The sequence below is a fragment of the Heteronotia binoei genome, chromosome 1 (genome assembly GCF_032191835.1).
Source record: "Heteronotia binoei isolate CCM8104 ecotype False Entrance Well chromosome 1, APGP_CSIRO_Hbin_v1, whole genome shotgun sequence".
Taxonomy (NCBI): domain Eukaryota; kingdom Metazoa; phylum Chordata; class Lepidosauria; order Squamata; family Gekkonidae; genus Heteronotia; species Heteronotia binoei.
Genome location: NC_083223.1, coordinates 111,027,168 through 112,128,362, shown reverse-complemented (window position 1 = coordinate 112,128,362; position 1,101,195 = coordinate 111,027,168). Strand labels below are relative to the sequence as shown.

Below are 1,101,195 nucleotides of genomic sequence, written 5' to 3'. Positions count from 1 at the left end.
ATTATGCTCTTTGTGCAGGCCATCTTCAAACAAAAGGCACTCACAAAAATGGATGTTACAAAATACTTAGATGCACTTTAAAGCCATCACTTAGGAGAGAACAAGATTAATAGTCACCTAGAGAGCCATTTGGATTTTTATAAGGTATTGGGAAAATACTTCTTCAAGTATGTGACTGGCAAATAACCAAGCCCCTCTATAGATAAAAATTATAGAGAAATATTGCTGCATAAGTACACGGTTTCTTGTGTGTGTTAAACACTGTAGATAAAATATAATTGCCTAGGTTGAAAAACCACTGTGGAATTAACCTCTGGATAAATCACATTCATATTAAGTTTCCAAAGGGAAACTATGAATGTTGCTAGAAGAATGCTGATCTTGATGGGCATTCAGCCTGATACTGAAAGGCAGCTCTTCTTAATGGTAAAAGAACATTATTCTGTAAACTGAAAAGTCTTTTCCTAGTCACTGGGCTATGAAATACAAACTATGAATAGTGGAGTGTGAATGATTACTACCTGACAGTAGTTGAAGTGCTTCCATTGTCTCCTCTATTACACAAGAGGTTGGAAGAAGAAATCCCCGTTTGCAATACTGCCATCAGCAGGAGAGGCCTCAGGACTCTCTGCTCTAATGACCCACTGCATCAATGAAGCAACTCAAAGGACCAAGAACAAATTTTAGGTTTAAGTCATTTAACAATATAATTCTATGCAGAGTTACTCCAAGCTTAATCCACTGATACACGGGGTTTAGATTGGAGTAAATATGTATTAGATTAATTACACCATAAACTTTGTAGCAGAAAAATAGCATTTTACTATCCAAAGGGTCCTGTATTTTACAAGAAATGGTGATAAAATATTTCACAGCATTTTGAACTAAACTTAGTTGTTATGAAAGACTTTACATAACACAGCCCTGGAATAATTCATTAGATTTGTTTTTGAAAAGCTATATCAAAACACATTGGCTTTGTCTACTGACAACTGCAGTTTCATTTTTTTCTGAGAAGAGTTATAGGCAGGGCTTTTTTTTAACAGGAATGCACAGGAATGCAGTTCCAGCTGGCTTGGTGCCAGGAGGTGTGGCCTAGTATGCAAATAAGTTGCTGATTTTCTTCAACAAAAGGCCCTGGTTATAGGACTACTACAAATCAAATTATGTTGGCATATTTGGCAAGTTTTCAGAATGAAACTGGGTTGTGTTTTACCCAAGAAGGTTCCATCCAGCACGCAAAATCCTAAAGTGAAACAAATATTTCCTGAACAATTTGACATGAATTAGGTCTACTCCATTGCTTAGCTCTATTCCTCAGCATAGATTCAAACATTTTACCTGATAAAGCAAGTTGTTCCACTAATTAAGAGGATGGTAATTAGCAATTTCCAGCTACAACTATATATTTTCCCCCACTGATAATCAAACAGCACTATCCATTAAAATAATGTTTCCCATTTCAAATACCAAAATTGTGACCTTCAAATTATTTACTCTAGAACAGTCATAGACTATTACATCATTCCAGATACTTACAAGGATCACTGTTTTTACTCACTTACATTTAGCTTTGGTCTTTTAAAGAATGGGCTCCCACATAATTCCATTTGCCAAAACTATTTAGAACTGGTTTAGTCTTCAAGGCACAAACACAACAGGGGCAGGAGCGGAATGAAGGAATTCTGCTTCAAACACTTTGTTGAAAGAGAAAGCAAACACTGAACAAAAGGTATACCTGTTTCTCTCAATTCTGATAGGATTTTTTGTCAAAATTAATAGCTACTGATGAAATAAGTTTCTTGATGTTTATAAGGAAGCAGTTTGCTTTATTACAAGATACGTTTACATAGTACTTTTCTTCTATGTGCAAGCAATCCTTGCTGAATCATTTTTGGAAACACATACATCCATGCTTATGCTTCTACATTAATGCACAAATCTGCAACTGCAGATAAAATCGCGGAAGTTGGTTATGTTGGCTGAAAAAAGTGATCAGACATTACATTTTGCTATGGTAGGCATAGGTTTTCAAATGTCCATGGAAAGTCAGAAATGGTCATATACACAAGAAAAACTTTAAGGTGAACAACCCTATTGACTAGCATGATTTTTTTTATTCAGGCATTATATCTACTACAGCAAACCTCAGAACAAATGGCTGCAATTTAGCCAAATCTAAATTATCTAAGGAACAGGGTATCTTCACACCCTATATATGAAGATAACAGTTTGTATCCAAAGACCCCAGTGTGCTCCCAAGACTTTCCTGTCCACTGCAATCCTTCATCATCCCATAAAGCCACTCTTGAGGATCAGGAAACTCTTCAAAAAGCAATTCAGGGATGCAGCAAGGTGTGTTTACATCAGTAAGCGGTAACTGGCAACCCGCTCCTCTCCAAAGCATGGAGCACATTGGATTCAAACCACCTGAATCAAATCTGTAATGCAAGTTGTATCACAGATTGAAGCAGAAGACTGATAAAAGACATTGGTTCTGAAACAACCACAAGGTACAGATATATTTTTATTTCGACTTTTACCACAGGGAAGTATACTATCTTGATCTTCATTTTGCATATATCTACAAAAACCATTTCTATTGTCTTCATTAGGTTTTGTAATCAGATACATCCTGCTTACAGCTTTAAAGTATAACACCTCAAAATTCAATTTTAATATGTCTAAATGTTTTAAATTTAAAACAAGAACTAGAACAGCAAAAGCTCGCCTTCTTTTACAATAAGGACTTCAAGTACAATTATTTTAGATACTTCATAGAAACTGAAAGTTGAAATTACAAGGACATCACATAAAATTGGCAATATATTAAATCATTTTATTAAGGATGGCACACAGAGCAAAACACAAATTCACCTTTTGCCTTTGAATATTCTGTATCTTATTCAACATCAATATTTTCAGTAAATATTAAGAATTCTATATGTTTTGAAACTCTGAAGCACAGACTCACCCAGCATTCCCAACTCTTTCAGCATAATGATATAAACAAATAGTTGTTAATGGCAGCTTCGGTAGAGATGATCACCTATCTCTGTAAAGGAGTGTTTGGAATTCAGTGCCCCTTCCACAACAACTCTGAATGATCACTTACAAGGCTATGCTGATGCAGTGCTGGATATGGGGACTCCGTCCTGTAAACAGCTAAGGTTGTCAGCCCCTCTCAGTGGAGGGCAGTAGTCCTCCTGCTTCTGGGCCCTGCCTCCGATCAGCTGGCTGGTGGGGGAACTTACCAGAAGAAAGAAAATAGCTCGGGCTACATCACTGGCATAGCACAGGTAGTTATGTTATCTGACCAGCAACGCTGGGGTGGTGCTCTGATATTTGGGCAAAAAATCAGAGGTAGAAGCCATTTTTACCATAGAGTTTTTGCCAAATACCAGTGACATTTCAGCATAATAATTTTGCTTCATGTTTGATGCCAATAATGTAGCCTGGGCCATTCTCTTTCTCCTGGTAAGTTCCCCCCCCCCATCCCCTGCCAGTTGTCAGGAGGGACACAGCAACTCTATAAATAGCACACTTTTGACCACACGTGGCCACATCCAGAAGGCATTTCATACTTGGAAGCCTGCTTTCAGGCATGAATTGCCCTTGCAAGAACTGGGTGACTGGCTGTAAGGAAAAAGGGGCTGGCATACCAGCATATTTTCAACAGTGTCAGTGAAAGTTTACTCAGTAATCCATCTAACTTTCACCTATGGCACAAATCCAAAGAGCTTTTGAGCAACTTTCCTTATTTTTACAGCAACTTATTTTTTGAGCGACTTTCCTTATATGATTTGTAGAAGAAAAAGGGGTAGAAACTGTTCAGCAATAACTGATTTTGATTTTGCCCCAGGAGATATAAATTTGATGTATATTACTTTTAATTCACAGCATACCTTGGCATGTATTGTACCACATTATGAAGCAGAGCGGTTACAGTAATTACAATGTTTACAAGCTGCCAATTTTTTGTTTTATTTTTTAAAATACTTTAAATACCTTTGAGGAAATGCTGAGTTTTTAAAATGCTCCTTTAGATTAGTTAGGGCTTTTAAACATATTACAGTAGTTGCTCAACATCACTAAATGCTTCCTATTTACTGAAGTCAAATCCTGGCTGAATGTGAGTGTTTTACATGAAGACCAACACAATAACATTAGTATTGAGATCTAATCATGTACTTGCAATACAAATACAATTATCTTGGCATTGTTATAATACCTTGAAAAAATAACGTACTATCCAACAGTCCTGGGGCTGACACATGCAGATAAATAGCAATCAATATACCATATAAATTGCTCACTTGTGACCAAATTGTTCAGTCTGCTTTATTTAGCACTGTTAAGTAGACAGAATTGTCTTAAATTGAAAAGTTGAAACTATTTTGTTTATTTTAATTCTTGTTTAGTATGTTAGATATACACTATATAAATAAACAAATATAGTGGTGGTAATATTCCCTTAATCTGAGTGAGGTATGATCAGAGGCAGAAACACATTTTGCATTGCAACTGGGACAAAGTAAACTCTTTAAAGTAATACATAAACAATACAGAATCTTATAGAGTTATATAAGGCAAATTAGGTCATGGCTTATCACATGCTAGAGCTTCGTCAGAATAACATAATTTTACACAAGTTTTAGGACACCATTCATGGCTCCTCAATTAGCATTTTCACTGATGTACTGTTAAAGCTAATCTAAGAACAATATTATAGAAGAGTTATTTTAAAAGTAAGGCTAATAAAAGGAGTCAACAAAATCAAGATTCTAATTAATCTCTTGGTTTTTTGTTTTTTACAATAATGACCATTGATACTCCATTTTTAGAAAAGACCAGTTAATATAAAAGGGAATATAAAATGTACTACTTAAGGTCGTAAAATCAATGAACTAAAGCAGAGATAGCAACAGTAGTTGACTGATATGTATTTAATAAGAATATTTAAATGGCACATTTTGTACTTATAAGACATTTCCAAATTTTAGTGAAAAACATTTTCAGCTAATAACGTTGCATTCTCCTTATGTATAAGTACACCTAAGTTTATTCTATCTGATCATGCCCTTCACTCATCCTAAAAAAACTTTTTTGTACCTGAGATAACAGTCCCAGTTATAGCAAATGTCCATAAATTTTAAAAGTGGAGCATGTTTATTTAGCAAGAATCATTCACTGGGAGAAACAGGCTTTCATGTGCTGGCTGCCCTTCTGGATGTGGTTTCCATGCACAAAAACGAGCACTGTGTGGAGAAGAAACCTGTACCTACCACTCATATAATGTGGCATCCCTTAACTTTCCATCTGTATCTGTGAAGGTACTTTGTCAGCAAGATGTGTGTATTTCCTGTTGGAGGAAAACAATGTCACACCTGTGACAGCCAAGACACTTCTGATGCCCTGGCAACCTATTAGAATACAGAAATATCTCTGCATGCAACATGCTGCTGCAGATGAACATTTCTGGATAAATTGTAAGGATTACATACTACTGGCATATCTCAGCTGTTTACAGAGAGACAACAACAACAACAAAAGAAAAGTATAAGCAAGCCACAAGTACATCAGTTATTCTAAATCAAACGGATGCCCTGATACTGCTTTAATACAATCTGCACACCACACACCAAATTTCAGGATGTAACTCTGATGCATGGATGTCCTAAATATTAGAAATTTTTCCTCACAAAAGTATTTGACATTTTAATGAAGGACTAAAATCCCTGAGTAAACCAAAGACAACAAATAAGTTTGGCCTGAGAAACAGAGTTATCTGGGGCTAGGCAAAAGTATACAATCTTTCAAAAGATTATTTAAGGCAGTAGTCCAACTTGGAGAGATAATACAATGGGGAAATACATTAAATGTAAACTAAAACATGTGTAACGGCACAGTAGGTAGGAATTGTAACAGAAAAAAATCAATCCAGAAATCTTATTAGTTCTAACTAGCTGCTAGATTTCTGGAATTCACTGAGAACAATTTAATTTTACTAGATGAAATAATGGCAACTTTAGTTGTTATTAGGTGTAAACAGCACACTGACTGATACTAATATATTAAATCCAAATCTAAGACTGACATTGCCAGACAAAAAAAAATGTTCTGCTGATAGTAGGCTTTGAGGTCCCAAAGATCAAACCATAAAATGCACTATAAATTGTTTTATATGATTAACATATTGCTTCAGTAATGATGTCCTGAAACATTTGAAGTACAATATATGCCAAACAGCAGAATATTGCATTTTAATTTGCAAATCACAGGACTGACTAGATTTACAACCAACTGAAGAATACAGTAGACAGAGTTCTGAAATCCTTTGTAACAATATACACCGCGTTCTTTTAAAATTGTTTGCATATGATTTGATTTTATTCTGCTAGTTGTTTTGACAATTTCTTAGTGATTCCTCCTTCCCAGTTTGTATTCTATATTAATATTAATACAGAAAGATGACGTGTTAAAAGTCAAGGCGGATTCTCTTTTTCTTAACTTGAAATCAGACTGTTGTACCTGTCTCATATTCCAGCAAAAGATAACAATAATAAACACATCATAATTTATTTTTTTTTAAATCAAGAACAAAGATCTCTAGATTTTTTTCTCCATTCCAAATGTATCACTGAGTTTTATCAGACTGACAGTCCTTTTAAGAGAATAAAATTTCACAAATGACATTTTAATGCAACTGCTAATATGCAATGTATGTGGGCCAATTTAGATACTGAGCCCAGCAGCGGTATCTATGACATAGCAGAAAGCAGCGTGGTACAGACACCCTCCCCCCTCCAAACGCTGACTCACTGAGCAGGAAGAGAGAGCAAGCACAAGCACAGCATGCTGCTCCCATCTTTGTATGACTGCCTGCAGAGTATGACTGTGCAGAGGAAGTAGCCACATGTACACCCCTTCATATGACCAGAGATGCTGCTTTCAGAATGTTGCTGATCACAGGGAGAGATGTGTGCATGGACAGTTCTTCTGCTCAGTCACACTCTGCAGATGACCAGGTAATCACACAAAGGTAGGAGGTAGGGCCAGCATGCTTGTGCTCCCTCGTTTTCCTTGTGGGGTGAGTCAACAAATGGGGTAGGAATGAGGTTGCATGTACCAAGCTACCTGGCTTAGGAACTGGAAGTTCACATATTCAGCAGTACATGAATGGTTTCATACACAAGCTGATGCAGGTATGCCATTCTCACGGGCTGCTATGAAAACCTTTGAAGAACATTACCAACTGGTCTTGTGTTTCAAATGACATCATGTTGCAGCCAATACTGAAATATGGATACACCTGAATCTTTATAGGAAAATATGTAGAAAAGTCTACTTGGCATATATTGATATTGTTTACAGTAAATTTTGGGATTCTCTCAGGGCAAATTGCTATTCTGCCAAACAGCACCTAACAAAACAGTCCAACTTTGCGGATTTGCACTTAATCGTGGCACTTATTTTGGCCACAATCTTGTGTGCTATGCATATGATAGTACAAGTGGACTGCAGCATACAGACATATGCCACAATATCACCACATTTGTATATGAGATCATAAAAGGCCAGCTTTTACCTCTTTCCCTAACTCATTTCATTGTGTTTGAAGGTTAAAAAGACTGAACATTATTGGTCTCGCTAAACCAGTGGTACTCACTATATGGCTCATGAGGAGCCACATTCGCAATTACCTTCAAGCAACAGAGTCATATGACTACTGAATGTGGGCTCTGTAAGGGAAGGACAGGAAACATGCCTGTCTTTCCTGTGCAGAACCTGCTCTGTCATGTGCTAGGGAGACAAAGGGCGTTCATGTTTCCCATTACAGGAACCTACTGGGGCAGGGCATGAGCACTTCAAAAGCAAGTGCCAAGCCAGCACTACAAGCTGGAGCAGATTTCTGTAATGTGAAGCCTGTGTGCCCTTGACTTTCCTAACTTATTGCTCTCTCCCTACCTTGAGGCTCAAAGCTTAAGTGAAAGAAAGATTGCCAAGGCTATTTTGCCCCATGCCAGGGAGAGAGCAGAAAGACAAGGCAAGTCAAGGGGCACAAAGGTTTCCAACTGCAGAAGCCAACTCTAAGCCAGTCTGCAGCATTGTAAAGCCTCATCTTGCAAGCAACCAGTACAACCTTTACTTTCCTCTCAGCTTTCTCATGCCCTCTTCTTTCTCCATGGCCAGCTTGCTCTTCTCTGAGCTCCTTGGCAATCTCATTTGCTCACATGATCCACTATGTCTCGTGCTGAAGGGTACAACCACCACCGTCCAACTGTGGCCGCCTTGCTTTCCTCCTGACAGCTCAACAGTTGTGCTGAGATGACAGACCAGACAGATGAGTGGTTGTTGGAATGGATAAGCCCCTTGCTTCAACTCCTGGAGCACAGAGATGCAGCTCATAGCTTACCTATCCTCCCATCCTCCAGCACAGACTGTTTCCAGGTGGTAACCAATTGTAAACTACAAGCCCCAAAGGGCAATGGTCATGCCCCCTGAATTTTGAGTCTAGTACCTAGCAACATGTGACCCATGTTACACATAAGGCTGAGAAAGATATCAATAATTTAAACTATGTGCGGACAAATTAAATGCTCCTTTCATGGATCCATCACCAGATGAGCAGCTACCCTGCAAACACAGGCTGGCCAAGAAAGAGAAGCTGTTCTGAACACTTAAAAAATAAAATGGGAGCTGGTGTAGTATAATGACTACGAGTATGAGCTATAATCTAGAAGGTCCCCATTTCAATTTTCACCTCCACCATGAACTCACAAGTGACTTGAAGCAAACCTTTCCTCTTAGCCTCAACTGCCAATCTGCAAAAGGAGAAGCATACTGGCCTACATTACAAGATTGTTGTAAGGATTATGAGATTGTGTGTGTGAAGTGCTTTAAGCACAGACAGCGCAATATAAATCTAATTTTAAAAAAATCAAAAAGTTGAGGAGCCTTCATTTCTTCTGAGGCACAAGAGCGGGGAAGCATTCCAACCTGTCTTCAGTAGTGTATTGTATACAGAGAATACAGCAGTTGTCCCTTAAGTTTCTGCCAGGGCAATAGCTTCAAGACAGTTAACCAGCAGAATATTGCTGTGTTGCACACGTTTTGCATAAGCCTTGTAGGATCAGCTCCATTCAGTGTATGCTCACTCATTCCAGGGCATTTCTGTTTGTAGCCTTTTCCTCTTCTTTTTACAAAGGCAATAGATAGGAAACACAAATAAACCTGTTGAAAACAGAAAATACAGCAAGCTGAATTACAGATACTGTGCAAAGTTCTTTTGTAAGTACCAACACAAACACTTCTATGATGTTTCTGAGGGTACTGTAAGTCAACTAGAGAATGTTTAATTTCCATTAGATGCTAAAAGTTAGGTTCAAAAAGCTCACAATTAGATATTAGACATCAAACCTTGTATTAAAGGTAGACTCACATTGTGAAGTAGTTTTCTGTTTATTCAGGAAGTTATTTACATATTTTATATTTTTAAAAAACCTTCAAGAAAATGTAACATTCAGAAAAAGATGTTAAAACAGATTCTAAAATAATGGTTTTTAAAATATCTTTAGATACAATGTATGTTAAGAGTCTTGGACTGTATTTAAAACACACCCACCCACAATTAAGGCCCTGCTACTTTCCCTAACACAGTCAAGGTACTTATAAACCAAAACAGAATGTTATTAGTCACTGTGCCCAGCATATTACACTCATGTATACAACAGCCCTCCTGATATGATGTAGGAGACCTTAGGGGAACAGCAGCATACAAGGATTCAAAGCAAACTGGTGTGCTTTTAATCTCATTCTCAGTGCATTCCAAGACTCACTTCAAGACTAACTACAAAGAGAAGTAATATACAATGGCATCCATTTCTGATTCCCCACAGACTAGCACCGCATATGAGGCTACCTGAGAAGATTTAGAGCCCAAAGACCTGAAAGCTAGAGCTGATTGTTCTATGACGCATATTAGTCAGGGAAACCAAATAAAACAAAATAAAGAAAGTCAGATAACAATAAGCCCAGAAGTAAGGCTATAGTTTGGTAGCTTACCCTGGAAAAAGGAAAGACTAGACAAATGGCTGAGAGACTCTCCTCTCCTTAGGGCTCTTTTTGTAGCAGGAACGCCACTGCATATAGGTTACATCCCACTGATGTATGTAGCCAATACTCCAAGAGCTTACAGGGCTCTTCTTACAGGGTCTACTGTATGCTCTTGGAGGCCTGGCTACATCAGGGGGGTGTAGCCTAATGCAGTACCATCAGCTACTGTCTAGCTGCCTCACCGACGTGGGGATTCGTGGGTCCGCTTTGCAACGGCTGGCCTCTTTCCTCTGAGGTCAGGGACAAAGGGTGGTGATAGGGGAGGAATTGTCCCAGAGGCATCAACTCACATGTGGTGTGGCGCAAGGGGTGGTTCTATCTCCGATGTTATTTAACATCTACATGCTCCCCCTTGCCCAGATTGTCAGGAGGTATGGGTTAGGGTGCCATCAATATGTGGATGTGACACCCAGCTCTATTGATGGGTGGCCGATCCAACTGCACTTCAGACAACTTGGACCTGGCACTACAAGCTGTGACATCCTGGCTCAGACTGAGTCAACTGAAGTTAAATCCGACAAAGACGGAGGTTCTCTATCTGAGTTGCAGTGGCCCAGGAAATGAGATTCCCTTGCCTGCTTTTGTCAGGGTGCCACTAATACCAGTCTCAAAGGTCAGGAGCCTGGGAATGCTCTTGGAGTCCTCTCTGACTATGCAGGCCCAGGTAGCAGTCACTGCCAAGTTTGCCTTTTTTCATCTGCAGCAGGTACAGCAATTGGCTCCTTTTTTTAGAGCACTGCGACCGCAATGGTGATCCATGCTACGGTCACCTTGAGAATAGACTACTGTAATGCCCTCTACATGGGGCTACCTTTGACTCGGACTTGGAAAGTGCAGCTAGTGCAGAATACTGAGGCATGGTTGCTAATGAGACTCCCTCAATGGGAGCACATTCAGTCAGTGCTAAAAGAGCTGCTCTGGCTGCCTATTTTGTACTGAATCCATTTTAAAGTGTTGGTACTGACCTTTAAAGCCCTATATGGCCGAGGACCTGTCTATCTAAGGGACTGCCTTTCCCCATATACACCGCAGAAAGCACTGTGTTCAGGAGTCCAAAATTTGCTATCCAGCCCTGGACCAAGGTAGGCCAGACTAAGCTCTATGTGGACCAGGGCCTTCTCAGTGGCAGCACCGATGCTATGGAATGCTCTCCCAGAGGCCACAAGTGCTCTGTGGGACCTCTCCCAATTCCACAGGGCCTACAACAACTAATGTGGGATGAGGCTGCCACTACTATGCCGCTGAGCAATACTGTCTATAGGACCACTAACAGATTAACAGAAAAACTGAGATATCAATATAATCTGATCCGCCTGTGTTAAAAATCTTTTCCATAGCATCAAATGTTTAGTTTTAAATTGTTTATACAATGTTTTTTATTGTTTTAAAACTGTAATTCAAATTGTTTTCACTATGACTGTTAGCCACCCAGAGTCCGCTTGTGGAGTGGGCGACATATAAATCCAAAGTAAATAAAAAAAAAGCCCTGCCTCTCCTTATTCTGAGACCCTGGCTAGTGGTCTAGAACAGAAGTCCCCAACCTTTTTCGCCCAAGAGACCAGCCCCAGGGCCGGCCTGCCAACCACGGCCCCAGGGCTGGCAGGGTGGGGGCACCCAATTTGGCCTTCCTCTGCCTCCCGTGGCACCTCTTCCTCCCCCCATTTCCTTCTCCCTCCTTTGCCCCTCTGCACAGCCTTGCCGCCCGCCCTGTGCAGCCTCCTCCCCCCGTTTTCCTCCTCCCTCCTCTGCCGCCCCCTCGCACAGCCTCGCTGCCGCCCTGCACAGCCTCACAGCCTCCTCCCCCCCATTAAAATAAATTTCCCTCCTTCACTGCCCCCCCGCACAGCCTCACAGCCTCCTCCTCCCCCCTGTTTTCCTCCTCCCTCCTTCGTCAGCCCCCTGCGCAGCCTTGCCACCGCCTCGCCGCCTCCTTCTCCCATTTCCCTCCCCCATTTCCTCCTCCCTCCTTCACTGCCCCACCCCCACGCAGCCTCCTTCTCCTCCTGTTTTCACAATTTTAAGGCCAGGGAAGGGGCCATGAAGCGCTGATCGGCAGGAAAGCAAGCCAGTGACGCTGCCCTTATCTTCTTCCCTTCCCGGTCCTTAAAATGGTAAAAATGGGAGAAGGAGGAGGCACTGTGGGGGGCGGCGAGGCTGCGTGGCCCATTCCAAACAGGCCACAGCCTGGTACCGGTCCCCGGCCCAGGGGTTGGGGACCCCTGGTCTAGAAGGCTACAAGTGCCAGCATAGGTAGAGGCAAGGAAGCCGAACATGCTGCCAGACAAACAAAGGTTCAAACTCCTTGCTAGGCTTCCTAATAAAGGGACAGGCCTCACTTGCCAGACTGGATCAGGCCACCCAAGGAAAAGATGATCAGAGGAATCCAATGAAAATATAATTGTGAGAAAAAGAACATTCGTGTAAAATATTCAATATGCTCAGCCCTTAGATTTTATTGCAACTTACACAGTTTTCTTACACCCTTTTCTCTAAGTCCCAATGTTAAATGCACAGAAATGGTCACTGATATTTTATCTGCTATGGATTTCTCTTACATATGTAAATATTAGAAAATGAATCAACAAGAATATTGACTGACACTGGCAATATATGAATATCAACTCTGAACTGGTCAGTTTGTTACTCACTGAAAAATCTTGTTCCCTTTTCTACTTTATGGTTAATTTTGAGCATTCACCTTATGAAACATTGAGGGCTCAGTACAAAAGACTTGAGAAATCTGCAGTAAAATTCTATTATGGATCTCCTGACATTTTTAATTTTCTTTGAAAGAAACCATTGGGAAGGATGGGTGGAATGGGTTAATTCTCTTTCCTCCTTTTCTGGCACCCTGTCTCAGAAAAAAATATCTACTTTCCCTACCAGGGCTAACAGTTACTGAGGGTGGGAGAGGTTCTATCTGGGAAACTGCACAGGAGGTAAGTATTAGCCTCCTCCCTTCTCCCTGCCTCAGCTTGGAGTCAAATAAGCCCCCCCAGCTGCTTTTAAAAGACTCATCAGTGTCCTGTGCAGACCAGCCATATTATTACATATTTATGAATTATTGCACTTCTATACAGAGTTAACTTCCAAGATCTTAACAGCATAACCAAACAGGAATCACAAGAATCCCTCCCCACACTTCCTCTCACTATGCTATTCTTGTCCACCTTCCCTGATTTGAGTACTAAACAGACCATGCCATCCAGTTGGGTTACCCTGGGAACTCAAAATGGTGCCTTCCAGAAAGCTTTTGATAAAGTTCCTCATCAAAGTCTCCTTAGAAAGCTCGAGAGTCATGGAGTAAAAGGACAGGTCCTCTTGTGAATCAAAAACTGGCTAATTAATAGGAAGCAGAGAGTGAGTATAAATGGGCAGTTTTTGCAGTGGAGAACGGTAAGCAGTGGGTGCCGCAAGGCTCTGTACTGGGTCCCATGCTCTTTAACTTGTTCATAAATGATTTGGAGTTGGGAGTAAGCAGTGAAGTGACCAAGTTTGCAGATGACACTAAATTGTTCAGGGTGGTGAGAACCAGAGAGGATTGTGAGGCACTCCAAAGGGATCTGTTGAGGCTGGGTGAGTGGGCGTCAACGTGGCAGTTCAATGTGGCCAAGTGCAAAGTAATGCACATTGGGGCCAAGAATCCAAGCTACAAATACAAGTTGATGGGGTGTGAACTGGCAGAGACTGATCAAGAGAGAGATCTTGGGGTCGTGGTAGATAACTCACAAAAATGTCAAGACAGTGTGCGATTGCAATAAAAAAGGCCAATGCCATGCTGGGAATTATTAGGAAGGGAACTGAAAACAAATCATCCAGTATCATAATGCCCCTGTATAAATTGATGGCGCGGTCTCATTTGGAATACTGTGTGCAATTCTCGTCACTGCACCTTAAAAAGGATATTATAGCATTGGAAAAAGTCCAGAAAAGGGCAACTAGAATGATTAAACGGTTAGAACACTTTCCCTATGAAGAAAGGTTAAAACACTTGGGGATCTTTAGCTTGGAGAAACGTCGACTGCGGGGGCAACATGATAGAGGTTTACAAGATAATTAATGGGATGGAGAAAGTAGAGAAAGAAGTCCTTTTCTCCCTTTCTCACAATACAAGAACTCGTGGGCATTCGATGAAATTGCTGAGCAGTCAGGTTAAAACGGATAAAAGGAAGTACTTCTTCACCCAAAGGGTGATTAACATGTGGAACTCACTGTCACAGGAGGTGGTGGCGGCTACAAGCACAGACAGCTTCAAGAGGGGGTTAGATAAAAATATGGAGCAGAGGTCCATCAGTGGCTATTAGCACAGTGTGTGTGTATATATGTGTGTGTGTGGACTGGATGTTGGACTGGATGGGCCATTGGCCTGATCCAACATGGCTTCTCTTATGTTCTTATGCCTGAAGTCACAAGGCTTCAAAAGTCATTTTAGGTTGTCACATCAATCCAAGAGATGCTGAGGTATGCTTCTCCCACTCTAAGCCTTTTAACAACCGCAGCTAAGAATCAGGCATAATATCTGACAGCTGATTCTAGGCAGAGGTCTCATAAGAGTTCAGCTGCTATTCTGGTTATCTTTGCAATCTTATTAGTCTGTAATACATCCCAAATGCTCACAGACTGTAAAGGCCCCTTCTGAAGAACTTCCCCCCTCTCATTTGGGAGATAAGGGAGAGCTGATCTATTTTTTCTTATTAGAAGATTCTTCCAAATATGCCTGGGCCTATTGTGTTAATTTCACTGTCTGCACAGGGCCAGGTCTTTGAAACCGGATTAGTATTGGTGAAGTCACACATATCCAGTTTGTTACATGTTTCTGCAATTCATGAGACAAATTTATAGGAAACCCCTCCCCAATAATAGCTTTCTTTGACTTAGAAATACGTCATACTTCAAAATGCTGCAGTATACAATTGAAAACACATTGCGGTCTTACCTATTATGACAGCAATGGCTCCCATTACCAGCCCCAAAACCAGTATCAGTGGTGTAATAAGTAATTTTCCACCTAAGAAAGAAAGGGGAGAAAAGAAACAAGTTTTCAAAGAAAATTATTGTACTCACTCCATGTAAAGTTGTAAATTAATTTAAACAACACACTACCCACTTCTGTGGAGAATTATTAAACTTTTGGTTGCAGCATGAATTCAGATGTTTCCACTGCTAAGTGATATAAAACTGGACCTAAAGAGCTACTCAATCAACCAGCCTTCACTTGAAGCCAAACGGCAAGTGTCAAGCTTAGACATGGTGGCCCTCACACTTCTAAGCAGATTATCTACTCCATCAGGATGCCCCAGTCGAAAGTCATCCATGCTGCTAGTACAAGACTGCACTCTGCAAGCATCCTGAGACTGAACTGTGTCAATCTCAGTTACAAGCAATTTTATCTACAAAATGCACTACAAAACTATCAGAGCCTGAATGTTTTCTGGATCTACAATCTCAGGAATATGAGATATGAGACCCCCTCACAACCCAAAAAAGCTCAGCTAGACACCACTGCATAGATGAGCATAAGCTTGTGTCATGATCCTGGTTTTTTTACCTGGCTTGGTTGTGTATGGTATACCATAGATTATGTGCCTCAAGGTGGCCATTTTCTATAGGGGAACTGATCTGACTTCAGCTTTCCATCTCCTCCCCCCTCCCTATAGCCTCTAACTAGGAAAAGTACAGTCTTTCTTCACAGTGCGGACCAAAGCAGGAGGGAAGTGACCTCAGCAGGGTATAGTGACACAGAGTCCACCCAGCAAAGCAGCCATTTTTTGTATGGGAAGTGATCTCTGCCATCTGGAGAGCACTTGTAATTCTGAGTTGATCTTTAGCCCTCACCTGGAAATTGGCAACAATGGTTCTCCTGGGGGAAGTGGCTGGTTTGGAGGGTGGAGTCTATGGCATTGTACCTGACTGAGGTCCCGCCCCTCCTCAAATCCCACCCCTCCAGGCTCCACCCCTCAAATCTCCAGGAATTTTCCAACTTGGAGTTGGCAACCCTACCTCCTTCTCAGCAGCAGTAGCAAGCAGCCAGGTGGAGGACAGCCATCCTCCAGGCAGAACCTGAAGATCTCCTGGTATCGCAGCTGAACACCAGACAGCAGATCTCTCTCCCCCTGGAGAAAATAACTGTTTTGGAGGTTGGACTCTATGGCATTCTATTCAGCTGAGGCTTCTCTCTTTACTGACAGAAGCAGCAACCTTGGTTGTCTAGCAACAGCCTTTGGCTAGCAGTTTCCCCAGTGGGCCAATCCTAGTCTGTCCTGGGGCGAGGCTGAGGGTAGGAGGAAGGGAGGTTGTGACAGGAAAGTGACAGTCATCATGACCTCTGAGGAAATGCTACTGGCAGGGCTAGGCCTTGCCACCTAGTCGCATTACCACCTTCACTCCCAGTCTCTTAACCATTTCCCTGCCACTGCTGCCTACTTTCTCTTCTGAATGCCGCAGAGAGTGGGTAGGCAACAGTGGGCAGGAGAGGGGAGTGGATCCAGCCAATAGCATGCAAGTTCTCTTGAGTGGCAGTTGATGGGCCAATTACTGATGAAGTGCACACCACAGCCAATGGAAACGCCGGATTTGGCCAATTCCATTAGGGAATTATTATCTATGCTGGTGCAGAACCGTCAACACCAGGTGAGTGAATGATGATGGCTACCAAATAGTATGAAGAATATGAACATATGGATGGTGTCCTTGAACCAACAGAGGTCACTGACCTTGTGGGAGCTTAAGTTAGAAAGGCCACAAGCATGTTCAAATAAAATCCTTAAGGGTTAACACACGGCTAGGCCATGGCACAGAGTGGTAAGCAGTAGTATTGCAGTCCGAGCTATGTTCACGACATGAGTTCGATTCCAGAAGAAGCTGGGTTCAGGTAGCTGGCTCAAGGTTGACTCAGCCTTCCATCCTTCCGAGGTTGGTAAAATGAGTACCCAGCTTGCTGGGGGTAAAGTGTAGATGACTGGGGAAGGCAATGGCAAACCACCCCATAAAAAAGTCTGTCATGAAAACGCTGTGATGCAACATCACCCCAGAGTCAGAAATGACTGGTGCTTGCACAGGGGACTACCTTTACCTTTTAAGCCTGACTGAAAAGAAGAAAAAAGACAGAAGACTACCAACATTCTCGTCTTATCTTATCTAACTTGCTCTATGCCTTACTGTATCTTTGCTGTGTTTTTAAGCAACATTAGAAGTAGAGTCCAAACTGGTTTTATCTGGTCATTGAGCATGCAAAGTAGAATTTCTTGTTGCAACATAGATCCTGCCCAATGAGCTTACGCCACTGTGGCAAAGTGTATCAGTAGTGTGTAGCTGGTTCTCGTAATGAAATTATGCTGTATATTGCAACCAATTAATTTGCGTATATGCTAACATGTGCTAATGTATCATCAAGGGTATATAAGATTGTGACCATTCTGAAAGAAGGCAGAGCAACTTGGTATTGCAGGCTTCAGCCTAGCTCTGTTCTCAGTTCATTGCAATAAACGTTTCCCCCTTCCTCCTCCCCTGGACTGTATTACCGTTTTCGCACACAGCATACCTCGCAGTCACAGTCCTGTGTTCCCTCCGCAGCATCTGGTCGGATTTCCCACCATCTGCGCCGAAGTTACAGGAAGTGCCGCGGCTTTTGCATAGCAAACGTAAACTGGGTTTTAGCGGTTTACGTTTGCTACGCAAAAGCTGCAGCACTTCCTGTAACTTCAGCGCAGATGGTGGGAAATCAGACCAGACGCTGCGGAGGGAACAGGACTGTGACTGCGAGGTAAGCTGTGTGCGAAAACGGTTTATGTCTTTTACTGGCCAAGGAAATTCAGATGTGCAGATTTGTACAACACTTTTAAACAGATTATCTTCTCCATCAGGACTCCCCAGCTGAAAGTTATCCATGCAGCTAGTACAAGACTGCACTCCACAAACAACATGAGACTGAACTATGTCAATTTCAGTTACAAGCAATTTTATCTACAAAATGCATCACAAAGCTATTACAGCAGGCCTGAATGTTTTCTGAGTCTGCAATCTCAGGAATCTGGGATAAGAGATCCCTCACAACCCCAAAAAGCTGCATAGATGCAATGGTTGTGGATAAGTGGACCAAAGCAGCTTATTTTTATTTATTTATTATTTATTTTTCACATTTATATCCTGCCCTCCCCGCTGAAGCAGGCTCAGGGCGGCTAACAACATCATAATGTCAACAGTAAAACAATAAAGCAATCACAATCACAAGTTAAAAGTTAAAACTGGTTACAATTTAAAATTATTAGTACAGTTTTAAAACAACAGTTTGGTGCTAACATCATGCCATTCTTCAGTGGTGTTGGGTATCTACACACTTTGGTTGAAGGCCATTTGAAATAATGTTGTTTTGCAGGCCTTGCGGAACTGGACAAGGTCCTGCAAGGCTCTTACGTCGTCTGGGAGTTGGTTCCACCAGTGGGGGCCCCAATAGAGAAGGCTTACATCATTCTCCTCTCCCCTTTTGATCCGAACAACCCTGTGAGACAGGATAGGTTAAAAGTCTGTGACCAATGTTCCCTCTAAGCTGTGAACTCTTGTGAGCAAAAATTCTACTTTAAAAGAATTGTGAGCTAGCTCACACTAATTCAGTTTAGAGGGAACATTGTGACTGGTCTGAAATCACCCAGTCAGCTTCCACAGAATGAAGTTAAGTCTGGCAGACCCTGCTCTGAAGTGTCAACTGCTACATTACACTGGCTGTCATGGGGGTGGGTGACCTCAGCAGGGTATGATGACCATTTTCTCCAAGGGAACTGATATCTGCCCATCTGGAGAGCAGTTGTAATTCTGAGTGATCTCCTCACATGAAGATGGGCAACAGTAGCTCCCCAGAAGGAAATGTCTGGTTTGGAGGGTGGAGTCTATGGGAAGAGAGATCACCACCATCAAAAGACTGTACTTTTCCTAGGTAAAGGCTGCAGAAAGGGGGGAGGAGTTGGAAAGCTACTATAGAAACAGTGAAAGAAACAGTTCTCCCTAAGAGGCGGAGGACATCTTGGGTGTTTCCCACCGTCCAATCAGGGAGGCAGGAATCTAAAATCTTTCTCTTCCTGTGGCTGTGGGAACCACCCTCTTGCTCAGTTCATTTCCTGCCTCGACAGGGAGAGCAAGTTTCAGGATAGGCTCCTATCCCTTTTTTCCTTACTTCTACTCTTACCTTACAAAAAAAAAAAAAAGATCCTTACCTTCCTCTTCTTCTTATAATTAACTCCCCTTTTTTCCTTCTTGCCTTTTCCTGCCTTCCTTCCTCCTTTTAGGAGGGAAGGGAGCGCTGAAAAGGCTTAGGCCCTTTTAAGGGACAGCTGTGGCGCGAAGAAAAGGCGGGATGCAGCAGCGTCCCAGGGACGAATTTATGGACGACCCCGCGTTAGATGCCTGGCGCGGGGCTGAAGAGCGGGGATCCCCCGGAGCCGGCATGACCCTAGGGCTTGCGGCAGCTACCAGCAACGTGCCCTGTAGGGGCGGGCTGCTGGCGAGCGGCAGAAAGCGGCGCTGGTCGTCTTCGGCCACAGAAGAAGCACGCGCTACGCTCTCTTCCCCCGGCGGCCATTTTGAGGCGCAAAAAATGGCGCGAAGCGGGCCCGGGCAGCGGCAATCCTTCGCTGAGCAGCAAGGACTCCCAGAGGCCAACCTTCAGCCAGGAGACTTCGACCACGGCCTCCAAGAGAATGCGCAGATATCTCAGCCCCTGGGGGGCAGGGTAACGTACCCACAATGGGAACCTCCTCTTCTTTTGCCTTTGATTTTTTAGAATGCATTAAACAGACTGTAGACAGTGCAGTCAGAGCTGCAACTCATAAAAGATCTTATGCTGCAAGCTCTCCCTCATCTTCCAGGTCCCCCTCTCCAAAGAGATCCAAGAGTCGTACCTGGCTCACCAAGGCACAGAAAAAGACCCTAGCAACTGAATGTGCAGGGAGAGTGGAATCACCCGAAGTGGATCAGTCAGAGGACTCTGAGAGGGAGGGATCGGGAGGAGGGCGAGTTTATTTCAGATGAAGAGATAGAATGCAGTTCAGAACCAGAGCCTTCCTTAAGATTCTTTAAAGCAGAGGAGTACCAACCACTCCTAGCTAAAGTACTGGCAGCTTTAGACCTCTACGAATCACCTGAAGAACAGGAGGCTAGTTGGCCCCTAGCTAATCCTAAGAACAAGCCTAAGGGGAACACGGAGTTCTTCCCTCGGTACCGATCCACGGACAAGGTTTTTCCTTTCCCTGAGTTTTTCGAACGCCAGTTGAAGGCGGAGTGGGCAAAGCCCAGATCTAATCGCCAAGTGCCAGGCTTCATTAAGAAATTGTATGCATTGCCTTCTTTTGCCAATGACATACTGCAGGTGCCTTTGGTTGATGCGCCAGTGTCGGCCCTACAGTCATACGGGCTCCTGTCTGAGGACGGGCACGGATCGGTTCGAGACAGCTGGGACAGAAAGATCAACCTAGCTCTGAAAGGAACCACGAGGCCACGGCCTTAGCAATTAAGGCAGCGGCTACAAACTCTATCGTGTCTCATGCAGCAATCGTGTGGGTTCGACGTCTAACCCATCTACTTCCCTACGCAGACAGGAGAATTCTCGAGGGTACCAACAGGCTTCTGAGAGTGGCCGAGTTTTCTGTGGATGCTTCTTTGGATACACTTACCTTCGCCGCCAGAGCAATGGCGTCATCGGCAGTAGCGAGAAGGGGGCTGTGGCTTCAGGCCTGGCCGGCGGACATTCATTCTAAGTCAATAGTGTCTTCCTATCCCTTCCAGGGTGAGAAGCTGTTTGGAGACGCTCTAGACAAGATCCTCGTAGAGACACGTGACAAAAAGAAGGCTATGCCTAAGTATCTCAGACGTCCGGATAGAAAGGGCTTCGGATCCAGCTCCTTTCGAGCTTCAACCAACAACAACAACTCCAAGCCGAAACAGGACTTTCAGAAATCACCCTGGGGGCAGCCCAGACAGGGTTTTCGCAAGAACTTCGGTAACCAGAGATTCCAGAGGCACCAGTCCGACAGATCGGATAAGCCAGACAGGGACCCTAAGTCCAATAAAGCCTGACTGGACTTCCATTCCCGTTGGGGGTCGCCTTCTTCATTTCCATCAGGCTTGGGCGACCTCACAAGCCAACTCTTGGACTTTAGAAATTGTCTCCCAGGGATATGCCATAGAGTTCCGGAGAACTCCCCCAAATCGCTTCCTTGTATCCCCTCTTCGTTCAGACCCAGCCAGGAGAGACATCACTTTCAAGGCAATCCGTCACCTGCTGGAGTGTGCGGCAATAGAGCCGGTACCACAGAATCAGAGATGTCAAGGTGTCGATTCGATTTTTTTTACGGTTCCCAAGAAAAACGGGGACTGGAGAGCAATCCTGGATTTGAAATTTCTGAACAGGGCCATCAAACTCCGTCACTTTCGTATGGAGTCCATCAAATCCATAACGGAAGCTCTTCATCATCAGGACTACATGACATCCTTAGACTTGACAGAAGCATACCTACACATACCGATTCTGCTGGCACATCGCAAGTTTCTTCGCTGCTGCGTGAATGGGTCGCACTTCCAATTCAGGGCTCTACCCTTCGGCCTGGCAACAACACCCAGGGTGTTCACCAAAGTACTGGTGAACATAATAGCTCTTCTCAGACAACAGGGGATACATGTACACCCATATCTCGACGACCTGTTGATAAGGTCATCATCTAAGAGGAGCGCTCTACAAGATGTCCAACACACCATCAATTGTCTGCAACAGCACGGTTTTATAGTCAACCTCTCCAAAAGCCACCTGCGCCCGACTCAGAGGTTGGAACACCTGGGCATGGCCATCGACACGAACCGGAACGCCCTCTTCCTTCCAGAGGACAAGGTGCTGAGAACCAAGACAATGGTACATCAGGTGATCAAGGAAAGATCGTCGTCCCTTCAGTCCTTGGCAAGACTCATGGGTCTGTTGGTCTCGAATCTCGAGGCGGTCCAGTGGGGGCGGTTTCACACCAGGCCATTACAGATGTTTTTACGCCCTTACCAGCTTCAGATTATGGAGAAGCGTGCCTTGTCTCTGACAGTACCTCTGGAGGTGAAGGAGAGCCTACGCTGGTGGACAATAGATGCCAACCTACGCCAGGGGAAGATCTTCTGCGTGGAGAAGGAGACGCAGATCTTCTCAGATGCCAGCCTTTCAGGTTGGGGGGCGACCCTCGACGAGAAGCCCACGCAGGGCCAGTGGTCCTCCAGGGAAACAAACCTCCCGATCAACCTATTGGAGCTCCGAGCCATCCGATTAGCGCTACTTCACTTCCAGGACCACATCATCGGTCAACATGTCTTAGTCCGGACGGACAACATAGCGGCCAAAGCCTATTTGAACAATCAAGGGGGATCCAGGTCCTCAGCTCTTTACAAGGAGGCCGTGAAGTTGTTCAGCTGGGCGGAGGAGCATGTGAAGTCAGTCAGGGCAGAACACATTCAGGGAATCTGCAACATCAAGGCAGACTGGCTCAGAAGAGACAGCATTCAATCCGGGGAGTGGTCGCTCAACAAATTGTTGTTTCAAAGAATAGTGGATCATTTCGGTCTACCGATCCTGGACCTATTTGCATCAGGTCAAAATCACCAACTTCCAAGGTTCTTCACGAGATTCTTCCACAGCCAGGCAGAGTCCACAGAAGCTCTAACATCCCCGTGGCCTCAAGGTCTTCTTTATGCCTTTCCTCCGATACCCGTCATTCCAAAACTGCTCAGAAGAGTCAAGCTACTGAGAGCCGAGATTTTGCTGGTTGCTCCCTGGTGGCTGCGACGTCCGTGGTTCTCCTCAATCCACCAGATGTCAACAACGGAACCACTCCACCTGTCAATGTGGCCAGACGCGCTATTACAGGGACCAGTGTGGCACCCACATCCCGACTGGCTGCGATTGACCGCGTGGAGGTTGAGAGGAAATCGTTGCTAGATCTGGGCTATTCAACGGAGGTAGCAAGCACTATTTTAGCATCCAGGAAAGACTCCACCACACGGATATATAACGCCTCATGGAAAGCCTTCCACAGATGGTGTCGGAGAAAGGGGGTGGGCCCTTTACAACCTACTATTCCGAAGATCCTTCATTTTCTCCAGGATGGTCTACGCTCAGGTCTTAAACCGGCCACACTTCATCGTCAGTTGGCAGCCCTTTCATCAGTGCTTCAGCAGGTGGAGGGGTTCAAGTTGTCATCTCACCCTCACATTCGTCATTTCTGAGAGGAGCCTCGCTAACCTCTCCTCCTCAAACTCATCATTTTCCTACATGGCGACTAAATCCAGTGCTGTCAGCCTTGACCAACCCCCCATTCGAGCCTCTAATGTCGGTTCCTTTGAAGATGCGGCATATGAGGGTTATCTTTCTGGTGGCAATAACATCGGCCAGAAGGGTTTCCGAGCTCGGGGCTCTATCTGTCAAGCGGGAGTTACGTGTATTTCACAAAGATAAGGTGGTTCTCTACACAGACCCTACTTTCCAGCCGAAGGTTTCCTCTAAATTCCATAAAAACCAGGAAATCAACTTACCTTCCTTTTGCCCAAATCCCAAGCATCACAAGGAGAAAGTATGGCATACTCTTGATGTACGTAGAGCAATGAAGATTTATCTGGTCAGAACTGAGCAGATTCGTCAGTCAGAGTCTATGTTCATCAATATAACATCGCCCAGACTGAACCAGAAAATGTCCAAGGCGGCAATAAGTTATGCCATTAAACAGTGCATAGCAGAGGCTTACAAAGCGATGCATCTCAAGGTGCCCACTGGGATTACTGCTCATTCGACAAGAAACGCAGCAACCAATGCGGCCTTTGAGAAGAACGCCTCGGTTGAAGAAGTTTGTAAAGCAGCCACGTGGTCATCTGTCTCCACGTTCGTTAGACACTACAAGCTCAACGCTTATGCCTCTGCGGACGCAGCCTTTGGCAGACGGATATTGCAGCACGTGCTGCCCGATTAGGGCGATCCCTCCCTGACTAACACACTGCTCTGGGAGCACCCAAGATGTCCTCCGCCTTTTAGGGAGAACGACCCTTGGCACTTATTGTGAGGGGTCCTTCTCCTAAGAGGATAGGAGGACATCTTGCCCTCCCGTCTATCGCCCTATCTGTGGAATATTATCTTTCCTTCTCTTTTTTCTATAGCTGCAAGTTTTCCAAGGTTTTTAGGTCAAGTACTATGACCTGCCTGTTTTCTCGTTATACCAATTGTTCTTGCACAGCAATATTTTTTGTCTTAAAAGTTGCAGTTTTTTGCTGTTTATATAGAGGTTAAGTTATTCGTACTGCTGCTCGGAGTCACCCGAACTGAGCAAGAGGGTGGTTCCCACAGCCACAGGAAGAGGAAGATTTTAGATTCCTGCCTCCCTGATTGGACGGTGGGAAACACCCAAGATGTCCTCCTATCCTCTTAGGAGAAGGACCCCTCACGGTAAGTGCCAAGGGTCGTTACCAAGAAGTATGTTTCATAAACTTGTTGGCCTCCGTATACACTAAACAATTCATAATGCAACATGAGCTTTATTATTTAATCCACTCAATTTAAATCAGATGCTACTTAATACATTTTAAAGTGTTCTATGGTAAGTAGGATCTGCAATCCCTGCCAGAACATACCCAAGTTTGGAAAAATCCAGGGTCTCTCAAATTCAGGCAGGTAAAAGCTGGCCAAATTGCCTTCTATCATTGTCTTCTGCCAGCAGGTGAAGACGTTTTGGTTTTATTTCATATTTCCTCACTAACTCTTATTAGCTTCAATCCTCCAAGAGCTTACAGTAGGCCCAGTAAGAAGAACCTGTAAGCTCTTGGAGGATTGGCTACATAAGAGGGGTATAGCCTAATATGCAAAGGAGTTCCTGCTACAAAAAAGCCCTGCCTACAGATGTTATGTTTTTGTTAACACTATAGCAATGGAAGGACCAGCACAGTTATGATAGCAGCTATTAGTGTTCTTTGCTAAATAAACTAATATCCTGTAGGTAATGCCCTAATAATCACAATGAATATTTAAAAAAATGCTTGCCACTATGTTTTCAGCAGAATGAATGTGTGTTTAAAATTCTCCTTTCTTCCCTATTTCCATAATTTATTAGAACCCATGGGGAAAATTAAGCACAATTCAAATTAATAATCACACAGCTAAAGAGGAACAACCACTACCTAAAGTGATCTAGTCATTGCTATTATTTTGTTTAACCCAAATTCCATAAAAAACATTTATCAGTCATCCACTCACCACAGACAGAGCCTCGCACTAATCTCCTTAAATGTGGTCTCTCAGGGAGGTAGCGGTATTTGCATCCAAATATACTGAGGTTTGATGTGTGATCTCCAAAGAAACGGAGCTGGCGATATCTCTCCCCGCAGCGGTAACAGAAATTAGTGTTACACTGTGAACAAGTCATGTGGTCACATCCTTCTGTTCTCTGGATGTGGATCTTTATAAGCAAAATTAGGAAGGGAATAAAAAGAGAAGAGGTTAGTTCTACACAGGGGTTGTTTTGTAGAAAAATAGGTGGTGGAGCTCATCCAGGGATTGTTATGCAGCTGCAATACTATTCAATGGACAAGGAGGTGGAACTCTCAGGAAGAGGAGGTGGAACTCTCAAAAAGGTTCAGGAGTTGTGCTCCTGTGAGCTCCCACTGAATCTGAGGCCTGGTCCTACATTACATTTAGTTAATTCAGTTTTCCTATAAAGAAGTAACTAGTACAGTTCCAAGAAAGAAGTTACCATTAATGGCTTGAATCCTACATGCTGAAAGAAAAAGATGCTTGTTTATTTTTTCCTCCACCAACAGAGAGGAGGAATTGGGTGAGACTGCCCCCTTTCCTCTTTCTCTGGAAGAGGAAGCTCAGCAGAGCAATCAGTTGCATCCATAAAAGAGGGAAGGGGGGCAGTTTTATCTAATTTGCCTTCCCGCTACAGCCCCTGCCTTGCCCTGCTGGCTCTCCAAAGTTCCCAGCATCAACTTTTATTTGGGCAATTTGAAAATTGGGGAGGGGGGATACTTACATAAAACTCCAACAGAAAAAAAGGAGACCGCTAATATGCTGCAGAGCAATACTGTTATAACAACTGATTGCCACTACTTATTACTTCTGAAATTCCAGCTTTAATTAAAAAAAGTGTCTTCAGCCCTTTTTGTGGTGGAAATATAACAGGATACAGACAGTTTTTTACCAGATTGCCTGCCTGGGAAGGCAGGAATTTACTACTAAACCAATTCTGTGGATGCTCCATATCTACTGCAAATACTTCCATATTCTCACAGCAATGAAAGCAACACAGAGGCTGATAACAAGTGAGTGGTTTAAGCCGCCACAGGGACGGCAGGCAGGCGGATCTAAAAAGCGTGTCTACACGCGCACATCTGCCTGCCATCTCTATCCCGCACGCAGCCCGTCCTGGACCAGATTGAAGCAGCCTCAGAAAGGTACTACTGTAAAAGTGGTACCTAAATTCTGAGGCGGCTCTGAGGCGCTTCCCCAGCCGTCTTGTTGTCGCCATATAGATGCAGCTTAAGAAGACAAGTCATCACAGACTTTTTGAACTGTATAATTGAAACCAGAGAAAGTAAAAAAAACCCCAATCTTGCATTTCTGCTCAAAAAAGATTTCTCTCAGGATTAGACCTATATCTTCTAAATCCACAAATTTCCAAGTGGCTCTGTCATTAAAAACCAACCTTGCATTTCTGCTCAAAAACGGTTTTTCTCAGGATTAAACCTATATCTTCTAAATCCACAAATTTCCGAGTGGCTTTGTCATTAAAAACTAAAGTGGAACTGAGAAATGTGGGCAAGCTCTTCCTACTAAATACCAGGGTATAATACCACAAATAAAAGATAAAAGAGGTGATGGACACACTGTTGGGTGAAAATGGAGAAACACTGACAGGACAGAGAGAAAGCAAAAAGGTTTATTGCCTATTTTGCCTCAGTTTCTTCCTGATGAAGAGTTCAAGCTCATCTAGAGATGGCAGTAGGCAAGTTACAGCTTCTGAGCTGCTGGTAGTCATGGACAAAGTGGTAGTTGAGAAGCACCTGGCTGCACTGAATGAGTACAAATCCCCTGGGCTGGATGGTATGCACCCAAGAGTGCTCAAAGAACTAAAAAACTGGACAAATGGGGGGGGAGGAGGGAATCATTTTTTTCTTAAAAAAAAAAAACAAACCTCAACATGTATAGCATGAGAAAGTCTGAAGATTTCTTTCAATTTTTCTGATGAAAAAATGGGAAAACTTTGAAGGAAAAAAAACAATATAAACAAAAAATCTATTAAACGTTTTCCCCCTCAAGATGGGTCAACTTGCAATTTTTCTTACAGAAAGACATATACTTTTAAATATGCCATATAATACAATTATACATGCTAGCTGAGTTATAAATGATACATTTTATGTTGTTACATCAGCAAAAGGTTTGATAGGAAGGTAAATATATGTATTTCAATTTTCTCAAAAACTTTTAATTTTTTTGAGAAAAAAGGGAAAGATTTCCCCTCCCCCGGGTGGTTTCTAAATGTCTGAATTTTTACATTTCTAATGCTGCTTCATAGCATATGCTGACATAGGCATCAGCTTCTGGCAATGCAAGGTTTCTTTTAGGCTTCATAGCTGCAAAGATCAATTAAATGGAGACTGACCTTGGTGTTTCACAATGCAAAACACAGCAATCCAATTATTCTGTTATTCTCCCCCCTGCAGCGCAAATTTATTAAATGACTGATATGCTAAAGCTAGCAAAAAAAACCCCCACAGGTGGACGCCTGAGGAAAAGAATTCAGAAGCTCTAAACTGAAGTAGCTGCTGCCTCCTCACTTAAGGCTGTTCTCAAAAAATACAGTATTCCTTCTTCAGCTGTCATAGGCACTGGTACCACTGCTAAGCTATACAACCTCTCTAGAAGGAATTACACAGTACAAAAGAACAGTTAATACTGTGGCATTAGCATAAAACAAAGATCAGGCATTTGTCAATATCAGTCACTTCTACATTGTCTTTCTATGCGTGCTCTATATTGTTCATACAACTTCAACTACATAAAAATACAACTGGAATGAGAAAAAATATACGTCTCTTTGCTATATGCACAGACCTCAAGTGACCATTGGTGTAATATCCATTCATCTCACAGCAAAACTTCCTGGCAGAAGGGCTCTGTATCTTTAAGTAGTAATCTAGTTTGGTTCTCTTTTATGTGTGTGGATATCACATGTTCCCATGACCTCAGACTGGGTCCCCAGCTCCTCCTGTTTCAGGTGGGTTGCCACTGGTGCCTTCTTGGTCCAAGGAGGGGTTCCAGTTGCACTAGTACTTGTTTTGGTTTACACCCCTGACATTCAAAGTTTGTGGGACTGCCCTGCCAGCCACAGTGTGTTTTCTCCTTTCTACAGACAAACACAGCCAATGAAGAATAGTAAAAATTAAGCTGCTGAAGAACACATACATATGATGTGTTGCTTTTGAAGAAAAAAGGATCAAGTTACATTCCAAACATTTATCTGTCAAATAGGCATTTCAAATATATTTGTTTTGCTAGCAAGATACATGAGCTGTGAGCCAGGAAGTCCAAAGTTCAAATCTCAACATGAGTTAGAGGCATGTTAATCTTCAAATCTAATATACACTGAATGCAAAATATGATGGTAAACCAAAGTGTTTTCAATAATAAATTAACCTTCCAGCTAAAACCATGATGAATCAGCATTTTTCTTTCTTTTTTTCAAATATAAAATACTTCTTCATACTTTTATTGCTGGTTAAGAAAGTCTCTCTTGTTCCCTTTCAACAAATGTTAATTGCCTGAATCAATATAATGCACACTGAATGTCCCAATATTACCTGGAATTTTGCTTCCTTCACACTGACATTCCACTAACACCACAATTGTCCTGCCAGAACGGCATGTTTTCTCTTTTGCAAATGTATTTATGCTGGAAAGTAGTAACATCCACAGCTTCAAAACCCATCAAGTTCAGCTTCCACAACCAGAAGCATGGCAGCAGCATCAGTGGATGACAGGGATTAAATTCTTCTGAATTTAACTGGAATAGTAGTACTGCTGTGTCTTGCATTTCGGTCCCTGAATTTCCAACACAGCACGACTACATGCGCTGAGCTGACCAGCAGGAAACTGCGGGTCACCTGATGTAAGGGACAAATGCAATCTGCCTATGAAGATCTGTGGTGGGGAGTTTAACTGGTCAGGATTGGACCTGACCAGCAAGGGGGTTGTTCCGGGTAATGTATATAATCGGGAACCCGCCATGTTGTTTTTGTGATGTACTAGCTAATAAAGGACGTTGACCGTTACTCATGTCTGAACCCAGTACATTACAAGTACTTTCTTAATAAGCATGAATTCCACTGAACAACAGTGGCACAAGATTCTGCACTGGAAGAACTCCACAGAATATTCAAACAAAGAACAGAAACATATTTTAGCATGTGCTAAGTGCTCACCTTGCACTTTGGGCACTTCTGAGCATTTCTCTGTCCGTGTTCAATTTCATTGGCCCAGTGACGCAACAGTTTGTCTCCCTTTTTGTACTCTTTGCAGTTGACACCTTCGTGCCAGGGAGAGTGGCACTTAAAACACCACACAAATTGGCAAGTTGGGCACTGAATCTGCGTAAACAAAAACACAAAAAATCATTGGGATAATTAACCACTAAGTGTGTTTAGGAAACCATAATGAACAGCCTTTTTGCACCTTTTCACATTAAAATGGATTCCCCCCGTAAGCTTTATTAAAAGTTTTCTAAATAATTCAAAATTAAACTAGTCAATCAAGGCAACTGACAATTGGTAAACCAGATAAACCAAACCAGAGTTTCAGAGCACTGTGTGGAAGACCATGACAAAGGAAGTCACATTAACTCTTTTGACAGTTTCTCAGCTTTTTAGCTGGACCATAATGAACGTGGTGAGAAATGTAGCCTGAGGTGCTCTCAGTGAGAGCCAGTTTGGTGGTTAAGTGTGCAGACTCTAGTTTGGGATAACTGGGTTTGATTCCCCACTCCTTCACATGTACCTGCTGAGTGACCTTGAGTCAATCACAGTTCTTGAAAGGGCTGCTTTTTCAAAAGCAGTTCTCAAAAGAGCTCTCTCAGCCCCACCTACCTCACAGGTGCCTGTTGTGGGGAGGGGAAGGGAAAGGAGATTGTAAACTGCTTTGAGACATCGAGTGAAGGGCAGGATATAAATCCAATCTCCTCCTCCTCCTCCTCCTCCTCCTCCTCCTCCTCCTTCTTCTTCTTCTTCTTCTTCTTCTTCTTCTTCTTCTTCTTCTTCTTCTTCTTCTTCTTCTTCTTCAATTCTTAGTAATCAAGATACAAACCAGCATATGGGCACTGAGTAGTTGAATATTAGCTCACAGCTAGGCCTTAGCAAGAGGTTTGGAAAACAGTGTGGCCACTGCATTCTAATTTTCACAGTTGGGTAATTTATACTCTAATGAAAGGTCCTTTTCAACCACTACCTTGGAAAGCTATATTCTGATGCCATAAGCTAACCTCTATATGTTTCTCACAGGCATGAACCTGATTAATGATCATGCACACATACTCCCTTCCACTCCTCCATTTCACAGGGAACTCTACTAAATACTTCCTGGCTTTGGAATACAAATAATAAGTCTGTTCAATTTTCATTAAAACAACTAGTTTAAATATATGCAACATGGCATTGGAATTCAGTCTTGCCTAATTAACATGGAGATACTCATACTAATATCTTGGATGGTATTTTGATATTTGATTTAATTCATTTTTTGTTTTGTTTTTGAACAGGTGCTGGTGCTCATGGTTGCAATGATTTTCACCAGGACGTGGGAGAATGCCCACAAAAGATGCCAGTACTCAGTAATGGTGAGTACTAACAGTTTGCTTTTTAGTATAAAGGGATCAAATAAATGTTGCACATGTTGTGCCTCAGAGAAGGGAGGTCTCAGTGAAATTGCATCAATAATACTTCACTACTACAGTGAGCCTTATCCAATCCACGCAAGTTGACACTTTTTCTAGGCAGAGAACTAATAATAAACACTTTCTCTACTCTGAGAACTAATAATCCCAGGATCAAAGTAACCAGGATAAGAAACAAGTGAGTAATGCAAAAGCTAATACATTTTCTAGCTTGAGACAGCAAATTTCTAATGGCTGACACCATTCAATTCTGCGAACAGATGTTAAAATATGAAAATATTGTAGAACATCTAACCATTGTACCTTAGTGCCTGTCATAATAATAAGTAACATATGAACAATAAAAATCACAGCGAGAACATGCAGATTAGCTAAAGTTCTCTAATTTGAGGAATTCCCTTTACAGAAATCAGAATACGGTGCTCACCATTAGGAGTTGAAGTGTCCAATAATAAAGCATCTTCCCTATCCAGATTGCTTTTCTATAACTCTTGTTAAAGTAAATGAGTACAGTACAGAAAAATTAGTTATTTGTGTCTGGATAAACCAAGCAAGCACAGATGTTGCATGCTTTCTGTGGACTATGGACCTTGCAGGGTGTGAGGGTTAGGCTAAGTGGCCTCTGTCCAGCCAAAATAAGAAAATGTAAGATCACTTGTGTTTTCTTAGGAGGGAGTATTAATTTCTTCTGCTTTCATTGCTACCCCAAGAAGACATTCCCAGAAACAAAATTTCATCAAGCATGGCGCTTGGTGGAAGAGGGGAATCAGCAAAAAAGAAAAGAAATGTAAAGGCATGTTTATGTTTTCTAAACAGCATAGTTGCATACAAGCCACTGGTCCCAGGACACAAGATTCAGGGAGAGGGGAATTCAACATATCACTGAAAGGTCCTGGAAAATTCAATAGTGTTCTACCTCTTCCTATAAATGAACAGCAAAGGAGCCCTCCTTATAAACACCATGCCTATCTTGTTTGGATCAAGATTTAACATGTTCTGTCTTAGCCACACACCCACTGCCTCACTGATTCAGAAGAAGGTTGACACCAAAATATTCTAACTCTTTAGATCAGGGGTCCCCAACCACCAGTCCATGGACCAGTACCAGTCCACGGCCTCCGAGCAAGGCAAAGCAGCACCACCATCCCTTCTGCCTATCTGGGACCCGATCAGCTGACTGGCGGGTGTCTTTAAATGGGGGGGAGGCAGATTGGCCTTCTGCCTCCTGGCCACCTAGTGGGGAGGCAGCAGAAACAGCCCCAGTCTTCCCATTTAAAGACCCCTATGGGAGGCAGGGATGGGGCACAGGCAGGGGGGCAGCCTGAGGTGGCAGAAAACCCAGCGCCCCCCTCCTCAATAAGTGGGAAGATTGTCTTCCATGAAACCAGTCCCTGGTGCCAAAAAGTTGGGAGCCACTGCTCTAGATAATCTGATTCAGCAACTTGGCATAAATATTAAAGAGTTTTCGTATGTACACCACCTAGACTATAGTGATAGAAGAAAGGTGAGATATAAATATTAATTAAATAGTATGAAGAACAGAACCGATTTCTTCACTCGGAAGGGGAAGGAATGCTATATGTCAATTTCAGTAAGCTAGGACATATTTTGTTCTAGTGTCAAGGATAATACCCTGAGTGAAAACAGACTGGACTGCATGAGGAATTCTCTGATCCAGAGTTCTTTTTTAGGCGCTTGTTTTCATTCAAACCAACTCCCAATTCTAACAACTAAGGGCTTATGCTTGAAAGTAGTACACAGGTTTCTATCTACAGCTGCTCTGGTATGTTTCCTCTTTTTTTACAGGAGACCCATGATCATTACACTCATAGATACCATGTTTTCTTCCATATATCATGAATCCTCACCCCCAGTTTGCAGGAACCCATTGCAAGCTCTTCTTATCCTACTGTGCTGCCCATTTGACAACAGAAGCATAAAATCAGAGTTGGACAGGGCCACCAGGGTCACTTAGTCCAACCTCCTGCACAATGCAGGAAATTCACAAATACTCCCCCGTGCCCCCAGTGACAACTGCTCCATGCCCAGGAGATGGCAGAAAATCTCCAGGATCCCTGGATGAACTGGCTTAGAGAAAGAAAAGAAAACTGCCTCCAGATCCCAAAGTGGCAACCAGCATTTCCCTGGACATATAAGAAAGGGCCATGAGAATGAAGCACTGATGCAACCCTCCCTGCTTTCCTTTTCATGATCTGCCTAAGTTCACAGAACTAGCATTGCTGTCAGATGGCCATCTAGCCTCTGTTTAAAAACCTCCAAAAAAAGGAGAGTCCACTACCTCCTGAGGAAGCCTGTTCCACTGAGGAACCACTCTAAGGCTGGGTCTAGAATAATAGCTTAGGGTGCACCTGAAGCATCCCAAATCGGGCTGGTTCAACATGGAGCAGATAATTACAGGTCAGACACTCCCATATGAGTCTTCTGTATCCCATACGGGGGGTGCTTTGGAACGGTCAGACTGCTATAGTGCGCCATCCCCTTAGCACAGTTTGGGTTTCTTTTTTCCCATATATTTTAGTGGTTGTGAGGGGCTCATGCACTCAGTGGCTTTTTTTAAAAAGCCAAAAGTAGCATGGAGCGGCCTGGTGGGTTCACACCGCCATTCCACCTCGCTTGCATGCTCCCAGAAAGCTGGATGGTGTGGCAAAAGGATTTGCTACCACTTTCAAAGTGGTAGCTTTTTGCACCACCTCAGAGATGCCAGAGGACGGGGTGAGGATGGGAGCAAGACAGGAGGGAGATGTGTGCATTTGAACTTGATTTTTTAATCTGTCTGTGAGCCATCCCTGTGTTGGCTTGAACGGCCTATCTGGACCCAGCTTAACTGTCAGGAAGTTCTCCCTAATGTTTAGTTGGAAACTCTTTTGATTTAATTTCAACCAGCTGGTTCTGGTCCAACCTTCTGGGGCAACAGAAAACAATTCTCACCATCCTCTACACATGACAGTCCTTCTATTACTTGAAGATGGTGATCATATCACCTCTCAGTCATCTCGTCTCCAGGCTAAACATACCCAGCACCCTCAATCTTTCCTCATAGGACTTGGTCTCCAGTCCCCTCACCATCTTTGTTGCCCTCCTCTGGACATGTTCCAGCTTGTCTAGATCCTCCTTAAATTTTGGTGCTCAAAACTGAACAGGTGAAGTCTAACTAGAGCAGAGTAAAGTGATACTATCACTTCGCGTGATCTGGACACTATACTTCTTTGATACAGCCCAAAATTGCATTTGCCTTTTTAGCTACTGCATCACACTGCCTACTCATGTTCAGTGTATGGTCCACTAAGACCCCTAGATCCTTTCTGCACATACTACTGCCAAAACAAGTTTCCCTCATTCTATAATTATAGGATTATAGAATTCCTCTATAACAGCAGGAGAAGAGGTACTCAATAAAACACTTCAGAAGATAAATAAACTTTTAAAAATAATTCAGAAGAACTGCATGCTCACAAAAGGAAGCAGAAGTTTTTAAGAGTTTCTGGAAATATATCACCAAAGCAAGTACTGTCTAAATGTGTAGTCTAATGTGTACTGTCTAAATGCGTAGTCAGAAGAGTATTCTTTCATACAATTAAAATGCTCTTGTACATATGCGTCGAGCTAAAAGCATTCATCTTTAAACAAAACATGGATTCACCACCCTTACCTTATACTACACAGAACCACTAAAGTTATTGTGTTTTGCAATGATAAAGACTACTAAATGATTTTCTAATTAACCTGTTAAGTTGCTGCTTTTCTAATCATTGTGGTTACAAGGCTGAACTTTCTTTTAAACTATTGCTTCTGCCTGTCATGAAAAAATGGCTTGAAAAGATGTCGACCTTTGAAGTATCTGTACCTCTTTAGTTTAGCCTTGAGTTTGGCAATGCCTACTGGGTAAGATTGTGTAGTTTCACAATCAAGATGTCTTACTACTGGAAAAATACAGGAATGAAGATACACTGTCAAGACCTGTTACAGTCATAGACAGGCCTTTTCTGTAGAAAAAGCCCAGCAGGAACTAATTTGCATATTAGGCTGCACTTTGATGCCAGAACTGCATTCCTGCTCAAAAAAAAGCCCTGGTCATAGATATAAAACAAACTGGCCCCTTCTCATGTGCTATGCGGAAGTCAATACCATGGCACGGAAACTAACAGCTTTTCTACTCATACAAGCGGAAGGAGGAGCCACTTTTCACCTTTTCCCCAGGATTGTGGGAAAAGTCATGTGAGACAGGGCTGCAGGGAGAAAGAGGAACAGGCAACGTTGGTCCTCTTCCGTTTTACACAAGCAGAAAAACTAGTAAGATCCAACTGTATACCTTGTCATTTTGTAGCATCACAAATCCGCCTAGAAGTCTGAAGAACACGCACCAGCAATACTGAAGAAAAAACAGAAACTAATTGCAAATTCAAGGATATTCATTCCACTTTCCCTTATAGTGGAAACCAGGACACAAAAACAAATTCAGGAAAGGAATATCAACTACTAGGATTTTACAAGTTCATCCATTGAAGTTAAATATACAAGCAAGCAATAACAAAATGAAAATTTTTTGCATATTTAAGAGTTCAGAAAATATCGCTTCAACATCTTGTACAGACAAACCTAATTTTTTAATATACATTTGTCTGTACAAGATACATACTACACAAGGCAAGAACCTGTGGCAGCTATCTTATTTTCCTCCTGTATGTCCATCCCCACACTATTCCTTATTTCCTTTTCTCTGGCAGTCCCCATAGCTTCCCCCCTTTCCATGCTTCTTTCTCTCCCACCTACCCACCAACCTACCTAACCTGCCCCCCTTCAGCTTTCCCTTCTTCCCTTTTCCTAGCAACCTCTCTCCTTTTCTTTTCTCTTATTCACCTAACTACCATTTCTGCTATGTTCAGGATGGATTTCCTTATTCTCTCCCCTTTCTAGCTGCTTCCCTCTCTTCTTTTACCTTTCTCTGTCTCCCTTTCACACATGGCTTTGACCAACAAAAATCAAGGCTTGGAAGACTTAAGAAATATTGTTGTGATTGCCTAGCATCTTCCCTAAAGGCTGCCAAGATCTCAGAACATAACCTTGCAGCCTCAGGGACCATTTCCCCCTTAAAGCTACATATGCTTTTATTAATTTGGAGGGTATAAAAAACCCCAAACATTTCATATTCTTCTGCAAACCAAGGACTGCTCTCAGGTTTGTATAAAAATCTCCCTGTATGTCCCTGGCTCCACCATGTGGATTTTAAGAGCTACACTCTAAAGCTTGATTCAGGTATGTTCCCTCAAAAATAACATTGATACTAGAATTTAACAGACTCCTACTACTGTTGTTCTGTCTACTGCTGTGTATGAGAACTTAGTAGGCAATTGCACTAACACTGGAAGACCAACACAGCTTTTCTACAAACTATGAAACAAAGAGTTGTATTTATATACAGCATGTCTTTCATAGATAGCTGGCAAGAGAACTGGATTTTGTTCATTTACATAACTGTATTTCTGCCCATTTTAACACAGAAACCCAACTGTTAACTGAGCAATTTGAGATTAACACTGCTTTACAGCTGCTGTAAAGGATGCTAGATAATTTTAAAGCATTAATTGCCTTATTAAAGTAAGTATAGGGATTAAATAGGAAGGCTGATATTTTAGAAAGATTAGATCCACTTACAGTAGATGGAGTGAAGTTGGCATCTGCAGAGAAGGTTAAGAGCTTGGTGGTGCTCATGGACCCAGTTTGCTGTTTCAAAAACAGGTTGATGCAGTAACCAACAGTGTCTTCTATCAGCTGTATCTGATAGATATTTTTTCCCAGACTCAGCCTATCTGGCTATGCTGATCCATGCTTGTGTAACCTCACTGTCAGACTAACACAATGTAGGACTGGCCTTAAAGAGAACCTGAAATGGCTCAGAATGGGTAGCCCAATTTTGGTCAGAGGCTAGCTAACAGGAACATATCTTGCTTATCTTAAAATAGCTACACTGGTCCTAGGCCTACTGCTGGAAACAGGTGGTAGCTATGGCCAGGAATGCCTTTCACCAGCTTTAACTGGTTAGTCAGTTGTAACCTTTCCTAAGTAGAAAATTAGATTATTGTAATGTACTCTATGTGGGCCTGCCCCTGAAAAATGTTCTGAAACTTCAATTGGTACAAACTGGAATGGGTCATAGGGACCATACCACTCCTGGGCACCATGGAACCCATACTGAAACCCATATTGGGGATAACTGCACTAGGTGATGTCAGAACACAGTCAATACTTTGGTTCCCATCCCCCCACCCACTTTTCTTTATTGCATCTCAGGGACTTTTGTTTCATTTTCAAGCATCTAGTGTGCAATGGAGAAATTTCCCATGGGGAAGCAAAAATCAAAGTTATTCTTGTTATATCATCAATCTCTGCTAATGTAAAGCTCTGGGTGATGTACAAGTCCATAAGGAATATACAAATAAAACAATCAATACTTTAAAACATTTTAAAATCAGATGGTGACAAATTAATATCAGTTCAGACTGCCAGCTACTTTGAAGGCAGCAGGAGGAAGCAAAACGCATCTAGAGAGTGGGGAAGGGTGCCAGCAAAGATGGTAACTGTCACTGTCCTCATCCAAAAGCCTGTCCTCCAAGTAGATTAGCTCACTGACTTCGAAGGCGTGAGAATTCCAAGGATTCGGTGTTCAGGATGTTTTCTGGTAGGGATTCATGAACCGAAGGAGATCTGGATCGGATGTGGATGACCTCGTCATGTATGACTTCAATGGCAGTCGAGGGCTCCGCCGGAGCAGTCGGTTTCTTCGACATCGAAGTCGAGGTGGATGCCGGATGCGAGGTTGAAGTGGTATGATCAGACGGCCTGGAGTCCTGGGATTGATAATCTGGTTTCCATGTCGAAGATGTTGAATCCGAGGTCTTTTTGGAGGACGATTCAAGTTGATGTTTCTTCTTGGAATCGTCAGATTTCTTAGAGTGTTTTCCGGACTTATGCTTACTGGGAGCCGATGCCACGGAAGCTGCCGGTCGAGCCACGTCCCTTTGCAGAGTTAGGGAAGGTGGCAAAGTCTGGGATCCAGATGCATGGGACATTACAGGTCGCAGCGAAGACTCTAATAGGTGGCTTTTCAGTCTGGCCGCACTATTTTTTCTGGCCTGTTTCCCAAACTGGCTGCAATGGACACAGGTATCAATTCTGTGGGCCTCCCCCAAACAAAATAGACACAAAGAATGCCCGTCGGTCGAGGGAATTTTGTTCCCACAACGTTGTTTTGGAGTCTTTCCCTTCCACACGCCCGCGGAGGAGGGAAATAGCAAAGAAAATAAAGTCTCTTTTTTTTTGTTTGTTTGTAATGATACCAGTCGGTGAGAAAAAGACAAAAAGTCGAGGAAAAGTTGAAAAACGGCAACGATTGCAATGAAGTTGAGGAGACGCAACGAGGTAGGTATATCCCGAACGGCGGTTAAGAAGAAACTGGGTGGGTGGAGCGCTTTCCCCCTCGCTCTAGGCATGCGCAGTGGATGCTTGCTCCCCAGACTGAGTAGGAATGCGCGCCAAAATAAATGCCTAGGCTAGCTTTGAATTCTCCGAGGTTGGGTTCATTCCAGGCAGAAAACCCATGTGTGGGACTGCACAGAGACCACGCTGAAGATCAAGGAAGTTTGGCCTGAGCACAGCAACCGTTAATAAGTAGAAACAATCCACCAGGACAAAGTCTGGGGTGAAGCCCTCTTTCATGTATTGGGACCCGCGTGTCATCCCTGTCCTTGCAAAAACCCAAGGTTTACTTAAGGTAAAATAATAAAGCTCTTCCAACATCTGAGAGTGTAAAGTCCTCTCATTTTCTGAACTTAGTGAAGGGAAAGGACTGGCAAAATGATGTCTTGGAATAGGTGGAATTTGAAAAAACTCTTGGGAGAAAATAAAGGCTGGGCCTTAGATAAAAATAAATGCTGGCCTACCTTCTCAGGGAAAACTTTCAAAAACAAAAGGTCTACCCTTAAGACCACTAGTTCACTAACTTTCCTAGAAGTTAGGGCCACTGAAAACAGTCCTTCATGGATAATTAAGCCAAAGAACACATGGCCAAGGAATCAAATGGTCTCACCATCAAGTGTGCCAACACAACTGATAGAGACCATTGTGGAACCAGTGGTTCCCATGGAGGACAGATCGAATAGGCCTTTTAGAAATCTCTTGCATAAGGGGTGAGAGAAAACAGAAGGATTCCCCTTCAATCTCAGAGTGGTAGCAAGAAATAGCTTCAAGGTGGACATTAAGGGACAAAAAATCTAGCCCCTTTGCTTTAAGTGCAAGTAAATATTCAAATATAGGATGCACTAGCAGGGGAAGTGTTCCTGCTGTAAGTAGAAAAATGTTTCCATTTACAAAGACAAGATTTCCTAGTAGAAGGTTATGTAAGGGAGGGAGGGTATTAACTTTGTGTGAAAAATTTAGATTTTCATTTGGAGCCTCCACGAAACCAAGCTAAGGCAGCAGACACCGTGATGCAATACCAGATGCTGATCAAATCTGCATCACCTGGGAACAGGAGATACCAGCCTTGGGCCATGTCCATCAGGGCAGGGAACGAAATCTGGCAAGGCCAAAAAAGGACCACCAGAATCAGATCCATACCTTCCCTTTTGACTCTTTCTATGACTCTAATAAAGAGAGAAAATGGGGGGGGGGGCACATAAAACAGAGCCACTTGCCATGATATCTGAATAGCGTCCCCGAGAAAGCGTAGCCACTTCTCAGCTGAGAGCAGAACTTGAAAGCCTTGGCATTCTCCTTTGTGATAAACAAGTCCACAACCAGCATAAAGTGAAGATTGGTTCCAGGAAGTCATCCCTGACAGACCACTCATGTGTGGGTGCCTCTATCCTGTTTTCATTACCTGATATCCTGTTTCACCTGTCTGCTTCCCTGTTCAGGATCCCAGATATGTGGATCTCTTGGATGGAAGCACTGAGCCTCAACATTGTTGACCACATCCTTAAAGCCTCCCAACATAGCATCCTGGAACCCATCCTGCCCTGTTTGTTCAGGTAGAACATAGCAACCATGTTGTCCATTTGAACCAGGATAAAGTGGTTCCATAGGATAGCTGTAAAATAGCTAAGGGCACAATTAACCACACACAACTCTAGATTGTTAATATGCAGCCATTTTTCCAGTCAATTCCATGTCCCTTGGGTGGACAGACCACCACAGTGAGCACCCCAGCCTATTAATGAAGCATCTGTGGTCAAAGTAACTTCATATTTAGGAATGCCAAAAGGTTATGCCCTGTGTGAGACTGTGAAAAGAAGCCCACCATTATAAGGAACGAATTACCAACCTAAGAATAGAAAGTCTATGCCAAGGGGTATGAGTCTGTATCTGGAAGTGAAACATGAACCAAACCTATAAGGGTCTCATAGCTAACCTAGCTAAGGGTAACACTGCTGTTGTAAAAGCCATTAGCCCCAACAAGCAAAGTATTCTACCCATTACCTGATAACAGTTACCCACAAACTCTTTAACTAAGGTGGAGATAGCATGAAACCGGTCCAGTGGCAAGAAGCCCCTAGTAGCTTCAATAAATTATTCTGAGATGGGATCATATGGGACTTTTCTCTAGAAGTCCCAGTCATTGACAGGTCTCCAAAACTATAGAACAATGGTCATTAATTTTTCAGTCACCTTAGTATAGAAATATATGGCACCACTGAAGGTAAAGGTAAGTGGCCCCAGGGGCCAGGCATTTTGTGAAAACCCTTGGGGTAGTGGCCAGTCCAAAAGGTAGGATGGTATACTGGAAAATCTGTATCCACACAGAAATTGAAAGTATTTATAATGTTATACATGAACTGAAATGTGAAAATAACCAACTTTCAGATCAATAACAATAAACCCAGAATTCAACTTTAATAAATGCATAACTGAAGGTAAGAAACCATGCAGAAATGGGAAACAGACAGGAACATATTCAGATCCCTAAGATCTAAAATGGGTCTGAGCTCCCCCCATCCTTGCCTACCAAAAACAGGCCTAAAAAGAAATCAGATGCCTGTATGTTCAGGATCTCCTCAATTACCCCTTTCTCCTGAAGGGCAAGCAATGCATCCCTGAGGCCCAGCAACTCATTAACTGCTCTCAGTGGTGATGAACATGGGGGGAGTTACCTGAATGCTAACCTATAACCAAATCTGACAATGGAAAGCACCCATTTGTCAGAATTGCTTCCCATGCAGAATAAAACTGAGCCAACGTGTCCCCAAGTCTGACAGATGAGGAACTTCTCCTAGTCAGAAAGTTGTTTTCTGTGACCGAGCTGCCTCCCAGGATGGAAAGAATTGGTGACATGCCTAAGCCTATTGCTGTCCTCCCATTTGGTGTAGCTTTGCTGTGAAGCAAAGGGTTTGAGGGCAGGATACTGGGCTCTTCACAGGCTAGAATAATGATAGTCCTTCAGGTAAGACTGCCGAGGTTGATTAAAGAAAGGCTTCTGCTTGAACTGTGCCAGACCAGCATGTAACACCCCCAGGGATTTGGCTGTTTGCTTATTCTTCTTTATTAAGGAAAGTCTTATCCATTCTTTCCAAGAAGAGAGTTTATCCCTCAAAAATAAGGTCCTCAACCTTGTGCTTAGTTTCTGCTGGTAAGGCAGTAGACTTCAACCAGGCATGCCTTCTCAGGACAACAGAACTGGCCATAGCCCTGGCTGCAGAGTCTGCTGCCTGGCAACCTGCATTAATTTGCTGTTTAGATAGTTTAACAGCTTCAGTCAGGAACAGTGTTTGTCCTCAGGCAGTAGTTTCAGAAAAGGGAGCATTCTCTCCCAGAGAAAAAACTGATACCCAGCCATAATAGTGTGACAGAAATCTTGAAGCTCAACACAGAGGAGAAGTATAACTTATGATGTCCAAAAACATCTAACTTTCTGCCCTCTCTATCTGTAGGTGAAGAATGATAAGATTTATACCTCTTGGGCTGCATCTCTCCCATCACTAGTTAAGACAGTGGAGGGTATGTGGTCAAAAATAATTGAAAGGCTCCTTCCTGATCCTATAAAAACGCTCCACACTTCTAGAAGTGGGCTGGAGAGTGGCAGTTTCTGCCACAACTCATGAGTTGGGTCTTTCAAACCTTCTAAAATGGGAAAAGGCAATGACACCTGGTGATTCAGAGTAAAGGTGACTCAAAATCTTATATTTCGGTTTATGATTTGAAGTAACAACTTAAACCTTGAAAGACTGAGCCATGTGGAGCACCTGCTCCCTGAACATACTGAGAGCGTCAGCAAGAGAAGCATGAGAGGGATCCCCCATTCTTTTGTCTGGGCTCAGATCAGAGTAGTATCTGAGCTATCAGAATCCACAGCCTTGTCATCACCTTGATTTAGATTAGATCTGCTAAAATTCAGACCTAGGCAACAGCAGAGCTAAGACAAATCAGAGAAAACTGGCTTTAAGGACTTCTCTGCAACCGAAGATGACAAAACAGCGAATCTGTTGATTTAAGGAATTGTTCCTAGAGCACTGCTTTGAGTTTCAAAGCCTGATCTCCCCTAGCTTTAGGAGTGAAGTACTGACATGCTTTACAAGTAGAGACATTGTGTTCCTCTCCCAAGCAAAACAGACAAAGATCATGTTCATCTGATTGAGTCATTTTGGTACTGCACCTGGTGCACTTTTTAAAGACCTTTCTGCTACCAGTAAAAGGGGCAGGGGAGAAAACAAGCTGCCTGCCACACAAATGGAGAGGGGGGGGAGGCCAAATCAATCCAGGAAACACTCGTAAGAACAAACCAACTGGAGATAGACAGGTTGCTTACCTGTAACTGTAGATCTTCACGTGGTCATCTGTGCATTCACACTCATGGGATAGAGTGCCTGCGCTGATCCCTGAATCGGTACCTAAAAAGCCCGGGATTTTTTCGCGCTCGGCACCAACGGGCATGCGCAGGCGTTCCAGTGCACATGCTTGCCGGCCCCAGCGCGAGGATCCCGCCAGTTCCTTCCTGACCACTGGAAGCCCCTACTGGAGGGAGACAGACAGCAGTGGGGAAGGAGGGCGGGTAGTGTGAATGCACAGATGACGACTCGAAGATCTACAGTTACAGGTAAGCAACCTGTCTATCTTCTTCGTGGTCTCTGTGCTTCACACTCATGGGAGATTAGCAAGCAAGACATACCTGGAGGCGGGAAGATGGTCAACCAGAAGAAACAGCTTGCAGCACCGCAGCTCCCAGACGAGTCCTCTGTTGAGCATGCACGTCTAGCGCGTAGTGCTTCATAAAGGCATGCGGAGAGGACCAGGTGGCAGCCTTGCTAACGTCCGTCAGGGAAACGCCTTTCAGGAATGCCACCGACGTCGCCATCGCTCTTGTAGAGTGTCCGCGAATAGGCCCAGGTAACGGCTTCTTAGCCAACAAATAACACAGTTTAATAGTCTCAGTGAGCCATTTTGAAAGCCGCTGAGACGAGATTCTGGAACCTAACTTAAAAGCAGCATAAGAAACAAAAAGATGCTGGTCCTTACGAAAACTCTTGGAGCGACTCAAATAAAACAATAAGGCACGCTTAACATCTAAAGCATGCAACCTACGTTCCTCATCCGAGGAAGGTGTAGGATAAAACGTGGGCAACCAAACTTCTAAGTTAAGGTGGAACTCACCTTGGGGAGAAAGGAAATATCAGGAGCTAAGGACACTCCAGACTCCTGAAAAGCTAAATATGGGTAGTCACAACGCATAGCTGTGAGCTCCCCTGCACGGTGTGCTGATGTGATGGCTACCAAAAAAGCAATCTTCCAAGATAGGAGCTGTAACGAGCATGTGGCCATCGGCTCAAAAGGACGCCGAGTCAGCCTGTCCAACACTAGAGTCAAATCCCACAACTGTGGGGGTGATCTCGAAGGAGGATGAAGCCTAAGCAAACCCTTCAGAAATCTCTTAGAATGAGGGCATGCAAAAACTGAATGCCCCTCCACTGGTTCATGGAATGCAGATATTGCTGCCAGATAAACTTTAGTGGAGGAAAAAACAAGGCCAGCATCCACCAGAGATAACAAAAACTCAAAAATAACCGGCAGTCCCACCCTCTGGGGCAAAACTGTAGGATCAACTAAAAACTGAAGAAACTTCCGCCACTTCCTATCATAAGAAGCACGGGTAGACAGCTTCCTGCTATTCAGGAAAATGTGTTGGACTCTGCTGGAGAACTCACAGGGTTGATGAACCACGCTGTCAGCTTCAGGTGGGGCACATTGTGATGGAATACATGACCGTCCTGAGCTGACAGAAGATACGGTTCCACCGGAAACTGGTAGAAGACCCCCCCTCGCCAGTTGGAGCAAGATTGGGAACCAGTTCTGCCGAGGCCACCACGGAGTCACCGGGATGCAGCATGGTCTCTCTGTTGCAATCTCGTTGACCACCCTTGTCAATAGTGGCAGAGGTGGGAACAGATATAGGAACCGACCTTCCCACGGGAACAGCAGACCGTCTCCCAACAACTCTGGATCCAAGCCCCCTCTGGAGCAGAACAGAGGACACTTCCGGTTCTCGGCTGTGGCAAAGACGTCCACCTGAGGATACCCCCAGAGCTGAAACACGGGTTGAAGGAAGCGCCACTGTATCTCCCACTCGTGCGGGGAAGCCGCACCCCTGCTGAGGGAGTCTGCTTGCAGGTTGAGAACCCCTGGGAGATGTGCAGCCTTCACAAATATGTCGTGGTCCAGGGACTCCGACCACAGTTACAATGCCAGCGCACAGAGCTGTCGAGAAACTGTCCCTCCCTGTCTGTTGATGTAACACAGGGCAGTGGTATTGTCCGTAAGCAGAGCAACAACCTTCCCCGCCACCATGGGGCAGAAGGATCGAAGAGCAAAATGAACTGCCAGCAGTTCCAGGTAATTTATATGGCAATAAGTCAATTTCAAAGGCCAAGGGCCCCCCACACACAGAGCATCCATGTGGGCCCCCCAACCCCATAAAGATACATCTGTTGTGATCGTCACTGTTGGTACAAGCAGGTGGAAGGGAGCTCCCTGACAAATGTTGTCCTTTGATTTCCACCACTGCAGTGTTTGAAGTGTCACAGGTGGAATTACAAACCCCTTTCGAGGTGAGTACCTTAACGGTTGAAACTGATGAAGAAACCAAAGTTGTAGGCCTCTCATCCTCAGCTTCGCAAAGATCAGCATGCTTGTAGTCGCCGCCATCAGCCCCAACATCCACTGCAGCTGCTGCGCCGTGCCCCACTTTCGACTCTGCAGAAGTTCGACAAGGTTGATAATGTCCATCGCTTTCTGCTGAGGCAGGAAAGCATGATGAGGGTTTGTATCCAGCAACGCCTCTATGAACTGAACTGTCCGCGATGGAGTAAGGTGTGATTTCTCCAAATTGACCTGCAGACCCAAGGTGTGAAGAAGACGAAGAGTGGTGGCAATATGGTTTGACAAACTTTCCTTCAACTCCGCCACAAGAAGCAAATCGTCGATGTATGGAAAGACGACTATCCCTTGAAGCCAGAGGTGGGCAGCCACAACGCTCATCATCTTCGTGAACACCCGAGGTGCAGTGGACAGGCCGACCGGAAGGGCCTTGAACTGGAAGTGTTGAGAACCTACTGCAAACCGAAGGAAACATCTGAACACAGGATGGATGCTGACGTGGAAGTAGGCATCCTTGAGATCCAGCGTTGCCATCCAGTCCCCTTGGTTGATGAGGGGCAGAATTGTTTGCAGAGTGGACATTCTGAACTTCTGGTACAGAACAAACTTGTTCAGATTCCGAAGGTCCATGATTGGTCTCAAATCCCCATCCCGCTTGGGAACCAGGAAGTAACGAGAGTAGAAGACTCCTGTCCTGGCCTCCACCAGAACCCGTTCTATGGCATGTTTCTGTAGGAGGTTGCTCACCTCCACCAGCAGAGGTGGGGAAGGGGGTGTGTTGATTACCACGGATTGGTTCAGAATCTGAGCAAAATCTATTTTGTAGCCTTCCGCAACGATGGAAAGCGCCCACCTGTCTGAAGAGATGGACTCCCAGGCCGACAGAAATGGGTGGAGGCAGATAGAAGAAGTGGGGACGGTGACGCGTGCTACCAGAAAGTCAAAGGCCCTGCTTTTGAGGGCAAGCGCCCTTGGACTTGCTGGTGGTCTGTGCAGAAGTGTAGCGGTTTCTATTGTTCCCCCTGTATGGGGACCTACTCTCAGGTTGGGCAGAGCGAGGTCTCCACTGCTGTTCCGGGGAGAACTTTTGATATGGCTTCTTTGACCAAGGTTTGTTCCACTGTTTTGGTTTCGTAGCTCTGGAAGACGCCAGGACACCCAGGTTCCTGGAAGTTTATATGCTTTTATCCATTTCCTGGAGTGCATTGTCAGTGGTCGAGCTGAAGAGGCCTTTGCCTTCGAAGGGCAGATCTTCAACGAAGGCCCTGATGTCTTGCTGGAGGGCTGTTGACCTGAGCCAGGAGTGGTGGTGGAGGCAGACAGCAGAAGTGATGGTTCTTGCTGAGACGTCCACCATATGCTTTGCTGCAGCCAGCTGTTGTTTGGCTACAGCAAAGCCTTCCTTCTGCAACTTCTTTGCAGCACTCAGGGAAAACAAGAGGGAGGTAAGTTGTTCCCACACCAAGTATTGGTATCTAGCCATGTATGCAGCATAGTTAGATACCTTTACTCCCAGCGCCCCAGAAGAGTAAAACTTCCTCCCGACGTTGTCCAGCTTCTTTCCCTCCTTGTCTGGTGGAGAGGAGTCCATCTTGCGGGCCTTTGATGAGGAGGATATGACCACTGAATTGGGCTTTGGATGCGTGAAGAGAAATTCAGCAAAGGTCTCTTGGACGCGGTACATGTGGTCCAACCTTCTTGATGACACAGGTGTAGAAGCAGGCTTCGCCCAGGGCTCCTTCACCGCCTGTAAGATGACCTTCGTAACAGGCAGGGCAACCGCTGTATACGTATCCTGCTGAATGATGTCGAATACAGTGTCATCTACAACGGTTGCGGTTGTGTCACCGGGAGAGAGAGGGAGAGTGCCATCCTCTTCACCAGGTCCCCATACAACTTGTAGCTCCTCCGATGGTGAAATGGGAAGATCCTCAGCTGTATGAGACACTGGCGAAGGTTCCAAAGCCCTGTCCGGATCGTTGGTACCAACCTCGGAGTCCGACGATGAAGACTCTCTCCTCAAAGAATGTTCCGAGAGCACCGGAGTTGACTCTCTGACGGGTGACCGGATCGACACCGATGACCTAGGCTGGACTTCCTCCACCACCACGCCGCATCTTTCGGGTGGGATGGACATCGATGCCGAGGGATGCCGCCTAGAATGCTGGGAAAGCCTCGACATATGGGATGCCTCGGTTTGCTGGTCCCAGTCTGCAAACTCCCAAGGGGGGTACCACTGGTACGGTGGGTATGGATAGGTGTAGGGAAGCCACTGGCGCTGCTCCCATGGTGGAAGCGATGGGAAATGGCGAGCTACGGTGGTCAGTTCCAGCTCTCACCAACCTCTTGCCTGATCCAGCGGTGCCAACACCTCCACCTCCAAGACAGAGTCGCTCTCACTGCGACACCTCGACCCTGAAGAATGGGAGCACTGAGTGAGGTCAATCTCTTGCTCCGATGCCGATAGACGCAACTGCTACGAAGCACTGCCTCTTGACACCGAAGGGCTATGATATGGGGACACCAAGATCTTCCTCGGTGGAGCAGTCAACATCGATGTTGAAGCGTCATGAGAAGGGGAAGGAGTGCAGGATGATCTCTTCTTCCGCTTCTCCTTAGATTTCACCTTCTTTGGTGCGGATGATCGGGTCCTCGAGTCATCCCGACGCTTCTTAGCTGGGGTGTCCACTGACCCTTCAGAAGGTCGCTTTGTGGAACGCCTGCACTCGACCGGCATCTCGGTCCTGATCGGCGATGTATTAGCCGATGTGACGGTCGGGGCCACGGCCTCTCCCATCGGTACCGACGGGCCCGATGCCATCTTTTGAGGACGAAGTGCCGACTCAACCAATGCAGCCGAAAGCCTTGCCACTCGATTCTTGCGAGTTTGTTTGGAAAAACTCAGGCAGTGTGAGCAAGAATCCACATGATGACCCTTGCCCAAACAAAGGAAACAGAGGGAATGGCCGTCAGGGGGGGCAATCTTCTTCCCACAGGAGCGACACCTCTTAAAAATAACCCAATGTCTTTCCATAGACGCCAAGGAAAAAACCCACCCAGGAAAGTCTCTAAGGGGAAAAACGGGGGAAAACTGGGCCCCAAAGGGCAAGTCCAACAATTTTTTTTTTACAACACTAACTATCTAACAACTAACTAACTAACTACACTAAGAAAATAACAAATGGGCTATATACAACAAGAAAAGCAATCCTAAGATTACTTTACCGACCGGGGACACAAAAGGAGATCCTCTCAGCACAGTGGTCAGAAAGGAACTGGCGGGATCCTTGCGCTGGCGCCGGCGAGCATGTGCACTGGGATGCCTGCGCATGCCCGTTGGTGCCGAGCGCAAAAAATCCCAGGCTTTTTAGGTACCGATTCGGGGATCGGCGCAGGTGCTCTATCCCATGAGTGTGAAACACAGAGACCACGAAGAAGATCTAGAAGCTTTAGGTGGCAAAAGAGGAACTGTGGGTGGGGTGCTGGGGCTCCAGAGCGTGTGACCACTTGGGCAGGAAAAACAGCTTTTGGCTCCAGCACACAGCACCCCCTGGAGGCTTTCAGCTATTAAAACTTCTCCGTAGTAGGCCTGCTCATGCACAGTCCCCATGTGGGACTGCACAAAATATCAATGATGAATCAACCTTCCCACATCACTGGCAGATCTTGAATGCTGACCATTTACATTTTTCTCTTAGCTTTATGGCACACAAGCTGCAAACACCTTTTCTCACCAGCCTTCAAAGCCAAGCTTTCATTTTAGCACACTTTCTGCAAGATTTAGTCAATAATGATTATGTACAATTCACCCATGATCTGTTATTTCAACAGCAAACCCCTGCATGGAAATAAGATAGCAGCAAGAACGGAAGATTTGTATCACTTACCGTGAAGCTTCCTTCTCGGTGGACTGGCAGTGGGTCGGTCCGACTACTGGGTATAGGCTCCTCCTCCTCATCACAGGGTCGGGTCTTCCAATTGATCCGGAGGGGGGGAGTGGCCTATACCTCCCAGAACTCTCCAGTTGTATTCAAGCCGCATCCCCCTAGGAAAAATAACTTCCCAAACCTCCCCATTAAACATACTCTAAAAACGAGTAAACGAGGAGAACAATTTTATTATGCTTCAATGCACCATACAGAATGGATGATTGAACCAGAGTATTGCAAAACACAGTATCGCAACTTATCCTAAGAGAAGGAACCAGCTCCAGAATCCATCTCCAAAACCCAGGAAGCCGATCAACCTCCAAAGGGCGGGCCAGACCGACCCACTGCCAGTCCACCGAAAAGGAAGCTTCACGGTAAGTGATACAAATCTTCTGTTCTCCGGTGGTCTGGTCAGTGGGTCGGTCCGACTACTGGGACGTAACAAAGCTGTACATCCCTGGGCGGGACCGGCTTCCCTGTTTAGAGTGCATGCTGCAGCACATGCCTCCCAAAGGCTGCCTCCGCCGACGCCCACTTATCTACCCTATAGTGCTTGGTGAAGGTGTGGACCGAACTCCAAGTTGCTGCCTTACACACAGCTTCCAAAGACGGGAATGACCTATACACAGCTGATGTCGCAGCACCCCTCAAAGAGTGAGCCATGGTCCCATCTGGAGGGGTTTGACCTTGGGCCTTGTAAGCCAGAACAATACAGTCCCGCAACCATCTGCTAAGAGAGGAAGTGGAAACCTGAAGTCCCTGTGACGTTTTACAGAAAGAAACAAACAAGGAGTCAGACTTTCTCCAGTCTTTTGTGCGCTCAATATAAAAACTAAGCGCCCTCTTAACGTCTAGGCAGTGCAACTCCCTTTCCTTGGGAGACTTGGATTGGGACAAAAATTCGGAAGTACCAACTCCTGAGACCTATGAAAAACAGAATTAACTTTAGGGATGAAAGATGGGTCTGGCCTCAGCACAACCTTATCATTATGAAAGACACATAGTTCCTTGTCAACTGAAAGGGCTCTCAATTCGGATACCCTATGGGCCGTGGTGATACCCACTAGAAAAAGCACTTTTAAAGTCAGCTCTTTAATTCCACATGATGCCATAGGCTCGAAGGGGCGTCTACACAAGGCATTCAGGACTACATTTAGCTTCCATGAAGGGAACCTGTGCACCTGTGGTGGTTTGAGAAGGGCAGTACCCCTCAGAAAGCGTCTAATATGCGGATGCATGGATAAGGCCTTACGCCCCCGCACCCCCTGGATAGCAGAGATGGCCGCCACCTGCCTCCGTAGTGTACTGGTGGAAAGCCCTTTGTCCGCCCCCTCCTGTAGGAAACAAAGGACCCCTTGAACGTTCACCTTCATCGGGTCCCACCCCTGTTGGGCCGCCCACGAAGAGAAAACCTTCCAAGTGGTGTCATACACTCCGTTAGTAGAGGATCTACGTGATGCCAACATAGTATCCACCACCCTCCTGGCATAACCCAGCCCCTCAAGCTGCAGCTGCCCAACCTCCATACTGTCAATTGCAACAGGTCCGGCTGAGGATGTGACATGTTGCCCTGAATCAGAAGGTCGTCCCTCCTCGGTAGCGACCAAGGTGGCTGAACCGACAACCTCAGAAGTTCCTGGAACCACGCCCGTCTCGGCCAGAAAGGAGCCACCAGCACCAACTCTGCCCCTAACTCCACCACCCTCTGAATCACCCTGGGCAATAGAGGAATGGGTGGGAAAGCATACAGTAGCCCCGTCGGCCACTCGGCACTGAGCGCATCGGTCCCTTCTGCTCTTACGTTTCTGTTTTTTGCGAAGAACCTGTCCACTTGACGATTCTCTGCTGTGGCAAACAAGTCCACTGATACTGGACCGTATCTGTCCACGATCAGACTGAATGTATCCCTGTGCAGCATCCACTCCGTCTGGTCCAGAAAACGCCTGCTGAGCCAATCCGCCACCAGGTTGTCCTTTCCCGGCACATGAACCGCCTTGATCGACAGGAGGTTGGTTTCCGCCAACTCGAAAAGAACCTTCACCTCGGCATGAAGAGATTTCACCCGGGTTCCTCCCTGGCGATTCACGTATGCTTTGGCTGTTGAATTGTCCGTTTTTACTAAAACATGGCGACCTATTAGGACTGCCTGCAACCCTCGTAGTCCTAGCCAAATCGCTCTGAGCTCCAAGAAGTTGATACTGCGCTTCATCTCGTGGGGCTCCCATTGTCCCTGAATCATCTGATCCTGCGAGTGAGCCCCCCAGCCCCATAGACTGGCGTCTATGGTCATACATACTCTCTGGGGTTCACGGAGTGGATGACCCGGAAGGAAGCGAACCGGATCCAGCCACCACTGTAATTGGGTCGTCACTTCTGACGGCAATGTCACCAGTTTGGGAATTTTGTTCCCTATAAAGTCTTGGAAAGGACGAAGGAACAACTGCAGGGGTCGAGTGTGGAACCTGGCCCAAAATAGCAGGTCCTGACAGGAGACCATCATTCCTAACAACTGCGCTAGAGTCATGACCGACACCCTGCGTTGTTGCAGAACCCCTTGTAACAGAAGACAGAACTTCTCCCGTCTCTCTATCGTCAAGAAGACTCTGTCCATGGATGTATCTATCTCCACCCCCAAGTGCACTAGCCTCTGTGAGGAAAGAAGATTGCTCTTTTCCAGGTTCACTACAAAGCCGTGACAACGTAACATGGTCACCGTCTGTTGAATGCCCTGCAGGCATTGCTGGTATGACCCCGCCTTCACCAGAATGTCGTCCAGGTAAGGAATGTCGTCCAGGCCACGCCCTGCAGCCTCAGCTCCGCCACCAGCGTCACCAAAATCTTTGTAAATACCCGGGGCGAGGACTTCAGACCGAATGGTAGGGCCCGGTACTGAAAATGTTTCCCCCCGTACGAGAAACGCAGAAATTTTCTGTGTGATTCCCGGATGGGAACATGTACATAAGCCTCGGATAGATCCAAGGAGGCCAGGAAATCCTGTGGCTGAATGGCTAGTAACACCGACCGTAAGATCTCCATCTTGAAATGCTTCGTTTGAACGAACTTGTTGAGCCATTTCAGATCCAGGATGGTTCTGAACTCCCCGTTCTTCTTTGGCACTAAAAAAATTATTGAATAAACTCCCAACCCCTGTTGGGGTATTGGGACTAGCTCCACTGCCCCTATATCCACCAAATGTTGAATGGCTGACAACATTGCTCTGTGAGCGACCAAATCCCGCTTCCGCGGGACCCAACAAAAACGGTTGGGAGGGGGGGAGCGAAACTCTAAGACGTAGCCCTGTGCCGCCACCTCCAGAACCCACCTGTCTTGAAAAGAATGGTTCCAGGTGTCTGCGAACAGAGAGAGACGACCCCCTATTTTCCCTGTCGCCTGATGGGGAACATAGTTATTGGGATCCCCCTTTCTTTGAAGGGGTTTTAGAATTCTGGTCTGACTTTCCAGAATAGTAGGGTTTGGAATCACGTCCCTTCTGTTGCCACTTTCCTCTAAAGAGACGAAAGGAACCTGGCCTAGAAGGCTTTTTGGAGTTTCGAAAGGAAGGAAAGGATTTCCTCTGTTTAGCTTCTTTACTCTTAGAGGGTAGGACCTTCTTTTTATCCCTGTTCTCAATGAGATCTAGGCCCTCTCCAAACAACAAGGCTCCTTTAAAAGGTACTGCTGCCACCCTGGCCTGGGCTGCAGTATCTACCTCCCAATTTCGAAGCCAAATGTTGCGTCTGGCCGCCATGCCACATGCCATGGCTCTAGCCGCTAGCTGCATGGTATCCAATGAACCATCTGCCACGAATGCAGCAGATAAGGCAATCTTTTTTAGTTCGTCCTTGAACTCCTTAGGAGCTCCACTATCTGCTGCTGCTAAATTATTAGCCCACGTACACATTGCTCTGGCAAACAATGAGGATGTTGTGGCTCCTTTAATGGCCCAGGCTGTCGCCTCAAATTCCTTGCGCAAGGCCTGCTCTATTCTCCTATCACATGGGTCCTTGGGTAAACCATCTGCGTCTATGGACAGGACCGAATTGGAGATCAGACTAGTTACAGGGTCATCTACCGTTGGTAACTTCAGTCTCTTAGTGGCCTGCGGAATTAGGGAATAGAGCTTAGATAGAATTTGCTGGGTGGCCTTGGGTTTAGCCGGCCATTCCCACTCTGCCTTAACCATGGCAAAAAAGGCAGCTGGCAAGGGAACCCCTGTTTGCGCGCTACTCAGTTTTGGCATCATTTCCCCTGAGCCTGTGGGAAGGTCAGAATCCAGTTCCTCCTTTTCTTTAGGAGTTGGTACAAAATTAAGGGTCCTTAAGACCTTAGGAAGCAGCTTTGAGTAATATTCTGGGGGGAAAAGCCTAGATTGTACTGTAGTAGGCTGTTCCTCCTCTTCTGAGAGCTCACCTTCCTCCCTGTCTGACTGTTGATCAGAGCACTCCGACTCCTCAGCCGAACTAAGGAGAGGTGAATCTAAGCCTAAATGAGACCTGCCCTTAGGTCGCCCTTCCATAGAGTCACTAGGGCTGGCATCTCTGGCTCTTTTCCTTCCCTCTTGTTTGTTTTGCTTCGTCGAGGAAGCAGGGGAATCCAGGTGTTGACGGAGGTCCTGCCCCAGTTCTTTTAACATTTCTCACTTAAGCCATTGCAGCAAATTTGCCTTGGCATCCTCCCCTGAAAGATCGGGGTTCTGAGCCTCCTGCTGAGGGGTCAGAGTTCCAGATAGGAGAGGCAGGTCAAACTCACTGGGGGAATTGCTCTTAGAGCTAGCCGCCATTTCGCTGCTTTCCCACGTCACTGGAAACAAAAGTGAAAGTAGAGGCAATAAGAAAGTAAAAAAGGCACGAAGAGCCTAAAATGGAGGGCAGCATGCTTCACTGCGCCCCCTGTTGGGTCTTAAGGCGTCTTCCGCTCTTCCCTCAGACCCTTAAACTGCCCCCGTGAAGGATTTCTCCCCGCTGCCATGCATTTACTGCAGCGCAGTTTGGGCTCCAGGTAGTTCCGTTTGCACCATGCCTCTTCCCGGGGATTTCGCTGGTCTTCTCGACCATGTCAGGCCCTTTCCCGCTGCGGGGCGACTTACCGCGCTGCAGCTTTCGGGCTCACGTGGCTCTGTGCCGCTTTCCTCCTGCTCTGTTTCTGTCGCGTCAGCGAGGAAACGGAGCTCTAGAAGGCTCTGCCGTCTCAACGATCGGGCCTACTCGCGAGTAGCCCTCTGGCAGCTTGCCCCTCTGCCAGTTTTGTTGGGGACCAACCCCTACGCTCCCGGCTTTCGCTCTTCCTGCTCGTCCGGATCTTCTGCGCTTTCCCAAAAAGCGCTCGGAAGAAAACCGTCCTGCTTCATGCAGGGCCGGGAGAAAACTGGAGAGTTCTGGGAGGTATAGGCCACTCCCCCCCTCCGGATCAATTGGATGACCCGACCCTGTGATGAGGAGGAGGAGCCTATACCCAGTAGTCGGACCGACCCATTGACCAGACCACCGGAGAAGAATGTCTACTTCACAAAAAATAGACAGGAATTTGGGGTCAACAAATTATTGTTGTAATAGAACAGTATACATCTTGATCTGTATATTTTCTAATGCAGACCACTCTTCTGTGAAGCCATAAATCATGAACTATGCTAGCAAAAAAATGAAGCCCCCACAACACTCAGCAGTTTAATAAACTTTTAAAAGTCTGTTAGCAGACACTGCATTGTGTAAGCAATCAGGCACTTACTGCAGCAAATTCTAAAATCAATAGTTATACAGGTCCAAGTATGGTCAAAAGTATATTTAGGACACAAAGTACTGCAGGATGAAAAGATATCATTCATTTCTAGCCACTTCAAAGATCATTCCAAATAATATTTTTCCAATTTCAATCTTCCCAATTCTGTTCATTAAAGCATGGTTAAAGAAGCTCTTTTATAGTGAATCAGGTTAGCATTCTAACTGGCTGAAGCTTTCCAGCATCCTGACAGAAATCTTGCAAAGTTGTGCTCAGATTCTGTTAAACTGGATGTACCAGTGTCCTTCATGTATGCAATAGCTAATCATAGCATAACTTTGACTTCTCTAAAACACAGACAAGAACGTTACGCAGAAACTAAGCTATGTCCCAGTTTACTAAAGGAATAACAGCATGTGGTAAGAATGTAAAGGGCAGCCCATAATCTATGAATGAACTGACAAAAGCCTGTTAGCAAAAACCTTTCAGAACTTTGAAAAGCTCACTTACAAACATATACACTGTAACACTCAAATGAAATTATGATAATGTTCTCCTACTGGAAAGTATAAACTGTCAGATTTGGGGTACACTTCAGACTAAATATTTGTTCAACACAGGCAACAAGGAGATACAACAAACCAAGAAACTAATGTCAACTGGCTAGTCATTATGATTTCAAGAGAAATATTAGGTGACTAAAAAGTATTATGACACTATAGATTTTGTATTCTAAAAGCACAGCTTACATTAAATTCCAGTAAGAGAAGAAAGCCCATTTAATGCCCACCATATCCTGGCCTACTTTTGCTGCTCACAGCTGTGCCATCTAATCCATATCTCTGGTGAGCATGCTCACTTTGTACTTGTTCTCCATTTTGGTAGGGGTTGGAATGTGGCCTCTCTTCCTGAAGGTTGTAAAGTGCTTGCATTGAGGGCATGGCTTGGTGCTTGAACTAATACGGCCAAGTTCCAAGAAGTACTTATACTTGATGATGTCATCATGTGGCAAGTGGTACAGAACAGTTGTTTCATCCAAACGTTCATTGCATTCTGTTATTGGACACTGGATGTCTGCGAGGCCCACCTGCACCTGCACAGAAACACAGAAGTGATGATCAAAAGTGTGTTGCCAAGAACACTGGTTACCTTCTCTATATAAAAGAATATTTACCTTGTGTACATGACCAAATTCATATTACTTTATACTGCAATATCATAAAATACTTCATTTATGAAAATGGATTTCATCAAATGTTCATTGAATGTTTACATGGCACAGAATTCAAAATATATCACTAAACTCCTTTCAGAATCAGAAATCAGCCATGAAATAAGACTATTGATATTATGTTTATCATGGACTCAAAGCAAAGAAAGAGTATATATGAGGAATGCAATGGTTTTCCCATAGAGGCCCACATCTTCTTCACTTCACAATGCTAAGGCAGCAAGTATTCCTGGATCATTCTGTTATGAAGCTAAAAGATGAGGAAATGCAAGAATCTACATTTCCTTTCTGAAGTTACTGATTTTCTACACAGTGAACTAAAAAGCGAGAGCCACATTTCAGTACTGAGCATGGAGATGTTAATACTAAAAATACATCCAAGATCAGCACAGAACAAGAAGGAAATGGGTCATATTGAGTAATCTTCTGAAATACATATTACACATTTTGTGGTGAACCAAGTGTGTCAACTTGTCTAGAGTGGAAAAAAACCTTTTAGGCTCCCTTCATACACAAAAATAGACAGCAGTAAAGATATAAAATTAACAGCTATGCAGTAGGGAATGCAGAAGGGAATCCCCTGGTCTGGAGGCCCTCCCCCCACTTCGGGGCTATCAGAAAGCCAGGGGGTGAGTTGAATATCCACTGAGCATTCCATTATATCATATGAAGACTGGCCCCCCTAGGATATAATGGAGAATCGATCCATGGGTATCTGGGGCTCTGGGGGAGCTGTTCTTTGAAGTAGAGGCACCAGGTTTTCAACAAAGCAGCAGGTGCTTCTTCTAAGAAAACAAACAAACCAAGTTTCAAAAAGATTGGACCAGGGGGTCCAACTCCATGAGCCCCAAAAGGTGCCTTCATCCTCCATTATTTCCAATGAAAGGAAGGCATTTAAAAAGAGTGTAGTCCCTGATGGCCAAAACTCCCTTTGGAATTCAATTGTGCTTGTCACAACCTTGCTCCTGGCTCCACCCCCAAAGCCCCCGGATGTTTCCTGAATCGGACCTGGCCACCCTACTATGAAGCCACAGGGGGAAAGGTTTTTTACCTGTTTTTTTTTTTTTTCAAAACAAATACACACCCTCAAATTCTGGGAAGAACTGCAATACATGTAATACTTTCCTATCAAAGCTAAATTTTTACTTGTTGAACAACATAAACTGCATTCTTTATAGCTTAGTAACACATAAAATAGTATTATTTGGCATATTTATGGAATTCAAAAGTATGTCTTTATATTCTGTAATAAAAATGGCTAGTATACTCAATATTTAAGAAAGAGTTGCTGTACCCAATGCTACCTTAGCTCATGTATTTAATTTCAGCTATGTGTGAGGCAGAAAAATTAAAGCTGAAGATAGAAAATAAATTCTGTAGTTAAATAAAAAGACTGATACCATGTTTTTATATTAAAACACTGAAAGATTTAACAATGTATTATAAAACAAATTACAGTATATTGTTACCAAAATTATTACATTTAAACAAAAAAAAGTCTTGACTATTTGTGGGGCCAGGCCATGTGTGTCATAAAATGTAATGTGAGGTTGCAAGAGATATTAACTTTATAAAGAATACCAACAAACACAATTAAAGATATTATTTTTTAAACTTAAAATACAAACCTGCTTAAAACTCTTGCAATATTTTGTTTAAAATGGAAAAGTGGGAAAATAGTGGGATTTGGTAATGCAATTTTTAAAACAAAACATCAAGAAAAAGGATCACACCAGAAACTAAAAATATAAAACGCTTTGAGCCTTGGCAAATGCTGAACGTGAAACTGATCTCCGCTCCATTGAAACACATTGCAGCACAGACAAAGTTCTAAGGAAAACGTAGAACGGATTTTTCATTAAGGTCTCTGGGCCCTATCTATGTGGGCACAGAGACCTTAATGGAAAATACATTCTGCGTTTTCCTTGCAGCTTTGCTTCCCTGCTGTAGCCAGCAAAGACAAGGCAAAAAGAGCAAGGAACTGAAAGAGCAGGGAACTGTCAGCCTCAGAGCTTCAAAGGAAGAGGACAGAAGGGGGAAGAGGGGGGAGAAAAGAGCCCTGTGAACCTGATTAAAGCCCTAGGCAGGCCAGACATTTCACACCCGATTTACTGTATTCTATGCATCATCCTTTTTGCTGAATGGTTAGAAGAATAAAGAGGGTTTTCTTGGAAAACCGCACTGTCGCAACCCCCCTCCTCATGATTTACTATTTTCCAATGCAAGGTTCATATGGACCTGGTGCACAATTCAAGCCTCAAAAGGCATAAGGGGGGTGGGGAAAGCCAAGGGAATGCTAAACTGCCAACTTCACAACCGAATGAATGCAATTTGAATGTTCAAGGCACCAGAACAAAATACGGTGTTTTTCATTTTAAGGTATCCAATTGGATAATGCTGGCTTATAAAGCAACCACTCCTCTGACCATCTCTGATGAACAAGAACTGGTCAATGACAACAGTTTTCCCTTTTGGTAATTAAGAACTACATTATTATCTCTATAAGAAGCTGAATGACAGGGTCTGTCTCTTTCCACCATACGCATCCAAGAAAAGTAAAATAGTCATATGCCTCACCTCTAGAACAAAATTAAGTTCTGGAGGCTTTATTACTGCTTTTAGTTGTTTCCACTGGATATTTTGCTCTGATACTGGATTTTAGTATATTGTAGTTTTATTTCCCATATTCTATGCTGCCTGGAATATAGTGATATACAGTGTGGGTAAAAATATATTGAATAAATGAACAGTCTACAGATGATTGTGGTGGTGGTTTTTTACAGCTTTAGATCTATATGCTTCCAGTCTTTAATTACAGAAACACACACACACAGAGGCACAAACTGCTAACTCGCTAAACGTTTACCTGTATGTCACAGCATACCTTGAGTCTTGGGTCTGGTAATCTAATTGCCTGAACTTTATTGTTACTCTGCCCAAGAAAATGACCAGCTCAAAGGTTGAAATAGCCTGTTTCCATTATTCTCGTACATCTGAAGCCAGCAACTGAGAACATGGAGTGCTTGAAAATGACGCTCACAATGTCATTTATCCCAATGGGAATGAACAAGACCACCATGAAAAGCACAAAATGCCTTTGACCTTAAGAAACAACAGCATCATGCTTCAGAAGCGCTTCTAAATTTAGCAGCTGACCCATTAATTGTACCTCCGGATGTGGGCATTCTGCCAACACAATTTCAAAACTGTATAGCTGATTTTCTATGACATCACTGCCTGAACTTTGAACTAGACAACACTCTCTTTCAGCTAGAATGTCATCATACGTGGACAGATGTCTAGTTTAGAAATAAATGAATTATAAATGACAATATTCCCGAAGTGAGAAAGAAGAAATCAGCCTCACATATTAACTTTCTAGTCTTAATGGGGGATGACAGAATGGGGAGGGGAGTGAGTACTGGCAGGAAGAGAGGAGGTCACAAGAATGGCTATAAACTACCTGCAAATACTACTGTCACAAACACAAAACAGAATTTAAAAGAATTCAAAATGTCTCAGCCTAGTGGAACAAGCTCCTGTTTGAGATCAGGACCGTGCAAGAGCTATTACCATTCCAGAGGGCCTGTAAGACAGAGCTGTTCCACCAGGCCTTTGATCAGGACTGGGGGCATCCTGACCAATGAAGCCAGTCTCCCTTGCTGAAGTTTTCCCATCATTATTCAACTCAAATTAAGATATCTGGATCCAGTCACTCCAGCTGAAATCATGACTGTGATTATTATATTGCTTGCTGTTTTATACAGTATTGTATCACAGAATCATAGAGTTGGAAAGGCCCTCCAGGGTCATCTAGTCCACCCCCTGCAGAATGCAGGAAATTCACAAGAATCTCCCCCCACACTCCCAGTGACCCCTGCTCCAAGTTCAGTTTTAAAGTTGTTTTAAATCTTGTTATATATATATGTATTAATGTACACATTTTATCCATCTTCTTGTGATCTACTCTGAGCCCATCTATGGGGACAGCGGAATACAAATCGAAATAAATAAATTGTATGGCAGACATTACAAGCAATGACTGAAGAAAAGATTGGATTTATATCCTACCCTTCACTCAAAGTCTCAGAGCAGCTTACAATCTGCTTTCCTTTCCTCTTCCTGCAAGAGACACCCTGTGAGGTAGGTGGAGCTGAGAGCTCTTTTGAGAACTGCTCTTCAGAAAGTGGATCTTTCAAGAACTATGACTGACCCAAGGTCATTCAGCAGGTGGATGTCGAGGAGTGGGGAATCAAACATGGTTCTCCCAGACTAGAGTCCACACATTTAACCACTACACCAAACTGACTGGATTGGTATGCCAGCTGACTATCACAGTCAAATATCCAACAAAGCAAAAAATGTCACTGTGCAAGTAGTTGTTCCCCTTCTGTTCTTGAATAGAGTGCAATGAAGAAATCCTGGTTAGAAAACAACTCCAGATACTTGTAACAGACTAATGCCCAAATTAATCCAGAGTTTGCCCCCTCAAACATGATTCTAATCTTGAATTAACTCTGATGTAGAATTTGTTTTTTTGAGAGGAGAGGAACTAACTCTAAGCAATCCATGTGCCTCTCTTCATATGCTACAGGTAGCTAGAGTTCATTTCCAGGCAAGATTACATCACAGCATTCCTAATAAATTGGAAGGAACAGAGCAGCTACTTGCTCAGTAAGAAGTCTGTCGGATAAAGTAATCATTCTTTCAAGTAGAGTCATTTCAGAGATAGAATGCCAAGCATTAAATAAAGACCTCTCCCTTGTACCAACTCCAATCTATTGTCCATTTCAAACTTGTGTTGATATCTGTAAAAAGTTTTTTGGTTCTGTTACTATTGAAAAATCTGATACTAGATGGCGTTGCCTCCAGTTCTGTCTGATGCATTACAAAGTCTTAAGTTTGGCTAAATAATTTTTATAAAAATGGTTGTTGGTTGTAAAAATGGTTGTAAAAAAGTTCTAAGTTAATTCAGGATCCTTAAAGGTTTGCTATGCTACAAGCTGTAAATTAACTCAGGATCTTTGTAAAACAATAGTTTCATTCCAGTGTACTCCCAAATTTATTGAACATACCTGTTAGGTTTCATAAACTGGGCTCCCTTGGATTCTTTGTCTGGCCCTTTCAAGAGAAGCTCAGGGCAAATAGAAGTGTTGAGCCAGATCCATTGGAGACAAGAGCACAGCCAATTGAAATAATTTAGTGAGTATACACAGGAGTATCTTGAATTAGACTCAAGAAAATATGTATTTAAAATATTGTTTGAAATACTGTTTAATTATTTTTTTAATGGCATGCCAGCCCCTTTGGTGAGCTGCCTGAAGAAGGAAACTCCAAAAAGAGGACAGAAGCACAGTCCGTTTGCAGCCACACCTGTTTTGGGAAGCAGTCATATCCATTTTGGAATTTCTTGGATTTTGTGTAGCTCTGCAAACAAAGAGAGAACATTGTACAATTTTCTGTAGAAGCAAATTTTTGGAATACCACTGAATATTGTTTAGTATAAAAATTGTTTTGGTACTATATGCATTAGTAAAAACCCTCACGGAGTGTTCTATATTTATTTGCCTATTTATACCCATGAACTCTCTATCTTGACAGTAACTAGACCAAGCTGATAAAAATTTCAGCTTAACCATAGTTAAGTTTGCTATCTGATGTAGCCAAATAAGTAGCATTCAGAGCAACATTTAAAATACAAAACTTTTAAAATAGTTGATGTTCCTCTGCTTTTTTTTTCTGTTTCAATGCCTTGTTGTTGTTGTTGTTTGGAAGCTGTATATGGATCCTAGAATTCCATGATAAAAGGCGAGAACAATTTCGTGAGTTATTTTCATTTTATAGAAGCCTCACCTAACACTGATAAATGCATTCTATTTTTCAAGGTCTTTCCTGGAAACAAATATGATTGTTACAAAAGCAAATTAGTTAAGTAGCAATCCTGTTGATTAAAATATTTATTTGTTAATCTAACATAACACTGTATGAATACTTGATTTGTCAACTGGCCAACATGAAGCAGTGCCTGGAAAGGCTGGCATAAGATCCTGAAAACACAGCACTTTGCACAGGATTATTACAAGCACTGGAGAGTGGCAGAGAAGCGTTGATCAGGAGTGACATACAAAGGTATTAAATAAACTGCACAGAGCGCAGCACTATGATAACAAGGAAGTCCACCACCCCACATGTAAACTCTCATCCATACCACTCCTCACTACCCCAAAATCCCCAGAAAGGAATACAGTGGTAGCAAGTGCCTTCAAGTCACAGCTAATTTACGACAATTCCATAGGTTTTTTAAGGCAAGACAAACTGTCACGACTCAGGGGTGTCTTATCAATTGCTGCCACCACTCTGGGTCAAAGATCTCCCTTGAGAAGGCCCAGAATACCCTCCCAAGTCCTTCCAGGTCTCCCTTAGCTTAGGTCAAATAATAGGTATGAAGACCGGGCAGAGTGAACAACAACAAAAAGGTTTATTAAAAGGTCAATGCAAGTAACAAAGCAAGGTGCATAAAACAGTAAAAGGGTGAAGGAAAGATAAATGCCCTAACACATCTGAGCTTACTGTCCCTACTGTCTTAGTCAGACCTAGCCTACTCACCCTTCCTCACAGAGGGTCTCTTCCTGGCAGAAGCTCCTCCTCAGCTCTGCCTCCTAAGGAAAGAACACACACTTCCTGGGCTTGGCCTTTATATATTCTCTTCCTAGGCCCCACCCCTCTCTGGGCCTGTTTCCCTCCAAACCCCTCACTACCCAATCAGAGGGGATCCTGGGAGATGTAGGCTTTTCCCAGTAACTCCTAAGCAGGCTTCCCTGGGGCCTGCAGGCCTCGCTAGGCCCAGGATCATGACACAAAGATGGTTTGCCATTACCTGCACTTCCTGATGGTCTCCCATGTCCCATCCAATTACTAATTAGGGCTGATGCTGCTTAGCATCAGAGATGTGATGTGATTGGGCTAGTCTGGGACATCCAGGTCAGAGCAGGAAAGAGTATTCTGAACATTTATGTTCAAAAATAGCATCAACAAGTCATATAAACCCAGATTCTGGGAACTGTGCCCTGCAAAGTGATATATACTGATGTCCAAAGTTTGATTTTAGTACTAAGTAGTGCCTCAAGAGAAATTAAAACTGCGAGCACTGCACCTGATAATAAGCTTTTATGGCATACTTGGTCTGGTCCGACAAAGTGACGTTTATGTCAGATCCAACCCTCATCAACACCTCTAGTTTTAAATCTTTTCCGCTCCAACCCAATCCATCTTGAGAAGCATCCTATTTCTTCTACATCTTAATACTTGCTGGGAATTAAGATAGCCCCAGGAACCTGGTACTGTGTGAGACTGTGGGATGCCAATTATGTGTGAAGCTGCATTTCCCCTAAGTCGCAGTGCAGGAGCCTTGAAGGCCATCATCTGGTTCCATTTCACTCCCTTCAGCACAGATTTTTTCTTATTCTCAACAAACCCTCCTGGACTTCATTCATTTGGACTCAGTTCCTTCTTCTCTTCCTTCCTTTCTGTTTAGAATAGTAACTTTTGCTTAGGTTAGAGTTCAGTAGAAGTTAGGAGTTACAGCACTCTGTTACTGTGTTGTGCGTGCGCTCATCTCAATTTTAGGCTGTACACTTATCCCCTATGCTATCAGTTTTCTCAATAAACATTCAACTTTAAAACTTTGCCTGTTTATTTCCAAGAATCTCCACATTTATATGAAACATTGCCCAACTCTAGGACACTAGTATACATCCAATAGAAGGTCCCAATAATACTTACTCAAGAACCATGTGTGAGAGTGTGCTTGACACTTAAGGGGATGCTTGTATAGTCAAGAAGCATTCACATGTAGGCCATTTAGGTAACAGTCCAGAAACCATGCTTTGGACCAGGGTACATTCTATCCCGTCTTCAGAGTCTGGGGGGTATGTTATTCAGAGTGGTCTAAAACTTATTTAGGGGACACAAAAGGGATGTGGCTACTCCAGTTATCACGTAAGGAAACCTTAGCAATTTTTTTAAAGGAACATTGCTGGATCACCTGAGTGTAAAGCCCTTGACTAAGACACATTCTGAGCATTTTATAGGGCACACTCCCAAGACTCTGATTCTGGGTGCCAAAAGCTTATTTTTGAAAGAGTCTGCCTCCAATAGTTTAATATTCATTTCTCCTGGGGTTACCCCATTTTGAAGTAGTTATCACAATAATCAGTCTTTGGACCACGCAACAGTATACGTCAAGTTGCAGGGGGGTAAATCCCTGAAGTTGAAGGATGTAGGAATTGTGATGGTGCAAAGTTTGGACAGGGGGAGCTTTTTAAAAATAACAATCAATATTGGTTAGATTTACAAATGAGCAACTAGAAACTGCAGATAAGGAACTGAGAACCAGCATCAGCTTAGTCCATAAAGATTTATACGAAGTTCCCAAAGGGAAGAATCTGCTACTGCAGAAATGATTTTGCACGCTTCATTAGAAAACTATCATATCAAGAAAAATATGGTGCCCTCTAAATTCAAATTAGGCCTAAATCATCTTTATAGCAAGCTGTGCTTACTAGAAAGCCAAAAACAAATACAAAAATATCCACTGTGTATATGTGTCTGCTGCAATAGGTATTGAGCATGCCCAGAGATGGCTCAAAAAAAATGGAAAAAGTAAGGACAAACTATTTTAAATATCAGGAACAATTTTTGCCAACATCTAGATGATGGTAAACATTTGAATCATTCCTTAATGGCTACAAAGGTAGTGTGTATGTGAGTGCCATACATTTAATTTCTCACTAAATAGTCTTCAAAATGGTGCTTACAAATTGAACCTATGAACTAGATTAATGAACATATACCTAGACCTAGAGTTTATGCATCTATCCTGGTTTGTCAGAAATGAAGCATAAACCCAAAAGCTGCTTAAATTTTTTCATGGACAGCAAGGAGGTCTATGCTGTTTTCCAAATGTAAAGATGTCTAAGCATTGCAGAGGACACTTACTGTCTAACTTTTGATATGAAACATCAAACTTTGCAAAGAAGTAGCTGCAAAGAGAAACAACAGAACAAAGGGCCGTGTCTTGGTTCAGCATTAAATGTATGAAGCACTTAATGCAGACAAACCAGAATTCTTTAGTATTGTCCGGGGGAGCTATCCCTTCTTTCAATAGAGGAACTGGTACTGGTAAGAGACATGGAGGTAAGGTCAGTAAATGACATATTAACAAAGTCTCTTGCCTACAGCTGAAAACTGTAAACACCTCAACTAATTAGCTGATGGAGATCCTCTCTGCCAAGTCCAACACACAAAAGTTAGAGAAAAAACAAAATGTCTGGATGAAAAGCTGTGATGAAGCAGTGACTCAACTTATTTTCTCAGAATAATGCTTGCTTATGGATCCAACCCTCCAACCTCAGATTATGACACTATTTCTTTCTCTTTGCTTTTTTTTGTCAGTATTGATCCACACCTCAGTAAGAAAACAACATCCCTGGTTAGCCAAACAAACAAGAAAAAGGCAGTTTATTCTAAGAAAACACATCAAGTCAGCAACATTAATTTTTCACATGTAACTCTAATCTTAAAAAGTAAAATTTAATTTTTTATCTATATTCTGTACAATGCAATATACAGATTATACATTTTTCAGTGTAAATGCTGCACCTAACGTTATAAAACAATATACTAAAATCTGAAAACAGGAAGGTAGGTGTGAGTGGGGAGAGATCTTTTAACCTGGTTTCTCTTTGCAATGAAATCAATCAAAACAGTACACAATGCCCTCCCAATGAGTGAGGATCTCTCCCAACTGTTACTAGATAGGCAAAGAAAGAAGAAGAAGATGACATTGGATTTATATTCCGCCCTCCACTCAAGAGTCTCAGAGCGGCTCACAATCTCCTTTATCTCCCTCCCCCACAACAGACACCTTGTGAGGTGAGTGGGGCTGAGAGGACTCTCACAGCAGCTGCCCTTTCAAGGACAACCTCTGCCAGAGCTATGGCTGACCCAAGGCCATGCCAGCAGGTGCAAGTGGAGGAGTGGGGAATCAAACCTGGTTCTCCCAGATAAGAGTCTGCACACTTAACCACTACACCAAACTGGCTCTCTGCCAGACTAACAAAATCAGATATGATCTAAGGTGAAGAGTGAAACACAATAAGCAGATTCAATAAGAAAGTTGTTGGAGTAATTGGCTTTGGTAATTTAATCAAGAAGCTCAATACTAATTCAGCAATTTCATGTTTAACTAATTTTATTTATAGTCCGCCTTTCTTACAGAGACTCAATGAGGACTACATATCGTTGGATTACCCTCTGAAGTACTTTGGAAGAATATTGATGGGGGGAAATTTTATGCTGATAAAACACATTAAAGATTATGCTGATAAAACACATTAAAGACTATGTGAACATGTCAGAAAATTAAGAGTTTCTTATTCAGGATTCAAAACTTATTCTGGGAAGACTCAGAATAAGTGGGTTTTAGACCAAGTCAAGTCTGAAATCTTCCTAGAAGCTAAAATGACTAAACGGATGCTATTGTACTTAGGTCACATTATGAGAAGACAAGAGTCACTCAAAAAGACATTAATGCTAGAAAAATTGAAGGCAGTAGGAAAAGAAGAAAGCAAGATGGCCCTCAGTGTGCAAGATCTAAGCAAGGCTGTTCATGATAAGATACTTTGGAGGTCATTAATTCACAGGGTCTTATGAGTCAGAAGTGATTTGACAGAACTTAACACACACACATTCTAAATTCACTGTATATTAAAAAATTCCAGCCTTTGATGCATTCACAGCTTTGTTGCATTAAACAAAGGAGAGATGTCTTTTTGATACTTTCTTCAGCATTCTTGGTCACATCTGTTCATTGGTGTTACAGCTTTTCTTTTACCAGTACTGGTAATTAACATTTTATTGAAGTTTTCCAATACAAAAAACAAACAAGATTGCAAAGGAACAAGGATGTAAATAACATTGCAGTGCAGTAAATAATACTGACCATAGCTTAGTAAGAAGTATATATAAACAAGCTGTAAACCGTATTGGACAAGAACATAACAGCCACATTATGTATAAAAAAGAAATTAAAAGATAGGAAACCTAGCAAGCAGTTTAACATCAAGTTATGTAAGATGCCATAATCAATCAATTATGGAATTTAAAACCTAAACCTAATTTAAAGAATATCAGTGCAAAGAGTAAAGTATGCTATTACTATACTATAAACTATTACTATTACTATAAAGTGTACCTTCTGCAACAGTAGTATGCATGATCTGTATGGGTACCGTAAACCTGCTGAAGATTTCACAGTTAAAATTATTTGAAGTTTGCACCTACGAAGTATAAAGCTTTGAACATTAGACTTAGCTGTTTTAAGACAGACCACTGGTCCATCAAGTGCAGTTTAATTTACTTTGAATTACTAATTCTCAAAGCAATTCTTCTTAACACCTAAATCCTTTAACTAGAGATGCCAGGTTTGAACCTGGAATCTTCTTCATGCAAAGCTTTTTCTCTATCGCTGAACTTCTGACCATTCCTTAAAATACAACTAAAGCCAAGTATATAAAATAAAGCACTGAGCCAAAAGAATATTTGTGGTTATTTTATTTTAAAAATTTGCAATAATAGGTAAAAATAGAAAACCTAGCCCCCCAGGCTTAAAAATTGTTCCTACTTTCAAGTTCCCGTAAAACATTTGCATTTTAAAATCCTAAATTAACTTCATACAAACTCTGGAAAGAAAAAAAAAAGCTTTACAGAATGAATTAACAGAGAATCACTAAAGAAAGAACGAAATGTCTTCCAGACAGTCATGGGACACTCATTCAAGCTCAAATAATCATTTCATATCCAGATGGGGAGGAGACAAGAGTGAAAGAAATGAGGGTGCGGTTTCCAAGTTTTATGCCCCAGAAATCTCTCAGTTCTTTTCAGAGAGGGTAAAAGGTTTGTCTTTCCTACTGCCAGTCTGCAAGGCCACAGACATTTACTACCACCTGCTTCAATCCAGCATGTGACTAACACATACTTTCAAGTATGATCCTTGCAGGGTGATGTCATGCAAAACATTTTCCCTGCTCCCTGGCCAAGTGCTTCCCTTTACTGAGCACATGGCCGAAGTGTGAAGGGACTGCTACAACTGTGTGTCAGAACAGACTAAAGAGTCAACTGTTTCCTTCCCACCCATTAGACTCACCTGGCATAATCTTTCCACTTTTCATCTACAATATTATGTACTTCATTCTATGTAAGATCAAAGTAGACACTACTTATGAAAAGTTAAGGAATCAGCTAACAAATGCTTATACAGACAGTGACCTTTCTTTTTACAAATAAATCCATACAGTTGTTCACACCCAGTAAAATAAATATTTGTTCCGGTCTTTGCATGGCTGGGATCTGTGAACTCAACTATGCAAAAGATTATGTGGGTCACTTTGCTCTGTAAACACCATATTATAGAGCTGCTGACACTACACAGTGTCAGCAGCTCTATAATATAAATTCTCCAGTAGCTGAACCTATACAAGAATCTCTATAACCTCCATCCAATCCAACTCAATTTTTAAGACGAGGACTTCAATTGTTAACTATCATATTGATCCCACTTCAATGGAACTATTGAACATTCTGAAGGAAAATGTTTGAGGGGTACTTAGCTGTGATCAATATCTTTGCCCATGCTATGCAGAATTCTGCTATGACATTTAGCATGAAAAAGCCTCCAAAGTACCTATCTGAAATCTAAAAGGAAGTTCCCAATTGAGTTGCTGAAAACACTACCATCTATGGTCTCCCACATAATGCAAAGACTTTTTACTTATTCTCTCTCCATACCTCTCTCATGAACAGCACCAGGTGCACCTCCACGCTTGTCCTTGATCAAAAGACATTCACAAAGGTACAAACCACCTTCAGCAGACAACAATGGAAAGCAACAGTTCCTGCTTCTCTTCCCTCCACATACACACTGAACCATCTTGTAAAGAGAATATTTTTATTCCATTTCCTGTATCTTCCTTAAAACAGGTTGTTTGCAAAAGCCCTCAACTTAAAAACCAGGCCTGGCCTTTATTAGACAGAAGGTGCTTCCTAGCTGTATAGGCAAATCTCTTCATCGCTACTTAATTTATACCTCACCTTAATCTTCAGTGGGGATGCAAAGCAGCTTACTTAGTTTTCCTCTCCATTTTAATTTTATAACAACCCTGTGAGGTAGTTTAGGCTGAGAATGTGTGACTGGCTCAAGGTCACCCAGTGAGCTTTCATGGCAGAGTAGGGATTTGAAACTGGGTCTCCCTAGTTCAATACTCCAAGTAGACTGGCTCTCCATATTAGTCTTAGTAGTTCATACTCCTCAGTTATTTCTCCTCAGCATCAAGATGTACAGCAATGCATGTGAAACACTATGAATATTACAGTATGCTATTCAAATGTTCAGCACTATATATGATAAGCAACAGAATGAACATGAATGAAATAACAAGGCCATAATATAACTCAAAGTTTTGTAGTTACTTTGGCCTCTATGGCATTTGGATAGACAGAAGTGGGAAACTGTATTCAAGAAAAGAAGGAAGTGTATCATGATTAGATACTATCAGTTAGTTCACATTCCAGCAGACTTGAAAGACCTGAATTTGCTCTCAAACTTTAAAATGCAAAACTTGAAGAGAAAAAAAAAGCATCTACAGTTGAAACAGAAATATTTAGCCTGAGAACTGATCACAGAACAAGGTGGCAGATGAAAAGACCTGGGAGAAACAAGTCTGAATCCACAGTCTGCCATGGAAGCTTACTGGGTGACCTTGGCCAGCCATACAAATACGCAGTCTCCCTCCTTCACATGGTGGTGGTGGTTGTGATGAAAAAAATGGAGAGGAGAGCCATGCTGTAAGCCACTTTAGGTTCCCACTGGAGAGATAAACAGGGTATAAATATCTAAAACAAGTGAGCTGCAAATATGTAAGACCAAAGCTCCTTGGCCATAACACAATCAAGCAGTCCTACAAGCCACAGATCCCCTAAGTACTACATGGACCACAAGTATACATACATATCTTAGCTCCAAAGTGGTGAAAATGAGGGGCCAATGTGTCCTTTGAACAAAATACCTGACTTCAACATCAAGGTCTGGATCAAGACTCATTTTAGATTCAACTAGACATGACAGCATCTCTGTGTTGGATATGACCATTTTATGCCCGGAATTTTAAAAAGCGCCATGAATCTTGCAAGCTTACTTGACAGCACCCCAGCTGGCAGAGACCCAAGCAATCTCCCCCAGTTGAGGAGACTAGGAAACAGTGCAGGGTGAGGGATACAGGTGCCCTGGTAGCACCAGAACTGAGGGGCAGGGGCCCATCATGTCCAGTTGAACCCTTATCAAGGGCTTCCCATGTGTTCTTGGGCAGGACACTCTTTTTCAGCCTTTTCCACTACAATGGTAAACAGTGAGCTACCTCACAGGGTTACTGTGCACATAACCAGGATCGCAAGTCACTTTATCCATTAGACGTTCCATATAAATTACAAATAATAATCAGAAGAATGCTATAGTAGCTATTTACCTTGGGATGTGTAGCAGACCTTACCGGAAGCAGATAGCACTATTTACGGACGGTAGGCTGTATTCCTAAGTAGGGCTCAGATTTTATATTTATACTGGGAAAATGAATACTTTATATAAGATATACTTACTTTACCAACTATGATCCTCCAGCTGTCTAATAGGCATTTCAGAGAATAATGCTCCCTTTCAAGCTTCTCAAATAAACAGAAGTATCTGCCTACTTGTGACTCAGCCTACTTGTGAGCAGATGCCGAGTTTGCCTTTTGAAGCAGTTTATGGGAGCATCCGTGGTCAAGAAATCTAATATATTATCTCTGTACTGATTTCTGCCCTCCCCAACAGTACAAAGGGCTCTGATGTGGACACACAATGTACCTTGCAAACAAAAAGGGAAACAACAGCAGGTGAACTCTTTATGCAGGCATATATTGAGAAATGTTTTTTAAGCCAAGAATTGCAGCCAGCCATATGTTGTTCACCAGAATGTGCACATTGGGTTAGCAATGGTTTTGATAATTTGATAAGAAAAAAATGAAAAGCCTGCCTATACACACACAATTAGTTACTATTTGCTATTTCCTACAATACAGTAGTAGTAGACAGAAGGCAATTTCTTTCTGAATAGATGTGTCATCAGCTCACTGTATGCCTCAATTCAGATATATCAGTTGATATTAGATCAATACAAGTACCTAAAAGCACTTCTGCAGGGGGCCACTTCCCTTTCACCTCCGTGTCCCTCCCACACTCTTTCCACATTTCTTCCTCTTGGCAGCCCTCACAGCCTCTCCTTATTCCCTGTCTCCTTCTCATTCATCTACCTTTTATCTGCCCCACAACCTTTAGCTATACTTTTCTCCCCAACAGGGATCCTATGTTGCTTACAACATTATCTCCTTCTCCAATGTATACTCAGAATAACTAGAGATAGATCAAGATGGGTAGTCTGTGAGATAGGTTAGGGATGAGACTGGCTCACTGGGTCATGCAGCAAGCTTCCATGACAGATTCGGGATGCAACCTGGGTTTCCCATACCCTAGTTTGACATTCTAGCTACTGTAAAACACTGGTGTTCATGAAGTGGCTGCTAATGAATAGCAGTGACCCTTTGGTCCTGGGTTAATCATGTAAGTCACAGACTACTGAGTTGCCAGGTGGCTGCTGCCACACCTGGCTCCAATGAATCCTCCTTCAAAGGCCAAAACAGCCATGGAAAAGCCTTTGTAAATCTACCCTCTCATCCTTTCTTTTAAAGACAAAAATCAAGGCTTGAAAGATAGCAATACTGTTGTGGTTACACAGTGCCACTGAGATTCTTAAAGCTACAGGTGCTGCTTCTATTATTTGGGGAGTTTTAATGCACAAATGCATTTTCCCCCTTTTCTGCAAACCTGGGGCTTTGCTCAGGTTTTCAGAAAGATCTAGCCTGTCTGTCCATTGTTTCAATCTCTGGATTTATGTATCCATACATGGGGCCATGTTAAGAATTAGATATACTAACATTCCCTCACTGAACAGACATTTGGGTTGGAGGCAGCAATTGTGCTTTTTTTTTTTTTTATCTTGGGAGGTGGGGAGATACACAATAGGTACCTTTCCCCTGCCCCAAGCCTTGAGGAATGTAGATTAAATATTTACCTTGAAGTAAGCTTCAAGTGGGGACTGGCAAACACACAAGGAACAGAACTGAGATAGAAAGACTACAAAATGGAACAAAATAGAACAAGGTTGGTGCATTTTAGTTGACACATTAAAAAAGAGGACATTTTAACTTGGGAAGCAGAACAGGAAGAGACTTAAGGAGAATATACTTATGCACAGGCCTCGGATTCAGAGGGAGCTCACAGGAGCACAGCTCCTGAACCTTTCTGAGAGTTCCTCCTCCTTCTGAGAGTTCCACCTCTTTGTCCGTTGAACAGTAGGTGCAGCTGCATAACAATCCCTGGATATGCTCCACCACCTATTTTTCTATAAAACGACCCCTGCTTATACACATTTAAAATGCTCAACACCTACCTACAAGAAAGAAAAGGGAGAGATAGGGAGTAGGAAACTTAGTGGTCTCTTAGTGAGATGTCACAGCTCAGACCTGGAAGCCACGTCCTCTACCCTGTCTCTCAGGTAGGTAAAAAGTAAGCAAAGGCCTCGTGCACGTGTTCAGAATCCTAACACTGAAAACAGGTTTCTGAGTTCGTTTTTCCTGAGCTAAATGGAGACCCGCGGAAGAGAAAATTTTTAAAGAGACACTAAAATTTGCCTGAGAACCACTCGAGGAGGACGAGCAAGCTTCAACGGAGGGGGGGGAGAGAACGAAAGGGCACAGAGCTTGAGAAAGAGGGCGCGTCTTTCCTCTCCAAGCTCTGGGAAGCCACAACAAGCAAAGGGTGGAGAATGAGGAGAATTGTATTTACTTGGGAGCTGAGGTAGCGCTTCAGGCAGTCCTCGCAGACAGGCTTCTTGCAGCAAGGCAGGGGTTTGAGGGGTTTCTCCTCCAAACACACGCGGCAGGTCAGCACCAGCAAGGACCCAAAATCCCCCGAGATCAGCCCGGAAAAGGGCTCGGGCAGAAGGTACAAGTCTACCTCGATGCTGCCGCCTCCCCCTTTCCCACCTCCACGCAGAGAGGGCTGCGGAATGGCTGTGGAGCGGGGCTTTCCTCCTTCCCCGTCTGGCGGCAGAGGAGACTCAGGCGGCGGCTCGGGCCTCCAGTCGCTCTCCACGCAGTAGACGGTACAACAGACGGGCCTCAAGGAGAGCCGGCGGCTATTGCTGCTCTGGTCTTCCGAGCCAGGACCTTCCTCCAAGGGAGCCCCGACACCGTCCTCCGTCTCCCGGCCTTGCGCTTCAGCAGGCGGCGGGGGAGGCGCTCCGGCGTCCTCCTCTGGCTGTGGCCTGGATGCCCTTCCGCTTTGCACTGGCGGCTGTTGCGGAGCTCCCGTGGTCGGCAAAGAAGGCTCAGTGGCGGCGATGTCTGGCTCCGGCGGGGCGGTCTCCCTGCTGAGCTGCTCCCCCATGCCCGCCGCCACTGCAGCCACCCTCGCCGCGACTGCTTCCCATCCAGCCGCGCGACGCAGCCGCCGCCGCGACTCCCCCACCACCGAGTAGCCTTCCAGGAGCCGCAGGGGCTACTGAGGATCAAGCGACTAGCGTCCGCTCGCCGTTTCGCCAGCCCTTTGCTCGGAGTGCCCCGCCTCCCTCCGGACCGACTAGTCGAGTTCCAAGAGGACTGGCCCCTCCCCACGCCGCTCAGCACTACCTGCCCCCTCACGCGCCTGACTGACGGCCGTCTTCCTCCCAAGCTGAGAAAGACCCTCCCTCCCTTTTCCGGGCCTCCCCTTGTCTTCTTCGTTTCTTTTGCCTTAGAATTGGTTGTTTTTATGATACTTTATAAAAGTTCATACAATATGCTCCTTTTAAAAAAAATAAATAAAATAAAATTAGTAATTTTTTTTTTTGCCTCTGCATTCACAGGTCTAAGCATTTTTACTGGCATCAGACAGTTAGCGATTACTTGCAACTGGACTACTACCTTCATTGTCTCCTTTCTTCGGCTTCTCATGTTTCTTTCTCGAACGTCCATTCAGTCTTATGCATGGATAGGGAATAACTGGTCGTTTGTATATTTTTTATACCTTGCTTTTGAACCCAGAGGTTTTATCGATCAGAATTCTCATGAAGTCTCTGTGCTCAGAGAGGTGAATTGCGGCTGGTGTGGCAAGCTGTTTAGAAAGCTCGTCTTGAAGACAGCAAGCAGTTCAGGGATGCAGACTGGTAAAATATGTATTTGGTATTAATGAAATAGTAAGGGTCAAGGGATATATTGATTTCTGCCAATAAAGCAAAAAAGCAAGTGCTTTTGGTTACCAGTCATCTTTGCATGGCCCTGATCCGGATAGCCCAGGCTAGCCTGAGATCATCAGATCTTGGAAGCTAAGCAATGTCAGCCCTGACTAGTATTTGGATGGGAGACCACCACAAAATACCAGGGTCATGATGGCAAAGGCAAACTACCTCTGAATGTCTCTTGCCTTGGAAACCCATTTGTTGTGAGAGCCGGATCTGACATAAATGAGACCTTGTTGGGCCAGGCCATGTCAAACCAGGCCTTGTGTATTATTAACATTATCATCATCTGTTTATTTATATTCCGCCCGTTCCCCATAGGGGCTCAGAGTGAAGCACAACATGAATAATAAAATCACAATAAAATCTCTCGGCTTGGCTTCGCGAACGAAGATTTAAGAAGGGTGCAATAGTCCACGTCTGCTGCAGGCTCGCTGGTGGCTGACAAGACCAATGCGGGACAGGCAGGTCCGGCCACAGTGGCTGCAGGGAAAAGTCTGATTCAGGGTTGGTGCTGTAGCAGTGCGATTCTTCCTCAATCTCCTTGTGTCCTCAAGACCAGCTATGCGTGCGTTCTCAAAAGAAGAGAGCCTGGTGGATGGTGTGCCTCCATGCTTTGCGATCTGAGGCTAGGTCAGACCACTGGTGATGGTTGATGCGACAGGTGCCAAGGGATTTCTTCAAGGAGTCCTTGTACCTCTTCTTTGGTGCCCCTCTATTTCGATGGCCGGTGGAGAGTTCGCCATACAGGGCAATCTTGGGAAGGCGGTGGTTTTCCATCCTAGAAATATGCCCTGCCCAGCGCAGCTGCGTCTTCAACAGCAGTGCCTCGATGCTGGTAACCTCCGCCCACTTGAGAACTTCAGTGTTGGTCACAAAGTCACTCCAGTGGATGTTGAGGATGGTGCGAAGGCAGCGCTGATGAAAGCGCTCAAGGAGTCGCAGGTGATGACGGTATAAAACCCACGATTCGGAGCCGTAGATGAGGGTTGTCATCACAACTGCTTTGTAAACATTGATCTTTGTGTCTTTTTTCAGATGCTTGTTGCTCCACACTCTTTTGTGCAGTCGGCCAAAGGCACGGTTTGCCTTTGCCAGCCTGTTGTCAATCTCCTTGTCGATCTTAGCATCTGAGGAGATGATGCACCCCAGGTAGCTGAACTGCTGGACTGTCTTCAGAGCTGATTCACCCACAGTGATGCAGGGAGGGTGATAATCTTCCTGGGGTGCAGGCTGGTGGAGAACTTCTGTCTTCTTCAGACTAACTTCTAGGCCGAATAGCTTGGCAGCCTCTGCAAAGCAGGACGTCATATGCTGCAGAGCTGATACCGAGTGGGAGACGAGTGCAGAGTCATCAGCAAACAGTAGCTCTCGGATGAGTTTTTCCATTGTCTTGGAGTGGGCCTTTAGTCGCCTCAGGTTGAACAGGCTGCCATCAGTGCGATAGCGGATGTAGACACCATCGTCATCATCTAGATCTACTGCGGCTCTTTGAAGCATCATGCTAAAGAAGATCGTAAAGAGAGTTGGCGCGAGAACGCAGCCTTGCTTTACACCTGTGCCTATTGGGAAGGTCTCCGAGAGGTCGTTGCAGTGTCTGACTTGGCCTCGCTGGTCTTCGTGTAGCTGGATGATCATGCTGAGGAACCTTGGGGGACATCCTAAACGTTCCAAGATTTGCCACAGGCCTTTCCTGCTAACGGTATCGAAAGCTTTGGTATGGTCGACAAAAGTCACATACAGAGCCTTGTTCTGTTCCCTGCATTTCTCTTGGAGCTGCCTGAGAACAAATACCATGTCGGTGGTGCTCCTGTTAGCTCTGAAGCCGCACTGGCTCTCTGGGAGGAGTTCTTCTGCGGCGGGCACCAGTCTGTTCAGGAGTATTCTGGCAAGGATTTTGCCTGCGATGGAGAGCAGGGTTATCCCCCGGTAGTTGGAGCAGTCTGACTTTTCCCCTTTGTTCTTGTATAGGGTGATGATGATTGCATCGCGAAAGTCCTGTGGTGATTTGCCTTGTTCCCAGCAGGTGACAAGTACTTTGTGAAGTGAGCTATGTAGTACTGTGCCCCCATGCTTCCAGATCTCTGGTGGAATTCCATCAACTCCTGCTGCCTTGCCAATTTTCAGTTGCTTGATGGCTTTAACAGTCTCTTCTAGAGTGGGGATCTCATCCAACTCTGTTTTCACTGGTTGAAGTGGGGTGAGGTGAATTGCTGAATCTTGAACTACGCGGTTGGCACTGAAGAGAACCTGAAAATACTCCGACCACCGGTTCAATATGGATGCCTTGACTGTGAGGAGCACTTGGCCGTCTGCACTACGCAAGGGACTCTGAGTCTGATATGATGGACCATATACTGCCTTCAGGGCTTCATAGAACCCTCTTAAATCACCAGTGTCTGCAACAAAAATAAAATCAACATAACAATAAAACAGCATAACAGTAAAACCTATTTAAGATTAGGTAGCAGACTTTATAAAGGACACAGACAAACACAAATACTTGGGTTTTTTTTTTTAAAAGACCCCTTAAAACATGCTTAAAATGATAGCACTTGTTGGTATTAAAGGTGCTTTCTTTGTATCTCTCCCATGGGATCCAGGGAACTTCCTCCCCAAGCGAGGAGCCTCAGCCAATGGAGAAAATAGAGGTTTTGCTCCATAGCTCCTGTGCAATTGAGCAAGCCTTGCAAAGCCAACTGTTATGCAGAAGGAAGAAGACAACAGCCAGTTGCTTGGGGCCTGATAGGAGCCCTCTGGGGGCCTGATTCGGCCCCCGGGCCACATGTTTGACACCCGTGCCCTATGGAATTGCCATAAATCAGTTTCTACTAATCAGCACACTGCGGTTTCCAGTTTACCTAATTCCCAGGTGGGGGCAGGCAATCCCCCGGTTTGGAGGCCCTCCCCCCTCTCCAGGGTCATCAGAAAGTGGGTGGGGGGAATGTCTGCTGGACACTCCATTATTCCCTATGGAGACCAATTTCTACAAAACTATACGAAACCTTCCTGCTCTTTCCTGTTACATAGGACTCTTTCAAACGGTCTTTATAAACTCTTTTAGCAGCTGATTGTTAATGGAATTTTTGTGTCAATTTGTGCTCTGTTTTCAAAGTGGTTGGTTGTGGGTTTTTTTTTTTTTTTGACAAATCTTCTGTTTTCAAGTCTTCTTCATACTTTGAATCTCTGGTGTTTGAAATGTCTATGGCACTTTTCAAAGTGCCACTTTCCCCACTTTGCCTTTTTAACTATGCATTCTTTTCCATATTTTTTAGCGTTCTAACTTTTGCCCTATAACACTAGACCAATATAGCAATTCTCTGCTATATTGCCAACATTCAGATTTGTAATAGCCAGAGCGCTTCAGATATGGCTCATTAACAGATTTAAATACACTGTATGAAACCTTCCTCCCTGTGTTGCTTACTTGGAATCAAGCCAATAATGAATAACAACCAATATAAATGACAATGTGAGTCTGCTGGTTACTTTTAACAGTTATGGCACATAAGGTTGCCAGCTCTGGGTTGGAAAATACCTGGAGATTTTGCGTCTTGAACCTGGGCATGGAGGGCTTTTGGGAGGGGCAGGACCTTATAGTGGTATAATGCCATCAATTCCACCCTTCCAAACAGCTGCTTTCTCCAGGAGAACTGAACTCTTGCCTAGTGATCAGTTCTAATTCTGAGGGCTCTCCAGGCCTCACCTGCAGGTTGTCAGCCCTATATGACAGTCAGGCACTGATTGATTAGAACTAAAAAAAAAAAAATCAGCCCCAAAGATTCCATCATAAAAGATGATAAAACTGCTCCTGCTGGCAGCAGAGGCCTCAATAATGGGTCAGCTTCAGATTCCCAGTAATAGACATTATTGACCCATTTAAAGACACAGGTCTCTGGTTGTGCTGTTGGCTGATAGTTGAGATGGACAGTTTCAGCTCCTTATTCTGCAGAGGAAAGTGGTTTACTTCAATCATTTTGCAGAAGAACTTCCTTCTATATGTATACTACCCTCTGAGTTTACAAAAAACAGTCAGCTGTTACAACAAGGGAGAAGAAATCCTTAGATTTGCAAGAATGTTTAAAGACATGTCTTTCTGGTGGTGCTAGGATATCCCCCCTCCCAAGCACACCACCCATTACCCAAACAGGAAGCTTCATAGTCAAATGAGCATTTGAACATTCTTTAGAATTGGTCATTTAAGATAGAAGTCACTTGTGAGGGAGAGTACATTCTTAAATGTAGTTAGATACAAATAAAGGGTTTTTTTAAATAATTATTAAGAAATTATATTTGTGTAATAGTAAAAGAAGATGGTTCTGTGTGCACAGGAGTATTAACTGAATTCCCCAGGAGAGGCAGGCACTGGACAGCCTCTGAACAGGAAGAAACAGGGAAGGGTCTAGATCTGCAGGGGGAAATTGCCATATGCCTGTCTTTATTACATTTCAGGATTTATTTATCCAGTATCATTGTTGTGCAACTGGAAGAGCCACGAGAAGAGCAGGCAGTTATAATAAGAACTGTTGTGCAATAAATGCTTTTCTTTGTAAAAGATGCATGTTGGATATCTTAGACTGGCAATATTTTGGCTTAATTTGTTTGTATTTTATCATTTTTAATTTAATTGTCGTCTGCCTTTCTCATTGAGACTCAAGGTGGATTAAACAATGTGAGTCAATGCAATCAATAGGATGGAAAATCCAATAAGCAGTGTAATAGGATTTGGACTGCAGAAATCTAAAGCCACGCAAAAATGTAAAACAAAGCTGAAACAAACAGAAGTATTTTCATGACATATTAAACAATGCATAAATTACATAGTAGAATACATCCACCAACATACACTACTTACTATAATTGTAGTTCATAGTCTATTTCCCCTTATTAAATTATCTTCTTGAACCATTTGTTTATAATATAGCCCTATTAGCTTTGTAAAAATGCTGTACTGAATAATTTAGTTTTACATAATTTGAAGAATGCCAGAGTAGTGGGAGCCTTCCTAACCTGATCAGGCAGACCATTCCATGTGGTGGGGCTGCAACGGAGAATACATCTTTGATCTTGCCCATTCGTGGGATGGCACCTGCAGAAGGCCCTGTTCAGATGATGAGGCTGTTGTGGTGGAGTTTAAGAGAATAGTCCTGCAGATAAGGTCCAAGGACATGAAGTTTTGTATGTGATAGTCAGCACCTTCAATTGAACCCAGTAACTGATGGACAGCCAATGGAGTGGTTGCAGAATGGAAGTAATATGCATGATCTGGTTAGCTCCTGATAATAACCAAGCTGTAGCATTCTGCACCAGCTAGAGTTTCAGAGTTGACAAGTTGACAGAGTTGGAAGAGGCATATTTACAGCTGCATTAGCTTGCAGCTTATTAGGAATCCACTGATTCCCTTTGGTCCACATGCAAAGTTTTCATGTGAAATCAAATAAAATTAATTGTGTGCCTTGTTGCGAACATGAAGCAATTCAAGGTGAACATTTTTTAAATCACCAAGTAAAATTCTTTAGCTTTAATCACCTTTAGATGATATTCATGAACCTGTTTGCTGTTCTTAACAGAAAAAGGAAACAAGCAATAAATATTTATATGGTTCATGTTCAGTGCATTGTTTTGTAAATTTTTGAGAAATTAATAATTAAATAAATCGAAGAGTTTTGAAACAGAGCTGAAAAAAATATCAGGAGATGCATTGGTACTGTTTCTCCAAACTGCAAGTAGGGCCAGTGTAATGTACTGGGATCGGCACAGTAAGAGACCAGAGTCGGAGAGTGATTTCAGCAAGCTTTACTTCAGGAACACACACACACAGACTGAGCTCTGTTCAAACTTCTCACTCCTTTATACAATTCTTCCCCCCTTCTGATTGGTCCTTAACTATCTACATGGATTGGCTATTTACAGGGCCCTAAGGGCCTATCAGGGTACAGTATGAGCCTGGATGTTGATTGGCTACTTATGTTTCAATCCTTCCCCTGATTGGGCATGCTTAGGCCTTCTCTGGAACCCTGGTGTGGAGTTCAAGCTCTGGCTTGTTCGGCTTCCCTCCAAAAGTAACAGTTCCCGCCAAAAGTAACAGTTCTCCCATTTGAGCCTAGGACACAACAGCCAGATTAACAAATAGGCTGAGTAGGCACTGGCCTATGGGCCCCCACACCTTTAGGGACCCCAGGCTGTTTTGCCTCTCTCTGCCTCTCCCCCAGACCTTTGTCAAAGGGGCTTTTGAGAAGGTGTCTGCAGGAGATATTAGGAGATAATGTGAGGGCCCCCCTGAGATTTTAACTAGCCTCCATGGGGTTTAATCTGGCACTGATTCTCTCTTTGTGTCACTGGTATATTTTTAGTTCGCATATTGGGCTTCTTAACGCACTCAAAAAGGAGAAATCTCATATCCTCTTGCTGCTTGATGAGCTTGCTGTGTACATATCTAACTTGCCGGTAGTGACACCTTGCAAATTTACCAAGTTGATTAAGTTGTTTGCAGATTAAAATTTCATTATCAGTTTATCATTATCAGTTTATTCTTTCTCTAAATATTATGTTAGAGTTTTTTACTTAAGCATTTTCCAGAGTTTTATGGAATTAAAAATGTTAGTAATTTTGTCTTCCTGGGGCTGAGAGATCTTTCTGGGATTGCAATTGAGTTTAATAAGCTCTAAAAATTATAGAATCATGAAAGATAATAATTCTGCCTTGGTTACAATGGCTCTATCCACTGCCTGCCTTCACTACTCCCAAAATCCAACATCTGCTACTAACAAAACTAAATGTATTTATATTGAGTAGCATAGTATTGTTAAAAGTCTGTGGTGGCATCACATTACATGGAGAGATGATAGAACCCAAATTCCTGCAGGCTGCAGTCCTAAGAACACATTCCTGGGAGTGAGACCCTATTAAATAAAATAGGACTTATTTCTGCATAGATCTGTTTAAGATTGTATCCATAGCCAACAGCTAGACCGTTTCAAACTCATGGTTAGGGTTGCCAAGTCCAATTCAAGAAAAATCTGGGGACTTTGGGGGCGGAGCCAGGAGACTTTGGGAGTGGAGCCAGGAACAAGGGTGTGACAAGCATAATGGTACTCCAAGGGAGTTCTGGTCATCACAATTAAAGGGACAGCACACCTTTTAAAATGCCTTTCTTCCATAGGAAATAATTAAGGATAGGGGCACCATCTTTTGGGGCTCATAGAATTGGACCCTCTGGTCCAATCGTTTTGAAACTTGGGGGGTATTTTGGGGAGAGGCACTAGATGCTATACTAAAAATTTGGTGCCTCTACCTCAAAAAATAGCCCCCCCCCAGAGCCCCAATACCCACGGATCAATTCCCTATTATTCCCTCTGGGAATCGTTCTCCATAGGGAATAATAGAGTGCCCAGTAGACATTTCCCTCCCCCCACGCTTTCTAAAGGGGGGGGAGGGCCTCCAAACCAGGGAATCCCCTGCCCCCTCCCTCTCTCTCACACACAAATACTTACTAGATCTTCTTCCTGCAGAACTCTACTTGCTGTGAAAACGAAAGCAAAAGAAAGGGAGGGGCCGTTTTCCATGGAAACTATTACTGACCTTTTCCAATGAAGCCCTTCCTGTTTCCTGCGCAGCCTTAAAGGCACACATTTTACAAACGGATCAGGAGCTCTACAACTACATGATACCTACACGCATGTCCCCCCCTCGCTTCCGGATTTTTGGAGAGCGGGGGATGAGGCTGCAAATTTGGGGGTCCCCCGCCAGGGTGGGGGGGGCGTTGGGAAGCCTACTCAAGGTGGAGCAAACAATGCAAAAGGTCAGTTTGTTCTATCATTCTGAAATCTGGTACAGAAAATCTCATCTGTTCAGACAGCTGAAAGATCAGTTGTAAAAAGGCTGAGTCACACCAGTTTAAGATATTATGTTCATATTTACAAACTAGTTTTATGCAGGAAAATAATATCTTCAACAATTTCTTTTTATGATTTAAATTTTGGCTTTTCTGTAACATGATGGCCTTCTTGGCTTGGCAAAACCCAACTGGATATTAATGGGTTTACATGGGCTACTTCCACATGGAAACAATTCTCTGTATAGCTCTCATTTTTGCTGTGATTGCAGGGACATTCACAATTGCAATGAAGCATCTACACAGAAGTTTCCCCCATGTTACCCTTGCCTCAGCCCTCCATTGCTGCCATTTCCTTGAACCATCAGAAGTCTTATCTGTTATATTTAGTTAAGAGTATGTGACAGGCCTAAAGTCACTGAGTGAGCTTACATGGTAAAGTGGAGATTTGAACATAAGTCTATCAGATCCTGCTCTGAAACGGCTGTATCACACTGGCTATCATGAGGTGTGTTCAGACGTACCATTAGTGGCGACACAGCTCCATCACACTGACGGATTAAATATGTTCGTCCAGACATCCACATCTGACAATCGAGCATCATCTGGGGTCATCCCGGCTTGCTGCGGATCAATGCCGCATTAATTTAATAGCGCAGAAAGTCTGGCCCTTTTTCACAGAAGCAGCACACGATCGTTTTTTCCCTGTTTAGACAGCTCACACGTGATACTGCCCCTTGGAATGTTTACCGCCCCTCCAACCTTTTTTTTTTTAAAAAAGTCCCAGCAGACATGTGCATTGCCTTGGAATGTTTACCGCCCCTCTCACTTTTTTTTTTTTTTTAAAGTTCCAGCAGACATGTGCATTGCCAGATCATCTGGGAATCTGAGGTGACGCTTCTGCTTCTCCGATCAACACAGGGTTTGGGGGGACGGGGGACATTATCCCACTATTCAGAACAGGAAAAATATCTTTTTTTTTCTATGTGGAGGATTTCCAGATATCATTGTCACTGCCAATTTCCAGGAAAGTACTTCCTGGAAGTTGAATCGGCAATGTTAATTCCGGAAACTTTCTCCCCTCTCCCTCCCCCCCCACTGCCTCTGAAGCAACGTTTGATTTCCCACCTCCAAACAGTTGGGCGCATGTTCAATAGACCCCCCTCCCCTCAGGAATCACCATCTGATCACGCATGCGCCAAGAAAAGAGCATGATAGTATTGGATAAAGAAAATGCAAGAGAATGCAATTGGAGAAAATGCAATCTGTATTTACATTTAGTATCTACTGTATGCTGCCAGATATATGTACAATGTATGTACACTAAATATATATATTTATTTTGCAAAAGTTTTAATTGTAACTTTTCCCCACTTATTTTTTGAATTTTTTATTTATTTCTCACAAAAATTAAATTATAGCCTTATAGTTGTGGGTGGGCCTCCTATGTCTCCTGGCAACAAATATTTTTAGACCCAGTCTGCCACTGATGGCCTAGTTAGGCCTTTAATCTGATCAATAATTCTAAAGGATATTTCTTAAATTCTAAAGGATATTTATCCCTTTATCTCCTGGCCTCAAGGCTAAGTAACGAAAGTATTAATTCACATATTTATTAAATAAATATCAGCAAGTTAAACTTTGTCAAAGCACCATGCAGGGAGGCATATTTATTACTATTGATGTGTCTGCTCACTACACTTCTCAACTTTATAACTTGCTGTGCTTAGGATAGTTAGCAGTAGTTTGAATACTGAATAAGTAGCTCTTAGTAGTAATGAATGAGTTGGTCTACTGAATGAGTAGCTCTTCCTCCTGCAAAAGACTTGCAGCAATAATGAAGTAACACCAGGAGCAATCATCCCGTAACCAAAATTAATTTATTTTTTCCCAATTTCACAAGCTTTATTACAATCCATGATGATACAGATCATATATATTGAGAAATAAACAAGCAATATCCAATAAAAACTACAATGCATGCATATACAATATATCCTATACTTTATATCTTATGCAAATTCAATAAGAATATGTCTTCAATAGAAAAAAAAAACCAAGTTCAAGTAATCTAGATTAGCAACTAAAGCATAACGTTCAAACCACTGTTCAATAATGTCTTGAAAGCTCTGACTCAGTGAAAGTCCAGTGGAAAATAAGTAGGAGGCAAGAAGAGCTGCAAGAAAATATAGGTTAAAGTCTTATAGTGAAAGAATTTGTCAATGAGATAAATTGCTTAATAGAATGTTATGAGCTGAGATGTATCCTAGAAATGGGAATAATTTTTCCTCAAAAGTAGTAGTTCTGGGATAGATATCAGATGGGACAATTTGATCTGTGATTTTCTCCATAATCAGTTGATCCCAGATTATCATGAACCATAAGGAAGTTGAGGGCATAGTATTGGATTTCCAGAGTGAAGCCATGGAAGTCTTTGCTGCAGTTAGTAGACTATAAATTAAACTGCACTGGATTGTAAAAAAATTATTTTTGGATCTAGTGGAACCTTAAAACCAATCATAAGTGAAATCTGTTCAAGAACTGATTTCCAGAAAGTTTAAATAGATGGACACTGCCATGAACAATGCGCAAAAGTAACACCACACAATTTCCAACAATCAGAGGGGTTAGAAGGTGAAATTATAGCCAACCGTTTAGGACTGAGGTACCATCAGGTTAATAATTTGAAATTTTGAAGTTTCATACACCGTGAGGTAGGACTGGCAAGCATAGACTTGCAGATTACAGGCCATTGTTCTTCAGCAGTCTCTTTATTACAATAATAATTCCAAGATGATTGGTAAGACAAAGGTTTATTTTTAGTGTTGTTTAAGGGTATCTCGTAAATTTGTGATGTGAGTCCTCAATAATTCATTTCCTTACTATCAATTAGCCTTTCAAAATCAGTTTGTGGTGATTTTAATATTGAAGTCAGGTTAAGTTGAGTAGTCATATGTCAAAATTGAAAATAGGAAACCCAGGGAATTTCTGCCTGCAGTTTCCATTCAAGAAACAGCTTAGGTAGTAGTCCTTGTTTTGAAGACATATCTATCAAACAAGTGAGTTTAGCTTTTCTCCAGACAGAAGTGATATTTGGGTCTAAGCCCAGCAGGAACCAATCTTGTTGCACAAAGGAAGTAGATCTGGACACATGTAGTAATAGTTTGCATTTGAGTAAGTCCCAAGTTCTGAATAAGGTCCATAGAATTGGATTGCTATGAATTGAGTGTGGACGAGATGAAGATTTCTTCCCAAATGCCTCCCAAATGAATGATCATGGTATCAAAATTAGATTTATCATAAATGTCATATCCCACCTTTCTTCCCCAATGGGAACACAAAACATCTTATATTGTTCTCAATTTTATCCCCACAACAACCCTCTAAGGTAGGTTATGTTGAAAATGAGAGACGGTCCCAAGATCACTCAGCAAACATCAACAGTTGATTGTTGAACTACTGGACCAGTCGTTGAAAAATCAGGTCCTTGTTTGGTGAGCTGATGAGCAGGATACAAGTAAAACTGGCAGGTGTTTGAGCATCCCTATGCTTGACTAGTCATATGACCTTCTAGCCATGCCTGCTTTGGCCTCTCTTTATGCATGACCATGCATCTTGTGTCCATATATTATCTTTTTATCTCACCCTTTCTTAGAGAAGCTTTCTGGTTCTCCTTTCCCTATTATATCCTCACAACAACTCATTGAGATATGTTAGTTTATGGCCCAAAATCACCCTGAGAGCTGCTTGGTAAAGTGAAGATATCTCCCACATCAGTCTCTGTTACTCTAAGCACTCTGGCTTCCAAATAACAAGAAACTTCATTCTCTGCCCTCTATCTTTCATTGCCTCTGTATGAGAACAGCACAGAGAGTGTATGAAGGGAGGAGGGTGTGTGCTATCAGCTTGTTTTATTGGCTTCATTTCTGTGCATCTGATATGAAGCAATTAAACAGGTGAAGTACTTCATGGCACTGAGATGAAATGAGGATAAAAGCTTTACCAATTTCATTTCTTCACATTAGGCCTCTGTTAAGTCAGTAAGAAAAACACTGACAATCTCATGTTGCTTTCAAGGAATATCCATTATGGATATCATTATTAACCCACTCTCCATGTATTTTGTACATGTAGTCCTACTAATAGAAGATTCATCCTCCCTGAACAGGTGGGTAGAGTCAACACAGAACACTAGTAAATACTTAGAATGTGATCACAGTTTGGTCTGAGCAGTTTGGTCTGATATAGCCATACCTCCCCTCCTGATCAAATGGGTGTGCTCAAATATACACATCTGGCTCTCATGCCCCACTTGCCCTTACCTCATACTAAAACAACTCCCGCATGCAGGACCAGTGCGTGGGAGTTGACCAACTAGGTGATTGCCTAGGGTGCCAGCTCCCAGCAGGGGCGGGTGGCGGGTGCCCCCTCTCCGCTTGCACCATCCCTGAGGCTTCAACTGAGCTCTGAGGAGTTGGAGGAACTCCCCCGGCCCCAGAGCTCAGAAAGAATGGCACTTCCCAGCGCCCCCAAATTCGGAGAGTGCCATGGAAGGGAAGTGCCGCGTGTCTGGGCACTGAGGGGTTGGAGGAGCTCCCCCAGCCCCTCAGAGTGGCAGCTGGGCTCGAAGTTGGGGCACCTGAGCAAGCAGACTGGGCAGCTGCCTGCTCTGTTCCTCCCCTTTGTCGCTGGGCCTGCATCTGCCCTGCCCAAATTCGTACTTCTCCAGCTTGGCGTAGAGGCCGTGGGCTCATAGGCGCTGCAGGACCTGGCGAACGTGCTTGGCGTGCTGGGCAGGATTGCAGGAGTAAATCAGGATGTCATCTAGGTATATGATCGTGAAGTGGTTGAGCAGGTCCTGGAATACATCATTCATGAACCTCTGGAAGACAGCGGGGGCGTTGGTCAGTCCGAAGGGCATCACCAGGTGCTCGTACTGCCCGTATCGGGTCCCAAACGTGGTCTTCCACTCATCTCCGGACCGTATGCGCACCACATTGTATGCTCCACAGAGGTCCAGCTTGGTGTAGATTTGGGCCCCCTTCAAGCGATTCAAGAGTTCAGGGATCAGTGGTAGAGGGTACCGGTTGCGGATGGTGATCTTGTTCAGGGCCCGGTAGTCATTGCATAGCCGGAGCTCCCCACTTTTCTTCTTCACGAAGAGGACTGGGGCAGACAGGGGAGAGGTTGAGGGTCGGATGAATCCGCGCTTCAGGGTCTTGTCCAGGAGGTCTCGCAGAGCTGCCAGCTCAGGCTCTGACATTGGGTACAGACGTCCCACCGGGAGTGGTGCCCCAGGTACCAAATCAATGGCACAGTCATAGGGCCGGTGAGGGGGAAGCTGATCAGCTCCTGTCTCTTCAAAGACATCGGCGAAATCCACATACTTCTGAGGGAGCTGAGGACCACCACTCGGGATGCCGGCTGCTAGAGTGGTGGGAGGAGTCAGATGGGGGCATGGGTCTTGGAAGCGTAGCTCCTGCTGGGCCCAGTCCACAATGGGGTTGTGCAGCTTCAGCCAGGAAAGGCCTAGAATCAGCGGGAAGCGAGGCATGCGGGCGACATCAAACTGCAGCTGTTCTTGGTGCTGCTGGACGTGGAAGGTGATGGGACAGGTCTCCTGGGTGACGGGGCCAGAACGGAGGAGGCGCCCGTCAATAGCCTCCACCAGCGTCGGAATCTCCTTTGTCTGCACTGGGATCTGGTGCTGCTTTACAAAGGCGGCATCTACAAAACAGTGGGCCGCTCCCGAGTCCAGCATGGCATACACGAACAGCCAGCGTCCATCGGGCAGACGGAGTTTGACTGGTAGCAGGAACGGGCCCGGGGTATCAGCCTGCTGTTCGGAGGACCCAGCTAGTCGCCCCAGGCTGGAGAGTCCACTTACGCCTGAGGCTGTCCTTTTGGCGGCGGTGGCAACGAAGGTCCGGGTATCCGACGCTTAGCAGGGCAGCCAGAGGCATAGTGGCCTGCCGTGCCGCAGTAGAGGCACAGATTCTGCGTGCGGCGTCTGGCCTTTTCTTCTGGAGTCAGGCGGGGTCAAGCAGCTCCAAGCTGCATAGGCTCACCCTCGTCTCTGGTACTAGCTGGGGATGGAAGAGGAGCCGAGTGGCATGGCGCAGGGAGCTGGCGCCCTCTGGTCTTGGCTTGGCGGCGACTTTCCAGGCGGCCATCGATGCGGAGGCAGAGGGTGATAAGTCCTTGGAGCGTGAGTGGCTTCTCCACCCTGGCCAGTTCGTCCAGGACTTCCTCCGCCAACCCTTCGGTAAACTGGTCTATCTGGACAGCCTCATTCCACGCCAAGTCTTGGGCCAGGAGCTTGAATTCGGTGGCGTACTGAGCCACTGAGGATTTGCCTTGTTTCAGGGCCCTGATTTTCCGGTTGGCTGTAGCTGCTTGGACTGGGTTTGAGAAGGCAGCAGACAGGTGGGCCTTAAACCCCTGGTAATCAGTCAGCAGGGGAGAGGACTCAACCAGTAGGGGTGTGGCCCACTTGGCCGCCTGCCCCTTTAACAGACTAATGATGAAACACACCTTTGTTTTGTCTTAGCTCGAAGTACAGCCGACACTGCGCCAGGAAAGCAGGAAATTCTTCCACAGCACCCCCAAATCTGTCAGGTGGGGGAACTGGGCACTTGGCTGGAACACTGGCCGCAGGTTGTTGCTGCAAGTGCACTACCGCCTGTGTCAGCTGCTGTACCTGTGCTTGGAGAGCAGCCAGTAGTCCTGCGGTTCCACTTGCTTCAGCATCCATCCTGTGGAATGGGTGTTTGTGGTGGTGGAAGCAATCTGTCACGGGCTGGGGCCAGGCCAGGCGAAGTCCAGGGGCAGTCCAAGGTCTGTAGCTGGGTAGCAAGGAGGGTCCAAAGCACCAAAACCGAATCACAGTTCAGGTATCGTAGGTCAGAGGTTCAGAAGCCGAATTCAGGGGGTCCAGAAGTCAATGCCAGAGTCAGGGGTCCAGAAGCCGAAGTGGATGCTAGAACGTCAGGTTAGTGGCTTCCACAAAGCCTTCTCTCAAAGCCCACAGCTATATAGCCCTCTGCTGTCTGTTGCCCATTTGGGCTAATTGCTGACTCAGAGGGCAGCCAGGATCCTGCTGAGACTCAAGCACCCTCACTCCTAGAAGGGCCAGAATCCTTTCAAAACTCAGGGCTCAGGGAGCGTCTTGCTTGTGAGCGTGCCGCCCTCCTCCGATGCCTGAGGTCCTGACGAAGGCGGTCACGCACATGAGCCACCCGAGAGGGCGAGGCAGGGGGGCTTGGATCTTCTCCAGCAGGAGGCAGGGGCACTGGTGCAGGTGGCAGGGGCACAGTTTCTTCTTCAGGCTCGGCTTCTTCTGCAGGGCCCCCAGCACCCATGACACCCTGCTGCTGCCAGCCTCTCTGATGCTAGCCAAAGGCTTCACGGCACCGCTTCTCCTCCTCCGTGCTGTCCCAGCATTGGAGATGCATTTCTCCTTCAGCGAAGAGAACACTAAGGTGCTCAGGTCGGTGGTGGCTCAGCTGGGAGGGCTGGGGGGGAAATAGAGCAGCCTGGTGCCTGCTGGAGACCCCCAACAGCCTGGTGTGATGACATCACTGGCGCACATGTGATAACTTTTTCTGGGGAGGGGGCACACATTGGGGTTCTGTCTCCGGTGGCAGGACCCCACGCACCGGGCCTGCCCTTGTGGATTAAATAGCCACTGGAAAATTCGGGTGGCTACCTCAGCGAAGTGCTTCCATGTGGTTTTCTGAGCATTTGATTGATCAGGTGCACCATGGAAATGCATGAGCAGTGTGATTGTTCCACTCCATTTCCAGCATGTCCTTCCCCCCCACACCTCACTCTGACGTGCACTTCAGCACCCCCAAAGAAAGCAGCTAGGAGCAGCATGTCTGCTTCTGTGCATGCACAGCTGGACTTAGAAAAAACGTAACCCAGCCATGGGTTCATGGTTGCGGCATGTTAGTGATGTGGATGACCAACCACAGGCCACAGCACCATGACCACAGGCCACAGTTTAGAGGGTGCTGGGTGATTGACAAAATCTGCCCAAACTCAAACAGCTTATTTAAAGCCAAGATACTGCTGCAGCAACCTGGCCATCTGACTATAGAATCATCTAGATAGATTGGATTTAAATTAAATTCATGTGAACTTCACCTCAACATTATGTTAGGGCGGCAGGGTTGGGTGGTGCTGGGTACTGCTTTGATGTCTGACATGATGTCATTCCTTGTCGATAACATGCATCCGAACAAGTTGCCTCAGAAGTTAAGTTGAAAAAGAGCCAGTTTTGTCTCCAGATTTACTTGTCCTTGAATTTTTTAAAATCTTTAGTGGTATCATAATTTTTTGGCTGGCCTAGATCTTCCAGATATAGAAAATCAGCCTGATTGCTGGACTAGGAAACCCCACTGTTTATCAAACACACAGTTAGGCTACTGCAAGCGCATGGGACCTCCTTGAGAGATATAGAGTCTAACTACACTAAGGATCCCAGTCTTGGTACAAAAAGCTACAGGTATTTGATAAGAGGTGCAGCTTTATCACATATGCAATCAGGCCCCCAAAACAAGCAACATAAATAATTAAAATCAGACAGCTTAATCAATAAGGTCAGCATTTGCCTGGTTGTTTAGGCCACTTGCAAATAAGCGGATTAATAGAAGAACATTTTTTCTCCACACTGGATTTAAGCTCCTTAGCCTTTCACAGTCTGCCAAAAGAACCAGATACTGTTTCGGGGGAGGGGGGGATATTTCAGAGTGTTTCAATTCATATTTGCCAGAAAACTGAGATGTTAGTTCTAAATAAGCCAGTAGACAGTAAAAATATCTCAGTCCCTCTGTTTCTCTATATATTTTGAAATCATTACCATGTATTAAATTAATTGATTTCTGGTCAACCAGCATAGTAAAACCTAAGTTATCCAAATATCTCTTTTGATCAGTAGTTCTTGCTATGGACACTTTTCGCATCTTCAGTACTCTTAAAATGTTGATATGCTTTTTTCATCCTGCTCAAACTCTAGCAGATAAATTTCATGTTCTACAGAGGATCTGCCTGTTCAGCTTTTTTATAACTTTCAGAAACATTAACATCAGGTCTCGGATTCAGTGGGAGCTCACAGGAGCATAGCTCCTGAACCTTTATGACAGTTCCACCTTCTCCTTCCCACCTTGTCCATTGAATAGTAGTTGCAGCTGCATAACAATCCCTGGATGAGCTCCACCACCTTTCCCTCTACAAAACGACCCCTGATTAACATTATTTAAATCTCCTGAGGTTGGGGGGAAAAATCATTTGGCTCCTTCAGACTGCTCTTTGCATTTCTACTCTCTGATCCACAGATCTCTCAACTGAGCAACAATAACAACAAAAACACCTTGCTAACTATAATATAGTGGGTTCAATGCAATGAAGAGGCAAGGTGGTAGTGATCATAGCTCTTTATTGGGTACAGCATAGTACAGGGCTGCATTCTAAGACTGGAGAACTGGGCCAAGGGGGTCAACTATATACAATTCAGGGTTCCCGTGCAAGCATGTTATTGGGCCATTCAAACTATCAGGGCACCCATGATTGGTGCAGGGCAGCAGGGATTTGGATCCTGCTGCCAATGAGTCCCCAATCTCAGTCCAATGAGTCAGGCAGGAACACCCATAGTAGTCTTCACTTTGGTCCTCATACACAACATCCCTTCCCCCCCCCCCCCCCCCCCCAGTTCGCAAGCCTCAGCAGACATAGTCTCTCAGGCAAGCAGGCTTGCAGTGTTCCCACGTAGACCGTCTGAGTGCCAGAGGGGGTGGAGGAGCGGTTGCTGCTTCTGGCGCAGCAAGCTTGAGGAGCCAGTGATGCTGGAGTTTTGGCTGGTGGTTCAGAGTCACCAGAGGCCTCTGGCTTGGTTGGAAGGGCTGGTGCCGGGGCCTCTGCTTTGGCTAGTTCTGTCGATGGGGAGGTCAGAATGGCTGGCAGGTCACTGGGGCTGTAGTCCTCAATCTTGTCCCCGAGAGCTTCACGTGACCGTAACTAGTTGATGTGTTGCCTAATGGTGGACCTACCTTCTGTGGTGACCTCATACATAACCCACCCTAACACCCAGGCAACCCGGGCTGGGATCCAAGTTGGGCCACCCCCAAAGTTCTTAACAAAACTCAAGTCCCCTGTATAAAAACCAAGGGGTGCCCGGATCGCCCCAGGCATCTCCTGCAAGTCCAAAGCCCGGTCCGGGTGCAATTGGTCCAGGAGAGTGGACAGCTGCTGGTCCATTAGGAACTTAGGCGGGCTGCGGCCGGTGGCTGTGCAGGGGATAGTGTACTGGGTCAGAAGGCATTCAGCAAGGCGGGCCTCCCAATCCCCTTGGATGATGCGATGGAGCAATTCCTTAGTTGACCACACCATCCTTTTGACTTGGCTGTTAGTGGCCATGTGAAAGGGGGCTGACCTAATGTGCCTAATCAAGTTTTGGGCGCAAAAGTCTTGAAACTCACCCAATGTGAATGCCGTCTTGTTGTCGGAGATGAGAATGTCTGGCAGGCTGTGTGTTGCAAAGACCCTGTGGAGAGCACCTAGGGCAGCCCAGGAGGAGGTAGATGCTACATGGATTACCTCGAGCCATTTCGAGTAGGAGTCCACGATGAGGAAGAAAGTTTGCCCCTGGAAGGGCCCCGCAAAGTCCAGATGCAGGCAGGACCAGGGGTTATGTGTGGACTCCCACTGTTGAATGGGTGCACGGGGTGGTGCTGGTTGGGTTTCCTGGCATGGTTGGCATCAGGCAACCCAAGATTTGATCGTGTCATCGATCCGAAGCCACCAAGCTGAACTGCAGGCGAGGGCCTTCATGTGCATGATTACCGGGTGGGTTTCATGCAGCGCTGTGAGGACTCACTGCCACAGGGCCAAAGGTACCACCACACTACTCCCCCGTAACAAACACCAGTTGTGCACTGAGAGTTCATCCCGGTGGGACGCATATGCTGTAAAATCTGGGCCCACCCAGTTGGTAGGCCACCCCCTCCACACCCAGTCCAAAACTCGGGAGAGGGTCCTGTCTTTAGCAGAGAACCAGGCAATGTCCTTAGCATGAATGGGGCGGTCTGGGAGGGACTCGATGAGCAAAATTTGGTACGCTGGGGCAGGCTCTGGATCCTTTGAGGGCAGTCACCGTGGTAGGCAGCTCAAGGTGTCTTCGTGTCCCATTGCCTCCCCAGGGTGGTACTGGAGGGCATATTGGTACCCCGCAAGGAAGATGGACCACTGCAAGACCCGTGGCAACAGCACTTGGGAAGTTTGGCAGTAGGGGGCAAAGAGGCCCAGCAGGGGTTTATGGTCTGTGAGGATGGTGAAGGGCTGGCCATAAAGGTAGTCATGAAACTTCTTAACCCCTGCCACTATGGCCAGACCCTCCTTATGTATCTGCACATAGTTGTGCTCCAGTTTTTGTAGGTTCCTTGAATAGTAAGCCACTGGAACCTCGTGGCCATGCAGCAGTATGTGTGCTAGGACCACCCCCACCCCTTAAGGAGAGGCATCGCAGGCCAAAACAACAGGCAGCCGCTCGTCGAAATGGGCCAGCAAGCTGTTGGAGGTTAGGAGGTCCTTTACTGCCTGAAAACCAGCAGCTTGCTGGCGGTCCCAAACTCATGGAGCTCTCTTGTCCGGTAGCCTATGGAGAGGCTTGACTACGGCTGCCTTGTGGGGAAGGAAGGCATTGTAAATGTTCAAAAGGCCGAGGAAGGCTTGTAGCTCTGCCTTGTTGGTGGGGGCTGGTGCCTCACAGATGGCCCTGACCTTCTCCTGCGATGGGTGGATCCCACTAGTGTCCACAGAGTAGCCCAGAAAGCCAATTTGTGGGACCCCCAGGAGGCACTTTTCCCTTTTGATCTTCAGGCTTGCTGAGTCAAAACACTGTAGCACAGCATGGAGGTGGCGATCAGCACATCGTCGAAAAATGGCTGGACCCTGGGGATACCTTTTAAAAGAGAGTCCATTAAGTTCTGGAAAATCCCCAGGGCAACGTTGACCACAAATTGGAGATGCTTGACTCTGAAAGCGCCCCTATGTGTCACAATCGTTCGTGCCTCGGCTGTGGTGGTGTCTTCTGGGAGCTGCTGGTATGCCTGGGCGAGGTCCAATTTGCTAAAAATTTTAGCTCCCGCTAGTGAGGCTAGCACATGGCTGACCACCAGGATCGGGTATGTGTGGTTCTGTAGCACCTTGTTAATGGTGCATTTGTAGTCCTTTACTGCCTGACTACATTGGTAACCGGTTCTAAGACCCCTTGTGCCATGAGGTGGTCTAACTCTTCTTCTATCTTGGGTTTAAGGGCAAAGGGTACGCTCCGGGCCTTCAGCTGTGTGGGCTGCACATTGGGGCTAAGCTGCAATGCTACTGGGGGGCCTGCATAGGTCCCTAGGGTCCTGTCAAATATGGCTGGGAACTCCCTGCAAATTTGCTGAAAGTCCATGCTTGTTGGGGTCTGGTGATTCCCAAGTGATCAAACCAAACCTGGCCTAATAAGCTACAGAGCTCCCCATCCACCACTAGCAAGGGTAGAGTTCTGGAGTACTGTCCATATTTCACCCAGAAAAACCTGACCTCTAGTACTGCAACCTCCCGCTTCTGGAACTCCCAATCGATGACTGGAGATGGGTGCAGCCGGGGTCCTCCCCCAGGCACAGTTGTTTGAGGGTCTGGGCTGAGATGACTGTATAAGTGGCCCCTGAATCAATCTCCATTTTGCATGGAGCACCCTCTATAAGAACTGTGGTTTTAAGGTTTTCTGGGGAGGGCATGGAAAGCTGGCATACCTGGCCAGCTGATGCCATGAGGGAGTGCAGTTCCTCAACAATGGCGACCTCGTGGCGCCGGCCATTTTGTCGCTTCATTGCTCCCCCCGATGTCTGGCGGGTTGACTTGGAATGGCAAATCCATGCCAGGTGGCCCGTCTTCCCACACTGGTGGCAGACGGTGCCCCAGAATTTGCAGGAGCAGCACTCATGGGGCTCCCCACAGCTGGCACGCTCTTGGGCCAGCGCTGTTTCGGTAGCACGTGGAAGCAGGTGCTTAAGGGCCGCATGGTAAAGCTTGAGGGCATCATTGCCATCGGAGTCCTCGGAGTCAGATGCGGTGGTGGATTGATGTACCCCAGTCACAGGTCTCTCCTTATGGGATTTCTCATAAGCAGCAGCTTCACTGAGCACCTTCGTTAGTGTGAGGCCCTCGTGGATTGCCAGGTTCTGCTGCATCTTTTCATCCCAGAGGCTGGTCACGAAGTGGTCAAGTAGGGCTTCCTTGAAGTTAAAAAATGGGCAATTGAGGGCCAGGCGGCAGAGCTCTGCAAAGAAGATGGCGGTGGTCTCCCTGGACTTCTGGTTCCTCTTGTGGAATCTGATGCATCAGGTTGTGCGTGTTGGCTGGGCTGAGAAGTGGTTGGCTAGCTTCTCCATTATTGCTTTCTAAGTGGCCTCCTCGAGTGTGGCGGGCAAGATGAGGCCCTCGGCCAACTGCAAGGTTGCCATGCCGCAGATATTGAGCAGGAGTGACTTCTACTGGTCTTCATCAGTGATCTTGTAGTACCGGATGAAGTAGTTCAGCCATTTCTCCCAGGTGTCCCAGTTCTCAGGGTGATCTGGGTTGAATTCTGGGATGTATCTGTGTGGTCTGGGAGGGGCAGCCTTGGTAGGGCCAGGTGGCAGTGTCGGTTGTGCAGCAGCACTGGAGCTCAATAAGCTGGACGAGGCCGGTTGGTCCTGGGCTTCACTCTTCCGAATCCCACCTTCGTCGCCACTATAATATAGTGGATTCAATGCAATGAAGAGGCAAGGTGGTCGTGATCAATGTTCCCTCTAAGCTGCAGAGTCTTGTGAGCAAAAATTCTACTTTGTGAGCTACTGGTATCAAAGTTGTGAGCTACTGCATAAATTATTGTACTCTGGAGTCAATTTTCCTGAACTAAGACAAAAATGTGTGAGATGGAGGCTAAAAATCTGTGAGCTAGCTCACACTAACTCACCTTAGAGGGAACATTGGTCGTGATCACAGCTCTTTATTAGGTACAGCATAGTATATGGCAGCACTCTAAGACTGGAGAATTGGGCCAACTATATACAACTCAGGGTTCCCGCACAAGCACGTTATTGGATCATTCAAACCAGCAGGGGGCCCGTGACTGGCGCAGGGCAGCAGTCCCCAAGCTCAGTCCTTATGGCTCCAATGAACCAGGCAGGAACACCCACAGCAGTCTTCACTTTGGTCCTCATACACAACATTAACTATTTTGGGGTCCAATAGATACCACAGAAATAAAAACCCTGAGAATTCTGTAAAACATAACACCACATGTAAAAACAAATAAAAAATCTCTTCATTTTGTTAAGTATTTCCTGCAGGTACTACAAGGGCAGAATAGTAGCAAAGACATACCAGAGGAAAAAATGTGCATTTTTTCAAAATACAGTTTTATTAGTCTCATATATATCTTCACTTAACTTTTTCATTGAGGAGGTAAAATGACCCCAACACTGTCAGACTGTACTTCCAAAAAGGAAGTGTGATGAAATACAAGGGATGAAACACCACAGGGCAACTGAATTCATTAAGGTTGTTATATATCTGACAAAGTGAGTTATGTTAGTCGTTAAGGTACTGCTGGACTCAATTTTTGTCATACTACTACATGTTAACATGGCTATCCTCCTGAAACTATCATTAAAGTTGAAGAATCCATGGACTTGTAGAAAATTAAATAAAATTGAGTCTTTTTCTTCCACTCAACTTGACCCCACTGTCCTGCTTTTCTCTTCAGTCAGTAAGATAAAAAGTGTATTTTCAATCATGTTAATATTTTATTCAGGCAGCTGACAGAGTGAGATTTCAGACCCAGGTTTCCGAAGAGCTAGTCCAACACCACTACAATGCACTGTGTCCTGAACGTACATTGCACCTTTGAAAAGCTGAGGTTCTCAGCTGATAGTCAAATATCAAAAACATTGCTAATCATGTCTAGTTACAAAAGTCTGCCCTCTGGCATACAGTAAGCCAAGGCACAGATGCTGAGATCTGTGAGTTTTGCTTCCTATACTTAAAGCAATCTTATACTTAAAGCAGTCTTTGCTTCCTATACTTAAAGTTTCTAGAAACCATGTATGAAAAACTGCTTGCATTGGAACAAAGGAAATTTTAAATGGTAGGTGGAATGTTACAATGTTCTACATTGGGGAGGTGTCTATATAAGTTCTTCTGGCAGAGTTGACAGTGCAAATCCTACATTTAGATCTTGACTGATTCCCCACTAGGCTTATTCTGCCGTTTGAGCTCTTTCCCCCTCACGCTTCCATCTGAATTTGTACAAGCTGCTGCGGGGCTGTAACTTGCTCCACCTCTTTCCCGCAGCAAGCAAGATCCTCTGAAAATCGGTTTCTGCTTGCTGTGGGAAAGAGGTGGAGTGAGTCACAGCCCTGCAGCAGCTTGTGCAAAATCGGGGGAGGGGGAAAGAGCTCCGATGCTGGAACAAGCTAGTGGGGAATCGGTCCTTGTCATTTCTTGGGAAAGTAACAGGATTTTAGGAATGATATAACAACAAGTCGTTATATGTGTACAGGCAATGTTCTGTGTACTGAGAAGGAAGTGCAAAGAGAGGTACAGAGCAATAGCAGCAGCATTTATTTGTCTTAGTAACACAAAGGCCAAGATCCTCGTCTCTGTTTTGCCTTTTCTTTCCTGCAGGAATGAAGGAGGAAATTATTCCTAGGCTATCACTGAGCCAAAGGGGGCATATTTACAGAACTTGGTGTCATGGGATGAGGAAATCCCTCTGAGCAGCATGCAAAAGGAAAACAAGAATGCATCTATTCACTGGTTTCCCTCATTGCCCACCCCTGACACTCCAAAGGCCCATTTCCTGAGTCACTGTATCTGCTGAGGTAAGTGTCAATACAGATGTCTTTGACTGTGGGATTTTCTCCTTCTTACTTGAAGCCAGAGTGTCTGTCTATATTTTTCTCATTCCTGAATTGTGCGGCTCTTGTTGACGCAGTAAACTGTGGTCTGCTGCACATTCCTCCTGTGCTGACTTTATTTGTGGTAGCCTTCACATTCAGCTACCCTGCTGCTGATCTTATTTAATCTCTACATCAACATAAAGAATTGACATATACTCTTTGATCCCTGTTCAGAAAAGAAAGCTTTACTGCAGACAGGAGGTCACTGTTGTTATAGAGTCTAGAGAAATCTGAGCAGTTTCAGCTGCTGCCTTGGGGAAACCAAATCTATGAGCATTTAGGGCTTACTTGCTTGGAATGCAGAGCACTGTTGATAGGAATTAGATTTTGTTGTTACATTATCCAAAAAGTCAGTTTGGAAGGAAACAAGGTTCTATTTAGTTAGGAAAAGTAAGAACAGCATGAAGGCCACACAGTTTTTTCAGTTTTAACAAGTTTTTCAGCTTTAACAAGTTTAACCAAAGGGTGATTAACATGTGGAATTCACTGCCACAGGAGGTGGCGGTGGCCACAAGCATAGCCACCTTCAAGAGGGGTTTAGATAAAAATATGGAGCAGAGGTCCATCAGTGGCTATTAGCCACAGTGTGTGTGTGTGTGTGTATATATATATATATATATATATATATATATATATATATATATATATATATATATATATATATATATATATATATATATATATATATATATATAAATTTTTGCCACTGTGTGACACAGTGTTGGACTGGACGGGCCATTGGCCTGATCTAACATGGCTTCTCTTATGTTCTTAAGTTTGGGTTCATGCTTGTGATTCAGGTCTATTTCAGTTTTCAAAGCCTTGAAGCAGTGGTTTTTCAAACTGTTCTGGAGAACCAAGAGCTCCACAGAAGACTATCAAGGGGCTCCTTAGTGAGAAGTTCAGGAATGGGAAGGGATGTATGTTGTTTCAAAGGTGAAAGAAAAAATTTACTAGAAAAAATCCCCGATTTTTATGTTTGTAGTGTAACAGAAATGAGGGCCTCGACAAATAAATGCCATTCATTTAATTCTTTTCCTTGCTTGATGGCCGTTTGATTTTTAGAATTTCACCAACATCTTCCAAAGTCTAGCACATCTTGTGAATTGTGCTGAAAGATCTTTCCACTGTGTTTCCAGTAATTATAGCTGGCCAACTTGTAATAATAATAATAATAAAATTTTATTTATATCTCGCCCTCCCCGCCGAGGCCGGCTCACTTGGGAACACTTTATTAATTTCATTTTTAGTATATTTCTAGTATATTATAACATAGTAAAGCATAGGCAAATTTTAGTTTATACATTTGGACTGTGTCCATACTAGCATGCCCTCCATTTAAAATCTGAGTCTTTTTCCTTGATCTACTAAATCTGGGGTGTCACACAAGCTCAGGTCTCAAATCCAGCCCCCCAAGCAACTTCCTTCTCCTGCTTCCATTTCCAGGGCTGCTCCTGCAGCCATACCATTGCTTGCTTTTCCCCAGCTCCTTCAGTGGCTCTTCACTTCCTGTTTCCTGCCTCCCTCCCCACCCCCCTCTCTCTCACACACAGAGCTTCTGCTTCCTTTGGTAGGGTTGCTCCACCTCTTTTGGGGAAGAAAGAGAGAAAGAAAACAAATTTGAAGTCTCATCATATCTGCTTAAGACCAACAACATCTTCCTCCAGATATAAGCTTTGGTGTGCAAGCACACTTCTTTTTCTTGGATGAGTGAGTGAGTGAGTAGGTAGGTGGGAGGGTGGGTGGATGGATGGATTCTTCTGACAAGCATAATGTACACTGAGGAAATTATTTTGGCTTATTCTGAAAAGTTGGGTTTTTGTTTTTTTAAAATATTGGTTTTCTCTGTTCCTATCTGGATCTATTGTCTTTCAAAAAGACCCTGATTAGGAATTAGAACACTTGGATTGGTCCATATATCTTGGGAGCGTGGAGTGATTTCAGATGCCAATTGATAATAGCACACATTGGTAACTAGACAGGAAAATTAGCTCTTAATTCAGTCCAAGATGCAGCATTGTCTTGAGCTTCATTATCAATTGCAATTCGGCAGTCTCTATTTCTAACCTCCCTTTGAAATTCCTTTGTAACAGCACTTCTATTCTTAGGTCAGCAACTGAATGTTTTGGTTTCTAATGTCAGACTTGCATCCATTTATTCTTTGCATCCTACTGGACTAACTCCTCCTGTATGGAATTGAGATCTAAGTTTCCTGTCGCATTATCAACACTGGTATCTCCATGCCTACTAACCCTCTGCATATTACTCCTAATCCAATCAAGCCTGCTTTTGTCATTCACCTACTATTGCCATTCAACATCTGAAATCACCTTTATAAAGTTTATATCTCAGGTACCTCACATTGCATTTTGACGCCTCTGCATTAAATTTTCTTGTCTGAGGGTTGTCAACTCAAGATTGTAGCTAGGGACTCCTGCTATTACAACTGATCTCCAGGTGACAGAACACCTGAAGAAAATGGCTGCTTTGGAAAGTAGGCTGTAGAATTAAAGTCCTCCCCTCCCCAAACCCTGCAATTAGAATGTACCTGCAAACCCTGTGCAATTAGAATATACCGACTATACAGATAATATTCCTCCTATCACACTTGCCAGGCTGTTCTAGGACGAATATATGAACAATCCCACCAAATCTGTACACAACCAAGGGTAACTCTTTTGTCTTAGACAATCAAGGGTAATTCCTTTGTCTTAGACATTGCCAACTTTCTTGAGATTTATGTAGTTAATTTTTAAAAAGTTGATAAACACTTAAGCTGCTTTAAGTCTTTGGAAATGCAGCATGCGTTTTCTTCAAAATGGATGAATATATAAATAAGACAAAACCAGTCAGATCATTGTAGATTGTGAAATAAGGATATGAAAATTTGAAACATGGAATCTGTTGGTGAAGACTGGTAGATAGGATTATATGTACAAATGCATACACTCAAAATACCATCTGCCACACAATAAATAAACGGTCCAATTAGATGTAGTTAGTGCTGTTGCTAGTGTTAAGTGGTCTGCCATGACGTTAGTAATTATTTTATGAGATGTATTTTAGTGTTGAAGTCCTTAGAGCACAAATTGAGGCATATTATAGCATTAGGTATAAACTGCAGGAGCTGTTTGTAATATGTATTGTTGCAAGGCTGAGATGGACAAATGTTTTTTGCATTGTGTGTATTTTGGTGTATTTGGGAGAGATGCTAGAAATTCAGGCCTATCATAAGTGGTGAATACTATTATGCCCTGGATGGGATGATGTGGGGTTGAAAGTGCAAGGTGTGTTGTTTGTCCACAAGGACCTGTGCTGCCACTTGCGGCTTCTTCTGTCAATTTTAGTTTGCTGGCCCCAGGCCAGCAAGACTAGGCTCACTTAGCTTCTGTGGCACTTGGGCATTGAACTGGAAACTTAATGGGGTGGGGATATCCCAAAATGATCCCTGAAAGGAGGGTTCCAGGGAGAAATAGGTTTGCCAACTCCCAGGCAGAATCTAGGGATCTCCCAGAATTACAGCATCTCCATACCAGAGTGATCTATTCCCCCTATAGAAAATGACTGCGTTAGAAGGTGGACTGTGTGGCATTATGCCCCCACTGAAATCGTTATCCTCCTCAAATCCTGCCTTTTGCAGGCTCCACCTCTAGGAATTTCAGAGCTTGGCATGGACAACTCTAGCAACAAGCACCTCCATGGCTGGTGTGTTGACCAAGAGCATGGTAGCAGGCAGGAAAAGCAGCTGCAACACTTTTTGCCTTTTCTCAGGTGGGGGATGAGTTGCTATATTTGGTTCTCTAACTGGCTTGTCTTGGGGAGGCAGTGCATGCAGAAGTTATTTGAATTTTGCATATGAGCTTACACATACAAGCAACCCTTTTTCTTCCTCTGGGAGAAACAGCAATAACTTTTAGAGTTTAATTTATTAGCAAAAAAAAACCTCATCAAAATGGCAGCTGCTTCTGTGGCTTTTGGCATATACAGCAGCTACTGGGTAAAATGAGAAAATACAAACTCTGACCCTTTCAGATTCTGCAAGGATAGAGTATAGCAATTTGCCTTGGAAAAGCCCCATGTGTTAAAGCAGAGCTGGTAAGAATTTCATTTCAGCTAAACCATATGCTGTTGTAAAACTAAAATTTGGTTGGTGGTTTTTAGTCCTTTTCAAAATTTTGCCCTTTTTGCTCACCAAAATTATGTCAGGCTGCCTGTATAGAAATGTGTACATCCAGTCCAGGAAAGTTGCCTGGCTTTGTGCACCTACTCTCTAACTGTGCACCAAAACAGTTGTCAAATTACTAGACTTAGCACATGGCTTTCTACCTCTCCTTCTAAAGTTTCTATACACCGAGAAGTTACATGAACTGACCTTTCAAATTTAACTAAAAGCTGCACAGCTATGCCATCTGTTTAAAATGAAATTACACAAACTATAAACCTTTCAGGAAATTGCAGTATATGTTGCTCAGACCAAACTTGATGTACTATAAGAACATAAGAAGAGCCCTGCTGGATCAGGCCAAATGGCCAGTGGTCCACCTGGTCCAACACCCTGTCTCACACAGTGGCCAACCAGTTCCTCTGGATAGCCAACAACAGGGCATAGAGGACAAGGTCTTCCCCTAATGTTGCCTCCTGGCTCTGGGATTCAGAGAATTAGTACCTCTGAATGTGGAGCTATCCCTCAGGCATCATGGCTAGTAGCCATTGATAGACTTATCCTTCATGAATCTGTCTAATCCCCTTTTAAAGCTGCCTATTCCTGTTTCCATCACTACATCCTCTAGCAGCAAATTCCACATTTTAATCACTCTCTAGGAAAGTGCTGTGTCATTCAGCATGCTTCAGCAGGTCAGATTCTCCTTGTAATTAATGGAAGCAATTTAAATTAATTTCTTTGTCCCTTAAGGCAGAGGAATGATTACACTTGTCCTGGGTGTATTGGGATATACTGGGTTTTTCAGAACCAGAAACAGACACAGCAAGCACAGGTCATGAGAAAAATTTGTTTGACCACATTTCTTTATTTTAGTTCTTTATTTCTTTCTTTATTATTTATGTCCCCCAGACACCTCTTTCCACTTTTAAAAAACCCCTCCCTTTTCTAACGATTGTTTACCAACGGATAAAATCCCCCACAAACTAGGTATAACAATATAAGATAAATAATAATAATAATAATAACAACAACAACAACTTTATTTTTGTATCCCGCCCTCCCCCGCCAAAGGCGGGCTCAGGGCGGCTCACAGACATTTGAGGCACTAATACAGCAGAATAATTTATTTGGAACCTGTCCCAGTCTTCCGTGGTGGGGTTGAAGGCATCAAACGATCCTGGAGTGTCAGCCATGTTGGTCAGGCCTGGAGCAGTGCAGGAATGTGGCTAGCGATGCGGTGGGGTGGACCAGGCCACTCTCAACAGGATCCCATCCTCATTGCCACTGTTAGATAGTGGGATTGATACATGAGGAGAAAGGGTGCTTTTTTGGAGGAGCAGAAAGGGTACCCCACAGATTTGCGAACTGGTCCGTGAACTGGTCCAGTTCTGTTCGTGAACCGAACCAGCATTTTCTGGTCTGTGCCCATTCCTAATGAGGAGGCTCTTGTGCAGTGATTAAAGCTCTTTATTAGTGCTTCAGCATCTCTACTAAGTAGCTACATTCTAATGCTGAGTACCAGAACAGGTGGTAATATATACAGTCGGGGCAGGAGAAACCTAGCCCCCTATCATGAGAACGTGACAGAAGAAGCCGAAGCTTATCTGTGATTGTGCCCTTTTTGTATCCTTCATTAGAATATGCATTCTCATTGGCAGATCCTAGGATCTTCTCAGTCTATTGTGATGTTCCTCAAGCTCAGTCCTATAGCTCCAATGAGCCAGGAAGGAGTTTACACCCAACATGTCCAGGCATGCCTTCACATACATAACTATTTGTTTGTTGGGTTGTCTCTTTAACAAACATATGTTCTGAGATGCATTCAAAGAATGCTAATGCCCTTTGGAGAAACTGGCTAACTGCACTTATACAGCTGTGAGCATTGGTTCCAGATAATATGAAGTGAATGATCAGATGAAGGCTGACACAGAAACACGGCTTTGTAAACCTAGGGAATGTGTTATCGGCTGTACTTCATATCAGCTACACATATAAAGACATTGCCTTAATTTTCTGCAAAGTAACCTTGACTTGGCAACATCAAAGTAAAGTTACTTCACATAACTAATTTATTCTGTAGTAGAACACGGTTCTCTCCTGTTCCTAAGCTCACTGGGTTCATCCTCTTGGTTTGCAAATCCCCAGGTGGGGGCAGAGGATCCCCTGGTTTGGATTAAAAAGGATTGGACCGGGGGTCCAATGCTATGAGCCCCAAAAGAAGGTGCACTTATCCTTCATTATTCCAAATGGAGGGAAGGCATTTAAAAGTTGTTCAGTCCCTTTAAATGTGATGGCCAGAGCTTTCTTTGGAGTTCAATTATGCTTGTCACAATCTTTCTCCAGGTTCCAACCCCAAAGTCTCCTGGCTCCACCCCCAAAGTCCACCCCAGATATTTCTTGCATTGGGCTTGGCAACCCTAAATCTGAGCCGAGAGTCAAACAGACTCCTACAGCTCCTTTTTATCCAATAAGAATTCAGAAATCTAGAAAATGTTATTTATGGAATGTAAAGAAGCTTGTGCTTTAAGCTATGTGAGTGAAATTTTATAAAGAACATTCCATGGTTTGAAAGCTTGGAGAGCATATTACAGATTTTGTCCTGTATACTTAACATATAAATCTGAGAAAGGGCTTAAATATATTTTTATGCAACAATGTAATGCTAGGTTAAAATATGTGCTCTCACTGTCCTGAGATACGGTTTTTTTTACTGCATCTAAAAGAAGCATCTCAAATTTCTTTTATTTTCTAACAGAAACTAATCTACTCATAAGGTGGGGCTGCCAGGTCTCCCCCTATGGCAGGAGAACTGATCCACTGGCAGCCTGCATTTTCCGCTGTCACTCAGACCAGCGGTGGGAACGGGAAAGTGACTTAACTGACTTTGCTATGTCACTTTCAGGGGTAACCTGGAAGTGATGTATGGCAGTTCTAGGAATTCCTAGGGTAGGATTGCCAACTCCAAGGTGGGAAATTCCTGGAGATTTGGGTGTGTGTGTGGAGCCTGGGGAAGGCAGGTTTGGGGAGGCAAGAGTTTACCTTTCAAAGGAGTATTTTTCTCCAGGGGACCTGATATATGAAGTTTGGAGAACTGTTGTAATACTGGGAGATCTCCAGGCCTCGCCTGAAGGTTGGCAACTCTATAAATGAAGTTATGTTTATATTGTGTTCATTCCAGCTGGGCTGCCATTCAGAGGTAGTCAGTAAACCTTGCCTGTAGCATTGCATCGGGTGCCCCAATCCAGTTATAGGGATCAGTGTGCAGAAACAGGGTTCCCACACCTATTGCTAAATGCATCGCAAACTCTGGTTTAAGCTGCATAAAAATGAGCATTTTTAGCATCTTAAATAGGCAGGTTGTCTATCAACTTGGTGCAAATCCTTATGTTTTCCCCAGAAGCTGATGTGGATAGAGTTAGACATCTAAATGAAAATATTTCAGTGTGGACAGACTGCATTAGGAACAATTTATTTCCTTTAAGCTGCTATTCCAAATTTAGTGATAAATGTCCAGCAGCCCCTTTTATTTCCTTTCAGCAGGTTTTTTTCGGGGCCATCAAGTCTCAGCTGACACATGGTGGTGACCCTGTAGGGTTTTCAAGGCAAGAGATGTTCAGAAGTGGTTTGACATTGTGTGCCTTTGCAGAGCAACCCTGGACTTCCTTGGTGGTCTCCCATGCAAATGCTAACTAGGGCTGAACTTGCTTTGCTTCTGAGATCTTATGAGATTAGGCTATCTTGGGCTTTTCAGGTCATGGCCTTTTCAGGGACACGCATCTAATATTAACTGGGATCACATAACTGGATTTTTTTAAAAAAAAAAGGTAATTGTGACATGATAGCAGCTGAGAGGGGCAACAAATTATTAATAAAAGGTCCTTTCTTCATATTTTTCAGTGTTTGCTCAAAGAAATTTAGAGCATCCTTTTGTTTTATAGTAGCAGTATATGTGTGTGAGATACAATCTGAGATATAAAAAGGAGATGGTAGAAAAAGAATCCTGCAGGAATTTAGGTACTGTTAATTATAAATGCAATGTTGCCAGAATTAATAGTTTACTATCCATATGGTACTGTAGGCATTTTTAGGCATGTATTGATTAGAGAAGGAAAGATATGCAAATAGTCTTTCAAAATGCATTAAGATCTTAATTACAGTACTTACCAGGAAATCTATCAACATTTTGGAATGGTGCAAATCTGCAAGCTGTGGTATCAGAATATTTTTGCCTGCACATCCACTGATCTGTTGATCACGCAAGTGTAGCAAAGGTCAGTAATTTGTTCTTATTCTACAGCCTGGTTCAGTTTCATGAAAATCATGCTGATCCTAGAGCTCCCTCTAGTGTATACATTGTGAGTCAGAGAAAGCTGACGTTAAACCAGCCACTTGCCTTCCTGTTAGCTCAGTTCATAGATTCAAGTGTTCAGTACTTGAAATAATTGAAAATATGCACACAGGGAGAACTAAGTACAGTGCCCTGGGGTCCCTGGACGGAGGGAAGGATAAAAATGTACATTTGTAAATATATGACACGTATTCGTTCACAGTCATAATATTTTCAAGTGGGTAGTTGTGTTAGTCTGAAACAGCAGAACAAAGTTTGAGTCCAGTGGCACCTGTCAGACCAACAAAGTTTTATTCATAATATTTACCATGGATAAAAGCAAATAGATTATCAGAGGCTTGTTCAAAACATTCTATATTAATAGGGTTGCCAACTCAAGTTGGGAAATTCCTGGTGATTTTGGGGTGAGGCCTGGGTAGGAGGGAGTTGGAGGGAGTTCTGCAGAGATGCCACAATGTATTTTTTTTTAAATGAAGAAAACCTGTTAGATCCGTGGGAAAGCTAATTTAGAGTGTTCCAGTGGTTCATGCTGTTAACTTTCTAAACACAGTTTTAAAAGGCTGGAAGGACACACAGAAAAAGCCCAAAAATGAAAGTTATATGTTTTTATTAGGATAGGCTAAAATATCACAAAACAGTGTGGAAGTTTTCAAGTCCCTAGACTTCTTCCTTGGACTGGATGTTGTGCACAAAATCAACAATAGAGCAGAAGGGAGGGAATTAAAACAATGTTTCAGCCCATGATAGAGAGGCCCTTAGGTCTGCAGTTGGAAAGGAACACAGAATGTGTTGCAGACTTAATTAAGTGGTGCTGGGTGTAAACCAGAGATCTGGAAGCATGGGGGCATAGTACTACATAGTACACTTCACAAAGTACTTGTCACCTGCTGGGAACAAGGCAAACTACCACAGGACTTTCGCGATGCAATCATCATTACTTTACACAAGAACAAAGGGGAAAAGTCAGACTGCTCCAACTACCGGGGGATAACCCTGTTCTCCGTCGCAGGCAAAATCCTTGCTAGAATACTCCTGAACAGACTGGTGCCCACTATTGCAGAAGAACTCCTCCCAGAGAGCCACTGTGGCTTCAGAGCTGACAGGAGCACCACCGACATGGTATTTGTTCTCAGGCAGCTCCAAGAGAAATGCAGGGAACAGAACAAGGGTCTATATGTGACTTTTGTCGACCTTACCAAAGCTTTTGATACCGTTAGCAGGAAAGGCCTGTGGCAAATCTTGGAACATTTAGGATGTCCCCCAAGGTTCCTCAGCATGATCATCCAGCTACATGAAGACCAGCGAGGCCAAGTCAGACACTGCAACGATCTCTCAGAGCCCTTCCCAATAGGCACAGGTGTAAAGCAAGGCTGTGTTCTCGCGCCAACTCTCTTTACGATCTTCTTTAGCATGATGCTTCAAAGCGCCGCAGTAGATTTAGATGATGACGATGGTGTCTACATCCGCTATCGCACCGATGGCAGCCTGTTCAACCTGAGGCGACTAAAGGCCCACTCCAAGACAATGGAAAAACGTATCCGAGAGCTACTGTTTGCTGATGATGCTGCACTCGTCTCCCACTCGGTATCAGCTCTGCAGCATATGACGTCCTGCTTTGCAGAGGCCGCCAAGCTATTCGGCCTAGAAGTTAGTCTGAAGAAGACAGAAGTTCTCCACCAGCCTGCACCCCAGGAAGATTATCACCCTCCTTGCATCACTGTGGGTGAATCAGTTTTGAAGACAGTCCAGCAGTTCAGCTACCTGGGGTGCATCATCTCCTCAGACGCCAAGATCGACAACGATATTGACAATAGGCTGGCAAAGGCAAACCGTGCATTTGGAGACTGCACAAAAGAGTGTGGAGCAATAAGCATCTGAAAAAAGGCACAAAGATAAATGTTTATAAAGCGGTTGTGATGACAACCCTCATCTACGGCTCTGAATCGTGGGTTTTATACCGTCATCACCTGCGACTCCTTGAGTGCTTTCATCAGCGCTGCCTTCGCACCATCCTCAACATCCACTGGAGTGACTTTGTGACCAACACTGAAGTCCTCAAGCGGGCGGAGGTTACAAGCATCGAGGCACTGCTGTTGAAGACACAGCTGCGCTGGGCAGGGCATATTTCCAGGATGGAAAACCACCGCCTTCCCAAGATTGCCCTGTATGGTGAACTTTCCACCGGCCATCGAAATAGAGGGGCACCAAAGAAGAGGTACAAGGACTCCTTGAAGAAATCCCTTGGTACCTGTCGCATCAACCATCACCAGTGGTCTGACCTAGCCTCAGATCGCAAAGCATGGAGGCACACCATCCACCAGGCTGTCTCTTCCTTTGAGAACGCGCGCATAGCTGGTCTTGAGGACAAAAGGAGATTGAGGAAGAATCGCACTGCTACAGCACCAACCCCAAATCAGACTTTTCCCTGCAGCCACTGTGGCCGGACCTGCCTGTCCCGCATTGGTCTTGTCAGCCACCAGCGAGCCTGCAGCAGACGTGGACTACTGCACCTTTCTTAAATCTTTGTTCGCGAAGTCAAGCCAAGAAGGGTGTAAAACAGGTTTTAAGTTGCACCAAAGGTTGTGGGAACAAAGAAGGAGGAAATGGCAATCTTCCTTTAATACTATAGTGAATCAAGTATCTTTGCAGCTACTGGATCAGCTGGAGAAAGGTTAATGGCAACAGCATGTGGAGTCATTTCTGACTGTAGCTGCTGCACACTTCCATCATGACCAAAGAGACAGCAGGTGGCTCACTGTGTGAACTGCCCAGTTCATGCTGAGTTTCCTACATGAAAATGTTGGAAAGTTTTGCAGGGCAGACTGGCCCTAAAACATGTAATTTAAATTATACTGTGGTTGTAAACAATTATCTTTCCCCAGAAGACCTTGGAAATTGTAAGTGAGATGAAGCCTGGGGATCTTTATGTTGTTGAAGGCTTTCACAGCCAGAGTCCATTGGTTGTTGTAGATTTTCTGGGCCAAGACCACGGCCACACAGCCTGGAAAATCTACAACAACCAATTGGGGATCATTCATAGATAATTCTCAGTACCCTATCATGCTTCAGTTTTCTGGAGTCTTTAGAGGGATCCATGGATAAAGTTTGTATCGCAGCCATGCCTTATGATCCACTTTTTATGTGTTGTGAAGAAACAGTGAAAGAGAAGGCCACAGATCACTTACACTTCACTCTCTTCCTGTTTGTTTGTTTTTTTAAATATGGGCAGAATCCATCTGCAATGTCTATTTTTCACGATGGGGAAGATCCTTGAGCCACGTTCTATTGGATAAAAAGAAAAGGAGCTGTTCCTTGTTCCTCTTGTCATTTAAATCCTAAGGAACAGTCTTCTCTGTTCAGCAGCTGTCCTTGGCTGGGGTGTGGGCTGCAGCAGATTCTTGACACTGTGGCTCTTCTTCTCTGTGCTGCCGGCTGCTTTCACCCAATAGGTAGATCAGGCAATCTGCAGGTTAAGAGCAAGAGGGTTCACCCAGGATACAAGAGCCTAATGGGATGCTGTGCTGCAGTAACTCCATGATGTATATAAAGCCCTTAGATGCAGGGTTTCTTTTCTGTTCCGTAGGCAGAATTGGATCTGAGCTGAAATCCTCTGCCAATAGACATTAAATGGTTTAGATAAGATATAGCACTAACAAGATTGGTTTCATGAACATCCTCTATCTGAATCTATGCAACATGAACTTCACCATGATGGGTAAATTTTGTTAATTGAACTACACACTATTGTTATAGGGAAGTATGAAATATTTTGAATTACACCCAGGGGTCCCAAATCTCTGGGAACAACACTCTTTCGCAGGGAAGTGAGTATCATCATCATCAGCAGCAGCAGCCATTATTGGCATAAAAGAGATGTTATGCAGAGTAAGAGTTATACAGAATAAAAGTTATACAGAATAAAAATTTATTCTGTATAACCAAGTTATACAGAATAAAAATTACCCATAAAATACAAAAGATACAGTTACCAATCAAAACTATGGTTACAAAATCCTTTGACGTATCATGGTGGCCAGAAAAATGAACTTGGCTACTATTTCAGTGACTTTCGGGGAGAAACTGCTCAGAAGCCTACAGACTTCCAAGGCATCCAAGCAGTCGCCTGATTTTTCTAAAATGGGACGCAGAAGTGAGTTACAAAGCTGTGAATATAGCAAACAGTGGAGCAAGACATGAGGGACTGTTTCAACAGATGTGTGGTCACAAGGACAGTATCTAAGAGAGTAGGCCGTCTTGTTAAATCTGCCAAGAAGTATGGCAGAGCATTACATCTAGCAAGAGAGAAAGCTCTTCGGTGCTGGGGTGTCAATAAAAGAGAAAAGTATGAAGCCATTTTCCCCATGGTGAGAGGAATCTCAAAACACAGTGGAGAACAGGTTTTATTGGCCAGACTATATAATTCCTGGCGTTTGATGTCCAAAAGTCTACTTTTAATTTGGTAAAATGCTGCCGGAAATGACAGTATGGACAATGATTCCAGGGATAGGCCCAAAGACTTGATTTTCCCTGCAATATACTCTGACCAGGTGGAAAATTTATATTCAGAGAGCATATGTTGGGAAAAGCTCTCAGGTTCAGAGATATAGTGTAGAAGGAGCCAGAAGTAGCAAGCCAAGTTCTGGTCGCCAATAGAGACATGCCAATTTCCAAGCATATTACTGCGTATGAAACGCAGTTTGGCCAGTCTAAGAATTTCCGCAGGAATTTTGATTGGATCTGTTTGATGGATTGGTCAAAAGCATGGATCCAGATTGGGATACCATAAAGTTATTGTAGAATCACTTTGGTCTTAAAGATCTTTATGGCCGCTGGCACAAATTGATTTCCTCTGCCATAGAAAAACCATGCTATGGCCGACACACTAACATTAGCAATTTTCATAGCATAGTTACAATGTGCAGACCAAGACGCATTATTCTGGAAGTGAGTAATAAACTGCTTAAATTGCAAGCTGAGTAGAGCTGAGTTTTCTGCAAGTGGGGAATATCCATTTGCCCAGCTGCCAGGAAGGAGCAAGATGGATGGCTATTAGGAGGGAGAGGTGTACCCACAAGGGACATCACTTCCCAAATTCAGGATTGGGTGAAGGAGAACCCACCCAACTTGACAGGAAGGGTAAAAGATCCAGAAACCCCGTTAGAGGTGTTCAAGTTGGACCAAGAACCTGGGAGGGAATAGATGGGTCTGCCTCTATTTACTAAATTCCTTCGTGCTTGTATCCATCCCCAGGAGGGAATGCCAAGGTGACATCTGTGTCTCCAAAGTTTAGACTGGCCTCTAGTGTTTTATTTTCTTTCTGAGTTATGTGATGGCCCATTAGTGCTGTTAAACACCTTTGACTTATGTACGTGTGCTGTAGACTGTAAAGCTGTGTTGTAGTGCATTAAGTTCTTTCTCTTATAAGAATTCATACTGTGCTCAAAGAGCCTATCCTGCACATCTGACCATTTCTTCCACACATATGCTATGACCTCTTGGCTAGGCTGGGTCTGATAGCAAACAGGAGAAATGGGGGCAGGAGCTAGGAGCATCTACTCTCCTGTCACACACAGAGAGCTCAACCAGTGTCCCAAACCATTGGTGAATGACAAAAGGGCAGATTAGTTTGGGTGGTGGCAGGAAAAGAGGAGGTAGAAGAAGTAGGGAGTGCTTTCACATACCCATGCAGGCTCCTCTGCCTGCTATGGCACAGACTATTATTGTTTAGCAGGAGATATGACTGAAAATAAGTTAAAGTCTGTAATGACTTGGCTGCAGCCATGTACTGGAGTTCCACTTTTATGGTTAATTTCCTCCTAACTAGATTATTTTATGTGTTTGGTATAAGAAATACACTGGCTATGCTTTGAAATAATCCTATTTTGTCCCTCTGATTCCTCCAGCTCGACACATTAAACTAGAGGAGTGATATTCTCAGTTTAATCAGAGCCTGGGTTTAATCAGTTTATGATTGTATTTTGATCCTGCCTTTTCTCCAAGGGTAGCATACAGTGGTTATAGTCAGATGTTATGAATAAATCTGTCTATTCATGGTAGACAATAACAGGTTAATGATGAGTCTCCTGAGCTTGTTTCTTGTTTATTTATTTTATATACTTCATTTACACTCTGTCTTTCTCACTGAGCCTTAAATTGGATTGCAAAATATAAATATTCAGTTCAAACAAATAGCAAAGTTCTTTATCATTCATTCATTCATTCATTCATTCATTCAGTCACTCACTCACTCACTCACTCACTCACTCAATACCTTTATTGGCATACATCTTTATTGGGATAAACAATGTGATAGGTCTGTGATTACAGACTTGGAAATCAATGCAAACAAAAACTAAGGCATGCTCATGTGCGCAACACAACTGGACTTGTTGGTTTTGGAATTCCAATTGTTGTGACATATAAATGCTAAAGTCTGTTCAGATTTAATAGTTTTTAAAAATGCAAATTAAAATTTTAAACCATTTTGGGATTTTAATCAGGAAGACATCCTTAATACATATTCAAATTTATTCAACAGAAGTCTTTTACCCTTGATGCAAGTCAACAATTCCTTGATAATTGGACATCTTCTGTTCCAAGTAGTATGATGTACTCCAGATTAAAAATAGTCCAAAAGACTTGATTCTAGTCAAACTTGAATCCAGCTGTGCAGTTGTAAGGCTAATAGGCAAACTGGTATTCCAAACCTTATTTTGCCAAAGCTTTATCCAAGCTATGTTCAAGATGAGAACAAAACATTATATAACACATGAAATTAACACATTCCTCAACTCCCCACACCCATAAGTAACTGAAGTTCACATACCTTTACAGTGATCAGTAATTAATTTGCAAAATGGAACGCTCTAGATAAGTTAGTTCCAATTAAAAAAAAAATGAGTAGATGGGATGCAGCTTCCCTGAAACCCTGGCATCCTCATGGGAGATATCGATGTAAAGTGAATTTACATCCATTGAAATCAAGACAGCTTCAAGAGAAATCTGAAACCCCTGTATCTTAGTAATAAAATCAAAATTGTCTTTTAGAAAACTGCGTATGGGGTAACAAAAAGCTTTAAAAATAATCCAAATACTGGGACAGAGGTTCCAAGAGAGAGCCATTGGCAAACTTAGGGGGGGGGGGAGTAAAAAACAAACCAACAAACCTAGAGGGGAGTCTTGAGGGCAGGGATGAAGTATGTTGGATGCATTATTTCTTGCCTCATTGAATAGGGATTGCAGGAAGCAGCCCTCAGTTGACCAATATTGGCTGTGAGTTCACCTTTGTTCCTGCATGTGCAGTGCTCAAGTTGGATCTGGACCATAGTCTTTTCCCTGAACTGCTTCTCAGCCTGAAATGGCTCCAGGTGGCATACTTAACTTTTTACAGAAACCCGCTTGTATTCCTTCATTCATATCTGGTCTCCAGTGGCCTGCTCCTTTATGAATCTACCCAACCACTAAAGTTATCTTTGGAGGCCCTTCTTTGAGTGCCCCCTTCTAAGATTAGATGGGTGGCAACCTGAGAGAAGGCCTTCTTGGTTGCAGCACCAAAACTCTAAAACTCTCTCCCCAAGAAGATACACTTGTCCTTTTCTATTGCCATCTTCTGGCAGCGGGTGAAGACTTTTTGGTTTCATTTGGCACTCCCTCAATGATCCCTCCTTCCTAATATTTTAATTGTCATTTTATATCATTGTATATGTTTTAGATCTGTTCTTAATTGTCTTAATGATGTTTGTGTATGTGTGGGTGTGTTTTGGGGGGGGAGTGATAGGTTTTAAAATGTGATTTTATTATGTATTCTTTAATTTGTTAGCCTTTGTGAGGGCTGAAAGGCAGAATATAAATTTTGCACAATAAATTAAAAAATAGCACTCCTTGGGCTGTTTCCAATTGGAAAAACAGTGCAGGGGAAAACTAAAGTCCTTTCTTCCAGCATGCTATGGTCCTGATCCCAATCAGGCAATGAAGGATGTTGAAATCCTCTACATGCTTCAGCGGACATGTTGAAAATAGGTATATAGGCTAAATCTGCCCAGGCCAGCCCAATCTTGTCGGATTTTGGAAGCTAAGCAGGGTTGGCCCTGGTTTCATACTTGGATGGGAGACCACTACAAGGTTTCATACTTGGATGGGAGACCACTACCAAGGTCACTACACAGAGGCAAGCAATGGCAAACCACCTCTGAACATCTTTTGCCTTAAAAATTATATGGGGTCACCATAAGTTGCCTGCATTGTGATGGTACTTTCCATGACACAGTGAAGGGGCATGAATGTACTGGCTTTCCCTATACCTACATACAATTTTTTTTTTTAATGAGCATGGAATCTACATACACTGTGATCAGGAATGGTTGCTTTTCTTACATCTGTTCTACACGCAGTTTGAACACACAGTGGGCATGTACAAGAGTATATTATTAGATGGTGTCTGTACGCCTTCTTCTGCAGGGCAAAGACCAGCTGTGGGGAGACCCAGAGGCAAGTTTCATCAGGAAAGCCACCAAAAACAAAAACAAACAAACCCAAAAACAAAAAATCCCCCACCTCCTCCACTGCCATGGTCCCTATTAAAATTGGGTGTACTCTGCAGCTGCTTTTAGCATTTCAAAAACTCTGGGGGCTTAACCCTGGATCTCAAAGTCACAAAACCTCTCCTAGGATATGTCTAGTTTGACTATTAGTAGATATGGAAGGAAGATACAAGAGGTCATGACAGGTTTTATCCAGTACAGGTAGATCATTTTTTTGGGGGGGGGAAGCTCTTCAAGAGTCACTTTAAATATACACTTTTTTTAAAACATAGGATTTTTATTGTATTTCTTTTCAGATAACTACAGAGTCACTTTAATTTTACACTTTACCAATAGGTGGTGCTGGCAAATCAGAAAGAATTATGTGTCCCATTTTGCTTTATTTTACAATGAACAGATATACCAAATTCTTTGCCCACAGCCAGTGCTTCTGAGATAACAGTTCAATGAATTCTAGCATGTTTCTTGTACATTCCTGATTTGTAGATATATTTTCTAGCAAAGAAAAATGTCTGTTGGTTAATAAAGATTCCTCCTGGATGCAGTGGCAAAATTATTGGTCTAAATGTACAGAGTTGATGATGGATAAAACACCTGCTGCTGTTCATACTGAGACTCCTTTAGTTGGTTAAAGCTGATTAACTTTTGCTCAAAGACAAATCTTTGACAAAAGTTTATTTTCCAACATATCAAGAATCTTTGCCAACAATTGTTTTCTGGAAGTGGTGTTTTCTTTTTAGAGAAAAAGTGACCCAAGTGTTTTTTCCTATAATTACCTATATGTAGATGCTGTTTTCCTTACTTTTTGGTTGTTGTTTGCTTCTTGTGGCAGCTGGGAAGCCAAGTGGCTCTTCTGAAGGGATCAGATTTTGGGGGCCTCCAGCTGCTAGCCCTTAGTGTAGCCCCCCGTTGAGTTACAGGTGCTGTGAATGAATCCTGCAGAGGTTAGGGTTGCCAAGTCCAATTCAAGAAATATCTGGGGACTTTGGGGGTGGAGCCAGGAGACTTTGGGGGTGGAGCCAGAAGACATCGAGGCGGAGCCAGGAACAAGGGTGTGACAAGCATAATTGAACTCCAAGGGAGTTCTGGCCATCACATTTAAAAGAACCGCACACCTTTTTAAATGTCTTCCTTCCATAGGAAATAATGAAGGATAGGAGCACCTTCTTTTGGGGCTCATAGAATGGGACCCCCTGGTCCAATCGTTTTGAAACTTGGGAGATACTTTGGGGAGAGTCACTAGATACTATACTGAAAATTTGGTGCCTCTACCTCAAAAAACAGCTCCCCCAGAGCCCCCGAAACCTCCAGATCAATTCCCCATTATACCCTATGAGAATCAATCTCCACATAGACAATAATGCTCAGCAGACATGAGAGGATGCAAGGATTACAAATCCCAGCATGCACCTCGCGAAGGGAGGCCGGACTGGAGCGAATAGCAGGCCGGCGGTGGGTGGTTCTTTGTGAGCCGGAGGAAGGGAAAGAGGCCAGGAGGGAAAGAGACACGACACCGTTCCACCCCCCACCCCCGCTATCAGATTTTTAGATAGCGGGGGATTAGGCTGCTAATCCAGGGGTCCCCCGGCAGGGCGGGGGGGGGGGTTGGGAAGCCTAGCAGAGGTAGCCATGTTAGTCTGTTGCAGTGACAATTAAAAGGAGACTTGCAGTGCCTTAAAAGGTAGATTTATTGTAGTAGATTTATTGTAGAATAAGTTTGCATGGACTAGAGCCTTGTTTAGTAGATACGTTGAAGGAGGGGAAATAAAATTGTGAATAGGAGAGTTTAAGGGCCCGAAATATAGGAGGTACAGTCTATTTTTATATTTGATATTTATTTATTTATCTGCTGCTTATTTCTCCAAAGTGGCTTAACAATAGCATTTTCCTCTCCTTCATTTTATCCTCACAAATGGAACCCTGTGAGGTAGATTACACTGAGGAAAAGTGAGGTCACCCACTGAGCTTCCACTGAACTTGAGGATTCAGATCTAAGGGTGTCTTCACACCCACCCACTAAATAATGCACTTTCAGTCCACTTTCAATACACTTTGCAATTGGATTTTACTATGTGAACTGGCAAACGGTCACTAAAGTTAACTGAAACTGCATTGTTTAGCATGTGTGTTTCACCCCAAGTCTCTCAGATCCCAGTCCAACACTGTAAATGTGATTTCTATTCAAAACACAAAAAATGTACAAAGTAGGAAAGCTCTGCTTAGCCAGTGGCAGTATTTTACACATGCCTTGAGTTGCTTGAGTCTGTGTCACATACCCAGAAAAATCTGGAGATTCTTTAGCTTTTGGTTTCTGAGTTCTTAAAAATGTTAAACTTGTACTACACAGACATTTGCACTGTGTCAAGGCCATCACTCCTTCTCTCCAGCATGGTTCATGCCCCCTCCCCCGCCCTTAACTGTCTATGTGCATTGAAGCAATGCAGGAGAGCAGATAAGATACTTTAGCACTTATACAAACCTGCTACAGACCAGGATTAAGGGGTTTTGTTGCTGCTGTTGTTGTTGATGATGATGGGGTCAAGATTACAATTTTTCAAAAGGTCTAGACAGCATATACCAGTAACTGAAAGAAACACATTTTTTAGATTTTTATGAGATATGCAGAAGTACATCTCTAAATGTAAACATAATTGTTAACACAATATGTTGGTTTTTCAGTAACCAAAATGGCCCAGTAGAAACCAGACAGTTTGTTAGTTAAGGGAAAGGCAACTATTACACAGCTCATATTCTGGCATTTTAAAACCTTGTTATGATAAGCCTCCCAAAATACAGGGATAAAGTCTTCTAGTGAGAATAAAGCTGAACTTCCTCATTGCCTACCTCATGTGCTATTTGTGATGTCCAGATTGTCCAAGGATCCTGGAGGATTTATGCCTTCCTCTGGACATGGAGGAGGGGTTACTGGGGGAGTGGTTTTTTTGTTTGTAAATGTCCTGTGTTGTGCAGGGGGTTGAACTAGATAACACTTGAGGTCCCTTCCAGTTCTTTATTTCCCATGTAGTTGCACTCTGAATCTCACATTTTTTGACCAGAAATTCAGATGGATAGTCATGTTGGTTTAAATCAGCAGAACAAAGTCCAGTGGTACATTTAAGACCAACAGTTTCATTCTGGGTATAAGCATTTGTGTGGACTCACACTTCTTCAGATACCAAGTGAAGAGTGTGTGTTGAATGGATATATGCAGAAAGCATAGACTTCCCATGTCCAAGTCAGCCTGGCATAGTACCAGTCAAAGGATGAGGGCGAAACAAGTATCTTTAAGGTGCGGAAGCTGTTCTCTCTCAGGGGGGAAAATCATACCCTAATGTGTGTGTGTGTGCGTGCGCACATAAATAAAATATTCTGACTAGCTTTCCTTTTACAGATAGATCCTTAGAAACAGCCAATCAAAAATACATGGGTTTGGGTGAACATTTGGCTTAATTGCACATTAAACTGCTTTTGCTTCTACTGAGGACAGTTTCGGGGGGGGGGGGGTGTTTACTTGAGAAGCAAGCTGTGCACGACTGAATAATAAGGATACAATAAAAACTGAAATAATGTAATTATATTGTGTCTCTGAGGAATTAATAGCATTTACCTGTGATGCAGGTCTTAAAGTGCTTGTTTACAGGGCTTTAGGTAGGATAGTAAAATCTGTGTTAAGATTTATGTTGTAAATAGCAGTGTAACAGGACTTTCACACTCGCTGAATTCTAATTCTCCCATTAGATTGCATCAGCTGAGGGAAAACATTTGACTATGTTGTAAATACATCCCAAATTATCAGTTTGAAAATTGAGCATTTCAAATACAGCAAAGTGATTTTTATTGCCTTCTAGAAAAAAGAGAGCCAGTTTGGTGTAGTGGTTAAGTGTGCGGACTCTTATCTGGGAGAACCGGGTTTGATTCCCCACTCCTCCACTTTCACCTGCTAGCATGGCCTTGGGTCAGCCAAGCTCTGACAGAGGTTGTTCTTGAAAGGGCAGCTGCTGTGGGAGCCCTCTCCAGCCCCACCCACTTCACAGGGTGTCTGTTGTGGGGGAGGAAGGTAAAGGAGATTGTGAGCCGCTCTGAGACTCTTCGGAGTGGAGGGCGGGATATAAATCCAATATCTTCTTCTTCTTCTTCTTCTTTCATCCTGCCATATGGTTCTACAAGAATTTACCCACTGAACTCGTATAGAAATTTCAGTGTAGAATCTGACCTCTCAGTTATGGAAGGGAAACATTGGTCAATGTGCAAATCATTTCTAGACCACCCTGAGAATGTTCAGCTGATGGTTGCCATCTGGCTTGGAGAAGAATGCCCTGTTCCTTTATTATTTATTTATTCTTTAGACTTCTAGGACACCTTCCCTGTACACAAGGCTCAGGGCAGCTGAAGAAGAAGAGATTGGATTTATACCCCGCTCTTCACTTGAAGTCTCATAGAGGCTTACAATCTTATTTCCCTTCCTCTCCCCACATCAGACACCCTGAGAGCTAGGTGGGGCGGAGAGAGCTCTGACAGAAACTGCTCTTGAGAGAACAGCTTTGAGAGAGTTATGTCTGATCCAAGGTCATACCAGCAGCTGCATGTGGAGGAGTGGGAATAAAACCCAGTTCTCCCACTACACCAAACTGGAGGCTTTATGTGTGAAAATGGGCAGCTGAAGCTTTCCACAGCATGGAGATAAATAACATCATCTAGTAAATAACACCTAGTAAATAAAATGCCATCTTCTGGACATGGAGCAGGGGTCACTGAGGATCTATGTGTATGGGGAAGATACTTGTGAAGTTCCTGCATTGTGCAAGGGGTCGGACTAGATGACCCTGGACATAATAATAATAATAATAATAATAATAATAATAATAATAATAATAATAATAATAATAATAATAATAATAATAATAATAAAAATTTCTTTATACCCCGCCGAGGCAGGCTCAGGGCGGTTTACAGAGTGTGGCAAAAGCCATGTTAAACAATAAAACAATTATACATTTCTGTACCATTTAAAATTTACCATTAAATTTACATAATATAAAAGTCTAAAATCAATCTAAAATAATCTCATCTTATTGCTATCTCGATTGTTGATGTTAGTGATGGCATGGTGTTCATTTCAGGTTCCATCTTGGAAGGCTAGCCAGAAGAGGGCGGTTTTGCACGCCCTACGGAATTGGCTAATGTCCCGTAGGGCCCGCACCTCTTCCGGCAGCTGGTTCCACCATTGGGGTGCTTTTATAGAGAAGGCCTGTTCTCTGGTTATTTTTAGTTTGGCCTCCTTTGGCCCAGGTATTTCCAGAAGGTTTTGTGAGCTGGATCGCAGTGCTCTCTGGGGAACATATGGAGAGAGGCGGTCCCTAAGGTAAACAGGTCCTTGGCCATATAGGGCTTTAAAGGTAATAACCAGCACCTTGTAACGAACTCGGTAAATAACTGGCAGCCAATGCAGCTCCCGCAGCCCAGCCTGCACATGTTCCCATTGAGGTAGGCCCAATAGCAGTCTGGCTGCTGCATTCTGCACTAGCTGCAGTTTCCGGGTTCAGCACAGGGGCAGCCCCATGTAGAGGGCATTACAGTAGTCTAGCCTCGAGGTGACCGTTGCATGGATCACTGTTGCCAGGTCATTGCGCTCCAGGAAGGGAGCCAACTGCCTCGCCCGCCTAAGGTGGAAAAAGGCGGATTTGGCAGTGGCTGCTATCTGGGCCTCTATTGTCAAGGAAGACTCCAGTAGCACTCCCAAGCTCCTGACCCTGCGCACTGGTATCAGTGACGCACCATCAAAAGCTGGAAAGGAGATCCCTCCCTCCGGACCACCATGCCCTAGACAAAGGACCTCTGTCTTCGCTGGATTCAGTTTCAGCCCACTTGACCTGATCCAGTCTGCACGGCTTGCAGCGCCCGGTCCAGATTTATAGGAACATCGGCAGCCCGGCCGTCCATCAATAGATAGAGCTGGGTGTCATCCGCGTACTGGTGACAACCCAGCCCATATCTCCGGACAATTTGGGCAAGGGGGCGCATGTAGATGTTAAATAACATCGGGGAGAGAACTGCTCCCTGAGGCACCCCACAGTTGAGTGAGTGTCTCTGGGACAGCTCCTCCCCAATTGCCACCCTTTGTCCCTGACCCTCCAGGAAAGAGGAAAGCCATTGCAAGGCTAGCCCCTGAATCCCTGCGTCGGCGAGGCGGCGGGCCAGCAGCCGGTGGTCGACCATATCGAACACGGCCAAAGGTCTAACAACAGCAATACTGCCACATCGCCTCAGTCCAGGTGTCGCCAGAGATCATCCATGAGGGCGACCAGAACCGTCTCTGTCCCATGGCCCGGGCGGAAGCCGGACTGGAATGGATCCAAAGTGGAAGCGTCATCCAGGAAGCTCTGTTACTGCAACGCCACAGCCCTCTCTATAACCTTGCCCAAAAAGGGCAAGTTTGAGACTGGCCGGTAGTGAGCCAATTCGGCTGGGTCTGATGTAGCTTTTTTCAGGAGGGGGCGGACCACTGCCTCTTTCAGAGGGGTTGGAAAAGAACCCTCCGAAAGAGATCTATTTATGATGTCCCGTATAGGACATCTCAGCTCCTCCTGGCAAGCTTTAATAAGCCAGGAGGAGCACGGGTCCAGATCGCAAGTTGTTGGGCGTGCAGTAGAGAGGATCCTGTCAACTGTATGATTCTATCCCATTAAGCCTCTATTAAAAGAATGGGACATTTTTCTCCAAGCCAGTGGGTAAGGCTGTGCTGGTGTTCATGGTACAGCGTCAATATTAGGTTGCAGGGTTCCCTCCCCCCTTATTTCCTTTTTAAACTTATATTTTCCACAGGTTCTATACAGCACTATCAATCCACTGCTGCATTTGGATAGAAAGTTGATGGTTTTCTTTTCCCCCCACTATTTATCAACTACTACTGTTGTTTGATACGGGTTGCTTATCACAGCTGGAAGTGTAACATTGTACAAGCTCTTTATCTTGAGGGCTGAATCCCGCTTATAGGGAACCAGTTGGCCATTTCTATCATAGTGTTTTTCAAAGCCACTTAGCTTCAGAACATTACACTAGCTGCTTATTAATTTCCAAGTTCAGTTCTAGGTTTGGGTCTTTAAAGCCCTTCTGCACTAGGTATCTACATATCTGAAGATTTTTGCTAACCCTGTGCAGTAACTTCAGTCTTCATATTGGTCCTTTTAATTTTGTCCATTCTGAAGGCTAGTTAAAATCTCCACTGCTGGGTTTCAAGCTCTTCTAGCAGTTTCCCATAATGGTGAATGGCCTTTCTGAATTTGTAAGGAAGGCACCCACCTTTCTAATTTGTAGAAAACTGTAATAAAGCAGAATCTAAAACCAAAAGCCATCGAATGCCTTTTATAAGACTAACAAAAAATAACACGACCTGTTGCGCAATCTGTTCAGTTCACCAGAACTCTTCAACATGCTGGATGTTAAAAAGCAAGAGGGAATGGATGACTGTTTAGGCTATAGCTGTGAGGCTTCTCTGGAAAACTACAAAATGTAAGTGTTCTGTTGTTTTTGTTTGGTGATAAGACAAGGTGTTCAGTGGCTTTAAAATTTTTGCTATGGATCAGTGCAACTACCTATTTATGTCTACCTTAGGAATACCTGAATGTAGCCAATGAAGAAAGGGCACACTTAAGACTGGGGCCAGCCCTTGGACTAGGCAAACCAGGTGGCTGCCTGGGGTGCGGCGAAGGCACGTGGCTGCTCCCCGTTGCTTTCAGAGGGGGTGGGGTGCCCTGCCTAAGGTGCTGTTCCACCTCGAGCTGCTGCTGCTTAAGACTACAACAATTCAGCTTATATCAACCCTTTACTTTCTGTACCAATTAATTCTAATCTCCAGAATTGTTAATATATGGACTGTTATTTTTTTCCCCAGGCTGTCAGACTTCTAAGGGACCTGTGAGATCTTCTTCGTGCTCTCTGTGCAGTCCCACACATGGGTTTTCCCGCTGGGACGAACCCATCCCAGCGGGAAACCCCATGTGTGTGACTGCACAGATGACCATGAAGAAGATCATTGGTTACAGGTAAGAAACCTGTTTTTCCATTTGGTGAGGTTACAACTGTAGACTTGTACTAACCACAATTCACGCTCAGTGAAATCAATAAAGCCAGGACCCAGATTTACCACAGGTCCTGTTTGCAGTCCCGTGGGGAGGGTAGGAGGGAGGCAATGGCACTGGCTGTGGCCAGACCTATCCCAGGAGCTGGAAAGGGCATAGGTGTGGGGTGGCCAAAAGGGCATTTAAGGTCCAGAGAGACCTGACAACTACGTTTTCTGTTTTTGGACTTTGGTATGGAATAATATGTCTACCTACTTTTTGTGTAAAGCAGAACTGTTTGCAGTTGTTTATAGGTTAGATATTGATGGTTGATTTTGAAATACCATAGAAAAGGATGGCCATATTTTTACTTAGACGTGTACATACAGTTTGAGCATGAACTGAGCATATGGAAAGTGCTCTAAGGAAAGGCTAGTCCCAGGAAGCAGCACCCCACTGGAGAAAGCTGGTGTAGTGTTGAGATTATTTACTTATTATTATTAATAAGAATTCACTTATACCCCATTTTTCTCCTTAATGGGGACCCAAAGTGACTTGCAACATTTCCTTCACTTCCATTTTTTCCCTCACAACAACCCTGTGAGGTAGGTTAGGTCAGCAGTATGTGCCTGGCCCACAAATCACCCAACAAGCTTCCATGAAAGAGTGGGGATTAGAACCTGTGTCTCCCAGATCCTAGCCTGATACTCTAACACCTATATCATACTAGTGTTTCTGACTGTGGTTGAGGAACCCAGGGTTCAAAACTACACTCTGCCACAAAGCTTACTGAATAGTTTAGTCTGCTTCTAGCTTACATCCCAAGATAGTCATAGGATAAAATAAAGGTACCATGCACTGAGCACTGTCAAGGATGGAAGATGTACGTAAATTTAATAAAGAAATAATGCTTGCCAGCAGAGAAGCAGGAGACCATCAACACTAAAAGCTACGTGGCTACTGTGAGAACCTGAGGCACTGAACTTGCACCCAAGAGCCAAAATTACACTGATCTGAACAATCATTAATTGCCGTTAAGGAAGTCCAAACAAGGTTGTTATTATTTTTTAAAGTGAGGGTTGTGTGCCACAATTCTGGCACAGGTTGTTCATACAAAAGCTCTGCAATTTCCCTTTTAAAAACATGACATGCAATTACTCCAGTTAATTGGCATTCCTGCACTTAACTTCTCTAATCAGCCATTTATGCTGAAAAAGCCTTAATGATATTCCAGATGGGTTGGATTTTGATTTTAATTTTTTTCATGGACACGCTTTCTCATGCCTAGTTCTATTTCTTAGTATATTCATTTATTCCTTCACCTAATACAGTTCTTGCTTTTGTAATACTTAAAACAGGCTTTATATATGTATACTATATGCTTTTATAATATATAAAACCTATAATATATAAAAGTGAAAACTGCATTAGGTGAAGGAAAAAACTGATATGCAATACGAATTCATTTGGAATGTTTGCGGGCACAGATCACTCGTGTAGCCCCTTTTCACCATTTCTTCTGTTGTGCAATGCCAGGGGAAAAAATAAATTGTCTACGAATGCAGAAGATGAGAAAATGCACATATCCTGAAATGGGTGACATGTTGCTCTGTTAGTTTTGTTTGTGTTTTAAAAAATATTATTCGATATTAACAGCAAATGTTGCTCTGTTCGATGTTGTAATGGCTTGGGATAGTTAGTTCATCTATTCCCCCCCCCCCCAGGGGAGGGGGGGAGACAGAGAGTAATGGAAGCAAGGAGACAATTTACAAATTGGGCCATGAAACCCTAAAGAGAATACATTATGGAACTGCTTTTTCTGCCATTGTAGTTCTAAATTATGGCATAATGCACATTGCTTAAATGGCTTCTTTTTCCTCCTTCCTTTTCATTAATTTAATTTATTTTTGTGTTTCTCCCCCCCTCTTTCCCCACTTCCTCTATCCTCATTAGTCTTTTGCATTTTGTAATGCTCTTGTTAAGTACTTACAATCCAGTTGTAATCAGTTGCTGCAGCATTTGTAGAGCTGAAAGGAAAACATTGCTGAGTTGTCAGCATGTTTTCAACTTCATTTAAAATGACAATGTGGTAATCAGCCATACATGCTAGGGCTGCAAGAGAAGAAGAGGGATCAGTACTAGTTCATTGCCATTCAGTCTAACAGCAAGTTACAGATGTGGGTTTTATAAGCAATCTGAGCACTTTGATCAGTATCTGATGGTTCCCTCTGTGCTCGCAAATGATACCAGCACCGACTGTCCACAGAGGATGGTCAGGTTGGAAGCAATCCAGAAACAGTAATTAAAAAAAAAGACAATTGTCAGTCTGTTTTAGTGTGCTATTATTAGCATGGTATGTTAGCAGCATTTCCCTCAGTGTATCTGTGGTCAAAGTGGTTGAGTGTAGGTTAGTCATGAAGATCTGATAGAAATATAGTCCCAATAGAAGATAATAAACAAATGTAATGGCAACATTTGGATTACAAACAGGTCTAGCATGCTGATACTTTTGGTATATCACCATGGTCCACAGGTGTAAATTTATAAACTTCTGTGCATGTATGTATTGCTGCAAGCACAGTCTAGTTGGGGGTACAAACTGGCTAATGATTGTGTACTATACTGATAGTTATTTACAATAATGCCAGAGTCTGAGCTGTTATGAAACAGTAAGCATCTTTCAGGATGGCAGATGAACACCAACTTGTTCAGAAGTTCGAGGAGAACAGCAGGACAAGTAAGGTATCACATCTGCAGTTGCTCATACCTGCAAGCTTAAGTATGACTTTGGACAGTGACAACCAGCAGGTCCCCCCAACCCCCAATCATTACTGAGTGGGAGCAGTCTGAGAAGTGAGGAATGTGAGATTTTGACAGTAGTATAACAAAATGTTATTATTAACTTGCCCAGGTGCTAGTTTTCTGGGATTGGTGATGGTGTAACATTGGGATCTTGACTCAGATTGCCTTGAAATATATAGATAGTGTACTGGCTGAAAGCAAAAGTAAGTATTTAGTTTCATCTCATTCACCCGCTGTCATATGTGGTGCATGCTTGTTTCTTTGACTTCTCTTTCCATTAATCTTAGTTACCCTTGCTTCAGCTTTAAGGTTGCCTCTTTCCCAAATGTGAGGAGATTTAGGAGCCTTCTGAGAAGTCATTTCTCTTTTGTGGGACAAAAATAGGACTCTTGTGCTCTCCCATAAAGTTGTTTATGCATCAATTTACAAGTTAAATAGAAGAACCTGCCAACCAGGACAGGTTGCAGTTCTTCTGATATATAGCCATCACAGTTACGGCACCATGAATGTCTGTAAAGGCAGCATTTTAGCTGAAGCTGATTAACATTTTGCAGCTTGGTAATTTAATTATGCTTATACTAGTTAAGCTGTAGGAGGGAGGAAGTTGTTTTCACCTTTCTTTAACCTTTTCAACCTTGCTAAGCCCTATTTGGTAATTGAGGGGGGGGGGGAACCGTGAAAACAGCTCTGGGTGACAGGATTCTTTTTTTTTTAAAACGTTTGGGATGAATTAACAAACAGTATTGTATTATGTGCCACCAAATTGCTTCTGATTTATGGCAGTTCTATGGATTAATGACCTCCTAAACGTCTTATTATTAACAGCCTTGTTCAGGTCCTATAAACTGAGGGCTGTGGCTTCCTTGATTGTGGCAACCCATCTCCTGCTGGGTCTTCCTCTTTTCCTTCGGCCTTCAACTTTTCTGAGCGTTCTTGTCCTGTCTTTTTATGTCATGACCAAAGTATGATAGCCTCAGTTTAGTTGTTTTAGCACCTAGGGAGAATTCAGGCTTGATTTGATCTGGAATCCACATTTAATCAGTAGTTGTAAAGAAGTTAGCATCACAGGTCAGTAGGTTTGTGTTCATCGTTCCTGTTCCTCACTTCTCTTTAATTTTTAAATTTTTAATTTTCAGTCTTCAAGAAAGAAAATGGTGGTAAAAAACGAAGGATGAGACAGGAGACTTTGGAAGCTTACAGGCTGTACAAAGCAGATCTCGAGTCATGTGAAGGATAGGATGTACATGGAAAACAAGAAAATCTTTGGGAGTAGCAATGATCAGGGGTTATCTCCTCTAGCATCTGAAGTTGTGAAAGCAGAAAATTATTTTAAGGAATTCTTATCCTAAAGGAGAAAACATGAATTAATGGTTATGATTATCTGGCCAGAAATGTCTCCTCACATATATTTGTAACATTTCACTGCTGCAATTACTTTTCTTTTCTTAAGGTCATCCTGTGCAAGTTTAGAGCAGAGCTAAATCTGATTGTCACCAAAAACACTGCAAGGACTAGAGTGTATTATATAACTCAAAGGTCAAAACAGCATTATGTAACATCACAGTACCTCAGTGAAACACACAGATACTGGTTCCAGAGTCATGACACTGAATATAGTGGTACAACTAGGGACCAGCAAGGACTTGCAGGTGGGCATTCATTTCATCTCCCCCACAATATCCTCTTTCTCTTCTCTTCCATCTCTCCCCTTGTCCTGCTTCTTCTCTCCTTCCCACCCACTAGCCAACCTATCATTATCTGTACCCCCCTTCAGCTTTCCCTCCTTCACTCCCCTGGAAGTCTCTGTGTGGGAAAACTATGGCTGAATTGCACACTGCTGGCCACTGATCTCACTTGTATAGCAGGGAACAGCAAAGACTTGAAAGAGCACCTCACTTTCTCATTATCACCCTCTCTACACTATTTCCACTTTCCCTTCTCCTGGCAACCTCCATGTCCTTATCTTTCCCTTCTGCCTTCTTTCCTTTTCACATACCAGCCAAACTTATCTTTATGTGCTCTCCATGACTTTTTTTTGTAGCAGGAACTCCTTTGCATATTAAGCCACACATCCCTGATGTAGCCAATCTCCTAAGAGCTTACAAGGCTCTTAGTACAGGGCCTACTGTAAGCTCCAGGAGGATTGGCTACATCAGGGGTGTGTGGCCTAATATGCAAAGGAGTTCCTGCTGCAAAAAAGCCTGGTAGATATAGTTTTATTTACTTCATTTATACCCCTAATTTGTCCCCAGAGGCTCCCCAAACAGTCTATATCATTCTCCTCAGCAATATTTTTTATTTCATCTATACCCTGCCCTTTTCCATAATGGGGACTTGGCAAGTAATTGGGGGGTTGCTGTCAAGCCTGGCCACAATTCCTTTCCCTGGGCAGATTGGCCATTATGGGTACCAGGAAAGCTTTCTAATGGGCTGATGGCCTCCTCCACCACCTAGGCTAGGCCAGCCCTGTGGCAGAAGGCCTGCATCCAGTGCTCCTGAGCTCTGCATGGTGTGGGGCAGGTGGAGCCCAAGCCCCACATGAGGTAAGGGGGCTTGCAGCTTGAGTAAGCCATGCTTGAGGTAAGGCAAGGCAGGGGAGCTGGTGCTTGGTCTGTTCAAACTCTGCATGAGGCATGAGGTGAGCTGAGGGAGCTATCATCCTGCCTATCCAAACCCCACACAAAGCAGCACGAAACTAATGGGGGGGGGGAGGGACCTGGCCTTTCAAGGGGTGGGGACTGTTCCTTTCTCTCCCCTTTCTTGCTTTGGGGGGGAGTGTCACTGCAGGACAGTGGTGGGCCCTTTTCCAGGGCTGCTTTTGTTGGCAGAGTAGTTAACACAGAAACAATGCACAACCTGATTAAAGAGTAGACAAAGGTTTATTTAGGAACTAATATACTTGATAGAAAAGAGGAGACAGATAGGATCCTTACTACATCAATGGCTGAGAGAGGGACAGTGGCTCAGTGGTAGAGCATCTGCTTGGAAAGCAGAAGGTCCCATGTTCAATCCCTGGCATCTCCAAAAAAGGGTCCAGGCAAATAGGTGTGAAAAACCTCAGCCTGAGACCCTGGAGAGCCGCTGCCAGTCTGAGAAGACAATACTGACTTTGATGGACCAAGGGTCTGATTCAGTATAAGGCCGCTTCATATGTTCATATATGAGAGAGTGTAAGACTGAGTGTGGCATTTCTGAGAAGAAATGGGAAATTGCCTTAAGAGTAGCTATCTGGAGACAGACAAGGAATGACACTTAACAGAAGAGAAGGTGCTGAACTCACTATTCTATCTAATTATCTTCCTGCTGCCCCCTTTAGGGTCTTATTCCCTTCTTCTTTGTACACCAGACTTTCCCAACATTTTTGCATTCCCCCGGATCCCTCGGTTTTGCAGGCTCCTACCTGCCGCCAGCCAGCTGGCCAGCATGGGGAAATCCCACCCCAACAGCCACCATATGTCTTTAATTTGTGCAGGCTTAAAAGAAGTCTGCAAACTGCCTGTGTTTTGGACCTTGTGTGTGCCTTTAAATCTGAACAAGAGAAAAGCTGAAAGGGCAGGTAAGTAGACAGAGCCATGTAGGTCTTCCAGATGAGTGTGTGAAGTGTGTGAGAAAGGAAGAGAAGCAAGCAGAGCTCCTCTGTTTGGATGAAAACGCCACCCCCTAGGCTGCTCTGCTTTCATTTTCCTGTTAGTCTGAAGAAGTTGGTTGAAATACAGCAGATGGTTACATTCAGCAATTTCCATGAGAAAATTGCCCCCATGAGGTCACTAAAATGTGTGCGTGCTACCTGTCTTTATTTTGGCTGCTTTATGAGAGTGTGTGTGCATGTTCACTTTCATTTAGTGGAAGTGCAACTGTTGAGGTATGAGGAAATACTGTATTCAGGAGAACTGCACTGCTGTATTTTTATTTATTTTAACAAATGGGAAGGTCTCCAGGCTCCCCCTGAAAGTCCCCAGATATTTTCTGAGTTGGACCTGGCAAACCTACCCAGCCACTAAATCAGACTTGATGAAAATATTATGGGTTCTTACTGCTTCTTTGACTCCTGTGGGTAGTCTAAGAGGATACAGTGAAGACTGTATTATTTCTCATTCACTTAAAGCAGAAAGAAATTAGAACAATTCTAACTTTCCCTGGAATTTATTTGTAATTTGTATAAAACATTCCATATTATATATGTTCAGTCCCCAAATGAAAGAGCTTGTGAGAACTGAAGCATAGTTTCTTCTCCCATTGTCAAAATGTTTATGTGCTCCAAATATGTCAAAAAACCTGTCAGCAATTGCATTATCCTGATGTGAACATCCCTCTGACTAGACAGCTGCTGGTCCATGTCTTGTTTCCCATGTAGGCCAGATATTTCAGAAATGTATTTCTGTGTCATGATACAAAGCTACAGATCTTGTAGCTGATAGTGGCATGCAAGAAAGGGAATTTTTAATTTCTTGATTGTGGAGGCTCTCTGTTTATGCACTTACCCTGCATAAAAGAGCCATACAAAGAAAAAAAATTAATAGTTGCTTCAAGTATTACGACTCCCACTGGGAGGAAAATGCATCCCCCTGCTGTATAAGGTCTGCCATCACGTTCCGTTAGTCTCTTTGTATCCATCCAATATAAAAGAGTTGAGACCATAGCACTTTTGTGCGGGAGAGAATGTCATTTAAGCAATTTACTCCCTTTCACTAATGTTTGATTAGATTCCATTGTGGGGGGTGGGGGAGTGGGTCACTTGATTAATGTCTTCCAAAAGAACAGCATCAAATGGATTCTTCATCATCGAGCTCATACTTTCAGATAAATTAATCTTGTACTTTAAAAAACAAAAATATATGAATTGTATTAACAGATACATTTTGTAATGACCAGGAACTATTCAGTTGCTCCTCCTTTGTATTAGACTGCATTTTTGTAATTACCACACACCACCACTCAAATGGGGAATAAGAAAAATGCTAAATAATTTGTGTTGGGGGGCAAGATAACATGCTCAGATATGTTAAGATGTATAATAAGTGAAGTAAATGAATATAGGGGAGGTTTAACTATGATCATGAGTGCTGGTAGTAATTACTTTACGCCTACATATAAAATGTCCTCAAGGATGCATCTTTAAACAGCTTTATGTCTGCTATTTGAAACTTACTGGGTTTAGTAGGACATTATAGATAATAATTCCCCTATGGTAGTGGCCAAATGGAGTGCTCCCACTAGCTGATGGGTGCACTCAACCAAACCATTGGTCCATCATGTGTTAGTCATCACTTCTGGGTTCTCCTTGGCTGATTCCCCTGTCCCCAATCTACTGCAGGCCTGGGAACACGGAACAAACTGCTAAAACAGTCTTACCTCAGAGACAGACACATCTTCAGTGCTTCTCTGTGTCCTCTCCATCAACTGGCCTCAGAAAAGACTGCTGCACTACTGTGGCCTCACGAAGTGTTTCCTCAGAGGCCATGGTAGCTGCCTCTTTCCTTCACTCCCTCCCTCCCTCTTCCTCTCAGCCTTGCCCCAGGGACCACTAGGCAATAAAAGATGCTTCTGTTAGTAAAGGGAGAGCCCTCAATTGAATATAATGGCATAGAGTCCACCCTCCAAAGCAGTTATTTTCTCCAGGAGGAGAGGGATCTGTTGTCTGGAGTTCAGGTGTGATCCCAGGAGGTCTTCAGGCTCCACTTGGAGACTGGCTACCCTAGGCCTGGTAGCACCCTCTGGATGACTTGATGCCACCTGAGTGGCATGACTTAACTAGGTCTGGCTGCTTGTTCCTGTTCAGTAGCACCCCCCCCCTCCCATGACAGCCAGTGTGACTTAGCAGCTGCCAACTGCAGGCTGGCAAATTCCTGGAGATTTGAGGGGTGGAGCTTAGAGAGAGTGGGTTTGAGTACCTCAGACAGGTACAATGCCATAGACTCCACCCTCCAAACCACCCATTTCCTCCTGAGAAACTATTGTTGCCAATCTCCAGGTTAGGCCTGGATATCACTCAGAATCACAACTGCTCTCCAGATGACAGACATCAGCTCCCCTGGAGGTGGGGAGGAGTGAATGCTGAAGGTGGGAATGCTGAAGGTGGAAAGACAGCAAGGATGGGGGGGCACTCACCCAGAGCCTTTTTCTAAAGCCCATTATATTTTTCTTCACAGTGGGCCTTATTCCTAGTATACTATGTTTTGCTACAATGGGACTGGCAGAACAGGCAGTATTGCAGGTATGAAATCAGGAGACACTGCTGTTTATCACAACTTATGAAAACTTTTCTAATTGCACTATAGCTAGCTTTGTGGTCCTAATGAAGATCTTTGTAAGAACGTAGAATATACTAACTTTTGGACAGTGGAGGTGAGAACATTTAGAGAAGGCTAGAGAACCAGGAATGTGTGTCCCTAGTGAACAGAAGTGTCAAAAATTTGGTCACTAATAATGGTCAGCAATGGCAGGGTAAAACCCAAATAGGAATTTAAAGTGACTGTTCTGTAACCATATATTAAATCCATTATCAGTTATTCTTCTGATAAGCTAGCATGTAAAAACTAGGGCGGGGTGGCCAAACTTGTTTAACATAAGAGCCACATAGAATAAATGTCAGATATGTGTGTGTGTGGGTGGGTGGGTGGAGACAATGTTATTTATTTATATATTTGTCCTCCACTTTTCTCCACAATGGGGACCAAAAGCAACTTACAGACACTATTTTTCTCCCCCTCTTTATCCTCACAGTAACAACACAGTAATGTGAATATATGTCAGATCTGGTCCAAATCCTGCTCAAAAACCACTGCCTTATAGCAGATACATGTATAATCAACTATTGGGGTTTTTCATGTGTAAACTAGATATTGGGTGAAGAGGAGAGAGTGAGTACAACAGGAAAACTTAAACTGGCAGGATAGCCATTGTGTCATATGTTTTATTTTACAATGTACATTTATCATTTGTTGCAACAGAGAAGCCTCAAAAGCACTGTAAGAAACTGAACTGGTTTATTGATGGTGTATATAGCTTATAAATGTTTTCCCTATAAAATGCATGTTTGTGGCAACCTTGACAGAATTACACCTCCACTTCTTTGTATTTTGCCAGAAAACACTCTAAGGCAGCAGTCATACACACTAAATAATGAATTTTCAATCCACTTTTAATGTAAACTGGATTTTACTGTTTGAATTGGCAAAATCCAGTTGGAAAGTGCATTGAAAGTGCTTTTTTTAGGGTGTGAGATCACAGTCTAATTCATAAACAGTGTTCTAGCTTCTCTCCTCCGAACTAATAGAAAATTTAGCAAGTAGACTAGACTAGCATTTCCACCAATTTCACCAAAAGGAAAATGTAGTGGTGCTCTGGATATTAATTTTCAGATACAATACTGGAACACAATGTTTGGAGAGAAGGAAACAGAGTTTTGATATGGCTAACAAAAATATCTTTCATGGATGTATGTGTATTGGGCCAGATTTAAAGGTAGAATTTTGAAGATTCCTGGTTGGGCAAAATACTTCAGGAATTTTGAGAAAAGTAAACGTATGTCTGCTTAATAAAATCAGCTAAATTCCTGCTGCATAACTTTTAACATGAACCTGAATACTATGGCTTGGATCTTGCCAGAAATCTCTGCCAATGGACAGATTTTCATCAGCAGTGTGTGCTTTCGCTACCTTCCCTCTTGTGCTCCTGGGGAACGAGGGACTCCTGGGGAATGAGGGATCCCCATAACAACATGAAGTGGGAATCATAGGCCGGGGGTAGGGGTGGGTGAAGCAGCAAAAAATGTTCTCCCTTGCACATGTGGAATGATCAGTGGGATCCCACCCAGTTATTGGAGAACTGGAAATCAGATAGCTGTGGCCTATTACCAATACTATTGGTGTCTCAGAAGCAAATGTAAAACGGGGGGGGGGGGGAGCCTCTGCCTTCTTTGTAACAGGACATTTTAAATTAGTCAGTGTGATCTGATTTACATATACCTATCTACTGGGAGGAGAATCTTTGCCAAATGGTTATGAATGAAACAATAAGAATAATGAAGAAAAATGACAGAATGCAAACCTTTGAAGAGAGAATAAGCAGTAGATGGCTTGGGCAAGTAGCTCCCTGCAGCACTCTTAAAATGACTTATTGGTTAATTGAATCAGTCCATCATCCTTTGGTGACAGCATCAATTTGCAGACTTTTTGGTCTATGGGCTCTTTCAGAGTTGCTGCTATAAAAGCACATCAGTGTAAATGAAGTATGGAGTGTATTTATCTAAGAACACACGTGTGTACAATTCTTTTTATAATGACTAGTATGAGATTAACTTATTTTACTGATACAGCACAGTTGGCTCTAACTCCTCCCCCAGTCCCATACTTACAGTCTAGCAGGCTGTTGTAAACTGACAGTAGGAAATGCTCCTCTGAGTAAAGGTGTGAAATAGAGCTGACATCTTCCCTCCCGGCGCCTTTTATTCAGTAGTCAAAGCTTTTCCTGGTTCATTCAGCAATGCTAGGGATTCATTCCTTGGTGATATGAGAAGCTTGATTTATTAAACTTCTGTCCCAAAGAAGATTGCCTGGCAACCATGTCTGATCTAAGATTTGTTTTGCTTCCTACATAACAGATTTTGTTTCATTTTTTTCAAATTAGTTTATGAATAGATCCAAGTGGGCAGCCATGTTGAAGCAGTTGAACAAAGTAGGAGTCAAGTGCACCTTTAAGACCAGCCAGTTTTTATTTAGAACGTAAGCTTTCATGTGCTCTTAAGCACACTTCATCAGACGAGGAATCCAGCACAATGAGCAAAGCCATACATAGCTGAGCAGAGCCATACATAGCTGGTAGGCAGTGGCCCAGAATGCGACATGGTACAGATTTAAGAACCAATGACAGTGAAGTAAAATTATCTGGTAGGCAGTGGTTTAGAATGTAAAATGGTACAATGACAGAATAGTAAAATTAACAAATTGATCTGAGTATCATGAGTATGAGAAAGCAACAAAACAGTAGTATGTCAAAATGTGATTGCACCTTTAAGACCAACCAATTTTTCTTTATTCACATTTCGACATACTATTGTTTTGTTGCTTTCTCATGTTCATGCTACTCAGATCAAAGGTATGCTCAATTTGTTAATTTTACTATTCTGTCATTGTACCATTTTACATTCTAAACCACTGCCTACCAGATAATTTTACTTCACTGTCATTGGTTCTTAAATCTGTACCATTTTGCATTCTGGGCCACTGCCTACCAACTATGTATGGCTCTGCTCAGCTATGTATGGCTTTGCTCACTGTGCTGGATTCCTCGTCTGATGAAGTGTGCTTAAGAGCACATGAAAGCTTACGTTCTAAATAAAAATTGGTTGGTCTTAAAGGTGCGACTTGACTCCTAGTTTATGAATAGTCATCTCCCCTTTTCATCACTTCTTTAATACCATTCAGGACTTGTGGTTTCCAAACTGAGACCTCCTAAGCCTAATTATTTATTTATTTATTATTTATTTATTACTTTACATTTATATCCCGCCCTCTCCGCAGCGGACTCAGGGCGGCTTACAGTATCATAAAAACAATCAATTCCATAAAACATATAAAACCATAAAACATTTATCAAGTTAAAAACTAGTACTAGTAGCAGCCCAGTTTGTCTGTGTCTGAGGCTCACAGTATTGAATGCTGCACTCTCCCCAACAAAGAATTCCCTGCATCTAGAAAACTGGATTATCAGGGAAAGAACAACCCTAGAATCTTTCTTCTTAGCATTTATGCTTCAGTCTGGAGATGTTTTATAAGGGTGGAACTATGCAATCATGTGAGATACCATCTGCAATCGAAATATAAGACTGAGGTATTCTTGGTTGAGGCTGATGCTGACTTTGGAAGCATAGGATGGCTTCCTCTAAGTTGAGTTGTACTCCCCATAAAGAAATAGACTTTCAGCTTGGAGTACTATTTGATGTAGATGGATGCCAGCTGTGACCTTTAGATGGATGCCAGTTGTGACCTTTCTTTGAGAATTGTGATCTGACCAAGGTCAACTACATTCTGAGCATATTCAGGTTAGATTAACATAATTCTTTCTTTGTGGGACTGTGCTTGAAGGTAGATCAGAATCTTAAGAACATAAGAGAACATAAGAGAAGCCATGTTGGAGCAGGCCAATGGCCCAACCAGTCAGGGCCAGCCCACCCACTAGGCAAACTAGGCATTTGCCTAGGGGGGGCCGAATTTGACCCTTGCCCCCTAGGTAAATCCCTATTTGCCTCCTCCCTCCCTTCCTCACAATTTTAATGCCCGGGAACAGGTGGTAAAGCGCTGCACTCCCCGGGCTTTTTAAAGGCTGCCTCCCTCTGATCAGCAGATTGGCAGGTAAAACTGTGCCAAAAGCTGGTGGCTCCTTTGCCAACCCTCAGGTGTGCTCATAATCAGCGCAGGGGCAGCAGTGATGGGAAGGACGAGCGAACTGGTGAAAGAATGGCCACTGCTGCCTCCCCCCACTTCCTTTCCACGTGGTCCAGGAAGGAAGTGGGGAAAAGGCAATGGTGGCAGCTTGCTCATCCTTCCCGCTGCTGCCCCGCTTCCTGCACTGATCATGAGCATGCCTGAGGACCAGCATAGGAGCCACTGGCCTCTGCTGCAGTTTTACCCACTGATCAGCTGATCACCGGGGGGCCTTTAAAGAGCCCAGGGAGTGTGGCGCTTCACCGCCTGTTCCCAGGCATTAAAATTGTGAGGAAGAGAGGGAGGAGGAGGAGGGGGCGGGGCAATGGAGGCGGGCGGGAGGGGGGCGGCAGGCACCAAGGCTGCCTGGGGCCCTGCATCCAGTCCAATACTCTATCACACAGGGCAAAAAAAAAAAAAGTGTCATCAGGACACTTGTTTCCCTCCAAGCACCAAGAACACAGAGCATCACTGCCCCAGACAGAGTTCCATCAATACGCTGTGGCTAATAGCCATTGATATACCTCTGCTTTGAATGTTTATCCAATCCTCTCTTGAAGTTGTCTATGCTTGTAGCCGCCACCACCTCCTGTGGCAGTGAATTCCATGTGTTAATCACCCTTTGGGTAAAGAAGTACTTCCTTTTATGCGTTCTAACATGACTGCTCAGCATGACTGCTCATTGAGTGCCCACAAGTTCTTGTATTGTAAGAAAGGGAGAAAAGTACTTCTTTCTTTGCCTTCTCTATCCCATTCATAATTTTGTAAACATCTATCATGTCACCCCCCTCAGTTGACGTTTCTCTAAGCTAAAGAGCCCAAGTTTTTTTAACCTTTCTTCATAGGGAAAGTGTTCCCTTCCTAATAATTCCCAGCATAGTGTTGGCCTTTTTTATTGCAGTTTCACACTGTCACAACATGTACAGTGAGTTATCTACTATGGCCCCAAGATCTCTCTCTTGGTCAATCTCCACCAGTTCACACCCCATCAGCTTGTATTTATAGTTAGGATTTTTGGCCCCAATTGCATTACTTTGCACTTGGCCACGTTGAAGCCCACTCATCCAGATCTCTTTGAAGTGCCTCACAATCCTCTCTGGTTCTCAGCACCCTGAACAATTTAGTGTCATCTGCAAACTTAGCCACTTCACTGCTTACTCCCAACTCCAAATCATTAATGAACAAGTTAAAAAGCATCAGACCCAGGGCTGAGCCTTTGGTACCCCACTGTTTACCACCTTCCACTGCGAAAATTGCTCATTTATGCTCACTCTTTGTTTGTCTATTAATTAGCCAGTTTTTGATCCACAAGAGGACATGTCCTTTTACCCCATGACTCTTGAGCTTATTTAGGAGCCTTTGATGAGGAACTTTATCAAAAGCTTTCTGGAAGTCAAGGTAAACAACATCTATTGGTCCCCTTTATCCACATGTTTGTTCACCCCTTCAAAGAACTCTAACAGATTTGTGAGAAGACGACGACATTGGATTTATATCCCACCCTCCACTCCAAATTTCAGAGTCTCAGAGCGACTCACAATCTCCTTTATCTTCCTCCTCCACAACAGACACCCTGTGAGGTGGGTGGGACTGAGAGGACTCTCACAGCAGCTGCCCTTTCAAGGACAACCTCTGCCAGAGCTATGGCTAACCCAAGGCCATTCCAGCAGGTGTAGGAGAGCCAGTTTGGTGTAGTGGTTAAGTGTGCGGACTCTTATCTGGGAGAACCGGGTTTGATTCCCCACTCCTCCACTTGCACCTGCTAGCATGGCCTTGGGTCAGCCATAGCTCTGGCAGAGGTTGTCCTTGAAAGGGCAGCTGCTGTGAGAGCCCTCTCCAGCCCCACCCACCTCACAGGGTGTCTGTTGTGGGGGAGGAAGGTAAAGGAGATTGTGAGCCGCTCTGAGACTCTTCGGAGTGGAGGGCGGGATATAAATCCAATATCATCATCATCATCATCATCATCATCATCATCATCATCATCATCATCATCATCATCATCATCATCATCATCATCATCTTCTTCTTCTTCTTCTTCTTCTTCTTCTTCTTCTTCTTCTTCTTCTTCTTCTTCTTCTTCTTCTTCTTCTTCTTCTTCTTCTTCTTCTTCTTCTTCTTCTTCTTCTTCTTCTTCTTCTTCTTCTTCTTCTTCTTCTTCTTCTTCTTCTAGTGGAGACGTGGGGAATCAAACCTGGTTCTCCCAAATAAGAGTCCTCACACTTAACCACTACACCAAACTGGAGACAAAATCTTGTCTTACAGAACCCAATGCTGAGTCTTCCTCAATAACTTTTGTTCATCACTGTGCCTAGTAATTCTCTCTTTAATAACAGTTTCCACCAACTTTCCCAGTATTGAAGTCAGACTGACTGGTCTGTAATTTCCCAGATCGCCTCTGGAATCTTTTTAAAGATGTGGGTGACATTAGCTACTTCCAGTCCTCAGGAACAGAGGCAGATTTCAATGCAAGATTACATATTTTTGTCAGGAGATCCACAAGTTTACCTTTGAGTTATTTCAGAACTCTTGGATGTATGCCATCTTGGTCTGGTGACTTATCAGTTTTAAAATTGTCTATCAGTTGTAGGCTCTCTCGTCACCTCAATGTGTTATTTAAACTTTCCAATACTTAAACTTCCAGTTAGTTCACCGTGCAGCAGCAAGACTGAAATGGACTGCATCTTCAAAGGCAATACATATTCTGTGGTTCCAGGTAGATTAGCAGAAGATCAACATAGGCTTTGACTGAGTTGTGTGGAACACATGAGCACCTCTAAGACATGGTGGAAACTACTCTTGTTGACATATACTCTGTGCACCATATGACTGACTTCATTTTCAGTTTCCTTTTTCATCCTCCACTCAGTGAATATGAAGAATTGGGCCCATGAGAACTTATGCTGGAATAATTTTTTTGTAGTCTTTAAGATGCCACAATACTTCTGCATTCCTCAGCTATTCAAATGTGATCAAATAGGTTTAAATTATATCTGCTGCATAACTGTCACCTTTTACTGTTCACATGGTTTTTAGCAGTGGGCTTAGAAATGTGGAATTCTGTCCATAAATCATGAACTGTACTTCTATGTAGTTGCATATTATGTTTGGAATATGGAGTGTGTGAAAGCTAACTCATTTTTCAGGACTGCTGGCTTGCTAAGAAACTGAGGATGTCATGTGCAGTACTTTCTTCTGGAACACAGACCTTCCTGTAGAATTTGGGATTATTTAGACAGCTGATATTTTCGCACAATAGTTGCTTACGACTACTTCTACCAACTTACTACTCACAGCAACATAAGTTTGAAAATAGATCTCACATTTGTAGGGTTGCAACCCCCCAGGCAATATAACAATACCAAAGGATCATGGTATAAGTGAATCAAAAACAGCTACAGTGCTGTGTATAAATACATTCAATGTTGATATAAAGAATACTTAAACTTCCAAGAAATTGAATGGTGTGTTATTTAAACAAATTCATACAACAAGAACTCTGTATATGTTCTGTGAACTCAATACTGTAACATAAATTCACAACTCAAGTATAAATGAGAAAGAAAATATACAAAGGACAAATAAACTATAGAGCCGCGTTGCACTGAGTGATAAAGCTGCAGTACTGCAGTCTAAGCTTTCTGCTCATGACCTGAGTTCAATCCTGGCAGAAGCTGGGTTCAGGTAGCCGGCCCAAGGTTGACTCAGCCTTCCATCCTTCTGAGGTCGGTAAAATGAGTAACGAGATGCAAAAGCAGTAAAAAGATCTCCCCCAAGACTTCTCGGAGTCTCCAAGAGGCATGGGCTGGCAGGGCAACCCCTTCTCTAGGGTTGGGCTGCAGTAGTGGTCTGATCTCTCCATTCTATCCTATGGGCTTGTGTGTGTTTGTGTTTGTGTGTCAGTGCAGGGGGTTACAAGTAGTTAGCCTTGCCTAGGGTGCCATACAATCTAGGTCCAGCCCTGTGTGTCCAATAGATGATTTTCTTAAAACTTTTGAATTACATTACTATACTAATTTCTTAACAATGATTTGTTACTGCATTGTTGGTTATTGTAAATGTATCAAAACTGAAATCCCATAATGAGAAGAGCAAATAAAAAAGACATATTGTAAATGGTTAAGACTGTATTACAGTCAGCCTGGTAAAAGAAGCCTCTTAGTATCACAGTAGATAATGAAAGTACGAGTTACCTATGAGTGAGTTAAAATGATGTCATGACCTGGCAATTTCTATTAAGTGCTGACACATCCATGTCAAGCACAGCTCAGAATTGCCTGCATGTAAATATAATAGGATTCTTTCTTCTGTTTATTTGATCTTCTGAGAACTGTCATTCAGGAAACTTGAGAGAACCAAGGTGGTGGGGAAGATCCATAAATAGCTTGGAATGATATATTTTGAAATTTATTTTTTAATGCAAATTACACTAGTTAGTCCAAAAAAAAATCACTTTTGTTAAAAATACATTCAGAATAAACAAATGACTATAAGAAAAGAAAAGACACCTGGATTGTTAACAGTTGCTTTCTGAATACTTGGATTTATAACAACAAAACAAAATAAAACAAAATCCCAGTCTAGAAAAATAACATTCTTCACTAGATTTTGAGGACACAGCTGTACAATTCAACAGTATTTCAGATATTCTCACACTACTGTGCTCTAAACTCTTTCCATAGCAGATGTACCCACTAATTTATACACTATAGTAGTCAACAGTCCTGAAATTTTTGGGGGGGTGGTTGTGATTTTAGGTGCAGTGTAATCGAGTTTGAAGGCCTGATACTGACATAGTGAATGTATGCATTTAAATGTTGCCCGTTCATCTTTTTTTTGAATACTCATCTTAGAAACTCAACATTTGCTCAAAAGTCTCAGGATGATTGCTGTAGATTCCAGCCTTCTCCTCCTCTATGTCATCCTTTTTTTTCTCTCACAACAGAACCAGAAATTCATGAATGTGCCCAGGAAGAAAATGATTGCTGCATTCTTCAGCGATCTCTCCTCCTTAACTCAGGCACCACTGGCCCAAGACATATCTGCTATTTGGATTTGCAACTTATCCAGTAGTGATGGAGGACCTCCCAGTGATGCTCTCTGTTCCCCACTCTTCCTCAGTGGAGGGTGGTGAAGATAATGAAGGCGGAAAACAGCACATGCAGATCTTTTCCTGTTTCAGAACAGGAAGTGATGTCATGAACAAAAAGAACTCTTGCATTACACAACAGACATAAGCTATTCCCCATCCTTACCAGCTACTCTTCAACTCATGATTTTGCTTGGTTACTTAGTGGTTACACTAAAAAAACTGCTACCAAGGTAGTACAGCCATGAGCAAACTTGCACTCTTATATAGTTGCATGACAGTACAAAAGTTATTATACCTCTTATGGGCATCCTTGATTCTTGTGGATATCCATGGGAACTCTTCAACATACTTTTATAACATACCAGATGTAACTGTTTTTCTAATGCGCAGGCATATCAGTGCTCTGACAGATTCCAAGTACAGCCCACTATGTAGATTTTACAACTTCTTGCAGCAGCTGAACAGCTGCCTGCAAGAGAGGTTATGTTGCAGGGTATAGAACATGATATGAACTGATGACGTGTTGCTGGCTAGTCATATTAATTCATTCAGCATTGACTCCTAAGTCTCATAATAATTTGGTGATATGAGTGAAGCCAGATACTGAAACTCCCCTGCATGAAGGATTATATGAACAACAGAATGCACACACAAATTGTTATTTAACATAATTAGGCTTGTTAAATGTTTGATAAGAGTGAACCACTACAAAGTCAGAGTAATGGATCATCCACAAAACTGTATAGTTAATCCTCCTCCTCGATGAGTAGAGGAGATATGTAAAGGCTCACATTTGAAGGCATCAAAACCCTAAACTCTGTAAGCATTTACTGACATGTTTTTCTAACATGCTTTGCCTCTTCCCCTCTTCCCCTAAATGGGGATGGAATATCAGTGAGGGATCAATGAGCAAATCCAGCACCTTCACAATTTAAATGAAGACCAAAATATGGGGGCCACATCTCAAAACCTACTTAGTGAAGAATTACTCCTACTTAAGAGTTTCCCTAATTAAATAATGATGGATAAAAAGCCCCAAAGAAATGGTGTTAAGTACTAGGGAAGTAAAAATAAGGTTAAGGATCCGATCTTCATGCATCATAATCCAGGTTGTCCACTAACAGTAAGTGAATTTCAAGTTTATAAGAAGTTACTTCAGGCCTAAAATAATGGACCACCAAGTATGGAGTATCTTTAGGGGCTAAACCAGTGTGACATCATTGATCAGGATGTCATTCTAATACTGCAACAGATACAATGATGCAAATACTGAAGATCAGGACAGTTAATCTTGCAGATCTGACCGTTTTTGATTTCATATGTGCTGTCTGCAAACCAGTATACCATGCTCTTATACCCATGTTATTTTGTATTTTATAGTTAATTACACTCACTTCCACTTATTTTGTATCAATATTATTTTTGTTGCTGGAACCTGACAAATGTGTTTATTTCTATAGTGATTGTTCTATTGTCATCAAGATTTATTTCTGTGATATATTATATCCATGCAGAGACACCAAAATTGGGGAGGGGGACCAAATGAATGGATATAGTTATCATGATGCATTTTATAGGCCACACAGAACACACACACTTGGCAAGCACAGAAAACAGTTGCTTGACAAAGATTTGGCGGGCACTTTGCCCCTGCCAAGAAGAAATTATGCCTTTCAGCTGTTTCTGGCTGATGCATCTGTGTCAGTTTTCAGTAAAGAAAATGATGATTATTCATGTCCCCCCCCCCACCCAAAGCCTGAGCAAATAGTCCCCCCACTCAATGAAAAGCCACTGAAGTGGTTGAATTTACTACTCAAATGCAGAACAAAATAGATGTTCCTAGGAATTGAGATTATTTCATAAACACATTGACCTACTAGTAAAGTTCCCAAAGGCATCTTGTTGCCGACTACATAATAGCACAGGTTAGGGGGGTTTTTTAGCCACAATAATACAGGAAGTTAAGATACACATTCTAACACGCAATAGATCCCCCAAATACCACAAAAAGTCTTCAAAAATATCACCAATGCAACTACTCCCACCCCAACTTTTTTTTAAAAAAACCCAAAACCAAGGAAGGTCTTATATTATCCAGAGGTTTTTTTTCCTTAAAAAAAGCTCACTTGTGTAGGATTTTTAACTGGAATTTGTTATAAAAGAGTAAACATAGTTAATACATTTTTAGTTGGCCTCTGTTGATAGAAATATGCAGATATCTCTGTCATTAGTAAAAGACATAGAGTCACTTATAAAAGCACTTAGAGTGCAGTAAATAAAAACAGTGGGGTTAAGGAGCACTGTTTTTGTTGTTTATTTCCAGAAATTGGTAAAAGTTCCTTTTTCTGCATTTTACAACTCTCCCAAGAGCCCAGTGTTGACATTCCGGCCACTCTGGCAGCTTCATAGTAAAGCACTTACTCTCTGATGATTTTCTTACACAGCCGACTCTGGCAGAAGCAGAGTCGGTTACCTGACACAGCCTTAGATATCTTTTAGAATTAATGAACAGCATGTTGAGCCTAAAGGAAGTTGCTTCAGAAAGCCCACACTGAATTTCTCTGATGTGCAACTTAGGTTGGGTTAAGGCAAGTATATACTATTCCAGCCTTTAGGGCAATCAACTTGCTGCCTATTGACTTCTTGTTTCAAGGTCATCGCAGTATCTTTAGTGTTTTATTAAGAAGATGCGGCTCCAGACAGAGTACAAAAGAACCTCAGAAAGAACCAAATGGAGGAGACAGAAGGAAAAGGGGGGAAAGTAGATTGCAGCCAGAAGATGGCATCACTGCTTCTCTGTTTGAACCTTCTGTATGAGAATTTGAGATTCCAGAATGAGAAAGGAAGAATCTTGTGCACTCTTCTCTGGGCTTGTTAGAAAGAGATGTCTCCGTCTCCAAGTATGCCTGGTCCTGTATATACTGAAACAGAAAAAATTGGGAACCCATAGGAGGCCAGACTGGAATAAGTCCCTGGACAGGTCCTTCCACTCAACCACATGCTTTACTTGTGTCACTTTGACCTGAAAAAGAGAAGTTAAAAAGGCAATAATGCTTTGTCAGAAAAGAAACTGAATTGCACTTATTCACTTAAAATTTCTCCCCCACACAACATGCTTAAGGGGGCATGTGTTCAGATGAATTTTTGTGCATGTTCATCTTCAGAGTGCAGTCCTTCAACTGCTCCTGAAATGACACCAATTTTGCCAATGACAGGTTAAGCAGACCGTGAGGAGTAGGGGGAAAAGTGCCAGTCCTAATCTGGATCCTTCTTTCTCCCATTTATGCTTCTGCCTAACACATGTTTAGCACTGTTAGGGACTGACCACCCTCAGCATTGATACATGGGAAGGAAAAGAAGAAAGCGAGTGTCCTTTTTCACTCCTAAAATTGCCTGCTCATCAGTGGAAGCTCTTGGGTTCTAGCTCATCTTCTAGGCTCTAGAGTTGCTTCTGCTCTTGTGGCTCATGGGGCTGAGTCTTAATGAAACAGCATTCACTCTACTGTTGCCATTCTGAGCTCATGCAAACATAATAAATAAGGCAGCAAGTTGCTTGGATATCATGACTGCTAGAGAGCACTGTTATAACCAGGGCTTTTTTGGTAGAAAAAGCCCAACAGGAACTTATTTGCACATTGGGCCACACCCCAACACCTAGCTAGCTGGAACTGCATTCCTGCTAAAAAAAAAAAAAAGCCCTGGAGATAACAGTAGATCATATGTAAAATATAAAAATCAAGACAAACAATAGATGGCCAAATACTTGACAAGAAATATGGGGGGCTTACCCTAACAAGTAAATACTAATGACTTCTAATCGGGTCAGAGGATAATAACTTCCATAAGGCAAATTTTATCAGCTCCCTGGCACTAGAGATGGCAGGGCATCCAAGAATTATATAATCCTTCTTTAATGGTGAGCTCTTCTGGAGCAGTTCTTCTAATGCATTAGGCATCAGATATTATCAGTTTTGTCTCTTATTTTTTCAACAACGATGTTTATTGTGAAGAATATAAGAGACTGGCATTGTCTTTACTTCCTTATTTCAATGTCCCTATCCTTCATAAGTTTCCCTATGGCAGAAAAACACACAGTACAGAGGCTTACTCTTCAATTCTAATATTGTTATTGATATTCACTTTTAATAATTCAATGTCATGAGATTATTGCTAGGGTTCACAGTTACTGTTTCTACTAGCAACTCCATTAAAAAAAACATAGCCAAGTACATCAGGTGCAACAGGATGAAAGTGGGCAACAATATTACTACTCATCAAACCACTTCTTATGCAGAAGTAAATAGTTTATCATGCATTGGCACGTAACAGTTTTGTTTGAAGTTGGGAAGTAAATTCCCCCCCAATTTCCCTTTTTATTTGAAGGGAGGAATAAAGCCCCCAGTTCTTAAGCTTTAGAATTCCATAAATCTCAGTTAAAACATGAATATTAGCTCAGGCAACAGCCATTGGTTTTCCCATGTCAATGTTCAGAGCTCCAAGAGTGGGGAGACACTGAGATCTTACTCTTCCTCCATATGTAACTGTCACACTCTAGTGGAGGAAAAGGGAACAGATTGGGAAGGGCAGATTTTTTCTCTCTTGGCATTATGTCTGTCTGACCATCATCAGTGGTAGCCACAGCAACTACAGCCTCCATCAGAAAGGTTTGGACGGTGACAGAGAAGTGACTGGGGAGAGGCTTATGCCAGAAGTGACTGGGGAGAGGCTTATGCATTTTAAAAGTGGTATTGGAGATCTCTTTGCAATGTAAATTTGTCAGGCTGTTTTTTAATTCAGCGTCAGGAAATCTGTATTTGGCTATAATTGAAATAGTCATATAATTGAAATGGGATGGTGAACTGAATTCTTTCTCTGAGGAGAGAAGTGGTGATACAAAAAAAAAAAAAAAAAAAGAACAGCCAGTTGGTGCTATGTATGTAGGTCTCTTGCCTGTGCTGATCCTCAGTGGTTCTTCCAGCAGGTTAAGAGAATTTGTGTGGTCTTCATCAGGAGGAGTAGGGAATCAAACTCAGTTGTCTCAGATAAGAGTCCACAAACTTAACCACTACACCAAACTGGCTTTCAAAAAGGAAAGCACAATACCTTTGGCAACATGGTACCCTTTCTGGCATTTCCAGTTTTGCACTAAAATGCCAATTTCTTCTGTAAACATCCCTCCCTATAATACTACTGTGGAATGAAGACACATTACAAACTGGCATGTTAAAAAGAAATTCACACCCTAAATAACACTTTAAAGTAATCTGAAGTTTTGGTATTAATTTTTTATCTCTCTTTTAAATAACTTCATAGGACAGTTATGGAGAAATTACAAATGAGTGCAAGAAAAAAGACTAGGTGGTGCCTTCCTGGACCTGTACTACTTCAGATAACAGGTGGGAGGATTATCTAAATAAAAAAAAAGAGTTGTAGCCCTCTCTGACAGGATAGTTTTCAGACATACAATCTTCCTCTTTTGTCCTCTCCCCCTCCCCCCAATTCTTAATATGCTCCTAGGGTAAAGTCCCAGGAGGGTTATGCTGTTTGCTTCTTCCCAGTTCTAGTACCAAAGAATTTTGATATGGCAATGGCCCTTTTGGTGCATATTAGTTTCACTTTTGCATGTGCTGAAATCTAACGGCGAGAAAGAGACCAGGAACCAACAAGAAGGAAAGTAACCCAGCATCCTTAATGTTTCTCCTGTGTTTTCTTGTGTTAAGCTACAATTTTCAAAATTTATACTGACTCCTTTTGCCCTAAAGCTTCAACTTTCTTCCCAGCCGGTTTTAGTAAGCTCTGTAAATGCAATCAGCCATTCTTGAAGCAGAGGACATAAAGAGAATGGGATATCTCAGCTAGAAGGTTCCATATGTTGATGGCAAGGTATAGTTTATGAAGGAAGAAATGGGATTAGAATTGCTCTAAGTACCTAGGAGCTATAAACAGTGACTGGAAGAAATAACATTTTGCAAGTGTACAACACTTTGACAAAAGTGAGAAGAAAGCTTTGGGCAAATACAGGTGAGAAAATGTTTTGGAGCATGTTTCACAACTCTGATACTTGAGCATCAACACAAGATCTGTATTTTATACACTATTCTAATTTGTGGAAGTACATTAGGGACAGTTCAAACAATATGGCCCTCAGATGGAAGCTCCTGGGGGTGGGGGGAAAGCATCTTGCATACAAAGCTATGGCTCAGTGATAGAGCACTTGGTTGCATGCCAAAAAGTCTCACATTCATCTCCTGTCAGGAGATGTTAAGAATGATGTTTCTTCTTCCAAAACTCTTTAGAGCTGCTGCTAGTCAGAACAGACAATACTGAACAATGGGCTGACTTAGTAGGAGGCATGGGAATGTTTGTTTAGTTGTGTCAGGAAATTGAGGTCCCAAGACGTAAGTCTTGGCAGGATGCGCATTGTACTGTTTTAACCCTGGTCTGTAAGTCTTTTGTTGGGTTAGTCTTTACCTCTGTGTTAGTGAAATCATTGTGTGAAGTGTAACCACCTGGTGAAGTGGCAACACCCGGTGCTGTCAAACCCCACTGACAGTACTTCATCTAGCCAGCCAGAATGACAGCTCAGATCGGAATGATCTAGATCTTAGGGGCTAAATTGCATGCCAACTGCTATTGGCTAGTGCCTAATTGCTTGACAGCTAGCCAAAGATAAATAACCTAGGAGTGAGCATAGTAAAGATAGCAATAAGAACATCAGAAGAAGAAGGATATGTTAGACTCTTCAGGGAGGAGATGACTTCTTATGCAATAAGTACTTCCAGGAGAACGTTGGAGAGAGGCAGTTGTTTCAGTTTTACTCCAAGGACAAGGAGCCAAGTTTCTTCTTTTGAAGGTCTGTACAGTTTGCCTCAGGAGCTCTCCTTTCTCCGCCACCAAGCTGTGCAGCTGTAAGAATACTCCTCACGGGAGCAGTCCTTTGAGCAAACAGGTATTGTATCTATAGCCAAGACTAACTTAGACAGGGTTATTGTTTTGTGTGTTATCTGTATTTTGTTTGTACATCCATTCTTGTTCTTTTAACCCTAAATTGCTTTTGTAAATAAATTCTGTTTTTTTATACTTTAATTGGAATCTCTCTATGTTGGTCCAAAAACACTTGCAGGAATTTTAGCTACCAGATATAAACAGTATCACCAAACAAAATAATCTAGTTATTCATTTTGATTAGTGCAGCCTGGTTTTCTTATCTTTTGTGCGTTAGACAGAGGGTAAAATAGGCAACCCTACAGGACTGGAAAGGTCCTATGTCTTAATATCAGTAGCTGCTTGGGCTTGGACATGCCAGTAACTACCATAATATTTTCATATATTGCCAACAGCTGCTTGATATTTTCACAGGATGGCCAGTTGCGTGGAATTTCATGCTAAAAAGAGTGGTCAAATATGGTGGTTAGAGCACCAAACTAGAATCTGGGAGATCTACATCCCCACAATGACATGGAACTTAACGGGCTAGTCAGTCTCCCTCAGCCTAACCTATTTCCCTGTGAGGATAAAACAGGGAAAGGAAGATGAATGGATGTCACCCTGGATTCCTTGAAGGAGAGGTGGTATAAAAATATACATGCTAGCTACATAGGTAACAGTGCATATTTCTGACAGCCACTGGACACAGCATGCGTTTGAGCCAACTGCCTGGTAAAATGCTTGGCATGTATTATGTAAATGACACAGTCATTTAAATCATTTTGTTCAGTATTCTAAATAAAATATCAATGTTTCCTCATTTCTTACTAAACAACTTTTAAAACGCATACTTCTTTCTAAATTTTCCTTCACTAAAAAGGCTGTTGTGATAAAGGAAGCTCCCATACATTCCTGCCAGAATGTCCCAGTCATCTCAGGCCTTGCTTCATGCAGTCAGTGCCCACTGAAGACACAGCTGGCTCCCCAGTTATAGAATCCCTGTCCACTCTGTTTGGGGCTGTTGTTGAAGATTTTCCAGTGACAAAGACTTTAAAAAAATATATCTGAGCAAGCTTTTAATTGATTGTCTTTCTTCTGTTGGTGTTTTTGTGTTGTTATAGTTAATTCTGTTTTACATTGGAGGCTTTTATGATTATTATAAATTTAGGCAAGTTTATGATTAGTTTTATCCAAATAGTTTTGTTTAAATAGTTTGTCTTTCAATATGATGTAAACTGTCTCAGGTATATTTTGTGTAGAAACAGAATGCATTTAAATGGATGATTTAAAAAAACAGACAGCAAAGTTCAGATTCCTGCCGTCTTTGATAAAGATCATATTTTGCTTGGTGCTGGGATACTCATCACTGATGAAGCTTTCATATTACATTTTTCTATTAATTTTTTTGTGTTTGTAGGAAATGATAGTGTTATGTCAACAGTTTTTTTCCCAAGATAGCCCCCTTCCCACCCCATTAAAACAAGTAATTATGCCAATTCTATCAAATATAAAATCCATTTACAGTATGTATGCCCAAGTTATTCATCTTGTAATGACTTAATAGACATCTTTGATGCTTATTTTAAAAGAAGAGGGGGAAAAAGGGCAGAGTCTTGGCATCTGAACAGATGAGTCTTCACATAATTGTGTTTAGTCAAAGTACTGTCTTCTTTTAATACACAATCCACTCATTAGAAGCCAAACTGAGCGCTTCTGCCAATCATGTACAGATTTTACAGAGTCCTTAATTTTTTCCCCAAACTCATTCTACTAGATGTCTTTTGGCTTGTGAATTCCAAGGAACAAGAATACTACATGGTAAAATCAATTTGTCTAGCCCTTTCTAACCAATTTTCTTTCAGAATTTCATCATGAATGAGTGGAATGAACTCTCACTTTCAGACTATTCCCCTCCATCCAAAATTCTAGACCCCAGCAGGTACTATTGTACACTGAAGCTTCACCGTGCAATTCAGTAGAAGCAGCAGTGGAAGCATACTGATCATCTGCTGCAACCACCAAACTCTAGAGCCCTGGTGTGCAGCGAGGCAGAGCTCCATCAGAGCCTGCACAACCAAAGATCCAAAAATCTCCAAAGAACTTTCAACATTAGCGAACGTAAGATCACAACTGTTATATTTTTTAAAAAACCTGGGTCATAATAATGGAAGCTGATTTTATCATAAATTCAAGTTTTGACTAGTCTGATAAATCTGTGATGATACTACATATCAGGGCCATTAAGTCAAACATCATAGATGACAGCTTTTTTCTTCTTTTTTTTAAGGAAAATTAGCAAATTAATGTGCCTTGAATTTAAAATATCCATAAACCCTATTTCTTACCATATTTCCTCTTAACAGCTGGCATAGCACAAAATATCTTGAGAATTAAGTACTCACATGTACATGGGCTGTAGTTGTAAATGAGATGTCTTCTGAGGGCCTTGATAGCCGTAAGAGTCAAATCCTCCTATGAAATCAACTGAAAGAGGAAAAAATTGCTTTCATAGCTGAAGTCATTCCCAGAAGAGACAAGCTTTACCATTAGAAACAAAACCAAAAGCTTCTACAGATGCTACACTGAGTAGACATACTGAATAGTGTATTAAAATGTATGCAACTGACAGTGCAGTCCTATGGAGGGTCACACCTTTCTAAGAATACTGAAGTCAAAATTTAAACTCAGTGTAGCCCTTATCTTTTAGATGCTGCACTTGGGTTGCATTCCCTGTTTCCATAAGCTATGTTCACAAATTACCATGAATCCATGTACTATTTGCATACTGTGTATACTTGATTATTCTTTATATGTGTTCTGCGTAATTCTCATGTTACATTAAATGCAGGTACAGTTCAACATGTGATTTAAACCCCACATTTATTCTGGTACTGGTCTCCAATTTCATTTGTAAGGTGAGCACATATTGACTTTCTTATAAGCAGATGTAAACATGTACATGCAAGAATATATGTGTGTTAACTGTAACGTATGAACAGGGCTAATCCTAAACAGAATTGTACCTTTCTAAATCTATTTAAGTCAATTAGCTTAGAGGAGTGAAACTCTGTTTAGATTACGTTATGACAGCAGGGAATGCAAACCAAGTGCAGCATTTCAAGATGAGGCACAGGCTGGGTTTCATCTTCATAGAGATAACCATTTACTGTACCTACAACCAGAAAGGAGAATTACACACTGCTCTTGTTAATGGGTATAAACAATACATTTGATGTAGGTTTACCATACTGCAAAGCTATTCCTTTGCAACCTGCATATTACAACTGGTTACAGATTATTTTGTCATGTTTGCAGTCAGACTATGGTTCTGACCAAAGGACATCTGAAAGACTGACACAAGCATTGCAAGGAACCTAAAAGTTCAAATCAGTATTAGAGAAGACATGGCTCGTTGTATTTTATAAAGAATGCATTGTTCCTTGGTCATGTGCATCTTTGGGGAATGCGAACTAAGCTCCTTTCAAGACTATTTACATTAGTGGTCACTTTAACATTCTGTGGCAATGAACGGCTCTTCTGGATCACACCAGTGGTCCATCTAATCCAGCATCCTGTTTCACACAGTGGCTAACCAGATGCCCTGGAGGGCCAACAAATTGGGCACACAGGCAAATGCCTACCTATGATGCTGCCTTCTAGCATTGGTATCCAGTGGTTTCCTACGTCTGCATATGGAAGTTCCCTTGAGTCACTATGGCTAGTAACATTCAATAAACCTGTTCTGCATTAGTCATTTTGGGTAGCCAGGCCCAGCCCAGCCTAGCAACCTGAAGGAAACTGTTGTGACGTCATGATGTCATTTCCAAGAAAAGCTTGGAAGTTACATTGTGCCTCTCTAAGCATCACCGGAAATGTTATAACATTACAGATTTTTTGGCAATTCCTAGAGAGGACTGATGTTACTTCTAGTGAAAACCTGGAAGTGGCATCAGCTTTCTCTGGGCACTTTGAAAAACTCTGAGAGCCAGTTTGGTGAAGAGGTTAAGTGTGTGGACTCTAATATCGGAGAACTGGGTTTGAATCTCCATTCTTCCACATGCAGATGCTGGGTGAACTTGGGTCAGCCATAGTTCTCCGATGGTTCCAGGAGTGGGAGGGTTCATCACTATAGGGATTAGGCTCCTTCTCCTCCTCTGGAACAGAGTCAGTTCTTCAGATGATCCACTGGGGGGGGGGAGTGGCCTATCCCCTGGGACCTTCCCCCAGTCTTACTGGCCTTGTTGCTGGAATAGAACATGTTCAGCAGCGACGGGATGCAATGATCCACAAAGAAAAAAAAAGTGCAACCGAGTTCCCTTACTGGGCTGTGGGGAAGTGGCCAGCGGAACGAAGAGAGCCTCCCGCTGGCGTCGGGGACGGCCCTGACAAGGGCGTGGTGAGGAGGTCTCTGTGGAGTGTCCTTTAACAGCAGGGCCTCCTCCTTCCCCTTTGCTCTGTCGCACCTTGGCAAGAGTGGGAAGTGGTGGAGACCTTGAGTGGTCCCACACAGCGCTGCGGGAGCGACGTCTGCAGACCGGGGCCCTGAGTGTTGGCTCGAGGAGACCGGGTAAGCCCGAGGGCAGTGGGTGCATGCTCTAGGGGACCCCCCTTTTTGCCAGATACAGACCAGCCCCCCCTTCCCTCCTTTTCCCCTTAGCTGGGGAGTCAGGGCTAGAGCCAGAAGGGTCCTTCTTTCCTGGGATGGGCTGAAGTGACCAAGAGGTCTGGCTGGCATGGCAGCCACCAGAGTAGGCTGCAGCCTCCCTCACACGGGGTTCCTTTCTCTTGGAAATTCCTGAAAGGATGGGCAGAGGAGATGGAAAGAGGCGCAGATAGATAGGCAGCCATTTTGTGCCTGCAGTTCCTACAACTAGCTCCCTCTCTTTCACTTTCACTTCCTCAGCCTCCCAGCATCGAGATGGCTGAAGGGCATGGGTGTTCTTTGACGGCAAGGGGTTCCCCTAGTGACTTTGAATTGGCTAACTACTCAGGGACCTCAACAACGCAAGTCTCCTCTGAGGATAATGAGCCTGACCTGTCTGGAGAGGATGCCAAAAGCAAATTGCTGCAATGGCTTAGAAGGGAATTATTAAAGGACAGGAGTTTTCCCCAAGATCTTTCTTCTGCTGTCTCAGGGTGCAAGAAGAGAAAGAGAGAAAGTGCCCCCTCTCACCCAAAGCTGAGCAAGTTGGATTTAGGGGTGGATTCACCTGCAGCTAGTTCATTAGAGGACGATATTTCCTGTTCCTTCAGTCAATCATCCGATAAGAAGGGAGGAGAGCTATCTGAGGAAGAAGCACCCACTGTTCGCTCCAAAGCTTTTACCCAAGGTACTTAGAGAACTGGATTTCGAGGCAACCACTAAAGAAAAGGAGGAGTTGGATCCAGACCTTGCATCAGGCTCTGGGAAAATGATGCCCAAGCTAGGGGTCTCCCAAACAGAGGTGCCGCTCCCTTCTCCTTTTTTCAGTATCATTAAGGCAGAGTGGGAGAACCCTGCCAAACCAAAGATAAACCCACAAATATTCTCTAAACTGTATGGGTTGATCCCGGAGGCAACTAAGCGCCTGAAGCTACCTACGGTGGATGATCCAGTGAACAGCTTGCTCTCCAGTTTGGTACTACCAATGGACGCCGATGACCTCCCCAAGGATGAATGTGACAGACGGATGGAACAAGCCCTCCGTAAGGATTTTGAAGCCTCAGCCTGGTCAGTTCAGGCCTCTACATCTGCATCCCTATTTGCAAGGGCAATGCACCTCTGGGCTTCCAAATTAGCTGCAGCTGACAGAGATGAACTTAAGAAAATATCTCTGGCCTCAGCATTCATCGCAGATGCGATCCTAGATGCTGTCCAACTCTCAGTTAGAGCAAGGGCATGTAGAGTGGCAACCAGGCGGAACCTGTGGCTACGTACTTGGGAGGCAGATTTAGCAGCACAAGCCAAAGTGGTGGTGGTTCCCTTTAAAGGAGCAAAGCTGTTTGGCGATGAACTAGAACGTTTCCTCATAGAGGACAAGAACAAAAAGAAGGTGTTGCCATTCAAGAGAAAGGATAACAAACAAAAGAGACGCTTCCAATCCTTTCGAGATTCAAAGAAGTCCAATCGTTCGTCTAATTTCAAATCCTTCAAAGGTAAATGGCAGCCCAGAGGCAGAGACTTTAAATCCTTCTCCAGCAGGTCAGATTCTGGTTCCAAAGGGAACCCCCCCCCAAAAAGGGGGATCCCAATGACTACACCAAGAACCCAGAAGCGAGAGGGATCGGGGGACAGTTACAGCACTTTGGAAACATTTGGAAACACTCAGTGCAAGATCTATGGGTGTTAGAAATGGTGGCAAAAGGCTATGCCATAGAGCTGGACAGGTTTCTGCCTCACAGGTTCTGCGACGTCCCAAAGAAACCAGATCCTCTCGCCCACCAACAAATGCTTGTAGCAATAAAACACCTCTTGGATATAGGGGCTATAGAGAAGGTACCTCCACCCCAACGGGGTACGGGGGTATATTCCATTCTGTTTCTGGTCCCAAAGAAGAATGGAGATGTTTGGGTCATCCTGGACCTCAAATGACTGAACAAGTTTGTCTGGTAAAAGAAGTTCCAGATGGAAACCTTACGGTCTATTCTTCCAACTATCCAAGCCTGGAAATTTCTCACTTCTATAGATTTCTCCGAAGCTTATTTGCATATTCCAATCAGAGAGTCACAGGAGGATCCTGAGGTTCACGTACAACACGAGACATTACCAGTACAAAGCCCTCCCTTTTGGGTTGAAGTCCTCCCCTCGGGTGTTCATGAAGATCCTGGTAGCCTTAGTGGCTCACCTGCGGCTACAGGGGGTCCTGCTGTATCCATATTTGGACAACGTTATAATGAGAGCCCAATCATATCAACAGTCCATCAACATGACAAAATTGACTGTGACGACCTTGCAGAAGCACGGGTTCGTAGTGAACCTGGGAAAGAGCAATCTGATCCCTTGCAACGGATTGTGCATCTGGGAATGCAAATAGACACCCTTCGGGACAAAGTTTTCCTCTCAGAGGACAGGCAGAAAAAATTGCAACGCTCGTTACATGAGGTGGTCTCGACATAGGAGGTGCAATTGATGCAGCTAGCACAGTTGTTGGGCATTCTGGTGTCCTGTCAGGATGTTCTGCACTGAGCCAGGTTCCATGCACATCCGTTGCAACTCATACCTCAGAAAGTCCAGATACAGGAGGAGTTACCAATCCTTCTCAGGGAACAGTTGCAGTGGTGGCAAAACCCGACGTGGTTTCAGAGTGGGGGAGACATCTGGGAGCCGCAGAGGGTCATCATGACAACGGATGCTAGCCTCTTTGACTGGGGGGGCTCACTCGAGGGGTAAGATGACACAAGGATCTGGTTGACCAAGGAAGCACTACAGAACATCAATTTCCTAGAGCTCCGGGCGATTCGTTTAGGTCTGACCCACCTCGAAAAAGTGCTCAAAGGCTGCCACGTGTTGGTCAAGATGGACAATGTGACAGCAAAATCTTATGTGAATTGACAGGATGGCACCAGGGTGGAATCCCTCTGCAAGGAGGCGGTGTCTCTATTGATGTGGGCGGAGTCACATTTGAGGTCCATTAAAGCTGTGCATGTGGCAGCCAAAGACAATGTCCTAGCAGACTGGCTGAGCAGACAGCAGTGGACCAAGCGGAGTGGATGCTGGACAAGTCAGTGTTCCAGCAACTTTGCATCAGATACGGCAAGATAGAGATGGATTTGTTTGTGAAAGCACAGAACTGCCAGGTGCCGAGGTTTCTGGCAAAAAGCAGAGAGGCCAATGCAGAAGGGACTGATGCTCTAAGCTGCAATTGGCCTCCAGGACTACTATACGCTTTCCCACCGATTCAGTTGATATTCAGAGTTATTCAAAAAGTGTTGGACCAGAGGGTAGAGTTGGTGCTGTTAGCCCCCTTTTGGCCATGGAGGGGATGGTTTCAAGATCTATTGAGACTCAAAGGAGACACTGTGGCGCCTGCTGGTGAACAGAACTCTCCGATGGCAGGGGACAATGTTCCATCCCCAGCCAGGGCTGTTGCAGTTGACTGCTTGGAGATTGAGCGGGCACAATTAGCATCTCAGGGGTTTTCTCAGCAGGTTATTGACACCATGTTAACTTGTAGAAAGGGCTCAACCTACAGAGTGTATAACAACACCTGGAAGGTTTTTTTCTAAGTGGTGTACGGGGAAAGGTTGGGAACCTTTGAAGTTGCCTGTGCTTTCTACAGGAGGGGCTGGACAAAGGTCTGTCTACTAACACCTTACGGAGACACGTGGCTGCAATTTCTGCAGTCTGAGGAGCTAGTAAAGGGGGTTCACTAACAGCTCATCCCCATGTTAAGCGTTTTTTAAGGGGAACAGCTCTAATCAATCTACTGGCAGTACACAGGAAATTGAATACAGTGTTAAAAGCTTTGAGTAAACTGCCGTTTGAGCCTATGGCTACGTGTAGTCTAAAGGACCTGACCCTTAAAACATTGTTTTTAGTGGGGATCACCTCGGCACGTGGAGTGTCAGAATTAAAGGCGTTATTGGTGGATAAGGAGCTGTGCATATTCCATGTGGATAGGATGGTCTTGCGACCTGATCCAACTTTTGTGCCAAAAGTCAATTCAGTTTTTCATAGGACCCAGGAGATTGTTCTGCCCTCCTTTTGTCCCAATACCCAAAAGGAAAAGGAGAAAGAGTGGCATCGTTTGGATGTTAAATGGGCTCTGAGTTTTTACGTGGAAAGGACCAAAGGGTTCAGAAAATCAGATTCCCTTTTTGTTTCCTTTAATTTGGCGTCTTTGGGAAAACCAGTTTCACCTTCCACTATTAGCAGGTGGTTACGGGACTGTATTGCAGGAGCATGCAGAGTGCGGGGGCTTGTGCCTCCGGGGGGGGGGGGGGGGTTATGGCCCATTCTTTGAGCCATACGTTCGTATAGTGATGGGCCCTCCCACTCCTGGAATCACCGGAGAATGGAAGATTGGAAGCACTTACTGTGAAGCTTTCTTCCGGTGATTCCGGAGTGGGACGGTCCAACTCACCCAGAGGTGAGAGTGGCTTCCTTGTTGTAGGTGTGTTTGGGGCTGTGTCATCACTGTCATTCTGAATATAAACTGTACAGTGTGACTTGTTTATTGTTCTTACAAGTTGGTTATTGTTTTTCAATAAACTTTGAGCATGTTGCAGTGTTTTCAATGTTATTGGTGTCCATTATGTAAGATGTTTTTTACAGGATGAACAGGTTGGGGGAGTCATGGCTTGGTGATGACTGGGGGAAGGTCCCGGGGAAGGTCCCAGGGAATAGGCCACTCCCCCCTGGTGGATCATCTGAAGAACCAACCCTGTTCCAGAGGAGCCTAATCCCTATAGTGATGGACCGACCCACTTCGGAACCACCGAGAAGAAAGCTTCACGGTAAGTGCTTCCAATCTTCCATTCTCACAGAGCTGATCTCTCAAAGAGCAGTTTTCTGAGAGCTTCCTCAGCCCCACCTGCCTCATAGGGTGTTTGTTGTGGGGAGAGGAAAGGTAGGTGCTCTAAGACTCCGAGTGAAGGGCAGGGTATAAATCCAATCTTCTCCTCCTGTTTTATCATAGAGTTTCTTGTGATTCCTAGAGAGGTACAAAGTAATTTCCAAGTTTTCCCCAGAAATGACATTGCACCATTAGCCTGACAGTCATTTTGTAAAAAATTTAATTGCTCCTGCTCAGAACAGTGGCAGGAAATGATAGACATATGTGGGGAATCCCCTGCATTCACTGGAGGACTGGCAATCCTACCGTCACTATGTCCATAGGCAGTGAATTCCATGATTTAAAGACTCAGTGAGTGAAGATATATTTAATCAGTCCTGAACTTATTGCCTGTCAACTTCATTGGGTATCCCAATTTCAGATATTTTGGGAGAGGGAGAAAAACCCTCTCTATTCACTTTCTCAACACACAATACATATTGTTATAGACTTTTATCATGTCCCTCCTTAATTGGTGGTTTTTCTAAACTGAAAAACCAGATGTTTAGCTTTTCCTTATAGGCCAGGTGATCCAACCCTTTAAATCATTTTGGTTGTCCAGTCAGGCCTGTAACTAACCAGGGGTCCATGGGGTCTGTCCCCCTGACAGTTTTTTGGGGGGAGTCACTCCCAGACTGCCCCTTTCCCTCCTGCACATTTTAAATCATATGGGAGGGGCACCCAGGAGCAGCCGTTGCCCCTCCCATGCCATTTAAAGGGTCCACAAATCAGCTGATTGGTGGGGTTCAAATCATGAAGAAGGGGTGGCAGGAGCAGTCACCAGCCTCCTGCATGATTTAAAGGGTCCCCTCCCCCAAATCCCCCATGGCCCCTAGCTACAGGGCTCCACTGCTCTTCTGTCTTATATGTTTTTCCCAAATTGGCTTGTAGTCAATTTCTTCAGATTTTTCAGGCCTGTGATACTCTGAATGGACAATGTATATAGCAAAGAGATCCCAGTATAATGGCTCACAATATATTTAAACAGTACTGCACAATACATTTTCCTCCTCTCTTGCATTTTAAAAACCTAACTGGCTTTTTGGAATCTATGTGATGTCCAGATTGAGCTAAAAGTAATAAATCCCACTTCCCTACCGCTCTCTACAAAAAAACAATCCAATTGCTGCCCTTTTAGCTGGGCTTTTTATCCTGGCTGTGCCTAAAAGGTCAGTAAAAGTGTCACACTGCTTCTAAGTCCTGACAGCATTAGCAATGAATGAATAAATAAAGTTTATTGACTGGATGACCACAGAAACTGTACATCCCAGAGTGATTTATCAAACACACTTTAGTACATTTTCTTTTAATCTTGAACATAAACAGCAGCAGCATCACTGCTGTAGGTCCCTTAATTGTGTTTCCCCAAATGTACAGAGCCAAATGTACAGAGCCATAATCCCACTGATGTGATACATAAAAGCTTTGATGCATTTCATTCAAGGACGTATAATCTTAAATCTCACACAGCCTGATCTTGTGCATGATTACCCAGATACAAGTGCCACTGGTGTCAGTGAGACTTATTCCTCTGTGCACAGAATGGCACTTCTTGCTCTACTGTAGTGTCTTTTTCAAACACATCAAACAGAAGGGTCTTTCTAAGCTTCTAACAGAGGATGAAACAGCTAATCTGTTTCTTCCAACTAGAAATTGTAGAGGGAAAGAAGAATGTTATATGATAGCAAATATTGTTTAGTGACATCTTTTTAAAAAATAAATATATCTTTAATGTACTTGTAATAGCTTTACTTTTTAATAATTTGTATTGAGAAAGTTGTTTTCAGAAGGACAATAATAAAAAACCAAATACTATTGTGCCCTCCCCAAAATCATAAAGCTGGGCTAGTATCAGATCTGTAGATCAAAATCCTGTAATGGAAGCTTTGACAGTGTCCACACAGCAGCAATTGTTATGAAGTCACCCAGTGCAGCTGCCAATGGCCATGTGGAAAAGGAGCAGGCCAATGCTCCCTATGCATCCTATGATTTTCTTACAATGATGCACATCATAGATTGCTAGTAGTTTTTTTCCTTGCTTTAATCTCCTTCCAGAGAATCATAAGATTCTGCTTAAACTTTGAGGTGTATAAGAAATAAGGTTTAACAGCAGCTGCTGAAACACATACCAGTCAAGATGCAAATTCATCTGATCTGCACAAAATTGGGATTTGCTATTCAATTTAGTTCCTAGAAATATTTGCTCTGATATTTTTCTCCACAAGAAATGGCAACTACCCTGAACAGAAGGGTCTCTGCTGGCACAAACATAGCTCTGGGACTCGGGAGCCTTCACAAAGGGCAGCAGAGAAAGAATAAGCTGAAAAAGCAGATGGACAAATAGGAAAGAAAGAATATGGCACAAAATAGCAAAATCATTCATCTCCTCATCATCCAGGCAACAAAAGGTAGCAGAAATTAAAGAAGCAGTGAAGTAGACCAACCTATGGAGTGGGGCACTATACAAGGTTTTGGATCCCACCCATAGGGTCACACATCTTTTAAAAAACTGCCATTTTTTTGTTTTTTTGGAAATATTTGCTGCATGTGCCATACCTCTTGCTTTGCTTTCCTACAATCTGAAAGGAGCAACAATATGGTGAAGTTCCTCACTATAGTACACCTCCTAGTGTTTCCTGTCTCTTGCTGTCTTGGCCTACTGCCCACTGGCCTGAACTTGCGGTCATAAGTGTTCATGTCACATGATTGTCCCCTCTTCATGTCACATGATTTGTCATATGCTTGCAGCTTTGTGGGTCATTATCACTGCCTGGAGTTAAAGGTTGTTAAGGTGGGTTGACTGAAACATTGAAGACCGCCAAACTAAATACTGACATTACCCAACCAGTGTGGAGACTGCCAGTTACTACTGCCACATGGCAGCTGCATTTTATGGTATTTTATAGAATGATTAAAATACACTATAAAGGTATAAAAAAAGATACACAATAAATTACTTTTACAGGAATATTCATACAACGATTTTTCAGTAAAATCTGGATATGTCGAAATGACTCTGAATGAGGGCAATTTCGTTTAGTTTGTCTCCAGGATGTCTGAATCAATAAAATGTAAATAAGTAACAGTTGTACCAAACAAAGCCTTTAAAAACAAACAACAAAGTCTCCTGAGTTTTGGTCTTCTTTTAAGCTGTTAGTCAACACTCCCTGCCACATCAGTGATAATTAGAGTCCTACAGAACAGAGTCTAAGATTTACTATACTAATTTATCTCCAGATATTTGAAAGTAAGCATGTGCATGTGTGTGCACACACACAAAGAGCTTGTGAAAAGTTCATGGAGGAAGAGGAACAGGAGGCAACCAAGGTCAGCTCATTTCTAGACATTTCTTTCCCTTACTGTGACCCCCCTCCCAAAAAAACAGATCCCTTTTCATTGCTGCACTCTGCGACTACTAAGTAGATTGCTGACCCTCATCATGTAGATTGGTGACTCCGACAACAGATTGCAAAGTTCTCCAAGAGAAGGGATACAGTGATCATGGGAGATTTCAGTTACCCAGACATCTGTTGGAAGTCCAACTCTGCTATAAATGAAAAGTCAAATAGATTCCTGACTTGTCTTGCTGACAATTTCCTTTTCCAGAAAGTGAAGAAGGAAACAAGGGGATCTGCTATCTTGGATTTGATTCTTACCAACAAGGAAGAATTGATTGAAGAAGTGGAAATAGTGGGCACCCTGGGCAGTAGTGACCATGTGATTTTGGAATTTACAGTCTAAGGGAAGGAAAAAGCTATATGTGGTCAGACTTATAGGTTGGACTTCAGAAAGGCAAACTTTGATAAACTTAGAGCTATGCTGGGTAAAATCTCATGGTCAGAAATACTTAGGAAGAAAGGGCGTTCAGGAGGGTTGGAAGTTTCTTAAAAGCGAAATACTGAAAGCGCAATCACAGACGATTTCTATGAGAAGAAAAAATGAAAAAAGCCTAAAGAAGCCAAGTTGGCTCCATAAACAGTTCTCTAAAGACTTGAGAAATAAAAAAGACTCCTTTAGGAATTGGAAGGAGGGCCTTATAACCAAGGATGAATATAAACAAATCACCAGTGCTTGTAGAGAAAAAGTTAGGAAAGCTAAAGCTCAGTATGAGCTTAGGCTGGCCAAAGATGCTAAAAACAACAAAAAAGGGTTCTTATGGTCAGAGTAAGAAAAAGAGCAAAGACATGGTAGGCCCATTGTGAAGGCAGGAAAGTGAAATTGTAACGGGTAATGAAGAGAGGGTGGAACTGCTCAATTCCTACTTTTCCTCAGTCTTCTCTTCTGAGGGAAACAGTGCTCAACATGGCAAAAAGAGAACATATAAGGAGGGTATGAAGTTCCACCTAGGATCAGCATGGGGTAGTACATAAACACCTAGTTTCCTTTAATGAAACTAAGTACTCAGGGCCAGATGAACTGCATCCAAGGGTTCTAAAAGAGCTTGCAGATGTAATTTCTGAGCCTCTGGCTTTTATTTTTGAGGATTCTTGGAAAACAGGAGAGGTGCCGGAAGTTTGGAGGCGGGCGAATGTTGTCCCCATCTTCAAGAAGGGAAAAAAAGAGGATCCGGGTAACTATCGACCCGTCAGCTTGACGTCTATACCTGGAAAAGTTTTAGAACAAATCATCAGTCAGTCCTGGAACATTTAAAAAGAATGGATGTGTTTACTAAGAGCCAGCATGGGTTTCTCAAGAACAAGTCATGTCCAACTAACCTGATCTCTTCTTTTGAGAAAGTGACTACCTTGCTGGATCAGGGGAATGCTGTGGACGTTGTTCATCTTGATTTCAGTAAGGCTTTTGATAAAGTTCCACATACTATCCTTGTTGACAAGTTGGTAAAAAGTGGTTTGGATCCTGTTACTGTTAGGTGGATCTGTAACTGGTTGACAGATCGCACCCAAAGAGTGCTTGTGAATGGTTCCTCATCTTGGAGAGGAGTGACAAGTGGAATGCCTCAAGGATCTGTCCTGGGACCTGTTTTGCTCAACATCTTTATAAATGATTTGGATGAAGAAATAGAGGGAATGCTTATTAAATTTGCTGATTATACTAAATTGGGAGGTGTTGCAAATGCAATAGAAGACAGAAACAGGATACAGGATGACCTTGACAGGCTGGAAAACTGGACTAAAACCAATAAAATGAATATTAACAGGGATAAAGGTAAAGTTCTGCAATTCGGTAGGAAAAATCCCATGCATAGTTATAGGATGGGAGAGACTTGTCTTAGCAGTAGCATGTGCGAAAAGGATCTAGGGGTCTTAGTGGATCATATGCTGAACATGAGTCAACAGTGTGACTAAAAAGTGTGGCTAAAAAGGCAAATGCAATTTTGGGCTGTATCAACAGAAGTATAGTGTCCAGATCATGTGATGTGATGGTATCACTTTACTCTGCTCTGATAAGACCTCAGCTGGAGTATTGTGTTCAGTTTTGGGCACCTCATTTTAAGAAGAATATTGACAAGGTGGAATGGGTCCAGATGACAGCGATGAAGATGGTGAGAGGTCTGGAGACCAAGTCCTATGAGGAAAGGCTGAAAGAGCTGGGAATGTTTAGCCTGGAGAGGAGGCAGCTGAGAGGTGATATGATCACCATCTTCAAGTACTTGAAGGGCTGTCATATAGAGGATGGTGTTGAAGTGTTTTCTGTGGCCCGGAAGGTAGGACCAATGGGTTGAATTTAAATCAAAAGAGTTTCCAGTTCAACATTAGGAAGAACTTTCTGTCCGTTAGAGCGATTCTTCAGTGGAACAGGTTTCTTCAGGAGGTGGTGGGCTCTCCTTCCTTGGAGGTTTTTAAACAGAAGCTAGATGGCCATCTGACAGTGATGAAGATCCTGTGAATTTGGGATAGGTATTTGTGGGTTTCCTGCATTGTGCAGGGGATTGGACTAGATGACCCTGGAGGTCCCTTCCAACTCTATGATTCTGTTTTCCTAGTCCATCATTATGATGTCCCTGGAAGGGACTGTGGACTTTTTCAAAGCCATTGTATCAAACCAATCCTTGTGTCCTTTCCAAGTCTCACCCTCCTCCTTGACAGAAGAGGGAAGAGGTCCCCCTCCCCCCAACACCACAATTTGGATGATGCTTGGGTAGGTTTGACATGCAGGGTGTGCATGCAGTCTCCTGAATGCTGGGCAATAATGTTCTTGTCCCTCAGAAGCTAAATTTTCTAGGTCACCCTAGGACTTCAGGTATTAAACCAGTGCTTGATGCCCTATGGTGAGGAAGAGGGAGAGAAGAGAGGCAGGAAGCAAGTGAGCTACAAACTCTTTCATCCTCTTTTCAACCATACTGGCAAAGCAAGTAGGGGTGCAGGGAGAAGAACAAAGCACAAAATTGGGGAGGGAAGGAAAGAGAAATTCTTTTCTGACTCAGATATGTAACCTGAGCCAGAAGTATAATGCTTACGTTTATTAATATCATCATTAGTATCATTAATATTATTTGTGCATTATTTTCAAAAGAAAATGGTTGTACGTGGCTAACATACGTATGTGTTCAATATATGCATGTTGTAAGTGTCCAATACATGCATGTGTTCACACAGCCACACATATGCACGAGTGTTCAGTTGACAATCCATCTGTAAAAAGTAACAGGTACTGCCACATCATTCCCTTGTGAAATGTAGCATCATGCTCTCACCCACCCAATGAAAAAACAAGTGAAGTATATGTGCTTACATTGGCAGCACATATACTAAAACTGAAGTACATGAAAACAAGAATCCACCAAAGATAGTCTTATTTTGTTTAAGACTATCTTAAGCCTTCTTATAGACACCCACCCACCAGATATGGGTTCTGAAGTGGAATATGAAGGAATGAAGAAGAAGCTATCTGAAACATATAGGGGAAAGGAACAAGAATTAGCATGACACAAAACATGAACATGCAAGGAAGCAAGGCATCCAAAGGTGATTGAGCTGCTGGGTGTAAAATACAATGCATAGCTATAAGGTGTGCATAGGCATGAGATGCACAAAGTGGAAAACAGGGAAGGAAGCAATGGGCTGTCCCTCCTGTACTCTTCTCAGCCATCTGCCCAGAGACTGGCCAACTTTCTTTAAAAAAAAAGTTCCCAAAGCAGCATGTACTTCAGGAAAGGGAATCTGTATTGATCATTACCAGTGATGGTGTGCAGTCATAGCACACACCATGCAGCAATCAGGACACTCATAGCTGATCTAGCTGTAGGCGGGGGCAGGGGGGATCTCATTTCCCTATCAATGTAATATCTGGTATGCTAGATTCTAATTTTAAGCAGTTACACCTTTCTAAATCTATCAAAGGCTTTGAAGGGTATAACTGTTTGGAATGGTCCTGGCAATTTTCTAGCTGGAGAAGCGCTACTTAGAGTAACATGTTTGTAATAACTAATAAGCAACTGCATGTTTACTGGACTATTAAATCAGTGAGTAGAAAGATCATTAATTGCCTTTTGTCTAAAGCACATCTGCATAGCACTTATTTTGGGGATCAGATTTGCAGTTGATCTGTGCTGGGACTGCTCTGGTTCTCATCCATCTACAAACATTGTCTGTTAAGTCTTTAGTATTCCAGTTTTGCAGGTGTTTTCAGTGTTGTCCAATTCTTCAGAAATCTTTCCCATGAAAGGAATGTTGAGTCTACCAACCTGTAAACATGGAACATTCTAGAAGTACAAAGTACTACTAATAGTTTATAATATATATATAAAGACCTTAGAGAGGACACAAGAAATGCTTAAAAATATAATTCCTTCTCTCTTTCTGAGTTATAGTTCAGTTGGATCAGGATATTTCTAGGATCATTTCCATCTTAATGTGCCATTTTGCATGTGGGGACATTCTAAAATGGTTCCTAAAGCATTTTCAAATTGACAAAATGATTCAAATAGACTGGAAAATTCTGCAGGTTATACGCAATCATCACCGTCTAGAGAAAAATGCAAGTAAGGTAGGATCATTGTGTCTCTAATGAAATAAGCTGTTAGCAATAAATTGCTGTAGGCAGCTTATTACCAGGGCAGTGTGGGGATAAGGAAAGGGGGGGGGGGAAACCAAAGAAAAAGCCTGATACAAAGGAAGGAAAACCCCACCACAACAAAGAGAATTCTGAAGACCTAAAGAATGAAAAAGAGTCTACAGCATTGGTCGTCACACCTGCAGCATTTCAGGAACTCTTTCCCTATTGTCTGTTAAGAAGCTTCTGGGCATCCAGTCTGGAAACCCACCATTGTGTAGAACTTTTAAGAGGGACAAGCTTGCTGGATATCTCCATTACCACAGGGGTGACTGGGCAAGTTCTCCATTTGAGTCAACCTGATTACACTTCCATGGAATACCAAATCATGGAAATTTAAAATAAGAGGCTTCTATTCATTGAGGAAATCAAATGACAAACACTGATTGGAAAGGTGGGAGTCAAAAAGGTAATTATATTTGGTGAGCCTGTAAAAATTAAGCAGTCAACCACAGACAACTGAGGATCCCTTGACTGTTTTTGCTGAGTTGAGTATTTGGAAGATCCTTGTTCAAATCCCCAGTCAGCTACAAAGTTCAATGGGTGATCCTGGGCCATTCACACTTAGCCTAAATTTGTCTCATTGAGATAATGAAAGAATAAAACAGATAAAATGTGACAAAGATCAAATTCTTTCATTCTGTTTAATAATAATCCAGGATGTTCTGATATTTTTATAAAAGCTTTTAATAGCTGATAACAGATGGGTGGTTTAAGCAGCCCCAGGGACGGCAGACAGGCGGATCAAAAAAGTGCATATACACACACATACATCTGCCTGCCATCCCCGTCCCACACACAGCCTGTCCTGGGCCAGATTGAAGCCACCTCAGAAGGGTACCACTTTCAAAGTGGTACCTAAATTCTGAGGCAGCTTTAAGGTGCTTCTCCAGCTGTCTGGATGGCCGGGAAGCACCCAGGGAGCAGCCGACAGGTGCACAAGTGCTCTGGAAGCTCCTCCAGGGTGCACACAGGCTGTCCCTGTTCTGGGGGCAGGCCACGGGCCATCTGGAAACTCCCAGCCAGTCCTTTTCTGGCTGGCTGACTTCCAGGGCAGCATGATGCTGCCCTGAGCCAGCTGTCTGTTCTCAGCCAGGCTAACCAACAGGATATCATCTTCTGCGCTAAATCTTTTTCAGCAGCTTGCAGAATTTTTTGTGAAATTTTATGTATGGATTTTAAATTTTAGAGATTTCTACTGTTGGCAACAGGACAGACCCATTTAATTTTTGTAATGTCTTTTTTCTGTACAGCCTTTGCTTTTGACTTGTACTGGCCATTGACCAAATAAATATATTGATTAAATAGAATATGGTTCTAAAAAAATCATGCTTAGAGCAGCAGTTGGAGAAAAATTTAAAAAAATACTGTCAGTCTGGTGGTGTGACATCACTTCTGGGGGAAACCTGCAAATGATACCACATTTTTAGGAACTGTTGAAAGCTTTATAACAAAACCATAGAGGCTTTGACAATTTCTTGAGAGGATTGATGTCATTTCTGGGAAAAACATGCAAGTGACATCAGTTCTCTTTAGAAATTGGTTTTACCTTCTGGGTTTTTCATGCCATCACTGACAGCCCCCGCCTCTGAAGTTACCCTCCCTCTGATTTCCCACTGGTTACCAGCTGGCCTGGCAACCCTGCTGATGGCTGAATCTCTGGTAATATTTGTACAGAGGAACCATATGATTAGTCTGTTTCCTGGTCACAGAGCCCTGAAGAAGCATCTCCCAAACCTATACAATAGGCCAGGGGTGGCCAACGGTAGCTCTCCAGATGTTTTGCCTACAACTCCCATCAGCCCCAGCCATTGGCCATGCTGGCTGGGGATGATGGGAGTTGTAGGCAAAAAACATCTGGAGAGCTACCATTGGCCACCCCTGTAATAGACAATGTATTTTCTAAGAATCTAGGTGTGTGTGGGTAAAACTTTTATTACTTAGTATGGAATGAAAGGTTCCAGGTTGAGGTAGGTACTCAATACTTCTGTGTAAAAAAACTTTAAAGTAACCTATAGAAGACAGATAGATAATGGCTTTTATTTATGTACAATTTTTATTCTACTCTATCTACTAAGGTTCTCAGCATCTTTTCAACATAATTTAGAACATAACCATACACCAAACATTAAGAATCAGAAAATAATCTAAAACATAAAACATCAAATAATTTCAAAAACAAATCTGAATAAGAAAGTCATACAGTTCCTCTAAAAGTGAATCTCAAAGATTCTATATGTCAGGGGTCCCCAAAAGTGGTATCTGTGGGTGCCATAGCACCTGTCAACACCTTTGTTTTTGCCCACCAAGTGTTTTTCAAAAGTGGGCACGGCCCAGTGGGGCTTTTGTTCAGAGGGCTTCTGGTTGGCCATGGGAAAACTGATTGGTTGAGCATATATTTAAATTGCTTTTGGCAGCAGCTGCCACCACAGCAAAAGGATCCTCATTGTGTGGCTGAAGATAAGCTGTGTGTATGTAAGAAAATGTTTTTCAACAATATGTTGGCATCCTGTTAAACAGAGCTTCTGCCTGAAGTGCTGAAGTGTTACTATTAGGATTATGCATAACGTTGTTCCTGACATTTTGTGCTTAGCTCCACCTCCTGTGACAGCCATTTGTGTTTGGCTCTGCATTCCATGGCAACCATGTTGTGCCTTGCTTCTTCTTCTGCAGTATCCATTTTGTGGTTCTGTCCACTACACTGTGTCAGAATTCCAAAGATTGGGGACCCCTGCTGTAGGTCACTATGGAAAAGGCCCAGCAAGGGATTCCTGTCATCCATCCTAACCTTCTTAACAAAGGGGATTCTAGGCAAGACATTCAAATTTTTAAAGGAATACATACTTTGGTTTGCTCCAGGGAGCCAGTAGACCAATCTTCCTCCCATCATCGGGTATTCAGCTGTAAATTTTAGCAGGCCAAAACTCAGATAAGAGTTTGAGAAAATATAGATGTGATTTTTCTGTGTTAGGTAGTGCTTTTTAAAGAAATAATTAAAAGACAAAGGGCTGCTGCTTCAACTATTACAAAACAGTATCATCCTGCTAAGCTGTAAAAGCTATTTTTGGGGAGTGGGTGGGGTGGATGAAGAGAATGTGAAATAAGGCAGCATGCAGTGGGAAGATGCATAACAGTGGCCAATGGGATGTGGGCTTATGTCCCACACTGTATTTGGACTCGTATTATGCCACTTAGACCTGGTATAGATGTATCACCAACTAAACGCTAGCAATTAGAAGTGGATCATGGACGACGTGTTCTTTTTACTCTTCTCCCTCTCTTGTACACAAATTCTCCCTTCCTCCATCAACCCCCAGTTCATCCAAGTTTTGCCAACCCTAGCTAAGGGGGATGCTTAAATCCCCATTCAAAACCCACAACTCTATCTCATTAAGCCATGGATAACTTTGGTTAACTGGTTATCCATGGTTAACTGCTTATCCCCAAACAACGACAATATCAGAAATAAATTAGACCAATCTGCTTGATAAATAAAGTCTCCCACTTAAGCTAATTACTTTCCTAATACCAGTATTTGAGTGATTAAAAAAATACAGAGTTTGGATGTGGAATTAATTTTGTTCTTAAAGGAGAATTATTATTTTTTATTTTTTTAATTTTTGCAAATTTATAGTCCGCCCTTTTCCAGGATGGGCTCAGTGCGGATTACAACACAATAAACAGTTAAATTCCAACAATAAAAGTTAAAATTAAACAGTTAAAACCATTAAATAAAAATGAAATAAGGTGGCATCAATGGTATAAACATCATTCACAGATTGAGAGACAGGAATCACAGGTTTCTTGGATGTCAATTATCAACAGTGCCAGCCCAGTCCCTGGTTATCAGGATGGTAGTCAGTGCAGGGAGGCCAGTTAGATGGTATGAAGACGCCTGCCTGCCTCAGCCAAAGGCCTGGCGGAATAGCTCCATTTTGCAGGCCCTCCGGAATGGCAGTAGATCCGGTTGGGCCCGAATCTCCTTGGGGAGCTGATTCCACCAGGTTGGGGCCAGGGCCAAAAAGGCCCTGGCCCTGGTCAAGGCAAGCTGGATGTCCTTTGGGCCAGGGATAGTCAGAAGATGTTGGTTGACGGATCGTAGTGGCCTCTGGGGGTCGTATGGGGAGAGATGGTCCCACAGGTATGTCGGTCTTTTGTCTTTATAGCCTTTTATCAGATTTGCAGCTATTTAATGAACCAGTTTATTTCTACTGCAGGTTCCCCTACTATCAGAAGCACTGTGGTTTAAAACAGATCCTCATTTTAAAAACATGTCAATGTAATTTGATAAGGAAAAAATAAATAAAAGAACAACATTCTTTGTGGGAACTATCCCCTTTGCTTACCAAGATGAATCACTAATTTTATTAAACTGTATGCCATCATGATGATGAGTCACCCAAATGGTGACATTATTTCCATCAAAATACTCCTATTATATAAACGTATTTGAAACTCAAGCTTGACAGTTCCCTAAGGAGATAGTGATGGATGTTTGGGGACAAATGGGCCAGGTAGAGTGGGAGATGGTAAACTGACATAGAACACTAGTGACAGCATCATTTTCAGTGTATGAGTCTATGTATTAATATTTTTCATAGCACAACTGTGTCTCTTAGAGATTTCCTTAACATCAACTTCATTAGTGAGGAAGGCAGCAATCCATAACCAATTTTCTTTTCATGTTGCACTTGTTTGCATAGAAACCCAGCCCTTTTGTTGAAAACATTTGCAATTAATCCCTCAAACAAAAGGAAATGCAAATCTTACAGTCTCCCCTAACCAAAGTCCTCCAACTCAGGGCTCTGATCACCATCTATTATACACTAAAATGAACTGAAATTCCCTCTTTGAGCCTAACCTAATTTTCTACTGATAATAGGCATGGATTCCCAGAAGCACTTAATGCAGCTTGATAGTAACATCCTAATTTCCTTTTCTGGTAAATGTTTTAAATAAGATTTTAGCACCAAAGGAAATTAACCTTTAAATTAATTGTAATTATAAAATGCCACTGCTGATTTTGTCTTCAGCCTAATTGCTTGCTATCATTTAAACCAGCTGTACCTCAACTGAGCTTTAAGTTGAGGTTTCTCATAGCTACATAGTACCAATTGATCAAGGTGTCTGTTTCTGTCTGTGTGCAGGGCGGTCTCTTAGAGGTGCTGTAAAGATTAGGACAATATTGTGAAATTTACATGCCCAGCAACTTCAGAATTAGGGTTATGGGAAACCTGTCAGTTTGTTTTCACAGATATGTCTACTTTCTCACTGCATGCTTGAGATGCTCTGTAGTTGCAGACATACAGATTCACAACACCGTTTCTGAATCACTGTTGCAGACTGCAGGCACATTATTTTCAACAACTGGCTTAACTGTGCATCATGATTCATGAGCATAGACCTCTCTCTGAGAAGACTAATGTCCCACTGAACCATTCTGGTGCATTACATCATTCCCATAGCTTCCTTCCACAAGTAGAAGAACATCTTGTGGAGTAGCTAATTTTAAGCAGAAAAAGGCACAAGGAGAAGGGAATTAAGCATCTTGTCCCTCTACCATTCTTTCACTCATATCCAGCAACCTTACATAACAGTTTTTCATTTTAAAAATGCCATTGAGGATTGTTACACCATGTCTACTACATAATTGTTCAGTCTGGCTCAAATTATACAGCTGTAGAAGACAAAACAGAAAAAGGTTTCTAAATAAGCAGTAGGGAATGGTCTTCTTTGCTAAGCAGAGCTGTGGAGAGGAGGAGGTCTAGCGATATAAAATCATCTGGTTACACTGGAAGCCCATGAAGCCAAGCAGCAGATCATGTGATTTGCCTTGAAATGATGCCTGGCTGGGTCTAGATAAGGACACAGAGGAAATCTCAGTGTGGGAACCTGTGATGTCTCTCAGTGGGTGTGATCAGATGGGCAGGTTGCAGCAGCAGTATCTCAAAACGCCATTTCAGTTTGCACTGGCCTGCTGCAATCAGACAGCAGGCACTCAGTTGGCAGAACAGACCTGAGGCTGGCCAATCACATTGCTAATGCACTGTAATCATGGACCCATGGGAAATGGGTTTGGTTTTTTAAAAGTCCCACTGTGCATATGCACAGGTGGATGAGTGCCCCTTGGAGTGAGGTTGGAGAAAAAAGAAGGGATGCACTGGAAATGGAGTGCAGCAATCACACCACTCATGCATTTCCATGATGTGCTGGGGTGATCAGATGGATAGAAACTGACCATGGAAGTGCTTCCCTGGGAAGCCACCTGAATTTCTGCAGCGGCTATTTAATCTTTCTGGGAGTCATTGTAGCACAAGGTAAGGATGAGTGGGATATGGAGGGCCAGATGTGCATGTGTGATCATGCCTGTTTAATCTGGAGGGGAGGGTGGCGCTGTTGGGCCAAATTGCTCATCTGATCACATCCAGTGGTCTGGTTGCTAAGTGTGTGAAATATAGGAGAGAAGGAAATACTCCTCTAATTCTTCAGTTAGTGGAAAAACTTGGATCCAGTCCCATTGTTCATATCATGACTGGGATCTAGAAAACTATTGATACGCCCAAAAGCTTATTTATGCCCCAAAGGAATTTCTCTCTTTTTTAAAAAAAATTTACTGCTCCCCCATCCACTATACTTCTTAAAATGTTGTTATGAGATATGCTGAGCTTGTTTTGCAATGTATTAGTTCAAAGTTCCTAGTAGATTTACTAGATTTGCTATTCTTTGAATCATAGCCTACATATAAATGGTTGCTTTTCATTATATATCGGGGATATACATTAGATAAAACTAATTTCTAACCTTACAAAATAAGATTAAAAGGTATAGATTAGCAGAAAAAATACAAGTGCTATTGAACATTGCCCAATAATTGGGAAAGTCTCAAAATATACTGCATGCCTCTCACTCAAAATAAGGAACATTCCACATACTAAGGCACTATTCTAAGGCCACTCTGGAAGCTGTGTAGGAAGGCAATTAAGCTCCTACACAACATAATTGGAGACATGAGTGTTATGCCACACCATCAATAAGCCAATGTAAACAACATGGTGTGGATGTAGCTGTGCTAAAATTGAGGCAAGAATGGACAACACTAGGGTGTGCCTAATGCAGAGCTAGACTCCTCTTCCTATGCTCTGCCATTTCCATTCCTACCCCAGCATCATAACATTGCACTGCTGAAAGAGGTGGCAACATATATAAACACTATGAACACTTTCCTTGACTTTTGCAGGTAAACACAGCTCACTGTGCAAACTTCAGCCAGGACACCCATATCTCAAAGAATAGTGTGTGTAGAATGGGGATATACCTCTCTGGCCTGATGTCCACACTTGACACCCATGGGGGAACACAGGCAGTGGCCACCCCTCCCTAGGCCACTGGGCTTTTTGGATTTTAAAAAATGGCACTGGAATATCATTACATTGAAATAACAATGGGTGTGAACAGGGCTTTTTTTGAATGCACAGGAATGCAGTTCTGACTGGCATGGTGTCAGGGTGTGTGGCCTGATATGCAAATGATTTCCTGATTGATTTTTCTACCAAAAAACCCTGTGCGAAACAGTAGTAATGCCAACGGTTGCGGCCTAATATGCAAATGAGTTCTTGCTGGGCTTTTTCTACAAAAAAAAAAGCCCTGGGTGTAAAAGATTTTCTAAATTCCCAGCTTCCATTTGCAAAACAAAAGTCTGTAGCTTCTTCTATTGTGGAAATATGATTTCCCCCTTAAATCTTCACAAGGAAAAAGGTTAGAGACTTAATTTTTTAAATCTGTGAATTCAGAGAATGTATTACATGTGCTGTTACACTGGTATATTGATATTATTATATTCTAGAGCCGTTTAAAAAAATAATCAAAACCCTGGTAGGGGGAGAATTTCTTGTAAGTAGTGAAGACTTAATTTTTCTTTTTGCACAGGGGGCTTTTTTTGTAGAAAAAGCCCAGCAGAAACTCATTTGCATATTAAGCCACACCCCCTGACATCAAGCCAGCCAGAACTGCGTTCCTGTGCATTCCTGCTCAAAAAAAGTCCCGGCTCTACATCTGTGAAACAGGGTTTAGACTTGAGCTCAGTCATACTTGGGCAACAGACAAAAAACTGAAATTTGTATGCATATAATCCCAAGTATCTGGATGATTAGGAGAAAAAATCCTGGATAATTTTACCTCTCCCATTCAAAAGTTGAGTCAAACTTCACCTTGTAACAGAGGCCAGCTCTCTGGCATGCAGCTGCAGCAGTATACACTGGGAGTGTCTGAACTGAGGCAGCATGGAAAATTACAATCTTGTTTCAGCCGCTTAACCTTAGTTTACCTACATCAAATTATCAAAGGCTTGTTGAACTGCTGGGAAAATATTATCATATGTGAGGTGTTCTGAATTTGTATTAAAGGAATACATGCATATGTTTGGTTTTTGTATGCTTTTTTCCCTGCCCCCAGGACCCATTTAGAGGACCAAAATAATGTAAGCGATAGTCATCTCATGGCATTCCAGTTGTTAGGCTGCAAATTTTGCATGATCTTGAATTATTCTAGCTACATAAAAAGGATCCCTGAGGGGAAAACTGCATACAAAACAGAAACACAGATCCAAATATCAAACTGCTCTCTGACAATGTAATGGTTGCTCTTTATTTCTGTATCCTTAAAGCTTTTTAAATAAAAGGTTCTGTTTCCATTTGTTCAATACTATGTTTCTACGTAGTATTGAAACTGTTTAAAATTCTGTAAAACTATATAGGAAATAGATCAGAGCTTCAAAGAGTACTGCATTAAGTATGTGGTGAACTCCTGGCTTAGGGATACCAGTCCCCAGATGGGGACAGGGAATCCCCCAATTTCATGGACGCCTGCCCGCAAGTCCCACCCCAACAGCAGACACCCAGGGACATCCCTCTCCCACCTGCAGGTTTTAAAGGGCTCTCCAGCTGATTTGTGGGAACAAGTGGCCTGTCGATCAGCTGGAGGGCTTTTTAAATCTTGTAGGAGGCCCCTGACCTGGATAGCATAGGCAAGCCCAATCTCGTCAGATTTCAGAAGCTAAGCAGGGTTGACTCTAGCAAGTACTTGGATGGGAGATGTCCTTGAAATACAAGTAGTAGGGAGGTGGGAGCAGGCTTGATTCAGCCACCTCTGAGTATCCTTCAGGCCCCCAGTTTGGATCAGTCACCAGAAGTCGCCATGACTTCCAGGTACAGACACACAAAAAATGCAACAATACTAAAAAAAAATTGTGAGATGGAGGGGGTGGCGGCTGCCAGCATGCCTGAACTCCAGGTGGTGATGTGCTGCTTGGAGTTCAGGCATGCATTGCCCCCACTCGCAAAAAGCACTTAAAGGGACCCTTTAAATGGTTTTAGTGAGCGGGGGCACCGGCACTGTGTGCCTCTGAATTCAGGTGTGTGGTGCGCCAGTGCCCTCACTTGCAAAAACAATTTAAGGAAGGCCCCCTTTAAATGGTTCTTGCACACTGGTGCTGAGGGTGCCTTCCAAGATGATAATGTCACTTCTGCAAGGTGTCATCTTGTTGGGGACATCCCTACCTCTTCCAGGAATGCCCCCCCCCAAGTCCTCCACCGGGGGCAAGGCAGGACCTGACAATCCTAACTGGTTATATGTACACACTTTTACGTAAGCACTCTATGGTATTCATAGATCAATTTTTGGAATATAACTCTAGAGAAAGTAAATTTCTTCATTCTCTGAAAACATATTGGCATTGTTTTTGAGTGCAAAAATGGCACCAGTTTACGGCTGCCAACTCGCACTTCGGCAATTCCTGGAGATTTGGGGGCAGAGCCTGAGAGTCTGAGGAGAAGGATCGGGGATGTGGTGCTATAGAGCTGACCCTTCAATACTGCCATTCCCTCCTGGAGAACTGATCTACGTAGTCTAGAGGTCCAGGCCCCACCTGGAGGATGGCAGATCTACACCAACTAAAACGGAAGGAGATTAATATTCAGGTGTTTCTTAGGGATGCCAGCCTACAGATGGGACTAGGGTTATCGGGTCCTACTTGGCTCTGAGTGGGCGTACAAAGCATGTGTGGTACAATGTGTGCACAATGTGTGAACACATCATGCAGGGGGTACCATAGCAATTTGGCACCATAGAGTTTTTACTCAAATTACAAAGCATCCCCGCATATGCCCCACATTGCATTGGCCATGTCACATGCGATGGAGGTCTTTGGGGATGGGGATCCCTCCAGGGTCCAGCTCTCTGTCAGTGGGCTGGGGGCCCCCAAACCATGGAAACCCCACCCCAAATGGAAGGCTGGGAACCCTAGATGGGATGTGAGAATCCCATGGAATTGCAACTCCTCTCCCAACTACAGAGATCAGTTTCCCTGGAGAAAATGGATGCTTGGGAGGGTGGACTCACTGTCCTCCTCAGGCTCCACCCCAAATCTACGAGAGTTTTCCAGCCTCAGTCTGGCAACCCTATGTCTTATGCATAAGTCACAACTGTTTATTCATAAATTAACTTGGAATAACTGTGATGGCTCGATCTGCTGTTACAATCACTAATGCAAATTAAAATACATATTTCAAAAGCATAGACTGAAAGGTGGAGGAAACCCAGAATCAAGCCATGTCATTCTGAGGCCAGATTTAAACTGAATGATAGCAAGCAAGAAGAAGTTAACTGTGTGATCTTACACATGCACAGCATCTTGTTTTAACTGTGCTGTTATTTGTATAGTGCAGCTGCCAGATTAGCACATCAAAAGCCTACCACCCATTATAAATCCCTGGCTAGCTAAAGTTGCACATGAAACAGCAAAAGTCCAGTGTAAATAAAATGCTGGACCCATGAAAGATTGCACTAAGATCTGCTTACTTGCTGTAACATGTTTAATCAGGGCTAACTGTGAGTGGAATAAAGTGAATGAGAAAAATATGGAACTCTGTAAAGTAAATTAAGCAGGTATGTTAGAATCATAGAATCATAGAGTTGGAAGGGACCTCCAAGGTCATCTAGTCCAACCCCCAGCACAATACAGAAAACTCACAAATACTTCCTTCTAAATTCACAGGATCTTCATTGCTGTCAGATGGCCATCTAGCCTCTGTTTAAAAACCTCCAAGAAAGGAGAGCCCACCACCTCCTGAGGAAGCCTATTCCACTAAGGAATAGCTCTAATGGTCAGGAAGTTCTTCCTAATGTTGAGCCAGAAACTCTGTTGATTCAATTTCAACCCATTGGTTCTGGGAATATCTCCATTATAATGAATGGAGATAAAATGAAAATTTTTTCAGCAACCTTCTAAAACCATTGAAGTAAAAGGGCTTACAAGTAGGGTTGCCAGGTTGGAGTCAGAAAATATCTGGGGGACTTTGAGGATTGAGCCAGGAGACTTTGGGGTGGAGCCAGGAGCAAGGTTGTGACAAGCACAATTGAACTCCAAAGGGAGTTCTAGCCATTATATTTAAGGGGACCACACTCCTTTTCAATCCCTTCTTTTCACTGGAAATAATGGAAGATGGGGGCATCTTCTTTTTGGGCTCATAGAATTGGAGCCCCCTGGTCCAATCTTTTTGAAACTTTTTATTTGGGGGGCAGGGTTTGTGGAGGCTGAAAATCTGGTACCTCTAGGTAAAAAAGAAAAAAACTCCCCAAGAGCCCCAGATACCCACGGATTGATTCTTCATTATACCCTATGGGAATCGGTCTCCATAGGGTATAATAGAGTGCCCAGTGGACATTTTCTTCCTTCCCCTGCTTTCTGATAACCCTGAAGCTGGGAGAGGTCCCCTGCCTCCAACTGGGGATTGACAACCCTATTGAACATATGAAGCTGCCTTCTACTGAATCAGACCCTTGGTCCATCAAAGTCAGTATTGTCTACTCAGACTGGCAGCGGCTCTCCAGGGTCTCAAGCTGAGGTTTTTCACCCTATTTGCCTGGATCCTTTTTAGTTGGAGATGCCGGGGATTGAACCTGGGACCTTCTGCTTACCAAGAAGATGCTCTACCACTGAGCCACCGTTCCTCTCCAATAGAAGGGTACAGCCTTGCATAGGACTGCACTATTAGTGAAATATTCTTCCCAATATGATTTTGGGTTAGGGTAGGCTTGTCAGTCCCCAGGTTCCAGTGGGGAATCCGCCAGTTTTGCAGGCTCCTCCCCACTACCAGCCAGCTGACTGGTGAGGGAAAGCCCTGCCCCAACAGCCAACATGTGCCTTTAAACCTTGGCAGGCTTACAAGATGGTTGCAACTGTTTGTGTTTTGGAATGTGTGTGTGCCTTTAAATCTCAGTACCAGGAAAGCAGGGGGCAGGGTGAGCAGGCAGAGCCATGAGTGTGTAAAGCTGTGAGAAAGGCAGAGACCAAAGTCCCTCTGTTTTGCATTCACTTCAGAAGTTGTTTCTATAATAAAATGAACAGGAAAGAGCTAGAACCTGATTATGGGATGGAAGAAAACTCCACCCCCTAGGCTACTCTCCTTTCCTTTTCCTATCTGAAGAAGCTAGTTGAATTACAGCAGATTGTTACATTCAGCAGCTTTTGTGAATAAATAGCGCCAGTGAGATCACAAAAGTGTGGGCTTGCGAACTATTTATTTTGGCTGCTTTGTGAGTGTGTGTGCATGTGCCTTTAAAAAGCCATGCTTGAAAATGCTTCCAAAGCCTGACAAAGGGACTTGGGGTATGACAAATTTCACTTTCATTTAGTGGAAGTGCAGCTGCCAAGGTAGGCAAAAAAAGAGAATGAGAAAATGAAGATTGTATTCAGAGGAACTGCACTGCTGTATTTTATTTATTTATTTAGGGAATGGGAAAGTTTCTTGGCTCTACCCCCAAAGTCCCCAGATATTTCCTGAGTCAGACCTGGCAACCTTAGGTTAGGGAAAGGGACAATGATTGCTAGCATTGTGGCACTGATTAACTGCTACTTCTTTGAGTAAGACAAAAGCAAGAAAGAAAAAGAATCTTCTATCTTGCATGGTGCATGGGGTTCTACTTGATGGTCTTTTAATTCTATTATTCTATATCGATGATGAGAATGATATAATACACTGAAATACAATTTAAAAACCACATGCTTTTTTTTTTTTTTTTTAAAAACAACCTTCTACCTAAATAACATTGCCTGGGTGAAATGAAAATATTCACCCAAAGATGCAATCAAGAATACTAAAACAGACTATGGCCGTGTAAACCAACATGGAGTTACCTTGGCCCACTGCACTGCATCTTTTATACAGCCATGGTTGTGATATTTGGAGCATGCCAGTTTCTTACAAACTCTGCTTCCCTGAGCAGAGAACAGCCTGGTGAGGCACAATTCAGTGATGTAGTAGGACTTGTCTTTTAATTTCATGTAACCTACAAATCCCACAAGTTTGCTGTTTTATTGATGATCCTCTAGAGCTTTTTACTAAACAACTAAATATTTAATGATTAAAAAAAAAAAACCCACACACAAACACCATATTGAATTGTTGGATTTTCCTGATATAAAGCTTGTATGAGAGGAATCAAATTGCAAAGAGTTTAAACTGATTAAATGAATATTTCAAAGTAATAGAATTACTGTGCAATTTTAAGAAAATGTAGCTCTAATAAGATTTCTGAAAAACAAGCTCCTTGGATAAGATTATATCCCATTGAGAAAAAATAGGTGTTGACATTTTAGTGGTTTTAAATTGTTACAGCTAATAATACCAATGACATTAGAATGACAACTTTATGATATTAAAACCAGAGACAGCAATGCAAAGAGGGAGGGGATGTGATAGCACTTGTGTTTCCTTTCCATTTGTAGGTCTCTTTCCCTAACTGATATCCCAATATAGTTCTATAACATTTCTCTTTGAGGTTTACATCACATTTTGCCAGCACAACTGTCTTTTACATGGAGCCTATCTTCACACTACCAGTGAACAAAGACTCTTGTTATAATGAGGAACACAATTCTGATTTTATGGTGGTTAAGTTTTTTGATGATTACAATATTCTACTATTTATAACAGGGTCAATGGTCCCCCTCTGCTACATGAGGAATCATCTTTGGAGAAAGATTGCTCACTTACTGAAAGAGAAACACTGGATCCAATCCAGTATCTGTATAGGCTTTTAATGGTCTTCTAATTTTTCCAATATGGGAGAATGGTAAAAATGTAAATAAAGATTGCTTGACTGGTATTAATGACAAGCTGAACAATATAAGTAGCTATTCAAATAGCAAGATCAAAATTAATGGGCGTTTTCGCACTCACCTTCAGCCGGCGCGACCCCCCTCTTCACCGCGCAGGATCTGCGCGGATTTCGCACGTAAAGCCGTGGAGCAGCCGGAAGAGCCGGAAACTCCCGGCGCTTTTGCGGCGCAAGCGTAAACCGCCAAAAAGCAGTTTCCGTTTGCGCGGCTTTTGCGCCGGGAGTTTCCGGCTCTTTCGGCTGCTCCACGGCTTTACGTGCGAAATCCGCGCAGATCCTGCGCGGTGAAGAGGGGGGTCGCGTCGGCTGAAGGTGAGTGCGAAAACGCCCAAAGTAATTTAACTTTGTTTGCTCGACAGGGTTTAACTTAACTGGGAGAAACCCAATGACATTAATCCTCATCCTTGGCAATTTTGAACTGTATAGGGGAAGCAGCATGAATTTACAGGTCTCCCTGACTTCTCCGTTATGATGTAAAATTCTTACAATGAACTGATGTGCCATTCCTTGTCACCAATCAATTTACAGGAGCTGAACATTCAGCATAAGCCCATAGTATAACAACCAGAGCTGGACCTAGACTGTTTGGCACCCTAGGCAAGGCTAGTTGACCTAACTCCGGTGTTCTCAGAAGTCAGCCTGGCTGCTGTGGCTCTGGTGCAGCTGACACCCAAGCCTGCACCCCATTTTGAAGGATTTGCAGGGGGGGGGGAGGCAAGCACTCTGGGCTGGGAGTCCAGCTCAGGTTTGGCAGATGTTGCCTGGGAAGGCAGTGCTCCACTGGCCAGAGTATGGTGTCTTAACCGGGGCTTCACCAGCATAGGGTGATAGTTTGGTGAGGGGGGAAGGAGAGGCAGAGGGGCAAGGCACATGGAGGGAAGCTCTCTCTCTCTCTCTCTGACTTCCAGGCAGGCAGTGCACGCACAGTGGCATGCGCCTCAGGAAGTGAGTGAGTGAGGATGCTGCTGAGATGGTGGCACCTGCAGCTGCTTCTTCCACACCTGCCCTCCTCTGCCCCTGCCATCTTTGGCTCCCTCAGACTTCTTGGGCAGACTATGAAATGACAAGTCCTCTCTGCCTGGCAGCCGCTGCCTTAACCTCATTCATCCTGTGCACAATTTGGGCTCTGAGTATTGTCCTGCCTGAGGAGAAGGAGCCCACATTGGATCTCCCTGCCAAGGGCAGCTGAGGAGGCAGCCAGCCAGCCCATCTCTGCCTTCATTCCTGCCCTCCCTTCCCCTCCTGGGTGCGGGTCTGCAGCTCTTATTAGGCCTCTTTCCCGTGCAAAAGTACTGCTCCTCTGGCTGCTTGAAAGTCAAGACTTGTGGGACTTGGGCAGCAGCGGTGATGGGGGCAGGAGGGATAGGGAAAGTCTGCAGCTGATGTTTGACCCGCTGGCTACCCAAGGGAAATTTCCTGCAGCTCCCCTCAGCTGCCTCCCTGACAGTGCTGGCAGCAGCAGGCCCCTGAAGGATGCTGGGCTATGCTGCCAAGGAGGGAGGACGGCACAGTGCACTCAGGGGAGGAGAGGGGGCAATTCCATGCCCCTGGACCATAGGCAATGGCCTAATTTGTCTAGCAGGCAGTCCTGCCCTGATAACAACAGATTGTGCTTGTGAAGAATATTTGGAGGTGAAGGGATTGTTTTGTAGTGGTTCATTTCAGGAAAAGTAATTGTCTTCTAACACTGCATTTCCCCACTCTCTCCATTTGCTTCAAGCAGTTGCAGATTGGTTTAGACATAAAACCCCAGTCTTGGTTTTACAGTATTTCAAATTATTCAGAATGATATCGGAGTGGGATGGATGAGCGAGATGGATGATGTAAGAAATGGCTTCAATCGTCATGTAATAAACCTTTACTACTTACAGCTGTCCTCTTCTTCGGTGATACATTTCACAACATAACAGGCGTAGATGAATCCTGCCAGCTTAAACAAAATGGAAAAGTATTAGATATAGAGGGAAAGTGATGTGTTATAAGAACTAATAATCTCTCCTATATTTTGTTTTCTATGGAAATTGTAAATCTTTAGCATAATTATATATTTGCAGAATGATGAATGTCCATAATGGCACTGGGCCTACTGTAGTGCTATTCTAAAATTCATCTGTTTCACTCAAAAATGAGGACCAGGAATAAAATCAGTGTATCAATAATTTCAACATGGGCCTTTCTGTGCAATGCCAGCGCAGTCCAATCAAATAGTATGCATTGTACAATATTCCTAATATTCCACATGCTGTCCACTTGCACATAATGGATAGACAAATATTATAGCAGTGGTAAAACAGTTGTGAACGATGCCTACCACTTTATAAAGACAGTCATTTTAGCATAAGAGAGAAGAAGAAAAACCAGTTTCCAAACTATCTTATACACAATGAAAGATTTAAAAAATGGCAAGCTAGTAGGGAAGGCATTTGTAAGACAGTCTTGTTGCTGTTTTAAAATATAATGCTGGTTGGATAAACCACATAGCTTAGATAAACCACTATCTCTCAGCTGAGATCATATATGTGGGGTCCTTTTATCACTTAAATGGTGCATATAAATGCTACAGTAGTAGTAGTAATAGAACGGGACTGGAATTCTATAGTAGACAGTAGAACTAAACAAAAACAAAATACAGAAGTCTTGAACAAGATCACAAGATTGTGATTTAAGCACTATCATTCTTGACTGTATCACAAAAGATTTCTAATAGCAGTGAATGACACTTCCCCATAGCAAATCAATCAGAACATGAATACACTCTTATGTGAGAAGAACTGTATTTTTCAAGATGCAAATATCCATGTGGTGGATACACCAGATTATATAAATAGCAGGGAGAATGACACAGCCCACATTTATTCCTGTACACTCTTTGTGGGTGATTTACATGCCCAGGCTGTGTGTGAACCAAGCTCAAATTCTAGGAAAATGCTGTATCTCTGCAATAAAAATGGACCCTCAAAGAAAGATTTCACCTAAAACTAAAACACAATTTAGAGCAGTTCTGTGATTGCACAGGATTTTAATCTAACATATAAATCAAGTAAATGAATAATAAATATTGTTGACGATGGGGGCAGATGGAAGGTAGGTTTGTTGGTGACTGTGAAGAAGAGGAGGCAGGGAAAGGTGAGGGTATGGGGGCTGCAAGGATGAAGGAAAGAGAGAATAATGTGGGGAAGGAAAAGTTAAGTCCTTGCAGATTTGACCGCACACAGTTTTTCTAGGGAGAAGCTGCCAGGGGGAGGGAGGGAAAGCTGAAGAAATGAGGGCAGATATAGGTAGACTGGCTGATGGGTGGGAAGGAGGGAATGAAGCAGGGAAAGGGGAGAGACTGTGCAGGCTTTTAGGGAAGGAAAAGAGGAAACAGTGGGGGAGGGGAAATGAGATGCTCTCTACAAGTCCTTGAGCATTGCCAGCTTGCTAATGAGCAAATGGCATTCTACACAAATGGGGCTTGTCTTAGTTTCTTTATTTTCAGATAATGAGGAAGATGTGTATGCTGTATTTTATACCAGAATGGATCATGCTCTTTCACAAGTGGGTAACATTTTTTCTATCAGGCTAAAATTTTAATGGAGTTCAACAGGACAGCTAGATTTCCTCCATAGGTTACTGGCTGAGTTCTGTAGAACACCAGTTCCTGCCCAGCATACAGAAACTCATTGCTGCGCTTTAGCACAGCTTGTCAAGCATTGCTCAAAATGGAGCCAATTATAATTGCTCACTGAAGCATCCCCTTCATTGCTGTTTCTCAGCTGGAGATCAGTCCTAGATGGGTATATGGAGGCTGGTTGGCTGAGCAATAGCACTTTCTGACCTTATGGCCATTGTGGAGACAATATTATCATCTTTCTACCATAATACAGCCATTGGCAAGAGAGGTGGATTAACAGAGACATGTGACAAAATGTGGAATGTAACTAGATGGAGACATTTGAAACACTCCCTTATAAGGTCCTAGAAATTACCTTGCGCCAGTAGCTGTTAAGGCAAAACTGTATGCAGACTTATTAGACATGAAATTTGCTGCATCCTTAGCGAAACATATAAATAAAGGGATCCCAGAAGAGTAGGAATGACACCTGACTACTGAAATAAAACAGCAGGAGGAAGAAGGATTAGTACTGTGATATTGTGGCCCATATTGGCTGGTTAGACAAATCAGTTTTACTGAATACTGAGTGTTTCAACAATGCTTTATAATCTTAGTTTATTAATATGCAGGGAATCTACCATGTTAATGTAATGTGAATGTAAATATGGACAGGGAATACACAAGGCATCCACCTGCCTCCAATGTTAATATCCAAAAGGCCCGTATGAATAATTTACTCCAGCACTTGAATGATGTAATTGTTAATTCAATCTCTAGTGAGGCATGAAATGCAATGACATTTGTGTTACAGTAGTCCCTCTTGGTGAGATATAACCTCTAGTCAGAGGTATTTTTGGGTCAACCTGGTAACATTACCATTATGCAATTACTGATATTACTAAGATGCCCACCAAATGCTGGTAGTATATATAAAAATGTGGTATTAAAGATGGGCATTCAGTGAGATTCAAAGTAGACATTGTCTGTTTAAACTCAGGTCTGCAACAATCATGGATAAACTAATCTATTCTATACTTTTTAAATAATATGTGCAGTGATTTCATGAGTAAAAATATATATTTAGTATTAACAAGGTTTGACAAATACATAAATATATAATTAGAAGTAACACTATGAAATCTGTCTTTCATATGACATTTATATAACCTCATATGTGTATTCTCCCTCTTTTGAAACACAAAGTGTCCTGCATTGTTTGTTGAGGTGGTATTCTATAATACAGACACATTGATAAACATGAAATAACTCCAGCCTCCTAATCACTGACAGGGCGCAACTTCTGATTTAAACAAAGTTAAAATCTTTAACATCTTAACAAAGTTAAAACATTAAAAACCTTTGATGCCTCTTTGGAAATAAAGCATAGCCAACATGAAAAGCAGTAGCAAATAAATTGAAGGAAAATTGTTGATTTAAAAAAACAAAAAACAGAAGATTGGCATGGAAATGTTTGTTCCAGTTTGGGGGGTGGGGGTGGTGGTGGGACCCAGGCTGTATGAAGCAATATCAACTGGTACCAAGAGAGAAGAAAAGTTTTTGGTTTTTTTTAAAAACCATATTGATTTACCAAGGAGAGATATTCCTTCTGGCTTGGGACTGACGCCAAAACAATGAAGGATAACGTCAAGTCATTCACATGTCTGGTAGGCAGAAAGGATTTAAAAAAAATGCACTTCAGATAAAGAAACATATTTTTATCTATTTTAAACTACAGTACTGTGGTCTGAACTCTCTGCTCACGACCTGAGTTCGATTCCGGCGGAAGCTGGATTCAGGTAGCTGGCCCAAAGCTGACTTCAGCCTTCCATCCTTCTGCAGTCGGTAAAATGAGTACCCAGCTTGCTGGGGGGAAAGTGTAAAAGACTGGGGAAGGCAATGGCAAACCACCCCGTAAAAAGTCTGCCGTGAAAACTTTGCGAAGGCAACATCACCCCAGAGTCAGAAACGACTGGTGCTTGCACAGGAGACCTTTCCTTTCCTTAAGATGTCTGTCTTTTTTAACCAGATGTCTAAAAATGAAGTCATTATAAACCAGGGGAGGGGGAAATCCATTATACTAGCATGGAAGAATCATATAAATTAGGATTTGAACACATGAAACTGCTTTATGCTGAATCAGACCACTAGCCCATCAAAGTCAGTATTGTCTGGTCAAGCTGGCAGCAGCTCTCTAGGGTCTCATGCAGAGGTCTTTTACATCACTTACTACTTGTTTCTGTTAACTGGAAATACCAAGAGTTGAACTTGGGACTTTCTCCATAACAAGCAAATAATCTATCGCTGAGCCATAGCCCCTCCCACCAGGGCCGGATCTACATATTTTTTGAGGGGAGGGGCAGAAGTAAAAAATGGCACTCCTTATATTTTTTATTTATATAAGGCAGTTTCATGTCTGTGTTCATGTGAAATTGGCTGACAGGTGGGGACAACTTTGATGGAGTCTATATTGCTTCTGCTGAACAGTCTGGAATGGCTAAAGCAGTACAGGGATGTAAAGCAGACCCTCACACAGGGAATAGCAGAAAAATAAAGTCAGGATTACCAGAGAGACCAGTGAGATAGCCCCGTGCAGCACAATGAATAAGGCTGGGAGAAAAGGGGAAAGGGAAGGAATTAGGGACATGGGTAACGAAAGTTAAAGGAGACAAAGAGATTGTAATGAGCAGGGGAAACATTTGGGCAGAGTTAGAAGTAATTGAAGTGGATTTTAGTTTCTATAAAAGATTCTACAGTCCAGTTCAAACACACACCATGAATCCCAGCTTTATTCTCTCTGAATATGTTCCAATGCCTCCATGGCCCATGGCACCTGAAACCATCATCTCCCCATCTCTAGCCCAGAATGTGGCCACTCCTGAATCCGTTCTGAAAAGTATCCATGTCAAAAGATAGATTTCTAGTTTGAGTTTCAGTTGGATCAGAATCCTCATACATCTCTAAATAAGGGATCAACTGGAAATATGAAAGGCTTGAGGAAGTCCAGAAAGGCTCTACTGGAGGCTGAAGAAGAGTATGAAAAATCCAGAACTGTTGGTATAGCTGTCTTAACCAGAATTCAGAGACAAAGGTGTACAGATTGTAAATTGGTTTAAAGAGTCTGGCTTCCCTACCCCTAAGAAAAGTTTCCCACCACTCAGTAAGAAAACAAGCCTTGTCATCTCCTTGCATAAGCTTCATTATGTACTGTTCAACAGCTTTCAAAAATGCTATCCTGGTTCTTCCAGTATAGTCACATTCCTTAATAGGCCACCAACCACTTCTGCTTCCAATTAACTGTTTTACCAACTTTTACCTCTCTGTCCAGCAAACAAGTCTTACTCACAGAAACAAACAGGACTCTTTCTGGCTGAATTGACTGACCAAACAGAACCACCACTTTGTTAACTACAAGGACAACTACAGCTGAGCAGAATGGACTTCTGCTGAAAGCACTCTCTTTAGGAAAAGGCTGGCATAGTATAAACACATGGCAATATTTTATGGACTTTTTCTAGAGTGATAGGATTTTTTTTAAAAAAAAGATTTTTGTTATTTTACAACTTATGGTGATGCTGTAGGGTTTTCAAGGCAAGAGACATTCAGAGGTGGTTTGCTACTGCCTGCCTCTGCACAGCAACTGTGGATTTCCTTGGTGGTCTCCCATCCATGTACTATATCCAGGTCCTAATCTGCTTAGCTCCTGAGATCTGATGAGAACGGACTAGCCAGATCAGGGGAAGGGAGCGAGAAATACAAGAGTTCAGATCAACAAAGACTACAGGAAAATGCTGGGCTATAATCTGTGTTTCATCAATGAGATGCCAAACAGAACAGCCCAAAGCTGAGAAATCCCTTCCCATAGCAACCAGCCCAGAAACCTTAATTCTGCACTGTAATGTCAGGGAAAAGCAGCCACAAACAGCAGCTCAAAGCCAACTGATATTATTACAAAGGAGTTTTCAGCTGCCTGAAATTAAACTCTGTTGGTCTTAACAGAACTCGGGGGGGGGGGGGGGGGCGGACAGCCGATCATGGAGCAAAGGGAACTTTTTGAAAAATCCTCTGCTACTGAGAGAGACAGAGAGAGAGAGCCTGCAAACCAGTCTTACTCACAGAAACAAAGAAGACTCTTTCTTGCTGAACTGACTGGAGGCTCTGGAGCAGCCATCCCAGAGAAGCACTGCACACAAAACTTGGAGGGAAGCTTTGCTGGGCTTCTAAAGGCACTCCCAGACAACTTGGTCTTTCCGCTGTCTCTTTCCCTTCCCCCTTCCCTAAAGAAGGGGGGAAGAGACAGCCCAGGGATCAAAGGGAAGTTGGGGTTCCCCCCCCTCCCTCATTTGCAATTGATAGAGGCAACCTAACGAGCAAAGGGAACTTTTAAAAAAAATCTATCCTCTGCTACTGATATAGGCAGCCTGCAAGTTACTGGGGGGTGGCGGGGAGCAAGCTCCCAGCCCAGGAAGCTTTGCAGTGATTTTGCGGGCCCAATGCAGTATGCCTTGGCCATGCCCCAGCATAGCTCCACAGCTTCTGTGAGGCAGGCTTCCATTCCTCCGCAGCAAGGAGAAAGCAGCAGCAAGCCAGCCAAAGGAGAAGGGAACCGGGCATGGAGGAGAGGAGCGGGAAGAGGAGGGCAGCGGCAGCCGGCGGAGAGCGGCAAGGAGGACAACCAAAGTGGAAGAGACATAGAGGAGAGGGGCAGGAAGAGAGAGGAGGAGAAGGCATCTGCAGGGAGGGGTGGAGGAGGAGAGGCAGCAGTAGCACTGAAGCGAAGGCAGATCACAGGCACAGGACTGCTTTTCACTGCCTCTCTGCTTTGCAGAGAAGCTGTGAAAAGACCCAATCTCCCTCCCAACCCATTTAAAGACCCCTGATGGCCAGCAGGTCTTTAAATGGGGAGGGAGGCAGATTGAGGGGCTAAAGCAGCCCGTCTATGGGGCTGCTGGCTTGCTCCCCCCACCACCACCCAATTAGGTGCCCCCTCCCAAGTGGCACCACGGGCAAGCCACCCCCTCTGCCCCCTAGATCTGGCCATGCCTCCCACTTCAGGAAAAAACAATTTAGTGCAGGGTAATACAAAGTTCCCCAAACATTAAAGAACCCCCAAAGACTAGACAGATCTAAACATGATTGGTTTAACACAAGCCAGACAAATGTTTTCACTCATTCTTTTAGACCACTGGCCTATATCTTCTGCCTTAACTGCATTCTTATATCAGCTGCCTCCTAAATTTCTTCTCTTAAATTATATACAACTGTAATCCATCTCTATGACTACATTGGTGAGACTCTCACAGAATTCTCCACATTTTTTAAAATGTGTCTCTTCTTCACCAGGTTCAGAACGCTATTCAGATATGCTTTATACAGGCATCAGGATTATACAGGTCTCGTAAACCTATCCAATCATTTTGACAAATAACCCAAGCCCAAATATATATTATCACAAATGTTTTAATTCCCCTTAAACCAGAAGTAAGGCTACTAAATCGATTTCAAAACACAAGTATTTCCCTAATAAGACAAGACTTAATAGCATTATTATGGGCTGCAGCCTGCTTAGTCATTGCAGCAGCTTCGAAAAGCTGTAAACTCCCTTTGTTAACAGGTGAATAGCCATTAAATAGGTAGCTGGATAAACTAATCTATTCTATACTGTTTTATAATATGCACAATGGTTTCAAGAGTAAATAATTTTATGTTTAGTATTAACAAGGTTTATACATTTGCACCTTTAAGACCAGAAAGTTTTATTCAGGGTGTGAGCTTTTGTGTGCATGCACAGTTCCTCAGACAGAATGACCAACAAACATGCCTCCAGCTACCAACCTAAACATACCAAATGATCCACTGTATAAAAACCAGGCTCTACGCTACAGCCACATTTGTTCCAATCCTACAGGCAGAGATTTTCACCTGGGGGACGTACAAAATTTCTTTTGGGTTAAAGTATCTACCTGATGAAGTCAGGAAACAGATCGACAAAGCCAGAATGGTACTCAGAGGAATCCTGTTTTAAAAAAGGCCCCCAGAAGACAATAATAGAACACCACTAGTGGTCACATACAACTTACAACTCAAGTTCAATGCATCATCAATGACTTATGACCTCTATTGGACAATGACAGCTCTCTTTCACAAGTACTGGGGGGCAAACCATTTCTCACAGACAGACAACACCCCCAGTCTCAAACAGCTCCTCACCCACAATAATGCAATGTCTATTTTGAACACAGACATTGGTACTAGAGCTTGCAATAATCCCAAATGTCAATTTTGCTATCGCATACACACAGACAGCACAATCACTGGACCTAACAGCATTAACTACATCATCTCAGACTCATTCACTTGATCATCTTCTAACATTGTATGATATTAAGTGCCAACAATGCCCTTTGATTCTCTAGGACAGTGGCCCCCAACCTTTTTGGCCCCAGGGACCAGCCCCAGAATCAGCAGGGTGGGGGCACCCAATTAGGGCTCCCCCACCCTCCTCCCCTTGTTTTCTCCTCCCTCCTCCACACCCCACCCGCACAGCTTCGCCGCCCCCCATGCAGCCTTGCCACCTCCTGTTTTCACCATTTAAAGGCCGTAGAAGGGGCCCTGAAGTGCTTCCCAGGCCGACCTCCCCTGCCAATCACCTGATTGGCGGGGAAAACTGTGGCAGCAGTGGCTGAAAGAGCGGCACTGCCCTTGCTGTTACTGCAGCGGTTTTCCCCACCAATCATGCGATCGGCCGGGGGGGGGGGGGTTGGCCTGGGAAGTGTTTCAGCACCTCTTCCCCAGCCTTTAAATGGTTAAAATGGAGGGGGTGTGGCGAGGCTGCATGGGAGGGGGAAGAGGAAGGAAGAGGAAAACAGAGGTGGAGGCACTGTGGGGGGGGGGGGTGGCGAGGCTGTGCAGGGGGCGGGGCAGGCAGCTAGGCATGGCCCGGTTGGAAACAGGCTGCACACCACGGCCCCAGGGTTGGGGACTTCTGCTCTAGGTCAAACAGATAAAACAAATCTGACATTAGGAATTACAAAATTGAGAAACCTGCAGGAGAACACTTCAGTCTTCCAGGACATTCCATGGGTGACTTCAGAGTAGCTGTTTTATTGAAAAGGAACTTCAAGAACAGAATGGAAAGGGAAATTGATGAATTACATATTATTAAACTTGGAACAAACACCTCCCCAGGACTCAACAGAGATGTCTCATTACATATGCTAAACCTATTCTCACCAAAAATAGCTATACATCCACTCTATTTTAATGTATTTCTTTTTGGCATTACTTTGAATATAAGAACATAAGAGAAGCCATGTTGGATCAGGAAAATGGCCCATCCAGTCCAACACTCTGTGTCACATAGTGGCCCAAAAATTATATACACACACACACATATAAACACACTGTGGCTAATAGCCACTGATGGACCTCTGCTCCATATTTTTATCTAACCCCCTCTTGAAGCTGTCTATGCTTGTAGCTGCCACCATCTCCTGTGACAGTGAATTCCACATGTTAGTCACCCTTTGGGTGAAGAAGTACTTCCTTTTATCCGTTTTAACCTGTCTGCTCAGCAATTTCATCGAATGCCCACGAGTTCTTGTATTGTGAGAAAGGGAGAAAAGTACTTCTTTCTCTACTTTCTCCATCCCATGCAACTGTGTTGGAATAATGTTTGTAATACTATACAACATATTAGAGAGGGGGAGAAGCAGAAGCAGAAGAAGCAGCAGAAGAAGAAATGATTAACAATATAAGGAAACCACCGGAAACAATGTAATCTCCACGTAAACCGTGTGTAAATATATTTAGTGCAAAATTGAAAAGAACAAAAAATACAGAACACTGAGTGGGTGAAAGCTTTACAACTCAGCGTTCAACTCCAAATGGTACGGAGAAAGTAAGGAATCGCTTATTGCAAGACTCCTCACGATTTCGATAGTAAACACTTCATCAACCTCCTTCTCCCGACTCTGTACAGAGCCTTAGCTAGATTTTTTTAAACATGGATTAATGCATGCTCTCTCCAGCTGCTGCCAGCTCTCCAATAGAGGCCATGGAGGCAAGACTGGTAAAAGTAATAAAGGATTCAATATCAGAGAGTAAGAAAGAATTTTAAAAAGACATTGAAGATCTCAGAAAAGACTCCCAAGCAGCGTTAAAGAAAGTGCAGGAGGTTGAAGAGAAGGTGAAAGACCAAGACTTAAGAATGGACACAGTGGATTCCACTATAAAAAAAATGCAGGAGAAAACAGTGCTACAAGACTGTAAACTAATGGAAAACCAGATTCGTCTGAGAGGGGTGTCTGAATCTATTGAGATTGATTTAAGGACATACATAATAAAAATAATTGAGTTCTTAGGGGATGACCCTGATGAAACTAGTTATTGTTACGATTATATTTACAGGGTTAATTCAGAGTATGCCAGAAAAAACAAACTACCAAGAGATGTGGTTGTAAGATTTGTGACAAGAGACATGGTGGGAAAGATTCTAAGCAAACAATTTGAAAATACATTGGAGGTGGATGGTAGTAGTGTAAGAATCATGAAAGAACTGCCAAGGAAAGTTATAAATGACAGGAGATTATACAAAAAATTGACTGAAAAGCTGAGAGAAAATGAAATGAGATACAGATGGATACTTCCAGAGGGTTTAAGTTTTGAATATAAAGTGAAGAGACTTACAATTACAAGCACCCACGAAATGATGAAGTTCTTGAATGAACATAAGGAGTTTGGGGGTACAGACTAAAACCAGAAAATCATGATGGATTACAAATTAATATTTTGGAATGTAAATGGACTTAATTCACCACAAAAAAGAAAGGCAACGTTTCATTGGATTGGGAAACAAAAATGTAATATAATTTGCCTACAAAAAGTACACATTAAAAATGGATTATAAATTTTTATGGAATAAACAAATGGGTGTGGAATTCTGTTCATTGGCTAATGAGAAAAAAGGGGAGTTTTTTATGTTAAACAAGAATTGGACTCAAAATTAATTTTCAAGGATGATGATGGCAGATATATTGCGGTGGAAGTGGCGTTGAATTACAAAAAAACGTTGTTATTGGGATTGTATGCCCCAAATGGAGCAAAAGACTCTTTTTTTAAGGACATTATGCAACAATTAGACCAAGTGATGTATGAGCAAATAATGCTAATGAGGGATTTTAATGGAACAGTCAAAAATATTCTGGACAGATCTGGGGAAAAAATAATGAAGGAAAACTACCAAAGTCATTTTTTGAGTTAGTAAAACAAGAAAGTCTGGAAGATATATGGAGGGAATTTAACCCTAAAGAACATGATAAGATTTTCTTTTCAGCAAGGCATAATTCTTTCTCAAGAATTGATATGCTCTGGAGTACAAAAAATCTTGGACTTATAATGAAAAAAACAGAGATTCTTCCTAAAGTAGGGGCAGATCACAATCCATTAATGTGGTCTACAAAGCCCACGAAAAAGACTCTAAGATGGCAGATAAATGAAGATTTGCTACAGAAAAAGGAAGTAGTGGTGTCTCTGGAAAAGGAGACCAAGTCTTTCTTTCAAATAAATGAAAAAGAGGATATTCAATTTCAAACTGTGTGGGACGCATATAAAGCGGTAATGAGAGGTATTTTAATTATACTAAACAATAACGACAAAAGAGCCAAAGACAAGCTAATGTTGGATATTCAGAAAGAGATTGGAAAAAAGGAGAAGAAGCTTAAAAAGAGACCTGGGAAAAAGAAAATTATAAGGGAGATTACTATACTACAAAGTCAATTGAGACATTTGTTAAAGAAGTGGAATGGAATTTAAAAAGACTTCAACAGAAATCTTTTGAAGGAGCGAGTAAACCTGGAAAATATTTGGCTTGGCAAATGAAAAAAAAAGGGAGAATAAAATAAAATTATTAACAACATTGTATTGGGAGGTAAGGACATTGTTGACCAGGAAGGAATCAAAAGGGAATTTTATAAATACTACGCTAAGTTGTTTAAAGGTCAAAAACTGGACAAGGGAAAAATTGACATATATCTACAGAAAATTAAAGTAAACCTCCTAACAGAAAATATGGTGAAGGTACTAAATGAACCAATTGAAAGAGGAGAAGCAGAGGTGGCAATTAATTCAGTGAAATTAGGGAAAGCACCTGGTCCAGATGGTTTTACAGCAACATTTTATAAAGTACTTGTGGAAGTGCTATCACCAAAACTTCAGAAATTGATGAATATTATAAGAACAGATGGGAAAATACCTAATACATGGAAAGAAGCAGTTATCTCGTTGATATCGAAAGAAGACAGAGATGCCACGAACATAATAAACTATAGACCAATTTCACTATTTAACAATGACTATAAAATATATGCTAGGATCTTAGCAGAATGCCTTAAACAGCATTTGAACAATGTCAATAAAGAAGAGCAAGCAGGATTTCTTCCCAAGAGGCAAATTAGAGATAATATTAGAACAGTTGTAGATATTATCAAATATTACGAGAAACATCTGGAAAAAGAAGTAGCATTATTTTTTGCTGATGCAGAGAAAACATTTGACAATGTGCAATGGGATTTTATGTTTGCAGTGATGGAGAAACTGAGATTGGGAGAAGATTTTATAAGAATGGTGAAGGCAATATATACTGAACAACAAGCAAGACTCTGTATAAATGCAGATTTGATGGAAAAGATGACAATTAGTAAAGGAACAAGACAAGGTTGCCCTCTATCTCCATTGATATTTATAATGACTTTAGAGGTTTTGCTTATGCAAATTCAAGAAGATAAGGAGACAGAGGGTTTGAAACGGAGAGATTTTTCTTACAAATACAGAGCGTTTGCAGATGATGTAATGTTTATAAATGAAAATCCCACTCATGTAACACCATTGTTACTTCATAAGATACAAGAGTATGGAGAACTGGCAGGTTTTTACATAAACAAAGAAAAATCAAAAATATTGTGTAAAATATGTCAAAGAGCAAACAGAAAGAACTACAAAATTTAACAGAATGTGAAGTTACTTCTAAAGTAAAATATTTAGGTGTGGAAATCACAACAAAAAGTATTGATTTGTACAAAAATAATTATGAGAAGCTTTGGCGTAAGATTGATGGAGATTTGATAAAATGGAACAAGTTGAATTTGTCTTTACTGGCAGAATTTCTGCAATTAAAATGAATGTCTTACCAAGAATAATGTTCCTGTTTCAAACAATTCCTATAGTGAAAGATAATAAACAATTTAGTAAATGGCAAAGAAAAATTTCAGAATTTGTATCGGCCCGGAAAAAACCAAGAATTAAAATGAAAATTTTGATTGATGCAAAAGAAAGGGGAGGTTTCCAGATGCCTGATTTGAAGTTGTACCATGATGCAGTATGCCTGGTGTAGATTAAGGAATGGATGATGTTATTAAATAGAAAACTACTAGTACTAGAAGGTCATGGAAATCTTTTTGGTTGGCATGCATATATGTGTTATGCAAAAAGTAAGATGGATGGTTTTTTCACACATCACTATATAAGAAGCAATTTGTTAAATACATGGTTAAAATATAAAAGATATGGAGATGAAAGGAAATCGCTTTGGATTATGCCAACAGAAGTAATAAAATTATATTTGGATATCAATGAAGAGAAATGGCTATCATACAAACAATTGTTAAAAATACATGGAGGGAAGGTAGAATTAAAATTGGCTGAAGAATTACAATATAAGTATAACTGGTTTCAATTGCAACAGATTAAAAGTTTGCTTGAACAGGACCTCAAAAATGATGGAATAAGACAGGAACAGACAGAACTGGAGAGAATGCTGTTTGGTGACAACGAAAATTGATTTCAAGAATTTATAAACTATTGTTGAATTGGTCTACAGAAGATGAAGTAGTCAAATCTCAAATGATAAAATGGGCGATAAATATAAATAAGGAAATACAGATGGAGTCATGGGAGTACTTATGGAAGAACTCTATGAAGATATTGACATGTTATAACATTAAAGAAAACTGTTTTAAAATGTTATATAGGTGGTATATGACACATAAGAAATTGGCAAAAATGAATAATCAGGTGTTGGACAGATGTTGGAAATGTAAAAAACATGAAGGATCTTTCTATCATATGTGGTGGACTTGTGAAAAGGCAAAACAATTTTGGCAAATAATTCAGCAAGAGATCTCAAAAATTTTGAGTTATAATATTAAAAAGGCACCAGACACCTTTTTGTTGGGATTACAAATGGAAAAATTTCTGAAACAAGATAGAACGATAATTTGGTACATGCTTTCAGTTGCAAGGACATTATATGCGCAGATGTGGAAGCAGGATAAACTACCAGAAAAGTGGGACTGAACTTTAAAAGTTATGCATTGGAGTGAAATGGACAAGCTTACAAGAATCTTAAAAGAAAATGATCTAGAGAAATTTAAAAATGAATGGGGAAAATTTCAAATATATGTTGAAAAACAATGGAAGGTTAAAGGATACTTGGTGATTTTTGACAACAGTTGAACTTTGGAGGAAGTATACATGGATTAAAGTCAAGAAGTGGGAATATACTTTCCTTTTAACTTTCTTTTGATAAGGACTGAAGGATTATAATGAAGATGAATTATAATTATTATATATGGTTTTTTCTTTCCTTTTTATCTTCTTGCTGTAAGTTTTTTTTATGAAGATTCTCTATTTGAAAAAAAATCACCTTTTAGTTTTAGCAATTTACTTAAAATACACCATTGGAGGTCAAGAAAAGGGGGGGAGGGAGGAGAAAAATGTAATGTTTTTGTATGAACTTTTAATAATAGATGATGAGTATTATTGCAAAATATTACAGGATAATAAAAATTGTTATACACATAAGACTGCAGAGGCTTTTAAAGATAAAGTATAACATTATCTGCATAAAGCGCAATTTGGTGGATTCTATTGACAATATTGATTCCATGTATGCTTTCATTTGCTCTACTCATCGTTGCCAGTGGTTCTAAGGCCATAATAAATAAAAGCTCCAGGGTTTGTACAGAAGGTCATATTGATACTTAGTTTTTAAGGGACACCCCTGTCTGGTGCCTCTTTGTAGAGGGATTGAGTCTGAGGTAGAATTGTTCTATTAATTTTGCTGATGGGTTTGTGTATAATGCATTAACTGAATTTTGAAAGTTGGATCCAAAGCACATTTTTTTTAACCAGCAATTTTAAATAGGTGATGTTGATGCTATCAAAGGCTTTGCTTGCGTCTAGTGCTATTATTAAAGCTTGTGTTTTTATTTGTTGAATGCGTGACATTAAGCTAAGAGTTCTTCTAATGTTGTGTGCAATATTGCGGTTAAGCAAAAAACCTGCCTGATCCTTGTGTATGTATTGAGGTAAAAAATTTTTTCAATCAGTTGTCCATAATTCTAGTAAATATTTTTTTATCAATGTTTAAAAGGTCTATAGGTCTGTAAGAGGAAGGTTGTTGTAAATCTTTGTCTGGTTTGGGTATCAAAACAATTTCTGATTGTGACCATGAAATAGGTGTTTGACCTAATGTGAATATTTCTTTGCATAAGGCTTCAAAGGGTTCTATTACTTCTGTTTTAAAGGCCTTAAAAATTCTGAAGGGAAACTATCTGGCCCTGGGGTAGAGATATTCTTTAATTGTGTTATAGCTTCCTCTATTTCGTGTTTAGATATATGTTTGTCCAAGTCTTCTGTGTGTGTCTTTGTTAGTGTAGGTATAACATTTTTGCTCTCAAGATATTCTGAGATATTTTCATGTGGAATATCTTGTAGTTTGTATAAATTAGTGTAATATTCTTTTAGCTCTTGTTTGATTAATTTTGAGCTTGTCAAAATTCTGCCTTTTTCGTTCTTTAATGAATAAATCATTCTGGCAGAATTTTTTCCCCATAATTTTCCAAGCCAATAATTTAATTGTCCTTGGGGTTTTTATCCAATATGTTTGTTCAGTGTAAAGAAGGCCTTTTCACATTTTTTTGTGTGATAAGTAACTTCAATAGGGCTCGTTGGGCTGGCAGTTTAGAATAGGCTTTTTTTGCTGCCTGTTTTTTTGTATGCTATTTCAAGTTTGTTGATTTCATTGTACAGTGAATTGATTTGAAAAATCTCTTTCTTTTTTCAGAGCAGAGGCAATCAAAATCAATTGTCTTCTCAGCACCGCCTTCATGGCATCCCATGTGATGGCAGCTGTGGTGTCCTCAATTTTGTTTTCTTTAAAAGAAAGATTTATATTTTATGCTATTTGCTGTTTCAATAAAACAGCAATATCTAAAGTCCATTTGGTGTCTTTTGTAGTGAGTTCAAAGTCCTGCAATTTACATGAAATAGGTGAATGATTTGACCAAATTTTAAATTTTATGTCGGCTGAAAGTATTAAATTGGGAAGAATAATATGTATAATCCCATTCTCTCTGGTGTTTAAGTTTTCAATTGTTATGTAGGCCAATTTTTTTAATTATATAGTATAGGTTTGTCATCGTATTAGGATATGCATTATGTTTTGTGAATTTTGATTTGTCCCAGTATTTGTCTAGAATGAAATCGAAGTCTCCCCCTATCAACATTTCCCCTTCTTGAAAATCTTTCAGTTGTTGTAACATGTCATTAGTGAATTTGAGTTGATTATTGTTAGGAGCATAAATAGAGCCTATGGTTAGTAATTTCCCATCAAGCTTTCCCTTAATGAAGTTAAATCTGCCTTGTGTGTCTTTCAGTTCATCCAGAAACTATAACTTCAATGTTTTAGCAATTAATATTGCTGTCCCTATAGATTTTGATGACCCTGGAGATGAATATTGATTTGAATACCAAGTGGTAGATAATAATGGTATAGATTCCTTTTTGTGGTGTGTTTCCTGGAGATTAAGAATTTGGGGTTTAGCTTTAAGGATGTGATGTGTTACCCTTTTTTTCTTTATGTGGTTGTTAAGGCCTCGGACATTCCAAGACCAAATTGTATATGGCATGCTGGCTGTGTTTTAAATTTTGTTTGTTGTATATGTCTGGATCTATAAAGTAAATTTACACTATTTTACTATGGCCTATCAAAATGAACTAATCTAAACAAAACTTCTATACACTTCTACAACTAGTGAATCGGAACAATATTTTGCCCTCTATATTGTTATTTACCCAAAGTGCAGTTTTAAAGAGCTTAAATAGAGTCTGTTAACAATTATTTATAGAACCACAACTATAAATTAACAATTTGTTTCTAAATTCTCAATAATGCCCAGATTAACTAACTGATCTTTTCTATGACCAATCCAACATCTTAGTTTGTATTTGCCCAAGTCAAACAAGGAGCACAGTCTTTCTAATGTGCCCCAAACTCTACCCTCCCTTGTTGGCTTAAATAATGTTTACTATTAACTCTCCATACTACTATCCATTTGATATAAGTTAAAGCATTATTTATATATTTGTTACCCAAGTTCTTCTTATGCCTTTCCCCCCTCTTAACTGTTGTTCATTAAGGATGTCCATGAAAAAAAAGTAGTTATTTTGACTGATTTCTTTGATGGATCATCAGTTTTCCCAGACCCAAAGTTTGTGATAAATCCAAATCACAGTCTATTGCTCAGGTTTAGACCCTTAGTTCCTTGTTTTCCATCCTTCAGTCATCTTTAATCTTCTCTTTCTTGTTGTTTGTCAGGTGTGTCCAATAGCGATAGTTTTCTTTTGGCTGATTTCCATGTTGAATCACCTGTTAAGTCCAGTCCCAGAGCCTGTAGTAATTGCAATCCACTGTCTTCGTCTGTTGCATAATGAGTCAGTCCATTTTGTTAACCATTATTTTTCCAGATGTAACCCACTTATAAAGTATTTTTTCTCCTCTAAGTTTTGTAATTATTTTTAGCTTTTGTCTTACTGTGAGGGCCTCTGGTAGTAGATCAGGGAACACTGAAATTCTTTGATCTTGATGCATAAGATATCCAAGTTCCTTTGCTCTATTTATTATCATTTTGGTTTGTCTGATGTCCACAAAAGAAACTAGAATGTCTCTTGGTTGCTTCCTGTTGGATTTTTTGGGGTTCCCAATCTGAAGAGCTTTTAACAAGACTGGGTAGAGACCTTCTTTAAATTGAAGAATTGTTGCTAGCCAGGTGCTCATGTCTTGTATTAAGGTAGGGCTTTCCGTGGGGTCCTCATTAAATCCACGAAATTTAAGATTTTGATTTCTGATCTGTGTTTCTAAGAGTAATACCCTGTCTTCAGGGCTTGGGACTCAGTTTGCAATTTAATTTGCTCTGCCTGTAGGGTATTGCCCATTCAGAGCTGATTCTGCTGTAAGTTCCATTTTTTTAAGAGCTGAGGAGAGCTCTGTGATCTGTTCTGATTAGGGCTGTATGACTTCCTTGATTTTAAATTCGAGTTTGTTTAATAGCATATGCTCTCTGTCTTGGAGCGCAGTTTTGAGCATATTTTGGAAGGTAGAGGCCATAATGGGCACGGGGTTGCTGTCTTTTCGCTTCGATGCAGTTTCAGTTGCCATTTTTTTGTCATTTGCCATTGTGAGCATTTCGCCGGCTGCCTGATTTTCTGCCCCTAAATAGACTTTAACCAAAGCCTGCACCCTCAATTTTTGCGGGGAGTGCTTCCTCGTCAGTTTTTTCATTTGTCTAACATACCTTTTGTTTTGGAGAGCTGCATTGTTTGGAGGTTTGGGTTTTTGTGGTTGGAGCTGTGGGATCAGGCGTCCGCCATTATCAGCTCCAATGTCCTGTCCCCCCGACTTACTTAAGTTAATAAGTGAATCTTTAGCAGAAATGTTGCAAATTGAGCCTTTAAAGGTGGAATGGAAAATAGATTTAGTATATCTTGTTTCTTCTGCCTTTGCACATAAAAACCTGTTATCAAGGGAAGTACATGTCAAATTTATGAGAAGAACAGTGAGAGATCCAGTTCTTAAACATACTATGGATCAGCCTATAACAATAGGAGGAGAAACTGTGAGAATTCTTAAGCAAGTTCCATGGCAGATGAGACAGAGAAGAAAAGATTATTACACACTGTGTAGTGCCAGGGTCTATGTTTTATTGTGCCTATGTTTTGCAGAATCTTCTATCTTCTGATTACAGCTCTGGGATAGAATAGCCAACTGCAAGACATCAGATCTTGGCTGCTAATTAGAGGTCCTTGGGGTGGTAAAAGAAGGAGATTTCTTCTCCTTTTTGGTTTAAGAACATAAGAACATAAGAGAAGCCATGTTAGATCAGGCCAATGGCCCATCCAGTCCAACACTCTGTGTCACACAGCGGCCAAATACACACACACACACACACAGACACACACACTGTGGCTAATAGCCACTGATGGACCTCTGCTCCATATTTTTATCTAACCCCCTCTTGAAGGCGGCCATGCTTGTGGTTTGGCTTAGTTTAGCTTGCTTGCTGAGACAAGGGGCTGTTGTGACCTTAGAGTTAGTAAGTAAGCAATTGTGAATCCAGGAAGATTTGGCCAGACAGTCCCTGAGGGAAGCTGTCCATGAAACTCTGGACTTTTATTTACCTACACTTGGCCTGGGGCCAAGGTAATTAGTAAGCTTTAAAATGTTTTTTATTTTCTTTGCACTGTGTCTTGGGAAGATACCTGTGTACCCAAAATAAATCTAATTTTAACTCTTGTTTTGGAGTATATGTCTGTGGCTTGCAGAAGTGACCAGTGCCTTTCGACCTTACTAAGGAGTGTGTGTATGCCTTAATTATCTTTTGTCTATTTGGGGATATTTGACCCTTTAGAGGGAACAGGGTGGATTGGGCCCTGAAAGAATACCCAGTCTGGCGGCAGCAACTTTGGGGGAAGGTAGCGGAGCTCTACCTCCCTCTTATTCTCTTGGAATAAGTTTTAAAGAGTCCTGTCAGTAGGTTCTCAAGACTGGTCTCCTCGCAGGGAGCTGGGAGGTGGCTAGAGGGACTACTGGGCTGCATGCACTGACATCTATTGAGAGAAAATGCTATTGCTTATAGTTGGCTGACTCCTGAAGGGCTTATCTTTACCCATGAGGGTAAAAGATTCAGGATTAACACAATACGCAAAGCTGAACATTTTGTAGAAAAATATGATGAAAAACTGAAGAAAGACAAAGATGACAAGGAAGAGGCCCAAGGAGAATCCTCAGAAGAGGAACAAACTCAAGAAGTGAAATTATATAAAAACAGATTCCAAGCAAAGAAAAATAAAGATAATAATAAAGAGACCTCATAATGGCTAAGGAACAGATTAAAATCCTCTCACTTAATGACTTAATTCTCCTATATATATATATATAAAAAACCTTTGCACAATTGTCTAAGTTTAAAGTGGATGTAATTTGTTTACAAGAATACCAAAATTTATTTACATAATACCAAAAGATCAACAACTTCTTCAAAATAAAAAAATTGGGAGAAAAGAGATCTGGCTGTATATATTAAAGATAAATTGGATCCCCAAATACTCTTTTCTTCAGAAGATGGAAGAATGCTGTTTGTAGAAATTACTGTGGATGTGGAAAAAATCCTTCTAGCAGATATTTACATGCCTAATGAACATCAAGATAATTTTTTTTTAGGAAATTGCATCAGAACTTGGTAAATTTCGACTATTCAGAACATTGTATGATTTGTAACTTCAATGCAGTTTTGAATGATATTGACAGAAAAATATCAAAACAAACCAAGTCTAAAGACTGACAATTATGACAAACTGCTTAAGGAAATCAAAAGAGATCTTGAAGCCTGGAAAGATTTAAATGCAACTTTAATGGGAAGAATTGCAGCGATTAAAATGAACATCCTACCAAGACTACTCTTTCTATTTCAAACCATTCCAATCTTGTTATCAAAACCCTTTTTTCAAGAAGTAAACAAACTAACTACAGCAGTCATTTGGCAAAACAAAAAAAACAAGAATAAAACTGAAAGCTTTGCAAGACTCTTAAAGAGAGAGCAGGTTTTGCTTTAACTGACTGGCAAATATATTGTAAAGCTTGTGTACTGACTTGCGTAAGGGAATGGGTTCTATTTAAAGACAAGAGACTTTTATTATTAGAAGGTCATGATCTCACCTTGGGGTGACATGCATATCTTTGGTATAAAAAAATAGAAGGTCATAACTATTTTAAAAACCATTTACTGAGAAAATCTCTACACAACATGGTCATGGCTGAAACCACAAATATATCAAAAGATTCCAAGATGGGTTTCACCAGTGAAAGCTTTTGTTCAACCAACCTTACTATCTCAAGATATGATTTTAAGAAATGAAGAACTTTTGAATAACAATGGCACTTTAAAATCTAATGAAGAGCTCAAATCTCAGAGTGTGATTTTGGATTGGTGGTTGAAACTACAAATTAATTCTAGATATGCCAAAGATAAATTTGTGGGTTTTTCTAGCAAACAGACGGGGTTTGATATGCCAAAGATAAATTTGTGGGTTTTTCTAGCAAACAGACTGGGTTTGATAAAATAATACATGGTCCAAGTGAGAAATTGATTAAGAAAATATACTCTTTATTGCTGCAAATGAAGATGCAAGACAAAATTGCAAAAGATTGTATGATTAAAAGGACTTAAAATATAGCTCATAACTATTAACATGGATGTTTGGGAAGCATTATGGAAGTTTATTATAAAAATGACTAGATCTGTTAATTTTAAACAAAACTTGTATAAAATGTTCTATAGATGGTATATTACACCTAAAAAACTGTCTTAAGATTTATGCTAATGTATCTAAAAAGTAATCAAAAGAGCCCCAAGGCACGGAGTGGTAAAGCTGCTGTACTGCAGTCTGAGCTATCTGCTCATGACCTGAGTTCGATCCCAGTGGAAGCTGGGTTCAGGTAGCCAGCTCAAGGTTGACTGAGTCTTCTATCCTTCCGAGGTCAGTAAAATGAGTACCCAGCTTGCTGAGGGGAAAGTGTAGATGACTGGGTAAGGCAATGGCAAACCACTCTGTAAAAAAGTCTGCCATGAAAACGTTGTGATGTGACATCACCCCAGAGTTGGAAATGACTGGTGCTTGTACAGGGGACTACCATTACCTTTATTTAATGTGTTGGAAATATAATTGTCAAATAGGAACATTTTATCACGTATGGTGGTTCTGTGATGTTGTGAAAAAATATTGGGAAATGGTTCATGAAATATTGCAAAAGATATTGAAAACACAATTTCAATTCAAACTGGAATTATTTTTATTGACCATTTTCCCAAAAGACTATTCAAAGGAAATAAGACATTTGATGGCACATATCACTGCAGCTATAATTTTAATTGCAAAGAACTGGAAGCACCCAGAAATGCAAAATAACAAAACAAAAAACAGACCCAAGAACTGATTGAAAAAAGTATTAGAAACAGCTGAACTAGATGCACTTTCATCTTTGTTGAGATACAGTAGTATACAAGAGACAAAAAATCTTTGGAATCCTTTTTATATATCTGTAAGCCAAAATGCCCTCAAAACAAGGATGGGGAATTGTCAGGTGGGTACCTGGCTTAATCAGGATCTTTTACCTGTGTATATAGGATTCCACGTCCAGAAATTAATGCTTAAAAATATTAGGGACTCTAATTAAGTAAAACAATTAAAATTTATTCCAGAAAAATATAGGCTTACATACAAGATAAAATACTTGTTAGCATCAGGCACTTTAAGATGAAAAACTGCTGATGCAACAGTATGTAACTCCAACTATACTAGCTAATGAGAGGCATGTGAAGCTAGTTAAGTGGAGTGTAACATGATTGGCCAGCTGCACCATAAGAACAAGGAACCTAACTCTTAGTCTTTGTTGGGTTGATGAGGAGGAAGGACGTGTTGGAGAAGTGGAGAGCTATTGTTATCAGAGACTGTTACTCTGTCCGTTTGACTGATGATGGTAATGACCCTGGTATGTGTAGACTATTCTCTGGATTTGTGACTGTGTACTTCTGACCTGGATGAACTGAACTAACTGTGCTTTGACTATCTTGGACTGCCTTTAACTACTCTTTTGCTGTAACCCCAATACAACTGTTTCAACCGGCTTACTGAAGTTGTGTCTTTGTAGACTTTTTACTAGAGGCTGCACTTATCAGCATACTCATACCGCAGAACTCCCACGCACTACTGACATCGGTTATGGGCCCAGCGTGGTCTGCGGGAGAGTGAGCTCGTCTGTTGCAGCACTCGCCGGAAGTTCTACTCATGAGTAAGGGAGCAGTTTGGGGCGTGGCACTTTGTTTGTGTTATAGGCAACAATGGAGTCCAGTGTTCATATCTCTGGCTTCTTGATAAAGAGGCTTAATGGAGAGAATTTTGGGACATGGTCAGAGAAGGTCACCCTATTGTTGAAGTTCCAGGGGCTGTGGGAATACGTGGCAACCCCGCCAGACATAACCACACTACATGCAGAGGATGATGCTGAGGTGATAGCAAAGCATAAGAGTAATGACGAGAAGGCGTTCGCATTACTTGGCTTGACCTTGGAAGATTCACAACTCATCCATATTAAAGGGGCCGACACAGCCAAGTCGTGCTGGGATGCACTAAAGGCAATATATGAGAGAGAAAGTGTTGGGTCACACATATTCTTAATGAAAAAGCTCTTATCCACACGTCTGGAGGCAGGTGGTGATATGATGACTCATCTTGAGCACATGACTCGTATGTTACACCAGCTGCAGGACAAAAAGGTAATTTTTACTCCCCTGCAGCAAGCCTACATAATCCTATGTTCCCTGGACAGTGCGTATGACCAATTTGTGGCCAACCTTGATATTGTTCCACAAGCTGAAATCACCGTGTCCAGCGTTCCCCAACGCCTGTTGAATGAGGCTATGAGAAGGAAGGATGCAGCTCAATTCCATGAGGCTCCAGCCCATTCAACAATGAATGTTCCTGCCCGGGAGGTCTTTAAAGGGGCAGAGTGCAAGGCAGTAGTAGCAAAAACAAGTGCTGTGCGCAAGTGCTACTTGTGTGGAAGTCACAAGCACCTACAGCGTCAGTGTTGTTTGTACAAGAAGAAACATTCTCCAGCTGTTACCAAAGGAGGTGGGTGCAATGTAATCATTAATGATTCCTCCTGCAGTAGCCAGCAATTTATGATTGACAGTGGTGCTACGGAGCACATTGCCAAGGACAGGAGGCTCTTTGAGACTTTTACTCCTACGCAAGGTCAGAGCGTGAAGCTCGCAAACGGGCTGTCTGCCAATGTAGCTGGGAATGGTCTTATCAACATCCCGAGCCTGGGGAGAAAGTTCCTTATGCTCAATGTTCCAAGTCTGAATTATAATTTGTTATCAGTTTCGGCTTTGACTGAACAAAATTATAAAGTTTGTTTTACAGCTACTGACTGCAATATATGTACAGAAGGAATTACTGCTAAAGCTAAAAGGAAAGGCGACCTCTATTTCCTGGAGAAGGAGCGAACGGTACAGCATGTGAGTACTAATGAACCACTGCATGATAATTGCATACATCTCTGGCACCGCAGGCTGGGGCACCTTAATTTCCAGGCAGTGAAGAAGACGCTTCAAGCGGCCGGAATTACTCCCAAGCCATGTGGGTGTTACATTGACTGTGAGGTATGCAAGGCTGTTAAGTCCAAAGCAACAGCCACGATATCTCCAAGCAAGTTTCAGACCGATGACATACTTGATTTAGTGTTCCTCGACCTGATAGGCCCGTTCCCAACGAGGAGTCTGGGCGGGGCAAAATATGCATTTTGTATCGAAGACCATTTTTCCAGGTATGGTTTCTGCTTCCTTCTTAGGTCTAAGTCAGAAACATTCCAGGCATTTCATAATTGGCTTCGCTTTGTGCACCGCAAGAGAGGGAAATACCCTAAAACCATTCTGAGTGACAACGGTACTGAATTCTGCAACGAGAGAATGATTGCTTTGTGCAGGAGGCACGGCATTGAAAGAAAATGTACAGCTCCTTACCGCCCCCAGCATAACGCTTTTTGCGAACGCAGAAATCAAACGCTAACCAATATGTGTATGAGCATGCTACAAGACAGTAATTTACCTATGTGTTACTGGGGGGAGAGCATAATGTGTGCTTCTCATGTATTAAATTTGTCTTGGTCGTCAGCTACAGGTATGATTCCTGCAGAGGCATGGTACGGCAAGAAACCTTCCTTAGAGCATGTCAGGATATTTGGGATTCCAGCGTACGTCCACATCCCAAAGGAGCTCAGGAGGAAAGGGAAAAACAAGGCTATAAAATTGTTGTTTGTTGGCTATTCTAACAATCATCGAGCTTTCAGGTTTTGCCATGCTGGAGAGAAAAAGATAACGACTAGCGCATCGGCTAGCTTTCTTGAAAAATCTGTTGGCTGGCAACAAACGTCCTCAACTCTGATCATTCCGACAGGAGTGAAACAAGAGCCGCTACCCGTTCCTCGGAGGGGGAGGAGGAGCCCGTCGCTCAGCAACGGAGGCATCAAGGAAGAACCGTTAACTCCTACATCCCCAGGAGCTGGTGTTTCTCTGCAGCCTGAGATGGCAACACAACAGACAGTGTCTGATGAAGCTGTAGAACCAATTCTTCGGAGGTCCACTCGAGAAACGAGGCCACCAGATCGCTACAGCCCAGGACAGACATGCGCTGTGATTGCTGAACCCTCGAGTTATGAGAGTATACAGCATCTATCAACAGATGAGCAGGCTGGATGGCGCGCTGCAATGAAGTCTGAGCTAGAGTCCCTGCAAAGCCAGCATGTCTATGAAGAAACGACTCTACCTATCGGTCAGAGACTCATTGGGTGCAAATGGGTGTTTAAGCTGAAGGCTGGCATAGATGGTACTACTCAGTACAAGGCCAGACTTGTAGCCCAAGGTTTTTTACAGGGGGGGCAAGACTATGACGAAACCTTTGCTCCTACTCTAAAGGCTACATCACTGTATTGCGCTCTTACTATTGCAGCCAAACAGAAATGTTTAGTCAGGCATCTTGATGTGAAAACAGCCTACTTGCATGCACCACTGAGGCACTGTATATATATGCAAAAACCACCAGGTGTCTCAGATGATGATGATAATGCTAATACTTGTTGGTTGCTTAAGAAATCCTTGTATGGATTAAAGCAGTCTGGATTTGAATGGAACCAGCATTTGGTAGATAACCTTAAAATGTTGGGTTATAAGCAAGGCGTTGCAGATCCCTGTGTGTTCACGAAGGGAACAGGGGAGCAACGTTCTATCATATTAGTGTTTGTTGATGATCTGGCACTAATATGTAAATCTGCCAAAGTAATGAGTGATACTATTGATGCTCTAAAATCTAAATTTACTGTAAGAGATCTAGGAGAGATCAAGCAATATGTTGGATTGGAAATTGCAAAGGTAAATGATGGATACAGAGTATCCCAGAGGGCAAAAATATCCCATTTGCTAAAACAGTTCAAGATGGAACAATGCAAAGGGGTACAAAATCCTATGTTATCATGTAATGAATCTGACTGTGAACAGAGTCCACTGTTCGATCAAGGAATATACCAATCCCTGATTGGAAGTCTGTCATATCTCGCAAATTGGTCCAGGCCGGACATAGCCATGGCCACTAATGTTTTGGCTAGAGCTGTTAAAGATCCTAGGCAAAAGCACTGGCTAGCAGCCAAGCATATATTAAGAAACCTAAAGCAAACCATAGACTTAAGTTTATTCATAACACCTACTGGTGAACTTACTATGTACGCCTATGCAGATGCTAGTTTTGCAAATGATCCTAAAACTAGGCAATCTACAACAGGAATGGCTATCTTTCTGGGTGGCACCCTAATTGGGTGGAGATCACTAAAGCAGAAACACGTGTCTCTGTCCACCTGCGAGGCAGAATACACAGCATTAAGCGCAGTGTGTACTGAAATCATATGGTTCAAGCAACTGTTGTTAGATTTTGGTATATGTCATATGAACCCCATCATTGTGAGGGAAGACAATCAGGCAGCTATCCAGTTAGCAACCTCTCATGGAGTCAAGAGTAGATCTAAACATACAGATGTACGCTTTCATAATGTTAAGCAATGTTTAGAGGACAAACTGATAGTGCTGGAGTACTGTGAAACTAATGCTAATATCGCAGACTTGTTTACCAAGATTCAAACCCATGTAAAGCACAAGGAAAGTTGTATATCTTTGGGTCTTAGAAAATGAAACAGTAAAGTCATGCTATATGAATGTTAAAATGAAATGTTTTATGGTGACAAAATGTATAGTCCATGTCGTTACACAAGGGGAGGATGTTAGCATCAGGCACTTTAAGATGAAAAACTGCTGATGCAACAGTATGTAACTCCAACTATACTAGCTAATGAGAGGCATGTGAAGCTAGTTAAGTGGGGTGTAACATGATTGGCCAGCTGCACCATAAGAACAAGGAACCTAACTCTTAGTCTTTGTTGGGTTGATGAGGAGGAAGGACGTGTTGGAGAAGTGGAGAGCTATTGTTATCAGAGACTGTTACTCTGTCCGTTTGACTGATGATGGTAATGACCCTGGTATGTGTAGACTATTCTCTGGATTTGTGACTGTGTACTTCTGACCTGGATGAACTGAACTAACTGTGCTTTGACTATCTTGGACTGCCTTTAACTACTCTTTTGCTGTAACCCCAATACAACTGTTTCAACCGGCTTACTGAAGTTGTGTCTTTGTAGACTTTTTACTAGAGGCTGCACTTATCAGCATACTCATACTGCAGAACTCCCACGCACTACTGACAATACTCATGAAATCACACATACAGTCCTAAGAAAAATAGAGAGAGATATAGAGATAACACATGGGTAGACAAAGGGTGATAATTACCGATTGTAGTCTTCAAGGAAGGCTCCAATGGCGATGAAAGAGGACGGGGGAAATGGGGCTCTCGACTGGCCAAGAATCGGGGATGGATCTAGACAGCGGAGATAGGGTACTGCTAGATTCACACATGTGGGGAGCTGTATTACAGGTTATATAGACTACATTGAGCCCTTAGGGGATGGGAGGTACAGGGGTGGATGACAGGTGGTCAGCTGGTACATGACCTCAGAAAAGGGGAGGCTCTGCAGTGACCATAAGGGCTGGACTGGTGCAGTAGCCAATAGCCGGTTAGTTGGCAACCCCTGAATGGATTCTCATAGCTAGCCAATGAGTGGACTTGGCCTTAGTTACCTGATTGGCTGTCCAGGTAGCAATGGGCCAAGGGGGAGGCCCCAGGATGACTGTTGGGGAAAAGAATGGGGGAAATTACTTGGTGGAGGTGTGCTTAAGACTATTAAACTTATCTAAAAAGGTGACAATAGATGGCCAAATTGCCACCTAAGGTAACACCCGGTTTACACAAAGGTATATGAGCAATGCAGAAATGTAATAGTGAACTTTTTTTCTTTCCTTTCCCCTTTCCCTTCTCTACCTCTGTTTAAAACTGAATAAAATATTTAAAAGGAAAAGAGGGGGGCACCTCCAGCAGCACTAGGAGACTTTTAAACACCTCCCCCAATTTTGCAATTGGAAAGGGAAAATGAGAGGCTGAACTTTGAACTCCTCCTCACCCCAAGTTCGGAACAGGATTTTTTTTTTTGCTCTCTGGTGGAGTTTTGCATTGGTCCAGATCAATGTTCCCTCTAGGGCCCCTGCTTGCCTGAGTGGCTTCTGGGCTGGGGCACACTCTCCAATGGGATAGCTCTAGCCACCTCACCAGGCTGGCCGCTTGCCTCCCTTCCACTGCACTGCCAGTGGAATCCACGACTGGAAGCCCAAACTTCCCAGTGTGGCTCCTTTAAATGTGGCTGCAGAGGAGATAGCACCCAGGGTGGAGATGGCTGTTCCCCTCCATCATGAATGCAACCCTTCTCCCCCTTCCGCCACCCAAGGAAGGTTCTCACAGCATCCCTCAAGCATCCAACAATCTTCACAGCTCCACCTTTTCTCTGTCTGTCCCGTTTTTGGGCCATGGGAGGCTGAAGTAAACTGGCACTCACTCGAAAGCCCCTACAGATGCTTCCCCACCTCCACCCTGAGCGCATTTTGCTGCAATGAAAATGCCCCAGGAACCAAGGCTGACTGAGCCAGTGTGACCGTGACCAGCAGGCAGGCAGGTTGGCTCACCTTGGATCTGTCCCCATTGCAAGCAACCATCGGGCAAGGTTGTGGTGCCGCTGGAGATGCAATCAACATGACTGTGTGTCAATTGCCTGGTGAGGCTTCCTGGCTGGCCATGTCCAATCACCTAGCAAGGGTCCCCTTTCTCAGCCATTGCAAAGCACTGGTTTCTCTCTCTCTCACACACACACACGGGCCCTGGCTGCCCTCCGCTTGGCTGCTGCACCCACCACTGCCATGGTTCTCCTTCCAGGAGCCCTGCTGGAGTGGCTGGCCTTGCCCTCCTCCCAGCACCCTCCCCTGGCCTTAACCGAGTGCCTTGGCCCAGCCTGAGCAGAGAGGCGGCCTTTCAGACCCAGGTTAGAGGGCCCAAGGGTGGAGGGGGGCAAGCAGCAGAGCAGCTCCTGGCTCTGGGATGCCTCAACAAGGGTACCAGAAAGCCTGGCACCAGCCCTACATGTCACTCATGTATAAGAAAGGAGAGGCTATGGAATATGTCCATTAACTCAGTGGTATAATGGCCTTCAATAGTGCAGTTTCACACGGTTCCCAGGGAGCATATCCATAGAGTTATACTACTGTATTACTGCATACATGTGGGATGTGATTTCCCCATGAATAGTGATGAATGCCCAACTCCAGCATTTCTTTCATTCCAAATTTGGATCAAGCTTTGATTAAGCTGTTGTTTACAACTGTGGTTTCTTACATAATTTGCTATTTGTTCTCAGATACATTGATGAGTACTCAGCTGCTTTCCCCAAACAAGCTTCCACATGAAAAGCAGAGGCTGTGACGGGGCAACACAACTTCTATATCTGAAATGTCTGCAATGTTTCCACAGAGAAAATGCATTTTAGCCTCCATCCATGTGTGCGTGTGCACGTATTGTGTCATAAGTCTTGAGCCACCTCTCAGATTCTAAGTTTGATGGGAAAAAATGGCACTATTAGAAAAAAGATAATGAGTCTTTGGGGGATGGTGGAGAGAAGGACCCTCTCTTCCTGCCTTAGAGAATTACCCTAAAGGTAGAAATGCTGCCATGGAAACACTTCTTATTTCGAGAACTTTCCTGAAACCTCTGCTCCTCTTGTGTAGAATGTAATGATTAGAAGAGATGGAGAAAAGAATACTGCTTAGATTCACTCCGCAGCTCTCCAACTCTGAGGCTATCCAGTCTTTACCTCAACAAAGTAAAATAAAGGCTTGGTTGGTTATCTTTAACCCAGAGGAGAAGTAACTGGTAATTCCAGTCAAATACCTAAAACAGTGTCTCTCACTGCTGCCCACCTCCCTCATACCCACTTTCATGATGATGATGTGCATTTTGCAGGAGAAAACTGATTGTGCCAATATGTGCAAATTCAAGAGGGAGATGCAGTGGTTAAGATACCTCTATGGCCTATGTCATTGTGTATACTTTTTGTCACAGTCATATTTTACATTTTAATTATATAATTAAAATGCCTATATCCACATATCCAACCAGGGTGGGCAGGGATGATGGGGGCACAGAAAAACTGGCTCTGACTTTGATTGTTCCCCAAGTAGAATGGCAGCCCATCCTACTTTACAGAGAATACAAAGAAAGCTTTTTTCTCTTTCCTTCAAAGTGGCAGTCATTTGGTGAGATTTTAGGGGAACAAAATTACCAATGGGCTTATTAGCTTCTCTAGATCATAAAGAAAGTAGCAAAAAGTAAACCTCCAAATGCAACAAGATTTTGCTATGAATAGGTCTGTGAATAGGTCTGATCCATATAAACTTTATAGGAAATACCTTTCCCCCATCCCCCAAGTGACATTATGACTATCTTGAATGACTATTTTGTACTTTCTGAAGCAGCCACCACTATTGATAGAATCTTACAGTGTTTGGGAAGTGAAAAGTTTTCTTGAGTCTGGTCTGAGTACACTTTTGGAGTTACCAAGGTCATCAAGTGCTATGATCATACTAAAATAAAATCAATATTTATCAAAATACTGTCTAGCTACTTCTCTTGACCCCCTTTATGGAGACAAATTGTTTTCATACACTGAAAACACATCAGATTTAGGGAGAGGCTGTATATGAAAGCCCATAATTCTTATATATGCTCTTATTTCCTTTTAATAGTCCAACACTAGATTGATCTTCACAAGGAAGTAACTTTATTAACCTAGACAGTCAAACTAAGGTATTGAGACAAAGAAGAAAAATGAAGCAGAACAGAGTGAGGAGGTTAGATGAAGGAGGCGAGGAAGAGGAAGCTGTGAAAATGAAGATGAATGACTTAGAAGACCTGGAAACAGAAGCAAGCCTTGCTTTCTGTGAAGATGAATGTTTATCTTCTTTAATAGCTATTCTTATATGTTTTTTCACAAAAAAAGGCTAAATCAACCCTTCCACGGCTAGTCAATGTTTTTGTATTGAAATATGTAGCAAGACTGGTCGTGATGCTAGTTCTATTTCTGTACCTTGTCAAGTACCCTTGAAAAAAGTGTAGCATATTGGATTATTACAGTTGTGGTAAAATAAGATATATTTAGGGAAACCATTTTTAAAAAGCATCTTTGAGAGTGGCAATATATAAATAAGTGGGCCTTTTCACAGCCACTTTCCAAGAGGACTGTAACCACAGTAGCAAGATAAACACAACATGTTATTACATGGAAATGATTTTTGCCAGCCATTGCAAGAAGGTTACCCCTGTTGGGTTTCTTTCACAAGCAGTTTGGCAGGGAAGATAGGAAGAGGAGATAGGATGCAAATGTTTATGCTGATTAGATTGAACACTTACAGCTCCCTACTGCAGACTTCACAGATTGAAGGAAGGGTAGTTGTGAAATCCCACAGTGGGGATATATGGATAGTAAAGGGAACAGAGCCCCAAGAGTACCAGATCCTCCCCCTCCCCGGATTCTATACATGTTTTTATTTTTGAAAGTTGTCAGTGGCTATACTCCATGGATATAATGCATACAATCATCATAGACTACAAAGGATCCAAAATGTCATCAAATAAAATTCCAGACTACAAGGAAAGGTTACCCACACATTCTTCCACACTCAAAATTAATGCTCCCTCTAAGCTGTGGAATCTTGTGAGCAAAAATTCTCCTTACTGGCATTAACGTTGTGAGCTACTGCATAAATTAGTTAGCTGGGGCCATTTTACCTGAGCTAAGACTAAAATTTGTGAGCTGGAGGCTAAAAAACTGAGCTAGCTCACACTGTCTCAGCTTAGAGGAACACTGCTCAAAACCAGTTTTGTAGGTTGGGACATGTGGAATTCCACAAGCTTGGTCTTATCCGCATGATATTCAATCTCAATGTAAACCCTTTAGGAGAAATCATTTGTGGTTTTGGAGTGGGCTGTCATCAATGTGCTGAGAACACCTACCTCTCTGCTTCTTTATCAAAATCACCTGGTGATGCTGCACTGGTCCTGAGCCTAGCGCCTTATTGCTTTGGTTGAAATGATTAGGGTGAACAAGTTGAAACTGAATCCTGACAATTAGAGAGGTAACGTTGATTGGGAAGGCTGCTTGAAGAACATTGTGCTTCCACTTTTAATGTGCTCCTGATGACACTAAGCTGACTAATTTAAGAGCCTAGTTACATTGGATCCCGCATTACTGCTGGAGAAGCAAGTTAAAAGAAATGCAAACAATGGCCTTTGACCTGCAGGGCCATGTCTCTGGCTATGCTCTGCTGCCACAGCTTCCTCAAAGTGCCACCCTGAAAATGTGTAACATTGAATGTACAAAATAAAATGTTCAAGTGAGCATTTTTATGAAGGGATTAGAACTGTAGGGCACCTTTTAATGTAATAGGAATGTAATATATTGCTGTTATTATTTTAGATAGTATCTTGCTTTTTACCTCATTTCCTGCCTTTGTAATTCTATTCATTATATTGTCTGTACCTGTATACATTGCCTTACAGTTAGTTGTTTAGACTGTCTTTTAATTCTATATACTATTGCATTGTTCATTGGATGCCTTATGCTGTATAAATTGGGTTTTTTTATTCTGTAACCTGCCTTTTTCAGAAGAAAAGCACATTATAAATAAAGTAAGTAAACAAACAAGCAAATAAACACAACACCCCCCCCTCAAAAAAAAACCAAACCCCTCAAGGATAAAAATTTAGACCTGAACAGATAATGGGAAACGTTATGCCATTTTCATTTAAAACAGAGCTGTTGAACTAATTTGTTATCAGGGAAGGATCTGACATAAATGTCACTTCATTGGGCCAGGCAATGCATAAATGTAACACGAGGTACCAGAGATATAAACTTTATAAAGGTGATTTCAGATGTCAGATGGCAATAGCAGGTGAATGACAACAGCAGCCTTGATTGGATTAGTTGTGATATGCAGAGGGGTAGTCAGTGTGGAGATTGATAATGAGAGAGGAAACCTAGATCTCAATTCCAGGAGGATGCAAAGTAAAAATGGACGTCTTGTAAGTCTGACACTGGAAACCACAACATTCACTTGCTAACCTAAATATAGTAGCATTCTTACAAAGGAATTTCAAAGGGAGGTTAGAAAGAGAGACTGCTGAACTGCAATGGATAATGAAGCTCAAGACAATGCATCCTCCAGGACTGAACTGAGAGCTAGTTTTCCTGTCTCATTACCAACGCCTGGTATTGTCATTGGGCATCTGAAATCAGTCCACTCTCCAAGATATAATGGCCAATGGACTCACATTTTAGCTGTATCTGAAGAAGTGAGCAGTGATTCATGAAAGCTCATTCTCTGCCACAAATTTTGTTAGGTGCTACTGGACTCTTGCTCCTTTCCTCTAATAAAGATTGCAAGCTGTACTGTTAGATTTCTTTTCTCTCCTTTTTTTTCTGGAAGGGTGTGTGTGTTTGAGTCCCCAAGTGAAATAATGTGTTGATTTCAGACTGGGCAAAATCAGTGCTAGTGCTTCAAAAGCAAACAGGGAGTGAAGAAAGGCAGCCAGAGAGGGAGACTGGAACTTATAGAACCATAAATGTATTTTTAAATAGTCATCTACTTCTAGTCATTAAACAATGGAATCCAATTCAAATGTTCTAATTCCTAATCAGGGACTTTTTGAAAGAAAATAAAATCTCAGAGAGGCATTTTATTTTAATAAAATCACAGATGAGCATTTTAAGAACCCTCCCTCTGAAGAGGAAGTATGAAAGCTTATACCTGAAACAAAACTTTGCTGGTCTTAAAGGACCCCTGGAAATCAGGCTTTGCTCTTTCTCCTGCACAAGTCCTCACTTTTGTTTCCCCCCTCCCTTCCAAAGGAGTAGAGCTCAGCCAGTAGAGGGAAGGGGAGGCTTGGCTTGGTCCTCTCCTGCAGGAAGCAGGAAGAGAGCACTGGGCAAAAGCAAGCTGCAATGTGGCGGCAGCCCCAGAGAAGGAAGCAACAGAGAGTCAGTTGCTAATGGGATGGATCTGAGTCCTGCAGGGGCCAGATCTGTTCCACGGGCCATATGTTTAACACCCCTGCTTTAAAAAGTTATATTGCTTGTGTACATTCCTCTTTCCTCCTCTTTTGGTCTCACTGCTCAGTTTCACAGGGTACAGCTCTGATCCAGCACTTGATCCCACACATCCCAGTACTCACCTAGCTGAAGAGAATTTTCTGTATAAGAAAAACTGAAATCCACCTTATTCTCTGTTCAAACTTGTGTCACACCTTTCTTCATTCAGGCCATGGAGTATGGAATAGAAGTACTTGAGCTCCTTCCTGAATCCCAGCTGTGTCCATTGAGCTCACTGGTGGAACTCCTGATGACACTAGGATTTTGGCCACTGTGTGGATTTTGGCCATCCAGTCCAGAGTGCTGGACTGGATGGGTCATTGGCCTGATCCAGCATAGCTTCTGTTATGTTCTTATGAGATCCAAGCAAAACTATGGAGAACCTTGAGGACCTTGCCTCCTCTGAGATCTCTGGCAAAACTAAAGCCAGCACAGTCACCTCCGCTACATTCTCTCTCCACCTCTCTAGCCAAGGCGGGTGGTGTTACTGCCATTTGTTGTTACCGCCATTTCTTCCCTCCTCTTCACCAAACTTTTGGTTCCCCCCCCCCCCTTTAGGACCTGGGCTGAGCATGGGAGCCATTGATGCCTGCTTCTGGTATATCCACAGCCTGGCCAGCATCCACTTTCAGTCATGCCAATCACAGTGAGATGTGCGATGCAGCCCTATGACATGCCACACTGCACTGAACATAAAACCACTGCAAAAGAGAACTTTAACATATGGTTTGTGCTTTGCCTTCTTTTTACACAGGGAAGAATATAAGGCAAGGAGGGCAGTGTCTGTCTCTGTCAGTTCTTCTCTGTTGGTTTTATAAAAGTAACAATTCCCCCTCCCTGGGTCTCTGGGAATGTTACAGAATGGTTTAATCATCCTGCTTTGGTATCTGACTGCCTTGGGCAGCCTGAGCTTTTCTTATCGTTATGTCTCACTGTGTGTCACCTTTTCCAGACAGCCATAGGATTAGGATAAGAAAAATTGGTTCTTTATGCTGCTGCAGATCTGACAAAACCACCTACTGCTCACAGCCCTCAAAATAAATGCTTTGTATTTTTAAAAATAATTTTATTTTTTTAAAAAAAACTGGATTAGATGAAACCAATGATTATAAATGCCAGGCATTTATTTGAGGTCCTGTGGATATGAAACATCTGCATATATTGAGGACGGGGAAATTGTTTGCCAGGATATATATTTTGATAGTGGCAAAGAAAACCCAAAACTTTCTGATAAATAAAGACAAGGTATGACAAGCTACTCTTTGCTGAAGGAGAGCTCCATCACATGCAGAGAAGCACCTATGGTGAAAGATTAGCATATCAATGATGGGCACTCAGATAGGAGTATTTTTTCCTAAACATCTTTAAACTGCTTCAACAGGATGGCATTGTGACCAAAGGGGAAGTAAGTGTGTGCTGTTTGTACACATTGTTATCTGTTCTAATTCAAACTTCAATGATGTTTTTTAAAAAGATCTTTAAACAAATGTATGCAAATATAAAACAATAACGAGCAAAACTTCTTAATCAATGGAAAATGCAAGGAAAGCACACACACCAAAAAAAGAAGAAAGAAATTTTTTAAATAGGCGAAGAGAAATAGGGTGGGATCACACTGGGAATTTGGCATGGCAGTATCCGGACTGCGAAAAAGTCAATTCCCTTGGATGTATGCTGTGGCAATCACACAGCCTCCACTCTGCTGCTAGGAGAGACATGGGCTGCAAAAATGCAAGAGGAGCATTCAGGCTGCTTCTGTGCATGTAGGGCAGGTGCATCATGAACCCTGGCCTTTTGGAAAGATGGGAAACACGCCCTGCATGTGTTTTAGAGATTTGCTACTGGGAAGTTCCTGGTAGCTGTTTAATCTGGTCCCAACCCATCTTAAAATGAGGTAAGTACAAGCAGGACTCAGGGAGCAGATGTCCATGTGTGATCATGCACATTAAATCTGGAGGGGAGGCATGGCTCGGTCAGGCTGAATCTCTTATGTGATCGCACCCATACTGTTCCCTCAGCGCAATACTTGAAATCATTCTGTGAGATTACTATTTTAAAAAGCAGCACTGCTCAAATATTCAAAACCTCCATGCCTATCCATTCCATTCATTCATTTTTTACATTGATTTTAAAAAAAGATTTGCATTTTTAAAGGATTTTCATGGTCTTGTGAATGGTCCAGCAGTATTCATATTGCATTCTGAAACATTTTAAGGGAAATGCTTTGAATGATGTGTATGTGTTAAGTGCCATCAAGTCCTTTCCAATTTATGGCAACTCTATAAATTAATGTCCTCCAAAATGTCCTATCAGTAATAGCCATTCTCAGGTCTTGTGAACCAAGGCTTCCTTGATAGAATCAATCCATCCCATGTAGGATTTTCCTCTTTTCCTGCTGCCTTCAGCATTTTTTAACATCATTTTTTCCAGTGGCCCTTGCCTTCTCATAATGTGACCAAAGCATGATGATAATGATGACTAAAAGCTTCCACAACAGAACACAGACTGTTTGCCCTAATACACACATTACATGAGAACAACTCTGTCAGAGGGATGCAACCCACAAGATAATCTGTACTACATGGTTCTGGTCAGGAGAGGTGTGACACAAGGTTTCATTCTTGCTCCGTTATTATTTAACTTCTTTATAAAGCTCATGGTGCAGACCTTATCCAGTCCCAACTTCCAATCTGTCTGTCTGTCTGTCTGTCTGTCTCTATCTATCTATCTATCTATCTATCTATCTATCTATCTATCTATCTATCTATCTATCTATCTATCTATCTATCTATCTATGTAATCTATCTAATCTATCCATCCATCTATCCATCCATCATCCATCCATCCATCCATTATTGATTTATAACCTGCCCTTCTCTCAACGAGCTCAGGACAGGGAACAACAATTAATAAATACACAGAGTTAAAAATAATTTAAACAATATGACAACCTTAAAAACAAGTCAAATTCAGCAGATGGTGATATCAAATTGCAGTCACGTCTCCCTTACATCCCCCAGCTGGCATAAGACAGATGACATAGCTTTAATGTAGTGCGTCAATTCAACAGAATGATTTCAGCAGGGCTTTTACATCAGGGAGGCCCCAGATTGACAATTGTCCACCGACTTAGTTAAAAGCCTGGTGGAACAGCTCTGTCTTACAGGCCCTGTGGAACTGCAATAGTCCCCACAGGGCCCTAATCTCTAGGACAATTAATGACCTGGCCTGGGTTGAGGCTAAGTGGATTTTTTGGGGGGCCAGGAATCATCAGCAAATGTTGATCCATGGAGTGTAAAACTCTCCAGCGGGAGGGGTATCTGGGAAGAGGTGGTCCCATAGATATGCGAGTCCCAGGCTATTCAAGGCTTTAAAGGTCAAAATCAAAACCTTGGTACTCAACTGGTAGCCAGTGCAGCTCACAGAGCACTGTCTGCTTACGTGCCCACAGAGGCATTGCAGTGAGCAGGCATGCTGCTGCATTCTGTATCAGCTTGAGTTTCTAGATCAGATTCAAGGGCAAGCCTGCATAAAGCAAATTGCAGTAATCCAGTCTGGAAGTGATGGTTGCATGGATCACTGTGGCCAGATCCTGGGCAGAGAGGTAGGGAGCCAACTGTCTCGCCTGCCATAAATGATAAAAAAGCAGACCTGGACACTGTGGTGACCTGGGCCTCCATAGAGTGTGAGGCATCCAGGATCACCTCAAGGCTCCAGACCTTCATTGCTAGCAACAGTGGTGCCCTGTCAATGGTCAGAAGCCTCATTCCCGTACCTATCCCATCTCAGGCCAGACACAGGACCTCCATCTTTGCTGGATTTAGTTTCAGCTGGCTTTGTTGCAGCCACCCCACAAAGCCTCCAATGCACAGCCCAGATTTTCTGGGGCAGAGTCTGTGCAGCCGTCCATCAACAGATAAGAGCTGGGTGTCATCAGCATTTTGACAGCAACCCAACTCATACTTCTGTACTAACTGGGCAAGGGGGTGCTTATAGATGTTAAACAAATTGGTGACAATATCGCTCCCTGCAGCACTCCACATTCTAATGCATACCTCTGGGAGACAGTGTCACCAGTTGCCACCCTCTGTCCCCAACCCTGGAGGAAGGAAGAAAACCATTGCAAAGCAGCCCTCCTTCGCTCCTGTGTCGGTGAGGTGGGAGGTCAAAAGATCATAATCAACCATATTAAATGCTGCTGTCAGATCTAACAATAACAGCAATGCTGACACATCTTGATCCATATATCTCCAGAGGTCATCGGTGAGGGTGACCAATGCCTTCTCCACACCATAGCTGGGTCCGAAACCAGACTGGAATGGGTCCAGGACAGATGCTTCATACAGGAAAACCTGGAGTTGTTCAGTAACCACTCTCTCAACCATCTTACCCATGAATGGTGAAGTTTGATACTGGGCAGTAGTTGGATATTGTTGTTGTTGTTATTTTAACCAGGGCTTTTTTTGGCAGAAAAAGCCCAGCAGGAACTCATTTGCATATTAGGCCACACCCATTCATTATGCCCCAGACGTGACATCACTTGGAAGTGACACCACAGGAAATTACATAATTCCTGTCTTCTGGCTCCACCCCCAACATCTCCTGGCTCCACCCCCAAATTTTAGTGGGCCATGAAGGAGAAGTGTTAAAATAACAGCCACGGGAAAGAAAAGTTTGGGAAACCCTTGTTTAATGTTTTAATGATCTTACTATTACTATTAATTGTATATATTTCTGTACCGAATACTTTATGCATCCAATGTGCATTAGGTATGGTTGGCATTCTTAACTGCCGATCTGGGATTGTAATAATAACGATAAACTAAACCAAACCCAGATAATGAATGTGAGCTGAGTGGTACCAGTACTGTCCCCAAAATCCAGGAGCATTCAGACTTATGTAAATCATAAAAGCCCTTCACACATAATCCCTTCATGTGTTGATTGAAAGACTGGGAGTGGAAAGTGCAAGAGTGGAAATGAGTGTGTTGCCCCCAACCCACCTTCACGTGATCAGTGGCTCATGAACACAGAGAGCCCCTATGCATAGAGGAAATGTCCACACATATGCTCTCTTCCCCACTATTGGGGATACTACTTTATTAATTTCCTTGTCCTGGTGGGAATGCATGCAGGGAAACTTCCTTTGCATGTAGGTGCCATGCTCACGAGCCCACAATTGTGTGGAGATAGGGCCATGCTTGTTCCTGCTTCCTACTTATTCAGTCAAAGTGTTGAAGGCTCATCATGAGTAGAGGACTCTGATGACTTCTCTGAGGGATGAGCCACTGCCAGCCTGTAAGCCTAAACAAAGCTAAATGGATTGTCCATGCTCTGTATGCATAGAGGGAAGGGAGGGAGTGCCTGTGGTTGAAGCAACCAAGCCAATGGTTGCTCAGCTGCCTTGTATTCATTGTCACAGTACCACATACTGGGGTTTGTCTAACCCAGGGGTGTCAAACATGTGGCCCAGAGGGCTTCTATCAGACGCCTCTATCAGAGGCTAATCAGGCCCCCGGAGGGCTTCTATCAGACCCCCAAGCAACTGACTCTTGTCTGCTTCCTTCTCCCTCTCTCTTGCTTCCTTCTGCATCTCAGCTTGCTTTACAAGGCTTGCTCAATCACACAGGAGCTACAGAGCAAAACCTTGATTTTCTCCACTGGTTGAGGCTCCTCCCCCTCCTGGTCCCCTGGGGAGAGAGGGAAAGAGCCAGAGCTTTCTTTGCCGGGTTCCCTGGATCCCATGGGAGAAATACAAAGAAAGCACCTTTACAACCAACAAGTGCTAATGTTTTAAGCATATTTTACTTAAAAAAAAAAATCTTTAGTCGTGTTTGTCTGTATCCTTTAAAAAGTTTATATCTCTGCTACCTAATCTTAAATAGGTACACATATGGCCCGGCCCGACATAGCCTGGCCCAGCCCAACAAGGTCTCATTTATGTCAGATCCATCCCTCATAACAAATGAGTTCAACACCCCTGGTCTAACCAGTTACCTAGAACAGGATGTATTCCCTCTCTGAGTCTATGCTCCCATAAACTGATTGACAATTTTGTTCCCTTTTACAAGACCCCTCAAAAGATTGCTGAAAAGAGGGCACTTGCAGAAGTTTCAGGGAAAAAGCACTCCTTTTATGGGTCAGTTTTACTCACCAATCACCTGAAAGTAGTTTGTTATAGAGTTCTTATTTTGAGGAATCAACAGTACATAATAGAATCATACAGGGCTGCCACATTATAAACAAAAAAACCTTTACATTCTTCACAGTTTTAATTTGTGGTGTGTGTGTGTCTGGCTCTGGTAGTCATCAGGCTTGCTCTTGGAACTGAATAAACTATTTGAGACCTAGGATTTGTTGAAGCAATGTTAGTACTTAGATCCTGCAGCCTTGCCATTAATTATGCTATCTGCCACTGTATATACATATTACCTTGTTACCTGTTTTCTCACTAGCCCCAATCAGCACCCTACCTGTCACCTGTCATCTCTACTATCATAATTGACCACTCCAAGGGCTACCACTCCATGTAGTACTCACAGACTTCTGCCCAGCTAGAACATAACAGAAGCACTGCTTGTTTGACCTGGGGAAGGAGAGACGGCAGTGGATACCCTCCCTTCCTTTTATTCTAAGACATGAGCGTGAGGCATGTGCTCACAATCATTTAGGCTTTGATTGGACAAGGAGGGAATGAGAGGCCCAGCCTCATAAAGCCAAGTTTTCTTTGGCCATTGGCAACTAGGCACTTTCTATCACCATCAGGTAGAATATACACATTTGCTTGGTTTCTTTACTATTTGTTTTTGCATGGTCAGTGAGGCTCTATCAGTTGTACAGTCCTCTAGCTTGCCCTGCTGGCCATATCAAAGGCTTTCTTGACAGTCCACATAGTTGACCAAGGCTGGTCTCTAAACGTGACCAAACAAGTCGTATGAATCCAGCAATATGAGATGAGGGGAGAATGGTTTTCTTTTAGCAATGGGATCCCTTTACTGTTGCCTTTGATGAATAGCAATGGGCTTCAAGGCTCTGATGACAGTTAATGGCATTCAGAAGCTTGGAGGTGCATGACAGCTTTACCATTATACTAGCTTCATGGTGGGTGGGCATGGCATAAGAATCTAATGTGATTCTAATAAGACTGATGCTGAGATTGGCTTCTGATGGCTGTTATGACAAGGCCAATTGATATACTGTATATGAAAGGCTCAGCTGCGCTCAAGCTACTCACACTTTTGTTATATTTTCTTTCATTTACAAATGTGCAACAAATCCCCTCAGAGTCACCAAAACAAAACTTCCATTCAGATCAAACAATACTGAGCTTACACTAATGCATCAAAAGAAGGTTGAATTTAAGCATCCATCAATCAGTAAAATGTCAATTATTTGCTATCAAGTAAAGGAGTAATATTGAGACATTTCCTTGCTAGGTTGGTTCTGCATTTGTGTATTTTAGACTAAGTTTCCCAGGTACAGTCTACTTTTTGCCCATGAAACTCTGTAATGTGCCAGGGGAACTGATGGTGCTGTATTCGAAAACAAAGAAAAAGGTCCTTATATGTCATAATAGGCTCCCATCAACACATACTAAACATATATGATAATATGCAGATCTGTAATAGCTATTATAGTATATTAAAAAGGAATAGAAATTCCCAATATTCATGCATATTACATTTATCTGTTACACAGGTCATATGGAACAATGGCCATTAAATACATATTGATCATGGGCACCATTTGCTAAATGATGGAAAGTGCACAGGATTAGAAGTAATAGACACTAAAGATAGGGGAGGGACAATGGCTCAGTGGTAGAGCATCTGCTTGGTAAGCAGAAGGTCCCAGATTCAATTCCTGGCATCTCCAACTAAAAAGGGTCCAGGCAAATAGGCGTGAAAAACCTCAGCTTGAGACCCTGGAGAGCCGCTGCTGGTCTGAGTAGACAATACTGACTTTGATGGACCAAGGGTCTGATTCAGTATAAGGCAGCTTCATATGTTCATATATTCATAAGATTGTTGGTATGAAACTTTAAGGTAAAGAAAAAAATAGTATTTTTCTATACTTGCTTAATTGGCAGTTGCAATTTCGATTGCAAGTTCAATAGTGTTCTATTTAACATTCTTGTTCTATGAAAAGGATCTACTCATTTCCAGCTGTTTCCAAAATGTTTTTCCCTCCAGTTTTGTCCTGCATCCCAAGATACTGTGTTGTGCATCACTGACACTCCTAAAAATATTCCAAGGAGTTGCTCCAAGAACCTTAGGGCAACATACATGGTCTCCTATCCTCATTTGATCTATACAATAAACCTGTGAGGTAGGTTAAGCTGATGAAAAATGGCTGGCCCAAGACCACACAGTGAGCTTTATGACAAAGTAGGGAGCAAAGGTTTCCTTCAGTAATAACTGCAACACAATTCTTCCCTTCTTTGCTCATCGTACTGCCCTTTCCCACACTGAACTGTTTTTTCTTTCAAAAAGCAAAATGTTGGGGCATTGTTATATGTGCCTAATGTGTAGTTAGCCCTTTAAGAACAGGATAGAGTTAGAAATCCACAGCTTATGGCACTTATGAAGACATAATGGAGAATCAAATTGGTACTTACTATATGTGACAGGACAGTAATTTGTTTGTCAGGAAGCGTAATGTAGATTTTTTTTTCTGTTGGAGGGTATCATCCTCACAGTCTTATGGGAGAGGACACCTTAAGGGTAAATGGTCGAAAGAGGCTATAGTCTCCTGAGAAATTAATGTTGCAAAGACTTTTAGCTCAGGAATTCAGCAACATTATATCACTGGTTGTAGGGATGACAAATTATGAAGACAGACAATTCTCGGAAAGGCCATGTCCCTAAAATTTGCATCATTCCAGAGAGTTAAGTGAACGAGTTATTTTTGACAGTTTATGAGCCTTGTTAATATAATGTGATATCTGGGAAAGAGCCAGCAAGGAAGATCCAGAGAAGTCAAAATTAGACCTCAGCCTGTCAGACACCAGAGACCCATTTAACACCAAGTGCTTCAGCTGACAGTCCCTTCTGCTGCTGACTAAATCAGCAATATTCAGCCTGAAGCTCTTAGGATCCATATATCTCTCAAAAGTCTTGCATGCACTACTTTTTGTAGGACTAAAAGGGAATGGGGGAGAGGAGCCAGAATGCCCTTCTAATCACATACCTACTTTTAACGGCTACATATAGCTCACATTCCATAATGTGGTCCACTGATTTTGATTATAGACAGCAGTAGGCCAAGGATGCTAGCATCCCAGGAGAAATGGTGCTATGTGTCTGAATTTTTTCTCAGGTTGTAAAAACATGAACAGATACTTTTGCATTAAGGGATAGAAGAAAGTTGAAGCACTAATGGATCTTCCCAAAACAGGTTCCACATCTGAGACTAGAGTTGGGAAAATATCCATAATATCATATATGTATTATTATTTATTATGTTGGATTTACTAGGCTGCCCTTCCCTGAAAGCAGGGCTCAGGGTGGCTTATATCAGGAGTGAACACTATATATAGTAAACTTAAGAAGAAGAAGAAGAAGATATTGGATTTATATCCCGCCCTTCACTCCGAAGAGTCTCAGAGCGGCTCACAATCTCCTTTACCTTCCTCCCCCACAACAGACACCCTGTGAGGTGGGTGGGGCTAAGAGAGCTCTTACAGCAGCTGCCCTTTCAAGGACAACCTCTGCCAGGGCTATGGCTAACCCAAGGCCATTCCAGCAGGTGCAAGTGGAGGAGTGGGGAATCAAACCCGGTTCTCCCAGATAAGAGTCCACACACTTAACCACTACACCAAACTGGCCCAGGCTACAGCCTGGGGCTTCTTTGTGCTACTGCTTTTGGGAATGAATGGTTGAGGGGGTGGAGGAAACAACATCAAAATACATTAAAACAATCAGAAATCAGTACTATATTTTCACCCAAGATGATGGATACTTTCATTGTTTGCCAGCTCTATTATTCTGTAGCCATGTTATTCTGCTGCAGCAAAATAAAGCATTTTAAGAATGTACCAAATGTATTAAATGCTCACATAGGCTAGAATAAAGGTGTCAAACGTATGGCCCAAGGGCCTAATCTGGCCCGCCTAGGGCTTTATTTCAGCCCATGGGTAGACCCTCTTCCAATGCCCCCTCCCATTAAATAGATACTGAACTCACACTTTCAGAAACAGTAATATTCAGCGATCAAATACTGCCATTGGCAATTTCAAAAAGGAGATAAGGCAGCCTCTACAAGGTGGCTACAGCCTGGGGCTTCTTTGTGCTACTGCTTTTGGGAATGAATGGTTGAGGGGGTGGAGGAAAGTAGGAGGGGGAGGTGGCAGCAGCAAAGGAAGGAGGAGGGGAAGCAAATGCTGAGGAGGATCCCTGAGTCTAGGAGCCACTGTAGACAGGAAGGAAGACAGGAAGAGAAATGCAGGGATTTGTAAGGTTACTGGCTACTGCTGCTGTTTGCCCCTCTTGCTTCTGGAGGTGGTCGCTTGGGGGGAGGGGGTGTCTTTTCCTTGCACACATTCCCACCTCTCTGTCAATGCAGGAACCCTTGTGTTGAAGTTGCAACTATTGCACCTCCATCTACTGTAAAAAAATACCATGTATGTGTGTGTCTCTCTGTGTGATGTGTGTGTACGCATGAGAGAGGGCGAAAGGGAAAGGCCAGGATGAATCTCTTGCAACAGCAGATTTGAGGGCAAAAGGGACCTGAACGTTCAGTGGTTTTATTTGGTGGAGCAGGTATTTTTTGTGTCTGTGTGCGTGCGTGTGTGCATGTGTGTGTGGATGTATGCAAGAGAATTCCCAGACCTCTCTGCAAAACCTGCCCTCTTTCTTTTTCTGTCTGCCCTTGCCCCTCCTCTGTGCGGGCCAAAGATGAAAGATAGGAGGGGAGAAAGTTAAAGAAACTGCCCACATGCGCTGCATCAGTGCAAGGCTTTGGGAAAAGAATTTCAACGATCTCCCCAGAATTCAGTGCCAGCACACACTTCCCTTTCCAAAGAACTGAGAAGTGTGTCTGCAGGGCAGGGGGAAGAGGGAGCATTTCCTTCTTTCTTTGGGAAAAGGAGTCCAAGGGTATGTGGATCAGAAAGCTGGGGCTTTCCTTTGGGAGGAAGGAGAGAAGGACTGATCTGGCAAAGCAGTTCAAAATGGCGTCAGTTTGTTTGGACTGGTCTGAGAAGCCTGGTGAGACTGGGCAGGCCAGTAAGACTGTATTGCTCTTTGTGCAGCAGGAGCACTTCCTGGGTGGAGAACTGCAGGTGCAACCTCCAGAAATTTCGCTTGCTTTCCTTTCCTTGCTTTGTTTTCCTTCCCCAATCTCAACCCAGCCTCTTTGCTTCTGCTCAAGAGAAAGAACCAGCTACTCTGCTGTACTGTGGCTGGACTTTTGCAGAATGGGGAAGCCCTTGGCTGCCTCTTCCCACAGCCTCCCAGCTAGTTCTGGCTGCACGGGAGCCCTGATATGCACATATCTGAGAAAGTTACCCAAGGAGTATTCTTCCTCATCTTAGAGCAGCCTGTGCAGTTGTAAGATCAGACAGCACTTTGATAGGCAATCTTTTCAAGTCTGCCTATCTCTGCTGTGGACTCAGTGTTGTCTTGACCAAGCTGCTTGCCTCAGTTTTTGCCTCTGTAAAATGGGACTAGTAGAAGCTGGTTGCATTAATGTGTGTATGACAGTGGGGGGTTAAGCTCTTGGCAGAAAAGCTGCTGTGCATCGTGAGCAGGGGTGCTTACCAGAAGCGCCTGATAGGAAGGCACCAGGTTTGCTGTCAGGAAATATGACCCAAGCCCCACTGCTAGCAAGCCTCTTTTCTTGTCGTTTGACTCAATTGTTAGCTCACTGCAAAGTGTCTTAGATTCAGGTGGGTAGCTGTGTTGGACTGAAGCAACAGAACAAAACAATAGAACAAAGTTTGAAGAAGTGTGCATTCACACAAAAACTATACCCACCCTTGATGGGGCAGGTTTGTCTCAGATGGGATAAATGATGGGTTAAATTTGTTTCAATTTCACATCCAACCTCTTTTACTGGAGGAACATTTTGAGGAGGTAGCAAAAAGTGCCTTCTGTAAATTCTATCTTGTTCATTTGTTTATTTACTTCATTTATAGCTCTTGCTGAAACTCAAGGTGGATTACAAAACATAAAAATCAATTCAGACAAACAGCAAAGTCCTCCAGTAAACAATTTAGAAAGATTAGAATTTCAGAATTGGAAACCAATTCAAATAAAAAAGTCAAAGGCATGCCATACTGTAATACAGAAAGTAGCTTAGAGAGGTAGAAGACTGCAACAGACTACAATCCTATCAGTTATAAAAGTGACATCTTGAGTTCCACCATAATACTGAGCCTTTTATAAACTGTCCTGAACAATGACAGAAAGACATCAGGCATGGCATTCTGTAAAGTGTTTAGAGGCCAGCCTCCTTGGACCCAGCAAATGCAACAGCAGCCTCAAGGTTTGGCTACTGTTATATGCTCTGTATGGAGCTGTACTTGAAGACAATTCAGGAACTTCAAGTAATGCAAAATGCAGCAGCCCACTTACTAGCTGTGACCAATGGCTTGGTGCATGTTAAAAGTACTTTGAGATTCCTATACTGCTCACTGTTTGTTTCTGAACTCCATTCACCTCTGAAGCCATTAATGGCCTTGGACCCACATGCATACAGAAAAGCATCTCTTAGTATCAACTCATGCTCCAGCTTTGCTCCTCAGACCGACATGTATTAGACCGATTTTGCACTCACCCTACGCTGCTCTGATGTTTCTCTTTTCAGCGCAGCGTCCTTCCGATTTCCCACTATCTGCCCTGGGGCTTCAGCTTGTGTCGCCATTTTTGCTCGGCAAAGAGAAACTGGGTTTTAGTGGTTTCTTTTTGCCTCAAAAAAACGGCGATGCAAGGTGAAGCCTCAGAGCAGATAGTGGGAAATTGGAAGGACGTCGCACTGAAAAGAGGAACGTCAGACCGACATAGGGTGAGTGCGAAATCAGTCTTAGTTATTTGCTCCTGTACGTTCATTAGGACAGTCACCACTGGATCTAGAGACTTCTCAATAGCTGCTCTTATTTCATCAGATAGCCTTCTTTATTCAGAAGCTTCCCATTTTATTGACATTCTGTACATTTGTTTATGTATTTATTTACAAAATTTATCTCTTGTCTTTTTGCCCTTACGAGGGCCACCAAGGCAACTAAAACATATAAGAAAATTATATTATAAAACACTAAAATCAACACGCACACCCAAACATAATTAAAACAATTCTAAAAGAGTTAAACATTGAGTTCAAATACATACAAAATAGAATGCATATAAAACATAAAGACATTGGTTAGGAAGGGGGGATCATTGAGAGAATGTCAAAAGAAACAAACAAAAAGTCTTTACCCACTGGCGGATGATAGCAACAGAAGCGGATAGACAAATCTTCCTGAGGATAGAGTTCTAGAGCTTTGGTGCCATGACTGAGAAGGCTTCTGGGTTGCCACACACCTGATCTCAGAATGTGGGGGCATCCAAAGAAGGTTATAGACAAGATCTTCCCTTACAGAATCCATGTTGATTTTTCCTCAATAGCTTTTGTTCATCAGTGTGCCTCCTCAATACCACCATAGTCTGTTTCAAGGGTGGGGACAACCACCCCCTCTTTTAAGAAAGCATTAATTACCTCTTGAACCCAGGCAGCAAGTCTAGCCCAGAAGATTTAAGTAACCAGGAGGGGCAAAGATCATTCAAGAAGGTGGAAGGCCTCAAACATCCAAGGAGGCGGTGAGCTCCCCTTCATTGGCAGTCTTCAAAACACGGCTGATCCTGCATGGAGCAGGGGATTGGAGTTAGGCTTGCCAATCCCCAGGTCCAGCAGGGGTCTCCCACTTTCCCAGGCTCCTTCCCACTCCCAGTCAGCTGGCCGGTGGGGGGAAACCCGTCCCCACAGCCACCATGTGCCTTTCCACTCGGGAGGCTTCAGACTCACTTGGAAAGGCTTCCTCTTGGGATGGTGTGTCTGTGTCTTTAAGGCTGAATGGGGGTGGAGGAGCAGCAGAAGAACATGGCTGTTCCCGGTGGCTGTGAAAGCAGCCCAGACCCTCCGTTGGTTGCACCATCTTTTCAGAGGTTGTTTGCATAGGAAAGGTAAACTTGAACCTTTGGTTGCTCTGTGTTACTTTGAAGAAGTTGGAAGTTCAGCAACTCGTGAGTAGAGATGCCAATCCCTTGCTTCAGAGTTGTCAGAAATGGGGGGGGGGGGAGGGAAATGTCTGCTGGGCACTTAATTATTCCCTATGAAGATTGATTCTCATAGGGCAGGGTTTCCCAAACTTTTCTTTCCATGACTCGGGGTTTTTTTACACTTCTCCTTCGTGACCCACTAAAATTTGGAGGTGAAGCCAAGAGACTTTGGGGGTGGAGCTGGGAGACAGGAATTATGTCATTTCCCGTGGTGCCAAGGGCCAAGTAATGTCACTTCTGGGGCATACTGAACCAAAACTCCACCTTTTCCTGTGATGTCACTTCCAAAATGTCCACCAGTGGGGCCAGGGCACTAGAAGTCCTCCACTGTTGCTTCTCCCCCCCCAGCATCAAGAATACAGACAGAGCATCACTTGCAGGGAAAGAAAAAAGGAGGGGGCAAAGAAAAAAAGCCTTCCTCACCATCAGATGACCTCAGCCAGCAACAATTCTGCCCAGGGGTCATTTCGTTAAAAAAAAAAAAAAGCTACTGGAATGCCCTCTCCCCGCCTCCCAGCTGAAAAAACACACACACCCTTCTTTGCCACCCAGGCCTCCCGGGGAAATCTCCCCAAAAGAACATACTGCAAGGCACAGAAAAGCTCATACCTGAAGAACATTTCATGGGTCTAAGTGCCGGTGGATACCGGCTTTTCTTTCAAACACTGGGAGGAGGGGAGAAGGAAGGAGAGGCAGCCCAGTTCCTCTCTGCAGAACACAGAGACAGGGGAAGGAAGGAAGCCAAACAGAGCTCAGACTTTGCAGCCTGTGTCAGTCTTCAAGGCTAGCTTTTCTCTGCACAACAGAAAGACGGGGGAAGGAAGGAAGCCAAACGGAGCTCAGGCTTTGCAGCCTGTGTCAATCTTCAAGGCTAGCTGTTCTCTGCACAACAGAAAGATGGGGGAAGGAAGCCAAACAGAGCGCAGGCTTTGGAGCCTGTGTCAGTCTTCAAGGCTAGCTTTTCTCTGCACAACAGAAAGATGGGGGAAGGAAGCCAAATGGAGCACAGGCTTTGCAGGCTGTGTCAGTCTTCAAGGCTAGCTTTTGTCTGCACAACAGAGAGATGGGGGGAGGAAGGAAGTAGAGCTTTGCTGGGGGTGGGGCTATCTTTGCTGGGGGCAGGGCTAGCTTTGGCTTTTCTTGTGACCCGGTAGTGAGGCTTCCATGGCCCGGTACCAGGTCACGATCCTGCAAATGGAAAACACTGTCATAGTGTATAATGGAGAATTGATCTGGGGGTATCTGGGGCTCTGGAGGGGCTCTTTTTTGAGGTAGAGGCACCAAATTTTCAGCATAGCATCTGATGACTCTCCTCAAAATGCTCTCCATGGTTCAAAAAGATTGGACCAGGGAATCCAATTCTATGAGCCCCCAAAAGAAGGTGCCCCTATACTTCATTATTTCTAATGTAGGGAAGGCATTTAAAAGGTGTGCAGTTCCCTTAAATGTGATGACAAGAACTCCCTTTGGAGCTCAGTTGTGCTTGTCACAACTTTGCTTATGGCTTCACCCCCAAAGTCTCCTGGCTCCACCCTCAAAGTCCCCAGATATTTCTTGAATTGGACTTGGCAACCCTAGTTGGAGTAGATGTTCTGCATGGCCCTTTCCAACGCTAAGATTCTGTGATTCTGTCCACACCCTCAGACTGCGTAAACTGAAATGTATCCCAAACAGCTGGAAACACCAGCACTCTGGGACCATCTGACCCTATCACTGCTAATATAGAATCCAAGTTTGAACTGATGCAGCATAGTTTTATCTGCCTTCTGCTTAACCTGCCCTTGATCTCGATGGCAGTGAATTTACCACTCTGAGAACCCACACCAATCAGGTAAAGAGAGTGATGAGGGCAGAAAGAAAGAGGAAGTGACAGGTGTGGAGAAAATAGGCGAGACAAGAGAGAAAGAGTGTGAAAGAAGTAGGGGTAGAGGGGAGAAATCAAAGGGAGGAATGGAATAGTCACTGCTGCAAGTTACTTACAGGTCACCACTTGTGTGTGTGTGTATAATATTTAGTTTGCATGTTCAACTGTAATTCTTTTAAATATCTGGAGGCACATCCAGCACATGAAAACTATGAGCTTAACTAAGAAATAACCACACCGATAAACATAATTAAAATAGAAAACAGCTAGAGTCAAATCCACTAAAAAGTAATACTGAACTTATCTAAAAAACAAAGTAAGAGTCCAGTGACACCTTTAAAGGCCACCGAAGTTTTATGCAAGGTGTAAGCTTTCACGTGCAAACTCATTTCTTAATTCAAATAAAACTTCGTTGGTTTTAAAGGTGCCATTGGACTCAAACTTTGTTCTGATGCTTCAGAATAACATGACTACCCACCTGAACGTATCTAGGTATTTTCTCTAATACTTATATTGCAGTGATGACATATGGATAACTGCAGGTGATTCAGAGAGTTATTTCATCTACATCTGAATACTCATTTCAAATAAAATGTGGCAATTGAACCATAAGCAAGCATGTTCTCTTATCCCAAACATTCTTACAATGGAAATAGTTTGCTCTAATGGAATTCAGATTAAAGCAACCTAAAATAACTTCTAAGAAACTCAAATACCTTTATATCTTAATTAGTCTGTAATTGTTCTTTCAGTAATTGCTAAGAGTTGTGTGCAAAAAAAGAAAAAAGGAAAGCAAATCTGAAAATGGCTCTAATGAGGTTTCACAGAAGTTAGCTTGCTGAAGAATGCACCTGAGAAGCATGAAGGAAGATTGAAAAGTATGCAAACTGACTCTGAACAGGAAGTCATGATGGCAGCCGTAAAAGTTTCTCATAGCCAGCATCTCAAAGTATAAAGTGAGTATTCCTAGTACTCATTGTGAAAAAGAAGTTTGTAAGATCTTGTGCTGGCAACACACTACAATAGGCATTGCTACACCAGTTGCTATTCCCATCAGAGTGGTGCTGTGGGGGGGGGGGGGGCATTGCACCATTTGGGCTGGGGAAGCACCTCTGCAGTCTTCTTGCATGGTATTCTGTTTAGGATTTTTTGTTCATAAGTATGATGGGAGTCTATGCCAAAGTCCACTAGCCAAATGTAGGCATCTGGCTCAGCCTCACTAAGATTAGAGTTTAGATGCCAGTCCATATGCTTAGGCCGTAAGGTTTTCATTCCCAAATATATATATATATATATTCGTTCCAAGTTAAGTGGTTTCAGGACTGTCGCCTAAATTATAATTATATTCCTGGAAGACAGACTTTGTATTTGAAACACTTGATTTCATTCCACCAAATAAACCCTCTGGATGCAGGCTCAGAGTATTGGCCTGATCCCAAGTTTTGTATAGGAGAAATTTTCCCATGGAAATGCAATCCTATTTCCTGCCTTGACCATAACGCCATTTATGTTTTTGGTTAATTTTTATATGCAATATAGTTAATTTTCTATTATGAAAAAGGTATTTCCTTTAATGTAGCACACCTACTAACTGAATGACCATTGGTGCTAATATTCCACCATGCCCTTAATACAGCATTTTCTCAGCTCTCTTCCGCCACCATTATTTGGAGCTTCCCCTAGTTCTAAACAGATAATTAATGGGTGTGCGTGCTCCTTCCTTCTCCAGTCTGTAGTCTCCTTACCCATTGTACTCAATTTCACTCCCACAATTTGCACAGAGATCTCCTGTGTGTAATAAACACACATAAAGTCAGGCCTCAGATTCAGTGGGAGCTCACAAGAGCACAGCTCCCGAACATTTCAGAGAGTTCCACCTCCTCCTTCTGAGAGTTCCACCTCCTTGTCCATTGAATAGTATGTGCAGCTACAGAACCATACTGGATGATCTCCACCACCTATTTTTCTACAAAATGACCTCTGCATAAAGTCAACAAATAAATATATTTCTGTTAGATGCAAATGAGCCCAAACCACAATTTGTCATGAAACTTTTCAGCATTGTGGGGGGATGCATCTGCTCTTCAGCAGTCTTTGTGAAAATGTCATTAAAATTACATTTCCTCCACTCTCAGTGACATTATCATATAGGCAAATATATATCTGGTTAGGAATTTAAGGCATTCATTATGTGCAGTATACTGTTTTGTTGCATTGTTTTACTATCTTGCAAACCTGTCTTTTGATAGGTATCATACTGTGTTTGCAGTAGGGCTGCCAGCCTTCAGGTGGGGCCTGGAGTTCTCCCAGAATTACAATTGATCTCCACATGACAGAGAAAAGTTCCCTGGAGAAAATGTCTTCTTTGGAGGGTGGGCTCCATGGCTTCATACCCTGCTGAGGTATGCTTTACTCCAAGGCTCTTCCTCCAAATCTCCAAAAATTTCCAGTGCTCTATTTTTGTTGGTTGTATGCATTACACTGTTCTTCCTGCATGTTTTTGTGGTAATCCATCTTGAGTCACAGTGAGAAAAGCAGACTATAGCATAAATGATGTCATAAAAAATATACGGCATTGCGTGATATCACTGTTCATGGTGCTATCTCTGACTGGGAGGCATTTCCAGGAAGGAGAAAGTAGTGGCTGCTGAGGCAGTGGGAGAGGTGGTTAAAAAACATCCGGTAAAACACTTACCTAAAACCTGGCACCAAACACAGCAGAAAAAAGGTCATAATTTAAGAATTTTAAAGAAAAATTTGATCATCCTGAAAACTGCATGTTTACAGAAGAAGAATAAGGAGGAAGAGGAGAAGAAGGAGGAGGAAGAGGAGGAGGGAAAATGCAATTATTTTGTGCACCTCTTAACAGCAGTTTTTATATTGTTTCACAAACAATGAAAAATGTAAGTCGTCATGCATTCCTGAAAGGCCTATGCATTATGAGAAGGATGCACATATGGATCCAGATTTTACAGGGCCAGTCAGTGAGGAAAAAGACAAGAAAACAGTTAAGAAAGATGAAGGGAAGATCAAGTGTGGTGCAGGCATATTTTAGCATTCAATGAATGGAGGACAGCTCCAGTGTTCACCATTTTGAGGTTCCGGAATGAAAATGTCCAAGCTAAACTGAAAATTGTGACCTTATTACAGCTGGATTCATTGCCTTGGCTGAATCAAGGGGAAAACAGGATAATTTAATTGGCAGGACATAAGAGACTGCAATATGACACTGTGCAGTAGGGTCCAAGTCATATAGCCATCTTTGCAGAAAGATAATCTGTGCAGCTGCATGATAACACTAAACGTTGAGCAAAGCCAAGACACAAAGCTATTCACAGTTCTTGGCTCTCAACTTATTTTGAGACAGCAGTGGTGGAAAGATCAGTGAATCAGTTTCCAAAAGCCAGAATGAAGATAGTTTGTTTAATACAACTATTGAATTAATTCTTTTGCAAACTAGGGTGGAGGGGGGAGCTTGGTTACAGGTCAGCTGTACTTTTGCTTACAAATTTTGGAGCATTATGGATTTTGTTGGGGTAGAAACTATGTCCGCCAAATGTTAAACTATTCACAGATTTATGCAGCTGCATATACTAAATGCTTTAGAAGATGTGTGTGCCATCAAGTTGCAGCTGGCTTACGGTAGCCCCAGCAAAGGGGCTTTCAAGGCAAGTGAGAAGCAGAGATGGTTTGCCATTGCCTTCCTCTGCAGTGTCTTCCTTGCTGATCTCCCATCCAAATATCAGCCCTGCTTAGCTTTTGACATCTGACAAAATTGGGCCATACCACACTGCTTTCCCTCCCAAGCTTGCAATACCCTCTATTTATAACATACATTCTTAATAAAAATAATTGTCAGTGGACTGGGCCTTTAATTTACTGATGTAGTTCCATGGTGGCGGGACATTGTTTTTTAAGGCTGCTGGAAGCTCAGAACAAGGCGAACCAAGCCAGGATGGCTCTGGCAGTGTCACAGTGGCATTCAGCCTGGAGATGCTCAGTGGCAGCAATAATATACATAGTGATAATACACCTTTTACTGCACCACCACTGGCTTGGTAGGCAACAAGCAACCCTTGTGGGGCTGCCTGGGCTGGAAAAGCTGCTTGACTCAGCTTGCTCCTGAGCTATTGTAACATCCCAATCTGCCCCTTAGACAGAAAAAAAAATTGCAGTTATTTGGTGTTTCTCTCAGTTGAAGTCAAATAGGAGAAAGTAGCTGAAAAAGTGGCCTATAGCTTGTGTGTGTGCCCTGGCCTGGTGGAACTCTCTGTCGGAAGACACCAGGGCTCTGTGGGAACTTTTACAATTCTGCAGGGCCTGTAAAACAGAGATGTTCCTCCAGGCTGTTGCTTGAGAACAGCAATGACTGCTGGGCTGGCACCCTTTGTCCCCCCCTACTTAAAGGAGGAACTGCTTCCAGTGCCTAGAAAGCAGAATCACAGCACACTATAAAGTATGTTCATTGGGTTGCAACTGTTTTAAATTACTAGTTTTATTGATTTTATGTGTACTTTTTGTTGTACATCGCCTAGAGCCCGGGATGAGACGATTCATTAATAATAATAATAATAATAATAATAATAATAATAATAATAATAATAATAATAATAATAATAATAATGACTCTTGGCAGGCAGTGAAAAGCTGGTTGCATGCAAGCTATTCTTGCTTTCATTAGGAAAGTGTATTTTTTATAACATTCAGTTGTGTTTTGAGATACAGCTGTCCAGGAGGCTCATAGTATGTGCTTTTCCTGAAGAACTGACATATACTCTGCATTTTTTTTCTAGCCTGGTTTGAGCTCTGAATAAGCACACTGAGCATACCTGGAAAATCACACCATTCTGTGCCAATAGTTCATCTGAAACACTTGTCATAGGCGCAAATCATTATTTGGAGTGCTGTATCTCAAACCACACCCACACATTTTGCATGCCAAACAACAGATTACACTTGCACCAAGCAATATGGCCAATTTACTCACCTCTATGCATGGAGTTTAGGATGAAAACAGAAAGCATCCAGCTGTGCACAAAATAGGCTATGTGAATTTGCCCTAACAACATAGTTTTATGTACAATTTGGATTTGAATAAGTGCTATATTTGTTTGCGAAGAAACATTCTGAAGGTTATGTTGCTGACATCTTTCTGCATTATTGGTCTATCATATCAATGCTTCTCTGATATCATCTCATGTTGGTCTTTAAGGTGTCACTGGACTACTGTTTTGTTTTGCTACAATCAGGCCCGTAATCAAGATTTTGTGGAAAGGGGGGCATTCAAGAGCATTGGGGACAGCCATTAATCAAATTAAGGATAATCCAATTACCTTAATTTGATTAGCCTGTCAGGGCTCTTCCCCTGCCATCTCATGGAAGTGGAAGGCACTTCCAGAAAATATCACTGGGGCTTGTGGGAGTTGTAGTTTATTGGAAAAGTAGTCTGGAACTGGGAGTGAGGATGAGGGTGCCACGGTGGCTACCATACCAAAATCCATAATTAAAGGCATGGGGGTGTAGCAAAATCAATAGAGGCGCCACCTGCACTATGGCCCTGGCTACAATAGAGTATCATGGTTACCGCACTGAAATCATCTCAGAATAACATTTTTTTTTTTAAAGTCCCACTAGATGAGACCATGGATCCATTTTCTCTAGCATCCTGCTTCTATGACTTGCTAGGCAAATCTTTTTCTGGGAGAGTCACTGCCAGATCGATCCTATCAGTGAAAATGTGACCTGTTTGTTCCAATGTGCATTACTTACACTTGAGTATGATATGACAAGTAAACATAAAAGTTTTAAGTGAACATAGGCAGTTCTGAAATTTAAGGTATAGCATGAATCCACCAAAAATCTGCCTATATTTACAATTGTAGCTTTATGCATTTTTGTATACCCAGGGAAAAGATCAGTGGTGCTCCAGCTTTATATCAGGCCTATTATGGTTCTAAACACATTTCAGATAGTTCAGTAATAAAATGATCCCATCATACTCAATAAATCTCCTACATTTATTTGCAACTAAAGCAGGTTTTAAGATTGTGCTGTTAGACTGCCATGTGGACTATTTTGAGAACTGTGGCCTAGATATGTAATAGAGAAATCAATAGAATTTTGACTTATACAGTATTTATGCTACAGGGGCTCTTTCACTAAATGATCCCACAGGAACATCATTATTGATAATACATATCTTTCTAGATATCACATTTTATCTCACTGTTTCTCCAGGGACCTCAGGGTAAGATACTTGGTTCTCCCACTCCATTTTATTTATTTATTTAAAATGTTTCTATGCTGATTACCACTTAACTCAGAATCCCCAAGGTGGAAAATAGTAAAACAATAAAAGATTCCAAACATTAAAACAGCATTTAAAATACAAATATATTTAAAACAATTGAATAAACACATAGACACATATAAATGCATGAACATGGCTCTCTCTTTCTCTCTCTGGCTGTTTGTCCACCCCTCCCCCTGAAGAAGTGTTCAGATATATAAAAGCTTATACCTGAAATAAAACAGTGTTTGTCTTCTCTCTCTCTCCCTCTGGCTCTTTCCTTCCAAAAGCCAGTTGCGATGCTGGAAATAGGAAGGAAGAACAGGAAGCAGGAAGCAACAGACCAGATTGGAAGTCCGCTCACAGATCTAATTGGAGCCCTGCAGGGGTTGGATGCATCCCATGGGCCATATGTTTCACACCCCTGTACTAGAGAATATCAGAATAGATTTGTAGCCTAACCTTAACACTGAGTTTAGAAATTACTGCAGCCAGGGATGGTGCTAGGGTGGTGCTAGGAGGTATATACTTGTGAGGAAATATGTGAATCTGAACATGACAGCTCAGTTGAGAGTCTCTGGGTAAAAACAAACGGAGTAAGAAAAAACAGTGATATTATTGTGGGGGTCTGCTATAGACCACCAAGCCAGGCAGAGGCCTTGGATGAGATACTCTTACAACAGATTGCAAAGTTCTCCAAGAGAAAGGATACAGCGATCATGGGAAATTTCAATTACCCGGACATCTGTTAGAAGTCCAACTCTGCTAAAAATGAAGAGGTAAATAGATTCCTGACTTGTCTTGCTGACAACTTCCTTTTCCAGAAAGTGAGGAAGGAAACAAGGGCTATCTTGGATTTGATTCTCACGAACAAGGAAGAGTTGATTGAAGAAGTGGAAATAGTGGGCACCCTGGGCAGTAGTGACCATGTGATATTGGAATTTACAGCCTTAGGGAAGGAAAAAGCTATACGTAGTCAGACTTATAGGTTGGATAAACTTAGATATATGCTGGGTAAAATCCCATGGTCAGAAATACTTAGGAAGAAGGGGGTTCAGGAGGGGTGGAAGTTTCTTAAAAGCGAAATACTGAAAGTGCAATCACAAACGATTCCTATGAGAAGAAAAAATGGGAAAAGCCTAAAGAAGCCAAGTTGGCTCCATAAACAGCTCTCTAAAGACTTGAGAAATAAAAAAAGACTCCTTTAGGAATTGGAAGGAGGGCCTTATAACCAAGGATGAATATAAACAAATCACCAGTGCTTGTGGAGAAAAAGTTAGGAAAGCTAAAGCTCAGTATGAGCTTAGGCTGGCCAAAGATGCTAAAAACAACAAAAAAGGGTTCTTTTCTTATGTTCAGAGTAAGAAAAAGAGCAAAGACATGGTAGGCCCATTGTGAGGGCAGGAAAGTGAAATTGTAATGGGTAATGAAGAGAGGGCGGAACTGCTCAATTCCTACTTTTCCTCAGCCTTCTCTTCTGAGGGAAATGGTGCTCAACATGGCAAAAACAAAACATATAAGGAGGGTATGAAGTTCCAACCTAGGATCAGCATGGGGAAGTACATAAACACCTAGTTTCTTTAAATGAAACTAAATCCTCAGGGCCAGATGAACTGCATCCAAGGGTTCTAAAAGAGCTTGCAGATGTAATTTTTAAGCCTCTGGCTATTATTTTTGAGAATTCTTGGAGAACAGGAGAGGTGCCGGAAGATTGGAGGCGGGCGAATGTTGTCCCCATCTTCAAGAAGGGGAAAAAAGAGGATCCGGGTAACTACCGACCCATCAGCTTGACGTCTATACCTGGAAAAGTTTTAGAACAAATCATCAAACAGTCGGTCCTGGAACATTTAGAAAGAATGGATGTGATTACTAAGAGCCAGCATGGGTTTCTCAAAAACAAGTCATGTCAAACTAACCTGATCTCTTTTTTTGAGAAACTGACTACCTTGCTGGATCAGGGAAATGCTGTAGGCGTCATTTATCTTGATTTCAGTAAGGCTTTTGATAAGGTTCCACATACTATCCTTGTTGACAAGTTGGTAAAATGTGGTTTGGATTCTGTTACCGTTAGGTGGATCTGTAACTGGTTGACAGATCGCACCCAAAGAGTACTTGTGAATGGTTCTTCATTCTCTTAGAGAGGAATGACAAGTGGAGTGCCTCAAGGATCTGTCCTGGGACCTGTTTTGTTCAACATCTTTATTTATTGTTCAACATTTGGATGAAGGAATAGAGAGAATGCTTATTAAATTTGCTGATGATACTAAATTGGGAGGGGTTGCAAATACAGTAGAAGACAGAAACAGGATACAAAATGACCTTGACAGGTTGGAAGACTGGGCTAAAATCAATAAAATTAATTTTAACAGGGATAAATGTAAAGTTCTGCAATTCAGTAGGAAAAATCCCATTCATAGTTATAGGATGGGAAAGACTTGTCTTAGCAGTAGTATGTGCGAAAAGGATTTAGGGGTTATAGTGGATCATATGCTGAACATGAGTCAACAGTGTGATGTGTTGGCTAAAAGGGCAAATGCAATTTTGGGCTGTATCAACAGAAGTATAGTGTCCAGATCACATGATGTGATGGTATCGCTTTATTCTGCTCTGGTAAGACCTCACCTGGAGTATTGTGTTCAGTTTTGGGAACCACATTTTAGGAAGGATATAGACAAGCTGGAATGGGTCCGAAGGAGGGCGACGAAGATGGTGAGGGGTCTGGAGACCAAGTCCTGTGAGGAAAGGCTGAAGGAACTGGGGGTGTTTAGCCTGGAGAGGAGGCGGCTGCGAGGTGATATGATCACCATCTTCAAGTACTTGAAGGGCTGTCGTATAGAGGATGGTGTTGAATTGTTTTCTGTGGCCCCGGAAGGTAGGACCAGAACCTTCTGGTTGAAATTTAATCAAAAGAGTTTCCGGCTCAACATTAGGAAGAACTTTCTGACCATTAGAGCGTGTCAGAACTTGTAACTTTCTCTGCCTATTGTTAGCCAAACTGACTCCATGTTGTAACCTAACTCTAACCCAGGATATATAGTCTAAGCAATTAACCCAAGTGCCTTGCAAATATTCTAAATACTCTGTGCTCACTGAAGGGTGACAGTTAGGCTCTGGTCAACATCCACAGGTGTCCTTTGAAGCTGGGCCGTTTGGCCTTCGAGATGGGAGAGCATCCTCCCTCCTGATAACAGAGCTTGGGAAAGGAGACGCTTGTCTGTAAACCGTGTGAATGATCGTTTTATTGTACTTTTGCTGAAGGCATAAAATGTAACCAAATGCCGGACTCGGCATTACTGTTATCTCGTAGCTCTAGCACTGTAGTTCTCTAATAAAGATTCTATACTTTGCAACAAGTCTTGGAATCGTCTGAAGTTCGTTCCAGTTCTGTCAGAGCGATTCCTCAATGGAACAGGTTTTCTTGGGAGGTGGTGGGCTCTCCTTCCTTGGAGGTTTTTAAACAGAGGCTAGATGGCCATCTGAGAGCGATGAAGATTCTGTGAATTTGGGGTAGATATTTGTGGGTTTCCTGCATTGTGCAGGGAGTTGGACTAGATGACCCTGGAGGTCCCTTCCAACTCTATGATTCTGTGATTCTAGGGTGCACCACCATGCCTGCCACCCAGGGAAGGCACTCCCTGCCCCTTGGCAAAACATGCCCCCCACTTTGACCTCCCCCACCAAGTGCTCGGCCAGCCTAACTGCCTTACCAGCCACTGCTGGCAGAGCTGCCATCTCACCACAATGCGGCGTGGTGTGACCAGGTGGCGGGTGCTGCAATCCAGATGCCTCTGCCACCTCCTGCCTCCTGCACAATTTGAAATGTGTGGGAGGGTGTTGGAATCAGCTGTCAGTGGAGCCCTTATTAGCAAGTGGGAAGGGCAGCGGCTCTCCTTTCTGTGCTTGCTGGATCACTGGCTGGTTCCCCCCATCCACCTCCCACCTGCCTATGGTTGCCTAATGGACATGCCGGCCCTGACTGCAGCATTGCAGAAAAACAAAACATACTTTATGTTAGAATGATACATACAGTTCTTTGGAATGGAAGGCAATTATTGGACTGGAGCATGAGTTATTTATTTTCATTCATTTACCTTAAATGTATATGCTGCCCACTCCGCAAGCGGACTCAGGGCGGCTAACAGTCACATTAAAACCATAATTTGTGCGATGCCTTTTTCATATGGGCTGTTTAACCCATTTTGTCTTCTATCAGCAAATGGATTTTTTTTTAAAAAATCACATGCCTTAAGGATGAAACACTGTCTTCCACAGTAAATGAAGCTTTAATCAGGTTTTTAAAAAATGTTTAGATGTGATAATAATAATAATAATAATAATAGGTTTTTAAAAATGTTTTATCTGGCTTTATTGTTGCTGTTGTTATGCTTTATTCTTTAGGTGTGTTAAAAAATCAGTTTGCCTTCAGAAGCAAAGCAAGTTCAAAGAGCTCCTATGAAAAAGACCTGAAACTCATCCCTGGTTCCTAAGAAGTGAAAGTACCCCAAACAGATTTCAGAGTGCATGTTCTTTATTGTTGATTAGAGTCCTCCTGACTCATCAGGGATTAGGTGGGAGGGTGTCTACATCAGAGGATAATGTTTCCAAGCAGACTTGAGTCCAGCTGGTCTCTCTTTCAGAAATTAAGTACTGAGGTTCCACTGAGGTTAATGTGACTAAATTGAATTAACTTTAAATAATATTAACCTACTTGCCTGCTTGCCTGTGCTGTGCTCCCACAAAGATTTCTGAACATGAACAACATGACGAGTGGATTAATTTGGTATTATTTCTTTAGTTGTTTCACTTGGCGGTTCCTGCAATGGCTTTTAAATTAAAAAAAAAAAAGGGAATGCCTGTCTTGGAACTCTCATATTAACATACAGTTTTGCCCTCAGCCTCAACCTCCACTACCTTCAGTATGAGAATAGTACTGACATCTTACAGGATTGGTGTAAGGTTGTAATGACTGTTCCCCCCTCTCCCCACACACAAACACATAACTTCCCATCTTTGTGTTGTAGCCTGCTAGATGCTTGCCAGCTTGATTTTAAAAAATCCCAGATAGGCAGTAAGCAGCTTTCTCAAGCTGCTGAGCTACTGGACATGGTGATGATTGCATTCAGTTTGATAGGTCATGTTGTCCTGGCCTGCAAGGATTACTGAGGTAATGTATATAAAATACTCTGAATAATCTGATCTATTACTGCCATCATCCATTGGATCTGGATATTTACCACTGCGGGGATTATAGATATACTGACTATCAATATTGGCTGTGTTAATACTATTACGAATGATCAACCCAGCATAGGAACAATTAATCGTATGATTATAAATCCCTGCTAGTAGTAATTGCAAAATTCATTCCACCCTGCGCACAAATCTCTATGGGGCCAGCTTGTGTCATCCTGTGCCAGGTGCTTGATGTGTCTGATCCAATTGCTCTCCATTGTAAAATGGCTATCATTGGTTAAAGTGTTGATGTGATTAGTTGACTTGCTTCCTTGCGTGGCAGCTGTGTTCACAGGCTGTTGTCCAGCTTTATTCCTTCTGAAACTGTTTTTTTACCAGTAATAGGAACAGTACTGTGATTAGATAAATGTGACTATAACATTATTATTTGACTGAAGTCCCCATCATTCATGTGTTTTGTAGTTCTAGTAAATTGAATGGCAGGCAAATTAGAGTTAGGTTGTAAAAATATAAGCTTGCAGTAGGTCATGAGCACAATTTCATCCTGAAACGAGGAAGACATTCTTCCTGGCAACATTTTCATCTATGAGATAAATATAAAAGTCCATTCATAGGTGGGTAGTGGAATAATTGGCCTCTGGTTTAATAGAAAGAAAAATGAGATGCTAACCTCTTAATATGGAAAACAGTACACAGTGTTGGTAATAATACATACATTTGATTCATGAGATAATGAAATAGTGAGAAAAACAAAGATTTAGAGAAGGTTACAAACTGGAGCACTGGAGAAATCTCATTTAGGTATATTATTCTAAGGCAAAGAAGATACTGATTGAACAGAAAGCAATGGAGATTTATATCTATAAAATGTCATGTGTTTCCTAAGAGTTCTTTGATCATATACAATGGTTTGTTTCTACTAACAGTAATTGTTGGAATTTAAAATTAAATATAAGTATGATTATGTTTATAGTCTAGTTCAGTCTAAGATTGATGGAGTTCTAAGCAGGGCCGGCATGTGGGAGTTGGCCAAGTAGGTGGCGGCTTAGGGTGCCACCTGGCCTGGGGCGCCACAAGGTGTCCCCTTCTCCTCACACGCAGTGTGTATGCTACTTGGAGCCTGCCTTCTCCAACAGAAAGCAGACTTCATGGAGTGCAGACACTGCGTGGCCACTTTTGCATTCCCCAGGTCTATTACAGACCTGGGGAATGCAAAAGCCGGCAACACCTGCATAGTACACTCCTTGGAGCCTAGCAGACCCCAGAACACAAAACGGCTGCCCCTTGACCCTGTGCAGTCTTCCCAAATCTCGGGAAGCCAGGGCAAGGTGGAGGGCATGGCAGCGACCACGCTCAGAGCCTGGCTCTGAGCATGCCTGCAGCCACCCCAACCTTGCCCAGGCCAGGGGCAGGGAGTGGTTCTAAGGACAGTTCAGTCTACAAGTAGACTCCTTGCTTTCCCGATTGCCTTGTGACTTATTTACACAATCGAGGTTATTTCTTCCTACTCTGTGACTGATCATCTTGGCTCCTATACAGATCACTGTTCATCTCTATGGAAATGAAATGTGAGTATTACAGATAGACCTAATACCGTTTACATGATCATGCATGGCGATTCTTGGTACTAACTCCAGTGCTGCATGTCATGAGATAGAGATTCTGTTGCTACTTGTGGGGACTGATGACCCGCATGCACATATTGACTTAGCAGAAGAGTGGCCAAACTTGCTTAACACAAGAGCTACATAAAATAAATGCCAGATGTTTGAGAGCCATAAGACATGAATGTCAGATTTCTGAGAGAAGGAAGGGAGGGAGGAAGGAAAAATGGATTGGGGGAGAGAGGTGGAAAGAAAGCAACTTTAAATGTGTTCTCTAAACTGCCAGCTGGCTTGGCTTGGAAAAGTGATTTAAGGAGACAAATGCCATTTTCAAGCCAGCTGATGGGATGGGGTGGGGGGCTTCGAGAGCCACACAATATGTGTGAAAGCCACATATGGCTCCCAAGCAGCAGTTTGGCCACCACTGACTTAGCACATCACTCTTGCTATATTCATATACAAAGGTATGAGATACAAAATGGACAATTTACTGGAACTGCCACTGACTTTGCATAAGGCAAAAATTGGAGTCAAATGTTTTCTCCAGCACTGGCCAAGATGAATAGGATGGAGAGACATCTAGAGTGACACTAGAGGAAAACACAATGCTGAAGCTAATAGAGCATGGTACAGAAAATATTGGAGGGCTTACAAGACGATAGTGACATTGGCAAAGACTGAAGTGATTGCATCAGATGAACTGGATCCAGCACAACTATTCCAAGTAATTCAACAACTATTGATTCCAACATGTGAGTGCCAGAATGATAGCTATTTGGCTATTAGTACTAAGAGTCTGCTTGGTTCTTTGGTGAAAAAAAAAAAAGTCTTAAATCCAGACCTACTTTGATTCCAGTTTGATTAATCATACAGTAGAGGTGTCTGAAATCCTGTCTGCTTCTTTTTTGATAGTTTTGACTTGATATCCCTGACTGATGCTGATAAGGCCCTGGATGTTGTAAAAGCTACCACAAGCTGTCTGGACCACTATCCTTCCTGGCTAGTAAATTTTCACTACAGTAAAATACACACACACAGTTAAAATAACATCAGTACTACAGTTTAACAAGTCAGATGGCGAATTCTGGTTGTTTCAATTGCAGACTGCCAGCCACTTCATGGGCATGGGGGAAGAGAGGGAAGGCAAGTGTGAAGAGCAGAAATATCATTAATGCCTTCCTATCTATGAGGTTTCCCCTCTAAGCCTTTCCCCCCGAAGCCTCATCAAGAGGTATTATTATGTCCTTTGTTGAAGAAGACTTTTCTAGATAAAGAAGTTGGAAGTGACTAATTCTAGGCCAGTTTTCAATCTACTTTTTTTTTTCTTTAAGTAATGAGTACTTGGTGGGAGACCAGGTCCAGGGTTTTCTGAATGACTCATCTTTCCTTGAATAATTTCAGTCTGGCTTCAGACCTGGATACGGGGTGGAGGCACCCTTATTTGTTCTTGTGGACAATCTTCACCGGCAGATATATAAATGAAAGGAGGCCCTGCTTAAATAGATAAAGGTAGTCCCCTGTGCAAGCCCCAGTTGTTTCCGACTCTGGGGTGACATCGCATCATGATGTTTTCACAACATACTTTTTACGGGATCGTTTCCCATTGCCTTCCCCAGTCATCTACACTTTCCCTCCAGCAAACTTGTTACTCATTTTACCGACCTTGGAAAGATGCTTACCCTACTTGATTTGTGAGCTTCTGACATGGTGACCCACTCAATTTTGTTAACGTAGAGCAGGGCTGGCCAAGCGTGCTTAACATTAGAGCCACATAGAATCAGGGACACTGCTAGAGCCTTTGGCACCCTAGGCAAGGCTAACTACTTGCACCCCTCCTTCTCTGGGGTCACTGCAGCCAGATCTCACCATTCTATCCTATGGGCCCATAGGATAGAATGCAAGATCTGGCTGCCACTTGGTGTGACCCCAGAGAAGGGGTTAAAAGTTTTAAACCCTTTCTGTAGCAGAGCACCTCAGCAGCAGCCTGATCCCTCCATTCCATCCACTGTCCTACTCTCAGAGTCCATTCTATCATATGAGCCACTGTAGCCTAATTTGAATAGAGTGAAGAGTATTTGCAGGTGGAAAGGGGGCTTTGTATAGTGTCATTGTATAGTGACAGTCTGCTTGTCTAGCAGTAGACAAGTTGCACCTTTAAGACCAATTAAGTGTTATTCAGAATGTAAGCTTTTGTATGCTCTAAGCAGACTTCATCAGTCTGCTTTTTTGTCTGATGAAGTCTGCTTAGAGCAAACGAAAGCTTACATTCTGAATAAAACTTAGTTGGTCTTACAGGCGAAACTTGTCTACTGCTTTTTTCTGTTGCTTCAGACCAACACAGCTGCCCACTGCTGTGAATTCCTTTTGTGTCAGTTGAAGGGAAGGAACTGCTACTGCTACTGTCTCATGAATATGTCTCTCATAGTTTACTGTTTGTTTTACTGTTTGCTTTGCGGCAGTGTTGTTTGTGGGGGGAGAGAAACGGACTGTCCTGGACTTCCTACAAAGAGCCCTTGTGAGCAACAGGCAGTAGTGATCAGTAGGCCCCCAGGAAGAGGAGAGGCAGTAGTGATCAGAAGGCCCCCAGGAAAACCTGTCAGCAGAGAACTATCTCCCTCAGAGGTCAGTTGTCTTCTGGTTTACTGTTTGCTTTGTGGCAGCGTTGTTTGTGGGGGGAGAGAAACGGACTGTCCTGGACTTCCTACAAAGAGCCCTTGTGAGCAACAGGCAGTAGTGATCAGTAGGCCCCCAGGAAAACCTGTCAGCAGAGAACTATCTCCCTCAGAGGTCAGTTGTCTTCTGGTTGGGTTCTTGCCTGACGGGCCATCGGTAGGCGGGGTAGAGCAGAATCAGCCAATGGCGTGCTAGAGACAGAGTGCAAGCCAATCCTGTGTTGGCCACATCCAATCAATGAAAATTGTCAGATTTGCCACCATGGTTGAACTTTTATTTATACTGATTCATTCTATTATATTGCCAGTTCTATATAACCCCTTACCATAGGAGGCCCAATCCAAGTGTGTCTCTGCTGGCATGCCATTAATTTCATAAGGGTATAGATATCTCTTATTTTCAACTACAAGTCTTGTAATTTAAGAGTGTTTTTTCTCCATTGCCTTGCAAAGATTAACCTGGCAGCAGTAATCATGGCTGCGGTTAGCAGCTCTGTCCCTGGCTTGTGCAGTAGCTGTTTCCTCAACACAGCTGCTATAATTTTCACAACTTTCCAGCTACTGGAAGTTCATGTCCACTACATATGATAGAAATCTGCCATTTTCACCACATAACCAGCACTTGCTGGTTTCAATCTTATAGATCTTAGCCAACCTTAAAAGAGCTAAATGCATTCTACGAATCATTTTCACCAGATGTTTTTCTAAAGGAGAGACAAATTGTAAAGATAATCCAATGGGTTAAGATAAATATCCATTTTAAGTGATTGCTAAGATTGGTTAATTTTTTGCCACCTTATGCAAAAGTTTTGATCAGACTTCAGCATCATATTCAATAAAACAGTGTATGTACCAAAATAAAAAATATTTTTGTCTCCTAATAACAACTTCTCAAATTCAGATCTCAACACAATGCCATTCTGTTTCAGATCACACAGATAACTTTTAACTTCTAAATACTCAAATGTTGTAACCAGTGTTTCCTAGGCTTCCCAAATCCCCCGCTTTGCCTGGTGACCCCTGATTTGAAGCCTTCTTCTCCCGCTAGCCAAAACTCTGGAAAGCGGGGGGGAATGGCGGCCCTTCCCACCCAGCCCCGATCTCAGCAGCTTTTCCTTGCCTGCCCTTCCCACCCAGCCCCGATCGCGGCAGCCTTTCTTCAGTTTTCCCAGGCTGCTTCCGGTCCCAATCAGCTGGCTGGCGGGGGAGGGGGGGGAGAGAGGGAGCCCCGCCCGCAAAGGACCATGTGCCTTTGCACCTCCAGAGGCTTGACTCGAAAGGCTTCCATTTAGGATGGTGTGTCTGTGTGTGTTTCTGTGAAGAAGCTGGCAGCAAATGGTGAGTTGAGAGGCTGATCCGCTGCTTCAGACTGGCCAGAAGGGGTGGGGGGGAGAGAGGGAAACGTCCTCATTATTTCCTATGTGATCGATTCTCATAGGGTATAAAGGGGAATTGTTCTGGAGGTTTCGGGGGCTCTGAGGGAGCTGTTTTTTGAGGTAGAGGCACCAAATTTTCAATATAGTATCTAGTGCCTCTTCCCAAAGTACCCCCCAAGTTTCAAAATGATTGGACCAGGGGGTCCAATTCTATGAGCCCCAAAAGAAGGTGCCTCTATCCTTCATTATTTCCTATGGAAGGAAGACGTTTAAAAAGGTGTGCTGTCCCTTTAAATGTGATGGCCAGAACTCTCTTGGAGTTCAATTATGCTTGCCACACCCTTGTTCCTGGCTCTGCCCCCAGTGTCTCCTGGCTCCACCCCAAAGTCTCCTGGCTCCACCCCCAAAGTCCCCAGATATTTCTTGAATTGGACTTGGCAACCCTAGTGTTTCCTCCAAGCTGAGTTAGTATGAGCTAGCTCACTTTTTCAGCCTCCAGCTCACACATTTTTATCTTAGCTCAGGAAAAATGGTTCCAGAGAAGACTAATTTAGCAGTAGCTCACAACTTTAATGCCAGCATATCAACAAAGTAGAATTTTTGCTCACAAGACTCCACAGCTTAGAGGTTGGTTGTAACCCTGTGTTCTATACAAACTTTGATACTATTATACAGGATGATTTGGTTGTTAATTATCAGATGTCTATATTTGCTAAGTCCCCAAAATCCCCCAGCTTCTCAAGGTGAATAATTATGAGCTCGCTCATCCATCATGCCACTCACACTGGATGTTATGGAGAAATTCTAGGTGCCAATTTATTCTGTATTTGGTCCTAAGGATTATATTTCTTCCTATTTATTTTCTTCCTCCACAGCCAAGTTTTCAAAGATACCCTTAAAAAGAATTATTCTATGTAACTGATGTACTTTCAGTTGTATTTGATAACAGTCTTTCAATCATTTATTCTAGCAGCTTGCTTGATAATATTGTTCAATATTAGATACCGTACTTCCAAACCACCATTTATTTTTTTGCCATATATATTGCTGCATTGTATCCTAGGTTTCTTTTTATCCCAAAATACATGTATTTAACACTAGATGCTGCTCTTTTAGAATTCTTTCTGGAATGTCAGCTGATAGATTACCAATTGGAAAAATTAGTTCGGAATGAACCATCATTTTTCTCATATTTATATGACCCATATGTCCAAGAAGAGATAAATTTAAGTTCTCCTAAAGTTGAAGCTTTTATTTAATTTCAACTAATACTGGATCCGAATTAATATTTAAAAGTTCAACATTGTTTCTGTTAACCAGATACTCAGACACTTGATCGAACAAAGTGCCTGGACCTGACAGATTTATTCCAGAGTTTTATAAAGACTTCCTTCAGATAAGTCAGCTTCCCTGTTATGAGCCATTAATGACATATTTGAATAGGAAAGCTTACCTAAACTTGCAGCTTTTGGTTTCAGAGGTAATTTCAGAAAGTGAGCAAATCTGATCTATTCACATTCTTTTGCTAAAGTAAGCATAATCCGGTCCTTTCCCGCCCGCGCCGGCTTCAGCTGGCATTAGGGCGGGGGCCGAGTTTGCCTCCCCGGATGGAGCGAGGCAAACGGCCCCTTCATCCGGGGAAGCGGGTGGGGCGTGGTTGGCAGGGCTTTTTAGCCCTGACACGCCCCCGGCCACGCACTTCGCTGGCCATTTTCGGCCCACCCTCCCTCCCTGCAATAGTACAGGTTTTTTGCCGGTCGCCGTTGTTTTCGGGGCCAGGTAGGAATTTTTTCATCCCATCTGATTGGCCTGAGCTGGGATGTTTTTCGCCTACCTTGTACTGTTGCTTTTAGGTTGGGCTTAATTTGGTAACTTTATGGGGCGGGACTTTAAGGCAGATTTGTTTTGGTGACCACCCATGGTTTTTCCCCTTAAGGGAAGTAGCGGGTGATGGACGGCAGCTGGGTTTAAACGGCCCTCTGCTGTCTTTCTCGCTACAGGGTCACCTCGTTCGGGAGCCGTCCCTGGCGGTGCGGCGGAGCCGGACTGAGGTTACACCCGACCATGCCGGCCTGGTAGCAGCCAGTTTGCCCGGCTGCTGCTGGGGGCTGGGTGGCTCGCCCATCGGGGCTGGGAAGGGTTTTGGAGTTCCCTTCGCCTCCCCGGTTAGTTCAGGTTGCCCCAGGCTGTTTGTTCAATAAAAGTTGCCCTGTTTTACACCCACATTCCGTGTTGTCTCGTTCTTCCGACTGGGGGGGCAAATGGGTGCCTGCCTTCACATAAAACATTACTAGAGATGCTCTTCTCATTATGATTACCACAGAATTACTAGCATTTTCAGAGAGAGAAGAACCAAAAATTAATGGCATTAAAGTTGGAGCGACTCAATATAAAATTGGTGTTAATACAAATGACGTATTGCTTTTTCAATGAAAACTGAGCAATCTGGAAAAGAATTAGAAAATATTATCCAATACAGAAGCGTGTTTGGGGATAAATTTAATGCAGATGAAGCTGAAATTCTCTGTCTTAATACAGACATATACGAATGTAATAAAGATAACTGTATTTGAAGCAGCCCCTTTGATATGAAAAAATATTCCAGAGACAGTTAGTAGTCCTTGCTTCTGAGTTTTTAAGAAATTCTGTAAAGCATAACTATTTAGGAGAATCTGGGTATGTGTGTGTAAATAATTTTTCTCTCTTATGCTAATATTTTAGATTCTAATTTTTTTGATTAATTTATATTACAATTTTATCATGAATTTGTCTGGCTATAGTTATTATTGGCTCCACTTAAGGCCCTTCTTTTTAAAAGATAGGTGGAATAAAAGCATTTAAATACATATTCTAACATACCTGAGAAATATAATTAACTATTGGGAACCAGATATATATTGTAGACACAGGATTTATTATGAGAAGTCTTCCGAAGTGCTAGGAAGAAAGCAGCCTCTGAAGATTAAATATTTCTCATGTCTCACTCTGCCTATAAAGAATAAAGTAAAGAATGCTGGGCTTTAAAGTCTGTCACCATAGAAAGAAAAGAAGTATTCAATTTGTTATAAACCTGAGAATAAAATAAGATCTATATGTCTTGATACTTCAAGAGTCTTGCAGGGGAAAAAAACCCCTCTAGAAATAATCCCCCCTACATTATTTTTTCCCCTCTCGGTAAAGTAAACCCATTATAAATTACACCTATTGTCTATCAGAACCAAAAAACTGTCATTGATTATAGTGGAGGAGAGATGTACTTTATAAATGTTGTCTCTTTTGTATTGTTTATGATAAGATAAATCACTATGGGTTGATAGTACAAAGGTCTACATATTGATGCATATGGCTACTTTAAGGTTCCATTCAGTATATGCTTATCTAATACATTTGATTTAACCACTAAGGTTTAAAATCCCCCCCCCCCACCTCATTTCCCTCAGAAGCAGCAGAAGCAGGGAGGGAGGGAGAGAAGGTTGGACCCATAAACAGAAGTTAGTTGTTTTCCCTGAGACTTTTCCTGAGGCAGCCATTTCAACCCCCTGCCACTGACTTTTTTGGATAAATTGGCAAGTGAAGATAGTTTGATATGTTACAATATTGTAACAGACATCCTTGGCCTCAGACCAAGTGTGTGACCTATGGCTGGTGGTCAGATTTCCTGAGGATCCTCCTTGGTCTCACTGCCATCTAGCCCTGCCTGCTTTTACCTTTGTGATCTCCAGTCATGATGAGACTAGCATGCTGCCCTGCTGCCCTCTTGGGCTGCCTGGGGAATGGTTCTCCTTGGCCCCCAGCCCCCTAGCAGGCCCACTTCTGGGAATTCTTGTCTTCTGATCTCAGTTCTTTCTCCATCTGCCAGGTTTCTGACTGGCCTCCCAGAGCTTCCTGAAGATGCTCTGGATTCTGTTAGCCCATGCTTGCTCCAAAGGTGCTCCGTGGCTGCCTCTCTGTCCTCTGCTTGACCTTGTAATTGGGTTGCCACTTTTCTGGCTCAATGCTGCTACTGCCTGCCTGTGCCTCTTGTGCTACTTTCTCCACTTCACTGCCCCCCAATGTCAGTTCTCAAACATTTTTTAATCTTTGCATCCAACCAAAGCAAACCCTGACCTTCCATTGGCATCCCATGTTTTCTTCCATTTGGGATGCCAGGATTTCCCTGACATCACCTGGACTCCACAGGGCTGTCTGGGTCACCTCAAATATGTGTAATACATTCTTGGAATTCCTAGCATTCATTTTTTTCAAAAAAAGGTTAAATTTCTATCCATTTCTGTTACCTTTCCCTTTATATCTTCACAACAGGCAACTGCTGTGCTCACATCTTCTTGATAAAGGTATAGATTGTCCTGCATAGTCAACTAATAAAGAGCATCATAAATAGTACAATCCTAAACCCTGTATCAAAGGCCTGAAGTATACTATTATACCAAAGTATACTATTATTTATTAAAATTTACACCACTCTCCCCGCAGGGTACATTTTGCACATGATCACCAGGGGGAGAAATTCTGAATGCTTGCATATAAAGTCTCCCCCTCAAAAGGCAAATAATGCTCTCTGGGCCATTTCATATCCTTTCCTGGTGTCACAATCCCAGCCAGTGTTATACACCATGAGGAAACTGAACCTGGCATTTTATTTCAAGTCCCCATTGGGATCACATATTAAATGTAATGTGTAGTTTGGCCCTGAGTGATTTAGACTGTTTACTAAACTCTATACCTCTATAAGGAGCCCTGTGGCACAGAGTGATAAAATGAGTACCCAGCTTGCTGGGGGTAAAGTGTAGATGACTGAGGAAGGCAATGGCAAACCATTATAAAAAATCTGCCATGAAAACATTGTGATGTGACGTCACCCCAGAGTTGGAAACAACTGGTGCTTGCATAGGGGACTACCCACCTTTACCTTTATACCAGTATAACACTGAGATATTCTGAAATAATTCAAAGATACACCTGTATATCTGGAGACACATGGTGCCAAGCTACACTTGCATCCAGGCTTGCACTAGACTGGTATAATCCTGGTACTGACAATATTGGGGAATGTTGAGGGAGGAAAACGGCGTAATCAGCATTTGCTCCCTGTCTACCACATACTCTGTGTGTGTGTATGGATGGACGGATGGATGGACGGATAGACAGGAAGGCAGGCAGACAAATAGATACTTGCCAAACTCCAGGTACTGGTTGGAGCTCTCCTGCTATTACAACTGACCTCCAGGTGACAGAGATCAGTTCACATGGAGATAATTACCACTTTGGAAGGTGGACTCTATGGCATTATACCTCATTTAAGTCCCTCCCGTCCCCAAACCTCACTCTCCTCAAGCTTCACCCCCCCCCCATCTCCAGGTATTTCCAAACCTAGAACTGGCAACCCTATAATACCAGTGACAACCCTACAGTAAATTCCCATGAAAACTGAAAACACAACTACTCCCTACACTGCTACAGTGTCCCCACAGTGCCACCTCTCAACCTTCCCAAGTGCAACTTCAGATACCGACTAGGCTTGCACAGAGATGTAAAGGTCAGAGAAAAAAACAGGAAACAAACAATGCTGATTTCCTTCTTGAAGGGACGTAGAAGAAGTTGGAGGGGCTGGGTGTGAAAACGGCCCACTGAACCACTTCCTGGCAGGGCACCAACATCCCTAGCAGCTGTGCCAAGTTCATGATTTTCTCCTTCTTCCTTTGGACCACTTGGTTCAGCAAATTGACTATCTTTTGTCTCTTTTCCTGGGTCAGGTATACTCTGTTCCCAGCAGAATCGATCTGGACCCCTAGGTGAACTAAGCTCTGGGTTGGCAGCAGGGAGCTCTTTGTAAGGTTGATGACAAACCCTTGGGAGGACAGTACCTCCATGGTCTGGTCCAGATCTTTCTTGGTCTGCTCCATGGAGGGTGCCTTGACCAGGATATTGTCCAGATAAGGAAACAAGGACATTCCCTGGAGATGAAGGACAGCAATTAGAGTCACCAAGACCTTTGTGAAGACTCTGGGGGACAACTTGAGCCCAAAGGGAAAGCCACAGTACTAGTAATGGCAACCATTATATGCAAAATGACGAAACTTGCGGTGTGTTGCTGCGATTGGTATGTGGAGGTAGGCCTCCGAGAGGTCTATGGACGCCATGAAGTCCCCCTGTTGAATGAAGGCTAGGATCAATTTCAGGGTTTCCATTCTGAATTTCTTTGTGAGTATCCTCTTGTTCATCCACTTCAGATCTAAGATAGCTCGGACATCCCTGTTCTTTTTGGGAACAACGAAGAAGATCGAGTAAACTCCCTAAAAACATTCCTCCCTGGGAACTGGTTCTATAGCTGCTATGTGCAGAAGATGTTCGATTGCTAACAGCAGAGTCCGATGTTTCTCGGCTGACTGGGATCTGGGAACCTCCAGAAAACGGTCCCGGAGAATTGAGTGGAACGCTAAGGCGTAACACTTGGAAACTACTTTCGGCACCCACTTGTTGGTCACTGATTGATGCCATTTGTGGGAATAGTTTTGGATCCGCCCTCCTATCCCCATTGTGGCTGGTGTCCCAGTCCAGTCAGGCTGAGGAGGTTTCTTAGGGCCCTTATGTGGTTGGCTCTGCTTCCCTGGGAAGGAAGGTCTATGGTCTCTAGTCTTTGACTGCCATTTAGTTCTGTAGGTTTTGAAGGAGGGTTGTCTGGGATCTCTCCTGTTGTCACAAAAGGACTGAAACCTGCGTTTAGCTCTATTGTCCTGCCTTTTAGGTGGTAAGACCTTCTTATCTCGATCCTCTATGAGGAATATGTCTAGGGCTTCCCCAAAAAGGAATCCCCCTTTAAAGGGAACTGCTTCCACTTTAGCTCTAGTGGAAGGATCTGCATCCCAGCTACACAGCCAGGTATTACGGCGTGCCGTGACACTAGAGGCCATGGCCCTGGCCGAAAGCTGGAACGCTTTCAGCGTGGAATCAGATGCAAAGGCTGTGGCCAGTGTAATCTGCTTTAGGGAGTCCTTAACATCTTTTGGGAGGTCATCCCTTTTAGCGAGCTCCGACAACCAGATGTATGAGGCTCTGCAAAACAGAGAGGTAGTGGCTGACCCCTTGAGGGAATTGGCCGATGCCTCAAAGTCCCTTCTGAGAGCCTGTTCAATCCTCTTGTCAGTAGGATCCTTTGGCAGCCCGTCTGCATCCTTGGGTAGAATGGAATTGGAGGCCAGGCTATTGACTGGGTGGTCCACGGTAGGTAGCTTCAGACGCTTGGTCACCTCCAGAATAAAAGAATAAAACTTTGAAAGGGCAGACGATGTGGCCTTGGGCTTTGCCAGGTGTTCCCACTCAGACTTGATGATAGAGAAAAAACCTGCTGGAAGAGGAACCTGCAGGCGCTTATAGTCTAACTTAGGGATAATGTCTTCCATTCCTACTGGAAAATCTGTCTCCTCATCCTCTTTGGTCATGGGAGTATATTGCAGCTGCAGAGTTCTAGTCACCTTGGGAAGCAAGCATGAATGGATCTCTTGAGGGAAGAATTTAGAATGAGGCTACTACCTCCTCCTCCTCTGAGAACTCCCTGGTTTCTACTGGGATGAAGAATCAGAGAGATCTGAGTCCTCTGCCTGATCTGAATGGAGGGGGCTGTGTGTTAGAGAGGAAGTGTGGGTTGTCTTTCTCCTTTTGGGGGACCTAGGAGGTGAGTCATCCTCTGTCCTGTCTGGTTCTTTATGCTTCTGCTTGGAGGTCCATTTAGCAGGGGGATCTGGTGGGGTATGTTGGGAGGAGGCTGCTTGCACCTCCCTTTTAACGACTTGCTGGATCCAAAAGCACAGACTCGCTTTAGCATCTTCTCTTGAAGGATCCCATGACTATCTGACCTTTCTTCTCTGGTGGGAGAGTCAGAAAGCTCCAAGTCACATGCTGAGGCATCCATGACTGATCCCTTGGGAAAGTCAGAAGGGACGGCATCTTGATCAGCAACTGAAAGTGAAAGCAACACAAATGGCCGCCATTTCCGCCAAAGTTTCCTCAGTCTGAAAAACCCAGGTCCCTCTGGGGCTTTGGCTTAAGGGTTTGCCATCTCCCTCCCCTCTTGCGTCAGCTCTCGGTGTCTAGAAGGGAGCTCCTTCCTCAGACACGTTGAAACTTCAGCCACCTTCCTGTCCTCTTGGCCAAAAACAATGGGGGGATGAAGAGGGGAACCTAATCGGGTTTCTCCCCCTCCCCAAGCCATCTCCCAGTCATGCGGGAGTGAAGAAGAGTGTGGGGGGGTTGGGTAGACCTGGAGAAGACAGCCAGCCACCTCCTCGTCTCTTTACCCCCCCCCTTCGAACGTTCTGTGATTCGTCACCCCCATCAGGGCTATTACTGCGATTCAGGGGAGAGCTGTGGGCTGCCACTGTCGGTGCGGGAGTTAGCAGAGTGAGCTTGGTGACCTGCCCGACACAGGGCTCCAGGAAAGAAATCAGCCAGACACCTGCAACTAGTGCCAAAATAGTGTATTTACAGATATATACAATAAGTGCTCACTAGTGCAGTCCAATATCTTACTCCAACAGACAAAATGCTCCGCCTACACACCAACTCTCAGAGAGAGACCTGTGTGTTCCACACACAGTCTTCTTATAGTTCTACTAGCCAATCCTGGCTGTGCACTGTCATGCTGACTCAGCAGGTTTCTTCTCTTGGCTTCTGCCGGCTCAAACCGGCCTGCTGATAAGGTCATTGTGACCTAGCATGCCTGCTAGATCACCAGCTGTCAAAGCATAGCTGTCAGACTGGGTTTACATAGATTCATTTCAACAACACACCTCCTAATCTATTGAACCCAGTACACCCAACCACTGTACATAGTGTTCATGTTCACATGCAGACAGTGACATACATTTCATATTTACACATTTGTAATTACCAGTCCAGGAACTCGTCTTCGTGATAAAAAATATCATCACTGTCCTGGTCAGCCAGCTCCTTCTGGCGTTTGGCTTCAGCCTCCCTGTTCTTTGCCTCACACTCTGCCACCCAGACCTTCCACTTCTTAGCCTTTTTCTTTAGCATTTCTTCAAACCCAGGTGGGTCTGGTTTAACTGTCAGAGTGACATAGGGCACCTTATACCTGGTAGGAGGTTTGCCTTTTGTGGTTCTAGCAGACACCCGTGGCTCTGTGCTAGGACCGGCCTTGTCTTCTTCAGGCTGATCTGTTCCCACCTCCTGGGCTGGTTGTTCTGCCCCTGTGATTAGAGGTTGCACCTCCTGACTTTCACACTCCACCTCCTGACCCTCCGTCTCAGGCTCTGAGCCGACTTGGAGCTCACGTTTCTCTGAGCCTCTGCTTGCCAGTTCCCGGTCGGGAGAATGTTCCTGCTTAATTACCTCTGGCAGGACTCCAGCACTGTTATCAGTTGCTGGCAGCAGTACAAATTGTTTCTCCGGGGAGTGTAATCTTGCTTAGCTGGACTCCTCATTAAACTGGGCAGTTTCACTGAGGATTATTTTCTTTCTCTTATCGCAGAAGCGATAACACCTGGCCTCTGACTTGTAGCCCAGAAAAGTCAGGCTCTCTGCCCGGACATCCCCCTCCCTGCTGCTCTCGGAGGGGATGCCAACCCAAGCCTGTGTCCCAAAGACTCTCAGGAATTTTAAATCTGGACACTTGTTATACAGCTTCCTATAGGGCAAATCATTTACGGGTTTACACCAAACACGATTATGCACAAAAACAGCACAGTACATGGCTTCGGCCCAATAGCAAATTGGCAACCTTGCATCTTCAAGCATGCTGTACATTATCGTTTGCAACACAGCTCCTGTGCGCTCCGCTAGCCCATTTTCTTGGCCATTTTCTTGGGGCGTGGCTGGGTTCACTAAACGGTGGGCAATGCCCTTGTTCTCCAGCCAACATTTCAATTCATTTGATAAGAATTCCCCCCCTCTGTCGGTCTGAATAGCCAGGAGGTTTACACCTAATTGCCTCTCAACTGCTTTGACCCATTTTATGAATGTCTTGTACACTTCAGATTTCTGCACCATAGCAAAGACCCAAGAGTACCTCGTATGGTCGTCTGTGGCCACTAAGCAGTATCTCCTCCCCGACAGACTTTTTGGCAATGGGCCAATCACGTCTAAGTGAACTAGCTCTAGGGCACGCTTGCTTTCTCTCGTGCTTTCCTTAGACACAGCGCATGCCCTGCTTTTGGTCTTCTTGCAGACCTGACAATCCAAGTAACATTTGCAAGGTTTCACTTTTAGACTTGGCACCAACTCCAGGGTTTTTTTCAACGCTCTAAACCCGCAGTGCCCCAGTCTCCAGTGAAGTAAATGTATACACTCATTGTGCACAGGCTGATTTGACACCTGGGCACATTCATTCTGGACCACATATATTTTACCTTCTCTTTTTCCAGTTACAAGCACCTTTCTCCCACCTCCCAGGATTTTACAGCAGGTCCTTTCAAACCTCACCTGGTACCCCTGGTCAATTAGCGTGCTAACACTTAGCAGGTTTGACTGTAGTGAGGGTACACATAACACATTTTGCAAAGTGCAATTTAACACAGGAAATTTCACATTCCCTGAGCAAGTAGCATTGGCAGTGGTCCCGTTAGCTAATCTAACATGCCTGTGTTCAGGAATGTCAACATTGTTCAACAACTCCTTCTTGCAGCAGAGATGGCTCGTAGCACCAGAGTCTAAAATCCAGGCAGACCCTGTGCTCTCTACTGCAGACATGACCAGCCGGGCTCCTTCCTCACACGGGCTGGTGGTCCTCCGCTCTCGCTGCCTCCATCCACGCCGCTTCCCCCTCTCTGGGCAAGCTCGAAGCAGGTGCTGTGACGACCCACAGCCATAGCAGCGTCGGACTGCCATTGCAGTCGGCTCCTCTTTCTCAGCCTTTGGACGTTTGCCAGCAGCAAAAGCTGGCTCACTCTTGGCTGTCTTCCCGGACGAGCCGATAGCCGCACGCTCCTGGGCTGACACCCCCGGACAGCTCACTGCCGCAATCCTCTCTTGGAAATCAAGCAGGTGGGCACAGACGTATTCCATTGTCAGGGTCGCTACGTCCACTGTCTCCAGGGAAGTTATCAAGGGAGTAAACTCAGGCGGCAACGATGACAGTAAAATGTAAACGCGGTCATCGGGAGCTACAGTCTTGCCTCTGGCCTCAAGCTCAATGAAACAGTCCGTTAGCTTCTTGATGTGGTCTTTCACACACCCTCCAGCTGGCATAACGGTGCGAAACATTTTCCTAGTCAAGGCCATAAGGGAGCCGGCAGTGGTACTAACATGAACCCCACTGAGCACGTCCCAGGCAGCCTTGGGAGTGTCCTTCCCACGCACATATACTAGCTGGTCATCTCCTATAGCCAGCACGATGTTTGCCAGTGCCTTATCGGCTAACACAGTCTGGGCAGGAGATAAGGCAGCAGGGGGATTACTCACAACCAGCCCTTGCCCTTCAAGCTTGAGGTAGTGTTCCATTCTCAGGCTCCACACCGCGTAGTTGGCTGAGTTGAGCTTCTCAACGGGCACTGCAAGCTGCTGCTGAGCCATGATGCCGACTCCTCCACACAGCTGGCTGCCGTCGTCCCTCTGGCTCTCAAAACGAGATAGCTGGTGCTTCTTTGTCTTTCCACCGGCGTTCCTCGCCTCCGGCTCTTTCCAAACTCTCGGTCAGCTCAACTCTCACGGTGCTCCTCCGCGCAGCGGAACCGCCCTGGGCCCATAACCCTGTCGGTGCGGGAGTTAGCAGAGTGAGCTTGGTGACCTGCCCGACACAGGGCTCCAGGAAAGAAATCAGCCAGACACCTGCAACTAGTGCCAAAATAGTGTATTTACAGATATATACAATAAGTGCTCACTAGTGCAGTCCAATATCTTACTCCAACAGATAAAATGCTCCGCCTACACACCAACTCTCAGAGAGAGACCTGTGTGTTCCACACACAGTCTTCTTATAGTTCTACTAGCCAATCCTGGCTGTGCACTGTCATGCTGACTCAGCAGGTTTCTTCTCTTGGCTTCTGCCGGCTCAAACCGGCCTGCTGATAAGGTCATTGTGACCTAGCATGCCTGCTAGATCACCAGCTGTCAAAGCATAGCTGTCAGACTGGGTTTACATAGATTCATTACACCAACAGCCACCGCTTGCACCGGACCTCCTGCAGTGGTTCTGGCGGTCTGGTAGGGCTACACATCAGTTGCGAGTCTTCTCCCTGCCCATGCTGGTCTGCTGCTGCTCTGGAGGCCTCCAGGTTTGCCAGGGTACCTTAGAGGGAGGGCACAGCAACAGTGTTTGTTTGCGGTCTTCCCGCCACCACGGGGCCGCAGAAATCCACGCCGCTTTGCCTCGCGCCGGAGGGAGGTCCCATGTTGTCGTGAAGGAGTTCCTGCATCTTTGCTCAGCTCGACTGGTGCTCTTGTTTGTGTTCTTTCCTTTCTTTTTTTTCTGTTGTTTTGAGGTTTCTCCAGGCTAAGAGCTGAGAAGCTCTGCCAGCACGTCCTGCTCTGGATGCAGGGCTAAACAAAAACTGGAAGCCAAGGGATAGGCACCTCCCCTCCGGGTTCAAGTTTGTCAGCCCTGCATTCGGAGAGGAGGAGCTATGATCCCAGGAATCAGGAATGGACCACTCCTGGGAATACCGGAGAATGATTCTTCATGTCTTGTATGTCTCTATTTTATACATTGACCACAGTAAGTAAACACAGTACAGAAATGGAACCTACCAACTGCAGATGTGCTGGCACTATATGTTGTCAGAGCTACATCATGCTGGTGTAATCTCCTCTACAATGGATGACACATGGAGCATAATTACCACCCTGGATAACTCCCAACCATTCCACTCTAACCTTTGCTACTGCTGGCAAAACACTTGTGGTACTTATAGCATTGCAACATCATAGGTCCATGGAGCAGCACCAGGACAACATGCTGTCAGAGTTCTGCAGCTCTGTACATGGGATGAGTAAGTAAATCAGTAACTACAGTTGCAGAGGGCAGCTGTGTTTGTCTGTGGTAGAAGAGCTAGATTCAAATCTAATAGCATCTTAGAGAACAAGAAGACACCAACAAGATGATTGGATGAAGGGAGCTTTGAACCTCTGAAGCTTATGTCCCTCAAATTTTATTGGTTTCTAAGGTGCTACTGGATTTGAATATACCTTAGTGACTCAGTGACTACACTGTCTCCTGTAGCAGGTGACTCGTACTGTGTGGGAAGCCATGGTGATGGAGAAAGTGCTGAAGAAACTGTATGAACTACATGTGTAGAGTTGTGGAACTTGTTTGGTCTTTGTTGCAACTACAAGATGATGATGATGTTGATATTGGATTTATATCCCACCCTCCACTTTGAATCTCAGAGCGGCTCACAATCTCCTTTATCTTCCTCCTCCACAACAGACACCCTGTGAGGTGAGTGGGGCTTAGAGGACGCTCACAGCAGCTGCGCTTTCAAGGACAGCCTCTGCCAGAGCCAGTGCCGGCCCATGTGTGTGTGGCACACTAGGCAGGTGCCCCCCCAGCTGCCCCCCTGCAGCACTGCAATGCAGCACCGTGCTTCATTCCACCTCCCCAGTGCCACACTGCACCGAAGCACCCACCCAGCCCCTCCTCCTCTTCCCTCCCTTCCCTCCTTTCTGCCTTCCTGTCCCGTCACTGTCCGCATGATTGCTGCGCTGGGGCCCTGCCAGCCCCGATGCAGTGTGCATCTTATCTTTAGAAGGCCATTCTTCTAAAAGTAAAATGCATGCTGCATCGGGGCAGGTAGGGCCCCAGCGCAGCACTGTGATCGTGTGGGCAGCGACAGGAAGGGAAGGGGGGGAGGAGGGGTGTGGGTGCTGCATCTTCGTGCAACATGGGGGTGGAATGGAGCTCTGCGGGGCCCCGGGGCAGCGTGCTGTAATCGTGCACGTGGGTGGGTGGGCAGCGACGGGAAGGGGGGAGGAGGAGGGGTGGGTGGACACCGTGCCTTGGCACAGCATGGAGGGGGGTGGGACAGAGTGTGGCAGGGGAAAGAAAAGGAGGGGCGGCGCACACGGGAGCAGAGGAGGCAAACAAACTAAGTGCTTGCCTGGGGCACCAGGAGGAGAGGGAGCCCAATTTGGTGCCCTCACCCTCCCGGTGCCCTAGGCAACTGCCTAGTTTGCCTAGTGTGTGAGTCGGCCCTGGCCAGAGCTATGGCTGACCCAAGGCCATTCCAACAGCTGCAAGTGGAGGAGTGCGGAATCAAACCCGGTTCTCCCAGATAAGAGTCCGCACACCTAACTACTACACCAAACTGGCTACAACAAACAGTACTTATTATTGTTATTGTTTCTCTTTTGACTCTGTGCAGGAAGCCATCAAACAGGGTAGAAGCCAGGATGGACTCCATACACAGAGCAATAGAGAGGTGCAGGTAGGAGAGATTTGCCACTGCCTCCCTTTTTTGCCATCAAAACCTCTTGAAACTTCAGCAGCCTTCCTGCCAGGAGTTTGAATTTTGCTGCCTCCTCACTGTAGCTCCCTGTGCCACCTGGCATTTTGTCAATGAAATTCCCATGGGCACCTCCACTGGTATTTTGGAAGTTGAAAGCTGCTGATGGGAAAAAGTGTGCGTGACTGTGTCTATGAATGCCATTGTGCTTGCAGTTCAAAGAATTCCAATGTCTCTCATGTCAGCCATTTATAATGAAACTGGCTATTACAAAAAGCTGGAAAAGAATTAATCAGCGCTCATTCCTATTTACACTTTTAAAAAATTTTATGCCATCACTAAAGATTGAAAAACAACAGTTTCAAGTGTACCCATACCAAATATGGATTTTAAAAGTCCATGAAATAGATGGAAGACACTCGATAAAAGCTCTGGGTTGTATTTATGATTTATCCATACAAAAAACATTTTTATTACTAATTTGTTGCTGTTTACATTGATCATTTTATTATGTTTATGAAATGCGAATTCTTCACTGATTTTATATATGATTTTCATTGTGGTAAGCTGCTTTGAGAGCAGTAAAAAGTTGAATTGGTATGCCATCATTTTAAAAAGAGAAAGTAAATAGAATGAGATTTTATTATGCCATTTTCTAAAAATTAGGGAACTTAAATTACAAATTGTTTTAATAGACCCATAAAGCCTTATGAAAATATGGAAAGCTGATTTTATTACAAATATATAACACAGCTAATATTTTTCATTATAATTATATTAAACATTGCATAGTTTCCCCCCTATTTGCATTACCCCATATTTTGGAAATTATGTACAACAGACTGCTCGTTACAAATGACAAATGGAATTATTTTACTTGTTCAAGGTTAATACCTACTATAAAATATTTCTACTGAGATTGGTTATTCAGGTTATTCAGGAATACAATGACATTGAAGTTGGAATTCCAAGAAAGGTGAAATCTTCAAGACCAGCTGGAGAAACGTAGGATGGCAACTAAGTCTGCACACCAGCATAACTTGAATCTACTGATGATGCTAGTATATCACCACACTGAAGTGTATGCAATGTTACCTTGATGTCATGTCAGTATAACTGCAATACCAGAACAATGCCAGTGATGATAAAAGTCTAAGGGCCAGAACTGAGCAGCACTGGAAATTTCTCATGGGAAGAGGAGAACTTAACTGGGACCCTGAGTTCATTTAGCTCAAGGCTGCACCCTTGACACTGCACAACTGCAAAGCCACTGTGCTCCTAAAGACATAACTGCCCTCTCCCATTGCCTCCTGAATGCCTACATAGTCATGATGAAGCACAGGATTCCAGTTAACTCTGCAGCCAATCAGAGTTAAGGTTTGTTAAGGTTGCTAGCCCCCAAGTCCCAGAGGGGGATCCCCCAGTTTTGGGGGAGCTCCTCTGTGCTGCAGACCATCTGGTCAGCAGGGGAAACCTCTTCCCTAAACAGGAACATCGCTGTGTGACATCCCCAACATGATGATGTCACCCAGAAGTGACAGCAGCATGTTGGGGATATTGCGTGGGGATGCTCTTGTATTTGGTCAAACTCTATGATTTTGAGAGCATTTCCCACATGATGGTCCCAATGCAATGACATCACTCCTGCATTATGTCATTGCATCAGGGACATCACATGATGTCCTTACCCCTGGAATGCCTGCCAAATCCCCCACCAGACAGGCAAGGAGACCTGGCAACCCTAGCCAGTATACATACCCATATCAAAGAAGTCAGAGTATGCTGCACAAATAGGGTTGCCAGCCCCCCCCCCCCAGCCACCATCAGAAGATTGGGGGTAGGGTTGCCAGATCCAGGTTAGAAAACTCCTGGAGATATGGGGATGGAGCCTGGGGAGGACAAGGACCTCATTGGGGAACAATGCTATAGAATCCATCCTCCAAAGCATCCATTTTCTCCAGGCGAATCAATCTCTGTAGTTCACAAATGAGCTGTAATTCTGGGGGATCCCCAGGTCCCACCTGGAGGCTGGCATCCCTATGACATCAGGCTATACCTCTATACCCAAATGAAAACTCTGAAGAAGTAATGTTGCTAATGGAAACACTAGAGAAATGGCAACTTGACCAAAAAGGAAGTAGGTAGCACAAAACCCAAGGCTGATAAACATAAGTAGAGCACTTTGCAAACACTTCTAATCAGAGCCCTTACAGTCACCCCACCTCAGGACACAAATACTCCAGCTGTGAATGCAAGGGCTAGAAACCCCATACAGATTAAGAAAGGGAGACAGACTGAACTAGATGGATCACTGGCCTGATTCACCAAGGCTCTTCTTATGTTCTTAATGCACTGTCTTGTCTAGCACGTGAATTTCAAGGTTTGTGTAACGCCAAGAGAGAAGGAGGGAAGAATGGGAACTTGAAGAGCACCTAAATGGTGCCAGTCTGTCAAATTGGCAGTACCACAATGTTCAGACTATTAGGGATTTCTGCCTGAATTTACCAGCACCAAACTTGAATTCCAATATCAGTAGGTAATACTTCTCATACCACAAGGACACACTGCTATTAGAGGTACAGGAGCAGGACATGGTAAAAAGTTGGCAACCTCTTCTCTTTGCTTTAAGGTCACTAGGTCTATGCTGTCACACTCTTATTTTAGTGCACAATACAGATAATACTAAAATGGAATCTTCCATACTTTGTTTTAAGTCCTGATTTTCTTATCCTTATGTTAGCATGCAAAACTATACATAATTCTTTCTTCCTTTGAGAAAATTTTAACAAGCCATTTAAAAATCAGCTACAGCACTTGCCTGTATGACCTGTCACCAGAATAGAGCATATGAGGAAATGGAAGCATATTAACCTGAAACAAAAGGAAGGCACTCTCTGCGGCTCACTCCACATCTGCCTGGCTCCATGGTTCAGTAATTTCTACCAATGCAGTGAGAAGTTTCACAGCAAAAGGGGTTTATGCCATTTTCAGAGTCACAGACGAAATGTAATTAAGTTCATATGCTGTAGCAATGCAAATCAAAAACCGTAACATTTGTATTAATTGCAGCAAGCAGACAGGGCTTGGGCTGAAGGGAACGGAGTAAAATACAATGAAGTTAAAAGTTGAAATCTGGAAATAAGCTCCATTGCTTCCATGTTAGAAGTCTAATCATGCACAGTTTTAAAAGTAATTTCATTTAAGGAAAATTAGTCTGAGCCATGTATTTGACATCTTAATTTGATGTGGTTATTTCTCAGATATTGTTAATTTTAAGTTCTGACACTAAGTACAGTTTTTCACTTATTCATAATATTAACCTGGTTTCCCCCTCTCTAACCAGCTTCTCACCTTCTTTAACTCTTCACTTAAAACTTAGAATGCAGAATGGGCTAACTTCAACATTTAGGAGAGTAACAGGGCAGCACTAATGAGAGTTATACCATTTCTAAACCTGTAGACTTCAATAGACTTAACTCTGTCTGCACAGAGTTAACGAACTGCACTGGCTGCCAGTGGTCTACCGAGTTCGTTACAAGGTGCTGGTCATGACCTTTAAAGCCCTATATGGCCGAGGGCCTGCCTACCTGAGGGGCCGTCTCTCCCCATACGAGCCCCAGAGAGCACTGAGGTCAGCTGGTAAGCACCAGCTGAATATCCCTGGGCCAAGGGAGGCCAGATTAAAGACCACCCGAGATCGGGCCTTCTCCATTGTGGCCCCACTACTGTGGAATCAACTCCCGGAGGAGGTACGGGCCCTGAGATGTTTAGACCAATTTCGCAGGGCCTGTAAGACATACCTCTTCGAAATAGCCTTTGCCCATACCGAGCTAAGATAATGCCACTGTCTGTTTTCTTTTCTTTCCGCTGAACTTAAGAAGATCTATTTAGCACCTTAATGTTAATTTTAACGTAACTGTATATTGATTTAAGATGATTTTATTGTTATGTATGATTTTATTGCATTGTATTGCATTTATATGTTGTGAGCTGCGCTGAGCCTGCTTGTGCGGGGAGGGCGGGATACAAATAAAAAGTATTATTGTTGTTGTTATTATTATTATTATTATTATTAGATGGTACTGTGAGTTACAATGACTTTCAGTGGTAAGGTTACTTTGGAAAAGATTGCATGAATCTATGGCAGGGTTGCCAGCATTGCCTAAACCTGTAGACTGCCAGATTTTGAGGGTAGTGCCTGGGGGTGGTGGAGTTTGTGGAGGATGGGGCATCACTTGCAGGTGATGCTTTAGGAATTTCCTATTATAAAAGCCATAGAAACATAGAGAAATTCCTATAGTGTCACTATGGAAGCTGTTTTCCAGCAATTTTTTCCCCTACTGTTCCTCATTTTTTTGAGAAAGCAATTGTGACCAAGTGCAGCTTTGCTCACCATGGGTGGGCAGATATCAAGTCTATTTTGTGGTGCTGATGTGGGTTAGGATCCAGACTCTGTTGTTTTATAGTTATTTCCTCTAACCCTGGTACCGCTAACCCTGGTAGGTGAGTCAATATAGCAAGCAACAGTCCAATGACACTCTGTGCTTAACTATATACAATTTATTTACAGTATTTACATTCACCAGCAAAGTGCTCTGCCAAACAACCATCTAGAGTAGAAGTAAAAATTGTACAGTACAGCACTGCTTATATACAAATTACATAGTCTCTGCATCAATGGGTTACAAGTAGGGATGTGCATTCGGCTCGGCCGAGCCGAAAATACAGCCGAATCAACGCTGATTCGGCTGTATTCGGCATTGCCCGCAGCCGAAAGCCATTGCCGCCCATTATGCGGCTCCCGAACGCGGCCGCCGTATTCTTCCGAACCGCTATTCGGAAGAATACGGTACGGCTGTCAAAAGGCTGCTCAGTGTCAACTTCAATAGAAGAAAAGGCGGGAAGTGGCTTTTGCAGCCTCAATGGAGCTGCTTGCTTAGCTTCCCGCCTCTCCTATAGCCTCCCTGGGGTCAGGGAGGGGGGGGGAGGGGGAAGAGGAGCCCCAGCAGCCAATCCAAAGCATGCATTTGCAAAATGCATTGCAAATGCATGCTTTGCAGGGCTGTTGTTGTGTACTGTGTAGCTGATGGCCCAGCCATCAGCTACATTGTTATTTTGATCTTTTGCTTACTTGGGTATCCAAGTAAGCAATGTTCTCTGGCCAATCAGAGAGAGCAGTGCTATTTTTTGAAATTGCTCTCTGTAGGGCCAGAGAACCTTTTTAAGGAGTCTTCCTGCTGGACTCCTCCATTGCTGTGTTGGTGTATGTGGTGTGGGTTGGTGTGAGAGAGATTGTGCTGCTGCTGGTGGCTGGCCCTTGGCTTCAGCTCCTGCCTGCTGCTCTCTCACTGCCTTACCACCTCCCTGGACTCAGAGAAGACAAGGTAAGACAGTTTTGGGGTTCTTGTTTTAGTTTTTGTTGGTAAAAGGACTAGAGTCCCTTTACTTGTTCAGATTTGGGTGGGTGAGTGCTGGGTGGGTAGGGTAGCCTATTTGGGGTTGAGGTTAGGTTCTGCTGGGGGTGGGGGGGCCTGGGGTGGGGTGGTTTTGCTAATTTGCCCATATCTTAATTTAGTGAGAGGACTTTTTAAAGTGCAGTGTCCTTTTACTTCTCCTGATTTGGGTGGCTTGGATTTCTTGGGGTTAGGGTGAGGGGGTTTTTTTTGGGGGGGGGAGTTCCTGTATTATTAAAAGTTGAGTTTTTTACTGTTTCATTGTTTGATTTGTTGCTGCTGTGTTGTGTTGCTGCTGTGTTACTTTTATCTTCAGGTTATTGGGGGGGGGGTGCTGTTTGGCCTAATTTTCATTGTTTTGTCTCCCTTTTCTGGTTCTGGTTTTAGGGGTGGGGGTGTTGTTGTTGACTGATTTGGCCTGAGTTTTCTTATTGGTGAAAGGCCACTTTTTAAAATCTTGAGTTGGTTTGCTTGGCCTCTTGTGATTCTCTTGTGAGTTGTGTTGTTTGGGGCAGGGAAGCTGGCACCTGGGTGAGAGACCCAGAGGCAGCAGGCTTTTTGTGGTTGGCCAGCTCTCCCCGTGTTGTTTGGGGCAGGGCTGGAGAGCTGGCACCTGTAGATTGTGTTGTTTGGGGCAGGGAAGCTGGCACTTGGGTGAGAGACCCAGAGGCAGCAGGCTTTTTGTGGTTGGCCAGCTCTCCCCGTGTTGTTTGGGGCAGGGCTGGAGAGCTGGCACCTGTAGATTGTGTTGTTTGGGGCAGGGAAGCTGGCACTTGGGTGAGAGACCCAGAGGCAGCAGGCTTTTTGTGGTTGGCCAGCTCTCCCCGTGTTGTTTGGGGCAGGGCTGGAGAGCTGGCACCTGTAGATTGTGTTGTTTGGGGCAGAGAAGCTGGCACCTGGGTGAGAGACCCAGAGGCAGCAGGCTTTTTGTGGTTGGCCAGCTCTCCCCGTGTTGTTTGGGGCAGGGCTGGAGAGCTGGCACCTGTAGATTGTGTTGTTTGGGGCAGGGAAGCTGGCACTTGGGTGAGAGACCCAGAGGCAGCAGGCTTTTTGTGGTTTGCCAGCTCTTCCCGTGTTGTTTGGGGCAGGGCTGGAGAGCTGGCATCTGGGTTTGCTGCAGCCAGGTCTGCAGAGCAGACCTTGAGCAGATTGTGTTTTGTACTGCCACGACGTTGGCAACTGGGTTTTTATTGGTGCCAGGCCTGCAGGGTTCATAGATTAGATAGAGGGATGTAGTGCATTTGGGGCCTATAGAGATTCTCTGGTGTGAAGTTAGGTTTGGCTTTGGGTGCCCCAGGAATTGGACCTCCTGGTCCAATTTTTTTTTGGCCTTGTGGATTTTGTGTGGGACAGTCCCCTGAAGCTGCACAGCAGTTTGGGGGGCTCTCCTCAAAACCTCCTGCTCCCCAGAGCCACTTTTCCCACGACAATTGCAGTAAGGAAGTGGCTCTAATTGGTTTTTTCTCACCATTGGGAGCAGTGTTCCTTTTGGGGTGCCCACAGATGGGTGCTGTCTTTTGGGGCCAGGGGGGTTGCATGCTGGGGAGTCCCCTGAAGCTGCCCTGCAGTTTTGGGGCCTCTCCCTCAAACCCCCATCTGGCCAGAGCCACTTTCCCCACAGCAATTGTAGTGGAGGAAGTGGCTAATTGGGCTTTCCCCATCATTGTTGGCAATGGGCCTTTTGGGGAGCCCAAAGACAGGGACCCCCTGGCCCAATCTTTTTTGGACTTGGGGGGGTTGGAGGGGAGAGTCCCCTGCAGGTCCCCTGCAAATTTGGGGGCTCTCCCTCAAACCCCCTCCTCTCCAGGCGGCTTCAATTATACCCTATTTGCCACTGATTTCAATGGCCCATAGGGTATAATGATGGAATAGGGGCACCCTCTTTGGGTGCCCCTGGAATGGGACCCCCTGGCCCAATCTTTTTGGGACTTGGGGGGTTTGGAGGGGAGAGTCCCCTGCAGGTCCCCTGCAAATTTGGGGGCTCTCCCTCAAACCCCCCCCTCCAGGTGGCTTCAAATATACCCTATTTGCCATTGATTTCAATGGCCCATAGGGTATAATAGGGCCATATATTCGGAAATAGCTGCGCATTACCGTATATGCGGCTATTCCGAATACGGCATTCAGCAGTACAGGGGGAATCCGATTTTTTTTTTCCCCGTGTACTTCCGAATCCGTGTATTTCCGAATTTTTTTTTTTTTGCACATCCCTAGTTACAAGTAGGGATGTGCAAAAAAAAAAAATTCGGAATTACACGGATTCGGAAGTACACGGGGAAAAAAAATTCGGATTCCCCATGCACTACTGAATACCGTATTCGGAATAGCCGCATATACGGTAGATGCACGGCTATTACCGAATATACGGCCCTATTATACCCTATGGGCCATTGAAATCAATGGCAAATAGGGTATATTTGAAGCCGCCTGGAGGGGGGGGTTTGAGGGAGAGCCCCCAAATTTGCAGGGGACCTGCAGGGGACTCTCCCCTCCAACCCCCCTGTGACGGAAAGCAATGGGTTAAGCATAAACTGAAGACGCACAGGGCTGCGTCAGGTGACCTGAGGGTGGGGGCAAAGTGCTCAGAGCTCTCAGGGAGGGAAAAAAGTTAGTGGAAGGAGAGAAACTGCTGAGGCAAGAGTTCAGTCAGTTGATGTCTGACAGAGTGGAGGCCTGTCAGAGAAGTCTGTCAGTGGGGACGTGACAGAGACTGAGAGGCTCAGTTAGTGCCGGCCAGAAGGGCTGAGAGGGCAGCTGATCCTGTGAAGAAGCTGGAGACGGAGACGGGGAAGTCTTCCAGAGACTGCCAGCTGGAGAAAACCAGCCAAGAGGGCTGTGTGTGTGAGTCAGTTAAGACCGGAACGGTCACAAATACCTAGGAACCACTCTGAAGATCTAGTGAGGAGGTTGAGGGAGTGGATGTGAGTCTGAGACACCAAGAAGGGCTGAGAGGAGAGACTCCAGTCGAGGGGTGAAACTAGACACATCAATCCCAAGAGGCCAGTCCTTGGCTAGAGGTGGAGAGTGAGTTAAAGGGAAACGGTGAACAGTGTAACTGTGAAAGATCCAAGAAAGAAAAAGTGATTGTAAGCTTGAAACAACTGAACAACATATAAGCCTGTGTAAATATCTCCCATATCCCCAGTTTAAGACTTTTTGTTACAATAAATCTGTGGTTTAAGTTAAAGTTCTCGTGAGCCTATATTGTGTGGGAAGAATAAACAAAGGTGCTGTGGTCCCATCAACAGAACAAGTAAAAATACCCCGAAGAGACTAAAATATAGAGATCTAGTGAGGCCGTGAGGCGGGCGCTGCTAAACCCCCCAAGTCCCAAAAAGATTGGGCCAGGGGATCCCATTCCAGGGGCACCCAAAGAGGGTGCCCCTATTCCATCATTATACCCTATGGGCCATTGAAATCAATGGCAAATAGGGTATAATTGAAGCCGCCTGGAGAGGAGGGGGTTTGAGGGAGAGCCCCCAAATTTGCAGGGGACCTGCAGGGGACTCTCCCCTCCAACCCCCCCAAGTCCAAAAAAGATTGGGCCAGGGGTTCCCTGTCTTTGGGCTCCCCAAAAGGCCCATTGCCAACAATGATGGGGAAAGCCCAATTAGCCACTTCCTCCACTACAATTGCTGTGGGGAAAGTGGCTGTGGCCAGAGGGGGGTTTGAGGGAGAGGCCCCAAAACTGCAGGGCAGCTTCAGGGGACTCCCCAGCATGCAAACCCCCTGGCCCCAAAAGACAGCACCCATCTGTGGGCACCCCAAAAGGAACACTGCTCCCAATGGTGAGAAAAAACCAATTAGAGCCACTTCCTCACTGCAATTGTCATGGGAAGTGTGGCTCTGGGGAGCAGGAGGTTTTGAGGAGAGCCCCCCAAACTGCTGTGCAGCTTCAGGGCACTGTCCCACACAAAACCCACAAGGCCAAAAAAAAAATTGGACCAGGGGGTCCAATTCCTGGGGCACCCAAAGCCAAACCTAACTTCACACCAGAGAATCTCTATAGGCCCCAAATGCACTACATCCCTCTATCTAATCTATGAACCCTGGGCCTGCAGGCCTGGCACCAATATAAACCCAGTTACCAACGTCACTGCCACACAAAACACAATCTGCTCAAGGTCTGCTCTGCAGACCTGGCTGCAGCAAACCCAGATGCCAGCTCTCCAGCCCTGCCCCAAACAACACGGGGAGAGCTGGCCAACCACAAAAAGAGTAACAGCAGCAGCACAACACAGCACAGCAGCAACAAATCAAACACTGAATACTTTTAAAACAGTAAAAAATTAACTTTTAACAATACAGGAACTTTGCCACCCCCTCCCCCCAAAAAAAACCCTTCACCCTAACCCCAAGAAATCCAAGCCATCCAAATCAGGAGAAGTAAAAGGACACTGCACTTTTAAAAGTCCTCTCACTAAATTAAGATATGGGCAAATTGGCAACCCCCCCCACCCCAGGCCCCCTCCCCAAGCAGAAACCCCCAAATAAGCTACCCCACCACCACCCAAATCTGGATAAGTAAAGGGACTCTAAGTCTTTAAAAAAAGTCCTTTTACCAACAATAAATAAAAACAAGAACCCAAGTGAGTGTCTTACCTTGTCTTCTCTAGTCTAGGGAAGTCTGAGTGAGAGAGGCAGCAGCTTAAGCGAAGGGCCAGCCAGCCAGCCACTGCCAGCCCTTTGCACAATCTCTCACACACAGCATGGAGGAGTCAGCCAGGAAGGGAAGACTCCTTAGAAAGCCCTTCAAAGCATGCATTTGCAATGCATTTTGCAAATGCATGCTTTGGATTGGCTGCTGGGGCTCCTCTTCCCCTTCCCCCCCTCCCTGATCCCAGGGAGGTTAAGGCAGAGGCGGGAAGAAGCCACTAAAGGCACCAAAGCGGCTCCTTTGAAGCTCCAGAAGCTAATTGCTGCCTTTTGAATTGACAGCTGTGTGCTTACGAATAGCTATTCGTAACCACACAGCGAGCCTATTCGGCTGCCGTGTAATGGGTGCTTATGGAAGTCGGCTGCAGGCTATTCCGTATGCGGCCGAATCAGCACTGATTCGGCTGTAAATACGGCTCGGCCGAGCCGAATGCACATCCCTAGTTACAAGTCCTGAGTCATTGTGCACTGGACACTCAACCTCTACACTCATTCCCAAATGCTGGTCAGAACTGGTTTCACTTTGTTGAGACTTGCTAAACACTGATGTCATCTTTTTGACAGACTGTCAGATCAACAGTAGTCACTAGCCTAATGCCTTATTGAGCATTTTCGTATGCTTGACACTCCCCCTAAGGCATAGGCAGTGAGACCTAATTTAGATCTCAAATTTGTATACTTATCCACATTTAGGCTTTTGGTAAACATATCAGCCACATTCATTACAGATGTAGAATCCTGTAAAATGATTAACTTTCTTTGCACAACATCTTTAACATTTTGATACCTTTTGTTAATGTGTCTGCTTCGTGGTTTTATCCCTTGTGCATCTGCTAGTTGCAGAGCTGCAGTGCTGTTACAGAACACACGTATTGGCAGTTTGCATTATATTTCTAGATCAATCAGTAATTGATACTGCCATTCTAGTTGTATTACACAATCATTAAGTGCAGCATATTCAGCTTCACAAGTACTAGTGGCCACATAGGTCTATTTTAATGATTTCCACAATACCAATGCACCATTTATGTACACGACATACCCTGTTGTGGATCTACTGTCCTGCCTATCATCCCAGCTTGAGTGACTGTAGGCAGTGATTTATTGTGCCTCATTTGCTTTTAACACCAATGTGTAGTTGGCAGTACCCTTAAGATATCTCTGCTACCATCATAGTCTTCTCCTTCTATTTGAGAAAAACCTCTAGCAACCAATCTTGCTTTTCTCTGCATTTGATCATCTGGTAGTGTTTTCACTTTGTACAGCACCGACATCCAATAGCCTTTTTATCAACTGGCAGACAAGTTAAAGAAAACACATTATTTTCGGTTAACGAGTTGTACTCCCTCTGCATGGCCTTCTGCCAAGCAACCCTTTTTGGTTCTGGCATATTTAATACTTCTTGAAAGCTTTGTGGCTCTCTAACATAAACATGATTCACTGAGGTATTTTCAAACCCAAATCTCTCAGGTGGTACACCCTTTTAGGTACTGCTGCACTTTGTTCATCCTCAGAGACACTAGGTGAAGGAGAACTTATTTCCTGTTTTATAGTAGTGGTTCCTCAGTTGTTATAGGCAGTGCAACCTGATCAGGCAAATCATTAGCATGGATTCTTTGCCACCCCTGGTGTTCACAAAAGTTAGCTGATCTGCTGAAGCTAATATTTTGGTGATCGTTAGCAAACCAATAGGCTTTCATGCTGGTTTGGTAACCCAGAAACAGAAGTTTTTTAAATCTTGCACTTCCCTTCCTCCTCTGGTTAACTGGAATGTTTATCCAAGCTTTGGTACCGAACACTCTTAGATGATCTAGATTGCGATTTTTGTTATATAGCATCTTATATAGGATGCTATCAACGGGTTTAGACCAGAGTCTCTTGTTCACATAGCAAGCAGCTTTTAAAGCTTCTGCCCAAAAACTGATAGGTAACCCAGCATCTTTTAACATAGAATGCATCATTGTTTGCAACACTCCACCTTTTCGTTTAGCATCCCCATTTTCCTGTGGCGTTGCTACATTAGCCACTCTATGAGATATCCCATGTATGTGCATCCACCTTTTAAATGCAGAGGACATAAACTCTCCTCCCATATCTGTTAGAATAGCACACAGTTTACCCCATTGTTTTTGTACCAATATTTCACAGTGGTGAATACATTAGATTTCTGTTTTACCACATACACCCAAGAAAACCTGGAGTAGTCATCAGTTAGAATTAATGCATATTTGTTACTAGAGTGGCTTTTGGGAAATGGACCAATCAGATCTGCATGTATTAAGGCTAGTGGCCTTCCCGACACTCTATTGCTCTTGCGAGCTATGGGGAAAGCTTGTGATTTAGTACACTTGCATATTTCACAGTCAAGGAATTTACTGCAATCTTTCACACCTCCCTTCCCCACAATAGAGAGTGTTTTGTTTATAACATGAAAACTAGCATGCCCCAGCCTTCAGTGCATTAAATGTACGCAATTGTCATGAGGGTTAGAATTTGTTATAGCTTTAGCTGTTCCTGATGAGTTCTCAAGAACGTAAACATTGTTCTGTAATCTCCCAACTCCCAGCACTTTCCCTCCTTTTATGACTTTACAAGTCTTCTCAGCAAAAGTGACCGTAAATCCAGCCTTACCTAAGACAGGCACACTTAATAAATTATCAAAGATTTCAGGTTTTCACAGCTGGTAACATCATTAGGGTTTGTAGAATCTTTCAGGCTCAAGTGCCATGTTCTACTGCACAGCAATGCACAGCAGCCAAGAAGGTCAGAGTGCCTGCTCTGGTTGCAATGCCACTGAGGATTTTCTCCGCAGCTGAGAATGAAACGTCTGGAAGAAAAACTTTCTCCAGTAGAACACGGCACTTGAGCCCGTAAGATTCTACAAACTTAATAAATTGTTCTCTAATGAGGGAATGCACAGCACCTCAGAGAAAGTGTGCTGCAAAGCTAGAAAATTTACATGCCCCTGACATAGTACCTCAGAATTACGTCCATCAGCCAAACTAACATGCTGAAGATCAGAAAGCTTTTTGTCGTGGAGCAAATGCTCATCTTTGCAGAAGTTCTGTGATGCCCCTGAGTCAAAAATACACACTCTTGGAGCAGCCCTCCTGCCACCCCGAGACACGATGTGTCTGCCCCGAGCACCTGAAAAGAGGTAGCTCTGGACACCCATGCTGCCAGTCAGTTTGGGCATCCGTTCACCTCCGAAGTCTGGAAGCATTTCCAACTTATGGAGGATCCACGCTATGCGCAGTGCCAGCTGTGCAGGGCTCAGATCAGTTGTGGGTGGGACCCTGACCACCTGACTCCGTGGGGGGGATGTGGATTCACCTGTAGAAGCATCACCCAGGGGTGCTTCTTAAGGGGGAGAAGCAGGCTGGTGCTGTGGTGCCCAAGAGGCAAACGCCACCCAGCCAGGAGGTCAGTCCCAGCGCGACTACCTCCGCTCTCCAGCAGCATTCCGTGGGAGTACAGGGATGCCAGGCATCTCTGCCTGAGATGTTTGGTGGGGGACGCACCTGTGTGCCAAGAGGGGGAATCAGGTATGGCAGGAGGGTGATCGCCTGGAACCTTGCCAGGTCGATCGCCCATGGGTTTCCATTTTCAGTGGTCGAGAATCCTGGGGTGCTAGGGATGCTCGAGTACCTGGCGCCCTGGTACAAAGTTCCTGCAAGAACCACCATTAGCAGGACCATTGTGCCAGCTGTTTTCAGGGCGACCAGATCTGTGGTGAAGGAGCATTTGTCCCGTGCTGCCGGGGGGACTGTTCATTTCACCTCAGATATCTGGAGCTCCCGACATTCTTTCAAGAGGTATTTCTCCCTGACTGCACATTGGTGGCAACCCAGAGAGCTGGGGGCAGTGCAGTGTGGGGGTGGCAGCAGTAGCAGTAGGCAGGGTCAGGACCGCCAGGCCGGCTATTGCTGGGCCTTGCTGCATGCCGAAGCAGTTGACGCGCTGCACACGGCGGACACTCTCAGAGCCATCCTCTCATGGCAGTTAGAGGGCTGGGTAGGCAGCGGGAATGTCGCCACAGTCTTCGTGGTGACTGTTGGTGGCTCCAACATCAAGGCGGCTGTCCAGAAACGCCTTCCTTGTGTGGCCCACCTTCTCCACCTCGTGGTTAGGGATGCATTGGGCCAGGCGAAAAGCCAGGATCGTCAGTATCTAGCCACGACCCATGAGTACCGACTAATGCTCCAGAAGTGTCGGCACATCACGGGTCACTTCTCACGCAGCAATACGGACTCGTATCGGCTGAATGAGAAACAGACACTGACTGTCACGGCTGGGGCCGGGTCAGGCAAAGTCCAGAGGCAGTCCGAGGTCTGTAGCCAGCAAGCAGGAGTGTCCAAGGTGCCAAATCCAAATCGCTGTGCAAGTATCGCAGGTCCGAGGTCCAGAAACCGAGGTCAGGGAGTCCAGAAGTCAAAAGCCAAAGTCAGGGAGTCAGGAACCAAAGTCAAGCCGGAGTGGATGCTAGAACATCAGGGAGATGACTAGTTGCTTCCACAAGCCTCCTCCCAAAGCCCACAGCTATATAGCCCTCTGCTGGCTGTTGCCCATTTGGGCTAATTGCTGGCTCTGGGAGGCAGCCAGGATCCTGTTACAACTCAAGCATCCTTGCTCTTAGGAGGGCCGGAATCCTCTCAAAACTCAGGACTCAGGGAGCATCTTGCTTGTGAGCGTGCTGCCCTCCTCCGATCCCTGAGGTCCTGACAGAGGCGGTCACGCACACGAGCCACCCGAGAGGGCGAGGCAGGGGGGCTGGGATCTTCTTCAGCAGGAGGCAGGGGTACTGGTGCAGGTGGCAGGGGTACAGTTTCCTCGGCAGACTCGTCTTCCTCTGCAGGGTCCCCAGCACCCATGACAATTCCCCACCCAGGGCCCCCCTCCATCGAGGGACCTGGGAGGTTGGGGTGGTCGTTGTGGAACTGTTGCACCAAGTCCGGGGCATGAAGATTGTCCACGGGCTCCCAAGACCGGTCTTCTGGGCCGTATCCCTCCCAGTCCACAAGGTACTGGAGGCCTCCGCGATGGTACCGGGAGTCCAGGATCTGGCACACCTCGTATTCTTCCTCGTCATCCACCAACACCGGTGGTGGCGGCGGTGGGCAAGGAGGCCGAGCTGGGTCAGGGGGTGCAGCTGGAACAAGGAGGGAGTGATGGAACACAGGGTGAATGCGGAGGTGAGGTGGCAACTGGAGCCTGAAAGCGACGGGGTTTATTTGGTCCATGATGGGGTAGGGTCCTATGAACCGCGCATCCAGCTTGTGAGACCGACCAGGCTGGCGCAGGTAGCGAGTTGAGAGCCACACCTGATCCCCCGGCTGGACTGGGGGGCCTTCCTGCCTCTTCCGGTCCGCAGCCAGTTTATAGGCTTCCTTGGCCCGCTGTAGCTGCTCTCGGAGCAAGTCTTGGCTGGCGCGGAGTTCTTGCAGGTAGGCCTCGACGGCGGGGACATTCATGGGTGGCAGGATCGCCGGGAAGAACCGAGGGTGGTAGCCGTAGGTTGCAGCAAACGGGGTCATTTGGGTAGACGAGTGGACCGCGTTGTTGTATGCAAACTCCGCTAGAGGCAACAGAGTGGTCCAGTCGTCCTGCTGGTAGCAGGTGTAGCAGCGGAGATATTGCTCTAGCGTGGCATTGGTGCGCTCTGTCTGACCATCTGTCTGCGGGTGGTAGGCTGAGGACAGGTGCACTCGAGTACCCAGGCTGGAATGGAGGGCTTGCCAGAACCGAGAGGAGAACTGGGGCCCCCGGTCTGAGATCAGGTGGGCTGGGAGTCCGTGCAGATGAAAGATGTGTTGCAGGTAGAGCTGAGCTGTCTCCTGAGCTGTGGGAAGTTTCGGGCACGGAATGAAGTGGGCCATCTTGGTAAATAGGTCGACGACCACCAAGATGCAAGTCTGACCTTTGGATCGTGGGAGTTCCGTGATGAAGTCCATCGAGATGGTATCCCAGGGTCCTGAGGGTGCGGGCAAGGGCTGTAACAACCCCGAGGGCTTGGCCGGGACGTCTTTGGCCCGCCGACAGACGTCACAGGAGCTGACATAACGGGCAACATTGGAGCGAACTCGTGGCCACCAGAATTCTCGCGTCAGCAAGTGGGTGGTCTTATGCTGTCCGAAGTGCACGGCGGGCAACGAGTCGTGGGTCAGGCGTAGCACTTCTGCCCGTAAGGGCCCGGGCGGCACATAGAGGCGTTCGCGGTGTAGCAAGAGACCGCCTCGAGTCATGAACTCGCCTGCCGAGTCATCTTGGAGGGCCTGGAGGTGTTGCTGGACCCAGGGATCGTTGGCCTGGCTAGCACGAATGTCCTCCACGAGTGTGGGTGAAGTGGAGGTGGCTGCAAACACTGAGGGCGGCAGGATGGGAGCAGCGGGCGCGGCCTCAGTTGAAGCAGGGGCGTATTCCGGTTTCCGGGAGAGTGCATCTGCTTTCCGGTTCTGGGTATGGGGGATGTAGGAGATCTGGAAGTCAAAGCGAGAGAAGAATAGGGACCACCGGATCTGGCGCTGGTTGAGACGGTGGGTGGTCTGGAGGTGCTCTAAGTTCCGGTGGTTGGTGAGCACTTGAACAGGGTGGCGAGCCCCTTCGAGGTAATGCCTCCAAACCTCAAAAGCCGCCTTGATCGCGAGCAACTCTCTCTCCCAGATGGTGTAGTTCCTCTCCGCAGCGGTGAGCTGGCGCGAGTAATAGGCGCAGGGCTGGAGTGGCTGAGACGGCTCCTCGTGCTGGGACAGCACTGCTCCCAGGGCCACGTTGGAGGCATCAGCTTCCACCGTAAAGGGAAGCTGGGGGTCAGGGTATCTCAGGAGTGGCCCGGTGGCAAAACGGGTCTTCAGAGTGGAAAAGGCGTTATCGGCCTCTGGGGACCAGCAGAAGGGTTCTTTGGGGCGGAGTAGTTGAGTCAGGGGTGTTGTCAGGGAGGCATAGGCTGGGATGAATTGCCGATAGTAGTCGGCAAACCCAAGGAACCGCTGCAGGTCTTTGCGATTCTGAGGAGCCTGCCAGGTCAGGACCGCTTCCACTTTTTTCGGGTCCATGAGGATCCCCTGCGGTGACACAATGTGACCGAGGAATTCGACAGAGCGCAGGTCGAAGTCGCACTTCTCCAGCTTGGCGTAGAGGCCATGGGTTCGTAGGCGCTGCAGGACCTGGCGGACGTGCTCGGCGTGCTGGGCGGGATCGCAGGAGTAGATTAGGATGTCATCTAGATATACGATTGCGAAGCGGTCGAGCAGGTCCCGGAATATGTCGTTCATGAACCTCTGGAAGACAGCGGGGGCGTTGGTCAATCCGAAGGGCATCACCAGGTGCTCGTACTGCCCGTATCGGGTCCCAAAGGCGGTCTTCCATTCGTCTCCGGGCCGTATGCGCACCAAATTGTACGCTCCACGGAGGTCCAGCTTGGTATAGAGCTGGGCCCCCTTTAAGCGATCCAAGAGTTCAGGGATCAGTGGTAGAGGGTACCAGTCGTGGATGGTGATTTTGTTCAGGGCCCGGTAATCATTGCACAGTCGGAGTTCCCCACTTTTCTTCTTCACGAAGAGGACTGGGGCAGACAGGGGAGAGGTTGAGGGTCAGATGAATCCGCGTTTCAGGTTCTTATCTAGGAAGTCTCGCAGAGCGGCCAACTCAGGCTCCGACATTGGATACAGACGCCCCACCGGGAGTGGTGCCCCAGGTACCAAGTCAATGGCACAGTCATAGGGCCGGTGAGGGGGAAGCTGATCCGCCCCTGTCTCCTCGAAGACATCGGCGAAATCCGCATACTTCTGAGGGAGCTGAGGACCACCACTCGAGATGCCGGCTGCCAGAGTGGTGGGAGGAGGCAGGTGGGGGCATGGGTCTCGGAAACATAGTTCCTGCTGGGCCCAGTCCAAGATGGGGTTGTGCAGCTTCAGCCAGGAAAGGCCCAGAATCAGTGGGAAGCGAGGCATGCGGGCGACATTAAACTGCAGCTGTTCTTGGTGCTGCTGGACGTGGAAAGTGATGGGACAGGTCTCCTGGGTGACGGGCCCAGAATGGAGGAGGCGCCCGTCAATAGCCTCCACCAGCGACGGAATCGCTTTTGTCTGCACCGGAATCTGGTGCTGCTTCACAAAGGCGGCATCTATAAAACAGTGGGCTGCTCCCGAGTCCAGCATGGCATACACGAACAGCCAGCGTTCGTCAGGCAGACGGAGTTTGACAGGTAGCAGGAACGGGCCCGGGGTCTCAGCCCGCTGTTCGGAGGACCCAGCTAGTCGCCCCAGGCTGGGGGGTCCACTTACGCCTGGGGCTGCCCTTTTGGCGGAGGTGGCAGCGAAGGTCCGGGTGTCCGATGCTTAGCAGGACAGCCGGAGGCATAGTGGCCTGCCGTACCACAGCAGAGGCACAGATTCTGCGTGCGGCGTCTGGCCTTTTCCTCTGGGGTCAGGCGGGGTCGAGCAGCTCCAAGCTGCATAGGCTCATCCTTGGCGCTGGTACTAGCTAGGGACGGGCTAGGAGCCAAGTGGCACGGCACAGGGAGCTGGCGCCCTCTGGTCTTGGCTTGGCGGCGACTTTCCAGGCGGCCATCGATGCGGAGGCAGAGGGTGATAAGTTGTTGGAGCGTGGGTGGTTGCTCCACCCTGGCCAGCTCATCCAGGACCTCCTCTTCCAACCCCTCGGTAAACTGGTCCATCTGGGTAGCCTCATTCCACGCCAGGTCTTGGGTCAGGAGCTTGAATTCGGTGGCATATTGGCCACCGAGGAGTTGCCTTGCTTCAGTGCCCTGATCTTCCGGTTTGCTGTGGCTGCTTGGACTGGGCTAGAGAAAGCAGCAGACAGGTGGGCCTCAAGCCCCTGGTAATTAGTTAGTAGGGGAGAGGACGTGACCAGCAAGGGTGTGGCCCATTTGGCCGCCTGCCCCTTTAACAGACTGATGATGAAACACACCTTTGTCTTGTCATTGAGGAAGTCCCGTGCTCTCAGTTCAAAGTACAGCCGGCACTGTGCTAGGAAGGCAGGAAATTCTTCCACGGCACCCCCAAGCCTGTCAGGTGGGAGAACTGGGCACTTGGCTGGAACACTGGCCGCAGGTTGTTGCTGCAAGTGCACTACTGCCTGTGTTAGCTGCTGTACCTGGGCTTGGAGCACAGCCAGTAGTTCTGTGGTTTCACTTGCTTCAGCCTCCATCCTGTGGAGTAGGTGTTTGTCGGGTGGAAGCAATCTGTCACGGCTGGGTCCGGGTCAGGCAAAGTCCAGAGGCAGTCCGAGGTCTGTAGCCAGCAAGCAGGAGTGTCCAAGGTGCCAAATCCAAATCGCTGTGCAAGTATCGCAGGTCCGAGGTCCAGAAACCGAGGTCAGGGAGTCCAGAAGTCAAAAGCCAAAGTCAGGGAGTCAGGAACCAAAGTCAAGCCGGAGTGGATGCTAGAACGTCAGGGAGATGACTAGTTGCTTCCACAAAGCCTCCTCCCAAAGCCCACAGCTATATAGCCCTCTGCTGGCTGTTGCCCATTTGGGCTAATTGCTGGCTCTGGGAGGCAGCCAGGATCCTGTTACAACTCAAGCATCCTTGCTCTTAGGAGGGCCAGAATCCTCTCGAAACTCAGGACTCAGGGAGCGTCTTGCTTGTGAGCGTGCTGCCCTCCTCCGATCCCTGAGGTCCTGACGGAGGCGGTCACGCACACGAGCCACCCGAGAGGGAGAGGCAGGGGGGCTGGGATCTTCTTCAGCAGGAGGCAGGGGTACTGGTGCAGGTGGCAGGGGTACAGTTTCCTCGGCAGACTCGTCTTCCTCTGCAGGGTCCCCAGCACCCATGACACTGACAGGCGTGCCAGGGCACCGCCTGATCGGTGACATCAGCACATGCTGGAACTCCACCTGTGCCATGCTGGAGCACATGGTGGAGCAGAGAGCAGCCCTGGATGCCTTTGTCTCTGAGATGAGGGTTTTTCGGGATGAGAACCGTCTCACCCAAGAGGTTTGGGTGGTCATTTCTCAGACTGTGGAGCTTCTTGGGCCCTTCAAGACCCACACAGAAATGCTCTCGTTTGACACGACGAGCATCGCACTGGTCGTCCCCATGGTCCAGATGGTCCAGATGGCCTGTGAGGACCTGGCCTCATTTCTAGTGCCAGCTCAAGGCTGTGCAGACGTTCTTCCAGCGGTTGTTAGGCTGCAGGAAGGGCTTGAGGCCCACTTTCAGACTTTCACCCAGGATAAGGTCTACATGATGGTGACCATGTTAGATCTGTGCCTTAAGGGCACAGTTGCCGAGCGAGCGAATGAGCTCGATTGCTGGCGAGATGAGCTCTCTCAGAAGGTCAAGCATTCCAGAGTCAGGGTGGGCCCAGTGCCAGTAGTTGAGGAGGAGGGGGGTGGAAGCAGCTCATCTGCCACTTCTGTCGTTCATCCCCAACCTCCCCAGCTAGGCAGTGTTTCCCACCAGACTCACGCCACGAAGAGTGCTGAGATGACATTCATCGGGCGGGTCATTGGCCCCTCTAGGAGCGGTAGGGCACCGAGAGCAAAGACGGGTGCTGCGATGATGAGAGACTATCTTTTGGAGCCACAGGAAGCGTCTCCTTTGGACTACTGGGTCAAGAAGGAGAAGGTCTGGCCGGCCCTCTCCTCCGTGGCCAAGGCATTCCACCGACAAACGTGCAGAGCGAGCGCGTCTTTTCACATATGAGCGACATTGTCTGCCCACATCGTAATCGCCTGCAACCCTGGACAGTTGAGCAGTTGGTCTTCCTGAAGGTCAACTTGCCTCTGTTCGGCTCCCCGAACGTAGACTCTGAGAGTGAATGAAGTGAGCACCTACTTGTGCCTGCATCCTCTCTTGGCCTGCGCTTGGAAGGTGGTTGTAAAATGCTCCTCCACTAAAAATAGACTAGAGTCCAAAGGCAGCCCAAAAACTCACTCACAAATTGATTGGCAGTGCATCCCCCCCCCCCACCTCATCCCTCCCCAAACCAAAAGTGAATGCTGGTTTAAAAACTGCAAAGTGATCCAAATTTCCCCAGTCCCCATCCACACATGCCTAATAATACTGAAAGGGCCATTGCAGCCCCCAACTGTAACCGACAGCACCCACAGGCCCAGCCTGGATAACCTAGTTTTTTTTCAGGGGAAGGAGGAAGAAAGAGGGAGGTGCCAGTGATGATGACAGGCAGCCAGCAGCCATACCAATGCTGATTGCTAATGGGACAGTGATGCTGGTGTGTTGCTGAGCTGAGAGAGAAGGAATGGTGCCCTTCCTCTCACACAATCTGAGGCCCTCCCAGTGATCTTCCTCATTTGGGGTGCAATTCTGGCTCACCTCCTCATGGTGCACCCTGGGTAATGCAAAAGAGCCTGGACCAGCCAACCATCCATCACTCAAGGTAAGTCAAAATGCTTCTTGCTTTGTGTCAGATACAGAATAATGTGGAGCTAGGTGTGGTGGTCCACCACTTCTCTTGTTTGAGAGTTGTGTTGTTTGGGGCAGGGCTGGAGAGCTGGGATCTGTAGATTGTGTGTTCTGTGGCAGGGAAGCTGGCACCTGAGTGAGAGACCCAGAGCCAGCATGCTTGTTGTGCTTGCCCAGCTCTCCCCATGTTGTTTGGGGCAGGGCTGGAGAGCTGGCATCTGTAGAGTGTGTGTTCTGGGGCAGGGAAGCTGGCACATGGGTGAGAGACCCAGAGCCAGCACGCTTGTTGTGCTTGGCCAGCTCTCCCCGTGTTGTTTGGGGCAGGGCTGGAGAGCTGGCATCTGGGATTTCTGCAGCCAGGTCTGCAGAGCAGACCTTGAGCAGATTGTGTTTTGTGTGGCAGTGACGTTGGCAACTGGGTTTATAATGGTTCCAGGCCTGCAGGGTTCATAGAGTAGATAGAGGGATGTAGTGCATTTGGGGCCTATAGAGATTCTCTGGTGTGAAGTTAGGCTTGGCTTTGGGTGCCCCAGGAATTGGACTCCCTGTTCCAATTTTTTTTTTGGCCTTGTGGGTTTTGTGTGGGACAGTGCCCTGAAGCTACACAGCACTTTGGGGGGCTCTCCTCAAAACCTCCTGCTCCCCAGAGCCACTTTCCCCACAACAATTACAGTGAGAAAGTGGCTCTAATTGTTTTTTTCTCACCATTGGGAGCAGTGTTCCTTTTGGGGTGCCCACAGATGGGTGCAGTCTTTTTGGTCCAGGGGGGGTTTCATGCTGGGGAGTCCCCTGAAGCTGCCCTGCAGTTTTGGGGCCTCTCCCTCAAACTCCCCTCTGGCCAAAGCCACTTTCTCCACAGCAATTATAGTGGAGGAAGTGGCTAATTGGGCTTTCCCCATCATTGTTGGCAATGGGCCTTTTGGAGAGCCCAAAGACAGGGACCTCCTGACCCAATCTTTTTGGGATGGGGGTTTTGTAGGGGAGGGTCCCCTGCGGGTTCCTTGCAGTTTTTGAGGCTCTCCCTCAAACCTCCTGCCCCCAGCAGCCTCTAATTATGCCCTATGTTGCCAGTGATTTCAATAGCTCATAGGGTATAATGGTGGAATAGGGGCACCCTCTTTGGGTTCCCCTGGAATGGGATCCCCTGGCCCAATATTTTTGGGACTTGGGGGGTTTGTAGGGGAGAGTCCCCTGCAGGTCCCCCGCAAATTTGGGGGCTCTCCCTCAAACCCCCTCCCCTCCAGGTGGCTTCAATATACCCTATTTGCCATTGATTTCAATGGCCCATAGGGTATAATGGGGCCGTATATTCGGAAATAGCTGCACATCTACCGTATATGCAGCTATTCCTTCTACGAAATTTAGAAATATACGGGATTCCGTATTTTTTCCCCCATATACTTCCGAATCCGTGTACTACCGAATTTTTTTTTTTGCACATCCCTACTCTTCACCTCACTTCTCTTCACTCACCAGAGAAATCCAACATCAGTCTCTCAATGCGTCTGTCAACGATACTTGCTGCATGTTTGGAAGAACTGCCCTAAGACAGTTCACACTTTATCAAGAGCCTAAATAAATACAGTTATTATGTAACATCATAGTGTAGAAGATAAATATCTTTAAATACAATACACATCAAGGTATACTTACAAAATGGTACATGACTTTCTCTCAACTGCACTTCACAAATTTCATTCCAGGCAAATGCTTCAACAAGCAGGGGAATGCCACCATAAGACAGCATTCTTCAGGTACAATCAGTAAACTCTCAAAACACTTAAAGCAGTATTATTCCTCAAAAATAATGTGCAGGGTGCTCTGCTCACTGAACATTTTGAGAAATTTAGACATGATCCCGAGTCTATCAAATTCTTTGTGCTGCAGAAGGTGGAGACTCTTATGTGTAGTGGAGATGTACAGAGATTACTTTTACAAAAGGAGGCAGAATGGATATTCAGATTGCAATCCTTAGAACCGAATGGGTTGATTCAACAAAACGACCTTTCTTGTTTTTTATGATATTTTATGGGAAACTTTGGCTTTCTTTGAGGAATAATATTGCTTAGCAGGTGCCCATCAGAGGACAGTAAGATTGGCGAAGTGGGCAGGCTGCCAGCAGCCACAGAGGAGGGGGGGGGGTTCTTGCAGTCACAGGTTGCCCAACTCCACATGTAGGTGTCCCTTCACTCTTGCTGCCTCTCTAAACAGTTCATTTAGCATTGCTCTCCTCCTCCAGGAAAGAGGGTGGTGAGCAAAGTAGCCAGGACAGTGCAACAAGCCTCTTGGATTCACCTGTTGGAGTGAGGAGGAGTCCCCCCATCCTACATATGGGAGAGAAGATATACTCTTCTTTGCCAAGGTGGACAGGACAGGTGTGCTGGAGTGATCAAGTTTGCCACCAGCTCTTAAGGCTTTTAAAAACATGGCAAAGGGATTTGGTCCCCATCCCCCGTTCCCTCTTAGTGCATGAATGGCCGGTAGAATAAGAGATGTTAGAAAGCAGCTTGCTGGAAGAAGAGCTTTTTTGGCTCTGATATAGGCAGCAAGAAACCCCAAAACCCATAGGATGGGGAGGTGAAGAACTCTTTTGTCTCTTCACTTTACATTCTCCAGCCATCTGTTGACAAAGTTACTTACACTCACCTTATTCTGTTTGTTTTTTTCTACTGCTATTAATCATTAGTTGTTCACATCCTCTGTAATGTGTATTTACATCCCTTGTAAATACCTATTTGATATGCAAAGGAGTCTGATGGTTAAATTGACACAGTTAACTTGGGACAGTTGTTATAAATGCGACTTACATACATACATACATACATACATACATACATACATACATACATACATGCATACATACTTAGAGTGATGTAGCATCTCCCAGTGTCCAGGCATGCTGAGTCACTCCCTCTAACACAAAAACTAATAATAATTAAATAAAAATAAGCACTGAGAGAGCATTTCCCTGGAGCACAGATGTATTCACTTATCCATCTAACTGCAACCCAAATCTCTCACCCGAAAGGCTATTCCTGTGGGTCTTCCATCCCTCTAGAGCAGCATTTTGGAGGGGATTTGGAGCTTTAACAGCAGAGGGAAGGCAGCGGAGGCATGCTGCATGGACAGAAATCCTTCCACCTGTGGAAATGTTCTATTGGATCCAAGCTACAGCTTCACATGATGTCTGATCTAAACCACTCTCACACATACCTCTCACTTAAAGACAGGATAGTCTAAGCCTGAAGCAGCCTAACCAGCCTTTTTTCTTTATTTGAAATATTTATACCTTATCTTCCCCTCCAAATAGCCTCAAGCCAGCATTCAAACATGACATCCATAAAAAACCCCCACACAAAAGTACTATAACCAGAGCTCAAAGAGTATTGAAAGCCTTTAAAAATAAAACAGCCTTCGATCGTTTTCCAAGCATCCATAAAGAATAAACCCTCCTCGTCTTTTCCAGTAGAAAAAGTATGGGGACTGGTGGAGCAGGAAGAGAATATAGTCCTTGCTGGAGGAATGGTAATCTGAGGAGGTAAGTAGTGCATAGATTTTGATTCAGTACAGGTGTAGCATGTTCTTGCCAACTAGCCCCTGCCAGATAGGCTGATGCATTGTCTGCACACTGAAGTTTTGAAGTTGTCTTTAAGGGTAGCTGCCTGTAAATTATATCATGAAAGTCTGACTATGACATTCTGAAAGTGTAAATGTGCAAAACTGGGTTAGCAATGTGGAGAGTTGATTAACCAGATGCAACTGGTATCAGAAAATCAACATGTTCTCAAATAACTTAAGCTGGGTCCAAAAGTACCCCTCCGCCAGCTCTTCATCTGATATGCAATGGATAGTTCAACCACATCCAAAGTAGCCAGGCCATTTCTCTTAACCCAATCAGGTATTCAAGTCTTTGTATGGCCAGGGTCACAAGCCAAATGGACTCCAGACCAGGATATGTCTTTTTTGTTTTATACTGTGTTTTATTTAAATTGGTTTAAAGTGTATTGTATTCTTTTTTTTGCTAATTTGTGTCCGTGTGTGTGTGTGTGTGTGTGAGAGAGAGAGAGAGAGAGAGAATATGTCTGGAAGTCATGGCTGACTTCTGGTGACTCCTAGTGGGGCTTTTAGGCAAGGGATGTTCAGAGAAATGGCTTACTATTGCCTGTCTCTGCATCCTGGCTCTGGTATTCCTTGTAGGTCTCCCATCCAAGTACTTGCCATGGTTAGCTCTGCTTAGCATCTGAGATCTGATGAGATCAGGTTTGCCTGGGCTATCCAGGTCAGTGCAAAGAGTATCATATTCCTGTAAGCCTCTATGGGACATTGGTGGGGGAAATAGCAAAATAAAAATACATTAAACAAACAAACAATCCTTAGGACATTAGCAAACAAATAGTACTGGATTCACCTTCATCCTTGCTTTCAGGTTGGATTGGGTGAGAGACATTTTAACAGAAAAACACCTCACAAATTATCATTGCAAAGTATTAAATGAATGTCTGCAGAGTGGCTCACCAAAGCATTGTTTGATTACAAGTCATCTTAAATAACTGAAGTAGGTGAGATTCATCTGGCAGAGAAAAATGCCTCCTCTTCTGCCACCAGGAATACCCCATACGTTTACAAATGGGCTCTGTGGTATGTTTTGTTCAATTCAGCTTTTCCCCAAAACTCTTCCCAACCCTCTTCATTCTCCTAACTCCCATGGGCCTGAGAAGTTGTTTGATGGTGTGAAAGGACATCATCATTATCTTAGGGTGGACCAAACAAATCCTTCTGCCACCCCTGCAGGGTAACAAGCTCAACCATACTTTCAGTGAATAATGATTGGACTGTAACAGGGGTCGAATTGCCAGTCTTCTTATAAGATTCCCAGTTAGCTGCTTTGCACAGCACATATCCTTTTCATGTATTGGGCCCAAACCAACCTGGGACAGTCCCATAGTTGTTGTGGTAGCTACAGAGTCCTAAGCTTGGCCTAACAAGCATGTCCTCAGCATGAATGTTAGTTCCCTAGGTCTGGGACCAATGTTGTCAGCTTATTCAGGGTAATTACTTGTAAACTAGACAGGTAGTGAACCAACAGGAACACTACCCTGTTTCAAGCCCACAATGCAGAGTGCATTCACTTAAAACTAGCCTCCATTTGTGCTGGGAATCTAATGATGAAGAAAGACTCAGAGATTCCTCCTCTGCAACTGCCCTGTCTTTTGGTTTAGGGTAAGCAAAGGACCTTATATTCAGCTGCTGCCAATTAAGATAAAATAACATTAGCAAGTTCATTCAGTTGGATTTTGATCAAGAAAGTATGCTACACGTTTCTTTAATAGGTCATAGATAATACAAGTCATTTTTCATAGACTTGATATTGAACATCACCAAAGTCAAAGCAGAGCAATAAAGAGCTTCTGCACCCATATTTCTCCAGCAATATGCTCACTAGCCTCCAAGAAAGGAGATCCCACCATTTACTTAGATGATTTATTCCATTGCAAAGCTGTTTCTAAAAATAGTTTCCATTGTGAATGTGTGAACTGGTATGATATTTTGCACAGAGAAAAGGATTTTGAATGAAATTCAAACAAAAGAAGAACAGGAGAAAACCATATATACAGCTAGAACATTTTCTGGTTTTGTTTCATCTTCTTTCCCTGCTAAGGATCTGTTCAGCGTGAAAAGTGACCTGTTTCTTCAACACTGGAAAATGTTTTGGCAGAAACTGCGAGTCTAGTTCCAGCTATGTTCTTAGTTCTCCCTGCAGCATTATGTCCCATCTCTTCTTCACAGCTTTGGTTCCATAAAAGAAATATTGGATGGCATGATACACTGAAAGGCTAGGTCATGCTTGTATAGAATTTTTGACAAGGAAGGCAGTTCATGCTGGGTCACAATAACAATTGGGTTTATTTTCTTCACTATTGCTCATTGCTTCTTTTTCTTTCCCTTCTTCTCTATCCACCTCCCTTCCCCTCCTGCTGAGAATCCTAAGAAGTTTAGCCATCTACAGAAACTTTAAAGTGACAAACCTTTAGGTGCATGCACACACACAAAAGAACAGAAACTTGGACCTAATAGGATGCATCTGAGTCCTAAGCCAACTGTCACTCACTATATTAAGAGAGATGCAAGCTTGTCAAACACTAACTCACTTTACCTGATGAACTTACTTTACCCTATATTTACCCTCAAAATATATATTTTTAGAACACTATAGATGGCAAAATTTGAGGCCAGGCCAACATTCTTGTCATGAAGTGCGCATCAGTAGTTATCACTATATGCACTTGAAACATGTTTCCTGCCATGCATTCTATGTCAAGGGGAATTATTCTACCTATTGTCAAACATGAAGATTAATTGTCAAATCTAAAGATTAATCACTTTGAAAATAGATACATGACTGGAACTTCAGCCATTGAGCTTCCAATTGGAACCTCTACCCTGAGGTTGCTCCAGAAAAGGTCCATATTTACACACGTATTGCTGAGGCTTTAATATCAGAGCATTCTATTTTGTTCCCTTCTGTTTTCAGGAAAAGCTAACATTGACTTTGATCTCAGTTAAAATGTAACACACACCATTCCAGTGTAGACAGACAGACTGGCAGATCATTTGGAAGCTTCTGAAATCCTCTCTTGACATACAGCTTAGAAATATGTAAGAGAAAACGATTCAAACATTTTGAAAGGGCTGTGAACAAGTCAGCCCTTCAGGATATCTAACAAAAGAGGTGTGTGTGCTTTCAGCCTAATTCACTTTCATCATTTTGGTTGTAGCTAAATTTGAATTGCTCTCTAGGCCTTATCAAGGAAAGGAAGACCAACGAACTGTCACACTCCATGTAAAGAGAGATGCTAGCTTGTCAAACGCTAGATCAGGTAAGATCTCCCTGATGAGCTTACTGTATCAGAGCAGAAGACATACTCAAAAGCACTAGTTTTCAGTGTTTTTCACAGAGCAGAGGCAAAGGTTTCCTTCTTCTATCTTGTTTTATGGCAGCATCTGACATATGGTTCTGGTATTGCTCAATTACACATTTCTCTTCCACCTCACTTAGCTTTTTTTATTTATTTACCATCTGCAGGCTTTTAGCTCAAATTATGCTTTATTCATCTTTCCACAGGCTCTTGTATTATTAATTTTTGTATTGAGTGCTTGGTGTAGGGGGAGAATAGCATTTATTTTATTATTTGTAAGTCTAGAATATTTAAACAATACAAATCCAGGGAAGAGCTGTGGATTATTTTTAACATTAGCCTGGATTCCTTTGTAAATCTATTGAATCCTTAAACAGTTACTCAGGATTACAGAAGTTTGATACATTTGTCAGGCTGGCAAATTAAATTATGCATTCAAATTATGACATTGAATTCATATAATTTTTAAAAGTGATAAATTAAGCATATCAACGAAGAAACCCCAAAGAACTTGATACCAAAGAGTGATTGGTAAAGGGGATGTTAATTAGTACCTAATGCACACAAGCATATATTTCGTTTTCATATGATGTGTTAACACGATTAAATGGCACATTGACCAGCTGTCAGTAGCAGAGAAAGAACATTAGAAAATCCGTATTCATATACTTCCAGTCTGGTAGCGTCCAACCTGTTGCTTTTTAAAGGCTAATTTAAACCACCATAGTCCTAGTGGTACTAGCCTGTTAGGAATATACGCATCTGTCCCTCATAGTACAATATATTATATTGGCTCTTTTTGTGCTGCTTGATAAAAAAAACCCTAATAGCTACATTCCTGCTATGTAGGTTAGTAAGTCCCAAATTGTTCTTGAAGAGCACTGTTATCAACACACCTCATGAGAGATGCTGGCAAAGTCAGTGTGACAGACTGCCCTTAACAACAGGTTTCCTAGTACAACAGTTTCAGACAGCTGGGTAGTAAAGAGTTAATGCTTCACTGGAATGGAAACCTTGATTTACAGGCACCACCCCTTCCTTTGATTGGCCAGCACCAGGCTGAGGAGAACTATATGATTAGCTGAGTGCTGAGGGCATGGTCTTAAGGAGTCATTTGGCCAGCTGGTCTTGAGGAAGTCAATCAGTCAGTCAGCTTCTGACAGAGTCAGACAGGTTCACCTTTGGAATGAAGGGAAATGACTCCTTGCCTTAACTGTTTTCTACCAATTCTGAGGAAGAATTCAGTATCAGAACTGACTGTCTAAGGGTGCGTTCACACTACACTAAATAATGCATTTTGCAACTGGATTTTTACTGTGTAAGAAAAGCAAAAATCCAGTTGCAAAATGCATTATTTAATGTAGTGTGAGAACGCACCCAATGAGTTGGCCTAAGATGAAGTCCATTTTACACAAACACCAGAACTCGGATTCAGATTTTGGCAAAGGAGATGGGGTAGTATGCTGAAACTCCCATTCAGGCCAAAAGAAGAGACGAATAATTCCTGCCCAGTTGCACCAGGGGTTTTGGATTTAGACACCACAGGATATTGAAATAAACTGAATTTTCCCAAAGGGGGAAGAGTTTAGGTACACAAATAAGGAGACCGTCTCCAAGAGTAATAGGAAACTATACGAAGAAACACTGTAACTGCAACTAAAATACTCAAACGCCTCTCACTGTTAATATCCATGAATATATGAAAATAAGCTTCAACAACACTATTTCGATTTTTAAAAGTGTAATCTGCATTAGCAACAATTTTCACCTCAGCATTTTCAACCCCAGACTACACATATTCAACCCTGAGCTGTTATATATAATTATTACTGCTGTGTGAATGTTATACTGTCTCAAGTGCCATTCGAAAGGGAGAAACAAGGGAGCTCCTGCTTATCCCATCAAGTTTCTTGGCTGGGTTAAAAGACAATTAGATCTTTGTGATGGGGTGGGATGAATGGATTTTAAAAACAATAACGAAATCCACACTACTTAGGGTTGCTTAGTCACAGTTGAGTACTAATTTTTGGCAGGAAAACCTGCCTGATAGAGGAGAAGTGCCAGTGGTCTGTCATAGTCAGCAATGGAAAAGTGGTGCGTGGGATAAAGGAGTGTACCTATGGCTGATGAAGAAGAGCTTTGAGAAGACTAACTTTCAGTCTTAAAAATATCTGTTTAAAGACCTACTGAGAATAATATCATGTTTTGAAGGTTGTAAAGTCTACGACGGCAAAGCTAAACCAGTTTGAAGCAGTTAATTTAGTAAAGATGTCATGATTCCCAAGGCCATGGCCTGCATCTTAACACTCTACTCAGCTAAGCAGAAATTTATTCAGAGGCAAGAGGTCTTTCCTCTGGTGGAGGAGCCTCTTGCCCCAAAAGAACACGACTCCTGTTGGGGCATGTTTCCACACTTAGTTGGGTGGAATGAAAGTTCTAGTCTTTTTCTGCTTGGACAGAAAAGAGTAGGGATGTGCACTTGAAAAAACCCTGGTATTATTCATATCTTGATTTAAGGAATGGTTTGCATATTGGTATTTCAAAATACTGAGGTCTCCCCATACAGGTTTGGAATTCTGATACTCCCCCCTCCCCCAATTCCAAAATATGTGGTATTTTACTCCCCTAGAGTCCCTAGAGGGACTCATTCTGGGGGATAATAGTGGCTGTTTTGCAGCTAAATGGCACAAAAACTGCAAGGAGTCGTTGCCTGTCCACTAAAGACCCCCCTCCACACCAAGTTTCAAGCAAATTTGATTAGAGAATCCTGTTCACAGACTTCTGAACAAGGTGCCTTCATCCATTCTAGTTGTCTCCATTGTTTCTTATGGGGAATTTTTTTATTCTTTCTCCAGAGTAAAGAAGCCAATAGCTAAACACAAAATAGAAACCTCTGGCCAAAAGCCTTCCAATGCAAACAGAACCAACAATTATGATATAGCCAATATCAAACCAGGGAATCAAAGTCAAACCAACTGAAGCAATAAACACTGTTGTAAGCCCAACACAACCAATGTTAGACCACATAAGTCAAGAACCATGGCCCAATGTGGCAAGCCCAAAACAGCCAATGTCAAACCAGAGACTCCAAGCCAAACCAACCTGGCAAGTCAGGTTCAGTTGAGGTTTTAAATTTTTTTCTTCATTTGGAATGTGGATTGTATACAGCACCAATCAAATTGCTGCTGTTTCTTTCTATTTCTAAGTTATGTGATTTAAGTTAGGGGAATAGTTTTTCCCAGCTACCCAGTACAATACAGACTAGGATGACAAAGGCACAAGCACATGCTCACTCACAAAGTCCAGGGCTGAACTGCAGCAAGTGACCCTTCAGCAAGACAAATTGCTCAGCTTTCCAGGTGAGCAGACATGCCTGGTTTTTTTGCCGGAGGGTGGGGGGGGGGGCGGGAATATGCTCAGTCTGCATGCTTCTCAGAGGGTGTGAGAGAAGACTCTAAGCCTCAAGAAAGAGATCCTGCCAGATTGCCTCTTTCCTGGCCCAGTAGCTCAGTGGATCAGTGGAATGCAACTTGCAAGTCTCAGATGGGTAGTTCCTTGGCATTGCATCTACTGTAGCTTGACTTGTGCACCTCACATTTCCGCTGTCACTGACTGCCTCCCTGTTGACCATCTCCACAGACATCCTAGAAGTTGCTGTGGTGGGACACCCTGTCCATAATGAGATGCAGTTGGGGACAGCAGAGCTATTTCCTCCCCTCTCCTGGAGGCAGCATGCCCTTCTTGGCCTGCAAACACTGAACCCTCTGAAAAAGCTTGTCTCTTCAGCAAATGAGCTGGCCAATGTACTGGATAAGTCTGTCACTGATGTACAAACTTTGGGTACATTCACACACACTAAACAACATGCTTTGCAGCTAGATTTTTACTGTGTAAGAATAGCAAAATCCACTTGCAAACGGTCACCATGTGAAAGCACCCTTTGTCTCTGAAGAGTTTGGATTAAGAGAATGAGAACCAGGCTTGTCATGACAGATATTGTATTTAGGACCTGGATATTGATATTCCTGAGAATGGATATTCAAATGTGGTATTTTCTTGATATATATTCAGACTGGAAATATCCAAACACCCATTCCTAGAAAGGAACTCAATGTTGAAATTAAAACTACTATGTCTATTTATTTAAATTTGATTATGGGTAGCCACTTCAAGAATAAATAGTATGAGAGTGTGAGGTATAAATGTTTAGGGGTGGATCTGTGACCCAGCAGTAGAGCATCTGCTTTGCATGGAGAATGTCTCAAATTCAATCCTCATCATCTCCAGTTGGAGAAATCAAGTTGTAATGTGAAAAACCTCCAAATGGAGAGCTGCTGTCAGTCAATGTTGACCTTGATAGAACAATATTCTGATTCAATATAAGGCAAGATGACCCTGGAGGTCCCTTCCAATGCTGTGATTCTATGACTCTAAGGCAGTTTTATGAATATTCATGTGTTTAAAATAAATTTGTTCTCTGATTTTTCCTTTGCAAAAGAAGAAAAAACCCAAGATGATTATTGTAAAATAATATCAATTTGGTCATCACAGATTATTGAATTGGATCTCTCTGTGCATGTTCTTGTGCAAGCTGCTGGGAAGGGGCCCTGACTGAAGATGGATTTAGAGACAGGAAAGTCTGAGTAGCAGATGGTCCCAATAGGCCACTGGAAGGATCCTGTCTGGGTACATACAAATAACACTTTCATTATATAGCTGTCCTTGATGGGTTGTAAAATTCCTCATACCACTTGGCAAAATGACAAACAGTTACTTAGCAGCTGCATGCATGATATGTCAAGTTGCCACTTCAACAATGGTCATATGCATATCCACCTACTTTCTTCTGGTAGTTTCAGGTTGGCTGGCAGTTTTGTTCAGAAGAGTTTATCTAAGCCTGCACTCTGAAGATGAAGAGTATTCTTATCTTCCTGGCATTTAACATTACATTAATAATGAGAAAGAATAGGTCTATAATGGTAACATTTGCCAAGGGAAACTTTTCTTGTATTCCTGTTTGTCATTTTGTGGGTTGATTTCCCTGCCCCACCCAACAACAAAATATAACGGTAGTGGTACCATCACATTATCAATAGCTCTCAGAAACTTCAACTAGTAGGAATTTGTGTCAATGCACCATATTTCTATGACAATTTTAAATTTTAATGCATTTACCATATTTGTTTTTCATTTCAACCTAACACAGCACTTTCAAGCACATTAGAGATACTTGATGATAGGCTTCCATTCTTTTATCAATCCCAAGTTCCAAGAAAACTTCATAACATCAAATATCAAAAGGACTTTTTCCCACTTCCTTGTATTAGAGAATATTCCCTTTCCCCCTACTGCCTTACTGAATTCTGAATGGTGTCCATGAAATGACTTTCCCACATTCATCTGAACATTCATCTGTTGGCTTTTCTGTTCTAATATCAATAAAGGTAAAGGTAGTCCCCTGTGCAAGCACCAGGTCATTACTGACCCATCTCTATTCCTGTTTTCAGAAAGACTTTAAAATGCTTTGACCTTTTCATGCATTTTCTTCCAGTGAACTAAATATAGTGATATACAATTTCTCACACAAATCCTATATCCCTTCTTTTCATTTTTACACTGTCCATTCTCTCTGATAGACTTAGAGGCTGACAGAAATTCAGTGCTGTTTATTGAATAAGTAGACTTATTACCCAGAAATTCATCAGAATGTGAAGGTAGGTGAAAAACTAAGTTAGGTATCACAACACAGAAGTTGATCTAGGTGAGGCTACAGAAGTCCAGGTATATAGGTAAGGCTATAGAAGTGTTGGTATAATTACTGAGTGAGGAGAAAGTTCAGAGATCTTGATTTGCTTGGCACAGGAAAAGGGGGGAAAGCTGTTGTCTGGGAAGATATATAAAGATCTCTCCCTCTGATTTAGAAGTCTACACTAATCTCATGGGTGATTTGTCCAAATTTCAGGAATTTTCAGATGTGGCCTCATGAGTCTTTGAATCACAAACAAGTTTTTCAAGCCACTTCAGGATTAATGAAGACAAAATAAAGATGGGCAGCTCAAGTTAGAACATCCACCCCCCAATAAAGATAGTAAGTTGGCCTGGTTACAAAAAGGGTACATTTCTTTGTATTAGAGAATATAACTGTCTGATGATATAGGCAAGTGCAGTCCTCAAGGTTTGTTAAAACAAAACCTAAGGCTCAAAATATAATCCTGTACAAAAATTTAACATCTGCAAAATTTGACTCTACATAACTTAACTACAATTTTGGAAACTCTTCAAAAATATGAGCCTTCTGTCTGGGACATAAAAGTTGTGAAATGTGACTGATTCCTTTTTCACTGAATCTCAACTACTGAGAAGAGAAGAGGAAATATATGAAAGGGTGCTAGAAGTCAAAGTATTTGCAGCCCACCAGGAAATATTACAATATCTGTCTTGGGGTATAGTGGGCTACTAAGATCTTCTGAATAAAGTTACAACAGTGTTAATTCTTGAACCTATGCATGTATGTTTGTTCTGGGAAGAAATACAGAAGGATGGGTAAGTATAACAGAACATAACAAAGAAATGGCTATGGGGTATATGCCTACACAGTGCAGTTTCTTACAGTACAAAACTGCAAAGATAAATGAATGCAAGCCATTCTCAGACTATAGCTGAGGATGTTATACAGGGTTAAACAATATAGCACTCACGACAACCTGAAAATTACATATTAGGGAGGGGGGAAACTTGCAAAAGACAAGACAGGTGGAAGCTTGACAATGAATACTGTTTGCTGTCATCTCATCAGAGTCCTTGACTCTCCCAGTTTAAAAGCAAGGGCCTCCCAGTAGTCAGTCAGGCATCCCCCGCTTCCTGCTTCAGAGACTCCATCTCCTGGAAATAGCCTGTCAGGTCCCATCTGTTTTTTCTTTTGTGAAGTTGCCAGCCTCCTGAGAACGGGTCCTCCATGCCTATCTCCTTGCTGATGCTTGAAAACCAAAGGGGAATAACCCTCCAATCTGCCAGAAATTGGTTTTCTGATATCAAGGACTTTGCCTCAGGGAGCTGCAATCTACAGTACTTAGATGAAAATTAGATTTGTAAGTATAGTGCTTTCTTTTGTTGTCTACTTGCAAAAACCTCCATGTTTGGCTGTTACTTGCTATGTGGGATGAAAGAACTTAACAAGAACTAAACCATTAATGAGTAATATTTTGTCACACTCATAGTATTATGACAGATATTGTGTTTGTAAGCAAACAGGGTTTCCTCATTTTGCACCCTCCTTTCCCCAACCCAAATGCAAACTTTTGTTTCAGATTCAAGAACAGGGCAAATTCTGGACTCTTTAATGAGTTGCTACTCTATTGGTCGGAACTATAGAAACAATTAAAATGACAAATTTCAATCAAATTAAGCCAGCCATCTTTTATTTATCTAATGTTATGTTATAAATGTACATTGTGATTAACAGAGCTGGAGAGCATTAATAGGTTGATCCAGCTTTATATCTAGCCTTTTTTGACCCCAGGGCCACTGCCATCTACAAGTAATACCAGTCCTGGTCATGACTTGGCCTGCTACGCTGAGTGTCTGTCACCTGTTGCTTCCATATGGTCTGTACATTCAGTCTTAAGGTCATCCTTGGGCAGCATACTCAGACATCACTGGATGTTGTTTAAACCAACAGGAGCTAACATTATTTAGCACCAGTAAAAAGGGATATGAAAAATGGCATATTCTGGAGGTAGTAAAGACACAACACAGACAGCTGGCTGGCCCATTTATTTCCTTATTTCAAATACCTCAAAAAGCAAGCTTTCACTCTCAAAAACTGGTAGACTGAAAATCTTGTTGGTCTCCAATATGCTACTGGACTCAAATCTAGATCTTCTACTACAGACCAACACAACTAACCCTCTGAAACATCCCTATTTCAGGAAAATAATAAAGACCTTTCTATTTGGAAAGGCATTTGATCTGGGATTTCAATACTGACTACTTATCATTGGTTTAATGAGCATGGTTTTTTGCTATAGTCTCCTGCTGCTTTTTATGACTGCAGATTGGCAATGTCCCATCAGACATCTGAATAAGGGTGCCAAGGATCAGACTACAAGGTTGCAAGCTATGTGCTTGAAAGTAAGCAGCATTAATATAAACAGGACTTCTGAGTAAAACAGGGTTCGGGGTCAGTTCTACACACTGTATGATGAAGATGGCTCAAATGGAATTTGATTATGAAAGCTACAACCTAATATGTGCAGCTAACTGACTGAATAGGCCTGAAAACCTCCACACAGCCAGGATTCAAGCAATCTGTCTGTGAACTGGATAGTTGGGTCAGTATTTAGTGAAACAGACTAGTCTGTTATTATAACCTTATTAGATATTTGAAAGAAAGCAGTTATAAGGAGCCAGTGATCACCAAAGCCCATTGCTGTTGAGAAGACAGAGTGAAAAGCTGCAAAACATTCTGCACTGGATGCTTTCAAAGACAAGGTATAGGGAAAACCTCCAAACTTCTTTAGGTTAGTTCCTAAGAGGAATGAATTTGTGAGATATCAGCAACAATGCATAAAGTACACAATGAATGCCCGCAGACTCTATTAAAATGACACAGCCATAATAGTGTCTTTTATTATTGTAATCTGCTGCAGATCACTCCACTGCGGACAATGGTGTTTTTCTTTTTCTTAAAGTCAATTGGTATGTATATGAAGTGCTGAGACAGATTAAACCTGGTATGTTCATTTATATTTTAAAAGTACAAAGATCCATTTGGAAAATTGCTATGATAGCCCTAAGTATAATTCCATTTTATCTTCAGTGCTGTGTAGCTTCAATTAAAGCCCAGGGCTTGGGTGTTCTTCAGAGCACAAGGACATCATGATGTCTAGACTGCTTATGCCATTGAATGATTTAATTCCATCAATCCAACTTCAAAATGAAAGCAGAACTACACAAAAGGGATAATAAATGATCAGGGGATAGAAATGTGGGAAAGACAAAAAGCAAAGACAACAAGAAACATAATTCAAATCTCTGCAAAGCTCTGATGGGCACATGTACTCATGGGATGTTTTCTTCCGTCTCTGGAAATGTCTCTTCATAATATAAAAGATTTTATTACATATAGAAAGCATCTGTCACTATGTAGATCCTGTTCATCTTGCATAATGAAACCCCTAAACTGTAAGCCTACTTAATATGCCAAGGGTGCAAACCTATACAATTTATTTATTATTTACTATAGAGATGTATGGTCTGCTTTTCCCTCCATTGTAATCCAAAGAATTTTACAACACTATTATCTACTCCTTCATGTTATTCTTACAAAAACCATATGAGGTAGGATGTGTTGAGTGACTGGCCCAAGGTCACCTACTAAAGGTGGACAATAAAATATTGCATTTGCAATAAACGCCCCCCAGACAATATTGCGTTTGCAATAAAAAAGGCCAACGCCATGCTGGGAATTATTAGGAAGGGAATTGAAAACAAATCAGCCAGTATCATAATGCCCCTGTATAAATCTATGGTGCGGTCTCATTTGGAGTACTGTGTGCAGTTCTGGTCGCCCCACCTCAAAAAGGATATTATAGCATTGGAGAAAGTCCAGAGAAGGGCAACTAGAATGATTAAAGGGCTGGAGCACTTTCCCTATGAAGAAAGGTTGAAACGCTTGGGACTCTTTAGCTTGGAGAAACGTCGATTGCGGGGTGACATGATAGAGGTTTACAAGATAATGCATGGGATGGAGAAAGTAGAGAAAGAAGTACTTTTCTCCCTTTCTCACAATACAAGAACTCGTGGGCATTCGATGAAATTGCTGAGCAGACAGGTTAAAACGGATAAAAGGAAGTACTTCTTCACCCAAAGGGTGATTAACATGTGGAATTCACTGCCACAGGAGGTGGTGGCGGCCACAAGTATAGCCACCTTCAAGAGGGGTTTAGATAAAAATATGGAGCACAGGTCCATCAGTGGCTATTAGCCACAGTGTGTGTGTATATATAAAATTTTTTGCCACTGTGTGACACAGAGTGTTGGACTGGATGGGCCTTTGGCCTAATCCAACATGGCTTCTCTTATGTTCTTATGACAGTATGACACTATTACCCTGCTGAGATCTCTCCTCTCCCCTTCCCATGATTCACCCCCAAATCTACAGGAATTTCTCAGGTTGGAGTTGGCAACCCTACTCTAACTACTGCAGTACACTTTGAGCCACATGGCCAAACATAGCACATTAGATATATATGCAGTCCACTAGGGGTTCAGTAGATCTCCTGGTTTTTCTCCCCACCTAGAATTGGGCAGCAGGGGTGGGGAATTACAATATATGGTTTGTGTTTATTTTGGTAGATCCATAGGTGTGAATGCCTACTGAGAGGAAATGTAATATTCCTTATTATGAATGAATTAGGAAAATGCAAGGAGTGTTTGCACATTATTTTACATAATATGGAAACTAGAAGGAGTCTAATGAGATGAATACATGTTTAAATGTCTTTTCCCCCAACACAGAGCACAGTAATAATAATTACTGTACAATCTGTGCTAAACTAAATAAGACCAGCTGACTTAATTGGCCTCTGTAGAGCCTTAACACTGCCAATCAATAGTAAGTGTGTATCAGAAAGGAATTTGGTGCCTCTGAATATTTCAATGGGATTAAATACATTTAAGTGTATCTAGCTGAAGTGGCTGCCCCCCACCCGCCCCTGGAAACCTGAATATTTTAGATTCATGGCAGCTACTTTGGAACTCTGTAAGTCATCTGAATTTGGTTCATCTCTTCTAGATGGGATGTTAGTAGGTGTGATGTAAATGTTTCTATCCCTCGCTCAGGAAAAGGAACTGACATCTGCATCGTGGTGTATAACTTGACATATAATTAGTTACTTATTCTTAAGAACATGGAGCCAAATTGCATGTGAGCTGGAGGGTTCCTTTCAAATAAGTCCTGCTTGCCACTGGAGACATCTACAAATCGGGCAGATTTTTGCTGTGCCTCATGGAATGTCTTAGGGGAGGGATGGTGGCTCAGTGGTAGAGCATCTGCTTGGTAAGCAGAAGGACCCAGGTTCAATCCCCGGCATCTCCAACTAAAAGGGTCCAGGAAAATAGGTGTGAAAAACCTTAGCTTGAGACCCTGGAGAGCCGCTGCCAGTCTGAGTAGACAATACTGACTTTGATGGACCAAGGGTCTGATTCAGTATAAGGCAGCTTCATATGTTCATATGTTCTGGCATTGTCTATTAATTGTCTTCGAGGGTCAAGATTACATTGATCTTTAGGTGTGTTGTGATTAATGGATGCATTTGGGTGCCTTGCTAAAGGAGCAGTGAACATTTTGGCATCTTGATTAAACAGACATATAGAATTCTCCAAGTTTATGATCGCTGTCTGGTTTAGGTATCACAATTCTTTCAGACATTTTTTTTCCAGAGGGGTGGAAGAATGCCTGAGGTGAGTACTTCATTACAAGCACTGGACAGAGAAATTAATAGCACCGCCATGAATTTCTTATACAATTCGGCTGGGTACTCATCTGTACTGAAAGATCTGGCATTTTTGAAATCTGTAATTATCTACTTGACTTCCTCGGGAGTAATATTGGACTCTATTATTCTTCATGTTTGTCTGTCAGTTTTGCTGCAAGAAGTCTTCTGATTTTTGTTCTTTAAAGGGTTTGTAGTCATCCCTTATAGAAATCTGTGATTAGAGCTCAAATCTAGAAAGGACCTGTACAAACTGTGACCCACCTGAGGCTCAATAGCCACCTCCTTATGGCCTGTGTAGGAGGAGGTAATGGAGTACAGATGTCTGGGGGGCTGGGTTCTGCTCACTGCACCCCAGGTTTTGCAGATCTGAAAGCTCATTTGTTGTTGCTGCTTTTCATGAAGCACACTATTTTCCTTGGCCTACAAACATTAACTCACAAGTTTTATCATTATTTGCAGCTAATTATTCAAGCCTTCCTAAAATCATCTTTTAACTACAAAGATTCAATTAATAAAGTACATCCCATGCATGTAGCTGACTCAGGGCTATATAGAACTGGGGTATAGTCAGGTGGCGCATATGAGTAGGCCAGGTAGGCAGCCACCTATGGCACCACCTAGCCTACTGGTGTGCTGGTGCCCCTTCCTCTGAGTGTGTGCTCGCTCCAAGCACATGTGCCACCCTGCTGTTCTTGCCTTCCTGGGTTGGGGCGCTTTCGCCTTCCTGTGGGGCAGGGTGCACATGCGCTACAAAGAGCATAGGTGCTATGCTGTGGCTTTCACCTTTCTGAAGGCAAAAGTGGTAGGGTGGGCTGTGCATGCACTCTCATGTAACCCATGTCCCTTCCCATGCTTCCATCCTAGATTCCCACCAGCTCGGCTTCTGTCCATGCCATGGGATGGAGACAGTTTTGGTCAGCCTGATGGATGACCTCCAGCAGCATCTGGATCGAGGCGGTTCAGCGGTATTGATGTTGTTAGACCTATTAGCTGCATTTGATACTGTCAACCATCAGTCGTTGTCCCACTGTCTCATCGACACAGGGATCCAAGGGTTGGCCTTACAGTGGCTTTCCTCTTTCCTTTGCGGTCGGGGACAAAGGGTGTCAATTGGGGGAGAATAATCTCGGAGACACAAGCTTCTGTGGTGTGCCTCAGGGGGCGGTTCTATCCCCGATGTTGTTTAACATCTACATGCGACCCCTTGCCCAGATTGCCCAGAGGTATGGGCTGGGTTGCTACCAGTATGCCAATGACACCCAGTTCTATCTACTGATGGACAGCCGATCTGATGATGTTCCAGAAAACCTAGACCAGGCATTGCAAGCTGTGGCTGGATGGCTTAAACTGAGCCAACTGAAGCTGAATCCAATTGAGACAGAGGTCCTTTGCCTGAGTCATGGTGGTCTGGGCAGGGGGATTCCTCTACCAACTTTTGACGGTGCACCACTGACAATGGTGCACAAGGTCAGAAGTTTGGGGGTGCTACTGGAGTCCTTCCTGACAATGGAGGCCCAGATAGCAGCAACTGTGAAATCTGCCTTTTTCCATCTTAGGTGGGCGAAACAGTTGGCTCCTTTCCTTGATTGTAGCGACCTAGCAACTGTGATCCATGCAACGGTCACTTCAAGATTGGACTACTGTAATGCCCTCTACATGGGGCTGCCTTTGTCACAAATCTGGAAACTACAGCTAGTGCAGAACACGGTGGCCAGGCTGTTAATGGGGCTGCCCAGGTAGGAGCACATACAGTTGGCGCTGCAAGAACTGCACTAGCTGCCAATAGTATACTGGATTCGCTACAAGGTGCTGGTTATTACCTTTAAAGCCCTTTATGGCCAAGGACCTGCGTACCTGAGGGACTGTCTGTCCCCACATGTTTGTTTATATATATATATATATATATATATATACACACATACTCAGAGGGTACTGAGATCGGGAACACAACATCTTTTGGTGATCCCTGGGCCGAGAGAGGCGAGGCTGATGGCTACCAGGGATCGCGCCTTCTCAGTAGCAGCCCCCTACTGGTGGAACCAGCTGCCGGAGGAGGTTAGAGCCTTGTGGGACCTCGCCCAGTTCCGCAAGGCCTGTAAGATCATACTCTTCTGGCTTGTTTTCGGCTGACTTTGAGACTTGTAACAGAGAGAGGAATCTAGGGAATACTGATGTCATTGAACTTGAGTAACATCAGAATTAGCACCAACTGTTTTTAAATTGTTTTAAATTTAATTGATCTTATTATGATGATGCACTAACGTGTTTTATGATGATTGTTGTAAGCCACCCCGAGCCTCCCTCAGCGGGGAGGGTGGGGTATAAATTTAATAAAACCTAAACCTTGGAAAGGCAGGCTCCAAAAAAGTGCATGCAACTTCCTGAAGATGGCAGTTGGGGGGGAGGCGCACGTGCGCTCTCACCCTCTCGGGTCTAGCGGAGCGGGGGTGGAGCCTAGGGTGCCAGAACAACTGGTGCCAGCCCTTGGTATAGTGTAACCCATGTCCCTTAGCTTAATCAGTTGCAACCCCTAGAATATTTGGTTATATTTTGCTGTTTGATAGTGAGATGTACTTTTCAAACAAAACTAAAGAATTTTTTAAAAACTAACAAATTTGGGATGGGCACAAACTGCTTCCAACTTGATAGTCCAGGCTGAACTTTGTCTGGTTCAAGGTTTGTGAGCAGTGGATCTATCTGAGCTTTTCACTGAGGCTCAGTAGCACTCAAAGAAATCCCACCCAGAAACTTTCACATAAAAAAGCTGGCGGTAGTGGTCTTTTGAATACCTAGAAACACCAATATGGACCTTCCTAATCAGAGATGCCCATCTCCACTCTTTGTGATGGGAGGGGAGTGTATATAAGTGATCGACCTGCGTACATTGTCTTTGTTCAGGTCTTAGAGAGTTCTGGGTGACCTTGCACTTGCAAAATAGTATTGCTAGTGGGCAGGGGGTGGATTGCTGAGTCTCCTGGCTATGATACACATTGCCACATGAGATTTCTCATCAACATTAGTCCATCAGGGGCCCAAGGGAACTGCTTTCCTTGGGTTTCCGTGCTGCAATTCTTCCCTGCCCCGTTTGTTTCTCTGCTGCAAAAAGTGTGACTACTTTTCACCCCCCCCCCCCTTCTTCTGAGAGCCAGTTTGGTGTAGTGGTTAAGTATGCAGACTCTTATCTGGGAGAACTGGGTTTGATTCTCCACTCCGCCACTTGCAGTTGCAGGAATGGCCTTGGGTTAGCCATAGTTCTAGTAGAGCTGTCCTTGAATGAGCAACTTCTATGAGAGCTTTATCAGCCCCACCTACCTCACAGGGTGTTCGTTGTAGAGGAGGAAGGTAAAGGAGATTGTGAGCTGCTCTGAGACTCTGAGATTTGGAATGTAGGGCAGGGTATAAATCTAATTTCATCATCATCATCATCTTCTTCTTCTTCCTGGATCACTTCAGAGTGACTGCTTTGGGTTCCCTCACTCTTCTCCATCTCAAATCCACACACCCCCCCCTTTTCCTGGGTTTTCTGTCAGAATCATCCCACAGTCATTGCCTTGGCTTTGCCTCCTACCTTTGTATCTCTAACACCAATTTTACCAATTTTGGGGGGTTTGCTGCCAGGGGTTCCCTTTCGCTTTTCTCCAATACACTCCACTTTCCCCTGGGTTCCCCCCCTCAGTTGTTCCACAGTCATTGCACTGTATGGGTGTTCTTTCCCCCTGAACTTCCTCTGTTATGGAGTGAGTTTTATGAGCATCTTTCATGCCTCTGATGTTTGCTAGCAATGGCTGAGGTTCTGGACCCTAAGAACACCTGGAATGTCCATTGACTTTTGTAAGTACTTTGGCGACTGATCTGAGTTGCTTGTGTTTTCTTATATGAAGATTTTGCTTCATATGTTCTTCCTCATTACTCCTGGGCAGAATGACACATTCACACTTCCCTTTCACCTCCAAGCAACAACAACAGAGAGAGACAGAGAGAGAGAGAGAGAGAGAGAGAGAGAGAGACAGAAAGAGTTAACTCTTACCTTCCTTCTTGCTTTGCTCTTTGCTTGGAGTACAGCAAGCAAGAACAAGCCTTTCATATTATTCACATCTATTGATGTCTTGCTTAGTTGTGGCCCTTCTTTTAACTGTTAATGTTGCTGCATAAACTGTTGTTTGGATTTTCAGCAATTAATCATCAGATATATGGATAATGTGATTGCACAGTTTCATTGATTTTACTCATGCTAAATTCAAACTTGTGGCCTACATACCAAATATTCCGTGTGTTCATTTCTCTGTCATGAAGATATTTATACCATCATTTATTCTCTTTAATATTCTCCAGTAGACACTTGGTTATTTTCAACTGCATCAAGATCTTTGAACCAAAGGAAGCAGAGTATAATTTAACTGTTTGTTATTATGGCCTCCTGCCTTCCCATCTGTTCACCACTGGCTCTAGGAAATTTGGGAGAACAGGTTGTCAAAGATTATTGCTGTCATCACAGTAGCCTAACTCTTCCCCCATACTTTGCACCTAAGATTGCTAAACAGAGAAAATGTATTTTATTTACTTGTTTTGTACCTCATCTTTCTCTCCATGTGGGCCTTTCCCCCCTGTGAGCATTTATGACCATGGGGTTTTTCAGTGAGCTTTTTTCCTGTGAGCTTTTCCCTGATTACCATGGCAAACCAGCCCGTAACAAAAAGTCTGCCAAGAAAACATTATAATGTGATGTCATCCCATGGATCAGTAACGACTTGGTGCTTGCACAGGGGACTACCTTTACCTTTAATGTGTGGTATGACATACACACAAGAAGCTTGTTATATGAGTCTGGCCCTGGAGCATAGACTTTCCACACCAATGTCTGCTAGGAATGGAAGAAACTGGTATGGAGATTATCCACACAAAACGTACCTACTTGCGTTGCATGGCACTGACATAAAATACAGCCACAATCTGCAGCCCCTATCCCATGGCTGCTGTAACAAAGACACAATGTTTCTGAGTCACATAAAAATGTGCTATTAATCCTTTGTGCTTTGCTTGACTACATATGATATACATTATAATATGTGTCATTATGTTACTTAATTACATTGTTATTTAAACATTAGGCAGGAAAAGTTACATCCTTGATATTCATACTCAGTGTAGTAAGTTATCAGTAGTATTTCAGGACCAGACTTCCTTTAATAAATTATACATGTGCTATCTGGCTTCCTCTTCTCCCCCTCTAGGATGGTATCTTTTTTTTTTTTAATGCTAACTCTTTTATTTGGGAATCTCAGACATAAAAAATGTAAAGAAGGTCAATTTTATGATGAAGCACATAGGCCTGGATATTTTAAATGGCACTCTAGACTTAAGGAGCTAATTGCTTCTTTCACAGCACAACTCTCTTAAGAGCTCACAGTGCAAATGGGCTCATAAAAAAGGAATCTGAATATATCTATCTTCTCCTTTCAAGCCTGTTGGGACTTATTTGAGATGAGTGACGCGGTAAAGACACAAAAATCACCTGGAGCCTGTTATAATTATAATCAAGGAAAAGGAGGAAAAGCCCACAATTATGATAGTCTTAATCCATCTGTCTCTGTATATCCATTGCAATTCCAATCAGCTGCCATGGTCACAGGTGTATTATTGTGGGGCAGAAGATGAAAAATTCCTTACTGAACAAACATTCCAAACATTCCAAATAGCAAGATACCAATATGTCTCAGCTTGCTTATCTCTACAGCTTTAGAGGCATTTATTTGTCAGTAAACAAAATAAATTAAGGCCATAAATTGCTTCTGAAGAAATTGTTAGACCATAATAAACAGCACAATGCATCAATATACAACAGCACACTCCCTTGCCTGAAAAGGTAATTTTAGCATTGCAAATCAAGCTATTTGCAATTTTAAGGAAATTATTTAATTTCACCTTGGTTTGTATTTCAAGCTTTGATTTGTCAGAATGTTAGATTGGATTGTGGCATTTGATATGACATGGTGCAATTACACAAATAACTAAAAGAAATGATTACTTAAATGTTGCCTACATGTGTCTAGCATATTGAATATTAGCTGATGAAAATAGATACAATGGTTTAATAATGAAAGCCACATCATGTATTCTCAATTCACAAAATAAAAAAGGTGGATCCTGAAGATTTGCTGTAAGTTTGAAATTTAAATATTCAAACAGTGCCCCCCCCCCAGCCACTCTTCCATTTGAATATGAGACGGCCCAAAGTTACTTTTCAGTCATAAAAGATACATGATGATACAGTCACCATTTAGTTTGGACCTCAGAAGAACTTGTGGTTCTTCTAAGGGCCAGACTAAATGTCATCTGAACTTGGAGTTCTCCCAATACTTTTCCAAATTTCAATCTTTATTTGCAAACACTCTATCTTAAAGCACTCTGCACCCACCCCTTCAGTTAGGCATTGGAAAGAGGTTTGAAAGTGGCTGAAAATGGTCATGAAGGACATCTGTGTTACTGAAGCAACTAGACTAGTATTCTTGGCATTACTGTTCTTTGCCTAAACAGTAGTGTTGTTTCCTCCTCACAATGCAAAGTAACAGAAAAGTAGTACAATCCTGTTGACACAAAGAAATAGGGTGGTCTCTTTCTTTCCTCATACCAATTTGGACTATAATCCAAGCATCGACTTCTTTTGCTTCCAGCACTGTCATCACATAGCCAGATCTAATTGGCTATGTGATATGATAATGACATTGCACTCACAATATCACACCTGACATGCTGGAATCACAAATGAATGAAGAAAGCCATGGGAGGAAGGTGGCTCCTAAACCGCAAAAGAGGGTGAAACAGGAGTGAAAGCACAGAAAGCAGCAGCAAAGAAAGATAATGTTAAGAGACTGTAGGAAAATATTTTCTGTTTCCTAAAAAAAATTAAGTGCAGCATTAGAAGAATTGCAGATTTATATCCTGCCTTTCTCTCTGACTCAGAGCGGCTTACAATCTCCTTTATCTTCTCCCCCCACAACAGACACCATGTGAGGTGGGTGGGGCTGAGAGGGCTCTCACAGCAGCTGCCCTTTCAAGGACAACCTCTGTGATAGCTGTGGCTAACTCAAGACCATTCCAGCAGGTGCAAGTGGAGGAGTGGGGAATCAAACCCGGTTCTCCCAGATAAGAGTCAACGCACTTAACCACTACACCAAACTGGCTCTCAAGCTGTGGGAACTGTACAACTGTCCCTCAGTTCTCACTTCACTTGAGCTTTATGCTACATATGCTCTTAATGACCTGGATTATAATTTTTTAATTTTTTTTTAAACTTTATTTAGTATTAGACAATAACAATAAATATCTTGATACAAAAAAGTTTCATTCTTACCAAACAATAACATTACAAACAGTCACTTTTTTATCTAACATAGACTAAGGTCATTATACAGTTTTTCAAAAATAAATCAGTTTTTCATACAAGGCATTTATAGGGAGGATATTTTCAAATTACAGGTAAGTAACTATTGGACCTGGATTATCAAAACTTTCCTCTATAAATATGCATGCATCCCATTCTTCCCTGGCAATGTCTGTAAATTTCTCCACCTCCAATCCATGGATTTTTTCCCCCCAATTTGGATTGTAAACACTTCTCATATTGAAAATTCAGCATTTATGGTCAAGGATATTATATTACGATTTACTAGTGACCATATTTAGCATCTTACATCCCTTCATTGTGAAGCAAATAAGTGTGAATTATGTATGCATGTACTGTAAAATTGGAGCCAATGTATGGTGATCCCAGCAATAGACTTTCACACCAAGTGAGAAGCTGAACTGGTTTGCCATTACCTTGCTCTGTAGAGTCTTCCCTCCTGGTAAATGTGATTTCGCAGAGACAAAATCTAGCACAGGCCAAGAATGGGAAATTATTTAATGCTGCATTCTGTGTTTACTTACTTAAAATTGTTATCAATTGTTCTTCCTAAGCAGATATTTAGTGGAATAAAGCTCTTCTGGAAACGAAAGTGCTTGATTCTTGGGGGATAGGGATCCCTTAAGAAAAACAACTTCAGCCAACCTGCTTACCTAGACCACTAAGACACAAGTCCTGACAGACAGTTCTGTTGGTAGCTGAGAGCCAACCCCAGGAGGAAGGGAGGAGAAAGTGAGGGGGTCAAGAAGACTGAGCTCCACATCCTGTCCCTCTCACAGACACTTAGTTGAGGTGGATCAGAAACCATCCATTCTAATTTTGTACTGGGAAAATTCCACTAGCTGGAACATCTCTGGTGGTGGCGGCTGCTACCAGAGGTTGCTTAGTTCGGCCTCCCAGGATAGGCTGATTGTCCCTGGCCCAAAAGATGCCCATCTTGCCTCTACAAGGGTCAGGTCCTTTTCAGTCCTGGTCCCAGCCTGGTGGAATCAGCTCCCTGTAGAGATCCGAGCCCTACCTGACTTACTAGCCTTTTGTAGGGCCTGTAAAACGGAGCTGTTCTGCCAGGTCTTCGGGTGAGGCGGCAGGCATCCGCCCACTAGATTGGTCAGCCTCCCCTACTCTATATCCTACTGCGCTGACTCGCTGCACTGTCCAGCTGCACCATCTCATCAAAATTGTTCTGCCGAGCTATTTGTTTATGGAATAATTGTAATTGCTTTTATTAATATATGGTTTTAATGTGATTTTATTATGTTGTGCTCCTCCCTGAGCCCCCTCGGGGGAATGGGTGAAATATAAATAAACTATTAATAATAAATAATAATAATAATAATACCTGGTTCTGATCCAATTTGAATGGAAGAAGCCCAAGCTTGATAAAGTTTTTCCCCACAAATCCTATTTACTCCGATATTTTGTGTTGGAAAATATATATATGTAGATGATATATGTATTATCTGTTAATGTATTTTTAAAAATCTTTCTCTCATTGCATTATATTTTTGCTTCTGTAATACCACCTACATGGATCAATATTGTCATGTTTAATACTTGTTTCAGATTTCTGCTATCTGAGTCCTATTACATTGTTTGTTGGATGCCTCCTCATCCTATTGATTGTACTGGCTAACAATATGCAATCTACCTTAAGTTCCAGTATGAGAAAATAAACAGACACACAAATAAGCCAGTGGTGGCAAGCCAAAATGAGTGAACTGAGTGCCAAACGAAACTTCATTCATCACAGTGTGGCTCACTGCAAAACAAACAAACAAACAAAACTCTTGCCTAGGGCAGATCTATAAAACCAACTGGGTGCTTCCCCATCATTTTTCTAAGACAGCAAAAGGGGTGATTTTGTGCAGTTCAATACAACTGCAAACAGTGAGAAGAGAACCTGAAGTATGCAGAAAAATTAAGGAGAAACAACCCCCAAATGGGAAGACCATATGCATGTTGTCCTCATATTGCCATGGAAACTTAACAGCATGGAGTGTAGATACATGACCTTAGTGACTAAAACACTTTAAGTCTCATTGATGGGGCAGGGGAGAAAACAGAGATTGGGAGATGTTTGACTCAGAGTGCTTATCTCCAGCCAATCTTCCTTCCTGAGTTAAATTGTTCAGAAACTTGAACACTCTTGTACCTTAAAGGGACCTTTGTGATGAGGGTGCACACATGTTTAAATGAGAGAGGTGGTACAATAGCATTGAGATAAATACCGTTTTCATGTGCTGACAGAGGGTGCATGAATGGCTTTCTCAGCTGTTTGACTGCTGTAGTGTTAGTGCACAACTGAGCAGGGAAGGTGGTCTTACAATCTTTGTTATCCACTACAAATTATTCTGAGCTTCCAACTTGTAGGTTTCAGTTCCCTGAGGGGGCAGCATTTCCCTTCTGTTCTAGCATAGCATTTCACAATTAAAAAGGGGAACACTACATAATGTCTCAAAATAAGTTACTACAATACTTCTTGGTGTCTAACATATAAAATCTGATTGATTTATTAGATCAAGCAATCTTTATTAGATGACACTGCTTGCATAATAGGTGTAATTTGCACAAACCTATTTTGCTTATGATGAACTTGCGGCTTTAGCTTCTCTTGATTCAGAATGTGTGTTTTGAATGATATGACACCATTCCCCCACATTCTTCCCTGAACTCTGCTTCTCTCCTGCAGAGGAGAAATGCAGAATTAATCCAATATGTGTAATACTGCATTTACTAACTGAAACAACATTCATCCTTGTTTTCCTTTTGTACCATTATCTCTATTTTCACTCACTCTACAGAACTGATTTTTCTTCCCCACTGTCTACTGTGTGTCCTTTGGAATTCTAGTCTTCTCATTAAGGTGAGGAAGATGCTCCATAGAACATCCTTTTGGATAAATGCTGCTTGGCACACTACAGTGGCTCAATGAATGCAAATAATAACTGGCTCTGTAGCCTGAATAAACCGTTCAGTGCTTTGAAGGAGTAACTTCAAAGCTGGAATAAGAATTAAGAAACTTCAGTAAGGGTGAATTTTTCCAACTACATAACATGACTTCAAAAGATGATCTTGAATCATAACAGCCAGATAATAGCTGAAGGTGCTTCCAAATCCTGCCCCTAAGACACATCTTTGTCTAGTCCAGCATATGTTTTTAATATGTGACTACAAAGGATACAGATCAAATTAAGACTTTTGTACCCAGGAATTCTGAATTTAGGGGTTTAGCTTAGAAAAGTGACCAAAAATAAGATTTAAACAGAGTTGCAGGTATGACTGTCAACTTCAACAACACTGATGGTCATGGCTTCATTAATTCAGATTACTTCCTTCAAGAACTGTAGGAGCTCTGTTGAAGAGGTTAAAATGACCTTTACAAACAGAGGCACACATCTGAAATACTTGTGAGTTTTATTACACACAGGACTCACAAATATTGCCCCTGCCTTGAGTCTAAAGCTCAGACAGATTCCTTTATATTGAGGTTTGAAACCATCGGTAGGTGTTGAACATAACCTGGCTAATCTGTGTTACTGTCATCACTTGGCTCTGTAGTGATCCACCTCCCTCCCTACTTTCCTTATCTGCAGCTATCTGAGAGGCTGAGGGGATCTCCATATATCTGTGGAGACCTGCACTCACATGTCCTCTTCTCTCCTATTGTACAGGGTAGAAACCTGCCATCACTCAAGCATATGCACCCTACCCTTACTATTAGTGGTTTGAGGCACTGACAGAGGTAACCTACATGTTTCTTTAACTGCTACACACTTCCCTGTCACTTGCCTGCCAAGACTGGATCTACATTTTTTGAGTGGGGGCAAGAGTAAAAATGTGCTTACACACAAAAAATGGTGTGTGGGGGGGCAGCACCAGTGCTAGAGTGCTGCCTCCCCTGGGGCAGGGGGGGACTTCAGTGCTGCTGGTGAAAGCTGCTGATCTGCCTCCTCCCATTTAAAGACCCCACTGGGGGTCTGCCTTCATTGCCTCTCTGCCTTGTGAAGAGGAGGCAAAAGCAGCTGATCTGCTCCCCCCATTTAAGGATTCCACTGGGGTCTTTAAATGGAGGGGACCATGGGGCTGCTTTCACTGCCTCTCTGCCTTGTGGAGATGTAACAAAGGCAACCAATCTGCCTCCCTCCCCATTTAAAGACACTGCTGACCAGTGGGGTCTTTAAATGAGGGGGAAGTAGATCAGAGATATGGGGCTGATTTCGCTGCAAGGCAGAGAGGCAGCAAAAGCAGCCAATCTGCACTCCCTTCCTTGAGAAAGTAGCAGGGTGGGGGTGGCCCCACTGCTGGTTTGCTCTCCCCACCCACTTATGGGGGGGACCCAGTTTGGTGCCCCCAAGTGGCACCTGGGGCAAGCACCCTCCTCTGCCCCCCTAGATCCATCCCTGTTGCCTGCTAACTCTCTAGCCCTGTCAGGTGGTTTGGGTTACCGTGTTCGCTATAAGGTGCTGGTCATCACCTTTAAAGCCCTATATGGCCGAGGACCTGCCTACCTAAAGGACCGCCTCTCCCCATATGTGCCCCAGAGAGCGCTGAGATCCGGTTCTCAGAACTTACTAACAATCCCTGGGCCAAGAGAAGCTAGGTTGAAGGCTACTAGGGAGCAGGCCTTCTCGGTGATAGCCCCTCGTTGGTGGAACGACCTTCCTGAGATGGTGCGAGCCCTGCGGGACCTGAACCAGTTCCGCAGGGCTTGCAAAACATTTCTTTTCCAGCTGGCTTTTGAGATAGAACTTGATTAATCCAACGAATGGACATCTAGCCATCTTGCGTACATTATGATACAGTATTTTAGCACCATTTTATATATTTTAACTATTTTAAATAATTTATTTGTGACTGATATATTTAAAACTGTTTATGTTGTTTTATGTGAATCATGGGATCCCCATGTCTGTTAGCCGCCCTGAGCCCGCCTGGCGGGGAGGGCGGGATATAAAAATAAAATATTATTATTATTATTATTATTATTATTATTAAGTGTGGGTAAATGGCCAGACACTTGGATAAGAACGTTTTTGTCACAGTCTGAGATAAGAAAAAAAAGAAAAAAAAACTTTATTCATTAACATACTTCTCTAATTTCTAGGACACAGAAAAACAGGAAATTAGTATCAGAACATTAGCAGAAGTGTAGCAGTCAGTCTGACTTCAATACCGGGAAGGTTGGTAGAAAGAATTATCAAGGACAGAATGAGTAGGCATATTGATGAACACAAGTTATTGAGGAATACTCAGCATGGGTAAGGGAAGATCTTGCCTCACTAACCTGTTACAGTTCTTTGAGGGGGTGAACAAACATGTGAACAAAGGGGACCCAATAGATGTTGTTTACCTTGACTTCCAGAAAGCTTTTGATAAAGTTCCTCATCAAAGGCTCCAGTAAGCTCGAGAGTCATGGAGTAAAAGGACAGGTCTTCTTGTGGATCAAAAACTGGCTAATTAATAGGAAGCAGAGAGTGAGTATAAATGGGCAGTCTTCGCAGTGGAAGACGGTAAGCAGTGGGGTGCCACAGGACTCAGTACTGGGTCCCATGCTCTTTAACTTGTTCATTAATGAACTGGAGTTGGGAGTAAGTAGTGATGTGGCCAAGTTTGCAGATGACACTAAATTGTTCAGTGTGGTGAGAACCAGAGAGGATTGTGAGGCACTCCAAAGGGATCTGTTGAGTCTGGGTGAGTGGGCAGATGTGGGCAGATGTGGTTCAATGTGGCCAAGTGCAAAGTAATGCAGATTGGGGCCAAGAATCCCAGCTACAAATACAAGTTGATGGGTTGTGAACTGGCAGAGACTGACCAAGAGAGAGATTCTTGGGGTCGTGGTAGATAACTCACTGAAAATGTCAAGGCAGGGTGTGATTGCAATAAAAACGGCCAACACCATGCTGGGAATTATTAAGAAGGGAATTGAAAACAAATCAGCCAGTATCATAATGCCCCTGTATAAATCAATGGTGCGGTCTCATTTGGAATACTGTGTACAATTCTGGTCACCGCACCTCAAAAAAGATATTATAGCATTGGAAAAAGTCCAGAAAAGGGCAACTAGAATGATTAAAGGTTTGGAACACTTTCCCTATGAAGAAAGGTTAAAATGCTTGGGGCTCTTCAGCTTGGAGAAACATTGACTGCGGGGTGTCATGATAGAGATTTACAAGATTATGCATGGAATAGAGAAAGTAGAGAAAGAAGTACTTTTCTCCCTTTCTCACAATACAAGAACTCGCGAGCATTCAATGAAATTGCTGAGCAGACAGGTTAAAACGGATAAAAGGAAGTACTTCTTCACCCAAAGGGTGATTAACATGTGGAATTTACTGCTACAGGAGGTGGTGGCAGCTACAAGTATAGCCAGCTTTAAGAGGGGATTGGATAAAAATATGGAGCAGAGGTCCATCAGTGGCTATTAGACACAGTATATATATATATACACACACACACACACACACACACACACACACACATATATATATATATATATATATATATATATATATATATATATATATATATATATATATATACACACACACACACACATATATTGGCCACTGTGTGACACAGAGTGTTGGACTGGATGGGCCATTGGCCTGATCCAACATGGCTTCTCTTATGTTCTTATGTTAAATTAATACAAACCAGGGAAAAAGCCACGGAGCTAATTAGGTTGTAAAAGTTACTGGTTTTAACTTGACATTCCCTTCTGAGGAACAGACTCAAACAAAGCTGGAACTTTGAAACAGAGGCTGGTTGAAGCAGATTTCATTCAGTTTCTCCCCATTCCCAGTTCTTTGCTTGCGTACTTTCACAGAGTGTGCTGAAACTTTTAACTCTCCTTTCCCAGCTGAGAGGGTTTCTCTTTTGTCTGCCCTGAACAGGAGGCTGAGTCCCTTCTACCTAATTATAACCAGGAGCAATCTTTGATTTTTATGGCTGTGTGTCAGGATATAAAAAAGCCTGTCTATGATGCGTTTTCTTGGCAGGTCAGAAAATGGTCATTTCTGTCTTGCCTGTTTGTCTCCATAATAGGAGGCCATTTCCTCTCAGCCTGATACCCCAGGATTTTATTGCTTGGTTTCTGGGATAGAGGGTAATTTCTCTGGGGGATGGGTCTCTTGGGTGCTAATTGGGACATCTTGTATTGCTTCATCACAACAGACTCTATAGCTAAATTCTGGCTAATTTCATCTTAAATTTGGGCAAGCGTCACCAGCTGATATTGAAAATTCCAACTGTCCTTTAAGTGATTTCACTTGAGAATGTATATTCAGAGGGAGGAACAACAAGTAAAACAAAACAAATCAGTCTGTTTGTTTTTGACTCTTCAGGAGACTAAGATTTCCTGAAGCGGACATGGGGAATTAACATACTTCTATTTATTATTTATTAACCTAAATAATACAGTTTATTAATCTTTGAATGACCACAAGGCATTGTCTATATTGATAAGCAGTTTTGTATGGATAGGCAGTAGGTGTAGTAAATCCTATTAGTCCACTCAAAGTCAAATGAAGACATAAAAAAACCACAGCCAGTTTGTAGTAACAAATACTCTGCAAAATGGAGATACAGCATAATAATTGGCCCAGTCCTACCAGGAAGCAAGGGTTGGTGTCCAGTAGGACAGTCAAAAGGCAAGGATATGAAAGAGAGAGAGAGACAAAGATAGAGAGACAAAGAGAGAGAGAGAGAGAGAGAGAGAGAGAGAGACCATTCCAAGGTCAGGGGTTCCAGATAACAGATTAACAAAGTCAAGTCTAGGGTAAGGGGGTCCAGGAAGCAAGTTCAAGCCCAGTCAAGGGTCCGAGGGTCCAGAAATCCAGTATCAGCGAGGTCAGTGGCTTGGTAGCAAGTGTATTTGTTGCTTCTCCTGGCTGGTTTTATAGCTGGGTCCTAATGAGCCATGTTTAGTCAGCTCCTTGGCAGCCATCCAGCAACTATTCATCTATCTCATCAGCTGACAGCTGGTGATGGGCCAGGAGACGTGCACTCTTTCTCCTTGCCTGCAACTCTGCATGCCAGTGATGTCTCTGGCACTGCATGGGTGTGGGGGAACCAGATGAGCTGGGAGTTGCCTCGGAAGGCTTGTTCACTGATTCAGACTTGCAGGGTGTTTGCTCAGTCACAGCTGTGGGCTGTGTGTTATGGTAAGGCCTCGGATTCAGTGGGAGCTCACAGGAGCACAGCTCCTGAACCTTTCTGAGAGTTCCGCCTCCTTCTTCTGAGAGTTCCACCTCCTTGTCCATTGAATAGTAGGTGCAGCTGCATAACAATACCTGGATGAGCTCTACCATCTATTTTTCTACAAAACGACCCCTGGTTATGGTCAGTCAGTAACTTCATCTTCTTTTAATTTTTTTTAAAAAAGGATTATTGATATTTAATAAATCAAGTGCAGAAATCTTAATATACACAATAACTTAATACATAGTTATTCAGTTCATAGTTGGAGAAGAAAAAGGGGAAGAAGAACAAAAAATCACATACCTGTTCATTCCAAAATGCATCATAATCCTTCCTATTTGGAATAACATTGTTACTTTTGAGATACTCTATCACTGGAATCTACACTCCACCTCTTGTTACTCATCTGCTGGCTCACAGCCAGCAACACTGACTGTATGCTGACTTATAACCAGGGCTTTTTTTGTAGCAGGAACTTCTTTGCATATTAGGCCACACACCCCTGATGTAGTCAATCCTCCAAGAGCTTACAGGGCTCTTAGTACAGGGCCTACTATAAACTCTTGGAGGATTGGCTACATCAAGGGTGTGTGGCCTAATATTCAAAGGAGTTCCTGCTACAAAAAAAGCCCTGCTTATGACACATAATGTATAAACGGAAGGAGTGCCCTACTCAATCAGATCAGTGGTCCAGCTAGCCCTTCAGTCTGTTTCAAACTTTAGCTAACCAACCAGTTGCCCTGGAGGGCAAATAAACAGCATGGAGGCCAAAGCTTCCCCTTGATGCTGCTTCCTAAAATTAGTGCCCAAAGTACCCAAAATTAATACTCAAAGGTTTCTGGAGGGCAAGGTCCCTGTTAGTCATCATGGTGAGAGGTCATGGATAGAACTGTCTAATACTTTTTGAATACTATCAGTGCTCCTGGCCATAGCATAGCCCCATATCTCAAAACTGTAATCACAAAAAGGTTGATGTGATAACAAACACATATTCAGTATAATTAATTGATATTAATTGTATACTATGTGAGATCAAGAACTCATCCTGCCATGATCTCATTGCATGGCATTGACCATGGCAAAGTAGCTCTTCCCAAGGATGAATAAGCCATTGCTAGATTTAGCAAAAACTCACTGACTCTTCCCAGTACAGGGTTTGTATATGGAATCTTCACAGTTTCTTCAGGGGTGTTTTTGGTGGGCAGCTAGCCCTTCAGTCTGTTTCACACACTGGCTAACCAACCAGTTGTCCCGGAGGGCAAATAAACTGCCATGCAAGAAATCATACAAAACTTGTGCAGATACACATATAGGTATCTCACTGAGTGAGTATAATGTGGTGGAAAACTAACATTTTACAATAGGATTTCACTGCATACTTACAAGTTGAAACAAAAGTGTGTCTATTTGTCACACATGTGAGAACCATCATGCCAGTTTTTACAGAAGGAATGTGGTGTTTTGCTCTGCAGGCTACATTTTGATTGACAGAGGTAGAGGAGAGCAAATGTATTTTCCGTTTATTCTTCCTATCATTTATAACTCCTTATTTGCAATGTGCCTTACTAGGCACATTTCTTCAGGTCTTGGATAAGCATACCAGCCAAGCCATTTCTGTTTTGCTTTCTCTTAGTTACACTGTATCTGACTTATAGCACCTCTTAAGAAACTGCTCTAATTTCCCAGAGCCAGTTTGGTGTAGTAAGTGTGTGGAATCTAATCTGGGAGAACAAGATTTGATTCCCCACTCCTTAACATGCAGCTGCTGGGTGACCTTTGGTCAGTCACAGTTCTCACAGAGCTGTTCTCTCAAAAGCAGTTCTCTGGGAGCTCTCTTGGCCTCACCTACCTCACAGAGTGTCTGTTGTGGGGAGAGGAAGGGAAGGAGATTGTAAAAGCCGCTCTGAGATTCTGAGTGAAGGGTGGGGTATAAATCTAATTTCTTCTTCTCTTCTTATAAAAACAAAAGCATGTGAGATACTGTGGTATATTGTACAGAATGCTGGACTTTAGGAGCTTGTGCTCAAAAACCTGCTCAGTTTGTGCACTCTTTTTCTCTCAGGCTAACAGATCTCAAAGAGTTAAGGAAAGAATAAAATGCATAATAACATGCATGTTGCTGTGAGTTCCTATACAGGAAGGACAGGAAAGAAATATAATAAATAAATATAATAGTAATTATAAGAACATATGAAAGTTACTATAAGCTCTCCAGCCATAAAATGCTAATATTAGTAATTCAGAGTTGTTACATCATAGGATTGTTGTCAGAATGAGTGAGAAAAAGACCAAAGAAAAAGAAAAAAAATGAGCATCATAGGAATGTTAATAGAAGAGTAGTTGCTGCACAGTAGAATATTTATATATCTGTCAGTCATTTCTTTTTGTCTGTTTACGCTCTTTAACTTGAAAGAAGATCATTATTAAATTTTTATCTGCCAGCTTTCTTAACCAAGGTGCTCTCTTTTCTGTCAATAGACACATATATGCTAATTTTCCAGATTAAAAGAATGAATTCTATGCTACCAGGAATATTGTCAGAAGATGCTAACATTCCACTATAGCACACAGTGGCACACTTCTCCTTCTGAAAACATATGGCATTATGTGCATAAAACCCACTCTGGAGATTTACTATAATTATGTCATGATGTGCTTATTGTTATGGATTCAACAGTCTTTTTTGCATTTTTACCTGCTTTGTTTGAGAGCAGCTGCTCACTTCAAGCTGCCTCTGCCTGTTTCTGCAGCAGAAAATGATTGAAGGAATGCTTGTGAGGAAAGACATAGTAAAAACAACAGCAAAAAAGCTTTGCTCCAAATATGCAGTGGAGCTTGGATAAAAATCTAGTAACTTGTACACAACAATTTCCCAATGTAGGCTGTGCCTAGTTAAAAAAACAAGATGGCACATGAGGACTTTAAACAGATAAAAAAATGGAATGTTCTCATATGCATGAATTGATCTTCAGAGGATCTTTAAAGCTGATTTCTATTTTTTCTGGAAGTAGCTATGAGTTGGATTACACATTGCACTCATTATGGGAATACTGCAGTACATACCTTCCCATGAATCTTTCCTCACAGTATCATATAGCATCACATCATGAGTTTTTCAGACTAATGCAAAATAGTCAACGATGTTTAAAAAAAGGCAACTCCTTAAATCATATATCTAGGATATTTGGGAACCTAGCCTCCGTACAGATCAAAAAATCCCATTTTTCTGCCAACCAAAGGGCGGGGGGGGGGGGGTGGACAGAGTAGATTATACATGCAGTTAGTTTCAGAGGGTAGCCATGATGGTATGCAGCAGAAAAGCTAGAACTGAATCCAGTAGCACCTTAGAGATCAACAAGATGTTCTAAGTATAAGATTTAGAATAAAAATCAGGGCTGGATCTAGGGGTGGGGCAGAGGGGGCATTTGCCCCGAGCACTGCTGGGGGGAATGCCAAATTGGTTATAGAGTCCATTCTATTCTATGGGCCCATAAGGGAGTGCCATTTTTTAATTTTGTCCCTCCCCACAAAAAAAAAACACTTGTAGATCTGGTCCTGGTCAAAATTCTGACAAAAGGAGATTTGAATCTCAAAACCTTATGTCCCCAAAATCCTCTTGGTCTATAAGGTGCTACTGGACTTGACTCAGTTTTTTTCATTAAGAGGTGTGATGCAGGGCCACTTTGCACATTAAAGAAAATGCCCAAAATTGATGGTGTAATGATCTGTGCATCCAGTTTCAGGGACTCTTGGAATAATAGGTAAATGTGAACTTAGTGCATTTCTAAATATGGCTTTACTAGTGTGTTTCCCTTGAGCATCTTCACGTATTACAGGAAGTACTAAAGTCACTTTTTGGTACTTCTTGTAATATGTGAAGATGCCCAAGGGAAACATACTTTCCATTTGGATTACTGCAGTTTAAGGAATTGCCACAAGAAAGCATATGCCCCAAGCAACAATTAGAAGAAGAAGATGATGTTATTGGATTTATATCCCACCCTCCACTCTGAATCTTAGAGTCTCAGAGCGGCTCACAATCTCCTTTATCTTCCTCCCCCACAACAGACACCCTGTGAGGTGGGTGGGGCTGAGAGGACTCTCACAGCAGCTGCCCTTTCAAGGACAACCTCTGCCAGAGCTATGGCGGACCCAAGGTCATCCCAGCAGGTGCAAGTGGAGGAGTGGGGAATCAAACCCGGTTCTCCCAGGTAAGAGTCCACATACTTAACCACTACACCAAACTTGCTCTCTTATTAATTAAAAATTAATCAATTAATTAATTAACTAATAGGCTCTCCTATTAATTAAAAAAACCTCTCCTATTAGTGGGAGAGTTAAATGCATTAAATCTCTCTTACTGAAAGCAGTGCAATCCAATGCAGCTATTCATTTCTAAGCCCAGGCCTTGAATTCAGCAGGAGCTCACAGGAACACAACTCCTGAACCTTTCTGAGGGTTCTCCCTCCTCCCCCGCACCTTGTCCACTGAATAGTAGGTGCAGCTGCGTAACAATCCCTGGATGAGCTCCACCACCTATTTCTCTACAAAATGACCCCTGTCTAAGTCCATTGGAAATGATGGCTTCAAAGCAGTGGTAGAAAATAAGGGAATAGTAAGCTAGTCTTAAGAAACAGTCAAGCAAACTAAAGTACACCTACATGTACAGGAAGAAATAAACCAGTGTAAAAATTGTGGCTTTCTCCTAAGAAATCCTGAAAACAACAATACTGAGAAAGCACTGAGAATTTCTAACAAACATAAAGTCTTGTATTATGTCTTTGAAACTACCTACCTTGCTGAGTTCTCCTTAAAGCCTACAGTTGCTCTGCCACTTTGACATATTGATACTAAAACATCTTGATTCTGTAGCATACATACCATTTAATACACAAAATGCATTTTACAAGTGCATTATAATAACCTTTAGCCAAAAGATAACACAAGAGCAGTTTAAGGTTGGTATTCCTGAATCGTCTGCATGGAATTAATTACCGACAAAATGGTAGAGTTATTCCATACAGTTTCCACTAAATATTATTTAAAATAAAAAGTAGTTTATAAAAGATCAAGGACAGGTTTTATATATGAAATTCCCTTAAAAAACAGTGGTTTTCTTGTGACTGAGTGAATCAGCCCTGATAAATAATACCTTATCATGGCAAGCAGAGGGGGAAAAAGAAGCCGCTTCTTCAATACTTCCCAGTTCTCACCACTAATGATATGTTCCTTAATATTACTGTCAAGCAAAGTCTCAGCAATATACTGTGCTCTGAGGCAATGTCATAGCAGCCTAAAGCTGAAGTCACTTCTTTGGTAATAAGACATGACAGCATTATTACATTATCAGTGTGTTGTGGCTCATAGCCTTCTTCCAATCTACTAATTTTACTTGGTCTTGACTGAAGGATTAGTCTTTCTGTAATGTCTATCTATATCAGTTAGAATCAATTATTCAGCGCTTTTTTTTTACAGAAAAGAATTGTATTGACCTAGCAAAGAGCTCCATCTTAATCAAATAAGATTATTTTCCCTGCTGTATGCTCAGATTGCCCAAACATGATTACAATAGATCTTGCTCATTTAACCCCAACAAATTATTACCAGTTTGTAGATTCATAGAAAGCCTTAGTGGCTTCTCTTCAATACCTTACATGAAAACTCTTTCACTCATAACCTCGTGCTCTTGCAATATGTACATCTCTTTTCTAAAAGCTATCTTGAAAACAGGGTTTGCCCAGGAATAAATAGATAGCACTTGTTTTAAAACCTCTAGCAGTATTTGATCGACAGGAAGCATAATGAAAATCACTGCCAGCAAAACAGAATTCTAAAATCACATTCTCTTCTCCCACCTTCAGATTCTGGATGCTGTAATCCTGCTCAGAGTCAGGCTAACAGAAAGTGGCAGAATAATGACATTCAACTGAAACTCACTTTTAAGTATTTCAGATATAGAAGATAAAATTCTGACATTTAACTTTATGTTCATCTGCATATGGCAGAAGTAAAAAATGACACAAAAGCAAAATGTACAATGCAGGATATAAAATGGGAGAAATATATCTTTTAAATCATTAATGTAAAGTCCCAGAAAGCCTAGTCAATTGGTCATGGTAACTGGATCCCTGGTTGCTAAAAAAAAAAAGGTGGTTGCTAAAAAACAACAACACGGTAGGCAGAAGCTCTGTCTTCTTCCGATTTATGCAACTGCCTGTGGGCTATGGCCACCTTCATCTCCTTTCCTGAGTCACTGGTCACAACAAGCAATTGGAGAAAGAAGATGATATTGGATTGATATCCTGCCCTACATTCTGAATCTCAGAGCAGCTCACCCATCTCCTTTACCTTCCTCCTCTACAACGAACACCCTGTGAGGTAGGTGGGGCTGAGAGAGCACTCACAGAAGCTTCCCTTTCGAGGACAACTCTGCAAGAGCTATGGCTGACCCAAGGCCATTCCAGTAGCTACAAGTGGAGGAGTGGGGAATCAAACCTGGTTCTCCCAGATAAGAATCCATGCACTTTACCACTACACCAAACTGGCTCACTAAGGCTTGCCAAATCAGAAGCTACGATTTACAGGCACACTTGAGCCCTGACAGTTCTGAAAAAGGAGAATGAGAACAGATCAAACATGCAAACAAGAACAAGGTCTCCCCATTCATTGGCACAATCATTTTTTACGTCTTACTCCTTCCAAACTGGATCTACAAAACCTAGCTGGCTTCTGCACTTTGCAAAGATTTTTGGTGAAAATGTGGCAATAGCCTTTTATTGTTTTAAAATACTCAGTGATATGTTAAAAAGAGTGACTGCCTCAAGGTCACTGAGCAAACTTTAATGGCAGATTAGGATTCAAACCCTGAGTCTCTCACATCCTAGTCTGGCACTCTAGCCCACTGCACAGGGCTGTTGCTATCAGGATAAAATGGAGAAATGTGTGAAAGTGGCTGGTGCCAGAGAAGCATGCTGCACAGTAGAGGACCACCTCCAAGATGGATGAAGAGAAGCACAAGTGGAAAGAGAGCATAAGATCCGGGGGGGGGGGGGGAGGGTGGCTGATGCCCCTCCCCCCCGGGCTTCCCAGCAGCATCCTTTGTTTTTCCCACCAACACCTTTACTGATAGACACCACACTTTTGTCATCGCTTGGTCCAAAAAGATTCCCTAACCCTATGATAACTGGATTTTAAAGTAATAAGAACCTCTGTAAGAGCAATGTCGAACATCTGTATCTGGGCTGCATTTTCATCACCAGCCTGCAAGTGTAAGAAGCAGAAGGCAAGAACCCTCCATGCTGTGGAGCTGCATGCTCCATTTCTGGTTACTGGGTTATGTGTGTGTGGTGGTAGGGCTGGAGGGAGGAGGTGGATTTGGAATAATTGGATAACCCCCCCTCCCTGCAGATGGAGGCACTGCAGTGCCTTCCTAGGTGGGGGTGCTGTGAGAGGTCTTCTCCTTTCCTCCTTACTGGGGGTCTTGGGGCAACCCCTCTATCCTGCGCCATCCAGGGGGTGATGCCCATGCCTAGTGTCCACCCTGTCTGGCTCATGCATGCCTGCTCATTCTCTCCTTCCATTGTTTTGACTGCTGAGGCAGACCCTTGGGGGCTGCAAGAACAAATTGGAAGTTAGGGGGTGGTAAGTAGTGGCCTTGGTGTTGAAGTGATGAAGCCAGGGCCCTGGGGGCCCTACCATAACTACAGGCCTGATAAGATCTAAACCAATGGGTTTGTCACCATTCCCAAGGTCTCAGACCAGGCTTCTCCTAATGTATTGCTTAGGAGACCCTCCCTAGTTCCTCATCAGCCTCTTGCTTCCCATATATATTGACAGGTGCTATCATTCCACATAAAAACCCATTAACAAAGTCCTTGGCTCCATATCAACCCCTTCACTCTCTACAGACTGGCCAACGTTCCTCACAGCTAATTATATTCATACAGCCTTGCAACTACCCTTGGATCCAGGTTTTCAAATTTAGAGCCCCATCTGTCCCATCTATCAGTCTCTCTACTGTTAATTTAGGGTTTGTGGTTTCCTTGTGCTGCCCTCTCTAAACAAATGAACCCCTTTAGCACTTATTCGACTTGGGTGCCTGCCATGTCTTCCTTGCACACTGCGCTCTCTGTAGGCTTCCTATTGCCTCCACTAGTGCAGTGTCAGAAAGTTGTCAGGGAACTTCCAAGCAGCTACCCTCTTCACGTTTGCTTTCCTTCTCAGCATCTCTGGGGCTTTTGGAGACTCTAAGGAGCTCTTAGTCTGTCCTCCTGTTCCCTCACAGGTAAGTACTGTCCTCGCCGACTCAGCTCTTGTTCCTGCCAGCCCCTTTGCTTCCTCAGCAGCTCCTCACTGCTGCAATTCCCTCTTGCAGTCTTCTCCCATCTATTGCTTGATAAGCTTTTAAAGTTTCCAGTGAGTGAGGTTGGTCCTGCTACTCCTCCAGTGGCAGCTGATCACCACTGGCCAGGGAGTTCTTTCTTCTGCCCAAGCCATCAGCAGTTACCCACTGTTGACTGGGCCCAGCAGGACCATCGCACTTGCCACAGGTACAATACCACTTTTGACATTTCTGCAAACTATATATTCATGAGCTTTATAAACCAGTTCACATTTTCATTGCATAAACACTTCTGTAAAAATGAAAATGGCCTTGTGAAAAATAGGGGGAGGGCACATTACTCAAACATTTTCCTCTCTTGCAAAATGTGTGCACCCCATTCTGTAATTTTTCAGCAGGGAAGTACAAAAATGTGTGAAATTTGTGCTGAAAGATCATGGCCGCAGCATGTATTTGTGCAGCCTTCTTTCAAACCTGATACACTCTAGGAGAGAAGGAACAAGCTCTTTGCAGCTTCAATAAAAAGTTGTATAAAAGCCTTTTTTGTTTGGAAAATGGCCTTCCTCTAGTACTACTGTCATCACATAATCAATCAGATTTGACTACATGATGGTATCACTGAGCGAAGTCAGACTGAGAGAGAGAGAGAAGGAGAAGAAAAAGAAGAAGAGGAGGAGGAGGATATTGGATTTATACCCCACCCTTCACTAGTCAAAGGAGTCTCAGAGCAGCTTACAAATTTCCTTTCCCTCCCCCTCCCCACAGCAGACACCCTGCAAGGTAGGTGGGGCTGAGAGAGCTCTCCCAGAACTGCTCTTGAGCAGAACAACCTTGAGAGAACTTGTGGCTGACCCAAGGTCACATCAGCAGGTGTTTGTGGAGGAGTGGGAAATCACACCCGGTTCTCCCAGATAAGAGTCCGCATATTTAACCACTACACCAAACAGAGAGAGAGAGGCAGAGAGAGAGGGGGGATGGAGAGAGAGAGAAGCTACGACTAGTGTTGCCTTTCAGCAGCAACAACCTGCTGTAAAAAAGACCAGCTTTGGGCAAAGATTTCTGTGAAAGATTTTAGAGCCTTGAAAGCTCTCTTTTTGTGCTGCCCTAAAATAAATTAATAAAGAATATTTGCTCCTGAAAACCCACCCCCACTCTAATTATTCTGTTCTGAATAGGAGGCATTTCCTGTAAAAACCCTAGAACTGCTAACTTGATTACCGGATTTTGCTTTTAAACACAAAGGAAGATTGGTAATGGTATCATGATCTTTCTTGTAATGTATTACTTTAGTCTCACTACAACAGAAGAAAAATTGCATCAATACATGGTACATAGTATAGGAAGGCACTCAGCAGGATCAATAGGGAAATGGCCAGTCTTTATATAAATTATTTTTGCTTGTTGTATGTAAGCTGCTAATGATTATGTGTTTACAGTATATGAAGAAATGTCTTATGCTATGATTCTTCTAGATTAGTATTGGTTCATTGTACTTAACACTGTGCTCAACAGTGTATTTACAGAAGCAGTGGAAACAGCTGAAGAACAAAGTTTGGGTCCAGTGGCATCTTTAAGATCAACTAAGTTTAATTCTGGGTATACACTGAAACATACTTCCTCAAGCCTAGAGAAAGGGTGGGGGGTGTTAGTTGCCAGGAAGGGCTAGTTAGAATCGAGATGCATAAATAACTGAGCAATAAGCATAGCTAAGATTGGATTAAAGCAGTTGGTAAGGCCTGTGAATAGCAGCAAATTAGCGTACAACTAAAAGAGTTAAACAGATGTGAGAACTAAGTTTGAGTCCAGTGGCACATTTAAAGCCAACAGAGTTTAATTTTGGGTATAAGTCAGAACTGAGTGATTTAATGTATGTAGTGAAATAAGAACTCAATATCTTTGTTAAACCCTGGGGGTTCCATTGTTCTTTTGTAATAACTGAGTGACTTAGCATGTGTAGATGCATACTTCTTCAGATACATTAAAACAGAGTTCCTCAAGCATTACATATAGGAAGAGGTGATTAGTTGCTAGTAAAGGCTAATTAGAGTAAAGATGCATAAGTAACTGAGCAATAAGTATAGCTAAGATTATATTAACACAGTTGGTAAGAACTATGGATAGCAGCAAATAAGCATACAGATAATAAACAGATTATAAGCATACAGATAAACAATTAACGAATGTGAGAACTAACTTTGAGTCCAGTGCCACCTTTAAGATCAGGCCCCACCTGGAAGCTGGCAAGCCAACTGGTTGTCCTTTCTCCTATCTGCTCCCGCCATGCTCTTACCAGTTTCCAGGGCTCCTTCTTCTGCCCTATTACAGCACTGCTGACATGCTTAGGGCATTATTCATATTCTGCACCCCTTCCCCCCCCCCCAGGTATGCCCTGGGATGTGCCAGTGCCCTTGAATTTAATTGATTTTATTTTAAATTGCATTTTGTTGCTGTATATTCTTAAGTGCCTCAGAGTCTGCATATATATATATATATATATATATATATATATATATATATATATATATATATATATATATATATATATATATATATATATATATATATATATATATATATATATATATATATATATAATATGCATTTTCTTGGTGCAATTAATATAACCTGATTTTATTTTTCTCTATTATCCCTGTTGGGCTGAAGCACCACATAATATATCATCTTGCTCAGTTCTGTGCAATACATGTCATCTCCCCTAGAGGGTATGGGCACACTGGGTATATAACTGGACAGGAACTGGGAGCAAAAGGAATGGAACACAATAGCATTCTATGCACAAATCTCAGAAACTCACAGACTCTTCTTTTCACATAAGCCCTTAACAGTTCTTACCCATCTTCATCTCTTTAGCTGAGTTAAATACAAATTCAGAAGTAATTTGAGTCCTGAGGAACTTAGAAGACAGACAAATTTATTGTAGCATAAACTTTTGTGGCCTTCAGCTCAAGGCCACAAAAGCTTATGCTACAATAACTTTATTTGTCTTTAAAGTGCCACTGGACTCTCTTTGTTTTCTTTTGCTGCTGTAGAGAAACACAGCTACCCCACTGGCATATTAAAATATAGAAATATATCCATATGAAAAACTATCTGAAAAGTGCAGTGCAGTCTACTTTCAAGTTTAGTCAAATCCTATTTCAATACAGATCGTAGTACAATTGAATTACAATTCATTTTGTGACTATTACCTTGTTTGTGTTTCTTAAAATAAAATATACTCATTTGACAGTGAGAATACAAAATTGTAGGGGTTTTTTGTTGTTATTTTTGTCCACTCACCATACTTTTGCTTACCCAACAGTGGGTGAAGGGTACTCCCTGTTGCATTTAATAGTTCTTGATTAAGATGTGGACCATGGCATAAACAACATAATTGGAACCTGTTAGAACTATCTGATGAACTCCATCAGGATCGCACTCTGGTTGATGGTTACCATCTTAGCTGGCACCCTTTTTCACTGTCTATATGCATTTTGCTGCTCCCCCTGCCTGTAAAGTAACCAGCAGCCTAAACTAGGATTAACTAATTATTGCCATCTGTTTTAAGTCACTGCTTCTTTTATTTCTGTATGTTCTTTATGGATTCTGTACATTGGTGATTCTTTTTCATTGTTGTCATAATTGTCATAATCATCACATCATCATCATCATCATCATCATCATCATCATCATCATCATCATCATCATCATCATCATCAAAACAAGCAACACAAAATGAGACAAGTTAGAAGACATACAGAGAACTTGTTAATTCTCTGTTTGCCCTGTGAACTGTTATTTAGGATGTCATAAGTTCAGTGTCGATGCTGTAGACCAAGGTACCACTAGCGCAGCATTTCCGCCCCAGTAATGACCAACAGGTACTCTGAAAACACATTCTAATTTAAAAGTTTAGAAGTTAAATTATCTGGTATAGAAAAGCCAACTAGATGCCTGGGATTTCTTAGGTGCACACCTATATCTGAATCAGGCCTGACCAGAGTCATCCAAAACAACAGATATCAAAATGCTAATGGTACAGTCAAGAGGAAATCAGCTTGACTTGGACAGCAATCCTAAACTAATTTCCCAGAGAATAAATCCTATTGAACTCACTATTTTCTGAAGAAAATACTTAATATCATAATATAGGAACCACTGAAATTGAGAGGATTTAATCATTTATCTGTGGACTTTAGTACCAGTGATTTCAGTTACAAAATTACTATGAAAGACACAATTTTTTCTACAATTTATTTTATGGTTGCCTATTCTTGAACAAAGGTAAAGGTGCAATCACCATCACTGGGGGTAAAATGTAGATGTCTGGGGAAGGCAATGGCAAACCACCCCATAAAAATTCTGCCAAGAAAACATCATAATGTGACATCACCCCATGGGTTAGTAATGACTCAGTGCTTGCACAAGGGACTATCTTTACCTTTTTACTCGTGAGCAAGAATAATGCTGAAGACTTGATGTGTGTAGATGGAATTATGTAACTGTGGTTTTATTTTGATGGGATTATATTTATGTCTGTTAACCATTAGGGAATTTGAAAATAAAATGGTGACTTGGAAACACATGGCCAAAATCAATAGCCATTAAGTAAATGAAGACATTTTAATGTATGGAGCCATATAAGTTAAGATACTTTTATCACCAAACCAACTTATAGCTCAGATGTATATTTTGGTTAAATGGAGGAGCCAAAGTAAGACTGCAGCATATATCATTTTGTGCCATGTTAAGTGACTGCAAAACCAAAAGTGATTTATGATCAAAAGGAGTTAAATCAAATGAAGCTTCCTAGAGAGAGCTTGGTATATTATATCTGCAAATTCTGTCATTTAAATGTCTACTGTTTATAGAGGCAAACATGGCAGAAATGGAAATGAAAGAAAGCAGGACAATTCTCAAACTATGTAGAATCTAAGACCATGATTTTACTCTCTCCTCCCAGAATTCCAGCATAACTCTCCTATTCTTACTACACTCCCCCCATTTGTGGGAAAACTACTGTAGTGACATACATGCTGCAATATGGCAGGACATTTACAAGGGATGGCTGTACCTGCCCAGAAAAAACCCAATGAGACCCTGCTGAACAGAATACTCAGAGCAGGAATGGTGCTGAATGCGGATGCCTCCAGATGATGGGCGGGATAAGCTCATCTGTCTGGGAATAACCCATCCTATGTCTGTCAGGATAATTATATTGGAAACCAGGGTTTCCCATCATATATCAGTGGATGCCACAGTACTCACTGATATTTATCCTATCACATACCAAATATTTTTAGAAAGCAGGCAGGATTGGATGGGGCTTTTATCAGGGTTTCTGATTGGATGTTGGAAATCCAACAGGTGTACCAATTTTTCAAAAAACTGCTTTTTAAACTATATATTTTTTTAAAAATAACAATGATCTTTATTGATATTCTTGCCATACATCAGGAGTAAATACAGGAATGATAAAGGTGGTGATAACAATAGCAATGGTAGTAATAATAATAAATAAAAAATAACTATAACCATAATAAAACAATAATACAGTATCGACTCTGTAGAATTAAACTTCTGGAGAAACTGAAATGATAATGTCCAGTGTAGTGATCAGAAGAATCAAAATAAATCCTCTTGAGGAACAAAGGATAATTGCGTTAATATAATATACAAAGCCTTAAACAACAAGAGGTCGCGATAAAAGGAGCTATTAGGGACAACTTCCTGTTGAATTAAATCATCCACAACAGAAACCATACAGCTTGGAATTTTTCCTGATATTGTTCTGAATTAGGTATGAGCAAATTACTAGTAATTTTGCTGTAAAGAAAATATTCCCAAACCTTGATTTGCCACATTAACAGAGTTGGGGAGCTTTTATTCCTCCATTTCGTAGCAATCACAATTCTCACAATGGCTAACAGGGTTTGCTTAGTTTTGTTACCAGTTACAGATGACAGCAAAGATAAAATAACAGTTTCAGGGCTGGAATAGTAATTCCTGTAATAATAGAGATTTGCTGCAAAATTAGCTGCCAAAATGAATGTATGTGGGGGAAGTACAGTCAGCAATGTAAGTAATCACACAGTTGCCCACAATTTTTCCAAGACTTGGTACCGACCCAAGCATGAATGTAATGTAACCTACTAGGTGGGAAGTACCACCTGTTCAAAATTTTATAGGAATTGAACCAAATGTTAAAAATCTTAGATGTAGTGCTTGGGGTATTGTAAACTGAAAGCCAAGCATCATCTTGAATGCTTTGGTTACAACTTTCTTGCCAGTATGATTGGTTTTGTAAGGACTTGTTGGAAAATATACTGAGATAAGGATTTTGTAAGCACGTTATATAAAACCTTTGATTTCTCCCTTATGTTTATTTAGAAGCAGTTCAAAAGGCGTAAGGGGCTTTTTATTATTTATGGGAATTTTTTCTTTGAAAACATATGTTGTAATTGCAAAAATCTGAGCAAGGGGATTTTTCTCCCAGCTGTTTTTCTAGTTCCATTTTACTAATAAAGGTGACTTTGTGAAATGGATCTATAATCCTAGTAATGCCTTTCCTTCTCCGGTTTTTGAAGGCTGCAAATTCTTGACCAAGGACAAACCAGTGCTGGTTTTAAAAAGTGGCCAATTGAGAAGAGGGTGGTAATAAAGTTTTCCATTGGTTGTCCCAAATTAGGGGAGAGTTAGATAGAAACACATTATTTTTATGGTGCTAGGTTTGTGGATTTTATGTGACCAGAATATCTCAGATGATGACAGAGGGGCCATGTAAAATTCCTCAATAGATTGCCAAGCTAGAATCAACTTTCATGTTATCACTTTGATTTTAGTTGCAAGATAAGCGGCTACATAGTAAGTTTCTAAATTCAGTAATTCCAAACGCCATTTAAGGTAGATCAGCACAAGTATTGATATTAATTCTGGTCCCCCCCCAAAAAAAAAAAATCATTGAGAGATCTTTGCCATTTCCATAGTTATGCTTGAGAGATAGGGATGGGGAATGCTCAAAACAAAAATAAATATTTTGGCAAGATAAAGCTCTTTATTAAATTAATTCTATCTGCCCAGGAGTATTCTAAAGAGTTCCAGTGTTTCATTTGGTCTTTTGTTTCTAGGTAGATTTTTTCAAAGTTGCAGGAAACTAGGTTGTCAAGTTTTGGGGGAATATAAACCTCAATACATCTCCATTGGAAGTCCTTTCATGTTAGTTGAGTATTTTTCAGTAGATGGGCTTTCATTTGAGGAGAGGTATGCAATGGTATAAGATAAGATTTGTTAAAATTTACTTTACGATCAGAAATTGAGGTTAGATCCCTAAAAATCTGTTGCAGTTTTGGAAGGGATGATTCTGGATTAGACAAAAAAAAAATGACTAAATCATCTGCATACAGACTTACTGTATGTGTTTGATTATTGATTTTAACCCGTTATTCCCAGGTCTTATCACTTCAGCCAAAGGCTTGATAGCAAGAATAAATAACAAAGGGGGACAGCAGGCAGACTTGTCTAGTGCCTCTATGTAATAAGAATTTTTGCTAAAATAATTATCGGTTTGAATTCTGTCAGATGGGTTTGAATATATAGTGGATATGGCATTCTGAAATTTAATTCTATGGCTTGTAAAAGTTTAAATAAATAAGAGAATTCAATGCTGTCAAATGCTATTTTCAGATTTACTGTCAGTAGTGTAGACTTTACTTTGTTGAACTTGCAATAGGAGATCACCATCAGAGTTCGCTTTATATTAAAAAATGTTGAGGCATAAAGCGAGTCTGATCTGGAGCAATATAGGTGGTTATAACTTTTTGGAGACAGCTGGCCAAGACCTTAGAAAAAAAATCTTGTGTTATAATTTAGAAGCACTATTGGTCTGTAAGAAGTTGGGGTATTTAAATCTTTTTCTTTTGGAATTGTGACAATGTTAGCATCATTCCAATTCAATGGCATTTTTTGGAACTCCAAGATATAATTACAAATTTTGGTTAGAGGTTTAATGAATATTGGATGGAGTAGTTTAAAACATTCCAGACAAAAGCTGTCACTACCCAGTGCGGTGTTTGGCCTCATTTGAAATATTGCATCTCAGACTACAGATGTTGTTGTCTTTTTATCTAGGAAGCTACTGTGTTCTAAGGATAATAATTTGACAATTCCCTTCTTGGCCAAAAATGCATTTATAGTATCCTTCTGAGGATTAGTTGATTAGAAAAGCTGTTGGTAGTATTCTACAAAACATTTGATAATGTCAATGGTATTGGTTTCTCTAGTGCCCCTACTACTTTTAATAGAGAACATTCTCCTATCTATAGTTTTCTTTTTAACCCTCCAGGCTAAAAGCTTTTAAGTTTTTTGAGTTTTCCTGACAAGTTTATTGTTTTAGAAATAATATATTTTTAAAAAAATTCATTTATCTCTAAGGTTTCCAGTATCTTATGCTCTGCTAGGAGGCATTTGTAGACCTTTATTGAACCAGTGCATTTGTTCAACTTTTCTAAGTTGTGTATGTTAGTAATTCTGTGACTTTCTGCTTTTTTTCTCATTTCAGATGGGACCAAAGTACAGTTAGTTTAACCCATAGGACAGCTTTAAATGCATCCCAAATCATGGGGGATCTCTACTTTTCCCTGGCTTGAAATTGTTGGCTATACCAAGAGAATGCCAACACAGGATGCTCTACTGTTTTCAGATGTGTTTCTTACACCCCCCGCCAGGCTTAGATTTTAAAATAAAACCTGTCATCCTTTACTGTTTAAAGTTATTGTTCAAACCACGTACATTAATTGAGCAAATTTTATATGAGTCACCCATAGTTAGACTTTAAGGTCCAAGGAATAGAATCTATACAAGTGTGTTACTATATTAAACAAAACTGTCTTTTCCTCCCTCCCCCTTCCTTTTCCTTTAAACTTAACTCTCTTTTATTTATTAGTTATTTTTATTTTCCCCCCCTTTGTGTGTTTTGATTTTTTTAATGTCTTTATTTTATTTTTATATTTTTCCCCTGGGCTTTTAAGTATGTAAAAATATTAGTAGTGCAATTATCTACAGAAAGAAAAGGTGCTAGACTAACTTCTAATGCGAAACTCTCAAATCTAAAAACAAAACTCTAATAAAAATAAATAAATAAAAGAAGATCCTGATAGACGCTAATAAAACACTAATAGAACACTTAATGAATTTCAGTAATCAAAATTAAATTATTTCTAAAATATAATTAATTATAACCTATATCCTATCTTATTTAACTATACCATATCCCACCCCTCCCTCCCCTAGAGCTCCTCTTTTTAACTATAACCTATATCCTATTTTATTTTACTACAAGCCTTTATTGGCATATATCAGTTTATAAATAAGGCAAAAAAAAAGACATACAGAAATAACAAAATAAGCCAGTCACATACAGCTATACATCGGCCAATCGATCCTTGATTACCATACTCAAGAATGAAGCAACCTTTTCAGTTATTTCAGATGACAAATCATTCAGAAGCCGGCATACCTTTGCAGCATCTGAGCAACTTGTCATATTGAGCAGAATTGGGTCTAGAAACCTAAGGCGTATAATATATTGGGAGCAGTAAAGAAGAATATGGGACAATGAATCAACTTGTTTTAAGTTGCATGTACAAAGTCTTAATGAGAATGGATTTTTTTTCTACCGACCATATGTAACTGCTGATGGAATTGTATTACATCTGGCAAGAGTAAATGCTCTGCGCAATTGTGGAATATGGAGAGTTGATAGATAAGAAGGCAGATGACCAATAATGGGGGAAATTCCAAAATTCAAAAGGGAGCAAGATGTATTTGTAGCACTGATTAGTTCTAACTGATTTTGCAGTTCTATATCTAAAATTCTACATTTAATTAGATAATATGCATTTGTAAAAGGGAGCATGTAGAGAGAATCCATAGATAAACCTAAGATGGATATTTTCTTCTCTATGAGAACAAATCATTTGGACAAGGAGGATTCAGACAGCATTTGGTATAGATAGCTCCCACAATCAGTGGAATATACCTCACCCCCAACCCACCCTCCCCTAGAACTCTCTAACTATATGAGAACTTAAGATGAATAAATGTAACTTTTGTTGCAGCAATACAAAGTAGAAAAATCTATAGTATAATGTTTAAGGGCTCTGACTAGTTATACTATGTTTAGCCAGGTATAGAGTAAGTAAATTCTATCTTCTGAGACTACAAAAAATGCCCCAATAATTAATGAAAACCAATCTGAGAAACCTCAGATCACCCCCCCCCCAAAAAAAAAGTTAAAATCCTTCCCATTCCCCCCATCTCCCTAACTCATAAATCACATTAAAATTAAGCTTAAGGTAATAGTAAAGATTAACAATTGACATATCTAAATTTTAAACAGTATTCTTAACTGTGAGACACAAAACCAACAGCATATAAAAGGAAATCATCAATTAGAGTTGGATAAAATTGTAACATTACCATCTCTTAGCAGATAAGAAATTGCATGAGTATATTCAACGTCCTAAAAGACAATGCTGTTAAGGTGATGCACTCATTATGTCAGCAAATTTGGAAAACGCAACAGTGGCCACAGGACTGGAAAAGGTCAGTTTATATTCCAGTCCCAAAGAAGGGTAATGCCACGGAATGTTCAAACTATTGCACCATTGCATTCATTTCACATGCCAGCAAGGTCATGTTAAAGAACCTACAAGCTAGGCTCCAGCAGTATGTGAATTCGGGACTATTTGCCAAGGAGTGATGGGGCCAGATGCCATGATCTTAGTTTTTTTGATGTTGAATTTCAAGCCTACTTTTGCGCTCTCCTCTTTCACCCTCAACAAGAGGTTCAAATTAAAAACCTAGGCAGTACAAAAGTCTGTATAATCAAAGCAATGGTATTCCCAGTAGTAATGTACGGCTGTGAGAGTTGGATCATAAGGAAGGCTGAGCACAGAAGAATAGATGCTTTTGAGTTGTGGCACTGGAGAAGACTCTTGAGAGTCCCTTGGATTGCAAGAAGAGCAAATCAGTCAGTCCTAAGGGAAATCAACCATGATTGTTTCCTGGAAGGTTAAATGCTGAAGCTGAAGCTCAAATACTTCAGCTATCAAATGAGAAGGAGCGCTCACTGGAGAAGATCCTGATGCTGGGAAAGGCAGAAGGCAAAAGTTGAGATGACTGGACAGCATTACTGATGTAACTAACATGAATTTGAACAGACGTCAGAGGATGGTGGAAGACAGAAGGGCCTGGTGTGACTTGGTCTATGAGGTCACAGAGAGTCAGACATATATGTGTGACTGAACAACAACAAAGGACCTTATACTTAAGTGTCAAAAGCTGTAATTTTTGAGCCTTTGGGGGGAATTGAAAAAGCTTATCTTTTTCATTAGAAGTTTTCTTCTCTTCCTCTTGATTCATAGATGTTTTTAAATTTAAGTTATAGAAGAGATCAAGGCCAATTTCCTCATCTCAGGCAAAGTACTGCTTACCCTGGTTAGCTACAAGGAGTTTCCCTGATGGCAACCAATGATATTTTTAATTGAGCCTCTCATAGTCTGCTAGTAACTGGTTTTGATGTGGGTAGCCATTCTAGGATCATCTGGGAAAACTTAAATTTTATCAAGTTCAAAGCATAAATAACCAGAAGGACAAGCTTCTGTTAAGCTCCTTCTCCTGACTCAAGCATCAAGGATTGTAACAATAATGTCTCTAGGCAACTGGTTACTACTGGTGGGTTGTCTGCCTGCAAAAAATGTTGATGTTATACTGGGATGGATTTCATCCTCCAATTTTAGGCACTAGTGATCCAACTAGCCATAAACATGGTGAGATCTTGCTGTTCCTCTGCGCCTTCCCACATCCCTCTAAATTTCAGACTAGAGGTTTTAACTTTGTGCTCAGGGAGGGATAATTTTTCTCTTAACTCAGCATTTTCTATCTGTATCAGTTGCATTTCCATTTGATGTTTTAAATCAAGGCTCATCGCCATGTTTGCTTTTTTTGTAACTTGAGCAAGGGATCCCTTAATTTTCGCTAATTGGGTGGACACAGAAGTTATACTGTCGAAAATCCCCTTCTCCATAAATTTTAAATATGACAGGATTTCTGTGCTTACTAGCAACTCAGGCATTTTCTCAATCACTGGCATGTCCATCACCATTTTAGATCCTGCACGGCCTGATTTTTCTCCCTGATGTTTTCAGGCACAACATAAAGTTTTACTGTTTGATTTTTAAAAGTAGAACTTTTTATTTTGTACCTGTCTTTTTGCCCATCACAAATTTATGATGATTTGTTGTTACATTTAGGAATGGTTAGAAAAAAGCTGGGGGGGGGGGAGGAGGGAGCTTCAGGCTTAGGTGTCCACCATAGTTCAACGCAACACCATGCCCCCCCCCAAACTATATGTTCTTTTAAAAAAGCATCCTATTAAACAGAGCTTCTGCCTGAAATGTTTGAAAGTTACTATCAGAGTTATGAATAACCTCCCTCCCTGACATTTTGCAATTGGCTTTTCCTCCTGTGCAAGTCATTTTGCAGCTTAGCCCACCACCCTGTGGTGCCCACAGGCATAAAAAGTTTAGGAACTCATAGGTTAACAGTATAATAATATATTATGTATTTTGTTCTCTGTGCACAGACATAGAAGAATCACTGCCAATTAGTATGCACATATTGTACATATTATTTGCATTTGGTGTATATTTGGCAGAGCTTCATTTTATTCGTATTAAAACCCATGGTTTAGACAAAACATTTTGCTAGGCAAGAGCTCAGAATAAATTGGCAGCAAATGTACAGGGAAATCTTGGGGTGGGGGAGACAATGTGAGATACTGTATAATACAGTACTGTAGTTAATATTGCAATTCTGAACAAAGAGTTTATCCCAATTTCCATCTTCAGAACAAAAAAAACATTAATTAATTGATGAATAATGTTGAAATTTAGATTCCAAGAAACCCAAAGGAACTGTGTTAACACTTGATGCACAGAATTTGTTTGATTATGTTTCGCCCTACCCCACCTCATTATTGTGGTATATTTTTTGTATACATTACAATGGAACAGTCAGTTCACCCCTCAATTATTTGTGTGTGTTGGTTTACTCTCATGGGATGAAGTCCCTGCTTCACAGTTCTATTAATCTGTTAGAACTATAGACTGCATGGTTCCCTTGTCCTGAAGTTAGCTGGTCCTCTCCTTGTATCTTGCTAATAAACAGATGTTGCTTTAAACACACCCATCTCAGCTGTGTGAACCTAAGAGCAGAAATCTGTGAACCCTATTTCTGATCTGCAGGCAAAAGGAAACATTACATTCATCTCATCTTGCCTCAGACTTCATTCTAAACAGAGTAAATAACATCTTAGCAGTGTTGCTCTGCTTAGTGCAGCTGCATTCTGCAGGTGGTACACTATGTATAATATATATTTGTTTTGCAACACTGAAAAGCTGCACCTAAAAATGAAAGAGTCCTTTAAAAAAACACGACATTAAGAACCAGCACAGAAAATGTAGGAGAGATGTAATTTAAATTAAATTTGTTTACATAAGTGGTAATCCTTAAATAACAAGATATTATACTTGCTTTGGTCCCTGACTTAGAAAAAGAGCATCCAGATAATTATGGGTATTTACTCTGCCCTATTTTATCTTATCTAAGGAAGAGTCATTCCTACTAATCCATGTGGAGAGACCAGCACTACATTTTGCCCTGCACACTGTAGGGTGGACAAAGGCTACGGGCAACTGTTTTCAGCAGAGAGCTGTAGCTACACAAATCCTTTAAAATGCTAAAGACCTGATGGCCCAATTGACCCTACTGTTAAAAAGAGACTATTTCCATATTTGACCCATGTGAACTGCTGCTAGTCTTGGTATCTGCTTGGCAATGACTGTTAGGAAATAGCGCGTGGAACCCCATGTAAAAACAAGTGCTGCTAATAAAGAATAAACTCTGATATGAAGAGATAAATTAATATCCCTTGTCTCTCCACAAAACATTAAAAAAAATGTAGTTAACATTTTCACTACATTTTCTCCAGTGTCATCCAATGGTATTCAATAACTCTTTGATACATTATGGCCCTGTTTACACAGCGTGTTGAGTCTGTGTTAAATTGACCTGGTTCTGTTCCGAATATCTTTGTTCCAGATATTATCGACAGACTGTCATACTGCAATTCGAATCACTCCGTGGTGAAACCATCTTCTGCTGTCCACAGGACGGCACCATGCAGTTCTTTTTTCCTCCACTTCTATGCGCATTGTGCGCATGCATGCATTATGAGCATGTGCATATTATGTGCATAGGTTAAAACATTATGTGGCTATGCAGTTATGCGCATATCGCTAAGTAGTAAAAAAAAAATAGCAACCGTAAACCGGATGTCTGAGGTTCCTTTTGCTCCAGGACAGCCTTCAGACATCCGGAAGTTGGTCGAGAATTATCCAGACGGGGAAACTACGAGGTGAAACCAGAAAACTCAAAAAACACTGCAAAGGAGCAGGTAACAAAATACTCCGGTTCTGAGAAGGATTGGGAGGGGGGCTACTACAAGTTAATACCGGGAGGCAGATGTTGCTGTCTGATCAGCCACTTTTAATCCGGTATGAAACAGTAGCAACAACTGATTACACTGTGCATTTGAACAGCCTCTATATATCCCAAAGGCCTGAGCTTAGATCCAGTATTTTTTTTCAGTAGAAGGCACTGATAGTTGTAGGTTTTCTTTTCTTCCCTTAACATCCAGCAGTCCCTTCTGACTGAGGAAAAGTTAATTCCCAGACCATAGAAGGGGTGTGAAGTAATAGTCACAAAGGCTGGTTAGCAGCTGTAAGGAGAGGGTAAAATCATCCTCCATGCCTTTCCCATCAGTGGAACTGTGCAATAGCAGAGAAAAGAACAAGTGATTTCACTTCCTTCCCCTTCCTCACTGCAGATTGTGACCCTGGCAATTAACTTGCCCGTTGTCAGAAAGGACTTCTGGGATACAGGGAGAAAAGTAGGGGAAAATCTGCAATCCTTGCACAAATGGTTCAATAGATCTCACTTTTGGTCTGTAGTTTCTGCTACTTAAATCACATTTATAAATAAACTTAAAAGTAATCCATAAGAAAAATGTAAACAATTTTCCCCTACAGTATAAATTAGGGCTTTGGAAAACTGACCTACTTACTTTGGATCTCTACAATGGCAGGCCAATATATAAAATAGTTACAGCCTGGCTGTAATAATGATAGAAAACAATATAACCAAGGATTGATTTTTCAAGATATTATCTACACACCCACAATAGTGTGCACACAGCCAGCACTTTTCTTCCAACCTTTGCTACGGTACCTTTCAATTCCCTGTCCCCCACCAAGTAGATAATCATATTTTCTAAATTGTGCTCTCCAGGATTCTGTTTGGGCAAAACAAACCCTAAATATGTTACTGTAACTTGTAATATGTGCATGCTCTGGGGCACAATTCTGCAGAAGATAGTACTAGTTAATGTGTTAATATTTTATCCTAGGCTGTATGTGTGAATATTCCAAAGGTGTTGGTAGGGTTAGTTAGCATACTTTCCTCTAGCAGAATGTAGACTGGATGTTATAAAAACCAACATGATTCCCTTCATTCACAGTTTTGCAACTTTCACCTGCTTATGACAGACTCTTAGGATTGCTTATGAGGATGAGGGTGTATGAATGAGGCTCTAGTCCCACTAAAACCAGTGAATTATTTCTAATGATACCCCCCCCCCGCCATTTCCAGGACTTTTTTTTTTAGTAGGAATGCACAGGAACACAGTTCTGGCTGGTTTGGCCAGGGCTCTGGCTCGCAAAAAGATCTCCGGCAGAGGGAAGGCACTAGGCATCCACATGCTCCCAGACTGCGCACTCTGTCCTCTCTGCTGCTTACAGCCTCCAACAGGCTTGTGAAGAGAGCAAGAGATGTGGAGCTGCCCACGAGTTCCCCCTCCTGAGAGAAGCTGGGCCTGCTGCTTCCCGCCCTGCCGCATGTGGCTCTTTCTTTTTGGCCATTTTTTGGGGGATGAAACAAGATGAAATGCATGAAATGCAGCTGATGGCACTGTACTGTTCTGTGTCAATATGCAGATAGTAACCTATTGAACAGGTGACATCACTTCCAGTGATATCAGGGCATGTGGCCTAATATGCGAATGAGTTCCTGCTGGGCTCTTTCTACAAAAAAGCCCTGCCCATTTCCATTCAATTGTGTTCCATGGGAGACACACCTACACATAAATTAATTTGTCAATTTTCAGCTCTTTAATCTGTAAGAATACCAAACCCCTTCTTGCTTAAGTCCTTTTCTATTTAAACCCAACATTTCAACATGTTGAGCATATCCCTAAACTCTTCTTACCTCTTAATTTATAGCCCAAGAGCCATTATTGGGAGTCATCATCTGAGAGATCAGTATAACTAAGGAATGATCAACTTGCAAAAGTGCAGTTAGGGAAAAAGGCCATTTTTAATGATCCTATATTGACAGCAGACAGTCAAAAGTAAAAATATATATTTTTAAAAGTTGTTACATTGAACTGCCTTGGGTTATTCCCCATCAAAAGAACTGTCATAGAGTAGGCAGCTGCATACTTACTGCAAGAAAGATCTGAAGGGAACTGTGAGCAACTTCTATGTATTGGTATTCAAGAACACACCCTGAGACAGTGATGTAGCGATGGTCCTCTGGGGCCCAGTCTGGGGCTGGGGTCACGGATGTCACTGTGCAGCCAGGCCCATTTTCCATCCACCAAGAACGGTGCATTGAGATATTGAAAGTCAGAATGAGATCTGATTCCTGTGAAAAGGAAGAAGAAAAAGGAAATCATGGAATTTGTTTGAATTTGCTGATGTAATTAGATAAGGCTGTTATCTGTACCCATACTGTATGCAAAGTGAAGCAAGGATGGACATAAAATTCTAATTTCACATTGCAGATCTGAACCCTGACATTTAAATTTTAATCTGAATTTCGAATTCAGGTTTCAGAATGTTCACTGTCTTGACCCTGCATAGTTTCAAAGCAATAACAGACAAATACATAATGTAGGTGGGGGCCCATAGTGCAAGCTGTCATAGCAGTCACTCCCAGCCCTCATCATATTGCTGCTTCCAGAAATTGTTTATATGAAACCGTATTCTATGATTTTCCCAAACATTTTGTAAGATAACACTTATTGCCGAAAGCTATTTCCCAAGGCACTGTGGCTGTCTCATGTATTTTCGCTGACAACAGAGTCCGCCAACAGATGGCACATACAGTACAAAGGAATATCTAGAGAAAAGAAAGCTGCATGTGGGCTCAGTCATGCAAAGAGAAAGGACCTCTTGTCAGAAATGGGTTCTCCAAATCTAATAATTCCCACATATCATTCATACTTTCCCACTATTTGTATTATTAATATTCAGGAAATTTGTGAAAACCCTGTGAAGGTAACTCAGCACTGCAATTGCCCCTGAGGCACCATCCCATCCACCCTTAATCTGATTGGCAGTGTCATCTCTGGCTACTAGTTACTGCATTAATTTTAAGTTGCTATAAGCCACTTTGGAAGCTGGGTGGCAGGAGAGGGGTGGTGGCTGAAAGCAAGGTGAACATATAAATATCATATGAGACAGACAGGGGCCAAAGAACTGTCTGAAGCCGGCTCTTGCTTCCTACAACACCTAACAAGCAACTGATGCTGTCAAGTGTGACAGTGCTGATCACCTGGTAGGCAGAACATGTATAGTGCAGAGACACAGCCTAGGCTCTGCTTATTAGTGACACCCCCCCCCCCCCCCCCCCAACTCCTGGTACTAAAATACTAGAGCAATGGATTCATTTCTTATTCTTTGAATCCATTGCTTTTGAGCACTGAGAATTTTTCGCAGCCAAAATGCTGTTAGTTACACACCCCTGTGCATACCACTGGCTGAATGCATTTTTAGTGGACTCTAATATCTACAGTGATAATAAAGGACTTTTCCTAGAGTGGCTGCCTTTTGTTTTCTGTTCAACATCTGTGTATCAAATGCTGTTCTGAGAACAGCTGCCTTGAAGCTGTAGAACTGAGCAAGAACTGTTGATACATTTTGGGCATGTCAATACTGTGTTCTTCTCAGCGTCCATGCTGAGGATGAATTTATAATCCCAGTTCAACAAAAAGTTGTTTTTTCTTTAAGACACAGAGCTACCTCTGTGCAAGTTTTGTTTCTTTCCTGTGAGCATGCTGATTCTTTTCTAAATCCTTGTGATATCTGAAAGCCCTGGTAATGAAAACCAGCATATTAAAGAAGATTTAGCACAGTCACTAACTGGAAAATGTGCTAAAATTGATCTTATTTGGTGTTTGATTACTCTGGACAAGTTAGGTATTGGTTTATTCCATAGGAAGGAGGAGATCATTCTGACACACTGATTGCCAAGGGAGACCCAAGACCAAGAGTATGTGTGTGGGGAAGGGGGGGACAGCCAATAGCGGGTCTGTTCTAAGTTATCTTTCAGAGGCAAGTGAATTCTGTCTGAGTGATGCTTAGGGTTACCAGTTCTGGGTTCGGAAATACCTGGAGATTTTGGGTGTGGAGCATGAGGAAGGCAGGTTTTGGGGAAGGGAAGGACTTCAATGGGGTATAATGACAGAGAGCTCCCCTTCCAAAGTGGCCATGTTCTCCAGGTGAATTGATCTCTGTTGCCTGGAAATCTCCAGCCACTGCCTGGAGGCTGGCAAACCTTGATACTACACAGTAGCAGGTATAGCTACTGTTCCCTCTATGTCAACTCCAGGGAGATCAACAACAAGGCAACAATTTAGTGGAGAGTATATAGCTGACAATTTTCCTACTTCAGTGGCTTTCAATGTTTATTTCATGAGAAAAGGCTTGACCATTCATTTCTATGAGATGGAAACACTCAGTGTGCACAAAGGAAAGGACTTGTGTGTACACAGAACACTACCATGGAAAAAAGGTCTTTGTATACAAGAAGTTCTAAATGGCTATATTAGTATTGTAAGTGGCTCATATCCTTACTGGATTTAACTGACTACTGTAAATGAAGCTATTTCCAGTACAGCCAAGCCAAATTTTTGTTTTGAATTGAAATCTGCACATCTGATGACGGAAAACCTCAGCAAATGGAAGATCAAATCATAAGAAAAAAGTATCCTTCTGCTTTTATTTGAGTCCACAAACACTCGCCACAGTCCAGAGTTGGGCAAGCCCTCCTGAAGGCTGGTTTTAAGACTTTGAAGAACTGAGCAGTTCCTAATTTAGCCTACAGTCACAGTTCAGGGAAGCTCCTGAAGCTTTGGAGCAAGGGAAATATGTGATCGCTGAGCTTGTGTGATCACAACCTGATCTAAAGCTTAGGCAACAGTCCCTTTATATATTCAAGATAAACCCATTCTTTAGCCTATGTGATTGTAGGGACAGCTGAGGCAGGGCTTCTAATGCAAGCTTGAGATGGGTTTAAATAAAGTATTTAAATGGATCTTGCTTGACATTAAGCTCGGCAAACCAGAAGCATCCTCAAGCTTCATCAGGTGTGTTTCAAGAATGCATAGGCTCCTGAGTTTTCTTCTGTGGCTGTGTCCTGACAGCTGGTTTATGGATTGCATCATGCTCTCTGGAACCATAAAACCAGCTTTCAGGGCATTTAGCTAATAACTTACAGGGTCTGCAAAACATAGATGAAATGTTGATGGAGCCAGTTGAAAAGGACCTGAAAAATGGGGGTAATGAAAGTAAATGTCATGAGAAAGGAATTGAGGTAATAAAAGTAAAAACAGAATAGAAAAAGTGCTACAGCTCATGTCTAATTTTCATCTTTGTAGGCCAACTCATACCTTTCTGTGGTATAATTTAACTATAAGTAAACATTAGTCTCCCATTCAAGACTGGATTTGTCATCTGGCAGTGCATGCTGAATGCTGAGTCAACTGGAGGATTGCACAGTGGCCCATTTAGGGATCCCATTCCCCGGGGGGGGGTTAGGAATTCCCCCCGTTTTGGGGGCTTGTCCCCAACACCAGTCTGTTGTTGGGCAGGGGAAAGCCCCATCCCAGCAGTCCTCCATGGCCCCATGGGTGCTGTGTGCACCTTACACCCCCCATGTGAATTCACGGCTTGCAGAGCAAGCACACACAGTGCCTGCTCTTTCTGAGAGGCAGCCGTCTGCTGTAGCCTGCAAACCCCAATGTTGGGGCTTGCAGGATAGGAGCACGCAATGCCCTCTCTCCCTTCCATTTAAAGGGAAGGTCCCTTTAAATAGTTGGGGAAAGCATGCAGGGCACTGCATCCCCAGCAGGAGGGCATCATTCTGCATGACATCATAGTGTTGAGCCCCTCCTGGAACTTCCCCCCAATCCCCCTGTTGGGGAGAAGTTGAGACCTGGCAACCCTAGGTGGAATGTAGAACTCTTCTTATCTTGTTCTGAGCTCCTGTAACATTCAGAATATCATAAAATACGACCCTGGCCCCTCTCACTTGATAGGAGAGGAGGTATCTACCTTTATGAAAATGCAAAATACTGATAGACCTGCTCAGCATAAGCACTGCATTTGCAGCTCTCTCTCCTCCCCCCTCCCTCCCCTGCCTCCCTCCCTCCCCTGCCTGCGTCTGTCTGTCTGTCTGTCTGTCTGTCTGTCTGTCTGTCTGTCTGTCTGTCTGTCTGTCTGTCTGTCTGTCTGTCTATCTATCTATCTATCTATCTATCTATCTATCTATCTATCTATCTATCTATCTATCTATCTATCTATCTACCTACCTACCTACCTACCTACCTACCTACCTGGATTTTACCCCAGTTGGAGCTCAAAGCTGCTTAGATCACAATTCTCCCTCTTCCATTTTCTCACAATCTTGAGAGGCAGATCAGGCTGATAGTATATGACGGACCCAGGGTCACCCAGCAAGCTTCTTCCACAGTAGAAGTGGTAATTTGAATCCAGGTGTTCCAGGATCCTAGTCCAATACTTCATCCACCATGCCATGCCAGCACTCAAAGGAACTTAATTACTATGCTTGTTATTCCCTTAAATACTACAGGGCTAGTAAGACAAGATCTTGTCTCTGCATGAATGTCAAAATTGCAGTTAAATACAGTGTTCATATACAGGTATGAAAAGTGAGGCTATCAGAATAGATTTCATCACAAATTCCACATTGCATTTTAAGCTCAGCTCAGTTATGGATCTCTGGTTCTGAATATTTTAATAATTGTCTTATAAGCAATGCCGTCTTATAAGCTATAACAAATATCTGAATACAGAAAATAAGATATAAATGAATCTATAACTGTGCAACAATGGGAAAATGCATACACTGATTGCCTAGCTCTCTGAAATTGACATTTGCTTCAATTAATATGTGAAATGTTTTAACAACAGCCAAGATGGCAAATTGCTTTGTGGCAAGGTTCCATTTTATAAATATTTTATAAAGAGTTAATAAATAATTTATAGAGGTTACAAGTGTATTAAAGATAAAAATGTGAACCATACAGTGCTCTAATGCAGGATCTCTCAAAACTTTAAACTGCTTTCTGTCTATATTGGGAGAGAAATAAGTGTCCAAATGAGAGCTCCTAGAACCCCCCCCCCCCAATAAAAATGGTACATAACAGGAATCAAGCCTAACATTGAGGTGGCTAACAACCATCACATTCATCACATACACAATACCCATATTAAGTGTTTTTTATGTACTATTTTTATTTTCTATGAGCTTGTTGACCACCTCAGCTGCTCCCGGTACTTCCTTCTAGGTGAACCTTTAAACTGCCTGTACAATCTTCTTCGTTTTCAGTGGCACTTCTAGTGTTTTGGACTACCTGTCCCAAGGAGGTCCCCTAAAATGTTCTTTTTATTTAAGAAATAAAGTTTGTTCTTTTTAGGTTATCATTTTACATTTAATTTCATAAGGAGGGTATCACTTTGAGGGAAAGTTGTGTTTTTATTGTCCCCCCGCCCAAAGAAAAATTGTTTGTTACCTGAGGGTCCATTTGTTTTATCAGGCCCTTAGCTACAGGAGGGTCTGTGGGAGAACTGCCACCCGACTTCCAGGCAGGGCCCCCAAACTCCCAGGGGGCCTTCTGGGGTCACAGCCTGTTTTTTTTTCCTTTTCTTTTTGCCATGGCTGAGTCAATGAAGCTGAGCAGGGCACAGTACACTGCAGCAGGAAAAGCAGCAGGCAGAGGAACAGGAGGCAAAGGAAGCCATGTGGAATGGGCTGGGGATGGGTGATGGTGCAGCAGCTGTCTGCAAAATGCCGGGCTGGGGGAGAGGGAGGTGGAAGGAAACCCCTCTGCTTGTATGCAATGTACAATCCCTTCTTGACTCCAAAGTTTTAAGGCTGGCTGCCTCAACTTGGGCACCTTCATAGCCTCCAGCTTTTGCACCTACCCCTGAAAGCTTCTCAGAAGCAGCAAGCCCTGCAGTGGATGAGAAAGGGTGCCCCATAAAAAAGTCCCCTGACTTTTAAAATACTGGCTATGGCCCTGGCACGGGAACAAAGGCCAGCAAGTTTCTCCTTTTTAGAGAGTTTTAAATGTTAGTGCTCAGTTTTCACATTGGTTTGGCTCCAGCATGAAATCAGAGGTTCATCCTCTCACCTAGGACCCACTTTAAGGTACCCATGTGTACCTGAGCCCAATCCTGAGGTATCTGAGGACCAATTTATACGTTGTTTTGCTAGATGGTTTAGATATTAGAACTGCCAATGTTTGTGTCAATCTTTCCAGGATGTGAGAAGTGCTCCCCCTTTCCCTTGGAGCTAGCAGTGACGCCTTGAAGTTTGGATCCTAGTAGTCAGCCATGTACCGCAGCTGAAGTAGCAGAACAAAATAGGAGTCAAGTGCACCTTTAAGACGAACTTAGTTTTATTCAGAACCTAAGCTTTCGTGTGCTCTCTACGCACATTTCATCAGATGAGGAATCCGGTACAGTGAGCCACTGACTACTATGTGTGGCTTTGCGATTTCATCTTATTAACAGAGGAAAAGCAGGATTTAAGAGAGAAGTAACTGGTAAAACACCACAGTTGGCACAGAATCTATTGCCATGGAGAAGAGGACTCAATTTTAGTTGAAACTGAGCTGAATATTAAAGTCGCAACTGATTTACTATTTTTTTAAAAGCATAGGTCTTTTCGAATCTATCATATACTAGTTAAAAATAGAAAGTTCATAGAAAATAGGACTTGTAGTTCTTCCTATCCTGCAGGCATTGTCCAAACAGACTGAGAAATATTGCAATTACGATGGAAAAGAAAAGGTCATTGGAGGCTTTAAAATGCAGCACCAAAAAGCTAACATTGTATGTCATAATCATCTTCTGTGTAGCGACTGAGGAATGACACAAACCACCTAAATATTTATGGCTACTAAAAAAAAAAATTTCTTGAGGTTCTGCTGCATATAATCTATTCAAGGTCAGGGACAAAGAAAATAATAATTTAAAATTTAAATGTGTCATTAAACTTAAAAGACACATTCAAATGTGTCACATTTACAAGCCAAATTCTGGATGCTGTATATTTTCTCTTTTAGAAATGGATGAAATGAGCCCGTTAAACACTTGGATAATGAGAAGTTTGTATAAACTCAAGTGTTACAGTACTGAATTTAGATAACTAGTCCTGGCCCATAGATCCTCATGTGTGCATGGTGGTGGTGTCAGTTTTGACTACATAAATCATTGGAAGGGGGGGGGCAAGGACTGGTTTTTCTTATGCCAGCAGAAAAGCTGATTTATTAATTTACATTTTTAACCTGCCTTTTCCTGAGCATGAGCTCAAAAGCAATTAACAATTCATGCTATTAAACCAACAATGAACAATAATTAAAATGCCGCTTATTCAAACAAACAAAACTGTATGCAGTTATATCAATCAGAACTCAAATTCCACTAAACACCCCCCCGCAAAAAAAACTTTAATTTTTCTCCTAAAGCCTTCAGAGAAGAAGACCTTCCTATTATCTCTGGTAACCTGTTCAAAAAGGGGAGTGCAGTGATAGAAAGGGGGTTCTGGGAAGGGTTGAGTTTCCATCCCTGAGAGAACAGACGTTCAAAAGCTGATCTAAAGAACATGGCTAGCACAGAGGTTCATATATGGAGAGATGAGTCCTCACACATGTGGACACCAGGTCATGAAGGGCTTCAAATATAAGAACCAGCACTTTAGACTGAGCCTAGAAACAGTAGCCAATGCAACTTTTTAAAACAGGAACAATGTGATACGATCTATTAGCTCCTTATAAAAAATAGATCACTGCCTTTTGTACAACTTGAAATGTTCAGACTTCAGCCCTGACTCAGATAACCCAGGCAAGCCTGATCTCTTCAGATCTTGGAAGCTAAATAGGGCAACTAATTAGATGGGAGACCTCCCTGGAATACAAACAGTCAGGAGGCGGGGACAGCCTTCATTCAGCCACCTCTCAATATCCTCCATACCCCCAGTAGGGGTCAATCACCAGAGGTCACCATGACTTCCAGGTACACATACACTCTCTCTCACAAAAAATAAAATACAAACACACACACACACCCAAAATCAAGCTTGCTTCAAGGGCAGCTCCATCTAAAGTACCTTACCAAAATTCAACCAGCAGGTATAAAAAATAGATTTGTATGGTCTACTTATCTTTTCCCTGTAATCCATCCATCAGTGTTACTACTGCTGCTGCTGCTGCTATTGCTACTACTACTACTACATTTATGGATTGCCCAATCCTAGCCATAACAGGAATCTGGCTGATATACAACATATTAAAATAGTTATAATAAAACAATTATAGTAAAAACAGTTTAAAACATACAAAAGATTAGAACAATATAAAAACAGATTGCGAATAATATATCTATTTAGATTGCAAACTCCCAACCACTTAGGCTTCCCAATCCCCAGGTCCCAGTGGGGGATCCCCTGTTTTTACAGGCTTCCCCCCGCCCCCAGCCAGCTGGCCGGCGGGGGAAGCCCCATCCCCACAGTCATCATGTAGTTTTTGAGCTCCTGCAGGTTTAGAAACCTGAAAACAGGTCCGTTTTTAAAACGTGTGCCTTTAAGGCTGAGCAGGAAGCAGGAAACAGGAAGGGCTTCATGGGAAAGGGTCAGTAACAGTTTAGTTGGAGAGTGGCCCCTCCCTTTGTTTTGCTTTCATTTTCAGAGCAAGTAAAGTTCTGCAGGAACAAGACCCAGTAAATATTTGTGTGTGTAAGAGAGGAAGGGGGCATGGGATTCCCTGGTTTGGAGGCCCTCCCCCCGCTTTAGAAAGCGTGGGGGGGGGAAATGTCTACTGGGCACTCTATTATTCCCTATGGAGAACAATTCCCATAGGGAATAATGGGGAATTGATCCGTTGGTATTGGGGGCTCTAGGGGGGGCTATTTTTTTGAGGTAGAGGCACCAAATTTTTAGTATAGCATCTAGTACTTCTCCCCAAAATACCCCCCAAGTTTCAAAACGATTGGACCAGGGGATCCAATTCTATGAGCCCCAAAAGATGGTGCCCCATCCTTCATTATTTCCTATGGAAGAAAGGCATTTAAAAAGGTGTGCTGTCCCTTTAAATGTGATGGCCAGAACTCCCTTGAAGTTTAATTAGCTTGTCACACCCCTGTTCCTGACTCCACCCCCAATGTCTCCTGGCTCCACCCCCAAAGTCTCCTGGCTCCGTCCACAAAGTCCCCAAATATTTCTTGAATTGGACTTGACAATCCTACAGCTACTCCACAGGCAGGGGTGTGTGAGTGAGCTGAAACAAATGAATAGGTTGCCAGTTTGATATGAAACAGCTGCTGTTCTCAGTTGAAGGCTTGATGGAACATCTCTGCCTTACAGGTCCTGTGGAATTGCATAAGATCCCACAGGGCCCTGATGGAGTTTGGCAGAGAGTTCCACCAAGTTGGGGCTAGGACAAAGAAGGCTTTGGCCCTCACTGACGACAGCCAGACATCTGTGGAATCACCAATAAATTACTGTAGCTGTGAGTGCAATGCCCTCCCAGGGACATACCAGAGGAGATGGTCCCACAGATATGCTGGTGGAGGTGGAGCCAGGAGCAAGGGTGTGACAAGCATAATTGAACTCCAAAGGGAGTTCTGGTCATCACATTTAAAGGGACCGCACATCTTTCAAATGCCTTCCTTCAAATGCAATTGAAGGATAGGGGCACCTTCTTTTGGGGCTCATAGGATTTGATCCCATAGTCCAATCTTTTTGAAACTTGGGGGGCATTTTGGGGAGAGGCACTAGATGCTATGCTGAAAATTTGGTACCTCTACCTCAAAACACAGCCCCCCCCCACAGAGCCCCTAGAATCAATTTGCCATTATTTTCTATGGGAATAAGTCTCCATAGGCAATAATAGAGTTCCCAGCAGGCATTTCCCTCTCCTCCCCGGCTTTCTGATGACCCTGAAGTGGGGGGGAGGGCCTCCAAACCGGGGGATCCCCTGCTCCCACCTGGGGATTAGCAACCCTATCCTTGACCACTCAAGGTCTATGTTTAAATGTCATTATGTGGAATTTTATGCTGTGAGCTGCCCTGAGCCACTTGTTGGGAAGGGTGGGATACAAACAAACAAACAAACAAACAAACAAATAAATAAATAAATAGGTCAATACCAGAACCTAGTACTTGATTCAGTGCTCCGCTGGAAGCCAGTGTGCAGCACAGATCATATATGTGTTGTCTATAGTGTTCCCATCAGGACTCATGCTGCAGCATTCTGGATCAGTTGGAGTTTCCAGGTCAGCCTCAAGGACAGGCCAGCGTAGAGTGAGTTACAGTAGTCTAATCTGAAGGTGACCATTGCATGGATTACTGTAGTGAGATCACAGCAAGATAGGAAAGGCACCAGCTACCGAGCCTGGCACAGATGGAAAACACCCATTTGTCAATATGACTTGGGCCTCCATACTCAAGGAGGCACCCAAGATCACATCCAAATTCCTGATGGATTGTGCCAATGTTAGTGGCACCCTGTCAAGAGTGGATAATCTGGATTCCAAAATCTCCCTCCCCCAGCCACAGAACCTCCATTTTAGCTGGATTCAGTTCCAACCTGCTCTGCTTTAAAAAGAAGACCCAGGATTTTTTTAAAAGGCAAAGCATCACTTACGTTCATAAACAAGAGGCATTCTCTCTTGCTTAAGAATACAAGTGCCTTGATCCATCAGATCAAGATCATCCCAGTTCAGTAAATTAAAAGGAATCTCAGAAAATGGCAGGCAGTAAGAGGCCCACTGGTAACTGGCCAACAGATTTATCAACAGATCACATCTATTTATTCATGTTATTTTAAAAATACAATTTCTCAGCAGAAACTCTTGAAGCAGTGTATATAATAATAAATTTTATTTATACCCCACCCTCCCTGCCGAGGCAGGCTCAGGGCGGCTAAGTAAGTAACAAAAATTTAACAAAAATACAAAAAAGATTAAGAACAAGCAAATCAATAATAATCAATAGAAACCAAGGAAATAATAAAATAACAGAAACAAATTTCCTAAACAGTTAATAAAGTATATCTATGTAATGTTTAAATATATAAAAAAGTACAACCCAGGGGATCACAGTGATAAATGGATATACCAAATGACATAGACCATGATGAACCATAAATAAATCAATAAGTACAGAATGGATTTATTTACAATATTAGCCAACATTAAATATATCCTATAAATTCATATGCTATATTATTTACTAAATAACAATTTACATTATACGAAATACATACATGATCATTCACATAATGAGAAAGTTAGAAACAATCTGGCACAGGTAGTTGCAACTTAATTCTATGCCACAGAAGTGTGTGCCCATCAGTTTCAGTACAAGGTGCGATTCCACAATGTCCCTTGACTGTTGATGATGTTCCTGTTGCCATATAATAACCATTCCAATGAGGCACGCACCCTCAGGACCCAACTCATTACAGCGAACCAGCTCTCCACAGGACCTGGCTGACAGGCAGCTGCCTTGAAAATCATTTTGGCATTCCACCATCTTCAAAGTTGGAACTGCTTCAGATGGTCAACTCTTTTGTACATTCCAAATCTTCATAAAAAATCACCCAACTCTATTCCCAGAATCTGACACTGGCAAAGCTTTCCAAACTTAATACAGTTAGAAGTTTGGAAGGCTTTGCTGGCTTCACATTCAGTTTTAGCTGGGTCCTGTGGAGACCTGGTTCACTGTAATGAGCTGGGTACTTTTGAGTATTTGTCTCACCAGAACAGTTGTTGTGCGACAGGAGTCTCAGGCTTTTCAGTTTAAAAAAGAGATGACTAAGGGGGGACATGATAGAGGTTCATAAAATTATGCATGGGGTGGAGAGAGTAGACAAAGAGAACTTTTTCTCCCTCTCCCAAATTACTAGAAATCAAGGGCATCCAGTGAACCTGATGGGCAGTAGGTTCAGGATGGGTAAAAGGAAATATTACTTTACACAGTGTGATTAAAATGTAGTGACGGCAACAGGAATAAACAGATTTAAAAGGGGATTAGATAGATTCATGGAGGGTAAATCTATTGGTTACTAGCTATGGTGACTGAGGGGAATCTCCACATTTAGAGGCACTGATCCTTTGAGTCCCAGTGCCAGAAAGCCATATCAGGGGAAGAGCTCAGCCTCTTTGCCCTGTTGTTGGCTGTCCAGAGGAATTGGTTGGCGCTGTATGAAAGAGGATGCTGGACTAGATGGACTATTGGTCTGATCCAGCAGGGCTCTTCTTATGTTCTTAAGTATATGAAACCATCTTCAAGTGCAGACCCACATATATCACATTTAATAATCAAGTCTGGATATGATAAGAGCGTGGATACCCGTGGCCATATGCCACTTTTCTAAGAAGAGAAAAAAGCCAGCGAATCAATCAGTATTTTTTTTCCTTTTTGCCATCAATTCATGGTTGGTTTATGGTGAACCCATAGGGTTTTCAAGGCAAGAGATGTTCAGAGGTGGTTTGTCATTGCCTGTGTAGTGCCCCTGGTATTCCCTGTTGGTCTCTCATCCAAATACTGACCAGGACTGAATCCAGCATAGTTTCTGAGATCTGATGAGATTTTGCTAGCCTGGGCTATCCAGGTCTGGGTAAATCAATATGTGCTCATCTTATATCCCAGTACAGGAACCAGAAGTGAGTAAACAAGACAGATGACATGTCCAGCAGAAGGTAGCATAGGTCTGGTGTTAGGTTCGAAGACTTCATTGCTGAATTAGTGAGGTATCTATCCATTTGAAAATTGGGAGCTTGGATAATTAGGACTTTGAAAGCATGTATGTTCCACCAACAATTTGTAGGGAGCAGTTGGGATATTTTATAGTAGACCTGAAAGTCCTATTCTTGTTGGGGAACCAGTACAGGCTGTAGAAACTCTAACATTACCATTTTGATTGTGGACCAGTTTTTGGGGAATAGAGGCACCCTGCAGTAAACGCACAGCTATCTAAAGGTAGCTTCATATGAGTTTGCTCTTGTTTGCAGGGATGACTATGGTAAAGAGGTTTGTGTAGCATGTGTGGAGCTTAGACAGAGGATGCATCTTGGCATCTCCTTGCTTTTCATTTTAACTTCAGATAACTGTTTGGGATATTTTGACACAGTGGGTCTGAGAGTTAGCTGTTAGATCCCTGTGTAAATCTGCAAACATGCAATTTTCCCCTGTTCCACTGCATTTACAGCTTCAGCCTTGAGAAGGATAATACATAAATCAATGGTTTTATGTCCAAAATAAATCCCAGAACAAATGGAACAAAGTTTGCAAAAATTATCCTTTGGGATACTGCGAGATGCCTAACATCATGGTGTTAGAGAAAATGAATTAGATGGTTTCAGAAAGTCATGTGAGGCTAATACAACTGTATCTATATAAAATAGTCGCACCCTAAAATCCCCGAATCTCTCAAATGTGAATTGCAGTAAGACTATCTTACCTTTTCTGAAAAGAAAGAAATTTCATTTTATCTTTACATGTAGTGTAGGTAGGTAGAAGAGGTATGCTTTTTATGACAGTCTCATTCATATACGCTAGTATTTCCTATATAACTGTGATTCTAGTTTACTTAATCTGTCCAAGAGAAACTAGAGTAATTTTAAACAAAAGTTCTTAAAAGACAATATTGAGTGATCATTGGCTGGGATTAGGGTTGTGAACCTCCAAGTGGGGCCTGGAGTTCTCCCAGAATCACTACTGCTGTCCAGACTACAGAGATCTGCTTCCCATGAGAAAATTGCAATTTTAGAGATTGTACTCTGTGGCAGGGGTGGCCAGACATGCTTAATGTAAGAGCCACATAGAATAAACATCAGATGTTTGAGAGCCACAAGAGACAAATGTCAGATGTATGAAGGCCAGACAGGAAGGAAGGTAAATAGATGGGAGAGATGGAAAGAAAGCAGCTTTTAACTTTAAATACCTTCTCCAAGCCACCAGCTGGCTTGGCTTGGAGACATGAAATGCCTTCTTTAAAGAAAGAAATGCCTTCTCCAAGCCCTGATGGGGCAGTGGGGACTTTGATAACCACACAATATGTGTGGAAGAGCCACATGTGGCTCCCATGCTGCAGTTTGGCCACCCCTGCTCTATGGTATAACATAGATTATACGGTAAATCGCTCACTATTTTCCCATAGCACTGCTCACAGATTTCCAGGTATTTCCCAGACCCCAGTGAGCAACCCTAGCTGGATACAAGGTTTTCACGGAGAAGTGGAATAAATAAATTTCTGGCCTCCTTCCAGTCAGAAGAATACTGGCACCTGTAGTGAATGATTATCAGAGAGACTGATCATTCATTTTTTTTTTTTTTACTTTAAACATTTTATTAAGGTATAAAAGTAGCTTACAATCCATAGCGGAAGAAGTTTACTGTCAAGATTAACAGAAATAACATTGTAAGCTTAATAGACAGAATACAGAGCAAAAATAACCTTTAAAAACAAAATACAAACTGAAGGTAATAGTAATTATAATTATAATAACACAGTATTTGAAAATAAAATAAGAAAAAAAGGGAGATATAATACACTTTAAATAACTTGAAATTAACTTGTTAAGAGAATTTTATAGCAAAAGGAAATCCTTATACATTTTATTTTTAGAATAAGAGTTAGCATAAAATGGATCGGTGTCAAGCTTTTCTAGAATGGGAAGCCAAGTTGCCAGATATTTAGCGTAGGCTTGGTGGTCTATGGCTGCCTGAATTTTATCCATTACAATGTGTTCCCAGTCTTTAAGTAGCCAGTTGTCAAGTGTCAAATTCAATGAGTTTTTCCAGGACTGCGCAATCGTGGTTTTAGCAGCTGTCAGGAGTTCAACTATCAAGGATTTTTTAGAAGATGAAAGACGGGTATCGGACCAATGATTGAGAAGTATCCTTGTTGGTTCATCTGGGATCAAGACCCCAGTTAGGGAGGAGAGATGGGCAAAAATTGAGGTCCAGAATGGTCTGATTTTGGGGCAGTCCCACCAGCAGTGAAAATAAGAGGCTTTGAGCCCACAGTTTCTCCAGCAGTCTGAAGAGCCTAACTGGGTCATATGGGAGAACTGGTTAGGAGTAAGGTACCAACGTGCTATCAATTTAAAGTTTTGTTGAGATATATTTATAATGGTAGATTGTAGGGCATCACTAGCCCATATAGAGTCTCATTGGTCGGGAGAAAGGATGATGCCACAGTCTTTATGCCATTGGGTGGTGTAAGAGGGTAAGGTTGCTTCGAGTTTAGACAATAAGATTCGATACAGCCGTGAAATGAGACTTTTAGGCGTTCTCTCTTCGTGAAAATGAAGAACCAGATGTTCGTAGTCAGATGAAGGGCGAGAAAATGAAGAGATCACTTTAGGGTCCTGAAGAAAGTGCCTGATTTGAAAGTATTCAAACCAAGGTGCTGGCTTAGTCAAAACTTGGTCTAGATCAATTTTAGGTAGAAGTTGTTTAGAAGATGAAAGAAGATTAAAGAAAAAAACTTTTGAGGAGTCTCTCCAGACCTTGAAAGAAAAGGGTAGTTGGGCAGGAAGGAAATATTTTTGTCCTATAAAAGATGAGATAGTAGAGAGTCCTGGAGCCAGAAAATGACGCTCCGAATCCCATACTGACAAGAGCGCCCTGAGGAATGGGTTCATGAATTGCCACGGTGGGCGTTCATTTTTCTTGAGCCATAATAGTTCGTAGTATTTCAGTGGGGTAAAGTGAGCTTCCTCTATGGGCGTCCACGGCGGCAGGGGATGTTGGTACAATATTTTGGTCATCTGGGATAAAATAGTAGCTTTATAATACTTTGCAATGTCGGGAACTGCTAGGCCACCTTTTTGTCTTGATCGACATAAAGTTGAAACTTTGATTCTAGGCTTTTTATATTTCCAGATAAAGGAGGTCAGTATTTGTTGCCAGGATTTTAAAGTAGGCTGAGAGATCTCAATAGGAAGAGCCCGAAAAAGATATAAAAACTTGGGAAAAATAAAGGATTTAATTACATGGATTCTTTCCATCCAGGATAGTTGCAACTTATCCCATTGCTTGAGCGTGGTAGTAATCTCAGAAGCCGTGGCCGTGTAGTTAGTTTTTAATAGGCCAGCTATATTTAAGGGGATTTTCAGCCCCAAATAGGACCAGGAATCAGAGACCCAATGAAAGGGGTAGTTTGCAACTATGTCTTTTTTAGAAGTATCGGAAATTTTAATCGGGTAGAGAATTGATTTCGAGTGGTTAACTGAAAGACCTGAAAGTTTACTATAATCAGACAGGAGAGAGGAAACGGCTTTAATAGACTGTAGTGGATTTGTAATATATAAGACTATATCGTCGGCAAATAAACTTCACACAGCCTTGTGCCTAATGACTTCTGGTTTTCATGTGCCTGTTTTAAGTAATCCCCTCTCCTCATGTGTGGATTAACTCTATAATGTCCTGGTTCAGAAGAGACCAAGGGCAGAGTGACTTGTAGCAGCAGGGCCATAGAGTTGCTGCTAGGGGTGCCATGTTCTTCCATATGCAGGATGAGCTAAGCTAACAGTTACCCCCCCCCCCCCCCCGTCCCGCATCTGGGAAAGTTCTTTGACTCAGTTGATAAAAGCCCTCTTACCTTCCTTGTTCCAGTAACCCAGCAGCCTCAACATGGTTTTTGGCCATTACACATAGGCTGTGATCAGATGCGCAGCTTGATTCAGTTTGGCCCTGTTTCTAATTGATCCAGGGATTGTGTGTGTGTGTGTGTGTGTGTGATGGATATTTCTGATCAGACTTACCCCCTTAAGCTGCTTCAGCACACTCTCCCCACATGCTCAGTCCATCAGATGCAACAACCAGGGAGTGGGGCAGTAGGTTTTCCCCCTCATTTGAGCATGCACACAAGCGCTTATGGGAAGCAGCACTCCTGGCAGAATGGTGGTAGCTGGTGGCTAATACAATTGCTGGTGGAGGCTGCTGGGATACGTAGTCAGTTAGTGTGAGGAAAGTGTTTAAACTGTGCATTTGAAAACTTCAATGTTTTAAACATTTCAAAGTCAGGGGCAGAGAATATAGAAGCTTCATCCTGGTACAGCATGCTGTTGGCGTTTTTATGTAAAAGCTTGGAACAAAGCTGGAATCACAGCCATCATACTCCCTCCCTTCCTGAAAAAAAAAACCTTATCTCTTTCCAAGCAACCCCTTTTCCATCTTGTGTGCGGCAAAGAAAAAAAAAAGTTGCAATACACAGGTGTCTCTCTTTGGCAGTTTTTAAAAAAGAGAATAACGTGAGAGAGACAGAGAGAGAGAAAAGGAGAGAGAGCATGTGCTAATATGCAGTTATGCACACATAGCTTACTAGTAACAAATTGCAGATGTTAAGCAGAAGCCTCAGGCTTCCAAAGCAGCGTTTGCACCAGGAAAGCGTTCAGACAGCTAGTATTGACTGGATCTCCTATCTGTATATGGCGATCATGGACTACTGCATTTCAGCATCGCATGTATAGCACTTTATGATGCTTTTATTGTTTTAAATTGTTTTATGCTGAACTATGCCAGTTCAGCTCTTGTAAGCCGCTGTGAGCCTGCTTCAGTGGGGAGGGTGGGATATAAATTGAACTAATAAATAAATAATAAATAAGCAGTTTGATATCACGGCAGGAGGGTTCAGGCAGTGAAAACTGCAGGGTGAAACTGGACAACTTAGAAAACACCACAATGGATCAGGTAACAAAATAATCCATCTTGAAGAGGGATTAGAGTGGGAGCATGAGGACTAAGGAATGAGAGGCAGATGTTGCTGTTTGATCGTGCACTTTAAATCCAGTAGGGAACAGCAACGACAACCGATTAAACGGCACGTCTGATCACCATCATAAAGGCTTCCATTATCAGTACCATGAAGCTTCACAGCAAGCATTTTCTACATGTCAGCTGTTAATAAACTGATTCCATAAAAGAAAAACCTATTCAGCCTTCAGCTCTGACCTCCCAAAGTCCTTCCAGATGGCTTTCAACACTAAAAGCAATGGACTTTAATGAGTTGCTGGAGAGACAGCTACAAACAACTCTCTATTTCTGAAGGCTGATTCAGTGATTGAAAACTTTATTTAAGAATTCAGCCAACGGTAGATTTACCATTCTATCTGCAATCCCTGTGTCAGTTTCTTAAATTAAGTTTTCAAGAGCTGATTTGGCTTTGGGAAATGCAGAAATGTGGTTGAACTGTCTCCTGAGGCTTCTTATACTAAATTTTTTGTTTGTGTTTAGTGCTAATGTAGAATTAGAGGGACTACTGTGTCAGAGAGCTGGAAGATCGATGCCTTTATTACTTTGAATTGGAAAGCTGGTGTACTCAATAGGACTCTAGCAGGGGAAAATGCTATCAAGAGCTTCCTTTCTCCCCTCCCACATGGTTTTCAGAAAATTGTGAAATGCTAGGAAATGTGAACTCAAAGTAACAGAGTTAATATTTCTGTCAATTTAGGAAAATCTGGCAAATTAAAGATTTCTTGACCAGGATATATATTTCTCCAATAAAGCAAATGTATTACTCCAATGAGCAATGCATATTATAGTCAATTACGACATTACTGAGAATAAATTACAAAATTCTCACATTCTGACACTGAATGGTATGCAGTATTACCAGTACATTAGCTCCTGCTTTCTTGGGACTTGTTACGAACATCATTTTTAAAAAATGCCGCAGTCCTGAGTTGCTCTGTGCACATGGAGCTCATGTATGTGATACTATTTCATTCACATCACTGAAGCATGAGTTGTTTCATGCTGACAACCTTCATGCACATACTGGGGCTCCCATACATTGAATGATCACTGGATCAGAACAAGAAAGACAATTATGCCTTGGCTAATGCTTGGCTAATCTACACATGTAACACAGAACAAGTAGAACATATCTCTCCTTTTATTTAAGATATGATGAAGCCAGTATCATGCTGTTATGATTCTAGAAAATGCTAAATTATTCACATTGTCACAGACAGAACGTCTCTTGGTCAAATTATAATGCCCTCAGGAAGACAGAAGAAGAGGGTCAGCATGGTGAGCAATGTGGGCTGAGATGATGAGCCTCAAGGACAGACATCAATGGTAACTTCCCTTCTAAAGTGCATGGCTTTTAGTGATATAAATGTGTCTGACCAGTAACATGATTTAGTTTGTTTCCCTCTTGGAAGAAGAGGAAAAGCAACTGCTGTGGCAGATGTAGAAGAGGATCATTCTTCTCGAGGCAGAAAATACTGCCTAAAAATTAGACGTCAGGGTGAAAAAAAGGCAGCACCTGGTCTCACCTGCCTGGGATGAGATGGGGAGAGGTGGTGCTTGGCTGCCTGAGGCAGTGAAGCAGGTGGCCATGCCCAGCCTGGCTAAACAGGACCCCACAGAAAGTGAGGCAGCCTACAGCTCCCAATCCATCTGGTCTAAGCACTTCTCAAGGTATGTCAAGGGAGACAGACATGCCGAGTTCATGTGACACGAGGCTGGCAGTGGCATCTGGCCCATCCAGCTCAAGTCCTGTGTGAGTGAGTTAAGAGAGATGGAAGCATCTAACTCAACTGAGCTCTGGCCCACCTGAGGTAAAGGAGGCAGTGTTGCCCAGCCTGACCAAACCCCACATGAAGCAAGAGGCAGCAGCACCTGGCTCATATAAGGCAAGAAAAGTGATGGTGAACTCTGAACCTGAACTCTGTGCAAGGTGAGAGAGGTAGTGGTACCTGGTCTATGCGAGCTTCACATGAGGCAAGGGAGGTGGTGGCACCTGGCCCACCTAAAGCAAGGAAAGTGACAGTGCCTGGCCCACCTGAGCCTCATGCAAGGTAAGTGAGGCAGTGGTACCAGGCCCAGTCCACATGAACCTTGCCTGAGGGGTGGGAGGAGGAAGGAGATGATGCCTGGTTTGCCCTGCTGACCTGTGCCTGGCTCATCTAAGCCCAGGTGCGAGGTGAGGGAAGAGGCAACACCTAGCTCAACCTGCTGAAGCCCCATGCAAGATGAAGGGGGGCAGATAAAAGGTTATTTTGCAGGTGGGAAGAAGGGAAGGAAGCTGGGAAAGTTGAGGATATGGGGGATGCCAGGAGAAGAGAAAGAAGAAATATGAGGAGGCAGGGAAAGGGAGATGCTATGGGGTCTTTAAGGGAAGGGAAAGAGGAAATAGTGGAGGAGGGAATGAGATTCCCTTGCAAGTCCTTGTGGGTAACTGCCTGTTGTTCTGTATACCTGATATGGCCTTTGTACAATGTTGAGCTGTATAAACATGATAATGTTATCTTTACATATTCTACTATACCATACTCCTCACATTCATTGCTGTGGGTCAATTTTTCCTCCCCAATCATTACATTAACTGTTCACATACCTTCCTTGAACAATATTATGAAGTTCATCGTTACCATGTTTAAAATTGCCTAATACCTTTTAATCCCACGGTCATGCTGCATCTACAAGGTTTTCTTTGTTGTAATTTTAAACTAAATCTAGCCAGCTTTGAGGGGTTATGCTATTATATGGTACATAAAGCATTCAAATTTTTGGGAGCCAGTTAGTTCATTAGATTTGAATACATTTGAATTGACCATACACAATGCTAAAAGGTTTAGCATGCTATGACCTGGATTAGCTAATCCTGTCATATAAACCATTAAGCTTTTATTTGGAAAGTCTGATAATGTCCCATCAGTATTCAGCTCAAAACTTAATTGAATAGGGTTTTTTAGAAGCTCAGTTCTCTAAAACCCATGAAATTAGAGATAATGGAACTTATGGAGAAAACAGGGAAAGATCTTTTCCCTTTATTATAGAATATTATTTAGAAAACAGGAGGTGGCCAGGCATGATACCAACTGGGTTCTCCCCGTATCTACTCTTTAATATTTCCTTTGTTTCCTCTTCTTAGGCATAATAATTCACTTCAAAGAGTGAATGTAACATGAGCCACAGTGACTACTTGATCCCATTAATCACTACTATTTGTAATTCATAAATATAGCATTTTCACTTCTGATGTCTCCATGCTGATTTCAGTTCTAATGCACTTTGTTCTAATGGTTTTTGGAAACTGCCTCCAACAAAACAAGACTGGAATATAATTCCATTACCAAACATTCCCAACATCTTATTCCATGCTTTCAGAAAAATGCTTTAACAAAAACAGTATGAGCCGGCCACAGCGGGGAGGGTGGAGTATAAATCGAATTAAACATAAACACAAACATAAACATTATATTTAACCATTTAGCTCTTACAAAAGCCTGAATATTTCAGATCTAGTATGCATAAAGAAGAAAGACAAAACTCTAAAAAATATCAACCATTAATCTGCCATGCCTGCTTTGGAATAACATCTGTTACTGTAATGTAAGATAAATTTGGTATATTCAATGAATTTCAACGGATTTGATTTCCCATCCTCTCACTTTTAAAGTTATTGCCATTTAAGGCATCATCCATTCTGGATTGGTTTGTACTCCCTTGAAGGAACAGTTCCATAGTCCAATGCTGGGGATTAGGCCTCCTATTGCATAAGCAAGTGGCAGCTGTGGCCAGGAGTGCCTTTCACCAGATTTGACTGATTAGCCAACTGCAGTCTTTCCTGGGCAGAAAAGGTATGGCCATTGTGGTACATGCTAGTGTTACATCTTGATAAAATTACTGCAAGGCACTTGCCATAGGATGCCCTTGAGAACTGTTAATAATAATAATAATAATAAATTTTATTTGTATCCCGCCCTCCCCACCTCGGCAGGCTCAGGGCGGCTAACAACATTTCATAAAAACATACAATAATAGATAAAACCTTTAAATTTAACAATATAAAAACATTAAATTTAACAACATTAAAAACCAGTCAATACAGTTAAATAACTTGGTCTGACAGTGCTGATGGTGTTTGACGCTAGTTCTGCCAGTTTATACACAGCGGTATAGGTCTTTAGAGCCGCATTGGCGGATCCTTAATTAACAGCTTTCTTTAGCAGTCCGAGTATGCAAGTTTAAAGAGGGTGGTCTTGCAGGCCCTGCAGAACTGATCGAGGTTCCGCAGGGCCCGCACCTCCTCAGGGAGTTGGTTCCATAGGGCAGGGGCCGCAAATGAAAAGGCCCGTGCGCTAGTATTCTGATGTTTGATCTCTTTCGGCCCAGGGATAGTCATTAGATTTTTCCCGGCTGACCTCAGTGCTCTCTGGGGTTCATATGGGGAAAGACGGTCCCTCAGGTAGGCGGGTCCTCGGCCATATAAGGCTTTAAAGGTAGTGACCAACACTTTGTACTGGACCCGGTTTATAATCGGCAGCCAGTGCAGTTCTCGTAGCCCCGGCCGTATATGATCCCATTTCGGGAGTCCCAACAACAGCCTGGCCGCCGCGTTCTGCACTAGCTGCAGCCTCCGGGTCTGGCACATAGGTAGCCCCAAGTAGAGGGCATTACAGTAGTCCAATCTTGAGGTGACCGTTGCGTGGATCACTGTCGCGAGGTCCCGGCGCTCAAGGAAAGGGGCCAGCTGCCTTGCCCGCCTCAGATGGAAGAATGCTGACTTGGCAGTGGCTGCTATCTGGGCCTCCATCGATAGTGAAGGCTCCAGTAAAACACCCAGGCTCTTTACCTGGCGCGCTGCTTTCAATGGCGCACCATCGAAGGCCGGGAGAGCTATTTCCCCTCCCAGAGCACCGCGACCCACACAAAGGACCTCTGTCTTCGCTGGATTCAGCTTCAGCCCACTCAGCCTAAGCCATGTCGCAACAGCCTGTAAAGCCCGGTCGAGATTCCCTGGGGCGGAGTCAGGCCGGCCGTCCATTAGTAGATAGAGCTGGGTGTCATCTGCATATTGATGGCAACCCAGCCCAAACCGCCGGGCAATCTGGGCAAGGGGGCGCATATAGATGTTGAACAACATCGGGAAGAGAACTGCTCCCTGAGGCACCCCACAATCCAGTGTGCGCTTCCGGGACCGCTCACCCCCAATAGCCACCCTCTGTCCCCGACCCAGGAGAAAGGAGGAAAGCCATTGCAAGGCCAGCCCCTCAACCCCAATGTCGGCGAGGCGGCGCGTCAGTAGCTGATGGTCGACTGTATCAAATGCAGCCGACAGGTCTAACAGCATCAGCACCGCAACACCGCCTCGATCCAGTTGCCGCTGGAGGTCATCCACCAAGGCGACCAACATCGTCTCCGTCCCATGGCCCGGCCGGAAGCCAGACTGGCATGGGTCTAGGACAGAAGCTTCTATTGATGCAGAATGGTGTTGCCATGATGTTTACCAGAATGGGTTGTAAGGACCATATCACTCAGTCTTGGCTCATCTGCACTGGCTCCCAATTTGTTTATGGGGACAATTCAATATGCTTGTTTGGAACCAACATATGCAAAGGACTGCCTTCTTCCTTATGAACCTACCTAACCATTGGGGTCATCTTTGGAGGCCCTGCTTCAGGTGCCCCCACTTTCTGAGACTGGATGGGTGGCAACCTGGGAGAAAGTGTTTTGGTTGTGGCACCAAAATCCTGGAACTCTCTCCCCAGAACAATTCATCTGTCCCTTTCATTTGACAGTGGATGAAGACTTTTTTGTTTTGTTAGGCATCCCCTCAGTGATCTTTTCTTCCTGCTCAGTGCTTTAATTGTTGTTTTATGTTTTATGTATTTTAGTTCTGTTTTTAATTATTTTGATGATGTGCTTTTGTTCCATTTGGTTGGTTTTAAAATATTATTTTATTATGTATGTTTTGATTAATTAGCTGCCTTGGTGAGACCAGAAAAGTAGGATACACATTTTGTAAAATACAAAAATAATATAAATAACTCAAATTATCATCTACCCTAACCCATGGATTCATACCATGTTTTGGAAACATTTGTTGATTGATTCAGGCAATCTCAATTAGAAGAAGAGTAAACATATTTGGATAACAGGACAACATTCCTGATAAGAGTTCATCTCATAGTCAATAGAGTGACCAGCACATTTACAGCACACTTCTAAATCCATTGAAGTCAATGGGCTTAGAAAGGTGTAACTCTGCTTAGGATGTCACTGTGCTTGATCTAAAATATTGCTTATCATGCCCCAACTGTGTTAATATTGAAAGCCTTTGAGTGGTGCAGAAAAGGGGTAGGCAAAGTGCTGAACACAAGCTGGATAGCAGCATGTCACACAAAGCCCATTCTCTGACTAAGCAATTTAGGGCTAAACAATGTGTCATAGGCTGGGCTATTTTGTAGTGGGGGGGATTTTCCTTTTAAATTAACTCTGACCACAAACATTTCAAACATGAGAATAATGCTGTAGAATTTATTTTGAAGTGGTGGCAGCCTTTTTTAAAAAAGTCTGGTCCATCTCAATACCTTCTTTTGTTATCTAATTTCTAAATAACAATGGGGGGATTCAGGCTGGAAAACACTGATGTCTCTGCCTCCTCTCCAGCCAATTGGTCAGCAATGACTCTCACTAAATTTTTAAAGCAGTGCCTGGCAGTGGGGTTTTTTCCTCCAGCAAACTCCTTGACTACTGATAAAGGGGTTGGGGACACTAATAGCTACCCCACAGTAAATTCAGCTGAAAGAGTCTCCTATTTTAAAAGGCATGCCCAGTGTGAAACTAACCAATCAGGAGAAACCAATTCCAGAACACTACCCAATAGAAATCAGAGAGAGACAAAGATATTAAATGCAGGCACAGCATTCGAGTAAACCCAACCAACTCGACTTCAGTGAAAATCAGAAGTAAGTTGTCTATGCAGAATGAACCATAATGTATGCAAGTATGCAATGGGAACTCACAGTCATATTAAGAACATAAGAACATAAGAGAAGTCATGTTGGATCAGGCCAATGGCCCATCCATTCCAACACTCTGTGTCACACAGTGGCCAAATATACATATATACACACACACACTGTGGCTAATAGCCACTGATGGACCTCTGCTCCATATTTTTATCTAACCCCCTCTTGAAGCTGGCTATGCTTGTAGCCGCCACCACTTCCTGTGGCAGTGAATTCCACATGTTAATCACCCTTTGGGTGAAGAAGTACTGCCTTCTATCCATTTTAACCTGACTACTCAGCAATTTCATTGAATGCCCACGAGTTCTTGTATTGTGAGAAAGGGAGAAAAGTACTTCTTTCTCTACTTTCTCCATCCCATGCACAATCATGTCACCCCGCAGTCGACGTTCCTCCAAGCTAAAGAGCCCCAAGCGTTTTAACTTTTCTTCATAGGGAAAGTGTTCCAAACCTTTAATCATTCTATTTGTCGTAATGTAAAAATTGAGATTGGGAGAAAATTTTATAAGAATGGTGAAGGCGATATATACTGAACAACATGCAAGATTTTGTATAAATGCAGATTTGACAGAAAATATGATAATTAGCAAAGGAACAAGACAAGGCTGCCGTCTTTCTCCATTGTTATTCATAATGACTTTAGAAATCTTGCTGATGCAAATTCAAGAAGACAAAGAAATAGAAGGTTTGAAATTGAGAGGTTTTTCTTATAAATATAGAGCATTTGCAGAGGATGTAATGTTTATTAATGAAAATCCGATATAAGTAACACCATTGTTGCTTTGTAAGATACAAGAATATGGAGAACTGGCGAGATTTTATATAAATAAAGACAAATCAAAAATCTTATGTAAAAATATGCCAATTGCTAAACAAAAAGAATTACAAAGTCTAACAGAATGTGAAGTTACTTCTAAAGTAAAATATCTAGGTGTGGAAATTACAATGAAAAATATTGATTTATATAAAAACAACTATGAAAAGCTTTGGCGTAAAATTGATGAAGGTATGTTAAAGTGGAACAAGCTCAATCTATCATTGTTAGGCAGAATAGCTGCAATCAATATGAACATTTTACCAAGAATTATGTATTTGTTTCAAACAATTCCAATAGTGAAGGACAGTAAACAATTTAATAAATGGCAAAGGAAAATTTCAGAATTTGTATGGGCCGGGAAGAAACCAAGAATCGAAATGAAAATTTTAATAGATGCAAAAGAAAGAGGAGGATTTCAATTACCAGATTTAAAATTATACCACGAAGCAGTATGTTTGGTATGGATAAAAGAATGGGTGACATTATTAAATAAAAAAACTTTTAGTATTGGAAGGACATGGAAACATATTTGGTTGGCACGCATATATATATTATGGAAAAAATAAGATGGATTTTTTTTCTCTCATCACTATATAAGAAGAAATTTGTTAAATACGTGGATAAAGTATAAAAAATATGGAGATGAAAGAAAGCCGTTGTGGATCATGTCAACAGAAGTAATAAAACTATCTCCTCAGAAGGATGAAAGGCTGAGTCAACCTTGAGCCGGCTACCTGAACCCAGCTTCCACCAGGATTGAACTCAGGTAATGAGCAGAGCTTGAATTGCAATACTGCAGCTTTACCACTCTGTGCCATGGGGCTCATACCCTCTGTCATACCCTCTGACAAAGAACTCTCCAGAATTCCAAGATGGACAGAAGTATGCTGTGATTACTCAGTGGTTCCATACTCAGATGATCTCTCCTCTTTAATGCTGCTTCTCATGCTCCAACTAATCTGGCTGAAATAAGTCCTTCAAATCAGAACCACTGTCAATATTAGTTCCCTTATTAAACAACCACAACAAGAAGTTTGTTTAAAAACAAACTGTCTGCTTGCTTTAAAAAGTTGAGATGGAAATATGTTCCAAATTTTGTGGAAATCATTCCACTCTTCATCTTACTGTCACATTCATCTATCATTCTTTGGTTTTTAATCTTGTCACTTTGGCAAAGATAGCATCCTGTTTAATTGCTAATTACTTTTAAAATTTATTTAGACAGATTAATTATTTTGCTTAGTGATTTAATAACAACAGCACTTTGATTTTTGAATTAATTGGTGCCTAGAGGTAGGAAGTGCTATTAGTAAGCATTGCAAACCCAGTTTTTACAGATGGAAAATTTTTAGAAACTGATGGGATTCTTAGTATATATCAGCAACAGTCTGACAGTTTGGCCTCTTATACATTTTCTGCTGAGGGTCATTCAATATCGTCTGGCACAGGAGCAAGCAGTACACCCCACTGACACCTGTACATACTTGCTAACAATGGAATATTTGGCCTTATGCCAGACAAAAAAATGGCAGTCTTTTGCTACAGATACTGCAAATCTTTTATATCAGAAGAGTAAGCACCCTTTCACTCTTCATGATAAGAATTTGAGTTAAATACATTTGGACAAATGCAATAGACTGATAATTACCTGGTCATTTAGGCCACATTCTGCAGCAATCCATGGCGCTCACAAAGAAGCTGTGCAAGCAACCCAAAGTTCAGTCTGCAGAAAACTTTTAATAGCATTGAAATCTTTGCATTTGCACCATTATTTTAATAAGAATACCCAAAAGTATTGCTGCACCAGAGGCAAGAGAATGTCACTTTCTATTGCTCTGAAACAGTATTCATAAGATACTAACACCAGCAGTCTGAAATGTTGAATTTACAAATAGTAAGTGTGGCAACAATGTAATAATATGTGCAGGGCTTTTTTTGTAGAAAAAGCCCAGCTGGAACTAATTTACATATTAGGCCACACCCTGATGTCCCCATTGTTTCACATAGGGCTTTTCTGCAGAAAAAGCCCAGCAGGAACTCATTTGCATATTAGGCCACTCCCCCTGACACCAAGCTAGCTGGAACTGTGTTCATATATGTTCCTGCACAAAAAAGCCCTGAATGTGTGTGAACTCTTCCTAGTTCCCTATCCATTTAGCTGCTATGACTCAAACAGCCACGTCTTAAAAGAGAAGCTGAGGGTGTGATCAGACAGGCAGGCTGCTGTGCCAGGATCTTGGCTTTTAAAAAGTCATGTGAGTTTGGGGTGGTTTATGTCAATCAGACAACACCCCCCAATCTGGTATCATAGCACTGCAGGCTTGGGGTTGGTCACCCACATCGCTAATGTGCTGCTGCTATGGACCTGTGGCTGGGTTGGTGCTTCCCCCCCAAAATTACCACTGTGCATGCGCAGAACCAGACAAGTGCACGTGTGCTCCTGGCCAGTTCTATGGGGGTGCTGAAGTGCATGTCATAGTGGGGTTGGGGGGGAACGGGAGGCACCAGAAACAGAGTGGAATTATCACACTACTCATACATTTCCATAGTGTACTTGGTTGACCAGACAGCTGGAAATCCGCCATGGAAGTGCTTTGCTAGGGAAGCCACCGTAATTTGCCAATGGCTATTTAATCTGTGTGGGAGTTGTTTTAGTGCGAGGTAAAGTTGAGTAGGGCAAGGGAGCCAGATGTGCATATGTGATCGCACCCATTTAATCCAGAGGGGAGGGGTGGCTATGGCAGACCAAACTGCTTGTCTGATCACACCCTGAGTTTTACAACAAAAGATTACACAGAGCTATAATACAGTGGGATAAAATTTCAAGTGGGTCTCATCCCATAGTGGGACGTGTAAGACACTGTGTAAGGCACTGATCCCTAGCAGGCAAACTTAGTTGTTTTCTGTAGATTCTCTGAAAAGTTTGTTTTGCTTAGCTACTTCAGTATCCTATGAAGCAGGATTAGCAGACAGTTTAATCAAGTCTTGGATGTAAAGACTAAATAATAAATAAAGCTATTGGCATTGACATTAACGGAAAGTCTGGTCTTTTGTATTTCATATGTGTACCATCTGAGGATTTATAATCTGACAGACTGCTTTAGAATAGGACAATAGGGGAATGTCACCTTCCATTGCTCTGAAGCATTAATCAAGGGAGCAGGTTGGAATAGGCTTTCTAAGTTAGATGCCAGCCTTATTGAGTCCAGAAAAGGAATGAATACTTGACAATTCTAAAAAGTCATGATTGACAGAATCCTCATTCTGGCTTCTTAGTATGACTGAAATATTCTGCTTGGGTGACAGGCTGAAAAACTGAAGGTTTATCAAAGCAGAATGTGTTTTGATAATACTAAAGGAGTTCCATTTGATACTGAAAGTACTACATGCATTTTATAAAACAATGTTCTTACACTGGAATTTTTATGAATATATGAAGCAGTATGGGCTCACAACTATAATCATGATTATAAATGAAGGTTGCCATCCTCCAGGCAGGGCCTGGTGATCTCTGGAAATTACAACTGATCTCCAGACTGCTGGGATCAGTTCTCCTGGAGAAAATGGCTTCTTTGGAGGGTGGGCACTATGGAATAACATCCATACTGAGCTCCTCCCTCTCCCCAAATCTGCTCTCCCCAGGCACCAGTGCCAGCTCTCCAGGAATTTCCCAACCTAGAGCTGGCAACCCTATTATAAATTCATCTGATAATCAGTTAGATGAAGCCTGGACAAGCTTTTTGGAGTTTCAGCCTACATGCTCCCACCACTCAATAAAAACAAGCAAGTAGATGTTCACAGTCAAGAGTATGTACATCTTCCACTGAGATGGAGTGGCACTGTGCAGGGCAGATTGCTCATAAAATCATGTGTGGAAGAGGAATTTCAGCAATGTGAACATATTTTCAAGTGGCTGTAGATCTGAAACATTATTTAACAAACCATTTCTAATTTTTTATATTTAAAACTAATAAAAAAAGGAACTGCGTAAGTTATGCATATTATTTTTATGTAAGGTTACAAAGGGGCCTCTTAGCTTGAATCAGACAATTTTTAAAAATTCTGATTGGCCATCTGCATGTCAGTGATTTCATACTTAACTACATACCATACTGTTCTCAGCATGCCATTCTCCTTGTAGACTGACAAGATACTCAGGTTTCTACAGTATATGTTAAAAAGCTGCTTTTTCCTGTCTTCCTTTGTCAGATTGACAATTATATTAAATTTCATGATACTATACTCAAAGGCAGGGCATTGTTCTCAAGGAATCTTAGACATCAAACTCAATCCATTGACAGATGAATTCTTATTCCAAAGCAGATCTCTAGAGTGTAAAGATATTACTAGAGTCCTCTTAAACCAATCAATGAGTACAATAAATTTACTGAATCACAGTTTAATGCAGGGGTAGCCAAACTTGCTTAACATAAGAGCCACATAGAATAAACGTCAGATGTTTGAGAGCTGCAAGACATGAATATCAGATGTTTGAGAGCCGGAAGGCAGGCAGGCAAATAGATAAGGGGGAGGGAGGAGTGGAGAGAAAGCAACTTTAACATTAAATGCATTCTCCAAGCTGTCAGCTGGTTTGGCTTGAACAAGTGATTTAAAGGAGAAATGCCTTCTCCAAACCTGCCACTGAGGCAGTGAGTACTTCGAGAGCCACACAATATGTGTGAAAGAGCCACATGTGGCTCCCGAGCTGCAGTTTGGCTACCATTGGTTTAATGCTTAGAAAAAAAAAGTTTGCCACATGAATTTAAATGAATTTGATTCAATGATTTTCCTGGTCCGACTCAGGAAATCTCTGGGGGCTTGGGGGTGGAGCCAGGGGCAAGGTCATGACAAGCATGATTGAACTCTGAAGGCAGTTCTGGCCATCACATTTAAAGGGACCATGCTCCTTTTAAGTACTTTCCCTTCATTGGGAACAATGGAGGATAAGAGCACCTTCTTTTGGGGCTCATAGAACTGGACTCCCTGGTCCAATCTTTTTGAAACTTGGGGGGGGGGGAGAGTTGAGGACAGACACCAGATGCTATGCTGAAAATGTGGTACCTCTACCTCAAAAAATAGCCCCTCCAGAGCCCCAGATAACCACAAATCAATTCTCCATTATATCCTATGGGGACCAGTCTCCATAGGGTATAATGGAGTGCCTGGAGGACATTCAACCCACACCCCACCTGCTTTCTGATAAAAGTGGGGGGAGGGCCTCCAAACTAGGGGATCCCTTGCTCCAAACTGGGAATTGGCAGCCCTACAAATGAAAGAGGCAGATGGCATATTTTATTATCAGAACTGCTATAAGACATTACTGCACCTGTCTAATTTTCTCTTTGCAACGAGCAGTTGAGATGCACTCATTTTCTCGTAAGGCAAAATCTCCAAAAGTCCATCAAGTCAAAGAAGAATGTATTTTACAAGCACAAGAGGATATAAATATGCCTATCAATACATTGAGGTCAGAGTACTTCCGGCAATGGCGGAGTGAAGCGGACTCCTTCTCAGTGCGCGGGGAGGGTGTTCTGTTTGGTGGGAGATTGAGGGGGCCCACTATTTGTGGACACCCCTTACGGAGCTGTCTGAGACGCTCCGAAGTCCGGGGAGCTGCTGGATGTGAGGGAGAGACGAAGGTTTCTCCCCCAGGACTGGCTTCCCCTTTGACCGTTTCCCAACCAACACTGATGTGCCCAGCTGTGCCGCCGGAAAGGGGAGAGGAGAGGAAGCGTAAACTCCTTTCAGCTTACCTAGAAAGGTGCTTTCCTATATCTGGATCTTCATTCCTCGTAGCGTCAGGTTCCCTTGCAAGCCGCGGAAGAAGAACTTAAAAGAAGCCCGCCGGTGAGCGGTTTTGTTTGAAGTAGTGGGAGTGAGGTGGAGTTGGTGAGTGTGCGGCGGCAAATGGCGGAGTGCGGGTGCTCGGGCGAGAGCGAGGCACGTAGTTGTTTTTCTTAACTTTTGGTGGATCGGCTGAGCGGCGTGGTGAACGAGCGGCTCTAAAACGTTCTTTTTTGGAGGGGGAAGAAGCAAACTGGGGGTGAGACGAACTGAGTTTGTTGGGTTATTTTCCTTTTTCCTGCTGGATTTGGTGGGGGCGATCGGGGGAGAGACGGAGGGCGAGGTGCAATGGCCGATTCGAGCCGAAGAGGGACTGAGGCGGAAGTTTAGAAAGTGCAGGAACCGGCCGGAATCTGAACGGTATTTTGTGTGAAACTTTCCCCACCTTGACTCTGACTCTTTTTGGACTCCTCCGTTCTTGGTTCCCCTTCCCCTCTCTAAGCAATTGTTACTGAAGATCGGCTTCTTTCCAGACAGATTTTATTATTATTTGTGGCAAGGATCAGCTTTGTTCCCTGTGTTTCTGCGCTCTAGAGCCAACTGCAGGCTGGCTGAAAGGGTAGAGTGGTAGTTTTTAGCAGCTATGGCTGTGGCTACGCTCTATTGAAGATTTTGGGTGCTTTTTGGATTATAAAATGCCTTTTGCTTAGCCACCTTGGAACTTTCCCTCTTCCGTCTGATCTGCGTTTATGGGTTTCTGAGTTAACTGCAAGCTGTTTAAAAGGGTAGAGCTGTAGCTTTTAGCAGCTATAGCTGTGGCTACACTCTATTGAAGATCTTGGGTGCCTATTGGATTACAGTTTACTCTCTCCAAGTTACTTTGGGAACTTTGTTTGCCTCTTCTGAACTGTACTCTTGCTTTTATGAACTGTACTCCTGCTTTTATGAACTACCTTTGGAGCCCTGAAGTACCAACTTATCAAGGCTGCTCTTATTGAACTATTTTTTATCAGAACTTTGAAGTATCAATTGGCTAGGGCTGAGAACAGTGCTAATCTATCAAACAAGGGCATAAATAGAGCAGTGAAGAGAGAAGAAAGAAGGGAAGAGAGAAGGCAGAAGAAGGAAGAAAGAACCGTTAAGATAAGACAGTGATTTTGGGGGGCAACTTGGGGAGCTTTGTGTTTAATCTTCTGGCCTAAGTGAATGGTTTAAATGTTTGAAGAGTAGTAGAACAATTTAACTGAACTTAATACTTTTTAAATTGTTGGATTCATCTGTTTTATCTCTGGTTGGGTATTCTTTCTTGCTTTGTGTTCTCTATTGAACTTCCCCACTGTCTTTTTCAAGGCACCTGGAAACTTTAAGCTGCCAATTGAATTTAAGAACTTAAGAATTTAAGAATTATTGGTGAATTGATGGTTATTGAATGGTGATTGGATTTAGCACTGTTTAGTAGTAATTTTGTAGACTTAGTATTCTGAGTAGATTCTTGGGAGGCTCAACCACCATGACAGAAACAAAGATTAAAAAATTTCTGCAAGGTACCCCCCCGGCTGGAGGAGTAAGAGCAGGCCCAACAGGGTCAGCAGGCTCAGCACCGGTTCAGCAAGATGCCTTGGAAAAACTACAAAATATGGTTTCTGCGGGTTTCAAGCAGAATCAAGAAGCCCTAGAGGGGCTGAAAACTGATTTGATGTATCAGGTTAAAAAAACTAATGAACAATTGGCAGAATTTCAAAAACAACTATTGGCCAATACTCAGCAAGTTCATGGACTAACAGCCAAAGTCGACAGAATGGAGGAGCGTGATAGACAGACCGGCACGTTAGTCAGGGAACATCAAACAGAAATTATGGAGCTGGAGGACCGCGTGATGCGATTAGAAATGGAAAAGGCGGCAACGATCCTGCGTTTCCAAAATCTGCCTGAAGAGAAGGAGGAGGACTTAATCTATAAAATTATGGATATCCTAAGAGTTGATGATGAAGAATTACTGGAGGATGGCCCAAAAGACATCCTCTGGGCCAAAAGAGTGTCTTCAACTTACACAAGGAAATACAAACTTCCTAGGGAGGTGCAAGTCAAGTTTGCACGCCCAGAAATTACGGAGAGGATTTTACGGAAAGCTAGAGAATGTGAATTCAATTGGAAAGAAACCAAGATTAAAATTCTGAAAGAAATACCTTGGAGTGTGAGACAGCGGAGATTTAAATTTAAGAAACTATCTACTTGGCTAATTCAACATGAAATTCAATTCAGATGGCTGATCCCACAAGGTTTGTTTTTCACATTCCAAGCCAAAAGATTTAATATTACCACAGAGGCAAAGATGGAAGAATTCTGGAATGAACATGTGAAACCTAACGGATCTGATTCAGGAGAAGAACAGGAGCAAGAAGACTCCCCAAAACCTCTTGAGGGGGCGATTCCGAAAAAGAAGCACGAAAAGATCAAGACTAGACTTCAGAGCAGGAAAGACTTAGCCAATATACCGGATAGTAAGGATCTTCCAAAATGAATTCCAAACTGGGTACCAAAATACTTTCTTTGAACATAAACGGCTTAAATGAACCTGGCAAAAGAAGGAAGACATTCCAACAGTTGAGAAAATCGGATGCTCAAATTATTTGTCTGCAAGAAACTCATATTAGATATGATAATCGGAAGTACCTAGAAAATAAGAAATTAGGAATTTTATATTCCTCATGTGATCCATCCAAAAAGAAGAAAGGAGTCGCGATTTATGTTTCCCAACATATCAAGTCAAATTGCCTACACTCGGATGACCAAGGAAGAATTATCATAGTAGAAATTGAATTGAACGGACTTAAAATAATACTAGGGAACATCTACGCCCCCAATGACAACCAAGAAAAATTTTACCAAGCCTTGTATCTTAAACTGAGCGAATTCAATTCTGATAGGTACTGTATTGTGGGAGATTATAACGCAGTATTTGATATAAAAATGGATAAGAAATACGATGATCCTCAGAAGAGAAAGAAAAACCGTAATACAGTGCCGAATTCCTTTTTGCAAATGGTTGAGGAACTTAATTTGGTGGATGCGTGGAGAACAAAAAATCCGGTTACCACAGACTTTACGTTTTATTCTCACGCACATAAAACCTGGTCAAGAATTGATATGTTTTGGATATCTTTAAATATGATTCTCTCGGTCAGTCAGGCTGATATTCTCCCACAATCATATGCAGACCATAACCCAATTACGTTAATTCTGGAGCAGCAATCAAGAAATCCTCGATGGACTTTAAATTTGCAAATCTTAAGAGAAACACAATTTGTAGAATCAGCTAAAGAAGAAATTCAAGAATTCTTCAAGATTAATGTGGAAAAAGATACCAAAGTCCCAGTTATTTGGGATGCATTTAAGGCTTTCTTTAGAGGTGTTGCTATTAGATATACAGCGAGGAGGAATAGAGAACGTAAGAAAGCGTACAATGATCTCATAATGAAACTGCAACATCTTGAGAAGCAACAGAAAGCGAGAAATCTAAAGGAGGTGAAGGCCAAAATTAGTTTCATTCAACACAAGATTAATATTTTATTAGCAGAAGAAATCGAAAAAAAATTAAAATGGACAAGACAAAACCACTTTGAAAATGCAAACAAAGTGAGTAGATGGCTGGCATACAAATTAAGGAAAGAAAAGGAGAAAAAGATCATTAAAATGCTGAAAAGTGAAACCAATGAGGACTTATTTCAAAACTCTCAAATGGGAATCGTTATCTGAAATTTTTATAAGAACCTTTATAAGAAACAAAAAATTGAACAGTTAAATCAAGAAGATTACATAAAGAGAGTGGAGGTACAAAAACTAACTAAAGAACAACAAGTAAGTTTGGACAGTCCCATCTCAATACAAGAAATTGTGCAGGTAATTAAAACTCAAAAAAGTAATAAGACCCCAGGTCCGGATGGTTTACCGATTGAATTTTTTAGAACATTTGAAGATTTATTATTGCTACCTTTTAAGAGAGTTATTGAGGAGGCTTATAATACAGGGGTGATCCCGGATTCTTGGAAAGAAGCTTTAATTACACTTATTCATAAAGATGGCACTGATCCAGTAGAAGTCAAAAATTATAGGCCAATTTCACTTTTGAATAGCGACTACAAGATTTTTGCAGCGATACTCGCAAATAGATTGAAGAAAGTAATTCCAAGCCTGATTCATGAAGACCAAACTGGTTTTGTCCCAGGAAGATTAATGAATCAGAATGTGAGACTTTTGTTGAATGTAATTGAATATTATAAGGAACATCCGGATAAAGAATTTGCGGCAATTTTTGTTGATGCAGAAAAAGCCTTTGACAATGTTAATTGGAATTTTATTAAAGCTATATTGTCTGCAACTGGATGTGGTGAAAGGTACATCAGAATGGTGGAAGCGGTGTACTCAAAACAAATAGCAAAAGTGAGTTTTAATGGAGTAATGACAGACTCAATAGAAATTGAACAAGGTACAAGACAAGGCTGTCCTCTCTCTCCTTTACTTTTTATCTTAACGTTGGAACCGTTGATTAAGAAGATTAGAGAGGATACCCGAATTCAAGGTACAAGAATACACAGTATAGAGTTGAAGACTTTGGCATTTGCGGACGACCTCGTATTCATTTTGGAACAACCTGTTTCTTCGATACCTCTTTTGAAACAACAAATAAGAGAATTTGGCGAAGTCTCTGGCTTCAAGTTGAACGCTGCAAAGACTAAAATTCTATCCAAGAATATGACTGAGGACCAGATCCGGTTACTTGAGGAACTGTCAGGATTCAAACATGAGAAAAAAATTAAGTATTTGGGAATTCATCTTACAAATGATCTAAGGACTTTGTATAGAGACAATTATGAAAAAATATTAAAATCGATTCGTCATGACTTAACCAATTGGAAAGATCTTCAGATTTCACTTTTGGGCAGAATTGCAACAATCAAGATGAATATCCTCCCGAGAGTCCTGTTCTTGTTTCAGACAATACCAATTATGATACCCAAAATTTTTTTTCAACAACTTAATACCATGTCTAAGACTTTTATCTGGCAGGGCAAGAAGGCTAGAATTAAACTGAAAGTTTTACAAGACAGTAAGTTAAGAGGCGGCCTAGCTCTCCCAGATTGGAACCTATACTATAAAGCATGTGGCATGGCGTGGCTAAGAGATTGGTGTAAACTGGACAATAAGAGACTGTTGATCATTGAAGGCGCTGGCCTGGGTGAAGGGTGGCACAACTATATGTGGTACCATGCTCCTGCAAAAACGGGTCATTTCCTTAGGCATGAAATAAGAAGATCCTTGTACAAGATTTGGAGTGATATCAAGCTACAATATTTCTATACTCCCAAGTGGATATCTCCGATTGAAGCTTTGACTCACCCCAACCTGTATAACTGGGACAGCCCACAGGACTATGCATATTTATTGAATGATAAAAACGAACTGATTGAAGAAGAGATTGGCAAGTTAAGTTGGTGGCTTCAGTGTCAACTAAGATCAAGATTTCGGGCTGATAAAGAAAAAGGTTTTGTGAACACACAAATTGAGTTAGATTTGATTATAGAATCTAAGCAGAAAATGATCTCCAAGGTGTATGATTGGCTGCTACAAATTAAGATGAGTGACGAAGTGGTGAAGGAGACATGGATCCGTTGGCTCCAAGACTTTGGCTATAACATAGATTTAGAGGAATGGGAGAGATTATGGAAACAGAATTTAAAGCTGATAAGACCAGCAGATCTTAAAGAAAATTTATATAAAATGGTTTACAGGTGGTATCTTACACCTAATAGATTGGCAAAAATCTACCCCACATATTCAAACAAGTGCTGGAAATGTCGAGAAGTTAAAGGCTCTTTATTCCACATATGGTGGCAATGCAAATCAGCTAGAAAGTATTGGGTGCAAATTAACATCTGGACTCAAAAAATTTTAGAAACACAAATTACCCATGTGCCGGAACTATATCTCTTGAACATTTGCAGGCAGAAAGTGCCGGTAACAAAGTTGAAATTGCTAATGTATATAATTACAATTGCCAGAATACTATATGCCAAGTATTGGAAAGGTGAGAAAACCCCGAACAGAGAAGAGTTTATAAATAAACTATTAGAAACCGCTGAGGCCGACCTAATGTCCACAAGATTAAGAAATGGAAATGTGCAGAAGTGTCAGGAGGAATGGGATCCTGTGTACAAATGGGCTAAAAGTAAAGGATTTGACACGGAGTAACTATATTAAAACATGCCATAAATACTATCTAAGGAAAAGGTTAATGTTTAGTTTTAAACTACCTTATGTAAAGTACAGCTGAAATAATTGTGAAATTATAATTAGAAAACTTGTTCTTATTTTATCGAAACCTCTCCTCCCCCCCAGTGTGCTTGGTTGGGTAAGGGGGAATGGATGCTTGTATTTTGTCTATGGCCTAGCTTTTCATTAGGCTATGTACTATTTGTATGTGTTGCTTGTTGGTGTATATTTGTTCTTTTTCTTTCTCTTGTCTATGTATTGTTCTTTTCTATCTCAATAAAATGTAAAATTCTTAAAAAAAAAAAAAAATACATTGAGGTCAGAGAAAAAGCTTTTCCCTGTCTATCAGAAGAGTGAAATTCTACAAAAAAGCATTCCAAGATGATTTGTCAGCCCCCCCCCCCCAATTAAACTAATGTGAGGGGATGAAATATATATTTAAGAAATATAAAATAACATTTTAATCTGATACTCCACTAATCACATTGTTGCCAAATAAGAGTCTTACTAATTAAGATCCTCTGACTGGTAATGCCACAGGAACTGAAGTCTGGCAGCTCTTAGCTTCAGACTGAGGAAGGAATTCTCTCCAGGTCAAACTGCCTGAGAGTTACTTGTTTTATTGCCTGTCATTCTGTTACTCAGGTCACCAGTTTCTTTTTCACTGATTTTTCAATTAAAGCGGGTATCATGAGCAAACTTTGTCTCTTCATAAGCAACATACTAAAATTGTCAGAAGGCTGCATTGACTCACTCTTGCTGATAAATCAACTCAAGCTATTGGTAAAATTATGCAATAAGTGTACAGCTAATAATGACTCCTCAGTACTTCAGCAAATACAAAGTCAATGTTCTCAAGACTGGAATGCATCCATTCAAAACTCAGAAATACACTTTGGCCTTTGTACTACATACAAATTCATATTATGGAATTTTCCACAGCCGAGTGGTTATGGACTAAGCATACATCTGTTTATGCTTTAAGCTCTTTGTTATTGTCAATTGATAGAAAGCAATAGCCCAGACAGATACAATGCCATTTTCTCCTAGGGAACCACTGAAGATCACTCAGATTTACATAGGGTGGCCATAATATCTGCAGGCCAGCCAGGGACACCTTGAAGGGGGAAGGAATGTGTGTGTGCGCGTGCTCTGCGTGTGCGCCGCCGAAAACAGGAAGTGACGTCACTTCCGGTGACGGCATGCCACCGCCGGAAACAGGAAGTGACGTCACTTCCGGCGACGTCATGCCACCGCCGGAAGCAGGAAGTGACATCACTTCCTGTGACATCATTCCCCTCCGCGCCACCTGCCGGAAGCAGGAAGTGACATCACTTCCTGTGACATCATTCCCCCAAAATGCCACTGCCCGAAACAGGAAGTGACTTCACAGCACTTCCTGTGACGTCCCCCAAAATCCCCCAAATATCACCGCCGGAAACACCAAGATTATTTATAGAGAGGGAAAGGGGGAAATAAAGTTAAATAAAACTTTTTTTTTACTTTTTTCAAAGTGAGAAGACTAGAGAGAACGGGTTCCACGCTGAGAAGCCAGTCAGATTCCAGTGACATTCCAGCGAGACTGTGCTGCATAATGCAGCCTATTTATTTTGTCCTGTTTGCTCTGTTGGCTCTATCTGCGCCACCTTCATCACTTTCGGGGTGTGGATCCCCCAGTGGGGTGGTCTCCCGACTCCCTCCGCCGGCTGTTTCTGATAGCCCTGCGCCCCCTCTTTCATTTGATATGTGTCCCGTGCGGGTGCCACCCTCCCGCCGGGAGATGCCGCAAAATGAGCCCCCTTGAGGCTTATGGTGGCAGGGCTCGGGGGAAGCGAGCTAGACTGCTGTTCTTCTGAGGGGTTATAGAGTGTTTCGAGCCCGTCCCTGTGGCATCGGTCCCATCATTGTGGGACCCAGGGGGCCGGCGCAGCGGCCCGCCGAAGCAGCCTGTCACTAATAACACAGGTCGAGATGCAGGACAGGAACCCGGAAGTGACCAACAGGCTCCCGCCTCCCGCTCCTGCCACCGCTGCCGCCGCCTCCCCCCGTGGGCCTCCAGCGCCGGCCTCTCCGTCGCCTCCCCCTCCGCCACCGCCGCCGGGCCGCGTGGGCGGGGAAGGCGGCGAGTGAGGGAGGGAGCGTCCCTGCGCGTGCGCACGGCGATTGGCGGCGGTGTGGCGGGCCCTACGCCGCCCACTCTCCTGGCCCCGTGCATGCGCAGAGCCCGCCACACCGCCGCCAATCGCTGTGTGCACGCGCAGGGGCGCTCCCTCCTTCACCCGCCGCCTTCCCCGCCCGCACACGCGGCCTGCTGCCTCCTCTGGCTGGCTAAACCGGGATCTCTAATGGTCCCAGTATAGCCAGCCTGGGAGGCGGGAATTTGCGGCCAGAAGCGGGACTTTCCCGGGTGACCGGGACGATCTGGCCACCCTAGATTTACAAGTGCTTTCTAGATGTCAGAGATCAGTTCCTCTTGAGGTATGTGGGGGGAGTCAGTTTCTTCACTTAGGTGGATGGAAAGACAGCAAGGGTGGCAGGCACTCACCCAGAGCCTCTGTCTAGAGCCCATTGTATATTTCTTCAGAACGGGTCTAGTTATTCATATTTTACAGAAGGGGGTGGGAATACTTCCCTAGAAAGCATTATGTGTATCTAGAAACCTAGTATGCATAGGCAAAGGTTAAGCAGAAACATCCCTAACATATTCGTTTTCTATTGCAGGGTTTTTAAAAAAAACTTAATTTTTTTTTTTAAGAACAAGTAGGGTTGCCAAATCTACATTGGCTACCAAAGAGTTTCCCCCCAAATTGCTACAGCATCCCATGATTTTCCGTGATTTCCTATAGTGTTCCTGCAAGATGTGCCCAGCACAATATGTCGCTTCTGGGAGATGTCATTGTGCCATGCATGCCGCATGGTGGCAGGATTCTTCGGGGATCCCCCGGTGGCCTCCTCCCTGCTGGCGGGTTGGATCCCCCACCCTCAGAGGGAACTTAGCAGCCCTAAGAACAAGGGAATAATAGAACTTCATAAGAAATAATTTCAAATTCCAAAGAGTTATGTACAAAGCAATGAATATTATTTTGTCTAATGGCACAAACCAAAGGTTCCAGACAGAGACTAAGATAAGAAGAGAAAGAAGGCAACCCTGTCTAGTACCACTCTCAAGAGGGAACAATGTGGAAAATATGCCATTAGTCAGCGCCCTGGATCTGGGAGATGAATACAGAAATTGTGAGGTTTTTTTTCCCCACATGAGAACTATTCAAACATAAGTCAGTATGAAGTGGTATGTGTGTAAGCGTGTGTGTGTGAGAAGTGTTGTCAAGTCGTGTCAGACTTACAGCCATGCTATGAATTAATGACCTCCAAAACATCTTATTGCTAACAGCCTTCCTCAGGTCCTGAAAACTGAGGGCTGGTGATTGAGTCAATCCATCTCATGTTGAGCTTCCTCTTTTCCTCTTGCCTTCAACTTTTTCTAGCATTATTGACTTTACTAGTGATACTTGTCTTCTTGTAACATGACCAAAGTGCTATAGCTGGGGAAAATCTATGCCACATATTAATTGTGTTAATCGGGTATGCAGAAAACCACATATTTCTAGCTGTTCTTCAGTGCTAATCTATATTTAGTAATTTAGTAATATTACCTACCCTAGCATAATCTTTGTGTTAGATATTTGCAGCTCCCCAAAATCTTGCCATTCACAACAACTGTATCTATTTTATTTATTTATTTATTTATTTGGTTAATTTATATTCCGCCCTATCCCAATTGGGCTCAGGGCAGATCACATACAGATAAAATCAAACAGATACAGTACAATAAAACCAATAAACCAATAAAATCAATAAATACAGTTAAAACAATGACATAGCCCAATACAGTAGGCTCATAATACAGGTTAAGGTAGAGTTAGCGGCCCAGATACCAAAGTTCCAACCACTGTGGGGGAGGATAGCCAATGGTATAGGCAATAGGGCAGGGGGCGTCCGCCTGCCTCAGTTGAATGCCTGGCGGAACAGCTCCGTCTTACAGGCCCTCCGGAAAGGTAACAGATCCGGTAGGGCCCGTATCTCCACTGGGAGCTGATTCCACCAGGATGGGGCCAGGGCCAAAAAAGCCCTGGCCCTGGTTGAGGCAAGACGGATGTCCCTTGGGCCAGGGATAACAAGCCTTTGGGGCTCATATGGGGAGGGGCGGTCCCTCAGGTATGTCGGTCCCAGGCCACGTAAGGCTTTGAATGTCAATACTAGAATCCTGAAGTGGATCTGGTACTCAACTGGTAACTAGTGCAATGTGCGCAGCATTGGTCGACTGCTTGCTCATACAGGCAATCCAGTCAGAAGCTGTGCTGCCACACCTTGCACTCGTTGGAGTTTCCGGATCAGTCTCAGGGGCAAGCCTGCGTTGAGCAAGTTACAGTAGTCCAACCTGGAAGTGACCTAATAGTACCAGGCACAAAAGCAACATTTCAGACACACCCATATAAAAGGTAGTGGTCATGGGACTGACCAGGTATGCAGAAAATTATTATTTTCAAATTAATTAAGAGAAAGAAGGTCCCTCAAAATGGCCTTACAGATACTGAATATGCTCTAGAAGCTTGGGATGTTGAAGAACAGTGGAGAGTCAGGCCCAATTTCCAAATTGTTCCTCCCTTAGAATTCCTAACAATAATCACATGCCCATGGCTTGTCATTGTAACCAAGACTGCCAACCTCCAAATGGGGCCTAGAGTTTTTTAAGAATTACAACAGATTTCCAGAAAACAGGGATTAGTTCCCTTGGAGAAAATAGTGGCTTCAGATTATAGACTATATGTTACCCTATCCCAGCTGAGCTCTAAAGTAACTTTCTGTTCCACTCCCAGTGCCAATCATGACAGTAACACCAAACCACTCACTGCCAAGGTAGTACTGTCTTAATATCTACTAAGGCCATTCATCAAGTGTTTAGGACACAGTATATTGAGAGCAGAAGAACAAGTTAAAGGAATCTTTTTTTGGGGGGGGGGGGGATAGGAAATCAGCCTACTGCAAGCTGATAGGACCCTGGAGGGGTGGAGGTGGAGTCTAAGTTGTTCACCTATTGGGGTTGCTAACCTGCAAGTGATGGCTGGATTGCAACTGTTTTCCAGGCAACAGAAATCAGTTCAGTTGGAGAAAATGGCCACTTTGGTAGGTGGGTTGTATGGTATTATACCCACTAAAGTCCTTATCCTGCCTAAACTCTGCCCTTCTCAGGCTCCAGCCCCAAATCTCCAGTTATTTCCTAACTCAGAGTTGGCAACCCTACCAGTAATCACAGCCCTGTAGCCTGTTATTCTTTACTTTGGGGGTGTCAAACTCATTTGTTAGGAGGGCCGGATCTGACACAAATGGAACTTTGTGGGGCTGGGTCGTGTGTGTCATAAAATATAATGCCAGGTAGCGGAGATATAAACTTTATAACAGACACAGACAAACAGAGTTAAAGATATTAGTTTTAAACTTAAAATACGAACATGCTTAAAACTATTTTGTTTAAGTTGGAAAGGTGGTGAAATAGTGGAATTCGGCAGTGCAATTTTTAAAATGAAATCACAAAGGCTCTGACTGTGAAAACAATTAAATGTCATTGTAAGCTTCTCCCCCACCCCTGAGTCTACTCAGGTTGGCAGTGGCTTTCCAGTATCTCTCTTTGGCTGTGGGTTCCCACATTAGAGTACTCACTAGATTAGTCCATTCAACAGAGATAAGCTGACTGAAAGCATCAAACTTTTGTTTGCAAGGATACAACTCCAGGAAGCATCAGTTTCAGCTGGCTAAGTAACCATCTCCACTCCATTTGAAACCATTGCAGAGCAAAGACAAAGCTGCAAGAGAAGCGTGGAATGGACCGTAAAACCCACCCCACGTTTTCCTTGCAGCAGCCAATGAAGAAAGGTAGGAAGAGCGGGGAACTGAGACTCAGTCTGGGACCTTCAAAGGAGGCTTCAAAGAGCTTTTGAAGCTTCCAGGCTGAAAGAGGCTCTCTCAGAGCTTCAAAGAGCCTGGGACCTGAAAGAGACAGCCTCCGAGCTTCAAAGGGTAAGGGAAGGAGGGGGAGGAGGGGGAAGAAAAGAGCTCCGCAGGCCTGATCAAAGCCCTGGGTGGGCTGCTTGTGGCCCGTGGGCTGGGTGTTTGACACCCCTGCTTTAATTCAAATAATGCTTAAATGTTTGAAAGGATGATTTCATCTGATGAAATAAGGTTCATAATGAATTATGGCTAGTTTGGTTCATGACACATTTGGCTACTTGGCTCATAGGTTTAAATGGCTTGGAACCATTTAAATAACTATTTTCTGCTCCCTGTGAAAAGCAGGTTTCCAAACAGCTGAGCGGCAGGGACCACCTCTCAGCTGTTTGGTTTAAATGGCTCTGAACCATTTAAATCTTGGTTTCTGCTCCTCCCAAAAAGCCACAGGGAGCAGAAATCAGGAATTTAGATGTATTAGTTTGTGGTTCAGCCACAAATCAAACTGCAAAAATGCAGTTTATGCCCATCCCTAGATTTCACGTTAATGAAAATGAATATTTTCCCCCTCTGACCAATCTTTGTCTTTCTTTCTGTACCTCTAACAAGTAGTGGATAAAATAGGAAAGGAAAGGTCCCCTGTGCAAGCACCAGTCGTTTCCGACTCTGGGGTGACGTTGCTTTCACAACGTTTTCACAGCAGACTTTTTACAGGGTGGTTTGCCATTGCCTTCCCCAGTCATCTACACTTTCCCCCCAGCAAGCTGGGTACTCATTTTACCGTCCTCAGAAGAATGGAAGGCTGAGTCAACCTCAAGCCGGCTACCTGAAAACCCAGCTTCCGCTGGGGATCGAACTCAGGTCGTGAGCAGAGCTTAGGACTGCAGGACTGCAGCTTTAACACTCTGCGCCACAGGGCTCCTAGTGGATAAAATAGCACTGGATTAAAAACAGGCATTTTTTAAACTTGAGGTTCTTTTACATGCCCTTTTTCATCTTCTGTAGTTGGGATGATTAATTTGAAAATATGACGGTGGAATCCTCATAATATATAACAATACATAGCAAGAAGAATGTAAATTCTTAGGTTTTCTAAAGACTTCACTGCCTAGGGGCTCTACTGATCAATTATGTGATACTTTCATGTCTCTTGTCCCTGCTAAATGCAAGGCAACTACACAACCAAGTTGCTTTGACTTCTAAATAAAATTACCACTGCTCTCTGAAAGATCTGAGACTAGACTATTAATATTTATGACTCTCTACAGACATGCTTAAGCTTCTCTCTCTCTTCCCTAATCTCTTCACCTAGCCTGCATTTCAATTTACCACAATCCAAACTCATGAAATGAGTTAATCACATGCACAACTTCATCATTAACATACTTAAGGGCATGCTTGAACTTTTAGGCACGTGTTTAAATCTTCTTTAATGCTTATGTGCCTTTCTGAACTAAGGTGTGCCTAATTACTACATTTCCTGGGAAAGTCAATTGGGGTGAGGGTCAAAAATTCCAGCAACAGTCCTTTCTGCCACTATCTGTGACACCATTAAGGGTCTGGTCTAGCAGTTCTTCACAAACAATAGAAAACCAGCCTGATTCTGTCTCAAAAAACAGTTGGGAGATTCCAGGAGTCCCTCCAAATATAAAGGCCCTGCTATTCTTCTTAAAACATCTAGGTCAGATAGAACTGAGTGAGGATAAATAAACATTTTATTGTGCACTGTTACTCAATACTTGAGCTGGATCCAAATGTCTTTCCCCTCAGCTAATATCTCTTTTGCTAGATAATTACATTTCTCTTCCTAGGTATCTGCTACTCTGCATGAGATTTTCCTGTACAGCTAGTGTTTTTATTGCTATTTAGAATGTGCTGCAGAATCTGAGTGCATGAATGGATGTATGCAGAGGACAACAAATGAAGGAGATCAGGAAGCAGCCAGATACCCCACACTCATGGATGGATCCAGCTCAGTCAAAGCCTCAAGATGTCAAGGATAAAAACTCACTGGATTATTATTGCCTGAGCTTGAGACAGGCACTCCTTGCAAACCAGGATCCTGACACCTGGAAGAAGTAGCCAATCAGGATGCTAGGCATGTAACAACTTGTTACAAAGAGATGCAAATGAAGAATTCTGGAGTAAGCCAGTAGGAGTAACTGTTGCCTGCTAGGGGGGCGTGGTTAACCATGACCAGAGTGTATGTAATGAGTTGAGTGGGGAGAAGGCTGCAGTCATGAGGGTTCCCTCATCCAAAGAGCGGTGATACAGTGGAAATCAGATGAAGGGAACATATAATTAGTAATGCCAGGGCTTTGCTTTGCTTTTCTTTTCACAGCCTTTACTGTTTTCTTGTTCACGGTTGCACTAAATAATTAAAACCCACTTGTTTGTTTTTAAAAACTTATAATAAACTTACTGTTGTCATACTGCCTGGGTTTACATGCCTCTTCAGTCACAGACAAAAGGTGCTTGCTGAGAAGGGAGCCAGGAGCCAGGTGGGTGCTCTGGGCCCTTCTAGACAGACCCTTACCAGAGTGATGGCAGCCAGTAGGAGGCCCTCCCTAGTTCCCTGCTTGTGACACCTCTGAAGGCAGGAGACACAGAAAGTAATACTTGGGTGGCAGATCTTAGAAGCTGAACAAAAAATATCAATACCAATAGGTAGGGTTCCCAGATGCAACTCAGGAAACCCCTGAGGACTTTGGGCGTGGAGTCTGGTGACTTTCCCATCCTGTTAAACAAAGAAACAAATAAATAAAATACAGCAGTGCAGTTCCACTGAATAGAGTCTTCATCTCCTCTTCCTCTTTTTGACTTCAAAGGATTCCCCAGCCACTACACTTCAAATAAATGAAAATGAACACAAACACTCACAAAGCAGCCAAAGTAAACAGTTTACATGCCCAAACTTTTGTGATTTCATTGGACAATGGTATCTATCACTTTACTCACAGAAGTTGCTGAATGTAACAATCTGATATATTTCAACCAACTTCTTCAGACTAACACAGGAAAATAAAACTAAGGAAGACAGAGGTCTAGAGTGTGGAGTTTTTCTCCATCTCATGATCAGGTTCTAGTTGACTTTTTATTATCCATTATACAACACAAACAACTTCTAAAATAAATGCAAAACAGAGAGACTGTGCTCTTTTCCTCTTTCACACACTCCCTGGGAAGAGCCACATGGCTGTACCTGCTCCGCCCCCCCTCAGCTTTCCCATCCTGCTGAGATTTAAAGATATTTCAAAACACAAAGAGTTTGCAAGCTTCTTCTGAAGATGCCTCATCTAAAGGCATATCCTGGCTGTTGGGGCAAAGCTTCTCCCTGCTGGCCAGCTGGCTGGCTGTGGGGAGGAGCCTGTAAAACCAGGGGATCCCTTGCATGGACCAGGGGGCTGGCAAGCCTAGAAACAGGAGAACAGCAGCCCAATCATGGGAGGCCAATGACTTGGAAGGACTTCTTTCTTGAGTGTCATAATAAATTGGGGGGGGGGGGGAGCAAATAGTAGCAACAACTATGGAAAATACTGGTGTGGTTATATGATAGCATTGCTTCTCCTCAGGGAATTACAGGTTTGAAATGAAAAGCAAACACATCAACAATGGATTGAAATGGGTCCCATTTACAGACATTTTCAGATACATGCAGGGTGAGACCACATGGCAGCTCCACATCATAGTGATAACTGGGCATCAGGGGCCAAAAGAAGTTCTGAGCTACAGAGTCATGAAATTCATACCACACTTCTAAAAATCATCAAGAATATGATTTCAGGGAAAAGGACTACCATGGGCTGATTCCATGTGAAGGGGGGGGGTGATGGGGGGAAGAGGGGTAGTCATGTTGCTGCTGTGATTTGCACTTGCAACAGAGGTTCTACACAGCACAAGGCAATCTGGTTTTTCATCCTTGTTAGCTACCATGTCCTTTCACACCATATGAAGATTGTATCCCCTCTGCTGCTGTTGTCATGCTGCCATCATAATTCCCTTCAAACCTTTTCAAAATGGTGCAGGAGTAGTGCTGCTCAAGAATAAAAAACCAAAACCATGGATTTGCACAGCGCTGCTCCATAATAACAGAATTCTTTGGTATTGTTAATTGCTGGAAGGTACTGGGTATCTCATTGTCGTCATCTCTATTGAAAAGTCTAATTGGCTGCTTATTGTTTGGGGGAAGGGAGAGAGCATGTCAGGAACATTTCAAATGCTGATCAAGACAGCAGAGAAAACCACTTGCCACTTGTATTGTCACAATATATGGATGGCCCTGCCTCTTCCATCTGAATTTTGTTGGTGTCCACAACACACCATAACAGTTCACTAGGGAAACGCAAAGAGAGGAGATGAAGGGAATGTTTTATTTCATTCAAACACAAGGCATATCTTCTTTTCTGAACACATGAAAAAAAATCATCCCAACAATGTCATGCTCAGGATTTTGAAAAGCTGTGAGCGGTTGTTGGTTTTTTTTTGCTGAAAATGGGCTGTTTACCTTTTGTTCAGGAATGGAGGACAACAACATGTGGAAACAATAAAAAGGTGCATGACTAGAGTTGCTGAAACAGAGAAAAAAAATCTCTGTCTGGAATGAGTCTTGTTAATGCCTTGCCCTGGAAACTGACACAATGCAATGTGCCATATTAGCTTGGCAGCTCATCAAGATGAGCACAGAATGAACATTGATTGGAGTTGCACAGCAGGGGATTGACAGTATGCTTTTTGACCAATCTAGGTAGCCACTTGGAAGAGCCGGAGAGGAGTTGACTCCTCTCATGGGAATAGTTTTGCCCTTTCTCAGGAATCTTGCCTAGCACTATAAGAATCACTGCTCTATGGTACAGTGGATAAGGATTAATATTCCACTGTATTCTAAACCAAGAGCACACCCTCTTTTTCTTGCTCAGTTTTGAGCCTAAATGTTGACATCTTCAGCCCTGAAGGACAGAAGAAACAATTCTATAACAAAGAAGCCTTTAAAAGGCAGCAGTAGTGTTTAATATAACAGTAAAAATATTTAATAAGGAACCTAGTTATTGGAGCAGAAGATTTTTTTTCCTGAGGTTGATAAAGCCCTGTCAGATGCTTCTGTTGAGAAAGGGAATGTTTTTCCAGTAGTTGCACAAACAGAATAAACCAGAGAAATAGCATTATTTTATATAAATGATCAATCTCTCCATAGTCCACAATGTTCATTTTGAAGACATTTTCTGCTGGGGTACACCAGGAAGTCTGTCATGCATGTAATAGATTCAAAAGAGTCTATTATATCTTCAGATTAGTATGATCTCTGTTATCTCTGAACTTGCTTTTGCTAGCAGCAGGTCCAGGCCCAGAGTCTTTAGTAGTCTTTAAAATCTGACACAGTGGTTTGATACTATACTAAGAGAAATATCTCTTTGGTAGACTCTCTACTCCTGGAGGAATTTTACTCCTTAAAATGTGAAAAGTAAGAATGACATTAGATGTAAGGATGCTACAGATGAGATCAATTTTGACTTGTACTTTTATTATACCATTTGTTTTATTTTTAAGAAATCTGCCATTTCCCCACCCTCAGACTCCAGGATATACAGATGACAGACAGAATTGGAGAACCCTACGACATGCCATAGCAAAAGAGACAAAACTCTAAATGCCAGTCTTTCATATCTGGAATAGAAATGGAATGACTGGGGCATAGTACCCTGATGTCTATTTCTGCCAGCTTGTAAAAAAGGTTGTCATGGTTAATGGTAACAGAAGTCTCTAAGTGGTTCAGAAAAATCAAGAGGGTTGCACTACCTCATTAGTGCTGTCTCCCACAGAATATATCAGTCCCAGCTTTTGTCCCAAAAGCAAACTGGGAAACAGAATCACAGTTAGGGGCATGCGTTTGGATACACCCAAGCCAAAAATATACCCCAAATGCCTTATTGGTATTTTTGGGTATATTTGGCATCCAAAATACATCCAGGGTATTTTTGAAAATTGCAAAAATCATCTTCAAAATCCACGACAGTTTTGAAAATTACCAGGAAAATCAGGAGGCATTTGCCGGCACTCTGGGACTGTTTTTCTTTTCTTCTTCTCCCCGCTCCTATGTTTCTGTTTCCCCACTGCCATTGTCAATTTCAAACAAGTCTTGTCAGGTTCAAGAGCTTTTCTTCTTTACCAGGGTTCCTTTGTATTCCCTTCCTAGTTTTTTTGCACAGTGTTTGCAAAATTCTCCCCCCCCCGCCCACACTTACATTTCTTTTGATTCTGCGCTAGAACATCAGTCCTGTTAAGCATGCACTGCCACAGTGGCACTGGGTTCTGCTAGACATTCTGTACCTTGCAACTGGTTGTGCTGGGTATGCAAAAATGCCCCCGTGCCTTTAGTTTCCACTGTAGAGATTCTCTGGTTTGATTTTGGTTCTATATGGTTTGGCACATTGGCTTGTGGTGTTTTGCTGGGATTACTGAATTCTGTAATAGTTCTGTTTGACTTGATGTTTGTTCTCAGTGATTGCTACTTACAGGCTTGGCTTTTTGCCCTGGAAGCTGCTTGCAGGGTTTCCCCCCCCCCTCCCCTCTAGGAAATAATGAAGAATGGCTGGGGAACCTTGTGCAGGGGCCCATAAAATTGGACCTATTCATCCAATTGACTTGATACTTGGGAGATTATTCAAAAGTCAGGCACCTGCTGCACTGCTGCAATTTTGGTACCTGTACCTTTAAAACAACTCTTCCAGCCATTCTCCATAGGAAATAATAGACCTGAAAAATTCAGAAACCTAAAAAATCCTTGAATCTGAATATCATACCTGTATTTGGAATTTGGAAATATTGGAAATACTGATATTTTCCAGGTCCAATATGCCTGAACCTGAAAAAAATACAATTTGTTTTGCACAACCCTAATCACAATAGATCTAGAGCACGGGTGTCATACATAAGGCCTGGGGGCCAGAAGTGGCTTATCCAGGACTCCTATGCAGCCTGCAAGCAACTAATGCAAGGGAGGGAACAGAAGGCTTTTGAGGGGAGTAGGTGGAGCCATCGTGCTGCACCGCTGGTTCTCCAGTCCACCAATATAGGTTTTCCTTTGTATCCTTCTCCCAACCCATGGGGCCTTGCAGTGAGAAGGCAAAAACTCAAGAGCTTACCAGCTGCTGTCCTTTATACAGATTATATCTGCAGTACCTGGCATTACCTTTTTTGGTACACATGGCCTGGCCCAACAAAGTGACATTTATTTCAGAGTGGGCCCTTGTAAAGAATGAGTTCAACACCTCTGGTCTAGAGAATCCATTTCCTCCAAGAAACTCTGAAATTACTCACCCATCACCTGCTTAAGCAGCTTATGAACAGACAGATCAATAATATCTTTTAGGTCTAGGCAAAGCATCTTCAGAAGAGCTTTCACAATCACTTGCCTCAAAACAATCAAAACATCCCCTTCATTCAGTGAAGCATTAACTATTTCAGACAATGATCAGGCATAAAAGAAGGAGGCTGAACTTCTCTATGTGAATTTTCTATTTATTCATCCTTATTTCCTTATACTCAACTTTCCCCTCCAGTGGTGATGCAAAGTGGCTTGCAACATTCTCCCATTTTCCTTTTATCCTCACAACTTTCCTTTGTGAAAGGGTAGGCTGAGATTGTGGCTTAAAGTCACCCAATTAACTTTTATGGCAGAGTGCGGATTCAAACATCAGCCTCCTAGATCCTAGTTTGAAACCCTAGCCATTACACCATGCTGCCTTTCAAGAACTACTAACATTCAAGGGAGAATCACAACACAATGACTAAAATTAATGTAAGCAACTATGTAAGCAACTGTGACCAAATACTACTCTGAAATTGTCTTTCTGAATTGGAGCCCAGGTTGGAATGAATGGGTAAAATGCCTTTCCCACAAGATGCCGTACATATTCGGCTGTTTTATCTTCTTTGTTATTTATACAGAACAGATGTCATATCGCTTATAAGACATCCACTAAATGCCCTTGCACACATTTGATGGTGCCAGGAAACTCTGTTTCACTGCTACCACCACAACTGAGTAGGCCTAAAGTAGCGTTCTAACCCATGCACAGCCATATACAAACCATGTTTCTCATATTCTAGCCACTTTCCTACCAATTCAATTTCCTACAATTCCTCAATAATTCAAAGAACTGAACAATTAGGATGAAGAGTTGGCTGAGTTGGCTGAAGCTGAATCTGACAAAGACAGAGATTCTCTACCTGAGCCAGGGTGGTCCGGGGGGGGGGGGGGGGAGATCCTTCTGCCGGCTCTTGACGGGGTGTCACTAATACTGGCCCCTAAGGTCAAGAGCTTGGGGGTGCTCCTTGAGTCCTCTCTTACAATGGAGGCATAGGTAGCAGCCACTACTAGATCCGCCTTTTTTCATCTCCTGCAGGTGCGGCAGTTGACCCCTTTCCTGGAGCATGATGATCCATGCCACGGTCACCTCAAGAATAGATCACTGTAATGCTCTCTACATGGGGCTACCCTTGATGCTGACTCGGAAACTACAGCTAGTGCAGAACGCTGTGGCATGGCTGTTAATCGGGCTCTGTCACGAGCTGGGGCCAGGCCAAGCGAAGTCCAGGGGCAGTCCAAGGTCCGTAGCTGGTGAGCAAAGAGGATTCAAAGCGCCAAAACCAAATCACAGTCCAGAGGTTCAGAAGCCGAAGTCAGGGGGTCCAGAGGTTCAGAAGCCGAAGTCAGGGGGTCCAGAAGTCAATGCCAGAGTCTGGGGGACATTGGTCACCTGAACTGCCAAATACTCAGCCAAAGTGGAAACTGAGCACAACTCAAGCTCAGAGCATGTGCCTAGCTCCAATACGGTCCCATTGCGACACTGGTCAGTCTTAGAGCATTGAACGATAATGACCGCCTTACCCTTAACTCAGGTCTTATAGCAACAATGTCACGGGCTGGGGCCAGGCCAGGCAAAGTCCAGGGGCAGTCCAAGGTCTGTAGCTGGGTAGCAAGGAGGGTCCAAAGCGCCAAAACCGAATCACAGTCCAGGTATCGTAGGTCAGAGGTTCAGAAGCTGAAGTCAGGGGGTCCAGAAGTCAATGCCAGAGTCAGGGGGTCCAGAAGCCGAAGTCAGAAGCCGAAGTGGATGCTAGAATGTCAGGTAAGTGACTAGTTGCTTCCACAAAGCCTTCTCTCAAAGCCCACAGCTATATAGCCCTCTGCTGGCTGTTGCCCATTTGGGCTAATTGCTGACTCAGAGGGCGGCCAGGATCCTGCTGAGACTCAAGCATCCTCACTCCTAGAGGGGCCAGGATCCTTTTAGGGCTCAGGGAGCGTCTTGCTTGTGAGCGTGCCACCCTCCTCTGATCCCTGAGGTCCTGACGAAGGCAGTCACGCACACGAGCCACCCGAGAGGGCGAGGCAGGGGGGCTTGGATCTTCTCCAGTAGGAGGCAGGGGCACTGGTGCCGGTGGCAGGGGCACCGGTGCAGGTGGCAGGGGCACAGTTTCTTCTGCAGGCTCAGCTTCTTCTGCAGGGTCCCCAGCACCTATGACAGGCTCCCTCGATGGGAGCACATTCAGCCAGTGCTGAAAGAGCTGCACTGGCTACCTACTGTGTTCTGAGTCCGTTTCAAGGTGTTGGTATTGACCTTTAAAGCCTTTTATGGACAGGGGCCTGTCTATCTGTGGGACCGCCTTTCTCCACATGTTCCCCAGAGAGCACTGCATTCAGGGACAAAAAATCTATTGTCCATCCCTGGACCAAAGGAGGCTAGGTTGCGTTTGACGCGAGCTAGGGCCTTCTCAGTGGCAGCACCAGAATTGTGGAATGCTCTCCCGGAGGCCATAAGGGCCCTGCGGGATCTTTACACTTTCCACAGGGCCTGTAAGATCGAATTGTTCCAACAGGCCTTTGATATCTAACCGGGAGAGAACTGCCACCCAACATCACATAGAGTACTAGGTGATCACCGTCAGAAAAGAAGAACTCGCTTATATTGTAGTGATACAGCACCACAAAATGGTTTTAAAATCTTAAATTGTAATTATGTTTTATTGGTTTTATTGGTTTTAAATTGTGAATTTAAATGTTGTTAGCCGCCCTGAGTCTGCTTGCAGAGAGGGTGGGATAGAAATTTAAATAAATAAATAAATAAATAAATAAATAAATAAATAAATAAATGTGCAATGGGGTGTGATTATATTGATTGCCTGGAACATTTCAGATTCCCGTCCATTGACTAGAACTTTGAAAGGAGTGGCAGCCATGTCAACAGAAAACTGTTGGGGTGCTAAATAGTCAATACTACCATATGTTAGACTGTAAAATGGAGTCATCATTATGGCTACCTTTGGATTTAGACAATCCAAGGTATGGCAAAGCCAGAGTGATTTTTGTACATGTGCATGACATGAATATTATGACTTGTGAGAGATAGGAAGTAACATTGTTACTTACTGGATGATGTCAGAACTCATCACCGACATGTAGTCACTGTACATGAGACTATACACAAAGAAACCTGTGACAACACCTAAAGCAATTATCTGGTAGAAAGAAACTCAGTTAATGCCACCAGTAACTCTAAGCAACCTGAATGGAAACTCACAATGTAGGAAAATGAATTCAGATCTGATGGCTTCCAAAGTAACAGCTGGTTATGACTACATCGGGACCTTTGTTCCTACAGATTATCACGGCTATAATATAGTGTCTTTCTATAAGACTCTTTTTGTGACACCAAGACAACAATACAAACTTTACTGGCATTATTCATGACAAAAAACACAGGGCCCATCCCATTTGTTTTATTTTGGAAGGATATTCTAGGAAAGTATTCAGGGCTCTTACCCAACTGACTATTGTTACACCTAAAAAATTAACTGTTCAAATAATCTAGCTGAAAAGGAGTTCACTTTGAACAAGCAGATAATTATGAAAAGGCAACAGCGCAGTCTCACCTTGGACACGGGGTACACACACCCATATCTCTAATCTCACTAAGAGGAAGGATAACTATTGATTCCCCATTTCTAATGTGGAAGTAGTTGTGACCTTCTCTAAAGTCTGTGATCATTCTGAAGAAAATAATACTATGCTCTTATCTTACTCCTCCAGTATAACAAAGGCTATAACCTATAAATTTTGTAAGTGTATATGTTGCAAAAAGGAAACTTTCACTAAGATTTTGTGATGATGGACAAGCTTACACGGGAGAGAATACCTGAAATCTGCCATCTCTAGGCTCTGCTCTACAGAACATGATCAAGGACTCAATTTTATAAATTGCAAGGTTGCCAGGAAGTGAGGAGAGAAGCCAATATTAATCCAATTTCAGGAACAGGCTTTCATCTACAACACTGCCAATTCACTACCAACCCATCAACAAAGCAGAAGATAAACAAACACAACAGCAGAAGCAACAAGACAGATTTGAGTGCCAAGGAGAACAGGTTTTAACTGAGTGGAAGTCTATTCACATGTCAAAGCTATGTTTATGATCTTCTCTTGAGAGCCTTGAAGAACCATACTGAGTGCATGGGCAAGGAACCTTTTAAAAGAAAACCCTCCAACAAATATTACAACCAACATCACATAATTTTGTCTGGCAGCCTTATGCTAGCTCACCATAATATGGGGTACTGTCTTAACTTGCCTACCATTCCTAGACTACAATTTCCATCCTATATACTATAATAGAATTCTGGGATATCTGTTGCCTTTGATGGGATTTCAGTGAGAATACTTTAACATATAGCCCCAAGGTTTACAGACGAAGATATATTCCTTTCCTATGCAAGCATGTAACACCCACAAATAAGTGGATCCCTACATGATGCTACAGGGCCCTGTTTCTCCCTCCATCCTGTTTCTACAGGCTGTTCAGAATGTAGATATCATTGATTTGATCAGCACAGAGAAGTGCTCTATGGGTATATGAGAGACATAAATATCTCATTGGGGATCTGCAGTGCACTTTTTTAAAAAAAATTCATAATTTTCAGCTCTGGATTTTGGCTGGGGCACAGTAACTGTTATCCTGATTTTTTGGAAGTATTGTTACCAGTTGAGATGTGGTGAATCTCTTGCCAAATAGGTGCTGTTTCACCGGCCAGCTTTCTCTCTTTCCCTCTACACCCTGCACCTCCCTCAAATTCCTGTACATAAATTTTCATTATTTTTGGAGTGCTTTATGTCATTTCAAGTGGCTCTGAATCTACCCAAAACAGCTATCTCACATTCTTTGGAATGAGGTGCTTTGGCTCTGTGGTAATTAGGGTTGCCAGGCCCCTGGTCTGGCCAGAGGATCCCTCCAATCTGCTGCCCCAAAGCTTGACAGCAAGGGAAACCCCATCTCCCAACAGGGATGTCATTGCACAATGTCCCTGATGTGATGATGTCACTTGCAATGACACCAGGATAGCTGCATGATGACACTCTGTTTTTTGGACAAACTCTAGGAGTTTGTAACTAAAACAGAGTTTTGCCCCCAACCTAGAGTGTTACAACATCAGCAACACAATGACATCACTTCTGGGTGATGTCATTGAGCCATGTGCCAAGCACTCTGATTTAATAAAAGTGAAAATGTTTGAAGTCTGGTCAAGTAATGGCCCTGGGTATCATTCAGTTACAACCCCCCTTCTTCTCACATACGTGGAGCCATCTAGCAAGGGATGTTTACTTTAAGTAAGTGTCTCGCTTTGTTTTAGTACCAACACTCTCCCTAAGAATCCCAGGCCGAGCTCGGTCTTATCTTGTTCACAGGTTGGTGTTAGAAGGCTATGGCTAGGTAGAGGAAAATTACTGCTTTGCCCATTGAACTCTGAATTCCAAACATGTCTGTTTGTATCTATATAGCTGAATGTAACCGTACCTTTTTTAGTCTTCTCAAATATCCTGTCTTATCTGCAAAATGGAGTTACAATAAAAACATTGATTAAAAACAAAGAAGTATATTCTTGAACTATCTGTGCTTGACATTTTGAGAAGACTCCCTTTTTGTGGGATTATAACTGAATTTGGAAACTCTGTATGTTATGGCTGACGGAGGTCCAGACAATGGGGAAGAGCCCACAGACCCCGGCACTCTGGTGGACGGAGATCCGGATCCTGAAGCAAGGCCCAGGCCTCCTCCGTGGCACATCCTAGATGCCCGGAGGCAAGTTGGGAGAGGCTCCCAGTTGCACGTGCAGCGGTTATTCATCACTCCGAAAGATTGGGACGCGCGCTAATCAACTATGTTGATGGACAAGAGACCGAAGCACCAGGAAGCAATCCTGGAGCTTCCCCCCCAAGAGCACGGTCAGAGGAGGGGAACCCAGGAACCTCGGAAGTGAGCGGAGGTGATGGCCGGGAGGATCGCGGCATGGACCTGATTCCAGAGGAGGAGGGAGAAGACCAAGACCCTGACCAGAGGGACTTTTTCCAATTTATAAGATTCCAAATTATGGAAATCGCTCCAGATCTGGGAGATGAGATGCAGGCGAACAATGACTTCATGATCTGGGAGATGAGGACCAGGATCAACCAGGCGCTACACCGTCTGGCCCCACCCGGGGGGCAGCCAGTGCCACAACAGCCACAGCCCACACTCCAGCTGTCGCAGCAGCCACCACTCCCCTCCTCAGCTGCCTCAACTGCCACCACCACAACCACCGCTGGCCAGACCGTTGGATTTCAGGAGGGGTTAGGTGTTGGTGGCCACCTTTGATGGGAACCCAGAAGAAGTGGAATACTTCACCATACAAGCTAATAGTTTTATGCACTACTGGGATCACACATTCCCAGCCGAGTTCAGCCGAGTGGATTATCTGGGATCCAAACTGGAAGGGGCAGTGAAGAGATGGTATGTGAGCCTCTACAAGACCTGCAGCCTTGAGCTAGACACAATGGTGGCATTCCTGAGGACCTTACTGATCTGATATGAAGACCCGCTTCAAGAGACCCGGGCACTAACTGCCCAATGGGACATGGAACAAGGGTCCCAGTTGGTGAGAGAGTACGCCGCTGATTTTCGTGCCAGCGCAGCGAAAGTGAGAGGGTGGCACAAGCGGATGAAGACTGAGCAATTCCAAAGGGGCCTGAATGCAAGCGTACTGGATCAAGCCCTCCAACAGGCCCAATTGACCATCCTCGTAGAGTGGATATAACTGGCCAGTGGAGTAGAAACCATAATGAAGAGAGTGGCTCTCCAACAGCAGCAAAAGGGAGGTAAGGGGGGACGTGAGTCTCTGTCTGGGACTAAACCAGAAACAAGAAAACCTGCTGAGGGATCGGGGGATCCCAAACCCTGGGGCCCAGAAAATGCTTTCAGTGTGGGGATCCAAATAATCTCACCGTGAATTGCCTGGAAAGACCTCAAGCCCCCCCCCCCCCTTTCCCCTGAAGCCCAGCGCTCTCAAAACAAAGAAGCCTGAAGGATGCTCGCAGGAGCCAGCCAAAGGGAACGTCGCCCTCCCAATCCTGGGTGAAGAGGCAATCATCATCATCACCGAGTTGGGAGAGGAAAGCTGGGAAGAAGAGCCAGCGGAATATGGGAGTGACCTGCACTGAATGGCGCTGAGCCACAGGTCCTGGAGCTAACGGCGCCACTACAGGTGAGGATAACGGGAACTTTATTTTTTATTCCATTGTCTTTAATGAACCCTGGGTTGAAAAGAGTCACACATATTCGAGCATTACTCGACTCTGGGTGCATGAGAGACATCATCACCCCAAAGCTTGTAGAGGTTTTAGACCTTCAAAGTAGCTCGCTGCAGCAACCCATCCAATCTGAGCAGATGGATGGGACCATTATGAAAGGGGAGCCGTGCACCCTCCAAACCCAAGGGGTACCAGTGGGAATAGCAGACCACTGGGATACGGAGATTTTTGTAATAGCCCCCTCCTCCTCCTTCGACATAGTATTAGGAGTGGGTTGGCTAGCCAAGCATGAGTCCAACATCCGGTGGGGGGGATCAAATCATTGACTTTAAGGACCCCATGTGTGACGACCACACGTGGAGAAAGACTTGGGGGCCTGATCTTCCTCCGATTAATGAGAAACTACGTCTCATCATAATGAGATCGATTCCCAAGGAGTACTGGTACTTAAAGGCCATGTTCAGCAAGGAGGAGGCCAATGAACTACCTCCCCACAGAGACACGGATTGTGGAATAGAGTTGATTCTGGGGCAGGAGTTACCTAAAGTGAAAATTTATTTGATGAGCTGGGCAAAAAAACCCGAGCTTAGGAAATTTTTGGACAAGAACTTAGAACGGGGATTTATTCACCCGGCCATGGCCCCCATGCAGCCCCTGTATTATTTCGTAAGAAAAAAGTCAGGGGGCTCAGGCTTTGCATGGATTTCCACGGAATTAACACCATCTCTGCCTCAGACGCCAACCCCATCCCCCTTATAAAAGACCTTTTGAACACAGTGGTGAGAGGGAAAATATTCACTAAATTGGATTTGAGAGATGCCTATTTTAGGGTCTGCATAAAGGAAGGGGACGAGTGAAAAACGGTGTTCAATACTCCCATGGGTCAGTTTGAATACTTGGTGATGCCATTTGGATTACAAGGGGCCCCAGGGGTGTTTATGAACGTCATCAAAGAAGTACTGAGGAAGTTCCTGTACTAAGGGGTGGTGGTGTACCTGGATGACATCATATTCAGAGGACCTCCCCTCTCATGTCAAATTAGTAAGGGAAGTTTTGGAAACATTGTACGAGCACAAACTGTTCGCCAAACTATCTAAGTGTGGGTTCCACAAAGCAGAACTCGATTACCTGGGATACAGAGTCTCGGGGAAAGATTTAGTGCTGGACCCCACCAAAGAACAGGCAGTGTTGGATTGGAAGCCCTCCAAAATGCGTAGACAACTCCAATCCTTCATTGGATTTGCAAACTTTTATAGAGGATTTATCCAGGGGTTCGCCAATATCATCCTGAAAACGTTCTGAAAACAAAGGGAAGGGGTCCAGAGGCGAAACGTCCTGGGACGAAGCTCTTGTGAATGAGGACTATTGTGAAGCTCTTGTGAAGACTATTCACTACCAAACCAATATTAATTCGCCCCAATGAACAAAAGGGTTTCGTGGTGCAATGCGACGCTAGTGACATCGCTATGGGGGGGAATTCTCATGCAGTTAGATGATGAGGGGGCTCTAAGACCCTGCGCTTATATCTCTAGGAAATTCTTTCAAGACCAACGGAACTGGTCAGTGTGGGATAAAGAAGCATTTGCGGTAAAATTCGTCTTAGAGATGTGAAAATCGTGGCTAGAGGGGGCCCAGGTTTCCTTTTGAGATTTGGACAGATCATAAAAATCTAGAAGCCTTAACAGGCCGAAGGAAATTAACTGAAAAACAGATCAGGTGGGCGGGCTTCTTTTCCAAATTTGACTTCACGCTAAAACACATTCCGGGAATGAAAAACTTTCTGGGAGATGCGTTGTCCCATCTACCTCAGCACAAGAGTCAGAAGGAAGTCATAGTGGACTCTGATCTCCCCCTGCCACTTAGGGGGCGTGGTCACTACTCGATTGCAAAAGCTCCGGCAAGAGACTGAGAATCAATGGGGGATCAAACTTAAACTGGCAGTAGACCGAGAAGGGGAAAATATAACCCCCCCAGAGTCGAACAAGGGGAGGGGGACTTATGGTACAAAGACGGCAAACTGTATGCCCCAGAGAGCATGCACCACGAAGTGTTACAAGCTTGCCACGATAGCAAAACTGCAAGACATTTTGGCTATGTAAAGACTTTGCATCTAATCAATAGGAAGTTTTGGTGACCCTTCATGAAACGGGACATTTCAGAGTACATGGCCTCATGTCCAGTCTGTTTAATGGCAAAAAGGAGGGGGGGGAACCTCCCGGTCTACTTCAGCCTTTTGAATCCCCCACATGGCCCTGGGCAATGGTGTCGCTGGACTTTATAGCAGAATTACTCCCCCTTGCAGGGGAAAACCGTAATTCTTGTAGTAGTGGATACTTTCTCAAAACAAGCACATTTTATTCCTTGTTCAAAACTCCCCACTGCTAAAAAACTAGCGCATATGTTCTTTCAACACGTGGTCTGACTACACTTGTTCCCAGAGAAAGTAATTAGTGTCAGGGGGGTTCAGTTCATTGCCAACTTTTGGTGGGAGTTTTGCAAATTAGCAGGTATCGAGCAGAGTTTGAGTTCTGCCTACCACCCCCAGACTGATGGACAAACGAAATGCACCAACGCGTTGCTAGAGCAATACTTGAGATGTTTCATTAACCATAAACAATCCAACTGGGTGGAATTACTCCCCTTCGCGGAGTATGAATATAGCAACAGTGTGCACGGCTCCACCAAAACCACCACTTCTTGGTAGTAAATGGCTACGAGGGGAAACCTTTCCCTACTCTGCCGGGACGGAAAGTGTTGAGTAACCGCTCCTCATTTGAACAATGGTGGGGTGACTTGGGGAAAGCTTGGGGAACCATACAGGAAAACCTGGACGCAGCAAAAGAGACTTACAAAAAACATTGTGACAAATCACACTCCCCTGCCTGGGACTTCAAAGTGGGAGAGACCGTATTTTTGTCAACAAAAAACTTACCAATCACCCAAACTTCAAAGAAATTGGCATATAAGTTCATTGGTCCATTCTGGATCAAACAAAATGACTGTAGAGTTAGAATTGCCTAAAATGTTTAGTAAGATTCACCCTATTTTTCATTGCAGTTTACTCAAGAGAGACCCTGGGTCGACACATTGGCACCCTTGACCACCAGCCTCGGACCCAATTCCAGTAGGGAACCAGAACCATCATGAAGTGGAGGAGATCCTTGATGCTAAAGTGAAACAGGGGGTGTTGCATTTTCTAATCTGCTGGAAACATTTCCCAAAGTCCCATGATGAGTGGGTCTCTCACTTTAATGTAGCGGCCCCAGCCTTGATCAAGCAATTCTACACTAAATTTCCCAAAAAACCCCGGGAGAGGGCCTATGGGGGGGGCAGTATGTCAAGCACTCTGATTTAATAAAAGTGAAAATGGTTGAAGTCTGGTCAAGTAAGTGCCCTGGGTATCATTCAGTTACAACCCCCCTTCTTCTCACATTCATGGAGCCATCTGGCAAGGGATGTTTGCTTTAAGTAAGTGTCTCGCTTTGTTTTAGTACCAACACTCCCCCTAAGAATCCCAGGCCAAGCTCGGTCTTATCTTGTTCACAGGCTGGTGTTAGAAGGCTAGGTAGGTAGAGGAAAATTACTGCTTTGCCCTTTGAAGTCTGAATTCCAAACGTGTCTGCTTGTATCTATATAGCTGAATGTAACCGTACCTTTTTTAGTCTTCTCAAATATCCTGTCTTATCTGCAAAATGGAGTTACAATAAAAACATTGATTAAAAACAAAGAAGTCTATTCTTGAACTACCTGTGCTTGACACCATGCACGAAGCATACATGTGGCAAAAGACACCATGAGAGGCTCTAGGTTTCTTCCTGCCAAGAGCAAGGTAGACCATCTGCTTGGTATGCAGAAGGTTGCAGGTTCGATCTCCGGCATCTCCAGTTAAAAAGATCAAGCAGTAGGTTATGTGAGAGACTTGAGACCCTGGAGAGACGTTGACAGCATGAGTGGGCAAAACTGACCTTGATGGAGCAAGGGTCTGTGTCACAACTTCTCTTTTAATTTATGTAATGCTGCCACCAGGAATTTAATTCCAAACATGATATTTAACTTTCCTAACTGAATTTGTGTCCGAGCTCTAAGGCTTCTATGTTGGACTATGTGGCCCTGTGGATGAGACTGTTGTAATTTAATATCACAGGACTCCAGGATAATATAAAACAGAATAAAACTTTATCTATACAATAAGCGTATTGGTTTCAAGATGTTTATGGCTTAATTCTTTAGTGAATAATAATAACTTCTGAGGTGTCACTCTTTCACTTCACACATTCCTCACTCTCAAATCCTATTTTCTCTTCTTAACTCAACTTTCTGACAGGTTCTGTCTTTCACACTCCTATAATACTCTCACAATATTAGGTTTCGGCTCTCTATATACCCGTAATATGTCTTCTAAAATATTCTACTTTTCTTCTCTAGAATCTTAACACTTTTCACAGCACTATATGGGATTCTAAATCAGAAGACTGATTCTCAGACTCTACAGACTGCTGACTGACCATAACTGACGGTTAGCTGCTGCCACCCTGCTGAGAGTTCACTGCTGACTGACTTCTCTCTCCCCACACCACCACCTCTGCTTCTTCTTTTTCTTATTATTATCATTTCAATTTAATTGATCACCTCATCCTGGCCAGGCCAGTATACATACTTCTTAGCTCCACACACACTCAGTCAATCACCCCTCACTCACTCACTCACTCACTCACTCACTCACTCACTCACTCATCCCCCTCTTTCACCCTCCCTTTCTCTTCTGCAACTTACCAACAATTAAAGGAACAGACATATAAATTCAAATTGTTACAGTCTGATTCAGTATAAGGCAGTTTCATATGTTTGCATTATCTTGTATGCCACTTCCATGCATTTCCATGAGCAAACACGGTAGAAGAATGAAGAAATCAGGTCTCTGTTGTGTTGAATGAAGGTGCTTTCACATGTGTGATGTGTGCCTTCACATGGGAAGGGATAATTTACACATGACAATGTCAAAGATAAAACACATTCATCCAGTTTTTGTAACATTCCATAGTGGAAAGTTCACATCTCTCAATTTTGTCTGTTCAGTTTCATTGACTGAAAACAGTGGGTGTTAGCTGAAACAAATTTACACAAAAAATAATCTGCAAGTTCAAACACAGACAGGGAAACCATTTTAGGACACAGAGATAGATATGTCTAAATATTTTATGCTATTATCTACAGTGAGCCTTGGAGACTGATGAGCCCCATTAGGAGCACCATTTTAGATTTCAGTAGTAAGTGTACAGGGAAACAAGACTCAGAGCTAGACCCACCTTTGGATACATCCAAGAAGCACTGATGAAAAGCAGTACATTTTACAAGGACTTGTTGAGCTTAGTGTTTATAATTCACAATGAATAATTCATGATCATAATAATATTACCAGTACTCTTTCCTTCCTTGCTGCTACCTCATACCTTACAACAGGGGTGGCCAAACTTGCATGATGTAAAAGACACATAGAATAAACGTCAGATGTCTGAAAGCCGCAAGATATGAACGTCAGATGTTTGAGAGCTCTAAGATAGGAAGGAAGGAAGAAAGTGAAGGAGGGAAATGGATTGGGGGAGAGAGAGGTTGAAAGAAAGCAACTTTAAATGCATTCTCCAAGCCCCCAGTTGGCTTGGCTTGGAGAAGTGATTTAAAGAGAGAAATGCCTTCTCCAAGTCAGTCAATGGGGTGGTGGGGGCTTCAGGAGCCACACAATACATGTGAAAGAGCCACATGTGGCTCCCAAGTCACAGTTTGGCCACCCCTGCCTTATAAACTCTGCTGGTTATTTGTTGGACAGATTGGAGGGGCACTGGGATTAAGACCCCACAACTAATCAGCCACAGGTATCATTAGTTAGTCAACTCACATGTATTACAGATGCTGTAAATATTCACACACACAGTGCTACTGTGGACTTTCCTCCACAGTATATTTTTTCACTCACATATAGGAAATCTGGAAGTAGAAATCTATTCCTGGATGGTAAACATATTTCTATTTCAGGGCAAAAATGGACCCCATGGTTCATTCAGAAATGCAATCATTTCAGAATAATTTTGTACAGTTCTGTGAATGTTGATGTTTCCAACATGCTCAAATCTAATTAATACAAAATATTGCTTTTGGAACTATATTATTGTTAGTGTTGTTGTACTTCTCTTCATATTTCTCCCGCAGAACATGAGCCTGTTCTACGGGAAGGGTGGGCTAAAAATCTAATAAAATAAATAAATAATAAAACATTTTATTAACTTCTCATGAAGAAAAGCGGGAATCAGATTTTGCTTCAGATTAAATGATGAGATCCTGTGTAATAGTTTATTTTATTTATTTAAAACATTCCTATGCTGCATTTTCACCCAATCCATAGTTCTCAAGGCGGTAAACATTAAAACAGAACATTAAAACATTTTCCACATTAAAAACATTTAAAATACAAACCTACATAAAATATTTAAAACAATTCAATAAAACATAATTGAAACACATAAAAATACCTGGACAAGCAGGAGGGCTAAGAGTTGACCATGGAAAACCAAACAAAACAGAAAAGTTTTCAATTAGATGAGGAGGGTTGTGGGGGGTTTTGTTTTTTAAAAACCTTCTCTAAACAGAATTAGATTATTAAAGAAAAGAAACACTCTCAGAATATACTTTGATGGTGATAATTTTAAATTTATTTTACTATTTACTCAGAGAATAAGGGGAGAAAGGTAACATACACTATTTTTCTCTCTGGCATGTACAATTTTCTTATTAGTGAGTTTAGAAAATCAGCATTCTCTGGTCCAAAGGGTGCTGGACTTGGCAGTAACACCTTTAAATCCCTCCACAGCTGTTCGATAATTGGAGATATTGGATATGTCACTATCAATCAGCCTCTGTTACCAAGATATAAAATAATACTAACTTATCAGACTGGGTTGTTGAGAGATTTAAAACATGTCACACTTTTAGACTAGTTTATATAAAGCTAAACAAATTAGAAACAAAAACATTTAAACAAGTACAACCCATAAAGCTTAAACATACTGTGAATCAATTGTTTCTAATGACATTCATCCTGTTTCCATGTTACAATGAATGCATGTACATCTTGCTGTAGGCATGGGCATCTGTTTGCAAGAAACAGCCAACGATGTGTTTTCTTTATGAATGAATCTGAGGACCAGTATCTGCATAAATGTGGAGTTGAAATCACACATTCAGCTGCATGTGTGCTGAATGTAACATAAGAACTCCTCAACACAGAAATGAAAATCAAGTGCATGCTGCCTAAAGGGAGAAGAAGTGTTAGCTTTTATATCCTGCTTTTGTCTACCCTAAGGATTCTCACAATGGCTTACAATCACCTTTCCTCCCTCTTCCCACAACAGTCACCTTGTAAGTCAGGTGGGGCTGAAAGAGTTCTGAGAGAACTATGAGTAGACCCAAGACATTCAGCAGCCTTCATGTGGAGGAGTGGAGAATCAAACCCAGTTCTTCACATTAGAGTCCATCCCTCTTAACCACTGCACTGTGCTGGCTCATTCTATGTACCTTGTGAACAGGGCCATCATAAATTTGCATCTTACTGAACTATACTACATTGTAAATTATATAATATACCCAAGTTCACATGTCCACAATGCACTTCACAGAGTTCTAGTCCTGAGTTTTTATTCCCTAAATCCTGATGCTATTGCACATATCAGACCCTAAGGTCTGGATCAATCCTGCAAGATCCGGAAGGTTCCCTCTCACTCATGGAGCCTTGATCCTGTTGAAGAGGTTCCACTAGCAAAAGCAGAGGGACGGGCAATGTCATCAGCATTATCCTCTCACTGCAGCTATATGCAGTGCCGCCCTAGGGCATATGGTGTCCCAGGCAGACTTCCTGCCTGCTGCACCCCCGGCGCTGGCAGAACTGGAAGTGATAGGGGGAGCGAAGCCTCCTCCAGCGCTCTCTTTGAAAAACGTGCAGCTGCCGGCTGCCTCAAAGCTGGTGGGGCCCAGCCTCATAGCAGTGAGCTTCTCTGAGGTGGGGGGTGGGTGAGCCAAGCACAGTGGAAGGGAAGGGAGGGGGTTGGCGGTGGCAGCAGTGGCAGCAGCTGTGGCAGCGGCAGTAGGGGAAGAGAGGCAAATTTAGGCGGTTGTCTTGGGTACGGGAGGGGGGGGGCTCAGTTCGGCGCACCCCTCACGGCATCCTAGGTGACCACTTAGTTTGCCTAGTGGGCAAGCCAACCCTCACTACATGTGTTCTCTGGCTTTTTGTTCACACATGCACTCCACCTCTTTGGTGTTTACAGGGAGCTGCTGGGGGAAGAGAAAAGGAACAAACATGTTTCTCTGCCACCACCTTCTGAAAGTGGGGCATAGGATCCAACCTCAAATGTTCCTCTAAATCAAATAGCAATATGGGCCCAAAAGGACAGCCAATTTGCAGTGTTCTAGGTTTAAGATTGATATATGAATGTGTATCTCCACCGCATATATGAGCCATATATATTGGATCCTTCAGAAGACTGACTTCCACATAGATGTTGTCATGGGAAGGCTGTCATAGCACTATATCCTACAGTAAAGGGGTCCCCAACCTTTTGGCACACGGGAGCCACATTAGAGAGCTCAATGCCTAAAGAGGGCTGCATCTTAAATCAAAACATAACAAAATTATTCACCTACCTATTTAGATCTAAAGTAAACATTCAGAAGTCAATACAGAAATATTAACTTGAACACAATCCATTCTGGAACGGGATTTTACTGTGGAATCCTTTTATCTAGCTACACATGCTTACCTAGTTAGTGTGATTTTCTAGGAAGAATTTTTTTAAAAATGGATTATGAATCTGACGTACCAGGTGGCAAAGTTGCAATCCTAAATACATTGAATATTATGAGATTTATTTCTTAATAAACACACTACCTTGAGGATTAAATCTACACATTCTAATACTTTAAAACCTGGGGACCCTCCAAGAAAAAGGCAGGTAAAGAGAAGGAGCAAATGAAAAGACAGCCTCCCATCTGGTCCAAAGGTTATGCCATTAAGTTGGCTTCAAATTATACAGTCTATAGCCTTCAACATGGTAACAGGTTGAAGACTCTTGCTATAGCATAATTCAGACTTCATATCAGTTTGCTCTAATTGCCTAGCAAAACAAACATATTCACCTTTCCAACCTTAGAAATACAGATACAAATGAAACAGTCCCACATGACTAATTCTCCAAGGCAATGCCTACTTCTTTTGATACCATTACATACTCCTACACAGTTAAGGCACTACTCCTAAAAGAGAAAGGTATCACAATCTGCTTTTATGCACAATAAAATCAATTATCAAGAGTTTTTACAGCTATTCCTTCATCATAAACTCATTATAGGGATTTTTAGTCTGAGCTATTAATCAAAAGAAATCCAGCTTAATTTGCAAGGTATGGAAATAACCAAATGACTAAAAATTTCCAGATAAGAAACAGTCTAGCATTAAGAAGCTTACAATAGTTTGTAATAATGAAATGACATTACATGAGGCTTTTACAGAGTGGAACAAAAGAAGAAATAATCTGTTCTCCTACCTCTTACCAAAGCTATGGAAAGGAATGGAAAAAATAACAATTTCTGAAAAAAAATGGAAATATATGCAATACGAAGAATGGAAATACCTATGGAAAGGAATGGAACAAAATAATAATTTCTGGAAAAAATGGAATCATACGCAATATTTATTTTTCTATCAAATCTAAACTTATTTAACCAGTATAACAACATTAAATGCATCATATAAAACTTAGGTAGCATATAAAAGTGCAAACAACACCCCCCATATTATTTTAACAGAAACATGTTCTTATATTCACTGTATGTAGGACTACCAGCATAACGCTGAAACACTGAACTCTATCACATATCAATTATGCTGGACACTGCACAATTAGGCCATAGTTTTCCCACATAGAGGAAATGAGCGGGAGGGAAGGAAAGAAAAGTGGAAGTCAAAGGAGGCAGATAAAAAGTCTGCCGTGAAAATGTTGTGAAAGCAACATCACCCCAGAGTCGGAAACAACTGGTGCTTGCACAGGGGACCTTTCTTTCCTTATCACTGGTCATTTGACATTTGTAGCAGCCATGATGGAAATAGCTCCCTCCAGCTGTTGTATTGTGTATATATGTCATACAAGTAAAAGGGGGGGGGGGGAGAATTTATTTAAATTGCTTCTGGTGCATAACAGTTGCTTCTTATAAATACATCAACAGTTACAACATATTTACAAATTATGGAAGATACAGGGATTCTTGGGAATTGCTGTCAGAATAAAAAAGGAATTATTAAAGCTTAATTATTGCAATAAATATCCATAATTACCCTCAATGCTACTTTATGTATTTATCTGAAATTTCTTTATATGGATACTTAACTTGTCCACAAAACTATGCCAGCTGCTATCACAAGTGGAAATTAAAGTTGATTTATTTATTATTTTGATGAATGCTCTCAATTTATGCATAAGAACCTTCTGCAGTCCTTGTACATGCTATTTTCAGTTAATCTTCTGCTTGATAAAGTAAAAACAATTAATACTACTGACATCCATTATGTAACTCTAATTACAAAAATAGTAATGAACAGACATTGTTAGAATAAGAACATAAGAGAAGCCATGTTGGATCAGGCCAGTGGTCCATCCAGTCCAACACTCTGTGTCACACAGTGGCCAATATATGTGTGTGTGTATATATACACACACACACACACACAAATACTAAATCTCTGGGAATTATTATTGGTATTATATTTTTGGAGGATTTGTACTGCAATTTGGTTAAGTTTAAATCAAACTGATTCTGTACTTCCACATATACAATTATATCCTATAATTTCCAGTTAGATTTTGTGCACTAAGAGCACTAAGAGCAGGAGGAATCAAATCTAAACCCTGAATTTATTGGTTTGCTTTGACAGATGACTCACTCTCATAGATGCTCTGTTGGAAGAGTTACTGACAGGAGGTATTAAGATCCAAGTAGTCAGCCATGTTGGTCTGAAGTAGTAGAACAAAATAGGAGTCGTACACATTTAAGACCACTGCTCCCCACTCCCCAGCCCTGGAAGGAAGACTCATTGTGGCCAGGGTTAGCAGCAACCACCAAGTGACTTGGTACCATGCAAATTCCATGACTCACTCAGGCCAAGATGCTTGCTTATGTTTAACAGCCAACGCACAAAAGCCAATGTGGTATAATAATTAGTGTTTCAGACAAGGATCTGGGAGATGTAGGTTTAAATCCCCACTCTACCATGGAAGAGAATGATGCTTTGTATCTTCACTGTAGAGAAAGGCAGGGCATAAATGTAGCAAATAAGTGATAAATAAAGCTGAGGGGGGCAGAAAAGGGAAAGATAAAGATGTTGCACTTGCCAGGAGGAAAGGTGGAAATCGTGGGGACGGGATAGTCTGCATAATCTGTCTTGAGTCCAAGAGATACAAGAGGACTACAAATCACATACATGAAAAATAAACAGGAGAAAGTGAAGTGCTCCCAGAAAGTCTGGTAGGGTCCCAACCAGAAGCCTGGAACTGTGCAGTTTTCTAGGAAAAGGCTGCCAGGGGGACTGAGAGGAGCCAGCTTCATGACTCGTCAGGCTTAGAGATATACTGAATAATGCATAAAATGGTCCATGCCCCAATGTGTCAAGCATGGTGAAATTCCATTGATAATTGATTGTTGTAGGGTCCTGCCTAAACCTGGTCTGTGAAGTGTCATGGAGGATGCAACTTTGTTAGCTTTGTTATTCTTTCCCTTCCTCCCATCTTGCTTTATGGCTCAAAATTAGAAGTAGTGAGAACTGAAACTAAGTAATCAGCACCTTCCCATACATTCCTGTAAGGGAGTATGAGACACCTGGGGAAAGCAAGGATGAAGTCCTGATAACACTATGGGAACGTAGACATTTATGATCGTTTATGTGTGAGTGCTACCCCACACCCCAATCCCTTGGAATCCTTTTGAAGTAAGCCTTAAAAGTATTGTATCAATGTATTGTTAGCATTACTATCAAGAACCTGTTCTACAGAAAGTATCAGTCTATCAATAAACGTAGTCTTTGTATCAACTTCAACTCGTCATTAAACCCACATGCTTGACATTTTGAGAGTAATCCTTGCAAGAAGTTTAACCGCCCTGGCAACTTTATAACCAAATGGCTGAAAAGATTCCAGTAAGCAGTGAACTTCCAGAACCTGTAGAAGGGGCGAGAGCACCTACCCCGCCGTGGCACGTGCTCGATGCCCGGAGAGTCGCTGGACCGAGTTCCCCTCTCCACATTCAACAACTCTTGGTCACCCCGCAGCAGTGGCAGCCACGTACCTCTACCACCACGATGGATGAGGCCCTGGCGCGTCGAGAGGCCATCCTAACCAGGCACATGCACTGGGTGAAAATGGCCAATGAAGGGGGTGAGAATCCTGGACCTGGAGAAGAAGAGGGTGCAGTGGTCGCAGTAGTACCCGGTGTGGAAGCTGACCCTCCTCTGGGCGCGGGGGTTGGGAACCCCGAAGTACCGGGCCTGAGAGAGGAGGAAGATGAGATGGCTTGAGAATTCTGAGCAATGATCTGAAAGGAGGTCGAAGAGGTCACCAAGGGGTTGCGGGATGAGATGCAGGCGATGACCACCATGATTCCCAGAGAGTTCAACAGGCAAATCGACCGAGTCCTGGGAACGGCTGACCCGAGAAGAGCACTGCAACCACCTGCGGCTAGACCCTCGGCAGCACCACTACAACCGCAACCGACAGTGCCCCCAGCCCCTCGAGAAAGGGGCCGCGGGAGGGAATTGGAAGCCACCTTTGACGGGGACCCCGAGGAGGTGGAGTATTTCACGATCCAGGCGAAAAGCTACATGCACTATTGGGGAAACACCATCCCTGATGAATTCAGTCGTGTGGACTACCTGGGATTGAAATTGAAGGGGGCCGCCAAAAAGTGGTACGTGAGCCTGTACGAGGCCATGAGCCCAGAGCTGGACTTTGTTGCAACTTTCTTACAAGCTTTGCTGGCCCAGTACAAGGACCCTCTGCAGGGAACCCACGCTCTGGCTGCCCTGAGAGATATGCAACAGGGCTCAAAGACTATTCGGGAGTATGCGGCTGAGTTCTGTACCAACGCGGCCAAGGTGAGGGGGTGGAGTGAGTTGATGAAGATCGAGCACTTCACCCACGGGCTGAACACGAGCATTCTGGATCGAGCCCTGCAGCAGGCCAGACCAACCACCCTGGTGGGATGGATCCAGCTGGCGGGAGAAGTGGAAACCAACATGAAGAGAGTGGCCATGCAACGCCAACATCAAAGCAGTAATTCAGGTCATGACCCGAAATCTGGAGGAAAGACGGAGGCGAAGAAATCCTAAGGGGGGGAGCCACCGGGAAGCCACCGGGTACCCACAAATGCTTCAGGTGCGAGGACCCGAACCACCTGGCAGCAGCTGTCCAAACCCCCCCCCCTCAACAGACCACCATCGAGCACCTCCAAGACAAGCACTCCGGCTCCAAAGAAACAGGCTGGCCGCCCTAAGGAAGTGGCGAAGAGCAGCGCAGCCGTGAGTTTGATGCCGGACGACGACACCATCATCACCGATGAGCTGAGTGAGATGTCCTGGGTGGACGAGCCGTCTTGAAACGAGGATGACCTGCTCTAAATGGTGCCAGCCAGCAGGTCGCCGATGAACTGGCACCACTCAGGGTGAGAGTAATGGGGTCACTATATTTTGTGCCAGTAATTTTGCTAAACAGCAAACTGAAGAGGTTCGTGCAGGTGAAAGCCCTGATTGACTTGGGCTGCACAAGAGACATAATCACCCCTAAGTTGGTGGACGCATTGCGGCTGCCCACGATGGCTTTGCCGCATCCCATCCAGTTTGAACAGATGGATGGGTCAGTAATGAAGGGGGAGCCATGTGTGTTAGAGTCTTAGTTAGTGCCGGTGGGCATCAAAGACCACTGGGACCAGGAGGCCTTTGTAATTGCCCCCTTCTCCTCATATGATGTGGTTTTGGGAGTAGGATGGTTGGCCAAGCATGAACCAGACATTCGGTGGGGCGACCAGACAATAGAATTCAATGACCCGAGATGTAAAGCCCATCTTTGAACTAAGGAGTGGGGTCCCAGTCCACCGCCCCGAAATGAGAAGGTCTGCTTGACAATGGAGGAGGTCCAGATGATCCCTAAAGCTTATAGAGACTTGAGGGGGGTATTCAGTGAACAGGGGGCCGATGAACTTCCGCCCCATAGGGACACAGACTGTGCCATTGAACTGATTCCGGGGCAGACCTTACCTAAGGCTAAGCTGTATTCGATGGGGTGGGCAGAAAAGTTGGAACTGCAGAAATTCCTAGATAAGAACTTGAAAAGAGGTTTAATCCAACCCGCTTCAGCCCCCCATGCAGCTCCGGTCCTTTTTAGGAAAAAGGACAGCTCCCTCAGACTGTACTGATTTTCGAGGGATTAATGGAATTTCTACCTCCAATGCCTATCCAATTCCCCTCATCAAGGACTTACTCAGCACGGTGTCAGAGGCGAAGGTCTTCACAAAGCTGGACTTGAGGGATGCCTATTTTAGAGTGCGCATCAAGGAGGGGGATGAGTGGAAAATGGCATTCAATACACCCATGGGACAATTTGAGTATCTAGTAATGCCATTTGGGTTACAGGGAGTACCGGGAGTGTTCATGAACTTTATTAATGAAGTGTTGAGAGAATATTTGTTTAAGGGGGTGGTGGTGTACCTGGATGACATAATTATCTATTCACAAGATCTCAAATCGCATGTGAAATTGGTGAGGGAGGTCCTTAGCACACTATTGAAGCATAAACTGTATGCTAAATTGTCAAAATGTGAGTTCCATAAGACCGAACTTGACTATTTGGGCTTCAGGGTATCAGCGCAGGGACTAGCTATGGAGTCGAGCAAGGTTCAAGTGGTATTAGATTGGGCTTCCCCGAGGACACGTAGATAGCTCCAGTCGTTCCTCGGGTTCGCCAGTTTTTACCGAAACTTCTTACCGAGGTTTGCCCAAATCATGTTACCCCTCATGGAGTTGCTGAAGACCAAAGGGAAGGGTCCAGATTCCCAAAAACTGGGGGCAAAGCTAAATTGGACACCGAAGTGCCAAGAAGCGTTCAATAAGCTCAAACGGTTGTTCACCAGTGAGCCGGTCTTAAGCCACCCCAAGGAGCTGAAGCCCTTCATTGTGCAGAAAGATAAGAAAGGGAGGCTAAAGCCCTGTGCCTATATTTCAAAAAAGTTTTCCCAGAGGCAGAGGAATTGTTCGGTGTGGGTTAAGGAAGCTTTTGCTGTGACTTATGCTTTAAAGACTTGGAGGTCATAGCTAGAAGGCACTAAAGTGCCCTTTGAAATTTGGACCAATCACAAGAATCTGGAGGCGCTCACCGGTCGGCGTAAATTCAATGAAAAGCAAATCAGGTGGGATTTTTTTTCCAAATTCGACTTCGGGCTGAGGCATATCCCCGGGACAAAGAGTTTTTTGGCAGATGCCCTTTCACGCCTTTCGCAGTACAATAGTCAAAGAGAGGAGGTGGTAGTTTCCCTGATATCTCCCTCTCAAGTGGTTGCCATGGTAACCACCCGGTCCAAAACATGGCGGAATCTGCAAACAGAGAAGTGGGGGGAGAGCGCCTGGCCACCGAAACTGAAAAGGAGGGAGAGGACAGGGGGAGGATGGGTTTTGGTATCAAGGTGACAAGCTGTATGTCCTGAAGAGCCTACAGTTAGAGGTCCTACAATTTTGTCATTCTAACAAGTTAGCTGGCCACTTTGGGTATGCATTTGATTAATCGACAGTTTTGGTGGCCTTCCATGAAAAAGGGCATTTCTGAGTTCGTGGCCTCCTGCCCTATTTGCTTAATGGCAAAAAAGAGGGGAGGGAAGCCTCCCGGGCTGTTAAAACCCCTAGAGACAGCTACACATCCTTGGATGTAGTATCAATGGATTTCATAGTCGAGTTACCAGTCTCGCAAGGCAAAATCGTAATTCTGGTAGTAGTGGACACCTTTTCCAAACAAGCACACTTCATTCCTTGTGCGCAGCTGCCAACCTCTAAGAGACTAGCCTATCTGTTTTTCCTTCACATTGTGAAACTACACTCGTTCCCCGATAAGATCATTATTGACAGAGGGCCACAGTTTGTTGCCAACTTCTGGCGGGAATTTTGCAAATTATTGGTATAGAACAAGGGTTGAGCTCAGCCTACCATCCCCAGACAGACGGAACAATAATTACGGTGTTATGTGAACCACTAACAGTCTAACTGGGTGGATCTTTTGCCGTTTGCTGAGTATGGCTCCAACAACAGCATGCATAGCTCAACCAAGGCTTCCCCATTTCAGATTGTAAATGGGTATGAGGGGAAGCCTGTCCCATTGTTCCCCGGGGGAGAGCGAACCTGAGATCCCACTTCATTCGAACAATGGTGGGGAAAGTTAGGGAACGGTTGGAAGGAAATTCAAGAGAATTTGGAAGCTGCCAAGGAGGCATACAAAAAACAATATGACAAATCCCATGTACCTGCTTGGGATTTTAAAGTGGGGGATTCTGTGTTTGTGTCAACAAAAAACCTCCCACTGAATCAACCTTCAAAGAAGCTGGTGTACAGATTTTTGGGTCCTTTTAAAATCAAGAGGGTGATTAACAAAGTAACAGTGGAATTGGAGTTGCCCAAAATGTTTAGTGAAATACACCCTGTCTTTCATTGCAGTCTTCTCCAAAGAGACCCTGGTGGTACTCCTTGGCACCCTCAACCACCAGCTCCCCAACCTATCCAGATTGGGAATCAGAGTCATCATGAAGTACAAGAGATATTAGATTCAAAGATGAAGCATGGAGTTTTATATTATTTGATTAAGTGGAAACATTTCCCAGCCAGTGAAAATGAATGAGTAGCAGAAAAAGATGTGTTAGCCCCTGATTTGGTAAATAAATTTCATAGAGCTTTTCCTCAGAAGCCCCGAGGCTGATTTTAGGGGGGGGGCAGTATGTCAAGCATGGTGAAATTCCATTGATAATTGATTGTTGTAGGGTCCTGCCTAAACCTGGTCTGTGAAGTGTCATGGAGGATCCAACTTTGTTAGCTTTGTTATTCTTTGCCTTCCCCCCCGTCTTGCTTTATGGCTCAAAATTAGAAGTAGTGAGAACTGAAACTAAGTAATCAGCACCTTCCCATACATTCCTGTAAGGGAGTACGAGACATCTGGGGAAAGCAAGGATGAAGTCCTGATAACACTATGGGAACGTAGACATTTATGATAGTTTATGTGTGAGTGCTACCCCGCACCCCCATCCCTTAGAATCCTTTTCAAGTAAGCCTTAAAAGTATTGTATCAGTGTATTGTTAGCATTACTCTCAAGAACCTGTTCTACAGAAAGTATCGGTCTATCAATAAACATAGTCTTTGTATCAACTTCGACTCATCATTGAACCCGCATGCTTGACACAATATATATGTCCAACGAAGCTCGACAGTGAAACGGCTGATTCCAGCTTGCAGCCACTGGTGCAAGAAAGAAGGAATTGATGTCCTTTGGAAATCTTCAAGAACACAGGGAATGTTTGAACATTTTAAATGGACTTTGATTTCCGCCTTGAGCGGTCTTTCCAATGAGTCTAACTCTATAAAAATATAAAGCATTTCCGCACCATGTGAATGTATGAATTTGTATAGCCCAACGGGTGATAATGGCACATTTATAAAGTTGTGATTATTTCTGTGTAATTGGCCAGTAATATTGCTGTGGTTTTTTGTTTTTGTTTTCTAGACCCTCATCAGAGGCTGGGGAATCCCTGCTTTTGTCGGGCACTATTCTGCTGCCAGTCAGCCAGTTGGCAGAGGGAAATCTCACTGGCAACTGGCCTGAAGATGACATGATGACATCATCCAGAAGTGACATCATCACATTGCTGATGTTGCATGGAGATGCTCTACTTGTGGACAAAACTCTATGGTAAAATTGGCTTTATACCATAGAGCAGGAGTGGCCAAACTTGGTTAACATAAGAGCCACGTAGAATAAATGTCAATATTTGAGAGCTACAGGACATGAACATCAGATGTTTGATTTTTGAGGGAAGGAAGGAAGGATAATAGATAGGGAAGACAGAGATGGAAAGAAAGCAACTTTAATTTAAAATGCATTTTCCAAGCCCCTGGCTGGCTTGGCTTGGATGATTTAAAGAGACAAATGCCTTCTCCAAGCCAGCGTGGTGGGGGAGTTGAGAGCTACACAATATGTGTGAAAGAGCCACATGTGGCTCCCAAGCTGTCATTGAGCTTTCTGTCATTGAGCTTTCCCCAAAACTAGATTGCCACTCTCAACATTGATAATGTGATGATGTCACTTTTGGGTGACATCATCACACTGCATGTGCAAAGCATGTGCAGCAGAAACTTTTAGAAGGATTCCCCCCCCCCACACACACACACACAAACTGCCAGGTAGGACCTGGCAACATAGTAATTTTCCCTTCCCAAATTTTACTGTCACAGTCACCTTGTGAAGTTAGCTAAGCTGAGAGAGGGTGTTTTTACACTGGCAGTTTGCAACTCTCTATCTCCACACTGTAAACTCACCTTTTACATTACATAACGTTCTTATAACTGTTTCGCATCATTGCTTCCCAAGGCATTTACATTTGTTTCAGTGAGATGGGTTTCGACGTTTTTCTCCAGACTAGTTTTGGTCTGGTCTTTTCTCTACGGGCATTTCAAACTTGTATTGTAAAAGTTTTCTTGCATTTAAAAGACTCCTCCAAAAGCCACCACAAGGTGCAGTAATGTGCATGAGAACTGACAGCACTTGAAATTTTTACATATAATTGCTTGCCTCATCTAGTGATTTAAATTTGTATTGTTTTTGCAGTGTCAACATGATTTCCAAGCAATTGTATACATTTAACGAAGCACTGGTATTCCAGCTGCCCTCTGATCAGAGACACCTCCCCCCCCCCAAAAAAAATTGAAACGCTTAAATGTAAAAGGAAAATAATTAAAGCGGAACAGTGGCAGCCGATTTGAAGACTCTAAAACTCTGGATCAAACTGAATGTAAAAACACCCAGAGACAGACTGGCTCAAGTTCAGCTTGTGGGAGTCATAGTTGTGGGCCAAAATTACCCTAATTGACATTCATGGAACTCACTCAGTTGGTATGAGAGTGAGAGAGGAGAGGAAATTTCAGCTGACTGCTGCTTCTACCTACAGTCCCCTGTGCCCTGAGGGTTATTCTGCTGGAGGGTTCACCTAATCCTCACTTTTTGGGAGTATATGTGCGTGGAGAGTTGCTAGGGAATGGGAAAGTTGCTTCCACAAACTCATTCTGTTCATGCATATTTGGATCCATTGAACAGGAATTCTTTTTGTATCTGAAAGTTTAGTCATTTTATAAAGAGGAATGAACTCTTTATTATTTATATTTCTGATTTTCCCAATGGCATTTACACATTGCTTGTAGGACATCCAAATTCATCCTAATATAATGCCATTAGGATTTACAAAACACAACCAAAAGGTAATGATAACCAAAGGCAACCCTGATCAAATACAATTTCAACAATATTTTTTTATTCTGTGTCAGGCAGTCATTATAAATAGGGAATCCCTTTCGAATTTACATTTGGCTTTGTTATATGTGCCTATGTGTTATCTGCTTTACTTTCTGACAATAATATTATTGCCTTTGCAAAATGTTAAAATGATAGTAATAGAAAAAGATTCTGGGTTTGGTTAAAAACAAACCTAAGAATCAAACTGTCAAGCATTGTATACCCATTCTATATTGCAGAAGCCAGATCTTAGACTTGTTACTTTTATATTAGAGAATTCAAATTGTAGTATTGTTACTAACCCAAAGTTAAAATGTGAGCACATCAAAGTAGCAACTTCCACCGTTCTACTTTTGCTTTTACTAACAGATGCAGGAATGTCCTCTTTGAAGATAAGACCTCCTGGGACTTGTTCCCAGGCCTAGCCAGGCCTGAACCCAGGATGTGCTAGCCGCAATATAGATAAGGAACTCAGAGTGTGAATTTCACATGTGAATGTAGAATTGTTTATAGAATCTTTGATGTGCCATTTTAAAGCTTGTATTCTAGTGCTACAAAGTATCAGTCCCAATCTTCAGCTCGAATGAGCCACATGGATTATCAATAAACCTAACTTTGTTTCAAAATTCAAGGACTGGTTATTTTGAAATCTCATGCTTAACACAAACAGCACAATTATTTCATAGCTGAATTGTTCCTCTAGCCCTGCATAGATATGGCCAAGATGGTATCCCTATTAGGTTTATTTTCTACAACAGCTTAAGGGTCTATGAATATGTGTCTCTATGGGCTCTGTACTTCACCCACTGTAGCTATACACAACATCCAAACATTCTTCTTTTTTTGTATTTTTAGTGTGTGAATGAGTGTGCTTGTGTGCACTCTTGGAAGTCATAGCAACTTTTGGTGACTAACCCCTACTAGGGGCCTAGAGGATATTCAGAGAGGTAGCTGAATAAAGCCTGCCCCTGTCCTCCCAACTACTGGTATTTCAAGGAGGTCTCCCATTCAAGTATTTGCAAGTCAACCCTGCTTAGCTTCTATGATCTGACGAGATTGGGCTTACCTGGACTATCTAGGTAAGGGCAACTCCCATGCATTTTTTTATGCACAGCTGGTATCTGGTATTTTCCACGGTTCACAGAGAGAATATGTACATATGCAACTGTGCAGATAAATAGTGGAGTTTGGGGATGGGGATGATAGGCATAATCACCATTCACCTCCATCAATTCACTTGAACACCTTGAAGGGCCTAATTTCTTGGAATGATTGACAACATTTGATATCAGAAACCAGAATCAAATAATTGATCTTCAGTAAAACAACTGATCCAAAACTGTTTCACTGAGAGGGGCTCTGACTAAGTGGTAGAGCACCTGCTTTGGATGAAATAGGTCCCAGTTTCAATCCCTGCAGTTTCCAGGGAGAAAGGGTCATTGTAATAGGTGATGTGCAAGAACTCTCCCTGAGACCTTGGAATGCCAGTCAGTGCTGACTTTGATAGACAAGTGGTCTAAGTCACCTTCAGCTATCCATGTACTTCCCTTCCCCATGAATCTTGCTGCTGTACTATAGCATAAAAGCTATTAGTCTCAAAACAGCAGTTCTTTTCATTGACTGCTCTGATGTAATGCAGGGCTTCCATAGAAAGAAATGCTTCCTCGTTCACATTGTTCTTAGGCAGAACTCTGTATGCACACCCATCTTACATGCATAGCAATGGCCATCTTATATCTTAAGGGGAGGGGCTATGGCTCAGTAGAAGAGCATCTGCTTGTAATGCAGAAGGTCCCAGGTTCAAACCCCAGCATCTCCAGCTGAAACAAAGGATGAGACAGTAGGTGATGTGAAAGACCTCAGCCTGAGACTCTGGAAAGCTGCTCCCGGTCTGAGTAGACAATGCGGACTTTGATGGACCAGTGGTCTGATTCAGTATAAGACAATTTCATGTGCATTTAATAGTTCAGTATGCAATGATCTGTGGATACTTTATACAGAAGTAAGATTTTTCAACAAACTTGGTGATTCACAGAAAAATCTAAAACCTTTTAAAAATGGGCGGAGGGGTATAAATCCCCCCAGATAGAGGAGTGTTGTCTGGGTTTGCTCACAATGCACCTCTGCTGGCTGGATAGTGCTCACCCTTCTCACCATGAGGGAAAGGGAGCTGTCACCATTGAGGTGGTAAACCAGGTCACTGGTTGGGCTGGTGAGCAAGCAACTATCCACCTCCACCACCATTAAGACACCCATGTTCAGTTGAGAGGCATTCTAATTAAAGAACAATTTTTCCAGGTTTTGTCACCAGACACTACTGCACTAGTACAAGCCCATAATCCAAGTTCTTTAATGGACATGGCACTCTTTGCAGATCAACTGGTGATGAAATTTTGCTCTGAGTCAAAGGGATTCGACCCTTGGGAACTGATCGTTAGGAGAAGGGAAAGACAGTGATCAGAGGGGTCTGAGCTGCACAGGGGAAAGTTGTCAGTGACCAAGTGAAACACACTGTAGCAGTCCTCCCTTATTCACAATCTATAATATAATAAAAGCCCTTTCATCTTGGCAAAACCAAGCAACTTGATTGGTTGGAACTGTGGTGCATCACCTTTGGCCTGTCAAACTATCAATCAGGAGTACTTGTGTGCCATTGGTTGAGTCTGCTACTCTCTCCTGTACAAATGGCTGTTGCTACCCAGCATTGCCTGTTGCTAGCCAGCAAAGCTGATTCTATCAATAAAAGGCAACCAACCTTAGCTCTGGCAGTTACTGGCTCTCCCTACTCTCCCATTGACTAAGCCGCCTGTTACACTGATTCACAAAGGAGAGAAATAAACCCTTCCCTCAACTGGATGAGGGAGGAAGGAGGAGGGAAACAGTCAGAGAAAGGCTCCCCTTGATTGGCTGAGGACTCCTTATCCTCCTCTGGAAAGGCAGAAAATGGTGTTCTGTGGCAACAGGCCAGATACACAGAGAGACATACAGAAGGAACATGAGACATAGAGAGAGATTAAAGTCCTGTGCTTAAGACCAACAACATTATCAGGGACAGACTGCTGATCTGAAAGGTATCATTAAAAGCCTCTGAGGCAGAACTCATTGGGGCCAGTCCTGACTAAACTGTCAGTTCCAGGTTGGTGGGAAATTTCTGGAGATTCTGTGGTGGAGTTTGAGGAGGGCATAGGAGTTAGGGCTTCAGAAGGGGGTCTGCCAGACACAGGTTCTTGCTGTGGAAGCTGACTGGGTGATTTTAGACCAGTCACATACCTCCAGCCTAACCTGCCTCACAAGGTTGTTGTTCTGATCAAAGGGGGAGAGGAGAATGATGTAAGCTGCCTTGGTCCCCCCCCCTTTGGAGAAAGACTCCCTTTCCTATGAAGAGACTGCAGGAAGGGGGAAGGCACTGGAAAACTGAAGTCAGGTGAAAAGAAGTTAGGGTTGCCAACTCCATGTTAGGAAATTCCTGGAGACTTAAGGGGTGGTGCCTGGAGAAGGTGAGGTTTGAGGAGTGGTGGGACCTCAGAGAGGTGCAATGCCACTTCCTACTGGGGAACCACTGTTGCCAATCTTCAGGTGAGTGCTGGAGATTACTCAGAATTACAGCTGCTCTCCAGATGGCAGAGATCAGCTCTCCTTGAGGTGGAGGGGAAGTGAATGCCTTCACTTGGGTGGGTGGGAAGACATAAAGGTAGGGGGCACTCACACAGAGCTTCTTTCTAGAGCCTGTTGCATTTTTCTCCACAACAGGCCTTATTCCAAGTGAAAAGATATTCCTTGAAAGTTTGGGGGAGGGGAAGAGATGCTTGTTTTTGGTTGAAACAGAGTGCAGAACTACTAAAACAGCATCTACTAAGGGAAAAGCTTAAGTAAAGCCTTTAGACTCTAAGTACATCAAAAGCAAACAGAATCTGGTTTGTCATGGCTGGCCTTCAGTAACCTAATTGCATGACAGATCCATCCAGAGGGAACTTGAAAGAGGTTAACACAAGTGTGATGGAGTCTCCTAGGAAACAGATGATACTATTGGAAAAATAGCTTTTATGGCTAGAGATCGGCATCTCTGTGATTGCTGTCCAAAGCAAAGATAGTTGAAAATATAGACATTTTAAAAATGAGACTAGTCTATCCTATTATTTTGTTGCAGAAAATCATGGATGTTTGAATTCCTGTTATACATTAATGTATATGTTTCTGATATCATCCTCAGCAATTGAAACTATATAAAGGTATCACCTTTACTTAAGATACAGTCATTTAATTTTGGCCTGTATATATAGAAGGGCTACTATTTAATTTTTTACACAATCTCTAACCAGGAGGCAATATGCTTTAAGGTTTGATTCAATGACCCAAACTTGCATTGCACCAGCAGCATATCATGATTCAAGTGGTTGTGATCAGATGGGGTTTTTGACACAGCATAGCCACCCCAACCCCAGATTTAATGTGCGCAATCACACACACACATCTGTTCCCCGTGGCTGGAGATCACTCAGAATTACAACTGCTATCCAGATTGGTTGGAAATTTCTGGAGATTCTGTGGTAGAGTTAGAGGAGGTCATACACGTTACGTCATCAGAGTGGGGTCTCCCAGACACAAGTTCTTGCTGTGGAAGGTGACTAGGTGATTTCAGACCAGTCACAGACTTCCAGCCAAACCTGCCTCCCAGAGTTGTTGTTCAGATCAAAGAGGGGAGAGGAGAATGTTGTAAGCTGCTTTTGTCTCCCCCACATTGTGAAGAAAGACTGTCTTTTTCCTATGTAGAAACTGCAGAGAAGGGGAAGGTTTTGGAAACCTGAAGTCAGAGGGGCAGATGAAGGGAAGGCTCCACCTAGGGATTAGCTAGCCTATGCCTGGCTGCTTGCTACTGTTCAGCAGCAGCCACCCTATGACAGCCTATGACACCCTATGATAGCCGCTGTGGCATAGGACTTTAGAGTGAGATCTGCCAGATCCAGATTCTTGCTGTGGAAGCTGACTGAGTGCTTTTGGACCAGTCACAGACTTCCAGCCTAAACTGTCTCACAGGGTTGTTGTTCAGATCACACGGGGGAGAGGAGAATGATGTAAACTGCTTGGCCCTCCCTTCCCACTGTGAAGAAAGACTGTCATTTCCTATGGAGAGGCTGCAGGGAGGGGGAAGGCAATGGAAACCTGAAGTCAGAGGGGTAGAAAGGGAAGAAAATATGTTGCCAAGTCGAAGTTAGGCAGTTTTTGGAGATTTAAAGGGTGGGGCCTGGAGAGGGTGGGGTTTGAGAAGGGATAGAACCTCAGATAGGTACAATGCCATTTCCTCCTGAGGAACCATGGAGATCACTCAGATGGCAGAGTTCCTCTCTAGATGGCAGAGATCAGCTCCCATTGAGGTGTGTGTGGGGAGTAAATGTCTTCACTTAGGTGGGTAGGAAGACAGCAAGGGTGGTGGGCACTCACCCAGAGCCTCCTTACAGAGCCCGTTGTATTTTTTTGTCACAACAGGCCTTACTCCTAGTCATATGAATAAAAACATAATAAAACACTCCAAGTCAATAGGTTTCAAACGTTCTCTTTGGGGGAAAGATTATTGAAAAGTTAGCAAAAGAACAACTCTAGGAATACTTGGATGAAGCACTTGCCCTGGGGACTTTTCATTCAAGCCTGAATATGAGACAGAGATAGCTTTAGTGGTGCTGGTGGATGATAACGGTCTTCAGATGGATAAAGGGAGTGCATCTCTTTTATTGTTATTAGTTCTGTCAGCAGCTTTTGATACAGTGGACCATGTCATACTGCTGAAGCAAGTGGAAAGTGAGAGAGGCAGATTTGTTTTGTTCTTTTTATCAGACAAGTCACAAAAGGTTGTAGTAAGAGACACTGAATCATCCCCTTGGGACCTACTATCAGCTGTACATCCCCCATGTTGTCAAATATCTATGTTAGGTTCCTTAATGAGACTCACAAATGCTTTGGACCGAGATTTCATCAATATGCTGATGTCATTCAGCCTTATATCACGTTGCATCTTGTTGGATCCTCGTCTTCTGTTGGACAAACAGGTGACTATGATAGTGAAAAACCCTTTCTTACAGCTTCATATAGCTGGAAAACTGGCTCCTTATTTGCAGATGTCCAAACTGATCACACTGATCCATGCCACAGTAACTTGAAGTTAGACTGTAATATGCACTACATAAGACTATCCCTGAAGAGAACCCAGAAATGTAACTAGGCACAAAATGCAACAACTTGTTTGTTATCAGGAGTTACATATTGGGAATGTATCAATGTATCTAATTTTCAATGTGGGCCCATGTGTGGATACTTAAATCCAGAGACTGGGGCCCTGGACAGAAAAGACAGATCTTTCAACAAACCTGAAAAATGTCCCATGTTTGGAGGGGGGGGGAGAATGAAAACTTTTTATCAAAAAGGAAAAATACATTGCCAAAATGATAGAAACAGTACTCACATCCTTAAGAAATAAATACCCCCAGTAGCTGTTGCTAAGCAACCACAACAGGATTATCAGACCTCACACACATTGCAAATAGTTCTTAATAAGCCATGTAGTTTGCTTAAGGTCTCTGTGACGGACTGCAAGGATTTTAGCTAAGCAGCAAGGAATCAAGAGAACTGCTAGGTTACATGACTAAGAGCTGTGACATCAGACTGCTTAGAATTCTGAGAGATTTGGGTGGGAGGAGAAGAAGCAATGACACAGTTAGTTGAGAGGCTAAGTCAGATTGTTCAGTGCTAGAGAGCAGATCTGTGAAGAAGCAGCCAGTTTGAGGGAAAACAGTTGCTAGAGACCGAATTCTACTGATTACCTCTAGAGAGAGAGGGTAGTTAAATAAAAGGAGCCTCAAACAGGAAAACTCCTTGGTGTTAAACAAGTAACACACACTTCTCAGAGAAAGCTTTTACTGGTTGAGAAAAGACTAGGAGTTTGGAAAGGCTTTCCAATGGGCAAGGGAAGAGAAAAGGACAGTCTCATAAATCAGGTGAAATTGAGGTAATAATAATAATAATAATAATAATAATAATAATAATAATAATAATAATAATAATAATAATAATAATTTTTTATTTTAATTATCATGGTGCATAGAGATTACCTGGAAGTCCAGACTAAGAGAGTTTAGGAACAACAGGAGATATTAGCAGAAGAAGTGGAATAACTTTGTGTGGTCTCAGAGTCACCAACAAAGTAACTGCATAAGCTATACCAGTATAGCTGATTTAAAAAAGTCTGCCTACAGTAAATTAAAGTGAAGCATCTTGAACTAAAACAAAAGACTGTGTAAATATCCAAACCCCACCTGTGTCTGTGTGAATAAAGATCTATTCTGTTTGCTGTTCAAAAGCTTTGGTGCCTGAATTTCTGAGAGAATTTATGAACTAATGACATCAAACCCCCTGAAACAGGGTAAGCCCAAAAAGGGTACAAACCAGCCTGAAGGAATGTACATTACCAACCCCTTTTTAAAATAAAGTTTTGTTTTTATTTTGGCAGTGAACTGACACAAAGATATTTAGTTTCATTAATTACAGCAGCAGTACAGCTGAAAGAAAGAGGGGAGGGAGAGAAAGTGGACGTCACCATAAAAAGGTAAGTCAGAAAATCAGACATAGACTGACAAAGTCTTTAGTCAAGAAATGGTTAACATCATAGCCTCCTACTGTCTCATTCTCCACTATAAAACATGCCTTATGCCCAATATCCAATAGCAATTGGCAGGCAATGTAGGAAAGCAGACACTTGCCAAGCATAGCTTGCATGCCACTCCATGAACTGTCACAGCTATGTTTCAGCAATCACAAATCATATGTTTTAATTATGTAGTGTGGCTTTGCTTTTGGCTCTTTTGGAGAGGGCTTGGCAGGCCAGGAACACTTAATAAGCTTGGCGATTGATTGTTGTGGTTCTAGCATAACCTCATTTAAGCTGTAAATCTGTAGTCTACAAACGCAGCTTCCTACATGGTTATATAGCAGCACACACACATGGCATACTTACTATCATTGTTCTTGTAGAACAAACTAGAACATAATGAGAGAATTAAGCTGTTTTTAAAAAGAAAGCAAACTTAGACCAACAGGAAAGGCTCCGAGTGCCACAGCACACCAACCATTTTCCATGAGTACTGGAGTAAAGAACACAAGGGCCATCCCTGTTTTGAGGTATCATAGCTGTATGAGTCATTCCTGATGATAATTCCAGAGCAGGAGCCATGTCAGTTGGTTATAGCAAAATTAAACATGTCCAGTAGCACCCCAGATACTAATATTTATCCCAGTTTATTCTAAATAAATTAATTGTGTTAGTCTTTAAGGTGCTACCAGGTTCCTGCTTAACTTTATGATCATACATCACTTATCCTTCTCTTTTGTACTGATGCAAATACATAGAAGGAATCTGCCTCTCCAATTTGAGTACAGGGAATAAAGTGATATATTGTGAAGGAACATTTTTGAGCCATAATGTGTTTTCCCCTGGTGAATTTCACTGTAAATTCTTAGCACCGTTAGTGGAACAGTACTTGTTTCCTCTCACATCTTCCTCTTGCATCCTCATGCTAATGTTTCTTTTGCAACCATTCACATCTCATCAGCACTCTTCTTATTTGGAGGTCTTCAGTGTAAAGACTATAAAAGAAACCTGAAAAGCTCTGCAAATACTCTTCAGCTTCATCCTAAAAGCATTAGAATTAGCCAAGGGGTTTTAAAAAGCAGCTGATAGGATTAGCACACTAGATATGAATGCAGATCTTGTGAGCGATGTTTAGGCTCATATCTGAATCACAAATGGCTGGCTAGTATTTCATGCCCTGAAATTGGATAGCAGTGTGAGGCAGAAGGTGAATAGCCAATATACTGTAGTAATTAGAATTCTGCATACAAATTGGGAACTCCTGGGCTAATGGTCATGAATCTTATTGGATTACCTCCAACTAGTCATCTTTTCAGAGGTAACCAATCCCACAGATCCTTAAAGGAAGGGACATAAATGCAAGGAATAGATGAAAATTATTCAGAGAGTTATGCAACATTTTATAATTTATGATGGATGAAGCAACTGCCAGATTCTCCAACTAGATGGCTAATGCTTGCTTGGGGTTGTAAAGCTCTGGTTTCACAAGCACTTGGGACACTGTGGCTCCCATTCCTATTCCCAGGTTGCCCAGAGGGATGGGTACAGAATTCCTGGGTTCCACTGATTAGGGGAAGAGCAGGCTATGTGTTCAGGAGCCTTCTCTACCTTATATTGTAAGAGCTTCCTGCTCTGTCTTGAAAAGGGGTTGCTACACTAAACTGATCTTTGCCACCCAGTTCACAGGGGCATGAAGAGTCCAGAAAGTGGATGAAGAACAGCAATGGATGCCTCTTTTGCCTTCAGCTGGACACTGGGAGGTCAAAGCTAAATGGTTTCAGATACAATAAGGGCAGCCTTTTCCAATCACAAATGCTGGAGGAGAGGAGGGAAAAATTGTAGTGGACATTTGTGAAAGGGAATAGGCAAGGATTTGTGTTCTATCAATGCAGAACGTAGGGCTACCATCTGTCTCAAACCCTATTTGTTAAAAACATTTTTGTTCACCTTTCTCCTGTGAAGGTCTCAAAGCAACAAGCAATGATGGATAAAAACAATACCAGTACACACCTTTCCCAAAACTAATAAAACACCAATCACTGCAACAAACACAACACATCTAATCAAAAGCCCTCTTCAATTACTCATTGCTGAATTATGTCTTTGTAAGTAGAGGATATAATTACTTAGTGGTGAAGGAAAAGCAATCTACGTATGCTTACAGGCACTTCCCTTTATTATATCTCATATTCCAAAGATCAAACAAAGCATAAATTAAGGTGGGAGGAGAGAGTAGTAATGAGCTTGAAACAATTTGCCAAGGAGGAAAGTTATCAAAATGTTTTGTTTTGCTGAAGACTGATAGAAAGACAGTGAGGTTCGGTGAAAAAGTGGAATGGACTTCTGCAGCATGGAATGGGTTGCTTTCTGACTGCAGGATGTGAACAAAGGAGATGTATGTTTAATGATAAAATGCAAGAGAACATCATAGGAGCCAAGTGATCTTGTGTGGTACTCTTCTGCTCTTTCAACTTGATGTGTGGGGATAGGTTGTGGTTGTTCAATAGTGAATGAAAGATACTCTACACATATGTGCAGTGGATCACCTGGATCATAAAAGGTGGAGTAAATTTAGAAAGTGAAAAACATCTGAGATCCACTTCTCTAGATTCCTCATTCTAGTCAGCACAGATGTATATTTTCCCTGACAATAAGACTGAAGTCTCTTCAGTTTTTTTTTTAATGATTCTTTATAGAGGAGGGACGGTGGCTCAGTGGTAGAGCATCTGCTTGGTAACCAGAAGGTCCCAGGTTCAATCCCTGGCATCTCCAACTAAAAAGGATCCAGGCAAATAGGGGTGAAAAACCTCAACTTGAGACAGTGGAGAGCCCCTGCCAGTCCGAGTAGACAATACTAACTTTGATAGACTGAGGGTCTGATTCAGTATAAGGCAGCTTTCATATATGTTCATATATATGTTCATATTGTTAAATGTGCACTGTTGAATAAAATAGCTGGTTTTGAGCATGGAGATATAGAACATACTTGGCCTGCAGCACTACTTTTAATACATTTTTAATGTATCTAATATATTTGGTATGGGGTGGGTGGGTGAGGAACTGGAGCAGCATACAAGTTCTTTTTACATACACTGTGTCCCTTGCAATGTAGGATTGTCAGATGGTTTCAACAAAAATACTGGACAACTAGATAAAAATGTGCTCACCAAATGAATTCAGAGAGAGTGGCAGAAAGGATAATCAAGGCTGGTGCCAGATGGGCAGTTTAAGGAATAGCAGGCAAGCGGGGGGGGAAAGTGCATCCAGATGCACACATCTGCCTGCCGTCCCACTCCCACCCTTAACCCATCCCTACTGCAATAGGGCTGGCCCAATACATAGTGTTATCTAATTGCTGGGGTGCCTCTGAGGTGTCTCCACGGCCATCTGGACAGCCAGGAAGTGCCCAGAGAGCACCCAGAGAGCAGCAGATGGGGCACATGAATGCTCTGGATGCTCCCCCATGGTGTCTGTGGCCCATCCCTGTTTGGTGGGCTATTTGGATGCTCCAGGGCACTCCAGTTTCCACTGGCTCACTTCCAGGTCAGCACACTGCCACCCTGAGCCAGCGGTGTGGAACCAGACCAAGTCACAGCTCAGGGTTTTCAAGGCAAGAGACAAACAGAGACAGTTTGCAATTATCTGCCTCCATGGAGCAACCCTAAACTTCCTTGGGGATACCTAATCCAAGTACTGATAATAATAATTATTAGTCTAACCTTCCTCACAGAGCTGTTGTGGGAAAAGAAGAGGAGAGGAGAATGATGGAAGCTGTTTTGGGTCCTAAAAATAAATATCCTGAAAAATCATTAAATGGATTTCTGCCACATTTATGATTGCAAAATAGCAGCTTTGGGGATCTGATTCAAATCAGCAGCTGCAGTGCAGTGAGGGAAGGCATTGCCTTATACTGTTTCTTAATTTGAAATACCCCCACTCCCACATCACTTGTTATAGCATTAAAGAAACATACAGGCAACATAAAGTAATCTGTATACTTCATCTAATGTGGTAATTACCATTTCTGGGTGGTCATTTTAGTTTTTTTTGGGGGGGAAGGCAGAGGACAAAATTATAATCTTTTTTTGTTATGAATACTTTTTTTTTGTTTCATTTTGTATTCCTTCAGTGATCCAATATCCTTTCTGTCCAATATTTTGTTATATTTATGGGGTTTTATATGTATTTCATGTCTCATTGTAATTGTTTTAATTATGTTTTTGTTGATGGTTTTTAATATGTGATTTTGCTATTATGTTTTTAACTTTTTAGTCACCTTTTGAGGGCAGAAAAGCAGGGTATAAATTTTGTAACTAAATAAAACTGTTTGGCACCAGAACAAATTGTTTCAATGGGTTTTTACAGAAACCCCTGCATTCTGTCAGAACATTTTTACAAAGTATTCTTCAGAAATCAAAAGTTACAGCCCTTATCCCTTCTGCAATACAAAATGCTGTGCATACAAAACGAGGCAACATTAACACCTCACATTGTAAACTGCATCCTTAAGTTTGATTAGAATGCAATTTAAGTGCATTTTGTGGCAGTTCAGCTTAATTCCTCCTCTAGAAGTGGCAGAAAAATTAAATATGTTCATGTCAAGTTTCATCAAACTAATTCCGAGTGCCCAATTGCAGTGCACACACATACATGACATTTTCCTGTTTTCAACATGAAGCTTAAAACACTGTATGACATCTGATAATAAAGGACTGATTGGTGTCAGCCTCCAGATGTCTGCTCCACAAAGTAGCTGTCGGGTCTGCAAAACAATTTATATGACAACACAACGCAAATGCTGAACAAAGATGTCAGAGAAGAGAGATCTGCAGAGCTAGTTGTTCCATAATAACTCTTCATGCAAAAATAATTTTCTTTTTCAGGAAGGATAGTCTTTCCAAGATGCAACATTGTACATGTATACTCTTAAAAATTGTAACCCTGTTCACAATGAAGCCCAATTTACACCTTACGGTAAATGCACATCCGTCCTGCAAATGTATGCATACACTTGTTGGTAAGAAAGAACCAACATGCATTTTTTTTTACTAATAGAACCAGGGAACAATACCTAAATATACATGGAGTTTCAATTACACATTCAATTGTACATGCTGAATAAATCAATATAAGCATTACTCATGCATGTATAAAGAAAACCTAGTGTACACTGTACATGGATTGTACATGCATTCACTATAACATGTGAACAGGTGTGCAGTACACACTTGATTTTTCTTTATATGTGTGTTGAGTGATTCTCATGTCACATTCAATGTATGTTCAACTGAGCATGTGATTTAAACTGCACATTTATCTAGTATTGGTACCCAGTTTCATTTGTAAAACAAATGCACATTGGCACTTTCTCACAAACAAATGCAGGGCTTTTTTTGAGCAGGAATGCAATTCCGGCTGGCTTGGTGTCAGGGGGTGTGGCCGAATAGGCAAATGTGCTTCTGCTGGGATTTTTCTACAAATAATCCCTGTGTGAAATAATGATGACATCAGGGGGTGTGGTCTAATATGCAAATGAGTTCCAGCTGGGCTTTTTTGAGAAAAAAAGCCCTGAACAAATGTATGCGCATAAAGGCATATGTTCAGTATTCAATGATGGAATTCTCTACCCAGGGAGTTTCATCTGTTCCCTTCTGTAATTGCCTGCCCCAGCAGATGAAAACTTTTTGTTCTGTTTTGTGTGGTGTTCCCTCTCTGCTTCTCATTGATACTTCCTCCTATTCATGTGTTTATTTGTTTATGCATTCAGTTTTGTTTCATATATTTATATCTGTTTTAATCTTGTTTCAGTTATTTGTTTGCAACTTTGGGGACCCTAGGTTGGATGGCCAGGCAGCTTAAAATGTTTTAAATAAAATAGAATAAAAATAAATTGTGAGGAAAGTCATTACAAGGCATATACACAGGCTTCGGATTCAGCGGGAGCTGACAGGAGCGCAGCTCTTGAACCTTTCTGAGAGTTCCACCTCCTCCTTCCCACCTTGTCCACTTAATAGTAGGTGCAGCTGCATAAGAATCCCTGGATGAGCTCCACCATCTATTTTTCTACAAAACGACCCCTGCATATATGTCCATGGTCAAAATGGTGGCTGGAAGATTAAAATGTGTTTCAGATAGTATTTATCTATTTAAAATATTTATATGCTGCCTTGCTCCTGAACACCTCAGGACCCATCTGTTCATAAGTGACACAAAAACCACAGCAAGATTGAAAGAAAGTTGTAAATTCAACATCATAGCTGTAGATTAAGCGTCAATTTAACAACTTGATATAAGCACAGTTAAAACTTCTTTGCTTCAAGTGCTTCACTTGAAGTTTACAAGAAAGAGGACCAGAGATGACATTTTGAAGCAAGCAAGAGACAGATCTATGATGATAGCTGGAAATATGGTGAAAATTTTAAGAGAGGTACCATGGCCAGTGAGACAAAAGAGGAGAGAATACCAAGCCTCAACAAGCTTCCTGAGAGAAAGAGAAATACCCTACACATGGCTAATGCCAGGACTTCTTTTTACTTATCAGGAGAATAGGTACATGATAAACTCCATTTTCAAAACCCAGAATTTTCTGGCTAGAGTGAAGGAAAAAGAGGAAAAGGAAAGGACGATGAAGAGGAAGAAGAAAGCTCTGGTGAAGAGAATCCAATGAACTACAGAGATACCCGACAAGACAGCAGACTAAAAAAGATAAAAAAGATAGTGATAGGAAAAATCCATAATGGCTTCAATAATTTCTGTTAATGTGAATGGACTCAATTCCTCTGTTAAAAAAAGGAAGACCTTTAGATATTTGACAAAATTGGAGATGGATATAATTTGTTTACAAGAAATCCATATTTTAACTAAAGACCAAAAACCTTTTGAAAATAAGAAACTTGGTAGCTTATTCACAGCAACAGATATGAATAAAAAGAAAAGGGGAGTGGCAATATATATTAAGGATAAATTTAACCCACAATTGCAGTACGCCTCTGAAGATGGAAGAACCCTATTAGTGGAAATTACAGTGGACAATAAAAAAATCCTACTGGCAAATATTTATGCCCCAAATGATCAACAAGAGAATTTTTTTCAAGATTTACATCTTAAACTATCAAATTTGGAATATGTGGAATACTGTTTAATAGAAGATTTTAATGCAGTTTCTGATAGACAACTGGACAAAAAACCACATAAATAGATTAAAAGTAAAAGTCTTCGATTGCCAATAAGTTTTTGGAAGATAGCAAAAGAATTGGATTTGGTTGACGTATGGAGAACAAGATACCCAAATTCAAAAGTCTTTACCTATTACTCTCCTAGTCACCAAACGTGGTCAAGAATTGATATGTGTTGGCTCTCTACAAATTTGATCAAAGATTTAGTTGAGACAGAAATTCAAACGAGTCATATCAGATCATAGTCCTGTAATGATAAAGTTCAAAGGTACACGAATGAGAAGATCATGGAGATTAAATACCTCAATTTTGAAAGATAAAGATTTTCTCAAGAAATCTAAGGTTGAAATGGAATCCTTTTTCAAAAAGAACATAACACAAGATATAAAGATGCAAGTAGTTTGGGATACTGCTAAAGCATACTTTAGGGGCCTCGCAGTTAGATATAGTGTCAAGAAAAAGAAAGAAAGAACTGAAAATTTTCAAAAACTAATGTTGCAAGCTGGAGAAGCTGAAAAGAACTTAAAAACACAGCCAACAAGACAGGAGTTCCAAAATAAGGTGAAAGAAACACAACACCAATTGAACCTGTTACTCATAGAGGAGATGGAGATAAAATTGAGATATGCCAGACAAAATTTTTTTGAGCATGCCAATAAGCCTGGAAGGTGGTTGGGCTATAGGATGAGAAAAGAGAACGCCAAAAGAATAATATCGGTCTTGAAAGATGAGAATAATGAAGAGAAAACTCAAAAACAGGAGATATGTTAAATCGTGGAACAATTCCACAAAAAATTATATGAAGATAAACAAGTTCACAAGACAGATTTAGAAGATTACATTTACCAAACCAATCTTAACAAATTTACAGAACAGCAAAAAAATTTAAATGAACCAATAACAATAAGGGAATTTGGAGACGTAATGGCATCTCAAAAGAATGGTAAAGCCCCGGGTCCTGATGGACTGCATGCAGAATTCTACAAAGCTTGTGAGGAGTCTTTACTGTTACCATTTAAGCATCTCCTTGAAAAGATTCAAGATGAAGGCCAAATACCAGCTTCTTGGCAAGAAGCTACAATATCCTTAATTCCAAAAGAAGGTACGGATTTGAAAGATATAAAAGACTATCATCCAATCTCTCTTTTAAATGTGGATTATAAAATCTTTGCTGCAATATTGGCACAACGTCTGAAGAAAGTTCTACAGTCTACAATACATCAAGACCAGGCTGGATTCCTTTCTAGAAGATACTTGAAAGATAATGTCAGAACAGTTTGTAATATCTTGGAATATTATGAGACCCATCCAGAGAAACAACTGGCACTAATTTGCTTGGATGCTGAGAAGGCCTTTGATAATGTTCTTTGGCAATTTATGTATGGAACTGAAAGGTATGGAATCTGGTGAAAATTTTTTTGAGAGCAGTAGGAGCAATATACTCTCTTCAAAGAGCAAGGGTGACAGTGAATGGTGAATTAACAGAAGCAATTAATATTCAAAAGGGTACAAGACAAGGCAGTCCACTGTCACCACTACTTTTTATTTTATCTTTAGAGATATTGAATAACCAGAAAAGAGAAGACACAAGTATTAAGAGAGCAGTGATAAAAGGTGAAAAATACAAACTGAGACCTTTCGCAGATGATCTAGTTTTTATATTAGAGCAACCAATGGACTGTCTTATAAACAAGATCACTCAATTTGGTTACTGGGGAGGACTGAAGATCAATTATCACAAAACAAAGTTTTTGACAAAGAATATGACAATGGAACAAATTCAATCTCTTCAACAAAAATCAGGGGTTTTGTACCATAAAAGAATCAAATATCTAGGTGTACTTATCTCAAATAAGTGCAGCAGTTTAAAAATGGACAATTATGATAAACTACTTAAAGAAATTAAAAAAGACTTGGAAAAAATACACGACTTGAATTTATCCTTAATGGAAAAAATAGCCTCAATAAAGATGAATATCCTACCAAGGTTATTATTTTTATTTCAAACTATTCCAGTATTTTTAAATAGTGGGGTTTTATTAAGAATTGAATAAGATGGTCTCTAAGTATGTTTGGCAAGGCAAAAAACCTAGGATCAAACTAAAGATATTGCAAGACTCTAAATTGAGAACAGGCATAGGCCTCCCAGACTGGCAACTGTATTACAAAGCTCCTGTGCTCCTGTGGATACTATTGAAGGACAAGAGGCAACTGCTGTTAGAGGGACATGATCTCACTCTGGGTTGGCATGCATATTTATGGTATTAAAGACTTGAAGGACATTCTTATTTTAAGAACCATTGGTTTCGGAAATCTTTGTATCATACATGGTCATGGTTAAAAACGAGTATTTACCAAAAAATTCCAAGATAGGTATCTCCAGTGGAAGCATTTACTCATCCAAAGCTTTTAAAACCTAACCCATGTTATAGATATGATGACCTGTTGAGAAACGACAATCAACTGAAAACCAGAGAGGAGTTGGAAAAGATGGACATTAAAATGAATTGGTGGTTGAGAATGCAAGTCGAAACTAGGTATGTCAAAGACAAGATGATAGGCTTTTAAACAGAACAATACCCATTTGATAAAACTTTCCTAGGCCCTCAAGAAAAGCTAATTTCTAAATTATATGCATACCTACTACAGATGAAGACGCAAGATGAAGTTGTAAAAGATTCTATGGTCCAATGGGCGAAAAATTGGGACATAACATTACGTTAGAAGAATGGGAGAGATTGTGGAAGTTCAATATTAAATTAACTAGATCAGTAACTTTTAACGAAAAGTTGTATAAGATGTTTTATAGATGGCACTTGACCACAGAAATTGTGCAAGATGTATACTAATATGTCAAATAAATGTTGGAAATGTGCTAAACAGGTGGGTTCTTTTTATCATATGTGGTGGACATGTGAGAGGATGAAGGACTACTGGAAAATGGCTCACGAATTACTACAGAAGATTATGAAGACACAGATTCAATTCAAACCAGAACTATTTTTTTTTTTTTGAATATATTTCCTGAGGACTGTCCTAAAGAAATGAGACATTTGTTGGCACATTTCAATACAGCAGCCAGGATTCTCTTGGCACAGAGATGGAAATCTCAGGAAATCTCCATGAGAATGGACTTGGTGGGAAAAATACTGGAAACAGCAGAGCTGGACTTTTTATCCCAGCTGTTGGCTGGGAAATCTAAGGAAGAAGCAAGAAAATATTGGTTGAAATTTTATGCCTGGCTAGATACTCAAGACTCTTAAGATTATCTGGTGTGAACTTGTTTCCTTTTTCCTGTATTCTGTATTACAAAATTGCTTTTACTGGAAATGTCAAATTTAAATGATATTTTAACAAAAAGATTTATAATACAAAATATCAAAATGTTGATGATACACAGTTTAGAGACAACAATATGTGACAGTTTATGTATTTTAAGAAAGTATTGCAGATGTAGACTTGTATTCTTTGAAAGTATCCTCTATGCAGATTAAGACGATTTGTAATCTTTATTTCTCATCCCTCCCTATTCCCTATTCCTAATTCTTTGAAACTAATAAAACTTTAAAACCCCAAAAACTTCTTTGCTGACCTTTATTCATGAACACCCATAATGGCAGACACATTAAAAACTGTTTGAATCGACATTACTGTAATAGGGTACAGAATCATCTTCCCACCATACATTTTCTTATATCAATAACTGCCCCCCCCCCCTTTTTTAATTGTCCCATTTCTTATCTTTTATATTCTCTTCTAGCTCTGGGGCACAATCCACAGAAGTAAATGACTAGCTCTTTGTACCTATCAGGATTCTGAACACAATACTTGAACAATGGCAGATCCTATACCCAGTATGTGTATTGGTGAACTATTTCTAAGACTTGAGGGAGTTTCAGAGGCATTTTCAATACAGCAGCATTTGCCTTTGGAAGTCCTAGTGTTGCTGCAGCTGTCAATACACCTCAGCTGTAATACTGCTTCCAGATGGCAGCTTCCCTGGGATTTTCCCTGCCCACTCCCCATGGAATTCATTCTCCTCACACTGTGAGTGGAGGCCTTTTCCAAGTAATTTTTAAAATTAAAAAACAGTAATGAACATACCAGTATCTCATATCAATACGTCAGTTCCAGATTTTAAGAAACACCACAAAAAAGTACCCTGGAGCCCTGACCTGGATAGCCCAGGCAAGCTTGATCTTGTCAGATCTTGGAAGCAAAGCAGGGGTTGACTGTGGTTAGTACTTGGATGGGAGACTCCATTGAAATACCCAGTCAGAAGGCATGAGCATGCTCTATTCAGCCACCTCTCTACATATCCTCCAGCCTGCCAATAGGGGCCAGTCACCAGAGGTTGCCATGACTTCCAAGTGCGCGCGCACACACACACACACATATAAAACAATACCAAAAAATTAAGAAAAAAATCTACTCTGATGGCATGGGAAGTAGAATGGCTGCTCTTGCAACAGAAGCAGTGAAAAGACTGCAGGACTGGAAAAATCCAAACTTTCTTGCCCACAGAGCAGGCAGCTCAGGTTTGTTATGATCATTCCCAAAACATAGCAGCAAAACAGGCTGGAGAAAGATAAATGAAAATTGGAGGAAAAGCTGGGTAATATTGGAAAGCACTATGAGGTCCCAAGCTGGGGGCGGTGTGTGTGTGTTGATCTGCTTCCCTATACCATCAAACTGGGCCAAATCACCCATATGAAAATCACCGAAGGCAATTTGTGAGGAATCTTGGGAAGGGCATGGTTTCCTGTCCCCTACCTCCTAAAATCTAGTGCTCCATTGGTATTCTTAAAATGCATTATTGCCCTGATCATTAGAGGAAAATATGCCAATTGATTGCTTATTCAACTAAGGCAGTGGCTTTTGGTAGAGAAGTTTTGAAATACAGTGCTCTGATCATTTGACCTAGGGTTTATTTTTCAGTTAGAATGCTACTTATTTTAAAAAATATGTTAGGTTGTTATGAGGAAACAGCCATTTGTGGGAATGATTGTCTTTTTAATTCAGAGAGCCTACAGAAATGTTTTGTAATGTCTACTATAAACATTTTCCATTATTTCTTGCCCCAATGCCAGCATTATGTTCCTACAAAACTAACCTAACATTACAGTTTGTGATGCTGCAATGGTAGAGTTCTTATAGGTTTCATCCTAACCATTTATTTTCCTGGTGATTGAAGTCATCACAGCATATGAATATAGACACCTGCTTTACAAATATAGGTTGTTTAAACAATTCTAAACATTTCAGAACTTATTTTAAAAAGATTTATGTCCCAATAAAGAATAAATGCAAACTAATTTATGTCCCAAGCTACAGAATAAATGCAAACTCACAGACTCATCAAACTCATGAATTGCCTTCTGGGAAGTTGTAAGTTTGTTCTGTAGGAAGTCTATTTAGGGTGGAGTCATGTCAAACAACTAGGAATTAATGTGTTAAAACTGAAATTGAAACACTGGAACTTATTTGAAGGTTTCTTATCTTCAGTGGGGTGAAGTCATCAAAATTGGTTAGGTCACGCCTCCTCTCGCTCCAGGCAGGTCTATGAAAATTTGTGTAGACTGTATTGGTTCAGAGCAAGGCTGACATTCCAGTCTTAGTCTAGCCTAGCTCTATAACAGATTTTGTGTCTGACAAGAGATTTTTTTTTTCTGGTGGGGTGTGGATGACTTTGTCTCACTGAAGAGAAGAAACCTTCAGAGAAGTTCCAATGTTTTGTTCTCCTGATTCAACCCCCAGGCTGCATGTTTGACATCCCTGCTCTAAGCTGTCAGCTGGAGTCAAATAGGGTCTGGGAGGTGAACTGTTTATTGTACAAGGAGAACCCAACTGCTTGGCAATCTCTATGGCAGAGATACTGACATCTTCACTAGATCTGGGACCCAAAAACTTTTGTGCCAGAAAGAAGTTATTCCTTTGACACTTTGTTCAGGCCTCAGCTGACCATCTTGCCCAGAGGGAAACATACAGCAGACCACTGGGTCAATGGCAAGTGTGTGTGTTCTTGCCTTCTGCCCTGGGATTGTAAAAATTGGCTACATACCTAGCAACTTGATTGTTGTTTATTAGTGTACAAAAATCCAAGATAGGAATCCTGAAACAAAATGTGATTTTGTTGTAAGATATTTTTGTCTAGATTCCATTCTCCAAGATCTAAATCCTTCTTGCTCAGCCAGTTGTCTTAGAGGTTTTTAAGATTGTATTGGTGTTCCATTTTTTAGGCCTATATAATTTTCCTCCACATGATCAAATAGGATTTTGGACTCCAAGAGAAGCACCATGGAGCTGGTGCTTTCTTGCTGCGCCTTGGCCATAGTTTCAACTGTACACACTAGCACATACTTGTTCCTTGATAGGTTCCAAATGGCAATCAACTGATTACCCCAAGTTCCAGCCAGTTCATACTGTTCATTTCTTCCAACTGTCTCCATCTGCCTTGGACAATCTGATTCTTGCAGTGTTTCCCAGCCTCTTCTGCTAGTGTCCATAATAACCATCAAGCAAGGAGACTGGATGAAACTGACTTCTCTTGTCAGATTTGGTCATGAAGACCAAGTTTAGTGACTTCTTCAGGGAGGGCAGTATCTTGAATTATTTGTGCTCCCTTTTTTTGTGTGCAAGTGTCCTTCTGATAAGAAAGAAGAGTCCATTGTAAAGGACTGGGGTGGAAGCGGGCCCAAGGAATCAGATCTATGGACTACATCATCAGCCACAGTACTGTCAACAGACGAATGAGGTCCATCAATCTCTGCCTGATTTTTTTCACTCCTTCCAATAGTTCTACTTACTTCTTTGCAGGGAGAAACACTTTGGCTATCCTTGTCTGAATCCTGGCTCATAAGTGGACTATGTCCCTGGAAGATGTGACTTTTTCCTCTTTAAAAAAACAAAAAAACAAAAAAACCCCCATTGATCAGGCAGCCATGCGCCTGAAGAGATTGCATAGTGAACTTGGTGTCCTAGCTCATCTCCTCGGCTTCCTTGGCTCTGCAGAAGATAAAAGCAAGGATAAAGGTGGATTCTTTGTTGTCATAGGTAGGATATCAGAACTTCCAGGAACTTGGCAAACATCCTCAGAGATGATGTCAGCCCAAAGGGTTAGTCCTTGAATTGGAAATGCTGGCCCTGAAAATCAAAAAGGGAAGAGCCATCTGGAAAGTGGAATATACAGGTAAGCATCTCAAGGGTCTAAGGTAGGGTTGCTAAGTCCAATTCAAGAAATATCTGGGGACTTTGGAGGTGAAGCCCAGAGACTTTGGGGGTGGAGCCATAAGCAACATTGTGACAAGCACAATTGAACTCCAAAGGAAGTTCTGGCCATCACATTTAAAGGAACCTTACACCTTTTAAATGCATTCCCTACATTAGAAATGATGGATAGGGGCACCTTCTTTCAGGACTCATAGAATTGGACCCCCTGGTCCAAACTTTCTCAAACATGGAAAGCATTTTGAGGAGAGTCATCAGACACTATGCTGAAAATTTGGTGCCTCTACCTCAAAAAACAGCCCCTCCAGAGCCCCAGATACCTCCAGATTAATTCTCTATTATACCCTATGAGAATCAATCTCCATAGGGAATAATGAAGTGCCCAGCAGACACACACACACACACCCGCCCCGTTTCTGATGACTCTGAAGCAGGGGATTGGCATCTCTGCTCACGAGTTGTTAAACTTCCAACTTCTTCAAAGTAACACAGAGCAACCAAAGGTTCAAGTTTACCTTTCCTATGCAAATGACCTCTGAAAAGATTGTGCAACCAACGGAGGGTCTGGGCTGCTTTCACAGCCACTGGGAGCAGCCATGTTCTTCTGCCTACTCCCCCCCCCCCTCATTCAGCCTTAAAGACACAGACACACCATCCCAAGAGGAAGCCTTTCCAAGTGGAGTCTGAAGCCTCTGGAGGTGGAAAGGCACATGGTGGCTGTGGGGGTGGGGCTTCCCCCTGCTGGCCAGCTGACTGGGAGTGAGAAGGAGCCTGGGAAAGTGGGAGAACCCCCACTGGGACCTGGAGACTGGCAAGCCTAGTCTAAGAATATGTGTTGAATACTCTGCAGAATGCTGTTAAGTGATTCCAACCAAAACTTGACTTGCACTCTCTTGATTTAGAATTGCTCTACAGTCCCTGGGTCTTTTTGGGACTACAAATATAATGGAATAAATCTAATGGAAATGCTGTTCGAAGGGAACTGGTTTCACTGCCCCTATGTGCAATAAATATTGAATAGGTCATGACAGAGGAAAGATGTCTCTGTTTTGTCTTGGGAAGTGGGGAAGCACAGAAGTGACCAGGGGAGGGGGGGGGGAATCTATCCCATGCCTTCTGGATGGAGCGTACCCACTGGGCATTCATAGACTCCATTCAGATGTGGGGAAACTGCTGGAGTCAATCCCCAGCCATATAGCCAGGTGGTTAGTCTTTGTTTTGTTGTTTCTGTACTCCTGTACTGTTAGTTAGGAGAGAACTGCTGGAATCAGGACCTATAGCCAAAGATGCAGGACTCTTAGAATCCTTTTGCTCCAATTTGTGTGTGTGTGCGTGTTTAATGCAGATAAATTTGAAACAGAGGGTCTACTTTTCAATGCTTTAGTCATAGGTTCCTCCTAACTAGGCTTCCCAACCCTCCCACCCTGGCGGGGGACCCCAGGATTTCCACCCTCTTCCCCCGCTCCCCCCAAAAATGGAAGCGGGGGGAGGGGGGAAACGGCGCTGGGGAGCATGGCAAGCCACCCCATCCCAGAGCGAGTGAGGCCGCCGCGCCGTGCCGCGCCGCTGCCGCCCCCTCCCCATCCACCGCAGCTGCTCCTCCAAGATGGGCCCAGGCTGAGCCCATGTTGGAGGAGCAGCCAAGAGGTGGCAGCAGCGCAAGCAAAACCAGAGAAGGGAATGGCGGAGGCAGGCCAGGAGCATGGCGAGCTGCGAATCTGGGCCCTTCTAGGACCCAGACTCGCGGCTCGCCACGCCCTCAGCCCACCTCCACCCCACCCTGATTCCACCCCAGAGGCGGAGCGGGCGAGGCCGCTGCGCCATTGCCGCCCCACCACAGCTGCTCCTCTGAGATGGGCTCAGCCTGAGCCCATCTCGGAGGAGCAGCCACGGCGAGTGGAAAAGAGGCGGCAGCTGTGCAGCGGCATTGCCCGCTCCAAGAAGGGGCAGCTCGCCATGCTCCCCGGCGCCGTTTCCCCCTCCCCCTAGCTCCACCCCAGTGTCTCCTGGCTCCACCCCCAAAGTCTCCTGGCTCCACCCCCAAAGTCCCCAGATATTTCTGGGATTGGACTTGGCAACCCTACTCCTAAACACTATATTGGTGACCTGTGCTCTGGCACCGAACTGCATGGCCTCTTGGGATACATCTGCTGCATATTTTGCAACCCTTTTCCTCTTTAGGATGGATCTCTTAAATATCAAGGGGTCAGTGTCTGGCTCCTGAAGGAGGTTATCAGCCCAAACCATGATAGCCTTGGCAAAAAGGCTATCATGGAAAAGGCTATCATGAAAAAGCAATCAAACAAACATTAGACAAAGAGTAAAATATTCAAAGTATACAGTCACCACATAATTTCTTAAAATTAAAAGTATATCAAGGTTTCACCCAGTGGGTTTTTTAAAAAAAGAATATCTTCTTGAGTTCAATAAGAAATCACTGGGAAGAAGGCGTTATAACATTCTTTTCATGGTGGTAGATGCCCAGTAAATTGACCCAGAAGGGAGATATATCTTTATAAAAGGCAAAATTGGTTTGCAGGAGCTAACACTAGCTTCAGTTTAGGCACCTAATATAGCTCAGATATCCTTCTTAGAATAAGTATTTGAGAAGCTACAGACATTTAGTGTGGGTCATTTAATTTTAGGGGACTAAAGGCCTGTGTCCTCCAATCTGCAAAGGGAGAGTGGGAAAAATGCAGGAAAAACATGAGCAGCCCACCCTTTTGGAATTTTTCTGCACTGATGAATTTATGGGGAAAGGTCTCAAAGAGGCTTGAGGGAGGGGGGGGGAGTTGCTCTGCTGGGCTGCCGCCCCTGCCTCGATCAGCCATTTGTTTGCCTTGGAGGTACTCATCCCACTGACCCTATATATCTTGGGGGGGGGGGTATCTCACCTTCAATCCTCTCACTCCCTATTGGCCTGGAAGACTCTGAGTCTATATGGGGCAGGCCACCCACTGAGATCTTCTCATGGTTGTTTGGACTCTGTAGAGCTCTGCCAGGCTTTTCCAGCACAGTCAGGGGCTAGCTGCAGAATGATCTGAAGTCTTGCATCTGCCAGAAATGACAGTGGCTGGTCGCTGTAGATGGTCTGCTGTTGGCTTCCAGTGCCTGAAACCTGAGATGGGAGAGGCCTGTCTCAAGTTCTCAACATTCCCTCTGTTCTTTCTAAGACTGGCAATGGGGCCCTTCCTCAAGGTCTTTCCATCTTCCATACCAACAAGGTAAAAGAGTCCAAGAAAATGGGTTTACACTTGGACCCAGTAGGTCTCTGCTGGGCTTTTCCTGTGCAGTCATGGGCTGGTTATGGAATGACTGTGCTGTTATAGACATAACTATAACAGTGTCTTGCGCTGTTATAGACATAACTATTGTTGGCTAGTCTCCAGTTCTTGGAACCTCAGATGGGGGAGGCTTGTCTTAATGGTCTCTTTTGTCCCTGGAACCTCAGGTGGGAGAGGCTTGTCTTAATGGTATACATTTTTTTTTCTTTTTTAAGACTGGTGATGCGGCCTTTCTTCAAGGTTTTACCATCTTCCATATTAATAAGGCAAGAATCTCCAAGAAAAAAGATCTTGGCTCAAGCTTCCTGCTGAAGTAGCAGGGCTAATGAAACTGGAGAATCAGCCTCACTTTGAGCCAATACAGGCTACACAAATTTGCATTGCCCTACCTGGAGCGAGAGGTGGTGTGACTTAATCAGTTTTGATGACTTCCCCCACTGAAGGAGAATGATTGTGCTCTGAAGGTATTCTGCTACTGGATAATGGTTAATTAATTTTTATGTTGGGTATTCTATAGCTGGTCATCCTAGTCAGATTCTGAGAAAGACATGCATTCTGATGCATGCATTGGTATATTTTATTGGAATTTTAAGGGCATTTACCATCAATATTCTAAATGGCTGATGGGGCAAAAGAAATGCACTGGCTTACTATCATCTGCTGTCAAAAGTCTTGATGAAGCAAATACCTGAAAGGTTACAAAGTAAAGGGCCAGTGACTAACAACTATAATTATATATTTAATATCAATTGGTTAAAAAAAATTATGGGCCTGATTGTAGCCTCAATACAGAATAAAGTATACAAAATACAAATATACAAAAGTGGGACCTATTGCAATCAAAATACAGATGTGTTTTGGCCAAATTGGCCTTCTTGAGAGGTCAAGCAATATTTATACATATAGGCTCAATGATACGATGGCAAGACAATTAATCAATGGAGGACCAAAAAAGGAGTTTTATAGTTACAATCAATTTACATAAGGCCTGAGAATACTGGTGAGGCCTCAAAGAATATCACCTTGCGTCATGGTCAGGTATACATATCCTGAATAACATTACTATTGTGAAGCCTTCCTATTTTGGTCCAGAAGACACAATCAAGTCATAGCCAATGTGTCTTCTTGTGTCTTGATGAAGTTCAGACATATGTGCCAAATATGGTTTAGATTAGACTGAGAGTCAAAAGTACAAACTCCAAACTAGGGGACAGAGGAAAGAAGTGTAAAATTGGCAGGCACATTCAAGTTTCAGGAAGATAGGCTGGGCTAGGAAAGCAAAAGCACTAAGCTTGGTCTCAGAAAGTTTCTCAAAAGCAGATAAGGTAATCACATTGAGGAATCAGCTTGCAAACAGATTCTCCTTAGAGTGCGAGACAGTGTTTGGAGACTTGGAACATGTGCTGGGACTTACCATATTTCCTTGAAAGGAAGGAGACCCAGAATGTAAGACACCCTCCCTCCAAAGAGTTATACATCAGGAAAGAATCACTAGACATATTGTAACTTGTATGTGAGTGTAAAAGGACCCCTCTTTTTTTATGGCATACCTGGAAAAACCGTAGTCTTGTAATGGAGTAAATACAGTAGTCACATGATCTCAGACCAGAAAAAGAACAGTAGACATTGTTGCTATTATAGTAGCCAGTCAGTAGCTGGCAATCAGAGGGAATCGGGGGGATTCCATGGATATGGACGGGGGGTGGTGTGTGTGCCAGGAAACCATAGAGCAGGGGGTCCCCAACCTTTTTGAACCCAAGAGCACCTTTGGAATTCTGACACAGGGTGGTGGGTGCAATCACAAAATGGTTGTCATTGGAGGCAAAGCCATTCACAAAATGGCCACTGCAGGAGGTGGAGCCACACACAGAGAAAGCCCAAGTTCAGGGAGTTAGTTGTTTTTTTAAAAAAATACAATGGGAAAGAGGAGTGTCAGAGAGAGTAAAACCAACATTATGTTGGTAGCTGCCACTGAAACTATGTTATGTTATCTGCATAGCCAATCAGATCTCCAATGGGCAATCAGAGCCCTGCTGGGCAGGAGTCCCATCTGACCCCACCCACTTTCTAAAAATGCTTGGCAGGCCCCAGGGGAGGTCTTAGTTGGCATCATGGCACCCACAGGCACTATGTTAGGAACCCCTGCTATAGAATATCTAGCAATTCCTAGAGAAGTCCAACAACACTTCCAGGGTTTCCCAGGAACTGATATCATGTCATTGCCTGACCATTATTATTTTTTACATTAATTTTCTTCCACTGGCTGCAGGAACAGTGATGGGAATCAGAAGCCTGGGGCAGGGAATCGCTCACCTCCAGCAGGAAATTGGCCAACTTAATTGTAATGGGCTCTGTGACACAGGCTGTAAGGTGCTGGACCTGGATAAGAAAAAGTCCCAGTTCAAGTCCCACTCTGATAGTTTATATCTGCTCATGTTCTGCTCATGTTCTGAGAAGAAGGAACCTCCTACAATAGTAGTCTTTAGCAGTCTGTAAAAAAATGATTTGCCATTTGCCAGTGATATGAAGGCAATGGTTTACTCCTGGAACAGTGAACAACTTATTTACAAAGGCAGTCTACTGGTGAGGATGGTTTTATGGGGGGAGGTAGTGATGGCGATTCTTTTCCTGAAAGAAGGCTGTGTAGGCAACAGTAAGCCATTCAGCCTCTCTTGTTCTGCTGACTACTTAGAATTTTGAAGGAAAAGAACCGTCAAACATCCAAATATTCTTTCCTACCCATGCAATCAGGTGTATGACTGGTTTGGAACTATTATTTCAAAGGAAGCTCTGTAGGAATCATTTAAAAAGAAAATTTAATAAACTGTTTCCCATGGAGCAATTTCTGGCACTTAGGTGATCCGATGTTCTGTTACAGTGTTCCAGCGTAAGACCAAATCTCCCAGGGCTTTTTCTTTGGACAAGTGCACACAAATAGTTTCCTTAACGGGTTCCTAGGAAGAACTCAATTGTTCTTTTCTAGTATATATACAAAAACAGATGTATAACTTCCTCTAAGAGGAGGTTGCAGATTCACTCTTCTGAAGAAGCAAACCAATTATATATATATATATATATATATATATATATATATATATATATATATATATATATATATATAGAGAGAGAGAGAGAGAGAGAGAGAGAGAGAGAGAGAGAGAGAGAGAGAGAGAGAGAGAGAGAAACGTTATTTAAAAAGTAAAAAAAAAGTTCTCTCAGACATTTGGTTAATGGTTAATTAATCTGAAGTGCTGGTTTGTTCTCTCTCTCTTCCCTTTCCCCTTCATTTGATATAGTTTATTTTTTAACTGTGTTATGAGCTTAATCTGTAGCTTTTTATGCTTAGAGAATTTTATCTACCTTATTGCTGCTTTTCTCGGGTTCCTTGTTTTATATTATTGTATTTTATTGACTATTTTTATTTTGCATTTTAAGATGCCTTAAGGTCTATAGTTAATATGTTTGCAGGATAAAACATCTCTAACAATAGCAGAAATATAATCCTTTCATCTTCCTTCCTGTAGGAGGGATACTGTCCCAACCAACTAGACCAGCTTACGTCTTCAGGGCATTGACATTAATTATATTGACTTTGCTCATATGATTATAGCCACATTAGCTGTTCCTGGTTTTGTTTGCACCTAAATTGTAGCCACATTAGCTGCTACTGGTTTTGCTTGCACCTAGAGAGGAGTGTGTCCCTGAATGTGTACAGAAACCAATTGTGTCATGCCGAGAACCACTTTTGAAGGAGCATGATCCATCCAACATTATGTATTTTTCAGTCCCATTGATTTTAACAGGAATAAGTTACTATTTACATTGATATAATGTAACTTTAGCTGAATTGTGTCCAGGGGTGGAACTACAGTCTTCTCATCTTAAGACCTTACAGAGTAATACAATACTAATATTAGACGGGATTCAGGCAGACTTTATCAAGTTTATATTTGTCATGAGCCCTGACAAGGAGGAGCTGGAAGGGTTAACAGACCTGGAAGAGTTGCCAGTCAGTTCCTCAGCTGAACAAACAGCAACTGGCCCATCAATCACTCTCCAGGCACCAGTGTTAGCTGTTGACAATCAATCTCCTCCAAGCTCTCCTCCTCCCATCTCAAGAGTTTGAAGCAGGTTCCGGAAAGAACTTTCAGAGCGAAGACATGAGGCACGCCGATGCTTCAGATCTCTCAGTCCTGAGTTCTAGCAGAGTCACTGCCACCCAAGGAACAGGCTGATTGAGACTCCCATATAGCTCCCACCCAGGACCTGGTAACCTTGTGGAAGCAACAAGTCTATTCTCTGGCTTGCATCCACACTCCTTCCTGATTCCTGATCCTGACCTGATTTCCTTGGCACCCTGACCTTTTGGCTTTTGGACATTGACTTCTGATTCCAGTTTGTGATTCTGCATTGATGACTTGGCTCCTGCTTGACTTCCTGGACTTTGACCTTGGACTGGCTTTGGACTCCTGCCTGCCTGTACCCTGAGAACGTGACAATATTCAGGCCAGAACTGCTTAATCACAAAACATGTGATCATAATAGGCTTGCCAATCCCCAGGTCCCAGCAGGGGATCTCCCAGTTTAGCAGGCTCCTTCCCACCTCCAGTCAGATGGCCAGCAAGGGGAAGTCCCACCCCCACAGCCCCCATGTGCCATTCCACTTCGAAAAGTTTAGAAGACTTGGGAAGCACTTGCTTCTTGAAAGTTGTGTGTGCCTTTAAAACTCTGAAGCTAGGTTGAATAGGGGTGGGGTGAGCCTGCAGAACATCTTTGCACAGTAAAATAGAGATAACTAGTTTCCCCGTGTTAGTCTGAAGTACTTGGTTGATTGTACAGCATTCAACAACTCCCATACTGAGTAAATTGCCCCAGTGAGACCACACAGTGTGTGCTTCCAAACTTTTTATTTTGGCAGCTGCTGCTGTGTGTGTGGGGGGGGGGGGGAGGAAGTGCATCCATCTGCTTGGGGAATGATGAAATGAAGACTGTATTCAGAGGAACTGCACTGCTGTATTTTTATTTATTTATTTTAGGCAATGGGAAAGTCTCCTGACTCTACCCCCAGAGTCTCCAAGTATTTTCTGAGTTAGACTGGCAACCCTAGATCAGAATAATAGGATTTTCAAGATACCCCCCCTACAATAATGTACTCTTTTGCAATGTACAATACACTACAAAGTGTTTCAGCTGTCATTTGAAATGTGATTATTTAAGATAATTCCTAATTTTTTTTCTAATAGTACAGTTGCTGGGAAGCTCAAGTCTTAAGATATTGTTGCAATTATGGTTGTAATTGTTTACATCCTTTAAAGTCCTGTAATTGTAACAACTCAACTAAATATAGTAAGAAGAAATGTTATACAATACTGAATATTTTGAGAGTATGATTACTTTCATGAGCCTAAGTAGTATTTTGAAGTTCAGCCTACATATTTAGCTGATGCATACTGTATCAAACATTAAAACTTATTTGCTTCCTTTATATAGACTGGCTCAATTGATCTGCCTTACTTGGGAAGTAGATTGGACCTCTTTCTTCATAGTTACTGAAGGGGCCAGATCTAGGGGGGGGGGCAGAGGGGGGTGCTTGCATTCTATGGGACCATAAGATATGGCCCATAAGGGGGTGTCATTTTTTAATTTTGCCCCCCACCTCAAAAAACATGTATATCTGGTCCTGGTTACTGAATTGTAAAATTCTGAATATCCTAGTCTTTTAATAATAATATTATACAGATATTTTTGATCTATATTTGAAATTATTGTTTCTGACTTCCTATGGTAGGACATGCTGGAACACTGGCTAGCTTGCTATTCTACTAGAAATCTTTATCAACTTAACGGTTGTCAAATGTCAAATGTTGCTTAGTACAGAGGAAGAGAAATCTTGTCAGATACAATAGTAGTAAAATACATGATCCATATAATTAATTCTAATAAGTATAATTATTATGAGTTACAACTCACTAAAACTGCAGCTGGCAATGTCACTAAAATTCTGAAACATTTTAGAGCTTTTGAAAATAAATGAAACATTGGATTGGACTCTATGAACCATCAATACAAGGAGGATTTTTGCTATCTTTCCCTTCCTCTAGCACAGGGGTGTCGAACTCATTTGTTATGAGGGCTGGATCTGACATAAATGAGACCTTGTTGGGCTGGGCCATGTCAGGTTGGGCCAAGCCATGCTGGGCTGGGCTGGGCCATTTGTGTACCTATTTAAGATTAGGTAGCAGAGATATAAATTTTATAAAGAACACAGACAAACACAAATATATTTTTTTTAAAACTTAAAACATGCTTAAAACATTAGCACTCACTGGTTTTAAAGATGCTTTCTTTGTATTTTACCCATGGGATCCAGGAAACTGGCCAAAGAAATTTCTGGCTCTTTCCTTCCTTCCCCAGGGGACTGGGGGGAGCCTCAGCCAATAGAAGGAAGAGAGGCTTGGCTTAGTAGCTCTGCTGTGTGATTGAGAGAGCCTGGGAAAGCAAGCTCTCCTCCTCCCCTTTCCCCTCAAGGGAGAAGCCTCAGCCAATGTAGAAAATAGAGGTTTTGCTCTGTAGCTCCTGTGCAATTGAGCAAACCTTGCAAAGCAAGCTGTTATGCAAAAGGAAGTAAGAGAGAGGGAGAAGGAAGCAGATAACAGCCAGTTGTTCGGGGGCCTTATAGAAGCCCTCTGGGGGCCTGATTTGGCCCCCGAACTGCATGTTTGACATTCCTGCTCTAGCAGTGTACTGTGACCTCCCCCAATTGAAGCTTATGGTTGAGGGCACCTGGCAGATAAAATGCCATGTGACATGGGAATCTGCAATAAGGAATGACAAGTGGGCAAGACACCTCCATTCCTTCTTTACCGAATGGAAAGCTTGCTCTGCCAAGTTCCCTCCACTAACTGAAAAGAGTGAGTGGGGAGGGTGGTATGATTCCTATATAAGTAATTTAAGTTATGTAGTACATGAACACATGAACTGCCCTTAAACATTACATTTTCCATTTCACTCAGTAAATAAGATCTTTCCAAGTTATTTGTCCCATTCATTTACAGGAATGTTTTGCTTTACTGTGAATAATGATTTGAAGTTATGAGTGAAAGTCATGCCATTTAAGTCCTTATAGCACTCTTTGTTGTACTTTTCATAAACAACCATTCCTGGGCATGCTGTGTTTCACTCATAGTTGCACTGAATGATGGAGTCTGTCATGGCAGGATTATAGGAAATGGTTTAGCATGAAAGAATTAAATATCAGAAACATAATGCAATCACAAGAATACAGAATCCTTCTGCATGAATAAATATGCTATGGATTTTTAAAACTCTGCAGTGCAACACTATCTTGCTTTAATGTAAGCACTAGTTTTGAACAAAAAATTGCTTTTAGCAAAATGTAGAGCAACTCTACTGAGGATACACATAATTGTAAGACTCAGTGGGGAAATGGTCCTGGCCAAATAGGTCAATAATAAGGGTGATGACTTTGTTAAGTAGTCACAGACTTCATTTCTCAAGGCCAGAGAAAATTGCATGTTGCTTTTCCTCTTTGATTCTTTTGAGAAAAATAGCAAATGAAAGAAAATCACAGGGTTTCACTTATGTAGGTGTCACTGTTAAGGATATAGATACGCACACCCTTAGAATAAACACAAAGACATTTTTTATCCTTTATCCTGCAGAGAGGCCACCCAGGACAAGGCAACATAGAATGTGCAACGATTAAAGTGATCTTTGCTCCTGAAAGATTTTTTTTTCATATTTTTTCATATTTTGTCCTTTAATATCCACCACAACAAATATATCCACCATGGGAATTTTATGAGTATGCTAAAACCAGAGAACAAGGAGGACAAAATTCTGGGGGATCTGATTACCCATGGGAGCGGCAGAATTGGGAAAATCATATGCTTTTTAAAAATATGATGTTTGGATTGTGTCTGGGTGGAATGTGGGATAAAGAGGGACTATATTTCTTGAAGCATGTGTTGGTTCTTAGTGACCCTGATCTTCATCCCCATTTCTGATTACTAATTCCATGAGTCTTTAGACCATTTGGCAGGCAACCATGAGTAAATGGCAGTTGCATAACAGATAATCTCAATCTACAACAAACTGAGAGACAAGAGAGTTCTTCTGCTGTCTGTTAATGATGAAAGTCCTCTGAATCTTCTTTGGCAACTCCAGTGAGACAAAGCAATTGGAACAGACTAGCACAGCTTGGGAGAAAGCCAATAGCAGTGACAAAGAGAGACAGGCTGTGTCTTGTGATTTGGACTCAGACCTCTGTCTTGTATGAACAAAGCAAGTAACTCTGAATTATGAATCTATAATTTTATCTTGGTATTCTAGATCCTGCATAAATCAAGTGAGCTATAGTCTCACAGTTTATTTTATCACCTGAGCCCTTTGATAGAAATGCAGTTCCATAAATCAGTTACCTTCAGTTTATTCCACATCATATTTATATTACTAGGGAACGTTTGGTCATGTCCTATATGACTTATATTAAGTTGCATTTGAGCTCCTTGCCTCTGAAGATGAAAAGCTTGAAGCTGTAACTCACAGTTCTGCCAAGCCTGCAAAGTGTAGCATCTTTCTTTAAAAGGGGGGATTTTATTAATGTAGGAGGCAATGCAAATGTACTTTCAAAGACATGCCAACACACAACCTCCATTAAAATCAGTGGGAGATGTTTGGCTTCATTCCATGAAGTACTCTGGAATTTGAGGGAGAAGCCTTTAGCCATTATATGCAATGAAACTTAGTCTGAAACCTTAATGTGAGATGGAAAACAGCATTTGGGACATTGTATTTGCATAGCCCACTTTTACTGCAGGTGTCTAATTGTTAGTGATACAGGTTTCATTAGAATACACAGCAGGCTGTGAAACTATCTAAAATGCCATAGAAGATAAATGCATTTTGTTATCACCATAGGTAACTGCATGCTTTGAAAACTTCAGCTGTAATATGATGTCAAGAACCCAAGCTTCCACAGTAGTTTTACACTGTTATGGAAATGTAGAAAAAAAGACAGGCAAAGGAAAACATTATAGAAAAGTACGAATAACTTAATGGATGAAATACGCTAGCATGTTTCCAAATACTAAAATGAGGGGAGGATTTGCATTTTTGTGGCATAAAAATTATTCCAGCGCTGTAGAGTTTTATCCATTTTATCTTCACAGCAACTCTGAGAATATACAGTCCAGTAAGACTGAGAAGGTAAGAGAATTAGATTCCCTTTTAGAAATGCTTTGGGTCAAAATAGTGGGCCCAAAAGGAAGTTTAACTCTGGGAGTTTGTTATCTCCCACTGGATCAAAAGATAGAGGATAATTATAAAATGATGAAAGAATTAAAGATAGCGGCTAAACGTAAAAACTGTGTCATAATAGGTGATTGTAACTACCCACAGATTGATTTAGTCAATATGTGTTCCGGTCGGGAGAAAGAGATTTGAGTTTCTAGACACTCTCAGTGATTGTGCTATGGAGCAGATGGTTTCAGAATCTACCAGGGGTGGGGTGATCCTGGACTTGGTCCTAAGTAATGCCCAAGACCTGGTGAGAGATGTAAAGAGATTGCACCGCTTGGGAGCAGGGACCATAATATTGTTGATTTCACCATTTGTATAAATAGGGAATTGCCCAAAAAGATCAACACAGCCACTTTTAGCTTTAAAAGCGGTCAATTCCCTGAGATGAGGAGGCATGTGAAAAGGAAACTGAAAGGAAAGATAAATAGGGTCAAAACCCTTGGAGAAGCTCAGAGGCTATTTAAAACTACAATCCTAGAAGCTCAGATGAAATACATACCACAAGCCAGGAAAGGCACAAACAGGTAAATAAAAAAGCCTGCACAGTTAACAAACAAAGTAACGGAAGCTGTAAAAGGTAAGAAGGATTCCTTTAAGCTGTGGAAAACTAGTCCAAGTGAGGTTAATAAAAGGGAACACAGGCTGTGGCAAATCAAATGTAAGACTGATCAGGCAGGCAAAAAGGGACTATGAGTAGCATATTACAAAAAACATAAAAGGTAAAGGTAGTCCCCTGTGCAAGCACCAGTCGTTTCTGACTCTGGGGTGATGTTGCTTTCACAACATTTTCATGGCAGACTTTTTACGGGGTGGTTTGACATAAAGACCAACAATAAAAATTTATTCAAATACATTAGAAGCAGGAAACCAGCTAGGGAGGCAGTGGGGCCCTTGGATGACCAAGGGGTAAAAGGATTATTGAAGGAGGATGGGGAAATGGCTGAGAGGCTGAATGCATTTTTTTGCTTTCATCTTCACTGTGGAAGATGAGAAGTGTTTGCTTACTCCAGAACCACTAATTTTGGGAGGGGTGTTGGAAGGACCTGAGTCAGATTGAGGTGACGAGAGAGGAGGTCCTATGACTGATAGACAAATTAAAAACTAATAAGTCATCAGGCCCAGATGGCATACATCCAAGAGTTCTGAAAGAACTCAAAGGTGAAATTGTGGATCTCCTGACAAAAATATGTAATCTTTCATTGAAATCTGCCTCTGTTCCTGAGGACTGGAAGGAAGCAAATGTCACCCCCATCTTTAAAAAGGGTTCCAGAGGAGATCTGGGAAATTACAGACCAGTCAGTCTGACTTCAATACTGGGAAAGTTGGTGGAAACCGTTACCAAAGAGAGAATTAGTAGGTCCTACAACTGATAGACAAATTAAAAACTAATAAGTCACCGGGTCCGGATGGCATACATCCGAGAGTTCTGAAAGAACTCAAAGTTGAACTTGTGGATCTCCTGACAAAAATCTGTAATCTTTCATTGAAATCTGCCTCTGTTCCTGAGGACTGGAAGGTGGCAAATGTCACCCCCATCTTTAAAAAGGGTTCCAGAGGAGATCCAGGAAATTACAGGCCAGTCAGTCTGACTTCAATACCGGGAAAGTTGGTAGAAACCATTATCAAGGACAGAATGAGTAGGCACATTGATGAACACAGGTTATTGAGGAAGACACAGCATGGGTTCTGTAAGGGAAGATCTTGCCTCACTAACCTGTTACATTTCTTTGAGGGGGTAAACAAACTTGTGGACAAAGGAGACCCGATAGATGTTGTTTACCTTGACTTCCAGAAAGCTTTTGATAAAGTTCCTCATCAAAGGCTCCTTAGAAAGCTTGAGAGTCATGGAGTAAAAGGACAGGTCCTCTTGTGGATCAAAAACTGGCTGAGTAATAGGAAGCAGAGAGTGAGTATAAATGGGCAGTCTTCGCAGTGGAGGACGGTAAGCAGTGGGGTGCCGCAGGGCTCGGTACTGGGTCCCATGCTCTTTAACTTGTTCATAAATGATTTAGAGTTGGGAGTGAGCAGTGAAGTGGCCAAATTTGCGGATGACACTAAATTGTTCAGGGTGGTGAGAACCAGAGAGGATTGTGAGGAACTCCAAAGGGATCTGTTGAGGCTGGCTGAGTGGGCGTCAACGTGGCAGATGCGGTTCAATGTGGCCAAGTGCAAAGTAATGCACATTGGGGCCAAGAATCCCAGCTACAAATACAAGTTGATGGGGTGTGAACTGGCAGAGACTGACCAAGAGAGAGATCTTGGGGTCGTGGTAGATAATTCACTGAAAATGTCAAGGCAGTGTGCGTTTGCAATAAAAAAGGCCAACGCCATGCTGGGAATTATTAGGAAGGGAATTGAAAACAAATCAGCCAGTATCATAATGCCCCTGTATAAATCGATGGTGCGGTCTCATTTGGAGTACTGTGTGCAGTTCTGGTCGCCGCACCTCAAAAAGGATATTATAGCATTGGAGAAAGTTCAGAAAAGGGCAACTAGAATGATTAAAGGGCTGGAACACCTTCCTTATGAAGAAAGGTTGAAACGCTTAGGGCTCTTTAGCTTGGAGAAACGTCGACTGAGGGGTGACATGATAGAGGTTTACAAGATAATGCATGGGATGGAGAAAGTAGAGAAAGAAGTACTTTTCTCCCTTTCTCACAATACGAGAACTCGTGGGCATTCGATGAAATTGCTGAGCAGACAGGTTAAAACGGATAAAAGGAAGTACTTCTTCACCCAAAGGGTGATTAACATGTGGAATTCACGGCCACAGGAGGTGGTGGTCCATCAGTGGCTATTAGCCACAGTGTGTATGTGTGTATGTGTGTATGTGTGTATGTATATATATATATATATTTGGCCGCTGTGTGACACAGAATGTTGGACTGGATGGGCCATTGGCCTGATCTAACATGGCTTCTCTTATGTTCTTAGTAGGCACATTGATGAACAAAAGTTATTAAGGAAGATTCAGCATGGATTCTGTAAGGGAAGATCTTATCTGTTAGAGTTTTTTGAGGGGGTGAACAAACATGTGGACAAAGGGGATCCAATGGATGTTGTTTACCTTGACTTCTAGAAAGCTTTTGATAAAGTTCCTCATCAAAGGCTCCTTAGTAAGCTTGAGAGTCATGGTGTAAAAGGACAAGTCCTCTTGTGGATCAAAAACTGGCTAATTAATAGGAAACAGAGAGTGCTTATAAATGAGCAATTTTCAGAGTGGAGGGTGGAAAGTAGTGGGGTACCGCAGGGCTCAGTACTGGATCTGATGCTTTTTAACTTGTTCATTAATGAGTAAGCAGTGAAGTGGCTAAGTTTGCAGGTGACACTAAATTGTTCAGGGTGATTTATTTATTTATTTATTTATTCTATAACTTATACCCCGCCCTTCCCATAAAATGGCTCAGGGCGGCTCACAGCAAACGATAAAACAATAAAACAAAGTACAGAGTTATTACATTTAAAAAGTCGAAACATTTAAAAACCTAAAAACCTTCAAATCTTAACATTAAAACTATACAATATAATTCATAGAAGTCTAATAAGCTACATTTATCCAGTCAGGCGTAGGCTAACCGGAGGAGGGTTGTCTTACAGGCCCTGCGGAACTGAGTAAGATCCCGCAGGGCCCTCACCTCTTTCAGTAGCTGGTTCCACCATGTAGGGGCCATTGTAGGAAAGGCCCTGTCTCTGGTTGACTTGAGACGGACTTCCTTAGGCCCGGGGATGGTGAGAAGGTTTTGAGTCCCAGACCTCAGTACTCTCTGGGGAACATGTGGGGAGAGACGGTCCCTCAGGTAGGCAGGTCCCAGGCCATATAGGGCTTTAAAGGTAATGACCAGCACCTTGTACTGGACTCGGTATGTTATTGGGAGCCAGTGCAAAGCCCGAAGACCCGGCCGAATGTGCCCCCACCTTGGGAGGCCCAATAACAGCCGGGCCGCGGCATTCTGCACCAGCTGCAATTTCCGGGTCCGGCACAGGGGCATCCCCATGTAGAGGGCATTACAGTAATCCAACCTCGAGGTGACCGTAGCGTGGATCACTGTTGCTAGGTCGTCGTGGTCCAGGAAGGGGGCCAACTGCCTTGCCCGTCTAAGATGAAAAAACGCGGACTTGGCAGTGGTCGCTATCTGAGCCTCCATCTTTAGGGACGGCTCTAGTAGCACCCCCAGGCTCTTGACTCTGTCCGCCGCCATCAGCGGCGCACCGTCAAAAGCTGGCAGGGGGATTTCCCCCCCTGGTCCTCGACGGCCCAAACAAAGGACCTCTGTCTTCGCAGGATTCAGTCTCAGTCCACTCAGTCTGAGCCACTCAGCCACGGCCTGTAGTGCCCGGTCTAGATTTTCTGGGGCGCAGACCGGTCGGCCGTCCATAAGTAGATAGAGCTGGGTGTCATCAGCATACTGGTGACACCCCAGCCCATACCTTCGGGCAATCTGGGCAAGAGGTCGCATATAGATGTTAAATAACATCAGGGAGAGAACCGCTCCCTGGGGCACTCCACAATTAAGTGTGTGCCTCCGGGATAGTTCCCCCCCAATCACGACCCTTTGTCCCCGACCTTCAAGGAAGGAGGAAAGCCACTGCAAGGCCAGCCCCTGAATCTCCGCGTCGGCGAGGCAGCAAGTCAGTAACCGATGGTCGACCGTATCGAACGCCGCCGATAGGTCCAACAGCATCAGCACTGCCGAGCCACCCCGATCCAGATGCCGTTGAAGGTCATCTACCAGGGCAACCAACACCGTCTCCATCCCGTGACTTGTGCAAAGCAGGACTGAAGTGGGTCAAGGATGGAAGCGTCCTCCAGGAAAGTCTGTAGCTGCCTCGCCACTGCCCTCTCAATAAGTTTGCCCAGGAAGGGCAAATTTGAGACCGGCCTATACTGTGCCAATTGGGCCGGGTCTAAAGATGGTTTTTTTAGGAGGGGACGGACCACAGCCTCTTTAAGCGGCGCTGGAAAAAGCCCTTCCGTCAGGGATCTGTTTATGATATCCCGTATAGGATATCTGAGATCCCCCTGGCAGGATTTAATAAGCCAGGAAGGGCATGGGTCCAATTTACAAGTTGTTGGGCGGGCAGATAAGAGGATCCTGTCAACTTCCTCCAGGCTGAGGGGGCTGAAACCGTCCAGAATATGATCCGAAGACATGCTCGGGGCCTCGGTTGCGTTAACTGCCTCAAAGTTGACGGGGAGGTCGAGGCGGAGTGATGCGATCTTGTACGCAAAATAGTTCGCAAAAGCCTCACAGCCTATCTCCAATTCAATAGAATTTGGTCTGCCCTGGGGCAGCGTAGTAAGATTCTGAATTATATCAAACAATTGTGCCGGGCGCGAAGTTGCAGACGCAATCTTAGCCGCAAAGTATGTCTTCTTTGCGGATTTGATTGCCATCTCATAGGTCTTCAAACTCTCTCTATAAGATGTTCGGGTCACTTCGTCTCGAGTACGCCGCCATTGCCTCTCTAGTTGTCTGAGGTCCCGCTTCAATTGCCGCAATTCCTGGTTAAACCAGGGAGACGGCTTAAGGTGGGGGCGCAGAGGACGCCTAGGCGTGATCTCCTCGATGGCCCTGGAGAGTCCATCATTCCAGGACTCTACCAGATCATCCAGGGAGTCGCCAGTGGGCCAGGTATCCCGCAGGGCCCTCAGGAACCATTCCGGGTCCATCAGGCTCCGCGGGCGAGCCAAAATCCGCTCTCCGCCTAAACAGGTTTGGGGTGACATATCCATATGAGCCTTGAGGGCAAAGTGATCGACCATGGCACTGCTTTCATTGCAATATCGTTCACTTGTACTCCTGCCGCGAAGACCAGGTCTAACATGTGTCCCGCCTGATGAGTGGGCGTTGTAACAACCTGGGAGAGTCCTAGTGTCGCCATGGATGACACTAGATCCATCGCCTGACTGGAGGCCACATCGTCGGCATGAACATTGAAGTCACCCAAGACCAATAGCCTCGGGCACTCCAACGCCCAGCCCACCACGGCCTCCACCAGGGATGGTAAGGCGGCGGCTGGTGTGTTAGGCGGTCGGTACACCAGCCAGATCGCCAACCCCTCCCCAACGTCCCACATCAGGCTGGCACATTCAATGCCCGGGATCTCCGGGGCCAGGAGAGCCCTAAAGGAGTAAGCCTCTCGTATGAGTAGTGCCACTCCTCCCCCCCGCCCGCTAGTCCGGGACCGAGTAACCTGGGGGGGTCATCTGGGAGAGAGCCACGGTCTCCCCATCTTGCACCCAGGTCTCGGTCACGCAAGCCAGGTCCGCGTCCTGCTCCTGCAGGTAATCCCGAAGGACAACGGTCTTATTGTTGATGGACCTGGCACTGCATAACACCAGTGTCAGAGGCGGGTAAATTTGTCTGGTCCCACTACCTGTCATCATCGGGATGGGATGCAGGCTGGAAGGTGGTCGAGCACTCTCATGTCTCAGCCTCCTTCGCTTGTAAGTCTGCCTGCTCCCACCGTCATACCTTCCCCTCCCCAGGAGTACCAGAATCCCCAGGCCAGTCATCCTCTATGGTGGACACCAGTTCGTCGACTGATGGTAACAATAGTTCGGGAAGTAAAGTGCTGCTGTATACAAAATACGGAGTAGTAGGTGCAAGATGCTAAAGTGCAAAGTTCTTCTTTTTATGTTGTAGAGGCTCTAAAAACTAAAGTGCGGTAGTGTCCAAAAGTGCAAGGCGGCAGAGTCTAAAGTGCGGTAGTGTCCAAAAAGGTGCAAGGCGGCAAAGTCTAAAGTGCGATGGTGTCCAGCAGGTTCAAGGCGGCAAGGAGGTGGAAATTGGGTCTCAGTCTTGATCTTATTCTTAGATGGTATAGCTGCATAGTTGTTATAATTGCTGATATTGATGTTCCCATTGATGTTCCTATTGGAGGGGGGGTGGGAGAGTCTGAGAACCCAGGCAGCCTCCACCCAGCTCTAGGGCTCCAGGGGGGGTGCTAGTCCTCCCTGTTTCCCACAGCCGTGCGGCCGCTGCCCTACTATCTCAGTTACAGGGTGAGTTGTAGTTCCCCTTTCTCCCACTGGGCGTCCTCAGCTCACTCTCCACCTTATGTGCGGACTCCAGGTGTTTACAATTCCGCTACAGAAGAGAGGAGGAAAGAGAAAGAAGGGGGGGAGAGGAGGGGCCGTCGTCCCACTGGTAGCCTAGCTACCCCGGTACTTCGCCCCCCCTCACCCACAGCTGTCTCCAAGCACCCTAAAACCACAATCTCCCCAATCAAAACGCCACTCTTAGGCGCTCCTCGCTACTCCTCATGCTCTCCGCCTCGCACCCCCACCTCCTGCAGTCTCCGGCACGGTCTCCGGCAGGGCGGTCCCTCAGGCGGTTGCTCGGGCGGTTGGTCCCCAAGCGGACGGTCCCCCAAACAATGAGTCTGCGGGCTCCGCCGCCTCAAACTCCCGGCCGTCTCTGCTCGCCTGCGTCCGCAGCCGCCAGCACCGTCAGCCGTCCGCCCGCTTCAATCTGCACCTCCGGCCACACCGTTTCTCACCGTCTCTAGTCGTTTCCACTCGCCCGCCTCTGCAGCCGCCAGTCGCCAGCGACGTCAGCCGACAGCCCGACTCAGTCCGCACCTCCAGCCACACAGTCTCCGCCGTCTCAGCGTCGGGGCCGGGGCCGTCTCAATCGTCTCAGCCCTCGTTGGTAGGCACTTCCAGTCTGCTCCGTTTATGTCAGCAGCAAATTAGTTCACCGAGAATGTAGCTTATCTTATTTATAGTTGTTATAGATGTTATAGGTGGCGTTTCCAGCGTTCTAGGGTATGTTGTTGTTGTTATGGCTGGAGCTCTAGCACGGAGCTCCTCGCCTCGCCGCCATCTTTAGTGATGAGAACCAAAGAGGATTGTGAGGCACTTCAAAGGGATCTGTCGAGGCTGGGTGAGTGGGCATCAACATGGCAAATGAGGTTCAACGTGGTCAAGTGCAAAGTAATGCACATTGGGACCAAAAATCCTAACTATAAATACAAGTTGATGGGGTGTGAACTGGCGGAGACTGACCAAGAGAGAGATCTTGGGGTCGTGGTAGATAACTCATTGAAAATGTCAAGACAGTGTGCGACTGCAATAAAAAAGGCCAACACCATGCTGGGAATTTTTAGGAGGGGAATTGAAAACAAATCAGCCAGTATCATAATGTCCCTGTATAAATTGATGGTGCAGCCTCATTTGGAGTACTGTGTACAGTTCTGGTCACCGCACCTCGAGAAAGATATTGTAGCATTGGAAAAAGTCCAGAAAAGGCCAACTAGAATGATTAAAGGTTTGGAACACTTTCCCTATGAAGAAAAGTTAAAACACTTAGGGCTCTTCAGCTTGGAGAAACGTCGACTGCAGGGTGACATGATAGAGGTTTACAAGATTATTCATGGAATGGGGAAAGTAGAGAAAGAAGTACTTTTCTCTCTTTCTCACAATACAAGAACTCATGGACATTCAATTAAATTGCTGAGCAGTTAGGTTAGAACTGATAAAAGGAAGTAAAAGGTGATTAACACATGGAATTCACTGCCTCAGGAGGTGGTGGCAGCTGCAAGCATGGAGAGCTTCAAGAGGGGATTGGATAAACATATGGGCAGAGGTCCGTCAGTGGCTATTAGTCACAGCGTATTGATGGAACTCTCTGTCTGATGCAGTGATGCTCTTTATTCTTGGTGCTTGGGGGGGCACAGTGGGAGGGCTTCTAGTGTCCTGGCTCCACTGATGGACCTCCTGATGGTTCCTGGGTTGTTGTTTTTTTGGCCACTGTGTAACACAAAATGTTGAACTGGATGGGCCATTGGTCTGATCCAACATGGCTTCTCTCATGTTCTTATGGTAGCTTTTGTGTGTTTGAAGTATCATCAAATCATACCCAACTAATGGCAATCTCAGCACGGGGCTTTCAAGGCAAGTGAGAAGCAGAGGTGGTTGGCCATTGCTTTCTTCTGCAGCATCTTCCTTGTTGGTCTGTCTTCCAAGTACTGACCCTGTGTAGCTTCTGATATTTGATGAAACGGGCTATACCATGCCACCTTCCTTTCTGAGAGGTAGGTTAGACTGGGAGAAAGTAACTGGCCCAAGGTCATCCAGTTGGCTTCAAGGGCTGAGTGGAGATTTGAACCCAGGACTACTTGCTCCTAGTTTAATGCATCATAGTGGAAAGCTGGAACTATTTCATTTATTACTGGAACATCAGATAAAATCAGCAAACATATTTGTTTTATATTTGTATTTTGTGTTTATAATAAAAGTACAAAGCTGGTGTTGCTGTGCTCATTTTGTTGCTATTCTATGGCTCTATCCTCTATTCCTTTTTGGTTTATGACCAGCTCACCTGTCTTCCCATCTTTGAGAAATTTCATCTTTTCTTGTTTAAAAAGGTGCTTACTAGAAATGCTAGGTAAGCCTCACTTGGATGGTGTATACATGAAAGATAAAGGAGGCTAGAATGGCCAGGAAAAAGACATGAGCAAAGCGTGTTTACATGACTGAATTTCAGTCAAGGAATAAAATGGCTAGGTAGCTCAGCCATAGACAGAACAAGCCAGAGAACAACCATGCGCTACCAGGTCTGTAGACATTGTTCTAGGACATTTTGGTTAAATTAAAGCACCATTCCCTGATTGTCCAACCCCGATATATCATAATAGAAGGTACCTCCAGAGATCATAAAGTGTGTAACAAGAGGAAGCTATAGCAATACTGATCCAACTCAGTCTGGTTCAGGCTCTCCTTATTGTGACTGTCTTTTGCTTCAATAACTCCTTCTGAACCAAAGCTGCTCTCTGCCTCAAGTCATCCCTCTTTTCTCTTTATCCTGAGGCTCCTTTCAGACACCTCTGTTTCCTTCCAACCGTGCAAAAAACTCTTTTGATACTATTTCCCAATGTCTATAACAAAAGCATAATTTCAATTTGTGCTCAGCTCATGCTCATAAGTACCCTGCTTCTTGGCTTGCTTATTTCATTCTACCCTCTGGATCTATCTTGGATTTATTGCCTGAAATGATGCCTGGATTAAAAGCTTGTTACCCTCAAAAAGTGACCGCTCTTGGAATAATGAACATTTGTGTTGGTAGATCTGCTTGGAGTTTCAGATCCTAGAATGCTATATACCTCCCTGATGACATCCAAACTCCTCCCCCCTCCCCCAGCTTTTCAGCTCTCACTTCTCTTCCTCTCTTTAATCCTGTCTTCTTTGCATTCCAAAGTGTGGATAAATACTGTGTGTTGGAATGAGTATTGGTGTGTGTGTCTTTAATATTGCTGCTCATTGTCTACTACTTGCACATATAAATCTAATAAAACAACAATAACCATGAACCTTGATTTTGCTGTTAAATGGCTGTCTCCAACTTTATGCAGTTGCATTGGAGTCCAGTCACTTTGTCAAAAGGACCCTTAATATAGAGTGGACTCATTCATACAAGACATGTGTCTAAGCAACCCATATATAGACCAAACAAATGTGGCCTTTACATGGGTCAGTCAGACACATCTTGGGTGAATGAGCTAGTTCCCAAAAACTGGACTCTGAGGTCCACAAAATAGCCATGCATAAGAAAGAAAGCTGTCTTCTGCTATTTCTCTTTGCTTGCCCTTGGAAAAAGCAGCAAATAGAATTCAGTGCCCTGTTAGATTGGAATGTGTCCCAAATTTGAACTTAGACCACCACATTCAGTATTAAGAATCTTTTTGAGAAGGGAGGAATGGGGGGGGGGGGAGTGTGTGTGGGGGGGAAGGATGTCAGCAACATGACATCACTTTTGATTATAACCCAAAAATGATCTTTGGTTATAACCCAAAAAGAATCTTCCTGATCTTATACTCTGGTGAAATCTCAGAGTGCCAACTAATCACCAACATCCTTTTCCCAGGGCCCCATCCAAAGGTATCCTGGAGACTTCAAGTATACGCTTGGCAAGCCTCTTCATCCTTGAGTGTGGTAGCTATTTTTTATGTCTAATTGTTGTTTGGGGGGTGGGGTCAGTGCAATCTAGGTGAGGTTTTATCTTCATTTTATCTTCCAATTTTCTATTAATTTTCTATTCTTAATTTTATCCTGCTTTTATTACAAGGATCTCAAAGTATATGTGGCGAATATATATATATATATATATATATATATATATATATATATATATATATATATATATATATATATATATATATATATATATATATATATATATATATAAATAAATGTAGATGTGGTTGTCAGAAGCATGACATTGCTTCTCCATTTTTCATATTGAGAATGACATTGGGGAGCTTTTGCAATAATGAGGAGCAAATCAGGAGAACCTCTTACATGCTCCTTTGAGGAGAAGTGTGGATTATGATATACACATAGTGTACTAGACAGAACCCAGGGAAGCACAGAAAATATGCCAGAAAATATGAAGCAGATGCAAGTAATTCTCAGGAAATAGAAATATCTTTTTCTTTGCAACAATTCCAAAAATCTTGCAAATATTAACAAAAAATCCACACAAATATAGCATCTGTTATACTGTTATATGCTATGAAACATATGCATATTGACATTATTAACTTTAGATCTATTTTCTTTGTTTCCTGAACAATAATTGTAAAATTTAAAGATCTAACACAGTTTAATGGTTGACTATCAAATAATGTTTCAAGGCCTTTTAGGTATCTGGACTACTACAATGTGATTCTCTCTCTACTCTCCCCTACCAGACAAGACAGCAACGATGGATGCCTGTCAGTTGCTCTCTGGGTATTTTATGTATCTGCTAGCAGACATTTCCATTTGTCAGAAGCAGCCTATTTCCATACCACAAGGGAATTCACTTATATTTCCAATAAACTACTGTGCTTGATTCTTTGCAGAAAGTGTCAAGTCATTTACAAAGGTGAGGCAAGAAGGCTTTTGATTCCATGGCCAATTCTGAAAAAGAAATAAAGGAACTGACAATGACCCATTCCGATTCAATTTGCTTTTAAGCACCACAATTGTTTGAATCCATCTTAGGTTTCTTTATGTTTCATGTGGATTTTTTTAAAAAATCTAAAACCAAAGATTTCATCGATTATGCCTCTACTTCATTGTAGGATTAAACCCCAGCTTTCTATTGTAACTGCCTTTCCTTGTCTCTCTCATATGTAATCTCTGCTTACCAACTGAATAGTGCCATAGCACATTATTTTCTTTACGTGGAGGTATGCCAAAGCCTGAACTGGAGGTAATGGGAAATATTTGGGATTGGAGTATATTCATTTAAGAAATGTTTATCCTGCTCCTTGGACAATTCACAAAATTGGAAAATAAGAAAGAAAAAATATGTAATAATGAAGATCCACCCCAAAACCACAGTTGAAACAGTCTTAAACCTGTATTGGGAAGGAGTGAATGAAAAGCAATAAAAAACCCCATTAATTTATACGAGCAGACTACAGTAAAGCAAACAGAGCAGAATTAACTAATAAAAGCAAAAAAGTCCCTAATAAAATAATTAATCAACAGAATTAAAACAACAGATAATGAAAAGGGATGGGCATGAACTGGGAAAATCAAGTTTTGTTTTGGTTTGTGGTTCATGGGGCTACATGAACTACAAAACTTCCTGAACCTTCTCATTTACCAAACCAGTTCATTTTGTGATGCAGCAGAATGCCCCCCCCCCCAATGGGTTAAAGCTGCCAAACTCACAGTGAGTCTCCAGCTGCCTCTCCTCTACCTTCCCTCCATGTTTGGTGAGGATTGAATGGGGGGGGGGGGGGCGGTGAGTTACAGTCTCCCAAAGTAGGCACCCCCATAAAAGTCCTGGTCACAAAGCCCAAATGGGGAGTGTCCTCAGCCGAGGAATCAATGAAACTAAGCCCCTCTGCTCAGTGTAGGGAGAAGGACAGGTGCCTCAAAGCCCTGCTTAAGCACCAAACTTCCCCAACCTTACTGTTCACACTGAGGAATGACTTCAGTTTCCTTCCCTCTCTGCCTCTATAGTGCACCTGCTGCCAGTGGGAAACCCCCCCTCGCCACTGCATGTGAGCTGGGAGTATATCTACCATTCTCCTCCCATAGAGTAGATTGGGAGCTCTCTTATTGGCAGCCAACACTGCCTATCAAGCTTTGGAGGGACACTGTTGATGTTTCCAGGGCTGCAGAAGTCCATCCTCCCTGTTACTTTAATAGTCATAATTGCTCTGTGTCAGCATGTCTGCCATGGGGACCACTGACACACACTACCACAAACCACCCAAACCTCCAAAAACCACATGGAGTGTCATGGGAGGTTTGTTGCAAGTGAGATTGCATGGACCTCAGCTCATGAGCCAAATGAATTTTGTCATGAATTTAGGTTTTTGGACTGGTTCATGCCCATCTCTAATAATGAACATAATAAACAACTGCTTAATGAAAAGCCTCATCAGACCTGGTCTCATCAGAAGAAGAAGAAGAAGATATTGGATTTATATCCTGCCCTCCACTCCGAAGAGTCTCAGAGCAGCTCACAATCTCCTTTACCTTCCTCCCCCCACAACAGACACCCTGTGAGGTGGGTGGGGCTGGAGAGGGCTCTCACAGCAGCTGTCCTTTCAAGGACAACCTCTGCCAGAGCTATGGCTGACCCACGGCCATGCTAGCAGGTGCAAGTGGAGGAGTGGGGAATCAAACCCGGTTCTCCCAGATAAGAGTCCGCACACTTAACCACTACACCAAACTGGCTCTCCTCCAAAGTGGTGGTGGATATGGCTGAAAAGATGCTGTTTCATGTAACAGTATGGCTCATACTGTTGTAGTCTCTAAATAAAGCAGAGGCTGCAACAGGGATCTTAAGCAACAGGGAAGAATCAGGTGAACCTTTGATATTTTGATCCCTGACTATTCAGGGCTATAAAGATCAAACCCAGCACCATTAATTGGGCCTAGAAACAAACTGTAGTTTGTCAATGTAGCTGTCCAAAGATCTGTGCAATATGCTTTCTGTAAGAAACAACCATCTGATTGCACATTCTGCTCCAACTGCAGTTTCCAAACTGTCTTCAAAGGCAGCATCCTGTAAAGTGCATTATAATTATGCAACTGGGGTGTAGTGTGGTCATGGATAACCATCACTTAATTTTACTGCACAAGGAAACCCACAGCTGGTGAAAGGTGCTATATATTGCAAAAGATCTGCGCCTACAAATGTGGATCTTGATTTGTTTTTTAATTACAGAATCCTTTGGACATTACATATATTGATTATCAGATAAATACAAATCTGTTATTTTAAAATAAACACTCTATTAGTCTGGTGAATTATTATTTATATATTCAATTTATGAATCACCTCTTCCCTGCTAGTGCAAGGCTCTCGGTCATTTACAACCAATAAAAATAATTTCAAACAAAAACCAAGAAACAACTACATTATTTCAGATGGTGTTAAATATTTGCAACCCCATTCCAGACTGCACCATAGACTCACAAGCAGGTGTGAAGTGGGCTGAAACAAAGATGGAGAAATAAAGAGGAGGGTGCCAGCTATCAAATCAAATAGTTTATTATAGTCCATAATCCGAATATAAAAGATAACAGATAAAAGCACAAATACTAAAAAAACAAAGAATATATAAAATCTATACATTAATACCATCTAAGACAAATACCATCCAAGAAAAAAGTCTTTAAAATGAATCAGGGATTATAATGTTAATATTAATACTAATACAAAATCTACTAATCTCCAACCTCAGATGGATAAAAGTAAAATATACACTACTCCAACCGGAATACAAACAATTATGCTATTAAGAGTTAAATCCTCCTCTACCAGCATCTTCGATACCCTGAGAAATTAGAATAGCATGAAGTTTCATCGCTTGTGAGTGTGCCGGCTATGACGCTGTCCTCAACCAAAAACCTGGTGGAACATCTTTGCATTATAGTCCCTGCAGAACTGCATGAAGTCCCATAGGGCCCTGGTGGTATTTGACAGAGAGTTCCACCAGGTTGGAGCCAGGGCTGAAAAAGTCCTGGCTTTAGTTGAGGACAGCTGAATATTTTTTAGGGCCAGGGACCACCAGTAGGTTGTTCTCAGCAGAGCTTAATGCTTTTTCAGGGACATACCAGAAGAGGCGGTCCCAAAGATACACAGGTCCCAGACCACGTAAGGCCTTAAAGGTCAAAACCAAAACCTTGAATATGACTTGGTATTCCACTAGGAGCCAGTGTAGCTGGTGCAGAACAGGTTGTATATGTACTGTCCATGGCATTCTCATAAGAACTCACATTACCACATTCTGGACCATCTGGAGCGTCTGTGTCAGTCTCAAGGGCAGCCCAGTAAAGAGTGAGTTAAAGTAGTCTAGCCTGGAGGTGACCATTGCATGGATTACAGTGGCTAGGTCAGGGCACGAAGGGTTCAGATGAGAAACTGATCAAGAAGATCTATGGCATTCTGTTACAGCAAAAGATGGAGAAGGAGATAATTAAGGAAAGTATGGTTAAATGGGTGCAGAACCTGGGCCATAACATACAGTTAGACCAGTAGGAACAAATCTGGCAAACAAACTTGAAAATAACTAAATCAATAACTTTTAAGGAAAATATCTATAAAATGTGTTATAGATGGTATCTAACACCTGATAAGTTAGCTAAGATGTACCCGGGTATGACAAACACGTGTTGGAAATGTTGCAGTAAGGAGGAGTCTTTTTATCATATGTGGTGGTCATACAAGAAAGCAAAAGAAATATTGGGCTATGATACACATGATGCTCAAAAATTATATAATATGATAATACCATTTAAGCCAGAATGTTTTCTACTGAATGTAATACCATAAATTTCTGAGACAAAAATTTGATACCTATGTATTCATATGCTAACAGCAGCAAGGATCCAATACTCAAAGTATTGGAAGAAGGCAGACCTACTGACCAAAGAAGAAGTGATCACAAAGATTTTTGATATGGCTGAAATGGACATACTAACAGACCTCTTGAAAGAAGACAACAAACATATTTAAAAATAACGTGGCAATCTTTTTACACATGGGTGGAAAAATGCAACTTGAAGAAGTTATGACTGTTTGAGTATGAAAAATAATAGTGTCATTCAGTCTGTAAACTTTATACTTTAGCAGATAGAGTTTATTAATCTGACCAAGAGTTTAAGAATGTATAAGGAAATGATTTACTGCTGGAGAAACAATAAGCAACTGAAACGTATTCTTTAAAACTATTTTTCCTTACTCCCTTCCCCTTCCCCTCACTCTCTACCTTACCTCTTTCCCTCTTATATGAAACTCAATAAAAATGTTAAACCAGGAAAGAGGCCAGTTACCTGGCTTGGAATAAATGCAATAACACCAGCCTAGCAATATTTGTGAACTGGGCCTCCGTGGTCAAGGAGGCATCCAGGCTCACCCCCAGACTCTTGATGGATGACACTAGTATCAATGGCATCCAATCAAGAGCAGGAAACCTGTGCTCCAACTCCTAGGCGCCCCCCGCCAGCTACAGAACCTCTGTCTTTACTGGATTCAGTCTCTACCTGCTCTTTTCTCTCTTTTTTTGTGATGGAACATCAAGAAGAAGATGATTTCTGGTTAATGTATGTATGTATAGCTACATTACATGTAGAGTCATGAACTTCCAGGCCAGGTCTGGAGATCTCCTGGATTTACAACTGGTCTCCAGACTACAGAGACCAGTCCACCTGTAGAAAATGGCTGCTTTGGAGAGTGGAGTCTTTGGCATTATATCCCACTGAGGGCAAGGCTTTTGCCAAAGCCGGCCCTCTCCAGGCTCCACTCCACAAATCTCCAGGAATTTCCAAACTCACAGCTGGCAGCCCCAATTACATGCTAGATTTCATGGGCAGGGTTTTAAAATGTGAGCAAGCAATAATGTTCCCTACCAGCATTCTGAAGAGACATTGGGTGTTTTTAAACTGACAGTTTGTGACTCTCTATCACCTCATTGGAAACTCACCTTTTACATTACCTAACATTCTCACAACTGTTTTGCATCATTGCTGCCCAAAGCCTCTACATTTGTTTCAGTGAAATGGGTTCTGAAGCTGCTACTGCAATGTTTTTCTTGAAACTAGTTTTGATCCGGTCATTTCTCTACAGGTGTTTCAAACTTGTATTATAGAAATTTTAATGCGTTTTAAAAGACTCCTCCAAAAGCCACAAGGTGCAGTAATTTGCATGAGAACTAATAGCACTTGAAATTTTTACATATCATTGCTTGCCTCATCTTGTAATTTAATTTTGTATTGTTTTTGCAATGTTGACACGATTTCCAAGCAATCGTATACATTTAACTAAGCACATATTCTGGCTGCCCTATGATCAGAGACCCCCCCCCCCTCCCCACATTGAAACACTTTCAGCAGGCAATATAAAAGTTTGGCTATGCAAAATGAGCAGAGTAAGTCCACAAATGTAAAAGGAATATAATTAAAGCGGAATGGTGGCAGGCGATTTGAAGACTCTAAAACTCTGGATCAAACTGAATGTAAAAACACCCATTGTTTCAGGTGGCATGTACTACATATTGTTAAATATATAGAAGACTCTCACTCTCTTGATTGTACTCATTATTTAAGTTAGAATGATTATTGTGATCCTCTTCACTATGACTCCATGATATTGAAAGAACAATAATACTGGAATTATGAGCTAGAAAATAAACATACACACTGGGAAAAGCACAGTTACTATGTCTTGAAATGAAAAGACAAGGTATGCAAATATCCATTGCTGTATAAAATGTCAAGTTCAGCACCTTGCTGTGAACTAGATTGCTTAATGTACTGGGCCTTTTAGTGGTAAAGAACCCCCTTAATGCATAAAGGATGCCATAATTGCAAACTGTATGGTTTTATTAAAGTCAAGCTCCTAACATTTGTGATGAAATGCATTTTTGAGATTTTATGCTAGCATCTCTTTTATCAATTAAATGCAAGGGGAAATGTCACAATGCAGAAATGTCTGCTATGCTAAAGGTCTCAGATCAAAGATTTAAAAGTCAGGATTTTTTGCATTCAAAGAGATCAAACACATTCTTAATGAAAGGACAAATAATCCTTATTAATATATTCATGCACTCAGTCTTTCTGCTTGTTTTCCTCTTCCCTAATTCAGGCAAGCATTTATTTATTTATTTTTAGTAACCAGGAAGTAAACATTTTCCTCCATTCCCCATTTATGTCCCAGCTAGACATTTATTTATCTTCTGTCAAACTGTCATCAATAGAAATTTCTTGGATAGGTACAACTGTAGATGAAATGTTATGACTGTGACTTTTTTTTTTAACCAAACCTGAAAAATTGGCAGGAAAGGCGGGTTGATGTCTTATGCAGTTAAAGCAAATAGATTTACAGTGCAATCACAAGCAGAGTTACTCCATTCTAATCCATTGAAGTCAATGGGATTAAAAGGATCTTATTCTGTTTGGGATTGCCCTGTTAAGTCTACAACAACTCTGCACAGAATTGTACTATAAACTAACCATTTAAAGTAATTATGCAATGGATGAACATTTATGTGGATAAGGTATTAATGACAACTTAACTGTGCATGTGTGCTATCTTTATAGAATGCAAACTGCATTATATAAAAGATAAAAATACTTGTTATTATGATAGAATATATACGTTCTGTTATAATAGCAAATATTTTATATTCTAATAGCCATCTGTGGCCTCAATCTGTGGATAACTAAATCCATGGATTGAGGCCACATGAAGGCTGAAGAGATTTTTCTGCACACTTTGAGGAACTCCCCAAATGTGTAGAAAAATCTAAATAAAAAATACATAGGAAATCCCCCCAAATACAATTGCATTTTCTGTACATGTGCAGACAATCCACTTCAGGAAATGGCTGTAGAAGGACTCAGGATGTTGCTCTGGCCCAGCAGCAGTGGACACTGGCAGCCACTGCAGGCCCAGCATCTAGAAATGTGGCTGCTGGCAGCTGTTCCGGATCCAAGTGCTGCGGTGGCAGTTGCTGGTTGCTGGGCTTAGTGCTTGTTGTGGAGCCTCACCAGCTCAGCAATGGGAATACAGAGATATGGGACTCCCCCTGCGATTCTCATGGACCCACCTCTTGTTCCATTATAACAACAAGTTGTAGTGTATCAGGAGCTTCATGCAAAGACCATTTGTTAGAAAGGCTCCTGGCAGCTGGGGTGGAGTTTGTGTGTATATAGTTGAGGTTTGCCGTGTGTGTGTTAGAGCGTGTTCTCACTAAATAAGGAGCTATGCTGAAATCATTCTAGCATCTGAACCCACTACTTAACACAATATATATATATATATATATATATATATATATATATATATATATATATATATATTCTATGACAATTTGCAGGTGCCATTTTTGTCTCACAACACACAAGAAAAGGGGAGAGTGAGACAAATTTTACTCAGCAGATGGTTGCCTGCCAGAGATGCTATATGAGAATATGCCAGTGTTCTCACTAAAGTAGATCAGACTGATTGACAGTTCTGTGCATAGCATTTCTGCTTACCACTTACCTCCTGGTTGTGTGAGTTGTTATATGATTCTGCAATGTATATATTATATGGTTCTGCACTACCAGCTATGCAGAGACTTGGGGAGACGACTTTGCTTTACTTTTGGTCACAGATGGCAGGCAGGCAAGGTTTCAGGGATAGAGGCATGATTAATTAGAGGTCCTGGTTTCCTGCTCTCATCCAATGGCTGGCAGCTCTGCAGGGGATGAGAGGCAAATATTTTGCTTACACTAGCTGGCAGACAAAGCCATGGAGTTTTGGAAGTGGAAAGGATAGAGGCAGAGCCAAACACTTACTCATTCCCCTCACAACAGACAGCTTGTCTGCTTTGCAGACTAGGGAGGACAAAACTAGCATGTCTTGCACACTAACATGACAAAGCAAAAAAGAGAGCACTGAAGCCATTGATAGACAAGGATCAGATCAGGTTGCGCACTCCAAGTTGGGAAATAACTGAAGATTTTGTGGGTGGAGCCTAAGGAGAATAGGACTTGATGAGTCAAGGGACTTTAGTGGGGTATAATGCCACAGAGTCTACCTTCCTAAGTGGCCATTTACTCCAGGTCTATTGATCTCTGTCACCTCAAGATCAGTTGTAATCCCAGAAGATCTCCCGCCACCAACTGGAGGGTTGCCAGCCCTAACATCCCCCTTTATGAAAGAGAACCACTGATTTAGAATTTGGAAATGCTTAACATCTGTACTTTAACTGACAGCAGCAAGCAGTTATGCCTTTTGCTACAGTAGATAGACGGGCAACCTACCATTTAGGTAGTTAAACCAAGGAGTGTATGGAAGTGTCCTTTTGAAGAAAATGGATGCACAGGCAAGGCAAGTTAAATCTCATGCCCTTCCATGCCTCTTTAAGCATTTTTCTCCAGGCTGCAATGTCAGAAATCAGCTACACCAGCTAAAATCAATTCAATACAGCAAAGTGAAGTGACAGGTGGGGATGGGGTTAGCTCTTCCTCACCTACTGGATGTATTAAAAAAAATAGACTGCCATCCACCTCCTGATTCAGGATCTTGGGAAAAGGGAACAGTTTCACTGTTATCAAGGTGTTAGATACTATAACTTTGGACTCAGGCCAAAGAACACAACACTTTACAATAACATTATCCACTACAAAAGACCCCAAAGCAGTTTTCACAAATGGCAGAATCTAATTACAACATAAGTAATACTTTCAGCAGACCTCAGTTTCATGTGGTTCAGTGGAAAGTTGCACCCAAATCCTAATAACTCCTACCAGTACACACACACACACACACACACACACACCTCTCACTTTTGGAAACATAACTCATAATTAAAATAGTTACAAATATCAGAAAAAGCATTACATATCAAAACTGAGCTAACAAAACCTAACAGAAAGCTACTGCCACAAATGCATGTCACAAACCAGAGGCTCTCTGGTATAAGAAAGCTTTCACCTGGCAAATGAAAAAGAGCCACTGCTGAAAAGGTCCCATCATGGACAATGATTAGGTAAGCACATCAGAGATTTTTTTGGGGGCGGGGGAGGGGGAGGAGGGACCCAGTAGATTCATACAGATGAAGGTAGTACTTGATGTATCCAAAACCTCAGACCGTTGAGGGTGTTTTAAAGATGAACACTGCAATATAAAACAACTGGGAGCAATTTTGCAAGTGTGCCATTATACTTACCGGGGGGGGGGGGGAGAAGGGTAAAGGTAGTCCCCTGTGCAAGCACCGGTCGTTTCTGACTCTGGGGTGATGTTGCTTTCACAACGTTTTCATGGCAAACTTTTTATGGGGTGGTTTGCCAGCCATCTACACTTTCCCTCCAGCAAGCTGGGTACTCATTTTACCAACCTTGGAAGGATGGAAGGCTGAGGCAACCTGGAGTCGGCTACCTGAACCCAGCTTCTGCCAGGACTGAACTCAGGTCGTGAGGAGAGCTTAGGACTGCAGTACTGCAGCTTTACCACTCTGTGCCACGGGGCTCTTACTTACCAGGTAGCCCACTCCAAAGTTCACAACACCTTCAAAGCTGCAACCTCATTCTTACATTGTTATAAAACAATCCCTGTCTTGACGGGCCAGTCTGTCTCTCAATACCACCTGGCCAAGAAAAGGCAAAAAAGTGATTGGTGTGGTGGAAAAAGGTATTTTATTAGACTGGATGACCATATGCATTTTGCCTATTCTTCATCAGGGGGATCTGTATTGCAATGTCACCAGAAAGTTCAACATTACCATACAAATCCCCCTGATATATCATAGGCAAAATATGTAGGGATCAAACTGTGCCAATCAGTATTTTGCCTTTTCCTGTTCTGCTTACTGGTGCAACCTTCTCTTCAGCTCTCAATACAACTAGCCTCACAGGGTTTGTATCATGGCAAGGAGGAAAGATTATTCTTAAATCTGATGCTCTGGACTTTCTGATACAAGGTGGGATATAATAAAAAACAAATTTCAATGCAACAGCATGCATTGAGTTGCTATTGATTTAGGCATTCAATACACCCCCATCTTAAGTTCTTGTGGTTTGATAGGTATTTCTTATGTCTTTCTTGTCAATTCTAAATGCCTTTTACATGGTACGTCTTCTACCTTTATTGTTTTTGAGTGTTTATTCCATGAGTTGTCTCACAGAAATTAATGGTGTCAGTAAGAAGCCAGCTTGCTTCTAAATTAAACTGAACTAAAAGTTGCTAAGAAGGCACCTTCAGTTGTCTGTCCTCTCATTTGTGCTACTTTCACAAACATAATTATTACAATGAAACAGCCTTGCTTCCAACATCCTAGGTTACTAGAAATGATTGGGTTTGCATATGTAAATGTAATTATTCTTTCTTCAAGCATAAAGATAGCCACAAACCAAGACTCAGTGAACATATACTGAGCTTTTTATTCATAATTTCATTCTAGTGCTTAGGGTTCTAAAAATATCAGGCTGCTCAAAGTAGTAATAGCAATTCAGGGGTTTAATGGTGTAGTACAGAGGTATAGTACAGGACCTGCCTGTCCCACATTGGTCTTGTCAGCCACCAGCGAGCCTGCAGCAAACGCAGACTATTGCACCCTTCTTAAATCTTCGTTCGCGAAGCCAAGCCGAGAGAGAGAGAGACAGAGGTATCTATGCCATAAAATGCTAGTTACTAGACAAGAACAGCTCAAAGCAGATATTTCTGTTGGCCTAGACACAAAACTCATGTTTAATGTCATTGCTTAGAAAGTTTTGTTACACCAAGTTACACTTTTATTTATTTATTTAATTTAAATCCCGCCCTCCCCGCCAAGGCAGGCTCAGGGCAGCTAACAGTATGAGGGTCAGCAACAGCATGCCCAACCATTTAACAGTAAATATAAACAATATTAAATATAAAAATGTTAAAACATTAAAACATTTAAAACATCTGGTGCTAATTCGATGTATCCGAACAACAAGATATTAGTAGTGGTAATTAGACTGGTCGATTTTTAAACTTCTGGAGGTCCCAGACAAGTCACTGGTGGTGTTTCTGGGCGCAATCCATCACTGTAGATGTCATTATGAAAAAGCATGGTGCACGAGTGCCGTTTTGCAGGCCCTGCGGAGCTGTGTGCGCTCTCGAAGGGCCCTCACCTCCTCTGGCAACTCATTCCACCAGCTTGGAGCAGTGATGGAAAAGGTCCTGGCTCTTGTTGATGCAAGCCTAACTTCTTTGATACTGGAAACCATCAACCGGTTTTGGGTTCCGGACTGAAGTGCTCGCTGGGGCATATATGGGGAAAGGCAGTCTCTAAGGTATGCAGGACCCTGGCCATATAGGGCTTTAAAGGTGATAACCAGCACCTTGAAGCGAATCTGGTACAGTATTGGTAGCCAGTGCAGTGCTTTCAGTACAGGCTGAATGTGCTCCCATAAAGGAACTCCCATTAACAACCTGGCTGCAGCATTCTGCGCTGGCTGAAGTCGCCGGATTTGGTACAAAGGCAGCCCCATGTAGAGGGCATTGCAGTAATCTAATCTTGAGGTGACCATAGCATGGATCACAGTAGCTAAGTCATCACGATCAAGAAAGAATGACAGTGGGCATGATACCCTATAGACTTCATCTTTCTAATGCTAAAGACAAGAGACGGATACTCAATACAATGCCATATAAAACACAAACATTTGTTTATCCTTCAGTGGCATCTTAGCCCTGTGGTCCCTGTCATAAAGTCTCTTTTTCTTTCTCCATTCTTTTTAAATTTCCCATCACCCTTTCCTGCAGCTCCAAGCATTTCTCTAATTTACTGGTCATTTACAGAAAGCTTTGAAAATTGGACATTAAAGCTAGACATTTCATTGGGATCCATTTTATTCTGGTAATGTAGGGTCAAATATTATAAAGTCTCATTTTAGCAGCCACTTTTTCCTGTGGGTTAAGGAGATTTGCATGAGTCTCTATGAATATGCATTAAAGATATTGAATTGAAGTCTGGATGCAGAACAGTAACTAGTGATGAAGAAATAAGTTGAAAGGCAGTTTTGATTGGGTCAAGCCAAGCTTCTAAGATTGGCTGAACATGATTGTTAGATTTTTAATTATTATTTTCAAAGGCTAGTTGCATTTGGAATTTTTCTATTCATAATTTGCTTTCAATTGAATTATTATTTGTGGATATTGCATCAAAGGTTGACTTTAAATTGTGTATACAGTTTTGGTAATTGTAATTTAGATTGTGTCTGTTTTACAAAATGTTTGTTGCAGTCAAAGAATGCCATCACAATGCCTCATCCATAAGACTACTTCTCATGATCATATTTAGTAATACTAATATTAAGGAGCCATAACACTGCCTTTTAATTCCAGAGAGATTGCAGCAAAATCAAATAGAAGTCTCATGTCAGCAGAAAGACGAATAAAATTTATTCCTGCATAAGTCTTTGAGAGTCAGAGCTCACTTTATCAGATGCATTAAGTGGATCTCCATAGTAGTTATGTATACTCTGAGTCCTAAGTGTAGGCATGCTGTGAAGACAGGTCAGTTTGAAACAATAACCAATGAAAGAGAAATCAAGCCATACAGAATGGGCAAGGTATATGTTGAAAATATACTAGCACTAGATTGACATGGGGCTGGCATAACTCCTGTCCTACCCTAGAATGGAATAATCTCAGGACCATGCCAGGAAACTAGTGGGCTTTAGACTCCATGCTGAGCCACTGCAGCCCTGGTGATTCCCCCAATGATGGCAAAAAATTGTGTTGGCATAACTTCAAAACTCTCCACTGAACACATGGAGAATAAAAATACAACCCCCCAACCTATCCCAACCACTGGCATAGCTGAAGATTAGGGTTGTCATGTCTCCTGCTATGGCTGGGAAGCAGTGCTTCCTGTCGCTGTTCATTTGGGCAGCAGGAGAAAAATAGAAAAAAAAATCACCACAGGCATGATGACGTATCATTTCAAGAGAAACCTGGAAATGATGTCATGTTGCATGTGATGATGGCGCCCCCATGTCTCTGCCTCCTATCTCCTACAAAATGCCAGTCAGTCACAGCCCTCCTGAACAGAATGCTTAGACAGTATAGACAGCTTCGAAAGGGGACTGGATAAACATATGGCTCAAAGGTCTGTCAGTGGCTATTATGTAACACTATAGTGATGCTCTATATCCTGGTTCTTGGACAGCAACAGTGGGAGGACTTCTGGAGTTCTGGCTCTGCTGGTGAACCTCCTTATGGCACCTGGGTTTTGGCCACTGTATGACACAGAGTGTTGAACCGGATGGGCCACTGACCTGATTCAACATGACTTCTCTTATGTTATCATGTTCTTTTATGTTCTTATGTAAATTCCAGTCTTTCTCATAGGGACTCAAGGTGGATTATACATAATGCATCAGTACAATCAACAAAATGGGACATTCAATAAACAATGCATTAGGACTGTAGAAGTCTGGAACAAACCAAAAAGAAGTAAAGTATAGCATAAGTATTAATATGACACATTAAGCAGTATAAAAATTAGGTAATAGGATTCTATTTACAGTAAGTTACACACAGCAATATAGACCACAGGCCCAAGTAGTTTGTGAACCATTTTGGACAGTATCAACCCTATTACTTTTGCAGAAAAGTCTTCTTGAATAATCCAGTTTTATATAGTTTGTGAAATGCCAGGAGAGTGGGAGCCTTTGTGACTTCCTTGGGCAGGCCATCCCATAAGGTTAGAGCCACAACGGAGAACATACATGTATGGCAAGTTGCTGATTTTGTCCATTTGCAGATTGGTGCCCACAGGAGGCCCTGCTGACAAGAGTGAAGCTAATGTAGCTAGGCTTGCCAGTCCCCAGATCTGGTTTTTCAGGCTTCTCCCCATAGCCAGTCAGCAGCTTGGTGGGGGTGGGGAACCCCACCCCAACAGCCACCATGTGTCTTCAAACCTCAGCAGGTTTCAAAGAGGCTTGCAACTGAATATGTGTGCTTTTAAATCTTGTTAAGAGGAAAGTTGCAGGAGGGCAGCGTGAGCAGGCAGAGCCACTTTGCTCTCAGTCCCTCTTTTTGTTTGGAGGAAAACTCCACCTTCTAGGCTGTCCTTTCATTTTTCTATTAGTCTGAAGAAGTTGGTTGAAATACCACTCATGACTATATTCAGTAATGTGAGTAAATTGCCCCACTGAGATCACAAAAGTGTGTGCTTGCTGTTTATTTAGGCTGCTTTGTGAGAGTGTGTGTGTTCACTTTTATTTAGTGGAAGTTTAACTGCTTGGGGACGAGGAAATGAAGACTATATTAAGGGGGCTGCACTGGTGTATTTTTATTTATGTATTTTAAGGAATGGGAAAGTCTCCTGGCTTATTTATGTATTTTAAGGAATGGGAAAGTCCCTGGATATTTTCTGAATTGGACCTGGCAACCCTAAATGCAGCACAGCATAGGGGGAGAGGCAGTCCTGCAAATAAGAGGTACGAAGGCCATGTAGGGTTTTGTATGTGACAGCCAGTATCTTAAATGGAGTCCCATAACAAACAGGAAGCCAATAGAGTGTCTGCAGAATGGGAGTCATATGTGTCTCTGTCTTCCTCCAGATGATAGCCAAGCCATGGCATTCTTCACCAGTTGGAGTTTTTTAATTGACTTTGAGGGGAGACCAATGTACAGTGCATTACTGTAGTCTAATCTCTGTTACTGTGGCATGGATCCAGGTGGCCAGATCAACTGTATCAAGGTAAGTGGCCATCTTACGGGCTATGCTGAGTTGGTAGAAAGCATTTTTGTTTGTTTGTTTTGCAGCTGTGTTAACTTGCTTCTGCAGTAATAAAGTTGGATCCAGTATAACCCTCAGGCTTTTAACTGAGTCAGTGAATTCCATCAAAAATGCAGAGAACAATGACCTTCAAGACTTCTACTTTCCCAGCCAACATTACCTCTATCTTTTCAAGGTTTCATTTTACTTTGTTCAATTTTAGCCATTTAACCACAACAAGCAGCTACTTAGGACCCCTATCACATTGCCAGGAGATTTGAATAAAGATATATAGAACTGTGTATTGACAGCATATTGATGACAATCAACCCTTGGACTATGAATGATTTGTCCTAAAGGCTTTAAATACAGATTGTAAAGAATGAGAGATAGAACTGCCCTCTGTAGAACCCTCCCACACTGATGAATTCTGGTTTCTAATAGCAATCCTTTGAGTCTGCTCCATTAGAAATTATTTGAATGATTCAACAAACATCCTGGTAACTACTTCTGCCTCCAAAACATCTCAACTTGATTTACATGATTTACTGTATCAAAGGCTGCAGATAAATGCAATAAGAGCAACAGGGAGGCATAGCCTTTTTCTACACCCAGATGGAGGTAGAGCTAAACTAGAAGGGCTTGACCTGATACCAGACTGAAAAAGGCCTAGAGTAGAGGAATTATCTAAGAAGACTTGGAGTTGGGTCCATACTGCTCTCTCAATGGGTGCAATCACCCGATGCCCCCTGGTGGGTCGTTAGATGAGCTAGTGGAGGACTGGCATACCTGGCTGTCTACTGCCATCAACGACATTGCCCCCCAGCGCCCTCTTCGTTGTCGTACCAAAGCAGCTCCTTGGTATTCCTTGGACCTGCTTAGGATGAAATGACAGCTTAGACAGTTAGAGCGAGTGTGGCGGCGTGGAAGCCCCTTGGCCGTCACACGGTCCAATATTGGACCAATTCAGTCGACTCACATTGGAGGATGTAGACAGGGTCCTGGCTGCAGTGAAGCCTACTACCTGCCCCCTGGACCCCTGCCCATTCTGGCTTGTGAAGGCTTGCCAGGATGATGTCAGGGCTTCTCTAGGTGACACTGTCAACTTGTCCCTGAAAAGCGGGACATTCCCAGAGAAGTTAAAGGAGGCGGAAATTCAACCACTTTTGAAAAAAACCTTCACTGGACCCTATGGTTCTAGCTAACTACCGCCCAATTTCGAATTTATTGTTTCTGGGAAAGGTAGTTGAGAAAGTGATGGCAGAGCAGCTACAGGCTTTCCTGGATGAAACATCCGCCCTGGACCCATTCCATTCTGGTTTCTGCCTGGGTCATGGGACAGAGACGGTACTAGTCGCCCTCATGGATGACCTAAGAAGACATCTGGATCATGGTGGGTTGGTGCTGCTGATTCTTCTCAACCTATCAGCAGCATTTGACACAGTCGATTATGATCTATTGACCCACCGCCTCGCCGTCACCGGAATACGGGGGACAGCCTTGCAATGGTTTTCCTCCTTTCTCTGGGGGCGGGGACAAAGGGTGAGGCTGGGTGAGCAAACCTCCATGTGGCACCCACGTATATGTGGAGTGCCGCAGGGATCTATTCTCTCGCCCATATTATTTAACATCTATATGCGCCCCCTTGCCCAGATTGCCCGAGGTTTCAGACTAGGTTATCACCAGTATGCTGATGACACCCGGCTCTATCTGCTGATGGATGGCAGACCGTCCTCTGCCTCTGAACATCTGTCTGAGGCATTAGAAGCCGTAGCGAAATGGCTACATCAGAGCCGACTGAAGTTAAATCCAGAAAAGACAGAGGTCCTGTGCCTGAGTCGAGGAGGGGGTGGTTTGTGTACCCAGCTTCCACCCTTGGATAGCGCGGTTTTAGTGCCAACCCAACAGGTGAAGAGCTTGGGAATGATCCTGGATGCCTCACTTTCCATGGAGGCCCAGGTTGCGGCAGCTGCCAGATCTGCCTTCCACTATCTACAGCAGATCAGGCAATTAGCACCATATCTCTCCTCCCCTTGGCCACAGTGACCCATGCAATAGTCACTTCCAGATTAGATTACTATAACTCGTTCTATGCGGGCTTGCCCTTGAAGCTGATCCGGAAACTGCATGGGTTCAGAATGCGGCAGCTCGCCTGCTGACTGCATCACCTATACGGGTGAGCATGTGGCTGGTGTTTTGTGGCCTGCATTGGCTGCCTATAGAGTACCGGATCCGCTTCAAGGTATTAGTTCTGACTTTCAAAGCCTTATGCGGCCTAGGACCAGCATACTTGCAGGACTGTCTCTTCCTGTATATGCCCCAGAGGTCGCTTCGCTTGGCCTCCCAGGATAGGCTGACTGTTCCTGGCCCAAAAGATGCTGGTTTTCCTCTACCAGGGCCAGGTCCTTTTCGGTCCTGGCCCAACCTGGTGGAATCAGCTCCCTATAGAGATCCGGGCCCTACCTGGCTTACTAGCCTTTCGTAGGGCCTGTAAAATGGAGCTGTTTTGCCAGGTTTTCGGGTGAGGCGGCAGGCATCTGACCATTAGATCGGTCGGCCTCCCCTACTGTATATCCTACTGTGCTAACTCACTGCACTGTCCAGCTGCACCATCTCATCAAAACCGTTCTGCTGAGCTATTTGTCTATGGAATAATTATAATTACTTTTATTACTATATGATTTTAATGTGATTTTATTATGTTGTGTTCCACCCTGAGCCCCCAAGGGGGAATGGGCAGAATATAAATAAACTATTATTATTATTATTAATAATAATAATGAACAATTTGATCCAACATAGTCACCCCTCCCCCCAGATTAAATGGGCATGATCACAAATGAACATTTGGCCCCCATGCCCCACTTGTCCTTACTTCATGCTACAATGACTTCTAGTCAGATTAAATAGCCACTGGGCAATTCCCAGTGGCTTCCCAGGGAAGTGCTTCCATGACAGATTTCTGGGTGTCTGATCCCCCCAGTGTGCCATGGAAACGAATGAGCAGTGTGATTGCTCCACTCAGTTTCCACCAGGTCCTTTCCCCCACTCCAACCCCACTCCGAGGAGTGTTTGTGCACTCATCCACGTGCACATACACAGCAGAACTTTTTTTAAAAAACAAACCCATTCCCCATGAGTCTGTGGTTGCAGTGCATTAGCAATGTAAATGGCTGACCACAAGCCCATGCTGCTTTGATGCCTTCTGAACACCCACCGCTGATTATGGTGGAGTGATGCTCTGTATTGGGGCAGTGATACTCTGTATTCTTGGTGCTGTGGGGGGCAACAGCGGGAGGGCTTCTAGTGTCCACTGGTGGACCTCCTGATGGCACCTGGCTGGGGTTTTTTTTGGCCAGTGTTGGACTAGATGGGCCATTGGCCTGATCCAGCATGGCTTCGCTTATGTTCTTACGTGGAGTGGTGTAAACTCAAACACCTTTTCTAGATATGAGATGCTCTCACCACAACCTACACATCTGATCCCACCCAATCACTTTGCCCAGAAAGGATAAATGAGAGTGCAAAAATCAGCCACATCATTTTTCTGTAAGGTTGTAAAGTAGTGGATGGATAACCACCTCTTTGAGTAGCTAAGGGAAGGTGCCCTGAGTTAGTGAATTATTTATAAGGGTTTGTTGATGTGGCCCTCACAAGATTTTAGCAGCCAGGATGGGTAAGAATCCAAAGTACAAGTAGTGGCCTTCACAGATCCCAGGACACTTACTAGACATGCCCTTTTTAATACAGTTGAATCCATATTACCTGGATACCAATTCCACAGATGCACAGCAGCTATGAAGAATATTTGGCAAAAATAAATAAAGAAAAGACCATTTGGGTTTGGAAAACTGCAGCAGGGAGAAGTACTTGATTTCCTCTTCCATGCTGGTTGGCTGTTTCCATCTACTTGTCATGGGGGGGGCAGTGGCTTAGTACTCTGCAGAGCTTGTGGTAGGCTGCTATGGATTCTAATGCAATTGCTATGTTCTCTACAACTTGGAATAGGTTTGTGACTTCACAAGTTTCTTTTCTGTTAAGCCATCATAGAATACCAAATCACAGTACCAGTCTTTGGATGGTGATTTGCCATCCCTCCCATCTTTTGTAAAGGCATCTTATGCCCCATTTTCCCCAAAAGCCCTTTTCAAACCTCACAAGAGTTTCTAAAACTTCCTGGGCATCTTGATCAAATTGCTCTTGTGGGCATAGAGTTCCTCCTAGTGTATAAACTAATTACATGAACTTTAATAACTGCTTCCTGTTCTATACTCCCTAGATAGGAAATAATGTTCCTATACTATTTGAAGTCTCTTGTCATCTGAATAGAATAAGAAGAGTTGGTTTTTATACCCTGTTTTTCTCTACCCTTAGGATTTTTAAAGCCCTTATAATCGTCTTCCCTTCTTCTCCTTACAATGGTACCTTGAAAGGCAGGTGGGGCTGAGAATTACCTGAGAGAACTGTGACTGGCCCAAAGTAATCCATCAGGCTTCATGTGGAGGACAGGGGAATCAAGTCTGGTTCTCCAGATTCGACTCCACCATTCTTAACCACTAAATCACATCATGTCTCTCTGTACTCTCACTACATTCCTTGGCAGTTACTCTTTCTCTAGATTATACCTATTTTTAAAAAAATATAATATACACAGTGCTAATTTACTGATGCACAAATAACAGATATACACTTTTTAAAGGTGTAATTTGGTGTGAGGGAAAAATGTACAAAAATAAAGGATCTGAAGCAGCAAAACAGAAAAAGAGATTTGGGGGTAAAAGGAGTAAAGATGAAAATATGGAAATCATCCTACCTTAGTACTTTTAGGAACACAGTTTGAAAATTACCAGTATGATTATGGGCAACTGCTTCTATCTTTCTTTTGTTACTGAATAAAAATACCATGAAAATGTGTTACATTTTAAATGAGGTTGAGAACTGTAGATTCCTGTTTGCTTAGAGCACCATTAATATGGAGCACTTTGCCCCGTGGTACATGCCTTCTATTTTTAATGTGATCCAGCAGCTGATAGAAGCCAGTTATCTCATCTTAAAAGGGCACAATGCAACATCTCACTGAATGCAGCTGCATAAATATTTTAAGAACATTATAAATGTTTTGCCAGAATGCTTCTGCACATGATGGTTTTTAGCTTCTAAGCACATAATAATTTGTATTTGAGCTATGGGAAAGAATTTATGTGTCCACTGGGGAACAGAGCATGGGGGAGATTCAGTGGGGTAAGTAAATGATAATTATTTAACAAGTGACCAGCTCAGTGCTCCAGCTAATTTTGAGCTCTCTTGTTTAAGTCCCTCAAGGGCATGCTTTGGCATTCAGTCTTAAGAAGCATTAGCAGAGCCTCTTATTATTTCTGTCAGCAAGCAAGTCTTGTCCAGAGTCACTTAGGTAATCAATGTCAATTTATACTAGAGAGAGGTTGTGCAAGTCTAAGAATCAGTTATGGAACCTGCTTTCAGGGAACAATATTATACTTTATTCAAAGAAGGATACATAAGCAACCTCTTTATTATAAATTGAGTGGTGTTTTCACAGTGTTGCAAAAAAAGTGAAATGTTATTTATAGGTTTCCAACAGCTTTTTGCAAGAATAAAATATGGTAAAGAAAAATATTGCCTTATTACTAGAAATGTTCTAACAGAATGTAGGATAAAGATACTAGGGCAGCTTTACATAATCAGATATAGTGGTACCTCCTCTTAAATACTTTCTCTACAAGTGAAACTGTAGTGAATCTAAGGACAAGTATGAGCTGCTCCATTCCTGACACTAGCATCCTATCCAGGGGTCATGTTGTAGAAAAATAGGTGGTGGAGCTTATCTAGGGATTGTTATGCAGCTGCACCTACTATTCAATGGACAAGGAGGTGGAACTCTCAGAAGGAGGAGGTGGAACTCTCAGAAAGGTCCAGGAGCTGCACTCCTGTGAGCTCCCACTGAATCTGAGGCATGATCCTATCCAAGTTTATGCAAAACTAAATCCCATTGAATTCAGTGATGTTTATTTCCAAATAAGCATACACGGGACCATAGCACTAGGAAGCTAAACCCATAGGATTGAATATTCCTATTACAACTAATTAATTGTTTCATGCTTTCAACCCAAACTTTCCCTATACTGTTTGGAATACTACTTTGCATTGGAAGAAGTCTAGAGATCATCCAGGTTGATTCATGTAGTGACAAAATATTGTTTGTGGTAATGTATGATTTATGTCAGCATCTTTAGTATTTATGATGCAGACTGCACGCTTGCCAGGAGTATGTAAACACAGAAATTGTTCTGAGTGTCTAATTTTTCTGTCTCTAATAATTGATGGAAAAGGGGGCCAACAGACACAGGTAATGGATGGGTCCATCTTGCCCAAGGCTTTCTTAACTTAGCATAATCTAGTTTCCTCTGCTCCTAATATCATAACTTTACCTGAATAAAAAACAAAACAATGTCATGTACAGTGTTCGTATAGCCTGCATTTTACTTTGTGCTAGTGCCTGACTTCTAATTGCCTGGGAGGAAGGATGGCAGGCCATTCTCAAGAGCATATTTCTCCCTGTTTTCATTAGTACTTTCCCGAGTTCTTATCTAAGAAAGCCGACTTGTTTTTCTCTGCCACTGGGTACCAGATGCATGATACAGCTTGGCTTTCTCTCAGCATTTAGGGATGTAGCGCTGATGGCAATATTCTTGATTTGTGGCCAGCAATTAGGGTATAAGATGTTTTGTTTTAGCTGTATCTTGTCTCAGATTCTGGTGAGCTTCACTGTGTGTCTGTGTTCAAGACCAGGAGAATGGAAGCTTAGTCTGCTATTTCTGTAAGTTTGATGATATATTAAAATATCCTTGTAAGCAAACCTGGATCTTGCATATCATGTTCTTGGGATTGCTGTGAACTTTGGAGCTTCTAGCCAAGACTCCAGTGTTCTACCCAACAAAATTGTCAGGGTTTGATTAAATTGCATTCTGCAATACAAATAGCATTCCACAAACAATCAGCCAAACAGTGCTGAAGCAGAACCAAAACAAAGACAAGGGTCCTTAATTCTTACTCAGACATATTGAACAAAGAAGTGTCTAAGTAATATCTACATATCTACCAAATCTATCTAATATCTACCAAAAAAGTCCAGCAGGAACTCATTTACATATTAGGCCACACACCCTGCCATCACCATTGTTGCACATAGGGATTTTTGCAGAAAAAGCCCAACAGGGACTCATTTGCATATTAGGCCACACCCCTGACACTAAGCCAGCTGGAACTGCATTCCTGTGCGTTCCTGCTCAAAAAAAGCCCTGTCTACATATAAAACTTAGAAAACAGAATGGGAGACTTCATCACAGAGCTCCTCTGAGTCAGCAGCCAGCTGGCACTGAACAATCCCAAGAAGTTAAAACATACTTGGAATGCATCAACTTGGAATAGTCAACAAACACTGAAACATAAACAGGCTATTTTCTAAAAAGCAAGGCCTTCTCAGAATGAAATTTTACATAGTTCATATTGAGCAGTCAAGAGCAATTTTTACAAAAAACCCAAAAGCATAAGACCTAAAGATATGGACATAGCAGTGAAAAGTGCATAAGCAAGTAGATGAAACCTTCCTACATATATGGAGTAGATGACCAAGGTCTAGAAGATCATGGTGGTCCACAAACTTGCTTTAATTATGAGCATGTGAAATGTTACAGCTCAATGGCCTGGAGGTGGGCAGTAAACAGAGTTCCCAGGCTGGCAACCAGCAGGAGGATTGGGGTGAAGATCTGGGGGGCACAACATTGGCAATTCTTTATTATTTGTTGGGCCAGTGGTGGACCTACATTTTTGGAGCCCTGAAACTCAAACTGTTACGGGGCCCTTCTCAACCAGCAACAATAGGGCAACATCCAACAAGATCCAAAAGGCCTTGCTGCCCTTTCAAGGACCTCAAGGCCCAAATGGTGGAGAACACAATGGTGGAGTGCAGCCCTCAAAAATGGACCATACAGTAAGTCCCTCCCACTAGACAAGGTCTGGGTAATTGTTATTATCTTCTTCAGTGGGGTTGTTCCATGGTGGATCACCACAATTTTTTTAAATTAACCATTAAATCTCAGCTGTTGATTAAAACTGCTGTACTGGGTTTTCTCACATGCCAAAGTCACTTGCATGAATAAAATTTCCTAGGCTATGCCTTATAGTTTTTGAGTTATGGGGGATGAAAATTAGGGAAATGTTATATACATGCATGATGCATCATAGAATGATGAAATAAAACAGCAAAAAACACAACTGAGAGGAACCAGGTGCTGCAAGCCCCCCAGAAATTTTTGAAATCTGACCAATTACAGGAACATTTTGAGGCCATATGAAATGAATAGTAGGGCATATTCTAACATCAATATTAAGTACTTCAACCCATTGGCATATGACATGGTCACTAAAATAGCCTTATTTCTATAACAGACACTTTATAAAAAACTCCACCAGTTATATTGAAAAATCCACTCATTAAAAAAGAAGTTGCTTCAGGGCCCCTCCAGGATTAGGGGCTTCAAAGCTTAAGCTTCATTAGTTTCATAGTAGATCCGCCCCCATAGAAGAGAAAGGGGGGGGGGGGGCGCTGACATTTGGCCCTCTTCAAATCTTTACCTATTTATTTACTTTATTTCTCCTCCACCTTTCTCTACATGGGAAGGGATGGTGGTTCAGTGGTAGAGCATCTGCTTGGTAATCCCCAGCATCTCCAACTAAAAGGGTCCAGGCAAATAGGCGTGAAAAACCTCAGCTTGAGACCCTGGAGAGCTGCTGCCAGTCTGAGTAGACAATACTGACTTTGATGGACCAAGGGTCTGATTCAGTTTAAGGCAGCTTCATATGTTCAAAGTACACTGGGAACCCAAAAAGGTTTATATCATTCTCTTCTTCTCCATTTTATCTTCACAAAACTTCAGTAAGATTGGTTAAGCTAAGTGTGTTTGACTGGCCCAAGTTCAACCAGCAAACTTCCCCAGCAGAGTGGGAATTCAAACCAGGGTCTCCCAGTTTGTAGTCTGACAATCTACCACTGCATACACTACCTCTCTTTTCAGAGAGGCCCTGTCTAAAATCAGAATGTCTTATCTTTGATAACATAAAGAACTCAATTATTAAAACACAGGGGTAAATAACTAACTGGCGAAGAACAGTTTGCAAATATGTTGTATGTGAAGGCGAGTATGTGAAAGTCAGATCTGAAAGAGCTACATATCCTTCACCCATATTTAAAATTATATCCTGTCATGTTCTCACTGTGAACGCTCTCTATGTAGTCTTTATATTTTCTTTGCAGGGTTTATGAATCAAGTCTTAACAACCCAGATAAATGAAATTGGCTAAATGGTGAAAAATGAAGCTGTAAGTTTTTGGCTGTTTTGTGATCCATTTCTCAAGATAGACAGTCCTGCGCCACTCATACAGTTATGACACTATATTATGTGTAAATCAACAATCAGCAACCTTATCAGTGGTATAACAGGAGAAAAAAATGAGCAAATGCAAATAAAGGAAAAGAAGGTATAAGGATGGCTGGGAAAAGTAGCAGAAAAAAGTTTGGAGAAAGATAAAGAAAGCCAGCTAGTCAAATGTGGGGGAGGTTAACATGGGCCAGAGTTTACTTGGATTTAACAACAAAATACATACATCATCATCCTGCTTCATACTGGGGAAACTGAAAATGAGAAATGCTGATTTATCAGGACCACAGTGACTGTATCAAAGATGGCATTTGAACACATGAATTTCTAATATTTACAACAGAATTTGTTTCATGTACTCAGCTTCCTGTACTCAGCTTCATGTACTCAATTGGCCTACAGCAGGGCTTTTTTTTGTAGAAAAAGCCCAGAAGGAACTCATTTGCATATTAGGCCACACCCTCTGATGTCACCATGGTTTCATGTACTCAGCTTCCTTTTATCAATTGGCCTACAGCAGGGCTTTTTTTGTAGAAAAAGCCCAGCATGAACTTATTTGCATATTAGGCCACACCCCCTGACACCAAGCCAGCCAGAACTGCGTTCCTGCTCAAAAAAAGCCCTGGCCTACAGCAGTAAGAAAGCAAAATATACACAAGCACCTTTACAAAGCAATGCAGGTCTCACCGCCATTTTCTGGGCTTGCTTTGTTGATGGAGATCACTATTGTTGCAGAAATGGGAAATAACCTGAAATGACAACCAGGCAATGTCCTCATTATGGAGAACATGACTCCTTGCCAGCCAGAGCCACCTGTTCTCATCACTAGACCTAGTCAAAATTAGCAGTTGTGACAGCAGGAGTCTGGTGTTTTCCTTAGAAACTTGACAAAACCTGCAGTTTCAGAATCCTCAGCATCCAATAAATGATTGATTCAGAGTCCACTTATGCTGCCAGTTCATGCAGTAGACATTTGCAGATACACTTGCTCTATTTAAAATAGCATATCTGCCATAGTTTGACACATCCAAGCTTTTATAGAATATTTACAGAACATATCCTAAACATTTTTACTTGCATTGGCCCTGAAACTTCATTATGGAAGAGGAAAAGTGACTTTGATGTTCCTGAAAAATAGAATTTTTGGTGCCATCAAATATACAGTAGTCAGTATATAACTTAAATGCTTGTTCAAGACCTTGCAGAAGCTTGTGTATATCTGCTCCTTTCCTCCATTTCCCAGAATTACCAAATGGCCAATATCAATCTGTGATGATGACATAAAGAACAAGCAACCTCGAGGTTGTTAGGAACGTTTATGTCAACAACAACATTCTTAATGCAGCACTGAGAGAATATTTGAAATCTGGCAGTTCAACCTTCACCCTCCATATATGTCTCTGGAGACAGATTTAAACACATCAGTTTGAAACTAATAGCTCCAAGTAGAAAAAAGAATGGAGGCAAAGCTGAATATAGTCAACAGCAAAATCTGATTTTTTTTTTTTTTGGTTGGGCAACAACATTCACATTAGAGTAATATAGTGGATACAGCATGAGATAAAATCCTTATAGAGAAGTAATCTACTCCATTCTACTGTTATTTAATCTTTCATCGATAAGAACATTGCTCAGAATAGTGACTAATGGTAAAATATCATGAGTTGCTGTTGTGCATTCTCATTTCAATTTCCTAGCACCATTCAAAACACTGGCTCTGCATATGACAGTGAATGGGAAAAGTTACTAATGCTTTTCAACTATAAACTTTTTATATATTTGCTGTACATAAAGGCAGCAAATCTTCTGTTAATAGGGTTGCTAGGTTCCCTCTCCAGTTTGGTGGAGGGGATTTGGAGGGGGGCGTTCTAGGAGTGGAACAGATGCTATGTGGAGGACATTCTGGGTTTTGGGCAAACTCTATGGCTAAACTGGAGGATCCCTCCCTGGAACTGAGGGCCTGGCAACCGTATCTGTTAATCTTTTCTCACTCACTTGTATTTTGAGACCACAAATCATGGCTAGGCTTGGTGTTTATCAATATTTCAACTTAAAGTAATTCTGGCTTTCATAGCATATTGAATTTTGTAAGCAACTGTTTCTGAAGTTCAGAAGCAGAGTCCCGAGATGATTCTCTGCCCATCTCATCAGATCCAAGCTCAGGAGCAAAACCGGGATAATCTATGTTGTTCTGTATTTGGATTGTGGGGTGGTTTCAGACTGAGAAATTGACACGGTAGTATCCCAAGGCGAAACCCCCCGATCCAGTCAGGTCTGTTTTAGAGGGATCAGACAGCCACCACTGAAGTGGCAGAATCCCAGCAGCCATCGGTGGTTGCACATTCACATGGCTAGAATGGTTCAAGTGCCCACCGCTGCTGAAAGGGTGGTTTTTCTTAAAAAGTCCCTGTGTGTGCAGTCCTGCAGGGAAGCACATAAGTGCACCTCTGAGAGGGCCTCGTGAAAAAAAAAACAAAACAAAAAAAAACCCTGGCAGTGCTGCAAAAAAGCTTGGCCTGATCTCACAGCTCTTCTACTCATGAGTCGCGCCAGGCATTCAGACAGCAAGGGATTATGTGACCTACATCTGAATCACGGGTAAGCTACCAGGATGATCCAGGTAGCTTTTTACTGCAAATAGGAGGTGTGTGGGGATGGGGTGGGAACCGATTGGGCTTGGAGGGCAGATGTGCTTGTTTAAATGTGAGCGTTTAAACTGAGTGTGAGGCATTTCTAGGTTGGGCCAAATCTCTACTGTGAAAGTAGCTGTGGTCTCTAACACCCAGAGCCACACAGAAGATCCCCTGTGATCCTCCTGAGTTTGGAGCTGAGGATAGAATGCTGCTGTTCCTGCTTCTTGTTCCTCTTCTCTCCACCATAAATCACTGCAACTGCCACCTCTTCCCTCCCTTCCTCAGAAGCAAAAAGTGCTGAGCATGATGGGTCTCTACCTTCCTTCCTAGCACTTCCTACCACCAGTTTGTGTTTACTGTGGAGTGTAAGTCACCACTGCCAGTCTCATAATGCTTTTTAGTCAGCCTACCTGGAAGAAGCTGCGGTGTGACTGTGGTTAGCTGATCGAGCTTGAACACTGTTTGGTCCTAGAAGGTACTGGGAAGGGAAATGGAGGCAATTTGTGTTCTATCACTAGGCAGAGAAATTAATTAAAAGGGAAGAGAGAACAGGAGCGCCTCAGCTCATATCAGGGGTTCCTTCTAAGGTTATTATGCTCATCAGTATGTCATTAGGAATTTGTGGGTATTCGTTAAAGTTGCCAGCCTCCAGTGAAGCCTAGAGATTCCCTGGCATTACATCTGATCTCCTGGAGAAAATGCCTGTTTTGGAGGGTAGACTACATGGCATTATACCTCACTGATGTCCCTACTCTCCCCAAACAACTGCCCTCTCCAGACTCTACTCCCCACATCTCCAGATACTTCCCAACCTGGAACAGACAACCCTAGTATTATTATACCTCCCATTTGGATGGTGGTCTCTAACACCCAGAACCACACAAAAGATAGCTTAATTCCCTATGCACCCCTCACACAGCCCCATGATGATATTTCTCATCATCCAGCCTCAGGTAGTCAAACATCTACATGCAAGATGCAGCTAGCTAATTTGCTGCTCATATGCTCATGTTTATAGTACCAAACAACCTTAAGACTGAACAAGAAAAATAATCCAAACTGCTGGTGATGTGGTAAACCTCTGCTAGGAAACTCTGAGTCACCTGAAACCTAACACACATGTTTGAGTGTTTGCAGACTCACACATCCTCCTCATTTTATAGTGTTTATGTGCTGAAAACACTGGCATTAGGCCTTGAGTACTCTATAAAATGTACCTTGAGTTTATACCCATTTAAGTGTCAGGGCTGCTCTCAAGGAATGTTTCATACAGCGGCAATCTAACAAACAAACTGTGCTTTTCAAAAACAGCTCATCACTTATGCTTTCGTTCTTTTTCTTGATTACACTAGCAGATAACTGAAAACATGATCCCCTGATCAGTGAATATGTACTTCTAGGACAGCAAATATGTACTTCTAGATTAATTAGATCACCTGAATGACAATGATGAGTTACCACACTACCAGCAGATCTCTTGCTAAAAGCCTATAGGAGCGGAACAGAGGATACTAGACTTTAAAAATTGTATTTTCACATCTATAGCCCTTAGAGGGCTTTTTTTTATTGGGCAATGTCATAACGGGGTAGGCTGAAATTGTCTGCCTTATCATTCCTGTATAAATAGGCAACATGATTATGAAAAGTCTCATATTGCCTAGTTAAGGTTATGGTTGTATATTGTGGTAATGTATGGGCTCATTTCATATGCTTGTTAAAAAGGAAAGAGAACGAGAGTGAGGGAAGGGGGCTGATGCAAGAAGACACTGTAGCAGTCTTTTGGCTGACAGTCTGGCCCTGTACTTTTAAACTAAACTACCTCATTAAATTTTAGGAGTTTATTATTGCTTGTCTTATTATTATTCCAAATACTGCATTATAGCTTCTCCACCTCAAGTTTGGGAACTCAGGAGAGATATTATTTTGATGTGCAGTGCATTACTCATAATTTTCTATAAACACAGGCAATAAACAACATAAGCTCTATGGTGGCAATTTTATTTTCAGAAAATAGTTTATTATAGCTTGTTCTAATTAACCCATACACAGAAAAAATGTACCCCACTATATTAAAAAGCTCACACAATTCAAAAGGAATAGAAGATGAATGAAAAATATTTTGATGGGAAGAAAGAAAATATTTTCATTTCAAAACCTTCCAGCAACCACACTGCAGAGAATTAACTACTCATAATGTTTCAAAATTGTATACTAAAATCATGAAATGTAAGAAACAGAAGTGAGTTATTGTTTCTCAATAATTGTTGGACCCCACAGAGGATTTCTGTAGGTGGAAGGGATTGCCAACTGTGGAGCACCATTTCCTCGCTTCTTGCTGCAGTCCCAAATATCACATTTGGGAAACAGGGTGTGTGTATGAAGGGACAACATGAGGGGGGAGTTGGTCAGCTGCAGGAGAGAGGAATCAGTGAACCGGTACTGATTTGCTGATTTGCAGGTTTCAAGTATCAAGTGCCAGGATTCAGGCAAGGCAGAATCATTCAGTCCAAAGCCAGGGGTCCAGAAGTTAGGTAAGGCAGAATTGGTGGCCTAGCATCTATTGTATTAATTGCATCCATGCCTAACAGCCTCTCTCTTGGCTGGTTTTTATAGCCCCATGCCTAAGGCTCATGCTTGCAGCCAGCTGCTCATAAGCAGTTCTGCAATTACTCATCGGTCCAGGATGCATGTATCTTGTCTGTAGCTCTGTTCTCAACCTCCGTCTGCAGTGCTCTAAGGGTGTGGGTGATACTGGTGGGCTGGGAATGGTGAACTAAGATTCACCTGCTGAATCAGGGCTGGAGGGGGTTGGTGGCTCTGCACCAGCTATTGGCTGTGAATCCTGACAAACATGCAGTTCATTTTCATGCTGGTCAACTTCTGTTAACTTACGTTTGGCTACATGAGGCTGTTCTCCTGAGGAGTCCTCTTCTCTTGAGGAGTCCTCACGATCACTGAACCTGGCTGACCCAAGAACTTTGAGTTTGGACAGATGGGCAACTTTAAATGTGTTTATGTGTTAAATGTGTTTACAGTAAATACACTCAACATTAAAATTATACCTTAGATTATTTATATTTTAGAGGCAATTCCTTACTATATACTTTGTAGCTATATTAATAAAACTGTGGGATTCCGTACAGTTTCAGATTCCTTGAAGGACAGGCCTGTAGCCACAGAGGGGGCCTGTGGGAGCACTTTCCCCTGACTTCCAGGGGGCCCTCCCTTTTTTTGCCATGGCTGAGCTGGTGAAGCTTCATCAGTGGCAGCCAGAGTGAGGAGAGCTGAGAGGGCACAGAGCACTGCAGCAGCAAAAGTAGCAGGTGGAGAGGAGGGAGGGAAAGGAAGCCACATGAATGAACCTCAGAGAGGGGGATGGATGGAGTTTCTGGCTGCAAAATGCCAGGGTGGGGGAGAAGGAGGTGGAAGGAACATCCCTTCCTGGCTTACATGCAAGGTGCAGTCCCTTCTTGACTCCAAAGCTTTAGCATTGGCTGCCTCAACTTGGTCACTTTCAGAGCCTCCAGCTTTTGGCCCTACCCCAGAAAACTTCCGTGAAGCAGCAAGCCGTGCAGTGGATTGGAAAGGGTGCTCCCTGACTTCTTAAAAAAACCTGACTTTTAAAATTCTGGCTACAGCTCTGTTGAAAGAGGATGCACCTTCCATTCAGTGAAGGAGTTGGCTTCCCCGATCTTAGTTTATAGAATCAGGCATACTTGTTAACTTTTACTAATTACTGGGATTGCTCTTTGCAGTTGGACTATCCATCTTGAGCTCTTTTTGAGGCTTCTTGTCTGATGCCAATGTGTGATGCATTAGGATCTACTTATGTTAGAATGGATCCCATTTTCAGTTTTAAAAAAGAGATTAAGTTGGGAGGGGGCATGATAAAGGTCCATAAAATTATGCATAGGATGGAGAGGGCTCGCAAAGAGAATTTTTTTCTCTCTATCCCAAAATTCTAGAACTTGAAGGCCATGGCAGTAGATTCAGGGATGGACAAAGCAAAATACTCCTTTATGTAGCAAATTTGTAAAATGTGGAATTCACTGCCAGAGGAGGTTTTGATGGCCACAAAGACAGCTTTAAAATGGGATGAGACAGATTCAAGGAGGATAGGTCTGCTGGTGGCTGCTGGCCATGATGACTAGGGGGGACATCAACCTTCTGAAGCAGTCAAACTGTGAGTCTTAGTGCCTAGAGGCAATATCAGGGGAAGTCCTTGGTCTCTATGCCCTACTGTCGACCCTCCAGAATAACTTGTTAGCTGTCCTACTAGATGGATCACTGGTCTGATCCAGCAGTAGTCTTCTTTGTTCTTAAGTTCTTATTCCTCCTGTAATTTCTGCAGCTAGAGAACAATAGGATACAATATCACCACAATATCAATTTGATCCATTTCCATATAGTAAATAAACATTATGGGCCAACTCAGATCTAAAAATGGGAAAGAAATCTTTTTAGGAAGGTTTGGACCAGTGGGGGGCAGGATTTTAACGTTGGACCAATTGATTATGATGATGACTTTTTGTCATTTTCTCAGTTGAAGTGTAGATTTGACTTGTCAAATTCTATTGAATGGCAATATTTACAACTGCAGCATCTGTTATTATCTAAAATTAGCCCTGTGGCATTAAGTGTCTCAGAGTCCCCTTTGCTCCTGGAAACTCTAATTGAATCAATGCAGAAAATGAAACTGACACTGGGCGTTTTCACACAGAGCTTACCCCAGAGCGACGTCCCTCTTCACCACGCAGCGTCTGTGCGGATTTTGCACCAACTGCTCCACAGAGCCGCAAAGAGCCGCGGCTTTTGCGTCGCTAACGTAAACTGGTTTTTAGCGGTTTACATTTGCGACACAAAAGGCTCTTCCTGGTTCTGTGGAGCAGTTGGTGCGAAATCCGCGCAGACGCTGCGCGGTGAAGAGGGACGTCGCTCCGGGGTAAGCTCTGTGCGAAAACGCCCACTGTTTGTCTATAAATGTTTGATTGATAAATATAATATGCAGAGTCTCAGGAATGGTATTTCTAATCAACTGGCACATAGTTTACAGGCAAGTAAGCAAAGACAAACCCCAGCTGCTGCCCAGTTCTTTTCCTCCAGGTTCCCTGAAACAACCACTGGTGCCTTTGCTCACTGTTCAGTTTCCTTCATTCTCTGTCCAGTCCTGGGAACCCTGGCACGGGCCAAAAGACTTTCCTAGTAGCAGGCTCCCTTGATCCACATCAGCCTGTAACTTCCCCTGCCCTGCCACAGCTTCCCTTGTATCTGTTGCCTGCCTCTCTTTCCCTAATTACTCCATCAGGAAACACCAGGGCTTTTTTTGAGCAGGAACGCAGTTCCAGCTAGCTTGGCATCTGGAGGTGTGACTTCATATGCAAATTAGTTCCTGCTGGACTTTTTCTACATAAAAGCCATGTGGAACAATGGTGACATCAGGGGGTGTGGCCTAATATCCAAATGAGTTCCTGCTGGGTTTTTTCTACAAATAAAGCCCTGGAGAACACTAAACACCTTTCCCTATTACTACCCTCAGAAAACCTTGCTTAGCTTGTCCCTGTCTCAAAGGGACCTCCCTCTGGTCACAGAACTGTTTTGCCAAAGCAATGGGATATACTATAGCCATAAAGTTTATATGTGCTTTCTCCATGGATCCTAATTCATGACTCATTCAGGAAAAAAATGAGGTTAGGGTATTTTGGACACCATGATGGCTATTTTGAGTAAAGTATCTAACTGTTAGTGTTATAACTCACAGGATGTATCCTTTAAACTGCTTTTCTAGGAAAAAGTTTTTATTCATAACAGTTTTGTATTAGAATGTCCACTGATGTTTGAGGATGCTTATTTACTTTTAAATTATTGCTCATCTCTGGGAGGCTAACAGATGGTCAACGGACCCTCCATGGCCTTATTACAGCTAAAAGACTTGTATTACAACACTGGAAAGATAAAACCCAATTCCAGTAAACAAGTGGACTGAAGGTCTTAGAACTCCATCAGTATTTGAATGCATGACATATAGATGTCAATTGTGTTTTGACTTATTTTTGGATATTTGGAAATCTTTTATAGAAACTTGCGTGTTAAACTGCCACCATTGCTGTTCCAACAACCAAACTGGATTGTTCTCAAATAGAAGACAGCTGTCTTCTCCAGAAACAGATATATAACTCCAAATCATGAAATAATCACAAGGATAAAAGTAGGCTTCTCTTATGTAGGGATATAGCTATCCCTACAGAAGGCTGCAAACTTAATCTAATAACACAATGGAGTCTGTTAATAAAACTTTCAAAATAAAACCAGCGATGAGTAGAAAGCACCCAAAAAGAGAATCAGAGAAACAGCTCCCCACTATCATTCTGAAATAATAATTTTAAAACTTTATACAATGACAAGGAATTAGGGAGTAAGGTTAATTTTGGGGGGAGGTATTCACATAGCACAGCAGACACAGAGTAAACTAAAAGCATAACATATATCACTAGGGACAGGCACAGTCCTGGGAGGAAAAAGGACCATGGAGGTTTGAGGTCTGTGGGTTTTATGGATCACTGGACCACAAACCTTCATGTTTAATAGACCACATCATGGTCTGTTTGGTCTGTGAAAAAGCCATTTAAAATGTAAACGGTCTTTGTGCAAAGCCATGTAGCTTATGAGTAAAGGCAAGTGGTGACTTCACCCACTTCTGGGTGGGTGAAGTAGCTGTTTGGCCTTCACTCGGGTGCTGTGCAGCTTCATGAAAGCCATTTGAAATTTAAATGGCTTTTGTGGCTCCCTGCCTCTGTCTGTGGTTGTCTCACTGGGTACCCAGTTCAACTGTCAGTCAATTGTCTGCTTGTCTGTGAGACTGGGGAGACAGCAGGGCGGTATGTCGGGTCTGCTGCAGGCAGATAGTATGATCTGCCTAAGCAGAGAAGGCTTAGTGGAGCAGTTAAGGGAATAAGAGTCAGATAGACACCCACTGCTCCAGTGAGTGAATGGGCAGCTTCCCCCGTTTCTCCACCATTAAGACCAGGAAAGAAGCTCTCCAGACAAAAATTAGTGGCAGTTAATTTCAGGACCCATTTTGTAACCCTGTGGGATTTGCTGTGGTGGTGTGGGGAAGGAGAAAGGTTGCTTCAGTTCATTCTGACTGGCTCTTTCACAGCTGAGGGCTGGCAGAGATATCTCCTCACCCTTGGTCCACTTGGAGACAGAAAGACCTGCCCCTCCCTCTGGGGTGGAGGGACTAATAGACTTCCCCTCCTTTTAACTCCAATGTGGAGAAAGCACTTCACCAGTTGTACTATGACCCAAACACAGAAAACAAGAACTTGGCTCAGAAATGGCTCATGCAAGCTCAAGTGTCACCCAAAGCCTGACACTTCAGCTGGCTGTTACTTGATATGGACAAGGAGATTCAGTACTTTGGGGCAAGTGGCCTTTGTGCAAAGCTGTACAGTACATGAGTGAAGAAGAAGAAGACATTGGATTTATATTTTGCTCTCCACTCTCAGAGCACTCCACTCTCGGAGTCTCAGAGCAGCTCATCATCTCCTTTATCTTCCTCCCCCACAACAAGTACCCTGTGAGGTGGGTGGGTGACCCAAGGCCATTCCAGCAGGTAAAAATGGTGGAGTGGAGAATCAAACCCGGTTCTCCCAGATAAGAGTCCGCACACTTAACCACTATAGCAGACTGGCTCTAGTAAACCAGGGGGTCCAGTTCTATGAGCCCCCAAAGAAGGTGCTCCTATCCTTCATTATTTCTAATAGAAGGAAGGCATTTAAAAGGTGTGTAGTTCCTTTAAATGTGATGGCCAGAACTCCTTTGGAGTTCATTTGTGCTTGTTACAACTTTGCTTATGGCTCCATCTCCAAAGTCTCCTGGCTCCACCCTCAAAGTCCCCAGATATTTCTGGAATTGGACTTGGCAACCCTATGGGTGGGTGAAGTTGCCACTCAGCCTTCACTTGCACACCACATGACTGGGCACACAGACCACCAGCTGGACCCCAGTCCATGGAAAAATTAGGTCCATGGTCCAGTCCATGCCCATCCCTATATACCACTCATGAACAAAGCACAGTAAAAAAATAAATCTATTGTACAATCTTTCAACTAAACTAAGAAACCTAGTAAAATCAGCCAAACATGTTCAGTTTGTGGGATACAGTTGTACTCACCACAAAAATCTCCCAGTTCTAATATGGGGCTCACTTCTCCCAACCCCTCCCTCTGTTAGCGGAAGAAACTTCATAATACTGCCATCAATTCAAAGGGACAATGAAGAGAGGATTCCTGCCTTTTCTGTGGCAGTTGTAATCAAAAGCACTTATGAAACAATTCTCTTTTGAGTACTTATATTGCCTTTCTATTGTGCTGAGACAAAGATGGTAGCAGGTGGCCTCCTCTCTTTCCTGTAGAAGCAGAGAAACACTAGAAACTCTCTCACCTCAGCTATCCAGATTGTTTTTGGCCTTTTCAAAACAAGAAGGAAGATAACAAAAGTCTTTTAACCTACAGCTTTCCTGCTGCTTCTGTTATTAAGGGCTCCAACACAGCCTGACATGCAGTGCAGACCACAGGACATCATTTGGTACTTATGATACTCATATCAGTCGGGGCAGAGGCAAACAGTTTCAGTCACTCACTGTGCTTTACACTTCTGGCAGGTCTGTCCAGGATCAAGAAACAGAGAGATCAAAGTCTGTCACCATGATTTGGGACTCTGATGAGAAAAAATGGAAGGTAGATCCTACAGCTATTACTGTTTAAAATCTATTATGTACATAGATTTTGGCCATCACATTTAAAGGGACAGCACACCTTTTAAAATATCTTCCTTCCATAGAAAATAATGAAGGATAGGGGCTCCTTCTTTTGGGGCTCATAGAATTGGACCCCCCGGTCCAATCGTTTTGAAATTTGGGGGGGGGGTACTTTGGGGAGAGGCACTAGAAAATCTGGTGCCTCTACCTGAACAAACAGCTCCCCCAGAGCTCCCAAAACCTCTAGATCAATTCGCCATTATACCCTATGAGAATCAATCATCACATAGGGAATAATGAAGTGCTCAGCAGACGTCCCCCCCCCCCCATTTCTGGCGACTCTGAAGCGAGGGATTGTCCTCTCTACTCACGAGTTGCTGCCAACTTCTTCAAAGTAACACAGACACACCGTCCCAAGAGGAAGCCTTTCAATCGGAGACTGAAGCCTCCAGAAGTGGAAAGGCACATGGTCTTCTGGGGGCGGGAAGGAGCCTGGGAAAGTGGAAGAACCCCCGCTGGGACCTGGGGATTGGCAAGTCTATATGTACATAAACTATTTCAATCCCATCATTTTACCTGATATTCTGAAGGGCTAAGCAATATATTGCATGTGAATGAACTAAAATAATTAAATAAAATTGTCCAAAATGAGAACCAAGAGCATAACAGATAGTCGCTTGATCAAATCAAATGCTGACAAAAACTTGAGCAAATGATAAGACTTACAAGTACCAGGCTAATTAAAATGTCAAGACATTCCAAAGTCTGGGTATCATCAGAAAAAAGCTCTGTTATCTCTGGCCATCCATCATACTTTAAAAGTCAAGGACATATGGAATACAGCAACAGAAGAAGATCTTAATATACAGATTATTTATGGAAGGCATGAAATACAGCTAGTATGTGGAGATCTACATGTATTTGAGGACGAGCTGGAAATACAATGATTCACTTGTCATGTGGATGCAGCAGCATCCAGGGATGGTTTTTTTGGTGTGTGTGTCAGAGAGAGAGAGAGAGATGCCCTTACTGGTTTCATGGTTTGCCAAATAAAACATAGAAGCAATGTGTTCAAATAAAAGTGAACATACATAAACATGAACAATAATAAAATATACAAAATAAAAAGTGAGATGTGTCAATGTTATTTTTCTTACCTGTGGAGCACAGAAATAAAACATATCAACTGAACATAAAAGAGAGAATTAACCACTGTTGGGAAGCAATTAGTGCTTTATAGAAAGGGAAATTTTCATATAGAATGCTAGATTATTTCTTTTGTTCAAATCACACAACTTTTATACTTCACAGTAGTATTCTGCTCTTTCAGGCCAAAATTGCAGCACATTTGATCTGACTGAAATGTAAACAAGTAATTGGTTTTCAACTGGAAATTTAAAATAGTAGTTAAACAATCCTAACTAAACAGTAGTTAACAAGTAGTTAAAGGAAAAGAAACATTACAGACAATAAAACAGAAGCAAACAATTTGGAACATATCTGGCAAATCTTTTTGTTCTACATATCATACTTCTACACTATGGGAACTTACTAATTGGTCTTAAACTATGTGCCCATGGATTGTGAGATAACTCACATAACCAATTTTCTTGTATTGCATCTTCTCAAATAATGTACATTAAAATATAACTGTCAGTTAGTCACAAGATGGTTGTTGGGTTTGATTGACCAAACTTAATGTATCAGATAGGGTTCCCAACTTTGTATATGAAATTCCTAGAGATCTAGGGGCAAAGCTTGGGGAGCTCAGCAGGGATGTGATGCCATTGACCTTCTGAAGCTGCCAGAATAATTGATTTCTGTGGTCTGGAGAGCCATCATAATTTTAGGAGAACTCGAGGCCCTACCTAAGGGTTGTAAACTCTAGTTGAAAGTGATATACACATTATTCTTGTGTTGAGAAATGAGACTGTGAATACAGAAGCCAGCCTCCAGGTGGAACCTGGGGATCTCCTGGAATTACGGCTCATCTCCAGACTACAGAAATTAGTTCCTTTGGAGAAAATGAATGCTTTGAAAGGTGGACTCTGTTGCATTGTATCCCACTGAAGACCCTGTCCTCTCCAGGCACCCCCCCCCCCAATCTCCAGTTTTACAAACTGTTGCCAACCAAACCCCAGATGGTGGCCAGTGGGGATCTGGCAACCCTGCTTGTGAAACTATCTTATACTTTTTTCATCAGGTATCTACAGTTTTCATATATTCGTTTTAAAGTGTTATGCCGAGTATGCAGGGCACTAATGTGCACTTGACATCAGCTGACATCCCAGGTAAGATCAACCAAATTCACCCAATAACAAACTATGTTATTAGCTATAACAAAATTTGGTCCAGCTTATTTCAAATAACTGAATAACTTCTATTCTGTTTGGATACTACATGATTGATTGACCAATAGAATGGGCAGTTATTATGGAACTAGTTCGTTTTTCTTCTGCAAATGGCATATTTGGTGAATTGTGGTTGGCTGCTAGCCACTCAGTGACTAAATATTGTAAATGCTGAAATGAAATTACTTTCAATATACTATACAATAAAAGCATGAAAATACCTCACTTAGACATGATAAGCAAATAACGAGGCATGAACAACATCTATGCATTGTAATGAAGTAGAAGAAGTGACCTTAGAAGAAGCTGCCAAAAATTTGAATAGTGGTCAGAGCAAGGATATCGTTTTTCCTCTGCAATCTACTCAATGCAGTATGTATTAGCACAGATCTGCACAGCTGTGTTGCTCTAGCAAAGGAAGATAAAGCTGGCTTTCATTTTTTTAAAAAATGTACTTCCTAATTGGATTTGGTACCTTTATCAGTATTCAAGCTGCTACTTATTTATTTTTAAATAACTAAATTCTGGCAACATTTATATGTGCCCCATGGCACAGCTAGTACAAGAGAAGATCAGATCCCACACATGCTAAAGCTTTAGTGTTGTCCTCTTTTAAAAGAATTAGAATGAAATGGGAAAAAAAAATCTCTCCCATGATACAAAACTGTAAATAAGGGACTTTCTAGATAATTAACCACTCCTTTCCAATGGTCTTCATGGTATGTACTCTAGTTTCACTTAAGTGAGATTTACTATTCTCTCACTCAAGTCCATATCTGCCATAAGAAGGTTTCTTAGATGGCAACAGGTATGGGGAGTTTTATCTATTTGATTCAACCTTTCTTCCCTGTGGGGAGTGGTCTACTCCCATCCTTATCCTTAAAAGAAATCTGTGACTGATCCAAGGTCACTCACCTGCCTTTCTTGAAAAAATGGGAATTCAGACTTCAGTCTCCCAGATTTTAGTTTGACATTTTAACCACTGCACCATTCTAATCTTGTTCACATGGTACAGCAAATGCACTACCTCCTGCATTTAGGATCCTACATTTGTCTATAATAAAGAGCTAACATGTGCTCACTTTACAAATAAAACCAGGGACCAGTGCCTATATCCCGCCTATATAAGGTGGGATTTAAATCACACACTCAGCTGCACATATGTTGCATGTAACATGGAAACTACTCAAAACATGTATATAAAGAGAAATCAATTGTACACGGTTCACAGAAGCCCTGTTCACAAACTACAGTACATATGTCCAACCTGAATGTGAGTGCAGTTGTCTGTAACAAAGAACCAAATCACATTTACTTTACAAATGAAACAAGGGACCAGAACCTGGCTAAATGTGGGGCTTAAATGTCAAATTCAGCTCCACATGTTGAGTGTAACATGAAAATTACTGGACAAACAAAGACAAATGAAATACACACTGTACACAGATTATATAACTTGTTAAGAAGGAGAAGAATTGCAGATTTATACCCCACCCTTCTCTCTGAATCAGAGACTCAGAGCGGCTTATAATCTTTTTTATCTTCTTTCCCCACAACAGACACCCTGTGAGGTGGGTGGGACTGAGAGGGATCTCACAGCAGCTGCCCTTTCAAAGACAACCTCTGCTAGAGGTATGGTTAACCCAAGGCCATTCCAGCAGGTGCAAGTGGAGGAGTGGGGAATCAAACCCGGTTCTCCCAGATAAGAGTCCACGCACTTCACCACTACACCAAACAGGTTTAATAGCTTAACAGAGCTACTAGCTCCCTTGTTCACAAGATTATTGGATTAATATACCTTAGTTTACCATAGATATGGTCCTCATTAATCAGTTTTCATCTACTGGAAACAGGTTAATAATAATAATAATAATAATAATAATAATAATAATAATAATAATAATAATAATAATATCAACTGTAATTTTTTAAAATTTACACCACTCTGCATCAAAACTGTGCCATAAATGGCCTTCTTTCAGGGTGGGTGGACAAGAGCCTTGGTGGATCAGAAAAATGGCCTATATACCTCTTCCGGCCTATTTGCCCAAGTGGCCCAGAGGCCCCAGATGGTCCACAGCAGGGACACAAAGTCAAGGGTTCTTCTTGTTGCTACCTCTCAATAATTGGTATTCAGAAGCATTTGAAAATGGGGGTCCCATTTAGCAATCATGGCTAATGAACACCAATGGACCTATCCTTCATAAAGTTCCCTAATCCTCTTTTAGAGCCATCAACACATACCATGGCAACAATTCCCACAAACTATATAATCTATGGACTATGTAAAGTAGTACTTTCTTTTGTCTGTTCTGAATGTATTATCCATCAATGTATTGGTTTCTCCCAAGTTCTTGTATTTGGGGAGATGAATAAAAGGTTCTCTCTATCCATTTCTCTGTATAGTTCATTAATCTTTACTGTTTCCACTTCTTTTGTACGATTAGAACAAATAACTTCAAAGTGGCAATCATGCAACTTCTGTATGAAAAATTCTAGCCCACCATTTAATACCATATTTCCAACTGTTCCTTTTGAAGGAAGATTCCTGGTAAAGTTTTGAGATGTCCCTATAAACTTACTGGTTAGGTTTCTAGCTCGGGCATGGCACTAAACATACATGTGTGGCCTGAAGAACATAAGAACATTCAGTTATGTCCACTGAATGATTGACAGAGATGATTACATTATTTGTGACATGCCAGAAAGACATAATGTGGACAGATGAGATTGCTCTTGACTGTCTGAACTTCTCAGGGAGTTTATTTAACACATATTAACACATACACTATGCCACCTTTCCACACAATTTAGGATCCTCCAGGTGGCAAACATTAAAAAAAAATCAAACATTAAAAAGCATTTAAAATACAAATGTATTTATAACTATTTAAAACAAAATAATGTAAATAAGCAGAATATAAACACAAAAAGCACAAAAACAGGGAGAGGACTAATAAGAGTTAGTGAGGGAACACTAAACAAAACAAAGTCTTCACCCACTGATGGATGACTTCCAATGAGTTCTAAAATGTGAAGATGGAAAACTGCATGGTCTATATCAAAAGAACCGTCCAAACCAACAGAGGAATGGCTTTGTTTCTATTAAGGCTGGGTTTCCAATCTACCTTGGTTCTGCTGCTGTGCATAGAATTCTGCAGTATCCTTAATCAGTAAAATATGTTTAATGGACTTTCGATTTTAAGTCATGGAGCATCTGTAATACTGCTAGTAACACTTTCTTTTTATGAATCTTATGGCTATTTTCTTGCTTTTTGACACACAGTTTTAGTGACTTATGTCCTTGCCATCACCTAGACTGATAAATCGTGGTGTCAACATTCATTTTCCATCTGCCAGTCATAGATTTGTATTGCTCACTCCTTTGGATTTGTTGTTATTTTTCCATCAATGAGAGAAAACAGGATGAGGTTTACATGAACCAACTAAGTATATGAAATATTTATGTGGAAAACCTAAAATACTAGTTTGTACAATTAATTTTAATATATTCCCAGTGCAATCCTAAACAGAATAAAACTCTTCTGAGTCCATGGGTTGGAATTGTATGGTTTTGCTTTGGACTGCATTGCTGCTCTCTTAGCTGCTATGTTTTTGTTTAAGTTTTCCTAATGAACATATTTTTCAGCTTTAAAAAATCACAACCCTGGGCATGGAGGATTTCCCCATGGCTCAATACAGCCTGTTCCCTACTATGCCCACATAGATGCTCAGCCGGATAGGTGTATGTAATGTGTTAGGGTTGCCAATCCCCAATTGAGGGCAGGGGATCCCCTGATTTTAAGGCCCTCCACCAACTATCTGAAAGCAGGGCAGGGTTTGAATGTCTGATGTGCACTCCATTACACCCTATGGAGATCTGTCCTATAAGGTATAACGGAGAATCTAACTGTGGGTTTCTGGAGACTGTGTGTGTGTGTTTTTTGAGGTAGAGGCACCATATTTTCAGCATAGCATCTGGTGCCTCTCCATACCCCCCCCCCAAGTTTCAAAAATATTGAACCAGGGGGTCCAATTCTATGAGCCCCCAAAGGAGATGCCCCCATCCTCCATTATTTCCAATGAAAGGAAGGCATTAAAAAGCAGCACAGTTCTTAAAATGTGATGGCCAGAACTCCATCCAGAGTTAAGAACATAAGAGAAGCCATGCTGGATCAGGCCAATGGCCCAGTCCAACACTCTGTGTTACACAGTGGCCAAAAAACCCAAGTGCCATCAGGAGGTTTATCAGTGCGGCCAGCACTACTAGAAGTCCTCCCACTGTGCCCCGCAAGCACCAAAATCGTGCTTGTCACAACCTTGCTCCTGGCTCCACCCCCAAAGTCCCCAGATATTTCCTGATTCAGACCTGGCAACCCTACAATGTGCGGGCTGCCAAGGCTCTTGGACCAGCAAATGCCATGACTGGCCTGTGCCCAGCATGCAGCCAGTCGTTCAGCTCGCATTCAGTTACGGTCAGAAGGAAGTGGGTTTGCAGAAGCCAGATTGGTGGCAGATGGAAGGCAACTTGGAGGTCCTGGGGGGCAGATGGTGGGCCTCTCACTGTGTCCACATGCAGCAGGGCCTGGAGCTCCCGGTGAGAGCACTCCTGACCCATCCCAAGGCAGATTCACCCCCTCTGCAAGAGCACATTCACTTGCAGTAGGCCCATCCCCCCCACCCCAGGGCTGTCCAGCTTTCATTGGCCCGCTTGCTCCTTGTGTCCTCCTCCGGGGCTGGCAATTGTCCATGCAGCACACCTCAGCCTAGCTCTGATGGGGGTGGCGGGGTTGCAGCTATGCTCCCCCTCCCAGCACACTGAGGGCAGGGGTGCCCTCAGCTCAGGGCTGCTGTGCTCACCCTCGCTGCCTCCAGCCCCCCCCCCCCAATGCAGATGCATGCTTGGGTAAGTCGGGATGGGGGCCCCCTGCAGCCCAGGGCACCAAAAACAAGCAGAAGTACATGTAAAGGGATCTGCATCAGGAGAGAAGACTTAGAAAAAATTGCTGTGCCTTCACCTCAATAGAAGTGCTGTTCTGCCAGTCTTTACGCCAGCAGAAGAGCACCTTTAAAACTAATTCATTGTTATCAAGGCCAAAAAGAAATACAGGGCCTATTATTCCCTATAACATTGCTCATGCCAACTGGCTAGGGCAGGGGTGTTGAACGCATTTGTTATGAGAACTGGATCTGACATAAATGAGACCTTGTCAGGCCGGGCCATGTGTGTCATAAAATGTAATGCCAGGTAGCAGAGATACAAACTTTATAAAGGACACAGACAAACACAATTAAATTTTTTTAAACAAAAAAAACTCCCTTAAAACTTGCTTAAAACATTAGCACTCATTGGTCTTAAAGTTGCTTCATTTGTATCTTTCCCGTGGGATCTAGAGAACAGGGCAAAAGAAGCTCTGGCTCTTTCTTTCCTTTCCAGGGGACCAGGAGGGGGCAAGGAGTCTATGTCAATTGAAGGAATAGAGGTTTGGCTCAGTAGCTCTGCTGTGTGATTGAGAGAGCCTGGCAAAGCAGGCTCTTCCTCCCTCCTCTTCCTCCCCGAGGGAAGAGCCTCAGCCAATGGAGAAAATAGAGGTTTTGCTCTGTATCTCCTGTGCAATTGAGCAAGCCTGGCAAAGCAAGCTGAGATGCAGAAGGAAGCAAGAGAGAGGCAGAAAAAAGCAGATGACAGTTAGTTGCTCAGGGCCCTGATAAGAGCCCTCCAGGGGCCTGATTCAGCTCCCAGGCTGCATGTTTGACACCCCTGGTCTAGGGGGAGAGTGGTGGTAATAATACTGGAAATTCAAGTTTGGTGTAGTGGTTAAGTGTGCGGACTCTTATCTGGGAGAACCGGGTTTGATTCCCCACTCCTCCATTTGCACCTGCTATCATGGCCTTGGGTCAGCCATAGCTCTGGCAGAGGTTGTGCTTGAAAGGGCAGCTGCTGTGAGAGCCCTCTCCAGCCCCAGCCACCTCACAGGGTGTCTGTTGTGGGGGAGGAAGGTAAAGGAGATTGTGAGCCGCTCTGAGACTCTTCGGAGTGGAGGGCGGGATATAAATCCAATATCTTCTTCATCTTCTTCCATTTGCAAGCACCTTCATATGGAAACCTTCACATGAATAAAAGCTGGTAAAGTTTCCCTCCCAAATACCATCATTTTACATCACTTTTAAAAAGAGCATTCCATCAACTCATGCATATTAAATATATGTCTTATTAAGAACTGCATTTGTGTTCATTCCCACACTATGTGTGAGCAATGGTTAAATGAAGCTTACAAATTGACAAGAATTTCCCATAATCTGTTTAAATTTATCTGTAAACATGGATGTCATAATTATTACTGGAACATGAGAGAGAAGTATCTTCAGCTTAACTACGCAGTTTGAAAAACTTACTGTTCTGTCACATAATAGTGTTATGCTTAAGAGGGATTCAAAAATTACATATAGCAGGAAGCTTAATCTGAAAAGGATAAGTGAGAGAATTATTTCTTTCTTAGTACCTGAGTTCAATCCTGGTGGAAGCTGGGTTCAGATAGCTGGCTCCAGGTTGACTCAGCCTTCCATCCTTCCGAGGTCAGTAAAATGAGTACCCAGCTTGCTGGGGGTAAAGTGCAGATGACTGGGGAAGGCAATGGCAAGCTACCCTGTAAAAGTCTGCCATGGAAATGTCCTGATGTAACATCACCCCATGGGTCGGTAATGACCCGGTACCCTTTTAGTATGCTGCAGTTGATAGGCTAACAGAAACAAAAATCTTAATGAGGCTATGACCAGTGAGCATATGGAAAATCAGTATAAATTAGCTTTAATACTAACTTTACAAAACTCAGTACTAGAACTACATTGCTGCTCTGCTCCACTCACCCCACTATAAACTGGTTCCCTCTCATCTGGAAAAAGCAGGCAGCTGCAAAAGATAGTGTGTGTGTGTGGGGCGGGGGGTTGGTTTTAGAGCATTGTGATGTCAGTCAACACTTCTCCTCCCTTTGCCCTACCCCCAAAACTGCTGGGAGTTGAGGGCAGAGGATTGGCAATCTGATATAGCATGAATGTCTGCTCTTTAAGGACAAAAGTCAAATATTTTAGTCAGGGCTTTTTTTGTAGCAGGAACTTCTTTGCATCTTAGGCATCTTAGGCCACACCCCCTGATATAGCCAATCCTCCAAGAGTTCACAGTAGGCCCTGTAATAAGAGCCCTGTAAGCTCTTGGAGGATGGGTTACATCAGGCTTAATATGTAAAGGAGTTCCTGCTACAAAAAAAGCCCTGATTCTAACAGACATGCACATCTATACAGTAGCAAGAAGAAACAAGATGGGAACCTGTAAACTGATTAGCATTTAAACAACAATTTCAAAAGTATTTCCCCACTTACAGTCATTTTACTTGTATATTGTGAAAGATCTTTTTATCTTATACTGAAGTGAAAAGTCTTAATGTGACAATGCACCCTTTCATTAGCACATGGGGCATTATTTCTATACATTAAGAGCTAAAAAGAATTACTGTGTCAGAGAGAATGCTTTAAAAAGATCATTTGAAAAGGTTTACAGCCAGATTAAACCAAGAGGAAAAGCAGAATATAAATGGTTTAAATAAATGATTGCAGGTTAGGTGAATTCTATAAAATATTGGTTCTGCTGTGCACAAGGGGTGAACACAGACTAAACACTGTAATGTCAAGGAATGCTATGTGCAAATATGCCTTCCATTGAACAGCAGAATTCTGTGGGAATACATGCAGAATGAAGCTACACAGAAAAGACAATCTACAAATATGCATCAAAAATTGAACAAAAGGCAAATGACATATGAAGGATGAAATTTCATCAGGAAATAAGAAATTAGCTACTTGATACAGGGTTTCAAACCAGAGGTTTGAAAACAGTGCATCTGCGCCCTAGCATAGTTTAATTGAAGGCTTTTTTTTTCAATAAAAGTATTGAAAGCAGTAGATTCTATTTAGCTCTCTATAGGTCCACCTAATCATTATTTTGCCATTTCTATCCTCATCCAATAGGAACCAATCATCTTCATTTCCTCATTGTTGTTCAACTCAAAGATTCAGGAAGAAGCTATGCATGTCAGTGTTCAATAAATTGTTCAAGACTTTCTTCATAAATTACTTTTGCAGAACTGATTACATCCTTGGAAGCAACAATTCTTTCTTTTCTTTTTCTTTTTTTTTTTTTAAAAAAAAACTAGACTAGAAATATATTGTATTTAATGTTGAGGTTTCAAGTTATTTATATTTACAAGAAACTGCTACAATATGAGCCGAACATTTTTTTCATACTTGATAAAAACAAATCATCAAAGGGAGAAAGCTGGATATTTGAAGGGCTTATGAATAAATCTGTGGGGAAAGAAAACAAACTTAAATTAAAAAAGTAGATGGTAGTCAAACTGAAACAAATTTAAGTTTTCGGAATAAGAGCTTGACTACAAACTTTGATGTGCTAGTAAGTACATAACTATCCACAACTAGAACAAACTATAAACATAACACACAGTGGCGTAGGGAGGGGGGGCGGGGGGGGCGGGTCGCCCCAGGTCTGGGGGGTCTGGGGGGCCCCTTGGCAATGCCAAGGGGCCCCTCAGAAGCCGGCTGCCTGGCATCCCCAGGTCCCACACACAGGGCTTCGGAGCCTGTCTGGCGACGTCGCTAAGCGGCTGTCACAACGTTTTCACGGCAGACTGGGGAGAGCGATGAATTCTTGATACTGAATCAGCATCAGAAATAAATCCTTTCATATTTAAACACTTGACTATAGATTAATAATCATGTGAACCCGAGCAGCACAAGGCGTGGCTGGCGGCAGCAAGACACAATTCTGCTTCCTCTGCAGCACGGAAAGGGTTAAAACCACGGAGCTGCTTGCTAGAGAGGCCGAGCAAGGAGGTGGGGGCAGGAGAGGAAAAGGGCTTTTCCTGGGGAGGGGTTTGCTTTTGCAGAACTCAGGAGAACTTGGGTGGGGCTTGCAGAGAAGCTGCAGCAGGAGGGAAAAGGCCTGCAGCAGCCGGATCCCGGGAAAGTTTACTTGCAAGTAAGTCTTGGAGGAGGAGAAGGGGGGGGGGGAATAAACTTTTAGGTTCTGGAGGGGAGGGCGGCGGGGATCCTGGCAATCCATGGCTGTCCTTGGTCAGCCAGCTCACTCCCGTGCAACCATTGTCTCCCCCAGAACTCATCTCTGCCTGCTGGATGTGGGTTCTAATTCTGGGAGAACTTCAGGCCCCACCGGGAGGTTACACACGGAAACAGCTAAAGCCACCGCAATCGACTTCTGTGAATTCATCACTAACACATTTTGCTACAGTTCCAAATATTATTTCTTATGTTCAGTGATTAATAAAACGGTTCCGATCTCTTTCTTGCATATAGCCGTTGCACAGTTCCCAATATAATATACAGCGCCCGAAATGTCTCTTAAATTGCAAGCGTCTTCTCAACTTCTCCCAAGAGCAGGGGAAAAGTGCTTGGGCTGATCCTGTATTTCTTGAATAAAGGGCTTGCAAAGTGGGAGCCTTCTGAGGATGGCCTGGATCAATCTCTCAGGGATTTCTTTGGTACTGTAGTAAACTTTCTTCCTTATCTATTCAAAGTAGTTGATTGATTATTTTGGCTTCAGCCCCCTAGAGGTTGGTTATTCTGTCAGGCACCAGTTTTGTTCAGCTTTGTAAGCAGAGTTTGTCGGGGATAACCGATAATCAGTGGAAGAAAAGTTAACTGTATGAAACTGATATGAAAACGAAGCTGGTCATTTTCATTCTGCAAACCAACAACCCAAGCTGGCCTTTTGGGGAATGGGATGAGTTAAGAAAGGGGTGGGGGCTGGGGGAAGGGAAGTCCGCCCATCCAGTCCAGCATGCTGCTTCTTCCAGAGTCCAGCCATTTGCTCTAGAGCAGGGGTGCCCAAACTTGTTTAATATAAGAGCCTCATTGAAAACATGTCAGATGTTTGAGAGCCGCAAGACATAAACATCACGTTTGAGAGCCACAAGAAGGAAGGAAGGCAAGAAGGCAAATGGGGGAGACTGATGAGAGGTGGAAAGAAAGCAACTTTAACTGTATTTTCCAAGCTGCTGGCTGGCTTGGTTTAAACACAAAATGCCTTTTCCAAGCCAGCTGACAGGGCAGCAGGGGGTTTGAGAGCCACACAATATGTGTGAACGAGCCACACGTGGCTCCCAAGCCACAGTTTGCCCACTCCTGCTCTAGAGGGTTGACAGAAAGGGCATAGAGGCATAGAGATGCTGCCTCCTAGCCATGGTATTCAGAGGTATACTCTCTGTGTATTTGGAGGCTGTCTTCAGACACCTTTCCTAGTAGCCACTGTGGTGGACTTCTCCTCTATCAGTCTGTCTGATCTACTTTTAAAGCATACTGTGTATGGTTGTGGCCATTGCTATGTTCTCTGCCAGTGACTTGTATAATGTTATTACTCATTGACTTTTGTCCTGAATCTACAGTCCATCAATTTCATTGGGTGCCCCTGAGTCCTAGTAATATGGGAGAAAGACTCGAAATTGGTTCTGTTGCTTCAGACCAACATGGCTACTCACCTGGATTTATATTTATGGGAGAAAGAGAAAAACTTTTCCCTGCCTGTTCCCCCCCCCCCCCATTCCCCTGCTTAACTGTATAAACCTCTATCGTGCTGAAAAGGCTCAGACTCCTCATCCTTTTCTCATTAAAAAGGTGTTTTCCTCCTCAGTGTCCTCTCAGTGACCTTGTGTGACTGGCCCAAGGTCACCCAGCAAGCTGGGGACCTCCTTATAGCTTTGCTTGTTGAAAACCACATCAGCATGCCTGTTTTTGTTTTCCTTGTTTTCCTTGTAAGCTTGCTTAATATAGAAGTCCCACAAGTTCAGGGCACAAGGGGAACAGCTGGGCCAGCAGGCTGCTTGTGGCATTTCTCCCTGTCACATGGTGTGGTGGGGTAATCAGGTTATCAATCACATGACCTAGATCGCACCAGCAGTGCCATCTTGGGGGGGGGGTGCCGCCCCCAAAGTGACACCACTTCCTGTTTCCCCCCCACACAAGTGGTGGCCATTTTGGGGAAGTTACATCACTTCCTGTTTCCAGCAGGGCTCCCTCGCAAGTGGTGGCCATCTTGCGGAAGTGACATCACCGGAAGTGACATCATATCCTGTTTCTGGAGGTGTGCACACACATAGGGGGGCCCACATAAATCTTGGGCCCCGGGCCCCCAAAGCCCTAGCTACGCCCCTGATAACACAGTAGAATAGCATACCTAGGCTTTGTTCATTTCAAGGAAGCCAAAATAGAGGCTTCTAACTGGCAAAACTGTGGAGGACAGCACTGCTGTGTGTGTTTGTGGTGTGCTTGCTTCTTTTCACCACATTACTCCAGAGCTGTTGCCTCAGTCTCCCTGGTAAGAAGGCAAATTGAACATTTAGGAAGGATGGCTTGTCTCATCAGATTCTTATGAGTGAGACTGAAGTAAGGGAGTGTGGTGAGGCGCCTCTCCTCCCATTTTCAGTGCTGCTTTCTACAGGGTTGCCAGGTCTGTGTTGGAAAATGCCTGGAGACTTTGGGGGTGGATCTGGGAAAGGGTGGAGTTTAGGGAGGGGAGGGGCCACAGCATGGCACATGCCATAGAGTCCACCCTTCAAAGCAGCCATTTTATCCTGGAGAGCTGATCTCTGCCAGCTGGAGATCAATTGTAAATAGGGTTGCCAAGTCCAATCCAAGAAATATCTGGGGACTTTGGGGGTGGAGCCAGGATACTTTGGGGTGAAGCCAGGAGACATTGGGGATGGAGCCAGAAACAAGGGTGTGACAAGCATAATTGAACTCCAAGGGAATTCCGGCCATCACATTTAAAGGGATCGCACACCTTTTGAAATGCCTTTCTTCCATAGGAAATAATGAAGGATAGGGGCACCTTATTTGGGGCTCATAGAATTGGACCCCCTGGTCCAATCATTCTGAAACTTGGGGGGTGTTTTGGGGAGAGGCACTGGATGCTATATTGAAAATTTGGTGCCTCTACCTCAAAGCACAGCTCCCACAGAGCCTCAGATACCCGCGGATTAATTCTCCATTATTTCCTATGGGAATAAGTCTCCATAGGGAATAATAGAGTTCCCAGCAGACATTTTGCTCCACTCCCTCCGCTTTCTGATGACCCTGAAGCAGGGGGAGGGCCTCCAAACCGGGGGATCCCCTGCCCCCATCTGGGGATTGGCAACTCTAGTTGTAAAAGTAGATCTCCAGTTTCCACCTGGAGGCTGGCAACCTTAGCTTTCCACAGTCTTGCCAGTTAGCAGCTGATGGGGAAGTTTAGAGAAGGTGGTTCAGGTGATGGCTATGGAGGTGGTCAAGGAGGCTCCTCACCCACTTGCTGCCTGAGACTCCCCACCCACTTGCTGCCTCCCTAAACTTTCCCATCAGTTTCCACCCGGTGAGTTTGTGGAGAGAAATATTGATAGTATATGGGTGCTCAAGGAGGATTCTTGTCACCCACCCAGCCATTTCCAATTCTCTTCCTTGTCCCCATTGCAGCCGATGTATGTTGGGGGTGGGGGTGTTTAACCCACATCATTTTATTGCAGGTTTAAGATTTTTATGCAAACCTTGTGAGGGGGTCCTCCCAGTTTGTAGAAAAGTTTCTGTTCTGCTATTGTGGGCTTGATTCAGGGATATAGGTATCCACAGATAAGCCCACACTTGCCTTTTAGAATATAAAATGAAGTTTAAAAGAGGATATAGGACATGTGCAGAGATCTTGGATTCCCTGTGAGGGTCTATTGTATTGCCTTTATATGTATCAAGAAACACCCCATGTGCATAACAACATCTGCAGTATAAAGTAGGTTATATTTGTTTCTGAACTATTGTATTTCAGACATGAGAGGCAAATGTATTTATTTAAAAATGTATAAGACATATTAGTTAAAACAAAAGTGTGTGGGGGGAAACCACAAAACCAATAAAAACATTTGCTGATAAAAATATAAAAAAATCAAAACCCATACCATAAGAGTAATAGCTATAGAACAGGGACAGCCAAACTGTGGCTTGGGAGCCACATGAGGTTATTTCACACATATTGTGTGGCTCTTGAAGCCCCTGCCACCCTGTCGGCTGGCTTGGAGAATGCATTTAAAGTTAAAGTTGCTTTTTTCCACCTCTCTCTTCCTCCTCCCCTACCCATCTATCTTCCTCCCTCCCTTCCTGCTCTCGAATGTCTGATGTTTATGTCTTGTGGCTCTCAAACATCTGAGGTTTATTCTATATGGTTTTTATGTTAAGCAAGTTTGGCCATCCCTGCTATAGAACAATCAGACAGAAACACAAAAATCAGAAAAATAAAATCAAACCATCAAAGGGAAGCATTAAAACCATTAATAAAGACTAAGGGACAAGATTGTTGAATTAAAATCTTCCTGATGATTTGGTGCAGTTTGGTGTAGTTACAAAAACTTGTAGGATCTCCCCCCCCCCCCCACCCTCTCATCTTGTACAACTTTCTCACCAGAAATGGTCTGCGGAGAGAGAGAGGCCTGAAATTTTGGTGTTATGACAGAAATGGCCTGTCTCTGCTATGGTGTGTATCTACTTTGCTTCTGCTTCCTATAAAATGGCAGTCTGCTTTTCAAACAGAAACAAAAAAAAAATTCCACTGGTGTGTGCAAACCCCTGTGTGTGCAAAGTAAGCATTTGGATCCAGAGTTACAACCTGTAATTAAAGCAGGATTAACCTATGCAATGCAAGTACATTCTTGACATATCCAGGGTCCCACAAATAATATCATTTTAAAACTTGAATGGCATCTCTCCCTACTCAGGGAAGTTTTAGATGTGACAAATATGAGGAAAACACAGTGCTTTCTGTTTCTGTACCTTCCTGTAAAATTAGAAGCAGGTGTGTTGAAGTCATGCATGAAGCTATCATTCCTTTGCCTCAGAGCTCACAGTACAAACTGATGGATCAAAGGGCTAATTTCCCAAAGCATTCTGTAGCATTTAGTGACTTGCTACTAAATAGATGAGCTTTCTTCACTGAAAAAATGTGTTATTTGAGATTTCTCTGTGTGTAGTTTACTTTGTGTTTCTTATTTTGGATACAATCACTTGTCACTTTAGTCATCAAGGATTTTTTTTTAAAATGTAGAATTTGACAAAATGAGGAACCAGGTGATGTTATAGATAGCACTGGACAACCACATTCTGATCTGAAGAAAAAACTGTGATAGTACAATCCCAAAATCTCCTAAATACATTGCATTTAGCGGATGTATATAAAAAAGAGATGTCCCACACATGTGGGTTTGGCACTTCATCTTTTAAGCCATAGATCAAATGCCTAACATGGTTCATTTTTTGATATCATGCAAATAACTTTTGCTTTCACTCAGGTATTTTGTTCCTCCCCTTCACCAATCACTGCTTCTGTATTGTGGTTATGTTTTGCTGCTTTGGTCTGATTTCTTTTTTTGTTTTATTTTTAATTTTAACTACTATAATATTTTATAAGGGTTCAAAATCATGCTTTTCATGACATTATTCTACTCTGCAGCTAATGTCATGTTGCTATTTCTGATTTTTTTTGTCTTTTTATATTGTTAATGTTGGTCTAGATGCAACTGTTATTCTTCTTATTTGTGTAGGAATCTGCTTTGGGAGAACAATGGCATAGAACGTAAATTTTTAAAATAAATAAATGGCTTCTCTTATCACATTTTTGCAGAGATGCTCCTGTTGAACATCTCCCTTCTTCAGACACTCAGGCATTAATAGTTAGAGGACGACAGTGACACTACATCTGATGGTAAATGAAGTGTGGCTGCTGCAAAAAAACAACAAACACATGTCTTGTACCTCATCTTGTGACATATTGTGTCCTAATGTAACATGCTGTATGTAGGTCTGCCCTTGAAAACAACACAGAAGCTACAGCTGGGCTGCACACCAAAAAATGGACTTTCAATCCACTTTCAATGCATTTTCGAACTGGATTTTATTGTGTGAACTGGCAAAATCCAGTTGGAAAGTACATTGAAAGTGGTTGGAAGTGCATTATTTAGTGTGTGTGACCAAAGCTCTGGTGTAGAACATAGCAGCCAAGCTACTAACAGTGGCTACACATTCTGAACATTCCTTTCAGGTTTAATATCATTATATTAACTGTTAGTTGGCATCCATGTTCAGATCAAAGTACTGGTGTCAACCTTTACAACCTGGGAAAACCCTTCACAACCTGGGGCACTCACATCTGAGGGACCATCTCCAGCCATATATAACCACAGAGTTGTTCTGATCATTAGACCAGGGTTTATTAGTAGTTCTTCTGCTTAGGTTATTGAGATATACCTCTGCTTGTGCTTTCTCAATCTCTGCTTCTTGACTCTAGAATTGACTTCCTGGGGATTAGAGGATGGCTTCAACCTTTCAAGGATCTTGGAAGCTTTTTAAAAACAGAGTTCTTCTGACATGATTTGATAGCTATGGTAAGTTACGTTTCACCTGTACTTCTGTGGTTTGAGACTGTTTCTAACTTGATGTAACCTGCTTTGAGTCCTGTTGAAAAGATGCATATTTTAAATAAATTAAACAAATCAAAATAAAATTCTACTAGGCATTATTGAAGAAGAACGACACTCAAATTTACCATTTTCAGCAGCCATACATTTTTCAGTTGTTCCTGTAACAACAGGATCTGAATAAATAACAAGTAAAACCAAATGAATACCCCCATGTTTTATATTAATATTACTAGATCTTAAAACCAATCTTCATTATAAATGAATGGGGAGGAAAACTGAGAGGCATGATTTTGAAGACTATAAAAGCAATTAATAATATATTAATTTATGCATTCCCAATGTAATCAACATACCAAATCCATTCCTCTAAAACTCTTACTTTATATTGTATAATATTTCTCTCTAACACAGGGGTGTCAAACTTATTATGAGGGCCGAATCTGACATAAGAACATTTTTTTAAAAAAATAACAAATTGTATTAATTTTTCTACATACTACACACAGTAAGGGAAAGGGTTGTGGGATACAAGATAGGACAAGAGCATTATAAGTTCTACATATAATTATCTTTTCTCTTAAAATCATCACCAGTAAGTCTTGAACATATCATTATTAATTTTGTATACATTTTCAATATTTAGTAAAACATCTCTATCTCAAGTTCTAATATTTCTTCTGGACCTCAAACATTTTTTCAATCAATATATGTTTTATTTCTGTTACAGACTTTATATTATAAAATCTAGGTATACTGGTCCTTAAAAATAATTCAATCATAAAGTATTACTTCTTTTCTTTAAGTCTAATAAATCATATTCTTATCTTGATCTTATTGATTCAATATATTTCTCACCTTAAACTATTTACTAAATATCTTCATCAAGCTATGCACATTCTAAAAATCACCCCAGAAATATCTCAAAAATATAATGGTTTTTTCCAATAAATCTATTACATACCTATCTCCCAATAGATTTAAACTTCCTCCATATTTAATTTTTGTATCTCTTATCACCAAGATTTCAATCCAACATTTATTTCTTAACCCTACCATTTTAATCTGAGCCTCTTCCCAATAATACCCCTGAGAATTTCAAATCCTTCCTTTCTACCATTCCAACAATTCTACCCCAACAATATCTTTGTTATTCATTCCTTTCTTATTGTTAAGTACCCTTTTATGTATTTTCCCCTCACCACCAGCCAAATAATCTAAATAAATCCCTCCCAGTATCACAGTCTTTTCATTCTTTCTCCAAACTGTCCAATTTTTAACCAACATTTACAAATTTTTAACTATATCTCTAATAATCCATTTCTCACAAAGTCCAAGGCTATATTAATTTCTTCTCCATTTCTGACAATTCAAAATTTATTCATCTCTTTCTTTTTTTAAAAAAAAAGGTCTTCCAATTTTTAGCCAGTCATAATAACATACTTCTGTTAAAATTTCCTGGGCTGTTGTGTTTCTCTTTCTCTTTTGGGATCTTTGAGGGACGCTCCTCCTCCTCTCTGATAAGGTGTTCTTTCTCCTTCACCTCCTTCTTTCTCCTTTCTCCTTCACCATCGACTCCATTTGTTAAAATAATTATCATATTGCTGGGCTTCTTTTTTTCCCATCGACTCCTGGTCTTCTGATATTATCTGGTTTGTAACATCCTGTGGCTCATTTATACTCTCAGTAGTATTGCTAGCTGTCGGGTCACATATCAGATTGAGGCATTCATACAAAGACAATTGCAGAGCACACATCCCATTCATAAAATTGTCCCGAAGAATTTCCAGAGTCACATTTATATCCCAGTCTGATTCTACCTTCGACCCCTTCATGTCCATTCAATAAAGAAAAGGAACTGTGAAAGTCTGTACCAATCCAAGAACCTTCTGCCAATTATTCTCTTTTACAATATTTCCACTTTCCACTTTTATTTCAGTTTAAGTCTTTAAATCAGTCCACTTTATATTCTCCAATCAAAATCCAATGTTCCACTTTGTTTTTCCTCCATTCGCCCAAAAAGATTTTTTATTTTTTTTCAATCTCAACCCCCATTTAGATTTTTAAGTCTTTTAACACTGAGAAAGAGGGGGGGGGTTGAGGGGGACTAATGACATCACTCCTCTCCTCCTTTTCTTGACTTTTCTCCTGATTCAAAGCAGCTAATGGAGTTTTCTTTCTTGCAAAAAGAGAACTACTTCAGTGACTTACTTGTAGATGTTTCATTCAGTGTAGAATATCACTATTTAATCTTCATTGATCTTGGACTAATGAGCGGTTCACTTCTAGTGCCATTGTGAAAATGGCAACTGCGTGATGGAGCCGGAGAAGGTGCTACGAATCCCACACCTGTCGGAATTCTGCGCCACCATCGCGCCTCTTATTTATTTATTTATTTATTTATTTATTTATTTATTACGTTCAAGCCCTCTCCGCAAGCAGACTCTTGGTGCCAGAGATCCTTACCGGGTCTCTGTTCACACAGTTCAGAAGAGCTGCTGGGAGGCACTCGGCAAGCTGCTTCTGACCCTGAAGCCAACATGCCCCGGAAGCCGAATCTGACATAAGAACATAAGCTATGTTGGATCAGGCCAATGGCCCATCCAGTCAAAAATCTACCACACAATGGCCTAAACACCAGGTGCCATCAGGAGGTCAACCAGTGGGACCAGGACACTAGAAGCCCTCCCACTGTTGCCCCCCAAGCACCAAGAATACAGAGCATCATTTGCCCCACAGAGATCCAGCTATACTTATGGCTAATAGCTACTGATGGGCCTCTACTCCATATGTTTATCCAATCCCCTCTTGAAGCCGTCTATGCTTGTAGCTGCCACAACTTCCTGTGGCAGTGAATTCCACGTGTTAATCACTTTTTGGGTAAAGTATTTGCTTTTATCCATTCTAATCCAACTGCTCAGTTGAGTTCATTGAGTTTCATTGAGTGCCCATGAGTTATTGTATTGCAAGAAAGGGAGAAAAGTACTTCTTTCTCTACCTTCTCTATCCCATGCATAATCTTTTAAACTTCTATCATTGCATCTCTCAGTCATTGTTTCTCCAAGCTAAAGAACTCCAAGAGCTTTAACCTTTCTTCATAGGGGGGATCTGGGGATTAGCTTTACAGTGGCTAACTGTATGGTTGGGGACATCAGGTGGCTCTCGGAGGGGGGGTTGTCCCAGTGACACCCACTTGAATGTGGCGTGCCATGGGGGCAATCCTTTCCCTGATGTTATCTGACATCAGATGGTTTGGAGATACAGGCTGACAACACCCAATTCTATCTGCTTATGGATGGCCGCCTGGACTCTGCCCCAGATCAATTGGGTGAGGCATTGCAAGCCATGGTTGGTTGGTTGTGTCAGAGCTAGCTGAAGTTAAATTCATCTAAGATGGAATTCCTGTGTCTGTTCGGGGGGGGGGGGGGAGGAAGTAGGATCAGGCTCCCACCCTTTGATGGTTCTCAACTAGTGCCATCAACAGAGGTGAAGAGCTTGGGGGTATTCCTGGATGCCTCCTTATCTATGGAGGCCCAGGTTGCCACCACCACAAGGGCCGCCTTCTTCCATCTGAGGTCAGCCCGGCAGTTGGCCCTCTATCTTGCACCCCGCGATTTAGCCACAGTGATAAATGCAATGGTCACCTCTAGATTAGACTATTGTAACTCTCTATGTGGGGCTGCCCTTGACTCTGCTCCGGAAACTCCAGCAATTGTAGAATGCAACAACCCAGTTACTAGCATAGAGGCCTGGTGCTGTATGAACTGCACTGGCTCCCTATCGAGTACCGGACCTGTTTCAAGGTGCTTTTATCCAGCTTTAAGATCCTTTACAGCCTGCGGCCTGCATATCTTCGGGACCGCCTTTCCCCATACGAGCCCACCGGGCTTTGAAATCATCTACACAACATCTTATGATCCCTGGTCCTAAGGATGCTTGATTGACCTCAACGAGGGCCAGGGCCTTTTCAGTCCAGGCCCCTACCTGGTGGAATGAGCTCCCATTGGAGATCCAAGCCCTGTTGGACTTTCCTAAGTTTCACAGGGCCTGTAAGATGAAGCTCTTCTGCCAGGCTTTTAATTGATCTAACAGGCGCCCTCCAAAATCCTTGCTTCCCCCAGCACCATACCATCTATGTGCTTAGGCTGTGCAAATGTGGCTGAAGATACTGTGTCAAAAAACTGTACCAATTGAGCTGAAACTGTACCAACTGTTTGAACTGTGGTCTTAGGCTGTGCCAATCGTCTAAGTTATGGTCCTTTGATTTAATTTCTATGTACTATATTTATGAGATAATTTACTCTTGATATGTTTAGTTGATGCCTTATTTATTGATATGTTTACTCAATGTCTTATTTATTGTTATTGTAATGTTTTAATGTTCTAAACCAGGGGTCCTCAAGCTATAGCCCGTGGGCCAGATGCGGCCCGCTGAGGACGTTTATGCGGCCCGCCAGGTTATGGCAAAATCAGACCGGAAGTGACGTTTGACCTAAACTCGTGTTAGCAACGCACACTTCCGGCACTGGACTGAGGCGGCGGAGACAGAGTGTGAGGTGATACCGAGGTGAGGTGAGTTCCCAGGCCGGGGTGTGTAGTGTGGGAAAGGGAGAGAGATGCAGAAGACGGAGAACTGACGGCCCGCGGCCTTGTACAGTAATGGCAGTCCGGCCCTCCAACAGTCTGAGGGACAGTGAACTGGCCCCCTATTTAAAAAGTTTGAGGACCCCTGTTCTAAACCATCCTGAGCTCGCTTTGCGGAACAGAGTGGTATAAATCTCAAATAAAATTAAAGTGTTTTAACCCTTTAATCATTCTAGTTGCCCTTTGCCCTTTTCTGCACATAAATGAGACCTTGTCCAGCCGGGTCATGTATGCCATAAAATGTAATGTCAGGTAGCTTAGATATAAACTTTTAAAAGGACATAGAGAAACAGAGATTTTTAAACAAAACTTAAAACATGCTTAAAAGATTAGCACTCTCGCAATATTTTGTTTATTTAACAGTATCTGATAACTGATACATCTTGCTCTTAATTACTGCATCAAAATCTGGAGACAATGTATGTGTTGTAGCAGTCTTGAGTATGCTGTTCAGGTGTGCATCTGTAAATTGCAAATATACTTTTGATTTATTGACATTCATTACAGAAATCTCATGGTCCATGCTTTGAGCCTAAGACCCAGAGGAAAACATGAAATGGCTGGGCATTGTGAGCTTTTGTTCATGTTGCCTTCATGTGCTGGTCAGCCAAATGAGAAAATAGAGGCTTTGCTCTGTGGCTCCTATGTCATGGGCAAAGACAATCGTGCTGAGTCCCCGCCCGAATGGACAGCACCCACAGACCCTGCATGCAGCCCCTCTGATGTTCTGGGAGCTGACAGCTTGCTGCTGCCACCTGAGTCAGCATTCCCCACACCTGGCTGGCAGCTGCAAACTGAAAGCCTGCCTGACTCACCTCCATGGGTGCCTTGGCAGAGAGAGCAACTCCACCAGGACTTAGCAGCCATTAAAGAGACACATACCTGTGGGGAAGACAGTCGCTGAGCCTTGAGTTCTAACAGGAGTTTCATTGCTTGCTAATTGAAGCATCACCAGAGGCCTATTTAAACCCCTGTTCGGGGCTGGGCTCTCTCTGGAAACAACAAGTTGCATCTGTGATGACCTCACATCCATGTCAGCTCTTGCTCCTGATTGGATTTCTTGGCTTCCTGACTCCCTGCTCCACACTCTCAGACTATCAACTTGACTTCCTGACTCAGCTTTTGTTCAGACTTTCCTTGCTTGATTTTGGACCGGCCTGGACTTTGCTTCCTGACCATGCCCAGCCCATGACATCCTATGAAATAGCAAGCCTGGCAAAGCAAGCTGTGACACAGAAGGAAACAAGAGATGCTGAAGGAAACAGACAACAATGAGTTGCTTGTGGGCCTGATGAGTTCTCTGGGGCCTGATACAGTCCTGGGCTGCATGTAGGCAGTGCTGGCCCTAGGGTGCATGGCACCCCAGGCAAGCTCCCTTTCCACTGTCCCCCGCCGCTGCCACCTCCTGCCCTCCCTTCACAGCGCCGCACTCTGTTGCACCTCCCCCATCAATCAGAGCAGCACACTGTGATGAGGATTGGCCCTACCGGCTTCGAGGCGGCTGACATCTGAGCATTCTTTAAAGAAAGCACTGGAAGAGGCTTCTCCTCCCTCCTTTCTGGAACTGGAAGTGAGGGGGGAGCAAAGCCTCCTCCAGCTATCTCTTCAAAGAACGTTCAGATGCTGGCCGCCTCAAAGCCAGTAGGGCCAATCCTCATCGCAGCGTGCTCCTCTGATTGCACAGCAGGGTGGAGCATAGTGTGGCAGAAGGGATGGGAAGGGAGGGGGCTTGTGGTGGCAGGGGGAGAGGTAAATTTAGGTGTTTGTCTTGGGCATGGGGGGGGGAGCCCAGTTTGGTGTCCCCCTCCTGGCACCTTAGGCAACCACCTAGTTTGCCTAGTAGGTGAGCTGGCCCTGCATGTAGGACACCACTGCTCTAACACATACAACTTTGAATACTGCGGAAGCCATTCAACCAATCCAGTTTGACAAATGAGATATCTTAATGCAGCCATTGTACAAGTGCTAGATTAAGATTTTCAGGGTATCAGCTTTCAAGAATCAAAGCTTTTTGGTCTCTTAAGATTCTACTGGAGGCAATCTAGCTCTTCCAACATGGCTATCCTTTGAAGTTATGCAAGTGGTGACTAGGGTTGACAATTCTACATTGGGAAATACTTGAAGAAATACTTGGGGATGGAGCCTGAGGAGGGTGGGGTTTGGGGAACAGAGGGACTTTGGTAGGGTATAATGTCACAGATTTGACCTTCCGAAGTGACTATTTTCTCTAGGCAGACTGAACCAAGCCTGGGGGTCGTAAACTCCAGTCACCACTTGGAGATTGGCAACCCTAGTATGGATGCATTGTTTACAAATGCATAAAATATATCACATGAGGTGACACATCTTGTATCCATCAATTAAAAAAAACATCAATGGGAAGCAAGCTTCCAAGTTCATCTTCAAGCCTAAGGGTTCAAAGAAAAAAAAAATAAAGAGCATGATTTCAGATCAAATTTTTATAATTCCAGGACTTTTAGCTGAAATGTACTAATTAATTTTGTAAACTGCATGCATCAGAATTTTGAAAAGCATGAAAAAAGGAACATTTAAAAAAAACCTTATGATTTCTACATTAGAAAATTCCATCTCATGGACTCCAAGTTAAATTTTCACAAAACCTTTCAATGATCTAGCAAGTGGCCAAAGGGGAAAATCGCTTTTTAAGATTTTGAGATGATTGTCATTGCTGAGCAGGGACTGAGAAGGCCAATTAAGCCTAATTGTAACAGATTATGAGTTCTCTGCTGCCTCTGCTGCCCATCAGGTAATAATAACCCCAAAGTGCTGAGCTAATTGTGGTTAAAACTTCAGGTGAGATTTAAAGTGACCCCAGATAAGACAGCTGGGTGCTCCTTCCCATTGTGGTTTTATGATGGCATTCCAATTTACATACACAATTAATTTTGTGGCAGTGTATTAGTGTATTAATATTAATATTGCTAACAAGGCTTGTCCTTTCACTGCAATATCAATGTTTGTATTAACAGGACTATTTCCACACTATGTTCAAGGTGTGCAGCAGTCTCTCTGCATGTAATGGATATGGGTAGCAAAACCTATTAAGTTTTTATTACATTAAACAAATATGGGAACTTTTGGCAATATGGCAAATGCTCTAATAAGGCCATGGTACCTGTCCTGTTGTCACCAGGAGCTGCTTATCCTATCTTGGAAAGGAGTGACAAGTGGAGTGCCTCAAGGATCTGTCCTGGGACCTGTTTTGTTCAACATCTTTATCAATGATTTTGATGAGGGAATAGAGGGAATGCTTATTAAATTTGCAGATGATACTAAATTGGGAGGGGTTGCAAATACAGTAGAAGACAGAAACAGGATACAGGATGACCTTGACAGGCTGGAAAACTGGACTAAAATTTTTTAAAAATGAATTTTAACAGGGATGTGACGGAAAGCTAGGGGTTAACCAGAAACTGAAGATGCACAGGGCCTGCGTCAGGTGACCTGAGGGTGGGGGCAAAGTGCTCAGAACTCTCAGGGAGGGAGAAAAAAAGTCTGTGAGAGACAGAAGCTGCTGAGGCAGTGATTCAGTCAGTTGGTCAGTGTTGGAGCCTGACAGAGACTGAGAGGGTCAGTTCAAGCCTGCCAGAGAGGCTGAGAGGGCAGCTGATCTTGTGAAGGAGCTTGAGGCAGAGACGGGGAAGTCTTCCAGAGACTGCAAGCTCGACAAATCCAGCCAAGAGGGCTGTGTGTGTGTGAGTCAGTTAAGACCTGAACGGTCACAGACGCCTATAGACAACTCTGAAGATCTAGAGAGGTGGTTGAGGGAGTGGATGTGGGTCTGAGACACCAGAAGGGCTGAGAGAGGGACTCCAGTCTCTTCGGGGGCGTGGGTTCGAATCCCACTGCTGCCACCAAATATAGCAGCGCCAACCTCACGGCCTCACTAGATCTCTTTATTTCAGTCTCTTCGGGGTATTTTACTTGTTTATTTGATGGAAATATAATTCACTTCATAGGGGACCACAGCAGCTTTGTATGTTTTCTGAAAAATATAGGCTTTCGAGAACTTTAACTTAAACCACAGATTTATTATAACACAAAGTCTTTAAACTGGGGATATGGGAGATATTTACACAGGCTAACACGTTGCTCAGTTGTTTCAGGCTTCACATTAACTTTTTCTTCTTTTGAGTTTCTCAGTTACACAGTTCACAGTTTCCCTATAACTTGCTCTCTCCACCTCTGGTCTGGCCTCTTGGGAATGATGTGCCAAGTCTCACCCCTCGACTGGAGTCCCTCTCTCAGCCCTTCTGGTGTCTCAGACCCACATCCACTCCCTCAACCTCCTCACTAGATCTTCAGAGTTGTCTATAGGCGTCTGTGACCGTTCAGGTCTTAACTGACTCACACACACACAGCCCTCTCGGCTGGATTTGTCGAGCTTGCAGTCTCTGGAAGACTTCCCCGTCTCCGCCTCAAGCTCCTTCACAGGATCAGCTGTCCTCTCAGCCTCTCTGGCAGGCTTGAAGTGACCCTCTCAGTCTCTGTCAGGCTCCAACACTGACCAACTGACTGAATCACTGCCTCAGCAGCTTCTGTCTCTCACAGACTTTTTTTCTCCCTCCCTGAGAGTTCTGAGCACTTTGCCCCCACCCTCAGGTCACCTGACGCAGGCCCTGTGCGTCTTCAGTTTCTGGTTAACCCCTAGCTTTCCGTCACAAGGGATAAATGTAAAGTTCAGCATTTAGGTAGGAAAAATCCAATGCATGGTTATAGGATGTGGGAGACTTGTCTTAGCAGTAGTATTGAGAAAAGGATTTAGGGGTCTTAGTGGATCATATGCTGAACATGAGTCAGCAGTGTGATGCAAATGTAAAAAGGCAAATGTAATTTTGGGCTATATCAACAGAAGTATAGTGTCCAGATCACGTGATGTGATGGTATCGCTTTACTCTGCTCTGGTAAGACCTCACCTGGAGTATTGTGTTCAGTTTTGGGCACCACATTTTAAGAAGGATATAGACAAGCTGGAATGGGTCCAGAAGAGGGCGACGAAGATGGTGAGGGGTCTGGAGACCAAGTCCTATGAGAAAAGGTTAAAGGAGCTGGGGATGTTTAGCCTGGAGAGGAGGCGGCTGAGAGGTGATATGATCACCATCTTCAAGTACTTGAAGGGCTGTCATATAGAGGATGGTGTGGAATTGTTTTCTGTGGCCCTGGAAGATAGGACCAGAACCAATGGGTTGAAATTAAATCAAAAGAGTTTCCGGCTCAACATTAGGAAGAACTTCCTGACTGTTAGAGTGATTCCTCAGTGAAACAGGCTTCCTCAGGAGGTGGTGGGCTCTCCTTCCTTGGAGGTTTTTAAACAGAGGCTAGGTGGCCATCTGACAGCGATGAAGATCCTGTGATTTTAGAGGGAGGTGTTTGTGAGTTCCCTGCATTGTGCAGGGGGTACGACTAGATGACCCTAGAGGCCCCTTCCAACTCTATGATTCTATTTTAATATTATTGGTATTATTATTGTCTTCCCTCTTCAGAGTTCTTTCCACAGACCTTTGTGTCACTCTGCTTTAAATAGTTCTTAATACCTGGGGTGACCTTTCTGAATTGAACATAGTTATTATTTCCAACTTTGTCATAGTCATTACTCTACATTTTTTTCTTTTGCTTTGGAGAGGGAGGAATTGAACAACTATTTGGATGATTTGCAGTCTGCTTGTGAATGCTCTCTTTTTTAATGTTATATTTAGATATTTCCTTCATGTACCCCTTTACTTACTGAGCTTCTTATTGGTATTCAGATTTTGAAAGTTTCATATATTCAGATAACTGTTTTAGAAATATTAATTTCTCCCTCAGGTTTCATTTTTGTATATACACTTGTGTTTTTCACCAGTATTAGTACTTTATGATTTCCTTTTCTGTTGTACTCTCAGAAGCTTGAGCAGCAGAACACACTTATTTCATTTTTTAAAATGCAAGTGCTAAAAGGACTGAGACAAATTCCACAATTGCTAGAGTGTTCTTAGGATCCTTATCATTGAGCCAAAGAGCTAGGTTTTCTGGAGTATTGCAGGGATGGTGGTGGTGGTGTAGGGTTGCCAAGTCCAATTCAAGAAATATCTGGGGACTTTGGGGGTGGAGCCAGGAGACTTTGGGGGTGGAGCCAAGATCAAGGCTGTGACAAGCATAATTGAACTCCAAAGGGAGTTTTAGCCATCACATTTAAAGGGACAGCACACCTTTTCAATTCCTTCCTTCCATAGGAAATAATGAAGAATAGGGGCACCTTCTTTTGGGGCTCATAGAATTGGACCCCCTGGTCCAATCTTTTTGAAACTTGGAGGGTATTTTGGGGAGATGCACTAGATGCTATGCTGAAAATATGGTGCCCCTACCTCAAAAAACAGCCCCTCCAGAGCCCCAGATACCCGTGGATCAATTTTCCAAGATTTTCTATGGGAATAAATCTCCATAGGGAATAATAGAGTTCCCAGCAGACATTTCCCTCCGCTCCCCCCGCTTTCTGATGACCCTGAAGCGGGGGGAGGGTCTCCAAACCGGGGGATCCCCTGCCCCCGCCTGGGGATTGGCAACCGTATGGTGGTGGTTATGATTTTAAGTAGAACATGTTTTTTTCTTTTTACACTTTTGGTTTATAATTAATTTTCCACCTTTTGAAGGTATATGAAAAACCCTTCTATGGTTTTGTATCTGTCAGCTTCCTTTATTCCTCAGAGCATGTTCAGAAATTTAAACACACACAGACCTGAGTTTTTCAGTGTTGTTTTCTCTGTTTAAAAAATTAGCAACATGGCAACCTCTGGTGACTGTGCTGGAAACTGCTTTAAAGCTAAGGTTCTTGTGGTGTTTGCTGGAGTGACCATAGTGTCTTTATTCTAGAACTCCCAGTGCCAATCACCAAAATCTCTATGAAGTGAGTGGAGCTGGTGATGTCAGGGGGTGTGTTCTAATATGCTAATGAGTTCCTCCTGGGCTTTTTCTATGAAAAAGTCCAGTTTTTGTGTTCCTATGTTAATGTGCAGAGCTATAACACAGTCCCCCTCTTCCCTTCCTGTATCCTTCTTAGAGCATTGAGGTAAAATTAATGACAAGCATTAACCCATCATGGCTCTTCCAGGCACCCATCAAGAGCTATTCTCACCTTTTGTCTTAAACTGGGAATTCATTTAGGCACCCAGAAAAAACCCATCAACCATCATTAAGGTTGATCATAGTCCAGGCATGGGTCTCCATCCCTCCAAATACTATATAAACTGAGAGGAAACCACACAACCTCATGCATTCTGTGGGTGCCATATATAGTATGCACCCCCAGTTACTCTCTGTAATTGGGCCTTTTGAACATGTCATGCTGGTCATACATTTCTCCATCTACATTTTTCCTCTATACGGCCTACTGCACATCTGAATAGGTAAATATCACCTCTGCAACAATCCCTGAAAGTCTCTATTCATTGCCACTATTTTCCTAGCCTCTTGATTGTGTGTATTGTGATTTCTTGTGTGTGATTGTATTCCTACATATTTTTCTAAGTAAACATTTTAAATCTGGAGTCTTCCTTTTGGTACTGGACCTCTGTATTATTGGTGAGAGAACCCTGCTCCAAAATGGCTCCACCTAAGTCTACCTCTTGCTAATTCCCCCATCAAAAAGAGGAGACCCAGCAATTCTGTAACATTATCTTGGCATTTGACTGCTTTGTTATTCTTAATAAGCTAGTGAGGTGAGATAGCATCACTGAAACCACTTCGTGGGAGAGGGGAGAGGATGACACTGAGACACATTCAGGCCAAAAGTCATAGAGATATTTTATATGGTGTCAATTTCTTGAACCACACAGATAACACTAAATTACATTGCTAAGAAACTGCATTTCTTTTCTTCTTACTACTTTCATTTTTCTGCTTTACACCTTGGCATTATATGAAATATATTATATACTAGGCTTCCCAACCCTCCCGCCCTGACGGGGGACCCCAGGATTTCCACCCTCTTCCCCCGCTCCCCAAAAAAATGGAAGTGGGGGGAGGGGGGAGAAACGGCGCCGGGAAGCATGGTGAGCCGCCCGATCCTGGAGCGGGTGAGGCTGCCGCGCCGCTGCCACCCCCTCCCCACCCACCGCAGCTGCTCCTCCAAGATGGGCCCAGGCTGAGCCCATCTTGGAGGAGCAGCCAAGAGCAGCGCAGGCAAAACCAGAGAAGGGGAGGGCAAGACAGGCTAGGAGCATGGCGAGCCGCGAATCCGGGCCCTTCTAGAACCTGGACTCGCGGCTCGCCACGCCCCCGGCCCGCCTCCAACCCCCCTCCGATTCCACCCCAGAGGCAGAGCGGAGTGGGCGAGGCCCTCGCGCTGCTGCCGCCTCTTCTCCGCTCGCTGTGGCTGCTCCTCTGAGATGGGCTCAGGCTGAGCTCATCTTGGAGGAGCAGCCACGGCGAGCGGAGAAGAGGCGGCAGCGGCATCGCCCGCTCCGAGACGGGGTGGCTCACCACGCTCCCTGGCGCCGTTTCCCCCCTAGCTCCACCCCAGTGTCTCCTGGCTCCATCCCCAAAGTCTCCTGGCTCCACCCCCAAAGTCCCCAGATATTTCTCGGGTTGGACTTGGCAACCCTATTATATACACATTAATTTAGGGGTATGCTTTTGAATTCTTCTAATCATTACATGACCAGCATTTTTTAAATATCAGATTGCTCCAACTGGAACACTGTTATGAGTGGGCAATCTCATGATTCCAGTCCCATGATTATTCTGGTGACTCCCAAGGAAATGCAAAGGGCTGAGGCAGAGAGAGCAGTTCAGTATCAATGTTAGTAAGTGACAGGGATGCTGGGAACATACCGTATTTTTCGGTCCATTAGACGCTCCGGACCATTAGACGCACCTTCCTCCTGGGGGGGGGGGGCGATCCGCTGCCTCTGCCTCCGATCCAGTGCTTCCCCCGCGCCTCCCTGCGTGGCTCCATCTTTTTCCAGCAAGCACAAGGATTGCTCCACGTGGCCCCAGCGCTTCGCGAGCGCTGGCTGCGGAGGGAGCAGCGTGCTTCCTCCTTGCCTGTGTGCCTGTCTTCAGCTGTGATGCTTAAAGCAAGCGCTGGGATCGCTCCCTCTGCCCTCCGATCCCAGCGCTTGCTTTAAGCATCACAGTTGAAGACAGGAACACAGGCAAAGAGGAAGCACCTGCCCGCTCCGCAAACCCAGCGCTTCGCGAGCTCCGGCTGTGGAGAGGGCAGCGTGCTTCCTCCTTGCCTGTGTGCCTGTCTTCAGCTGTGATGCTTAAAGCAAGCGCTGGGATCGGAGGGCAGAGGGAGCAATCCCAGCGCTTGCTTTAAGCATCACAACTGAAGACAGACACACACGCAAGGAGGAAGCACGCTGCCCCCTCTGTAGCCGGCGCTCGTGAAGCGCTGGGGCCACGTGGAGCGATCCCAGTGCTTGCTGGAAGAAGATGGAGCCACACAGAGAGGTGTGGGGGAAGCGCCGGATCAGAGGCAGAGGCAGCGGATCGCCCCCCCAGGAAGGTACGTACCTTCACTCCATAAGATGCACACATTTCCCCCCCACACTTTTTTTGGGGGGGGGGGAGTGCGTCTTATGGTCCGAAAAATACGGTAATTGTCCAAGTAGCATTTTTGTGCTCAGTATTTCCATTTTCTACGTTTCATTGCACTATTTCACTACCTTAATTCTATAGAACTACTGGTTCAGGGTGCCAGTATCAGAGTGTGTGTGTATATATATATATATATATATATATATATATATACATACTAGGAAAGCAAGAGTTCTGGCAATCCTGCAACTTCTTTTAATTCTTTGCGGAGGTGGGGAGCAACTGTGGGAGCTATTGCTGTCTTGCTTGGAGGCAACAGGCCAGGAAATTGCAAAGAAAACAGATCAACTATTATTTGGAGTACTGTGTGCAGTTCTGGTCGCCGCACCTCAAAAAGGATATTATAGCTTTAGAGAAGGTGCAGAGAAGGGCAACTAGAATGATTAAAGGGCTGGAGCACTTTCCCTATGAAGAAAGGTTGAAACGCTTGGGACTCTTTAGCTTGGAGAAACGTCGATTGCGGGGTGACATGATAGAGGTTTACAAGATAATGCATGGAATGGAGAAAGTAGAGAAAGAAGTACTTTTCTCCCTTTCTCACAATACAAGAACTCGTGGGCATTCGATGAAATTGCTGAGCAGACAGGTTAAGACGGATAAAAGGAAGTACTTCTTCACCCAAAGGGTGATTAACATGTGGAATTCACTGCCACAGGAGGTGGTGGCGGCCACAAGTATAGCCACCTTCAAGAGGGGTTTAGATAAAAATATGGAGCACAGGTCCATCAGTGGCTATTAGCCACAGTGTATGTGTGTATATAAAATTTTTTGCCACTGTGTGACACAGAGTGTTGGACTTGATGGGCCGTTGGCCTGATCCAACATGGCTTCTCTTATGTTCTCTTATGTTCTTATGTTCTTAACTAGAAGAATAGCACAAAACCAATACAACAGAAATTATACTTCTATTCCATGGCATTAAAAAAAAGGGCAACAAATTGCTTCCTGGAGACATCAGAGTGTACTGGTCACAGAATGGAAGAACAGTATTTACCAATATATTCTGGAATCACTTTTACATACAATTGATGGCAATTATATACAACTGACAAGATATTGTATATATTGTATAATTTTATTGAACTTGTTGTTAGCCGCCCTGAGCCTGCCTAGGCGGGGAGGGCGGGATATAAATAAAATTTATTATTATTATTATTACAAGATGGGAACTCACCAAGGTACACAGGGAATTATACCTATTAATATGATTCCCACTGGAACCACTGAAAATGACTATTTTTACTGGTTTCCTTATAGAACCATGGAAGCTTGCTGGTTGTGTTGGACCAGTTACAAACTCTCAGCCTAAGTTACCTCATAGGGTTGTGGTGATTAAAAACTGAGAAAGGAGAACAATGTAAGCAACTTTGGGTCCCCAGTGGGGGAAAGGGAAAGGTATAAGTGAAGTAAATAAACAACAGTAATGATGATAACAACAACAACAATGATCATTGGCTGAGTTCAGAAAAGGAACTGAAAAATGCCACCATACCAATCTGCTATTCTGTTAACAAAATTACACTAGAGTTGAGGAAGTCTGGAAAAGTTCAGGAAAAAAATCCAAAAGGAAATCTTTTCCCATCCCCTCAAAGCTCCAGGGGAACTAATCTCTGTAGTCTGAAGATCAGCTGTAAATCCAGAATTCCAGGCCCCACCTTAAGGTTGGTTACCCTAAAGGCTGAGGACCCATGTTGAACACTATTTTTTTCCCAAACTGCAGCACCTTGAAATGTGTTTCATATTATTCACTGCTGCTAGTAAAAATAACATGTTAATACTGTGTTTTATAATGCCAAAGTCTGTAAACTAACCTTGGAGGTTTCTATTTAAAAAAAAATGCAAAAATGAACTTATATTCCCAGGGAAAAGGTCATCTGAAGAATAAAATAAGATATTTATACAGTTATAATTTGATAGGTAACTTAGATTACAAAATATTTGTGTTATTAAAAAACTATAAAAGGGCTGATTCATATTAGTGATTTTCTTTCCTCGAAGGCATGCTGAATAATTTAAAAGGGTTCGGCGATCTTGAACTGCATCATACTTTGACAGTATCAGAACTGTCTGCTTATATGACTGTGAAGATGCTTTACAATTTGGACAGAACTCCTCCTTTACTGGTCTTGAGTTCCTTAGATGCAAATCTCAAAACACTTCAGTTCCATTCAGTTCACAGTATAATTAGACATAAGAAATTGGAATAACAACCACACAGGCCTAGTTTTGTCAGCCCTTAACACTGAATCACTAAAACTGTATCACTGTCTCACTGAGCTTCTCCACCCCCATAAGCAGCAGCTAAAAGTGAATGGAAAACTTATAATGAGTGATAGAGTCAGTATACACACTTTTATGTATGTTATGGGAAAAGTGGGGGAAATGCAATGCAGGGCTGTAGCTGTTGACAGCAGCTGCAAAAACTAGTCCCATAATATGTTCAAGTAAATTGGTCTTATACAGAGAGGACGGTCTGTCTGTCTATCCATCTGTCTAGCTGATCTGCTTACCTACATACACAATTTATATTCTACCTTTCTGCCCTCACAAGGGCCACTAGGGGGGCTAACAATCTAAAACATATATGATCAAACCACATCTTAAAACTATTAAATCAACTCACCCAACACATATGATTAAAATAATTAAAAATACAGTTAAAATACATATAAGATATAAAAACAGCAATTGGTTAGGAATGGAGGATAATGGAGGGAATGCCAAATAAAAAACTGAAGTGAACAGACAAATCTTCTTGAGAGAATTCAAGAGCTTTGGTTCCATGCCCAAAAAGGCCCTCTCCTGGGTTGCCACCCACCTAATCTCAGAAGACTGAGGCACCTGAAGTACAGCCTCTGAAGATGACTATAGTGGTCAGGTTCATAAGGGAGTAGGCAGTCCTTAAACTATGCTGTTTTCAAACTGTAAAGGGCTTTGAAGGTGAATATCAGATCTTGAATTGTGTCTGGTAACATATTGGGAGCCAGTATAGATGGGTCAAGACTGGAAAGATGTGATTCCTACGACCCACTCCACTCAACATCCTGGCTACAATAGTCTGTACCAACTGAACATTCTGAACACCTTTCAAGGACAGCCCCATGTAGAGTGCATTGCAGTAATTTAATCCAGATTTAACCAGGGCGTGCACCACAATATCCAAATCTTTTCTATCCAGGAAAGGCTGCAGTTCACTATCCAGTTGATGCTGGTAAAAGGCTCTCTTGGTCACAGCTGTCACCTGCTTAGCCAGCAGTAGGCCTAGGTACTAGTACCATAAGACTACGGACCTGCTACTTCAAGTGCAGTGCAACAACATCTATAATGGGTGACACCTTAAATCCAGGGTCAGACCTTCCACCTACATAGCACTTCCATCTTGCCTGGATTAAGCTTCAGTTTACTAGCCTGCACCTTCTTCAAAACTGCCTCCAGTTACCAGTTCAGGATTTCTATATTTCTGAAGATATTCATTTTCAACTACTATATTTTAGTCATATTTTTAATAACAGTAAGGTACATGACAGACAGGAGGCCATCCGGCCCCTTGTTGTTGAGCAACCAATCTTATATGAATGCCTTAGCAAATGTGAAGGCTTCAGCAACACACAGCTTTTGGAGAGCTGGTGAGAATGTTGGTGAAAATGCAAGTAGCTGACAGAGGAGGCCTGTCTCTAGGCAAGTTCAGATGTGTTAGAATTTCAGTTCTGAGACTTGGAGAGGGAATAGGTACATCATCAGGGGAAAGTGACAGCAACCAGAAAGGGGAAACAAGTCAGAAAATCACAGCCCTTGCAAGGGCTCCTCTTGTATCATAGGTATTTCTCTGCTTTAACACACCATTTTAAAAGATTCCATTTAAAATCAAAACGACCATTTAAATAAACTTTAACACAAAAGGTAACTTTACAGTTACATGTCATGGTTCAAATAAACATGCAACTCTGCCCCAAGTCATTCCATTCATATGAGGACCATTCTGTTTATATAGAATGATTACATTTAAATGAGAAAAGGTTTCATTCCTGACCTTGGCCTTTTTTCCTGAATGAAAACATTTTGTGCAAAGCATGGCAAAGTCTATTTTCTTTCAGAGCACAGGTGGCTACATTGCTATGAGCATAATGTTACCATGTGAGAAGGATGATGACAAATGTGTTGGGTAAAAGGGGGGGGGGGCAGAATCTAGCAGATTGAGGATTCTTTTGTTTCATTTCACAGAGCTATAAATAAGAAGAGCACCACAAATGCACTGCCAAACAAACGAAGCAAAAAAGTAAGAACAGCAGAGAAAGCTTTGTGGTTTACAAATGGCCTTTTTCAAAGGGATTCAAGCTGACACAAAAGAGAGCATTTCTCAGCAAATGAGAGAACACTTTCACTGTGTTCTTTCTGGGAAGAAGATTATATCAAATATTCATGGTAGCCTCTTGTCTATACAAGTCTAGTTTGACAGAGTAATAGTGTTGGACTCACCTGGCACCAAAACTCAGCCATTTTTTCACTTCCCCCCAGACAATAAATTTGTGACTGTCAGGGGATGGGAACTGATGGGAAATGATAGCCTTATTGAGCTGCCTTACGAACTGTGACTCATTTGTTCTAAGGACCCAGACTGACAGCCCTTGCATTTCTCCCTTCCAGCAAAATTGAGCATAAATCCCTTTATCATTTTTCTTTGTGACAGTTTATCAGAATTCTGGAATTTTATATGAAGTCATAAGGGGTGGTGACAAAGAAGGGTACTTACATAAAATCCTATACTCCAAGAGTTCTGCCCTGCCTTGAAAAAAATTGATAATACTGTAAACTGCTCTTTGCCATGTATTTGGATAAGCTTGCAAAAGTAACACCTCAGAAATAATACCTTTATTTAGGTTTTTTTTTGTTTGCTGACAAGCCCAGCCAACTTATGGGGTGATAACAGGCAGACATTTAGGGGTGGATTGGAGGCATCCCAAATAGGGATGGCTCAAAAAGAGGCATCCTGAACCCTCCAAATGCTCCATGGTGAGGTGGCCCCATCCTGTCTGTGAGGCGGCTTGCCACGATCAGATGGGGGGAGAGGGATGCCTCAGAGACCGGTCTGCTCATTTTCGCCCCCAATGAGTCAAATGCTCATGCGTTCAAGCACTCTGGTAGGTTTTTCTTTTCTTTTTTTAAGCTGGAAACTGTTTGGGGTGGCTTGGTGGTTTCATACTGCCAAGGCACCTTGTCTGAGCCCTTCTGCTTCCAGATGCCAAGAAGGTGACTGGTGTGTGGCTCAAAAATTTGCTACCACTTCAAAAGTGGTAGCTTTTTGAGCCGCTCTCAGGATGCTGGAGGATGGGGCCAGGCAGCAGATGTTTGTGTTTGGAAGGATTTTTCTAGTCAATTTCTGAGGCATCTCTGAGTCAGCCCAAAGTGCCGGTCTGTAATCACCCATGATGACCCTCTAGGGTTTTCAAGGCAAGACATGTTCACATGTGGCTTGCCATTGCCTGCCTCTGCATAACAACCCTGGACTTCCTTGATTGTCTTGTCTCCTGTCAAAATACTGACCAGGACCCACCCTGTCTCGCTTTCCAGATTTGATGTGACCAGGCGAGCCTGAGCTATCCAGGTCAGGGTTCTTTCAGGTTTTGTGGCATGTATCACATAATAGCCTATTTTTGTGGCATGTATCACATAATAACTTTCCCCAGTTTTCAAAACATCCAGACTTATTATGAGGCAAAAAAAAAAGTTCTATCAAGAAGTTGGAGAAGAAGCATGCAGCAAATCACACAAATGTCTCTCTACATTTGTGTGATTTATTTTGCCCTTTCCTGATTAACATATTAAAAGGTGACAGTATGACTATGTTCAACCTATGAAAAATGTATCAAACACAGAATGTTATTTGATTATACATTCCAGGCACAATTTACCATCAAATATGACTTAAACTGGTAGGACCCAAATGTAGCATAGAAGTGCCCCAAAAAAGATGCCTTCACTATGAAGGAAATAATATTCTGTATTGGTCAATATATTATGTCTACATCTATATGATGAAAAGCAACAACACATTGTGCACAAGATCTTCTGAGAGAGCTCTTTGGAGTACAGTTTCTTCTGTGAAAGAACCAAAGCAGTGTGATTATCCCGGAGAGTACAGGGGAAGGGAGAGCCTCTTTCACAGCAACACATACACAAGTGTGAAGGATGAATGCAAGGTTTGACAATGCAATAGCAAGGATTGGGTAGAGGAGGGTTAACTTGTATTTAAAAAGGCAAGGTCTGGACACCTGGGCTTTCAGATTTTTGTAGCCTATGAACTCGCTGCTTTAAAATAAATTGCATGATATTTACATTAGAAAATTAAGGGAGATGAAGGACCATACCCAAAGGGTTCACAATCTAACTGTAATGCTTATAATATAATTGCGAAACATTCTATTTCCATAATCCATTTATAGGTTTCAGAGTTTTATAGGGGGGACTGAGATTGGTGCAATATTGCAGACATTAAAAGTAGATAATAGTGTGGTCTCCTTTGATCTTGAACTCTGTAAAATTTCTGATGGCAGTTCTTTGCTAACCGAAAATGACCAAGGAGGGGGGAATGAGAAACCAAGGAAATGGGAGGCATTACACCCGGAGGAAGCTTGGTAGTATTTTCCTGAACAGATGAAATGCTAAGAGCTGCTGACCCAGCAGGAAGGAAAATAAGCAGTTTCAGAAGAGAGGTTATACTAAACACTTAAAGGGGGAAAAAGAACATGGGACACAATTGGTATGCAAATCAGGATACCAATTCAAATTGACTTTTACAAGTTACACATTCTTAGGAGTTCACAGTATCTAAAGCAAAATAATCTGCCTACGAAAATGCTATATACAAGTAGAAAGATAATCCACATCCTTTTAAAACTCTGATAGAATATCGTTATATATCTTGAGAGCTCTTTGGTTCTTATATTATTTCAGACATGCTGATATTGCACCTTACCCTAAGATGCCTTTTTAGAGAGCCAGTGGGCACAAAGGTGCTCTGTCCTGCAGTTCACACATGAGAGCTTACTGGTGCTTTGTTATGCAGTCTCTGAAAGCCTGTTCAAGCTAACAGGTATCTCAGCCAAGTTATGTAAGTGTCATGGATTTTCCACTGTGCTTCAGGAGAGGTTTGTAGGAGCCCCAGTATCTTGCTAATACAGTGACCTTCATGGATTATTAAAGTGGAATTTTATAAAATGAAAATTGCAATAAATTAGAGATAAATGTCAAGTTGCAAATGGTCATATTTAGAGAGGCTAATTGCAGTGGTTCTGTAAAGAAAAATGAAATAGTGATGGAAGCGGGAATCAGTTGATAGTTATGACTTGGCTGGAAGAGAAACCATCTGTCTTTAGAAACATGGAGATGGATATATTCAGAGCCAAAATAACAAACCAATAACCTATGTGAAGTAAAGTAAATGCTGCATTCTGGATAAAGAACACAAATTAAATCACATGCTTTCACATTTTTAATAATTTGTTGCAAGCAAGATTGGGTCTATGCAATTTTAAGAGATGCTGCAGAAGATGTAAGGTTCAACTCAGAAAATGATCAGTTGCTATTTAATGCATTGATCAATTGACATATTGGGTTAATATTGTCTGTTGACAGGGGTGAGGATACTGGCTATGCAAAGTCACTATATCACATGGTAAGCAGGGGTAAAATTCTAGCAGCAGCTCCTTTGCATATTAGGCCACATAAGGCTCTTTTTTGTAAGCTCTTGGAGGATTGGCTACATCAGGGGTGTGTGGCCTAATATGCAAAGGAGCTCCTGCTAGAATTCCACCTCTGATGGTAAGAGTTCCTAAAAGATGGTATTGCTGGAGGGTGGCAAACTCATCTCACAGGGATGCCATTTTTGGCAGCATTGGTGTTGTTACATAACATTATAGTACAGTGTTCCCCAATAAGGAAAACATATCAAAAAGGGGGCAATGGGGATCACAATACAGTGGTGCATGTAGGGTTTGGCTTAGTTAAAAATCTAAAGAATCACTGAAGTTTTATTTATAATATTTATTTCCCTCTTTATTGCATTAGACTAATGGCACCTAATAAGGTAACAAGAAGTTGCATAGAACATAAAAACAATATAATGGTCCACCAACAAGATCAGAAAAAGCACACAGGATAAAAATGTATAAAACAAAAACACAGCCAGATCCACCAAAACAGTTTACCTTCTATAAAATGTCCTTTGAAATGAAACCATTTTACATGTCTTCCTGTGGTGTTGTGACATGCACAGGCCACTAAAAGCAGTGCCTAGGAAGATGCTGTGTGCTGTGGGAACATAAATATATTTGTAAATGTATTTGTGGGATCCACAATACCTAAGAGAGGAGTGCTCTCTCTCTCTCTCTCTGGATCTTCCTTACACAATGCTTACCCTGCAGTGTGCATACAATGAGGCAAGCAGAATTATACTTCCAGTCATAACTTAACCAAACTGCTTTTCTGCTGTTCCTTTTATCACATTTTTCGATAGAAGTGTGAGTGCAGTTAGTGCAGTTCCACTGCTAGTGAAAGGGAGACCCCAAAGGCTGAAAGAGACATCATAAAGAAGATGACAGCAAAATGGGATCAAGGTAGAGTTGTTTTTTGTAGCTTGTAGTGGTGGTGCTCTGTGAGCATAACAGATTGGGATCAATGACGCTGAATATAAAGCATCTGCACCAAAGTGCTAAAAAACTACTGCAGGTGGAAGCAGCCTGATGAGGGGGGAAATACACACTGACATATGTGAAGAGGAAAATACCATATTTCAAGGAAGAAGAATGTTCCTGAAGCATTCTAAAGAGTTGGGACTGAAATAGAAATGGCTGCAGGACTTGTTCACAAAAAGAAACATGGGAATAATACCGTGGTGTCACATCTCTCCCAAAGTGTATGTATTTATTCTTAATAGGTCCACAGCACTCAGTGCCAAAACAGCACAGAACTTTGTAAGAACATAGGGAAGGCCTGGTATGAGCTTTGCTAGGCCACAAACAGCCACAGCAAGCAAGCAACAACACACAGGAAAAGTGACACTATAGCAAAGGCTTTTTCCTTAAAGGATCATGTTAACATAAAGAAATTCACAATTCCCCGTGTTATGACGATTTATTTACTTCATTTGCAGCCCACTTTCTTCTGAGACTAACCGTAGAAAATAATACTTTGGCCCTCCCTGGGAATCAAACTGCTGGTATAGCAGTTAGTAATATTATTTAGTGCTAGTTCCTCCTCCTGTTGTTTAGAGTGTTCAAAGTGCTTCATGTCCAAGATCCAAGTAATCCTTACAACAGTCTATAATGCAGATAAATGTTATTATCTTGTACAGTGTGTAAAAGGCTGATGTTGAGAGAGAGGGGATCTGAGGGAATTTGGACTTGGAAACTTCTCGAATTACAGCTCCATCTCTATGGTTTGGTTCACACATATATGAGATTTAAAATGTAATGAGGAGGCAGAGCGCTGAACCATCTCAGACTATAGGTAGTGGGTTTTAGATGTGAATGTTTCTTTTAAAAAAAAACACCCGGGAAATATTAAAAACAAAATCAGGAGAGCACGGAGAATGTTTTTTACCCACCCCCAACAACCTCTGTTTGCTGGGCTGGAAGAGAGCTTTTAAAAACAAGGGAACATTCTAAAATGTAGTCCTTCATGACCCTCCATGTGCAATGCAAAGTGTACGCTTTATTCAACAACCTCAGGTCTCTGTCACCTCAATACCCTGCATATGTGAATCAGGACATGGTTACTTCACTAAGCTCCAGCTAACACACATATCATTTGTTCTGTCATCATACAACACCTGATGAATCCCAGTTCAACTCTGTGAAATGTCTACACACTCTCACACACACAAAAATGTTTCATACAATATGAGAGTCTTGTCCATAGTTATTAATGTGGATTAATTACTGGGAACAATAAAAACAGAGTGAATTACAAATATAAATAGAAAAAACTGTAAAGATCAGTGCAATAACAATAATATGAAATATAAATATCATTTTTATATTAGTAATAAATACTCCTATGTTGCAAAAGTGTTCTGAAATACAATTTCATAACCACAGAATTGTACACAAATAGAAGAATGAAAACTTTGTGTCAAATGCCAATTAAGAAGAATCTTGTGAAATGCCCTCAGTCCTTTTCACAATATGCACATACTCATTTATTCCAATAATGAGAATGATTCATCCGCTTGAAAGCATTGGTCCAAAGCACATTTTTTCAATGAGCTGGCTAGCTTGAAGTCAAGCCATGTTTCTCATCAGTTCTTTAACAAGAACTGACTTCACTAAAATATTTAAGCATTCTGACATTTAAATGCATATAATTATGAAAGGAATCACAAACCACCCCATAGAAATCCTCTTTGAACATAGTTACTTGTAACATGAACTTAACTTCTTCAGAGAGACATACAAGTCTTCAATGAAATGGCTTATTGACAATTCTTACTGTGACATAATAGGTAGTTAAAGGGGTATACAGGTGTTCCTGATTAATTACTTAAAGGTACAATTCCTAAAAGCAAAGACCAACATGTACGAACTTATTTCAATATACATTTTTTTCTCTTTCTTAAACACAGCAGGATAGGTCACACAATCGATTCAAACCAAATAGAGCTAAAGTGTTTAAATGAAAAATTCACGTCACCTTATTTTGTAGCAATAATTTCCCCACATTGACAGGTTTGTACATTTGGCTCTCATGTCTGTATATAACAAAGAACCTAAGGGAATACACATCATAATTAAAATAAGCAAAATGCTAAGCCAGGGGAGCCTCAAAAACGTTGTGATATATGTGAGATTGGTGTTCTAAAATTTTATAAATTTTATAGGTCTAATGGTACATCCAATATATAATTTCTGGCACAGGCAAACCATGGGATACATGGTGCATTTTGAAGTGCAATTACTGAAGGTATTAAGTATTATTTTATAATTGCTTCCTGGAGCAACATGTACTGCAATGCAGAGCACTAATCTGATAGTCTGACATGAACCGCACTGATGGTTGCCCCTGGGGCCCTTCGAAGGTCTGTGTGGTGCCAGCATATCAGATCTAACCAACTGATCATGTAAATGTGTTGTCCTTTTAAATCCAATCAAGGGGGTTGGTTACATCCCAAAATATCAGACACAATGTGCCAATGTTGCTCAACAATTTTCTTGCCAAGGAACTAGGAGAATAGTCAAAAGCACAGGAGATGCGGGTGGGTGTCTATCTTAGTTACTAATAAGTCCCTTCTATCACAAGAATTTGCATGAGCTCTAGCTCTAGAAAGAATTCAATTAAGGTATCCTCGTTCTGAATTGGTTGGTTAAATTTCTACTATCCCTCATGTAATCAGAATGAGACATGCTGTTCCTTTTAATATGTTAAAATTGACTAAAAGGAGGTTGTTCCTTAGGTGAGGAGGATGGCAAGATGAGTAGTATAAATAAGTATGAGCCACATGATTCTTGAAATTCCGGACACCCTAAGTGTCTGGAGGAGTTCTACAGACTATGGTGTCTAGGAAAAAACCCAAGTCACTACCTTGCTGGTTAGAAAATATGATACTATCATGCCTAGGATGAATTCTTGCCATTTTAACTAAATTGAGGCAGCATGCATAACTTTACATTTTTTAAAATTTTAAACTGAAGCATCCTCTGCAGAATTACCCTTTCACTTTTATTTGGAAGGCCAGATACAAATTAATGTTATTTATCAAAAACTTCCTATGTAGTTGGACTGGTTTCTGTTTCAGACACTTTCTTAGTAGAAACTGCTTTGATTTGTTTTATAGTTTGCAAAGTTTTTTGTTTGTTTGTTTGGGTATAAATTGTTGTTAGCCATTATATGGCCAGGAACTTAAATATGAAGTATGTCACCTTTGTATGTCTAATGCTGATAACTGTTTTCTGTTTTTTTGCAAAAATCAAAGTCTTAAATGATACTATTTTCAAGCAGTGACTGATACAGCTAATTTAAAAATTTAGAAAATACTATGAAATGTTAATTTTAATGTTTAATTTTAGATTCCATGTTAGTTTTATATGTTGTAAGCCGCCCTGAGCCACCTAGTGGGAAGGGCGGGATATAAATCTTAGATAAATAAAATAAATAAATAAATAATAGACAATAAAATTAACATTAATAAAAACAATAAACGGTATAATCAGATGCATAAAAAAGTATTCATCAACGATGGGCAGGCTATGAAATTTGGGGTTAGGGTTGCCAATTCTGGGTTGGGCAATTTCTGGAAATTTGAGGTCCAGCCTAGGGAGAGTGGGGTTGGTAGGAGGAGAAGAAGAAGAAGATATTGGATTTATATCCTGCCCTCCACTCCGAAGAGTCTCAGAGCGGCTCACAATCTCCTTTACCTTCCTCCCCCACAACAAACACCCTGTGAGGTGGGTGGGGCTGAGAGGGCTCTCACAGCAGCTGCACTTTCAAGGACAACCTCTGCCAGAGCTATGGCTGACCCAAGGCCATGCCAGCAGGTGCAAGCGGAGGAGTGGGGAATCAAACCCGGTTCTCCCAGATAAGAGTCCGCACACTTAACCACTACACCAAATTGGCTCTGGAGAGACATTGGTGGGCATAATTTTAAAGAATTCTCTTAGATGGGACCATGTGTTTAGATTCAGGCAGGCACCTGGGGTAGTAAGCATAATCCAAACACTGTCCAGGTTCAAAGGACAAATATCCAAAAGTTCAAGCATCAAACCAGAAGAGCAAATCTGAAGAGAATAAGCAGGTGACAGTCCAGAAGATCAAGCACACAGGCTGATGGCTGCAGGGCCTCTATTTCAGGTTCAGATCCCTGACTGAAAGACCGATGGTGTGGTGTGCTAACTTCAGCCTGAGACTCCCCCTCTGCACCTTATGGAGTCTCTACCTTGTCTGGTGGGTCTTCCTGAAGCATTCAGGCTGGGGCAAGCTTTCTCTATCTTTTCCTCATCCAAGGAGGTATTGGCAGACAGACCCATGACACCATGGAAGATGTTTATTAAGAATAGACTCAAATGGTTAGGAATTGATGTCAAATACATGTACATCATAAAACAAATAACACCCTCAATACTGAATTTGGATAGAACAAGTATTTTACTGAGGACATAGCATGTATGCTTACCAGCATTCTTTTATGCTGTCCTGAGCTACTTAAAAGATTTAACAATCCCTCAATATAGAGGACCATTTATGCTCACTTAGTTAAGTTCTTTTCCCTTGGTCATAGTAGAAGCTGATTTCCAGGCATATTGTATTCCGAAAGTGTTTGTAAATGTGGACACAGTCAGCTCAAGTCCTTAATTATTTTACTGGAATGTAAAATTTGGTCTGATTTGAGAAAAAGGTATTTGTCCTCCATCTTAATATGTTCTGTGAATGTATCATCAAAAATTGTCCAGTTTTTTCCTTGCAGATGAGGGTCAGAAAACTACCCTAAATATTTAGCTGTGGTATTAATTGTAATAGGATTGGATCTTGATCTGTTCAAGACCTTTGAAACAAAAGAACAGTAAGATAAGTAAGTGTCATAGAATCCAGCCTCCAAAGTGCCATTTCCCTCAGAGGAACTGATTTTTGTGTTCCAGATGTCCAGACGTCATATGGTGGTTGGAAAACTCTATGTGGGATTAAACTCTATAGGGATTAAAATCTCCCAAATTAGCTAAAAACCTGGGTGAAGAAAAATGTTTTCACCTTGAGTCAATAAAGAAGGCAACAGGCAAATTTCAGGGGGGAAGAATCTCTGAGAAAGTCTGGTTTCTGGTTGACACTTGCTTCGCTTGTGTTTGAGAGTATTGAGAGCAGGGATTGCAATACATATTTTAGTTGGCAGGCAGACACTGTAGAAGAATGCAGTCTTTCAACTATTCAGAGCTTTAAAAGTAAGAATAATCACTTCAAACTATGCCAAGTAACACATAAGCAGCCAGTGTGTATCTTTTAGTATGGGGATTATATCACTGCTGTATCTATACACACAGAAGTAATCTGGCCAGCATATTTTGGACCAGCTGAAGTTTGCAAACCTTCTTCCTGGATCAACCTTCTTCCTGTCAGCTTTTTTCATTGTCCAACTTTTCCATCCATACATAATAATGGGGGAATACTATGGCATGATCTTGGTTGCCTGTCAGTTCTTATACTACTGTAATATTCTGAATATTAATGTGTTAGAGATGTTCCTCATGCTGATTGATAAAATTAGATGTTCATATTCTAGCCTGTCAAGAGCCATGGCACAACATGGTACAATCTTCCTGTACTATGTTAGGATACAGAAGAAGCACACATGACACACAAATCTATGTAGAATCTTCTTCCCGATGCCGTAGTGTGTTTCTCTCTGTGTGTGCCTGGCAGTGGGAGCGTACAGCTCATCTTCTGCATCCTCACTCCAGGAATGTGTCTTTTTTTAAAAAAGAATAATCAGATACTCTTACATTCAGAGAGTAGTTAGATCATCATAACTATGTGCCAGCACTTCAGAAATTGCAATTATGTGAAATTACAAAGGTCGTATTGGTTACGCTAATCAAAATATTAATATTTTCAAATATATCTATGTAGTTGATGAGTATGTATGATGTGTCAGATGTAGTGGAAGACAAAAACCCTGTGAACACACGTCATTCTCTTACTACCATAAATTTTTTCAGCATCTCTGTTTACCCTATTAACAGCTTGGACTGTCATAAATAGTTAGCTTAAGTGGTGTCTGGAGTCAATGCAAAGAAATGGAAATAGATCTTGGATAACATACCAAGTAACCAGAGTGTTGCTGCTGCTTGCTGGGGGACATTGTTCAGTCAGAAGCTAAGTTTCTCTGGCTGCTCAACCTTACTCCTTTAACTACTCAGGCCTCAAAAGAAGCTGCCACCTGGGGCTGTACTGTTGCTACTTGCCAGGGGAGATGTTCCATCAGAGGCTGAGTCCCTCCAGCTGTTCACTCTCACCCCCTTGACTGCTCAGGCCTGAAAAGGAACTGATATCTGTGGCTTTGTACTGCTGCTTCCCAGATGGCTAAATCAAAGGACTGGCTTCTTTTAGTTGCTCAGTCCCACCTCTCAGTAACTCCTTCTGTGTTTTACTGTATTGTGATTTTTAAGATTGTTTTTCACTTCTCTGTTGCTATTTGTTTTGCAAGCCACTGAGAGTCTTGCTTTGCAAGAGAAAAGTGGGATAAAAATATACGAACGAATAATAGAAGGTGGAAAATCCCTTGGGAACAGACCTTTTATAAAATCAGTGAAAGAGGGTGAATTAATCAATGGCAGCAAATATGATGGAGCAATTAATTAAGAAAATGAACTGTTAATCAGAAGCTCTCCAGATATGGATTAAACATAAGATAACAATGTAAGCTTTTACTCATGAGCAGTAATGATAAATATAGGAAATTATTACACCTGAGGCTTAAGTTAGCCTGTGATTTGAATGTAAACCCTGCATTCAAGGCCTTTTCTTTGGGGGGAAGGGGAGGATGTGGAATGGAGTTCCGGAACCTCTTTGTGGAAACAACGTTCTCAAAAAGTGTTTAAAAGTTCACGAGGGGCACCTGTGTGTTTCTCCTTCATTTCCCTCTTTTCTGGCCCCTCTTTTTCAAGAAAAAAAATCCCTGCCTGCATTGATTACAATATTTGTCTGTTTTGCATTAAGAACAGTTACATATGACACAAAAATGATCTATGTAAACAATGATAGACTTTGATTAACTCTGGTCCAATGATCTGTTCCAGAGAAAGGATCTCTGATACATGACTGCAGTTCATCCACCCAGGCTCAACAGAAGAAGCTTATCTATGGCCCTGTTCACACAGCATGTTGAGTCCGTGTTAAACTGACCCGGTTCTGTTCCGAATATCTTTGTTCTGGATATTATCGATCAGACTGTCACACTGCAATTCGAATCACTCCACGATGAAACCGTCTTCTGCTGTCCACATGACGGCACCATGCAGTTCTTTTTTCTCCACTATTATGCACATGTGCACATTATGTGCATATGCGCATAGCTTAAAACATTATGTGGTTATGCGCATATCGCTAAGTAGTAAAAAAAAATGGCGACTGTAAACCAGATGTCTGAGGCTTCTTTTGCTCTGGGACAGCCTTCAGACATCCAGAAGTTGGTTAATATCACAGCAGAACTATCCAGATGGAGAAAACTACAAGGTGAAACCGGAGAACTCCAAAAACACCGCAAAGGAGCAGGTAACAAAATAATCTGGTTCCGAGAAGGATTGGGGCGGGGGGGGGGGGGGCGGCTACTACAAGTTAATACCAGGAGGCAGATTTTGCTGTCTGATCAGCTACTTTAAATCCGGAAGGAAACAGCAGCGACATCTGATTATACTGTGCATCTGAACAGGGCCTATGCGTACGTTCCTATTAAAGTGCAGACAAGCTTTCCCAACTGCAACAATAGGGAATGCTATCTCACATACCCCCAGTGTGCACATCTCTGTTCACATTTATATCCAAACTTCCACTTTTTCACCAAAGGTATTAGTGAGGGCTGTCTTTATCACTAATATGGAAAAATAGTAAGAGTTTGTATAATTTTTCCTTTTTTAAAGGCCAAATCAATGTTACATTTTTCAAGTCCTTTGAACAGTATGATAAAGTACCATGTTGTCTTTTTATTCACAACCAACACACTGGTAACTGTTTACACAATTTGCTTGCTTTTACAGATCTTGGCTGAAATCCTAAAAGCATTTGCATGATGGACATTTCAGAAACATTTATTGCTAAGAATTTGAGAATATGTGAGTTTCTGAAACTCTCTCTCAGCTATCCTGACCTTTCATTTAATTTTTCCCCCCGTTAGACAGCTGTACTGTATAATAATCCTTTAAAATTCACCACTTTTACAATTTCCACCAGAAACAATTTAAGGAGACCTTTATAGGTAAACCCTAATGCTTCTCAATTTGCCTAACTGGCAAAGAATATCATGAAAAATGTACAATAAATGCTAGTTAACAGGAAGAGACTGCTTTGGTGAATATGATTCCCTCTTTATTCATTATCTATGAGATGTACATCTGCAGGCCTAAGTCTGCTGCCAGTTCCTACACAGCACCAAAATACCCTTTTTCCAGATGGTGACAGAAAAGAACCCTCAGACAATAACTGTCTAATTATGCCAAATCAATATGTAAAATTTCATGTTTTATTTCCTCATCACATTCTGAGTCCTCTCTTCTTGTCCCAAGTAACTGCATGGAATTTCTTGTGTTCACCCCTCCCTTATACTGTAGATATAAGAATATCAACTTTGACCAGCCATGACTTTCGCCTGGTTCATGGTTCATGAGCTGAATTAATTAATTAATTGTCAAAGCAAGGGTGGTGGTGGTGTGGACTGAAAAATGCTGAGTGGGATGGCAGGCTCCTCAGCTATTGTGAGGCTTGACTGTTACAATGATAATTTCTTCTACCCACCATGGAAGAGTTATTTTTTTTGAAAAAACTGCAATTGAATAGCATAATATCACTATAGCAGTACAGCAATATATGTAGCAGGTTCCCTGAATCCCCAGCTTTCATTTCTCTAAAATGTAAGTCTCTATCCCCTAAAGGCATAAAAGAAAAGCCACATTTCTCCAACAAAAGGGGCTGAAGATTTTTTAAAATGAAAGCTCAGAATTCGGGGATCCTGAAGTGCATATTGGTATACTGTTATATCAGTATAACACTATTCAATTGCCAATTTTAATAAGCCCTTTAGTGGTGGGAGGAGGAAATGACCACTGAATCCAGGAACACATCCACCTACTACGGGGGGATAATACAATATATAATAATAACAGTTTATTTATATCCCTCCCTCCCCGCCGAAGCAGGCTCAGGGTGGCTAACAACATAATCAGTCTGTACAATGAGTTATACAACAAATTTTAAAATCAACATTCAACTTCAACTGTCATCATAGTATGTCTGGGTTCCATCTTCCTCTATTCCCCCACTCCCTTCTTGTTGCATATTGTGTGTTGGGGAGAGATAAGGGAGAAATAAGAAAAAAAATATGATCAATAATTCTGGGATCCTAAAAAAAAATACCCCTTCCAAATCCCAAACCAGTAACAATATTCCTCCAAAAATTCTATACATTCTACACTGTAAGCAAACTAGTGTTTTATGACATTGCTGAGCCCAATGGATTTCTCCCCATTTGGAACAGAATTTTTGAGCAAATATTACAACCTCCTATGAATTATTAAAGTGGCTATACATTTTATTTTTGTTAAATTTGACAGGAAAGCAAGAATATCATGGGATTCACTTAGCAAGAATTCTAAATTCTGCTGTTGCCGTGAGCCCTATGTGCAGGGAATATCAGCCTAGAAGTCCAAAGAATAAATAAATAAGATAAACTTCTGCTGAGAAAGAAGCAACAAAACACACATGTGCATGCACGCGCGTGCACACACACATCACTGCATACACAGAACAGCATCACGATAGGGGTCTATTGGGTTCTAGAAAGCAGGAGGGTTCTGTGATCATTTTGCTAAGCACTTTGTGGATAACTTCGCTCACATCCATTTTGACTTGGTCTCTACATTAGCAGCAACAGAATTGGATGGTCCAAGAGTGTCCAGATGTGTGGAACAGCTTTCATCTTGTGCAGTCTGAATATGTGATCAGGATTCTTGCAGGTCTGAAACCTGTTTGCACAGCCCATGTCCCTTCAGGTTGCTTAAATCTGCAGCCTGAGTCTGGGAGACAGTAAAATGTCTCCCTGAGAGATGGGATTGCTGCTCTGCCACTCAGCCTTTGGCCTCAGGGTTTTCTAAAGTTCTATTTTGTCCCCTACACTTTGCATCTATGTAAAGTCACTGGGAGAGGTCATGTGGGGCTGAGTTCCCACCAATATGCAAATAACACTCAGCTTTCTCTTGTGCAGAGTGGTAAAGCAGCAGTACTGCAGTACTGTCATCTGAACCCTCTGCTCACGACCTGAGTTCAATTCCGGCGGAAGCTGGATTCAAGTAGCCAGCCAAGATTGACTCAGCCTTCCATCCTTCTGAGGTCGGTAAAATGAGTACCCAGCTTGCTGGGGGGAAAGTGTAAAAGACTGGGGAAGGCAATGGCAAACCATCCCGTAAAAAAGTCTGCCGTGAAAACGTTGTGAAAGCGACATCACCCCAGAGTCGAAAATGACTGGTACTTGCACAGGGGACATTTCCTTTCCTACTCTTGTGCTACCAGCAGATCCCATAGAGGCTATAGAAACCATGAATAGATGCCAGCAGCTAGTTTTGGAGCACATGAAGGCTAAAAAGTTGAACCTTAATCCTGAGAAAATGGAGCTGCTACTAAGGGGTGGGGTTTGACCTACATATGGGTTATACCCAATTCTGGACAGGCTTGTACTCCTAAAGGAGCAGGTTCATAACTTGGGGGTGTCCCTAGACCTGGGCATCTTGTTGGATAAACAGTTGGCAGTGGTGGCCAGGGGTATCTTTCCCCAGCCTTGGCCAATGAGCCAGATGTGGCCCTTCCTGGGCAGAAAAGATCTTGTCACTGTGGTGCATGCCCTGGTAACATCTATATGGAATTGCCCTTGGAGACTGTCTGGAAACTACAGTTGTTACAGAATGTTGTGGCCAGAGTGTTGACTGGAATGGATCATATCACTTCAGTCTTGTTTCACCTGCATTGGCTTCCAATTTGAATCCATGCTCAATTCAAAGTGTTGGTATTGACCTTTAAAGCCCTGTACAGCCTGGGACCAACATAGCTTAAGGACTGCCTTCTTGCATATGAATCCATCCACTCACTCTGGTCATCCCTGAAGGCCCTGCTTATGTTGCCACTGCAATCTGAAGGTAGACAGGTGGTAACCTAAGAATGCAGCTCCTATCCATCTTCTGTGGCATGCCACTGAAGAGTGGGAGCTGATTTGCCTCTTCAGCAGCAGCAACCAGCCAGGCCTAGCATAGCCAGGCCTTGAATTCAGCAGGAGCTCACAGGAGCACAGCTCCTGAGCCTTTCTGATGGCCCCCCTCCTCCTCCCCACCTACCTACCTTGTACACTGAATAGTAGCTGCAGCTGCATAACAATCCCTGGATTAGAAGAGTGGGCAGCTAGCCAGTCACCAGGAGCTTTGCCTCACCCCTAGCAGCCCTCATTAACCCTTGGAGAAGCCTGCACCACCCTTTCTCCACTTCTTATGTGATTTTGGGTGGCGGGTAGCTTGCTGGCCTTTTGACTGGGGAGGGTAGGCAAGTAGACCCTCAGGTGAGATCTCTAGCCAGCCCAAGCAGGTCTCACTCACCCAGGGTTTTCCTTTCTTGTGTTGGGTTGCTTTTGGCTGGTGGGGGAGTGGCATATGATGATGAGCTCCACCACCTATTTTTCTACAAAACAACTCCTGAGCGTAGCCAACCTCGAGGTGGAGCCTGAAGATCTCTTGGTATCACAACTGAACTCCAGACAATAGATCTGTCTCCCTCTGGAGAAAATAACTGGTTTGGAGGGTGGACTCTATGTCATTATATTCAGCTGGGATCTCTCCCCTCCCCAAACACTGCCCTCCTCAAACTCCACTACAAAATCTCAAGAACTTTCCCACCAACCTGGAACTAGTAGTAACCCTAGTCAAGACTGACCCCAAGGAGTTCTCCCTCAAAGGCCAAAATGGGCCTGGAAAGGACCTCCCCTCCACCTTTTACTGACAGGACCAAGCTTGGTTGCTTAGCAACAGCAACTGCCTAGCAGTTCCCCCAGTGGCCCAATCCTCATCTGTTCTGGGGCTGGCAGAGTAGCAGACCAACCAATGGCATGCAAGCTGTTTTGACTGGCAGTTCACAGGCCAATGGCTGATGTGGTACACACTACAGCCAATGGGAGAGCTGGAAAATGCCAGGATGTTATATATTATATGTCCACCTGGAGGTTGCTAAATATATAAGATGTGAGATATAAATATATAAGTTAAGGAAACTATATATATATATATATATATATAATAGTTTAGGGAATAGGAAAATTTCGCTCCACCTTCAAAGTCCTCAGGTATTTCCTGAGTTGGACCTGGACCTAGCCATTATAAATCTTCCTCTCACTTCTGCTTCAAGAGTATAAAATGAGGAAGTCAAACAGTTCCCACATTCTATTTTATCATGCTGGACTTGCTCTTTGATATAAAGCCAGATGCTCTTATCAGATAGACCTCATGGTTTAAAGTAGGAAAGTATAAATATCCCCTTTGCAGACTTTTCTAATACTCAGAGTGTCTAGGACTGCATGTGTACAAAATTTCAGCCATTCTTCTGTTGTGAAAGTACCTGAACAATTAATACTCTTATCAGTGTGTTTGTGTCATATGTATTTAAAAGTAACAGAATTATTTTGGAACCCTAAATTTGATAAGTTAATTCTGTTGCAGAAAGATGGCTTTGTTTATTTTGTTAATATATTTCACTGATTTTAGCAGCATATATTTAAAGGACTTTTCAAGCAACAATATAAATATAGATTTTGGGAAATAAATGGGATTGCATATATTTTCTTCTGGCAAATTTGCATTTTAAAATTTGGCAGCAAAATTCTTGTGGAAGATTCATAATAGCTTGAATTTATATTGAAAAAGCACATACTAAAATTCCCTACTGCAAGAAGGTGCAAATTGCATGCTGCCATCTCCATCTAAACATAAATGGTGTGAAATATGCCTTCCATTTTCTTTTAAATTGGATAATCCCTTATCTCTTATATGACCAAGCCATTCTTTTCCTCAGGGGGAAGACATAATAAACTGAAAGCTAAGACTTAAAGCAAAATGTGTGTGAACTTGGAATAGCAAATGCCATGTGCAAATCCCCCCCCCCCCCCAGTTCTTTGAGCTTTGATTTAGAATTTCTAATACATGAATGATTATAACGTCAACTATTAAATAAATTCATAGTATCATAGGGTGCAAATATGGCTAATACAACTCAATGGGCTAATGCAATCTAAAACTTGATTGGAGAAGGTTTATGGATTGTATTTTCACATATTAATCAATGACAAAACTTGTGCTGGTATTAACTAAAGAGGACTGTGGTGCAATATAAACTGTGTTTTAAAATACAGAATTATCTGTTAATTATGTTTAAGGTTATGATTCTTTTATTGGCACTCTCATTGTAGAAACTGAACCTCTAGCTGTGTGCACACAGTTTCAATAGCACTATGCTGCATGACACATACATCATCTATATAGTGTGTGTGTGTCGTCCTATATGAACCTTATTATTATCACAGTGAGGATTCTCATGAGAGTTGTGAGGTCCAGCTGAAGCCTGGGTGGGGAAATGAGGTGGTGGTAGCTGGCAGCAATCTTCTCTAGAAAATAACTGGAAATTCCTAGAGAGCTAGGTTTCTCCTAGAGAGGACTGATGTCACTTCTGAGTCTTCCTGGAAGTGACATTACATCATCATCATCAATGGTAATTTAATTTTTTATTCTTTCTCGTGCTGGCTGCTGGGGTGCTGGTAGGCACGTGGCAAACTTAGTTCTGATTACTGTGGAGTACTCTATTTTACATTACAAAAGGAAATGGTGACGCATAAAAAATACTGTAATTATCTCCTCAATGGGTCTTTAGTGTTAGGAAACGGCTATGGTCAGGGGGCCGCAAGGAACAGGAAGAGGTAGGTTGTGTTTGTTTGAAAAGTAAGCACTGTTCTGATTCTGCAAGAAAAGAGAGAAGCAGACAGTGGCTGAAGCACCTCGGTTGCAGGATCTCTCTCTCTCCTAGGGATTTGATGTCCTGTAAGAGTGCCTACTTGCCTCCCCCTCTGCTCTACTAACTAATCTGTACATAAAGCAAATACTATAATAATAATAATAATAATAACTTTTAATTTCTATCCCGCCCTCCCCGCCAAAGCAGGCTCAGGGCGGCTTACAACATAAAATACATTATACATCAGATTACATAAATTGCAAATAAAATCCAAGTTAAATTGCAAATAAAATCCAAGTTATAAAAATGACAGACGTCTCCAGTGTTTGTTCTTCCAGAGGGAGCCAATGGAGGTGACCACTGCCCATGCACCTTCTTACTGGTCAGAAAAGTCAGTCCATGGAACACTATGTTTTTCTTTTTAAAATCTTTCATTCTTGGGTTTAACTAGTTTATTAAAAGCAGCCCTGTGGCGCAGAGTGGTAAAGCTGTAGTACTGCAGTCCAAACTCTGCTCACGACCTGAGTTTAACACCGGCGGAAGCTGGGTTCAGGTAGCCGGCTCAAGGTTGACTCAGCCTTCCATCCTTCCAAAGTTGGTAAAATGAGTATGCAGTTTGCTGGCGGGAAAGTGTAGATGACTGGGGAAGGCAATGGCAAACCACCCCGTAAAAAGTCTGCTGTGAAAACATCATGAAGTGATGTCACCTCAGAGTCAGAAACTACTGGTGCTTGCACAGGGGACTACCTTTACCTTTTTAGTTTATTAAAGTGGTAAGTTTCTTTGAGCAGATTTATACATACTTTCCTGTCCACTTTTTTCTCAAATGCATTTTGGGTATGATCTTTTAGGAAAGCTGAAACTAAAGCATATCTGCAGAAATGTCCAGTTAAGATAGAGAAACCTGAATGAGAATAATGGCACAATGTCATGTGGAAGTCCCCAAAAGGACTGTGATAGTCTAGGTAGAACACAAAAGAAAACCTCCAAGTGGAAGCAGCCAGTATGCTGTTTGCTATTTCAGGATGAAAAAAAGATCACTTTGGAGGGCCAATTTTATTTTAGCCAGGAAGCAATATATTAAAACAAATCATCATCGTCATCAATCATCATCATCATTATCAACATCATCATCATAAAAAAAATAACCAGAATTATTTACAGAGGCATACAGCTGGTATTTAAATCGAGGATATAATCTCAGTCTCTTGTGTATTTCATATTGTTTCAACTTTCAACTGACATACAAAATGTATACTAAAACATACAGCAGGTACAGCAGTCTTTCTCCTTTGTATCAACTCTGGAATTTCTAATAAATATTATGTGAACTGCTAAGAAACCTGCCTCTAACTACCATAAAAAAGTCTGCCAAAAAGCCTCAAAAACTTAGAGATGTCCTCTATGAAATGACTGAATTGAATTATTCTGGAGGCCCTGGAAGAATCTGAAAGTTGTTGATTAGAGAACAGACTCAACTATGGGATATTATTATCCCTAGCAAAAGTTTCACTGCACTTTTCCAACTGCTAATCTATGAGTGAAGAGTCACATAACCTTTCATCTACATGGAAATGTATTCAGGAACAGAGCTGTAATGGACTTTTGTATTGCTATGCATTTTCTAGTGCCATGCACATTATTTCTCATACAAAAGGACTTCCATGCCACTAAAAAAGAGATTTGCTGCAGATGCTTTATTCTTCTTTTGCATGTGTCAACTACATTTCAAGCTTTCCAACAAATTACTAACAATTATAGTTAAGCTGGCATTTCTTCTAAACACAGCAGCCTTTAAATTCTGTAAATCAGTAGAGAAGGTGCCATTTATTTCTGCCGTCATAAATGTCTTTCGTATTGTCCGTCCAGAACAAAGCCAATAAATACCTTAACTAAGCCAAGTGTCAGAAATGGTGCCTAAATAAACCAAATTTAAATGTTCTCACCATACATTTCAGTGCTAATTGGTCATAATTCAGATCAAAGTATTTAGATTATAAACATGATGCTTTCCTGCTTTAAAAATAACTGCTATTGATTATTTTTCTCTACTATTTAAAACATGTTAAGTGTTTTTCTAAAATTGTGTGTCTTGTTTGCAAGGCCGTGATAACAAAAGGTACATTATGTATGTATTTTCCCCCATCACACAGATTCCAACATAAATAGTCTGAATTAGATAATTCTCATTAGCAATGAGACTTATTGGAGAACAAGCAGGACTTAAAAATATGGGTCCTAAGATGTACTTATGGGTTTTACATGGCCACTGGACTACAATGGGTTCTGATAGGGAACACGTGAGCTTGTACTGGATGCATGTTTCTATATTTACTGGAAATGATATGTTGGTGGGCATCTATGGAATAAGAACATAAGAAACCATGTTTGATCAGGCCAATGGCCCATCCAGTCCAACATTCTGTGTCACACAGTGGCCAAAAACCAAAACCAAAACCCAGGCACCATCAGAAGGTCCATCAGTGGGGCCAGGACACCAGAAGCCCTCCCACTGTTCCCCCGCCCCCAAGCACCAAGAATACAGAGCATCACTGCCCCGGACAGAGAATTCCAACAATACACTGTGAATAAAAGCCACTGATTGACCTCTGCTCCATGTTTATCCAATCCCCTCTTGGAGCTGTCTATGTTTACAGTCACCACCACCTCCTGTGGCAGTGAATTCTATGTGTTAATCCACCATTTGGGTGAAGAAGCACTTCCTTTTATCAGTTCTAACCCGACTGCTCAGCAATTTCATTGAATGTCCGCGAGTTCTCAAATTGTGAGAAAGGGAGAACTCTACCTTCTCTATCCCATGCATAATTTTGTAAACCTCTATCATGTCACCCCGCAGTCATCATTTCTCCAAGCTAAAGAGCCCCAAGTGTTTTAACCTTTCTTCATAGGGAAAGTGTTCCAACCCTTTAATCATTTTAGTTGCCCTTTTCTGCACTTTCCCCAATGCTATAATATCTTTTTTGAGGTGTGGGGATCAGAATTGTACACAGTATTCCAAATGATTCTGTTAACATGGCTTTCCTGCCACTGTTGTACTATGACTGGAATCTTCCATGCATGCTAACTAGGAAAGTATTGGAGTAATTCAGACTGGCTGTGATGAAGTTGCTTATAAGCAGGGTTTAAAAAAACATAATGTGGAAGAAAGTAGACGGACAGCATATTCAAAACAAACGAAACTTGAGTACTTCATCACACAATTAGTGTATAAAAATTATTCCCAAAAGTGTGGCAATGGCCAACAGCTTCAGGGAACTATACTCAGTGGCTTAAGTGCCACATGCAGGTCTTTGGTGGGGCATTTATGGCTCGAGCACTATTCTCAAATGTGGCACCTGTTCTCTGTTCCAGAAAAGTGAGAAGGGCCATTGGCTGGTAGGGTTTGTGAATGGCCTATGATACACACCTTGGAACAACCACTATTGAAGACACTGGAAAACAAGTAAAACATGATTCTTCATGAGGTGTGAGCCTTATGACAGTAATGACAGTGTGCATTAGTGTTCTTATTTATTTATTTATTTATTTATAGACTTATATCCCGCCCTTCCCACCGAAGTGGCTGCTTCTATCTTACGGGGAAGCAGACATAGTAGAGATTAAGGGGAACTCCTAGAGTGTTACACACATCATGCCCCTTATTTTTTCCCTTCTACTGCTCCATCAATTGAACACAGGTGACTGAGGAAAAGGGCAGTTGATTACTTAGAACCAAAGTAACACCCATTATATCAGTCCTCCATTTTTTGCCTACTGTTCCAACAATTGGGAGTGGGTGGAGGAGAATGAAGGAAGGTAAGCCAAGCTGGAAGCAGTTGTTGTTAAAGCAACTATAGTTTCCTTTGTCCTAGCTACAGAGCAGGACTGAAGAGTGATCTGAAGCAAGATAGGTATGCTCACCCCTATCCATGTCACAGAATAACACAGGATAGATTCTAGATGATATTTTGACTTGGATCTAAAGATCTCTGTGCATAAATGGAATGACCTTGTGCTCATATGGGGGAGTTCAAGAACTTTCACAAACATAGTGCATACTCCTTGCTATACCCTCTATAATTCCTTGCACACTGTTGTGATGTGTGCTCCCTTGGTGAAACTTTTGTAGGGAACTGCAACTGGAACTGCAACTTCCTAAATAGGAGCAAAAGTCTCTTCTGTTGGTTTATAGGGATGTAAGCCCTGAAATGTAAGTCATTATATTAGTATTTTTACAGGTATTTTCCAAATATTTTCCAAAATTTATTTTATTTTAGGGTTACACAGTAGCAGATAGATTATTCCAGCCCTCCTCCTCCTCCTTTTGCTATTAGTACATGGCTCTCTGCCTGAGAATTAAAACATTTGTTAAAAATGAATTGCCCATAAATGCATTTCTCCATTAGCTTTTTGATTAGTTTAAGTGCTTTGTATCAAAGAGCTGGACATCAAGTGCATTTTTGTCTTTCCATAGCATTTGCTAAATCATATATTGATTTGTTACAGAACTATAGCAAGAGATTTGCTTTTCCTAAGTAGGCTGGGAAAGAGCTCAGCAACTACATTACACAGATCATAAAACTAGCAAGTTGGAAGGAGAAAGAGTATAAACTTATAAATAATTAAAGCAGCCTGCAATCACCCATGATTGCTTCTAATTGCAAGTGTGCCATTTTAATCACGTTATGTTGAATCAGGTAAATAAAAAGGAAGAATGTCTAAGGATTCAAAAATGATGCTACCATTTCCAGCTCATTTTGCATAGATTTTTTTTTTGTTCAATGTTGCCATTCTGATAATTGACAGGCAGAAAATACTGGTTTGTTATGGAATGAAGAACAGATGAGGAAGGTGTGTATTTTAACCATCTACCTCATTGTCATTTTTGTGTGCAAAATACAAAAGCCTGGTACACACAATAACCCCAAACATTCATTGCACATGTGGGGAGGGAGAGCAGGTGTGAAGCCTGACCCCCTGCCTGTATGTGACTGCCTGGTCATCTGCAGGGTGTGACCATGCAGAGGCAACAGCCACACACACACTTTGTGCCACTGTTTTTTTTTTAAATTATTGTTAAAATCTGAAAGGAGTTGTACCTGTGACCACTTCCTCAATGTGGTCACCCCTGTAGATGACTGGGTGATTGTGTGGATATTGGGGGAAGGGCCAGCACATTCCCATGGTATGTACTAGGCTAGCTACATTTTTTTCAAATAATAGCAGACAATATGCACCCTATATTTTATTATTATTCAGCATTTTAGTATGCTCTCAAACGTACGGAAATTGTTGGTTTCTTATCTAGAAGAAGAAGAAAAAAACCCTTGCATAGAAATTTGGTATTCTTCAAAGCAGCAGTATAACAAGGTAAGATCTAAGTTAAAGATCTGCAATTAACTACAACCCAGAGAATAAATTCCCTGTAAATATGTGGCCTCTAGATTGTATAAGTAACAACATTGAACAAGTTGAATACTCAAACCAAACATCACAACAACTGACACCCATACAGAATTTGTGATTGGCATATGCTACTGATGGGATAAAGTACATAAGCAAAGTAGTCTTCATCAGAAAATCAACTATGTTTTATAAAAAGAATCAAGGGAAAATATTTGAATAGGCCAGATTGGAACCAGAAAATTGGTTAATGGGTTCACAAATGTAAATGTTTTGCATGTACCAAAGAAAAACCTCTGTATTAATCTTAAATATATAACATACTATAAGCTTGTTTTGTTAAAAGAACAAAAAAGGACCCTCTTCAAAGTCAAGTGCAACATTACTTCCAGGCAGTCTTAAATTTCATACAAACAACAGTAATGTCTTGTAAAATAAATGTTTAGTAGGCCACAAGCAGCATTATCTATTCTGAAAGCATTTAATTTTGCAATAGTGGCACTTCCAGTTATATACACTAGAACATTTGTCTTTGGAAATCCAGAGTTATTATACACAGTTTTAAACCACTGATAGATAGTTTATCTAAGCCCATTAAAAGGGGCATGGATAATATTTAAAGAGCTCCCAGTGACAGGCAAGGTGGCATATATATATATATATATATATATATATATATATATATATATATATATATATAAAAACTGATTGTGAATCAGATTTACAGTCCTAATGTTATGTGATGGGCATTTTATTTCTCTTCAGTTTAGGCATTCAAATGTTTAAACAGAAGCATACAGAACCTATGAAAAGGCCTGATGCAAGGGTCAAAGAAATGAACATTTGAGGTGGTTCCAGGCATACAGGCATACAGTTACGATTGACCTTTTCCAACATCATCAAGATGCATCACATTTTAAATCTGTCTCACTCTCCATAGAATTTATAACATGACTACAGAAATATTCCTTATTTAATGTGCATCTATGGAAAAGACAGGTTGCTTACCTGTAACTGTAGATCTTCGAGTGGTCATCTGTGCATTCACACTCATGGGATAGAGCACCTGCGCCGATCCCCGAATCGGTATCTGAAAAGCCCGGGATTTTTCCGCGCTCGGCGCCAATGGGCATGCGCAGGCGTCCCAGTATGCATGTTCACCGGCACCAGCACAGGGATCCCGCAAGTTCCTTCCTGACCGCTGGAAGCCCCTACTGGAGGGAGACCGTCAGCAGTGGGGAAGGAGGGCGGGTAGTGTGAAATGCACAGATGACCACTCGAAGATCTACAGTTACAGGTAAGCAACCTGTCTATCTTCTTCATGGTCTCTGTGCTTCACACTCATGGGAGACTAGCAAGCAAGACATACCTGAAGGCGGGAAGACGGTCAACTGGAAGAAACAGCTTGCAACACCGCAGTTCCCAACCGAGTCCTCTGCTGAGCATGCACGTCCAGTGCATAGTGCTTCATGAAGGCCTGCGGAGAAGACCAGGTGGCAGCCTTGCAGACATCAGAAAGGGACACACCTCTCAGGAACGCCACCGATGTGGCCATCACTCTTGTGGAGTGTCCACGAACAGGCCCAGGTAACGGCTTCTTCGCCAACAAATAACAGAGTTTAATCGTCTCAGTGAGCCATTTTGAGAGCCTCTGAGACGAAATCCTGGAACCTATCTTGGGAGCAGCATATGAAACAAAAAGCTGCTTGTCCTTACGAAAAACCTTTGAACGTTTCAAATAAAACAGCAAAGCAAGCTTAACGTCCAGAGCATGCAACCTACGTTCCTCGTCCGAGGAAGGGTTTCCACTGATCCGTCATGGGATCATTTTATGGAGGAGCCTTGCTCGATCGGCATTTCGGTCACGACCGGGGTCACATCGGCTGATGTGACCGTTGGGGCCGGAGTGTCTGCCATGGTCAATGCCGACGGGCCCGATGCCGATTTTTGAGGGCGGAGTGCCGATTTGGTTACAGAAGAAGAAAAAGAAGAAGATATTGGATTTATATCCCGCCCTCCACTCCGAAGAGTCTCAGAGCGGCTTACAATCTCCTTTACCTTCCTCCCCCGCAACAGACACCCTGTGAGGTGGGTGGGGCTGGAGAGGGCTCTCACAGCAGCTGCCCTTTCAAGGACAACCTCTGCCAGAGCTATGGCTGACCCAAGGCCATTCCAGCAGGTGCAAGTGGAGGAGTGGGGAATCAAACCTGGTTCTCCCAGATAAGAGTCTGCACACTTAACCACTACACCAAACTGGCTCTCCGAAAGCCGCGCCGCCCGGTTCTTCCTCATTTGCTTGGAGAAGCGGAGGCAATGTGGGCATGACTCCACAAGGTGCGCTTCACCCAAGCAGAGAAGACACAGAATGGCCGTCTGGGGGGGCAATCTTCTTCCTGCAGGAACGGCAGCGTTTGAAACCCCCCCCCCCCAGTGACTTTCCATAGACTCCAGTCGCTAAAAACCTGCTCAGAGTCCTCTGAGGGGAAAAAAACTTTGGGGGAAAACAAACAGGGGGGGAGGCCCCGGAGGGCAGTCCGACAGACACACACACAAAGTTTTTCTTCTATCTATCTATCTATCTATCTATCTATCTATCTATCTATCTATCTATCTATCTATCTATCATCTACCTATCTATCCTAAGAAAAACAACAAACGGGCTATTTACAACGATAAAGGCAAAAAGACCAATATTTCACCGACCGGGGACACGAAAGGCAAACCTCTCCGCTCAGCAGTCAGAAAGGAACTGGCGGGATCCCCATGCTGGCACTGGTGAGCATGCATACTGGGACTCCTGCACATGCCCATTGGCGCCGAGCGCGGAAAAATCCTGGGTTTTTCAGATACCGATTCGGGGATCGGCGCAGGCGCTCTATCCCATGAGTGTGAAGCACAGAGACCACGAAGAAGATCAAAATGTATAAATTAGAGTAGGTAAATTAGGATTCCAAATGTACCGCAGGCTCAAAAAAGGGTGGAGTCCCTTGATCTCACCACTATACTACACTGACGTTCTTGGAATAGCTGAGCCTTGGTGAGTCATTCAAGTTGTGTACTAGCAAGTTACTTGGTGGTTGCTGCTGAGCCTGACTCACCTATGCTCCCTTTGGCTGAGCCACATAATCACTCAAAGAGCAATTCACCCTCCAGCCCCAGGTCAGAGGAAGATTGGGCTACTGGAGAAGCTGCTAGGCAGAGGCTATTTCTAGGCAACTGAGCTTGGTCCTGTCAGTAAAAAGAGGAGGGGAGGCCCTTTCCAGGCCTATTTTGGCCTTTGAATGAGAACTCATTGGGGTCGCCCTTGACTAGGGATGCCAGCTGCAAGCTGTTGGGAAATTGTTGCCAATCTCCAGGTGAGGGCTGGAGATGACTTAGGATTACAACTGCTCTTCAGATGGGAGAGATCACTTTCCCTGGAGAAAATGGCTGCTTTGCAGGGTGGACTCTGTGTCATTATATCCTGCTGAGGTCACTTCCCTCTTGCTTTGGTCTACACTGTGGAGAAAGACTGTCCTTTTCCTAGGTAGAGGCTGCAAGGAGGGGGGGGGGAGATGGAAAGCTGAAGTCAGAAAACTTACAGTAAATGACTGCCTTGAGGCGCATACTCTATGGTATACCATAACACAACCATGCCAGACTGGGGGAGGGGGACAGATCACACCACAAGCACACACTGATGCTAAATGCCTCAAGGCTGCACACAACAGGAAAAACTGACAACCACGCACTGCAGACAAAAAGAATACTGAGTTTCAGTGTCTGCATTATTATTGTCATGCAATGACACCACAACAAATTGACACTGAGTGCCCAAGGCCAAGACACTTGCCCAGAGCCTCTTTCTAGAACACATTGTATTTATTCCCACAATGGGCCTTATTCCTAGTACTGTTATTGTGTAAAAACTCCCAGAATGGCTACTGCTTTCTTGAAGGCACAGGTGGCTGTTTCTATTATTTTGGGGGATTCATCCCTCACTGTATTTTTTCTCCCAGATTTCAGGTTTTTCTACAACCTGGGGCTTTTTTCAGCTTGTCTGCTGATTGCACCAGTCTTCAGATTTGAGTATACATAGGTAGGGCTGCATTGAGAATTAGATATATTGAAGGTAATGCTTGGTTCACTATGCAGCCTGTGGTCTAGCAACTGGCTTCTCACAGGATTAGCACAATCATCCTGAAGCTTCCATATGCTCCCCAGGGAGGTGGCCCCATCCCGTCCTAGAGGCGGCTTCGCACGTTCAGACAGGGAGGCACATCAGAAGCCAGACTGTTCTTCCACCCCGCATACAAGTTAAGCGCTCAAGTGCTCATGCGCACAGCACTCCTGGCAGTTTTTAAGGGGGGGGGGGGAAGCTGGAAGTGGCTTGGGGCAGCCAAGTCGCCTTGCTTGCGCCCTTCTGTTTACAGACAGCTAGGATGCAACTGGTGTTCAGCTCAAAAAACTTTGGGAGTGGTAGTTTTTTGAGCCACTCTCAGCACGCAGGAGGACAGGGTGAGTACGAGACAAGGACAGGCGACAGATATTTGTGTGTGGAAGGATTTTTGGGGTCAATTTCTGAGGATTCTCTGAGTCGGCTCAAAGTTCCAGTCTGTTAGCAGCCTTATGTCATTGTTCCATATAATTTAGAAATACTGGAGTGTCAAGATGCTTGGGTCTTCCACAAACATAAAAACCTCATATGGCCATTTTAAGAGTATTGCTGACATATATATGTCATCAGTAAAGCAACCAACAGTGTAGTTCACAGCAGAGCTACACTTTCTAAGTCCACTGAAATTGGCTGTCTTTGAAAGCTATAATGTTGTTTAAGACTGAACTGCAAATGTCTTATTCGTGCAATGTCCAAACAATTAACTCCTTGCTGACTGTTGTGGATCTGATTCAAAGAATAATATCCAATATGAAGGCATTTAAATAGTCTCTGAAAGAATGTAGTCACCACATATTTACAGCAACAATTAATTAATAGTTATCTAAAGCAAATGTCCAGTAGCATCTTAAAGACTAAAAACATCTATTACAATTTGAGCTTTCATGAGTCACAGCCCACTGCCTCAGAAATCTATATCACATAGCTATCTGATGGAGGGAGCTGTAACTATCAAAAGCTCATATTGAAATAAACTGAACTTTGGATAACTGAAAGAAGTTAATGCTACCAATGTTGGATAGCTTTTACATCCAAGGTTACATAAAGGATTGGACCCTTGGGTGAGAGGAAGGCTCTTCCTTCTGCAAGGGACAATTTTCCAGTAGAGAAACACCACCTCACATTGCATCACAAGCTGTTCCCAACCCTGCCCCCCCTGCCCTCAGGACCAGCTTTTCAGTCATTACAAGGAACTGTATCAGCATGAAGAAAAAGAAAATGTCTTCCAATGAGCAGAGTAATGGTTTCATTTCAACCAATCTACAGTTCAACCTACAATCTAGTTAAACCAAAGTATTTGACCTTAAGTGGATTTATAGTTTGATTTAGAAGTACATATATCCATAAATAAAGTTAGGACTAATCGCCAATCCTATTACAGACTTTGTGTTTCAGTTAAAATAATGTAGGAGTAACTTTGGAGCAAACATTGGTGTTGAGAGGGTTGAGTAAGCAAGCCAAGTAACCTCATAAAACCTTTCCTTGGGGCAAAAAAAGTGAAAAATTATCCAGTTTCCAAATGGACGAAATTTAAGATATATTGAATATCCAATAGATAAAATTTATTCCCGTGCTGGGGAGCATTTGATTTACGATTCATATATTTCAAGAAGAGGCAGCTAGGATTAGGCATCCAAATATGAGCAAAGTCCATCTCACATTCACACATCTTAATAACAGTTAAGCGAAAAGCAAACACAGGTGAAATAACAGTATGAGAATGTGAACTATTAGCTACAGTTCTAATTATTTGTCAATGACATATGAATATGTAATTGGCTTGTAAACACTTCTGGATCTCTAATTAAAGCTGACAAATTGTCTGCTGTAGCTAGCATCACATTGTTTTATGTCTATGCAGTCCAGAAGGCAATGCTTCTCAACAATCACCACATTTTTATTTCATATGCCAATTAAAACATAATTATATTTTTTGTGCACAGCCATACTCCTTTTAAACTTCTTATAGTGGCTGAGAATGAAAATACATTTCTAAAAAAAGTATTTATTTTATTTGATTACAAAAGAATAGCTATACTAGTCTGTTGTAGTAAAATGTGATTATATACCTTAAGGAAGCTGTATGAGCAGAATCAAAGATCTGGAGGATCGAGTATAGATTCAGCGTTATGGCGAGTGCTACTATAGCCTGACTTCAAGCATATCCAAGGTACTACTAGAATATAACTGAGAGTATGTATCCACTGGATTCTCTTGAATTTTTTCATCTCTCTCTCTCTATAAAGACAAGTCTCCTGACTTACAAATCAAGCCCCAGCCAAAACACCTGGACCTAGAAACTTGAAATTTGGGGAGAACATTCCTTTCATGATGTCCACAGCCACTAAGAAAGGATTTTAAGACATTCACCCACTAAGGGGGTGAAAAGGAGTAAAATGTGTTTCCCCATAAGGATACAGTGTGGCAAGGAGGCTGCTGCCTCTTCCCCGCTCACAGAGACCGTTATAGCAAACAGTCATTTGCATAACCCACCTGATTGGACATCACCCCCAGCGTTCTAAAGCTCACGAGGCTTGCCAATCTTCCTGTGGAGCCTGGCTGGTCTGAGTTTCAGTTACAGGAAACTGCTGACAACATTCCATACCCCCCACCCCCAAACAGTTGAAACAGAGGTAGCCTTGCCAATTCCCAGGTTATTGCACAAGTTTTCTATGTTTTGTATATGAATAGAAATTAATTATTCTTGAGGCTGGTTTATCGTGGATGCTTTAGTGCTTTTTTCCTGCTCCATTTTCCACATTACTCTTTTTGGGTTGCTCCAATTCCCAGGTCCCAGTGGGGGTTCTCCCGGTTTCCCAGGCTCCTTCCCACCCCAGTCAGTTGGCCAATGGGGGGAAGCTCCGCCCCCACAGCTACCATGTGCCTTTCCCCTTCGGAACACTAGGAGAAAGCTTGCAAAGGCTTCCTTTTTGGATGGTGTGTCTGTGTCTTTAAGGTTGAATGGGGGCGGGGTGAGCAGGCAGAACAATGTGGTTGCTCCCAGTAGCTGTGAAAGCAGCCCAGATGCTCCGTTTGTTGTGCAAGCTTTTCAGAGGTCTTTTGGTTTCCCTGTGTTATTGGCAGTTCAGCAACTTGTGACTAAATTGCCCCAGTGAGACAACATGAGTGTGAGATTGCAAACTGTTTTATTTTTGCTTCTGTGTGTGTGTGTGTGTAAGAGAGAGAGAGAGAGAGAGAGAGATGATTTGCAGCTGCTTGGGTGAGGAAATGAAAACTGTATTCAGGGGAACTGCACTGCTTTGTTTTTATTTATTTATTTTAGGGAAAGTCTCCTGGCTCCACCCCCAAAGTCCCCAGATATTATCTGAGTTAGACTTGGCAACCTTAAACAGAGAGGACATTTGCAAATGTGGCCTGCTGGGTCCTCACTCACAACATTCTAAGCATTTCTTATGTTTGATTGGTTATGCTATTTCACTAATGCTGAATTTCTAGTAATATGATGTACTGGTGATTCAGTACAAGCATGAAGTCCAAGTTGCAAGTTCCTTGACATTAAATTTGATTTAACACTTATACTGCTAGTATATATTAGAGTTTTATTTTCACAGAATTTAAATACATTTGCTCAAGAACTATTCCCCATATTTTCCACTCTTTTTCCTACATAAAACAAATAACATCATTTCTAGATCTTTATCAAAATAAAAAAATAGTTGTATTTCAAGGAGACAAAGATTATTTGTACAATTATACAAAGGTGTTCTGATATGCTCCCCAATGCCTTGTGCTACTGAAATGAACCAGGTGAACTGTTCTACAAATCCCCCTATAGATTTTGCTAGGTAGTGAACTCCATTATCGAATGTCTGTTCAAATACTTGATCTTTTTCTTTAAAAACATCATATGCATAACTAGTATATTTTATGGTCATTGGACAAAACACCCTATGCAGTTTGGTAATAAAATAACTGTTGAATAGCACAGACAGATGGTGTTTGAGAATGCTGAAATCTACTGAAACTTTGTGTACTATTTTGGCCTAAAGCAGTAAGGAAGTCTGCATTGAAAACAGGATGGAAGCAGCAATGTGGCAACTGAGAAAGCACAGCAGGAGAGAAGACCCTGAGTTGTAAAATGGGAAGCAACTGCAAGTAAAGAAAAATATGACTACATGGACTAAGAGCATACAAAACATTTTTCAATGGCTAGCAAGCAGCTGATTCCGTCATCCCCTTCTAGCTGGTCTCCTTTAATGGGACTTACCAGGGCTTGTTTTGTAGAAAAAGTCCAGCAAGAACTCATTTGCATATTGGGCCACATCCTTGATGTCACCATTGTTTCACAAAGGGCTTTTCGTAGAAAAAGCCTAGCCAGAGCTTATTTGCATATTAGGCCAAATCCCCTGACACCAAGCCAGCCAGAACTGTGTTCCTGTGCACTCCTGCTCAAAAAAAGCCCTGGGACTTACTGCAAAGAGATGTTTTGATAGCTAGAAGGGCCAGTAACACAACATTAAAAATTAGAACAAAATATATCAAATAAACACCATTGGACTTAAATTGATGTGATTAAGAAGGGACATTTTAAGCCCTGTTCATTTCAAATTATGTTCAATGGACTGGATTCTCCCTCCTCTTTCCATCTTAGTATGTGTACTGCAGATTACCTTATTGGTTACTATTCAAATTAGCAGCCAACTCTTCAACATTAGACAGCCTTTAATAAATATAACTGAAATGTGAAAATTAATAGGTATGCCTAGAAAGAGTGTGGGTATGAAACTTCACCAACACATTGTGACAAGATGAAGAATAAGTCTTGCCATATATTACAGGCATGAGCTTGTTTTACCAAAAAAAACCTCTTTGAATGATCTTCCTTATTAGGAACAAGTAAAACACATAGCCAAGAATGATAATTTCAGGTGGGTAGCCATGTTAGTCTGCAGAAGCAAAATAAAACAGAGGCACCTCCGGTGGCACACTCAAGATTACCAAGATATTATTCCAGTTTAAGTTTTCATGAATCATCAGGTGCATCTGATGAAGTGAATTTTAAATCACAAAACCGAGACGCTTTTGACTAACAATTGTATTAGTCTAAGGTGCAGAATCATTCAGATAACGTCCTCAGCTGCAAATGAGTCTATTCATTAATAAGCCCATCAAAACACTTGAAGCATAAGTGGCCAAAATATCTTTTGTGTAAGGACCAGCATACAATAAACAGGAACTGGAATTAGGGTTGGGGATATGGTGAGGGGCTGGTATTGCAAGTGAGATGCTGTCACTTCTGTTTCTGGTGATTCCTAGAGCTACCACAATCACTTCCAGGTTTTTCCTGGAAGTGATGTCATCATGCTTATTACACAGGTGAGGGTTTTTTTTTTAATCCCCCTAGCTTCTGCTCCAAGGGGGAACTCAAGGTGATGACTCTGAACCCCAACCAGGGGATTTGCAAACCTATTGTGCTATTCTTGTGCAACTCCCAGTCATTTCAAGAAATTTTATGCAAAATAACATCCTAATAGATTGTGTTCTTCATTCTTATAAGGCTCTTTACTGTAAATACAAAATTATACTATTTCAGTAGTCTGAGAAAAGAGTCTGCTTTAAATATGTAAGAAGGAAATGTTTCTTGTAACAGGCCCTAATTACTTCAGATCATACCTTATGGTATTTTCAGAATGCAAAACCCAAGAGTCAAGCAATTATCATTATGTTCTTATTCCTGTAACAGGTTATATGTGCTAATGAAGAAAAACTAATTACATAGCATCATAATCAGTTACCTAGCAAGCCTTTTCCCAAATCTCCTTCCAAACAAATGTCTGATTACATCAGAGCTTATAAAATTATCCTTTATTAAAAATGAAGAACATAATAACCAAAGAAGCTACTAAAATAACAAAAGCTTGAATTTTTGCGTACCATCCAGAATACTGATTCTTATTAATTACCTGTGCCGTTTCACATTCAGTTATCTTTAATCTTATAAAAGTATTCCATTTGTATTTTTTTTGGGGGGGGGCAATAAAATAACAACAAACAAAGCAAGGAGTAACATGGCATATACCATCATGGGGGTTACTTTTGCAAAAGGTAGAGGAAGTGAATAGGAGCAGGATCAGTTGTACAGCAGGCAGACTCTCAACTGTATGTACAAGCTCTGGTTTGTTTTTGTGGCAGGCCCAAAACAAAATACTGTTTTTGAGTAAATCTCAAGAGCAGTCACAAATGTCTTCAAATTTACTTTTAGTTGCATACACTCATATGAGGAAGATCAAAAGCAGAAAAGAAAATATCTTAGCCATTTGCGAATTCTACCACTTTTCCATTATGGTTTTCCTACACATAAATACACACAATAGTTGTCAATCAGCATGGAAGTTTGTTAACAAAGCACCTGTGTGTGTGTGCAGATTATGCACTGTGTGCAGATTATGCACTGCATACATCCTCAACACTGTACATAGGGTTGCCAAGTCCAATTCAAGAAATATCTGGGGACTTTGGGGGTAGAGCCAGGAGACTTTGGGGGTGGGGCCAGGAGACATTAGGGGTGGAGCTAAGATCAAGGCTGTGACAAGCATCATTGAACTCCAAAGGAAGTTCTGGCCATCACATTTAGAGGGACAGCACACCTTTTCAATTCCTTCCATAGGAAATAATGAAGGATAGGGGCACCTTCTTTTGGGGCTCATAGAATTGAACCCCCTAGTCCAATCTTTTTGAAACTTGGGAGGCATTTTGGGGAGAGGCACTAGATGCTATACTGAAAATTTGGTGCCTCTACCCCCCAAAACAGCCCCTCCAGAGCCCCAGATGCCCAAGGATGAATTCTCCATGATTTTCTATGGGAATAAATCTCCATAGGGAATAATAAAGTTCCCAGCAGACATTTCCCTCCCCTCCCCCCGCTTTCTGATGACCCTGAAGCGGGGGGAGAGCCTCCAAACCGGGGGATCCCCTGCCCCCACCTGGGGATTGGCAACCCTAACTGTACAATATACATTCTATGATTAGAACTGATTTTATCACTATCAGAGAAAAAGAAATTACCATTGAGGAAAGTCAAAGTACCGATCACGTTAGTGTTTCTGAAATAGTTATTTCTGGAGAAAAGGGGGGGGGGGAGTGTTCTGTTATGTTGCTTCTTGTTGAAACGCAAGCTCTTATCTTGAAACTAACAATCAAGAGCACTTATATTCAATTTATAAGGGTACGTAATCACTTAAGTCCTACATTCAAAGCACAGAATTTCATTTCTTTCCAAACAGGAGTTTGTTGTAACTGAATAAGTGGAATAGAATGCTATACTGTGACAACACCCTCCTGCACAGGCACTGTGCAAGTTAGTGTCTAGTTTAGATCATTTATCTTTTTATTCTTTTTATTTTATTTTGTATTTAATAAAGCTATTTGTGTTTACAATCACTCTCTCACTCTCTTTCTTTATGATTTTATTTTGGAGTACTCCTACTGAGATCTAGCTTGGTATATACAGAGTCCTGTGTTATTCCTTTCTGGAACCCTTTCTAAAGCTAATTTCCACTTCTCTGGCTCTAGCTGGGTAACAATTTCATATTAGTGCTAAACTCAAGGTATCTACAACAAAGCAGACAAATATTCTTAATGGCCAACAAATGACACTTTCCCAATAGCATAGTAACTACATGCAAAAATCTCTAAATAATCAGGGCTAAATGAAGTTTATTTTGGTTTTATTGGGGAATAACAGAATTTAAAGACAGTCATATAAAATAAAAGGTAGCTGCTTTATCAGCCTGACTTAATTTGAGGTAGTAAATGCCATCATCATAGATATAATAAAAGCCTAAAAGGTGGCTCGATCCTCAATTTTTATTGGAAGTTGTGCTACCACAGGAGTGGCCTTGCACTCTGTCTGTCACCATTACCCCCTGTCATCGGGTAGCCTCGCTGTGATCCACCTACTGCCGGCCCTGTCAGGCCAGAACCCCATCAAAAGGCCACTGACCTTTGAGCAAGACAGTTTTCTGCTGACAGGTTCTCCTGGAGCCTTACTGATTACTACTGCCTCTCCTCAGTCCATTTCCCCCCAACAATGCTGCCACTATTTTGCCGCCTCCAACTAACACTCTCCACCAAAGTTGCACTCACCCAGTACGCACACACCGCCTCTACAGTTTGAGAGGTGAGGTATATATATTCTATTTATAAACATGCCAGAAACTCCTCCTTATGGGGCAATATTCTACCTCTTCATTTACAGCACAGTCTGTGTTTGAATCCAGTGTGAGCTAATATCATGTGGCAGGCATACTTGCTTAAGTAACATTGAACATCGTTTAATAACTATATACACTGAAGCAAACAGAAAACAGTTAAACATCTTCAAATGAAAGAAAAGGAATCTTCCATCACAATGGGGGAAGGGGGAAGTTCAGCAGAAGCAGAAACAGACTCTATACTGACTCTGTATCACCTTTCCAACCTGCAAATAGTATTCACTCTATTCAAATTAGGCTACAGTGGGCTGCTTGCTTTAAGAGACAGAAAGCCATCTGAAGGCTCCCTTTTGCTCTCCCCCACCTGCAAGTGGGAGGGGGTGAAAGGCAGCCTTCGAATGGCTGCCTAGCTTCCTGCTTGCTTGCCAGTCTTCCTGTCATTTCTCTGTCTCCTGTCTTCCTTCCTTCCTTTCCCTTATTGTATTCCTTTCTCCCAAATTTTAACATAATTCTCACTTTATTCATTCCTCTTATTCTTTCTCTGTTTTTGTCTTTTTTCTTTCATTCTATCTTCCTTCTTTTTATTTCCCTCACAGGCCTCATTTTGGACAGGAGCTCACCGGAGTGGAGTTCCAGAGCCTCTAAATTTTATTGTGCTCTTTCTTTCTTACCCCGTCCAAAAATACTTGCTTCTGAGCTCCATTGTTCAACCCCCCTGTGAAAATTTTGCTGAACTCTGTGATTTCACAAACTTTATAATATTTCCCCCCACAAAAAATGGGGAAATAACCAAAACATATAAAGCAGATATATGGAAATCTTCATCATGTCACTGTGGCCACATAGGAGAAAGTAATTTTAAAAGTATGATGGGAGTAAGGTGACAATTAGAAGAAGAAGAAGACTGCAGATTTATACCCCGCCCTTCTCTCTGAATCAGAGTCTCAGAGCAGCTTACAATCTCCTCTATCTTCATCCCCCCACAACAGACACCCTGCGAGGTGGGTGGGGTTAAGAGAGCTCTTACAGCAGCTGCCCTTTCAAGGACAACTTCTACGAAAGCTATGGCTGACCCAAGGCCATTCCAGCAGGTGCAGAAGGAGGCATGGGGAATCAAACCTGGTTCCCTCAAGTTTGGAATTGTAAATGTTTTATTGTTGTGAGCCGCCCTGAGCCTGCTTTGGTGGGCAGGGCGGAATATAAATCCAATAAACAAACAAACAAACAAACAAATAAGAGTCTGCACACTTAACCACTACACCAAACGGGCTCTCTTATAATTATAATTCAAGAAACATGTTAAAATAGATGCTGAGCTGATATAATTTAATACACCTTCTGGAGATGTCAGAGGTGTGTGGCATATGAAAAGAGTTATGCAAATGTATTGTGCTAATGGGCTCTGGCACCTCTTCTTCTACAAAATAACCCCTGCTCTCATTCCTTCCCCCCTCATTTTTCTATCTCCCTTCTGTTCTTTCTCTCATTCTTTCTCTGTATCTCTGTCTTTCTTTTTATTTCATTCTGGCTGCGATCAGACACAATAATTACTTTTAATTAGGGTTGCCAGATCCAATTCAAGAAATATCTGGGTACTGTGGAGGTGGAGCCAGGAGGCATCAGGATGGAGCCAGGAGGAAGGGTGTGACAAGCATGACTGAACTGCAAAGAGAGTTCTGGCCATCACATTTAAAGGCCATCACATTTAAATGTTTCAAATGCCTTCCCTCCATTGGAAATAATAATGGGGAGGGGGCTCAGAGAATTGGATCCCCTGGTCAAATCTTGGACAGTTTTTGAGAAGAGGCACCAGATGCTATGCTGCAAATTTGGTGCCTCTACCTCAAAAAACAACTCTCCTAGAGCCCCAGATACCCACAGATCAATTCTCCATTATACCCTATGGGAATTGGTCTCTATAGGGAATAATGGAGTACCCAGTAGACATCTGATGACCCTGAAGCAAAGGAGGGCCTCCAAACTGGGGGATCCCCTGCCCCCACCCTACTTTCAATCCACTTTCAATGCACTTTCCAGCTGGATTTTACTGTGTGAACTGGCAAAATCTAGATGGAAAGTGTTTTGAAACTGGATTGAAACTGCATTATTTAACTTGTGTGATTGTAACCTCTGTCTACCTTCCTTCCTTCCATTCCTCTTTGGCTGTTACTACGCTTGGCAGAAAATCCTGTCTTTGTGTGTATTTAAAAGTAATTGTCTACATTGCATATTGCTGTCACTTCTGTCTTGCTTTGCACTTTCTTAAGTCTTCTATATTCATTTTTTTGAATGGGCAATGAAAATGCTTTCATCCTGGAGAGTTGCCCTGCAGTTCTCAAGAGTACTTTTGAACAAGAGTTTTCCTGAACATGCGGACCTAAATTTGTAATTGTAGAACTTTCCCTCTGAGTTTTAAAACTCCTCCCCAAAGCCCTGCCCATTGTTCATTTGCAAGAGCACTGATTCAAGAAGTTGCTAGGTGCACTGCCAGAGGTGCATCGACGTGTGCTCTCCTCAGAGCAGGGCTTCCCTCACATGAAAAGTCCAGCTCGGAGGAGAACATGCCTTGCACGGCTGCTCTTGCCTTCAAGGTGAATGCAGCCAGGTGGGGCATCAGCATGGCTTCTCCGAGCATGACTCAGAGGAGAATGTCCAAGAGCACACTGTGCAGGCATGGCTCAGCCAGAGCCTGCCCACCCCTCCTTCCACACTGCTGCGTCTGCTCTCACCGTGGGTGGGGGTGCGGCAGCAGGGCAGGCACAGGTGGGGGGCACAGGACTGGTGCCGGCCTGGGCCGTCCGAGGCCCTAGCACCAGGCCTGCCAGGATCCCAGGCAGGCGAAAGAGGTGGTGGCAAAGGAAGACAGCCTTTAAGTAGTGGAGAGGTGCCCCACCACCCCCTTCAGCTGCCTGGGTCTCAGGCAGGTGAAAGAGGCAGTGTGTGGCAGCAATGTGCACAGTGCCGGGCAGGGGGCAGAAATTCTTGCCTGGGGCTTCCTTTTTTTTCAAAATATAAAAGCAAAACTCTGCAAAAGGTGAGGAGCATATTTTTAAATGGAGAAGCATTTTGAATGACGCGAGTTTGTAGCAGTTGGATTCAGTGCTCACTAGATCTGGAACAAAGTTGAATTGAGAAAGGGCTTTTCTCTCATTCTTTTCTCCCCATCTTTTCCCTTTCTTTCTTTCTTTCTTTCTTTCTTTCTTTCTTTCTTTCTTTCTTTCTTTCTTTCTTTCTTTCTTTCTTTCTTTCTTTCTTTCTCTCTCTCTCTCTCTCTCTTTCATTCTGTTTGTCTATCTTCCTTCCTGCCACCTACACACACATCACCCCCCTTCTTACAATGGGCTTTACTGCTAGTTAAGCATAATGCTAAAAAATTACCATGAGACCCTGTAATTACCAGTTATTACTCCTTAAAACAAATTCTTGTTTATTTCTTCATTCCAGAAAGATATATGCAGAAAGCAAGTCAAACTGGTATGATATCCTGTTAGCAAATGTGCATTCTTAACATTTCTCTGATATAGTATGCTATCATGATCCCACATTGGGCAGAACCAATAACTATTTATTAGCAATGCATTAGAAGTTTTCCATTTAACAGTAAACTGGAATGTAAACACCGCTGCCACTAAGGGTCCCTCAACAAAGATTCCACCTGCCTATCCCCATATGACCCTGATCCAATCCAAATATCATACGAAAACAAGACACTTTGCTTGCTGTTACCATGAATCTATAGTAATAAAAGAACATGCCTGTCTGTCCATCTGCCCATTTATAACAACAATAACTCATCAGAAAATAAAGCTAGGAGACTCAAAATTGACCACCAGCTTCAGGATGAGTTCCAGGGCCAAAACTAAAGGCTATGAGAATATCCTTGCCCACTTGCAACCTTCCCCCAGTGCTATTTGCAATGGAAACGAAGGATCTCTGTGGTGGGCATAACTCATCAGAAAATAATGCTACACAGTTGAAAACTGGCCACCAACCCCTGAATGATGATGGAAGTTGCAGTGTCAAAAATGAAAAGAATCAGAACATCCTGAACTAGGTTATCTTCCCAATAGGCAACATGTAATGGCAGCTTTTAAGCAACTGTCATGTATCTCTAATACTCAGATTCCCAATCCACCTTGGAAGTTTGCTGGGTGACAAACTCAGACAGACTAACCTCACAGGGTTGTTGTTAGGATAAAATGGAGAACAAGAAAACAATTCAGCTTTGGGCCCTCATTGGGGAGAAAAACTGGGTAAGGTATTTGTTATAACTCTAATGTTTGATAATATAAAAAAAGATTAAGTCATATTGAAAAGTACCCTTTACAAAGGGTTATTATGAGATCACAACTAAAGAGTGCTTGTTAATAGTTTCTCATCCTCTTGGAGAGCAGTAACAACTGGAGTACCTCAAGGATCTGTCCTGGGACCTGTTTTGTTCGACAAATTATTTGGATGAAGGAATAGAGGGAATATTTATTAAATTTGCAGATGATACTAAATTGGGATGACAGTAAATACAGTAGAAGAGAGTCAAGATACAGGATGATCTTGACAGGTTGGAAAACTGGACTAAAACAAATAAAATGAATTTTAATTGACATAAATGTAAAGTCCTGCATTTAGGTAGAAAAAATCCAGTGCATAATTATAGGTTGAGGGAGACTTGTCTTGGCAGTAGTATGTGCAAAAACGATCTAGGAGTCTTAGTGACCATACACTGAACATTAGTCAGCAATGTGATGCAGTAGCTAAAAATGCAAATGTGATTTTGAGCTGTATCAACATAGTGTCCAGATCACAAGAAGTTATGGTATTACTTTGCTCTGATTAGACCTCACCTAGAGTATTGTGTTCAGTTTTGGGCACTTTAAAGAAGGATATAGACATGTTGGAACATGTCCAGAGGAGGGCAACAAAGATGATGAGGGTTCTGGACACCAAGTCCTATGAGGAAAGGCTGAAGGAGATGAATATGTTTAGCCTGGAGAGATTACTGAGAGGTGATATGATCACCATCTTCAAGGGCTGTCATATAGAGGATAGTGCTGAGTTGTTTTCTGTTGCCCCAAAAGGTTGGGCCAGAACCAATGGGTTGAAATTAAATCAAAAGAATTTTCGACTAAACGTTAGGAAGGACTTCCTGACAGTCAGAATGATTCCTCAGTGGAACAGGCCTTCTTGGGAGGTGGTGGGCTTTCCTTCTTTTGAGATTTTTAAACAGAGGCTAGATGGCCATTAATGCTGATTTTGTGAATTTAGGCAGATCATGAGGAGGGAGGCAGGAAGGGTTTTATTTTATTTTATCATATTTATATTCCGCCCTCCCCTAGCGAGTTCAGGGCGGCTAACAACGGTCAAAAACAACATATCAAAAAACAAAATATACCATAAAATCATGTTCATACATTTTACAACCACTAAAGTCCAAGATGCATGTTGATATTGCATCAGTGATTTTTTTTTTTTTTTTAACGGTACATTGCATCAGTGATTAGATTTCCTGGTCCTTTCTTACACTCCCAGGGAAATGCTGATTGCCACTTTGGGGACAGGCAGCAATTTTTCTCACCAGTTTTGCCAGGGATCCTGGAGTTTTGTTTAGTTTTGTTTTTACTGTTTTCTGCATGTGGAGCAGATGTCACTGGGGTGTGGTGGGTATTTGTCAATTTCCTGCATTGTGCAGGGGTTGGACTAAATGACCCTGGAGGTCCCTTCCAGTTCTATGATTGTATTACATCTTCTGCCAATACAACAATAGTGTATTGCCTGAACTGTGTATTGCCTGACCCCAGTGCCTGAACTGTGAGTTCTAACAAAGGGTGATTAACATGTGGAATTCACTGCCACAGGAGGTGGTGGCGTCCACAAGCATAGCCACCTTCAAGAAGGGGTTAGATAAAAATATGGAGCAGAGGTCCATCAGTGGCTATTAGCCACAGTGTGTGTGTGTATGTATGTATATATATATATATATATATATATATATATATATATATATATATATATATATATATATATATATATATTTGGCCGCTGTGTGACACAGAATGTTGGACTGGATGGGCCATTGGCCTGATCTAACATGGCTTCTCTTATGTTCTTATGTTCTTTTCCATATGTACAACCACTAAAAAGATTAATGTTCCATTACCATGCACGTAAAAGGGGGGGGGGGAGTGAACATCCTTTTAGTATTTTGTTAGATCATGGAGGAATATTACCTTTCTGCCTTCTGTTCATAATATTAACAAAGGTTCTGTAGTCAAGACGAATAGGGATGAAACATTGAGAAAATAAATTGGAGCATATGTGGAAAAATTAGGTGGTGGGAGATGGAAATGAACAGGAACTCATTTGCATATTAGGTTACACCCCCCTGATGCCAAGCCAGCTGGATCTGTGTTCCTGCTAAAAAAAAAGGCCCTGGAAACAAATGAGAAAAGTGTGGAAAAGAGGGAGATAAATTAAAGAAGAGAGGAAGAGGTTGTTTTATTTTACTGCAACATTTTACTAACACTTTGCAAGATCTGGCTGACCTGGGTGCAAGGAAACAAAGAGAGAAAGGCTACACTATTGGCAAAACAACCATGTTTACATGCTGCAGGCTGGCAATTACTGTAGCTGCCATCAGTGTGCTGCCTTGTTTTTTTCCATTGCTGGCATGGTTGATGGGCTTAGCAGGATCTGTTAGTCAAGTCTGCTTTCTTGTAGAAAGTCAATAGCCAACAGAGTGCCTTTTATGTGCTCAGACTTCCCTGTGCTCATAGTGGCTGCAGCCAGAACTGCATGAAAAGAAAATCACTGAAAAGGCTTTTCACTGGGTGCAGAATGACACTGGCTTCATGGTCCCTCCAGATGTTGGGCCCCCTAAATTTTGTCTGCACAGTCCCCCCTCTCTGTGGCCCCATATGTGAATTAGAGAAATGGTTAATAATCTTCCATTTGTAGCTCTCCAACGTCTGGATGTTTAACATATTGGAAGTGTCTGAATACTTCTTGAATCTTCATGCTGACATGTGATAGCAGAGCATTTTTGGTAGAAAATGCCCAGCAGGAACTCATTTGCATATTAGGCCACACTCACTATGCCAAGCCAGCCAGAACTGCATTCCTGCTAAAAAAAAAAAACCCTGTGTGATAGTATAGTTAAACCAGAATGGATATTTGAACCACTGGTATATTGGGAGTTGTTTTAGTAGTGTTTACTTAAATTGACAATTTAGGGGGACATTTTTCTAGGTTTTTTTTTAAAAAATTGTCAATTAAGGTTTTAAGACTGTACATGTATTAATTTAAACAAAATAAAATGTCACCCAAATCCTCTAATGCAGACCGCTGTGCACCCAAACCATTTCTAACAGACCCATGAATACAATTTTCCCTCTATTCTATCACCTTTAACTTCTCATTTCCATTTGAATTATTAGTCAAAAGTTGAAAAAAATGACAGTGTTCATGAAAGCTTGCCAAAATATGCTGTATCTATGGTAATAGGGAATTTAATTTTGTAATCAGCTCTATTCTAGCTGGTAGAGATGCTGAGGTTAAAAAAAAATGCTGCAAACCAATTTATCTGGAACCACAAGCATTCTTAAGAGTATCTGCCCATGAAACTACCTTCAATATAACCCCACACTGTTGGATGCCAGCACTATTTTCAATTTTCATTTGTTAGATATATGATCAACCATGTCAAATCTGCCCTGAGTAATAGAAGTTGGAAAAATAAAATGAAGTCATTTACTTAAAACATTTTGATAGCTATTTGTCCAAAAATCCTGGTCAGATTTTGTGCTCAAAGGCATTTACCTACAAAGTTAACTGGATGCTTTGAGAAGAAAACTAATTTAATTTCTCTGTTATCTTAACAGAACATCTGTTAAACCAATATCCAAGGAAGGTAATGTGTTCAAAATTAAATATCCTGCAGGTAGCCTTATTAGAATAACTGCAACACTGAAATTTAACTGCTAACCACTCCATTATAAATGTGAACCCAAAACAGCTTAATTATTCCTTTGATGAATATTGAAGGAATAAGGGGCCAATTCATCTGTAGTGCCAACTCACTCTTTTAGCTAATACTGAAGGATTAATACAATAAATGACCTGCTCCATTGTTGTGTTAAAATAGATTTATTTTCCTTTACGTTTTATGAGACTCTTAGTGGTTGAACTGTTGTGTTAGCATCCTTTTGATGTATCCCATTTAAATTACACATAAATGAAAATATAATACTCAGGCACCAGAAGCAATATCTTAGGTATTGTAGGGCTACCAAACATGAATTTTAATTCTCATCTGGCTAATCAGCGCCATATATTTATGAACAAGTACTTGGAATTGTGTGCTAGGGAGGTAAATAAATCCTCAACTGTTTATAAGTCTGAACTGGGTATCAGTTTCAGATGTGGCACTGCAGATACTAACTTCAGGTACTCACCAACACCACCACTCATGAAGTGCCTAGGACGCAGAATAAAATTGGTAATGAGCAACATAAAACGGGAAATGTTTGTTACGTGAACAGATATATAATTACATTTTGGGTTTTTTTTAAAAAAAATGAAAACCATCCCTGGGGAGTTGGGACTCTGCACAGAGAAGCACTGGGAGAGGTACTTAATCTAGGGTTGCCAGTCCCCAGGTGGGCAAAAAAATATAGAACACTCTGTGAGGTCCCCAGGTGGGGGCAGGGGATCCACCAGCTTGGAGGTGTTCCTCTCACTTCAGGGTCATGAGAAAGTGCACTGGGGGGGGGGGGCGGTAATGTCTGCAGGGCACTCCATTATTCCCTATGGAGACTGATTCCCATAGGGGATAATGGAGAATTGATCTGTGGGTATCTGGGACTCTTGTGGGGTTGAGTTTTGAGGTAGAGGCACCAAATTTTCAACAACATCGAGTGGCTCTTCTCAAAACACCCTCCAAGTGTCAAAAGGATTGGACCAGGAGATCCAATTCTATGAGCCCCCAAAGAAGGTTCCCTATCCTTCATTATTTCCGTGGAGGGAAGACATTTAAAAGGTGTGCTGTTCCTTTAAATGTGATAGCCAGAACTCGCTTTGGAGTTCAGTTATGCTTGTCACAACCTTGATCCTGGTTCCACCCCCAAAGTCTCTTGGCTCCTTGGGATGGTAATGAATGGGTTAACAAGAAAACTAAGGACCCATAGAGCCTGCGTCAGATGATCTGAGGGTGGGGGCCAGAGTGCTCGGAACTCTCAGAGGTGATTGACAGTTAACGGCTGAGGGCAGTTAGTGTCAGACAGAGTCTGAGGGAGACTGCTGAAGAGAGCAGCTGGTCTGAGAGGGAGCTGAGGCAGGAGCTGAGGAAAGTCTTTGAGAGAAGCAAAGCTCACTGTTCACTCTTTTTAGACAGCCACGGGGCTGTGTGTGACTAGAGAAGAGTCACAGTAAAAGACCTGAGAGGTCACAGACACAGAGACACTTCTCTTAAGAGCTAAAGAGGTGGTTGAGGGAAAGATGTGGGTCTAGAAGTCTGAAGGGCTGGGAGAAGAGACACCAGTCAACTTAAGGGACTTGGCACATTACACCCAAGAGGCCAACCTAGAATAGTGTTGGAGAGTGAAATCTATATGATCTGTGAAACCTGAAAGACCTAAGCGAACTAGATATTAATAAGCCTGAACTATGAAGAAACTGTTAACTGCTTGAGATACAATATAGCCCATGTATATATTTCCCATTCCCCAGTTGAAGACGGTGTGTGTATGTTAATAAATTTCTGTGGTTTACTTTAAAGTTCTCTGGTGCCAGTATATTGGGAAAGCCATCAAAGCTGCTGTGGTCCCCTACCTACAAACTGAGTTTATATCCATCTAAAAGCAAAACAAACCCCCCGAAGAGACTAGTATTGAGAAATCCATATTACACCCATCCCTTGAGTTCAATAGCCGTGAGGTAAAATTCAAGAGGAAGAACTGAGGCTGGAGAGGGGCTGGGGTAACCATAAGCTGCATATAGAAGCGATCCAGTGAGACCGCGAGGCGTGCTGTTATACTCCACCCCCAAAGTCCTCAGATATTTCTTGAATTGGACTCGGCAACCCTAACTTAATCCTTTTCTCCTTAGTCCTTTTCATTTAGAATATATCTCAGCAGTTTTCTTCCTAAACATGTTCCAGTTACTTAATTAGAAAAAAATTAAGCTGGGGGAGACAACTCTTCATGAGAAAATGAGCCACTATGGAAAGGTTCATGCATCAGGGGGCATAGACAGGGTTTTTTTTAAAGTTTGGGAGGGCATTTAAATAAGTTGGATGGCAGCTGGGCAGAAGATCTTCCCACCCACCTGTCCCACCCCTTGTCCCTTCATGGCCACCTGGTGCTGCTGCCATCACATCCCTTGGGTGCTCGCTGCCCTTCTTACGAAGCTGCTGCTGCTGGGCACGCCATTGAGGAGAGTGCCGAGCCAGCAGGCATCCCACACTGGGCCCTTCTGGCAGGTCACGGCGCTTGGAGTCACAAAGAAAGGATGACTTGGGTGGACATCTGCCCCACTGCACCTCAACCTGCCTGCATTGCCTCTGCCGTGTTCTGCATCACCACTTCCCAACTCTTGGTGCCACCTGTGCAGTCAGAGGGAGGGGGTGCCCTGGCCTGCCTGCTTGCTGCTCCACCGCTGGGACCCTGTGCGGTGCAACCTGAACCCTTGCTCCGTTCAGCCTCTGTGGAGAGCCCTTACTGGGGCCTGGGTACCAGAGGCAGTAGATGAAGTGGGTGGCAGTGGCAGTGGCAGCAGCCAGGGTGGTCCATGCTGGCCATGGTGTAACACCTGCATTACAGTTCTAAATTCCATCTAAACAGCTGCAATTAACTTTTTTTTACAGCTCTAAATTCCATCGAAACAGCCGCAACTAACTTATTCAAGGGCTGAATAATATTTGTGTCTAATGATACAGGTGGGTAGCCATGTTCATGTAAAGCAGCAGAACAAAGTTTGAGTCCAGTGGTACCTTTGAGACCAACAAACCTTATACCCAGAATAAAACTTCATTGGTCTTAAAGGTGCCACTGGACTCAAATTTTGATTTCTGTCTAAAAACTGTGCCTAGCATCATCCTGAGAAGTAACAGTAGCACTGGCATATATCCTTCCATACTCTAAGGAAACTTCTTCCAAATTAAGTGGGACTTCCATCAGAAGAAGAGCCACTTTAGTTGGAGGATGGTTCCTTTGGCTGGAGATAAGCTTTAGACTTTTCTCAGTGGAGTGTTAGGATACATTCACATCCTTGCTCCCAACATCCTCATGCCTCCATGTTAGAATTTTGTACCTAAACAGAAAGGAGAACATGACTGCATCACAAAGTTGGGCCAAGTCTTTTGCGTGCTCCTGGGATCATCACAGTAGATATTGTTTATTTATTTATGTAGCTTTTCTTTTTATAAATATATATGTAGCAAAGTCATATCTATAATGTATCTTGTAGGGTTGCCAGCCCCCAGGCCTCCACTTTTGGGGGCTTTGGCCTACCCCACCCCCAAACAATGACATAATCATGTGACATCCTGATGTGATGACATCACTTCTGGGTGAAGTCATTATGCTGGGACATTGCACAACAATGTACTGGTTTGGGGGCAAACTCTATGGTTTTGAAGTAAAAACACCACAGGGTATTTGCCAAAAATGCAGAGCGGTGCAAATGACATTGCCAACTCAATGATATCACTTCCAGGTAATGTCATTGTATTTGGAACATCACACACAACGTCCCACCCAGCCCTGGAATTTTCCCCAAATTCCCCTGCAGCAACAGCAAGGGCACCAGGCAACTCTACACATCTTTTATAATTCTAAAAAGCAAAATTATTTGGGGAAATATAATGTTTACTTATATATTTTTAATAGTCAAACCAAAAAGTAACCAAGGAGCCTGAATCATGCAGAGCATCTATTACTAAACAAATTAAACAGAGTGCCAAGGAAGACAAGCATCTAGTATGTACTAAACTGCACTGATATAGAATATACTTTCCCTCCCCCAGGTCTTCCTGAGAGAACTATTTTTCTCTATTAAGAGAGCAACAGAGAACTCACTCAGTCTTTGTATGAGGCTGGAGTTGCAATTTCCACCTGCTCTAGGTTTTCCTCTTTAGCCTCTGCAATAGATTTTTAAAATATTAAGAACAATTCATCCAGAATACCAGCACATACCTACACAAGCAACAAAACAATACTGATACTACCAGATACTGATACTACTCTAAATGCTTATCTGCATTTTCAAAAATATGTCAGGTTCACATAGCTAGTCACAAGGAGGCACCACAAACAACGTGTATGTGTCATCTGAACTTCAAGCTGTGTAGTTCAGCATTGAAGGATCACAATATTCAGGCTCCAAACAATAAGGAAAATGGTGTTTCCATAAAATACTTCTTTAAATCTTGGGATATTGACAGCCAACAAAGAGGAGGCCATTTTGCTGATTGTCCTGGTTTACTGCCTTCATCACTGGCCATGGAGGAAGGTTGGGGCAACTCTAGGTGAGCTGCATTTATTTATTTATTTTTCTCCACAGAGCCCGCAGGAATTTCCAACACAATCAATTAATCATAGTAGTAAAGAAACAGATCATACAGATCTTGAGTGGGTCATTCAATGGGCTTTTGCCCTTAGGGGTATTATGTTATAGAGTCCACCTTTTGAAGCAGCCATTTTCTCCCAGGAAATTGATCTTTGTAGTCTGGAAATCAGTTGTTATTCTGGGAGATCTCTAGGCCCCACCAGGAGGTTGGCAATCCTATTTTGAAACCAGATCCCCAAATTCCAGTTGAATACTATCCAGAGGACAACGTTATCTCCACAGTTTAAAAACTATCCACTACCTATATTCAAAATAACTAGAAGTGAAGAAAATAACTTTATCTCATTTCCTGTTCAACAGATTTAGATATATCCTGCCATAAACATTGTTCTAGATGCCTTGACATTTACCATCTTGAAATATTTGTCTCCTTGGAGCAATTGTTTATTTTTAATGTGCTGCTGTTTACCTTTAGTGCCTTGCTATTATCTGATTATATAATTGTTTTACCTGCATAACTTTAACACAGAGAAACAGAGACAGATAGGGACAATATAAATAAAACACTGTAAAATAAATTGTTGAAGAAAGTAAAATAGCAGTAAATACAAACTATACCTTTTGATAAGTGAGAGGTTAAAGAAAAAAATTAACAAGACTGGAACAATTTCCTTATTTAGTCACTTGCTTCATTTCTCACCAATGGGAATTTAAAGCAGCTTGCATTATTCTCCTGTCCTCCATTATAGCCTCACAATAACCCAGTGAAGTGGGGTAGGCTGAGAATGTGTGATTGACCCAAGGTCACCCAGTAAGCTTCCATGGCAGAGTGGGGATTTGAATCTGGATAGCCCAGATCCTAGTCTGACACTCTAACCACTACACCAAGCTGGCTGAACAAATTTTTAATAAAGAGCCCACTGCATATTACAGACAGATAGTAGAGGCCAGTTGAAACTGCCCAGGCTGGTGACAGTATAACAAATGAATGTTAGAAAGTATCCATGATCTTCAAAAATAAGCAGAATGAGGTATCAGAGAAATGTTCAGTGTGTGATTTCCATACTTGCCTTTTCTTTTTCCTCTCTAAAAATTGCATCACAAGATGTTCTTTCTTCAGTGAAGATCTAGGTGCCTATTAATAACAGTACAGGCTGATACAGATGATGCAAAGAGTTTCCCTGGGTGACTCTGTATGGACTCAGTCTCTCATTTAAACTGTGCTGCAGCTGTGCAAACCAGCTAGATGTGTTTACATGACAGAGATCCACAGCCATTGTGCATACTATGCTGACTTACTAAATAAGCATGCATAGCTGGTTTGCAGCACTGTTTAATCCTGAGCCCATTCTGAATCTCAATGGCAAGCTCTTTTGCTGGGGCTGTCAACCTCCAGGTAGTGGTTAGAGATCTCCTGGGATCACAACTGATCTCCAGGCTGTATGGTATTATACCCCACTGGAGTCCCTCCCCTCCCCAAACCCCAGTGTTCCCAGACTCCATCCCCAAAATCTCCAGGAATTTCTCAACTCAGAGCTAGTAACTATCTTTTGCCTTTCCAACCTCACATTTAAATCATATCTAGAACTAGGGTATTTGGGGGGGGGGGGGGAGTAGCTGTAGAGACATTAAGGAGAAAATTGAAAGGAGAAAAGTGTTAAGCACAGTTGCTATAGATGCCACCCTGGTTACGATTAGAAAATACTGTGAACCCACCAACTTTGTCTGCTGGCAGCTGAGTAACTCATACCCATGGAGAATGGACTAGTGCCACCACAGTCATGCAGAGAGGCTGGCTGCCAGGGCATAAGCACAGCACAGGATTGCTCTGAAAAAAAATTCACTTGTGGAATGGGCAGCAAAAGATTTCAGGAATTCAAAAAAGGGAGGGGTTATAGCAGAAGGGATCCTCTGGCATATTTGTAAATAAAAACAGAGAGCATGGGGGGGGGGGAGAGAAATAAACCTTGTCTCCTTTTGTACCTCACCATACTGCATTATAAAATTTGAAGCATTTTTCTCTTACTAGGGACTGATACTGCAAGTAAGTCAGTCTGGAAGATAAATACTGCATGAAACATTTTTAAAAAAATTATTTACATTTGCCCTGGGTTGCCTGTCCCTCTCCCCCCATAATAGTTAATCAGAGCTATGAGTGGGGGTGGGGTTTGACTGACTTGAAATGGTACAGAGGGAAGGGTTAACCTTGCCCCTTCCAAACCGGAACTTTGAGAGACCTCAGAACCAGGGCTGGTGCCAGGTTTTTTGGTGTCCTAGGCGGCTCCAGCCCTGCTCCTTGTGTTGGAGAGCCGGCCACAGCTTAAACATGCCAACTAAATTTATCTCCCCAAGTCTCCAGTTTTATCAGCATCCAAATACAGAATCCAGTCAAATTCCTGCACAAGTTGGTAACAGAAATTTAAAAAGCATGTCAGTGTAATCTTCAGCAGAAAGATCGGTGTCTGACTCTACTGATCAGTCAGCAGCCCATGCATATGTTAAGAACATAAGGGAAGCCATGTTGGATCAGGCCAATGGCCCAACCAATCCAACACTCTGTGTTATACAGTGGCCAAAAAACCCAAGTGCCATCAAGAGGTCCACCAGTGGGGCTAGAAGCGTTTCCACTGTGCCCTCCCCCCACAAGCACAAGAATACAGAGCATCACTGCCCCAGACAGAGTTCCAACAATAAGCTGTGGCTAATAGCCATTAACGGACCTCTGCTCCATATGCTTATCCATTCCCCTCTTGAAGCTGTCTATGCTTGTAGCCGCCGCCACCTCCTGTGGCAGTGAATTCCACATGTTAATCACTTTTTGGGTGAAGAAGTACTTCCTTTTTTCTGTTCTAATCTACTGCTCAGCAATTTCATTGAATGCCCACAAGTTCTTGTGTTGTGAGATAGGGAGGAAAGTACTTCTTTCTCTACCTTCTCTATTCCTTGCATAATCTTGTAAACCTCTATCATGTCACCCATCAGTTGACGTTTCTGCAAGCTAAAGAGCCCGAAGCGTTTCAACCTTTCTTCATAGGGAAAGTGTTCCAACCCTTTAATCATTCTAGTTAAGAGCTAGTTTGGTGTAGTGGTTAGATTCATGGACTCTAATCTGGGAGAACTGAGTTTGATTCCCCACTCCTCCATGTGTAGTTGTTGGTGTGACATTAGGTCAGTCACAAGTTCTCAGCAGAGCTGTTCTCTCAAGAGCTGTCCTATGAGAGCTCTCTCAGCCCCACCTACATCACAGGGCGTCTGCTATGGGGCGGGGAAGGGAAAGGAGATTGTAAAATGCTCTGAGACTCTGAGTGAAGGGCAAGTATAAATCCAACCTATTCTTCTTCTTCACTTACTATCTGCTGAGTTGAATTCTGCTCCTGCCTCTGACCACTGCAAATTCTAAGCCTTCCATGTTCCAACAACAAGACTTGACGACTATTTATTTGGTCCCTTGAACATATTTATTTGGTCCCTCTGTCATTGTGAGCTAACAAGTTTTCAAAACCATACCAAAAACAAATACAATTTTTACCTGCAGCAACAGTGTAATGTGTGCATACTACTGGGCACAAATGCATCTGCCATACCACTGTCAACACTTTGAAGATACTTTAATCTGTTTCAAGTCTTATAGCCTTTTGGAGCCCACAAATCTGTCTACCTGCATTTCTGCATGATATCATTCCTTAAGGCCATGCAAAGTTTCCTTTGAAGGTAAAAAATTAATATTGTATTTAACTTTGCCATTGTAAGATTGCTAACTCTTCTTTTGAAGGCAATACATTCAGGTCACCTTCTTTAAATGGCATAATTGAAAAATTAAAATTTCATGCAAACCAGTTGTGCTGCTTTACTGTGTTTTGAACAAGGACATCAGATCAGAGCAAGGACATCAGTGACCCAAGATTTTTATGAATTAGAATATCATCTCATTTTAAAACAGTCAGAAAATGCATACGATACGAAACATGGTGACCACTGCAACATCATTAGAAAGGTGCCACTGGACTCAAACTTTGTTCAATTATTTCAGTCCAACACAGCTATCCACCTGAATCTGTCATTAGAAAATGTCTGTAGCAGGATCTTAGCTTGCCATATGCATTCCTGACAGCAAATGATATGGGCACAGAGCAGCTTTCTAAAACCTATCTTTTGCCCTTCTTTTTGTCACCAGGCAAAATGCTCGTAATAATTTTGACAGACTATGAAAGCCACACTGTCAGAAAAGACATTAACTGTGACACAATGACATGAAATGCTCAGAGTCCACTGCCAAACTTCAAACTATGTATCTGTCCCAGGCAGTAATGGGATGTGAACAGCTCTGTGTGACTGTTCACTAGCAGTTCTTTTGCTGTTTCAATCTTATGAGGAGGTGGTAATCTCATCGTTCTGAATACCCCATTATCGTTATCAGGGCTCTTTCACTTCAATAAAGAATAGCTGTAAAAATGTCACGACCTCTGAGACAGGAGGGAAAACAGCCATTAGTAAACTTCCCTCACTGAAGATATGGCAGCAGCTTGAAATATGTCCACATCTTGGTACTCCTGAATAAGGACAGAAAACAGGTGTATACGTATGAATGAGGAAAAATTAGCCTCAACACTTTTCCATTCCCTCTCTCTCAAATTATTTTATGTGACACAAAGCAATATATTATGCATATCAAAGAAAGTACACCCACTTGGGCAATTAATAAGTTGTAATTTTAACTTCGCAACTCCTAAAACTATTTTATGCAGGGTTATCTCTCACTGATTACAACCCCCAACTGTCCCTAGTGTAAGATAACAGCTAAGCACTATGTTTCCCTAAAGGTTACTTTTTAGAGGTAATTCAGCACAATACCTATTTTTTTTAAAGCAATATGCTTTTCCTAGCAGAAGACCCTCAGAAGTGTCGTTATACTTTTTTAAAGTCATATTTATTCTTAGATGAAGATTTAAGCAATGCAAAGGACTGAATGCAAGATTTTTGAGACAATATAAGAGACAATATAATAGATAAAATTCACATTGTAATGTTCTTTGCTACGAAAATCTAGTGAAATTTGGTTGGGAAGCTCTTATCAAGCCATCTTGGATCCACATATTCTTCTTTTGAATATCTGGGTAGGTTTTAAAGTTCATGATCTACTAAATCATTTGATTATGTTGATGCTGACAGCAGCAAAATGTATTGCGATTTTAGGTTGGAAGGCAGTTGAGCCACCGCGTTTGGCAACTTGGTGTTCTAAGCTTGTCTGGCCATGATGTGCATCTAGATAATACTGTGTTATCATTATTGGCATTTCATTGATGGTCAGTTTTTTGGTTGCCAATTGTTTCATCTGTACGTTAGATGTAGAATTGGACTGGAATTATCTAAATTGATTATATTGCCAATTAAAGTGATAGACTGAAATTGAGACCTTATAATAGCTACTGAAATGTTGGATGTTGGATTTAATTAATTGCTGATCGATTTAAGGTTTGTAATTGGGGTGGGATATTTATATCAAAATTAATTGGCAATTACAGGGAAAATTCTTATTATATTTGGTGGTAGGGACCAATTATAGAAAATATATTAGATTAGATGATAAATAGATTAATTAATAGTTAGTGGGCATAGTTCTAGGTTGGGGAGGTAGAATTAATATAGGGCTGTTTATTGAAATGTGGGCGCATGCTAGTTGGACCATCTGGCCCGATAGCATTGTGCAAGGGAGACCATGTCAGGGTCAGGGATCCCAGTCATATGAGGATGGGGGAGGTATGGTGGTGGGACTAAGTTTCAGAATGTTGGAAGAGGTGCTCAGGAATGCTCGGACCTCATCCCACCTACGTCCCATCTCTTGGCATGTTGTTGTGGGACTAGGAATACTTACCCGCTCCGACACTGGTGTTGACTAATGCAAGGTCTATCAATAATAAGACCCATACTCTCCATGATTACTTTGTAGAACAGCAGATAGATCTGGCATGTGTGCAGGTGGGTGCGAGACCTGGGTGCGGGAGGGTGAAACTGTTGCACTGAACCAGCTTACCCCACCTGGGTTCTCGGTCCTCCACCAATCTCAGATGACTAGGTGGGGGCAGGGTTGCAGTGCTCATTCATGACTCTTGCTCTTTCAGAGCACTCCCTGCCCCAAACATAGCTGGCATTGAATGTGTAGGCTTGGTGTGAGAGGCTGAGGAGAGTTTGGCTATCTGGTTAGTGTACCGACTGCCTAATACAGCCCCAGAGAGCCTGCCTGCCATGCTGGACATGGTATAGGCCTGGACATTGGACTTCTCCAGGCTGTTAGTGCTGGGGGATTTCAATGTCCATGTTGACGATGCAATGTCCTCGCAGGCCCAGGATCTAGTGTCATCCATGGAGACATTGGGACTCATGCAGATTGTATCAGCCCCCATTCACCAGGCTCGTCACACACTGGACTTGGTTTTTGGGGTCGGGATAACATTGGATCTGATAGCTGTTGATCCAGTTCCATGGTCAGATCATTATGCTCTGAAAGTCCAACTGGACCTGCAGCCCTCATGTTTAGGCAGTAAGCAGATTTATGCTCGCATGCAGAGCCAACTGGACCCTGAACGGCTTCAGGAAGCTCTAAGGGATCCAGTGCCCCCTGGTGGGTCATTAGATCAGCTAGTAGAGGACTCCTGGCTATCTATGGCTATCAGTGACATCACCCCCGGTACCCTCTTCATTGCCGTGCCAAAGCAGCCCCATGATATACCTTGGAGGTGCAGAGGATGAAGCGGCAACTTAGACAGCTTAGAAGTAAAACAGCAGATGTCACTCAGATAAACAGCTAGAGCCAACTGGCAACCAAAAGGTTACGGAATTGGATATTGGCTGTGAGGCTTTTGAGACTTATTTTGCATATAAGGTTTTGACTCTCCGTCAAGATCTTCCAGGCACAATTGATACAGTACAGGAACTGGAAACCCGTCATCCGCCTTCTTGCCTAACTTTGGACCACTTCAACCAACTTTCTATGGAAGATGTGGACAGGATCTTGGCTGCAGTGAAGCCTCCCACTTGCCCTTTCGATCCATGCCCATTGTGGCTTGTAAGAGCAGGTGGTGATAGTATTCTATGCCCTTTAGCTGATATTGTCAATCTGTCCCTGTCAGCAGAGACGTTCCCAGTGAGGCTCAAGGAGGCAGTGGTTTGTTCGCTTCAAAAAAAGCCATCTTTGGATCCTATGGTCCCAGCCAATTACTGCCCAGTTTTGAATCTTCCATTTCTGGTAAGGTAATTGAGAAAGCGGTGGCGGAGCAGTTTCAAGCTTTCCTGGAGGAAACATCTGCCCTTGATCCATTCTAGTCCGGATTCTGCCCTGGTCATGGGACGGAGACTGTTCTGGTCACTCTCACAGATGACCTCAGAACGAATCTGGATCAAGGCAGGTCAGTGCTGCTGTTGTTTCTAGATCTATCAGCAGCTTTTGACATGGTCGATTATGATCTAATGTACTTGAGCCGTGGGGGGTTAGAGTCGGGCATCTGGCTCCCAACCCTGGACAGTGCACCTCTTGTGCTGGCTCAGAAGGTGAAAAGCTTGGGAGTGATACTGGATGCCTCACTTTCCATGGAGGCCCAGATCACAGCAGCTGCTCAATCTGCCTTTTACTATCTTCAGCGGATTAGACAACTAGTGCCCTACCTGTCCTCCCAGGATTTAGCTACAGTGATCCATGTGACGGTCACTTCCAGATTGAACTACTGTAACTCGCTCTATGCAGACTTGCCCTTGCGGCTGACCTCTACGGGCAAGCATCTGGCCAGTGCTGCACCAATTGCACTGGCTAACAATAGAGTACCAGATCTGCTTCAATGTTTTGGTTTTAACATTTAAAGCCTTACATGACCTGGGTCCGACATACCTGTGGGACCACCTCTCCCCATATGTGCCCCAGAGATCACTGCATTCTGCTTTGCAGCATCTTTTGACCATCCCTGGCCCAAAGGATGTTCGGCTTGCCTCAACCAGGGCCAGGGCCTTTTCAGCCTTGGCCCCAGCCTGGTGGAATCAGCTCCCTGTGGAGATCCGGGCCCTACCTTATTTGATGCCATTTCATAGGGCCTGCAAAATGGAGCTGTTCCACCTGGCCTTTGGTTGAGGCAATGGACATCCTTATTTCCATCCGCTTGGCCTCCCTTGCCTGTCATGATGCTATATTATTTTATCTTAATTTATTATTTCATCTCTGGGCCTACTACTGTACTGATATATAGAATGTGCCCAATGGGAACCACTGCCTGTGATATATGTGATATTTGTTTTATTGTATTTTATGGTTTTAGCTTGTAGTTTTTAATTATTTTAACTCTTGTTGTGATCCGCCCTGAGCTCACTCGCAGAAAACAGCAGAATATAAATTAACATAAATAAATAAATGTGTTAATTCTGTATTTATTTATTTATTTTTTCAATAAATCTACTAAATGGGGGTGGAGAGAAACAATAGAATCTTACATGAAGACTGAAAACAAAAAAAAAGATAGGCCCTTAACTCCCCTGCAGCTCTCCTGCAATGCTCATAAGCATCTCTTGACAGGAAATGTACACACTGCTAATTTTTGACAGATACTAAAGATATGAGTTTTAGTTTTTGAAACTCAGCAGCCAATACTTATATGTAAAGCAAAGGTGTCAGTTATAATCATTGCAGAAAAAAACAGTGTTAATACCACTTTTTCTGTGATAAATATATAAAGTGTTCTGCACACGTATCTTTAAATAACTGTGTACATGGAATACCTGAGAGCCAAAATGCATGTTATAGCAGACACAAGTTCAGCCCATGGCCAATGATGTCATTTTAGCCAGTCAGTCTTTATTGCAGCCATTTTAGAGGAAAATTTAGATGTTTAAAAATTGTTATAATGGCCTGTGGCGTAGGCAATAAGTCACCTTGTTCCCCCCTCCATGCTGTTTCAAGTGACCAAACACCCTATCCTGTGGCTCTTTTGGCAGTTGAAAATATTAAGGGGTGGGTAAGATTGCCTGGTGACACCATAGTATGGGCCAGATCAGGATCGGGCCCTTGTGGCAATTTTAAACAGCTATCTTTTCATGTAAAAGTGATGACAGCAGCCACAGGTTAGACCCATGTCCACCATCACTTGTAGTTTGGCTCTGAGTGCCTATGCATTGATGTTTTTTATACCTCAAACATTTCCTTTGGAAAACACCACTACACACAGATGTCACTCAGAACAACGGTAATATGCTGTCCATATAAGAAGACAGATTTTATAGTAATAAGAGGTAAAGCATGAATCCTCAGGAACCTTGTGTTGAAAGATGACATTAAGTATATTTAATAAATAAAATAAGAGATAACTGTTATCACATCCATCTTCTGTCTTCAACTATCAAATGCTCTTTAAACAGAGTTAATATTGTAGAACAAATCAATTATACATGAATTGCTGCATTTTTAGAGTTGTATGTATTTATTCAATGTGACTTCAGCCACTGCTGAATTCTTTCCAACCAATGGGTTGTATCCTACCATACCTCACAGTTAACGCTTATTCCATTAGCTCATGGCATACAGAGATGTAAAATTTCCAGGAACTTTGAAGCCACAGGAGGAAAAATTCCAGAAAGAAAAAAAACCCAAAAATTTGGGAGGGGAGAATTTAAAATTATAAATGTCTTCATTTTCTATAAGAAAAATTATAAATTTACTTAATATTTGAGAAAAAGTTGCTAACTGTTAGACCCTATGTTACCATAGCACATTTATCTTACATTTTCCTGAGATGCAGGAAAAAAAAACAGAAGTTGAATGTAGAAAACAAATTATGTCTTAATCAAAGGAAAGTGTATAATTTGGACAAAAACACTGTCATACAGTCACAATAGATATGACTTCCAGCATATTTGGCACAGTGGCTTAGCTTACTCTCTTTCTTCCATTGGCTCTCTTATTTAACTAGCAGCACAATTCTGTATATTTTCAGTTATCTGAGTATAAATCTGAAGGAGGAAACTACCAGTAAATTTCCCAATAATAATAATTACTTATCCTGAAGGTTCACAATATATGAAACCAAAAAAATCCTTTAAAATGCCTTTCTTCAACAACACAGTCACCATAAATAAATCTTCTACCAGTAAACATTTAATGCATACATCATGCTATTTCCTAACGATTTAAGAAATACAGAACTAAGTACACAGTATAATCATCATTCCCCAGCTGCTATCTTCATTTTAAGTGATGCCAGGAGTTCAAGTAACTACAAGAAGACATTCTCAGAATGAAGGTACTTTAACATTAGCTTAGATATATCAGATGCCAAATTACCTTTGATAGGTCCCCAGCCTCCAAGTAGAAACATATAACAAATATGTTCCATGTAACCCATAGGACTAGCCAGACAGCATACTGTAGGAAAGGAAAAGGGAATAATACATTATTAATTTTGCCATCCACTGTGTTCAAATAAAAAAGGTGCAAATCTGAAACACACAAAAAAAACCCATTCTCAATACACTGGGGCTATGTGAAATAGCCATGTGAAACAGCTTTGCTTATAGAAGATCTTCCAGTTCATTCTAGGACCAACTACTTATAGCTACTGGCTTTATTTATTTATTTATTTTATGCTGCCTTCCCACCCAATCAGGGTCCAAAAGGCAGTGACTATAAGAAACAGTAAAACATTTAAACAATTGAGAATACAGTTAAAATTATGAAGGTTAATTAAAAACACATAAATAATACTAGAAGGAGGGCCAGTAGCTGTCACTGGGAAGTTGCCAGATGAAACAAAGGTAGACTTGCCAATCCCCAGGTGAGGGCAGGGGATCCCCTGGTTTGGAGGCCCTCCCCCCGCTTCAAGGTTATCAGAAAGCAGAGGCAGGGTAGGGAAATGTCTGCTGGGCACTCCATTATGGAGACTGATTCCCATAGGGTATAATGGAGAATTGATCTGTGAGTATTTGGGGCTCTCTGTTTTTTGAGGTAGAGGCACCAAAGTTTCAGCATAACATCTAGTGCCTCTACTCAAAACACCCTCCATGTTTCAAAAAGATTGGACCACGGGGTCCAATTTTATGAGCCCCAGAAGTTGCCCCTATCCTTCATTATTTCCAAATAGAGGGAAGGCATTTAAAAGGCATGTGGTCCCTTTCAATGTGATTGCCAGAACTCTATTTGGAGTTCTATTCTGCTTGTCACACCCTTGCTTTTGGCTCCACCCCCCAAGTCCCATGATATCTCTTAAACTGGACTTGGCAACCCTAAACAAAGTTGTCTCTTTTTTTTGCCTTCAATTTACACCCAATTTAGCGACTAGATGGTCGCTGGAGCACCTCATTATAATCATAACTTTCATTGTACTTGAAGGATTGATTTCCATTAGCAACTTTGTAATCGTTTGCATTAAGCCTGTGGAAGCTTCAGAGAAAAGGAGGCAGAGAGGCGCCACCTTCGTAGCTGTCTGCTACTGTTGGCTTTTTTCTACAGCAGTTTGACTTGTGAAGACTCTACTTTGCCAGTTCTTGGCTGAAACCATTTGGAGGCCTATTGGTCCCAAGAAAGACTGTGTATATTATAATACTTCACCTTATTTTGTCCTTATAAAGGACTAAGCATACTGTATGATTTCACCTTATGTACAATTCACTGCTTTAAGTGGTTGTTTATGTTTCCTTTATAAATTTCAATGAAAATTTGTTGATTATATTGGAGGCTGGTTTAATCACAGAACCCTTAGGGGCTCCCCTGCTACCCAACTGGGGGTTGGCAACCCTAAAAGACCTTACCAGGAGAGTTTCAGAAATGGCTTCCAGAATGGATGGGTCTGCTTTCCCTGAGTCTTTTAAAATAGAGGGTATGAAAGGGAGCTCTACCAGATCAGTTGGTTCAAGACCACAGCCCCTGAATGTCTAGACATAGCTCTAGACCATGTCTGCTCCTGTGCTCCAAGTGGTTTCCTGAAGGTTAAGCCCTGACTGTCTAGGAGGCTAGTGGGTAAATAAGTCTGAGGCCAGAACTGTAGTTTCAGATGCACCAAGCATATTATACAGAATCTTTCTTTCAACTAGTTGCGCATTTGGACTGCAGGAGAAAACAGACTGCTCAATGGCGCACTCTGACCATTTTGTTCAATGCTATGCAGATAAAATCTCTTGTATTCATTATGACTTGGACTGTACATTAGTAGTGACAAGGTCAGATGGTGCCAGGGTGCTGCATGGGATACTTTTCAGTGTATTCACTCTACCACTTGCTTGTATGACCCTTGTTCTAATCCTGGTTACTTAAATCTACCAAGGGGAGGGTGGCTGACTGGGTCAAAGAGGTAGATAATGCCTCCTTGAGAGCAATAGTGGTTGCCATAGCCTTGAAACAGATTATGGTGCATCCACTTCTAAACAAGTCTACCCAGGACATCTCAATAATTATCAACCAGTCTGAAATGTTCCATTCTTCAGCAAGGTGACTAGACAGGTGACAGCTGGACAGTTGCATGTTTTTCTGGATTAAGTGGATTGATTTTTTTCCAATCCAGTTGTTGGCCTGGTCATGGGACTGAAACACCCCTGGTTGCTCTGGTGATTGACTTGCACTGGGAGATGGACAGAGGAACTATGACTCTGTTGATTTTCCTGAATCTTCCAGTAAATTTCAGGACCATCAATCAGGGTATCCTTCTGGACCACCTTTCCAGGCTGATGCTGGGAGCCACCATTCTGCAATGATTCTGATCCTACCAGCAGGGTAGGTTTCAGAATTGGGTGCTGAGAGAATTTGGCGCTGCTCAGCCTCTTCGCTCCATCCTCTTTCTTATGTACTGTGATGGTACAGCTAAAGCCACATGTGTTGCAGTTTTGCAATTAGACTCAAAGGTGTTTATTATTCTACAGCTTTTAGAAATGCTTCTCCAACATGAAGTATCACTTTTCTAAATTTCCAAATCTTTTAAATTGACCCATGGAGGAGATAGGAAAGGAACTCACACCAAAAACGCAAACCAAAACCTTCCCTTCTTTAACTTGCACATCTTTTTAAAATGAGGTTTGCACTCTCTTAACTGTATATAAATAAACCATCTGTGATGAAATATTGATGGATGTAATTAAGTTAAGCAATTAATTAATGCATGGGCCACGTGATTATTTGACTCATTCAGGTACACAAAGGTATTTTGCTATAACAAAGCAGTACTTAAAATGTTTCTTGGATTGGAGGGTTATTCCTCCTACATTCAGTATTTCCCTGTAAACTGGGCCAGAGTAATTGTCACCACTGTGCAGATCCAACGTTTGGATGAAAGTTACGGTAGCCATCTTACCAAACAGTGAACTCACAATTGTGGTAATATATGAACCAAATACTTTTGGGTCTACTTGTCAACACAAGCTCTAATTTATTTCTGTAAATCTTGAACTGAATCTTAAAAACAAAAATATTCCCTTCTAGACAATCAAATATGCTGCATTTTAAGCATCTGAAATATCTGTGATCTATAGATTATAGCCATTGAAATGTTTACTTTGGCTTTAAGACTGAACTAAAATTATTCTGGAAATACAAATACTGCAGGTTTCTAAAAAGACAATGAACAAATCCCAGTGGTACTTCCTACTTCTAATTAAGGCTGCATTTTATGAGAGATCTTCAAAGTGTTTGCTCCCCCTTCACTTTTCTGGGAATACTGGAGAACTACAGCAACCTCATATAAATTACAGAACCCACAAATCAATGAAGTCTTTTATGACCATAGAGAATTGGTATTGTCAGCCTAGACCTCAAGAGGCATCCTATACCCCAAAGAGAATATTTAGAATACTTCTAGAATAAGCCATTGATTTAAAAGTGTGTATCTCTGCTTAGGACTGCATTTCATTTGCCCCCCAAGGTCGGAATGAAGAGTCAGACACAATGCATTGGAATAAAATTTGGGCCACTTTATTAATTAACAGCATAAACAGCAAGGGAACCCCACCAGCGGCCTGGCCAGGGCTAGGGGTCACCGTGACCACTCCCCTGCCATTAACGGGCGAGAGACCCAGCCCCCCAGCCGGAGCTGAGCAACTCAGCTCCCTCCAGGCAGGCCCAGCAGGGAGGCCCACACCAGAGGGCCCAAACCCAGACGCATGTCTCGGCGGAAAGGCACCCTCTAGCCAAGCCTCCAGGACAGTCTGCAATCTCCAAACCCGGGTCTCCAAACCCCAAAGTTGTTCATGCCAGACCCCAAATTCCCCAAAAGGGGGATGCTTCGCAGTCCTCCCCTAGCCGCATAGTGTCCTAAACCCCAAAAACCTGCCAACTAAAGTGACCACCTATTTAAAGGCACCTTCCCTAAGCCAATTCCACAATCCACTGCACTGCTATGCAGGGTAGGCAAAAAACACACCCCAGCAACAGCCAATCAGCCGAGGTGTAAAAAATTCCTACCCGGCTCCTCAAATGAGGCAACCAGCGAAGCCTACATAACAGACAGGGCGGGCGGGAGGGCCAATAGACGAAGGACTGCTGGGGGAAGCAGGAGCCAGCCGTTAAAGCGGCTGGCCCCACCCCCCACGTTGCGCGCCCAAACGGGCGAGCTCTGCCTCCTCCCTCCCAGGGAGGCAAACAGAGCCGACGCAGCCTAGCAGCTACGCTGCAGGCTGCAGGCTCACGAATCTATCAACAGAGATAGGATGGCAAGTCTCTCACTGGTGTACTTTAGAAGTATTCCTTGCATAGAAATGTTCTCTTTATAACTGCTATGGGATACTTTGGGTGGGTACAAATGGGCAGCTCCATGTGCATGGGAGGCATCTGAAATTATGCTGCCCCAAAATGGAGCAACCATTCACACAAACAATCCCATTCACACACTCCCACATGAGGCATCCATATATTGAGGGGGGAGCACTTTGATGTGTTCACATAGTTGTTGTGCATCATCCCCTTAGCATAGTTTGGGTTTTCTTTTTTTCCATTACAGTTTTAGTGGCTATGTGCTTACGTGCTCAGTGGCAGTGATTTTTTTTTTAAAGAATACTGGTGAGAACCTAGAGTGGGTTGGCAGATTCACACTGACAGTCTGCCTTGCTTGCATGCTGCTGCAGTCAGACACCAGGAAACATGGGAGGGGTGAGGCAGAAGGTTTTGCTACCACTTCCCTACTAGTAGCTATTTGATCTGTCTCAGAGATTGCGGAGGACGGGGTGAGTGCCAGTGTGGAATGCTGGCAGCTGTGCCTGTCTGATCTTGATTTTTTAATCCACCTGGGGGAAGTGCCAATGTTAGCTCAAATTGGCTGTTTGAATCCAGCCTTTGAGAGGGCTGCAGTTATTTTAATATTTTAATAGAAAGGCAAATTCTGTTTCTTACCCTGTCATTGTATCAATACCTGTTGAAATTATCCTGTCTGTTGAACTTTGAAAGGTATAGGATGCAATTGATAGTTAGGTCTCAATGTACTGCTATATTGTACATTGGTTGTACTACATACATTTCTATAATATTTAATAGGGAAAAAACCCCAGGCAGCTGTTTTGTGAGGACCACAAAATAGCCAATTTCCCACAATGGAATACAAACCATCATATAAAATGAAATTGAAGAATTTGTACAGAAGAATGAAGCAAAGAAAATCACCATGAATAAATTAAGATTCCCTTCAGCACATATGCCACAAACGTCAACATTTTGCACAGAAAAAAAAGGGGGGGGAAGGAGATGGACAGTTTTGCACACTTGGAACATCTCTATTGACCTATTAAGATTACTGTTCAAGTTTCCCTCATGTTTCCCATTATATATTGCTGAATGATCTTCTTTGTTCCAGGGGGATTAACCATTAAGGCCACTGGAGTTGGTCCAGGGGAGGACCCAATGTCCTAGAGAGTCCTTCTCCTTGTGGCTGCTTCCCCAGCTACAGGGCTGTGAGGGGGCTGGACCTGCCACCACTGCAAACTGGCAACTTTTGTGGGAGCCAGTGTCCCCTGCCCCATATCAGGTGAGCAGGAGTTGCTACAGTCACAAGGCTCAAGCAATCACTGTAAACTGACAGCCCTCATCGTGCAAGAGCCAGTGGCTGCATTCTATATGAGGTGAGTCACTATAACCATGAGCTTTAGAATGCAGAATATAGAATGCAGGTGGGTGCAGGAAAGGCAGAAGAGTCTGCTCCTTCTCTCTCTCCTCTGTTGAGGGTCAAGATCAGGTCTTCTTCCTTCTTCCCTTCCTTTACATTGGGGTCTGAGGCTGGAGACAGACCAGGATTGGGGCCCTTTCCAGGACTGTTTTATCTCCCAGTTTGTCCCTGCTCTGATCACTGTATGCTAACAGAAACAACAGTTTACTTGAAAAATGGGGGTGGGTTGTTAAATAGGCATTTTAATATATGTTTAATTGGCTTTTTAATATAACAGGGTATCTAGATGAGGTAAATAAAAGGGAACACAGGTTGTGGCAAATAAAATGTGGGTCTGTGATGAGGCAGACAAAAAGGGACTATGAGGTGCATATTGCAAAAAACATAAAAGACCAACAATAAAATGTCTTCAAACCAGCCAGGGAAGCAGTGGGCCCTTGGATAACCAAGGAGTAAAAGGATTACTGAAGGAGGATAGGGAAATGGCATGGGTTCTGTAAGGGAAGATCCAATATGTCTTCTCTTCTTATGTTCTTATATACTAATTATAGAATGCTTATTACAAAATTATGTTATGCAATAGGCTTATCAGTCCCCAGGACTGGGTGGGGGATCCCCTGGTTTTTCAGACTTCTCCCCAGGCTGGCGGGGGAAAGCAGACAGAACCACATTGCTCCCAGTCCCTTGGTTTGTTTGGAGGAAAACTCCACCCCTAAGCTGTTCTTTCATTTTCCTTTTAGTCTGAAGAAGTTGGTTGAAATACCACTAATGGTTATATTCAGCAATGTGAGTAAATTGCCCCAGTGAGATCACAAAAGTGTGTGCTTGCTGACTGTGTTTATTTTGGCTGCTTTATGAGAGTGTGCATGCTCACTTTTGCTGCTGGGGGACGAGAAAATTAAGACTGTGTTCAGGGAAGCTGCACTGCTGTATTTTTATTTATTTATTTATTTATTTTAGGGGATAGAAAAGTATCCTGGATCCATCCCCAAAGTCTCCAGGTATTTTCTGAGTTGGACCTGGGAACCCTATTCTGCAACATTTACTGTCTCTGCAGAAGACACAAAAGAAGCCGTTCAGTGTGCACACAATGGAACACACACCTGCTGCCACACTCAGATATTTCAACTAGAAATCTACGATAACCTTGAAATCTGAAAAACATTTGAGTGTTACTTAAAAAAAAAATTACAGAGGTCTTAAAGACTAACAGATTTATTGAAGCATAAGCTTTTATGGACACGTCTTCAGATACATAACTTGTGTAGCCTTCTTCAGAAATATATACAGTGTGGGAGGGAACTGTGAACAATGCCTAATTGCGAAATGCAGGAATGACAGTTTTAGACATTTCTATGCAAAACACAAAAGATAAGCACAGTAACCCATTCATTACAGCTTTATGGGCAATGTGCATATTTTTTATTTCTACTGTAATGATCTTGCAGCTACTGCATTGAAATTTGGTAAACAGTATTACCAGCATCTCTTCAAATGGCTAAAATAACAACAAAATAAGGGCAGTATTTTACCCCTTGCTATCTAAATATACAGACTTGTCCACAGTAAGAAAAGCTTGCTAAAGAAATAGGATACTGATCATACAATCGGCTGTAGCCCAGCTTTAACAGGCCATCCAGCATAGCTCTCATTGTCAACTAAAAGATATAAACAGGGACCACAGTGGATTGAAGAGCAAAATCAAAGACCCCACAGCATGAACAATATAAAATATACAACTAATAAATATATTTCATGTTGTATTCAAAAATAGCTTTTGAATACAACTCTTGACATGGTGGTGGTTATTTTGGTATTTTGAGTGTTATATATTGTTATTAGCAAGGCTTTTTTTGTAGAAAAAGTTCAAAAGGAACTCATTTGCATATTGGGCGACACTCCCTGATCCCAAGCCATCCCTGTGCTCTCCTGCTAAAAAAAAGGTTATTAGCTTTGTGTTATGATGATATTTATTGCATTTTATAAAGAAATATACATCTTTTCCTAATGGCTCAATATATGTTGCCTTTATGGACCTAAAGATGGCATTTGATTCAGTCCCTAGAAGCAGATTGTGGCAGAAACTTATCAACTATGGTATAGATGCCCGCTTACTTTGGCTAATTTGATCTTTATATTGTGAAACTGAAGCATGAGTATGAACCAATAAGCAAGGACTGCTTTCAGATTCCTTCAAATTGTATAGGGTAGTCAGACAGGGCTGTGTTTTGGCACCCTCCTTATTTAATCTTTTTAAAAACGACCTACAAAACAATCTTAGGCTTCATAATTCGCATGCACCCAGGCTGGCAAATCTTCCAATTGCCACACTTATGTATGATGACAACATCCTACTGACTACCCGCTCTCTAGTGGGCATGCATCATTTACTGTCAGCATTTGGAAACTACTGCAGTAACGAGGGTTTAATCATCAACTATAATAAATCTAAGATAGTTGTTTTTACCAAAAAAACCTCGATTTATTCCACATGTGTGGTACTTAAATGGGAGGAAGATTCAACAAGTAACCAGTTATAATTATTTGGGTCTGAAATTTCAATCTAATCTTAATTGGAAGAATCACATGGACCTTATGAAAGAGAAAGCTCTGAGAACGATCAAGGGAATCCTGCATTTCTTTTTTTCCAGAGGTGAGCAATATGACCCCTGTGCAATCAAACTTTTTGATACCAAAGTGGGTACTGAGTTTTTGTACGGAACTCCCTTATGGGCTGACTCAGCAAATGAGTTTTTAGATACTATCAAAGATTTCAGGTTTTCACGGCTGGTAACATCATTAGGGTTTGTGGAATCTTTCGGGATTCCTGAAAGATCCCGAAAGATTCTACAAACCCTAATTTTTAGATACTGTTTTGCACAACTTCTTTGAAAACTCTTGGCTGCCCCCTACTGTATTGCAGGGGATGCCATTAGAGCTGAGTTTGGAATTTGATCCTTGGAAGCTAAAGCTCAGGCTGCAATCTTTGAATACCGGTTAAAATCTCTTCTGGCTCTCCCTGCAGACAGTCTCTTATCTGTACTACAAAGAGACTCATTTGTTAACCCTTGGTTTGAATTTGTAGATTCTAAACTTCAGACTTTGGGATTGGATAATGCTTTTTTGTTTACTTTGTCTTATTCCAAAACTCAATCCCTGATGAAAAAAAAAAAGACTGTTTCAGTGGAACTTAAACAACACTATTAATTAAGATTTCAGGTTTTCACAGCTGGTAACATCATTAGGGTTTGTAGAATCTTTCGGGATCAAGTGCCGTGTTCTACTGGAGAAAGTTTTCTCAGCTAGGGAGAAGGTCTGAGCGCCTGCTCCGGCTGCAACGCCACTGAGGATGTTCTCCGCAGCTGAGAACGAAACGTCTGGAAGGAAAACTTTCTCCAGTAGAACACGGCACTTGATCCCGAAAGATTCTACAAACCCTAACACTATTAACTGTCATGTGTACTCTCCTGCCTTCTTTGGTTTTACATATTCCAAGTCCTATTGTCCCTATATAGATTTTCTGACCATACCAGCCTACGGAAGAGCCTTCTTTTTAGCCATGTTTAATGTGCTCCCTACTAGTGTTCTTAGTGGGTGCTACATGAGAAAGCCCTATTCTGAGAGATTATCTGGTTGTGGATCCAGATTTGTTGAAACTGTAGAACATGTGTTTTTTGTTTGCCACAGGTATAACTACTTAAGAAAACAGTTTATTGACCCATTGATTTCTGCTATTGATCTGCCTGTGGCAAATAAGCTCCAACTTTTGCGTGGCTTTGATCTAACCAGCACAGTTTCAGTTGTAAAATTTCTTCTGGGAGTGTTTAGATTTAAGAGACAAGAGGAGGATTTTAAGAAAATGGGAAATGATGTTTTATGTTGTGCACTTTGCTGATTCTAAACGTTTATTTTGTAAATTCTGTAAAATCTATTTACTGATGAATTTTTTATTTCATTGCCATTTGCTTGTGACCAAATGGTGTGTGAGCAATAAATATATATGTATGTATGTATGATATTTTGATATTGTATTGATAACACTTTGAGAAATAACAGCTTAATTTTCTTATATATTTATTAGTTGTATGTTTCATATTGTTGATGGTGTGGGGTCTTTAATTTAGCTTTCATTGTGGGGCAAAGTATTTAATAGAAAGAAATAATCCTTGGTGATTGATGTGTCACAGCTGATAGTAGCTTGTTTACACATACAGGTTATCAAGGGATTTTGTCAACATTTTTGTCCAAGTGTTCACAGATTATGCCTGATTAAGACCAATTTACTTTTTTATTAGTCTTAAAGGTGTGACTTGTCTCCTATTTTGTTCTACTACTTCAGATTGACACGGCTGTCCACTTGGATCTATCCATATGCCTGATTAAATGAGAGCAATTTGGGTCCCCCAAAATATTGTTTTCCCAAAAACGCATACTTACAAAATTTTAAACCTCTTCAGCTGGGCAGAAAACATAGAACAGGAGTTGCAACAGGATATGGCTGCATGTCAACTAACTGCCAGACTCCAATAAGCCTTTCTGTTGCCTGTTTCTTTTTTTATTCTTTATCACCATGGCTCAGTTTATTCTGTGTAAAGACTCTTATAAATTGAACACACTAGCCTAACACTTAGGAGCAAAGGGCAAGGACAAAATTAAGAGCTGTTGAGCCAACTGAAAACAGTGACCACAGTACTATCAAATTAAACATATATATGTGAACAATTGCTCTGAAAATGTAACAAAGTTATATTTAATTTCAAAAGAAGGGGGGAACCCTCAAAAATAGTGCTCATTTTTTAAATCTTAAATTGTTATTATTTATATAATAAACTTACATGAACAGTCCAACACAGAGTAAGACAAAAACCATCTTACATAACAAAGTCCACAATAACCATACATCATTAGTATAAAATAAAATCCAAATATTTTGTTGGCATTTTACATTTCTCTGAAGCATTTTCATTTACATAATCAAAGAAAACAAACCATTTTTCTACAAATATGTCTACCAATTTAGGATTATTAGTTCTCATTTTAATGGGTCCTTGGAAGAATCAACATTCAAGACTGCACAGGATCCAGAACCTAGGGAAAATCTGACAAGAATCCAGCATATCTATCCCCGTTAAAATGCTCCAGCTAGAGGAAAATATAGGATGACCATTCAAGATTTCAGTAGATTCAAGAATACCACAATGACAAACCCTGACCCCTACAAGAGCATCTGCCTTTTCTCTTTTGAAAAAACAAGTTTTGGGGTTTTTTTGCGTCAAACAAGGAAAAGCTGTTGCTCTCCCTTCCAAAGGACACTGCCTCAGTTGTGTCTTGCCTATGTCTTTGTATCAGGTCTCAAACCAGAGCTTCTGGGCCTTTCTCTCTGCACTGCCCTATCCAGAATGAAGGCAAAGAAAACTGTGCTGCAGGGGCATTACTACAGATGGCTATAACTTTCTGTCCAGTGCACTTTGGGTAACATAAGGTGCTTTCCAACATAGAATTTCTTCATCAATTTTGGCTCCATACTGTTTTGGGTTATCCCCTAATTTCCACACATATTTTTGTGCCATCAGTTTTTACTTCATTTGTTGTTACTGATGTTGCCATACTCCCACAAATTTGCTGGGTTATTATGGCCTCAAATCAAACACAGATCAAGGCCAAAAACATAATGGTGAAGGTAAATGGCAGAGCTGCTACATAAGAAAGTTTGGCTCAATGTAAAAAGAGAGCACAAGCTTAAAACATCAAATATAAACAAAGTCCAAAAGAAATTTGAAACATTCAGTATAAACATTAATAACTAGAATAATAAAAATAAAATAATAATAAGAAAAAGCAGCTTCAGGAGGAAACCAGTTACATATTGGCCTCAACTATAATAATAATAATAATAATAATAATAATAATAATAATAATAATAATAATAATAATAATAATAATAATAATAATAATAAATTTTATTTGTATCCCGCCCTCCCCACCTAGGCAGGCTCAGGGCGGCTAACAGCATTTCATAGGACATACAATAATAGATAAAACCTTAAATTTAACAATATAAAACATTATATTTAACAACATTAAAAACCAGTTAATACAATTAAAATAACTTGGTCTGACAGTGCCGATGGTGATTGACGCTAGTTCTGTCAGTTTATACAATCTATACGGTTTACACAGCGGTATAGTCTTTGATTAGAACCGCGTTAGCAGGTCCTTAGTTCACAGCCTTCTTCAGCAGTCCGAATACGCAAGTTTAAAGAGGGTAGTCTTGCAGGCCCTGCGGAACTGATCAAGGTTCCGCAGGGCCCGCACCTCCTCAGGGAGCTGGTTCCATAGGGCAGGGGCCACGGTTGAAAAGGCCCGTGCTCTGGTGTTCTGGAGTTTGATCTCTTTTGGCCCAGGGATAGTCATTAGATTTTTCCCAGCTGACCTCAGTGCTCTCTGGGGTTCATATGGGGAAAGACGGTCCCTCAGGTAGGCAGGACCTCGGCCATATAAGGCTTTAAAGGTAATGACCAACACTTTGTACTGGACCCGGTATATAATCAGCAGCCAGTGCAGTCCACGTAGCCCCGGCCGTATATGTTCCCATTTCGGGAGTCCCAACAACAGCCTGGCCGCCGCGTTCTGCACTAGCTGCAGCCTCCAGGTCCGGCACAAAGGTAGCCCCAAGTAGAGGGCATTACAGTAGTCTAATCTTGAGGTGACCGTTGCATGGATCACTGTTGCGAGGTCCCGGCGCTCAAGGAAAGGAGCCAACTGCCTTGCCCGCTTCAGATGGAAGAATGCTGACTTGGCAGTGGCTGCTATCTGGGCCTCCATCGATAATGAAGGCTCCAGTAAAACACCCAGGCTCTTTACCTTGCGCACCGCTTTCAATGACGCACCGTCGAAGGCCGGGAGAGCTATTTCCCCTCCCGGAGCACCGTGACCCACACAAAGGACCTCTGTCCTCACTGGATTCAACTTCAGCCCACTCAGCCTAAGCTACGTCGCAACAGCCTGTAAGGCCCGGTCGAGATTCCCTGGGGCGGAGTCGGGCTGGCCGTCCATTAGTAGATAGAGCTGGGTGTCATCTGCATATTGATGGCAACCCAGCCCAAACCTCCGGGCAATCTGGGCAAGGGGGCGCATATAGATGTTGAACAACATCGGGGAGAGAACTGCTCCCTGAGGCACCCCACAATCCAGTGTGCGCCTCTGGGACTGCTCACCCCCAATAGCCACCCTCTGTCCCCGACCCAGGAGGAAGGAGGAAAGCCATTGCAAGGCCGACCCCCCAACCCCAATGTCGGCGAGGCGGCGCGTCAGTAGCTGATGGTCGACTGTATCAAATGCCGCCGGCAGGTCTAACAACATCAGCACCGCAACGCCGCCTCGATCCAGTTGCCGCTGGAGGTCATCCACCAAGGTGACCAACACCGTCTCTGTCCCATGGCCCAGCCGGAAGTCAGACTGGCACGGGTCTAGGACGGAAGCGTCATCCAGAAACCTCTGTAGCTGCAACGCCACAGCCCTCTCGATAATTTTACCTAAAAATGGTAAATTAGACACCGGACAACTAGCAGGTGTCTATCTAGAATGGAGGACTGGAGGATTCTGAAAGGCAAGTCTTATGCTATTCACATCTCTCTCTCTTTTTAAGAAGTGAAGGACATGGGCAGAGCAATCCTGAGTTGCACCTGTTCTGCCGCAACCGGCCACCGTGCAACTTGGTGCTGCTAATTAGCTCCCTAAGGGCCAGGTTATGCTGCGGTGAAGGGGGGAAGAAATTGTGACTAGTTACTTGCAAGATCATATCTATGGCAATTCTACTACAGTGTGGTCTCACAGCATAGTGTTGAGGTGGGAGCAGCACGAGCAGAGGGGAACTTTGGGTCGACAGGAGTGGCCAGTCCCAGGGGCAGATGCCATCATATGTGACAGTTGGGTGGGGAAGGGTGGCTTGGGAGAGCACCACCCTACCCTTTTACAGAAATCCATGCAGATGACAGGCACGTGGTTGCCATCTTTGTTTTCCCTGCATGCTATGGACAAGATTGGCTACAGTGATCCATGCAATGGTCACTTCCAGTTTTCAAAGTTTTATTAGAATTATAACAAAGAGAGGGAGGGAAGGGAAAATAGGGAAGGAATAGAAATAAAAATGTAAACAAAGAAGTTACATTAGGCATATCATATTACTAAAAGGGGAACAATAGTTCAAAAAAATTCAAAGTACATTGGAATTCAAAGTAAATACTGTAAGACTTAGCTTATATACATCTGGGTAAGTCATGATACAAATACAAAAAGAAAAAATAGCAATTTTCATCGGGTAGCAGTAGTCAGGTTTTCACACAGGAGTGTCCAGCCAAGCATATAGTGGTTTCCAATACTTTTTAGCATCTTTCATAGTCATGCCTCTCAGTAGAGAAGATAGATAGTCCAGTTCAGCTGTCTGTAATATTTTTCCAATCAGTTCTTGTTTAGTAGGCAATTCCTGATGTTTCCACTTTTGCACAATCAAAATTCTTGCTGCCATATTAATATGTGCCATCAGATGTTTTACCTCTTTTGGATAATCATTAGGAAAAATGTTCAATAAAAATAACTCTGGATTAAATTTAATTTGCATTTTTAATATTTTCTGCAATAACTCATGTACTATTTCCCAATAGCTTTCAACAACATTGCAAGACCACCACATACGATAAAAAATCCCAGTATGGGAGGTACATTTCCAACATTTGTTAGTTAGATTAACATACACTTTAGACAGTTTTTCAGGAGTTACATCCCATCTATAAAACATTTTATAAACATTATCTTCAGAATAGTTTAATATTAGACTTCCACAAAAGCCTCCCATTCATCTATACCAATATTGCGGCCTATATTCTTTGCCCATTTAATCATACAGTCTTTTATAATTTCATCTTGCATTTTAATTTGCAATAAAATGAATATAGCTTTGTAATCAATTTCTCCTATGAACCTAAAATTATCTTATCAAAGTTATATAGTTGGGTAGAAAAACAAATTGCTTTATCTTTAGAGTATCTAGACTCCACTTGTAATCTCAACCACCAATCCATATTAATATTCCGGAGCTCCAGCTCCTCTTTAGATTTCAGTTCATTATTTTGTTCCTGTAGATCCTTCTATCTCCAAATCATGTTTGGATTTAATAATTTTGGTTGAATAAAAGCTTTAACTGGTGAAACCCATCTCGAGATCTTTTGATACACCTTCGGCTTCAACCAGACCCACATTGAATAAAGAGATTTCCGTAGTAAATGGTTTTTAAAATAAGAGTGACCTTCCAATCTTTGATACCATAAGTATGAGTGCCAACCCATAGTAAGGTCATGTCCTTCTAAGGGCAACAGTCTTGTGTCATTTAGCAACATGCATTCTCTCACCCAGGTCAGTACACAAGCTCTATAGTATAACTGCCCATCTGGTAATGCAAAACCTGCGCTTTCCTTGAAATCTTGTAAGGCTTTCAGCGTAATTCTTGGTTTTTTATTCTGCCAAATATATACAGAAATAAATTTGTTTAATTCTTGGAAAAAGCTATTAGGCAGCAAAATTGGAACAGTTTGAAATAAAAATAACAGTCTCGGAAGGATATTCATTTTTATTGAAGCAATTCTTCCCATTAGGGACACATTCAAGTATTTCCAAGTCTCAAGGTCCTTTTTAATTTCTTTAAGTAGTTTATCATAATTATCTATCTTTAAGTTAATAATTTATTTGAAATATAGATTCCTAGATATTTAATTTTCTTCAAATAGGTAAATCCTGATCTTTGTTGAAAGAGATGAGTTTGAGCCATTGCCATATTCTTAATTAGAAATTTAGTTTTCTTATAATTGATTTTCATTCCTGCCGCCACTCCAAACTGCTCCAATTTATTCATCAGGTGGTCAGTAGAATCTAATGGTTGTTCTAATATAAAAACAAGATCATCTGCAAATGCTCTCAGTTTATGCTGTTTCCCTCTGATCAGTGTACCTTTAATATCTGGATCTTCTCCAATTCGATTATTCAATATTTCCAAAGTAAGAATAAAAAGCAATGATGATAAGGGACAACCTTGTCTTGTTCCCTTCTGTATTTCAATTGATTCTGTTAGTTCGCTATTTACAATAAACTTCGCACTTTGATGAGAATATATAGACTGAATCATCTTTAAAAAATCACAGCAACATTCCATGATATTCAGCTGTTGTAACATAAACTGTCAACTGACATTATCAAAGGCCTTCTCAGCATCTAAAAATTAATGCTAATTGTTTCTCTGGATGGGTTTCATAATATTCCAATATGTTACATATTGATCTAATATTATTTTTCAAATATCTTCTTGGAAGAAAACCACCCTGATCTTGATGTATAATTTCAGATAGAACTTTCTTTAGATGTTATGCCAAAATTGTTGTAAAAATCTTAGCAATGGTCACTTCCAGACTTGATTACTGTAACTTTCTTTACATGGGCTTGCCGTTGAGATTCATCTGGAAACTCCAGCTGGTGCAGAATGTGGTGGCATGCCTGTTGATGGTGTTGCCTGTATGGGCCCACAGATCCAGTTTCAAGGTTTTAGTACTGACCTTTAAAGCCTTGTGTGGCCTGGGACCAACATAACTGAGAAACCGCCTCTCTCCATATGTGACCTGGAGGGCCTTGCACTCCATGGAACAAGATAAACAGGTTGCTTACCTGTAACTGGGACCGATGCCACAGGGACGGGCTCGAAACACTCTATAACACCTCAAAAGAACAGCAGTCTAGCTCGCTTCCCCCGAGCCCTGCCGCCATAAGCCTCAAGGGGGCTCATTTTGCGGCATCTCCCGGCGGGAGGGTGGCACCCGCACGGGACACATATCAAATGAAAGAGGGGGCGCAGGGCTATCAGAAACAGCCGGCGGAGGGAGTCGGGAGACCACCCCACTGGGGGATCCACACCCCGAAAGTGATGAAGGTGGCGCGGATAGAGCCAACAGAGCCAACAGAGCAAACAGGACAAAATAAATAGGCTGCATTATGCAGCACAGTTGAGAAAGTGCCTTATCCCATATACTGATGAAGTATATACAGGATTTGAGAACAAAATTGTTTCCGGCGGTGATATTTGGGGGATTTTTGGGGACGTCACAGGAAGTGCTGTGAAGTCACTTCCTGTTTCCGGCAGTGGCATTTGGGGGAAATGATGTCATTTGGGGGAAGTGATGTCAGAGGAAGTGATGTCACTTCCCGTTTCCGGCAGGTGACGCGGGGAAATGATGTCACAGGAAGTGGTGTCACTTCCTGCTTCCGGCGGTGGCATGACATCACCGGAAGTGACGTCACCGGAAGTGACGTCACTTCCTGTTTCCGGCGGCGCACGCGCTTCGCACGCGCACACCCCTACCTTCCCCCCCCCAGGTGTCCCTGGCTGGCCTTCAGACATTATGGTCACCCTAATCAGGCCAGTGGCCCATCCAGTCCAACACTCTGTGTCACATAAGAACATAAGAGAAGCCCTGTTGGATCAGGCCAGTGGCCCATTCAGTCAGGAAGGAAGGGAGGGAGGGAGGGAGGGAGGGAGGGAAGGAAGGAAGGAAGGAAGGAAGGAAGGAAGGAAGGAAGGAAGGGAGGAAGGGAGGAGGGAGGGAAGGGAGGGAGGGAAGGAAGGAAGGGAGGGAGGGGAAGGGAAGGGAGGGGAAGGGAAGGAAGGAAGGAAGGAAGGAAGGAAGGAAGGAAGGAAGGAGGGAGGGAGGGAGGGAAGGAGGGAAGGAAGGAAGGAAGGAAGGAAGGAAGGAAGGAAGGAAGGAAGGAAGGAAGGAAGGAAGGAGGGAAGGAGGGAGGGAGGAAGGGTAGACAAAGAAACAAAGAAAGCAAAGATAGTGGACGGAAGAAATGGAGAGAAAGGACAGGAATATTATGAGAGAGAGAGAGTGAGAGAGGGTGGGTGGGTGACATGGAAACAAAGCAAAAAGACAGGAGGACGGAGGGATGAACATCCACCCCTCTCCTCCTCCCCATGACTCCCACTTACCCACCATGAAGTTTCCAATGATGTGCTTGCAGCTGTCCATCCCCAAGGACAAGGCGAAGCAGGCTGGGGCCTGGGCGGAGAAGTGAAGCAGGCCCACGCAGGCCGCCTCTCTGCCCCTGCAGGGAGTGGTGGGGCGGGGCCTGCTCCTGCTCCTCCAGCGTTGCTGCTCAGGGTCCTAGAAGGACCCAGATTCGGGGCTTCTCTGCTCGCTGTGCTGCTTCTCCGAGATGGGCTCAGGCTGAGCCCATCTCGGAAAAGCAGCCACGGCGAGCGGAGCAGAGGCCGCCGCACCGCGCGGAGGGAGGTAAGGAAGGAAGGAAGGAGGGAAGGAAGGAAGGAAGGAGGGAGGGGAGGGAGGGAAGGAAGGAAGGAAGGAGGGAGGAAAGGAAGGAGGGAAGGAAGGGAGGAGGGAAGGAAGGAAGGGAGGAGGTACGGAAGGAGGGAAGGAAGAAAGGAAGGGAGGAGGGAGGTAGGGAAGGAAGGAAGAAAGGAAGGAGGGAGGGAGGAAGGAAGGAGGGAGGGAGGGAAGGAAAAAAGGAAGGCCAGCCGCCCCCCCCGCCAGCCCCTCCCCCACTTTCGGCTTACCTTGATCCAGGGCGGTGGCGGCCTCTCCTCCGGGCTGCTGGCGGGGCTGGCGGCGGCTGCGGAGGCCGGGAAGGCGGCAGAGATGCCGGCGCTGGTCTCTGGAGGCCTCCAGGGACCAGCGCAGGCCTCTCCACGCTGCCTCCGCTGGTCTCTGGAGGCCTCCAGGGACCAGCGCCGGCCTCTCCGCCCCCGGCGCTGGCCTCTGGAGGCCTCCAGGGACCAGCGCTGGCCTCTCCGCTGCCGGTGCTGGCCTCTGGAGGCCTCCAGGGACCAGCGCTGGCCTCTCCGCCCCCGGCGCTGGCCTCTGGAGGCCTCCAGGGACCAGCGCTGGCCTCTCCGCCCCCGGCGCTGGCCTCTGGAGGCCTCCAGGGACCAGCGCTGGCCTCTCCGCTGCCGGCGCTGGCCTCTGGAGGCCTCCAGGGACCAGCGCTGGCCTCTCCGGACCCCGCGCACGGGCGGGGAAGGCGGCGAGTGAGGCAGCCAGCGTCCTTGCGCGTGCGCACACCGCCGTGCGCACGCGCAGGGACGCTGGCTGCCTCACTCCCCACCTTCCCGGCCCGCGCGCGCGCGCGGCTCGCCAGCTCCCTGCTGGCTATGCCGGGACTTTCTAATGGTCTCGGTATAGGCAGCCCGGGAGCCAGGAATTGGTGGCCAGAACCGGGAAAGTCCCGGGAGACCGGGACGGTCTGGCCACCCTAGCCCAAAATGCTCACCCTGCAGTGTTAAATGCCCTCTCTGTGCATCTCCCATTACCAAAGTCTCTTGCCCCTCCCTCTAAGTTCATATGACAGGGAGCTCCAAGACAAAGTCCCTTGCTGTGTGCCCTACATATTGAGTTTTATGATATCCTGGCAAAAGTTTTTGTAAGTTGGGGGGGGGGGGGTTACAATTGGGTGCTGGTGAGGGAGGGGTTTGGCTGAGGCTGTAATTGGCATCCTGACCTCTTCCAAGGCTAATGGGCAGGGAAACAGCGGTGGGGGTGGGGAGACTTTATTCTCACAATTCATGGGCATGTATGGACTACGCTATGTTTTTTGTTGAAGTAACTTTCTGACTCTGGCAGGGGGCATTCCCAGCCTGAAAGGGCTCAGGGAGCTGACTAACTCTGGTCACGCTCCCAACACTGTCCCCATCCAGCACAGGGGCCTATGCCCCAGTTGAACTGATGGCTGGCTGTTGCCTACGAACGATGGGGCACCTCAAAGGGCCTGCACTGATGTGTGAGTTACACCAACATAACTGTGACTTGTGCCAACATAGGGGTAAGCTTGCTCCCAGAGTGTTTTCACCCTCCTCCCAGGATGCTTTAAAATAATACCAAATATAATTTGTTGAGAACAGAAATTATTTTCTTGCTTTTATGTTGGTGAATACTTCAATATCCCTTTCTACCAACCTAAGTCATTCTTGTCATTCTGCTAAGATATCAGCAGACTTCTTCCTTACTCTGCTCTTTGACCAGACATACGTTCTTAGTCTCAACAGAATTTGTGAACTTTCTCAGTATTAGAAAAAAGTACACAAGTATTTCTTATAGTCGTCCCATGAGCCATTGTACTGAGAATGAACTGACAGAGTCTAGCCTCAAGCACCAATACTTAGGCGTAGTACCTGTTGTCTTTTATTCCCACTAGATCCTTTATAATATATTGGATGCTTCATGCAGCTCCTCATACCATAGAGATGTTGCAGTGGCTCCTCTTTGTTCATTGTGCAGACTTCTGGGGACTGTTTTGTTTCATAGAACCCACAAAGGCTTATGTAACCTTCCATTACCTAAAACCACAGTGCTAATACTGTGTTTATCTCCTTTCAGAGCAAGTCGGATCATCGGTTCCATTTAGCTGAGCATTGTCTACCCTGATTGGCAGCAGTTCTTCAGTCTTTCACAACACCTGCTCATTGAGGCACTTTAAATGGAGATGCCAGTGTGTACCTTAGTGGTTCCCCTGCAGACATACTGCATTAACACCCTTAAAATACATTTTTGGAATCAGGACATTCACAAAAAAAGGGGAAAATCCTAAGTCTCAGTCAAGACACTTGCAGGGCCAGCCCAAGGGCGTGTGGCACCCCAGGCAGACTGACTGTTTGCTGCCCCCCTCCACAGGGGCACCCCTGGTCCAGCCCCCGTGCTCCACCCCCCTGAAGACTCAGAGGAGCGACACCACCTTCCCACTTACCCACTTCAGCGGGCATCTCAGTAGAGCGTTCTCTCTTAATAGAGAACAGGAAGAGCTTTGCTCCTTCTCCCTTCTGGAACAGGAAGGGAGGGATGAGCGAAGCCTCTTCCTGCTGTCTATTAAGAGAGAACACTCTATTGCAATGCCTGCCGAAGTGGGAAAGCAGGAGGCTGGCGTTGTTCCTCTGAGCATGCCGGGGGTGTGTGTGTGGCCTGCCCACTGCTGCCTAATTGCCGCTGCCAGTCAGTGAGCCGGTGACCATGGCAAAGCAATTAGGCATTTGTTTTGGGTGCCAGGAGGGGAGGGAGAGCCCAATTTGGTGCCCCCCTCCAGGCGCCGTAGGCAAATGCCTAATTTACCTAGTGGATGAGCTGGCTCTGGACACTTGAAAATCCAGATTTTTCTAACGTACAAAAAGCACTTCCATAAGTTTCTTTTTAGGGTTGAATAATGGGGGGGGGGGGGAATACCAAGATTTCCAACACTTTTGGGGCTGGCAGAGGTAATAGTAGGGAAAAAATCGGCCTTTTTTTGGGGGGGGGGAAACCCTGCTAGAAGTGAAAGCTGCTTTCCATTCCCCATGATGATAGAAAACTCTCTACCTGTGGTTTTGCAAAACGCAAAGGTCTGTCATCAAAAGGGTTCTGCCTTGAAACATTCTTTAAAGCTGACAGACTGTAAAGCCATCCGGAAAAAATCTTCACTGTGCTATGGAGATGAAGCAGCCAGACCCAATGAGCTTATGTATACCAGGGATTTGGCATATCAACACTGCTCAGCAGGAAGTTTAAAGAGATTTTCAGACTAGGCTCAGTCAATTATTCAGTCAATTTACTATTGATTGAATAATATTCAGTCAATAGTAATTCTGGTTGCAGTTCAACCTGTGGATATATCTCAGAGAATTTAGCAGATGAAATTCCCTGTATTACAGCTTTACCCTTTCTTTTGTCATTTCATCCCCAGGCCCACTTTTAAATATATCCCCTGTTCCTTTTCTAAAATTTAATTGTTTGAAAATTTAATCTAGAGCAAGGCTGGCATTCCTGTAACTACAGATGCATACGCTTAGAACAGTCAGCTATTAAGATACTGACTGGGAAACCTGCCATCAGCATTTACACTTGATGCACATACATTGTCTTTTGGCTCGGCACACTCACGTCCATCTGCCTTGATGGCCTAGTGCCCACTCATCAGTCAGCTGGAGTGTACAACTGTGCCTTAGTGCCAATGGTCTTTGACAGGCAGTCTCCACAACCTTGCCAGCTCTTTTGCAGGAAGTTGCTTTTGTCTGACAAGCCTGAAAGACGAGTGTGCCGTGGTTTTCTGCATTTCTCTACACCTACTAGAATAAATGCACATGCCAATTTATTTTAGCATAGTAAAAAAAAAGAGAGAGAGATCTTAAGAAGAAGAATATAATGCTAGGAAACATGGATATCTACCAGCACTAGATGGAATGCGCTGAAGGTGGGGGAAAGCTAATGCAAACAATTCAAGAACAACCTATAGAGGTTATATTGAAAAGGAAGTGTCTGAGCTGGCAATATGGCTGTGCTGCATTCCATTTAATAATTCTAATTCAAGACAGAAGGAATTAGTTGCAACCTAGTATTGGATTGTATATTACAGATATCTTATTTCTTCTGAGAAAGTCACCGGTTATTAATCATAAAAAGAGCTCAACTACATCATACCATTAGTCTGAATAGTCCACCGTAGGGTTGCCAAGTCCAATTCAAGAAATATCTGGGGACTTTGGGGGAGGAGCCAGGAGACTTTGGGGGTGGAGCCAGGAGACATTGGGGCGGAGCCAAGAACAAGGGTGTGACAAGCATAATTGAACTCCAAGAGAGTTCTGGCCATCACATTTAAAGGGACAGCACACTTTTTAAAATGTCTTCCTTCTATAGGAAATAACAAAGAATAGGGGCACCTTCTTTTGGGGCTCATAGAATTGGACCCCCTGGTCCAATCGTTTTGAAACTTGGAGGGTACTTTGGGGAGAGGCACTAGATACTAAATTGAAAATTTGGTGCCTCTACCTCAAAAAACAGCTCCCCCAGAGCCCCCAAAACCTCCAGATTAATTCCCCATTATACCCTATGAGAATTGATCTCCACATAGGGAATAATGAAGACGTTTCCCTCTCCTCCTCCCTCCCCCCCCCCTTTCTGGCAACTGAAGCGAGGGACTGGCCTTTCTACTCACGAGTTGCTGCCAGCTTCTTTACAGCAGCAGTCACACCATCCCAAAGTGGAGCCTTGCAATCAAGCCTCCGGAGGTGCAAAGGCACATGGTCCTTTGCAGGCGGGGCTTCTCTCCTCCCCCCCCCCCCAGCCAGCTGACTGGGCGCGGGAAGCAGCTTGCGAAAAGGAAGAACGGCTGCTGCAACGGGGCTGGGTGGGAAGGGAAGGGAAGGGAGGAGGAGAAGCATCGGGCATTGGAGTCCGTCAAGACCCGCCTGCGTTCGGCAGCCACCTCCACCCGCTCGCTGGCGAGCCAGCCTCCCTTCTCAAGATTTCCCTTGCCAGGCTCAGCACCTCCTCCCCTGACGACGCAAATGCTCCTTGGCGCCATTCCCCCCTCCTCCCCCCGCTTCCAGAGTTATGGAAAGCGGGAAAAGAGGCTGAAAATCCAGTATTCTCCCGCCAGGGCGGGAGGCTTGGGAAGGCTAGTCCACCGTCCTGCATTATACAATTGGGAGTGGTAAACAAACAGGGCATAGAGGTCAAGGCCTGCTTCTGACATTTTGTCCTAGTCACTGATATTCAGAAGCTTACCAACTTTGTACATTGACCTTTCCTTTGATCACCATAGCTAACATTTCTTCATGATGTATTCTCCATTAACCCATTTAAACCCCTTTAAATCTGTATTCATGGTCATCACCATGCTCCCAGCAGGTATTCTTCCCTTTTCTCCATTCTGAACCTATCACCCATCAACTTCATTGGGTACTCCTAAATTCTAGTAGATCAAGGTGGGCAGCTGTGTTAGTCTAAAGCACAACAAAGTTGGAGTCCAGTAGCACCTTTAGAACCAACAAAATTTTATTCAGAATGTAAGCTTTTGTGTGCATGCACACTTCCCAAGTTATTGTAGAGTGAGAAAAAATTTTCTTCTATTTATTTGCTCCATCTTGTGCATAACTTTAAAAACATCTATCATGCCTCCCTCCTCCCAGTCACCTTTCATCTAAAAAGCCACAGACTCTACAGCTTTTGGTATTAGAAAAGGTGTTCCAGCCACGTAATCATCTTGGTTGCCTTGTCTCATCTACACTTTTTCTAGTTCTGCAATATCTTTTTTGAGACATGGAGACCAGAACTTTATACAGTATTTCCATAAAACCCACAACATTGATCCACAGAGGGGTATTACAATACTGAGTATTTTATTTTCAGTTCTTTTTCATAATAATCCTCAGTAGGAATTTGCCTTTTTCATTGCTGCAACACACTGATTTGACATTTTCATCAACCAATCCACTAAAACCCTCCCATCTTGGTCAGTTCAGACCCCATATAATAAGGATTGCCTTACACTTACATATGCTGAAATTCATCCTGTCATCTAGTTGTCTATTGACAGGTGTAAGCAGAAAGTGTTATAAGAGAACTTGCTCAGTGATAGAAGCTTATCACTGATTCTTACTTGAAGTCCAGCAGCAGCCTACATCCCATTTATGGATAAAAACAGGCTTTGGGTGTTTAAACAGGCACAGAAAGTGAAGCTGTAAAGTGCTGCAATTATCTATTTTAGGGTAATTTTATTGTTGTTTGTTGAATCTGTAAATCACTTTGGGTCTATGGTAGTAAATAATGCTGGTCAGGGCTTTTTTTTGTAGCAGGACTCCTTTGCATATTAGGCCACACACTCCTGATGTAGCGAATCCTCCTAGAGCTTACAGTAGGCCCTGTACTAAGAGCCCTATAAACTCTTGGAGGATTGGCAACATCAGGAGTGTGTGACCTAATATGCAAAGGAGTTCCTGTTACAAAAAAAAGCCCTGATACTGGTCATTTAAATGGTCTGCTGTTACCAATCACAATCACCGCTTCTGAAAGTGTTTTTATTCTCACAAGTAGACTGCAGGAAAATATTAAAACACACCTGGTGGGCTGTCGCAAGAATATAGAAATGAAGTTATCTGGCACAATAAAATTCAACAGGCAAGTATATGGATAAAGTAGCACAAACTTTTGCTCTGTACAGTGGTATTAACATAACCCAAATCTTTACTTCTGTTATCAAACATACTGCAGTGATAGCACTTAGGTTCTTTGTAGTGCTGGTTTTCTTGTGAAAGTATTTCATGTATTATCTATGATGGACACAATAAGAGTTTTCAAACAGTGACCGATTATACTGCAGGCAAAGGATTATGTAAGGGAAATCAGGTAAGCATTCTTTACTTTCTGTTGCCTACATTGTGGATTTTTTTTTAGAAAGAAGATGAAGACAATCTGCTTATTTCCTTTTAAAAGAAAACTCTATAGGCTTATCTTTACATTCTGGTGTCAAAATGCCTAAGCAATTATGATGGTTTCATTTGCAAACATTCAGCAACTATAAAAAGGGAGAATAGCTCTCCATAGAGTTTTCAGCAGTTCAAAACCATAGGCTAACGGATACCATGTCAACATTCCTACCAAAAGTTTAAAAGTTGTATTCTGAATTGAGGATTCAAGCGGCAAGAATCTTGTGTTTAGATCTTTTAAGTACAGTGGTTAAGATGTAGAGATTTAGAAACCTCTGTAGAAGGGGTGGTGGTGGTGGTGGTGGAAATCCATTAGAATAGTCTTCCTCCAGAGGCTGATATATCTGCTAACAATCCTGATAGTCATTAAGGCATTTCTGGCTAACATAGTTTGTAGTCCTATCTAGGGATGCTTGAATATTTATTTATTTCTATTCTATTTGGCCAGTTCAGCACACTTCCCATTCACTAGTGGTAATCAGACAACAAATTAATTGATTTTTGCAGCATGTCCCTGCCTAGTTGCAGGATCAGGCTATTTGCAGCCACCAGAAACTAGTTCTCAGCTGATAAGGGGTCACCTGGGAGTCAGCTTCTGATCTCCTGCTAAGGAAATTTCACTCTGTACCAAGCAAGGTTTGGGGGAGTGGGAATAAAAAGACTGCTGGAAGTCAGGTTCTTCTGATCCTGGAAATTTTACTGCCTCCAGAATTTTGCCAGTTTTGAAAGCTTTACAGCAGTTGCCAATTTGCCTCTGAGCAGAATTAAATGCATTGATGTTGACCTATTGTAATGAAGATCTCTCTTAAAGGGTATGGTGGTTTTGATTTCTGGGCTGCTTGCCAACTTTTATTCTTTCAGCAGTGTTTTGGTTATGTGTGACCTTGGAAGGAGTTGTTCTTATCTCCTCCTAATTAATGGCCACTCTCAGCTGCACTAGGAAAGTCAGCTTGGTTGATTGTTTCTTCCCGGATGCCCATTTTTGGTTTGTCATTAGCCAGTTGAGGGGGATTTATACTGTTTCCCAACCCCCCTTTTTTACTACTGTTTTTTTGGCAAAGAGCCGTCCTGTTTACTGGCTGGTGATTATGATGTGATGTAAGTGTTATATTATTTTATATTTTATAACATTTTTTATTTTCACCAGTCTATTCTGAAACTGCCTGCCAGCTCAATAAATATTTTTGCTTATCTTTGAGTTGTATTGCCTTGTCTGTCACTGTAAAGAAACACCTTGCTCTGCTTTGGAGTATAGGTTGTTTACACCTATAAAGTCCTAAATGATTGAAGCCCTGTCCCTATACATTCATCTGAATCTATGGACAGAATGTATACACTGAGGCTCCATATTTTCAGTCTCAAGACCTAATCTGTTCACAGATTCAGATAAATAATGTAGATTGGGGGATCGTCTGGGAGGCAGAATCCTCCATGAACTCATTTCTACCTGGATGAATGGCATAGTACTTACATTGCTAACACATTACTAACATTAAAATATAATTGTTAATACTGTTTGATAATTCAAAAATTTATGCTTTGTTTTCTTCTATTTATATCCCACTCTCCCCATAAGCAGGGCAGCTTATAAGGTCACACAGGTATCATGACAAAAACAATATACAATTCAAAGTTTAAAGTTTAACATTTAGAAGTTTAAACAATTAAATGTTCCCAAAAATTTCATATAGCAACAAGGACCAGAGTAAAAGTTGCCTCAATGGTAACATTCAGATGGAAGCCCTCTGAGTGGTGCCATAGCGTATTAAGTCACTGACCACTAGGCTAGGGCTATCAGCAGGGAAGGCCGAGAATGGACTTTGAACGCCCACTGGTTCAATTTATCCACAACACATTTAATGATGACATGCTGATGAAGAAAGAAAAGCTGTTCTAATAGGGAAAGGCAATGAAAGGGAAACAGAGAAAACTGAATCTAAAATATACCAAATATAATTTGTAATAAAAAGGATTGTGGGGGCCAACAGAAAGATATTGCTATATGCCAAATTGCTTTCACCTTTTGCTGGCTTAGAAATCTGTAAGGCACTTACACCAGCATAATGAGGTACTGTAGCAAAGACTGCTGTGATTAGATAGGATGTGGCAGACAGGCCAAAGATTGAAATATCTGGTCATGAAAAATTTGCATAAATGAACATTGGAAAGGGGAACTGAACTGGTAAACCTCTTTGCTTCCTAAAGTTGCAATGCACATTCTGGAGACTATGAGCATGGAGCACATGCTTTGGTAATGTTCAGGGTATTCATATTTTAATGCTCCCAGGCTGGTTTCTTTTGTGAAACGAATTTCACTTGAAAACACATTCATCCTCCCTGTTCTGCAATCACAAAGTCACACAGTCTTAGGAAGTAAGTAACCAGATGCTAGATAAGCAAACATTAGCTGTACTTTAGACACCATTCATGCTATGTCAAATTCAAATGTCTGTGGCCTACAACTATGGTGAAATTTTGCTATGCAACTATTGAGTCCTATACATATCTGTAAGCCAAAATGCCCTCAAAACGAGGTTGGGGAATTGTCAGGTGGGCACCTGGCTCACTCAGGATCTTTTTACCTGTGTATACAGGATTCCACATCCAGAAAAGTAATGCTTAAAATATTAGGGACTCTAATTAAGTAAAACAATTATAATTTATTAAGAAAAATATAGACTTCCATACAAGATAAAATACTCATCAAAACGCACATTCAGTCCTAGGAAACATAGATAGAAAGATAGGGGAACACATGGGTAGACAAACAGGGCGATATTTACCTATCGTAGTCTTCAATGAAGGCTCCAATGGCGACGAGCAAGGAAGTGGGAGAAGGGACCCGAAACTTGGCCTTAGAATCGGGGATGGATCTATGCAGAGGAAATTGGGATACTGATAGAAGCACACCTGTGGGTAGCTAGTCCACAGATTATAAGGACTCTCTTGAGCCCTTGGGGGATGGGAGGTATGAGGGAGGAGAAAGGTGGTCAGCTGGTGTGTGACCTCACGAAAAGGGGAGGTTTCACAGTGACCATAAGGGCTGGACTACTGCGACAACCAATAGAAAGTTCATTGGTGGCACCTAATTGGGTGCTTGCTCTTGACCAATGGACTGGCCTGGATCCTGGATACCTGAGCGAACTTTCAGGTTGAAATGGACCAGGAGGAGGCTCCAAAATGACAGTTGGGGAGAAGAAGAATAGAAAGATTACTTGGGTGGGGAGATGCTTGGGACTATTAGACTTATCTAAAAGGATGACAACAGAGAGTCAAATCATGGCCTAGGTAACACCCAGTTTGTACAAAGGAACTTGGCTCTGGCTGAAGATGGTCTTCCTCTTCTTCTGTCTTCTTCTGGGCACCAGTTTTTGTCTTGAGTTCCATCAAACAAAGAAAGTGGCGGTTGGACAATTAACCACTCCTGGGGTGGGTAGGTTGCTTGCAGGCACAGGTGACATCTGGTGTGTACGTGAGCTGTCTGCTTCGCTGGAATGGAGTCAAGCCTGGTAGGAAGATGGCTGTGTGTGGTGTTAGCCCTCCACGGTGGATTCCATGGTCAGAACTTCAAAACCATTCACCTGGATAGCTCCTGGAGGCGCAGGTTCCTCCGTTCCATGGCTGAGATGGACGTCTGGTGGGCACTCTTGAAGCAAGGGGAAGGCCTCTAAACCAGGGTATCCCCTCCCCCAAACTGGGGTTTGGCAACCCTCCATGATATATGACTTACCCCTTTGTCTGCTGTTGTTATCATCCATTTACTCATGATGTTTAAACATCTGAACTGTTACCTGGCTCCAGTGAAACCCCTTATTTAAAAGAATATTGTGTTTTTAAGACTGCTACGGTGTTGCTTTCTTTGGAAACCAAATAAGCAACACTACCTAGGTTCAATTTTGTTTCAACATGATATATTTACAAGTATATAAGTTCCAACCCAAGCCAGCTCTTTCTTCACAAACATACAAATACTCCCCCATCCACTTCTAAAGGGTAACCTTATCTATCTTTTGATGGATAAGTAAAGTTATTAATTAAAGCCAGTCAGGTCTCCTTTGGATCAGTGGTCCAGTTAATCTAGCAAGGCAGCCTTACTAAACCACAGTCCCAGTGATCAGGATCAGCAGTGCTGCCTGCAGGTATGGAGTTCCTGCAGCTGTGCTGCATTGGGCCAGGCTCCTGAAGTGAAGTTCCATCCTAAGTGCTCTGCACTGGACCTATAAGGAGTCTGGCACTTTGCCTCCTTTGTGCCATCTTGGCCCAGGCCTTCTACCAGTGCTGTTCCTGTGGAGTGTGAGAAGGTCCTGAGGGGATACAGGGCTGGATTCAAGTCCTGCCTGGCAGAGGCCTAGTGACTATCTCAAGGGTGGGTGACAAAGTTTCCCATGTAGAGTCTGGCAGAGTGGCTTTTGGTGCCGCTGGTATTTTCTCAGCAGGCACCTCTACAGGGCTGGTCCTTCCCTGGTCCCTAGATAAAGAAACTGACTAGTCATGTGCATATTGTTATCATTTACAATCCATTATAAAGACATTGCCTCATGTGTTGAGTCTTCAGTGTACTGCAAAGTAACTTCTGACATTGCAGGCAACATCGTCATTCATCAGGAAAGGTTGCGCACCTACAAGGACCTTGCACTCTTTGGAGTCTTTACTCTATATGGACTCTTTCATGATGAAAAATTGCAAATGCTTTATTGTAATTTTGATTTATAATTTTGGATATATACATTATATGTTATAAAATAGTATGAGATTCCTTTAATAGTGAGTCTTTGAAAAAATTCTTTGTACTGAGCAACTACAGCATAGTCTTGTAAATTTCACTGAAATTGGCTTTTTTTGTAGAACATGGGTCTCCTACAAAAAAGTCAAAACTCCCCTGTTTCCCAACTTTACTGTGTTAATCCCCAGATGGGGGCAGGGGATCCCCTGATTTGGAGGACCTCCCCTCGCTTCAGGGTCATCGGGGGGGATGTCTGCTGGGTACTCCATTATTCCCTAGGGAGACCAATTCTCATAGGGTATAATATAACATTTATCCCTGGGTATCTGGGGCTCTGGAGGGACTGTTGTTTGAGGTAGAGGCACATTTTCATCATAACATCCAGTGCTTCTCCTCAAAAGACCCTCCAAGTTTCAAAAGGATTGGACCAGGAGATCCAATTCTATGAGCACCAGAAGAAGGTGCCCCTATCCTTCATTATTTCCAGTGGAAGGAAGGCATTTAAAAGGTGTGATGGACAGAACTCCCTCTGGAGTTCAATTATGCTTGTCACAACCTTGCTTCTAGCTCCACCCTCAATGTCTCCTAGCTTCACCCCAAAGTCTCCTGGCCCCACCTCCATAGTCCCCAGATATTTCTTGAATTGGACCTGCAACCCTGCTGGTCCCTTGGGTTCTCCTCAGCCACCAACCTTGGCTCCTGCCCTAAGAACTCTGTGTCAGATTCACTAAGCTGGTCAGAGGGTGTCATGCCAAAACTTACAGAGATTACATTAGCTGACTATTGTTATCAACATGACAAAGAAATGATAAACCAGCAGCTACAGAATTAAAAACAACAAAAATATGACGAAGAATAGGTATCATTTTTTTCTATCCAACAGTAGCACGGCTCTCCCCCCCCCCCCCAAGGGAGAATACAGTGGGAACAAAATTCTCAAAAAATGTTTAAAAGTGCATGAGGGGCACCCATGTGTTTCTCCTTCATTTCCCTCTTGATAGTTCTGGCACCTCTTTTTCCAGAAAAAAACCCCAAAACTTGAACAGTAGTAATGTGTGAAATACATGTCTAGGCTGCATTCAGATGGGAAATTTGGGCCAATACAGTCACCTCCCACTGCTGGATTAAATGGGAAAGTTCATATGTGCACATCTGGGCCCTGCTGCACACTCACCCTTCCTCATCTTCTGATACTTCCAGTCCACTTCCAAAGGCCACCGGGTACTTTCTGGTGGCAAATCACTGAAGCACTTCTCTGGCACCTTTCCCAGCTATCTGAATAGCTAGGGCGCACCAGGAAAGTGCCTGCCATGCACTTAAGCAGTCTGACTGTTCCTCTGAGGCACACAGAACTCATGCCTGTCTCAGCAGCTGGGTGTGCACCATCTGAGCACCCTTGGGTGCCTCAAACTGTGATGGCTTTTTTTTAACGCTGGGAGGCTGCTGCAGGAGCTGCCCATCTGAATTCAGCCAAGATGTCTATCCTGAGGACCATAAACAAAAATGGGACTTTTAGCTGAATTTGAATAGTTTAAAAGTTTGTTATAAGGGATGGAGGTGAGTTTACACAGAACATACAGAAGGACTCTGACTAAACTTTTTCTCAGTCCAGTCCCTTGGCCACACAAGTTTAGGGAAAGCACAGCTTTCAAGCTATACATAGAGACTTCCAAGAGCTTTACGGTGGAGGTTATCTCAGGGACTACAGTTATCTGAAGCAATAAAAAACTAGCCTTTGGCAACTTTTGCACAGCTTTCTCTGAGTTAAGTGCTCAGGACTTGGAAAGAAACAGATAGAGAAAAATATTTGATTTTGTGTCATTTGCTTAGCTGTTTGATAAAAGGTTCTTTCTTGTCAAACATGCAAATCTTAGATCAAAAAGTGCAAACATAAACATTTGGCTCAGCCCTACACATTTCTTCACCAAGTTAGTGGTGAAGAAAGTCCTGTGTTGGATTTAGATCTGGCAAAAGATATGCTTGGTAAAACTGTTCTGTGAATAAACCCAGATTAACTAATTATGAGTTAGTCCAATTAGAAGGGCAGGTTGAGCTAAAACTGCTTCTCAGGCAATTGACTCTATAAAGGGAGCCTGTGGGGGGCAAATGTTGGAAGGCTTTTACCACAGGTCATCAGTTTGATCTTATAAATCTTCTAATTCTTCCCAGTTATCAGATCTTTACATAATAGGTTGCTTATCTCACAGTAGTACAAGCCAACAGCCTTGCAGAATACATATTGCTATGTAGGGGATATTTCAGTTTTCACCATGCTGCAAGCAAGAACTTAATAGCAGTTAAAAGGTGTGAAATTAGCCTGCCATTCTCCAAATGGTGTATGTATGTGTAATTTCTCAACTACTTGGAGAGGTGATGGGAGTTTTTTTTTTAAATCACATGCAAATTAGGAAAACACAGGGACTAAGTTTTTTAAAAATAGGCCTCAGCCCTCAAATTTCCATATACTTTTCAACAATAACAACACCAAACTTCAGACACTGATGAAAAATGAAGGCAATCTTCAAATGCCTACTACCCAGCTCCTGAAGACTGTATCTTAAGTATTTTTTACCTTTTGTGATTATATTTTTAACACAATTCTTTATGGAAGTTGCTACTGATTCTTTTTCAGCAGACACACATATTTTTCATGGGACTTTCAGATCTCATATATACGGTTCTAGGACAAAAGCACAAAAGAAAAAAGCCCAAAGAAAAAACCCCACGAACATAAATGCTCACAGGAAAAAAGCCCCCATGGAAACATGCTCCCATGGAAAAATGCCTACATGGAAATAAACCCACATTGAAAGAAGCCCACACGAAAAAATATGCAAAGCATCGTATATGTTTATAATTGTGGAATAGGGTTGCCATGGAATAGGAAATAGCATTGCCAAGTCCAATTCAAGAAATATCTGAAAACGTTGGGGGTGGAGCCAGAAGCAAGGTTGTGACAAGCACAACTGAACTCCAAAGGGAGTTCACATCTCCAAAGGCCATCACATCTAAAGGGACGACGCTCCTTTTAAATGCCTTCCTTTCATAGGAAATAATGAAGGATAAGGGCACCTTCTTTTGGGGCTCATAGAATTGGACCCCCTGGTCCGATCCTTTTGAACCTTGGAGGGTATTTTGGGGAGATGTACTAGATGCTATGCTGCAAATTTGGTGCATCTACCTCAAAAAGCAGCCCCCCAGAGCCTGAGATACCAGTGGAGTAATTCTCCATTTTTTTAAATTAATTCCAATTACCGTATGTTTATTGATTTCTTCCTTCCAGATACCTGCCAGAGTCAGTCCTGCTTAGCTTCTTAGATCTATGAGGCCTTAACTACTTCTGCTATTTAAGAAAGAGAAGCTATCACAGAGCAGGCAGTAATTTGCCTAAACCCAAAACCATACATTTTGACATTCCTGAAAAGTAAAGGCAACTGATACTTCATGATTCTGGTGTAGAAAAATCCAGACAGAATTCTGGTTTTAGGTGATAGAGATCTTATGTTTGAATTAAACAAAGATACCATCTATGGAGATGGCACCTTTGATAAAGTGCCAAATATGTTTTACCAACCGTACACAAGGCATGCCAAGGTGGGTAATTCATATCAACCATGTATTCACATTTTATTTCAAAAAAGAACATGGATAATAGAATGTTTGAAATAAATACAGCATGGTAGGTGGCTGCACTAACAAGACTGGGGAACGGGGCCTGCTGGGCCAACTATATACAACACTGGGTTCAGCATACAGCATCTCTGACAAGTAATCATCCAGCTGTGTTTTGAAGACTGCCAATGAAGAGGAGCTCAACACTTTCCTAGGCAGCTGGTTCCATGTCTGAACTGTTCTGACTGTAAATATTTTTTTCCTAATATCCAGCCGTACCTTTCTGCTTGTAATTTGAGCCCATTGCTTTGGGTTCTATCCTCGGCTGCCAAATGGAACAGCTCCTTGCCCTCCTCTAAATGACAGCCTTTCAAATATTTAAAGAGAGCAATCATGTTTTCCCTCAATCTTCTCTTCTTCAGACTGAACATTCCCAAGGCCCTCAGCCTTTCCTCATAGGGTTCTTCATCCAGGCCCTTGATCATCTTCATTGCTCTCTTCTGCACCTGGTCGATTTTGTCCACATCTTTTTTGAAGTGAGGCCTCCAGAACTGCACACAATATTCCAGGTGTGGCCTGACCAAGGCAGTATAGAGCTATGACTTCCTGTGATTTTGATGTAATAGCCCTTTTGATACAACACAGAATTGAATTCGCCTTTTTTGCCATGGCATTACACTGACTGCTCATATTTAGTTTACAGTCCACTAGTACCCCAAGATCTCTTTTGCACACACTACTTCCCAAAAGTGCATACCCCCCCAAAAGTGAAGTATTTGTGCTTCACATTTTTGTGGCCCACATGGAAATAAACCCACATGGAAAGAAGCCCACATGATAAAAAGCCCGTACTGAAAGAAGCCCAAAGAGAAAAAAGCCCACATGGAAAAATATGTAAAGCACCATAGATGTTTATAATTGTGTATAACCATTAATTATACCTTGTTATTTTAGAATTAAAATAAGTCATATTCACATGCAACAAAAAGTGACCATATTGTTATTTTTATATTGTTATTTTAGGATTAAAATATGTCATATTCACATGCAACAAGAAGTGACCATTTTGTTATTAATGAACTTTATTAAGAAGGAAAAATAATAATAACAGAAATTAAACTCTACATAGAAATATATATTTAAATAAAATTAAATACTTTAACTTTATTAATTTACAATTTGTCAAACATTTTAATATTAACATATTGTGGTACACCCAGTGACAACGACAAAAGACTATCTAACCCTAATAGTAAAAGCAACAATTATTTAACAACAATAATAACTCAGATATAATTCTTCATTGCAAATTAGCCAATCTCTTTAAGCAACTAAGTTTATCTTCCACCTGCTCATATTGCTGCACAGAAGTGGCAACCATGTAATGTAGTGCCTCACATTTCCTCTTTTCTACCTCTAGGTAACCTGCCTGTACATTGGCCAATGTTTGTTTGTGACAAGCCAGGTCCCACTGCAGTCCATCGAATAGAGACCACACACTAGGATGACTGAAATGGAACAAGGAATTAATAAAGAGCTTGTTATCACTACCACCTCACCTCTTCAATGCTTAAGAACCCATTATATTATAATAGCATAATATGTAATTAACAGTTACAGACTGCATAACATCACTCACTTTTTTCTCCTTCTATTTCCCAACCCCATGGCTTATTTATACTCCTAACCCAAATTCTCCAATGCAAACAGAAAGAAAAGCCCAAAAGTACTATAAATCTTGTTCAAGTTATCTGTTCAGAGCTGCTCAGTAGTATCACAGCTAACATTAAGGAGAACAGAAGGACAAAATGAATAAAGGGATTGAGCTTGATCAACCAGCTAGCTACAATGCTGTCTTGTAGCTTTTTTCAATCCCATGTTTACAAAGGCAACTGGGTGAAATAAACTGTTTTCACATTTTCCCTTGCAGTTGCTTTAAGAAAGGGAAAACAAAGATGAGTGCTTTAAAAGTCTGAGGTTGATTTTGCATGTTCTAAGGTAGCTTGTCACTGTTGCCTCTTGGTAGCCATCAGTGTGGGATGAAACTGAAAGTCTGGTGAGCTTTAGTACTGCATATAATGAATTCCAGGTCTTAAATGCTGGAACAATGGCTAATGTTTATCTAACCTGAGCATAAAATGGCCTAGGAATGGTTCTCCAATTACAGCAGGTACTGTACAAGACTATGGTCTATATATCAAAACAGAATAGCAATGATCATTCATTTGACCAATACGTTATTTGATCTTCTTACTGTCTAGTGAGAAAAACTAAGCTCAAAACTTGCTTGTGGTTAAATATATCAAGCACTTTAGTATTGATGAAACAAGAATTCAGTTGTACAGGTTATGTCTGTGTTTGTAACCTCATGAAACTCATTCAGCCCTTTCTTCTGTTTTTATTGATTGAATCTTCATTAGGTTATTTCTTGTATTATTATACAGAGGAATAATAGTAGTAATAGCAACAGCAGCAATACAATTATTAACAGCAATAATAAAAAGAGACCAGTATCCAAAGGCCCATGAGGCACATATACATAATTAAAATATAGATAATGTTCAATTAATTCAAAACTAAAGAAGCAGAGATTAAAACTAGAAAAAAGCTCAAAAGTAGAGTACTGGATATAATACTAGCAGAAATGTGTTCCAATAAATTAGAACACTGATGGGCCAGAGCAGACTAAGATTTCAGTGATCCAATCCCAGAGATTTGTTTAGTGAACTTCAAGGAAGCCAATATATACCATATCACTAACTATTGCACAAAGCCTTGATAGAATTCTTAACAGTTTAGTACTGAAGCCTTCACTTGGTACTGCTATCATTCCAGCTGAGCTCAGCAGTAAAAAATAACTAAATAGTGTTATGATGATATATAATGGCTGGTAAAGATTTTGTCCAGCATTGAGATAAGTATCTAAGGTTTGCAACTTGGTCCACACAGGATTTAGTCATATATTCAGTGAGAACGTTCAAGCATAGTAGTTACAGGAAAACACTGCATCATTTTCTCAACCTGCTCATATGGGATCACTATGAAATGCTTTCTTAAATACTTTCTTACCTGATCTCAGCAGTAAACAATGACCAGCAACAAATGGGAAATTGCTGAGATGGAAGTGGTATAGTTATTATCTTAGGAGTCATGTGAAAATGACACTGACAATATTGTTACAAAGCCTAAACCCTTTGGGTAAATGTGTATATTTTTCCTCTGGTGCCCACTGAGATAATGGCTCTTGTCTGTAATTCTGCTCTGCCATTTTGGGGCTTGAGATGAAGACTATAGCCCTACATTGGGTTAAAAGTATGCTACAAAAGCTAGTATTTAAATTCTCTGTTTTAATCTGTTTTTAAAGCTGTTTTTGATATTATAAAGATGCAAAGAGGAGCAGGAATATATCACAGTCCTCTTGTGGACTGCCTTTCCAGGTTAGGTCTGGGAGGCACCATACTGCAGTAGTTCCAGTCCTCCTGGAAGGGTAGGTTTCTGAAGGTTGTGCTGGGGGAGCGCATTGTTCAGCCCCTTGGCCTCTGGCCTGTGAGATCTTGCAAGGCTGCACCTTGTTCCTGGAGGCACATTTGTAGTAGAAACAGGCTAATAAACTAAAGCTAATCACAACAAGACAGTGGAATGGAAGGTTTGACCCAGGAGTCAAAGTGTACTGGATAGGGTTGTTGTTATGTATGTGGATTCAACTGAAGACTAATGGGTGTCCCTGCCTGGCTCATTGGAGCCATACGGACTGAGCTTGGGGTCTTGGGAACAATGGGCAGCAGGATCCAAATCTCTGCTGCCTTACACCAATCACAAGCCCCCTCCAGTTTGAATGATCCAATAATGTGCTTCCATGGGAACCTGGAGTTGTAAATAGATTTGGCCCCGTTGGCCCAGTTCTCAGTTTTTGCTGTGCAGCCATCTACAATGCTGTACCAAACAAAGAGCTGTTATTCACTTCCACCTCACCTCTTCAATGCCTAAGAACCCACTATATTAGAACTTCCAGGCTACATTGCCTTGATCTCAGCAGGGTCCGTGGGTTCTCCTGCTTGAGGCCCCCCTGAATCAGACAGGGGGAGGGGTGCCACGGATGTGACACCCCCAAAGAGGCCCTGAAGAGGTCTCTTTTTGGCATGGGGCTTTTACAGCAAGACAGGGGCGCAACAGCAGTTGTTCCAGTTCTCTCCCTGTCGTGATTGCCATTTCAGCAGCAAGAGGTGAACGCCCGATCGCTTGCTTTTTTTCTCTTCAATAAACTTTTGATCTATCACTTCTCTACCTCAAGCATGACAATTCTACACTGCAAGTAAGTGGGCTTTCAATTGCCAACGGCTAATGGGTCGTTTTGCATTTCAATAAACGGGTAGTTCAAAGGAAGGGAAAGAGGTCAATACCTCCATTTTCCCTGTGAAAGAGGCCTCGAAAAGCTAAAGAACATCTCTAAGTACTAGAAACAATTCAAATTAACCTGAATATGGATACTTAAATCGACCCAGATTATAATTGGATATTTGTTAAAGATTATTATTCAGCTGCAATACGGTCTGAACAAAATGAGAGAGAGATTTCTCCTTGTCATCTGATTGAAATTCATACGCTAACACTCAAAACTTCAGTTGGAGGAGATTGGGAAGGACGGACTATCTGGGACTCTGAGCTACTTTTCAACCTGGATTAATGGACTGTGTTTGCTGACAGAGAAAAATGGCATTGCTAAGCGAAATTTTTCACAAAAAAGATATTTTAAGCAGTTTGAATTCTCTGAGGCAAGATCTTGGTTTATTGACAGAGTTGGTTAAGAAACAAATGGGAGCTTTTGTGCTGAAAGCTAGCGAAATCTCACATCTACATGAGCAGAGTGCTAAAGAGAACCCAGTGACTTCTGTGGAATTGAAATGGGAGAGCAACTCGTTGGGAAAGAACAAAAGAAAATCAAAATAGAACCCTATGGCGTAAGGGTTCTACGCCAAGAAGATTGAAAATGGAGACTGACTGAAGTTATGTCAAGAGGAACAAAGGCTGTGGAATTTTTCCCACTTTCTTCAAGAGGGATGTGGTATAGTTAAGACGGCTTAAGAAGTAAGAAGGTGCATTTTAACCAGAAAATCATGATGTGGAAATTTTTCAGAAAGAAGAGCCTCCTGAACTAGATCCGTCTCTATAGATAGCTGGATATGGACTTTGTAAGAAAATCTGATATGTGCTACTAAAGGCTAAGTGAGATTCTTTTTTTCTTTTCTTTTTTTGGGTTAGGGTTAGGGTTAGCTGTCTTGTCTAAAATAATATGGATATAAAAGCTAAAGGACTAAAATGTCTTTGAAAAGAATTTTATGTAACAATAGTTAATCTAGATCAATTTTTAAGAAGGCAGACAGAATAATTATTTGATAAATCGGTGAATTTGTCTTTAACAGATAATGATTTTAGCTTTTTATGTTTGTTATCGATATGGGTAATCCTACAATCTATAATTGTTAAGAAAGTAGACATCATAATTATTTTGTAAATTAGTAGATCTCCTTCTAATATGTTTGTTTGAAGAAATTGTCTATAATAAGATAGATAAATTATTGTGCTCTATTTCTAGCCTGTTAAGGATAAAGATATTGGTCTCAGACTGTATTAAGGAGAGAGAAAGTGCATATTAGTTATAAATCAGATTTCTTTTTAGCAAGAAGGGTTTCTTGAAATGTCTTTATCTTTGTGGGTAGTTGGGTACGGAACTCTCAATAAGAACAGGCATGTGATTTTTATTTTTGGGTTAAAATAAGTTGTCTTTTGTTAAAAAGGCAGGCAGCACAGTTATTATGTAAACTGGCAGGTTTGTTTTTAGTATGCCTCCCAGGAGATAGAAATTATATTGAGATAGAAAAAATACTATGTTGTATTTTTCTTTTAGCTTTTTAAGGATAAAGATATGAATTTTTGTGTTTATGTTAATGAGGATGTTATTAAATTAACAAACTAGTCTGTGTTTTCAACATGGTTAAGCCAAATCAGTCAGTTCCATGTTGAGATTGCTCTGACTTGTTTATACTTATTTGCATTGAAGAATTGTTTAGACTTGTATTGCAAATAATAGTTCAGTAAAAATGTTTTATATTGGAAGATAAAGATGGTAAAATATATGGAGAACTCTATACTTGCAGGTAGAACGAATTGGATATTTTATTTGGAGGTAGAATTATAACTGATATATTTGTAATTTTTTTTCTGCTTTTCACATTCTCTATATGCCTTTCCCCCCTTTTATGTATCTATGCTTATGCTTCTCCTTTTTGTAGTTAAAAACAATTAAAATTATAAAATTTGAAGAACCCACTATATTATAGTTGTCTTACCCTTGAAGGAATAGGAACACAGTATGGGGGTGCACTTGGATCCAGTTCTACTGCTAGATAAGTAGGTAGTAGCTGCAGGCAGGAATGCCTTTTGCTAACTTCAATAGGTTAACCATGTACTGATTACATTGAGATTAGATACTCTAAGGGTGATTGCAGACCAGCAGTTTGGGCCATCTCAGAGACCCCTCAGAAATCAACATAACAAACCCTTCCAAATGCTAACATCTGCTGTACATCCCCATTCCATACTAACTCCGTCCTCCACCGTCCTCAGAGTGGCTTGAAAAGCTATTTTTGAGTCGCACACCATTGCCTCTTTGGCATCTGGATGCGGAAGTGCACAAGCAAGGTGCCTTGGCGGTGTGAATTTGCCAAACTGTCCCAAGCCGCTTCTGACTTTTAAAAGACAAACTACCCAAACCACACCAAGGAAATGGTGTGCTACAGCCATCTGACCGTACCAAGTCACCTTGCAGACGGGATCGGGATTGCTTGCAGGAGAGCATGTGGAGGGTTCGGGGTGGTTCTTTCTGAGCCAGCCCAATTTGGGATGCCTTCCATACGCCCCAATGTGTACTTAAAAAGTGTTCAGAAACATTTTTTTGCATGTTAAAGGTGTTGCGTGTTAAAGCTTTATATAGTTTGGGACCAGTGTACCTGAAGAACTGCCTATTCCATCATGTACATGCCCAATGCCTTCATAGTCAAAACTATAAATGGAAAATGGCAGATATATGCTGCAATGGCATTATAATTACAAAATGTGATGGGCTGATATATATTCCTAATCACTTGGAGAGCTCCTCTACATATTCACTACATGTTTACTTTTTTACTGCAGAGGGGGAAAATAATTGAAACTCTTATAAATAGTAGCTACTTCCCCTTACTTAAAAAGCCACATCTGGATTCCTTTACCCTTCTGCCTAAATTTTATGAGGACCTTTCCAAGTTTCCAGATAGGCAGAGGAGAGCTGGATCCCCCCCCCCAATAAAAGTCAAAGGTATATATTTAAGGCTGGAGTTTAAGAAACTGATCTGGGTTATATTCATTTACTGTAATGTAACGGGCATACAAACTGACGATATTATGAGGCATAAGATAACAGGAACTCTTGGTTATTAGAAGGCAGACTATCCTGAGAGTTTCTGTTTGTCTTCCTGTTTGTGGTTTTTGGGATGGTGTGAAAGAAGGGATAAAGGAAGGAGACTTTTCATATATTATCCCCATGCCTTTGAGGTCATATTGGGTCCCTGATAGTTGTACAGACCTGGGCTACCTTTTCAGCAGTTTGTCCTTTCTTATTGAAGTATCCCTCTATTTGACTTATTGATGACCACCCACCTGTGTCAGGCCCTGACAACTTTTTATGACAACCCAGCTGGCTAATCATTTTTTCAAAACTACAGGAGGCAAATTAAAGGAGCTCAGGTACATTTCATATAGGTCCCCAAGCAGCTTCAGCCCACTCCCAGAAAATATAGTCTTCACATGGCTAAAACAGCTCTTAAAAACCAGTTGATGGCTATTCTTGGTTATTGTTTTCTTTGCTTCATGCATAGGGAAGCCTTTCAGGCTTTTATTTCCCTAAAATCCATGACAAATAAAGAAGTAGCACTGGCACCTCAATATAGTTTGTACTACTACTGGGCAGAGAAGGTCCACAGTAACCAAAGCTAGTAATTTTTCAGATCATATTGGTGACCGTAGCTTGGAGTCAGAGGTGTTGCCTAATATGCAAATAAGTTCCTACTGGGCTTTTTCTACAAAAAAAAAAAAAAGCCCTGACCATAGCTATGAAAGACTACTTCAAAGCACTGCTGTTTTTGAGAGTTTTACTTCTGAACATTACTTTAGCTTGTGATATCAATTCTAGGGATAAGATGTTATACCCACATGTTATTTTGTTATTTTGTATGTTGTCCATCTCATTGTCATTGGCTTGTTCAACCCACAGTCATTTCTATCATTGATTATTTTTCATTTATGCTACTTAAGCAAATATCATTTAAATTACATATTATGTGCCATTTATGTGCATCCAACACAATGCAAAATGTGTCAGTTTTAGAGAGGGAAAAATCATCCTGAAAAAAAGAAAAATAAAGAAAAAATAAAATGGTGAGCAACAAAGACTCTCAGATTCAATTCTTGCAAGGAAGAAAGAAAATAGAGCTATTCAAGCAGGCATTTTTTGAAATTTGGTCTCATCCCCTAATTGTTTTCTCTGCCTCAGAAGTATAAAATCGCAAATAAAGCAAGTATTGGTTTGTGGTTATTTGGTTGGCTGGCTATATGGAGTGGCTGGATAATCACTGTCTGAAAAGACAGAGAAACTACAATATGATTTCTGAAGCACACTCCCCCCCAATTCATTTCAACAATTAATGTCATGCTCTCTTTCCCCCTTAATACATGTATGGATTACTGCATAATAGCTGGGGTGATACAATAGCATCACTGATGAAATTCTTTGGGAGCATTTGCTTGGATACAAACACTATTACGTAATGATATTATCTAATTCAAGTAATAGGATCCCATTGAGTACAATAGCATGCAGGTGGCTGCTGCAGATATGCTCTGCATATTAAATTCTCAGTTATGGCTAAAAGCGTTCTTGAATCTTTAAGGTTCCCATTCAGCTGTTATTTCATTGTGTTAATAATAAAATAATGATCAGAAGAGTGTAAGAGATTGCAACAGCACTGAAGAGATTTTTAGTGAACTTTGATGTTACACTCCACCATGAGATTTGTAGTGTCTATAATGTCTACTGTGGTAGAACAAGCAAATCGTTGGAGAGCATATGCATGCACATGTCCATTTCAGAATAGCTCTGTAGAGTGGGATATCTTTTTTATGGTTTGTGCCTGCAGGCTGATTGTCATCAGATATCTTAAACAATCTGGTTTAGATTCTAAAGTTCCCTTTCACTAACTAAGAAATCTTTTATTGACCAAATGATCTCTTTCAGTTCACAGAATGAGAATAGAATATTCTTCACTTAGCAAAAGGGATCCTTAGAATGCAACTCCGTGTTTCACGTGCCTAATGCTTACAGACCTTCACAAACCAATAAAAATAGGTTTCACATCCTGCTGTGAAATTCTGAATACCCATTTCATTCTAGCTTCTGACTGGTTTTGCAGCTACTACTCCCTTGATTTCTTTGATGGATGATCTTCAAGAGAGGGGACACGTGTGGTCTGATACTGTTGATGTTCCTGGACCTTTCACATTGACTGTCATATCTTTCTAGACTCCCCCCGCATAGGTGGTAGTTGGGTGACTCCAGTTCCATCTGTTGGAAATGAAAGACAGTGCAATGTCTCTTTATAACAAGTGCAGCAGTGATAGAGGTGACAGTGAAGTTAGTAAGGTGAACAGGTCAGATCCTGCTGTATCTTTACCCTTGTCTTCATTGATCTCATGTTGCTATTCTCAGGGACTGTCTTTCATTGTCCTCTCACTTTTGTTCTCTCTCTGACTTTCAACAGAACAACATTTCTTCATGGTCGGGAACAAAGGGTGGCACTTAGGGGAGAGATATCCCAGCAACACCCATTGGAATGTGGTGTGCCGCAGGGAGAGATTCTTTCCCTGATGTTCTTTAACATCTACATGTGCCCCCTTGCCCAGATCATCTGGAGATATGGGCTGGGATATCACCAATATGCAGATGACATCCAGCTCTAGTTACTTATGGATGGCCACCCAGGGTCTGCCCCAGAGGAATTGGGTGGTATGCTACAAGCTGCAGCTGGATGGTTGCAACAGAGCTGGCTGAAACTAAATCCATTGAAGATGGAGGTCCTGTGCCTAGGTTGTGGGACACTGGGATCAGAGATCAGGCTATTGTCCTTCAGTGGGGTTCCACTGGTGCCCACATTGGGGGTGAAGAGCTTGGGGTATTCCTGGATGCCTTATTGCCTATGAAGGCCCAGGTTACCACCACTGCCAGATCTGCCTTTTTCCATTTGAGGTAGATCAGGCAGCTGGTCCTGTATCTCACCCCCCTGCCATGACCTGGCCACAATGATCCATGCTCTAGTCACTTCCAGGCTGCACTATTGTAACTCTCTCTACATGGGGCTGCTCTTGGTCACAGTACAAGTGCCAGCCTTGTTTGGCCCAGGAGTAGGCCAGAACAAGGTCTGGAAGTGAACAATATAAACTAAGATTAAGTAGGACCTAAGCAAAATGGTTCCAGCAGCAAAAGGATAAGTGTGTGCTTGTTATTTGGGGAGGTGGCTGTAGGGCATCTCCAGGCTACAGATTAGGGTTCCCAAATCCAACTCCCAAAATATCTGGGGACTTTGGGGGTGGAGCCAGGGACTTTGGGGGTGGAGCCAGGAGACAATGGGGTGGAGCTAGGGGGAGGGGGGAAACAGCGAGCCGCCCCTGCGCAGCTGATGCCTCTTCTCTGCTCGCCGTGGTTGCTCCTCCGAGATGGGCTCAGGCTGAGCCCATCTCGGAGGAGCAGCCACGGCGAGCGGAGAAGAGGCCACCGCGCCGCTGCCGCCTCGCCTGCTTGGCCTCTGGGGTGGAAGCGGAGGGGGGGGTGGAGGCGGGCCGGGGGCGTGGCAAGCCGCGAGTCCGGGTCCTAGAAGGGCCCGGATTCGCGGCTCGCCATGCTCCTGGCCTGCCTCGCCCTCCCCGGCACTGCTGCCGCCTCTTGGCTGCTCCTCTGAGATGGGCTCAGCCTGGGCTCATCTTGGAGGAGCAGCTGCGGTGGGAGGGGAGGGGAGGGGGCAGCAGCGGCGCGGCGGCCTTGCCGGCTCTGGGATGCGGTGGCTGGCCATGCTCCCCGGCGCCGTTTCCACCCCCTGTGAGAAAATGACCCCTCTTTCACAAACATGGTTGCCAGGGCGCCTGGAGAAGTGAGCTTGCATCCGCCTGGCCAGTGAATGCGAGTAAAACTATCCAGGAACTACATAGGACTCATGTATACCAACTGCTAATTATACAAGTGCTTGAGACAGGCACAGAGTGTCTGCAGACGCACACAGACATTTCCCCGCTACCGCGTGGAGTCTGCCATGGCGAGGAGGAGGCTACGCCGCCACGGAGCTGTCCAGGCGAACGGTGTTGAAGCGCTAAGCATGGAAGCCACTGTGTTTCGCTAACACCACATGTAGCCATCTTCCTGTCTGGTTGGGCTTCATTCCTTCTTAGTGGGAACCTCACGTACACTCATCGAGCCATTCCTAGCCCGCAAGCAACCTATCTAGTTTATGAATGGATTAATGGCTCCACTATTGAGCCTGATTGCTAAGTAATATCCTGAACAACAGTCCTCACCCAGGAGATGATGAGAAAGAGGAAGAATCTCTCCTGATACCTCTAAGCCCTTTTGTCTACACCGGAATACCTAGGTCCATATCTGATTCCCTATTGTCACCTTCCCAGTTAATCCCATCTCATCCCAATCACCCAACCATTTCCATACTGATATCATTGGAGCCGCCCCAGGCCCTGTCGCAACTTGGAAGTTTCCAGGATGCCCAGGATGAAGGTGCTGTTCATTGGTTGAAGCATACACCCAATCAGGTGTCGCCATGGACTCAACATTGGTCCAGCCGATGTCCAACCTTCTTGGTCATCAGCGGAACCTCCCATTACCACTCCCAGTCACCTCCCATCCCCTCAGGACAGAGGCGACTCTATATAACCTGTGGAATAGCTACCCACAGGTGTGCTCTCTATTCAGCAACCCCCTTAACCCGCTGTATAGATCCATCCCCGATTCCTGATCAGTTTCGGGTCCATTCCCCATTCCCTCATTCGTTGCCATCGGAGTCTTCCTTGGAGTCTGCGAGAGGTAGTATCACCCTGTATGTCCATCCTTTTATGTTCCCCTATCGATCTCTCTATATTTCTTTAGACCTGTGTGAACGTGTGATTGCTTTTGTACCTTGTGTGAAAGAACTATTGTTTCAAATAAATTACAATTGATTTTACTAAATTAGAGTCCTTTATTGAGCATTGACTATCTGAATGGTTGAGCCTGGTATACACAGATAACAAAGATTCCTATTGGGCTAGCTGTCTCTCAATCTAATTCCCCAATCTCATTTTGAGAGCAGTTACCCTAACACCCCTCCCCCCGCTTCCGTTTTTTGGGGGAGCGGGGAAAGAGGGTGGAAATCCTGGGGTCCCCCGCCAGGGCGGGAGGGTTGGGAAGCCTACTACAGATCGCCACCCCCCATTTAAACAAAAGGTATTTCTATCTATTGTGGAGTCCACAGGAAAGGTACAATTCCTCCTTATCACAAAAGTCCAACACCTTTGGGTTCTCCCTTCCTAATCTTGTCACCTTAATTAATGGGCCATTCCCATAACTGGGTAGCCTTTTCTCTCCAGCAATCTAGGATCATCAGCAAACATTAGCTTTCTTACCTTCTTGGACAAATTACATTGAGAGACATTTACAGTTCATGTTTACACAGATGTAATTTTAGCAAACTCTTTGTCTTTTCTTGGGAGTTCCATTCAGCATTCCCCCATATTATTTTATTGTTAATTTCATCAGTACATTGTTTTAGTGGACAGGTATATCAGCATGCCCCCAGGCAGGGCTTGAATTCAGCAGGAGCTCACGGAACCTCCAGCCAGGGTCCGCATGCAGTGGAGAGATTTTGCCCCACTGCACATAAATCCTGGAGCATATGCAAATGAGACATGCTCCTGAGCTCCTGCACCTTTTCTTCTGCCTATATCTAGACAAGCACTTCCCATTGTGGGTGTGTCTTGTCTTGTCCTGCTATAGACTTGCATGCCAAAACTCTGCTTGGGCCATTTTCCATATTCATATTCTCTTCATGGACTCCTGGACCTCTGAATGGTATCTATATTTTCACGAAATCCCTACTATATCCTTGTCACCCCTGCATTTTCTGTTAAGCTTCTGTATTTGTTTCCAGTGTGAATCTATTTTCTGTATGTGTGGATTTTTTTTTTATTAATAAAACAACCTCCCTTGGTTAAGAGCAACAGTCTGGTTAATTCTGAGAGTTCCCAAAGGAACAATCCTACTAGACAAAGACCCCTGTTACCGCCTCTTGCAAGCCAAAGTCTCCTTAAGAGCTAATATTCCCCCAAAATATTAGGAGACCTCCCAATTCCAGTAACACCACCTGCTATTAAACCTCCCTCTCTTCTATTTCAGTGAGCTAGGATCTGATGGACCTTTGAGGCAGGGTTTTTAAACTTGTTTTAAGTCTAATCTGTAATTTTAGCTGTATATATGATAATTTTAAATTGTATTTAATTGTTTGACTGTATGAATGTTTTATGTAACACGCCCTGAGCCTGCTTTGTGGAAAGGGCAGGCTATAAATAAAATATTAAAAATAAAATAGACATGTTCTCTGAGATGGATAGCTAGAATTCCTATCTTCTCTTTCCTATCACAGTATGAATTTCCAGGAGTAGATTGGGAAGTGAAAATGGCCCCACAGCAAGTCAAGCCAAGAGACCCTTGTTATGCCACAAGGCTGCAATGCATGGGTCACTCAGTTTAGTGGCATAAACCATGGCCATGAGCTCACCCATTGCTTCCTCCTGAAAATTGACCAGAGAGCAGCACAACACACCTGGTGATTCTAAACCATGCAGATTTTGAGGAGCTGGCTGGGGCTTGGTTCTGTTTGATACTGGCCATCAGTGGCTCTTTAGGGCGAACCACCGGGAATTTCCCTGTAATAAACTTACCAGACTGCCCCTGTGGATTTTTAAAAATAATAATGCATATTCATTTCTTTCCAACAGGAGGGAAGGTGATATGGAAGCTACACCAGGTTGGTACTTGGATGGGAGACAATCAAGGAAGCCTCTGCAGGGGAAGGTGATGGCAAACCACATCTGCATCTCGCTTACCTTGAAAGTACCTCATTGAGGTCACCACAAGTTAGCTGTGACTTGATGGCACTTTACACACACACACGATTCTTTCCTAAAGAAACAGGTCTTGTGTGGACTTTATTCTAAAGCAGCTTCCCTTCTGCTTGTGCACAATCAGCTCATTTTTACACTGTCTGGCTGATTGTTAGCAGAAAGCGGTGCAGGGGATAGCTGCCTGGTTCTGTGGCATTTTTGATATGGAGTCCTACAAGGTTCCATTTTGTCTCCATGCAGGTTAGCATCTTCATGAAGTCATTTGGACAGGCTGACACCAACAAGCAAATGGATCCTCAACTTGACTTCTACTCATCAGCAGAGTCAGATATGGGATATAAGTAAATAGGAATAGCCACAAACCTGCCCACAAACTAATATTTACACAAATTTGAGCTGGTTTGTAAACCCCAAACTGGTGTTCAAGGAAGATATCTTCCCTGACTTTTGTCCAATTTGGCTGTTTGGGCATTTTAAACCTAGCAGCTTAGCAGCATGGGTCCACAGTTAACATGTTAGGTTTAAACGATTGTGAGGCATTTCTCCGATGGGTTTTGCTTCCCTGTGCTTTCAAGTGGGGGGAAGTGAAACAGACTGCTGAAATGGGTGCACCCATTTAGATGTTAGGTTTAAATGGCTGTGAGCCATTTCACCTGTGGGTTTTGCTACCCCCACTTTGAAATGTGGGGGGAAGCAAAATGTGGACCGGTGAAATGGCTGGCAGCCATTTCAGCCTAACAGCTGATGGCCACACCCACCCTGTTGTTAGGCTGAAATAGCTGAAACCATTTAAACCTAACAGGGACACATCCACCCATCAGATGTTAGCTTTAAATGTCTGTTAGCCATTAAACACATCTTGGAAGCAGGGGAAGGCGAAATGGACAAGGAAGCAAATGGCCAGCCATTTTAACCCTTTCTGGGTAATCCCCCCTTTCTCCCAGCTGCAGAGAAAGGCAGAACCAAATTCACCAATTTGGGGCTTTTTGGCTTGGTTTGGGGGCCTCCCTGAACTGGAATTTTTGGGTTTGTGCTCATCTCTATTAGAAGTGATACTGTTCAGAAGTGATTTTGCAGACATGCCTAATCCAGACATCCATGCCTAATCCAGACATGACTCAGGTGTTGTTGGTAGATAATACAGCCAACTGTGGATTATCTATGGATTAAGTAATCAACCTGTTCTGGTGGACAGTAGCTTGAGTGTGATATTTCATAGCTTGAGTGTGATGTTAGATCCATGGAGGATTGAGGGATGATGCTGTACCTTCAACCAATTTTAATTGGTTCACCATAGGGTTGCCAATCCCCAGTTGGGAGCAGGGGATATCCTGGTTTGGAGGCCCTCACCCTGCTTCAGGGTCATCAGAAAATGGAAGGGGTGGGTGGAAAGAAAATCTCTGGAGACTGATTCCCATAGGGTATAATGGAGAATTGATTTGTGAGTATCTGGGGTTCTGGAGGGGTTGTGTTTTCAAGTAGAGGCACCAAATTTGCAGCATAGCATTCAGCGCCTCTCCTCAAAACACCTCTCAAGTTTCTAAAAGATTGGACCAGGGGATCCAATTCTATGAGCCCCGGAAGAGGGGGCTCTATCCTTCATTGTTTCCAAATGAGGGAAGGCAATTAAAAGGTGTGAGGTCCCTTTAAATGTGATGGCCAGAACTTCCAGTGGGAGAAAACAATACAATGAGAACAGATAACTTTTATTGGGAATATTGGGAATGTCTTTTGTATATCAGATGTTTCTGATTTGATCTCAGCAATGTTGACCATTTTCTCCAGTCAGGAACGTCTGATTGCATGTTCCTATCTCATATTTCCATGCAAACATGTCCCTCATTTCAAACCTTCTACGGCAGAAGTGTCAAACATGTGGTCTGTGGACCAAACCAGCCCCCCTGCATGGCTCTCTTCTCTCCCCTCCCGTCCTCACCCTGTGAAGCTCAGATGCTACCAACTTTCCCAGCTCCTTCTGCCTTCTCTTTGCAGAGGCTAAAGCAGAAGCAAAGCCGCAAAGAAAATGTGGACTGAATTTCCCATTCGGGACTATGGGCAGAGAAGACTGGAATGGAAAATCCACTCCATGTTTTCCTTGCAACTTTGTTTCAATGGAGAGGAACTCATAAGAACATAAGAGAAGCCATGTTGGATCAGGCCAACGGCCCATCCAGTCCAACACTCTGTGACACACAGTGGCAAAAAAATTTATATATACACACACACTGTGGCTTATAGCCACTGATGGACCTGTGCTCCATATTTTTATCTAAACCCCTCTTGAAGGTGGCTATACTTGTGGCCGCCACCACCTCCTGTGGCAGTGAATTCCACATGTTAATCACCCTTTGGGTGAAGAAGTACTTCCTTTTATCCATTTTAACCTGTCTGCTCAGCAATTTCATCGAATGCCCACGAGTTCTTGTATTGTGAGAAAGGGAGAAAAGTACTTCTTTCTCTACTTTCTCCATCCCATGCATAATCTTGTAAACCTCTATCATGTCACCCCGCAGTCGACGTTTCTCCAAGCTAAAGAGTCCCAAGCGTTTCAACCTTTCTTCATAGGGAAAGTGCTCCAGCCCTTTAATCATTCTAGTTGCCCTTCTCTGGACTTTCTCCAATGCTATAATATCCTTTTTGAGGTGCGGCGACCAGAACTGCACACAGTACTCCAAATGAGACCGCACCATCGATTTATACAGGGGCATTATGATACTGGCTGATTTGTTTCCAATTCCCTTCCTAATCATTCCCAGCATGACGTTGGCCTTTTTTATCGCAAATGCACACTGTCTTGACATTTTCAGTGAGTTATCTACCACGACCCCAAGATCTCTCTCTTGGTCAGTCTCTGCCGGTTCACACCCCATCAACTTGTATTTGTAGCTGGGATTCTTGGCCCCAATGTGCATTACTTTGCACTTGGCCACCTTGAACCGCATCTGCCACGTTGACGCCCACTCACCCAGCCTCAACAGATCCCTTTGGAGTTCCTCACAATCCTCTCTGGATCTCACCACCCTGAACAATTTAGTGTCATCCGCAAACTTGGCCACTTCACTGCTCACTCGCAACTCTAAATCATTTATGAACAAGTTAAAGAGCATGGGACCCAGTACCGAGCCCTGTGACACCCCACTGCTTACCGTCCTCCACTGCGAAGACTGCCCATTTATACTCACCCTCTGCTTCCTATTACTCAGCCAGTTTTTGATCCACAAGAGGACCTGTCCTTTTACTCCATGACTCTCAAGCTTTCTAAGGAGCCTCAGTATAACTTCCCAGTATAACTTCCCAGTGTTCCTATGGCCAGCTGATGCTTCCTGGAGTTGTGTCCTTGCCAATAAAGTGTCAATGCTCTGAATCATCTTTGTCTCTTAATGGACATGAGGACTAATGCCTAGTGAGTACTCTAACTTGAAACCCACAGCCAAAGGGGGATATTACACTGGAGAGCCACTGCTAATCTGAGTAGAACTGTGGGGGGAGGGGAGAAGACACTTGAAATTCCCTGTCATTTCATGTTTTCCCAGGCTGAGAGCATTTTATATTTTTAGTTTTCTGCTGTGTGATCCTTGTGCTTTTTCTTGATGTTTTCTTGATCCCATTATTCCCCTACCTTTCCATTTTAAACAAAATATTGAAAGAGTTCTAAGCATGTTTATATTTTAAGTTAAAATGTGTTTGTCTGTGTCCTTTATAAAGTCTGTATCTCCTATATCTGGCATTACATTTTAGGACATGTGTGGCTCGGCCCCACCACAAAGTCGCATTTATGTCAGATCTGGTCCTCCTAACAAATGAGTTTGACACCCCTGTTCTACAGATATCCTGCCCTGTGTCGACTCTCTGACAGAACTAGGATGGCTGAGAAACTGGGTCCAGGGCTTTCTTTGACACCTCCTTTTGAATTCCCTCTTCACAATTTGCTTTCTGCTGAGCATAGTAAGCTATGGGAACTAGATAAAAGCCTTGTTATTTTCCCAGAGTTTTGTTGATTTTCTCCCCTTTACTTTCCCATTGCTACAATTCTATATTTCTCTAGTTGTGGTTTTATTGTTAGTTTTTAATGCAACTAGTGTGCTTCTTTAATGATATGACTTTAATGATATGACAGTACACTGTATTATATGCTGCTGTTTAAATTGTGTTATCTTTTTATGCTGGGTATTTCACAGTTTATGGATATGTGTTTTTAATGATATTGTTGTGAACTATACTGATTTTTTTTTAACGGAGAGTACGGAATGTAGGCCTTTTAATGATGAATGGCAGAAATGCTGAATTTTCAAATAATTTTTAACATTTTAGAAGGCTTGTTGTAAATTCTGAATTGTCAGTGAATTTCACTATAACCTCAGTATCTTTGTCTAATTACCAAGTTTTATCTTTATTTCCCTCTTTTACTGGTAAAGGGCGTTGCAAAGGAAAAGAAATTTAATGACAAACGTCAACATTTTTGGCTGTTGCCTTCAATAGGTGATGAAATTTCACCCTAATTTCCATGAATTTCTTAGTCAATTTACAAGGATACATTGAGAAACACACAGAACTGTGGAAACCGCGTAATTATATACTAATATTTTCTTGCACATAGCTACTCTAAACATTTTTCAGATATACTAATAAAACTTTTTTTAAAAAATTCCCTGTATAAGCTTTGGTTTGAAATGATGACAGAATTAATTAAATAAACTCTCTCCTTTAACTGATTTTAAGATTTTATCCTAAATAATGTATTTTTCTCAACTAATTTGTTGCTGGTTAGTTATTGAAGTTTAATAGAAACATATTACCCTACTTAGGTTTCAGAGCATACATGACATATTCTGAATACCACAAAAATGGGTAGGTTGAAATTGTTATACACTATGTTCAAACAAACTACTAAACTGAATTTAAAGGTACATAATCAGCAAACTCATCTCTGAATCTAACCTCAGAACACAGCAGCTGTTCTTTATTTTCTATGATCAATCTAGAGTCCAGTGATGCCTTTAAGACCAAGAAAGTTTTATTCAAGGTATGAGATTTTGTGTGCACACACACTTCCTCGGGTACATAGAAATGTAAGATAACCATTCAAACTTATAGACAGAGGATGAACAATAAATTAGCATGTAACAAAATGAAGATATTTTAAGATATGTGATGACAAAGCAGAAATAGGGTCACCAGTTGTTTGGATTTAATTAAGTGGGAACAACAGTGAAGCAATAAATATGTCAAAATAAGAGATAAAAGTGTAAGAGAATCCTTTCTAATTGTGGGAAGTTAACTGAGATGCTCCATTCATCCTTCAAGCATGAAGGTAACAACCTTTTTTCTCCCTTTTGTTGAGGTGGGGTGCAGTTCTATGTAGGGAAATATATATAAATTTTCTTTGCATCACTTTACAATAACTATATACTGTTCTGAATATTATACCAAAATATTGTTCTTTAGAGGGGTTATGTCATAAAAAAATCTGTTCCTATATATTGTACTGCATTATAAACACTATTCCAATATATTAGTCCAAAAATAAATTCATTAAAATACAGAGGATGTATAGCCCTTCCTGGTGAGAATGAGTTTAGCATATGTAATGTGTGTATGTGTGTGTGCACACACATAAACACAAAGAGAGAAAGAGAGAGAGAGTGAGAGAGAGAGAAGGAGGAGGAGAAGCAGCAGCAGCAGCTATCCCTGTTAAAGGGTTGCTTCAGACCAACATGGCTACCCACCTGAATCTATGACCAATAGTTAATACCTTTTTTTAGCATATAAATTACAAAGATGTATAACAATATATTTAAGGGAATGTATAAAGTGCCACATTGGCAGGCATTTATAATACATGCAGTTTCTGCTGAATTCACATAACATAAGATGCTACTTCATTGAGATCTTTATTACTTTGAGCCCACAATTTATTTATTATCCGTAGTTGAGCTTATCTGACAAGAATTTGTATACCCTTATCATTTGAACCTGTGCACGGACAATAACCCATAAAACCAATCTCCAAAATAAATAGCTCAATTGACAGGTGCACTATGAAAACAGTGAGAAATGGAAATTTTGGGACTTCTTTATGACTGCATTTTATAACCATGCATGTTGTTTATCTTGTTTTTCAGTGTCAGCTGTAAAATGTTTTTTTGGGGGGTAACAGCATTCAAGACAAGAAAGAAGGGGGGGGGAGTAATTCCCTGCTTTCCTGAAGACCATTGGGAAGGTGAACAACATGGTGAAACAATAAACACTGAAACACAGCAACAAGATTTACAGGGTAGTCAGTACCTAAGTTCATGATGGGAAGCAGCAAAGAACAACAATTATGAAAAAGCTTAGAAGAGCCAGTATTTCTCTGTGCAAAGACTGGAGGTGCAAAATATAAGGTCCCATTTATGCGGTCACAAGGCATGCAAAAACATATACATGTAAATGATGGAGTAGCAGAGCAGACCAAGATATTTTTCTTTGTTTAAAAATCCACCCTTCCCACTCATTTCCATACTTCTGCAGCAATGCAACTTCAGTCCCTCTTCTGTACCTGGAAAACACCCAGCAGGATCAGAAGAGCAGAGGAAAGTTACTGAGGACTCGGTTTCATGGAGGCAGCTTCAAAAGTGGCCACTTCAACTGCCCCTTTGTTTGACTCAGGAAATGGGAACATGTGTAAGAAAAGTCACTGGATGGGTATGTTGGTGGGATAAATCAGGCACTCAATAAATGCAACATGAGCATTTCATACCTATTTTTTTTGGGAGGGAGATGCAAGCACACAACTAGTCTACTTGCTGGGGTAGGTGGGATATAAATCCCAATAAATAACCATTTCCCTCCTATTGCCTCCAGCTCTGTCTCATGCTGCACTTAAACTCCTACTATGCCACATCTTCCTACATCTCTCCATCTCCACAAACCTCCATCACACTCCTTGATCTTCTCACCCCAAGACACCCCTCGTCCATCTCCTAATATACCTAAAAGCCTTCCCTGTCCAACTGATAAAATAGCCGCAGAGAACAGGGGTCTGATACGCATCCCTTGACTGTACCTACACTCAGATCATTTGAAAGCCCCCTCCCTCCAACTTCCAATTGCCATCTGTTAAACTACATGGGGGCAGAAAATACACAAGAATCCCATCATTGTGACTAATTTCAGCTCATCTGGGAATGCTCCCCTAAGGATCATTTGTGTTCGTTTTTAATTTGTATTAATTATGATTGATTCTGAAAGCCAAATACTGGGCTATTAATAGTGTTTCTAATTATGCTTAAACAGGGGTCATTTTGTAGAAAAATAGGTGGTGGAGCTCATCCAGAGATTGTTATGCAGCTGCACATACTTTTCAATATACAAGGTGGGGAGGAGGAGGAGGAGGAACCATCAAAAAGGTTCAGGAGCTTTGCTCCTGTGAGCTCCTGCTGAATCCGATGCCTGTGCTTAAAACTCTCTTCCTTTCTGTGACAGATTGCACTAGGAAAGCAGGCTTTTAAAATACTGCTTGTCTCAGAGTCAGAGAGCTCAAGAGTTAATCTTCCCTTGAGCGGAGAGCTAATGTGATTGGTTGCTCCATACTCACTGATTGGCCAGCATCAACTGCTAGATAATTAAAAATAGCTGCTTTGAAGGGGAATTCAGTTTCTCAGTAAAGAAAGCTACAAAACTGCTTAACTCGGACTATACTTAGGAAATAGATTTGGCAAGAGTTAAGTGGGCAGTTGGGTGGAAACTCCCAATCAAGCCAAATAGGAAGGGTTATTATTGCTTCTGAAGGTGAGCTGCATGTAGCTCCTAATGCAGTGATTCCCAACCAGGGTACCGTGGTACCCTGGGATACCCCAAACACTTCCTAGGGGTACTGCGATATGAGACACCACTCACCACTGCGATATGTAGACACCCACACCCGGCCACCTCCCTCTGACCAGGCTGACCAGGCACAGGGTGACTCAAAAAAATGCACGCTCACAAGCAGGGGTCATTTTGTAGAAAAATAGGTGGCGGAGCTCATTAGCATAACTCATTAGCATATACCCTCCAGCCAAAAGCAACCCGATGCAAGAAAGGAGAGCCCTGGGTGAGCAAGGCCTGCTTGGGCTGCTTAGAGATCCAGCCAGCCCAAGAAGGCCTCACTCACCTGGGGCTCTTCTGGGCTGGCTGGCTGCCCACTCTCCTAATCCAGGGATTGTTATGCAGCTGCACCTACTAGTCAATGGACAAGGTAGGTGGGGGGGGGAGGAGGGGGAACCCTCAGAAAGGTTCAGGAGCTATGCTCCTGTGAGCTCCTGCTGAATCTGAGGGCTGCACACAAGGCTGTGCTGCTGTATGCCCACACCAGGAGGCTCTGCCTGGCCCCACCTCCTCGGCATCCTCCTTTTTGCACGCACTGTGCTGATTAGCAGCAGACAATGAGCAGAGCAGCACATGTTGCCTACTGCTACTGCTGCTGATGTCTGACACCTCTGCCCCTTTTTCGCCGAGTCACCAGGCAGATCACCCAGCTTCTTTCCTCCTACTCTGTCCCTCGGACCAACAGCTGGGTGCTGTAGCCAGCCCTAGCATTGAGTTGATGCTATTTCTGACCTTGTTGCACACTGGTTGACTAAACACTTGTCACTTTTGGAAAAAGTTTTAATGGTTAAAATGATTCTCTTGCCCAATGACATTTTATTTCCGTGCTCTTCCTACTCGACCCTTAAGGAGTTCTTGCTCCGGCAGGACGTGGACCTGGCTTGCGTGACCGAGACCTGGGTGCGGGACGGAGAGACAGTAGCACTCTCCCAGATGACCCCCCCAGGTTACTCGGTCTTTCACCAGTCACGGAGTAACGGGCGGGGGGGAGGAGTGGCATTATTCATACGGGAGGTTTACTCCTTTCGGGCTCTCCCCGCCCCAAAGATCGATGGCATCGAATGTGTCGGTCTGTGGTGGGATGCTGGAGAGGGGTTGGCGATCTGGCTGGTGTACCGTCCGCCTAACGCACCAGCCAGCGCCTTACCATCACTATTGGAGGCAGTGGCGGGCTGGGCATTGGAGTACCCAGGGCTTATGGTCCTGGGTGACTTCAATGTCCATGCCGATGACATGGCCTCCACTCAGGCGATGGACCTAGTGTCTTCCATGGCGACACTAGGACTCTCTCAACTTGTTACAACACCCACGCATCAGGCCGGACACACACTAGACCTGATCTTTGCGTCTGGGATTTTGGTGAACGATATCGCAGATGAAGCGGTTCCATGGTCGGATCACCTAGCCCTTAAGGCCCGTATGGAGATGTCACCCCAACCCTGTATGGGCGGAGAGCCTATTTTGGCTCGCCCTCGGGGCCTGATGGACCCGGAATGGTTCCAAATGGCCCTGAGGGATCCCTGGCCCACTGGCGATTCCCTCGATGACCTGGTGGAAGTCTGGCAAGACCAACTATCCAGGGCCATTGGCGGAATTGCACCTCGGCGCCCTCTGCGCCCTCGCATGAGGCTGGCTCCATGGTACACCTTGGAGTTACGCCAGCTGAAGCAAGGGCTCAGACGACTAGAGAGGCGGTGGAGACATACTCAGGACGAAGTGACGAGAACATCCTATAGAACGTTTATGAAGTCATATGAGATGGCAGTCAAGAAACAATACTTTGCAGCCAAGACTGCATCTGCAAATTCGCGCCCAGCACAATTGTTTAGGGTAATTGGAGATCTTGTAACACTGCCACAAGGCAAACCAAACGTTAGAGAATTGGAGATAGGCTGTGAGGCATTTGCGAAATATTTTGCAGATAAAATCTCGTCACTCCGCCAAGACCTACCTATCACATTAGATACAGTGAGTGAAACTGAGGCTCCGCGCCTGTCTTCAGATTTACTGCTGGACCACTTCGACCCACTCAGCCTGGAAGAAGTTGATGGAATTCTTTCTGCTGCTCGCCCAACAACATGTGATCTGGACCCTTGCCCCTCTTGGCTGATTAAATCTTTCCAGAGGGAGCTTAGATGTCCTCTACGGGACATCATAAATAGATCCCTCTTAGAGGGGCGTTTTCCAACGCCTCTGAAAGAGGCCTTGGTCCGTCCCCTCCTGAAAAAATCCACAGCAGACCCGGCCGAATTGGCGAACTACCGACCGGTGTCTAATTTACCATTTTTAGGTAAAATTATCGAGAGGGCAGTGGCGTTGCAGCTACAGAGATTTCTAGATGATGCTTCTGTCCTGGACCCGTGCCAGTCTGGCTTCCGACCGGGTCACGGGACGGAGACGGTCTTGGTCGCCTTGGCAGATGACCTCCAACGGCAACTGGATCGAGGCGGTGTAGCGGTGCTGATGTTATTAGATCTGTCAGCTGCATTTGATACGGTCAACCATCAGCTACTAATCCACCGCCTCGCCGACATTGGGGTTAAGGGGTCTGCTTTACAATGGCTCTCCTCCTTCCTCATGGGTCGGGGACAAAGGGTGGCGATTGGGGGAGAACGATCCCAGAGGCGCACACTAGATTGTGGGGTGCCTCAGGGAGCAGTCCTCTCCCCGATGTTATTTAACATCTACATGCGCCCCCTTGCCCAGATTGCCAGGAGGTTTGGGCTGGGTTGCCATCAATATGCTGATGACACCCAGCTCTATCTGCTAATGGACGGCCGGCCCGCCTCCGCCCCGGGAGACTTGGATCGGGCGTTACGGGCTATCGCAACGTGGCTTAGACTGAGTGGGCTGAAGTTAAATCCGGCAAAGACAGAGGTTCTCTGTGTGGGTCGCGGTGCTCCAGGAGGGGAAATATCCCTCCCGACCTTCGACGGTGTGCAGCTAAAGGCGGCGCAGCGGGTGAAGAGTCTGGGTGTCCTGCTGGAGCCTTCATTATCAATGGAGGCCCAGATAACAGCCACTGCCAAGTCAGCATTCTTCCATCTGAGGCGGGCGAAGCAGTTGGCCCCTTTCCTGGAGCGTCGGGACCTAGCGACGGTGATCCATGCGACGGTCACCTCACGACTGGACTACTGTAATGCCCTCTACATGGGGCTGCCTCTGTGCCGGACCCGGAAACTACAACTAGTGCAGAACGCGGCGGCCAGGCTGCTGCTTGGTCTCCCAAGATGGGAACATGTACGGCCGGGGCTACGCGAACTGCACTGGTTGCCGATTGTATACCGGGTCCAGTACAAAGTGCTGGTTATTACCTTTAAAGCCCTATATGGCCGAGGACCGGCCTACCTGAAGGACCGCCTCTCCCCGTACGAGCCCCAGAGAGCACTGAGGTCAATAGGAAAAAACAGACTGACTACCCCTGGGCCAAGAGAAGTTAAACTACAGAACACCCGCTCACGGGCCTTCTCGGCTGCGGCCCCATATCTCTGGAACCAACTCCCAGAGGAGGTGCGGGCCCTGCGGAACCTTGATCAGTTCCGCAGGGCCTGCAAGACCACTCTTTTTAAATTAGCTTTTATGAACAGCTGAAGTACATTTTACAACGAAGAAAATCCACCGTTAGCACTAACTAGAATAGCGTCAATGATAATGTTATAGTTTGTTTTAATTAATGTTCTACTGGTTTTTAAGGTTATATTAATGCTTAATTTAATGTTCTTAATGTAATTGTTTTATTAATGTACCATTGGTTACTATGTTGTTTATTAATGTTTTATTTATTAATGTACCATTGGTCACTGTGTTGTTAGCCGCCCTGAGCCTGCTTCGGCGGGGGAGGGCGGGGTACAAATAAAATTTATTATTATTATTATTATTATTATTATTATTATTATTATTATTATTATTACTGATCTCCCTCTTTCTCTTTTGAGAAAATGGCAGAAAGAGATTAACAATTTTATTTGGCAAAATAAAAAAACCCGTATATGTTTTTCTACTTTACGTTTATCCAGTCAGGCAGGTGGTCTGGCAGTTCCTGACGTTCGGAGGTATTATGAAGCCATTGTGTTAACCGATGTAATTAAGTTCTACAGATCCTCCTGTGCTGCTGAATGGAAGACGACAGAAAACTTATGTCTGTTTCACTATAGTTTTAGGGAAACTCTTTGGAACAGTCATCGTAGATGTTTTACCTCTTCCTGTAACCCTTTTTAAAAAGCTTTGTTTAGGGTATGGAATAGATGCTCAGCTAGGATTGCCCCTCCTACTTCATTACTAGTGGAGTTTACAAATTATTCGCCTTTTATACCAGGTACTATCATCAATTCAGTTAGTATCTGGTGTACATCTAATCTCACCAGATTTTTTGACATTCTGTCACGTGGACGTCTAAACCCTAAGATCTCACTTGATCGTATTTCCACTGCCGCTTTGCCGTGGATGGAATACTTACAAGTGCAAAGCTTCTTAGCCCCTTATTCCTTTAAGCCAGCGTTGAGAGCAAAGTTTTCGGACTTTGAACATCTTTTGTGTATTGAGAACAATCAGATCAAAGGTCTGATCTCAAAAATTTATAATTTGCTTCTTAATAGGAACTATTATACTAATTCATCTTGTAGGCAATCAGAATTATCTTGTAGTTTTGATGACACAGATTGGCTCAGCATTTGGCAATCCCCTTCTCTTAAATCAAGATCAATGAATATTAAATTACAGGAATATAAAATGTTAGCTAGGTGGTACCTAACACCAGTACGTTTGTCTCATCTTTTCCCATCTAGTTCCCCCCTCTGTTGGAAGGGGTGTGGCAATCGTGGCACGTACCTTCACTGCTGGTGGCTGTGTCCATTGATTAGGCCTTTCTGGTCTTTAATTCAGTCAAAGGTTTTATTGTTAACAGGCCATCTGACCCTAAGGTTATCCTTTTAAATATTTGGGGGGATTTCCTAATTTCTAAGTCACAAAGGGAATTTATTTCCCTATTATTCACTGCCACCAAATATGTATAGTTTTAACTTGGAAAAAACCTCCCTCCATTCAAACTTGGGCTTCTAAACTTTGGGAATATTTTATTTTAGTTAATTAGTTAAGTTTTCAATCCCATTACAGGTCTAAGTCTTCTCCTTCTATGTTGCGTAAATGGGACCCTTTTTTGAAAAGGAATTTTGGTTCCTGCCTTCACACTTCAACATTACCACAAGATGAATATCTTTCATTAATAACCTCACATTGATTGTTTTCATAAATGAGGCCTTGAATCTTATGTATCTATGTGTGTGTGTGTGTGTATTGTATTTGAGTTTATTGTAACTGGTTCTCATTAATTTATCTGTTTAGATTTGCAAAGTACTTTAGGTAGTGGAGTGCAGAATTATTATTATTAGTAATATTTTTGGTAGCATTGTGTTTATTGAAATGTTCTTTTTAGATTGAAATGTTCTTCAACTGTGTAATGTGATAGTCTAATCTCAGGATTGAAATATTCTCATTGTTTCTGTTTTGCTTACCATTACTTATTGTCATTCAATTTTATATTGTACTTACTTAAGAAAGTTTCAATTAAATCTCTTTTAAAATGTCAAAAAAATGCCACAAGGAGGGCATGCAGGGGAAAGTTGGCTGGGTGGGCCTTGGGGGCTCGGGCTCTTGAGGCTGCTGTGTGCGATTCCATGGGCACAGAGGAAGCGGGAGGCAGTGAGGCAAGGCAAGTGCACAGAGCCAGGACTACTGGGAGTTAAGTGGGTTGAGGGGACAGGGAGGTGAGGCAGAGAGTGGGCGCCATGTGGGCGGCCTCGTTGGCAATGGCAAGAGCTCTGCCCCTCTTCTCTAAGGCACCTAAAATGGTGGGTGCTGAACTGATGCAAAATGGACCCCCTCCCTCATGGATGTGGAAAGAGATCCTCCCACAAGTCACACTAAGTTGCAGCACAACTCTCCCAGGCAGGTCACCTCCTCAGCTCCCATTTACTTTTAATGATCTGAAAGAATAGCACAGAGTATTTAGACATGTTTTCTAATTAGGCTTATTTTGGAGTAGCCACTCTTGGAATGAATACAATATATCCTTCAAAACCTCACCGATTGAATTATCACTCTCACACAAAAATTGTGTAAGCAAACATTTAGTGCACAGTTTATAATAAGTCCATACAGCAAAATAATAGAATGAACACCCACACGATGCTCCCTCAGACTGTTTTCTAAAGTCACGTCTCAGGCACTGCCTTCAGCCGCTTCTTGCAGTTCAGAATCTGGGTGGAGACAAGGGCATCGCTCTGCACAACTTTTCACAGAGTTCAAAAGACTGTAAATCCTGGATTTCCTACGGGTTCATTGGTTTCATCCTTCTTCAGTCTTCTCTCAATGCTGTTTTAACTGGAGCCACAGTACAAAGAATTCAATCACGGATCAATGCATACATGCTGAAGTCTCTGCTACCGGCTCTCCAGTTAAAACAGCATTGAGAGAAGAGTGATGAAGGGTGAAACCAATCAAACCATAGGAAATCCAGGAAATACGATCTTTTGAACTCTTTGCGAAAAGTTGTGCAGAACGATGCCCTTGTCTCCACCCAGATTCTGAACTGCAAGAAGCGGCTGAAGGCAGTGCTTCTGAGATGTGACTTTAGAAAACAGTCTGGAGGAGCATCATGTGGGTGTTTGTTCTATTATTTTGCTGTATGGACTTATTGTAAACTGTGCACTAAATGTTTGTTTACACACTTTTTGTGTGAGAGTGATAATTCAACTGGTGAGGTTTTGAAGGATACATTGTGCTTAATACACTAGTACCTGTGCTATTTCATTACTCTTGGATGAATGGCTGCAAAGCTGAAGTACACCCAATCAAGGGCTAACCATACTGTGTTAAGCAGAGTCACAACCTAAACCCACTGACATCGATGAATTTAGAAGGATGAAACTCTATTTAGGATTGCACTGTTAACCTTTTTTTTCCTTCATGCTACTCATATTGATTTTAAGAACTACATTGGAACTTTGAATGTAAAAACTACACTGGCTAGAAGAAGCATTCAGTTAAAAATTTGCTTTCTTTTGCTGCTAGTCATATTTGAATGAACCCATACCATTGTCTGATTATGCATGCTTTTAGCATATAAAAGCTTACATTTACAAGTTGTGCATTGCAGGCTAGCATCAGTTCTGACACTGAAAATTGTTGTGTTGCGGGTTGGTGGATGTTTGGTGGACATTTATAAATCGCATTCAGAACAGTTTCTTAACATTACTGTTGGGACTTGTGTCTATTGTGTGCTTTAAAGAATTTTAAAATAGCACACTATTGTATCTTAATTTAATTAGTTTAAATTACATTCATTTTCACATCATTAATTAATAAACAGAAACTTAACTGCAATAAACTATTATGTCTCTCGTGTAACTAGAAAGTAAATCAATTTTTTAAAAATAGGTGTTTTTCTCAAGGGTACAGTGAGATATGAAGAGCAAGAGCAAGGTAAAAAGTTGGAAAACACTGTCCTAATGCATGGACTGTCATTGAGGGGGATGAAGAGAAAAGATCAGAGCAACTTGGAATGGTGCTAACAAAAAAATGCCCCTTTCCTTTAGGGGTTTGGCATCAGGATTTGTGGAGCATGGCTGTTAATTGCTGAGGCATAGACATGAAATGCCGCACTGTAGCTACAGGTCCGGTTCCAAGGCTGGTTCTATTTTTAAATCTCTCTTCTTGTACAGAAACTTTGGGCGTTTTTGCACTTACCTTAAGCCGGAGCGACGTCCCTCTTCACCGCGCAGCGTCTGCATGGTTTTCGCACTAATTGCTCCGAAGTACCTGGAAGAGCCGCAAAGTCCCACAGCTTTTGCGGCGCAAATGTAAACCGCCAAAAACCGGTTTACATTTGCGACGCAAAAGCCGCGGGACTTTGGGGCTCTTCCAGGTGCTCCGGAGCAATTAGTGCGAAAACCGTGCAGACGCTGCACGGTAAAGAGGGACGTCGCTCCAGCTTAAGGTAAGTGCGAAAACTCCCTTTGTGAAACTGGCCAACAAGCAGAGTCAGGAAGTAACTATGCCCAGGAACTCAGGATAAAACTGCCAACAACTTGGTTTTTGAAGGAGTTCTATAAAATAGGGATGATGCTGTACTGACTGATAGAACACAGCTGTGCTGACTTGTTTTTAGTTAATTATTATTATTATTATTCAGCATCTTAGCGGTCATTCTCACTCACATATAAAAGTACCTTAAAACGTTAAACATAGGGAGAAATTATGATTTGGAGGCTATATTTTAGGAATATACATGTTTCTGTGCATATGTGTTTATTATTTATTTATTTATTTTATTCCATTTATATCCCGCCCTCCCCACTGAGGCGGGCTCAGAGTGGCTTACATAAACATGCATATGCATGAGAAGACATAGTGGTGTAATATTAAAACTGTAAAGCAGAGTAATATAAAACATAAAATACATAAAAATATTTCGGTGCTATGATCTTAAGTTTTCAAATTTATAATTCTCTTTAAAGCAGATCTTAAGTTGTCCTCTCTGCAGCTGCTGTACAGCAGATTGTAAGGGGTGGTTCGTATGTTGCCCAAAACTGTAGTGGCCAGCAGTCTAGTTTACAAATGCCTGGTGGAAGAGTGCCGTCTTACAGGTCCTGCGGAACTGTATGAGCTCTCGCAGGGCCCTGACCTCTTCTGGCAACTCATTCCACCAGCGTGGAGCCAATACAGAGAAGGTTCTGGGTCTAGTTGTCATGAGCCTGGCCTCCTTAGGGCTGGGGATTGTAAGTAGATTTTGTGATCCAGACCGAAGTGCTCTCTGGGGAACATGTGGGGAAAGGCGGTCCCTAAGGTATGCAGGTCCCTGGCCATATAGGGCCTTAAAGGTGAGAACCAACACCTTGAAATGAACCGGGTATGCGATATGCAACCAGTGTACCACTTTCAGCACAGGTTGAATGTGTTCCTGTAAAGGAAGGCCCATTAACAACCTGGCTGCTGCTTTCTGCACTAGTTGAAGCTTCCAGGTTTGAGACAACGGCAGCCCTATGTAGAGAGCATTGTAGTAATCCAATCTTGAGGTGACTGTGGCATAGATCACTGTCGCCAAGTTGTTGCATTCGAGGTAGGGGACTAACTGCCTTATCAGCCGTAGATGATAGAAGGCTGATCTGGCAGTGGCTGCCACCTGGGCCTCTATATTTAAAGAGGTACCAGGAGCACCCCTAAGCTTTTGACCTTGGGCACCAGTGTAAGTAGTGCCTGTCAAAGGTCGGTAGTAAGATCTCGGTTCCAAGACCACCACGACCTAGGTACAGGACCTCTATCTTTGTCAGATTCAACTTCAGTCGACTCAGCCTGAGCCACCCTGCCACAGTTTGAAGTGCCATGGTCAGATCTTCTATGGAGGAGTTGGACTGGCTGCCTATCAGTAGATAAAGCTGGGTGTCATCCGCATACTGATGACATCCCAGCCCAAACCTCTGGGCAAGAGGGTGCATGTAGATTTTGAACAACATCGGTGATAGAACTGCCCCTTGTGGCACACCACATACAAGTGGGTGCCGTCGAGACAGTTCCTCCCCTATCACCACCCTTTGTCCCCGACGGTGAAGGAAAGAGGAGAGTCACTGTAAGGCCAACCCCCACATCCCAGCGTTGGCAAGGTGGCAGGTCAGCAACTGATGATCAACTGTGTCAAATGCGGCCGATAGGTCTAAAAGCATCAGTACCGCCGAGCCACCTCTATCCAGATGCCTCTGGAGGTCATCCATGAGTGTGACCAGAACTTTGTCCGTCCAATAGCCCGGGTGGAACCCAGATTGAAAAGGGTTCAGTATAGAAGCGTAATTCAGAAAGCTTTGTAACTGCACTGAAACTGCCCTCTCAATAACCTTGCCCAAGAAAGGCAAGTTTGACACCGGCCAATAATTTGCCAATACGGTCGGGTCCAGAGATAGTTTCTTTAAGAGGGGGCGGACAACTGCCTCTTTTACAATTTCCCTCAAGGGAACCCATAGTTCGTCCTGGCTAGCCTTTATAAGCCAGGATGGACATGGGTCCAGACTACAAGTAGTCAGATGTACAGTAGAGAGTCTTCTGTCAACTTCCTCCAGGCTGAGTGGAGTGAAGTAATCTAGAAGCTGACTAGAAGACGTACATGGAGCCTCAAGTTCCTTTACTGTCTCAAGAGTGGCCAGGAGGTCGCAGCAGAGTGACAAGACCTTATTGCAAACAAACTCGCAAAAGCCTCGCAGTCTATGTCCAATTCCCTAGCGTTTTCATTACCCTGTGGGAAGGTAGTTAGTGACCAAATTGTTCTAAACAATTGTGCTGGGTGTGAGTTTGCATATGCAATCATGGCCGTATATGGTTTGTTTAAATTTATTGTTTACATTTTATATAAATTTATATTTCTTTTAAATGCTGTTTTAATGTGTTGTTTGTTTGCTGCTTTGGGGACCTTAAGTCAGGTGGAAAGGGGGCATACAAATGTTTTAAATAAATTATCCTCTCCTCCTTTTTATCCTCACGAAAATGAAGGAACTCTAGGGCGATGAGTAGTGCTTAGCCACTTCCAGCATAGGAGACAAGCACCAGCTGATCTGTTCTGTTGCCTATAATAAGAGTGTGGTGTTTTCAAAATGGAGAGTCTTAAACCTGGTAGTTTTGAACCAGGGGTGTATGCCACCTATAGCTGTGAGCACAGCATTTTGAAAATATCAAAGTACAAGCAGGGGCACATGAGATACTCATGCAAAAAATCCTCCTCTGGCTTTTGAGACTGTCTACCACCTTTCTCTGACAGCCAGCATGGTGTAGTGGTTAAGAGCAATGCACTCTAATCCGGAGAACCAGGTTTGATTCTGCATTCTTCTGCATGAAGCCAGCTGGCTGACCTTGGGTCAGCTACAGCTCTTTCAGAGCTCTCTCAGGCCCCCCAAAAGTATAGCTTGCCACCTAGTGGTGTATAATGCTAAAAGAGTTAAAACTTCAAGCTGCCAGACAATCTTAGGATCTCTTGGCTATACTACGCACAATGCCAATGATAACCACTATTATTACCACATTTCTCTACCTCTTCCTCCCTCAGAAGCCACCCATCTTTTTCCTTCCACACCCTCTTTTCTACCACCTTATACCCAACACTTGTCCCTACCTCCCCCTTGCTCTCTCACTATCCCCCTGTCATGGTTTCTTAGCATCTTTTTGCTTCTTCTCCAATCCTATTTAGAAAAGCTGTCCCTATTGCAGGAGAATGATTTGGTTCCAACCCAGAAAAATTTGTGACTGGCCCCAGCACCCCATCCAATCTTTTTTTTTTTTTGGGGGGGGGGGGAGACATTCTGACCTAGCCTCTGTGGCAGTATCTGCTCTGTGTTCTAAAAATTCCAAAAGATCCCACAGGTTCCACAAAACTAGTCCCCCCCTACATCTACACCATACTCTTTCTAGCTAGTTTGATGTAGTGGTTAAGTGTGCAGACTCTTATCTGGGAGAACTGGGTTTGATTCCCCACTCTTCCACATGCACCTCCTGGAATGGCCTTGGGTTAGCCATAGCTATCGCAGGAGTTGTTCTTGAAAGGGCAGCCTGCTGTGAGAGCCCTCTCAGCCCCACCTACCTCACGGGGTGTCTGTTGTGGGGGGAAAAGATATAGGAGATTGTAAGCCACTCGGAGTCTCTGATTCAGAGAGAAGGGTGGGGTATAAATCTACAGTCTTCTAGTTTTCAAGATATACAAAATTCAAATTCTAGCAAGCTTATGTTTTGAGTAGCAGGGATAAGGGAGCCAAGCTGTTTTTATTACTACTACTATGTAATACTATATATAAAATCACATAGGCAATTAAAAATGTTCGGACTTTCAGTAAATTTTACATGACTATAAGACATTTACATCTATAACTTCTTTCCTTTTACACAATGTAATTTCAAGAACAGTTTAAATACTTCACTATGTTTGGTGATGGAAAATACAGTCAAGTCACAGCTAACTTATGTTGACTCTAAGAGTTTTCAAAGCAAGAAACTAACAGAGGTGGGTTGCCACTGCCTTCCTTTGTATAGCAATCCCAAACTCCTTAGTGGTCTTCCATCCAAGTACTAAACAGACCAATGATTGATTGGCTTCTAACCTGCCAAAATTTGTGACTGGCTCCAGCACCCCATCCTGAAATTCCCAAACCCAAAATTCTTCAAGACTTCCCATTTAATTTACCTTAGTCCTTTGCTCTTGTCATGTGACAGTTTTCCTAGCAGTGGTAAAATATTTACAATCTTAAAGATCTACTTAGGTTCCAAAATCTGATGAGATCAGGCTAGGTTGGGCCATCCATTTGCTATATTTACTGAGATATATATATTTTTAAAAAACATTATATATACTTCCCCTGCTCCAAATTATGTCTGTATATTTTTCCATCCTTTTAAAAAAAAAACCATACTTGGGAATTAGAAGGAAAATGATACAAGTTAATTGTACTTACTCCTGTTATGTAGCGATGTCTATATTGGATGGTTCCAAATAAGCCAAGAATGACTACAATAATATGTACAAAATTTGCCAAGATTGGTGCCCATTGATAACCCAGGAAATCAAATATCTGTCTCTCCAGCACACATACCTAGAATTAAACAGCAACAAAGATTTGATTAAGCACAGTTCGAGGGGGCGGGGGGGGGAAGCTGAAAGTGAAATTTGAAAGGCATTCCCTGCCTCCCACGCAACCATCTCTAGAAACTTGTCTGCTCTATAAAAGTAGAACAGGAAGCAAGAGCTAAACTCAAAACAGAATGATTTTGCTACAGTTCATTCTGAAAAGAACATTTTTAATGACAGTCTACTGAGTTACAGTCAATTAACTAAAATATTCATGTGGGTAATTCTCCTTAGTTATGAATCTCCCCCCACCCCCCATCCAGGATGAAGCAGTAGAGCTCTTATCACTTCATCACAAATTGCTTCTAGGGGTTCTACATCAGGGATGTCTGACTAGTTTAAAAGTCCAAGGTAAACTGAAGTCACTTCTGTCCCACATGTATCTTAATTGTGCAGAGTCTTCCTTTCTTGTATCCCTTACTTCACATGCATTGGTAAGCAATTTATCAAGGTTAATTAGTATGTAGCAAAGTCTTAATAGAGCTGTTGGTGAATATAATATAAAGAGAGGAAAAAAGTTTTATACATCATATTAACATACATGCAAACTGAGTCATTTTCAGTGCTACTTAATTTACCTTATCTGTTTATAAAATATGTAGGAAAGCAGCCATAAAGTGGCAGGAATGTGGTCTTGAAACAGTGAAGGAATCATATCAAAGAATAAGATCCAGAAAATGAAAACTGGAACAAGACTGCATTGCTCAGATAACATGTAATCAGCCAGTTGAGCCCCAACATGCTTTGCACCATTGAAAGAGATACTTAGGCTCATATGCACATCACAGACTCACTAGCAGTCTCTTAAACTTTTGCTACCATTTGGGTTGTTCATACATTCTGACCCTGCACCAATTTCTGAAAAACCATTGGCTAGATTGGGGCTTCATACTTTATGATTTGTCTGGTTACTGCAGAAGACTGGTCATTTTGTATACCAATAATAATAATAATAATAATAATAATAATAATAATAATAATAATAATAATAATAATAATAATAATAATAATAATAATGAAACAAGTTTACCAGCATCATTTCCTCCAGAGGCACTTCCCTTCAAAACAGCAGCAACTCTCCATTTACACCCCCCTGTGCATCTTCCAATCTGTTTCTGAGCCACAATCTGTCCCTAGACCACTCTCTCTGACACACAATTATCCTTGTGCTCTGAATAAGCAGTTTAGCTGATTAGAACCATCTCTGACATGGCAAGCTACGTTCAGTTCAGATTTGGGAATAGTCAAGATTCTCAAGCACATTTAACTGTAGATCCTGTGTTCCGTTGCACAGTCAATAAGAAATAAGCAGTTTATTTTGTTTTTCTCTCCTAGAGGTTGGGAACATTTTAGACTAATAGATTTAATATGGTTTAATTTTACTGGATATATCAGGCCACATTCAAATGCATAAAGTGTTAGTGTCACATACATAGGTATAGAAAATAAGCATTGCAAATAGTGAGTCCAAATGGCTATTTAATGCACAAATTACTGTTTGAGTCATTCCTGTGTTCAACTGCAATATGTATGAGATAAGAACATTAGCTGTTTGCAACAACAGTTGGTAATAATGGCACAACCTTTCTTACCTAAGTCAATTTAGCACCTTCAGTAGGAAAGGAAACCAATCCTCAAACTGGGAATATCTATGCCTTTTGGTCTTTAAGGTGTCACTATATGCTTTTATTGGTTTTGTGGCAACAGATCAGTATAGCTACCTTTTTTCTGGAAGTTATCAAGAAACTGAAGAAGCTGAAACATAATGAAAGGGAAGAAATGTCTGTTTCAGGAACACAGTGTTCATGCTAACTTAGAATTCAGTAGATGAGACAACAGCAGAAAGCCAAGTTCAATATGGGCATAATATGTTCAGATGTCAACACTGAATGATACAGAAATAAGGCACACATAGGTCATAAACATCAACAAAGCATATACACTAGGAAAACGGAAAGCTGAAACACTTCTGGGAAACTTCCTTTTCTTGCCAATAGGAAGTGAGGGGATGTTACCAGATAGATACTAAGAGCAGAAAGTACAAAGTAGGTTGTCCAGTAATTCTGGTGCTTGATCAGATCTTGAGCAAAGATGACAAGATTACTGCAGAATTAATAATTACTGTCAAAGTCTAATCACAGGAATTATCCAGCGACACTGGCAGAATCTTTAGAGGACAGCCCAACTACCTTAAAAGTTTGTATAGGAAATTATGTCAGGGGGTTACAGTGTATCTTTCAGATTTGGTAAAGTCAGTCAAGATAATGAGCTTGAACAGTGGAAGAATGTGGCACTGTTCTTTCTCCACCTTCCTTACCTTTTAGGATGACTACTTATGTCTCAGATGAAAAATTCATACAAATCCCTGGGCCCTCTGTTCATATACCCTGACTGTTACTCTAATGCCGGTGGCCTCTTGCCCCCTCCCAGTATGTACCTCAAGGTTAGATAGGTACAGCCTGATAAACAGAAGCAAGTTTTATATCAATGTAGTCTATAATTTTGGAAACCAGTTTGAGCCATGTCTATCTTGCTCTTGCTGACACACAGTAACAAGATTTAGATCAATCTATTATAAAAACAGCACCTTGGAAAAGCCAGTCATGTGGAAACCATTTTCTATGCTAGATGTTCAATATTGCTTATTTGTAATTTCCATGCTACAGGGCTTGTTATACACAATATCATCTTTGAGATGCTGTTTTGCAAGGAACTAGTAGTTTCCATACCATATTTGATTTCCTATTCATTAACAGTGGCAATAACAAGCCAAGCACAAATCTAATGAAACATGGTTGCATTCTATGCACCCTGCAAACCAGAGATAGAATCAAGAAAAGATATTTCAAGTAACACATGGCAAAATGAGATTATATCAATATATTAACTTATTATTTTATTATTTGAAACATCACATTTATATCTCCAAACAAAAAACTTGAAAGTAAACTACCCCAAAAGGAAAGGGTATATCAAAATTGGCAAATATGTCATGCAATTATATATAGCACATTATTTAACTGTATGTAGCAGATGCTTTAGTCTTTCAGGGTATTTTCCCCCTGAAAAATAGCATTTCACTTTGTGACTTTTTTCACTAAATTAGACCAGGATACTGACACAAATGGCTACCACGGAGAGAAATATAATGGACAAAATTTAAACATGAGGTTTTACATGATCTGCTAAATATTTTAGTCAAAATGTACAATTGCCAATAGTGAACTATGCTCATCTGACTAAAGCCTTCTGAAGGTACCACTCTGCTAATGGGTAAGATCAACAGTGGCTCATACTCATTTTCTATTGTGGCTCTATGATGAGGTCATAAAGGCTCCCACACTTACATAATTTCATTGAATGCATAAAACAGAAATGTTCAGGAGGGCATGGTGTAAAACAGAAATGTTCAGGAGGGCATGGTGTATACAATATACTGTTATTCTAACTGTTCATAAATGGCTTGGGCACTTTGCTATATATACCATCCTGTTGCATTGTTTCTGTAATTCTGTAATCCAGTTTTGTTTATTTGTTTTAAGTAGTATATCATTTTATTGTAGCCAGTTTGGTGTAGTGGTTAAGTGTGCGGACTCTTATCTGGGAGAACCGGGTTTGATTCCCCACTCCTCCACTTGCACCTGCTGAAATGGCCTTGGGTCAGCCATAGCTCTGGCAGAGGTTGTCCTTGAAAGGGCAGCTGCTGTGAGAGCCCTCTCCAGCCCCACCCACCTCACAGGGTGTCTGTTGAGGGGGAGGAAGGTAAAGGAGATTGTGAGCCGCTCTGAGACTCTTTGGAGTGGAGGGCGGGATATAAATCCAATATCTTCATCTTCTTCTTCTATATCAGGGGTGGCCAATGATAGCTCTCTAGATGTTTTTTGCCTACAACTCCCATCAGCCCCAGCCATTGGCCATGCTGGCTGGGGCTGATGGGAGTTGTAGGCAAAAAACATCTGGAGAGCTACGGTTGGCCACCCCTGGTATATATTATACTGTTTAATGCACCACTATAAGTCTGCAATCCCGTTTTATTGCATTGTTGACTGCATGTATGCTGCTTTAATTGCATTGGTTTTAGTTGTGTGTAGGGATGGGCATGAAACAAACAGGGACTTTTCCTGCTAAACTTAAAGAGCAGTAGTCCGCCCGCTTTTGAAAAAGTCATCTTTGGACCCAATGGTCCTGGCCAATCATTGCCCAGTCTCGAACTTACCGTTTCTGGGTAAGGTAATTGAGAAAGCGGTGGCAGAGCAGTTTCAAGGTTTCCTGGAGGATACTTCTACCCTTGATCCCTTTCAGTCTGGCTTCCGTCCTGGTCATTGGGCAGAGACCTTACAGATGACCTTAGAAGGCATCTAGATCAAGGCGGGTCAACGTTGATATTGTGGGCACTGATATTGTTATTAGATCTTTCAGAAACATTTGACACGATCGACTATGATCTCATGACTCACCGCCTTGCCGACATCGGAGTTTAAGGGGTAGCCTTATAGTGGCTTTCCTCCTTTCTCCATGGTTGGGGATGAAGGCAATTGGTGAGCAGACCTCTTGGTGGCACCCACTTGAATGTGGTGTGCTGCAAGGAGCTATTCTCTCATTAATGATGTTTAACATCTATATGCACCCCCTCGCCCAGATTGCCCGAGTTTTGGGGCTGGGTTGTCACCAATATGCAATGACACCCAGCTCTATCTATTGATTGATGGCCATTCGAACGCCACCCCAGACCATCTGACCAGAGCTTTAGAAGCTGTGGCAGGCTGGTTGCAGTTAAGCCAGCTGAAGCTAAATCCAACTAAGACACAGGTCCTGTACCTGGGTTGGGGGGATCAGGCATCCAACTACCCATGCTAGATGGCATCCCTTTGGTGCCAGCTCAGAAGGTGAGGAGTCTGGGAGTGACACTGGATGCCTCTCTTTCTATGGAGGCCCAGGTCACAACAGTTGCACAATCTGCCTTTCACCATCTGTGGCAGACCAAACAACTGATGCCCTATCTGGCATCCCATGACCTAGCTACAGTGATCCATGCAACAGTCACTTCCAGGTTGGACTACTGTAACTCACTCTACGCAGGCTTGCCCTTGAGGCTGATCCGGAATCTTCAACTGATGCAAAATGCAACAGCAAAAGCGTGGCTCCTAACTGTATTGCCTATACAGGCAAGCAGTCGACTGATGCTGTATGCACTGCATTGGTTACCAGTTGAGTACCGGATCCGTTTCAGGGTTTTAGTATTGACATTCAAAGCCTTACGTGGCCTGGGATCAACATACCTGTGGGACTGCCTCTCCCCATATGAGCCCCGAAGGGCGTTGCGATCAGCCAATCAACATCTTCTCTTATCCCAGGCCCCAAGGACGTCTGTTTTGCCTTTTTGGCCCTGGCCCCAACCTGGTGGAATCAGCTCCTGGTGGAGATACGGGCCCTGACAGATTTGTTACCCTTCCACAGGGCCTGTACAACAGAGCTGTTCCACCAGGCATTTAGTTGAGGCAGGCCGGCGTCCTCTACTCTGTTGCCTATACCATCGGCTGGCCTCCCCCAGTGATTTATCATCTGAACCTCTATATCCGGGCCACTGAATGATTACACATAAATTCGCACTATGTGCCACCCACCTCTGTTATTTAATGTTGATGTAATGCTGTTGTTTTAATTGTATTTATTGGTTTTATTATATGTAACTGGTTTTTATCTGTATGTGATCTGCCCTGAGCCCGTCTGGGAAAGGGTGGAATATAAGTGAACCAAATAAATAAATAAACAAATAAAATACAAACCATGATTTGTACATGAATTGGGCCAATTCATGGTTCATCTTGAACCAATTCGGTGATTGTGCCATGACACCTTTTTTTCTTGGTGGTTTGTTTGGTTCATTTTTGTGGTTCGTTTTCACAGATAGCCTGGTACTGATTTAATCAATTCCTAGGCAATACTGTGGATGGACTTGTGGGAGCCCTAGAAACACCCATAGTTGTTGTCCATAGCTTGATTGGCAGCTTGGGAAGCCAATCACAGAATTCTTATTCTGCTCTACAGAAGCAGATACCTTGACTCCACTGCTTCCACTCTGCAGCACAGAGAGAGAATTGTTAGTTTACCATACCAAACCTTTAATGGCATAATAGATTCAGATAAAAATACACAGAATATAAAAATTTAAACACTGGAGATAAAATCAAAATAAAACCGAGCTTACAGATGCATTCAAACATTGTTAGTTGTTATGAGAGCTGAAGCTTAGCTTTTCTGGGGGCACTTGCTTTGTGGGGCTATAACTTGGACATTCCAAATCCAATCTTTGCCAAACTTGGAGGGTGGGTGGAAAAGAGCTGGCTGAAGATTCCTAGTGAGTTTTACACCTCCAAAGCCAAATGAATCACAAATTGGTTCAGAAATCAAATATATCATGAAACGAACTCAACCACCAGTTTGGGCAATCAAATGAACCACGAACCAACATGAAATGCCATTTCCACATTCCATGCCCATTCCTAGTTGTATGTAATTGAGTCTCAGTGACAAAGACTATAAATATAGTAAATAAATAAATAGCAATGAGAGGCTGAACTTTATGTTAATTATTCACATTTTAATATACAATAAAAGCTTTGTTAAGTGACACCCAGTTAACCAGTATACTGGCAAGTGACTCGTGTGGCTGCTGTCTGACTCACTCATTTTCAAACCAGCCAGGTGACTTGGACAGGATCTGAGCAAATTGGTCATGCAGGTGTTGCTGGAGTCATTCAACTATACAACAGCTTGATGATTCTGCCTGCCTATAGCCAAGTAACTCTGGTAGGAGCCACCCAACTCAGATGTAAGCTGGCCAAATGACAAGGGTAGGAGCCATGTGGCTCACTCAGCTACAAGCCAGTCAAATAACTTGAGCAGGCACCACAAGACTCATTTGGCTGCAACAAAGTAAACACTTTGTTAACTAGCATACTTGTTTAACCAATAGCCCGATTCCCTGTGGATGCCAGTTAGCAAAGCTTTTGTTCTATATGGATCTTGGCAGACTCATTTATCATAAATATCTTTTAGCTCTGAATATATTTAAAAAGCAGACTTGGGTGATATAAATTAGTACACCGACACACCAGCTATTGCTTTGTTACTTCAGTTCAGACTATTCCTGTAAAATCCAAAGGTGGTGGCAGTTATGCAGGTCCTTATCAAGTAATATTTGTAATTCATCCTCGTCTGGAGTCAATTAGCAGACAAGAATCTGCATGGACCCCCCCCATCTCCGCCCCAAATTATCCTAGATGAGACAAAGGAATGGCTTGGGGCAGACTGTGTTGTTTGAGTCAGATCCTAAGTTGCTTCCTATACTAAAACTATGATTTAATTCCTGCTGTCCTAGGTTACCTACAAATGGAAACTGAACAACTTGCAACCCAACTAACTTAACATTTTCATTCTACAGTATACAAGAGTTCTATACTGCTAATTTTTTGTAGTCAGCAAAACCAAGAGCTTCCTGAAGTCTCCATAAAGCCACAGTGTATTGCTGATAAACTGCATTCAGGTTGGTGGGTCACAAGTCATGATAGGGAGGTTTGCCCCAGTTCTCCCTGGTTTTAAGTCTCAAGAAACTGCCAGTCTTGAGATAACCTGATAAACTGAAAATGGATTATGCAATATATAGCCTGCTTATGAGTACTCAAACAGCTCCCCAGAATTCTTCTCTCCTCCCCTTTTGTATTCCACCCTACCAATATTTTTGTATTTTTAAAGGTATAATTAATTGCTATTTTATTTTTGTGAACCGCCCTGAGCCTGCCTCGGCGGTGAGGGCGGGGTATAAATCCAATAAGCCATAAATCATAAACCAATACCTGCTTTGAAGTGTGCAGGAGCAGTTATCAGAACAAAAAAGGTTGATAATAGAAATAATATGGAAATTTTTGCTGCCTGTACCTTTCTCCCAGGTTTTCTTCCTGCTTTGAGTACACTAAATTAATGGTGCTCCTGTCACTTCTTTCCTCATGGCTCATCCTGTGCATGTTTACCCAGACGTGAATCTTATTGTCTTCAACAAACTATCATACTATCCTAGTACGATTTCACTGGGCTTTCTCACATTGCAAATAATTTCTGTCCTCTGCCTGTGATACATAAGAGAGGCTGGGGAAGGCACAGCAAAGAAAGCTGTAAGAAAAGACCTCTCTAGAGTTATCTTCCTATGATTTTGGAAAGTGCTTGCCATCACATAAGGCTATAGTAGCCTTTGTAGGCAGGAGTCTATGGGTCTTAAATTCACAATTTCCTTGTGCAGGTTGATTTATTTATCAATCCAGACACCGGAAGGTGTGGTTAACTTCACTCACCACAGGGTTATACTGTGTTACATAGGAAAAACAGCACAATGCTATAACTTGCCTCCTCTCCACCCTTCTTTTTCTCTAGCCAGCCTCCTCTTATTTCCCATATCTCCCTTTTTATAGTTCCAGCTACACACCTGACCTTTGAGCTGAGCTCTATCCTCCTCTTCTCTGTTCCCTGCTCTCCACAGTCCCACCCTGCCTTAAAAAACCTGGGCTATCCAGGCTTGTTCATTGCCTCCATACCTTTTGATCTTTCCTGGGGCAGACTGCCCTGTTGCTGAGACTATTCTGACTGTACCTTCCTACCCTTGATCCTGCCCTTGATCCCACTGGTGAGCCTTGTTGCTGAACTCGAGTTTATCCTGCCCTGCCAGGCAGTTGTTGTTGGGCATCCTGACATAAAGAGCCAGTGTGGTACAGTAGTTAAGAGCATGTTGTGTATGTGGACTCATGGAATGTTCTTTACCAGTGTTCCTGCCTGGCTCATTGGAACCTTAAGGACTGAGCTTGGGGACTCTAGAACAATAGGCAGTAGGATCTAAATCCTTGCTGCCCTGGTCCAACCAGAAGCCCCCTGATGGTTCAAACAATCCAATGGCATCCTAGCATGGGAACCCAAAACTGTATATAGTTGGCCCCATTGACCCAGTTTACTCAGTCTTCTAGTTCAGCCATTACATACTGTACTGAATAAAGTGAGCTATGATCATAGCAACCTCGTCTCTTCTATGCGTCGAACCCACTATATTATAGAACAGCAGACCCTAATCTGGAGAATTGGCTTTGATTTCCCCAATCCTCCACATGAAGCCTGCTGAATGACCACAGCTCTCAAAAATCTCTCAGCCCCCACCTATCCCACAAGGTGACTGTTGAGGAAAAGAGGATGGGAAGGTGCTTGTAAGTTGCTTTCAGACTCCTTAGGGTAGAGAAAAGCAGAGCATAAAACCCAACTATTCTTCTTCTACAAATATACAATAATGAGGACTCTGAGTTCATATGATATAATGTAGACACTTTAAAAAAAATTCAAATATTATTGTCCCCCATGATAGACTCATGCTTTCTCTCATATTACATGATCAAGAACATATGGATATACACATCTTTACTTGAAACAGCCAGCTACACCAGCATAACATAAAGAATCATGGTAAATTCACATATGTATTATCATAATGACATGACAACATCAAGAACCATGTTGCTTATGTGAAACACCAATCTCAGACACGGCCTTAGAGACAGAGCTAACATTTCATCTCACATCACATTGTGTGCTTTTAAAAACTTTAAATTTTCATATATGTTGAAATGCAAGTGATAGCTGCCAGGTAAACAATCCCAATCCCATCCTCCCAAACTACATCTCACAGGGAAGTAATATATACAAACAGGAAAAAAGCAAGGCACCATTGTGGTGTAGTGTTATAATACCAGACTAGGATTGGGGAGACTCATGTTCAGATCCTGAATGCATGAAAACTTGCAGAGTTACTCTGAGCCCGTAAGACTCTCCTAGCCTAATCTACCCATGGGGTTGTTGGTGTGAGGAGAAAATGGAGGAGGTGTGAACAATGTAAGCCAGTTTGGGTCCCCACTTTTCTCCCAAAAGTAGGGTTTAACTAAAAATAAACAAAGGAGAGCGTAGGGATGTAGGAAAGAACAGGAGAAGGCACAACAGTAAACACCAAGTAAATCAGATATCAGATGTGGCTTCATTTCAAAGTGCTTTACAAATTTATATTATACAGAAATGAAGCTCTCATGCTATCCATCCGGTTGAAAGCAGATTCTTTCCCTTAAACTCAAATGCCATACAGATATGTGGCATCCAACAACTTACTCAGCTACAAGTACAGGTTCAACAGAAATAACTTCACTTGGTGAGTTATGGCTGAGTATATAGTGTTCCCTCTAAGCTGCGTTAGCGTGAGCTAGCTCACAGATTTTCAGCCTCCAGCTCACACATTTTTGTCTTAACTCAGGAAGGATGACCCCAGAGCACACTAATTTATGCAGTAGCTCACAACTTTAATGCCAGTAACTCACAACTTTAATGCCAGTAGCTCACAAAGTAGAATTTTTGCTCACAAGACTCTGCAGCTTAGAGGGAACATTGGTGGGGATGCTGCAGATTTCACCACAAACATGTTTGACAATTGAACTTGCCATGCTCAAAAGTACAGATCAAATGTGATGCAATCAGCCAGACTGTTCAGTTTGTGCCAAACAGCTGTGAGCATATGCTAAGCAGGTTGTGAAAGAATGCACATGTATAAAAAGCCAATTGCACTGTACTAAATGATTAGGAAGGAATACAATGAAACAACCTGTAGAACAGCTACAAACAGACTGATAAACACCCAAACTGATCACTGAAAAACCAGCTCCTATTCACAACCAGCGAACAGGACATGAGCTGAACTGTTGCAGCATCCCTAACTATACGAAGAAAGGATGGCCTGGCTCAAACTTGTCTAAGTTGAGTCATCATATCTTCATATAGTTAGGGATGCTCTAACACTTCATAAAAACCTGTCCAATTCCTTCTAACGTAGGAACCAATGAACAGCCACTGTGTATGTCAGATGGGAGAGATGGCCAGAAAGGAACAGAAAGGAACAAGATTAATGTTAAAGACACGTAACAATATTCAGCTGGTGAGCAAAGCAGGAACTATAATTGCTACATTTTATTTTGGTTTCCATTAGATTCAATTGGGAACACATTTAAAGCTACCACCCCTCCACCCCAAGCCAATAGAGGTAACATTATCAAACACCATACCTCTCTCCAATTTAACTATGCATCTCCAAAAGATCATGAATCCTTCAGGCTTAAAATGTGATAATTTGCACTTCATAGTGTCTCCAAAGGTATCTTCTTAAAAAGCGGTTTACGTTGTCTGTTTTGATACCTAATTATTACTGACTGAAGAGGGATAAATTAGACAAATACTCAGGTCACCTTCAATGTCAGACTGAACTCGGCACAATCATTTGTTCAGTAATTATAATATAAGCTTCTGAATGCCACATATGATGTTTCTTGGATAAGTGTGTTTAGGAAAACTTAAGAAAATTTCTGTCAATTATAATTCATCAACTATATCTATTGGGCTGTAAAAGAAATAAGTAAACCCACCCACCCACCCCCCAAAAGGGAGAGAAACAACCCTATACACGAAATACAGATACGGTTCCCTAGTTGGGGGGTCCTGACTGCTGCCAGCCAGCTGGGTGGTAGTGGGAAATCCTACCTCAAACATGTTGATGTTATGCAGAAGTGATTTCATCACGTAGGTAACATTGTGTGGCGATACTCTGGTTTTGGGGCAAAACTCTATGGTATGAGGGCAATTTTCCATTGAGTTTTGCCCAAAAAACAGTGCACTGCTGTGTGACATTGCCAATGTGATGACATCACTTCCATGTGACATCAGTACATCATAGCACTCCATCCCCACTCTTGGAAAGTTCCTCCCCCACTGGCATGATCATTGGACCTGGCAATTCTAACAAGAAAGATAATCCAAAAGGTTGAAACAAATAAAATGCAAGTTTTTTAAAGAATGTAAGAACCAATACTAAATGCGTTTTGGCACAAAGACCTTCCTTAGCAGCAAAATTCAAACTGAGCACTCCATTAATTTAACAAAGATAAACATTAAAATGATTGTACACAGAATGGACCTTACACTGAGGTGTTCACCCATGGAGTAAGTTTTGTCATATATTTTTGAGATGCAACATGGGCAACTCATCAAGATGTGAAATATTTAATTTGCCCATGGATCTTCTTAGGCCCAATCTGAAATGCTCAATGCTCCAATGGAGTGCTCAAACACAATAAGAAAGAACCAGCCTGGTGTTGGTTCTTGCATATGGAGACAATTTGTACCTTTTAACCTGTATTTATATGTCTGGACATTTGTCTTTATATTGGGATTAGGTATTTATATGTTGACTGTTGTTTTTAAATTATATTTTAGCATTTAAAATTATATTACTAGGGTATTTTGTACATTTGTACTATATGCATAATTACATTTTAGTTTTGTTTTCTTTGTTTCAACCTTTTGAGTTACCTTGGACTGAAAAGAAAACCAGGAGAAACTATAATGAATAACCTTATCTTGCATCAAAACATTGTTGCTTGGTAGACAGCCTAAGCAAGTCCACTGAAACAAGAGCTAGTAATGCTGTCACAAATCACAATTTTCCATACTGCATTTACCTTCTAATCCTCACTCTCTCCACCCTCCGATTTGGTTTCTTTGCTTCAGTGCCCACAGTAATTCCCCTTGGAAGCAGCAAACTCTGTAATTGAGAATTGCTGCAAGCTATTCTCCAGCCGAGTTCTGCCCCTGCCAAATAACTGCCATAATTCAAGTGGTACTTGCCAGAGTTCTAACACAAAGCTGTTGCTGTTTCTCTCTCTCTCGTTTGCCATACCTAGTTTTTTCCAAGGAGGTGATCACCTTTCTGACTTGAAGAGGTCCAGGAACTCAGCAGTAATTATTCTGCTGGCAGAGTAGGATGCAGCCGCAGTTCAATGGCAGCGATTTAAATGCTTGCCTGTCCAAAACAACAGAATCTGCTAATTTGTTGCACTGAATATTTTGTTGTATTTAATAATCACGAGCCTTGTCACAGGCTACGGAAGGCAAACAAAATTGCTTGAGTCTGCTTCTTCTGCAGTGCCTATCAGAAAAAGAGAGCTGGAAATTTCAGTTTAGCTGCTTAAATGTGTCCACTTTGAGTACTCTGTCTTGTTAGCTAATGATTCTTTTTGAATGGTGAGAAGCAATTATCTATGCAATCATGATGTGTAAAAGTTAGATGTCTACAATTGTTTTTGACCCATTTAACATGGATTAGTCTAGGAGAGGAAAACTATAAGGGAAATCTTATGTTCCATTTAAGTTCATAAGTAACAGAACTCTTCAGCACTTGGTAACAATATAATACACCCTGTAACCTCTTTTCTTTCCCTTTTTGGCTTAAATTACCACACTGTTGTGAATACTAAATTATATGTTCTCACAATTTTGAACACATCTCTAAGAAGATTGTGCATTCTTCACAACAGGCACATTCCACAATAGGTGGTTACTGGCAATTAATTTTAAAAATATTATCTATAAAATAGAATTAATTATAAAAATGAAATGGCAAAAAGTAAGATTTATTGCCACTGTTCCAAACACAATTAATCTTATTTTGGAGAATCCCCCCCAAGAAAAAAAACACTGCAATTAAACCAGGATGTTTTTAATGGATGAGTTTTCAGCAGGGAAAAAAAAATGCTCCTATAACATTCAAGGGACCTGAAATTTGGACGGGAAATACTCATTTGAGTCATGAATATGAAAATAATTGATTATCCATATTGTTGCTTTTCTTTAAATGTTAGTGTTGCCCTGTGTTATCACTTTGATCACATTTTGTTAATAAACCAGACATTTTAAAAAAATCCAGTAGTCTGGGCCAGATTGTATTTTAACGATTCTGCATTAGCCTTTGTCCCAGTCTTTTTCTCAGCTCTTTGAGTTTGCACAGGGCAGGGAGAAATCAGGGAACACACGACCCCACTCCAGAGATGCCAATGCAGCATCTAGGAAAAGAGTCACCATGAGAAGCCCTGCACAGACGGGAGGCAAGTGCTAAGTGTGGAATCATTCCTAGTTTTTTTGAAAATATGAACATTAGTAAATATCCTGAAGATTCAATAATTTAGAGGTCCAAATGTCAAGTGACCAAAACGGTCAGGACTACAATCAAGGAACTCATGATTGTTACTAGTCACTTAAGGTAAATTAAACTGTACTGCCCTGGCAGTATACCTGATCCCCTGGGCTGTCTCTAAATGTTTCCAAGTAAGACCCAAATCTTTTACCTGGACAACCTCATGTTGCCTGTGTATTTACAGGCTTCCCAAATATCAGCACTTACAGGTACTCTTGCCTATTAACTGAGTTCCTCTGTCTTTTCTACCTACATTCTATTCCTGATTATGGCTCCAGCAGGATCTTCTGAAGTTCCAGTCTCATTCTGTTTGACTAATAACTCTCTGGGCGTTTTCGCACTGACCTTCTAGTGGCGCGACCACCCTCTTCACACCGGAGGATCTGCCCGGATTTCGCACAAGAAGCGCCGGCGCACCCAAAAGAGCCGGCGACTTCCGTCGCGAAACCCGCTCAAACGGAAACCGCCAAGAAGCAGGAAAACGTTTGAGCGGGTTTCGCGACGGAAGTCGCCGGCTCTTTTGGGTGCGCCGGCGCTTCTTGTGCGAAATCCGGGCAGATCCTCCGGTGTGAAGAGGGTGGTCGCGCCACTAGAAGGTCAGTGCGAAAACGCCCTCTGTATCCCTCACTACCCATCCAAACATTCAAGCAAGGACGGAAGGCCTAAAAAAGAAAATGGTAGTCTTCCTCTCCATTCTCGTGATCTTACAGATACTTGTGGGGAAATCTTTATTTTCCCCCAGGAGGAGGAAGCAGTGTATGATTCTCTTTTTTCCCTCCATTGCCATGTGATACTTTTCCCATTCAGCGGTGTGCTGTCTGCCAAGCCATGGGCCTCAAAGGATGCCTAACCATAATTACTAAGTGGTTAGGTTCTAAACTATTTTTTTAAAAGAGACAAATAAGTGGGTTCTAGATCAAATCACGCCTGAACTGTCCCTAGAAAGTAAAATGACTAAACTGAGGCTATTATAACCTGGTCACATTATGAAAAGACAAAAGTGACTGAAAAAGGCAATTATGCTAGGAAAACGTGAAGGCAAGAGGAAAAGAAGAGACTCAACATCAGATGGATCAACTCAGTCAAGGAAGCCACAGCCCTCAGTTTGCAAGACCTAAGTGAGGCTGAAAATGCGGAGATGTTTTTGAGATCATTAATTCATAGGGTCACCTTAAGTTGGAAACAACTTACAGCACTTCACTCACACACATGCAACTGTCGTGATTACCAGCATCACAGTCAGTAACTACTGGCAATTTGCTTCCATGCAGCTTCTCTGCTACTCAGCAGCCTGTACTAAGCTATGCACGTGCTGGCATCTCCTGCAAGTGCTCATCCTCACTGTTGGTGTTGGGCCAATGATGTGCTGCCAGGCTGGCACTGCACCTTCTGTCTTGAAGGTTTCTCCTCATCTTCCACTTACGGCATTCCCGAGGTTCTGGTGATGGGGTGTGTGACGGAAAGCTAGGGGTTAACCAGAAACTGAAGACGCACAGGGCCTGCGTCAGGTGACCTGAGGGTGGGGGCTAAAGTGTTGAGAGCTCTCAGGGAGGAAAAGTGGTTGAGTGACGGAAACTGCTGAGGCAGTCATTCAGTCAGTTGGCTCTCAGCACTTTAGCCCCCACCCTCAGGTCACCTGACGCAGGCCCTGTGCGTCTTCAGTTTCTGGTTAACCCCTAGCTTTCCGTCACAGGGTGTAGTGGTGAACTGACTGGCAGCCCAGGGCTGGGGAGCTGAGGAACCAGTGTGCTGGCTCCTGGCTGAGGATCTATGTCTGGTCCTCAGCGACTGCCTCTTCCTGCAGCACCTCTACATTTGGGTGTGGATTGGGGTCAGGTCTGCTGGCTGCTTCTTCCTCAAAGGAGTTTTTTTAACTTCTCTTTGCTCTGCTGGGTTTGGCAACATTCCTAGATTTGTTCATTAGCAGAGCTGTCTGCTATTTGTCCTGCCATTAAACTCTATCAGAATTGAGAGCATTTAGCTTCCTAGCAGGTCTAGTTATCCCTATTGATTTTAATAGGTTTTAGGCACTGAAGCACTGAGTTTTTGCCATTGACAATCTAACCAAGGATCAATTAAGTTAATTGAGTCAGGCTGCACAAGTAATCCAGTGGTAAGGCCCGGAGCAAAACTATTTTTGAGATGAAAAGCTTCAATGGTGTAGCTTTCTAAGCAACAAATGACACTCAGAAATAGATAAGCTTATTCATCCTACCGTCTACAAATGAAAGAAAATGGCTAATACTTAAGGAACTACTAAATCAAGGCTATGTTTTATACAGCTGAATCTAGGCCAGTGGTCTTCAACCCATTGGTTAGGAGCCAAAGGTGTGTTATCGTCTAGAGCTCTACCTCCTGGGTCGCAAATTCCTAAAGTCTATTTTTTGCTTGTTTTGCTGCTTTTTGGAAGCACCTTGAGGTATTCTTAGATATAGTAGTGGCTTTAAACAACAAAGTTGATAGCACTGCCTGCTGAAACATGTTGTATAGTAGGATAGGACACTGGAAGTAAAAGGGAAGAGATTTGGCCTAGGCCTTGGCTGACTTACTGAATGCACAGCTAGACATGGCAGCATCCCTGAGTCCAGCCTGGGGATGCTGCTGCAATATTGGAGCCAGTGTGTGGAAAGTGCTCTCAAGCAGCAGATGATTTATGGCAACCACGAAGGGTTTTCAAGATAAAAGATTTCCAGAGGTGGTTTAGAAGTGCCTTTGTATTTTAACCTTGGAGTTCCTCAGTGGTTTCCTATTCAAGTATTAACCAGGGGCAACCCTGGTTATTTTCCGAGAACTGATGAGGTCAAGTTAGCCTGGGCTATCTGGGTCAGGACATTTTACAGCCTAATGAGGGTGATTTAAAAATGCCCCTGAGGGCTTGATCCTGATCAGCAGTGGAAAGAATCCCTCCCCCCTTTTTTAGCAGAGGTGCCTTCAGCAACATACCCACCCTCCCTGCAAATCTCTCTCTTGTCCTCCCCCCGCTCCTGCACACTACATACAGCCTGGTCATTCTTGTTGCCTCCAGTGTTCTATCCACAGTTGCATCAAACAGTTTCCTTCTATTGGTGACATCTTATTTATGGCCTCTCTTCTTTATCTCACATGGTTTCCTATAATCTCCTTTCAGCTCAGTCGGTCCCTTGTTGGTCACTGAGAGTTTTACTTAAAAGTGGGTCCCAGGCCTGGAAAGAATTAAGACAGCTTCTCTAGGTGCAACTTTCTCAATGCATTAATAACAAGTTTGATCACATTATACACCCAAAAAGTCTCAGAGAACATTCCATCACAAATTAATCCATGAAAAGCTCATTTAGGGACAGTGCAGATGAATACTATCTCCATCTTAACCATGTTTGGAAGTCAGCCACAAGTAAGCCCCCCCGCCAATTTTTTTTCTTCTGTTCTACCTTAACCATAGTTAAGTAAAACATTAGCATCAACTTCTGTTGTAGTTAATGCTTATAAAAATTAATATTTCTATAAGAACTACAATCATAATTTAATGCTCATTGCTTGCACACTTAGATGTCACACCAGTGGCATGAGAATAATTTCTTATAGCTTCATCCCACAGTAATGTTTAGAGACCTGCCACCATATGGGAAGGCTAATAGCGAAGGCAATTCCTATCTTTTTATTTCCAGACAATGATGGCATTGGAAAGATACCACCTTTATCCAAAGGGTATAATCCAAAGGGTGCCTCAGAACATAGTTAATTGGCAATGTTAGTTAGCATAACCTATGGTGGAAATCAATTTCTGAATTACCCACAGTATTAAAATAGCAGGATTGTGTAATTTTAAGACACACTGCAAACAGATTCTATTTAAATTTAACTTTTCAGAAGGTGAACACTAAATGGCAAAACACCACAAACAATGAATACCTAAAATTCATATCATTTCAGTAGGAAATCACAAAAGTTTGCCTTTTTGGTGGCATGCCAGACTAAAAACATTATGGAAGTCAGAGAACCAGAAAGAGAAACTCATTCTGGCATTTTGAAATGTGCTCTCTGAGAAGAAAGTATAAACTCTGCAAATCCTGGAAAGGAATAAAAGTGGAAATGCAGATGGAAAATTCTATGCAGTGCTTTTTCAGTCACCTGCCACCCTCCAAAGAGTAGTAGGTGTGCTGCTTCAGTGTAATGATGTCACACAACAGGGGACCAGGAAGCACCTCTATTGGCTGCCACCACACTAGTAAGGGTCTCTTTAGGAGGGCAAGCACCCACCCAACCAGGCCCAACGCTAGGGGTTCTGGCACCCATAGGCTGATGGCTCTTTCCGTGCCCCCTTCTGTTTCTGCGTGCACAAAGCGCAAGCAGCCTGATGATGTCATCGAAAGTGCCTGCACACGCGTGAGTGCTCATTCTGATGCTCCCCTGCTTCAAAGGGAGCCAGCTGGGGTGAGAGTCACGCACGGCCCTGGGAACCATCTTCGCGTGTGGGGTGAGAGGCAGCCAAAGGCAGGCGCGGAGCAGCGGCCATGGATAGGTGGCGTAAGGCAATGGTGGCCATGGGGAAGTGGCAGAAGGTGGCGAGGAGGCGGCGGAAGGTGGTGGTGGAAGGTGGCGGCAGGTGCCAGGATGTGGCAGAAGGTGGCAGGGAGACAGCAGAAGGTGGCAAGGAGGCAGCAGAAGGTGGCAGGGAGGCGGTGGGGAGGTGGAGGAGGGTGGTGGGGAGGCGATGGAGGGTGGCGGGGAGGCGGCAGAAGGTGGCGGTGGTCACGGGGAGGCTGCAGAAGGAGGCAAGGAAGTGGTGGAAGGCAGCAGAAGGTGGCGAGGAGGCGGTGCAAGGTGGTGGGGAGGCTGTGGAAGGTGGTGGGGAAGCAGCAGAAGGTGGAGGCAGCCGCAGGGAGGCTGCAGAAGGTGTTGAGGAGGCAGCGGAAAGCAGCAGAAGGTGGTGAGGAGGCAGCAGAAGGTGGTGGGGAGGCGGTGGAAGGTGGCAGTGGCCGCGGTGAGGCTGCAGAAGGTGGCAGAAGGTAGCAAGGAGGCAGCAGAAGGTGGCGGCGGCCATGGGGAGGAGGCGGCCGGGGGGAGAGGGGGTGTCTCAAGGTGCCCCTAGGCCAAGTGGTGTCTGAGGCGGCCGCCTACTTGGCCTACTCCCACACACCAGCCCTGCACCCAACCCCTGTCTTTCTTCTTAATAGAACACCTTCTATCAGTGACCAAAGAAATGTGAGGACCCAGGTAAGTGCTCAAAACAACAAGTGGTTTTAATTATTAGTGCAACAGTGAAAAGTAAAGGTGCTGCAAAAAAATAACAGCCCTGAAGTGACTAACTAAATATTCCCTTCCTCTAATGTCAAGAGACTCACCACCCCTCATGTGAGGTAGGGTTGCCAAGTCCCCTGTGGCCTCCAGTTTTCCTCCCAATTTGCTAGAACATCTGGGAATACCATAGAGTTTTGTCGGAAGTTCCTAGAGTGGCTGATGCACACAACGTCCCTGGCATGATGACATCACTTACATCATTCCACCGGTAACGTCAGGAGGGAATCCCCCCCCCACCAGCCCACAGCAGGCTGGCGGGTTGGGGACCCCCAATGAGAGAGAACCCCCACTTCACCTGGGAGCTTGGCAGCCTTGGGTGAGGGATTCCTCCTTCTGCAGCCTCTATCCAGCTCAGCATTTCCAGAGAGAACATACCTCTCTTTCTCCAGCTGGCCTTTTATTGTTTCCTTCCAGAACCCACCCCTCTGGGCAAATAGGCCTCATTAGACCTAGGGTTATGACAGATGTGTATGAATCTGGTATGATGCAAGAATCACAGTAAGGCTCAGAGTGTACCAACATCAACCTATCATCAGAGCAAGGTTCACTACTAAGTATTCTGCAAAGCAGGGCTTCAGCCTACCAATCAGTCCTACTTTATCTATATATCGGACTCATATTCTCACATCATTGCAGTTCCTTTTCACATGAAAGAGGATAGCCATGTTCCCATTAGAAAGGACATCTGAAATTAGGGTAGCCTCAAACTATGATTATTCCCAACTCTGTAACAGTCAGTTTGTTTATTCATATGTGACTACTGCTGTATACAGGTGTTGTACTTAGAACATGTGTTGGATTTGAGGATGCAGGACAAAGGTGTACCCACTGAAACATAAATGTAGTAAAAACCTAGTATTAGCTCTGAAGTGCCCTAGCCTTAAAGGGACATTTCAAATTTCAACAGAGATCCGTTTTACAAATTATTAAATCCACTATTATAATAGAAAAACCTACACTAGTTCTGAGAAACACTAATAAATCCATGTATTCTTTGGTTTTGAAATGTAGATTTGGCATCAGTTTAGAATGTAAATTTGAGAAAGTGCTTTGGGGTCATCATAGGGCCTCCCCTATGAGTAGACTGTCAAAGAAATGCCTATTAAATCACAAACACATTGTTATCCCTTTAGCACATCAAGCTTAAAATAAGTAGTCGAAACCAACATTATCAACATTTATTCCTTCACAACATTAAAAACATGATTTTTACATGCAGTGTGTCACCTGTATTTATATATTTGATCCTGTAACAACTGGCAAATTGGATTGTTCATTTCATGGGATAAATTGAAACTGAGTTGACACACAGTGAGCAAACATATTGTAGTTCATTCTTGAATTCTTTATCTATATCAAGACTTGACATTGAAATGTGCGAAGACAAAAACGTCTCCAAGCTGTTGGTGAGGTTGCAAAAGCGAATTCTGAGGTCAGGAAAGAAAACAAAGAACAAGACAGGACACTCCAGGGAAACTTGATGTCTGATCTGAACTTGCTTCTGCATAATATGCAAAATTCCCATTCCCCAACATAATGCTCGGGAATCTCACATCAGTTTTCAATAACTATCTAATTTATTTTGCCTTAATGTTCAACATTATAAATATACCAAGAATAAGACCTGTTGTGAGAATAAATGCAACTGGCTCCAGAAGGAGGCTCTGGGCAAATGCCCCAGCCTTGACCAAGGGTGGGGTGGAAAGGGAAAGATAGAGGGAGGCAAGGCATGTTTAGAAAGCAGCTGTTGATAATGTATTTTATTAGTAAAGAAAAAGTAGAAATCAAAATGTGGATGTGTTTGGAGGGTGACTTAGGTCCTGAGACCTTTATATTGCAGTGCGGTCTATATACATTGTTTTGGTTTCAATAGTTGTTCGGTTTGGTTCTTACTGTGTTTTTGCATGGACCAAGTATATACAGTTAGTGTGAAATCAATCATCATCATTGTCAAGTATCTTTGTATGCCTTGCTGCAGTCCATAAGAATGTGAACTGTGACATCCTGAAAAGTGTTGGACTCCAGACGCAACATATAGTTGGCCAGCAGGTATAGAGAAATCAGTCATCAGTGAGGACATCCTAGGAGGAGAACATAAGAGAAGCCATGTTGGATCAGGCCAATGGCCCATCCAGTCCAACACTGTGTCACACAGTGGCCAAAAAACCAAGTGCCATCAGGAAATCCACCAGTGGGGCCAGGAGCCAGCACCTTTGACTCAAAATGCTTTTGAATGGTGTGTAAATATATGACGATTTGCACAACCCAGTATGAATGTGTGACAAAGCTGCCGTGTGAAATGGCTGGCTCCAGCTTGCGGCCCCGTGATTAACTCAGAGAATTGGGGTTCAGCCTTGATGCCACTGACAATCTCTGAAGAAGAGCACTGGTTTTGCTTCTGAATCACTGAAATGATTGCAGTGGATTTGAACTTGTTTTGAACTGCTGTTTTGTCATCTCCTGGTTTCACCAGGAGCATGTTGGGTCAAAGGGAAGACAGGAAGAACAAACATATATGAAATTTTATTGTCTATTTTGCAATTTCTGAATAATTATATTCACAATTTTATAAAATTGTTGTTGCCAGTAATTTACAGCCGTGAGCCTTCAGGTTTCCCCACCTATATCTTTTCCATGGCTTCCGTGTTTCCACGACTTTCCAGTTTCATGTAGTGGTTAAGTGTGCGGACTCTAATCTGGGAGAACCAGGGTTGATTCCCCACTCCTCCACTCGCAGCTGCTGGAATGGCCTTGGGTCAGCCATAGCTCTTATAAGAATTGTCTTTGAAAGGGCAGCTGCTGTAAGAGCTCTCTCAGGCCCACCTACTTTGCAGGGTGTCTGTTGTGGGGGAGGAAGGTAAAAGAGATTGTGACCACTCTGAGCATGGAAGCAATATCCAGAAAGCTCTTTAACTGCACTGCTATCACCCTCTCAATAATCTTGCCCAAAATCTTGTAGGGGAAGCCTGGGAGATGTACTTAACCTCAGAACTGTCCAGGTGTCTCCCAATGTCAAAACCAAACTGTTTAAAATGTTGGGCTCAGCACAAGCATTGGTGGTGGAGGCAGAAGATCAGGCATGTGCAATCGCACACAGGGGTGCCTGTGCTGCTGCAGGCTATAAGTACAGTGAGTGGAAACCCAGGCTGCCCTCCTAGTCCAAACTGCCAAACGCCTTCTGAAGTTGTCCCCTTGGAAAGAGGGAATGGTGGCATTAAAGATGAGCCCTGGCTGGTTGCTCAGAAGTGTTCCAGCTGCACTGCAGTCTCCAGCTGTGGTGAGTGACAATCCAGTCCTCCCTCCCTGGCCAATATCCCAAATGGCCTCCAAAGCTCTCTCCCCTGTAGGCAGTAATAGCAGCATTAAAGATCAGTCCTGTCAGCTCACAGAGAAGGCCACTGTGTGAGTCTTCAGGTGCACTGATGTGAAATCCTCTGCTCCCCCATAGGCACTCCCCCACTTCCCCCTGACCAATCTCCCAAACACATCACTAATCTTGTCCCCTCAGATAGTGGGGACACTACCACTAAAGGTCGACCTTGTGCAGTTGCACATCACCAGGTATGGTTGATCACCAGGTATGGTGATCAACAACTCAAGACCCCCTTCCTTGGAGGATCTTCAGTCCCCTCAGATGTCTGCTCCCAGAAGGAGGGATTGGTATCATGACACATTGTCCCTGTCCGGCAGCACAGAAGACTGTCTCTGCCACTGCAGCCTCCAGCCATGATGACTTAAAGGCCAAGCTGCCCTCCCTGGGCAAGCTTGCAAAGAGCCTCAGGACCCCTCCTCCTGGAAGGAGCAAACTGTGATGTTACAGAGTGCTGCTGCAGCCTACACTCCACCGCCACAAAGACATAAGCATAATGGAGTAAGGGAGGACTGGTATACATGTGTCAGAAATGAGTAATTGGCAACACGGGTATATATATATACACACACACAAAGAGGGAGGGAGAGGGAGGGAGGATAGGATTATTAACTGGTTTAGTGTAAACTGATGTGACATTTGTACATAATATGTTTGGAGTTACTTTGCAAATGACAACCACTGTTTTCAGCATTTTTCATGTCCCTTCTTCTCCATATGGAAGAAACACAGACTGTATTCTTCCTTCCCCTCTTTTAAATTAGGATGCAGGGCTACCCCATCCCTTAATACTTGAGTAAAAAGGTTATGGCTGTTCTCCCTATGGACAGTACACTCACTAAACTCAGGAAATTATAAAATCACTGAGACAATATAAACTTACTAGCTGGGATCTAAAGTGTTATGAGCACAACAGAATTTTTGTTTCTCTGAAGCACATGAAATTGACTTTCACAGAGTCAATTCCCTAGTCTCTCTCAAGATAAATATTGTCTATGGATAGGCAGCTGCTCTCCAGGGTCTCAGGTAGAAGTATTTCACATCACCTACCTTTAACTAGGGATTCCAGAGACTGAACCTGGAGTCTCTTGTATGTAACACAGCGCCATTGGTCACTCTCCAAAGTAATCGTCAGGAACTTTGTAGAGTAACACTGAATGCAGAACAAGGGGCAGCTGCAGGAACAAGATGTCTTCAAAACTCCAGTAGAAGTGAGAACATTTCTTAGGCTTGTAGGGCTTTTTGAAACAGCTATTGGCTGTAGTTATCCATTTGTCCATATATATATTCACTTTTAAAAATGAAATAGCTTTTCTAAATTTCATAGCCACTGCCAGCAACCTTTGAAGAAAACATAAAGATGATTGAAGTGCTTGGCTTTGTTGGAACCCACACCAAAAGTTGAAGGCTGACTGATGCTAAAACTCTCCTGACATACCTGACTTATTCTATGACGCCTTCAATTATTCTGACTGAGCTTTCTGGCCTTTGTAGAAAACAGAAGGCTCAAAAGATAACTGATGTCTCCCCATCTGTTTCCTTAATAAACGCCCTCTGCTACAAAGGACGAGTGTGCAGGCAGCAAAATAGGACTCACTTATCAAACTTCACACCCCTTGCCACCAGAGAACCAAGCGGTGTTTTGATAAGGATTTTCTGGACAATGCAGTAGAATTCTACTTCCTCTCAGATGTATCACGGGCATCTAAAAAAACAATGCTTCAACCAGATAATGAAAGCAAATAATGTTTAATTGGTGGTTGGTAGTATGGTTTTTTTAATCCAGATTTTTTTTCCAGATCAATTTTTTAAAATCATTTTTGAATACTACTTTTGAAAACATGACAAAGCATTATTTCCTAAAGCTCCAGATTACAGAGTTAAGAAATAATAAAAAAATATTTTTGAATACTAGGTAAATATAAAATAACCTTCAATTTGCAATCAGAAAATCCATGTGTGATTACTGTAATGTAACACTCAAGATCTATTATTAATGGTGTCTCTCAGTAGTTTTTTCTTCTTAAACTTAAAAAGAAAATATAAAACCAGCTACCAAATGAAATCTTGAAATGTTCTCACATCCATAGTGGCCAAGAAATCCATAACTAACAGTGCATTTGTTCTAGTAAGATTTTTTAAAAGATGGTTTGTTATAAAGATGTATTTCTTAAAATACTTTCTCAAAAAAACTGATCGCGTTTCACTCTTGATTGACATAACCATAGGGCAACTTTTAATATTCTAAAATGTTCTGTTGCTCCTGGGGCATAAAATCCTGGGGTAAAGCGGTCCCTTTCCTAAAAAAATATTTTCTCAATATTATGAAGGCAGAATTAACTCACCAGGACATTTGGTGGATCCTTACTGAATTATACAAGACTAGGAGTAAGGCCTGTTGTGAAGAAAAATACAGTGACCTCTAGAAAAAGGCTCTGGGCGAGTGCTCACCATCCTTGCTGTCTCCCCACCCACCGAAGTGAAGGCATTGACTTCTCCCCCCCCACCTCAAGGGGAGCTGATCTCTGCCATATAGAGAGCAATTGTAAATCTGAGTGATCTCCAGTGGTTCCCTAGGAGGAAATATTCAACAATTTCCTAACCTGGAGTTGGCAACCCTATCTCCTTTCCTTTATCTGCCCCTCTGACTTCAACTTCTCATCACCTTCTCCCTCCCTGCAGCCTCTACATAGGCTGTCTTTCTCCACAATTGGCAGGGTGGGGGGAACCAAAGCAGCTTGCATCATTCTTCTCTAACAACCCTGTGAGGTGAACATATATGAACATATGAAGCTGCCTTACACTGAATCAGGCCCTTGGTAATCAAAGTCAGTATTGTCTACTCAGACTGGCAGTGGCTCTCCAGGGTCTCAAGCTGAGGGTTTTCACACCAATTTGCCTGGACCCTTTTTTAGTGGAGATGCCGGGGATTGAACCTGGGACCTTCTGCTTACCAAGCAGATGCTCTACCACTGAGCCACCGTCCTTCCCTTAATTGTGGGTTAAGCTGGAAGTCTGTGACTGATCCAAAATAACCCAATCAGCTTCCACATTAAGGACCTGGGTTTGACAGATCCCCCTCTGAAGCCCTGACTCCTATGCCCCCCTCAGACTCCACCACAGAATCTCCAGGAATTTCTGCCTCAGAGGCCTTTAGCGATACCTTTCAGATCAACAGTCTGTCTCTGGTAACGTTGTTGGTCTTAAGCACCCAGCTTATCTGTCCACCCTGCAAAGCAGCCATTGTCTCCAGGAGAAATGATCTCAGCCATCTGGACATTGTAATTTTGAGTGATCTCCAGTCTTCACCTGGAGATTGGCAACAATGGTTCCCCAGGAGGAAATTAATGAGTTGGAGTCTATGGCATTGTACCTGTCTGAAGTCCCACCCCCTCCTCAAACCCCACCCTTTCCAGGCCCCATTTCTTAAATCTCCAGGAATTTCCTAGCCTGGAGTTGGTAACCTTTCTCCTTCCCTTTATCTGCCCCTCTGATTTGGTGCAGTACAGTCCCAGTGACTGAAATGAATCAGGACACAGGAATGTGCCACCACAGCTTCAGTTTTATGACTAAAGAATTCTACAGAACACCCAAAGCCACTGCAGAACTGGGGGAGGAGAATTTGTGGAATCTGGCAGCAAGTCTAAGAATCCTTTTAAATTTGCCCTCTTCCATGCTGCAACTCAGATTTATTTATCCTACTGATCTGTTGTTGGATTTACTTCGTGCAAGTGTTCACAAAAGGTGTGGGCAGAGTGGCTTTTCCCCTGCCTTCCCTTTTCCCATGCAGCCTATGTTTCTCCCAAAATTCCTATCTGAGAAATGGAAGAGTCTTGCTAATGAAGTATGTCACATGATATGGAAGGTGGTTGCAGTGACAATGAGGAATCAATTTAAATTAGGTTGCCAGGTATTACCTGGCTGCCAGTGGGGGACTCCAGTCCTCTTCCTAGGAGTCTTCAGTACAAACGCAAAGCACACTTGCCATGATGACATCACCCAGAAGTGATGTCTTCACACCAGGCACATTGTTCAGAGGACACTCTATCTATCTAGGGCCACCATACAGTTTTTACCCAAATGCTAGAGTGTACCCCGTGTGACATGTCTAGTGTGATGATGTCATCTCCGGGTGATATTGTGCTAGGCATGTCAAATGTGCAGCAGCTCTTTATCGGTGGGGGCTCCCACCACCAGCCAGCTCCATGGCAGTGGACTGGAGGCCCCAAAAGCAGGGGAAAACCCACCAGCATTGGTGAGATGGGAACCCAAATTGAATTCATCATTTTTTTTTACCTTTAAAGTTGATACAAGCCATGAATACCAGCCTAACTAAAGGATTGATCTCTATTATCATTGTTCTCCTGAGACTGATATGTAGAAGTCCACACCTTGTAATGGGTGCTAGGGATTACTTCAGGCCTATGTATATGCTGGCTAGCTGAGGAGCACTCCTACCTCAGCTGGTGGCTTGGAGAATACATTGAAAGTTAAAATTGCTTTCTTTCTACCTCTCCCTCCCCCCATCTATTTGCTTTGCTTTCCTTCCTTTCTTGTGGCTCTCAAACACCCGATGTTCATGTCTTGCAGCTCTCAAACATCTAATGTTTATTCTATGTGGCTCTTACATTAAGCAAGTTTGACCACCCCTGATCTAGAACTTTAACCATTATTCTATAATGGCTCTTATGCCTGTGTGCAGTTTTTTGGGGGGGAAATGTTGAATTTGATGCAATTTCTGACTGATCTTGCAAGACCACATATTATGTTCTTAAGTAAGAGAACATATTCAGTAAGCACAGGGCTTTTTTTGCACAGGAACGCAGTTCCGCCTGGCTTGGTGTCAGGGGGTGTGGTCTAATATGCAAATGAATTCCTGCTGAGCCTTTTCTATAAAAAGCCTTACGTTAAACAATGGTGACATCAGGGGGTGTGGCCTAATATGCAAATGTGTTCCTGCTGGGCTTTTTCTACCACAAAAGCCCTGAGTAAGCATATAATTGATAGTAGAGATCCTGAGTTTACACTTTTGCTTTGTTTACTGAAAATATTAAGGAAATTTTAGGGGGAAACTGCAAGAGTTTACGATAATAATCCACATATTACCAACCCAAATCTAAAGATCACCATCATCATAGAACTTTTATTAGGCATTTGTTAAAATCACTAAACAATCTAAAACATTACACAGCCAAACTTAAATCTAAAGATCTAAGTGAAATTCTAGTAACATTTTCAGAAACTTCCTTAGTTTTAAAAATGATAAAACTACAACTCAACTATAATCAGGCTGTTATTCAGTGAAACAAAACTATTCCACCCCTTTAAAACAGTTAGTGTATTAAGACAGATGATGAGGGAGAGCTCCATTTATATTCTCAGAAACAGACTCATAATAGTTGTTCATAGATACATAGAAGAAAACACTATAAAAAGAAATTAGTCCTAAGAAAATGCAGGATTATTAAAGGAAGGACTCTCAAAAGGACTGGTGGGCCTGTAAACACAACCCTACAAAATGTTTGCAGATACAAGTATGTCTGCTCAGCTCTTCATAGGAATTACAAAGTGAATAGCACTGCAGAGGGTCAGAATGAATAATACCACTCAGCTATTTCTTTTTTTTAAGCTATTGATATCTATGCTAAAAAGGCCAACATTAATTCAGTACAAGGCTAAGATACCAAGCAGGATTCATCAATCAGAAAATAATGAAAGCTAAAGAATAAGCCACCCAGTAAGTGCATCAATATTGCAATACTGAACATATTTATATTTTTACAGTAAAGAAAATTACTTTTATTAGATACATATTTCACAAAGAAAATGACAGTTTAAAAAAGATGTACAAAATTCTGACTTCCAAATATAAAATATTATCATCTTATTATTATATAAATATGGCTTAGCAAATAATTGTTTTTCTCTGCAGAAGATAAAAAGGTTGAAAAACAACAGTAACATAGGTAAGTGTTATTGCGAAAACACTCTTTACATATTTCTCAGGTAGTCTCTCTGTACTGACTTTAGACAGTAGTAATTAATACAGATTCAAATAATGACTGGTAAGGGTATTCTAGCCATGGTTATGACTAAAGGCTTCATCTCTGAGTAACAGCACCAGCATGAAACATCAGTAAAACAACTGATGTCTGATAGTAACATGGCAATTCTGTGGTATTGTAAGGTGTCTCAGAATTTACCCAGTGTGTTGGTCAACAGCCATGACAGTATAATGGTTTCACAATAGACAACTCACCTATTTAACATTCATTCTAAAAATATTTTATCATTAAAGCATCTGTGAAGCTTGTGATAGAAAACATATGGTCACTGTCTTTTGTACCTTAATGATAGCAATGGTTCTCAAAATTAATTGGCCCACTGATCTGTTGAAACACATAAAGACATCATGAAACCAAGTGAAACTTAATGAATAATCAAGGGAAAATGTCTGCATTTATTTCAGACAAATCAATACTTAATTTGGCCATCCTATAGATCAACTGATGGCAAAATTATTTCTATGCTTTGTAGGGCTGCCAAGTCCAATTCAAGAAATATCTGGGGACTTTGGGGGTGGAACCAGGAGACTTTGGGGGTGGAGCCAGGAGACGTCAGGGCGGAGCCAGGAACAAGGGTGTGACAAGCATAATTGAACTCCAAGGGAGTTCTGGCCATCACATTTCAAGGGACCGCACACCTTTTTAAATGTCTTCCTTCCATAGGAAATAATGAAGGATAGGGGCACCTTCTTTTGGGGCTCATAGAATTGGACCCCATGGTCCAATCATTTTGAAACTTGGAGGATACTTTGGGGAGAGTCACTAGATACTATACTGAAAATTTGGTGCATCTACCTCAAAAAACAGTGCCCCCAGATCCCCCGAAACCTCCAGATCAATTCCCCATTATACCCTATGAGAATTGATCTCCACATAGAGAATAACGAAGTACTCAGCAGACTTCCCCCCCCCCCCCATTTCTGGCAACACTGAAGGGGGATTGGCCTCTCTACTCATGAGTTGCTGCCAACTTCTTCAAAGTAACAGACACCCCTTCCCAAGAGGAAGCCTTTCAATCAGCGACTGAAGCCTCCGGAGGTAGAAATGCACATGGTCCTCTGGGGGCAGAGCTCCCCCCCCTCCGCCGGCAAGACTCCCTGAGGAGATGCCTGTGGCAGCCAGAGAGGACGCAAGGACTACAAGTCCCAGCATGCACCTCGCGAAGGGAGCCCGGACTGGAGCGAATAGCAGGCTGGCGGTGGGCGGGTCTTTGTGACCCAGAGGAAGGGAGAAGCCTAAAGCCTGCGAGGGAGGGAGGCAGGCAGGAAAAGAGACATGGCACCGTTTCTCCCCCCCGCTTCCAGATTTTTGGAGAGCGGGGGAGGAGGTTGCTAATCAAGGGGTCCCCCGGCAGGGCGGGGGGGGGGGGGTTGGGAAGCCTAATGCTTTGTGAGAAATGCCACAGAATAGAGCCCTCACCCACGGGCAGTGTTACGATGCAGAAGGTACTCATATTTCACATATAGATCCCCCCTCCCCAAAAAAATTGTGTTGAAAAAGTACATACAGTATGAAGCTAAGATATTTACTACTTAACAGAAATTTGTTTCATGAAAACAAATATTTTAAATGAGCAAAAAGGTAGATCAAGCCCATCTGCTCAGTTCATGGAAAGTCAAATATTTCCTATTATAACTATTATAGTTATCATTTAATGTTATTTAAATATTTTGTTGATGTTTTAACATAATTGTAAGGAAAAAGCGATTGAAAGGAAAGAGGGACATGGGTGGGTCACATCTGGAAGATCCACAACAGTTAGAATTGCCTGATACCAATCCAGTAGGATAAGAAACCAGAAGATGATCAAAGATTGATAAACCTACCAAACAGCTGAATGTCAGGACTCTGGAATTATCTGATCATCAGGTTTCACCATCTTCCATAAAGCTACCTAAAATTAGCTTACTTATTTTGATGGCATCAGAAGAGTAATCCCATATAACTGCAGAAATGTCTCTGAGCATACAATTTCAATGAACAGGATAGATAAGGAAACACTGTGTATGCTCAAAGACCTCCATGTAGCAGGCCTGCAATGTGGATGGCATGAATTGCTTTTGTAACTGTTGGCTTTTAGGGGACAAAGAGAACAACAGGGAGGGCTATTTGATCACAAACAGAGATGTCCAGGCCTCATAGCAATGAGTACATTGGAGAAATCCATAGATTTGATTAAGCCCTCTGCCCCAATTCAGATAAATCAAACTGGAGTTAGGGAAATTTTATAAACAGATTTAGGCATATGCATGCATCCATGGAATTTCTCTTTCAGATTCTGTTTCATCTCTGATTTTCCATGCAAAGATTTTGCAAACATACAAAGAGCAATGGAGTCATTCCAATAGTAACAGAACTCTCTACTGAGCAGATGTATTTTATGCTTAGTAAAAAGGTAAACGTAGTCCCCTGTGCAAGCACCAGTCGTTTCCGACTCTGGGGTGACGTTGCTTGCACAACGTTTTCACGGCGGACTTTTTATGGGGTAGTTTGCCATTGCCTTCCCCAGTCACCTACACTTGCAGGCCACCAGGGCCCTGATCTCTAATGGAAGCTCATTCCACCAGGCAGGGGCCAGGGTGGGGACTCATTTTCTGTTCCATCAGCATAGAGGTGCTTAATGAATAGGGTTGGAGATTCTTCAGCAGGAAGGCACAATTACCTACAGATTAAAAAAAGAATATATGAACTTCTTATTTCATGAATGAAAAGCCCACAAATGTAAATCGAGGTAACCCTGCTATGTGTGGATGAGTAGATGTTATACATGTGAACAAGGTACAGTAAGACTGACCACTTACACAAACACCATATTATATGACATGTGGAGTCCTGCATTATTCCTACACAATGCAAACAACAGCTGGAGGAGGATGAGATTTTTATAAACAAATCACCCAGGAGGATCACCCCCCAAATCGGTAGCCTCCAGCAACTATTTTTCTTTCCCCTCCCCCCAGTAATAGAAGCAATCCAATAATGGACCTTGATTCAGTGTATAATTTTGTTTAAAGTCTTACATCATCTCTCAAGAGCTACCACTTTCTGCTAAACCAGGAACACCCACCAAGCAGAGCACAGGCCAACATTCAGGACGATCCACAAGGAGGACTATATAGATAAAATTCTGGGATTCCTGGAGCTATGAAAGCCATATATTTTATTTTCATATGGAGTTTGGGTTAGATCTGGGTGCTGTGAGGTTATGCTCACTAGGAATTATTGTCTGGGAGCCTGTGGAGTCATGGATAGCCCTGTTGAGCCCCCTTTTAAACTTCCAACTCCAGGCAGAAAACAACCAGGAGGTTCCATATGTGACTGGTGAACTGCATTTATTTTGCTTGGTCACAAGGCTTATATTATACTAATATTGACATAATATTTGCAAGGTCAACACACTTGTTTCCTATCTTCTATCAGAGTTTATTACCTAAAGGACAATACTATTAAAAACCATCTGGCAACATTTCTTATCTTCCTCACAGTACAAAAAAAAAAAGTTAAAAAGAGTTCATTATGACTACTTTCTGCATATAATTGTGCCAACTGGATCATTATCTTTTACAATACATTGTTGTAGTCTGTTCTTCTCCTACCATAATTCTTAAGCACTTCTATTAGTTTCCAGGATTAGTTATTTTCTTGGGAGTCAAATATTCAGTTAAAATGAATATTCAACAAAATGTTCAACCAGAAAATTAAATCCAACCTTAACAATCCAAGGGCACTTGTAATTTGTGGACCACTGGCTGTTATAATTAAAATTTTTAAAAAATGAACTAGAAAATTACTTAACTGTGAGAACAGCAACATAATGCTTTCCCCAGCTACTTCCCTAATCTATCTAAATTAAAAACATCAGCACACCCTTGATGGAAGTGCAGACCCAAGACAATGAACAAAATCTGCTTCTCTATTTAGATTAAGAACACCATCTCTTTGACATTTTAGGACCACCCATACACACATTACTCCCCATACACCACTTCTCTGAAACAATAGGAATCCCGATAATTAGTTCTTCTACTGCAAGAGGCAAACTGATGTCTCCAGCAAACAAATGAACAAAACTTTTAGGATTTTAAAAGCTTACCCACTCTAAACTGTATCTACCAGCAGGAACTGGAATGTCAACAAGCAGAGTTTCTAGTCTCCTGGTTCAGTCTGGAAATCTCTTGGAGTTAAAACCAATTTCCAGACTATAGACATCAATTCCTTTGGTGTCAAAGGCCGCTTTGGAGATTAGACTCCATGGCATTGTTCCCTGCTAAGGTCTCTCACCTCCCCATGTCCTGCTATCTCCAGGCTCTACCTACCCAAATCTCCAGAAATTTTGTAGTCTAGAGTTAACAACCCTATCAAGAAGTCTTAGCATTCAGGGATCAGGGGTTAGAATATCTTGTAAGGAAAAAATGCTAAGTTCACCTAAAGCTATTATTTATTTATTGCATTTATATCCCAGTCCATCCAATGGTTTACAGTTCCTCTACCACCACAAAACAATATATACACACAAGGTCAATTTCAGCACAAGGCTACAAATACATTCATCATCATGGAGTGTTGTAATGATCTTTTCAAAGACATTAGATAAAATACAGTAAGGATAGTTCTGATTGCAGCTACCAACCATGAACACCCAGAACAAAAAAACTCCCATGTTCATAAGCAGAGTGTGCTTTGAAGTACCAGATGCTTCTGACTTGGGCAACACCATAAGAATATTGCCATTATGGTCTACTTCCATGGTGAATTTGTTTGTAATTTCAAGCAAGCTTCTTTTGGGAAAATGGAATGTTTAACTGAAAAAATTCATAGTCTGACATAGGACAATTCTTTGCAATATCATGCCGCTATCCTCAATAGTTGCACTTATTATTTGGAATACTGATGTATTGCCTTTATAGTGTCATGATGTTTAACTGTACTTAGCTGAAATGCTCTCTCTGAAGAATGTCTTTCTTAACACAGTTTATCTTAGGATCTACAACTCAATTGCTAATCATGCAGCAAAAAGTAGTGGTGATGGTAGAAAGTGCTGTAAATCACAGCTAACTTATGGCAACTTCATAGAGTTTTCAAAGTAAGATATGTTCAATATGGTTTGCCATTGCCTCTGTCTGTGTCATGCCCCTGGTATTCCTTGGAGGTCTCCTATTCAAATACTGACCAGTGCTAATCCTGTTTAGCTTCCGAGATCTGATGAAATTGGTTTAACTGGGGCCATTCAGGTCTAACTGCAGCAAAAAAGTGCAGGTGCCTAAAACTATAGCTGCTAGAGTTTCCATGCTGCCACACTGAAATCAATTTCCTGTATATATTTGTTGAATAATACTGAATTGCTAACAAATGCATAAATACTAGAAAAACTGTGCATGGGTAATTTGAAACGGAATTAATTGAATAATACACTCACATGGCAAACTGTTAAGGATCTACCATAAACAGTAATGCTTCCATTAAGATTATATGTCACACAGAAGGACCCAAAACAATGTCAACGAAAAGGTCTTTTACCATGATGAATTGAGGCCTATTAACATTGGAGTTCAAGAATGTGCAACTCAGTAGGTACATATAGTTACCTATTACTTCAAACTGACAGGATAGTAGTCATTGCCTTCCTGCAGTGAATGTGCAACTCAGTAGGTACATACAGTTACCTATTGCTTCAAACTGCCAGGATAGTAATCATTGCCTTCCTGCAGTGAGGCAGACTCCTTCCAGGGCCCTGATAAAGAACAGGAGCAAGTAATGCTGGAGCTTGGATCTAATTATTGAAACAAGTCCCTTGCTTCAACAAGTCTAGTTACAAAAGAAATGTTTGGTTGACTATCCTTGCCCCTTTGCCATGGAAATGGCAATCAGTCCATTGAAATTCTGTCCTAGAATGTGGCCAAGTGGGTTCACTGTCTTTCTTTGCAGTGGCAGACTGTCCAGGGTGTCAGCTTGCCCGATAGAAAGTGGGCCCCTGATGAAGTGGGCCCCCTTCAACATTAGGCAATATGTTAAAATGTTAATAACTTTTTAGTAGCTTGAAAATATAATAGAAGTTCCAATATTATTACTGTAATGTAACTAAAATTTATGTTGTATTTAGGGTTGCCAGCCTCCAGATGGGGCCTGGGGATCTCCCGCTTTTACAACTGATCTCCAGCTGGCAGAGATCAGCTCTCCTGAGGATAATGCAATCTGTGTTTACATTTAGTATCTACTGTAAACTGCCAGTGATATGTACAATATATGTACACTGTAATTACTAAAATTTCACAAAAGTTTTAATTGTACCTTTTTTCCATATAAGTATTTTTTGAAAATTTTATTTATTTCTTACAAAAATTAAATGATAGCCTTATAGTTGTGGGTGGGCCCCTTATGTCTCCTGGGAACCAATATTTTTAGACCCAGTCCGCCACTGTTTCTTTGTATATGAATGTATCTTTTTTACAGCATAATTTTGACATAATTTTATTCAGGGGTCATTTTGTAGAAAAATAGGTGGTGGAGCTCATCCAGGGATTCTTATGCAGCTGCACCTGATATTCAATGGACAAGGAGGTGGAACTCTCAGGAGGAGGAGGTGGAACACTCAGAAAGGTTCAGGAGCTTTCTGGCTCCCACTGAATCTGAGGCCTGATTTTATTGCAGGAAACATGTACAGCAGAGACCTCAGAACTAGATGGATTTTATTTTTATAATTTAGGGGTGATTCCAGGTAAAGGACCAGGGATACTGATGGGGGGCTTGGGTATCTTTGTCTCTACTTCTCTGAATTTTGAGGAAAATTGGTTTTAGCTGAATAGCTATATAACAGAGTTGGCAAGTGAACATCCTGGAGCCCAATTTTTTTTGCAGGTGATTTAAATGCCAGAATGGACCCTAATGATAACTATTTAAAAACAAAATACAGTTCTCTACTGTGTGAATCAGAGCAGGAGACTATATGATTACCCTTTACTCAAGCTGCCAAGGAATGTAAAGCCAACTTTGCTGGGCTGTGCCTAGCTAAACTGGCACACAGATGGGAGTTTCACATCCTTAATGGTGCATTCTATGGGGACTACCCAGGTGAATATAATTTTTTGGTAGAAAATAGAACTATTCCCATTGATTATATGATCGTCTGTACTCCTTTACTTCCCCAGGTTAAAAGTTTTCAAGTAATCTATGTCGGTATAGATGGTAATCACCTACCATTAGATATAAAGACCTCACCCCCCTCAATCAAAAATCCACCATTAGTCACATATCCATCCAGGATTGAACCCATTGGTAAAAGATTATGTTGGGCTAAAGAGCTTGGATGTAAAATAAAAGGTTTTCTGAATTCAGAGAACCTTCAGAAGTATATCTCATTATTCACCAATACAAATACCAATGAGGACCCATTAGATGTTTACCAGAACTTAATTCAGGAGATCACCTCTATGCTGACAGTATCTCAGGTGAATGATCCTAGACCAATTAGTAGAACTTCCAAACCATGGTATGGTAAAGAATGTGCTCATATTGAAAAAAAAGATGAATTCTGTATACACACTGTACTTAAATAACAATGGGGGGAGAGTGTTGAGGCCCAGGTTATGCTCCTAAGGGGAAAAAATTGCTATAAAAGTATTATACAACAAAAAAAGAAAAAACATTATAGGAAGTTACAGGAGACTCTTATTCAGATAGTGAGACCAAAAAACCCTCTACGCTTTTCTGGAAGTTTATTCATGACAGAAAACTTAAATTTTCCTCTCCTTTAGATCTGCACACTTCTCCAGATAGACGGTCCTCTTTCTTTCAGAAGTTGCATGAGGACCATATCCAAGATAACATTACTGAAGCCTTGGAAACTCTATCCTCATGGTCTCCGGTTACCCCAAAGAAAATAGAAGCACACATTGCGAGACTCAAAAATGGTAAAGCTTCAGGATCAGATGGTATTCCATCTGAAGCACTGAAAGAAAACAAGAAATGAGGAACATAGTTTTTAGCAGTCTTGTTTACATATATAGATAATTCTGGTCATATTCCTAAACAGTGGAGAACTGCAATTGTAGTCCCTATCTATAAATTATAAGCCCATTAGGCCACTAATTATAGGCCCATTAGTATTTTAAGTATTATCAGTAAATTATATAAAAAGCATTTATTAGATAAATTGGAAATATGGCTGATACCATAAGAGATTATACCAAAAGAACAAGCTGGCTTTAGAGCAGAAAGATTAACTGTAGAGCATTGTTTAATTTTTCAATATCTAATAGAAAAATATTCTGCCAGAGGTTCTGTCTCTTTATATGCTGCATTTATAAATTTAAAGGTTTTGATTCTATATTGAGACAAAGATTATGGGGAAAACTAGAGAGTACTAATATAGATAACAGGCTTATTTTTTCTTACTCATGCTTTACACAATGATTGCACTCTAAGGGTGAGATACAGTCCATCAGGACTTCTCACAGAACCTATTAAAACCTTCAAAGGAGTAAGACAGAGCTATCTCCTGCTCTCTCAGAGTGCTCTCAGCCCCACCTACCTCACAGGGTGTCTCTTGTGGGGGGGGCGCATAAAGGAGATTGTGACCGCTCTCTCTGAGATTCAGAGTATAGGGCAGAATATAAATCCAATATCTTCTTCCTCCTAGCCCCTATTTCATTTAATCTTTACCTGAGTGGTGTGGTTATGACAAATTCTGATTCTAATCCTCCAATACTTGGCTTGTGTCACATACTGGTTTTACTATATGCAGACAATGTGCTTCTTTTATCAAGGATGCTGCTGGGAGAGCTTTGCCAAATATTGTGACAAAGAACTTCTTACCATCAATTATAATAAGACTGTCAAGCATGGTGAAATTCCATTGATAATTGATTGTTTCAGGGTCCATCTTTGCTAGCTTGTTATTCTTTCCCTTCCCCTGTCTTGCTTTATGGCTTATAATTAGAAGTAGCGAGAACTGAAACCAAGTAATCAGCACCTTCCCATACATTCCTGTAAGGGAGTAAGAGACATCTGGGGAAAGCAAGGACACAGTCCTGATAACGCTATGGGAACGTAGACATTTATGATAGTTTATGTGTGAATGCTACCCCGCAACCCCATCCCTTGGAATCCTTTTGAAGTAGGCCTTAAAAGTATTGTATCAATGTGTGTTCAGCATTACTCTCAAGAACCTGTTACCAAAGTCTATCAATAAACGTAGTCTTTGTATCAACTTCGACTCATCATTAAACCCGCATGCTTGACAAAGACCAAAATTATGGTATTTGGTAGATGGTCCAGAAAAAGGTCAATGAGGGGAAATAAAATCAAACAGGTCATTAAAATCATCTATCTTCTTGTAGTATTCCAGGAGACCAGATTTACTGCTACACATTGTAAGCTGAGAGCAGAGAGTGCTGAGAGAACTATATATGCAATACTAAAACTTTTTCATTCTAAGGGGGGGCCTTTATGTACCTGCTGCATTGAAGCTCTTTCAAGTTAAAGTAATAGCCCAATTTCTGTATGGCATTCTTAGTGGTATTTCAGTCACAAGCTTGAATTTATTTGAAAAGATACAATCTAAATTCCTTTGTGTCATTTTACAGGTCCCTCCAGCTATTCCTAACTCTCTTCTCCATCTAGAAATGAGGTGAGGATTCTGTTGGCATCCACTTCCCAATGGCTTAAGATATATACTAATCCAAAAGGATTTCTTCCTCTTGTAACACAAGGTTCTTACCAACCGAGCTGGCTTCATAGGGTTGAGGGAAACCTTGAAAGAATGAGCCTTTCACCTGGCAGCCTTTTGTCACAGACCATTAATCAGGCCAAACACACTATTTGGCAAAGGATTTGTGACATGGAATGCTAGCAAGACTTAATGAAGTCTCCTGACTTCGGGGCCCCTGAGAAGACGAAATACTTCATGGCAATGGCCCAATATCTTAAACCCAGGGCTTTTTTTTTGTAGCTGAAACTCCTTTGCATATTAGGCCACACACCCTCGATGTAGCCAATCCTCCAAGAGCTTACAGGGCTCTTAGTACAGGGCCTACTGTAAGCTCCAGGAAGATTGGCTACATCAGGGGTGTGTGGCCTATGCAAAGGAGTTCCTTCCTTCCAAAAAAAAAGCCCTGCTTAAACCCTTAGATTTCCCCCCTCCCTTACAGAATGGCTTTTACATTGGCCAGAGATGTGATAACATGCTGTCCATGAGATATAAGAAGATTGCATAGTGTGAGCAGGGGTGTAGACTTTTCAATTTCCTGGGGAGAGGGCTGGGGCCCAGTCGGAGGTATTTGATCCGTGACATCATAGGGAGGAGCCAGTGACATCACAGGGAGGGGCCTCCATTATCACTACCTATGAATTTATAGACAAGCTCCCTCCCCATAAATTTAGGAAGCACCCCCCAACAATGCCCATGGACCAGGCCAAACCCAGGAAAAGGTGGGAGTTGGCCAGTGGTTATAGTGGTATCTCAGAGGTCTCTTGCTGTGTCCTGTTTTTGAAATTCACTTTTAGAATAGTCATAGGGAATAATGGAGTGTCCAGCAGACATTTCCCTTTCCCCTGCTGTTTTCTGATGACCCTGAAGCAAGGGGAGGGCCTCCAAACTGAGAGATCCCCTGCCCCCAACTGGGGATTAGACAACCAACAGAGAATCACAGAAAAATGGAGCAGGAAATAGACACAAGTCTCTGTGAAAAACCAGCCTCAAAAGTAATTATAAATGATACAAGTGATTTATAAATAAATATGAAGTAATAATATAGAGTGAAATCAATCATAAAGCAAACAATGACCACACCCGCACTGAAGTTCCTCAATAAACGAATAAACGCTGAGAGAGTCCAGAAATGCACCACAAATGTGGTTGTGGTGAAGGTAGGTTCTTCTACCAGCGCTCCAAGGTCTCTTCAACAATATTTCAGTAAGATAATTCAGTGCAGCAAGGCACACAAAATGCAACAGGGCCATACGTTGCTAAAGAATTCTGAAGCTCTGCTCTTTTGTAAAATGTATTAATGCTCTTAGAAGCTTTTAGAAGCCTTGTTGAGAAACAGGGGATCAAGTACGGCCCTGTCGCGTTCTGTGTACCTTGCTGCACTGAATTATCTTACTGAAATATTGTTGAAGAGACCTTGGAGTGCTGGACTCCTTAGAAGAACCTACCTTCACCACAACCTGAAGTGCATCTCTGGACTCTCTCAGTGTTGATTCGTTTATTGAGAAACTTGAGTGTGGGTGTGGTCATTGTTTGCTTTATGATTGATTTCACTCTATATTATTACTTCATATTTATTTATAAATCACTTATATAATTTGAAATTTCTTTTGAGGCTGGTTTTTCACAGAGACTTCTGTCTATTTCCTGCCCCAACTGGGGATTGGCAACCCTATGCCTAGGTGATGAACAATTGTCAATACACACCTACTTGACCAAGTCTTTCAGAGTGTAGTCATTTTGAGAAAGAAAAAAAAAAAGGCTTGCTGGGGCCATTAATTTTCAAAAGGATCTGGTTCACCATCCACTTAAATGAATGTAAACAAATCACAGGCTTGACGAAGACACAAAATATCTATCTGTCAAAAGAACCCCCAAATACTATAGCAATATGTATGCAACATAGCAATACAGTGTTATTCCTCCCCCCCCCAATCATTAACTAGTTGAACAAAGTTTGAGTCCAGTAATACCTTTAAGACAAACAAAGTTTTATTCCGTTTTAGCTCAATTAGCATTTCTAAGAAGCTGGGGTTGTAAAGTCATTAACAACACTAACTTTGCAGCCCAGAGGGACAATCACACATGGACTCTACAACCCCATTCATGCCTTTGAAGATAATGATCCCTCCTCCTTGAAAATTTAAATTGGAAGCCCCCAAGTCGTGTGTTGGTTGCCCGGAGGGGGTTTTCCGCTGCCCCTTCTATAAACAAATTTGAGATAAGACAGTTCTTTCCCTTGTTGGCAGTCCTGTTGTAGGAGCAGACCAGAAATGCTTAGATAAATTATTAACTGATGAAATCTCAGTTATTACCAAGCTAACTGACAGATTCTGTTCACAGGCGATCAAAGTGCACAATAAAGTTCAGTCCTGCCCTTTTGAGCCCTGACTTAGACTTCATCACAAGGCCTACTATATAGTTCTCAGTTTTTAGATTCCAGGTTCAAATTTTAAATATGGTTATCTAAGGTGTTATTTTATGCATTTTATATGTATTCTCTTTCTACTATGCAATTTTATATAGATTTTTTGCTAAATTTTCTATTTTTATTTTAAATGGAGTTTAATTTGAATATATGTATACCTGATAATGTTTTTGTCAGTTGGACCTGGTTGCTGAATGTAATAATAAAACTGAACTGACTTTATTTATTTTTCCTAATCAAGTATTTCAGCTCAAATGTTGATTGATGCTATTACATAAATTTGACATAGAGTACTTGTACATTTTGCTTTCTAAATAGAAATCAGATTCAATATATTAAATCAGATCACATTCTATTTGGAGCATCAGATGCCCCCCCCCCAAAAAAAAAACCCCTTAATGTAACTACTGCTTTGAGAGCAAACTAAGGATACATCGATTTTAAAAATCACAGTAAATCATACCTGATTCTTTAATATGGCCTACATATAAATATACTTTTAAGATTTTTATTCATGGTTACCTAGAAAACAGTGGAAAAGAAGAATCTACTATGTTAATCCCAAGGAATTTGTGTGTTTTTATCCCTATTGAACCACAAAGCTTTCATCCCTGAATCTGATATAAAGAGAAAAACCAGCTTGTATGAGAACATATATGGGAGTTCTTGAGCAGGATTTTCAGGGGTGAAATGGAGCAGGATATCCAGGGATCAAACTTGGTATCTGGGAGAAGGCCCTGAGTTTGACCAGACTGATGCCATTTCTAAAAGCATAAAATCTAGTTAGGAGATAGTGTGCCCTGTCAAGAGAGACACTTGTAATTGATATGTCTGTCTCATCTAATTAGGTCATCAGGAACTTGCTGTACTTTCAAGTGTCCAAATGTTCTTGTAGTTTACTTACTAATAACTATTGATATAAGGAAGGGATATAACACTTTCTGATAGCACTAATGATTTATATTAGCCTGTGGCACTGGATATGTGAACATCTAATCTAGTTAAAGAAGTGGGAGGTTTTAGGTTTTCAAAAACCAAGAGGCAAGACCAGTATTAAAGATTTTTCTAAGGCCTGATTCCCACTTAGGAGCAACACAAATCTGATACAGCTCTGGGCAGGGCCAAAATCATGTACTTGATGCAATCATGGACACAAACCTTTGGAAACAATATGTTGAGTTACAGTTGACAAAAATGGGTCATCCAAACAAAGACATAATAAAACAAATTTGAGTAATTATTTTTCTGCGTGCTTCTTTTATGCTATGTCTGACCACCAACCTAGAAGTAAGAGTAGAGGTCAGACTTTGGCAAACTTCTTCCCATGGTAGATTCCTTTTTCAGAAGCTGCAGAAACAGGTTAGTCTGGAGTATCTTCCCCAAGGTCTTCATTTAGTTAATATCAAATACTGGAAGAAGCTGTTAAAAACAATGGCTAGCATTTCCTCCCCCCCCCCCCTCCGCACACGAAATTCTATGCATATTTAGTAGAAAGTAAAATCCAGCTCTGTAAGCCTTACTACAAAGTCAGCAGGATTTTTTTATGTAGAAAAGGCCCAGCAGGAACTCATTTGTATATTAGGCCATACCCTCTGGCATCTCCATTGTTTTACACAGGGCTTTTTTGTAGAAAAAGCCCAGCAGGAATATATTTGCATATTGCCACACCCATTGACACCAAACCAGCCAGAACTGTGTTCCTGTGTGTTCCTGGCTCAAAAAAAGCCCTGAGTATACATTGAACTGCAGCCCAAGATCTTAATCGTCTTGAACTTGAACTTAATTGTCTTCCTTATTCCCACCATGAATAATTTTCAGTAAACCTTTGCTTACTGAAAATTATTTATTGTGGGGAAAAAGAGTAAAACTTCCAGAAGAGTAACAGCCACATTAAAATGGACTTAAAATTCATTTCAGATGGTAGCAAAACTACACGGAGAGCTTCAAGGGAGAAGCTCAAACAGAAGAAGCTTCAAGGGGAGAGCAGAACATGAGATTGCTGAACTTGAGTTCATTTGGGGAGGGACGGTGGCTCAGTGGTAGAGCATCTGCTTGGGAAGCAGAAGGTCCCAGGTTCAATCCCCGGCATCTCCAAAAAAGGGTCCAGGCAAATAGGTGTGAAAAACCTCAGCTTGAGACCCTGGAGAGCCGCTGCCAGTCTGAGAAGACAATACTGACTTTGATGAACCAAGGGCCTGATTCAGTATAAGGCAGCTTCACATGTTCATATTCACAAATTCCCACAGAACTGAATAGATCCCAAGGCTGAATAGTGGTATCTCATCACAGATGCTAATTTTCTGCCTTTAAGCATTTTTCCTCTGCTCTAATCAAACAGATTACATTTCGCATTGTAACTCTGCATACTGAGTCCCTTCTCTGCAACACCCCTCCCATCTTCTGACTTACAAGGACCCAGGGATCTCTATTCTGACTTGCATCTGATGAAGAGAGTTTTGAATTCTGAGAGCTTATAGCCAAAAAAATCTTGTTAGTCTCTAAGGTGTTTTTGGATCTGGATCAAGAAAGGAACTGAACTTCCATGAGAAAAACAGAGCTCATTTCCCACCTTATTCCCACATACATGTTCCTTTTGAAATTATTTAAATCTGTTTTGAATACACTTCCTGGAAAGTTGAAGTTGGTCCATCAATTCTAGATTAGTGCCATAATACAAGCCACAAACTGTTATGGAAACAAGCTAAAGGAATTCTATTGGACTGTAAGCCTGTAAGCGGGTTTTAAAGAGTAAATGTGTTCAAGACGATATATTTAATTGCCCTTTGTTTGCTATTTGGAATGTATTTTGTTATTGAGCAATCTAAGTAAATTGCCCATGCAGAAAGTTTACAGGTTCATCAATTGTTCCCACTAAGCAAGACATGAAGTTTAAATTTTAATACTTGGTAGAGTAGTAAATGCCATGCTGATCATGCAATGACCATTTATATGATCTCCCATCGGGTTTTTTTTTTATTAAAAAAAAATTAAAAATGCAAAATCTTTTCAGTGATACAGTAAGCTTGTTTCTCTGTACTCTGTCTGAAGTGGAAAAGGGTTCTTTAAAGTTTAAAGAAATATTAACATCAGAAAGATTAATTCTCAGAAAACAAATTAGTCCATCCCAGCAAAGATTAGAAAACAGCCAATGAGAAACAAGTGTTTGTGAAAAATCTGTACAGCGATAAAGCACTGAAATACTTCTCAAAAGCCTCTTGTAGAACATTCGTTATCATCATGTTTGATGAAGAATGAATGCCCTTTACCTTCTTGTATGCTTTTGCTGTTCTCTGCCTCTTGGTCAAAATGTAATCAAAACCGCATATGGCACACAGCTCTAAGTACTTTATGCTGTTTTCACAAATGCAACTATTTGCTCTTATTCTAGCTTGATCAAGTACTATGCTGGTTGATGAGTAACTCTTCTTTGAACTTGACCGCTATATATCTACTAAGCTCCTAAACTCCAGAAATTAAGAATAGCATTTCCTCTGGTTCTATATGATTTTATGTCTGTTTGGTTAGTGCTACAGCACAGGAAAAGGAAAACAAGAGCCCTAACAAAATTATATCAAAGGCATGGATGCACAACAGAGAGATAATCAAACACTATTGGGTCATAATACATGACAAAACCCATAGATTTTTATTATGACAACTATCTGCATAGAGGGTTTTTATTATCCCCTATGTCTTCATTTTCTATTTCCCCATTGAAATACTCAATAAGAGATACACGTTTATATGGGAAAGAAGATGGTGCTGCACTACTAGCTAGCTAGCTTGCTTGCTTATTTATGTATGTATGTATGTATGTATGTATGTCCCCTCTCTCTCTCTCGGCTTGGCTTCGCGAACGAAGATTTAAGAAGGGTGCAATAGTCCACGTTTGCTGCAGGCTCGCTGGTGGCTGACAAGACCAATGTGGGACAGGCAGGTCCGGCCACAGCGGCTGCAGGGAAAAGTCTGATTTAGGGTTGGTCCTGTAGCAGTGCGATTCTTCCTCAATCTCCTTTTGTCCTCAAGACCAGCTATGCATGCGTTCTCAAAGGAAGAGACAGCCTGGTGGATGGTGTGCCTCCATGCTTTGCGATCTGAGGCTAGGTCAGACCACTGGTGATGGTTGATGTGACAGGTGCTAAGGGATTTCTTCAAGGAGTCCTTGTACCTCTTCTTTGGTGCCCCTCTATTTCGATGGCCGGTGGAGAGTTCGCCATACAGGGCAATCTTGGGAAGGCGGTGGTTTTCCATCCTAGAAATATGCCCTGCCCAGTGCAGCTGCGTCTTCAACAGCAGTGCCTCAATGCTGGTAACCTCCGCCCTCTTGAGGACTTCAGTGTTGGTCACAAAGTCACTCCAGTGGATGTTGAGGATGGTGCGAAGGCAGCGCTGGTGAAAGCGCTCAAGGAGTCGCAGGTGATGACGGTATAAAACCCACGATTCGGAGCCGAAGATGAGGGTTGTCATCACAACCGCTTTGTAAACATTGATCTTTGTGCCTTTTTTCAGATGCTTGTTGCTCCACACTCTTTTGTGCAGTCGGCCAAAGGCACGGTTTGCCTTTGCCAGCCTGTTGTCAATCTCCTTGTCGATCTTGGCATCTGAGGAGATGATGCACCCCAGGTAGCTGAACTGCTGGACTGTCTTCAGAGCTGATTCACCCACAGTGATGCAGGGAGAGTGATAATCTTCCTGGGGTGCAGGCTGGTGGAGAACTTCTGTCTTCTTCAGACTAACTTCTAGGCTGAATAGCTTGGCAGCCTCTGCAAAGCAGGACATCATATGCTGCAGAGCTGATACCGAGTGGGAGACGAGTGCAGCATCATCAGCAAACAGTAGCTCTCGGATGAGTTTTTCCATTGTCTTGGAGTGTGCCTTTAGTCGCCTCAGGTTGAACAGGCTGCCATCGGTGCGATAGCGGATGTATACACCATCGTCATCATCTAAATCTACTGTGGCTCTTTGAAGCATCATGCTAAAGAAGATCGTAAAGAGAGTTGGCGCGAGAACGCAGCCTTGCTTTACACCTGTGCCTATTGGGAAGGGCTCCAAGAGGTCGTTGCAGTGTCTGACTTGGCCTCGCTGGTCTTCGTGTAGCTGGATGATCATGCTGAGGAACCTTGGGGGACATCCTAAACGTTCCAAGATTTGCCACAGGCCTTTCCTGCTAACGGTATCGAAAGCTTTGGTAAGGTCGACAAAAGTCACATACAGAGCCTTGTTCTGTTCCCTGCATTTCTCTTGGAGCTGCCTGAGAACAAATACCATGTCGGTGGTGCTCCTGTTAGCTCTGAAGCCGCACTGGCTCTCTGGGAGGAGTTCTTCTGCAATGGTGGGCACCAGTCTGTTCAGGAGTATTCTGGCAAGGATTTTGCCTGCGATGGAGAGCAGGGTTATCCCCCGGTAGTTGGAGCAGTCTGACTTTTCCCCTTTGTTCTTGTATAGGGTGATGATGATTGCATCGCGAAAGTCCTGTGGTAATTTGCCTTGTTCCCAGCAGGTGACAAGTACTTTGTGAAGTGAGCTATGTAGTACTGTGCCCCCATGCTTCCAGATCTCTGGTGGAATTCCATCAACTCCCGCTGCCTTGCCACTTTTCAGTTGCTTGATGGCTTTAACAGTCTCTTCTAGGGTGGGGATCTCATCCAACTCTGTTTTCACTGGTTGAAGTGGGGTGAGGTGGATTGCTGAATCTTGAACTACGCGGTTGGCACTGAAGAGAACCTGAAAATACTCCGACCACCGGTTCAGTATGGATGCCTTTTCTGTGAGGAGCACTTGGCCGTCTGCACTATGCAAGGGGCTCTGAGCCTGATATGATGGTCCATATACTGCCTTCAGGGCTTCGTAGAACCCTCTTAAATCAACAGTGTCTGCACACAGCTGGGTTCTCTCTGCAAGCTTGGTCCACCACTCGTTCTGAATGTCTCGAAGCTTGCGCTGGAGGTTGCTACATGCAGCGCGAAAGGTTGCTTTTTTCCCAGGACAGGAGGGCTGAGCAAGATGTGCTTGGTAGGCAGATCTCTTTTTTGCCAGTAATTCTTGGATCTCTTGATTGTTCTCATCAAACCAGTCCTTGTTCTTCCTTGTGGAGAACCCGAGGACTTCTTCAGAGATCTGCAGGACGGTAGTTTTTAGGTGTTCCCAGAGTGCTTCTGGAGAAGGGTCTGTGGGGCAACTGGGGTCCTCAATTCTTGACTGGAGTTTTGCCTGGAAGGCAGCTTTAACTTCGGCTGACTGGAGGCTGCCAACCTGAAACTTCCTCCGAGGGATACCTCCTCTCCTGGGTGTGGGTTTAAAGTGAAGACGGAGATTGCAGCGTACAAGACGATGATCCGTATGACATTCTGCGCTGGGCATTACTCGGGTGTGTAAGACATCTCGAAGGTCTCTCTGGCGTATGTATTTATTTATTTACTGCCTTTCTCCCCAGTGGGAACCCAAAGCCTCTTACATTCTTCTGTTCTGTTTTATCCTTACGACAATTCTGTGAGATAGGTTAGGCGGAGAGTGTGACTGGCCCAAGGTCACCCAGCAAGCTTCCATGGGACAAGTGGGGATTGGAACCTGGGTCTCCAGATACTAGTCCAACACTTTTAAACAATACACCATGACAGCTTCATGGGACTTTTGTGGCACAATTTGTTCATATACCATCCTATTAATGAAAACTTGTGTATGGAGGAAGAGCAATTATCCCTGGCTTTTTTAGAGATGTGACTCAGCATTTTCTAGGTGACAGAAGACCTTACTTAAGAAAACACGGAAAGACAAATTGGGGGAAATCTTAAGCAAGATATTGCCATGAACTCCTAGAATCAAAGACAAAAGTCTGCTGACCACTAACTAGGCAGGATGGGCCTGGGAATCAAGAGGGAAGTCCTTTGTATTGACATTATTGGAAAATCTTGCCTTTGAAAAAGAGGAGTTGATAATATATCAGTGAAAGACTGAACCACCAAGAACCACTTTGGAGAAAAATGAAAAATTCCTCCTGCTTGTTGGCCATCTTTTCTTTTCTTCTTCTTTTAAATGCTGCTGAAATTAAGAGTTGAAGAGAAAATCAAATATAGATATTTCTTTGTGTGTGTGTCTGTGCTGGTGAAATGATTGGCTGAAATATAGTGTGTGTATTTGTGTACCTCACTCCTTTTGAGATCTGGATGCATCTGCTTGCATGTAACCCTAGTTCTTATTTTTTGCTTGTGACATATTAGAGTCTGGATTTTATTGGCTCTACAATTTCCCAACAAATTATTCTGCCAGACTTCTGCCATAGCATACTAACTCATACATAGGAATGGTCTGTTTTAATCTGTGAGATGCTGGAATATGCCGCAATAGCTTTGTAGAAGGAGGAATATTTGCATGTCTAGCTTGTAATGTATAGCTGAGAAAAGCCACACATATTTAATACTAGATGGAGTTTCTTTCTTTGCTAATTTCATGCTCTGTTCCAGAAGTCAAATAGAATCATAGAGTTGGAAGGGACCTCCAGAGTCATCTGATACAACTCCCTGCACAATGCAGGAAACTCACAAACACCTCCCCCTAAAATCACAGGATCTTCATTGCTGTCAGATGGCCATCTAGCTTCTGTTTAAAAACCTCCAAGGAAGGAGAGCCCACTACCTCCCGAGGAAGCCTGTTCCACTGAAGAATTGCTAACGGTCAGGAAGTGCTTCCTAATGTTGATCCGGAAACTCTTTTGATTCACCCTCAACCCACTGGTTTTGGTACTACCTTCTGGGGCCACAGAAAACAATTCCACACCATCCTCTATATGACAGCCCTTCAAGTACTTGAAGATGATGATCATATCCCCTCTCAGCCACCTCCTCTCCTGGCTAAACATCCCCAGCTCCTTCAACCTTTCCTCATAGGACTTGGTCTCCATACCCCTCACCATCTTCTTCGCTCTCCTCTGGACCTGTTCCAGCTTGTCTATATTCTTCCTAAAATGCAGTGCCCAAAACTGAACACAATACTCCAGGTGAGGTCTTACCAGAGCAGAGTAAAGCGATACCATCACATCACGTGATCTGGACACTATACTTCTGTTGATACAACCCAAAATTGCATTTGCCTTTTTAGCCACTGCATCACACTGTTGACTCATGTTCTGCGTATGATCCATTAAGACCCCTAGAATCATTTCGCACCCCTAGAATCTTTCACTACTGCTAAGACAAGTCTTCCCCATCCTATAATCGTGCATTGGATTTTTCCTACCTAAATGCAGAACTTTACATTTCTCCCTGTTAAAATTCATTTTATTGATTTTAGCCCAGTTTTCCAGCTTGTCAAGGTCATCCTGTATCCTGTTTCTGTCTTCTACTGTATTTGCAACCCCTCCCAATTTAGTATCATTGGCAAATTTAATAAGCATTCCCTCTATTCCTTCATCCAAATCATTTATAAAGATGTTGAACAAAACAGGTCCCAGGACAGATCCTTGAGGCACTCCACTTGTCACTCCTCTCCAAGAGCACTCTTTGGGTGCGATCTGTCAACCAGTTACAGATCCACCTACCGGTAACAGGATCCAAACCACATTTTACCAACTCTATTCCTTCATCCAAATCGTTTATAAAGATGTTGAACAAAACAGGCCCCAGGACAGATCCTTGAGGCACTCCACTTGTCACTCCTCTCCAAGAGCACTCTTTGGGTGCGATCTGTCAACCAGTTACAGATCCACCTAACGGTAACAGGATTCAAACCACATTTTACCACCTTGTCAACAAGGATAGTATGTGGAACCTTATCAAAAGCCTTACTGAAATCAAGATAAATGATGTCTACAGCATTCCCCTGATCCAGCAAGGTAGTCACTTTCTCAAAAAAAAAAAAAAATCAGGATAATCTGACGTGACTTGTTCTTGAGAAACCCATGCTGGCTCTTAGAAATCACATCCATTCTTTCTAAATGTTCCAGGACCAACAGTTTGATGATTTGTTCTAAAACTTTTCCAGGTGTAGACATCAAGCTGATGGGTCGGTAGTTACGCGGATCCTCTATTTTCCCCTTCTTGAAGATGGGGACAACATTCGCCCGCCTCCAATCTTCTGGCACCTCTCCTGGTCTTCAAGAATTCTCAAAAATAATAGCCAGAGGCTCAGAAATTTCATCTGCAAGTTCTTTTAGAACCCAAAGGTTTAGTTTCCATACAAACCTGCAAGTTAACATTACTGAGAATATGCGCCACTCTCTGCAAATCTTTAATGTTCTTATTCCCAGATTCCAGCATCATACAAGGCTTTGAATTATTGTCTCGCTCCTCCATACAATTTAGTTTAAAGCCCTCCTTATTAGGTTAGGAAGGCTGTTACCAAACACCCTTTTTCCTACCACCGTAAGGTGCAAACCATCTCCCAATAGAAGACCACCATCTCGAAAGCATAAGCTATGGTACAGAAATCCGAATCTTTCCTGACTAAACTATCGACGTAGCCAGTCATTTATTTAAAGTATTCCTCTTTCTCGTCCTAAGCCATAGTCTTCAACAGGAAGAACTGACAAGAACACAACCTGTGTGCCCAGCTCCTTCACTTTGTGACCCAGAGCCACATAGTCTTTTCTAATACATTCAGGGCTATGACGGGCAGTATCATTGGTTCCCACGTAGATCAGCAAGAAAGGATAGTAATTTGTTCAGACATTTCACATGATATATTTGGAGATATTACTCATGCTACCCCATACCAAATGTCTGAATTTTCACAACAGATAAATAGATGGATAGACAGACACATATATACTGATATTGGTATACATGACTGTTTCCAGAAGCAAAAAGCACACTAGTCCTTGGTCATCCAAAGCTTCCAAATTTAAAAGAGCTATCTCCCCTAAAATGACAAACAAATCACACATAGTAGTGTCCATTCTGCAAAATAAGTCTGGCAGTTATTACTATAGCTCAAATTATATACATTTATGCTAGGTAACTGGAGGTCTGGAATTTATTTATTTATGTTATATTTATATCCCATCTATTCTATGCAGACTCAAGGTGGCTAACAACATAAAAATAAACAGTAAGCAATATTAAAACAATAGAACAATCAGATAAATTGCAATGGTGTTACTTTAGGCATATAGTATTTCCTTTCTCAATGCGTACAGATCCTAAGCAGTTAGTACTAAAGTGCAATAGATCCAGATGTGATGGCAGCCCTCTCCCATTAGATGTCATATGCCATCCGAAACAGTTCAGTCTTGCAGGCCCTGCGGAACTGCGATAAGTCCCGCAGGGCCCTGATAGCTTCTGGGGGGGTGTTCCAGGGTATTGGGGCTGCAACCCCAATCCAGCATCTACCTATTTTGAAAATCACATCATTATAAATATATTTAGATTTGATCACTGTTATTTGCGTATAATCTGGATTGATATTATTGAAAAGATAGATACTTGAAATTATATTACATTTTTAAAAGACAGCCATTTACAATAATGTATCCTGTAAGATGAATGCTAACCATTTCAATTAGTATTAATTATTAATCTTCTCTGTCATCAGATCAGTGGGTTTGGTGATAAAGTGAAATATTTAATTCTCTGAGATTTTTCAAGAAGATATAAAAGTACATAATATAGGTTTATAGTAGCATTGAAAAATCAAAATAAGACAATGCAAAGCATTTAAAACATGCTAATTATTGTAATTTTCTAAATAGCCTAGCCCCCCCCCCCAATGATGATGATGAAGAAAAAGATGATGACGACAACAACGATGACAACTTGATGAGTTGCCTCATCCTGGCTTTCACTGGGCTCTGGGCAAGGTACAACAGGTATAATAAAAAAATACAGAATAAAACAACATTAACAAATTCAATTTTAAAAGTCATTAAAAGCCCATCCTATATTTTTCCAATGATTAGCAAAATTTTGGGTAGCCTAACACAGCAATTGCCACGATCACTCATTTCTATGAAGTTTTCTTATGGGAATTCAAAACAAACTTGTTCTGAGTGTTTTTGTAAGTGTTTTTGAGTACTTACAGGAAACATTTACTTAAAATAGAATGTATTAAATACAGCCTAGTGCCAGTCTAACCCCTCAGAGCTTCTGAAGCACAAAAGATAAATCCCTGCTACCCAAAAGCTTACATTTCCCACCAGGAGTCATTTTGTAGAAAAACAGGTGCCAGAGCTCATTAGCACAACACATTTGCATAAGTCATTTGCATATGCTACACACCCCTGACATCACTGGAAGGTATACTAAGTTATATCAGCTCAGCATCTACCTCAAAAGGCTTCTTGAATTATAATTGTCATAATAAAACCTTACTCCTATCACTCTTTTAAAATTGCTTTTGCCTATGTGACCACAGTGGCATGATTTCCAACTGTCTGCTTTATGCTTTGGTTATTTCCCTGTTTTTTGTGGAGAAGAATATTAAAAAGTTTGTCAAATTATAAGAGTTCTGCAAAATTCTCACAGGGGGTTTGAACAATGGAGCCCAGAAACAAGTATTTGTTGGGGGGGGGGGGGTAAAAAAGAAAGTCCACAATAAATTTAGAGGTTCTGGAGCTCTGCTCCTGTAAGTTCCTGCCCAAAATGAGGCCTGTTTCCCACTAAGGATATGGAGTCCATAAATTCCTCATCCTTCAGTTTAACTCATTCCATTGCCCCCAGAAGGAAACTATTTTCCTGAGCTTGCTGAAGAGGAGTGTCTTACCTTCTGTATTCTTCCTTGCTGGCACTGACCTATCTCACTGCTGCAGGTGCTGTTCATTTCTACTGCCATTTACAGTGAGAGATTTATAGAGTTGCCAACTATAAACTCCTGGAGACTGGAGGGTTGGAGCCTGGGAAGGTGAGGTTGGGAGGAAGGACTCAGCAGGGTATAATGCCACCCTCCAAAGCAGCCATTTTATTTAGGGGAATTGATGTAATTCTAGAAGATCAGATGCAATTCCAAAATATGCCCAGGTTGATAATTCTATGAATGTGACAGGGGAATGAGCAAGTACATTTTGAAGGGAATGGCCTGCTGCCACCTCCTTAATACATTCCTACTTTAACAGTGGAGGGATTGAATAAAGGTTACAAAAATCAGGCCTACAGAGTGAAAGTAGAGTTGCCAGCCTCCAGGTCCCAGCAGGGGCTGCCCCACTTTTGAGGGAACCCCACCCCCCAGTGATGTTGTCACATGATGACCCCAATGCAATGACATTATGTCTGGGTGGCATCTTCATGCCGGGGATGTTGCATGATGACATTCTGGTTTTGAGGCAAGCTCCATGGTTTTGAAGCCAAAAAACCATAGAGTTTTTGCCCCAAAACCAGAGCATTGCATATAACCTCACTGATGCGATAACATCACTTCTGGTTCCTGATCACCTACTCCCAAATCCCACTGCAGTGACAGTGAGGGGACCTGGCAACCCTAAGTGAAAGTGGAAAAATAAGATGGTGCAGCAAGAAGGAGGAACAGAATACTCTGGTCTGTTATGGTAGGCTTTTTAGCATGGTAGGCTGGGGTGTGTATCTGAATCCTGATCCTGGCTGGGATGACTTGCAGTTGAAGGTGAGAAGTATTATGTTAGAATAGTTGTATCAAGTTGCCAGTGCTGCTAAGAGATGCAGGAAATCTCCCCTAGAGTTTATCAAGTAGCAGCAGAGCCTCACAGAAGATCAAAACAGTAATCCTAAACAGGTCTACTCAGAATCCTACTTAGGTGTACTCAATAGGGCATACTCTCTTGAAAATGTCTTTTTTCTTTCTTTCTTTTTTAAAAGAGTACTCTGTCAAAGAGCAACTGGGCTTCCTTCTTACATCTGTGTCACGCTATGACCACTTTGTTACTTCTATTCACTGTCAGTAATATAGCACATCCGAATCTATTCCTACTCAGTTTCTTCTGGGGAAGAGAGACCTTGTTGCATTTTTCATTGCTGAAAAATAAATTATAATGCAAAGGAAAAAAGTGTCATTGAAGCCCAGTCTCCCCAATCTACGAAGCCCAATCTCCCCCATCTACGAAAGTGGAATGCTAGAATACCAGCAGAGAAAACAAGAAACTTACAAAAAGGGGTGTGTGAGAGAACTCATAAGCAGGAATGGCAGCCTGGGACATCTCAATACTACTTTGACTATGCACGAGGGTTACCAGCCTTATCACTGATCTCTAGACTAAGGAGGTTAGTTTTCCTGGAAGATATGGCAGCTTGGGCAGGTGGACTGTACCGCTTAAGCTCCCTCCCCAATCTCTGTCCACAACAGGCACTGTCCCAAATCTCCTGCAATTCCCAAAGCCAGAATTGGCATCCCTAACTGCAACAAGTCTTTAAAAGATCGAAACACCATGAAGAAACAATGCAGTGCAAGCATGCATTGTATAGCACATCATAACAGTTATAGCTGATCAGAAAAGTCCAGGGGCTGGAGCACACTTAGTCTTGAGCTTTGTTTGCTGCAACTGATCTGGAGAAGCAATATTCTTTTCCCAATCTGAATTGCTGTTTGGATCTCCTCATATTTGAAATTGCAAGATGACCTGCGCTTCTGTCTTACTACACTCCTATGGCACTGCTTACTTTTGAGCAGCTACCTTCTGTAAACACTGCAAACACTCCTGAAAAGGTCACTTTTCTTTCAGAAGCATAACATGATGAAAACAAATATAAATTATTTAGGAGCAGACTTTAGGCTGTCAGGTCTCAAGCACAGTTTTGGTATGGAATTTTGCAACCTTGCTCTGCATTTCTCCTATTGTATTGGTAATGTCCCCTTAGCACAGGCTGCCTTGCCCTCTACAGCTCTCTACTCAATGTTGTTGTCTTCTTTCCCAACACCTCCCTAGCATCAAAGCATTTCCACAGTCTGGTAGGAATGATGGTGAACTAGGGAAATCATCATTTCAGGTATTGCCAGCTCCAATATCTAAAATCACTACTCAAACTCCTTACTAAATTCTAGCTGTGTAAATTAAAATTACTCATTGCTTGCCTTCTGGTTGCTTGCAGAAGGGTAGCCATGTTAGTCTGTTGCAACAAAATAAACCAAAAGCCCAGTGACACTTCAAAGACTAACAACATTTATTTCTATAAGAACTTGTGTGTATCACAGCTGACCAGTGACTCACAAAAGTTCATGTTAAATTTTTTTAAAAAAATGTTATATGGTGTCTTCTGGTTGTTGAGATCTTTGAACATCCTGCCCTCCAATTTTCAACTTCCTCTCCAAAGCTGGAGGGAACAGAACTTGGGAGAATGAAAGCTGAAGTCGTCAGTATTCTGCCTTACCAGTCAGTAATGGGCCATGAGATGATCTGTATTAAGGTGTATTGAATCAGTTTTTTATTGTTGTGATCTTTTTTTTACAAACACCCCCCTCCCCCCATTACTTTACCTGTATAGTAAATGACTTAAAGTCTGGCATGAAAAACTTAACTGGTTTACTTTTACATCAGCAGAACTGAATTAATCATATCTATATAGCATAACCTTTTAAAGGTATTTATAAATATTTGACAATGCTCAGGTGCATTTGCAATTTCTTCTTAAACCAAATCTCATTAAATATTTCCTTTCTCCACTAATAAGGCTACCTAAAATGCAAGAAATTCCACCCCTAGCTCCCAGTCTTTGGTAGCTACTATATACATGAGACATGGAAGTTCCTGCTTTCAAAAGTATCTTTTGCATTTGAATGCTACCTAAATGGAATTCACCAGCAATTTGATAGAGGTGAACACAGTCCATCTTCTTCAGGATATATGTGGCATGCCCTTTCAAAGAATTTTACGGTAATTGTGATGAACTCTGCACATATTCCATCCTATCTGTTGTCAAAAGACTGCTACCCCCAGCTGAAAATTTTTATTTCTTATATTCAGAGATAGCATATACCATATTTATTGGTAATTTCTATGTCTTACAGCTGCCTAAACCACAGATGGAGCCACATACACACTTACACACACACACACACAGCATAAGGATGAGGTCAACTCTCACTAGAATCTAAAAAAGAATATCTATGGCCAATGCTTGTATTTTTGTAATTTCTATCATGGTCCAGAACAGATTTATTTGTAGTATCTTGAGGACTGATGCCATATTCTTTAGAACTTGTATTAATAAGTTAGTGAGGTAAATCCTACCTATAACCTACCATTCAACTGAGTAATGTTTGAAGACTTCCTATGTGGCTTCCTCCAAGTGGCTGTTCTTGGAAGAAGGCTCCTTAGTGAATACATGATGATTTCTTGGCATTCGCCCTGAGACTTCCTTCTGCTCTCTTGCAAACAGGAGAGCTGGACACAGGTTAAATTGGCAATTTTCATGAATCTCTCCCTTCCCACTGAAACCCCTCCCCTCATTTTATTCCTCATGTCCCCTATCCTCTAGGAGCAGCATTTCACAGAGATCAGTGGCTTGCAATGTGTGTATGTGTGTGGCGGGGTCCCTTCTGCCACTGGAAAATTTAGTTTGGATCCAACCCTGAGAATCTGCTTACTATTCACGTCAGAGTCTACTTACTATCATTATTTTTAAACTACTAGTAATAATTTACTTCAGCCCAAGTCAAGGCAGTGCAAACCTATATTGCCTCTGAATTCTTGAACTGACTGCCACATGAGGAATTTCTTAAATACACAGCACTTTATCAATCACAAAACCACAGGAACAAATAGCAACAAGCAAGGTCAGTGCCTAAGGCACTGCTTATTAGTTTTTCAGGATGAGGGTCCAGATGTATGTGGAATGGAAGGTGAATGACAGCAAAGCACTGAACAGTGAAAATAAGAATGGATGAATGGCTGGCCCACATACTGTAGTACTAAACCACTTGCAACAATCTAGCAATTGCAGATGAAAATCAAAATATTACAACATATTGATACTTTGGCTACTGTGCCTTGAAAGAGAATACCCAATGCTAAGGTATACATTGTATACAGTTTCACATTACGGATGCTGCACATGTTGGTTATCTGAAGAGGACTGTGAGAATATGTATCCTATGACTGTGAGTCCTGTTTAAGGAACAAGCAAAAACATGGGATTTAATGGAGTAGCCTCATCAACCTATAAAACAGTTTGCAAGACAACTAAGGATTGGGTCTTTTTCCACATTGTAGCTTTGATGATGATATTCTTGTTAGGGGTGTTCATTCAGATCTACTTAATCTGAAAATATACCCCAAAAATACCTTATCAATATTTTGGATATATTTTGGCATCACAAACATATCCAGGATTTTTTGGAGAACAACAACAACAATGATAATCCTGGCAATATTCAGGAATTACTGGCAAACCCTGAAAAACACCTGAGGGGCTGGAGCAGATTTCTTCCACATATCCACAATTTTCAGGCTTTATTTTGCAGCACCATTAAACAAGGAGTTTTTAAAGGGCCTGCAGATGATAGCCCACAAACTAAGAATTAGGGGTGTGCAATTTTTTTCTCTCAGTATTTTTTGGTGCAGGTCTATTGGACATGAAAAAAATTCAGGATTCCTCCCCCAAAAAACAGAGAGGTGGGGAACACTCTCCCCCCTGCTCAGCTGGGGCTCTTTTAGCCAGTTTGACGTAAACTGGACTGCCCAAGAGAGCCCCAGCTGAGCTGGTGGGAAGAGTTCTCCCCATGGGATCAGCTGCTTTATGGGCTCCTTTGGGCAGACTGGTTTAAGTGCCAAAGAGCTCCAGCTGAGTCCACAGGATCCAGTAGATAACAAGAAAACCACCGTGTAAAACATTGAAATATTTTTCTATTTTCTCTTTCTACAATGCCAGTAATATACTCTGATATATAATACAATGGTATCTAGTGGTCTCCTGTCTTTCAGAAGAACAGATTCTGCAAAAAAAATGCTACTTATGAAAAAATGGTTTATTTTTCAAATTGTAGTTTAGGATTTATGTTTTTAGATTTCAGACAAGTAAATAAGTTAATTATAACAATAGAAAAATAGTAAATCTTATAGTTATAATTAGAAGATGTATGTAACTAAGCAAAAGTTTATTATAAATGTCTCTCATTTATATGAAACAATTAGTGACACATTTTATGTTGGAATTTGGAAACTGCAGTGTTGTAAATCTGTTGTAAGATAGTAAGTTAATAAAAGTTTGAATCTATATATGTGTGTGTGTGTGTATGTGTGTATATATATATATATATATATATATATATATATATATAGAGAGAGAGAGAGAGAGAGAGAGAGAGAGAGAGAGAGAGAGAGAGAGAGAGAGAGAGGTTTTTGTAGCAGGAATGCACAGGAATGCAGTTCCAGCTGGCTTGGCTAGGGTTCCGGCTGGCTTGGCCAGGGTTCAAAGGTTGTGATGTCTATCCATGTTAGTTGTCACATTTGCATTTGGCTTGAGGGCAATGGCATGGCAGTGTCCGTCCCAAAGGCAAACAAACACTGCTTTGATGATAAAAAAATTCAAACACTTCAACTGGAGGGGAGGAGATTTATAAAATCCTTGTTTCCAGGGCTTTTTCTGGGCAGAAATGCACAGGAATGTAGTTCCGGCTGGCTTGGTGTGAGGGTTGCGTAGCCTAACATGCAAATGAGTTCCTGCTGGGCTTTTTCTACAAGAAACCCTGAAATACACACACACACAAACACTGATATACAATTTCTTATAACCACACACATGTTGTTAATAACTATTTTCACCTTTCAAAATTTGTACATCCAGGGCGTTTTTTCTGAGAGAACATACTGGAATAGAGTTCAGGAATCACAAAATTTCCCAAAAATGTTTAAAAGTTCATGAGGGGCACTGCAGGAGCATCACTTGTGACATCAAAAATATTAAAATAAAAATTTAAAATAAGTTTTAAATGCAGGATGCCCAGTAGTGGCTGCAAGTGAGTGAGGAAGCATCTAGACAGCGCAGGAGACTTCTTGTTCTCACCCAGGGCTAGCCACAGCCTGCAATTCTGGGGAAGGTCTTGGGCGGGAGAGAAAAAAAATCAACTACAGCCTACCCAATGGAGGCTTTTCTCCCTTGGCAGCATGTCTAAAGTTTGGAAACTGTTTTAAAGTAGAGGTAAGTCTGTAGTGCATGGAAATGATACTGTTTCAAAGAATCCCATACGTTTCTCCTTCTTTTTCCCCTTAAGAATTCTGGCACCTCTATTTTTAGGAGGGAAAGCCCTGATACTGTATTACTGTAAGCCGCCCTGAGCCCTGCTCACAGGGATGAGCAGCCAATAAATCAAATAAAGAAATAATCTAAGGACAATGATACTGAACATGAGGGAGGAGAACGAGTGGGAAGGCAACAACACTGAAACAAAACCAGTATGTAAATTATATGTAGTGTAATAATGGGAGGTGCTCACAAACGTAGTTATTGTAGATGAACATTTTCTATAAGGAATATCTGCATGTACCTTGTCAAGCCACATTGAACTGATCCATGCTGAATCATGGCTCAGAAATAGTGATTTCATGGTATCCATTAATTCTGGTAAGGAGTAGATGTCCTTACCATGTTCTATTTCAGGTCTAATGGAGAAGACCATCGCATGCGTGTCATCTAAAACGTTAGTAATGATGGCTGAGTTCATGTCATGTAAAAAAAAAATCATAATTTCTGTACAATAATAGTATGCCAATTGTATGCACAGCCTATACCTATACTAAGTTTGTGGAGGAAGAAATATTTCGTTGATAGCCAGTTTGGTGTAGTGGTTAAGTCTGTGGAATCTAATCTGGGAGAACTGGGTTTGATTTCTCACTCCTCCACATACAGCTGCTGGGTGACCTTGGGTCAGTCATAGTACTTGCAGAGATGTTCTCTCAAGAGCAGTTCTCTGAGACCTCTCTCAACTCCATGTACTTCACAGGGTGTCTGTTGTGGGGAGAGGAAGGGAAAGAAATTGTAAGCCACTCTGAGTGAAGAGTAGGGTATAAATCCAATCTCTTTTTCTTCTTCAGTTGCATGCAAATTGGTTGTGCGTGGACTGGACTTAATCAGATGAAGACAGCAAAACTGAATCTCCCATTCCCATAAAATGTATGAAGAAGACTTTAAGAATATTACATCATTATACTATGTTAGCATTAGCATTGTTTGGCATGCAGGAGCTAGCTTGTTGCTATTGGGAAGGATCACAGAGTGGGCTAGATGGTGCTAGCTTCTTCCTAGTATTTTCCCCAGATCAGTTAATCAGTTTGAAAGTTGTGTAGAAACAACATTGCTCTTCTGTGTGACGGATTTCACCCAGATTTAATGAATGCACATAAAAGCATCCTAAGATCTTCTCTTTTTTTTAAAGCATTGGAAACATTAAACAAGATGTTAGGCTAGCAAGATAGCAGGAAATTGATTGTTTATAATGAAACTAGTAGAGCTTGGCAGCATTGTTTACTTAAGCTCCTTTCTTCTTTTGCTCTTTATCACCACTCATTTGTTAAAGTATGCCAGGATCAGAGATTAATATTGTTACAGTTTCTGCCTTTTAGATGCCATGTAGGAACTTATCCATGTACCAAAAACTTTTCTGTGACCATTTTAAAAATCATCTCTTCCCCTTCCAATAGCTTCTATTTTGTTGTCTATTTTGCCAGATGCTTTTGGTCTAATACCACTCCAGTGGTACTTAATTATTTCTAGCATACAAAATGCCATACTAAACTGACCCTGCTTCGGCGGGGAGGGTGGGGTATAAATCTGAGAAATAAATAAATAAATAAATTCCACTGACTCTAATAACCACAGCTGTATGAGGTTGCCATTGGATTATGACACAATATACTGGCTGTTCAATGAACATCAAAGGTAAAATGCGATATCCAAACCCAACACTCGGGTCATAGCATGAAAAGTCCCCCCAAAAGCACAGGGAATTTGTTCTTTGTCAAAATCTCTCCTGTTTTAATATACACTAGATCAGGAGTGTCAAACATACGGCTCGAGGGCTGGAACCAGCCTGTTCAGGGCTCTTCTCCAGCCCACGAGCAACTGGTGCAAGGAAAGGAAGGCAGGAAGCTGCTTGTGAGTGGGCACATAGAGTGAGGTGTGTTTGGTTGAAATTTTCAAGAAATACTAAGGAAACTGCAAGGGTGCAGGACTAGGTAAAATAGTGTGAGAGGGAAAGGCAGTGAAGGCAGAGAAAGAGTAGGTGTGATGTTTTTCCCCCTCCTACTTCTTCCAACTGCAGCTCAGCAAGGAGGGGAGGAGAGAAGTCAAGCAGCCAGTGCTGCCACCACCACACCTAATGACAACTGAGAGGGGGGTTGGTGAGAGTGGGGGCACAGAGCAATGGTTTGCCAATGAAGGGACAAGACTGGCAGGAGAAAGAAGAGGAAGAGGACTGGCACATGGATTGGGAGAAACTCGGCTACCTTATGCTTGTTGTTCTAAGGGGAAATACATCCCAGCCTTGGAAGTGAGTGGAGGAGAGAAGGGGAAAAGGGGTGCCACTGTCGTTGTCACGTCTCTGAAAAGCTGCAGAACCAGGAGGCAGAGTGAGTGTTGGGGAGAACATACCTGTTCTGAGCCCATGAAGGAAAAGGTGTCATGTGAGGACAAAAAGCACCCCTTGGAGGTTTCTGAAACAGCCACTCTGTCAGGATTTCCCCTCAGCCCTATCATTTCTGTGGAAAATGCAAGAGGGGTGAGAACTGGTGCTGGTGAAATCTATGAGAGCCTGGGTCAGACCCCCCTTCCTCCTGAGCCAGAAACCTGTCATCTGGGTCACTCAGGGTCAGCTGCTCAGCCTGGACCACCTTACAGGCTTGTTGCTGGTGTGTGAAGTTGTTGATGGGGAAGTCTGATGAGTCTCCTTGAGATCCTCAGAGGTAGGATGGGGAAGAGAGGAAACAAGACTGAGAGATTGTAGCCATATTCAGCTAGTGAGTCTGTGTGTATGGGGGGAGCGTGCTAAAAAATGACCTTCTTTACTTGCAAGGAAGATGACTTATCTCCTAAAAGTGCTATATATACAAAACGTGCTTAATTTGTATGGAAATGTAAGATACCCCCCTTTTATTATATCCCTTAGGGGGAAAACTAGCCTTGCATATGATTAAAAACATTTGTTTGATTCCCCAGTAAATAAATTGTTTTCATTCCCTGGAATCAATTGCTTTTGTTTTTATTTTGAATAAAAATAATACTGTTAATTGGGTTTGCCTGTGTCACTTACAAAGTTTATATTTCCAGTAGCTAGCATTACATTTTATGGCACACATGACCCGCTTTCACAAAGAAACGTTTATGTCAAATCTAGCCATTGTAACAAATTAGTTTAACACCTTTGCATTAGATCTGTGATGTAGGTCCAGAATTTGATAGCAGCAACCTTAGATTAAAGGCTTGTTCTTACTGAATTCATATCCAGATTGTACCACTCCAATGTGAAGGTATTGATTCATATGACTAGAATGATGCCTCAAAGAGTCAGAACAAACAAACAAAAACATCCCCCATGTCTCCTTGCATGTTGACAATATTTAGGAAGAATCCAGAAACTCTGTTCTGTGTCCCAGTCCCAAGAGAGGTGTTATTTATTTATTTAGTTTATTGGATTTATTGTCCATCCTTCTCTGTGAACAGGGCTCTTACAACAATGTATGAACAATAGATGATTTAAGTTAGAAAAAAACTAAATCCCGGGAAAAAAATTCTGTAACAAGATGGCAAAAAGGTTACAGTTTCTGAGCCTCCTGGGGGTATTTCAGGAGGTAGGGGAGAATGTGAGAGTGCCAGACTGTATGCTGTTCTCCAGCAGAGAGCTCCATCGGGCGGGGGCTAGGGCTGACCCTAGTTGAGGACAGCTGGATCTCTCCCGGGGTGGGAGACCACCAGTAAGTTCTTATTCCCTGAGTGCAATGGTCTTCTGGGGGTGCATTGAGAAAGGTGGTCCTGTAGGTATGTAGGTCCCTGACTGCTAAGGGCCTGAAAGTTCAAGACTAAGACCTTGAATCCAATCCAGTACTCCACTGGAAGCCAGTGCAGCTCATGCTGCAGAGGTTGAATATGTGCCCTCCAGGGGTCCCCGTGAGGACCTGCATGGCTGCATTCTGGATCAATTGGAGCTTTTGGGTAGGCAAGGTTAGGCCCATATGGAGAGAATTACAGTTGTCTATCCTGGAGGTAACCGTTGCATGAATTACCATGGCTAGGATACTGTGGCTAAATTAGAACATCAAGGATGTGGAATATGCTTTTTGTAATAGCAAAGCTCTGCTGGAATTTTCTTTTCAGGGATACCCTATTCACTTTATAGTTTGCAGTTGCAGTAGGCTGGGGCAAGACTGTTTTATGCTATTATAGTTTTGGTCTCTTGGTCTTACCTTCTGATTGAGTTCTTTTAAAAAAATATTACTTTACACATTTTATACATAACTTTGAGTGCTTTTGTAGAATCATGGGGCTTTAAAAAACCCATAGATAATCTAACTTCACATCTTCAAGGTTGTTTTCTTTAAGCAGTCCCCAGTGAAAGACTCAAAGAATACAAGGCATCAAAATCATTCCATGTTATGAATGGATTAATCTGATTTCAGAATAAAACCTGCTTATTGGTTTAAAGTGGGCAATAAGAGCACAGACTATTTTCACAGAAGGAAGGCTGAAACTTTTTACTCTGATGGGTAAAGAAGGAAAATCAACATGGCAATTCCACCTATTTGGCCATCCTGCTGTGACAGACTGAATTTTTAAAATCTTAGAAGTTCTGCACAAACAGCTGAAGGACTGTGAAGGGTTAATTCTTCACAGAGCCATAGAACCCTGAGTGCTAGGCTGTTCCAACCCTAAATATCAAAAACACCGCTGAGCTGGTAGCTTATTGGGCTTCTCTGGGAGTAAATAATTCTAGAAGTGTGTTCACCTTGGCAAGAAGTTTTATACTCCACTCTGCAGCTCTGGAAGGCAGGTACAAGAAAAACCCCTATTCAGAAAGGTTTTGTATATGTTCTCTAAGGGAGGATGAGAACCTGGAGCACATATTCTTTAGTTGTACATACTATAATGTGGTCTGTTCCTGTATTCCTGGACTTCAGCCCCAGTTTTACCTACAAACTAATTTTATTCAGGTGCTCAAACCAAATTTAATCTACATTTTTGAAGTGACTGGTCAAATTCCTGGAGGTAAACTAGTGGTAATGCCCAGAAAGGGAACCCCTGAACTAGGGGTAATGCCTATACATGGAACAGCATGAAGTGCAGCTCTCAGTCTGTTTGGTCTTCAGCACTCTCTTGAACAAGCCTCAGTTTTTGACCCATCTTTCAGGGAGAAAGAGATGTTAAGACACCATAAGGTAGCAACTGAATGCTTCATTTATTGTAATAATGTTCAGTATTATTTCACCTGTCTACAATTTTTTTTCTCCCAAATTTGTGCTTTCTAGACTATATTATAACCATCAAAACTTTAATAACTTGATCTCTGGTTTTGGGAAGAAAGCTCTAGAAATAAACCTACCTACCAGTTCTCAGCCACAGTCCGCCCAGGGAAATGGTGCTGAATGGACAGCTCAGTCAGAGAAAAAGGGAGATAGAATGCGCACACAAACATTTCAATTAGGGAATCATATGGGCTAACCAATAGCAGCCCCATGTTTGTGGTTTCTTCACAGCCTCAGTGCCAAGGGGATGGCAGGGGGAGGGCACTGAAAGCAATGATGGATTCCTTATTTCCCATACTCCAGTAACTCCCATTTCCAACCAAGGTTTGAATAATACACACATAATCCCATTTTGGAAATAAAATCGGCCACAACTTTATTGGCTACAGCTGTAAGAAGCCTTGGCACAGCATGTTGTACCAGATCCTGGTCATCAATTGCTCCGCCTGCCAGTCAATGATCTCTCAGTCACCCCAGCTCACCTGCTGGGGTTGCAGGAACCCACAGGGGCAATTGCCCTGAAGTGGTCTCCACTGTCACCTGAGCATGAGGGTAATCCCTGGCAGTCCCCCCACATAAAATCCTCACCCCAAGATTCCTTAAAAGGATCTCCATACCAAAATGGGCACACAGGCTGGCCTTCCCAATAATGGATCCAGCTCCATGCTGATAACTGCCACAAAAGCCAGGCCTTCTAGCTTTCAGCTCTCGCTAATGCTGCTACAGCTGATGCCTGTAGGCTATCCCTAAAGTCATGCAGCCAGATATCCATCCCCCAGTGTGACAAGTGAACCATGTCAAGACAAAACAGGGCTTCCAGGTGAAGTGAAATGTCTGGATGGTAAATCCTATGGGCACCCATGGCCTCCATGCTCCAGCCTTTTGGTTTAACTGTCAAATGAAGACCCCACTGTGGTCACCAAAGGTGTGACCAACATTCTGGTGGTCCCATGCCAAAACTCTAATAGGAAAGGGCCAATGTCTCACAGGGCCTGCGACAATACACCGATCCTGAAGGGAACCAGGCCAGATTGGTGGGGGGGGGGGGGGGTTGATCCCAGACTGCCACAGTTCCTGATGTGACTTCCCACCCACTGTGATCCACCGAGGCTCTGGACTTTGTGAAGAAAGGCGAAACAACAACCTTTCATGCTGCTGCAAGTTGCGGGACCACCCCCATGGCAGGCCCATGCCAAAGCTTTAAAAGATGAAGGCCAACATCCTTCATCTTTTAAAGAGTCATCCACAAATGCCAACTCTGAAGAGATCTAGGCTGGAGTGGGGATTCCCATGACCCAAGGTACTGTAGCTCCTATTGCAGCACCCTACACTGATTCACCAAGTCCAGGGGGGCTTTCCATAATCCAGATTGCAGCAGCTCCTGATCCAGCTCCCCACCTCCTGTTGAACTACCAAGGCTTGAAGGCAATAGCGAGGTCCACCTCCACCCATGTTGCCCCAATGCATCCTTAGGCTGCCCCCACTTAGCTTGTGGCCTCCACAGCAGCTACATCCACCACAAGTCTCCTAGAGGAAGGGGACGTTACTACCTGCTGTTTTTCTCCACATCTTTGCTGCTGCTGCTGCTGGCTGCCTAGTGGTCTGAAGAGCTGCTGGAAACCCTAGTATGCCTGAGCAGTCTCTCACTGCTAGGACCCTCATGCAGAGCAACTGAGTGGAGTGACAGGAGAGATATAAGTTTATTATGAGGTTAAGAAAAAGTAAAAAGGAGTAACTTTTAAGAACAGATTTTGCTCCAGGCATATTCTGTATGCAGAACTGGGGCCCCAAGAAGGTGCAGGTGAGTTAGAGGTTGGGGAGGCAAGGCAGAGAGTCTGTAACATATGAAACTCAAAAAATGGTAATCCAAAATACAAGTATTGCTCCCAAACATTTGTGATCCCCCCCAAAAAAAGATTACCCTCACAACTTCATAAAACTGTACACAAAACTAGTAAAAATCATTCCATATATAAAAAACCCCATTACATATACTGTCCTAAGTTTGTTTAAATGACCAGGAAACAGCAAGAACAATTTGTGTGGTATTTTTCTATGACTGAAAGCTCTGAAAGAACAAACCATTGAAAACCATCGGTTCTTTCTTCTCTACTTACTCCAGAAATCCATACTCCATTTAGTTTTGTCCAAATGTAATTCTAGAAACTTCCCCAGATGGTTAATCTTTATAGCAATACCTTTGATTGAAAAACTTCATTCATTGATGTAGGTCAATTATAACTTTCTCAGGGACCATGTGGGTGATATAACTGCCAAGCAAGCCTGATACAGGTCTTATTTATTCTTCAGCACCTTTTATTTCTTTTAGCTTTGGCCATCATTTCTTTTCTATAATCATACCTTGTTATTCACAAGGCAAAACATTAAACAACCATTTAAAACTGGAGAAATTAATACAATAGACAGATATATAGACAGCTAGATAGAGAATTCCCTGTCTTAAGGGATTAGGGCAGGTTCCATATTCATAAAAAGATAAGAGCACTCTATGAAGACAGCTGTTTGTGGCTGCTTAAATTTTCTGAGAATGGATCCCAATGAAGCCATGGGCCTCCAGATCTGCTCAGAGGCACTGTCCTGCTCACCCTGTTTAGAGCCAGGGTCCAATTACTACTGTCCATAAGCAGCTGCCAGGGAGCCCAGGAATGACCCTCCATCCCACTCTCATTTCCAGCACTTCAGGCTGCAAAAGCAGCACCAGGTGATCTCAGTGTTTTAGAAATTCCTTGTTTTCCATGAACTTTCTCAGATATTTCACCAGAAAAGAATTAAATTTCCTTTGAAGTCCACTTTGGGGGGAAACACTGATAAATTAAAGGCATAGCTATACACTATAATTGCAATCCTTTATAGAGTTACTTCAGACAGAGCCAATTTTCTTTAGCTAGCTTAGACTAAGACCGGAGATGCTATTCACATGACTGAACTTTCAATGTAGTTTAATTATAATCTTTCCCAAATTCAGCTATGTATTTTACATGTGCATTGGAATGCATAGTACTGCAGTAAAATCCTTTTTTTATTAAGATGAGCAGAGATCATTCTGCACAATGGATATTATTGACTCATATAAGGTGGAATTTCTACAGTAGTTCTTGTCACATTTGTGGAGAAGCACCTTTCTTTGAATGATCATTGTTGTTTACAGGTTGAGATTGTGCAGGTGGAGTGCCATTTCTCAATAATAAAGTTAATGGGGTTCTAATCTAATTCAGTAACAGGGACAAGCAAACAAACAAACAACCCCTCCCCCAAAGCTATACTATGTACAAATTATTCTGACTTTACAAAGAAATCTGTGGGTGCTATTAACCAACTGAACTCCAGGAAGAAACTACACATTTAGGCTCTTTTTAAATGTACGGATTGCTCATATAATTGACTACCAGTTACCATTTTCAAGCAGTAACTGGGCAGTTAATTCCCTGATATGCACTTTCTGGTATATTCATGGTATAGGAATTGTAATGATGTGGAAATACGGTGTGTTTTTGGGTAGAAAAAGCACAGGAGGAATTCATTTGCATATTAGGCCACACCTCCTGATGCTGCCAGCCAGAACTGCATTCCTGTGTATTCCTGCTCAAAAAAGCCCTGTGTGGAACCAATACTGGTAACTTAAAATATCCTTTTCTCCTCAGATAAATCAAGACACCAGTTTTCTTCACCAGCCTTCTACCCAGGATCAAAGACATTGAATAATAGATGGCTCTGTGACATTTCCTTACAAGGAAGTACAACTACAGCAGCATTTCACCTTTGCTAGCCAGTGGAGATGACAATATTAATGGTATCATTAACCAGATCCTGCATATCAGTTGCCTCAAAAATGGTAATACTTACTGGATACATCATTCAAGGAGAGCAAAGCAAAATAAACAGAAGAAAAAATAAGCACAAAGTGAGATCAAATCAAGTCTCTTGCAATAAACCATGAAAAGCATACTCTGTAATGTCTGCCCATTCCCTCTTTGTGTTGCTGCCATGATGGCAGCAAAGACTGCATGGGTTTCCACTGCTATTTGTTTTCCTGCCGTAGCTCAGCTACTACTGGGAGTTTGTTATCCTACAATCTATCACAAGACATGAGGCAAATGCCAGCTGTTAAAGTGCTGGGTTCCTATCCATTCTTACCATCATATAGATAAGTAGCTTGTATGTATTCTGGACAGCTTTATTCCTTAACATTGAGCTTTAATACAAGACTGGCCAGGCACTGGCTGATCAGCACGCCATCAAACATAATGGCTTTTCCCATAAAGGGCATGGTTTGTGGGCCTGGCTATGCAATGGAAATCAGGTACCAAACCAATTATGATACATTTTCTTTTGTTCTTGTTGTTACATGTGAAACATAGAGGAATCTGTTCTTTATCTTTATCTCTACGTTTCTTGGGCCTTAAGGGATAACTAGTTATTATCTTTGACTTCCTGTCAGATGAGACCATAATCTGCAAGTACAAGAAAAACTGAAAGAAAGCATTTGTTGTTTTCCCCTCCTTGTTTAATTTCTATGCCTTGATCTTTCTTTTACAGAAAGTATGCTACAAACAAAGCCAGTAATGGTCATAGACATTATTTTAAGAATAAGCAAATATAAGGTCTAGGTCAGGGGTGGCCAACGGTAGCTCTCCAGATGTTTTTTGCCTACAACTCCCATCAGCCCCAGCCATTGGCCATGCTGGCTGGGGCTGATGGGAGTTGTAGGCAAAAAACATCTGCAGAGCTACCGTTGGTCACATCTGGTCTAGGTTAAAATCTAGAGGGCTCTCTATGGAATACCATCTGGTCTTGAATTTGGTATATGGGGAAAGAAGGTGGCTATCGCCATGTAATTTGTCAGCAGCAATCTTTGGAAAGGAGACATGGTAGAGTTGACCTCTCTGCTCCCTCTTCCATGTTGCCTATGGGAAACCAGTTACAGATAAAAATTGGATACAAATAACTATTGAGCAATAATTTTAGAATTACAAGATACGGTATGATAATTCTGGTACTTTTCAAACCTTCATAGTAGAAAGAATCCCCTGCAATGTACTCCACATGTCATGAGGTGTGAGATCAATCAGGTATGAATGATTAGATCAGGAAACACTTAAGGTTTTAACCAGGGATTGCTTTGTAGACAAATAGGTGGTGGAGCTCAACCAGAAACTGTTATGCAGCTGCACCTACTATTCAATGCACAAGGTGGGGGGGAGGAGGGGGAACCTTCAGAAAAGTTCAGGAGCTGTGCTCCTGTGAGCTCCTGCTGAATCCGAGGCCTGGTTTTAACCTTTAATGCCCCAAGCAGGACCGCCTCTCTCCTTACGTATCCCGAAGGGCCTTAAGATCAACCAAACAACATCTGCTGGTAATCCCTGGCCAAAAAGACATCTGTCTGGCCTCAACCAGGGTCAGACCCTTTTCTGCCCCGGACCCATCATGGTGGAATGGCCTCTCCATTTAGATCAGGGCTGTTATAATTCCACAGGGCCTGTAAAACAGAGCTATTCCGCCAGGCTTTTAACTGAGGCAGCGGACATCCAATATGATCAGCCCCTCCTGCTCAAACTGCCTGCCCAATTTACTGGCTTAACTTGCCACTATTGGTTTGTGGCTCTGACAGCCCAGGAACCCATGAATCAGACCATCTTAATTAAATACCAGAACAGACCCAGGGTAACATGATGCCATCTTAATGTTGTTTACTGGTTTTTAATTGATATAATTTTATATTTTTAGATATAACTTACTGTATTTATAGGTGATCCATTCTATGAACTTTATGTTGTAATTCTCCCTGAGCCCACTTTGGCAACAAGAGGTGGACTGTCTTGAGACCATGTCTGGATTCCAAACAATGACTTGATTTTTCAACTTGACTGTCCACAGTTGTTTTTATTACATTTTTATCCTGCCTGCTGCCCTGAAGTTTAAACCAACATGTATGGATTTTTCCTCCATTTTATTCTCACATAAATTCTGGAAGAGAGGTTAGACTGAGAAAGAAGGACTGACTGAAAGTCACCCAGTGAGTTTTTTGTGTGTGTGTGATAAACAGGAATTTCTACAAATCTAATCCAGCACTGTAATCCCTACACTTCAAAGAAGAAGAATTGCAAATTTATACCCTGCCCTTCTCCCTGAATCAGAGACTCAGAGTGGCTTACAATCTCCTATATCTTCTCCCCCCACAACAGACACTCTGTGAGGTGGGTGGAGCTGAGAGGGCTCTCACAGCAGCTGCCCTTTCAAGGACAACCTCTACCAGAGCTATGGCTGACGCAAGGCCATTCCAGCAGCTGCAAGTGGAGGAGTGGGGAATCAAACCTGGTTCTCCCAGATAAGAGTCCACACACTTAACCACTACACCAAACTGGCTCTCAAAGTACTTGACCAAGCTGCTTGACAGAAAAGAGGAAGCACTACACTCTGTGGAAGTGAAATATTAGTAAGTAAAGTTTAGGAACTATTAGTTTATATACACTGAATAAATATGACTAAGCTTTTCATCAAATTTTAGTTGCATATTTGAGTAATCTATTTTTTATGTTAGAAATGAATAGTAAAAACTGATTTGATCTTTCTACAGTTGTACTTTTCATTCATGGCATAACAGCCTAGAGCTTACATGAAGCTTCTTTCATGTATTATAAATCAAAATAAATAATAAATAATGAAAAATAATAGCAACTAATGAGGCACTCACTATACCACATATCTTCATTCCTGTGTCACAGAGTAAGTATTAAAGAAAAGTATCAGAAAACTTGCTACAAACTAATGATCTCAATATTCTCCTCCACAACAACTGGGAGATGCAACACCAACAATTCATTAAAAGTCAGGCTTAAAAATAAATCTTTCTATGAATGCTAAATCCAAGCAATACATTTCTTGGAGAAGTAACAGGTGATAATGGGTGCAATACCTGGAACATTATCTCAATTCACACTGAAATAAATGGGGGCGACAATATTAAACTGTATTAAGGATTATGTTAATCTTGAATAATATAGAGAAATATATAGAAAAAATATATAATCTATATACTCAGCAGGGTGATTTCCATCTTCAACCAGGGTTCTCACTATTGCATTGGAAACTGCTTCTGACTTCAACCCAAAGGGAATCTCTGGACTGACCACTGGAACATAAATAAATTCCTAAATGTTAATAAGTAATTATATAAGTAGTTCAGAGGGTTGTTGGAAGTCTTCCTTGAGCTATGTTGAATATAAGGCTGCCACGGGGCATCCCCTGCCCCCGGCTTTCATTTTCTGCAATATCTCTTGGTGGCTGGTGGGAGAAGACTAGTTTAACAAAATAATCTAACAAAATTGCTGTTGGTCAGCTGCATGAGGATATGACATCATGTCCAGGGGAAACCTGGAAGTGATGTTAGTCCACTCTAGGCCTCATTGGAAATTCTATGTTTTTACCTAGAGTTTCTGTCAATTCCTAGAAAATGGAATGTCACTCCCAGGTATTCCCCAGAATGCACATCATGCTGTCAAACAACTGTACCCCTCCCATCACTCCAGATTTTCACTGCACATCAGAAGCAGTTTTCATTTCCTCCCACCCTAGGTGAACTCCAACTCTTCTTAAATTGGAGATGAGGCAGCTGCAACACAGTTACTACAGGAAATCCATAGTCAGCAAAAGAAATAATAGGAACAGGTCTGAGCCTAGTTGTTCAGACCAGTAATCAAGACATATCCAGAAGCTCTTAAGGGAAACAATACTTTGCCTTCTTTGCCATACTGTACTGGATGGGTTAGCTTCCTTAAAGTACTTATTTAAGTCCTGTATTGCTGGACCTTTCTAAGAACCAGCTATTCATCCTTGGAATTCAAAGCATCAGATTCTACTGTTGGTTCAACTGAGATACATTACATGCTTTGTGAAACACAGTGCCTAATTAAAACATATGAATCTTATAGTTTTTTTTAAACAATTTATTTTATTTGGGTTTTGTAAGTCCCCTCTCAATATCCACCAAAAACTAGATGAGCAGCTGTAATAATACAAAGAATTTATAACCTGAAGCAGTTTCAGAAGTTCAGCAGCAGCACAATTTAAGAGAAAATGTTCCAGGTACTAAGGTGATGAGATATTGCAACTAGCTTTTAGCAATTACCTTACAGCATAGCTGGAAGAACTGGCTGATCAGGTGGAAATAGTGGGCACCCTGAGTAGTAGTGACCATGTGATTTTGAAATTTACAGTCTTGGGGAAGAAAAAAGCTTGGCTGGACTTCAGGAAAGCAACTTTTGACAAATTTATGCTGGGCAAAATCCCAGTTAGAAATACTTAAGGAGAAGGGAGTTCAAGAGGGGTTGGAGTTTCTCAAAAGCGAAATATTGAAGGCACAATCACAAATGATTCCTATGAGAAGGAAAAATGGGAGGAGCCTAAAGAAGCTGAGGTGGCTCCATAAACAGCTCTCTAAAGACTTGAGAAATAAAAAAGCAATGGGTCTTCTAACCAAAGATGAATATAAACAAATAACTAGTGCTTGTAGAGAAAAAGTTAGGACAGCTAAAATTCAGTATGAGCTTAGGCCAGCAAGAGGTGCAAAACACAACAACAACAAAAAGGGTGAAATTGTAACAGATGATGAAGAAAGGGTAGAACTGCTCAGTTCCTATTTCTCCTCAGACCTCTCTTGTAAGGGAAACAGTGCTCAACATGGCAAAAACAGAACATACGATGAGGGAAGGGAGTTGCAACCTAGGATCAGCATAGGAGTAGTACAGAAACACCTAGGCCGAGGTCAGACGCACATAAACTGATGAGATGGGCATGGATGAAAGCCAGATGCATGTCGGATTTTATGCGGTTGTCCAAACATCAGCATCTGGCAATGGCCGTTGGCTCGACTGAGATGCGGACTTTTTTGATAGTACATTAAATCCAGACTAAGAATGCTTCCAACGACTCCCGTGTGTACTTTCTATGTTTGAACGCTCCATTGTAGTCGACTCGTCACAAGAGCACATCCGCTTCCCTGTGAGAGCCCACTCCAAATGATATCATTCGCCAGCAATTGTTGACTCAGCCTTCCAATCTTCCGAGGTCGGTAAAATATGTACCCAGCTTGCTGGGGGGGAAAGTGTAATGACCGGGGAAGGCAATGGCAAACCACCCCATAAAAGGTCTGCCGTGAAAATTTTGTGAAAGCAGCATCACCCCAGAGTTGAAAACGACTGGTGCTTGCACAGGGGACCTTTCCTAAATGGGGGGGGGGGGGGGGAGGCAGATCACCCACCTTTGCTGTCTCCCTGCCAGGCAGGGAGATGGCAAAGGCAGTTCCCGGGCTTCCCACCCCCCCTTTAAACACCCAGTGGGGTGTTTAAATGTGAGGAAAAGGCAGATCGTCCACCTTTGCCTTCTCGCTGCCAGGGGGAGAGATGGCAAAGAGAGTTCCTGTGCTCCCCCCCATTAAAACACCCTGGCGGGGTGTTCATTTTTTGTGACAGTCTACGTTGTTTGATGCCCATTCCAGCCTGTTCTGGCTCATTCCGGCTTTTACCCTGTCCCGTTTAAATGGGGGGGGGGGAGGAAGATGACCCACCTTTGCTGTCTCCCCGCCAGGCGGAGAGATAGCAAAGAGAGTTGCCGTGCTCCCCCCCCCCCACATTTAAATACCACGGTGGGGTGTTTAAAGGGGGGAGGAGGAAGATCACCCACCTTTGCTGTCTCCCCACCAGGCAGAGAGACAGCAAAGAGAACTCCTGGGCTTCCCCTCCCTGGCTGGGTGTTTAAATTGGGGGGGGGGGGCAGATCGCCCACGTTTTCTAGCACCTTTTTTTTTTTAAAAAAGCCAAGCACGATATCCCACGGTACTGTGCTTGCGCGAGTGCGGAATGCCATCTCAAAAAATGAGGTCCAGTTGAGACCTCTGATCAACCAATGATGGGACCAATGCTGCTTAGAACTGAAGGATGGAGGGATGTCTGATCAGGAAATTCGTTGTAAAAAAGCTGCGGGGTATAATAGCGACGGGTTAGATATGGATTTAATGGTGAGTGTGACTGCGGCCCTAGTTTCTTTGAATGAAACTAAGTCCTCGAGGCCAGATGAATTGCATCCAAGGGTTATAAAAGAACTTGCAGATGTAATATCTGAGCCTCTGGCCATTATTTTTGAGAATTCTTGGAGAACAGCTGAAGTGCCAGAAGATTGATGGCAGGCAAATGTGGTCCCCATCTTCAAGAACGGGTGGGGGGAGAAGGAGGATCTGGTTAACTACTGACTTGTCAGCTTGATGTCTATACCTGGAAAAGTTTTAAAACAAATAATCAAACAGTCAGTCCTTCAGCACTTAGAAAGGATGGCTGTGATTAAGAAGCAGCATGGGTTTCTCAAGAACAAGTCATGTCAGACTAACCTTATATCTGTGGGGGGGACTGGTTTTGAGACAGTTACTTACCTCGTTGGATCAAGGGAATGCTGTAGACATAGTTTATCTTGATTTCAGTAAGGCTTTTGGGAAGGTTCCACATACTGTTCTTGTTGACAAGCTGTAAAATGTGGTTTGGATCCTATTACTGTTAGGTGGATCTGTAACTAGTTGACAGATCGCACCCAAAGAGTGCTTGTAAATGGTTCCTCATCCTCTTGGAGAGGAATGACAAGTGGAGTGCCTCAAGGATCTGTCTTGGGGCCAGTTTTGTTCAACATCTTTATAAATGATTTGGATGAAGGAATAAAGAAAATGCTTATTAAATTTGCAGATGATACTAAATTGGGAGGGGCCACAAATACAGAGACAGAGAAGATACAGGATGATCTTGACAGGCTGGAAAACTGGGCTTTAAAATAAAATGAATTTTAACAGGGATAAATGTAAGGCTGATTCCGCACTTCCCTTGGTCCGGGGCAGGCTTCTGTTTCTGCACGGAGCAAGCCGGCGATTTCACACCAGTTGCTCCACACCGTCATTTTGTGTGTGGCAAACCCACGATTTGTTGTGCCACAGTGTAAACCTGAAAAAAAGGTTTACATTGCGGCAGGGCAAATCACGGGTTTGTCCCATGCAAAATGGCGGCACGGAGCAACTGGTGCGGAATTGCCAGCTTGCTCTGCATGGAAACGAAAGCCTGCCCCGGACCAAGGTGCCTGTGGAATCAGTCTAAATGCCTGTATTTAGGTAGCAAAATCACAATGCATAACTATAGGGAGAGGCTTGTCTTGGCAGTAGTATGTGCAAAAGGATCTAGGGGTCTTAGTGGACTATACACTGAATGTGAGTCAGCAGTGTGATATGGTAGATAAAAAGGTAAATGCGATTTTGGGCTTTATCAACAATAGTATAGCATCCGGATCATGCAAAATGATGGTATCGCTTTACTCTGCTCTGGTTATACCTCACCTAGAGTATTGTGTTCAGTTTGGGACATTACAATTTAAGAAGGATACAAACAAGCTGGAATCTGTCCAGAGGAGGGCAATGAAGATGGTGAGGGGTCTGGATACCAAGCCTTATGAGGAAAGGAGCTGGATATGTTTATCCTGGAGAGGAGATGGCTGAGAGGTGATATGATCACTATCTTCAAGTACTTGAAGGGCTGTCAGGTAGAGGATGGTGCAGAATTGTTTTCTGTTACCCCAGACAGCATACCAGAACCAGTGGAGAGCCTCATGCTGAAATTCAGTTTAACAGTCTGAACAGTTAGGAGAATAACAATGCAATATTTTTAAGACAACTTTTTTCATTGTTCAGGACTGGGAGGGGGGGGGGGAGATCTGAAATTTCACACTCCCACTGGAATCAACGGAGCTTGTGTGCTTCAAACATATTGTCAATGAGAGTAATACTTACAATGAGTTCTAGCAGCCTACTGAAAAACGCCATTCTTGAAAGATTTACGATAATTCAGGGAAACCGTTTAACGGAAAATCAAAACTCTTACTGGATCATTGATTGTGCACGAGTCTACATCATTATTGTTTCTGACAAGGCTGACCTGAATGTTCTTATTGAGTTTGCGATGCTACTCAATAATTCTACATTATTGTGCCAAACTGCTTACATATATAATAGGCATATTTAACATTTTTTTAAAGCCTCAAATACTATATGGGGAAACTTGTGCTTGTCTAAGCAGGCGGTATTCAATTTCTGCAAGGCATGTTTCAAAAACATGTTTGTTATTAAAGAAATTTGACATTTGTATATACATTCATATCATTTTGATGATTACAAAGTGAATTCTTTGATATGGAATATATTTGTCAGATGTTTCTGCATATGATTAAGACCCAAACTAATCCAAATTAGTCTGCTGCTGTTCTTGATTCAAAGACACAAGGTGTCCTTAACCCAAGGTTTTCCTAAGAAGCATAACATGTAAGGTGCTGGAGAACTCACTTTTCTCCCTCAAGCATGACTTCTTGCAGGGGACAGTCACTGGAGGGGATGCAGAGTGTGGGGATACGACACTTTGAGTGATCCAAATATTGTTTTGGCATGCAACCTGGCCCCCATGTCTGCCTGTCCTGGGGTTATCTCAGTTTGGAGTACTTGACTCAGGAAGTGGGCTTTGGGCCAGGAAACAGCATGCTTTCTCTTAAAGGGGAAAGTTCTCAGAATGTTGGGTACATGATTTATGGTGGTCAGATCTCTATTTTGGGGTTCAGAGCTTTTACATTGCACTCAATATTGTGCTTCTAATAAAGAATGAATAAGGAACTGGGAACCAACTTTACCCTCCTGATTTGCATGAACTGGGGATGTTATTTTTTATTGATGTAAACCACATTAGGAGATGATTGTTGGAAAACTGAGATATTCAGATAACTAGCAAACAGGTGTACATCTAACTAAGCATATGGATGTAAAAGCTTTCTTCCATGCATATATAATCCATAGCTAGATTAGGGCATTTACAATTCAGGAATTTTGCAATGCAAGCTTTTGCAGAGCTACTCCAGTTTAAGCATATTGAAATGAATGGGCTTAGACTGGAGAATCTGATTCATTCTTAGTGTTAAGACTCACCAATGCCAAGCAAAACATTTCACCCTATCCTTCTTATGAAAGGTACTAATCCAACATTGCCACTTAGCAATCAAATTAAAAATAATATAAATAAAATGGAACAGTTTATGACCTGATGACGGTATCATACATAGCCTGATGTTTTTCAGCTGAACATTTTTGAACAAATACATGCCAAACTCATTTCCCTCTCTACTTTTAAATAGCTGCTTCAGAAAAGCAAATACACTTCTTTGAATAATTATAGAGATTGCACTCCACTGTTTAGCTATAACAGCAATTAGTGAGACCAGTAAAAAGAGGCATTAAGTAGAAAAAGACATTTTATCACTCATTCTATAAAGTGTTCTTTTCTCTAAGCATGTGAATTGGAAAACCATGACTCAGCACCTGCTTTTATTCATTGGTTAACCCCAAGGGCCTTGCTATTGGTACACTGGCTTTTATTATCAGCATTATTTTTTCTGAATTAGCATTGTACCCTGAGCTAAGATCACCATTTTGTTGAAAAATAGGTGGTGGAGCTCATCCAGGGATTGTTATGCAGCTGCACATACTATTCGATGGAAAAGGAGGTGGAACTCTCAGAAGGAGGAGGTGGAACTCTTAGAAAGGTTCAGGAGCTGCACTCCTGTGAACTCCCACTGAATCTGAGGCCTGGCCTACAACAAACCCTAACTCTAGTAGTGCTTGCATATTTGTGAACTCAGAGGCACTGGTGCTGTTGCAGAAACATTTCCATGGCTACAACATCACTGGGGGTTTGTTCAGTGGGTAGAAACACAGTATAGTATCATGCAGAAAGTAGGTTTTATTATACCACCAAGAGTAACAGTTCTGCATCCTCTCCCCACCATAATACACATTGATAGAAAATTGTTAATAAAAACCTTGGCAGTCTACCCATTCCAACATTCAGCAGTCAATGAACCAGATGAAGTGGGGATAGCTATTCTTGTTACATGATTCTGACACATGACAACAGCAATGTGTCAGAATCTACCATATGCCAGTTTCATTTTCTAATTCTAGTTGCCAGGCAATCAGTGGGAGATTGAGGGGAGAGTGACAAGGAAGGACACTCTTGGTTGGCCCAGTCACACCATGGTGGTTGCTAGATCAGGCCTGGTTGCATAGTGGGAAACTTGCAAAGACCTCTGGGGGCACCTTACTTTCTTCTGTATCTCCCCTATCCATACCTCTTTCCTTCCTCCAGTATAAACCCTCACCTTCCCTGTTTCCTTCCCCCCCCCCCACAAACCAACCAACCTTATATCTGCCCTTATCTTCAATTGTATTTGTTTCTTAAGATTTTTCTCTAAAATTATGTACAGAATTCAGAAATAATTTTCAGTTCAAAACTCACTGTATACATATGACATATGATCCCATGAAATGAACACAATCTCATGAAACATGAAAGAAAAAAATGCTATTTTATTTCTGAAATGATATTATATTATGATAACGGGCTTGCATCTTGAGCCATTCTGTGTCCTTATCAAATTAATCCTATGCTTAGTTCCTCTTTCTGTTAGGCTCCATTCCACCCCCCCCCCAAAAAAAAATATTCCAGTTGTTCTCTTGCCAGTGATTTAAAAGAGTAGATTTTACTTCATCAATGGTGAAAATTACATTTACAATTACAGTTAATCAACTTCTTGCCACAATGGAAGCAGCAGTGTTTCCAATCTTCTTGGGACAAATTTGAGCTCATCATAGTTATATCTGTAGCTTTCAACACTAAACTCACCTAGGCAAGAGTAAGGAGTCAATAAATGGGATTTTAGATTTGTAAAGCTCGATCATACTGCTTTGATTTTTATCATTTTATATTATTCATAGTGTTTATGCACCACCTTGCCACCCATACGAGTCCTCATAAAGTCTTTTGATGAATTAACAGCACAATCCAGAGGGGGGGGGGGGGTGGAAAGCCTTTTGGGAGCAGACGAGCCGCTACGTGGGCACAGGAAGGGTTTGTGCCGATGTACGACCGGTGCCGCCACAGTGGAGGGGAGTTACATGGATGGGGGGCCGAGGACAGTGGCACCTGAGGGCTGCGCTCAAGCATGGGTGGAAGTGAGGCACAGCGTGAAGTTCAGGCAGAGGAGGGGGTGGAGTTGGGGGTGCGGCCAGGCTTCGGTGGCTTCCTGAGCAGTTTGGGCCATGACTCACACCACCGAGAGGTGCAATGTTACACCTGCAAAAACAGCGGCGTGTCCCACAGGCACTTGTTGAAACCAAAAACAAAGGTTGTCTCCACCGCTGCAGAAGCTTGCAAACCCCTTAGGGAGTAGCGTGATTACCTCACCAATCCCTCGGTGCCAATCGCGGTCCCCCCACTCCTAGAAATACTTCCACTCTGCCTCGCACAACTCAGTTTTAGGGAGAGGAGCGTGTGGCGGAAAGTTCTGCCGGCGAGCTCCCTGCCATATGGACTTAGAGCAAGGGACATGCAGGCACATTGGTGATGGGTTTTGCACTGCGCCGTAGCTTTGGCAGTATCTTTGACTTGCGTGGGGGAGAGCAAGGTCTTTCCTCTGGGGCTAACTGCTCTTGTTTCCAGGTCTCCACAGGTTCTAGGCTCGCGGAGGTTCTGCATGCGAGTGATGACTGTTGCCCATGGCTGGGTAAGTTGCACTGTGCACCCCCACTATCCTCCCCTTCCCCTCACTCTTGGTTGCTTGGCATGCGAGCATCCCTGGCACTTGAACCAGGTAGTTGGCTCCGGCAGGGGGCATTTGCTGAGCCCACTCCCCTGTGCTGCTGCCTGCCCCCTTCCTTTGGTCTGCCCTCTGCTTCATTCCCAACCCCTAGAAGGGCATGGGGAGGCAGGTGTGGCAGCTGCCCCAATGCGGGGAGTTGGTCAGAGACTGTCCCTTTAAGAGAGCGCCGGGCTGAAACGCAGCCTGCTTTTCCAGATGCTGCCTCTGCAGGTGCTCTTGATCTCTGTCTCTGTTTTGCAGGTGGGACTCCAACACAGAGACTTCTGCATGTGTTGCTCCCCACACCCTCAGCTGCTTCTGCCTACCGCTTGGAATAGAGCCCCGTCCATGGCAAGACTGCCCAGCACACACCAGGGAAACTGTTGGACTCTGTTTCGGAAAAATTAAGTCTCAGCTGTACCCTCTATTGTTTCTCCTGCTTGGCATCTGCTGCACGTTCCCGAGGCAACCCCCCCCTTCTGTCAGTGGCCTTTCTGAGAGAATGCCTGGGAGGGTGAGCAGACTTGGTTCTAGGGGGGGAATGGGTTATGAGCTGCCACACTGCCCCCCAAGTGGCTGGACAGGGGAGGGGGTGCCACTCCTCAGCCTGCCCAGGCTGGTGGCCTACCCGACCCCACAGGACTGTTGTGCACTGGGCACTTGGGGGGAGCTGCTGAAGTGGATGCATCCCCAGCGGCTTGCACTCTTGAGTTTTGCGGCCCTGGGGGAAGTGTTCCTTGAACATAGCAGGGGGCGGCAGCAGGGCAACACCGGGGGGGGGGGCTCCGGGTGGTGGTGGTGTCTTTTGGACTTGGTCTGGCCGCTCCCAGACACACATTCCAGCCGCTGTCTAGGACAGCGAACTCCTGCACTTGGGACTTCCTGCTTGTCTGCGCATGCCTCTGCCCGCCTGCCTGCCATTGGCAGAGTCTCTGACAGTGGGAGGGAGTGCGGGGATTGACGGCCTTTCAGGCACGGGCTTTCTGCCCTCTCAGCCGGTCACGTGCAATGGGCTGGCCAATCCCATGGTCCCATGCGAGCCTGTGCCTCCCCCACCCCTGCCTCGGCAGCGGACCAATGGCGTGCGTTTGGGAGGAATCACCATGGCAATGGGTTCTCTCTCACTCATCAGGCCGCTCTTCCCTCTCCAAGTGTGGCGTAACTTCTCCGCTTTGGAAGCCGAATACGGCCACCGACGCTAATTCTGCACTCGAGCGCAGCTACACGGTGATTCTCTGGATTGGGCTATAAGTCTCCCTGAGAAACAACAATTTGATTTTGTTGAATAGTATCATTGAAATAGTGTGGACTGACAGAACTGAAGATGAATGCCTTGCAAGTCTGGCAATATAATCACCCAGTCGTTAAAGGAATATAAATCAGGTAAATAAAGCATATAAAAAAGGACATGTGTAAGATGTAAAAGGGAAGGAAAGGAGGGAAGACATTCCCAAAGAGGACAAGCATGAGCACTATGGAAAATTATGAAAATATGTGTGCTACAGTTGATAAGTGCAGAGCATAAGTCAGTATTTTGATGGTATACTGCATATTTTTAGAAAGAGTGCTTTCAGTTCTCATTCTCTCTCTATTATTTATACATGGCTATCTCCATGGAACAAGCACAGTTAACACTTTAGAACAAAAGCATTTGACTATAACAAAATGAGATACTCCCTAACTCTGTCATTTGAGTCTTTATTACACAAAAATTCATTTACTTTTTCCTATTATTTTAGTAGCTGAATAATTAGCTACTGCTTATAAGGAAATTAGATCAAGCACACTCACACTATACCCAATGAAAAAGCCATTATTGAAAAAAATGTTCTATATCTGGACATGAAAATATCTGCATTAATAAAATTGGAGAACTTGCAGCTCCAGTTTTAAGTCTCAGTCCAATAAGTTGCTGTAGATCAGGGGTGTCAAACATGCAGTTCAGGGGCCGAATCAGGACTCCTATCAGGACTTCGAGCAACTGGCTGTCATCTTCTTTCTGCATAAGTTTGCTTTGCAAGGCTTACTCAATTGCACAGAAGCTACAGAGCAAAACCTCTGTTTTCTCCATTGGCTCAGGCTCCTCCCTTGGGGAGGAAAGGGGGAGGAATAGCTTGCTTTGCCAGGCTCTCTATCAGTTGCACAGTAGAGCTACTGAGCCAAGCCTTTCTTCCTTCTATTGGCTGAGGCTCCCTCCCCCAGTACCCCGGGGAAGGAAGGAAAGAGCCAGAGCTTCCTTTGCCCAGTTCCCGGGATCCCATGGGAGAAATACAAAGAAAGCACCTTTAAGATCAATGAGTGCTAATGTTTTAAGCATGTTTTAAGTTTTTTAAAATATATATTTGTGTTTGTCTGGGTTCTTTATAAAATTTATAACTCTGCTACCTAAATTTATATCTCTGCTACCTAATTACTACTACCCAGTAGTAATGTCTGGCTCTGAGAGCTGGACCATAAGAAAGGCTGAGTGCAGAAGAATAGATGCTTTTGAGCTGTGGTGCTGGAGAAGAATCTTGAAAGTCCCTTCTTGGACCGAAAGAAGATTAACCCAGACTGTTCCCTGGAAGGTCAGATGCTGAAGCTCAAATACTTTGACCACCAAATAAGAAGGGAGCATTCATTGGAGAAGATCCTGATGCTGGGAAAGACAGAAGGCAAAAGAAGAAGGGGACGGCAAAAAATGAGATCGCTGTTACTGATGTAACAAACATGAATTTGAGCAGACTTCGGAGGATGGTGGAAGACAGGAGGGCCTGGCGTGACTTGGTCCATGGGGTCGCAAAGAGTCGGACTCGACTGTACGACTGAACAACAACAACCTAATCTAAAATAGGTACACACATGGCCCAGCGTGACATGGCTTGACCCAACCCGACATGGTCCGGCCCAACAAGGTCTCATTTATGTCACATCCGGCCCTCATAACAAATGAGTTCGACACCCCTGCAGATGTACCAATCACAAGGTGAGACATGAAGGTGCAAATACAGATGAGCACATCTGTTTCTTTTACAAGCAGACTGATGTACAAATCCTTATCTTAATTTTAAACATGGTATGATTTGCAAGATTGTTTCCATTAAATAAGAACACAATGTAAGAAATACCTACATTAAGGACCATGTCAATTTGCGCATTTGAATGATGATACAGCATGCCTGCAGTTCAAAGATGCTGGTTTAAACCTAATCTTAAACTAAATTATTAAATTTCATTATATCATTTTGATTACGAAACATTAGCTGCTTCATGTGATTTCTATTAGCGTAGAAATATTAGTAATTATCCGCAAAAATAAAAATAACTCAAACTGATTTCAGTTCAGCTGTTGGTCTTTCCTTACCTTTGTGCAAGCATAGTAGAGGCTTTAGGAGCTGGGGCTTTGTAAGTAGAAAGGATCTCAAGAATTTACCCCCTTTGTAAGAAGAAAGGTTCTCAGAGTTTGGTGAGGCTGAAGCTGTGTGATATGCCCTCCAGTGACATGGAAGCCCAATGACTCATTCATAGCTCTTCCACTCTGAAAGTCCAGCTTTTAAAATCACTGTATCAATGACGATGCTATCATTAAAGTTAGCATGGACCACCACTTAATGTATGCAGTGTTATGCAATGGTAAGATTCAGGTACCTTGTGCAACAGAAGCTGAAGTCAAAGGCTAATGGAAAAGTCATTTGCAGACCTCTATAAATCAAGTGCAATTTTATTATTCATATTTCACAACCTTTTTATGCCACTTACACCTATCTGATAAGAGTTTTCAAAAGAGTTAAATTAGAGAAGTCCATTACATTTTGTGGCTGTCTGCTGTCTGAGAATAGTGCTGTTCGTTGAACTAAGGTACCTTTAGCAATCCTATAGCAGAGCACTTGCGAGATGTAGATATATGAGTGTACTGTTCTCTGTTAATTTGAGCTGTGAATAATGTGGCAAAGTGTTCTGTGGGGGGTAGACTCCCTTCAGAATTCAAGAAGGTGTGTATATTATTTAAGCTTAATTCTAGGCATGTTCAAGTATTGAGAGAACATATATTAAAAGATTGCCAAATGATACCCACTATTTAACTCAAAACACAGTGCAAAGGAGGTCAACGGGGTTAATATGATCCAGCATCTACACCGCAGTAAACTGGTGTCAATGTGACACAGCTAAAAACACTCTCTATCGATTGTTTCTCCTGAGAAAAGGGCATGGAAGTAATAAGAGAGATCTGAGCAGCTGAAAGCTGAGAAAAGCAACATGCTATGCAAAAGTAATTCAGGTTGTTACAACAACAGAACTAAAAAAGAAAACCAATATATATATTACAGGTCAATGGCCTGGAAATCGGCAATAAACTATATACCATTTTTAAAGTTTTATTTGAGCTGTATTTAATTACAGTATTTTGTATTCCATACAGCAAGTTAATCATGAATTCTGTATGAATATTAATATATAACAATTCTATATTACTGGTATGGCTTTCAGATAACTTTAATTCAGAAGTGTATAAAAATGCTATGTAAACTGCAGAACACAATCACGCCAGGGCTTTTTTTGTAGCAGGAACTCCTTTGCTTATTAGGCCACACAACCCTGATGTAGCCGATCCTCATGGAACTTACAGTAGGCCCTGTACTAAGAGCCCTGTAAGCTCTTGGAGGACTGGCTACATCAGAGGTATGTTGCCTAATATGCAAAGGAGTTCCTGCTACAAAAAAAGCCCTGGAATCACATGTATTCATATACCACAGGTACAGTATGTATTAGTATCTCTGAATATGGTGTACACTTGTTTTCTTTTCATTTGCTTGGTTTTTCCACTAACTGAAGTAATGATTTCTCAGTTCAAATCTCATTTCAGCCATTCTCTTTCATGTGTAATATGGGAATAATAGTACTGATATATGGCTTGTTAGCGGTATAGTTCACCTGAAGTGCTCTTAGCACTCAAGAAAGAAAAAATAAGATGATTAATACATAAATATGGTATTTATATAAGGGTGAACAGTTACTGTAAAACTAACTTCACACAGCAGTGCTGACATGTAAATTAACAGAAGCATGAAACGTCAGATGTGAATATTGGTCAAGAAAACAAACATGGTTTCTCACACACATGCCTGGGTGAGGTTATTACCTTTTCTTTTATGAGCACATAGTGACATGTAGAAATGTATGATTTATTCTGACACTTACCAAACTATCACAAAGTTCTTAAAAGGAAATCGATCATTCCATACTATGCCACTCCTCCAAGTTCACTAAATTTAGTTCCATGTGGTTCAAAACCAAAATCTGTGCTTATGCTAAAGAAAATTTAGTCTCTTCAGTGCATTTTCATTGAGTTAAGAAAATCTAGCCACAACTACTTGATCTCTCTCTCTCTCTCTAAGGGCCATAGCCAGGATTTTAAAAGTCAGGGGGCTTTTTAAAAAGTCGGGGGCATCCTTTCTCATCCACTACAGGGTTTGCCACTTCTCAGAAGCTTTCTGGGGTAGAAGCAAAAGCTGGAGGCTATGAAAGTGGCCAAGTTGAAGCAGCCAACCCTAAAACTTTGGTGTCAAGAAGCGACTGCACCTTGTGTGCAAGAGGGGGGTTTTCTCCCACTTACCCCTCCCCTTCCCCAGCACTTTGCAGTCAGCAGCTCTATCCATCCCCCCTCCCCGGCCCATTCCACACGGCTTCCTCTGCCTCCTGCTCCTCTGCCTGCTGCTTTTGCTGCTGCAGTGCACTGTGCCCTACTAAGCTCTCCTGGCTCTGGCTGCTGCTGATGCTTCACGGGCTCAGCCATGGCAAAAAAGAAAAAAAAAGACAGAGATAAAAAGGGAAAGAGAAGCAAGCTGCACCCTGGAGGGCCCCCTGGAAGTCACTCTCTCTTCTCACTCTCTCTTTCTCTCTCTCTCTCACACACCCACCTTGTGCCATAAAGATTATATAGGGGTGAGTTTACATACACATTTTTATTACTCTGAGACAGTAACACCAAATGATAACCTGAATAATTGTGGATCACAAGCTGCTTTCACATTTCATAAGGAGAAAACAGAGGAAGATAGGGTTGCCAGTCCCCAGTTCGGTATCCCAAAAACAAAGTCCACAGGAACCTGCGTTCAAAAATATGCTACACTCAAAATTATGCACTATTCAGAAAAATACAAGAAGATATAATTAACAACTAAATACAAAACATTCCAATGTATACAGACACATTCCTTAGAATAAAAGTCTCTTTGCAATAAAGTCCTTACAAGCAAGTAGTCTCTTTGTGACGATCAATGTTGTCTTCAAATGAGTAGATATTCTTGTAGAACTGGTTTGATGTGTAGTAGCCTCGAAGTATGAATATAACACCACACTACGCAATTTCCAGATGTGAAGCGCGTTTCAAAGCATGGCCTTTTGTCAGGTAAGTCTTATTTCACTCAAGGGCAATTTTATCAATTAAATTCATTCCACACTGATATAATGAAATATATATTTTCTTTTCAGGGTCCCGATTAGCAATGTATATCAGCCATACAGCTTCACATGATTCAAGGTTCGGGTGGTATCCCAGTTGGGGTCAGGTTTGGAGGCCCTCCTTCTGTTTCAGGGTTATCAGAAAGCAGGGCAGGGGGAGGAAATGTCTGCTGGGCACTCCATTATACATGCTACTCAGATCAAAGGTTTGCTCAATTTGTTAATTTTACTGCATACTGCTGTTTTGTTGCTTTTACATGCACATGAAACTCAGATCAAAGGTTTATTCAATTTGTTAATTTTACTATTCTGTCAATGTACCATTTTACATTCTAAACCACTGCCTACCAGATAATTTTACTTCACTGTCATTGGTTCTTAAATCTGTACCATGTTGCATTCTGAGCCACTGACTACCAGTTATATATGACTCTGCTCAGCTATGTATGGTTTTGCTCACTGTGCTGGATTCCTTGTCTGATGAAGTGTGCTTAAGAGCACATGAAAGCTTATGTTCTAAATAAAAATTGGTTGGTCTTAATGGTGCCACTTGACTCCTGCTTTGTAGAATTGTACACAGTATTCGAAATGAGACCGCACCATCGATTTATACAGGGGCATTATGATACTAATACAGGGGCATTATAAAACAGATTAGCTTTTGTTTGTTAATTTGCTTTTTGCAAAAAGAAAGAAAGAAAGAAAGAAAGAAAGAAAGAAAGAAAGAAAGAAAGAAAGAAAGAAAGAAAGAAAGAAAGAAAGAAAGAAAGTGTAATTTGAAATTTTCATTTGTAAACTGATTTGGATCCATCCAGGGATACAATAATCTTATTTCAGCTGTAAATTAACTGATAAGACATCTTGCAATGTATACATATGTAGATCAACCTAACTACAACAGCAAATTGGATTGATCATTGTAGATTTCTGTCTCCATGTTCTTCCTGTTAATGTTGTTTTCAAACTTTTATTGTAAATTCCAGCAGGTGTCTGTCCAGCAAATGAGCCAAACAAATAAATACATGGACATAAAATCACCTAAATTGACAGTTTGTGTGGAACCATGACCCACAGAAAAAAAAAAAAACTGACAGGTTGCAATACACATCTCCCACACTAAACTATTACTGAGTATATGTTGTACCTGTGATGTAATACAGGCAAACCTATATCCTGTAAAAGTAGTGGGCAAATAGTTCCATTTGGGTGACATCTCAGTCAGTAATCCATACTGGCCCTAGTTGTTTGTTTTGACTACCAACCAGAATGCTTTCATAGGTTGTCACTGGGGATGGACTAAAGCCATAAATCAGTCATTAGAAAGTGATAAGATCTTGTCACTGCTATCTTGAATTGTATTTGGACCAGCCACCAAGAGAAGCAAGTCTTTAAATTCAGTGTCTGAGTTTCCAAGTGATTTAGTCCCTAAAGCCCTGTCTTTTCTAATAAAGAAACAAAACTCCATTATTGACTTCTGTAACCTCACATAAAATTCAGTACACCCAGATTCACTTCTATGAGCTAAAGGGGGGAAACTGCCAACATTCTAAAGTACTAGTGTTCAAAGAGTACAAACCTGAAACAAAATATGACAGGATTCCTACTTGGAGCCTTAATAGTAGACATCTGGATTGAAGTCTCAAAAGAATAGACATCCCACTGCTGTACTACAGCAGACATCTGGGCTGGAAAATCTGCTCCAGCTTTTATATCCACAAAGTTCAGCATGCAAATACAAAGTTTCCCTACTCTCAAAATTAACTTTTTAAAAAAGTACTTTCCCTATTTCCACGCCAAGATATGTGACAAAAATAACGCAGAAATGTCATAATAGGACTGTCTAGTTATTGGAATAAATTCTGACATGGAATTGACTCCAGCTACTTAATCCTGAACACATTATTTTAAAAGTATATACTTGGAAGTAGAAGTACTTTTAATACATACCTTTTGGGAGCCGACAAGAAGATGATGGTTTTATAAAGGTTGCCATGCAAAAGGTCATATAAAACCAAATTCTCCAGGGACAATCTCCATCAGAATTAAGATTGCTCCTTCAATTTTTCTAGGCAAATACTAATTTTTTGCAGCTGATATTGTACTATTAGATTTTTAAATTTAATATATGGTGTTCCAATGCACTGTTTATTGGAATCGTTGTAACAATTAAGAAACTACACACTTTAGACCACACCTACAGAGAGAAAGCCAATTTGCATAGTTAGGAGGGAGCTGAATTACATTATGTTCAGAGGCACAAAAGCTCCCATCTTTTATCAATGAAGCCAATTTAGCTCTACAAAGATTTAAAGTTGCAGAGACAGAGTGACTGCATGAGAAATGAAACTCATCCAAAATACTATTAAAAGGTTCAATATGTATATAATGGTAATCCACTCACACTGCACTTTAATTATACTGTCCAAATCTAATTTCAAGGGACAACCTGGGCTTTTAAGGTCCTTAAAACTGAATGATAGTGCACCTGTCATTTCAGTGATTCTTTTGTACTATCCTGAGCCAGTACTTTCCCAAGCAATTAAAATATTTTACATATTTATGTAAATTAAAAACCCTTGAAAATCCATGACACAAAAGATGTCAGTAAGTGGAATCCCATTTCTGTGCTACTGTTGATGAGGTAAATGTTATATATCCAGTTGTTTGTTAGACTACCAGTTCATGTCATATGCAAGCTCTGAACAGACATTGTCATACATATTTGGCATCAATGGACCTAAAGAGACAGTCCTTATACATTCCAGGACATGGGGAGATGGCATACATCAGACTGCACCTTGTTTTAGATTTTTAAATTATGCTTATTCAGTTTCAAGGAGGTAGTGCAAATTAGTTTGGATCTGTGGGCACAGCAGTGTGTACTGGGCGGGAATCTACATGGCTTAATTTGGATGGGGAGGGACCTTAGCCTGGAAGAGGCACTGCAAATTAGCGGGATAGGCACAAGAGGAACAAGACAGAACACACTGCTGCATACGGTTCATCATTGCAGGGAGTAGCAACAGCCTCCAGATGCATTGGTGATACAACAGGACAAGAATGACCTGGGAGACTGCATGGGTAGTGATTGGGCACACCATGCTGAGGAAGATTTGCGGACACTATGGGTAGAACTCCCAACCACAACCATCATTTGAACTGACTGGCTGAAGTGACGCTTTGGAGCGGGAGTCAACCAATTGGAAAGGGTCAATGTGGCAACATGGAGGATTTATTTATTTCATCTTATTTATATCCCACCCTCCCCCACAAGCAGGCTTTTGTGAAGGTATCAGCATGGGGCCAGATCCATTTTGAGGAAACTGGCCTACATGCCCATTTTCCTGCATGTGGGGCTTCCCCATAAGGGATCTTGGGGTGAGGGCTTTCATGGGGCATGCCCAGCTTGGTGGCTGCCAACGGGTTACCCTCACACTCAAGTGGCAGGTGAGACCACTTAGTGGTGATCATTCTCATGGAATCTGCCATCCTGCCATTCCAGGTTTCTCCTCCCCCAGCAGGTGAGTTGGGGTAGGTACATAGATTGGCAGACAGGTCAGTCAGTGTCAGGATCTGGCTGGCCCATGCTGTACCAAAGCTTCTTAAAGCTGTAACTAATAAAGTTGTGGCCATTTTATTCCAAAAGGTTGAGAGTGATTGTGTTATTGGGAGGTTGTCGCAGGATGGACCCTTTGCCTTTGCTGTCCTCTCCCATTCCCTAGGCACTGGGACTGCAAACGTAGGCTTTAAAACAGCTTTCTTATTCTTGCCCCTGAGGTATGACCTCATTTGCAAGATAGTCAGTGCGGCTCTTCCTTATAAATGGAACTTTACTCACAACTTCAGCATGCAATAAGAAAGTCCAATCTCCAGACAAATATGCAGTTCCCATGATGAATATGTTGGATTAGAAATAGTAAAGTAATTAGGGTTTAGCAGGATGCAGAGGAAGAGCTTAAGTGGCTAAGAAAAATCTGGTAGAAAAGACTATGGCCTTTTCCCAGCACTGTGAACGTGATTACCTCTTAAGCACATGGGGCGGGGGGAGAACAGTTGAGACAAGCAGTAACAAAGAGGGGGAAAGAACTGCCCAATGGCAAGGGAGAAATGGTGTCACATGGCATGCTGCTGCAACATGGAACCAAACTAGCAAGCACCTATTCTTAAAGGTACACATTTACATATAGGATTGCCAACCTCTAGGTGGTGTCTGGAAATCTCCTGGGATTATAGCTGATCTCCAAGAGACAGAGATTAGTTCACCTGGAGAAAATGGCCACTTTGGAAGATGGACTCTATGGCACTAAACTCCACTGAAGTCCCTCTCCTTCCCAAACCTTTCCTTCCTCAGGCTCTACCCCCAAAATCTCTGGTTATTTCCCAGCCCAGAGTAGGCAACCCTATTTACACAAGATCTACTGACAATAGCCCTACAGGGCAGCACAATCCTGAAAAGGGTGACACAATGGTTGTACTTTGCGAATACAATTGGAAATTAATGATAAGCAAGGAGACCATTTAGTGAATCTGAGGGATCATAGAGCAAGTAATTCTTACACATGGCTACCATGAAGCAGAAGAGGCAAGAGGAAGTGTGAGGCAGAGAAAGAAAGCTATCAAAAAGATGAGGACAGAACTAATTTGCAGCACTGATTTAACTCAAACAACTAAAAGCCAAAAAGAAGACATTCAATCTAAAAATAATATGATCAGAGGCAACAAAATCACAATACACATTTTTCAAGCAAGAACTGAAAGGACAAATAAAACCTTCCAAGTGATGCAGAACTCTTCAGCAGACTCCAGATGGAAGTGTCTCCAATTTTTTTCTGACCCAAAATTATTTATCCTGGGATTTTGCTCAGATAAAGAATTGACAGCTCTCCCATAGATGTGTTTATAATGCAGTTACGTATTCTGTCACCAGCACTGAGACTTTTAGTACAATTCTATGCTCTCCGGTCCAAGCATGCTGAAATCTGTGGGTTTAGACCAGAGTAACTGCAGAGGACTGTGTTGGATAATCAAAATAGCCACATATACTTCAAGCCAGTCAAACCAATTTGGGAAAATGTTTTTTTTAAGGGTGGAACACCTTGCTTTCAAAGCTCTGAGCAAGAGGATGTCTCTCTCTCTTCTGACACTAAGCCACATTTTTTCTTATGGCTTACAGTGTTATTTATGTTTTACATGATTTGAGCAGTTCAAATAGCACTGTCTTTCAGTTACATATTTAAAAGCTATGTAAAACATTTTAAAATCCCTTTAAGAATTTTTTAAAATACTCTTCCATCAAGTGCTTTGATGTGATGTACACGCATAATGTGAAAAGGCAATCCAGATGCCAAATGTGTCACTCAAAAAGTGGCTTATGTTATCAATAAATAATGACAACAATAAATTAGATTTTGCAATTGCATGTTATGGCCAGAGGTACATATACATATTTAAAGCACAATTAATAATTAATTATAAATAAATAAACAAAAAAGTGAAATCTCAGGAAGTTAAAAGAACAAATCCCATATACTGCTTTGTCAGTACTGTTTTTAGCTTATGTTCTGCAGTATGGTTTACTAGAGTTGAATTTATATAGGGTCATACCTATATGCAGATACTGCTAACATTAATAATCATATATCACAATTACTCATTTATGTGCTGTGCAATGTTAAACACCAAACTCTCACTCTCCAAAAAGAAAGATGACCCAAAAGAAAGGGGATGGTGAGGCTTAAGAAAGAGGGAGGAGAAAAAAATCAGGAAAGGCCTGAGGGAAAAAAAAAAGAGATCTTCAGGCAGGGTTGCCAAGTTCCTGCTGGGAGTAACAAAAGATCCAAAGTGTGAATGATTTACTAATAATTACTAATATAATCAATAATTCATAATTTATATGCCCAAAATTGATTCAACAGCCCTATATTCAAATACAAAGTAGTACACAAGAGAATTCAAAAAGTCTCTTGAAGTGCTAGTATCTCCTCGTCCCCTCCCCTCTTGTACCCCCACACCCTTTGCCATGGATCAGCTGGCCATCAAAAAGACAATAGCAGCAGGCTGGTCTAGCCCTGAATTTCAGTCATGTCACTGGCATAGGGTTGCCAAGTGATGATGGCCCTCTTCCCTGGGTTGTAAGCGAGAATGCTCTATCTTTGGGGAAAACTTTGCTATCAAAAAGTTTTCCCCCAAATTCTAAAGCATCCCAGGTGTGACATGCCCAGCACAACAACATCACTTCCGGGTGACTTAACTGCACCAGGCACATTGGGCATGCTGGTGTTCTTTGGGGGTGGGGGTCCCCCACTGACCAGTTCCCTGGCAACAGATTGGATGCCCTGAAATTGGGGGAAAACTCGCCTGGGGTAGGGGAATGGGAACCTTATACTGGCAGCAGCAAAAAGGCTGGCATTGCTGTCAATATCGTAACATTATTTCTGGTGCACATCAAAAGTGATGTCATGGCGTTGCTGGCAATGTGACAATGTTTTGGTATTTGAGCAAAAACTCTATGGTAAAAACAGCTTTTAACATAGAGGCTTTGCCTAAATACCAGACCATCACTGTGTTGCTGGTGGCACAATGATGTCACTTCCAGTCCACTCCAGAAGTGACATTGGCACACTGTCACCAATATGGCTGAAATGCTGGAGTGGCTAGCCCTAAGTCCATAGAATTGGGGGGGGGGGGGGTTAAAAATGAAGGACTAATTCATCTCAAATACTGCAATCTAATACTTTAGAACATGAATTGATATACATTCAAATTAATGGATACTAAACAATTTCACTAAACCTGTATTTTCTGTCTCGTAACCTTGTATTTCTGTCTCGTATTTTCTGTCTAGTAGTAGGGTTGCAATTTGTCTTGCTAAATGGGGTCAAATTCATGTCTGAGTTCCCCATCCTCCACTCATGCTCAGTGGAGTGGTGGGGGAAAATGTGGGGGCAGAAACAGCATTGTGTGTGGTGGTTATGATACTCCCAGATCCTTACTTGGTCAAATCCCCACTCTGCCATTGAAGTGACCTTGGTAGCTGACTAGGTGACCTTGGGTCAGTCACACACTCTCAGGCTAACCTAACTCACAGGATTTCTGTGAGGATAAAATGGAGGTGAGGAGAATGATGTAGGTGCTTTCCCCACTGGGGAGAAAGAAAAGTGGGATATAAATAAAGTAAATAAATAAATCCATATGACTTTTACTACCGATATTGGGGAAATTCTAGAACTCCCTTTCCATGCCCTGCCCCCCTCCCCCAAATTTCACTATTCCAGGCCTGTACCTGGAAACCCTATTCGTCTTTCCTATCCTTTCCACATAATTGTTTTGAAATGCTGACACCGTACAGTTGGAACAATTTTTTTTAACTGAAAACACATGATATTCTATTTAAGAAATGGCAATTTACACAAATTTGGTAAGTGTAATTTTCAATTAAAATTAAAATATTAAGGACTAAAGTAGTTAGCGCATGTTAAAAATTAGAATTTTTTTATTAAACACTTACAATATTCACCTACATTTGCTAGTTATACCACATTGCATTCCATCTACCTGCAAGCAATTGCTTCATTTTTTCTATATACAACAGAATGTGTTCACAGTTTTGTCTTGTTTTCCACATTGGTACGGCTTTATGTCATTTCTGTAACATGCTGTTTGTTGTTGTTGTTATCCATAGGTCTGGTTATAATTGTGTGTGTGTGTATATATATATATATATACATACACACACACACACGCACACACACATATGTACATACATGCATGCATATGCACATATACCCAAGAAATACTAGACTCTGTCTTTTAGTACTTATGAGGGCTAGTAGTGTCCCTTTCAAAAAGAAAGCTGTGCTTCTCAGGAAATGTGTATTATATTCTTACATTCATAGCTCATTAAATATTCATATGTCAGATTGTACCTGAAAATAGATCAGAGGATAGTAGAACATTCAATATTTAAGTGTATTTTTGAACTGCCCCTACCTAGCACAGGCATAGTTTGTCAACTATAGCTAAACAACATTTGAATGGGAATGTTTAAGCATGGTTTTATACAGTACTCCTACCAAGGCAATTTGTGTCTGCAGCTTGTATCCTTAGCAGCAGACACAACAGCAGCTAAGGATACAAGACAATTCTCATTATTTCATTTGGGCACTGAAGCAGCATTTTTACTTGTTAGCTAGCCTGAACATAAGAACATAAGGGAAGCCATGTTGGATCAGGCCAATGACCCATCCAGTCCAACACCCTGTGTCACACAGTGGTAAAAAAAAAACAAAACAACCCAAGTGCTATCAGAAGGTTCACAAGTGGGTCTAGAAGCCCTTCCACTTTGCCTCCCCCAAGCACCAAGAATACAGAGCATCACTGCCCCAGACAGTTCTAATAATATACTGTGGCTAATGGCCACTGATGGACCTCTGCTCCATATTTTTATCCAATCCCCTCTTGAAGCTGTCTATGCTTGTAGCCGCCACCTCCTGTGGCAGTGAATTCCACATGTTGATCACCCTTTGGGTGTAAAATGATTACAGCATTTTAGCACCTATTTTATATATTTTACCTATTTTAAATAACTTATTTGTAATTGATATATTTAAATTGTTCATGTTGTTTTATGTGAATCATGGGACTCCCATGTCTGTTAGCCGCCCTGAGCCCGCTTGGCGGGGAGGGCGGGATATAAAAATAAAATATTATTATTATTATTATTATTATTATTATTATTATTATTATTATTATTATTATTATTATTATTATTATTATAAGAAGCCTCAAACCCATTTGGATCAATTAACATCCTAATTCATCTGTCATTAGGGTTGCCAATCCCCAGGTGGGGGCAGGGGATCCCCCGGTTTGGAGGCCCTCCCCACACCCCAGGGTCATCAGAAAGCAGGGGGAGGGGAGGGAAATTTCTGCTGGGAACTCTGTTATTCTGTATGGAGTCTAATTTCCATAGGAAATAATGGAGAATTGATCTGCAGGTATTTGGGGCTCTGGGGGGGGCACTATTTTTGAGGTAGAGGCACCAAATATTCAGTATAGCATCCAGTGCCTATTCTCAAAATACTCCCCAAGTTTCAAAAAGATTGGACCAGGGGGTACAATTCTATGGGCCCCAAAAGAAGGTGCCCCTATCCTTCATCATTTCCTATGGAAGGAAGGCATTTAAAAGGTGTGCAGTCCCTTTAAATGTGATGGCCAGAACTCCCTTTGGATTTCAATTATGCTTGTCACACCCTTGCTCCTGGCTCCACCCCCAGTGTTTCCTGGCTCCACCCCCAAAGTCCTCAGATATTTCTTGAATTGGACTTGGCAACCCTATCTGTCATTCTATTTAAGAGTTTGTGGCCAGCCCACATGGCAATAACTCAGCCTGACAAAGATATACTTTGATCTCCCGCATTGTTATTAAAAATGTAAATGTTCAATTTGCACAAGGAATATAAGCAGCACTAGATGATAATTAGATTTTTGCCTCAAACTGTTCACCTTTTATTCAAATATAATGACAACTAATTTGGCATCAAGGCAGCATAAATGCTTTACTTTCTGAAGAGCACCATATGGGTTTTGTATTCTCAGAAGACAAGGAAAGGCAATGGCTATGCATCTGTCTCCAAGGTCACATGCATTTCCATAAACATTACACTGCGGTAGTTCAGTGGGATGAGAATTAGAGCCCTGCTAATTACATAACAAACGAATGAATCTTAAATGAAGACTTCAGCAATAAAAGTAGACTGGCAGAGCAAGTTACTTGACTACACTCACACTCTCATACAGCTCAGCTGCAACATCATACAAAAGGTTAAAGTAGAAAAGATTGTTCCTAAATTGCTTCTGAATTAGCAGGACATTTACCTTTTATAAAACAAAATTAATAATGCCCCCCCCCCCAAAAAAAAACAAATCAGGAATTTCAGTGATGGCAGCTATACTATTCTCACAGCATACCAAAACTTTCTTTATGCCTCCATCCCATTTAATTTATCACAGAAAAAGAGAGTAGACTAATGTGCATCCAAATTATTAAATATGTGCTTTTATTAAATCCCTCCTTTAAACACAGAACACTGGCCTTAAAAACCCCATAATTCTCACATAAATCTAAGAATCACAGCAATTCCTAGAGTGACATGATGACCTGGCAACTGTAGTCTTGGCATTGCTCAGTTTAGAAAACAACTATTGGAAAAAACCACACTCTGCTCCACTCATTACCTGCCCTTAGTAGATTTCCAAACACAGGTCAATACTACTTATTGCTGTGAATTATTTGGCAGCAGGTTAAGGCTGGTCATTCAGAATTATTACAGAATTTGCAGGATAAGTTCCTGAATATGTAGTGGTATTGGATACTTCTGAAGTTTTAGATAGGCACATTATTTCTGTGAACATCAGTCAGATTCCAGATTACTCCTTGTTAGATCAATAGATCCAGACGCGTATTTTTATTGCATGTTAAACTGGAAATGGCAACAAAGAAAACTGGCTTTTGCTGCACACACATTATTGCATTCCAAGACCACAAACATATACTTGTATGCTTACCTCATCTATAAACTATCTATGTATAAAGAAATATAAGAACCAGGCAGAATGTTCAAAGAAACAGATAAGTTTTAATCTACCTTCAGGGGTTTGCGCTTGGTTACATCTGAGCTGAACATATACCAGTAAAAAAACCTTATTGGTATTTTGGGGGTATATTTGACATTCCAAATATATGTGAGATATATATTTTTTTGAAAACTGAAAAAAAAATGGTCCAGTTAAACCCAGAAACATTTGGGAATTACTATGAAGATTGGGAGCCAACATTTGCAGGCTCCGGGTACTGTTCCCCCCACCCTTCATTTCTGCTTCCTGGCAGCTTTTGTCAATTTTGAATTAAGTCTTGTCTGTTTCAATAGGTTTTCTTGTTTGCCTGCACTCCTTTGTGTTTCCAGCCATTTAACCCTTCCTGGGCAGCAAGATGCAGCTGGGAGAAAGTAGGCTCTGAACTCACCAATTTGGAGCATTTTTGGCTCAGTTCAGTTCGCAGTTCGATTCCAAGACCCCCCAAACTGGAATTTTTAGGTTTGTGCCCATCTGTACTGCAGAGTTATGAAACATTCAAACTAACTGAAACAGTTGTGCACTTGGCAATTTTGTAGATAACAGACCATATAAGTAAGTACTAGGGGATCACAGTACTCTGCTCCTCCCGTTTTCCAAAATTCCTTGCTGTACAGATAAATACTACAAAGTATGACAGAATTCCTGCGTTAGAAATATCCTCTTTCTGCAGAGAATGTAGCATTTTAAAGCCACAACACTGATGTGGCATTAGCGGATTTTTCTAAATCCTTCTCAGCAATTTAAGCTTACAAAGGCTTTGAAGGCACACACAAGTATAAGGCGGGCTCTCTTCTGCTCTGATGGAAGAGTGAGGCAAGGTTATAAGGTACTTAGTACAAGGCATACTGGAAACCCACTGATGGAAGAAAATTCTTTTTTGCAGGCATTGGATGCCTCTGAAATTGCAAAAATAAAATAAATGTTGGAGGGGTTCAAGTATGTACAGGATGTATTGATCACGTAGTGGGACTGTCCTTTTATGTCAGTGTTTTGGGAGAAGGTATTTCTTCAGGTCCAGTTGACCACTGCTATCAGTCCTACAAACTTGAAAGAATAAAGAACACCTGTTTCTGAAATAATTTCCTTTATACTTTTTAGTACTTGCCAGAACACCAGACATTTGTTACTGGAAATGTGCAACAACACAACTACTACCCATCTGGCATGCTAGAATCTGAGACCCTAGGGCTGCCAGCCTCACTCTTCTAACCTGTGGGAGGGTTGTGGTTTCCACAAAAGTGATACAGAGATGTTAGCAATGTCACTGCTGTTTTAAAACAGTTTGCTCTCACCTCTGGTCTAATAAGTGGCAGGAAAAGAGACCAGTGCCAGTGGGAGACCTCCCACTGCAGCCCTAGACTGTATCTTCATGTATAATATCAACCATGAGATGTATAAGACAAAAGTAGAAGCAAACTGTGCTTATAGACAATTCTTCTCAAACCATACCACAACAGCTCCTTTTTTTGCTGGTATATTGTTTCTTCTTTATAAGGCTTTTTTTGGTAGAAAAAGCCCAGCAGGAACTCATTTGCATATTAGGCCATATCACCCTGTCACCAAGCCAGCTGGAACTGCATTCCTGTGCATTTCTGCTCAAAAAAAGCCCTGTACTGGCTAACCTAAGAATGTTATCATATATCTACTTCCCACATTGTGTGGGTAGAAAAATCCACACAAGACTACACAGAGCAACAGTAGATGTATTCTTTTTTTGGGGAGGGGGGGAATTAATATGTAAACATCTGATTTTTTTAAAAAAATCCTTATTTAAAAATGAAGTAAAGGGCTGAGATTTTGTGACAATACCTTGCAAGATCTCTGAAAATATGATCTACCACCTAGGCTAATATGGTCCCCAATGGAGGCAAGTCCCCCTTGACAGGAGGGCACAACTCAGCCGTCTCTGCAGTAAGTGTTCATCCTGAGCCCCAAATGGAGCAGGTGCAATTTAGATACCTCCACAGCAGGTGGGTGGGTGCAAGATGCTGCTGCTGGTCATGTCCAGCCTAGAAGGGGAATGCACTGAGGTCTCTCCCCATGCACACAGTCATATGTGTGGACTCACAAAAGCATCTCCTCCTTACACAGTTCCTGCAAGTGGATTCATCCCCCTGCACTCCCTTGCCCAGAAGGATAATCCTGCTGGGCACCAGCCCACACTAACACCACTGCTGCCACCCTGCATGTCAGTGGAAGCAGAAATGCCTAGCTTCTTCAACAACAAGAAAGACATTGCCATGAAGATATCACCAGCTGCTGCAACTCCAGAGAGTCCAGGAGTGCTGGCACCATGGTAGCTGGGTTGTCTGGAGCCTCCCCCCCCCCCATGAGGCAGGTGGCCTCTAGCAACTGGCATGAGGATTGAGGGCAGGGAGAAGGACCCCAGAATTTTTTTTAAAAAAATAATAAGGCTTTGACTACTTACAGGAGGTTCTTAACACAGTGTTTCTAGCAATTCCTGGAGTTACATGGAAGTAACAAAATGTAACTCTAGGAATAGACAGAAATTTCCTGGATGCCACCCCTCCCCCGTGCTTAGCAGTCCTGGTTGCTCTATGGCTAAGACTAACTCTGATTACGGGGAGGGTGGGAAGGAAGCAGTATACTGTTATGTGGTGACCATATGTGTTTTACAGGTGTTTATATCTAGATTCCAATCACAGACAGGACTGGCTCCAATGAGAGGTAAAATCAGGTTGAGAGACCTAAGACTAGCAAAAGGCTCAACTATGCTACTACTGCCATTTTGCACGGAGTACCCAAGACATTATAAGGCAGCAGGAAATCATTCTCAATTTGCATGTTTTTTCTTTTAATTTTGTTCAAGAAGGTGCCATAACATTAAAAAAAAACATTCCCCAACATTTCCACAGAATCTAGAAAACAGGGGTATATGGAACCTGTACATGGGGCTGCCCTTGACTGAACTCCGGGGGCTGCAACTGGTGCAAAACACAACAGCCAGGTTGTTGTTGGAGCTGCCTTTACGGAACCACATCCAACCTATGCTGGAAACGTTACGCCAGTTGCCTGTGGCATTCCAGATTCATTTCAAGGTGCTGGTTATAACCTTTAAAGCCCTATATGGCTTGGGACCTGCCCACCTTCAGGACTGCCTTTCCCCATATGTGCCTCAGAGTTCAGGGTCCCAAAACCCAGATTCCCGGACTGAAAGAAGTTCGATTGTCCACCACTAAAGCCAGAGCATTCTCAACAATAGCGCCTACTCTGTGAATGCCCTCCCCGAAAACATCAGGGCCCTGTGGGACCTGCCACAGTTCTGCCGGACCTGTAAGATCGAACTATTTAAGCTTGCCTTCAATAGTTAAGGGGAATAGCAAATGCCCCACAGGACTGACAGTTCCACTGGACAAATATAGATATTGAGAAACACCCAAGTGCATCTTGGATTTTACGGTTAAAATGTGAAGAATTGATTTTATTGTATATTGTTTTTAGTATTCTATGTGGTTTTTAACTGTTGTCAGCCACCCTGAGCCCGTTAGGGAAGGGTGGGATATAAATCTGATAAAATAAATAAAATAAATCTATAGTCATACCACTGAGGTTGAATGTCTAATGTAGAAATCAAATAATTTTATTAGGAACATTTCCTAATTTCACTATGGTAAAGATTACTTCTGTATATCCTTCAACACAGTTTGATTATGAAGTATTAAGTACTAATAACCTAACTTTTGGTGCTATGCATGGCATAAAATTTGGGATTACCTGGAATTCAACAGCAAATTTGAGAGTACAGTGCCCAAGTATTATTTTAAGCAGAATGTGGGATTCACCAGAATCTGCCAGATGGCTGATATAGATCAGATAGTTCAGGACCATTTAGATGCTTCAAGGCCCTCATACTATAAGTCAAATAAATCAGCATGCATCAACAGAGGCACAGAGGTCTCATAGCAGTTTACAGCCTTTTAAGACACAAATCAAATATTCCCATGTGGCCTCTACTGAATGATCTTTAATGTGCAAGATACATAATACTCAGCACTCCTACATACATGTTATTGTAAATGCACAGGCCTCTGAGCGTTAAGACAAATGTAGATACTATTTGGAGGAGATCATGAATCCATTGCAAGTCTACGATCATGGATACAGCAGACCCTTCGAAACTACAGCTCCCATACCCCCAGTCCAACACAATGTTGTCAAGCTTTTAGCTTAGGCCTTGGTAAATTCCAGTAATGTCACTTGGGTCTCTGCCACTTCAGGCTCTAAACTGATTTTCCAGAAGCCAACTAGACATTTTGAAAATTAGTCTGGTATGCCTGAATTAATTATGATCAGAATTTAGCAATTTTGGCCCATGTTGGGCCATAGTAAGACAAAATCTTTATCATAATAGAATGACAGCAACACGTCACTTCAGTGCCGGTTAAACCCTGTGGAGGTCCCTAGGCAGTCAAAATTGGAGGGGGGGATCGCAAATTATCTCAGAGTCAGAGCCCCACCCCGCTGCCCACAACCCCTGCTGCAGCCTGCAGGCACCTTCTTAAAAGCCCCTTTTACTAAACTGCATTATTAACCTGCGCCTTGCCAGAGACTGAGCACATTGCAGAGAGCTCTGGGATAGAGCAGAGAAATGCTAAAAGTGTGAGCTGGGGCAGTTGTGTGAAGGGATGAAGGTGAAGGTGATTGAAGGTGATTGTTGCTGATTGATTAGGAGTGGCTGTGTTCCCCACCCTCTTTGCATTATTAAGCTGCGCCTTGCCAGAGGCGTGAGCCTTTGGCGCAAGCCAAAAGACGAGAGCTAAAGGGCTTTTGGCCTGGGGGCTGTGTAAGAACCAGGAACCCTGATTCCTTGTGTTCCCAATAAGGTAAGTACACTCTCCAGGTGGGGAGCCATATAAACAAACAGGGAGAAGCAGAGACAGTCAGTTAGGTACTTGGAGAAGATTCTTGGGGATGTGTTAGATGAGCACCGCTCTGAACGTGGCAGCCCCATTGCTGCCAGGGAGCATGAGGGTCAAGAGGAAACAGGGCACCGGGCTGAGGATAAGGGGAATGCGCCCTCAGAAGGGACCTCTTCTTCAGTTGGTGAGTGGGAATCCTTTTGCACCAAGGAACAATCCCTGGGCAGGGAGAGAGGAGGGGTCTTGGTAGTTGGTGATTCAATCCTTAGGCAAGTAGACAGCTGGGTGGCAAAACCGCATACTGACTGTATGATGACTTGCCTGCCTGGTGCGAAGGTAGCGGACATTACGCGTGTAGTAGATAGGATGATAGACAGTGCTGGGGAGCAGCCAGAGGTCGTGGTGCATGTTGCCAACAACGATGTGGGGAAATGCAGTCGTGAGGTCCTGGAGGAAAAATTTAGGCTGCTAGGCGGGAGACTTAAGGCCAGGACCTCCAAGGTAGCCTTCTCAGAAGTGCTACCTATTCCACGTGCAGGGCTGGAGAGATAGGCACAAATTAGAAGTCTCAATGTGTGGATGAGACGATGGTATAAGGAGGAAGGGTTTAAGTTTGTTAGGCACTGGGATGCTTTCTGGAACAAGCGGGAGCAGTACAAAAGAGATGGTCTCCACTTGTCCCCAGATGGAACCAGGCTGCTGGCGCTTAAAATCAAAAAGGTGGCAGAGCAGTTTTTAAACTAAATCTTGGGGGAAAGCTGACAGGAGATGAAAAGTCTCTGGTTTGGAAGGACTCATCTCAAAGAGATGAAGGGTTAGCTGTTACTTTTCTACCGGGTAATGGGTCAGAGTTGTCCACTGAGATGGTGACAAACGAGAATGGACTGCCTGCCAGAGTCTCGAGGCGGCAGGAGGAAGGTGGCAGGCCTAGCTTGCCTGGGAAATTATAGATGTTTGTATGCAAATGTTAGAAGTGTTCAAAGTAAAATTGGTGAGTTGGAATGTTTAGTGTTGGGAGAAAACATAGACATTGTGGGAATTTCAGAAACTTGGTGGACTGAGGAGAATCAGTGGGACAAGGTGATTCCTGGATATAAGTTATATCGGAAGGATAGGGAGGGAAGGGTTGGAAGTGGGGTGGCTCTGTATGTCAGAGAGGGCATACAGTCCAGTAAGACTGAGGTCAGAGAATTAGATTCCCTTCTAGAAATGCTTTGGGTTGAAATAGAGGGCCCAAAAGGAAATTTAACTATGGGAGTTTGTTATCGCCCACCAAATCAAAAGATAGAGGACGACTATAATATGTTGGAAGGCTTAAAGATAGTGGCTAGACGTAAAAACTGTGTCATCATAGGTGATTTTAACTACCCGCAGATTGATTGGGTCAATATGTGTTCTGGTCGAGAGAAAGAGATTGAGTTTCTAGATGCTCTCAATGACTGTGCTATGGAGCAGATGATCCCTGAACCTACCAGGAGTGGGGCAATCCTGGATTTGGTCCTAAGTAATGCCCAAGACTTGGTGAGAGATGTAAAAGTGATCGCACCGCTTGGGAGCAGTGACCATAACATTATTGATTTCACAATTTGTATAAATAGAAAGTTGCCCCAAAAGACCGGCACAACCACGTTTAACTTTAAAAGGGGTAAAGTCTCTGAGATGAGGAGGCATGTGAAGAGGAAACTGAAAGGAAAGGTAAATACAGTCAAAACCCTTGGGGAAGCTTGGAGGCTATTTAAAACTACAATTCTAGAAGCTCAGATAAAATATATACCACAAGTTAGGAAAGGCACAAACAGGTATAAGAGAAAGCCTGCATGGTTAACAAACAAAGTAATGGAAGCTGTAAAAGGTAAGAAGGACTCCTTTAAGCGGTGGAAAGCTAGTCCAAATGAGATTAATAAAAGGGAACACAGGCTACGCCAAATCAAATGCAAGACTGTGATCAGGCAGGCAAAAAGGGACTATGAGGAGCATATTGCAAAAAACATAAAGACCAACAATAAAAATTTCTTCAAATATATTAAAAGCAGGAAACCATCCAGCGAGGCAGTGGGGCCCTTGGATGACCAAGGGGTCAAAGGATTACTGAAGGAGGATAAAGAAATGGCTGAGAAGCTGAATGCATTTTTTGCCTCCATCTTCACTGTGGAATATGAGAAGTGTTTGCCTGCTCCAAAACCACTTATATTGGAAGGGGTGTTGAAAGAACTGAGTCAGATTGAGGTGACAAGAGAGGTCCTACAACTGATAGACGAATTAAAAACTAATAAGTCACCAGGTCTGGATGGCATACATCCAAGAGTTCTGAAAGAACTCAAAGTTGAACTTGTGGATCTTCTGACAAAAATATGTAATCTTTCATTGAAATCTGCCTCCGTTCCTGAGGACTGGAAGGTAGCAAATGTCACCCCCATCTTTAAAAAGGGTTCCAGAGAAGATCCGGGAAACTACAGGCCAGTCAGTCTGACTTCAATACCGGGGAAGTTGGTAGAAACCATTATCAAGGACAGAATGAGCAGGCATATTGATGAACACAAGTTATTGAGGAAGACTCAGCATGGGTTGTGTAAGGGAAGATCTTGCCTCACTAGCCTGTTACATTTCTTTGAGGGGGTGAACAAACATGTGGACAAAGGAGACCTGATAGATATTGTTTACCTTGTCTTCCAGAAAGCTTTTGATAAAGTTCCTCATCAAAGGCTCCTTTGTAAGCTTGAGAGTCATGGAGTAAAAGGACAGGTCCTCTTGTGGATCAAAAACTGGCTAATTAATAGGAAGCAGAGAGTGAGTATAAATGGGCAGTCTTCGCAGTGGAGGAAGGTAAGCAGTGGAGTGCTGCAGGGCTCAGTACTGGGTCCCATGCTCTTTAACTTGTTCATAAATGATTTGGAGTTGGGAGTAAGCAGTGAAGTGGCCAAGTTTGCAGATGACACTAAATTGTTCAAGGTGGTGAGAACCAGAGAGGATTGTGAGGAACTCCAAAGGGATCTGTTGAGGCTGGGTGTATGGGCGTCAATGTGGCAGATGAGGTTTAATGTGGCCAAGTGCAAAGTAATGCACATTGGGGCCAAGAATCCCAGCTACAAATACAAGTTGACGGGGTGTGAACTGGCAGAGACTGACTAAGAGAGAGATCTTGGGGTCGTGGTAGATAACTCACTGAAAATGTCAAGACAGTGTGCGATTGCAATAAAAAAAGCCAACGCCATGCTGAGAATTATTAGGAAAGGAATTGAGAACAAATCAGCCTGTATCATAATGCCCCTGTATAAATCGATGGTGCGGTCTCATTTGGAATACTGTGTGCAATTCTGGTCACCGCACCTCAAAAAGGATATTTATAGCATTGGAAAAAGTCCAGAGAAGGGCAACTAGAATGATTAAAGGTTTGGACACTTTCCCTATGAAGAAAGGTTAAAATGCTTGGGGCTCTTTAGCTTGGAGAAACGACATGACAAAAGTTTACAAGATCATGCATGGGTTGGAGAAGATAGAGAAAGAAGTACTTTTCTCCCTTTCTCACAATACAAGAACTCATGGGCATTCAATCAAATTGCTGAGCAGTCGGGTTAGAACGGATAAAAGGAGGTACTTCTTCACCTAAAGGGTGATTAACATGTGGAATTCACTGCCACAGGAGGTGGTAGCAGCTACAAGCATAGCCAGCTTCAAGAGGGGGTTAGATAAAAATATGGAGCAAAGGTCCATCAGTGGCTATTAGCCACAGTGCGTGTATAAAATTTTTGGCCACTGTGTGACACAGAGTGTTGGACTGGATGGGCCATTGGCCTGATCCAACATGGCTTCTCTTATGTTCTTATGAGAGGCAGAGAGAGGCAAACTTGGCAACAAAACCAGCAGTAGCTGTAGGGCAAAGAGTGGATCAGTTGCTCACTGTGTATGCAGGCTGGGAGAGCTGCAAGCAGGGGGGAAACCAGGGGGGGGGAGCCAACCCAGGGCCCCTAAAGGTATGGGGGCCCATAGGCCAGTGCCTAATGTTAATCCGGTCCTGCACTTCATTCCTAAATAAGTGTATGAATTGGTGTCTTTTCCCTGCAATTAAAATGGAGAAGGAACTTATTTTGCCTCATAGCCATTTGAACTGCTTTCAAAGCAAAGGTTTGTATGGCGGAGAAGAAAAAATAGAATGAATTTAAAATTCACACAGGAATAACTCAAAAAGGAAAAGTTGGAATGACCAAAAGCAATTTCTCTTGAATGTTGTTCTTTTTGTTGCCTTTTCATTGACTTATAATGTGGGTGTGTGTGTGTGTGTGGGGGGGTGATCAGGTAAATCATCTGACCTCTTCACAAACATGACCATTCTGGAAAATAAACAGCTGCCATTAGTGTTGTGTAGGTAGGTGGAAAGACTGCTGAACACTAAGCTACAACCCAAAGAGATACACTAGTAGCTACAATTAAAACACAGTTAAAATTATAAAATAATTCAATAAAACACATAAACAACACTAGAAAAAACCCCAATAACCATTATCATAAGTATGCCAGATAAAAAAAAGTCTTCACCTGCTGTCAAAAGATACCGCTAGAGGGAGACAGCTGTTCACTATTTCCACAGTCTCCCTGGGATCTGCTGGTAATGTAAGATAGAGCTGAGTGTCATCTGCATATTGGTGGCAGCAAAGTCCAAATATCCAGATGACCTCTCTCAGCAGCTTTGCATAGATATTGAAAGAGAGACAAGATGTAGCCCAAATGCAAGCAACCCCCCACCATTACATTCTGAAATATGTCTTTGAAGTAGGCCAGGAACAACTGCAAAATATTGCCCCCCAGTCCCAGTCCTGAAAGGCGACCCAGCAGGATACAATGCTTGATGGTATCAAAAGCTGTTGAGAGGTCCAGGAGAACAAACAAGGTCTCTCTCACACACACACACGTCCAGCTCCCAACGCGCATCACCCAGCAGGGAGACCAAGGCCATTTCAATGCAATAACTGGGCCTGAAAGCAGACTGGAATGAATCTAAGCATAGCAATACTTTCCGAGGACAAAGTATTTTATCAAATGTTTGCTGGAGAAAATGTTATGATGACCTCTTTCTTTTTAAGGTTTCTTATTAAAATAATGATTTTTAAAAAGTATTTGTGCTTTGGAAGCACTGAGCTGTGTGAATACATTTATTTACTGATGACTACAAGCACTGAAGAGGCCATCAAAAGCAGAAGAGAAACAGCCAGGCATTCTTCCATCAAGTTCAAGCTTATAACTCCTTCCCTTCAGTATCCAATTGCCACTACTGAGGTAATCAGAGGGAAAGGAGAATGCCGCCAGGATCGCCATTGACCCTGGACAATGCTAGGAGGCAACTTTAGTGGAAGGCCTTGGCCTTTGTGCCTTGCTCACTGGCCATTTGTGGCAACTGGTTGGCCACAATTTGAAAAAGAATGCCAAATTAGGACTGCTGGCCTGACTCAGCAGGGTCATAGTCATAAGAAGTCCTACTCTTTTGAATTGTACTGGCTGCTGAAAGTAAACTTAGGAACTTGTGTCTAGATGTGCTCTTTGTGGCAAATATGTTTGATGGGCAAACATACTATTACCTTGGATCACCATATCTCACCACCATCCAGCTGGATTACCTTGGATCACCATATCTCACCACCATCCAGCTGCATATCTCACCACCATCCAGCTGCAGTTTGCAGCTGTGTAGTAGCTGTGGTGGTAGAATTTAATTTCCTCTTCCCTGCAGTTAAAAAGGTAAAGGTAGTCCCCTATGCAAGCACCAGTCATTTCTGACTCTGGGGTGATGTCGCATCATGACGTTTTCACAGCAGACTTTTTACGGGGTGGTTTGCCATTGCCTTCCCCAATCATCTACACTTTACCCCAGCAAGCTGGGTACTCATTTTACTGACCTCAGAAGGATGGAAGACTGAGTCAAACTTGAGCTGGCTACCTGAACCCAGCATCCGCCAGGATAGAACTCAGGTCATGAGTAGAGCTTGGACTGCAATACTGCAGTTTAACACTTTGCACCATGGTTAGTTAGGTGAAATCAATTCTACCCTAGGATCATTGATGGTCAGTTAATTTAAAAAAAAACTATGAACTGGATACAAACAGCTTGTCCACTAGTGAAAAAAAGAAGAGGAGATCCCCTTTGACTATCAAAAAGGACTGCTCTGGGATTATGAGACCTTCATGGACCAAAGCCACATTTGATGGCTGTAATAAGTAGGGCAACTGACCAAGATTCAGAGAAAAAAAGCTTCCATTAAGCTGTTCAAATTGGGAATTCATGAAATAATGTTGATAACAAAGCTTTAGACAAACACCAATAGGTAAAACATTTTTTTATAATCACTGGCTGGTTTGCTCACTGTTTAGTTAAACAATTAGATGCTGACCAGTAACAATAGGTTCAGTGAGGGGCTGTGACTCCCACTGGACTGCATAAGAATATACATATATGAAATGCTGTCAGCAGCATTGGACTCTATTGTTTGAATAGGTAGAAAACAACCTGCTTCAGTTCTGTAGGGCCTATATAACTGAGATGTTTTGCCAGGCCTTTGGTTCTGGTGATGGGCTTCTCATATATTGAACTGCAAAATGTTTTCATTGTTGTGAACCACCCTAAGCCATGGGTACTGGGAAGGGTGAGATAAAAATCTAAACAACAAACAAACAAAAAACCTGTCAACAGACTCAAGCTGCTTATGATCGACTGAGCTTTTTAATAGGAAATTGTCTCCCTACTCCAGCAAAAATGTGAGCTGAACAACCCTGTCTATTTCTAGAAAGGGAACATCTTCATGTATTGCCACCACATCCTGAAGGAAAAACAACAGCCAGAGTATCAGTGGCATGAAGACCTTGAGGACTGGAGAGAGAACACATAATCATCTGCCAGCTAGCTCTATCTTAGGGGTAAAAAGGTAAAGGTAATCCCCTGTGCAAGCACCAGTCATTTTTGACTTTGGGGTGACGTTGTTTTCACAACATTTTCACGACAGACTTTTTATGGGTGGTTTGCCATTGCCTTTCCCAGTCATCTACACTCCCCCCCACCACCAGCAAGCTGGGTACTCATTTTACCGACCTCAGAAGGATGGAAGGCTGAGTCAATCTGAGTCGGCTACCTGAACCAGCTTCTGCTGGGATCGAACTCAGGTCGTGAACGGAGAGTTCAGACTGCAATACTGCAGCTTTACCACTCTGCACCACGGGGCTGTGGTAGGGATGGTAATTAGGGGTAGGGATGGGTAATTTCTCATAATTTGGTGACTTTTGTATGCCTCTTTTGACACTCTGTATGGTGGAAAGGCAGGGTACAAAACTTTCAAAATACCTATTTTTTTTAAAAAAAAATGTATGCAACATTTCATGTATTTATTTCCTTTCTGAGATGTATGTTCCCACTTTATCCCTTAACCCCTCACTAAAAATTTACAAACTTATTTTGCTTTGAGATTCACTCAACAAAGTTTTCACCGCATGCAAAAGAAGTCCCTAACAATCAGCAGCATCACTACTTTTCTTCACCTTTCTTTTTGCTTGACACTCATAATAAATGGTTCTGTATGGGATTATTGCTCAATATTCCTTTAATAAAGCAATTTTAATTCTCTTTAACTGCTTATTTTCTTCATATCCTCATGGCTGGGCTAATCTAATAACCATAATGGATTATTAATAATTATTTGAATTATAATATTCCTACATTCTAGACTAGGATTTCTCAACCCAAAACAGCATAGCCTCAAACTGCACTGAAAAAGAAAAGTAGCACAAAAAGATCATAAATACACTATCAAGGTTTACAAAAGCATTACCTCTTCAAAGGTATTCAGCAACTGCACCTTAGCAACTAGAAATGAAACAAAAAATCTCAGGTAGTAAGGGCAAAACCCTTTTCTATTTTCATTGCATAGATAATTTTGACAACTGCTCTGGCTAATATATGCAGCTGATCCATTATATTCTCTACTTCATATCCATCTACCAAGCAGCTTGGTTTATCTCAACAGTTATGGAGATTTCTACTTAGAGATAGTGCATTTCTGTTGTTGTTTTTTCCTCCTCTCATCAGTGAGAAGAGTGGGAGAACCATGTATGATACTCCAAGCTCTTTAGAGATCAGGTAAAAATGTAATGGGCTGATCATGTTTAGAAAGTGGGCAGGGCCAAATAGGGATTTTGCCTGGCAGCGCTTCTGATTGGCAACTGGAAGTCTGATTAAGTATGAGAATTGTGTTTTGCTGCTGTCAGCACAGCATAAAGATTTTTACTGCATAGCTGAAGGCAAGCTGTATAAAATCAAGAAAATATTTATAACAATATGTTCACTAAAAAAGATATTCTGTTGAGTAGAGTTTCTTCCTGATATGTTAAAGATTATTATTAAAGTTATACATAGCTTTACTCCCTCCTATTTTTTGATGGGCTCTGCCTCCTGCAGCAGCCATTTTATGGTTGTATTCACCACCTCTGTCAGAATTCCAAAGGTGCACTCAGGTTCAAAAGAACCAGGGACCATTGTTCTAACCAACATCATAGGACTGTTGCAAGAATAAATTGGATAAGGACTAATTATGTCACCCTAAAGTCCTTGGAGGAAGGGTATGATAGAAAAGGAATAAACATACAGATTTCTAAGAAGATCAGTTGTTAAAGATCTGAGGTGATGAGAGTGACTGCTTTTGGCAACTCCAGCTATTTTATTATTTATTCATTTGAAACAAATTATGCTGCCTTTTCATTCAAATAGGGTCCCCAAACTCACTGACAATTTTTCAAGGATTGAATTTTTTTTAAAGGTTGAATTACTAGTCAAAACAGACCGTGTTTATCTGAGAACAAGCATGTGACCAATTCAAAACAAGAGATATAACATTTCTGGAAATTTTGAAGCCACCGAGGAGGTAGGGGAAATGCCCTTTTCTGTTTGTTTTAAAATAAATGCTGAGGGAAATTGAAACAAACATGCACACACACATGCACAAACAATACTTTCCTGTCAAATCGAAAGTTCTTTTTACTCGTCTAACAACATAAAACACATCATTAGAATTTAGTCAGCATCTAGAAATTTACAATGTTGGTCCGGAAGAATGTGTCTTTGGTGGAATTACCTCCTCGACCTCTAGGGATAGATCTGGCACTGGAGCCAATATTCACTGCCAATTCAGATCCAGTCTCTGTGTTTTTCTTTGCATAGTGCTATGCTTTGTTTTCTTCACAGGTGGTTCAAAGGCATACTTGGAACCATCAGGAATAGGCTTGCCAGTCCCCAGGTTTGGATGGGGGATCCCCCAGTTTTGCATGCTCCCCCCCCCCACTGCCAGCCAGCTGGCCAGTGGGGGAAATCCCCTCCCCAACAGCCATGATGTCCCTTTAAATCTCAAGAAGGTTCAGAAACTTGCAACTGCTTCTGTTTGAAGGTGTGTGTGTGCCTTTAAATCTCAGCTACATCAAAGCTGTGGGGGGAAGGGGGCGCAGGAAGAGCCACATATGTGTGAGAGAGAAGACAGAGAGTCCAATCCCTCTGTTCATTTTGCATTCCTTTCAGAATCTGTGTAGTAAAAGAGATAGTAAAGAGTTAGCTAGAACCTGAGTATGGGGTAGAGGAAAATTCTACCCCCTAGACCTCTCTCTCCATAAATTGGTTGAAACACACCAGATTGTTACATCCAGCAAATCTGGTGAGTAAAGCTATCCATACTATTACCCCAAAGAGATCACAAACTTGTGGGCATGAAAAATGTTTATTTTGGCTGCTCTCTCTCTCTCTCTCTGTGTGTGTGTGTGTGTGTGTGAGAGAGTTCACTTTCATTTTAGTTGAAGTGTAGCAGCTATGGAACCATATGACTGCAAAAAAGAGGAGGAAATGAAGACTGTATTCAAGGAAACTGCACTGTTGTATTTTTTTAAAAAATATATATTTTTAAGGAATGGGAAAGTTGCTCAGTTCCACACCCAAAGTCTCTAGGCCTGGAAAAGATGGAAGGTTCAGAGAGCAGGCTATGAATTTTAGGTGAAATCCCTCCTCAATCCCAGGAATTTCCCAGACAAGCACTGACAATCCTAGAAAAATCTGTGACTATATTGCACCATAATGTCATCATGTTTACTTCAATAATTGTCTGGGAGCATTTTGACCACCACCCTCAGTTCATTTTAGGCCTGATAATAGAACCAAACTGCAGTCCTAATATTTTGTTTGGTTATGAAACTGTTGTGGCTAGTATGATTTATCTTCTATAGTGCGATTACAGTTAGAGTGTCAGAATACAACTGAAGCGAGGTGAGTTCAAATTCCTGCACTTCCATAAAACTTACTGGGTGACCCAAATAGGCAGCTGTGTTGGTCTGAAGTAGTAGAACAAAATAGGAGTCAACTGCAAACTAAGTTGGTCTTACTGGGTGACTATAAAGCTTACTGGGTGACCTTGGGCCAAATTATCCCTTAGCCTCACCTACCTTATATGGTTGCTGTGACGCTCAAATGATGAAGAGGATGATAAACTATGTACACAGCCTGAGTTTCCTGGGAGGAAGAGTAATATAAAAACTATAATAAAAATGACATCCAGCCTTATCTTTAATTAAAGGAAATATTTCAGTCTTTATCTCTAATTTCCTTAATATGTTCAAGACAAGGTTCAGCTAATAAAAATAGTAGATTAATAATAATTTCTCCAATTATGGTTTGTAGAAGTGATATCAAAGATTTAGACCTGATCATGTACACAGGAGAGAATATTGTACTACAAGGAGTTTAATGATGCAATTAGCTTTGCATTAATTAGGGTGTATGACTACTACACTAACTAATGTGGATTTTATTAGTTCTGTATATTGTAATTTGGTGGCTTTCTTCAGGAGTCATCTGAAAGAGGTGCTCATCAGCACCATGTTGCTGCTCAACCTGAAACCGTAATTTACCTGCCTGAGGCAAAACACTCTGGTTCTTCTCAGGTCAAGATGGTACAATGGCAATTACTGCACTGAAAGAATAGAGCACAATCAAAATCCACGAGAGCTTTGATTTCATTTAAATACCAGCTCAAGCATATTGGGTGGAAATAAACTGACCAACAAAAAGAAGTGGGGAAGGGAGAAGGGCACAGGGACGTAGTATCTTTAATCTGTATTCAAAAGCCCAAATCCATCTAACGTAGAAACATTCAAAAAATTAAGTATACAAGTGAAACTCACTATGTAAACATGTTTGTTTGTTTTTTTTAAATCCAAACTGTTTCAAGGAAAAAGTGCTTTGAGTTAAGCCTATAAATAAATGATTTTACTGGTACTTTGTTTCTGACAGGGTTAGCTTCAGTGGTCCAGAGAGCAAGGTATTGTAGGCAACAGTTTTGCTTCCTAAAAAGGGACTGGCAGTGACATAAAAGCTGATTAGGAATTCTAACCCTTGCTTCTACATCTGTCTGAGGTGCTACTATTCTTTTTGCTGCTGCTACAGGGTTACAGGAGTTTTTAAACTGCTGGATTGCAAGAATGTTTATTCTGCACACAAATAAATTCCTTTTTGAAGGAGCCCTGAGGGAAAAGAGATTTGCTAGACATTGTAATAAAAAGTTACGGCTTGCTTTAATCCCATATTTACTGTCCCAAGTACCTCATTCCACCCTCAACCTGCGCATTTTAAAATCTATTTCAGAGTACTCTGTGCTTGAAAAATGTCTTGCATAAATGGTAATACATGCTCTGCCTCCTTAAAAAATACACAGAGAGAGGCTATGACAGAAGTTTTAATAATAAAAACCTTTGTGTTCCAGAACTTAACTCATTAGTAAAAGAAACAAGCATTCTGCAAACAGTAATAATTAAAATAACTGATGTAAAGACATGTTTACTTGTAACAAAGAACTGAACAAAATGTACATAAAGTCTAAGGAGGCTTACAAAGCCTCTGTGAATGCAGCTGAATTCTTCCTATCAATAAAAACAGTTCTTCAATCAATACGACCATTTAAAATAAAGGGAAGGATTACTTGAATGTTATCTGCCAGACAGGCGTCCTGATTCACAGGCTCTGAATAGCTGCAAACACAAAATGAAAGGCTGAGGACAATGTGATAGACTGACAACCTGAGTGGCAGGAGATCATAACTATTCTTGTCAATGAAATTCCATTTGGGTTCAAACTCTGAAAAAAAAAAAAGGGTCTGGGTCTGTGGTAACCAGAATAACTGTTAGATGACATTTAAATCACCACCATCATCATTATCCAGATTTGTGGATTGCCCAGTCCCTGTACCGCTCTGGGTGATGTACAATAACACTAAAAACATTAGCCTGATAAAAACAATAAGCAAAATTAGAAGTACATTTTAAAAGACAGATGGCAAATACAGATGCTTGTTAATTATTCTAGTTGTACTGCTGGCTACTTCACAGGGAGGGGGAGAATGGGCAACGTGAGCATGAGAAAACAGAGGAGGGAGCCAGCCGAGATGGAAACCATTGCTGTCCTCAACCAAAGGCCTGGAGGAACATCTCTGCCTTGCAGGCCCTGCAGAATTTCATAAGGTCCCACAAGGCCCTGATGGTATTTGGCAGAGAGTTCCAACCAGGTTGGGACCAGAACTGAAAAGGCCCTAGCCCTAGTTGAGAACAGCCAGATGTCTTTGGGGCCAGGGACCACCAGCAAGTTCCTGCCCAAAGAGTACAATGCTTTCCCTGGGACATAGCAGAAGAGACAGTCCTATAGCTACATTGGTTCCTGACCACTCAATGCCTTGTAGGTTAAAACCAAAACCTTGAACATGACTCAGTATTCCACTGGGAGTCAGTCTAGCTGGTGCAGCACTGATCCATTCCATCTCCTTCCCATTAACCCCATCTTCTCATATATCTATTACAAATAACAACATACCAATCTGCTACTGGTGGTTCTTACTGGCACAACAGAACCATCTTCCATTGCTGTGCTTATGGAATAATATATGTGTTAATCAGTGGCACTCTAATCAGAATTTTATCCTTTTAATTTCGTTGAATAGGGTGCCTCTGAGGAGTAATGCCACAGATTAGGGCATTGGATAGAGTAGACAATATTTCCCCCCCCAAACCAAATCAAGACTTCTTGTTTATAAATATATGAAATTAGATTTGAAGATCATGATCCTATACTGCATACATGAAAGTAAATTACAGTGAAACCAACCAGAACATGCTCACTGTGCCAATAATGTAACAATATATATATATTAATGACATGGCAAGTATATCCCAGCATGTACACAGCTGTTTCCAAGGTTAAGTACATCTAGGGAAATTTGCTCACATTCAGTCCTTGAAATCTTTGTGTCTTCCTCACAGCCATTTTAGATAGTAAGTACTCAAGAAATCTAGACAGCTATGCCCACCTTGTTCATTGGATCCAACCTGTTGTTGACAAGGAGTTTAGTCAACCTAAAATGATGGGTTTTATGAAGAAATACAGCTCAGCAAGCACCTCTGACTCAATTATTTTTACACAGATCAAAATTAGAATGTATGTATTTTCTGAGTAAGAAATATTTTCTTTTTTAGCTCATATGTGTCCTTTCCCGATCTGACAGCCCAATAATATGCACATTTACTAGCAAGTAAAACTTATTGAGCCTAATAGGATAGTATGTGAGGTAGAACTGTCAGAGCTAGACTTGGTGGCAAAAGTCCAGGGCATCAGGTGTCAGGCTGTGGCTCTTCCTTTGAAATATACTACTATATAACTAATAGCAAAGTCTAGTGCCCATCTCTAAATCTGTGTATTGCAGCCACACTGACACAAAATAGATTTTTCTGCAAACTCAGGGGGCCCCCTATGTATGCAGAAGAATCCCAAATCCTAACAAAAATATATTGGAGGGTTTAAACTGCCCTCAAATTTAAAAGTATTGTATGCACATGCACAGACAAAACACTTACCATTAAAGCTGATGATGGCTGTCACTGCTGGGAACCATTCTAGACTCATCCACCATGGTGGAGGATACTGGGACCAGCTCCTTGCCTGGCTGTAGCAGTGGTTGATGCCAGGAGTGGCTCCGTGTCCAGCCATGGCAGTAGTAGATATCAGGAAGGGATCTAGACCCGAGCTGCTCTGGGCTCAGAGTGGCTCAAGGCACAATTACTGTTGCTGCCAGGCTAAAGGTAGCTGGAACTGCTATGGCGGGGCGGGGGCGGGGGAGAGATGGGATTCCCCTGCAAATCTATCACCCCCTCCAATGAGTCTTGAGGGGAATCAGCAGCAATGCGGGGGAAGGATTCCTCCCACGAGTATCATGGGTCCTACTTGTTACCATCTAAACGTTGGGGCCATTAGATCATTAGTCCAGACAAAGTCTAAAATAGTTTAACTGCACCACAGAGTAAGTGCATACATGCAGTCTGAACCTCTTCACATTTTTCTACAGGCTTGCCTGTCCTTCATTGAAACTGTGTCCATGTCTGCATGACAGCTATCATCTTCTGGAAATCTCCTGGAATTACAAATGATCTCCAGCTGCAGAGATAAGTGCCCCTGGAGAAAATGGCTGCTTTGGAGGATGGATTCTACGTCATTTTCACTGCTGAAGTCCCTCTCCTCTCCAAAACCCACTTCACCCTGGCTCCACCCACAAATCTTCAGGAATTTCTCAACACATAGTTTGTAATCCCATTAAGCTCTATGGGCCAGATTTCTGAAATGTAAACAAACCTGAGGAAAGGGGATAATCTTTTTTTTTGTGCTGCAGTTTTTAACCACGCAAATGGAACAGCCAGTTAACTGCAATATTTGTTGGTATTTGAAATAACCTCCCTGTTTATTTCACAGGTGCTATAAATCTGGAACTAAATGTATTTAGGAGGAAAGCATTTTATGTAAGCTCAATAGAGATAAGTCATAGTTTCACTTCACCCTCAGTGTCAACTAGGTTTTTGATGTCATTTGCCAGAGGGCTAATATGCAATTTTTCTGGCTGTATTCCTGTCCTGTAATATAATTTCCCAGACTGTGATCACGCAAGGCCTGTGGCTGGAATATCAGGGCTATTGCAGGTCAAAAATGAAGTGAATTGTGCTTTCTGACTCAGCTGAAGGAGACTGAATAGCACCATCCTTCCTCTGTATCTGGCTCAAGTCAGCACTGTTAGTCTTTGATTTCCATGAATATTTAATTCACATTTCACATTTCTCACTATGAGCTTCAGTAATATACCTGCATGGAGAGAAATATAAAAGGATGCAGCAATAGGGAGAACCCCACCCCAAACAACCACAGCAGGCTGGAAGAAAACAAAACAGACTGTAAATAAATTCCAGCTTCAGTAAAGCTTCTGATATTTCAAGACTCAGCTAACACTATCCATCTAGTATTTTGTTAAGAGCAAGAATGAGAATAAACCTTTACACAGTTGTTTTTTGTTTATGGCCACAGGCATTTTGCTAATATAGCCTTACCATGTCTCTGTATAGTAAATAAAGTAAGCATTTTTTTTTCCATTGGAGAAGGAAAATAGACCCAGAGGATTTGACTTCACAATATACATAGCTGGTCCAGACAAAGGGATGTATGCAGCACCGGTCAATTTTTTCAGGAGATGGAAATAGCTCTTTGTACAACAAATGACACTCAGCATATAGCAGTCCAACATGTATCTGCCATGTAGACATGCATGATCACAAATGTTGACACTGTTCAGACTAATGCAGCAGCTCAGATAGCCCAGTTAGCCTGGGGCCATCAGAGCTTGGGAACTAGGCAGAGCTGGTCACAGTTGGTAGTTGGATGAGAGACCACAACCAAGATTGAGGTTGCTATGCAGTTGAAGGTAATGGCAAACCTCTTGCCTAGAATGTCTCATGAATGCAGACACCATGAGTCAGTTATGATTTGACAGCATGTTCTTGTTCAGGCTAATGCCAAACTATGGCTTGGTGATACATAAACAAGCCTTTAAGGAGCTTGGGATGTGCTTGAGCAATCCTTCTACCCTCTCTACCCCAACACTGTAAGTTAATGAATTATTACCAGGATGGAATTCTAGCAGGAGCTCCTTTGCATATTAGGCCGCACACCCCTGATGTAGCCAATCCTCCAGCAGCTTACAAAAAAGAGCCTTGTAAGCTCTTGGAGGATTGGCTACATCAGGGGTGTGTGGCCTAATATGCAAAGGAGCTCCTGCTAGAATTCCACCCCTGGTATTACCATGATTTTTGACAAACCAAAGTTTGTCATTACACGTGAACTGGCAAACTGTAGTTTATGCTTGCCTTGAAAATGTGGACTCCTAACTGGGAAGAAAGCAGAATTTGGAATCCTGGGTTTGTCCTGCACATACAAGCCATAGTTGGGATGCAAACCAACAGCAAACTGCTTTTCTGATAGCTTGCAAACACAAGTGAAGTACAGAGGGAGAGGTGAAATCATGCAAATGAGCCCTTGCCGACTACTTGTTCAGGTACTGCCAATTCATGGAGACCAAGTCCTACAAGTAAAGGTTGAAGGAGCTGGACATGATTAGCCTGGAGAGGAGGCAGCTGAGAGGTGATATGATCATCATCTTCAAGTACTTGAAGGGCTGTCATATAGAGGATAGTGCAGAATTGTTTTCTGTGGTCCCGGAAGGTAGGATCAGAACCAATGGGTTGAAATTAAATCAAAAGCATTTCTGGCTCAACATTAGGAAAAACTTCCTGGCAATTAGAGGGGTTAGGAACTGACTTCCTCAGGAGGTGGTGGGCTCTCCTTCCTTGGAGGTTTTTAAACAGAGGCTAGATGGCCATCTGACAGCAATGAAGATCCTGTGAATTTAGGGGGAGGTATTTTTGAGTTTCCTGCATTGTGCAGGGGGTTGGACTAGATAACCCTGGAGGACCCTTCCTACTACATGATTATGTGATTTTATGATTCTATGAATTCTATGAATTTAAAAAGTATGATGGGAGTAAGGTTTTATTATGACAATTATAATTCAAGAAGCATTTTAAGGTAGATGCTGAGCTGATGTCAGGGGTGTGTGGCATATGCAAATGAGTTATGCAAATATGTTGCGCTAATTAGCTCCAGCACCTCTTTTTCTACAAAATGACCCCTGATGTCTGCTATAACTAAGTACAAGTAAATTCTCAGTAGACACTGACATATTAGGTATCACAAGCCGCATGAGGATTTTGTTCCATTTTAAGTATTTATTAGTCTAAAGGTTTTTTTTATTATTATAAGGGTCTGAAGAGGAAAACTATATAAGCATTTGGGGCGGGGAGGGACAAATGTTACTCTTTGTTCTGCATTGCTGAAGAAAGTTATTATTGATGCCTAATTTTTTTCTTAGTAGCTAATGTCATGATTGAGAGAGCTATCAGGTTTCCATAACTTTTTGCTGTAATATGGGTTCACTTTGACTCCTGTGCCAAAGTAGTATGGTCTTTTTTCCCCATGAAAGGGTTAACCATCCTCCAATTTGTCTAAGGTTTAGGATCTTCTGGCAAACCTGAAGATTTATTCAAACTCTAGGTCTGAAGAAAAATCTCCCTTCTCTCAATGTGGCCCTTATACAAAAATTTCAGTATTCACAGGCAGAACCAGATTGAAAATTAAATATATTGAAAAAAGTCACTTTATCAAAGGGCAACTAATATACTAATGCCATAAAACAGGGGCAACCAACTAGTGAGGCAGTTTGCCAGTGGGAGCTATGAGACACCACTACGGGTCAGTCAAGGAGAAGGGAATTCTCATCCATGCCTGTCATGCTAGGAAGTGGCAACAGGGGTAAGAGATGTGTAATGTACTGAGTTCGGAGATGTTTATAAGGCAACATGCGTTATTGGTGAGTACATCACAAAGACAACATAGCGGGGCTGGGGCCCCTCTTATATACATTCCCTGGAACAACCCACATTCTGGTCAGGTCCAATCCTGACTGGTTAAACTTCCTGCCACTGATCGTCAAGGGCAGATTGCCTTCATCCCTTACAGTCAGGTGACATATGGCTTCCCGCTGGTCACCTTAGCGCACCTAGTTGCACTGTGTTGTAAATTCAGGGACCGAAATGCAAGACACAACAAGATGCTTCAGTCAACTCCACACTAACCTCAGCAGCCAATGCCAGAAGCAACTCTTTATTTGACTGACAGAGGCTGATGTTCCCATTCCATCCACTTTGCTTCCTGATACTTAAAGAGAAATATGTGTATTACCTTCCTACTCTATTAATCCACAATGATGGCCAACCACCAGCAATTTCCGCAGCACAGAACAACACCACACTGAAAATCACTTTAGACTGGGTCTGTAGGGGTCACATTACAAAGACTATGCAAATGTACATGTTACTTCTAAAGGCAAGCAGTAAAAGGAATGAGAACTGATTGTGAAAAGTTTTCTCTGTTATGAAGAAGTTTCCTCTTGTCTCATCTCAGAGCATTCTAAAGGCAGTAGGTGATACATGAGCTTTGGACTTTAAAGCTGAGAGATTCCTGTCACACAGCAAACCCAAGAGATGACTACTGACAAGAAATTCATACACAGCCTTCCTTTCATGTTAGAGATATAAACAGCCTATCTATGCTATAAGAATGGATGGTAATAAATAAACAACATTTAAGCAATATGTAAACTAAACAACACTTTCAAATACAAATAATAATATATGAAGAACATTTTCATATGTGCTTCCAAAAGTTCTCTCAGCCATTCTCATGTTATTTGGGCTCACCTATAAACTTTGCTATTGAAGGACAGAAAACAGTAGAATCCATTTTATATTAAATGTACATTCTAAATAATGTAGATACTACATTAAGATATTGGAAAAGTGAAAACCAATTCAGGTTTGATATATGAAAATGGTTCAAGTTGCTAGCTAAGAATCCTTCCAATTTTTTGCCTCCCAATTCAAAGAATAAATAATGCAAGGAACAGTAACTGCTAAAACACATGTACAGATTATAAATGTGCAATGTGGCCACTTCCTAGATGCCAAACAAAAAAGATAGAAAGTGATAGATTATCTGATAGATATCTGAAGCTGAAGAGTGTGAGTGTGCATTCCACAGCAGTTATTGTGTCTGGCAGCTTCATCACTGCTGAGCCTAACCATATCATTCTTACAGTCTGAAGGCAGCTCCTGTGGGATGTCTCTTGGTGTGAACAAAATAAGCAGCTATAAAGTTTTGGAGCAACAAAACTAATACTCTAACAAACTCATACTGTTATGGACACTTGGGATTTTCCTTGATGCCTCTGTGAAACCTCTGCTTACATCTGGACACTATCTAGTAGAAAACCTGGTATTTGGACAGTTGAAAAAGGAAGTTTCACCACAATCATATTAACTGAAATAAAGATACTTGCAGATCACTGTCATTCACATTTGCTTCAATAGTAGTTTCTTGGAAAACTGGTAATATACATTGGATATGTAAGAAGAGTATGTGTATAAATAGTCATTAGTCATAGTTTTGGTGATTTTCCCTGCTGGAAAGAATGGAAGGAATACTGGTTTTAAAAATTTCAAAATAAAGATTATGTGATGTGCAATCCCTTACATGAAATTAGAACGGAAGATTCTATTCACTTACCGTGAAGTCTTCCTTCTTTGTGGTCTCGGAGTGGTCCAGTCCTCACTCTTGGGATCACAGCTCCTCCTCTTCTATTGCAGGGCTTAACAAACTTGACCCGAAGGGGAGGTGCTTGATCCTCAGAAGTCAGTTCTTCTGTCAGCTATCCTACCTCCCTAATAATAACTCCAAGAACAATAGGAGAGAACATCTCTGGGGAAAACAAAAACAGTCCCCTCCCTCCAGAGCTTAGCCTGAACTCTTACTCAAGGGGCTCTAGTGAGGGACCCAGTAACCAACACAGTGCCCACCTCCAACTCCGCAATCCCAGGACAAAGCTGATACCCCCCCTCCCCCCGACACAACTGGGTGGGTAGGACTGGACCACTCCGGGACAACAGAGAAGGAAGACTTCATGGTAAGTGAATAGAATCTTCCATTCTCCAGTGGTCCCAGGAGTGGGCCAGTCCTCACTCTTGGGACATAAAAAAGCCAAGTCCCTGGGTGGGAACTTCAGCTTTGTCCCAAGACCACGTGTTGGAGCACCTTCCTACCGAACGCAGCCTCAGCCGAGGCCGCCTTATCAATCCTATAGTGCTTAGTGAAGGAGTGAACTGATTTCCAAGTTGCCGCCTTACACACTACCTCCAGAGAAGGAAAAGCCCTATAGGCCACTGAAGTGGCTGTTCCCCTGAGGGAATGAGCCGTCACTCCCACTGGGGGCTCCAAACCTTTTGCCTTGTAGGCCTCACAGATGCACCCCCTAATCCACCTACTAATGGTGGAGGCTGACACCTTGGGTCCATTGCTTGAAACCCTAAAGGAGACAAACAAAGAGTCAGATTGACGGAACCCCTTAGTCCTGTCCAAATAGAAACTAAGGGTTCTACGGACATCCAAACAGTGCCACAACTTCTCTGTCTCATGGACTGGATTAGGGCAGAAGGAAGGAAGCACAATGTCATCCGCCCTATGAAAGCATGAATTTACCTTCGGAATGAATGCAGGATCGGTGCGAAGCACTACTTTGTCCTGATGGAAAACGCAGAGATCCTTATGAATCGAAAGAGCTTGAAGCTCCGACACTCTGAGCGCTAAGGTGATGCCCACTAAGAACGCCACCTTAAAGGTCAGCAACTTAAGGCTACACAATGCCATAGGCTCAAAAGGCTTGCCACATAGCGCCTTCAGCACCGTGTTTAGATTCCAAGACGGGAACCTATGCACCTGCGGTGGATTAACCAAGGTCTGAACGTTTATCACGAACCCGTGCAATCTGAGAGTTTTTATGGTCAAATCTAGGTCTTGTTTCGTCTGCTCCGCCGACGGGGCCTTGACCAGAATGTCGCCCAGATACAGAAACAGAGAGACCCCCTGTAACCGGAGGACCGCCACAAGTGTGACTAAGACTTTCGTGAACACTCTTGGTGAAGACTTTAAGCCAAAAGGCAGAGCTCTGTACTGGTAATGACGCTCGTCGTAGGAGAAGCGAAGAAACCTGCAGTGTCCCTTGGTGATAGGGATATGAAGGTAGGCCTCCGACAGATCTATGGAGGCCATGAAGTCTCCCTTTTGAACAGCCAGTAGTATGGACCTCAGAGTCTCCATTCGAAACTTCTTTGTAACTACCGACTTGTTCACCCACTTCAAATCCAGTATAGCCCGAACGTCTCCGTTCTTTTTGGGGACTACAAAGAAGACTGAATATGTGCCTTGAAATTTTTCTGTCACCGGAACCGATTCGATGGCTCCTATCTGAACCAGATGGTCGATGGCCATCAGCAATGTACGATGTTTCTCGAGGGATTGAGATCTCTGTACTTCCAGGAAACGGTGTCGTGGAGGCGAATAAAATTCTAGGGAGTAACTGTGTCCAAAACCCATCTGTCTGAAACCGTTTGATGCCACACGTGGGAGAATCTTTGAAGCCATCCCTCTATCCAACTGAGGTCCAATGGACCCGCCCAGTCATGCTGAGGTAGACTTCTTCTGTCCTTTGATTGGTTGACTTTGTTTCCCACCGAAGGAAGCTCTGCCGTCTCTGGCCTTTGGTTGCCACTTTGTTCTGTATTGCTTGAAGGAGGTTTGTCTTGAGTCTCTCCTATTTCCATGAAAGGACTGGAACCTCTGCCTCGTTCTGTTATCACGTCTCTTGGAAGGCAGGACTTTTTTCTTATTTCTGTCCTCTATAAGATATCTGTCTAGGCCTTCCCCAAAGAGTGAGGCCCCTTTAAAAGGAACTGCAGCCACTTTTGCTCTAGCTGAGGGATCTGCATCCCAATTACATAGCCAGGTATTCCGTCTGGCTGTAACGCTAGAGGTCATAGCCCTAGCAGAGAGTTCCTGTATAAACAATTTTATTAGTAACATATGGTAGTAGAACTATATCTACAACTTATAAAAAGCCTAAAGTGAAAAAAAAACATCATTCTACCCCACATCTTACTTTTCTCCCACCCCTCTCCCCAATAATTGCCCCCCGCCAGTGTTATTTTTTTAAAAAAAAACCAGATATTAAAGGTACCTTTAACTATCAAGAAAAAACAAAAATTGATTAAGAAAAAGATCCCCCCTTCGAAAGTTATATTCTTGTCTTAAAGGTCTTAATCTTCAAAAATTGTCCAATGTCCTTTTATTTTCCACTCTTTTTCTACATATCTTCTGAATTTCTTCCACTCCCGATTAAAAAGTTCTAAATCGCAGTCTCTTAGTTTTCTTGTTAGCTTGTCCATTTCACTCCATGACATAACTGTTATAGTCCAGTCCCATTTTTCTGGTATTTCTTCTTGCTTCCACAACTGCGCATAGTTGAACTGATTCAAGGGTCGAGTCTGATGCAAAGGGTCGAGTCTGATGCAAAGGCAGTGGCTAGCGTAATTTTTTTTAAGTGAGTCCTTAACATCCCTAGGCAGATCCTCCCTCTTAGCTAGGTCAGAGAGCCACATGTATGAAGCCCTACAGAAAAGAGACGTGGTAGCTGACACCTTTAAAGCACTAGCAGAGGCTTCAAAATCGCGACGTAAGGCCTGCTCTATGCGCTTGTCTGTCGGATCCCTTGGCATCCCATCTGCATCCATCGGTAGTATGTAATTAGAGGCCAGACTGTTGACCGGGTCATCTACCACTGGTAACTTCAGTCTCTTGGTCGCCTCTGGGATGAAGGAGAAGAACTTAGAGAAGTTTGACGACACTGTTTTAGGCTTGGCTGGATATTCCCACTCAGATCTGATTATCGAGAAAAACCCTGAGGGCAACGGGACCTGTAGTGGTTTTGAACCTGACTTGGGTATAATATCCTCCATTGCAACAGGAAACTCAGCATCCTGCTCATCCTTAGACTTTGGAATATACTGTATCTGCAATGTCCTAATCACTTTTGGAAGCAGGCGTGGATACACGTCTGCTGGAAACAGTTTGGAATGCGTAGAGGCCGCCCCCTCCTCTTCCTCAGAGAGTTCTCCTGTGTCAGGTGACGAAGAGCCATCAGACAAGTCAGAATCCTATTCTTGATCAGAGGGAACTGAATGCAAATCTAACCTACTGCGCTTAAGAGGCCTCGAGGGAAAACTTTCCTTTTCCTTATCTACCTCTCTGTGTTTTTGTTTGGCTGCCCTCTTAAGTGGAGGGTTCGCTGCAGAGGCTGCTTGAACCTCTTTTTTGACCAGCTCTTGAATCCAAGAAAGAAGATTAGACTTAGCTTCATCTGCTAAAATATCAGCCTGATGATCTCCTGTCCCTTCTTCCTGTGCTGGTGAATCAGCCAACTCCAACTCACATGTGCCCTCCTCCAACATTGCTCCCATGGGAAATCTAGTGGAAGCAGCCATCTTAGAATGAGTGGCCTATAGAAACACAAGAAGCATAGGTAAAATGGTTGCAATTCCCGCCAAAAACCTTCCCCCCCTTTTCACCAGCATTAACTGGTTTTAACTCCCTTTCCCTTTCCAGGGGGCCATATCCGCCAGGGCTACCCCTCCTGAGTGCAGAAGCAAACAGGGGAGACAGAGGGAAGAAGGGAATGAGGGGAGGAGAGGGGGGGCTGAATAAAGGCTTCTGGATCCCAGAGTCCTTCAACGCCCCGTGGGCTTGTGCCGCCGGGAAAAAAGGGGCTCTGGGAAGGTCTGCAGACCTCCTCTCCCCCCTGGGAACTTCCTAAGGCCCCCCTTCACAGAAAGCTTACCGCCGCTTCTTATTCCCTTCCTGGGAACTACCGGCGTTTTGGGAGGGCAGCGTGAAGTTCACGAGTCCTCTCCCTTTTGCCCAGTTCCTCTTTGCGTCTTCCCTTTGACTTGCTGCTCCGCAGGCCCCCGGGGTTGCCGGGGTGCCTTTGCAGGGAGCTGATGGGGAAGACGAATCCACGGCCCTCGGCACGTCCGTCGGACCGGGAAGAGGCTGGCAGAACAAACAGGCGCATATGCGTGCCTCACCAGGGAGGCTACTCCAGCGCTTTGATCTAGCACCGGAGGGATCCCCCCCCCCCCCGTTCCCCTGGAGAAGAAAAACAGTGACTTGTCTTTTCTTCCTGCAAGGAGATTTCTTTTGCCACTGACTCCAGGTACTCTTTCTTGAATTTTCTTTTCTTTTTTAACTTTTGGGTCAAGAGCCTCAAAGGGGCTCTAGATGGCATGGCTAAACAAAACTGACTTCTGAGGATCAAGTACCTCCCCTTTGGGTCAAGTTTGTTAAGCCCTGCAATAGAAGAGGAGGAGCTGTGATCCCAAGAGTGAGGACTGGCCCACTCCTGGGACCACTGGAGAATGATCAATTTGCTGTATCTTTATTGCAAATGAAAAATTACAAGGTACTGCAATTTCTTCTTCTTTGCATCAGAGACGTTCTAAAATACCTATTGTTAAGATTCCACTAGAATATGATCTTCTGCAATGTTCTTTTTGAAAAAAAAACTTGTGCATAAAGTCACACTGCTTTCTATCAATTCCTATCTTAGAACTTATTTATTTATTTATTTATTTAATCAAATTTATATTACACCCTCCCCTGACAGGCTCAGGGTGGTTAACAACAAATAAAACAAATAACAACAAATAAAAACATCAAATATTAAAAACAAATATACAATAAAATCATTTCCATTATATAGTCATTAAATGTCCAAGATGCATGTTAATGTTCTAATTATTCTGATGTTTCTTGCTTCAGTTATGTTAGTTCAGTGAGACCCCCCCCCCCACACACACACAAAGTGCCAGTACTCACTAGGGATGAATACTGCCACAAAAAAACCCAAAAACTGGAATTTTGAAGGGGCTCGAACTCAACATACATGGAAAGTAATGGAGCCCAACTTCCTGTTCCCAAGTCTGAAAAATCATTTTTGGTGAATACCTAATGCTGTAGTCAAGAAAGCAAAACATATCTGGGATCATTTGATTGAGCACAATTTAAGACTTCATAATTATTATTTTTCTAATAATAATTTTTGTTTGCTTAAAAGAAAATTTAAAAATGCCAGCTAAGATTATATCACTTTGGCCAAGCATATGTGTTCAATTAAATAATGCCAGTGTCTCATACAAAGTTACTGCAGACCATAAGAGAAATGAAGTTATCAAAAATACTATATCAAATGTTCCTGATCAGATACAAAGAAGATTAGTACACAACATTAAAGAAGTAGGTGAACTACAGCACTAATACATCACCTTGGTTTCCTGCTGACAAACAGATTAACAACTCCAACAGAGCAATAACTTATTCATGCAAACACTCTTATTTACTTTATTAGATAAATGCTTGGTGTATTTCAGGGTTTTATTTTCTTTTGGCATTCAGCACTAAGTGTTTCTGATTCTTTTTAAATGGCCTTGCCACCAGGTCCATAAACTAGCCCATGAAATTAATTATATCCAAGGAACTCCAGATATCTGAAAATGCATTTACTATTGTTGCCTGCATGTACCTACACACTACTACATAGCCACACTAATTCTGGCAACTGATTTTTCAACCACAAAACCAATCATTACTAGTCTGTCACTATATTCAATGATGCCCAAGAGGACTACTGAACTTGATACTTAACAAGGTCCAGTTTGCTGGAAAGCATGATCACAGGAAAACAAAAATGCTGTCCTTTGAGAGCAATTTACACTATTACTGGTGATAATTTTTTTTCAAAGAGACAAAGCATTTAAATGAAAATATATTACTGTAAAAAAAAAATCTCCAGTTTCTAAATAACAGGGCATAGAACTGGGTGGGCCAAGGATGCTTAGAAGGGAAAGCTGCTGCTTGAATGCATTCAGTTCTTTTTTTGAGCAGGAACACAGTTCCAGCTGGCTTAGGGAGTGAGTTCATGCTGGGCTTTTTCTACAAAAAAAAAAAAAAAAAGCCTTGAATGCATCAGAATAGTAGATTCTAATGCATCCTGGTTCAATGAATGGAGCCAAGACACAGGGCCTCTGCGGTTGCCAGCTTGTTCACTCTTTGACAATCTTTCCACCCCTTTCCAAGATTTAAACATGATGCTGTGGAACAGTGTCAAGGTCTAATTTTAACAGCACTGCAACTTGTGTGAAGAAGCTACATGTAATTAGATTTTATGAGAAAGATCTATAGACCTGATAGACATTGGGTTAGATCCAGTCACCTTCTTTGCTGTTCAAAAAGGGTCTCCATGGAGCCCTGAAAAAAGGCTATAGTGGGGTCATGGGACCCATATGCACAAAAAACATGCGTCACTAGGGCTGTAATAAGGAGGAGAATTAAACAAAACTGGGTCTCCTTTCCTTAATTATTATGCTCTTCTTACGAAAGGTCTTAAGCAAAGTCACGAACAGATACAAAGTAAAATACAAACCAATAATCATTAAAATGCTGCATGGAAAATTAAAACTCATCTATGCAATAGCATAAAGAAGCCACGACTAATAATTTGGCAATAAAATGCATTATTTCTGGATTGGTGAGTCAGCAAAAAAGAGTTCATGTGAGTTCAGCAAAAGAGTTCAACAGGCAGCTGATTTACTCAGGATAGGAGTAATCCAGAGAACTCTGAGTGGTGTCCATAGATCACAGAACAAGATGAGGTGATCTATGGTCTCTGTTACTCCGGATGCACAGCAACAGTAGAAGTCAGAATGGAGTTTTGGTGAAACACCCCCTGAGCTATGCAGTCTGCCTGCATTTAAAAATGCTCCTAAAACCAAGAGTAGTAAAGAGGCTTAGATATGGGAGCGAGGGGCAAAAAGGGATGAATCCCCATTGCAAAAATACAGCATACTTTTTGCAACTTAGTTCTTCTAATCTGGATAAAAACAGAGTATCACCTGCATAGAGAAGAACAGGAATCTCATGGTTAGCCAATACAAGAGCATAGAATCCTTATTCTCACAGACGAGGAATCATATCATTCACATAGGGACTGAAAAATAGAGGGCCTAAATGACATCCTTATTTGACACCTTGCAAAAGAGAGATGTGGCCAGAGAGATGCACGTATCTGCGCAGTTGAATTTTCATATAGTTCATAAATTAACCAAAACTTTTTTTAATTTAAAAAATAAAACATATAACAAGCAGTGTAGCTAAACAAAGGAAATATCTTCCCATACCAATTTGGATCAACAGATGAGTAAATGTGTACAATTTGACCTACAGCATGTTTTGAAAATGACACATTCATCAGGCTTATTTCCATTCACCACTGCACAGTTTTTATTATAAAAATCTAAAAAAATAACAAAAATGTGTCTATCAAAATATCTTTTCATCATAAAACATGAACATGTTAAGCCCTGCAGCAGCTTTATAACAGAAATACAGTAATGCAATGCAGTGCTGAAACACATTTCAATAAATTAAGTTGATTGAATCAAATAGGGGGGGGGGGATCTTACTAAAAACCTCACAAAAGTAACAACAATAGTGCCATATTATTACATTATTATAATGTTAGATTTATATCTTGCCCTTTCTACGAAGACTCAAGTCGGCTAACAACATAACATAAATAATATTAAAACATTAAAACAGTAAAACAATCAGATGAAATCACAGTGGTGCTACATCATCTATTCAAGGCAGAATCATATAGTATTTTCCTTTCTTCAAAGTCTAGAACTAAACTGCATTATGTTAAGACTAGGAATGAGGGAGGAAAATATAATGGGCTCTAGAAAGAGGCTCTGGGTAAGTGCCCCCCCACCCTTGCTGTCCTCCTACCCAAGTCAAGGCATTCACTCCACCCCCCACCCTTGGTGTCTTCCAACCCCAATTTCCACCACCACTCCTTGTCCTAATACCACCCCAAACCACCTCTTCTTCTCAACTACCCCCACACCTTTGGCACAACACTGCCCCTTACCTGTGGCATTCCGTCACCCACACCCATGCTGTCTTCCCAGTCCCCCCCACTTATGACATTCACTCACCCCTTTTCCCACCCACCCCACAGCTGAAACAAATGCTGGCTTTCCCACCCCTGCATGTGTGTGTGTCCTTGTGTCTGTGGTGGCTCAAAGCCCTAAAAGAAGTCCAGAATGGAGATAAGGAAGAATAATTATGGAGGGTATGGGGGGCATGATGACAGTCACACAGACACTGTTCAGCATTCCTTTTGTTTGCAGTGAATTTTTGCAGCATTTTCCTGTCATATTCAGTCTTGTGATGTTTAGCATCAGTGTGAGTTTGTGGCATTTTTTGCTTGGGTTTTTTTGTGTGGCTCGATTGTATTATGGTATACCGTAAAATATGCACCTCAAGTATGGGAACTGATTTGACTTCCACTTTCCATCCCCTCCCCCTTCTCTACAGCCTCTACATAGGAAAAGGGCAGTCCTTCTCCACAGTGGAGACCAAAGCTGGAGGGAAGTGGCCTCAGCAAGTTATAATGACACAGAGTCCACCCAGCAAAGCAACCATTTTCTCCAGTGGAGCTGATTTCTGCCATCTGGAGAACAGTTGTAATTCTGAGTGATCTCCAGCCCTCACCTGGAGAGTAGGCAACCAAAAAGAAGTCACACTGAAGTCGAACTAGGGAACAAGCAAAAGCACCATGTGCAGCAGACTTCTGAAGTAAAAATGAACACTTAAAGATGTACAGCTCAATAAATATTTCTTTAGAAAAATGTCTTCATTTATTCAATCCATATGACTTGCATCAGCAAATAAGTGTGGAATTTCCATTCACCATAGCCTCCATACAGAAAGAGTAACTGTGGGTGAAAAACCTGGAACACCACACAGCACCCACAAAAATCAGTCCCAGTCTCACCTGGAGAGTAGCAACAGTGGTTCCCCATGAGGAAATGGCATTGTACCTGTCTGAGGTCCCACCCCTCCTCAAACCCCACCATCTCCAGGCTCCATCTCTTAAATCTCCAGGAATTCCCTAACATGGAGTTGGCAACTCCACAGTTGGCATTTATCGTCCCCTCTGACTTCATCTGATCACCCCCTTCCTTGTAGCCTCTATGTAGGAAAAGGACAGTCTTTCTCCACAGTGGGAGGAGTGACCAAAGCAGCTTATGTCACTCTCCTCTCACAACCCTGTGAGGTGGATTAGGCTGGAAGTCTATGACTGGTCTGAAATCACCCAGTCAGCTTTCACAGCAAGAACCTGGGTCTGGCAGGCCCCGCTCTGAAGCCCTGGCTCCTATGCCCTCCTCAAACTCCACCACAGAATGCCCATCAACCTGGAACTGGCAGCCATAGTCAGAACTGGTTCCAATGGGTGCTCTCTCAGAGACATGTAGTGATACCTTTCAGACCAAGACTCTCTTTCTGGTATCATTTTTTCCCCTTCCAGAGGAGGATAAAAGTTCCCAGCCAATCAAGGAAAGCATCTCTCTGGCTATTTCCCTCCTCTTCCCTCTCTCAACCAATCTAAGTTAGGGCTTCCTTCTCTGCTCTGTAAATCAGTGCAGCAGGAGGCTCAGCCAGTGGAAGAGTAGGGAGAGCTAGTAACTGCCAGAACTAAGGTTGGTTGCATTTCACTGAGAGAATCTGCTTTGCTGGCTAGCAACAGCCACTTGGGTGGGAGAGAGGAGCAGACTGAACCATTGGCACACAAGTATTCTTGATTGATAGTTTGACAGGCCAAACACTGATACCCCACAGTCCCTCCCAGTCCCAATCAATGAGGGAGCTCAATTTTGTCAAGAAGGCTTTTATTATATTATAAGGATAGCAAAATAATTGCAGAGCTGGAGTGTAATGAAGTGTAAACTGAACAAAAGCCTTATGATGAAAATGTATTATAACCTATAGGTTCTATAAGTATTAATTAAGTAGATAGTTAGCACACAGCTATCAGCCTAGATAAAAGTCTTAACTATACCATGACCTTATCTAGCAAGGTAAATTACATAGAAAAGGTGTCTTCCACATAAGAACTTCCTTCTGGATTGGTTCCCATGGACGCAAAAGACTACTCTATAAGGAATTTCTGAACACAGTCCTTCCAGGATTCAGACTGAATGTAGACTGCTAATACATGAAAAGATCTTTGAATGAAGGTCATTCCCAAGAAATTAGCTTCCCTTATTTTTCCATCAAACTATAGTCTGGGAACATCTCTGCCTGTTGCAATCACACCATACATGCACTCCACATGCACTGATAGCACCCATGCATTCACAAACTAGAGAGAGAGACCACACAGCCAACCTTCCTTCCTCAGTCTGTAACAGTCTGACTGTCTCCACCACCTGTCTTAGACTAGGCACATGAGATTTCAGCCTAAGGGTTCTAGGAATCTAGGTTCCAAGAAACTGAAGAAAAAAAGGACTGGGAGTTACAAGGGCATTTGTGTTTTACTTAAGATGGAAAGTAAATGTTCATGTTGTTTGGGTGTTAGGTAAGATAATTATCCAAACATTAATTAAATTAGTTTAAATACTCAAGCTAGTTTAACAGGCATGCAACAGGTGGGTTCAGTACCTTCTAAGTGCCTAGTGTGATAAGGAATGGCATGCCCTGGAGGCAACAATTGGATTCTATTGTACATAATGATTCACCAGTCCCTGAGCAGTGTATTAAATGTGTTGATACATTTGTACTTGGAGCCTGTAGTAAATCTCTGCTAACAGAAGGCATTTCAGCTAGCAGCACCTTCTCCCTCCCACTGCAACCCAAGTGTTCCCCAAAATGCTAATCTTGAGAGATATGTGTGTGAAGCCTGACTGACAAGGACAAGGATTGAGATGGAAAAGGACTTCAGCAGGATATAATGCCACAGAGCCCATCTTCCAAAGCAGCCATTTTCTCCAGAGGAACTGATCTCTGTAGTCTGAAGATCAGTCAGAATTCTGGGCAATCTTCAGGCTTCACATGAAGACTGGCAGCCCTAGTAGCATCGTATATTCAGAAACTGCATGAGGGTTGAACTGGGGATCTAAAATAAGAAGGGGGAAATGACAAATATCAGTCCCTCTGCCATTTGCAGAAAGTTGGTGTGGTATCCAAGCCAAAGTACTTTTACCATATTTATATTTATTACCAAGCAAGGCTTTTTTTTTAGCAGGAATGCACAAGAACACAGTTCCATCTGGCTTGGTGTCAGTGGGTGTGGCCTAATATGCAAATGAGTTCCTGCTGGGCTTTTTTAAATTAAAAAAGCCGTGTTACCAAGTATAATATAAAACCCAGAAACTATAGTTAACGATCACTTTTGGCATTAATTCATTTTGCTTCTGACAAAGTGACTACATTTCAGTATCAATAGGTATCTTTAATACTAATCTATAATCATAGTTATTGTAAGGACTATTGAATACCGTATATGAAGATTTTGCACAACTTAACTAGCACTACAAAATGCTAATTACTGTCATTATTATTACTACTTCAGTGCCTGAATGCCTTGTTTTCTTCAGCATTCTTTCTTGACATGAAAAAGAAAATGTAATGCTTTCTAAGTTTCAGTGCCATTCTAAGCAGTGGTACTAAGTCTGATGACTTAAAAAGATTCTAATGAGGATGAGATTTGTTAACAGTGGACCATGGATACTGTATTAAAGATACAACTACAGCTGTTAATATGTTTATTAAATTAAGATTTCATATAAAATAAAAAAAATCCAAGAAAAACTCTAGTTACAGCCTTTGACAAGATTTTATTCCTTCTAGACCTATATAAATATTTAAACTTCTTGGCACAGGCCAAGGGAGTCCTCCATACATAGAACAAGGAAGTCCAGGATTCAAATGCCCACACAGACAAAGCTCACTGTGCCTCGACCCAGTCATTCTCTCAGCCTGACCTAAAGTATTACTATTGGTTACTATGAGGATAAAATGGGTGAGCATGGTGAGGTGCCTTTGTGGAGTGGGGTATGGGCTTGACGCGGAAGGCGGTCTGGCAGCTCTGTGCTGCCTGCATGACTTCCTGGGGCATCATCAGCTATAGCCAAGGCCAGCTAGTTACATCATCCCAGTAGAGCCCTGAGGGGCAAGGTTCAGCTGCCCCTATTCTATTTAAATAGGTTGCTGTAGTCAGCTTGCCCCTAGTTTTTCACCAGCTTTCACATTCCTGAGTTTGCTACTGCTGCTCCAGCTGATTGGTAGCCCAGCAGCTTTGAATTTAAAGAGCCTGTGCCAGCTGCTAGTAGAGTACTGTGCATATCACCCTGAGTTCCTTGCTGGAAGGGCAAAACAACAACATAGTTAATCAATAAAATGAAGCACCTATACATTTGCATTAACTGCAGGATAGTTATCAGTTTAAAATAGCTTAGTAGCCCTACTCACATTAAAACTTTACATTAAAAGTACCTACAGTTGTTTCAGCTGAAGTGGAGGGTTTAGATTTAAAGAAATTCCAATTGTAACCACTGAACCGATAAAAATATTCAATTGTAATTAAATCTAGTGATGTACAAATATATCCAGTCTGAATATATTCCCCCAAATACGTTATTGGTATTTTCGAGATACATTCAGGTCTCTGGAAGGTATCCAAGACTTTCTGTAACACTGGGAAATGCATCCCAAATAATCCCAGTTTCAGTACTGTTTACCCCTTCCTTGAATTTTGCTGTGTGTGTCTGTCAGGGCTTGGTTTCAGCTTGCCAGCTTGAACTGGCTAAGATTTGGAATTAGTTCTATGAGTCTTGCAATACTGTGCTCTTTGTGCGAGTTGGATTGTGTCAGCATTGTGGTTTGTGTTGGATTCTTTGTTTCAATAAAGCTTTGGATTCTCAGGTTGAACATTGGGTTGGTTTCTCTGATTTCACATTTATTGGGCTTGCAACAGCCATCCTATTTCGTTTGGCTTGGATGCTTTCTGATTTGACATTGGCTTGGATTCTCAAGTTGTGTTGTGTTAGGCTTGCAACATTATTCCTCACTTCTGCTGAGATTCCCTGGTTCTACATTGGCTCTTTGGACTTGTTGGTTCTGTCTGCTTTGAGAGGCTTTTGGCCAGGGGTTTCTTTACTTATTGATGATCGCTGCTTGTATCTTTGGCTATTCCTTTCCCTGTAGAAAACATGAAATGTACCCTATCCCACAGGAACCGATAAAAAAAAGATGCTGGGGGGCACTATTCACAGGCCCATAGAATTAGACCTTTGTCCAATTCACTTGAAACTTTAAAAAGGTAAAGGTAGTCCCTTGTGCAAGCACCAGTCCTTTCTGACTCTGGGGTGATGTTGCTTTCACGTTTTCACGGCGGACTTTTTATGGGGTGGTTTGCCATTGCCTTCCCCAGTCATCTACATGTTCCCCCCATCAAGCTGGGTACTCATTTTACCGACCTCAGAAGGATGGAAGGCTGAGTCAACCTTGAGCCGGCTACTTGAACCCAGCTTCCTCTGGGATCAAACTCAGATTGTGAGCAGAGCTTTGACTTAGTAATTATTTAAAGGAGAGGTACCAGAAGCTCTGCTGCAATTTTGGTGCAGTTTCCTAAAAAAACCCTGCCTCTCTAGCCCTCAGGAAAGATTCCTCATAAGGAATACTGGAGACAAATAATATTGGAACCCTGCAGGGGGGGAGGAGAGGATCTAAATACCAAATCTGTATTTGAAATATGGATAACTGAGAATACCAATATTTGTCAGTCCCTTGACATCTGGATCTGAAAAGTAACTGATTTCTTTTTTTAGGTGTGTATTCCTAATTAATTCAACAAGATGCTATTGTCTTGGAATTCTGCTTTAACTTTTCATTTCTTATTTCATTTTTACCATTTTTCATCTCAACCAAACCCCTCTGTATTATATTCAGGAGGAAGACTATTAGTAGGGAATAGAGAAAGGATTAATCTCAATATTTTGTCAGATCTTGACTTTTAACAATTTTATTAAGAAATACACAATTCTAGGTAGTTAGCTGGGCAGACCCAGTGCCAGGGTTTTTGGTGCCCTAGGTCACAGCCCCCCCCCACGACTTCCTGCCCTGCCCCATTGCAGGAACTTACCCCAGCATGCAACTGGACGAGGGGGGGGGGGCTGGAGTCAATGAGGGTGAATGTGGTGGAAGGCCTGAGGGAGAGTGCACTCACCAACCTGCCGACCCCATTGTGAGTGGCTGGGCAGCTACTGAGGCTCCTTCTCTCCAGCCCAGCTCAGGGGCAGCTGCTGCTCAGGGCAGGGCTGTGTGGAGGAGTGCACCCACCATTGCTCCAGGAAGGGCCGGGCAGCTGCTGTGACCCCCTTTTGCCGACTGGATGAGGTAGGCATGCAGGAACTGCCCCTGCTGCCAGATGGTGCTATAGGCAGCTGCCTACCTCACCGACTCGGTTGCGGCGGCCCTGTTGGTGGGACACATAGACAAGAGAAGGATAGGAGCAAGAGAAGAAAAATCAGCTGAGAGAGGGGGCTTCTGCCAGAATGATAAATAGCTAACATTTCAATTCTAACTTGTCTAAATAGAAGTAAGTTCCACTGCTTTCAATTAAGCATGCTTAGGACTTCAGTCAAACATGACACTTGAACAAAATATTCAGAATGGCTACATAAAAATTGAAGTCTGCAGTCTGAAATGGGCCACCAAGACATGTACTCTGCTAAACTAAGCAATAGCTGATGCTTTATCTTTGCACAGAAGATTGGATAGAAGGAAGGTGGTCAGGGTTGCAACTGCTGGCTTGTCTTGAGATCCACGTCTTTGAAGCTTTTTTTTACAGCAGCCTACAAATCCACTTGAAGGACCAACTCTTTGGGTTTGTCCCAGATGAGAGCCTCTTCTCAAGTTCTGCTCTCTGTGTCCTGCTTGCAAGTGGTGACATCTTGCCTTTGGATTGTTCTCCCTCTTGGTGATTACCTAGCACTTACTCTCCTTTCCTTTAGGTGTCAAACTAAATAATTTCACTCTCAGACATTGCAAACTGAGGGCCATGGCTTCCTTAATTGAGTCAGTCCATCTCATGTTGGGGCTTTCTCTTTTCCTGTTGCTTCAACTTTTCCTAGCATTATTGTCTCTTCCAATTACTCTTATCTGCAATGTGACCGTACATTATCATCTTTGCCAGTGATTCTTGTCTTCCCATAGTGTAACCAAAGTACAATAGCACCAGTTTAGTCATTTTAGGGAGAGCTCAGGCAACATTTCTTCTAGAACTCAAATTTGTCTTTTTGGTGGTCCACAGTACCTGTAAAACTCTCCTCCAATACCATATTTCAAAGAAATCTACTTTCTTGCTGTCAGCTTTCTTCATTGTCCAACTTCTACACCCATACACAGTAATGGGGAATACTATGGTATGAATTAACTTGATCTTGGTTACCAGCAGCACATCCTTACACTTGAGGATTTTTTCTAACTCCTTCATAGCTGCCCTTCCCAGTCTCTCTTTTGCTTGGTGATGGAGCCAAGAAATAGAAGATCTTGAACAATTTCAATTTTCTTCACTGCCAACCTTAAAGTTGTGTAATTCCCCAGCAGTCATTACTTTTGTCTTCTTGATGTTCAGCTGTAATCCTGCTTTGTCACCTTCTGTTTTAACCTTCATCAGTAGCTGTTTCAAGTCTTTGCTGTTCTCTGCCAATAATGTGGAGTCATCTTCATATCTCAAATTGTCAATATTCCTTCCACCATTTTTCATTCCACCTTCATCTAAATCTAACATAACTCACCTGTTTTTCAGTAATGTTCTCTTTTTTCTCATTCTGCTGATTCTAACTCTAGTTTAGAATTTGCTACAATAAAGTATTTCCTGCCCTGGCATGGTGGAACACACTTCCACTTGACATCAGAGCCCTGTAGGATTGATCACAATTCCACAGGGCCTGTAATATGGAAACGTTACACCAGGCCTTCAGTTGAGGTGGTGGACATCCAATAATTTTGGCCTCCCCTGCTCATACTGCCCTACTTAATGGCCCCTTGGTGCTACAGAGATCTGCATAGCACTCTCCAGTGAACTAGATGCCCATTGATCCCTTAGTTATGCCCAAACAGGAGGCACACTTGACTCCCATGAACTGGTCTTCCATCTTATTTGAATTGGTTTTAATCTGGTTTAAGTGGTATGTTTTAACATCATTATTGTGATATTGTTTTTGTGACTGGGTGATATGACTACCATGATTGCCCTGAGCCCACTTGGGGGGGGGGGGAAGGCAGGAGATGATAGATTAGATAGATAGATAGATAGATAGATAGATAGATAGATAGATAGATAGATAGATAGATAGATAGATAGATAGATAGATAGATAGATAGATAGATAGATAGATAGATAGATAGACAGACAGACAGACAGATAGATAGAAAAATATATAGAAATCAATAAATAAAACTTTTTAAAAGCCACTGGAGACTATCCCAGGTAAATACTATGCACAATAGTAGCCCATTTCATTAGAATGTTGTAAAACACATAAGCCTGCAGTGCCAAATGGGTTGAATGATGACATTATGGGTGATTACAGACCAGTACTTGGGCCCTCAGAAAACCTCTGAAATCAACTCAAAATATCCTTCCACTCACATCAACCGCTGCCCATCTTTATCCTGTCCTCACCCCATCCTCCAGTCTCTGCAGTGCAACTCAAAAAGCTACCACTTCCGAAGTGGTAGCAAATTTTTGAGCCACAGGCCAGTCACCTCCTTGGCGTCTGGAAGCAGAAGCGAGCAAGCGAATTGGGAAGCAGAAGGGCGCTCCAAGTTGCACCTGTTTTTTTTTTTTTTTTTACTAAAAACTGTTCAGTGTGCATGAGCGCATGTGCACACATATGCACATGACTACTGAAAATGTATGCAGAAGCTGAGTGACTGGAATGGTGTGCAACAGCCATCTGAACATGCCCATGTCACTCCATGGACAGGATGGAGATGGCTTGTGGTGGAGCGTGTGGAGGCTTCAGGATGGCTCTTTTTGAGTCATCCCGATTTGGGACGCCTGCCATCTGCCCCAAAATGCCTGTCTGTTATCACCCTATGTGTGTCACAAATAATGAATAGTCACAGGCATAATTTCACATGCATCACACTCCACTATTCTTTATTCACAAGATTCCTTGACAACTGTATCACTAATTTAGAGGAAATGGTGTCAGACAATGTAACTTTTCCTGAAATAAAATGCTTAGCTGAACTGCTGCCATCTTGAACCACTGTTACTAACCATGAGAAAGACCTTGCATATCAAAGTAGAGAGTTGTAGATTGTTGCTAGTGCTTAGTGTGAACATTTCTTTCCCTTGATACTAACAAAGGCAAGAATTCCCCTTTGAAGATAAAGCGCCTCTAGGGACAGCCGCTTGGCCATCCCCGGAAGACAAACCATAACAATAAGATAAGGGAGAGGGACCATGTGAATCTTAGAATTGTGGCTTTGTGTGACACCCTTTGATGTATTCCCCTTAAAGTATGCTCTGCATTGCTACATAGTATCAGTCCCAATTTCTTCGTTCTGATGCCTATGGATTATCAAATAAGGCCTAACTTTGCAACAATTCAAGGTCTGGTTGGTTTGAGATCCCATTGTGTGACAAATGGGGGGAAGGGAAAAAAAAGCAGAGTGCTGTTGTAAAACGCAGTGAAAAACTCTGGTAAATCAGTCTCTTTGCTCACACTAAAGGTAACACTTTATAACTCTAAAATTTGTACAGAGTGGAGGCAGCAGCAGCAGAGGAGTACTTAAAACAGGTACATAATGGTACATAAATGAATAGATGTATTAGTATATTTGGAGTGCTGTGGCAGATGTCCTTAATTTTCAGTTTCCCAAGAAAGTAGTGCATATTTGCTTTAACAGAAAAGTATTCCAGTTATGCAGAATTTTCAGAGACAATAGTAACATTTTTGGCACCATGGCAAACATAGTGATAACTGGATGAACCATTCTTGGGCATTACTGAGCAACACCACAGAACAGGTGCTCCTAACCTTTAACATACATCAATTAAATTATACTTCAAAAACTATTTAAGAAAAATAAATTTTGCTCATCTGGAAAGTAACATAGCTGTAAACTAGTTTTTGTGCATCCAAGAAACTCACAAATTCTTGCACAAAAATTGTGATGTTATTTAGTTTTGCGCAAAACATATACACATAGCTATTTTTCAGGTCAGCACACAGATTCAAACAGAGAAGTGTCATAAAAGCTGCGGAAACTTTTCCATGTCCTTATAACGTGAGCAAGTAAAAGCACAGTAATATTAGTGGGGATCAGCACATTTTTAAGGTGCTGGTGTTATAGAAATCTTATTTTTTTCATGTTGAAAAAATTATTTGTACTCACATTTTAATTTAAAAGAAACTGCTTTTAAAACCACTTTTAGAAAGCTGTCAGCATTCCTACCACTGAACAAGCTGTGCTGATCTCACCAAGTTACTTCTCATCAAATCTTGGCTAAGAATTTTGAAACCGACAGCAGGTTGTGCTACCATCTGGTGTCTGATGATGTGTCTTGAATGTTTCCCCTAAACAATAGGTTTTGTCAGTCTTAAATTTAGAAGGAAATGATTTTTGCAGATTTTATGCTGTTAAAAATGACACAAATACCACCCGCTATGAGCTCATTCACATGGTTGTTTGAGCCCATGGTTGCTACAGTTTTTGATTAGCATATCCAAACTGTGCTCAACAGGGGTTGTTTTGTAGAAAAATAGGTGGTGGAGCTCATCCAGGGATTGTTATGAAGCTGCACCTACTATTCAACGGACAAGGTGGGAAGGAGGAGGTGGAACTCTCAGAAAGGTTCAAGAGCTGTGCTCCTGTGAGCTCCTGCTGAATCTGAGGCCTGGTGCTCAGTATGTTCCTTGCAAAAGCACTTACGCTTACTGTTGAGTATCGGACTCTGCACCCGCGCCGCGCAAGCCGGGACGTCCTCGGGTTACCTGGCGCAGCGCGGGAAAAGTCACCGCCAATCAAGACCAAGCGCGGGAAGTTTAACTGGCCAGGATTGGGCTGGCCAGCAGGGGGGTTGATCCGGGGTGCATGTATATATTAGCGGACCCGGCCGCGTGTTTCCCAGTTCTGTAATGTATCAGCGATTAAAGACCAATGCCTTTACCACGTCTCGTCTCCCAGTACATTACACTGGCGACGAAGGTGGGATCTAGATAGGTCCGGCCGGAGACGAGGAAGGCGAGAGACCGCAGGATCGGGCAGCCCGCCGCCACCATGGCGAACTCGAGCGTAACGACGGGCCATCTTGCGGAATTCAACCCGGAGCACCCCGAGAGATGGGAGACCTACACCGAAAGGGTCGAGTGCTACCTGCGGGCGAACCTGATCGACGATGACGAGAGAAAGAGAGACGTCCTGCTGAGCGTCTGTGGCGAAGAGACCTTCGAGATCGCACGAGGTCTCTCCGCTCCAGCTAAGCTGACGGAGAGGACCTACCGGGAAGTCGTGAGGCTCCTCACGGGCCACTTTTCACCCCAACCGTCCATCGTCGCCCGCCGATTCCTCTTCCACAAGAGGGACCAAAAGTCGGGGGAGACAGCGGCGGTCTACCTGGCGGCCCTTCGGCAGATCGCCGGAAATTGCAACTTTGACAAAAGGGACGAAGCCCTGCGGGACCGTTTCGTCTGGGGCCTCCGCGACGAGCGATTGCAGCAGAAGCTCTTCGCGAAGGAGGAGCTAACGCTACAACAAGCCTTCAACGAGGCAACGGCCTTCGAGAGGGCCACCAAGGCGTTCGGCCAGCCACGAGGTGAAGCAGTCCACCAAGGGGAAACGGAGCCAGAAGACCGAACAGAGGAAGAAGCGTTTCAACTCCGGCGGCCCCACAGAACGGACACAAGGGCCCCCACTAGACAGCGAGCGACGGAGAGGGCCACCGCCACCACCGGTCCCAGATGCGCCAGCTGCGGCGACCCCCACGAGCGCCGGGACTGCCCGTACCGCAACCTGGACTGCCGCAGCTGCGGAAAGACGGGCCACATCGCTCGGGCTTGCCGGGCCAAGAACAGCCGCCGACAACCATCAGCGCATCACGACTCCCTGGACACCCACACGACGGCATCCACCACTCTGCAGGTATTGAACTTGCCCCTATCGGCCCCAGACAAGGTCAAAATGTCGGTCCTAATCGAGGGCGCCCCCTGCACCATGGAAGTGGACTCGGGTTCCTCCATCTCCATCATTTCGGAGGAAACCCTCAAGAAACTATGCCCCCACCGCCGCCTTCAAACGAGGCCAGCGGACTTCGTACTGAGGGACTTTCAGAAGAACCCAGTACACATCGTGGGGTGGGCCCGGGTGCATGTGGAAAGAAGGGGTTTCAGAGGGCCCCTGGACATCCTAGTGGTCAAGCGCCAACTGACCACACTTCTAGGGTTGGCTTGGTTCAATCCCCTGGGGATCCAGCTGGTGGGGGTGGACCACTTGCAGGCAAGCAATTTCGACGGGGTCTGCCATGAGTTCCCCGAGGTCTTTGATGGGTCTTTGGGGAGCTATAAGGGTCCGCCCATCACCCTACCGATTGACCCAATGGTCAGGCCCATAAGGCTTAAAGCGAGGCGCGTCCCGTTCGCCCTTAAGCCTAAAATAGAGGCAGAACTGGACCGCCTAACGGCCCAGGGCGTCCTAGAACCGGTAACATACGCGGAATGGGAAACCCCCATAGTAACGCCCGTCAAACCCAATGGGGAGGTGAGGATCTGCGCTGACTACAAGTGCACGATCAATAAGGCGCTACAAGACAACCCCTACCCAGTCCCGGTGGTCAGCCACGTCCTAGCAGCGCTAGCCGGGGCGAAGGTTTTTGGGAAGCTGGACTTAGCACAAGCATACCAGCAACTGCCGGTCGACGCTAAGACAGCGGAGGCGCAGACGATCGTGACCCACAGGGGCGCGTTCAGGGTTAAACGGCTGCAGTTCGGGGTCAGTGTGGCTCCGGGGATATTCCAGAGCATAATGGACTCTCTCCTTAAAGGGATCCCCGGAGTTCAACCCTTCTTTGACGACGTTTTAATCGCCGCCCCCAATGAAGGAGAGTTCTGCTGCCGCCTGCGCGAGGTCCTCAGGCGGTTCCAAGCGGCGGGGCTGAGAGTCAAAAAGGAGAAATGTTTGTTAGGGGTCCCGCGAGTGGAGTTCCTGGGGTTCGCCGTGGACGCGGCGGGGATACACCCGACGGCGGACAAGACCAGGGCCATAGTCCAGGCTCCGGCGCCCAAATGCAAGGCAGAACTACAGAGTTTTTTAGGATTGTTGAACTTTTATCACACGTTCCTACCGCACAAAGCCGCCGTAGCGGAACCGTTGCACCGTTTGCTGGATAAACAGGCCCCGTGGGTCTGGGGCCAACGCCAAGCCGCGGCGTTCCAAGCGGTGAAGGACCTCTTGGTCTCTAACGCGGTACTTCACCACTACGACGAAAACCTACCCCTGATCCTAGCATGCGACGCCTCCCCCTACGGAGTAGGAGCGGTTTTGGGGCACCAACTCCCGGACGGGAGGGAAGTGCCAGTCGCGTACTATTCACGGACTCTATCTCCAGCGGAGCGGAACTACGCTCAAATTGACAAGGAGGCCTTGGCGATCGTGGCGGGGGTGCACAAGTTCAACGACTACCTCTACGGTAGGCGTTTCACCATCGCCACGGACCACAAGCCGCTCCTGGGCCTCCTAGCTCCAGACCGTCAGACCCCCCAAATCCTATCCCAGAGGGTCCTGAGGTGGAACCAGTTCCTGAACTCCTACACGTATGAACTGATCCACCGCCCGGGTAAAGCCATGGGACACGCCGATGCCCTCAGCCGCCTGCCGCTCCCCATGACAGAACCGGATCCCGCCCCGGCACATGGGGTAATGCTCATTGAATCGCTCCCCGAGCGCCCCCTGCACGCGGCGGAGGTGGCTCGGGCAACAGGGAGGGACCGCATCCTGGCACGGGTCAGGGACTGGGTGGGGAGGGGGTGGCCATCAGGCAAAGTCGAAGACGCGTTCAGGCCATTCGCGTCCAGGAAGGACGAGCTATCAACCCACAAGGGGTGTGTGCTTTGGGGCAGTCGGGTGGTGGTTCCCCCCCCCTTGCGCAAGCAGGTGCTGGAAGACCTCCACGAGACCCACCCGGGCATCGTGAGGATGAAAGCCCTGGCCCGTAGTTATGTGTGGTGGCCGGGCATGGATGAGGAGATAGAGGGGTGGGTGAGGAGGTGCCAACCCTGCCAAGAATCCCGGCCCGATCCCCCATCAGCCCCGGTCCACAGATGGGAGTCTAACAGGCGACCATGGTCCCGCCTCCACTTAGATTTTGCAGGCCCGTATCAGGGCCAAATCTTTTTTATACTTGTGGATGCCTACACAAAATGGCTGGAGGTGATTCCAGTAGCCTCAACCTCCACAGCAGCAGCCGTCCGGGCACTCAGGAGGGTCCTATGCACGCACGGGATCCCAGACACCCTGGTGACGGATAACGGTACTGCATTCACCTCCCGGGAATTCCGGGAGTTCACGGAGAGGTACCTCATACGACACATAAGATCCGCACCCTTCCATCCGGCCACCAACGGCCAGGCAGAGCGGATGGTGCGGACCGCCAAGGAAGCACTGGGGAGAATAGTACAAGGGGATTGGGACCACCGCCTCTCAGCCTTCCTGTTCCACAACAGGATCACCCCAAACCCTATAACGGGATCCAGCCCCGCAGAACTGCTTATGGGGAGGAAACTGACAACACGCCTAGACAGGCTGCACCCCGACCGGGCCCCCGAGGTCCGCGGGTCCCCAGAGGTCCGGGAGGCGGTGCGGGGGTTCTTTCCGGGTGACCCGGTATACGCGAAGAACTTCGCAAGCGGTCCCGAGTGGGTCGCGGGGAGAGTCCTTAGGGTGACAGGTTCCAGGTCATACGAGGTGACCACCGAGGGGGGCCAGGTACTAAGGCGGCACATAGATCAGCTGCGCCGCCGCACCCTACCCGAAGAAACAGAGGAGGTAGGGAATAGGGATCCGCGGGCAACCGAAGGTCCGGAAGGGCGCTCGCCAATACAGGAACTACCCACTTATGACGCCCCCAGAGACACCGAACCAGAGCCGGAGCCTGAAACAGACCCCAACATCCCGCAGCCAGAAGCAGCATCGCCCACAACGGAACCAGCCTCCGCACCAAGAGCGACCCCGAGGAGATCGACACGGGAACGGAGAGCACCGGCGTACCTCCGGGACTATGTGGTTTAAACTAAGGGGGGAGGAGTGTTGAGTATCGGACTCTGCACCCGCGCCGCGCAAGCCGGGACGTCCTCGGGTTACCTGGCGCAGCGCGGGAAAAGTCACCGCCAATCAAGACCAAGCGCGGGAAGTTTAACTGGCCAGGATTGGGCTGGCCAGCAGGGGGGTTGATCCGGGGTGCATGTATATATTAGCGGACCCGGCCGCGTGTTTCCCAGTTCTGTAATGTATCAGCGATTAAAGACCAATGCCTTTACCACGTCTCGTCTCCCAGTACATTACACTTACATAACCCTTAGAGCATGTGGTAGCGTAGGGAAATGTATACAGTATGAAAAAAAAGCTGGGTTTACCTTCAAGTTTTCCCGTCCTAGTGCTAACCTGACCTAAGACTACAGAAAGTTATTATTGAAACTGGATGGAAACAGGAACTAAGAATGCTTCTCTAATACCCTACTTATTTCATAAATTGCAAAGTACTTAGGGTACCTGTTCCTTTTGAAATGCTCATATTTACTGAAACAGACACACAACATGAGTCAAACTTTTAAATATTACCCTACATAACAAGCATTGTAGTATTCCACAAGTGGCCAAAAGATGACAGTTTATTAAAAATCAGTGGTTATATTTACTGCTTCCTGTACAAATTCTCCGAATACAAGAAAATGAAATATCCCAGAAAACTGTATTTTCCCCTCATATTTAGTTCCTAGGTCCAGGTTTTTAAGCAACAACATAAACCTGAAAGAGATATGAATCTTGAAGGTGTGCATGGCAATGTTTACCTTTGAACATATTAACCTGAATTTCTTGACTGCAAGCATCTGCTTTTATTAAATTATATTTCAAATGTGTGTGTATACAAAAACAAACACACACCATAACCATTTTCATGGCATTTGTGTTTTCTCCTGTGTGCAGTGAACAAAAGTCAATTTGAAGAGTGACATGAGAGGAAAGAGCCTGACATTTGCAGCAATCCTTGAACAGTCCTTCACAATTCCATAGGAATTATATATCAACCAGCACAGACCTTGATGTTTACAAACATCTTTTTATATGTTTTAAGCATTATGTACAATAAGAGAGAATCCAATCCTTTAAAGCTGGAGGGAGCTTTTAAAAATCCCTGCAAAGCTATCAAACAGCAGGCAGTTCTAAAGGTAGATTACTAGTGATCAAGAAAAGTGGACTTTCCCTGAATTTAGGTTAATTGGCAGATGAAAAATTGTTACAATGGTTTCTTTAAGCAAGCTGTGAGGACTGACAACCTGCCCTCACAAATGTTTATGATGAACCCTCTTCACTTAATGCTGTTCTAACAGGCAGTCACTATTTTCAAGTGCTAAAACAAGATCCTTCCTTAAGACAACATTTGTTTATTTTGCACATCTGATGTCAAGAGGTTCCTATTATTTACTCTGATATGCATATCTCTCAATTTTGAAGGGCTCAGACAAGAAGCAATTTAAAACACACAAATATTTCATTACACAGAATAAAGCTCTTATTTACTTCATGTACACTGTTCATTTCTCCCCAATGGCTACCCAAAGCATCATTATTCTCCCTTCCACATTATCTTCACAACAACCCTGTGAGATAGATTAGGATGAGAGTGTGTTTCATCCAAGGTCACCCAGCAAGCTTCCATAGCAAAATGGAGATGCAAATCTGAATCGCCAAAATTCTAATTTGGCACTCTGAGCCGCTATACCATCCTGGTTCAAAGATGCTCAAAGGATGGATCAAGCGGGTTTTCTTCCCAAAAGGCAAATAAGAGACAATATTAGAACTGTTGTAAATATTGTAGAATATTATGAGAGACATCCAGAGAAGGAAGTTGCATTATTTTTTGTGGATGCAGAGAAAGCTTTTGATAATCTGAACTGGGACTTTATGTTTGCAGTAATGGAAAAAATAAAGTTGGGGTAGAACTTTATAAGAATGATAAAGGCAATATATACTGAACAACGTGCAAGGTTATGTATAAACGCAGATCTTACAGATGAAATGAAAATTAGCAAAGGTACAAGACAAGGTTGTCTGCTTTCGCCATTGTTGTTTATAATGACTCTTGAAATCTTACTGATGCAAATACAAGATGATGAAGAAATAGAAGGAATGAGAATTAAAGGTTTTATCTATAAATATAGAGCATTTGCAGATGATGTAATGTTTATAAATGAAAATCCTATAAAAGTAACACCTTTGTTATTAGCTAAAATACAAAATTTTGGAGAATTGGCGGGACTTTATGTTAATAAAGAAAAATCAAAACTTTTATGTAAAAATATGCAAGTAAATAAACAAAAGGACCTGCAGAGCCTAACGGGATGTGAGGTTACTTCTAAAGTAAAATATTTGGGTGAGGAAATAACAATGAAGAATATTGATTTGTTCAAAAATCAATAGTTCTTTCTACCATATGTGGTAGACTTGTGAAAAAGTGAAAAAGTTTTGGCAGATGATTCAACAAGAGATTTCTAAGATCTTGGGATACGAATTCTACAAAGTGGCAGAGACTTTTCTGTTGGGATTACAAATGGAAAAATTTCCAAAAGAAGATAGGACTTTAATCTGGTACTTGCTCTCAGCTGCTAGGACATTGTATGCGCAGTTGTGGAAGCAAGAAAAAATACCAGAGAAATGGGATTGGATTGTAAAAGTCATGACATGGAGTGATATGGACAAGTTAACAAGAACCTTAAGAGACTATGATTTAGAAGTATTTAAGATGGAGTGGAAAAAGTTCAGAAGATATGTAGAAAAAGAGTGGAAAATAAAAGGACATTGGACAATTTTTGATAATGACTAAGTATAAGAGGGAGGAGGATATGAATTTTGGTTCTTATTAATTAAGGGTACCTTCAATACTAATATTTTAAGTATAGTACACCGGCGAGGGTCAAGTAACGGGGGGAGGGGTGGGTAGAGAGTAATATATGGGATAGAGGGGAAAAGTAGTTATTAATGATGTAAGAAAGTGAATATATTACCATATGTTACCAATAAAATTGTTTGAAACAAAAGGATGGACTGTTTGGGAGAGGTAGGAAGAGGCAGATATCAGGAATGGCTCACTGAATGTCCTTGATATTCTTAGCACTAAGGATATTGAAAACTTCATTACAAACTTAACTTGATCAAACTCTTTTGCTTGCACACAAAATGAGCTCCTGATCTGATAATCTTGACTTTTCAAAATGGAAATTCATTTTGAATATAAAGGCAAACAGCTTTGTACCTGAGGAACGGCAACTTTTGTTGCAGGGTGTTGGCTGTGCCTTTGCATTGGCATAGTCTGTGAATCAAATACTTGTGATCAAGGGTGCAATTCTAGCAGGAGCTCCTTTGCATATTAGGCCACACACCCCTGATATAGCCAGTCCTCCAAGAGCTTACAAGGCTCTTTTTTGTAAGCTCTTGGAGGATTGGCTACATCAGGGGGGTATGACCTAATATGCAAAGGAGCTCCTGCTAGAATTCCACCCCTGCTTATGATCACTTGAAAAGAGAAATATACTTGTAAGGTTGTGGTTGTACACTGTCAGATGTGTGTACTAAACTATATTTCAGGTGATGTATTTTCTTCTTTTGGTACCTTGGCAGTCAGTAGCATCTATCAAGAAGCAACTGCAAGAATTTATTGAAAAAATAACTAAGTGCATGGGCAGACACGGAGTGATGGTGTCAGAAAGCACAAAGATACATCAAAATAGTAAGTTTCAATTTTTAAAAAACCCTCAAAAATATTTAATCACTATATAGTTTTTAACAGCTGAAATTAGTAGCTATGGCAGATGGGTAACAGCAGCTGGTAGTTGCAAGAAAACGTGCAGTCAAGCAAACAGACACATCTGAACTGTTTGGATACAGATGAAAAGCCCACCGAAGGACTGGCTCAGTGATACCAACAAGCAAACAGGATACAGGATGAAGCGGTGGACAGTTGAGCATCTCTGATTGGTAGAAAGTTGATATTATTAATTTTTCAAGCATGTTGATGCACAATATGTTGGACAATCCAGGTCAGAACAAAATAAATATGCATGACTTTACTGTGCCCATTAGAAATAGTGGGACTTGTTATGAATGTACACTGAAGCACATTGTCGTTCCAAAACTAATCAAATGGTTCAGACTAAACTTGACTGAAATTGTATATCTATGCATTAATTTTAAGAGGGGTGTTTATGGTTATTCTAGATATAAACTGCCCTTCAGAAAGAAGAACAGACATAAACCCACACCCATCCTCCAATTGTCTGTTCATTCCCTGATTGGTATGATTTTTTCTGTCACAGCTTCAAGACTGCATTACTTTGTGAACTGATGCAGTGATGTCTAAAGTGCTTTGAATGTTCCACCCAAGAACACATTTTATTACATATTAAAATAACTAACACAAGAACTGTTTGCATACTTCCTCAAATTTAATTCAGAGACGGCTATTACTTCTGAAATACCTATCCCATCATATTTATCTTTCTCTAACTTCTGGCCTTCAAAGGTCCTAAGCTCTTTAGTAGGTTAGAATTTAAATTCTCTTCCTTGCTTCTCAACTAGTGATGTATGCACACTTTTCACACAAAAAAACTTTAATACATAACATCTACAAGCTGAACCTTATGAAGGTTTATCCCTAGTTCTCTCTACAGAGCATATGAGTAGGAGCTAATTAACAGTTTCTCTACAGTTGCTCTCAATGGAAGAGCAAAAGAAGAAATATTCTGCTGAATGAAACTCAGATTTGCAGGAAGTGTTAACTCTAGTAATCTTTTTGAGCCAACGTGCACTGGAGCACCATTCTGGCTGGCTTGACCAAGGCTCTGGCTCAAAAAAAGATCTCCAGTCAGGAAAGAAAAACTACTGGGGAGTAGAACTGTCAAACAATTATTCAAATATTCAAAATGTGTACACAAGCATTCATATATGTATTTGTTGTATTATTCACAATGGCTCGCAGCAAGAGCCAGGCACAACATATACTAGAGCACAATGGCTTATTTAAAGGCGCAGTACATGTAAAACAACAAGAATCTCAAGCTGCACAATTTTCAATAAGCAGTTCACAAAGTAATTTTCGATTATAACATTTTATTGGGCTTTTTTAGGGCAAAGGGGGGAAAGCAGGAATTTTTTCCCATTTCACAATACAATGTTCCATTCTGTCTTACACTTAATATTTTCACATAAAATTCCATAAGTCATCATTAAATCATTTCTAAAACTCTGCAGTCACATACTTATTCTGCTCTTGTTCCTTTCATCATTATTAATTATTAATATACCAGTGTCTACACCACCATCTCTCACAAGTAAAAAAAGAGATATACAAAATATAGTACAGAAAAGAAAGTTACAAAGCCTGCTTTCACTTCTCCTCCAGCCAATCATAAAATGGCTTCCAAAGTTCTTTTATTGCATTTTTGCCATTTTCTCTTTTCAGTTCCATACCAAACCTTTAATGGCATAACAGCTGCAAATAAAAACACACAGAATATAAAATTTAAACATTGGAGATAAAATCGAAATGAAACCGATCTTATAGATGCATTCATACATGGTCAGATTTAAATTTAAGGATGTCAGCCAAAAATTTTGCCACAGCCTCGCTAACCTCCCCTCTGTATCGTTCAATAAATAATAACAGGGTGGCAGAATAGACAAATCTGGGGAGAAAGAAAGTTTGCAAAATAAATCTTTACGGAGATTATGATAAAAGGAACAATCAAGCAATATATGCTGTATTGAGTCGGGAATATTCGCTTCACTGGAGCAGAGTCTGTCGGCTTAAGGGACTGAATGGTATCTCCCTTGTGAAACTTTGGAGGGAAACAAATTTAGTCTAGCCAACATAAATGCCCTGCGATGACTTGGAATGGTTAAGTCTAATAGATAATGGGGCATTTTGTCGCAGAAAGCATAAAGACCTAAGGAAACTGGGAAGCAAATATAAGGGTCTGTTGGACGTAGTTTCGTTTCCTCCAACTCCAACAGTCTCAATTTAATACATCTGAAGATATATGACTCATCAGAAGTAAAAAAAATCATCAACCTCTATCCCCAACTGGTTAAGTTTGGACATAAGAACTGCTGACCAGGATGAAATATATGGGTCTCTTTTCATACAAGGCTGTTAGGATCTGTTCTAAAGTGAATTTTAGAATTTAAACACTGCAATCCAGGCTTTTGTCTCCACCAAAGACTGCCCCACTTCAGAGCAGAGAGCAAAGTAGGACACACATTTTGGCATACCAAGAATTTGTCTAAAGAATGAGGCTTGAATGCCCTCCACTTTCCTGGTAAATGCTGAGATCCATATAGGGATATCATAGAGAATTTGGGCTAGCGTTTTAGCTTTGAACACCTTAATTGCTGCCGGAACTAATTGGTTGCCCCTTGCAAAGAAAAACTGTTTAATCTGAGCAACCGAACATTTAGCCAAGTTGACGGTGTTGTTACGATGTGGAACCCAGCTTAATTTGTGATTAAAAGTGATCCCCAAGTATTTAAAAAAAAATTATTTGCTCAATTGTTGAGTTGCCAATAAACCATCTCTGTGGGTGCCAGCAATTTGAAAAGACAACTACTTTAGACTTCGCATAATTGATAGTGAATTACAATTCAAATACCTTTGCAGGCCCACACTTGTGCAAGAGAGGATGGTAGTATCATTGGCATAAAGTAATAAGGGGACCGCTCGGCCTGCTAGTTTAGGCGGACTCTCAACTCCAGTCTGGGGTGGGGCTTTAATGGTGCAGCAGAGACAGCATGAGTTACAAATGAAGAAAGATCCATGTCTTCTGATGAGCTCGCCCCAATTACCCTGATTGCAAGCACAGTGAAATGTATCTTTAAAAAGTTAAAGGGATTAGAAGATCAAATTCTTGACCTTTCTTTGGAAATAAAGAGACTATCAGTGTCAATGGACAAAGTTCACTTAGCCCAGCTGGATGATACCTCTATTGAAGCTTTAGCCCTTTAAAGCGGTGTCCGTCTGCAACACAGGATGTGGATCCCTGGAGCTCCTTACGGAGTCTAAGGTCAGCGTGGGCCACGAAAGGAACGTGCAACAAATGATTCTATAGCCCAATAAGGTATGTATCACAGTTTGTTCTTATGGCGGGAAGACCCCATGCTGGAGAAGTAAACTTTTAGTTAAATCTCATCTCTGTGAACTTCTTCATCTGAACTATCACAAAATTGACTTGATTACTATCGAATCTCTGAATGATCAGTCTCAAATGCAGAGGATTCTGCTTACCTTTCAATCCACCAACATTCCTTCACTAATTTTGAGGCAAAAGAATTACTTGTGGTCAAAGGGGTTTTTCCCTTTGCGACCCTTTATTAACTCTCAAACTAATGCTCTGCAGCCTAACCTGTCCACAAGGGACAGTATGTGAAGTAATCCTCATCTTTTGAAGAAGGCATCAATTTCAGCGGCAAAATATAAGGCTTCGATGTGTTTTAAGGTATCCAGAGCATGCTTTCATCAGTCCCAATCAAACCCCGAGTTGGATAATGAGTCATCAGTGCAGTGCTCTATAGATGTAATGCATAGTCCCCTTAATGTTTCAACAGAAGATGGTCTTCTGCAGTCATTTGGGAGCCTCTTTTCAGTTAAAATATCCATTTCCGATGTCTTGAAAACTTTCATCAAAAGTTCTTCCTTTGACGGTACTACATCCTTTTTCCAACAGGTTGCATAGGTTATCCTGGCAGCCATAAGTTTCCAGGTAAAATACCTACAATTTGACTAGGATTTTTGAGTAGTTTTGGTGCCTTTGTTTTACCTGGGGTTTATCTTACAGTAGCATAGAGGTTACAGTTATGTCCAGTAATAAATGTGTGTGTGTATATAACATTTTAAGGGGATTATATTACATTCAGGATTGTTTTCCTTTCCAGCAAATCAATCTACGGGAAGAAGATCCTCATATATCTAGCCCTACTAAAGTGAATATATAAGGATGAATAAGCTTCATCCTTATAAGGATAAGCAAGCTTCCCAGTAACCAAGAATCTTTTACTATTACAGGCGATACTTGCCTACACAGCTAAACCAAATTGAGGACAGCAAAACATTCTTCACATTCAGCACTCTACAATATTATCTGGGAAAGCAAACATCTAAGACTGGGAGTGGCCAAACATGCTTAATGTAAGAGCCACGTAGAATAAGCATCAGATGTTTGACAGCTGTAAGACGAAGGAAGGAGGGAAGGAAGGAAGGAGGGAGGGAGGGAGAAGAGAGGAGGAAGGGGAGGAGGAATGCAACTGTAACTTTAAATGCATTCTCCAAGCCGTCAGCTGGAGAATGATTTTTTTTCACCTTTTTATCAAATACAATTTTATTAAGTTCAAAGGAACTTGGGAAGAAGAAGATATTGGATTTCTATCCCGCCCTCCACTCCGAAGAGTCTCAGAGCGGCTCACAATCTCCTTTACCTTCCTCCCCCACAACAGACACCCTGTGAGGTGGGTGAGGCTGAAGAGGGCTCTCACGGCAGCTGCCCTTTCAAGGACAACCTCTGCCAGATCTATGGCTGTCCCAAGGCCATGCTAGCAGGTGCAAGTGGAGGAGTGGGGAATCAAACCCAGTTCTCCCAGAAAGAGTCCACACACTTAACCACTATACCAAACTTGCTCTCTGCCATGGGTGCTGGGGACCCTGTAGAGGAAGTTGAGCCTGCAGCAGAAACTGTGCCCCTGCCACCTGCACCAGTGCCCCTGCCTCCTGCTGGAGAAGATCCCAGCCCCCCTGCCTCGCCCTCTCGGGTGGCGCGTGTGCGTGACCGCCTCCGTCAGGACCTCAGGGATCGGAGGAGGGCGGCACGCTCACAAGCAAGACGCTCCCTGAGCCCTGAGTTTTGAGAGGATTCTGGCCCTTCTAAGAGCAAGGATGCTTGAGTTGCAACAGGATCCTGGCTGCCTCTCTGAGCCAGCAATTAGCCCAAATGGGCAACAGCCAGCAGAGGGCTATATAGCTGTAGGCTTTGGGAGGAGGCTTTGTGGAAGCAACTAGTCATCTACCTGACGTCCTAGCATCCACTTCGGCTTTTGACTTTGGACCTCCTGACCTTGGCTTGACTTCTGGACCCCCTGACTACGGCTTCTGAACCTCTGACCTACGATACCTGGACAACGATTTGGCTTTGGCACCTTGGACACTCTTGCTCACCGGTTACAGACCTTGGACTGCCCCTGGACTTCGCCTGGCCTGGCCCCAGCTCGTGACAGATTGCTTCCACCCACACAAACACCCATTCCACAGGATGGATGCTGAAGCAAGTGGAACCGCAGGACTACTGGCTGCCCTCCAAGCCCAGGTACAGCAGCTGACACAGGCAGTAGTGCACTTGCAGCAACAGCCTGCAGCCAGTGCTCCAGCCAAGTGCCCAGTTCCCCCACCTGACAGATTTGGGGGTGCTGTGGAAGAATTTCCTGCGTTCCTGGCACAGTGTCAGCTGTACTTTGAACTAAGAGCACGGGACTTCCCCAATGACAAGACGAAGGTGTGTTTTATCATTAGTCTGTTAAAGGGGCAGGCGGCCAAGTGGGCCACACCCCTACTGGTTGGGTCCTCTCCCCTACTGACTGATTACCAGGGGTTTGAGGCCCACCTGTCTGCTGCCTTCTCCAACCCAGTCCAAGCAGCCACAGCCAACCGGAAAATCAGGGCCCTGAAACAAGGCCAGTCCTCGGTGGCTCAGTATGCCACCGAATTCAAGCTCCTGGCCCAAGACTTGGCGTGGAATGAGGCTGCTCAGATGGACCAGTTTACCGAGGGGTTGGCAGAGGAAGTCCTGGACGAACTGGCCAGGGTGGAGCGGCCCCCCACGCTCCAGGAACTTATCACCCTCTGCCTCCGCATCGATGGCCGCCTGGAAAGTCGCCGCCAAGCCAAGACCCGAGGGCGCCAGCTCCCTGCGCCATGCCACTTGGCTCCTCTCCCATCCCCAGCCAGTACCAGAGACGAGGGTGAGCCTATGCAGCTTGGAGCTGCTCGACCCCGCCTGACTCCAGAAGAAAAGGCCAGACGCCGCACGCAGAACCTGTGCCTCTACTGCAGCACGGCAGGCCACTATGCCTCTGGCTGCCCTGCTAAACATCGATTACCCAGACCTACATTGCCACCGCCGCCAAAAGGCCAGCCCCAGGCGTAAGTGGACCCTCCAGCCTGGGGCGACTAGCTGGGTCCTCCGAACAACAGGCTGATACCCCGGGCCCGTTCCTGCTACCAGTCAAACTCCATCTGCCCGATGGACGCTGGCTGTTCGTGTATGCCATGCTGGACTCGGGAGCGGCCCACTGTTTCGTAGATGCCGCCTTTGTAAAGCAGCACCAGATCCCAGTGCAGCCAAAAGAGATTCCGACGCTGGTGGAGGCTATTGACGGGCGCCTCCTCCGTTCTGGCCCCGTCACCCAGGAGACCTGTCCCATCACCTTCCACGTCCAGCAGCACCAAGAACAGCTGCAGTTTGATGTCGCCCGCATGCCTCGCTTCCCGCTGATTCTAGGCCTTTCCTGGCTGAAGCTGCACAACCCCATCGTGGACTGGGCTCAGCAAGAACTACGCTTCCGAGACCCATGCCCCCATCTGACTCCTCCCACCACTCTAGCAGCCGGCATCCCGAGTGGTGGTCCTCAGCTCCCTCAGAAGTATGCAGATTTCGCCGATGTCTTTGAAGAGACAGGAGCAGATCAGCTTCCCCCTCACCGACCCTATGACTGTGCCATTGATTTGGTACCTGGGGCACCACTCCCGGTGGGGCGTCTGTACCCAATGTCGGAGCCTGAGTTGGCAGCTTTGCGAGACTACCTGGACAAGAACCTGAAGCGCGGATTCATCCGACCCTCAACTTCTCCCCTGTCTGCTCCAGTCCTCTTCGTGAAGAAGAAAAGCGGGGAGCTCCGGCTGTGCAATGACTACCGGGCCCTGAACAAGATCACCATCCGCGACCGGTACCCTCTACCACTGATCCCTGAACTCTTGGATCGTTTAAAGGGGGCCCAAATCTACACCAAGCTGGACCTCCGCGGAGCGTACAATTTGGTGCGCATACGGCCCGGAGACGAATGGAAGACCGCGTTTGGGACCCGATACGGGCAGTACGAGCACCTGGTGATGCCCTTCGGATTGACCAACGCCCCCGCTGTCTTCCAGAGGTTCATGAATGATGTATTCCGGGACCTGCTCGACCGCTTCGCGATCATATACCTGGATGACATTCTAATTTACTCCCGCAATCCTGCCCAGCATGCCGAGCACGTCCGCCAGGTCCTACAGCGCCTACGCGCCCATGGCCTCTACGCCAAGCTGGAGAAGTGCGACTTTGACCTGCGCTCCGTCGAGTTCCTTGGTCACATTGTGTCACCACAGGGAATCCTCATGGACCCGAAAAAGGTGGAAGCGGTCCTGACCTGGCAGGCCCCTCAGAATCGCAAAGACCTGCAGCGGTTCCTTGGTTTTGCCAACTACTATCGGCAATTCATCCCAGCCTATGCATCTCTGACAACACCCCTGACTCAACTACTCCGCCCCAAAGAACCTTTCCACTGGTCCCCAGAGGCCGATAACGCTTTCTCCACCCTGAAGACCCGCTTCGCCACCGGGCCACTCCTGAGATACCCCGACCCCCAGCTTCCCTTTACGGTGGAAGCTGATGCCTCCAACGTGGCCCTGGGAGCAGTGCTGTCCCAGCGCGAGGAGCCGTCCCAGCCACTCCAGCCCTGCGCCTATTACTCACGCCAGCTCACTGCGGCAGAGAGGAACTACACCATCTGGGAGAGGGAGTTGCTCGCGATCAAGGTGGCTTTTGAGGTTTGGAGACATTACCTTGAAGGGGCTCGCCACCCTGTCCAAGTGCTCACCGACCACCGGAACTTGGAGCATCTCCAGACCACCCGCCGTCTCAACCAGCGCCAGATCCGGTGGTCCCTATTCTTCTCCCGCTTTGACTTCAAGATCACCTACATCCCCCATACCCAGAACCGGAAAGCCGATGCGCTCTCGCGGAAACCGGAATACGCTCCTGCTTCGACTGAGACCATGCCTGCTGCTCCCATCCTGCCACCCTCAGTGTTTGCAGCCACCTCCACTTCACCAGCACTCGTGGAGGACATTCGTGCTAGCCAGGCCAATGATCCCTGGGTCCAGCAACACCTCCAGGCACTCCAAGATGGCTCAACAGGCGAGTTCACGACTCGAGGCGGCCTCTTGCTACACCACGAACGCCTCTATGTGCCGCCCGGGCCCTTGCGGGCAGAAGTACTACGCATGACCCACGACGCGTTACCCGCTGGGCACTTTGGACAACATAAGACCACCCACTTGCTGACACGGGAATTCTGGTGGCCACGAGTTCGCTCCGATGTTGCCCGTTATGTCAGCTCCTGTGACGTCTGCCGACGGGCCAAAGACGTCCCAGCCAAACCCTCGGGGTTGTTACAGCCCTTGCCCACACCCTCAGGACCCTGGGATACCATCTCGATGGACTTCATCACGGAACTTCCACGATCCAAGGGTCAGACGTGCATCTTGGTGGTCGTCGACCTATTTACCAAGATGGCCCACTTCATTCCGTGCCCGAAACTTCCCACAGCTCAGGAGACAGCCCAGCTCTACCTGCAACACATCTTTCGTCTGCACGGACTCCCAGCCCACCTGATCTCAGACCGGGGCCCCCAGTTCTCCTCTCGGTTCTGGCAAGCCCTCCATTCCAGCCTGGGGACTCGAGTGCACCTGTCCTCAGCTTACCACCCACAGACAGATGGTCAGACAGAGCGCACCAATGCCACGCTAGAGCAATATCTCCGCTGTTACACCTGCTACCAGCAGGACGACTGGATCACTCTGTTGCCTCTAGCGGAATTTGCATACAACAACGCGGTCCATTCCTCCACCCAAATGACCCCGTTTGCTGCAACCTACGGGTACCACCCTCGGTTCTTCCCGGCGATCCTGCCACCCACGAATGTCCCCGCCGTTGAGGCCTACCTGCAAGAACTCCGCGCCAGCCAAGACTTGCTTCGAGAGCAGCTACAGCGGGCCAAGGAAGCCTATAAACTAGCTGCGGACCGGAAGAGGCAGGAAGGCCCCCCAATCCAGCCGGGGGATCAGGTGTGGCTCTCAACTCGCTACCTGCGCCGGCCTGGTCGGTCTCACAAGCTGGATGCGCGGTTCATTGGACCCTACCCTGTCTTAGAACAAATAAACCCCGTCGCCTTCAGGCTCCAGTTGCCACCCCACCTCCGCATTCACCCCGTGTTCCATCGCTCCCTCCTTGTTCCAGCTGCACGCCCTGACCCAGCTCGGCCTCCTTCTCCACCGCCACCACCACCAGTGTTGGTGGATGATGAAGAAGAATACGAGGTGCGCCAGATCCTGGACTCCCGGTACCATCGTGGAGGCCTCCAGTACCTTGTGGACTGGGAGGGATACGGCCCAGAAGACCGGTCTTGGGAGCCCGTGGACAATCTTCATGCCCCAGACTTGGTGCAACGGTTCCACAACGACCACCCTGACCTCCCAGGCCCCTCGACGGAGGGGGGCCCTGGGGGGGGGGTAGTGCCATGGGTGCTGGGGACCCTGTAGAGGAAGTTGAGCCTGCAGCAGAAACTGTGCCCCTGCCACCTGCACCAGTGCCCCTGCCTCCTGCTGGAGAAGATCCCAGCCCCCCTGCCTCGCCCTCTCGGGTGGCGCGTGTGCGTGACCGCCTCCGTCAGGACCTCAGGGATCGGAGGAGGGCGGCACGCTCACAAGCAAGACGCTCCCTGAGCCCTGAGTTTTGAGAGGATTCTGGCCCTTCTAAGAGCAAGGATGCTTGAGTTGCAACAGGATCCTGGCTGCCTCTCTGAGCCAGCAATTAGCCCAAATGGGCAACAGCCAGCAGAGGGCTATATAGCTGTAGGCTTTGGGAGGAGGCTTTGTGGAAGCAACTAGTCATCTACCTGACGTCCTAGCATCCACTTCGGCTTTTGACTTTGGACCTCCTGACCTTGGCTTGACTTCTGGACCCCCTGACTACGGCTTCTGAACCTCTGACCTACGATACCTGGACAACGATTTGGCTTTGGCACCTTGGACACTCTTGCTCACCGGTTACAGACCTTGGACTGCCCCTGGACTTCGCCTGGCCTGGCCCCAGCTCGTGACACTCTCCATGGGAAGTGGGAAGAGACAAATACCTTCTGAAGCCCTCCATTGGGATGGTGGGGGCTTTGAGAGCCACACAATAAGTGTAAAAGAGCCACATGTGGCTCTCGAGCTGCAGTTTGTCCACCCCTGTCTAAGACTAAGGGTATTCTGATTGAAATCATGTAATGTAGGCACGCACTGAAAATTATCATCATTGCTGCTCCAGATAGCAGAGTCCTGGTGAAGGAATTTCTCCTGAAACCTGTTGGAAGCTGGAGCATTTGAATTGGTCCAAGCAGCTGAAAAACATGGGAGTCAACATCATGGAAGGGTAACCAAAAAGGCTGAAACAAATGAAAAAATCCAAATATGGCTAATCATGCAGGGCTAATATAAAATACAACAATCAAACATGTTTCGGCTAAAAAGTATTCCTCAGTGGTAAAATAGAAGCTGAGCACTCCATAAGTTAAAAAAACAACAATATATTTCAAACTTATATGAAAAAATAAAATAATTCATACTTCTTCTGCTGCCACCAAGTGAAGGCAGGTTTTGGGGCTGGCCCAGCTACCTTCTGTGCATTTCTGGCTTAAATGTTTATAAAATGTTTTTATTGTATTTTATTTTATTTTTGTTATGTGTTGTGCTCCACCCTGAGCCCTTCAGGGAATGGGCGGAATAGAAATTCACTAAAATAAATAAATAAATAAATAAATAAAATTTAACAAGTCATGCTGCTGCTGCCAAGCAAAGGCATGTTTGGGGGCCAGCCCAGCCGCCCGCCAAGCACTGCTGGCTTTAAAAAAAAATTAAAAACTCATGCTGCTGCCAAGCAAAGGTGAGTTTGGGGACTGGGTTCCTTTGCATGTGCCATCCCCAGTCTCCCTCCCTCCCTCCCCAGTACAAAGTCAGGGGGATTGGGTGCCTGGGAAGCCATGAGACCTTGGCAGTAAGTTGGGGGCTGGACCAATGTCCCCATGAAGCTGCAGAGTCTTGTGAGCAAAAATTCTACTTTGTGAGCTACTGGCATTAAAGTTGTGAGCTACTGCAATTAGTGTGCTCTGGGATCATCCTTCCTGAGCTAAGACAAAAATGTGTGAGCTGGAGGCTAAAAATCTGTGAGCTAGCTTATGCTAACTTAACTTAGAGGGAACGCTGGGCTGGACCCCAAGGAACCCCACCACAGCTGCAGGCCTATATATAGGGTATTATAACTGAACCATCCCATATTGCCCAGCCCACCAGCTAATATCACCCTTATATCCTTCAGAAGTGAAGAGGTGGCAACTAAAGACAGCATCTTTCAGCAGTGGCACCTCCCCTTCACTGTGCCCATTCTCTTGAGACTCAACAGGTGCCTATACTCCTCTCTTTCAGCCTCTAGAACCAAATACATATGTAACCCAGGCTTTTAATTAAAGGGCTTATCTTTAATCTTTTAACACCATTTCATAGTTTTCTATACTAGATTTTAACTAACAATTTTCAAGGTTTTAAACTTCCGTTTTTGTTTTTTTTTGTAAGCTGCCTTTGACAGGCTCCCTGGAAAGGAACATAGAAATTTTCTAAACCAATAAATCAATACACACTGATACTTCCAGCATTTCAAATTATCCCGTTGATATCAATTGTGTTCATAGCGTGTGTTTTCCATACTCCGTCTCCCTTTTACTTTGCCACATATCGACTGCAATCCCTAAAACTCTCTATTCTAGCAAATTTATTGCATTCAAAAGGCTAACCAAGAGGGCTGCAGTAACAATATGGCTATAGTACAAAACCCCCCTTCAATATCATTTATGACTTCCAGGCTGCTTTCTAATTAGTTTCAATTATTCATTATAAGATAATAATGATTCTCATATAATTATACTAAGATGACTCAAAACCACCCTACAGTCTGATGGAAAAACATGTACTGTACTTTCCAGGTAGGTATGCTGAGTTTTTGAAGAATCCCCATTTCTCTTACCATATCCCAGCAAGCCCATAAATGACTGACAAGTATAGTTTTATAGCTTAGAGAAGTACAGATTTAAAACACTAGGGTTTGGGGCATCCCCATTTCAGCATGCATTTAATCTGTACTCAGAGCTTCACCACAGGGTATGAACAGAGATGTTGAAAAGAGAAATGTGACTTTTTATTTCACAGTTAAGCATATATTTATATTTTATATAGATATATGTGGGGGGATAGAATGATTGTCTTTTAAATGCACTACTTTTAACAGTGAACACACCAAGGTCTAATTTTCAATCCCTTAGGCTGTGTAGCAAACAAACAGAGCTCTGCCCATGACAGGCACAAACACAGGTTTTTTTGTTGTTGTTTTCTGCTGTGCTTGCCTTTCGCTTACTGCCTCCCTCCTTTCTTGAATGTGATTAATGGCTTTTCAGCTCTGGGAGATCCTGACAGACGTCAGTTAACCATACTAGCCAAGCATCAATGCATGAATGAACTAGACTTTGTTTCATTTCTAATCCTCAATTTAGTCTCAGTTTAAAATCCTGTTTATGGAGAGGAAACAAACTTCAGCTGACCAGATAGGATTACTGCCCCCTCCTGGCAAGTGGTGGGGGATGGGGGGACTTACCAGGAGGAAGGAAAAGACCCAGTCCAACTTGCTGGCATTGCATAGGAACTGTGGTTGTAACTAGTGGTTTTACACATGCTGCTTTTAGATGCTTACAGTGTGGGACTGTGATGGTCATTCAAATGGCAATATTCATGTGATTGAAGTGTCATATTACATCTTTCCTCCTGGATATCCACAATAGTTTTCTATTATTCTGAAATAGTAGGTAACAGATAATGTTTTCATACTTCCTCATGGAGCATTTCTGCTTATGTAAAAAAATTACACAGGTTCTTTCAGTCAAATCACTGTCACATTGACTTGTTTCATTATAGATAATTCTCAACAAAATTACTTCCCATATGCAAATCTACACATACAGAGGACTTCTTCAATTTATATAAGATGCTGAAAGTAACAAACTTCCTTGATTCCAGGAACTGCTATACTGAACAGTAAAATTCAGAACAAAAAATAAAAATAAAATTGTGAACTGGAGAATATGTGACCTCTTTTGGCTTCACACATAGTTCAAATAGCTTTTATAATAGTATTAGAGTGATGTCACTGTAGGGATTGTTTCCTTTAACAAGTAATCTGAGATAAGCAATAGTTTATAAGAATTCAATCCAAGGCTTCAGAAATTTAAGATTAAGGAAAAGTATTTCAGGATAAATAGTAGGACTATTTCAAGTAGTTCAGAATGTGGAAGCTTAGCTGCTAGCTCAAGCTGATCACAAAGACCATAACACTAAAGATTTTTGCTGATTTATGTTAGCAACCAGGGTTTTTTTCCCCCCATGCTAAATTCAAGCTGCTGGTTCTACTCATTAAAACCTTACATCAAGGAAATAGTAGTGAATACCTTCTTCCTACCATCCATAAATTAAAGAGGATGATGCAATTACCATCTATATTAAGTTTGTGTCTTATCATAAATAAGTTCCCCCACATAGTGAGACCAATATTATTAAACTCCCTTATAAGGGAGGTTTGTTAGGACCAATCATTTGATAGTGGTTATATTTGTGTGATTGAGATTAATTTCTGAACATCATTGAGATAAGTGAACTATCTTCATATTAGTTTTGCTTCTGGTGTACTGACCTAGAGCAAGTGTTTCTGGCATTGATTACATCTTTTTTTTAAAAAAAAAAATCTGTGTAGAATTTTTAAAAAACCCAGGCATATATCTAGATAATATGACGATTGTTAAAGTATGTATTGAAATGACACTTCACTGTGGTTGCCTGTTTAAAATTTAACTTTACAAGGCCCTTCATGGCCTAGGACCCATACATTTAAAGGACTGTCTCTTCCTATATTCCTGCGTGCCACCAGTGGTCTTCAGACTGCCACCTGATATCTGTTTCTGCTAACTTAGAGTCTGGCATCAATTAGAGCCTGTGCCTTTTCCATTTTAGTTCTTCCATTATGATAGGGTTGTCAAGTCCAATTCAAGAAATATCTGGGGACTTTGAGGGTGGAGACAGAAGACATTGGGGGTGAAGCCAGGAGCAAGGTTGTGACAAGCACAAATAAGTCCAAAGGGAGTTCTGGCCATCATATTTAAAGGGACTGCACACCTTTTAAATGCCTTCCCTCCATTAGAAATACTGAAGGATAGGGGCACCTTCTTTTGGATCTCACAGAATTGGACCCCCAGGTCCAATCCCTTTGAAACTTGGGGGGTGTTTAGAGGAGAGTCACTGGATCCTATGGTGCAAATTTAGTGCCTCTACCTCAAAAAACAGGGCCCCCCTCCATTATACCCTATGAGAATTGGTCTCCATAGGGAATAATGGACCAGCAGACATTCCCCCCCCCCCACTTTCTGATAACCCTGAAGCAGGAGGAGGGCCTCCAAACTGGGGGATCTCCTGCACCCACCTGGAGATTGGCAGTCCTACATTATGAAAGAAGAAGGTTACCAACCTTTGGTTGGGGCCTGGATATCTCCCAGAATTACAACTGATTTCCAGACAACAGAGGCCAGTTCTTTCTGGAGAAAATGACTACTTTGGAGGGTGGTCTCTATGGCATTATAACCATTTATGTCCCTTTCCTCCCTTCAAACTCCACCCTTCCTAGTCTTTACCACCACATTTCTAGGACCTTTCCAAACTTGAGTTTGCAAACTAACAGTACAGCCTTCCTGAGCAGGTGAATAATACTCTATTGCAAAAGCTGCTTGGATTTTGTGAACAGATTCTAGGCTAAAGCTATGTTTACCAGTATTCTAAAGGTTGCAAAACATTTTTTTGTTTTGAGTTTGCAAAGGCAGCTGGATAATATATAGACTGATAGAACTAGCCAGGAAGATAATACACACGCTTCTCAGATTGGAGAACAGCAAGTACACAGTGAAGATTGCCAGAATTTTCTAGCTGTGTTTATTGCTGTTGTTTTAATAGCTGGAAATAGGTTAGTAATAGGGGATGGGTCATATACATTGATGCTCTCTTGAGAGACAGAAATATACAGAGGGACACAGAATAGCTAAGAATACATGATCAGGAAAAGAGAAAGTCAACAAGATGGCAGAGAAAGAAAAATATGAACACAGCATAGACAGGAAATCTGAAACTTTAAGAGTGTTATTCCTATTTCTAGAATCATAAGAGAGAAGTTCAAAACCTAGGGAGAAATTATGTATTTATCTCAATTTCTATTTTGTTCAGAGGTTTTTAATCAATTGTTGTTCAATTGTTTGCCTTTTTCTTTTTATAACCAAAGGCTGCTTTATGCAAGTAAAATTACATTTTTCTTTTTTCTGAAATAGGCGTTATGGCAACATTTCAGTCACCTCATGCTTACCCAGATACAAGAAAAAGATCATGTTTGAATATTGAGTGAGAGTTCCAAGGAAAGGAGAATAGACAGGAATAGTGTGTCTGGGGTCCATGTAATATGGGAAAACATGGTTGCACTTGTCTGTAACTAGTATTCATTGAGTGGTGTAATAGCACAAGTACTGTACCTGTGCAGTCCTGCCACAGAGTTCTCAAGCCATTGCTGACCTTTTGGTGTGAAGGACAAGAGTGCCAGAGAAAATCCCTAGCCAGGCAGTGAACTCACAGCAGGGCTGGAGGAAGGGATGTGTAACTGCACAGTAGACCACTCACAACAGTTTCAAATAAGCACAAGCATGTTTACATCATCATGCAGTAACACATGAGAGAATACTGAGCTGTCTTACTTGGAAAGGATGAGAGATGTGGTGCTCTCAAAAAAATAAAAGGTTTGCCACACTGCCTATGTGACTGCTGCCTTCTTTCCAGTATCCAGATCAATGGACTATTTCTCTTTTACATTGGATTCTTTTAGAACAGTGTATCAGAATAATTTTTGTGTGTGTGTTGACATGCTCAAACGAGGGATGTGGGCTGTTTGTCTCATTACATATATTAACCCACCTTCCACTATACTTTAATGCACCCTGTTTTTCTAAGGGCTAACTTTATATTATTTCTCTTTTAGAACAGTGTATCAGAATTTTTGTTTTTTGGGTTTTTTTGTATTGACACACTCAACTGGGGGATATTGGCTGTTTGTCTTATTGCATATACCAACCCATCCTATGGCAAACTATATGGATGTTACAATCTCTTGAGTAAACATGGTCTATATTTAAACTAACAAAGCCAGAATGTTACCTAGATTTATGGCACTCCTACAATAGCAGCCTGCTTTTTATCAGCGAGTGTTTTTTCAGCCGTTTTGTCCTACACTAACAAACACAGATCCTATTTGTGATTCTTTTTATCAGCTAAAAACATTCCCATGATTCCACACCGCAAACTTATATTAAGAATTGCTGCGTCCATTCCCATATGTCTGATGAAGTCTGCTTAAGAGCATATGAAAGCTTACATTCTGAATAAAACTTAGTTGGTCTTAAAGGTGCACTTGCCTACTGCTTTGTTCTGTTGCTTCAGACCAACACGGCTGCCTACTGGGATCTAGGATATAAAATGTTTAGTTTTAGTTACGCATCTCATCTTGAGATCTGGCTATGTTTCACTGTGCTTGTGTGTATTTGAGATCCAGTGGATGGGAACTTAGCTTCCTATTTCTGTAAGTTTAAAAACTGCTTATTCAAATCTCCTTGTAAGCAAGCATAGATATTGCATATAATTTCCTTGGGATTTCTGCAAACCTGGAGCTCCTGGACAGAGCCCCAAACATGTATATGTCTTAAAACTGTATCCTTGGCTGATGGAGACAACTCTATTTCTAGTTAATATGCCATCCAGAGGAGTTGTTCCTTATATAGGCAGAGGTCCCCACTGAATGAAATGGCATTCAAGTTAGCAATGGCATTGTCAGGTGAGGTTTATGAAGTGAATTCAGTTTCTGAATCTGAGAAACAAGTATGACCAGTTTCTCAGTCAGGTTCGAGGTTCACAGGTGTCCTTTCTCTAAAAAATGGCACACCCAAGGCTTTTTCTTGTTGCAGGAGCTCCTTTGCATATTAGGCCACACACCCTTGATGTAGCCAATCCCTCAAGAGCTTACAGTAGGCCCTGAAACAAGAGCCCTGTAAGCTCTTGGAGGACTAGCTACATCAGGGGTGTATGGCCTAATATGCAAAGGAGTTCCTGCTACAAAAAAAGCCCTGGGCATACCCGTATCCCACTGTGGCTAAAGAGGCTGGAACTGGTCCTCTTGGAACCATGGAGCAGGTGACTTGTACCAGCAAGGGTGGGACCAGTAGGAGGGTCAGGTCTTCATGGGTTAGAACCAGTTACCAAAATATGGCTGATGTCTTAGGAGACCCAATAGATGTTGTTTACCTTGACTTCCAGAAAGCTTTTGATAAAGTTCCTCATCAAAGGCTCCTTAGTAAGGTCAAGAGTCATGGAGTAAAAGGACAGGTCCTCTTGTGGATCAAAAACTGGCTAATTAATAGGAAGCAGAGAGTGAGTATAAATGGGCAGCCTTCGCAGTGGAGGATGGTAAGCAGTGGGGTGCCGCAGGGCTCAGTACTGGATCCCATGCTCTTTAACTTGTTCATAAATGATTTGGAGTTGGGAGTAAGCAGTGAAGTGGCCAAGTTTGCAGATGACACTAAATTGTTCAGGGTGGTGAGAACCAGAGAGGATTGTGAAGCACTCCAAAGGGATCTGTTGAGGCTGGGTGAGTGGACGTCAACGTGGCAGATGAAGTACAATGTGGCCAAGTGCAAAGTAATGCACATTGGGGCCAAAAATCCCAGCTACAAATACAAGTTGATGGGTTGTGAACTGGCAGAGACTGACCAAGAGAGAGATCTTGGGGTCGTGGTAGATAACTCACTGAAAATGTCAAGACAGTGTGCAATTGCAATAAAAAAGGCCAACGCCATGCTGGGAATTATTAGGAAGGGTATTGAAAACAAATCAGCCAGTATCATAATGCCCCTGTATAAATCGATGGTGCGGTCTCATTTGGAATACAGTGTACAATTCTGGTCACCGCACCTTGAAAAGGATATTATAGCATTGGAAAAAGTCCAGAAAAGGGCAACTAGAATGATTAAAGGGTTGGAACACTTTCCCTATGAAGAAAGGTTAAACGCTTGGGGCTCTTTAGCTTGGAGAAACGTCGACTGCGGGTTGACATGATAGAGGTTTACAAGATTATGCATGGGATGGAGAAAGTAGAGAAAGAAGTACTTTTCTCCCTTTCTCACAATACAAGATCTCATGGGCATTCGATGAAATTGCTGAGCAGTTGGGTTAAAATGTACTTCTTCACCTAAAGGGTGATTAACATGTGGAATTCACTGCCACAGGAGGTGGTGGCAGCTACAAGCTTAGCCAGCTTCAAGAGGGGATTAGATAAAAATATGGAGCAGAGGTCCATCAGTGGCTATTAGCCACAGTGTGTGTGTGTGTGTGTGTGTATATATATATATATTTGGCCACTGTGTGACACAGAGGTCGTTTTCGCACTCACCTTAATCAGCAGCGACGACCCTCTTCACCGCGCAGGATCTGCGCGGATTTCGCACTAATTGCCGCGGAGCACCCAGAAGAGCTGGAAAGTCCCGGCGCTTTTGTGGCGCAAACGGAAACTGTTTTTTGGTGGTTTCCGTTTGCGCCGCAAAAGCCCCGGGACTTTCCGGCTCTTCTGGGTGCTCCGCGGCAATTAGTGCGAAATCCGCGCAGATCCTGCGTGGTGAAGAGGGTCGTCGCTGCTGATTAAGGTGAGTGCGAAAACGACCAGAGTGTTGGACTGGATGGGCCATTGGCCTGATCCAACATGGCTTCTCTTATGTTCTTATGAGAACTGGTAAAGTAACAGAACTACCAATGAGCTGTCAACCTCATCTCAGGGAACACCCTCTGCTTGGGGATGGCTTTTTAGGGCTGGTCTCAATATAAGGACTGATCATGTTGCCTGTAGGAAGGTCAACAGTACACGTGATGAAACAAAACTGATGTCTGCAACGGAACTGAAAGACAGGGACTTCCTTATGCCAAAAAGGGTGGGAAAGGTGAGGGGAAAGGATTGGTATGAAAAGTACACAAAACTTCTCTGTGAAAAGAGCTCAACATTTTCAGGCTGTGATCACTCATGCTAAAAATAATGGTGTTTCAATCCACTTTGAATGCGTTTTCCAACTGGATTTTACTTTGTGAACTGGCAAAATGTAATGACCATGACAATCACCCCCTGAATCTGAGGTCTAAGAACAACCCATATCTCAGAATAAAGTTAAAACTCTGCTAAATGAATTAAGAATTCAGAGGTTGCAGTTGAGAAAAGGAAGATTTCCAGCTGTTAAAAGGATGTCTATGGGAAAAGCATGTTTGCTACACTGTGGATAAGCTAGATGGAATTCAGAAGTTCATGCTTGGTGGCCTCTCTGCATGAATGCCTAGAAAATTGGGTAACAGCTACTGAAACGCAATAATCAGAACACTGAAGCAACATGAAAGATAACCTGGAGAAAGATGGTACAGGAGTGATTGGGAATGGCTAAATCTTGCTAAAGGAGCAAAACTTAGCAGGAGCAAAGCTATGCATGAGCAGCATGACAGTGGGTGCTACTAGGAAGACCACCTAGTCGTCCTGTAGCTTCAGTTGGTATCTTTAATTCCCATAGATAAGGTAACATGAAGTGTCTTGCATGCTTTTACTTAATTATTTACTGCTGTTATTGTAGTGTACAAATGTGCTTAATGAACTGAGTTGATCTGTACATCTAACCAGGTGTGTGCACAAGTAATCTTGTTCTCACAAGAATCTTCAGTCTGTGCTACTATGACCTACACAGCAGAGCTGAGCACAGTTTAATACACGTTAACAGTCAAATAACCTCTAAATCACAATCCAGTGGTGGTAGTGAAAAAGAATTATATTTATAAAGATAAAAGATTTGCCATGGTAAATACTTTATCAGCCTACACATTTATGTAGTCCAAGTTTGTTTATGCTTCAACACTGTGCTTCATTAGTATCACTTCTAGTTGCATAGTAACAGAGGGGGAAAGTGTTAAGTGAAGCCAATACTGGACATATCCATTTTTCAAAAAGATGAATCTGGATGTCTTCCCAGGTTATACATCTGCCCTATTAATTAACTAGCTCACTTTGAGCTGACTTCTATAACTTTTTTTGCAAGTGAGCTTCTATCAGAAAAAACGACAACTAATAATCACTTACAAAACATTATAAACTGTTACAAACACAAATCAGCAACCTAACACACATATACACACAATTTTGATATTATTGTTTGATATTGTTATTCTTTTTGATTTTTTTTAATCCACAGTTTGATTTCATTGGGGCCACCATGCTGAGGGAACAGTAGCTTAACCCTTTTCTGGTACTCACTTTTTTCTGATAGAAATCTACACATAACTAAGGCTGCTAGTATTTGTGGAATACTGTGTAAAAGAAGGTCTAGTCATAAATATGCAAAAATAAAGCATTATGGTGTTTGCTAAGTCCTACAACTCCAGTATATAAATGGACAACCAGTTGAATAGTTAAAGCAATTTAGGTATTTAAAGGTCATCTTTCAATAAAATTTGAGCTGGAAGGCCCATCTAACTAGTACTATGGAAAAAGCTAGATTCACCAGTAACGCAATTACTTGATTCATCTTCACCAAATGTGGCAATTAAATACCAGATGCTATTCAAATCTTCAATGTTAAGGTAGTATCCCAAGCAATGTATGGAACTGGGGTCCTGATAGATACAGAAATCTATTCAATCAACCTCTGTTACAGTTATCCGCAAGATTAGCTGTGTAACAAACTGTGTTTCAGGTATTGTTCTTAGAGCTGAATTGACCCAGAATTCATTGGAAACTCCTGTGTAGACTTTAGCATTTAAATTAAAGCAAAAAAAAAAAAAAAAAAAACACAAGCCTCCAGTGAGAGGTAAAGGATTTTTAAAATCTTAATAAAAATCTTAATAAGATTTTTAAAATCTTAATAAGAAAAAAAAGGTGATAGTTAATAATAAACTCCAGTGGTCAGGATTTTATGATAAATATATGGGCATAATAAATAAATCCCTCAATATTGAATTTGGATAGAACTGGTACCCTATTGAAGGTACAGCATGTATGCTCACCAGAGTTCTTAGAAGTTCTCTTCTTTTGTGATACTTACTTACAAGACCTAGTAATCCCTAATGAATTTAGGTTAAACTATTTCTTCTCATCCATACTGAAAGACTGATTTGCAGGCACAGCGTATTTGGACAGAGTTTGAAAATATGGATCTGGTTACCTTGAGTCCTTAGGAATGTTTTATTGGAGTGTGCAATTTGATTTGATTTGAGAGAAAAGTATTTGACCTCCTTCTTAATAGGTTATGTTAATTTATCATCTCAAACATTATCCATTTTTCCCTAAAACTCTCTTAGCAGCCATTAAATATTTAGGTGCAGTGATTGTCTGTAAGAGGGTTAGATCTCAGTCTATGGGACTGTCTGCTCTGTTTCCAGAAATGTGTTGTACTCTCAGGATAACAATTTATTAGTGGTCCCTGGCTCTAAAGAAGCCCAGCTGTTCTCAATGAGGGCCAGGACCTTCTTGGTCCTGGACCCAAGCTGGTGGAACTCTCTGCCAAACACCATCAGAGCCCTGCAGGACCTTATGCAGTTCCATAGGGCCTGTAATGCAGAGATGTTCTGACAGGCTTTTGATTGAGAATAGTGGCAGTTTCCATCTAAAGCTGGCACCCTCTTTTGTCTTTCTATTTCACATTTGCTCATTCTCCCCCCCCCCCACCCAACTGCGAAGTAGCCAGCAGTCTGTAACTAGAATAAGTAACAATCTTCACCATCTGTTCTTCAAATGTATTTTAACAATGGTTTTTGTTGTAGCCAGTTTGTCTTAATGATGCTGCACATCATCTAGACTAACTTGTTAGTTTAACAATATAATCATTAAAATGAGCATAAGAAACAAATATCTTTATCCTTCTAACTTACTTAATTCAAACAGGGGGAAAATTTTTTAAAAATATCATAAAACATAGAGGGGAAAAAAGTAATAAGCAGAAAAAAGCCATAGTAAGATATGGGTTGTTCTTAGACCCCAGATTCAGGGGGTGATTGTCATGGTCATTACATTTTGCCAGTTCACAAAGTAAAATCCAGCAGGAAAGCGCATTCAAAGTGGATTGAAACAGCATTATTTTTAGCATGTCTCAATATAAACAATTTCTCCAAACAAACATATTAAGAGCGGATCTACCAGATTACAAAATAATTGTGTTGTCTACCTTAAAAATTGATCCAACTTAACTATTTACTTATATCAAATTCTTTTCAAAACTTTTCAATTTTTTAACTCTTATATCCATATTGCTCTAGGAGAAACAACTTAATATGACCCAAAAATCTCACAGGCTGTGGCAAATCAAATGCAAGACTGATCAGGCAGGCAAAAAGGGACTATGAGGAGCATATTGCAAAAACCATAAAGACCAACAATAAAAATTTCTTCAAATATATTTGAAACAGGAAACCAGCCAGGGAGGCAGTGCGGCCCTTGGATGACCAAGGGGTAAAAGGATTACTGAAGGAGGATGGGGAAATGGCTGAGAAGCTGAATACAGTTTTTTCTTCCGGCTTCACTGTGGAAGACGAGAAGTGTTTGCCTGCTCCAGAACCACTAATTTTGGAAGGGGTGTTGAAAGACCTGAGTCAGATTGAGGTGACAAGAGAGGAGGTCCTACAACTGATAGACAAATTAAAAACTAATAAGTCACCAGGTCCGGATGGCATACATCCAAGAGTTCTGAAAGAACTCAAACTTGTGGATCTTCTAACAAAAATATGTAATCTTTCATTGAAATTTGCCTCCATTCCTGAGGACTGGAAGGTAGCAAATGGCACTGCCATCTTTAAAAAGGGTTCCAGAGGAGATCTGGGAAATTACAGGCCAGTCAGTCTGACTTCAATATCGGGAAAGTTGGTAGGAACCATTATCAAGGACAGAATGAGTAGGCACATTGATGAACACGGGTTATTGAGGAAGACTCAGCATGGGTTCTGTAAGGGAAGAGCTTGCCTCACTAACCTGTTAAATTTCTTTGAGGGGGTGAACAAACATGTGGACAAAGGAGACCCAATAGATGTTGTTTACCTTGACTTCCAGAAAGCTTTTGATAAAGTTCCTCATCAAAGGCTCCTTAGTAAGGTCAAGAGTCATGGAGTAAAAGGACAGGTCCTCTTGTGGATCAAAAACTGGCTAATTAATAGGAAGCAGAGAGTGAGTATAAATGGGCAGCCTTCGCAGTGGAGGATGGTAAGCAGTGGGGTGCCACAGGGCTCAGTACTGGATCCCATGCTCTTTAACTTGTTCATTAATGATTTGGAGTTGGGAGTAAGCAGTGAAGTGGCCAAGTTTGCAGATGACATTAAATTGTTCAGGGTGGTGAGAACCAGAGAGGATTGTGAGGCACTCCAAAGGGATCTGTTGAGGCTGGGTGAGTGGACGTCAACATGGCAGATGATGTTCAATGTGGCCAAGTGCAAAGTAATGCACATTGGGGCCAAAAATCCCAGCTAAAAATACAAGTTGATGGGTTGCGAACTGGCAGAGACTGACCAAGAGAGAGATCTTGGGGTCTTGACTGAAAATGTCAAGACAGTGTGCGATTGCAATAAAAAGGGCTAACGCCATGCTTTTCTATGAAGAAAGGTTAAAATCTTGGGGCTCTTTAGCTTGGAGAAACGTCGACAGCGGGTTGACATGATAGAGGTTTACAAGATTATGCATGGGATGGAGATAGCAGAGAAAGAAGTACTTTTTTGCCTTTCTCACAATACAAGAACTCATGGGCATTCGATGAAATTGATGAGCAGTTGGGTTAAAATGGATAAAATGAAGTACTCCTTCACCCAAAGGGTGATTAACATGTGGAATTCACTGCCACAGGAGGTGGTGGCGGCTACAAGCATAAACAGCTTCAAGAGGGAGTTAGATAAAAATATGGAGCAGAGGTCCATCAGTGGCTATTAGCCACAGTGTGTATACACACACACACACATATATATATTTTTTTTGGCCACTGTGTGACAGAGTGTTGGATCAGATGGCCACTGGCCTGATCCAACATGGCTTCTCTTATGTTCTTATGTTCACTTGGCCTTTTAAAATCGCATATCAGTTCTTGTTGAGAATTCCATATCCGATTACCCACAGAGAGAGAGAGAATTCAAAGACCCTTCTTCCTGAAAGATTTCCATGTCTTGATTTTTTTGCTGAGATGTACCTTCTCTCTCCTTAATGCAGTCATCCCTCTCAGTAAAAGTAAAAAGGATTCCACACCACTTGTTCCTCTCAAAAAAACTACAATCAGTCTCAATTTCCGATCCTTCTTTTTAACTGCGCAATAAGGTTCCATTTTGGTTTTCTTCTGTTCATTTCCCAGCAGATCACTCTCCATTTCCAATTTCACAGATGTCACAGAGATCTCTTTAACACTCTGCTCATGTAGATATGAGATTTCGCTAGCTTTCAACATAAAAGCACCCATTTGCTTTTTAATCAACTCTGTTAATGAACAAAGATCTTGTTTTAGAGGAGTTGTGGTAACCATTATATCTTGTTTATAAAACATTTTGCTTGGTAATGCCATTTTTCTCTACCAAATAGTCTATTAATCCAAGTTGAAAAGTAGCTCAGAGACCCAATTAGTCTGCCTCTCCAAATCTCTTCCAGCTGTGTGTTTTGAGGTTACCATTTCAGTTGCATTCAGACGACAAAGACAAATCTCTCTAGAATATAGCTCGTTTTTTTTCAGACCATATTGTAGCCAGATAATAGTCTCTTTAACACATATCCAATTATAATCCAGGTCAATTTGAGTATCTATATGCAGTCTAATTCAGATTGTTGCCAATGCTCAAAGTTGTTCTTTATCTTTTTGAAGCCTCATTCACAGGAAATTGGGGGGGGGGGGTGGAATCCACCTCTTCCCCTTCCTTTGAACTGTCCCGTTTGTTGTTATGTAAAACGACCCATTAGCCGGTGGTATTGAAAGCAAACTTACTAGCCGAGTAGAATTGCCATGCTTGAGGTAGGAAAGCGATGCATCAGAAGCTTGTTAAGAAAAAAAAAAAAGCAAGCGGTCGGGTGGTCACCTCTAACTGCCATGACAGTGATCATGGCGGCAAAGCTTTGGGGCATACAAGAAGGATAGAGACAGCCGCTGCTACGCCCCTGGCTTCTTGCAAAGTCCCATGCTGAAAGGAAACTCCTTCAGGGTCTCCCTGGAGATGCCACATCTGGAGATGCCCTGGAGATGCAACCGCCTGATTCAGAGGGGCCACTAGAGAGACGGTCTACGGACCCCCGCTGAGCTCAAGGTGACATAACCCTGAAGGCAATAAGTGTATTTTCTTTAATCATACTGCACATTTTGCATTTTACTCTATGTCAGAAACAAAGCTCACTCAAAATAAAGGCCAAGGTCCCTCATGGATTTAATGGTACCATTTCAGCATGTTTCATCAAGCACTTTATATGGTTAGGTTCCTGCCTCTCCAAAATGACTGATTTTGTCAAAGACCCACTCTTAAGCTGGAGGTTATTCAGACGTATTTGCTAACAAAAGGGTTAATGGATTCAGCTATGAAAAATGTGCTCCTTTAAATGGTTATAATATGATGGATAGTTAACTGCATGCACATTGGTAAACAGAGGTGAAAAACAAATTAATTGGAAGGTATAGAGTTTATTGTTTGCTTGCTATTTGATAGATGGACCTCATTATTTTCCTTAGGTAGACAAAGCCATAACAGTTTCCTGGGAAAGGAGAAGTGGCAGCTCCAGGAAACTGCTTACAGATGGACAGCCAGCAGGCTAAAAATATTACTTCTGTCCACCTCATCAATAAACTGGCTCCATGTAGAATGGCAATTATTCTTTTCCCGTTTGAGCTGGCCTTTGTAAGACATAAAGACTGTTATTGATAACAGAGGGATGTACAACAAAATATATACAGTAATGCAAGCTCATTTGCTATGGTAAATCTATATTGGGTAGCTGTGTAGCCTTTAATGCCATTATTTAAGATGGCAGCATGCACTTGTCAATGTCCAAGGGGATTGTGCTGATCCTGTATTTTGTTACTAATGCATTAATGATTAATGATACAGATTTATTATTTGCCTATATTTAGATACTGTGTGTTCTACATGGACGGGGGAAGCATTACCATCTTTCCACCACCCTGTAACTTCAACACATTTAAGCAGTACAAGGACAGACCTTTCCAGTTTGTGATGTTCATTTGCATGGGGTGTAAACAGCTTCAGAAACTTAGTAGAACTGATCAGTAAAAACGGAAAATCCATAAACTGGTAGCAGATAGCACAAGATGCAGAAAGTAAGAGCCTTCACTTCATAAACTTGTCTTTAAAAATAACATAACTGCACAAGTAAAAAAGGTGATCTTCAGAGCTGGCTGGTTTTGATGCTTTTAAGAATAAATGAGCAAGATGATGGAATAGAGACACTTTTAACTTATTTAAAAGTTTTGCTTTTGTTCATAAACCTACTATATATATAATTTTACAGCAATTAGGGCTTTAATTCTATGCACATATAGAAATGAGATCCATTGAATTTGGCGGAATTTAGTTTTAACGTTAACATGCACAGGACTGAACTTTAAGAATAACATAGCACAAAACTTCTGGCTGACTCAATTGGTCTATTTGAATAAATCCTACAAAAACAACAGAATATATTTTATTACACATAACTAACTGCCCCTGCAGAAGCCTGTACATTGACTCACTTCTGCTAGTAGCCAGCACCTTCTAGTTCTGCTGATCTTCAGAATGCAGTCCTCCTGTTGAGCAAGCTGAGTGCCTGCTGCTGTCCTGGTAGTTTCAGGGAGAAAGACAATGTTCATCTAGTCCTCCCACCCTGCTGTTGATATCTGCTCACTGGTCACTGAAGAGAGACCAAACTAAAGAGACTATGAGTGCTGGAAGGATCCTAATTTGTGAAAATGACTGCGTCTGGACAATCCTTCACACTGACTCACCTCTGCTAGCAGCCAGACCCTTCCAGCTCAGCTGACCTTCATAATGCAGCACCCTTGGGCAGTGCAAGAGCGAAATGCCAGGAGGGACGGTGCTTCTGGCATGTCTTTCCAATAGATGATGAAACCCTATGTGGGATCTCTTCCATGTGGTTGTGGTGGAGGTCTGGGATAGGGAACTTGCTCTTGGTTGCATTCCAGGATATATGTTGTTCCATCTTGAACTGGGATGGTGTAGGGGGTGGGAAGAGTGTTGGTATTAGAAGATATGCAAGAATAAATAATGCTACTTGCTGTATGTCTAATCCTCATCCTATCCCTCAAAATGTGGGTAGGGAGGCTCTGTTAGGTGGCTCCACTTTGACTTTGATATTGTGCAGGTCTCAGAAAAATAAGATCTCAACAATATCTAACCTGTTGCATGACTTGACAGTAACCTGGTTGGGTGACTCTAATATGATTACTCTGATGCAACTCACACTGGCTGAGTACAAAGTCCTTCCCCAACCTTATATCAGAAGATGGCGGGGTGGGACAGCATTTCTTTTCTGTGAATATTTTTTCCCATTATAATGGAAAATTTCCCATAATTTCCCATCATTATTCCATTATCATTAAATCTGGTACCTGAGGTGTCTGATTGTATTGATTGCATGTATTTTGTGTTGGCATAAGGGACAGATTACAGATCTTGTTGGTGTACCATCTTGCCTAGCTTACCAGTGGGATCTTTGGCTGAACTGACACAGGTGGTGTTGGACTCAGTGCTGAACACTAATAATGATTGTCTTTGGTAGTATAAACATACATGCTGAAACTGAATTGCTGGGTCAGACTCAGGACTTAATGGTCACCATGACAACCATGGGTCTGTTTCAAATTGTACTGAGCTCAAAATATGAAAAAGGACATACACTGGCTCTTCTTTTCTGCCGATGATCTCATTAGGGACTTCATCTGATTAGAAGGTTCAGCCCTGCTTGTGGACAGATCTCTGTCTTCTGAAGGCACAGTTCAGCTTGCTGTCTCCTGGGTTAGTAGACTGATATGGATGGTCCATCCTCAGAAATTAATGGATCCTGGTTTCCAGGTGCCACCAGGGCTGGCCCTGCCTCTAGGCCAACTAGGCAATTGCCTAGGACGCTGGCCTTCTGGGGGCACCAGATTGGGCACCCTCATGTGACTTGGTGACATTATTAGTGTGGGGGAGGGGGGCGCCAAAGGTTAGCCTTACCTAAAGTGCCAGACAGTCTAGGGTTGCCTCCCTGATTGAGGCATCTCTCCCTAGGCCTTTAAAGACCTCTATTCAAAAAGGCTTTTCTTGGCTAGGGATGAGGTGGCCACTTACAAGCCAGTGTCCAATTTACATTTTCTGGTAGCCTTGTGAGAGATCCAGCCCTGGATCCACTTGTTCTAGATGGAATAATATTGTTTTGTTTTTTTAAAAAGAGTTGGTTAAGTTCTTGAGGGTGCTCATGAACCCTGTCTTGCTTTTTGAAAAGCAGGTTGTCATGGTGGCCAGGAGCACATTCTGTCAGCTGCATCTGATTTGCAAACTTTCTTGTTACCTAGAAGCATCAGATCTCACCACATTGATCCATGCTTTTGTAATCTCATGGCTGGATCACTGCAACACACTGCACATAGGGCTGCCCTTGAAAACAACCTGGAAACTACAACTGGTTCAGAATGCAAGAGCCTGGCTGCTGTCAGGGACTAGTTGCCAGAAACATACACTGTTCATTTTGAAACAACTACATTGGTTGCTAGTCTGCTTCTGAGTTCAATTCAATGTGCTGGCAGGGCCAGCTCACCCACTAGGCAAACTGAGCAATTGCCACCACCACCGTCCTTCCCCTCCCTTCCCAAGCACAATGCAGCGCCGCACTGTACTCCCTCCCCGCACAATCAGAGGAGCAACAAGGCTAATAGTTGGCCCTACCCACTCCAACAGGCCCAGGTTGATTCTAAGTTGTTTGAAGAGCAGGCTGAAGGAGGAGTTTCACCCCTCCCACATTTCCAGCACGCTCTTCAAATAACTTAGAATCAAATAATAAAATAACTTAGAATCAGCCCGGGCCCTGTCAAAGTGGCCCGAGCCTTGTCACAGTGCCCCTCTGATCGTCCCCAGGGGGGGAGGGTGGGTGATGAGGCTCGGCTCTGCCTGCTTTGACAGGGCCTTGGCTGATTCAAGGGCAGCCCTTCTCTCCCCCCCCCCCCCGAAAGTGAGGGAGGAGCAAAACTCCTCCTCCAGCCTGCTCTTCAAACAACTTAGAATCAGCCCGGGCCCTGTCGAAGTGGGCAGAGCCGACTCCAAACCTTGCTGCTCCTCTGATCATGTGAGCGGGAGAGGAGGGTGGAGCATGGCACGGTGCTGCATTGGGGAAAGGAAAGGAGGAGGCAGGCAGTGGTGGTGGGGGAGTCGAGCCTCATCACGCAGGGGGGCAACGGAGCGCTACGGCACTGCAAAAGGCAGGTGGGGACAGAGGCCGGGGGGGGGTGTGTGGCAGGAAGGGAGCCTGCCTGGGGCACTGTGCACCCTCGGGCTGGCACTGGGTGCTGGTTATGACCTTTAAAATCCTTCATGGCTTAAGATCAACATATTTGAAGGATATCCATATGTCCCTGTATGCCAACTACAGCTGTTAGGCAACCATCTGTTGGCTGTCCCTCCAGGACTCAGACCTTTTCCCTTGTGACTCCGACTCTGTGGAATGGGTTCTCTGAAGAGGTGAGAGGAGTCCCCAACTTGGAAATATTCAGGAGGTGCTGCAAGGCCTGCTTGTTTGCTGGGGCTCTGGAGTGGGTTTGAATAGCAAGTATCAGGGAGGGAGGGGGTGGTAGGACTTGTTATTGTATTTGTCACAAAACAGTAAGCATTTTTTTACCATCACAAATGACCCACAATAATTTAATTGATCTTTTAGTACACTAACAAAAAAGGGGATGGGGAGGAGAAGGGTAAAAAGATGTTTCTGAGTTTCAGGGCTTTTTTTGAGCAGGAACACACAAGAATGCAGTTCTAGCTGGCTTAACTTCAGGAGGTGTGGCCTAATATGCATATGAGTTCCTGCTGGGCTTTTTCTACCAAAAAAAGCCCTGCTGAGCTTTATGAAAAAGCCCAATCTGCAGCCTTTTTCAAATGTCACTGCATATGCACACAACGTTACTGCACATGAGCACAAAAAATGAGGTTCTGCCACTGGTGAATTACATGATAACATGGCCACACAACCCTTTTTCAAAGGAAGTACAGAACACATGGGGAAGGTCAGATCTGAAGTCAATAAAAAATTCCCTGGAATAAATTCTGTTTTGTGGAAGGGGTGCCACAAAGTCAGAAAATCAGCTGGGAATTCAATTTGCTGAATAACACTGACAACACTAAGGTGCGGAAAAGGTCAATGACGTTTTTGTTAGTTGATCTGTGCTAGCTTGGAGTTTTGGGAAGCCCTTTTCTCCAATGCCTCTTTCCCCCTCAAATGCATACACATATATACATCCTTTATGCTAGAGAACAGAATACAGCTCAGCTCCCTACTTCTTCAAGGAAGAGCTTTACTCGGGTTTTCCCCCCTAGGTACTCCCTTCTTCAGGAAATAAGATTGGCCTAGAGACACCAGCATTTCCCTTTTTTAACAAGGTAAAGGTAGTCCCCTGTGCAAGCACCAGTCATTTCCAATTATGGGGTGACTTTCACCATGACACTTTCATAGCAGACTTTTTACGTGGTGGTTTGCCATTGCCTTACCCAGTCATCTACACTTTCCTCCCAGTAAGCTGGGTACTCATTTTACTGACCTCAGAAGGATGGAAGGCTGAGTCAACCTTGAGCCAGCTACCTGAACTCAGTTTCTGCCAGAATCGAACTCAGGTCGTGAGCAGAGAGCTTGGACTGCAGTACTGCAGCTTTACCACTCTGCACCTTGGGGCTCCTTAGCATTTCCCTAAGGGAGAGCAAAAGATGTCTGTACCTAGTTGCTGTAATATCAGAATGGGACACAAGACCACTTATTAAATATTTGCATGATTTAAACTCCAAAATTAGAACATCCAAAATTAAAATATCCAAAATCAGAACATAGGTTTTTTACAGAAATATTGAATAGTATGAATAAACTGAGACAAAATAGCAACAAATGTGAACCCACTATTGCTAAGAACATTTTCATGAAGAAAACATCAAGTTAAATTCAGCAAGCAGAAGAAATTTAAAAATGGACAAAATTCAAAGCCATTTTGTTCTGTGTTGAGTTTTCCTCATGAAAACTGGCACTCATCAAAAAGTTTGCTAAAACAATGTTCCATACTGTAGCCTTCTGTGCTGTATGGCTTTATGCTCATGAGTTCCCCTGATCCTCAGCTAACCTTTTGTGCATTTACATGATGCTGCTGAGTGAACAGGAAGGTGGGGAAAGATCTGCTGCTCAGCTCCTTGTACTTGTAGTTCATAGAATCCAATCCAACTATTCAATGTTTTCTTCACAGAGACTATCCGCTCATACGACTAGCTGGGGTACTTACAGCACAATCCAGAGGGTTGGGGACAGAAAGTCTTTTGGGAGCAGATGAGCCGCTACGTAGGCGCAGGAAGGGTTTGCACCAACGTACGACCAGTGCTGCTACAGAGGAGGGGAATTATGTGGGCGGGAGGCCATCCGAGGGCAGCGGTGCCTGAGGGCTGCGCCCGAGCATGGGCGGAAGTGAGGAGGAGTGCGGCGTACAGAAGGAGGAGGGAGTGGAATTGGGGGCGCGGCCAGGCTTAGGCGGCTTCCTGAGCAGTTTGGCCCATGACATGCCCCCCCCCGAGAGGCGCAATGTTACGCCGGCAAAAATAGCGGTGTGTCCTATAGGCACTCTTTGAAACCAAAAACAAAGGTCGCCTCCACTGCTGCGGAAGCTTGCAAACCCCTTAGGGAGCGGCGTGATTGCCCCGCCAATCTCCTCACGCCTCGGGCTGACGAGCCCCCTCCCTCCCCAGCACCCAATCAGTCTTCCCTCTCCTAGAAATACTTCCGTTCTGGCCTCGTACAACTCAGTTGTTAGGGAGAGGAGCACGTGGCGGGAAGCTCTGCTGGTGAGCTCTTTGTCATACAGACTTAAGAGTGAGGGACAGGCAGGCACATTGGTGACGGGTTTTGCACTACACGGTTACTTTGACAGTATCTTTGACTTGCGTGGGGGAGAGAGATGTCTGTCCCCTGGGACTAACTCCTCTTGTTTCCAGGTCTCCACAGGTTCTGGGCTCGTGGAGACTGCATGCGAGGACTGTCACCCATGGCTGGGTAAGTTTCACTGTCCCCCCCAGCCTCCCCCTCCCCTTGCTCTCAACCACTTGTTGTGCGAGTGTCTCTGGCACTTAAACCAGGCAGTGGGCTCCAGCAGGGGGCATTTGCTGACCCCGCTCCCCTGTGCTGCCGCCTGCTCCCTTCCATTGGTCTGCCCTCTGCCACGTTCCCAACCCCTAGCTGGGCACGGTGTGTTTGTGGCAGCTGCCTTGTTGTGGGGTGGTGGGTCAGAGACTGTCCCTTTAAGAGAATGCCTGGCTGAAATGCAGCCTGCTCTTCCAGCCACCGCACCTGCAGGTGCTCTTGATCTTTATCTCTGTTTTGCAGGTGGGATTCCAACACAGAGGCTTCCACTTGTGTAGCTCCACTGCCCCCCCACTCCCTCAGCTGTTTCTGCCCACCACTCTGAATGGAGCCCCACCCACAGCGAGATTGCCCAGCGCATGCCAGGGAGACTGTTGCACTCTGGTCTGGAAAAATAAAGTCTGAGCTGTGCCCTCTGTTGTCTTTCCTGCTTGGCATCTGCTGCACATTTTCTGGGCAACCGCCCCCACCCCCATCAGTGGCCTCTCCAAGGGAATGCCTGGGAGGGTGGGCAGACTTGGGTTTTTTGGGGGGGGCAGTCTATGAGCCGCCACACTGCCCCCCACATGGCTGGACAGGGGAGGGGAGTGCCACCCCTCAGCCTGTCTGGGCTGACAGCCTACCCGACCTCACAGGCCTGTGGTGCGCATGGCACTGGGGGGGGGGGGGGCTGATGAAGTGGACTCAGAGTTCTGTAGCTGATGCACTCGCACTCTGAGTTCTGCAGCCCCCAGGGGAGGTGTTCCATGCACATGGCAGGGGGCATCAGGGCAACACAGGGGGTCGCAGGGTGGGGGGTGTCTGTTGCTGGGCTGCTCACTCCCAGACACACATTCCAGCCAATGTCTATGACAGCGAACTCCTGCACTTGGTACTTCCTGCTTGTCTGCCTGCCATTGGCAGAGTCTCTGACAGCGGGAGGGTGTGAGGGGATTGACTGCTTCTCCATGGCCCTGTGTGGGCCTGTCTCGCCCCCACCCCCGCCTCGCCACCAAATCAGGCTTCTTGTGCACGCATGCCCAGCCTCACTCCTGTTCCCTACCCATGTTGGTGGGACGTCTCTCCTTTGCCTTTGATGGTCTGCCCATCATTAGCTCCGTTCTCTGGGGGCAGGTTGGGAATGGCTATCAGCCTCTCTGGGGCCACCTCTCCCCATCCCTGACTGTCATGATCCATGGCACATGCAGCAAAACTGGCCAATGGGGGTGGGTGGGCTGACCCTCCCCTCTGGCTGCCTGTGCCTCCCTTGCAAGCCTATGCCAGCGGTGTTGCCATTGCGACTGTCTCCCGCATGGCAAGCTACGCCTCTCCCCTCCCCATGCTCCAGCGTGCCTCAGGGAGTCTACTAGCAGTGCAGCAGCTACGCCATGGCCAGCCGCCACTTATGTCTGGATTGGGCTATTAAAGACCAAAGTGTGCCTAATCAGAAATAAATTCCATTTTATTCAATGAGGCTCACCCCCAGTCTAACAGTGTGACCCTAATTAAAGTTACACCCTTCTAAATCCACCAAAGTCATCTTACAGTGGTTTGAATTGCACTGTGTGATGGCAACACTATGACACTTTCCTGGGAACAGGATCGTTAACTACAGTGACTTGCTGTCTTGATACACAGGATTGTGCTGCATATCTTGAGCCATCTCACTTGGTTCTAAGCCCCAGAGAACTCAGTGGGACTTCCAAGTAATGTGTAGATGACTGTGCTAAATGGAACTTTTACCACAGATGCTTTAATATTAAATTAAAGATCCTGGTTTCAGTTATACGGCTGGAGGCAAAAATGTTCACAAAGGTAGAAGTGTGATGGATCTATTAGTAAAGCAACATCAACAGCATGCGATTTAACCAAAATGCATTATAGCATTCCTTTTAATAATGGCAGTATTCTTTAAAGATAGATTCATTTAAACTGGAGATCACTGAAAAAAATATAGACTAACCTGATAAAATGTTCTAAGCTAATGACAAATTGAAGTAGGGTTATGCATCTTCAGCCACAAAAACAAAGTTCGGAAGTGATAGCAATTTTCAAGACAGTTTGAATGTATCAGATTCTAAAACTATTCAAAACATTTTTAAAAATTATCCAAACAGCAAACTGCCTAGTGGAACTATGGAACCAAATTTTGGTGATACCCGGCCCCAGAGACGTCAGCCTGGCCTCGACAAGGGTCTAGCATTAAAAATGTATCAGTTTTTATCTTAGAAAGTAATAAAACCATTCCAGCCTGCCTGGTGGAATGAGCTTCTTCTGGAGAGCCGGGCCCTGCAGGATCTACTTCAATTCCACAGGGCCTGTAAAACAGAGCTCTTTCGCCAGGCTTTCAGCTGAGGCAGTGGACATCACTTGTTATTGGCCTCCCCCCTTTCATTCCATTCCAGTGCTGTAGGACCTGCTGGACCCGGACAATAGGCCATGTTTATGAGGCAGAATTTGCCATTTTAGTCTCTACTGTTACTCTGTAATTTTAGATTTTATGTATTTTAAGTGGTTTTAACTGTTGTCTTTTATGATGTAACCTGCCCTGAGCCTGTTCTGTGGGAAGGGTGGGCTAAAAAATTGAAATAAATAAATAAATAGATAGATAAATAAATAAATAAATAAATAAAATGCTTCCCTAGACTATTTAAACCAGAATACGTTTAATTTTGAAAGTGATACCAGATTTTCTTTACTGAAACATGGAATGCAAGATTCACAGCGGTAATTTTGTATAGACCAATATCTAAAGTGAAGCTTTTAAACAAATTCAAATAATCAGTTTTAATGATAAAACAGGCAATTGTAGTAATTCTTCTACCCTAAATATTTATGAAAATAAAGCTTTGACCCTCCTCAAAGTATTTGGCTTATAATTTCTTGATTGTTATCAAATTCATGCTATTCAAAAAGTCTGTAATTCTTTTTAAAGGGTTATGATTATTTTTGCTACTCTCTTAAAAGAACTGATCAAAATAAAATTGCGTAATTAAATGTAAGTTTTATTCATCTACATTTATTTCTCTAAATTGATCAAAACAGCAAAAAAAATGTACTTCACAAAAACCAGCCAACAACATATTTATGATTGTTTCACTTGTTCCTGAATAAATTTTTTTCCCTTAAGATTGGGTAGATTTTAGGAAAAAACTTGTTTCCTTGCCAATGAAATCTAGCATGCCTACCATTCTCTACAACTACTTCACTACACTATATGGTGCAGATGAATTGCTCAAGTTCAGTGGCTGAAATATGGTAGCAAAGTTTAATGTTTAATTTTTTACACACTTCCTTAGCAGCTTCCATTATTCTTTGCAGCTGAAGGTGAATTATTTAGATAAGAACAAAGACTTCTTTCTTCAAGTTTATTTGCATACATGTGATCAAGAGTTAGTGTTCTGAGCTTGTGAGGAAATTTCCTTGGAGATCCCTAATCACCCCCAGAAATATATTCTAATGAAAATCTATTCATCTCAGGGTCTAGCATTAAAAATGTATCAGTTTTTACCTTAGGAAGTAATAAAACCATACACTTCCCTAAATAAGATGGATTCCGTTCGGGAGCCTGAAAATCTGTCTAATAAAAAACAGATTATATTCAATTTATGATGTGATTATTCTGTATAATGACCTATTTGGTTTACTTATGGTTCTGCCCTCATAAATACAACTCTTAAGTAAAGATGAACCACTGCTGTACCTCAAGACATTAATTTAATTGCTTATGCTCTTTAATTCATCATTTGGGTGGTATTATATCATTGTGACTATGCTGTTGAAGTCATTTTCAGACTACTCAGCAAGACATCTGAAAAACACATAATTTTTGAAATTAAAAATTCCCATTTTATTGTGTAGACGTAAAAACAGGGCACAGCAATGGCATCTACCACCTAGATCGCCCAGGCTAGTATGATATTATCAGATCTTGTAAACTAAGTAGTTATCAGTCCTGATTAGTACTTAGATGGGAGAACACCTCTTCCCTTGAAAATCTTATCCGGTCACCACAAGTTGGCTGTGATTATACAGCACTTTCCACTACATGGAACCTACTAGTAAAGCTGGTAACTACCACCATAATAAGTGAATAAGGGTTTCTTTTGATCATCCAGCTCTCAACATCTGGGTTTAGGGGTAGAAATTACAGACCAGATAATATTTAGAGTTCCTTCCACAAATTGAATACCACTGGATATCTACGAAGAGAAAATTCAGATTGGTTATAAAAGTGCTGCCAAGTGTTGGCTACATCCCTCTAGGACCAGCCAGAGTCTTTCTGCAAACTTGGCAGAACTTCCAGGTTTTCAGGAAAATCCTGAACCTAAAAAGGTTTGAGGGTTTAAACTCTCTCTTTCACATACACATTAAGTACCAAGTTCTCATGACACCACCACATGAGATCTTGGCACCCTAGGGAATCTAAAATAGCACCTGAGATTTTACAAGATTTTGGCACTTCTAAAGTACCTTGTGGGGGAGGTTAATGTCGCTTGTATATGAGAGAAGTGACAGCTTATAGCACATGCTGGGAAAGTGAAACCAATGCTAGAGGCTAGATCATCTAGATGACAGTAGGTGGCTGGGTGCCAGGGATATTGCATCAGCCAGCACAGTCAGCATGACACAGCAAGTTGCTGATTGGCTGCTCAATGTATAAATGTACAAAGACACTTTGGTGTGTGTGTGTTAATGAAGTTGGAGAGCAGCGGAGCATATTGTCGGAGTGGAGAGTGATTGGTGTGTAAATAAATGTATATAGTGGTTTTACAACTACTGTGTGCAACCTTCATTCTTGCGTCACTAAGGATCACCCTCTTGGGCTCTAAGCGCATCGACAGTTAAAGGGGCGAGGCCATGTAAGGGAGAGCCAGGATAGAATGGAAGGGAAAGTGACAACCTGTAAGACAGAAGAAGGAAACTGGGGACCAATAAGAAGGAGAAAAAGAATGGGAACTGGAGCAAATGAGGGAAGTCTGTCAATAGTAGAGACCAATGAGTGTGGGGAACAGAGATTGAGTGAAAAGGAACAAATAGGAGAAATGAGATTTTCATCTTGCAGAAGAAAAATAAAGGAGAAGAGACTTAGAGGAGAGGTGCAAAGGCAATCCAGTAATTGGTTTCTGCATGGGCAAATAGATACAGACAGGAAACAGAGAGAGTTTAACCTCTACAATTAAAATTCCAGGGACGAGAATAAAGAGGGAGGATACATGTAAGTTAAGACAATGTAGCCATATGAAAATACAAAAAGTTTATAACAGATATTTGAAGATAAAGGAAGGAACACCACTTGACTCAAAAGTTATTCTTCTGGGTTACATAAAAGAACATGCTGGCAACTGTAGCAAAATGGAAAAACTAAGAAATGCCCTCTGAGGGGTAATAGTTTTATCATGTGTTCAAATAAATTTATTGAGCTTTGAGCATTGTATATAATGCTGCAGGATAATGGTAAGAGTTATTTCAATAGTTGAGAGTAGATGTGTCATATTATATTTAGTGTTTATATTTTTACATAAGAACATAAGAGAAGCCATGTTGGATCAGGCCAATGGCCCATCTAGTCCAACATTGTGTGTCACACAGTGGTCAAAAAATCATATATATATATATATATATATATATATATATATATATATATATATATATATATACACACACACACACACACACACACATATACACTTAGTGGCTAATAGCCACTGATGGACCTCTGCTCCATATTTTTATCTAACCCCCTCTTGAAGCTGTCTATGCTTGTAGCCGTCACCACCTCCTGTGGCAGTGAATTCCACATGTTAATCACCCTTTGGGTGAAGAAGTACTTCCTTTTATCCGTTTTAACCTGACTGCTCAACAATTTCATCGAATGCCCATGAGTTCTTGTATTGTGAAAAAGGGAGAAAAGTACTTCTTTCTCTACTTTCTCTATCCCATGCATTATCTTGTAAACCTCTATCATGTCACCCCGCAGTCGACGTTTTCCAAGCTAAAGAGCCCCAAGCATTTTAACCTTTCTTCATAGGGAAAGTGTTCCAACCCTTTAATCATTCTAGTTGCCCTTTTCTGGACTTTTTCCAATGCTATAATATCCTTTTTGAGGTGTGGTGACCAGAATTGCACACAGTATCGTAGATTTTTGTGTCCTATCATGATTTTTTTTCAAGCAATACAAAAGACTGGTATCACCTAAACAGCACGAGACAAATATTAAACAAGTTGCAACATTAAAAATGGTATGTAAAGGCAGGAAGAACAAGAAATGTCACAATAATCAATAAAGAAAATAGGAATATGAACTTAAATTCTGGAATTATCTGTACAAGGAAATTAGAAATCAGCCGAAAATTTAAAAATACAAAGAAACTGAAAATAGAGGGGAAAAGGGAAAATAATCAGAAAGCAAGACTGCAGACTCAAAGAAAAAAGCAAATAGCAATATTATCAGGAACAAGAGAAAGGGCAACAAGGGGATAAAAGATACTCACAAAGTTACGTTTGAGAGAATTTGCAATCATCCAATGAAAGATAGCAGACAAAACAGCAGAAACTGTAGCAAGAGCTGAAGAAGAAAGATCAAGTAAAGAACAAGCTGAGATATTGCAAAAAAGCCAGAGAAAAGTGCTGGGGGAAGGTTTTTTTGGATAATATGAAAAGCAGATGTGGGAAGTCTTTGTACTCCATACTGGCATGCTCTATTTCTTTTTAAACAGGATTTATAATCTCTTCTTTTGATGCGATTGGGAAAGATCAAAGTTTAAATACACAAATCTGTCATCACTACACAGTGACAACATTAAGTACTGGACCTTTACTAGCACAGCAATGTTTACCAATGGATTAGATTTAGCTCTGAAAATCATATATCTACTTGATTTTGTGGGAAAACCAACATGGAAATGTGCAATTCTATCCAATAAACTGAAATGCTATAATAACGATTGCTATGTAAGAACAACCTCACCTCTTTTTAAACATTTCAGCTGCAAAAGGTTACTAGGTTACCATCTCTGAATTTGTTTTTTCCCCCCTGATTAAGTATTAAGCTCTCATGCATGAAATGATTATGATATACCAGTGATAATGCTTATAAGGAATTAAAGGAACAAAAACAGGTGAAAATATTATTTTCCTCGCTAGGACAAGTGAATGTGTACAGAAAATATAATCTACCTATTCAAATCCTACTTAGTTGTGATTATTGTTTCTTCAACATAGTTCAGTTTGTTGTTTCTTCAACACATGATTCGGCTTGTACCTTTCATGTTCAGCTGTATGTTTGCTTGTCTAATAGTTATAGAAAAGATAGTTATAAATATGTGGGAAATCATATGGTTGTGAGCAACAAGCCTGCAACATGATAGAGATATCCCTAGAATACATACTATTTATCCATGTAGCCATGATTTAGAAGCAGATTTTTATTTAATGGGTTTATTTAAAAAAATTATTAGCTACTTTTCTACTTCTTGAAGCTTAGGGCAGCTTACAATGTAAATAAATCCACAATTATAAAAACTACTTAAAAAAAATAAATGCATGCTAAATTTCATCACAAATGTTAGAAATTTCAGAAGTGATGGAATGGTAACATTTGACCTGAACTCTTCCCCCACCCCCCATGAAACATAAGAGCAAATGTTGTTTCAGGAATAAATTACAAAGGAAGGAATAGTCACTTATAGGAGTAAAGGCAGATCATGGCTTGGATCACATCTAAATGTCTGCCAGTGCAAAGAAGGGGTGATTTTTGCCACTCCGCACCACAACAGATCTCTAATTCCTGCCCCAAGCTGTTCCAGGAATAGGGTTGCCAAGTCCAATTCAAGGAATATCTGGGGACTTTGGCGGTGGAGCCAGGAGACTTTGGGGGTGGAGCCAAGATCAAGGCTGTGACAAGCATAATTGAACTCCAAAGGGAGTTCTGGCCATCACATTTAAAGGGACAGCACACCTTTTCAATTCCTTTCTTCCATAGGAAATAATAGATAGGGGCACCTTCTTTTGGGGCTCACAGAATTGGACCCCTGGTCCAATCTTTTTGAAACTTGGGGGTATTTTGGGGAGAGGCACTAGATGCTATACTGAAAATTTGGTGCCTCTACCCCAAAAAACAGCCCCCTCAGAGCCCCAGATACTCCCGGATCAATTATCCATGATTTTCTATGGGAATAAATCTTCATAGAGTTCCCAGAAGACATTTCCCTCCCCTCCCCCCACTTTCTGACAACCCCAAAGCGGGGGGAGGGCCTCCAAACTGGGGGATCCCCTGCCCGCACCTGGGGATTGGCAATCCTATCCAGGAAGTACTTTGTCCCCTAGAAGCAGTATGTCAGGGTGTGTTTTGGGCTGCTGGGAGACAGAAGAATTGGCAAAAAAATAGCCTCTCCCCACACCTGTGTGGAAATCTATGCCGCATCTAAGCCAAAAGTTAGTAAAAAGAGATATAATACTAACTGTTCAACACTTCACTGTCATGACAAACCTACAAGGTTAGTAGACTTAACAGTGAGGAAAATGGAGCCAGACTGTATTTCTCACTGTGTAACTATGTTGTCACTATGAACCAAGACACAGTTCATTATAACTAAATGTCTGACACCGAAAGAACAGCCACAGAAGGCAAACCACTATCAGCACCATAATCACCACAGAATCATTGCCTGACCTTTGACAAGTAATGAATTATTAGCCTCAGTCTTCAACAAGCTGAAAAGAAAAGTGACCTACCTCACATTGCTAATGTGAAAATGCATAAAATAAAGACTGTCAGACTTTGAAAATTAAAAGTGATTTAAAAAACAATATTTCATTCATTCATATTTGAACAATCCAATAAATAATTGTTCAAGAAAGGGAAGGGTTGCATCAATGTTTAGTTCTTGTGGCCCTTTCTTACACACTCAGGGAAATGCTGATTGGCATTTTGGGGTCAGTCAGTAAGTTTTTGCCATCTTCTAGGCATGGAGCAGGGGTTGCTGAGGATGTATGTGGGGGAGATATTTGTGAATTTCCTGCATTGTGCAAGGGGTAGGACTAGATGACCCTGGAGGTCCCTTCCATCTCTATGATTCAATTATTCTAAGATCTACTGAAGTGGGATACTCACTCAGCTATAAATGTTCTGTGAGAAAAATGGAGAAGTTTCCATTTTCCCCTTCCAAGGAGGGGATAGGTTTTATGGCCCAAGCGCTAAGAGATGATGTGTAACAGTATAAGTTTTGCAAACTTCCTTGTGCATAAGAGGGAGGAATGAATCCCCACATGGTTTGATAAACTCCATGGAGTATCCTCTGATAACTGTCTGCAGGGACCCATTGTCAGTTGAGGAATGAACAGCTTTGGAAGGGGTGTGGGGAACCCCAGTAAAACTTTCTGCTATTCTTCTTGAATCTCAGTTGCAGCAGAGGAGTAATTCTCAAGACTCCTCTTGTCAAGGCATTTAGTATTTAGGATAACTCATTTTTCTAATACCAGGTTTTATTGAAGTGACCCCCAAACAGCCCATCACATTGGAAGGTATAGGTTGAAACGACTGACCTGGCACGTAGGAGCTGTAAAATTCTTAGCCACATTTTATGTGAGACTATTGAGACTGCAACAGAGGTCTTAATGGTTGTAAGTGATGCCATCAGCTTTCCTCAGGGTGAAGTCACCCCTCGTATACCAGCTATGCTGGAATGTGCCATCGCTATTCTCTGACAATAGTCCAGATGACAAAACTGCAACTGAAGCACCCAATGTGGAACCTGCAAAGGAACTGAGTAGTAAGTGATAGTAAAAAACAAACAGTTCCTTAGTAAATCTTGTAATTGTCTATTGGCCAGAGGTTTTACTCATACAGCCTTTATTTGTTTCCCAAACAAACAATGGGAGGGAAAAACTTCCTCTGCTCTGCTAGACCAAGGGAGGACTTGGTATTCTCTTTGGCCACTGGCCTGAGAACTAGAGGACCGGGCATGTCTTTTGAAGCAGTCAGCTACAGTGCTAATGCTGTTGTTGTCTTGGGGGGAGGAGGCATTTTTTCCCCTCTCACTAACTTGCTGATGTACATGGATAACAGCTTTAGATCCAAGTGAAAGTTTGCATTAAAAGGATGGGACCCTTTCATTTAACCCTTGTCAGACATGCCCTGATGTTTATTAATCATTGCACATGTAGCCATTTCAACAACAAAGATGCGCAAAGATGCTTTTGGGGGAGAGGGGACTTTAGTTTATTGGTTGTTAGGTTCCCTGGACCATTGGCAGGAATGGGTGACATAAATTTCTCTCTCTTTCCATGCGTGCTGTAAAATTCCTCCCTAAATGCCTTTGGGAACCAACTAGGTCTCCCTTTGGAAGAGGCTGCATTTTCCAAATTCCCCATTAGATGGAAGGAGCAAGGGAAAAAAAGCTGGAGAGGGACTTGTTTATTATTTTAATTTAGATTTTAGCTTTATTATTTTATTCATCTCCACTGTGATATAATCCAAGGTATGTCCGCTACGTGTCATGCTGTGTACACTTTAATGCCCATAGGCAATTTCATTGGGGATGCCAAGGCAAGTCAAAATGACATGCGGCTCCCTCTTGTGCCCTACCTGGTACCAAAAATGAGGGGGAGCACCCCACTCCTCTGCAGAAGAAATGCTGTCTCTTTGCCAATCTGCCATAATATGAACAGGTGAAGGGAGTTCACTCAGTAAACAAAAAAACTCTTAAAATGGCTGCCACAGAAGATGGCCTTTATGTAAAACTTCTTGTTCTTTCCCATAGGAGTCAGAATGCAATGAAGAACAGTGAAAAGAATTAAAAGAAATATATAAAAGTAGTTATGAGGAGATATATATATATATATATATATATATATATATATATATATATAGCTGATTGAGTAAGAAATTTAGAGTTTAAGAAGAACTCATAAAATAGCCTCTGCAGATGAAGATGGACACTATCATTTCTGGGTATCATTCCTGGGTATCATTCTGGCCTTTCCAATCATCTTTCTCACAATATCAGGAAAATACTGCAGTTACAAAAATGCTCTTGTAGATCCTTCAAGTGAATATCTCTGTCTGAGAGGTTGGAGCAGATGTGAGTTACCAAAGGGCTTGGCTATAGACTATGGATTGTTTGATGTAGCTGGGGTGGTAGCTGGAGGCATGTAGATATGTTTTCTGATCTGTTGCTTTCTGGTATGATGTGTTACTGATGTGTTCCTCATGTGGTGCCCACAAGTTTATTTCTTGTGTGGAGTAATTCATAATTAGATTGATGGTGGGGTGAAAATTGCTGAAAGCCTGGTGAAATCTCTTAAGGGCTTCTTTGCCATTGGTCCAGACAATGAAAATGCCATCAATGCGAGAGAGAGGTGCCAATAGGTAGGAGTTCAGTAAATACTGTTCTAGATCTGTCATGGAAATGTTGGCTTACTGTGGAGCCATTCATGTGCCTCTGGTTGTGCCACAGACTTGAAGGTATAAATTCTCACCAAACCTGATGTACTTGTGGGTGAGAACAAACATGCAGTGTTCAGTGGCAAGATCTGCTGTTGTGTTGTCAGGGTTGATGTTTCTAATGGCTTGTAATCCATCCCTATGGGACATGTTGGTATACAAAGACTCATAATCCATGGTGTCTAGAATGCTGTTTTCTGGGAGACAGTCAATGGACTGAAGTTTTCTCAGGATGCCTGTGGCATCACAGACACAAGTAGGAGTATTAATAAGGTATGATCACAGGAGGGAGTCCATATATCCTGATACTCCTGCAGTGATAGTGCCTATGCTGAAAACAATGGGACATCCCAGGACTGCCAAATTTATATATCTTTGGCAGGAGGGAGAAAGTGCCCAAAGTTCTGAACTGGGATTATAACTTTTACTATTGCTACTACTACTATTATTATTGCAGTAATACAAAATAGGTGCCTCGTGGTGACACAAAACAGGTAGTAAGCATGGTTATTTTCCTGTGGCTGTGAAATACCGCATAGCTCTGCTATGTTTTGCAAAAAAAATGTCATCAGTGCTGTGAACAGAACACTTAAGAATGTAAGTCTTATTCACTATCATTGTTAATGGGAAATTCAATATAAGATTTTTTTGCTCTCCATTTAGTGGATTGTTTGGGGTCTCTCCAATTATAACTATTCTTCATTGCCTCTGCATATGAAAGATTCTCTAAATAATATACCGCAGTTGCACAATGCTACTGAATGCATCACAGCCACCTGCCAATGGAACATTGGTTACATTTCATCCATAGCCTTTTAACTCTCCAGTGAAACTGGCTACGCATGAAGTCAACACTGACCACTTTTCCTCCTGAGAACACCATTTGATAAGAACAGAAATACAGCTTTGATCACACTTTGATAGTGCATCAGTTGAATTTCATATGAAATAAAAAAATAAAGATTTATTAGATTTCGCTGAAGGCAGGAGGGAATACCAGGAGGAAAACATATGAAAGCTTTTCTCCTCTTCAAAAGCTAATCTTTCCATTGCTTTCATTAGCCATTTAAAGATTCCTTTGAAATAGACAAGAAATGGGTTTGATGATACTGATTGCCATGGGGTGCTGATTATATCCATGTTTTTTACCAGCAGGCAATACAGAGAATGTATTTTACTGCTGTTATACTTGTAAAAGATTTGGTTGTAAATGGCAATGTTGAACGGATTATCAGGGGAATTGTTCATTTAGCTTGTCAAATAAAAGTATAAATATCTTTTAGATGCAGATGGAAGAAAAAGCTCTTAGTTCCATATGGTGTGGTATTTGCTTTCAGCTACAAGGGCATTATATGCGCAAATGTGGAAGCAAGATAACATACCAGAGATATGGGACTGGATCTTAAAAGTACTACACTGGAGTGAAATGAACAAACTCACTAGAATCTTAAAAGAATGTAATTTAGAAAAATTTAAAGATGATTGGGAGAAATTTCAAAAATATGTTGAAAAGCAATGGAAAGTGAAGAGACACTTAGTGATTTTTGATAACATTAACTGAATTTTTAATAGGAAGATAAGGCTGTAAACATTGGTTTTTGATTTAATATGTAATTTAGCAGAGGGCTAGATTAAGAGACAAATAGAGGGTTAATTATAATAATAATCATTACATAGTTTTGGTTTCTTTCATGCTAAGGTGACTGTAACTTTTAGTGAAGATTCTATAATTGTGAAATTTACCTTTATTTTCTTTTTGTAATTATTTTAAACACCGGCGGAAGTCATGAAACAGAGGAGGTGGGGGGAGGAGGAAATTTTGTAGTGTATTGGTTAATATCTTTAAGTATATGTTTGATGAATATTTTTTCAATATATTGCAAAATAATAAAATTGGTTTACACAGAAAAAGTTCTTAGTTCCAGGAGATGAAGACTTTATTACTATTGGTACAAGATAACCATATAATTATTGATCAATAAATAAATAAATATAATGTGTGCATGACATTGTGCAAAGAAACCACATCTGAAAGATGAAAACTGCACTAACTAAAGTAACACATATCTCCCTAACACAGATTAAGGGAACATTCACTGTCAGATAAACCTCACATAGAAAAAAAATGCAACATTAATTAACTGGATTAAGTGAGATGCTGAGAAGCAAATATACAAATGGGGAAGTTTGTCTATTTTTTAACAATGTGCCACTGAAAATTCTGTCATTGAAAAACTGACTTGTTCTGGATTTAAGTGTATTTAGCTTTCCTATTATTTATATATAGGGATGGGCACAAACCACAATTTAGTGGTTCAGTTCATGGTTCGTGGCTGAACCATGAACCAAACCATGAACTGACAGGCAGTTCACAAACTGAACCAGTATCAGTTCGAAATCCATTTAAAGTTTAAACCCCTGCTTTCTGATCCCTGCAAAAAAAAGTAAAGCTTCCCATCACTGAGCTGAGGGAATCCAGCAGAAACCTGGGTGTAAACTGGCATGGAACCATTTAAACCTCTGTTTTCTGCTCCCTGTGGTTATTCAAGGGAAGCAGAAAGTGGTGGTATAAATGACTCGTTGCAATTTAAACCGAACAGCTCAGCTGCTTTTCAAGAAGAGCAGAAGCAGGGGTTTAAATGGCTCAGAGCCATTTAAATTGCCATTTTCTGCTTTCCGTGGCCAAAATTTGTGACAAACTTTAACTCATGAGCACGTTTTTCCCAATATAGTGTTATCACTACTTAGTACAATACAGAATAACAAGTAAAAGGCCGATTCCAGATCCAAGGAAGTTACAATACAAATCTAGACTTGAACAATGGAAGAGAACAGAAGGAAGGTGGAGAGTTAATGGCAAAGATAAATGTAAGCAAAATCTTTTTATAGAAGATACAGTTTTAAAGTTAAAAAGGCAAATTATTTATTTAGATTTCTTTAAAATATATTTTTCAATTACATATGTAGATCTCAAGGGGGCCTAATTTAGAAATAAATTCTAATGGATTCTAGGAACCTGAGAAGAGGTGATCAAACGCCACCTGCCTCTTTGCCAACTTACTGTGAGATTCTTTTTGAGCCTTGAGTACAAAGGAATCACTCCAATGTGATTCAAAACACAGCTGCAGCTTTACCAATTAGAGAATATGCCGTAGCATCAAGTATGCATGCACAGACTCATACTCAAACTCACCCACACTTCATGTATACTCACATACACCCAACTGGATGGCCAGGGCATTCATTCAGTGCTGATCAGATAGGAAGGAGAGGTATCTGCTCTGCATCAAGTGTTCTTAGATCTGAAGGTCTACTGTTTTTTCTCTCCACCTTGCATTGCCATCAGGGCATTCTTGTCATGTATGGTCAAGGTTGACACCCATGTACAGGTCCTGTGACTCAATTGGGTGATCTTGACTCTGAGATGTTCTGGAACTTTGCTGACATGCACTTTTATTTGTAGCCTCTGGCATTTCCCTTTTTCTCTGGTATGGAACTGATACCGGAGTCTGCTTTTGGAATGGGTGGGATATAAATCAAAGGTAAATAAATATATAAATGCCCTTTTCAGTTACTAGGTTAACAGTCTTCTGGGATCTTCCAGCTGGTGTTCTCTTTACTGTCATTAAGGTCTTCTCTGGACCAGAGTCTTCAGCCCAAAGTCAGCTTTCATTCATTTCAATCTCTCATTCACTCAACTCCTATTCACACCTGGACAGGTCAAACATAATTTTAAGGTGCTTCATTATAAGGTTACATGGAGCATTTTCTGCTTTAAACTGCCACTGTGCAATTTACACTGTGCAGTGACAGCAGGAAGCGTGAAGCAGATAGCTGGTTTAAGGTATGAAGAACAATGGTTTTTTTGCTTCTGCTGTGAATTCCCCCCATAAAACAGTTTAAAGGCTTAACAAAAGGTGGCTAGAGAGCCCCATAACAGGTAGAGAGAGATATTTTATATCTCACACTAACCATTTTCTATCTATCATCTATCTATCTATCTATCTATCTATCTATCTATCTATCTATCTATCTATCTATCTATCTATCTATCCATCCTAGATGCATAATTAAAATAATCCACAGCATAAAATTACAGCAGGAAAAACCAAAGTAGCATAACAATAACAGTAGCATGTTATTTATAGCCCACCTCTCTTATAGTGAGTTTATATAATTGAAAACTGGGACATTCAAAAACAAAGTATGAGGATTATAGAAGTCTAGTACCAGCCAGAAAGAACTGAAACAGTATAAGTATTAACAAGGTCCTACGGCCCCGTGACGCAGAGTGGTAAAGCAGCAGTACTGCAGTATTGTGGTCTGAACTCTCTGCTCATGACCTGAGTTCAATTCCGGCGGAAGCTGGATTCAGGTAGCCGGCCCAAGGTTGACTCAGCCTTCCATCCTTCCGAGGTTGGTAAAAACCCAGTTTGCTGGGAGGAAAGTGTAAAAGACTGGGGAAGGCAATGGCAACCCACCCCGTAAAAAGTCTGCCGTGAAAACATTATGAAAGCAATGTCACCCCAGATTCGGAAACGATTGGTGCTTGCACAGGGGACCTTTCATTTCCTTTCACCTGCAGTAAGCTATATTCTGCAGTAGAAGTCACAGTTCATAATTATTTATTCAGGTAACTTTGTGAAATGTTTTATATAATGCAACACCCTTTTGAATAATTCAGTTTTGCATAGTTTGTGGAAAGCCAGGAGAGTGGAAATCTTCCTGAAATCCTTGGATAAGCCATCCCATATGGTGGGAACCATAATAGTGATAGCACATGTACAGGCTTTTGTTGATTTTGCCCATTTGCAGGTTGACACAAGAGAGGCTGATATGGCAGATCATATGGGGAGAAGTGGTTCCACAGAAAAGAGGGACCAAGATCATGAAGGGCTTCATATGTGAAAGCTAATAATTTAAATTGAGCCTGGTAAGAAATAGACAGCCGATGGAATGTCTGCAGAGTGGGAATAATATGCATGCTGCATCCACCTTCCAATAATAACTGAACCATGGCATTTTGTACCAGTCACAGTTCCTGAATTGACTTTGTACAATGTATTTCTTGCATTTCCCTTGGCCCCTCTCAATCATTCCTCCTCCACCCTCTTCACCTCTGGAGGAGTACCTCAGGCCTCAGACAGGGGTAGCTTTTTGGCACTCCGTGAAGGGAAGTGGTATTCTACACCCATAACCTTCTCTTCCATCACTTCTTTCTCTCTCTCTTCAACTTGCATGCCACTACTCCCATGTTCTCCTCCCCATCCTGGGAATACTCCTCTTTATTAGCCTCCTGCCTGGCCCATTCATTCCCCTTCTCATCTATCTCACATCCCATGCCCCCAGTAGTGCCCTTCTCCACCTGTCGCAACCCCTGGTTCACCCTGTTCTAGCTCTCCTTTGGTGTGGTCATTTCCCTACTAATTTCATTCAGAGGGCTGCTTGCAGTGGCTGGTAACTCCCCCCTAGTCAGCCAGTCACTTTGGGGGTTGCGCAGCTGCTTCGTCTTCGGTCCTCATTGGGAGCTGTCTGCCCCTACCTGGGTTGTCAGGTGCTGATGCAGGCTGTCTTCTTTACCAACATCACAAGGGTGGTTGGTTTTGTTGGTGGGCCACAGCAGCTGCCCACCAGTGACTGCATTCTGGTGTGCATTTCCTGTGCTATCCCAGCTTCCTCTCAGCAGCTCTCAGCAGGTATGAGAGCAGGACCCATCAGGGTCTTTATGTCAGGGTTATTTGGTTGAGGATTCCAGAACACCTTTGCAGGGGTTGTCTCTCCCTGGGGGTAGTCTGGGTCCCAAACAGTATTACAGTATAGTTTTGATGCTAATGTAGTGTGGCTCTAGTTGGGTAGATCAGTAATATCAAGATAAGGGATCATCTTAACAACAACAAAAACAACAACATTTATTGCCATAGCAATCATATTAATAATAGAAAAAGAAGGGACAATTCAAAATGTTATGGCCCAATCAATTAATACATTACTCGCCTCATAGATGCAAAGTACAAGAATTTAGCCACAGTTTCAATCATAATTTGATTCTGAGGAGATAATAGAAAAAGGGTTTTGTGTTAAACAGATTCCCCTACTTGCTCGATCAACAAATGTTCAATAAGTATGGAGTGTATATCAAGATAGTAAGTACAATGCAAAAAAAAAAAAATGTCCAAGGCTTTCTATGTCCCACTGACTAAAGGCACATAACCTATTAGCATATGGTATTTTAGGAAATCTCCCATAGAGTACTGCAGAAAGGAACACATTAAAGCAGGCCAGCGAAGAGGCTGTATGATAGTGTGGAGTAATTAAAAAAGGTAAAATACTCTTCCATATACCTATAGGGTAAAATTCCCATGCCCACAGATGAACATCTCTACCTTTAGCAAGGCTCCTAAGATCTTGCATCTCGATGTCAAGGAGTCTTTGACCAGTGCACAAGCTTTATCTCTCAGTAAGAGCAGATAGATCATCAATACTGATCCCTATTGAATTAATTTTCTCTTCTCTGTGGTTTAACCATGTAGATGACTGAGACTCCATCAACATATGAAAAATGACACTATCGTCATTACTCTTAAAATGCAGATGTAACCAAAATTTAATAGTATTGATCCATACTTTAGTCTCCAGGAGTCTTTGCTTAGTTTCCAGGCAGATAGCTCCATATGGCACACATATGGAAAGGCCCAATATTTTATATACACAGTTAGATTGTATTCTTTCTATTTCCTTATTAAAAACTGTAATCCCAATTGGCACACCATATAGCAATCTTGCACTAATCTTATGATTAAAGCTCTAATGACTGCAGGGACATACTGATTACCCTTGGTAAAATAAAAATGAATAAGCACAAGTACATTACAGTTCACAGATTGTATCATTCCTTTCTATGAGAAACCCATCTGGCACTATGGTGGAAATGTATTCCTAAGTATCTAAAACTTTTAACCTGTTTGGTCCAGTTGCCTCTTACATTCCATTTTCAGGGTTTCTATGCATTTCTGAAAACCATGATTTTTTGATTTCTCAAAGTTCAAGGTCAATTTATTTAGTTCACAGTAATCACAGAAGTGTGATAATAGCCATTTCAATCCAATTTGTAAAAGGGAAAGCAACACTGCATCATCTGCATATAAAAGCAGTGGAACATGGATCGAAACAAGTTTGTGACTGTGGCCACCTATACCCTCCCCAAAAAAGGGCAAGATCATTTACAAAATATTGAATAATAGAGAGACAAGGATACAACCTTGTTTCACTTCAATATTTATTGGAATTTTGGAGGAGGATCATCTTATGGGCTAGGCTGAATTGGCAGAAAGCTTCTTATTCTTCTTTTTTGTGTGTGTGCAACTGCATTAACTTGCTTCTTCAGTATGAAACCTGGACTGAGTACAGCCACAAGGCTTTTAACTTAGTCAGTAAGGGTCAACTGAACTCCACCAAACATGGGAAGAACAATGCCCTTGAAGACCACAACAACCAGAAATACCTCTGTCTTATCAGAGAGCTATGAAATTATGCTTGGGATAGACAGATAGAACAACTGTCTGATACTGATAGATCAAGATGGGAAGGTGTGTTAGTCCATCTGTAGCAGTAGAAAAGAGTAAGTGTTCAGTAACACCTTACTTTTCTTTATCCCTAAATACTAAACTAAAGGGCACCCAATGAAGGTTTAGATGTATATTGAGGGTGGACAAAAGAAAATACTTGTTTAATCAATGTGTTCAAAATGTAGAATTCACTGCCAGAGGATGAAATATTGGACAAAGGAACAGACAACTGTAAAATAGAATTAGACAGATTCATGGAGGATAGGTCTATGGGGCTAATAGCTATGGTGATTAAAGGTAATTACTGGAGGTAATATATGTCTGAATGCCAGAGATAGGAGATGTTGAGAAAGGCTTCTGCATTCTATTACTGGCCCTCCAGATAACCAGTGGCCACTTTGTGAGACACCACTTGGCTGATCCAGCAAGGTACTTGTTCCTGTGAGGGAATTCCAGAGCTACCACAACAGAAAATGCCCAGTACATTCCTGGTAATCAAAACAGGGCCTATGAAGATAATCTAAAGAACTGGGAAGGTTCTGTTAAAAGTTCTTATCCAAACCCAGGCTAAGAACTTTTGTTAAGGAAGGGTTGCTGTTAAGCAAAGTTACAAAACACCAGAGAGAGACTGCTCTCACTCTAATCTTGGTAAGTGCTACCAATCCTTTCCACCTAGCCCAACAGCGCAGCATAGAAAAGGATAGATTTTCAGGGAGTTAACAAAAAAAGTCAGCCCTGAAGTGCAGGACTGCAAACTGAGTTTCTCAATGCAAAAGGTTAACTGGTAGGGTGGTCAATAGTCAAGGCTTCTGGAAAATGGCTTTGAGGTCAGTGAAGGAAAAAAATTGTTCAAGATAAATATATATATACAACTCTCTGAGGTTGCGATCACACACACTAAATACAGTTCACACAGTAAAATCCAGTTGGAAAATGCATTGAAAGTGGATTGAAAGTGCATTATTTAGTGTGTGTGACCACAATGTCATAGACTCCACCCTCCAAACCAGCCTCAGAGTGTTGCTAAGCCAAAGTGTTGATAGGCACACGATGCATGGGGTAACTCACCAAAGTAGAGGAAATGAAACTTTTCTACAGATCGGCTTTGCCCACAGGTGAAAACTATAGCTCAGTCTCTTGGAATGTATTAATTGGATGTCTGGGGTAGGATGGTACTCCCTTCCACTCACAGCTGCATTTTATCTTGATCTCTAACCTTCTCTGGGAACGTATGTGTAGGCCACAATCACATCCTGAACCAAAGTTTTTTTTACCCAGAGTAAAAGCAAGGAACCATTTTCTTTACAGGGTCATATAGAAGCCAGAAGTAAATACCATGTAGTTATTCTGGGAAGGAGTATTAATATTATTAAAGTCAAAATGTTCAGCATCAAAGCCTGATATCCTACAGATATAAAAGTCAAGCCGAACTGGTGACGATTCACCTATCCTCCCTTTTGTTGAGTCGCATGTCACTCAATCCCTTCAGCCCCAGGACAGACAAGGATTGAGTCATTGGGGAAGCTGCCTTCATGTCCTACCATCCCAACCCACAGGATCCTCCATTTTCCCTTAGTGGCTGTTGCTAGGCAACCACAGTATTCCAAGCTTTCCAGGCTTATTTTGGCCTTTGAGGGAGAACTCATTGGCACCAGTCCTAACTAGGGTTGCCAACTCCAGGTTGGTGAGAAATTCCTGGAGATTTTGTGGTGGAGTCTGTAAAAGCCTGAGTCTGGGGAGGGGGAAAGGCCTCAGCTAAATACAATGCTATAGAATCCACCTTCCAAAGCAGTTATTTTCTCCAGGAGGAGAGAGATCTGTTGTCTGGAGTTCAGTTGTGACACCAGGAGATCTTCAGGCTCCACCTGAAGGTTGACTACCCTAGGCTTGGCCCTCTGGGTAACTTGATGCCACCTGACCAGCATGACTTAACTAGGCCTGGCTGCTTAACTAGGCCTGGCTCCTGTTCAGCAGCAGCCCCCCTATGACAGCCAGTGTGGCATAGCAGTTGGCGCTTCAGAGCAGGGTCTGCCAGACCCCAGTTATTGCTGTAAAAGTTGACTGGGTGATTTTGGACCAGTCACAGACTTTCAGCCTAACCTACCTCAAAGGGTTGTTGTGCAGATAAAAGGGGGAGAGGAGACTTATGCAAGCTGCTTTGGTCCTCACTGTGAAGAAAGTCTAGTTTTCCTAGGTAGAGGTTGCAGGGAGGGGGGAGGAGATGGAAAGCTGAAGTCAGAGGAGCAGATACAGGTAGGTTGATGGTTGTCTGGGAAGGAGATAGGGTTGCCAGCTCCTGGTTGGGAAATTCCTGGAGATTTGAGGGGTGGAGTCTGGACAGGGTGGGACCTCAGACAGGTACAATGTCATAGACTCCACCCTCCAAGGCAGCCATTTCCTCTTGGAGAAACATTGCTGCCAATCTCCAGGTGAGGGGTGGAGATAACTCAGAATTACAACTTCTCTTTAAATGGCAGAGATCACTTCCCCTGGAGAAAACTGTGTACTCTGTTTCATTATACTTTGTTAAGGTTGCTTCTCTCCTGCTTTGGTCGAAACTGTGGAGATAGACTATCCTTTTCCTAGGTAGAGGCTGCAAGCAGGGGGGAGGAGGTGGAAGGCGGAAGCCAGATCACTTCCCCTAAAGAAAATGGCCACCTTGAAGCACATACTATATAGTATACCATAACACAAGCAGGCCTGTCCAAAATAGGCAGATCACACCACAAGCACATGGTGATGCTAAAAGCTGCAAGGCTGAATACAACAGGAAAAGGCGACAACAATGCACTGCAGACTAAAAGAATGCTGAGCTTTAGCATCTGCATGATTGTTGTAAAGTTATGATGCCACAGGAAATTGACACTGAGCGCCTAAGTCTGGGGCATTCACCCAGAGCCTCTTTTGAAGCCACTGTATAATGGGCCTTATTCTGAATTTACCTATAATTTATTAAAATATTTATAAACTACTTATCTTAAAAAGAGAAATGTTTATGTAAGAGGGCTGTATAGTACAAAGAAGAGTGAAATTTATAACATCTGGAATGCCATAAGCATACAAGCAACAGCCAATCCAAAATGAAGGTACTTAAAGGTCATCAAAGGCTTTCATAAACAATAATTTTGCAGCCTTTCATAAAGGCTGATAAGTAGGAAAATTCCCATTCAGAGAAAACCTGGAAAATGCAGTGGTATAAACCAAAATGAACTGGTATGGGCACACCTCTATAACAGAAAGAACTGCAAAAACATATTGCTGTGAAGACCATAAGTATTTATGTGTTTAGTATGTACTCTTTTAGATATCTGGCTTCCAGATAAAGAAAGGCTTAATGGAAACTATTTAAAAGCACACTTTATTAATCTAGCCTTGGCTAGATAATCTGCTTCTAGAAGAAATGCTGATCTACATTCTAGGAGCAGCTGGTAAAAAAAAAAAAGTGCTAGCAACAGGACTAACTTGCTTCTCTAAGAATTAGGTGACCAAAATAACATCTAAACTCCTCAGACAATTGGTCATATCCTGAAGGTAGTAGTGGAAACCCCTTCACCAGCCTTATCTTTGTCTTATATAGTTTCAGTTTGTTTCCTGACAGCAAACTAGTCAAACTATGTTTCTCTATATTTCTGCAGTTTTACAAAAACACTGACCATCTTGCTATGTTCTACTTACCAGACATGAAAGGAGATGAGAAATTAACAGAGCCTTAGAATGAAGCAAATTCCTATGCAGGGGTAAAATGGTATGTTGCCTTCAGAACTATTTCTAGGATTGCTGGGTTTGATGGCTAATTGAATAAGCCAAGCCTCTGAGCCTTGGCTAAGCCTTTCTTTTTTAAAATCATGATAGGGTGTTATTTGAATAACCAAAAGAACTCAACTGCTTTTAATAAGGCATTCAATCTAGAACTAATACACATATGACATATTTCGATTTGAACTCTCAATTTTTCAAAGGAGTTAAAAAAAAGAAGCACATCAAATAATAGCCACAATATTTTGGAAAAGGAATAGCTCTTTGTGTTAAGTGGCACATTTTATCCTTTTGTTCTCACTACTTGATTGAAAGGCATCTGAGGTGATTTAGTTAATTTAACAAAGCTGACATCACATCACACTTGGCACATTAAGAAAGAGGACAGAGAACTGTTTGCTGGTGGTTCAGTCATTAGTGACAAATGTCATTCCACCCAAAGAGGAAAACAGACCTCTGAATTATTAAACATCTGGATCAGCAACTCAGTTGGGAATTTTCTTGGGTCATGAATGTTGGCAGGTTGTCAAGGAAACAGGAATAATGCAACTGCTTGCATAGGTTTCTTGTGAAATGGCTTCATTTTTCTTTCTTTCTTTTTTTTGATTGCTAATACTGTCTACAAGACCAGCTCAGTTAATGACAATATAATAAATCTAATATACTTTTGATTTACTATAGACACCTGCTATGCAATCACAGTACAGGGATTTCTGTTCTAATTTGCTTGCGTTTATTTTCTTCTAGTATTATATTTTAATCATCTCAGTTGTTAATATTTCTATGTATTTCAGTAGTGTTGTAATGAATTAAATGGTGGTCTGCAGGTATAAATATGTAATTATGTTAAACAGCACAGTTCCAGTCATGAAATCTTTAGATATTCTATAATCTCTGATACAAGTTTTATATTGGGGGGGATCTCTGTTTCCTTAAAGAAATATAAATTGCTGTTCAAATGGATTCTTCTTGAGGAATGTAAAAGGAAATATGTGAGAATGAATAAGAATTGTTATAGTTAGATGACATTTGATTACAGTTTTTGTTAATAAGTGCAGGAGAGTGGAAGGTTAAATAGCTACATACACAATAAAACTGCTGTGCACATAAATCTTAACATTAACCATCATAGTTGTCATTTGTAGTGGGACTTGTGCTGCTCTTATAATTAAGTGGAACAATAGTTTATCTCCTAATATTTCAGTATTTCAGTTTTGGAGTTGTCAATATGTGATGACATGCAGTTTTATAAGGTTGTCAAAGTCACCAGAGATAGCAATCTTGATCATGGGCCAGTGGCTCGTTTTGCTATGAGGGAACAAACTGAAACTGAATCTACGTAAAACAAAGATATAGCTGGTTGAAGGGTTTTTGCCTTCTGCACCTAGAAAGTAGATTAGCATTTCTTCTATATTTGAGATTTATTCTCAACGGCATTTCACCAGTCCCTGCAAGACATATTCTGTCAGCATTTCAGAGTGTAGTAGTTCTTAATCTTCCCATATTTTAGGATGGATTCAAGAAACTATTTTGCCACACATGTCCATGTGATGTATAATCAGGTTTCCCTTTGCACTTGAAAGGATGATAAAGGTCAAACAACCTGGGCAGAAGAGACATTTCACTGGGATAGATTAGTCATCTGAAAGGACTGTAGAGCAGAGTTAATGTGTTAACCATGTCACTTTATCTGGGATGGTGGTGGAGGATTGACTTCCAGTTTAATGGTGTATGATATGAAGACACTCCTGTGTCCAAGTCTTTCTCCCCAGATCAGTTTTCATATAAGGAATTTCCAGTATTTAAGCAACTCATGAGCATCTGAAAAAATAATGGTCTGTGGCTGAGGGAGGATAAGGCACCCCAAAAGAGGACTGAAGAGTCTTGTATGAGAATAATCTTATAAGCAGGAAAATGCATGATGGTGTGCATAAAGGAGTACCTGCTAAACTTTCACCAAGGATAACGTGCCCTATGAGGGTTAACTCTCAAGTAAGGATGCCTCAGACACCCTAACCACCCAAACTTTTCAATACTATTTCAAAGTTTTGTTCATATTGTTCAGTCCAACTGGAACACAATTATCCTTGAAACATATAGGTTGTCAGAAAGAAGAAATACTAACATATCCAGCCTCCTTCCATGTGAAGGAACAGTATGTGTGTAATCCCTGGAGCAGGGACAGCTCAGTATTTCACCCTGGATTTTACTTTTGCCAGTTTATTTGGAAGTCTTGAAAAGATCTAAAACATAAAATTGAAGCAGTAAGAAAAGAACATTCTGCTCTGGAAAGGCGTCCAGTTTTTACATCTTTTTTTCTGTGCTTAAGAAAGAAGCTAAGAGAAAAATGTGGTTCTACAACTTAGTGTGTCAGAGACAGAGATATGCCCAGAAGGACTCAGGTGATAAATGAAAATCTACTTGCACCACTCAGTGGAAATATAGGAAAAGCAGAAATGAAGCATGGAAATACCTTCAAACAGGATATGTGACTATAGTGGGGGAGGGGGTGAGGAAGTTAGTGAGAAAAATGGTAGCACCAAAAAGAGAAACAAATATACTTAAAGTGCAATGAAATAAACCTTGTTCATACTCTGTGCAGAATTAGATTCCAGCCTAAGGAGAAGTACTTCATCTCTTCAACAGGTACATGCTCTTGCAAAAATGGTTCATGAAATGACATGAAGATAATTGTGGAAGACCACTAAAGAAAAGTTAAGTCATTATATTATTGAGCATGCATTAAAGTAGTTCAATTGGCTATTTTAGAAAAGAAGTTACTCTCTTTTCAATATTTCTCATTCCTTGTAGACAATTTACAACTGAGTGATTACAAAATGAGAAATAAAATAATTATTAAGTGTAAACTCTTCTTTCTGTTTAAATGACTCATTAGCTGCAGGGAAAAAAGTGCCTAGGTTAATAAAGAAATGCCATCAAACTTGTAAAAACATAGCAAATTATAATGATACACTTGACAGCTGTCATTTACTTTTTGCATTTCTTCAGCTGAACATCTGGTTCTAAATGTCTATAAAATACTGAGAATTTTAAATTCCATGCCAAAGACTGAACCTGAGTTGAAAAACGTGGCCTCTAATCAAGAAACAGTAACAACTTTGAGAATGAACAAATGGGCTTTTTTGTGCCTGGGCCTCAAATAGACACAGTTATTAATTCTGGACTGGAAAATTCCTGAAGATTTTGGGGTGGAGGATGAGGACATTTGAGGGAGAGGAGGGACCTCAGAAGGTTATAATGCCATATAATCCAACCACCACCAATAATAATAATAATAATAATAATAATAATAATAATAATTATTATTATTATTAATGTATTTGTTTATTTATATTCTGCCCATTCCCCCATTGGGGGCTCAGAGCGGAGTACAGCAAATAGAAATAAAATCACAATAAAATCATAATAAAACCAATTACAACATTGATCCAAGTGCATCAAGATGATTCAGCAAGATGACATGACAGCAAGGTGGTACAAAATAGTACCACAATACAGCATCACAGTACAGTAGCAGTAGTGCAGTAGAACAGCAGAGCAGTAGGGGGGAGGCCAACCAATCGATAAATAGATGCCCACTGCCTCATCCAAAGACCTGGTGGAACAACTCCGTTTTACAGGCCCTACAAAAGGCCACCAAGCCAGGTAGGGCCCAGATCTCCATAGGGAGCTGATTCCACTAGGTCGGGGACAGAACCGAGAAAGTCCTGGCCCTGGTAGAGGCAAGACAGGCATCTCTTGGGCCGGGGACTATCAGAAGATCTTGGGAGGCCGAACGAAGCAACCTCTGGGGCATATATGGGAAGAGACGGTCCGTAGGTATGTTGGTCCCAGGCCGCACAAGGCCTTAAAAGTCAAAACTAACACCTTGAAATGGATCTGGTACTCTATAGGCAACCAGTGCAGGTCACGGAGTGCCGGCCGTATGCTCACTCGTATAGGTGATGCAGTCAGCAGGCGAGCTGCTGCATTCTACATTTGCTGCAGTTTTTGGATCAATTTCAGAGGTAGGCCAGCGTAGAGCGAGTTACAGCAGTCCAGCCTGAAAGTCACCATTGCATGGGTCACTGTTGCCAGGTCTTGGGGGGACAGGTATGGTGCTACTCCCTGATCTGCTGTAGATGGAAAAAGGCAGACCGAGTAGCCACTGTGATCCGGGCCTCCATGGAGAGGGAGGCATCCAGAATCACCCCCAGACTCTTCACCTGTTGGGCCGGTACCAAAACGGCACCACCCAGGGCTGGGAGCTGGATGCACGAACCCCCCCACCTTGACTCAGGTACAGGACCTCCATCTTAGTTGGATTTACCTTCAGTCGACTCTGCTGTAACCATCCAGCCACGGCTCCTAACACCTTGGACAGCTGTTCAGGGGCGGAAGATGGTCTGCCATCCATCAACAGATAAGAGATGGGTGTCATCAGCATACTGGTGACAGCCCAGTCCAAAACCTTGGGCAATCTGGGCAAGGGGGTGCATATAAATACTTCCAGTAAAAACTACTAATTAATGTCAATATAATTACACACTAATTAATTAATAAGCCAATTCCATATGCAGGGGAAGTAGCCTCATAAACTAAAACTAAAAATCCCCCCGCCCTGCACTAACAATAAACCAATTAATAGAAAAAAAATTGGGGGGGGGGCAATCCTAATCAATTGATCAAATCAAAACCCACAGTAATTAATTAGTGTACAATTAATTAGTCAAAAACTCAAAAACAGAAGCAGTAACACATAGCAGAGAGAAGGTGGGTCTGCTAGGGGGGATTCAGTTGTAACACATAGTCGAAACAGCAGCTCAGATGTCCAATAATAAAATGCTTTTCATAGTGCCCAGTCTCTCATCTCCGTGAGAAGAATGTCTGTGTTCCTTTTGCACACGCAGAGGATCTCCAGTACTCAGTATCTAAACATACCTTACTCCATCACATAAGGTCAATCATAGCCATTGATCTTCCTCCAGACTTGGTCTCCAAGCAACTTGGAGCGGGTTGCATCCAGTTCGCAGAAGGGGCTGGACAGTTAAAGCAACAGTCACAAGCAAAGGCCATGTGGGGGGTGGGAAAGGAGTTACTGGGATTCAAACTTCCATCTGGAATATTCATTCCCAGGGAGCAGCCACAGAGGATAAGTTGATCGGGGGGGGGGGGGGGAGGAGACTGGACCAGCCACCACACAGAACACAGCACTTTTAGCCACGTTTCAAACACACCCAGGATTTCTACTCGGCAGACAAGATGACTCCTGAGCATTCTCCAGTGTTGCACAGCTTAGAGAGGAAACCAAAACAAACTACTGGGAAGAACCTTCAAGCTGCAGCACATCTGACAGAGTCAAGCAGACCCTTGTTGTTTCCTTGTGCCCACAGCCTTCTTAGCTCCCAGTATCTGCAGCTCTCTCTTTGGCCATAGCAGTCAGCTCACTCACCATCCGGTCCTCTGCATTGGACAGCAGCCCAGGAAACCTCCCGGCTGCTTCACTACCGACTAAGCCACCGATAAAAACTCACAGTACAACGTTCTGCTTCAGGATTAATGCTGCTGTTTTCTCCAGTGAATCCACAGGATTCAGGCATGCACGGGTATGTCCAGATTTCTAAATTGCAGTGTACAAAGTTTAGGTTTTTCTAAAAAAAATTGAGAGGAGCTTCGTTTCAGTGCTCCCTCACAGTTCACAATCTCCTTTACCTTCCTCCCCCACAACAGACACCCTGTGAGGCCAAAGAGCAAGTGGATGCCCTCTGCCTCAAATGAAGGCCCTGCAGGGCCCTGGTCTCTGATGGAAGCTCATTTCACCAAGCAGGGGGGAAGTCAAGGCAAGTTGGATATCCCTGGGGCCAGGGACCACCAAGAGATAGTGATTCCTCATCACAGGGCTCATATGGGGAGAGGCGGTCCCAGAAACACTGGCACCTGGCCATATAGGGCTTTAAAGGTAAGCACCAACACCTTGAATCTGATCTGGTACTCAATGGGCAGCAAGTGCAATTTGTGCAGCCCAGGGTGAATCTGTGTCCACATAGATGACAGTCAGCACCTGTGCTCCCACATTCTGCACCAGGTCCAGTTTCTGGAGCAGAGACGAGCAGCTCCACATAGAAAGAGTTACAATACTCCAGCCTGGAAGTGACCATTGCATAGGTCACTGTAGCCAGGTTATGGGGGCGAGATATGAAGAAGATTTTGGATTTATATCCCACCCTCCACTCCGAAGAGTTTCAGAGCAGCTCACAATCTCCTTTACCTTCCTCCTCCACAACAGACACTCTGTGAGGTGGGTGGGGCTGGAGAGGGCTCTCAAAGCAGCTGCCCTTTCAAGGACAACCTCTGCCAGAGCTATGGCTGACCCAAGGCCATGCTAGCAGGTGCAAGTAGAGGAGTGGGGAATCAAACCCGGTTCTCCCAGATAAGAGTCCGCACACTTAACCACTACACCAAACTGGCTCTCCTACCATCTGCCAGACCTGCCTCAGATAGAAAAAGGCAGACCAGGAAGTGGTGGTGACCTGGACCCCCATAGTCAGTGAGGCATATAGGAACACCTCCAGGCTCCTCACCCCTGGTGCTGGCACCAATGATCTGTCAGGATCCCAATTGGCAGACACACACGAACAGGTAAGCAAGGAACCCTTTTCCCAACACTCTTTCCCTCCTTGGCCAAAAGCAGTACTAACAAGACACACTGGACATAGCACCATTTGGAAGCATCCCCACACCACTGACACTCCTGTTGAACCTCAGAGACTGCAAGAGCTGATGCAGATGGGCCATGGGAGCACAACAGTAGTCAGAAGGATGGCTTCAGGGTAATGATATAAACTTGCATCCCTAGGGCTTCCAAAATTGTTAGCCCATTCCTCCATATATCCCAGAAATATCATGTAGGGATGTGAAGGACACTGCATCAGCGGTTGGGGCTGAGACCGCAGCATCATGGTCATTTGCCCCAGATTGGACTCATACAAATTCTGGCCATTTGGTAAGCCTGCATTCATATCTGAGAGAAACATATGGAGATCTCAGACCTAGAGATTTCCAGGGCTTCTCCTGAGAAACTGGCATCAGCTTGGGAGTTTGGATGGGAGCACTCTGCTGAGAAGCCGATTTACATTTTTCCTCTGTCCTGCCCTTAGCTTTATTAGCTGGAGGCTCAGAAGAGGCATGATGAGTTCGAGGGGAGTACAACCGAGATCAGATTCACTGAGACACAGATCCAGGAGGTGGAGCCAAATATTTCAAGTTTTGTTGGCTTATCTCTTGAGCTATAGGGGTAAAGTGTTGGCAGGCCTTACATATGGAGACATTATGTCCTTGCCCAAACAGAACAGAGATAATGTTCATTGGTTTCGGACATCTTCATCCCACACAGGGAACATTTCTTGAAAAGGGCCTTTGAGCCATGGAAAGTCCTCAGAAGCCTATGTAGCTTCAAAAACCTGGAACAATTCCTCTCGACTTAGCTAGAGACTCCAAAAAGCATGACCCTCTACTTCAGCAACAAAAGAGGAACTGGGGTGAGGCACTTCTGCACAAGAGCACATGGGAACAAGCTTCTAGCTCCTGTGTGCAGTGCCAATTTGGTGTAGTGGTTAAGTGCATGGACTCTTATCTAGGGGAACCGGGTTTGATTCGCCACTTTTCCACTTGCAGCTGCTGGAATGGGTTAGTCATAGCTCTCGCAGAGCCGTCCTTGAAAGGGCAGCTTCTGTGAGAGTTCTCTCAGCCCCACCTACCTCACAGGGTGTCTGTTGTGGGGAAGGTAGGTAAAGAAGAGCCACTTGTAAGCCACTCTGTGATTCAGAGTGAAGGGCAGGGTATAAATCCAATTTCTTCTTCTTCTTCCCGGAGGCTTATAGCTGTAAATACTTATCTGATGTTAGACCTGACCATGTGCAGTCCCCATGTGGGACTGCACAGAAGATCAATGATAAAAAGACAATGCATATTCATTTTACTTATTAACTTTATACTTCACCATTCTCACCAATAAGGGCTCAAAGAGGCTTATATTTTTCTCCTCTCCTCCATTTTATCCTCACAAGTATCCCATCGGGTAGGTTTCTGATAAAGTGTATGTGATGGGCCTAAGGTTGCCAAGCAAGCTTTCATGGCAAAGTGGGGATTAGAACCTCAGTCCTGGCTAAATTACACACTCAGATGTTCATGAACTGAATGAAATATAAGATTTAATCAATAAAATATAAAGAAAAATCAAGTTTACAGTTCATACATGCGTTCAACAACAACAACAAAATTTTATTTGTATCCCGCCCTCCCCGCCGGGGCAGGCTCAGGGCGGCTCATAGCAATGTGTGAATAGGGCTTTAAGTACTACAGCTGAATGCATTCAGAACCTTTGTAAATTTAAACTCAAATCTTTTCATTTTATTTAGCATTAACTTCACAGAGTGTTATATCACTTTGTTTTTCTGACCTTGCTGATGAAACTGCTGTGTAGCATATCAATAACAAATGCAGTACTAACACATAGATAAATTATTGTGATAAATTATAGATATTGTTTCCTTCCTGCCTAGCAGCTTCCTAATGGGCTTTAAATTTCAAACCACTGGATTCAGATAAGCCTGAAACACTGTCCATTTCCTTCATCTCTTTTTATGCCTTTAGATATTTTCAGAAGCATGGAGGCCAAGGGTGCTTGATTACATCCCTGAAGGTTGTTATACTAACACTGTGATCAGAACCACACTTATTTGTAAGAATATCCAACTGAAATCAATTCAATTTATTTGCAAGAACATCTCTACAATCAAGTTAAGAGTTCGCATGCCTTTATGCAAATTACTACCTCCAGCTATATATTCATACCTTTGCTATTTAGAACTCAGTCAACAGGATGTATAAATTAAATCAGTTAATTCATGTCAACGAATTATTTCTTGCAGAAGAATTTTTTAAAAACTGGTCTTGGTATTGAAGAATCCTACTCAGTTGTTTAACTGAGAATGGTTATAAATGGCACTTGTTAACACACAGCTGTTTCTAGTCCATAGTAAAAAATATCTTACAATGTGGCAGGGTGATTCCAGGGTGATTCCAGAAGTCAAAGTTGCACACAGTGAAATAACTTACCCAAGGTTAGTTTTGACCTGTATGGGCTCAAAGTTTAAGCTTACTAGAACGAAGAAGATGAAAATGAAGATGAAGAAGAGGAGGAGGAGGAGAAAGAAATTGGATTTATATCCTGCCCTTCACTACCTAAAGGAATCTCAGAGCAGCTTACAGTTTTCTTCCCCTTTCCCTTATAGTGCTGCTTATGATGGTGGACAAAAGTGCCATTAAGTTACAGTTGACTTATGAGAACCCATGGTTTTCCAGGCAAGAGACATTCAGAGGTAGTTTGCCATTCCCCACCTCTGCATAGCTACACTGGACTTCTTTGGTGGTCTCCCATCTAAGTACTAACCAGGGGCAGCCCTACTTAGCTTCTAATATCTGACAATATCAAACAGGCCTGGTCCATTCAGGTCAGGGCCACGTTGCTTACTTTTTTTTTTTTTGCCATCAAGTCACAGCTGACTTAGGTTGTCCCCTGCTTAGCTTACAAGGTCTGATGAGATCGAGCTAACCTGGGCTATCCAAGTCAGGCAGTGTTACTTATTGCAGTAGGATATTGATTTTATTTATCTAGAACATTTTTATCCCGGAAGAAATAGAGAACAAAAAGGAAGAACAAGAGAGCTGTTCCACAAGATCCAAGAAATCAAAGGCAAATTTAAAGCATTATTAGACATGTGGAAAGAGCAATACAAAAATGAATTAACTGAGCAGAACAAAATAAAGGAAGGATGGAAACAATACACTGAATAAATATAAAGAAGAGATGAAAGGATGACAGATTCCTTCCAAGAAGCATCTTTGAAGAACCTGCAGTTTCAGAAAGTGAAGTAAAGCTGTACTCAAAGTAATTGGGAGAAACAAATTAGCGGTAGATAGGATATCAGTAAAGCTATTTCAAGCTCTATTGGTTCATCAAATTCTAAAGAATATGCCTACAAATATGGAAAACAAAACAATGGTCCACAAACCAGAAATGCTCAATTTACATCTCATTTTTAAAAAACAGAAACATCAAAGATTGTGGCAACTATTTGCTCCTCACATTAATTTCTCATGTGAGTGAAGTGATTCTCAAAATCTTACAACAAAGACTGTCACCATATTTGGTGTAGTGTATCGTCATAACATTATACAGTAACAACGCTATTGCATGTAACCAAGCTATACGCGCCCATGCGCAGAGGCGACTGGGCTGCCCCCAGGCAACTCCGCACAGGGCGCAAAACACCCCGCCCATCACAGGCTGTGGCGGGAAGTTTAACTGGCCAGGATTGGGCTGGCCAGCCAGGGAGGTTGTTCCGGGATATTGTATATAAGTGGGGCCCGGCCCGCGTGTTCCCTCTCTTGTAACGTGCCTCCATTAAAGCATGCTGCCCTACCAACGTCTCCTGTCTCAGTACGTTACAGTGGCGACGAGGATGGGATTCTAGCCACGTCGGCTACAGTGGAGACAGGGCAACCCACAGGCCGCGACCGCCTCCGCCATCAGCATGGCTCAACAGAGCGGAACCACCGGTCACATCGAGCCATTCAACCCCGCGAATCCCGAAGCCTGGGAGTCCTACTCGGAGCGGGTGGAATGCTACCTGAGGGCCAACAAGATCACCGAGGACAGCATGAAGAGGGACGTTCTCCTGAGCGTCTGCGGGGCGGCCACATTCGAGATCGCCAAGGGTCTCTTGGCCCCCGCCCGCCTCATGGAGAAGTCCTACTCGGACATCACCCGCCTCCTCACCGGCCATTTCTTGCCACAGCCTTCACGGGTGGCCCGCCGGTTCCTTTTCCACAGAAGGGACCAGGCTGCAGGGGAATGAGCTGCCGACTACTTGGCAGCCCTACGCAGGATCGCAGGGAACTGCAACTTTCCTCAGCTAGAGGAGACCCTGGCCGATCGCTTCACGTGGGGCCCCCGCGATGAGAGGCTCCAGCAGAAGCTCTTCGCTAAGGAAGAGCTCACCCTCCAGAGCGCCTTCAGCGAGGCCGTGGCGTTCGAGAGGACCGCGAGGACTTTTCCCAAGGCCCGGACTGACGCCGTCCACCACGAGGAGCTGGACCACGACCGCCCGGAAGAGGGAGAAGCCTACCAGCTGCGCCGCCTGGCCGGGACACCCAACCCAACACCCCAGCGCCCCCGAGCGCCCGAACGTTCCCCAGCGGCGGAGCGACCACCGGCCCCCAAGTGCGCCAGCTGCGGCGACCCCCACGACAGAAGGGACTGCCAGTACCGGACCTGGGACTGCCGGAGCTGCGGAAAGACCGGCCACATTGCAAGGACTTGCCGAGCAAAGCCCAACTGCCGGAGGCCGACCACGCACCATGAGGCGGAGTTCCACTCCACAGCCTCCACTACCCTACAGGTACTGAACTTGCCCCTTGCCACCCCCGATAAGATCAAAATGGCGGTCCTCATCGAAGGGAACCCCTGCCAAATGGAGGTGGACTCAGGTTCCTCCATTTCCATTATAGCAGAGGAGACCCTGAGGAAACTGTGCCCCCGCCAGCGGCTTCAATTAAGGCCGGCGGACTTCATACTCCGGGACTTCCAGAAGAACCCGGTGCAAATCGTGGGGTGGGCCCGGGTGCAAGTCGAGCGGGGGTCCTTCTACGGCCCGCTGGACATCCTGGTGGTAAAGCGCCAGCTCACCACCCTGCTAGGTCTGGCGTGGTTCAAGCCCCTGGGGATCCGCTTGGAGGGGGTGGGACAAACCCTAACACCCCGGGGGCTCGGGGAGATTTGCCAAGAGTTCCCCGATGTATTCGACGGCTCCCTGGGCAGCTACAAGGGGCCAGCCATCTCCCTACCACTTGACCCGACGGTCAGACCGATCAGGCTCAAGGCGAGGCGGGTTCCGTTCGCCTTGAAACCTAAAATAGAGGCCGAACTAGACCGCCTCACTGCCCAAGGGGTCCTGGAACCGGTGGACTATGCCACCTGGGAGACTCCCATAGTCACTCCGCTCAAACCAAACGGGGAGGTGTGGATCTGTGCCGACTACAAGTGCACAATAAATAAGGCACTGCAGGACAACCCCTACCCAGTGCCGGTGGTGAGCCACGTCCTGGCTGCCCTAGCGGGGTCTAAGATCTTCGGGAAGCTGGATCTGGCACAGGCCTACCAACAGCTCCCGGTAGACACTAAAACGGCGGAGGCCCAAACCATTGTAACCCACAGGGGGGCCTTCAGAGTGCGGAGACTACAGTTTGGGGTTAGCGTGGCACCGGGGATCTTCCAAAGCATAATGGACGTTCTCCTTAAAGGGATCCCCGGAGTCCAGCCGTTCTTCGATGACGTTTTAATCGCCGCCCCGGACCCCGGAGAATTCACCAACCGGCTGAGAGAGGTGCTCCGCCGATTCCAGGCAGCGGGGCTCAAAGTCAAAATGGAAACATGCTTGCTGGGGGTCCCACGGGTGGAATTCCTGGGTTTCGCCGTAGACGCAGCCGGCATCCACCCAACGAAAGAAAAGACCCGAGCCATCGTGCAAGCCCCGCCCCCCACCTGCAAAGCGGAGCTACAAAGCTTCTTGGGGGTGCTGAATTTTTACCACTCATTCCTACCCCACAAGGCAGCCCTAGCAGAACCCCTACACCGGCTGCTGGACAAAAAAACTCCTTGGGTTTGGGGCAAACAACAAGCCGCCGTGTTTCAGGCGGTCAAGGACGTCCTGGTGTCCAACGCGGTGCTCCACCATTTTGACGAGGGCCTCCCCGTCATCCTGGCTTGCGATGCGTCGCCTTATGGGGTGGGGGCAGTTCCTGGGGCACCAACTCCCGGACGGGAGGGAGGTACCGGTTGTCAGTGTGCGTGGAAGTTCTGCAGGTATGAGTGCCTGATAAGTGCAGCCACCAGTAAAACTCTATGAAGACACAAACTTCAGCAAGCCAGTTTAAACAGTTGTATTTGGGGTAAGGCAAAGAGAGTAGTAATAGGCAGGCAGATAGTCAATACACAGTAAGTTCAGTCCATCCAAGTTAGCAGTACACAGTCACAGTCCAAGAGAGTAGTCTTACACATACCAGGTCATCATCATCATCAGTCAGTCCGACAGAGTAACAGCCTCTGAACACAAATAGCTCTCCACACCTCTGCACGTTCTCCGTATTCATCAACCCACAGAGAATGAGAGTTAGGCTCTCTGTTGATATAGTGCAGCTAGCCAATCATGTTACCCAATTCTTAACTAGCTGCACATGATTCTCACATGCCTTTCATTAGCAGGTATAGTAGGAGTTACATAACAGTGCATCAGCACTTTTCTCCTTAAAGTGCCCAATGCTGACATCCTCCCCCTTATGTAACGACATGGGCTATACATTGCATGTAACTTTAACATTCATAGTTAAAATATTTCTACAGCATGACATTACCGCTTTTCACATTTTTTAAGACCTAATGATAGACAGCTTTCTTTATGCTTCACATGTGTTTGAACCTTTGTAAACAAGTCTGCAACATTGTCATTGGTTTCACAGTATTCAAGCACGATTAGTTCCTCCTGTGATAAATGCTGAATACTCTCAAAGTTAGAGGGCTCTGCAATCACAGTACATGCCTGTCCTGGACTGTAGCGATCCGGTGGCCTCGTCTCACGTGACGACCTCCTGAGCACCGGTTCATCAGATTCATCAGACACTGTGCTGCCATCTGCTGCCATCTGCTGCAGGGAATCACCAGCTCCTGGAGATGCAGGGGTTAACGGCTCCTCCTTGACTCCTCCGTTGCTGGGCGACGGGCTCCTCCTCCCCTTCCTAGGAACGGGTGGTGTCTCTTGTTTCTCTGCTGTCGGCAGGATTAGAGTCGAGGATGTTCGCTGCCAGCCAACAGATCTCTCAAGGAAAGTTGCCGACGCGCTGGTCGTTATCTTCTTCTCTCCAGCATGGCAGAACCTGAAAGCTCGATGATTGTTAGAATAACCAACAAACAACAACTTTTCAGCTTTGTCTTTTCCCTTCCTTCTGAGCTCCTTTGGGATGTGGACGTATGCAGGGATCCCAAAGATTTTTACATGCTCTATGGAGGGCTTCTTGCCATACCAGGCTTCTGCAGGAATCCTTCCTATAGCAGATGACCAAGACAAATTTAGTACATGAGAAGCACACATCATGCTCTCCCCCCAGTAGCTCAAGGGTAAATCACTGTCTTTTAACATAGCCATACACATATTGTACAGGGATTGGTTCCTTCTTTCGCAGAAGGCATTGTGCTGGGGTCTATAAGGAGCGGTACATTTTTGTTCAATGCCATATCTCCTGCACAAAGAAATCATTCTCTCATTGCAGAATTCAGACCCATTATCACTGAGAATAGACTTAGGAACTTTGCCTGTCTTCCGTTGCACAAAGCGAAGCCAGTTGTAGAATGCCTGGAATGTTTCCGCCTTAGACCTAAGAAGGAAGCAGAAACCATACCAGGAAAAATGGTCTTCTATGCATAAACAGAACCTTGCCCCGCCCAAACTCCTCGTAGGGAACGGGCCAATCAGGTCGAGGAACACTAAGTCAAGTATCTCATTAGTCTGAAACTTGCTAGGAGACATAGTTGCTGCTGCTTTGGACTTGACAGCCTTGCATACTTCACATTCTATGAAACATCTGCATGGTTTGGGGGTAATTCCAGCAGCTTGAAGAGTCTTCTTCACCGCCTGGAAATTGATATGCCCCAGTCTGCGATGCCAGAGATGTATGCAATTATCATGTGGTGGTTTATTTGTACTCACATGCTGCACTGAACGCTCCTTCTCAAGGAAATATAGGTCGCCTTTCCTCTTGGCTTTAGCAGATATACCATCTGCACATATGTTGCAGTCTGTAGCTGTAAAACAAACTTTAAAGTGCTGTTCAGTCAAGGCTGATACTGAAAGCAAATTATAGTTCAGGCTTGGAACATTAAGCATGTGTAACTTTCTCCCAAGGCTAGGGATGTTGATAAGACCACTCCCTGCTACATTGGCAGACAGCCCGTTTGCGAGCTTCACACACTGACCTTGTGTAGGAGTGAATGTCTCAAAAAGCCTTCTATCCTTGGCAATGTGCTCCATCGCACCACTGTCAATCATAAATTGCTGGCTACTGCAGGAGGAATCATTAATGATAACATTACACCCACCTCCTTTAGTAACAGCAGGAGAATGTTTCCTTTTGTTCAAGCCGCACTGGCGTTGTAGGTGCTTGCAACTTCCACACAAGTAACACTTACGTACAGCATATGCTTTAGCTGCAGCTGCTTTGCATTCTGCCCCTTTAAGAACCTCCCGGGCAGGAACATTAGTTGAATGGGCTGGAGCCGCATGGAATTGAGCTGCGTCTCTCCTCCTCATCGCCTCATTCAGCAGTCGGTGGGAAATGCTGGACACGGTGAGCTCAGCTTGTGGAACAACATCAAGGTTAGCCACAAATTGATCATAGCTCTGGTCCAGGGAACAGAGGATTATGTACACCTGCTGCAGGGAAGAAAAAGTTACCTCTTTTTCCTGCAGTTGGAGTAACGTGTGCTTCATGTATTCCAGGTGAGTCATCATGTCTCCACCTGTCTCCAAACGTGCACTCAAGAGCTTCTTCATTAGGAAAATGTGGGACCCGACGCTCTCTCTCACATATAGAGCCTTCAGTGCATCCCAACACGACTTGGCAGTAGTAGACCCTTTAACGTGGATGAGCTGTGAATCTTCCAAGGTTAAGCCAATTAACGAGAATGCCTTATCATCATTACTCCGATGCTTGGCTATTACATCCGCATCATCAGCAGCATGTAACACTGATAAGTCTGGCGGAGTTGCCATATACTCCCACAACCCTTGGAACTTCAACAACATGGTGACTTTCTCTGACCATGTGACGTAGTTGTCTCCATTAAGCCTCGTAATGAGGAAGCCAGAGACATGTACGCTGGACTCCATGCTTCTGCCTTACACACATACAAAGTGCCACGCCCAAAAACTGTTCGTCTTACTCACGAGTAGAACGCTGGAAAATGCTGCAGCAGACAGAGCTTACTCCCCCGTAGACCACGCTGGGCCCATAACCGATGTCAGTGTGCGTGGAAGTTCTGCAGGTATGAGTGCCTGATAAGTGCAGCCACCAGTAAAACTTTATGAAGACACAAACTTCAGCAAGCCAGTTTAAACAGTTGTATTTGGGGTAAGGCAAAGAGAGTAGTAATAGGTAGGCAGATAGTCAATACACAGTAAGTTCAGTCCATCCAAGTTAGCAGTACACAGTCACAGTCCAAGAGAGTAGTCTTACACATACCAGGTCATCATCATCATCAGTCAGTCCGACAGAGTAACAGCCTCTGAACACAAATAGCTCTCCACACCTCTGCACGTCCTCCGTATTCATCAACCCACAGAGAATGAGAGTTAGGCTCTCTGTTGATATAGTGCAGCTAGCCAATCATGTTACCCAATTCTTAACTAGCTGCACATGATTCTCACATGCCTTTCATTAGCAGGTATAGTAGGAGTTACATAACAGTGCATCAGCACTTTTCTCCTTAAAGTGCCCAATGCTGACACCGGTTGCATACTACTCCCGCACACTGACACCAGCCGAGCGCAATTACGCGCAGATAGATAAGGAGGCTCTCGCGATCGTGGCGGGGGTCCGGAAGGTCGCCAGGGCTACAGGGAAGAACAAAACACTAGCAAGGGTTCTCGACTGGGTGGTGAGGGGGTGGCCAGATGGGAACATGGGGGAAGAATTTAAGCCCAACAAAATGAGAAGAGAGGAGCTAGCAGCACACAAAGGGTGCATCCTATGGGGAAGCAGGGTGGTGGTCCCCCCCCCGCTGCAAAAGCGAGTCCTAGAGTCACTCCACGAGACCCACCCCGGTATAGTCAGGATGAAGGCTCTAGCCAGGAGCTACGTCTGGTGGCCGGGGATGGACGAGGAGATCGAGAACTGGGTGCGGAGGTGCAGCATATGTCAAGAGTCACGCCCCGAGCCACCAAGTGCCCCGGTCACATGGTGGGAAACACCCGGAAGCCTTGGTCCAGGCTACACCTAGACTTCGCGGGGCCCTTCCAGGGACAGATCTTTCTGATCATGGTGGACGCCTACACCAAATGGCTGGAGGTCATTCCAGTAGCGTCCACTTCATCAGCCGCCGCAATACGGGCACTGCGGCGGGCACTTAGCACCCACAGCATTCCGGACACTATAGTCACTGACAACGGGGCGGCCTTCACCTCGGGGGAATTTCAGGCATTCCTGCAGAGGTACCTGATCAGGCACATAAGGTCGGCCCCGTTCCACCCAGCCACCAACGGACAGGCAGAGCGAATGGTCCGTACAACCAAGGAAGCCCTGGGCCGGATTGTACAGGGCAACTGGGATCACAGACTAGCCGCCTTCCCGTTCGACAACAGGATAACCCCCAACCCGGTCACGGGGGTAAGTCTGGCAGAGCTCCTCATGGGGCGCAAACTTATCACCAGGCTAGACAGGCTACACCCCGACCGAACTTCAGACATTCGCGGGAACCCCGAGGTCAGGGACGCAACCAGGGGGTTCTTTGCGGACGACCCCGTTTACGCCCGGAACTATGCCAGAGGACCCGAATGGGTAGCGGGCTGGGTGCTGCAGATAACAGGGTCCCGCCACTACGATGTATCGACAGAAGGGGGCCAGGTCTTACGGCGGCACATAGACCAACTGCGTCGCCGCACTCTCCCGGAAGAGCCTGCGGACACAGAAGAGGCAAGACCCGGGGAAGAGCCAACCAGGGGCGGCCCCAACACCGATTCTATCGACGCGAGAAGCGCCCGGGCCAGCAGACCCCGAGAGACCAGCTGAGCCAGCCCAGCAGCCCCCGGTCGCACCATCGCCCACCGACGCGCCAGCAGCAGAAGCCGCGCCTCCTCCACAAGACACCTTGAGACGGTCAACCAGGGAGCGCCGGCCTCCCGCATACCTCAGGGACTATGTACAATGACCAGGGGGGGGAGGGGTGTAGTGTATCGTCATAACATTATAAAGTAACAACGCTATTGCATGTAACCAAGCTATACGCGCCCATGCGCAGAGGTGACTGGGCTGCCCCCAGGCAACTCCGCACAGGGCGCGAAACACCCCGCCCATCACAGGCTGTGGCGGGAAGTTTAACTGGCCAGGATTGGGCTGGCCAGCCAGGGAGGCTGTTCCAGGATATTGTATATAAGTGGGGCTCGGCCCGCGTGTTCCCTCTCTTGTAACGTGCCTCCATTAAAGCATGTTGCCCTACCAACGTCTCCTGTCTCAGTACGTTACATATGGAACAAAAAATGTTGGATTCAAAAAGGCACTAGAGATCATATTGCAAATTTAGCTTGGCTACTGGAGTCTACAAGAGAATTTCAAAAGAAAAACATAAATTAGTTTGTGTTTCCTGGATTACAGCAAAATTTTTGACTAGACAGATCATGAAAAGTTATGGTTGGTCTTAAAAGAAATGGATGTGCCACAACATTTGATAGGTTTCATGCACAACCTGTACTCTCAACAAGAGACTACTGTTAGGACGGAATGTGGAGAAACTGAATTCTTTCCAATTGGCAAAGGTATCAGACAAGGATTTATTTTATCTCCCCATCTCTTCAAATTATATGCAGAACACATCATAAAGTAAACTGGATTAGATTTAGATGAAAGTGGAGTGAAAAGAACATCCAAAATTTGAAATGTGCACATGATACCACATTACTGGCAGCAAATAGTAAAGACTTAAAATGACTACTGATTAAAATAGAAAGTGACAAAGCAGGATTACAGCTGAATATCAAGAAGACACAAATAGTGACTACTGGAGAATTATACAACTTTAAATTTGACAGTGAAGAAATCGGAATTGTCCAAGATTTTTTATTCCTTGGCACAATCACCAACCAAAAGGGAGACTGCTACCAAGAAGTCAGGAGACTGAGACTGGGAAGGGCAGTCAAGAAGGAGCTAGAATAGATCCTTAAGAGTAAGGGATATGTTGCTGCAGACCAAGATCAAGATAATTCATTTTATAGTATTCTCTAGCACTATGCATGAGGGGGGAGAGTAAGCTGCCCCGTCCCTTTCCTCATCGCTTCTGCGGTCTTATTATTTATTTATTTATTGCAAAGTTGAATCGAAGCTCAGCTGGCACATCCTGCTCTGGAGGCAGGGTCAAGCAAAATTGAAAGTTAAGGGGAATAGCACCCCCTCCTGGAAGGAACTTGCTTTGCTGGCCCTGCCTATGGAGAGGAGGAACTATATTCCCATAGGTCAGGACTGACCCACTACTAGGACCACTGGAGAATGTTGGTTCATTCATGTTTGCAGCTAAATGCACCTCAGGCAACAGTTAGAAATATTTGTTTGCCTTTCCTTGCACAGTTGCTGCCAGTCAGAGAAGATCATGGATTGAGCCCAAACTAGACATTTCTACAGATCCCTCCCGTTCAGAAACAAAAATGTACAGCTCTGAGGAGGAGGCAAAAAAACTGCAGTCTGGGTTGTGCCATGGAAATGTTTAGTCTGAATTCAACCTCATATTTACCTGCATAAACCAACAGTTTGACAAAATATAAGGCAACTAGAAATGTTCATATTTATTTATTTTAGTTTGATCACATTATGTCCCTTGGGCTCTGACCAGTTTCTATTCCCAAATGGCTCACAACCTAAACCTAAATTATTTTTTCCTTAAAACACATATCTCTTCCAATTTTTGGTTTACATTTACACTGATTTCCCAGTTCTTAAGGTAAACAATTCTTAAGGTAAACTGCTTATTCTTACGATAACAATTCTTACGGCAAACTGTTTATGAATCTTACGACAGGTTCAGACCAGAATCCTTTTTAAAGAATTGGAAAAGTCCATAATTCTTCAATTTCTTTTTCTTATTATTGTTATCATTATTCTGAGAAGAGTACCTTCAGGATACAAGTACACTGTAGGTTCTACACAGCTCACTTAATGATATCAAAAGAATATTATGTAGAGAGAAGCAAGAAAGGGTTAGCAGGTTTCATACCCTAGCTGAAATGGCTGCTGAGTAGCTTCCCCAAGGCTGTGGCTGGTGACAGTGACTTCCTGCAGGGAACAGAGTGTTGAGTGATCTCGACAGTGACTAGAACGTCAAAGTGAGGAAAGACTCTCAATCAGGATTCTGTATGTTGCCTCAGCTTTCTACATGAAAAAGGCACATGAAAGAACATTTATGCTCATTTAAAGGAGACTATTCTCCAGTTGCCTGAAAGAGCTAATGAGGGTCTCTAGACAATTATTTTGACCTGTCTGACGTTGGCTACTGCTATTTTACAGTGCCCACATTTAGTATTTGGAGACTGTAAAGCATGTTTGTGTTGCTCTGTATTATGACCCTTTCTCAGTCATAGATTAAATGCAGCTTGCATTTCCTCCCCACTTCATCCTACGCAACAATGAGGGACCCTTTATCCTCAAATTTCCTGAACTGCTAAAAGGGAATTTCCAAATTCCTGGCCAGACTAGCTTGGACAGGTGGAAATTCACTATTCTTTCTGTAACAATTAATTAGAATTGGTATGAAGAATGGAAAAGCTCTTCAATTACTGAGCTTCTTTAACTGGCTTTTCAACTGCTGAACCTTTTGCTGTCATTAGGACTTACAAGTTATTAATTGCTTAATATTACAAGGTGATCATCCTTTCATTATCCTAATACTTTACCCACAGTTGTGGGAGACTCATTTAAAGGTTTGTTCTGAAGTTTCCCCTTGGAAAGGCTGTTGCTGTGGGGTAAATTCATGCTCTTCTTCTTTGCTTTCTTGGTAACTCATAAATAGATAAAAGCCACTGTGTGAGAAAATGGCTGAAAGCAAATGATTTATCTTTTTGTCCTGTTCTTCTTTGAATCGCACTCAATGCATTTTACAAAATTAGAAACTATCAATAAAAAGAATCACATAATGTGTCATTCTTTCTTAGACTACATGAGCATGGCACAATGAATTCTAGATGTCTGCCTGTCCTAAACCTTGGACACAATTTAGAATTCTGGAATTTAAGAACATACATACTGTTTGCCAACAGTAAAGGTTGTTTTTTAAGCAATATATTTTACGTTTTGAATTCCAAAGTAATTTCCTAACAGTGTGTTGTACTGCTTAAAGTATCGGACTAGGATCTGGGAAAATCAAGCCTGAATCCCCACTCTGCCATCGAAGCTAACTGGGTGATCTGGGGTCACTTGCACACTCTCAGCTTAACCTACCTCATAGGGTTGGTGTCAGGATAAAATGGAGGAGAGAATAAGAATTTAAGCTGTTTTGGGTCCCCATTGGGGAAATAGGTGGTAAAATACAGTAAACATATTTTATCAATTACTTCTGTTGTTGTTTTTCTGTATTTGAACTTCTGCATCTATTTATTTATTTATTTATTATTTATTTAATTCGATTTATATCCCGCCCTACCCCACCGAGGCGGGCTCAGGGCGGCTTACAACATAAAACCAACAAATCAATTTAAATATATTAAAAGTACATTAGTAATTATAATTATACAATAAAATACTTAAAATACATATAAAATACATAAAACACATAAAGCTCGTAGAGCTAGCTGCATATATAAATGCTCTGCCAGAATAGGTCCATTGAGGTCACCCAAGAAATCACTTTCGGCTGTCTTCTCAGTTTTTAAAGGTTAAGAACATAAGAGAAGCCATATTGGATCAGGCCAATTGCCCATCCAGCCCAACACTCTGTGTCACAAAGTGGCAAAAAACCCAAGTGCCATCAGGAGGTCCACCAGTGGAGCCAGGACACCAGAAGCTCCCCCAAGAACCAAGAATACAGAGCATCACTGCCCCAGACAGAGTTCCAACAATAAGCTGTGGCAAATAGCCATTGATGGACCTCTGCTCTGTGTGCTTATCCAATCCCCTCTTGAAGCTGTTTATGCTTCTAGCTGCCACCACCTCCTGTGGCAGTGAATTCCATGTGTTAATCACCCTTTGGGTGAAGAAGTACTTCCTTTTATCAGTTCTAACCTACTGCTCAGCAATTTCATTGAATGTTCACGCATTCTTGTATTGTGAGAAAGGGAGAAAGTACTATTTTCTCTACCTTCTCTATCCCATGCATAATCTTGTAAACCTCTATCATGTCACCCCTCAGTCAACGTTTCTCCAAGCTAAAGAGTCCCGAGCATTTTAACCTGTCTTCATAGGATAAACATCTATTTGGTCCCCTTTGTCCACATGCTTGCTCACTCCCTCAAAGAACTCAAACAGGTTAGTGAGACAAGATCTTCCCTCACAGAACCCATGCCGAGTCTTCCTCAATAACTTTTGTTCATCAATGTGCCTACTAATTCCCTCTTTGTTAATGTTTTCCACCAGGCCTTGGATTCAGCAGGAGCTCACAGGAGTACAGCTCCAGAACCTTTCTGATGGTTCCCCCTCTTCATCCCCACCTACCTTGTCCATTGTGAATAGTAGGTGCAGCTGCATAACAATCCCTGGATTAGGAGAGCAGGCAGGCAGCCAACCACCAGGAACTTTGCCACACCTCCATCAGCCTTCATTAACCCCTGGAGAAGCCTGTGCTACACTTTCTCCACTTCTTATTTGATTTTGGACAGCAGGTGGCTTGCTGGCCTTTTGACTGGGGGGGCAAGGAGAGTCCCAGGTGAGCGAGGACTGCTTGGGTTGCCTGGATCTCTAGCCAGCCCAAGCAGGCCTCGCTCATCCAGGGTTCATCTTTTTTGGGTTGAGTTGCTTTGCTAATGAGTTATGCTAATGAGCTCCATCACCTATTTTTCTACAAAACGACCCCTGGTTTCCACCAACATTCCTGGTATTGAAGTCAGACGGACTGGCCTGTTATTTCCTGGATTTCTTCTGGAACCCTTTTTAAAGATGGGGGTGACATTTGCTACCTTCCAGTCCTCAGGAATGGAGGCAGATTTCAATGAGGTTTCATATTTTTGTCAGGAGATCCACAAATTTACCTTTGAGTTCTTTCAGAACTCTTGGATATATGCTATGTGGGCCTGGTGACTTATCAGTTTTTAATTTGTCTATTAGTCATAGGACCTCCTTTCTCGTCACCTCAGTCTGACTCAGGTCTATCAACGCCCCTCCCAAAATGAGGTTTCTGGAGTGGGCAAACATTTCTCACTTTCCACAGTGAAGACGGAAGCAAAAAAAAATGCATTCAGTTTCCCTGTCCTCCTTCAGTAATCCTTTTACCCCTTGGTCATCCAAGGCCACACTGCCTCCCTGGCTGGTTTTCTGCTTCTAATGTATTTGAAGAAATTTTTATTGTTGGTCTTTATGTTTTTTGCAATATAGTTCCCTTTTGCCTGCATGATCACAGACTTGTATTTGATTTGCCACAGCCTGTGTTCCCTTTTATTAACCTCGCTAGGACTAGCTTTCCACCGCTTAAAAGAATCCTTGTTACCTTTTACAGCTTCCATGACTTTGTTAACCATGCAGGTTTTTTCTTATACCTATTTGCACCTTTCCTGACTTGTGGTATATATTTTATCTGAGCTTCTAGGATTGTAGTTTTAAATAGCCTCCAAGGAGAGCCAGTTTGATGTAGTGGTTAAGTGTGCGGACTCTTATCTGGGAGAACCGGGTTTGATTCCCCGCTCCTCCACTTGCACCTGTTGGAATGGCCTTGGGTCAGCCATAGCTCTGGCAGAGGTTGTCCTTGAAAGGGCAGCTGCTGTGAGAGCCCTCTCCAGCCCCACCCACCTCACAGTGTATCTGTTGTGGTGAGGAAGGTAAAGGAGATTGTGAGCTGCTCTGAGAGTCTTCTGAGTGGAGGGCAGGATATAAATCCAATATCTTCTTCAACTTCATCTTCTTCAAGCTTCCCCAAGGGTTTTGACCCTATTTACCTTTCCTTTCAGTTTCCTCTTCACATGCCCCCTCATCTCAGAGAATTTACCCTTTTAAAGTTAAAAGTGGTTGTGTTGGTCTTGTGGGGCATCTCCCTATTTATACAAATGGTGAAATCAATAACATTATGGTCACTGCTCCCAAATGGTGCAATCACTTTTACATCTCTTTTACATCTCTCACCAGGTCTTTTACATCACTTTTACATCTCTCACCAGCTCTTGGGCATTACTTTCTCCAACTTCTCCATGACATTGTGCCTGAGTGAACTTTGCAGTAAAATGTTGAGATATGCTGTCCGTTACTGATGGTGCCGTACACTTTGTGGAGCTTGGCATGGCAGTCCCCACAATCAGGAAGCAGTCGGCAAATGGCTGGCAGAAGGGGCTCATAGAAGCTTTATTGTGAAACAGGGAATTTAGTACAGACCTGTTGCGTTCTGTATGTGCCTTGCTGCACGGGATCGTTCCAATGAATATTTATGAAGATATTTTGGAGCTCTCGACTCTTCTGAAGTACTTACCTCTGCCATAATCTGGACTTTATTTCTGAATCCACTGACGTTGATTCGTCTTGTGCAAGACTTTGGTGTAGGTGTGGCTTATGCTTTTTTGACTGATTTCACTTTACACTGATACATTGTGCTTTATTTATAAATGCCTTTATATTTGCTACTTTTTTGAGGCTGGTTTTTTGTGGAAGAGCACCTCATTTCGTTGCTCTCTTTTTGTTGAGAACAATGACAATAAATTTATCTATCTATCTATCTATCTATCTATCTATCTATCTATCTATCTATCTATCTATCTATCTATCTATCTATCTATCTATTTCCTACTTCACCTTTTTGATTTTAAACACCAGCAGCCTGGTTCCTTCTGGGGACAAGTGGAGACCGTCTCTTTTGTACAGCTCCCACTTGTTCCAAAAAGCATCCCAGTGCCTAACAGACTTGAACCCTTCCTCCCTACACCATCATCTCATTCATGCATTGAGACTTCTAATTTGTGCCTGTCTCTCCAATCCTGCACATGGAACAGGTAGCACTTCTGAGAAGGTTACCTTGAAGGTTCTGGCCTTGAGTTTCCTGCCTAGCAGCCTAAATTTTTCCTCCAGGACCTCACGACTGCATTTCCCCACATCGTTGGTGCCACCATGCACCACGACCACTGGCTCCTCCCCAGCACTGTCTATCAGTCTATCTACAACACGCGTAATGTCCACTACCTTCGCAGCAGGCAGAAAAGTCACCATACAGTCAGTATGCAGTTTTGCCACCCAGCTATCTACTTGACTAAGGAATGAATCACCAACTACCAAGACCCCTTCCTGCCCAGGGATGGTTCCTTGATGTGAAAGGATACCCGCTCACCAACTGAAGAAGAGGTCCCTTCTAAGGGCACATTCCCCTTATCCTTAGCATGGTGCCCTGTTCTCTCTTTACCCTCACGCTCCCTGGCAGCAATGGTGCTGCTATTTTTGGAGTAGGGCTCATCTAACAAGTCCCCTAGAGTCTTCTCCGAGTGCCTAACTCTGCTTCTCCAGGTCAGCCATCTCGGCCTCAAGGGTGCGAGGTTGTTGTATGTGGCTGGGAAGAGATTAAACTAGGGCTAAAGGGTACTAGAAAATGGTAATAAACTAACTGAATTTAAGTTTTTCAGTCACAACAATATTATGGTGTTTGTCTTAATTAATGGGGATGTTTTGTACATACACAAGAACTTTTTATATGCTCATTGCAACACGGATAATACTTATTTCCTTGGCATATAACAGGGGTGGCCAACGGTAACTCTCCAGATGGTTTTTTTACCTACAATTCCCATCAGCCCCAGCCAGCATGGCCAATGGTTGGGGCTGATGGCAGTTGTAGGCAAAACACATCAGGAGAGCTACCATTGGCCACCCCTGGCATATAACATTAAAAGATAACCCTAGTCATTGTTACATTGATTGACTGATAATTTGCTCAGTAACTCACTGATCTGCTGCCTGAGCTATGTGGAGCAATAACAGGACTGTGGAGAAGTGAAAAGTAGAACTCCCATAGGTGAGTATGAGAATGCACATCTGTGAAATGCTGCCAATTGCACTTCACTGTGCTATTAAAAAACCAACAAGAAACATAACCCAACAAACAAGGTTGAACTCTTCACAAACACTTGGACTAAATGAAGAAACATCAGTTCCCTGTTTGCAACTGGGCGGTAGGTGTTTAATGGTCACTCATTTCCAGTAAAGATTTATGTTATTTGAAACTGATGGTTTGCAGTATGCACATGATTTATCTTGCTTTCTATTGGAAGTGTGATTTCAGTCTTATCACCAAAATGTAGAAGGCAGATTGTTAAGTGTAAGTTACTATCATTTTGAGATTTTTCTTTAAATTCAGTAAATTATGGCTTGATGCTATGTTCTGTGCTGCTGGAAAGGGGAGATTTTCATCAATTCCCCTATCCCGCAGCAGATTTTCTCTGCTCCCCTCAAACTAATTTTAGGAACAATAGTTCATGGTGGACTGCAGCAAAAGATCAGACATTGCCCTTCTGATGAGTGCTGCTGCAATCATTAAGCATATGATACAGGTATGCAAAGTACAATTGCAGGGATAGCTGCTGAAAAACTGGCACTTAGCCCTGAGTCTTCCACCATCTTAGCAGCACCCTGGAGGGTGCTTGGAAGCTATTGAAAACCACACTAATAGAAGCCCAAATAGAATACGTTCCACAGGTGAGAAAAGGCACTGCCAAGTCTAAAAGAAGGTCTGTGTGGTTAACAATGCAAGTCAAGGAAGCTATAAAAAGCAAAGAGGCATCTTTTAAAAAGTGAAAGGGCCCCAATGAATTGAAGAGGAAGGACCACAGACTCTGGTAAAAGGAATGTAAGTCAATAATCAGGCATACAAAAAGAGATTTTGAGGAGTGGGTGCTAAAAGCATCAAGACAAACAAAACATTTATTTAAATATATCTGAAGTGGACAACCAGCCAGAGAAGCTGTGGGACATTTGGATTACAAAGGAATAAAGGGATAGGTAAAGGAATATAGGGAGATGGCAGAGTAGTTCAATGACATTTTTGCTTCTGTGTTCATGTGAACCGAGAAGCAAAAAAGTAATTGCGCTTCTCTGCCATCTCTCCATCCTCCTTTAGCAATCTTTGTATCCAAATTGAGGTGACCAGAGATGAAGTTCTAGACCTACCATGAAAATAAAAAACTAATAAGTTTCTAGGTCCTAATGTCACACACCCTAGAGTTTTAAGGAACTCAGATCTGAGGTTGTTTATCTACTAATCTGAATATGTAACCATCACTAAATTCAGCCACTGTACCAGAAGACTGAAGAGTACAAGAAGACTGAAGACTGAAAAGTAGAACATGTGACACCCTTTTTTAAAAAGGGGTCCAGAGAGGAACCAGAAAATTACAGGCCAGTCAACCTAACATCTGTCTCAGGTAAATTAGTAGAAATTGTCATCAAAGATAGAATTGTTAGGCTCATAGAGGAACAATGACTGCTGAGGGAAAATCAGCATGGCTTCTGCAGAGAGAAGTTCTCCTCACCAACTTTTTGGGGTGAAGGTGAACAAACATGTAGACAATGGTGACCTGGTAGACCAGGTTCTGGTAGACCTGGTAGAAGGTAAACAAACATGTAGACATCTGGGCAATGGTGACCTGGTAGACCAGGGGTGTCAAACATGTGGCCTGCGGGCTGGGTCAGGTCCCCAAAGGGGTCCTATCATGCCCACAAGAAAGTCAAAAGTAGATTTGCAACTTACATATACATACTTGTATAACAACTGAACAGCATACTCAAGATTGCTACAGCACAGACATTGTCTCCAGATTTTGATGCAATAATTTAGAGCAAGAGGGGTCAGTTATCAGAGACTGTTAAATAAACAAAATATTGCAAAAGTGCTACTGTTTTAAGCATGTTTTATTTTAAGGTTGGTGGGTTTTTTTTTTTTAAATATCTTTAATTGTGAGTGTCTGTGTCTGCTACCTGGCATTTTCTCCAACAAACTAACAAAGCTTGTAGTGTTAGCCTACTTCACTAGCCATCACAATGATCAGATATATGCAGAAAAGAACTTCCATATACTTCTGGGACAATGCCCTTTCTGCTTGAAAATGACTGGAGACCTTGCGTCCTTAGTGTTTACACCCATACTTAACCTACTCTCTAAAATATTGATTAATTTCATATTTTTAAAATTTCTCTGATTGCAGTCCTAAATATTAGTGAAGCTGAATGATTTTAAAGTGGCTATTTAGGAACAAATGCTGTTCTGTACTGTTCATCATATCTCACCAGATTATTTGACAATTATCAAAGAATCTCACTTTATTTACATGTTACTGACTGGAAAAGAGATTTTTCTTGTGAAACTGGAGAGAGTTACTCTCCAAAACTCAATAAGGCAAAAGAGTAACTATATCAATTAAAATAGTTACATGTTGACAATTATTCTTTTCAGTTAATGGAAGATCCCTATGTTATTTTTACCAAACTACCAATCCTTATGGCCATATTCAAGTGGCGAGTCTTCCCAGCCAGAAGTAATTTTAGAACCATGGATAAAATATTTCAAAATAGTGCTCCCTAGTACTTACTTCCCATCTCATCCGAGCAGCACAACTGGCTATCCTATGCAAGCATTTTTGCTCTTGCCTCATGAATCACTTACCCCAACATGCAATCATTGTCTACTCCAGGTTAGGAGACGGGAAACTACTTTTTATTGACATGCTTCCTGACTGTTCAGAGAATTCAAGGAGAAAATAGGACAGCATTAGTCAGTAAGAGTTTAAAAAAATAAAACCAAGGTTGATGGTGCAAGTAATCAGTTAAAATTCCCTATGTCTTTTGCCTCAGGTTTCTTCTGGGAATTATGTAATATATAATATCCAAGTATATTACTGTTGTTACAAATAGCAATGGTTGTTTATTTAAAATTATGTAAATAAATAATGCATTGTGTTAAAATCAAATTACAATTTGTAATATCAAACAACTACAAAACTATTAAGTATATAATCACTAGAGTTTATTGTGTCCTTAAGATTGCATAGAGGTGGATGAAGGAAAGATTAAAAACTCTCCATACCTAAGCAAGATAAGATAAACTGTCTAGCAGCCAAAAAAATTGGCTCAATTTTGAAAGAATCTTTCTTCTGTCTAGATGAACATTATAAACCTGTTAGTCTTACAGTGTTTCTTCAAAAAGAGTATTGTTCAAATAGTTTTACTGCTTTATTTATTTACATAATCTTAACTAAATAACCACTGTTATTTATGAGAACTATTATATATTAAGGATGCCCTTGAAGTAATCTAGTGAAACACAAAGGAAGTTTTAACTGAGTAATGAAATATATTTTACTTTACTTGCACCATCAGCTTTGGCCTTATTTTTTATCTGTTCATGGAATTCAAAACTGACAGTGATGCCTAAATACCCTCATCAAATGCAGCTGAGAAAACTTAGCAATTGCAAAATAAGATTAAGGTGAAAAAGTGAAGTATAACAATTCACAGATTGCTAAAAAAAAAAAAGGGGGGGGGGAGAGAAAATACCAAACAGACTTTAAAGAACTTTTCTTAAAATCAAACCTGTCTAAAATGCTGAACCCCTTCTCTTAGCCCAAGTTCTTTCCTCAAAATTATACAACATTGAAGAGACACTAGCTGATTGTTTCAAGTCATCAATTTAACAAAAGAATGATCTGCCAGCAACTGCAGATTTGTGAAAAAATTACAATAGTAAAAGATTAGTGAAAAAAACTATTTCCAAACTCTGAACAACATGCAACATTGTCTTTTTTTCTGCTAAACTTCATCTATAAATCAAACAAATTTGACAGTTGCCTTCCCCCCTTCATCTTAAACAACAGCTGTCATTCACTTGACCCTTCAAAGACTGAGAAAAAATAAGTGAACAGGTAATTTTCCCCATCCCTATTTTTAAGTAGTAACTTTACCTAAAAAACTTCCTCAGGTTCTCCTCAGTGGAGAAGAAAGGTCCCTTATAGTTGCTGGTGCAACAGAAGTAATAGCTGCTATGATCTGCAGCCTTTTCTTCAGGGTGCTATCCACTAAACCTGTTCTAGAATTGGTCAATGGTTGTTAATAAAAAGTAAAGTTATAATCCTTTGATTATTGTTGGGTGCCTGGGGTTAACTCCCCCCCACCCCAAAAAAGAAAAACAACAGAAGTTGATTCTTAGATGTGAATTATGCTCAGAACTTCAATCTGTGACAAGGAAAACCCACAATACACCATGAGAGTTTTAGACTGGTTGGTTCTTTAAAACCACCTTCATCTGTGCAGTCAAAGAAAAATTCATTATTTTTATTCCCCCTAGTTTCCGCAACCTTTTCAGGTTTTAAGGGCTTATCTAAATAGAAAGTCTCCTTTTGCATGAAAAGGTCACTGGAGTTTTCTTTGCACCAAACTAGACTTCTATGTTTCTTAAAAACAGCATGGAATCTTATAGGAATTAGAGATAATATCCATGCAGTGGAGAGCATAGTAATGGAACACTAAAAAAATTCAGAGTTTGTCCTGAGGTACTAACACAGTTTTAATTTTCAGACACTGCATGTGACAGTATTCAAACCCAGTGGGCTACCCCTATTAAATCCATTAGCAGCTGTTGTGGCTAGCTGTTTTGGCAACTGTGTTATATGGAACTGAAGGAAAGATTTCCATTAGGCAATTCCAGGCTATTTTGTGAGGTTTTCTTCAGAACGTTGATGGCTTTGATACTGCAAAATACTCTTGTCATTTGTGACATTCACCAGTTTTTCTTGAAGAATTTCACATAGCCACAAAGCTTATTATAGCCATTGCTACCAAAAATGGACTAACAGAAATTAATAATTTAATTATTCCTATTATAATTAGAGAAATTATTTGAAATGATGGAGTTGTTTTTAAATACTTTAAAGTTACATTATGACTGTGTGTTGTTGAATAAAGTCATAATGTGTTCTGCCACTTATTTATTTGTTGTTGGATAAATATGTAGCAGAACACATTTCTATGTTTAAAGAAAGATGCCTGAGGAAATAACATAATTCAATAAGAAAGCAAATAATTTTTTTTAAAAAAAAATCTGAATTCTTAGGATTTCTCTTTAACTTCGTATAATGTTTATTCTGTACTCCATACTAGCTTGTTTTGGGGGGGAAATTGTACATGTCCTTAGATAACCTATCTCTTAGAGGGACTTGTCTAGCTTTACTATATAGCTGCAGTGGCCCACCCTTGATTCTGGGCCCATACTTCCTAATATTTTTATAAATGATCTGGGTGAAAGGGTGGAGAGACTACTCATTAAATTTGCAGATTACACCTAATTAGGAGGCACAGCAAATACACCAAAAGATATAGAATTCAGCAAGATCAGAACACACTGGAAAAGTGAGATGTGAACAAAATGAATTGACAATTCAATTCAATTCAGCCTCTAAAGATGATATGGAATAATGAATGGTGGCTGGAAGGCCGGATCCATAGAAATTATTCATCCTCCCTTACGTGACTGGAGGCAGATTCCACCCATGCTGTCACTTTCAATCACTAAAGGAGTTATAAACATGCAAACTCCCACTTCATAAATGTAATAATCTGAACACCTTCATTTTCCTTCTTGTCCTCCATATTTCTTCCCTCCTTTTTGTTCTTGCCTTCATGCCACTGCTCTGACAGAAAGTTCTAGTTTGCTACTAGACCAGGATGACATTCATGCAAGGAACCAGACTTGGACCGCATGTATTCCAATGCAGAATCCCAGCATTCAGGAATCACAGGCTTACACTGGCATTAAGACCATGGCTGAAGCTACAACCTGCATTGCCCTGTAGAGCAGAAGGATCTACTCTGCTTACTATGAAAGGGCAGAACCCCACATGTCAAGTATTTATATCTGATCAGTTCACAGGTCTTAAACGGTTGAACACAGAATTCTGCATCTTTTCCAGCCAGCAGAAAGTGTGCTACAGAGGTAGAAATTCAGGAAGGGGTCTGTTTACATGGACAAATGGAACTCACCTAAAATGACTAATAAACTGTACCTCTGCTATAATGTTCTGCTATAATTAATGCAGAACATATAGAATTATGTTACTTCCGTATCTAACATACAGATGGCATCCCACATAATTGTCACATATCTTCTTGGAAGAGATGATGAGATTGTATACAAAGGGCCACAGAGAACTCCCACAAGGATGGTTATACACTTTGCTTCATGTTTAGGACTTAACTCAATGCATTGAGTAACTGGATCATTCTAAAGAATGTTTCAGCTATTTTAAAGCAAGAGATAATCCACATCTGTAGCATGATGGCCAATTAATTTATGATGCCTTAGAGGTCAATTAATCCTATGGCTTTATGTGCCCTTCCTACTGGAACTGAAGCATATGTGACTTCACTGTTTCAAAGTAGGATTTTTAAACTAACTACAAATGGACCTTTGACTGCTAGAGGGATGTGCTGTTTTCTAAACTGAGAACACTGCTATAATATAGACTGACTAGTATTTAGCAAAACACAAATGTTTGGGAGTAAATGAGCAACAAGTAACACAGCTTATTGGAACAGCATTGCCAAAGTGCATATAAGAAATTTTGTAGAGAACATTTAATGTAGGTATTATACAAAGCATGTGTGCCAATACCTTTCTGCAACAACATATTCAATATATTTGGAACAATTTACACCTCTTCTTCAGGAAAAAATATTTAAAGGAAAAAGGCATTTTCTTTGACAATAATTAGCAGCACAGCCATATTTGCTTGTACCTTAAGTATCATATGTAGCCAGTCTGAATGGAAATACACTTTATCTTGTAAAGATGACTAGTATACTATGGTAAAGTAAATGCCATCAATTTGTAAACATTTATGATACCTTTTGAAAAGACTGATACATCAGATAACTTCATCTGAGCTCCAGATTTGCCAGCTAACGACCTTTTAGGGCCAAGGCATATGATTCATTACTGAAGCTCTTTTTAACTCAGCATCCAACAGCATCATTCTGTCAAATAAAGCTGTTAACGTTCAGCAGCATTTTACTGAACTTATTTAAGCCATTCGTTTATCAGATTTTTTGTGACATCTATTTGCTACAGTCATTCTGAGTAGTAAGAATGAATATGTCAACATGAGGAACTTTTAAAACTCTTAATATTTTTTACCATATGTATAAAAAAAATTCTGAGAAAGGTCCATAATTCTATTCTTCTATAGTACACTTTTGTTTTATTATTGAGTTCCTACTTTAAGGATGTTGTAATTTTTTTTTAAAGGATACATTTATATGTGTGTATGTACAAGCCACTTCAGACTTACGGTTACCCTATGAATGAATGACCTCCAAAATGTCCTGTTGTTAACAGCCTTGCATCTTACAAACTTAGCGCCCTGTCTTCCTTGATAGAGTCAATCCATCTCATGTTGGGTCTTCCTCTTTTCCTGCTGCCTTCAACATTTCAAAGCATCATTGTCTTTTCTACTGATTTTTACCTTCTCAAAATGTGACCAAAATATGATAGCCTCAGTTTAAATATTTTAGCTTCTAGGGAGAGTTCAGGTTTGTACCCTTCTTAATTAATTATATTGTATGCTAACTTGCTGGTCACCCCTCTATATGTGTGGATTGCTAACTTCCATTTCAATGTATCCGAAGATGTGTTCATGCACACAAGGGCTTATACCTTGAATAAAACTTTTGTGGTCTTAAAGGTGCCACTGGAGTCAAATTTTATTGTTTGTGTACTGACTGTTAGTCATGTTAGTGATGTTTCTCACAGATATAAGTGTGCCATCACAGTAGAACTAAACTACCTGGTTCATACAACAACTTTTCACCACATGTACAAAAACATAACTTTCTTTTCACTTTTCTATTCATGATGTCCAGAAAGTTTTCCTCCTAATACCTTCTTTCCTAGAGGAATAATTTAGAATAATGGAATTGGAAGGCACCTCCAGGGTCATCTATCCCAACATTCTGCACAATGCAGGAAACTCACCAATATCTCCCACCAACTTCCAATGACACCTGCTCCATGCTCAGAACATGGGGAAGAAAGAAAAAAAAAAACTTCCAGGATCTCTGGCCAAAGTAGCCTTGAGAAAAATTGCTGCCTGACCCCAAACTGGTAAACAGCATTCCCTAGGCATAAAAGGGCCATGAGAGCTTAACACTGATGCAACCAAACCTGCCTTTCCTCTCATGGGGTGCGGTCACACGTCATATTAAAAGCAGGTGTGTAGTGCTCAAATTTGAACCACTGAATATTGATTCAATGCAGGGCTGATCAGATGAGCATCCAAGAATGCGACTCATCCTGTTGTTGAGTGATCAGACATCCAATACTATCATGCTCTTTTCTTGGAGCATGCGTGATCAGATGGTGATTCCTGAGAGCGGGGGTCCATTGAACATGAGCCCAACTGTTTGGAGGTGGAAAATCAAACGTTGCTTCAGAGGCAGAGAGGGGGAAGGGGGGAAAGTTTCCGGAATTAACGTTGCCGATTCAAATCAGGGGACTGCCAGGAACTACTTTCCTAGAAATTGGCAGTGACAATAATATCTGGAAATCCTCCACATTAAAAAAAAAAAAGATTTTTTTCCTGTTCTGAATAGTGGGATAACATTTCCCACACACACACACACACACCGATCCTGTGTTGATCGGAGAAGCAGAAGCGTCACCTCAGATTTCCGGATGATCTGGCAATGCACGTCTGCTGGGGCTTTAAAAAAAAAAAAGTGGGAGGGGCAGTAAACATTCCAAGGGCAGTATCGCGCGTGAGCTGTCCAAACAGGAAAAAACCGATCGTGTGCCACTTCTGTGAAAAAGGGCCAGACTTCCTGTGCTATCAAATTAACGCGGCATTGATCTGGAGCGAGCTGGGATGACCCCAGACGACGCTTGATTGCCAGATGTGGATGTCTGGACAAACATATTTAATCCGTCAGTGAGAAGGAGCTGTGTCGCCACTAATAGTACGTCTGAACGCATCTATGATCTACATAAGTTCACAGACTCAGCATTGCTGTCATATGTTTAAAAACTTCCGAAGAGGTTTTAGTCTCTGCTTAATAACCTCCAAGAAATAACAGCCCACCACCTCCCAAGGAAGCCTGTTCCACTGAGGAACTGTTCTTCCTAATCTTTAGCTGAAAACTCCTCTGATTTAATTTCAACCCATTGGTTCTTGTCCAAACTTTGGGACAACAATTCCACACCATCTTCTATACCAGGGTTTCCAAAACTCCCCCCCCCCCCGGTGGCCCAATTATTTTTACACATCTCCTTCACGGCCTACTAAAATTCGGGAGTGGAGCCATGAGACTTTGGGGCTGGAGCTGGGAGACAGGAATTGTGTCATAGAGACAGGAGAAGGGAGGAAAACGGAGCTCAGGCTTTGCAGCCTGTGTAAGTCTTCAAGGCTAGCTTTTCTCTGCACACACAGAGAGGGGGGGAAGGAAGGAAGCATAGCAGAGCTCATGTTTTGCTGGGGGCAGGGCTAGCTTTGGATTTTCTTGTGACCCAGTATTGAGGCTTCCATGGCCCGGTGCCAGGTCGCGACCCTGCAAATGGGAAACACTGCTCTATATGACAGCCCTTCAAGCACTTGAAAATGGTGATCATACCAACTCTCAGCTCTCCAGGCTAAACATTCCCAGCTCCTTCAACCTTTCCTCATAGGACTTTGTCTTCAGACTCCTCACCATCTTTGTTGCTCTCCTCTGGACATGTTCCAGCTTGTCTATATTTTTCTTAAATTTTGGTACTCAAAACTGAACACAATACTCTAGGTGAGGTCTAACCAGAGCGGAGTAAAGCGACACCATCACTTCATGTGATCTGGACACTATACTTCTGTTGATACAGCCCAAAATCACTTTTGCGTCTTTAGCTACTGCATCACTCTGCTTACCCAAGACAAGTCTCCCCCCTCCTATGATTACGCATTTGATTTTTCCTATTTACATTTTCAGCCTGTCAAAATAATCCTGTCTCCTGAATCTGTCTCCTACTGTCTTTGTTACCCCTCCCTATTTAGTATCCGCTGCAAATGCAATAAGCATTCACTCTATTCCTTCATCGAAATCATTTATAAAGATATTTATTGAATATCTGGAAATCTTCACTGGTGCTGAACCATTTCACAGTGTACCTTTCCTTTCCTCCTCCAGTGTAATTCCAGTTACACATGAAGGTATATTTCACATTGGAATGTCATGTGGAAGGTGGGCTTTAAGCAATACACCATTATTGTTCTGATCTCCTAGGTTATGCATTTAATGTTTGCTTACTCTCAGGACTTTGCCAATTTAAAGCACTTTTTATTATTTTAACTATGATGCCAATACATTTTTTTTTAAAAAAAAATTAACATCACAATTTCAACAAAGACATTTTTACCAACATCCCCAGACAAACATTGTTGATTTTTTTTGTTAGCAATGTACACTGAAAACTAATTCCCACAGATTGAGGTTAAGTCAAGCTAACACTGAAAACAATAATGTTATCTGACATGCATGACCTTTCTGATTAAAACAAGTTGTCTCTCTTCCAAAAGGCAGCTATTATGTCTCATTAACAGCTAGCCATACTTGCTATCCTTTGAAATGCCATGCTATACAATTCCTACTCCTTTTTTACTGGTAGCATTTTACCTTTATCTTCAAGTTAATATGATAGGAATGCCATATTATAAATCATTAATGGCAGCACAGAACACAGAAGACACTTCACTGAACCATGCTGATGAAACTTACCAACCTTTACGCTTCCTTCCTAGTCTTTCATTTCCACAGAAGCAAGCACCTTTTCCCCTGTTGCATTAATTCCAGACTGGAAATTTGCACAACAGGATGCTGTCTTGTTTGATCTCCTGCTGAGGATCCTACTGCCTTTTTAAGCTTAAAATTTACTATGAGTTATGTTATTAGCTAAAAAAAAGCTTTGGTCAACTGACTGACTGATCAAATGTAATCAAATATTTTCAGTATTCAGTTCAGTATTTTCAAAGCATTATTAGAAAAAACCAGAAATAATCAGCAATTGATACTAATGCTAATTATAAGCACTAATTAACTGACACTGAAACAACACTAACTTTTAAAAATAATAATTTAGAATTAAACACACTGATCTGGATGCCAGTTATAATACAGGTTCACCAGAAGAAACTCCTAATATACAATTTTGTCCATTTATGTACCATTTTGACCCAGCTTTCATGTTTGTTGACAGGATCCCAATATCTGTGAAGAAATACCTGTATTTCTGTCCATCATGGCTGCTAAAATCATGTAAAGAGCACATTAACAAGACCTTATAAATCAGTCATTAATTTACGGCATTCAGCCACTCAAGAGTTATCCATCCACTATTTTTTAAAAATCCCTGCAGAAAAATGAAGAGGCCAATAATTGTGCAGCATCTAGTCTTATTCATTCTGAATAAAGTGACTGAAAAATGAGTAGTGGATGAACTCCAAGTTTTCTTGGATAACTTCTGGACCTTTTCCATTCTGGCAGGGGTGGCCAACGGTAGCTCTCCAGATGTTTTTTCCTACAACTCCCATCTGCCCCAGTCAGCATGACCAATGGCTGCAGCTGATGGGAGTTGTAGGCAAAAAACGTCTGGAGAGCTACCATTGGCCACCCCTGGGCTATGGGACAGAGATGGCCCTACTAGCTTTAGTTGATGGCTTCCATTTGGAGTACTGTGTACAATTCTGGTCACCACACCCCAATAAAGATATTATAGCATTGGAAAAAGTCCAGAAAAGGGTAACTAGAAGGGTTGGAACACTTTCCCTATGGAGAAAGGTTAAAATGCTTGGGGCCCATTTAACTTGGAGAAACGTTGACTGAGGGGTGACAAGTTAAAGGTTTACCAGATTATGCATGGGACAGAGAACTTTGAGAAAGAAGAGCCAATTTGGTGTAGTGGTTAAGTGTGCGGTTCTGGGAGAACCAGGTTTGATTCCCCACTCCTCCACTTGCACCTGCTGGAATGGCCTTGGGTTAGCCATAGCTCTCGCAGGACTTGTCCTTGAAAGGGCAGCTGCTCTCTCAGCCCCACCCACCTCACAGGGTGTCTGTTGTGGGGGGACAAGATATGGGAGATTGTAAACCACTCTGAGTCTCTGATTCAGGGAGAAGGGCGGGGTATAAATCTGCAATTCTTCTTCTTCTACTACTTTTCTCCCTTTCTCACAATACAAGAACTCGTGGGCACTCAATGAAATTGTGAGCAGTTGGGTTAGAACGGATAAAAAGAAGTTCTTCTTTGCCCAAAGGGTGATTAACACATGGAATTCACTGCCACAGGAGGTGGTGCGGCTACAAGCACAGCCAGCTTCAAGAGGGATTGGATAGACAAATGGAGCAGAGGTCCATCAGTGGCTATTAGCCACAGCGTATTGCTGGAACTCTCTGTCTGGGGCAGCAATGCTCTGTATTCTTGGTGCTTACGGGAGGGGAGACAGTGGAAAGGCTTCTAGTATCCTGGCCCCACTGATGTATGTACAGATGCCACCTGCATTTTTTTGGCCATTGTGTGACACAGAGTGTTGGACTGGATGGGCCATTGGCCTGATCCAACATGGCTTTTCTTATGTCCTTATCTGAATGTAAGCAAAGGCCATGTCCCTTGGTCGCTTCTACTAGATTTATCTGAAGGCTTAGATACAGTAGACCATGCCATCTTGTTGACACATGGAAGCAGAAGGAAGTATCAGGGGATGAGTGTTGAACTGATTTGAATCATTCCTCATGGATTAGACTCAAAAGGGCTGCTGGTGGAGACCAGTTATTATCAGTGTACAACCTATCCTGTGGGATTCCACAGTGTGCAGTCCTATACTCCATGACTGTTTTCGCACACAGCTTACCTCGCAGTCACAATCCTGTTCCCTCCGCAGCATCCGGTCGGATTTCCCACCATCTGCGCCGAAGTTACAGGAAGTGCCGCGACTTTTGCATAGCAAACGTAAACTGGGTTTTAGCGGTTTATGTTTGCTACGCAAAAGCCGCGGCACTTCCTGTAACTTCGGCACAGAGGGTGGGAAATCCGACCGGACGCTGCGGGGGGAACAGGATTGTGACTGTGTGGTAAGCTGTGTGCGAAAACAGTACATGTTTTTTTAATGTCTATGGAAAGCTCTTAGGACAAATCATTGGTACTTTGCAGGTTGGTTGTCATCAATATGCTGATGATATCCAGCCACAGAGGTCCTGAATTGCTGCCTGGCTTAATTAGATGAGTAAACAAATTGAAACTAAAACATGGAAAAACAGAGATTATGCTGGTTGAGGAGAAGCAAATCTTGAAGGACATTGTGTTCCTGCCTTCTGGTGCAGTGCAGTTGAACTTTGCTGACTCATTGGGGTTATACAGGATCAAACTTATTGCTGGAGAAACAAGTTGATACAGATGCAAAAAAAGGGCTTTCTTCCAACTCCGTCTAGTCCACAAGATGGCCCCTTACTTTGATACAGTAGATCTGGCCATCTGGAGCCATTTTACATTGGAGACTCCAACTGGTACAGTACACCATGGTCCAGCAATTATCAATAGCTAGATGCGTATTTCTCACTCCATTGGCTGCCCATCAGTTACCAGACTCAGGTTAAGGAATTAGCTACAATATACAAAGCCCTTCATGGCCTTGGTCCATCATATCTGTGGGAAAGCCTCTCCCCCTATGTTCTGCCACAACAGCTTTGTTTATCTGAGTTGTACCTTCTGAAGGTGCTAGCCTGCAAATGGGCAAAATGAAGAAGTACCCACACACATGCTTCTCTGTGGCATCCCCCTCGTGGAACAGCCTACCAGATGATTTCAGGAAGGCTCCCAGGCTCATGGCTTTCTGCAAACTATTCAAAACTTAATTATTCAAGGGGGCTTTTCTAGACAGGTAATGAAGGTATACTATAACAACATGGTTTAGAAAATTACTTGGGCAAAGGGTTGTGAACTGCAGTTTATAGTACTCTATGCAGCTTGTACTGCCTCTTGCTGTAAGATACTACTATGCAACCACTGCATCCTTTAACACATCATGTTATGCTTTGCTTTAATTTATTTTCGGATTTCTGCTTGGTTCCAGATTTTAACAATCCAAATCCTGTTGCATTGTTTATTTTATATCCCATCCTGTTGATTGCACTGTTTTACTCTGTCTTGTGACCAAGTGAGAAAGGTGGACTAAAATATAAATAAAAAAATTAAAATACATTACTAACATGTTTCTATGAATATCAGTGATTCACTAAAACACAGAGTGGGAGATCTATAAATGAATCAATATCTTGGCTCTATCCAGTGAAAGCTCTTTCTACCTCCACTGATACTACATCTCCATGCAAGCTGGCACAACTTTTAATAAAGAAAGGCACTGTTATTTTCATCTGAGGGACAATGGTATTGAGAAATAATAATCTGCCCAACCCACAATTACAGTGCAAAGCTGGGCTCTGATTCCTAAATGTTAAACAACTCCACTTAACACATCCACGCCACTGCAAAGTGTAGAAAACAAACTAGTAAGGCTGAGAATCAAGAGTGAACAAGAGCACTTTCCTTTCTGTTTTTATGCTTCAGGCTCCTCTCATGCTAGAGGTGTTGCTATTCTTATATTAGTCCATTTTACCTGTCAAGAGATTGAAAAAGACCCACATGGCAGATATATTTTTAAATGGTTGTTTAAATGGCACTGTGGTCACTTTAGCATCAGCATATGCACCTATTTCAGAACAAATTGACTTTAGTCAGAATACTCTATCTAAGTTACATGATTTCCAAAAAGGGTATGTAATTTTGGGAGCTGACTTTAACTATTTAGTAGACCTGAACCTAGACAGGAGGTCTAAGTTCAATGTTAGTAAAAAAATGACGTTCCTCAACTAATTGCCCAAATTATACTGGGCTACATAAACTTTTGCAAGACTTTCACCTTACTGATTCATGGTGGTGTCTACATGCTCAGGAGTGTGACTTCACTTTTTTTCCTCAATTCAATTTCAAACTTACACTAGAATAGACTATGTTTTTCTTTGCAGCTCCGTAGTTAATTGGTTGAGCTCAGCTACTATTGACCCTAAATGCTGGTCCAACCATGCTGCTGTATTATGTGTATTTAGGAGTGAGGTGCACAAAGAGGAAAGTTTTACTTGGAGGTTCGACAATTTGTTACTGCAAGATGAAAGAATTAAGAACCTAGAATAGCACATTACTGAATTTTTTCGACAAAACCTCACTGAGGAGGTCAGTCTCCCAGTTGTTTGGGACACATATAAAGCAGTTTTAAGAGGTTATTAGAATCATGGAAGGGACCTCCAGGGTCATCTAGTCCAACCCCCTGCACAATGCAGGAAACTTGCAAATACCTCCCCCTAAATTCACAGGATCTTCATTGATGTCAGGTGGCCATCTAGCCTCTGTTTAAAAACGTCTAAGGAAGGAGAGCCCATCACCTCCTGAGGAAGCCTGTTCCAATGAGAAACCACTCTAACCTTCCTGATGGTTCTTCCTAATGTTGAGCCAGAAACTCTTCTGATTTAATTTCAACCCACTGGTTCTGGTCCGACCTTCTAGGGCCACAGAAAACAATTCCACACCATCCTCTATATGACAGCTCTTCAAGTACTTGAATATGGTGATCATATCACCTCTCAGTCATTTCTTCTCCAGGCTAAACATGCCCAGCTCCTTCAACCTTTCTTCATAGGACTTGGTCTCCAGACCCCTCACCATCTTCATCGCCCTTCTCTATTCTATTTCCATTGCCTCAGCTCTCTGCAAACAGCGGGCTAAATTACAAACAGATCTATTAGATCATATTAAAGTCCTGGAAGATAAGCATTAAAAACTTGTTCTAAAAGATTTACAAAAAACTTTTGACTGAACACAAAAAAATGGAAGTTATGGAAATCGCTAAGGTTAAACAAAATCTCCTTTATTTAAAACAAGCTTGGTGGTATAAAGGCCCCAGATCTTCCCATTTATTAGCTTGGAAGGTTAAGAAAAGAGCAATGAATTATGGGGTCAAAGTCCTTAAGGATCCTTCAGACAAAATGCATACCTCTTCTTCCTCTATTTTATCTATATTTAAATAATTCTATTCCAAGTTATACCAGTCTACTAATCCCCCAATGAACTCTATTTCTGCCTTCCTTAAATTGATTCCAGCACTGAAAACTTTATTTGAATCCCACCAATCCTTTTTGGATAGACCAATTGATGAACAGGAACTGGATCTTGTTATTACATCTTGATGAGGCCTTGATGGTTATTAAATCTTGATGAGGCCTTGATGGTTTCACCCCTGAATATTATAAAGCTCGGGGTAATGTACTTTTTTCCTTACTTGTTAGTCATTTTTAATCACATATTAGACTCGGGTTCCCCTCTTGGTCAACTGCTAAAGTTGTGGTTTTTCCTAAGCCTGATAGTGATCCTTTTGATCCCAAATCCTATTGCTCAATCTCATTAATGAATTGTGACTACAAATTATTCCCCTCTGTTCTGACTCAACGACTGAATATGATCATAAGCGATTAAATATCCATTGAACAAACGGCTTTTATCCTGCATAGGGACATCATAGATAACATTCAAAAATTAATTAATGTCATTTCTTATTGCCTTACTCATAATGTGTCTGATACTTGCTTGCTAGTGCTAGATCTAGAAAAGGCCTTTGACACCGTTTAACTTTTACATATGCAATCCCTCTTGTTTCGAAATGAATTTTGGCTAGAAGTTTAGATGCACAATAGGCGCCCTCTATAACTCTCCACAGTAACCCCATGGCGTAGAGTGGTAAAGCTGCAGTTCTGCAGTTGAAGCTCTATGCCAGGACCTGAATTTGATCCCAGCAAAAGCTGGGTTCAGGTACCTGCCTCAAGGTTGACTCAGGCTTCCATCCTTCCGAGGTCAGTAAAATGAGTACCCAACTTGCTGGGGGAAAAGTGTAGATGACTGGGTAAGGCAATGGCAAACAACCCCGTAAAAAGTCTGCCATGAAAATGTTGTGATGTGACATCACCCCAGAGTCGGAAATGACTAGTGCTTGCACAGGGGACTATTTTTACCTTTTTATAACTCTCCACAGGCTATTCCGCACATAAATGAACTCAATTCATTAGTGTTTCCCTTAACTAGAGGCACAAGGCAAGGGTGTCCCTTGTCTCCCCTTCTCTTTGCCCTTGCAGTGCAGTCTTTGGCTATTTCAATCAGAAATAATGTTCTTAATCCAGGGATTTTGGTGGGCTCCAATATAGTCAAAATAAGTTTGCTTGCAGATGATTTAGATTTATTCATTTCTGATCCTAGATCCTCTCTTCCTCAGCTGGAGCTTCATACTAAGCAATTTAAATGAGGTATCAGGTTTAAGGTAAACATTTCCAAAGCTCTCCTCTGTCCCATCAATCTTCATCCAGATACTGAAAGACACATGCGTTCTACCTATTGATACCCTTGGGCATCTTCTAAATGGAGGTATCTAGGTGTTAATATTCCTTCTTATTCTGACCTCTTGTGCTTTAATAATTTGACACTTTCTGAGACTATTAAAAAGTTTACTCATTGGTTATCTAAATTCTTATCTTTGTTGGAAAGAGTACAGCTGGTGAAAATGATTCTGTTACCTGCTATTTTATTTTATTTTCAGGCACATCCCATAGATATCCCTCTTTCTCTCATACAAAAATGGCAGAGAGAAATTAATTCTTTTAATTGGCAAGATAAATGTTCAAGGGTTTGTTTCAATGTCATTCGTCAACCAATTCACTTAGGAGGACTAGCAGTGCCTGATATTTGTTGCTATTATGAAGCTATAGTTCTGTTTTATAGGTCTGCCTATTCAGCAGAATGAAAGCACTGGAAGAAATTAATATAGCACCCTTCCATGAATCAATTTGGCACAGTAAATCCTGGCATCTTCTGTCCACACACAATCCATTCCTGTGTCCCATCCCAATGATAGCGGGTGTGGGGGCCAAGTGGAAACACTCACCTCCATCCCTGGTACTGTGCAATGCCAGGTCCATAAATAATAAAACCTCAGTCCTGCAGGATTTTTTGATCAAGCAGGACATGGATCTGACTTGTGGAGACCTGGGTGCGGGATGGGGAGACAGTTGCTCTCTCCCAAGTAGCCCCACCTGGGTTCTCCATTCTCCACCAGGCTCGGACTAGCAGGCAGGGGGGAGGGGTGGCTTTTTCATACGGGAGGATTGCTCCTTCAGGGCGCTTCCGCCGCCAAGGATCGAGGGCTTAGAATGTGCTGGCTTGATGTGGGATATTGGGGAGAGGTTGGCAATCTGGCTGGTGTACCGTCTGCCTAACGCACCAGCCAGTGCCTTAACATCATTGATGGAGGCCGTAGCAGGCTGGGCATTGGACCACCCCCGGCTTATAGTCCTGGGTGACTTCAATGTCCATGCTGAGGATGCAGCTTCCACTCGGGCGATGGACCTAGTGTCTTCCATGGCAGCACTGGGACTCTCTCAATATATAACGCCCACGCATCGGGCCGGACACATGTTGGACCTGATCTTTGCGGCAGGAGTCGCAGTGGATCAGATTTCTGCTGAGGCAGTGCCATGGTCTGACCACTATGCCCTGAGGGCCCGTGTGGATACTCCACCCCACCCTGTTTAGGTGGTGAGCAAGTTCTAGCTCGCCCACAAAGGCAGATGGACCCTCTGCGGCTTCAGATGACTTTACGGGATCCCTGGCCCTCTAGTGACTCGTTAGATGGGCTGGTAGAGATTTGGAATAGCTAGCTCTCGACAGCCATTGACGAGATCGCTCCTCAACGTCCTCTTCATCCTCGTTCATGATCTGCTCCATGGTATACCCCGGAGCTGCGATCAATGAAACAGTGATTGAGATAACTAGAGAGACAATGAAGATGCACTCATAACGAAGCTATGAGAACATCTTATAGGTCATTTATAAGAGATGGCAGTCCAGGCCACAAAGAAGGCTTCCTTTGCGTCTCAGATTGCATCTGCGACCTCGCGCCCAGCACAATTATTTAGTATAATCCGGTCATTAACAACTTTACCGCAAAGTAAACCAAACGTTAGAGAATTGGAAACTGGCTGTGAGGCTTTTGCGAGTTTTTTCACAGATAAGGTCTCGTCGCTCTGATGTGACCTTCCCGCCATAATTGATACGGTGAAAGAACTTGAGGCACCGAGCGCGTCTTCTGGTCCAATTCTAGATTCCTTCAATCCACTCAGCCTGGAGGAATTTGTTAGGATCCTTTTGGCTGTTCACCCTACGACCTGTGGGTTGGACCCGTGCCCGTCTTGGCTTATAAAAGCTAGCCAGGCGTTGCTACGTGAGCCACTACAGGGCATTGTCAATAGATCCTTGGTAGAAGGGATCTTTCCCACACCTCTTAAAGAGGCTGCGGTCCGTACCCTCTTGAAAAAACCATCTGCAGATCCGGCTGTATTGGCGAATTATCGGCCGGTATCAAACCTTCCTTTTTTGGGTAAGGTCACAGAGCGGGCTACAGGGATTCCTGGATGACACTTCCGCACTGGATCCATTCCAGTCCGGCTTTCAACCAGGTCACGGGATGGAGACGGTTCTGGTCGCCCTCATAGATGACCTCATGCGACATCTGGATCGGGGCGGCTCAGCGGTGCTATTATTAGATCCGTCAGCCACATTTGATATGGTTGACCATCAGCTACTCACTAGCCGCCTTGCCGACGTGGGGATTCAGGGGTCTGCTTTACGGTGGTTGGCCTCTTTTCTCCAAGATCGGGGACAAAGGGTGGTGATAGGGGAGGAATCATTCTGAAGGCACCCACTTATATGTGGTGTGCCATAAGGTTCGGTTCTGTTCCAGATGTTATTTAACATCTACATGTGCCCCCTTGCCCAGATTGTCAGGAGGTACAGGCTGGGATGTCACCAATATGCAGACGACACGCAACTCTATCTATTGATGGGTGGTCAGTCCAACTGTACCCCGGAAAATCTAGACCTGGCCCTTCAAGCCATAGCATCTTGGCTCAGGCTGAGTCGATTGAAATTGAATCCGACGAAGACGGAGGTTCTCTACCTGAGCCATGGTGGTCCAGGGGGGGAGATCCCTCTGCTGGCTTTTGATGGAGTGTCATTAATACCGGGCCCTAAGGTCAAGAGCTTGGGTGTGCTCCTTGAGTCCTCTCTTACAATGGAGGCCCAAGTAGCAGCCACTACTAGATCCACCTTTTTTCATCTTCGGTGGGTGCGGCAGTTGGCCCCTTTCCTAGAGCGTGACGACTTAGCAATGGTGATCCATGCTATGGTCACCTCAAGAATAGATCACTGTAATGTTCTCTACACGGGGCTACCCTTGGCACTGACTTGGAAGCTACAGCTAGTGCAGAATGCTGCGGCACGGCTGTTAATGGGGCTCCTCCGGTGGGAGCACATTCAGCCAGTGCTGAAAGAGCTGCACTGGCTACCTATTGTGTTCCAAGTCTGTTTCAAGGTGTTGGTACAGACAAGCCCTCTATGGTCAGGGGCTTGTCTATCTGCAGGACCGCCTTTCCCCACATGTTCCCCGGATAGCACTGCGTTCAGGGACAAAAAATCTATTGTCCATCCCTGGACCAAAGGAAGCTAGGTTGCAGCTGACGTAAGCTAGGGCCTTCTCAGTGGCAGCACCGGAATTGTGGAATGCTCTCCCGGAGGCCATAAGGGCCCTGCGGGATCTCTCTACTTTCCGCAGGGCCTGTAAGACCGAACTGTTTCAACAGGCCTTTGAGATCTAACCATGAGAGAGCTGCCACCCTACATCATTATAGAGCACTATATGATCACTGCTTATATTACATTATATTGTAGAGATACAGCACAATGTAATGAAATGTTTTAAATAATTTTAAATTGTAATTTTTATTGGTTTTAATCTGTAAAAATGAATGTTGTTAGCCGCCCTGGGTGGGATAGAAATTTAAAGTAATAATAATAATGCCATCTTTAAAGTCTGGAACAGGACTTTTTCCTTCTTGGCCCCTCCCATCTCATTACTGTCTGAATTCACAAACCATCCAGATGTCCCTCTGGCAACACGTGCCTCTTCTTTTATCGTTTGAAGAAAAGTGCAATTAACGTGCATCATTGATCTGTGGTCTAAGAGTCATGTAATGCCTAAATGTGACCTGGAACATAAGCATGATTTACTTTAGCTTGGTTTGAATATCTGCAAATTCATAATTTTATTGAATCTCATCCTTTTCATTCCCCCCCCCACCGAGCTAAATTAACGAACTTTGAATGTGTGTTGAATCTAGATGATATCCTGGTTAAAAGTTTCATTTCAAGTATTTATCTACTTCTTTTAAAGCAAGGTGACTTAACTCAATAACCCTGTAAATTAGCCTGGCAGAATGACTTCGAATGTGCCCTTACAGATGATCAATGGGCTCAAGTTTGGTGTTCCCCTCCTCTTACTTCCAAGTCTCTAAATATTATTCTCCAAGAGTATAAAGTGGCTTCATGTTGGTACTTAACTCCTGTCCGTTTGTCTCATGTTTCAAAATTATTCTTCAGCTTGTTGGAAAGACTGCAGTGCAGTTGGTTCTTACCTGCATAGTTGGTGGCTCTGCCCAGACATTGCAGAATTCTGGAGTATTGTTAAATGACTAACTGGATTGACTCTTTCGCTCTCATCACAATTAATTTTATTGAACATTTGGGAAGACTATAATGTTGCAACTCCACATCATGAACTTATCTCCTTAATGTTCACAGCAGTGACGCATGCCATAGCACTGAAATGGAAATCGGTAGACCCCCCCCCCACTTCCATTAGGTCCTGGGCTTCTAAATAATGTGAGTTCTTCCTTTTAGACAAAGTGGCAGGCTCTTGTGGCTTTACATAGCAGGGAAAAAATATTATGTAAATGAGAACCCTTCTTAAATTGGAAATTCGGGACCACCTGTGCTTCACCTATTTTGACTCATGAAGATTACATCTTGTGTTTAATTTTGTGTTAAGTAGTTTAACACTGAGTTACTAAATTGTTTCGTATTTAACAGCGTACCTTTACTGATGTGTTTTTTTAATTGAATCTGAATGCTTACCTTATTTAATAAGGAGTTTAAAATCATATTGTGTTTTCATCTGTGTGTGTATATGAATCTTGATTTTCTATTTTGCACTATTTTGTAACTTATTTATTTCTCAATAAACTGTTTTTCAATCTAAAAAAAGGAGCACATGTCACTGTGACAATTCATTTTCGGTTTAGGGACATGAATGGAGCATAACCTCGTCTATTCTCTTGCATCAGGATGCAAGCTCCAATGTGTAGTCAAAGAGGGCCAAACTATAATCGATTTCTCACTAGGCTTGTTTCGGTCTCTGAGCCCTTCCCTTCCGCCTGCACTTCTGTTCAATTTCGCATAAGCTGCCATGGGGCTGTGACGTGCCCCACCTCTTTCCCGCGGCAAGCAAGATCCTCTGAAAACCAGTTTCTGCTTGCTGTGTGAAATCAGACAGAAGTGCCAAGGGGGAAAGGGCTCAGAGACTGGAACAAGCCTAGTGAGAAATCGGTCTATATGTTACTGTTTTTAAAGGCCTGAGTCTGAGTTTGCTGGACCCAGTTTGTCTTCCTTGTAGCCACTCACCAAGAGAGTCAAAAGGCTTGAAATTGCATGGAGTGGTAAACTGGGGAAATGTCTGCCCTCCCCTGTATGATTTTTACATAAGAAACAGCTTGAAGGGGAGGCAGAAGTCCCCCCTATGTCTAGGCTCAGCTTTATTTTAATTTTTCAGAAGCCATTCCCTGGAGCTGCTGAGTAGCTCTGGGGAACATGAAAAAAATAGGGAGCTTTAAAAACAGTAATGTGTAGCTTGGCCCTTAAATTTTAAACAGCATCTTAAAGCAAAAAGTGAGAGGAGAGGAGAGTTGGCAAGTGATTGTATATTTCCCTTAAGGAAGTCATTTGGCATACTTTGCATTTTGTACAGTCACTTGGTCCAGAGGCCTCAGTAGTTTCTCTATATATTTGAGCATGTCTTCTATATCAGGGTTTCCCAAACTTAGCAATGGCAAGGAAGGAAGGAAGGAAGGAAGGAAGGAAGGAAGGAAGGAAGGAAGGAAGGAAGGAAGGAAGGAAGGAAGGAAGGAAGGAAGGAAGGAAGGAAGAGCCCATAGGATAGAATGGAGTGATCGTGTCGCCTCTGTGGAGTGATGATAGAGAAGGGATTTAAATTTAAAAACCCTTCTTTGCCATCGTACCACAGAGGTGGCATGATCCCTCCATTCTATCCTATGGCCAGTAGTGCAATAGCAGGGAGAAAGCCTCCCTCACCCCAGAATCTCTCTGGAGCCTCGGAAAGTTGTGGGGAGGAGAAAGATCGTCTCCCTGCTTTAGCCCCCAGCGAAACAAAGATAGGGAGAAAGCCCCCAAGGCCATCAACTCTCCAAAGGCATGGGGAGGGGAAAGATCCTCTCCCTGCTTTTGCACTCAGTGGTGCAAAGCAAGGAGAATGGCCTCACAGACTTGGAGAGGAGTGGGGAGGGGAAGGATCCTCTTCCCGGTTAATGCACCTAGGGCCCCAATGCAGCTGGTTTGCACAGAGTGCAAACCCCATACCCAGCTGGACTTCCCCACAACACAGGGAAGCCCAGCAGGGCCAGATCGCCCAGTTTGCATGGAAGCCTCCTCTTGAGGAGCCCTCCCTGCAAACCCCATACCCCGCTGGACCTCCCCAGCAGCAAAAGGAAGGTTCCATTCTGTATCATCTGGAAACAGGATAGCCGCTAGTTTCTGAACCTGGTAACTGCATACCAGAATATTATCAGGCTATATCACAAAAGGAAGCCTGAATTGTTTAAAGCCATACTGTACATCACAATTAGCAAAATTCTTTATCTAGTGTAAAACAGACTGAAGAAAAGTTGGCATTAAACAAGGTCTTCAATGTCTTTAAAAACTGATTCTCTAAAGTCAGTTAGATGGGAAGGGCATTCATTAACAGAACAACAGTTTAAAAGGTTATAATGGTCCATTTTATATGCTAGTATGATTACAGATGCTAAACATCAGTAAAGCAGATGGCCATAATGGCTAAGTAGCACTTTCCCTAACTCTACATGTTGGTTCCAAAGTTAAAACACATTTCAGCCAGCTGTAATTGCTCAGGATTGAGGGGTTAGGGAGTTTTGATCTTGATGAAGTAAAAGTGACATTTGATTGTACAGTTGGTTATAGATTTCCCAAGTTATTTAAAGCAAAAAAATATTAGAATGGGACTGGTAAAAAGGGGGCTGGGATGCAATCAAGGCAGTTCTTTCTTACTGGTAGCAGAAAAGACCAGTGCATGCAGAGGAGAAAACCCAGTATTTAGTATCTTGGGGGATACATTTAGTGTTCCAGCAATTTGTGTACACTGTTGAAAAGATAATCAACAGAGTCATTTATGACATCAACAAGAGAATGGACATATTTATCACTTTGGGGTTTTTTAAAGTGTTTTCTGGAATTTTACAGAATTGGTACATGGTTTCCTACTGAAAGTACAGAATGGCTAACTGAACATCAATCCGCAGTCACAAATGCAGTCCCAATCTGAATCTGTCACATAATGGCTTAATTATATACCTCTGTGCAGTATATCATCACTTTTCCTTTTTCTGACAAAAACTATTAAAATATTTTAATCTTTCCGCTTTATAAACAATCACAACCAATAGCAAACATCTGAATTTAACTTGAGAAAAGGAATCCACTTTTATTAGGAACATCCCTGAACATTCAGTGCAGACTGCGTTGATCACATGTTTCTGGGTACATGCAAGTACACGTTTTCATGTTTGTGGGTGGGTGGTAAGAAGCAGAATCATCAGACACAGTAAGAGCTTGTAGTTTTTCTATATTTGAAACCTGTTTACTGGGTTTCCCAAAAACCTTACACCAAGATCCAGGTCACCTACTACGACACTAAAAAAAAAAGCATGCTAATATAAGCAATTTAAGAGAAAGAGAAGAGAAAGAGAAGTAGAGAGGAAGGTCATATAGAACAGGCTCAGTGATCTGTTTCAGCAGATATTGGGTTAGATCCTATAGAGTATTTCCCTTGTGATGGGCTTGTGTTTTTTGCTAGTTTATTCTCCTGCTTCAGATCTCTCACTCTCTCTTCAATTTTGTTTTGGGGGAAGTTTACAACATACACTGATTGCTGCTGTTGTGTGGTAAATGTCTATATAAAAATGGGGTCATGAGTGATCACAGAGCACCATTTGCACCACTTTGCTGGTGAAGGCAAGGGTCAGTGAGAAAGTTGGCCATTTGGCCAGGCAGGAAGAAGAGGCTACAAATGTTAGGGTTTCAGTGTGAAATAGGCAACAAGATGAAGAACCACTGAAATGTTGGAGTGCAAATAAGCCTCTGTGTCCATTTTAAGCACACAAAAAGTTTTAAATCTTACATATGCATAAACTATTTAGTGTGACACCAAAGTATTTAACAAGTATATCATATCACATTTCAAATATAGATGCCCCTCCTGAATAATACAGAAGTGACACAATTCCTTTCACCAAAGTAGAGCTTCGAGGTCACATTCTCTCTTGCTCCCACAGTGACCTGTTTCCTGTGTTCAGTTGGTCCCGTACGTACCAAAAATGAAAAGGTCACTTTTAAAAAACCAAATGAAGATAAGAGACTGCAGTAACAACAACAAACGGGCATGCCTTCTGGTACAGGCGGTTTCATTATCACTTTTTCAGTGTTTGCTTAGAATTCTTATTGGGAGCCATAGGAATACATTCAGCCTAGATCAACGTTTCCTTTTCTGCTTCTAAATTTCCATTCTCAAGTCCCAAAGGCTGGCAGAGAGGAGGTAGGCAGCAGTGAAGGTGGAAAATTTTGGCCCTCCTCTTTGTCTAGCAAGTCAATGTCTAGCCTGAAGGGTGCCAGGTAGGTGAGAAAAAGGGGTCGGACATCTTAGACTTTAAATGCCATGAACGCTGCATGTTCCTTCTAAGCTGAGTTAGTGTGAGCTAGCTCACAGTTTTTTCGCTTCTGGCTCACACATTTTGTCTTAGCTCAGTAAAAATGGCCCCAGAGCAAACTAATTTATGCAATAGCTCACAACTGTAATGCAGTAGCTCATGAAGTAGAATTTTTGCTCATAAGACTCCATAGCTTAGAGGGAGTATCCTTTGGCCATGTGGACTAAGGTTGATCCACCCTAAGTTTGTGTGAGCTTACTTAGGTGAAGGGCAATTAGGGCACAGGGAGCAGTATGTTTTGTGAAACATTATATGCATTCTTTGTCACAACTTTTGATGGTAACAGCATGGGGCCAGATCCATTAAGGGGAAATCAGCCTGTGTGCCATTTTCAGAATATGGAGATCCCCATAAGAGATATGCAGTGAGAGTATTCGGGGAATGCCAAGCTCAGGAGCTGCTCACAGGCCATCCTCATGGCCAGGTGGCTCAGGTCATCCTCATGCTCAGTGGCAGCTGCCCAGGTGGAATCCCAGATGCCTGCCACTCCACGGTCTTTATCACCCCCCAGCCGGCTGGCTGGAGAGCAACAGGAATGCATCAACTGGCAGAAGGGGCAGTCGACGATAGATCCATGAACCCATGCTGTGCCAACGCTACGAAGAGTTGTAACCAATAAAAGTTGTGGCTATTTTATTCCACATTTATTCCAAATATTATGTGTTTTTATTAGAAAAAGAAGGGAGTGGTAGGGTCCCTAGCTTCACTGCCTTCTCATCACTGGATACACGCTGGAGCTGCAATGCCGCATTTTTCCTAGGCATCTCTGACACTTTTAATTTGGAGTTTCCTGAAGTGAAAAGCAGCACAGAAGGGAAAAGGTGATTTGCAAGACTCCTGTTTTCTTTTTCTTTTTAAAATATGTATACAGGGGGTTCTTCTAGAGACAGATACACAATATGTCTAGGGCTTCCTATTTTGTTCTACTACTTCAGACCAACACGGCTGCCTACTTGGATCTATCTACATAATATGTCTATGGCTTCCTGTCTTGATTCACTAAACAACTGCCAAGGAGTTAAACATTCACTGCATTTTAAATGTTATTACTTATGATATTTACTTATGGCATCTGATGAAGGGAACTTTGACTCTCATAAGCTCATACCCCCAAAATCTTGTTGGTTTCTAAAATGCAACTGAACTCAAATCTACCTATGATACTTAATCTGCTATTTGAGACTATTGAGGTTCTATACACAAAGCTTCTATACTAGTACTTGGAAATAAATAATGGATCATCATGGCTGTGGGCAGTCAATGTTTGAATAAATAGTATATAAAGAAGCATGGATTAATGCAAAAAGACAGTTCTTTATTCTCCGGAACTAAAAATAGAGTGAAACATGCTATAGAGAGAGAATATTGGGGCATTTACTCTCACTGTCACCCACTTCTGTTTAAACAGCTTCATCTGCCATTTTCTGTTACCATCTATGTTCCGCCATGATGGGCTACCCTAATTATTTTCTACGCAAACACTATGTAATGCTAAAATTGCAGCTGTTATGTCTCCTACTCTGCCTTTGGGCTATAACATCGGAATACAAGTTAAAAGTCCAGAAAGGCAGCCACTTGTAGCACTGTGCTGTCAAGAGAGGTCAGTACTAAGCTTACTACTTTACCTTCTGTGCCTAAATCCATTGGCTAGACTGCTCAGATACCACACTGAATAAGCCTGACTAGCCCAAGTTCATCAAAGTTTGGAAGCTAACCAAGGTCAGCCTAGGTTAGTATTTGGATGGGACACCAAAAAGGAAAACAAGGGTTATTGTGCAGAGGAAAGAAATAGCAAAACCACCTCTGTTATCCTGTTGCCTTGAAAATCCCATGAGGGGTTGCCGTAAGCTGTTTGGGAGGAACCAATACTCCCTCTAAGTTGTAAAGCCATGAGCAAAGATTCTACTTTGTGAACTACTGACATTAAAGTTGTGAGCTGCTGAATAAATTAGCTTGCTCTGGGGCCTTTTTTCCTGACAGAAATGTGTGAGTCAGAGGCTAAAAAATTGTGAACTAGCTCACACTAACTTAGCTTAGGGGGAACACTGGTTGGGACTGGATGAAAATTAATTATTACTGGACTGCTCAGTTGGCACCTTGTCCCCCTTTCTCAGTCCAGTTCTGGACATGTGTTCTCTCTCTCTCTGTACGTGTGTGTGCTAGATGAGGGGAATGCAGTAAACACAGCTTATCTTTATTTCAGTAAGACTTTTGATAAGGTTCCACATAATATTCTTGTTGACAAATTGGTAAAATGTGGTTTGAATCCTACTACTGTTAGGTGGATCTGTAAATGATTGACAGATCACACCCTGTGAGTGCTTGATAATGGTTCTTCATCCTCTTGGAGCAGATGACAAGTAGAGTGCCTGAAGGATCTGCCCTGGGACCTCTTTTGTTCAACATCTTTATATATGACAAGAAAAAAAATCCCATGTAGGAATAACTAAAACGGGCTCAAGTCAAGTCAAGTCAAGTTAGCCTTTATTGGCATAAAATATATAGATGTATATATCAGAGCAAATTGGTTTAAAAAAAAAAAAGATAAAATGGAACAACTGCATACATATACGTCAGGAAAAACATAAACTATTTATATGAGATCCTCTGGCATGCCTTTAAAACAGAATAAAGAAACTTAGCCATTTTCTCAGTGACACTAGATGAAGTATCATTCAAAAAGATTATAGACCTTAAGTGCATCAGAACAATCAACCATGCTAACTAAAAGAGGATGTAAATACTTGTGACGAAGATCTGTATACAAATTACAATAAAAAAGAATATGAGTAACTGACTCCACACATTTTTGCTTACAGAGACAGTATCTGACTGAGTAGACTGTCTTGTTAAATCTGCCATAAAGAATGGCAGAGGACATGGCATTGCATCTGGCTAAAGAAAAAGCTCTATGCTGCTGTGGCACCTGCAAGATGGATAGATATGAGGCCATTTTCCCAGTACTAAGAGAGCTCTCAAAACTCAGTGGGGAACAAGTTTTCTTAGCCAGACAATATAGGTCTTGGCGCTCAATATCTAGCAATCTGTTTTTAATTTGTTGGACTGCGGTGGTGAAGGGCAGCATGGACAATAGGTCTAGGGATAAACCTATTCCTTTTATTTTTCTCTCAATTTGTGCTGACCAATTTGACAAATTAAATTCAGAGAGCATTTGAGAGATATAGCTCTCCGGTTCAGAGTTGTAGTGCAAGCGTAGCCAGAATTTGAAGGTCATGAGCCATGCACTGGTAACCATTAAAGACATGCCAGTTTCTAAGCAGATAACTGCATATGGGACACATTTTGGCATGCCCAGAATTTTACGCAAGAATTTGGATTGGACATGTTCGATAGCACCTTCATAAGATCCAATCAGATTGGGAAGCCATACAGAAGTTGTGAAATCACTTTGAATATTTTTATGGCAGCTGGCACAAATTGGTTACCTCTGCCATAAAAAAAAGCGAGCTATGGCAGATGCACTGATGTTAGCTATCTTCACTGCATACTTGCAATGGGTAGACTAAGTCACATTATATTGAAAATAAACACCTAAATATTTAAAATACTTGGCTTACTCTATCTCTTTACCATCAATAACCCACTTGTAAAGTCTCCACTTTTTTGAGAAAACTAAGATTTTGGACTTCTCATAATTGAGCTGGAGCTTATTCCTAGTAAAATACAGAACACAATGGGACAACAGATGTCTTAAGCCCACTCTAGAGCAGGACAACAGCACCGTATCGTCAGCATAAACTAACAAGGGTACATGTAATGCACCGAGTTTTGGACCATGGCAGTCAGGACCAGACAACTGAATAGCCAGGTCTTTAAGGAAGAGATTGAATAAAAAGGGAGCCAAAATGCAACCCTGTTTGACAGCCTTATTGGCAGCAAACTTCGATGTTAAGTTGCCTGCTAATGAGCATTTGATCTGGCAGGTGGTAGAAGTATGTAATCTCTTAATAAGCATAAGGAGTCTTTTATCCATGTTAATTTATCTAGCTCAATCCAGAGGAGGTCCCTGTCAACTGAATCAAATGCGCCTTTTAAATCTAAAAAAGCAACAAATAATTTCTGGTTATTATGCACAGTGTGCTTGTTGACTAGATGGGATAGGGTAATGCAGTGTTCTAAAGTGGTCTTCCCTTTGCAGAAGCCCAACTGTTCGGGGTATAGAATTTTTTCCTGCAACATCCAGAGATTGAGCTTGACTAACAGATGTTTGGAGTAAAGCTTGCCAATGATGGAGAGTAGACTAATCGGCCTGTAATTGGCAGGGTTAGTGTGATCACCTTTTTTGTATAGCGGGACCACTATTGCATTCAACCATGCCAAGGGAATTTTGCCAGTTCGATCTACAATTGTAAACAGAGATGCAAGGGGAGAAGTCCACCAGTCTAAGTCTAATTTTAAGATTTCGGAGGACAATGGCATCCGGGCCAGGAGCCTTTCCTAAATTCAGTTGTATAATTAATTCTTTTATTTCCTCTGGAGGGACAGGAGGCCAGTCAGGAAAATCAGATGGTTCAGCACGAGTTAGATCTTGATGGAACAGAACTGAGAAGTGCTGAAACCAAACATAAGAGGAAATGGCAGACATAGATGGGTCATCGGCCCGGAATGCACCCGAGACTATGGCCCAGAACTTATTAGAATATTTTTAAGGTAGTAGCATGGTATAGCTCTTCTCATTGAGTTTTAATACAATTGTGCCTCTTTTTTGTGATAAGGTTGTGCAACTGAGTCTTAAGCACAAAGTATTGTGATGGCAAGGTCAGTGCCTTTGAATTGCAATATTGGTTGTAAACTTTACACAGAAGAGTTTTTGTTTCTTTACATTCTCTGTTGAACCATCAGTGTGTAGAATTTACTAGAATAGTTGCACCTCTGCTTGGGCACCCTGAACTGACACTCAGTGATTCAGAGATATAAGATGTTAAAGAATTGTAAGTTGATACAAATACATTAGGGTCAGATGCACATATTAAAAAGGATCTGTATTCTACAGCGGGACCAGAACTGAATACTTGTTGGGTTTTCCAAACTGTGCGATCATTCCATGGAATTCTGGGCAATAAGTCAGTCTTGTAAGGTTGCAAGGACAAGTTACAGGAGGGATAAATGTGAGGACCAATTTGAAGAGTCAAAATGAGGGGGAAATGGTCACTAATAATAAAATCCCCCAATGTAAAATCTTTGTGTATTTAACTGTCTGCCCTTACAAAGGACAGAAGTTCTTATGGAACTCAATTTGATGGGCTACTTACCATCTAAAAGCCCTTCTAAGGGGGAAATTTCCATCAATTGACTTAATTATGGTGGAACCTCTTACCAGCCCAAATCAGGCTCAAAGAATCTTGTGCACTTTCAGCAGTTCCAGGATCCCCAGCCTGCTGCAGTCTCAGAAAGACCTCCTTCACAGCAAGGGGATTTTTCCAGCTAGGGTCTTTGTCAATTCTCTTATAAATCCCCTGCTACCCCACTGGCAAAAGAGGGCTCTTTGACAGAGGACATCAATTTCAAGGCAGGAATGACGAAAGCTGGAGACCAGAGTGACTTGGCTCAGGGTCCTGATTCACCTTTCTACCTGAACCCAGCTTCAGAGCATCTCCTTCTTGAGAACTCCATAGAACAGGATCTAATTAACTCTTTCACAGCCCTCCCATCTACAGAACAACTTGCAATCACAACTAAACTCAAAGTGTTGAGGGACAAACTTTTGAAAACAAAAAGTGACCACACGCAACAAGTATCTAACCTGCTCATGATGCCCAACACTCTTGAGAATGGTTCAGCTTTCCCAAAGCCCCTCTAACTCCTCTCATTTCTATGGAGGTAGACCCAAGGAAAATAGGAGTAAACCACTAACCCTTCCAACAAGTGAATCCTGAAGAGAAGACAGATTTAATTTCCACCATAGAAGGCAAATTGGATCTGAAGGAGAACCTTGAGTCATCAACACAAGCTGAAGTTCATACGTCTCCAGTAATGGCTGAGAACCCCCTTCTGAGCAGCAATAGTGAGATCATGTGGCCAAATACAAGTCAATTAATTAAGAATATCTCGAGCGGCTTGGGTAATGGATCTGTGTTTCATGATACCAATGGCACCCTAACTAGAGAAGACTGACTCACCACCCCTTTCATACTCTCACCATCCAAACCCTTCACCATTCAGGATATTAAGATCATCTCCTGGAATGTGGCCAGCTGGCAGAATAAGGCTAAGATGTTGAATTTATAAGATATCTTAAGGGGTTTGATGTTATACTACTACAAGAAACCTGGTCTCCACACCAGATCCAACTAGAAGGGTACAAGTCCTATTCCCTCCCAGCCTTCAGGAGTAATACAAGGGGTCATTTTCAAGCAGGATTGTCTATACTTGTCTCCTCACATTTTGCCTTAGAACACATCGCTCTATAGGCAAACGTCTCTATGGTGCAGGTCGTCAAGCTTCTCCTCAGAAATTCTCCTTAATTAATGTGAATGTATATGTACCACCCTCTCTAGATAAGCTAACTCTTTTGCAATACTGGGAACACTTGGCCACACTCATGGAGGAATTAGAGAGGAAATTTCCAACCATAGAAATAATTCTAGTGGGCGACTTGAATAATAGGGTAGGGAAGGACTGTAGCATATTTTTTAAAGCCCTTGATTTTAACCAAGACGACACCCTTCCATCCATTTTCTCCTATCCAAGATACTCCAAGGATAGCCTTCTAAATTCAGCAGGCATCTGTCTTTCTAAATTCTGTATGCAATACAACAGAGTTTGGTTAAACAGTTTGATTGGCTACCCAAATTCAGGAGAATTCACCTGTGTCTCCCGGAGGGGCTGTAGCGTAATTGATTACATTTTAATCTCTCCTTTATTGAAACCTTATGTCAAAACGGGCTCTATAAAGAACCCTTGGGCAAATGTCCTGGCCTTGGGCACTCAGTGTCAATTTGCTCTGGCATCATAGCATGATGATGATCATGCAGATACTGAAGCTCAGTATTCCTTTAGTCAGTGTGTTGTCATCTTTTCCTCTTGTATTCGGCCTTGCAGCATTTAGCATCAGCATATGCTGTGGCATGATCTGGTGGAGTTCTTTGGCCTGGCATGGTTGTGTTGTGGTATACTGTAGGGTATGCACCTCAAGGCTGTCATTTTCTATAGAGGAACTGATCTGACTTCAGCTTTCTATCTCCTGCCCCCTCCCTGCCTCTAGCTAGGAAAAGGACAGTCTTTTTCCACAGTGTAGACCAAAGCAGAAGGGAAGTGACTTCAGCAAGGTGTAATGACACAGAATCTGTCCTTCAAAGCAGCCATTTTCTCCAGGGGACGTGATCTCTGCCATCGGGAGAGCAGTTGGAATTCTGAGTGATCACCAGTCTGCACCTGAAAATTGGGAACAATGGTTCCCCAGCACTGTACTTGAGGTGTCGCTATCTATAGGCTCCAATGCTCATATCTCCAGGAATTTCCCAACTGAGAGCTGGCAACCCTATCTCCTTCCCAGACAACCATCAACCTACCTCATAGAATCATAGAGTTGGAAGGAACCTCCAGGGTCATCTATTCCAACCCCCTGCACAATGCAAGAAATTCACAAATACCTCCCCTGCAAAAAAAATTCACAGGATCCACATTGCTGTCAGATGGCCATCTAGCCTCTGCTTAAAACCTCCAAGGAAGGAGAGCCCACCACCTCCTGAGGAAGTCTGTTCCACTGAGGAACTGCTTTAAAGTTCTTCCTAATGTTGAGCCGGAAACACTTTTGATTTAATTTCTTTTTTTAAAAAAATAATAATTTCAACCCATTGGTTCTGGTACTACCTTCTGGGGCCACAGAAAACAATTCCGCACCATCCTCTATATGACAGCCTGTATCTGCCCCTCTGACTTCAGCTTTCCATCCCCTCCCCTCTCCCTGCAGACTCTGCCTAGGAAAAGTAAAGTCTTTCTCCACAGTGAGGACCGAAGCAATCTTCATCCTTTTCTTCTTCCCCTTTTGATCTGTACAACAATCCTGTGAGATAGGTTAGGCTGAATGTCTACGAGTTATCTGAAATTACCCAGTCAGCTTCCACAGCAAGAACTGGTGTCTGGCAGACCCTACTCTGAAGTGCTAACTGCTATGCCGCACTGGCTGTCGTGGGGGGGCTGCAGATGAACGGGAATAAGCAGCCAGACCTAGTTAATTATGCCAGTCAGGTGGCATTAACTCATCCAGAGGGTGCTGCCATGCCTTGGGTAGCCTGAAGGTGGAGCCTGAAGATCTCCTGGTATTGCAACTGAGGTGCCTGAAGATCTCCTGGTATTGCAACTGAGGTGCCTGAAGATCTCCTGGTATTGCAACTGAACTCCAGATAATAGATCTCTCTCCTCCTGGAGAAAATAACTGCCTTGGAGGGTGGACTCTATGGCATTATATTCAGCTGAGGCCTCTCCCCTGCCCAAACTCTGGCTTCCTTAGACTCCACCACAAAATCTCCAGGAATTTCCCACCAACCTGGAGCTGGCAACCCTAGTTAGGACTGGCCCCAATGAGTCCCCCTTCAAAGGCCAAAACAGGCCTGGAAAGAGCCTCCAACTTTTACTGGCGGAACCCATCTTGGTAGTCTAGCAACACCCACTACCTAGAATCTTCCCCAGTGGCCCAGTCCTCTTCTGTCCTGGGGCTGGAAGGTAGGGTTGTTCTTTGATTGACACACAGCTCAGCCAGAGGGAGGTTAGGTGAGTCATTCCTAATACAGATATATATAGATATATATATGACAGAATCATGACACAGGATGATCTTGACAGGCTGGAAAACTGGGCTAAAACAAATAAAATGAATTTTAACAGGGATAAATGTAAAGTTTTCCATTTAGGTAGGAAAAAATCCAATGCATCGTTATAGAATGGGGGGAGATTTGTCTTGGCAGTAATATGTGCGAAAAGGATCTAGGGGTCTTGGTGGACCATACACTGGACATGGGTCAGCAGTGTGATATGGCAGCTAAAAAGGCAAATGTAATTCTGGGCTGTATCAACAGAAGTATAGTGTCCAGATCACGTGCAGTGATGGTATTGCTTTACTCTGCTCTGGTTAGACCTCACCTAGAGTATTGTGTTCAGTTTGGGGCACCACAATTTAAGAAGGATATAGACAAGCTGGAACATGTTCAGAGGACAATGAAGATAGTGAGAGTTGAGACCAAGTCCTATGAGGAAAGGCTGAAGGAGCTGGGTATGTTTAGCCCGGAGAGGAGACGACTGAGAGGTGATATGATCACCATCTTTAAGTACTTGAAGGGCTGTCATATAGAGAGTGGTCTGTTGTCTCAGAAGGTCAGACCAAAACCAACATTTCAAAATTAAATCAAAAGAGTTTTCAGTCCTTTCTTAGAAATGCTGATTGCCACTTTGGGGTCCAGAAGTAGTTTTTCTGCAGGCCACTTTGGTCAGGGATCCTGGAGATATTTTTTGCCATCATCTGGGCATGGAGTAGGGGTCACTGGGAATGTATAAGTGTGAGTGAGGTATCTGTGAAATTCTTGCATTATTCAGGAGCTTGGACTAGATAACTCTGGAGGTCCCGTCCAACTCTATAATTCTGTGTACAGGAAAATGGAAACATAAATTGCAAGAGAGAGAGAACTGAGAGAGAAGTTGGCATTCACTTCACTGTTAAAGTATGATCTTGTTGCTGTTCTGGGTCACTGCTTGGCTTCTGACTTTAAAAGTGAGCCTCTACAGCTGTTGCATTAGTGTTGTGCTGTCAAAATGTCAAGTACACTCTCCATCCCTATTCCACTTCCACAGTCCAAGCTTTCATGCTCACATGCTTTTTCTCCATTACATTAAAACATAATAATGCAAACCTTCTTGCTAGTATCACCTGTCTACTTCTATCTGATTTGACTTATATGTCTTGAAAGAATGGAAAGAGAATAATGATTTTTTTCACATTTCAAGTTCTTGGAGATGAATGAACTTTCTTATCTTAGTGCAAACTTCATCTCTGGCAGACACCAACTTTGGTAAATGTCAGTACAAAAGGTGAATGAATGCTTTAGAAAATGAGTGACAGAAATAAAGCAGAATAGAAATATAGTTCAGAATAAAAATACAATGAAGGGAATTTCAGCTTTTTTCTCTTGTGTGCAACATTTTCATAGAATCAGAGCTGGAAAGAATCTCCAGGGTCATCTAGTCCACACACACACACACACCCCACACACACAATACAGGGAATTCACAACTATCTCTTCCCTACACCACCAGGGACCTCTGATCCATACCAAAAGATGGCAGGGAAAAAACCCTTCAGAATCCCTGGCCAAAGCAGCCTGAAGAAAAATTGCTTCCTGACCCCAAATGCTTCCTGATAAGCATTTACTCAGGCATATAAGAAAGGGTCACAGGAATTAAGTGCTGATGCAACCCTTCCCATCCTCCCTCTCATGATATGCCTAAGTTCACAAAATCAGCATTGCTGTTGAATGGCCATCGAGCCTCTGTTTAAAAACCTCCAAAGGAGAGCCCACCACCTCCTGAGGAAGCCTGTTCTACTGAGGAACCGCTCTGTCAGAAAGTACTTCCTAATGTTTAGCCAAAAACTCATTTGATTTAATTTCAACCCATTGGTGCTGATCTGACCTTCTAGGGCAACAGAAAACAACTCTGCACCATCCTCTGTATAACAGCCCTTCAAGTACTTGAAGATGGTCATCATATACCTCTCAGTCATCTCCTTCCAAGACTAAACATACAGCTCCTTCAACCTTTCCTCATAGGACTTCCTCATAATCAGGCCTCAAATTCAACGGGAGCTCATAGGAGCACAGCTCAACCTTTCTGAGAGTTCCACCTCCTCCTTCCCACCTTGTCCACTGAATAGTAGGTGCAGCTGCATAACAATCCTGGATGAGCTCCACCACCTATTTTTCTACAAAACGCCCCCTGCTCATAATAAATATATTAGCACTAAGCACTTAGTGTTCTTTGTGATTTTATATCACGTCCAGAATGCAGTTTCATATTATGCAAATATAAAATGATTAAACATGATCCCTTTTCCATCACATTTGTAATTATTTCACTATTATATTCTAGCAAATATTTTGTTATATATGCACTTCACCAATCATTCTAATTCTAATTTAAACACCATATAAATATCTGGGCACTAAGTCTACTTAGTTACTCCTATCTTCACACAGTTTCCCTTGAGATTATATGAAGAGGCATGATTGGAAGAACTGCAAATTGTAAATTTCCAGGATATTGCTGACATCTATTAGCAGAAATATGCAGCTGTGCTATGAAAAGACAATTGGAGATGCATTGTTGTTTGTGTTTCTGAAAATAAAACTACTTCACAGAATGTTTCAGCACATACTGTCAATGGAAATGTGCCACTGTGCAAAGAAAATATTATGGTACCACCAGATATCTGAAAGCAAGCTGCTTAGAATATCAGGTAGACAAAGGAAAGGCTATCAGCTAGACAAAATCCAGAGAATCTAGACTGAGGATGTTTCATATACAGAATTTATTTATTTATTTATTTGCACTGAATGATTGATACTGTTTTCAGAAAGGGTCTTACATAATCCAACACCTGCTCAGTGTAAGAAATCCAAAGAACTATTCAAAGTCATTTCATCATGTATCTGTTTTTATTGTGTCTTTGAAAACAGTGGATGGCATTCTCAAAAGGTGCGTTTATATAGAAATGATTATGTGGGTTAAATCTCGCAATCCGTGGATGCGAGGATTGCAGCTTTTTGCCATGTTCCTCTCCCTCCAACAGGCATGAGGCTGCAGTGGAGAAAGTGAAGGCAACAATATCATTCCCTTATGTCTCTTCCGGCACTGATGGAAAATGTAGAAAGGCAATTTTATTCCCTTCCTTCTCTGACACTACTTCACCAACCCATGTGGCTATCCTGAGGTTCTGCCAAAGGATGTAGTGATAGCCACAGGTTTAGACTGATTCAGTGGCTACTAGCCATGGTGGAACAAGGAAGCCTCCACATTCAGAGGCAATTAACCTCTGAATACCAGTGCCAAAAGACACAAAGTAAGATCTAAGCCTCTATGCCTTGGCAGTGGCCCTCCAGAGTAACTAGCTGGTGGGGACAGTGTCTTCTCACTTTCCTTGGAAGGCACAGGGTTGAACCTGGTCCAGGTACATTCTTAGTAATCTATATTAAATTATTTCAGTATATTATTTATATTTTAAAAAATATGTCGTCAACAATTAATCATGTGGTTTAAAAATTTCTCCTTTGAGGTTCTGCCAAAGGATGTAGTGATAGCCACAGGTTTAGACTGATTCAGTGGCTACTAGCCATGGTGGAACAAGGAAGCCTCCACATTCAGAGGCAATTAACCTCTGAATACCAGTGCCAAAAGACACAAAGTAAGATCTAAGCCTCTATGCCTTGGCAGTGGCCCTCCAGAGTAACTAGCTGGTGGGGACAGTGTCTTCTCACTTTCCTTGGAAGGCACAGGGTTGAACCTGGTCCAGGTACATTCTTAGTAATCTATATTAAATTATTTCAGTATATTATTTATATTTTAAAAAATATGTCGTCAACAATTAATCATGTGGTTTAAAAATTTCTCCCACTAATAATAGTCTGAATCTCAGTCAAAGAAAGACCATGTCATTCCTACATATAAAAAGGAGGATCGTTCCTCTCCTGGAAATTATAGACCAATTAGCTTATTGTCTTGTCTAGGAAAACTATTTAGTTTTTATTTATTTATTGAGAACCAGTTTGGTGTAGTGGTTGAATATGCGGACTCTTATCTGGAAGAACCAGGTTTGATTCCCCACTCTTCCACATGCACCTGCTGATGTGACCTTGAATCAGTCACACATTCTCACAGAGCTTTTCTGCTCAAGGGCAGTTCTGGGAGAGCTCTCTCATTTCCACCTACCTCACAGTGTGTCTGCTGTGGGGAGGGGAAGGGAAAGGAGATTGTAAACTGCTCTGAGACTCCTTTGGGTAGTGAAGGGCAGGGTATAAATCCAATCTCTTATTTAGTTATAAAATTACAAACTTGGCTGACAGACAACCAGATTATTATGCCTTCCCAAACTGGTTTTAAAATATATTCCTCTGTTCCGGACCATTGTGCTGTTCTTGTGTATTTCACTGAGAAGTATTGTAAACTGCCTGGAGGTACATAGTATGCAGCTTTTATCGATCTAAAAAATGTTTTCGATTGCATACCTCGAGCCACATTATGGAAAAAACTAGTAAAGACCTTCATTGACCACCAGTTTCTCTGGCTAATTTGCAAACTGTATCAGAATTAATACGGCACAGGTAAGATGTAGAAGTGGTCAATTAACAAAAAAAATTCAAGTATTTGCCAAAGATGCCTCTTGGACCCTTTTCTTTTTAATTTATATATAAACGTCATCAATAGTAACTTCTTTGGTGAACATTTCCACCCTCCTCACTTCTTTCAGAGTCCTAGTTCAAATCCGTTTTACACAAATGATGCTATATTGATTTTATGGTCCCACGTGGGGTTAAGACATCTATTAGATGCATTTATGCTTCATTGCTCTCAAGAGTCCCTTGACATAAACTACCAAAAGACTAAAGTCAAGGAATATGGATGGTCACTTAATTAAGCAGGTTAATAAATTTTGGTAACAAGGTATTCTTTTCTCTTACAATATGTCATGGACAGGCCATACCATGCCACCATGATGTTAGCATCTGTACATTCATCAGCCCTCCTGAGATTCTTTCAGACTTGCCAGCTGCCATCCAGGCATTTAAGACCAAGGTGGTTCCATTATTACTATTTGGAGTACCCTCAACAATTGCCAAAGTAAATGAGAAATATGATTTCTGTTAAATTTCCTTTTTGCACTCCATGTCTAGTGCACCAAAGTGTACCGCTGGTCCAGCTATTTGGTTGGAATTTGCAGAACTGTTATTAGAAGCTAAAAACTAGACTGCAATGTTTCTTTTTAGATTTTTTTTCCCATTCTTCAGAGGAAAGTTTTTACATTTACTTGCTAAAGACAGCTTTTGGAGTTCTTGGCAAAAACTTGTTGATGATAAATTATACACAGACTTTGTTTTTAAGACTTTTAAGCAAATGGAATACTCTTCTGCATGTAAACTGATCAAATCCAGAGAGTAAACTTTGATAAATGGAGCACTAGCTGTAGAGCACGAAGAGTATGCTCCTTGTACTATACTATTCCAAGGATTCTACCAGTATATTGTTAATTTTTAACTGTCCCCAAATATAGAATAATTTTCACTAAGGATTAAATATTTTGCCACTAGGGGAGTTGGCAGGCAGGTTCCTCAGGATTCCCTTTTCTGAATGATGTTGCGATTATAACAGAGGGTGTTTTCGCACTCATGTTTTACTGGCGCCACGACCCTCCTCACGCCGGCAAATCTGCATGGATTTCGCACCAGAAGCGCCGGCGCACCCAGAAGCGCCGGCTACTTCCGTCGCTAAGCCAGCGCAAACGTTTTCCTGCATCTTTGCGATTTCCGTTTGCGCTGGCTTAGCGACGGAAGTAGCCGGCACTTCTGGGTGCGCCGGCGCTTCCGGTGCGAAATCCATGCAGATTCGCCGGCGTGAGGAGGGTCGTGGCGCCAGTAAAACGTGAGTGCGAAAACGGCCAGAGACTCTAGATACTACTTGACACTTCTTCATTGTCTGTAAGAAGCATGATATGCTAGAGACAAATGGATCACAGTATACAGTCAGAAGTGGGGACATATCTAAAAAAAAAAAGTAGTTACAAAGCTTTTGGCTGATACTGATCCAAGTGTAATACTCACTGTGGCAAAATTTTATATGGTTTTAAATGACTTTTCCTCTTAATAACATATCTTATATTTTGTCCTTAGTATTTATGGTTATTTGGTTATCTGTTATATTACTGGTTTGTATTATTCTGTACCTTTGAATTATCTAATTTGTTTGCTTATGACCTGTTAGTCTGTGAGCACGAAGTATAGAATAAAGGAATAAAAAAGGCTGAGTGTGTACTGGCCCCAAAGTCTTCATAGCTAAACGGGGATTTGAACTCTGAGCTCCCCAATCTCAGACTAACACTGTAACAATTATAGAACCCATATACTGGATACTAAGTACAAATCTCCAAATGCATCTCAGAATCCACAGTAAATACTGGTTCCTCAGATAGCCCTACCTGAAAATATGAATGCATTTGTTTAGTTTAGGGTCCAGGACAGCAAACTCACTTCACTTTCCGTATTTGGGGAATCAGCTTTACCTGAGCCAGAACTGAGCTAGCTGGGCTGGGAGACAGAAGCCAAGAGAGAGCTGCTGGGAAGGTGAGTGGGTTTTATGCCTGTCCTAAACTGCTAAATTACTGGGGATCATTAACTGAGGTTGTTTTCTTAGCAGGGCCAGTGCGTGGAATGAGGCAAAGTAGGCACCTGCCTAGGGCACCACCTGATTTAGGGGCATCGCTCGACATACCATCCCTGATGTGTGACTCTGGCTCCTGACTGCTGCTGCCTCGTCTTCTCCCACCACCAAGTTGTCCTTGGCAAAGCCAAGCTGTCCCCCTCTCCCCAATGTGCGACTTGGGATCCCATCTTGTCCTCTCCTGCCACCCTCCTTCCTGGCCTAGCCAGAAAGCATTTATATTTCTTGAATTGGACGTGGCAATCCTAGCCAATAATCTTCCTCCTGTGGCCTCTAGACCAGGGGTCCCCAACCCCCAGGCCGCAGACTGGTACCAGTCCATGGTCTGTTAGCAACCAATCCAAGTTGATGGGGTGTAAACTGGCAGAGACTAACCAAGAGATTTTGGGATCATGGTAATAACTCACTGAAAATGCTGAGACAGTGTGTGACTGCAATAAAAAAGGCCAACACCATGCTGGGAATTATTAGGAAGGGAATTGAAAACAAATCAGCCAGTATCATAATGCCCTTGTATAAATTGATGGTGCAGCCTCATTTGGAGTCACCGCACCTCAAAAAAGATATTATAGCATTGGGAAAAGTCCAGAAAAGGGCAACCAGAATGAATAAAGGGTTGGAACACTTTCCCTATGAAGAAAGGTTAAAACGCTTGGGACTCTTTAGCTTGGAGAAATGTCAACTGAGGAGTGACATGATAGAGGTTTACAAGATTATACATGGGACAGAGAAGGTAGAGAAAGAAGTGCTTTTCTCCCTTTCTCACAATACAAGAACATGTGACACTCAATGAAATTGCTAAGCAGTCAGGTTAGAACAGAAAAAAGGAAGTAGTTTTTCACCCAAAGGGTGATTAACACATGGAATTCACTGCCACAGGAGGTGGTGGCAGCTACAAGCATAGACGGCTTCAAGAGGAGATTGGATAAACATATGGAGCAGAGGTCCATATATTTTTAAAAAATTAAATACTTTAACTTTATTAATTTACAATTTGTCAATTTTTTTTAATGTTAATACATTGTGGTACACCCAGTGACCACAACAAAAGACTATCTAACCTTAATAGTAAAAGCAACAATTATTTAACAACCAGGGCTTTTTTTGAGCAGGAACAGACCGGAATGCAGTTCCAGCTGGCACGGCATCATGGGGTGTGGCCTAAGATGCAAATGAGTTCCTGCTGGACTTTTTCTACCAAAACCCCCTGAAAACAACTATAATAACTCAGATATAATTCTTCATTGCAAATTAGCCAGTCTCTTTAAGCAACTAAATGTATCTTCCACCTGCTCATATTGCTGCACAGAAGTGGCAACCATGTCATGTAGTGCCTCATATTCCCTCTTTTTCACCTTTAGGCGATGGCCTGTGCATTAGCCAACATTAGTTTGTGACAAGCCAGGTCCCTCTGCAGTCCATCGAATAGAGACCACACACTGGAATGACTGAAATGGAACAAGAAATTAAGAGCATTGTGAAATCCCTCACAATAGTCTTTGGTGATCATTCCAGGGCTGCATCATGATGATTCCATATTCTTATAGGAAACTGAGGATCTCTACCTGCTGCACCCTCAATATATGTCTAAGTCAACCCTAAGTCAGGTTGAGCCAGGATCAGGGAACCAAGAGCTAAGGCCAAGAGCTGAGGAAGGGATGCAAGGGTTAACACTATAAAGTTAGAGTCCAATGGCACCTTTAAGACTAACAAAGTTTTACTCAAAGTATGAGCTTTTGTGTGCACACACACTTTCTCAGATATAAGGGGGTGATACTGTGAGAGCACAAAAACAAACAACACTGAATTATCAAGCAGAAGCCGGAGTCGCAAAGAAATTCAGGGCTCAATGATGGGTGAGGCAAAGCCAAGACTAGCCAAAATGCCAAACAGGAACTAGAGTCACAGGGAAAGCCAGAGCTCAACATCACAAAAGTAAGTGCCAAGACTCCAGCAAATTACTGGTTGGCATCAGTAAAACTGCCTGTTAACCATGGGGTCTTCCCTGCAGCTTGCATAGTACTTCCTGCAGCAGGAAGTAATGGGCTGTGTGCATGGGAGCTTTTCAAGGCCCAAATAAAAAACATTTTTGTATTGTCTGTGACAAAGCACATGAGGCAGCAGAGCTACTGTCCAGAGAGGCCAATTCAAGCCCACACAGCTCCTGAAGCTGTAAACTGATCTGACCTCGTAGCAAGCTTCAGGGAGCAGGGAGAGTTAAGCATTTAGGATTAACAAGGTTTTGAGCTGGGAGCTCAGTGTGATGGAGTGTATTCAACCAGCTAGAGAACACTTTTATTTTTCATATTCCTCTACAACTTTTAGAGTGCAATACAAAATCACAATCTCTCCTTTAAAAGAGCAATAAAATTGCATGATTATGTATTCACAGGACAGAAGATACAGCAGTTATGTTTTCATGTCTAGGCTTGACTGTGTCTTTCAAAGTATATGCATCCCTCTGCAATATAAAATTACTTTCATTAATGCACAAAAAAATCTACAGCCATAGATAGAAAGTGTCTTATGTTTTTCTATCACTTTCACAGGCTAAACATACTGTTATAAAATTAGTAACAGACCATTCAACCTTTTTACCGATTTCTGATATTTTTCCTGGCAGTATACCAAGAGAAATAGGTCCAAAATGCACTTAGTAAAAGTTGTTTATATTATTATTTTATTATTGGCAGGACAGCAACACTGTGGAATACCAAAGAGGGAAAAAACGGTTTAATTATAATAGTTCATTAGCAGTTGGTACCCTGGTTATCATATCCTCAGAACAAGATGCTATCATTTCATTCCTGCAGAGGAACTCTACTTACTAATAACAAATAAAAAGGTGCTGAAATCACAAGTGCCAGGCAGACTACAACCTCTATTTTTAGACAAATTCAACATCTGTGTCTCTTTCCCCTTTTATCCATAGGATTTCTCGGCATCATTTTGTTAAATAAATTCATAGAATGAAAGCAGCTATCATCAGCTAAAACAAAAAACATTTTAGCCATCTTTCACACCTCAGGTGCGACTCTGTTCCCCTAAACACACAATAGTGTACTCCTTGACCATTCCAATAGCCTCATGAAAATGCCTAAGGAAGGTGAGAAGCAAGACATATAAAGATAATCACTCTAAAGAAAGACAATTAGATCACTGCATAAGCAGACAACCAATTCTTAACAGCCATAAACCAATTTTGTGAGTGCTGAAGGCCCTCACCATTGGCTCTGCCATTGATTCACTCTTACATGTGGAGATGTAGTCCCACTTTCTAATTCCCTCCTCCATACTGTGGACAGTATTTATATAATTCTCTTCTTAAGGAGTTCAGCTGCTACTCTGGTAAAGATTCCACTGCCATTGCAACCACTTAAAAGGAGGTAATCCAAAACATGACACTTTGTGAATGTCAAAGAAGTTTAAATGATGTTTTCAGAAAGGAGGTGATTGTTTCTCCTTAAAGACTTGCATTCTTTCAGAGAAAATTTTGTGCTTCCAGAAAATAACTTTACTTCAAAAAACAAACCTCACAAAAATTGGTTCAGCCTGATAAAATAATACATTTTTATGTTTTATTTAGTAACAAATACCTATCACAGAACCACTGTAACTATGCAAGTGCAGTAATCTAACACCTACAGTAATTAAACTGGGAACCTACCAGTATTTAACATCAAAGACTAACAAAAAAAAGGAAGAGTCAGGCCTGTAGCTACAGTGGGGACCTTGGGGGTCCAGGTCCCACCAATCAAATCCCTGTGTAACCTTTCTGGCCACACCATTCAGTTCCCCCATCAGTTGCCACCACTTCATTTAAGCACAGCCCAATGCTGCCACTTCAATCAAGCAGCACCTGCTGCCACTTCAATCAAGCAGCACCTGCTGCCACTTCTCCGGGCTCCAACCCTCCAGGAATTTCCCAACCAGGAGTTGGCAACCCTAACTCCTTCCCAGCAGCAGTAGCAAGCAGTCAGGTGTAGAGTAGCCAACCGCCAAGTGGAGCCTGAAGATCTCCTGGTATCACAACTGAACTCCAGACAACAGATCTCTCTCCCCTTGGAGAAAATAACTGCTTTGGAGGGTGGACTCTGTGGCATTATATTCAGTTGAGGCCTCTCCACTCCTCAAACTCTGGCTTCCATAGACTCCATCACAAAATCTCCAGGAATTTCCCACCAACCTGGAACTGGCAGCCCTAGTCAAGACTGGCTCCAATGAGTTCTCCCTCAAAGGCCAAAAGAGGTCTGCAAAGGGCCTCTCCCGCCCCCAACTTTTACTGAGAGAACCAAGCTTGGTTGCCTTTTAACCACAGAAGCAAGATCGGTTGCCTAGCAACAGCTACTGCCTAGTAACTTCCCCAGTGGTCCAATCCTCATCTATCCTGGGTCTGACAGCCGGTGGAGGAGAGGAGCATAGTAAGCAAATGGCACAGGAAAGCAAGTGACTGGCAGTTCATGGGCCAATCACTAATGGAGCCAATCACATCACAGCCAATGGGAAAGCTGGATTGGGCCAATTCTATTAGGGAATTATTGATGATGATGATGATGACGACGACGACGACGACAACAACAACGACAACACATCATATGTGACCTGAAAAGTAATGTTCTTTTAGGACAGATTCTTGTACTGGTTACTGTTACTTTTTGTTTCTAAAACACAGGGTCAGAAAACAATGAATTATGCAACAAATACTTATCTCTAAATTGTGTTCACACTGGCTGTGATGCATAATTTCTTTGTTCACACTTGTTCAATCTAGGTCATTTAAGGCTCAACCAGAAGTGTCAGCCACCTTTTCAAATAATACTATTCATCCCAATAAATCCACTCTGCCCTTTCAAGTAGTCTTTGTACTCTGAAAGACTGAGAGCGCATTGAAATCTTGTTCTATGGGCACTTGAATCCAGTATCAGTTCTTTTGTTTAATTTAATTAGGTTTGTAAAATAAGGAACTTTTGGAACAGATTTGCTCATTTCTAGGAAACTTGGTTACATTGGCATAGGAGGTATACTGGTCATTAATGTTTCAGAAGAAGTAGATATTGGATTTATATGCCACCCTATGTTCTGAATCTCAGAGTGGTCACAATCTCCTTTACCTCCCACTCCCTCCCACAACAAACACCCTGTGAGGTAGGTGGAGCTGAGCAAGCTGTTACAGCAGCTGCCCTTTTAAGGACAACTCCTATGAGAACTATGGCTGACCCAAGGCCATTCCAGCAGCTGCAAATCGAGTAGTGGAGAATCAAATGTTTGACAATGTAATCTATGTGTGAATTTTACCCGCTGATAGCTTTCTTTTAAACCAACATATACTTAACTTTGCTGTCATGTGATTTTGCAAGCACTATGCAAGAATTCTACAAAGCTAAACAAACAATGCTCAAGATATTTTGAGCCATCTAGCTCAATGGATGGCCTGACTCTTCTGCATCCTACTGAAGGCCTGAACTACTGCTGGGTATGAAATGGGTTGGCCTACAGATGCTGCAGATCCTTTGATTAACGTAAATGACTGCTATTTCTGTTTATTAAGAGGTGAGGATATATAGCTCATGCACTTTTAGACAACATAAAGTTATATAAAATGTAAAACCAGACTCCCAAAATAAATATCTCTGTAGTCTCAAAAATTTACAACATCTAGCAGATTAACAACAAAACTAAAATTATAAACTATTCTCATATGAAATAGGATAGGCTTCCAGAATAAGAATCAACATGTTTAAATACCCATCAATAAGAAAGAGCACAGAAAGGATCCTTTAAATTATCATCCACTAAGTATTCTCTCAATTTCATGGAAATTATATGCTGCTTATTTTACTTCATAGATTAGGAAATTTTCCAACCTTGGAGCCTAAACAAATCAGGTTCAGGAAGGGGAGCTGAGCATTGCTTTACTTTCCCATCTGAGCGCACCTTTTGACTGATATAAAATCAAATGAAGCTGGCCTTTAATTATTCCATATGATGGTGTCAGCCTTCCTTATATTGCATCTGCCTGCAAAAGGGGTGTATGCTTCTATACTACAGTCCTCTTTAGGGCAAAAACTGAGACTAGAGAGGGATGATCACAGTTACAGCTGTATGTTTGCTGCCCTGTCTGACTCAAACGTCACTTCCAAATTTACAACCATTGACATGCATTTCTGAGTACCAAGAGTGATAGCTGCAATTTAAGGTAATAGAATGCTAAGAGCAAAGAAGCTTCGGTATATCTAGGATTTACACCTCTTCTGATATCAGCTCCTGAGCCTTTAATACAATTGTACAGCTATGAAAAAGATGCCTGCACCAAGTAACAGTTCTCCATACACTGCTCCACATACCATTTTGATATATGAGCCTTTATTTATGACTCATTTCTCTGTGATCTTGATCCTACATTCCTCTGGAAGCAGATATGCACTTACAGATAGTGAGTGCTTCAGTAAGAGGCCAGAATGTAAGCCCTCCTCGACAATATAGATTCTCAAGAAGAAAGCCATCCTTCTGATCTGCTTTTTCTTCCAATTAATTTGCATGGCTCTTCCTGATTCATCTTGCCAAGTGTGGTTTTTTGATCACTATAGTGTGGATCAAGATGACACAGAATAACTTGGCAAATAAATAACATGTTTTTAATTGTGTATGAAGATCATGCTTTGTCCACCCACAGCACAATCTGTTTTGTTATTACTTACTCATAGAACTGAAAGCTGGAAGATGTTTTTGAGATGTTCCTTGCTGCCAGTAAGGGAGACTGGTGGGAGTCGATGGTGTTTACTCCATGCATTTACAATCTGCCCCAAACTTCGGGTTGTGTGGACAAAATTTAAAGGTGTATGAGGGAGTTTCTTCTAGTCACCATTTCAACCTCATTCCACCCATACCCATTCTGCAAACTGGCACCATCACTAATGAGGTAACCAAGTTTGCCAAAGGCACTAAATTTTTCCAAATGGTAAAACCCCATACAGGCTGAAGAGCTTCAAAAGTACATCTTAGAACTGGGTACAAAGTAGTACATAAGGTTCAATGAAACCATGTGCAAAATTATGCACAGTAAGGCAGAAAAACATTGTATTCACATACATGAATACGGATAGGACCTGAATCAGCAATGACAATACAGGGAAGAGATTTTGGGTTCATAGTGGGAGCCTGCTGATAACAAATTAATCAAACTTTGTTTACAATAGGAGTGATGATTACAATTTCCATGCTAAGGATTAGTGAGAAAATAAATGTAATTGTCAATATAGTAGTGTTTTTATGGTACAGCTACTTGCAAAGTACTGTATACAACCCTGTTTGTTTATAGTGATAGAAAAGGTACACAGAAGTACATCCGAAATGATCCATCTTCTGTACAAAGAGATGCTAAAGCATTTTGGGATTTCTTAATTAAGAAAAAAAACTAAGACCGATTTCACACTAGGGCTTATTCTGAGTGGAGAGCCCTCTCTCCATTTTCACACAAGTTGCCCTGGAGCTGTGAGTTGGTGCACCATTCTCCCGTGGCAAGCAGAAACCGCTTGGAAGAGGATCCTGCTTGCAGTGGAACACCTTGCCAACTCGCAGCTCTGGGGCAACTTGTGTGAAAATGAAGAGAAGCCCTGGGAGTAAAAGGGCTCTCCACCCGGAACAAGCCTTGTGCGAAATCAGTCTAAGAAAAAGAATGATAGAAATTTAAAAATTAAGGAAGGTACTGAAAGATAACATTCTACCATAATACTAAAACTTGGTGGCACTTTGTGAATTAATTTAGCAGTGGTTCAGGACAATAAAAATCACTTCATCACATAATGCAGTATAATACGAAGTGGTAATGAGTGCACTAGGTAAATTCTTGTAATAGAGGTCAGCACACAGCATCTCCAAGACTCAGTGCTGGAGACAAATAACAGGAGAGCCAACTTGCCTTCCAGGCTTTCTTGTAAGATTCACAGAGGTGCCTGTCTTGCTGCTGTTAGAAACAGAATGATGAACAAGATAAACCTTTGATTTGGTCCAGCAAGACTTTTCTTAGGTTGAAATAGAATACAGAGAGACTTGTGGTGGTGAAGAGATGAAAGTGGGGGCTGGTAGGAGGTGGAGGCACAGAGACAGGAAAAACTGTGCACTAAGGGTGCTGAGAAAGAAGTTGGAAACATCTATAAGAATGAATTAAAATAAAATTGTGGATTAAAGCATTATCAGTGTTTTTTTCTACCACGTAACTCATGGTAATCCTGAATTAAGACTTTTGAATGAGTTGAATTTTATACCCATTAAAATAGAAGGAAAAGTATTCCATCATTTAATGTCACATGTTAAAGTTGTACATAATTTATTCTATACTTGTAGCACCTATTCCGTACAGTGTATCATTTTTGATACCTTATACACCTGATACCTTTTGATACCTTATACACCTGATCAACAATAAACACAGAGGAGAAGCACAATCAGGCAACCATTGATTTATTCAAAAGAACTTGCCTGAAAAAATACCACATCTGCTCAGATGTAACAGCACCACTCCCATATAAATATTGGATGTACCAACAAAAGGTCTTTAGAACAGATAGATTTGTTGTACACTAGGAAAAGTCTTGCCTGAGTCATTTTGGATCATACTTGTTCAGCTGCATCTAGTGGAACATGCCTGGAGACAAAAACTGGAATGTGGCATCACATTTGAAGAATTAAACCCTTTCTATGTACATTTTAAACTCATGTCTTCTGAATGTGACAAGTAATGTATTTCACCTTTCTGTTAAAATCCACAATACACATGTGGCTTACTGAGCAAAGCAGAATCTCCTTCTCTGGCCTAACCAATACATGTATGATCATTTCAGAGTACCCCCAGTCTCTCTTCTAGCTGCTTCAAGGACATATATCTTTCATTTGTGTACAAATGCTCCAAGACAAGGCCGATGCCCCTAAGAAAACAGCAGTATGATTCAAGAAGCAAGACAATGAACGGTAACAATGAGCAAGTTTGTGCAATTCCAAGCTTTATATAGAGATGCAAGTGTAGTAAAGAACAGAATAAAGCAAAACAGACAATTGTGTTGAGGCTTGCTACAATTAATACCAGTTAAGCCTAAGGATAATTTGTTTTTCTACTTTTTTGGAGAAAATGGTCCAGAACTATCCCAGATGGAGTTCAGCATATAATTAAATACAAATTCAAAACTAGAAAATATGTTAATGGTATTTAGATTACACACTGAGAAAAGAAATGTAGATGGCTTGCTATGCAACACTAAGGATTTCATTTGTGGGTTTAATTATCCATAGCATGAACATTTAAGAGACCAGTCTTCCTAGTGATGGGTCTGTGACGGTAAGGTATGGGTTAAACAGAAAACTGAAGATGCACAGAGCCTGCGTCAGGTGACCTGAGGGTGGGGGCCAGAGTGCTCGGAACTCTCAGTGAGATTGACAGCTAACGGCTGAGGCAGTCAGTTAGTGCCTGACAGAGCTGGAGAGAGTTAGTGCCTGTCAGAGTCTGAGAGAGTTGGTCTTTGAGGGAGCTGGGGCAGTAGCTGAGGAGAGTCTTCATGAGAAGAAAAGCTGACTGCAAGCTCTATAAAAACAGCAAGGGGCTGTGTGTGACTGAGAGGGAGAGTCACTGTGAAGACCTGAACGGTCACAGACACATATACATCTCTTAAGAGCTAGAGAGGTGGTTGAGGGAACAGATGTGGGTCTAGACGTCTGAAGGGCTGGGAGTAGAGGCTCCAGTCGACTTGAGAGACTTGGCACATTACACCCAAGAGGCCAGCCTTTGCTAGTGTTGGAGAGTGTTTATATAGGAACTGTGAACCTGAGAGACCTAAGAAAAAAGAAAAAGATATTTTAAAGCCTGAAAAAACTGAGCATATATTAGAAAGCCTGAAACAACTGAGCAACTTGTTACTGTGTGAGATACCTTATAGCCCGTGTATATATTGCCCATATCCCCAGTTTAAGTCTTTGTGTTATAATAAATATCTGTGGTTTATTTTAAAGTTCTCTGGTGCCTCTATTTTGGGAAAAACTAACAAAACTGCTGTGATCCCCTACGAATTAGAATTATATATCCATCTGAAAACAAAACCCCCGAAGAGACTAGAAGAGTGAAATCCATATCATACCCACCCCTTTGAGTTCTATAGTCCTGAGGAAAAAGTTTAAAAGGAAGAACTGAGGTGAAAGAGGGGCTGGGGTAGCCATAAACAGCACATAGAAGCGATCCAGTGGGACCTTGAGGCGGGTGCTGTTATAGGGTCATACCTAAGTCATCATTACATTTAGCATAGTCTTAGACCCATGCAAGATTACTGGTAACTAAAGGAAACATCCATATTCAAAGGCAGCAGACCTCTGCTATAGCAGTGCTAGGATGCAGCACTAGGGGATGGCTTGGCCTCTATGCTCTGTGGCCCTTCAGGGCATCTAGCTGGTCACTGTGTGAAATATGTTGCTGAACTAGATGGACATAGTAGAGCTCTTATATGCTTATGCAAGATTCTGTACTCTCCTTTAGTATTTTGTGATCAGAAGTACCAACATTATGAGCTGTTCTATGTCCAACTTGCTGCTGTCTTCACAAAGGTAAATAAATTATTAATTGAAGAAATTAACACATAGCAGAAAATCAATATGGAGTTCCAGGGCAAAAGCTAGCTCTGTGTCAGAGTGAGAAAAAACAACAAAGAATCAAAGTAGCATATATAGTTCATGTATAACATAATGCTCAGTTCAACAGCAAAGCTGTTCCTACTTTGTTAGAAAGTTTACTATTACTTCATGAGTTATATATCAATATAATTATAGACAGGTCCATGAGATCCTGAGGTTAGGGCTGCCAAGCTATCACTTATTACAATTTCCAGTGATTCCCAGAGCCACCTTATTGTAAGAACTTCCTAGATGCAAATGAGGCATTATTTTTCTTATTAATTTTTCTTCTGGGATGCTACCACCCTATAATCCTCCCGCTGGTTACTAGGCAACACTATCTGAGGCTGAGTTTCCAGTGATAGGCAGGAGGACTAGCTAGTAGCATAGCTAAAGGCATCTGCAGCAGGTCTTTTCTGCATCTGCCCTCGTCGCTGTCCTCTTTTATCTCCTCCTGAGTATTTAGCAGTGGCTGCCAAGGCACATATGTTTACAAATTAGACCTGGTAAGCAGGTGGCTATTCTGCACGCATTAAAATACAGATGCAAGCTTTAATATACACACAGTCCAAAATTTGCAATCAGGATTTAGGTCAACAAAGCCTTCAGTTTACATGGCAAATTTAATCTCCAATTTAAAGAGGTGCTACATTTTCACAAATAATTCTTTTTCATGGTTTTTGCCCCCTGTGCAATAATATTATGTCCAAACAACTTAATATAGGCGGCTAAATACAATTCTGAATTCATTTTACAACTTTTAGAAACAGCATAATAAAAACTGAACTGGATAGTTTCATTATGATATCTATTCATAAGGGATGGTTACTGACATTTTTATTTCTGACTAGCTGCTATTTCCAAATGAACCCAAGGGAATTTTCCATAAATTGATTTCTATAAATAATACTAAGGACCATGTTTAAACTATGTATGAAATTATCTGCCATGACTGTTCAAAGCATTATGCAAAATAAAGATTTGGGTTTGCAGGGTTACTGGCTACTAACCATCAAAAATTTGTTCCTTTGCAATCAGTCCTTCATGTTTAATATAGGTTCTTCATTTCATAGGACTGCATTGAAAGGAAAAATCACACTTATATGGAGATTTAACTCAGAAAGTAACTAAGCCAGCTAAGGAAGGGAAGGAAGAACATGCAAATGAACAGGAAATGCAGTAAGATGTCCAAGAGGATTTGCACATTTCAGTAGTTTTACTTTTTTCTTCCAGCAGCTGCATGGACCATGAACACTGTGGAAAACTAAAGTTCCACAGGTAAACAGATCTGTGATCCTATGATTCAGGGATTCTAATTAAACACACCAGTAGGTGAGAAAACAGAAGCAAAAAAAGGAAAGAAATCTCCTCAAAATTACCCCTTTCTGTACGTCAAAGCATTTTTTAGGCTTTTTAAAATGTTAGTGTTTTGTAGCACATAACAGCATGTCATCATTTAGAGTTCAATATCAGTAAGGCTCCCAAACCAAACTAATAAAAGTTATGATTACTACTAAATATTTTTGCAGATATTACTATTTCTGTCAGGGACTGAGTACAAAAGAATTGTGAAATTATTCTGGGCATTAGCAACCACGGATGGGCATAAATGTTGTCACAAACCTAATTTAATCACAAACACTGCCTGGCTCGTGGTTCGTGAGCCTTCGCTCATGACAGTGTGTCTCCCATGGGCGGCCCAGTTTTCACAGAGGTTCGTGTTGGTGATTCCTGCAGCAGACACACTGGTGCTGATGAATTAATGCCACAGCAACAAGGGGCATGGGCTCGCACACAGCATGGGCTCGCACACAACATGTTCCCTTTAAATAGCTTCTGCAAGCCATGCCACACAAGGGTGACATCTGAGTGGTGGTTCATTCACTTCTGGATGAACTTGCTGCTTGGACTTTACTCAGGCAAAAAGCCATTACCACGTCATGAAATGAACCAGTTCTGTAAGGAGGAAGGCTTGTGAAGGTTTTTGGTTCATGCAGCCCCATAAACCATGAACTGAAACAAACCTCAAATTTCAAAAGTAATTTGTGATTTATCATGAGACTTCACTGTTCAAAGGAAAAATGCCAAACATTCCACTTGCTGAACTCAGTTTTTACATGATGTAAGCCTGTTTTTCCATGTCCCCACAGCTCCTGCCCTCTGCCATGCTGAGGAAACAAAGAAGGGCTTCTGAGACCTTAGAATGAGGGATACAGGGTTGCTTCACTGATATCGCTGACATCTCTCTCTCTCTCTCTCTCTGTACCTTCCATGGACTCCAGCCTCCTTCCTCAGCCTCCTTCCACTTATCCTTCTGTGTTTTCTTTCTAGGGTTGCCAAGTCCAATCCCAGAAATATCTGAGGACTTTGGGGGTGGAGCCAGGAGACACTGGGGTGGAGCTAGGGGGAGGGGGGAAACGGCGCCGGGGAGCGTGGCGAGCCGCCCCGTCTCGGAGCGGGCAATGCCGCTGCACAGCTGCCGCCTCTTCTCCGCTCGCCGTGGCTGCTCCTCCGAGCAGCTCGGAGGAGCAGCTGCGGGGGGGACGGGCGGTGGCAGCGGCGCAGCGGCCTCGCCCGCTCCGCTTCGCCTCTGGGGTGGAATCGGAGGGGGGGGTGGAGGCAGGCCGGGGGCGTGGCAAGCCGCAAGTCCGGGTCCTAGAAGGGCCCGGATTCGCGGCTCACCATGCTCCTGACCTGCCTCCACCCTTCTCTTCTCTGGTTTTGCCTGCACTGCTGCTGCCTCTTGGCTGCTCCTCCGAGATGGGCTCAGCCTGGGCCCATCTCAGAGGAGCAGCTGTGGGGGGTGGGGAGGGGGCAGCAGCCTTGCCTGCTCCGGGATGGGGCGGCTCACCATGCTCCCCGGCGTCGTTTCCCCCCTCCCCCTGCTTCCGTTTTTTTGGGGAGCGGGGGAAGAGGGTGGAAATCCTGGGGTCCCCTGCCAGGGCGGGAGGGTTGGGAAGCCCATTTCTTTCCCTTTCACTCTTCTGTTTTCTGGGCTTCCATCCCTGCCTATCCAATCCAGGCCCTTCTCATTCGCTAAAGCTAGAGGCCTTCTTCCTCCCTACTGGGGAGCGGCTCAGCATCCAGCATTCCAGGTGCTACCTTCCTTCCGCTTCTGAGGCCTATGCTGGAGAGCGTGCAGGGTTGCTCGGCCTATCTTCACCTGCACCCCTCCAGCACACCTCTCCTGAGCATGCAGTCTCACCCATCCCACCTCTCATCTTGCCGCTCACAATCCTGGCCCTCTCCTTGTGATTTCTGTCTGCCAGCCCCACTCCTGGCATTCGGGCTGGCAACGTGGGGCCCCAAGAGGTGATTCACCACTACCCTGAGGGCAGCGGAGCTGTGGTAACTTGATTTGTGTGCATCAGGCTGGTTCTCAGCAGAAGTCAAATCAGGCTGCCACCACCCGACCAGATCCTGCATTGTCAGTGAGGAGGCCTCCTCTGCTCCGCTGTGGCAGGAATAAGGTAGGTCTGAGCCCAGACACACACATTTAAACAGTTCTTTTGTAGTTTGACTGTGTGTCAACAGCCCTTTCAAAAATGTGTGTGTGTGTATATATTGAAAGGATTGTTGCATAAAGTTGTATTAGATTATTTTTGACCACAATGCACATTCCAAAGACCACTCAGTCATACCATATAACTTTAAAAAGATTTTTTTTAAATTCTTATTTCACATATAAACAGACCCTCAGCTAACAGATACATAAGACTGGTTCTAAGCATTATCTGAAGCCAATAAATAAATTCCAGATTCAATAGCCTGTGGATAGAGAACTGCATATTAGGTTCATTGACTTACAAAGTAACCTGCTATTCAAATAGACCATTCAGCTTGTTATACACTCTGTAAGTGGTGGAGGCACTGGAAAAGCAAAGCTACAACTGTGAACTAAAGCAACAGCACTCTCATTATGTCATGTTCACAGCACAGATAATAGCTTGTAGTCAAAGAATGGGAAAGAAACACAACTTTATGTCACCTTTATGGCCTCTTCTTCACAACCTGTTTCATAGGATTTAGAAAAGTCACAAGCATTTTTTGAGTACCTATTGTGTTAGTTTTGCCCTAGGCACATTATTACATATGTTCTGGGGACAGAGGCATGAAGAGAAGCTTAGTCTGTAGATTATAGCAGGGTCCCACTATTTAAAATTCACCTTGTGATTGGCATGTGACTATTAAGATGCCTCCTGTGGTTCCTTTTAATAACTGCAGCCATATCTAACCTCATGTTATAAGGCAGCACATAAATGTTTTAAATAAACAAATGAATAAATCCCATAATGGTAAATGAGGGCTAATGTAGAAGGGACAGATAATATTATGGAGAAGTCAGCAGGAATCTTACAACTTGATCTGTGACCAGTGAAGTTATTGAGTTCTTAGATCAGTCATGGGGAAATCCTAGGATTGCCTGCAATGACAAATACATACTTAAAATGAGACCTATTAAGCACATCAGAAACGATGCTTCAGGATTCAAAGGGACTATGCATTAATACTCTACAAAGTGTCCTCCAAATTTTCCTTCAAACTTTATAAAGCATACTGTTTGACCAGCTGCTCCCAACTAAGGGAGAACATTAGTATCAGCCCCCAAAGCACTACAGTAAGATGCAATTTCATACAATTCACTGTGAAAATCTCACTGCAGAAGTACATGAAACTCTTCGAATCCTAGCTCATTATATTATATATATATATTGCAAGTCATAACCTACAGAATGATAAAAAAAATGAAGACTTAATGCCTGCAACTTGGAACTCTATGATTCATGTGTCTAAGGATGCATATGGGTGTGGTTCTTTCCTAACCTCCCTCTCCACTAGTAACCTCCCCAAAAGGCTGATACTAGAGCATGCTAGAAACAAAGGAACACAAAGTCACACTATCAGGGAAACTTCAATAAAGAGGGCTAACAGGCTGGCATGGCTTCTGAATCAACAGAATTTCTTGCAGTGGTAGAAAAATCTGACATGAGAATGCTTCCTCCTCTTCATTGCAGGCTCCCAATTTGCATGCCTTTTTGTCCACAAGAGCCTTGAAAACTCTAGAATTAACATTTTGGAGGTATTCGGGGACTACATGAGACAGGGAGGGGTAGGAAAGAATCACACTATGCAAATTTTTGCAGAAGCCAAATCTATAGTGTCCATCTCACTGAAGTCTATAGGAGTGAGTTCACTAAAATCCAAGAACTTCAGTCAAGTACTATATGCATCAGACACCCAGCTCTATCAATTGATGGAAGGCTAGTCCAGCTGTGCCTCAGAAGATGTGGACCTGGATTGTAAGCCATAATAAAATGGCTCAGGCAGAGTCAACTGAAATTGAATCCAGTGAAGACAGAGGTCCTGTGCCTTAATTGCGGCAGCCTGGGTAGAGAGATCCCTTTGCCAGCCTTTGATGGGATGCCACTGGTGCCAGCATTGAGGGTCAGGAGCTTAGGGGTGTTCCTGAAGCCTTTGTTAACAATGGGGGCCCAGATAGCAGCCACTGACAAATCAGCATTTTATCATCTTAGGCGGATAAGGCAGTTGGTTCTGCAGTGTAACAACTTGGCAACTGTGTTCCATGTGACAGTCACCTCGAGAATAGACTACTGTAATGCCCTCTATATGGGGCTGCCCTTGACTCAACTCTGGAGGCTGCAACTGGTGCAAAATGCAACAGCCAGGTTGTTATTAGCGCTACCTGTATGGGAGCACATCCAACGTGCACTGGAAACTTTACACTGGTTTCCTGTGGCATTCCAGATTCGTTTCAAGGTGCTGGTCATAACCTTTAAAGTCGTATATGGCTTGGGACCTGTCTACCTTCGGGACCACCTCTCCCCTTATGTGTCCCAGAGAGCACTACACTCGGGGTCCCAAAATCTCCTTCAGATCTCTGGACTGAAAGAAGTTCGATTGTCCACAACTAGAGCCAGAGCATTTTCGGCAATAGCCCTTGCTCTGTGGAATGCCATCCCCGAAAACATCAGGACACTATGGGACCTGCCACAATTCTGCCGGGCCTGTAAGACCGAACTGTTTAAGCTTGCCTTCAATGGTTAAGGGGAGGGTAGCAAATACCCCAAAACACTGACAATCCCATTGGACAAATACAAATATTCAGAAACATGCATCTTGGATTTTATGGTTAAAAATGTGTGGAATTGATTTTTTGTATGTTGTTTTAATATTCGATGTAGTTTTTAACTGTTGTTAGCCGCCTTGAGCCTGTTAGGGGAGGGCAGGATATAAATTTGATATAAATAAATAAATCATGCACTGAGACCTCTTGCTTTTCACATCAAGATTTACATAAAGTCACCACAAATCATGACTCAGCACCTCATAAAGTACAGGAGAAAATGAGAAAATGACAGTGAAAATGTACAAATAGGTGTTAATATGACTGTAGCTCTATTATGTGAGTGGCATAACATAAAAGAAACCTTCCTAAGGAAAAGGATTAATCACGAATAAACTAGGAGTTTCCAATAAGTTATGCTCAAAAAAGGATTGAAAATGTCACTGAGAAAAGTTTTTGACACTACAGAAACAATTCAACTGTTCCCAATGTAAGAGGGGTGAAAGTAGTTTGTATCTGGTTGAAGGACTGTAAAAAATGTAATGTGAATATTATGGGTATCATATCAATAGCCAAAGCCTTTACATTTAACTCGTAGAATCATAGAGTTGGAAGGGACCTTCAGGGTCATCTAGTCCAACGCCCTGAACAATGCAGGAAATTCACAAATACCTCCCCCACATACATACATCCCCTGTAACCCTTGCCCCATGCTCAGAAGATGGCAAAAACCTCCAGAATCCCTTGCCAAACTGGTCTGGAGGAAAATTGCTGACTGATCCCAAAATGGCAATCAGCATTTCCCCGAGAGTGTAAGAAATGGCTGCAAGAACTAAGCACTGATGCAATCCTTCCTGCCCTCCTTCTCATGATCTGCCTAATTCACAGAATCAGCATTGATGTCAGATGGCCATCTAGCCTCTGCTTAAAAACCTCCAAAGAAAGACAGCCCACCACCTCCAGAGGAAAGCCTGTTCCACTGAGGAACTCTAACTATCAGGAAGTTCTTCCTAATGTTTAGCCAAAAACTCTTCTGATTTAATTTCAACCCACTGGTTCTGATCTGACTTTCTGCACCAGCCTCTAAATAGCTCTTCAGCCATCTCATCTCCAGGCTAAACATAGCCAGTTCCTTCAACATCATCTATATGACAGCCCTTCAGGTATTTGAAGATGGTTAAGATGGTGATCATATCACTTCTCAGTAGTCTCCTCTTCAAGCTAAACATACGCAGCTCCTTGAACATTTTCTCATAGTATTCAGTCTCCAGCACCCTCACCATCCTTATTGTCCTCCTCTAGACATGTTCCAGCTTGTCTATATCCTTCTTAAATTGTGGTGCCCCAAAGTGAACACAATACACTAGGTGATGTCTTACCAGAGCACAGTAAAGCAATACCATCACTTCATGTGATCTGGACACTATACTTTTGTTGATACAGCCCAAAATCACATTTGCCTTTTTAGCTACCATATCACACTGCTGACCCATGTCCAGTGTGCAGTCCACCAAGACCCCTAGATCCTTTTCACACATATTACTGCCAAGACAGGTCTCCCCCATTCTATAATGCATTGGATTTTTCCAACCTAATGTAAAATTTTACATTTATCCCTGTTAAAATTCATTTTTAAGCCCAATTTTCCATCCTGTCAAGATCATTCTGTATCCTGACTGTCTTCTACTGTATTTGTGACTCCTCCCAATTTAGTATCATCTGCGAATTTAATAAGTGTTCCCTCTACTCCTTCATTCCAGATCATTTATGAAGATGTTGAACAAAACAGGTCCCAGGACAAATCCTTGAGGGACTCCATTTATCATCTGGCCTCCTCCCCACCCCCCGGAAGTTTAAAGGATCCCAGGGAGGGAGATAGAGTTGACCTTAAAGAAAATATACTCACAAGCCCTCTGGAGTCAGTTCTTCTCTTTGTATACTTTAAACTGTGAATGAGAACTCCTTTTCACAGTTTACATAAGCCTATGGACTGAACTGGCAACTAAAACCCATGCCTAAGAAAGTTTGTTCTTCTCTCTGCTCCCCCTAGTCTTGCCAGCTCCAAGTTCAGGAATTCCTTGAGATTTGTAGGTGGAGCCTGGGGTGGCAGGGTTTTATAGGTGGAGAGAAGTGTAGGTGGAGAGTGGTGGCACCTGAATGGGATATAATGCCATGCAATCAGCCCTCCAAAGCAGCCATTTTCTCTAGTGGTACTGATCTCTGTAGTCTGGGGATACATTATGTAATTCTAGGATATCTCCAGGCATCACCTGGAAGTTGGTACTCCTAACTTCCCTGTCCTTTTAAGTGTGGTGGGCTTTTCCTCCTCACATATTAGGAGAGAAGTCAGACTCTGATGAAGCATATCCTCACCTGTTCTGATGCTGGCTGTTCATTTTTCATCCCAATTCTGAGTGTTACTCAAAACTTATAAGAATCTTTGACAATGGTGGGGGTGGGCTCTAAGCTGAATGGAAACATGACTGCTCCCATTCATCCTACCTCTATATTCCAGTGATTGACAGCTTGCTACTATGGCTGCTGTCAGTATGAGGGCAGTGTACATGCCACTGATTTAGGGCAAAATTTCCATGCATTCTATGTGGATCTATTCACCACCAGCCATGCCCTTTCTTTTGTTTTGACAGCTTATGAGGGATACCCACATTACTAACAAGAGAATGGATAATAAAATATTATATAGCACACTCAACACGTACAGAGCATATCATATCTCATTAATTATTATAGCCCTGAAAACAGGCCTCAGTTAATAACTCCACATTGTAAATGGGGATGGAAGTTAAAAGAATAGTTTTCCAAGGTTCTAGGGTAGAATCTGAAGCTGGAGTAATGTGGATCAGGGACTTACTCATTGTAGGAAGCAACCACACAAGACACATGTCCTGGGAGAATTGCTCAGCTTGCAAGCCAGCAGTCTTTATTTTTATAGGATTTTGGTCTCAGATTTTGTCATCACTATCACAAGACTCGCACAAGGGACATGCAAAACATTTACCAAAATACCGAAATCTACCATGACAATTATCCAGAAACAACTTGTCTCAAGGTGACAGACGTAAGAACATCTCTGTTTCCCCACATTTGAGAAAGTCCCTCTGACCTTTGTCTGGGTAGCTAGACTCGTGATCTTCCCACCCATCTAGTGGTTGCTGGGTCAAAAAGTCATGTAACTGCTCTCTGTAACTGGGGCAGTGTTAAGTCTTTACTGCATGATGGGTAAGTGCTATGTGTTACTGATTCAGGGGTCCCTGGTCATGTTGAATGGTACCACATGTCATTCTTTTTTATTTATTTATATATTTTTGTGATGTTGCATACAAAGGGCAGTGGAATAATGATTTGAGCTTGACATTCCCAGGAAGGAATGAAAACATAAAAATGGGGTAAGGAAAATATGTTGGTATGGATGGGGTATTAGATAAGTAAGTGGGAAATAGGAGACAGGTGCTTGCATACTGGCACATTGTAGTATTTCACTTTATTCATCCAGAGAATGCATATATTGGGGGAAAAGGTCCATTTCAGAGGCATACTTACGAGCTAGGCAGGCCAGCTTTTCCACCACAGAGCTACTGGAGTCTCTCTCATGGGGCTGGATGTTCAGGCTAGCTGGAGAGGGCTTCTGCAACCTGCCACCTCTTTGTGGGAGAGGATTCACTAGGCCGCGTGACAAGCTACTCTCATGGTACTTAGCACTCTTTAATGTTCACTTTTCCACCTTTTTGCATTGTTATTTTCTGGAGAGTGTATGCCATGCCATCTTTAGCCAAGCAAATAGGACCTGCAAGAAAAAACACAGCAGCATGCCTGCGTCCCCAGGTAAGGGGGAACTGGATCATGCCAAGTTAATAGGACAAAATGCAATTTAAACCCACATTTTCACTCCTTTTAATTGTTTTTGAAAAGTGGTTTTTAATGTAAGATTAGCATTTTTTTATAATAACTTGATCTGTGGAATTACATGAAATGTCATACTGGAATTAAATGTTTCATTGTATACAAAAATCAACAAATTTAGAAAAACAGGTAAAAATGGGATTCAACGAAAGAAATACAGAAAGAGAGATAAAAGCCTTATTTAGCATATAGAAAACTAACAGGCACATAGCAAGATCTGTTATTATTTCCCCTTGTCCTCTTGCAGCAGGGAGGATGTATATCTGTACTCTATGCAAAAAGCACTAAGCTGTTTATTGCGCAGTGAAATTTTGTTCACTTCCTGTCTCTGTTCAAAAGGCAGAGAGAGAAAAAAGGAAATGGCTATAAACACGTCTCTAATAAAAAATCTGGCTGGGGTTTTTAAAGTAATGTTATTTGTCTGTCTGTCCTGTATTGGCAGTAAAGGTTTTTGGGGGGGGCTGTTTTTCTGTCTTCATTGCACAAGCCTGTTGTTTGTACCTGGCCCACCTTGCAGGGCTGGTGTGCAAGTTCAGAGCAGAGTTGTTAGCAATGAGAGAAAAAAAATAATGGGTATGTGTGCCAATGGCTTTTTGTTCCTACTAAGCATGCAATGAAATTACTAAACAGGCAGGTTAAAATAGAAAAAAGGAAGTACTGTTTTACTGTTACAGGAGGTGGTGGCACCTACAAGCATAGCCAGTCCCAAGAGGGGGTTAGATAAAAATAGAGAGCAGAGGTCCATCAGCAGCTGTTAGCCACAGTATACATATATATATATAGGCATGTGTAAAAAAAGATCTTGGATTAATATTCTGCCCTCCACTCAAAAATCCTGGAGCAACTCACAATTTTCTTTATCTCCCTCCCTCACAATAGAGGTGGGTGGGGCTGAGAGAGCACTGACAGAAACTACCCTTAACCAGAACAACCTCTGAGAGGGCTATGACTGCCCAAGGTCACTTCAGTAGTTGTAAGTGGAGGAGTGGGGAATCAAACCTAGCTCTTTCAAATAAGACTTACACACATTTAATCACTATACCAAACCGACACATATATTGGTTGTTGAATGACACAGAGTGCTAGACTGGATGGGCTGTTGGTCTGATTCAACACAGCCTTTTTTATGTTCTTATGTTGGTTTGCAAACTACACCGGTTAGCAGCATAATCAGGAGATAATTAGTAAAGTTCCAATTTGCTAAATCTGATCAAAAACAACAAGAACTGGTTATTCTGGCATTTTAGTTAAAATAAGTATGACTAAAAGACAGAATAGAGAAGTGACATCTGTCATCAAACGCATTGCCCTGAGCAATCACACCAGGAGGATAAATAGTGAGCAATGAGAAAAGTAAGAACAGAAATTTAAAACCTGCAAGATTAAAAATATAGCCAATCAAATTAAGGTCAATTTGGAAAAATACATGTACCAGGAAATTTGAAGAATCAAATTAAGTGTATATAAGATATCAACTTTTAAGTTGAAAGCCTGTGTGAATAGAACTGAAAAGCCATTGCTCTGACAACAATCTCAGAAAAATGGAAGGCTGAGTAACCTTGAGGCAACTATTTGAATCCAGCTTCCACCAGGATCAAACTTAGGGTGTAAGTAGACCTCAAGACTGCAGTACTGTAGCTTTAAAGCCATTGCTCTGCACCACGGGGCTCTTTTTGAATCCAAATTAGCATTTTCTTTGGCCAATTGCATCATCAATTTTCCTGTTGCATCAGGATTATCAATCTGTCTGCTGATTGATGCCTGAAGACAGCTGAGAAGGTTTAAATAGAGCTGTTGTGGCTTGTAACAAACCGTTGCAAAAATATGGGCTGCCTTCTCTTCTGTAGGTACCTTAGCAAAGTCCTGTAAACCACATTCCACATTGTGGCCATCAGAGAGTCCTTCTAAAAGATTTTGCACATTGGTTCCCTCTGTGGCAATATCTCTGACAGCCTTTTGAGTTTCACTCAAGACAGAGTGGGGCAATACAGTATAGTTAACAGCGTGTTGCCTATTTTCATTCTTTACAGATGTTATTGGGCATATCAATAAAGAGTCAGACAACTCTTCCCCTGTCAAATCTACAGGGCAAATAGACAACATTTCTACCAATTCTGGGACATTTTCCAATTTAGTCTGATCAAGTTCCTTCTCTAAAACTTCACAGACCATGTGTCCCTGGGCGTTAGATAGTGAGCCCATGGGTGGATCTGTTGGTGGAGGAGGAGGAAAAGGAGGAGGAAGAAGAGGAGAAGGAGGGGCAGGGGGCACAAGTTGAACACCTGTGTCTTTTAGGGAACAATTTTTAGAGAGGTGGCAGGGGTTACAAACGGGCATAAATTTTTCTACTGCAAACCTGCATTTATGCCAGGTTTGAAGAATCTTAACAGGAGATCGTGGCTCCATATGAAGAATATTGCCAATTTTCTCCCAGTCCTTTAGATTCAAGGAGCCACTCTGGGAGTACCATGGACATCGTTGTCTAATTACTTCAAGAAGACTCTGTAACTGAGAGCAAGACACAGACCCGCTGGTCTTTTTCACTAAGAATCTCAGTTCCTCTACATGTTTCTGCTCAGCCTGTGATAAATTTGAACCCATTACTTACCAAGTGAGGGGGGTCGTATAAATACGACGACGAGTGCACTTCTGGGGCCTTTCCTTCTAGGCGTTGGCAAGTAGAACTGAGCGGCTACCGAAGCTTCTCTGCTATCGGAGTCGAATGCGCCACGTTGGGGCGCCACATGTAGGAAGCAACCACACAAGACACATGTCCTGGGAGAATTGCTCAGCTTGCAAGCCAGCAGTCTTTATTTTTATAGGATTTTGGTCTCAGATTTTGTCATCACAATCACAAGACTCGCACAAGGGACATGCAAAACATTTACCGAAATACCGAAATCTACCATGACAATTATCCAGAAACAACTTGTCTCAAGGTGACAGACGTAAGAACATCTCTGTTTCCCCACATTTGAGAAAGTCCCTCTGACCTTTGTCTGGGTAGCTAGACTCGTGATCTTCCCACCCATCTAGTGGTTGCTGGGTCAAAAAGTCATGTAACTGCTCTCTGTAACTGGGGCAGTGTTAAGTCTTTACTGCATGATGGGTAAGTGCTATGTGTTACTGATTCAGGGGTCCCTGGTCATGTTGAATGGTACCACAACTCATATTCTTCTACTGTACCTGCTGTTCTACAGGACAGCTTCAGAATAAATTCTGACAAAACAAAGAAGGATAAATGTGGCATTTCTACCATGCACTCAGAGCTGAATACACAGATACACGAAGCTGCCTTTTACAGAGCCAGCTTATTGCCTTTCAAAGTGCTTGTAAGTGTTTATACTGGGTTTCTAGTAGAGGTCTTTCACCTAACCTAACATCAGATCCTTCCAAAGCATCACAGCCCTGTCCATATAGCTGAGCACTAATTTCAGCCTCTTCTGTTGACAGTTCTGGGCATAACTGAATTGTAGTTGTCTGGGGCACACACTGGCTAATGGAAGTTTTTAGAAACATCCTCAAGAGAACAAGTTTGGTGTACTGTATGGAAAGAGAAAAGTTTAAGCATAAATTAGAGCACTATACACCCACCAAAAGGAGATAAATAGCTTCTCAAAAGCCCATTGTGTCATGTCATTCATACTTTAATAATGGGAGCTTAGTGTTTGATTATTTTTCCTCCTGCAACAAATTGGTACAAGCCATTGTCAAAACTGAAAAAATTAAATCTAATGAAACTTGGACCATAATTTTTTAAAAATTAATTATACTTTTTCAAAGCATTATCGATAAGTGTTAGAATTCTAATCTAAAGATAATCAGCTACAAAAAAGCATAAGATATGTTGCTAAACTACTGTGGTTGGTTTTGAAGCTAATTCTGAAAAGCTGATGATTGAAGATACAAAATTTCAGGAAAATGCCCAAAGTAATCCTATGCAGAGTTACTCCAATCTAACACCATTCATTTTATTGATCAGATTGGCGTAACCCTACATAGGATTACATAGCAAATCACCAAGACTCAATGCAAATCTTAAATATTATGCAGCTTTGCTGGTTAGCTAATGCTTGAAAATCACACAGTCTCACCCTGGACAGCCCAGGCAAGCCCATTCTCATCAGATCTTGGAAGCTAAGGGGGGTCAACTCTGGAAAGTACATGGATGAGACCTCCTTGGAATACCAGAGCCAGGAGGCAGGGGTGGGCTTTATTCAGCCACTTCTCTGTATATCCTCCATGCTCTCAGTAGGGATCAGTCACCAGAGGTTGTCATGACTTCCAGGTGAACACACCCACCCACATGCATGCATGCACACACCCTCTCTCTCTCACACACACACACAAAATTCATACAGTCCCATCTGAACGTGAGTTTGACACCCAAGAAGATCAACTGGTCTCTCATCTTTCTGTAGGAAAGTTATCACATGGGAAAAGAAATGAGGAAACTGAAAGCAGAAAGTGAGGGAAATGGTTGGTGATGTGAGAGTACAAAGTTGGTCTACCATGGGTGTGATTTTCTAGTCTATTAAACATTTTTGTGTAAGTATATTTCTTCATACTGCTTTATTACTTGTTTAGATATATTAATAAACATGCTAATTAAAAACCTGAAAGTTAATCATATTGATTGTATTCCCATTAATTCCCCAACCTCCCACACCCACTCAGCATTAACTTTACTATTTCAACCATGTTTAATGAATTTTTATTGATTCAGATGCACCCATTTCATACCTCCATACATAAAAAATGTTTCTTCTCCTTTTTGCCTAGCTCCTCAACCTACATGTGTATTTGTCTGTGTGTGTGTGTGTGTGTGTGGTGTGTACACACACACACATACACTCACACATACATATATAAGCTTGTCATTCTCCAGGTCCAGGCAGGGGATCCCTCAGTTTTGAAGTCCTGCCCCAAAAGCCACAATGTGCCTTTAGATCTCAGGCAAGTTAGAGCTTGCAACTGCTTCTGTTTTGGAAGGTATGTGTGTGTGCCTTTAAATCTCAGCTACGGTAGCTGCAGGTGGGGGGAGGGGGTGGGAGGAAAAGCCATGTGTGTGAGAGAGAGAGGAAGCCAGAGAGCCCAATCCCTCTGTTCATTTTGCATTCCTTTCAAAAGCTGTTTGAGTAGCAAAAGGGATACTAAAGAGTTAACTAGAATCTTATAGGATTGAGGAAAACTCCACCTTTCTCCCTGTAAAGTTGTTGAAATACAGCAGAGAGTTACATTCAGCAACTCTGGAGAGTAAAGCTATCTATACCATTGCCCTATACCATTGCCCTGTGGGCATGCAAACTGTTTATTTTGACTGCTTTGTGAGTGAATGAGTGAGTGTTCACTTTCATTATAATGGAAGTGCAGCTGCTGTGGAACCATTTGAATGCAAAAAAGAGGAGGAAGAAATGAGGACTGAACTGCTGCATTTTTATTTATTTTTAGGGAATGGAAAAGTTCTCCAGCTCCACCTCCAAAGTCTCCCAGCTCCACCCCCAAAGCCCCCAGATATTTCCTGAGTTGGACTTGGGAACCCTATACACATATATTACAAACATACCATAAGAATAATTTATGTTTATCTATTTCCCATAGAAGGCAGACATCTCATTATCAAATCCAACTGTCTTAATTTCCCCTAATTTTTGCAGATGGGTGTTCAGTCTTTAACTACAGAATGCTGCCAACCCTGGACCATCTTGGTACCACTTGCTTTTCTGAAGTACATTAAAAATTCAATCTTCTGCATGTAGCCTAGAAAAAATGTAGAATATTATTTTATCTTCAGGGTGGAAAACAAAGGAAGGCTAGACTTTGCACTCTTTGGTGGGGTGGTTAGGAGGAAGAGGAGGGAAAACTAGTTAATGACACTGCATGCCCAGACTGTATGCAGGACTAATCAAACCCATTTCCAGCTATATTGCTCATGTCAAACTATACTTTTCAGATGTTCATATTTGACAATGTCATGAAATAGGATAATGTTAGACTGCTATTTACTCCCTGCATAAGAAGGTTGGGAATGTATGTTTGATCATCAATAGCTGTAACATGTTTGAGGGAGGGAACAATCAGCAAAGTATATTCTGAGTAAGAAGCAAACTTCACTTCTTAAAAATTAATAAGAATACAGATTTAACTTTTAAAGAAGCTACTGAGGTACAAGCCTATTTCTCATTCTCTCTGCTTTGCAAAAGTTCTGTTGTAATAAAAACTATTGCCAGATTAGTTATTGACAGAGCCAGTACAAATCTGCTCCATGTTCATTTATCTTCTGCTACTCTGGAACTGCAAAATATAGACTCTTCAGTGAAATAAGCTTTTCATCAGTGACATGCACCTGTAATTAGTTACTGCATTTTAAAACAGCTCTTAAGTAGTTTTGGCAGCCCTGAAATTTTGATGTGGCATTCTTGAGCAGAAAGCTAACCCAGGCTATCTGGCTGGGTGCCTTGGTAGAAGAAAAAAAAGGAGGAGGAGGCTGGATTTATATGCTGCCCTCCACTACCGAAATGAATCTTAGAGTGCCTTACAATCTCTTTTCCCTTCTCCTCCCCACAACAGACACCCTGTGAGTTAGGTAGGGCTGAAAGTGCTCTGACAGAAACTGCTGCTGAGAGAACAGCTCTGAGAGGGTTATTCTAGCAGTTGCAAGTGGAGGAGTGGGGAATCAAACCTTGGTCTCCCAGATAAGAGTCTGTGCACTTAACTACTACACCAAACTGGCTCTTTACTAGAATTATTTTTGTTTGTTTGTTCTTTTGGAAATCTGTGACAAGCAGAAAGGCATCTGTTCAGCAAGATTGCCCCTATATGTCAAAGAAAGGAATACTTTATTTCAGTAACACCTATAAAATAGTGGGATAAGATGTATACTTAAATTTTACTAAAGTAATTAAAGAGAGCATTACATCTAGGATTCACATGGCCCTAGAAGTCATGGTGATCACTGCATTGCTTGCCTGCTGAACACTTCCCATGCATGGAGCTCAGTTTGTTTCATCCCACTGAAACTCAATATTTGCAGACACTCTAGGTGGAATGCAAAAAGCTCACTACTGTGGGCTGCACCAGCAGCACTAAACTAGTTGGCCATCAGCAGCAACAGCCAATTCACAGCTATCTCAAACAGCCGCTGCAAGCTTAGTGATTGTGAACTAAACTAAATACAAATACAAGGTTTGAAGTCCTAAGGACAGAGAAAAGTGGCTGAAGGAGGAAAAAGATGACCCACAAGTGCACTGAAAAGCACGTGTAATGAAACAGGCCACAGCATTAATGATTACATAAGAATATAAGAGAAGCTATGTTGGATCAGGCCAATTGCCCATTCAGTCCAACACTGTCACACAGTGGCCAAAAACCAAAACAAGTGCCATCAAGAGGTCCACTAGTGGGACCAAGACACTAGAAGCTCTCCCACTGTTGCTGCCCCAACCACCAATAATACAGAGTATCACTGCTTCAAACAGAGAGTTCCATCTATACCCTGTGGCTAATAGTCACTGATGGGCCTCTGCTCCATATGTTTATCCAATGGTATGTTGGCACGGCACAGGACATGGATCCAGGCATCAGCTGACCCATTTGTTGGCTGATGGAAACCTTCCAAATTTATGTGCTGAGAGGCAATTCAGTGGACCCCCATAGGTACAAACCTATGCATGTTCGCTTGCCACCTGGAAGTGGTGCTGGGCAACAGCCCCCTAGCTGGGCATGCTCCTGTAGAGCTTAATCCCCAGGATCCCTTAAGGGTTTCCCACCTGGAAGAGGCAGACCTACAAATGCAGCCTTTGCCCCAAATAGATCCAACCCAATGCTTGAAGCAGCTGAGAAGACAAAAAACAACAAAATAAAGAACTGCGCAAAACAACATGCAACCAAGAAAGGCAGGGAGGGATGTTCAAAGCTGACTGAGCAGACCGATCCACACAGTGCAGTTTTAAGACATGGAAGAGCAGACTAGAATGAAGCCTGTGCCTTCCAAGTCTGCTCCAGCCCCTGCCACTCCCACATGATCAAAGGCCACCAGCAATTAGGTGGTATGCCTAGATGGCTCCCCACCATGGTGAGGCTGAAGATGAAGCAGCCCCTTTCCCAACCACTTATCCTACAGCAACAAAATGGCCCCATGTGAGTCTGAAGCACCGTCTCTTATTGTTGTATATTACTATACTATGTAATATACTACATATTACTATGATAGGGAGCTTTTACAAGTGCTTGTTTTTTCTTCAGCCACTAATATCTTAAGAGTTTCTGGATCTTAAACACACACAAGTCTGACACTAAATTTAGAACAATATATTGTATTTATTTTTAGACAATGGGATTGCTCCTATATCTTGACATTATAACCAGTCCTGAAGAAACAGCTAATCTGTCATTTCATTCTTACTGCTAGGCCCATAGGTAGAAGAGATGGGGAGAATGGACACACCATTTGAAGAATTGTCAAGCACTTACAGATAAAAGGGTAGCTTGTTCATTTCATTTTCTCACGGTTTGATCCCTTCTAAGGAACTGATCTGATCAGAGAGTTGTATCAGTTTACATCTTAAACCCGGGGGCACAATCTATAGAAAGTTAAGAGTGTTTAAACTCAATTGAAATCAATGGCACTTAGATATTTAACTTCTCTTCCATCAATTTTAATTAGGGATCTTGTGATCTTCACCATGAATGAGTTTGTAAGGTGAACTCATACCACTGATGGAAAAGAACTATGGAGATCTTATTCCAGATTACTTTGCTGGCCTAGTAAACTCATACCATAGATGGAAAAGAACTATGGAGATCTTATTCCAGATTACTTTGCTGGCCTAGCAAACATTGTGGATTCTTCACAAACTGGTTAGTGGCTGCGCAGTTGCTTTTTCTTTTCTTCTTTTACTACCAGCCATATTATTTCCTTGATCTTTGGACACAATTAACAGACAGAACAGTCACAACTGAGAGAGCGGGAGTAGAAAAAAACAGCGAATGAACTCCAGGAAAGGAGGAAAGGTGTAGTCTTTGTGCTTCACAGCTACTCCATGAATCACCAAGGTTCCTGACAAACTTTCTTAGCGGGGATGTTTAGGGAATTTGCCTGGCAGCATGATCATTGTAAATGAAAAAAGGATAAAAAATATTCCTCATCCCTCTTGCATTGCTCCCTGGCAAGTCAATGACCGAAGGCTCCAACTTCACTCATTTCAAGGGCACAAGATAAACCATGGACTAGAACTTAGCTTTCCATGATTCACTGTCCAGGGGTTTATCCCTTCCCTTCATAAAAGAAAAAAAGTCTAAGGAGGAAATGAAGGTTTTTCTACTGTAAGGTGACACTCCGTAATGTGTGTGTGGGGAGTTATATGCTGAAATGGAGCCCCCAAATGGGAAGTCAGTCCTCAGTGTTAAAGCAGCCATGGGGAAAAAACAACTCCCATGCCCCTTTGCTCTCTCAAAAATGTGCATGTATGGTGCTAGATGTCAATGTGAGCCTCCTAGCAAACTCTGACAAAAAAGGCTCAGCAATCACACAATTCAAACACTGATCTATCTGAGGCTTATTTGGAACTGCCAATTATGGCATAAGCTGAACCCATAGGGCTCAAACAACCCGGAGTTTAATGAGACTCAAAGATACTTAAATTTCTTTGGAGCATAGTCAGTATTAACACTATGTGACCTGGCCCCATGAAGAAAAAAGTCTTCACCTTGGTGATATTTATTATCTGGCTTTGCTACATCATTTCAAGAAGGCAAATGCAGCTACTTATCATTGGGATCCATGATATTTAACATCCTTGGCACTACTCTTGTAATACCCTTGACTGAAGAACAGTACACTCCTTCTATCTGGGATGGTTGTCCTCTTCCACTGAGTGCGCAGCTTTGGGAGGGGCATACATGGAGTGGTGAGGGAGGTAGGGGATACCTGCCTAGCCAGCCAGATCAGCCAAATCAGCACTGGAGATCAATGGGGTGACAGATGTCACAGCCAGATCACCCTCACATCCTACTCTTGTAGTATTTCAGAGCCTATAGCTAGGCCTTTTCATTTCTAACAAACAAAAAATTAAATGACAAATTAGAGTTTATTATGATGTTTTGTGAGAACAGATAATAAACTATGTGTGACAGATGGCTTCTTGTTCAATTCTCCACAGGGCCGGCATGAGAGAGTAGGCCAGGTAGGCTGCCTAGCAGGACAACAGCAGCAGCAGGACAGTGGCAACCTCTCTCCTCCCCAGGAAGGCTCCAATCACAATTTGCATTCCCTCCAAAGGGGAGGGGGAGGCCGGGAGGGGCTCCACCAGTGTGCCAGGACAAGGAGTGTCCTGCTCTGCTGTCTGGAGCCCAACTGACCTGCCCAGAGCCCAGGTGACAAAGAAACAAGAGATGCCAAACACACCCTGGCTCTCATCAAGATAGACCGAATGGTGGCTAACCTTTTCCACTCTGGCTTTTGTAAATCTCACATTGGAAAGGGGGGAGGGAATCCCTGAGCATGCAAAGGAGGGGAGGTCTGTATGTGTATTTTGATTTCTTTTCCAAAGGAATCTGTAGAGGTGATCAGATGCAAACAAAGAAGGGATCTTGTTCTCTTACCCTCTTCCTGGAGTTCCTCTCTGACACAAACAGCAGCTTTCTACCCTGAACTTTGCAGGATGGAAAAAAGGATTGGATGAAGGAGAAGGAGCAGCGGTGGCAGAGAGGGGGGGAGTTGATTTGGGGGGCTTGCCCATAGGCAGCCCACACTGCTGGATTTCATAGCCTAAAGAATCCTTTGTGAGCTGAGTTCCCCTCCTAGCCCTGCAGAAAGAGCTGGTCAATTTCATTTATTTCTTGTCTTCTCATCCTTTTAAACAGTGTAAATACTCCCACCGCCGCACCCCCCACCATTCAGTGTCTTCAACCCCTTGCAACAGGGGAAACCTGTCAGGTTGGATGGGGGGGGGGGTCACCTCATGATTCAGGCAAGGAAGTGTTTCTCCCCCTTATCTGTGCGACCAGCCTGAAGCTCTTCAGGCTTATGCTAGAGTAAGTTTCACTGCCGCTACTGAGATGTGGGCTCCCAAAGAGAACTGCACACTCCACAGCTTCAGGTTCACTCATCTGTCATCCTCACACACCCCCTCACCCGGCACCAAAGAATGAGAAATCACTTTTAGCTGCTTGTGTTTTATATTTAAGGAAGCTGTTTGGCTTTGGGTCTTTCCTCCTTTTCCCACGGTTTATTCACTTCAATTCCTTTTCCTTTAACTGCAGCTGCCACCTCTGCTGCTTTGGGCAGAGGCAAGGAGCAGGTTGGACCTTCTGCAGGGTCTCCTTGGGAGAGGAGGGCATTGGCTGTGGGGGGGCGCTAGTAGGTAGCCTCACCTAGGGCTCCAAAAAGCCTGGCACTGGCCGTGATCCTCCATGTGTCTTAGCCAGTCCCTGATTCCTTGCTGTGTATTCAAATCTCTACAACTTTTCAACCAATATGAGGCTGTGGATTTGTCTGAAGGGGGAAGACAAATGAGTAGGAAAGTGAGTGAAAAAACAGGACAATAATGGCAAAATTCCTGAGATAGGGCTTCAATAGACCTAGATGATTAGGTCTCAAGAGCCTACAGGGAGGCACGATTAGGTTAGGTATCCTGGGCCAAGCAGGTTAGGTTACCTCAGAGAAATAGTGACTTCTGAAATGATTGAAGGAAAACTCCTGAGAAACAAGCTAACACTATTGCAAGTGTCTGAGATTCCTGAGTTTAGTGAACCATTCCAAGTAAAATTCATCCACCTCTCTCTCCAATAGAAACAGCTTGTCATTTCTGTAACCTTGAGTGTGTGATACTGTCTATAACCCTTCTAAAGTAGACCTTCAGCTCCCCATAGCTGTCAATAGTTACTGGAACATCCCTTTACCTGCCCACCTAGCCACTTTATAAACTCTTCTAGAGAAAAGACAATACAATTATTCTTCTGCTCTTGAAAAAAATGTGTTTGCATAAATCACTCCAGGAAATGGGAGGGGGGAGGAAGAAAGTAGAATTCTTAGGCTAGTCCCTCATGTCCTGTCTCAAACTGCAGCATGTTATCCACCATGGTTATTTTCATGTTTAGCCTTACTTTTTTATATTTTAAATTTTTATTAATTTTTACAGCATTCAGAACTACATACTTATATAGATCTTACTAATACAAAATACAACCACTTAACCATTGTAATATTTAACCTGAACACCTAGAAACAACCCATAACCAAAGCTGCTTGGTCACTGCTCCTGGGAATGTGACATATGGGGAAAAACTGGCCTCTACCTAAAACTCTAGCGAGCCACTCCCTGTCTAACTATACGAAACTGAGTCTAGAGGTCTGACAGTGATATCCTAAGCAGTTCTACTCAGAATCCTATTCAGATAAATTCAATGCGGCTTACTCCCAGGAAAATGTTCTGAGGATGGCAATGTGATTCAGTATAAAGCAGCTTAATGTGTTCCTGGAGCTAAAGGCTCTTTCCCATGTGAAAACTTCCAATGTAGATTACATCTTCCCACAGCTGTTAACAATGTAGATTGCATGTTTCCCACAGCTTCCCACAGCTCTCCCACCAAAAAAACAAAACCAAAAATAGAGACTTCAGGGGAAACATTTACAAGATGGAAAGTGCAATCCTACTCTGACATGAAAGCCTGCTGAGTGATCTTGGGCGACTCTTGCACTCTCAGCCTAACCTACCCCACAGGACACTTGTCAGGATAAAAAGGAGAAGGGGAGGACATCACAAGTCATTCTGGGTCTCCACTGAAGTGAAAAGTGATAAATAAAGTAAATAAATAGTTATAATTGTTGTTTTCTCAGAACTTTGCTAGAATGCACCATACTGACAAAAACTGCTTGTTAATTCAATTAAGTGCAGACCACACAGATCAGTAACAGTTTTGTTTCGCTACAAATTTATCTCTACACCAACTGTTCATTAGGTTAGTGCAGAACCTGTACTAGTGATCTCAAACATCCATCATTTTAATTGGAGTAGAAACAAAACATGAATTCCTCCTGCAAGCACTCAAGTCAGTGAACCAAAGAAGACACATATTGATGATACATACTTCCATAATCCTTAGTGGTTCAGTGCTGGAATAAAGCAGTATACCATTCCTCTCCCTTCTGCCATTAAATGAGCTCAAAGCTAAGGGACTGCAGAAGCATCATGAATCTAGAGCAAAAATCTATAATAATAATAATAGATCACTCCAACCAGAAAGATTGGCTCAGTCAGTTTCAGATCCTATGATCACAGAAACATAAAGCTAAAAAGGAACTATGGCACCACAGGAACCAATTTATTGCATGTTAATGTAACCCATTAAACATAAACCCATCCTTTCATATTACATATTCCCATCAAAATTCAAACTTTTTTCTACAGTCTGGACAATTATATGCAGTAATCAGAACAGTTGCGAAAGAAATCAGTAATATGATACAACCATGGAAAATGATACAGAAAAGTGGCTATGGTTCAAGAGTAGAACAGATGCCCTGCAGAAAAAAAGGATCCTGCTTAAATCCTGTTGAAAGATCTCATGGGACAGCAGTTGGGAAATGCCCCCCACCACTTAAGAGACTACAGAGCTGCAGTCAGTCACAATAAACAAAACTCACTTAGACAGTACAACAACCTGAGCAGCTATGAGATAGTTTCCTATGTTCCCTGTGTCACATTATAGAACAGGAGTTATGCTATACCAATGGTTATCTTCCCACCAGTGTCCCTCTGCCTCAGCTGCACAAGCTGTAAGCAAATACTGGCTGCCTGAGTTGTTCTAATCTAAATAACTATTCCTTTCTCTTTCATTAAGTCGCCAATATTTTTATGTCATCCTACTCAACAGGATTATTCACACTATCATAATTCAGAGAACCAAAATTATGAAACCCTGAATGAAAGGGGGGTGTGTTTAAATATGCATGAAAATATCAATGATTCCTATAAGTTTTCAAAATGCTTGACATTTTCTGGATTGTACCCACAATACCATTTTTAGGAGGTTTTACAGCTCTTTCCTGGAAGGCTCACTGAATTGCTAACTAATTGCATTCACACTATTTGCCATATCATCAACAAGGAGCTTTTTATGGCTGGATGCAAATAGATTAAAATCAATTAAAAAGATGAGTCAAATTTTTATCATGTATTTTTATTTTGTCTGACAGCTGTTTTCTGAATTCCATGAAGAGTGCATATGAGGCAGATAATCTCCTCTGAATTGTTGTATTTGTTACCTCTTTTATAGCATACCCATTACATAGAAGTGAAGCAGTTCAAAGTGACAGCTAAACTCTCCCCTTCATGCCTCAAGACATCTTCAGAAATTGCACAGTCTGCTATTTGCATTACCATTCCAAGACACAACTGAGCTCATTAAAACTAAAGTCTGGTACTAAATTAAAAAGTGATGCAAATTGGTTTAAGCTGGAAGTCACACTCCAATCCAAGTGTATCTAAGTATCTATTGTAGGAATGGGCGCGCGGGGGGGGGGGGGAGAATATAGAGAAGAAAAACAGAAAATCAACTTCCTATTGTCTTGTTTGCAGTGGGGGTTTTAAACTGCTTTGGTACTATGACTAGGGTTACCAAATGCCCATTGCAGGTGGGGTGTCCATCACCCCCATCCTCTGTTGGTCACGCTTGCTCCTACAAGCAGTTCTATCTTTGGCATTACTTCTGGGTCATCATGCCTCCCGTCCCCAAGTTAATAGCCTCCACAAGAGGCCTGGAGTTCTCCCAGAATTACAACTGATCACCAGTCTACAAAGATCTGCTTACCTAAAGGAAGCAGCAGCTTTGGAGGATGGGCTCTATGACATTACACCCTACTAAGTTCCCTTCTCACATCTGGCCCTTCCCTTGCACTGCCCCTAAATCTCTAGGAATTTCTGAAGCTAGAGTTGGCAGCTCTACTGATGACACTCTAGGAACTGACCCGGTCTCTATGGTAAATGATTTGGGGGTAATTCCTAGAACATCATTACTTCACTTTGGAGACTGCACTTGAAAGTGACATCGAAGATTCAGCAACATTTTACCCTCCCCGGCCCTACTCCCAAACAGCTCCTGGGGAGTTCAGGTATGGGCCTGCCATTCCTAACCATGACTGTGCTATTGAATAAAAGCCATCTAAATGTATTTTCATTTATTTAATTAAGCAACCCAAATAAGCAGTTGTATTATCTCTGAATATGATTGTGATTTTGTTCTACCTAATAATGTGAAATTCAATGCTGCTCTGATGTATCTAAACTAGTCCTACTGAAAACAAGTAGGCAATTCAAATGTACCATTTGTACAGTAGCCTACTTGATAATATATTAGTTTAATCATAGTAAAAAAAATTATTTTGTATAAATCAGCTCAGCATAACATCTGGCCAAACAAACCAGCACAGACAATTAGCCATGTACTGCCAGTTCGTCAACAACCACTTTGGTTTCCTGTAGTTCTAGTCAGGCAGCAAAAACAAGATGTTTGTCAAGGCCACAGAGGTCTAGTTGAACTGTCTCAGAAATCATCTAGGCTGGGTGTAAATAATCTGTGACCAAAACCAGAACAAAACATTTTCAGGGGTTTACATAAAAGCACAATGGCATTATGTTTCCAATATGTGGCACCAGGAGATCTCTCACTATTGCAACTGATGCCCAAATGATCCAGATCAGTTCCTCTGGAGAAAATGGCTGCTTTAGAGGGTGGATTCTATGGCATTATACCCTAGTGAGGTCTCTCCCCTCCCCAAACTCTCCCTTCTCCAGACTCCACTCACAATGTCTCCAGATATTTCTCAACCCAGAGCTGGCAACCTTACCATAGAACCATAGCATTATAGATCTGGAAGGGACCCCTTGCACAATGCAGGAAAATCACAAGTTCCTCCCACCAAGGTTTTTTTTTAACTTTTTTAACTAATAGAAAAACATACAACCAAACTATAAAACATAATAGCCAGGAATACCATCAACACTCTGTTACAAACCCTATGTTCACAGTTACCAACCATCCAGTTTTCATTGCATTGAGGGAATTATATCCTTATTGCACAAAAACTCTAAAACTGGTTTTCATGTTTCATCATACTCTGATAAGGGAACTACCACACAAGAGTCCCCCAAAAATGGATTATGCATAATCTTGCCCATCAAAAATTGTTCCCAGAGTTTCTGGCACCATTGTCTAAGTAAAGAACTTATGGAGAACTTCCAATTCCTAGCAATAACCAAGCAAGCAGAAGCAACCAATGTTGAGACAAAAGTTTTGATGGTTTTATCTATCATTGAATCAGCCCAAAGATCCAATAATAAGAATTTTGGAGAATAAAGCAATGGAAGACCCACCATGTTGGAAATCTCTTTATGAATCTCCCTCCAAAAATTCTGAACAATATGGTATTCCCACCACATATGTAAGGTGTTGCCTTCCTGCTTAAAAGATCTCCAGCATAATGGGCTCAAAGACTTGTTTATTAGGCTTAGTTTGTGTGGCGTTAAATCCCAATTGGATAGCAATTTATAAAATTGGAGTTTAATATTTCAACAGCAGGATTTATTGGAGGGAGAGTTCCATATCTGTTTCCACTCAGATTCGGAAACGGTAAGTTCTAAAGAATTTGACCATTTTTTTATATAATAGAGGGTCCTTCTATACTGCTGCTACTAATAATTTATAAAGAGCTGAAATCATGCCTTGTTTACCTGCATTCCCCTTATGAATTAATTCCTCAAATGAAGTTAAAGGCTGGAGTAAATTTTTAGACCTGATTAGTTTAGTAATAAGATTTTTTAATTGGAAATATCTAAACCAGGAGACCTTAATTCCAAGCTTCTTTTCAATTGAGGATTTATCTAAGACTCCCCCATCTTTAATCCAGTTACTTATAAACAACAGACCAGAGGATCTCCATTCCTCCCACCATGTTCACAGAATCAGCATTACTGTCAAATGGCCAAAGAAGGAGAGCCCACCATCTCCCAAGGAAGTCTGTTCTACTGAAGAACCATTCTGTCAGGAAGTACTTCGTAATGTTTAGCTGAAAACTCATTTGATTTAATTTCAAGCCACTGGTTCTGGTCCTACCTTCTGGGGCAACACTTTATGACATCCCTTTAAGTACTTGAAGATGATTATCATATCATCTCTCAGTCATTTCCTCTCCAGGCTAAACATACCCAGCTCCTTCAGCCTGTCCTCATATGATTTGCTCTCCATACCCCTCATCATCTTTGTTGCCCTCCTCCGGATGTAGTGCCCAAAACTGAACACAATACTCTAAGTGAGTTTTAGCCAGAGTAAAGTGATACCATCACTTTGTGTGATCTGGAAACTATACTTCTGTTGATACAGCCCAAAATCACATTTGCCTTTTTAGCTACCACATCACACAGCTGACTCATGTTCAGTGTATGGTCTAGATTCTAGGTACTAGATTCTAGATTACCAATAAGTATCTTTTCTTACCTTGGTTTTGTTTTAAAGATACTCTAATGAGTATTGTAATGAAAGCAATAGTGGCTTACCTGTTTTCTCTTACAAATCATCATCACTGGCCAGTTTTAGGAACATACCCCCACTACAGCCTTCTATCTTCCTGTTGTCAGTTCCTTAACCAAAGTTAAGATTGTATTAGCATGAGATGCACAATTCTTAAAGCTAACCAGGACTTTCCTTAACTCAGGAGCTTTACCAAAAACATTTAGAACTGTTATGGAGAGCAAGTTTGGTGTAGTGGTTAAGTGTGCGGACTCTTATCTGGGAGAACCGGGTTTGATTCCCCACTCCTCCACTTGCACCTGCTGGCATGGCCTTGGATCAGCCATAGCTCTGGCAGAGGTTGTCCTTGAAAGGGCAGCTGCTGTGAGAGCCCTCTCCAGCCCCACCCACCTCACAGGGTGTCTGTTGTGGGGGAGGAAGGTAAAGGAGATTGTGAGCCGCTTTGAGACTCTTTGGAGTGGAGGGCGGGATATAAATCCAATATCATCATTATTTCTGACACTGGTTTAACATAAATTACTGCTGATGTCCATTTTAGGCTCAACAAATTTTGGAGATCTTGACAAACATTATCTGTGGGCAATGTCAGCAAATATCTTAACTGCAATTAAGGGAGATGTGAGTTTGTTCAAGGAAGCGGAAGAAATTGGCACTCCAAATTTACTAATCATGGTTAACAGAAAGCCAGTATTACATCTGCACTAGCTCTCTTGCATAATTTTTCAATTCTCTGACACTTAGGTTTTGTGCTAGAAAATCTATTTTGCAGTACATCTGGAATCCAGGATACAATTGCATACATACAAATACTAATGATTTCAACATTACCTAAATTTACGTATTCACTGGATGGATTGCAGCAGGCCTCAGATTCAGTGGGAGCTCACACGATCGCAGCTCCTGAACCTTTCTGAGAGTTCCTCCTCCTCCTTCTGTGAGTTCCACCTCCTTGTCCATTGAATAGTATGTGCAGCTGCATAACAATCCCTGGATGAGCTCCACCACCTATTTTTCTACAAAATGACCCCTGGATTGCAGTATCTGACCATGATCCAACTAAGCCATTTTAAACAAGTCATATCATTTTGCTCATTGCTACCTAAATATGTTTGCAGCTCATTTCCTCCCACAGCAAATAGCAAGAGTCTTCTTAAGCTGGCAATTTTTCTCCCAATCAAATCCTTCAGTATATTCTATTTTACAACTTATTCTAGTCTTCTTTTATTCTTCATCTTGCTAGATTTTATCAACATGTTATTTATATTATCAAAACCCAGCACCTAGAACAAATGCATTGTTACATTGTATTGAATATCCAAATATACCTTTTAAAAGAGTCAAAATGGAGAAAAAGAATCAGTCTTCTGGAAGTATTTGATTATTTATTCTTTTTAAAGCTTATAGCTCAAGCACCAGGGATAGGTCATGGCTCACAGGCAGAGCATGTGCTTTGCCAGCACAAGGGCATCTCCAGCTAAAAGTCAGCAGAGCTAAGAAAGACTTCTGCCAAGAAACTTAAGCACCACAGCCTGTAACTGCAGACAGACATATTAGACCAGTGGTCAGACTCAGAAATAGCAGCTTCATGTCATTCAGCATAATTTCTGACATGAACAAGTAAAAATCAAATTTTGGAATAAACAAGTTGAATGAAATGCCTAGAAGTAAGCAAATGTGCACAAATATAGTGAATTTACTTTAAAACAAGGAGCTTTCCATCAGTGTTAGTTTCATCAAGGGGCAATGACAGAATGACTATATTATGGAATCTGCTCATTTTCTATTTTGCACAATTCAAACACATTTCTGAACCACTGACCTGTAGAACATAAATCCCTAATGCAGTTTGTGGTATCAGAGCCTGCCATAAAGATGCACTTGAAATTAATCAAGTGGTCATCTTGAATAAGTTACGCTCAAGAAGAGTATTAAGTAGTTCACTGTCAAACTATAGCCAGGTTGCGTCAAGAGAACCTAAAGATAATTCAAATAAGTTGATCATATGACATGTATATATTTCCTCCACCATCTCTGGTTACATTTCATTGAAAAAACTAGATTTGAAGTCAGTTCTTAATATTCTGCCATACAGTGCAGTAGTAACAAGTAAGTTCAGGAGAGAACCACAGCATATAGCACAGGCTACAGCTACCACTGGAATTTCTGCTCAGGGTTCTACTTTTCCAAGTAGAGTCAGTTTGGTGCAGAGATTAAGAGCAGTGGACTCTAATCTGAAAAAGTGGGTTTGATTCCCCACTCCTCCATGCAGCTGCTGGGTAACCTTGGGTCAGCCACAGTTCTTGCAAAGCTATTCTCTCAAGAGTAGTTCTCTCAGAGCTATCTCAGGGCCACCTACCTCATAAGTTGTCTGTTGTGGGGAGAGGAAGAGAAGGAGATTGTAAGCCACTCTAAGACTCTAAGTGAAGGATGGGGTGTAAATGCAACTCCTCCTCCTCTTCTTCTTCTTGCTTTTGATTTGTCCCATAACAGCTACAAACCCCCCCCCCCCCAATATTTAACTGATTTCTGATTTGCAACTGGCACATATGAGTGGAAAAAGAGAATTCTGATTACTTTCCGAACAGTAAGGGGTGACTACAGCAGTATACTATTGGCTGATAACTAGTTGTATTAATGCACCACAAATGAGCATCAAAAGAAAAACAGAAAGCCATACCTACTGTAAGCATTACATGTCTTCCTTCCTCCCATGTGCTCCTGTCTCTATCCATCTCCTAAAACCTCAATGATCCAGAACAGAAGTACACAATAGCAAGTCTCTCTCTTCTATGGGTAGCTCAGCTTTCCCAGTGTTCTTAACCCACCTCCTCCACTTCCTTGTGTGTTCCTGCTTGTCTGTTTCTCTCTCTTTCTTCCCAGTTTGGCAAGGGATCCTGGAGGTTTTTGTCATCTGCTGAGGATGGAGCAGGGGTCACTGGGGATGGGGGGGGGAAGTATTTGTGAAGTTCCTTCACTGTGCAGGGGGGTTGGACTAGACGACCCTTGACTCAAGGCCTTAAGGTCCATTCCAACTCTATAATTCTATGATTCTACCAATCCAAGGCTACAATCACACTATATGCTTGGCACAATCTGGCTGCGCCTCTAATTACACAGTTTTATTTTGTAATGGGAAACTTTGATCAAATGTCCCACCCTGAACTGGCCTCTCTGCATGCTCACCTCATGGTCAATCATTCAGATTGTTGCAACATCCTTTTGGGGTTTTTTGTCTTTCACCCATGCACATAAGCATGTACTCAAAGCTCTGACTCCTTTTTGACAGCTCCACAATCCCACTGCCATGTACTCTGGCCCCTCTCAGCCTCCTTGCCTTCACTCTCTTCCTTAGAAGTGGGGGGAATAAAGTGCAAGTTTACATGAGCATAGTCCCATTGATGCCAGTACATTTACTCTTGTGTCAATCATGGGATGCTCTCACCCAGCAACAGAAACAGGAGAGAGGAGGTGTATTTGGAGAGGGGGGTTGGATTTGTCACTCAAAAACAACTCCCCCAGGGGCTCCTAATCCAGAATGACTACATGGCTGCTTGGACATCCACGCGGTGATTGACTATACCAGGGGCAATTATGCTCTTATGCATACATAACTACCTGGTTTTTGAAAAGGAAGCAAAAATGGAAGGTAAGGTTCAGACTTCCCAAATGGCTTGACCTCACAATGGTGGAGTTCAGACTGCCAGAAATGCAGGATGAAAGCACAGACATCCATAAAGACCAGACTTTCCACAGTGCCTAATAACTGCTTCAAAGTTGGGTCAGAATGAAGTGCCAAGGACTGGGAAATGGGAGGCAGATGTTGCTGTCTGATAACGCACTTTAAATCCAGAAGAAACAGCAATTCTATCAGATAAAACTGTTCATCTGACCGCAGCCCAAGTATAAACAGCATGGTCAGGCAAGTTTGCTTTAGCCTAGGTTAACAACCAGGCAAGTAACCTCTGGAAAATTGTAATAACGTCCATGAAAACAGGTATTGGGGTATATTTTGTTTTCCACATGTTAAAGTGCAATCAGGGCCGGCGCGTGGGAGTACGTCAAGCAGGTGGCCGCCTAGGGCGCCACCAGGCCTAGGGGCACCACGAGGCACCCCTCTCCTCACAAGCCACACCCGCTGCCTTCCTGGCCTCACTGAGGCTTCTTGAGGCTCAGGAAGCCTTGGTGAAGTCAGGAGGTGTGGCAGTGGGAGCACTCAGAGCCTGGCTCTGACCGCTCCCACTGCCTTCCCAACCTCACCAAGGCTTCCTGAGGCTCAGGAAGCCTCAGTGAAGTCAGGGATGTGGCAGTGAACAGGCTCAGAGCCCATCTCTGAGTGTGCCTGCTGCCATCCAGACCTTGCCGAGACTTCCCAAGGCTCGGGAAGCCTTGACGAAGTTAGGGGGCTGGCAGTGAGCATGCTCAGATCCCAGCTCTGAGCATGTCCACTGCCTTCCCGACCTCGCTGTCTTCCCAAACTCCCCAAGCTGAAGCCTCGAGAAGCCTCAGCGAAGTTGATGGGGCTGGCAGTGAGTGTGCTCAGAACCTGGCTCTGAGCACATCCGCTGCCATCCAGACCTCGCCGAGGCCTCCCAAGGCTCAGGAAGCCTTGGCGAATTTGGGAGGGCTGGCAGTGAGTGCAGTCAGAGCCCAGCTCTGAGTGCGCCCGCTGCCATTCTGACCTTGCCCAGGCCAGGGGTGGGGAACGCGGGTCTGCCAGGGGTGGTCTAAGACCTTGATTTCAGTGGGCTTAGACAGTTGAAACTGTACAAAGGATTACATGGTTACTATGCTAGTGCAGCCAATTTACATAGGTAAATCTGTGGGCAAGGCATGCCTGCTATCAGTGTGATACAGTAGTTAAGAGCAGCAGACTATAACCTGGAGAACTGAATTTGATTCTTCACTGTTCCACATGAAGCCTGCTGGGTGACCTTGAGCCAGTCATAGTTCTCTCAGAGCTGTCTCGGCTCACCTGTCTCAAAAGGTACCTGCTGTGGGGAGCGAAAGGGAAGGTGATTGTAAGCCTGTTTGAGACTTCTTTGAGAATACTGGGGTATAAAAACCAACTCTTCATCCTCTTCTATTACAGACTAGCAATTTATATGAAAGACTTATTTAAACACATTAAACTTTACTGTGGGTCTAAAACATGAGAACAGATCCTTTAAGACAATATACCTTAATTCAACAATATATATTCTCATACTGTACCTTTCTGTAGCAGGATTCTCTATTTCTGCATGTTTGATTCTAAAGAGAAGCTGGAACTTTCACTGGGAGTTTTTCACTGGGAAAAGTGATATACTACTTTTAAGAGGTGGGGTGAGGGACAGAAGAAAAGAAACTAGAGAAAAACTTCTCATGGGCTTGGTAATTGCAAAGAGCCACAGTATACAAGCTTTGAATATAGATCTAGGGGAGGCTAAAGCTTTTTCACTTTCCAGCTAAAGGCCCTTAATCTACAAAAAGAACAGGAAGAGTAATATTCTGTAGTTTTAGCCAAAAAGTTCAATACACAGCTGACCAAATCTTTTCATTTTAGCAACTCACTGAGTGAATACAATAATTTATTAAGCCTTCAAAGGGGAGTCCAGAAACCTCCCACCAGCTTTTGGATAAGAGAAGCACTGCATCAGCCATTGCTACTACTCATCATATATACAGCTCAAGAGATTTTGTACCTGTGCTCACTTGAAAGAATTTTCAGTTTCACACAAGATTTTGCAGAAAATCAATATAATCTGCATTGCAATACAGGTTTTTTTCTGTAGTGACAGGATACTTTGTAATGATCTCCTACTGCGTATTTTTGTTTGTTTCCCTGCTGAAATGTTGCTTTAGAGCCAGTAATTTTTTTCCAGAGAAAGCCATCTTTGTTTTCTCCCACTTAACTTTTTTTTTTTTTTTACTACACAGGATGGCTTCACATTTTAAATAAGACTGCCTCTTCTACAAAGACCAGGGCCAGAGTCTGAAAAAACAATTTTGGCCCAAGAAAGACCATAAAAAGACTGTAAGTCTAGTGGATAGATCATGGCTCTTAACTTTTGTATGATACAGCACAGAGAAAGGCACTATATAAAGCATTTATTTATTTAAATATTTACAACTCATGGCTCATGATAGCTTACAGGAAAGGAAAGGTCCTCTGTGCAAGCACCAGTCGTTTCCAACTCTAGGGTGACGTTGCTTTCACAACGTTTTCATGGCAGACTTTTTTACAGGGTGGTTTGCCATTGCCTTCCCCAGTCTTTTACACTTCTCCCCCAGCACGCTAGGTACTCATTTTACCAACCTCGGAAGGATGGAAGGCTGAGTCAATCTTGGGCCGGCTACCTGAATCCAGCTTCTGCCAGAATTGAACTCAGGTCGTGAGCAGTGAGTTCAAACCACAGTACTGCTGCTTTACCACTCTGCGCCACACACACAGCTTACAACACAGTACTAAAACAATTCACATAAAAATGAAGCCCCAATTCATCCCAACATAATAAAATGCCTGCAACTCAAACTCAATTGAAAGCTCTGGTGAATAAAATGGCCTTAAAGCACCTCCTGGACAGCAACATACTCTTCACCTCCTAAGGAAACACATTCCATAAAGTGGGAGCAACCACAGAGAAGGCACACACTCTCATCAATGCCAGGCAGACCATCTTTAGTGAGAGGTTATTCAGCAGGTGTCATCCTGAAGTCCACAGCGTGAATCAAGAAATAAGGGGAGAGACATGTATGTCTTAGGTAATGAAGGTCATAAGCAGCACCTTCAATTGAACTTGGAAATAAACACACAGATAATGCAGTTGTTTTAAAATAGGTAAGATGTGTTTCTAATGGCCACTCCTAGCAAAATCAAGCCGCTGCAATTAAATTATCATAACTCAAGGACAGGGTTTCTAATGGTCTTGCACTAATATGTGACACTCCCACAAGGCCACTTGAAGTCAGGAAAACAGCACAGAGATACAGACTTTACCACCTCTTGACTTACTCTCTTGTCCAGATACAGATCAGATCCTCATATGGGCATACCTATTTATTCTGCTGAATAAATACAGCTTGGCTACTGTAAATATAAAAAGTGTATTCCTGACCCATGATCACATATGTCACATTAAAAGACATTCGGGTAAACGAACCATTGAGGGTTTTATTGCTGTTAGCATATGCTAGCAATGCCTTCTGCTATTTATACTGGACAAGTTAGATATCCTCTACACAAGAGAAATCAGACAGTAAGAATGGAAACACTCAGAAATCAGTAAGGAAAGATTTGACTTATTCTGAACAAGGAATAACGGTCATAAAGGCTGCAGAGTTTCAGGAGAACAGATTCAAAGGAAGACTGTGAAACTGTAGAGTTGAAATTCATGTGCAGATTTGATATTATCAGACTTGGGATGATTAGCTCAAAGCAAAAAAGTAATTGTATTACAGGTATACTAGTCCAATTAATTCTACTTACCTAATACATCAAGAGTTGAGAATACCCAACCCCTACCCACACTGCCTGGATTATTTACTTTATGACCAAATCTTGTTTCTATCTGTGCTCAGCAATATAACACACGTTGTCCTGAGAAAGTTAGCCTTCTGTTCTCTCAGTGTAATAATGCACCCTTACTTGTCTGCTGTTTGCAGCTCCATCTATGTTATATATCTGTCAACTAAATGTAACACTCTATACATCTGACAACATGAGCTCTGGTTCATGAAGGCTTATGCCACAATTCATTAGGCTTTACCGTACCATGAGACTCTGTTATTTTGGCTGCTATAGACAAACATGGCTAGCTGTCTGGAATTTGTCACTGAGAAAGACAAACAACAGTGGATGCTTTATTTTTTGTATCAGAGATAAACAGACAAGACTCAAAGTTCCATAATACATAGGGTTGCCAGCTTCCAGGTAGGGCCTGGAGATCTCCTGCTTTTACAACTGGTCTCCAGCTGGCAGAGATCAGCTCCCCTGGAGAAAATAATAAATACAATTGGAACCAGTGTGAAGATAAACAATATAAGATAACTACTGGAAGCAATGAAACTTTCATGCAAAGCTTGTAAACTTACATGCATACTTACACACTTTGCGTGAAAGTTTCATTGCTTCCAGTGGTTATCTTATATTGTTTATCCCCTGGAGAAAATGGCTGTTTTGAAGGGTGGACTCTATAGCATTGCACCATGCTAAGGCCCCTCCCCTCCCCTCCCCAAACCCAGCCCTCTCCCAGATCTACCCCCAAAGTCTGCAGGTATTTTGCAACTCAGACCTGGCAACCGTAATAAGGGAGGCTGAACCTCCATGTGGGATCTCTGACAGCAAGTGGATCCATGCTGTAGATCTGCTTACCCAAGAAAAAGTCAAAGGAATGCATTGGACTAGGGTTTTAAGCAATGTGGGCTAAGGTTTAAATAGATGAGTTAGTTAAGTTTACCCAAAAATATTTCTGGATTTGGGGAAGGCAGAAGAGTGTGAGAAAGATTTACTAAATTGAGAAGAAGCTAAAGTTTCTCAGACTCTGTGAAGTTTTTAAAATGTTGTTTTAAAGAAACTGTTAACAGGGATTTGCAAAGGCAGTTTCCAATTGAGACAGGAAACTGCTTTTCTACACAGTGAATCATTCAATCTTATCCGACAATGGTACATACATTGAAAGCAATTTCTACATCATCTCTGTCAACGTCTTATCTTAACCTGGATAGATTTGGATAAATACAACATTTCTTCATCCATTCCTCTCTTCTCCCAGTCCCAGTTATCCTTCCAAACATATGTCACTGATGTGGAGCTCAAGAGAAGTGACATTTTCCCCCTCAAACTAACACAATGAACTTTACAAATACATAACAGATTTTTAGGCCGCCTATGTGAATCACCAATTCCAAACTGGTCAGAATAACAGAAAACTTCATAGTTAGTTTAAAGGTCATCTTAGGAAAATCTGACTAGAAAGTTATTACAACCATTAAACCGCCCCCCTCTTTAACATGGCATTTTCTTTTATCAGAGACACAAATATAAAATATGTTTGATATATTTAAACGGTATGCATGTGTATTTTCAGCTGTTTACCGCTTTACATGAGTATGAATGTACCCTGTTCATTTTTAAAAGCATGGCTAAAATAAATGCATATTCAGTTCAAATATGACACACTAGGTATTCATCTTACAGATTAGTATCTCATATGAGTACAAAAATACTTTATTCAAGCAGCCAACAGATGCTGCTTTACTACTACAAACAATGAAGGACCGCTTGTGACTGAAACTCCTCCACAGAAACAGCCCAAAGAACATAGTCAAATACAGGTAATGCCTGATTCATCACACCCACAAATGTAGTCAGTACTTCTTATTGGCCACCACCACAAGCGAGCTAGGAAAATAGGCCATTAAGCTGTTAAAAATCACCTACAAAGTAGCAAACCTGTTCATGACAAAAAAGAGGATAGATGTTACTTCACTCTACATAGCTGAGTCAGTTTGTCATTCTGAACTGGGAGTTCAAATCATCTGAGCCAGTCCTTCGTCAGCATTTGGTTTCCTCAGATTAATCTTGTTTGTTGTCCATGAGGTACATATACCTATTACAGAATAGCTCTTTAAAGGTCTCAAACAAGTGCTGTGTATCATACATTTTACAGTGACCAGTGAAATCCTGCTAGCTACTATTAATCTAAGAATTTTACCAGGGACATCAAGTTCTGAAACATATAAGAAAAAACACAATAATGAATATTTATCTTTTATTAGCTTTTCATGGGGGTTAGGGAACAGCTAGGCAAAAAGAAAAGCAATCCAAGATCATATTACTATGAATTGCTTCAACTCATGGTTGGTAGTATTCAGCTCACTGTGACTGGCATATTAAAATCTGTTTTAGTCTATACTTGTCACTGGCTGAGTGCAGTCAGGAGCAAAATCCAAGTCCAGTCTGGGGTCAAGCCAGGGAATTTTAACCAAAGCCAAGTCAAGTAGCCAAGTCGGGGGGCGGAGAGCAAGGTCATCTGGAGCCAAGAGTCAGTAAGCTGAGAAGTTCAATAAGGAGCATAAGAGTCGGGGTGGACACAAGTCATCACCAGAGGCGACTTGTTGCTTCCATAAGGAGCCCAGCCCCAAGCCAGGGGCTAAATGGGCCTCTGGTGATGTTCCCATTAGCACACAGTGAAGCTTCTGTCAGAACTCAGGACTCAGCGACTGTCTTCCTTGCAGGCGTGCATCCCTCTGACAGGTCGCTAAGTGTCACCAGAGTCACTCCCTCATCCAAGTTACCCACAGGGCTGAGTCTGGTGGCTTTCTGCTTGCAGCTGTGCCTCTTTTACTGCTGCTGGTCCAGGTGCAGGGAATGCTGACTCAGGCAATGGCAGCAAACTGTCAGTTCCTAGAGCGTGAGAGGGGCTGGCTGCAAGCTCTGCTGCCAACTCGGGCGGGGGCCCAGCATGGTCATCACTGTTGCCATTGCCCATGACAATAATTGCTGTTAACATATTGTTAACCACTATTATGAGGGAAATGTGTCTCTGGCAGTCCAGATATCTTTATGAGATAAATGTATCTTTGGCAGTCCAACAGCATATTTGGTTTCATCTCCAGTACAGTAAATCAAGTTCAGCCCCACTTTCCTCCATAAACTCCCTCAGAATAGTTTGCCAATAGAATACTGAAACTGTGATGAAAGTTATGGGGCTACTCCAAGAAATCTTGGAAGAAAGGGCTGTCTGCAAAATATCAGATGACATTCAGTTCCCCCACCTATGGTCCATTTCTTAACTAGGTTGCCAGCTTTGGATTGGGAAATCTTGAAGATTTTGGGAGTGGATCTTGAGAAGGGCAGGTTTTGGGGAGGAGAAGGACCTCAGCAGGGTACAATGCCACACAATCCAAAGCAGCCATTTCCCCAGGGGAACTGATTTCTGTTGTCTGGAGATTGGCAACTATAAGTTAAGGGGCAACATCAGGGAAAGGCCTAGGCCAGTGTTGAAGTGATGCTGTCGCTTCTGGTGTGTACTGGAAGTGATGTCACCATGGCAATATAGACATACTCCAGTATTTGGTCAAAAACTGTATGGTAAAACCCATTTTTACCATGGAATTCTTACCTAAATACCACAACATCGTGTTTGGCTGCCTACTCTTTCCCCCACTGCTAGCCAGTCCACCTGCCATCCTGCTGATAGCCAGGAAGGGGCAGGGCCTGGAGGCAGAGGTTTTTTCTACCCCCCAACAGAAACCTGGCAGCCCTAACTATAAAGTTCACAGCCCAGAACAGCAAATCAAGGTAATAAATCTGCTTCATTTGATCTGCAGCACACAAAGCCTCAATCACACATTCATCCTGGAAAAGGTCTGCACTAACTTCCCAGGAGCACACCCAGGATGACTGTTCAGCAATAAGTATTTACTACTCAGTGGCAACTAAACAAGAACATATATTACACTAATATACTGCTTCTGAGAACAAATTAGGCCCAACTGGTAACATCAAATGAGGTATCTGTAATCTAATATAATAAGAACTGAAAATAAGATCTGGTGTTATTGATGTAGATATTACTGCCTAGATTCATATTTTTCTGGTCATACATCTTCATGTGGGAATGTGTCTAGGATAGGGATGGGCACAAACCAGGAAAATGCAGTTCAGTTCATGGTTCTGGCTGAACCATTAACCAAACCACAAACTGAATCAGGAGGTCTGTTCATGAACCAAACTGGTTCATGGTCCCACAAACCCTTTAAAATGGTTTGCAGGAAGCCCCCAAAAAACCCAGCTGTTTCTGGCTATCTTAAACAGTCCCTTTAAACTTTAAAGGGACTGCAGAAGACACCTCAAAAAACAAATGAGCCAGCAGGAATTAGTCTCCCCACACTGGTCAGTTGTTTGAGGCTCTCTTAGATGGGTGCAGCCCACAGAGAGAAGGAGCAGCACAAGAGAGCCTAAAGCTGGGCCAGTGGGAAAACTTCTCTCCATTGTGACAGCTGTACTGGGCCACCTTCTGCAGTTTCTTTAAATGGGCCATCTAAAGAGGCTATACAAAAGAGCCCAAAACAGCTGATCAGTGGAGAGACTGCTCCTCACCAGCTCAGCTGTTTTTCAGGCTGTCTTCTGCAGTCCCCTTAAAGTTTAAAGGGACAGCTGAGTGGGGGAGTGCCTCCGCACTGCACAGCTGATTTTCAGGCTGTCTTCTGCACTCCCTTTAATGTTTAAAGGGACTGCATAAAACAGCCTGAGTGCCTCCCCACTGCTCAGCTGTTTTTGCAAGAACATAAAGCAGGGGTTTAAAGAAACTCAGAGTCCTGGACTTCAGGGGTTGGAAAATGCTGAGCTGAACTGCTTCTCAGAAGGGGAGCAGGCTGGAACTTCTGTTCAGAGTAGTGAAAGGCAATCTAATGGCTACTGCCTACTTTTCTCAGTCACAGATCAGTCCAAGATATGCACAGGAAACTTTGAGGAGATTTATTTTGGCTAAAAGGGAGTCCCGGGGGGGGGGGAGGGGGCTCCTTTGAGGCTTTGAAGAGTCTCCAGAGACGAGTTGCATTTTAATCATCTGCAGAGGTTTCCAGAGTCATGTATTTGACTTAAGCTCGACAGGATCCTAATCTTCTTTGAGTCTACTAAACATCTAAAGCTATACAAGACCGGTGTTGATCTGGATAACTACAGAAAAGGTACAGATTGCTATCTTTCATTCCAGGACTATTTAAAATTAAACAAAATAAAATCAGAAGGTGGGAAATTAAAATCTAGAAAGCTTGGAAGAAGGGGAGAAGGGGCGAAATTTGGACTGGGTAAAATTAAAGGACAGTGTTAAAAAGTGAGAAGGAATTTATTGTTTAGTCTACTTGTGGTTTCTGAGAAAAAGTCCCATCGTCATAGAATTGCAGCCTCCACAGACGACACAGGATATACGCCAAGTATCGTGAGATCTCTCTACCAGTGAAAACGGGATTTGGTGGCAAGCAAAGCAGGAAGTATCGGGTGAAAAAGGAAAATCATTGAAGCAGCCAGCTTGCTCTAGGACTGAAATATCATAGAAAAACATCGGCAGCCATTGCAAGGAGGTCAAAGTTTAAATAATTATTTTTAAAGTGTTCGGGATATTAAAAATTGGTGGAGCCGGTAGAGGTGACGACTATAAAGTAAATACTATTGGACATTATTGCTAAAAACTACTTTAGAAACCTCTAGGGAAAAGAAAGAATTTTTTTTTAAAGAGAGGCAGAAAGTCGCGACCGCCATTTTGAAAAAAATAAAAACTTTAAAAATAAATATCTGAGCCCAGGAGGCTCTGAGGACAGCAAAATTAGGCTCATTGAAGAAAGCAAGCTTTATTCTTTTAAACTTGATAGTCAAAATTCAATTTGGTGAGGTCAAATTTTTTAGTATTTTTACACGTCAGACCATAAGCAAACCCGTGCAAGGACTGCTTCACTGGAGAAAATGCAGGAACAATTAGATGCAATGGAAGCTAGGATGATGAAAGGGATGAAGGAGATGATAACTGCTTCCAAAAAGGAAATTAGAAAGGATATTGAAGGAAATTTAATCCTAAAGTGCGGGACCATACCTTCTTTTCAGCAAGACATAATACTTTTTCTAGAATTGACATGTTATGGGGTACTAAGGACTTAGGTCTTATTATAAAGAAAATAGAGATCCTACCTAAAATAGGAGCTGATCATAACCCAATAATTGTTTTAAAAGTCGAGAAAATGGAGATTAAATGAAGATTTACTACAGAATAAAGAAATAGTGACATCTCTAGAAAATGAAACTAAAGCTTTCTTCCAAATAAACAATAAAGACCTAGAATTTCAAATGGTTTGGGATACTTATAAAGAAGTAATGAGAGGAATATTGTTTACATTGAATAATAAAGACAAAAGAGCAAAAGAAAAACAGATGCTGTATATTCAAAATGAAATAAAGGGGAAAAAAGGGAAAATGAGAAAGAGGCGGGGGGGGGGAATTATGAGATTACAATATTACAAACACAAATGAGACATTTGCTAAATAAAGAATTGGAATGGAATTTGAAAAGATTACAACAGAAATCTTTTGAGGGAACAAATAAACCTGGAAAATATTTGGCCTGGCAACTGAAAAAAAAAGAGAGAAAGTAAAATCATTAATAAAATTCTGATTGATGAGAGAGAGTTTGCAGATCAAGAAGGAATAAAAAGAGAATTTTTCAAGTACTATGCCAAATTATTTAAAGGTGTTAAAGTAAAGAAAGAAAAGATAGAAGCGTATCTACAAAATATTAAAATAGCACCCTTAACAGAAAGCATGGAAAAAGTCTTGAATGATCCAATTGAGAAAATAGAAATTGAAGCAGCAATTAATGCAATGGAAAATGGAAAGGCACCTGGGCCAGATGGATATACAGCTAAATTTTTTAAAACCTTCAAAGAGGAATTAATACTAAAACTTCAGAAATTGATGAACATTATAAGAATAAAAGGGGAAATACCAAATACATGGGAAGAAGCTGTTATTTCGTTGATTCCAAAAGAAAATAGAGATATCACGAATGTAAAAAATTACAGACCAATTTCATTATTAAACAATGACTATAAAATATATACAAGAATCTTGGCAGAACAGCTTAAACAATATTTGATAAATTTTATAAAGGAAGAATAAGCGGGATTTCTTCCCAAAAGGCAAATAAGAGACAATATTAGAACAGTTGTAAATATTGTGAAATATTATGAAAGACATCCAGAAAAAGAAGTTGCATTATTCTTTGTGGATGCAGAGAAAGCATTTGATAATTTAAATTGGGACTTTATGTTTGCAGTAATGGAGAAAATGAAATTGGGGGAAAACTTTATAAGGATGATAAAAGCAATATATATTGAACAACATGCAAGGTTATGCATAAATGCAGATCTTACAGAAGATATGATAATTAGCAAAGGTACAAGACAAGGCTGTCCGCTTTCCCCATTGTTGTTTATAATGACTCTTGAAATTCTATTGATGCAAGTCCAAGAAGACAAAGAAATAGAAGGATTAAAAGTAAAAGGATTTACTTATAAATATAGGGCATTTGCAGATAATATAATGTTTATAAATGAAAATCCCATACAAGTAACACCTTTGTTGCTAGTTAAAATACAAGAATATGGAGAAATGGCAGGACTTTATATCAATAAAGAAAAATCAAAACTTGTATGTAAAAATATGCAAGTAAGTAAACAAAAGGAACAGCAGAAGTTAATGGGATGTGAAGTTACCTCTAAGCTAAAATATTTGGGTGTGGAGATAACAATGAAAAATATTGACTTATTTAAAAACAACTATGAGAAGCTATGGCATAAAATGGATGAAGACATGATAAAATGGAACAAACTTAATTTGTCATTGCTTGGCAGAACAGCTGCAATAAAAATTAACATTTTACCAAGAATAATGTATTTGTTTCAAACTATTCCTATTGTGAAAGATAGCAAATAATTTAATAAAAGGCAAAGGAAAATTTCAGTTTGTGTGGGCGGGAAAGAAACCAAGGATTAAAATGAAAATTTTAACAGATGCAAAAGAAAGAGGATTCCAATTACCAGACTTAAAATTATACCATGAAGCAGTATGTTTAGTGTGGATAAAAGAACGGGTGATGTTATTAAATAAAAAACTCTTAGTGTTGGAAGGTCATGGAAATAAATTTGGCTGGCACGCTTATATGTATTAAGGGGAAAAAAGACGGATGGCTTTTTTTCTCACCATTATATAAGAAATAATTTGTTAAACACGTGGATGAAATATAAGAAATATGGAGATGATAGAAAGCCGTTATGGATAGTGCCAGCAGCAGTAATAAAAATATCAGCTGAGATGGGTGAAGAAAAGTGGTTGTCATATAACCAACTATTAAAAATACAAAGTGGCAAAATAGAGTTGAAAACAGCTGAGGAGCTGAATAACAAATATGATTGGTTCCAAATGCAACAAATAAAGAGTTTGGTGGAAAACGATATTAAAACTGAAGGAATAAGAAAAGAGCAAACAGAAATGGAAAAAGTTCTGCTTGGAGACAATTTCAAATTACTCTTAAAATGGTCTATGGAAGATGAAGTAGTAAAATCTCAAATGATTAAGTGGGCAATTCATGTAAATAAAGAAATACAGATGGAAACTTGGGAATATTTGTGGAAGAACTCTATAAAACTTTTGATATGTTATAGTATTAAAGAGAACTGTTTTAAAATGATGTATAGATGGTATATGACTCCTAAAAAGTTGGCAAAGATGAACAATAAGATGCCAGACAGATGTTGGAAATGTAAAAAACATGAAGGTTCTTTCTACCATATGTGGTTGACTTGTGAAAGAGCAAAACAGTATTGGCAGATGATTCAACAAGAAATTTCTAGGATCTTGGAATATGAATTTCAAAAAGTTGCAGAGACTTTTCTGTTGTGATTACAAATGGAAAAAATTTCAAAAGAAGACAGAACTATAATTTGGTACTTGCTTTCAGCTGCTAGGACATTGTATGCGCAGTTGTGGAAGCAAGAAAAAATACCAGAGAAATGGGATTGGATTATAAAAGTTATGACATGGAGTGAAATGGACAAATTAACAAGAACTTTAAAAGACTATGATTTAGAAGATTTTAAGATGGAGTGGGAAAAGTTTAGAAGATATGTAGAAAAAGAGTGGAAAGTAAAAGGACATTGGGTGATTTTTGATAATGATTAAGTAACAGAAGGAAGAAGGATACTTAATTTTTGTTTTTATTAGTTAAGGGTACCTTTAAATATTAGTATTAGTATAACACCGGCAGGGGTCAAGTAAGAGGGGGATGGAGTGGTTGGAAAGTAATATATGGGACAGATAAAAAGAAGTTATTAATGATTCAAGAAATGGATATTGTTACCATATGTTACTAAATATATGGTGACTATATGGTTACTAAATAAAATTGTTTTAACCAGCAAGAAACTCAGAGTCCCTTTAAACTCCTGCTTTCTGCTCCATCCACAAACCACAAGCTACTTTAAAAGTTCATGGAAGTTCTTGATGTTGGACCAGTCATGAACTTCTGTTAGTGAACCACGAACAGGGCAAAATTTGTGATGAATTTTGTTTTGTGGTTCAGTTTGTGCCCATCCCTAGTCTGTGATGCTTTGTTAAGGCTTAAGTCACACACTCAAGAAAGAATTATAGCAATATGTTAAGAACAGATGATGAATAATATATTAATTAGGGAGAAAACAGTAGAAATTGTATTAAAAATGAAAAGTGGAACTAAAAAAAATTAAATACATTAAAATCTCATTTATAATAATTAAGAATAGCCTGAAACCTCCATCTAGGTATTTGAAATCTGTCATCCATAAAAGAAAAATTATACTCTTCATTGTAAAAAAGTTATGGCTACTACCAAGACAATTTAATTAGGCAAAATAAATCAGCACATATTCCAGTGGTCAATTTCTAATGCAACAGACCTAAAATAAAATAAATTCTAATACCTGTAATTAGGATACTAGAGTACATCTTAAACATGGCATACTGGAACCAAACTTGATCTGGAATCTAATCTATGTATTTAGTCTACCAGAGAAAGAAAGTAAATTATGAAGTTTTTGTTTCTTAAAAACAGCTGCCCCAACCCATGTATTAAAAGTTATACAATCCTATGTACGACCATTAAGAGCTCAACAGGATAAAATCAGGCTGGGATTAAACAAATATAGAATGGGAAAATAAAACACAACACCCTTGGCAACGAATACATAGTTCTGCCCTCTTCCTTTTTATCTTTGTAACATACCTGTGAGGTACATTACACTGAGATACAATGACCAAGCCAATATCACCTAGTAAGATTACTAGGAAGCAGGATATTTGAACCTTGATTCTAGTCCAACAATCTAACCACTACAGCACAGTTCCTTGCACTGTCTAAAACAGAAACTGACAATGTGTTTATTAACATTGCTATTACATACTGTATATATCAAAACAGTAGACAAGTGCACCTTTAATTACACATATATATATATTGTCTAATCATTTCACAATTACACTGAACATTCTGAAGAGTTAATGTAGCAGTGGAATAACGAGGCTGCACACTTACTGATTGAAATGAGGTTTTTACTGTTGGCACCAATAGCAGGGTCCAATTGAGCAGCAAGGCTGGGCTGATTGGGGGAGAGTGATGTGAGGAAGGCTTCTGGCAGCGTCACATTGCCCTTAAGGTCAGGAGGGGAGTAGAATCAGCCAAAGGCTGGGTGGGCAGGCTTTGTCAACCGGGGGGCCAGCTTTTTAAAAAAAAATTACTATTTTTATATTTTTTATGTGCATGTGTGTATGTTTACATGTGCTTGCTTGAAGCTCCTAGAAGGAGCAGACTCTGTCCATTCTCTTGGGCATTTGTGGGCTCCCATGGCAATTCAGAGAAATATGTGTACATGTGAGTATGTGTGCACACACTTGGAAGTCATGGCAACCTCTGGTGACTGACCTCTATTGGGGGCATGGAGGATATTCAGAGAGGTGGCTGAATAAAGCCTCCCCCTGTCCTTCTGGCTCTGGTATTCCACAAAGTTCTCCCATCCAAGTACTTGCCAGAGTCAACCCTGCTTAGCTTCCAATATCTGACAAGATCGGGCTTGCCTGGGCTATTCAGGTCAGGGCAGTCAGGGGCCAGCCTTGAGGGAGCAGGCTGGACCCCCCCCCCCCCTTTGGCTATTTAATTCTGAGCCATGGCTATCTCGCCTTCAGATCAGGGAATGCTGTAGACATCATTTATTTTGATTTCAGTAAGGCTTCTGATAAGGTTCCACATACTATCCTTGTTGACAAGTTGGTAAAATGTGGTTTGGATCCTGTTACCGATAGGTAGATCTGTAACTTGTTGACAGATCGCACCCAAAGAGTGCTTGTGAATGGTTCCTCATCCACTTGGAGAGGAGTGACAAGTGGAGTGCCTCAAGGATCTGTCCTGGGATCTGTTTTGTTCAACATCTTTATTAATTATTTGGATGAGGGAATAGAGGGAATGCTTATTAAATTTGCCGATGATACTAAATTGGGAGGGGTTGCAAATACAGTAGAAGACAGAAACAGGATACAGGATGACCTTGACAGGCTGGAAAACTGGGCTAAAATCAATAAAATGAATTTTAACAGAGATAAATGTAAAGTTCTGCATTTCGGTAGGAAAAATCCAATGCATGGTTATAGGATGGGGGAGACTTGTCTTAGCAGTAGTATGTGCGAAAAGGATCTAGGGGTCTTAGTGGATCACACGCTGAACATGAGACAACAGTGTGATGAGGTGGCTAAAAAGGCAAATGCAATTTTGGGCTGTATCACCAGAAGTATAGGGTTCAGATCATGTGATGTGATGGTATTTCTTTATTCTGCTCTGGTAAGACCTCCCCTGGAGTATTATGTTCAGTTTTGGGCACCACATTTTAAGAAGGATATAGACAAGCTGGAACAGGTCCAGAGGAGAGTGATGAAGATGGTGAGGAGTCTGGAGACCAACTCCTATGAGGAAAGGTTGAAGGAGCTGGGGATGTTTAACCTGGAGAGGAGGCAGCTGAGAGATGATATGATCACCATCTTCAAGTACTTGAAGGGCTTTCATATAGAGCAGGTATGTCCAACAGGTAGATCACGATCTACCAGTAGATTGCAGTGGGGTCAGACGTAGATCACTAACCCCGCTTGGTCTCATGGTTTGCTGGAGAGGTGTTTGGGGTTTTTTGATGATTGTTTGGTGTGGTGGTATTTGATTATTGGTGCCAGTATGATGAATTCTTATTTTTACTTTTAGAACTGCATGTGTGGTTTTGGCATCATCCAGAGGTCTTCAGTTCCTATCGAACTTTAATACTTCGGGACAGTAACAGTTTTGGACCAGATTCAGCCAGAGTTAACTTAGCACCCCAGCCATCCCAGTATAACGAACATGAGTGTTCTAAAGAAGAGCAAAACCTACCACTTTCATGATGAATGAGAAATGGACTACTTCATCATGGTGAAAGACAAGTGTTGTTGTCTACTTTGTAACGCCGCTGTATCCTTGCCCCAAAAGGGTAATCTGCAGCGTCATTATAAGGCTCTGCAAAGCAATAAGTTTGATGCTGATTTTCCACCCACAAGTAAAATTCGTAAACTGAAGTTTAAAGAACTTAAATCTAAATTGGCCGCACAGCAACAGTTGATGGTGAAGCCAAGGTCACATTTGGTCAATGCAACCATGGCATCCTTCAAGTTCAGCAACCTGATCGCAGGGGAGCTGCTTGCCTCCTTCCCCGCCTTTGGAAGCCTTTTCCCGCCTCTCCCATAGCCTCCCTGGGATCAGGGAGGGAGGTGGAGGGGGAGAGGAGCCCCCAGCAGCCAATCCAAAACATGCATTTGCAAAATGCATTGCAAATGCATGCTTTGCAGGGCTGTTGTGTAGCCCAGCCATCAGCAACATTGTTGTTCTTTTGTTTACTTGGATATCCAAGTAAACAGTGTTCTCTGGCCAATCACAGAGCAGTGGTATTTTTTGAAACTGCTCTGTGTAGGGCCAGAGAACCATTTTAAGGAGTCTGCCTGGCTGGATTCCATTCCATTGCTGCTGTGTTGGTGTGTTGGTGTATTGAGAGAGAGATTGTGCTGCGCTGGCCCTTGGCCTCAGCTGCTGCTGCTGTCTCTCAGCCTTGCCTGACCTGCCTGGAGAAGAGAAGACATCTAAGGTAAGACAGTCTTGGGGTTCTTGTTTTTATTTTAGTTAGTAAAAGAGCTTTTTAAGATTCAGAGTCCCTTTACTTATCCATATTTGGGTGGGTGAGTACTGGGTAGTTTATTTGGGGTTAGGGGGTTCTGCTGCGGGTGGGGGCCTGGTGTGGGGGTGTTGCCAATTTGCCCATATCTTACTTTAGTGAGAGGACTTTTAAAAGTGCAGTGTCCTTTTACTTTTCCTGATTTGGGTGCCTTGGATTTCTTGGGGTTAGGGTAAAGATTTTGGGGGGGAGAGGGGTTGGTAAAGTTCCTGTATTGTTAAAAGTCAAGTTTTTTACTGCTTTAAAAAGATTCTGTGCTTGATTTGTTGCTGCTGTGTTGTGCTGCTGTTGTTCCTCTTCTCTTCTGGTTCTTGGGGGGGGGGGGCGCTGTTTGGCCTAATTTTCATTGTTAAAAAGGTCACTTTTTAACAGCTGAGTTTGTTGGCCTTTTCTCAGTGACCTGTTTGGATCTATTCTCTGTTGTTGCTGCTTTTGCATCCTGTCCTGTTGTCCCATTTCCTGGTTCTGGGGGGTTTTTTTTTGGGGGGGGAGGGGGGGTTTAAAAGTTAAGTTTCTTTCTGTCACATTTTGTTTTTTTTAAATTACCTCTGGTTGGTGCGGGGGTTGGTGTGTGGGGTGGGTCACTTTCATGTTTTTATAGAGTTATTTTTGGAGTCTGAGCATGCTTTCTATTTGGCTAAGGCCATTAAATAGGGTGCCCCACTAATAAGGGTGTTTTTAGGGATTGTGTTTTTTGAAATTTGAAAAAAAAAATAATCCAGTTTAGGGCTTTTTCTTCTTTCAAAATTCAATTAGGCCAGATAGGGGTGATTTAAAAAGATTTTAGGTTTCTCATGAAAGGCAGCATGAGTACTAGGCCACATCAGGCTCCCCTTTTAAAGAGACTAGGGTTGCAGTGCAGCTTGCTTTCAGCCACTGAAAGCTGGTGCATCCTTAGATTTCCATTGGGTAAACCATAGCTTCTCTCAAGTTATAGGGGACACCTGATTTCTAGTTTGCAAGGAAATCCGGTTTGTCCCAGGATCTAGTTAGGAGAAGTTTAACTGGGAGGATATAACAAGAATTGCCTTCATCTCAAGGTAGCCTTTTAAAAACTGTAGCCAGGTAGAGGCAGGATCACCAGGTCTCTTAAACTTTACCAGACTACTACTACCCCAACCCAAAGAAGGACAGGTTAGGGACTAAAAAAACAAACAAACAAGTTTTGGTGGGAGGGTTTTTAAAAAGAAGTCAGGGCACCTGTTAGTTCAGGGTACAGTGCAGTGAGTTAGGTTTGTAAAAAAAAACCCCACTCTCAGTTCAGGCTCCGGACACCCAAGCTGCCGGTCAGCTTCTGCATCCGTACACCTCCGAAGTCTGGAAGCATTTCCAACTTATGGAGGATCTGCGCTATGCACAGTGCCAGCTGTGCAGGGTCCGGATCAGTCGTGGGCAGGAATCTGCCCACCTGACTCCCCGGGGGGGGGATGAAGAACCACCTGCGGAAGCACCACCAGGCGGTGCTTCTTAAGGGGGAGAAGCAGGCTGGTGCTGGGGTGCCCAAGCGGCCAACACCACCCAGCCAGGAGGTCCATCCCATCGCAACTACCTCCAGTGCTCTCCAGGAGAGTTCCATGGCAGTGCAGGGACGCCAGCCATCTCTGCCTGAGATGCTTGGTGGGGGTGGCACCTGTGTGCCAAGAGGGGTAATCAGGTACGGCAGGAGGGCGATCGTTTGGAACCTTGCCAGGTCAGTCGCCCATGGGCTTCCATTTTCAGTGGTCGAGAATCCTGGGGTGCTAGGGTTGCTCGAGTACCTGGTGCCCCTTCCTGCTAGAACGACCATTAGCAGGACCATTTTGCCATCTGTTTTCAGGGCGACCAGATCTGTGGTGAAGGCACATTTGTCCCATGCTGCCGGAGGGACTGTTCATTTCACCTCAGATATCTGGAGCTCCCAACATGCGTTCAAGGGGTATCTCTCTCTCACTGCACATTGGTGGCAACCCAGTGAGCTGCAGGGTGGGGGTGGCAGTAGCAGCAGGCAGGGTCAGGGCCGTAGGCCGGCTATCGCTAGGCCTTGCTGCACGCTGAAGCAGTCGATGAGCCACACACAGCCGACACTCTAAAAGCCATCCTTTCACGGCAGTTAGAGGGCTGGGTAGGCAGCAGGGACATCGCCACGGGCTTCGTGGTGACTGATGGTGGCTCCAACATCAAGTCGGCTGTCCAGCATCAGGGCCTACAACGCCTTCCTTGCGTGGCCCACCTTCTCCACCTTGTGGTTAAGGACACATTGGGCCAGACGAAAAGCTAGGATCGTCAGTATCTAGCCGCGACCCATGAGTACCGACTTCTGCTCCAGAAGTGTCGGCACATCACAGGTCACTTCTCATGCAGCAATACGGACTTGTATCTGCTGTGTGAGAAACAGACACTGACAGGCGTGCCAGGGCACCTCCTGATCGGTGACATCAGCACACACTGGAACTCCACCTGTGCCATGCTGGAGCGCATGGTGGAGCAGAGAGCAGCCCTGGATGACTTTGTCTCTGAGACGAGGGTCTTTTGAGATGAGAACCGTCTCACCCAAGAGGACTGGGTGGTCATTTCTCAGACTGTGGAGGTTCTTGGGCCCTTCAAGACCCACACAGAAATGCTCTCGTCTGACACGGCGAGCATCGCACTGGTCGTCCCCTTGGTCCACATGGCCCGTGACAACCTGGCCTCATTTCTAGTGCCAGCTCAAGGCCATGCACACATTCTTCCAGCAGTGCGCACCCTGGTTGTTAGGCTGCAGGAAGGGCTTGAGGCCCACTTTCAGACTTTCGCCCAGGATAAGGTCTACATGATGGCGACCATGTTAGACCCGCACCTTAAGGGCATGATCGCTGAGCGGGCCAACGAGCTCGATCGCTGGTGAGACGAGATCTCTCAGAAGGTCGAGCACTACAGAGTCAGGGCGGGCCCAGTGCTGATAGCTGAGGAGGAGGGGGGTGGAAGCAGCTCATCTGCCACGTCCACTGCTGTTCATCCCCAACCTCCCCGGCTAGGCAGTGTTTCCCACCAGACTCACACCACGAAGAGTCCCAAGATGACATTCATCGGGCAGTTCATTGGCCCCTCTGGGAGCGGTAGGACCCTGAGAGCAGACACGGGTGCTGCGATGGTTAGGGACTATCTTTCAAAGCTTACAGAGTTGCAGGAAACATCTCCTTTGGGCTACTGGGTCGCGAAGGAAGGGATCTGGCCGTGGCCAAGGTGTTCCTCTCATGCACACCGACGAGCGTGCAGAGCGAGTGCGTCTTTTTGCATATGGGCGACATTGTCTGCCTACATTGCAATCGCCTGCAACCCTGGACAGTTTAGCAGTTGGTCTTCCTGAAGGTCAACTTTTCTCTGTTCAGCTCCCCAAACATATACTTTGAGAGTGAATGAAGTGAGCACCTACTTGTACTACATCCTCTCTTGGCCCACGCTTGGAAGGTGGTTGTAAAACGCTCTCCCACTAAACATAGAGTCCAAAGACAGCCCAAAAACTCACTCACAAATTGATTGGCAGTGCATCCCCACACCCATCATCCGTCCCCAAACCAAAAGTGAATGCTGGTTTAAAATCTTCAAAGCAATCCAAATTTACCCAGTCCCCATTCACACATGCCTAATAATACTGAAAGGGCCATTGCAGCCCCCAACTGTAACCGACAGCACCCACAGGCTCAGCCAGGATAACCCAGGTTTTTTTTCAGGGGCAAGAGGAAGAAAGAGGGAGGTGCCAGTGATGATGACAGGCAGCCAGCAGCCATACCAATGCTGAGGTCCCTCTAATGGGACAGTGATAACTGGTGTGTTGCTGCTGAGCTGAGAGAGAAGGAATGGTTCCCTTCCTCTCACACAATCTGAGGCCTTCCCAGTGATCTTCCTCATTTGGGGTGCAACTCTGGTTCGCCTCCTCGTGGTGCACCCTAGGTAATGCAAAAGAGCCTGGATCAGCCAACCATCCATCACTCAAGGTAAGTCTAAATGCTTCTTGCTTTGTGTCAGATACAGAATGATGTGGAGCTAAGTGTGGTCCACCGCTTCTCTTGTTTGAGGGTTGTGTTGCTGGGGGCAGGGCTGGAGAGCTGGCATCTGTAGATTGTGTGTTCTGTGGCAGGGAAGCTGGCATCTGGGTGAGAGACCAAGAACCAGCATGCTTGTTGTGTTTGGCCAGCTCTCCCCGTGTTTTTGAGGGCAGGGCTGGAGAGCTGGCATCTGGGTTTGCTGCAGCCAGGTCTGCTGTACTCTGCAGACCTTGAGCAGATTGTGTTTTGTGTGGCAGTGACATTGGCAACTGGGTTTATATTGGTTCCAGGCCAGCAGGGTTCATAGAGTAGATAAATGGATGTAGTGCATTAGGGTCCTATAGAGATTCTCTGGTGTGAAGTTAGGTTTGGCTTTGGGTGCCCCAGGAACTGGACCCCCTGGTCCAATTTTTTTTTTTTTTTGCCTTATGGGTTTTGTGTGGGACAGTGCCCTGAAGCTGCACAGCAGTTTTGGGGGCTCTCCTCAAAACCCCCTGCTCCCCAGAGCCACTTTTCCCACAACAATTACAGTGGGGGAAGTGGCTCTAATTGGGTTTTTCTCACCATTGGGAACAGTGTTCCTTTTGTGGTGCCCACAGATGGGTGCAGTCTTTTTGGGCCAGGTGGGTTGCATGCGGGGGAGTCCCCTGAAGCTGCCCTGCAGTTTTGGGGCCTCTCCCTCAAACCCCCCTCTGGTCAGAGCCACTTTCCCCACAGCAATTATAGTGAAGGAAGTGGCTAATTGGGCTTTCCCCAGCATTGGTGACAATGGGCCTTTTGGGGAGCCCAAAACGGAGACCCCCTAGCCCAAACTTTTTGGGACTTGGAAGTTTTGTAGGAGAGAGTTCCCTGCGGGTCCCCTGAAGTTTTGGGGGCTCTCCCTCAAACCCCCTGCCTCCCAGTAGCCTCTAATTATGCCCTATGTTGCCATTGATTTCAATGGCCCATAGGGTATAATGGTGGGATAGGGGCACCCTCTTTGGGTGCCCCTGGAATGGGACCCCCTGGCCCAATCTTTTTGGGACTTGGGGGGTTTTGTAGGGGAGAATCCTCTGCAGGTTCCCTGCAAATTTGGGAGCTCTCCCTCAAACCCCCTCCCCTCCAGGGCTTCCAATATATCCTATTTTGCCATTGATTTCAATGGCCAGAGGGTATAATGGCCGTATATGCGGCTATTCTGAGTACCGGTATTCGGAAATATACAGTATTCCGAATTTTTGGCCCCGTATATTTCTGAATCCAATTTTTTCTGAATTTTTTTTGCACACCTCTGCACCCCAATACAGCTGCTGCAAAATATCTCCTTGATGACTTTAGCAGGGGGTTTCACATGACCCTATAGACTGTAGCAACCTTTTGTCCTCCAGGGATTTGCCAGACATCATGGCACATAAAACAGTTAAATAATATAACATGGACAGAGTGGCGAGCTCCTTCCCTACTCCCCCTCTGCCTAACCTTATGGCTTCCCCCATAGTATCTAAAAAGCTGTAGTATTTCAACTAATACACCATCTATTGTATCCCAAGAGGATGCCAATGAACAATGCCACTGTCCCTGAACCTTGTTCCATGTGGTGCGCCTCTCTGGATCAGTCTGCCTGATCAGGTCATAAAATCCTGATGCACTTTTAGCCAAGTATGACATTCAGTCCTCTTTTCATCTACTTCCAATGTATTCAACAGATTTTTGCCTGCTGGGCTTTAAATTTGGTGATAATTGTTATGCTGACAATAGCATGCTTATGGGCTGCTCCACCGCCTGCACTGCATTTGAATCATTTAGCACCTTCCTTAAGTGGATGGTAAAGGACCGCAGTGGCTGCCTGAACATCACCTGGAGTATTATTTTTAAATTTGTGGGCCTGGCTGGCACATCAGCCTAAGCTTAACACCTTTCTGCATGTCAGGTCCTTGAAGCCAAAACAGGGGCTCCACCAGCTCAGGATAAGACTAAGGGACCTGAGGGACCTGCCTTTTGTGCTCAGCTGGCTCACACCACTGCTAGAATCTCATCCCCCACCATCATATCAAGGTCACCCATGGCACGTGGGAGGACCCGAAGGCTAGGCTCAGTCTTCTGGTTCACTTCAATGGGGTTTCCATATAGTAGCCATCTCTCACACCTGGGGACTCCTTACAAGTCCACACAGATGCATCAGGCAGTCTGCAATTTGGCATGTTTTTCAATGGTTGCTGGTGCACAAAGTGTTGGCCCCTACACTGAACTCAGCCATTCTCAGGGACTCCACCTTTCCGGAACTTTTCTCTCCTGGCAGCAGTCTGCATGTGGCAGGGCTTGTTCAAGGACAAATGCATCCTCTTTTTGTGTGATAATCAGGATGTGGTTAGAGTCATTAATCACCAGTCTTCATGCTCTGGGTCATGAAGCTAGTATGCAGGTTCATTTTGACCTGCCTGGTATCTAATATTTCCCTTCTCTGCCTAATACATTGCAGGCATGAGTAACAGCATCATGGACACTGTCTCTCAGTTTCAGAAGGAGAGTTCTTCTACCCTGGCTACCAACACAACCCAGCTGCCTGACTGTTTCTGCAAGGACCTATGGACATTAGGCATTGACTGATTATTCAGGGAGTTCTTGGGTCTATTGCTCCCTCAGCCTGCTGCTCCTATGTGCATGCTGCCTCATTCTTCTTGTTCATTACTGAATTAATTAGAACTGATGGCACTTGGCCTGTCTCTGAGACACTGGTCCTATACTACCTTGCACATCTTAAGGAATGGGGACTCATCCCTAAGACCACCAACCTTTCAGCCACTTACTACTACTGTAGGCACTGGGGTTGCATGACCCATGCAGCTCCATTCTCACACGGCATTCTATTGAAGGCTGGAGAAAGTCCTCCCCTTACAAGCCAGGCATTCATAGGACTGTTGCTCTGCAGATGCTTCACAGTTTTCTGCAGCAGCTTTTTTGTTTTTGTTTTCCCCATCTTTGAGATTATTGTCTTTTGCACCACCTTTACCTTGGCCTTTTTCAAGGCTTTTTTGCAGTAACTAGCTTTTCATTTCATTTCATTTTCATTTTATTTGATTTATATCCTGCCCTACCCCACCGAGGCGGGCTCAGGGTGGCTCACAACATAATAATTCTAACAATAAGGCTTAAAAATTAAAATACAATAATAATTTACATAATTAAAACAACCAGTATATCAATGTATCAATCAATGTCAGTATGCTATCTTATTATCTTCCTTCAGAATATTTCAATTTCAGTCAGTTATAAGCCAACCGGAAGATGATTGTTTTACAGGCCCTGCGGAACTGTCCAAAATCCCGCAGGGCCCTGACCTCTTCCGGTAGCTGGTTCCACCAGCAAGGGACTGTGATTGAGAAGGCCCTGTTCCTAGTTGACTTCAGCCGGGCCTCCTTTGGCCCGGGGATTACAAGCAGATTTCGAGAGCCGAATCGCAGCACTCTCTGGGGAGCATATGGGAAGAGACAGTCCCTAAGGTAGGCAGGTCCTAGGCCATATAGGGCTTTAAAGGTAATAACCAGCACCTTGTACCGCACTCGGTAAATTATTGGCAACCAGTGCAGTCCCTGGAGCCCCAGCTGAATGTGCTCCTGTCTAGGGAATCCTAATAACAGCCGAGCGGCGGCGTTCTGCACTAGCTGCAACTTCCAGGTTCGGCACAGGGGCAGCCCGATGTAGAGGGCATTACAGTAATCCAACCTTGAGGTGACCGTTGCATGAATCACTGTTGCCAGATTGTCCTGCTCCAGGAAAGGAGCCAACTGTCTTGCCCGCCTAAGGTGAAAAAAATGCGGACTTAGCAGTGGCTGCTATTTGGGCCTCCATAGTTAAGGCAGGCTCCAATAGTACCCCCAAGCTCTTGACCCTGTGCGCCATTGTCAGTGGCACACTGTCAAAAGCTGGTAGGGGAATTTCCCTTCCCGGACCACGGCGACCCAAGCAAAGGACCTCTGTCTTCGATGGATTAAGTTTCAACCTACTCAGCCTGAGCCATCTAGCCACGGCTTGTAATGCCAGGTCCAGGTTTTCTGGAACACAGTCAGGCCGGCCGTCCATGAGTAGATAGAGCTGGGTGTCATCAGCGTACTGGTGGCAACCCAGCCCATACATCCAGGCAATCTGGGCAAGGGGGCGCATGTAGATGTTAAACAACATCGGGGAAAGAACTGCCCCCCGAGGCACCCCGCAGTCAAGCCTTGTGCCACAACAGCAACAGTTGTTCCTTGTAATTTCATGTCATTTTTGTACAGGGCTCAGAGTTTCATATTCATCTTGTTTTTAAGTGTTTAAATTGCTTAATTGTTTTCATACCATTTTATGGTGTCTTATGTTGTGCGCTGCCCTGAGCCCATTCATGGGGTAGGGTGAGATATGAAATAAATTAAATAAATAATAAAAACCATAGCCACCTAACTTGAGACCATTCATTCCAGGCTCCTTGGGACATCGCTGCTGTGGTCTGGACTTCTGGAACAAAGGGAGTGCTGCAGGGTGTTATCTCCAGATAAAGTGGACTTAGCCAGAAGAAAGGTCTATAGGGTGAATCACAGGTTGCAGAGACTTTTGGGGGATGTGTTATTAGACAGCCCTCTATAGGGCACATAGGTAAACAGCCCTCTATAGGGCACATGGAGTGAACTTTTGTGAATGGGGGATGATATCTGGCTCCATAGTGCTTGTGATGGGCTTTTGGGTCGGCTGCAGGTATAGGAATATTGGAGGGAGCAGATATAAGGTTGTGCCACTTTGGGGACTCCCTTAAGGGGTTCTGGGGGTGCAGCTACTCAGCTGAAATGTCTAGTCAAGGGCTGCTGGTAGGCTTCCACCACCATGCAGCAGCTGGAACCCACATGGCTCCTATGGTCTTGCCACTCCATGGTGTCATCCCCCAGCAGGCAGACAGGAGGATTGCTGTTATCAGGTGGCAGGTGGGTTGCCCAATGCTGGATTCAATCCCATGCTGTGCCAATGCTCCTTCAACTATATCCAGCAGAAAGCTGTGACCATGTTTTCACGAAGATTTCTTTCTGTGAGTTCCTTCCACTGCATGGCCACCCATCCCTCCCTTAGCCTGCAATCTTTAAGGAATCATAATTCAAATTGTAATTCTTATGGCTATCTTTTTACCCCACTGACAGAAATTAGAGGGGCAATTTTCTGATTTGAAATTGCTTTGGCCTTTCATCAGTGTTTAAGCATGATTAAGAAGGATTTCCACTAATGAATTTTTCTATACCCCGAAGAAATAAAAGTGTAAGAGGAAAATGTAAACCTTTAAAGAACAAACTAACAGATTAATCACAATTGTACCAGCAAGTTTTATCCATTAGTAAATACAGTTGAACACCACCACTCTTAGGTAAAAAGCACACAATGAAAAATCCAATAATTTGCTAGCTCAGGCTAAGGCTTCCATGTGTTGTCTCAAGATAAGCAAAAACAAAATCCATAACTGGGCAGGAGAGTTTAGGATACTTACAATACTGAAAACGGATCAAGAAAGACCTTTATATTTGGATTTAAATATATAACTTCGGGGTAAGTCTAATAACGGAGGGAGGGGGATTGAAAGTATCATATGGGTTAGGGATAGAAAAGATATAACTAAACATCGTAACCGTATGTTATTAATAAATTGTTAAAATACAACATTGGAGGGAGGGGGGATTGAAATGTCATACGGATTAATATTGAGACAATTAAGAAATAACTAAGTTGTGTAACCATATGATATCAATAAATTGTTAAAACACAAGAAAGACATTATATTAAAAACAAAGTTTCTCAGGAAAGCCCAGCTTCACGATGGAAGTAATAATTGCGCCTGTCAACAAACTGAATGCTGGTTCAACCATCATTCTTGTCTGTCAGCTCTCCCTACCATGCTTTAAGCCAACTGCTCACTTTTTTTTAAAGTAATGCATGAATATTCATGCCACTTTGCATTGATTCACCATTTGCTACTTTTAATGGGCAAAAGTGTTCTGGGAAAGATGAGGGGAAAGGCCTTACTGACATCACCTTGGTCAGCCAGCAATGAGAGCCGTGTACAGGTCATTTTTGTTTGAAATATACAAATCCATGCTTTTCTCCAGGATTCATTCCTTGAGAGGAATTATAACATTGGGATGAATGCAGCAAGAATACTTCCAGAGTAGTTCAATTATTCTTTTGCATGCATGTTCATTCACATTTTTATTTCAAAATTTTATTTCAGTATTTTATCTAATATTTAATTCAACATTCAATTTTATTCATTGTTCAATATTTAATTCAATATTTAATTCAAATATTTTATTTCAGATTCCAATATTACTGTAAATATAGAGTGTGATCTTATGGCTGCTGCACACAATACAACCATCAGATGGTAGATGGTGCTTTGAATCACTTTCTTTCATTTATCTGAACATGATCAGCCATTGACATGAACTGGTTCATGATAGGTTCCACTCCATTGTCACTACATAACCTAAATGCAACAACAAGCTTTTGTATAGCTTTACCACAATCCTGAAAAATAGTTTAGTATTATTGTTGCTACATGGGATGGTGAAGGCAGTTGAGAGACAGGACTATGCATAACGTACCTAGTGAGTTTGTATCAAGGTAAGTTGCTTCAGAGACTAGGCATGTCCATTCAGTATTTATCAAACTGAATAAATAACCAAAAAATACCTTATCAGTATTTTTGGGATATTTCCTAAACTGAATTGGATTCTCTAATCTGTAATCAGCTACTGATATAGAAAATCCTGATAAAAGCCAATATTATTTGGCATGGCATGGCAATACCAAACTGCAACTTCTCCAGACCTGTGGTTCGCCCTTCTGGACACCTTGCAAAATGTATTTGAGGCCACCATCCCTCCAAGTTGTGTGCAGACTGGTATTGTGGAAAAGATTCTAGGTTGGTCCAATGTGAAAAAGGGAACGGAGTATGTCAAGTACCGCCCTTGCAAGGCATCAAATTGGCAGTGGACCTTCCTGTGATGTCCCTCTATTTGCCTTCCAAGTTGTGTGCAGACTGGCTTTGGAAGGAGGGGAGATCCTAGGGTCCATGTGCAAAAGGGGAGGGAGTGTGTCAAACAGCCCCCTGCAAGCTAGACCTCCACAAGATGCCCCTCTACCTGCCCTCCAAATTGTGTTTAAACCCCCCCAGGCTGAACACATTTAAAGGGACAGTCTCTTTAAATGAGTTCTGCAAGCCATGGAGCAAGTGAATCCGCATTTGAAGGGACTATTCTTTTAAATGCCAAGGATTATTTCCCAAATCCCAATATCATACCAGTACTCGGATTTGGGAATACCAGGAAATACCAATTTTGTTTATTTCAATACATCTAAACCAAAAAAAATAAAAATTTTGTGTACACCCCTATCAGATTTTGTTGGTCACAGTTCCCATTCTTACAGTACAACGAGGTCTATGTGACAGCACTTAAAAATTTGGTCAATGATGGTGTTCCTTGGAATTACTTAACAGAGAGCCAGTTACTTAACTGAGAGCCAGCTGGAATTACAAACTGGGAGCCAGTTGGGTGTATTGGTTAAGTGCATGGAATCTAATCTGGGAAAACCGGGTTTGATTCCCCCACTCCTCCAAATGCAATTGCTGGGTGATCTTGGGTCAGCCACAGTACTCACAGAGCTGTTCTCTCAAGAGCAGTTCTCTGAGAGCTCTCTCAACACCACCTACTTCACAGGGTGTCTGTTGTAGGGAGAGGAAGGGAAGGATATTGTAAACTGCTCTGAGACTCAGAATGAAGGGTAGTGTATAAATCCAATTTCCTCCTCCTCCTTCAGCAGCCTCCACATGTGGGCTGTATCACATGAACTGACTTATTGCTTGCTTGATTTATTTGAAATAAATGTGTTTTTGACCAGTCTATAAATCATTTGATTCTGAATACGTATTCCTATTAAAATCACTATAATCCTTTCAACTGTAGGTAGTTTCTAGATTAAAGATAGACAACAACACCAGAGCATCTGCAGAACAATATGCTTGATTTTTAAAATTTAAAAAACCATTACATTTTTAATTCCACTATTCATGTTAACACAATTTGAGCATTGCCAGCTTTGGCCTTGAGCCTCTTGGTTTGTATTATAGTGTATCATATAATAGGCTTTCTAGCGGTTAGGTTCATTTTACTTTTCATATTTTAGATCTTGAAACAAATCATTACAGAAAATCACTACATCAAGGAATGAATAAAAGATGATGGGGAAAAACCGACTCTTAAAGAGCCACTTTTCTAAATATGTACTTGTATGGGGCAGAAATTTGAATGAACAAGTATTTCAAAAGCAGTTATCTATTCAAATGACAAAGTAATGTACTAGTGAAATCATAGATTTTGTTTGGATCAAAAACTAATGTTCATGACCATTGATGCCCAGGAAGTTTGCTATACCATGCCATGAACTTTAGAGTAAAGCCAGCCAGAATATTTTAACATGACAATTAATCCATATGCCACAGAAATGCAGACATGTGGATAGAACAAAACAAATCTACTTAAAGTTTCCAAAATCTGACATAACATGCATAATGTGAGCAATTCCTTCAAGACAAATAATTCTGACAAATGTACACACAATGTTTTTAAATGGGATTTTTACTTGAATTTTTTTTTAACTTTATTCATGTATATATTCCATTTTCATCTTGCCCTCTAAAAAAGATTAAGGCAGTACATATAGGGTTCCCTCTTGCCATTTTGTCCTCACTAGAACTCCATGAGGTAGGCTAGGTTGAGAAGCTCGAACTGGCCCAAAATAATCCAGTGTGCTCTACAGTAGACTAGGAAACTGAACACAGGTGTTCTTGGTGTAAACTCAAAAGTGTTACAGCACTATTTATCTGTATCTACTTCCAGGTTTTCCAGGTAAGAATCAAACTATATTTAATGAAAATGAGGGTGTTATTTCAGTTCAGTTGCTCTGGTTTTGTTTTAAAGTATATGCTAAATGCTATGTAATGGAGAAGGCTATAATTTAGCATTTCCCCCCTTGCACACACACCTTAACATGTTGATGGTGGTTGTGTGCACATCAACAAAACTGAGAGCAATGCCGTAAGGGTCAAAACTCAGCACAGTCACTCAGGTCAGAATGGTCACTGCTGATACACAAGCTACTATGCATCTACCTCCTTTCAGGAATCACCAGCCACATCAGCAGGAAAGAACGGAGAGTGGAGCAATCCTTATAGGGTAGCTACTGGGCAGCAACAGCAGTGGAAGGTGACACTGGCAAAGATCTTTTGTAGACCACAGAAGTACCACTTCAATTAACCCTGGTTAGTACCATGCAGAAGAAAGCAATGATAAACAACTGACCAATGCTTACCTTGAAAACTTTATGATGAGACAATCCAAAATGGAAAAAGATATAATGCTGGAAGATGGAACCTCCAGGTTGGATGGTACTCAACCAGCTACTGGGGAAGAGCTGAGGACAAGTATGAGTAGCACTATTGTTAATAATGTAACTGGACTAAAGCCAAAACGATATTCAGTTCTTGGTGTGAATGGATGCAAAAGAAAGTCCAAAGCTGTAACAGGAATGTGGAACATGAGAGGTGCGAATCATGACAAGCTTGAAATCATAAAATGAGAAATGGAATCTTTAAACATTGCAATCTTGAGAGTGAGTGAACTAAAGTGAATTGGATTAGGGCATTTTCAGTCTAAAAATTACAACATGTTTTACTCAAGAAATGATGAATACAGAAGAAACTGAGTTGCTCTGACTGAGGTGAGATGTAGCACAGGCAGTCAGGGGCTGTAATGTGAACACTGACTGAATAATATCAATCAGACTCCCTGGAAAGCCTATCAATATAACCACCATTCAAGTTCATGCCCTAACCATAGATGCTGAAGACAGAAAAATGGAAAGCTTTTATAGAGGTGTTCAGGAAGAAATTGATCACACACCTGGCAAGATGTGCTGATAATTGTAGTTGGAATGCAAAAGTAGAAAACAAAGTAGAATCCAATATTGTTAGATTTGAGCTAGTAGCATTAAATGAAGCAGGAGAGTGCCTCATAGAATTTTGTGAAGACAACAATTTGTTCATTACAAGCATATGTTTCAGGTAACCAAACAGATGATTATATATGAGGACATCACTGGATGGCCAATATGGAAATCAAACAATTGGAAGCAGAAGCTCAATTCTCCCTGCTGAAACAAGACCAGGAGCATATAATGGTACAGATAATGAATTGCAACTATCAAAAATTAGAATAAAGCTGAAGAAAAACAACAAAGCATTCAGAGTGTCAAAATATAATTTAAGCAACATTCCTGAAGAGTTTAAAGGACAGCTTTTTTTGAGCAGGAACACAGTTCTGGCTGACTTGGCATCAGAAGGTGTGGCCTAATATGCAAATTGAATTCCTACTGGGCTTTTTCTACAAAAATAATAGATTTGCATTACTAAGTTCTAGTGAATGTGAACTAGAAGAATTATGGGTTGAAAACAGAGATATTATCAAGGAAGAATGTGCAAAGACTACTCCTGTAGCCAACTGAAATTGGACGACTGATGAAACGCTTAAAATTGCTAAATCAGGCAAGGAGCAAAATTAAAAGATGGCAGAAACAGAATCAAAAGTCTAAGCGCAGCATTCCAACAACTGTACAGAGACAAACAGAACTATTATAATCACCAGCAGGGCTTTTTTTGAGCAGGAATGCATAGGAACGCAGTTCCAGCTGGCTTGGTGTCAGGGGGTGTGGCCTAATATGCCAATGAGTTCCTGTTGGGCTTTTTCTACAAAAAAAATTCCTGATCTCCAGTGTAAAGAGATAGAACAACAACAACAAAACAATGAACTAGAAACCTGTTTCATAAGATGCAAGAGCTCGAAGGTAAATTTAAAGCAGTTAGGCATGCTGAAAGATCAACAGGGAAGTACATTAATTGAACAAGGCAAAATAAAGAAGAAATGGGAACAATACACCAAAGAACTATATAAAAGAGATGAAAGAATGACAGATTCCTTCCAAGAAGGATTTTTCAGAGAACCTACAATTTTAAAAAGTAAAGTGAAATCTGCAGTAAGAGTACCTGGGAGAAGCAAATCAGCAGGAGTAGATGGGATATCAATAGAGCTATTCCAATCCACAGAAAAGTGGTTCATTTAAATATTAACAAGATCGTGCCAACAAATATGGAAAACAAAACAATGGCCCACACAGCGGACATGCTCAATTTACATTCCAATTATGAAAAAATCCCAATTCTGATTTAGATTAAGGTGAATTTAATATTTGTGGAAGAAACATTAACAATTTGAGGCAGGCAGATGCAACTGCATTACTGACAGAAAATAGTGAAATAACTACTGATGAAGTTCAAAGCAGAAAGTGCAAATGCAACCAAGAAAGCAAGAGGAGATTGAGACTGGGGAGGACAGCCATGAAGGAGCTAGAAAAGATCCTTAAGTGTAGGGATATGTCACTGGCAACCAAGACCAAGTTAATCCATGCGATAGTATTCCCCAATGTTGTGTATGGGTGTGAAAGTTGGACAATGAAGAAAGCTGACAGAAAGATATGTGGTGCTGGAGGAGAGTTTTATGGGTACCACAGATAGCCAAAAAGACACATCAGTGGGTTTTAGACTAAATCAAGGCTGAACTTTTCCTAGATGTTAAAATGAGTAAACTGAGGCTTATCATACCTTGGTCACATTATGAGAAGACAAAGAATCACTGGAAAAGACAATATTGCTAGGAAAAGTTGAAGGCAAGAAGGGAAAAGGAAGCCCCAGCATGAGATGGATTGACTCAGTCAAAGAAGCCATGACTAGAGAATGGCTGTTAGTGACAGGACATTTTGGAGGATATTAATTTACAGGGTCACCATAAGTCAGAAGCAACTTGATGACACTTAACACACAATCATATAATTTAGCTTTTACGCTATACCTCAATCACATGGAGTTAAAACTGCAAGAAGAGAATAGTACACCTCTGTGATTACTGTGTTTTCACTGAGAAGTTAAAATCTGCAATATCCTTCAATAACAAACACAAAGAAAAATAACTGTTACGGTCATCTAAGAGAAAGCAAAATATTGTATTTCCATCCATTAGAAACACTAAAATCCTCAGATAAGGAGGGTCAATCAAAGACTATTTTACAATGAATTTGGGTCAGTGTAATGGAATTGTCCTTTCAAGTTTTATGACATCCGAAGCAGCTAAAAGGGTATTTTCTCTAAGAAAACATTTTCTTTTCAGATTCCTAGACATTAATGGGCCAGAGATCTATTAAACAGCTCAGACATTCAAATTACATACAACAATGAAAATTACTATTTCTCTCACTGGCATCAACAATTGCCTGGAGTTTTCCTTATTATCTATCTACTTTTATGTTTTCTGAGAACTCAAGTAAGGCATAGGATAATGCATCTATGTTCCTTTTTATATGTTTAATTATGTTTAAGAAAATACATTTAAAACAGGCAGAGTAGGAAGGGGAATGGGTACACTCATTACATTTTTAAACAAATCCATTCTTGCAAATTGTTTGCTGGAAAAGTTTGATGTGGGAATTGACAGAAGATTTGAAACTGGCACAATAGTACTTACGGGTTTGATTCCCCACTCCTCCACTTGCAGCAGCTGAGATGGCCTTGGGTCAGCCATAGCTCTGGCAGAGGTTGTCCTTGAAAGGGGGGCAGCTGCTGTGAGAGCCTCTCAGCCCCACCCACCTCACAGGGTGTTTGTTGTGGGGGAGGAAGGTAAAGGAGATTGTGAGCCGCTCTGAGACTCTTCGGAGTGGAGGGCGGGATATAAATCCAATATCTTCTTCTTCTACGGTATATCCACCACTGCTATCATTACCTGCTCAAGTAAGTTTTGGCTGTTTATGAAATCATACAAACCTTGCAAAGTCTGTTTGATCAAAAAAATAGTGAGATCATAAATATAAATATGAACTATAAATATAAATAAGTGACTCAATCATACCACATCCAATGATCTGAAGAAGAAAAAACTATTACTCCAGTCCCAGGTAGAAGTGAAGTGACCCAACGTATGTTCCATGTCTGTAAAGACTTATGGTTCTCTACAAATTTTGCTCAGTGTAAAAATTCTGGTTATGGCCCAATACATTCTTTCTCAAAGAGATAGTTAAAACAACAGAGCTGTGACCTCCAAGCTAAACTGCTTGCATCTGGCTAAGGGAGGCCACCTTTCTTAACTGGCAACGGGTTTCCGAACATCTGAGAGATGCCCTTGTACCTCATAAATGGACAACTACTTTGCAGTAAAGTTTTTCTTTTTTCTCTCTCTTGCAATTCACATGTCTCAGTAACAAGCAAAGAGAGTTGTATCACCTCTTTGATTTGTGATTGGCTCATTCAGGCCTTGAGCCTATCAGAAATCTTTTTGTAAGTTAGATAGCATTTTGCCTTGCTCTAGCTTGGTGGCCATTCAGCAGGAATCATGTCAGTAGTAGCCCAGCTCAGTATTAAAGCCCTGTTTTGTCTCTGAAAACCAGAGTTTTGATGCTGAACCTAGCAACCTTGTGGACTACACTGGTAACCGTTGAATACTGTATTAGCTATACTGGATATGCTTAAACCTGTTATTTTTACCCTTCACAGCCTTATCTTTTAGAATATCTTTGCACTTTAAATAAATTATATTTTTAACCTGATGTGGATTCTTGTCTCCTGTAACTTCAAAAGTCTAAGTCCAGGTCTTGGACCTGACCTCTTAACTGATAATTTCTTAGTTATAACTTACCTTGCAGGGCTGACTTTCTTGTTAATTCTCTGAGAGACCCAGAGGCTTTGTCTTTTCACTCTGGTGCTGTTAGGAAATAGCTAAGAAAAAACTGATGGCAGATTCCATTTAGGCTGAAGTGAGAATTAGTCTCTCTCTAGTATTTTGTAACTTGTTTTGCTTTGCTTTTTTAACCAAAGTCTTCTTATCCCAGGCTTGGCGTGAGCAAAACTGTGACAATGTCACAACTAGAATGACACAGGGATGGTCAACTATCTGGAAGTTTGGGTCACTTCCAATTTACCAGTTGTGATCAGGAAGTCAATTAATAGATGTCTGTCTGGCATCTGTTCATTTGTATTCACAGGAATGGGTTACTTGCAGCCATGGCTTTTTTTTTTTTTTTGCAGGATTGCACAGGAACACAGTTCCGGTTGGCTTGGTGTCGGGGTGTGTGTGGCCTAACACACAAATGAGTTCCTGCTGGACTTTTACAAAACAATGGTGATGCCGGGGTGGTGGCTTAATATGCAAATGAATTCCTACTGGGCCTTTTCTTTGAAAAAAGCCCTGTGTGCAGCTTTCAGAAGCTGACTTACTACATTTGGAAGAGCTCACCTAAGGGTCAGCTTCTGTTGGGTACATCTTGCTCTGCACCCAGCAAAGATTCTTTGGGGGGAAGATCAGGAGCCAACTCACAGCTTATCAGCTGGAAGACATGTTCTTCTGACCCTCCCCCCATCTAGAAGCTCTTGACCACTCCCATCCAGTAATACTTCCTAAGAAGACAAAGCAAATTTGAGAGGGGGGAGTATCAGAACCCCAACTGATTTCCTTACCTTCGCTCTACCCCAAAATTGTCAGCTTGAGATGTGGCAAAAAGCAAAGACACCAGATCTTTCTCCTCTCCTGGAGATTAGAAGCATGTTTTCTGTCCTTGCATAGCTTGGTGGGGAGGGAACAGAAAGCTTACTCCTCTTTCTTTCAAAACTTTACTGTATAACTATTTTGCTAGGTGGGGTGAATCAAAACACAACTCCCAGGTGATCTTTCCATCAGCTGTGACCAACAGGCAACTGCAAACTCGTTCAGGAGCTGTTCAGTTTTTTCTGTGCAATCAAGTATAATTCTGAACAGCTCACGGTATGATCCTGAGTGTTAAACAAAGGAAGTTCAACTTATTGAACAGATTCTTTGAGAAATTCACAGTATTCCTGCAATAACAGCACCTGCCTTCAAAAATTACAGAACGTATAAAAAACAGGAATACCAATGATAAGGACTACTCAACTAGCCCAGTAAAAAATATTGGTCTGGGATCTTGTTTTCTAACAACACAAGGGCACCTCCACTGGTGGACAAAGGAGGACATTTTCACTGATTCCCACCAGCTCTTAGCCCAGTGGAAGAGTGTAACCATTGCATTGTGAACAGGACTTTTTTTGTAGCAGGAACTCCTTTGCATATTAGACCACCCACCCCTGATGTAGTCAATCCTCCAAGAGCTTACAGGGCTCTTAGTATGGGGCCTACGGTAAGCTCCAAGAGGACTGGCTACATCAAGGGGGTGTAGCCTAATATGCAAAAGAGTTTCTGCTACAAAAAAGCCCTGAAATATTATAGAGGCTCTATGACTCCGAATAAAGAGGCATTAAAAATGAAAAACAATTTGTACTATATACATAGACATGGGAATATTAATATAAAGGCTTGAGTTATTAACATGAGCATATTTATTGAAACAGGAAGTATAATGATTGAAATTCCACTGAGAACTTACCTTTATGCACATTTGGAGAATTCATATTTATGTGCTGAACATTGTAAATACTATTTCATTGGAAGCCTGAATTTGTATTGCTGCTTTGGTGTTTTTGTATATGGATATTATTTGCATTAATTAGCAGTAGTGTATATATTAGAGAACGCTATTTCTTTGTGATATAGAATTATCATTGTTTAATTATATATGTGCTTCAGTGTATTGATGTGCATTGTTTTCATTGAGCAATGGAGATAGTTGGTATTTCTGGTTGCTCTGTCTTTCTTCTCATCCCCGTTTTTTCCTCGTTGTTCATGAATTACAGAACATATAAAAAACAGGAATGCCAGTGCCAATGATGAAGCCTACTCAACCAACCCAGTAAACATTGGCCTGGGATCTTGTTTTCTGCCAACACAAGGCCACCTCCACTGGTGGAGAAAGGAGGCTAATTTTCACTGATTCCCACCATTCCATTCAAGACAAATACACTGCTCATTGTGCTGTTCCTGGGGATCCCCTGAACACTGGGAACACAGTTTCAAAGAGGATAATGGCTTTAAGCAGAAAAGCTCTATTCTTCTTGCTGAGCTCTATTCATTCTACTTTGTATCAAAACCATTATCACAGCACAAATGCAGAACAGTTTAAACAACACAGAAGTGGCAAAACATATGGCATTATCCCAATGTGAGCACTGCCCAAAGTGTATGCAGAATATGTGAATAGGAATGTTTATAAGAACCATCGATCCCATGAGCACTTCCATATCAGGTGGTGCTGCAGATATTAGTGTAAATAATAAGGTATGCCTATGAAGATGTAAATCATGCCAAGATCAAAATCTTTTTACAGCAAACAGATTTCAGCAGGAGATAGTTAAGCACATGCTTTACTTTCCCACTGAAATGTGTTGGACTCATATGTAACTTTGGCTGGAATGTGACCTATGCATGCAGATCTCAGTCAGATCTTGACCTAACACCAGTTTGTTGGGATGCCCATACAAAACCATAATTGAGGGTTGCGGTTGTTTTGGTAACCACAGTTTATAGTAATTGTGGCTTGCTGCAATGTGTGAATTCACAAATGACTGTATCACCTCCTACCATGATCTCAGACCAGGCAGCTGCTGTGTTAGCATGCAGGGGACACCCTCCCTTGTTCTTCCTTGATCCCTTATGAAGAAAGTATGGGATTAGCAGAGTCCTCAAGGCACATGTCACAGCAGAATTTACCTGGTGTGTGCTGCAGAGAAACAAAGTTACACATGGAGTCTCTTTATCATTGAAAAACTAATATGAGTTCTTTTTTGTAAGGAACTACAGAGGACAGAGACAAGATTCTAATCTAGTCTAACTAGCTTGGATAGATGGAGCCAGTGTGGTATAGTGGTTAAGACCAAAGGACACTAATCTAGATTTAAATCTGCTGGCTGGCAGGCCTGGTCCTTCCCTCCCATCAGCAGTGCCAGGCCTCCCCTAGTTTGGTGGCTGTAGGAAGCCACCAGCTGCCTGTCAAGCCCCACAGGACCCATCAGTCAGTTTACTGAGGAGCACTATCACTTGTGTCTGCCTGGCCCCAGATGCAGCAATACAGGGAAAATGAGCTCCCTGTATGAGGAAGAAAGGAGGCAAGAACCAAACTAGGATTTGCTACTAATATCTAGTAGAAGAAACAGAGGTTGTTGCAAAAACATAATCTAAACAAATCACTAATTCTTGCCATCTTTGAATACAGTCGAAGCACTTTATGTGATCATTACAACTACCATAGTAAACTAACCCAAATTATTCAGGTTTTTCAGTGGCGAGAGCATGACACAAATTGGAATGGATTCCCTAATAACAACCAATGAGTTCATGGTTGAGGAACAAACTAGACCTGAGAGCAGAAGCATATTCTCTTCAGGAAAAGCCAGAGGAATGGAGGATTTTAAAAGTTTTTTTTTTTTTGGATTAATAAAAAGCTTTATTAATATAAAGTTCAAGGTACAAGTATGAAAATGCATCGGCAGATGTGTAACATGTACCCATATACAACAGGAAGATGGATATAAACAAAGTTAGTTATTAAAATCCAGGTTACAACAACAGTTGACATGACATCAGTATAGCATGATATGGGTCATTAGGACTTTTGCTGTCCTTTGAGACCTTGTCAATAAAGGGACGCCATTTATACACAAAGTCCAGAGAAGCAGATTGGGAGGTGTTACGAGGATCTAAGTCATGAGTGAGCTTATCTAAGACAAAGTAGTCCCACAGCTTTAGCCACCATGCCTGCCTTGATGGAGGATTTTGCTGTTTCCAAACCAAGGCGATTGCAAATTTGGCCGCCACAAACATATGTGAAATTAAATCCTCTGTTTGTGCAGGAATACGCAAAGTGCCTGTATGATTCAGGAGAGCATATTCCGGTGTGAATGGAGGAGAAAATGAGGCGAGGTCCTGTACTTCTTGATAGATTAGTCTCCAGAATTTTTTTATGACGGGGCATAGCCACCAGGAGTGAAAAAATGTGCCTCTCTGACCGCAGTTCTTAAAACAAAGGGGAGAAATTGAGCAGGAGTGTGATAACTGTACCGGGGTCTTATACCAACGTGTGAGAACTTTAATGGCTTGAAGTTGTACATTCATTGCTTTTGTTTTATATATGGTGGAGTTCCAGATGGCCTGCCACTGCTCTTTGGCTAGTTTAATACCCAGATCTCGGTGCCAGGCCCCTTGATAGGAGTGTGGTTTTATGTCAATGGAGTGGAGTAATAATTTGTAAATTCTCAATATCAAGCCTTTAATTGGGGTTGAATTGCTCGATAGAAGTTTTTCAAAATCACCAAGAAGGATTCGCAAGGGAGGACTAAAGAGGTGAGTATCCAGTAAATGCTTGAGTTGCAGGTATTCAAACCATGGAAGTCGGATATCAGAGTTTGCCTCTAAGGTCACTTTATCTTTTAATACCCCTTTAGACAGGACATCAACAAAGCGAGTCAGCTTCAGCCGTCTCCATTTTGTGAAAGAGTTTTTATACCGACCTGGGGTAAACCAGGGTTGGCCGAGAAATGTGGCTAAGGGGGAAGTTGGAGGGGCTAATAGGTTGCAGTGTTTGTGCCAAATTTGTAGAAGAGAAGCTAAAAAGGGATTTGAGGAAAGGGAAGGTTTGACACGCCTAGAGAAACCCCAAAGCTCTTCCTGGAAGGAAGAAGTCTTAAGATAAAAATTTTCAATGAACTTCCAATCCGCCACATATGACGGCCTGTAATATTTTATTAAGGTAGTAAGGATGATAGCATCATGGTACCTGGAAATGTCAGGGACCGCCAGCCCTCCCGTTGAAGTAGGTCGCCTGCAGGACGCGAAATTAAGCCTTGGCTTTCGATGTTGCCATACAAATTCATTCACTTGAGTCTGCCATTTACTTAGCAAGGGAGCTGGGATACACAAAGGGACAGCACGTAGATAAAACACTATCTTAGGCAAGACCAGAGATTTGACTAGGTAGATGCGTTCCAACAGAGTGAGAAATTTTTCGCCAGAGAGAGTTAAAAGGGAGTTGATAGAATCAGAGATCTCCATCCGGTTGATGGAAGAGAGGGTATCGAAATTTAGAGGGATGTGAACTCCAAGATGTTTCCAAGATTTTGTGACCCATTTGTACCTATAGTGTTTTTTGATGAAGGCACTGGAAGCAGAGGATAGGGAGATGGGATGTAGAAGGGATTTGTCAAAATTTATAGTGAGGCCAGAAGCTGCAGCAAAGTCAGACAGGTGGGAATGGATTGCCGGGAGCGATAAGAAAGGGTTGGTGAGATATAGGGTTATATCATCTGCGAAAAGGCTTATCTTAAAAGTTCTTGTCATTACTGGGACGCCATGGATTCGTGAATCTTCTCTGATTTTGATGGCAAGAGGCTCAATTGCAAGAGCGAATAAGAGAGGCAAAAGAGGCACCCTTGGCGAGTACCCCTAGACAATGTAAAGATATCTGAGTTAAGGTTATTGATTCGTAACAGAGCTGAAGGGGAGAGGTATAAGGAATCTATAAGGTTGCGAAATTTGGGACCAAAATTCATTCTTTCGAGTAAAGAGTGGAGGTACAGTGGCTCAACCGAATCAAAGGCCTTCTCTATATCTATAGATAGGATGCAAGCATCACGGATGGCCTTAGATTTGCAATGGTATATTAAGTTCAGCGTTTTTTGGGTGACATCTGTTAAGTCGCGACCAGGAATGAAGCCTGACTGATCTGGGGCAATATAACTTGCTATGAAGCTATTTAACCGTTTAGTTAGGATACTAGCAAAGAGTTTGTAGTCAGTCGATAGGATCTAGGGTCCTGTTCAGGTGAAAGAAATGATGTCTAGTCCCCATCTTGTGACTTACCTCACTTCAGCCCATTGCTTTGGGCACTTTTCTCCCTTCCTAGCTCCTCAATGGCATAAGGAAGGGATAAAAGTATTTAGAGCAACTGACTGAAGTGGATGGATTCAGAGACTCTCTTGCACACTCCTTTTGGTGTCATCACACCACTTCCCACCCTTTAGAAGTGATCATGACAGCCTCATCTAGTTCTGCCCCAATTTGACATTAAAACAAAAGGCTTCTCTTTCACTGGTTCGTGTTTGATCTAAGGTTCTAAGCAAGAAGCTTGTAGTCTGTATCGATGGATTGTTAAGGGTTAATGACTAAGAGAGTCTGAAAACCTTTGCATGACAGGCCATTCAAATGGAATTGTGTTGAGAGAGTCAGTTAAGGAATGACAGCTGGGAACTGGCTGTTGAAGAAAAGACAGTTAAGTACTGACTGTGGGCTGGGAAAGAGGCTAAGAGAGTGAGTGGATCTAGGAGGATCCTCATTCAAGCTTTAAAAAGTGACAGATAGATAAAAAATAAAGCAACTGGGTGAGACAGCCATAGAAAAATAAGAAGAAAATAGATAAAGGGGATGTTCAGCAAGAAAGAAAACAAAAGGGAAAATCCGGCATATGAGAGAGGAAAGAGAGCGAGATTGCCAAATCTGTATACGACAATGGAAATAATATGAGATGAAAGGACCCTACAAAATATATATTTTTTGCATTGAACTATATTTGTAATAACTTGAGTTCTGAAGAACTAATATTCAGAGTTTTCTATTCTAGACACAGGTAGACTCCATGTTTGAATATTTCTTGTTCCTTTCAAGTTTCTATATGCAGAAGTGTTATATGCAGCAATAAAGCAATTTGATTGTTAGCATGCAACAGAAGTGAGTACACCTGGTTTGCTCTTGAATTCAGGGGGTCCCTCATAAATATTTATAGATAATCTATAATTGTGCACACATAAGTAAACATATATGTCTTGATGCTTCCATAAATCAATTGCATCAGTTCCATAATCTGTTCTAGATGTTGCTATTTAATTGATATTTGGTGCAACTGTCTTCGTAATTTTAAGTTATATAGCTTTTATTGAACATTTGATTTTTTAAAAAAATTTGTAAACTGCCTTGAGCACTATTTCAACTGAAAGGCAAGATACAAATGTTCTAAATAAAAATAAATAATTTCTTCTCTGCCCGCCCTTGTATCTCTCTAAATATTAAAGTATACTTTCTCTTTGGGGGGCAATAATTGAATGGTTACCCTATTCAAATAGTATTCAGAATAAATCCTCAAAATAAGAATGTTATATTTAATTATTTTTACAGCCCCTCAATGATACAGTGCACATCTCAGGCAAAGAATGCCCTGGGCAAACTCTTAAAATACACTGTTAAAATAAACAGCCTCTGCCAATTACTACTAGATAATAACACCCTGCATAAAGATGAACTAACATCTCCCAGGGCTAGGATATGACAACACATCTATGTAGATGACTTTGAAAATGCTTCATGTTTCTGTGATTTTTATTTCCCCCCTAAAAACCAAATTTCAATCCCAGACCTTCTTATAGCATACTCTAAGCAGTTCTGAGGTTTTCTCCTTTCCATACAACTTTTTCATGCTACATATTTTTATCCCTTATTATTTAGCATGTATTAATTTACCTTTTCCTAAGTTGAATCTCATTACTTTTTTATGCTGCTAATGTCTCTATTTGTATTCCTCACTAGTGTTCACAACGCTCCCAGGCTTGTATGATCTGACAAAAGGAATTAATAGGCTGTTTACCATTTCTAAATCATTAATAAAGACGATGTCCCAGATTTCCTGCTGCCCTATATCTTCTCTCTGCACACTAGGAAGATTCATCATATTAGGGAAGTGGTACCCAAATACGATCGCATGATAAAACACTCAGCAACAGAAATCTTCACCTCATATTTATGTGCTCCAAAGATGGTTCCATTGACCTGGTTCTATTTCACTTCTTTTCATGGGCTCAGCTCAGGCACCATGGTCAAGCAAAGCTTAACTATAGTTGGGTGCGACATCCAGCTTAACAAACCATACTTTGCAAGTGGACGCATTCCCAGAATCACAAACCATGATTTGATATAGGCTTACAAGTCACTGGTTGCTTTAACTAAGTATGGTTTGGCAACAAAGTTAAAACATAATTTGTAGAAACTACTAAGAATAGGCACAAATTGGGAAAACAGAGGTTCGTTTTGCTTCATGGTTCATGGAGTCACATGAACCACAACCCTTTACAGACCTTCCCATTTACCTAACTGGTTCATTTCATGAGGTTAATGATGTGATAGAATGACCTCACACATATACACAGCTTAGAGAAGCCAGTCTCCAGGTTACTATCCTCTACCTACCTTCCAAGTTTGGTGATGACTAGATTTAGGGAGGCTGACTTACAGCCCCCCAAAGCAGGTGCCCCAAGAAAAGTGCTCTCTGAGGAAATCACAGACAGTTCCCTTCCCTTTCTGTATATGCCCCTAATACACACCACACCACCTGCCAATGGAAAACAGTGGCTGCATGTGAGCTGGAGGTATATATCATTCTGCTCCCTTACAGCAGAATGGCAGCTCTCTTACTGGGGGCCAGCACTGCCTGTCAAGCTTTGGGGGGGGGCACTATTAGTGTTTTCAGGGCTGCAGAAGTCCATCCCCCATTGCTTTGATGATTTATTGATTGGCACGAGTGTATCTGCAACATAATCTGCTGAACAAACTGCACAAACCTCCATAATTGTGATCACACAACTATTTTATTTTTTATTTTAGTATATTTCTATTCTGCTCATTCCCCGTAGGGCTCAGGGCAGAGTAAACATATGATAAAACAATAAAATACAATAAAAACATTCTATCAACAGACAAATCAACAGCACTCAGATTACCATGTCATCACATATTGCCCAGCCTAGCCGTCTCACATCATGGCAGTTTTTATTCCATTTCCTAGCACAGATGACAGTGCTGGCCAGGGAGGCCAACCAGATCAAGAATAGATGCCCGCAGCCTCAGCTGTCAGAACACCTCTGTTTTACAGGCCCTATGGAAGGCTAATAAGCCAGATTGGGCCCGGATCTCAATAGGGAGCTGATTCCACCAGTTCGGGGCCAGGACTGAAAAAGCCCTGGCCTTAGTTGAGGCAAGGCGGGTATCTCTTGGGCCAGGGATGGCCAACAGATGTTGGGAGGCCGAACATAATGACCTCCTGGGCATATATGGAAGGAGACGGTCCCGCAGGTATGTTGGTCCCAGGCCACGTAAGGCTTTAAATGTTGGAAATAAAACCTTAAAGCGGATCCGGTACTCAATGGGCAGCCAGTGCAGACTGCGGAGCGCCGGCCGAATGCCCACCCGTAAAGGTAGTGCAGACAGCAGGCAAGCCACCGCACTCTGCACCTGCTGCAGTTTCCGGATCAGTCTCAAGGGTAAGCCAGCATAGAGCCAGTTACAGTTGTCTAGTCTGGAAGTGACCACTGCATGGATCACTGTAGCCAGGTCCTGGGGGGATAGATATGATGCTAGCTGCCTGATCTGCCGAAGATAACAAAAGGCAGACCTGGCGACCATTGTGATCTGAGCCTCCATAGAAAGGAAGGCATCCAAGGTCACTCCTAAGTTCTTCACCTGTTGGGCTGGCACCAATGTGGCACCATCCAGAGCTGGGAACTCAATGCCCATACCCACCCCGACTCAGGTACAGGACCTCCGTCTTAGCTGGATTCAATTTCAGCCGGCTCTGTTGTAACCACCCAGCCACGGCTCCCAATGCCTCAGGCAACTGGTCAGGGGCGGCAACTGGCCGGCCACTCATCAACAGATAGAGCTGGGTGTCATCAGTGTACTGGTGGCTTCCCATCCCAAAATCTCAGGCAATCTGGGCAAGGGGGTACATATAGATGTTAAATAATATTGGCGAGAGAATGGCTCCCTGCAGCACTCCACATATAAATGGATGATGCAAGGAAGTCTGCTCGCCAAGCACCATCTTTGTCCCCATCCCCGGGGGCAAACTATCATGTCATAAACCATGGATCAGGCAAGTTTCATGACAAATTTAGGTTTGTGCCCATCCCTAGTAACTACTTTCAGATGCTGCATCTCAGGCATGGTGACAACACAGTATCAGATAGTCCAGCTGTTACCATAATTCTTCTTATTGGTTGATTCCTCTTTTTAACTGATCACACAGAGCTCTGAAAATGCAGTTTCAGGCTATCTGCAAAGGATGAGAACTGGTGGAAAGAGGAGGTGGGTTTGGTAAGAGCCTTGCTAACCTAATAAGCTTTAAACTAAATTTTATGGGGAAGCAAGCCAATGATTCAAAGCCTAGTATGATGCCAGTAACTGGAGATAAGAATGCTAAAGTTTTGCAGGGAGTGGCACATGCACTAGATAACATTAATTCACAGGTACTTAAGGAAACAAAAAACTCATGGTACCTAAAACATAGGTTCCAATGTCTCTACACTAATGTGCAGAGTATGGAAAACAAGCAGGAAGAATTAGAAATACTTATACAGGAAGGGGACTATAACCTAATAAGCATTATTGCAACTTGGTGGGATGACACTCACAATTGGAATTGTAGGATTGAGGGGTATACCTTATTTAAAAGGGACAGACAAATAAGAAAAGGTGGAGGTGTAGCATTATATGTGAAGGAGGTATATAATTGTGAGGAAGTACATGAATCTGAGCAGGGCATTTCAGTTGAAAGTCTCTAGGTAAAAATAAAAGGCGTAAGAAATAACAGTGATATTATGGTGGGGGTCTGCTATAGACCACAAAGCTAGGCAGAGAATTTAGATGAGACACTCCTACAACAGATTGCAAAGTTCTCAAAGAGAAGGGACAAAGTGGTCATTGGAGATTTCAACTACCTGAACATCTGTTGCAAGTTGAACTCTGCTACAAAAAAAAAGGTCAAATAACTTTCTGACTTGTCAGACAAATCCTATGAGGAAAGGTTGAAGGAGCTGAGTATGTTTAGCCTGGGGAAAAGACAACTGAGAGGTGATACGATCACTATCTTCAAGTACTTGAAGGGCTGTCATATAGAGGATGGTGTGGAATTGTTTCTGTGGCCCAAAAGGTCAGACTAAAACCAATGGGTTGAAATTAAATCAAAAGAGTTTCCAGCTAAACATTAGGAAGAACTTATTGACAGAGCAGTTCCTCAGTGGAACAGGCTTCCTCAGGAGGTGATGAGCTCTCCTTCCTTGTAGGTTTTTAAACAGAGGCTGGATGGCCATCTGACAGCAATGCTGATTCTGTGAATTAGGCAGATCATAAGAAGGAGGGCAGGAAGGGTTGCATCACTTCTTAGTTCTTGTGGCTCTTTTTTACACGCCCAGGGAAATGCTGATTGACACTTTGGGGTCAGTCAGCAATTTTTCTTCAGGCCAGTTTGGCAAGGCATCCTGGAGTTTTTTGCCATCTTCTGGGCATGGAGCAGGAGTCACTGAGGATGTATGTTTGTGTGGGAGGCATTTGTGAAGTTCCTGTACTGTGTAGAGCAGGGGTGTCAGGCCAGATCTGACATAAATGAGACCTTGAGGGGTCGGGCCATGTCGGGTTGGACCATGTGTGTACCTATTTAAGATTAGGTAGCAAAGATATAATTTTTTTATAAAGAACAGACAAACACAATTTTTTTTAAAAAATGTAAAGCATGCTTAAAGTCTTAGCATTCATCGGTCAAGGATGCTTTCTTTGTATTTCTCCCATGGGATCCAGAGAACTGGGCAAAGGAAGCTCTGGCTCTTTCCTTCCTTCCCGAGGGGACTGGGGGGAGCCTCGGCCAATGAAGAAAATCAAGGATTTGTTCTGTAGCTCCTGAGCAATTGAGCAAGCCTTGCAGAGCAAGCTGTTATGCAGAAGAAAGCAAGAAATAGGGAGAAGGAAGCAGATGACAGCCAGTTGCTTGGGACCTGATAGGAGCCCTCTGGGGACCTGATTCGGCCCCTTAACTGCATGTTTGACATTCCTGGTGTAGAGGTTGGACTAGATAACCCTGAAGGTCCCTTCCAAATTTATGATTCTATGAATGTAGACTAATTTTTTTCAAAGTTAATTTGAAAAAAAAAAAAAAAACAGCCTCAGAAAGATTCAAATCTGCACCTTGTTAGTAAGACTATTAATCAGGAATTTCCAGCAAAAGCTGCCTTCAATACTAGCATGCTTTCCAACAAAGAACTCCCAGCCATATATTAGCATCTTCATCTAAGGTACCCAACTTTACATCACACTGCAGTTCTGAAAACATATAGCCACTGAGATAAAGCAACATGTTACAATTGGGTCTACACCACTACTAGCATACAACACTTTACAATTATCTACATAATCTATTATGCCCTGTGCACCACACCAGTATTCATGCCCTGGCTCAACCACCATTGAAAACTTCCTCTTAGGCTGTGCAAACTGGTATAGCATTCTGTATGAATCCTTTCACTAACATTCATTCCTGTACCCTTGAAAAAGTGCTTGCTGCTACTACACACTTTAGGACTTCCCAAAACTCTAATTTAAGAAGAACCAGCAACTTATGGGAATGTTGGAAAACGCTGGGTGGAGGAAATCAGGTTTTCCTCTTGTTATACCCAATGCAAGATTAAGCTGATTTGGACTTGACATTGCCCGTCTAAATAATTAACCATGCATGTTGTCCTGCCTGTGACCCTCTCTGGCAAGGGAAATCACCTTTTTCTCCTTAAACTCAAGTTGTGTCACAAAAATTACATGTTTTACTCAAAATACATTTAAACTGTCATTAAAAGAGTGACAAAGATTCAGCTAAATGTGTGTTTCAAAGAGCTAGAAAAGTGTTTTAAAGCCTTGCTTGATAGTATACTAAAATACAGATTTTTTTTAAAGTTTGCTGCTGTGTAGAGGGAAAAGGTTACTGCAATCCGTATGGAGAAAAATATTGCTACAGTGCTGAGAAAGACTGGGTTAGGAAAAAAAGAGGTTAGTTTTTAAAAAACAAATGGAATTATGGATCTGTTAATTTGTAGACTAACCACCTAGCTTCAAAATTTATTGAATCTTTAAATTGGCACATGTCTCCAACATACTACACTGTTCAGTTAAATTCAATTCAATAATCAGTGACCAGATCCAACTGACAAAAACATTATAGAGTACACAGGTGTTCAAGTTAAGCTCCAGTTAAAATAGAAACAGAACATTTAACAAAAATCTATATAAAATTACATAGTAGAAAGAGAATAAACGTCTTTATTTAATTCTGGCTGCAATCACACACACTAAATAATGCACTTTCAATTAGGGTGCTCAGGTCCAATTCAAGAAATATCTGGAGACTTTCAATCCATTTCCAATGCACTTTCCAACTTGATTTTACTGTGTGAACTGGCAAAATCCAGATGGAAAGTGCTTTGAAACTGCATTATTTAACATATGTGATTGCAGTCTCTGCTGCCTACCGTCCTTCCTTCCATTTCTCTTTCATATCTTTCTCTCCATCTTTTCTCTACTGTTCTTTCTCTTTCTCTTTTTCTTTCATTCCTTCCTTCCTTCCTGTTACCTACACATTCATCACCTGCTACCGAATAGTTTTTCTAGGGCCCATTGTATGTCTTCCTACAACAGGCTTTACTGGTAGTAGATATAATAAAAGCCTAACGGCTGGCTCATCCCTCAATTTTTATTGGAAGTTGTGGAAACCACAGGAGTGGCCTTGTATTCTGTCTGTCATCACTCCCCCCTGTCATTGGGTAGCCTCTCTGTGACTCGCCTACTGCCGGCCCTGTTAGGCCAGAACCCCATCACAAGGCCACTGACCTTTGAGCGAGACAGTTCCCTCTGCTAAGAGCTTCTCCTGGAGCCTTACTGATTACTACTGCCTTTCCTCGGGGCCTGTTGTAAGAAGTCTGGGACAGTCTGTCTCTCCACACACACACACACACACAAACAACGCTGCTGCAAAGCAAACAGTGTGAGAGATAGGGTTGCCAAGTCCAATTCAAGAAATATCTGGGGACTTTGGGCGTGGAGCCAGGAGACACTGGGGTGGAGCTAGGGGGGAGGGGGGGAAACGGCACCAAGGACTCCAACCTGTTTTTACTGCCACTAACAAAGCCTTTGGCTCACCACCACTTGATTCACTGGGGAGACCTTGGGGGCAGGTCCGGTTCTCTCAGCCAGACCATCAACCTTGCAGGGTCGCTGTGTCAAATCCGGGGAAAGGAGCGGGCCAAGTATTTACCCTGGCCTGATATACTTTCAGGGTTAGCGGTGTTGTTTTTCTCCCAACAAGGGATCTTTGGAGCCAGAAAGGACGCGCCTTGTGCCCGTCCTTACCTTCACCGAAGCCTTCTTGACATGCCCCGGTGCCTGCAGCTCGCTGGGCAACCCCTGCTGGTAGTTGAAGAAGTTGACGGCCGTCTGGGCGGCCCTCTGGACCGGCGGGCTGGAGGCAGTCAATGTCCCACGGCGACTCAACAGCGGGTCCTTCCACACCAGCTGGGGCCATTCAGCCAGCAAGCCCCGAGCCGCCGGCAAGAGCGTGAGCAGCGCCGCCAGCACTAGCAGGGGGGACCCGCTGGAGAGGGCTCGCAGCGGCTGCATCCTTCCTTCCCGCGCGAAAGCGGGCGAGAGTGGGCTTTTCGGCGTGAGGCAGCAGGCGAGCCGAGGGACTGAGTGAGCCGCGGCTGGTGCAGGCGCCCGCCCAAATACAAAGAGGCCGGGGCTGTCCCCCGGCTGCCCGGCCCTCGTTCCCTCCCTCCCTCCTCCGGAAGAGCAGCTATGGTGAGCGGAGGGCGCTCCTTGGCGCCATTTCCCCCCTCCCCCCGCTTCCATTTTGGGGGGGAGCGGGGGAAGAGGCTGGAAAAACTGGGGTCCCCCGCCAGAGCGGGAGGGTTGGGACCCCTAGTGAGAGACATATTCCTCTGCCCCCACCTACTCAGGCCCAGAAATGTTAACAGTTTTACCTCAGAAACAGACAGCTCTTCTCCTTAGAAAGGGCTGCAGAGCTACTGTGGTCTCACAAAAGACCTCCCAGCACACACAGCCTCCAAAGGTCATGCAAATAGCCAGGGAGGCAAGGCCCTGCTTATTACCCCCCTGGGAAGTGCTAGCCAGAGGCTGTTGCTAGGCAACCCAGGCTTCCTTTCTCAGTAAAAGGAAAGGCCTCAGGCAAGCAGAATAGCATACAGTCCACAGTTATTTTCTCCAGGATCTTCTTATATCTCCCTTCCAAAATTATGAACTTATATCTCCCTTCCAAAATTATGGATGCCATGGTATCACATCTGGCCAGTGTAAAAGCCCTCCTGTAAGGGGTGGAATCTAGAGGTTTAATATATTGGGCCAACATATTGCATATTGCTTACAACAAAGTATTTATAGAAGGGTGTGCTTTTTTGTACTATAAAATGCTGTTTAAGAACAAGGAATCTAAATATGTGGAGGTGAACTGGGAGCTATGAATTTAGACTTATCTATAGGTTTATGGTAGGCCATGCATTTGTGTGAGCAATGCCAGAGGACATCATCCTGATTTGTAATGTTCGTGACTGGAGCAATGCAGCTAAGAGCAGATACAAAATGGAATGAAACCCAGTTTGTCAACAAATGAAGAAAAATCCAACAGCACTGTCACTCATGCATAATACTCATATCAGTGAAATTATGTTTTGAAGTCTAAGTCTGTTTCCCCCCTTAGTTTTTGTACCAAAACATAATAATACACTTTGCATCAATAACTGTCACTTGATGCCATGCAACCCGTATTTGATGCTATTTTAGTAGAATAAAAGACGTCATTTAATTGAATCACCAGGCACCATTTTGTTTATTTAAGTAATTCCACTCTTCCAGGAATGTGAATTGACTACTACTGAAATTTATAATTTGCCTGCTTTAATGAACAAATTGGCATAATTCCTATCTTTATGTCTCTAAAGGCTGGACAGGATTTCCCCCCTCTTAATTTGCTGTCAGACTAAAGAATCAAACACTTTGTTCCTCAATGTCACCTCATAAATGCATATCCTTGGATCCATAATGGTAGATAGTATACTCAAAGGATATGCTATGGCACAGAGCACAGTGTTTCATAAATTGTAGTTTTTCAAACATAAACAGCATCCTAAGTTCTTGCTTCAAAAACTGCTAATGATCAATGAAGGGATCCCTTTGTGTGTTTGTTGGATTTGTTGTTTTGAGAAGTTGTGGACATCTATCCACAAGATCACATTTCCTTTATCATGGAACAATCTTAACTAAAAACATTGTTCCTGTCTCCTGTCAGATATAATGTTATGTACAAATTAATATATTACTGTAACGTACTCAGTCTGGAGATGCGAGTAGGGCAACATTCTTTATTGGGAGCACGTTGCAAGAGAGCGAACACGCGGGCCGGGTCCCGCTTATGTACAATCCCCGGTACAGCCTACTGGACAGGTCAGGCCAATCCTGACCTGTTAAACTTCCCGCCACAGCTGGTGATTGGCGGGGATTTCGCACCCTGCGCTGGAGGCGCCTGGGACCGCCCAGTCGCCTCTGCGCATGGCACGTATGGCTGCCGATACACTACACCCCTCCCCCCCTGGTTAATGAACATAGTCCTTAAGGTATGCGGGAGGTCGGCGCTCCCTGGTGGACCTTCTGGGGAGGTCCGGTGGAGGCGGCGCGGCTTCCACCGCTGGTGCGTCGGTGGGCCGTGGTGTGGCCGGAGGCTGCGGGTCTGGTTCCATCGGTCTCTCGGGCTCTGTTGGTCCCGGCGCTTCGTGCGGCGGTGTTGCCGGTGTTGGGGCCGCGTCCTCTGGTCGGGCCTCGGTTGGCTCCTCCCCAGATCTCGCCCCTTCTGTATCCGCAGGTTCCTCCGGTAGCATGCGGCAGCGTAGCTGGTCTATGTGCCGCCGTAATACCTGGCCCCCCTCGGTTGATATATCGTAGTGGCGGGACCCCGTTACTCGTAGCACTCTGCCTGCCACCCACTCAGGCCCCCTCGCATAGTTCCGGGCGTATACTGGGTCGCCCGCAAAGAAACCCCTAGCCGCGTCCCAGACCTCGGGACTTCCGCGGGTCTCCGAAGCCCTGTCAGGGTGTAGTCTGTCCAGTCGGGTTATGAGCTTGCGCCCCATGAGGAGCTCGGCCGGACTAACCCCTGTGACCGGGTTGGGGGTGACCCTATTATCGAAAAGGAATGCGGCCAACCTGTGGTCCCAGTCGCCCTGCACGATTTGGCTCAGGGCTTCTTTTGTTGTGCGGACCATCCGCTCTGCCTGGCCATTGGTGGCCGGGTGGAAGGGGGCAGACCTTATGTGCCTAATCAGATATCTCTGGAGGAACGCCTGGAAGTCGGCCGAGGTGAACGCGGTCCCGTTATCAGAGACTATGGTGTCCGGGATACCGTGTGTGCATAAGACCCTGCGCAGCGCTCTGATCGCGGCTGCGGATGAGGTGGACCCTACGGGGATGACCTCTAACCATTTGGTGTAGGAGTCCACGATTATCAGGAAGACCTGTCCCTGGAATGGCCCCGCGAAATCCAGGTGGAGTCTCAACCACGGCTTCCTGGTTGACTCCCACCGTGTGGCGGGGGCGCTGGGAGGTTCGGGCCGCGACTCCTGACATATCTGGCACCTCCGGACCCAGCTCTCGATCTCCCCATCCATCCCTGGACACCAGATGTAGCTCCTGGCTAAGGCCTTCATGCGGACTATGCCGGGGTGGGTCTCGTGTAGGGATTCCAGAACATGCTTTTGCAGGGGGGGGGGACCACCACCCTACTTCCCCATAATAGGCACCCTTTGTGGGCTGCTAGTTCCTCCCTCCTGGTTTTATACGGCTTGAATTCTTCCCCCATGTTCCCTTCTGGCCAACCCCTCACCACCCAGTCAAGCACCTGTGCCAGTATCTTGTGTTTCTGGATGGCCCTGGCAACCTCCACTGCGTGGAGGGGCTACTCCGGGAGGCTCTCCATTAGCATTACCTGGTGTGCGGGGGCGGGGTCTGGACCTACTTCAGGAAGTGGCAGCCGGCTGAGTGCGTCCGCGTGACCCATAGCTTTGCCGGCTCGGTGGACCAGTGTGTAAGTGTAAGAGTTGAGGAATTGGTTCCACCTCAACACCCGCTGTGTTAGAATTTGGGGGGGGTTTCGGTCTGGGGCTAACAGACCTAGGAGAGGCTTGTGGTCCGTAGCAATAGTGAACCTCCGCCCATACAGATATTCATAGAACTTGCGGACTCCCGCCACAATTGCCAGAGCCTCCTTGTCTATCTGCGCGTAGTTGCGCTCGGCCGGAGTCAGTGTGCGGGAGTAGTACGCTACCGGTACCTCCCTCCCGTCCGGGAGTTGGTGCCCCAGGACTGCTCCCACCCCATAAGGTGATGCATCACAGGCCAGGATGACGGGGAGGCCCTCGTCAGAATGGTGGAGCACCGCATTGGACACCAGGACTTCCTTGACCGCCTGAAACGCGGCCGCTTGTCGTTTGCCCCAAACCCAAGGGGCTTTTTTGTCCAACAGCCGGTGAAGGGGCTCTGCAAGGGCTGCCTTGTGGGGGAGGAATGAATGGTAGAAGTTAAGCACCCCCAAGAAGCTTTGTAGCTCCGCTTTGCAGGTGGGGGCCAGGGCTTGCACGATGGCTCGGGTCTTTTCTTCCGTTGGGTGGATTCCCGCTGCATCTACGGCGAACCCCAGGAACTCCACCCGTGGGACCCCCAGCAAGCATTTCTCCCTCTTAACCTTGAGCCCCGCTGCCTGGAACCGGCGGAGCACCTCTCGTAGGCGGTTGCCGAACTCTTCGGGGTCCGGGGCGGCGACTAAAACGTCATCGAAGAACAGCTGGACTCCGGGGATCCCTTTAAGGAGAGCGTCCATTATACTCTGGAAGATCCCCGGAGCGACACTTACCCCGAACTGTAGCCTCCTCACCCGGAAGGCCCCCCTGTGTGTCACGATCGTTTGGGCCTCGGCCGTCTTATTGTCTACCGGGAGCTGTTGGTAGGCCTGTGCCAGATCCAGCTTCCCGAAGATTTTAGACCCCGCGAGGGCAGCCAGGACGTGGCTCACCACCGGCACTGGGTAGGGGTTATCCTGCAGTGCCCTGTTTATCGTGCATTTATAGTCTGCACAGATCCGCACCTCCCCGTTTGGCTTGACTGGGGTTACGATGGGGGTCTCCCAGGTGGCGTAGTCCACTGGCTCCAGGACTCCCTGGGCCGTGAGGCGGTCTAGTTCGGCCTCTATTTTTGGCTTCAAGGTGAACGGGACCCTCCTTGCCTTGAGCCGAATCGGCCTGACCGTGGGGTCTAGTGGTAGGGAGATGGCCGGCCCTTTGTAGCTCCCTAGGGACCCATCGAATACATCAGGGAACTCTTGGCATATCTCCCCGAACCCTCTGGGCGTTAGGGTTTGCCCCCGCGCCCACCCCGCGATTTGCACCGGGTTCTTCTGAAAGTCCCGGAGTATGAAGTCCGCCGGCCTTAGTTGAAGCCGCTGGCGGGGGCACAGTTTCCTCAGGGTTTCCTCCGCTATAATGGAAATGGAGGAACCTGAGTCCACCTCCATTTGGCAGGGGTTCCCTTCGATGAGGACCGCCATTTTAATTTTGTCGGGGGTGGCGAGGGGCAAGTTCAGTACCTGAAGGGACGTGGAGTCTGTGGAGTGGAACTCCGCCGACTCGTGATGCGTGGTCGGCCTCCGGCGGTTGGGCTTGGCTCGGCAAGCCCTGGCTATGTGGCCGGTCTTCCCGCAGCTCCGGCAGTCCCAGGTCCGGTACTGGCAGTTTTTCCAGTCGTGGGGGTCGCCGCAGCTGGCGCACTTGGTGGCAGGAACCCTCTCCGATGCTGGTGGTTGATCGGGCGCTCGGGGGCGTTGGGCTGCTCTGTTGGGTGGCCCGGCGGGGCGACACAGCTGGTAGGTTTCTTCCTCCTCCGGGCGGTCGTGGTCCAGCTCCTCATGGTGGACGGCGTCTGTCCGGGCCTTGGGAAAGGTCCTGGAGGTCCTCTCGAACGCCACTGCTTCGTTGAAAGCGCTCTGGAGGGTGAGCTCTTCCTTGGCGAAGAGCTTCTGCTGGAGCCTCTCGTCGCGGAGGCCCCACGTGAAGCGATCGGCCAGGGTGTCTTCCAGCTGGGGGAAGTTGCAGTTCCCGGCGATCCTGCGGAGGGCCGCTAAGTAGTCAGCGGCTGATTCTCCGGCAGCCTGGTCCCTTCTGTGAAACAGGAACTGGCGGGCCACCCGTGAAGGCTGAGGTAAGAAGTGGCCGGTGAGGAGTCTGCTGACCTCGGCGAAGGACTTCTCCGTGAGGCGGGCGGGGGCCGAGAGACCCTTGGCGATCTCGAATGTGGCCGCCCCGCAGCCGCTCAGGAGAACGTCCCTCTTCATGCTGTCCTCCGTGACTTTGTTGGCCCTCAGGTAGCATTCGACCCTTTCCAAGTAGGACTCCCAGGCCTCTGGATTCGCTGGGTCGAACGGCTCAACATGACCGGTGGTTCCGCCCTGGTTGGCCATGGTGGCTGCGGCGGCGGTCGTGGTCGGTGGTGCCCTTGGTCTCCGACGTAGCCAGTGAGGCTAGAATCCCACCTTCGTCGCCAGTGTAACGTACTCAGTCTGGAGACGCGAGTAGGGCAACATTCTTTATTGGGAGCACGTTGCAAGAGAGCGAACACGTGGGCCGGGTCCCGCTTATGTACAATCCCCGGTACAGCCTACTGGACAGGTCAGGCCAATCCTGACCTGTTAAACTTCCCGCCACAGCTGGTGATTGGCGGGGATTTCGCGCCCCGCGCTGGAGGCGCCTGGGACCACCGAGTCACCTCTGCGCATGGCGCGTATGGCTGCCGATACACTACAATTACCATAATTGCTTCTGGACTCCCAAGTCAGAAAATTTCATTGTTAATGTAATACTTGACCCACAAGAACTAGTTGGTTTAGCCCAGTAAGGGCAGAGCCAGTATATGGAACTTAGCAGCAGAGGAAGAGACTGGTTGTTGGGGAGCTTGGTAACATTTTATGGACTCTTATCACATGTGTGAAGTAAGTAGAAAAGCTGTATGTGAAAGGTTAATTATTAAAAGGAGGATTAAATTTAGTATAACTGGTATTATTGTAATTACTGCAGGACTGCAAACTGCAACTTTGTTGTCCAATTATAATGTTCACATTTCAGGCTCTAAAATAGGAACAAAGTAAAAATTCAATTGTTAATGATGGAAACTGTCAGCAAACGGATCCAAAATGCAACAGCATGGGCCCTTATGGGGAACTTGCATAGAGTCTATATTCACCCTGTGCTTCATGACTTCTGGTGGAGTACAGAATCAGGTTCAAGGTTATGGTGCTAACCTTTAAGGCCCTAAACAGTGACCCATGAAACTTTGGGACTGCCTTTCCTAGTATACCCCCCGAAGGGCACTACACTTAGCTGATAAGAACTTGCTGGCAGTCCCCAGCCCAAGAGACATCCAGCTGTCCTCAACCAGGGCCAAGGCATTCTTGCTACAACTCTCTACCAAATAACATCCGTGCCCTGAAAGACTTAATTCAGTTCAGCAGGGCATGTAAGGCAGAGTTGTTCCATCAGGTATTTGGCTGAGGACAGCAACAGTCTTCCATCCGGCTGGCAATCCTGTTCTCCTGCCTTCCCCTCCCCCCCTCCATGAAGAAGTGGCATACTCAGGAAGTTCATCACCATCCAACTTTGGTTTATTGCTGTATATTCTATGATTTTAAGCTTTTATTTATTTATTTAGTAGGTTTATATTCCACCCTTTCCCATAGCGGGCTCAGGGTGGATCACAAAATGAACTGAACAATAAAAAACCTACCATTTAAATTTAAAAACAATACAATAAAATTAACAATTAAAATAATAGAACAATAAAACAAATAAGATGCATCATCAAGTGGGAAGGGCACATTTCACAGGATACAGCAGTTTTCAGCCCAAGATGAAATGATAGTGATAACAAATAGGATAGCACCATAGTCTGTAAAGCATGACGTCCCAACAAGGGAGGCCAGCTGATGGAATAGTTGCTGGAATAGGACGTCTGCTGCCTCAACCAAAGGCCCAGCGGAACCTTTGTTCCATCTTACAGGCCCTACAAAATGATAGTAATTCAGGTAGAGCCCAGATCTCCCTATGGAGATGATTCCACCAGGCAGGAAGCCAGAGCTGTAGCTAAATACTGGGGGAACAGATACGACACCAGCTGCCTGACCTGCCAAAGATGATAGAAGGCAGATCATCCAACTGCTGTGACATGAGCCTCCATGGTAAGTATGATGTCCAGTATCACTCCCAGATTTGTCACCTTCTGAGCTAGCACAAAAGATGCACTGTCCAGGGTTGGGAGGCGGAGGCCCGACTTCAATCCCCCTCAGTTCAGGTACAGGACCTCCATCTTAGCTGGATTGAGCTTCAGCCGGCTTTGTCGCAACCATGCAGCCACAGCTTCAAGAGTCCTAGTCAGATGACCTGGGATGGAATCCGCATATTGGTGACAACCCAGCCCAAAACTTCGAGCAATCTGGGCAAGGGGGCACATATAGATGTTAAACATCATTGGTGCAAGAATAGCTCCCTGCAGTACACGACATTCAAGCTGATGATGCATCTGCTCACCAAGAGACACCCTTTGTCCCCAACCACAGAGAAAGGAGGAAAACCACTGTAAGGCAACCTCCTGATCTCCAATGTTGGCAAGGTGGTGGGTCATTAGATCATAATCGACCGTGTCAAACACTGCTGAAAGAGCTAACAGTAACAGCAGCACTGACCCACCTTGATCCAGATGCCTTCTGAGGTCATCTGTGAGGGCAACCAAAACCGTTTCCATCCCAGACTGGAAAGGGTCAAAGATATAAGTATCCTCCTGGAAAGCTTGAAACTGCTCTGCTACCACTTTCTCAATTACCTTGTCCAGAAATGGAAGATTCAAAATTGGGCGGTAATTGGCCAGGGCCATAGGGTCCAAAGATGGCTTCTTTAAAAGCAGATGCACCACTGCCTCTTTGAGCTTAAATGGGAATGTACCTGATGACAGGGATAGAGTAATAATATCAACCAGAGGACTCCAGACATCAGCACCTGCTTTAACAAGCCAAGATGGGCAGGGGTCCAGAGGACAGGTAGTAGGCTTCACTGCAACCAGGATCCTGTCCACATCTTCCAGAGAAAGTCGACTGAAGTGGTCCAAAAAAGGACCAGAAGACAGGCAATGAGTTTCCAGTTCTCATCCTGTATCAATTGTCACTTGGAGATCCTGGCGAAGAGTCAGGACTTTATCTTTGCACTAAGTCGCAAAAGCCTCACAGTCAATGTCTAATTCCCTAACCTTCTGGTTGCCTGTCAGCACAGTAGTTAACGATAGAATTATTCTAAAAAATTAAGCTGGGTGCAATTTTGCAGATGCAATGGAGGCCGCATAAAATTCCCTCTTAGCAGACTTCACTGCTTCTCATAGACCTTCATAAACGTTCTATAAGAAGTTCTTGACTCCTTGTCATAAGAAAACTGCCACACTCACTCTAGCCATCTAAGTTGCCGCTTCATCCTCTGCAGCTCCAGGGTATACCATGGATCTGCTTTGACGTGGCAGTGGAGAGGGCACCAGGGAGTGATGTCATCAATGGCTGTAGAAAGCTGGGAATACGAGTCCTCTACTTGCTCATCTAGCGACCCGCCAGGGGCACTGGATCCCGCAGAGCTTCCCGAAGCTGCTCAGGGTCCAGTTGGCTCTGTGGCGAGCATAAATCCGCTTGCCACTCAAACAGGAGGAGGGCTGCAGGTCCAATCAGACTTTCAGGGCATAATGATCTGACCATGGAACTTTATCAACAGCTATCAGATCCGATGTTATCCCAATTCCAAAGACCAAATCTAGCATGTGACCAGCCTGGTGAGTGGGGGCTGAAACCATCTGGATGAATCCTTGTCATGGGTGCTGGGGACCCTGCAGAGGAAGTTGGGCCTGCAGAAGAAACTGTGCCCCTGCCACCTGCACCAGTGCCCCTGCCTCCTGCTGGAGAAGATCCCAGCCCCCCTGCCTCGCCCTCTCGGGTGGCACGTGTGTGTGACCGCCTCCGTCAGGACCTCAGGGATCGGAGGAGGGCGTCACGCTCACAAGCAAGACGCTCCCTGAGCCCTGAGTTTTGAGAGGATTCTGGCCCTTCAAAGAGCAAGGATGCTTGAGTTGTAACAGGATCCTGGCTGCCTCTCTGAGCCAGCAATTAGCCCAAATGGGCAACAGCCAGCAGAGGGCTATATAGCTGTAGGCTTTGGGAGGAGGCTTTGTGGAAGCAACTAGTCATCTCCCTGACGTTCTAGCAGCCACTCCGGCCTGACTTTGGTTTCTGGACTCCCTGACTTTGGCTTGTGACTTCTGGACTCCCTGACCTTGGCTTCTGGACCTCGGACCTGCGATACTTGTACAGTGATTTGGATTTGGCACCTCGGACCCTCCTGCTTACTGGCTACAGACCTCAGACTGCCCCTGGACAGATCTGACATAAGTGGGACTTTGTGAGCTTGGCAATGTGTCTCATAAAATGTAATGCCAAGTAGCGGAGATATAAACTTTATAAAGGACACAGACAAACACAATTAAAGTTATTATTTTTTAACTTAAAATACAAATATGCTTAAAACAGTGACACTCTTGGAATATTTTGTTAATTTAACAGTCTTTTATATCTGACACCTCCCAAAATTCCCCCCTCCCTTAAAAGTTGCCTGTCTAAAATGGAAAAGTGGGGGAATAGTGGGATTTGGCAGTGCAATACTACACTCTACATGCTGCATATAAAATACAGCAGTAAAATTATCAAACAACTACTGTAATCCATTTTTTCAAGTGAAAATGGTAGGGGAAAGACACGCTTCTAGACATTCAGAATATATATGAAGCACCAGAATGAAATCTTATGACTCTGAAGATAAACCTGTTAAAGACCTTGGGGGCTTGTTCCATACTGCATCAGGAAAGGAAAGCAACACCTTTATGCAGACACATTTACATTAATTCAAGACTATCCAACTGTATGGTGACGATACATGTCCTTCAGTTGTCTTTTTTCACCTCCTCACTAACTGCTGTTCTTCCACTTTAATTTTGCCACAACTGAAAAGACTTGTCTTGGCTATGGAAAACTCTTCCAGTTTGTATTTTAAAGTACAGTGCTGTCTTAGCTTTTTTTGTACTTTTCCACTGCATGAGGGTTTTTTCAAAATATTATTACTATGCAAGTGTCGAACAGTGTCTCACCTGTCACTATATGCTGTTTTAGACACTGCACATTTTAATGCCTAAAGGAATATTTTCATGATTCACTAAAATGATAGCGTTTTAAAATGACATCAAATTTTACAATTTAAAAAATTCAAAAAGTGTGTATTATGTAGAGAGGCAAAAGAGCACTTTTAGCTGTCTTAGTGTAGAAAAAGCAATCTTAGAATTAATCATTGCTTAGGGGACCTTTATTGGCACCACTTCTGTTTCTTACAGTGAGTCACTAATCAGCCATTTCAGCAAGTTATCAAATGTAACCGTCTGAAAGGCGAAAGCCAACCACTCTAACCTCTTCCTTTCTAGTCAGCAAAATAAAAGTGATTAAAATTGTTATGGAAGGACTCTAATAAGGGCTAGGTTATGCTGACTCAGTTTAGAAAGTTAGTACTCGGTCATACAAATTATGATTTCTACCAGTACTCTAAATCAATAGTACTCATTCCATGGCTCATGGAGAGCCACATTTGCAATAACCATCAACCAAAAGATCCATATGACTGTTTATATGTCCCGTTTGCCACCTCAAACACATACACACACAATAATATTTTAAAAATATATTAAATATACAACTATAACCTTTTTAATTACCAGAGTATCTCTGAGCACGCAGGGTACACTCCACACCACAGCTGAAACTTAGCCAAACAATGAGGGGAAAGCCTTCCAAGTCAGACTCATGACACAAAACTGTGTACAATCTTCCAAGTTCTACAGAACTCTTTTACTAAGCGGTGTATTTTTTTAAAAAATGCTTCCCTATGCTGAAAGCTTCTGGGGTGCAGGAATGAAAGAACAGAGGCTACAGGTAAGGGTAGAGGATTGCTGAAGAAGGTAGACCCTTTACTTCTATCACTAGCATAGGGTTGCCAGGTCCAACTCAAGAAATATCTGGGGACACTGGGGGTGGAGCCAAGAGACTTTGGGGGTGGAGCCAGGACCAAGGGCATGACAAGCATGACTGAATTCCTAAGGGAGTTCTGGCCATCACATTTAAAGGGACCACATGCCTTTTAAATGTCTTCCCTCCATTTGGAAATAAGGAGGGATGGGGCACCTTCTTTTGGGGCTCATAGAATTGGATCCACTGGTCCAATATTTTTGAAACTTGGAAGGGGGGTTGAGGAGATACACCAGATGCTATGCTGAAAATGTGGTGCCTCTTTCTCAAAAACGGCCTCCAAGAGTCCCTAATACCCATGGATTGATTCTCCATTACACCCTATGAGAACTGGTCTCCATAGAGTATAATGAAGTGCCCAGCAGACATTTTCCTCCCCCACCCACACTTTCTGATGACCCTGAAGCAGGGGGAGGGCCTCAAAACCAGGGGATCCCCTGCCCCCCAACTAGGGATTGACAACCCTATGACTGACATGAGACCTGCAGTTCAGTCTAACAGTTTATCTTCATTTACCCACCCTTCCAGTGGTGACTGCTCCAAGGAGGGAATCAGCTGCCAACGTGGAGCCCTACCAGGCCTTCCCCCCTTTCATAGAAGAGGGGGCAGGTGCCAGATTAGAGAATGATGCTCACAAGAGCTACAGGTAAAGCGTCAAAGAGCTACATGTGGTTCCTGAGCCACTCAGTGAGCATCATTGCTCTGAAATGCATTTTTAAGAAATAATGCCCTAACTGTGGTATTCAATATCAATTTCTGCTAAGGAGATCTTATTTATTTGCACCCACTTCTCAAAGCACCAGCTGAAATCCAATACAAATTCCAATTATAACTTAATGCAAAAAGCTAATTGTGACGTGGTCCAGAAGCAACCATGATGAAAGGGCTCACGATATACATTATACTACTGCTGTGTATTTTGTAAAAATCCTGGGAAAGGGGAAAGTGTCCTTTCAAACACACACACACGCATAGATATATGGATATATATAGATATAGATATATATACACATACACACACACATATATATAACATTTTGCGGAAATTAAAGGCTGGAAAAGGAGAGAATTCCATTATTCTTCAAATTCTGTGGAAAAAAACCCACCATTATCCCCTTTAGGAGTAAAGAAGAATTTGGATTATACAATGCTAGGCATACAGAACAATGTACATGGAGCAATAAGCTCTGTGTGTGTGTGTGTTCATAAAGAGAATTCAGGTAATAGGATTTCTGCTCCATTATGCATTGTTCTATAAAACAGAAAATATGTATTTTGAAAATTAGTTTTGCGTTGTTGTTTCCAAGAGCTAAGAGGGAGCACTAACCCCTCAGATCCTGTGCCAGCATGTATAGCTGCAATGCCAGCATAATACAATAATGTGATATTGTAATGGCATAACTGAGAGTATAACCCCACAGCAAGCAATTATGCACAGGAACCACAAAAATATTGACTGCATTGCAAAAATTCTTAAATAATCTAATCATACAAAAGATTCGGTAAACTATGGATGCTGTAAAACATACATGCTGGTTTGCCACTATGTCTGGAGAAAATTCCTACAAGTTAGATCAGTCCCAAAATATCCAGTTAACCTGAAAATTTTGTATTTGATATTTTTCTAATTGAATTTGGATTTTTTTTTTCAATTGTATTGTTATTTCTCTGCAGTGATACTCAACATCTTTCACTTGGCTTCATGTAAACAAGAATATAATGGGTAGGGAAAGTTTTTTTATACTATGAATTTTAATAAGTCCTTTGAAGATAGGAGCACTTCAACGAATTAGCTACCTATTGAAGCACTGGTTATGATATATCACTATAAAAGTAAACCTATATATATGTACAATGAGATGCAGAATTGTTGTTCCCAATTGATCCTTTTTAAATGCTTTGGAATACATGTTGATGAGATGCCAGAGCCCTCACAGTCAATGCTCCCTCTAAGTTGCAAAGTCTTGTGAGCAAAAATTCTACTTTGTGAGTTTCTGGCATTAAGGTTGTGTGCTACTGGCATTAACGCTGTGAGCTACTGCATAAATTAGTGTGCTCTGCAGTCATCCTTTCTGAGCTAACACAAAATGTGTGAAAAATATTTGAGCTAGCTCACACTAACTCATCTTAGAGGGGACACTGCTTACAGTGGTTCTTCTGAAAGTCATTGTTTGGCTTGGCTAGAAGTTTGCCCCTGCCTCTCTCTCCACAGCAAATCTTTCTGGCTGTTTAAATGGTGATGAATGTGGATCTGACCTCAGAGGAAGAGATGCCATAGTCAGACTACTTGGTTTTGAAGGCCCAGCTGGAGTTTCCCACTCCCCCCTGTCTAGGCGGTGAGCTGATTTATGCTCACCAGTGGAGACTCATGGATCCTACTGGATTTCAGAATGATCTGCGGGATCCACAGCCTTCCAGCATCTCACTGAATAGGCTGATAGGGAACTGGAATTCCTGTCTCTTTGAAGCCATTGATGAAATAACTCCCCAACATTCTTTACGCTCCCATGGTAAATTATCCCCCAGTATACAGAAGATCTCAGGGGGATGAAGCAGGAGCTTAGATGACTAAATTGAGTTTGGCAACATTCCCAGACCAAGGCAGAAGAGCATCTCATAAGACATTTGCAAAATCCTATGAGGTAGTGGTGAAGGCTGTGAAAAAAGATTTCTGCTCAGCCTGCATCACATACTAACTCATGCCAAGCACAATTATTTAGGGTGAGTAGGTCTTTAAGGTCCCTCACAATGAGGAACCCAAACAGGTATAGTAATTTGGCCATTGCATCTGAGGCATTTCTCAGGGCTTTTTTGTGGATAAATTCTTGTTGCTCCATTAGGATTTATCTGCCAGTTTTGATAAGTAAGCTGATGTGCCCCGTGGCACAGAATGTTAAAGCTGCAGTACTGCAGTCCTAAACTCTGCTCACGACCTGCGTTCGATCCCCAGTGGAAGCTGGTTCAGGTAGCCGGCTTGAGGTTGACTCAGCCTTCCATCCTTCCGAGGTCAGTAAAATGAGTACCCAGCTTGCTGGGGGGAAAGTGTAGATGACTGGGGAAGGCAATGACAAACCACCCCGTAAAAAGTCTGCCGTGAAAACGTTATGAGAGCAACGTCACCCAGAGCCAGAAACGACTGGTGCTTGCACAGGGGACCTTTCCTTTCCTTTTTTTCCTTTGATAAGTAAGTGAACTACAGGCCCCTTGGCCATCTTTCATTCAGTTTTCTATTCTTTCAATCTGATCTTCTCTTCCAATGTTGACAGGGTCCTGGTTGCTGTTATGCCAACCATGTGCTTGCTTTACCCATGCCTCTCTTGGCTGGTTAAGACTGGTGATGAGAGGATGCAGGGTCCTATGAAGATTATCAACTTGTCTTTGGTGACAGGAGAATTCCTGGAGGGCCTCAAGGAAGCAGTGGTCACACTACTCTTGAAAAAGCCATCATTGGATCTCTCTGATCCAGTGAACTACTGCCCAGTTTCGAACTTACTGTTCCTGGGTAAGGTAACATAAAGAGCAGCAGTGGAACAACTTCAGGGCCTTCTGGAGGACACATCGGCACTAGAACCATTCCGGTCAGGCTTCTGCCCTGGCAATGGGACAGAGACTGTGCTGGTTGCCCTGATGGACTATCTACGTAGGCAGCTGGATTGAGGCAGGTCAGTGCTGCTGTTATTGTTAGATCTCACAGCAATGTTTGACACAGTCAACTATGACTTATTGACTCACCGTGTTGCCAACGTGGGAATATGGGGGATAGCCCTTCAGTGGCTTTCCTCTTTTCTCTATGGATAGGGAGAAGGGGTGGTGCAGGGAAGGGATGTGCCTCTTAGAATGTGGGGTTCCCCAGGAAGTACTCCTCTCTCTGATGTTGTTTAACATTTACATGCACCCCCCTGCTCAGGTGGCATGGACTTTTGGGCATGGGCACCACCAATATGGGTGCCCCCCCTCCCTTTATGCTCCAACAATCTAATGAGAATGAGTATAATTAGCAAACCACCATTGGGGGTTAGAATTCTTATTACCATTGTTTTATTATACAAAATTTTCTTCCACAGTGGTTAGGGCTCTTCAATTATATCCAGGATGTCAATTGTGTACAACTCAAGTGGTGATATTTCTGCTATTATGCAATATATGCACTTCTCTTTGGAATATTCTTCTCTATTTCCTATTTGTTTCTTGCATGAACTTAGGAATCAAGCCTCTTTTTTTCTCTGACGAGGCTTGATTCCTAAGTTCATGCAAGAAACAAATAGGAGATGGAGAAGAATATCTCAAAGAGAAGTTCATATATTGCGTAATAGCAGAAATATCACCACGAGTTGTACACAATTGACGTTCTAGATATAATTAATTGATTGAAGAGCCCTAACCACTGTGGAAGAAAAAATTGAAAAGGAGTAAAAAAATACCTAGGACCTTTGTTTGGAACTGGGCTATAAGACCACTGCATTGGACTCAATTATTTAATAATTAATAATTATTATTAGTGTATTTTTTGCCTAAGTGTAGGGTTTTCCTACAAACAGTATATCACCAAAAGCTCTGGCAGGCCTGGATGGGGTGATTAATTAAATCAAGATGATGATTTTGATGATGATGAACAACAACAACAACAAGATGATGATGATGATGAAGAACAAGAATCATAGAATAGGAAGGACCATCTAGTCCAAATTTATAGAATCGTAGAGTTGGAAGGGACCTCCAGGGTCATCTAGTCCAACCCCCTGAACAATGCAGGAAACTCACAAACACCTCCGCCTCAATTCACAAGATCTTCATTGTCAGATGGCCATCTAGCCTCTGTTTAAAAACCTCCAAGGAAGGAGAGCACACCAACTCCCAAGGAAGCCTGTTCCACTGAGGAATCGCTCTAACGGTCAGGAAGTTCTTCCTAATATTGAGCCAGAAAATCTTTTGATTTAATTTCAACCCCCTACCTTCTGGGGCCACAGAAAACAATTCCACACCATCCTATAGATGACAGCCCTTCAAATACTTGAAGATGGTGATCATATCACCTCTTAGCCACTTCCTCTCCTGGCTAAGCATCCCCATCTCCTTTGGAGATGGGGACTTGGGGATGGGGACTCATAGGACTTGGTCTCCAGACCCCTCACCATTTTCGTCACCCTCCTCTGGGCCCGTTCCAGCTAGTCTATATCCTTCTTAAAATGCGGTCCCCAAAACTGAACACAATACTCCAGGTGAGGTCTTGCCAGAGCAGAGTAAAGCGATACCATCACATCACGTAATCTGGACACTATACTTCTGTTGATACAGGCCAAAATTGCATTTGCCTTTTTAGCATGTGTGCACAACGCAAGAAACTCACAAATAACCCCCCCCCCCCAATTCATAGGATCCACATAGATGTCAGATGGCCATCCAGAGTCTGTTTAAAAATCTCTAAGGAAGGAGAGCCACCACCTCCTGAGGAAGCCTGTTCCACTGAGGAATCACTCTAACGGTCAGGAAGTTCTTCCTGATATTGAGCTGGAAACTCTTTTGATTTAATTTCAACCCATTGGTTCCAGTCCTACCTTCTGAGGCCACAGAAAACAATTCTGCACCATCCTCTATATGAAATCCCTTCAAGTACTTGAAGATGGTGATCATATCACCTCTCAGCTGCCTCCTCTCCAGGTTAAACATCCCCAGCTCCTTTAACCTTTCTTCGTAGGACTTGGTTTCCAGACCCTCACCATCTTTGTTGCCCTGTTCTGGACGCATTCCAGTTTGTCTATATCCTTCTTAAAATGTGATGCCCAAAACTGAATGCAATACTCCAGGTGAGGTCTTACCAGAGCCAAGTAAAGTGATACCATCACTTCACGTGATCTGGACACTGTACTTCTGTTACTACAGTCCAATATTGCATGTGCCTTTTTAGGCACTGCATCACACTGTTAACTCATGTTCAATGTATGGTCCACTAAGACCCCTAGATCCTTTTGCACATACTACTGCCCAAACTAAGACCCCTAGATCCTTTTGCACATACTACTGCCCAGACAAGTCTCCCCTATCCTATAACCATGCACAAAATTTTTCTAACCTAAATGCAGAACTTTACATTTTTCCCTGTTAAGATTCATTTTATTGGTTTTAGCCCAGTTTTCCAGCCTGTCTAGATCATCCTGGATCCTATTTCTGTCTTTTACTGTATTTGCAACCCCTCCCAATTTAGTATCATCTGCAAATTTAATAAGCATTCCCTCTGTTCCTTCATCCAAATCATTTATAAAGATGTTGAACAAAGCAAGCCCCAGGACAGATCCTTGAGGCACTCGTCACTCCTCTCCAAGAGAATGAGGAACCATTCACAAGCACTCTTTGGGTGTGATCTGTTAACCAGTTACAGATCCACCTAACAGTAACAGGATCCAAACCACATTTTACCAACTTGTCAACAAAGTATGTGGAACCTTATCAAAAGCCTTACTGAAATCAAGATAAAAATTTTGTCTACAGCATTCCCCTGATTCAGCAAGGTAGCCACTTTCTCAAAAAAAGAGATCAGGTTAGTCTGATATGACTTGTGCTGGCTCTTAGTAATCACAACCATCCTTTCTAAATGTTCCAGGACTGACGGCTGATTTGTTCTAAAACTTTTCCTGCTATAGCAGTCAAGCTGACGGGTTGGTAGCTACCTGGATCCTCCCTTTCCCCCTTCTTGAAGATGGGAACAACATTCGCCCGCCTCCTATCTTCTGGCACCTCACCTGTTCTCCAAGAATTCTCAAAAATAATGGCCAAAGGCTCAGAAATTATATCTGCAAGCTCTTTTAGTATTCTTGGATGCAGTTCATTTGACCCTAAGGACTTGGTTTCATTTAAAGAAACTTGGTGTTTATATACTACCCCATGCTGATCCTACGTTGAAACTCCATACCCTCATTATATGTTCTGTTTTTGCCAAGTGGAGCACTGTTTCCCTCAGAAGAGAAGAGTAATGAAAAGTAGGAACTGAGCAATTCTGCCCTCTCTTCCTCACATTACAATTTCACTTTCCTGCCCTCTCAATGGGCTTGCTATGTCCTTGGTCTTTTTCTTACTCTAAACATAAGGAAAGAACCCTTTTTTTGCTGTTTTTAGCATCTTTGGCTAGGCTAAGCCCATACTGAGCTTTAGCTTTCCTAACCCTTTCTTTACAAGAACTGGTGATTTGTTTACATTCATCCTTGGTTGAATGTAACCTTGGCCTTGGTTTTAAGGCCACCCTTCCATTTCCTAAATGAGTTTTTTTTTTTTATTTCTCAAGCCTTTAGAGAGCTGTTTATGGAGCCACCTCAGATTCTTTAGGCTTCTTCCATTTTTTCTTCTCATAGGAATCGTCTGTGATTGTGCTTTCAATATTTCACTTTTAAGAAACTTTCACCTTTCTTGAACCCCCTTCTCCTTAAGTATTTGTGACCATGGGATTTTAACCAGCATAGTTCTAAGTTTGCCTTTCTAAAGCCCAACCTATATCAAAGTCGAAGTTTGCCTTTCTGAAGTCCAACCTATATGTCTGACTACATACAGCTTTTGGCCTTCAACAGGGAGAACTGATGAAAACACAACCTGTGTTCCCAGCTCCTTCACCTTCTGACCCAGAGCCACATAGTCTTTTTTAATACATGCAGGACTGTGATGGGTAGTGATGGGCAGTATCATTTGTTCCCACGTGGAGCAGTAAGAAAGGATAATAATTCGTGGGCCTGATAACTCTTCCTATCCCTTCTGTCACACCCAGTAGACAGCAGACCTCTCAAGATGACAAGTCCAGTCGGCACACTTTGGGCTCTACTCCTCTGAGCAAGAAGTCTCCAATTACCAGCACCTTCCTCTTCCTCTATTGGGGAACAGAAGCTCTAGGCTTCTTATCCACAGGATCCTGAGAAACTTTCTTCAAGCTTCATGGAGCTGAGGAAGTAGCCCTTGTCCCAATGATTCAGAGTCAATATCTGTGGGAAGATCCTGGAACCGACTGATGAACAGCAGAGGTTCAGAACATCTCCTGATTTTCCTGCTCTGCCGGGTTACATTTTCCCACAAACCCTCCTCCTGTGTTGGGTTCTCTTCCAATTGCTGAGACACAACTCCCTCTTCCTCCTGTTGTCCTTTCAAGACAGCTTCATGGGTTCTATCAAGAAAATCCTCACCTCCCTTTATACACTGTAGCGTGGACAATTGTGCCTCCAGTTCTCCAGCAGGGCTACTAACTTACATCCCACAGACATTACACGTCACTGCCTCAGCTCCCTCACCAGCCATGCTGCTGCAATCCATTTCAAAATTTGCTCTCTTTATCTTGACTTCCCTGTAAATTCCACTACCAACTGCCAGTTGAGACTACTTCTGAGGAACTACCTACCTTCCTACAGAAAACTCCAGGCTAGACCCCCAGGATAGTGTATGAGTCTGATGGTATTATGGCATAGAATTATTGGGTACAAAATTGTGAGTGCTCTTATATCACCTCAAGATTCCTCCTGTGTTTTGAGTCTGTGATGTGAAAAGCCACATGATATTCTGCTTACATTTGTACAAGATTAAGAAGAACCTTTTCTATTAAACTTTCCTTTGCACCACATTTAGGTGTCCCCCCCTGCTTTTCTCAGCAACAGGTGCCCAAAGTGCCTTACAAAAATACAGAAGTACAATAAAGAAAAGAATACAATGAACTGTATTCTTCACAGTCTGATTCCCTTCTAGATGTGCAGCAGTAAATCTTCTATAAATGCAAGCAGAATATCATGCAGCTTTTCTCATCACAGACTCACAACAGAGGAGAAATCTTGAGGTGATACAAGAGCACTCACAATATTGTACCCAATAATTCTGTGCCATAATACCACAAGACTCATACACAAGTTCTGTTATGTTCTTCTGAAGTAGTTCTGTTATGTTCTTCTGAAGTTCTGTTATGTTCTTCAACTCCATGCTCAATTGTTTCCTTATGTTTCTACTAGTCCTTCTACTGCTAAGTCAGCCATACATCCTTCTGTCACTTTGGTACCAAACAAGCATTGTTCACTGCAGAGATGCTTGATCACTCCTTTGTTTGGATTGCAGTATGCTACTAAATTGCTAGAAGTGCCCTTGAACTCAATGTTCTCACTATCCACCCCCCCCTCAAAAAATTCTGAGCAGAATATAATTGCTGCAATCTTAAAAGAGGCAATGGGCATTGCAAGACTCTGCCCAACTCCAGATTGCTGCTGAGCTGGGCTTCCTGTGTTAATGAGCAGCTGCTCAGACACTTTAGAGGAACACTGTTTGAACTTTGAAAAATTTCATTTTTTTAATGTTTGCAATTGGACTACAAATACTTTGTATATGTGAATGCTCACACTTCTTTCCTGTCCATGATCTGCTATTTTTGGAGGTCCTGTTCATGAGTCACGGGGGGCCAAGAATGGGCATCCAGCTCCCCACCCTGGATGGCGGACCTCTTGTGCCAGCTCAGAAGGTGAGGAGGCCCAGGTCACAGTTGTTGCACGATCTGCTTTCTACCATCTTCAGCAGGCCAAACAACTAGCACCCTATCTGGCTTCTCGGGACTTAGCTACAGTGATCCATGCAACAGTCACTTCCAGGTTGGACTACTGTAACTTGCTCTATGCAGGCTTACCCTTGAGACTGATCCAGAAACTCCAGCTGGTGCAGAATGTAGCAGCACGATTGCTTACTGAATTGCGTTTACGGGAAAGCTGGCCGATGCTGCGCAGTCTGTACTGGCTACCTATCGAGTACCGGATTCGCTTCAAGTTTTTAGTATTGATGTTTAAAGCTTTGTGCGGCCTGGGACCGGCATAACTGCGGGACCGTCTCTCCCTATATGAGCCCCGAAGGCCAATGCGATCAGCCAGCCAACATCTTTTGACCATCCCTGGCCCAAAGGACATCCAGCTTGCCTTGACCAGGGCCAGGGCCTTTTCGGACCTGGCCCTGACCTGGTGGAATCAGCTCCCTACAGAGATTCGGGCCCTTCCGGATTTGTTACCATTCCGGAGGGTCTGTAAAACCGAGCTGTTCTGCCAGGTCTATGGTTGAGGCAAGCAGACCTCCTCACCCTACTACACCATCCAATTGGCCTCCCAGCAATGACTGCCACTTCATTTGGGGCGAATACTGTTGACATCTTGGGACAACTTAGGCTGCCCACGATAATTACGCCTCAAGTGCTTATACCATCCATGCCATCTTAAATGATTGGCTTAATTTATTGGTTTGTTTTAACTATTTTGATATTTTATTGTTGGTTTTAATGTTTTAGCTTGTTGGAATCTGCCCTTCACCCTTCATGGGAAAGGGAAGGCTATAAATGTACAAAATAAATAAAATAAAAATAAAATATATATTTTTTAAGGTTTCAGTTGTACTTTGGGTGAAGTTTGTCTCTCTTAGAGTCTTGTACATTTTGTCTGTTGACTCGGTGTTCAGAGATCACGAACATTTTGCACAATTATAGTCTTGCTCTGCTTCACTGAGCAGTCCCTGTCCGCTATCCATTCACTCAACACACTTAACAGAAAAAAGCCCATCAATTTATAAAATACATGTTTTCTTTGGTTATCTCAAATTCAGTCTGGGTTGAGAAGACTATATGGTTGGTTTCTGTAGTGTTCCACCCTTATCCATTTCAGCTCCTTAACACTCAAAGATGTACATGTCCATTCCTTTTGAATTATCCATATTTACACATTCTCACCCTGCTGCCTCTAGTTTGTCCCACTAAGTTCCAAGCGTGCACTGTCGTGATTAAAATCATAGACTGTGCAGGCACAAAAGCAGAAGAGATACTGTAATGCAAATAATCTTAAATAATGGATGACCTGTCCTCCCCTTGAACCTGGGACATGTGTAATCCAAATAATTAAACCTGTGGGCATCAACAGCAGCTACATGGCTAATGCCAATGTTGAAAGCGACCAATGTTCATTTTAAGTTGTGAACAAATCATACAAGTGATTTTTCAGGGTGCTCAACTCAAGAGTGAATATCCATGGTGAACAAGATTAGTTCAGTTCTGAATACCTGCTCTGAGAATATTGAATCATCTCTGCAAGACACCAGGTATGTCTGCTTTTAACTACTTAGCTTTGTCAGGCCCATAATTTGTCACTTTTGCTTTTCACATAAATTTGCTGTGGCACATGGGTGCGGATGACACCACTTCAGAGAGATTAAATGCAATTATTGAAAGTAAGCTTTGATCTTCTGAAATGAAAGCAGTGCACTTGAATATAGCCCGACTCTTCACAGCTGTGTACACCCTTATCTTTCAAGTGGAAATATATGATAGCATATAACTCACACATCTTCACTTCTTCTAACAATAGTACATAACAGAAGTTAATTTCTTCAGAGTTTTCATCACTCCACTGTTTGCCTGAAAATTATGTACTTAATCTCCTTTAACTTTATCCACACACAAAGAGGGCCATTAGTAGAACTGGCATAGAAGTTCCAGTTAAAACTACTGCTTCTGCAATACTTCATTCTTTTTCCTCTAGAATCTTAAAGATGCAAGATTAAGCTCTCAAAACATTATATCCTTGAATGTCCATATATTTCTCCTTTGCATAATCCCTACAAATCCAGCTCCAAAACCCACTCCCTATCCACTGGATCAACTTTGCTAAAGGTATTGCAAAAATTATTATATAATTAACATCTCAGATTTTAGACCAATCTACTTGTAAAATAATTTTGAAATTACCCTTCTCTTTGCTTGCTTCCCATGTCCTAGTCAAGCTGCAGACAACACTATTTGAGACCATGTGGTATGAGTAGCCCCCATTTTGGGGAGGAGCTCACAGTAGTAGAGCTCCAGAACCTCTAAATTTTATTTTTCTTTCTCTCTCCCCATGCAAAAAATACTTGCTTCTGGGCTCCATAGTTCAAACCCCCTGTGAGAATTTTGCTGAACTCTTAAGATGTGACAAACTTTCTAATATTTCCCCCCACAAAAAATGGGAAAATAACCAAAACATATAAAGCAGTCAGATGGAAATCTTCATCATGCCACTGGGGCCACATAAAAAGGTAAAGGTAGTCCCCTGTGCAAGCACCAGTCATTTCTGACTCTGGGGTGATATTGTTTTCACAACATTTTCACGGCAGACTTTTTTTTACGGGGTGGTTTGCCATTGCCTTCCCCAGTCATCTACACTTCCCCTCCAGCAAGCTGGGTACTCATTTTACCGACCTCAGAAGGATAGAAAACTGAGTCAACCTTGAGCCGGCTACTTGAACCCAGCTTCCGCCAGGATCGAGCTCAGGTCGTGAGCAGAGCTTAGGACTGGAGTACTGCAGCTTTACCACTCATAAAGTAATTTAAAAAGTATGATGGGAGTAATGTTTTATTATGACAATTATAATTCCAGAAGCATTTTAAGGTAGATGCTGAGCTGATATAATTTTGTACACCTTCCGGTGATGTCAGGGGTGTGTGGCACATGTAAATGAGTTACGCAAATAAGTTGTGCTAATGAGTTCCAGCACTTCTTTTTCTATGAAATGACCCCTGGCGTACAAGAGAAACAAAATTTGTCTTAGTGTTCATGTTTCTTTCACCTCACTAATTGAAGGTTTTTGAAGCACTACAAAAATGAGCAAAACTTTCTTAATGAGAGGGCAGGGCTAGAAGACTACATACATCATGAGAACAATTCTTTCAAACAATCGGGAAAAAGGATTGTCTCAAGCTGTACTGTGCTAGAAAGCTCAAACACTAATTCTTTGATACCAGGTAATATCCCTAAAGTCTGCAAGAATGTGCCTATTTTACCAATTAGAACTACAGATTCTTGCATGAAGCTAATTTCTTTGTTTAGTTTGATACTGTTCTTAAATGTCTGATGTTATTTTAAAGCTGCTTGATGTTTATATAAACTGCTTTGGGCATGCAAGTGGAAATAAGATATATAAATATTCAAAATAAATATCACATAGTTGTTTCAAACTTTTTATATTAATTTTTTTAAGTATAGAATATTATATGACTTTGCGAATTAGCAACTTGCATGAATAAACAGCTTGTATACAATCATCATAAGCAGGGGGGAAAGATAAAATGGGGAAAGGGTGGAGCAAGAAAATGAACTGTCTGATGGGAAATTTCAGTCCAGCTATGTGAATTTAGCAAACTCAGTAGTGAACTGTGAGCACAGAAGCAAAGTCCTACAACTATCTCAAATTTAAACTTTGCAAGACATACAAATACAAGTAATGTGTGTACCTTTTTCAAGAATAAATAGTTTTCAACATTTACTTTTAAAATGTCTGTATACTTCCATATTCAGTATGACCAAGCCATAAGAAATAAGGAGGTACACAAACAGATTTTATGCCCTTTCAGGCAGTCTGAACAAAGTCTTCAAATTAATTTATGCTTGATCAATCCTAATCTAACAATTAAAAATTGATTAATGATTAGCAATATTTTCCATTTAGTTTTTGCTTCCCGTTTTGGTTGACATGCCCTTGCATCCAATTTAAAAGATGTCATTAACATTTTATAAATTTGTCCTGATGGCTCAGAAAAAAATATCCAGTATATAAATATATAAGTAAGGATTCAATATATTGTCACAGACAATATCTAGAAGGTGATATTTTTGGTACAGTTCTGGGAAACATAAATTTCAGTTCCAAATTAACCATCTTCAGTTAATAATTCTTCCACTGACCCAAGGACCAAATGAAGAGCTGTCCTGAGCAGTATTAGTCTACAAATATAATTGCTTGTGGGTATAATGATACAATGTTTAAGGTATTTTCTCAGTTTGAATCCTTACAGACTAGCAAAACCAATCACGAGTATGACTTTATTAGAACACTGCATGTAGTTAATAATCACCAGCTCACTAGGGAATCCAAAATGGTAAATTCCAAAATACTACAGCCTAAAGTTATGTAATCGTGAATCTTTTGCCAATATGTCTGTATAATAAAAGTTTCTACAGTAAATTTTGATCCTAGGCAGATTACCTTCCTATACAGGCAACTGTAGTATATTTAAAGAGAAACATGGGTTTTCAGTATTTCCATACAAATTTGCATACAATTTTGTAAACTCTGTTAAAAAAAGCAACCAATGTTATAACTGAAAGGCCTCTGACAGTATATATGAGTTAACAACAGTTTAGCTGTATTAATTTCCCCCCAAGCACCCCAAATTAGTAATTGCCAGGGCTTTTTTTGAGCACAGGATCGCAGTTCCGGCTGGCTTGGTGTCAGGGGGTGTGGCCTAATATGCAAATGAGTTCATGTTGGGCTTTTCCTGCCAAAAAAGCCTGTGTGAAACCATTGTGATGTCAGGGAGTATGGCCTAATATGCAAATGAGTTCCTGCTGGGCTTTTTCTACAAAAAAAGCCCTGGAAATTGCTATATCTTCATGTTTGCAGAGATGTTCCCTAGCACCTTATGCATATTAAGCCTGATGCTGTTTGTTAGATATTTGGATATTATGATGCCAAGCATACATTTCTGTAGGTCGTTACCAAGTTTCAAAAACAGGTTTTACATGTTGCTTAGACCAGAGACATTGTCTGTGATTTCTCTCAATATATTGTATAACTCAAATTTTTCCCATCTTACAATAGGTATCATTGATTATAGTTGCCAACCTCCAGGTATAAGGTTATAATCCCAGGATTACAACTGATCTCCAGGCAACAAAGATCAGTCCCCCCTATAAAAAATAGCTACTTTGAAGAGTGGACTCTTTGGCATTACACCTGCGGAAATACATCCCCTCTCCAAACCACACCTTCCCCTGGCTCTACCCTCAAATCTGCAGGTATTTCCTAAATGGGAGTTGGCAACCCTATTAACTGAGGCATAATAATACTGGGTATTCCATAAAAATGAGAACATTAGTACATAACAAGGTTTGTACAACTAATGTACAAATATACTCTAATTTGTACATTACTTGCTTATCACAATATACAGGCAATGACTTCATGTACCTGGTCAGGATCAGGTATAGGTCAATTCTTGTCTCCTACAGAAATGGCTCATCACACAACCTACAATACCTGTAATACCCTAGATATTGGGGCATCTGTGAATATTTTCTACACAGTCAAAAAAATTCAGATGCCTTAGTCTTCCATTTCATTTTGTTAATGATGTACAACGATAAAATAGCAGCTGGGTATTGTGATAATCAGATCAATTGACTGGCTAATATTATCGGAGAGATGTTACAACCTAGTGAAACCAGGATGAGTATTATGAATTACTGTTATCATAATTTTTCTATCAAAGTGGCACTGAATTTTAGAATTCCTTAAAGAGATGTGCCTGCAGTTCACCCTTAATATTACCTCTTTCAGGTTTAGGGATTTCGGAAATAGAGACTTCACCCAACAACGGGGATTATTTTCTTTTCATAGATTCTTTGTACACGCCACACAATTAAGGAATCGGCAGCTCATAAAAGCTTTATGCCATTTATACCATCTGCAGCAAAGTCATCCAGCTCAGTTGCCCTTTGTCCTTTTTCATATTTGCAATTGAATTATATAGTTCCTCCATTTCTATAGATCTTTAAAAGTTAATTTGCATCTGCAGTAATGGTGCAACTTGAATGTTGTTCAAAAATGCAGCTATTGTTTCTCGAATATGGTCTTTAGCAGCACATAATTCTGAATAAAGGATTTAAATAATTTATTAATCTCTGTCACTTTGGTGGGAATTTTGCTATACTCATCTCTCAGAAATGAATATGTGGTCGATTACTAGACTTGCTTCAATTTGTGAGTTTACTAGCTCACTTTTCTTCCTTCCAGTGTATTTCCTTAATGTGAATTTAGCAAATTCAGCTTTATCTCTGCAGATTTTATTATTCTCATATTTTTTGCTACTGCGCACTTGATTCAAAAGAATTTGGTTAGCAAAGCTGTATAGGATTTATAGTCTTAGTCTGTTGTTCCTCTAATTTAAACATTTAGTGATATTTGTCTTTTTATAGGACACATGCATGTACATAAAGATACTCATTCTCACTTTAATATCTTCTTTAAAAGAAGTCCTATAGCATTACTTCAAAAGTTCATGCCAAAATATATCAAAGAATTCTGTGGTTTGTTTACATTTTAAAAACGTCATTGTTTAAAGAAATGCATTCAATGTTCAGGTTGTACTAGAAAAAGGTATTAGAGTGTCAAAGAATTTAGTGGGGCAGTCTATCGGTAATTATTTCCACAATAAAAAAAGAACTCAGTTATGGGAGCAATTTGTGTAAGGTTCTGCCAGTTACTGACCCAACTCACCCATTCTCATATTAAAAGAGTAAAAAGGTTTATTGGATTCAGATACAGAACATTTGCCTTGTGCTGAGAACAGCCAGAGCCAGGAATGTCAAAAGCAAGAGCAAAGCATATAGTTATAGTCAAAAAACATGTGCAAAAAGTCTCCTGCCAACTCAGGGCTAGTGTCCATGAATGGCACCACATAGAGCTAATTGGAAGATCAAGGTCAACAGCCACATTCTCCTTCCATGTTACCAAGCAAAATGTAAGTACCAGTTCTGTCTAGACTACAATGGGTTACACACTTATCTTTCTCCCTACTCCACCGGCACATTTCTTGGTGGCTACAGTTATGTCTGTTACCAGCGGCCAGAGTTGAAAGTTATAGAGTTCAGAAGTCTGTTAGACATGCATTGTAATCAGGTTTCTCAGGAACCAAGAAGTTATATCAGAAAACACACAGAATATCATGTTACAGAAACAGCATGTCAGGCCCATCCTGACAATCTGAATAGGGAGATTGAGGGATCAGGGAAGGCAAAGCGCTACTTAATTCTTTCCCCAACTCATTTATCTTCTTAAAAAAAAACACTTACACATATACAGATCTGTTTTCATCTATATTGGAGAAAACGTACAGACACCTTTTCTCTTCGATGATGGTGAAAGCTTCTTGGAGGTGGCAATTTTCAGCAGGAAAATGGAAGAAGGAGTTGATAGACATTCTTTAACGTACTTGCTTAACTGATTGTCCCTTTAAAATATAGCCCTGTGCTGCATTCTACTGTGTGGGAAAGTATCACAAAATTATATACAGAGCACCTTTTCCATGAGGAATATAAAAATGTCCCTACATAACAGAGGCAAACATTTTGAATTATATTTCCTTACTTTGAAGCTTAGTGTGGTCAGGACTGTAATCCTGTCCATGGACAAGTCTTGCATGTTTTTCTTATCCCTGGGCTGGCTGTCCATCACTAGCAGCCACTATAATATAGAGAGGAAGGAAGGGAGGAAATTCTGGCCCTTTCTACACTTGGACTTCCACCAGGGTTTTCTCTGAGTTTGACTCAAGGTTCATTTACCTTGCAGGAAAACCCTTAGCAAAACAGCATCCATATATCTCAGGACAATCATGGAGCAAATCCAGTGTAATGTGGAAATGGGAAAAATGAGATAAAAGTGAAAAGTATAGTGTGGAAACAGAAAAAAAAACCCAAGATATAAACAGGGGTGAACTCAAATATACCATAGAATGTCAGCTCGGGGACAGGATTGAACTAGGATTAAAATCTAGTGTAGAAAGGACTTCTATGGCTCATGTATAGCAGCAGTACTGAAGTAAGCCTTATGTTATGAGCCTTGACATAGTCCAGGAACATCAGTATCAGGTCCCAAGTAAGCTTCTCTCTTTCACAGGATCCAAGTGTTGGTCCTGTTTTGGGTATTCTAGGGAGGACTCTGGAGGTAATGCAGGTGGATGGGTCCCCTTTCAAGTTTCTGATCTGCCCATTTCACAGGATCATCAACTAGCACTTGCAGTTGTAAGTGAGTTTCCAGAGTACATGAAGCATCAGGCATAGTATAGACCAGCTCCTATTCCTTTGAGAAATCTCTGGCATTTTCTGAGGGCCTGGAGATCTCCCACTTTTACAACTGATCTCCAACTTGGCACAAGTCATTAAAGAGTCTATAGGTTCAGTGATCTGCTAAATAGACCACCAAGCCAGGCAGAGGACTTGGATGAGATACTTCTACAGCAGATTGCAAAGTTCTCAGAGAGAAGGGATACAATGATCACGGGAGATTTCAATTCCCCGGACATCTGTTGGAAGTCCAACTGCAAAAAATGAAAAGTCAAATAGATTGCTGACAACTTCCTTTTCCAGAAAGTGAGGAAGGAAACAAGGGGATCTGCTATCTTGGATTGGATTCTCACCAACAAGGAAGAATTGATTGAAGAAGTGGAAATAGTGGGCAGTGACTAGGGTGGCCAGACCGTCCCGGTCTCCAGGGAAAGTCCCGGTTCTGGCCCCCAATTCCCGGCTCCCGGGCTGGCTATACCGGGACCATTAGAGGTCCCGGTTTAGCCAGCCAGAGAGCCGGTGGGTCGCGCACGCGGGCGGGGAAGGTGGCGAGTGAGGGAGGGAGCGTCCCTGCGCGTGCCCAGGGCGATTGTGGCGGGCTCTGCGCATGCGCGGGGACGCTCCCTCCCTCACTCGCCGCCTTCCCCGCCTGCGCGCGGGGCCCGGCAGCGGAGAGGCCGGCGCTGGTCACTGGAGGCCCTCCAGCGACCAGCGCCGGCCTCTCCGTCGCCTCCCCGGCATCCGCCACCGCCGCAGGGCCCCGCGTGCGTGCCTCCACTGCAGGCGGAGGCTGGGGAGGTGGCGGAGAGACCGGCGCTGGTCGCTGGAGGCCCTCCAGCGACCAGCGCCGGCCTCTCCGTCGCCTCCCCGGCCTCCGCCACCGCCGCAGGGCCCCGCGCGCGGGCCTCCACTGCAGGCGGAGGCCGGGGAGGCAGCGGAGAGGCCGGCGCTGGTCGCTGGAGGCCTTCCAGAGACCAGCGCCAGCCTCTCTGTCGCCTCCCCGGCCTTCACCACCGGCCCCCGCGCGCGGGCCTCCACTGCAGGCGGAGAGGCCGGCGCTGGTCGCTGGAGGGCCTCCAGCGACCAGCGCCGGCCTCTCCGCCGCCTCCCCGGCCTCCGCCACCGGGCCCTGCAGGAAGCATGTAAGCAGGGCAGGCAGGGAGGGAGGGGGCCGAAAGCGGGGGGGGCGGCTGGCAGGAGGAGGCAGCCTTCCTTCCTTCCTTCCCTCCCTCCTTCCTTTCTTCCTTCCCTCCCTCCTCCCTTCCTTCCCTCCCTCCTCCCTTCCTCCCTTCCTCCTTCCTTTCTTCCTTCCTTCCCTCCTTCCCTCCTCCCTTCCTTCCCTCCCTCCCTCCTTCCTCCCTCCCTCCTTCTTTTCTTCCTTCCTTCCTCCCTCCTTCCTTCCCTCCCTCCCTCCTTCCTTCCCTCCTCCCTTCCTTCCTTCCCTCCCTCCCTCCTTCCTTTCTTCCTTCCCTCCCTCCCTCCTCCCTCCCTCCCTCCTTCCTTTCTTCCTTCCCTCCTTCCCTCCCTCCCTCCTCCCTTCCTTCCCTCCCTCCTTCCTTCCTTCTTCCTTCCTTCCTTTCTTCCTTCCTTCCCCCCTTCCCTCCCTCCCTCCTCCCTTCCTTCCCTCCCTCCCTCCTCCCTTCCCTCCCTCCCTCCTCCTTCCTTCCTTCCTTCCTTCCTTCTTTCCTTCCTTCCTTCCTCCCTCCTTCCTTCCTTCCTTGGCTCTCAAATATCCGATGTTCATGTCTTGCGGCTCTCAAACATCTGACCTTTATTCTGTGTTGCTCTTTTGTTAAGCAACTCTAGCCACCCCTGGAGTAGACAATACTGACTTTGGTGGACCCAAGCACTGATTCAGTGTAAGGGAGCTTTGTGTTTGTGACTGGAGTAGACAATACTGACTTTGGTGGACCCAAGCACTGATTCAGTGTAAGGGAGCTTTGTGTTTGTGACTGGACTAGACAATACTGACTTTGGTGGACCCAAGCACTGATTCAGTGTAAGGGAGCTTTGTGTTTGTGTCTTCTGGTGCAATTTTGTTCTTAGATCCTGTATTTACTTCATCAGTATATGGGATAAGGCACTTTCTCAACTGTGCTGCATAATGCAGCCTATTTATTTTGTCCTGTTGGCTCTATCTGCGCCACCTTCATCACTTTCGGGGTGTGGATCCCCCAGTGGGGTGGTCTCCCGACTCCCTCCGCCGGCTGTTTCTGATAGCCCCTCTTTCATTTGATATGTGTCCCGTGCGGGTACCACCCTCCCGCCGGGAGATGCCGCAAAATGAGCCCCCTTGAGGCTTATGGCGGCAGGGCTCGGGGGAAGCGAGCTAGACTGCTGTTCTTTTGAGGGGTTATAGAGTGTTTCGAGCCCGTCCCTGTGGCATCAGTCCCATCGTTGTGGGGCCCAGAGGGCCGGCGCAGCGGCCCGCTGAAGCAGCCTGTCGGTCACTTCCGGGTTCCTGTCCTGCATCTCGACCTGTGTTATTAGTGACAGGCTGCTTCGGCGTGCCGCTGCGCCGGCCCCCTGGGTCCCACAACGATGGGACCGATGCCACAGGGACGGGCTCGAAACACTCTATAACCCCTCAAAAGAACTTTTTTTGTGGGGAGGGGGGGGAGTAAACAGTAAATACATGAAATTTTACTACTGTTGATTTGAAAGGATGAAAATTCAAATATAGCCACTGTAAACAAACTAACCTATACAGTTAAATTAATCAAATACAAGTGAAACAACCTAACACACCCAAAGGGGAGCCAATATTTGCTAGCCTGTCACACATATCACATTTCAGTGACTGCACCAGGGGCTGAACCAGCAGAGAACTTTAAATGATCAGTCTGAGCATCTGAAATTACTTTCACACTTATTAGCCACAAGAAAAAGAACAGAGCTTGCACACAGCTTTCCCACAAAGTAATTTAGCAATAGTAAATAATGCTTGTGGAAGAAGCTTTAGGGGTGCCAGCCTCCAGGTGGTGCCTGGAGATCTCCCACTTTTACAACTGATCTCCAGATGGCAGAAAACAGCTCCTCTGGAGAAAATGGCTGCTTTGAAGGTAGGGTTGTCAATCCTTAGTTGGCGGCAGGGGATCCCCTGGTTTGGAGGCCCTCCCCCCCCTCACTTCAGGATTATCAGAAAGTGGGGGGGAATGTATGCTGGGCACTCCATTATACCCTTTGGAGACTGATTCTCATAGGGTATGATGGATAATTGGTCTGTGAATATCTGGGGCTCAGGAAGGCAAGTTTCAAAAAAGATTGGACCATGGGGATCCAATTCTATGAGCCCCCAAAGAAGGGGCCCCTATCCTTCCTTATTTCCAAATGGCGAGAAGGCATTTAAAAAGTGTGCAGGCCCTTTAAATGTGATTGCCAGAACTCCATTTACAGTTCAATCGTGCTTGTCACATTCCTGTTCCTGGCTGCACCCCCCCCCCAAAAAAAAGTCTCCTGGCTCCACCCCCAGAGCATCCAGATATTTCTTGAGTTGGACCTAGAAACTCTATTTGAAGGGTGGACTCTATGGCATTGTACCATCCTGAGGCTCATCTCCTCCCCAACTCTGTTCTCTCCTGGATCGACCCCCAAAGTCTCCAGGTATTTCCCAACACAGACCTGGCAACCCTAAGCTTCAATGTAAAAAAAAGGTAACTCTGAAGACAATCCACAGAACCCTTTTTTTCTTTTTGCCAAATGAACACTGAAACACTTCCCATATTCTAACTGTGAAAAAGAGTAACTTATAGGAGGACTCTTTCTTTTTGAAGGCTGTGATGGACAGCAAGCAATTGCAGGCTTTTAAGAATGAGTTAGCTGAAAAATGATTGACAGTTCACTGAGCTCATTCTGATTGGGTGAAGGCAGTTTACTGTGGAATGGAACAGGGAGCTGTTTAAAAAAATCAAGTTGGGAAGTGTTGGTTAACCAGTTGGAGAAAAACAGATGAAGTTGGAGTTGGGGAGCAGAGTAGACAGAATACTCCTAGTGAGAGATTCTGAAGAAAGGGGGTCTGTTAATCCCAGTCTGTAGCAGAGGAGTGTGTTGTGACTTCTGCAAATGACAGGTTTGGGGTGTGGACAGTGATTCTGGCAAAGAAGTATCAGAACCTCACACATTCAAGGAGTGTAAAGAAATCTTGTGTGAAGCACATAAACACTATTTTTGTGGAGAATTAGTCATTCTCAGTATAGAAGCTTATTAACCAGTTTACGGAGACTGGTCATTCTGGAAGATAGAGATTTGACAAAAGGTTTGAGGAGGCACAGAGGTCCCTCAAGCAAGTCAAAGGAAGTTATTGCTCTTAAGAAGAAGAGAATAACAATTTGGCCAGAGGAAGTGGGGGAGACAGGAAAGCCCCTGGTCTATAAACACAGATCTCAAGTCAGTGTGTCCAACCAGTAACAAGCTTAAGAGGAAATGTAAGGTACTCTAGTAATATCTGTACCACAGTATAAGCAATGAAACATCTATAACAGCAGTCAGCCAATGTAAACCAAGGAAAAACATACTCTCTAAATCAGGGGTGTCAAACTCATGTGTTATGAGGGCCAAATCTGACATAAATGAGACCTTGTTGGGCCAGGCCATGTGTGTACCTATTTAAGATTAGGTAACAGAGATATAAACTTGTTAAAGGACACAGACAAATATGATTAAAGATTTTAAAAAAACACTTAAAATAAAACATGCTTAAAACATTAGCACTCGTTGGTCTTAAAAGTTCTTTCTTTGTATTTCTCCCATGGGATCCAGGGAACTGAGCAAAGAAGGCTCTGGCTCTTTCCCTCCCTCCCCAGGGGACCAGGAGGCAGAGGAGCCTCAAACAATGGAGAAAATAGAGGTTTTGCTCTGGAGCTTCTGTGTGACTGAGCAAGCCTCACAAAGCAAGCTGAGATGCAGAAGGAAGCAAGAGAAAGAGAGAAGGAAGCAGACAAGAGCCAGTTGCTTGGAGGCCAGACTGGAGCCCTCTGGGTGGCTGATTCAGCCCCTGGGCCATGTGTTTGACACCCTTGCCTAAATATCTCTAGTGCAGGGATGTCAAACATGCAGCCTGGGGTCCGAATCAAACTCCCAAGCAACTGGCTGTCATTTGCTTCCTTCTATCTCTCTTGCTTCTTTCTGCATAACAGCTTGCTTTGTAAGGCTTGCTCAATTGCACAGGAGCTACAGAGCAAAGCCTCTATTTTCTCCATTGGCTGAGGCTCCTCTCTTGGGGAGGAAGGAGGGGGGAAAGCTTGCTTTGCCAGACTCTCTCAATTGCACAGTAGAACTACTGAGCCAACCTTCTCTTCCTTCTATTGGCTGAGGCTCCTCCCCATCCTGGGGAGGAAGGAAGGAAAGAGTCAGAGCTTCCTTTGCCCAGTTCCCTGGATCCCATGGGAGAAATACAAAGAAAACACCCTTAAGACCAATGAGTGCTAATGTTTGAAGCACGTTTTAAGTTTTTTTAAAAAAAAAAATCTTTAATTGTGTTTGCCTGTGTCCTATATAAAATTTATATCTCTGCTACCTAATTTTAAATAGGTAAACACATGGCCCAGCACAACAAGGCCTCATTTATGTCAGATCCGGCCCTCATGAGTTTGACACCCCTGCTCTAGTTTTGGATATATCTTTAAAACCTCTTCTCTACCAATCCTAAACTAAGTTCACTTGCAAATACAGTTTTCCATTTCCTGTGTGCCTAGGTGCCTATTTCTGAGGAAGAATTTTTTAGAGGCACAGACCCACCTCAGTCACAGTTCCTTATATGGACTGTAACTATCAAAAAGTAATAATGTGGGACAATGGCATTATGATAAAAGTCTATTTACCACATCAGAAGAGTGACCTACTATCTAAAGGCTACCCAGTTAGCAGAAAGAGAACTGAAAATTCATAGGGAGTGCAAGTCCAGTACAAAGTTCTATTACATGAATGTACTTTGAAGGCAGTTTTGTGTATCCCTAAAATATCTAAACCATAGGTCAGCTAAATTATCATAATCATAGTCGGCAGTTCTTTTCTCCTTTTTTGTATTTTTGCCGTATGCTGGCTCCCTCCTCTTTGTTGCTCAGCCAAATTATCATGCAAAAAAAAAAATCTTATCACTGAAACTCTGATCACCAGCAATCTCATAAGAACATCTTTTAATATATTTGAATTCTCAGCAGAAAGTTATATTTAGGCATGTTCAAACCTCCACTGCAGGCTGCAAGCAGTGAGACTACTGTTCGACAAGATGTTTGGATGTGCAAATGAATTTGGATATGTCTGTTTGTAAGATTACACTGTTTTCTTGCACACATCTCTCCCCTGCTGACTCCAGTCTTTAAGTGGGTAAACAGTAATATGAAAAAGGTCAAGGTGGGGCAAAAAGCAGAACAAAAGGAAGCTTGCAACCCATTAGGTGGATCTCCACAACACGGCTGAGGTTCCTGAAGCAAAGGTTAAAGATCACTGGCTTACAGATGCATGGGAAAAGGTGATTGTTTCAGTTCAGATATTAATAAAAACATTACCTTAAAACAGAGGAGTCCTTTTTTCTCATCACCATATCTCCATAACAACCACACATCTTCTAAAAGATAAGCAAGAACTCCAGTGCAGAGCTTTCACCGACATAAGGTCTTCTGCCAACTGAGTGTTATTTTCTCAAGTTTCCCTTGTAGAGGTGAGCCTCAAAATGTTCCAAAAACTCTTCATGGGGAGAAGCTAAGAAAGTAATTCCACATAGCACAAGTGAATCCTTGTGCCTGCAGAAATGGCACAAATGAACCGATCCACTATATTTATCTGGATGGTTTGCAAAAACTAAATATATACTGAACAACATGATAAAGAAACAAATTCAGCTATGTTTTTTCTGCTAATTCTTTTTCCTAATGCATTCCTGCTAACAGTGACTCTAATACAGTCAATAGTTCAAGCATTTACAGCTGACCTCTTACCCTGTTTTCTAATCTCAAATAGGAAATAGTTTCAATTTTAATCCTTAGAGTATCTTTTATAAAGTTTTTATTTTAAGTTTTCATAATATCCTGCCATTAAAATTAAATAATTGCCTTCACTATTATCTAGCCACCTATCATTTTCAGGTGCTTATCCAGTGCTGAGCATTCTTAACAAGGCAGGAGACGACTACAATATTCAACCAAATATTTTTAAAAGCAGGTAGGAAAATGTTGTTTTTGTACTGTTGATTTATGAATTAAATATAAAAGTAGCCATAAAACTTCATTTTACCTTGCAGATAAATCCACACAATCTGTTATAAGTCAATTAAAGAGTCTGATGAAAAATGATTACTTTTATCTTATATTTCAGTCATAACAATTCATGATCATATTGGGAAAAGTCATCTGTTTACTCCCAACTAGGCCAATGGGCTATCAGTGCAATTTTAATATTTCATCATTAACTACTGACAGTTTATTGTACAGAAGCAGACCTATTTTTATGCAGATCCTTGCACTGAACGTTGGCTGTACTACAGAGTTCAAAGCAGGGTTGCCAAGTCCAAGGCAAGAAATATCCGGGAACTTTTGGAGTGAAGCCAGGAGACACTGGAAGTGGAGCCAGGACCAAGATTGTAACAAGCATAATTGAACTCCAAAGGGAGTTCTGGCCAGCACATCTAAAGGGACCAAACACCTTTTAAATTCCTTCCCTCCTCTGGAAATAATGAAGGATAGGGGCATCTCCTTTGGGGTCTCATAGAATTGGACCCCCTGGTTCAATCTTTTTGAAAATTGGAGGGTCTTCTGGGGAAAGGCACTGGAAGCTATGCTGCAAATATGGTGCCTCTTCCTCAAAAAACAGCTCCCTCAGAACCCCAGATACCTGCAAATCAATTCTCCATTAAACCCTATGGGAATCAGTCTCCATAGGGAATAATGGAGTGCCCAACAGACATTTCCCTTCCCCCACCCCACTTTCTAAGGACTCTAAAGCGGGGGGGAGAACCTCCAAACCAGGAGATCCCCTGCCCCCACCTGGAGATTGGCAATCCTAGTTCAAAGCAAGTGATACACTAAAAACAAAGCAATGAAATATGTTTCTGCTATGGATCTGCTGATCTTATTCATGATCTTGCTGTTTATGCTTTGCACATATTCACCCTGAACAAGCGAAGTCAGTCCATACAAGAAAAGAGCCTCTGTGCATTGACTGCCTTTCTCTACTGAGCCTGTACATGTTAGAAAATTATTTATTTACTGAATTTCTATACTGCCCTCCCCCACACATGGGGTCAGGGTGGGTACAGTAGACAAGTAAAGAATTAAAACAATGACCATATCATTACAATTAAAACCTACAAAAATCCAGGCAACATAGATCACAAGATGGCGAACAGGCAGTTTAACAAATGCTCCCAGATGTTCCTTATATGTGTGCCCAAAGTGGATCAATGTACTGAGCAAGTGGGCAGAAACTACCACCAATGGCCCACATTACTCCAAAACAGGGTGGTGGAGGTGGGGAGTGTTATGTAATTGGACATCTGTCACCTCAACCAAAGATCTACTGGAACAACTCCATTTTATAGGCCCTGTGGAACTTTAATAGGACTCGCAGGGCCCCCGATCTCACTTGGGAGTGTTCCACTTGGGAGTTCCAGCAGGCCAGAGCCAAAGCCAAAAAGGCTCTGGCTTTGATCGAAGCTAAGTGGATGTCTTCTGGGCCAGGGATCACCAGAAGATGCTGTTCTAATGAGCATAACGATCATGCAGGTATGTTGGTCCCAGACCACACAGGCACCCATCCAGCCACAAGTCCTAACAACAAGATGGCTCCAAGAGAGGCCCTGACACCCAGACACAGGAACATACCTGGATGGGAGCAGCTGGCTCAAATAGGACTCCACGGGACACCCAGCCCAGTGGGGAATGGGCCAAGGCAGACTGAGGCAGCAAGCTGACTGGCTGCGGAGCAAGCAGCAGGACCACCATGGGGATGAAGATAATGGAGGCATGAGGAAAAGCCAGGGAGTCAGCTGAGGCATCCCAGTGGGTGCAGGTGATACAGAACTTGGAGGGCACAATAGGACTCCTATGATAGGAACAACCCCAAATTGGCAGCCCTCAGCCAGGAAAATGTTCCTCCCCTTCCCTGTTGGGCCACATCTCTATTCAGGGTAGGTCAGGCCAGACCAATGCTGAGGGAAGAGTGGGGAGGTGGAACCCTGGGACAGAGGAGTGGGGAGGTGGAGCTAATAGCAACAGCCCCTGATGGATGGACAGGCATTGGGTCCATAGAGGGTGGAGGGAAGGGTATATCCAACTGGAAGAGGGAGATTTAAAAGGAGGTTCCGCACAGCAGACTAGAGAGGTAAATCTTGCAGGCTCTGAGTTGCACAAGAAAGCCTTCTGGGGGGAGAGGAGGAGAAACAGGTAACGGCACCCCCTTCCTTCTTGTTCCGAGGACTGTGGAACATCCCTTCAGCACAGCTGTCATGATGGCAGAAGGCAGTGTTGAGCCCAGGTGTGACACAGAATCCAAATTGTCCAACATCAAGGTATGCACATTTTGTACCAAGTATTTGGTAAATATGGCCAAGTCACCTTCTACCATCCTAGATTACCAAATCAGTTGCATTAAAAATGGTGAAAACAAAATTCACAAGAAAGAATGACCAAAGAGTCTTCTTGTTCTCGGACATCAGTCGTGTATTATTCTATCTGCACTACAGCAATCACTTGCAAATAGATTGTTGCTATAATGCAATGATAGTGCAATATCCAGTGATTATGTGGACACAGCCCAGCATGAGCACTTTAACAATGGACTGTACAGCATGGGACCACACATATACTAGCAATAAAAGAAATTTCACATAATTATTTGAAATGCATGGAACAGGGCAGTCAAGTCATGCCATGCATCACAAACATCATCATAGAGAACATCCAGGAAGATGGACTGACTCAATAAAGGAAGCCACAGCCTTCAGTTTGCAAGACCTGAGCAAGGCTGTAAACGATAGGTGATCTACAGGTCATTAATTCATAGGATCACCATAAGTCTAAAGCAACTTCATGGCACATAACATATGCACATGCCTGACTGCACTCTACACAGCTTTACACTGTCTCCAAGTACAAAGTACTATATTTCACTCAGAAAATGCGATATTCCCATAACACATATCCCCATTCTTCCATGGGAAGCTCACTGAGTTAATTTGAGCCAGTCACTCTCAGGAAGTTTAATGTGCCTCATAGGATTAGCATGAGAGAGAAAATGGGATAATGTATGTCATGCTGAGCAATTTGGTATAAAAGTCATATGTCCCAGCTGGTCTCCAAGGGTTAAATTAGGGATCTTCATAATTGCTAGAGTCAGGCCTCAGATTCAGTGGGAGCTCACAGCAGCGCAGCTCCTGAACCTTTCTGAGAGTTCCTCTGCCTCCTTCTGAGAGTTCCACTTCCTTGTCCATTGAATACTATGTGCAGCTGCATAACAATCCCTGGATGAGCTCCCCCACCTATTTTTCTACAAAATACCCCTGGCTAGAGGCATCCATCTTTTCAGTTTCAATTAAGTTTACACATTTTATGATCCACTCTCATTGTGGGTTCTCTGTTCTGCTCCCCTTCTTTCCTGTCAATCATGGATTTTTTCCTTTCTCTAAAGTTTTAATACTTTCCACAATTCGCATCCTGACCATTCTTCTTACCCAAATGTAAGGAAGTCTATATCAGATACAGTACAAAAAGAAACAGTTATCCTTTAGAGTTCTATTGCCTAAGAGTCCAACAGAACCCCAAAATGATAAAGAATACATAATTTTGTACATCCCACTCAAAGAGGCTATTCTGAAGCAGATATCTGTGAATATTTGAATAGAAGTTTTGTAAAGGAAAAAAGTGAATACTTCTACAAATGTATTTAGCATAAAAAATGAGCAAGTCCATAAATTATAATCAATGAATACAATTATATGTGTAACAAGCAGTTTGGACTTCATAATGGCCTAGAAATGGGTGGGGAAGGATTGAAGACTGTCAGTATTTCAAAGGTGAAGACAAAAAGAAACTAAAAGGAATCTAAGCACTATATTAAAGCCAAATATAATCATTCTGGAAGCCAGCATAATGTAGTGGTTATAGTGCTGGGTTAGGATCTGGGAGACCCATTTTCAAAATTCCACTCTGAACATATGAATCTGCCTTATACTGAATCAGACCTTTGGTCCATCAAAGTCAGTATTGTCTACTCAGACTGGCAGTGGCTCTCCAGGGTCTCAAGCTGAGGTTTTTCACACCTATTTGCCTGGACCTTTTTTTGGAGATGCCAGGGATTGAACCTGGGACCTTCTGCCTCCCAAGCAGATGCTCTTCCACTGAGCCACCGTCCCTCCCCTGCTATTCTGCTATGAATGTTTGCTGGATGATGCACACTTTCAGCCTAAACTTCCTCACAGAGGTGTTCAGAGGATAAAACAGAGGAAAATCATGTAAGCTGTTTTCGGTTCCCACTAGGGAGCAAATAAATTGAGTAAAATAAATAAATAAAATTCTAAAATGTGTATGCAGCTCTAGAAATTCACTATTTTAGTTATAAGCAGCATTTTTTTTTCAAATATAGACCAAACACAGCTGAAAAGCATTAATATATCCAACATTTTAGATATCCTTATTCCTCCATCTGAGACCTGTTGAATTTCAATTGAACAAAATAAATCATCCCTACTTCTTGACCTTTAAAAGATGAGTTATGGGCAACATTTCATCTTAATCAACAAAAATGTTCCAGGAGGTCAACAGAATGCATTCTCAACATACTGAATTGATCTCCTCTAGCATTTTAATATTGCTTCAGCAATGAATAGAGCAAAAAAATTCACCTCAATTACCTTTGATTAGACATACCTTAGACTAAGCCCAATGACTTGAAAGCATATTTGTCTGTAATGAATATGTTATATTTCCCAGTAAATATGCTCAAGACTAGACTGAAAGGTTTGATCATGACTATGCAGCAACACCTAATTTATGAAATATGAGTAAACCATGCCTTTTTTACACTTTCTACTTTCTCAGGGAGGCGTATGTGACTATCATACAGGCCTAGCTGAAGATACTAAAAAGTCTACACATATATTTGCTTTTAATTCTACATTTTCTACCAACCTATGATCACATTTTATAGCAGTTTTTAAAAAACGTTTTGGTAGGGTAGTCATGTTAATCTACAGTAGAAGAGTTAGGTTCAAACTAGGATTGCTCCTGGTATGGGCAGGGTTCTCTCACTTTTGCAGGCTCTTTTCCACAACCAGCCAGCTGGCAATCACCTCCAAATGCAATGCAATTACATCACCCAGAAGTGACATCATCATGTTGCCAACATCAGGGGATGACACTAGTTTTTGGGCAAAACTCTGTGGTAAAATTGGGCTCAAACCATTGACTTTTGCCCAAAAACTAGTGTTACCTCCCTGACATCAGTGACATGATGATATCATTTCTGAGTGACATCATCTTGGTGTTTATGCTTGCAAGAATATCCCAGAACAGATTGGAGCTCCCTGCCAGCAGCCAGGTAGGACCTGACAACCCTAGTTCAAAGTCAGTAACACCTTAGAGACCAACAAGATTTTCAGGGCATAAGCTTTTGAGAGAATGCCCTTCATAAGATACAAGAAGAATGGAGATCCCTCAGCTCATGACTGGGATTCAGGGATCTCCATTCCTATTTGTAACTGACAGTCAGACCTTTTACTCCCAAAATACCATACACCGAAAATTCTCTTGGTCTCAAAGGTGCTGCTGGACTAAAATCTAGCTCTTCTGTGTTTAAACAGTAGATTTATTGGACTTGACAGATGAACTTATGAAGTTGCCCTATATGGAATGAGGCCTCTGAGTCAGTTATGAACCTCAATTCTAGCAGCCCAGTTCCACTCAAGGCGTCATCAACAAGCACTGCCTCCACCACCAAACTGCCTCAAAAGTTGCAATCAACAAACCCTTTCTCACTTCATAACCATAGGACTCTACCAGCATGTGGCCTTTGAGAGGCAATTTTTATACAAGGGGTATGAGGCCTGGCTGGATGTTAGTGGGCCTGCTCCAGTATATAAAATAAAAGTGGGGGACCTACATGGATTTATAGGAGAAATCTCATTTTCTCCTCCCCATTTCCTATTTCCTTTTCTTGAAAGCCCCCTTAGCCAGTTATCCTGCTTCTCTCCTTCCCACCCATTAGCCAACCTACTTTAATTGCCCCAATATCTTCAGTACACACTCCTTCCCTCCCCCGGCAGCCTCTCCTTGAGAAAACTTTGTGTGGTTCTAGCTGTCAGGCCAGACCCAGTTGGAAACCTGTAATAAAATGTGGGGGACACCTCACTTTTTTCTGTATATCAGCACACTAGTTCCTCTTTTCTGCCTCCAACCAAGTCTCACATCCTCACTGTTTTCTTCTCCCTCTTCTTCCCAAGCAATACCCTATCTACATTTTATCTGCGCCACATCGTTGATTATATTTACTATTTACCAAGCCTTTCCCCACAATGAGGTCAAAGGGCAGTTTAAATCATTCTCTCCTCTGTTTTATCCATACAACAACCCTATAAGGTAGGTTAAGCTGAGAGTCTGTGACTGGCCCATAGTTGCTAAGTAAACTTCCATGGCAGAATGGGGATTTGAACATGGGTCTCCTAGATCCTAGTCTTAAACTCTAACCCCTATACCATACTGGCTTTCATGAAGTGACTGCTGTTGAACATTAGTAAGCAGCCAAGCCTGGGTGAATCATATAAGTTGCACCATTGCAAGTGGTTGCTGTCAGATGATGAGTCCACCCTTAAAAGCCAAGAGGGTCTTGCCTCTCCTTCTGCCTTTAATTGAAAGAAACTAAGGCTGGAAGACTGGCAGTTCTGCTGTGGTTGCCTAGCAATGGCCACTGAAATTATTTGTTTCTTAAAGCTACAGACTCTGCTTCTATTATTCAACCCAACATTATTTGTGTATTTATTTTAGATTTTTCTGCCAACGTAGGGCTTTTTCAGGTTTGCAGAACAATCTGTCTTGCCTGTTCACAACTTAGTCTGCAGGTTTCAGCATCCACAGATTTGGCGATGTTGAGAATTAGACACATCGATTACATTGTGTGAGCTGCTGGAGCTATCCAAAGTCCTGCAAACTTCCTCATTCCTGGCTCTTCAGATGAACATTTTACTTAATGTAACCCCATTTCTCCCACCAACCCCAGTTGAGAAAAGAAAGTATGGGACCTGGGTTGGTAAATAGAAGCAGGAGAGAAGGAAAAGGAAAAGGAAAAAGTGGTTGTGCCTCTAGCCTACTGACTTCCACTCTGCCTAACCAAGGTGGGGCAATACCAGCAGGCAAAATAAAGGAAATATAGCTTCAAACCAACTCCCAAGATCCTGTAATCACAATTCACAACTATAAATCAGAATACAGTTTATTCAATAAGGAGATATGGATAATTACAGTAGGATGTCCAAACAAAAACACACAAAGAGAGAGAGTCACACAGAGAACCCAAGACACACCACTGAACAAAGTGTGGGTTGATATACCTTTTTGGCCATTACATGATTGCATCTAGAACCAGTGGTCATTTTGTAGAAAAAAAGGTACAGGAGCTCAGCAGCATATCTCATTTGCATATGCCCCAGGATCTGTGTGCACCAGGGAGAGAACTCCCCACTACATGTAGACCCTGGCTGGAGATTCAGGAGCTGAGCTCCTGAGAGCTCCTGCTGAATTCAAGCCCTACATAAAACAATGCTATGATGGTGTGAATGAAATGTGTCTGAGCAAGGAAGCTTCATAACTTTCCCAGGACTTGCGAATGCAATGTAACATTCATGTGAAAATGTCTATTGTGTTTGGTGACCTCTAATAGCCAGATCCAGATGGGCAGCCATGTTGGTCTGAAGCTGTAGAACAAAGCAGGCGTCAAGTATCACCTTTAAGACCAACAAAGTTTTATTCAGAATGTAAGATTGCATGTGCTCTAAGCACACTTCATCAGACAGGTTACTCTTTTGTCCTTCTTATGGAAATTGATCTCTGGAATTGATGGATTTAAAAGAGGGAAAGAAACTGCCAAAAACCAGACCTTGCATCTTTAGGATCACTTTCCCCAGACAAGCCTCTGACTAATGTTTGATGTCCCATGAGATTGTAAGGTGTATTTTGATCCTATTTGTTGATTGGAGAAGAGTCTAGAATGAGTGACCCCATGAGATGCTAAGAAAAGTTACCTGTTGTCACCTTTCTTTAGGTACAATATTAATACTTTGAGAGAGGAGAGGTTCAGGCATTTATTTATTTATTATTTAAATTTATATCCCACCCTCCCCACGAATGGGCTCAGGGCAGATTACAAACAGAAAGTAAAAACATATCAAATAATTCAATATAAGAGTAAAACAATTTAAAACAGTTTTAAAACAGCATAAATTAACAGAATGCAGGCATTTCCAGGTATTGCCATTGCTTATATAACAGTCTGCAGTAGAAGAACTAGATTCAAACTCAGTAGTAACTTAGAGACCAACAAGATTTTCACGGAATAAGCTTTTGAGAGACAAAGATGGCAAAGACATCTGATGAAGAAAGCTCTGAGACTCAGAAGATCATACCCCAAAAACTGTGTTGCTCTCTAAGGTGCTACAAATCTAGCTATCCAGTAGAAGAGACTCTAAATTAGTAAGTAAGTAAGTAAGTAAGTAAGTAAATGTGTGTAAATAAATAAATGAACATGTGTGTTTCTCAAACAGAACCACTAGCTCAGATCATGGGTTTATTCCATAAACTGTCTCTTGAATTGCAGTTAGCCACCCAATAATATATGGGTAGACATAGTTAACTGATCACCTTTGCACTCTACAACAAATTTAGAATTGACCACTACTGAGAATTCAGAGTTTTAAAATCCAAAATAAGGAGTTTTATATCAAAAGGTACAAATAGAAAGCAGCTGTATAGCTTTTATAAAACTCCGTGTTTTGGAAGCATGAAGCTATTAGGAGGGTATATTTTTGCACTTCTCTTATAATAGAGAGAACACAACAGAGATGGTGCTACAAAGAAACAGCAAGTACATGGAAGAAGGCCTGAACAAAAAACTGAATACAACATACCCAAGAAACAGCTCAATTGCTAGAAAAGCATGAGACTTTCAAGAACAAAAACTATTTGCGATGCAATACAAATGCTGGTATAGTTCTTCTTTAGCAGTGTGGCGGAACCGGCCCGATTGTGCCTTCAGACCCGGTCCCGTCAGCTCCCTGTTGAGTCGCCAACTCCTGGAGGGAGCTATTTCTCCTCCTGCCCCTTGGGCGCGCTGCCACCACCTGCTCAGTCCCGGGGTTCAGATTGAGAGGAACAGGACTCCCAATCCCCCTCTCCTGCTATGAGGCCCGGCCTCAAGGTCCTCTGCCACCCCGTACTTGGGTTTCACAGAGACCTCAGCACTTCTTTGGGGCACCCCTGGAGGATTGGCACCTTATCCAACTGCATGCCTTCCCCCTTCCCCGGGGCCCCCTTCTTAAAAACAGCGTGGTCTAAAGCGGTTTGGGGATCTATGTGGTACAGAGATTGACTGCCAGTATTTAAAACAGAAAAAACATTTATTTAAAAGAGAAAAAGATAGGGAAAGAAAAGCAAAACAAAAGCAGTTGCCTTTAAAAAGTTAGCACAGCACAGCACACGCACAGCAAACAGCATAACAAAATAAAGGTGGTTTTTAAACGCATCGTAGTGTCCCTGGTCTACACTTGCCCTGCCTATGAGAATGACTTACTTGGTCTGACTGCCTGGGGCCTCCCAGGCAGGAGCCTCCATTGCTCACCACATGCTCGCTCGAGCGCTGGCTTCCAACTGCCCTTCTCTTCCTGCTAACACACATGCAAAGAACAAAAGCACTTCCTGCCTCTCTAGGAGACTTTCCCCCTAGAGTTGTTGGTTTGGCTCTGGAAGGGAGGGGGGGTTGGAGGGAGGCTACAAAGCCTGCTGAGGAATTTACTGATCCCTGCCAATGAAGCACCAGCACTCTAAGATGGTGTTTCTCCACAAGCAGAATACAGCAAGAGCTGAGGGGAGGCAGCATAGTGCTTGATCTCATCTCAGAAGTTAAGCAGCGTCAGTACTTGGAAGGGAGATCACCAAGGAAGACCCTGCAAAGGAAGGCAATGGCAAACCACCTCTGCTTCTCATTTACCTTGAGAACCCCTTCCCATAAGACCTGATGGCACTTTACACACAACACAGCGAGAACTTTTTGTGGTTGAAGGTTACTGAAAGACCTCAATCTGATGGCATGATACTGAACAAAACTCAGCTTCTCTCTTGAAAGGTTACTTTCGTAATTTGGTGTAGTGGTTAAGTGTGTGTACTCTTATCTGGGAGAACCAGGTTTGATTCCCCACTCCTCCATGTGCAGCTGCTGGAATGGCCTTGGGTCAGCCATAGCTTTCGCAGGAGTTGTCATTGAAAGGGCAGCTGCTGTGAGAGCCCCCTCATCCCCACCCACCTCACAGGTTGTCTGTTGTGGGGGAAGAAAATATAGGAGATTATAAATCGCTCATCTGCAGTCTTCTTTTTCATCAATAAGTGTAATGAAACTGAGTATAATCCTGCTTGCTTTCCTGTCCTTGTTCTAGTATTGATCCATAATTTGTTTGCTGACCTAACACAGAAGGAGAGAAGCAGGCCCCACATTAAGATTAGAAAAAAGACAAGCAAAAATGGAGGCATCCTGGCAACTATTGAGCATCAAGAATGTATTCTACAGTTAACTTGGTCACTTACTGTAATAGCCAGTTTATGTAAATTTCTCAATATATACCAAGCTTGTAAGATGTGTGTGTGTGCATTGAGTGAATAAATGACCTCCAAAATATCTTATCATTAATGGTCTTGCAAACTGAGGGTTGTGGCTTCCTAGACTACTAGACCCAAACTTTGTTCTATTGATTGAGTTAATTTATCTCATTTTGGATCTTCCTCTTTTCCTTCAACTTTTCCTAGCATTATTTTCTTTTTCAGTAAATCTTGTCTTTTTACCATGTGACCAAAATACAACAGCCTCAGTATGGTCATTAGTTTCTAGGCAGAGTTCCAGCTTGATATGATATGATTCAATTTGTTAGATAAGAACATTTAAATAAGCTTTATAGAAGGGGCAGCCAAACTGCACCTTGGGAACCACTTGGCTCTTTCACAGATATTGTGTAACTCTCAAAGCCACCACCACCCTATTGGCTGGCTTGGAGAACGCATCTTTCTCTTTAATTCACTTCTCCAAATTAAGCCAGCAGTTTCAAGAATGCATTTAAAGTTGCTTTCTTTCCACCTCCCTTCCCCTCCCCCCAGCTATTTGTCTGTCTTCCTTCCTTCCTCCCTTCCTTCCTTCCTTCCTTCCAGCTCTCAAACATTTGACATTCATGTCTTGTGGTTCTCAAACATCTGAAAGTTTATTCTATGTGGCTCTTACATTAAGCAAGTTTGGCCACCCCTGCTTTATAGCAACTAGACCTGTGTTGGGCAGAACAAACAAAAATTAAATATTCCAGATTCAAGTATTACATTGTTAATTTCCTGGAGATTTTTTCCCAGTTCTAATATAAACAGGAAGCACCTTTACTGTAAATATCATATTGTTGTCTTGGTATAAAAATCTATTCATAAAGAATCTAAAGAAAGCAATGCATTTATTTGATTTGTACTTTTTGGTTAGATTGTTTTGATGCAGATAATTATATGTATCAGATTGCAATACCCTTTGGCCATAGACAATAAACTTGTATCATAAAGAACTGAATCGTAATAGTATTATAATGAAAATATAGACCAAATGCACTTCTCTGAGAATAAGTCAATTTTTGGATTAAAACTTGGATTCAAACCGATGTAACAAAGGTCAAATTTAAACCTGGAACCTTGCATGTAAGAATAGATGTCCACATCCTTAAACTATCTCTTGATCATTATTCATGTCATCATGGCTGCTGCCATGCCACAGATCCTGGGCATACCAAAATGACCTGGTTTAAATAAGACACCAGCTATATGAAATGCCACATCTTTTTTTCTTACTAACCTGGAATCATATATAAATTGGTCTTAAGAAGTTCTTATAAGGAAGTACTTTCTCCATTATCTCTTAGCAGAAACAACCTGAAAATGATTAATATAAATGGCCTTCTTTCCACTGTACGCCTTGTTCTATTTTGAACATATGAACATAATACAGTTGTCCTATACTGGCCATTTTTGCTAACATCAGGTACATTTTCTTTTCTTATATGTGCAGCAAACATTTAGCATTATCACCAGCCAATACTATCTGTTCTCCAGGCTTTCAGGCACCACATTACACATTTCCTATCACACACTTATGCAATACTTCCTCCCATCATGCTATTTTTTATTATTCTTGAGAAGCCAGAGATTGCATTTGAGACTTCTGAATGCAAAACATGTATTCTACCACTAAGCTATGACTCTTCCCCAATTATTTTTTATTATACAACAATCTTATATGCAAGTTGTGTGAGAAACGCAAATACTGTTAAAAGAAAGAACACAAAAGATACAGGATATATCTGCACATTTATCCGAAACCTTCATGGAGTCATAAACTGGTAAGCATTTCTCATAACTTATAGATGAACTCAAATTAAAAAATTATTAAAAATGCATAAGTGTGATACATGTGAAATAGAACAATTCACTATGCATGTTTACTTTTTAGAGAGTACAAAGATAGGCAATTTCATCTTCCCAGTGCCATTTCCACCAGCATGAAATAGGATAGTCTTTCCAGATATTGCCATTAAATAATATATAGCAGATGTTAAGAAGAATATTCAAAATTTAGCATAGAAGACATTTGTATTGTCCAGTTTGGAAGCCAGTAAGCCAACAATGAACATCCAGTTAATACGTATTTACTTGGAAGCAAATACTGAGTTAATACCGTGGCTGGTCATTTTATTAATGCCAGGAGATTTTTCTTTTTTCTAATGTGCAGTGAATCTTTTACATTATCACCTTAATGCTGCAACAGTCAAGTTGTGCTATAATTTGTTAGATTTAATATCTCACCTTTTAAAACAAACCATTCAAAGAGCAAACATTAATTTGTTAAAACAAAGATTACAGAGAGAGAGCGAGAGAGACTAAAATATAAAATATACTAAAAAGCAGTTTTATCCTTTTCCAGTGAATACACATCTAAATAAAAAGGATCTGCAACTTTTCCTAAGCAGAGATTGGTCTCGTAGCAGACAGTTCCAAAGGTTTAGGGCATCAGTTAAGAAGGTGCTGCTGTGTACATACAGTTTTCTTCATGAACCAGGGAATTATAAACTATAGAGCAAGGCCTCCATAACCAAATTAAATATGAGGCACTGTGTTCAGACAGTCTCTATATATGGTAAGTCACAATTAGAAATGTCAAATGAATAATATATGCAATAGTCACTTTATAGATATAGAAATTTCTTCAACTGAAAAAGAATGACATTTACATCAATTTTTATTAAAATGCCAATGTAACAAAAATACAAATAGAATAATTTTTAAACCAACTACATTTTATATTTAATAGTAATTTAATAAACAAAAATGAGGACTGGGATCCAAGCTGCTAATTCAGAAAGTCCAAAGCAACTGTTTTTAGTTCCAGAAGCAATGTGGGTTAGACACCAAGATTCCTTTCAAACCATGCTTAGAAGAACAAATACCAGCCATCACAACTAGTTGCTCCGTTCAGTAGTGGAACTCCTTCTACAGTGCATGCACCAAGTGGTGAAATTTATCAAAGGTTTTTTGTTTTGTTTTTTAACACGTTCATGTTGGTTTTTCTATGGAATTCTACATTAGGTACTATTTTAATTGTGAATACAAAGTATTTTTACAGCCAATATAAAGAATGTTTACAATCATGGGACAAAATAAAAACAAAATGGAGGGCCTACAAAATAGAGCTATTCTGCTGGGCTTTCAGTTGAAACACTGGATGTTCAAATTTCTTTCTTGGCCTTCCTTGCTGACAGTCCTAGTCTAGCAGTTACTGACTTGATACTCCACAGCACCACTCACAGGGTTTCCATCCAAACATCACCTCTGTGTAGACTTTTATTCTGGTTTTGTTTCGTGTGGCATTTCTGATATTTTAAAATTTAACTATTGAGAGTTTACATTGTCTTTCTGAAACCCTGTAAGCCACCCTGAGCTCACTTGAAGGATATAAATCAAATAAATAAATAAAAATGCTTCCTGGAATTTTATTCTCTGTATAACAAAGCAAACCCAGACAATTTATAGACTCTTAACATCTATAATCAAAAATGGTCACAAAATCTTACAAATAGGCTCGGCCTATTCGCCCCCGACTGCCAGACACCCCAGATGCTCTCGCCCCAGGTCCTACGGTGGTCCATCTTCCTGGCCGGGTACCAAAATGCTCTCCAGTACTGGCCAGGGAAGGCGATAGGTAATGCAGATGCCCTGAGCCGCCTGCCGCTGCCATCAGGAGACCCAACTGGCACCACTCATGCCTCCGCACAACATTGGAAGTCCACCCGCAACCTCTGGTCCCACCTCCATCTGGATTTTGCGGGGCCTTTCCAGGGGCAGACTTTTTTCCTAATCGTGGACTCGCACTCCAAGTGGCTGGAAGTGGTCCCTGTGTCATCCATGTCCTCCCGAGCCACCATCGGAGCCCTCTGCCAGATTTTTGCCACCCATGGCCTGCCAGACACCCCGTTTCAGACAATGGGACAGCCTTCATGTTGGATGAGTTCCAAGACTTTTGTGCCCGGAACATGATTAGACACATAAGGTTGGCCCCCTTCCACCCAGCCACAAACGGCCAAGCCGAAAGGATGGTGTGGACTACTAAGGACTTGCTCTGCCGCACCATCCAAGGGGACTAGGAGACCCACCTTGCCAAGTTTCTCTTAGCCCAGCATGCTATTTCCTGCACCTCCACTGGCTGCAGCCTGGCAGAACTCCAAAAAGGCCGGCAGTTGTCTACCCTTTTGGACTGGTTGCACCTGAACCAAGCCCTGGACCTACAGGAGATGCTGGAGGCACTCCGGACACTCCCTGGGTTTGATACAGGGGACTTGGTCTTTGCTAAGAACTTTGGGGTGACCCAACCTGGATCTCGGCCAGGGTTGCTCAGGTTTTAGGGTTGGTCATGTATGAGGTGACCACAGAGGGCAGCTCCACCCTGAGGCAGCACATTGATCAGCTACAGTCACACAAGGCCCCGAGGGACAAGGTCAAGGACTATAGTCCTGGCAACCAGCCAGCTGTTCCAACTCCTCCACCGACCAAGCTGGCCGAACCCAACATACCAGCTCCTGCCCTCCTGGCTAAACAGGGGGCCACCAAGGACTCTGAACCACCAGCCACAAATCCAGCATCGCCAGCCCCTCCACTCACCGTGCCAGAAGCGGCGACCACTCCTTCGGCACTCCAGCACTCAGACGGTCCATGCGGGAGCACTGCAAGCCTGCCTACCTAAGGGACTATGTCTGTTAAAGCTTGCGAATAGGAGGAGAGGGATGTTGTGTATGTGAACTGATGTTGTGTATATTTAATGGTGTTCCTGCCTGGCTCATTGGAGACTTTAGGACTGAGCTTGGGGACTCAGGAACAACGGGCAGTAGGATCCAAATCCCTGCTGCCCTGCTCCAAACACGGCCCCCCTGCTGGTTTGAATGATCCAATGGAGTCCAGGCGCAGGAACCTTGAAGTGTATATAGTTGGCCCAATTGAACAGTCTTCCAGTTCAGCCATTTCCATGCTGCAACTAATAATGAGAGCTATGATCACTGCAACCTCGTCTCCTCCTTGCATTGAACCCACTATATTATAGAATACAATGATCAATACACAGCATTCTAGCTCAAGAAAATTAAGAAACAAAATCTTCATTCTTCTCTCTTTCCCACCCCCAAGAATTTAATGACATAAAAGTTTGAAAACAGATTACACCCTCGCCTCCATCTTACATAAACAATACCAAAAGGAAGTGTGTGTATGTAACTTTATGAAAGACACAGACTAGAACAGGAATGCAACAACTCCTATGAGTTTAGCATTCATCATAATTTCCAGTCACAAATATGCCCAAGACTGATCTATGATCAGACTGAGTGATCACTGAACCATTAGTCTGAGTTCACTAGGCAGCTGAACATTTAGCACATCAGCATGTGTGGACAATCAGCTTTTGTACATGCTCGCTATGCTGTGAAGTGGGTCTTCTGGGAAAATTTGAAAAAAAGTTTTTCTTTTTTAAGTATTTTTGTATTTTTATGTGTATATGTGTGTTATGTGTGTGCGCATGTGACTGTGTGTGTGCACCTGGAAATCATAGCAACCTCGGATGACTGATCCCTAATGGGGGCATGGAAGATATTTAGACAGGTGACTGAAAAATTCGGCCCCGCCTCTGGCTCTGGTACTCTGAGGTCTCCCTTCCAAGTACTTCTCAGAGTCAACCCTGCTTAGCTTCCAAGATCTGACAAAACTAGGCTTGCCTGGGCTATCCAGGTCAAGAAGAATCAAATGTTTTTCTAATTTAAGTAATATCAACAAGTTTAAATAATGTTAGAAAAAGAAGGTGAATACACCAAATACAAGGTTTTGTCCATGCTTTACATCTCTCATGTAGTGTAGACCAACTAACGTGATAAAAAAATTCCCAATTTCTCCTTCAAGGCCCTTGCCAGGACCTTTGGGCTTCATGGTAACACCACCCTCACTCTAGGTATTCGTAATTGTTCCCCACATACTTCTTAGTGTCTGGACTGTAGTCACTAAGCAGGGGCTAGGGTTGCCAGTCTCCAGGTGGGCCCTGGAGATCTCCCACTTTTACAACTGATCTCCAGCTGGCAGAGATCAGCTCCTCTGGAGAAAATGGTTGCTTTAAAAGGTGGATTATTTGACATTGTACCATGCTGAGAACCTGTCCTCCACAAACCCTGCCCTCTCCTGCAGCCACCACCGAAGTCTCCAGGTATTTTCCAACAAAGAGCTGGCAACCCTAAGGGGGACCGCAGTAGCTTGTCTGAACAATTTTGGCTCATAAATAAGGTTTTAGTACTGTCTTAAACATACCAGTTAAGTAAAGAAGTTTATTTAACTAAACATTCATGATATTCCAAAGGGTTCTCAAACAAATGAAGCTAGAAAACATTCAGTTATAAGAGGGTCAAAGGCAAGCTATCTAGAGTTAAAAGATACATTACAATTCTGATCTCAGTATTCCCCCCCACCCCAATCCAAAATATGAACATATGAAGCTGCCTTATACTGAATCAGACCCTTGGTCCATCAAAGTCAGTATTGTCTTCTCAGACTGGCAGCGGCTCTCCAGGGTCTCAAGCTGAGGTTTTTCACACCTATTTGCCTGGACCCTTTTTTGGAGATGCCAGGGATTGAACCTGGGACCTTCTGCTTCCCAAGCAGATGCTCTACCACTGAGCCACCGGCCCTCCCCTTGAACTCCAAAATAGAAGTCTAGGAGGTCAGGAGGATGATTTCTGCACTCTGCCTCCTGCATTTCCCTCTCTCAGCACCTCAGCCCACTTCCTCCAAATGGAGAGGTGGTTTTAACTCTTTCTCTCCCAGTTGCCAATCTCCTGGCAGGGGTATAGCCTAGACTAGAGGAAAGCGCACAACAATTATTTTACCAAATCCTGTAATGTTCTGCCTCACTGTTCTTTATGGCTGGCATCTGGAGATATTAAAAACCATCTCCTTCATGTACAGAATTAAAAACTACCTGCCCATTTGGAGAAAGCAAGCTGAGGCATTCAGAGATCCAGGAGGCTGAGTGCATTTCTGCTCAAAAAAAGCCCTGCTTCCAACTGTGGCTCTATTTCAGCATTGGAATTCCCACCACAACTGTCTTCCATTTTGGTCTTTCTACTACCCTGCGCAGGGAGATTCCCCCACCTTCCAACTGCCTGGTTAATGACATTTTAACTGTTTACATATCAGAAATATTTTCAGCACTGCACAAGAACGCCCCCCCCCCAAAAAAAATCTCTTTTCCAGGACAAAAAAGTGTTGTTCTCCCTGCCCACTGGTCTATACAAACATGTACAGGGTTGAATGTTGTCATATTGGGAAGCAAACAGAAACACATGCCCCCTCAACAGCACACATTTCCAGATCCAGAACAACCTGGTTATCCATGGAAATCAACCAATCAACAGTATAACTAGTAGCACAAGCAGCTTCTGCACAGCTGCCAACTTGTTGCAAGGGAGTTAATAAAGTTGGCTGTGCAAGTGAAATAATCCCTGCATTGGCTCCCCACATTTATTGCCCATCAAATGGTAAGTCTGCCTGACAAACTCATTTGTAGTGAAGTTCAAGGTACTCCAAGATGAAAGAAATTCTAGAGAAATGCACAACTTTGTCCTTCTCCCTTTCTTTGTCATCCATCTTGTTGGCAGCCTCCTTCTTGCTCTTCTCCTTCTAGTTGTTTTCCTTCACTTCAGCCATCTCTGTGCTGGTTTGCTGGCTCTGTTCATTTACTTTTGGAAGCCTCCCCTTTCTCAGCAGCCGCCCCCTCAGCCTTCTTGATGCATACAGACAAGTAAGGTAAATCGAATTCTGCACCACTTGTGACTTTACTGAGATAGCTCCATAAAAAAGATCTGAGAAGGAAGCCCCTTACTTATACTTGCATGATTCACCATGTTGAAGTGTGTGACAATTATCAGTGCCATCCTAGGCAGAGTTAGAATCCTTCTAAACCCATTGGGCTTAGAAGGGTGTAACTCTGCCCACACAACTGCACTGCAAGTTGTGTAAACGTGCAATGCAGAGCATGAACTGTTGGAAATTAGAAATGGTGACCACTATTTCGAAAGCACGGAAGTATCAGAAAAACGTCTATTTCTGCTTTAATGACTACACTAAAGCCTTTGATTGTGTGGCTCACAACAAACTGTGGCAAGTCCTCAAAGAGAAGGGAGTACCAGACCACCTCACATGTCTCCTGAGAAACCTATATAAGGGTCAAGAAGCAACTGTCAGAACAGGATATGGAACAACTGATTGGTTTAGAATAGGAAAAGGAGTTCGAGAAGGATGTATATTGTCACCTTGCTTATTTAATTTATATGCAGAGTACATCATGTGGAATGCTGGCCTGGATGAAGCACAAGCCAGAATTAAGATTGCCAGGAAAAACATCAACAGCCTCAGATGTGCAGATTACACCATTCTAATGGCAGAAAGTGAGGAGGACCTAAAGAACCTCTTGTTGAAGGTGAAAGAGGAGAGCACAAAAGTAGGCTTGAAACTCAACATCAAAAAACCTAAGATCATGGCATCTGGCCCCATCACACCTTAGCAATTAGAAGGGGAAGACATGGAAGTAGTGAAAGACTTCACATTTCTGGGATTCAAGATCACTGCAGATGGTGACTGTAGCCAGGAAATTAAAAGACATTTGATCCTTGGGAGGACAGCTATTGCAAACCTGGGCAGTATAATAAAAAGTAGAGACATTACCCTGCCAACAAAAGTCCATATAGTCAAAGTGATGGTATTCCCAGTAGTAATGTATGGCTGTGAGAGCTGGACCATAAAGAAGGCCGAGCGCAGAAGATTACATGCTTTTGAGATGTGGTGCTGGAGAAGAATCTTGTGAGTCCCTTGGACTGCAAGAAAATCAAATCAGTCAGTCCTAAGGGAATTCAACCCAGACTGCTCCCTGGAAGGTCAGATGCTGAAGCTGAAGCTCAAATACTTTGGCCACCAAATGAGAAAGGAGCACTCACTGGAGAAGATCCTGATGCTGGGAAAGACAGAAGGCAAAAGGAGAAGGGGATGGCAAAAGATGAGATGGCTGGACAGCATTACTGATGTAACTAATACAAATTTGAGCAGACTTCGGAGAATGGTGAAAGTTGAAGCATGGAAATTTTGAGAGAAAGAGAGAAAGAGAGAGAAAGAGAGAGAGAGAAAGAGAGAGAGAGAGAAAAAAAGAAAGAGAGAAAGAAAGAAAGAAAGAGAAAGAGAGAGAAAGAGAGAGAGAGAAAGAGAGAGAGAGAGAGAAAGAAAGAAAGAGAGAAAGAAAGAGAGAGAGAAAGAGAGAGAGAAAGAGAGAGAGAAAGAGAGAGAGAAAGAGAGAGAGAAAGAGAGAGAGAAAGAAAGAGAGAGAGAAAGAGAGAAAGAGAGAAAGAGAGAAAGAGAGAAAGAGAGAAAGAGAGAAAGAGAGAAAGAGAGAGAGAAAGAGAGAGAGAAAGAAAGAAAGAAAGAAAGAAAGAAAGAAAGAAAGAAAGAAAGAAAGAAAGAAAGAAAGAAAGAAAGAAAGAAAGAAAGAAAGAAAGAAAGAGTTAGTTAAGTGGGGGAAATGGTCATAAGAATTATATGGTCATAAGAATTATATAGGCAAAACAGGACATTTCACAGTCCTTGCATAAATTATCTCTAAGACACATTTGCTGTATAAAGAATAAAGTTCTGTTCTGAGTGATAAAATGTGATCGTTTACAATTTATGCAATGCAGACAATGAAAAATGGCAAGATATGAATAAGGGTACTGTTTCCTCCATGGACTGCTTGCCTCTGATGATATTCCTAAAATGCAAATACAGCCTACTGTACATGTAACTTTCATTTCATTGAAAATTCACAAGGCCATAGTTTTAACAACAATGATGAATGAATACAGAGATCTAAGGCAAGTAATGTGCTCATACGTACCACAGGCTTAGTTTCTCCCTGCATATTTCTGTTTGGCAGTTCAAATCAGCTAACAAATGCTTTCTGTTCGTTCCATCTACTAAGTGTGACTGGCTTCTAGTAGGGCATATTCTTTTAGTGTTCGAGAAGGATGTATATTGTCACCTTGCTTATATGCCTCCATGATAGCCTTCAGGAAAACGCCCATCTGCCCCCTCCCAATTATCTTTTTACCAAGAATGCAACATTGTCTTGTTTTGAAGGATGTTTGACTAAAAGTAAATCAGTAGTTCAGGTTTCTCAAAGATGGTTTCTTCTGAACAGCAAGAGTATAAATAGTGCAAAACCATTTTTAAGTAGCTGGAGTTCCAGGAAATTGTTGGATTTTGACAATATCCCTCCCTGAAGTCATGAGATAATTAACTGACTGTTTAAGCATGCTAATGTCTTAGCCAGTATAGGGTTAGAGACCAACAGAATAGTGTCCGGGCTAGGTGTCAATATGCAAATTAGCTGGTACTGTTATTCTGTAATTGGGTATTCAATACAATGGGGACAGACTAGGGAGAAGGATTGGATTTCAACTTTATTGCTCTTTGTTTTCTGAATCCCTAGTTCTTCACACACACAAGGTTTAGCCTTTAGAGTTAGTGAAGTCAGATAGGATGTTAATTCTTTCTTGTTGCAGACTTCTTAGGTACCCTTTTTCTCACTATATGAGTAAAGATTGCTTTTAAGTTAATACATGTGTGGATGTATTTCTTTCTCTTTTGAATAACTCTGCTAAAGTATACAGAAATTTACAAGGTTACAGCTTTAGTTGGAGTGGCCATGTCCTCTTTTTTTTGGTGTCTGTCCTCTTCCGGCCTTTTTTAAATAAAAAAACTGATAAAAATTTTGGGTTTTGGAGTTGGAAGGGTACGGACATTTCTAGTTTAGTAGCAATTGTCACAGCTTAAATAGTGGTGTTTAAAATGAGATCTGTCATAGCAATCCCTTGTTTGAAGTAGTCAGTAGGGAAATATGACCTCTTTTTGCCTTTCAAAATACAGTAACCCTACTTTAGCAACATCAATGACTCTGTGTGCATGCACATGCATGCAGTGGAAACCTACTGGGTTCCTCTAGTGCCCAGGGGGTTTTTTTGTCAGAAGTGCCTCTTGCATCATCATAAGAGCCAGAAGAAAGCACTGCTGTTAGTAGGATGGATCCAACCCAATATGCTCATTAGATTAAAAGCAGAATTATACAAACTAATCACAGTAGGGAGGCAGTTATAGATGTATATGAGTGAGAGACAGTGCTGATGGGTACGGAGTTGTTTGAAAGTCCAGGTGAAATAAAACTGTGCACTGGCTAGTAATGACAAAATGACTATTCTTTTGTTCAACTCAAAGGCTCTTAGAGACTTTCACATTGTTTGGGCATGTACATGCTATACATTTAAATTGAAGCAATTGCCATGACTTCCCCTATGGTATCCTGGGGTTACAGAAGTATCAAGATCTTTAGAAAACTTGTTGCCAGTATTTCTTTGACAAACATGTAAAAACAATTGTTAACCGATGGACTGCTCTACACCCCACTGCAATCAACATTCAATCAACAGAATGTTCAACATTCTGCAGATAAAATCTTCTCTGACTTGGACTCTACATTAACAGTGACAGCATCCAATGGCCACATAGTGCCTATTGGTCCAGTTCTTTCAGTCTGTCCAGTCTGAGGACATGGGCAGGATTCTTGGAAGTTTGAAAGCTGACACCAGCTTATACAACCCCTTCACCCTCCAGCTGCTTAAATCTCCTGGTGAGGGGCCTCTTTGAGAGACTGGGTGATCATCCTTGCCTTGAAGCAGGCAGTGGTGCGTCCACTTCTAAAGAAACCTACTGTGGACCCAAGAGACTTGCATAACTACCATCCAGTCTTAAATGTATGATTTGTGATCAAGGTAACTAAATAAGCAGTGGCTGAGCAATGTCTGGTAACTAAATGAGTGGTGGTTGAGCCACTTTCTACCTAAATATGGTGAATTGTTTGGATCCATTCCAATCTGGTTTCAAGCCTGGTCACAGGACTGAAACTGCCTTGATGACTGTTAATTCTCTTGAACCTCTAGGTAACTTTCAGTACAATCATTCATGGTATCCTTCCAGACCACCTTTCAGGGGTGGGACTGGAGGGCACTGTCCTGCAGTAGGCAGGACAAGTCTCAGAGTTTGGAGTGGGGGGGACTGCTGCTCCACCCTTTGTCTATGGTCTGGCAAGGTTTCATCTTGTTCCTCATGCTTTTTAACATCTATGTAAAGCTGCTAAAAGAAGTCAATTGGATATCTAGGCTGAGTTGCTACCAGTTTGTAGATGACTCTCAGCTCTATCTCATTCTTCCAGCAAATTTCCAGCAGAGAGGGTGTGGAAATTGTGAAAAGGTGCTTAGAGACAGTTTTGAGATGGATGAGGGCTCACAAACAATCCCAACAAAATGAAGCTGCTATTGGTGTTTGCAAGGTTCGGCCCAGGAACTGGGACATCCCTGTTCCAAATGGGCTTGGACTTCCCCTAAAGGAGATTTGTTGTGGGTGCCACTACTTCTAGGCCTCTTGGATAAAAAAACTTGAGCCATAGTAATCACAATTATTATTTTAAAATAAATAGTATTATATTCCAACAACCCTCTTTTGAAAGCTCCTTCTGAATTCCACTCATGAATAAATTGTAAACGTAACTCATCAAAAAACAGGAATATGAAGTGGTAGCACTATCACTGCATTTTAAAACTTTCCATAAACAATAAAATAACTTTTACTACTACTAAAAATGAAAATAAGCCTCTAGCTAATCTAGTTGCTTTCTTGCAGAGTTGTTAGAAAATGGAAATATAAACAATTCCTTAAAAGTCCCCAAACTATGCATCAACAGAAGTAAACTATGCAGGTTAGAGATATTTTGAAACTTTTACATCAGAGAAGAAATATATTAATACTGACACTTTTTACAGATCCTTTTCTTATATCCATAAGAGTCCTATAAATTGCAAAGCAACTATGGTTCTCAGCAGAACCAAGAGAGTTAAGTGTTATTTTTAAAAATCAAAAAGCTTCCAAGTAACAAAAGCAAAAAATAGAATCTGAGAAAGCTGTGATCACTTTTTTTCTCCAGTCTAGTGTGGTAATTTTTTTTTACCACTCAGTGCAGAAATAGGTCATCTGACAGGACCAACATAACTATAGAAACCAGATCTAGGTTTCTATAGAACACAGAGTGATATGTGAGCAACAGATTGATTTTCATGTATCCCACTCCCTGGATGATCCCACCTTTGGAAGAAGAATGTAGTACAATGATGGGAAAGAGGAGCTGTGTGGCTCTAGTTTGAGTAAAGTGGTAAAAGAATAAAATTTCATATCTCATTTGCAGCAACAGTCTCTCACTTAGCAACTTGAAGAAATTAAGAGGCATTTCAGAAACATTTTAATATACTATTTTAAGAATAGTATCCCAGCAAGTTAAATTTTATTTCCTGTCAGTTTTCATACAGGTTTTACAAGAACATGAATGGTCAACATCTGTTTTCTGTTGTAGCCACAGAAATATGTGCAAAGGACAACATACAAGTAGGTCAGGAATTTCGACATCATTCTTAAATCTTTAAATATCGTATAGTAATTGACCATCATAGAAAGGACCAAAAATGTTGCTTACACTATGTTCAAATTAAGAAAAAAATACTGACAACAAACTTGCCCTGGAATAAACCACATTGATTTCAGTACAATATACCTCTCAGCAAACAGAGGCATAACTGCAGCCACTGAAATTTTGGATCCTCTCTCCCTCCCTTGTAAACATATATCACTTTCTTTTTTAAAAAAAAAAATAGTCTTATATTTAATTCTGTGGTAATTTTTTGCAAAAAAACCCAAACCCCACTAATGGCAGTAGATTCATGTCACACTCAGTGATATTCAGTGAATGTGGTATAAAGATAACATAATCCATTCCTTCTAACTCAAAATATAATGTTCTATACACATCCTAAACATCCACCATTCTGTGAACTCCATGTCCTGTTATCAGGTGAACCAAAAAGAAATAAAAAGGAGGCAGACCACTACAGGCCTGCAAAAATTATTTTTTTCCCAATCCCCAACCAATAACAGCTCATTCCATTCATTATATGGCAGCAAGCCCAGGCTTGCCACCAAGTGTAGATTCAACAGTCTCCAGGTTGTCTGATGAATGTATCTATATATACATTTCAATACACATTACTGTCCCTTTCACACTTTGCAATGTCAGCTGTACATGTAAAACACAATGGCTGAAGCAACACTGATAGTTTCTTAAATATGTTTCAATTCTACAAGTTCTTTAATGGATTAATTCATTAATGACTGTCCCATTTCAACATGAATTCATATATGATTATTTACACCAAATAATTACCCTGAAATCAGCCAATGGAATTCATCGTGTGATAAACCAAATATTTCTATAATTAATAATGAACAAACTTGGACTAGGAGGAAAACTGACAAATGGAATTCAGTCTGCCATAGGGTAAGCTGCAATATTAACACCAGTGGGTCTAATATTGCACAATGAGTTTTATTTTGGAGTGGAAAACACCTGGATATATTTAGATCATACTTATGTATAATATATCTGTCCTAAACTACAAAACAACCATAGGACCTGTAATCAGGTCCTCTAATTTATTTCAACTAAAACTTAGTAAAAGTTTTTTTCTTTTCACCACAGATCAGTACCACACAATATTTACATCTGACATTCTAGGGCTCAACAAAGTAATAAAAGTGAAGTAATATGTTGTAATCTCCAGTATTAGCTTTTGATACATGCAGTCTTCCATAGATATATTTACATCCTTGGTCCTTTTCATAAATCACAACAAAAATAGCAAAAATACAAACAGTTTACAGTAACCAACAGAAAAATTGGAAAGTATTTTTGTTATTCTTCAACATGTAGCAGCTGCTATAGTGGATCAAAACAATAAGAGGTATACACCCTTACAATATCAGATGGTCTTGTTCTCATACTCTGCAATCTTTCCATAGGCACATGGGAAGCATAATACAAGATTAGATAGCTCTTTGGTCCTGTCCAGTATAATACCTTCTTCATTATCTTTGTTACATAAAATAACCACCTGTTCTATACTTTCTAAAAAAAAAAGGTTTCACTTCAAAGAATTTAACATTCCATGAGTTTACATCCCCCAAAACTGAATTTATTTTTAAAAAGATTTTTTGCATGAAGAAACCAAAAAGACAAGATTGGACTGAGTATCTTCACAAAAGAGGACAAATAGATGGCTTTATTGCAACATACAAAGAACACAGGCATGTATGGCCTACAAACTGACAATAAATCTTCCTCATACACTTTTCTAACTTCCTGAAAGCTGCAGTTGTGTACAGAGTCCTCATCTTTATGGAAAATTGCTGGTTACTGGCCAGTCAGGAGGCTATACTATGGTAATTTTCTTCCTTCTTAATGCTAACCAGTCAACAACCTGTTCCACCAAAACTCATTCATTTAAAACAAGTTTGCAAGTGTGACATTTTCTATAACTGCCCAATTAATTGGAACTGTGTGATGCCAACAACTTTCCACTCTCCTAACAGATCACTCAGCAAAACTCCAGCTAGGGGACGCATAACACAAACACAGATTTTCTAGCTAACTGCTCCTTCTTGAATACATGGCCACTCTAGTGTTTTGTCAGTAATAGTCTGGATGCTTCTGCTAAGCATAACAATGCGGTTTATTATACTTCTTATTTTTTAAATGTTAGACAGAACTCAGACTCAACCACTGCCTCTTAGCTAACAGCCTGGAGAAACGTTCAAAATAGTTACCCATACTTTAAGAAAACTAAATTCCAAGCTTCCCTCTCATGCCTTCCTAAAAAGGAGTTAACTTTCCCTCCCTTGCTACAAAACCAAGCCTGTCATCTGCCACTCCATCCATTCCAATTGCCTGTTGATCACCATTCCCTTCCTCTCCCCCCTCCCCAAAAAAGCCCACCCTCAACTTCGCAAAGCAACCGGACTTGATGGGTCTTCAGGGGAAAGGGGCATCAATTCTCAGCACATTAGCAGTCCTAATCTAGGCGTGTACACCCGAAACAGAGTTCAGTGGAGCTTATTCCCAAATAAACGAGCAGAGCGCTGCAGTTTTAGGCAAACATATCCACGTGAATAGACATCTCTGACGCCTCCATCTCTAAACACATAAAGCTCTCTTAAACCTTACAGCTGCGACTGTTTTGGATTTGGAATTTTTGTATTTAAAAAAGGAGGGGACACGATCAGTAGAGAGAGGGCTTTTTTAAAAAAATTAAAAGGCGGAGAGTAGCGAGTCACTTACCAGTTGCATGCCACAGATAAAGATGAGCGTGCACCTGCCGCTGCAATAACCCATGGTTTCCGAGACCCCTCAACACAGCTCTGCTGTCCCACGCAGAGCCCGGCCGTATCCAATCAGATGGCGGGAGAAGGTAAGCAAGCCTTAGCAGGACTCGGGGGGTTCCCGCTTGCCGCCACCAGCGCGTCCCGGGAAGTGACAGGCATTAGGACCGCGTTAGAAGAACCACCACCAGCAGCCGCCTTTGCAGCCTTCAGTCCCCTTGTGCAAAGATGCCTCCGCCAAGAGCAGCAGCAGCGCGGGCGGCGATGGTGTCCCGGAAGCCAGGAAGAACAGCCACAGTTCCCAGAGGCATTCGGCCTTTCCAAGTTTGCCCCCCGCCTCTTGAGCCATCCAGCCACTTGGGCAAAGAGACAAGTGAGCTCAGCTCATTCTGGCAGCCTGGAGTCCCCAGAAAGCAACGCCGGTTACTCCGCCTTGTTCTTCCCCCTTAGCAGAGCTCAGACAGCAGCCGCAGCGAAGGCTCTCCTCAGAGCTTGTTCAGGTATCTCCTTAGCAAAGGCTTCCGCTCCTCCATGCAATGGCAAGGCGATTATTCCCAATGCTGCACAGCAACAGAAGGAGGAGGAGGAGGAAGGGAGCTGGCTGCTGCTCAAAAGCATGACAGGCGCTGTCTCTCAATGTTAGCAAAGCAACGGCTACCGCCGCTCTAGCTTCCTGCTCCTGCCCAGCTTGGAGATCGGGGGAGGGGGGTGGTGAGGGAGATGGGGGAGGCGGAGGACCTCCCAATCCCCCTCAGACTTCAGCTGTGCTCTAGACTTCGGGGTTATTTCCCTTGGCAGACACAAAACGCTTCGCTTTCTCTCCCAAGCAGCCCAATTGTTTCTCCTGACTCCACTCCCCCACCCCGCATACACATACAGCAAAGCTCAAGAAACACCTAACTTGAAGGGCTGTCTGTTCTAACGCCTTTGAAAGCGGGGGATACTTCACACAGAAGGCGGGCGGCGGAGGGGAACATGTGGGAAACGACCATTGTCGTTAGCACGGCTGTGAGGACAACGGCCAGGGCAAGACGAGGACAGAAGGACTTTGTACTCCGCCGCCCACCTCATTTCCCCTCCTCCCTCTCTCACTCGCCTCGGCTCCTGGTGCATCTGAGGATGTCACCGCGAGTGGGGGGGGGGGGGCTGCCTCTGGAGGAAAACACAGAGAAAAGACAGAGGATTGAGCGTAGAATTCTCTGCTGCCGCCTGCTGGGCCCCAAAAGAAAAAAGAAGGAAGGTGTTCATAGGGAATAAGTTGCAAGATGGATCAGCCACAGAGGTTCCTAACTTCTTCCTTTTGCTTATTGCATTTCTGCGGAACAGAAATCTAGCAACTTAGAGGAAAATGGGTAGAATTTGTGTAAGCCTGGCGTTCCCAATCAAGGTTGCCGCCTTTTCTGTCGGGGCCTTTGTTTCTTTAATATCCATATGACAGGAAAGAACCTTTTCCCAGCATTCGCTTGTGAAATTTCTCTCTGCCTCACAGCTGCTAAGGACACAACAGCCCCACCAGGAGAAAGTGGAGGAGGAGGAGAGATAGCAACCTGGAAAAAAAATGGCATCCATGGCTCTGACAGCAAGCCAGCCTCTTCAAACAGGGTCACTTATTACAGCAGATTTTAATAACAACATCTAAAACAATTAGAACAAGAACAAAATCTAAGAGGATAAGGGAGGTATGATTTAATAAGGTAAGGAATATGAGGGGGGAAATTGGGGTAAGAGGAAGGGAAGGCCTTCACAGGAGTGATATGAAAAATAGTTATGAGAAAAGGGTAAGGAAGGTGACGAAAAATAGCAAGCAGAAGATAACAGTATTGTATGACCAATGTAATTAGAATGATCCGTGTCTCATCCATTGTTTTCTTCCTGGTTTAAACAAGTGATAGACTTCTAAGAGGTCTAGATCTTTTTGGAGTGTTGAATTTCAGAAGATGCATTGCTAGTCCCCACAGTCTAGACAATGTGTTTTCAGAGGTACCTAGATGTGGAGGAAAGGATTGCTTTTATAAAGAATGGTGACATGGGGGGGGGGGCAATAAATAACACTTATCATCCTGGGTTGTGTACAGACACAAAAAGTGGCATTCTCTGTTCTGGGGGTTTATAGTCTACGTGAATGAAAGGATAAAAAGCCCTATGTATACATAGCCATCCAGGTTGTTGCATGATGAAAACATTTTAAGGAACTTCTATAACCAGTCAGAATTAATGGTTTATTGATTTTCATTATTTTTTTAGATTTATATACTGCCTTCTGCTTTACATGCAGAAAGTGTGGAAACTAGTGACCTGAAAATGAAGAGCCATTACCCTACTTTCCAAGGCTAACATAACACCTATTTTAGATGAATCAATAGTGACATTAAAAAATTTCCCAAACACAGATTTCATGGAAACAAATAATTCATAGTTTTATTCACTATATGCTGAAAAATTAACCCTTGCTAGAGACAGGGACTGACCAGGACACATGCACAAAGGTCCTTCCCTTATGTGCTGAGGTCAGAGGGGTGGAGGCCAAGGCCAAAACAACCAGGACAATAGGACCATGATCCCTCTTCTCCTTCACTGGGAAGTAAGTCATACCAAGGCATATTTGGTTCCAGGAACACTACCATTCTGTATGACATGATCATCAAGCATTGACCAGGAGTACCAGTGTGGTGTAGTAGAGTGTCAGACTATGAGCTGGTAAGACCAAAGTTCAGATTCCCACTCTGCTGTGGAAGCTTGCTGGATGACCTTGGGCCAGTCATATACACATGCCTACCTCACAGGTTGGCTGTGAACATAAAATGGAAGAGAATAATGTAAGTCACTTTGAGCTCCCACTGGGGAGATAAATAAATAAGTAATATTTGTGTAATGTTTTGTAATAGTAATTACTAAAACTAATAATTCCTGATTATTGCATTGTAGATAACTATGTTAAACTTCCACCAAGCCAACAAAAGCAAATTAAAACAGACTGCAGCAGTCTCAAATAGATATCTCCATTGCCAAAGAGAAAGAGTTCAATTCCAAATTAATATTAGTCTCAGTTTTCTAAAGGATAACATTTAATTGTATATAAGAACATTATTTGGTCAACATTTATATAAGAGGAACGGAAGGTTCATGAACAAAGCAGTGCAGATATTCATTTGCTGTTTCTTGAAGACTAAATGCTACCAATGGCTCTGCATTGACAAAGGTAACAGATGTCTGCTCGGTTATTGACAGCAAACACACCGACTCCAGGTGGAAGATCTACCTCAGCAGCTGAGCAGGGCTCTGGGAAAGGATCTATTTTAAGAACAAGAATGCCCATGTCATCAGAAAGTTACTGAGGCAGAATCATCCATTCATTTGTCAACATCTTCAACACATTTACGGTTCCCACTGTCCTTGACAGCTACGCTGATACATTCCAAAGCAGGTGTTAAGTGATAGCAAAGGAGATAATCACAGAACCTAGATGGCTTTTGTTAACTTTGAACCTATATCAATATTGTATCACTTTAACAACATTTTTACCTTTTCCAATTTGTTCTTGAGCATCCTGCTGGCTTTCCTTTTTCTTAACCTTCTTCTTTTGTGGTCTTTCTGCCCTGCCTTTAGATCTTCTCCCTCTTGCCGTTCTATCTGTTCTCCTTCCTCCTTTGTTCCACTTGTCAATGCTTTTTTTAAAAAAAAACCCAAAACCTTATTTTCTCTTGGCCTTTCCATTTTAGGCTACTCTGCTGTAGCCTGCTCTCTTTGATAATTCTGTTCTCTCTTTTCTGCTTTTTGCTGAAGTTTTCTGATCCCTTTCCTACATTGTAAGTCTGTTCAGAAGCATGAAAGGAATCCATCACAACACAGCATTGATCTACTGCTTAATCGCAATGGGAAAGATTTGCCTGTATTTTCACTGGAAACATTGGGACAAATTCTATGCAAGCTTACAAAAATCATTTTTGGTCAGTGACAGCCCAAGTAGATCACCATTCATAAAGTTTAAATAAATTGTATTTGGAAGCACAAGCTATCACAGCCCACAAGAGTATTTTTTTAATGCAGAAAATGTTATCCAGAGTAGAAACAGTTTTGCATAGCAACATAAATTATCCAAGTATATTTAGCTGTAGTTCTTCATCAGCATCTCATGTCTGTACAACTTGAACCTGGGTAACTAACTAATAAAGCTCTACAGGTATCTAATATTGATATCTATTTGCAAAGATATATTTTACTTCTTAGGGAAATATGTAATTTCCTTTTAACTAATACACCTGCTAATATCATGTGCCTGACTATTTATTACATGGGAATATAAATCAATGTTGGGGAAAATATGATTAAAATATAATGAAAAATTATTGCACATTTAAAATTTTTGTCACTAGCAAATCTATTGAGAAACATTCTGTTACATGAATGTTTTCATTTATGCATTCATGTTATGTTAAATTACCTCTGAAGCTTATTGCTACCATGAAAACTGTGTCAAATGCCTTTTCCCCCCATCCTGAAGGATTTCAAGGCTTGATTGCCCAAATGACAGTTTACTTATTTTACTGTCACATACTTTTGTGAGATGCCATAACAAGTTGATTACAGGGTTTACGTTTTGCATAGTGACAAAATCATCTGTCATATTATATTCTGATGTCTCAGATCCATTTAACTAAGCAACAGCTCCTACAGAAAAAATAATGATATTCAGTGCATTAAAATGACTTTATAAATATGGAAGGTCTTTATGCAAGGGTTTGTTTAACAAAGTGGCAAGAAATAGCAAATGTTCCCTGTCCAGGAAATCAACACCTGTACCATAAGAAAAAAATGTTTAGTTAAAAAGAAACAACCACCAGGTACATGCTCCCTTCACAGTTGCTAAAAAATATGGATGTTTGTCTTTTGTTCATTGGCCCAGCTAAGAGACATTTAATCATTTTTATCAACATATGTCACCTACATTGTTCTAACAATTGCAACTTGTTGAAGCCATTTACTGTTTTCTGTGATCATCCAAACTACTTAGCAATGTGCTAGAGAACAAATCTAATGCTTTGTTCATCCACCTTTGTTCATCCACATTTTCTTTCTCCAGTACATCTTCATTAATTAATTACACTTTTGGGTGTTTACCATGGAAAGCGCAATAGATTGGTTTATACTAGATAATCCAAATACTCATATTTAACTGATAAATGCTAACTCTGATGCTAGTGGGTTTCATTGTGAAATACATATATAATATATTACACATTTTTCCCTAAAGCTTGGAGTTAAAGTCAAAAAAATTAATGGCATAAATACAGATAAAGATAATTGTCTCACTTTTAAAGCTTATCTGAATTTATTTATCGTTTTAATTTCACATTTTATCTTAATTTTGGAATCAATATTAGAATTAAACCATTAACTAGAAGTTTGATATAAGAGTCTACTTAATTTTCTTATTATATATCAAATATATAAATACATCCTTGCAAATGATAACCTGACATTTACAGCAATAAAAGTTAGCAAATAAAAAGTTTACTTGGACCATTGTCTTGCAGATCAATCTGCCAATTGTATAGTTTTCTCATGTGATCAGACATCAATTGAAGGTGGTTTCTTTCCATTGCTAAGGTGAAGTCATTTTGTGATGATAACCCAGTTTTTAAAAACATTAAGTTAAAAGTTAAGCTTAACACCTAAAAATTATGTTTCTCTTACACATAGTAAAGGGCATAGTAGAAGGTAAATCCTGGCTTGGAGCTGGTGCCTAAAAGTTCAATCCAGAGCAGAGTTAGGCATGCTTAAACCAGCTAAACTCATGGCTGAGATCTGGAATGAGTGGCTTGCACTAGAATAACAACAGTCTTTATCATTACTGTGGTTCTTTCTTCCCTTCTCTGTGTAATTATTATAAGGTTTTGAGTAAAGTTACCAATACAAAAAATCAGTTACCTTTTTGGGATGCAAAGTTATCTGTGTCTTTGGCACATTTCTCAACAAGATGACGATGAGACAAGAGCTCAGGTGCTAGGGCTCTTGTAAATTT

General features: G+C 42.6%; 2 protein-coding genes across 5 annotated transcripts; both read right to left on the bottom strand.

Moving 5' to 3' along the window:
• Positions 1-5,616: 5,616 nt before the first annotated feature.
• RNF217 (ring finger protein 217) lies at positions 5,617-73,805 on the bottom strand. 2 transcript variants are annotated; one of them, XM_060238815.1, is made up of 6 exons: positions 73,090-73,787; positions 55,725-55,958; positions 29,599-29,763; positions 25,370-25,571; positions 15,053-15,124; positions 5,617-9,234 (listed from the first exon to the last, which is right to left on the bottom strand). In XM_060238815.1, exons 1-6 carry the CDS (start codon positions 73,690-73,692, stop codon positions 9,155-9,157), a joined length of 1,356 nt encoding a protein of 451 aa, XP_060094798.1. In that variant the 5' UTR covers positions 73,693-73,787; the 3' UTR covers positions 5,617-9,154. The 2 variants fall into 2 exon arrangements, with proteins under 2 accessions (XP_060094798.1, XP_060094803.1); XM_060238820.1 differs by lacking the exon at positions 55,725-55,958 and having other exon boundaries at positions 73,090-73,805.
• Positions 73,806-144,018: 70,213 nt separating this feature from the next.
• On the bottom strand, positions 144,019-1,096,024 carry NKAIN2 (sodium/potassium transporting ATPase interacting 2). Of its 3 annotated transcripts, XM_060238906.1 has the most exons (8): positions 1,095,133-1,096,024; positions 668,073-668,210; positions 600,088-600,168; positions 344,712-344,912; positions 182,284-182,344; positions 169,084-169,140; positions 151,096-151,177; positions 144,019-144,788 (listed from the first exon to the last, which is right to left on the bottom strand). In XM_060238906.1, the coding sequence occupies exons 1-8, from the start codon at positions 1,095,184-1,095,186 to the stop codon at positions 144,779-144,781; spliced, it is 684 nt and encodes a 227-aa protein (XP_060094889.1). In that variant the 5' UTR covers positions 1,095,187-1,096,024; the 3' UTR covers positions 144,019-144,778. The 3 variants fall into 3 exon arrangements, with proteins under 3 accessions (XP_060094889.1, XP_060094905.1, XP_060094897.1); XM_060238922.1 differs by lacking the exon at positions 169,084-169,140; XM_060238914.1 differs by lacking the exon at positions 144,019-144,788 and having other exon boundaries at positions 151,092-151,177.
• Between the last annotated feature and the right edge of the window lie 5,171 nt (positions 1,096,025-1,101,195).

Coding starts and splice junctions, on each gene's coding strand:
- RNF217 (XM_060238815.1), bottom strand. CDS start 73,692: ATGGGGGAGCAGCTCAGCAGGGAGACCGCCCCGCCGGAGCCAGACATC. Junction 25,572..29,598: donor AGAAGTGCCCAAAGTGCAAG/GTGAGCACTTAG, acceptor TTGCTTATAAAG/ATCCACATCCAGAGAACAGA. Junction 15,125..25,369: donor AGTGCGAGGCTCTGTCTGTG/GTGAGTGGATGA, acceptor TTTCTTTCTTAG/GTGGAAAATTACTTATTACA.
- NKAIN2 (XM_060238906.1), bottom strand. CDS start 1,095,186: ATGGGTTATTGCAGCGGCAGGTGCACGCTCATCTTTATCTGTGGCATG. Junction 344,913..600,087: donor AGGCTGGGGACCTATCAAAG/GTAATTTGGCAT, acceptor TCCTTTTCACAG/GAATCAGATCTCATTCTGAC. Junction 182,345..344,711: donor CCCTTCAGATCTTTCTTGCA/GTAAGTATGCAG, acceptor ATTTTGTTTAAG/CTGGCAGGATTCATCTACGC.